The sequence below is a fragment of the Bubalus kerabau genome, chromosome 1 (assembly GCF_029407905.1).
Source record: "Bubalus kerabau isolate K-KA32 ecotype Philippines breed swamp buffalo chromosome 1, PCC_UOA_SB_1v2, whole genome shotgun sequence".
Taxonomy (NCBI): domain Eukaryota; kingdom Metazoa; phylum Chordata; class Mammalia; order Artiodactyla; family Bovidae; genus Bubalus; species Bubalus kerabau.
Genome location: NC_073624.1, coordinates 53,516,021 through 54,543,757, shown reverse-complemented (window position 1 = coordinate 54,543,757; position 1,027,737 = coordinate 53,516,021). Strand labels below are relative to the sequence as shown.

At 42.3% G+C, this 1,027,737-nt stretch overlaps 12 protein-coding genes, 2 long non-coding RNA genes, 2 other non-coding genes and 2 pseudogenes across 62 annotated transcripts; 11 read left to right on the top strand and 7 right to left on the bottom strand.

Moving 5' to 3' along the window:
* Positions 1-2,951: 2,951 nt before the first annotated feature.
* HSP90B1 (heat shock protein 90 beta family member 1) lies at positions 2,952-21,894 on the top strand. Of its 2 annotated transcripts, none has more exons than XM_055575025.1 (18): positions 2,952-3,165; positions 4,153-4,255; positions 4,942-5,083; positions 5,846-5,962; positions 6,997-7,328; positions 12,345-12,456; positions 12,681-12,800; positions 14,167-14,283; positions 16,018-16,155; positions 16,244-16,321; positions 16,455-16,520; positions 17,084-17,353; positions 17,621-17,866; positions 18,374-18,510; positions 20,055-20,133; positions 20,221-20,379; positions 20,656-20,763; positions 21,592-21,894. In XM_055575025.1, the coding sequence occupies exons 1-18, from the start codon at positions 3,117-3,119 to the stop codon at positions 21,619-21,621; spliced, it is 2,403 nt and encodes an 800-aa protein (XP_055431000.1). In that variant the 5' UTR covers positions 2,952-3,116; the 3' UTR covers positions 21,622-21,894. The 2 variants fall into 2 exon arrangements, with proteins under 2 accessions (XP_055431000.1, XP_055430994.1); XM_055575019.1 differs by having other exon boundaries at positions 2,957-3,165; positions 20,221-20,376; positions 20,641-20,763.
* Positions 21,895-22,718: 824 nt separating this feature from the next.
* LOC129648629 (ubiquinol-cytochrome-c reductase complex assembly factor 6) lies at positions 22,719-36,159 on the bottom strand. Of its 12 annotated transcripts, none has more exons than XM_055575149.1 (5): positions 36,039-36,058; positions 30,272-30,351; positions 29,803-29,898; positions 28,970-29,087; positions 22,719-23,122 (listed from the first exon to the last, which is right to left on the bottom strand). In XM_055575149.1, exons 4-5 carry the CDS (start codon positions 29,075-29,077, stop codon positions 23,015-23,017), a joined length of 216 nt encoding a protein of 71 aa, XP_055431124.1. In that variant the 5' UTR covers positions 29,078-29,087; positions 29,803-29,898; positions 30,272-30,351; positions 36,039-36,058; the 3' UTR covers positions 22,719-23,014. The 12 variants fall into 12 exon arrangements, with proteins under 12 accessions (XP_055431124.1, XP_055431133.1, XP_055431096.1 ...); XM_055575158.1 differs by lacking the exon at positions 36,039-36,058 and adding an exon at positions 35,750-35,868 and having other exon boundaries at positions 29,699-29,898; XM_055575121.1 differs by lacking the exon at positions 36,039-36,058 and adding an exon at positions 35,750-35,865.
* Positions 35,969-57,005, top strand: TDG (thymine DNA glycosylase). 2 transcript variants are annotated; one of them, XM_055575060.1, is made up of 10 exons: positions 35,969-36,140; positions 45,825-45,967; positions 47,910-48,154; positions 49,063-49,132; positions 50,488-50,623; positions 50,828-50,910; positions 50,991-51,085; positions 53,680-53,851; positions 54,269-54,361; positions 55,025-57,005. In XM_055575060.1, exons 1-10 carry the CDS (start codon positions 36,118-36,120, stop codon positions 55,153-55,155), a joined length of 1,191 nt encoding a protein of 396 aa, XP_055431035.1. In that variant the 5' UTR covers positions 35,969-36,117; the 3' UTR covers positions 55,156-57,005. The 2 variants fall into 2 exon arrangements, with proteins under 2 accessions (XP_055431035.1, XP_055431027.1); XM_055575052.1 differs by having other exon boundaries at positions 54,269-54,394.
* A 110-nt stretch (positions 57,006-57,115) lies between these two features.
* On the bottom strand, positions 57,116-100,215 carry GLT8D2 (glycosyltransferase 8 domain containing 2). Of its 2 annotated transcripts, none has more exons than XM_055575075.1 (10): positions 82,617-82,701; positions 82,401-82,447; positions 80,969-81,061; positions 74,502-74,673; positions 67,440-67,557; positions 65,909-65,993; positions 65,212-65,324; positions 62,476-62,642; positions 61,359-61,471; positions 57,116-57,972 (listed from the first exon to the last, which is right to left on the bottom strand). In XM_055575075.1, exons 2-10 carry the CDS (start codon positions 82,417-82,419, stop codon positions 57,800-57,802), a joined length of 1,053 nt encoding a protein of 350 aa, XP_055431050.1. In that variant the 5' UTR covers positions 82,420-82,447; positions 82,617-82,701; the 3' UTR covers positions 57,116-57,799. The 2 variants fall into 2 exon arrangements, with proteins under 2 accessions (XP_055431050.1, XP_055431042.1); XM_055575067.1 differs by lacking the exon at positions 82,617-82,701 and adding an exon at positions 100,008-100,215 and having other exon boundaries at positions 57,117-57,972.
* A 15,415-nt stretch (positions 100,216-115,630) lies between these two features.
* On the top strand, positions 115,631-161,051 carry HCFC2 (host cell factor C2). Its single transcript, XM_055575033.1, has 15 exons — positions 115,631-115,821; positions 117,510-117,658; positions 119,034-119,194; positions 129,880-130,088; positions 130,831-130,915; positions 132,999-133,105; positions 133,214-133,402; positions 141,288-141,455; positions 141,978-142,030; positions 147,718-147,895; positions 150,777-150,980; positions 151,526-151,599; positions 153,455-153,592; positions 155,096-155,281; positions 158,637-161,051. The coding sequence occupies exons 1-15, from the start codon at positions 115,659-115,661 to the stop codon at positions 158,949-158,951; spliced, it is 2,379 nt and encodes a 792-aa protein (XP_055431008.1). The 5' UTR covers positions 115,631-115,658; the 3' UTR covers positions 158,952-161,051.
* Positions 161,052-173,807: 12,756 nt separating this feature from the next.
* On the bottom strand, positions 173,808-192,845 carry NFYB (nuclear transcription factor Y subunit beta). Of its 3 annotated transcripts, none has more exons than XM_055575087.1 (8): positions 192,677-192,844; positions 189,999-190,085; positions 181,957-182,050; positions 179,784-179,914; positions 177,617-177,814; positions 176,313-176,394; positions 175,543-175,622; positions 173,808-174,941 (listed from the first exon to the last, which is right to left on the bottom strand). In XM_055575087.1, exons 2-8 carry the CDS (start codon positions 190,002-190,004, stop codon positions 174,909-174,911), a joined length of 624 nt encoding a protein of 207 aa, XP_055431062.1. In that variant the 5' UTR covers positions 190,005-190,085; positions 192,677-192,844; the 3' UTR covers positions 173,808-174,908. The 3 variants fall into 3 exon arrangements, with proteins under 3 accessions (XP_055431062.1, XP_055431073.1, XP_055431082.1); XM_055575098.1 differs by lacking the exon at positions 192,677-192,844 and adding an exon at positions 191,510-191,646; XM_055575107.1 differs by lacking the exon at positions 189,999-190,085 and having other exon boundaries at positions 192,677-192,845.
* On the top strand, positions 183,128-183,199 carry TRNAE-UUC (transfer RNA glutamic acid (anticodon UUC)). The gene has a single exon. It is a non-coding gene; the product is annotated as a tRNA-Glu (tRNA).
* Positions 192,846-196,727: 3,882 nt separating the features above from the next.
* LOC129648684 (uncharacterized) lies at positions 196,728-223,446 on the top strand. Of its 3 annotated transcripts, none has more exons than XR_008712824.1 (3): positions 196,728-196,869; positions 221,941-222,088; positions 222,465-223,446. It is a non-coding gene; the product is annotated as an uncharacterized LOC129648684 (long non-coding RNA). The 3 variants fall into 3 exon arrangements; XR_008712832.1 differs by lacking the exon at positions 196,728-196,869 and adding an exon at positions 208,471-208,617 and having other exon boundaries at positions 221,945-222,088; positions 222,465-222,828; XR_008712825.1 differs by lacking the exon at positions 196,728-196,869 and adding an exon at positions 218,992-219,141 and having other exon boundaries at positions 222,465-222,828.
* Positions 223,447-241,049: 17,603 nt separating this feature from the next.
* LOC129644107 (uncharacterized) lies at positions 241,050-299,078 on the top strand (annotated as a pseudogene).
* Positions 296,509-296,580, bottom strand: TRNAA-UGC (transfer RNA alanine (anticodon UGC)). Its single transcript has one exon. It is a non-coding gene; the product is annotated as a tRNA-Ala (tRNA).
* A 7,306-nt stretch (positions 299,079-306,384) lies between the features above and the next one.
* Positions 306,385-370,676, top strand: TXNRD1 (thioredoxin reductase 1). Of its 4 annotated transcripts, none has more exons than XM_055574954.1 (15): positions 306,398-306,537; positions 308,002-308,096; positions 329,770-329,892; positions 330,153-330,225; positions 332,646-332,765; positions 341,925-342,067; positions 342,453-342,568; positions 343,960-344,185; positions 345,841-345,933; positions 346,511-346,587; positions 348,040-348,196; positions 355,981-356,088; positions 359,283-359,378; positions 363,334-363,468; positions 368,807-370,676. In XM_055574954.1, exons 3-15 carry the CDS (start codon positions 329,806-329,808, stop codon positions 368,867-368,869), a joined length of 1,494 nt encoding a protein of 497 aa, XP_055430929.1. In that variant the 5' UTR covers positions 306,398-306,537; positions 308,002-308,096; positions 329,770-329,805; the 3' UTR covers positions 368,870-370,676. The 4 variants fall into 4 exon arrangements, with proteins under 4 accessions (XP_055430938.1, XP_055430929.1, XP_055430947.1 ...); XM_055574972.1 differs by lacking the exon at positions 368,807-370,676 and adding an exon at positions 365,038-365,495; XM_055574958.1 differs by lacking the exon at positions 306,398-306,537 and adding an exon at positions 306,558-306,752.
* Positions 318,589-329,746, top strand: EID3 (EP300 interacting inhibitor of differentiation 3). The gene has a single exon (XM_055574986.1). It carries the CDS (start codon positions 319,871-319,873, stop codon positions 320,999-321,001), a length of 1,131 nt encoding a protein of 376 aa, XP_055430961.1. The 5' UTR covers positions 318,589-319,870; the 3' UTR covers positions 321,002-329,746.
* LOC129648553 (GTP-binding nuclear protein Ran-like) lies at positions 354,344-355,436 on the top strand (annotated as a pseudogene).
* An 83,587-nt stretch (positions 370,677-454,263) lies between the features above and the next one.
* Positions 454,264-715,604, top strand: CHST11 (carbohydrate sulfotransferase 11). Of its 16 annotated transcripts, none has more exons than XM_055574922.1 (6): positions 500,291-500,820; positions 539,478-539,529; positions 541,430-541,540; positions 578,885-578,970; positions 660,740-660,769; positions 714,196-715,604. In XM_055574922.1, the coding sequence occupies exons 4-6, from the start codon at positions 578,887-578,889 to the stop codon at positions 715,048-715,050; spliced, it is 969 nt and encodes a 322-aa protein (XP_055430897.1). In that variant the 5' UTR covers positions 500,291-500,820; positions 539,478-539,529; positions 541,430-541,540; positions 578,885-578,886; the 3' UTR covers positions 715,051-715,604. The 16 variants fall into 16 exon arrangements, with proteins under 16 accessions (XP_055430889.1, XP_055430888.1, XP_055430891.1 ...); XM_055574920.1 differs by lacking the exon at positions 539,478-539,529 and adding an exon at positions 524,579-524,757; XM_055574917.1 differs by lacking the exons at positions 539,478-539,529; positions 541,430-541,540 and adding an exon at positions 521,889-522,036 and having other exon boundaries at positions 500,272-500,820.
* On the top strand, positions 689,620-946,014 carry NOPCHAP1 (NOP protein chaperone 1). The gene is made up of 5 exons (XM_055574938.1): positions 689,620-689,630; positions 936,489-936,624; positions 938,748-938,834; positions 941,312-941,448; positions 944,275-946,014. The coding sequence occupies exons 2-5, from the start codon at positions 936,510-936,512 to the stop codon at positions 944,512-944,514; spliced, it is 579 nt and encodes a 192-aa protein (XP_055430913.1). The 5' UTR covers positions 689,620-689,630; positions 936,489-936,509; the 3' UTR covers positions 944,515-946,014.
* LOC129648528 (uncharacterized) lies at positions 695,849-757,609 on the bottom strand. The gene is made up of 4 exons (XR_008712762.1): positions 755,123-757,609; positions 706,889-706,974; positions 696,982-697,186; positions 695,849-695,953 (listed from the first exon to the last, which is right to left on the bottom strand). It is a non-coding gene; the product is annotated as an uncharacterized LOC129648528 (long non-coding RNA).
* On the bottom strand, positions 767,336-919,217 carry SLC41A2 (solute carrier family 41 member 2). 11 transcript variants are annotated; one of them, XM_055574903.1, is made up of 15 exons: positions 918,687-919,217; positions 918,378-918,559; positions 914,014-914,380; positions 895,245-895,314; positions 887,738-887,812; positions 883,637-884,361; positions 853,569-853,676; positions 833,828-833,899; positions 828,535-828,679; positions 825,785-825,931; positions 812,044-812,191; positions 809,478-809,557; positions 795,809-795,940; positions 794,273-794,421; positions 767,336-768,560 (listed from the first exon to the last, which is right to left on the bottom strand). In XM_055574903.1, exons 6-15 carry the CDS (start codon positions 884,189-884,191, stop codon positions 768,375-768,377), a joined length of 1,722 nt encoding a protein of 573 aa, XP_055430878.1. In that variant the 5' UTR covers positions 884,192-884,361; positions 887,738-887,812; positions 895,245-895,314; positions 914,014-914,380; positions 918,378-918,559; positions 918,687-919,217; the 3' UTR covers positions 767,336-768,374. The 11 variants fall into 11 exon arrangements, with proteins under 11 accessions (XP_055430878.1, XP_055430880.1, XP_055430881.1 ...); XM_055574905.1 differs by lacking the exon at positions 887,738-887,812; XM_055574906.1 differs by lacking the exons at positions 914,014-914,380; positions 918,378-918,559; positions 918,687-919,217 and adding an exon at positions 913,811-913,929.
* A 7,388-nt stretch (positions 946,015-953,402) lies between the features above and the next one.
* On the bottom strand, positions 953,403-1,010,539 carry ALDH1L2 (aldehyde dehydrogenase 1 family member L2). The gene is made up of 23 exons (XM_055574901.1): positions 1,010,415-1,010,539; positions 996,334-996,478; positions 994,897-995,131; positions 992,741-992,906; positions 987,702-987,803; positions 987,411-987,500; positions 986,071-986,205; positions 984,821-984,946; positions 983,958-984,049; positions 981,228-981,375; positions 976,652-976,771; positions 975,909-976,036; positions 974,054-974,204; positions 971,225-971,295; positions 971,038-971,143; positions 966,908-966,995; positions 966,287-966,380; positions 965,023-965,122; positions 964,314-964,412; positions 961,718-961,883; positions 959,746-959,851; positions 956,972-957,171; positions 953,403-953,907 (listed from the first exon to the last, which is right to left on the bottom strand). Exons 1-23 carry the CDS (start codon positions 1,010,460-1,010,462, stop codon positions 953,852-953,854), a joined length of 2,772 nt encoding a protein of 923 aa, XP_055430876.1. The 5' UTR covers positions 1,010,463-1,010,539; the 3' UTR covers positions 953,403-953,851.
* Between the last annotated feature and the right edge of the window lie 17,198 nt (positions 1,010,540-1,027,737).

Genomic DNA, 1,027,737 nt, shown 5'->3' with positions numbered 1-1,027,737 from the left:
AGTGTTCTTCATTTTGGGTTTTTTTTGTTGTTGTTGTTCTTTAAATTAATAGTTGCTATTAGCCTTTTTGGATTGAGGTATAATTAACATATGACAAAATTCACTCTTTTCAAAGTTTACAGTTTGATGAGTTCCAATCACCACGAAAATCAAGATCAAGAGCATTTCCATCACCACCCCGTCAAAATTCCCTCACATTCTTTTGCATTCTCTTATATCTTTGCTTCAGTTTAAATAAGATGCATGCACTGATGATGGTAATATTTCTTCAAGTTCTGCACAGAGACCATATCTATATTGCTCTCCCTTAAACTGCCAGCACTTTGCATAATCCTAGGGACATACCGGATCTCCAACACTGCTGAATTAATAAATGAAAGAGTGAACCAAAAAATGAACTGAGAAATTCACCCTGGAGCTCAGCTCCACACATCAGTGTTCTCAGATGCCAACTGCTATCCTGTCTTCATCTCCCCAGTCTGCAGCCTCCCTGACTCAGCAGTAGATGACCCCTGTCAACCAGGTGAGCTATCCATTGTTCCTAATGACACCCCAGTGCGTGTCTGGTTTTTCTCTCCCAAGTTCAACCGCAAAGGAAGGTGCTATCTAGTGGAGTTAACTGTGCTCAAGAAAAAGCTTAACAACAGCAACAGTAACAATAACACAAACAACAATGGTAGCCTTTCCAGTAGTATTCATGGACACTGTCAAAAGGGAAAAACTAAAATTAGGAAGGAAAGGACTCAGATCCAAAGGTCAGGAGCTTAATAAGAATCTGAAGTGTAAGTTCTGGAGAAGGTAGGCCAAGATAAGACCTAAGGATCAATCATGGGTCAAGTGGCAGGAGAGGTGGAGACCACAGGGGAGAAACAGAGAGGCTGGAAACAGGGTAAGCTGCCCATCCCTTAGACAGGGTGCACAGCCATGAATCATGTCTTAAAGGGACAGAGTTGAGCCTGACAACAGCCAACCATCTTTTTCCGCCAGTCTGTCTCGTGTTCTGACTGTCTTGTGCATTCATTGTTTGCAGAAACATGTGCCCACAAGCAATGGATCTATTTTGGAGGCCCATCTCACTCTCAGTTTCCTCCAGGTGCAGCACAAGTGACCCACCACTGACCAGTTAAGATGGAGTTTGCAATTTCAGAACTGGTTGCTTACTTGTTCAGAACTAGAGAAAAAGGTGAAGCAAAGTTATGAAATGCAGAAAAGTCAAGGCAGTCATCTTTTTCTAAAAGCAAAAAATAAACAACAGTTGAAACACAAAAACACAAATACTGAGATTTATGAATGTAATTCATACCCTAGTATACCCTTAAAAAAAAAAAAAAGATGCAAGCACAGAAGCATGACAAAAGCTTTGTAAGCTAAACTTTTCTTACTAACAACAAAGACAGGTAATTGAGGCAGATGTAAATGAAGCACCACCACAATGGGTAAGTGCTGACCACAGATTTAAGACTGGCAAACCTAAATAGGGGAAGTTATAAATAAATATGATAACCTGTCATTGAAACCTTGCCTTCAGGAATTCGGATGATGATCTGAAAACAAATTTGAAGTTCAATTACCCTGTAGGAAGCAGTAAGGAAGGCAGTGTTTTTGTCAGAAACTGGGGTGCGAGTCAGGGTGGGGGTTATGTAAAGACTAGGTTAAAGAGACAGAGAAAATATTTTCCAAGGCGCAAGCTTAGGGTGAGGGACTTCCCTCACACGAAAGACACCTGGTCTTTCTGTACTTCTACGAAGTTACAAAGCTGTACTCCCTCTCTCATTTGCGGCCCCACAGGTTTTGCTTTCAAAGATCTGCAGGTGTATCCTCCTGCACGTCAAACTGAAAGTGTTTCTTCTTTTTTGTGCTAGACTGGACTTTACTACCATGCTTTCCACCTGACTTACAGCAGGGACTCTGGGACCACCGGGTCACCGCCTTTGAACTTCATGAGGGAGTCGGGGCATTAAAGTTGCTCGCAATTTTCCTCAAGGGAAGGTGGAGGGAGCCCCGCTACTCTCTTCTGGAAATCGAATCTGGAGGCCTGGGATTCCGGTCGTGAAAGGAGCAGACGCAACAGGGATTCCGGCTGCCCAAGTGACGCACGGGAAGGCAGATTCGGAAAAGGCTCGCGAACGAGCACGAGGCTGGGGCCAGACTCAGAGAGGCCGCCCCCCCCAGAACACGGAGGGGTCTCGGCCAAGGCCTTGGGGGCTTTCTAGGCCCGCTTCTAAAAGATGTACACTGGAGAGTCTGGAACACGTACAGACCTCTACGGCAATGGGAACGACGGGTAAATTCCAAAACACCCGGCGCAAGCTCCCGCAGAGACACGGGGGTAGAACTGCAGAAGGAAGAGCCAAACTACGCAGCTGATCAAAGACTACGATTCCCAGCATGCACTACGGAGCTTCCTCTCTAGTACGTTGCATGCTGGGAACTGTAGTTCTTCGTCACTCGCAAGGAAAAGCGCTTCGGGGTATTTTCAACCTCTCACGTGTGTCTCTTTACTGAGAAGCACTGTCAAATAGAAAGCTGACTGCGAAAAGTCGCTCTGGAATCATTCCCAACGTGACCCCACGCGTGGACACGAAAAAGGTTGCGAACTCGTTGCCATGGCTACCGCTTCCCCTGGGCACGGAATAAACGCGCTCTAGGATCCGGAAGTGGTTCCGCGCGACCTCTCCACAAGTGGGGATGAGTTCTGTGCTGACGTTCATTGGACGGTTTCCCTTAGAGGCCAGAACAACCCAAGTAAAGGGGCGGTTCCGAGTGAGAGGGGCCCGCGGAACCATTTGATTGGAGAAAAGGGGCCAGGACTGACCAATCGGGAGGAGCCACGCTTCGGGCATCGGGCACCGCACCTGGACAGCTCCGATTGGTGAACTGCGGTCCCCCCCACGAGTCCCCATTGGGTACAGCGGGTGCGTGGTGCGGCACGATTGGTGGGTTCGTGTTTCCCGTCCCCCGCCCGCGAGAAGTGGGGGTGAAAAGCCCCCGGACCCTCTCGGGGGCTAGTGGGCGGATCGCGCGGCTTGAGGTGTAAGCCTCGGAACTCCGGCGTAGGAGGGGGCGGAGGCGGCTCCTGAGCCCAAAGGGGACTTGAGACTCACCGGCCGTGCGCCATGAGGGCCCTGTGGGTGCTGGGCCTCTGCTGCGTCCTGCTGACCTTCGGTGAGTGGTCCTGGAGGAGAGGGCACCCTGGGACGCCCCCTCTCCTCAAGCGCGGCCTCTTCTCGAAGGTTCTGGGGGCGTTGAGCCTGGGAGGAGGGGATAACAGGGTTAGGGTTTGGGCCAACGGGGTGTCCATCGCTCTTCCTCGAAAGAGGTTAGGGGGATTTCCTTTTCTGTCACCTGGAAGCATAAAAGGGGACTGGAGTCGTTTAAATCCCGTAAGATCTGGTGTCCGCTCCTAGCAGTCTCAGCCTCCTCGGGGTGGGGCCTCCCTCGGGCTCGCTCCCCCCCAAGAGCATCGCTTGTGCCTTTTCCGGAGGACTTTTGTCAGACGCCGCAACCTTTTATCATCAGAGTTTGAGGGCACCCCACCCCCCGCCCCTAGTCTTCTCGCCAACGCCAGTTTCCTTTCTTAGCTGTTGGGCTGTGGAGCGTGGGGCCCTGGGGCAGCAGACCGGCAGTGTCAGCGGTTTGATTCACTTTTACTCTAGCTCCTCAAGGTCCTAAAATTTATTATCTCTTCCCTTTCTCAGGCCCCTGGGGCCAATTTCAGTTCTCCTGGCTAGAGGTTGCACAAACACTGTGCTTTCTGACCTGTGATATTGAAGGCCTAAGTTTTGGCATGGTCAGTTTGGAGGCCTTGTCTCGGCCTGCGCGCAACACGTGTGAATGTAGAAAGGACCTGGTATCAAGTCGGCTAAACAGTATTTATAAGGGATCCCGGGGGTACCCTTTTAGAGGTGATGGACGCCTCCGTATTTAAAAATCTCCTGAGGGACCTCAGTGTCTGAACTGATCTAAGAAATATGCCGACTTGGGTTTACATCGGTTATTTAAACCAGTGGATCCATTCTTCCATCGCCGGCTCCAATATTTACCAAGTGAATTTTGCAACCCCTATCCTGGCCCTGTTCCATCTTGGTACTTCATGAGAAGTCCATGAAGCAACGATGTGTGAGAGTTTTCTGATGTTAAATCTTCCTTCAGGGTCAGTGCGGGCTGACGATGAAGTGGATGTGGATGGGACAGTGGAAGAAGATCTGGGTAAAAGTAGAGAAGGCTCAAGGACAGATGATGAAGTAGTACAGAGGTTTGTGTTCTTCTGCACCTATACATATAACCCCTTGGGAACCTGGAAGGCTGTAGCTTCTTTGTATCTCTTCTCCAAAGGCCCAGAAGTACTCTGAATTTAAATAGGTGAAAAAGAAAGACATTAGGGGTAGCAACTGTGTGTATACATAGTATCTCCTGACTTTGCCCCTAAGAATGACTGGTCAGAATAAGATGAATTAATTCCCTTGGAAACTATTTTGATAACTATTTCAGAATACTAGCTCGATAGCCTTGCTAAGATCTTAGAAAAGACTTTGGTTGTATACTCAGTAAGTGTGTACACTTTGTAATTAAAAAGATTTATGTCTGTTGAGCAATGTTTTCATTCAGCCTTTTAGGACTTAAAACTTTGTAGACCCTTAGAAGCCAGAGTTTCCCTGGCATGTGTCCCATGTGAGGGAACAGAAATGTGTGTGACTTTGCTTTATAGTAGAGGAAAGTTGGGTTCACTTTTCTGACAATTTTAAGCATAGAGTATTTCCAGCTTGGTATTAAAAGTAACTTATCATTGTGGAAAAATAATAGTGAGATGGTAGACTGGTAATATAAAGGTTTCTTTTTTACCCTTTCAACCCTTAAGACCATTGTGCTTTCATCACAGATGCTGTATTTTTGGAGGGAACTAAGTAATGCAGTATTAGTTGATCAAATTTTTTTCCTCAGAGAGGAAGAAGCTATTCAGTTGGATGGATTAAATGCATCCCAAATAAGAGAACTTAGAGAGAAATCAGAAAAGTTTGCCTTCCAAGCTGAAGTTAACAGAATGATGAAACTCATCATCAATTCATTGTATAAAAATAAAGAGGTAAGCAGCCCGTGGTTATGATGTTATTTTGTTTCTGTATGGTAGCTAACTTGATGACTTTCACAGTTAATGTGCTTTGTTGCTGTTTAGTTGTGTAGTCCCTAAGCCATGTGTGACTCTTTGTGACCCCATGGACTGTAGCCTACCAGGCTCCTCTGTCCATGGGATTTCCCAAGCAAAAATACTGGAGTGGGTTGCCATTTCCTTCTCCAGGGAATCTTTCTGACCCAGGAATCACACCTGTAACTCCTGCCTTAGAGGCAGATTTCTTTACCACTGAACCACCAGGGAAGCCAATAGTTAGTATGTTTACACAAACAGTTGTCAAAGTTTAAAGACCCAGCATGTGCACGAATGGCTACTAGATACCTATTTGTATTTGTGGGAAGGGGGAGAGACATTTTCTCTTCTTTCTCCCTTTCCCCCTCCACTTGTGTTCATGACTTGCTGAATAGTTGTGAGTCTTAAGGACATTCATGCAAACTGAGCCTAAAGTATTGAATACATTAAGGTCACTAAGAAGGGAAATAGAGTAGTAACTACTCTGACCAGTTCAAGTGTTCTATGTAGTTGTTCCAGTCCTTTGTGTAAAGAACTGTATCTCCTTTTACCAAGAGAGTAAAGCCACCCTTATACCATAATAAGTCTAGTCCTTAAAGAGAGTTTTTTCAGAGTACAGAGGAGAAATGAATTTGACGTTAAGTTTGATATCATGTATTTTGAGGCTAATCGAAGTGTGTATTAAATCTGGCTTCCATTTAGATTTTCCTGCGAGAACTGATTTCAAATGCTTCTGATGCTTTAGATAAGATAAGACTAATATCACTGACTGATGAAAATGCTCTTGCTGGAAATGAGGAGTTGACGGTTAAAATTAAGGTAAGCTTAGAACAATTTTAAAGTAGAAAGAACTCTTAGAGATAGGGAATCCATTGTCAGTCAAGGTAGACTAGGTTAGGGGCAGTAATAGTTAACTACTGACTGTCAGGGACTTAAATCAGGGGTCGGTCAAATATGGCCTGTGGGCCAAATCCAACCTGCTGCCTGTTTTTATAGATAAAGTTTTATTGGAACGTAGCCATGCCCATTTGTGAATTATCTGTGACTGCTTTTGACAGAGGCCGTATGGCCTATAAAGCCTAAGATACTCTCTGGTCCTTTTCCAGAAAAAGTTTGCCAACCCCTGGCTTTAAGTCATTAATGACAGGCTGCCTTGGGGCCTCTGCCTTGCGTCGTCCTCACCCTAGGACACAGGCTGATGGAGCAGCTGCCATCTGGAGTATAGCTGGTTGTCATGGTGCAAAGAAAGCTTGGAGGGTCTCACACCAGTTAAAGGCTCCACCCTGAAAGCTATGCTTTTGACTCCCACTTGTAACTCATTAGCCAGAACTTGTCACATGGCCTTAACCAACTATCAGTGAGGGAAATATATTCCGGTAATATTTCTGGAAGGCAGAGAGCTGGGAATATTTAGTGAAGAACATTGATCCCCACAGATTACAAAGACAGAAAAGACAGAAGTCATTTAAGTTTCAGATCCTTTTATCTTTTATCAATGAAATAGAGAAAACATAAAATTTTATTTTTCTTGATTTTTTTGTTTTTCCCCTTAAATAACTTGCCTGTTTAGGTCTATCTCTGCCCATTGACATTTAGACTGGTCCTTGCCCTCTTACATTGATCGATACTTTATCAAATACACTAAACTTAAAATTCTTCTCTATAAAGAAAGATGTTTGTACTTAAGATGTGTGCTTTTTGAAAAGACCATAAAATACTATCTGGAGGAGGGAAGGAGTTCAGTTTTTTTTCTGCATTGGAATTGATGTGCTTCAAAGCTGATAGCTTCTCAGTATATAGCTGAGTATATTGTGAGTATTAAGCAAGTGTAATTGTCTTGTTCTTGGTTTTAGTGTGACAAGGAGAAGAACCTGCTGCACGTCACAGACACTGGTGTAGGAATGACCCGGGAGGAGTTGGTGAAAAACCTTGGCACCATAGCCAAGTCTGGGACAAGCGAGTTTTTAAACAAAATGACTGAGGCACAAGAAGATGGCCAGTCAACGTCGGAACTGATTGGTCAGTTTGGTGTTGGTTTCTACTCTGCCTTCCTTGTGGCAGATAAAGTTATTGTCACGTCAAAACACAACAATGACACCCAGCACATCTGGGAGTCCGACTCCAATGAATTTTCTGTAATCGCTGACCCCAGAGGAAACACTCTCGGACGGGGAACAACCATTACGTGAGTATTACACGCTCCTAATGAGAATTAATAGCCATAGCCAGGCTCTTGACTCTCCAATTCTAGCTCTCTGAGCCAATGGCCTATTCTGGACCTTAATTTCTTTGCCTGTAAAAAATGAGGAATGTGAGACCAGTTCTCATCATGTTAAGTATTTTGAGACCTTGCTAAGGACCAGACCCAGAGTTATGGTGGCTGCTGTCGATGGAGGGCATCAAGTAGGAAGGGTTAGCTCTTCCAGCTCAAGGCGCGTCAGAGGACTCTCAGACAGGTGGCTTGTCCAGGTTTTCCAGGGAAGCAGGACTCAGAAAAGTGGTGGCAGTCTGTGGAGCATCGTGGATAAGGGCTTGGCAAAACAGTATGTTCACAAGATTCAAGGAATGCATTTCAGGCAGTGGCAGTTACTCATTGAAATTGTAATGAAGTTTTTAAAGTTTTCTAAAGGTGGTGTGGAGGGTGGCAGGGGCGGTTGAGAAGAGACTCTCAGTAACCTGGGTAACCGTTGAAAATATTCAAGATTGTAACTAGGGTTGGGGGTGGGTTAGAGAGAACAGGTACAGATAAAGGACCTGAAAGAGAGTTATGAAAGTTCTCTGGAAGAAAATGTCTCACTGGAGGATAGTTAGATCTTGCCTGGTGGCTCAGATGGTAAAGAATCTGCCTGCAATGCCGAGACCCTTGTTCAGTCCCTGGGTTGGGAATATCCCCTGGAGAGGGAATGGCTACCCACTCCAGTATTCTTGCCTGGAGAATCCCATGGACTGAGGAGCCAGGCAGGCTACAGTCCATGGGGTTGCAAAGGGTCAGACATGACTGAGGATAGTTACAAGACATCGAATTGAAGTGGAATTTAAGTCGCCACCTTTGTAGGGCCGGGGGGGCTGCATTGAGTTACAAGGGCTTCTCTTATTGTGGAACACCAGCTCTCAAGCACATGGGCTCAGTGGTTGCCATGAATGGGCTTCTCTTGTTGCAGTGCATGGGCTCTCTAGTTACTTAGTTGCCCCAAGACGTGTGGGATCTGATCTGAGTTCCCCAGTTCAGTTCAGTTCAGTCTCAGTCGTGTCCGACTCCTTGCAACCCCATGAATCGCAGCACGCCAGGCCTTCCTGTCCATCACCAACTCCTGGAGTTCACTCAAACTTAAATCCACCGAGTCGGTGATGCCATCCAGCCATCATCCTCTGTCGTCCAGTTTTCCTCCTGCCCCCAACCAGGGTTCAAACCTGCATCCCCTTCAGTAGAAGCTTGGAGTCTTAATCACTGGGCCTCCAGGGAAATCCCAAGCCAGTAACTATTGTTGGTGTAAACAAGGCAGATCTTAGGCCCAATTATCTCCTGGTGCTTACAGCACTGTGAAGTGTGAAGCAGACAGGAGACAGAACAGCTTTCTTGCTTTTGTTTTTTTATCTCCATCATAGAGATAAAGAAATTCCAATTTAGAAGTCAGTTGACTTACCCAGTTCTGCCAAGTGAAAATGTGCCCACAGCCCTGCTTTTTCCTTTTTTTCTTAATTCAGTTTAAAATTTTCTCAATATAACTGATTTTTAAATATGCAAGTAGGAAACAAACATATATCTTATCATTTCAACATTTTCTTCATCCCAGAAGACATTTTTTGCCTTCACTGTCACAAATTTTCCTTTAATAAAAACTAGGCAACTAAAAAAAAAAATACTAGACAACTGCATTTTAGTATTTTTACTAATTTTTCATTCTAAACTTACCTTTCCCTCCCTTTGTTATTAACATTCATATATCCTGATCTCTTTAGGAGGCATCACTGATAGTTATACCCAAGTGCCCTCTCTGTTAGGTGGTAGGAGAATACAGGTAAATCACATCTCTTAACTAGAAAGACAGAAAATGATGTCCCAAGAGGTGTTTGTGTCTTGTGTTGCTAAGAGACAGGTGAGATGTCTAGATATAAGTTCCACATGAGCAAACATTTTGTTGATACTCCATTCCCAGTGGCTAATGTATGACTGGCAGATATTTGTATGAATGGATAAGGGTCATCAGGACAGTTTTCATGAAGTAGTATGGATGGTTGGTCAGTAAACGAAACTTTACAACAGGTTCTCCTTTACTTGGGCAAAATTGCCTTTTTTCTTCAAGGCCTACCCCACCAATTCACTCAGTGGATACTTGCTTGAATGTCTATTAACTGCTAGAGTTTAGGGCTACAGTGGAGAATATGACAGTGGCTGTTCCTCCTTTCACATGGCTCATTCAACTAGGAAAGAAAACACAAGAAATAATTTCAGAATGGCAAATGCCAGAAAGGAAGCTAAAGGACAACCCCCTCATTGGAAGGTCTTTCTGAAATGGTTTTGAGTTAGGTTCAGATGTTCTAGGCAGCACGCACTGCACGTTGGACTTTCAGAGGCACATTCGAGGAACTGAAAGTCTAGAATGGCCAAAGGGAAAAGAGCAAAGGCAAGGAAGGAGCGAGTTCAAGATCTTGCCCTACCTACATGTTACTTCATCTTAATATTGGACCGGTAAAGTAGAGGCTGTCAGACGATTGTTTCCTCCCTACTCCTGTTCTTACCCCTAGTGAGCCACCACTTATGAGAGATTTAGTGAAGAATAAATGAGATCATGAAATCAGCATCTTGTAAATGCTAACATAAAATGGCTTCTGCCCCTCCTGCTTATTCTGTCTTCTGCATTTCTCCCTAAAGCCAGTCACTGCTTCTCATCTGTTGTCTCTCATGCCATCTCCTCAGAGATGAGAGAATTAAGTACTACTGCATCTTTTAAAGTCAGCCTTTCCTGAACACCTTCCTCTTTGCCATCTAAGTATAAATGTATTGAAGTCTGTCTGGGAGAAGGAGGCGCAGGCAGGTGATGCACCTTTCTGCTGTCAGGAACGTGCTCTCTCGTTTTCTTTCCCATCTACCGTTGGGCGTTTCGAAAAAGCAGACTTGCCTTTGCTGCTACTTCACCTTCTGTTCCCTCCTCAGCCCACAGTATTTTGACTTTATCTACCACTTTTCCATGGAAATAAATTACCAGTATTCCTTGTTGCTAAATCCAGTGGATTCAGGCTTATTTTAGTTGCTGTGATCCCCAGCAATAGTGTCTCTTTTTTTTTTTTTTTTGAGTTTTTTTTTTTGTGTTTTCTACAGAATTTGCATTTTACTGCTCACTCCTTAAAACAATCCACTCAGTACCTAGCATCATTTTTTTTTAATTTCCTTTGCCTGTTTCTTAAATGTTGATAGTCTCTTTTCTTCAGAAGTTCAGTTTTAGCCCTCTGTGTCCTGTGTGCATCATGCAGTCTTAACCACTGTTGTGGATTCAGGCTCCAGTTCCTTCTCGGGCTTCTCTAATCTATATTCTTAACCAAGATCAGGAGTCAGCAGACTTTTAGTTAAAGGGTCAGCTAGTAAATATTTTAAACTCATGAACTATAGGATCATGAGATCTCTCATGTCAGAACTCTCCTATCCATAGTTTGAAAGCAGCCATAGACGGTATATGATGAGATTGTGTCTTGATGAAATTTCTTGTGAGTGGCAACCAGAGTTTGCCAATCCCTGGTCTAGATCTTGCTACTGGATTCTAGGCTTATATATCTAATTGCCTCTTGAATACCTGACTAAGATGTCTAATCATCAGCTTCAGTTTGCATCCAAAACTGATGCAACTGGTACCAACCTAGGATCACCAGTATGTACACTCCAAGACCAGAGGTTTAGTCCCTTCACTAGGCTGGGTCATCATGTACTGTGTACTTGCTGGGAACTCCTAAACTATACGCTTTTTGAGGCAAGGAGGGGACCATGGATACAACATTATCCATTTCTATTGGGAGCACAGACATCAAGATATGGGCTACCCACTGTGTTTGAGAGTATGATGTGGCTGTTATTTTTGGTGGGTGGAGGAGAAGTTTGCAGCAAGGGTGGTAAGGAAGAAGAAGAAGCAGTGCTACAGTTTTTGGTACTGTAGTTATTATCTCAGTCAGTGCTGTTCCTGATAGAACTTTCTGTGGTAGATATGGTCTTTCACTACTCTGTCCAGTATGGCAGCTACTTGCCACATGTGACTGTTGACTTGGAATGTGGCGATTTAACTAAAGAACTGACTTTAACTGTTAGGACTATAACTATTTATAACTGACTCTAACTGACTTTTAACTATTGACAAATAGTCACATGAACAGGTGGGTGGCTCCTTTTTGTCTAGTGCAAATAAACCGTAGTTCAGATTAATGTTCTAGCTATTATTTTAAATAAATTCATTTATTTATTTTTGACTGTGCTGGCTCTTTGTTGCTGCACAGGCTTTTCTGTAGTTGCAGTGAACAGGGTCTGCTCTAGTCATGGTGCGTGGGCTTCTCACTGCAGTGGCTTCTCTTGTAGAATATGGGCTCTTAGGGCCTGTGGGCTCAGTAGTTGCAGCACCCAGGCTCCAGAGCACAGGATCAATAGTTGTGATGTACAGGCTTAGTTGTTTCACGGCATGTGGGATCTTCCTGGATCAGGGATCAAAACCATGACTATTGCATTGGCATGTGAATTCTTTACTGCTGAGCCATCAGAGATGCCCTCTAGCTTTTTCTTAAGGAACGTGTTTTTATTAGGGGTTAAATGTCTATGGTATGTAATCAGTTGATTTCTAGGGAAGCTAGCAGAGTGCGTATGATTCAACTTTTCTCCAGAATATTGCAGAGACGTCCCACCTTCAGCTAGCTTAAGATTTCTGTTCTTCAAATGAAAAAAAATCCAGCACATTGAGGAGATTGGAAACCTTTTCATTTTTTGCTTATAATGAAGACTGTTTTCCACTTGAGGGAGTGCAAGAAAGATTCTTCCTTTTACTATACCCATATTTGGTACATTTAGCTCACAAACCTTTATTGGTGATAAGAGTTCTTACATGAATAATGGGGGCTTTGTGGGTTATGCACAGTTGGCTATTATAATCAAACGAATATTTACACAAATTTATAATCAGAACTTTTAAATAATGATGTGTCTCTAAATGTCTTATTTTCCTTGCAGCCTTGTTTTAAAAGAAGAAGCATCTGATTACCTTGAATTGGATACAATTAAAAACCTCGTGAAAAAATATTCACAGTTCATAAACTTTCCTATTTATGTATGGAGCAGCAAGGTAAATTGATACGAATAAAATTTATATATGTATATTACCTTGGACATATTTAAATATTTAACACATAAAGAATGAAGGTTAAATGTGGTTCTTCTAATGCAGGATACTCAGTATTTTCTTACTGAAGACTTTTTTAGAGCTGTAATTTTTTTTCATATCTTATAGATAAAATCAAGAATTATGAAACATTAGCTTAACCATCATTCTATTTTCTACATAAACAGACTGAAACGGTTGAGGAACCTGCCGAAGAAGAAGAAGCAGCAAAAGAAGATAAAGAAGAATCTGATGATGAAGCTGCAGTAGAAGAAGAGGAAGACGAAAAGAAACCAAAAACTAAAAAAGTAAGCCCAGTTCATCCTCCTACTTAAAATACTCTTTAGATTATAAGCTACCAGATTCCTAGAAAAAGGGGTAAGATTTCTTGTTGCAGGAGAGGGGTTTGGGTTGGAGGAAGGTGGTCAGAGGATACAGCCTTCCAGTTATAAATGAGCACCAGGGACACAAGATACAGTGTGGTGGGGCCAGCACTGCTCTGTAATGTATGGAAAAGCTGTAAGAGTCTTAATTCCTGAGAGTTCTCATTATAAGGAGATTTTTTCTTTGGGTCCGTTTCTTAAAATTGTTTATTCTTTTATTCTCATCTGTATGAGATGATGGAGGTTAGCTTACTGTGGTCATCATTTTCACAATATGTGTAAACCTTTATGTGGTACACCTGCAACTCGTATAGTAATGATCTCAATTGTATCTCGATAAAACCAAGGCAGGGGAGGGGGGAGAATAAAGGTGGAAAATATTTTTTAGATTATGTTAGAAAAAACACAGAAACCTGGATATGCACAGACTGATTTAAGCTTCACTTCTTCATGATCTTTTCTCAAGGCCTTGTCTGCAGGCCCAGCTTTTAAAATCCAAGCTGTTTGTGTGCGTTTTCTCTCCCTAGAAAGTTTTAAGTAGCAAACGCAGATCATTTTTATGAATAGTTCTCTGACTTCTATATATTGCCCAGGACTGGTGGCTTATGATAAGTCTTGAATTTTAAAATCTTGAAATCTTTTTGCATCTTCTTTTGTCACATAGATATGAACTATTAAATTAATTCTCTGGTCTGCTCAGGTAGCAGAGTAGGTAGAAGTAATGGTGAATTTTGAGAAATATATAAGATGTTGGATTTCTGTAAGTCATGAAATAGAAATACATAATATGTATATCCTTCTAACCTCAAAACATATATTCAAGAAATAACATTTTAGCTAGTTAAAAATAACTGAAAAAAATCTTAATTGGATTGTTACCAATTATTAAAACCATTTGCCTTTGTTGTATTAAATTTCAGTCTTAAATATTTAGAGAGATACTTAAAAAAAAAAATTTTTTTTTTTTTTTAATTTTAAATATTTATTTATTTATTTGGCTGTTATGGATCTCAGTTGTGGAGCCCAGGCTTAGTTGCTTCATGGCATGTGGGATCTTCGCAGACCAGGATCAAACCAGTGTCCCTTGAATTGCAAGGCAGATTCTTAACCACTGGACCACCAGAGAAGCCCTTTAAAAAAAATTTTGATCCATTTGGCAGGAACCATATTACAATAGAGATACCCTATATTAATATTATTTTGAAATGTTCTAAAGCTGTAGTTACTGTAGTATAACTATTGATACCATTGGTGTAACTTAGGAGAAACTAATCAAATACTGTAACTTCAGGTTGAAAAAACTGTCTGGGATTGGGAACTGATGAACGATATCAAACCCATATGGCAGAGACCATCGAAAGAAGTAGAGGAGGATGAATACAAAGCTTTCTACAAATCATTTTCAAAGGTAAATGTTATTTTAAAATAATGTGATAAGAAAACATCCCTATATCAAAAATAGGTTTAAAAACAGGTTTATAACTATTTCAGCACAACCAGTTTCCTTTTTAATCCTGTGTGTTTTATATTATGCATTAAAAACTTTACTCTGAGATGGAATCTATAGGCTTCTAGACTAGATCACCAAGGCTCTATGCTACAAAAAAGATTAAGAACCACTTACGTCAATAGATGCTTGATTTTTGCTACAGAACCTGTAAGGCATAAAATCATGCTATTGAATGGCTTTTACCATAATCTTAAAGGCTTGTTTACAACATCAAACATTTATTTTGAGGCCATGCCTAGAAATGATGACTAAATCTGTTGTCTTGCCTTTTTTTTTTTTTTTTTTTTTTTTTTTTTACTGATCATTTCTTATAACTCTTAGAATCCAAAACTAGCTTTGACTAAGATGGTTTCAAGTTAATGTTTTCTCAAACAGCATTTTGTACAAATAGAACAATTTAATGAACTTAGCATGGCTAGAGAAAACTGTGTCCATCATGCAGTCTTAACCACTGTTGTAGATTCAGGCTCCAGCTCCTTCTTGGGGTTCTCTAATCTATATTTTTAGCCTAGATCAGGAATCAGCAGACCTTTAATTAAAGGGTCAGCTAGTAAATATTTTAAGCTCATGAACTATAGGATCTGTGACATGTCAGAACTCTCCTATCCATAGTTTGAAAGCAGCCATAGACAGTATATGATGAGGTTGTGTCCTGATGAAATTTCTTGTGAGTGGCACCCAGAGTTTGCCAACTCTGGTCTAGATCTCGCTACTGGACTCTGATTGTTCTGTACTCTTTATTCCATCTGCTGATTTGTTACTAAACCTTTGTTTCCCTTACGTTAACATCCAACTACCCTTTAAGCTTTACCTCTAAAAACTTTCCCTTGGTTCTGCCTCCTTTTTCATTCTCGTATAACCTAAAATCCTAGCATATATAGAGGTACTTTCATCTTAACAGCTATATTAGAAATATGTGAGCAGTGTGTGATTTTAAGTCTTTTAGAGGCTACATTAAAAAAAAAATTGAAACAGGCCAAGTTAACTTTTAATAGTCTATGTTTTTTTAACTCAGTATATCCAATAGTATTTCAACAGGTAATTGATACAAAAAATTGGTCCTTTTTGGTTTTTTTGTTTGGGGTTTTTTTGTGGGATATTTGTTGGTGCTACATTATCAAAGTCTGGTGATTGTCTTACACTGACCAACGCATCTCACTGTGGACTAACATTTCAGGTGCTCAGTATGGATAATATAGGAATTTTCTGTTCTTACATACCTCTTGGATCCACTGCTGCAGTCCAAGTTTCTTGGAAGAAATCTGTTGCTGAGTGCTTTTTTAGCTGAACAGTACACTCAAAAAATTTCTTATGTCATTTTGTCATTTAGACAGGATGGTGGTTTTCCTGCCCTATCCTCTCAAGTGTGTAGAACATAGACTCAGCCATCCTTCCCAGGGGTAGGCAATAGAGAAACGTTGACAGCCACATCATAATAGCCATGTCCAGCCAGTTAGAAGTGCAGTCTTAACTGTTTCTTCTTCCCTGCCTTCCTCTCCCCTTCACTTATTTGGTAAAGGAACTTTTTGTTAGTTGACTGTTAAACTGCATGTGTACCACACCCTATGTTGCTTAGCCTTTGCACTGCCTTTTCCTTGTGCCTTTTGAATGACCAAGATACCAACTTTCTAGGAAAGCGATGACCCCATGGCATATATCCACTTTACTGCTGAAGGGGAAGTTACCTTCAAGTCAATTTTATTCGTACCCACATCTGCCCCACGTGGTCTGTTTGATGAATATGGATCCAAGAAGAGCGATTACATTAAGGTGAGTTTTTAAATAGTATAAACTGAGTTTAAAATTTGGAAGCGTGATTTCCAGAAAGTGACCTTTGTCTTTTTGGTCTCCACTTTAGCTGTATGTGCGCCGAGTATTCATCACAGATGACTTCCATGATATGATGCCCAAGTACCTGAATTTTGTCAAGGGTGTTGTAAGTATCTGGAGGTTATTGGGGGAAGAGGGGAGTAGAGTGGGGGTCTTAAAGTGGGTTTTTTTTTGGTCGGTTGGTTGGTTTTGTTTTTCTCTGACGTTTGTATTGCTCGTTGAACTTTTGCTATCTGCAGGTGGACTCGGATGATCTCCCCTTGAATGTTTCCCGTGAGACACTTCAGCAACATAAACTGCTTAAGGTAAGTGAAATGAAGTCGCTTCAGTCGTGTCCGACCCTCAGTGACCCCATAGACTGCAGCCTACCAGGCTCCTGCATCCATGGGATTTTCCAGGCAAGAGTACTGGAGTGGGTTGCCATTTCCTTCTCCAGAAGTGCGTGCTGCTACTGCTAAGTCGCTTCAGTTGTGTCCGACTCTGTGCGACCCCATAGACGGCAGCCCACCAGGCTCCCCTGTCCCTGGGATTCTCCAGGCAAGAACCCTGGAGTGGGTTGCCATTTCCTTCTCCAATCCAAATGTTCAAACTTAGAAGTTGAAAGAGCTGTCCAGTGAGCACCCATATATATGTACTCTCTGGTCTAAAGTTAGAATATAAACATGAAAGCAATCTTGTAACTGTTGCCAGTGACAACTTAAGTTTCCATTCAGTCTGACACAGGAATACTTGGCCATTCCCTGCCCCCCTTGGTAAATACCAGTGTCTTTGTATCTTTCTCCACTAGTCCCCTGCTACCTTACATAGTGTAGGTTCTCAAAAGTTTGTGATGAAGTTCTCTAATGAGTTATTCTGTCATTTTGTTTAGGTGATTAGAAAGAAGCTTGTCCGTAAAACTCTGGACATGATCAAGAAGATTGCTGATGAGAAATACAATGATACTTTTTGGAAAGAATTTGGTACCAACATCAAGCTTGGTGTGATAGAAGATCACTCAAATCGAACACGTCTTGCCAAACTTCTTAGATTCCAGTCTTCTCATCATCCAAGTGACATGACTAGTCTAGACCAGTATGTGGAAAGAATGAAGGAGAAGCAGGACAAAATCTACTTCATGGCTGGGGCCAGCAGGAAAGAGGTAAGAGAACTTCGACTGGTCTGCTGTGTAGCTAGGGACTGATTTATAGCCAACTCTTGAGAGAGAAAAAAAGGAAAATTTGTAAACTGAAATAGTTCTGAGACCTGGTCAGTCACTGACAGGAAAAAAGTCATTTGTATTCTCTGCATCTCTTAATTCCCTACCCATAAAACGGGATTGTTGGTACTCTATAGATGTACCTACTTGGATGAAGAAAACATACTAAGGCCGAACTGGAAATTTGTATTATTTCTTTCAATTTTGTAGGCTGAATCTTCTCCCTTTGTTGAGCGACTTCTGAAAAAGGGCTATGAAGTGATTTATCTCACAGAACCTGTGGACGAATACTGCATTCAGGCTCTTCCCGAGTTCGATGGGAAGAGGTTCCAGAATGTTGCCAAAGAAGGAGTGAAGTTTGATGAAAGTGAGAAAAGTAAGGAGAGTCGTGAAGCAGTTGAGAAAGAATTTGAGCCTCTGCTAAACTGGATGAAAGATAAAGCCCTCAAGGACAAGGTATTCTAGAAATTAGAAACATTGAAAATTTTAGCATCTGTGTTTTAAAAAATTGTTTTGTTAGCAAATTAAACTTTGTAACTGGTTACTTTTGTAGTCATTAAAAGTTATACAGAACACTTAGTATTGTTACATTATTGGGAGGACAAGCTTAAAATTGATGAACTGAAGAATTACAGGGATATGTAATTATTCTGTATGTAGGTACTTTTTTTTTCTTTGTAACTGAAAGTTTTTCATAATTTAATATTGTCTTTACAATAGCTTAAATTTTTACAGGTTAAACTTAAGTTGTATATGTTTTTGAAAGTTTGTGTTTAAGTACTTCTGACTAAGAAATTCAGTTATGAAATGACAGTTTTCCTAAGAATCTGAATGAGAGGTACTTTTCTGAACTGCCTGTTTGTGATCTTAAGTGATGAGTCCTTAAGGAGTTGAAATGCAATTACTTGACGACCTTTACTGTTGATATTTAGAGATAACTAACTTTTGCTTTCTCCTCCAAAGATCGAGAAGGCTGTGGTGTCTCAGCGCCTGACAGAGTCTCCGTGTGCTCTGGTAGCCAGCCAGTACGGGTGGTCTGGCAACATGGAGAGGATCATGAAAGCCCAGGCATACCAGACAGGCAAGGACATCTCAACCAAGTAAGCATCCTCAGGGAAGGCCTTGCCAGGATGTAAGCTCTCGCCCAGCCTCCCATTAGAAGATAACACAGCTTCTACACAAAGAACTAACGGGTTTTAAGTGTCTACCACTCTGCATTATAGAGAAGTTGACAAAATGATTAGATTTACTAAAGAAAAGGTCTTGCACTTGTGATTTATATTTAGTATTTTATATACAGATGGAAATTTTCTTAATCTGTTACATATAATGTCTTTCAGCATTAGGTTTTCTGCTTTTATCTGGACTGCCTTTACATTTTCAGATAATAGTTAAAGATGAAGTTAAGGACAGTTACATTTCTTAAATGAGTTAAATCCTTTTTAATTACCCCTTCTACCCCCAAGTGGTATTCTCCGCTAAATACAGGGTAGAAGATGCACAACCAGCAATTGAACTCAAGGACCAAGTACTGGAGGTACACTAGGTCTTTGGTACCCTTTATTTTTAAGAAATATGTATTTCAGGTTTATATTTTAATGTAACAACCATAGTTTTGAAAATGACTTCTTGCTTTTATTCTTCTACCTAGACTGTCTTCTAACTAGCTACCTATTGTCATACTTTTTTTCCCCAACCGTAGCTTAAGGATTCTTCTGTCCTAAGTGTAGTTTACATTGTCAAAATCCCTAAACTCCATTTAAAATATACCTGTATTTCATAATTTGCATGGCTCAAGTGTATAATATTTATAAAATCAGATGCCAAAGTGCTGTTTTATTTGTCTTCTACCTTGGCTAGATTGTAAATGTCAGGTGGAAAATGGGTTTCTGCTTCTATTCCATTGCAACAGTACAGTAGCCATTTAAGTCCATCTTTTCAGTCATTTATTAACAGGATGGTACCTTCTATCCAACAGACATTTGAGCACCTACTGTGTCTATATACTGATGCTCTACAGTAGACATCACTACTCTTTTGCAATGTTCAGAGTAGTCAGGATTGAGAAATCAAGGCATAATTCTGTAAGCCCTGTGTGTATGATAGGTATGCCAAGATGTAGGGAGAAAGGTTCCTTCCTGTCCTCAGCCTGCAACTGCAAGAAGGAGAGCAGTCATGGAGGACAGGTAGGACGCTAACAATGATGAACGTATACCCATAATGCATTGCAGCCGAGCTTAGTGAAAAGATGCCATTTTTCTTGGAACCCTATTGGTTGAAGCATCATGAAGAAGGTGTTACTTAAGCAGCACCCAGAGCCTGTTCTGTTCCAGAACTCTGGGGAGACAAGCTGCAATTATGATAGTGAATACATTAAGAGGGGATGAACAGGACATTAAATCAGGTCATCCACTCAACAAAAGGCACTTGGGATTCATTAGTAAATAAAGTAGTTCTTTATTGTACTATTTGATTTAACCATGCACATTGCCCTTTAAAAGGGAAAGCGTGATTTAACAATATATAAGCATGTCTTGATTTTTTAAAAGTTATCTGTAATTATGTAAGTTATACTAGAATGTGGGAAATGTATGGACCCTCAAATTTGATATATTTGTTAACGTTCATTTCTACTCTGTAACAGTTATTATGCCAGCCAGAAGAAAACATTTGAAATTAACCCCAGACACCCACTAATCAGAGACATGCTTCGAAGAGTTAAGGTGAGCAGTATCACGGCCTTACTCTTTTTAATTTGACTTCTTTGGACCCTTTAGTATGAATAAAGTGTGTGACTCTTTCCATTTCAGGAAGATGAAGATGACAAAACTGTTTCGGATCTTGCTGTGGTTTTGTTTGAAACAGCAACACTGCGGTCAGGATATCTTTTACCAGACACTAAAGCATATGGCGACAGAATAGAAAGAATGCTTCGCCTCAGCTTAAACATCGACCCTGATGCAAAGGTTTGATGTAACTACTGAATGTTTGAGTCCCGGTATCAGGCTCTGTGCTAAAAATGAATGAGAAATTTCCCCTTTCACATCCATTTTCTTTTTTTGCCTGTCTCCCTTTGTTAGCTTGACTGTTAACTCTAATTACAGGGTTTCCTCTATAGTTTTGTAGTTAACAGAATTAACTGAAGTGAAGTGAATTATGATCTTACACATTTAAATGAACACAGAGCCAAGGTGTTTGATGCATTATGGGCTCATAAATGTTGCCCTTAGGTTGAAGAAGAACCCGAAGAAGAACCCGAGGAAACAACAGAGGACACCGCAGAAGACACAGAGCAAGATGAAGAGGAAGAGATGGACGCAGGAACAGATGAGGAAGAACAAGAAACAGCAGAGGTAGAGCAAACCAAGAGGGGGACTTGCATTTTTAGTTCTTGAAAGTCAGAACTATTGCCAAAGTCAAGAAATAGTTATCTAATATCAAATTCAAAAGCTGGAACAAATCACTTTATTTAAATGTGTATTTTGATCCTCCCCACTGCCTTTACTTCCTTAGTTTAGCCATCCATTCTTTCTATTTTTAAATAGGGAAGGAGCCTAGGGAGGCAGGGACTGGCAGCTGCAACTTTATTTAATCCTTTTGTTGGCTGTGCTGGGTTTTGCTGCTGTGCGGACTTTCTCTGGCTGTGGCGAGCAGGCGCTTACTCTCATCGCAGTGGCTCCTCTTGTTGCAGAGCAGGGGCTTCCATAGTTGCAGCACATGCGCTCAGTAGCTAGGGCTGCCGGGCTCCAAAGCACAGACTCGACAGTTGTGGCTCAGCTGCTCTGTGGCACATGGGATACTCCCGGCTCAGGAATCAAACCCGTGTCTCCTGCATTAGCAAATGGATTTATTATTCCTGAACCACCAGGGAAGCCCTCGCCACCCATTCTTGAGGTGTTTTTAAGCAGATTACTCCTTAGTCCACGGTGCTTCCATGTTCTCTGCCACTTGCTTCTGCCTTACAGTAACATTAACCGATTCTAAATTTTTGACTGTTCAGGGACAGATGATCTTATTGGGTTCTAGGTTATTTTGCAGATTAGCAAGCTAAGATTCTAGCCTATAGATCCGATAATGGAAATAGGCTGGATCTATTTCCATTTTTACCATACATGAACCTTTGGTGAGCAAAGGTTTGTTGTGCTGGTTTTTAATGTATTCTGATTTTTCTGTTTTCACAGAAATCTACAGCTGAAAAAGATGAACTGTAAATTATACTCTTCCCATTTGGATCCTGTGTGGAGAGGGAATGTGAAGTTTATTTCTTTTGGGAGAGACTTGTTTTGGATGTGTCCCCCACCCCCACACCCTCAGCCCCTTTCTCCTCTGCACTGTAAAATGTTGGGATTGTGGTCACAGGAAGAAGTGGGTTTTTTAGTTGAATTTTTTTAACATTCCTCATGAATGTAAATTTGTACTATTTAACTGACTATTCTTGGTGTAAAATCTTGTCATGTGTATAAAAATAAAAAAGGTCCCAAATATCCAATGTCTTGCTTGTCTTTTTATAATTCATTGTATAGAGCTCCCTGATACTTGATTTTTCTTGCAGTTTTTTGGTGATATACAGCATAATGTCTTGACTTACATACATCAGGAAATGGTACAAGTAGTGAATGTCCATCATCTCATATAGATACAAAATAAAGTAGTTCTTAGATCCTGTGTCCTGAGTTTTCTTCTTAGAAAAGTAATGCATACTTAAGAAAAGTGGCTTTTAAAATTCTTAAAAATCACTCATAGAAAGAAGGGACATACTCGTCTTTACAGAATTCCAAATAGTACATGTAGATGCTCCCCCTTCCAGGAAGTGGAGCTGAATCCTCCTTTCCTTTTTGAACGTGGGCTGGATTTAATGACTGTCTTCTAGAGTGTGGGAAGCAGGAAACAGGAACTCTAGAGCAGAGAACCTTGGCAGATGCTACCCTAATAACCAAGTGATCAAGGTTTGTATCAGCCAGTGATGTCATGTACCCCCTGACGTGTGAAGGAGGGCACTTCACGTCTGGTATTCTTCAAAAACTCAGCCTAACCTAGAATATGTGAACACAACCAAGGAAAGAAGCCTCATAGGAGGAGACTAAGGAGACATGGCAACTAAATGTCATAGTAGCCTGGATAGATGAAAGCTGGGGAAATCCAGAATCAGACCTAGTTCTGGCATATGTGATCTGTACCACGGTCATGTTACATGAGGGCATTCACAGAAATGGAGAGGGATTTGGGAACTGTGCTGTCTTGGCAGTTTTCCTGTAAATCTAAACTTAACTCCAAAAGAATCCAAACCCTAGAAATACTAACCTCTCACTTAAGCACACATGGTCAATGTCACTTTTATTAGTTAATTTATAATCCACATTTGCCATTATAGTCAAGCTTATTCAGAGAAATAAGCCAAAATTATAAGGGCAAGAGACTGTAACTACACTCTGGGTATCTATCAAACTACAGAAACTGATGATATAAACTGGCAGTTTTCAAGATTACCTGGTCAAACCATAACTAAATCAGTTAACATCTACTGAGCACTTCCTCTTGCAATTTGTATTAGGTGCTTAAACAATTTCATTCATTAAATTCTAAAAATACATATTTAATTCTCATTCACAGAGTTCTTGGCACAGTTGAATTTTGATGTTCCTGTTGTCTGTCAGTCAGTCCCAAAAGCTCTGTTTTAAGTTCTCCAGGTTTGGGTGGAATTTCAGGTATTGTCTATAAAATACAAAAACAAAATATACAGATAGCCATGCTTTTTTACACTGTGAATATGACCTGAAAAACATCAAAGAAAGTAAAAAGTAAAAAAGAACAAAAGCCCCCTGCCCTTCATTGATAAATATTATGAGGACCTGCTGTTGATCTAAGTTCCTTTCTAGCCCTCTGTTTACAGCTATCAGCATGGCTACAGCTTAAGTACTAAAGGACTCGCAGAAAGTTTGCATCAATATTAATTGACAGGCCACAAATTTGAACAAGGTTTCCCACACTGGGAAATTCTTTCCTGCACTATTTACTGACCTCTCTAACACGCCTAGCCAGAAAACAGGTATCAGGAATCAATTCATTTGTTAAGAAACGGTGCCTACTATGTGCAAAGCATAAAGCAGTAGGCAAAAAAAATTACAACACTGCCTTCAAGAAAAGTGACTTCTCAAATTTGTAACAGCTTTAGTACGATAATTCACAAACCATGGTATGGTTTAAATATTGGTATTGTATCGTTAAAGTGAAGTTGCTCAGTTGTGTCCAACTCTTTGCGACCCCGTGGACTGCAGCCCACCAGGCTCCTCCATCCATGGGATTCTCCAGGCAAGAATACTGGAGTGGGTTGCCATTTCCTTCTCCAGGGGATCTTCCCAATCCAGGGATCGAACTTAGGTCTCCTGCGTTGCAGGCAGACGCTTTAACCTCTGAGCCACCAGCGAAGCCCATGTTATCGTTTAAATACCACCTATTTAAATATTCAATACCTTTGGTATAGCCACAAAGTTGCACATCCACCACTGTAATAAATTTAAAGAACATTTCATCACCCCAAAAAGAAACCCCAAACCCATGAGCAGCCATCCCCATTTCCACACAACCCTCGCACCACCACCACCATCAAGCCACTGCCCTGTCTATAGGCACGCCTCTTCTGAACATTTCATATAAATGTATCACACAACATGTGGTCTTTCATGACTAGTTTTTTTCACTTGCCATGTTGCCAGGATTCATCCATATTGTCACCTATATCAATACTTCCTTTTAGGACCAGAAAATACTCCATTGTATTTATTTATTTATCCACTCACCATGTATCCATTTATTTACATGGATACAAATAAATGTATCCATTTATTTATCCACTCACCAATTAATGGATATTTATTTGGATTGTTTCCACTGTTTGGCTAAAGTGACAATCCAACTTTGATTAAAGAAAGCACTTACTTACATACAAATACATAACCAATTTTAATATGATTTTGGCATCAAAAGTTAGGAATGTTCGCACAGGTCCCAAATAGCAGTCTTTGTATATATGGCTATTTCTGGAGACAGCCAAAAATAAATGCTTTAACAAGGAACTCTGCTTAATAGTATATGGCAGCCCGGACAGGAGAGGGGTTTGGGGGAGAATGGATACATGTAGATGTATGGCTGAGTCCCTCTGCTGTCCACCTGAAACTATCACATTGTTAACTGGCTACACTCCAAAAGAAAATTAATTAAGGTGTCAAAAAAAGAAAATATCATAGTAAGTGGTGTAGAGAAAGGCTTTCAATATTTTAATTCAGAAATGTAAAATTCAAAATGTCTAAAGTGCACTTTACTTAAATGATTCAGGATGAAAAAAAATATGATCAACAACAATAAAAAAAACAGTGCTTTAAAATGAGTCCAGAGACTGTCTTTTGACCTACTATGCCTTCAATAGTAAACAGATGACAAGTTTAGAAAAACAGAACAAGTAAAAGTAATGCCAGGGGAGAAGGAAATGCAAAAGGGAAGCCTGAGGAGAAAACACTCAATTCCAGGACAGAACATCTGCCTTGAGTCTTTGAACCTGCTCCTGGACTGGATGATTAGGAAAAGGTCCCCTTAAAGCAGCAGTCCCAAACCTTTCTGGCACCAGAGACTGATAGTGTAGAAGACAGTTTTTCCACAGCCCAGGGGTGGGGGGTGGGGGGGATGATTTCGGGATGATTCAAGCACATTATATTTATTGTACACTTAATTTCTTAATCGAATGCTGCTGCTGATTTGACAGGAGGTACCGGTCCAAAGCCTGGAGCTCAGGGACAACTGCCTTAGAGCTTCTGCCCTAAGACAGCACTGAGCACAAGCCCCAGGCAGCCCTCCTGGGCTCCTCTGCTCTGAAATGCACCCCGACTTCTAGCTGTATAGGCTGAAAGCCTCCTGCAAAGGCTGGTGATAGTTACGACAGTGACAATAACTGCTGGAACAATACCAACAGACACAGATAAAAGAACATAAATCCCTTAAGTGTTAGCAAAGCCAACAGCCTCCTACACACAGCCTGCCAGCCCTGCCATCAAGTCCCTACACAGGTCCCCCACTGCCGATGTCACCACCCAGTCAGGATGAGGTGGCCTGGGACACGTCAATATGCCCCTTCTAGAGATTTCTGTCCCATGCCACCTCCTCCCAAGGTCCAGGCAGCTGCTGGTAACAACCCTTGAACATTCTCGCTGACACGATGGGAGAATGAGGGGTCAATTCCCAGGCATTCCTCTCTTCGTGAAACCTGTTTGATATCTATTCCTGCACAAGCTAAAGACCAAGCAAATTGCATTTCTGTGGAAGGTTCTTACCCCTTCCTGTCTCTACTAACTATCCTTGATGATTCCCTAAAATTCAAGAGAAGCAGTCTAAAGTGGTAAGAAAGAGCTACTGCCGCATTGTTTGCACAAAACCTAAATACCAACTAAATGTCCACAGAGCATTGAGTAAATAATATATGGAATATCTGTACTATGAAATACTATTCAATGACCAGAAAGATAAAGCTGTCAATATAAACAAATCTATCCATACAGTCGTTAACCAAAACAAGGAATCCACAGAGAAACATGTATATGAGTTTATATGAGGAAAAAGCACCCCATAAACTCTGTGTGTGTGTGTAAATCTGGAAGAATATGCCAACCAACAAATGGCAGTTAACTGGGGAGTAGACTGGAGACAGGGGGTCGTCAGTGGGGGGATTTTTCACTTTTAGTCTGTGTGCTATACTAAGTTGCTTTCAGTCGTGTCCAACTCTTTGCAACCTTATGGACTGTAACCCACCAGGCTCCTTGGTCCATGGAATTCTCCAGGTAAGAATACTGAAGTAGGTTGCCATGCCCTCCTCCAGGGAATCCTCTCAACCCAGGTCTCCTGTGTCTCCTGCACAGCAGGGGGATTCTTAACCACTGAGCCACCAGGGAAGCCCATTCACATCCACAGCATAAAACACCAAGCACATTCCTGTAGTTATTTGCACTGTACTTCCTTGCCTCCATCTGCCCAGGACCGTAACTCCTCAGAAGTATCTCTAGTTGCCAGTTCTAATCCAAAGAATGCTTATTAAATTCCTCCCTCCTTTGAAGGCCTACATTCACTCCTTCACTCAACAAATATTCACTGGGCATCTACTACACTCTAAGATCTTTTCTAGATGATTGAGACAGGAGAGCAAACCAGACAGGCACAGTCTCCCTGCCCTGGAAATTATACTCTAGTGGCAGAAACAAAGAACAAATAAAGAGACAAATGAATAAGATTACTGCAAGTTGTGACAAGTGCTCTATCCTAAACGAAGGACTAAGACGGAATTCTTTGGGGAATTCTTTGGGGGCCATACAAAGAACACTCATTGCTGGAGGAGATCAGATCTGAGCAGAGACTTCAAAGTTCTGAAGAAGTAAACCAAAACAAAATCTGGGGGCAAAAAAAAAAGCATTCCAAGAAGAAAAAAAGCAGGACCCTGAGGTGAGGACAGGCTTGATGAACTGGAGAAACAGCAAGGAAGTGTGTGTGGCTGCAACAGAGGGAACAAAGAAGAAAGAGGAGAAGATAAGGTCAGTGGCAGGCAAGTGACAGACCCAGTAAAACCTCAAAACTGCGTAGACTGTTTTAAGAGCAGGCCATGTATTGCTCTAATGGCAATGAGATGCCACTGTAAGGTTTTAGGCCCCAGGCAGATGCAATCCTAATTTCAACATCACTTTTGCAGAGTTCCAAAGAATAGCAAGGAGAGATAAGAAAGTGATCAACACAAAAAAAGAGAGGAAAACAATAGAATGGGAAGACTACAGATCTCTTCAAGAAAATTAAGAGCTACCAAGGGAACATTTCATGCAAAGATGGGCACAATAAAGGACAGAAATGGTATGGACCTAACAGAAGCAGAAGATATTAAGAAGAGGTGGCAAGAATACACAAAAGAACTATACAAAAAAGATCTTCATGACTCAGATAACCACAATGGTGTGAACAATCACCTAGAGCCACACATCCTGGAGTCCGAAGTCAAGTGGGCCTTAGGAAGCGTCAGTACAAACAAAGCTAGTGGAGGTGATGGAATTCCAGCTGAGTTATTTCAAATCCTAAAAGATGATGCTGTCAAAGTGCTGCACTCAATATGTCAGCAAATTTGGAAAACTTAGCAGGGGCCACAGGACTGGAAAAGGTCAGTTTTCATTCCAATCCCAAAGAAAGGCAATGCCAAAGAGTGTTTAAACTACCGCACAATTGCACTCATCTCACATGCTAGAAAAGTAATGCTCAAAATTCTCCAAGCCAGGCTTCAACAGTACATGAACCGAGAACTTCCAGATATTCAAGCTGGATTTAGAAAAGGCAGAGGAATCAGACATCAAATTGCCAACATCCATTGGATCATACAAAAAGCAGTTGAGTTCCAGAAAAACACTGACTTCTGCTTTATTGACTATGCCAAAACCTTTGACTGTGTGGATCACAACAAACTGTGGAAAATTCTGAAAGAGATGGGAATCCCAGACCACCTGACCTGCCTCCTAAGAAATCTGTATGCAGGTCAAGAAGCAACAGTTAGAACCAGGCATGGAACAATGGACTGGTTCCAAATTGGGAAAGGAATATGTCAAGGCTGGATATTGTCACCCCGCTTATTTAACTCATATGCAGAGTACAACATGAGAAATGCAGGGCTGAAGCACAAACTGGAATCAAGACTGCTGGGGGAAACCTCAGATACACAGAGGACACCACCCTTACAGCAGAAAGCAAAGAGGAACTAAAGACCTCTTGATGAAAGTGAGAGAGGAGAGTGAAAAGGTTGGCTTAAAACTCAACATTCAAACAACTCAGATTATGGCATCCAGTCCCATTACTTCATGGCAAATAGATGGGGAAACAATGGAAACAGTGAGAGACTTTATTTTCTTGGGCTCCAAAATCACTGCAGATAGTGACTGCAGCCATGAAATTAAGACACTTGCTCCTTGGAAGAAAAGCTATGACCAACCTAGCCAGCATATTAAAAAGCAGAGACATAACTTTGCTGACAAAGGTCCGTCTGGTCAAAGCTATGGTTTTTCCAATAGTCATGTATGGATGTGAGAGCTGGACGATAAAGAAAGCTGAGCACCAAAGAACTGATGCTTTTGAACTGTGGTGCTGGAGAAGACTCTTGAGAGTCCCTTGGACTGAAGGAGATCAGTCAATCCTAAAGGAAATCAGTCCTGAATATTCATTAGGAAGGACTGATGCTGAAGCTGAAACTCCAATACACTGGCCACCTGATGCAAAGAACTCACTCACTGGAAAAGACCCTAATGCTGGGAAAGATTCAAGGTAGGAGGAGAAGGGGATGGCAGAGGATGAGATGGTTGGATGGCCATCACCACTTGATGGACATGAGTTTGAGCAAGTTCCTGGAGTTAGTGATTGGGCATTCGGGAAGACTGAATGCAGCAGTCCATGGGGTCGCAAAGAGTTGGACATGACTGAGCGACTGAACTGAACTTTGCCGCTGTGAAAATGAAGTGGTCCAGAAGCGAGGCGCAAGGACTCTCCGGCACTCACCAGGTCTGGTCGGTAGTACCTATGCACCACCTCGGCGCCGGCGCACATGGCCAGGAGGCTGGCAGCGAACATTTTCAGGTAAGACGTCCAAGACACACCCGCGGGCATCTTCGGCTAGCTGGACGGGGAGGGAAAGCAGCCGGTGTTAGAAGGTTCCGAATAAGCCGTGAGAGGAAACGAGCCTGACTGCAGCGCAGCTGCGGAGTCAAAACACCTGGGACCTCAATTATGAAGAGGGCGCTGGGCGCACGAATGCCCCCTAGAGGCGGAAGACCAGCCCTCCACGGGTTCGGAGTGTGGGGACCCGGCCTTCGGCGTTCAAAGGCGGCCCTAGCCGAGCGAGCGGAAGGCCGCAGGGGGTGGTTCCGCACCAGATGGTTTGCCGCGCCCCCCGGAACTCCAGGGAGGAGAGGACTACAGACCTCACTGCCCAGCCTACAGGTGTGCCCCGGGAGAGACTATACCGCCTGCTGCACAGGCGCTCGGCAGCGGGTCAGAGGACGGCGGAAGGGCGCTGGGGAACCGGACGGGTGGCCGCGGGCCGGACCGAAAGTGTGGGGGATAAGGGCCGCGCCGGACCGGAAAGCGGTGTCACTGCCGGCGCGGGAACGTAACCTGGACGGAAGTGAGGCTTTCGGCCAGAGCATGCGCCTTCCCCCGACCCCCCAAAGCCATTACCCAAAACCCTTTTGGACCCCAGGATCTGGGCGCCCTCATCATTTTCTTTACAACTGAATTTTCCTTGCAGATGTCGAGTCTTGAGCTGAGCTCTGGCTGGATTGTTGTATCGTGTGTGCTTTCCCACGCACAAAGGAGGTTGCTCCCGTTTCTACCTTTCACGAGCGGGTGGAGAATCGCAAACTGAGCCATGCGTGCTTAGGTGAGGCCACTCTGGAGCAAATGAAGTTAAAAGCATTCTCTGTTGTTCCCTGTGAAGGAAAGTTACACGGCTCAAAATAGCCTGGAGTTAAAACTCCCCTCTGAGACCTCCCCACCATTCTATGCAAAACAGAACTCTCTCACCGGAAGGGAAAACAATGGACATTAAGGTTGATTACACCCAGCTCCCAGCTGGTCCCAGTCTCTGGCTGATCTCCAGAATTCCTTGCCCCAGCCGGTTAAGAGATAACTAGCCCAAACAACCTTGGAGAAGAACAGGCCCCCTTAAGACAGTAAATGTCCACATATATGCCTATGTATACTACTCATTTCTTGGGTTAGTGCAGCAGCTCACTAATCTCACCTCATTAAAGGTGACCTGTTCCTGTACAGTGCCCCTCTCCTTCTTTTTCCGAACCTTACCTTCTCTAACTCCTTACACATCGTTTGTTACCTGAAACAGAGCCACACCCAGACAGCTATGACATTGTGCTGTGCTGCCACTGGAAGAATGGAAGAATGAAATCAACATTTAGCCTTTGTGTTTTTAAGATTGTGTTTTGCAGACAAAGTAAACAAACTTACGGTTACCAAAAGAGGAAAGGGGTGGGAAGGACGGATAAATTGGGAGTTTGGGATTAACAGACTGCTACTGCTGCTAAGTCGCTTCAGTCGTGTCCGACTCTGTGCGACCCCACAGACGGAAGACCACCAGGCTCCCCAGTCCCTGGGATTCTCCAGGCAAGAACACTGGAGTGGGTTGCCATTTCCTTCTCCAATGTATGAAAGTGAAAAGTGAAAGTGAAGTCGCTCAGTCGTGTCTGACTCTTAGCGACCCCATGGACTGCAGCCTTCTGGGCTCCTCCATCCATGGGATTTTCCAGGCAAGAGTACTGGAGTGGGATGTCATTGCCTTCTCCTGGGTATGTAGCTTAACTTTTTAAGAAATTGCCAAACTGTTTTCCAAAGTAGTTATATGATTGTACATTCCCATCAACAGTGTATGAGAGTTCTAGTTTCTCCGCGGTCCATGGGATTTTCCAGGCAAGAGTACTGGAGTGGGGTGCCATTGCCTTCTCCTAACAGACACTATTATACATAAAATAGATAAACAACAGGGACCTACTGTATACCCCAGGGAACTATATTCAATATTTTGTAATAACCTATAATGGGAAAGATTCTGAAAAAGAATATATATTCTTCTATATATTTGAGTTTATCTGAATCAGTTTGCTGTACACCTGAAACTAACACAACATTATAAATCAAGTAAATTTCAAGTAAAACAAAAGATTGTTTTGTTTCATTAAGCAAAAGGTTAATGAAAGACAATCCAAACAATTAACCTTTTATGTATAATACGTATCATGATACAATCACATTTTTAAAAACATTTTATGGTGGTATATTTGACATTCCATAAACTGCATGTATTTAAAGTATACAATTTCGATGAGATCTGACATACTTGTACACCTGTGAAACCATTACTAGGATCAAGATTATGAACACATCCGCCACCTTTAAAAGTTTCTTTGCACCTCTAATTCTGCCCACACAGCCTCATTTCTTAGGAAACAGTTGATCTTATGTTCTGTCACTACAGATTTGTTTGCACTTTTCAGAATGTTAAAGAAATGGAGTCATACAGAATGTACTATTTTTGGCCTGGCTTATTTCATGCAGCACAATTATTTTGAGATTCATCCACACTGTTCCATGTATCAGTTGACTCTTTTGTATTGCTGAGCATGTTTATACAACGATTGGCTTATCCATTCACCTTTGGTGGACATGTGGGTTGTTTCCAGTTTGGGGCTAATATGAATAAAAACTGCTCTGAATGGTGAAGAGTGCCAGAAAAACGTGTACAGATCTATGAATATATGCTTCCACTTTTTGCATACATTCCTAGGTGTAGAATGGCTGCAGCCAAGGTGGGTATGTTGTTGTTGTTGCTAAGTCACTGCAGTCATGTCCGACTCTGTGCGACCCTGTAGACGGCAGCCCACCAGGCTCCCCCATCCCTGGGATTCTCCAGGCAAGAACACTGGAGTGGGTTGCCATTTCCTTCTCTAATGCAGGAAAGTGAAAAGTGAAAGTGAAGTCGCACAGGCGTGTCCGACCCTCAGCGACCCCATGGACTGCAGCCTTCTTGGCTCCTCCGTCCATGGGATTTTCCAGACAAGCGTACTGGAGTGGGATGCCATTGCCTTCTCCTGGGTATGTAGCTTAACTTTTTAAGAAATTGCCAAACTGTTTTCCAAAGTAGTTATATGATTGTACATTCCCATCAACAGTGTATGAGAGTTCTAGTTTCTCCACATACTCTTCAACACAGTGTAGCACTCTTTTCAAATTTTAGATATTCTAATAGGTGGGTAATGGTATCTCATGAATAATCATGCTGAGAACCATTTGGGGAAGTATAAGTTCAAGTCTTTTGCACATTTTAAAATTGGGTTTTTTAAATTATGAGTTTTGAATCTTCTTTATACATTATGGATCACTTCACTTCAGTTGCTCAGTCCTGTCCAACTCTGCAACCCCATGGTCTGCAGCACACCAGGCTTCCCTGTCCAACATCAACTCCTGGAGCTTGCTCAAACTCATGTGCATCAAGTCAGTGATGCCATCCAACCATCTTATTCTCTGTCGTCCCCTTCTCCTCCTGCCTTCAATCTTTCCCAACATCAGGGTCTTTCCCATTGAGTCAGTTCTTTGCATCAAGTGGCCAAAATATTGTAGTATTATAAACTAATAGTGTACTTATAGTATTGGGGTTATAAGATGGATCTGATCTACAAATACTTTTTCCCAGTCTATACTTTGACTTTTCTTAATAACCTTTTGAAAAGCAGAAGGTTTTAATTTTAATGAAGTCCCATTTCCATTTTTCTCTTTAATGGGTCATGCTTTGCTGTTATATCTAAGAAATTCAACCCAAGGTCATAGATTTTCTCTTGTATTTTCTCGTAGAAGTTTTATAGATTCAGGATTTACAGTAGGTCTATGATCCATTTTGAGCAAAACATTTTGTATGGTGCGAGGTGTGGGCCCAAGTTTTGTTCTGTTTGCATGTGTGTGCTTCGTCACTCCAGTCCTGTCCAACTCTTTGCGACCCCATGGACTGTAACGCACCAGGCTCCTCTGTCTGTGAGATTTTCTAGGCAAGAATACTGGAGTGGGTGGCAGTGCCCTCCTCCAGGGGATCTTCCCGACCCAGGGTTCAAACCAGAGTCTATTGCACTGCAGGCGGATTCTTTACCACTGAGCCACCTGGGAAGCCTGTATGCATATGGCTATCCAATTGTTCTAGCACCATTTGTTGAAAAGATGCTAATGCTTTCTCCACTGAATTGCCTTTGTACCTTTGTGGAAAATCTGCTGATTAATTGTCTATGTATGTGTCTTTCTGGACTCTATTATTTTCCATAGATATACTTTAATCTATTGTGATACCACACTATCTTGATTACTGTTGCCTTATAATAAAAACCAGGTAGTGTAGTCCTCCAGTTTTTTCTTTCTTTTTGCTATATTCACTATTTTGTTCTATTTTTTTAGATTACACGTATAAGTGATATTATACAGTTCTTTCTTTATAAAGAATGTTTTGGTTAGTCTAGATCTTTGAGTTTCTGTATGACTTAGAATCATCTCAATTTCTACAATAAAGGCTCTAACGATTTTGATTGTCGTAATATTGAATCTGTAATCATCTTGACAATATTGTCTTCTGATCTATGAACACAACGTATCTCTCCACTTATTTAGGTCTTACTTAATTTATCTCAACAATATTTTTTAATTTTGGGGAAACGTTTTTTACCAGATTTATCCCTAAGTATTTCATATTTTGGGTATTATTGTGAATGGTGCTTTTCTGATGATTTGTTGGTAGTATATGGAGTACAACTGATTGTCCTATATTGATCTTTTATTCTACAACTTTAACAAAGCAGATTTCTCTCCATAATGTGAGTGGGCCTTATTCAATCAGTTGATGGCTTGAACAGAACAAGAAGGAATTCTCAAGCAGATGGCCTTCAGATTTGAACTGGAGCCTTGGCTCTTCCTGTTCTTCAGCCTGATAGCCTTCAAATTTGAGCTGTGACATCTGTTCAAGAGTTTCCTCCTGAGAATTGTAAGGATTAATACACACAAAGCACTTAAAGCAGGGCACGGTGCAGTCAGTAAGTGTGTGCTGCTCTCAGTTCTACCATCATCACCACCACTGTTATCAATATAACTGCTGTCTTTAGTACCCACTCACCCTGCAAGACCCCCCTATTCCACAGCAACACTGCACATTTAATCTTCCTCTTTAACACCTGTCAACAGGGTCAAGTAATAATTTGTAAACCTCAGTTCAAAGTAAAAATGCAGGCCCCTGTTAAATGAAGAATTTCAAGATGGCAGTAGCAGAACAGTTAAGTCAATTATGGGGCCCTATTAGTGGTAAAGAATCCACCTGCTAATGCTAATGGGTTCAATCCCTGGCTCAGGAAGATCTGGAGAAGGAAACGGCAACCCACTCAAGTGTTCTTGCCTGGAAAATCTCGTGGATAGAGGAGCGTGGCCGGCTACAGTCCATGGGGTCATAAAAGAACTGGACACAACTTAGCAGCTAGACAACAATAAATTCAACCACACAGATCACATACCCATAAAGCTAGCCCTGCCTGCCAGCATCAGAGACGATTCCTATCCAAGATGATAGCTTCCTACTTCTTGAGCTTCCCATTAAAAACCTGCACTTCTACTTAATTTCCACAATATTCTCACCTAATTCAGGCATTTAAAAATATATTCAGGATGGGGAACTTCCTGGTGGTTTACAGGTTAGGACTTGCATTCCCACTGCAGGGGGTGTAGGTTCCATCCCCATGGGGGAGATAAGATCCCATATGCTGTGGCAGCCAAAAAAAAAAAATACAAGAATACCTTAAGAGATGTTGCTTTAAACCTTCTCCAGAGCAGTTAGCAAACCCAGAGAGAAAAAGAGGATGGGCTGTTGCTACTTCAGTCACTCAACAGATAGTCACTGAATACTGCCCATAACTCAGGTTCTGAGTGATATCTACCAATAAGCAGAATATTCATATAAGTTCTGAAGAGTTTAAAAATGTTCGAAATTTCACTTAAGCAATTCATAATACAAATCAGTATTTCTGTATTTACTCATGAAAGCCCTTTTCTGAATCCTAGAATAAAGACAAACAGCAGAGCTTCCACCATTTCCCAGCTCGTATATTAATCAATGAGTGACAAAAAACCTGCTGTAAATCACTGAGATTTTGGACTCATCTAGTAAGACAGCATAAACTATGGAAAGCAGCCATGTCTCCCATCATGCAAACTAGAGAAACAGCAAAGCCTATTTTCATGCAGAGTTAATGAAGTCCTTATACAAAAACCAGTGATAACTTGAGAACTAATGAAACAAACACGAGGGGCAAAGTCATCAAGAAATGAAGGGTTAGCCCAGAAGGTTGAAAGGAGGAAGTCATACTTGAATGCCATCTACTCCCATAGACTTCGAACTTTTATATTTCTATACAATGAAAGTAAAGCAGAGAACAGCTTAGGTAAAGTTTCATTTTACAGAACCCTTTTACAATCACCGTCATTTCACATATTGAGACCCAATATGCTACAGTGCCCCGGAGCCCAAGTTTTCTGACTGTAAAGTCTCTTCTTTCTCTTACATCACAGTAATTACTTGGTAATTAATGCAAAGCACAGTTTTTTAATCATAATAAAATGTTGGGTGGAAAGGCCGGATAGTTCTAACAAGCATAAAATCCGCACCTACACAGCGCCGAAGACTTCACCAACTCGCAAGCACCCCCCTACCCGGGCATCACCGAACAGTCAGGCAGGACAAAAGCTTACGTCAGCAGAGTGCTTCCTCTCCCAGACTTTTTAACCTCCACCCTTCCCGAAAGGCCAACTGGCAACCAGAAGAACCAACGAGAGGAGAGCGAACGTAACTGGACGGCTGGTCATCACGTGATAACCACAGGGCGTGGGATTTGGCTCTGAGCAGAAGGAAGCGCAGGGCTGAGGGTGGGGCTGGCCTACTGGGGGAGGGGGAATTGGAAGCTTGGGGGAGGAGCCTGTGCACCAGCCACTATCCGAGTTCTGCCAGCAATCGAGTCCGAGTGTCTGGTTATTACCGTACCGCCATTCGTGCGCCGCGGTACTACAGAGTCGCTGGGTTGCCGGGCCCGAGTAGCTGCGCGCTCGAGCGGCAGCAGGGAATGGAAACAGAGAACGCGGGCAGGTAAGGCCGGGGCGGAACACCACCCCTCCCCCCGCGCCCCTCGTCGCGGGACAGGCCGCGAGCGCGCGCGCGCACACACACGCACGCACACGCGCACGCACGCCGGGGTTCCTTAAGGCCACGTGGTCCCTGTAGCAAGGTCCGGGCCGCGCATGCGCAGTGATGGCCCGCTCAGGCCACTTTTTACCTAAGTCCTTCCAGACACTTAGCTGACATTAAAATGCGGTCGTAAGCAATCTGCAGTCTCCAATTAATGTTTCCTCCCGGTTACTTTTCTCCGCTACATTTCCCCTCACCCTCCATTATCATACACAGCTGTAAAGATGAAGTGTCACATGTATCACTCTGTGTGTGTGTGTGAGTCGCTCAGTCGTGTCCGACTCTTTGGACCCCACAGACTGTAGCCCACCAGGTTTCTCTGTCCACGGAATTCTCCAGGCAAGAATACTGGAGTGGATTGCAATTCCCTTCTCCAGAGGAACTTCCCAACCCAGGAATCGAACTCTGGTTTCCTGCATGGCAGGCAGATTCTTTACCGTTTGAGCTACAGGGAAGTCTCTCTGTAGACTCTGTATCACTCTGGGAGTTTTCATCTCAGAGTTGTAGGTTTACTGTGGCTTTCTTCCTCAAAGGTGTACCTAAGGGGCACGAGGTGGATAACGTTGCCATTCTAGAGCTCTTGAATTCTGAAACTAGGAATAACACTTCCAATAAGTTGTCTAAAATTGTGTTCTAGTGGTCTTGGGGACGATCTTAAGTATTTACTTGTCATGTGCCCTTTGGGGAATGTGAGGTGCGTGGGGACTTTTGCAAAAGCAGAGATTTCGAAATTGGAACCTCTGATGGAAAGCCAAATGAAAAACTAAGTGTAAAGGAAAAAAATGTTTACATCGGAATACCATACTGCTAGACCTCATTAAGAATTATCCTGATTTGGGGCTCTAAACTTGGGGAAGACACTGAAGTTCTCTGGGCCTGTTGATGTCTGTAAAATAGGGCGTCTGTGGAATCTGGTTCTGACATGCTGTGAGTCAGTGTTAGGTGGAAGGGGAGTGCTTTAGTAACCAACAGAGATTGTCTTAAAGTTTAGGGAAGGAGATAAAGTGCAGACTTCATCCTGACATTATGAATCAAATCCTGAAATAAAGAACTCCATTTCTTTCCCTAAAGAACTTTACAAATAAAACTTGTGGAAATCGCTCCTGTCTTTATGATCTTCATTCAGATCAGAATTGAAACCTGGGTAAACGCCTACCATCGAATAGATTGCAGTCATCTCTCTTGTATCCATAGATTTGTTCCAGGCCCTTCGGAGACACCAAAATCTGTATGCTCAAGTACCTTAAAAAAATATGGCAGAGTCCAGTTGGCCATTGTGTAGGTTCTAGAATGCACACGGGGAGTGTCTTACAGCAAAGTAATAGGTTTCTCTGGTACAATGTTTAGCTCAAAACTGTCTGACTTCTATTTGGTCTTAACTGAATCCATTGCCTTATAGACCATTTTTTATTCTGACTTAACATTTTCACTTTGGGAAGTATGGGTGACTCTGTGTTAATACTCTAAGGAGTATTTTGTTGGGGATTCTGAAATGACTCAGGCCCCTGGTAATCCTGAGAAAGTAGTGCTTTGTCATCCTTGACTTTGTGCTCATCATGGAATGTTTGGTATAGTTAATTTCCTTTTTATTTTGGAAGAGATTAATTTCAAAAAACTACATTTTATAGATGTAGACCCTTTTTTTAAGAATGAGAAGAGAGTTCAAGAGTCTTAAAAAGTACTAACCAGAGAGAAGAAAAGGAAGAAGAGGACCCGTGTATGTTTCTAATGAGCTCAAGCATGAAAAAGAGATTTACCAAAGATGGGAAGTAGGATGCTGAATCAATAACTGGAAAGGTGTGAAACAGACCACTGAGAATACAGACAGGAAAGATTAACCTTCAAATGAGATTGGAACTTTCTAGAAATGTTAAAGAGACTAAGAACTTGTTTTCATTAGTGTAGACAACAAGAAGGACAAGAAAGGTTTGGGTTTTCTTCCTAGTTCACTGACATGTTGTTAGATGACAGAAAACATAAGCACTTAGTTCTGATTTTGATTTTTCATTTCATGTTAAGAAAATTGAGTGTAGATGGAAAATGGCAAATGGATGTCTGTAAGAGAGATGTAAAGCTCAAGATCAATGAGGGCATTTAAGAGAAGTTTCAGCTGCTCTAGCAGAAATCGTGTTTCCTGGCCCAAATCAGTTGTATTTCAAGTGAGAGGCAAGATTACAACATTCTTTAAGAATCTGCAGAAAACAGCGGAGGGGCCTTAAGCCCAAATATAAACACATGGGTCCCTTTTATTTTCCAAAAGTAGACTGTACCATGGAATTTACTGACTTTGATCCTCAATAAAATTTTCATTTCTCAGTGGTTATTGAGCATATTTAAAAGGATACTGATCATTAGGCACAAGTGTGAGTTGAATAAAGCAAGACCTACCCAGCTAGGTTCTTTCCCCTTTTGATAATGATACTAGGTTAGATAGCATCAGAAGGAGATGACAGGAGTACCTAAAATATTTCATCATCTCCTGTTTCCTTTGGTTTTGTTATGACAAATGTATTATATACCAGGCACTGTTTGGGGATTTTGTTTGCTTTTTTGTTTTGGGTCTCATGGCTTATGGGATCTTAGTTCCCCAGCCTGTGCCATCAGCAGCTAAAGCTGAGTCCAAACCACTGGACCACCAGGGAATTCCCTTCCAGTCTCTGTTTTAAGTGTTCTACATGTGTTAACTAATTTAATCCTAAAAATCAATAAATTAGGTGCTTTTCTTCCTATTTTACAGATGTGGAAGCGAGGATGTGAAAAGGTTAAGGAACCTGCCTACAAGGCTAGTTAGTGGCAGAGCTGAAGTTTGAATCCAGGCAGTGTAACTTCAAAGTCTAATTCCACTGCCTCTTGTGGGAAGATGAGGATGGAATGGTGGTGGTCATATTCAGTTCAGTTCAGTCACTCAGTCGTTTCCAACCCTTTGCGACTCCGTGAACCGCAGCATACCAGGCCTCCCTGTCCATCACCAACTCCCAGAGTTCACTCAGACTCACGTCCATTGAGTCAGTGATGCCATCCAGCCATCTCATCCTCTGTCGTCCCCTTCTCCTCCTGCCCCCAATCCCTCCCAGCATCAGAGTCTTTTCCAATGAGTCAACTCTTCGCATGAGGTGGCCAAAGTACTGGAGTTTCAGCTTTAGCATCATTCCTTCCAAAGAAATCCCTGGGCTGATCTCCTTCAGAATGGACTGGTTGGATCTGCTTGCAGTCCAAGGGACTCTCAAGAGTCTTCTCCAACACCACAGTTCAAAAGCATCAATTCTTCAGTGCTCAGCTTTCTTTATAGTCCAACTCTCACATCCATACATGACCACAGGAAAAACCATAGCCTTGACTAGATGGACCTTTTTTGCCAAAGTAATGTCTCTGCTTTTTAATATGCTGTCTAGGTTGGTCATAACTTTCCTTCCAAGGAGTTAGCGTCTTTTAATTTCATGGCTGCAATCACAATCTGCAGTGATTTTGGAGCTCCAAAAAATAAAGTCAGCCACTGTTCCCACTGTTTCCCCATCTATCTGCCATGAAGTGATGGGACCAGATGCCATGATCTTCGTTTTCTGAATGTTGAGCTTTAAGCCAACTTTTTCACTCTCCTCTTTCACTGTCATCAAGAGGCTCTTTAGTTCCTCTGCCCTTTCTGCCATAAGGGTGGTGTCATCTGCATATCTGAGGTTATTGATATTTCTCCCGGCAATCTTGAGTCCAGCTTGTGCTTCTTCCAGCCCAGGGTTTCTCATGATGTATTCTGCATATAAGTTAAATAAGTAGGGTGACAATATACCCCCTTGACGTACTCCTTTTCCTATTTGGAACCAGTCTGTTGTTCCATGTCCAGTTCTAACTGTTGCTTCCTGGCCTGCATACAGGTTTCTCAAGAGGCAGGTCAGGTGGTCTGATATGCCCATCTCTTTCAAAATTTTCTACAGTTTATTGTGATCCACACAGTCAAAGGCTTTGGCATAGTCAATAAAGCAGAAATAGATGCTTTTCTGGAACTCTCTTGCTTTTTCGATGATCCAGCAGATGCTGGCTATGGTGGTCATATGGGATGAAATCAAAACTGCTTTACTACCGAGAGTCAAAGGCAGATGAAAGAGAGTCTATACTGATGTGCCATGTAGTCCTCCTACCCCAGCTTTTCACAGTTTAACAGCTTTGAGGTGGTAATGGCGTGCTGATAAAATATTTGAGTGACCCAGCTCTGGGAGGGGTTTGTGGAATTGATAGACTGTCAGAATCCAGGTTAGTCCCAACTGACTAGAATGTGAAGCATCTTTTAGTGTGAGATGAGGGAGCAGCAGTGAAGGGCAGCTTTCACTGATGGTAAACTCAGTACGAATCAACAGTATAATGTGGGTGCCAGGAAAGCTAATGTAATGGATTTTGTTATGTGTCTCCAGAATGAAGAATTTGATCACCCTGCTCAGTTTCAGGTCAATGAGGCTATGGAGTATTTTTATTTTATCTTAAGCTCCAGAAAAATGATCATATAGAAAGGAAACTTGAAATTATGCTGTATGCAGAAGAGTTCAATAAATTGGGGGTTCTGGCTCGTTCTGTTTTTAAGTTCACAGTATCTAAATAGACTCGGCACAGCAAGTACCCCGTAATGCATGGTGAAAACACACATTCCCACTTAGCAATATTGAATGTAGACTTTAGATATTTCAGTTCAGTTCAGTCACTCAGTCATGTCTGACTATTTGCAACCCCATGGGCTGCAGCACACCAGGCTTCCCTGTCCATCACCAAGTCCCAGAGTTTACTCAAACTCATTGAGTCAGTGATGCCATCCAACCATCTCATCCTCTAGCGTCCCCTTCTCCTCCCCCCTTCAGTCTTTCTCAGCATCAGGGTCTTTTCCAGGGAGTCAGTTCTTTGCATCAGGTGGCCAAAGTATTGGATTTTCAGCTTCAGCATCAGTCCTTCCAGTGAATATTCTGGACTGATTTCCTTTAGGATGACTGATTGGATCTCCTTGCAGTCCAAGGGACTCTCAAGAGTCTTCTCCAACACCACAGTTCAAAAGCATCAATTCTTTGGCGCTCAGCTTTGTAGTCTTTTAGATAGCTAGGATAGTATTTCATCATAATTTATGTAATAGTCCCTTCTGGTTGAGCAGTTGGTTTATTCAACATTGATATTTTGTAAGTGTTCAGTGTTATATATGCTTGTTTAAATGAAGCTAATAAAAGGTTGCTGTGTTGTTTGTGTCTATCCAGAATTCTTATGTTGAAACCTCTAAGCCCCAGTGTGGACATTGGGAGATGGGGTCTTTTGGAGGTGATGAGGCCATGAGGCCCAAGCCCACCTAAATGGGAGTAGTGTCTCTGTGAAAGAGGTCCCAGAGAGACCCCTCACCCCTTCTGCCATGTGAGGACACAGCAAGAAGGCAACCTAAAATGAGCCAGAAAGCAGGTACTCTCCAGACACTGAATCTGCCAGCACTTTGAACTTGAACTTTCCAACCCCCAGAACTGTGAGACACAGATATTTGTTGTTTATAAGCCACTCAATCTGTGGTGTTTTGTCTAGCAACCTGAAGGGACTAAGACAAATATATTTAGGGAAAAAGCAACTTACATCTTTTTTTTTTAATTTCATTATACATTAAAAATAAATTTTATTATTTTAACCAGATTTAAATGTTCAATTTAATGACTTTTATTTTATTATTTTTTTAAAATATAAATTTATTTTGATTGGAGGTTTATTACAATATTGTATTGGTTTTGCCATACATCAACATGAATCCACCACAGGTATACACGTGTTCCCCATCCTGAACCTCCCTCCCCGTTGAACTTACATCTTCAACTTACATCTTTAGAACAGTGGAAAATGACTGAGGATTAAAGAAGTTACTCATCTTAGAGAAACCTCCAAGTGTTGGTTTTTTTAAATACAGCAAAATCCGAATTAACTGGACTCCTTACTTAATCGACTGTGTGTGTTTGTATGTATTTTGAGAAAGACAGTTCAAAAATGCACACTTCATCAAATTTCAGACAGTGGTAGAAAACCAGTCCTTTGAGCACTGTTCAAGTGAAGAGGGTGTTCTATGGAGGCTAGGAGAGAGTAGAGGGTTAACTGCAGGCAAAGGGGAGGGGTGCAAAACCATCATCCTGAAGACAGACAGAGATGATAGGGGACAAAAGTCAACAGGGAAGTAAAATCATTTATCATGCTCCTGAGTTGGATATCAGGGAATTACAGAAAATTACAGTGTTTCAGGGCCTCTTCTGAGTCTGGACAGATTTGGTCCTATTTCCTGCACTTTCTCCTTATATGTGGAAATCACAGAAATCTCCCCCTCATTTTCATGGGGAGGGAAGGGAGGTCCTGAGAGGGTGAATGGCTTAACTAACTGTGCCTCTTCTGCTGTCTCTCACACAGAGAAAAGTATTGTTATAAACACTGCAGAATTCTGATACGAAGGGGCAGTTATCCTATGTTTATATACACAGCAAATGTATTTAGGAATTATATCCACATTAAGTTTGAAATAGGTTCATGCTGCTTCCAAACTTAACCTTTATTAGTAATAGGAATGAAATTATCCAGAATTGCAGTTCATGAAGGTTTTCGTACAGGTGGAATGCTGTCTTCTGCCAAGTAGTAAGAATGTTGTAGGCCACCCTCTTTCCTTTTGTTCCAGCTATTGTTAGGAAGCTGTTAAGATGATCAAGCTAAATCAAATGCTCAGAAAGAGTATATTTCCTCAGAACTTACACATTCTATTATCCATAGCCTTCTGTGTTTCCTTTCTAATTCATCTTATGATAAAGTGCCAGGGATAATTTTAGAACGATTAAGGGGTACATCTATATTATAGACAAGTTTCTGAATTTTTTTTTCCTAAATTGATACACATCTCTAAAATAAGACCGCATTTTCTCTTATTTTTTTACTTTTTCGTCAGCCAGTTGACATCTAAAACTTCGATTTTCAGTTTTTGAACCTCAGAATTTAATGATCTGATAGTATGCTAACAGAGCCACATTTTAGACATTTTTTAAGTTCACAACCCTTTTGTAATGTGAACGTTGTTTCCCTGATTTATATATTTTGCTGCTGCTGCTGCTAAGTCACTTCAGTTGTGTCCGACTCCGTGCGACCCCATAGATGGCAGCCCACCAGGCCCTGCCGTCCCTGGGATTCTCCAGGCAAGAACACTGGAGTGGGTTGCCATTTCCTCCTCCAATGCATGAAATTGAAAAGTGAAAGTGAAGTCGCTCAGTTGTGTCCGACTCTTAGCGACCCTATGGACTGCAGCCTACCAGGATCCTCCGTCCATGGGATTTTCCAGGCAAGAGTATTGGAGTGGGGTGCCATTGCCTTCTCTGTTATATATTTTAGTAGTGGATTTTTGTGAAGCGCTCAAAATGGGACAGATGGGTGAAACTCAGAGCCGTAACAGTAAACATGGGGGAGAGTGAGACGCCGTCCTGAAGACGCTGTGACAAGCTAAGAACAGACCTTCCCACACGCTTTTGGCTGCTCACTCACCATGACCACAGGAGTGTTCTTTTATATATTCAAGCTGAATGGGGCTCTTGGCATCTCAGGACCCTGTTACTGGCCACAATCACAAATCACATTATATCTTACTAGAATTTCCAGAGGGCAGCCACACAAGATCGCTCGACTAACTCAGCTATATCTAGCTCCTCATTAGAATATCTGAGTCTTTAACATGGAACAACTGGTTCATCCAAAAGTGCTGTGAGTGTTACTAAAGAAAAGTGTGGAAAAAAAGGACATTTGACTTCATGCCAGGCAAGGTTTAAGCCCTTTGCTTCTTTTCAATTTTACATCTTAATTTCTAGTCCTTTCCTACATGCTTTCTCTACGTGCAGCCTTGGCTCACAATGCCGTTTTGTATTCTTTTCCACTTTATATTAAACATTCTCTGTGCTTTTAAATATTAATAAACTTAATTTTTGTAACTGCATAGTATTCTCATGTTGATGTACTGTAGTGTACTAAATCACCGTATTGTCTTTATTTTTTGTATAAATCGAAAACTATATTTAAAGAAATAAAACTCTTTTAAGATAGTTTGATATCGTTCTCACTAATTCTCCACCTTTTCTTTACCATCTTACCCCTTAGAGACAGCTTGAAGCTAAAATGCTTCTCCAGTGGTTTGTCCCTTGAGTTTGGGGCCCAGTCTTTCTTTCAGTATCCAGTGCTCTAGCCTAGCTACTCCGCCAATATTCTGTGATCCTGTGCCTGCATGGGCCATTTAAGTTTCTTCTGGAAATGTTTTGGTTTGCCTTTTTAAAAGAACAAAAAACATTTTATTAAGATATGATTTACATGTTGTGAAGCTCACCCATGTACAATTTTTTTTTTTTTAAGTTCGCCTTTTTAACCTCTGCTTTATGAGCACCCTGTTTTCTTTCCCCACACGTCACAGAAAGCGAAAACCATTAAGTAGAGTAGCTTGTCAGAAAAAACATGGCTTTTCTCTGCAAATGGTAAACGTCGTTACTCATTTTATTTCCTAGTGCTTTTCTTCCTTTTGCATGTTTAATGGCATTTTTTGGCATCAGCTGTCACTCGAGTTTCATAAAACGTGTGTTTACTTCCCTAGCTCTGTGCTGATAGCAACAGCTTGCAGTAGTAGTTTACAGCCCCCAGAAATACTTTTTGGCAGTATTGTGAAGGCCTGTGTTCCTTACACTGAACAAAACACTTTGAACAGCGTTTAAATTGTGTTCAGAAGAGAAGTTTAGAGTGGTCTTTCCCATAAATACACAGATATTTATAGAAATATCTATTTCTAACCCTCATTTAATGGCAAAAAATCCAGCGACCATTAAAAAACAGATGGGGGGGTAGGATGGGGAGATGGTGGTCAAAGGGCGCAAAGCTCAAGTTATAAGATTGACAGGTTCTGGGGATCTAGAATGTACAGCGTGGTGATTCTAGCTGATGATCCTGAAGGATGCACTTGAAAGCTGCTGAGAGAGCAGATTTGAAACGTTCTCACCACAAAAAAGAAATGGTAATTAGGTGCCCTGGTGGAAGTGTTGGCTAAGGCTTTGATGGTAATCATTTTGTAGTATATGTGTGTCAGGTCAGCTCTGTTGTACACATTAAACCTAAACAGTGTTGCAGTGTATCAACTATATCTCAATAAAGCTGAACATAAAAAGGTTACATTGCAGAGGATTTCTGTGACAAGAGAATTAGATACTGAAGATAGGAATACAAATTATTTTTGTGGATATTTCAACTCTGTATGAGTTCGTGGGCCTTTCAGCTCTGCTAGAAAATTCCCATGATCTCATTTCAGGGAATTTTAGGCTTGCCTGACAGGACTGGTAAGTTTTACTGATGACACATCAGTGTGTAAGAGTTAATTATAGTTGGTTGGTAGGCGCCAGGTGAAGATTGGATAAATGTATATATGGGAATAGATCTTCCGCCTCTCTTTGCTCCTGTTGTCAACTCTAAATAAATTCTATAATCTGGTTGGAAATAATTGAATCCTGGGGGTTTTTAAGAGCAGATCATTTAAACTTACATTTGGGTAATTTTGTCTTCCTGTCTTATCCTTAATTGTTCTTTCAGCTATTCTCTTCAGCAAGCTCAAGCTTTTTATACATTTCCACTCCAGCAAATGATGACTGAAGCTCCTAACATGGCAGTTATGAACGCACAAGAAATGCCAACCGAAGCTCCAGCCCCAGCACCCACTCAGGAACCCACACAAGGTAGTTTTCGCCAGGATAGTTTGGAAAATTGCCATGGCATCAGCCAACTTATTTAAGAAAGGGTTTAATGATGAATTTTAACTCTGTTTTTGTGTTAAAAAAATTTAATCTACTTTTTAAGTACTTACTATGTTTCAGGCACTCTGATAGGTTTGGGGGGATAAAAGAACATAGCTTCTGCCCTCAAATCATCTCATAGGAGGAAATAAAAGTGGATGTGAAACTCCTCAGCATACCAAGTGGTGAAGAGGAACACAGGATGCTGTGGGGCTGGCACCTAACTCGGACTGATGCTCAGAGGCAGCTTCATGGAGCTCTGAAGTTCAAGGGTGAGGGAGCAGTACAGGAAGAATGGGAGGAGGAAAGTTCCAGGCTGAGGGAGCGGCATGCATCGAACTATAGACGTGAGGAAGCATGACATGGTTGAAAAACCATAATTCTCTGTCATTGGAGAGTGGAGTGGAGCAAAGAAGTAGTGAGAGAGGAGTCTAGATAGAGGGCAAGCAAGGCTTGTTTAACCTAAAGAATGTGTGTTCTATTCTGAAGGCAATAGGAAGCTATAGACAGAATGGAAACAGAGTGACTTAATAAATAGATTGACATTTGAATATTCAAGAGAATAGACTGTAGCAGAGATATGTAAAATATATAATAATATAAATAAAATAAGATGGTGGAGAGCAGGGCAGAACTTGGACATATGACCATGTTAATGGATTTCATGCAGAGGGATGAGGAAGATAGAGGAGTCTGGAAGTCACTCCCAGGCAGTTGGAAGAAGGAGGTACCATTCACCAAGACAGAGAGTTAGAAGAGAAGGACAGATTCAGCAGTGGATGGTGGGGAGAGGGTAATGATTTTCCCCCGTGCATCAGTGTGGTGTGAGGAGAGTGCTGAGTTTCCGTTTATGGTTGCAGAGCACGTGTAAGTCCACTGCGTTGAACGTCCCCCTGCCTTCAACGTCTCTGTTTTTCTGGGCAGAAAGCACTAGGACAGCTACAAGCTGATGGAGGTGGACCCCTTGGCACAGGCAGTGGCTGAAGCAATGTGAGGAGAAAGAGGATGGATGGAAGGCTCAGATGAGAAAACGCCAAATAATAGTGGAATAGGGTGGGGGCCTGAGAGATGAAGAGCCATATTAGGGGAGTTGCGGGTAAAAAGGCAAGCCTTCTTGTTGGATAATTTTATGTCACTGGTTCTTGTCCACGGGTAATTTTCCCCTGAGGGGCTTATGGCATTGTCTGGAGACACTTGGTCATCATGACTGGCAGGATGCTACTGGCATCTAGTGAGTAGAGGCCACTGTTGCTAAATTATTCCACCTAAGATGTCAGCGGGGCCAGGGTTGAGAAACTGTTTAAGGTCCTGAGATCAGAGTCCTAGTCTTACCTTTAGACAAACACTGCCAGCCCAGAGAATTCATCCCTGGCATCTCTCAATTCACCTCCTCGACTGTGTGAAGAACAGAATATACACTCAGTTCAGGGGAAAGAAGCCCGCAAACCATTTGAAGTTTTCTTCTGCTGGAAATTACGGGGAAACTGAGTTAAAATGTTTCCTTTCCTCCCTGTTTTTCTATTTGTTCTTTCATTTGTTCATTTAATTATTTATGTATTTACATTTAGAATTCTTATAAATGGTATGTAGCTACTTTGTGTCCCTGGAGAAGCCATGATGCCAGGTAAGAGTGTATGGAAAATCAATCTGTGATTGTTAAGGATCTCTCATCCCAAGAACTGCCAGCAGAGGAAGGAAGGTGGGGTTGGGACCACATAGACCCAGTTCTCCGGTGAAGGAAGGGGGAGACGTTACAGAGGACAGTGATGTCATGAAATAGAAGAGAAAGCTAAGGATGTTGATTGGTGACTTTTCTGAGAAAGCTGCATAACGTTTTTAAGTTAAGGTTTTCTGCAGCTATATCCTGGAAATCATTGTGTTTCAGAGACTTCTCCAAAAGGAAGGAAAAGAAAACCCAGAACAACAGAACCAAAAACACCAGTGGAGCCCCCAAAACCTGCTGAGGCCAAAAAATCTGGCAAGTCCACAAAGTCAAAAGAAAAGCAAGAAAAAATTACAGACACATTTAAAGTGAAAAGAAAAGTGGACCGTTTCAATGGTGTTTCAGAAGCTGAACTTCTGACCAAGACTCTACCAGACATTTTGACCTTCAATCTGGACATTGTAATTGTAAGGATTTTGTCCTCCTTTGGGTTTATAAGTAACATTGGTGGATTAACGTGACTTAACCATATCCTTGCAAAGAGCATTTTGCCGAAAAGAACCGTTTCTGAGAATCCTTTTGGTGGTAAATGGTGTCACCTTCTTCAGGTTGTATTATATCGGTGTGTTTAAGATGGTGGGCTCTAGGGCAAGGCTCTCTGGTTTCAGATGTTGCCATGTGGGTGTATGACCATGGGCAAGCTTTAGCCTTCCTGAACACTTAATTTGCTCGTTGGTGAAGCAGGCGTGATGAAGGGATGGAGTGGGTCCTCTGGCAATTACACGAAATGATCCACACGAATCACTTAGGTTGCATGACACTGTGGTTTCTCCATGAATGAAAACACTGATTTTGAACTTTGATTTTTGTCCATAACTGTAATAAGAAACATCAGCATGTAGACAACTGTGTAGGTGATGTACAGTCAGCTGCTTTTGGGGAGCTGAGAAACAGACTTACAGCTGGACATGAGCTCTGGTTGATTGATTGTTCCAGGACAGTTGGGAATGAGGGTGCTGGGGATATAAGAGACTCAAACTGGTTTTTAAAAGCAACAGCAAGGAATTCCCCATTGGCCTAGTGGTTAGGAGTCCAGGCCTTCACTATCAGAGCCGAGGGTTAGTCTCTGGTCAGGAAACATTCCCCAAGCCACACAATGCAGCCACAAAGGAAAAAAAAAAAGGCAAAACTTTAATATAAAGGAAATCTCTTTCCTCAAAATGGAAAACTTTGTTCCGATCAAGAGTAGATAATTGATAAAGCTTATGATGCTGAATTAAATTTTTATTTTAATCAATTCACCACTCCTCCACAGAAGCCCTAAGACATAAGCCTACTTTTCAAGACTAAAATATATAAACATTTTGTTTTGTAGATTGGCATAAATCCAGGACTGATGGCTGCTTACAAAGGGCATCACTATCCTGGGCCTGGAAACCATTTTTGTAAGTGGTTAACCTTCTTTTACTATTTTACTTTTAAACTAGATGTCCTTGTTAATAGTTTGGGTTGTCTGTTTTTTTTTAAACCAAAATGTGTTTTTAAAAAGAAACTGGTTGAGTAAGTATACATACATCTTTTCAATGTGTGTGTACAAAAAAATGAAAGGTGTAAAATCCTCTGACACTTAACATTTTGGTTTATAAGAGTGGAGGGATATGGAAAGGAATACTTTCTCTTTTTTTTGTTTTCAGTGAGTTTTACTATCTTTTTTTAAAACAATTTTTCTTTTTTTAGTTGTTATCTACAGAATATTAACAGTAATCATGCCAATGCAGACACAAAACTTAATACCTTTCCAGAGTTCTACTCATCTTATTAACTAGGAGAAATGAAATACATTGGCCATCAAGTTGTAGTAGTTAAGAAATGCTCTGATTGTAGACATTCTCTACGGATAATTTCCATCTAGCAGAAATTAGTATTAAAGACCCTCTTACTTGTAGAGTGAGCTTTAAAACCAAGTATAACTCCTGTTGTATTATCTTATATATAAATCATCTTACGCGATTCATGGGGTCGCAAAGAGTCGGACACGACTGAGCGACTGATCTGATCTGAACAGACAATCAGGAGTGCAACAGATTATCAGGAAACACTAGCTGATTATCTTAGTGCAGCATTTAAAAACTTCTAGGACTGGGGACTTCCCTGGCAGTCCAGTGACTCAGCACTTACACTGCAGGGGCCATGGGTTCAGTCCCTGGTCAGGGCACTAAGATCCTACATGTATGCAGTGCAGCCAAGAAAAAAGAAAAGAAAAACACTTTTAGGACAAATGATAGTAATATATTTTTAGAACTAATAACATGTTGTCTCCATTATTTGAAAAAAAAAATTTCTAGAGATATTTCACTTTTTATTTTCTCCTCTGTCAGTATGTCTGAAGCCCTGAGTCACTGGTGTATATTTTATCTGTTTGGGGTTTTCCAGGGGCAGGTGGTGTTACTTCCAGTTGTTAAAAAGCGAAACAGTTTCAGAGTTTACTACGCTGCCTAGCTGTATACTCAACAAGCATTTCCTTTGACCCCCTATTAAAAGGAGATAAATAATAGTGATATTTCATAAGATAGCTATGATGATTAAATGAAATAATCCATATGAAGGACTTAGCATAGTACCCAGCACATAATAACTGCTTGGTATGGTATTTGACCTATGTTATAATTTTTAAAATATACTAAATCTTTTTTCTTTTTTTTAATTTCAAGAATAGACCCACATAATTCATGGGGCAGAAAAACCTTTGACCTACAGAAATAAACTGAACTTTTTCTAAATTAAACTCTCTTGTTCACAGGGAAGTGCCTATTTATGTCAGGGCTGAGTGAGGTCCAACTGAGTCACATGGACGATCACACTCTACCAGGGAAATATGGTATTGGATTTACCAATATGGTGGAAAGGACAACACCAGGCAGCAAGGATCTTTCCAGGTGATTATGGAACATTTGGTTTGATAGGTTGGAACCTTCGCCATACTTGTGCCGTACACACTCCAGGAGCATGCTAGGTGTCTAACTAGTTCAAGCTGAGCATAGCAGTTTTATGATTTGCTCTTTTATTGAAAGCTGTCTGAATTTAGCACATTATAAATACTGCCATGTTTATATTTTGACTACTTTTTAATTCCATTTTAGTAAAGAATTTCGTGAAGGAGGACGTATTCTAGTGCAGAAATTACAGAAATATCAGCCACGGATAGCAGTGTTTAATGGAAAATGTAAGATTTACTTTTAAATTGTATCTTTTTTCTTCGATTAACATTATGGGCAATGTAAATATATTTGTATTTCATTTTAGGTATTTACGAAATTTTTAGTAAGGAAGTTTTTGGAGTAAAGGTTAAGAACTTAGAGTTTGGACTTCAACCCCATAAGATCCCAGATACAGAAACTGTAAGTCCTTAAAACTGCATTTGTAAATCAGATAAATACAAATTTTTTTCTAGCTTGTTTTCCCTTTTTATTTGTTCTGTCCAATTGTAATTTTTGCCATTAAAAAAAAACACTGTATTTTGTGGAATAATATCTGCATAGTAACTTGAACTAATAGTTGCAGATTAATTCAGATACTTTTACAGTTATATTAGAAAAAGAAACATTTGTCAGATAAATGCCTTTATAACATTACATTAGTTACATTATTTGGCCAAAATATTGAGAGGAGGTTGCTCACATGCTGCATTCAAAATACATTTAACAGGATGTTCTTGCCAAATGCTAGTGGGTTAGCCCTTATTCAGTTGTGAAACAAACATGTAAATATAGACACAGTCCTGATCAGTGAAGCTGCTTATCACCCTTTGTTGGTGTATCTTGGCCCAGTCTCACATTAGAGCCATATAAACAGAACAGCCCAGTCGCAGACAGGCATCCTGCCAACCTGACTGGCATAAGGCAGGCCCTTATACATAAGGGCATCATACAATAACACATTGGTTTTAAAACTCTATATAAATTTCTGTGGACTTTCTGCAGACATTTGGTTCAAATTTTGCTTCTTAAATATAGTTTTAAGTTTTGTTTACAACTTCTGAAATAAAATACACATGCACAGACTTCTGTGCTGTAGATGATTTTTTAAATGATAAGCCAATGTGCCAACAAGTTTCTGTGGAGACCTCGGAATACGGTTTCTGCTGCCAGTATATATTTTAACTTCGTTTGTAATTTCTTTTGTTTTTAACTAGTGAATGTGTAATTGATAAAGTAGGTTGTAGCACTGATCACTCTTTAAATAAAGGCATACCCTTGTCTCCTTGGGTAAAATTGCAGAGATGATTCACTCCTTCCTATAATTATTGTCCCTGAGATGCCAGAGGAGCCTTGGTATATCTCTTGGGACATGTGATCACAGTAGTGCAATAATAAGTGAATCTGAATCATATCGAGATAGGTAGCTTTGGCTCCTACAATGAATGATCTGTGAGTGCATTTGTCTTATAAAATGTACTCTTTATCATGAAATATTCATAGGTATTGATGATGTTAGTGATCCAGCTTTGAAAAACATCTGCGTTTTCAAGTTTCTGGATCACTTTAATTGAAGGCTGTCTTGAGATTGGAAAAATGTACTATTACAAAAACCTGGTAGCAGTTGTACCTCTGAATCAGGCTTTTCTAAATACTGCATAAGCAAAACAAAATAAGTCAATAATGGTTTGGGGTTTTTTTCTATAATACATGGTATAGAGGCCAATTTAAAAATTACAAAAAATTGCAACCGGGAAGTCCATGGTTGAGCAGTCTCACCCTTTTATATGTAAGGTATATGTTTTGATACACTCTGTGAAGATACATGTTTTGATACACTCTGTGAAAATATATGTTTTGATACACTCTGTGAAGATACGTGTTTTGATACACTCTGTGAAGGTACATGTTTTGATACACTCTGTGAAGGTACATGTTTTGATACACTCTGTGAAGGTACATGTTTTGATACGCTCTGTGAAGGTACATGTTTTGATACGCTCTGTGAAGGTACATGTTTTGATACACTCTGTGAAGGACAGTTTGTCGCCATCATCCAAAATGATAAATGCAATATCCTGCTTTCTGACTATTCCATTTCTAGAAATTTACCCAACAGATACAGTCACATATATTCAAATTTAAATATGTACAAGGTTTTTCACTATAGTTGATAATATTAAAAGATTGGAAACAGCCTAAATGCCCGTAGGTGGATGCTGGTTAAATAAATTATGAAACTACTACACAGCTATAAAAAAGGGAACTTATTCCGATATAGATACCTGATACACAGGTATCTCTGAGAGACATTGTTGAGTGAAAAAGCAGGGTGCAGGACAGGGAGTAGAGCATGTTACCATTTGTGTGGTTTTTTTTTAAATTTGATTCTAAATTCATGGAATATCTCTGGAACTAGCAATGTAGATTGCCTTTGGGAAGGAGAACTAGGTGGATAGAGACAGAATTAGGAGGAAAGACTTTTCGTTGTATAATTATATGCCCTTTTGTACAAACACTGAGGGGGGAAAAGACTCATTGGTTTTGATTTATTGACTTTGTAATAAGTAAATATTAGAAATTTGAACTCAAACACAACTGCTGTTACTGATTTTGCATATATTGATATGTGGTAAGTATCAAGTTATTGACCCAAAGAAAAAGAAGGTTTCTAATCTCAATACGGAGAAGGCGATGGCACCCCACTCCAGTACTCTTGTCTGGAAGATCCCATGGACGGAAGACCCTGGTGGGCTGCAGTCCATGGGGTCGCTGAGGGTCGGACACAACTGAGCGACTTCACTTTCACTTTTCCCTTTCATGCATTGGAGATGGAAATGGCAACCCACTCCAGTGATCTTGCTTGGAGAGTCCCAGGGACGGGGGAGCCTGGTGGGCTGCCGTCTGTGGGGTCTCACAGAGTCGGACACGACTGAAGTGACTTAGCAGCTAAGCTCAATATGAGTGGATTCAGTAGAATTATAAGATTGCTGTAACTGTAACTGTTACGATTCTAGCTCTGCTACGTGATGCCATCATCCAGTGCAAGGTGCGCGCAGTTTCCTCGCGCCCAGGACAAAGTACATTACTACATTAAGCTGAAGGACTTAAGAGACCAGTTGAAAGGCATTGAACGAAACACAGACGTTCAAGAAGTGCAATATACATTTGACCTTCAGCTCGCCCAAGGTACGGTACCATTAATCAGTCCTGTTGTTCGCGTCATGTATATCTACCTTATAGAAAGTATGTTGTGAATTTAAAAGCAGTAGAAAAGAAAACGATTTATTGGCAGCCAGAGTGTTCTGATAACAAGTGGTAGTCACTTTTAAAATCTCCTTTTACCAAGGGCTTCCAGTCTAATCTGAGTGTTACTACACATGCTGAGAAGCCAAGCAGGAGTGTAGGTCACCTAAAATTAAATCTCATAGGCTTTTACAGTTCTTAGGAGTTTATTTTGTTTATGTTAAAAGGAGTTTAATATGAAAGTTGTTTCCGTGGATGTGAAGTTCAAGAAAAAGATTTATTCTTGATAATTGCTGAATAAAGCTATCTTCAAAATTGTTACACAAAGTCAGTTTTAAATCCCTCTTACCCTCCTCACAGAGGATGCAAAGAAGATGGCTGTGAAGGAAGAAAAATATGACCCGGGTTATGAAGCAGCGTATGGCGGTGCTTACAATGAAAACCCCTACCCTGGTGAGCTTTGCGGATTCTCTTCAGATGGGCTGGGTATGTCCCCTCCGCCTTGTCTGTCCCTTTCAAAGACTTGGTTTTGCCAGGATTGGGGGAAAGAGGGTTTTTTGTTTGTTTGTTTTAAGAGAGAGTTAATTACTGAAGAATGGGAATGGAAATACAAAAATCTATCTAGTGACTGGGGGACTTCCCTGGTAGTCCAGTGGTTAGGATATCGCCTTATAGTACAGAGGGCCTGAGTTCAAGCCCTGGTTGGGGAGCTAAGATCCCACATGCCTTGCAGCCAGGAAACCAAAATAGAAGCAATATTTTAACAAATTTAATAAAGACTTTAAAATGGTCCACATCAAAAAAAAAATCTTTAAAAAGTCTATTTAGTGATTTAGAGTGAAAATGCCATGGTTATTTGATGTTCAACTACACAGGCTTTTACAGCTCATTTTCTTGAAGTTACTGACTCGAAGTCCTCCTTGGTGCATTTCCCTCCTTGAATAACAAGAATTTATCAGTCCTGTATCTTAGAATAGAAATTTAAGTTGTATTCAAGAAGCTTGCTTAGCTATTTTAGTAGCAACTCTCCTACAATAGACCGTTAAAATCTCCTAATTATATCACTTAAAGCTTTTAAATAATGTTCTTCTCCTCCCTCCCACACCCCCATCCCAGCTGCTGACAATGGAGAATCAACTTTCAGTGACATTCTGAATGGACAGTGGATGACCCAGTCGTTTACAGACCAGATCCCTTCATTTAGTAATCACTGTGGGACGCAAGAACAAGAAGGAAACCACGTTTAAGGATGGTGTTTTTCAGCCCTGCTTAAATGCTGCAGTTTTAATGCAGTTGTCAAGTGGCCCTCGGTTTGCTAGCTGAAGCATTTTATTCGTATTTTATTCGGGTGTTGTGATCAAGGTACAGTGGAGTCAACTGTACGAACCTAAGTAGTTTGGAAGGAAAAGGGGTTTTTCTGTATATGAGTTTTTGTATTTGAATTAACCATCATTCCAGCTTTTTTATAAAACTGTATTTCATTTATGAAGAAATTAATTTTCTTTGGGGTGTCACTTTTAACCTGTAATTTAAAAATGCAAGAGTCTGCATCTTTACACTTGACTATGAACTGTGCATAAACTTAGATGCACCATTCTCCCTTTTCATGCCTAAGAAGGGCATGCTGCTAATAAGATTCCTGCTGGTAAAGAGACAAGTGTGCTGATTTTCATCTGTGAGGTTAACCCTTGGTGGAGTCTCATCTGGTAGTTTTTCACAGTGTTTAATGGGCTTCCTGAGTTGTGTTCACACTCAGGCCTCCTTGCTTTCCCAGTGGTGAGCATTTGTGAGGTTGTTTTGCAGTAGAAATATAGAGTATGGCCTTGCAGCAGCAAGGTTAACCCGGCCTTACCTGCCAGGGTGTGAGCCCTGCCTTTGGTCCTCTCACCCCCATCTGCTGATCCTCTAGTAGGAAGAAACTATTCTGCTGAGATGGTAAGTTCCAGAGAATGCAGAAAACCTTTTAAATTTCACTACTTCATCTGTGTTTTACTTGAGAGACATAATATTTGATAGGAAGGAGACTGAACCTCTCTCTCAGTATCTACCACCATTCTAATTTTATCCTCCTTGACTTGTAGCATGTAACATAGAAATGATGAGAAATGAACTTCCAGGTTGAGTAACAAGAGGCTGGAGGTTGTTTGATAATCTTATTTAAACTGGTGCTTTATGTACATGAGATGTACTAAAATAAATAATACAGAATTTTTCTTGCTAGATAAATCAAGTAAGCCAGTAATTTTAAAAAAATTATCTGCATCATTGCTGTTTGTTACTGTGGACTAAGTGAACCTCATGTCAAGGTTAGTTTGAAGTAATGTACTTTTGTGATTTTCTAATGCATATTCCATGGTGCTACAAATAGTCCAGACTACTAGGCCTGGTGGATATCAAAGCTGGGTATTCAGAAATGCCACTTGCATTTACTCCTGATCACATCTGAATATTCTGATTTTATTCCTACCCAGGGAGCATGTTGTTTCTCAATATGAAAATATTTATGAAGTTTTTTTTTTCTAAAAGATTATATAGCCTGTTCTTTTTATAATAAGAGATACAAATTCTTGTGAATTTTAACATGGTTTTTAGCTGTAGCCATGATGGATTTTATTTTTCCTTTAGTCTAGGTCAAGCCATGAAAAGTCATTCATGTTATTTAAATCATGTACTGTATTGCTGTTTACATGGATGTTTTGTGCGGGTGCTTTTACGTGCCTTGCATCAGGGATTAGGAACAATTTAATTATTTTTTCATGGGATATGTAAAGCATGTAAGTAGGTATTGCTTTGGTTTTTAATGATTGTAATCTTTACATATTTTTTTTTTTTTTGAGTGGAGAAAATATTCTTTAAATTATGGTGGACACTCACTAGAGAATGGGTTTAAGGATTTTTCCAAGCATACAATAATGGTGTTTTTCATTAAATATGACAGACGAATAGTACATGTTGATATATGCTATACATGAGAATATGAGACTTTTTCATTAAATAATATTGAAAAAGTTTTAAAATTCATTTGAAAGTCTGATTGTTTTTTACAATAAAAAATATTGAGAATGATTATCCTTAAGTTGCAGTGTTTTCTGTAGCAAGACTCTGATGTTCTTTCCCTTGTTAATCTGAGATCAGTTTACCTGCTATTATATTTAGCATGTAGAATAATAGATTATGAAAATCATTAAAAGTCTATGAATATTTTATTTTTTTAGACATTCCTGTTTTAAATAGAATATATTGTTCTAAGAAGACAATATTGGCAACTCATTAAAAAAATACCTACATGTAAAAAATACATTTAGAAATTTTTAAAATTTATGGCTGTAATTTTCATTCAGAGTTAATAAGCAAATTGCTGAAACCTAGCTGGGTTTCGGAGAAGGCAATGGCACCCCACTCCAGTACTCTTGCCTGGAAAATCCCATGGACAGAGGAGCCTGGTAGGCTGCAGTCCATGGGGTCGCTGAGGGTCAGACACAACTGAGCAACTTCACTTTCACTTTTCCCTTTCATGCATTGGAGAAGGAAATGGCAACCCACTCCAGTGTTCTTGCCTGGAGAGTTCCAGGGCCAGGGGAGCCTGGTGGGCTGCCGTCTATGGGGTCGCACAGAGTCGGACACAACTGAAGTGATGCAGCAGCAGCAGCAGCTGGGTTTATTTCTTTGCAATAATATATTTCACTCACATAATCTTCTATAATTGTCACTTGTATTTAAAGAACTAAATCAATACCTATAGGGTTCAAGGTACTATTTGTACACAGTAGGGTTTTTTGTTTTTGTGGATCATTTGTATCAGGTTCTGTTCACAAAGAACAATGGTATAATAGGCTACAAATGGACAGTTCCACATATTTGTACAGGAAATAGTTTAAATGTCAAGTTATATCAGCTGTTGGGGTGGTGGAGTTTAAATATCCCTGCCGGGTCAGGAACAAACCAGCTCTCCCATAAGTCATTGTGGACACTCGGGAAGTCCCACGGTTTATGTCTTCCATTCCAGTGGAGTAGTTTTGCCTCCTGCAGAAAATGCTCTGAATATCTGGTATCTGGATTCCAGCCTTGATTAGGGGACAATAATAGATTCGTTAGAAAAGTAAAATTTTATATTAAAAATTGAAGAAAAGTTCATTGTTAAAAAAAAAAAAATGGGATAAATTGATGGCTATACAATGAAGAATTTACCCCAACCCTGATTTTCAAAGAAACAACTGTTAAAAGAGTTTCTCGTGAAATTCTTCCAGTAATGTTCTACCTGTATACCTGTGTGTGTATTTTTGTACCTTGCCTTTTTTTCCCAAAGATGAATATTTTTATGATAAAAGGTACAATTCACAAAGAAAATAGACATCATAAACCATTAGACACCTAACAACAAAGAAAGATACATAAAGCAAAAATCAGAAGAAATATAAGGAAAAAGAAAAAAATATATAATCATAGTGAGACATATTAACATTTCTCTGAGAATATTTCATCAAGTGCAGAAAAAATAATAGCATCTTGAATGATGTCATTAATAATTTAATAGATTTCTATGTATATATCCTATACAAATATATTTAAAATTTTCTATCTCATACATTGTTATTAGATTTCCATAGGACTATATCTTGCATTTTGAAAATTACTATCTTGGAAAACTTTCCACAGCAGCACATGTGAATTCACTGAATCATTTTTAATAATTGCATAGAATGGATATGATTATTTACTGAGTTCCTTATTAAGGACATTTAGGCTCTGTCCCTTCACAGGCAAAAGTTGTTACAAAGATTGCTAAGTTGTTACAAAGACTGCTACAGTAAACAGCCTTCTATGCATGTCTATACAGATGTATCTGTAGGATAAAATCTTGCAGATGGAATTGCTAGATTGAAGGGTCTGTGCCTGTTAAATTTTGATGAGGGATTGTCAAATTATCCCCGAAAGAATTTACATCATTTCCCTCCTGCCCAGAGTTTACAGGAGTTCTTTCTCTGCATTTCTATCATTAATATGGCAGCATTTTCTTTTAAGCAGTCTCATTTTTATCCTATAAAATGTGCCTGAGAATAAGATCTGCTTTTATCAAACAACTGTCTCTATTTGAATATTTTTCCCCTCATAAGTAACTGCTTAGAGACTATGCATAACCCTGATATTGTTATTGTGCAGGATATTTTTAGAGTGTATCTTCCAGAAGTACATTAAGATCTTGTGAATGTAAATTTTTAAAAAATATCCTCTGTTGTGTTACATTTTCTTTCTATGAAAGGGAATGTGATATTTTCAAACAAATAAAAGCCCATTGAGGCAAGAGAGGATGAATAGCTAGAATATTATAGCTTTAACGTGTGATGTAAGGGGGGAAAAAACCCTAAACCTTTCTTCTGTTATTCATAAACATAATTGTGTAGGTAATTGCAGAAGAGGAGCTAGGTGTTCAGGCTATAGTAGCATCATTGGAATAATTATCATGTAGAAAAATCTACACAGGAAATGCTCATTTGGAGAGTGGAGACTTCACGTGGGGTCATCTCCAGGAAGCAGAAGAGCAAGTCTCAGCCCCACAACTGAAGAACTCTGTAGGGACTTGCAGCTTTGCTTTTCACTAAGTTTCATAAATTTTTAAAACCTTAAGCCTTAACTGTTTAGACCCAAACTTAATAGCCATTAATGTTAATACTGCTTACTGCTTTAAAACATTCTAAAATGAAATCATTTTTCAAATGATTTCTGTGTAGCTTTACTTTGCAGACCATCCCCAATTCCAAAACCTTCAGCACAGATGCAGGCTCTGTTCTATAAGAAAAGATGACTCCTCTCCCTTAGAAGGTTCTGTCCCTTCCTGCTTGTCAGTAAATTAGTTTGTAAAATGTAATTCTGAGTCTCTTTTCCAAGATCATTAACTTCTCTAACCCAGTCTAAGCTCCACATCACTGTTCCTACACATATTTTATAGCTATTCTACTTTGATGGGATTTTCTCCACACTCATCACCACTTGACCTAACAGTGAGCCCAGCATTATAAAGCAAATCAAATGAAATATTAGTGTCCTCAATGTCCCCATATCAGTCTTCTGTGCATACAGATGTTCAGGAAAATCAGGGGTGATCCTAGTGAGGAGACAGGAACTATTTATGCAGCATCATAAAGAGGAGACAGTCATGCAGTTTCCACAGTTCTGTGTGACCTCCCTTTAACAAGGGACAATAGGAGACATGACATCTTGCAGGATTGTTCTGAGAGAAGTGACGTTCACATCAACCCCCAGAGCCTAGCCCAGGGCTTGGCAGTGTGTGCCCACAATCCATTGTCTCCAATTCTAAACTAATCAATCCCCTAATGTTTGAAAGCGAAAGGCTTTTTAATAACTTCTTTGGCAGCAACATCTAGAACCCCTTCAGTGTATTGCATAATATAAGTATATGCACATTACCTTTTAAAATTTCAGAACCTTTCTAAATTTCTAAAAAGGTCTGGCCCAGGGGGTTTGGCAAATGGGTTGCGGCCATACATTTGAAAGAATGTGAATGTCTTCTGTGTCAGGCTCTGTTCTAAGCAGTTTACACATATTAGGTAATTTAATCCTTGTAAAAACTTAATAAGGTTATATTAGCTTCCATTTACAAGTGAAGAAACTAAGGCACAAAGGGCTTAAGTAACTTGCCTAAGGTCTTAGATAATAGCAAAGTTGGGATTCCAGTCCATACCCCAGAGCCTGTGCTCCTGTAGTGAAAAGTGAATAAAAGACTTGAGGGACTCACATAGTATACAGTCAGCAAGCAATTTTTTCCTAAAAGATAAATTACAGAACTTGCCTTGTGGTCCAGTGGTTAAGAATCTGCCTGGCAATGCAAGGGTCACAGGTTTGATCCCTGGTCAGGAAACTACTATCCCACATGCCTCAGGGTAATAACTAAATCCACTGACTGTAATTACTGAGCCCGTGCTCTAGAGTTCATGCTCTGCAACAAGGTAAGCCATGCAAATGAGAGGCCCACACGCCACAACTAGAGAACGCCCGTGCCCTGCAACAAACACCCGGCACAGCCAAAAAAAAGATAAATTGCCAGCTGTCTAAATTCATCATCAACTATTATGCTAATTCATTTGGTTCTGTCCACTATAGGTTACTGCAAGAGAGCAATAAAGGTATGTGGAAAAGTTCTGCCAGTGAACATTGTATCTCAACAAAAGTTTGTGTTTATTGAGCACATACTATATGCTAAGCATGATTCCAGTTGCTTTTCCTGAAGCGCTTTTCCTAGAAACATCTCTCAGGTCATTTTTTATCAGCTGCAGTTGCAGAATCTGAGCAGTGAAGGTTAAATAATGTGTCCCAGGTGAGATCCCAGGTCACCTGGAGGATTTGAATTGAGGAAGCTGGTATAATAGCACACTCTCCTCACCTTGGTCCTCACCGCGTCTATAAAATGTACCTGGTGTTCTAAAATACGTACCCAGGTGCCTTATGTGCCACAGGGGGTTGATGGTGGAGTATTTCCCGTGAAACACAATCAGCATTGGGGAGGTGGCTACCCCTCCTCCCAGCGAGCTGCTGTAGAGATTTTCCCTAAGAAACAGAATAGAAAAGCAACAGTTGGCCTGGAGTCCCACAGACTCAGATGAAGTAGAATCTAATTATTTTAAAAGGTTCGGCACAGTGGTAAAGAATCCACCTGCCAAAAAGGAGACATGGATTCAACCCCTGGGTCAGGAAGATTCCCTGGAGAAGGAAAGGGCAACCCACTCCAGTATTCTTCCCTGGGAAATCTCATGGACAGAGCAACCTGGTGGGCTACAGACCATTGGGGTCGCAGAGAGTCAGACATGACTTAACAACTGAGCATGCACAAGACAATCCCTCACTGTATAATAAGCCTATGGTCTTTGATTTTTCTCCAACTTTTTATTTTGAAAGTTGTTAAACCTAGCCAAAATTGTAAGAATACCATGAACTCCTATATGCTTCACCTTGATTCACAGAATGTCAATACTTCGCCGTTTTACTTCTCAGGCTTTTTTATAGCAAACATTGAAGATCCCAAATTCTGATCCTCCATTATTTAGAATGACTTTACTCACAAATTCAAGATTATGATAATATTAAAAGTATCCAGATTTAAAAGATGGACAGGATATACACTGCCATGATAACAGTGGTTGTGTTATTTTTATTATCTCTTAAAATTTCGATAATGAAAAATGATTTAATAAATTCAACCTTTAAAAAGTTGAATTTATAAAATAATTCTTAAATCTGTGTAAGGAGAAGCTCTACTAAGATAAATGATTTGTAGTTGAAAAGGTTCACTGGCATTCTGGGAGAAGATTTAAAATCACATTATTTAACAACATATTAGAAAATGTTTATATTAATAAGGGATTGCACAGGATCTCACTGCCTCTGACATATCATTTGAGAATAGCTTTTTCATCCACTGATCCCTTTTTTTCTCAACAGTGCCTCTGTAAGAAAATCTGACCTCATATTTCTAACGCCTGAACTATGCATAGAAAATTAATGGAATAATGTTGTTCCTGAGCATGGAAAAAATGATAGAGGCCCACACATACTCCACATTTTTTTGCATCCATTTCTCCAACTGTTTGGTGATCCGCTGGTGCTTCCATTCTGTCATGTTGGCAACAATCACACCAGGATTGAAAGAGCAAGTGCTGGGGCTGATGCCAAGGTCTTTTATTGTCTTCTTCCGGAAGTCCAGATAGCCCATATATGTGTTCTATAAAGGAAAAGGATACACATCTTTCGACCAAGGAATCTTTTGTTTCTGGAAAATAACCACTTTCTTGAAACCGTTAGGCAGTACCTGGACTTCCTCCTGGGCACTGGCCACTTCCTCCAGTGCTTTCCCAGTTTTCTCTTGGTTCCCCAACCTCCAAAAGCTGGGTGCCCCTACTGGCATCTGCTCATTTCTCCAGCACAAACTCCCTCAACAGTGTCATCTGGCTCTAAATCTCTCCATGCAGACATCCGGGACTTCTCTGGGTTTCCAGCTCCACTATATCTGCCAACTCAATTCGTCTGTCTGGTTGCTTAGTAAGGCAGGTCTCCTTAGAGCCCCAAACTGATCCCAGTCCTATCCCAAACCTGCTCTGCTACAACCTGCCCTACCTTGGTGGCCACTCCATCCTTCCAGTTAGAAAACTTAGGGTCACAAGGTCATCCTAGACTCCTCCTCCTCACTCACTTTCCATATAGATCTCAGCAACCCTGTGGTCCCATCTTCCAAAATATATTCAGAAGCCAACAACTTCTTTTTTCTTTTTTTTTGGCCACACCATATGGCTTGTGGGATATTGCCATGTGGCTTGTGGGATCTGAGTTCCCTCACCAGGGATCAAACCCGGGCCCTTAGCAGTGAGAGCGAGGAGTCCTAACCACTGCACTGCCAGGGGATTCCCCAGAAGCCAACCACTTCTTACTGTCTCTACTACCTTCCTGGTCCAGACCATCATTACCACTCACTGGATTTCTGCCAGATCCTCCCAACCTGTGTCCTGCTTCCACCCTTCTCAACCTGCTCTGTCACAGTGTTACTCCTCTGCTCAAAGCCCATCCAGTGGCTTCCTCTCTCATTCAGAGCAGATCCCAAACTCCCTAAAATGCCTGCCATGCCTTCCACCATCTGCCCTGTCCCCATTACCTCTCCATCTTCTATTACCCTCCCATGTGACCCCTCTGCCACCCTGACCTCCTTGTTCCTTTAATATACCAAATACTCCCCTACTTGCACATTTGCTGTTACCTCTCCTGGAATGGCTTCCCCTAAATATCTGTGAAGATAGTTGCCTCAAGTCTTTCAGGTGTAGGCTCAGAAACATGGTCTCCACAAAGACTTCCCTGATCACCCAGCTTAAATTTCAACCCCACCTCCTCTTACTTATTCTCTGTTCAATATTTTACTTGTTTGCTGACCATCTCTTCCCACTAGAATGGAAGCTACACAAAGGCACAAATTTTAGTTTTGTTACTGTGTTGCTGCTAAGTCGCTTCAGTCGTGTCCGACTCCGTGCGACCCCATAGACGGCAGCCCACCAGGCTCCCCCGTCCCTGGGATTCTCCAGGCAAGAACACTGGAGTGGGTTACCGTTTCCTTCTCGAATGCATGAAAGTGAAAAGTGAAAGTGAAGTCGCTCAGTTGTGTCTGACCCTCAGCGACCCCATGGACTGCAGCCTTCCAGGTTCCTCCGTCCATGGGATTTTCCAGGCAAGAGTACTGGAGTGGGGTGCCATTGCCTTCTCCACGTTACTGTGTTACTAGCACCTAAATCAGTGTCAGGCACATAGCAAGCACTCCATAGCTGGTTGTTGAATGAATGTAACATGAGGCAAAACACACTATTTCACCCACAGAGGCTGCCATAATCTGTCTCATGGGATGCTCAAAAGACCTGGACATAATGGAACAATCTGAGCACTTTCCTATGTGCAGACACCGTTCTAAGAACTTCACACACTTTAGCTCATTAGTTGTATGCAATAACTTACATGTATTAACTAAGTTAACTCTCCCAATGACCCTACCAGGAAGTTCTATTATTACCACCATTTGACAAATGAGGGAGAAAACGACTGGTTAAGTAACTTGCCCAAGGTCACAAAACTACTGAGTGATGGAGCCAAGATTTTGAGAGGCAGGTCTGGGCCCAGGGCCCTTAAAATGTGTCATACTTTAATGTCACACATATGTCATTATTTCCTGGAACTTTTTTTTTAAAGAACAGCATTCAATTTGTAATAGCATCTTGTATTTTAAAGCTATTCTTTTGATTTCAGTGTTACATCTGGGTATGAATTCATTTCTACAAGGGTAAGGAACTCTTTACCTTGGAACAAAGTCAATATTTTCCTCTACTGAAAGGGGATCGGGGGAGAGACAGTCAAAACTCTGAAAACAGAACCAAAGTTTCAGTGAGTCTCTTTTAGAGAAAACACCAGGCTCTGCCATAGACTGTGGTTACAAGTGACTTAAGTAACAACCATCATTTCTGGAGCATTTAGTGGACACTTTGACATCATGTTATTTCATCACAACCCACAAACACGACCAAGTAGGTGCTATGGTTGCCATGTTCCAGATAAGGGAAGGAGGACTTGCAGAAGTAAGTAAGTTAACCCACAGTCATTGGGAGCAGAACTGGGATGTGAATGAGCAACCCAGACCCCTGGCTGTGTGCTGCCCATCAGTCCTGCTTGACTGGCCGGCTTCTCAAAGGTAACGATGACACTTGCTCTGAGATGCTAGGAGGAGAAGGAGTGAAAGTAGGATTCCCAAGACGGGTGCCCACCTGCAGCCCCACGAGTCTGTGTATGTCCTGGGAAGAGGGCAGATCGCAGTCGTCGGAGAAAGCTGCGGCATGGCCCAGGGCCAAGGTGGTATCGTACAGCTCTTGTATGTCCCCTGAATTAACAAACACCAGGAGTTACAAAAGTAGAGCACTCATTCCAGGGCTAGATAGAGCTTAGAGCATAAACAATCCCCAATTTTGCTGTGGAGGAAAAGTATGTAATCGGTGGTTTCAAGTGGTTTGGCATTTTGCTTGATAAGAATAGCTTGTATCATATGAAAAGCCACTTGATAATAAGCTCCGATCTGCATTGGTCAGATTTCTTTATTTCTGTGGCTTTGTAGGCACTTGACCGGTGCTCATCTTATTTTGCACGCGGGAAAGAGAGGAGACAGCATTTAACACTACAGTTTAGCTTGCTTCTAATAACATCATCAGTGAGGCTTTATCCCTCTGTGTTTCAGGGTTGCAGGGTACCTATTACAGACTTGACAGGGAGTGGCTCTCAGAAAGTCGATTGTCCCAGAAAGTGAGTATCAGCCTTTGTATTCAAATTATTCTGATTTTTTATAATACCACCAAATTTAATAAGCCATGAAAATCACTGAGCCACTAGATATTTCAAAATTGAAAAGAGATGGGCATTCTACTTATCAGCTGCTCCTTTTCTGAGTATTCTTGGCATCGGCGAGTATACCTTGGACGATTACATCATCATCCAAATAGATGACTTTCTCGTGTTGGTGGATAAGCAGAGGGAGATAAAATCGAACAAAGTTCAGCTGTTAAAACAAGAAAAGAAGTGATGGTGAGGAAGAGACAGAAGTTCCAGTGTCTAATAGGGGTGCTCATGGGTCAGCTTTGACCGTGACCATGGCTCAGCTCTAGGTTTGGAGCAGAATAAAACAGAGACTGCAGAGAGGCCTGCCTGAGCTTCCTAGTGCCCAGTTTACCTGGGGCCCTGGGACTGAAATCAGCACCCATCAGAGGTTCTTCTAGATCCAACCTCTACCCCCACTGCTGAGACTGTCAGTCACTATTTTCATCGCTGTGAACCACTACAGTGGAAGTCACAGAGGCTATTAATCTTTCTGGCCACAAATTGCCTGCCTTTCTATATACTCAGTAATTTGACACTGGTCAACTGAAACAGCCTTAAACACACACACACACATGCATCATCTCTCACATCATCACATCACACACACAGGCTCAATGTCTTAGCTCCTTGAACCAGAGAAAAGCCAGAGTTGCATGGGCTGAGGATGGGTGTCTTAATATTTTAATGTGCTGTGCTCAGTTGCTTAGTTGTGTCCAACTCTTTGCAACTCTGTGGACCATAGCCTGCCAGGCTCCTCTGTCCATAGGATTCTCCAGTCAAGAATACTGGAGTGGGTTGCCATTTCTTCCTCCAGGGGATCTTACTGACCCAGGGATAGAACTCAGGACTCTTGCATCTCCTGTACTGGCAAGCAGATTCTTTACCACTAGCATCATGTGGGAAGCCATAATAATGTATAATGCAAAATGCAAACTCAGTGAGTACTCTTGATAATAAATATCTGGAATTTGGAAAAGATCATATCATTAGAAGGCTTAGAATTTAGTAAATTTTCAAGGATGTATTTAAGTAATAATCATACATAGAAGGAAGCTGAATTTTCTGTAAACTTGCCATCAAAACACCACTTTTTATGCAGGAAAGTGTCCTTCTTGTAAGAACTCTTGCAGTGAAACACTTCAAGATTGCTAGTGCCAGGGGAAAAGTTGGTGTTGCCTGAAAATATTAGTCAATACTGTGAAGTAAATACCCAATCTTGTTACAGTTTTCCCTTAGTTGCTAGGATACTCTGAGCTAAATGTAATGTCCAGTCACAGTATACACAACTGCCAATGGGTGGGGAATATATTTCTGGTCTCACTACTTGGCACCCCAACCACCCCTTAGGTATATTTACACATATAAAAGGATCCTACATTTTCTTATGCTTCATTTCTTCTTTCATTATGTAGCTTCATTATGTAAACTTCATAATGTAGCTTCATTATGTAAACCATCTTACATCCTTTCTGCAACAGATGCTTTATAAATGATCAAAGCAGAGTTTGGTGGAGATCTAACACTGCGAGGCTTCAGAAACATTTCATGTGCACCCCAGTGGCTAGCTCTCTACCCTGAATAAGCATCTCACCAAGAACCATTCCCTACATGTGTAATCCCTACTCACAGGCTGGAGTAGCTCAGGCCTTGAGGAGTCCGGTCTGATCTTTCCTTTAAGGACCACAGGGTTGAATTCCACGATTTTAAAGTTTATTTCTCTCAGTTTAGAATGTTCGATCCATTTCCTAAAGAGATAACAAAAACAAAGAACAACATCTAGCACACACCTCCAACCTTGCCTCAACACACCTATTGCCTTGGAGTCAATGTCTTGCCTCCTTAGAAAATTAAAAATACAGCATGTGTAGCCTTAGCCAATTCTAGTCTATAAATCCCTCTGATTTTTTCCCCCATCTGGTTCAATTTTGAATCTTTTTTTTTTTTTCATTCACGTAACTCCTTTTGCAAAGGAAATGAAGCAAAATAGTAATAACCAAATATCTCCCCAGAGCCTTATAATATCTCCACAGGAAACTGGAAGAACAATAAGCGTTCCTTCTTTTAAAAAACAAAACAAAAAACTATTTATTTATTTAGACTGCCTTGGGTCTTGGTTGCAGCACGCAGGTTTGGTTGCTCAACAGCATGTGGGATTTTAGTTCCCCAGCCAGGGATCAAACCCACGTCTCCTGCATTGGAAGGCCAATTCTTAGCCACTGGACCGCCAGGGAAGTCCCAGTGTTCCTTCTTTCTTATAAAGCAGCATCTGTAGTTGGTGTTCTCTTTGCCATGGGGTAAGAGCCCTGTAAGGAGGCAGGGCATCCTTTGACTGGATCGTGTTTACTCTGCTGTTTGGACTCCAAGGATGACCTAAATTTACCTTTACCTTTCAATCATCTGTCTTTGCTCCCCACCTTCATCTCCTCTTCTCCACCCTCTCCGCTTATGTGTGCTCAGTCTTACAGAAATTCTGCCTATCTTTTATCCAATTTGTAATATGATTCTTCATAGAAATCATTTCAAAATTAAATTTCCAATTTTATTTTTCATGTGGGCCACACATTTTAAAACCACACATGGTAACATTTTTGCTGATTAAAAATCAACAAGAGGGGTTTCCCTAGTGGCTCGGTGGTAAAAGAATCCACCTGGCAAGGCAGCAGACACAGGTTCAATCCCTGCTCCAGGAAGATCCCACATGATCTAAGCCCGTGTGCCACAACTACAGAGCCAGTGCTCTAGAGCCAGGGAACTGCAACGACTGAGCCCATGTGCCGCAGCTACTGAAGCCTGTGCGACCCAAGCCCACGTTCCACAGTAAGAGAAGACACTGCAATGAGAAGCCCATGCACCGCAACGAAGAGTTGTTCCCACTCCCCGCAACTAGAGAGAAGTCCACACAAAGCAATGAAGGCCCAGCACAGCCACAACTAAATAAATAAATAAAATTATTTTTAAAAATCGACAGAAGGATTCACTCTTCCAAACAAAATTTAGACCTGAAAATTTTGAAACATAAAAATCAGTCATTTATACAATGTTAAATATCAAATATATCTCAATAAAGCTAGGGAGGAAAAAATCATATAAACAAGAAAAAAAAGAGACAACCAACAGAAAAATAGGCCAGACACTTGAACATGTACATCGAAATGGTAAGGAAACATGTGGGAAAAAAGGGCTCAACCTCATTAGAAATCAAGGAACCTCAAATTAAAACTGCAATTCAATATCCCTGAACACCATCAGAATGGCAAAGTTAGAAAGATTGACCATACTGAGCACTGGTGTTATAGGGGCGTGTTTACCAGAGGATCCCACAAAGATGATCATTAAGCTGTACGTGGGTTTATACAATTCTCTGTTTGTGTGTTATATATCAAAAAAAAAAAAAAAAAAAAAGAATTTTCCAAACATTTTAAAATGGGGTGGTGGAGATGACAACCAAGAGCTGAGAAACAGCCCCTGCTTAAACGTCATGAAGCCCTGCAGTTCCTGCCTCCCTCTGGTTCAAGTACAAACCCTCACTCCTATTACACATGCCATCCTTCTGGTTTGGTTATCTGGTATTCATACCCACAGATAATTAAAGAGCTGTTAACAACAGGCTACGTGAACAGTCTGCAACAGTAAGTGATAAGAATTTGGTGATCTGGTTTGGGGTTTGGTTATCTGGTTTTCACGTGTGCATGCTTGTGCTCAGTCACTTCAGTCGTGTCCAACTCTTAATGACCCCATGGATTGTAGCCTGCCAGGCTCCTCCATCCATGGGATTCTCCAAGCAAGAATACTGGAATGGGTTGCCATGTCCTCCTCCAGGGGATCTTCCTGATTCAGGGATCAAACCTACTGCATTGCAGCATTTCAGTCGAATCTCTCCTGCATTGCAAGTGATTCTATACCCCCTGAGCCACCTGGGAAGCCTGGTTTTCATACCCACAGATAATTAAAGAGCTGTTAACAATGTGCCATCGCTTCATGGGAAATAGATAGGAAAACAGTGGAAACAGTGTCAGACTTTATTTTTTGGGGGGGCTCCAAAAATCACTGCAGATGGTGATTGCAGCCATGAAATTAAAAGACTCTTACTCCTTGGAGGGAAAGTTATGACCAACCTAAATAGCATATTGAAAAGCAGAGACATTACTTTGCCAACAAAGGTCTGTCTAGTCAAGGCTATGGTTTTTCCAGTGGTCATGTAGGGATGTGAGAGTTGGACTGTGAAGAAGGCTGAGCACCAAAGAACTGATGCTTTTGAACTGTGGTGTTGGAGAAGACTCTTGAGAGTCCCTTGGACTGTAAGGAGATCCAACCAGTCCATTCTGAAGGAGATCAGCCCTGGGATTTCTTTGGAAGGAATGATGCTAAAGCTGAGACTCCAGTACTTTGGCCACCTCATGTGAAGAGTTGACTCATTGGAAAAGACTCTGATGCTGGGAGGGATTGGGGGCAGGAGGAGAAGGGGACGACAGCGGATGAGATGGCTGGATGGCATCACCGACTTGATGGACATGAGTTTGAGTGAACTCCAGGAGTTGGTGATGGACAGGGAGGCCTGGTGTGCTGTGATTCATGGGGTCGCAAAGAGTCGGACACAACTGAGCGACCGAACTGAACTGAACTGAAGTGAACAATCTGAAATAATAAATGATAAGAAGAATCAGAAATGAGACAGAAAAACCCACAGCAACCAAGGACCATTTAGATAAACAGCAATTGTGTTTTATATCTTAGTACCTCCTGTGGTGCTGTTAAAAAAAAATCTGATTATAAAAATCAAATATGAATACATTCTCCTTATAAATAATGGAAACAACACTTGAAATACCTTGAACTTCTCTTCATCACTGTTCTCTCTATTTCTTTCATCCTCCTTAAAAATAATTACTTTTTACAGCTGGGGGGTATTTCTGGGTCTTTTTTTTTTTCTTACAGAAATACATACATGTACATGTACACATTTATAGTTTGGGGCTTTTCATTTCATTGCTTCAGATTGAATGCTGTGTCCTCCACATATTTGTATGCTGAAACCCAATCCCAAGTGTGGTGGTATTTGGAGGTGTGACTTTTAGGAGGTGATTAGGTCTTGAGGGTGGAGCCCCCATGAATGGGGTTAGTACTCCTATAAAAGAGACCCTGGTGAACCTCTCTTATCCCTTCTCCATGTGAGAACACAGCAAGAAGGCAGCCTGCTATGAGCCAGGAGGCGAGCCCTTACCAGACATGAATCTGCTGGCCCCTAGATCTTGGGCTTCTCAGTCTCCAGAACTTGAGAAGTTCTCCTGTTTTTAAGCCAAACCATCCAGACTGTGGCATTTGGTTACAGCAATTCAAATGAATTAAGACATTCATAAAGTAGGTCAGTATATGAGGAGTACTGCAACTTGTATTTTCCACTTAATAATATGCCTTGGGGATCTTCTATGCCTTCTTTCTTTGTTAATAGCTGGATCATATTCCATAGTTCATTTAAATATTCCATTGATGGACATTTAAGCACTTAGCAATTTTTTTTATTATTTCACGTAATGCTGAAACTAACATTGTTGTATGTATATTTTGGTAGTATGTACTAGAATTTCTGTAGTACATATTCCCAGCTGTTGAAATGGAATGGTGAATCAAAATACATATACAATGCCATTCTATTAGATATTTCCATACTGTCCTCTCAAAATGCTTTAGTAATTAATGAAATGTGCATTGTGCAAACAAGGAATAAGCATGTCCATTTTCCTGCACAGGATGGTGCTGTCCTATTTAGATTTACCATCCTGATGAGTGGACAACTATATGTCATCGTTTTAATTTGTATTTCCCTACTAGTAACGTGGAACATCTTTTCGTGTTTGCTGGCGATTTATAGCTTTTTGTTCTGTGAATTGTCTGCATTCTGTGCTCATTTTTCTACTATATGCTTGTCTTTTAAAATTTTTTTGGTAAGAATTCTTTATACATTTTGGATAGTAATCCTTTTTCTACAATACATGTTGAAGACGGTTTTCCTAATCAGTTATGTGATCAGTTTCACTCAGTGTTTTTCATCAGTTAACATTTTTTTAATATTAGCAGTCAAATGTGTCCATTTTTTCCCCCTGAGGTCTGGGAGTCACTCTCCATACCAAAATTATACAACTATCCTGCAATTTAGTAATACATTTAGAATTTTATCTCCTATTTATTTCTTATAAATCCAACTCCAATTTATGGTTCAGTATGGTGTGTGATAGGAAAGAAGTCACTTTGCAGTTTATGAATTATAATTAATGATGATTCTGAGCCATATTAGATGATTACATTAATAGCCTCTCAGGTTAAAAAAAAGCAGAGAAAAGAGAAACTTTGAGAAAAAAGACTCTTGTAAATGGCTTAAGGATTGGGTTTCCTTCATGCATTAAATAATTCGCTTCTGTAGAACAATGCACTGCCCTACCAGATTAATGAGGCTTTGCTGAAATTTCCTTAGCCAGGCAACACATTTGTCAGGCCATCAGGTAAACCTCAGGTTATCCTCTCATTAATTTGAAGGACATTTATCAAACCCAAGAAAGAAGAGAATCCATATAAGGAAAGATAAGAACAATTCAAAGGAAGTAGAGGGACTTCCCTGGTGGTTCAGTGGACAAGAATCCAGCTGCCAATGCAGGGGACACAGTTTCGATCTCTGGTCTGGGAAGATTCCACATGCCTCAGAGCAACTAACTCCGTGTGCCACAACCACTGAGCCTACGTGCTGTGACTACTGAGCGTGCACAGCTAGAGCCCGTGCTCAGCCACAAGAGAAGCCACCACAACAAAAAGTAGCCTCTGCTCGCAGCAACTACAGAAAGCCCATGAGCAGCAATGAAGACCCAGCACGACCAAAAATAACTACATTTAAAAAAAAAAATGAGTATACTACCCAAAGCAATTTATAGATTCAATGCAATCCCTATCAAGCTACCAACAGTATTCTTCACAGAGCTAGAACAAATAATTTCACAATTTGTATGGAAATACAAAAAACCTCGAATAGCCAAAGCTATCTTGAGAAAGAAGAATGGAACTGGAGGAATCAACCTACCTGACTTCAGGCTCTACTACAAAGCCACAGTTATCAAGACAGTATGGTACTGGCACAAAGACAGAAATATTGATCAATGGAACAAAATAGAAAGCCCAGAGATAAATCCACAGACCTATGGACACCTTATCTTTGACAAAGGAGGCAAGAATATACAATGGATTAAAGACAATCTCTTTAACAAGTGGTGCTGGGAAATCTGGTCAACCACTTGTAAAAGAATGAAACTAGAACACTTTCTAACACTAAACACAAAAATAAACTCAAAATGGATTAAAGATCTCAACATAAGACCAGAAACTATAAAACTCCTAGAGGAGAACATAGGCAAAACACTCTCTGACATACATCACAGCAGGATCCTCTATGACCCACCTCCCAGAATATTGGAAATAAAAGCAAAAATAAACAAATGGGACCTAATTAAACTTAAAAGCTTCTGCACAACAAAGGAAACTATTAGCAAGGTGAAAAGACAGCCTTCAGAATGGGAGAAAATAATAGCAAATGAAGCAACTGACAAACAACTAATCTCAAAAATATACAAGCAACTCCTACAGCTCAACTCCAGAAAAATAAATGACCCAATCAAAAAATGGGCCAAAGAACTAAATAGACATTTCTCCAAAGAAGACATACAGATGGCTAACAAACACATGAAAAGATGCTCAACATCACTCATTATCAGAGAAATGCAAATCAAAACCACTATGAGGTACCATTTCACACCAGTCAGAATGGCTGCGATCCAAAACTCTACAAGCAATAAATGCTGGAGAGGGTGTGGAGGAAAGGGAACCCTCTTGCACTGTTGGTGGGAATGCAAACTAGTATAGCCACTATGGAGAACAGCATGGAGATTCCTTAAAAAACTGGAAATAGAACTGCCTTATGATCCAGCAATCCCACTGCTGGGCATACACACTGAGGAAACCAGAAGGGAAAGAGACACATGTACCCCAATGTTCATCACAGCATTGTTTATAATAGCCAGGACATGGAAGCAACCTAGATGCCCATCAGCAGATGAATGGATTAGAAAGCTGTGGTACATATACACAATGGAGTATTACTCAGCCATTAAAAAGAATACATTTGAATCAGTTCTAATGAGGTGGATGAAACTGGAGCCTATTATACAGAGTGAAGTAAGCCAGAAAGAAAAACACCAATACAGTATACTAACACATATATATGGAATTTAGAAAGATGGTAACAATAACCCTGTGTACGAGACAGCAAAAGAGACACTGATGTATATATCAGTCTTATGGACTCTGTGGGAGAGGGAGAGGGTGGGAAGATTTGGGAGAATGGCATTGAAACATGTATAATATCATGTATGAAATGAGTCACCAGTCCAGGTTCGATGCATGATACTGGATGCTTGGGGCTGGTGCACTAGGACGACTCAGAGGGAGGGTATGGGGAGGGAGGAGGGAGGAGGGTTCAGGATGGGGAACACAGGTATAACTGTGGCAGATTCATTTTGATATTTGGCAAAACTAATACAATATTGTAAAGTTTAAAAATAAAATAAAAATTAAAAAAAAAAAAGAACCAATAGAACAACAACAACAAAAAGGAAGTAGAAAACTCCAGAGTCTACAGTACACATATTACCGTATTCGGGACAGAGTGTTCCGGAGCCCAACTACATAAAACAGGATGTTGGCATCGGTGTTGCTGTAGATGCTGTTGATGGCGGCCATGGCAGCGCCCATCCTGCCTGCTGCTGCACAGATCACCACTGGAATTTCATCCTCCATCTCCTCCGGGGTCTCAGAGTCATCATCTGGAAACATCAGAACCAGAGTCTTGGAACATGAAGGAATTTCACAGTCCGGTTTGTTTTTCCCACTCCAGGGGGAAGACACACAGTGGGGAAGGGACTGTCCATCACTCTCCAATATCCAACCTTTCCTTCTCTCAGAACATTGGAAATTTAGCTGGCACATAGCCAACCACGATTTTTCTAGACTCCCTTGCAGCTTTAAGTCACCAAGTGTTGACCAGTGAGATGTTGCTGTCAGTATATGTGCAATGATTGGGTTTGCCTTTAAAAAGAATGTGGGGATTTCCCTGGTGGTCCACTGGTTAAGTGGTTGAGTGAAACTATTCTATATTCTATGATAGTAGATAAATGTCATTATAAATTTCTCAAAACCCATAGAATGAATAACACCAGGGGTAAACCCTAATGTGGACACTGGTGGGGATTCCCCAAAAGTTCAGTGCTTGGGACTCAGAGCTTCCACTGCAAGGGGTTCGATGCCTGGTCAGGGAACAAAGATCCTGCATGCCTTGTAGTATGACCAAAAAAAAAAAAAAAGAAGAAAGAAAGAAAGAAATTAACTATGGACACTGGTGATAATGATGTGTTAATGTAAGTCCATGGAATGTAACACATGTAGCACTCTGGTGCAAGATGTTAATAGTGGGAGAGGCAGTGCGTATGTGTGTGTGTATGTGTTTGTCTGTGTGTGTATGTGTGGTGGAAGGAGGAATGGGAGAAGTCTCTGTACCTTCTGCTCAGTTTTGCTGTGAACATAAAACTGCCCTAAAAAGTAAAGTCTATTAAAAAGTCAACATGCACTTCTCGAAAACTCCAGCCCAAACAGAAGAGGATCCAGTAAAGGGTGATTGTTTTCTGCAGCCCTCTCAGCCTCCATTTCAAAGGCAGACCTCCTGCCAGGTGGGTGTGTGTCTCTCAAACCCTTCTTAATGTACACCCAAAGCATGTAAACTACACACTGTATAAATATTACATGAAATTTGATGACTTATTTTAAAACCAAAATGAAATCATACTTTCATAGTCTCTGTAACTTGCTTTTTTCATGTGACATACCACAGAATCCATCTTTCAATGCCAACATTGTGTTCTTTTGGGCAGTATTTCATAGCACCAATTGCTTTTTAAAATTTTAACACTGAATGGGATAAAAATGTGCTACTGGATAAATTTATGTGGTCCAAACACTTTATCACATATAAATGTATGGCCAATTAATTAGTCAGGATATGTTTTTTCTAACAGTTCTTTTCAGTTCAGTTCAGTCGCTCAGTCGTGTCCGATTCTTTGCGACCCCATGAATTGCAGCACACCAGGCCTCCCTGTCCATCACCAACTCCCAGAGTTCGCTCAGACTCACGTCCATCGAGTCAGTGATGCCATCCAGCCATCTCATCCTCTGTCGTCCACTTCTCCTCCTGCCCCCAATCCCTCCCAGCATCAGAGTCTTTTCCAATGAGTCAACTCTTCACATGAGGTGGCCAAAGTACTGGAGTTTCAGCTTTAGCATCATTCCTTCCAAAGAAATCCCAGGGCTGATCTCCTTCAGAATGGACTGGTTGGATCTGCTTGCAGTCCAAGGGACTCTCAAGAGTCTTCTCCAACACCACAGTTCAAAAGCATCAGTTCTTCGGCGCTCAGCCTTCTTCACAGTCCAACTCTCACATTCATACATGACCACAGGAAAAACCATAGCCTGGACTAGACGGACCTTTGTTGGCAAAGTAATCTCTCTGCTTTTCAATATGCTGTCTAGGTTGGTCATAACTTTCCTTCCAAGGAGTAAGCATCTTTTAATTTCATGGCTGCAGTCATCATCTGCAGTGATTTTGGAGCCCAAAAAAATAAAGTCTGACACTGTTTCCACTGTTTCCCCATCTATTTCCCATGAAGTGATGGGACCAGATGCCATGATCTTCGTTTTCTGAATGTTGAGCTTTAAGCCAACTTTTTCACTCTCCACCTTCACCTTCATCAAGAGGCTTTTTAGTTCCTCTTCGCTGTCTGCCATAAGGGTGGTGTCATCTGCATATCTGAGGTTATTGATATTTCTCCCGGCAATCTTGATTCCAGCTTGTGTTTCTTCCAGTCCAGCGTTTCTCATGGTGTACTCTGCATATAAGTTAAATAAGCAGGGTGACAATATACAGCCTTGACGTACTCCTTTTCCTATTTGGAACCATTCTGTTGTTCCATGTCCAGTTCTAACTGTTGCTTCCTGACCTGCATATAGGTTTCTCAAGAGGCAGGTCAGGTGGTCTGGTATTCCCATCTCTTTCAGAATTTTCCACAGTTCATTGTGATCCACACAGTCAAAGGTTTTGGCATAGTCAATAAAGCAGAAATAGATGTTTTTCTGGAACTCTCTTGCTTTTTCCATCATCCAGCAGATGTTGCCAATTTGATCTCTGGTTCCTCTGCCTTTTCTAAAACCAGCTTGAACATCTGGAAGTTCACGGTTCACATATTGCTGAAACCTGGCTTGGAGAATTTTGAGCATTAATTTACTAGCATGTGAGATGAGTGCAATTGTGTGGTAATCTGAGCATTCTTTGGCATTGCCTTTCTTTGGGATTAGAATGAAAACTGAACTTTTCCAGTCCTGTGGCCACTGCTGAGTTTTCCCAATTTGCTGGCATATTGAGTGCAGCACTTTCACAGTATCATCTTTCAGGATTTGGAATAGCTCAATTGGAATTCTATCACCTCCACTAGCTTTGTTCGTAGTGATGCTTTCTAAGGCCTACTTGACTTCACATTCCAGGATGTCTGGCTCTAGGTGAGTGATCACACCATCGTGATTATCTTGGTTGTGAAGATCTTTTTTGTACAGTTCTTCTGTGTATTCTTGTCACCTCTTCTTAACATCTTCTGCTTCTGTTAGGTCCATACCATTTCTGTCCTTTATTGAGCCCATCTTTGCATGAAATGTTCCCTTGGTATCTCTAATTTTCTTGAAGAGATCCCTAGTCTTTCCCATTCTGTTGTTTTCCTCTATTTCTTTGCACTGATTGCTGAGGAAGGCTTTCTTATCTCTTCTTGCTATTCTTTGGAACTCTGCATTCAGATGTTTATATCTTTCCTTTTCTCCTTTGCTTTTCACTTCTCTTCTTTTCACAGCTATTTGTAAGGCCTCCCCAGACAGCCATTTTGCCTTTTTGCATTTCTTTTCCATGGGTATGGTCTTGATCCCTGTCTCCTGTACGATGTCACAAACCTCATTCCATAGTTCATCAGGCACTCTATCTATCAGATCTAGGCCCTTAAATCTATTTCTCACTTCCACTGTATAATCATAAGGGATTTGATTTAGGTCATACCTAAATGGTCTAGTGGTTTTCCCTACTTTCCTCAATTTCAGTCTGAATTTGGCCATAAGAAGTTCATGGTCTGAGCCACAGTCAGCTCCTGGTCTTCTTTTTGCTGACTGTATAGAGCTTCTCTATCTTTGGCTGCAAAGAATATAATCAATCTGATTTCAGTGTTGACCATCTGGTGATGTCCATGTGTAGAGTCTTCTCTTGTGTTGTTGGAAGAGGGTGTTTGTTATGACCAGTGCATTTTCTTGGCAAAACTCTATTAGTCTTTGCCCTGCTTCATTCCGTATTCCAAGGCCAAATTTGCCTGTTACTCCAGGTATTTCTTGACTTCCTACTTTTGCATTCCAGTCCCCTATAATGAAAAGGACATCTTTTTTGGGTGTTAGTTCTAAAAGGTCTTGTAGGTCTTCATAGAACCGTTCAACTTCAGCTTCTTCAGTGTTACTGGTTGGGGCATAGACTTGGATTACTGTGATATTGAATGGTTTGCCTTGGAAACGAACAGAGATCATTCTGTCGTTTTTGAGATTGCATCCAAGTACTGCATTTCAGACTCTTTTGTTGACCATGATGGCCACTCCATTTCTTCTGAGGGATTCCTGCCTGCAATAGTAGATATAATGGTCATCTGAGTTAAATTCACCCATTCCAGTCCATTTTAGTTTGCTGATTCCTAGAATGTTGACGTTCACTCTTGCCATCTCTTGTTTGACCACTTCCAATTTGCCTTGATTCATGGACCTGACATTCCAGGTTCCTATGCAATATTGCTCTTTACAGCATCGGACCTTGCTTCTATCACCAGTCACATCCACAGCTGGGTATTCTTTTTGCTTTGGCTCCATCCCTTCATTCTTTCTGGAGTTATTTCTCCACTGATCTCCAGTAGCATATTGGGCCCCTACTCACCTAGGGAGTTCCTCTTTCAGTATCCTATCATTTTGCCTTTTCATACTGTTCATGGGGTTCTCAAGGCAAGAATACTGAAGTGGTTTGCCATTCCCTTCTCCAGTGGACCACAGTTCTTTTAACAGCTATTATAAAAGCAACTCATTTCTTTCCATGGAGAAAGGAGTTTGCAGTGGGATCAGCCAGCTGAATGTGTTGGCCTATGGGCAGGAAATGAAATGTGAGGAGTAAAGAGTTTGAAGTTCGAAAAACATTTGGCCTTATATGACCTTCTCTCTTTCTCAAAGCAATTTACCGAGTCATTCTTTCCGTACTATTGTGGACTGAATTGTATATCCCTAAAATGCATAATGCTGAAGCCCTAACCCCCTAGTATTAAGTTAAATGAGGCCATTTGCGTGTTCAGTCACTCATGTCCAACTTTTTGCAACCCCAAGGACTGTAGTCCGCCAGGCTCCTCTGCCCACGGAATTTTCCAGGCAAGAATACAGGAGTAGGGTGCCATTTCCTTCTGCAGGAGATCTTCCTGACCCAGTGATTTTTTGCATCTCCTGTATTGGCAGGCAGATTCTTTACCACTAGCATGACCTGGAAAGCCCTAAATGAGGCTATTTTTGCTGATTAAAAAGTGACAAATGGTGCTTCCCTGGTGGGTTGGTGATAAAGAATCCACCTGCCAATGCAGGAGACGTAGGTTTGATCCCTGGTCCAGGAAGATCCCACATGCCATGGTACAACTAAGCCTATGCGCCACAGCTATTGAGCCTGTGCTCTAGAGCCCTCAAACCGCAACTACTGACGCCAGCACAGAGCCCTCACTCTGCAACAAGAGAAGCCACAGCACTTAACGAAAAGCAGCCCCTGCTCTCTGCAACTAGAGAAAAGCCTGCACGGCAGCGAAGACCCAGCACAGCCAAAAATAAATAAATTAATTTTAAAAAGATAGATTGGGGAAAAAAAAACAAAAACCAAACAAACTAACTTGGGGCCAAGAGTGTGTTTTAACACACCCTCTGTGTGGTTCTTATAAGTGTTAAAGTTTGAGTAGGAGTAATAACTCTAGAACACAACTAAAATGTTAGTCTTGGTGGGTTTTCTACAAACAAGTCCTGGGAAACTGACCAAATTTTTGCTTGTCTCTGAACCCACCTATTGAAAAGACTAAAATTGTGTCCTTAAGTATTTCATCTCATTCATTCCTTTATTTAGCTGTCCTGGGTCTTAGTTGGGGCATGCAGAATCTAAATTTTATTATTATTATTTATTGGAATATAACTGTTTTTCAATGTTAGCTTCTGCTGTACCATAAAGCAAATCAGCTATATGTATACATGTATACATGTATCCCCTCTTGGACCTCCCTCCCACCGCCTCCCCCATCCCACTCATTTAGCTCATCATCAGTTATGGCATGCAAACTCTTAGCTGTGGCATGTGGGATCTAGTTCCCTGACCAGGGATTGAACCCAGGCCCCCTGCATTTGGAAGCTCAGAGTCTTAGCCACTGGGCCAGGGAAGTCCCAATTAGGTATTTCTTCTTGGTAGACTACATGCCTGCTTACCTGCTTCATTCTTTTCTAAATTTATTTTTATTGTGGTAAAATATGCAACATGAAATTTACCATCTTGGACTTCCCTGATGATCCAGTGGCTTAGACTCTGTTCTCCCAATGCAGGGGGCTGGGGGTTTGATCCCTGGTCAGGGAACTTGATCCTACATTACTCAACTAAGAATTCACATGTTGCAATTAAGATCTGGTGTAGCCAAATAAATATATTACAAAAAAAATCTTACCATCTTAACCATTTTCAAGTGTACAGTTCAATGGCATTAAATACATTCACAACTGTTGTACAACCATCAGTATCATCCATCCCCATAACACTTTTCATCTTGTAAAACAGAAACTCTATACCCAGTAAACAGTAATTCCCTCCCCCACCCACTCAGCTCCTGGCAGTCATCACTGTGCTTTCTGTCATCATGAATTTGACTATTCTGTCTCATATTAGTGGAATCACACAGTATTCATCTTTTTGTGATTGGCTTGCATCACTTATCATACCTGCTTCATTCCTGAGCATGGTCCCCTTATGAACTTTCTTATACAGAATCCCACAGAGGGTCACAATCAGAAGGAACAGCAACACCTGGTTAACTGAAATAAAGATAGAAACATGTTCAAGTCTAACCTGTCAAATTGAAATTGTGGATTAAGTTTAGAATAGCCAGTGTGAACACATGTGCTCCCTGACATTTCTGACATACACAGAAGTACAGGTCTAGAACCTTTCTCTAAGCAGACAGCATGTGGAGTAAAGGGTTAATCTATGATACTGATGATACTCAAGGATGCCAGGTGTAGTTTAAGAAGAGACAGGGCTCTTCCCAGGCAGTCTGATGTACAGATTACTTAACCTCTCTGAGCCTCAGTTTGTTCATCTGCTAAATGGGGATTGTAATAATAATCATTACCTTTCAGAGGTGTTTTGAGAGTTAACAAAGCCCATGAAGGCCCAATAAAGACTTTAAAACTCTTATGTATTATCATTTACTATTTTTGTGCATCAAGATATGCATTTATTGGCTTCATACTGATCTATTTTCTGGCCCCTAGGCATTTGTCTTCACATTTGTAAAAGGAAGGAGTTGGACAGTCTTCATGGATGCCTTTCAGAGCTACATCCTAAAGCTCAGTTGTTCTGCCTTACTGACACCCACCATCTCCTCTCTGCCTTTCTGGGTTATCAGATTCAGACAGAGACAAGTAGATACTATTCTCAGTTTAAAACAGAAATACAGAGAAGCAGAAGACATGAGACAAAATTTAGAGTTTGTCAATACAACTGATTAACATTCCCATCCCACAGCCAGTTTGGGGAAGCAGCCCAATGCCTCTACCATCTGACCCTTTTTAGTGTAAGTATGTCCCATTCAGTATTGGGGATATACTTACACTAAAAAATTATTCATAGTTTATTAGAAATTCAAGTCTAACTGGATATTTTATCTTTTTATCTGCTACATTGGGCAGCTCTACTCTGAGGGTAACAGTAACACAATTAGGTTATTATTTTCCCACTAGATTCACAAACAAATGGATATAAAATTAGAGGCAAACCCAGGTTTTAATGGTGTCATAAGATTAAATAATTTGAGATGACGCTAAGAATAAGAAGACAAATTAAAAATTAGATACAAACATGAATATTTATTTAAAATGAGAAAATAAACCATATTTGAAACTTTTATATAACCATCAGACCACTCTCATGAAAAATCTACCCCTGAGCAAAACACTTAACTTTCTACAGAAATCCTCCTCCTATGATAATGCTAAGAATTGCCTTTGGAAAACTATCCATGAAAATCAAAGAAAATTTCAAAAATAAATAAATAAATAAATAAAAGAAGAAGACACAGAGAAGACCCAGCATCAAAACAGTCCTCCAAAATATCTATTTTAAATCATAACTTTCCAAAGTTTGTAATCTTACTTTTTCGTAACAAAGCCATGTGGGTTCACGTGGATAAAAACTGTGACCTGTGGATTAAAGAATAAAATTTTGTGTAAGAGATAATCAACCCAAAAGTCATAATACAATTATTAAGGACTATGTCTTTGACTGTTTGATATATGGCAAATTTTATAATCATTCTTAACTGTTCTGAATTTAGAATTTTGGAAACTATTTCATGAATGTAGATCTCACCTCTTCAGATTGATTTCTCTGGTTGTACAAAATGTGCAAAAAGCCCCCAATGGTAATCTTTTACCTTCTTCAAGAAGCTGTGGTACATATACACAATGTATTACTCAGCTGTTAAAAAGAATGCATTTGAATTAGTTCTAATGAGGTGGATCGGAGAAGGCAATGGCACCCCACTCCAGTACTCTTGCCTGGAAAATCCCATGGACGGAGGAGCCTGGAAGTCTGCAGTCCATGGGGTCGCTAAGAGTCAGACACGACTGAGCGACTTCACTTTCACTTTTCACTTTCATGCATTGGAGAAGGAAATGGCAACCCACTCCAGTGTTCTTGCCTGGAGAATCCCAGGGACGGGGGAGCCTGGTGGGCTGCTGTCTCTGGGGTTGCACAGAGTCAGACACGACTGAAGCGACTTAGCAGCAGCAGCAGCAATGAGGTGGATGAAACTGGAGCCTATTATACAGAGTGAAATAAGTCAGAAAGAAAAACAGCAATAAGTATATTAATGCATATATTGGAATTTAGAAAGATGGTAACAATAACCCTATATGTGAGACAGCAAAAGAGACACAGATGTAAAGAACAGACTTTTGGGCTTTGTGGGAGAAGGCAAGGGTGGGATGATTTGAGAGAATAGCATTGAAACATGTATATTACCATATATGAAATAGACCACCAGTCCAGGTTCAATGCATGAGACAGGGTGCTCAGGGCCGGTTTACTGGGATGACCCTGAGGGATGGGATGGGTAGGGAGATGGGAGGAGGGTTCAGGATGGGGGACACATGTACACCCATGGCTGATTCATGTCAATGTATGGAAAAAACCACCACAATATTGTAAAGCAATTAGCCTCCCAAAAAATAAATAAATAAATAAAGAACAGCCATGTGAGTTCCCTGGGTTAGCAGGTCAGACAGCACTATCTAAAAGAAATGTCACATAAGAAAGTTTCCTTGATATAAACTATCAATTCCATGCCTTTTCCTCTGCTATCATAACTTCCTTCCTTTGATAAGGATGCTCCTATATCTTTAGGAAACAGTAAGAAAACAGAACCATCCTTAGAGGAGTACACTTTACACCCCATTCAATCATTCATTCAGTAAACATTTACTGAGATCCTACTAAAAGTCCAGCACTGTGCTATGTCCTGTGGATGCAGTAATGAACAAACCAGTCCTGGTCCCCAACATCATGAAGCTATTTTCAGTGGGAAAAACAGATATTAAAATGTAACAAACAAAATAATTATCAGTAGATTATGAATAAAATAATTAGACATAAAGGAAACAACAGAGCTGCTGGAATAAAGATGAATAGAGGTAGGGAAGCATCTTGAAGACAAATCAGGAAAAGCCTTGAGGAGATGACATTTGATCAGGAGAAAGAGCAGGAGCCAGTAGAGAGAATGCAGAAGAGCATACCAGGCAAAGGGAACAGCAAGTGCAAAGGCCCTGGGGCTGAGGATCCTAAGTATCACAAGAGGCTCAATGTAGCTGGAACATAGCGGACTAAGGGAGAGACTGACCAGAAGAGGCTGAAGACAAACTGTGGGGGTCAGTAAAGGAGTATGGATTTTATTTTAAGTGCATGTAGCCCCCTTCATCCACCTTTGTCTTCCTTAAATCCCTAAAGTAATGTTTTAAACATTCCCACAGAGATTCTTATGATAAAGGAGAGCAGACACTCAAAGTCATCCACAGTGAGTTGAAAATACCTAACAAGTTTCTTGCTTTACCTTTAAATTCATGTAAACTGTTACAAAAATATCTGAAAAAATAGTTCCTTTCATTGTCAGAAGAGCTCTTTTTGGGGAGAAAACTCTTCATTATGAAATCCAGGTTTTCTATGCATAGATGAATGGATAGAGGTAAGAGAAGAAGAAAGCTAAGAGTAAATGATGAGCTGGAATCCTGTGGTTTGGCAGCAGCCCCAGAAGAACAGTATGTAAGGTGGAGAAAGGTCCTGGGACAGGAGCTGTCAATCACCCATTAGAACTTACTAAACAACACGTTTCTAAATAACCAACAGGTTACTGAAGAAATCAAAAGGGAAATCAAAAAATTTCTAGAAACAAATGACAATGAAAACACAACAACTCAAAACCTATGGGATGCAGCAAAAGCAGTTCTAAGAGGGAAGTGTATAGCAATACAATCCTACCTCAGGAAACAATAAAAACATCAAATAGACAACCTAACTTTACACCTAAAACAAATGGAAAAAGAAGAAAAAAAAAACCCCAAAATTAGTGGAAGGAAAATCATAAAGATCCAAGCAGAAATAAATGAAAAAGAAATGAAATAAATAATAGTAAAGATTAATAAAACTAAAAGCTATTTCTTTGAGAAGATAAACAAAATTGACAAACCCTTAGCCAGACTCATCAAGAACAAAAGAGAGAGGAATCAAATCAACAAAATTAGAAATGAAAAAGAAGAGGTTACAACGGGCAATGCAGAAATTTAAAGGATTATGAGACTATTATGAACAACTATATGACAATAAAATGGAAAACCTGGAAGAAATGCACAGATTCTTATATAAGTTCAATCTTCCAAGACTGAACCAGGAAGAAATAAAAATTATGAACAACCCAAGTACAAGCACTGAAATTGAAGCTGTGATCAAAAATCTCCCAAAAAGCAAAATCACAGGACCAGATGGCTTCACAGGAGAATTCTATCAAACATTTAGAGAAGGGCTAATGCCTATCCTTCTAAGTCTCTTTCAAAAAATTGCAAAGGAACACTTCCAAACTCATTCTATGAGGCCACCATCACCCTGATACTAAAACCAGACAAAGACAACACAAAATAAGAAAACTACAGGCCAATATCACTGATGAACATAGATGCAAAAATCCTCAACAAAATTTTAGCAAACAGAATTCAGCAACACATCAAAAAGCTCACACACCATGATCAAGTTGGGTTTATTGCAGGGATGCAAGGATTCTTCAATATACACAAATCAATCAATGTGTTACATCATATTAACAAATTGAAAGATAAAAACCATATGATAATCTCAATAGATGCAGAAAAAGCCTTTGACAAAATTCAGCACCCGTTTATGATTCAGTTCAGTTCAGTTGCTCAGTCATGTCTGACTCTTTGCGACCCCATGAATCGCAGCACGCCAGGCCTCCCTGTCCATCACCAACTCCCCGAGTTCACTCAGACTCACGTCCATCGAGTCAGTGATGCCATCCAGCCATCTCATCCTCTGTCGTCCACTTCTCCTCCTGCCCCCAATCCCTCCCAGCATCAGAGTCTTTTCCAATGAGTCAACTCTTCACATGAGGTGGCCAAAGTACTGGAGTTTCAGCTTTAGCATCATTCCTTCCAAAGAAATCCCAGGGCTGATCTCCTTCAGAATGGACTGGTTGGATCTCCTTGCAGTCCAAGGGACTCTCAAGAGTCTTCTCCAACAGCACAGTTCAAGAGCATCAATTCTTTGGTGCTCAGCCTTCTTCACAGTCCAACTCCCACATCCCTACATGACCACAGGAAAAACCATATCCTTGACGAAACTTTGTTGGCAAAGTAATGTCTCTGCTTTTGAATATGCTATCTAGGTTGGTCATAACTTTCCTTCCAAGGAGTAAGCGTCTTTTAATTTCATGGCTGCAGTCATCATCTGCAGTGATTTTGGAGCCCAAAAAAATAAAGTCTGACGCTGTTTCCACTGTTTCCCCATGTATTTCCCATGAAGTGATGGGACCAGATGCCATGATCTTCGTTTTCTGAATGTTGAGCTTTAAGCCAACTTTTTCACTCTCCACCTTCACCTTCATCAAGAGGCTTTTTAGTTCCTCTTCGCTTTCTGCCATAAGGGTGGTGTCATCTGCATATCTGAGGTTATTGATATTTCTCCCAGCAATCTTGATTCCAGCTTGTGTTTCTTCCAGTCCATTAGAACACTTCCTAACACTTCCAGTCAATTAGAACACTTCCTAACACCATACACAAAGATAAACTCAAAATGGATTAAAGACCTAAATATAAGACCAGAAACTATAAAACTCTTAGAGGAAAACGTAGGCAAAACACTCGATGACATAAATCAAAGCAAGATCCTCTATGACCCACCTCCTAGAGTAATGGAAATAAAAACAAAAGTAAACAAGTGGGACCTGATTAAACTTAAAAGCTTCTGCACAGCAAATAACACTATAAGCAAGGTGAAAAGACAACCCGGAGAATGGGAGAAAATAATAGCAAATGAAACAACTGACAAAGGATTAATTTCCAAAATATACAAGCAGCTCATACAACTCAATACCAGGAAAACAAACAACCCAATCAAAAAGTGGGAAAAAGACCTAAACAGACATTTCTCCAAAGAAGACACAGAGATGGCTAACAAACACATGAAAAGATGCTCAACATTGCTCATTATTAGAGAAATGCAAATCAAAACCGCAATGTGATGTCACCTCACACCAGTCAGAATGGCCATCATCAAAAAATCTACAAACAATAAATGCTGGAGAGGATGTGGAGAAAAGGGAATGCTCTTGCACTGTTGGTGGGAGTGTAAACTGATACAGCCACTATGGAAGACGGTATGGAGATTCTTTAAAAAACCAGGAATAAAACCACCATATGACCCAGCAATCCCACTCCTAGGCATATACCCTGAGGAAACTAAAATTGAAAAAGACATATGTATCCCATTGTTCATTGAAGCACTATTTACAATAGCTAGAACATGGAAGCAAAATAGATGTCCACTGACAGATGAATGGATGAAGAAGTTGTGGTACATATATACACAATGGAATATTCAGTTCAGTTCAGTAGCTCAGTGGTGTCCGACTCTTTGCGACCCCATGAATTGCAGCACACCAGGCCTCAGGAATGCATTTGAGTTAGTTCTGATGAGGTGGATGAATGAATCTAGAACCTGTTATACAGAGTGAAGTGAATCAGAAAAAGAAAGATAAATATTGTATTCTAACACACATATACATATATATATATGGAATCTAGAAAAATGGTACTGAAAAATTTATTTACAGGGCAGCAATGAAGAAACAGACATAGAGAATAGACTTATGGACATGGGGAGAGGGGAGGAGAGGGTGAGATGTATGGGAAGAGTAACATGGAAAGTTACATTACCATATGTAAAATAGATAGCCAACGGAAATTTGCTGTATGGCTCAGGAAACTCAAACAGGGGCTCTGTATCAACCTAGAGTGGTGGGATGGGGAGGGAGATGGGAGGGAGGTTCAAAAGGGAGGGGATATATGTATACCTATGGCTGATTCATGTTGAGGTTTGACAGAAAACAAAAAATTCTGTAAAGCAATTATCCTTCAATAAAAAATAAATTAACAGCAACAAAAAGAACTTCTTTCCCTGTACAGATGGGCTCTCAAGACTTTCAAAGATCTGGAATTTCCAATACTCAGTCTGTAGCCTCTGCCATGCTCTGCACCTTCTAATCCCCATCCTGCCTCCACACTGCTTTTCCCATGAATCTAAAGACACACATTGCTGTATTTGAGAGGAATCAAGGGAAGAGGGCATGTTCTTTATTTTGAACATGGAGGGTGGGAGAGAGAAGCAACTGATCTATAAAGCTCTGTGGGTATTAGACAGGAGAATGGAAGCCCTCAAGGACTGGTATAAAGTTTGGAGGTAATATTGCATCGGGGAAAGGAGAGTTAATTTCCTCTGAATTGCCAAATCAATGGTAGATGGCTAGAATCTTAACCTTTTTTGACACAAATATCTTGGAAGTTTGGTGAATCCTACAGATCTCTTCCCAGAATAATATCTTTAAAAGCTTAAAAGGTACATTGTGTTACAAAGAAAATCAATGATAAAATTTTAAAGCAAGCCATCAGAATATTGGGGGAAAAAAACAAATTTGTGATCTACCTACAAACACACTTCTTTATTAAATAACAAGGAATATTAGCAGGTAGAATACTTACTGTAACTTGAGGTAGTGATGAACTTTTAAAAATGTGAGATATTTGTAACAACTGTAATGTAATATGAAAACATCTGATTTATACTGATAATGAAGTCACAGGTACCACAATTTTTGTGGTTTGTTGCCTATATTCACAAAGGAAGGAAATGCTCAATTTCAAGGAGAGGTTAGTGAAATTAAAGATTCATTTTTTTCTCACCTAAGTGCCTGAGAAAATGAAATGTGTCTATGGACACTTTAAGCATCTGCACATCTCAGGTTAAAGATTACAGAATCTCTGGGGCTGATTCAATGGACAGCTAGGTTAAGGTGTCAGAGAAAACTGACGTTTTTAATGTTTCACCATCTAGTAAAATTGCTTCTTTGGGAAGATTTGCCAGGTTTGTGCTGTAGCTTTTTGTAGCTCCAGACTCACAGAGTGTGTGTGTGTGTGTGTGGCAGGGAATGGGGTGGGCTGGGGAGGAACTCGAGGGGGGGGGGGGGTGGCTGTTGTGCCCTGCAGAATGAGAAAGTGTCCCAGGCAAACAGTAGGAGAGGAGCAGGTTGACTCTCAAGGTGACTGCCAGGGGTGAGGAGCACAAATGAAAAAGAAAGCCCTCAAAGGAAGGTGGAAGCATGCCAGAGACTGATCTGGGATAGGATTTGCCTGTTTTTCATAGCTGTACACTGCCGGGAGTAATTACAATATCCGTCTTTTCACAACTTCATATAGACCAGTGTTGAAACACCTGCCTCTCCACTGAACATTATAGAAAATAAAAAAGGGCCCAGGACACAAACAGAAGGAGACTTTTCACTTGGTAATCTTACAGGACTTACTAAATAACCAATATGGCTCTCAACACCAATCAATTAAAATGGGCAACACTGATGTCCCACTGGTCTGCTCTGACTGATAAACAGAAGCCTTGGCACCCATAGGATGTTGAATGACATAAACGCATTATCTACTCAGTCAAATAAATAGTTAAGTACAAGAGAAGCTAAACACACATACGCATACGCGCGCAAGCACACACACACAACAAAGAGTGGCTATCACATCATCAACCATCCTTATCTTCTCCCAGAACAACTTCTTACTTCTTTTGCTTGAGACAAATGCATAGCAAATTCCAAGCCATGTATCAACTAAATATATTACAGGAACAATTTCTTTTAACAGGAGAGGCAACTACCTTTTTAAAGAATAAAGAATTAGCCTTATAAGAACTATTCTGCCAAGACACTTGAAATATGTTGACAAGGTCATTTCTTTGTAGTGTCCTAGATTTCCATAAATTTCCTATTGTGAACTTCCATAATTAGAAAGAGTGCTTCACTCAGGGAAACACAACCCGTGACATATAATAAAATTCAGTATACTTGCTTTTTTTAAAAAAAAAAAAAGGCTTCCTTCTTGTAACATGTCAGTGATTAAAGGCATATCAGGTCAGCTTCAAAATTTGATTTGTTGATTTTTTTTTAATGTTTAAATTTTTACTTATAGTAGAATTCACTTTTCTAGTTGTACCATTCTGTGATTCTTAACACATGCAGAAATTCTTGTGATAATCCCAGCAAATGCGATAAAGAACAATTCCAGCACCTCCAAGGAATTCCCCTACATTGCCCTCTCACAGATGGACTCAACCTGACACCTAGCCCCTGGTAACCCCTGATCTAGTCTCTGTCCCTGTAGCTTTGCCATGTCCAGAATATCATATGAATGGAATCACACAGTTTACAGTCTTTTGAGATTCTTCTTTAGTTAGTTATTTTTGTCTTTGCTGCTGAGTGGGCTTTTCTCTAGTTGTGGCAGTCAGGGGCTACTCTCTACTGGCAGTATGTGGGCTTCTCAATGCAGTGGCTTCTCTGGTTGCGGAACACAGGCTTTAGGGCACAAGGGCTCAGTAGTTGCCACTCTCAGGCTCTAGAACACAGGTTCAGTCATTGTGATGTACTGGCTTAGTTGCTCCACGGCATGCGGAATCTTCCTGGACCAGATATCAAACCTGTGTCCCCTGCATCGACAGATGGATTCCCATCCACTGTACCACCAGGGAAATCCCTGAAACTCTTCTTTTGCTTAGCAAGAGACATTTGAGATTCATACTTGCTGTTGTATGTATCCATAATTTGTTCCTTTTGATTTTTTTGGCCACACTCTGTGGCATGAGGGATCTTAGTTCCCTGACCAGGGATTGAACTCACACCCCCCTGCACTGAAAATACAGGGTCCTAACCACTGGACCACCAAGAAAGTCCCTTTCTTATTTTTGAGTTTTGAGAGTTCTTTACATATTCTGGATACAAGTCTTTTCTTAGATATGTGATTTGCAAATACTTTCCTCCAGCAGATGGCTCTTCTTTTCAATCTTCTAATAACAAATTTTGCAAAGCAAAAGTTTTTAATATTGATGATGTCCATTTCATCAGTTTTTTTTTCTTTTTCATATCATGCTTTCAATGTCATATCTGAGAACTTTTAGTCTAACTCAAGGTCATGATGAGTTTCCCCTGCATTTCCTTCTGAGAGTTTTATAGTTTTATATTTCCATTTTGAGTCCTTTTTTTTTATATGGCATGAGGTATAGGTGAAAGTTCATTTTTAATCATATAAATGTCCAGTTGCTCTGGGACCATTTGTTGAGAAGACTATCCTTTCACTCGAATTGATTTTTTTTCTTTAATGTTTAATTTGTCAAGGAGTTTGAATCTAAAGGATGACATGTGTTCTAAAGAAGATTTCTTATTCTCTCCTATGCGTTTTACAAGAATTATAGATCTGGATAGCAATCAGTGGCTAAAAAGTAACTTATATCATCAAATAAAGATTCAACAACATTTTCCAAGTAGCACCAGAAGGAGACAGGAAAAGGGCTGATACATCATTAAAAAGTTTCAACCAAACATTTCCCCAAATCCATTCTATCTTTGCACAATATTCTGGAGTATTTTATCTGTGCTCTGAAAATTCAAGAGAGCTAACAAACTCTCTGCTCTCAAAATATACCTCTTATAACTCTGCTTCCCGGTTGTCCCAGTTCCCCATTTATCTATATGCTTATCATAATATCTTATATGTTCATTAGAAGAAGCAGTGGGCATTAAGAGAAGCAGAAGATAGCAGGGTAAGTTAGATGAAAAAACATGAAGTATAATCATTAGAATTTTAGATTTTAAAATTCATTTTAGCTTGGAAACCTAAAATTAAAATTTGTCACATATTCAATCATTTCTTTGTGGCATTTTCCAGGAGCTGAAAACTGATTTCCTTTATCTTAAAAAAAAAAAAAAAGAAGAAGAAGAGAAAGAAAAATAGCTAATTTGCCATAAATAACAATTTGTCTTGAAAACTCAAAGTTTATTTTAAAATTAAATTGATGCTTCTTAATTCTTCTCCTTCTAAGGAACTTCTGAACTTGATATTTGACCAGAGGTAACAGTTGGCAAACAAAGATTATTAACCTTTAGGAATTAGCAACATGACAGAGACACCCCAAGGGATGAAATCAGGAAAGGCAAGGTATCATAGTACTCCAGGGATTCCTTATGAACCAAAGTGTTTTGAGAACTTGTTGGCAGTGATCTGGGGAAATGCTTCAACGGGGATTTGATTCAAGCCTTTAATTCACTGTAAACAACTGGCTACAATGCCTCTTTCACTTTCCCGGCGTTCAGACTGCACACCCAGGAGCTCCGAGTGCATTGGCAATGGCCCTTTTCCTTTTCTCCTCATGAACTTGGGGAAGAATTGAGTCAAAAAGCACATTATTTATGATTGTTCTGAGGCTGGTTTCAGGTACTTTTTATCCACCTACTATTCTAGATGATATGTGTTAAGCTAACTTTTTGAGGCGATGTCAACCTAACATGGTCTTTGACCACATGTCTGTTCCATTCCAAAGACCATCTAGTACCACAGGAGAGAATGAGAGGGAGGCCAGAAGGCTCTGGGCTCTGAATTCCTGAGGCCAGCTCCTCCCTGGATATCCCAGTCAGCCAACCCAATAAATTTCTGTCTTTTCCTTAAACAGCTTTGAAATGACGTTCCATTTCTTGCAAACAAGGATCCTTACAAATGCATTCCTTGTAACCAAAACAGTATGCACATTTAGAGAGAAGCTTGCAGGGGCCAGATGATAATAATAGGTACCATTTACAGAGCTTAATTTGCACCCAGATCTATGTTGACCATTTAGGTACATTATTATTTTTTTTAATTCTTATGAATAAACTCAGATGGATATATTACTAATTCCATTTTTCAAAGGAGGAAACTGTGACTTAGAGTGACTTGCTCAAAATCACGCAGCTAGTATATAAATGGTGTGACAGGGATTTGAAATTAGGGCTTTCTGACTTCAAAGCTGATGCTCTTTAACCACAGGATTCTTGAAGAGCTATTTTGGCTACCCCAGAGGCAGGAGAGGTGGGCTCCGGGTAACAGATGTCAATGTGTGTTGATGAAATTCACAGCTCCCAGGGAAGTTGGTCCACTTTCCCCTGAGTGCTTGGTTACTCTAACTACTGAGGTCATATATCTGAAAAGGGTGGTATATTTTCCTGTCCAGCATGTTGTCAACTCTAAACTCTGTTTGAGATAAAATAAGAGGCTTCAGAAACCTGATATGGCACATCTAACTGCAAGGCACAGCAGTGGTGAGCTAAGGAAGGGAATTCCTGAAACAAATTCTTATAGGAAAACTTCTAAGGTGATTTTGAAATGCAAGGCTGAGAGGAGTTCTTGAGAAGGTTTCCAAGAAAAAACTTTTGTTTACTTTTTTAAAAGAATATGAGATTGTTATAGAGATTCAGTATGCCTGATTGGCATATTTCTCCCTCTCTTTACAATTTCATCTCATCTCTGATGGTGGTACATTCCATTTAAGCTGCTGTAAAGTGGTGTTTCCAATACTTGCAGGCCAAAGCGTTCTAATTAAGTAGGTGCCCAAGAGATGTTTGCATCTTTTAGAGAGGAGCTGATGGTGTGGATTTGGCAGAGGGAGCAGAAGTGTAAAGGGGTAAAAGAACAATGGGAGAGATCAGGGACGAGAGCTAGAGGGAACGGCTGCAGGATACCTTAAGAAGACATAGAGTAAGAAGCAGAGATCTGGGGCCAAGAGAAACTGGGGCAGAGGCTGAGAGAGCTCTTCTGAGCTAATATGGCCCCTGCCAACAAGGAAATGCATCACAAGACTCATTCCTACATGGAAAAGGACCCGTTGCACGGCCGTGCAGACCACCTGCCAGCTCTCTCCCACTCTACACACATCCTGTGTGTAGCCTATGGAACCCCACACTTGCCTGCTTTCCCACCCACTGTGTGATCACTCATTCTCAGATTCTTCGGCTATTCCCTCATCTCCAGAACTTCTAAATGGTGGAACAACTCAGGACTCAATTTTTTATTTCTTCTCTCTCTAAACTCTTGCCTTAGGCAGTCTCACCCTGTTTCCTGGATTGAATGCATGCGTGCTCAGTAGCTCAGTTTTGTCCAAGTCTTTGCAACCCTGTGGACTATAAGCTCACCAGGCTCCTCTGTCCAAGGGATTCCCCAGGCAAGAATACTGGAGTGGGTTGCCATTTCCTTCTCCAGAGGATCTTCCCAACCCAGGAATTGAAACTGCGTCTCCTACGTCTCCTGCATTGGCAGGTGGATTCCTTACCACCTCACACCTGGGAAGCCCCTCCTGGCTTGAGATAACCATTTACATGCTGAGTACTCCCAAATTACTGCCTGCAGCCCATTTCTCTCATGTGGACTCCAGACTCCTAAAGCCAAGTGTCTCTGGGCATCTCCACTTGGAGGCATCCTCATGTCGAAATCTTAGCTCCTGATGTTTCCCCACCATCATCTTTCCCAACTCCATTCTTATAATTGCTCATGAAAATAAGCTTGGTTTTGTCCTTGACTCTTCTCTGTTTCTCCTTCCCTACAGATGGATTGACAACAAAGCCTGTCAGTTCCACCTTCAAAATACATCCAGAATCTTCACCACCTGTACTGCCTTTGCCCTGGCCTGATCAGTATCATCACCTGTACTGTCTTCGCCCTGGCCTGATCAGCATTATCCTTTGACAAGATGATACGGTCTTTGTCCCCCTTTAATTGATTATTTTTTATATTAGATTTCTGTTCAGAATTCTCCGAGGCCTCTCTATTTCTCTTAGAGTAGAAGCTGAAGTCCATACAGTGTCCTATAAGATCTCACCCGATCACACCGCCCTCCTTGCCAGACACTCTTCTGCCTCAGAGCCCCTTACACTCCTGGCACCTGGAATGATGTTCCCTTCACCAGAACACTCCTCCCAGATATCCACATGGCCCACTTCTTCACTTTGCTCAGACTCAGGCAAAAACCCCCTAACCCCAGCAATACATGTATTACTTCTTATTTTCCCAATCAGGGATTGAATGCCCCCTGCATTGGGAGCACAGAGTCTTAACCACTGGCCTGCCAGGGAAGTCTATATTCTTTTCAGCAATGACCACCATCCAACATGCTGCCCATTTTTCACTGGTTTATTGTCTGTCTTCCGCCAACAGCAGGGGATTCCCTCATAGCTCAGTTGGTAAAGAATCTGCCCGCAATGCAGGAGATGTGAGTTTGATTCCTGGGTCACAAAGATCCCCTAGAGAAGGAAATGGCAACCCACTCCAGTATTCTTGCCTGTAGAATCGCATGGACAGAGGAGCCTGGCAGGCTATAGTCCATGGGGTCACAAAAGTTGGACACCGACTTAGCAACTAAACCACCAACATCCAATGATAGGCTACAAGTTCCATAGATGTAGGGTATTTTGTCTGTTTTTGTTCATTGCCATATGCCCAGCACAAGTGACCAGAGATATAAACTCTCAAAAATATTTCCTCCTAGAGGGAGGGATAAGCAAGTGGCCCTCTCCTCCAGGAAGCTGCACAAGAACATCAAACATCATCTGTTCTCACCTGAAATCAGCAGCTGCCCCACAGAAGCTCCTCTGGTGTTCTCGGAGCATCCTCCTCTGCTTCCTCCCAATCCCTTATCCAACCAACTTCTGATTCTGACAGCTTCACCTCGTGTTTCTTAACCCCTCTCCTTTCTCTCCTGCCTCATCTCACTCATTAACTCTGCAGGAACTTGCCGCCTAGACTTTCTACATCTGGAATCTCTGCTCCCTCCCCTTCCCCAATCCATCACTGGTACAGCTGTCACAGTGACTATCTTTATTGTTTAATAATTATATCAAATTAATTGGAAACATACACTCAGCTTTAGTATCCTTATTTTTTGTTTGATTTTCCTTTTCTTTATCACTTGAAACATTTCAAGTCTACAAAAAGCTGAAAGAATGAATTTTCATATGCCCTACACAAAATTTACCAATTGGTAACATGTTGCCATCTTTCCTTTCTCTCTTTCTCCCCACTTCCTGCCTCCCTCCTTACACACACACACACACACACGGCTCTTCAGCCCTAAATACTTCATCATGCATCTCTTAAGGACAAGGACATCCTCCTGTATAATCACACCACCATTATCACACCTAAGAAAAATAAGAGAAAGGCCAAGAAGAAGACCCAAGCCCTCTGCTTTTATTCTTGGCCTTTCTCTTACCTTCACAACAAGGATGCCCAGAACTGTATCCTCTGTACCTCTGTAAGCTCTCCTAGGCTGAGTGACTTCTGTGTTGTGGTTTCTCTATAGTAACAGTCAAGCCTTGAACATTCAGAGCCCATAGGCCTGACTACAGGATGGCAAGAAAGAGGCAGCTGGGGTGTCGCCTCACAGTCAGTGTTGGAAAGAGGGAATTCTTAGGAAAGGCCCTGAATGGTGGCAAGGAGGACCTTGCATGGGGAGTTGTTTACCAGATGCCAGACTTTGGGGCTGTGGCCAAATCTGGAAAGAATGTTTTGAGACCTGGCAGTTGCTAAGGGGATTAGCTCTGCCTTGGAAGAAAAGGCAAAACTGGGAAGGACTCCAGAAAAGTATTCCAAAAATCAGAGCCCACAAGTTTTATTTTACATGCCAACTCTAATCAGTTGGTAGGAGCTTTCAGAATTGATAAATGGAGATGGCGTCTAAAGCCATCACCAGACTCAGTAAAAGAAAGAAAGAGAGAGAGAGAAAAGAAGGAAGAAAGAAAGAGAAAGAGAGCACTGTGATTGATTAATAATGCCTGCCATGGGTTCAGGTAAAGAGTAATGGGAAAGGATCTGGGAATCAAAAGGAAGATAAAAGTGAGGGCTCCTAAAATGTACTTTTGAATGACTTAAATCCAGCAGAGCATATACCTGAGTGGAAACAACACAGGCTTTGTGACTTTGAATCCTGGTTCTGCCTCATTTCTTACTGTGTAATCTTGGGCAATTTACAAAACCCAATCTGTGAAATGGGACTGTTTTGCAGATTAGATGAAATAATGCATTACAAAGATAGTTACTTCCATAGTAATTTCCATGAACCAGACATTGTTCTAAGACCTTTGCAGGTAAATTAATTTGATTCCCACAACAACCCTATAAGGTTATTCTTCCTAGTTTATCCCAGGAAACTGAATCTCAGAGAGGTTAAGAGAACTGCCAAGAAGATCTGTGATTTCACAGAATTCTATAAGACTCGACTCTGAAGTTCATAGGTGCATAAAACACAGTCAGTAGGGCACTTCAGCTTAAACCAGGCAGGCTACAGAGTCATCAACAGGACAGGAGCATAGGTTCACTTGAAGAGAAGAAAAAGGACAAAACCAGGACTCAGGAATTTGGCCTTCAACAAAACACCACTGGCCCTTTTATGTTTTGCCGGAGCATGAAGGTCTTACTCCAGATCCACCAAAATACACAGGATAGGGAAGTCTTCATTTTGCAGAGGACCCATCCTGCTTTCTCCTGCATTGGATTCAAGCATTCTTTTACAACATGGCCTTAGATCAAGTGTCGACAAACTACAGCCAGATCCTGGCCATCACTGTTCGTTTTTTTCTAAATAATGTTTTGTGGGAACATAGCCAGGCTTATTCTTTGATGTTGATGTTTGATGTTTTTTCCATGGCCAATTCCACACTACTTCCACAGAACAGAGCCATCATGATGGAGACCACCTGGCCTGCAAAGCCCCTTATATGGCCCTTTGCAATGAACGTTTGCTGATTCCTGCTGCCCCCCTTAGGCCAGACTTTGTACATATCAATATGTCACGTATGACCAATCATCTTGGGTGTTCGCCAGGGGAGGTAGCAAGTAGGACATCCATAAGAGGAACCAAGATAAAAACAGGTGTGGGCAGAAGAAGATATTGCAAAGCTTCCCTGGAAGTCCAGGGGTTAACGCTCCAAGTGTCCATTGCAGGGGGCACAAGTTCAATACCTGGTCAAGGAACTAAGATCCCACATGCCATGTGGCATGGCCCAAAAATAAAAATTAAATTTAAAAAATAGTATATTGCAGAGTAATAACATGTTAAGCTATGTGATGTGATAAAATGGCTCAGCATCAATTGGGACCTTCAGTGTTAAACAAAGAAGCAGATTTCTGCGGAACTTCTTAGGACTTTTAGAATGCCATCACGACTTGAGTGTGCTGAGAGGAGGATATGGCTCACAGAACATATTTTCCTCATGGGACTATCTTCTTTGGAACGTTCTTTGGCAGATGCTGAAATAAAAGAACTCTTTAGAATCAGGCTCCCTGGGAACTAGGAATGAAATGGTGAGGGCTGTGGCTTGGTGAGCACGTCTTTCTCTCATCGAGGGAAGAGGCAGGAGAACTAAAGAGAGGCAGAGTGGAAAAAAGAAGGAGAGCTGTTTGAAGAGAAGGAAGAACGTTGGGCCCTGGAGAGACAACTTGGGTGGATGTGAGGAACGTCTGGTGACTGGTCTATTAGGGGGAACCGTGTATCCAAAGCAGGGCTATGGCCCAGTGCAGGATGTGTGGTCACTTTCCCCGCCCCCAGCATCATCATCACTAGAGATGCACCACTAGAGAAGCTTCCCTCCCTCGCTGAGGGCTCAGTACTCTGCTGATCCTGCATTATGTCCTTCCAGACACACTAAAGTAAAAGTGTTAGTCACTTGTCACTTGGTAAAGCCTTGGTGCTTCCCTGATGGCTCAGCTGGTAAAGAATCTGCCTGCAATGCAGGAGACCTGGATTTGATGCCTGGGTTGGGAAGATCCCCTAGAGAAGGGAATGACTACCAACTGCAGTATTCTTGCCTGGAGAATCCCATGGACAGAGTAGCCTGGCAGGCTACAGTCCATGAAGTCGCAAAGAGTCAGACATGACTGAGCGACTGCCAATGCAGGAGACTCTGGAGACATGGGTTCAATCCCTGGGTCAGGATGATACCCTGGAATATATTCTTGCCTGGAAAATTCTACAAACAGAGGAACATGGACAGTGTGTGGGACCACAAAGAGTCGGACACAACTGAGAGACTGAGCACACAACACATTCACATATATGATGTCCCTTAATTCCTATTTTACAAATAAGAAGAGTCACCCAGAGTCAAAGCTTCTAAGTGGCAGTGCAAAGACTCATCTCTGTGAGTCAGACCCCAGAGCCCATGTTCTCACCACTGCCCTGCACAGCTCTGAGTTAGATAGAGACCCAGAATTCCATCATGCAGCATGCAAAAGCATTCCGTGTATGGATGCAACACCAAAACATTCGGAGGAAAAGACAAACAAACCAATGTCGCTTGGGAAATTTGGCTGCACAGGGCCAAACAGCTAGGGACTGCCTTTTCCACAGCACATTCAGATGTTTGCATATCATATTTTCTTCTTTTCCTTTTCCTCTTATATTAAGTATCCCTTCTTAACTTATGTCATAAGTTACATATCAATTTTTATCAGGCTTAGCCAATGTATTATTCTTGCTCATAAAGTGAACATAAGAGGACATTTTTTGAACATTAAAAAGCATTTTTCAGCCTGAACACTATGACTACTGTATTTACAATAAGCCTTATTTAGATTTCATATGATTGCTAGTTCTTTGCGGGGGAAGTGGGGCGGTGCTTGGAGCCCTCAGAACAGCTTCCTAGGACTGATTCTGAAAACAAGATTCATAACTCAGTTAAATCTTTTGTGACTCAGAAACATACCTGTCTTAAATGCTAGCATTTATCAACTCCTAACTAACCGATGATTTCCACACTGAAAATATGAGGAAAACAGTAAATCAACACTCTTTGGCGGGTAGGGAGATGGAGATAAATCCAGGTCTGGAAAAGCAATGCAGGATGTGAAAAACTTGCACACTATTTTGGATTTGCGGCGATGGCAAAAAAATGAAGCAGATTCCGCTGGCATGCTACAAACATCAGCTGGGGGCGCCTGAAGGCGGTTTGCATGGGACAGTCCACCTCAGATCTACTTTCTTGCGTCTACAGCAAAATAAAGAACAGCTGCCAGCAGGCCAGAGTGAAATAGACAGGCTGTCACCCTGTTGTAAATTTCTGTTTACCTGGTGAGCGGTGAGATCAGGATTCTGGGTTCCTCCGTCCAAAGAGCTGCAGGGCAGAGCGTTCAAATCGTAGCTGGCCCCAGGGTACTGCCCTTCATGGTGCTTCAGCTGCTTCTAAGATCCCATTGGAAATCTCAAAAGGCTGGAGAGCCTCGAGGCCAATATTCCGTTTCCAAGAGAGTCCTGCTCCCCCACTGCACCTCCCTTGCTTGCGTCGACTTTGGAGCGGGTCGGGTTTCTTCCACCCCTGCTCCAAGCAGCTGGGAATCCAGGCGCTGTGCTGGCCGAGTGAGGAGGCCTCTGAAACCACTTCCAGATGTGCTTGGCTGGCTGGCTCCGATGGGCCAGACTTCCTTTTGCAGCCTCCTCCGGCAGCCCGCAAATCATTTTGAAAACAAGGCTGCTCTGGAGGTAAAGATGCAAAACCGGAAAAAAGCAAATGCTTGGAGGGTGAATTTCCACCACACATTGGGTCTCAGGTAAATGTTGAGAGGGCGGAAGTGAAGAAGTTAAGTGCATACCAATTTTAAGACTGTCTTCATGGCCACTAGCTTCACCTGAAATGCCCTTGTCGTTAGAATGCGTTCGTGTCCAAGTCAAAACCCAGATAACAACTGTGGTATCCTCTGCCAAGGCAATGATAGTGACAGAAAGTTTCTAGATGGTGTGTTTTGTGCCTGAACAGGGAAAGGAATCAGGCAGTGCATCAGCCCCACCCAGTTATGTGCTGTTCTGTGTTCCTGCCATTTATTCTCAGAAACCCAGGAAACCGTGCCAGCACTTTGCCTGGGACCATGGAATGTATTCAGCAGCAGCTTCTCTCCCTAGTTCCTACAAGGAAATGAGTCTGCCTCTGCTCACTGCCTCCATCTAAAATGATATTGCCCAACAGAAATATAATGCAAGCCACATTGCCATTTAAAATTTTCCAGTAGTCGCTTTAAGAAAAATATTGTGTCCACAAGTCTCTTCTCTGTGTTGGCGTCTCCACTGCTGTCCTGCAAATAGGTTCATCAGTGCCATCTTTCTAGATTCCACATATGTGCGTTAATACAGTGGGGGAAGGTGGAGGAGGGACAAATTGAAAGAGTAAGAACGAAAAATATACATTACCATATGTAAAATAGATAGCCAAAGGGAATTGCTGTATTAAACAGGGAGCTCAAACCTGGTACTCTGACAACCTAGAGGGGAGGGATAGAATGGGAGGTGGGAAGGAGGTTCAAGAGGGAGGGGACATATGTATACCTATGGCTGATTCATGTTGATGTGTAGCAGAAACCAACACAATATTGTAAAGCCATGATCTTCCAATAATTAAAAAATAAAAGCTCTTAGTTTAAAAAAGTATAGTGAAGTAAGTCAGAGAAAAACAAATATTGTATAATAACGCATATATGTGGAATCTAGAAAAATGGTACTGATGGACCTATTTGCAGTGCAGGAACAGAGATGCTGACGCAGAGAACGGACTTGTGGACATAATGGGCGAAGGGAAAGGTGGGACGAATTGAGAGAACAGCACTGACACATATACACTACCATATGTAAGATAGCTAGCTGGAGGGAAGCTGCTGTGTGGCACAGGGAGCTCAGCCTGGTGCTCTATGATGACCCAGAGCGGTGGCATGTGATGGGGAGTGGAAGGGAGGTCTAAGAGGGAGGGGATCTATGTGTACATACAGCTGATTCACACTGTTGCAAAGCAGAAACTAACATAACATTGTAATGCAGTTATCCTCCAATTTAAAAATAAAGCATTTAAAAAATCCTTCACAAAAAAGAAAAACACAAAGAGGTCAAATTAATTTTAATGATAAATTTTATTTAACTCAATATATTAAAAATACTATTTCAACATTTAATTGGCAGAAAACTTATTAACAAGACATTTTACACTTTTTGTTTTGTATGAAGCCTTTAAAATCTGGTGTGTCTTTTACATTTGCAGCATGTCTCGATTCCAACACTAAATTTCATCAGAAACAACTGATATGTATTTAGATTTTATAACATTTATGATTTAAAAAATAGATTTGCAGGCTCAGGTTGCTCCAAACACACTTCAAACTTTTCCAGTCACTGGATTATGAATCCGTTTTTCAACTGAAATTGATTAAGACTAGGTACAATTTAAAATTCAGTTCCTCAGTGGCACCAGTCACATTTTAAGTCCTCATAGCCAGTGTTGCTGGTGGCTACTGTAATGAACACTGTGGCTCTGAAGGACTCAGTGGGGGCTGGTTTCAGACTTGAACTTGCAGAGTCAGAGTATCTAGACCAGATCTATTTGTATAGAACTTGGAACATTAACAAAGCATTTTGATAACTTCTGTTTTATCTATAACATTCTTGTTATGTAAGTTGAACAGATGTTTGTTGCCCCAGTCTGCAAATGAGCAAGTTGAGCTTTTGAGCAAGTTAAAGTCCAAGTTTCCACAGCAATATAGTAATGAAGCAGGAACTGGAATTTCTGTTTAGCGCTTTGCAACTGTTTCTTACTTGAGAAGTGTTTCAAATATTAGGATTTGGGGCAGCAACTCTGGGGTTAAATTGTATCCATAATTATTTCCTCACTTGGTCATCCTTCAAGTGAATTACCAGGCAGTCCAGTGGTTGGGACTCAGCATCTTCACCGCCAAAGGCCCAGGGAACTAAGATCCTGTGGGCAGCATGGCATGGCCAAAAAAAAAAAAAAGCCAACAAGGTCATCCTTCAGAAGCACTGTAGAGAATGACTGGCAGCCCTGTGTCATTCTCTTGTCTACCCTATCCTAGGGCCTCCCTGGTGGCTCAGCAGTAAGAAATCTGCCTGCCAGTGCAGGAAACACAGGACCTGGGTTCGATCCCTGGGTTGGGAGGATCCCCTGGAGTAGAAAATGGCAATCTGCTCTAGTATTCTTGCCTGGAAAATTCCATGGACTGAGGAGCCTGGTGGGCTACAATCCATGAGGCTGCAAAGGAGTCAGACAGGAGTTAGTAAGTAAACAACAAAGAGCCTTTACATCACCAGCAAGTGTGCCACCTTTCTTTGGAGCAGACTCGACTTCACACTATTCCTCTTCTCTCTTTACTTCCAGGAACCTGTTTTAAACCACAACTCTCCTCAATGTTTCAGCTAACAGCTGTGATTGTAAGATATTTATCTTAGGTTGCAGCAAAGATACATTTTATATATTGATCACCTGCAGGAAGCCAGAAGGTTCTGGGTGATAGCTTGGGGGTACTGTGTGCTAAGTACTCTTGCTCCAACCCTCACTGCAACTACATGAACAAAATACCAACATTTCCTGGCTCAGGGCTGGCCACTGCCATTTCAGAAGCTCCAAGCTCCACACCTGCCCAGTCCAGTTTTCTCCAAAGGCTGGGTTTTTCTCTCCTTCATATCTCTCATCCACTTAGCAAAATGCCTGACCCAATGGAAGAGGTGGTGAATAAGGAGTTTCAGAGAGTATGAGAACAAAGCACCCAAGAAGGGGACTCAGAAACAAAATAATGATCATGTTGGTTCATAGACCCTGCTTGCTGATCATACTTAACTTCCATATGGAGCCAAATTTCTCTATCATTGTTCTTGGTACACTTTCTCCCTGATCCCTTACTGCCTCCAACTGCAGATTCTCCTTTATTTCTGCTGGGCCATGTTCTGAGGATGCAAGAGGCTTATTATCTATGACCTGGATTTCCACACTGGATGCATAGATTCTCCTCTGTGGAAGAAATAAGAATAGAAAGAGATGCAGGATATAGGAGCACCCTGAGAAGTGCAGTGGTTACCAGCCTGGGCTCTGGAGACTGACAGAAATCTAGATGTCAACTAAGGCGTTATATTTACACATTTCTGAAAAGCCCACTTTCAGTTTCCTCATCTATAAGATGAAGAAGCTTCTTGTGAGGGTTAAAAAACATCACGCATGTAAAGCACTAAGGGCTAGGGTTAGGATGTAAGCTATTATTAGTGTTGTTGCAGGAAGACACTTCAAAGTATGAATAAAAAAAAGACATTGTAACAGTGAGTTAGTGGTGACTTTGTTTTAAAGTCCACATTTGTTATACGCTGTTGCCAACATTGATAGCCTGGTATTACTTAGTAACCTCTCGGCTTCTTCCCTTCAAATAGAAAAAGTTTTGGGAAGATAGAATTATGAACTTGCCTGAAAATGGCAGAAGGGAGTGGAACAAACCTAATGGAATATGTTGTTCAATAAAGTTCTTGGGGAAAATGAAAAATGTGTCTTTCATTTTTACTTAAAAACTGAAGGAACTTTTTGGCCAACTGATAGAAACACTCATTTGAAGTGGCGATTGTCCAGTGAAAAGTACTCATACCTCCTCCAAGGTCCTGCAGCCAGAGCAGCATGTGAGCTGAAGTTGGCTGTCTGGGACTTCCTGGAAGGCTACTGTTTTCCTGGCAAAGAGCCGTTTGGTGACTTTTGCCCTTTCCTCCTGTCTGAAATCCAACCTTGGAGCCTGGATGTGGAGTAGCCATCTCAACACCCTGTGGCTGAAAGGACCACCCTGTGCTGCTGCCTATGGTCCTGCTGGGTGTGTGCAGAGACCACCATGTTGAATCAGTCAGGGTCCCAACAGGACACACACGGCTCACTCCAATGGGCTGATGGTGGAGACTTGGAAAACAGACACTATTTGAAAAGGTGTAGTCGGTGTTAGGAAACATAGTTAAGAGTCAAGGCTGTAGCCTGGGGTTAGCGATGCAGGGAGCATTTCCAGTTCTGTGGACAGGAGAAGGGAGTGGTTACCAGGACCAAGAGAAAACAGCTGCGGGGAAGGGCTGCCTGAGAGGAGCAGCCTCTGTTCACCCCAAGAAAGGAATGAGGAGGTTCATTACCCCAACCTTACAGTTTTCTGTGGGTAGTGCCTTCCATTGGCCAAACCCAACTGGACACCAGAGACCTGGAGAGTTGAGGTGATGCAATACATTTAGGTCAATCTCAGGGCACTGAGCAAGTTAAAGAGGAGTATAGATCCAAACAAGCAAATGGAAAATATCTGTGACCTGCCATTGCGTGATTCAGTGGTCCTGAACATGATAATTAAGGACAAGAGTGTATGGATGTGAGAGTTGGACCATAAAGAAGGCTGAGCACTGAAGAATTGATGCTTTTGAACTGTGGTGCTGGAGAAGGCTCTTGAGAGTCCCTTGGACTGCAAGGAGATCCAACCAGTCCATCCTAAAGGAGATCAGTCCTAAATACCTACTGGAACGACTGATGCTGAAGCTGAAGCTCCAATACTTTGGCCACCTAATACAAACAACTGACTCATTGGAAAAGACCCTGATGCTGGGAAAGATTGAAGGCAGAAGGAGAAGGGGTCGATAGAGAATGAGATGGTTGGATGGCATCACTGACTCAATGGACATGAGCTTGAGCAAGATCTGGGAGTTGGTGATGGACAGGGAGGCCTGGTGTGCTGCAGTCCATGGGGTCGCAAAGAGTCAGACAGGACTGAGGAACTAAAGAGAACTGGACTGAGCAAGAATGGAGCTTCCCTGGTGGTTCAGCAGTAAAGAATCCACCTGCCAATGCAGGGGACTTGGGAGACATAGGATCGATTCCTGGGTTGGAAAGATCCCTGGAGAAGGAAAGGGTAATCCACTCCAGTATTCTTGCCTGGGAAATCCCATGGACTGAGAAGCCAGGCAGGCTACAGTCCACAGGTTCTGCAGAGGGTTGGACATGACTTAGCAACTAAACAAGAACAACAAGAAAGAACACAGGAGGAGCCTCAGTCCTGATGGCTCTGGGAGTCACCATAGCAGCCTGAGCTATTTATGGGGCATATAACCATGTGAGGAAGATAAACCTGGATCCAGTTAAGTTGCTCTGGTCAGGTTTCAGTTACTTGCTTGAATGCCAGTCCTATGCGATCTATATGCGTTTTCCATTTGTGCAGTCATTAGTCAACACAACTCCAATTATCTGAGTTATTATTATTCCATGTTTATTTCTTATTGGTTGAAAGCCAAATGTTTATCATTTTTTACCCAATGGGCCTGCCTTGGCTGAATGTTTTACTTTGCATATAAGTTGGTAAGATAAAGTCTATAAAAGCTGATAAACATGACTGGAAGGAAAGGGAGCAGCAGCATTGGCAGTAGCGCTGACTTACCGCCCTGGGACAGGCTGCTGCTGCTGCTGCTGCTGCTAAGTCGCTTCAGTCGTGTCCGACTCTTAGCGACCCCATGGACTACAGCCTACTAGGCTCCTCCATCCATGGGATTTTCCAGGCAAGAATACTGGAGTAGGGTGCCATTGCCTTCTCCAGGGACCGGCTAATGAGCTCTATTTACTGCCTCGGTTTCCTGGGGCTGGGCTCCAAGATCAGCTGCATGGGGGCAGGAAATACGACTCTGAGGGTTTCAATTCCCTCTCCCTGGCTGATGGGGGGAGCTCAGTGATGGGTCATCTCCTTGTCTGGAGCTCAGACGCGCTGTCTCTTCTCTGCCACTCCTTAGCTGCGTCAATCGCTCCTATGCTTGACTCTTAGCACGCTGGGGTCCCCATCTCCCCCATGAGATGACTGCTTTTCCTCCTTGGCTTCTGTGCCAGTTCCCTGCTCTAGTCCTTGGTGTAGCCTCTCACTAGCCTGGAGTCCTGTGTTGATCCTGCCAGTGCCCTCCCTCTCCATGCCTTGACTGCTGCTCTAGCCATTGCTGGAGCCCTGTGATCTGGGAGCAGACTTCTCAAACACCATCTGCCTCCTTCATGGTGGGAACAGTGCCTACCCACACTCTCTGCTGTTGAGCTCTGCCCACCTGCTGGTGCTCCTCAAACCCCAGGTCAGACTGCTGCCAATAAGCCCTTGGCCTGAGTCCTCGATTGAGATTAAGGTGTCCCTTGGACATGGCAATTTTACACTCTTAACTGAAAATACTGCACTGTCTGCTGCCTCTCAGCACCAGCCCCACCCTCTGTCCTATAGCTCAGGATGAATAGAAACAGTAGTAATGTAATGAAAATGATAGAAATGAAACAATCTATTATGTACCACGTGCTAACCACATGCCAGGCACTGCTTAAGCACAGAACTTTCCTTGTTGTGCACGGTGTCAGCATACATTTCAGGCACCATATACAAAAACTACACATTTCAGTATAGTTTAATAACATCAGTCCCCCTACAACACAGTTCAAAACTGTTACCACAGTATACCAACTGTGAGTAACTGGATAAGTATAAACTTTGCTGCTAGCTTTTCAGTCCACAAAATTATTATGCTGTTAACAGCATGATTTTGTGACCAATCATGTCACTTCTCTTACAATCTATAAATGATTGGTCACTGGGCTGTTGTTATTCAATTTATGTACAGATAGCAAAGCATGTAGTTGTATTGCTTCCTTAATTCCCAGTGATAAACTCATGTGACATCTATAAAAACAGATAATAGAATTGGCCAACAAAAAAAGCTAGCAAAAGAGATAAAAATGGAGACTTCCCTGACAGTCCAGGGGTTAAGAATCCATCTGCCAATGCAAGGGATGCAGGTTCGATCCCTGGTCCGGGAACTAATATTCTGCAGGCTTCGGGGCAACCAAGCCCCCTGTGCCACACCGTGCAACACAACTACTGAACCAGCACTCTAGAGCCTGCAAGCCGCAACTACTGAGCCCGCCCACCTACAGCCTGTGCTCCACAACGAGAAGACACTGCAATGAGAAGCCCACGCACCCCAACTAGAGAGTAGCCCCAACTCATCACAACTGGAGAAAGCCTGCAAGCAGCAACGAAGACCCAACAAAGCCAAAGTAAACAACAAACAAATGATAACGGTGGGAGTGAAACTCACATCAAAGGTAAACAGAGGTAGAGAAGAAATAGCTGCTGTGGGATGATACTGTCACTATTCAACGCTAGCTATGCAGCCAGAAAAATTGAGTAAAGGTGATTTTAAAAACATAAATAAGGAAAGTCGTTGTGATGAGGGTGGAGATGTTCCAGAAGGATTGACACAGGCAAAAAAATTCACATTAAAGAAACTCTCTAAGCTATTTCATGATGCTGAAAGTGTTAAGGATAGAATATGGGAAACTGATCCAAACTTAGAAAGGAATATGATCATTTTCTAAGGCACAGAATAGATGCTTACTCCTTACAGTATGTTATATTACAAGAACGCAAGCACTGCTCAGTTTCATACCAACAACAACAACAAAAAAACTTTGGTAAGTTTTATACCAAAAAACTTCAACTCTTGATTAAGTTTTGTACCAAAAAAAATGCCACAAAACCAACCCAAAGCATTTAATTTTCATCTTCAATGGGTCCACTGTTTTAAATTACAGTAGAACAAATAAATATGAAGTCTACTATTTTTTCATTTCTTTAGACAGTTAAAACCAACAGCAAGAGAACTTTAAATATTTTGACAAACATTTTTAAAGATCAAGAACAAAACAACTGTAGTTTTTCCCACTGAGAATTAAGACTTCTTTGGTAGAAGTGATAATGATAGTCACTCAGCCATGTCCAACTCTTTGCTACTCATGGACTGTAGCCCACCAGGTTCCTCTGTCTATGGAATTCTACGGACAAGAATACTGGAGTGGGTAGCACTTCCCTGCTCCAGAGGATCTTCCTGACCCACGGATCCAACCTGGGTCTCCTAGTTGGAGATTGGCCTCCTGGTTGCAGGCAGATTCTTTACTGTCTGAAGCCTAAGATCTCTTTGCAGGGTTTCAACTTCTGTGGTCATTTCCACGGAACTACACTCTCCTACAATGCAAGCACAGCCTGTACTTTACATGTATTATCTCATTTGATCTTCAAAATAACCTTAAGAAATAGATGCTATCATCATTCCCATTTTACAGACAGAGAATTTGAAGCCCAAAGAAAATAATTCGACTGAGACCACATACCTATTATTATTATTCTTTCGATCTTCAAGTCTTTTTAGAATTCCAAATTTATAGATTTATTTCTTTTTGCACTTTGAAGATGTTGTGCTGGGCCTTCATTGCTGCACTCGGGCCTTCTCTGGTTGTGGTGATCAGGAGCTAGTCTTCACTGTGGTGCTTGGGTTACCCTTGCTGCAGAACACAGACTCTATTGCAGCACTAGGGATCAGCAGATGTGGTGCACCAGCGTAGTTGTGGCATGTGGAGTCTTCCCAGACCAGGACTGAACCTGCGTCCCCCGCACTGGTAGGCGGATTCTTAACCACTGGACCACTAGGGAAGTCCCCAGCTAATGTAATGTTAATATACCAAATGCCCCAGTTCTGGCCAATGAAACCTAATGGCAGGTATGCTGGGTGGTTTCTGAGTAAGATGCTTTTCCTCCTTGTAAAATGAGAGTTCTAGTTCCTCGTCCTGAATGTCTTCCTACTTCATGCCTTTGGGCATTGGTTGTGTGGGGACACAATGTCCAAAGCTACAACAACCTTCTTTTAACCACAAAGGAAAGGGTGAGAGAAATTCAGAGCTGCTACCTGGAACTGTAACACTGTTAAACTGCTAAACTAACCTTAGACTTACCTACCCCAGATTTCTTGTGCAAGATAATTGTCATATCATTTAGCTACACTGTGTTGGATATTATGCTACTTGTAAGAGAGAGCATTTCCAAATGACATACTCTTTTGCTATGATTTAAACGCTTGTGTTTAAAAGGCTCCAAATTCACTGCAGATGGTGACTGTAGCCATGATATTAAAAGATGCTTGCTTCTTGGAAGAAAAGCTATTACAAACCTAAACAGCATATTACAAAGCAGAGACATTACTTTGCCAACAAAGGTCCATGTAGTCAAAACTATCATTTTTCCAAGGAACATTTCATGTAAAGATGGGAACAATAAAGAACAGAAATGGTATGGACCTAACAGAAGCAGAAGATATTAAGAAGAGGTGGCAAGAATATACAGAAGAACTATACAAAAAAGATCTTCAAGACCCAGATAATCACGATGGTACTATCACTCACCCAGAGCCAGACATCCTGGAATATGAAGTCAAGTGGGCCTTAGGAAGCATCACTACAAACAAAGCTAGTGGAGGTGATGGAATTCCAGCTGAGCTATTTCAAATCCTAAAAGATGATGCTGTCAAAGTGCTGCACTCAATATACGAGCAAATTTGGAAAACTCAGGAGTGGCCAAAGGACTGGAAAAGATCAGTTTTCATTCCAATCCCAAAGAAAGGCAATGCCCAAAAATGCTCAAACTACCACGCAATTGCATTCATCTCACATGCTAGTAAAGTAATGCTCAAAATTCTCTAAGCCAGGCTTCAACAGTACGTGAACCGTGAACTTCCAGATATTCAAGCTGGTTTTAGAAAAGGCAGAGGAACCAGAGATCAAATTGCCAACATCTGTTGGATCATGGAAAAAGCAAGAGAGTTCCAGAAAAACATCTATTTCTGCTTTATTGACTATGCCAAAGCCTTTGACTGTGGTGGATCACCACAAACTGGAAAATTCTTCAGTAACGGAAATACCAGACCACCTGACCTACCTCCTGAGAAATCTGTATGCAAGTCAGGAAGCAAAGTTACGACTGGACAGGGAACAACAGACTCGTTCCAAATAAGGAAAGGAGTACATCAAGGCTGTAAGGCTGGGCTGGATGAAGCACAAGCTGGAATCAAGATTGCCAGGAGAAATATCAATAACCTCAGATACACAGATGACACCACCCTTATGGCAGAAAGTGAAGAAGAACTAAAGAGCCTCATGATGAAAGTGAAAGAGGAGAGTGAAAAAGTTGGCTTAAAGCTCAACATTCAGAAAACTAAGATCATGGCATCTGGTCCCATCAGTTCAGTTCAGTTCAGTTCAGTTCATTTGCTCACCGACTCTTTGCGACCCCATGAATTGCAGCACACCAGGCCTCCCTGTCCATCACCAACTCCTGGAGTTCACTCAAACACACGTCCATAGTCGGTGATGCCATCCAGCCATCTCATCCTCTGTCATCCCCTTCTCCTTCTGCCTTCAATCTTTCCCAGCATCAAGGTCTTTTCAAACGAGTCAGTTCTTCACATCAGGTGGCGAAAATATTGGCATTTCAGCTTTAACATCAGTCCTTCCAATGAATATTCATGACCTATTTCCTTTAGGATGGACTGGTTGGATCTCCTTGCAGTCCAAGGGACTCTCAAGAGTCTTCTCCAACACCATAGTTCAAAAGCATCAATTCTTCGGCACACAGCTTTTTTCATAGTCACTTCATGGCAAATAGATGGGGAAACAGTGGAAACAGTGATAGACTACTTTTTTGGACTCCAAATCACTGCAGATGGTGACTGCAGCCATGAAATTAAAAGATGCTTACACCTTGGAAGAAAAGTCACAACCAACCTAGACAGCAGAGACATTACTTTGCCAACAAAGGTCCATCTAGTCAAGGCTATGGTTTTTCCAGTAGTCATGTATGGATGTGAGAGTTGGACTATAAAGAAAGCTGAGCTCCAAAGAATTGATGCTTTTGAACTGTGGTGTTGGAGAAGACTCTTGAGAGTCCCTTGGACTGCAAGGAGACCCAACCAGTCCATCCTAAAGGAAATCAGTCATGAATATTCATTGGACGGACTGATGTTAAAGCTGAAATGCCAATATTTTGGCCACCTGATGTGAAGAACTGACTCATTTGAAAAGACCCTGATGCTGGGAAAGATTGAAGGCAGAAGGAGAAGCGGGAAATAAAGGATGAGATGGTTGGATGACATCACCAACTCGATGGACATGAGTTTAAGCAAGCTCTGGGAGTCAGTGATGGACAGGGAAGCCTGGCATGCTGCAGTCCATATGGTCGCAAAGAGTTGGATACAACTGAGGGACTGAACTGAACTGAAATGTTTGTATCCCTGTCCAAATTCAAATGTTGAAATCCTCACACCCCAAAGTGATGGTGTTAGGATGTAGAACTTCTGCTCTTGATCTAAGGTCATGAAAGTGGGGCCCTCATGAATGGAATGAATGCCCTTATAAGAGATCCCAGAGAGCTCCCTCATGCTTTTCACCAGATAGGAAAGAGTGAGAGGTCAGCAGTGTGAAACTTGCAAGAGAAGTCTTCATCAGAATCTGACCATGCTGGCACCCAGACCTTCCAGCCTCAAGAACTGTGAGAAATAAATGTGGGTTGTTTAGAAACCGTCCAGCCTGTAGTGCTACAGTAGCCTGAACCGACTAAGACATCTCTAACCTTTTCATCTGAATTCTTCCTCAGGACCACAATCATGTTCAAGTTTCATCCCTGGAAAAGAATAAGAATAGCTTGCTCTTTACCCAGCCATTCCTCCCCTCCAGCCACTGTTTTTTCTTTCCTTTCAGGGGCAAGTCTGTGTAAGAAGTAAAGTATACATGTTATCTGTGCAGCCTCACTTGTTATTCATTCTTCGATCTTCTGTGGCTTCCCTCCTCCCACTCCACTAAGTATTTTAATCTAGGCCATTAATAACCTCTTAGTCTGCAAATTCAGCAGATGCTGCTTCTCGGTCTTTTTCTTATCTGACCTCTCTATGGCTCTTGGCTTTGATAACCACTTCCGCTCTGTGAAAGCCCCTTTGCCTGCGGCTTCTTTGACATCGCCCTCACCCAGTTCCCTTTTGACTCCTCTGGCTATTTATTCCCCATTTCGTTCATGAGAGCCTCCTCTGTCTTTATCACTTAGAAGTTGGTTTCTTTAGGGTGCTATTCTGCCTCACTCTTCCCTTTCTACACTCTTCTCCTAGATGGCAACTTGCATTCTTAAAGTTTCAAAGATTGAAGGTAGCTTTCTTGAGAACTGGGGACCTATTCTAGATTTCTCACTTAAACAGAGCTGAGCTGAGTCATAGGTACTCTGTTAAAATATCCTTCATAGTGGATTAAGCATCTTGTCATATATTGAAATGTGTCCCCCAAAAAGATATGCTGAAGTTTTAACTCCCAATAGCTGTGATTGTGACATTTGAACACAAGGTCTTTGCAGCTGTAAACAGGTTAAGATGAGGTCAGCAGGTGGGCCCTAATGTGATATGACTGATGAACTTCTAAGAAAAGGAAAAGAGACACAGACACAGGGAGGACACCATATGAGGATGGAGGCAGAAGTTGGAGTGATGTGGCTACAAACCAAGTAAGGTCTATGATTGAGAGTCACTACCAGAGGTTAGAAAGAGGCAAGGAAGAATCCTTCCCTACAGGTTTCAGAGGGATTATGTCCCTGCTGATACCTTAGATTTCTAGACCCCAGAAGTGTGAGACAGCACCTTTCTGTGGTTTTAATCCACATGGTTTGTGGTACTTCATTACAGCAGTCTTAGGAAACTAATACAGACGTGTCCCACCATCCTGAAGCTCCTTATCTAAGCAAGCAGTTATCACTTGTAATCTCTTTTGTCTTAACATTTTGCCTTCATCTTTCCCTTAGTTCAGAGGTTTTCAGACTTTCAAATATCATACACCAGTTTGGATTTTTTAAAATCTGAGTATCAACATTGGGTTTGCAACTTTTAATTTTACCCTTAGTCATTTGCTATAAGGACATTAAAACAAAACAAAAACAGACTACCATTCACTTAAAAGCATCATTTATAAAAGCTAGGACATTTTAACACTAAACTCTCAGAATAAAGTACAGTTCTTTAAACTAAATATTTAATGTTTTATGAAAAACTCATTGCTCTATCCCAACTTTTCCAGTATTGTTTCAGATAAAAAATATATAACCAAAACAGTTAAAAGCACATGGTTTGTATGTAATCAAAAAAAAAAAAAAAAAAAATCAGTACATAAATATTCATAGCTTTCTTTCTTTGTTTCCAGCCATCTTCCTATTCCAAGTTCTCTTTGACCATATCATGAAGTTCAGGCATTAATCAGCGAGAGTAAAAACTTGAGAAACAGGAGCTGTAAAGAATAGTAAGAATTCCTTCTTAAAAGGAAGAGAATGACCTCTCAAAAGGAAGTTTAGATGAATGAGAAGGTGGGAGAGGCATGGTTAGGTTTGAGAGAGTTGGGGACAGGAGATGAGCTAGGCATATGAAAGAAACTGAAAATAAGATGAGGAAAACGAAATTTTAGGAAATTTGGTCTACACTATGTGTATTCCCTCTTTGATACCTTAAGAGTGTGAGGTAGGGATCTATATTGCTTTAAAATTTCTTTGGAAGGAATGATGCTAAAGCTGAAACTCCAGTACTTTGGCCACCTCATGCGAAGAGTTGACTCATTGGAAAAGACTCTGATGCTGGGAGGGATTGGGGGCAGGAGGAGAAGGGGACGACAGAGGATGAGATGGTTGGATGGCATCACTGACTCGATGGACGTGAGTCTGAGTGAACTCTGGGAGTTGGTGATGGACAGGGAGGCCTGGCGTGCTGCGAATCACAGGGTCGCAAAGAGTCGGACACGACTGAGCGACTGAACTGAACTGAACTGAATTCCCCCCCACCCCCCACCACCCCAGCCCCCCCTCTCCCCAGCGCCCCCCTCCCCGGCCCAAGACTTTGAGTGTGGTTCTTTATAGGACCAGATCACAAGGCAGCCCAGACTTAAAAGGGTTACTTATGACTGCATTCAGAGGAAGTATGGTATAGTGGCTAGGGGTTGGTGCTCTGGAATCAGAAGTTGTGCCTTTGAATCCTGGCCCTACTTCTTCTCTGCTGTGGGCCCATGAGAAAATTACTTTTCTGTACCTCATTTCTCCATTCACTAAAAGGAGAAAACAGTACCCACTTCACTGGATTGTTGGGAGAATCATGAGTTAACACATAAGGCAAGGAGGACAGTGCTTGTCAATTAAACACCCTCAAACGTCTGACAACAATAAAACAGAAATCTATTCATAACCTCCCATCTGCTTAAACAAAACAACTTTCGCGGCTCACCTTTCCTAAACTTCTTGGCATGGCACCCTCCAAATCTGATCTGCCCTATTTGTCTTGGCAAGCTTAGCTCCGGTCTTCCTCCAGAGTTAGCTACAGCGGGCACGCGGCGCTCGCAGACGCTCGGTCGTGGTCCAGATTCCCTCCTGCTCTCAGACCGGCTCCCCTTACCCCACACGCCCGATCACCCCCGCCCGCCTCCCCTACCCCTCATTACCCCCGCCCGGGTCGCCCCATGCCCCCGCCTTCGTGGGCATCCTCGCCGCCCTTGCGGCGCCTGGGCACGCATGTCACGCCCTCTGCGGAGACCAACTCCCCTCTCCTCTCGCCCCGCTCCCGGCACTTCAAAACCTCTAAGTGAGCTTTTCTCTTGCTGTGCTGTCATTGTTTAAAGGGTCTGACTCGCTTGCACATCCTAGATGCTCAGTTAAGTAACCGTAAAGGGAAACGGTCTATCTTCTCCTGCAAACACAAAACTGGAGGTACTGGGTGGGGAGGGGAGACTGGTCAGCAGGAAATTTCCTTCCATCCTAAAATCCGTTGCCCCTGGTGCCCAGACCAGACACGTCGCCCGGGGGTAGGGGCGGTACTCCCTTCCAGTACTTCGCCCCCCACCCTGCCCCGCCCCGCTCCGCTCCTCACAGCCTTCCAGCCTTGCTCTGGACCCCCGCGGTCACATGACCATCATCCCCCCACCTTGGGGTACCGTCCCCCGCCCCAAGCGCACAGCTGGAGGCCGGTCCCCGCCCTCCCCCGGGAGCAGCGGCGCCGGAGCGGGCGCGGTGCATTGTGGGCAGAGGGGCGGGGGTTGGGAAGATGGCGGCTCCCAGCCTCCTCAACTGGAGGCGGGTTTCTTCCTTCACGGGGCCGGTCCCCCGCGCCCGGCACGGACACCGAGCGGTGGCCATCCGGGAGCTGATGATCATCTTTGGAGGGGGCAACGAGGGCATCGCGGATGAGCTGCACGTCTACAACACCGGTAGGCGCGGCGGCGGTTCTTCGGCCCCTCCTGCGGGAGCCGTGGAGGGGGAGGGGAGACGAGGCGGCGGCCGCGGCCCTGACAGCTGTCACCGCCGGGTCACTGCCTTCTCCGACCGGCGGCAAGGAGTGCAGCTCGGCCGGGTGGCCCCGCTCCCGCAGCGTCCCGGGCCGTAGCTCCGTTTCCCCGGGTTCCCCTCGGGCGAAACCGGCCCCGGAGCGGGGCGCGCCGGCCCTCTGGCAGACGGCCGTGGACACCCCCCTCCCGGCCCGCGCCAACGCTGCTGGCGGACGTAGGCGAGAGAGACAGTTTCCACCCGCCTGGGCCTCTTGCCGAAGTCTCGCCCACTTCGGTGCCCCGAGATCCCTCCCTGTCAAAACCCAACTCCAAACCAGCGCTCCTCGGGGCCTTTCCTGTCTTTGCTTTCCTTCCTTCGTAGGAAGAGAATATAGTGGAAATGAGGAGGGAAAAGGAAAGGCCTTCTGGTACTTTCACCCCCAGTTGAGCCCCGTATCTGGCAGGTGGCAGTCAAGATATTTACCCCGTTTTCAGCGCTCTTAACTGGCGGGGAAGTGGTTCGTGGCTGAGACCGGCGCCTGGGTCTGCGCAGTTGGGTGTGTGTGCCCAAGCTCAGCCGTTTGGCGCTCGGCGATCTGGGAGGGCCGTCGGCTTCAGCACCGCTGCGGATGAGAAATGCCTTGGGCCGCGGAGGCCCTTGCCCTTGAGTACCTCTGTGGAATATAAGGGAGGTTGGAATTTCATTTTTTTCCCACTTGTAAATGCGCCAACTGTCATAAGAAAGCTGTTTTCTTGGTGTAACGTTAATTGCGGAGTTTCAGATCAACGTCGCGGTCCGTAACTTTTCTCTGGCCGAATAGCTTAATTGTAGCGGTCATTTAGAAATTAATAAAATGGTGGAGTAGGAGAAATTTTTTATTTTCTCACCTTCTCCTACTTCTGGCACCCCAGCCTAAAAAGTTAGAAAGTTAATCGGTACTTCGGTAGAATGTGAAAATCTTGGCTTTGAAGTTAAGTTAGACCCAGTTTGAATTTTGCTCTGCCAGTTGCTTAGGATCCGCGCTAAAGTTAACCTAAGTGTCAAATTTTTCACTTGTAAAATGGAGAGGATGATACTCCCCAGGTAGGGTTTTTGTTGAGAAATTAAATGATATATAGATCAAGGTTTTTCAGCAGCATGTCTATTGACATTTGAACCGGATAATTTTTGGTTTTAGGGGGCTTTACTGTGCATTGGGCTTCCCTGATGGCTCAGACGGTAAAGAATTGGCCTGCAATGCGGAGACCTGGGTTCAGTCACTGGGTTGAGAAGGTCCCCTGGAGGAGAGCATGGCAACCCACTCCAATATTCTTGCCTGGAGAATCCCCATGCACAGAGGAGCCTGGCTGGCTACAGTCCATGGTGTCGCAGAGTCAGACACGACTGAGCGACTAAGCACACGGGTACTGTGCACTGTAAGATGTTTGGCAGTCCCAGTCCTCTACCCACTAGCTGCTAGTAGTACTCCCGCCCGTCCACTTATGACAGCTAAAAAATTTTTATTTGTCCCTGACCGGGCAAAATCATTTCCAATTAAGAACCACTGATATAAACGATCCTTATAAAAGTACATACTCATAGTTTATGATAACTTTATTATAATTGGTTTTCATTTTATTTTGGCTACTAGTTACAAATCAGTGGTTCCTACCAGCTGTTAGAGGAGACATCCCTCCAGGTTGCGCTGCCCATGGATTTGTCTGTGATGGTACCAGAATTTTAGTATTTGGGGGAATGGTTGAATATGGAAGATACAGCAATGAGTTATATGAGTTACAAGTAAGTGTATTTCAAATTTATTATCTCAGACTGAAATGTTAATAATGATATTGCTCTTAATTCTTTGAAAGATTGCAAAATATTTCATTAACATGCTGAAGATAAGTGTGAGCTCCACATTTTATAGCTTCAAGGAAAACGTTTCCACTTCACTAAAAAGCCAAAGTTTCTAATGTAATTCTTTTTCCAATACCCAGTGCAACATTTGTAACATTAAGATATCTGTTACTTAGCGTCAGTTGTACAAGTTATATTTGGGCTTTTGTATTTTAGCGCAGTCTTTCTTAAGCTTTAACCTGCAACAGAAGCAGGGGGCGGGTTTGTGAAAACAGATTGCTGAGCCCCGCTCTCAGAATTTCTGAATCAGTATTGTCTACAGAGAATTTGCATTCCTACTAAATTCACACCTGTCGCTGCTGATCCCCAGACCATACCTTTTGGAAAACTTCTGCCTTAGTTATAAAAATTGTTCCTCTAACACTAATAATCCCCGCACCCCCCGCCCCAGCAATGCATACAAAAGAGGTAACAGTTTCAGATAGCCTTCCAAATTTGATTCTCCAATGAACCGGACTCAGAGCCCACTGTGACAGCCCTGACTAATTTTTATTCCTAAACTGTGCCTGTATTCCCAAGGCTGTGATCATGAGGGTGTTTGGTAGTTGGCAGATGTAGATGGATTATGCCTGTTTATAAGCAGTTCATTTCAAAAAATTTAAATCCATGACTAGAGAGTAAGTTTTGGAGTTTGGTTTGTTAAATGATCTTTACATTGGACTTCCCTAGCAGGCCAGTGGTTAAGACTCTGCATTTCCACTGCAGGGAGCACAGGTTCTGTCCCTGGTTGGGGAACTAAGATCCCACATGCCCTGTGGTGTGGCCAAGAAAAAAAAGTTGTTTTTTATGATCTTTATGTTTATTTAAAGATTAAAATATATACCATTCATGGATTAACTAATTTCAAAAGGTGAGAGTACATAAATTACATGTAATCTTAAAGTTGTAAATAATTTTGAATACCTTATTTGGAAAATATTGGGTTGGCCAAAAGTTTGTTTGAGTTTCCCCATGATGTGTTGCTGAAAAACTCTAACAAACTTTTTGGTTAACCCAATATTTTATGATTACTAGTGTTAATGATTATTAGCTTAGTTTGCCATTGTGGAAAGCTGTGAATATGGAAGACTAGACTGATTTTCTGTTGGAACACTCATTTTAATTTCAGAATTTATTTGGTTATTTGTCATTTGTCCCCAAAGTAGTTTATTGAAGCCTTCTGATTGGATTCAGATTAAAATGTATTGGTATGATATTTTAGTATTTTAACAGGAATGTTTCATGATTTTGTCTGAGTGTATCTATGCTTTTTTTTTAGGCAAGTCGTTGGTTATGGAAAAAAGTGAAACCCCATCCCCCTTCTTCTGGTTTACCTCCTTGTCCTCGACTGGGACATAGCTTCTCTTTATATGGTAACAAATGCTATTTGTTTGGTGGCCTGGCAAATGAAAGTGAAGATTCGAACAATAATGTTCCCAGGTATGCCAGCACTTTTTCAGATCAAATGTTTATTTTATGATTTAGATTAAGAACATGTAATTTCTTCCATCTTTAATTATTAAAAGCAATGTAGCTTATCCCTTTGCATTTGAACCTAACAGTGAACAAATTTGTGTCCATTTGTGATTTTTCCTTAGTCCCTGGAGTATATCAATTTTCAAAACTGTGCCTTTTTTAATCAAATCATCTAACTAAATTGGTATTAATATAACTGCTTGTGGCAGTTATATTGTATATGTTGAGCCATAATGTGTTTTAGTTGTTGTAAGTAATAATGAAAAGTAACAAATGGTTATTTACAAATTATATTTCTCTGGGAATTTGGTGACAAAAATCTGAATATCAAATGAAGGCCATCATTTCCACTTTTCACATAAGGAGCTGTTCACACAAGCAAATACCTTTAGAACCACTCCTCTTCTTTTTTCGAACAGAATTAATCACTGCCTCTTTTCTTTTTGCATAATGTTTTGATCACATGGTCATTATAGCATTCAGGATTTGGAGGTTTAGAGTCCACAAGGCTGTTTTCTGATTCACTGCTTACCATGTATGTGTCCTTTAGTGGAAATAATCTAAGCCTGTTTTCCTTCACTGTGAATGAGAGTGATTAAATCCAGTGTCATTGTGGTTGCTAAATAAGATCATTGGCATAATTTTCAAAGCACTTTCAAGTTGCCATCAGCAATATCAGTAGTTGTCATCACCATTATTAATGTGTCTTTTTATCTACATTAGATTGATTTTAGAGCCTTACCTTTTTTTCCTTACAAACTTAAAAAAAATAACATACGTTAAAACTACGTAAAAAATTTGGAAACTAGAGAAAAAGAGGGAAAAAAATGTATCCCCCACACTAATCCAGATACTTTTAGTACATGTCTTTTTTCATTTTTCCATTAAACAGATTTATTTTGAGATACTGACTTGTGAACTTCAAGGAAATCAGACAATGTAGAAAGTTCTTTTTCGCAGGATCCCTATTCCCCAACATAGGAAGAAACACATAATTCAATTTGATGTGTATGTTTTGGGACCTTTTTCATATAACACATTGTATTAGTCAGTTTTTTACATGTTAAGGGTAAGCTTCTCAAGTTTATGCTGCTTGAGAGAATAACTAGATACATGTGATGCTTTTTAAAGCCTTGATTAAAGCCAGCACATTCATTTCTGTTGACATTCCATTGTTCGAAGCAAGCTGTAAGGCCAAGACCTGAGTAGGTGATGCAAGGATACATGTTTTGCTTTCTGGGAGAAGGGACTTGGGAGTATTAATCTGATTCTACTCTTTTTTTTTTTTTTTTTTTTTAATAAAGTGAGAGCTTTCCTTTTGCTTTATGACTTTGAGTGTTTACTTGTTTGGGTTTTTTTGTTTGTTTTTTTACCTTTAATAATATATGTTTGGGTGAACTCCGGGAGTTGGTGATGGACAGGGAGGCCTGGCGTGCTGTGATTCTTGGGGTCACAAAGAGTCGGACACGACTGAGCCACTGAACTGAATATATGTTTACATGGCAGTAGATATGGATTGGCCTGTTATTAACAGTGGAAAAGTATTCTGAGTTATGCAAATTATCTAACCATTCCCCTACAGATGGACAGTTAAATATTTCCATTTTGCTATTATAGTTTTTGCATAATGTGAATTTTTTTGTAGGATTGATACTTATGAATGGAATTGGGAAGGAGATGGTGGTGATCAAAGGATACATTTTAACTTTGTTCAGTTCAGTTCAGTTCGTCACTGAGTCCTGTCTGACTCTCTGCGACCCCATGAACCACAGCACCCCAGGCCTCCTTGTCCATCACCAACTCCCAGAGTTTACCCAAACTCATGTCCATTGAGTTGGTGATGCCATCCAACCATCTCATCCTCTGTCGTCCACTTCTCCTCCTGCCTTCAATCTTTTCCAACATCCGGGTCTTTTCAAATGAGTCAGCTCTTTGCATCAGGTGGCCAAAATATTGGAGTTTCAGCTTCAACATCATTCCTTCCAGTGAACACGCAGGACTGATTTCCTTTAGGAAGGACTGGTTGGATCCCCTTGCAGTCCAAGGGACTCTCAAGAGTCTTCTCCAACACCACAGTTCAAAAGCATCAATTCTCTGCACTCAGCTTTCTTTATAGTCCAACTCTCACATCCATACATGACCACAGGAAAAACCATAGCCTTGACTAGACAGACCTTTGTTGACAAAGTAATGTCTCTGCTTTTGAATATGCTATCTAGGTTGGTCATAACTTTCCTTCCAAGAAGGAAGCGTCTTTTAATTTCATGGCTGCAGTCACCATCTGTAGTGATTTTGGAGCCCCCCAAAATAAAGTCAGCCACTGTTTCCCCATCTATTTGCCATGAAGTGATGGGACCAGATGCCATGATCTTAGTTTTCTGAATGTTGAGCTTTAAGCCAACTTTTTCACTCTCCTCTTTCACTTTCATCAAGAGGCTCTTTAGTTCCTCTTCACTTTCTGCCATAAGGGTGGTGTCATCTGCGTATCTGAGTTTTTGATATTTCTCCCGGCAATCTTGATTCCAGCTTGTGCTTCTTCCAGCCCAGCGTTTCTCATGATGTACTCTGCATAGAAGTTAAATAAGCAGAGTGACAATATACAGCCTTGATGTACTCCTTTTCCTATTTGGAACCAGTCTGTTGTTTCATGTCCAGTTCCAACTGTTGCTTCCTGACCTGCGTACAAATTTCTCAAGAGGCAGGTCAGGTGGCCTGGTATTTCCATCGCTTGAAGAATTTTCCAGTTTGTTGTGATCCACAGTCAAAGGCTTTGGCATAGTCAATAAAGCAGAAATAGATGTTTTTCTGGAACTCTGTTGCTTTTTCAGTGATCCAGCGGATGTTGGCAATTTGTTCTCTGGTTCCTCTGCCTTTTCTAAAACCAGCTTGAACATCTGGAAGTTCACGGTTCATGTATTGTTGAAGCCTGGCTTGGAGAATTTTGAGCATTACTTTACTAGCATATGATATGAATGCAATTGTGCAGTAGTTTGAGCATTCTTTGGCATTGCCTTTCTTTGGAATTGGAATGAAAACTGATCTTTTTCAGTCCTGTGGCCACTGCTGAGTTTTCCAAATTTGCTGACATATTGAGTGCAGCACTTTGACAGCATCATCTTTTAGGATTTGAAATAGCTCAACTGGAATTCCATCACCTCCTCTAGCTTTGTTTGTAGTGATGCTTCCTAAGGCCCACTTGACTTCACATTCTAGGATGTCTGGCTCTAGGTGAGTGATCACACCTTCGTGATTATCTGGGTCATGAAGATTTTTTTTGTATAGTTCTTCTGTGTATTTTTGCTTCTTCTTAATATCTTCTGCTTCTGTTAGGTCCATATGATTTCTGTCCTTTATTGAGCCCATTTTTGCATGAAATGTTCCCTTGGTATCTCTAATTTTCTTGAAGAGATCTCTCAGTTCAGTTCAGTTCAGTCGCTCAATCGTGTCCTACTCTTTGCGACCCCATGAATCGCAGCACGCCAGGCCTCCCTGTCCATCACCAGCTCCCAGAGTTCACTCAGACTCACATCCATGGAGTCAGTAATGCCATCCAGCCATCTCATCCGCTGTCGTCCCCTTCTCCTCCTGCCCCCAATCCCTCCCAGCATCAGAGTCTTTTTCCAATGAATCAACTCTTCGCATGAGGTGGCCAAAGTACTGGAGTTTCAGCTTTAGCATCATTCCTTCCAAAGAAATCCCAGGGCTGATCTCCTTCAGAATGGACTGGTTGGATCTCCTTGCAGTCCAAGGGACTCTCAAGAGTCTTCTCCAACACCACAGTTCAAAAGCATCAATTCTTCGGCGCTCAGCCTTCTTCACAGTCCAACTCTCACATCCACACATGACCACAGGAAAAACCATAGCCTTGACTAGACGAACCTTTGTTGGCAAAGTAGTGTCTCTGCTTTTGAATAGGCTGTCTAGGTTGGTCATAACTTTCCTTCCAAGGAATAAGCGTCTTTTAATTTCATGGCTGCAGTCACCATCTGCAGTGATTTAGCATGTATCAAATGTTTTTTCCTTTTTATTGTTGAATAATACTCCATTGTACTGATATGTCAGATTTTATTTATCTGTCATCAGTTGATAGACATTTGAATTGTTTCCAATTCAGGGCTCTTATAATAATGCTGTTATCATTTGTCTACAAGTCTTTCTATGGATATGTATTCATTGCTCTTGATTAGATACCTAGTAATAGAACTGATGAGGCATGTGGGAAATTTATATTTAACTTTTAAGCACTACTGGACTGTTTTCCAGTGACTACCATTTTACCTTCCCACCAGCAGTGTATAAGGGTTTCAAATTTTCCACATCCTTGCTAACATTTGTTATTGTCTGTTTTTTTGACTGTAGCCAACCTAGTGGGTATAAGGTCATGTCTTATGGTTTTGGTTTGCATTTCCCTATTGACCAATGATGTTGAGTTTCTTTTCATGAGCTTTTTAACCATTTATATATCTTCTTTGGTGAAATTTCTGTTCAAATCTTTGTTCATTTTAAAATTAAATTGTTTGATATAGATGGCCAATAGGCACAAGAAAAGGTGCTGAACCTTGCTAATTATTAGAGAAGTGCAAATTAGAATAACATTCAGGTACCCCCTCACACTGGTCAGAATGGCCATCATTAAAAAGTCTACAAATAACAAATGCTCTAGAGGGTATGGAGAAGAGGAAACTCTCCTACACTGTTGATGGGAATATGAATTGGTATAGCCACTATGGAAAACAGTATGGAAGTTTCTAAAAAAACTAAAAGTTGTCATATGATCCAACAATCCCACTCCTGGGCATTTTTCCAGAAAAAAATATAATTCAAAAAGATACATTGCACACCTATGTTCATAGCAGCACAGTTCACAATACCCAAGGCATGGAAACAACCTAAATGTCCACAGACAGATGGATGAATAAAGAAGATGTAGTACATATATACAGTGGAATACTGCTCGGCCATAAAAAAGAAGGAAATACTGCTATTTGCAATAACATGGATAGACCTAGAGATGATCATACTCAGTGAAGTAAGTCAAAAAGAGAAAGACAAATACCATATAATATCACTTATATGTGGAATCTAATATATGATACAAATAAACTTATTTATGAAACAGAATTCGACTCACAGACATAGAGAACAGGCTTGTGGTTGCCATGGGGGAGGGAGGGATTGAGAGTTTCAGGTTAGCAGGTGCAAACTGTCATATAGAGCTGGGTGAACAACAAGGTTCTGCTGTGTAGCACAGGGAACTATATTCAGTATCCTGTGATAAACCATCATAGAAAGGAATATAAAAAAGAATGTATATAGATATGTGTAACTGAGTCACTTTGCTGTACAACAGAAATTAATATAACATTGTAAATCAACTATACTTCAATAAAATAAATTTAAAAAATAAAATTTAGTTGCTTGTATTCTTATTATTGAGTTGTAAGACTTCTTTATATATTCTAGATACAAGTTTTTTTAAAAAAAATCAAATATATGATTTGCAAATATGGATTATGCTTTTAGCATCCTTTTTAAGAACTGTTTGCCTGTCTTCAAGGTCATAAAGATTTGTTCCTCTATTTTGTTCTAAAAGTTCTATAGTTTTATCCTTTACATTTATATCTGTGATTCTTTTTGAGGTAATTTTTATGCCTGAAGTTACTGAGTAAATTCATCCTTTTACATACGGCTATTCAATTTTCCCAACACTATTCATTGTAAAGATTACCCTTTTCTCATTATATTGTTTTGGCATCTTTGTTGACTATCAATTGACCATAAATGTAAGAGTTTATTTGTAGACTTCTAATTCTGTTCCACTGATCTATATTTCTGGTCTTATGCCAGTACCACATTGTCTTAGTTACTGTAGCTTTGTAGTAAGTTTTGAAATAGGAAGATCTAAGTTTTCAAATTTTATTCTTTTTTCAAGAATGTTTTCGCTATTCTGAATCCTTTGCATTTCTGTGTAAATTTTAGGATCATCTTGCCAGTTTCTGCAAAAAGTTCTCCTAAGATTTTGATAGGGAATATATCAATATTTGGAGAGTTTCTATCTTATTAGTATTGAGTCTTCTAGTCTATAAACATAGAATGTCTCTGCATTTATATAGATCTTTAGGTTGTTGGTCAGCAATGTTTTCAGATTTTCAATGTACTAATCTCGATCTTATTTTGTTAAATTTATTTTTCATCTTTTATTGTTTTTGACATTGTGACTAGATTTGGCTTCTTAATTTCATTTTTGGATTGTTCATTGCTGCTGCTGCTAAGTCGCTTCAGTCGTGTCTGACTCTGTGCGACCCCATAGATGGCAGCCCACCAGGCTCCCCTGTCCCTGGGATTCTCCAGGCAAGAACAAGGGAGTGGGCTGCCATTTCCTTCTCCAATGTATGAAAGTGAAAAGTGAAAGTGAAGTCACTCAGTCGTGTCTGACCGCCATGGACTGCAGCCTACCAGGGCTCCTGCGTCCATGGGATTTGCCAGGCAAGAGTACTGGAGTGGGGTGCCATTGCCTTCATTGCTAGCATATAGAAATAAAGTTGGTCTCTCTCTACTGATCTTGACCAGTACATTGATCTTGTATCAAGTGACAAGATTTCATTATTCTAATCATATTTTCATGGATTACAGGTTTTCTTTTTATTACTGTTTTTTATATGTTCTACATATCTATATGTTATAAATAATATTTTCCAAGTCTTTTGTTTGCTCCCCCCCTTTTAAGAGTTTTCCTTTTTCCTTTATCAAGTATGATGATATATATATTTTAATGGCTTTCTGGCTCTGTGTCTTGCTTATTAAGAAGACTTTCCTATCCCAAAACTATAAAAATAATTTTTCTAAAAAAAAAAAAAAAAAAAAAAAATAATTTTTCTATCATTTTTTTCTAGTACATTCACAGTTTTGCTTTTTATGTTTAAAATGTTAATGCACTTGCAATATATTTTTGTAGCTTTTTACTTTTTCTTCTGATTGAATTTTCGGCTCTCCCACAACCATTTGTTAAATAAGCCAATCTTCTTCCACCTCCCCACTGTTTTGAAGTCCCATCTCTGTCATATCTTAATTCTCATTGAAATGGGTCTTTTTCTAGTCTCTCCACCCCAGGGGTTACGAACTACTCTTTGTATGTAAAATTTGGCTTACTGCCTGTTTTTGCTAGTAAGTTTCATTGGAACACAGCCATTCCTGTTTATATACATGTTGTCTCTGGCTGCTTTCTTATTAAAAGAACAGAGTAGAATTGAACTTACGATATATAAAGTCTAAAATATTTACTATCTAGCTCTTTATAGAAAAATATTATCAGCTTTTATTCTAAACTCTATATTCTGTTTCATTAATATACTTAATATTTACCTATCATTAAGTGATGTTTGCTATAAGCTTCCATTATATGCCTTTGGTCAGATTAAGGAAGCTTTTTAAAAAAAAAAAGTTATATATATATATATATATATATATATATATATATATATGAAGTATGTTGTTGTTCAGTCACTGAATCATGTCCAATTCTTTACTTGTTTATGAAATATCATGTCATGTGCCTTGTGCTCAGTTGTGTCCAACTCTTTGACCCCACGGACTGTAACCTGCCAGGCTCCTTTGTGGATGGGATTATGAAGGATAGTTGGATAATATTATATAAGTTTTAAGTGTACAATATAGTGATTCACAAGTTTTTAAGGTTATACTCCATTTATAGTTGTTACAAAATATTGGCTATATTCTTTGTGTTATACAATATATTCTTGTAGCTTATTTTATACCTAATAGTTTGTACCTCTTCATCCCCTCCCTCTATGCCTCCTCCCTTCCCTCTCTCCACTGGTAACCATTACTTTGTCCTTTATATCTGTGAGTCTGTTTCTTTTTTGTTATACTTAGTAGTTTGTTGTATTTTTTTAAGTTCCTGTATATAAGGAAGTTTTCTTAAATCTGTAGTTTGATAATTCATTTTTTTCTCTTTTTAACCAAAAGTGTATGTTGAGCATAATTAAAAATTTTTTTCAAATGGAAAATTTTGTTATTATCACTAATATCTAGTTTCATTATGCTCAATTAAAAAAATATGGTCTGTGGAGTTTCTTCTTTTTAGTGATTATTTTTGTGGTCTATTTCACAGTCATTTTTTGTAACTATTCCATAGTTGTTCATAGGATCATGAGTTCTTGACTGTTCTTAAAAGGTTCTTTATTAAATCAGTGTCTTAAATTATTATTCAAAACTGTTTTATGCTGTAGATCTTGGTCATATCAGCTTCTGAATGACATGTTAAAATCTCCCAGTGTGATTGTGAATTTGTGTTTTGTTCCTTATATATATATATAATTTCAACCTGTGTATATTATTTTGTTACAAACTTACCTTTCGTAAATAGAACTAACAGTTAATTAGTATGAACTGTTTACAGCATACTGGCTGGCATTCATTCTGACCTGTTTAAATCTATGCCATATCAGTTGTTAAATAGTTTTATTATCATCCTTGCTATGCTTCCTTGGTGGCTCAGCTCGTAAAGAATCCACCTGCAATGTGGGAGACCTGGGTTTGATCCCTGGGTTGGGAAGATCCCTAGGAGAAGGGAAAGGCTACCCACTAAAGTATTCTGGCCTGGAGAATTTCATGGACTGTATAGTCCTTGGAGTCACAGAGTCAGACATATCTGAGCGGCTTTCACTTTCACTTGTTGTTAATAACTTATAGTTGGATTTGGGGTTCTTTTGATTCCTCTACACATTCCCTACCTTGAAGAGACTTTGTCTTATAATCAGGAAGTTTTTTCCTGCCCATGTAATTTTATGTCTTCTATAAACTCTGCTTGTTGTTGCTTCTCCATACCCCTTTCTCTACCTTTGTAGATTTGTAAAAGCTGTGATGAGGGTGAATATTTGTGTAAGTGTATTTATGTAATTTTTATTTCCTGTTCTGTGAACTGCCTATTTATACCTTTTACCTATGTCTATTGTGTGATTGGTTATTATCTTGATTTCTTGATTTTATGGATCTTTATATTAAGAAAATTTAATCTCTTTTCTGTGGTGTATACTAAATTGTTTTCAGTTTTTTTTCTCTTCACATTGTTTATAGTTGTTTTTTCCCTATCCTATCTCTATAGATTATGCTTTTTTTCTCATCTTCCTTTTTCTTGATTTATTGGTTTTTTCTGATTCATTCTTCTAATGATTTGAAAATTACACATATTTCTGTGCTTCCTTTTGTTGCTTGGAAATTATCACGCACATTTAAACCAAAGATACCTTTTCATCTTTGGAAATAGATTGTCTTTATTTGTAGCCTTTTTTGGCTTACTCCCTTTTTTCTGTTTTGTAGCATTGTGAATCTTATTCCAAATGACAATAATGTTAAGAAATTAATTTTTTGATTAGTCTTCCTCAGTGATTAGACCTCACAACCACAGTTATCAACATCAATTTAAATTTAATTATAAATTACTAGTTTATTTGTACAACCATTTCTTTTATTCAGTGTATTCTTTCTTGTATTTCTTTTTATTTTTCATGGATGATCTAGAATCATTTTTTCGTAAAACAAATTATATGGCTAAACTTTGAAGGTTTATATGTTCTGAAATGTTTAATTTTGCCTTCATACTTGAGTAATAATTTGATTACTCAATTTATTGAGAAATAGATTCCTATGAAAATCATTTTGCTGAAAACATAGAAAACATCCATGTCACAGATGAGAAGTCTGATGCCAATTTCTAGGATAAAAAAGCTATGTAGGACATTGCTATGACATTATAGAGTGAAAATTTATAAAGAAAAAAAAGTTGCAAAGCAACATTTGTAGCATACCTTGCTTATACGTATGTAGCTATCCATAGAGAGAGAGGTCTTAAAGGGTATTTACTAACTATTGTCAGTAGTGATTGTTCTGGTTATCTAGTACCATATAATAAATTGCCCCAAAAGTTAGTGATGGAAAATAGCAACCATTTTATTGTGTCCATGGATTCTGTCCTTTGAAAATTCATACGGGAGACATCAGTGATGGCTAGGCCCTCAGATGGGAAGGCTTGAATGGGCACTCCCATGTCTGATGCCTCAGCTGGGATGGCTGAAGGATGGGCTCAACTAGGACTGTCATCCTGTGTGCCTGCGTGTGTCCTGTTCGGATGGTGGTTTTCTGACAGTTGATCATGGAGGTTCAGGATTCCGAATGCAAGTGTTCAGTGGTGAAGCTGCATTGGCCTTCTGTGACTCAGCCCCAGAAGTCACATGGTGTCATTTCACTATACTCTATTAATTAAAGCAGTCGCAACCTACCCAGCACCAAGGGGAGTGGACATAAACCCTACTTGCTGTAGGGAAGAAGGTCAGGGAATTTGAGGCTATGTTTTAAAACCATCATGGTATTGTCATGGACACGAGTGTTGGCTGTATGGTGACAGGTTTTTTTAATCTCTTCTGTTCACTGTGGATCCCCACAAGAGTGCCTGGTACACAGTAATGTTTGATAAATAGCATTGAATGAATGAGTTATGGGGTTTCTGCTCTCCTAATATTTTTCTATACTGTATGACTTTTTCACAGTAAGCATATATTATTTTTATAAATAAAAAGCAAATAAAAGGTATATATTATATTAATGTTTTAATTTTTTTCATTATATCCTAGATATTTAAATGACTTCTATGAGTTGGAGCTACAGCATGGTTCTGGTGTTGTGGGTTGGAGCATTCCAGTGACTAAAGGGATTGTGCCTTCTCCAAGAGAATCCCACACAGCTGTTATATATTGCAAAAGAGATTCTGGAAGTCCTAAAATGTATGTTTTTGGTGGAATGTGTGGAGCTCGCCTGGATGATCTATGGCAACTTGACTTAGGTGAGCTTAAGTTGATTCAGGCTTAGAAATTCATTATGATTGATAAAGGCAAATATAAAAATTTCCTTGAAAAATATTTTTATTACAGTATTGAGTTGTACTTAGATTTAATATGAATGATTGCTGATGAGTCAAGTTGAACAAATGAATGTTTGATTTATGATAGTGACACTCCTGGGCTCCCTATAAGTAGAATCACCGTATGTTCTGGTTTGCCTTTAATGGTCCTGTTTTATGCTTATTGTCCCATGTAATTATCAGTAGTACCTCCTTTCACTCTGTAAAGTGTCCCAGTTGAGGATGATTGAATTTCTGTGGTTACCCTGTCTATAGTAAACGTGGCATTAGTAATGGTACAGCTGGTCGATAAAAAAAACCCTTGCATAGCTATTTTAAGGTACTGTAGGAATGAATATTTGGAAGATGCATGTGCTGTCACTTCTGAGTGTCTTCTGCACTATGTGCTCTTACTTAAAATGTTAAAAACCTTAATCTAGTCTTAATTCAAAATTGTTTGCACCCTAAATACACCTCTCCATTGCAAATACTAACATTCAAGTGTAAATAGATTGCTGTGATTGACAATTTGTGTCAGTTGGAAATGTTTAAGATGAAATTCAAATAATGGTTTTGAAACATTTTAGCTTCATTTTGGTAGGTCCCTTTTTAAAAAAATTTCTGAAAGTTGAGATAATTCTCTATTATTAGATTAAGTTGCTAATATACTTGTTTTTATTTTTAGAAACTATGTCATGGTCAAAACCAGAAACTAAAGGGACAGTGCCACTTCCACGAAGCCTTCATACAGCCAGTGTTATAGGAAATAAGTATGGTGTTATTTTGTATTTTGGTCTTTTTTTCTTTTTAACAAACTTAAGAAAGATATGTACAAAGAAGAGTGATGCTGCTAGTTTCTTGAAGATGATTTGATAATGCTTGCTTGCACTTACTGAAACCAAAATAATATGTGCACAGGTGCTAAAATACCATGCATTTTCTTGTCACACTCTTTCTTCTGCTTCTTTGTATTCCTTACCTCATGCACAGAGTAGGTATTACATAAGGGTAAGGCAGGGTGATGTCAAACTTATCTGTCCTCCATCAATAGATTTGACACATGTAACTCATTGTTTCTTCTTACACATTTTTGGTAGTGCTTGATTCATACTCAGGTGTATATTTAGCTTCTGTGTTCAATGATTATACTTTAGATGGCATTATGGATAGAAGGTGGACTCTGTAACCAGATTACCTGAATTCAGGTCTCAGCTTGGATATTTGTACTGTCTGTTCAGGGGCAAAGAAACTTAGTCTCTCTGTACTTCAGATTACTCGAGTATCAGTCAGTTCAGTTCAGTCTCTCAGTCATTTCCGACTCTTTGTGACCCCATGGACTGCAGCACACCAGGCCTCCCTGTCCATCACCAACTCCCAGAGTTTACTCAAACTCATGTCCATTGAGTCAGTAATGCCATCCAACCATCTCATCCTCTGTCATCCCCTTCTCATCCTGCCTTCAATCTTACCCAGCATCAGGGTCTTTTCAAATGAGTCAGCTCTTCGCATCAGGTGGCCAAAGTATTGGAATTTAAGCTTCAGCATCAGTCCTTCCAATGAATATTCAGGACCAGTTTCTTTTAGGATGGACTGGTTGGATCTCCTTGCAGTCCAAAGGACTCTCAAGAGTCTTCTCTAACACCACAGTTCAAAGCATCAATTCTTTGGTGCTCAGCTTTCTTTATAGTCCAACTCTCACATCCATACATGACCACTGGAAAAACCATAGCCTTGACTAGACAGACCTTTGTTGGCAAAGTAATGTCTCTGCTTTTGAATATGCTGTCTAAGTTGGTCATAACTTTCCTTCCAAGGAGTGAGCATCTTCTAATTTCATGGCTGCAGTCACCATCTGCAGTGATTTTGGAGCCCCAAAAAATAAAGTCAGCCACTGTTTCCACTGTTTCCCCATCTATTTGCCATGAAGTTATGGGACCAGATGCCATGATCTTTGTTTTATGAATGTTGAGCTTTAAACCAACTCAAGTATAAAATGGGGATAACAGTAAAACCTCCTTCACAAGGCTCCCATGAGGACTGAATGAATCAGTACATGCAAAATGCTTCCAACAGTGCCGGGTACATAAAGATGACAGTTAATCCTTCAAGGTTAACTGTCATCAACAAGTTCCCTTTTTTATGCAACACTGAGCCAGGATTAGGAATATTGTTTCAAGTAGAATTTAAGTAAGTACTTATCTCTGTAGAGACTTTATCTTAAAGGTAATCTTTTAGGAGACAACAGTTATAATTTAGAACCTCATTAGTTCTTCTCAAAAATAACCATAAGCAAAATCTAATAAGATATTCATTTTTTTAAACAGCAGAACTCTTTTATAAAATGTGGTTTTCTATTGGAACTATAATATAGAAAACAGATCTTAAAAAACAGAGCTTCTCTGGTTGGCGTGAGGCTACATGGCCTAATCTCTGCCTGATGAGCCTTACCTTTTCAGTAACCACTGGGCATGTCTCAAGAACCTTTAGGGCTCTGAGGAACATAGTTTAATGTTTTTTATTTGATGATATCAGTGACCAAAGTTATATGAAACTGAATTCTCTTTGGTTACTATACACATCAATTCTAAATTTGACTTTCAATGTCATGCTTCTGGCTGAGGTACCCCTTAGTATATTGCATACAATATTGATTTTTAAATGTGTATAATTGAAATATTTCCTACTTTAAATAACTGGCCAGAGAGCAATTATTTTGATTCTGTATGGCTTCATAAAATTATAAACTCTAGAATGAAGACTACTTTATTCATTATCGTATTTGCATTTCCTTGACAGTGATAAGTGATTTTAAAAAGAAAACCAGCTCCTTTATGTTTTCCTTTTGTTGTTCAGGATGTACATCTTTGGTGGATGGGTTCCACATAAGGGGGAGAATATTGAGACTTCACCTCATGATTGTGAATGGAGGTGTACCAGTTCATTTTCTTACCTGAATCTTGGTGAGTCTTTTAAGAATTATTTACTAAAATAAAATTTATTAATAAAATAATTTTTATTATTTTGTCATTTAAGAGAAGTTGATCAGTCATGGATATTTCTATGTTTAGATACAGCAGAATGGACAACCCTAGTATCAGATTCTCAGGAAGATAAAAAAAATTCAAGACCAAGACCAAGAGCTGGACACTGTGCTGTTGCAATTGGCACTCGATTATATTTTTGGAGTGGAAGAGACGGCTACAAAAAAGCACTGAATAGTCAAGTTTGCTGCAAGGATCTTTGGTATCTTGATACTGGTAGGTAAGAGTATTTAACAAACAAAGTTTTTCCTTAGATAAATAATCAAGTAATGTCTATCTTTTGAGCTTGCTATCATGTCACTACCTCTCTTTTTCATAATTAAAAATGAATGGAAGAAATTATATGTATAGATATTTTCCATTCTAGAGGAGTTTCTTAATTTCCCTGTCCTTGAGTTTAGAGTGAATTTAGTGACTCCCATCCAAAGAGTAGAGTATGGAAAGAGAAAACTAGTAGCTTTGCAGTGTAGAAACTTGGCAAGCATCACCTTAAGTAATCAAGGTCAGTATCACTAGTGATAAGTTGTGTTGGTATCAGTTAGTCCCTGCCTCCCATATCATGTGATAAGAAGATACTTCACCTCTGTGGTACTTTTCCCCAAAATGCATAATACCGTTCTAAATATAAGAACATATCAGACAAATCCAAACTGAGGGACATTCTAGATGTTTTACAGGATATGTGAACAATATTCTTCAAAAGTTTAAAGTGATGAAAAACAAGGAAAGACTAAGAAATAGTCACAGATTAGAGGAAACTAAGGAGATATGATGACTAAATATAAGGTGATATCCTGGAACAAAAACCATTTATTGAAAAAGTGGTAAAACCTGAATAGTCTGTAGTTTGGTTAATAAATAGTGTTGTTGTTTAGTTATTCAGTTGTGTCCAGCTCTTTTGTAACCACATGGACTGTGTAGCCTGCCAGGTTCCTCTGTCCATGGGATTTCCCAGGCAAGAATACTGGAGTGGGATGCCATTTCCTTCTCCAGGGGGTCTTCCTGACCCAGGGATTGAACCTGTGTCTTCTATATTGGCATGTAGATTCACCACTGAACCACAAGGGAAGCCTTGATAAATACTGTTATTCCAGAGTTCATTTCTTAGTTTTAACAAGTGTATTAGCATTAGGAAATTATGAGTAAAAGGTATATGGGAACTCTGCAATTCTTCTATAAATCTAAAATTATTCCAAAATAAAAAGTTTTTTTAGGAAGTATTATAATAAAAAACAATTTTTAGTATAGAACTCACATCCATTTTTCCATAAATATTTATTGATTTATTGGTTGACAGCTGTGAATAGGAACTGTTCTAAATGCTGAGAATAAATCAGTGAATAAGACTGATAACGTCTGTCCTCTCAAAGAACTTATATTCTATAAGAGAGTGTGAGGACAGAAGGTTGATGGGCAGTTATCAGACAAATAAACAAAATAAATTTAGTTTTGGGTAAGTATCTGAAGACAGTAAAATAGAACAATAAGATAGTATTGGGAGGTACTAGGAATGGGGTGAAGTGGGGTGGCTACTGGGGAATGGGTAGTCAGGAAAGGGTGAACTGGCATTTGAGATGTAATCCAAATGAAGAGGGCATGACAACCCATTCCAGTATTCTTGCCTGAAGAATCCCATGGACAGAGAAGCCTGGCGGTCTATAGTCTATAGGGTTGAAAAGAGTCGGACATGACTGAAGTGATTTAGCACAGCACAGCACCAAATGATGAGAGAGTGCTATCCATGTAAAAAGCCAGGGGGTGGGATGGGGAGGGGACACTACAGGAAGAATGAAAAGCAAGTATGAGGGCCCTGAGATGGGAATACCTGGCATGTTTGGCACCAGATCTGAGCTGAGTAAAAGAGTGTAGGCATGGAGATTAGAGTGATGACCACAGGGCAGATCATGTAGGACCTGGAACATCATGGTCAAGATTGCATTGTTTTTAAAATACAATGGTAGAGGGATTTATTAGTTTGGAGGAGAGATGTGTCATGATCTGATATATATTTTGGAATTGTCAATGAACTTGTGTGGAAAATAAATTGTAGGGGGCAAAAGTAGACACAGAGAGACAAAAAGAGGCTTTTGCAGTTGTCAAAGAAATCTTCGACTCTAGAGGTGGAGAGAGTGGAGAAGTTTGAAATGTATTTTACACTTCTTGTTAACAGAACTGACTGATGAGTTGGTGTAGCAGTTGACAGAAAGATGAAAAAACGATGAAGTTTTTACCTTGAATAATGTGGCGTTATTTCCATTTACTGAGATGGGAAAGATTGTGGAGAAAACAGGCTTGTGGAGAAAATGAAAAGTTCCATTTAAACCTTGCTAAGTTTGAAATAAGGAGATCAGTTAAGCAGTTGAGGGAATAAAGAAATCTGGAAGGCAGTAGAAAAATCAGATCTGGAGACATAATAAGTGTTGTTTTATGAGAAAAGCAGTTATAAAACATACCTATGATTCCAGTTTTTCTTTTAAGTGTATAAACAGGAAAATCTGTAAGGGTATACTGTGTACCAAAGTAATAATAGCTAAGAGGTGAGATTATACATTTTTTAAAAAGGTTTTCTCTCTTATCTGTATTTTCTACAGTAGCATGTGTTGCTTTTATAATGTAGAAAGTTTAATTTTAAAATTAAGATTTAAAAATTTTTCAAGATACTTGAAAAAGTAATAAATGGAACAATTAAGTTAGAGGCTAAATGCTTTCTATGCAAAAAGTAGAAAAATGAACATATTAGGCTAGGAGTTAGGAAAAAAATACAGAAAATTGAACTTATGATTCATCTTTGAAGTTGGGAATTATGAGCTGATGTCTAAGGATAAGATTCTAATCAGTCTCTGAGATTAAAATAAAAATGTGCACATATAAATTTTTTCCAGTAGCAACTATGTTACTTTAACAAGATTATCTAAGAGATCTGAGACTTTTAAAAGATTAAAAATCACTGTCTCTGAATGGCCAGTTTTTCATAAACCTTTCCATAAAAGGCTATAGACAGGAATATCTGTCTAAAAGTAATCATGGCCACTATCATGAAGATAAAATTTAGATTTTGCTTTTTCTCTTGCTAACTTGGGCATCAGTTTGGGTAGGGGAGGGATATAAAGATTCTTCATCTTGCCTTTTTTTAAACTTTTAGTTAAGTTTTGTGCACTTAAGAACATATAAAGATTAGTATACTTCCATAAGGTGTTTTAAAAAATGAAAAACAGCAGTCTTTTGCTCCCACTTTCCTCCCATCGTACTTGTTTCACAAGCATGTGCTTTCAGCTTTGTTAAACAGTTCCTATGGTATTTACCTTCATAGCTCCATATGACATGAATATATTACTCTTTTTTCAGTTTAGTCATAATATGCTCATTTTTCAAACTGTGGAAGTCATGGAAGTCAAGGATTTCTCACTTCTTCCCACCACTCCTTACCTCTCTCCTATGCACCTTTTCTAACCCCTACTCTCTCAGTCTGACTGATTATGATTACACCATCATTTTGTTAGATGAGAGTTCAGTGTTTTACATTCAGTTCAGTTCAGTCCAGTTCACTTGCTCAGTCATGTCTGACTCTTTGAGACCCCATGAACTGCAGCATGCCAGGCCTCCCTGTCCATCACCAACTCCCAGAGTATACCCAAACGCATGTCCATTGAGTTGATGATGCCATCCAACCATCTCATCCTCTGTCGTCCCCTTTTCCTCCTGCCCTCAATCTTTCCTAGCATCAGGGTCTTTTCAAATGAGTCAGCTCTTCCCATCAGGTGGCCAAGGTCTTGGAGTTTCAGCTTCAACATCAGTCCTTCCAATGAACACCCAGGACTGATCTCCTTTAGGATGGACCGGTTGGACCTCCTTGCAGTCCAAGGGATTCTCAAGAGTCTTCTCCAACACCACAGTTCAAAAGCATCAATTCTTGAGCGCTCAGCTCTCTTTATAGTCCAACTCTCACATACATACATGACCACTGGAAAAACCATAGCCTTGACTAGACAGACCTTTAACCATATAAACATATTCACAGGTAAGCTATGTAGAATACCTAGAGAGGTGATTATCTCTCTTGTACAACTTCTTCATTTGCTTTGGATTAGTAATGGTCACCTTGTTTTAGATTTGTATATATTTACCACTAATTCAGTCTATGCTCTCTTGTTTAAATCTTCTCTCATTATGGTTAGATGCATCAGATATTCTATCAGATTTCCTCACCTTGAAGAAATTTCTCCTCCTCCAATCTGGGATGTAAAGGGTATATTGGAACTCTGCCTTCTACAGATTGAACACACCTATCCTCTTAGAGTTTCCCTTCATCATCTTCCTGAGGATGTCTTTGGCCTGTCACCTGTGCTGGATTCCCTGCTTCCTGGATCTCTTATTTTCCCCTTTCTTAGTTTACTTCCTCATTTTTTGTAGAACACATCCCAGGAAAAGGGTGCATAGGTGATATATTTATTTTGAGATTTTGCATTGTTTGAAAATACATTCAGTATTCCTTCCCACCAAATTGGCAGTTTGAGTGGAAATAGAGTTGTATATTGGAAGTCATTATCCTTCAGAATTTTGGAAGCTGGGGAAAATATTTTTCGAAAGGTGTTATATTGTATTCAAACGTCTGGTGTTTTTGTTGAGAAATCTAAACCACTTCTGATTTTTGGTCCTTTTAAATGTGAACTTCCCCCTCATGCTTAATAGCTTTTAGGATTTTTCCTTGTCACTACTGTTCTTAAATTTTATGATATGTGTTGTGTGTCTTGTTGTGTGTCTTTTTTTAATTCCTTGTGTTGAGTACTCAGTGAGTCCATTCAGTCTGGAAGCTCATGCTCTTCAGTTGTAGGAATTTTCTTGATTTATTTCACTGATTTACACCCTGCTGTTTTCTCTATTTTTCTTCATGTAACTTCTGTTATGTGGGTGGTGTATCTTCTGGACTTGTCTGTTTGTCTGCTTTTTCTTAGGTATGGGTTGCCTTACTTTGAGAAACATAAATAAACTGAGTTGTGAATAGGATCATGGAGGAATTTACATGGGAGTAGTTGAAGGAACTTGGCTTAATTATCCTCTAAAATAGGATCATAAGACTTTTTTTGGTAAAGACCCAGAGGGTAGATATTTTAAGTTTTGTGCACCATATGATCTCTATTATCGAAGTCACTCAGTCATGTCCGACTCTTTGCGACCCTGTGGACTGTAGCCCACCAAGCTCCTCCATCCATGGGATTCTCCAGGCAAGAATACTGGAGTGGGTTGCCATTTTCTTCTCCAGGGGATCTTCCCGACCCAGGGATTGAACCCAGGTCTCCCACATTGCAGGCAGACGCTTTAACCTCTGAGCCACCAGGGAAGCCCACATGATCTCTATTACAACTACTCAACTCTACTGGTGTAGCATAAAAGGAGTCATGTTGTTGTTTAGTTGTTTAATTCTGTCTGACTCTTTTGCAACCCCATGGACTGTTGCCCTCCAGTATCCTCTGTCCGTGGGATTTCCCAGGCAAGAATACTGGAGTGGACTGTCATTTCCTTCTCCAGGGGATCTTCCCTACCCTTACCCTTCCCTTCCCTTCAAACCCACAGGGAAGCCCAAAAACTGGACTCATAAACAATGCATAAACAAATGAACATAGGTGTATTTCAGTAAAACTTTATTTACAAAAGTAGGCATAAACTGGATCTGGCCCATGAGCCATAGTTTGTTTTTGCTGACCCCTATTCTAAAAGATACAAAGAGATAGATATTAGACTTGTTAACTTACAGATTTCGGCTCAGTGGACTGAAACTGTTAGGCGTTCAGTCGTGTCCAACTCTCTTTGTGACTGCATGAACTGTGGCCCATCAGGCTTCTCTGTCCATGGAATTCTCCAGGCAAGAATACTGGAGTGGGTTGCCATTTCCTTCCCCAGGGGATCTTCCCAACCCAGGAATCAAACCTGAGTCTTCCGCTGCAGGAAGAATCTGCAGGCAGATTCTTTGCCCTCTGAGCCACCAAGGAATTTCAACTCACTAGATGAATAGATTTTCCTTATGTAACTGTCTAGAGATGGAATATACTGCTCTGGGATTTGTGAGTTCCCTAATTTGGTAGGTAAGCAAAAAGAAAACTGGGATATTGTAGAAGTAATTTTAGGTACTTTTTTCCAGTTCTAAGAGTCCATGATTGTAACTTGTTTTAGAAATGTTGGTAATATTTTATGCCAAAATAATTACCTGTTTTGAGTAGTACAAGTTTTGATAAGAAGGTATTAACTTCAAAGAAGTTATGTTTTTCCAAAATATCAGCTCTAAATCATATTTGCTAACATTAACAGTATTTCTAACATGTATTCTTTTGGCTTAAACTTGGCTCATAATAACAAGTGGTGCTGGGAAATCTGGTCAACCACTTGTAAAAGAATGAAACTAGAACACTTTCTAACACCATACACAAAAATAAACTCAAAATGGATTAAAGATCTAAACGTAAGACCAGAAACTATAAAACTCCTAGAGGAGAACATAGGCAAAACACACTCTGACATACATCACAGCAGGATCCTCTATGACCCACCTCCCAGAATATTGGAAATAAAAGCAAAAATAAACAAATGGGACCTAATTAACCTTAAAAGCTTCTGCACATCAAAGGAAACTATTAGCAAGGTGAAAAGACAGCCTTCAGAATGGGAGAAGATAATAGCAAATGAAGCAACTGACAAACAACTAATCTCGAGAATATACAAGCAACTCCTACAGCTCAACTCCAGAAAAATAAATGACCCAATCAAAAAATGGGCCAAAGAACTAAATAGACATTTCTCCAAAGAAGACATACAGATGGCTAACAAACACATGAAAAGATGCTCAACATCACTCATTATCAGAGAAATGCAAATCAAAACCACTATGAGGTACCATTTCACACCAGTCAGAATGGCTGCGATCCAAAAGTCTACAAGTAATAAATGCTGGAGAGGGTGTGGAGAAAAGGGAACCCTCTTACACTGTTGGTGGGAATGCAAACTAGTACAGCCACTATGGAGAACAGTGTGGAGATTCCTTAAAAAACTGGAAATAGAACTGCCTTATGATCCAGCAATTCCACTGCTGGGCATACACACTGAGGAAACCAGAAGGGAAAGAGACACGTGTACCCCAATGTTCATTGCAGCACTGTTTATAATAGCCAGGACATGGAAGCAACCTAGATGTCCATCAGCAGATGAATGGATAAGAAAGCTGTGGTACATATACACAATGGAGTATTACTCAGCCATTAAAAAGAATACATTTGAATCAGTTCTAATGAGGTGGATGAAACTGGAGCCTATTATACAGAGTGAAGTAAGCCAGAAAGAAAAACACCAATACAGTATACTAACACATATATATGGAATTTAGAAAGATGGTAACAATAACCCTGTGTACGAGACAGCAAAAGAGACACTGATGTATAGAACAGTCTTATGGACTCTGTGAGAGAGGGAGAGGGTGGGATGATTTGGGAGAATGGCATTGAAACATGTAAAATATCATGTATGAAACAAGTTGCCAGTCCAGGTTCGATGCACGATACTGGATGCTTGGGGCTGGTGCACTGGGACGACCCAGAGGGATGGAATGGGGAGGGAGGAGGGAGGAGGGTTCAGGATGGGGAACACATGTATACCTGTGGCGGATTCATTTTGATATTTGGCAAAACTAATACAATTATGTAAAGTTTAAAAATAAAATAAAATAAAAAAATTTAAAAAAAAATTGGCTCATAAAATTAAAAGCTCCTGAAGAGGGTAAAATATTTATAGCTATAACTGTCAAGTACTTGGTTTTCCCCCCTCTTCTAGGATTAAATTTTTTTTTTTAATTTGGTGACTCAGCTTAGACCTGGATTATTTTGTTTATAGTTTTATTTGCATAAGTAATTAGATAAATACATTGAATCAGAACTCTAAATTATTTTCATTTGACCTGCTATAGCTTTGCTTATCTGAGTAAATTTTTTCCCTCTTAGTGAACAGATGAAATATTCATTGCTTTTATTGTTTTCAGAATTCCAGGTCTGTACAAACTATATAGAGAAACTGTTGATACATTTGAAACTTAAATACTTAATCCAGTTTTGTTCTTTAGAGAAACCACCGGCACCATCACAAGTACAACTGATCAAAGCCACTACCAATTCTTTTCATGTCAAATGGGATGAAGTGCCTACAGTCGAGGGCTATCTTTTGCAGTTGAATACAGACTTGCCATACCAAGCTGCATCATCAGATTCTTCAGCATCACCAAATATGCAAGGTAGTATAATTTTCATACTTAGAGCATGTATGCTCATATGCTTTATGAAAAAAAGATAACTATAGAAAAGCTTGTGATTAGATCTGGTTTAAGAAATGTTATGCTATGATGTTTCCTACCTGGTAAATCAAATATGTTTCAACTCTGAAACTTGGCTGTATTACCATCATGGTATAGTAGAACACATACATATGTAGGGTAGAATGTTTTTTTTGTAGTTCATTTTGATGTGCTTTCTTAATTTGACATGATACTTGTTTAATTAGTTTTTGTAAATATTTCAGCTTTCAAAAATATTTTTAACTAACAGGCATTTGGAAAGTAAAAGCAAATTTAATATTACATGTTCTTCCAAAAAGGATTTAAATCAACTATTAAGCAGACTATTAAGAAAACAGATAAACTTTGATAGTTACTACTTTTTAAACCTTTAATATGTAACTTTTAAAAATATTTGATTGTAACATATTTTCTTGGAAGTTTATTTATAGCATATCAGTCTGAACTTTCCTATTCCTACAGGAGTCAGGATGGACCCTCACAGACAAGGCAGTAATAGCATCATTCCTAACAGTGTAAGTTGAAAAAATGTGTAATGGTAAATGAATGTTTATGGTTATAGTGCCAGTTTTTATTAATATTTTATATTACCTTAGGATAGGGAGTCTCAACCATGGCTATACATCACATTCACCTCTGAGATGAAAAACAAACAAACAAACACAGGTTCCCATGCCTTTCCCCAGATCCAGTGAAACAGAATCTTTAAGATGATGAACAGGTAACTGTTTTTAAGGAAAGCTCTGCATATCATTGTGACAGTAGCCTGAATTAAGAACCCTTCGCTGGGAGATTGAAGTCTCATTCTCATTGCACATAGTATCAGAGGCTAATATACACACAAGCATACACACCATATATATTTTAAAAAATAAATTTAGGTGGTACTACAAGGTTTATAATGAAGAGCAACAGTCCCCTACTCTGTTCCTATTTGCTCTTGATCCTGCCTCTCTAGAAACTACTACTTTCAAATATTTTATCTTTCTTCTGTGTCCACCTTTGTGCGTATAAATAAAATCCTTGTGCTGCCACTTCCTGACTTTCTAGTTTTAGATCAATTGTCTTCAATAATGGAAGATGAATATTTTTTTGGTCTCTTAAAATATTGCTGTTTCCTCCCCTTTCTCTTCACATGCACTTATAATATTTTTAGTTGAATCATTATGTGATATTCACATTGTGATGATGACGCTCAGAGCTGAGCCCTGCAATGTGCTATGGACATTGTTCCTTTTTCATGTAATTTTTTGTTTTTCTTGGCATTGTTAACTGCCTTACTTTTTCATTTGCTTGATTTTCTTCTTGCCTATCATTAATTCATACTCTGATTTTCCAATAAAATAATAAAACTCAAAATATTCGAACATATAGTTTCTTTTTTCTTTCTTTACCACCCCTCTGCCCCCATAACCATCCCTACAGAAACCTCTGTCTTGATGCTCTAGTTTGTACTAATTCTTCTCTAAGTCTGCTACTCAGCTGTAATCTTAAAACTTCCATTTGTTTCTTTTTTAAAAAACAAATTTTATTTATTTTTTAATTTTTGGCTGTGCTAGGTCTTCTTTGCTGCATGTAGCCTTTCTCTAGTTGTGGCTAGTAAGGGCTACTCTCTAGTTGTGGTGCATGGGCTCTTTTTCCTCTCCCCTTTTTTCTTATTTTTTAATTGGAGGAAAATTTCTTTACAATGTGTTGGTTTCTGCTGTACAACAGTGTGAATTAGTCATAAAGAATTTGCCTGCCAATGTAGGGGACATGGGTTCAATCCCTGGTCTGGGAAGATTCCACACGCTGCAGGGCAATTAAGCCTGTGCACCACAGCTACCAAAGCCTGCGCTCCGCAGAGCCAGTGCTCCTCAACAAGAGAAGCCACGGCAGTCGCTGTGGCACACGGGCTTACTTATTCCACAGCACGTGGAATCTGCCCAGACCAGAGACTGGATCCATGTCCCCTGCAGACAACTTCCTAACCACTGGGCCACCAGGGAAGTCCCCATTTGTTTTTTATTGTAAGCTTCTTTTATCTCTTTTCTGTGTTGGAGCCTATGTTTCTTGATCTCATGTCATTCTCTTTTTTTGATATTCTCCAATAGTTTCCTGAGAAAGGGAGTATGAATGGTAAACTTTTTAAGATCTTCCATATCTGAAAATGCCTCTTCTCTGTTTACATTTGGTTGGTAGTTTGGCTGTGTTATAGAATTCTATATTGGAAATGTTTTCCTGAGAAACTGAAAGGCATTTTTCTACTGTCTTGTAGCATTCAGTGATGCTGTTAAGAAGTCGGATGCCACTTGGATTCCTGATCATTTACATGAGACCTAATTGTTTCATTTTAATCCCCAGTTCTCAGAAATTTCAACAAGGATGTACCTTACAGTGTATGTCTTTGCTTTATTCACTGTGCTGTCCCTTCAGTGGCCTGTGTCATTCTGGGAACTCAGGGCTTTCATTACTGATTATTTCTTCTTTCCACATTCTCTTTTTTTTGTTACTCCTGTTATTGAATGATGGTACTCCTGAACTAATCCTCTGATTTAACTTTTTATTTTCTATCTTTTCTTCTGTCTGGTCTGCTTTCTAAAAAGTTTCTTCATTTGTATTATAAATCTCATATTCAATTTTTAAATATATTCAGCCACATAGTTACTCTCTAAAAGCCTGATCCTACTCTTTCTTTTATGGCATTTTATTTTTGCTTCAAAAATATAATATCTCTCTTATCTCTTTAAGAATTATGCTTTTTAAAAAAAAAAGTTGAGTTATATTTTGCTCTCAGCATTATTTCTTTTTTTCAAGCTCCCTTTAATAAAAGTTGGTCTTGGACTTCCGTATTAGAGCCTGTCAACAAATGTCTGGTGATGCTTAGTATCCTTTCATGTTTAAAGTGAGGCATTAAAAAGGAGCTTGGAGGCTGTCTTAGTCCATTTGGCCTGCTCTAGCAAAATACCATAGCCTAGATGGCTTATAAACAAGAGAAATTTATTTCCTGCATTTCTGGAGTCTGGAAGTCCAAGATCAGGGCGCCTGTATGGTCGAGTTCTGGTAAGGAACCTCTGCAGGGTTGCACACTGCTAACTTATCATTGTATCCTCACATGGTGGAAGGAACAACTGATCTTTCTTGGCCACTTTTATAAGGGCACTAGTCACAGCCCAAAGGTGCTGCTTTCTGATACCATTACCTTGGGGGTTAGATTCAACATATAATTGCAGAGGACACAAATATTCAGACCATAGTGGCTCTATGCATATGGGCATGTTTGGACCTTACTGAGGGTTTCTGAGTGAGAATCCACAAATACTAGTATCTTTTCTCTTGGACCAATGGGTTTCCTCTGAGACTTCTCCAGCCTCTTGCTTACGGGTTTTAAGCCTGGAGCTTAATGCAGGGTAAGCGGTATCTCTCTGTTCAGTGTACAGACTTAATCCCCATTTTCAGTAGGTTGCCTGTTCTCCAACCTCACCAGAGAGATACTGTACCACAGTCCAGAGCCTCCCATTTCAATCTTTGTGCCTACCTTCCTTCTTCAGTTAGAATGGAGGTGTGGAATTTGTTTGCCTTTGTATACTGGAAGAGCAGAACTGGGGCTACAACCACTTTTTTTTTTTTAAGTTTTAAATTTATTTTTTAATTGAAGGATAATTGCTTTATAGAATTGTGTTGGTTTCTCCCAAACATCAGCGTGAATCAGCCATAGGTATACATATGTCACCTCCCTCTTGAATCTCCTTCCCACCTCCCTCCCCATACAACCACTGTTTATATAGTCTTCCATACAATGGTCCTCTGGTGTTTATTTGCACTCTGTACTTCAGCCTCCAAAGAACCTGATGCCTCCAATTTCCAAGCCTTTCTGGGCTCTTTAGCAAAAATGGTTCACCTGTCCATGACTTTCCACCTACAGGCTCTTAGCTTCAGCCTTTTCTGCTTTATAAAGGCATGCCTCATTTTTTGCACTTCACTCTCAGATAGTATGACATGGGGAGTTCATAGTGAAATAAACTTGAGGTCAAATTCTTGCTTTGCTGCTTGCTGGCTACTTGATCATGGGTATGTTATCTAAGATCTCTGAGTCTCATTATTTTCCATCTATAAGCTAGGGTGATATTATCCAATTTATAGAATTCTTGTGAAAATTAAGTGAGATTCAGACTTTATAAATATGTATCATGGAGCCTATCAAGTAGTATAATGGTCCCTAATGGTTGTGGATATCATCATCATCATTTATTAACACTAGCATAATCACCATCAGTTAGAATGGAGGTGGAGTGTGTATTGGGTTTCCCTGGTAGCTCAGCTGGTAAAGAATCTGCCTGCAAAGCAGGAGACCCTGGTTCAATATGTGAGTCGGGAAGATCCCCTGGAGAAAGGAATGGCTACTCACTCCAGTATTCTGCCTGGAGAAGCCCCATGGCCAGAGGGGCCTGGTGGGCTACAGTCCATGCGGTTGCAAAGAGTCAGATATGACTGAACGACTGAACCCAGCACAGCGGGCATATTATGAACAAGTATCCTTTGAGCCATGAGAAATTATAATTGAGTATAGTTCTAATTGACATTAAAGATGGAGACAGAAAAGTAACAAAAAACAGATAACTAAAAAGAGGCAGGCAATATTGGGGTATTTGAATGAAGCCAGATCACTTTTATGGTTCAGCAGACCTATAGTTATTGCTATATAATAACTGATATTTACATTGGTGATTTGAATTACCAAAAGGTTTAAATGTGTTTATTATAGTATCTTTAAGAAAATAAACAGGTGATTAGGAAGATTGCTATCTAAAATGTTTAATGGTGAAGAATATTGATATATGTATGTATTAAATCTTGATGCCTATATGGAAAACTCAGTCATACAAAATAATTCGTATGCTTGAAGATTTCATGTAACAGATTTTTCTTTTAGGATTCAAAAGATCTTTAGTAAGGGCTTCCCAGGTGGTGCTGCTGCTGCTGCTGCTAAGTCACTTCAGTCGTGTCCGACTCTGTGTGACCCCATAGATGGGAGCCCACCAGGCTCCCCTGTCCCTGGGATTCTCCAGGCGAGAACACTGGAGTGGGTTGCCATTTCCTTATCCACCCAGGTGGTGCTATAGTTGTGAAGAATCTGCTTGCCAGTGCAGGAGACATAAGAGACACTGATCCCCAGGTGGGGAAGATCCCCTGGAGGAGGGCATGGGAACCCACTCCAGTATTCTTGCCTGGAGAATCCCATGGACAGGGAAGCCTGGCAGGCTACAGTCCATGGGGTTGCAAAGAGTTGGCAATGACTGGAGTGACGTAGCACACACACAAAATCTTTAGTATACATGTCTAATCTTGTTAAGAAAATTTGACCAGAATGTTAAACTCAGTACCTTGGGTGTTGTCACCTATTCAGTTCAGTTCAGTCGCTTAGTCATGTCCAACTCTTTGAGACCCTGTGGACTGTAGCACTCCAGGCCTCCCTGTCCATCACCAACTCCTGGAGCTTACTCAAACTCATGTCCATCGAGTTGGTGACGCCATCCAACCGTCTCATCCTCTGTCGTCCCCTTCTCCTCCTAGTTTCAGTCTTTCCCAGCATCAGCGTCTTTTCCAAGCAGTCAGTGCTTTGCATCAGGTGGCCAAAGTAGTAGAGTTTCAGCTTCACCATCAGTCCTTCCAATGAATATTCAGCGCTGATCTCCTTTAGGATTGACTGGTTTGATCTCCTTGCAGTCTAAGGGACTCTCAAGAGTCTTCTCCAACACAAAAGTTCAAAAGCATCAATTCTTTGGCGCTCAGCCTTCTTTATGGTCCAGCTCTCACATCCATACATGACTACTGGAAAAAACATAGCTTTGACTAGAGGGACCTTTGTCGGGAAAGTAATGTCTCTGCTTTTTAATATGCTGTCTAGGTTGGTCTAGCTTGTCCGTATTTACTTGAATACTAGCTACCACTTGTAAAATATAAATTTTATTCCCTGGAAATTTACTGTTCCTTTTCCCTTCAGAACTGATCTTTTGAGAATGGATATTAAGTGAAAAGAAATTGTTTTCTTAAGCTATTATAAAATTTAAAGAATAATATAAGGCTATGATTTAAGCTGTTTTATATTTTGGAGAGTTTATTTTCAAAAGCATTTAAGTTGTAAATTATTTTGCTTGTTTTTACATATATTTCTATTTAATTGAACATTACTTGCTGCAATAAATTATTTTCTTTCTTGTAGATCAGTGATATAGTGAACAGTGTGAAATCTGAACATACAGCCATGAAAGGAACTTCAGTGAAAAACAAACCAGATATCAAAGCATCAACTGATTCTAATGCCTCTTTGCATTCATCTTTGGCAGCTAATGCTTCTAATCATAATAGTTGTGTGGTGGATATGCTAAGGAAAAATGAAGGTATAAAGATGGCATTTTAAATAAAGCTAAAGCTTTTTATAATAATGATAGAGAATTTTAGAGTCTTTGAAAAAGTAGATGTTACATAGTTTGGATCCAGTTTCAAAAGATGATATATATTTACTATATTAACCCTAATTAAAATGATGTCATGATACCAAGCAAGAACTTACCTAAGTAGTGATGATTAGTTATTAACTACAGAATTTAAATGAGGCAAGCTCTCGTATGCCATTTGAGGTTGGCCAGCGTGTTCAATGTCACTGTTCCATTATTCTATTGTCCTAGTGCTTATTACTATCTGTAATTATTTATTTTGGGTCAGGATTTTGTCTGTCTTGTTCACATATATTTCCCAAGCACCCAGATCCATGCTTGACAAATCATAGTCACTAAATAAATAAATAAATAAATAAATATTTGTTTAGCAAATAACTATATTATCCTCAGAAGGATAGTTCATTTATGAGAATTGTTGATTAGCTTGTTGAATGCATGGAACAGCTTATAATTTGATGGCTCTTATATTTAAAAGATTTTAATTTGAATATTCTGATATCATTTGTGATATATTAGTTACCTCTGATTTCAGTATCTAAAATTACTTTATAAATCTTATTCTGATATATCCCTGGCATAGTAATACGTGGCTTCATTTTTAATTTGAAAAAATTGTGACAGTTAATAAAAAGCTAATCCCTCTTCAGTAAATAACAAGACAAATATTCTTTTTATTTCTATTTTTCCTTAAGAATCCATGGTAGATAAAAATAGTCAAGAAAAATAGTTTCCTATAGTTTTTCTGATTTCATTACTTGTGGAAGAGGAGAGACTTTGTTTTGTTGATTTGCTGATGTAAGCGACTCATTTGGTCAGAATTATAAAAGCTTGGTACTAGACATCAATTTAAATTTTTATAGTGATTTTCTATGTCCATCATGTAAAGAAGTTTACATTCTTGAAAACAAATATGAACTTTGAGATTTTAGGATCCTAATGTACTCTAAATCATGTACTCTAAATCCTACTTATAAGGCAGTTTGGATAAAATTAATATTAGGCAAATGGGGAAACGAGTGGTTATACAATGACAGCATCTGGCACATCATAGATATTCAAATATGTAAATGAATGGCTAGCTAGTCTCAGGTTAACAAGAGGAGATTGGGCTTTTCCTCCATAGGTTGGAGTAACTGGTATTTTTCAAAAGTGAAAGAGTGGCACGATTAGTTTTTGTTTTTTATTTTGGAAAGGACATTCTAGCCTCACCATCAGGAAGAGCTATTATAGGAGATGATTGGGAGACTTGTTAGAAAGAGATGCATAGAGACTAAAGCAGTGGGTGAGATGGAGAGGAGAGAATACATTAGTTCAGAGACTTTTAGAAAGTAGCAGCTATTAGACTAGGAAACTGGTTGTATATGAGAAATGAAAACAAGTCGAACATGACTCCCAGTTTTCTGGGTTGGATATTCGGTGGATGATGATACTCTTCATCACGATAAGAAATACAGAAGCAAGAACAGATTTGGGAATAAGATAGGTTCAACCTTGAACTTGCTGTTTTTGAGGCACTTGAGGAACATGTTGGTAAAGATTTCTAATGGACAGTTGGATACTTTGGTCTGGAGTCTAGACGGCAGTTCTTGGCTGGAAATACTAATTTCAAAGTTAAGAATATCTAATATCCACAAGAACAAGGACCTTCTCTGACTTGTTCACTGCTGGATTCTCAGGACCTGACACTGTACCTAGGACATACATAGTTGAGAGATGTATGATTTGTAAATGGTAGCTAAAGCACCAGGGAAATATGCAAAGGGAGACAAAATAGGGCTTGGAAAATACCTGCATTTAAAGAGTCATTTGAACAAGAGAAGTCAGCTAAAGAGATTGAAAAGGCTTCCCAAGAAGGTTAGGCAAAGAACCAAAAAAAATGGTATCATATTTTTTACCTCTGTAGTGGGTATTACCATTTATAACTATACATTTATAATGGTATCATATTTTTTACCTCTGTAGTGGGTATTACAATTTATAACTATACATTTATGATGCATACATGAGTGAATACAAGTCATAGACAGAAACAACTTCAAAAAAAAGTATGTGGTCAGCATTGTTTATATTACAGAGAGGTCAAGTAAATGAAAATTGATCAGTATCCCTTAGAGCTAAGTATCCCTGGACATTTGTCAGAGCCATTTCCTTAGAGTGGTGTGCTCAATCAGATTGGGGTGGTCAAGAAAGTAGACTGCTCTGAAGGAAAGTAGCAAGGGAAGATGGTGACTGGAGAGGACTTGATAATATGTATAGACTGAGGGCCAAAACTTCCACAGAAAAATTTGAAAACCCTGAAGAGAAAGGAATGATTGATAAGAGAGGACCCCAAAATATAGGGGAAGGAATGGGACCAAGAGCACAAGAGAATAGATTAAACTTACCTTAGGGGAGAAGTCATCTTCTGAAATGGAAGAGAAGACAGAGGGGCTGGGCACAGTCATAAATACATTTCTAGTTTAGGACAAGAGAAGGCAGAAAATGGGTGGCATTCATGCCTGATGACTTCTATTTCTTTCCCTAAAATGGAAGGCAAGGCCATTTGATCTATGGTTGAGTAGAGTTTAAGAACAGTGATTCAGGGTTTAGAATGGAGGAAGGAGCTGAGAAGTTAGACATCCATGGATATGATGCATTTTATTTTTCTAAATGTTGACATTTTATGCCTAATGGTTAAGTCATATGGCTGACATTTGTGGTGTTCATGTTTAATGATTTTAAAATTGAAAATGCTTAGAATTGGGTGACAAGAACTCTAAGATACAGCAGTTACTTGCAGATATTCATTTGTTAATAGTTAATCTTTTCCGTTTAATTTTAGGTCCTCACACTTCAGCAAATATAGGTGTTCTAAGTAGTTGCCTGGACTTAAGAACAGTAATCCCTGAAACTTCTGTATCCGGTACTGTTTCCAGCGCACAAACTATGGTAACCCAGCAGACCATTAAAACTGAATCATCCAGTACAAATGGGGCAGTTGTTAAAGATGAAACTTCACTAACAACATTCAGTACCAAAGCTGAAGGTTTGAAATGTGTTTCACATACTGTATTTTGAGCCATTTCTGTATAGAAATTCAGCAAACTTATTTGTTTCAGATGGGAATTGCATTTCATCTTAGATTGAATTGAATATAAAAAGATAAAGGCATTTCATTTAAAATCATTATATAATATATTCTCTGCTGCACTATAATACAGTCAGACTTTATCTTTCCTACCATGAGTTTATTCAGCAAAACTTTTTTTTCCTTAGAAAAGATTAGTTCTCTGCTATGGAGTAACAGTTCTTATAGCTTGATCAATTTCTGATTTTGTAAATTCTTATTTTATGATTTTGCAATAGGAATTGTATTTCATGTTTGACAAACATTCTCTGAAGTTCCAGCTAGTCATCAAATCCTTGAAAAATGAGCTTTGTGAATTAGTTCAAGTTAGAGGGTCCGTATTTCTAATTGTTGTGATTTTTTTCTCCCTCTGGCTATTTTTGCATATTTATAAGTTATATTTTAATGTGTCTGTTTGCTCAGTGCTTATATAAGTCTTATCTGATGAACTGTTTAATTTTTAGTTGATGAAACATGTGCACTACCTGCAACTAAGATAAGCCGTGTGGAGGCACATGCTGCCACGATGCCATTTTCTGTAAGTATATGCCCTGGAGATGAGACGTGCGCACAGGTGGCTAAAGATGCTTTAAATGCTGAGCAACTTCAACCTAAATTCAGGAAAAGGCTCTTGGGTATCCTCTTAGTAATTACTTGACACAGATTGAAAAATGGAAGCTTAAAGAGAAAAATGTTCACAGTAGAATCTTAAGTGGAAAAAGTTGGATAGAAAAATAATATATATAGTGCATTCCCAATTTTATTAAAAACACACAGTACATACATTCACATTCTCACATGAGTCCACACAAATCTACACTACAGTGCTAGATGATTTTCTTCAGGTTGTGGGGCCAAAGATAATTTTTACTTTATGTTTTCAGTCTTTTTCTATAATGTTAACTTTCATAATCGGAAATGTGTGTATATACATAGATATATGTATATATGTAAATTACTTAACAATTGAAAGAATAAAAGGACATGTTATAGAACATAAAACTTGAATGGTTTTATTGCTAGCTGCTTAATAGGAGAACAACAGAATATTGCAATCTTGAGTCAGACATACCTGTAGGATATCCTAATAATCTCTAACATTGGATTTTTTGGTGGAAGGCCAGAATTAGTCTGCCTGGTACCAAACTTAAATGCCAGGAATGTGCCTCACAAATATTATAGTAAGATTGTCTCAAGTGGATGAATAGGAGGATAATACATATATGTGGTTTTGCATGTTTTTAAATTATCAGTCATTTCAACTTTATTGCTTGAACAAGAGTTTTTATTTAACCTAACATTTACCATTTAGAACCTTCAAGAATAGTCTGTAGTTTTAGTTTTCTTTCAGTCATGATTCTGTGGATTTTGATCATGTCTTTACCTTCATCAGCTTTCACCTTTCCAGAATGTTAAGTGCTAGTGTTCTAATAACTCTTCTCAAAGAAGAATTATTAAAATGATTTTTTTCTCTTAAATCTGTTTTACAGTGCATCAGTTGGAATGGTATCTATAGTTGCAATTGGAGCCAGTTGTTTTATAAAAGTTGTTGAAGAGCGTTTTAACAAGTTTAAAGCTATTTCTCTTTTAAAAACCTTTAAGACTCTTCTGGTTAGCTCACTTTGTCATGTGTGATAGCCTCAATAACAAGTACTGTGAATTATAAGCATGTACCTCTGCTGTTATATATTTAAGACAGAAGTAAATAACTGAAGTACATATTTGTTTTGAGCTTCTGAAAACAGTGTCTCATTTATAACGAAGATGGTCTTAAAAAGGATAAGTATAATTCACTTATCACTAAAAGTAGTTTAAGGTTCAGGAAGTTTATTTGTTAAAGCAAGATAAAAATGTCAAACTGTTTAATCTGCTCCTCTTTAGTGTATGCTTAATTATATTCAAATTGCATTTTAGTTTTGAACATTTTTTCTCCTTTTAGGTTTGGAGAATCACAGGTATTTCAAGTGCAAAGATCACTGAATTTCTGCTAGTTGTTTTTGAATCTAGAAATAAGCCAGCTTGCAGTGAATTTTTCCTTATGTCACACTAAAGGGATTATTACATTTTCTGAGAGAGTCTCTGAAATGACAATGTTCTATAAAACAGCTGGCATTTTAATGTGTCACTGATTGGAAAGCATGCTAACTCCAGCTAGGTTGATAGCACAGAGCTACTGACTTGGAGAATGCCTGTCACTCCCTGTGTTTGAATTGGCATCCCTGTCTCACTGTCAGTTGACCTAATCTGTTAAGAGTTTATTTACTTATGAGCTATTAATGTTGTGGCGTTTACCCATATACGTACTTGTAGATCACTGCATGGAGTTATTAAATCTTGGTATTTCTTGTATGTTCAGTAAGAGTCTTCATAAATTTTTCTTTCTCTGAAATTAGAAAGAGACTCCCTCAAATCCGGTGGCCATGGTGAAAGCAGGAGAACGACAGTGGTGTGACGTAGGAATTTTTAAAAATAATACAGCTTTGGTGAGCCAGTTTTATTTGCTGCCAAAAGGGAAGCAAAGCATTTCAAAGGTAGCTATTGACGTGTTTTCTACACTGTTAGTTATAAGCCTCAAACATGGAACTTTAAGAAGTAAGCCTGATTCAGGACATTTGAATGAGTGAAATTGCGATCTGTTTAGTACCTATAATTAAGAGTTTATATTAGTTATTGTATTCTTTTTTAAGGCTCTGTTTATAGAATATATCACAAGCAGGTTATTTTAAAAAGTCTTATACACTCATTGGGCTAGGTTTTGAGTCATAAATGATACAGTCTGGCCAGTACAGATAAAGATTTCTTGAAGTATCTCTAATGTTGTTACCTGGAGAGTTTAGAACGGAACTTTTTTTTAACTTAGAACTTTTGTTAGTCCCAATTTCATAATTTAAGAAATGTTAAGCCCTTAACACTATTGAATACAGTGAGGACCTTATATAGATAGAGACATTAACCTTCTAAGAATTATGAAATAGATAACAGCTCCAAAGCATACTGAACTAATTTTTTTCTGGAATGGGAATTGCAGAGAGGGAATTGCCAACAAAATGGATATTCAGGTTTGAATCTCCCAAAGATCTTACAAATGGAGAATATAACATTTATCATTATATTTTAGTTTCTCTAATACTACTTTCTGGTGTCCCACTTTTACATATTGAATCTTCCAATTCCTAGCAAAAATAGACATCCTGATTAATATTGTGTTAGTATTATGCCTAACAAAATTTCTGGCTGTAGTTTGATTTCATATATATGGAAATACCTGTATCTAAGGGCCTGGTAGCTATCTGTCTTTCCCAGAAGAAGGAAACATATAGTAAACTTGAGTTTGAGTTATCAGTTTCAGCGCTTGACAGTGTGACCTTGGGCAAATCACTTGTTTAACCTCGCCGAGCCTCAGTTTCCTCATCTGTGAAATGAAGTAACTCCCTTAAAAATGGGATGAAATATTGGCACTGTTTCACAGTGATGTAGTGATGTAAAAACTGTTTGAAAGTTGTAGGTGTTATGAGCTTCCTATCTAGAGTATGCAATCTGGTTATTTAATTTAATATTTATTCAGTATCTGCTGAATATTAATTTTTTAAATGCTCTGTGCTGGCATGCTAGTTGTTCCTTTTCTATCAAGCTTGCTTGCCGATGTCCAAAAGGTATCATTCCTGGCTAGACTGACAGTAAATCTTCTGAGATTTTTATTCCAAGTTAAATTTACATGGAGATAGTTGTTACTTTGTTAATAGTGGTTAGTTTTTTTCTCTTTTCTCTGTATTCTTGATGTGCAGAATACCTTTATATTTCTTTTTATAACCAGTGACTCTCAACTGGAAAGGCACTTTTCCTCTGGATGAGAATCACCAATTTATGGGCTTATTTACTTTTGTTTTGAGGGGGTTCATTCCATATATGAAAGAGGAAAATAAATAATGTTCACTACAACCCTAAAACTTAATTCAGTCTTTAAAAGTTTTGTTATTCAATGAAAAATAATTAATTGCATCTTTTCTTTGACTTTTGCATATATTACATTTTAGATAGGAAATGCAGACGTACCTGACTACAGTTTACTTAAGAAACAAGATCTTGTTCCAGGCACAGGATACAGATTCAGGGTTGCTGCCATCAATGGTTGTGGAATAGGCCCTTTCAGCAAAATCAGTGAATTTAAAACTTGTATTCCCGGTTTTCCTGGAGCTCCTTCTGCGGTCAGAATTTCAAAGGTGAGACATCAGATCAAGACTTAATGATTTAAATTGCTGAAACGTTGTACATGAAGTAAAACTATCAATTTAAAGATTCCTTTTAAATGAGAGATATCTAAAAGGGGTGGGTTAAATTTTTTAAAAATATTTTTTGCTAATCACTCATGATATATATTTATTTTAAATATTTTAATTTATTTGGCTGTGCTGAGTCTTTTTTAAATTATTTATTTATTTTTGGCAGTGCTAGGTCTTTGTTGCTGCATGGGCTTTTCTCTAGTTATGGTGAGTGGGGGCTACTCTCCCATTACGGTGAGCGGGCTTCTCATCATGATCGCGTCTCTTTTTGTGGAGCATGGGCTCTAGGGCCCAGGGTCTTCATTTGTGGCACATGGGCTCAGTAGTTGCAGCTCGTGGGCTCTAGAGTGCTCAGTAGTTGTGTGTACTGAGTCTTAGTTGCAACAGGTAGGATCTTGTTCCCTGACCAGGGATCAACCTGGGCCCCCTGCATTGGGAGTACAGAGTCTTAGCCACTGGACTACCAGAGAAGTCCTCATTCGTGATATTTTAAAAATTTATTTATTTTTAATTGGAGGGTAATTGCTTTACAATGTTGTGTTGGTGTCTTTTATACATCATCATGAATCAGCCATAGGTATACACATGTCCCCTCCCTCCTGAACCTCTCTCCACTGCCCACCCCCACTTCCCACCCCTCTAGATTATCACAGAGCTCCAGGCTGATTTCCCTGTAACCTCCCATTAGCTATTGGTTTTACACATGGTAATGTATATATTTCAGTGCTGCTTTCTCAATTAGTCCCACACTCTCCTTCCCCTGCTCTATCCATAAGTCTGTTTTCAATGTCTGAGTCTCTCCTCCTGCCCTACAAATAGGTTCATCAATACAATTTTTCTAGATTCCATCAGTTCAGTTCAGTTCCTCAGTTGTGTCTGACTCTTTGTGACCCCATAGATTGTAGCAAACCAGGCCTCCCTGTCCATCGCCAACTTCTGGAGCCTACTCAAACTCATGTCCATCGAGTTGGTGATGCCATCCAACCATCTTATCCTCTATTGTCCCCTTCTCCTCCCACCTTCAATCTTTCCCAGCATCAGGGTCTTTTCAAATGAGTCAGTTCTTCACATCTGGTGGCCAAAGTATTGGAGTTTCAGCTTCAGCATCAGTCCTTCCAATGAATATTCAGGACTGATTTCTTTTAGATATGTGTTAATATATGATATTTGTTTTTCTGTTTCTGACTTACTTCACTCTGTATAACAGGCTCTAGGTTTATCTACCTTACTAGAACTGACTCAAATTCATTCCTTTTTATGGCTTAATAATATTCCACTGTACATATATGCCATAACTTCTTTTATCCATTCTGAACAACATCTAGGGTGCTTCTATGTCCTGGCTATTGTCAGTAGTGCTCCAGTGAACATTAGGGTACATGTGTCTTTTTCAATTATGATTTTCTCAGGGTATTGCCCAGTAGTGGGACTAAAAAATGCTCAACATTGCATATTATTCAGTTCAGTTCAGTCACTCAGTCGTGTCCGACTCTTTGCAACCCCATGAATCGCAGCACACCAGGCCTCCCTGTCCATCACCAACTCCCGGTGTTCACTCAAACTCACGTCCATCGAGTCGGTGATGCCATCCAGCCATCTCATCCTCTGTCGTCCCCTTCTCCTCCTGTCCCCAGTCCCTCCCAGCATCAGAGTCTTTTCCAGTGAGTCAACTCTACGCATGAGGTGGCCAAAGTACTGGAGTTTCAGCTTTAGCATCATTCCTTCCAAAGAAATCCCAGGGCTGATCTCCTTCAGAATGGACTGGTTGGATCTCCTTGCACTCCAAGGGACTCTCAAAGAGTCTTCTCCAACACCACAGTTCTAAAGCATCAATTATTCGGTGCTCAGCTTTCTTCACAGTCCAACTCTCACATCCATACATGACCACTGGAAAAACCATAGCCTTGACTAGACGGACCTTTGTTGGCAAAGTAATGTCTCTGCTTTTGAATATGCTATCTAGGTTGGTCATAACTTTCCTTCTAAGGAGTAAGCGTCTTTTAATTTCATGGCTGCAGTCACCGTCTGCAGTGATTTTGGAGCCCCCCAAAATAAAGTCTGACGCTGTTTCCACTTTCCCCATCTATTTCCCATGAAGGGATGGGACCAGATGCCATGATCTTTGTTTTCTAAATGTTGAGCTTTAAGCCAACTTTTTCACTCTCCTCTTTCACTTTCATCAAGAGGCTCTTTAGTTCCTCTTCACCTTCTGCCATAAGGGTGGTGTCATCTGCATATCTGAGGTTATTGATATTTCTCCTGGCAATCTTGATTCCAGCTTGTGCTTCTTCCAGCCCAGCGTTTCTCATGATGTACTCTGCATAGAAGTTAAATAAGTAGGGTGACAATATACAGCCTTGACGTACTCCTTTTCTATTTGCTTATTATTAGAGAAATGCAAATCAAAACTACAATGATGTATCACCTCACACTGGTCAGAATGGCCATCATCAAAAAATCTACAAATAATAAATGCTGGAGAGGATGTGCAGAAAAGGGAACCCTCTTGTGCTCTTGGTCGGAATGTAAATTTATACAGCCACTTGGAGAACAATATGGAGATTTCTTAAAAAACTAGGAATAAAACTACTGTATGATCCAGCAATTCCACTACTGGGCATGATATTTTTAAGGGCACAAATTTCAAGCAGAATTATAGCATCCAGATTTGGAAAGTCAGGGAGATCTGTGTATGCTTCTTATATTAATTTTGTTCTTGTTATAGAAACGAAAAGTATTATGCTAGAGAATTTTAATGTGTGTGTTCAGTCGCTCATTCATGTCTGACTCTTTGCCACCCCATGGACTGTAGCCTGCCAGGCTCCCCTGTCCATGAACTTTCCCAGGCATGAATACTGGATTGGGTTGCCATTTCCTACCCTTCCTAGTTGGGAAGGGGATCTTCCCAGCTCAAGGATCAATCTTGTGTCTCTTGCATCTCTGCTATTGGCAGGCAGATTTTCACCACTGTGCCACCTGGCTTTTAATTGGATTATATTTTATCCTAAGGTCATACCTCTGTTTAGAGAAGAAAAGGTCTGCTTTCAGATAAGAAAGATCTCGTTCTTTGGGTGTACAGGCAGACATTTAAGCCTAGTTATGCTTTTTAAAAGGGCATAAATTAAACATTATAGATCCAGTTAAGGTAAATTTTTAAAAATTAGCAACAAAAGTTGTAACATCTGATACAGTTACTTTAGTGAAAAGCATCTTGTGTTCTAAAGATAACATAGTAAGTGCTATTAGAGAAAACTTCAGAACCTTTATCTGTTTTTGTTTTTCTGCTCTCTTCAAGAATGTCGAGGGCATCCATCTTTCCTGGGAACCTCCAACTTCACCTTCTGGAAATATTTTGGAATATTCAGCCTACTTGGCTATCCGCACAGCACAAATACAAGATAATCCAAGTCAACTTGTGTTTATGAGGATTTATTGTGGTCTTAAGACATCATGTATAGTAACTGCTGGGCAGCTTGCAAATGCACATATTGATTATACATCCAGGCCTGCCATTGTGTTCAGGATATCAGCAAAGAATGAAAAGGGATATGGACCAGCTACACAAGTTCGATGGCTTCAAGGTAACAATAAAAAAGCACCTTTAAATTGATTTTCTTTTTTTTTTTTTTACTGAAGCTATTGTGATGATTATTTATTAGTAACTGGTTTTGGAGATTTGTCATTTAAAAGAATATTCTCTGACTGTATTTCTAGCAGTTATGAATTTGAGTTTGTAAGTTGTTCTTAAAATGTATTTGCTCAATTCTAGATCCAAATAAAAATAGAAAAGAAGCAAAGCCTCTCTGAAAATCAGTATATGAATTCTTCCCTATAGTTATAGCTCTATTATAAAGAAAAATAGTAAAATTAAGATAAAAGCTAAAGGCTTTATTACCCCAATATCTTTTATAAAGGCCATGTAACTCAGTCATCCTAGAGTTATTGAGATGATTCTAGTAACTGGCTGTTATACACTGTGCTGTCTTATATGGTAAATGTTACCTACACTGAAAAGGTCCAGTCTTTGAGTACTCCCTCTCACTTTATTCTATATGAGCAGTGGTCCTCTAGCAACTATCTTCTACTGGACAATATTTGTAATACTGATTTTAGGAGCCATTTGATTCATTTCTTTGTTTATCTACAGTTAGCACAGAGCTTAAGAAATTAAAAAAAAGAAAGAAGCAAGTTCAGAAACTCTGCTTTGGAATTTTTATCATTTTCCAAGAATCATGGCAACATACAAAAAGATTAATGGGTTTTCTCGATTCATACCAGGTTGATATATTGAAATATATTTTTGGCCAAAGCACTTACCTGGCCCTCAGTTTCCTGATTAATAGATGAGGGAGTTAAAAAAAAGTTTACCTTTAAGGTACCTTTCAGCACTTAAATTCAGTATGTTCATTAAAAGTGAAGTTTATCCCTAAATATTTTAACATCTGTCTTAATGGATCTAATTTTGCTTTTGCTGAAATTAAAATGTTCATAATTAAAAATTCAGAGTTTTTTGTCCTCCTTATCACAGAAAGAAAGAAGCACCTTAACAGGACATGAGTTTTGAAATAGTGTTTTAAACATTTGTAAGATTTTTGTAAATGCTCTAAATGTTTTATTTTTGCATTGTTTTTACCTTGAAATTGTATAAACTTTTTTACAACTGAAATATAAGCATTAGACAGCTTACTCAGGTTCCACTACAACCTTAAAGATACATATAGGCATTATGGAAAGTCTGCTACAGGTGACTTGTTTTAAACCTTTTAGGAATTTCATGGTTCCACTGTCTATTCGAATCCAGAATAAATATGTAGAGCAATAATTGCAGAAAAGACATTTCAGACTAAGCTGCAGTAACTGCAGGAGCACAGGTCTGTCCTTTTTATATCATGTAACCTTTTGCCAGTTGAGGTTGACTGAGTAGCTATGTCCTCAAACTTCATGTATAATACTCCCAGCAAAGATGGATTTAATTGTGCAGAACTGATATGTATGTATGTTCCAGTTACTAATTTAAAGTGTATAGAATATTTTAATATATAATTTTTGTAAAGAACTGGGATTTTTATACTACGGTATTTGTAATTAATGTGTCTTCACTAATTAAGTTTCTCTTGAAGAAAATATGCAAACTGTTAGACACGTATTGAGAGATTTCCAAACTCTAAAGGTAAAATAAATGCACTACTGTGGTGTTGTTAGAATACCTTTTTTGTGGCTATATGAATCCTTGATCTCTAAATGTGTACTTTACAAACAGTGTTTACAAGGAGCTTCTCTGGTTTGTTAGCCCAGCACCTGCCTTGGTGAGAGCTTCATTCTGCATTTGTTTAACTCATATGCATTGCTTTTGGCATATGCTTGCTTTTTGCACTAGTAGAATTTTAACTTACCTCATTATTATGTTTGTAATCATTTGTATAGCTTCCATAATATGTCTGATATAGGCTAAAGAAGTACTTAACCAAAGTTAAAATAAATGGTAAGCAATTTTGCACATATTAAATGCTAGGGTTTGTTGTATATGTGTGTATGTTTAATTATAAAAAGAGTAAGAATGGAAAGTTACAGTAAGTATATATTTCAAGCCCAGTCATTTTATAATCTACTTGCTTTATTAGGAAAAGGTCTGGCTTTTAACCCCTTATTCTCATTAAGGATTAACAGTTTGTTAATCAAACTGCATTAACAGTTTGCATCTTGAAGCACTTCTCTTAATGATAAGGAATAAGTTGACTTTAAGCAAAGAATAGAATATTTGAGTGTGTACATTTCTAACTATTTAGTATTTTGTTTTTTAGTTTACTTTGCTTAAATGCCTCTTCTGTTCCAGACTAGCAGGTGAATATGAACCTGTGGTTCTAAAATATGTCTTATTTTCTAGAGTGAAAGGCAGTCTTTGTATACCAAGGGATTTACTTTGAGAATTAGCCCAAATTCTTAACATTTTTTTTTATAATTGTACATTAACTTCTAGTCATATTTATCCCTTTGATAAATGGTTGGTGACTGAAAGATGCCATAGAGAAATCTCTGTGGCTTGGACATTAATAGTTAATAAAAGATCATTGAGCTATATGTTTATGAACAGAATGGATGGAGATAAATAATAGGAGAAGTGCATTTAGCTTCTTATGATTTGCACATTTTCTAAGTGAAGATCCTCTGGTGTTGCAGTGGGTTATAACATGCAGATATCTTTCGTAAGAGGATTTACACTGAGTTAAATTACTTTCTTTACTCCCCCTAGCTGAATAAGCAATTCAGATGTACAAGTCTTTGTGCCACAATCCTCCTGGACTCTGCAGCTTTGGTTCACATAGTAGTAAAAAGATTTTTCTGTAGCACGCTCTTAGAATTATGTTTTCTAAAATATTGTACTGACTTCATTTTAGTTTAGTAAACTTTCTGGCAACTCAACTAGAAGTAGGGTATTATAAACTCACTTTTACCCGCATTAAAAAAAAAAAAAAAAAACCAGAAATAATCTGATTGCATGTATGAGCGAGCCCCTGCTCCCTCTAACCCAATCGCATAAATATAATCATCTGTAAGAAGGTTAAACTGTTGATCCATTATTTCAAAGACTTGTAGACTAGCAGAGTTTTGTTGCAGAGATATGGTCTATAGAACTGGAGATATTTTTAAAATTGCAGCATTTGTAGCATAAAAATAACTTGTAACATTGGATATGAAGAGATTATTCGTATTTAAAAGTATTGTAGTCGTCTGATCTTAAATGAAGTAGGTTACAAAATAGACTTGGTCCTTGACCATTGAAGGTATAAGTAACTGACAGTTATGTTTTCCAAGACTAATTTTAGGCAGTTTTATGTACTGTGTACCAGTGACATGTCAAATAAAGCACCTTCTCTACTGTAACCAGTTACAGGTGTTATTTATTTTGAATTACGTGGAAGAAAAATTAGTGATGGCATAGTAAATCTGTAGAAATGTTGATTTTGTATAAATCACTTAAAATGATATAGGCAATCTTGTAAATAATGTTGCTGTTAGTTGTTTAGTCGCTAAGTCATGTCCAACTCTTTGCGACCCCATGGACTGCAGCACACCTTTTCCTGCACTATCTCCCAGAGTTTGCTCCAACTCATGTCCATTCTGTTGATGATGCCATCCAACCATGTTATCCTCTGTTGCCCCCTTCTCCTTCTGCCCTCAATCTTTCCCAGAATCAGGGTCTTTTCCATTGAGGCAGCTTTTTGCATCAGGTGGTCAAAGTATTGGAACTTCAGCATCAGCATCCTTCCAGTGAATATTCAGAGTTGATTTCCTTTAGGATTGACTGGTTTGGTCTTGCTGTCCAAGGGACTCTCAAGAGTCTTCTCCAGCACCACAATTCAAAAGCATCAGTTTTTTGGCACATAAAGAATAAAATGTGTCTAAAAACTTGTTTATGAGTTAGTAGATTGTGTTTGGGAGTCATTTTCTGATACAAATATAAAGCTTCTCTAAACTTTATTGTAGCTAAACTAGTATGCTTGAAAGTAAAAAAGCAAATGGCTGCAAGAAACAGATTAACCTAGTTGTCCCATTCCTTTTTTTTTTTTTTGGTCTTGTTTACTTTTAATATTTTTTCTTTGTGCTTTTCATTTTAATTCATAGCAGCCTGTCTTCTGTCCTAGCTGCTCCATCAAAATGGCTGTAGCAAAGGTCAGGAATAACATCTCATTTCCCAAATCCGGTGAATTGTTTCATTGTACTTAATCTTATCATTTGAAACTTTAACCACTTTAAACTTGACACTTGCACCTTTTTTTAGCTTCTGTCAAACTGTCCCCTCTGTCTTCTTATGTACCTCCTCTGTCTGCAGTCCTCTTTTCCACTCTCACCTGTCTCCAGAGATTCACGTAAATGTTGCCAATATGATGAAGCCTTTCCTGACACAATTTATTTCTAGGGAGATTTGACTCCTTTTTCCTGTGCCCCCACTGCCCTTTGTTCAGTCTTGTCATAGCAGCCTAAAAGCTGTTGTGCCCTTGTCAGCATTGTTCCTCTCCCTCTGCCAGGTGGTAGGTCTCTAGGGCAGAGACTGGGTCTTTATCTCTCTTCCATATCAGCCATTTAGCTGGTACTTAAATATTTTAACAAATGATTAAAGAAAATTGTCTCTTTCCATACTCCCCCTCCTCTTCTCAAATGGCATCAAAGTGCAAGGGAGGCTTTCAAAGGGAAAGAGATTTTAGCAGATTTAATAAGCTTCTGGAGGAAATACAAGCTCCACCTTTGTCTTACTCTACCCTGCTGTTACTTAAGTTCCTAAGAGAAGTTCTGAGATAAGTAAGAGATATATTACTATGTATTTATTAGGCTAAAAATGATTTAATAGGGGTGTGTATAGATATCAAGAGGGATTCTTTGATCTAAAAAGATATGAGCATTTAGTGAAATCGGTTGGCATTACTAGATAATGATTTTTAATGATCAGGATTTCCAGTGATTTTGGATGATAAGGAAAATGAGCTAAAAATATTTCCAAAGTCAGTCTCTGATTTCCACATAGGAAAGCCATGGACAGTTGTCTAGAAGAAGCTATCTACCTATTTAATACGTAAGCACAGGGAGCTGCTGAAGGACACAGAGCCCCAGCATACTGCACTGGAGTCTGTCAGGCCACAGTGGTCACCTCTAAGCTTCCAGGACAGAGGATTTTTACTTGAAAATAAAATGACAGTGGCACACCTTCCTTCCACGTTTCCCAGTTATACTTGGGAGTTCTTATATAGTTACGCATTTCTATAACTCAGAAAAGACTTTTTAAAAATCAAGCCTGGAAAAACATGAACTACAGCATTCTGGGGAGGAACAATTAATTCTAAAAACTGAACGATGAAAGAAAAAGCTATACCAGCCTCCTTATCCAAAATAGATTTCTGTATCTTCTATTTCTGTATCTGTATATGTTAAAAAATAAATGTTTATTTTTGAACAAAGAGTTCAATTCAATTACTCTTTGAACAAAGAGTAATCTGTCCACTAGCAATTCATGGTCCAGCAAATGTCCAGCTCTGACCAAGGGAATTATCCATTCCTCCTCCTCTCTGAAAAGACAGAGTGGAAGTTCCTTAAGAGCTCGAGGAAAGTCCCCTCCCTATTTCTCTTTTTCTTAGTGAAGGAGGGCAAAGCTACAGGTATAATAATTATATCCGATTTAACAAAGGTGTGGGTGTGCCACTTAAGGCAGCATAGCATATAAGAGAGTGGCTGAGACCCTGTAGGTCTTGTCAACTGCTTGGTCCAAAATCATCCTGCAGCCAGTTGCTGTTTAGCACTTCCTGGTGGCAGTGTCCATTCCAGTTCACATATGGATAAGATTTTGGGTCTTGCAGCAAGCAGCCTAGGATTTTAAAAATAGCATAGTGATGTCTGGAACTTTCTGAATGATTGGAACCCAGTTGGGGAGATAGGACCTAAAGGATACTCGGTCTGCTCTCTATTTCCTGGGAATGTGTTGCCAGCTGTTTGCTTCCAGGCCTAGCCCACCTCTTGTACCAACTCCCTAACCCACGATAATAACTTTGGCCTGTGTTGTTGGGTACAAGGCATAGATCCAGTGTTTCAAGACTTTTTTTCTTTCAGATTTCTAAATTGAATACCAAAATGTATAGTTAATCCCCTCAATCAGATTAAATTGCACTTTAACTGTGCCTTGTTTAATCTGCACAATGTCACTGCTGGTGATGACCCTGGCAGAGACATGATTGCAAAATTGTTATGACACTTGTGACCAACTTGGGCACCTGTTATTGACCAGTGTGGAGAAACCAGCTACCATGCACTTTATTTTTCAATTGCTTAATACATAATGCACTATTAGGAGAATGTGCCAAAGGGAATTTATACTTTTGAAAGTCAACAGAATTCAGTAGAGTCAATGTCTTCTCAGTTTATTTTGGGATTTGCATCACTTATCATTTTATTCTCCACTTATACAAAGAATTATACCCAGTGAACAAAGTAACCGGTTAACCAGAATCATGCCAGTGGCTGAACCAACTTGGCAGAGCAGCACTGTAATACTGCCATCTCATTAGATCCCAGCTTTCTGGGAACGTAATTAACTTCTGTGAAGAATAGCTCATATTTATTCCTTTCTTCCTATCACTATGTACTTCTTCCCCACCAGTTACAGTAATTGGCTGATTTGGAATGCAGAACAGTGGCTGAAATATCAGATATTCCCTCTCTTTGTTGGTGAAATTGTATCACATAACCTTTTATTTTTTTCTTTTAAAATGTTTGTTGAGAATAAAATGATCACACATGTCTTCAGCTTAAGAATTAGAATACCCTCAGATGTATACAGCTCCCCCACTTTGCCTTCCTTCCACCCATACCACATGAGGTAAACATTATTCTGGATTATTTGGTAACAACTCTCATGTTTTTATTTATGGCTTTGCATTCTATGTTATGTATCCCTAATATATTATTTAGATTTACTTGTTTCTGAACTTATATGTAAATGGTATCATGTTTTATATATTCTTCTGTGACTTTTCCTGACATTGTTTTTGAGATTCCTATCAATGTTTATGCATGTAAGTGTATTTCATTTGTTTTCACTACTGTATAGTATTCCATTGTATGACTGTACCACAATTTATTTATCTGTTCCCCTGTTCATGGAGGTTTGGATTGTTTTCAGTTTTGGCTATTCTGAATGACACTGCTATAAGCATTCTACCAATTACAGTGTAAGCTCCGTGTGGGCAGGGGTTTTGTCTTGCTTCATCTGATTTTGTCTAACACATTCACAATGTCTGGAACAAGGCTGGTACGTGGTGGATGCTTAATAAATATCTGAGGAATGAATGAATCCTTGTACATGTCACCTGGTGCACATGTGCGAGAGTTCTCTAGGGCAGTTGTTTTCAAATATGGTCCAGGGACTCTTGAGGACCTTGACACCCCCTCAGAGGGGAGTCTGTGAGGGCAAAACAATTTTCATAAGAGTGCTAAAACATTATTTGTCCACTTCACTCTCATTTTTCACATTTAAATGTTTTTCAGATATATGACGACATCACTCTGACAGCTTACCAAGGGTGTACCTGTATATTTTTGTTTTGAAAATGTGTTTTAACTTCTACTATGGTAAATTTTGATAAGTATAAGCCACATGAACAACAAGCTCTTTGAGGTCCTCAATTTTTAAGGCTGTATAGAGGTTCTGGAATAAAAATTTGAGAACTGATGCTCCAAAAAGCAGGTTTCACTTAGTCATGCTGAACTGTTTTCTACAGCATTTGTACCAGTATGCTCCCACTGGCAGTGGTTGAGTGTCATTGCAAATGTTTAGGTCTTAGCAAACACTTAATCTTGACTATCTTTCATATTTGCCAGTTGGGTGGCGATTATATAGTATCTTACTGTGCGTTTAATTTGCGTTTCCCTGATTACTAATGAAATTGAATGTTTTTTCATATATAAACGTGTTTCCTCTTTGTGAAATACCTGTTCATGTCTTTTACCCATTTTTCTGTTGATGTCTTTTATTTCATTGATTTATATAATTTCTTTATATATTCTGAATCCCAGTCCTTTGTCACTTAAATATGTTGTATGTATTTCTCCCAGTTTATGTATTATCTTTTGTAATTGTATTGAAACTTATTGATTAGCTTGGAGAAAATTGGTATCTTTTCAATAATGAGTCTTCCCATCCAAAAACGTTGTATATTTCTCCATTTATTTAATATCTCTCAATAAACTTTTAACTATTTTTCTCCATAAAGGCCTTCATGTCTTATATTAGTTTTCTTTTTTTATATATATTTTTTAATGCTGTGGTAAATTGCTTAAAATTATACTTTCTAATCTAAGTGGTTCTTACTGATTATAGATATATTGTAGCTATGTGTTGATTTTGCATCTAGCAACCATGCTAAATTTTTATTAGTTCTTATAATATATTTAGATGTGTTTTGAGTTTTTTATATAATCGCATCATGTGAAATGGTGGCAGTTTTCTTCCTTTTCTTGAACTTTCTCCCTTTAAAAAAATTTATTACATTCTGTACTTGCTAGGACCTGTAGTACAATGTTGAAAACTGATGATGAACATCCTTGTCTCAGTCCCAGTTTAAAGGGAACGCTTTTAACATTTCAGTTGACTGTGTTTTATTTTTTTTCCACAAATGGCCTGTCCTCAGATTAAGGAGATTCTTTTCTATTTCTAGTTTACTAATTTTTTTTTTTTTTTTTAATTTACCTTCATTGAGTCTTTGTTGCAGCTTGCAGGATCTTTCTTGCCTCATGCAAGATCTTTTGCGACACAGATTGTATTTGTGGTGTGTGGGCTTAATTGCCCTGTGGCATGTGGGGTCTTAGTTCCCCAACTGGGGATCAAATTTGCATCCCCTGCATTGCAAGGTGGATTCTTAAACCAGGGAGGTCCCTGCTAATAGTTTAATATGAATGAATGTTCAATCTTATTGAATGCTTTTTTCTCATTTATTTAAAGGGATGAGTTGTTTTAATGTTACTGCATTAAACTGATAGTTGACTTTTTAATATTGAATTTAGTTCCTAGCATAAACCCAATTTGGTCCTGGTGTGTATGTGTGTTAATACATTGTTGGACTCAACTTGCAAATATTTTCTTTAGGATATTTGCCTCTACATTCATGAGTGAAATCAGCTTATAATTCTCCTTTTATGTCCTGCATTGTCTGTTTTGGTGTCAAGGTTATACTAATCTTACTAGATGAGTTTTTCAACAGTCTGGAAGAGTTTAAGATTGGAACTAGTCTTAAAGCCAGTGGTCATTAAGAGCATGTAAACTGTTGATCCATTTCTTTGAGGATTATAGCATCATTAAGCTATATTATTTTTGAGTCAGTTTTATTAAATTTAATAAATTCTTCTAGTGATTTCTCCATTTCATCTTAGTTTAAAACTTCTTGATATTGTTATCCATATTATCTTTATATCATTTTAGTTTCCACAGCATATGTAGTTATGACTGTTTCTCATTCCTGTTTACTTATGCCTTTTCATTTTTTCTTCATCATTAATCCTTCCAGAGGTTTGACTGGTTAACCCACTAGTCATTTAAAAAATGTGTTTCCAAATGCTTGGGAGGGTTACAGTTGTCTTAATTTTTATATCTAATGTCATTTTGCCAGAGAATATGAGCTATAAGATCTGAAATTTGAGACTAGCTTTATCTTGTGACCAATTTTTATACATGTCCCATGTGTACATTGGCGAGTGTATATTCCTCAGTTGAACAGTGTCCATTAGATCAAATTTGTTAGTTGTGCTGTGCAGATCTTCTTTACTTGATTTATCTTATACTTGGTTCTTATTTACTGAAGAGCCTCAAGATTTCATTATTAGCAGATTTCTCAGTTTCTCTTGAAGCTGTTTTTGCTTTCTCTTTGGGCTTTATTTTTAGATGAATGCATGAGTACTTAGTCACTCAGTTGTATCTGACTCTTTGCAACCCCATGCTCACCAGGCTCCTCTGTCCATGAGGCTCTCCAGGCAAGAATACTGGAGTGGGTTGCCATTCCCTTCTCCAGGGGATCTTCCTAACCCAGGGATTGAACCCACGTCTCTTGTCTCCTTCATTGGCAAGCAGTTTCTTTACCACAAGCGCCACCTGGGAAGCCCAACTTAGAACTTTTCCATCTCCCTGGTGAATTGAATTTTTTATAATTATGTAGTGCCTCTGTGAATGCTGTTTGCTTTTATCTTTTTGTTGTTACCTTACTATAGCTATATTTTGGTTAGTGTTTATCTGAGTATCTTAGATATTTCTTTAGCCTCACATTTTGATACACAAGACCACAGAAAACTTTGAATAGTTTGATACATTTACATCTACTGTGATTACAAATATAATTTGGACTTATTCCTATGATTTCTATTTTTATGCTGTCATATCATCTTTTTAAAATTTTTGTCTACTTCTTATCTTTCATTTTTTTCCCCTCCTGTTTAATTTTTTATGAGTTCTATTTGTTTTACAAATGTACTTCTTCTTTTTCTGTATAATCTTTTGCTCCTTATTCATATTTTCCATGCTTCTATTACTTTATATTAATACATCATTAATTTTTCTTGTGTTGATACCAATATTCATTGTGGGTGAGTGTACTGTCTGTTGTATAAATTTGTCTTGTTTTTCATTTATGGTGCCATTTCCCCTTGTTTTGTGATATCTGAAACTTGTTTTCCTTAGAAAAAATGCAAATTACATGAAATAAGGACTGAAATTGAGATCTCCAGGAGAATTTGTCTGTTCTGCCAAACACCTAGGGGCCAGTGAGACCAATTTTAATTATGATCTTGAAGGTTCTCTGATTTCAGATCACGAACCTTGAGGGCTCACCAGTGATGATGAATTGGAGGGTGGTAGTGATTTAGCCCCCTGCCACCCAGCACCAAACAGCCAGGTTCCTCGTGCCCACTTCTCAAGTGGTAGCTCAGCTAGATTCTGGCCTGAGTGAGCCTCAGGCTTTCCGTCTCATCCCCTAGCTACTGGCAGCTTCCAAGTTTGACAGAACTCTCGTGGCAAAGGCGGGTTTTTGTGCTAGCTTCCCTTACAGGTTTCCTGTTTGCACTTCAGTTTTGGCATTTTGCAGATGCCTTCTACTTTCATGTCAAATCAGTGATAAACATTTTAAAAATATATATTATTTAATACTACTTTAGATTGTTTCTTACATTTTTTCAGTATTTGTTTTTTTAAAGCAGGAGTTACTGAAGGTATCTAGACTGCCTTACTCTCGGAAAGTAGAAATTAAAATTTGCTTTACTTTGCCCTAATATAAGTAGGAAATATAATAGGTTGTAGTCTATTCAGAATTACAGGATGCCTTGTTCTCTCCATTGTACTGTCCTGCGAGACAGCACTTTTATGGTATGGAATTGTATAGAAAACTACTTTTTTAGTCACACTCTTCCTCCACAGTAAAGAATGGCTCTGCCATTTCCTTAAATGGATATTGGCCCCAATATTACTTGATTAGTGACTGCTTTGGTCTGGAAAAAAGGATTTGGTTTCTTATAAACCTAATATTGGGCATTATATATGCATGAATGGGCCCTTTGACATACCTGTCCTGGCTGAAAGGCACTATATCTGTTATGACTTGTCTGTTCCTAGCAACTTGTTTTCAACCAATTTATTGTTTAGTAGCTAAGTTGTATCCAATTCTTTTTGCGACCCTCTGGACTATAGCCCATGAGGCTTCTCTGTACATGGGATTTCCTAGGCAAGAATACTGGAATGGATTTCCATTTCCTTCTCCAGGGGATCTTCCTAACCCAGGGATCAAATCCACACTTCCTGCTTGGCATGTGGATTCTTTACCACTAAGCCACCGATTACCCAATGCTTAAAGGTTCAGGACTGTCTTTTCAGATGTGCTTTGAAATTAAGCCCTGGAAAAGAGGTGTAAAAGTAAGACACAAAATTGTTACCGTTTGCACTTAAGAGTACACTCAAGGAAGATCTAATTAATCTTTTATTTTTTTGGAAGATGGAGCATTACCTAGCAACTTGTAATTTCTGCCCCTAAAACCAATACATAGCCATTAGGTCTCTATAGACACAGCCAGCACTTACTTTACTGACTTTATTTGGCATGCTTGGTGGCATTAAACTTGGCAACGGAGTTCTTCCAGTACATCACCTTGCACAGGTGTCTATTTGATATGCAGTGCAAAAGTAAATTGTCTTTGGAGTAAGGTCAGGGAAAGCTGTAACTGTATTAATAGGCAAGCTTATATCTCAAAATGTGACGCCCAGAAGCCAGCGATATGAATCTATCCCATTGCCGTCTGTGGTCCATGATTTGAAAGGATTCTGCCTTCTGGTTTTAAAATTCTTAAAATCAGGTATATAAAGCAGCACAGTCTTGAAAGAAACATCCAGGAGTCTATAGCAGCCAGCATATCAGCTATTACAATCCAGTCTTAGGTGGCGCTATTTTCTGTGATGATTAGTACAGTTTTTACACAAGTTTTAAAAGCTTTCCTAATGAAGTTTAAACTAAGATCTGAAGGATGAGTAGGCCTTAGCCAGGCAGAGGAAGAGAAAGAATGTTCTAGACAGAGGGAAGTTTATGTGTTTAAAGCCATGGCAGGGTGGTGGGAAGAATCAAGGAACAGGGCACAAGGAGTCAGTGGGCCAGGATGGCAGCACAGAATGAAGCAAGAGGAAGCTCAGCTTGGTGAAATTAAGCAAAGTAACATTTCCAGCTCTAAAAGAAAGCATAAATTAAAACTGAGTATTTTTTAGACAGTATAGTACAGCGCTTTGAAAGACGAAGTTAGTAGAGTTCTGTTTTTCACTCAAGAGCACACCATATGATTTATAAGTTTAATGCTATATATGTATATGTAAATTATTACATAAACTAATCTATAAATAGTCAAATTCAGGGAGACCAAAAATATACATTTAAAATTGACTGGCTTTGGGAATTCCCTGGCAGTGTTTAGGACCTGGTGCTTTCACTGCCAGGGGCCTGGGCTTTATCTCTGGTTGGGAAACTAAGATCCTGCAAGCCGTGTGTGTGGCCAAAAATATAATAAATTAAAAAAAATTTTTTTTCAGTAAAATAGACTAGGCTTTTGTTAGAAATCTCATCCAATAACATTTAAGTGACTCAGAAGCATAATTTACTACATAAATCAACAAATAATTGTCTTGTTTTAGACTGCTGATAACAAGTTTCCCTAAGAGAAAATATATTTTCCAAGAAAATTTTACACTGCAAGATTTCATTCTTGGTGAATGGTAGAAACTATTTAAAAACACTTTCTTTAAATTTTTCATGCCTAATCGATACTGCTGTGAAATCCTTTTAGTTGGGCCTTCATAATATCTGTGTTCAGTTAGCATTATTAAAGGTTAAGTGGTATGCCTGTGACCCAGTAAGGCAATCCAGAAAACTTGAAGAAAGGAAAATACTGCATAGGTAGTATACAGTAAGAGGAAAAGAAATACAAATAGCTTAAAACATCATCATAACCAAGCATATGACACTAGGAAGGTAGCATTAAAAAAAAAGCTGTAGAGCATCTCCATTACAATGAGGTAGTGAGGGTATATGGAAGCTACTTAAGTCCTTTCTTCTATGACTTAGTCACTGATACCCATGTCTTAGATTCTCATAAAGCAGTATGTACACAATTATTTTAAAAACTCACTTGCAGGTTACTGTAAGAGCTTATGAGGGCAGACCTGGTGGCTCAGACGGTAAAGAATCTGCCTGCAGTGCAGGAGGCCCAGGTTCAATCACTGGGTTGGGAAAATCCCCTGGAGAAGGAGCTTATTAACGTAAGAAGTTCCAGGGAGGGAGAAAACAAGACATTCAATTACATGCAACATAGCCAGGTGAGAAGGTAACACTGTCTCTCACATGCATCAGAGGGGACTATGGACCTGACACCTGTAGGTGGCCAATGTTCTTTCAGAGTCTGAAGCCCATATAACCCAAAGTTGACCAATTTTACCTTTTCAAGTTTCGGTACTAATAGCAAATTATTAAATTTAGAATTTCGTTTTGGTATATATTGATGTAAATTTTAAAGTTGTTCAATTCCTTTTTTATCTTGATTCTTAAACAGCCCAATCTTTAAACTTTAGAGAAAGAAGCTGATAACCAAAGATCAAGTGCTTTTATCAGTTATATAATGACATACTGCCTGGATCAAATAGAAGGTATTTCAAAAATACAATTATATATGCATCAAAAGCCTTAATTTTGCATATCTATTAAACCAACAATTCTGCTAATAGAATTAACTTGAAGAAAACAGTCATGTATGTACACAAGATTCAGTGAAGTGTTGTTTATAACTGAAAAGATGTATATAGTCAAAATGTCCAACAGAGGATTAAATAAATTATGTTTCAGCTATACAACAAAATAATAAAGAAATTAAAGTAGAACTTACGTAATGACCTGGGAAAGATGTTCACAATATATTGTTAAGTGAAAAAAGCATGTTACAAAACAGTATGCAAGTATGAGCCCATTTTATAAAAAATATACATATTTAGCAAAGTAAAAGGACAAATATTTACCAAAATATTAACACTGGTTACCTTTAACATTGTAGGATGATGGTTGATTTTGCTTAACCACCCTTTTTTGCCTATTTGAATTTTCTGTAATGAAGATTATTCTTTAAATGGGAAGGTAAAGAGGGAGTTATTAACTTCAGATTATCCCAGTTGTGCCCTCAAAAGCTCCTTCTGGCAAAGAAAATGTTTCTGTCCAGCCCATATCTGGGAAATTGCTTCTCCATTGTAAATTTGAGTGTTCTTTCAAGATGACAGTCACTCAAAGTGTCTTTTAGGCAAACTATACAAGAGCAATTGTTGATTAAAAAATTATCACCAAAAAGAACAGGTGAGAAAATACAAATCTCCTCACTTTAAAAAAGCAACAACCCAAGTGCAGTGCTATTAAATTATACAAAGTTACATTATCTAAATTTAGTTTATTGCAAAGATCAAGACAGCACACTAGAAGTTGGCAGCCTCTCTTTCATACCATTCACAGCACTCACTCTGCTCTTCATTTCATTCACTCACCCATGCAAAAAAGGTCTGTACACACACAATGATGTCTGACATTTCCTGGTTCCCATAGTATAATAGGAAACTTGACATTTCAATTAAAAAGGTAAAATGAGGACATTTACCATCAGACTAAAATTCCTCTTCTGGAAGAGGGTATTATGTAGTATTTGAAGATATGCTTTGGAAAAATCATACACAAAATGAAAGGGGCACCATTTCTAGAGCACTAGGACTACAATAAACTTATGAATTCCAACACTCATAATAATATAACTCGAAAACAAATCTTGTCTTAACAAAAGCTCCAATAAACTAAAACTATCTTAACAGGCACAAGGAACAGTGTAAACACTGTTAACGGGCACCAAGTTGAATAGGGCAGACAATAGTTGCTTCTGCATTCACACTTAATCTCTCAATTACATTAAAAAAAATGGTACTGTTTAAGCTATGAATGTTTTACAAAAAAAGTTAATTTTTAATAAATATGGCAAATGCTAAAAAGCTAGCTAGGTTATCATGCAAGATATTATATAACCAAGACAAACTCAAATTTATAATAAAGGCAACTTGCATTCAAAATGAACTCTACCCTTATATTTTATTAAAAGGGCAAACATCATGAATTAACCCAGCTGCTTACTTGAATTACAAAAGTAACATGATTCAATATGAAAATAAGAAACTGTCTACAAATCTCTGACAGTAATAAATTGCAATATACAATGCATACAGGAGTCATACAGAGCAACAAACTCTCGTACAAAACAAAAATATTTTAATACCTTTAAAATCCAAATTTTTCTTTAAAATCATTCATGAAAAAGATTCTCAAGTCAGAATTAACACCTCAATTAGTCAAGCATTGGGAAGCTACATTACAGCTATTTAATATACAAAGAGACATCTTTTCACCAGTCAGTTCCTTCTAATGTCTCTGTTCCAGAATCTGTATACAGACTTGGTTTTCTATACTCTCCGTTCCATCATTTCTTCAGATCATGAAAACTGAATTTGCTGAACACCAGAAATCTAAGATTTGAAAATTTAAATTGAGCATAATTAAAGAAAATAGTTTAAAAGCAGCATGTATACTATAACATTCAAAGAATAAAAACAGAAGGCAATGAAACATAAGACTAGTTCCCATCCCAAATCTCCATTCTTTCTACCTAAGGGAGCTACTTCAATAATCTCTTGTATATCTTTATAGAAATCTGTGTGAATACACTCATTCCCTCAATATCCACGGCAGACTGGTTCCAGAACGCCCTGTGGATGCCAAAATGCACAGATGCTCAAGTCCTTTAGTCAGCTTTCAGTATCCACGGGTTCTGCACCTGCAAATTCCATCTGCGGATTCAACCAACGACAGATTGGAGATGGCATATGATCCATGGCTGGTTGAATCCATGGTGTGGAACCCGTGGATATGAAGGACAGACTAAATGAACATCTGTGTACATATCTGTAACCGTAAAAGAATACTATACACAGTTATATATTTTGAGAAAATGGTTTTTAACAACCCTCTTTATCCAGTTCTTAATAATTATGTTGATGTTAACTGTGATTAAAAAAAAAATCAATGAATATAATTTAAGTAATTTAAAATACAAAAAAAGTACAGTACCTGTTGATATGATGTTGTGTAAACCATAACATTTTGTTGCTGACCATCTGCAGTTATTAAGCCAGCTGGTAACTGGTTAGCTAAAAGACAAACAAACAAATGCTAAAGTAGGTAAAGAAGTGCATCTGCTTTCTTGACCTGAATCTTAAGGCTGGGTGATTTTCTATTTAAGAAAAGTTTCCCCAAAAGCACATTTTTTCCTATAGCATTTTTTCAATTTTCTGAGTGTACTAATTGCTCATGTGCATAAAAGATGGATTAAGTTTCTGATTCATAAATACACCTAAACTCTAGACTTAGGCTTGGCTGAGAACAACACTTATATAACTAAGCAGTATGTATTTTAAATTTGAGAAATATAAAATATATACATATAAATTTTACATGAGAAATATAGTCACCATAGACCTTTTATTTCACCAATGCCTAATGTCTCAATTTTTAAGAAACCTTCAGTTCAAATTTATTTAAATCGCAAGATTTAATATTGTAAACAATTCTCAATATTCCTATCTCATGAATCTTAAATAAAAAATTAGGGACTATGGAAATCAGAACTATTGGTAAAAGATTATAATCTCTGCATAATTAAAATGTATACACTTATCCCTCACGGACTTCAAATATAAGGGCATGAACTAGTAAGAACTATTCAAAATAGTGCTATGTCAAAACACACAGTGCTAATATTCCAAAAGTTCCACTAAAGACATATCCTATTAATCACTGCCAACAATTCAGTTGCATAAATGTATCATAACACTGCTTACTAAATGCCTCATCTGTAAGCTCTTCGCTTAGTCCATCTGTAGCTGTGACTGCTCCACCAATTCCTTTCTCTCCTTTCATAGCCTGGGGAAGGAAATGAAACAGTAATCACTTGTACTCAAAACAACAGCAGCAGCAACAAAAACCTACTTCCTAAATAAGAATGCTTACTTAGTTCCTAGAATTAGAAGCTTCTATTATTATAAAACTATTAACACTTCTGGTTAATAACATATGGAGAGGGCCTTCAAAGTGCTAACTGCTATATATGCAGTAGTCATCACAAGACAGTGTTAGTAATGACCTAGAAAATCTAAAATATTTATGAGTAAAAAGTTATTCTAATTCGACACTACGTCAAAAGGAAAAGTCCAATTACAGATGAAGTAGTCTGCAAAATATACTCAGCTTGCAAATCTACTACAAGTGATCCCAGTATCATTTAACTATATACACATCTCTTGGCCAACTGGGCAGCACTGAGGCAGACAGCTGGGAGTTTAAAATTCCTGAATCAGAATTACAGTTTGGATCAAAGACCACTTAAGTGTCTGTCCACTCTCAGGTTCTAATGATCTAATGATGCTGAAGATCTGGAAAAGTTCTGTAAAGAATTAACATATTCTCTTCCTACTCCAGTCATTTTTTACAGATATCACAAAGTTAATGGGATTCTAACACTAAAGACATTAAGAAAATATTTTGAGAGTAGTATGAATCTGACACCCAAGTTGGAGTGTAGAATTTAAAAATATGCTGATCTCAATTCATTTTCACAAATTCATACCATAGGCAAAGTAAAACCAAACATGAGATGTAGAAAAATTTAATTAATATAAGAAAATGATATAGTTGTAGTTCCCTATCTTTTTATCTAAACAGCCCCAAGCTCTGAGATACTACCTCTTTTAAATTAGTAACAATAACAGCATGTGGTATTAATGACATTATTGACCATTCAGTATGTGCCAAGCCAAGGGTTGTACATGGATTGTTTTACTTTAAGTCCTATTATTAGCCTCACTTTACAGACCAGGAAACCAAGGCCTAAAGTACTTAAATAGTCTGCCCAGGGTCATGGAGTTCAGCATCCAGGTGGTGTAAATCCAGAGTCCATGCTCTTTTAGTCATTACATAACTATGCTGCCATTAGTAATAAACAAAGGGAAGAAGAAAGGACTTACTATGTAAGTTCAATAATATAAGTGATTACATACTTCTGAGAAATGATTTACATGTTTAAAAAGTTAAAGGGAATAGTGTACCTTAATTTTCTTAAAAGCATAATGGGAGACACTTGACTCACCTCTCTGAACTTTTGAAGGTATAATTTCAGAGGTTCTACATAACTGTCGAAGCCTAAGGTAGACATGGCAAAAAGAATATCTTCTCCATTGATTGTCTTCCGTTTCTCTTGATGGCATCTTTCACTTGCTTCAGATGTTATAAAGCTGATGAACTCGCTTACACATTCTTGAACACATTCTTTGGCATCTTTTGCAATCTGAGGAGAAAAATCAAAGGTAAATCTGCAGGGCATATAATCACCACTTTCCTAACAACCTGCAAACATAAAAGGCTATTCAGAAGAATATAAATTTCAGTTAATGACTGTTAACCTTTAATCTTTAAAAATATCTGCTAGTAACACTGAATAATGTATGCTATCAAAATTCGAACCCCCAGAGTGAGACTGAAAACTCAAATACAAGGAGAGAGGCTTTGACAGCTATTCACAGAAAACAGAATTTAGGTACAAAAGCAACCACTAGAGGACTCTATTACCCAATAAAGATGAAAATTCTTACTAACCAAATGCCCAAGAAAATCAATCCTGTTATGTCTGGAGTGTACTGTGGGCTAGACTCAAGTCCCGCTTCTCTGCCCTGGCATTTCCACCAGTGAGGACACCAGAAAGTTTTTAAAAACAAAATAAATAAGTTTGTGTAAGGCTTACAAGGGAGTGAAATAATGACATCTAGTGACATATTTATTAATAAAGACACAAAGTGTCAGGAATAGGTTTTGAGTTTATGAAAAAGCCTACCAAAAGAAGCACACACCTGTCATCTCATTATAAAAACAATTCTTCACTAAGTGATCTAGGGTTTCAAAGTGAAACTGTAATAGAGTAAACCATGCAATTCCAAAGTCACGTCTAACAGCAATGACCAAATCCTTCCTGAAACACACTTTCACCTCCATGCCTATTTTACATCCTGGAGAAAAGTAACAAGAGTTACTGCATAAATGCAGTCAAGCAAGATAATATAATGTGAGCTGCATAGAGGACTTTAGATTTTCTAGCAGCTATGCTAAAAAAAAAAAAAGATGAAATTAATTTTAATATATTTTGTTTAACCAAATAAACCCAAAATATCATCATTTAAACAGAATCCATTTAAAAGTTGAAGTATATGTCAATAAAAAACATTTTAAAAATTGAGATATCTTTATTCTTTTTTTCATACTATGCCTTCAAAATCTGGGGTATGTTTTATATTTACATCACATCTCAAGTCAGACCAGCCAACATTTCAAGTGCTCAGTAACCACAGGTGGCTGTGGCCACAGTACCCGTGGCGCGGGCCTGCTTAGGTAGCAGTCAGTAGCAGCTGTGCTTCTTTCCCCTTAACACAGGAGGACCACTCAAATTGCAACATCTAGGCTTAACAATGTAATTTAATAATATACTTCCTTGTAAGCCTTATTACTTTCATAAGTATTTTCTAAGCTACAATAAAATGAGAGAAAGCTTATTATGCAATGTAAAACAATATAAAAAGTGTGGACTTCAGTTCAGACCAAGTGATAAGCAGAATGACAATAAGTTTTTAAAGCTGTTATAGGTTAACTATTTATATGGTTGTTTCTCTATGAGACAAAACAACTTAGAAATACCATGCCAAGGACTTCCCTGGTGGTCCAGTGGTTCAGACTCTAGGCTTCTATCATAGGGGATACGGGTTCAAACCCTGGTGGGGAACTAAGATCTCACGTGCCATGGGGCATGGCCAAAAATAAATAAAAATTTTTTAAAATGATGCCAGCTGAAATTTAAATGTATATTAACATTTACAATTATAGACAGAGTTTCCAGATATATAGACTTGAGGGGAATATCCATTAGTCCAACATGATCCAATTTTGATGCAACATTTTAGAAGTTACAACTTCACAGACCCCAAACCTGATAGTTCTAACAATGTACCTATTTTTAAAATGATTCTTAATTCTGTTTTATCTGCTTCCAGCAAGTGGGGGAGGGGGAGCTTTGGGGGATATAAGAGAACTTAAATTGAAACACTGCTGAGTAACCAAGTGTGTACCACTGAACTAAGTATTCTGCTGAAAGGCTGAATGACTGAAATCAATAGCTAACTACATTCATGAACTATGTGTTCATGTAGTTTGACCTTCCCCCTCTTCACCCCTGAAAAATAAAACCTAGTTAAATTTCTCCTCTGCATTACCTTTCCCGTTTGAGGTATGGCGTTTTTCATTATCCTTGCAACATTTGCAATTGGAAGGTATATATCTTGTTCTCTAAAACTTTCTTTTGAACCGTTTGTGTCTTCATGATCATTCATGCTGTCCTCAGTATCTAAAGGAAAATAACAGGTTTATAGGTTCTCATAATTTTTACTTCAAGACAGAGAAGACTACCCTGAAACAACCTAGGATACATTCTGATTCATCTCCTAATTATTTTTCAGGATTAAAATGGCAGGTCTTTACACAAGTTTCCCACGGCCATACTGAATAAATATCCTCATTAATTTCAAACCCACTGCCTAGAATACTTTTATTCTCAACTCTGCCTATTAACTCTCCAAAAAGCTCAAATACGTCTCTACTGCACCTTCAGAAGCAATCTCTCTCACAAAATATCACATGTGCTTCTTTTGTCTCTTCTCTAACACATTCTGTAATTATTATTTCTCATTCTCCTCTTAGCTTTTGGCTGAGGCCCAGTATCAGCTTTATGTTCTTCCAGTTGGTAAAGCAGCTTCAACAGAGGAGGTTGTTGAACAAATAAATATTTGTTACTTAGCTATAAAACATAACTTAGCTATAAAACATAAGAGACTGATCTATGGCTCCATGCATATAGCTAAGAGGATGTATGTTTATCCAAAGCCAAGTTTATATAGGACAGAAAAACTGGACGTGAATATTACTGACCCAATTGGATTATTACTAAGGTAGTAATAGTTTCCGAACAAAGCTATAGCAGTAATATAATCTTCTTACAAAAAGTAACTTTTCAAATTATATAGATGTAGATATAACTGAAATGTTCACAGTACAAGTATCCTTTTATGATTAAATGCAGTATCTTGAAAGTAAACTTCCCATTCTTTTATATATCTTACATAAGAAAGGTACTTAAGTTGATTCAATTTTAAAATGATGTTATCAAAATTAACTTGTTTGAATTGTTTAAAAATGAAGTAAATAATCACCCACCCTCAACTACCTTCATCTTAGTATTTTTTAATTCTACTCATCAGAATGCCACAAAAGCAAATTATTTCTAACAGGCCAACATAATGCTGCCATTCTAATACACAGTTAATACTTAAAATTGAATAAAAAATAAAACTACATATGCTCATAAGTACTGGAAATATAATAGCTAGCACCCACCCACTAAAGAACTAGTTTACTCTATCAATTGAATAAGAATTTTTCATATACAATCATTCAGAAAACGAAGATCATGGCATCTGGTCCCATCACTTCATGGGAAATAGATGGGGAAACAGTGGAAACAGTGTCAGACTGTATTATTTTGGGCTCCAGAATCACTGCAGATGGTGATTGCAGCCATGAAATTAAAAGACGCTTACTCCTTGGAAGGAAAGTTATGACCAACCTAGATAGCATATTCAAAAGCAGAGACATTACTTTGCCAACAAAGGTCCATCTAGTCAAGGCTATGGTTTTTCCTGTGGTCATGTATGGATGTGAGAGTTGGACTGTGAAGAAAGCTGAGTGCTGAAGAACTGATGCTTTTGAACTGTGGTGTTGGAGAAGACTCTTGAGAGTCCCTTGGACTGCAAGCAGATCCAACCAGTCCATTCTAAAGGAGATTGGTCCTGGGTGTTCTTTGGAAGGACTGATGCTAAAGCTGAAACCCCAGTACTTTGGCCACCTCATGCGAAGAGTTGACTCATTGGAAAAGACTCTGATGCTGGGAGGGATTGTGGGCAGGAGGAGAAGGGGACGACAGCGGATGAGATGGCTGGATGGCATTGCTGACTCGATGGACATGAGTTTGGGTGAACTCCAGGAGTTGGCGATGGACAGGGAGGCCTGGCGTGCTGCGGTTCATGGGGTTGCAAAGAGTTGGACACCACTAAGCGACTGAACTGAAGTAGGGAATCAGTAACAAATTAAAGAAACTGTACTAGCTTTAAAAAAGCATACTATTACAGAATTCTTTTCTAAAACCCATCATTCTTTTGAAAACTATTTCTAATAAAAATAAGCAAGTACACCTTTTAGACGAACACTGAACTGTGACAAAAGATTTCAAATTTTCCTGTAAAGACAAAAGTAACCTAGAACATCACATCAATAAAATTTCCACTTTCTCATTTTTCCTACTTGTGAGTGTGTTTCTGATTGTGGCTTTCTTACCGTCATGAGGCTGAATAACATAATGACTCCCTCCAATGTAGTCTGCAGAAATCCCTAGTTGAGAAGCATCTGTGGTAGAACTGTCACCATCCATCTACAAGAAAAAAAAGCTTTTCAATAATCTTCAATAAAACTTATCTAAAAAACTACATAATAGATTCAGTGCTCATAAACTGTTATAGGATGAGTCAATTACATTTTACAGAGCTTTAAGCTATGGAATGTTTACTAAAAGAAACATTTACTAAAATGTTTACTAAAGGAAAACATTTCCACTTCTTGTTTTGGAAACCTTTTAATCATATGCCAACGATTCAAGATTCTCCTACCTTCACTCCATTAAGTGATAAGCCTACAAGGAAATAAATCTAAAACACATGTCTTTCTTTTCAGTTGCATAATCCTCAAATACCGTATAGGCAAGCATGACTTACAACCTAATTTATCCCTGGAATAACAAGAAGAGCCAAAACCAGCATGTCAGTGAGTCACCTGGAAGTCACCTATATCCAGCATGTGCAGCTCTCCTGCTAAAGCCAGGTGTATTCCTACACGAGCATTTTTGCTCTTGCTGCAGACTTTCTTTGCTATCTCAGAAGTTCTACAGAGACAATGTCCTGGTTCAAACTATTGTTTGGTATAAGAAACATGGATTCCTTGCACAGTTCTGTACCCAAGCAGCCCAAAAGTATACCCACATTTTGAACAAGCTCATCCCCTCGAACTGAAAGGTTCATTTTCGCTCCTCCCTACCCCCTACTCCCAGACTTTTGACTTGTACAGAAAAAAAGAAAAGGAGGGGTCAGGGAGATTGGAGATCTGCATATTAAAATATGAAAGTGTTATGCTGCTGCTGCTGCTGCCAAGTTGCTTCAGTCGTGTCCGACTCTGTGCGACCCCTTAGACGGCAGCCCACCAGGCCCCGCCGTCCCTGGGATTCTCCAGGCAAGAACACTGGAGTGGGTTGCCATTTCCTTCTCCAATGCATGAAAGTGAAAAGTGAAAGTGAAGTCGCTGAGTCGTGTCCGACTCTTAGCGACCCCACGGACTGCAGCCTACCAGGCTCCTCCATCCATGGGATTTTCCAGGCAAGAGTACTGGAGTGGGGTGCCAGTATAACCACAGACAAAAATGAATGTTAAAACGAGTATTTTAAAAGAACCCTGGGAGTTCCCTGGTGGTCTAGTGGTTAGGATTTGGCACTTTCACTGCTATGGCCCTGGTTCAATCCCTGGTCAGGGAACTGAGATTCCTCAAGCCATGCAGTGTGGCAAAATAAAAATAAAAGAACCCTGCTTATTTATATGTATGGCTTAGTCCCTTTGCTGTTCACCTGAAACTATCACAACATTGTTGACTGGCCACATGCCAGTACAAAATAAAAAGTTCAAACAAAACAAAATAAAAAAGAACCCTGCTTAATTTTGCTCAGAAGTAAAAGAAGGAGAATCTGGAAGGAAGAAAAATTAAAACCATAAGCCCTGAACTGTCTCCATTCCAACATGGCAAATCCTGGAAGTCTTTCTGCTTTGCAAATACTATTGAAAACAATAAGGGATTGGCTATTTGTGGGTAGAAATTTTTTGAATGTGTTATCTGAATAAAAAATATAGCAAAATTAAATCTAATTTATATATGTTTTTCAAGGAGACACCTAATCCTAAATGTTTATCAAGGTTCATGACCTAGCACAAACTTGAGGTTATTAACTGCAATATTTGAGTCCTTATGCAATACCTCTTTTCCATCTCTGTTGGATTTTTATCTATTAAATAATACTAAAATACCAAGCTAGTTTCCAAGTCTTCAACAACATGGCATTTGATGCATCTGTTGAGGGGCAGAGCAAAGAATTCACCTACTTTTAATAATTTGTAGAAGTACAGGGTACCTATTTATGATGCTTCTTAGTGCCCTCTAAGAGGAGGTAAACGATAGTCAGTGAGCTTGGATTTAGATTCTCACTGATCCCTGAAAACAAGCATCCTTACCAGTTAAATGTATTTCTATACAAAATGGAAATAATAATTTCACCTTCCCCACCTTAAAACAGCTAATATATGCATGAAATATTACCCAATTCTAAAACGCTATTTTGATCCTAAAATGCTAAAAAGATACTAGGAGAATAGCCTTTAATAGATATGATGATGGATTTATTACCCATGAAAAAGTTCAATTAGGATAGCTGTGAATTGACTGGTTTTTACAATGCCCTAGGGAAGATTAAGGTACCAGAGACAGGATCAAAGTGGTTGTTTAAGCCTGTACAACTAGAAACAAATCCAGTTTGTTTTTTTAGGAAGGTGGGGGGGATGAAGCAGTAACAAATCTTTTGCTAAATCAATGTCTACAAGATAGCCTGGGTTTTTAATTAGCTGATGAGCAAGACTGTTGAAATAACCATCGTCTAAGGCAATGGCACCCCACTCCAGTACTCTTGCTTGGAAAAATCCCATGGACGGAGGAGCCTGGTGGTCTGCAGTCCATGGGGTCGTGAAGAGTCGGACACAACTGAGTGACTTCACTTTCACTTTTCACTTTCATGCATTGGAGAAGGAAATGGCAACCCACTCCAGTGTTCTTGCCTGGAGAATCCCAGGGGGAGCCTGGTAGGCTGCTGTCTATGGGGTTGCACAGAGTTGGACACGACTGAAGCCACTTAGCAAAAGATTAATTAATTTATAAATACAATGTAAAAAAGTATTAAAGGCAAAAAGTTTAAGTCACATTATCTTGTCCTGAACTGGAATTAACAGCAAGATCATCACCGGAATTAATAGCATTAGCTTCTAAACCTCAGTCTTCTAAAAAATCTTTCTACAAGTATTTCATAGAGTTGTTGGAATTAAAAAAAGAACAGAAACCTACTAAGGACGGACTTTGGCACACAGTGTATTTAGGAGACATCACGTCTCGCCATCCCTCCTTTGAAGATGAGCCACACGTCATCCGCTTAGTTGTGTGTGTCTTTGGTTCTGCAAGCCTTAGCTTTTCTGTCATTTCACCACTCCTGTCTTCCTCTCCTCTATTTTTCTACCATTAAAATCCTGCCTGATACTTTAATCCCAGTGTTCATCCATCTTCCTGAATCTGATTTACCCTATTCTGTAAGCCAGAAATTAGTGTTCCCATCTTTGAATCCCCAAGGCTCTTACAATTCCACATATTAGCCTCATCTTTGATGCCTATAATATGCTAGCTATTCTCTTATTTATATGTATAAAAAATGAGGGGGGTAGCTTGCTAGATACATCCCAAAGGTTTTTTCTAGTTCTAAAACTTCCTACTAAAATTTCAAAATAGTTTGTAGAGCGTAAGTAAGCCAGTGAACAAATATTTACCAAGTAAGCACCTAGTATTTATCAGGTCTGTACCATGTGCTGATGACCTAACAGGTCAACAACAAAGACAAGGTCTCTGTCCTGTCTTGTAGAGAAGACAAATATTACATAAACTGGGGGCGAGGAGAAGGGGTGGGGAGCACAGCCCATTAACATTTTCCAAGGCACAGGCTCTGGAATCAGATCATCTGATTTGAATTCCCTGCTAATAACTGGCAAGTGGGATGAGCATAGTACAATAAGAGTACTCGGTAAATGTTATATATAGCTATTAAATAATTATAAATCATTAACTAATTGCTAGTGCCCAATGCTGAGGAAAACAAAGATGTTTTATGATACACTTTTGGAGCTGACTCCATAAGGGACCTCAATCAAGGAAGGGCATCTTAAGAAGATGACATTTACACTGAGACTGAAAGGTGAACAGCAATCAGGCAAACAAAGATAGGACAAGAATGTTCCAGGCAAAGGAAACTGAGACACAGTACTGGTGGCCTGGAATGAGCTAAGTAGAGGCTAGGTCAAGCAGTGCCTTGTGGACAAGAGTAAATCAAATTAGAGTTTTAACAGAAGAATGCCAGCCCGATTTCTTTTTAAAAAGATCACTCTGGTTACAGTCCCGTGTAGACAATGAACTGGAAGGAAAGCAAGAATGGGGTCAGAAGACCAGTAAGAACCATATGCTGTGTTTAGGGCAAGAGTTCAGGCAAGATGACGAACTTTCCCAGTATTGACAGGAAATAGCACTGGAGAGCAGAAGCAGAGACTACAAAGCTTTTTCATTGGTAAACTCAACAGACTTGGTGGCTGACTAAGAGCTGGAGCAAAACCAAGGATAACGCTGGGATTCTTACAGCTGGGGAGACAGATGGCTTTCCCTGGAGAATGCAAAAGGAAGGGGAGTGGAGTGCTGGGTGATGAAGGGAGCCCAGCTGAAGCTGGTGACCAGGCATGTCTAGTGGAACCAATAGGTCCAGCTGTGATACTTATAAGCTTGATAAGAACAGAGAAGCTAAAGTGGTGGATTCCATCCAGACAGCAAACAGGAAAGAACACAAGGGATACTGATAAGAATGATCAATCATTAGATCCAAGGGAAATGAGAAATCCCAACAAGGAGTTAAATCCCATTAAATTAACTATCCTAAAATCATTAGATCCAAGGGAAATGCGAAATCCCAACAAGGAGTTAAATCCCATTAAATTAACTATCCTAAGTATTTAGTTGAACTGATAATATTGTTCTCTAAAATATTAAGTGCAATAAATGGTCAGCTGATTAAGTAGTAAATTTATTCTGTAATTTTTTGATGGGGCAGTATTTTAACTATACTAATAATCTGTTGATCAAATTGCCAACATCCGCTGGATCATGGAAAAAGGAAGAGTTCCAGAAAAAACATCTATTTCTGCTTTAATGACTATGCCAAAGCCTTTGACTGTATGGATCACAATAAACTGTGGAAAATTCCGAAAGAGATGGGAATACCAGACCACCTGACCTGAAACCTATATGCAGCTCAGGAAGCAACAGTTAGAACTGGACATGGAACAACAGACTGGTTCCAAATAGGAAAAGGAGTACATCAAGGCTGTATATTGTCACCCTGCTTATTTAACTTATATGCAGAGAAACACTGCATCATGAGAAACACTGGGCTGGAAGAAGCACAAGCTGGAATCAAGATTGCCAGGAGAAATATCAATAACCTCAGATATGCAGATGACACCACCCTTATGGCAGAAAGTGAAGAGGAACTAAAAAGCCTCTTGATGAAAGTGAAAGAGGAGAGTGAAAAAGTTGGCTTAAAGCTCAACATTCAGAAAACTAAGATCATGGCATCCAGTCCCATCACTTCATGGGAAACAGATGGGGAAACAGTGGAAACAGTGTCAGACTGTATTATTTTGGGCTCCAAAATCACTGCAGATGGTGATTGCAGCCATGAAATTAAAAGACGCTTACTCCTTGGAAGGAAAGTTATGACCAACCTAGATAGCATATTCAAAAGCAGAGACATTACTTTGCCAACAAAGGTCCATCTAGTCCAGGCTATGGTTTTTCCTGTGGTCATGTATGGATGTGAGAGTTGGACTGTGAAGAAAGCTGAGTGCCGAAGAATTGATGCTTTTGAACTGTGGTGTTGGAGAAGACTCTTGAGAGTCCCTTGGACTGCAAGCAGATCCAACCAGTCCATTCTAAAGGAGATCAGTCCTGGGTGTTCTTTGGAAGGACTGATGCTAAAGCTGAAACTCCAGTACTTTGGCCACCTCATGTGAAGAGTTGACTCATTGGAAAAGACTGATGCTGGGAAAGATTGGGAGCAGGAGGAGAAGGGGACGACAGCAGATGAGATGGCTGGATGGCATCACTGACTCAATGGACATGAGTTTGGGTGAACTCCGGGAGTTGGTGATGGACAGGGAGGCCTGGCGTGCTGCAATTCATGGGGTCCCAAAGAGTCAGACACGACTGGGCGACTGAACTGAACTGAATAATCTGTTGCACAAAAGTGTAAATAGTGCTCTTTTTAATATGTTTAACACTTACTGAACACTTTCTAAATATCTTATGCAATGTTCATGACCCAATGAAACACGTGAGAAAACAGAAGTTATATGAGACTAATGACTTGCCAAAGGTGGCACCCTAAATGGGAGTGAAGTCTGGAGTCTCATATGCCAAGTACTGTACAGTATTTGTTCTTGATGGGTTTTCAAATAGTCCTTAAGCCTATATCTTTAATTTGCCCCCTCTAAATTCTGAGTCTACTGACTGTATACTGAAAACATTCAAAGATGTTCCTCAAGCAAGGACAATATTAACTTTCCCATTTTCAAAATGAAGTTACTATGAAGCGAAGTACTGTATAAAAAGCACTTAGCAAAATGCATGATACAAAGTAAGAACTCAACAAATGTAACCTAGTATTATTACTGTCTCTTCAAATACAGTTCTCATCTTCTTCCCAGGCATAAGTGTTTTCTCTTTCACACAACCCCTTTCACTTGTTCTCTGGATCAATTCCTTATCTCTGTAGATAAGGAATAACACAATGATTCCTCATCTCTGATACCAGCTTCTTCATTCTTCCTTAAACATTCTTAATCTCCCTCATTAAACACATTGAAGGACACAGACACCTACAACCTTAATTCTGTTACACACTCTGGTTCATTCTCACCCTGACAGTCCTTACACACCCTCTTCATTCCAACTTAAACTCCATAACATGTGCGTTTCCATCCCAACAAGATAGTGAAACTGCTCACAAAAGTTGCCAGAGATTTTGCCTTCAACCTACTTGACCATTCTACTATTCTTTGTAGTGCTGGCTTCTGCTAATCCCACGTTTATGCTTGGAATTCTCCTTCATTTCCAAAGCAGTATTCTTCCCTGCGCCCTCCCATCCCACTTAACTGTTAATTTTAACCAACAATCATTTTTTCTTTCTTCCCTTACTTTCTTAATAAACTCATTACATATCACTTCTATGCTCATAAATCCTACATCTACAACCATATCGTGACTGCAACTCACGCAAGCCAGGCCTGTAAGATATGTTTGATTATCCCGCCACTGGAAACTTAAGATACTGGAAAATGAAATTCACCTTCCCCATCCCTTGCAGGGAGGCAGTGGAGGGGAGCTCCTTTTGAACTGTTCCATTAAGAACAATGCCATCTCTCTACTCCTCCAGGCTAATTATACAGTGTCATCTTAGGCTCTTCCATCTCCTCCAAGCTCTACCTAATCTGTGACCTCTTTTTAAATGCTTTCTGGATATGCCCTTCCTTTTCTCTTTCCACTGGACTACAATCCAACCTACTTGGGTACATAATGTTTTAAGACTAATGTCACTGAAACATTGCTTTTATAGCTCTTGAACCTATGATGTTTCTAAAAGTCTTCCATGTCAAATCCAAACCTAGTTTTCATGGCTTTACATGAGTGATTCCCTTGTTAAACCTAACTAAACTAAACCAGTTGAAAACTAATTTTCAACTCTCTCTTCAGGGCTAAAAAACCTTATTTATGGATCACCAGGTACAGTTCTTTTGTTTAACGAGTGAGGTAATCCTGTCTCAAGGAAGTTGTGACATGCCTCATGTCACAGATATAGTATCCCATTCAAAAGTAAAGTATTCAGACAGGCCAAGTGGTATCTCTTCACTAGATTACCCTGTGAGATCCCCACCTGCACCATGCAGATCCACTTTCCTGCCACCAACAGAAGTCACTCAGCCCTGCCTTCAGGGTTCAACTTCTGGCGACAGCATCTACCTATCCAGCCCTACTCATCCTTCAAGGCTCAGTTCCAGCCCTACTAGTTCCTTCTGTGACATTCCCAGCTACCCAGCCCACCACACCTCTCTTTTCACTTGTGCTACCTTTAGAACCAGCATTTTCTGTTTCACACATAACTTGCCTCTAAATACTCAATTTGACTAAAGCCCTGCCAGCTAAACAGCCAGCCACCTGAGATGGGACAACTTTTAACCCTGCGGCCCAGAGGAAATACTTAATACATGCAGGTCACTGAGAAGAAGGAAGCAACAGGAATGGGGAGAGGTACTATCTGGGGAAAGGCACTCATTCTAGCAGGAATCTCCAGTATAAACCAGTTATAATTTTGTTTTCAGTTAATTACAGTTCAAATCTAATTAACAACCAGAATGATAAAACATACTTACTGTCATGAAATACGCGAGAACCGTGTTGTCAGTGGTACTCAAGAACACCTGCCTAAAAAAGGTGTCTAATCTCTGCCCAATTTCAACCTAGAAGATAAACATCTATTAGTAGTTAAAAAATAAAAAAGGTATAGCCCATAGGCTTTCTTCCTAGTAAAAGTTTTAAAGGCATGTATAATTTTACCTACTATTATCTAATGTAATATATGGCAATAAAATGATGCAAAATGCAAGCACCCAATAAATGTTTGTTAAATTGGAAGATATATTTTGGAAAACTTACAAAAAAATTAATGCCATTGGAGAGAGATATTGCTTTTCCAACATATATTTAGTCATGTTCATCATAAATATTCATCACAACACACCAAATTATATAATATGCAAGAGACCAAAAAAAAAAAAAAAATCACATCACATATCTAAACTACTTAAAACACCAACACCCAGACTTATCAACTTAATTTTTTGCTGAGGGTTTTCTTTGTTAGGGTCCAAAAGCTCAAAGGGGGAGACAAATTTATCTCAGAATATATGCTTTTAAACATCCCATATTATAGTGAGAAGACGAATATTGCCCAGAGAACAACAAAATCAATTAAAACCTTTTTTTATCATTTTAAGGCACCACCATTTTGGACTAAAATTGCATCTGGAAAGCACTTCATTCTCACTGTAAGGCATAAATAGCTGAATTAACTGGCATCAACTACAATGTTACAATCTTTCTCATTTGCTTTTCCTTTTCTCAAGTAAAACAAGTAAATGGAGAGTGAGGGGGACAAAAACATACCCTTTCAGTGTTAATTTTTAAAGGAATAAAAAATATGGATATGCATTCAAGCATGAAATCTAGTAAATAGCAGAAAAAATCGTAACTACTGAATTGAATTTTAAAATGCCATTACAAGGGTCTAGGCAGCAAGATTGGCTGGCACTGTCTACTCTGCTATAATCTTAAAAGCAATTTCTAATTTCTTTTCAGATAACGACCTCTTTCTAACCCATAGTTGCCCGGAAAATTCCTTCCTTGTAGCTTTAAGTGTTATTTTTCAAAGGGAGTCTGGAGGAGGGTAGGGGGAGAATCTTCAGAATACTTAAAATGTAGGAGCTGTATATATTTATGTATTTTGCTCGGGGAGGGGGTGCACACCTCACTACAATCGCTCACCCAAATAATTGAGTCAGTATATATTTAGACTTGGTATATTAAAAACACTATCACCGCATATGGTATATATTTTCTTAAAGGGAGGTTATGATATATGTGAAAGCTCAAGGGAATGCATACATCTGTTTAATGTTTAAAGAAATGCAAATTTGTATCCAAGAAAAGCAGCAGACTCTTCCTCCACCCTCCAGTCTCTGGCATCAAGACCCGAGTTTTGCATCAATGCAATCCCTAAATTAAACTACAGGAGCAGTGTGAGGAAGGAATAATTGCCTTTTGAGGTACTGGGATTAAACTTTTTATTTTACAAGTAAAATTCCTATTTGTTAATGCCACTTACATTGATCAGGTTACCTCATCACTTCACATTGTTGATTAATTTCCATATCAGAGAGCGGAAACCATCCCGGCAATTGGTGGCACGAACCGCTGAGTCCACGCAGGTTAAGAGGGATGCTATTCTTTTTTTTTTTTTTTCCAAGTCTTACATTACCTAACCTTGCTTAAATCATCTCATTAAAGTACTCTAGGCAAGATTACGACTTGTGGGTGCCCCGTAATTCTTTGTTCTCGGAGACTACTACTCCTAAGGCCCGGCAAGTCCTCCCCGCCTCCCACCAAAGATTAAAACCTTAGCCCAATCCGGAAAGCTTCCTTCCCACCTTCGGGGCAAGTCCAGGGACCGCAAGCCGCCAGATGGCTGCATTCTTTACGCGTAAACCAGACTGCGGGGAAACGAAATCCACTCCTTCCTCCCGGGGACCTGGCTTCCTCCCCTACGAAGGTAAGCGGGCTGGCCCGGCCCCCCGGCCCGCTCGGCCGACCTGTCAGTCCCGCCCGCGCCGCGCGGGCTTCCCTGGCGCGCATCCCCCCGACTCGCCCGGCCCAGGCCCGGGCCCGGGCCCGCGCCCAACGCCCGCCGCCTGCCCGCCGCGCGGCGCCCGGGGTGCCGGGGCAGCAGACAAAGCGGCCCGGCCCCTCCGTGCCCCCGCGGGCGGGCGGACAGGCGGAAGGGGGGGCGCCCCCGGGAACCCCCGCGAGGGGGCCAGGCCCGGGGGTGGGGGCAGGATCCGGGCCGGGGGTCCCGGCCGCGTCCCCCGCCCCCACGGCCGGCACTCCGCACAAAATGGAGCCGGTCGGGACGCCGCCGAGAGCGGGCCCGACGGTGCCCCGGTGCTCCCTCCTCGGCTTCGGGCCCTGAGCTCGGCAGCGGCGAGCAAGAGGCGGCCTGGCCCGCGTCCCGCCGCTCCTCGGCCCGGCGCACAAAGAGCCGAGGAGCGGCCCCGCGCCCGCTCCCCGGCCGGGCCCGCAGCGGGACAGGCCTCGCAGGCGCCCGCCCGGCCCCGGCCCCGGCCCAGGCGGGAGGGCGGGTGGGCAGGAGGGAGGCGAGTGCCCCCGGCCGCGGCGGCGTTGGCGGCGGGGACGGCGCCGGGAGGAGACGGACATTTCATTCGAGCTAAAGTGGAGTCGGTTTAGGAGCGATCATTGGCCGAAGCGAGACACAAACCTCCAATGCAGCCCTGGTTGGCTCCCGTCTCCAATCGGCTGTTTGGTTGGACAGAAAATGGCTGCGAAGGAACCAGTCCCAGCGCGGAGCTCCGCTTCCAGGACTCGGCCTCCCCTCCCTCCGCCGCGGGCCGCTTCCCTCGGCGCGACACCCTCCCTCCGCGCCTCCCGCGCGCCCTCCCGGCGCGGCCACGCCCCGGCCCCGGCCCCGCCTCTGACCCCGCCCCACGCGCCCGGTGGCCGAGGCTCCGCCAGCCTGCAGAACCGGCTGCAGGCTGCGGCGGGCTGGTCTTGCGGGGCTATCCGAGCCGTCCAGTGGCCTCCTAGTTCGGCTGGGGCTTCCAGGGACTAGGGCCGGAGTGAGCTGCTGCTGAGGTCTGTGCGGAGTTGCTCCCCGCGGTGTTTTCCCCAGGCTTTGAGAAGGGTGATTTCTTAGCCCGCCCTCTTTTTTCAATCCCCTCCCTCCCCCACGTGGAAGCGTCTCACCAGCCTGAGTGCAGCTGCCTGCGCCTCGATTTTTAAGAAGGGTAAACCAAGGTTAGAAGCCTCGGGCCAGGGCGACACCCGAGCTACAGGGTGGATCTGTGCGGCGATTGCCTCCTGGTGCTGAAAGTACCTCGTGTCCGCCTTGTGTCGCTGTAAATGTTGCCACAAGCACAGCGGTCCTTCTCAGTCGACCACCGAGCTCCGGTGTTAGTTTTTCAGATTCCATCTAAAGATACAGTCCTCTCCTTCAGGTTTAACAAGTTGTCAGACGAGTGAGCCTTCACCCCAGCTTAAAATATTGCATATCCCTTAAAATATTGCGCATCCCTTAAAATATTGCAACACCAACGTGTGGCTTTTCCCAACCAGATGACATTTGGACTGCAAGAATCCATGGCCCGTTCTTGCTTCGGTGCAAGCTCCCTCGCTGTCTTTTCCTGAGTGCAGTCTGGGTCGGTCTTCCCTGGACCGTCACCATCACAGATGGGCGGCGAGCCAGACACCACTCGCTGCAAAGCGCGCAGGGTTTTTGCAACCAGAACCGGGAATCGCGTTCCCTTTACTTCCACTAAACAAGTGGCTCCGTGCCACATTAAACTTTCCAGCTTTAATCATTTAAAAATATATAGCTATGTTTTATTTATAAAGCTCCTACTGTTGAGCTGCATATTTTCACATTTCTGGAGCAAATAAGGAAGCAAAAACAAATGAAAGACTCCAAATTATTCCAAGAGGAGTAAGTAAGCAATACCCCCTGGGATCAGACAATCTGGCTTGAATTCCAACTCCCCCTCTTACTGGCTTGTGACCCTAGCCAAATTTCTTTACCTCTGGGTAAGTACCGTAATTACCTCTGCAATAGGAGTAATAGTAGCCACTTCTTAGGATTGCTTGGAATTTACTTAAAGTAAATGCACATAGAAAGCCCTTAAAAAAAAAAAAAAAACTTGGCCCACCAACTTAAGATATTTGTATTACATGAATTTCAATCTCCATCAAACTTTTTATTTATTTTTAAAGTTTTTATTTTTCATGTGGACGATTTTTAAAGTCTTTATTGAATTTGTTACAATATTGCTTCTGTTTTATGTTTGGGTTTTTGGCCCTGAGGCATGTGGGATTTTAGCTCCCCTACCAGGGATCAAAACCACACCATTTGCATTGAAAGGCGAAGTCCCAACCAATAGACCACAATGGAAGCCCCCTCCATCAAACTGTTTTTAAACTGTTATTTGCTAAAAAGGAGTAAAGTTGGCCTATGTTTTAACTGCTCCCTTTCTTTATGATTATCCATAAACTGGAGTTTTAGGAGTGAAATCATGTACTCAAAGGTAGAAAATATAAAAAAGGAAGAATAGAACTGGAAGTATGATGAATCCACACACTGGATGATGACTCAAAAGATGCAAAGATGACTGACTACTTTCCCTGAATTCCTATGGTATTATTTCAGTGCCACTGATCTAATCTACATACTTAATTCAGAGTCAACAGATTATCCAGCTCCTACTGTCCACAAGCACTGTGCTAGGAGTGTGGGGGCTGCAAAGGTGAATAAAGCACTGTCTTTCCCCTGGGAGCTGCCACTAGGAGACAGGAGACCCAGGCCACACCCCCTCTGCAGTTGAATGCCAGTTACCCAGCCTTGACAACCTGTGTTCTCTGTGCCTCTAAAACCTGTGTTCCAGAAGCCTCCAATCAACATCCACCATGTTTCATGATCACACGGTGAAAGAGAGGGATGTGGATCACAATTTAATGCCTAGGAAAAGACCTTCCCTGGACTAATCTTGACTTTGTATTACAGGCCAAAGGACAGGTAATTTGACTTCGTTCCTTTTCTAGTCCATGGGCTTCCCTGGTGGCTCAGATGGTAAAGAATCCGCCTGCTATGAGGGAGACCTGGGTTCGATCCCTGGCTTGAGAAGATCCCCTGGAGGAGGGCATGGCAATCCACTCCAGTATTCTTGCCTGGAGAATCCACTTGAACAGAGAAGCCTGGTGGGCTACAGTCCATGGGGTCGCAAAGAGTCAGACATGACTGAGCGACTAAGCATGCACATACTTTCCTAGTCCGTACACCACTGCTGCTGCTGCTGCTGCTGCTGCTAAGTTGCTTCAGTCGTGTCCGACTCTGTGCGGCCCCAGAGACGGCAGCCCACCAGGCTCCCCCGTCCTTGGGATTCTCCAGGCAAGAACACTGGAGTGGGTTGCCGTTTCCTTCTCCAATGAGTGAAAGTGAAAAGTGAAAGTGAAGTCGCTCAGTAAGTGTCTGACTCTTCGTGACCCCATGGACTGCAGCCCACCAGGTTCCTCCGTCCATGGGATTTTCCAGGCAAGAGTACTGGAGTGGGGTGCCATTGCCTTCTCCGCCATACACCACAGCTGACCCTTATTTATACCGCCATATATGAGTCATAATTTGGCAAACATTAAAACAGAATCCCTGGCTCAATGAAGACTCCTCAGTTGGATTTTACTTTATTGCTTTAATTTGACCTCATAAATCCCCATAATGACAGTATCTATTGTATTACTAGTATTGTCTCTGTTTCCAGCTTCCTGGTCTACTCTTGCCCCGTCCCCTCCATCCATTCTCAGCACTGAGGGCCTGGAAGGGTCCAGCTTCGGCTTCCATCTCCCACTTCTGGTATCACTCTAGGCCCACTCCCACCTCACCACCTTCTGGACACACTGGCCTCAGCTCTGCTACACACACACACACACACACACATACACTCACACACAGGCTCTAGCCTTGGGGTCTTAACTGGCTTCTTTTCATCTTTGAGGCCTCATCTCTTCAAGAAGGTTTTCCCTCACCATTGACCTCTTTTAAAACCCCACTCAGTTACTCTCTATAATCATAGAGAGTCATCCAGTCATATCATAATAATATTATTACTTTCATTCCAATATGCTTAGCCTCATTGGATGACCTTGGTTGGTTGTTGTCTATCAATATATCCAAAATGGGAACACTTCTCCTTCCGTCTGCTCTCACCAAGTCAGCTGCAGTGACCTTCTAAATTGCCCCCCTGCTTCTACTCTGGCTTACACAGCAGCCAGAGTGATCCCACCAAAATGGAAGTCAGATTCTGTCACTCCTCTGCTCAAAAAATCCTCCAGTACCTCCCCATTTTCCCCAGAATAAAAGACAAAAGACTCTATGGTGGCCTTGCCAGCAGAGAGTGACAAGTTTGTGCATTTCAAGTTGAACAAAGGAAAAGACTAATTGTTCTTTGGCCATTAAACAAGCAACGCCCAGAATCTTTTTTAATCAATCAGTGACAACCTCCCAATCATGACTGCTGCTGACTGCAGGAAGTTAGCCAATCAGCAACAGGCACACTTCACTAATCCTCTTCCTTCTTCAGCTAAAGGCCAATTCATCTCTGATCAGTCTAGCTTCTAAAAGTTCCAGTCTCTGAACCCTGTACTTCCTGAACACTATATACAAGACCTTAGACTTCTCTGTTCAAAGATGCTCTGCCTTATAATACAGCTGTCCTTTGCTTAGCCAGAAATATATTCATCACTTTTTATTTCTGTCAGATATGAAGATCGGGCTTCCCTGATAGCTCAGTTGGTGAAGAATCCGCCTGCAATGAAGGAGACCCCAGTTCGATTCCTGGGTTGGGAAGATGCCCTGGAGAAGGGATAGGCTACCCTCTCCAGTATTCTTGGACTTCCCTTGTGGCTTAGCTGGTAAAGAATCTACCTGCAATGTGGAAGACCTGGGTTTGATCCCTGGGTTGGGAAGATCCCCTGGAGAAGGAAAAGGCTACCCACTCCAGTATTCTGGCCTGGAGAATTCCATGGACTGTATAGTCCATGGGATTGCAAAGAGTCAAAGACACAACAGAGCGACTTTCACTTTCACTTTTCATGAAGATTGGACCAGACTTCCTCTCTGCTGCTGCTGCTGCTGCTAAGTCGCTTCAGTCGTGTCCAACTCTGTGCGACCCCATAGATGGCAGCCCATCAGGCTCCCCTGTCCCTGGGATTCTCCAGGCAAGAACACTGGAGTGGGTTGCCATTTCCTTCTCCAGTGCATGAAAGTGAAAAGTGAAAGTGAAGTTGTTCAGTCGTGTCCGACCCTCAACGACCCCACAGACAGCAGCCCACCTGGCTCCTCCGTCCATGGGATTTTCCAGGCAAGAGTACTGGAGTGGGGTGCCATTGCCTTCTCCGGATTTCCTCTCTACTCCCCCTCTAACTTTTATATCCTATTTTCTCCTTTGCTCACTCCACTTCCTTTTATCTTTATTTATGGCAGGAACGCTCCTGCCTCAGGACCTTTGCATTTGCTATTCCATCTGCCTAGCACATGCTGCCCTCTGATAACCACACAGCTCACTCTCTTACCTCCTGCCATTTCTTTGTGACACCAGCCTGTTCTCTTATCTAAAAACTGTAATACCAGGGCCTTCCCTGGAGGTCCATTGTTTAAGACTCTGCACTTCCAATACAAGAGGCATGCGTTTGATCCCTGGTCAGGGAACCAAGATCCCACATGCCCTGGGGATGCAGCTAAAATAAATAAATATTAAAAATGCAATTTCAGTTCCCTTCCCCCACTCTCTCTTAACTGCTTTATTATTTTTTTTTCAGTAACACTTTATCACCTCCGACATGCTATCTATCGGTCAGTTGAGTTCAGTTCAGTCCCTCAGTCGTGTCCGACTCTTTGCGACCCCATGAATCACAGCACGCCAGGCCTCCCTGTCCACCACCAACTCCCGGAGTTCACACAGACTCACATCCATCGAGTCAGTGATGCCATCCAGCCATCTCATCCTCTGTCGTCCCCTTCTCCTCTTGACCCCAATCCCTCCCAGCATCAGAGTCTTTTCCAATGAGTCAACTCTCGCATGAGGTGGCCAAAGCACTGGAGTTTCAGCTTTAGCATCATTCCTTCCAAAAAAATCCCAGGGCTGATCTCCTTCAGAATGGACTGGTTGGATCTCCTTGCAGTCCAACGGACTCTCAAGAGTCTTCTCCAACACCACAGTTCAAAAGCATCAATTCTTCGGCGCTCAGCTTCTTCACAGTCCAACTCTCACATCCATACATGACCACAGGAAAAACCATAGCCTTGACTAGACAAACCTTTGTTGGCAAAGTAATGTCTCTGCTTTTCAATATGCTATCTAGGTTGGTCATAACTTTTCTTCCAAGGAGTAAGTGTCTTTTAATTTCATGGGTGCAGTCACCATCTGCAGTGATTTTGGAGCCCCCAAAATAAAGTCTGACACTGTTTCCACTGTTTCCCCATCTATTTCCCATGAAGTGATGGGACCAGATGCCATGATCTTCATTTTCTGGATGTTGAGTTTTAAGCCAGCTTTTCCACTCTCCTCTTTCACCTTCATCAAGAGGCTTTTGAGTTCCTCTTCACTTTCTGCCATAAGGGTGGTGTCATCTGCATATCTGAGGTTATTGATACTTCTCCCGGCAATCTTGATTCCAGCTTGTGCTTCTTCCAGCCCAGTGTTTCTCATAATGTACTCTGCATAGAAGTTAAATAAGCAGGATGACAATAGAGCTTCCTTATTTATTTTGTTTGTGTTTTGTCTGTCTTTTCCTGCTAGAATGTAAGCTCTATGAGGACAAGGAGTTTTGCTTATTTTGTGCATCCCAAGCACATAGTAGGTGTTCAAAAATACTTGTTGAGTGAATGGATTTTTAACATTTTACTGTATTACAATATGGACTCCTTGAGTGCAAAGACCTTGTGTTTACTGCTGTATAGTCAGGGTCTGGAAGAGTGTCTGCACATAGTAGATGCTCCAGAGATACGTATGGGATGAGTGAATGAGCAGACGTTGGATAACACCACATGGATGGCCCCCAACCTAAAATGGTTCAATTTTTGGTTTTTCAGCTTTGCAATGGTGCAAAAGCAATATACAGTCAGTAAAAATTGTTCTTCAAATTTTGAGACTTTTGTTTTGTTTTGGCTGTGCAGCTTACAGGATCTTTAGTTTCCTGACCAGGGATCAAACCCACGCCCCCTGCAATGGAAGCATGGATCTCAAACCAGTAGACTACCAGGGAATCCACCAAATGTTGAGTTCTGATAATTTTTCAGACTGATGGTATTCATCTTCTCAGGATGCTGGGCAGTGGCAGTGAGCCACAGCTTCCGGTCAGCCACAAGATCATGAGGGTAAAAACCGGTACGTTCACAACCCTTCTGTCCCCACACAGCCATTCTGCTTTTCACTTTCAGTACAGTATTCAATAAATTACATGAGATATTTAACACTTTATCATAACATAGGCTCTGTGTTAGATAACTTTTCCCAACTATAGGCTGATTTAAGGGCTTCCTGGGTGCTCTTCACCAGGTGAGCTGGTAGTAAGAACCCACCTGCCAAAGCAGGAGCTGTAGAAGACATGGGTTCAATCCCTGGGTCAAGAATATCCCCTGGAGGAGGGCATGGCAACCCACTCCAGTATTCTTGTCTGGAGAATCCCATGGACAGAGGAGCTTGATGGGCTACACAGTTCATAGGGTCACACAGAGTCGAACACGACTGATGCAACTTACCATGCATGCACGAAGGCTGATGTAGTGTTCTGGGCATGTTTAAGGTAGGTTAGGTTAAGCTGTGATGTTCAGTAGGTGAGGTGTATTAAATGCATTTCAACTTACAATATTTTCAGCTTCCTATGGGTTTATCTGGATGTAATGATGTAACCCCATATAAATCAAGGAAGATCTGCATTTTAATTGATAATATAAATGACCCTGAAATTACCAAAGCCATATGTATCATTTCTCTCTAGAGAAACAGAGCTAATAATCATATTTTAGATTCCTCAAGTTACTATGAAGTGTTCATCAAATATTCAAAACGTATTCATTACTAGTTCTGCATGGATTAGATGAATTAATATATGAAGATGATTAAAACATCCTTGATCCATCTGAAAAGGATCTTTCTCTGTTCTAAGGCTGCCCAGGCCAAGGACTGGTGGAAAAATTTATAGAAAGGAAAGCCAGAGAACAACTTTTTCTCATTTTGTTTGCTTTCGCTTCAATTATTGTCTTCTCTGAACGGGTGACCCTGTCTACAGTCTCTTTTTGATCTATTTACTATGACAGGTTCAGATTAATCTTCCTGAAACCCAAGTATTACCATGTTGCTGCTGGGGCTGCTAAGTCGCTTCAGTCGTGTCCAACTCTGTGCGACCCCATAGACGGCAGCCCACCAGGCTTCTCTGTCCATGGGATTCTCCAGGCAAGAACACTGGAGTGGGTTGCCATTTCCTCCTCCAATGCATGAAAGTGAAAAGTCAAAGTGAAGTCGCTCAGTCATGTCCGACTCCTAGCGACCCCATGGACTGCAGCCTACCAGGCTCCTCCACCCATGGGATTTTCCAGGCAAGAGTACTGGAGTGGGGTGCCATTGCCTTCTCCAATTACCATGTTATTACCTTTTAAAAATCATGACAATAGTTCCCACTCACAGCATGTTTACTGCATACTGGGTACTCTAGTCATTCACACGTGTTTTCTCATTTTAGTCACACAATGACCTTGTGAAGTAGGTATTATTATTCCCATTTAAAGGAATTGACAGCAGGCTCAGAATTTAAGAAACCCAGACATGACACAGCTAGTAAGTGGGGGAGCCAAGGCTAACACCTCCTCTTAGTCTCACCCCATTGCAAGTTCATTCTGACCCCAATCTCTCTTATAGAAATCCTGTTTATAAGATCTGAATAGACGATCCTCTATGAAGATGTTTAGATGGCCAATAAGCACGTGAGAAGACGTGCAGCACCATTAATTATAAAGGAAATGCAAGTGAAAACCACAGTGTGATTCTACTTCACAACCATTAGTTTGGCTATCATAAAAAACAGCTAATGACAAATGTTGAGGACGTGGGGAAATCCTCATACAGAGAGCCCTCATACACTGCTGGTGGGCATGTAAAAGGTGCAGCTGTGGTGGAACTGTTTGGACAGTTCCTCAAACAGTTAAACATAGAGTTAACATTTGACCCAACAATCAACCCCTCTCCTAAGTATATACCTAAGAACAATAGATAGAAAAAAAAAATCTGCACAAAAACTTGTACCTGAAGCTTCATAACAGTATTATAGCCAAAATGTGGAGATAACTCAAATGTCCACCAACTGATAAATAGATAAACAGATGAGGTGTATGAATATTATTCAGCCATAAAAATAAAGTTCTGACACATGCTACAACATGGATGAGCCTTGGAAACATCTATGCAGAAGAAGGCAGACCCAAAAGACCATAGAGTGTGTGATTTCATTTATAGTGAACGTACAGAAGAGGCAAATCCATAGAGACAGAAAGTCAGCTGGTTGTTTAGAACTCCAGGAGGGGGTGGAGAATAAGGGGTGACAGTGACAGGGCATGAGGTTGTCTTGGGTGATGAAAATGTTCTAAAATTGATTGCGGTGATAGTTGCACAAATCTGTCAATGTACTAAAAACCATTGAACTGTACACTTTAAATGGTTAAATAGTATGGTAGGTAAACAGCATCCCAATAAAGCTGTTATTAAAAAAAATCCTACCCACTGTTAATATCTTTATGTGTGAAGTGCATACAGATGGATAAGAAAAACACATATGTCCAACAGAAAAACAAGCAAAGGACATAAAATAGGAAACTCACAAAAGAGAAATACAAATGGCTAATAAACAGGTAGTGCTTGGGGGAGGGGAGTTTCCCCTTAAATCAAAAGAAGAAGTGAAAAAGCTGGCTTAAAACTCCACATTTCAAAAACTAAGATCATGGCATCCGGTCCCATCACTTCATGGCAAATAGATGGGAAAACAACAGAAACAGTGACAGACCTTATTTTCTTGGGCATCCATCACTGCAGATGGTGATGGTAGCCATGAAATTAAAAGATGCTTGCTCCTTGGAAGAAAAGCTATGATAAACCTAGACAGCATATTAAAAAGCAGAGACTTTACTTTGCCAACAAAGGTCCATCTAGTCAAAGCTATGGTTTTTCCAGTAGTCATGTATGGATGTGAGGATTGAACCATAAAGAAGGCTGAGCACCAAAGAATTCATGCTTTTTGATGAATGAGTGTTGTGGTGTTGGAGAAGACTCTTGAGAGTCCCATGGGCTGCAAGGAGATCAAACCAGTCAATCCTAAAGAAAGTCAATCCTGAATATTCATTGGAAGGACTGATGCTGAAGCTGAGGCTCCAATACTTTGGCCACCTGATGCGAAGAGCCAACTCACTAGAAAGCACCCTGATGCTGGGAGAGATATAAGGCAGGAGGAGAAGGGGACGACAGAGGATGAGATGACTGGATGGCATCACCAACTCAATGGACATGAGTTTGAGCAAGCTCCAGGAGTTGGTAAAGGCCAGGGAAAACCTGGTGTGCTGCAGTCCGTGGGGTCTCAAAGAATCAGACACGACTGAGTGACTGAACAACAATCAAATAAGCTAAGAATTGTACAACAAAGATGAAGATGTGGTGAGATAAGTGTTCCCGTACACTGATGATAGGAAACGTCCTAGAAAGCAATTAGTGAGTGCGCATTAGCAGACTTTAAGATGCTCTTACCCTTCTAGTCAATAAATGAATCATAAGGAAATAATTTGTAATGCAAGTAATAGTATATTACCTAATAAAATAATTTTGTAATGCAGGTTATATTATATTATCTAATATAATAATTAGGTAATAAGAGATTCAGAAGAGCTCTGTCAGTAGTTGAAAAAATTGGGGAAAAGCTATGTGGTAGGCAGACTCTAAAGTGGCCCCCATCCTACTGTATAGCATAGGGAACTAGATTCAATATCTTGTGATAAATTATAGTACAAAAGAATAAAACATAAAATGGCCTGCAATGATCCCTGCTTCCTGGTATTCATACCTTTGTGCAAATTCGCTCCCCTGTTTACTTCCCTGGTGGTCCAGTGATTAAGACTCCAAGCTTCCAGTGCAGGGGATAAATATTGATCCCTGGTCGGGGACCTAGGATTCCACATGCAGCCTGGTGCAGCCAAAAAATTTATAAATTCACCTCCCCTAGATTGTAGGCTGGATTTATTGATTCACTTCCAGTGAATAGAGTATAACAGGTAAAATTAGATTACAAAAAGACTGAATTCCATCCTTTCTCTCTCTCTAATAGATACAGAGATATGTAGATAGACATAAATAGTAAATATAGAGAGGTTTGTATATAGATGAAAAGTAAAAGTGGAAGTGTTAGTCACTTAGTCATGTCTGACTCTTTATGATACCCCATGGACTGTATAGCCTACCAGGCTCCTCCATCCATGGAATTTTCCAGGCAAGAGTACTGGAGTAGGTTGCCATTTCCTTCTCCAGCCACCTTGAGAAGCCTGAGCCAAAGCCACTGCCAGATTCCCACCCCATAGAAACTGTGAGATAGAAAATGTTTACTGTTTTATGCCTTTGAGTTGTAGGGTATTAATTTGTCACACAGTAATATAGCTAATACAGCCTCATTGTCTAACAGACTGAAAATGCTTAAAATAGGTGAATAGTATGTTACACTGCTGTTAAACATCTGTTAAAGAATTTTTAGTAAGACAGGAAGATGTTCAGATTACAATGTTGAGAAATAAACTCCAAAAAGATATACAATATGATTCCAAATTGAAAGTCTATATTTGCATGAATACTTACAGGGAAAACCTGCAAGTGAATATGTTAACAGTCAACAGTTTTTTCTGAGACACAGAATAGTTTTTCCTTACATGCGTGTGGATTTCAGTTAGGGAATCATTCATTCAGTTCATTTCTACTGAATATCTACAGTGTGCCCGCCAGCCCTGAGAACATCTTGCTCTCGTAGGGAACAAGACCAAGTCACTGCTCTCCTGAAACATGCTTGATGAGATAGCTCATGGAGGTTTCTTCTATGCTAGAGGTAGAGAAATGGAGAGTAGTGGATAGATTGTCCGATACATTTTAGAAATAAAACATTTTGGTGCCAAAAATGTATATGAAGAAATAGAATTTTCTCTTGGGTGGTTGGCCTGAGTAGCAGGGGAGGATTCTAGAGCTGGACTGCTTGGTATGCAATCGTGGTGTAATAACCACCAGTCTGAGTAAACTCCGGGAGTTGGTGATGGACAGGGAGGCCTGGCGTGCTGCGATTCATGGGGTCGCAAAGAGTCGGACAAGACTGAACAACTGATCTGATCTGAAGTGACCTTGGAGGCACAAGCTACATAATCTCTGTATGCCCCAGTCTTCTTATCTGCAGAGTGATGGCTTTCTCATCCATTTTAGAGATAGCCATATAACTCTTAGATTGAGTTGGGAGGCATGAGTTAGTATAAAGAACTTAAAAGAGAGCCTGACACGTTGAAGATTGGTCAAAATCATTAGCCATTATTATTTTATTTATTTATTTTTGGCTGTGCTGAGTCTTCGATGCTGCAAGTGCTTTTCTCTAGTTGCAGTGATCGGGGGCTACTCTTCACTGAAGGGCGCGGGCTTCTCATTGCGGTGGCTTCTCCTGTTGCAGAACACAGGCTCTAGGACCCCCGAGTTTCAGTAGTCGTGGCTTGTGGGCTCAGTAGTGACGGTTCCCAGGCTCTAGAGCACAGGCTCAATAGTTGTGGCACACTGGTTTAGCTGCTCCGAGTCAGGTGGGATCCTCCTGGGCCAGGGGTCAAACTCATGTCTCCTGCATTGGCAGGCAGATTCTTTACCCCTGAGACACCAGGGAAGCCCAGTCATTGTTGTTGTTATAATTATTAAGATGGGGATGACTGAGAAAGAAATCAAGAATAACTATGAGTACGTAGTATAATTGAGAGTTATTAATGTCCTTTTTTACAGTGGAATCAGGCTATCTTTAAAGGTTATCTAGTTTGCTCAGTTATGGGAGTAATTTAAATGCTATGTGATCATTAACACCCATGTCTCTTAGATTCGAGGTGCTTGGGCAAAGGAATAAAAGGGCAGTGAATTTTAATAGGCGTGTTAGGGAGTGGGCCTACAAGAGAGGTGTGATGAGGCAGGCTGAGCCCTGGAGGGGAAGGACCTGCTGGGGGAAGTAACCTGAGGGGGAGGAAATGGGGAACCAAAGACCTCCCTCCCACCTCTTGGTGCAGGACAGCTCCTGAGGATTTTCAGTGGCCCTAGGCATCGAAAAGATTATGATGCCATGTTGCTCACATCTAATTCAAAATTAAAAGGAAACTTTATTGCAAAATACATGGATAGAAGTCCCACAGAGTTTTAGCTTTCTCCCAAATGGGCACTCTGGGATGTTTTTCAATATTAAGCTCTTTCCAAAAAATATTTCCCCTCATTTTCTGATTATCCTTGTTTTGCTGGTCCTTAAGCACATTCTTGGTATGCATAATGGTTCATTCCACCTGGGAAGTTTGGGCTACTGACCTCCCCTGTGTGCATGCTCAGTCGTGTCTGACTCTCTGTAACCCCATGGATTCTAGCCTGCGAGGCTCCTCTGTCCATGGGATTCTCCAGGCAGGAATACTGGTGTGGGTTCTTATTTTCTCCTCCAGAGGATTTTCCCTACCGAGGGATCAAACCTTGGTTCCTGCATTGGCAAGCAGATTCTTTACCGCTGAGCCACCAGGGTAGCCCACTGACCTCTCACCCACTGACATTTGCCTGGCTGCTGCTTACATATCCTCCAGAATTTAGTGTGGATTTCAGCCCCTCTAGGAAGCCTTCCTGATCCTCCAAGTCCAAGCCTTAGAATTATATTCATCTAAATATGCCCTTCTGTGAGTGTAGATTCTTCGAGAGCCCAGCCACATGCACCGTGTTCATCACTGCACCCTATGACAGTGCCTGGCTCAGAGCTGAATGGAAGTTTACTAAATGAACAGATTATCTAATGAGTGGCCTCACCCCCCAACTCCTCACTGCCTACAAGCCCCTGGACAAAGCTAACAGGCCAGCTCTGTGCAGGTTACTCTGATGGGACTCTAGGACCCTTGAAGTTCTCCTGCCTCAGAGCCAGAGACCCTTCTACCACCATGCCTTTGACTTGACTCTGACCCAGTCCAGGGAGAACCCAACTCAATCAAAGGATACACAATTATGAGCTAAGACTGAATCAACATAACTGAATTTTCTGAACCTAGAGTGATAAGGTTTTCTTTTTTTTTTTTTTTAGGCATTTGTGACTACGCTCTGGGAAATCAACGAGTTTTATAAAATGTAAAGGGAAGGATGCTTAGCGGCTCCTCCCAACTTGGCACCTCCCTCATCTTCATTATCCTTCTGGGAAATAGGGTTTTCCTGACTGCAAAGACTCCTCCCACTTGTGTTTGCTGATAATCAAACTTACAGATTCATTTGCACAATTGTGAAGACATTCTAGGCCTTCTAGCTCCAAGATTGCAAACTCCTACCCAGCCAGTGTCGTCTCTGGGGGCAGCACACATACTTTTATGTCACTTAAACACCTGATTCAAAGAACTGACTCACTTGAAAAGAACCTGATGCTGGGAAAGATTGAAGGCGGGAGAAGGGGACAACAGAGGATGAGATGGTTGGATGGCATCACCAACTCAATGGACATGAGTTTGAGTAAACTCCAGGAGTTGGTCATGGACAGGGAGGCCTGGTGTGCTGCAGTGCATGGGGTCTCAAAGAGCTGGACATGACTGAGCGACTGAACTGAACTGACTGGTACACGATTTGGAGCTTGGAGCTGGGAGGGAGGAATTTAAGTCATTTGGGAACAATGGCCTCTTTCACTTGCTCCAGGCCCCACCAATCCCTGGCTTCTACCAGACTATTCCTTACCTTTTGTGACCTGCCTGACTTCTGAAGACAGGTCTTGGTATTGGCAATTGATGCTAGTTCAGCGTTCAACCTATCCCGAGTAAGAATGCTTGACATTAAGGAGAGCAAATATCTACCTCTGTCTGGTGTCGAAGCTGGGAGGAACTGGCCTGGCAGCTGCCTGGCCCCCAGCCCCGTGAGACAGCCAACACACACACACACACACACACACACACACACACACACACACAGGGAAGCCAAGAAAGGTCTCAACTGGGTTCTAGTTTCTGGTTCACCACTTTGTCTAATTTTTTGCCAACTTAGTACTGGTCATCAACTTAGTACTAGCTGGTTCTTTTTTTCTTTCTTATTTTTTCTCTTTTTTTCTTTTTTTTTCATTGAAGTGTAGTTGATTTACAATATTGTGTTTCAGGTATACAGAAAAGTGATTCAATTATACACACATGTGTATATATATATACATTCATTTTTTTCTGATTCTTTCCATTATAGTTTATTACAAGATATTGAATGTAGTTCTCTGTGCGATACAGTAAATCCTTGTTGTTTGTCTATTTTGTGTATGATAGTGTATATCTGTTAATTTCATACTCCCAACTTATCCCTCCGCCTCTCCTTCCCCTATGGTAATCATAAGTTTGTTTTCTATGTCTGTGAGTCTTTCTGTTTTGCAAATAAGTTCATTTATACAATTTTTTAGATTCCTCATATGTGTGTGTGTTCAGTCGTATTTGAGTCTTTGTGACCCCATGGATGGTAGCCCACCAGGCTCTCCATGGAATCTTCCAGGCAAGAATACTGGAGTGTGTTGCCATTCCCTACTCCAGGGGATCTTCCCAACCCAGGGATTGAACCTGCGTCTCTTGTGTCTCCTGCATTGGCAGACAGATTCTTTATTACTGGGAAGCCCAGACACCTGGGAAGCCCAGATTCCTCATATACATGATATCATATAATATTTGTCTGTCTCTGTTTGACTTACTTCACTTAGTACTAGCTGCTTTTTGTCCCTTGAAGTTAAGTCCTGAGTAGCACACCCTGTGTCTAGTATGGTCTCAGAGGTAATAACCACAGAGGGGATGTTGATTTTGTTCTTTGTGATACTGCCTGCCAGCTCCTTTCATCTGAGTTAATATATACAGTCACCTCTCTACCACCCCAGGTGATATGTAATGCAAAAGAAATCATCACAAAGCTTATAATTAGGGAGATATCATATCCAGGAGAGAGCCATGGGAGAGGGCAAGTACAGAGAAAGAAACAGCCAGAGGAATCAAAAAAGAGAAACACTGGGAACTGGACTTTCATTTTTCAAGTTTGCAACTGAAAAAAAATTTATGGCACTAGAATCGAACTTTAATGGATCTAGTGTGATCATTTGGAAAACTATTCAGCACAATCTCTCACCTTATATCTTACACTAAATTGATCCCAGATGTCTTATTCACAGCTCTCTCATCTGACAACTACCCCCCACCACTCCACCAACAACGGAGCAGGAATCATGTGCTCACCTTTGTCCTGTTGATTATTCTAAGGATCTTAGCGCTGTAATCGTGGCAGGCACTTGGGAAAATCGCTGTGTCGATGTGCTGAATAGAGCAGATTTGGCCTGTGCATATAGCATGCATCTCTCTGCCGAGCACACCTTTCCATCCTTCTTCAGGTAACATCACTCTCCTTTAGTGACAAGTGCTTGTCCCCCACTCCAGCCATGTGGTCTGAGTGGGTGTGGCCAGTCAGGTGCTGTGGGTGCTGGACACAAGCTCAGCAGGTCATGGTGCCTCAGGTCCATAGCCACAGCAAGTAGCTCGGGGAGTGGGTGCCAACCCAAGTCAGGACAGACAGGACCCTTTCGTGGGGTTTTGAAATACAGCTGTAGGGGAAGAAGAGGCAAAGAACTTTCCTTTCCTCACAGGTGGTGAAGCTGTGACATGACTGAGAGTTCTCAGCAGGCACCTCTCTTGAAATATAGAAAATACTTGTCCACATAAGAAATGCAGAGAAAATAGAGAGAATATGAGTTCAGTTCCTGAAATCCATGCTTTCCTGAGACTGAATAGTTATGTTTCAATTTGGAGAACCACTCCAGGATCCAATAAATTACTCCATCTTTCTTTTTTTTTTTCTTCTTACATTAGTTTGAATTCAGTTTCTATTGCTATAAGCAAAGAATCTTTAACAGTCTCACAGACTTAGACAACAAACTTATGGTTGCAGGGACTGGGTGAACAGATAAATTGGGAGTTTGGGACTGACTTGTACACCCCACTATATTGAAAATAAAATGCCTTTCCATGAAAAAATAAGATAAAAAATAAAAAAACAAAGGATCTCCATCAGTTTATAAATTGTCTGCAACCTATTTTTGATTTGCGCAAGGAGCATCAGAGAATCTAAGGGGAAAGCCTGTAAATTGGGAACAAACTTTTAGAACCAATAGTCTTCAAGAGGGGAATAGAAAAGAGTAAGGAGAGAAAAAAGCTCTAAACAGGAATATATTTGGTTGGCCAAAAAGTTTGTTCAGATTTTTCCATCAGATGATATGGAAAATCCAAAAGGAAATTTTTGGCCAACCCAGTATTTTGTGACTCCTTATCATAATAACAGCTATTGCTACCTATGAGGTAAGGATTATCTCCATTCTACAGATGAGAAAGCTGGCTCAGCAAGGTCAAACAACCTGTAAGTGACTGGCTTTAAACTCAGGTCTGTGTGATTTCCAAGCTTCATCTTCATTTCTCCAGACTAGAGAATGTTCCTGGCATGAAAAGCAAACCTTCCTTTTGTTCAGTCGCTAAGTCACATCCAACTCTTTACGACCCCATGAACTGCAGTACAGCCAGGCTTCACTGTCCTTCACTATGTCCTGGAGTTCCTTCCTTTAGTCTCACCTATTTTTAGGAAAATATTTGAGATGAAGACATTGGAGACTGGACACTGGAAATTTCTGCCGCATGTCACTTATTAGTGGTTAGTCAGACACGCATGCTTCCTTTCTTAGACATCTGTAGGAATTAAGGCAGAATCTACTGACTCATTCATTCCTGGTACACTGAAAGAAGTCCAGATTGTTTATCTGTCAGAAGCCAGAACTGGGAAAGGTCATTTGAATAGATACATCACAAGTCTACCTGAAGGCAAAAATGATAAAAAAATTCTTAAGAGTTTATAGCTTTCAGGCTTGCTGTGTTTATAAATAAGCACAGTGGAGTGTCAGTGGCTCAGTCCAACTCTTTTTGTTCCCCTGGACTGTAGACCACCAGGCTCCTCTGTCCTTGGGATTCTCCCTGGAGTGGGTTGCCATTCCCTTCTGCAGGGGATCTTCCTGACCTGGGAATCAAACCCAGGTCTCCTACATTGCAGGCGGATTCTTAAGTATCTGAGCTAAAAGGAAGCCCTGCAGACTATAAAGCTCTGTAGTTTATAAAGTTATTTTGAAACACAACCAAACAATTCATTTATGTATTGTCTGAGGCTACTTTCTAACTACAATGGCAGTTGAGTAACTGTGATAAAAAAAAAAAACAAAATAGGTACCATCTGGCCCTTTGAGAAAGATCACCTCTGGCCCAGGACAATGCTCCAAACAGAAGTGAGGAAACAGCAGAACAGTTTTTAGGTCACTTCTGCTCCAAGCCCAACTGCCCCTGGGTTCTACCCCTCAGAGAACATCCTGACACTCCACAGGCAGCCACAGTATATACTGTTCCCACCCCACCTTCCTTGTTCCTGCCCTGATCCTCACCGTGGTTTTTCTTTCATTTTGACTTTCCATCCCATGCATAAAATTTCCCTCTGTCTCCTATTTTACATGCACAGCTCTATTTCCTATTCCTATTCTATACTCACCTTAATTCCACTGGGGTTCCAACTGGGGGATGCAAGCTCTGCTCCTGAGTTTGACCAATGGGGAAGGAAATCAAAGGCAGAAAGAGAGTGGGTTTGGGGTGTGTATTTTCCTGATTACTTTCTCACTGGAAGCAGTGGATTTGCTGTGTCTCTCTACCAAAGGCCACAGTCCTGTCTGGGCAGCCCTCACCCTTCAACTCCTCTCCATAGATTCTTTTTTTTAATTTATTCATTTATTTTTGGCTGCGCTGGGACTTCGCTGCTGTGCTCAGGCTTCAGTAGTTGTTACAGGACCTAGAGGACAGGCTCAGTAGCCGTGGCACACGGGTTTAGTTCCTCCCCAGCATGTAAGATCTTCTCGGATCAGGGATCGAACTCGTTTCCCCTGCATTGTCAGTCTGATTCTTAACCACTACACCACCAGGGAAGTCTCTCTCCATAGATTCTGAAATTATTCCCTCCCATTGCTCCTTCATTGCTCATGATTTCCTGGTCTTGCTAACCCTGGGGGACCCACAGTGTCTCCTATTGATTTACAAATTCTGCTCACATCTTTGACCATTATATATCTTCTTTGGAAAAATGTCTATTGAGACCCTTTGCCCATTTTTCAGTTGGGTTATTTATCTTGTTTATCATTGCGTTGCAATAGTGCTTTGTCTACTCTGGTTATAAACCTCTTACTAGATGTGTATGTTTTGTAAATATTCTCTCCCATTCTGTGAGTTATCTTTTCATCTTCCTGATGGTGTCCTTTGAAGCACAGAAGTTTTGTTTTAATATTATTAAAATTATTCTCTATTTTTTCTTTTTCTCTAGTGCTTTTGGTGTTATATCCTTTAAGAAGGCTTTGCCTAACCCAAGATTCCAAAAGTTTGCTCTTACGTTTTCTTCTAAGAATAGGTTTTACATTTAGGTCTGCGATCAATTTTGAGTTCATTTTTGTGCACCGTATAAGGAAGGAATCCAGTTCCATTCTTTTAAATATCCATATGGATATTTAGTTTTTTCAGCACCATTTGTTGAAAAGAGAAGCCTACTATTTCCCCATTAAATTAATTGATTTTCAGCAAAAGTCTTGGCACCTTTGTTAAAAATCAATTAACCATAAATCTAAGGGTTTGTTTCTCGACTGTTGATCTATATGTCTTTCTTAATGCCAGTATTACACTACCTTAGTAGTACATTTTTAATGTATTTTGCAAAGGTATCAAATCACCATGGACTGAAAAAGAAAAACTTTGTTGTTGGGTTTTTTCCCCCATCACCAAAAAGAAATGTGCCAACACCAGCTGTTTTTGTTCAGTTGCTCAGTCGTGTCCAACTCTCTGCGACCCCATGGACTGCAGCATACACAGGCTTCCCTGTCCTTCACTGTCTCCTGGAGCTTGCTCAAACTCATGTCCATTGAGTCGGTGATGCCATCCAACCATCTCATCCTCTGTCATCCCCTTCTCCTTTTGCCTTCAGTCTTTCCCAGCACCAGCTGAGTGTCCTATAATTCAATTCAATTCTGACAATATCTACCTGGAAATAGTGTCACGTCCCACAGGAGAAGGGCTCACACCTACAGGATACACTCCCTGCATCCCACTTCAAGACACCAGTCACAAGTCCAACTGTCACCTGTGCTTCCAACCACTGGCTAAAGATTAGAGGGCCCTACAACACCCTCCTCAGGTTCAATTAATTTGCTGGAGTGACTTACAGAACTCAGAAAAGAACTCAGAAATATTTACTTATGTTTGCCAATTTATCATAAGGGGTATCATAAAGGAAATAGATGTACAGCCAAATGAAGAGATGCATAGGGTAAGGTAACTGGAAAGGAGCTTGGAGCTCCCATGCCCTTTCCTGTGTATCAGTCTCCCCAAATTTCAAAGTGCTCATCCACTGGAAACTCTTTGAACCCCATCCTTTCAGGTTTTAATGGATGCTTCATTCAGTTCAGTTCAGTCGCTCAGTCGTGTCCGACCCATGAATTGCAGCATGCCAGGCCTCCCTGTCCATCACCAACTCCCGGAGTTCACTCAAACTCTCGTCCATCGAGTCAGTGATACCATCCAGCCATCTCATCCTCTGTCGTCCACTTCTCCTCCTGCCCCCAATCCCTCCCAGCATCAGAGTCTTTGATGCTTCATTACATAGGCACAATTGTTTGAATCATTGGCCATTGGTGATTGAACTCAATCTCTAGTCCCTCTGCTGTCTTGGCAGTTCGGGGGGAGGAGCAGGGAGGACCGAGAGTTCCAACTCTCTAAACACCTGATTGGTTCCCTTGGCAACCACCCCCATCCTTAGGAGCTTTTAAAAAGTTGCTTCACTGACATAAACTCAGGTGTAGTTGAAAAGAGTTTATATAAATATGAAGATACCTTTATCCCCTTAATAGGAAATTGTAAGAACTTTCAGAAGACCAAATGTCTTTCTTAATATAAATCACAATATCACAAAACCAACTCGTCCTTCACTCCAAAGAGCTTGAGACACCCTGGCAGGTGAATTCACCCTACCTCCTCCCAGTTGATCTAAACTTCAAGGTGAATAACAGCCCAGTGTGGTGTGACCAGGGGCTATTTCTTTCAGACAAACATTGAGTTGTATGTATTGCAACAATCTGTTTAGCTGTCTTCTTGTCTTGACTATGAATTTTCGGAGGGCTAAGACGTCTTTTGGGAGAAGGCAATGGCACCCCACTCCAGTACTCTTGCCTGGAAAATCCCATGGACAGAGGAGCCTAGTAGGCTGCAGTCCATGGGGTCACTAAGAGTTGGACATGACTGAGCGACTTCACTTTCACTTTTCACTTTCATGCATTGGAGGAGGAAATGGCAACCCACTCCAGTGTTCTTGCCTGGAGAATCCCAGGGACAGCGGGGCCTGATGGGCTGCCGTCTATGGGGTCGCACAGAGTCGGACACGACTGAAGCGACTTAGCAGCAGCAGCAGCAAGACGTCTTTTGTTATCCTTGTCATATGAGCCATAAACACTCCATATATGTTAGTTTAAGTGAATACACAAATGAATAAATAAGTGAAATGAGTTTTTTTTTTTTCCCACGGGCAAACTAAAAAGGCAGGTTGGATTTGTGAATTGTGAATACAACTTGGTTTATGGACATCAAAATACTCTAGAAGTGTTTCTTAAGTGTCCGTAGAAATGCTATGCTACCACAGAGAGGGGAAATGATCCCATGCTCAAATGAGTTTGGAAATTTTGCATTCAAAATGAAGTTAAAATGTGTTGGGTTTTTTTTAATTGCAGGACCTCGTAAAGCTTGTACTGTGTAATATGCACTGTGATTTTCATGAGGAGACAGTTTGGTTGCCATGTTCACCCTCTTTGGAAAAGCTTTTTTCTGGGACTTCTGTGCTAGGGTCCACACTTGAAGAAATGCTTGTTGGGTCTCTATATTAGAATTTAAGAGATGAGGAAACCATCCTTTGCTTTTGGTATAGTTCAATAAACATTTGTTGAGTGCCTACTACGTACCAGGCATTAGGATTACAGACATGAACAAAACAGACAATGATTCCTGTCTTCAAAAAATGATCCAGCAAGGGAGTTGGCACCTAATTCTTATGATTTCAGGGTGGAATGTGCAGTGAAGAAATTGTGTTTGGGGGAGAGATGGAATATAGAAGACGATGCTGTTAACTATCTCAGGGCAGGATGCAGTATTAGGAAACCCTCAGAGAGGATGCAGACAATGAAACAGATGCTGAAAAGTAAAGAAGCCATTACTCACTGGTTAGACAAATGGGAAAGGACTATCAGCCTGTTTGCCAAGGCATCACTCAGCTGGACTAGTGAGGCAATGGCTCCCCTACTCTCCTAGATCCCCAGGGCACACTGACCGATGCCAGAGACACTGTTGACTTGGTCTTTAACGAGCTGCGTCCTCTGTAGTTGTACAACATGGTGACTCACTCCATACACCTAGCATACCTTGTTCTCTGTTTCAACTCATCCTCACCATCCCACACCACCACCCTGCTTAGAAAACTCTTGCCTAGCACAGCTCTGGACTAGTTCACATCACAACTGTAGAAAACTTCACTTGTGTACAGCTACAGTAAAGAATCTGTCTGCAAAATAGGAAACTGGGATTCGATCCCTGGGTTGGGCAGAGTCCCCGGAGAAGAGAATGTCTGTTCACTCCAGTATTTTTGCCTGGAGAATCCCATGAACAAAGGAGCCTGGCAGGCTACATACAGTCCATGGGGTTGCAAAGAGTCAGACTGGGGCTTCCCTGGTGGTTCAGATGGTAAAGAATCAGCCTGCAATATAGGAGACCAGGGTTTAACCCTGGGTTGGGAGGATCCCTTGGAGAAGGGAATGGCTATCCATTCCTTTAATTGGAATGATGCAAACAGCAGCACAAACATTAACAAGATTAAATACATTGTATTTATCGCATCCTCTTCTTGTTATCTTGTCACTGATAGCAGGCTGTGATTCTGGCTCTGAGTCTTATTTGCTTGGGCCATTTTCAAATTTCCTAAATTACATAGGATCAAACAGATCAACTCTTGAATTTCAGACACCTCCAAGTATATATAGGCAGTGCAGGGACCACTAGAGGCAATTCAATAAGTGGCACTTTATTTATTCACTAAGGAATGAGGAAACTAATGCTGGTAAAACAGCCTTTGGAGCTGGCTATGTGCTTATCAACAAACGTCCATCTAGTCAAGGCTGTGGTTTTTCCAGTAGTCATGTATGGATGTGGGAGTTGGACTATAAAGAAACCTGAGCCCAAAGAATTAATGCTTTTGAACTGTGGTGTTGGAGAAGACTCTTGAGAGTCCCTTGGACTGCAAGGAGATCCAACCAGTCCATCCTAAAGGAAATTGGTCCTGAATGTTCATCGGAACGACTGATGTTGAAGCTGAAACTCCAATACTTTGGCCACCTGATGTGAAGAGCAGACTCATGTGAAAAGACCCTGATGCTGGGAAAGACTGAAGGTGGAAGAAGGGGATGACAGAGGATAAGATGGTTGAGTGGTATCACTGACTCAATGGGCATGAGTTTGAGTAGGCTCCGGGAGTTGGTGATGGACAGGGAGGCCTGGTGTGCTGCAGTCCATGGGGTCGCAAAGAGTCGGACACAACTGAGCGACTGAACTGAACTGAACTGATCTGCTTACCTATGAGACCACAAAACCGAAATCTTTCCGGTTTGCTGCCAATAAATGTTTTAAAACATATACTTTGAAGGAAAAATTGATTTAGAAGTTCAAAGTTCTACTGCTCTTTTGATCTTTGAGTCAGTCTATGCTTATCCTTTTATTTTTTGATACATTGCAGACTTATTATTAAATCATGCTTGGAATGCATGCTTATCCTGTGTTCAAAGTTATCTTTAGGGAGGGTTCATAGCTAGTAATTCTCTAGCAGGTGAGGGCCCAGGGCAAATTACACTCTGTTCCTTCTTCCCAGCACCAAACATTTATGGCAGATTAAGTGATATTAAAATAAATGCAAAGAACAGATGCAAGTGGAAAAATAAGATGCACAACAAGATGACTGAGAGCATGAGGGATCCCAAGATCCCATAAACAGTGTCAGAGGATCCAGTATTGGAGAACTTCATAGGCTGTTGTTGTTCAATCACTAAGTCATGTCTAACTCTCTGCTACCCCAGGCTTCCCCGTCCTTCACTATCTCCTGGAGTTTGCTCATGTCCATTGAGTTAGTGATGTCATCCAACCATCTCATCTTCTGCTGCCCGCTTCTCCTGTCCTCATTCTTTCCTGGCAACAGTGTCTTTTCCCATGAGTTAGCCCTTCACATCAGAGGGCCAAAGTATTGGAGCTTCAGCTTCAGCATCAGTCCTTCCAATGAACAGTCAGGGTTGATTTCCTTTAGGATTGAGTGGTTTGACCTCCTTGTTGTCTAAGCAACTCTCAAGAGTCTTCTCCAGCACCACAGTTTGAAGCTATGTGCAGATCTTTTTATGTTTTCTATTGCCTAGACTATTCTTACACCCAGTTAGTTGGTCACTACACAGAAACGAAATGCAGGAATCTCATTGGCTAGACTTTGTAAAGTCCTCTAGCATACAGTATGGATGGAGGTTCGTGACATTGTACAGGAGACAGGGATCAAGACCATCCCCAAGAAAAAGAGATGCAAAAAAGCAAAATGGCTGTCTGAGGAGGCCTTACAAATAGCTGTGAAAAGAAGAGAAGCCAAAAGGAAAGATATACCCATTTGAATGCAGAGTTCCAAAGAATAACAAGCAGAGATAAGAAAGCCTTCCTCAGCGATCAATGCAAAGAAATAGAGGAAAACAATAGAATGGGAAAGACTAGAGATCTCTTCAAGAAAATTAAAGATACCAAGGGAACATTTCATGCAAAGATGGGCTCAGTAAAGGACAGAAATGGTATGGACCTAACAGAAACAGAAGATATTAAGAAGAGGTGGCAAGAATACACAGAAGAACTGTACAAAAAAGATCTTCATGACCCAGATAATCATGAGGGTGTGATCACTCACCTAGAGCTAGATATCCTGGAATGTGGTCAAATGGGCCTTAGGAAGCATTACTATGAACAAATCTAGTGGAGGGGATGGAATTCCAGTTGAGCTATTTCAAATCCTAAAAGATGATGCTGTGAAAGTGTTGCACTCAATATGCCAGCAAATTTGGAAAACTCAGCAGTGGCCACAAGACTGGAAAAGGTCAGTTTTCATTCCAATCCCAAAGAAAGGCAATGCCAAAGAATGCTCAAATTACCACACAATTGCACTCATCTCACACGATAGTAAAGTGATGCTTAAAATTATCCAAGCCAGGCTTCAGCAATACGTGAACTGTGAATTTCCAGATGTTCAAGCTGGATTTAGAAAAGGCAGAGGAACCAGAGATCAAATTGCCAACATTCTCTGGATGATGGAAAAAGCAAGAGAGTTCCAGAAAAACGTCTATTTCTGCTTTATTGACTATGCCAAAGCCTTTGACTGTGTGGATCACAATAAATCATGGAAAATTCTTTAAGAGATGGGAATACCAGACCACCTGACCTGCCTCTTGAGAAATTTGTATGCAGGTCAGGAAGCAACAGTTAGAACTGGACATGGAACAACAGAATGGTTCCAAATAGGAAAAGGAGTATGTCAAGGTTGTATATTGTCACCCTGCTTATTTAATTTATATGCAGGGTACATCGTGAGAAATGCCAGGCTGGATGAAGCACAAGCTGGAATCAAGATTTCCGGGAGAAATATCAATAACCTCAGATATGCAGATGACATCACCCTTATGGCAGAAAGTGAAGAAGAACTAAAGAGCCTCATGATGAAAGTGAAAGTGGAGAGTGAAAAAGTTGGCTTAAAGCTCAACATTCAGAAAACTAAGATCATGGCATCTGGTCCCATCACTTCATGGCAAATAGATGAGGAAACAGTGGAAACAGTAGCTGACTTTATTTTTCTGGGCTCCAAAATCACTGCAGGTAGTGACTACAGCCGTGAAATTAAAAGATGCTTACTCTTTGGAGGGAAAGTTATGACCAACCTAGATAGCATATTCAAAAGCAGAGACATTACTTTGCCAACAGGTCCGTCTAGTCAAGGCTATGGTTTTTCCAGTGGTCATGTATGGATGTGAGAGTTGGACTATAAAGAAAGTTGAGTGCGAAGAATTGATGCTTTTGAACTGTGGTGTTGGAGAAGACTCTTGAGAGTCCCTTGGACTGCAAGGAGATCCAACCAGTCCGTCCTAAAGGAGATCAGTCCTGGGTGTTCATTGGAAGGATTGATGTTGGAGCTGAAACTCCAATACTTTGGCCACCTGATGCAAAGAGCTGACTCATTTGAAAAGACCCTGATGCTGGGAAAGATCGAGGGCAGGAGGAGAAGGGGACGACAGAGGATGAGATGGTTGGATGGCATCACCGACTCAATGGACATGGGTTTGGGTCGACTCTGGGAGTTGGTGATGGACAGGGAGGCCTGGTGTGCTGTGGTTCATGGGGTCACAAAGAGTCGGACACGACTGAGCGACTGAACTGAACTGGCATACACTAAGCTCTCTCAATGGGGATTGGGGAAAAATTTTGAGTTGATTGCCGTGCCCAACTGAATGCATTTCTTAGGCTCAGAGTCTGAATTCTGACTCTACAGTGGCCAACAAACCCTGTGAGGTACGGAGAAGCGGGAAAGCCAAAATGCCTTCTTTGGGAGCAAACTGAAACTCGTCTCTCAAGGAAGAATACACTGGGATCTTCATTCTGCAACTAAAGATCCCCCATGCTGCAAGTAAGACCTAGTGCAGCCTAATAAATAAATATTTTTTAAAAAACTACACTGGGATCCACTCCAGAAGGTGAGTTGCAGATATACCAAAGAGGCAGATAGAGACAATGGGGAGGGATGTTGAAAGGTGACAAGACCAGGACAGGAGGATCAGGTTGATACAAACACCTAAGAATTTCTGCCCCAGACCTCAGGTGTTTTATATGCTGGGCAGGAGAGGCCCAAGGCACAGAGCCTGTGAGATATTTGGAACTTTTGAAAATATTTGGGATCTTGCAAAAAATCCTGCTCTAAAATACAAAGAGAAAAAGCTCAGAATGTAAGTTAATGAAGGTTGCTGTGCTGTGCTTAGTCACTCAGTCGTGTCCGACTCTGTGACACTATGGAACTGTAGCCTGCCAGGCTCTTCTGTCCATCGGATTCTCCAGGCAAGAATACTGGAGTGGGTTGCCACGCTTCACTCCAGGGGATCTTCCTGACCCAGGGACTGAACCAGCATTTCGTTTGTCTCCTGCATTGGGCGGCAGGTTCTTTACCACTAGTGCCACTTGGGAAGCCCCTTGTATTAAAACCATGAACTGTGAAGCCACGTTGCCTGTGGTCAGATCTTGGCTCCTCATTTACTTTGTGACTTCTGGCCAACAACACCTGAGTTGTTGTTTATAGTCTCCCTGAGCTTCTATTTCCTCATGTTCTGTAATCCCATATATAAGATGGGGATAGTTATACTACTAATTTCAAAGACTGTTGAAAAGGTTAAATGAGCAAAACAGTTAGACACGTGCTTGGCATACTCTAAGGATGTGTACTGACTGTTATTATCATTGCTTTCTTAGTTGGAAAGAATTCCAAAATGTGAAATTGTAGCCAAATTAAATGAATTTCTCATGAATTTCTCAAATTAAATGAAATTAAAGTAATTTCAGGGCTTCCCTGATAGCTTAGTTGGTAAAGAATCCACCTGCAATGCAGGAGACCTGGGTTCAATCCCTGGGTTGGGAAGATCCCCTGGAGAAGGGAAAGGCTACCCACTCCAATATTCTGGCCTGGAAAATTCCATGGACTATATATAGTCCATGAGGTTGCACAGGAAAGTAATTTCAAAAGCAAAATTATAAGAACTCTTTCCAAAAGATTTCTTAAAACACTGTATCAAGCAAATACAAATGTAAAGAAAATAGTGTCAACCATGATCAACTCATGGCCCATCTTGTTTATCTACATCCCTATCCATTGCCCTGCCCCCAAGCCAGGATTATTTTCAAAAACATTCTAGACATCCATCCTATCATTTTGTTTGTAAATATTTCAACATTTACTTTGAAAAGACAAGGGCTCTTAAAAAAATATAACCACAAAAACGCAAAATATAACCCCCCAAACCCAGTAAATATAAATGAACAATAAAATTGTAATACCATCAAATATCTAGCCAGAAGTTCAAATACGTGTGTTTGTTTATAGAGCTGGTTTTTTTTTAAAAGAGTTGTTTGAATTAAGGTCCAAATAAAGTCCAGTCATTGTAAATGAATGATGTCTCTTAAATGCCTTTTGATCTTACTGACAATTTTTTTTGTTGAATAAACCAGGTGTTTGTCCCATGGAATTTGTCATAGTCTGGATTATGCTACTTTGTACCTTTCAGAGTCACTTCATACTCCTTCTTTTCCTAGTATTTCCTCTGAGTTCTTTGGTAGTCAGACCAAGTTACCTGACTAGATTCTTATGTAATCAGAATTTTTTAGAAACCTCAGTCAGAGGACCTCTATCAGGAAGCACACAGTATCTGGCTGTATTTCTTTTTGAGACATTTGCAACCATTGATGATCATTGCCTAGATCCATTAATTCATTCAATGTTGTAAAATGGTGATATTCTAATTTTATCATTCCTTCTTTTAATAATTGGAATACTATAAAAAAGAAATGTTCCTTCATCAATTAATTGGTTACCCCAAAGCATAGTTTGTATAAAAGAGGCAAGGTAAATGTTTGATTCTTTCTCTTTATTAATAGTTTTCAGAATAATGACTTAGTTCTCTAGCATCTTCCAGTACAGGGTTGTTTGCTATTTTGGTCACAGTTATTTCTTCATAGTATGGTTATATTACAATTAAATATACAGTTAACTTCTTTCTTTTTTTTTTAACTTGCTTTCACTGTTAAATATTGTTTTTTATTTAACATTATTTTTCTAATTATATAAAATATCAAAAGATCCCTTGAATCTGCAAAACAAGGTACATTCAACGACTAACTTGTATTTCTATTCTTTCCAATCAGTTTCTTTTTCTCCCTATAGATAACTGTTCATTTTAATGGTATATTTTCCCATTGTCCTTTTCTCTGCCAAATAAGTAAATATACATACATATACATTAAGATTTGTATCTCCCTCTTTTTAGATAAACATTGGCATATTAAACCCTCTTTTCTCTATCTTTTGCAAATAACATAGCAAAAATTTAAAAAGTATATTTAATATATGATGTGGTGTTCTTTGGAGGGAATGATGCTAAAGCTGAAGCTCCAGTACTTTGGCCACCTCATACGAAGAGTTGACTCATTGGAAAAGACTCTGATGCTGGGAGGGATTGGAGGCAGGAGGAAGAGGGGACGACAGAGAATGAGATGGCTGGATGGCATCACCGACTCGATGGAGGAGAGTTTGAGTGAACTCCGGGAGTTGGTGATGGACAGGGAGGCCTGGCATGCTGCGATTCATGGGGTCGCAAAAATCGGACATGACTGAGCGACTGAACTGAACTGAACTGAACTGTGGTGCTATTTTGATGTTTGCTATAATAAGCAAGCAGGCCTACGCAAGCTTTAAAAAAAAAAAAAAAAGCCCGCTGCTTTTATCTTTCCAGCCAGATAAGATCCATCTCTAAACCAGGCCAGTTTGAGGTGCATAGAGTGATTGAAACCAGCCGGCTGACCGTGGGAAGCTTCGTGGAAAGGATCCCGGTGCAGAGTTCTATCCTCAACACCTTTGTGTAGGGCTTGGGCTTTCAGAAGGTAAGATGAATGATCTCATTAGATGGACCGCATTAGCTATTTGACTCTTAACAAAAACAGCACCTTAGCATGAACACTTTCTGTGCTGTTTTGGTTTGTAGTTTTGAGTTTTCGAGTTTGCGGCTCAAAACATCCCCTTGTATCGGGAGAGGTGGACTCTAGACCCAGAAGCCCATCGGCCAGCAGGGGGCGGGGCGGGGCGGGGGCGGGGCCGGTGGGTTGTGGGTGGGGCTGGGGCGGGGTCTGACTGTTCAGGGGGACGTGGCTGGACTCCCGCCGGGCGAGGGAGGTGGAAAGCTGGCTAAGCTGGGTGGCGTTGAGTGGGTGTCTGCTAGCCCACCGAGCTCAGCCTGAGCAGCTGAGGCTCTTCCAGCAGGATGATTCTTCCGTCTAAGCCCAGTCACGCCTCTTCTCTCTCGCGGCCCCCAGAACCTGGTGTACCAGGCAGCCGAGAAGGAAGAGAGGCCGGTGGAGTGAAGGAGCGAAAAGTATCTAGAATAATCTGCAAAACTCGTCCTCTCTTCCGCAAAGTCCCAGGCTGCATCTCTGTGACCAGGTCTGGCTGGGAGGTCTGTCTTCTATTACACTCAACGTCTGCCCTCTCTGGTTCCTACGTCTGACTTGTTTGCTCAGACTAACTTTGGTGTTCATTAGGAAGTGTATTTCTCCCTGCATTGACAGCGGCTCCGTTGCTGGGATGGAACGAGGAGGAACATAGTAATCTAACCTCTAAAGAAGGCTCCTCCGGGGATTCTCAAGTCTCTTGACTCAGAAAAAGGGCAGGCATGAATGATCGTAGGTAGAAGCACATTTATGAGGGCATATACCCACGTAGAATTCTGTGTGGCTGTGAAAATGAAAGACGGGTAGATCTATAGGTACCTATATGGAGGAATGTGTATAACATATTGATGACTACAAAATAAATCAAGTTGCAAAATTATGTGCATGTTTGTAAATGTATTGGAAAAGTGCATAGTAATGTTATCAGAGATTTCTTCTAGGAAGTGAGGTTGGAGAATAATTCTATCCCCGACAATGCTTTCTGCTGCAAGTAAAGAACACCTCAACTCAGTGGCTCACACAATAAGAAAATGTATTGCCTTCAAAACAAGAAGTCCACGGGGAGGGGGACCCTGGCGTTGATCGGTTCAGTAGGTCAGAACACCATTGGAGACCTAGGTTCTTTCCATCTCTCTGCTTTGCCATTCTCTGGGAGCAGGCTTTGTTTTCGGGCAGCTCCCTTCAAGGGGCTTACGTGCAGCAGTCTGAGGAGAAACATCCATACTTAGAATCCTCAGCAGAGAAGGCCAAAGGCACCGAGTGAAAGTCACCTTTGATCAAACTTCACCTGTCAGGGGAGTCTCGTGTCTCCCAGGAACAAGTCTGTCTGAGCATCCCAGTCGTACTTCATCACTGGCTGGAAGCCACCCTGGGAAGCAGAGCCTTAGGTGCTCAGAGACTGTCAAGTCAGTTAGGGTCCCTGTAGCTGGAGAGCTGAAAAAGCATTCTCTCTTTTTAGGAATAAATGCCCCAACAGACTTTTCCTATGTGTTACAAGGATCACATGTCTGTGTGTAAACCAGCTGAGACCACTATGATTGATAAAGGTAGACCAATAAGAACCATGCCTTCAAGATGGTCAAGTGCCCATCTCCCCAGAAGCATGTGTCTGTTGGGTGGAAGACGGGAAACTGCAAAAATATTCTGTTAGGAAGAAGAAAGTGAGCACATATTACTTATATAATGATAGAATAGGAAAGTTAAGAGAATGGGATTTAGCATCAAAAAGAAAAATACTTGATTCCATTTTTGTGACTTATAATCTGTAGTCGTGGGCAAATAACTTAACATCTTCAGGTCATTATTATTAAAAAGTTGAAAGTGATTTTCACATTTTAAAAAATATAGAATACATTAAAGAGATGTAGGTTTCTCTTTTGTCCTAGGGAAAAAATTATTCCATATCTAAAGATTCAGAAACATATGTGTTATATTATTTACCGCTTTAGGTTTAGTTATTGTTTTAATATTTCAAAGAACTGGAAAAATACATTTCTTCTATAAGCACAAAGGAAAAAAGTCACAATGATTTATTTTTAACAAGCTGAGTAAAAGGTCCTTCTAGTTCCTTTCAATTTGTTTGCTGTTTAGAATGATAGAATAATATATTTCCCAGAAGGTTGTAAGTTATGGAGTTCTGTGGCTGTTTTGAAAATGATCAGTTTAGTTCTGTTTAGTCATATAGTTAAATATAATCTTGGCTCTTAATAATTTAAAATTATATGAAAGCCCAGTATCTTAATATCACTTTAAGATATGCTAAGAAAACTAGGAAGCTGGGGAATCTTGATTTATTAGTAGGTTTAGGTTTAGATATTTTCCAAAAGATACTAGGTCTTGCAGAAATGAAGTGGTCTTTAGGATGTAAAGTAAGAATTCAGATACACCCCAAACTCTGATGAGATCTTAGTAGGATCATTTATCTTTGCTGCTTTTTAGTTTTCTTGTTTAAAAAATAATAACTAAGCTGTTTAAAGACTTCACCATATCAGTTATCTATTGCTGCATAAAAAGCCCCTGAAATTTAATGACTTAAAACAAGAATCCTTTAATTTCCTCAACATTTCTTTGGGTTATTCATTTAGACTGAGCTCAACTAGATGGATTTTCTGCTGGTTGTCTAGGCTCACTCCTGTGGTGACAGTCATCTGGTTGAGAACTGACTGATCTCTGAGGCCTCAGCTGGGATACTCATCCTCCAGGAGGCTAGCTCAGGCTTCCTCACATGTGATTCTCAGGGAGCAAGAAAGGGCAAGCCCAGTGTTCAAGTACTTTTAATTCTCTGCTTGTATCATGTGCTGAGTTGTGCCTGCATGCTCAGTCATGTCCGACTCTTTTCGACCCCATGGACTGCAGCCCGCCAGGCTCCTCTGTCCATGGGATTCTCCAGGCAAGAATACTGGAGTGGGTTGCCATTTCCTTCTCCAGGGGATCTTCCCAACTCAGGGGTTGAACTCACGTCTCCTGTGTCTCTTGCATTGATAGGTGCATTTTTTACCACCGAGCTACCTGGGAAGCCCCTGCTTGTACCATGTCTCCTAAAGACATGATACCAATGTCTTCCATTGGTCAAAGCAAGTCCCATGGCCATACCACATGTCAGTGTGGGAGGGGTCTACCTAAGAGACTGGATCTGGGAAACAGTGATAGAGTGGGATCCATTACTGTAACAATCTGCCCAAGGAACAGCACATAAATCAGTCAGCAAATACAGAGAATTACTGCAGATTCTAAATTCTAAATGAGTTATAGTCATAAAACTTGAGGGTAAGTAAAGCAAATTACTCAAAGTACATTTAAAACTGCACAACACCTGGAGAAAAGAGTGGTTTTGAATTCAAAATGAAATTTATTAATATAGCAAAATTGTCATTAGTTTGACATCTGCTTGTCTAGAAACACCCTCCCCAGATGAAAGGTGATGTGGACAGTCCCACTCAGAATCTAGTCTCATCTTGACCACCCATCTTAGGAGCTTCTCTGCTCCCTTAATTTCTTTTCCTTGCACCTGAAATCAATTGTCTTTATATATTTAAAAGAGTTTGTATGTTTTAACTATGCATACATTTGTTTATCTTCCTTTCCTCCAGTACAGTGTATAGAAAGCTCCATGATGACAAGAGCAATGTCTGTTTCACTCCTAATTTGTATTAAGCATCTAGCATGGGACTTGGCATATAACAGGACCTAATAAATGTTTCTTGAAAAGTGAATGAAATGATGGACTTCTCTGGTGGTACAGTGAATAGGAATCTACCTGCAAGTGCAGATGACAAGGGTTTGATCCATGGTCTAGGAAGATTCCACAAGCCGCGAAGCAACTTAGCCCATGCATTACAATGACTGAGCCGCTTTCTAGAACTTGTGAGCTGCAACTACTGAGCCCATGAGTGAGCCCATGCATCCTAAAGCCTATGCTCTGCAGCAAGAGAAGCCACTTCAGTGAGAAACCCATGCACCACAATGAAGAGTAGCCCCTGCTCATCACAACTAGAGAAAGCCTGTGCAAAGCAACTGAGATGCAGCATGGTCAAAAATAAAAATAAATACATTTAAAAGTTTGGGAGACTTCTCCGGTAGTACAGTGGGTAAGAATCTGCCTGCCAATGCAAGGAGACACAGTTTGATCCCTTGTCCAGGAAGATCCGACACATGCAGGAGCAACGAACCATGCACCGCAACTACTGAACCCACATGCCACAAGTACTGAAGCCTGTTCTCCACAATGAAGAGTAGCCCCGCTCTCCAAAACTAGAGAAAGTCCATGTGCAGCAATAAAGACCCAGCACAGCCAAAAATAAATACATAAATATATTAAAAAAATTTTGAAAAGCGAATGAAATGAAAATCCACACAAATGCAACACATACCTCCTGATGTGTCCTAGAAACAAGCATCTTCTGTTCTGAAACTACAGTGACCTTTCCCATCTCTTAATGGATGATTCATCCTGTCAATAATTTGTCAAGGGAGGGCAGTAGTTCCTTACTTTAAACTCTGGTCTCCCTATACCTCTTCTGTGAACCAGTTCTTCTCTGAACTGTGGCAGAATCAAGTCCCATGGATTCTACCTAAGCTCAACCTGAGCTCTGCCTCCCATCCTCCCTTCTGCCATTGCCTTTGGGGGCTTTGTCACTTCTCATCAGGATTCCAAACTTAGCCTCCAAACTGGGCTCCTTGCCAGCCATCTTGCCCAATCCCCCCTCACCTTCTTGTCAGCTGCCAGAGACATCATCATAAAAATACTTGAAAAATTAATTCTCGGGTGAAAAACCTCCCCCAAACCTAGAGATAAGATCAAGTCCGAACGTTTTGGCGTGAGGTTCAAGGCGCTTCACAGTCTGCCCTGAGGTCCCTCTTCTGGCTCCTCTCTCATCACCGGCCCTCCTTCCTCCCATCCAGCCCCTGCGCCAGCTGTGGGGAATGTTCCAGTGTTGAATAAATGTGCCTACCCTGCCAGAATGGCCATAACTTGATGCCAGCTGTCTCCTTGACCTGGCATTTCTTCACCTCTCCTCCCCCACCTCATGATCTCCTTTATCACTGCTCAGACCTGACTCAGAATTAAATTCTCAGGAAGTCTGTCCAGCCTCCACTGTTCATGTCTCTATTAAAACCCTCGAATGTGATGTTGTAAGTCTGAAATCCCAGTTCCTACTGTTTCCAGCAAGCAAGGAGATTTGTTGAATAAAATGATTGAAGGAAGGAGGAAAACAAGAAATTAGACATGGAAAAAAAAAAAAGTGTGTTCCACAGTTGGCACCCCATCCTTCACCTCTTTCTTCCTTCTGCCTCTCTATTAGGCTGGACAAGTTACTCCGGGAGGTCTTTTGTGGAGAATATCTGTTGTAATTGTCTGCCTGACATCCCTTCCCTCTTCTGCAAACAGCATCCTTCTTCCTTGTAGAAAAACCTTCCCATTTAGTATGAGTGTGTGTGTGTGTGTGTGTGAATGGCTTAGTTGTGTCCAACTTTTGTGACCCCCATGGACTGTAGCCCACCAGGCTCCCCTCTCCATAGAATTCTCCAGGCAAGAATACTGGAGTGGGTAGCCATTCTCTTCTCCAGGGGATCTTCTCAACCCAGGGGTTGAACCCGGTTGAACACCTGCATTGCAGGCAGATATTTTTTACCATCTGAGCCACCATGGTTTTGCTCATATCCAGCTCCCAAGGGACTCTATGTCCTCAGACATAATGAATGGCTCCGGATTGGGCACATGACCCAAATGAGACCATTCAAAATCCTACTTAAAAAAGAAGTCTTCCTTGAGATTTTTCTGCCAGTGGGATTTGGGGAAATGCTCTCCTGCCTCTGAGGAGACTAAGCTGGTAGGAGGTAAGTTGGAGCTGCCAGTGATCATTATATTCTCCAGTAGAGAAGACCTGTTTAACAGAAAGGGAGTCCTGATAACATCATTTGAGCTCCTGGATCAAGATGTGCCTGAAGCCAACAGCCTTTCCTTCCCATGCGTCAATGAGTTGTCTTTTCATTTAATCTAGTTACTTCGGTGTTCGTGTCAATTGCACCTGAAAGAGTCCCCAATGACTTTATTTTTTTCATAAAAATGCTTCATTATTATCTCACCTTTACTCTGAGAAAGTGTGGATTAGACATGAAAAGTAAGGCACTGCTCTCACAATATCGGGTAGGAGGCAGAATCTTTGGGTGAGGAAACTATGGGTCTCTAGCCTCTCTTGGTTTGGTTTCTGTGAGTCAGAGCAGAGTCTTGGGTCACTGCAGCTTCATTCTTGTCTGGTTGTGCAAGAAATCAGACAAACCCATTTCCAAATGTAAATACCAAAATTCATTCCTTTGGCTAAGTTTAGCTTTTTTTTGGCTTAGTTCTCTTTTGGATTGTAAACATTCTTACTGTTGCAGATACTATCCGTATGGCCACTTTAAGATGTCTGGGTTAAGAAGCCTGGTGCTTGGTACTTCCCTAGTGGACCAGTGGCTGGGATTCTGAGTTCTAAGTGAAGGGGGCTAAGGTTGGATTCCTGGTCAGGGGACTAGATTCCACGTGCTGCAACTAAGAGTTCACATGCGACAACTAAAGATCCTGAAAGAGCACTGCCAAATAAATAAATTAAAAGAAGAACAAGAAACCTGATGTTCCTTCTCCAAGTACTAAAGCCATGGGCCTTTCCACCTCGTTCCCCCTGCTCCCAATGATTTTCACAAACCATAAAGTTTATTCTTACTAATGTTCAGAAAAATCTAAAATGAGCACTTACTCCTAGATCCTTCTGTCAAAGTCCGTCTCAAGCACAGAAGGTGAATCATGGCTGCTGAATAGAAATAATAGGAAACTTGAGAAAGGCCTCATACATTTTTGGGGAACCAGTTGGTGCTTGTGGGTGCATACTCAGTGGCTCAGTTGTGTCAGACTCTGCAATCCCATGGCCTGCAGCCTGCCAGGCTCCTCTGTCCATGGAATTTTCCAGGCAAGAATACTGGAGTGGGTTGCCATTTCCTACTTTAAGATCTCTCCATATACAGGGCTTCAAAGGGTTTTTTGTGTTTTTTTTTTTTTTTTTTCCAAATGGAGAATCCTTCTTTAGAAGTTCTCAGTAAAATTATGGGCCATTTTTGGAAAGAGAAACTGTAAAAGAGGCAGGAGTGACAAGACTCAACTAGTACAAAAGTCTGCTTTTAAACCGTTGTTGGCAGCTCAAAAGAGGCCTCTGAACCCCTGGGATGATGCTGAGAAAGGAGCACAGGTGACATGCCTGCCAAATACAGTCAGCTGGACTCTTTAACTTGAGGATAGCTTGTCTAAAAGGGTCCATGAAAAGCTAGCATTAGAAAGGAGTGTCCAGGAGACCAGGAACACGAGCTATATGTGGCTTGCTCATTGACCTTCTTTTCTTTTGCTCTGTAGCAACCTTGAGATCACTGCCGAGTGAACCCCTTCAAGGGGTTCTCGTTGAGATCAGGTGCAAATCTTCCATCTCATTGTTATCGATAAACATGCTAGGAGACTTCCTTGGCAGTCCAGTGGTTAAGACTCCTCGCTTCCAATGCAGGGTGCGTGGGCTCAATCTGGTGGGGGAACTAAGATCCCGCATGCCGCACAGTGCAGCCAAAATAAAAAAATAAACAAGGCTGGCACTAATCTCCCTGAAACTTATCTTGGGTCCATGCTTATGAAGCAATACACAAACTTGGCAGCTTACAACCACGTGTCATATACCACCTCACAGACTGGTAGCCAGGGATCTAGCCAGGGTGAGTTCTTATCTGAAGGATCAATAGAAAAACCTGCTTCCAAGCTCATTTTTCTTTTTTTAATTAATATATTTTTTTAAATTATGTGTTTATTTATTTTGCTGCATCAGATCTTATTCTCTTCACGTGGGTTCCTTCGTTGTGGTGCGTGGCGGTGCGTGGACTCTAGTTGTGTCCCAAGGGCTCAGTTGCAGCACACAGACTTTACTGCCCTGCAGCGTGTGGAATCTTATTTCCCCAACCAGGGACTGAACCCACAGTCCCTGTATTGGAAGGCAGATTCTTAGCCACTGGACCACCAGGGAAGTCCCCTTAACTTTTTAAAAGGAGTTTCTTTTTAAATATGGTTTGCATTCATGATTCAAAATTCAAGAGATACCAAAAGATATGCAGCTGAAGTCACACCCACCTCTGTCTCCACTTCCCTAGTCCCTCACTGGAAACAACTATTGTTCAGTTCAGTTCAATTCAGTTCAGTCGCTCAGTCATGTCCGACTCTTTTCGACGCCATGAATTGCAGCACGCCAGGCCTCCCTGTCCATCACCAACTCCCGGAGTTCACTCAGACTCACGTCCATCGAGTCAGTGATGCCATCCAGCCATCTCATCCTCTGTCATCCCCTTCTCCTCCTGCCCTCAATCCCTCCCAGCATCAGAGTCTTTTCCAATGAGTCAACTCTTCACATGAGGTGGCCAAAGTACTGGAGTTTCAGCTTTAGCATCATTCCTTCCAAAGAAATCCCAGGGCTGATCTCCTTCAGAATGGACTGGTTGGATCTCCTTGCAGTCCAACGGACTCTCAAGAGTCTTCTCCAACACCACAGTTCAAGAGCATCAATTCTTCGGCGCTCAGCTTTCTTCACAGTCCAACTCTCACATTCATACATGACCACTGGAAAAACCATAGCCTTGACTAGACGGACCTTTGTTGGCAAAGTAATGTCTCTGCTTTTGAATATGCTATCTAGGTTGGTCATAACTTTCCTTCCAAGGAGTAAGCGTCTTTTAATTTCATGGCTGCAGTCATCATCTGCAGTGATTTTGGAGCCCCCAAAAATAGTCTGACACTGTTTCCATTGTTTCCCCATCTATTTCCCATGAAGTGATGGGACCAGATGCCATGATCTTAGTTTTCTGAATGTTGAGCTTTAAGCCAACTTTTTCACTCTCCTCTTTCACCTTCATCAAGAGGCTTTTGAGTTCCTCTTCACTTTCTGCCATAAGGGTGGTGTCATCTGCATATCTGAGGTTATTGATATTTCTCCTGGCAATCTTGATTCCAGCTTGTGCTTCTTCCAGCCCAGCATTTCTCATGATGTATTCTGCATATAAGTTAAATAAGCAGGGTGACAATATACAGCCTTGACGTACTCCTTTTCCTATTTGGAACCAGTCTGTTGTTCCATGTCCAGTTCTAACTGTTGCTTCCCGACCTTCATACAAATTTCTCAAGAGGAAAGTCAGGTGGTCTGGTATTCCCATCTCTTTCAGAATTATTATTACTACTTTGTAAATCCTTACACAGATAGAATCTGTACTTATAAGCAAGTACATATATAGATTCTTTTTCTCTTTTCTCTTTTTAAAAACAAAAAACAGAATGGTACTATGCTATTCATGTGGCTATATACCTTGCTCTGGCTTATTATACTTAAAAATGATTTTGGAGACTGTGCATATTAGCACATTAAAGCTTTCTCATTCTTTTTATGGAGGCCAAGCATTTCATTTTATGGATATGTCATAATTTATTTGGACTTCCCCTGTGGCTCAGCAGTAAAGAATCTGTTTGCAATGCAGGAGACGTAGGTTCAATCCCTGGGTTGGGAAGATCCCTAGGAGAAGGAAATGGCAGCCCACCGCAGTATTCTTGCCTGGGAAATCCCATGGACAGAGGAGCCTTGTGGGCTACAGTCTAGAGGGAGTTGCAAAAGAGTGAGACATTACTAAGCAACTAAACAACAACATAATTTATTTAAATGGTCCTCTCTTGCTGGATGCTATACACTGAATGTTTGTATTTCTCCCAAATTCATGTTACATCCTAATGCCCAGTGTGATGGTATTAGGAACCAGGCCTCTGGGTGGTAATTAGGTCATGATAATGGAGCCCTCCTGAATGGGATCAATGTGTCTATAAAGATTAAGATGTGTTTACAAGACTCCACCAAGATCCCTCTCCCCTTCTACCAGGTGAGGACACTGCAAGAAGATGGCCCTCTATGAACAAGGAAGTGTGCTCACACGAGACAAATTTGTTGGTGCCTTGATCTTGGAGTTCCAGCCTCCAGAAATGTGAGGAATAAATTCATGTTTTTAAATCAACTCTCCATCCATTTTTCCCTACTATCTTATGTTTCCTGTCCCAGGACACAGCCAATGTTATCAGTTTCATTTGTGAATTGCCAGAGAAGGTTCATGAATATGCAACCATGGACATATATGACTAGATAGATAAACAGATGTTAGATCAGTTGATTGATCTATTGGTATCTTTTTTTACACATTATTACACAAAAGGAAATGCTAACCCACTCCAGTATTCATGCCTGGGAAATGCAATGGACAGAGGAGCCTGGCAGGCTACAGTCCATGGGGCTGCAGAGGGTCAGATACAGTTTAGTTAGCAACTAAAAAACAACCACACACCATATTCATATGTACACCCTGCAGTACAATGGCTTTTTAGAAAACTCAACAATATAGAGCAATCTAGAAGAAATTGAATGCTTTTAAAAATGTGTTATTCAGTAAGCTGATTATGTGAACATTTAAGATGCACATGGGGACATGTCAAGAATTTTGAGTTTCGGGTCTTTCTTCTTTACAACTGTGAGGAAATGAAGTTACAATCATGCTGCCATTCCAGCCAATCATGGAGAGGCTTCCCTGGTGGCTCAGATGGTAAAAATCTGCCTGTAATGTGGGAGGCCTACGTTTGATCCCTGGGTCAGGAAGATCCCCTGGAGAAGGAAATGGCAACCCACTCCAGCATTCTTGCTTGGAGAATTCCATGGACAGAGGAGCTTGGCAAGCTACAGTCCATGGAGTCGCAGAGTCAGACATGACTGAGGGACTAACGCTTGATGGAGAGGTGTCACAAAAGCACAAAGGACTGGGATGAATTTGCCTACAGGATTCTTAAATGGGGTGACATGTGAGGCTGCAGACCAAGTGTTTCTAAGACTACAGGCTCTTCCAGACTGGTTTTGAATGCACATTCACATACAGTGTTGTGTTAGTCAGGGTTCTCCAGAGAGACAGAACCAATAGAATGTGTATGTTTACATACAGAAAAGATTTTAAGAAATTTATAAGGAGCTGGCTCACATGGTTATGGAAGCTGGTAAGTCCAAAATCAGCTGTGTGGATGAGCAGTCTTAAGACCCAGCATTGCTGACAATGCAGGTGAAGTCTGAAGTTTTTGCAAAAAGGAAAATGTTCTGAAGCTAGATGGTAGCACAACAATATGCATGTACTTGACACCACCAAACTATACACCTAAAAAATGGTAAATGTTATGTGTGTTTTACTGCGATTAAAAAATAAATTACATCACTTAAAAAACAACCTTTTATTGTCTCACTATTTCTGTGGAGTCAAATTTAGGAACATGAGACTTCCTGATGGTCCAGTGGTTAAGACTCTGTGTTTCCACTACAGGGGGCACAGGTTCGATCCCTGGTTGGCAAATTAAGATCCCAAATGCTGCAGTGTGGCCCTCCAAAAAAAGAGATTTAGGAGCAGCTTAGCTGGGTGATTCTGTTACAAGGTCTCATAAAGTTGCAGTCAGATGTTGGCTGGGGCTGCAGTCATTGAAGTCATCTGAAGGCTTAACTGGCGTTGGAGGATCTGCTTCCAAGATCCTTCCATGTGACTTACATGGATGCTGGCTGAAGGCCTTGGGTCCACACCGCTTATTGGAAGGAAGCCTTAACTTCTCACTGCATAAACCTCTCCCTAGGGCTGCTTGAGCATCATCATAACATGGCAGCCAGTGTCCCCCAGAACCAGCCATCCCATTCTCGTGAGAAGCACATGTCATTTATGATTTAGCCACAGATGACTCATATTTATGCAGCATCCTCTTTGTTAGAAGTGAGTCACTGAGTCCTGTTATGCTCAGAGATATTAGTCTCCAACTTTTGAAGGAACTAGCGTTAAGTAATTTGTAAACATGCTATAAATCACTCTGGCATTCAAACTGAAGTAGGAAGACATTCTAATAAAAACCACTTAATTTCTCTAAGCGTTTGTTTGCTCAAATGACATAAAGGTTCTTTTTGTTTGCTCAAATGTCAGTGACCAAAGTGATGAAGTATGTGACTGGTCTGGTCTGGGTCTCCTTGAACTTCATGGTATGTGTTGCTGCTGCTAAGTCGCTTCAGTTGTGTCCGACTCTGTGCGACCCCATAGACGGCAGCCCACCAGGCTCCCCCATCCCTGGGATTCTCCAGGCAAGAACACTGGAGTGGCTTGCCATTTCCTTCTCCAATGCATGAAAGTGTAAAGTGAAAGTGAAGTCGCTCAGTCGTGTCCGACTCCTAGCAACCCCATGGACTGCAGCCCACCAGGCTCCTCCGTCCATGGGATGTATGTGTTACTCTACCAAAAAAAAGATGGATTCTGTTTCCCAGGGGAAGGGGGATGGGGTGCTAGGTAGTCCAGTGTGGCCAGATATCCATAGTACACACCACATTAACTCAGAAAGTGTCCACATGAGCATACTCCGACAAAGGTATTGCCCTCTGACCTGAGTTAATACTAATTTACCTTGTATTCATGAAGTCAGTTAAAGGAGTCAGCATTTTCCTTCTTTTTAATTTTTAAAAATTGTGATCTAGGAATTCCCTGGTAGGCCAGTGGTTAAGACTCCTCACTTCCATTGTAGGGGGCCCAGGTTCAGTCCTTAGATGGGGAATTAGAATCCCACCTGCCTCTTGGCACAGCCAAGAAAAAAACAAAAGTAAAAGACACAGAACAGAAAATTCACCATTTTAACCATTTTCAAGCGTCCATCTGAGTGGATTAGGTACATTCACATTGTTGTGAAACCACCACCATCACACATCCACAGAACTCTCTTCATTTCCCCAAACCGAAATTCTGGGCCCACTGAACACTAATTCCCTGTTTCTCCCTCCCCACAGTCTCTGGTAACCACCATTCTGCTCTGTGTCTCCATGAATTTGCCTGCTTTAAATATCTCGTATAATGGAATCATGCATATTTGTTCTTTCGTGTCTGACTTATTTCACTTAGCACAATGTCCTCTCAGTTCATCTATATTGTAGTGTGTGTCAGAATTTTCTTCCTTCTTAAGGCTGAATAATGTCCTATTGCAGGCCTCCCAGGTGGCACTAGTGGTAAAGAACCTGCCTGCTAATGCAGGAGACATCTAGTATTCTTGCCTGGAGAATCCCATGGACAGAGAAGCTCGGCAGGCTACAACCCATAGGGTCGCAAAGATCTGGACACGACTGAGCCACTTAGCGTGCAGGCAATGCCCCGGTGCAGGTACAGACCACATTTTGTTTCTCCATTTACCCATCAGTGAACCTGTGGATTGGCTCCACCTTTTGGCTCTTGTGAATAATGCTTCTATGAACACAGATGTGGAGTCCCAGCATTTGATCAGTCTTCAGCAATCGAAGACTTTATTCAAGGATTTAGGTCCTAGTCTCTAGCCCTTGCAGGTGTGTCAGAGGGAAAGGACACCGGATGTGCAAGCAGAAGATGGAGGTTGACGTCTCCAACCCGCCTCACATCAGCTACATGCTCTTGAGTGAGTCACCTTACCTCTCTGAACCTCATTGGATTTCCTGGAGACTCAAAGGAAATAATAAAAATTGAATGACTGTGCAGCCACTATGGAAAACAGTATGAAGTTTCCTCAAAAAATTAAAAATAGAACTACCATAAGTTCCAGCAATTTCACTCCTGAATTTTATCCAAAGAAAACACTAATTAGAAAAGATATGTGCACTCCTATGTTATTGCAGCATTCTTTACAATAGCCAAGATATGGAAGTGACTTAAATGTCCATTGATAGGTGAACAGATAAAGAAGAATATCGTTGCTGTTGTTCAGTCACTAGGTCGCGTCTGACTCTTTTGCAACCCCATGTACTACAGCCCCCTAGACTCTTCTGTCCATGGGATTTCCCAGGCAAGAATGCTGGAGTGGGTTGCCATTTCCTTCTCCAGAGATCTTCCCAACCCAGGTATCAAACCCGCGTCTCCTGCAATGGCAGATGAAATCTTTATCACTGAGCCATCAGAGAAGCCCAAAGAAAAATATTACTCAGCCATAAAAAGGAATGAAATCTTATTATTTGTGATCAACCTAGAGGATATTATGCTAAGTGAGGTAAGTCAGACAGGAAAAGACAAAGGCTGTATGATTTTACTTAAATATATAATCTACAAAATAACAAGTGTGCAAACAACAAAGTAGAAATAGCATCATAGATGTGGAGAACAAACAGGTAATTGCCAGAGGGGAGGGGCCTGAGGGAGAAGGAAAATAGGTAAGGCAGATTGAGGCACAAACTTCTAGCTGCAAAATAAATGAGTCATACATATGAAATGCACAGTGTGGGGAATATAGCCAATAATAATGTAATATCTCTGAGTGGTAACATAACATAGTCAGACTTATCTTGGCGATCATTTTGAAATGTATAGAAATATTGAATAACTATGGGCTTCCCCGGTGGCTTAGCAGTAAAGAATCTGCCTGCAAGGCAGGAGTCACAGGAGATGCAGGTTCAATCCCTGGGTCGGGAAGATCTCCTGGAGGAGGGTATGGAAACCCACTTCAGTATTCTTGCCTGGAGAACCCCATGGACAGAGGAGCCAGGTAGGCTACAGTCCATGAGGTTGCAAAAGAGTCTGGGTCTGGATCTCGGACACAACTGAAGCGACTTATCACGCATACACATGTGTAACAGGTTGTGTAACAGGAACTAACAGAATACTTTAGATCAATTATACTTCAAAACCAAACTCACTGAAAAAGAGATCAGGGTACTTCCCTGGTGTTCCAATGGTTAAGACTCCATATGTCCGATGCAGGGGGTGTGGGTGTGATCCCTGGTCAGAGAACTAAGATCCCACATGATATGTGGAGTGGCTGTGGGAAAAAATAAAAAAGATCAGATTTGTCAGATTTGTATTTACCAGAGACAGAGGGCTGGGGGTTTGACAGAAAGGGGCATTGATGAAGACAATCAAAAAGTACAAACTTCAGACTTCCAGTTATAAGAGAAATAAGTACTAGAGATGTAATGTGTGTGTGTATGCGCTTAATTCTGGCCAACTCTTTGAGACCCTATGGACTGTAGCCCACCAGGCTCCTCTGTCCATGGGATTCTCCAGGCAAGAATACTGGAGTGGGTTGCCATTTCCTTCTCCAGGGAATCTTCCTGACCCAGGGTTCGAACTCCGGTCTCCTGCATTGCAGGCAGATTCTTTACCATCTCAGCCACCAGGAAAGTCCAGGGATGAGATGTATAACATAAATATAATTAACACTGCTGGGTGTTTTATATGAAAGTTGTTAAGAGATTAGTAAATCCTGAATTCTCATCACAAGGAAAATTTTTTTTCTAGTACTTGAATTTTGGTTCTGTATGAGATGACAGATGTTCACTAAACATATTGTGATCATTTCATGATCTATGTGTGTAAATTATTAGGCCGTACATCTTGAATTTATACAGTTCTGTATGTCAGCTATATCTCAATAAAACTGGAAGAAGGCTATAAAACAAAACAAGCAGGGACCAGACGCTAACTCATATGCCCAAAGCTCCCTCTGCCACCAGCTCCACTGGGAGAATTTCTTGAGATAGGCTTGGGGTTTTTGTAACGTGGGCCAATGCAGCCTTTTATACATAGCAACACTGACTCAGGCAGGCTGAAATAAATATATCTATGATGATTAATTCACTTTTTAGGAACCGTGAGTTTGTGCATTACTATAAATAGAGGAATATTTTAGTGCATAAGAAAACTGAGGGGACATTTTATAAGTCATCATAATAAGAATGGGCTTCCCTGGTAGCTCAGCTGGTAAAGAATCCTGCAATGCAGGAGACCCAGGTTTGATCCCTGGGTCAGGAAGATCCCCTGGAGAAGGGAATGGCATCTCACTCCACTATTCTTGCCTGGAGAATTCCATGGACAAAGGAGCCTGGCAGGCTACAGTCCGTGGGGTTGCAAAGAATCAGACATGACTGAGCAACTTTCACTTACTAATGAGCATGACATTCCAGTGAAATATATAAACACCACCTGGAATATGAATAAAAATTGTCAATAACCATTGGGATAAAATTAAAGATTTAAAAACATTATTAGCTTCACTTCGATGAAATGTTGATTCATGTTACTCTAAAGAGTTTTAGACAGAAACTTTAGACAGAAAGTTTAAAAATGAAGGAAGGACTTTCCTGGTGGTCCAGAGGTTAGGACTCTGCACTTTCCCTGCAGGGGGAGCCGTTTTGGTCCCTCGTCAGGGAAGTTCTGCATGCGGATGGTGAGGACAAACTCCAAACATTTCCCAGGGAAGATTCCTTTTCATACAGAGGGCTCAGTGGATTGCACTATCACAATGATTAGAGAGACTAGTGGGTACGAGCAGAGGCCTGGGAGCTAGGAGAACCAGATTGGCCTTAGAATTCTCATCTGTAGAATAGGAAGAATAATAGTCCCTACCATGTGAGGCTCTCATGCAGATAACATTAAGGTGAAAAGAACTAAACTGGATGTCCAAGAAATGATTGATACATGATAGGATGACTCAAGCATAAGACTGTTGGCTACTTCTGCTAGCTTTTATTTATTTATTTATTTTTTTAATGGGAAAGCCAAGGAAAAGACCCTGGTGCTGGGAAAGATTGAGAGCAGGAGAAAAGGGTGACAGAATGAGATGGTGAGATGGTATCACTGACTCAATGGACAGGAGTTTGAGCAAACTTCAGAAGATAGAGAAGGACAGGGAAGCCTGGTGTGCTTCAGTCCTTGGGGTCACAAAGAGTCGGACAAAACTGAGTGACTAAACAACTCATTTTAGTTAAGCGTGTGGTTTAAACACAGAAAGAGAAAAGACAACCACAATTGGAATTTTGCTGACAAAATAGTAGTCTTAGCATAAGTTGAACAAGCATAATTTTTTTAAAAAATCTCTGAAACAATCACTCCATCTGAACAAAGGAAATAGACTTGGTTCACAAAGGGAGGGAGCTTTCCTTCGCCTTTTCAAGGTTGTGGGCTTAGTTATATTTAGTTACTATTATGATGGACAGCAAACATGAGGCTGGGGCAGTGCCTGTTTTTAACACCCAGTGTTTTCCAAGAGCATTTTGATTCTGGGTTGCTCCCCCCAAAAAGCAAGTAACAAGCTTGCCCACAAACCCAGATAAAAAGCAAGAGCCTGCAGCATTATCACACATCTGGTGACCAGACAAGTTCCCTGAATCTAGCTGGGATGGAAGTTCCTCAAGAGCAGAAACTTGTATTAGACACTCTGTAACCCTAGAACAGAGTCGGATATGGGTTGGATGCTTCACATATGGTAATTAACCAGAAGAAAGAAAAATAAAGCACTGCACTGATTGAGAACAGTGACCCCCCCCCCCCCCACCTCCCGCCCCCAGCTTGATGTGGCACAATGTGGTTTTGGTGTTTAAAAAATCACTCTCAGGGAGTGGTGGAACTTTCATTCATTACTCCTGGGAGTATAAACAAGGACTGCTTTTCTGGAAAAGCAATTTGGCCATGTGTAAGGAGAGCCTTAAGGCTGTAAACACAAAGATATTCATGGCAACATTATTCATATTTTAAAATAAGCAAGAAACTAAATGTCTAATGAAGAGAACCAAGGAGGCCTAGTACTTTAGCTCTACTGGAAGCACTATTATGCTGCTGATTATTAAAGATATGTTTCCTCTCTTACACCTCTTGATATTGAATTTCTGTAATGTCCTGGGCACTGTTCTGGACTGTTGGGATATAACAAAGGGGAAAAAACATGCAAAGAAGTTATTCTGCTGGGTTATACATTTTAGGGGCTTCCCTAGTGGCTCAGTGGTAAAGACTTCACCTGTCAATGCAGGAGACATGGGTTTGACCCCCGGGTTGGGAAGATGGGAATGACAACCTACTCCAGTAATTTTGCCTGGAGAAACCCATGGACAGAGGAGCCTGGCTGGCTACAGTCCATGGGGTCGCAAAGAGTGGAACAAGACCGAGGGACTATGCAACAACAACAGTACATTTTAGGAGGAGAGAGGAGATAGCCTGAGACCGAGAAAATAGGGCAAGTTATAAGGCTGTCAGGGCTATACAAACAAAAGAATAAGGTAAGGGGTAGGGGTGTCTGAACAGGCTTCTGCGTAAAACACAATGGCAGTATAAGTCTCATTCTTTGGAAAACTCTGAAGTGTCGATGGAAGCCAGGCAGTTATCTGGCAGACTACATAATAAGACGGAAAATGCTAGTATTAAGTGAAAAGCTGGGTGCAAAACTATGCATTGTGTGTGGGGGGTGGGGTGGGGAGGGGAAAGCTGAAAAGAAGTAATCAGTTCAGTTCAGTCCCTCAGTCCTGTCTGACTCTTTGCGACCCCATGAACCGCAGCACTCCAGGCCTCCCTGTCCATCACCAACGTCTGGAGTTTACTCAAACTCATGTCCATTGAGTCGGTGATGCCATCCAACCATCTCATCCTCTGTCGTCCCCTTCTCCTCCCGCCTTCAATCTTTCCAAGCATCAGGGTCTTTTTAAATCAGTCAGTTCTTCGCATCAGGTGGCCAAAGTATTGGAGTTTCAGCTTCAGCATCAGTCCTTCCAATGAATATTCAGGACTGATTTCCTTTAGGATGGACAGGTTGGATCTCCTTGCAGTCCAAGGGACTCTCAAGAGTCTTCAGAAGAAGTAATAAACGCAGCAAAAGCAGTTTGAAGGGGGAGATTTTGGATGATGCTTTTTCTTCTTCTTCCCACTTTGCATTTTCTTAATCATCTTTGGCTAGCGTATTTTAACGTTACAACAAACAAAAAACTACGTCTTGAAAGAGGTCCTTCCGGCGGCGGCCGGCAGGGGGCGCGCGGCCCCCGCTCGGCGTCGCTCGGCCTCGAGTTCCCACAGGGCCCCGCGCGCCATGGGCTGCGCCAAGAGCAAGGAGGCGCGGGCGGCCGAGCGGAAGGCCAAACGCAAGAGTGACCGGGGCGGTCGCACGGCAGGTACGACCGAGGGCGGAGGCGCGGCCCCGGGACCCTCCAGAGGTCCGGCGCTGGCCCGCTGTGGTTGGGGCCCCGCGCTCCAGGCTCCTCGGCCGGGCTGCTTTTGGTCGTTGTCGCGGGCCTGACGGGCGCCAAACTGGAGAATCCAAAAACGGGCGAGGCTTGTCCGGCTGCGGGCGCCGGCGATGCCCCGCGGCGGAGAGAGGCCACCCCCCCCGACTCCACCCCCCCCTCCCCACACCCGTTCACCGAGAGACTCGGAGGTGGCGGCTGGCGGAGGGCCGCCCGGCTTGTAGCTTTCAAGGGGGTTGGAGGCAGGTGCCGGCAGACCGGACCTGCGAAGAACGTTCAGAGTCCACCTTATGGAGAATTACTGGCCTTTTTTTTTTTTTTTTTTTGGCTCGCGGGGTGTGGAAGGTGCACCCTTGTTACAAGCACCGCGTTCCCAAAGGAGAGGGGAAGGGACCAAGCCACTTACTGCTGCTGCTGCTGCTAAGTCGCCTCAGTCGTGTCGGACTCTCGGCGACCTCATAGACGGCAGCCCACCAGGCTCCCCCGTCCCTGGGATTCTCCAGGCAAGAACACTGGAGTGGGTTGCCATTTCTTTCTCCAGTGCATGAAAATGAAAATTGAAAGTGAAGTCGCTCAGTCCTGTCCGACTCCTAGCGACTACCCCGGGGTAATTACCCTCGCCTCGCAGGGTTTCCCTTGTAGCTCAGTCAGTAAAGAATCTGCCTGCAGTGCAGGAGCCCTGGTTTCGATCCCTGGGTTGGGAATATCCCCTGGAGAAGGAAATGGCAACCCACTCCAGTGTCCTTTCCTGGAAAATCTCATGGACAGAGGAGAATCTCATGGACAGAGGAGCCTGGTGGGCTGCAATCCATGGCGTCACAAAGAGTCGGGCACAACTGAGCGACTAACACTTCCTTACTTACTCAGGAATCCAGGACCCTGGGCTGAGAGTGACAGACTCAAAGCGCCAGAGGCGGTTTTACACCAGTTTTAACTGGAGATTCTGATTGGGTAGGTCTTGTGTGAGGCGCCGCCATGTACCCTCAGGCCCCCACACCCTCTTGCCATCTATCCCCAATCTTATCAGACAGATCTTGCCCCTACTCCCGTGAATCTTCACGTTTCTGATGCACTTTATCCTTCAGCACGTTTCTGACGCACCCCACTGTATCCTTTCAATTACTCTTTGAGGTGAGAAAGGTTCTTGTATTTCCTCGGCTTTGCAGGTAATGGCCATAGTGGCTAACAGTTACTAAGCACTGTTTCAAACACTTGACGTGGACGATCTTGTTTTACAGATACAGAAACTGAGGCACCTAGAGGTTACAAAACCCGCCCCAAGTTCCGCAGCTGATTAGTGGTAGAATATGGGTGGTAGAACATGGCTGAGGCAATTTGATTCCAAAGCCCAGGTCTTCACCATTGTACTCCACCTCTCACCTCTGATTTTCTCAAGTGTAAAAAGTGAGACCCACAAAAGTAACTTGCCCGATTAAAAAAAAAAAAAAAGTGTTTTTTTTTTAAACCAAGGTGTAGTTGATTTACAATGTTGTGTGAATTGTAACCTGCCCAGCTGATGGAGTTGTTAAATGCTGTAGGGTCTGCCTCTTTCAGAGACTTAAAATTTAGGTAGGGCAGCATATGGTGAAGGTCTAAGAGGAATGTTAGAAACAGCCAAGTGGGGAAGGCAACTCCCTTGGAAATAAAGATTTTGCAGGGGTATCTCAAAGATTTCTTGCTCTGGGAATAGCTGATAAGACCAGCCTGGAGGTGGTACAGACTTGAAATGGGGGAAGGGAAGAATGAGAGAAAGTGGGGTGGGGGAGTTGCTGCTCAAGGTCACACAGGTCAGGGTCAGGGTCAGGGTTAGGTTTAGGTGAAGCAGTTTGAGTCTGTGTGTCCCAAATTTGCCTTCCGTGTTCCAGTTTCAGAATTTTCCCCCATATTCATGTACTATGATCTATTTTTCTTTAATTATGTCACCTTCTGAAATGCTATTTAATTGAAGTATACTGTATGTACAGAAAAGTGCAATTGTTTTTGCAAACTGAACGACCCTATCCAGCCAGCACCCAGCTAAAGAAACAAGCTTTCCAATACCTCAGAAACCCCCTCATGCCTCTTACTGTCACACCACCACACCAAGGGCAACCACTTTGCTGATTTCTTCTTTTTTTTTTTTGCCCCACCTCAAGGCTTGAGGGATCTTAGTTTGCCACCAGAGATTAAAGCCAGACTGTCAGCAGTGGAAGCATGAGTCCTAACCACTGGACTGCCAGAGAATTCCCTTTGCTTATTTCTAATAGCATAAAAATGTCACCTTTGCATTTACTTTTCAAAGTAAGTTTAGCATTTTTTAAGCATTAATCTATAGAAGCACTGCTTTGTTCTACACATTTTTCTATCAGGGAAGCCCACATTTTTCTATACACATACATATATGCATCCTGTTGAACTTTAATAAAAATGTTCTTCCATGTATCACCTGTAAACATTCTAGAAGTTACCTTTCTCTTTTTTTTTGAAGTTACCTTTCTTGAGTCTCACCAGTGATCTGCAAATTTAGTGAAATGTTAGATCATATGTTCTTGAAGTTCCCTCCCACTATAAAATTATATGGCTAGGTTTCAAGAAACTAATTTCTTAAATGAGCAGCCAGAATCTAAAGTGAAGCATCTCACAGTCATGAGTTGCCCAAGTTGTAATGAGGAAGAATGTCTGGGTTGGATGACTCCTCAAGCAGACATCTATTTCTTATCAGGCACTAGGGACACCAGAGTAAATAAGGCATGATCTCAGCCCTTGAACCTGCAGTCTAGTGCAGAGGAGTAATGTAGAAAAATGCTGTGTCATCATGTGTAATCATAAAAGTGGACGGCTACAAGATACTTCAGAAAGATGGTGGAAAGACTTAACTTCTGGGAGCTTAAATTTTAATCTGTATTTCTGCCATGACACATAGTCCATTCTATTTTAGTTAACTTGTAAACATTTCTTTTCCCTGCTGGATATTTGAGGATCTGAAAGATATCTTGTTCATTATTCCATTTCCCACAGTCCTTGGCATTGCAACTTAAAGATAGCTGGGAGTCAGTAAATGTGTCCATACGGCAAAGGGCAATTTTTTTAAGGATTTATTTGTTTATTTTTGGTGGGGTGGGGGTGAGGGGCCGTGCTGGGTCTTCACTGTTGCGTGGACTTTTCTTTAGTTGCGGTGAGCCGCGGTTACTCTCTGGTTGGGATGCGCAGGCTTCTCATTGCCGTGGCTGCTCTTATTGCGCAGCATGGGCTCTAGTGCTGCAGACTTCAGCAGTTGCAGCTCGTGGGCCCTGCGGCACAGCCTCTATAGTTGTGGCACATGGATTTATTTGCTCCTCGGCATTTGGTATCTTCCAGGATCAGGGATCAAAACCGTGTCTCCTGCATTGGCAGGCAGGTTCTTTACCACATGGCCACCAGGGAAGCCCAAAGGAAATTTTTTTTTTTTTTAGTGAGGAATTTTTCATAAGCCGGTGTTACTAATGCTGACCAGCTTCTTCAGAGAGGTATGGAGGCAGAGTTTCTGTGGTCCTAAGACCACCTGCGAGAGAATTAAGCATGTAAGAATTAGTTACTTGAGGCAGTGTTTCTCCAAGTGTTATCCTATCACCACCTGCGAGAGAATTAATACACTAAGGGATGTGGAGATTAAAAGCTCCTTTTCCTGGTCTCCACCCTGGGCCTGCTAAATCAGTCTCAGGGTATTGGGCCAGGAATCGTCACTTTTGGAGGCTTGATTCTGTTAGAACCAAGGTCTGAGAATGCAGCAGTGAGGTGTCTGGGCCAGAGTCAGACTGTCTTTTCCTGAAATAGGCTCTTGTCCTCGGCAGTGGAGCTAGATGTGGGTGAAGGCAGCCTCTGCAGGTCACTGAGGCTGATAGAGTGAGTCAGAAGGAGGAAGAGGAAACTGAAAGCTGTGAGCCAAAGATCATCTTGGCTGACATGCTAGGAATCTGCAATTAGAGGCTAATGTTGCCTTGTTTACTAGATAATTGAAGAGAAAACTTGTTTTTCACCTACATTAGCCAGATAATTTTTTTTAATTTATTTATTTTTTGGCCGTGCCTCGAAGCATGTGTGGTTCTAGTTCCTGAACCGGGGGTTGAACCTGTGCCCCCTAATAGGAAGCACAGAGTCTTAGCCACTGGACCACCTGAAAAGTCCCAGCCAGATAATTTAAATAAAATCTTTGCCCATTATTTGGATCTTGCTACACGGTGGCTTTCTCTACTTGTGGTGAGCAGGGACTACTCTTGGTTGCAGTGTGGGGCTTCTCATAGCGGTGGCTTCTCCTGATGCAGAGGACAGACTCTAGGTGCACAGGCTTCAGAAGTTGTGGCTCCTGGGCTCTAGAGCACAGGCTCAGTAATTGTGGTGCAGGGGCTTAGTGGGTCCGAGACATGTGACATGTTCCCAGACCAGGGATTGAACCCGTGTCCCCTACATTGACAGGTGGATTCTTAACCACTGTAGCACCAGGGAAGTCATGGATTAAGTTCTTGAAAGAAAGCCTTAATCTGTATGTCCCCACCTTGTTAACCTTCATAGAACATCTCTGAGTATTTCATGGATGTTCCTTATATCTTGGTTTTCAGTTCTGTAGCTTGGAGAAACTAGACCACATGTGTACAGCTGTAAATCACCATCAAAATCACCCTTTGTTTTTAGAAATGAACACTTTGTTACCTATTGGATCAAGTGATAGTTCAGTGGGTTTCAGCTTTCAAGTGTGTTGAAGCTTCCATATGGGTGTGCTACCAACTGTTGATCAATATGTAAAAATTATTTTTTGCCACAGATCAGTGTGTGTGTGTGCCCATGTGTGTGTGCACCCATGTGTGTGTAGGGTGTATACAGACCAATACACTTCAGTTGTCAAGTGTCTGTTAGATGAAAAGCTGAACTGAGCAGGTGGTGGGAAGTGGTATAGATGGAGAAATAACTTATTATGAGAAGAATTAAAAGGCCAGGTTGAGAGGTTTAAGACCCAAATATCTATAGGGACAGCAAGTAATCCAAATGAATGAAGCAGGCAGGTGGTAAACAATAAGGAGTGGTGGGGACTGCAGCAGACTGAGGGGAGAATGCTCTAAGGGGGGCAGCGTCTACTCAGGTCCCCTTCCATTGGGTGCAAAGATGAGAATAGTGTTGCCAGAACTTCTGACTTCTCAAAAGAAACTAGAAATCCATATTTATTATTTTTGTGACTTCCAGTTTGTAAATGTCAGCAATAATTCAGTTAAATAAAACAAAAACAGTTAAATAAGGGCCAAACAAGATATGGTTGTATGATTGCAGGTAATTATGGCCCGTGAATGTGTAAAATAATGTCAAGTTGGCACACATTGAAAGAAAAATGTGCCTTTTGCATACATGAAAAGGCGTGGCCAGGGCAGAAAATAACTCTTCTTAGAATACAATGCAGAGAAATGACTGAGCAATGTAATGACTGTTATCAAAATATGATCTTCAACAAGTTAAAAACACAAATAAGATATAAAAATATATTGAACGCATCAATTAATGAGGGAATCAATAAGGTAGCAAAGCTAATTTAAAGGCGAATTCAAGGAATAGAGACCTACATAATCAAAGAATTGCTGAATGGATTTTGCTAATGATTACAAAACTGATTAATGTCCTACAGGTCAATAAACTGGTCAATAAAACTGTAACCTTTGGTATTATTGGACAGAAATGTACAAGTTAATATGAAACGTCTATGTCTGGACTCTAATAAACAGTAAATTGTACAGGTACATTCTCTTAGACTGTTAAATGAGCCTTGAGTAGGTTTTTTAAACAATGCCTCAGGATGACATTGAAAAAACACTGTCATCCCTTCATTTATTTCCAAGTTTTGGATACCTTTTCTGAAGATCGTGATATTATATCTTATTTATGACTACCTCGAAATTATTGTTCACTTATTTAGCAGTATTTTAAGCAGTTTTCAGTTCAGTTGCTCAGTTGTGTCCGACTCCTTGTAACCTCATGGTGGCAACACACCAGGGCTCCCTGTTATCACCAACTCCCGGAGTCTACCCAAACTCATGTCCATTGAGTCGGTGATGCCATCCAACCATCTCATCCTCTGTCGTCCCCTTCTCCTCGTACCTTCAATCTTGCCCAGCATCAGGGTCTTTTCAAATGAGTCAGTTCTTCACATCAGGTGGCAAAGTATTGGAGTTTCAGTTTCAACATCAGTCCTTCCAATGAACACTCAGGACTGATTTCCTTTAGGATGGACTGGCTGGATCTCCTTGCAGTCCAAGGGACTCTCAAGAGTCTTCTCCAACACCACAGTTCAAAAGCATCAATTCTTTGCACTCAGCTTTCTTTATAGTCCAACTCTCACATCCATAAATGACTACTGGAAAAACCATAGCCTTGACTAGATGGACCTTTGTTGGCAGAGTAATGTCTCTACCTTTTAATATGCTGTCTAGGTTGGTCATAACTTTCCTTCCAAGGAGTAAGCGTCTTTTAATTTCATGGCTGCAATCACCATCTGCGTGATTTTGGAACCCAAAAAAACAAAGTCAGCCACTGTTTCCACTGTTTCCCCATCTATTTGCCATGAAGTGATGGGACCAGATGCCATGGTCTTAGTTTTCTGAATGTTGAGCTTTAAGCCAACTTTTTCACTCTCCACTTTCATCATGAGGCTCTTTAGTTCTTCACTTTCTGCCATAAGGGTGGTATCATCTGCATATCTGAGGTTATTGATATTTCTCCCGGAAATCTTGATTCCAGCTTGTGCTTCTTCCAGCCCAGCGTTTCTCATGATGTACTCTGCATATAAGTTAAATAAGCAGGGTGACAATATGCAGCCTTGACATATTCCTTTTCCTATTTGGAACCAGTCTGTTGTTCCATGTCCAGTTCTAACTGCTGCTTCCTGACCTGCATACAGGTTTCTCAAGAGGCAGGTCAGGTGGTCTGGTATTCCCATCTCTTTCAGAATTTTCCAGAGTTTATTGTGATCCACACAGTCAAAGGCTTTGGCATAGTCAATAAAGCAGAAATAGATGTTTTTCTGGAACTCTCTTGCCTTTTCAGTGATCCGGTGGATGTTGACAATTTGATCTCTGGTTCCTCTGCCTTTTCTAAATCCAGCTTGAACATCTGGAAGTTCACAGTTCACGTATTGCTGAAGCCTGGCTTGGAGAATTTTGAGCATTACTTTACTAGCTTGTGAGATGAGTGCAATTGTGTGGTAGTTTGAACATTCTTTGGCATTGCCTTTCTTTGGGATTGGAATGAAAACTGACCTTTTCCAGTCCTGTGGCCACTGCTGAGTTTTCCAAATTTGCTGGCATATTGAGTGCAACACTTTGACAGCATCATCTTTTAGGATTTGAAATAGCTCAACTGGAATTCCATCACCTCCACTAGCTTTGTTCGTAGTGATGCTTCCTAAGGCTCACTTGACTTCACATTCCAGGATGTCTGGCTCTAGGTGAGTGATCACACCATCGTGATCATGTGGTCGTGAAGATCTTTTTTGTACAGTTCTTCTGTGTATTCTTGCCATCTCTTCTTAATATCTTTTGCTTCTGTCAGGTCCATACCATTTCTGTCCTTTATTGAGCCCATCTTTGCATGAAATGTTCCCTTGGTGTCTCTAATTTTCTTGAAGAGATCTCTAGTCTTTCCCATTCTATTGTTTTCATCCATTTCTTTGCACTTCTTCTCAAATTGTGCCGCCCTAATTCCACTACTTTTTCAAGTGTGTCCAGCACGCTGAAGAGGTGTAACCACTGTAAGCATATTGAAGGCTTCACTGCCCCACCCCCCATATCCAGTTAATAATTGTTTCATTAAGTGCTTTATCACAAAGATCTGTTTTGAGGTGGGCACAGCACTGTTGATCATCACGTTTGTTCATCATGTTTGTTTTAGGTTTACAGAAGTAATCTTACCTAACTAAGCAAGAGCTAGATTTTTTTTTTTTTTTTTTTTTGCCTTTTATGTATGCAGTGAGATCAAGGAAGAAGGTGGGGGTAGAAGGAACTGAAACTCAACAAGCAGCTCTCCACCCCTGAGGCAGGCTGGGCTAAACAGTCCTGGTGTTGGCGGAGCAGGAAGCATGGTTTGTTTCCTTGTACCCATCGGCAGCAAGCAGGGCTCTGTGGTATCTTCCAGGGTATGGTTTTATCTGCTGGACTGGTAATTCTCAGGATTTGGCTAGGCTGATCTGGCTGGGAGAGAGGGAATTCCGGGTCAAAGCAGAATGTAAGGGAAACTGAACTGGGATTTGGCCTTCAGTCAAGCACAGGGACTAAGCTAAGAGGCAGCTGGACGTAGGGACAAGCAGGAGGGAAGCATGAGCAGGTGTGTGTCTGGCGGCTTGTTTTAGGGTACAGCTGTTGGGACAGGCTTGCTAAGTAGTGTTAATTGTATTTATTCAAACAACAGCAGCAAAACAAAACCCAGTCAACTTCTCTGGCTATGGGTGCGAGCAGAGGAGTATGGGGTGGGGGGGGGGGGGTGGTAGATTTTAAAGGAATTTGCGTGTGAGATCTTTTCATTTTTTGGCTGCTCTGGGTCTTCGTTGCTATTGCATGGGCTTTTGTTAGTTGCAGTGCAAGGGCTTTCTTAGTTCCCCTGACTGGGGATCGAACCCACATCCCCTGCATTGAAAGGCAGATTCTTAACCACTTGACCACCAGGGAAGTCCTTTTCTTTTTGCATGGGCACTGATTAATGATCATTCATACTGGATAAGGTCAATGCTGAAACTCCAGGTGAATTTTTTTTTTAAGAGCTAAGAACTTTTGACAGGTTTAGGACTCTTTTAAAGCCCTCCTGTCTTGCATTTGACCGAGTTTTGTTTTTCTGTTTTGTTTTTTCTGTTCCTTGACCTTGACAGTCACCTTCACTTATTTTATTCTTGAATGTTTGATTTCTTCTGCCTGGAATACCCTTCGTTCTTCTCTTTTTTGGGCAAACTCTCCTTACCCATCAAGACCAAGTCCAAGTGACAGTTTTGTGATTCCCCAAATAGAGTTAGTATTGCCTTTTGTGAACACCCGGCCCCTTTGCATTTCTGTCATAGGACATACAGTGTATTGTGTACTATATTCTACAAGACTGAGATCTCAGGGCAAGGCTATCTGGTTTAGAGTTAAATTTCCTGTTTGGGATAGTGCATGGCACATAGTCGGTGCTCAGTAAATGTTTGAATAAAGTGAGCCAAGTTTTCCTCTTCTATCTAATTTCTCCCCGCTCCCCGCCCCCCAACCTTTGATCAATTCAAGAATCACTTTCCCCCCTTGGAAACCTCCTTTATCTAGTTCTCTTGCTTCTGACTCTTTGAAATCTTACAAATGAGACAGCTCAGACAGGTAAAACTGCCCTTGTCATGAGGGAGGAGTGGTTTTTCCAGCATTCCATATGGGATATTGTAGTTCCAAATAGTATAGTTTTTTGAAAGAGAAGGTAACTCCTAAGGTGGGCTTCCCTGGTGGCTCAGATGGTAAAGAATCTGCCTGTAATGTGGGAGACCTGGGTTCGATCCCTGGATTGGGAAGATACCCTGGGGAAGGGAATGGCAACCAACTCCAGTATTCTTGCCTGGAGAATTCCAAGGACAGAGGAGCCTGGTGGGCTGTAGTCCATCGGGGTCGCAAAGAGTTGGAAATGAGTGAGCAACTCACACACACAGCTCCTAAGGTAATCTTGAAAATTGGGTTGTATCTACTCACTCAACACCTACTAACCATCTTCTAGATGTTAGGCATTATTGTCAGGGCTGGGAATGTGAGCAAATGTGCACTTCTGAGGTTGTTTTCTGAAGTGATGTATAATGTCTGAGACTTTTTATGAAAAGTAGTGATATTTGTGAGTGCTCATTCTGAGCCAGGCACTGTGCTGAGTGCTTTACATGTACTAACTCATTCAGTTATTGCACCAACCAAATGAAGAAGATGGGCACAGAGAGGTACACAGGGCATACAACCAGTAGGCAATGGAGCCAGGGAGGAAGCTGGTGCTCTCTCGTCTCACTCAACAGATTGATGAGCCATATTTAACCTAATGAGAACCTCCATCGCTCACCCCTCATAAGAGTTGAAAGTAAAATATTTTGTTCCCATGAAAACAAGCAGTTGAATTAAAATAAAACTTTCTGGAGGATTGCTAGTACCTGGAAGGGGAAGAGGAGCGTATTCAGGACAGTTTAACCTTATGTTTAAGGACAGGTAGACTAAAATTGAGTCATAGAAATCTTGAATACGATTAAAAATGTCCTGTTTATGTGGTGAATGCTGAATGCTTGTGAGCTCACCGATCCTGCCTACAAAGCAGAGTAGAATCCCTTCGTCACTTCACGTCCATAAGATCAGTCGGGTTCCTGGAATGTATACTTGAATTGGAAGATCCTGATAAATAACACTTAGCTTCTAAAGTTGATCTCAGTATAGAACCGTCATTACAGAGAGCTCTTATTATATTTGACGGGTACTTATTTAGACTGTGGCTCCACAAATCACTTGAGGGGAAGTGGAAAGAGAATCAGAGCTGAGAGGAGTTCTAGTTCTGTTTTACCATCAATGAACTGTGTGATTTGAGACAAGTTCCATGGCACTTCTGGGCCTTGATTTCCTCATTTGCAAAATAAAGTGAATGGATAAACCTTAAATCCTTTCCAGCTCTCAAAATTCTGAGGATCTGTCTCCTAGAAAAAAAGGCAGGGACGTCTTTGGTGGTCCAGTTGTTAGGACTCCATACTTCTACTGCGGAGGGCCCAGGTCCAATACCTGGTGGAGGAACTAAGATCCCACAAGCCTTGCAGCGTGGCCAAAAAAAAAGTAAATGCATAGAACATGTAATAATTTCATACAAAAATACCTAGCATTTTATAGGATTCCACAATATACAAGGTAATTTCACATCTATTATCTCAGACATGTCTGTTTTCCTGTCTTGGCTCCTGGAATGCATGCCTGAATAACTACTAAGATTTTAACCCGTTCACTTCATTTTATGTGAACAAGTCAGCAACTCCTGAGATAGCAGGAAAGAACTTGCTTTAAAGTAATAACTGTATTAAAATCCAATTGTATAAAATCCAAAATAATGTCTTAATTGCATTTGGAAAAGATTTGAGTAGAGGGATTTGCATAAGTTCAAGTACATTTCTGGAAGCAGTTCTCTGAAAGGAATGATCCTTTAATTCATGTCCCTGTTCTGTGCATATGATCTCTGTTGCAGTCTTGTTTTCTTTTTTTGTAATGACAACTACTTAGTAAATGAATATATCTTTTGGGATATCTTTTAAAATTTTATTAAAAAATTAATCTGTAAGTAAAATTGACATTTTGGTTGTCAGTTTTATAGGTTTTTAAAATATATATATTTATTTATTTATTTGGCTTCTTTGATCTTCCTTGTAGCATGCCAGATCTTTAGTTTTGGTAGCGAACTCTTAGTTGTGGCATGTGGGATCTAGTTTGCTGTCATATCCAAGAAACTATCCAAGGTCACAAATATTTATTTCTATTTTTTTTTTCTAAGAATTTTAGAGTTTTTATTCTTTCATTTAGTTCCATGATGTATTTTGAGTTAATCTTTGCATATAGTATGAGGAAGGGGTCCAAATTCATTCTTTTGTAGGTAGATATACAAATTGTCAACCGTTTGTTGAAAAGACTATTTTTGCCCTTTGAGTTGTCTTGACACCCTTGTCAAAAATCAACATACTGGTTTGTTTCTGGAGTCTCAATTCGATTGCATCAGTCTGTTGTCTGTGCATATGCTGGTACCGCACTGTCTTGATTACTGTTGATTTGTAGTGAGTTGGAAAATTAAGAAGTGTGAGTCCTACTTTGTTCCTGTTTTTCCAGGTTTTGGCAATTCTGAGTCCTTTGCATTTCCATGTGAATTTTAGGATCAGCTTGTCAATTTATGCAAAAAGACAGCCTAGGATTTTGAAAGGGATTGTATTGAATCTGTAGATTAATTTGGGAAATACTACCGTCTTAACAATATTACGTCTTCCGGTCAATGAATTTGAGATGTCTTTCCATTTATTTAGTTCTTTGTTTCAATAATGTTCTGTAGTTTTCAGTGTATAGGTCTTGCACTGCTTCCGTTAAACCTTTTCCTAAGTATTTTGTTCTTTTTTATGCTACTGTTAATGAAAATGCTTGCCCAATTTAATTTGCAGATTGCTTATTGCTAGTATACAGAAATATAATTGATTTTTGTATATTAACCTTGTATCTTATAACTTGCTGAATTTTCTCATTCATTCTTAGAGAGGTGTATGTATGTATCTGTATTCCTAAGGATTTTCTACATTATAGTATTGTGCTATCTGTGAACACTTAGTTTTACTACTTCCTTTCAAATTTGGATAACTTTACTTTTATTTACTGCCTAATTGCCCTAGCTAAAACCTCCAGTTCAGTGTTGAATAGAAGTGGCAAGAGCAGACATCTTTAACTTGTTCCTGATCTTAGGGGGAAAGCATTCAGTCTTTCACCATTAAATATGATGGTAGCTGTGAATTTTTCATGGTAGACTTTATCAGGTTAGTAGTGCTAAGTCACTCAGTCATGTCCGACTCTTTGCAACCCTATGGACTGTGGCCTACCAGGCTCCTCTGTCCAAGGAATTCTCCAGGCAAGAATACTAGAGTGGATTGCCATTTCCTTCTCCAATCAGGTTAGTAGCTGCTAAGTCACTTCAGTCATGTCCGACTCTGTGCGACCCCATAGACGGCAGCCCACCAGGCTCCCCCGTCCCTGGGATTCTCCAGGCAAGAGCACTGGAGTGGGTTGCCATTTCCTTTTCCAATGCATGAAAGTGAAAAGTGAAAGTAAAGTCGCTCAGTCATGTCCGACTCTTCCCGACTCCATGGACTGCAGCCTACCAGGCTCCTCTGCCCATGGGATTTTCCAGGCAAGAGTACTGGAGTGGGGTGCCATTGCCTTCTCCTCAGGTTAGTAGAGTTCCCTTCTATTTCTAGTTTGTTGAGTGTTTTTATCATTAAAGGGTGTTGGATTTTTGGGCGGATGTTTTTTCTGCATTTATTGAGATTATGATGTAGTTTTTGTCCCTTATTCTGTTAACATGAGATATTACATTGATTGGTTTTTCATATATTAAATCAACCTGTGTTAAGTTTATCCCAGGATAAATTCATTCACTTCATTGTGGTATATAATCTTTTGTATATGTTGCTGGATTTGGTTTTCTCATGTTTTGTAGAGGATTTTTGGATTTTCTATCTATAGGACATATTAGTCGGTGGTTTTTCTTTTTTTCTTTCTTGGCCACACTGTGCAGCTTACTTCTTACTTCTCCACCCAGAGATTGAACTTGGGCCTCGGCAGTGAAAGCCTGAGGTCCTAACCACTGGACCACTAGGGAATTCCCTGGTCTGTGGTTTTGTTTTCTTGTGATGTCCTTGTCTGGTTTTGGTATCAGGGCAGTAATAGTTTCATAAAATGAGTTGGAAACTATTCTGTCTTCTGAATTTTTTGAAGAGTTTGTGAAGAATTGATATTAATTCTGCTGTAGATGTTTGGTAGAATTCACTAGTGAGGGCACCTGAGCCTGAGGTTTTCTTTGTAGGAGATTTGACTACTAATTCTGTTTGTTATAGGTCTGTTCAGATTTCCATTTGTTCAAAAGTCAGTTTGAGTAGTCATGTCTTTCTCAGACTTTTTCAGTTTCATGTTGGGTATCTAATTGGTTGGCATACGATTGATCATGTGGTTTTTGTTTTTAACTGTTAATATGGCAGATTACATCAATTGATTTCTTTAATGTTGAACCAACCTCGCATTCTCAAGATAAGCCCCACTAGCTCATGGTATATTATTATTTATCGTTGGATTTAATTTGCCATTATTTTGTTTAGGAATTTTTTGTCTTTGTTTATGAGGCATATTGGTCCACGGTTTTCTTGTGCTGGCTTTGTCTAGTTTGACTATCAGGATAATACTGGTTTCACAAAATGGGTTGGAAAATGGTTCTTCCTCTTGTATTTTCTGAACAAGATTGTGTAAATTGGTATCTTTATTAATTTTTTTCTCCTGATATTCTACACATGTGAAAATGTTCCTGAATTAGAGGAACTTCTAAATACTCCTGCTTTCTACAGTTTTCTCTTAAGCCCTTGAAAGAAAGTCTGTTCAAGCACAATGCAAACTTATCTCTTATTTCTAAACCTTTTATGAGAGAACTGGAAAGATTGAGACTTTCTTTAAAAGTCTAATGTTGGTTATATTGGCTAAACATCTTAGTGTACTATTATTTTTCCATTTTTTGGCTATTTTAAATATTCATTAGGTAACATAAAGGATATGAGAAATGTGAAATATTTTCTGTATGTATTGTATATATACATATATTTGAAGCATGTTTAGTGAAATCCTGTGAATGAATGGTCTAGTGTAGGACAGAGAACTTCTTTTAGTTAGGTGATAAGTGGTATTTAGTAGGTGTGTGTGAGGGATCAGTTTAGTCATTTCCACAGATCCCTTTTATATATTCAGTTCAGTTCAGTCACTCAGTCGTGTCTGACTCTTTGCGACCCCATGAACCGCAGCACACCAGGCATCCTTGTCCATCACCAACTCCCGGAGTCCACCCAAACTCATGTCCATTGTGTCAGTGATGCCATCCAGCCATCTCATCCTCTGTCGTCCCCTTCTCCTCCTGCCCTCAATCTTTCCCAGCATCAGGGTCTTTTCAAATGAGTCAGCTCTTCGCATCAGGAGGCCAAAGTATTGGAGTTTCAGCTTCAACATCAGTCCCTCCAATGAACACCCAGGACTGATCTCCTTTAGGATGGACTGGTTGGATCTCCTTGCAGTCCAAAGGACTCTCAAGAGTCTTCTCCAACACCACAGTTCAAAAGCATCAATTCTTTGGCACTCAGTTTTCTTTATAGTCCAACTCTCATATCCATACATGACTACTGGAAAAACCATAGCCTTGACTAGATGGACCTTTGTTGGCAAAGTAATGTCTCTGCTTTTTAATATGCTGTCTAGGTTGGTCATAACTTACCTTCCAAGGAGTAAGCATCTTTTAATTTCATGGCTGCAATCACCATCTGCAGTGATTTTGGAGCCCAGAAAAATAAAGTCAGCCACTGTTTCCACTGTTTCCCCATCTATTTGCCATGAAGTGATGGGACCGGATGCCATGATCTTAGTTTTCTGAATGTCGAGCTTTAAGCCAACTTTTTCACTCTCCTGTTTCACTTTCATCAAGAGGCTTTTGAGTTCCTCTTCACTTTCTGCCATAAGGGTGGTATCATCTGCATATCTGAGGTTATTGATATTTCTCCTGGCAATCTTGATTCCAGCTTGTGCTTCCTCCAGCCCAGAGTTTCTCATGATGCACTCTGCATAGGAGTTAAATAAACAGGGTGACAATATACAGCCTTGACGTACTCCTTTTCCTATTTGGAACCAGTCTGTTGTTCCATGTCCAGTTCTAACTGTTGCTTCCTGACCTGCATACAGGTTTCTCAAGAGGCAGGTCAGGTGGTCTGGTATTCCCATCTCTTTCAGAATTTTCCACAGTTCATTGTGATCCACACAGTCAAAGGCTTTGGCATAGTCAATAAAGCAGAAATAGATGTTTTTCTGGAACTCTCTTGCTTTTTCTGTGACCCAGAAGATGTTGGCTATTTGATCTCTGGTTCCTCTGCCTTTTCTAAAACCAGCTTGAACATCTGGAAGTTCACGGTTCACGTATTGCTGAAGCCTGGCTTGGAGAATTTTGAGCATTACTTTACTAGCTTGTGAGATGAGTACAATTGTGCGATAGTTTGAGCATTCTTTGGCATTGCCTTTCTTCGGGATTGGAATGAAAACTGACCTTTTCCAGTCCTGTGGCCACTGCTGAGTTTTCCAAATTTGCTGGCACATTGAGGCAGCACTTTCACAGCATCATCTTTCAGGATTTGGAAGAGCTCAACTGGAATTCTATCACCTCCACTAGCTTTGTCCATAGTGATGCTTTCTAAGGCCCACTTGACTTCACATTCCAGGATGTCTGGCTCTAAGTCAGTGATCACACCATTGTGATTATCTGGGTCGTGAAGATCTTTTTTGTACAGTTCTTCTGTGTATTCTTGCCATCTCTTCTTAATATCTTCTGCTTCTATTAGGTCCATACCATTTCTGTCCTTTATCGAGCTCATCTTTGCATGAAATGTTCCTTTGGTATCTCTGATTTTCTTGAAGAGATCCCTAGTCTTTCCCATTCTGTTGTTTTCCTCTATTTCTTTTTATTTATTTGACAGAATGTGGTCCACTGGAGAAGGGAATGGCAAACCACGTCAGTATTCTTCCCTTGAGAACCCCATGAACAGTATGAAAAGGCAAAATGATAGGATACTGAAAGAGAAACTCCCCAGGTCGGTAGGTGCCCAATATGCTACTGGAGATCAGTGGAGAAATAACTCCAGAAAGAATGAAGGGATGGAGCCAAAGCAAAAACAATACGCAACTGTGGATGTGACTGATGATAGAAGCAAGGTCCGATGCTGTAAAGAGCAATATTGCATAGGAACCTGGAATGTCAGGTCCATGAATCAAGGCAAATTGGAAGTGGTCAAACAAGAGATGGCAAGAGTGAATGTCAACATTCTAGGAATCAGCAAACTGAAATGGACTGGAATGGGTGAATTTAACTCAGATGACCGTTATATCTACTACTGCGGGCAGGAATCCCTCAGAAGAAATGGAGTGACCATCATGGTCAACAAAAGAGTCTGAAATGCAGTACTTGGATGCGATCTCAAAAACGACAGAATGATCTCTGTTCATTTCCAAGGCAAACCATTCAATATCACAGTAATCCAAGTCTATGCCGCAACCAGTAACGCTGAAGAAGCTGAACGGTTCTATGAAGGACCTACAAGACCTTTTAGAACTAACACCCAAAAAAGATATCCTTTTCATTATAGGGGACTGGAATGCAAAAGTAGGAAGTCAAGAAACACCTGGAGTAACAGGCAAATTTGGCCTTGGAATACGAAATGAAGCAGGGCAAAGACTAATAGAGTTTTGCCAAGAAAATGCACTGGTCATAGCAAACACCCTCTTCCAACAACACAAGAGAAGACTCTATACATGGACATCACCAGATGGTCAACACCGAAATCAGATTGATTATATTCTTTGCAGCCAAAGATGGAGAAGCTCTATACAGTCAGCAAAAACAAGACCGGGAGCTGACTGTGGCTCAGACCATGAACTCCTTATTGCCAAATTCAGACTGAAATTGAAGAAAGTAGGGAAAAACCACTAGACCATTCAGGTATGACCTAAATCAAATCCCTTATGATTATACAGTGGAAGTGAGAAATAGATTTAAGGGACTAGATCTGATAGATAGAGTGCCTGATGAACTATGGAATGAGGTTCGTGACATTGTACAGGAGACAGGGATCAAGACCATTCCCATGTAAAGGAAATGCAAAAAAGCAGAATGGCTGTCTGGGTAGGCCTTACATATAGCTGTGAAAAGAAGAGAAGCGAAAAGCAAAGGCGAAAAGGAAAGATATAAACATCTGAATGCAGAGTTCCAAAGAATAGCAAGAAGAGATAAGAAAGCCTTCTTCAGCGATCAATGCAAAGAAATAGAGGAAAACAGCAGATCCACAGCACAACCCAGGTTTAATTTTAACCTCCTGATAAGACTCCTTTGAAGGACACACAAGAAGAGCTATGGCCAGGATGTCATCTGCCTTTTTGTAACAGCTTGCTTCTAACATAATTAGTATTTCATATGACAAATTCTTTGTAAGAACTAAAATCTCCTTTTAAAGCTGAAGATCATCCAAGTGTTTCACCACCCCGGACCCAAGTTGGTAAATAACTAGTACTAAAAACTAAGCTGTATTGGGTTAGCCAAAAAGATCATTTGGGTTTTTCTGATGATGTTAGGGAAAACTCGAATGAACTCTTTGGCCGACTCAGTATTATGTTCAGCATCAGAGAGTCATCAGCATGTTCCATTAAAGAGTTTCTAGTCTTCCTTATGTTTCCACAAATATTTGTGTTTTATTTTTCTAGCATGTCTCATACCCTGCAATCTTTTAAAAACACATATAATTATCTTGTCTTCTTCACTTTGTAGATCATATATGCATCCCCTTTAAGCTTCCTTACTGCTACCCAAGTGTAATGATATTCCATGTTTCTTTGAATAAAAGTGGTTTGAATAAAATACTATTAAAAATTATTAATTCATTTATTTTTAAAAAATCTGATAGTGGTGGTGTATTTGTGGTCTTTGCACATGAACTGAATAAAAAGCTTTGTCAAGCTATGGGATCTGCAGAAATCCTTGACTTCTTCAGAGCTCTTGCATTTAACCACAGGCAACAGGTTAAAAACACACATGTCAGAAACCCACAAACCAGAAAGTGATGACAGCAGGCAAAGTGGAGAGCTGTAAAATTTTTATCATCGCATTTGAAGTGATCATGTTGCTAATTAATGGCAAAAATTCAAGTTCTAACAAGTGGCAGTTCCAGTCTGTGTTTAACCTTGCCATTTTGCTTTGTTTGTTGGGCTCTTCTTTCCCCTCCCCCATGTTTCCCTGTTTTGAAGTTCTTAGGTTACTTCTCTTATTCTCTGATTGGTGTAAACCTCTTAACCTTGATCTGGTCCCTTCAAAATTCTGATCAGTCAACTCTCCTGATGAGCAGCTGGTTTTATGTTAGTTGCTATGAACATGAGGTAGAAACACAAGCCTTTGCACCTTCATGCAATGATTAAGGATCCAGAAAGGCGGAGTTGTTGATGGACCTCTTCCTTACAGTCCGGCTGTTTCTGCTGTTGCTGTTTTTGCTGCTTCTTCTTCTCTTGCTCCTCCTTCTCCCCTCCCTTCTCCACCCCTGCCTCCTCTTCTCTTCCTTCTCCTTCTCCTTATTCTTCTCCTTCTTCTTTTTAAGTTTCCTGGAATTAGAGCTCATGACAAAAGAATAACACCAACAACAATTTTTAAAAAAGAGGCCTAGAGGACTGCCCTATTCCAATTAATTTTAGAGTCTTTGAAAGAGAAACCAACCTGTGTTCTCTTAGGTTTAAGAGAAGAACTTGTTTGTTTTACAATCCTAGATTAAAATTTGGGGTCCTAATGAAACTCCACTTTTCACATATTCTCTTTCAAACTTTTCAAAATGTCAAGGTTGGTAGTTTTCAAAAATTTGGTCTCAGGTCTTTACTCTTAAACATTATTAAGGACCCCAACAGTGAAAAATACAAATGTATCTTATTATGAAAATAGTTTCACCTCTAAAAAGGTGAAGAGACCTCTAAAAGTATGCCTACCACATTTTGAGGGCCACAGTTTAGAGATGTTTATTTTGCACCAGAGAAGTCGTTGGGATTCTGTCTGAACAAAGGAAATCAAGAAATCAGTCTCAGGGATTGCTTCTCAGCTTTTTAATGTCTCTAGGATTAGTTGACTTGAAATTTCCTGAGTTTTTCAAATGCAAACCACCCTCAGTGCAGGGACAGGATTGAAGGTGATGGGATGAAGATGAATAAACCAGACTTTCCTCACAAGTTCAAACAGAAGCATACTATTGTGCACTCTATACAAAAATTTTAAAAACTACTAACCCAGCAATCTAACAGTTCACCCAGGTCAACAGTGAAGTGAAAGAATAATATTATAACTTACCCATATTTCATTCATAAGATTCATATTTCACTTCATTTGTTTTCTTTTCTTTCCTTACACACACACACACACACACTTTTTTCCTGAATCATTTGGGATATTGCAGGCCTTATGACTTTTCACTCTATATCAGGATGTGTCTCTAAAGAAGAAGTACTCTTCTACAAAAACCCGTTGGGCTTAATGTTGATATAATATCATCCAGCACAAGTCTATAGTAAAATTTCCTCAGTGTCTTTTTGACTTCAGGCTCTGTTTAAGGATTATATGTAGCAATTTGTGGCCAGTTATTATGCTTTGCAAAAAAATGTTTAAATTTGAGAAATACAAGAGAGAAAAAGCCATGCCTAATCCTATCATGCCAGAACAACTTACATGACCATTTTACAGATTCATTTTCAGGATTTATATAGGCACTTGTTGCTCAGTTGTGTCCAATCCATTGTGACCCCATGGACTGCAGCATGCCAGGCTTCCCTGTCCTTCACCATCTCCCAGAGTTTGCTCAAACTCATGTCCATTGAGTCGATGATGCCATCCAACCATCTCATCTTCTGTTGACCCCTTCTCCTCCTTCAGTATTCCCCAGAATCAAGGTCTTTTCCAAGGAATTGGCTCTTCAAATCAGGTGGCCAAAGTACTGGAGCTTCAGCATCAGTCCTTCCAATCAGTATTTAGGACTTTCCTGGTGGCTCAGACTACAAAAAATCTATAGGCAGAGTGTTACATAATTGCAACTACAGTACATAGGATTTGGTATTCTGTTTGTTTTTAAATATCATTATGTCAAACCATTTCCATATTGTTTTGAGTCTTAAATAGTATGCAGCCATTAAAATTATTGAAGAACAAGAGAGCTGCTGTAATTTAGCCATTGTCCTAGTGTGAGAAGACATCTGTTATTTCTACTTTTTTAAAACTTAACTGTATATTATATTGTTTATACTGTGATTAAACTGTTGGGAATAGTTAGATAAAAAGAGAGCAATTGAGACGGGGAGTAGAAAGAAGTGAAGTAGGCTAGACAGCAGGGAGAGAATCTTTGTAATATAGCCTTTGAAGGGAAAAAGGCAGCTGAAATGAGATATAACTTTGTGTCTAGAAAGGTGATATAAACATTCAGGAGGTAGGGAGTGAAAGAGAGTTAATTAGGTCAATGGCCTGTTTTGTTCCCGTTGGATTTTACAGGAAGTTATCATGATTACTTTTCATACTGTTCATGGGGTTCTCAAGGCAAGAATACGGAAGTGGTTTGCCATTCACTTCTCCAGTGGACCACGTTTTGTCAAAATTCTCCACTGTGACCCATCCCTCTTGAGTCACTGATTCCTGAAATGTCGATGTTCACTCTTGCCATCTCCTGTTTGACCACTTCCAATTTACCCTGATTCATAGACCTAATATTCCAGGTTCCTATGCAATATTGTTCTTTATAGCAAAGGACTTTACTTCCATCATCAGTCACATTCACAAGGGCATTGTTTTCACTTTGGCTCCATCTTTTCATTCTGTTGACTAAAAAAGACATACAACTTGAGAGTTGTGCGAGTTAAGTTTTATTTGGGGCAAAATGAGGACTGTAGCTTGGGAGGCAGCATCTCAGATAGCTCTGAGAGACTGCTCCAAAGTGGCAGTTCAGTTTAATTCAGTTGCTCAGTCATATCCGATTCTTTGTGACCCCATGGACTGCAGCATGCCAGGCCTCCCTGTCCATCACCAACTCCCAGAGTTCACACAAACTCATGTCCATTGAGTCGGTCATACCATCCAATCATCTCATCCTCTGTTGTCCCCTTCTCCTCCTGCCTTCAATCTTTCCCAGCATCAGGATCTTTTCAAATGAGTCAGTTCTTCGCATCAGGTGGCCATACTATTGGAGTTTCAGCTTCATCATCAGTCCTTCCAGTGCACACTCAGGACTCAACTCTCAAGAGTCTTCTCCAACATCACAGTTCAAAAGATTTAATTCTTTGGCGCTCAGCTTTCTTTATAGTCCAACTCTCACATCCGTACATGACTCCTGGAAAACCCATAGCTTTGATTAGACGGATCTTTGTTGGCAAAGTGATGTCTCTGCTTTTGAATATGCTGCCTAGGTTGGTCATAACTTTCCTTCCAAGGAGCAAGCGTCTTTTAATTTCATGGCTGCGGTCACCATCTGCAGTGATTTTGGAGCCCAGAAAAATAAAGTCTGTCATTTGTTTCCACTGTTTCCCCATCTATTTGCCATGAAGTGATGGGACTGGAAGCCATGTTCTTAGTTTTCTGAATGTTGAGCTTTAAGCCAACTTTTTCACTCTCTTTCACTTTCATCACAAGGCTCTTTAGTTCTTCTCTTTCTGCCATAAGAATGATGTCATCTGAATATCTGAGGTTATTGATATTTCTCCCGGAAATCTTGATTCCAGCTTGTGCTTCATCCAGCCTGGCATACCCTGGGCCAGAGGTCAGGGGCAGTGGCCGAGAGGAGCTACCTGGTGCCCGAGGTCAGGGGCATCTGCCAAGAGAAGGTACCCCACGCCCGAGGCCAGGGGCAGCGGCGGAGAGGAGCTACGGCGCACCCGAGGTCAGGGGCAGCAGCCTAGAGGAGCTACCCTGTGCCCGAGGTCAGGGGCGGCGGCCTAGAGAAGCTACCCGGCACCCAAGGTCAGGGGCGGAGACCGAGAGGAGCTACCCCATGTCCAAGGTAAGGAGCAGGGTCTGCGCTTTCCTGGAGCAGCCATGAAGAGAGACCCCATGTCCAAGGTAAGTGAAACCCAAGTAAGAGGGTAGACACTGAGAGAGGGGATCAGAGGGCAGACAGACTGAAACTACAATCGCAGACAACTAGCCATTCTGATCACATGGACCACAGCTTCGTATAACTCAAACTAAGCCATGCGATATGGGGCCACCCAACATGGACGGGTCATGGTGGAGAGGTCTGACGGAATGTGGTCCACTGGAGAAGGGAATGTAAACCACTTCAGTATTCTTGCCTTGAGAACCCCATGAACAGTATGAAAAGGCAAAAAGATAGGACTCTGAAAGATGAACTCCTCAGGTCGGTAGGTGCCCAATATGCTACTGGAGATCAGTGGAGAAATAACTCCAGAAAGAATGAAGGGTTGGAGCCAAAGCAAAAACAACACCCAGTTGTGAATGGGACTGGTGATAGAAGCAAGGTTTGATGCTGAAAAGAGCAGTATTGCATAGGAACCTGGAATGTTAGGTCCATGAATCAAGGCAAATTGGAAGTGGGCAAATAGGAGATGGCAAGAGTGAATGTCAACATTCTAGGAATCAGTGAACCAAGATGGACTGGAAAGGGTGAATTTAACTCAGATGACCATTATATCTACTATTGCGGGCAGGAATCCCTTAGAAGAAATGGAGTAGCCATCATGGTCAACAAAAGAGTCTGAAATGCAGTACTTGAATGCAATCTCAAAAATGACAGAATGATCCCTGTTCATTTCCAAGTAAACCATTCAATATCATGGTAATCCAAGTCTATGCCCCTACCAGTAATGCTGAAGAAGCTGAAGTTGAACAGTTCTATGAAGACCTACAAGACCTTTTAGAACTAACACCCCAAAAAGATATCCTTTTCATTATAGGGGACTGGAATGCAAAAGTAGGAAGTCAAGAAACACCTGGAGTAACAGGCAAATTTGGCCTTGGAGTACAGAATGAAGCAGGGCAAAGGCTAATAGAGTTCTGCCAAGAGAACACACTGGTCATAGCAAACACCCTCTTCCAACAACACAAGAGAGACTCTACACATGGACATCACCAGATGGTCGACACCGAAATCAGACTGGTTATATTCTTTGCAGCCAAAGATGGAGAAGCTGTATACAGTCAGCAAAAACAAGACCAGGGGCTGACTGTGGCTCAGACCATGAACTCCTTATTGCCAAATTCAGACTTAAATTGAAGAAAGTAGGGAAAACCACTAGACCATTCAGGTATGACCTAAATCAAATCCCTTATGATTATACAGTGGAAGTGAGAAATAGATTTAAGGGACTAGATCTGATAGAGTGCCTGATGAACTATGGATGGAGGTTCATGACATTGTACAGGAAACAGGAATCAAGACCATCCCCAAGAAAAAGAAATGCAAAAAAGCAAAATGGCTGTCTGAGGAGGCCTTACAAATAGCTGTGAAAAGAAGGCAAGCCAAAAGAAAAGGAGAAAAGGAAAGATATACCCATTTGAATGTAGAGTTCCAAGGAATAGCAAGGAGAGATAAGAAAGCCTTCTTCAGTGATCAATGCAAAGAAATAGAGGAAAACAATTGAATGGAAAAGACTAGAGATCTCTTCAAGAAAATTAGAGATACCAAGGGAACATTTCATGCAAAGATGAGCTCAGTAAAGGACAGAAATGGTAGGGACCTAACAGAACCAGAAGATATTAATAAGAGATGGCAATAATACGCCAAAGAACTGTACAAAAAAGATCTTCACGACCCAGATAATCACAATGGTGTGATCACTGACCTAGAGCCAGACATCCTGGAATGTGAAGTCAAGTGGGCCTTAGGAAACATCACTACAAACAAAGCTAGTGGAGGTGATGGAATTCCAGTTGAGCTATTCAAATCCTGGAAGATGATGCTGTGAAAGTGCTGCACTCAATATGCCAGCAAATTTGGAAAACTCAGCAGTGGCCACAAGACTGGAAAAGGTCAGTTTTCATTCCAATCCTTAAGAAAGGCAATGCCAAAGAATGCTCAAACTACCGCACAATTGCACTTATCTCACACGCTAGTAAAGTAATGCTCAAAATTCTCCAAGCCAGGCTTCAGTAATACATGAACCATGAACTTTCAGGTGTTCAAGCTGGTTTTGGAAAAGGCAGAGGAACCAGAGATCAAATTTTCAACATCTGCTGGATCATAGAAAAAGCAAGAGAATTCCAGAAAAACATCTACTTCTGCTCTATTGACTATGCCAAAGCCTTTGACTGTGTGGATCACAATAAACTTTGGAAAATTCTGAAATAGATGGGAATAATAGACCACCTGACCTGTCTCTTGAGAAACCTGTATGCAGGTCAGGAAGCAACAGTTAGAACTGGACATGGAACAACGGACTGGTTCCAAATAGGAAAAGGAGTACATCAAGGCTGTATATTGTCACCCTGTTTATTTAACTTCTATGCAGAGTACATCATGAGAAACGCTGGGCTGGAGGAAACCCAAGCTGGATACAAGATTGCCAGGAGAAATATCAATAACCTCAGATATGCAGATGATACCACCCTTATGGCAGAAAGTGAAGAGGAACTCAAAAGCCTCTTGATGAAAGTGAAACAGGAGAGTGAAAAAGTTGGCTTAAAGCTCAACATTCAGAAAACTAAGATCTTGGCATCTGGTCCCATCACTTCATGGCAAATAGATGGGGAAACAGTGGAAACAGTGGCTGACTTTATTTTTCTGGGCTCCAAAATCACTGCAGATGGTGATTGCAGCCATGAAATTAAAAGATGCTTACTCCTTGGAAGGTAAGTTATGACCAACCTAGACAGCATATTTAAAAGCAGAGACATTACTTTGCCAACAAAGGTCCATCTAGTCAAGGCTATGGTTTTTCCAGTAGTCATGTATGGATATGAGAGTTGGACTATAAAGAAAACTGAGTGCTGAAGAACTGATGCTTTCGAACTGTGGTGTTGGAGAAGACTCTTGAGAGTCCCTTGGACTTCAAAGAGGTCCAACCAGTCCATCCTAAAGGAGATCAGTCCTGGGTGTTAATTGGAAAGACTGATGTTGAAGCTGGAACTCCAATACTTTGGCCACGTGATGCGAAGAGCTGACTCATTTGAAAAGACCCTGATGCTGGGCAAGATTCAGGCAGGAGGAGAAGGGGACGACAGAGGATGAGATGGTTGGATGGCATCACCAACTTGATGGACATGGGTTTGGGTGGACTCCGGGAGTTGGTGATGGACAGGGAAGCCTGGCATGCTGCGGGTTCATGGGGTCGCAAATAATCGGGCATGACTGAGCAACTGAACTGAGCTGAACCCTGCATATAAGTTAAATAAGCAGGGTGGCAATATAACCCGTTGACATACTCCTTTCCTAATTTGGAACCAGTCCATTTTTCCACATCCAGTTCTAACTGTTGCTTCCTGAACTGCGTACAGATTTCTCAAGAGGCAGGTCAGGTGGTCTGTTATTCCCATCTATTTCAGAATTTTCCGCAGTTGTGATCCACACAAAGGTTTTGGCATAGTCAATAAAGCAGAAATAGATGTTTTTCTGGAACTCTCTTGCTTTTTCAATGATCCAGCGCATGTTTGCAATATGATCTCTGGTTCCTCTGCCTTTTCTAAAACCAGCTTGAACATCAGGAAGTTCACAGTTCGCATATTGCTGAAGCCTGGCTTGGATAATTTTGAGCATTACTTTACTAGTGTGTGAGATGAGTGCAATTGTGTGGTAGTTTGAGCATTCTTTGGCATTGCCTTTCTTAAGGATTGGAATGAAAATGGACCTTTTCCAGTCCTGTGGCCACTGCTGAGTTTTCCAAATTTGGTGCAATATTGAGTACAGCACTTTCTCAGTATCATCTTTTAGGTTTTGAAATAGCTCAACTGGAATTCCATCACCTCCACTAGCTTTGTTTATAGTGATGCTTCCTAAGGCCTACTTGACTTCACACTCTAGGATGTCTGGCTGTAGGTGTGATCATACCATCATGGTTATCTGAATCATGAAGATATTTTTGTACAGTTCTTCTGTGCATTCTTGCCACCTCTTCTTAATATCTTCTGCTTCTGTTAGGTCCATACCATTTCTGTCCTTTATTGAGCTTATCTTTGCATGAAATGTTCCCTTGGTAACTTTAATTTTCTTGAAGAGATCTCTAATCTTTCCCATTCTATTGTTTTCCTGTATTTCTTTTCATTGATTCCTGAGGGAGGCTTTCTTATCTCTCCTTGTTATTCTTTGAAACTCTGCATTCAGATGGGTATATCTTCTTTTTCTCTTTTGCTTTTCACTTCTTTTCTCTTTACAGCTACTTACAAAACCTCCTCAAAGAGCCATTTTGCTTTTTGCATTTCTTTTTCTTGGGGATGGTCTTGATCCCTGTCTCCTGTACAGTGTCACAGACCTCTGTCCATAGTTCACCAGGCACTCTGTCTATCAGAGCTAGTCCCTTGAATCTATTTCTCACTTCCACTGTATAGTCAGGGATTTGATTTAGGTCGTACCTCAATGGTCTACTTGTTTTCCCCACTTTTCTTCAATTTAAGTCTGAATTTGGCAATAAGGAGTTCATGATCTGAGCCACAGTCAGCTCCCAGTCTTGTTTTTGCTAATTGTATGGAGCTTCTCCATCTTTGGCTGCAAAGAGTATAATCAATCTGATTTCAGTGTTGGCCATCTGGTGATGTTCACGTGTAGAGTCTTCTCTTGTGTTGTTGGAAGAGGGTGTTTGCTATGACCAGTGCATTTTCTTGGCAAAACTCTATTAGTCTTTGCCCTGCTTCATTCCGTATTCCAAGGCCAAATGTGCCTGTTACTCCAGGTATTTCTTGACTTCCTACTTTTGCATTCCAGTCCCCTATAATGAAAAGGATATCTTTTTGGGGTGTTAGTTCTAAAAGGTCTTGTAGGTCTTCATAGAACCATTCAGCTTCAGCTTCTTCAGCATTACTGGTAGGGGCATAGACTTGGATTACCATGATATTGAATGGTTTGCCTTGGAAACAAGCAGAGATCATTCTGTTGTTTTTGAGACTGCATCCAAGGACTGAATTTTGCACTCTTTTATTGACTATGATGGCTACTCCATTTCTTCTAAGGGATTCTTGCCCACAATAGTAGACATAATGGTCATCTGAGTTAAGTTCACCCATTCCAATCCATTTTAGTTTGCTGATTCCTAAAATGTCGATGTTCACTCTTGCCATCTCCTGTTTGACCACTTCCAATTTGCCTTGATTCATGGACCTAATATTCCAGGTTCCTATGCAATATTGCTCTTTACAACATCGGACCTTGCTTCCATCACCAGTCACATCCACAGCTGGGTCTTGTTTTTGCTTTGGCTCTGTCTCTTCATTCTTTCTGGAGTTATTTCTCCACTGATCTCCAGTAGCATATTGGGCACCTACCGACCTGGGGAGTTCCTCTTTCTGTGTCCTGTTTTTTTGCCTTTTCATACCATTGATGGGATTCTCAAGACAAGAATACTGAAGTGGTTTGCCATTCAGTGGGGAAGGTCAATATATAAGGTTTTGGTGAAGGGGGAGTTCAGTACCATGAAGCACTCATTTTACGAAAGGTTTTTTGTTAGATCTGATGTCACCATGAAGGGATTTAGTGCTTCTCTAGATATGAGGAGATGCAAGGATTAAGATCATGAAATCTGCTCCTAAAAATACCAAAGTATCTAAAGACCTGTCCCACCAGATTCCCTGGAACACAGAGTGCCTCACTCTACCCTCAACTCCCTCCAGGGTTGTTGAAGATCAACATCTATAGCAGCATGGGGTTCAATCTCCATAGAGGCAGATAGAAAATGCCTTTATTGTTCACTCCTTGGCAATGGCCTTGGTAAGTGCCAATTTGTAGTCGACAGTTCTTTCTGGAGTTATTTCTCTACCCTTCTCCAATAGCATATTGGGCACCTGCCGACCTGGGGAGGTCATCTTTCAGTGTCCTGTCTTTTTGCCTTTTCATACTGTTCATGGGGTTCTCAAGGCAAGAATACTGAAGAGGTTTCACATTCCTTTGTCCAGTGGATCATGTTCTGTCAGAACTCTTCACCATGATCTATACATCTTGGACTGCCTTTCAGGGCATGGCTCATAGTTTCATTGAGTTCAGGCTGTGGTCCATGTGATCAGTTTGGTTAGTTTTCTATGATTGTGGTTTTCATTCTGTCTGCCCTCTGATGGACAAGGATAAGAGGCTTATGGAAGTTTCCTGATGGGAGAGACTGAGTTTGGGGGAAACTGGGTCTTGTTCTGATGGGTGGGGCCATGCTCAGTAAAACTTTAATCCAATTTTCTGTTGATGGGTGGGGCTGTGTTCCCTCCCTATTGTTTTGCCTGAGGCCAAACTATGATTAAATTTGATAAACAAAGTGCCTGAACTATGGAGATTTCTTACATTGTACAGGAGGAAGCGATTAAGACCATCTCCAAGAAAAATAAGAAAGCCTTCCTCAGTGATCAGTACAAAGAAATAGAGGAAAACAATAGAATGGGAAAGACTAGAGATCTCTTCAAGAAAATTAAAGATACCAAGGGAACATTTCATGCAAAGGTGGACTCAATAAAGGACAGAAATGGTATGGACCTAACAGAAGCAGAAGATATTAAGAAGAGATGGCAAGAATACACAGAAGAACTGTACAAAAAAAATCATGGTCCAGATAACCACAATGGTGTGATCACTCACCTAGAGCAAGACATCCTGGAATGCAAAGTTAAGTGGGCCTTAGGAAGCATCACTATGAACAAAGCTAGTGGAAGTGAAGGAATTCCAGTTGAGCTATTTCAAATCCTAAAAGATGATGCTGTGAAAGTGCTGCACTCAATATGCCAGCACATTTGGGAAACTCAGCAGTAGCCACAGGACTGGAAAAGGTCCATTTTCATTCCAATCCCTAAGAAAGGCAATGCCAAGGAATGTTCAAACTACTGCAGAATTGCACTCATCTCACAAGCTAGTAAAGTAATGCTCAAAATTATCCAAGTCAGGCTTCAACAGTATGTGAACCATGAATTTCCAGATGTGAAAGCTGGATTTAGAAAAGGAAGAGGAACCAGAGATCAAATTGCCAACATCAATTGGATCATAGAAAAAGCAAGAGAATTCCAGAAAAACATCTTCTGCTCTATTGACTATGCCAAAACTTTTGACTGTGGGAATTATGGAAAACTGTGGAAAATTCTGAAAGAGATGGGAATACCAGGCCACCTTACCTGCCTTCTAAGAAACCTGTATGCAGGTCAAGAAACAACAGTTAGAACAGTACATGGAATAATGGAGTGGTTCCAAATTAGGAAAGCAGTACGTCAAGGCTGTATATTGTCACCCGGCTTATTTAACGTCTATGCAGAGTACATCATGTGAAATGCCAGGCTGAATGAAGTACAAGATGGACTCAAGATTTCCAGGAGAAATATCAATAAACTTAGATACGCTGATGACACCATCCTTATGGCAGAAAGTGAAAAGGAGCTAAAGAGCCTCTTGATGAAAGTGAAAGAAAGTGAAAAAGTTGGCTTAAAGCTCAACGTTCAGGAAACTAAGATCACGGCATCCAGTCCCATCACTTCATGGCAAATAGGTGGGGAAACAATGGAAACAAATGACAGACTTTATTTTTGGGGGCTCCAAAATCACTGCAGATGGTGACTGCAGCCATGAAATTAAAAGATGCTTACTCCTTGGAAGAAAAGTTATGACCAACCTAGATAGCATATTAAAAAGCAGAGACATTACTTTGCCAACAAAGGTCTGTCTAGTCAAAGCTATGGTTTCTCCAGTAGTCATGTATGAATGTGAGAGTTGGCCCCTAAGAAACCTGAGCGCCAAAGAATTGATGCTTTTGAACTGTGGTGTTGGTGAAGACTCTTGGACTGCAAGGAGATCCAACCAGTCCATCCTAAAGGAAATCAGTCCTGAGTGTTCATTGGAAGGACTGATGTTGAAGCTGAAACTCCAATACTTTGGCCATCTGATGGGAAGAACTGACTCCTTGGAAAAGACTCTGATGCTGGGAAAGATTGAAGGCAGGAGGAGAAGGGGACAACAGAAGATGAGATAGTTGGATGGCATCACCGACTCAAAGGACGTGAGTTTGAGTAGGTGCTGGGAGATGGTGATGGACAGGGAAACCCGGTGTGCAGCAGTCCATGGGGTTGCAAAGAGTCGGACACGACTGAGCAATTGAACTGTTCTGATCGTGATTACTCCTGAATTTATGGAACTTGTACTGAAAAGGGAAGTTTTCCATTTACTAGGTGATGCTGCTGCTGCTGCTGCTACTAAGTTACTTCAGTAGTGTCCGACTCCTAGTGACCCTCATGGACTGCAGCCTACCAGGCTCCTCTGTCCATGGGATTTTCCAGGCAAGAGTACTGGAGTGGATTGCCATTGCCTTCTCCGTAGGTGATGCTAGTTATATTAATAAAATCTACAGAAAGCTTTTATGAGATTAGGAAGTGGGATCATTTTTGTGAATACCGTATAATATTTTCATTATTTTAGATTTCTTTTAAGATAATAACCCAGGTGAGAGTGCTAGGTTAAAAAATATATATGGCCCTTTATGTTTCGATCCACATTGTCAAATTGTTTTCCAAAAGAATAGTAATATTTTATTTACATACCCCCTCATATCCATGGACTGTCCTCAGTGTACAATTACCCGCCAGTGGGAATTTTCATCTTTAATATGTAAGAAATGATTCTTCGTTGTTTTAATTTGCATTTCTGATTATGAAATAAAATCAATAGACCTTTTTTTATTCTAGGTTTGCTCTTTTATTTCTAATAAGTTAAAGAATTTCTGTTCTTTATTCATTTTATCATTATGGTAGTGCTGTTTCTCACCAATTTGCTTGTTGTTTTTTTGTTTTGTTTTGTTTTAAATGTAAATATTTTCTCTAAGCCAGTCTTTGGCCTTAATAACCCTACTATTATTATTATTTGGAGAAGGCAATGGCAAGCCACTCCAGTACTCTTGCCTAGAAAATCCCATGGATGGAGGAGCCTGGTAGGCTGCAGTCCATGGGGTCGCTACAAGTCGGACTCGACTGAGAGACTTCACTTTCACTTTTCACTTTCACACAATGGAGAAGGCAATGGCAACCCACTCCAGTGTTCTTGCCTGGAGAATCCCAGGGACGGCAGAGCCTGGTGGGCTGCCATCTATGGGGTCGCACAGAGTCGGACACAACTGAAGCGACTTAGCAGCAGCAGCAGCATTATTATTATTATTATTTTGCAGTATAATCTGTTGCTCTTTTCCTTTGTATTTACTTCTAAGCTTAGGAAGTTATTGCCTCAGGGATCTGGTTAAGTTCCGTTTAACGTGCTTTGTCATATAGTAAGAGGTAAGGGAAAAAAGTTTTTTCCAAATTATCAAGTCATCATTGCTATACTAGGTAAAAAATACTTTCTCTCTTTATTGTTTTGTGATATATTTTATTATAAATTATTCCATATTTGTCTGTTTCTGGGCTATCCAATCTCTTTTACTGATGTAAATAATTCTTATAAATGTTTAAGCATGGAGCATTTTCTCTTTTTTATTACACTTTAGAGTTTTTGTAAGTGGACAGTAGATATGTGATGGATCAAAATATTACAAATTGATCTCAGGCAGAAGAGTTGGGGCAAAATAGAAGAAACATTATTTTATGCGGGTTTTTCTGACCACCTGGTCCTGTGTAGTTCTTGCAACATTTACTTAATATATTTCTTTCAGTGCTGCTTCAAATTTTATTTCAAAATTGAGGGGGAAATTTTGAAAATAAATGATAAAATGAATAAATTGTATTTGCCTTTGTTAAAGGTGGAATTTAAGGAAAAATTCTGATGATTGTTTATTTGGGCAATCTCTTGTTATTTATTTATTTATTTACCTATCTATTTGTTTGTTTTATTTTTATTTGTGGTGAATAGTCTTTCCCCAGTAAGACTGCAGCTCTTTTGATTATGGAAGATATTCCTTTCCTTGCCATTGTACTTAGTACTGTGTTCTGTGTATTGACAAATATCTGAGCTTAATAGGAGGGTGGGGACTTTAGCATAGATGTTATGTAAGGAACTGTCACCTTCTTTTAGAATCAGTCATCCCCGTGAAGTCAAGAGAGGCAATAAGGCATAATGGGATAGGAAGCTTGTGTGGTAGCCCTGACTCCAACGCCGATTAATTACCTGTTTGGACCTCAGTTTCTTTATCAGTAGAATGAATTGGTTAGCTTAGTGGCCCAAAATGTCTTTCCCATGCTCATATCCTGTGATTCTCTTTCTATGATATTTTACCACTAAGAATCCTTGTATCCACTTTGCTTTCTAAAATAAGTAAAATGGAAAAGACAAAATAAAAACCAGAGCTTAATTACAGTTTTGCTATAGTTCTAGAGAACTATGCTTCCCTTGTGGCTCAGACGGTAAAGCGTCTGCCTACAATGAGGGAGAACTGGGTTAGATCCCTGGGTCGGGAAGTTCCCCTGGAGAAGGAAATAGCAATCCACTCCCGTATTCTTGCCTGGAAAATCCCATGGATGGAGGAGCCTGGTAGGCTATAGTCCATGGGGTGGCAAAGAGTCGGACATGACCGAGCCACTTCACTTCACTTAGAGAACTATACCCTGATTTGAATTTTAACTCCATCACTTACTGTAAGCTGTACAACCTTGGGGAGGTTGCTTTACTTCTGAATGTTTCCTTATTTGCAAAATAGGGGTGATGAGATAGCAGAGCCTGCCTAATGGTATCCTTGTAAACACTAAATGAGATGATGCGTCTAGATATTCACTCCGTCTCTGGTAAACATGAATATGAACTATGAAAATGATGAAGAGATTGGAGAACAGTTAGGTCTCAGACAAGCAGAAATGAGAAGAAAGAATTCACAGAGCAAGTATTAATAGTGAGGGTAGGATCAAGTTTGGTCTGTGTGTGAGCCCTGAAGAAGATGGCTAGTTTAGACATTTACAAGCTGGAGGTAGCAATCTCTCAGTGGTTTTGGCTGGTGATGCTGCACAGAATGACAGGGCTGTCATGTGGGGATCACATACCATTCCGCTGAATCATGTTGGTTATGGTGCCAGATTGGGCCCCAGCAAAGTCTGGGGAGGAAACAGAGATGCTGAAAAAAAGTTGCGTTTTTGTTTTTTTTTTTTTTTGAAAATTGGCTGCTTCTGTGTCCTAAAGATCCTGCGTCTGCTTATCCAAGAATTAGCTGGAGGGAAAGGAGGAAGGCTTGGTTTGAGCTGGCTGTGCCTGTGTCCCCGAGCAAGTTGTGTGAGAAGAGGACATAATGTCTGATTCGGGGCCTCTGTGTGTCAAACACGAGTGGGAGTGAGCATCGGGTACATGTGGCCCTCAGTGTCCAGAGCCTCTTACTAACTCTTCTACCTTGCAGGGCTGGTTCAGGCTCTTGCTATCATTTGTCAGGATCCCCTGAGAACTAACTTTGAGTATGGTGAAATGAGAGGGGAATAGCGAATGAACTGCCGGAAGTCTCCAGTCAGATGACAGAACTAAAGGTGTAATCCATGGTAGAGTCCTTCCTCAGAGTCCTTATTTTGGCTCCTGGGGCTAAAGTTGTAAGGCTTGTAGAGTATACCTAATATTAGAAGCTGCATCATCGTGTTTTTATTTCTGATAATTAGCGTCTTTGCTTCTATTACTTGTAGCTAAGGATCATCTCTCTAGTCAAATTTTGCCAAAAAGCTCAGCCGTCGTGGTGAGTGGCCACCTCAGGGCCCACCAGCACGGCCCTCGAGGATCCCAGAGCCCAGTCACGGGCCTGTATCCACAGCCACCCTGTGGTCATCTTCAGCAGGTCCACATGCAGATGCTATACTGAGGTAAGACTTTAACCTCAGACGGTGGTGACAAGTTGTTGAATGAGAGAAATTCAACAGACATTTGAGCTCAGCTGTAAAAATTGGATTTTACCTTAGGAAGCAGGTATGTGTAAGTGTAACTTGCTTCAGAGTACTTGGAGATTGTTGATTTGAGAACAAAATATTGCTTCAGTAATCTTTTTCTTAGCTCTTGCAAAATCCTAGATGTTGTCAGGTTGTCGAGGTCAGGGAAGATAAGGTGGGAGAGTTAACCACACTGGGTAATTTGCTGCCCTTTTGGATATGTCAATAGGGAATATTTCCTATGGAATCGTTACTTAAGGTACTCCTAATTTGGATAAATATCTCTTTATGTTCTGTTTTTTTATGGGCAAAGAATGAACTGTGCTTCCTATTTGGTTCATGATCTTAGATTATTAGAAAAGGTCAGTGATCACAGTCGTGGGGAGGATTGGTTTAATCCTCCTCAAATTAACTACAGATTGAAGTTGAGAATTTAAAGACAGACTTGGTCAGGTGCTTAGGGCATTTAAATATCACTGAAGTTTAGCTTTAAATTATACTCAGGGTAGCTCTGAAATTAGATACAGTGGACTCTTAAGTAAAGGTAACTGGCCATTTGTGCCGGTAATTCATTAAGTTCAGTTTTTCCTCAGCTTATGTATCTCTTGACTTATTTTCCACTTCTCAGAGAGATTGAATTCAGAAGCCTTTTTTTCTGGAAGCGTTACGTAGAGACAGGCTTCTTTGTGTGTGTGTGTGTGTGTGTGTGTGTGTTCTCTTTTTCCAAATATAAACGAAGGGAAGGAGGGCAAGCAGTGGACACATTTAAAGTAGGCAGAACCTTTCATCTTTGTTCTTCACCTTAACATAGTCTGCTTCATTGTCACCTAAGGCCTCATCCCTACTGACGCCATATGACGCCCTTTGTGTGGGACATATATCAGGAGTAGGGTTGCCCAGAGGTAGGAGGCATAGGTCCCATCCCTAGAGGGTTTATTCAAACTGAGAAGGCAGAACATAGGCTTAGAAAGAAAGATGATCTAAGATAACCCATGCTATTAATACATTCTAAATGATTAGTATAGGCAGTAAATAGTAGAGGATTTTAAAAATGACTGGGTCTTAGAAATCTGTTGTATGATTCCTGCCCTCTGGAGGCTCAGTTATCAAGCTCTGGTGATTTTTTGAATTCTTCTCCCTTGTTTAACCTTTAAAATGAAGAGCTGAGACTAGTTGATGATTGAGATGATTTTAGTTATGAGGTGATGGGGTTGTCTAACCTTTTGTGTTACCAAATAATGGTTAAGAGCCTGAACTCTGAAGTCAGAGTTTGGATCTTGGTTCTATATCCTATTAGCCATGTGACCTTGGATAAGTTATTTACCTATTGTGCTTCAGTTTCCTCATCTGTAAAATATGGATAATAATAGTACTATTTGAGAAGTTCATTGTGAGGATTAAATTAATAAATATTTATAAAAGCCATAGAACGTGCTTGACACATAGTAAATGCTATTTAAGTGCTTGTTAAATAAGAGAGTGTTAGTTGCTCAGTCGCTCACTCTTTTCGACCCCATGGACCGTAGTCCACCAGGCCCCTCTGTCCATGGGATTCTCCAGGAAAGAATACTGGGGGCGGGGGGGGGTTGTCATTGCCTTCTTCAGGGGATTGTCCTAACGAAGAATCAAACCCGGGTATCCTGCATTGCAGGCAGATTCTTTACCATCTGAGCCACCAGAGAAACTATTTGCTCTTCCTGTTTTCCTGTCAAGACTTAAGACCTGGGATGGTGATCTTCCTTTGGTCAATTCTGAATCTTAGGAAGATGGCAATTAACAAATATCAGTCTCTCTTCCAAGCACAATTGACCCTATTAAAAACTGGTTTCCTACTCTAATCTAGCCTCTCCCTTCATAGCTCCATCCTCATGCTGGTACCACAGAAGGAACAGCTGAATGAAAAATACCTCAGTTCTCTTTCTGTAAATCTCAGTTTCCTCAACAACAGGGTGATGATGGCAGTGCCGGCTTACCCACTACACCTGTAAAATACATGGCTTCATTATGAGGCCTGGCTAATTCAAGTCTATGTACAAGTACTTGGAAGCCTACCAAGTATGTTTGTATTAGGAAGCCCTAAATAAAATTATACATTTTAATAAGTGTGCAAATACTTATTAGTGTCATTATCTGAATAATTTCTGGGTATACCAGGCCTTCTGGACAAATGTCTTCTGGTTTTACCTTGACAAATACCAGTTCCTTAGCTTTTTAGAATATATATAATATATAAGCTGTTTTCATATTCACACCAATTAATATGGAAATTAATTTCCAACGTCTTTGGCCATGAAGGATGGTTGGTTACCTCTCCTGGTAAAAACAGTGACTTTCTTCTGAGGGAGGTACAACTTATATACTTGGCTGTTCACATTTATTTTTAAAAAGTTTGCCTTGGAATAGTATTTCCCCAGGTTATTTTCTTCAGTTTTTATTTTTATCATCTCATTTGACAGTTGTGATGTGAGTGAGTCATAGTGGAGAAACTTCATTTTTATATTTGTACTTGGCCTGATTGATTCATATTTCTCTCTAGGATGAGTAATGTAGTTTGCATTAATTCAAATGGGGAAATACCCACAAGGAAATTAAATTCTACATAAAGTTACATAGAAGTTCATTTCCTGCTTGTTGCATAACACATCCTTACTGTGATCCCACTGTGAAGTGTGGGTTTTATAGATACACCCCCCCCGACCCCTGCCCAACCTTTTTAGAAAATATGATTTTTGTTTCAGTGGGCAGTCAGAAGTATGCAGTTGGGATTAGCAAATGATGTTTCATTATAATTTATCCACTGCTTGATATTTAGATCCATTGCCATTTTCCCATGTGGTTATTTTACAGACAAACTTTTATCATTTTCTACTTTTATTAATAAGAATACCCTAGAAACTGGCACTTCTGATATTCAATACAAATCTTTAATCTTATGCTGAGGAATAATGCTTAAGTTTAATCAGAGTTAAAATAACTTACAAAATAGTTTCTTTTTAAAAAAATTTCTTTATTTTTGCTTGCCCTGAGTCTTCTTTTCTATGCACAGGCTTTCTGTAGTTAAGGCAAGTAGGGGCTACTCTTCATTGCAGTACAAGGGCTTCTCATTATGGTGGTTTCTCTTGTTGCAGACCATAGGCTTTAGGTACATGGGCTTCAGTAGTTGGGGCATACAGGCTCAGTAGTTATGGCTCATGGGGCCGTAGAGCTTGGGCTCAGTGGTGCACAGGCTTAGTTGCTCTGTGGCATGTGGAATTTTCCTGGATCAGGGATTGAACTTGTGTCCCCTGCATCGGCAGGTGGATTCTTATCCACTGTGCCACCAGGAAAGTCCCCAAATAGTTTCTTGAAGTGGGTTCATGTGTACTCTGAAATTTAGAGAGTATGTATTCTATAATTTGGCATATCATGTTTTGATAATTTTAGAATTTTGATAATTTACTTTCAGGACTTGCTTTCTAAATCTGGAAAACTTTTTGTTGTTGTTTTTGTAACAAACTGTAAATGGTTTACTTCTAAAACTAAGCAGATAAGGAAGTCTTAAGAGTATATAATTTTATGTGATAAACTTTTTATTTTTAGTCTTAGAAAATGAGCATTAGAGTATGAATTGACTTTTGTCCAGGCAGTCTTCCAGCTATAGCTTTCCTTGCCCTTTCCTTTAAGTCCCTCTTTATACACCCCATCATTCTTTGAAAGGATTCTTGTCTTTTTAAATGTATGCTGCCAGAGAAGCTGGATTCAGACTGGGGCACAGGTGCTGTTCAGAGAAGTGTAAGAGAAAGGCCACTGAGGTTTTGTGAATGAACTCGTTCTCTCATTTTTATCAAAATGCTATATTTGGTCCTATAGAAATGATAGACATCTTTAAATGTACTTCTTTATGATAGAATGCCTACTGTTTTAGTAGTTACGTGAGAGTGGGACAAGAAGACATTCTCTCTTTTTTAATAGGTCAGTTTATTTTTTTATTTTGGAAAAAATGGTCAAAAATGGAGACTGACAAATAGTATCTCAAAAAAAAGTCCTCTTCTCCAAACCCTTACATTTCCTTACCTGGACCACGAGAGCCTCTCAACTGCTGTCTTTAACTGCGATCTCATGTGAATGTCCTTGCCTCTTCACCCTTCATCCCCCATCTATTTCAGGAAAGTATTCAGACTCACAGAATCACTCTATGCAGCTACCACTAGGACTGTGAGCCTGCCAAGGCAGAGGCAAGATTTTCCTTAGTCATTCTTAGTCTGCCTGAATGTACACGTGCGCTGAAGTCGTCCTTGGATGGACCATGTGCTGCATGCTCTAGTTGTTCCAACAGCTGGAAATATCTCTAATTCAAGAAGATATTCTCTTCTTTGATGATTTCTATGAACTCCAGGTGAAAGTGCTGGTCTTTTTCATTTTACGCTGGAGGAATGTGGTTCTACACTTTTCTGCAGCATTAATAACAGGCGATTTGTAACTTGCATGTAAATGTAATTTTAAACTCTCTTTTATTCAGTAATTTCAAAGTTATTTAGTAGTCATTTTAAATATCAGTGAAATGTAAGCATCTTGGAAACAACAAGCTCTGAACTTGACTCCAGACTCTGTTAACATGCCTTGGACAAGCGCTCACATTTTTTACCTGTAAAATTGCAACAGTGACACCAATTTTATAGCACTATTTAAAGAATTAAATAAAACACCTAATAAAATGCCCCCCCAAAAGTTTTTTTAGCATTATAAATTTGGCACATGTAACTCTTACTCTTCGTGTAAAATTTTAAGTTTTTGCCATTGTAATTTATGTAATCTTGCTCATATGACTTTAGTAACAGATTTGTTGATTAAGTTACTTGACCAAAAAATAAATAATACTTTGACCATAGTAGGATGTGTTTTTTCCTCAGGTTTGCACATAATGTTTTGGAAACATTAAGTATTCCAGTGCCTTTTTAAACGTGGTTAGTACTAAACCCATTTTATTGTGGAGTAGACTGAGTCACTAAATATGTAGAATATATTTTATGAAGGTACACAGCTGAATCACTGAAGACAGAATAGAATCAACAGACTTCAAATACTCTTAAATATCTCACTGTCAACAGGGAGAATCTTGTGGTTACATAAAAATGCCTAAAAAGTGTTCAGAGGAGAAGGCTGCTTGAGGAGGAAAGTAACAAAGTGGGTAAGAGACTCAACTGTGGGTTATAACTTTTTTTTACATCTCCCCCCTTGTTTTTCAGCTTCTTCCAGGTAAAGAAGTTATTTAAATCTATATCTGTTCCTAATTTTTTTGCTTGAACTTGATCAGGTAGGTAAGATTCTGTTTAATATGTAAATTATATCTGCTGACTGTACATTTTATTTAATCTATTGTGTCTGGTTTTTATTTTTCTTCCTCAAGGTTTTTGTTGTTCAGTAATCTCTTACCAGTTGATTCCTCTTACCTCTTAGATCCATTTAGACAGGGCTTTCCACTAGGACCAATCCTATTTACCTTTAGTCTTTAGTTTATTATAGCTTAGGTATTACTCTGAGTTTCCTATTGTTGGAATCATTATTTCTACTAACCTTGAATCTAGTTACAAGTACAGTATATGCTAGTTTTATGGTAACTTTATTATTTTTGCCAATTTACCTCCTTCCTGGAAAGTCATACCAAATAATATTTTTAACTAAATATAAATTGAGATGTATTCAGAAACTGTGTTAAGGACATATAAAGACCAGTAATGATAAAGATCCATGAAAGGGGCCGTTGGAAAATAGTTGCATATGGCTAGACATCCCAAGGAAAGAAAGGTAGAGTAAAGTAGCCTCTTCCCAGGACCATGGTGCTCAGTTTTTGTTTATGGGTCAGAAAATCCCAAAGACTCAGCAGACAAGCATTATGAAGAATCTGATCAAGTGCACAGCATCATCATTTCTGTTGTAAAAAGGGGATCCCTCCAGGTCAGGGAGTATAGGCAGGTAACCTTCATTCCTAATAGCTTGGGGAAGCAGTCCTAGGTATTTATAGTCTCAGCCCAGTCTCCAAAGGAATCAAATGACAGAAGAGACTCAGCTAGAGAGAGACATGGTAATTAGGATAGAGAGCTCATTTCTAGGATCAGGAGGTAGTGGTGGGGCAGAAAACTATTACCTGATGCTTCTAAAGACAAATTCCCTAACACAGAACCAGATAATAGCTGTCACTTACTGAGTGCCTGCTGTCTCACAGAGACTGTCCTGGGTTTATACACAAAGTCACTAATACTCACAGGAACTCTGGAAGGAAGTTATTATCTATCATTACGTTTTACACATGAGGAAATTGAGTCCCAGAGAGGTCAAGTAACTTCCCCCAGATCATAAAAGTAGATCTGTAACTTGGACACTGCTGCTGCTGCTGCTGCTGCTAAGTCGCTTCAGTTGTGTCCGACTCTGCGCGACCCTGAGACAGCAGCCCACCAGGCTCCCCCGTCCCTGGGATTCTCCAGGCAAGAATACTGGAGTGGGTTGCCATTTCCTTCTCCAATGCAAACTTGGACACAGGCCTGTGTAATTCCAAAGTCTATGTTCTTTCCATAATACCATGTTGTCTGTCTCTCCTAGCATGACCTTTCTATCCCTCCATCAGGGAAGACTCTTGCCCCTAAACACTCCATAGTATAGGAAAGGAAATCTCAGTAATTAAAATTTCATTTGGGCCAAAAAGTAGCCTTTTTTGGGGGGAAAAAAAGATTTATTTATTTCTATGCTGAGTCTTCAATGATGTATGTGTGCTTCCTCTAGTTGAGGCAAGCAGGGGCTACTCTTGGTTGTGGTGCGCAGGTTTCTCATTGCAGTGGTTTCTCTTGTTGTGGAGCAGGGGCTATAGGCATGGGGGCTTCTGTAGTTGGGGCACATGGCTCTAATGTACAGGCTCAGTAGTTGTGGCACACAGGCTTAGTGGCTTCATGGTATGTGGGATTTTCCCTGCTCAGAGCTCCAACCCCGTGTCCCCTGCATTGGCAGGTGGATTCTTAACCACTGGACCACCAGGGAAGCCCACAAAGTAGCCTTTTAAAAATAAAAGTTTTCTGGGAAAGTTAAGTCAGGTGCAGCTTGGTGTGAATTAGAAAAAAAGTAATTAAACTAACAAGACAAACCAAATGAACACATTAATTAAGGATGGGAAAATAAGGGAGGTAACATTGAAAGAGGATGGGCAGGCTGGATGTACCAACTGGTTAGGGGGCAGGAGTCGGAAGGCAGGGAGATTGGCAAGTATGCCAAAAGGTAGATAGGGATCAGTTAAGGCAAGCTTCAACTACTCTGAAATTTTAATTCTGGGGCCACTAATCAGACAGAAGCTCTTTTCTTTTGTTGTATAAGTGGCAATGGATCTGTAGATCCCTGCTGGGAGTTCCCACTCACCCCTTGCTAAAGTCCTGTCTGAGAAAATCTGATATATGTGAATTGGGATATGTTGAAACTGTCTGTAGTTTAAGAATGGGAACCTCTTACTGGATGGTCCTCTGTTTCCTCACTTGTTAATTTTTCACACATTAAGAAGCTATCTTCCTTCTCTTTTTCACAGTCTGGGCAGCTTGCAGGGACAAATCAGAATTTGTAAAGTCAGCAATTCTTAAAATGTGGTCTGCAGACCTCTGGTGGTGCCTGTGAACTCTGGTGGTCCTCAAGGTCAAAACGTTTTTCATAGTAATGTTGAGATGTTATTTACCATTTCATAGTAATGTTGAGATGTTTTGACATTTTCATTGATAGTGCAAAGCAATGGTGGGTAAAACTGCTGATGGCATAGCATGAATCAGACTAGGGGTATCAAACTGTACTAGTTTATATCATATTCTTCACCACCACCACACACACAGTGAAAGAAATGTCAGTTTTACTTAAGACTAGCCTTGATGAAGTCATAAACATTATTAACTTTATTAAATCTCAACCCTTTGAGAATAGATCTTTTTAATATTCTGTGTGATGGGGAAAGTATGCATAAAGTATTCTGCTACATGAAGTATGATGATTTTCTCAAGGAGAAGCACTTATGCAATTAATAGTTTGACTTGCAAACTGAACTAGCAGCTTTTTTCATGGAACACTTATATACTTGAAAAAATAACTGACAGTCAAACTATGGTTATTAGAACTTGAGTACTTGGCAGACATTGGCCCCAAAAGGAATAAAATGAGTCTGTCTCTTCAAGGATAACAATTGACAGTGTTTGTTGCCAATGGTAAAACTGAGCTTTCACATGAATATTAGAATTTGGGAAGTTGTATCTGCCATATGAACTCAGTAGCTTTTTAATACTTAAAGACTTTTCTGGGACTTACTGGTGGTCCAGTGGTTAAGACTGTGCACTTCAGGGACTCTATCCCTGGTCAGGGAACTAAGATTCTGCATGCAGCTTGGCCAAACAACAACAACAAAAAGTGCAACAGGGAACTCTGCTCAATGTTATGTGGCAGCCTGGATGGGAGGGGAGGCTGGGGGAGAATGGATACATGTGTATGTGTGGCTGAAACTTTGATGTTCACCTGAAACTATCACATCATTGATTGTTAATTGGCTATACCCCAACACAAAAGAAAAAGTTTTAAAAAAGACTTTCCTGATGAGGTTAGTGGTACTATTTATGAATATAATTATTAAAAAATATTCTGTGTTAAAATATGTCAACATCTGGAAGATTTGTTTAACTTAGTGAATGAATATTTTCTTAATGATCAATATATGACCTTACAAAGTCACTCATGGGTAACAGAGCCTTTCAAAGTGTAAGACCAATGGGTTTAAATGTGATAGAGTATAAAGTTGTCATCCACATAGTTTCTGATTCCCCCTTGCACCTAACCTTTAATCAGTCACCACCCGTTGAGTTTTGGTGTAGTATCAAAAAAGAATATCCACAATTATCTAAAAAAAAAAAATCCATTAAATATTTCTCATTTTTCCAACTACTTGTCTTTGTGAGGTTGGATTTTCTTCATACGCTTCTACCAAAACAACATATATCACAATATAGTGAATGAAGAAGCAGATATGAGAATCATCTTTTTTTAAACCAGACACTTAAAAAAATAGCAGAAAATGTAAAATAATGCCAACCTTCTCATTATATTTAAGAAAATATAGTTAATTTAAATTAAAATGTTAAGATGTAATGGGTTTATTATTATTTTAAGACAATAAATATTTTTAAATGTTTTAATTTCTAAATCGAGTAGATATTAATAAATGTAACCCATATAAACAAAAATTCTTTGGGATCCTCAACAATTATTTAAGAAAGTAAAGGGGTATTGACACCCAGAGTTTGAGGTTGTGTGTTCCAAGGCAAGGAGGAAGTGTGAGCGTTAATCCAGTCAGTCAATCTGGATTCTGTGAGACTTAACTTGTCTGCAGCATAGGAGGAGCACGGTCCAACATGTTGGGAAGGGGTGGGCTCAGAACCAGTCACACGGGAGAGTTATGTGATCTTGTCCATATCTTCAAGAAGCTTGTGATTATGGAGCTGAAATTGCTGATGTGATCTCTTAAGTGCTGGTTTCAAAAGATATAGCTTCTTATCTGTTTGTGCTTGACCCCACAAAGAACCATAGGGATGCCTTTCACACCTGTCTTGGCCCCCTAACCCTTCCAGTGCCTGAATTAAGAGTAGATCCTCAAATAATTAGAGGGCCAGTTGGTAGTCAGGGGTATTTGGTATAGAATCAGATGGGTGCATTTATTCATCTAGCGTGTTTCCTGAATGCTTGCCATGCTAGACTCTATACTAAGCACTGGGAATACAGTAGGGAACCAGGCAGGTGTGTTACCTGTTCTTATGAAACTTATGTATTTTTATTTTCCCCAGAAAACGCCCTTAATCTTCCTTTAGGATTGAGGGCCTGTGGCAGCTAGTGCTGTGTACCATCTAACTGGATTGGTAATAGAGTGAGTTCTGGTGTTTGCAGTACTATCAGCTCTCAAAGAAAATCAAGAAGGGAGGCTGTGCTGGCAGGGAGGATTCTCTGGAGAAGGAAATGGCAACCCTCTGCAGTATTCTTGCCTGGCAAATCCCATGGACAGAGGAACCTGGTGGGCTACAGTCTATGGGGGCGAAAAGAAACCGCCATGAGACTAACACTTTCAATTTTTTTAGATGAATTAAGGGTATTACTTAGGATTTCCCTGGTGGCTCAGATGGTAAAGCGTCTGCCTGCAGTGCGGGAGACCCGGGTTTGATCCCTGGGTTGGGAAGATCCCCTGGAGAAGGAAATGGCAATCCACTCCAGGACTATTGCCTGGAAAATCCCATGGATGGAGGAGCCCGGTAGGCTACAGCCCATGGGGTCGCAAAGAGTTGGACACGACTGAGCGACTTCACTTCACTTAAAGGGTATCACTTGAGAACAACTGTCAAGGTGAACTCAGATCTGTCACGACTGGTATTGGAGAGAGGCACTCAGCATGGGCAGGCACAGCATTAGCATCTGTGTGTGGGCAGTGGGAATGGTCACAAATACCGTCTCCCTGTGCCAGCGGCTCATGCATGCTCTCCTGTTTACTCCTCAGAATACTATCTGTGAGGTGCGTAGTGGTGCCACCTTCATATTAAGAGGAAGCAAAGCATAGAAAAGCATTGATAGAGAGGATAGTTGACTTGCTAGTAAACACATTAGTAATTCTTGGCCGCTCCCGTCTACTTCCTCCACCTCCCTCCTCAGAACCTTTCGTGACTCACCCTACCTGCCTTGTGTGTGGTGTTCATAGTACGGATATCATGATAGGTATTCCTAGACGTGAAGATGGCTGTTGTAATCGGAGGTTGTGCAACCTGCTAGCGTGACAGCTGTACCTTGGCTCTTCCTGTGTGGGAGCTCCCACTCAAGGGCTCACTGATATACGAAGTCTTGTATCTTGGTCTCGAGTGTCTGCCCAGTGACTTTGATATGTGTAGCAGACAACATCAAAGTAATCCTCTTAATTTGGTCTGGCAGCTGCTGCCATTCTTCAGCTATCGATGTAGAAAGCAGATATTAAGTCGTAGAGGACATGAGTGACAGTTTGCCACAAGTATGGATCTGGATGCTGTATGTTACTAGCCCAGGGGTTCTAAGATGCATCACCCTTGTCTCCCCAGGCTGCTTACAGAAAGCATGGCTTTAATGCCTTCAGCAGAAGGGAGAGGAACTAACATTTGAGTTGTACTGATGAATTAACTTTCCCTTTTCGTGCCAGTGTTTCACATCTCTCTCACTTAATCCTCGCAATGACCTTGTGGGGCTGCTGGGTTTAATTCTGTTTTGCAAGTGAGGAAGCAGATGCTCAGCATTTTAGTAGCTTGTTCACCATTGCTGTGTCAAGCCTAGACCTGTCTGGTTCCTCATTCACTTCTTCAGAGATGGCTTTCCTTAAACAAATAAAAGCCCATTACAGGGACTTTCCTGGTGGTCCAGTGGTTAAGACTCAACGCTTCCAATGCAGGTGGTGTGGGTTTGATCCCTGGTTGAGGAAGTAACATCCCACATGCCGCCAAAAACAAACAAAAATAAAGCCAGCCCCTTACAGGCAGAGGTGCCCAGGCTAGTTCAGATCTCACCACTTTGGTAACTGATACTTATTTGTTCAGCAGATGTGTTTTAGGCACCTGTTTACATGCCAAGCACTGGCAGGAGAAGAGATGAATAAGGCACAGAATTGTTCTTTTTTAAAAAAATATATAACATCCTTATTGTCTCATGTAATATTTTTTTTAACATTTATTTATTTATATTTATTCTTGGCTGTGCTGGGTCTTCATTGCTGCATGCAGGCTTTCTCTAGTTGCAGTGAGTGGGGCATACTCTGTTGTGGTTCTCAGCCTTACAATTGGGGCGGCTTGTCTTGTTGGGGAGGACAGGTTCTAGGCGCTGGGCTCAGTAGTTGCAGCTCCTGGGCCCTAGAGCACACGGGCTTCAGCAGTTGTGGCCCACTGGCAAAGTTGCTCTTTGGCACATGGGATCTTCCCATATCAGGGCTCCAACCCCTGTTGCCTGCATTGGCAGACAGATTCTTAAGCACTGGACCACCCAGGGAAGTCCCACAGTGCCGTTCTTTAAGGTCATTTTTCTCATTTGTTTCTGTCTCCTTTCTGAAGGCCGTGGAATCACAGAGTAGCTGTGATAGGGTGTTGGATAGGTGTTCTCCTGGTAGAAAAAAATGGGAAGGAATTCAAGGCCAAAAACAAAAACAAGTTAGAAAACATCATGACCTGTTCGTTTAGAGTGACTATACTAAAGAGGGTCTGATGGAGAGAATGATGAGAGATTAAAGTGTAAAATAAAGAGACTTTATCAATAGGAAGTGGGGATCTCTGGGAAGTTGTTCTGTTTTTTATGAATGAGACTTAAATTTTATCTGTAGAAATGTTCATTTTAGAAAATATAAGAGACTGCAATATAATAAAATACAAAAATTACATATAGTTATATCCAGAGATAACCACTATTAACATTTTTTGTGTATCTCTTATGTATCCTGTGTACTGTTTTGTTATTAAAGTATTTTGCATGTTATTACAAGTTCTTAATAATTTCTCCAGTGTTATATTCCATGTAATATTTTTATTTAGCCATTCCACTGTGGTTGGACAGTTTCTGTTGCCAATTTTTTGCTATTATGGAATAACAGGTTAGAAAATATTTTTCTTCGGGCATAAAATTTTTGCTGAATACTTAGAATTATTTTCTTAGGATAGATTATTATAATTAATTTCTGGGTCAGAGTATGAACATTTCTAAAGTTCTAGAGCCTTTTAAATAATGTGTATTATTTAGTAACTCCACAAGTTCAAGTGGGCCTTAGGAAGCATCACTACAAACAAAGCTAGTGAAGGTGATGGAATTCCAGTTGAGCTCTTTCAAATCCTGAAAGATGATGCTGTGAAAGTTCTTCACTCAGTATGCCAGCAAATTTGGAAAACTCAGCAGTGGCCACAGGACTGGAAAAGGTCAGTTTTCATTCCAATTCCAAAGAAAGGCAATTCCAAAGAAAGCTCAAACTACCGCACAATTGCACTCATCTCACACGCTAATAAAGTAATGCTCAAAATTCTCCAAGCCAGGCTTCAGCAATATGTGAACCATGAACTTCCAGATATTCAAGCTGATTTTAGAAAAGGCAGAGGAACCAGAGATCATATTGCCAACATCCGCTGGATCATGAAAAAGGCAAGAGAGTTCCCAAAAACCATCTATTTCTGCTTTATTGATTATGCCAAAGCCTTTGACTGTGTGGATCACAATAAACTGTGGAAAATTCTTCAAGAGATGGGAACACCAGACCCCTGACCTGCCTCTTGAGAAATCTGTATGCAGGTCAGGAAGCAGCAGTTAGAACTGGACATGGAACAACAGACTGGTTCCAAATCAGGAAAGGAATATGTCAAGGCTGTACATTGTCACCCTGCTTATTTAACTTATATGCAGGGTACATTGTGAGAAATGCCAGGCTGGATGAAGCACAAGCTGGAATCAAGATTTCCGGGAGAAAAATCAATAACCTCAGATATGCAGATGACACCACCCTTATGGCAGAAAGTGAAGAAGAACTAAAGAGCCTTGTGATGAAAATGAAAGAGGAGAGTAAAAAAGTTGGCTTGAGGCTCAACATTCAGAAAAGTAAGATCATGGCATCCAGTCCCATCACTTCATGGCAAATAGATGGGGAAACAGTGGAAACAGTGACAGACTTTATTTTTTCGGGCTCCAAAATCACTATGGAAGGTGACTGCAGCCATGAAATTAAAAGATGCTTGTTCCTTGGAAGAAAAGTTATGACCAACCTAGGTAGCATATTAAAAAGCAGAGACGTTACTATGCCAACAAAGGTCCATCTAGTCAAGGCTATGGTTTTTCCAGTAGTCACGTATGGATGTGAGAGTTGGACTATAAAGAAAGCTGAGTGCCAAAAAATTGGTGCTTTTGGACTGTAATGTTGGAGAAGACTCTTGAGGGTCATTTGGACTACAGGGAAATCCAACCAGTCCATCCTAAAGGAAATCAGTTCTGAATGTTCATTGGAAGGACTGATGCTGAAGCTGAAACTCCAATACTTTGGCCACCTCATGCGAAGAGCTGAGTCATTTGTAAAGACCTTGATGCTGGGAAAGATTGAGGGCAGGAGGAGAAGGGGACGACAGAGGATGAGATGGTTGGATGGCATCACTGACTCAATGGACATGGGTTTGGGTGGACTCCGGGAGTTGGTGATGGACAGGGAGTCCTGGCGTGCTGCGGTTCATGGGGTTGCAAGGAGCCGGACACAACTGAGCGACTGAACTGAATTGAACTGAACTGAACTGAACCACAGGTTCAATGAGTTTTCCCTGTAATTGGTATTAAGAAATAATAATAAAAGTTTCTTTAAAATTATTTTTTTGTTATACTAACATAGTAATGATATTGTATTGAATATCTCTCATATGTGTGAGCTATCTTGTAGTTCTTTTTTTGTAAGTCTTTCATGTTCTTTGCCATTTTTATTTAATTGAATTATTGGTCTTTTCCTATTGACTTGTAACTGTAGTATATGTGTAAAGAAAATTGGCCTTGTATCTCTGATATGTTGAAATTGTAATACTGGTTTTGATTTAAAATTGAATAAAAAGCTAGGCTGAAAAGTGTTGTGCTTAGAGATAAGTTGTTACAGACAGGTGGTGAGGGAGCAGTAGTATTCACTGTAATAAATGCATCACTTTACCTTCAAAAAATTAGTTTTTGCCAATTTGAGGGGTAGAAATATGTCTTTATTTCAGTCTATTTCTTTGATTATTAATGTGGCAAAAATTTTCCATGTGTTTTATTATATTATCTGAATTGTCTGTTCATGTTTCTCAGGAAACCCTTATGTAACAATTTCTATGAGCCACTGCTTAAGCACTTCCAGCCTTAACTAATTTAATCATGTTGTTCTGTGAGATAAATATTACTGTTATGTTCATTTCACAGCTAAGGAGATAAGATACAGAGACGTTAGAGAACTTGCTCAGCGTCATACAAACAATAAGTGATAGAGCTGGAGCTTGACACTGGGAAATGTCTCCAAAGGCCAGGCCTTGCCGAGCTGCTCTCGGATCTAACCTGTGCTTATGCTCTTATTGGTCATGGTTCTCCCACTAACTTCTATACACACGCATGCGTGCACACCCACACACACACACACGCACGCACACATGCACATCTCACACACCAGGGCAGTTTTTACTCCTGTATTAGCACTATTTTTGGAAATAACCACTGCATTGATTGGGCTGTTCATGTGTGCTCTGCTTTTATATAAATGGATCAAGAGGGTGGAGACTGATGGTTGTATAGAACTCACATCAAAATCCATACATATATAACTTCTATTCAAGTAAATTTCTGTCTTGGAATGAATGCAAGTAGGGAAGCTGATTATCCATTTAAGAAAACAATACACAGTTTATAAAAAGGAATTTCTCTTAAGTAGGAAGTAGAAAATATATCTTTGTATTGTGCAAAGATAATGGCTGGCTTCCTATCATGGCAGGTGGCACAGTGTTACTCCTCTTTTTGAGTTGTTAGAATTAAATAGGATGTTTGTAATGTATCTAACATGGTGTTTAATTAATGTCCTCTTCTCAATGTGCTGAGATTTGAAAAGGATAGATTAAGCTTTTTATAAGGCAAGTTAATCTTTTTAATTGCCAGATATACATTCTTGTAAATAGTTGATTCTTTTAATTCTTTCAACAAATGTTGGAGGGCCTGCTTTTGTACATGAAAGATGTAAGTTCTGCCTTTTATGGGCTCATGGTCTATTGTGGCTCACTAGTCATCACAAGTAGAGGACTCTGCTTCTCTGAGCTTTTGTTTCTTCATCTATGAAGTGAGGATGTAGTGAGGTTGTATGTAAAATGCCCATACTGTTCCTGACACATAGTCAGTGCTTAGCAGTAGCTGCTAGTTCATGTTAATATTATGCAGCCATTAAAAATGATTCACATAGAATTTTTAATAATAGTAAGGGGAAATTTTCTGTACTATAATGATTAATGAAAAAATAGAGTTTAAAGTAGTGTTTATAGAATAGTCACATCTTGCTTCGAAAAGTATAGGAAAAGACTGGAAAGAAATGCACAAAATGGGAATAATCACTCAAATATTTGTGCATCTATCTTGCCATGCTATAGGTACTGAGGAAACACAGGTGAATAAGTGCTGATTCTTCCTTAGGGGAACATTTTACTTATTCTGGGGGAAGCTTTTTAGTAGGGGAGACAGATGATCACAATCCAGTATTGGCTGAAGTATAGGGAGAAGTCAGGCAAGCTGCCTTGACCTCTGCCGTGAAGAGAGAGGATGGTGGTATCAGTCACTGAGAAACGGGACGGAGTTTAGACTAGGGAACATGATGACTTTTGTTTTGGACACATTGTGATTCTACAATGTGGATATATATAGGCTCGTGGGTGTGTAAGACTAGATGAGCAGGAGATAGAGATTTGGGAAGGCTTAATCGCCAGGTGAGGTTTGAGGCTGTGAGAATAGACAGAGACACTCAGGGAAAGTTTGCAAAGTAAAGTGACAGTTAGGTCTTGATTACATACAGATGGTGAAATTTTGAATAATTTTGTTTTCTTCCTTTGCTTTATTCATTTAAAAAATTCCTGCCATGTAAATGTGTTTCCTATAATGCACATGTGTTTTGATTAGAACAAGGTTTGGCTATGTGTGACAGCAGACCTACAACAACAGTGGCGTAAAGTAGATCTAGGCTTGTTTCTCTGTCGCCTGAGAGAAGTTTAGACAGAAGTAATACGTCCAGGGCTTAGACGGTACTCTACCATGTTGGAGATGATACCGAGTCCTCCTGTCTTTACGTTCCACAGTCCTGAGTGTTTGTCTTCTACCTCACATCCCGAGATGAGTGCCCCAACTCCAGTCATCAGTTGGAAGAAGAGTTGAAGGACGACATGTCCTTTCCATTTGAGAACAATTTCTGAATCTTGCTCCTGACAGTTCGCTTACATCCTATAGGCCATAATATTGTCACTTAGCCATATATTTGTTGAAAGAATATGGGGAAATGAAATCGTTATTTTGGGGAGCTAAAAATCAAGAATCTAGTTAGTGATACTAGTAACATCTAGGTTTTGCCTGTGGAAAAGCTGAGGTTGGTTTGTCTGAAGGAATTAGTACAATAATTTCCATATAAAACATACATTCATCTCCTACTTCAATCATAAGAAGAGGCACGATACTAAGGTCAAGATGGTAGTAAGTTGGAAAATACTTCGTCTTCTTAGAAAGGCCAATGACCAAACATTGAACCAGAGGCCTGTCAAACTCACTTAATGGTTAACATTGAACCCTGTCAAGATAAGTAGGTCATCTAGCTTCCTTTATTGCAACACAGCCTCAAGAGAGTTCCTGAAATTATTGAAAGATTAGGTGACAATTGTAAACCTGTAGATAAAGGAGTTCAGAAATACTTTGGTCTGTCCTTAGAATGGAAAAGTTGGTCCTAATACATCTGAGGTTATAAATGAGATGTAGGTCACTTTTAATTCAGATCAGGCTCTGGAGTATTATTTGCCAAGCAGGAAGATTCAAGGCTGATTTATGGGTGACCACACACCTCCACCAATGACTGGTCATCAACTGTCTTGGGATTAATAATGATAATAAACTGTATAGTACTTATTCCATCTGTAAGATCTAAAAGCTGTTTACAACTATTAATTAATACATGACTCCTTGACTGGTGGTGAGGGTGGCTGATCTCTAGTCTTACAAGATGAAATGTATGAGGGACTTCCCTGATGGTGCGCTAAGACTCTGTGCTGCCAGTACAGCGGGGGATGGGTTCACACCCTGATTGGGAAACTAAGATCCCACATGCTATGCAGCCAAAAAAAAAAAAGAGAGAGACATCTGAGACTTGACTTCAGTAAAGCCTGTTCCTCCTGAGGTTCTGCTGGCCAGTTGTTTTCTAGGTTAAAAATGTTTTCTTTCCTCTAGAATTGAAATGGGACACCATGAGACCTAAAACAAATGGAGTGTAGGAAGGGAATGTTTATGCTTGTTCCAGTGTCTGTACATGTAATACAAAATGCATGTACTATTTTTTTTTAAGTTCCTCATGTCTTTTCATTTCTTTTACCAATTTGGTTGAGAAAATTATGTTTTTCTTTTACCAGGGAAAGAACAAGCTCTGAGCCATGAGAATGGATGACTATGAAAAATGACATGCTTAACTATATACTGCTAATTAAAAGAAAGATGAATAGGTTACCCCCTTGAATTAAGTTTTAGACAGAGTCTAGTGTAACACATTTTGAACAGTTATTGTGGGAAAATCCTAATACTGAGGCCTTCCCTAGATTTGTGCCATGCCTAAAGGACATAACGATGATAAGAACAACTCAATTATTGAATACCTATACCACGTTCTGAGCCGTTTACATCTACTTACTCATCTAATTTCCACAACTGCCACATAAACTGCAGGTACTGTTTCTTTTTTAAAAAAAAATCACCATTTACTTATCAGTAAACTGAGGCACACAAAGGTACTGGAAACTTCCTAAGGGCATGCCACTTGTCAGCAGAAATGCCAGGTTATGTGACGTCAGAGGAGGCTCCCATAACTATTGCTCTGTACTGCTTGTCAGTAGAAAGCTGTCTGAGGCTACAGGACCAGCTCAGATATTCACAGAAGAGGAGACCCAGGCACATTTGGAGGCAGAAGTGCTTAAATATTAAACAGTCCTGGATACAAGAGAAGGAGGTGATGTTTAAGGGATGTTGTGTTCCCAGGACCATCTGGAATTAGAATAGGTCATGGGGCTGTGGTAAAGGTGAGCTTTACTGTTAAATCCCTACCCTTCTGAGATTGCAAAGAAGTCTGGATATAGAGAGCTGCTGTGCAGAGGAGCTGTAGGAGGGAAAGTAGTTTGTACCTGAGGACCTTGAACATTCAGGTGTGTGCTGGAACTGGTTCTTACTAGGTCAAGAGAGCCATGGTTAAACATCCAGGGATTTTGCAATCAGGTTGGTAGCTTGAAATCAGCCTAAGTGGGGGTTTTTATACCATGGAAATTGGCAAATGCTCCAAATGAGGGCTTCCCCCCACTACCATCCAAAGCTGGTTTCCCAGAACACCTTAGACTCTTTTCTCTACTTCACTAACATTTGAAAGCCTGCCGTCCTACCAGTTGAATTCAAACCTCGAGTGAGTGCCTGCCTGCTATGGGGAAGGCACTGTGCCAGGTACTAGGGGTGCAAAAACCAGCCCCTGAATGAAAAAGACTATGGTGGAGAGAGAACATGGGGCCTGTGTCCTGGACTAGCTATTAGACCTTTGGCCACTCACTTATCCTTGGTTTACTATCTGCAAATGGAGGTGATGATACATCTCCCAGAAGGTTATTAAGATGATTAATGAGAACATGACATGTGAAGCTCCCGCCAGAGAGGTGCTTAGTAAGCGACAGTTCTGAGAGTGGCAGCCATGTAAACAGAAAGCTTTAATGTAGCTTGACGTAAAAAATAAAGATGGAGTGACTAACGCTGTGTTTGATCAGAGAGGGCTTCACAGAGATTATGGTCCCCCAAGCAGGATTTCAGAGTTTTCAAGGTAGATCTTTCATGGATGAATCCTGACCTGATTCTTGTCAGAAAATTCATCCTTTCTTTTGTCCCTAGAGCATGTTCCTTTTGCCTCTTTTTCGGCCCATACCTCACTATACATTACTGAATAGTAAGACAAACAGTAGATTTAGAAATAGGCACACCTAGATTTATATCCCGACTTCAGCATACCTGCTTTGTGACCTTTGGCAAGATTCTTAACTTCCTGGAATTTCTGTTTCTTATTTTATAATATGGTGTAATACTTGGGTTATTGTGAGGATTAACTGAAAATGTAGGGGACAGAGCCATACACTGAACTGCCTTGGGAACCCCAGACTGACCCTAGCATTTATTTACTGTTTCATCTCCCCTTACATTTCGGCATCTCATGCAAAAACACGCCATTTCTTTTCTACTATGGTGTCTTTATACATGATTCCCTCTGCTAAGAAAAATTCAGTTCATGAGGTAGAAGAGCATCATGGTAAGAGCCAAGGGCTGGGTATCAGCCTCAGCTCTGCCATTCATTAGCAAGGTGACCATGGGAAGATGATTTTTGACTCTATACCTCAGTTTTTTCAGTTGTCTGTAAAGTGGGGAAAATAATGGTATCTCACTCATCAGATTATTGTGAGGATTAAATTAGCCATATAAAAACCCAAGTCTATGCCTGGTACATGGTAAGCACTGAAAACCTCTCAGGACTTCATCCCACTCCCATTCCTACCACGTTTATTATTCCTCCAGATATAATTCAAATACCACCTGCTTTGTGAAGTCTTCTTCAGTCTCCCTACACCTTCATTCACTTGCCCTCTGTGAAGCTGATGGACCACCACATGTTCCAGGTACACTTCCTAGGCATATTGCAGGGTGTTATTTTATCCAGATCACCCCATAAGTTCTTATTTACTATCCCAGCCGCCCTCTGGGTGTGATCAAATTTTTGAAGGTCAAATTCACCTTTATAGGAGGACTGAGAATCTTTGATAGCTGACCCTGTCATGTAGAGACTCTCCCCTCCCCTTTTCCTCTTAGAAAAAGATTGAATCTACAAGTTAACTGGTCATATCCCTATTGTACAGATTGAGTCTTTCAACAAATAATTATTTTAAAATATTAATGTATTTATTTGGCTGCTCTGGGTCTTAGTTGGGCACATGGGATCTTTAGTTGCAGCATGTGGGATCTAGTTCCCTGGGCCCCCTGCATTGAGAGACCTGAGTTTTGGCCACTGGACCACCAGGGAAATCCTTCAACAAATATTTATTGAGCAGTTACTAAGTGTGGGCCCTGAATTAAGTGCTGGGAAGACTGTGGGGGACATAAATAATCTTTGCCACATGTGGCTATTTACATTTAAATTAATTAAACATAAATGAAATTTAAAACTTACATCTGTACTTCTCATATTTTCTGAGCATTAAACAGGGAGAAATCAAATGGAGATGCTGGGAATTGAACCCAGGACCTCATACATGCAAAGCATATGCTCTACCACTGAGCTACATCCCCAAGTGCTCTAGTTGTGTTTTATTTGTTCAATAACTACATGTGGTTAGAGGCTATTGAGTTGGACAGTGCTGATACAGAATATTTGCATCATCACAGAAAGTTCTATTGAACTAAGCTATTCCGGAGGGGAGGCTGACATTGATCAAATATCCATACATGAAAATATAACTGCAACTGTGGTAAATACTAATCAGAAAGAATGCATGTGACACAGCATTTCAGAGGGCGCTTTGGCAAGGCATGTTTGAACCAAGATTTGTTGAGTGAGTTAGCAAAGCCTATAGTTAGATTGATTAAAGAGATTGAACTTTCTTTGCTATATCTACCGTGGGAATGAACCATTCTCAGCAATCAGACTATTACAGAAAATGCCAGTGTTACTTTGAAGGGATGCACAGTTATTGTGAAGAGTCCTAAAGGCACCCTGTGGAGGGACTTCAATCACATCAATGTAGAGCTCAGTCTCCCTGGAAAGAAAAAGAAGGGGCTCCAGGTTGATAGATGGTGGGGAAATAGAGAAGAATTGGCGACTGTTTGCACTGTTTGTAATCAGGCACGGAACATGATCAAGGGTGTAACACTGGACTTCTGTTACATGATGAGGTCTGTGTGTGCTCGCTTCTCCATCTATGTCAAGAATGTTTTTGGGGAGGTGAAAAATACATCCCCTTGGGGTTCAGATGAAGCAAGATGTTGCTTTTTCAGTGTCTCAAGCCCAGAAAGATGAGTTGATTCTTGAAGGAAACAACACTAAGCTTGTTTCAAATTCAGCTGCTTTGATGCAGCAAATGATAACAGGTAAAAACAAGGATATTAGGGACTTCCCTGGTGGTGTAGTGGCTAGGAATCCCCGCTCCCAATACAGGGGGCCTGGGTTTGATCTCTGGTCATGGAACTAGATACTAGATACCCCCATGTCTAACTAAGACCCAGCACAGTAAAAAAAAAAAAAAAAAAAAAAAAAAAGATTATTATTTTTTTAAACAAACAAGAATATCAGAAAATTTTTGAATGGGATCTATCTTTCTGAAAGGGAAGAGTTCAGCAAGCTGATGAATAAGATCTGAGTGGTCTGGCTACAGAAACAGCAAGATGCCAGATGGTTTTTTGGACTCATTTGTGATATTTAAAGATGCAATAAAAGCTCTTTTGATTTGAGGGGTGAAAAAGAGATTGAAAAAAAAGGCTAATGGCTAGGGCATAGAGATGGAGAGATTTGGGTGACTCTCAAAAGAGGTAGAAGGACCACAGAAGACCTTGTAGAAAAAGGGTGAGAAAGCTGAGAGGCTTAGTAACTTGACTCTCTAATCAGTGATAGAAACCCAGATTTGACTTAAGTCTGTGCTGCATAATGGATGTATATTCAAAGGACTTTACCTCTGTAATTTACAGATCTCATCTTGCTACTTTCCTCTTTGGAAATCACCAAATTTCCCTAGATTATTTCTTCAGCAAAAAATATGCTATAATAATTTCCTTCTTAGACAAAACAAACCCAAAAAAACCTTCCTACATCCCTCTTCAGCTACTTTCCCATTTTGTTTTTTTCTTTCTTCTGTTTTTATAACAAAACTCCTTGAAAGAGTTGGCTGTACTTATTACCTCCAGGTAGCTCAAGTGGTAAAGAACGTGCCTGCCTATGTAGGAGATGCAGGTGACTCAGGTTCAATTCCTGGGTCAGGAAGATCTCCTGGAGGAGAAAATGGCAATCCACTTCAGTATTCTTGCCTGGGAAATCCTATAGACAAAGGAGCCTGGTGTGGGCTACAGTCCATGGGGTTTCAAAACATGACTGAGTACACATGCATTACCTCCATGTCCTTTTTGCTTTTTTTCTGTTTCTTGTTGAACCTCCTCTACTTAGGCTTACCTCCTCCCTCACACATCCTTATCATTTTCAATGAAGTCAGCAATGACTTTGCTGACTCAATCCTTATCTTGTAGGATTTCTTAGCAACACCTGATATAACCGATCTTCCTTTTTGGATCATGTTTTCCTTGGCTTTTGATTTACCACATTCTCTTGTTTTCCTTCATCGCCCCCCAGCTCCTTCTCAGCCTCCTTTGCTGGACAGGTCTCCTTTGCACTGTGCCAGGGCTCAGTCCTGAATTGTCTTCATTTCTCCAAACACATTAACTTACTAGGTCATTTCATATAGTCCCATGATGGCTGATTTTATGGTACCCAGTTGTTTGATCAGACTGATACCAGTCTAGATGTTGCTGTGAAGGTGTTTTTTTTTTTTTTTTTTTTGACATGATTAATAGCAAAATCAATAGACTTTGAGTAAAACAGATTACTCTCCATAAAGTAAGAAAGCTTCCTATAATCAGTTGAAGGCCTTATGAGAAAAGATTGAGATTTTTTTTCCTCTCCTTTTTCAGAGGAAAAAAAATTGGGCCTTCATGCTCAAGACTGCAACATTAAGACTGCTGGAGTTTCCAGCCTGCTGGCCTGTTCTATAGGTTTCAGACTTGCCAGCCCCAACATCCTGTGAGCCAAATACATCTCTCTCTGTCTCTGTTGCTTTTGTTTCTCTGAAGAACCCAACATTATATACAATTCTATATCCATGGCATTAAGTATCTTTTATGTTTGACTTCCAATTTTTATTTCTAATGCTGACTTCTCCCTTGAATTCCAGATTTGCATACCAACTGCCTACTCAAAAATCCCCATTTGAATAGCAGTAGGTCTCTCAAACCACACCATGGATTTGTCCAGAACTGTTGCTTTCCATCTCTCCCGGCAACCCACTCCAGCGTTCTTGCCTGGAGAATCCCAGGGACGGGGGAGCCTGGTGGGCTGCTGTCTATGGGGTCACACAGAGTCAGACACGACTGAAGCGACTTAGCATCAGCAGTAGCAGCAGGTCTCTCAAACCACACCATGGATTTGTCCAGAACTATTGCTTTCCATCTCTCCCATCTTTTCTCCTCTTCCCTGAGCATCCCCGCTTTTAATTAAGGAGTACCCACATCTATCAGCCAAGATCAAAACCCTGGAGTCATCATTGATTTTTTTCTTTCTTTTACATTCCTCATTCCATCCATTTGTAAAACTAATTAGCATTATCTTCAGATAATATAGTCTCACCTCACTAATCCAAACCTTCATCATCTCAGCTTGTACCACCACAGTAATTTCCTGACTGGTCTGCGTTCCTCCACTTTTGAGTTTCTATCTTTGTCTGTTCTCCACACAGCAGAGCAATCCTGTAAGGGTGCAAATTAGATCATTTCTGTCTCCTCTCTTGTGACACTTTGGCTTCTTATCACATTAAAAATGAAATCCAAAGTCCTGACTATGGCCTTTGGGATCCGACCCCTGGCTACTTCTCTGACCTCCCTCCCTACCACTTTGTGCCTCACTCATTGAATTATAGACACACTGGTTCCTTTGCAGATCCGCAGGCAAATCAGGCAGTCTCCCCGTTTAGGAGTTTAGTATACCCTGTTTCCTCTGCTTAGAAATATTTCCCCCTTAAGTCTTGCTCCTTCATTTCACTCTGGTCTCTGCTGGAGTGCCGAATATTTAGATCTGTCCTGACCTCTCTACCCTACTTTATTCTCAGGGTACAAAGAATTCTTCCCAAAAAGTTTTTTTTTTTTTTTCTCTCCTGTGAGGGGAGCAGTGACGTTAGGCTGGTAACTACAGGGATTGGGCATCTGGGATCAGGGGAGATTTTGAAAAATGGGAACACTACAGTGTGTTTGTGTGATGATGGGAATGATCAGGTGGGAACAAAAAGCTGATGATGCCAGAGAAGAAGGCTAATTTGAGGAGTGAAATTATTGAAGATTGAGAAGTCAAGAAAACATGAAAATCCGAACACAAGTGGAGAGGTTGGCCTTCATTAAAACAAGGATGAAGGCAGGGAGTATGCCAGCTTGGTGGTTGTGTTGGAAATAGGTGGGGGTTCTTTCTGGTTATACTATTTTCTTAAAGTAAAAAGCAGGTCATGAAACTATGGCAAAGTGTAGGTGTTGTTGACTTAAAGAAAGACACAAGAGTTGGAGTTTATTCAGGCTCTTATTGAGAACTATATCCTGGAGACAGTGCTCATGATGTTTTTTTTCCTTTTGGCTAGGAAGTCAAGCATGTGTGTGTGCTTAGTCGCTCAGTCATGTCCAGCTCTTTGCAACCCCATGGACTGTAGCCTGCCAAGTTCCTCTGTCCATGGGATTCTCCAGGCAAGAAGACAGGAGTGGGTTGCCATGCCCTTTTCCAGGGAATCTTCCCAATCCAGGAACTGAACCCAGGTCTCCTGCATTGCAGGCAGGAGCCACCAGGGAAGCCCAGGAAGTCAAGCATACATCTTAATAAAAGATTACTGCTAATCACAAAGGACAGGTAGCTCAACTTAATGAGTTTAGTGATTATTTAAGTATGGGAAGATGCAAAAATCTGGGGTCATTGAATTTCTTCCTGGGACTTGCCTCTAAAAACCACTGCAGTAAGAAGCCCGCGCACCACAACTAGAGTTGTTTAAGGACCTGTTTCTCCAAAGCATAGAGTGCTTCATCCTGCTTCCATCCTGAATTCCTCTCACGTTTGTGGGCAGTTGAATTGGGTTGCAACTTAATCCTTACAGAACTGGGTGTTGAGTGTTGAGGAGGGGGAACTTTCCCAGTCTGACTCTCTTGAGTCCTTGTGGCTGGACTAATAATAAAATTGACACAAGACAGATTAACAAGAGAAAAAGAAACAAATTTTAATTCATGCCCATGGAGCTCCCATAGAAATGGGATCCATAAAGTGGCAAAAGGAGGCAGCTTTTATATTTTTTAGACAAAGAAACAGTACATTTGTGAGGAACCGACAGGACAAAGAAACTGAGGTTCTCTGTGCCCAATTAGTGGCAAATACGAACATAGTGTGGGCTTGGGGTATATTAAGTTCAGTTCAGTCGCTCAGTTGTCTGAGTCTGCAACCCCATGGACCGCAGCACACCAGGCCTCCCTGTCCATCACCAACTCTTGGAGCTTGCTCAAACTCTTGTCCATGAGTCAGTGACGCCCAAACAGGTTTGCTTCTCTAGGCATCCTGGCCCCACATTCCCTATCTTTGGTGATAAGTGTGTCCTTCTGCCTCCAGGTGCAGGAGTGCACTTTCACATGAGTGACTTCTTTCTCTCAGAGAGACAGAAAGGAGAGTCAGAGTGTCCTTCTTGCACTGGGGCCATGTCTTTATTTTTGCTGTGCTGTGTCTTCTTTGCTCTGCACGGGCTTTCTCTAGTTGCAGTGAGCAGGGGCTACTCTAGCTGTGGTGCGTGGGCTTCTTCTTGCAGTGGTTTCTCTTGTTGCAGAGCACAGGCTCAAGGGCGCGTGGGCTTCACAGTTGTAGCTCATGGGCTTAGTTGCCCCAGAGCATGTGGGATTTTCCCAGATCAAGGATTGAACCTGTGTCCCTTGCATTGACAGGCAAATTCTTAACCATTGGGCCACCAGAGAAATCCTGGGGCCATTTCTTAAGTAATTAGTTAAAAAAAAATCAGCATTGAGGCACATTTTGGGGTGGCATAACCTGGGCCCCAACTTGAGCAATGCTCTTTATTTTCCTTTGTTCACAGTGTGTTAGAGGTTTGGTATGAAAGAGTCACTCTGGAAATTGGGAAAACAAATATATCAGTGATACAAAGGACTGCTGGGCAGCTTTGGAGACACATTGAGATTAGTGGCCTTGACTTAAGTGAAATTACTTTGAATTTCTTTGTTTTCTCCAGCTATGTTTTCTGGTTAAGTAGGGTACAGAATATGTGGATATCTAGATTTAACAAGGGTGGCCCTTGCCAAGTCAATACAATTGAGGACTTTGGACCTTATTTGGAGGTTCCTAGAGAGCCACTAAAGGTGTGAACAGAGAAGATTTGAGTGTCAGAAAGGTGACTCTAGCTCGGTGTGTGTTTAAGTGTGTGTGTGTGTGTGTGTGTATGAGAAAGGCTTATTGAGGAACAGTAGTTTAGTGCAATAGTACCCTTGATCAAACACTTACATAGACCCATTAATAGTGTGCTTAGACAACAGCTCAGGAACAGAGGGTCTTTTCCAGCATTTTCTGCACACTTACTATATATAACAGGTTCCAGGAGGGCATAATAAATCAAGCAAGATTTTGCCTTCTCAAAACTCTGTTGGATTTAGATGGTTTGTGTAATAAGGCTGTGGTTTTTCCTGTGGTCATGTATGGATGTGAGAGTTGGACTGTGAAGAAGGCTGAGCGCTGAAGAATTGATGCTTTTGAACTGTGGTGTTGGAGAAGACTCTTGAGAGTCCCTTGGACTGCAAGGAGATCCAACCAGTGCATTCTGAAGGAGATCAGCCCTGGGATTTCTTTGGAAGGAATGATGCTAAAGCTGAAACTCCAGTACTTTGGCCACCTCATGCGAAGAGTTGACTCATTGGAAAAGACTGATGCTGGGAGGGATTGGGGGCAGGAGGATAAGGGGACGACAGAGGATGAGATGGCTGGATGGCATCACTGACTAGATGGACGTGAGTTTGAGTGAACTCCAGGAGTTGGTGATGGACAGGGAGGCCTGGCATGCTGCGATTCATGGGGTCGCAAAGAGTCGGACACGACTGAGCGACTGAACTGAAGAGGGAAGGGGTGATAAACACTCAGGTAGAAATCAGGCAAGCCCTCCCAGAGGAGGTGACTTTTCAAATGAGCTTTGAGGGGGGAGGCCCTGAGGCAGGGAAGATAATTTTAGGCAGGAGGAATAACAGGAACCCAGTCAACAGAGGCAAGATGTACCACTGGAACAAATGCTGCCTGATGAGAGATGGGGGGCGATGAGGCTCTTTTCCCATTAATCAGCAACTAAATAGAACTAAGGCATTCTCTGTATTTCCTGACAAGGATAAGATATCTGGGCCTGGAACTGCAGCAAGAATCGTTTGAAAGGAAAGTGAAGCTTTTTTTAATGGTAATTTTTTTTTTTTTAAACATAAAAAGTAACTACATGGGGCTACTCTTGGGATTTGTGTTGTTAATATAATCTGCTCACTTAAGAACAGTGTGAAGGGGACTTCCCTGGTGGTGTAGTGGTTGAAACTCTGTGCTTCCAATACAGAGGGGCATGGGTTTGATCCCTGGTCAGGGAACTAAGATCTGCCTGCCATATGGCCAAACAAAAAACAGTGTCAAGTTAAAAATGCCTTATCTAGCCTTTTCTGGTAATTCTGTCTGTCACAGAAGGCTCTTAGAAGTCAACCTTTATCACTTGCTTTTAGCACATTAAGTTAAATGATTTTAAAGTCCTTCTGTATCCTAAGACATGCTTTTGAAATAAACTGTCGTTTCTAAAGATTTTTAAGAATGCAGAGTTATGACCCTGGTTCATGAATTGTTTTGTGTAGCTTGAATGAAATAAGGCATATATATGGTTAATACAGAGCTCAGCATCGCAGCCAGGAGTAAATGTTAAGTTTTCTCCCTTAATCCCAGCTTTATTTCCTTCACATTTACCATTCTTTGCTCTCTTAAGTCATCTTGTTTCCTGAACACTTATGTTCTAGACCCATCCTCTCTTCTCAGGACTCCAGAATTGTCGTGGTCCATGCGTGGGTTGGAAAAAAATTTCCAGACATTAGAATGAGAGGGAAATAAAGTTTATTAGAGTGGGAGATGCTGTTAGAACAGTGGGCCAGCTCAAGCGAGAACTGACGTAGAACAGGGGTCCTTAGTCTACATTTATACCCAGGGTACAAGGAGTGGGATAGGGGTCTTGTGGGTCATTTGCTGATTGGATGAGGCACATATACTGGGTGGGGAAAAGAGTAAGGCAAATACCTTCTCCCTTTGAGGTAGGAGGGGAGGCAGGTTGTACGGCTCAGGAGGATCTGAAATCCATTAACAGTTACAACATGGGGGAGAAAGGACAATAAGGGTCTGGTTTTTCCATATCTGCATTCCAAGACTCTCCTTGGTTTTATCTGCTCTTTCGTCTTTGGGTCACCGCAAGAATCAGGTGAGACATGCACATAAATAACCACCAAACAGGGAGAGTGTCAGTTTAGCATCTTGTATGCTGCGATTCATGGGGTCGCAGAGAGTCGGACATGACTGAGTGACTGAACTGAACTGAACTGAGGGGAACAAAACTTTTCACCCCAAAATGTGTCTCTTTGGTTTGAGGATTCTTTGGGGTCGATTATTTTTAAGAAACAAATCCTCAGGAAGAACTTTTTACCTTGTCCCCTTACCTGCCAACAGGGCCTATTCCAGGAAAAACAATTATCATCATAGAAAAGTATAACGTGAACTAGGTGTGGTAGACTGGGGGAACTCAGCAAGGCCTGTTTGATTGAGGTTCTCTCTGGATCCCGCTGTGCCTGTGTGCCTGTGTGCTCAGTTGGTCTGACTCTTTGCAACCCTTTGGACTGTTAGCCCACCAGATTCCTCTGTCCATGAGATTCTTCAGGCAAGAATACTGGAGTGGGTTGCCATGCCCTCCTCAAGGGGATCTTCCTGACCTAAGGATCAAACCCGGGGATCATACCCACATTTTTTTTGTCTCCTGCATTGGCAGGTGGATTCTTTACCACTAAGCCACCTGGGAAATCTGCATGACTAAACAAGTGTTTATCAGACATTTGCTCATTTTCTTCTTCCTGTAAATTTTCCTTTCTTGCCTTTGAAGTCTCAAACCCTTTACCTCCTTCTTCTCTGGGACAGTATACAAGCTTCATCCTGCCTAATTTTTCCTTGGACCTCATATTCTCATGTTAATTTTGTACGTATATAATTAAATTTTATGTTCTCCTATAATTTGTCTCATGACAATTTAATTCCTGACCTCTAGAAGAACCTAGGAGACTGGAGAAAAGGTTTTTCCCCTCCCCCAAATGTATAGTGTGTGTGTGTGTGTGTGTGTGTGCATATGCGTGCGTGTGCATACATTCAGACTCTGAGGGGCTTCACTAAGCCTCTGCCTTGCACTGGAAAGGGACTCAAAGGAGCAAATTGTGGCTTCATGGATTTTTTAGAGACCAGCAACCCTTTCACCTGAGCGTGCTTCAGTCAGGCAGTAACCATCACAGTGGAAAAGGCATTCAGTTATTTATTTATTCAGCAAATATTCATAGCCACCTACCAGTACCAAGTGCTGAGTAAGAATATGAGTAAAAGCAAGGAAGTATGAGAGAGTGTGGCTCAACTGGGCAGCTGGCTGCAGGTGGCTGGCATGACTGGAGTTAAATATACTCTCAGTTTTCCTTAAGACAAACATGACAAACCGAAATCTGAGTGGGATAAGGAAGAAGTACTACAAAGCAAAGTTATGCTTGGTAAGAATTCGTCATTTTTCAGAATTAGTCAGGATGGACTGGAAGTTTCTTTTAAAAGACACATCACTTCCTTTACAGAATCACCACACTGACTAATCCATTACCATAGGGTAATGGATCCCAAACTGCTGTTCACTAGAATCATTCAGGGAGTTTTAAAAAACCTCAGACACCCAGGTCACACCAATACCAATTATTAATACATCAGAATGTTTGGGAGTGTGTACCAGGTGTCAGTATTTTTAAAGTTCTTTGCCTGATCACAATCGTAACAAAGTTCCAGAGTCACTGCCCGAGGGCATAGTCCAGTTCAGTTAAGGCACACTCTTTTGGTTCCGGTTCCACATAGTTCCTTAAATTGCGTTTGCACCTTTCTTGGGTTGGGGGCGCTGTGAGCAGGAAGAGGATGTGCTGTCACCCAATTAGGAGATCCCACTTTGCTAAGCCCATCCGCGCAGTCCACAGGGCTGCACGAGGAGTGGATTTTTGCTTTGTCATTCTGACTCTGGCGGTTTGCCCGCCCATTTAAGGGGAGGGCGTGGCTTCTCGGAGCCACTGGGAACCCGCGGACCTTTCGCTCACTTCGCTCCAGTCCCGCATTGCATCCGGAGCTGAAGGTGCTGGCACGTCCGGAGGATCGCCGGGTGTCCAAGGGCTCGCGTTCGTGTAAGCTTCGGGTTCACTGGAAACGGAGGAAGGCTGGAGCCCCCGGGCTGTGAGGTCGCCGGGCCCAGAGCATCCTCTTGCCGGATGCCTTGGCGATGCAGGGGGAAGGGAGACGTTTGAAGGCGTGTCTGAGCAGGGGTGAGGCTTCTCCAGGCGAGGGAGCTTTTTGGCGTCGGTCATTGTTTCGCCTGGGTCGGTGAAAGCTTAGCGCGTCGGTAGGTGAGACCGGCCCTCTGTCGACTGGTAGTTTCCTGTCTAGCTTTTCTTTATAGGGACGGTTTGCAGAATATTGGAGAAAAATGGGGTTTTGTATCATTTCGTAGAGCACGAGTAGGTGCAAATACGATGAATAGTTTGACAGAGCCTTGTCGGCCTTAAGCGAGTGTAACAATTTAAGGATGCCTTTCGAGTAATCTTCACACCACTGAATCTTAAGAAATTGCGAGAGGTTGGCAAATCATATGTGTCTCCGTGTGTGCAAGCGGGGAGACCACGCTCAGACTGCTGTGACTCCCCAGGCTGTTACAGGAGACAACCAAGAGGAACTGGTGCTCATTTCACTGTATCAGGCAGGGTAGGCGTTTAAAGGCTGCACTGCACTGCCGGGTTTGAATCCTGGCTCTGCTGTTGGGTAGCTTGCTTGAATTTGGGCAGGAAAGTGTTTCTGTGCCTCTTCCCTATCTGTGAAATGGACCTGATAAAACATATTATGAAACGGTAGTGGTGAAGATCCAGTATTAATACATGTAAAACACTGCAGAATCGGTCCTACTGTTATTGTTATTATCAGACTGTACTTTTGGGTGCTTGGGTGGTTTTTGTCTGATGAATGGACCTGATGTCAGGATAACCGGAGTCTATTTTTAATTCTCACTGACTCATTCTCGACCTGAGTTCACTCGTTTGTAAAACTGGACCAGTTGCACCCAGGCTGTCATGTAGGGTGTTGCTTTATTATTTCAAGGCTCTTAAATAAAAGCACCCTCAAGTGGGCAGAGTGTCCTTAATCTTGCCCCGTGGTTTCAGATTTCAAAGAAACTTTGGAAGTTGGTTTTCTACATACTTTAGCTATGCAGAGTTCAAAGGAAGATTAAGTTGGGAGGTGTTTTTAATAAAAGCTGAGATAATTGTGCCTTAGCCTTCTTTATGAGGCTTTTCTGAATTCTGGACTTGCCGGGAAAGTAGGACGTGTATTTTAGCGAGACTTGTTTATCTTAGAGTCCGGCCGGAACCCTGGGGTTTGTCGCTGGTCGCGATGCCACGTTTCCAGGCCGCGTGCAGGTGCGTGGGTCCGAGACCCGAGCCGGCGCGCGGCCGTGGTCAAGGTCAGGGCCGGGGCTGGGGCCGGGCAGTCGCCGGGGGGAGTGCAGTTGGGGACGCGGAAGCCCCGCCCTCGCCGCGCACTTCCCGCCGCGGCCCTGGGGCGGAAAGACTGACCCGCTCCGCTCTGCTTTTGTGCCACAGAGGACGGGCTGGGCCTCGAGGGAGCTCTGTCCGAACGGACCTCCAAAACCCTTGTGAAACGGAGAAAGATAGGCCACCATGGTCCGACCCTGAAGGTAGGTGGGAGACCTTAACGTCTGTTTTACCCGCCTGAACTGGGAACAAGCTCACCGAGCCGGTCGTGGTCTCAGACCCAGGGTGATTGTCAGCGAACCTCCAAATGGAGCACATCCTTAGACAAACGACGAAGAAACGCGGGCGCCTGCTCACGTGTGAATCGACGTGGATGAGACACATTTCAGAACTGGGAAGCTTGGAAGGGCAAAGGGACCTATTTTCATCTCCCTTCCTTTCTATTTCCCTCCCTCTCTTTTCCAGTATATCTAAATAACTTACTTTTTTTTTTTTTTTTAGCAGCAGTGTAAACTGCTGAAAGTGAGTTGTTTAGAGAAGTACCAAGAAAAGTGGTTCAGGGAATGGTTCTCTTTGTCCCACCCTATCATCTTCCTTTTTAATTCTCGGGGAGGGAAACCCAGAAACCCCAGGCCTAGGGGAGAGCAAACTCAAGCTCCTGGAGTGAGTTCATTTCCCTGCAGTGGTCTCTTTTCTAGCTCAGAGTTAGCCGGGTAGAACCAAAGGAAAGAAAGAAATCTTTCCTTTGGGTGGTGGTGAGCTGGTGGCAGTCCTCCCTTAGGACCATCTACTGAGGGCTGGATGGGTCATGGCCTACCTCACTGGCCCAATGCTGGCGGGCAGGATGCACCTTTGGAGGGATATGCGCCATGGATGATGTTCTATTAATACGTCAGGTGTGGGGGATACTCAGAATCTGATCACCTTGATATATCTGCTTTAATTTTTGCTGATTTTTTTTTTTTTTTTTGGTCATCCTTGTTTAATTGTATCTGTAATTTTTAAGAAATGGAACTCATACTTGACCATTGCCGTCTTAAGTAAGCTTGAGTTCTCAGTTAAGTCTAACAGCGTATTTAGATATGTTTGCCTTCAGGATGACTATAACAATTAATTTGCATTTTTATTTACTTTTTTTCTAAAAGAATCATTACCTTTTTGAAGAATGGGTATAGAAAATGGCGATAGACTCAAAGACACAGTAAATAATGAAAAATAATTGAAATAAAAAGGCTTTTGTTATTTGTTGTTTAGTCGCTCAGTCATGTCCTGCTCTTTTTGCTTCCCCATGGACTGTAGCCTGCCAGGCTCCTCTGTCAATGGGATTTCCCAGGCAAGAATACTGGAGTGGGTTGCATTGCCATTTTCTCCTCCAGGCAGTCTTCCTGACGCAGGGATCAAACCCACATCCCCCCAATCTGCATGGGCAGGCAGATTCTTTACCACTGAGCCACCCCTAAAAAGGCTTTTAGCTTGATATAAAATATATTGTGTTACTCAAACCTTTAGTTTGCAAGTAAAATGAAACAAAGTCCTATTAATATTCCTTTCTGTCTGACCTCTCTACTTGTGTCATAAATTTGCACTTAAAAAGGTGTATAGGCATTTGATCTTTGTATCAATCCTATAGATGATCTTGGCTTTAATACCAATGGGAGTAAAAAGAATGTTTATGAATTTTTTAATAAGCTTTGCACCCATTTAATTGATAAGATCTGATGTTCTCAGTTCTATATGATCATAGTTAATTTTAGCCATTTAACGAAGTGCAGTGCCATGAACGAAAAGCCTACTGCCAAATTATAATTAAAATTTAAAAAATTATTTAGCACATCTCTTCCAAGTAAACTTATCACTCTCCTTTGATTTATTTTTGGTTTTTAATGAGTACTAAAAAATGGAAGAAGACAGCTAGGTAAGGACTACTGCTTTGAAATGTTTATGAATTTGCAGCAAATTGACCACATTTGGGGCTAAATGGTAGGTCCTGAAATTCTTAGGGAAAATTGGGTTTGAGTGGAGAAAGGCATTTATTCAGTGGAGAATTGAGTGCTTATAGGATTAGTGCTAAATCCTAAAGTCCACACCTTAAAGGTTAAGGTTTCCTGCTTTAATTGCAACCTAAATAATGAAGTGGGAATTCATAAAAATGTCTGCTTTTCTTTTCTCCTTTTATACTGTTTCTTCATTTGCCTTCCTTTCCCCTCAATAAACAGCAGCAGCACCAAAACCTGCCTTGCATTTACAGTGAACTGTAGGAGACCAGGGAGTAGGGTCCTACTGGAAGGAACTGAAAAGTTTAGATGATAAAGGCTTTAAAGAAGTGCCTTTCAAAAAAACTGCAGTCACCTGGAATGCGTGGCACCCCACTCCAGTACTCTTACCTGGAGAATCCCATGGACGGAGGAGCCTGGTAGGCTGCAGTCCATGGGGTCGCTAAGAGTCTGGACACGACTGAGCGACTTCACCTTCACTTTTCACTTTCATGCATTGGAGAAGGAAATGGCAACTCACTCCAGTGTTCTTGCCTGGAGAGTCCCAGGGACGTTGGAGCCTGGTGGGCTGCCGTCTATGGGGTCACACAGAGTTGGACATGACTGAAGCGACTTAGCAGGGCTATATCTGAGGTCTTAGTCATTGAACTCTCTGGAAGGGGCTAGGTTCTGCCTTTTAATTTATTTTAAACAAGCCCCCTCAGGTAATTCTTAGGATACATATCCCGTTTTGAGATTTACTTTAATGTATGAGGTAGTTTGGTCAAGATTAGTTGCTAAATAATTAGAATTGAGGAAAACCAAACAAAAGATTATGGCTTAACACCCAAAAGGTATTTTAGTTAAATATTTTGGTATAAAGGTAAATATTTTAGTTCTTAAGAGCAAGTTTGCAAATTTTCTTACAGGAAATCTTAATGTAAATTAGCATCTCCTGGATTCCAGAGTTTTGAAACCACTTGTACAAAATGAATGCCTATTGGTGGTATTGAGAGGAAAAGCAAAGTGAGTGAAAAAGCACTTGCTGGAATAGGAAGGGCCAAACATAGTTAAGACTTAGGTAGTTTGGGAGAATAACTTGGGGAGATAAGACTAAAACTTGCAACATGGGACTTAATTTATTCCAGGCAGTAACAGGAGAGGTGACAGACACAGAGCAGTGCGTTTTGATAAAGACCCAAGTGAATTATGGAGCCGGTGTCGGGGAAGCTCAGGGGTGATAGTGTGGTGGTCAGGCTGCGGGGCCTGGGGTGGGCACTGAAATAGGCAGGTCTCCTTTCAAGCTGAACTTCTAAAGTTACCAGAAACCAGAAACTCCTGACTGAATGGACATCAGGAAATGGAGCGGTAATTTAATAACTCTTGACAGTCCACTTTCTTTCTTAATACTCTACTAAAATGAGTAGAAAACTAGATTCTCTCCTCTGAGACAGTCCCTTCTGGGGAGATTAGTAATGTCTGTGCTTTTCAGCCTAATTAAAGTTAAGGCCTAAAGAGCGTTGAAGGACTGCTTTGACCCTGGTTTCTTAAAAAGGTAAGAGGTAAGGACTAACAATGTTTAAAAGGGGCATAGATTGTTCGTACTGCAAATATATTTATCTGGTGCTGATTCTACAGTACAATTTTTAGTAGCTGTGAATCTACGGTGAGACCCAATGTCTTTTCTCACTTTAACCAAGAGATGACTCAAACCTCTTCGCTGTCCTTGTACAATGGTGTCACTGTTCTGGTCCAGGCTTCAGATTTCTTTTCGCCTTTATGTTTTGTGTTCATTCGCCAGGCCTGACTGTTTCCCGTGTAGGTGCCTTCTACCTCTGTTACCTTTTGCCCAGGCTGCTTCAGGTACTCACTGCCTTCTGCCTCTACAGTCTCTTAACTGGCTGCCCTCTTCTCTCTTCCTGCCCCTCCTGTCCCTCCTGTCCATCTGCTGCATAGTCATCTTCCTGACTGCTTGTTTGCTGCCCCTGGATCTGCATCCAGGATAAAATGTACATTTCTCAATTTGGTTTTCTGTGTTCCCCAGGGTTTGGGCTCAACCTGCTTTTCTGGTTGTCTCTTGCTCTGCTCCCTTGCCTATACTGGAAGCTCGTGGGAATACTGTTGCAGCTATAGTCCCTAACATTTCCCTTCTTTGGTCTGTTCTTTGTTTCATTTCAAAAGTCATTTTCTGACTTTTCTTCCTGCTCAGACCCATTTTTCCACCTGCCCACCTGGGTCAGAGTACAAGGCCAGATTTGCCTCTTTCCCCTCCTCTGTGCCCCCTCAGTACTCCCACAAATGAAAAGAGGAGTCCTGCCAATATCAAGAGTGAACAGCTAGACTTATTCTTAGTGCCTGTGTTTCCCAATCTGTCTTAGGATCTCATCAGATATTTAAATAAGCGTGCCTGTCAGTGAAAGTAGCTACCATGTATTGAATGTGTCTTCTGTGCTAGCTTCTAAATGCTGTGATCACTAGTTAATTTAATCCTCACAAGAGTGCTATGAAGGAGGTGGTATGATCCAGTTTTCCAGTTGACAGAGTGGAGGCCCTCAGAACTTAAGAAGTACGCCCAGATGACACAGCGGCAAAGCCAGGATGGAGCGCAGGGCTGTCTGTAAAGCTCACTGTGCTGTTCTCACACTTCTGGCACTTGGCTTTGTGTTATCTCTTTTGGGATGCATGCCTGATCTCTCGGGTGTGATTGTATGTTCATGACTCATGGCTGAGCCTATGCAAATCTTGGTATTCCTAGCATAGTTCTGGCAAATTGGCGTTGGTGTGCAGCATACCTGCAGACTGGAGTTGCGTTCCTCTGTGCCTACTACGTTGTACCTTCCTTTAGGACAAAAATGGTTTATTTTGTGTCTTCCACGTGTTGTGTTAATACCTGGTAGGCACTCAGTAAATACTTGTGGAATGAATGGTTGATGGCAGAGCCAGAGGACTGACTTTAGTGAGGGATTTAGCTATGAGGTGTCTGATTTTGTGAAAGTGGACTGTCTCTATCAGTGATTATGCCCAAAGTGGTTCAGGAGAGGTTCTAGGCAGCATATAATGCAGTTCAGACTTTTAAGGAGCTGTGTGATTGGAGCATTGTCCTCTTAAACAAGTTATGTAGCTGTGTCCAGGTCAACTGAGAAGAAAGTCACATTATGTCTATTTAGCTAATGCTTATTGAGCCCCTGTATTCTCGCTGTTGAGCTAGGCCCTGTCTTTGTCATCTGTAACATCTGTTGTGAAGTCGCTCAGTTGTGTCTTTGCAACCCCATGGACTGTAGCCTACTAGGCTCCTCCCTCCATGGGATTCTCCAGGCAAGAGTACTAGAGTGGGTTGCCATTTCCTTCTCCAGGGAATCTTCCCAACCCAGGGATTGAACCCGGGTCTCCTGCATTCCAGGCAGACACTTTAACCTCTGAGCCATAGGGCAGCGTATATATTTAAAAATACATTTGTCACCTGATGTTTGTAATATGGTTTTTTACAAAGAGTTAAGGCCACTCTGTATGACAGAGAAGTCATCTGATGGGTGACATTTACAAATGAGGAAAGTCAAACTCTGAAGAAAGCACTACTTTTAACTCTGGCCTCAAGGGCTGAGTTTTTCCAAGGCTGCCTCCTTTAGAAGCCACACACCCAGTGCTTCCCTACCCCAGTCTATCAAAATGATGTTCCTGGTCATTGCTGGCTTCTGAGATGTCCCAGGAGAGTTGATAATGGCTCTTACAATGGGAAATGTTCTCTTTTCATCTCACACCCTTGTTTATGTTAGTTGTGGGTGCTTGGCAAGTCAGCCAGTACTTGGTTTTCTGAAGTGTCAGTTAAATGTATGACTTTAAATCACAGAGCAAGGGCGGAGGTTTTATGTACTCTAAAGTATCTCAATGGGTGGGTCCAAGTTATTTTGTGGGACATGACTGTCATTTTATCTTTTATTTCAGATAACAGATAAATAAGGTAAAGCCTTATTTGAATAGAACAGTTATTCAAAGCCTCTTTTAGATACAGAGTATTTTCAAAGAAACTGCTGAAATCCATTTATAGAAAAATACACATAAAGAATTTTGCATATAATTTCAGACTCACTTTGTGGCCCAGATTTAGAGTATCTAGTAGAGTGGTTGGAGAAGGCAGTGGCACCCCACTCCAGCACTCCTGCCTGGAAAATCCCATGGACAGAGGAGCCCGTTAGGCTGCAGTCCATGGTGTCGCGAAGAGTCGGACACGACTGAGCGACTTCCCTTTGACTTTTCACTTTGCTGCATTGGAGAAGGAAGTGGCAACCCACTCCAGTGTTCTTGCCTGGAGAATCCCAGGGATGGTGGAGCCTGGTGGGCTGCCATCTATGGGGTTGCACAGAGTCGGACACAACTGAAGCGACTTAGCAGCAGCAGCAGCAGCAGTAGAGTGGTTTACCTTTCAAAGTGCTATACACAACTGTCGCCTCAGTTGTGCCCGACTCTTTGCGACCCTATGGACTACAGCCCATCAGGCTCCTCTCTCCATGGGATTCTCCAAGCAACAATACTGAAGTGGGTTGCCATGCCCTCCTCCAGGGGTTTTTCCCAGCCCAGGGATTGAACCTGCATTTTTTATGTCTCCTGAATTGACAGACGGGTTCTTTACCACTGGCGATACCTGGGAAGCTTAACTGAAGCCTTAGTAGGTTTTAAAATTTTATTTCACTGGTATTATTATAGTGAGATATATTTCTGTTTTCCTCCTATGGATTTAGCCTTTAAAACATTTTTCTGTTCCTAAAACAATATCCAGGAGTGAAGCTACTGGTTTGTTACATTTTTTTCTGTTTAGTGTTTTAATGTTTATTAAACATTTGCTACCTTTGGGATAACTGAAGATTTAAGGAACTACTCAGTAGTTGTAAATATTGTCAAATCTATTATGTAATTCTGATTCATTCAATACAGTAGCTTTATGATAGAGTAGTAGTATTTATATTTTACAGATGAGGAGACCAGAGGCTGACAGGTTAAGCAGCCTAAGGAATTGCTAATAGGTCATGACTGGACTTCCCCCATGGCTCTAGTGGTGAAGAAGCCACATGCAATGCAGGAGACACAGGAAATGTGGGTTCAATCCCTGGGTAGGGAAGATCCCCTGGAGAAGGAGATGGCAACCCACTCCAGTATTCTTGCCTGGAGAATCCCATGAACAGAGGAGACTGGTGGGCTACAGTCCATAGGGTAGAAAAGAGTAGGATATGACTGAGCACGCATGCATAACACATGATTGGAACCCAGCTTTGCCTCCTTCCACTGTCCATGGAGTTTTCAGAAGCTCATTTTAAAAACAGATACTCTGCCTTGATCATTGCAAAGTTTACCTTTAATATGAAAAGGCAAACAAAGCAAAAACATACACCTAAAAACATAGCCTTAAAGGAGATGAAAATGAAAAAGAACATGTACGTAACACCGTGCTACTCTGGCAAATCAAACTAGGCCTTCACCATATCTCTTCACAGCTTACCCTGGCAGAATGAAGGGAGAAAAACTGCGAGAAGGAACAGGAAAGTGTCAGGAGGTAGCTAATAGCAGGATATCTTTTAGCATGCAGGCAGGACTAACCCAACTGGTTCCTGGCTTGGCTCAGAGGTCTCTTAAATATCTCTTTGTTGTAGATTAATCGGGCAATAAAAACCCACTGGAAAAGATAGTGAATCCTGTATGACTTAAAATTTGACCATAGAGAGACCTGTAACACACTGTAACATTCATCCATCCTGTTATGTTTCTGTTGAACACTGAGGGTTGTGGAAGGAGCTTAAGAATGCTTGGAACGAATGAATCTGAACTCCTAGCAAAGGGACTGAACAGTAACATTGGAGAAAAATATTGAAGAAAAGAAGAAAGGAAATAGAGGCCTTAATGGAGCCTTTAGCAGCAACTCCATTCTTCACATGATCAGGGGAAATCATTAGATTTGAGATTTTTACTTTGTAGCCACATCTAAACCTTGTGCTCCCAAGGCAGATGCAAAAAGGTAGAGCATAATACAAGTGTGAGGATGCTATATGTTACCCAGGTTCTTAGGAGCAGGGATTTACAGAGAACAAATTTAGCACTGGAAATCACAACTTAATAACATAATGCTTGTCTTGATGTGTGCTGTTGCTCTGAGCAAGTTGTGTGGGCTGTTATCTCCTGAGAAATCCCTGTAAATGGTATTAGTAATACTTTATAAGTAGGTTGGGAAAATTCATTTACTTTTCTAAAGCATTTAAAAATTCTTTGATGAAAGCCTCTGTATGGAGCAAATTGGTGCTAGCCTGTTTTCCATGCTCTGAGCTAGGGGAGAATAGACACCTTAGGGTGGGAAGGTTGGCTTGTCTTTTGGAGTTCATCTATACATTGCTTTTATTGAATTTGAAATGGATATCAGAAAGTCCCCAAAATATCAGATCAGATCAGATCAGTTGCTCAGTCGTGTCCGACTCTTTGTAACCCCATGAATCGCAGCACGCCAGGCCTCCCTGTCCATCACCAACTCCTGGAGTTCACTGAGACTCACGTCCATTGAGTCAGTGATGCCATCCAGCCATCTCATCCTCTGTCGTCCCCTTCTCCTCCTTCCCCCCAAATATGGTTAACTATAAAACCAAACTTTTTAGGATTTGGAACTTGGGACTATGAGTTTTCACCAAAGATACAAAACAGGTTAAGTATTAGTTTGTACTTGGCCAGGCTTGGGGGTAAAATATAGCCCTTAGATGATCCTGGGCCCCAACTTTGTTTTCCTGTTGCTTTTTCTTCATTTCAGAGAAGAAATAAGGCTGAATTATGAAAAGCAGTTAACTTTTATTATCTATGTGTGAGATTTATTTCTTTCACTAGAAGAAGTTCATCTTTTGCTGCCAAATAAATTGCAATAGGTGCTGGAACAAAGTTTTCATCTACACTTACACATTGAAATGTGTCTACTCGAATATATCCATGTGAAAACAGCTTAGCTTGGAAGATTTACAAACAAGTTCTTGCTTTAGGGGAGCTAACAGTCTAATTTGTTGCTATTTAGTCACTAAGTCAGGTTTAACTCTTTGCAACCCCATGGACTGCAGCACGCCTGCCTTCCCTGTCCTTCACTGTCTCCTGGAGTTTGCGCAAACTCATGTCATTGAGTCACTGATGCCATCCAACCATCTCATCCTCTGTTGCCCCCTTTTCCTCCTGCCCTCAATCCTTCCCAACATCAGAGTCTTTTCCAATGAGTCAGCTCTTTCTTTGCATCAGGTGGCCAAAGTATCGGAGCTTCAGCTTCAGAATCAGTCCTTCCAATGAATATTCAGGGTTCATTTCCTTTAGGATTGACTGGTTTGATCTCCTTGTGTCCAAGGGACTCTCAAGAGTCTTCTCCAGCATCAGTTTGAAACCATCAATTCTAAGGCACTCACCCTTGTTTATGGGCGAACTCTCACATCCATACATGACTACTGGAAAAACCATAGGTTTGACTATGCTTACCTTTGTTGGCAAAGTGATGTCTCTGCTTAATACACTGCCTAGGTTTGTCACAGATTTTCTTCCAAGGAGCAAGCATCTTTTAAAAAATTTTCATGGCTGCAGTCACTGTCTACAGTGATTTTGGAGCCCAAGAAAATAAAATCTGTCACTGTTTCCATTTTTCCCCCATTTCCCATGAAGTAATGGGACTGGATGCCATGGTCTTAGTTTTTTGAATGTTGGGTTTTAAGCCAGCTTTTCCCCTCTCTGCTTTCACCCTCAAGAGGCTCTTTAGTTCCTCTTCACTTTCTGTCCTCTGGGTGGTATCATCTGCATATCTGAGGTTGTTGATATTTCTCTCTGCAATCTGATTCCTTCTTGTGAGTCATCTAGCCTGGCATTTTGAATGGTGTACTCTGCATAAAAGTTGAATAAGCTTGGTGACAATATACAGCCTTGACCTACTCTTTCCCAATTTTGAACCAGTCCCATTGTTTGAACAGTCTAATACAGCAGGATTATATATATGTACAAGTAACAATAATGCATACTGTTTTTGAGAAATGGACGTTTCTTTCTGAATTTTAACCCTACTTTAAAAAAATAATGTTGAACAAAAATAGCAATATAACTATTTTTGAGTAACTTAATACTAGCCTTGCTGGCATATCGAGTGCAGTGCTTTCACAGCATCATCTTTTAGGATTTGAAATAGTCCAACTGGAATTCCATCACCTCCACTAGCTTTGTTCATTGTGATGCTTCCTAAGGCCCACTTGATGCTTGCTCCTTGGAAGAAAAGTTATGACCAACCTAGACATCATGTTAAAAAGCAGAGACATTACTTTGCCAACAAAGGTCCATCTAGTCAAGCTATCGTTTTTCCAGTAGTCATGTATGGATGTGAGAGCTGGACAATAAAGAAAGCTGAGCGCCAAAGAATTCATGCTTTTGAACTGTGGTGTTGGAGAAGACTCTTGAGAGTCCCTTGGACTGCAGGGGGATCCAGCCAGTCCATCCTCAAGGAGATGAATCCTGAGTGTTCATTGGAAGGACTGATGCTGAAGCTGAAACTCCAATACTTTGGCCACCTGATGCGAAATCATTTGCAAAGATCCTGATGCTGGGAAAGAGTGAAGGTGGGAGAAGGGGACAACAGAGGATGAGATGGTTGGATGGCATCACCAACTCAATGGACATGCGTTTGAGTAAACTCTCAAAGTTGGTGATGGACAGGGAGGCCTGGCGTGCTGCGGTTCATGTGGTCGCAAAGAGTCGGACACGACTGAGCGACTGAACTGAACTGAAGACTAGCGCTGTTCATGCATTTACAAGAAACTATGCTCTCAGTCGTTTCAGCCGTGTCCCACTCTTTGCGACCCCATGGACTGTAGCCCACCAGGCTCCTCTATGGGATTCTCCAGGCAAGAATACTGGAGTGGGTTGCCATTTCCTACTCCAAAACTGTGTGCTATTATAAAAGAAAAATGAACCGGTAAAGATGCATTGGAGGGAAGGTAGGGCAGATACTTGCGGATGCGATGCGGGAAACCCGAACTTGAGATGCACTGAGGTGTTCTCTCTCCCTCACCTCTCTCCCTCCCCTCTTGTGACTAATGAGCTGAGTCCTTTCTCCAACTTTACGTGATTTCCCCGTGAACTAGTGGCAGTATTTTCCTACATAAATTTGTCACGAGACTCAACAGCGTTCATGTTCATATCCTCGTAACAGATTGTGTTTAAAGTCTTAACAGGTTTCTCACCTTTTAGGGTTCAGATTTACTATCCACTCGGGGTGTGTGACCTGTACTTTTGCAATCTTCCAAATAGTTCTTTGGCGGAGACCCTGTCTTACTTTATTCTTGTACTCTTGGATGCTGGAGAATCAGAGATCAGTTGCCTAACACCGGGTGACGGGGTAGGGGCTGGGGTATGGCAGCGCATCTTTGCGCATGCGCCAGCCCGGACCCTTGCTTACCCAGTCACCCGCTCCCCCTCCCCCATTGGAGTAGATTGGCGAGGATTTGGCTTTTGAAGGCCTTCAAAACACAATTTACATTTGTATAGTGAAGACGGAGTTCCTAGCAACCACTTTGCAAGTGAACCTTGGGAGTTCAGTCTTTCTGCAATGGAGACAGTTTTTAAAACAAAAAACAGCCCTCCCCCCCCCATCTTTTAATGACAGTATGCTGCAGTATGTGACAGCCAGTGTTTTAAAGTACGGGCCCTTTAGTCTCCCCATAGTTTTGTCGTTAGATTTTGCAAGCGTTTCTTTGAAAGCTAGATGACACTGTCAGTAAACGCCAAAATAACGGCTGTCGCTTGAATCAACCGGTGTTACTCCAGTGTGATGCCAGGACCGGTTCTTGCCGGCTTTCTACGCGGGCGGCGGGTGCTTATTGGTTAACTGAGAGGGGCGGGGCCGCTAGGCCGCCGCTAGTGCGCATGGGTAGCGTCTTCCTCCGCCCTGGGTGACCCCTGCAGTTTCCGTTATTGTCGGAAACGTCGCGAAGACCGTTACCTGAGGGCTGCCCGCCGCCGACATGGCCGATGAAAATTATTCCCTGAGGGAAGCCGACGAGACTAGAGCGCCGGCGGTGGTGACCATCCCCAGTAGTGCGTACTTTCTGAAGCAGGTGGAGGAGGAGGAGGAGGTGGAAGCTTTGAAGGTGGAAGTGGCAGCGGCGTCTGACTCGGAACCTGATACCTCCTCTGACGACCTGAGCTGCGGGAAGGCCGACATCGACCCCAGCCTGCTGGAGCGGGTGGATGAAGAGAAATGCCGGAGTATCCGCAAGCAGTATCGGCAGCTCATCTATACCGTCCAGCAGAACCGTGACGACCTAGTGAACACGGCGAGCGACTCCTTAACCGAGGCTCTCGAGGAAGCCAATGTCCTGTTTGATGCAGTGAGTCGAACAAGAGAAGCGGCTCTCGACTCTCAGTTTCTTGTTTTGGCTTCTGATTTGGGTAAAGAAAAAGCAAAGCACCTGAACTCTGACATGAACTTTTTTAATCAGGTGGCGTTTTGTGACTTTCTGTTTATATTTGTGGGTCTAAATTGGATGGAAGATGACGGACGTGATCCGTTGAATAACTGTGACGATAACATAGCTCTTTCCTTCTGGGAGACAGTACAGAAGGAAGCGACATCGTGTATATCACAAGCTGAAACGTTCCACTTTCTTTTTGGTTCGTTCAAACCAGAGTCTGCCACGCGAAAGCCGCGACGTAATCATCGGAGAAAAGTTCAGAAAATGGAAGAGAATGGGGTTATGCCTACAAAGCTGAGGAAGCTGGATCTGAGTGGTAATCAAGAAGCCACAGAAAAAGAAGTAGAAAGAATTTTGGGATTGTTGCAAACGTACTTTCGAAAGTATCCTGATACTCCTGTGTCTTATTTTGAGTTTGTGATTGATCCAAACTCTTTCTCTCGTACTGTGGAGAATATATTTTATGTTTCTTTCATTATAAGGGATGGTTTTGCAAGAATAAGGCTTGACCAAGACAGGCTGCCAATATTAGAGCCAATTAATATTAACCTAGCCGGTGAGGGAAATGATCCCAGTTTCCACAGCAGGAAACAGGGAGTTATATCTTTGAGTTTACAAGACTGGAAAAATATTGTGGCAGCTTTCGAAATTTCGGAGGCTATGATCACAAACTCGTACTAAAGATTTTTGTTCTTAGCATAGGATGCAGTTTTGTTTATTTTCTAAAGCATAACATAGTGAAGAGTAAAATCCAAACAGAAGCACATACTGTATTTCTTGTGAAACATATTTTCAAGAAAATAAGTTGATTTACTGTGCGTTGTATTTTTCTTGGTAGTTCTATAAAGTCATGATATTCTGTTGCTTAAGAAATTCACTGGCGTGTTCATGCAAAAAATTTTTTGACTGCTCCTTAAGGCTTTATTAATAACTGAATTCCATAAAATAAAAGGTGTTTAATAGTTTAAAAAAAATGAGTTATGATGCTCTGTGATACTGCATTGCTTTCTCTGCCACAGGGAACCAAGGGAATCCCATATGGGGCTCTTGACCAGGATGGGGGAAAGAATGGGTAAAAAAAAAAATGGTCAAGAAAGACTGTAGGGCAGTGCGTAAGTCATGTTAATACTGTAAAAAAAAAAATTCAGATGCCATGCTTCATTTCAAAGACGACTCATAAGATTAATGAGTGGGTGTCAAGATTAATGAGTGGGTGTCCTTGTTCTAAATGATTTCTACTGTGATGTGGGCTTAACAAAAGTAGACTGTCTACTGTAATAGGTGAGCCATCAAAGTACTGAAAGGTGAGTAGGAATTGGTTAAAGATCGGGAGGGGAAATATGGAGGGTCAAATATGTGGAATTGTGAGAAGTTATGGCTCCAGAGAAATCTATGTTTTTTTTTGGAAAACTATTCTATCTGAATGTTATACTAGGCAAAAATTGATTTACCTCATCTGTTAGTGCCCTCTCTTTCTTAGATTATTTCAAACACAAAATCTTTTAACATCCAATTAGAATTTTTATCTACTTGTTTTGTTTCTTCTCTGGCCCCTAGTTTACCTTTGTAATTTCTGCTAGTACACAGGGTGTTCCTCAGAATTGGTGATGTTTCATTATGTACTGGCCTTGAATATTTGTTCCCAACTCAATTTTGATTTCTTAATAGGACTTTGAATGCCTGGAAACTCCCTATGTAAATTGAAATATCAGTATATGATTAATTTATCCAAATTTCCTTCACTTCATATAAAGCTCTAAAGGCTTTTGTTGTTGTTGCTTGTATTGTTTTAAGAATATAAATTACAACCTTATTTGGACGCTCCTGCTGAAAATTTTGGTTTTTAAGGAAACAGTTTTTGAAGGTGTAGTGACCATCCTTGCAAGCTGTTTTTCTTGATCTCTGTAGAAACAGTCTTTGGTAGTAGTGGGTCTTGCCATTAAACCTTATTTGGCAAGTGGATAAGGATCTGCTTTGTGTAACAGGAATAATAAAAATTTCCTGTTAAGTCTGAATGTAGTACAGGGAAGGGAAATCCAGAAACTAAATGAATGTCATCTAGATGGAGAGGAGATTGAGAAGTTCTTCAGTAATAGTGCAGGTGTTTCTTTGTTTGTTTTATGAGAAGGGAAGTTTCTCATGAAACTGGGCCAGTTATTTTCTAAAGTAGTCATTTCTTCCCCTTTTCATATGAAGGGATGCTAACTCTTCCCAGTGCCTACAACCTTTTGATCTAGTAGTTGTGAAGTCTCTCTGATCCTCCCTTTAGCATGCCTCTACCATCCGGGTTCCTTAGGTTTTCCAGACCTTTGCTTTTTGGGGAAAAGATAATCTTAGAGATAGCAAAAAGATCTTGCCTCAGGTCTGCTTACCACCAGATTGCTCTTAACACACCAGATGTCTTTACTGGGAGTATTTGAAGATATAAGTGTTAACTAAAAGCATGAATGGAGAATGTGGAGGTTTAGGAGGAAGGTAATCTTTTGGGTCTTCTCTAAAATTATAGCTGTTAAAATATAAATCTGACCACTCGTTTCAATTTAAATTGGTTGTCATGACGTATGGATTGGAAATTAAAGCCAATTATTTTCTAAAGTAGTCCTTTCTTCCCCTTTTTACCCTGAAGAAAAAAGGGAAACTGGCTAATAGATAATTCATTTATAGAGATTAGATGTGACCCAAACTGCAAGTCTGCTGGTTTCTCAACAATATATTTAGAGTGGCTTTAATTTCACAGGTTCAATAAAGTCAGCTGATAGGAAAATATCATGGAAATTTTTTAAACTAGGATTTTGTTGTTTAACAGAACCTCTTCGGATCAAAGGACCTGGGATCAGATCCTGCCTTTTAAAATTCTAGTTAGAGACTGAACAAATTATTAAACCTGCAAGCCTTAGGTTTTTTTATTTGCTTAGTGGGAATAATGACCTATTAAATGTACAGTATGTGACAAGTACTTTGATTTACTGGGTATGATACAGTGAGAAAAGCAAGAGATCTGTAATCGTTTAGACCTGGGTTTAATTCTTTACTCATGGACAAGTTTCTTAATCTCAAAAGGTTTCTTTATTGTTTCTGAAATGAGAATGACATGTGCTTAGAAGACTATTGTGAGGATTAAATGGGATGATATGTACAAAACATCCAGCACAGTGTTGGGCTCATTGTCAGCACTCACGTTAGTGCCTCACTTAGTAGATCAGCGTCAGAATGCAGCTGCCGCCCTCCTTCCATGGTGACTTCTCCATCTTGGTTCATTCAGTTTAAGTCTAGACCTGGCTTTCTCAAATTCTTGCCCTTGTTTTGCGGAAACCATTGTCAAGTGATTAGAATTAGCACTTGGTTAATTCACTCAGCAACTGTGCCAGACACTGCACTAGCACTGAGGGGAAAGGATAGATTGAAAATTGCCCTACTCTCAAGGAATTTATATTTTAATATGTGTGTTAGTTCCCTATTGCTGCTGTAATGAATTACTATTTGGTGGCTTAAAACAACACACATTATCTTAACAATTCTGGAGGTTGGAAGTCCAAAATCAGTTTCTCAGGGTGTGCAAGGTGTAAAATCAAGGTGTCAGCATGGCCAGGTCCTGTTGAGGCTCTCAGGGGAGAATGCTTAGCCTTTTTGGAGGCTGCCTGCATTCCTTGATTCATAGTCTGTTCCTCCATTCTCAAAACTGCCAGTGCAACCTCTGTCTTCATTGATTTCTGTGGTGTCTCTGTCTGCCTCCCTCTTATAAGGATACTTGTAAATAAATTGGGCCTTGTGGGGGTAATCCTGGAAAATCTCACCAGATTGTTAACTCACCACATTCTTAACTCACATCTCAAGAATCTCTTTTACAGGTAATGTATTTGCAGGTTCTGGGGATTCAGACTTTGATGTTGGGGGGACTATTGTTGAGCCTAACAGAGTGGGAGACCACAGTAATTCTGTCAGTGATGACTGCTCTGAAGAAAAACCACCTGGAGAGAGTGGTTGAGATGCTATGTTGGGGATGTGTGTGTTGAGGGGGGCGGGGTTGGGGTGTAAGGCAAAGCCCCTGTCAGGGGGCATTGAAATGGAGTCTGTTTGTTGTAAGTAATTTGCCTGGATACTTGATTTAGAGTCCTTTAAATGTTACTGATTATGTGAAAGTGAAAGTCACTCAGTTGTGTCCAACTCTTTGCGAGTCCATGGAATTCTCTAGGCCAGAATACTGGAGTGGGTGTAGTGTTTCCCTTCTCTTGGGGATCTTCCCAACCCACAGATCAAACCCAGGTCTCTCTCATTGCAGGCAAATTCTTTACCGGCTGAGCCACAAGTGTTACTGTGGCCCTTCAGTATTTTAGCACATGTTAGCTGAAGGTCTAGATAGTTAACTGGTAATGAAGAATCAGTGTCCCTGGTTCCTCTGGAAGAAAGGTAGTATAGCCAGCATCTCAACTTCCAGAGCAGGAAGACAGTTCTTTGATTTGTGCTTACCCCTTAGTATTACTGTAGGGTACTTTTCATCCAGTACCACTTATCAGCATTAATTAAGATTCCCTTTAGGCCAGAAGTTGGCAATTTTTGTCCTGCAGAAAGCCACATAGTAAATATTTTAAGCTTTGTGGGCCATATGGCCTTGGTTGAAACTCATGGCACTCATGTTGCAGAAACAGCAGCCATAGACAATGTTGCAACAAATGGGCCTGGCCTTTTTCCAATAAGATGTTACTTAATGGATACTGAAATTCAAGTTTCATATAATTTTCATGTATTATGAAGTTTTACTCTTGATATTTTTTTTTCCTTGCTTTCAACTTTAAAATATTAAGAAGAACAATTCTTAGCTCAGGGACTGTTTAAAAAGAAAAATAGAACTGCAGGCCTGCTAAATTTGCCCCTCAGACTGTAGTTTGCTAATTGGCTGTCATAGGCCTTGGGGCCCACTGGGCTCTTCTAGAAAGTTTGTAGAGTTAGTGTTATTTCTCTCCTGGCCCTTGGTCCTCCAAAGCACAGAGGCTTGACTATATCCCCTAGGGGATGCTGCAGCTTGTTGGCAGCAGCAGCTGATACAATTTATATAACCATGCAGACAAGGAGCTCAGGCAGGAGAATTAAGCAGTTTGCTCAGGATCATGTAAAGAGCAGAGTCAGATTCAGATGTGGACTAAATTTGAGCTCCTAACCAATATGCTACACACCTGGTACTTTTTCTAGTGTTTTCCCACAGTTTTGTTTTCATGATGAGAAAACTGAACTGAAGCCCAGCCTCTCAGTACATGTAACACAGCAGGAATGAGCACTCAGATCTTTTACTCTAAGAATGTTTTTGAACATCACATCACAGGCGTGTGGAGTTGGCACTGGTGATGCCAGCATGAAAGAAAAGAACTATCCTTGTGGAGTTGATGGGATTGTGTGAAGATACCAGCAGGGGCCTCAGGAGAGGAGCAGTCTGCTATCAGCTAAAGGCTTCCAGCTAAATCTTGAAGGACAGGAAGTGGCTGGGTGGAACAGCCTTCACTGAGTGCTCTGAGAACCTGTATTAATGCAGTTGTGAGAAAAAAAAGATAATGTTGTTTGGGAACCTTAGGGAAACAATGGAAGGAATAGCCTTATGTTGGGATCTTCAGATATTGGTAAAAGAACCTAAAGGAATGCTTTAGAAAGGGTCATGTTTTGTTTACATTGAATAGAAATAATATAACCTGCCGTCAATGTACTGGATCAGAATTTGGTGGGAAGAGGGCATTTCAGGTGAGCGGTGATGCAGGGAAGTGCAGGGGATAACGTCTGCAAAACACCAGAGCTTTTTGACTCAGCCCCTTGGGCAGGCAGGTTCCCTTTTGTAGGAAGGGGAGAATTAGTGAATGTAGGGATTTTTCCTTCCAGCCACTGTGCTGTAATATGCATTATCTCAAACTCAGTAGTTGAGAGGGCATGCTCATTTTACAGAATGTAAAATCAGACTCCCAAGGATTAGGTGATAGCCAAGATCACCTAGCCTTGAGAATGGTAGAGCAGGTATTTTAACCCAGGTCAATTTGACACCAGAGCTCATATATAATGGGTTAAAAACCAAAGACCAGTACACATCTGCCCAAAGGGTAGAGTCGTGTTTAGGGGGAGAATCAGTCAGTATCAGTTAAATTCAGTTGCTCATTTGTGTCCAACTCGTTTTCGACCCCACGTACTGCAGCATGCCAGGCTTCCCTGTCCATCACCAACTCATGGAGCTTGCTCAGACTGATGTGCATTGAGTCGGTGATGCCATCCAACCATCTCATCCTGTCATTCCCTTCTCCTCCTGCCTTCAATCTTTCTCAACATCAGGGTCTTTTCCAATGAGTCAGTTCTTTGCATCAGGTGGTCAGAGTATTAGAGTTTCAGCTTCAGCATCAGTCCTTCCAGTGAATGTTCAGGGTTGATTTCCTTTATGATGAACTGGTTGGATCTCCTTGCAGTCCAAGGGACTCTCAAGAGTCTTCTCCAACACTACAGTTCAAAAGCATCAGTTCTTCAGCCATTAGCGTTCTTTATAGTCCCAACTCGCACATCCATATGTGACTCCTGGAAAAGCCATAGCTTTGACTAGATGGACCTTTGTTGGCAAAGTAATGTCTCTGCTTTTTAATATGCTGTCTAGGTTGGTCATAGCTTTTCTTCCAAGGAGCAAGCATCTTTTAATTTCATGGCTGCAGTCACCATCTTCAGTGATTTTGGAGCCTGATTTTGGAGGGGGAGAATAAAGATGACTTATTCTAATTTTAAAGAAATGTTAATTGCTTTCTGTATTGTGCCTTTCTGGGGAGTCTGGAGCAGTGTTTACTAGGGGTGGGTTAGAGGAAAGGCACTGAGAAGCAGATGGAAGAATGTACATTCTGTAAGCCTCACCAACAGCTGCTGGGGAGAGGAGGGTATATGTTTACATCTCTGTGGGTAGTTCTCAAAATGTGGTCCAGATCCCCACCCCAACTCCTACCCCTTCAAGAAGTCCTTTAGGTCAAAATGATCTTAATAGTAACTTGCTCTTTGTCTTTTTCACTCTGATTCTCTTACAAGTCTGCCATGGAGTTTTCCAGAGGTTACATAGCAGGCGATGTGGTGCAGCAGACTGAATACAAAAGAGATGTGCACTGTCTGTTACCAACAAACATCAGAGAATTATGAAGATACAAAATAATGCCACTTTTCTCACTAAAAATGTTTTTAGTCAGTTTATGTTTTTAGTCAGTTGTTTATGTTTAGCAGTAATGTTTTTATTTAAATTTTAAAGATACTTTAATAGTTTACATATTTTTATATTTAAGATATTAACATTTTTTTCTTAGTTTTAGTTTCTAACATTCAAAGCCCATCCACATTATTCAAAGCTCTTTGTGGGAAATCCTAAATAATTTAAGGTTCTAAAGGCATCTTGAGACTGAAAGTTTGAGAACTCCTGTTCTTTATCAGCTGCTCTGGTCAGTGGCCACTGTTTCTAGCAATTTAACTGGAGAATGGGGGACATTTTTCTCCCGTCTCTCCTTACCCCATCTGTGTGCTTCTTCCTTATGCTATAGAGGAGAAGGAGATGTATGTCTGTCTGTCTTACATCTCTGGTGGGCAACCTCTTCCTTAGAATTGAATGACAGCAACTTCAGTTTTAAATTGGATTATAATTTTAAAACATCATGTTTAGTTCTGGGGTCAGCTGAATACCTCAATTCCCTGTCCTTCTGATTTTACTTTACAGAATTAAAAATATTCAGGTTCACCCAGAGCTTTCTTTGTAAAATTGGTGCACTGGTTGATACAATTTTTCTTAAACTTTAATCAACCCAGGTCTGATACAGAATTTCATTAGAGAGCAGATTATGATGGTTGGTGAAGGAAGCATGCTTTTCAGCATGACAGTTTCCTTCTTTGTTTTATTCACCAGTAGAGGAAGTGGTTATAGGAACTGGGTGGTTTTTATATAGGCAGCCAGTGATTGTGTTCTGGCACCATCTGTGTTGAGGCTTAGATTAAAAATGGTTATTTTCCTAGAAGAACATCTAGCTTCATTTATTTGTTAATTCCTCTAAAGCAGCGAGTCAGCCCTTACGCTGTGAGATCAGCTAGAGGGAGTAACGCTTATGACCTGAAGCTCATATTGATCCTTTGATCCGAAGGGCTGTTTTTCTCCCCACAGTGCCTTGCATTGGAGGAGGAACCTCGCCATAATGCCAGTTGATGAATACTGGCTATGTTTACCAGCCTTTCATGTTAGACCTTTTGTGCAGACGGTCAGGATGATGCAGTCATGCCCCTGCTGTTGCTGGTTTCCAGGCGTCCTCCCTGTAGTCCCTGAACCGTCACGCATACCCGCTGCACTGCCTGCGGGCAGCCGCAGTGCCGCGCCGCCTCCACCTTTTCACACCGCACCCTCTTCCTCATCCCAAGCATCCTTTTCTACTGACCCTAAGCTCTGCCTTTTGCCCCCCACATCTGATGGTAGGCAGGAGGAAAATGTGCAGTCTGGGCTGGTAAGTCTGGGGGCTTTTTTGATTACGAAGGTTAAAACTTGATTTAAAAAATTTTGTGTGTGTGTGTGGTAACAGCTGTTCCAATCATTCTCTTATGTTAGCAGATTTTTGTTTTAATAAGAAGAAATTTTAAATGCATCACCAAAACAATGTCCCACCCAAATATGTAACTAGTGTGTTTTAAAATTAGTAGAATCAAAGGATTTTGTAAAATTAAAAGTTTATATTATAAATGCCAAGTATATGGAAATATAGGTAACTTCATGCATAGGCAGATTAAAGAAATGAGCTTTATCTGCCTAAGGGTCACTTATTTATTTAACTACGCCGCCCGCCCCCCGCCATCCCTGTTTATTTAAAACGTCTTATGAAAGCAGGGACTTTTAACTTTTCCTGCAGGTAAATGGCAGTTAATGATTTTCTACTGAATTTCCGGATTTTATGCTTTACCTAAACAATGTAGAAAAATACTTGGCTAACTTGTTTCAGTTGCCATTTGCAGGGTCCTATCTTACTTTATAACCTTAGTATACTCATTATTCTACCTTTGACTAGAAAGTATAAATGTTTGCCAAATTGTATTGAATCTACTAAAAACATACAGTACACGTGTTTTTAAAATCTAATTTAAAGCATAGTTTAAAAATTCTAGGAAAAAGCTGATCAAACAACTCAGGTGTAAGTTAATTCTTTCGGGCCATCAGAACCTTAGTTTCGTGTACTCTGCAGACCCGTTACAATAGCTGTCTGCCACGTGGAGGGGGCATGAGGACAGTCCTACCACAAAGCCGGTGACTGATCACCACTTGAGTGAAGGGTGAACATTTCCCATTGTGTGCTGTGATGTAACAAACTGTGTTTCTCCTTTGGAAGTGCCTTCTGTTTTTCTTCAAAGGGTCCTTTCACAGAACTTTTCAGACATTGCTGCTTTTGAGTTAAATTGTTTTCTCTTCCATTGTTTTTCTTCTTTAGGCTTCTCAGGAAAACAGACTTCAAAATCCAGTGAAAATGAATGGCTCCAAGGATCTCCCGGAGCCCTATGACTACGACCTCATCATCATTGGAGGGGGTTCTGGAGGACTGGCAGCCGCCAAGGCAAGGCTCCTTGTGTGTCCTGGGATATGGGGAAAGTAGTCAGATCCTGACAACTATAATCTGCATGTTGTTAGAACTACCCTTGTTTAATTTTTACGTTGGAGTTGCACTAGTCATCTTAGTATATGAAATTCTCAGGTATTAATAATTGGTTATGCTTTAGACATTGTAACTGTGTTAAAATAACATTGATTTTTAATGGTCCATTTCCAGTCCATCATGTTAACCATTCCAACTCATTTTAATAATTTATTTTCCAGGAGGCAGCCAAATATGACAAGAAGGTGATGGTTCTGGATTTTGTCACTCCAACCCCTCTTGGAACTAGATGGGGTAAGCTTTTAAAATACCTTAGAAGTGAATTTGTAGGAGCAGATTTTCCCCGGCTTTGGTTTGAATGACTTCTAAAATCCAATTTTGAAATTAAATAAATTAAAAAAAACAAACGAAACACCTACCTCCTTCACTTGTGCTAGGTCAGAATGGACTCCAGTTAAATGTTGAATACTTAGGTTCCTTGGCACAGAGTCAAGATAATACAAAACCGTATCCACAGCTGTTCTGATGATTTAAAGATAAATATTTGAGTAACTTAGTATATTTAGGGGCTTAATAAGTGAAAGTTTAAACTCTTCCTGGATTTCTGTTTCAAATCTGTCTCCTGTGTCCAACAAGAACTGGAATTAGATACCTTAATGGATAGCCCTTGCTTCTTCTTAGTCTTGGTGAATTCTGTGTTCATTATTTATTCAATAAATATTTATTGAACACTTACTATGAACGAGGGCTGTGGAGATAGAGCAGTGAATGTGTAGACCTGATGTGGAGTTCCTGCTCCTGTGGAGTTTACATTCTCGTGGAAGACAAAAGATGAATAAGAACTTTACCGATTGTGATACATGGTACTGAAAAAGTTACTTGGTGGAATAGAGAGGAACTGGGTAAAGAAAGAAGTTTAAACTTGGAGGCTCTTATAAGTGGTGATCTCTGAAGAGGTGGCTTTTAGATGAAACCCAAAGAGTAAGAATGAGCCAGCCCTGCCAAAAACTGAGGAAGTCTTCCAGGCAACTTTTCTCTTTCTCACAAAAAGGCACATACAAAGGCCCTGGGGTAGGTTTGGTGGTTGTGGCATGGGTAGTAGAAGCTTGAGCTAAGACTGGAGAGGAAGGCAAGTGTCAGACTGTACAGGTCCTTGTGGACCAAGATGAGGGATTTGGTCCTGATAATCCAAGCATAATGGGAAACCTTTGGGAAGGGGAGTAATGTGATAGTTAAATTTCATCAAGATGACTTGGCTGTGGAAATCAGAAGGAGGCAGGAAGTCTGCGTAAGCCAGTGTCACAATTTCTGATTCATTCATTCATCAGGTACTTGTTAAGGTGTCACCTCTTGTCAGGCATGTTCTTGTGCTGGATGTAGTCCTGCTGGCCTGTGGAGCTCACACACGGTGGTGCCACTCAACCAGCATTCTTCTTGGAGGGCTGCTAGTTTCCCAAGCTATGCAGTCCTCTGCCATCTTGCACTCTTGGCATTTTGGGTGCCTCTCCATTTTGGCTGCTTACATTATGTTCTAATGGAGACAAGTTATCACCATGTTCTTTAAGTTCAGGGACACTAAATCTGTTTAGGGACAGGCAAAGTGTTATGAATCCTTTGGTGAGAATCAGTGAAGGCTGTGGACCACCTCTGTGAAAATTTGCTCATGTACACTAGACTTTTTTATTACTTTTTGGCTGCATCGTGTGGCTGTGGGATCTTAGTTCCCTTAGTTCAACCAGGGATCAAACCCATGCCCTCGGCAGTTAAGTGTGGAGTCCTAACCACTGGACTGTCAGGAAATCCCCTTTACCAAACTTTGCATGTGGTTTCAGACCCCCTGCAGTCCAGCCATGCCCTTTAGTGGCAAGTATAAGGTTGTACACAAAGTAAAGTCTCAATATCTGGCTTTTTTATCAGCAGTCAATTAATTATGAATTTTTGAAGTACATGGAAGTTGTGGAAGTCTGCTCCTTTTCGTTTTAGGGTAGTTTTGCCATGTTTAGTCTGTAAGGCTCTCTGATCTTAGAAATGTCATGACTTAAGGATAAACTCGTATAAACAGTGTTGACTACATTAAACAAATGAATTGCGATGTATCATAGAATAGCATTGGGGCTTGGAGTGGGCCGCCCAAAATATGCACTATGGCACGTTGATTATTTTGAATTAAAGTTACTTAATAAACGACCCAGTGGGACACTCTGGCCCTCCTTTCTGTTGCCTGAAAGCAGGAAGTACATCACATGAAAGGTGCACTCCCTACATCTAAGGAAGTAGAAAGACACCCTTTTCACAAAAGATAGGGAATTCGGGGCTGAGAAGCCTAATGTAAAGAAAACTGTTACTTCTTTACCTATTATCCCAAACCCATACTCTGTTTTGATTCTTAACTAATTGAGCACCCAAAATGTCAGTTTCTTTGTCCTGTCAGTTCCTCACAAATGTATTCTTTCTTTGTCTAAAAAATAGAAAAGCTGCTTCATTTGGCTACTTCTTAGGTCCCATTTCTATGAAAGCGTCATGTGCGCAAATTAAAATGTATTTCTTTTTCTCTTGTTGATCTGTCTCATGTCAGATTTGTTTGTCTAACCACAAGAACTGAAGAGGGGTAGATGGGGAAGTTTCCCTCTCCCTTATAATGGTAATAACCGTTGGCCCTTTTCTTTGGAGGATTGTACATCAGGCTATAAACTGATTTTGCAATGCTTTTGTAGGTCTTGGAGGAACGTGTGTGAATGTGGGTTGCATACCTAAAAAATTGATGCACCAAGCAGCGTTGTTAGGTCAAGCCCTACGAGACTCTCGAAACTACGGGTGGAACGTCGAGGAGACAGGTACGTGGGGGAAGCTGCTCTTCCATTTGTGCTGTTGAGGGGCTTGATCTTGCAGTGCACCATCCATTCTTACGAGACTAGCATATAACCTGGAAGTCGTTTCTATTTGTTTTTTTAATGGATAAAATCAGTGTGGTTAAAAAAAAAAAACAGTGTGGTTATCCTGTGTCTTGTTGGCTGTGTAGTAACTATTTCAAGTAACTATTGTACTTGGAATATCTTTTTATAACAGAAACCCAGAATTCTTTCAAAGAAATTCTCATAATTCTAGAGTTTCCTATGGAAATGCAAATTACATTTGCTTTCCCTTGAAGCTGTTATTTTTCTCTCATCCAAGAAGTCTTGTTTAATGAGCTGATATTTGGGAGGGTTATTTGTTGAGAAGGGGGTTTTGTTGGATTAAAAATATTTACAGTACCATGGAAACCACATCCTTTTCTCTTGCCCAACAAAAAAGGCAGTGAGGAGCCTCAACCTAATGGAGCATACATGTATCACGTAATCTGCTGATGGTCTACCTCTCTTCCCGCCTCTACCCCGCCTACCCTGCAGGGTACTTACTCCCGTGTCCGAGTACCTGAGTCTGCCGTTGGGCCACTCTTTCCTTCCTGGGAGCCTGCTGTCAGTGTACCCAGTTCACAACAGAATCTCCTTTCAGTTAATGAGTTAGATTTTTTCAGTAGACTTTTCAGAAATCCTCCTAGTGAAGTTATATAATATTACTATTGCTTACCCACTATTTGCACTTGGTTCTGTGCTGGGGAAGTATATAAATAATACAAATCTGTAGATACACAGGTTCTGTTTTCATCGATGTGCTGATATCGTTGATACACCAGCTAAGTACCCTGGGTGCCCAGAGGTGGGGTCAGTAAATGATTTAAGAGGTGACTGGAGATGACTTTTTAGATGTTGTGTCCTTGACAATAAGCAGAGGAGAGGATAGTCAGTTCTTTAGACAGAAGAAAAGGAACAAGGTTCGTACTTGGAGAATAGTAAATACGTTGGCATCTCTAGAGCAGGGAGTATGTGGGAACAAAAAGCAGACAGTTGCTGTGGGCTGAATGCCCTGGGCAGTTTGGGATAAGGGTAGGAGGAGGAATGTGGACCAGCTTAGTGAGCTGCAGTTGTGCTGAGGGCAAGTTGGAACAGATGTTTCATGGTTCTTGGGATAGCAGGAAGAAGAGGGGAGAGGAGGTAAAGACCATAGCTATAGCAGAGAGGAAGCTCCTGTCTTTCCTCAATACCCACCTCATGGCTTCACTGGAGTCCTGCAGGTCAGGAGTCATGTTAAAGTCAGATCATTTTCCATATTCTCCATTCCATCTTATTGCAGTACATATATGAGCCTGCTGTCCCTGAAGGGGGATCCCGTTGTTCCATTTGGCAGACAAGCAGACTGAAGCTCGGGCGGGGATGTGAAGTGGTGCCCCCATATCATAGCTAAGAAATTGGCAGCACTAGGGCTTCCCTGGTAGCTCAGCTGGTAAAGAATCTGCCTGCAATGCAGGAAACCCTGGTTTGATTGCTGGGTCAGGAAGATCCCCTGGAGAAGGGATAAGATACCCACTCCAGTATTCTTGGGCTTCCCTGGTGACACAGATGGTAAAGAATCTGCCTGCAATGCAGGAGACCTAGGTTTGATCCCTGGGTTGGGAAGATTCCCCTGGAGGAGAGCATGGCAACCCACTCTGGTATTCTTGCCTGGAAAATCTTCGATGGACAGAGGAGCCTTGCAAGTCTCTCTGACCTCAAAACACATGGGGTTTATACAAGTGGTCTTCTTTCAGCCCTCATGGCTTCAGTGGCAACTCCTCTAGAGGACCAGGGTTTTGGGAGCTGTTGTAGAAGCAAGTACTCAGAGCTTTTGACCTTGGTATGTGTGTACCTCTCCTCACCATTCTCTCCCCAAAAGGGGCAAGTTCTATGTGCAGTCTGCAGGCCACACTCGAATTTCCCTTCTGGGTCTTTGGGAGGAAAACCCAAGAACCACTCATTTTATTTGCTAACCACTCTCATAAGATCTGTAATCCACCCCTGTCCTTCCACACATACTCTTTACCAGTATTCTCAGGGAGACTTCATTCCCTGGGGCTCCCAGGGATAAGATCCTTTCTTCACATCATTGAAGTATAGGTTATTAGAGTAGACAGATGCGGGTGGTAATTCTGACTTTGCTGTTTACTGCCTGTGTGGTGAGGATTAAATACAATTCAGTTCAGTCGCTCAGTTGTGTCCGACTCTTTGTGACCCCGCAGCACACCAGGCCTCCCTGTCCATCACCAACCCCTGGAGTTTACTCAAATTCATGTCCATTGAGTCAGTGATGCCATCCAACCATGTTATCCTCTGTCATCCCCTTCTCCTCCTGCCTTCAGTCTTTCCCAGCATCAGGGTCTTTTCCAGTGAGTCGGTTCTTCGCATCAGGTGGCCAAAGTATTGGCATTTCAGCTTCAGCATCAGTCCTTCCAATGAATATTCAGGACTGATTTCCTTTAGGATGAACTAGTTTGACCTCCTTGCAGTCCAAGGGACTCTCAAGAGTTTTCTCCAACACCACAGTTCAAAAGCATCAATTCTTTGGCGCTCAGCTTTCTTTATAGTCCAATTGTCACATCTATACATGACTACTGGGAAAACCATAGCTTTGACTAGACGGACCTTTGTTGGCAAAGTAATGTCTCTGCTTTTTAATATGCTGTCTAGGTTTGTCATAGCTTTTCTTCCAAGAATCAAGCGTCTTTTAATTTCATGGCTGCAGTCACCATCTGCTATGATTTTGGACCCCCCAAAAATAAAGTCTGTCACTGTTTCCATCCATTGTTTCCCCATCTATTTGCTATGAAGTGATGGGGCCAGATGCCATGATCTTAGTTTTCTGAATGTTGAGCTTTAAGCCAACTTTTTCACTCTCCTCTTTCACTTTCATCAAGAGGCTCTTTAGTTCTTCTTTGCTTTCTGCCATAAGGGTTGTGTCATCTGCATATCTGAGGTTATTGATATTTCTCCCAGCAAACTTGATTCCAGCTTGTGCTTCTTCCAGCCCAGTGTTTCTCATGATGTACTCTGCATATAAGTTAAATAACCAGGGTGACAATATACAGCCTTGACGTACTCCTTTTCCTATTTGGAACCAGTCTGTTGTTCCATGTCCAGTTCTAACTGTTGCTTCCTGGCCTGCATACAGATTTCTCAAGAGGCAGTTCAAATGGTCTGATGTTCCCATCTCTTTAAGAATTTTCCAGAGTTGTGGTCCACAAAGTCAAAGGCTTTTTTTTTTTTTTTTGGTCAAAGGCTTTTTAGATACAGTAAAAGTAAAGTAAAGCAAAGTTGCTCAGTCATGTCCGACTCTTTGCAACCCCATGGACTATAGCCCCCCAGGCTTCTCCATCCATGAGATTTTCCAGGCAGGAATACTGGAGTGGGTTGCCATTGCCTTCTCCAGGAGATCTTCCCGACCCAGGGATTGAACCCGGGTCTCCCTCATTGTAGGCAGACGCTTTACCATCTAAGCATGGGAAACGGGGAATAAATGCAGAAAATATCTGGGTCACTCCTAGGTAACAGGCCCCAGGAAGCAGACGTGAGCACTTTCAGCTCCCTTGCATGGCCACCAGGTTAGAATAAGGTTCTTTGCCTAACGTCACAGAGCTAGGAGGATGTGTCTAGCTTCTAGCCCACACTCCTCTAACTAATTGTACTGCCTCCAAGGTAGCTATGGTGTCCAGGAATTTCCAGTCTGTTCCATAAAAAGAGCAACATGAGGCTAGCGCTGTCCTATTTCCTCAACAGTTTCTAGCTAGAAACCACACAACATGCTTGTCCATATTTTCCTGAGAATGTGATTAAAATACCTGCCAGCCTTAGTTTCGGTCCCTTCCTCCTGGACCTTCTTCTTCTAATTTTTCCCTTCAGAGTGTCAGCCAATTGGAGTAGACTCTGCCCGGCACTTTTCTTGGTTCTTTGTTTAATGGGTTGTAGAGAAACATCTATGGATCTTTAGAAATTTGTATGTTTGAACCAATTTATTTCCCTCAAAGAGAAGGGCATGTAACAAGAATACTAATTTGAAAAAGTCTAGAGTTTGATGGAAAATGCATGGTTGTTCCAAGCAAATTTTGATTTATGCGGTAATATAATTTCTATATAGTGTCTTCTTCTTCATAGTGAATGTCAGTGGCCCTTAAATTTTAATAATAGTTCTGGGGAGATACAACTCATGGTCATTAAAATGTTGTTCATTCATGGAAGGTCTCATACTTAAATTGGTATGTAGTTGATGTTAGCTTTAAACTGTCAACTCAAGAAAAATGAAGTAGGTGGAACAGAATAGCTTAGTTTGGTAAGAAAGGTAGGAAAGTACATGTAACAGGTCTTTAGAATCTTTAAGAGATAAGTATAGGCCTCTGCAGAATAAATTTTAATAACAGGGTCAGCAAAGTATAATTCTAATAAGTTCAGTAATCAAATGAGTGATGAAATATAACTTGGTGAATTGACAGATCTTCTTTCCAGCAAAAGAAAAGTTTATAGTTGTCACGTAACAATAATAAGAACTGGCTTTACTTATTTACATTGACTGTATTTCTGAAGTACATAAGAAACTAATAAATGTACAGAGATGAGGTGATAAAGCAGCCACTACCAGTGAACTGCAGCTCTGCACAGTAAAATCAGCAGGAGCTTTCTGAATTTTAAAACATAAACCAACTCAAAAGTTATCTTACTTGTGTATCTCTACAGAAGTTATTTTATTCAACTAATTTAACAGTTTTAGCTCTTTCGTGTTTCTTCCCCTTTTCCAGATTTTAAGATAGAAATATATATCTTTGTATTTTTATACCATCCACCTCTTGTAGATCTATGTCAGGGACAGTAATCCCAAAGTCTCTGACGGGAGATGTGCCCTCTATTTAAATCTCTTCCCTCTTCCTAAGTGGAAGCGTGGTGGCTTCTTTATTGTTGTCTTTCTCATTACTCCTTGTGCCTTCTGAAGCAAATTTTGGCTGCTCTGTGGGGACCAGAGCTGGGTGCTGTGGGAGTGGCTGGCCGGGCCTGCCAGGATCCACCACCCAGGGAGCAGTCATCGCCTCCCTCCTTTTTGTGCTAAAATGTTGGTGGTGAAGGATACAGTGGACTTACACAAGCACTTTATCATTAGATCTTTGAGGAAGAAAGAAACTGGAGGTACATTTTTCAAATGAGAAGCTGCTAGAGGCTGTTGCTCTGTGTTCCCAGGAGATGAGGCGTGAATGCTTATTTTGCATTTTCAAACAGAAACACATCTAATCTCATGCCCTTGACCAAAGAACAGTGCTTCTATTTTCTTGGAAGACTGTCTTCTCTGATACTGCAAATAGCTCTGAGCCTGGTGAGGGAGGAAAGGCCCTTTGGACCTGGACCAGGCAGCACAGCTGAATCTGCCTGTAATGGGGTGGGAGGCGGGGGGAGGGGGGTGACTTGTCCAGGACTTAGCCTGCGCTCTGCTCTTCTCCTAAAAGCTCCAAGATGAGACTGTGATAAGAGAAAAATTACATGAGCTCAGTTATGTAAACTGGAGGAATTGGTCCTTTCTGGAAGATTTACTGGCTTCGTATTTTCTTCAGATATATCTGTTTGAATTCTCTTGTGCTCAAGAATTAAATGTACCTTTTAAAAAATTGAGCATTTGTGAAGTTTTAGGATCCCATTGTCCTTAGAGAGAAAGTACAATTATTGGTTTGCAGTTGGGGCTTGCAGAGTTTCAGGATGCATGTTTTCTCCTACCATGCTCAGCTGACGGTTCACGTACAGTATGTCTGTGCTGCTGTGAGTTACCGTGTAGCTGTGGGCAGGTCATCCATCCATCCTTCATTTCCCTGTGTATATACTGGAAGGAATTTGTGCCCCTTCAGGGTATTTGAGGCATAAGTGAGCAGGTGCAATGAAGATGAAAGGATGCTAGTAGCTCTGTTAGTCTGAATACCGTTGTCGAACCTAGGGGTGTATAGTAGTAAGGGGCGGTTCAGGAGCATGAGAGAATTGGCTTAAGACCCAGTTGCCAGGATGGGCATAAGGGCGCACCCAGGTGAAGTACAGTCCTTGCCTAGGTAGCTGGAATCAGCATTGCAGAGGGTCAGCCTTAGGGTACCACTGGTTGACCAGGCCAGTGGAATCGGGAGGCCTGGGGGAGATGCTGGGCTGTGCCAGTGGGTGGGCTGTTTAGGAATGGGGAGTGTCCACGTGGTATATGGGAATGCAGGAAGGTGGGGGATTTGGGGAATTACTGGAAAGCAGGGCAGCCCTAGAGAACTGGGGTTCTGCTCATGTAACCACCCACAGTCCAACAGGAATCCAGTTACCACCAGCAGTATGTAAAGTAGGAATTTTGATTTTGTGAGACTGAAACTCAGTTCTCAGAATGAAATGCAAGACCAGGACCATAGGAGCAGCTAGAGTATCTTGATGCTAAATCCCAAAGTAGTGGGCTGCAGCTTTTTTCATTTCTTCTGCCTGAGCATAACCACACTAGAGATTGGTGCCTGCCTACTATACCCGAGGATGAAGGGACTTAGGTAGAGAAAAGGGGTTTGAGGAGTTTGGATATCACATGGGGCCTAACAGTTACAAAGTTTGTCCCTAACAATAGAATTAGTGTTGAATTAGGTCTAATCATGGAATTTCTGTCATTGAAGTAATTTTTTTGTACAGGTACTTAATCCCAACTGTGTCTTCTTTTCGAATATGGTATCTCTTGTAAGATTGGCAGAGCAGAATCCACTTAGTACTTCTACCACTGTAAAATTTCAGAGTGAATTCTGCCTTTGATCTTGTTCCTCCCTGGGCGTGTTATTAGCACGCTGTGCTGGACAGCTCCTATTTGTAAGGAACCAAGGTAGAGGATAGTTAGCGTCACTGGACATCCCTGTGTCAGTCAGTTCAGTCTCTCAGACATGTCCGACTATTTGACACCCCATGGATTGCAGCACGTCAGGCTTCTCTGTCCATCACCAACCCCCGGAGCTTGCTCAGACTCATGGCCATCGAGTTGGCGAGGCCATCCAACCATCTCATCCTCTGTCATCCCCTTCTCCTCCTGCCTTCAGTCTTTCCCAGTATCAGGGTCTTTTCCAAGGAGTTAGTTCTTTGCATCAGGTGGCCAAAGTATTGGAGTTTCAGCTTCAGCATCAGTCCTTCCAATGAATATTCAGGATTGATTTCCTTTAGGATTGACTGGTTGGATCTCCTTGCAGTTCAAGGGACTCTCAAGAGTCTTCTCCAACACCACAGTTCAAAAGCATCAATTCTTTGGTGCTCAGCTTTCTTTATAGTCCAACTCTCATATCCATACATGACTACTGGAAAAACCACAGCTTTGACTAGACGGACCTTTGTTGGCAAAGTAATGTCTCTGCTTTTTAATATGCTATCTAGGCTGGGCATGGCTTTTCTTCCAAGGAGCAAGCATCTTTTAATTTCATGGCTGCAGTCACCATCTGCAGTGATTTTGGGGCCCAAAAAATAAAGTCTTGACACTGTTTCCACTGTTTCCCCATCTATTTGCCATGAAGTGATGGGACCAGATGCCATGATCTTAGTTTTCTGAATGTCGAGCTTTAAGCCAACTTTTTCACTCTCCTCTTTTACTTTCATTAAGAGGCTCTTTAGTTCTTCTTTGCTTTCTGCCATAAGGGTTGTGTCATCTGCATATCTGGGGTTATTGATATTTCTCCTGGCAATCTTGATTCCTAGTTGCATCAGAGTAACAACCAAAACCACTACCAATAAAACCACCACTGATAAAACCACATCTGGGATTTGCCTAAAATATTTTAGTTAAGAAGAAGACGTGTTATGTAATGAGATTGGTTAAATGTTGGTAATTGTTAAATATGGATGATTGGCACATGGGAGTGAGTTAATACTATTCTCTTCCATTCCTTGTGGGGAAACAGAGAGTCCTGTCTCATATTTCCATGGTGGTGGATGGACATCAGACAGACAGGCTGGTCGAGGCTCTCTGTAACATCTGCTGGGCCCTAGCACCTGGTCCACCTGGCCTCATGACCACAGTGGCCTCCAAAGTTCCCCCACCCCAGCTGAACTCATATCTGAAGCTTTGCTCCAGTTTTTCCAGACATTTTTTGATTCTATGAATTGAATCCCTATAATCTGTTCTCTGGGAGGCCACAAACCAGTTTTTGTGTTGTCATTCCCACTTCCAGAGGCCGGCTGCTGGTACCCATAGAATTGATTCTAGTACTTCTTGCCTGAACCAAGCTACTTAACCCTGACTCTAGGACTCAGACTGCTCATTTCTGTGTCAGAGGCTTTCAATTTGTGTTGATTCTCTTCTTCCTCCTTCCAAACCACAGCTTGCCCAGAACCTGCCTTCTTCTACCACCAGAGTAGATTTTACCTGTGTCCTATTTTTTCAGTCATTGTTGAAGTTGTTAATGAATGAATGACAGGATTTGTTTTTGTCCATTGAAATTCAGTATTAGTGCCTTTGCTCAAAGAATTAATTTTATGATAGAATTTTAAGAATCTTCCTCTTTGGTGAGATAGGAGGTTTGGGAGATAATGAAGCAGACTGTTAAACTTCTGTCTGGACCAGGGATCGGCACACTTCTATAAAGGGCCACATAGTAAATATTTTAGGCTTTGTGGGCCTTGTGGCCTGTGTCAGAACTGCTCAGCTATGGAAGTAAATGATCGTGGCTGGATTTTAGAAAAGCTTCATGTATAGAGGGGGTGGTGGCTGAGTTTCACTGCTGGGGCCTTAATTTGCCAGCCTCTGGTCCAGACACTGTTTCCAGCTTATTAGTACTCCAAACCTGGCTACATCAGAGTCCCTTGGAGATGGATATACATTCCAAATCCTAGGTCTTTTACTTACGCACCCCACTGACCCAGCAGTCAGTGTTCATAGTCCAAGGTAAAATTCCTGTTTGTTTCTAGATAAAGAAGAAAAAAGTTTGGGTATAGTTATTTTAGTCTTAAAAATTTCCAGGATTTTTATACTAATTAATTGTTTGGTAGTTTTCTAAAGGGAGAAAATACTTGAAAAGGTTGTTATGTGCTTGAAATGAAGGTCTTGCTGTTTCAGACCAGTTCCTGGGAACTGGTACTGGTCAGGTGGTTGAGAAGCTGAGTGTGGTGTCTGTCTTTCTCGTGCAGTTAAACATGACTGGGAGCGAATGACAGAGGCGGTCCAGAACCACATTGGTTCTCTCAACTGGGGCTACCGCGTGGCTCTGCGGGAGAAAAAGGTCACCTACGAGAACGCGTACGGAGAGTTTGTGGGGCCTCACAGGATTAAGGTAAGCGTGTGACTGCCTAAGAAGGTTTTTTTTGGTTTTGTATCTTTAAGCTTTTGTTGGGGGAGGAAAAGTGAAGGTGATTATCCTAATAAAAACATTAGTGACCCAGACCGTCCAGTTGCGTGATTTTGTGGTCACGTAGGGGCTTTCTCTTGTGGTGGTGTGAAGAATAAGAGGACTGGGGTTTGGGGCCAGATTAGCAGGATTTGAATCTTGGCTCTATGTCTGCTTCCTAGCATTGTGCCCTTGAGCAACCTCTCACTGCATTAGCAAATTGTTAGGAAGATCAAATTGGTCACTGTAGTTAACAGCCTTTTGAATTACAATGTTGACAATTCTAAAGGATAATAAATTATTAAAAATTGGTATATTGGTTCCTTTGTAGGCAACAAATAACAAAGGCAAAGAGAAGATTTACTCAGCAGAGAGATTTCTCATTGCCACTGGTGAAAGGCCGCGTTATTTGGGTATCCCCGGTGACAAAGAATACTGTATCAGCAGGTAAGGACAAATTGGGGGAGAAAAGAGGATTTCTGCTTTTTCTGTTTTCTTCAAATCCTTTTCCTAGAACTTAAGTTTTTCACGACATTTTTGCCCAAAGGAACAGGGAATTAGGGAAAAGAGGAAAAAATTTTAAACCAGAGAACATTAAAAAAATTCAGGATTATAAACATTGGTCATTTTATCACCCAGAGTTAATATCTCTACTCATATGTAGATTATGCTTGTAATATTTATACTGGAAATTTATATGTATGTGAGTATGTCTTATAAATGTATACTATGTAAAACCCAGATGGATATTTACAGATACTTTGGAAAATAATTGATACATATGTCTCTACTTTTTTTTTTTTTCCCTTGCAAAATTAGGATTACATATTACCCTTTATGTAGATACTATACAACTTAGAGGATAACAGGCCATTTAGGTTTCTCAACCCTAGTTTTTCCTTACTCTTTGCCATTTGAATGGGTGCAGGGTCAGTGCAGAGGGACCTTCTGAAATCAGTGAGTCAGGCAAGGTTTTGCTGTGCGGCTTATTTTTGCCCATCAAGTGGAAATACTGGTGACATTATTGTTCAGTAGTTTTGAATTACGATGTTATTAAGATAGATTGTTGATAAATATGTCTCCTTGGATGCTCTTTTCCCAGGAGTTTTTTATTTTCTGATCATGTTATAACTATTTATTTTTAGGCTTTTTTCCTTTGTAATATGAGTTTATCCTGTGAACCTTTGCCTGGGGGTAGCTCAGTTGGCATCTCTCGTTTTCACTGTCTTAGATGAACTCCCTTGTCATATTTTAAAAAACTCATCTACCAATAATACTTTTAGGATCTCTTATGTCTGGTGTCCTCCTCACTCTGCTAGAAGATTTTGTCAGGCTTTACATTGAATGGTTTTTATATTACAAAACCCACACGTTGACAGCTTTTCTCCACCTCTCTCCCCACCGTTGGTGATTGGTGTGGTGGTTGAGGAAAAGTAACACAGGTTTTCCACCTCAGAGAGAGCTGGAGTGGTGGGACGAGGGTGGGGGTTTGGGTTTGCACATGTGCGATTTTAAACACATAAGTGGAGGATTACTCCAAATAGTACAAAATAAGCTTGTTTGGGAGTTGGACTAGTGTCAGAGTTGCTATGGTTTGCTGTGCTCACCCATGGAAGCTCGAGCTGCTCCCACAGCAGTTGAGTGGTGAGAAAGGAGAGTGTCTGAGACCTTGTAAAAATTCCTCAAATATTATGTGTGTAGCTAATCAGGATGGTTTTAGTCCTAAAAATGTCTTGTTCTTAAGAAAGTAAAAATACCCACTTGAATTTGGGTCATTATACACATATGGACATTTTTCTGTTCTTTTCTTCCTTAAAAAAAAACTTTTTTTTTTTCAGTGATGATCTTTTCTCTCTACCTTATTGCCCGGGTAAGACCCTGGTGGTCGGAGCATCCTATGTTGCTTTGGAATGTGCTGGATTTCTTGCTGGTATTGGTTTAGACGTCACTGTTATGGTACGATCCATTCTCCTAAGAGGATTTGACCAGGACATGGCCAACAAAATTGGTGAACATATGCAAGAACATGGTATCAAGTTCATAAGACAGTTTGTACCAATAAAAGTAAGTGGGGTTGCCTGGAGGTTTGTTGATTCTATACTCAGATTAAAAGGTGAGAGAGTTGGGGTGGGTGAGGGAAGAAGCCTCCTTTCAGCATTATGAACCATTGGGGATATCGTCATTCCTCAACTGTGTAATTTAGGTATATATACTATTTCTACCTAAATAGGTCCTACCACCTAAATAGCTTTGTTCTTAATTGCAGATTAATGATTTCCTTCCCCTTTCAACTTTACCATCTTTTATTCTCTTCTGTTGAAATGCTTTGCTTTATGTGTTCCATTATATTATTATCTTTGACCTGTTATATTAATACTTGTTTTTGTCATAAACACCAGTGATTTAAATAAGAGTTTAAGACTAGACTGATTTTTTTTCTTTCTTTCAAAGACGTTTCTCCTTAGTATACAGTAGAGTCCACAGATGTACTGTATTCTTGTTTCCCTGGAAATGATTATCCAATTTTGTTATGTCAGCTGGCCTTGTTTTGCTTATTTAATCTTCTTTTCGGTTCTTCTGAAAGTGCTGAATAATATGCCAAATTCGGTACTTGTTAACCACAAATGTTCTGATACACAAGAGTGACAGAATCGATCACTTGACATATCTCTAACAGATTCCTGTAGGGCAAGTAAGGATGAGCTGATATTGCTTAAATTAAGGAGTTTTATTGTAATATTGTTTAAGGAATTTTAGTTGTTATTTTTTAAATTGCTTAATGGGCTAGTAACTTGGGGTTTTTTTGTGGGAGCATGAATCTCTTGATGCTGGTAAATAACAGTATAAGTGTGGGGATTAGAAAGACCTGAGTTCAAATCCTGTTCTGCCAGTTTCTTGCCATGTGACTCTGGGAGAATGACTGCTCCAAGCCTCACTTTATTTTGTGAAATGATAATTGATAACATCCATCTCACGGTTCTCATGAGAATTCTACTAGCATTAGGACTGTGATTAGAAGAAACAGCTGTGTATATATGCTGTACTGATAAAAAGTAGCATCTTCCTTTCTAATCTCTGAACATTTTGGATGTCGTAGGCCCTTTGGGAACATGGTGGACTGTCCCTACTGAAATAAGCCTGTGTCTGTGTACATAACATTCTGCTCAGTATACCAGGGTGATTTAAAGATTGTGGGCTTTCCTGGTGGCTCAGACAGTAAAGAATCTTCCTGCAAGGCAAGAGACCCAGGTTCAATCCCTGGGTCAGGAAGATCCCCTGGAGAAGAGAATGTCTTTCCACTCCAGTATTCTTGCCTGGAGAATTCCATGGACAGGAAAGCCTAGTAGCTACAGTCCATGGGGTCACAGAGAGTTGGACATGACTAAGCAACTAACTTTTTAAATTTTTTCCTCAGAGATTGTAGTGTGCTTTCTCTGGCTTTTTTCTTTGCTGATTTGTCTCTGAATTTTATTCTATTTGAGAATTATTTGAAGGAAAGCCCCTCTAACAAACAGTAAGCAATGAGAAAGAAGGGAATAAATAAAAGAATCTCATGTCGTCCTAAAGATGTTGATGTGAGGGAGATGGGACATAAAAGACCTTACAAGCCAGATTTTGTATTTTAACTTTGGGTTAACCAGATAGGAGAGGACAAAATTATCCACCTTGATATTGACATGTGTCTTATTGTGGAGTAAAACCTTGTATCGCTTTCATAGGTTGAACAAATTGAAGCAGGGACACCAGGCCGACTGAGAGTGATAGCTAAATCCACTAATAGTGACCAAACCATCGAAGGAGAGTATAATACGGTAAGGAATGGACCTCGGTCGTACTTCATTAGAAAGCAAATCATATGCTTATGCTATATTTGCTGGGTTGCTGTTTCTAAACTGCTGGTTCTGTTCCTATTCTAAGACACCTTTATTACTTACGATATTATAATTTGTTTTGGTACAGGGATGGATTTAAATTTTTTCTACTGTAACTTAAATATTATTTATCAAATGGTTATTGAAAAGTATTAGCGTGTTAAAATGAGCTAGAATTTCTCTGTCTCATGTTCTTGTATTTCCCCAGCCCACCACTTTAAAAAAAAACAAACTTCAGTGGCAGGCTATGCTTTGTCTCTATACTTGGCTAAATTTACTAAGGAATTGTTAATTCCCTTTTTCCTAAGAAATGTGTACAGCTTCTTACTATATCATGTTTAGAAGATTTAATTTAAATGATTTTGATTTGTTTAAACTCTTGGCATTTTTTTCTTAATAGAATATTTTTTTCCAGGTCTGGAAAATGAATCAGATTGGCTTAATGGAAAAAAATCTGATGAAATAACTCATGCACAGCCTTTTTATTAACAGTCACTATATATTAATGATTTTTCAGGTATTGCTGGCAATAGGAAGAGATGCTTGCACGAGAAAAATTGGCTTAGAAAACGTGGGGGTAAAGATAAATGAAAAGTAAGAAAAGAATTTTTATTATGTTTTATTAAATACTATTTCAGTGATTTATAAGGTTCCTTAGTAGTGAAGTTTTAGGTGTTTGTTTGGTTTCTCTTTTGTTTGGCCATGCAGCACGTGGGATCTTAATTCCCTGACCAGGGATGGAACCCTGGCTCCCTAAAGTGGAAGCATGGCGTCTTAACCACCGGACCGCCAGAGAAGTCCTTGGAGTTTTAGATTTTTAAAGTTAGTTTTTACCACAGTTGGAGCATTCCCTTTTTAAGCTTAGAGGACTCTTCATTCAGTGCTTATCACCGTCTTTCCTGTTTGTCTTTTTTTTTCTCCCCCTTTTTCGAAATCTAAATGAAAGATGCACTGGCTTTAATTTTGTTTCTTTAATGTGTATATGTACAGTAAAAGATCCAACCCCTCACTGAATTGCAGTTACATGCTTTAAAAGCTTCATTGAATATGCAGATTTGAACCAGGTTTAAAGCTACCAAGTCTTAGAATCACTAGAGTGGTCACTACGTTTCTAGTGACAGCTGCAAATACGAAAACTTTGCTGTTTTATTAGCTAAAATCCTTTGCACTGTACCACTGCTCTGGATAATTGAGACTGTTTTCTGCTTCTGGAAGGGGCATGGGATATTTTCCCAGTATCACCTTTCCTACATCCATTTGAAAACAAGTGCTGTGAAAGGCTAGGTGCCTTGGAAATTGAAAATAGAGAGTCCCGACTACCACCCCCTACCTCCCTTCCTTCTTACAGGAGGAACATTTATTCAGAAGAGATTTCTTAATCTTAATATGAGGATTTTTGTTTTATTCTTTTCCCCCTTGGGTTGGAGAGACAAGGGAGTTAAGGAGGTCTGTCTGATAAGATTTAGTGGACCAAGTGTTCCACCATCTTGAAAACCTACTTGCCTGTGTGCACGTGGGACCAAGGTTTAGATTTTATTTAATATTAATAGCTCACATTTATTCTGTACTTACCAGGGTCCATGGACTGCTGTGCTAAATGTTTTGTACACATTTCTCATTCAGTTCTCACAACCCCTTTAGGTAGATGATGATATTTTTTTCTTCTGTTATTCCCATTATCATCATCCCCATTTATAGGTGGGAAAATGGGGCTTAGAGATGTTAAATAGCCCTCCCAAGATCACAGAGGTAATAACTAACAGACCTAGTTACTGCAGTTCAGAATCCTCCTTTGTTCTTAACCACTGTGTTCTACTTTTCCCATCCCACGGTTTCTTAATAATTTTCTTATTCCTTTGATTTTCAAAATAGCTAGAATGTCTAAGCTTTTGGCTCCTCTGAACTTTGTTGTTGTTGTTTTGGTAATACATTAGAACATCACCCTCAGCCAGACTCCCGATTTTGGGTTTCTTTGGGAGAAAGGGGATTTTGTTGGACTTATTAACAGTGGTAATGGATAGTGCTTTTAACTGAATGAATTTGCAGGACTGGAAAAATACCTGTCACAGAGGAAGAGCAAACCAACGTGCCTTACATCTATGCCATCGGTGATATATTGGAGGGGAAGCTGGAGCTCACCCCCGTGGCCATCCAGGCAGGAAGGCTGCTGGCTCAGAGGCTGTATGGTGGCTCCTCTGTCAAGGTGAGTGCTGGGGCTGTCAACACGAGATGCTGTTCGCAGTGGTCCTCCTGGTGCTCTGGGTAAGCTGGTGGTCAAGTTTTCCAGGTCTTGAATAATTTAGTTATTTTGATGATGGCATTCCCATATGTGCTTTAGTAACTATTCCAGGCAAGACATTGTTACGACCTCTCTACCTTTGTGATTTATTATGGACATTGTCACTCTCAGAATCAAACGAGGAGTAAAATGAGCTTGAGTAAATCAAGTTTCAGCCCTGTTATGTTCTGTAAATTCCTAATAGTTGCATCTTACATCCATTCATTATTACCAATTGGTGTATAATGTTCTAAATCTGTTTATGGCACCTGACTAGGCTATAAAAGGATTTGAGAATGTAAGTAAATAATATCAGTCTTCAGAGCTGTTTGAAGTGATATTCAGGCTTTATTCCCCCATCCTTTATAAAAATAGATCTCCTGCTCTTGGAATGTTGAATGTGTTATATGAATGTTCTAAAGTGATTTTAAGTCAGTGGAGGAAATTAAAACTCTTATTTGTATCTTATGAGACTAGATGACAAGAAAAGAATAAATATGCTCAATTAATTTTTTAAGACATTCTTCAAAGAACAGTTTTAACTTCACAGCAAAATCGAGAAGAAGTTTGGTGGCTCAGCGGTAAAGAATCTTTCTGCAATATAGGAGACGTGGGCTCAGTTCCTGGGTCAAGAAGGTCTCCTGGAGAAGGAAATGGCAACCCACTCCAGTATTCTTGCCTGGAGAATCCCATGCACAGAGGACCCTGGTGGGCCGCAGTCTATGGGGTGGGAAGAGTTGGACACAACTGAGTAACTTAACCACCACCACCACCATAGAGATTTTCTATATATCCCCTGCCCCTAATTATTATCAATGTTCCCTTCCTAATTATTTTTTTAAAAGGATTCTGGAAATTATTTTTTAAAAAAGGATGGTAAAGAATTTAGTCACTCTCCATTTTCCTTGTGCATAAATCATCATAGGTTGATTTAGTTAGGTTATAGCAATGGAGCCTCAAAGAATACTGCTAATAAAATTTGTGACAAGCATTTTGAATGTATATGGGGTTAGTTTGGATTGTAGTATAATAAATCTTAATATTTTAAGATTAACAGGATTGAAAAGAGTTTTTAATACAAGGTTGTCTGATCATTCAGGGAATAGAAGTTGGTTCATAGTCCATGGGGTCGCAAAGAGTCGGACACAACCGAGCGACTTCACTTTCACTTTTCACTTTCCTGCATTGGAGAAGGAAATGGCAACCCACTCCAGTGTTCTAGTCTGGAGAATCCCAGGGACAGGGGAGCCTGGTGGGCTGCCGTCTATGAGGTCGCACAGAGTCGGACATGCTGGAGCGACTTAGCAGCAGCAGCATATTACTATTTGGAATAAACTTAACTGCCTCTTTAAATGAATTATGTCTTTTATACTTTCGGAGTTTTTGAGTTTATGGTAAATCAAGAAAAGGTAATTCAGAAATATAATGAGATGCGTTTAATTTCTTTTTTTGGACCTTTTTATCTTTTTGATTTCCTAAAGTGAAAAGGAAAAAAATTTTATACCAATAATCAGAGGGAAAATATGCAAAAAATTGCTAGTAAATAAATGTGGAATTACTGTCGCACCGATTTTCTTAAAAATCCAGTGAATCCACCTACTTTGGACATAGACTTCTTTGTTTGAGCAGAGTACTATATTCTAGCATCTCCCAGGTACAGCAAATTCTTTCTTAAAGTGCCTTCAGCTTTTATCAGCATCTCTTTTTTCTTGTTCCTTTTTCATGCCCTGTTTTTTAGTCTAACTAATAGGACAAGTACTTTACTGAACAGGAAAATAAACAAGTGTTGCTAAGTCCCTGAGTTTGAAATCTCGTCAGTCTGTCAAGGATAGTAAACAAAACTGCAATACTAATAGATACCTAGGTTAATTGTATTTGGGGAAATTACACATTGTTTTAAGAACTGTGTAATCCTTTTAATTTTGTCCCGTGTGCATTAATATATCATTCCCATATATCTGAGAACATTAATGGATCCACATCCACCTGCCTTCCTTCTGCACGAGCAGCTAGCTGTCTGTTGAAAACTTCAGCTTAACATAAACACCTGCCTAAATTAAATCTGTTGTGGGATTTTAAGAGAACCCAAATTGAATAATGGGTGTTTGTGTCTTCCTCCAAAATTGATAACATGTATTCATTGCCCTATAAGAGTGTTTGGAGAAAAGAGGACAAAGAGCAGCTTTGTTTGTCCATGCCTGGCACTGTGCTCAATGCCGTGTATGCACGCAGCTCATTCCACTATAGAGCAGCTGTAGAGACTGATGACACGTTACAGGGAATTAGGTAACTGTCCAAGGTCACAGTGCTTGGAGGCAGCCAAGGCAAAAATCCAGTCCATATCTGATTTGTAGGTACTGCTGTGTTAACCGTGAAAATGCATCTCGTAAAGACGCCTGAAATGGTAAAGAATCTACCTGCAGTACAGGAAACCAGGGTTCAATCCCTGGGTTGGGAAGATTGCCTGAAGAAGGGAATGGCAACCCACTGTTGTATTCTTGCCTGGAGAAGTCTATGGACAGAGGATTCTGGCAGGCTACAGTCCATGGGATCGTAAAGAGTTGGACACAACTAAGCAACTAACGGAGAAGGCAATGGCACCCCACTCCAGTACTTTTGCCTGGAAGGTCCCGTGGACGGAGGAGCCTGGCAGGCTGCAGTCCATGGGGTTGCTAGAGTCGGACACGACTGAGCGACTTCACTTTCACTTTTCACTTTCATGCACTGGAGAAGGAAATGGCAACCCACTCCAGTGTCCTTGCCTGGAGAATCCCAGGGACATGGAAGCCTGGTGGGCTGCCGTGTGTGGGGTCGCACAGAGTTGGACACGACTGAAGCGACTTAGCAGCAGCAGCAAGCAACTAACACAAAGACATGAGGAAGATTTGGGAAGTATCAATTATAAAAGGTGATGAGGGTAGAAAAGATGTCTCAAGACTTTAAAGACTACCACTAATACAGAGGTACTTGTACTAAATGAAGTGGAAAGTATACTGAAAAAATTTAAATGAATCTTTTTAACAGTAGATTAAAGTCATTTTCAAAGTTGCTAAACATATTTGCCCTTAAATATTCTGTTATTTTTGGGAACATGAGGAAGGAGAAAAATATTTTTATCATTTCAAAAACAGAGAACAGATCATAAAGGTGAGTCAACCTGTAGGTGATGGACATTCTAGTAAGCTCTTTAAAAAGCCAGATGATAAGACACATGTACCAGCTTTAAAAGATTGTAATGGGCACTTATTTGAAAAGACCCTGATGCTGGGAAAGATTAGAGGCGGGAGGAGAAGGGGACGACAGAGGATGAGATGGTTGGATGGCATCACCGACTCAATGGACATGGGTTTGGGTAGACTCCGGGAGTTGGTTATGGACAGGGAGGCCCAAAGAATTGGACACGACTGAGCAACTGAACTGAACTGAACTGAATGGGCACTCCAGCTGTTTTCTCCAAGGAGCAATAGATCTCTTGGATTTTAGAATTGCTCTCAAACACTTGAAATAATTTTATTATTACTTAAAATGTTGCTTTGTAAGCTCAGTTTTACAGTAAATATAAAAATATTTTTTGTCAGAACTGGAGAGAAACCACAGTACACATCTCTGCAATTTGAGGATGGAGTGTGTTCTGAAAGTTTATTAACTTGATTAGTCAAATAGAAGTATTGAGAAAAAGGACTACATTTTTCAGGTTAGGCCACAATAGTCAGTTAAGCCAACTGGAAACAGTTTTGGGACCAAGGAGAAAAAATATCTTTAATTTGGATCCAGGTTTCCATCTGATACATTATTTTCTGCCATCATTTAATTTAATGCACATCTGCTTAAGGTGAATTCCTTGTGGGGTTTTTGGTTTGTGTTTTAGTTTATTATGTCTTCACTTTATACTTTTTGGAAGATATTTTTGCTGAATAGAGAATTCCAGATTTACAGTGTTTATTTAAGTATTTTAATAATTTGCCCATTGTCTTCTGGTTGCATAGGAGAATATGCTATCATTTTTATCTTTGCTCCTCTTAAGATTTTCCCTTTCACTGTTTCTTAGCAATTTGATTATTGCATGCTTTGCCATGCTTTTCTTTATAATTCTGCTTATGGTGTATCAAGATTTGGGGATTTATCTGTTCATAGTTTTCATCAAATTTGGAATTTTTTTTAGCTATTCAGTTAAGTTTTTGCTTTCCTCCTCTTTTGTCCCCTCTCCAAGCCTCAAATTAATGACTGGTGATTCACTTGCTATTATCCCATGGGTCTCTGATGCTCTGTTCATGTTTTTCCCCCTGTTTCTGTGCTTTTCTCAGAGAGCCTATTGCAATGTCTTCAAGTCCACTGATCTTTTCTTTTGTAGCCTTGGGATGTAAATCCCATTCTGTGTAATTTGCACTTCAGATAGTTTCATCTCTACAAGTTACATTTTCCTTTTCTGTCCTCAGCAGACTGCATTTTTATCTACCTTCTTGAGCCTACAGAACACGTTTTTAATAGCTCTTTTAATGTCCTCTGCTAATCCCATCATCTCTTTCGCAGTGTCTATTTCTATTGATTAGTTTTATTCTTGATATTAGTTTGGAGGGATAAAGACTTTGTGCCGTTTACACTGTTGGGTGCTGGGTTTTGTTGCATTCCTTTATATAGTGTTGGAGTTTGTTTTGGTGACCCGTTAAGTTACACAGGAGTCAGTTTATCCTTGTGTAACCTGCTTTTCAGCTTTTTTTGGATGTGTCAACAGTAACGTTTCATTTAGGCCTAATTTAGTTCTGCTCAATGGAGGCCCTTCTAAGGAGTCTGTCCCATTCCTCCTACTGTGAACTCTTTCCCTACTCGGGCTTGTAAGAGTAGGTCATTTTGGGGCTCACTGCTTGCCGGTGGCTCCTTCCTCACCCTGATTACTTTCCTCTGGCATTGATTTACAGATCAGTGCTCAGCCCAAATCTCAGGAGGCCCTCTCTGCCGATCTCACTTTCTCTTTATGCAGCCTCACCCACTTTGCTGTTCTGCCCTGCAGCTTCCGGCCATGTTGGCATCCCTGAACCGGGATCTCTGTTGCTGTAACTCAGAAAGACCACTCTGCAGTCTGTTCCCTCTCCTTACAAAGCCCTAGAAAGTGCTCTGGGCAGGACAGTCGCCTCATTTGTTGCCCTTCTCGTTTCCCATCTCAACAGCAGCCATGGTGCTGCGCTACCCATGGTCCAGTGTCTAAGAAGTGTTTCATATTTGTCTTTTTTTTTTTTTTTTTAAGTTGTTTAAAGCAGGAAGTAAACGTGGTCCATTATGGGTGTAAGCAGAAGTCTGTCTTTACTTTTGAATCAGAATTCCAAGGATTTGTATTAGAGGAAAAAAAGACTATATATTGCTAATTCTAGAGGGAGGCACATTTTAAAGATTCCACCCTACTGTGTGAGAGAGTGAGAATTGTATTGTTCATATTTTAAGTTCAGAATGACTTAACCTCTTTGTCCAAATGTGACTGGGTAGGTTTTTACCAACTGGCATTTGCAAATGTATTTGGCATCTCCGTAATTGTGTTTTTCATAATTCACATCAGCGTATTAAAGCCTCTGAGAAATCTGATGGTTGAGAAACCTATTTGCTTAATACAGCATTTTACAAACTTGTTCGACTTCAGAACCCTTTTGTCATCTATGACTATTAAAGTATGCTTTGGAAATACTGTCACAGTCATGAACTTTTTTTTTTTTTTTGAATAATTTTGTTTATTTATTTATTTATTTTTGACTGTGCTGGGTCTTTGTCACTCCACAGGCTTTTCTCTAGGTGCAGCCAGTGGGGGCTACTCTCTAGCTGGTGATGTGCAGGCTTCTCATTGTGGTGGCTTCTCTTGCGCAGCACTGGCTCTAGGGCACAAGGGCTCTGGTAGTCACGGCTCCCAGGCTCTAGAGCACAGGCTCAGTAGATGCGATGCGTAGGCTTAGTTGCTCCATGGCATGTGCAGTCTTCCCAGATCAGGGATCAAACCTGTGTCTCTTGCATTGGTAGGCAGATTCTTTACCACTGAGCCACCAGGGAAAAGCCCATCATGAACTTCTTTTGCTCCTTGGTCTTCGTTACCATGTTAATGGCTGCATAAGAGTGCATTGAGAGTCAGATGGGCGCACAGATGCTTCTGGAAGTAACATCGCGATGGCTGCCCAAGGAGAACCCCAAGTTCAGTTCAAACTTGTTTTTGTTGGTGATGGTGGTACTGGAAAAACTACATTCGTTAAGTGTCATCTGACTGGTGAATTTGAGAAGTATATAGCTACCTTGGGTGTTGAGGTCCATCCTCTTGTGTTCCATACCAACAGAGGACCTATTAAGTTCAATGTATGGGATACAGCTGGTCAGGAGAAATTTGGTGGACTGAGAGATGGTTATTATATACAAGCTCAGTGTGCCATTATAATGTTTGACGTAACATCAAGAGTTACTTACAAGAATGTGCCTAACTGGCATAGAGATCTGGTACGAGTGTGTGAGAACATCCCAATTGTGTTGTGTGGCAACAAAGTAGATATTAAGGACAGAAAGGTTAAGGCAAAGTCAATTGTCTTCCACCGAAAGAAGAATCTTCAGTACTATGACATTTCTGCCAAAAGTAACTACAGCTTTGAAGCCCTTCCTCTGGCTTGCTAGAAAACTGATTGGAGACCCTAACTTGGAGTTTGTCGCCATGCCTGCTCTGGCCCCACCAGAGGTGGTCATGGACCCAGCCTTGGCAGCACAGTATGAGCACGACTTAGAGGTTGCTCAGACAACTGCTCTCCCGGATGAAGATGATGACCTGTGAGAAAGTGAAGCTGGGGCCCAGCGTCGGAAGTCGAGTTTTATAGGCAACTGTCCTGTGATGTCAGTGGTGCGGCGTGTTTGCCACTTTATTATATAGCTAAGCAGAACATGTGCTTAATCTTTGGATGCTGAAGGACATGGATGGGCTTTGGCGTGAATGTGGCAGTTAAAAAAAAAAACTTCATTTTTTGGACCTGCATATTTAGGTGTTTTGGAACACAGTTGTTTCCTCCTTGAGTTTCAAATATAAGACTGCTATAGTCACATGACAATATTGAGAGGTGGAATCTTGTTTGTTACTGTCATTCCCATTCCTTTTCGTTTAGAATCAGAATAAAGTTGTATTTCAAATATCTAAAAAAAAAAAAAAGAGTGCGTTGAGAATATGTACTATAGAACCACTTTCTTACTTGAATTTTAAAGCCACTCTGATATTTCCACTATTGATGAGAACTGTGACATTGCTCAGTTAATTTACGTAGCTTTTTCTGTATATTAAATTATTATCATAGATTTCTAAAAGTGAGGTTATTGGGCCAAAAACTGTAAAATGTTTTTATGGCTCTTGATTTGTATTACCTAATTGATTTTCCAGTAAAGTCTGTTAACTTCTGCATTAGTAATAGACTTACAACATTGGGTGCACAAGGATTGTTTTTGCTTTATTTAACGGACAGAAAGCATGTGCTTATCAACATGAGTTGATAGCTGGATGAGAAGCCGCATGAGCCTCTTATTCATGACTAGTCTTGACAGAATGTAAACCTCTGCTGAAATATTATCACATAAGTTAATGGTTCTCAGTACAGTAGGCTTTTATTAGTCTACTTTTCTCTCCTCATTTTGAAGTTTTTTGAAGTATATGTTCTTTTGAGTTATAATCTCTCCCATCATAACTCCCTTCCTCTGTTTTGAAACAGTGTGACTATGAAAACGTTCCAACGACTGTTTTCACTCCTTTGGAATATGGGTCTTGTGGTCTTTCTGAGGAGAAAGCTGTGGAGAAATTTGGGGAAGAAAATGTTGAGGTAAGTTTTACTCTTCACTACTTAGTACTCTTTTTCCCAAAATTTAAAATAATTTCTAGCATAAAGAGAAGCTGAAAAATAGTACAAAGAACTTTCGTATACCCATTTTCCAGATTCATGTATTAGTAACATTTTGCCCATTTGTTTTATCCTCTTCATAGTCTCTTTATCTCCGTGCATCTGTGTGTATTTCTTTTTCCTGAACCATTTAAGAGTAAGTTGAATGCCCCTTTACCCCTAAATGCTTTAATACTATGAACAAGGACATTTTCCTATCTAAACACATGGTGGTTACTACTTTTTAGACAGTTTACTGTTGATATAATATTGTTATCTGACCTACCTTCCATTCATCAGTTGATCCAGTAATTCTTGGTTCTGTTTTTCAAAACCACTTTTACTGGTTTCTTTTTATTATTGATATGGTTAAAAAAATACAGGGAAAAAAACTAAAAAGTACCTACATTTCTACTGTTCTATTAGCTTTTTTTCCCCTACCATTACCCTTTAATTTATAGCTAATGTTGCCAGTCACTTTTTATCCTATATGTAGTCAAGGAAGGGATTCCCTCATAGCTCAGTTGGTAAAGAATCTGCTTGCAGTACAGGAGACCCAGGTTCAATTCCTAGGCCAGGAAGATCCCCTGGAGAAGGAAATGGCAACCCACTCTAGTATTCTTGCCTGGGAAATCCCATGGGTGAGGAGCCTGGTGGGCTAGTTTATGGGGTCACTACAGTCAGGCACGACTTAGCTACTAAACCACCACCAATGTCAAGGAAACTGCACATGAAGTAAACTACTTTTATATACACAAATAATGCCACACAAAGGGTCTACTGTTTAAATCATTTGGGAAAAAAAGTTTGCAGTAAAACCTAAAAGACCAGATTTGTGAATCAGAGTACATTTTGTAATATGAAAGTCTATTTTAAATTTCTCAACAACTTCTTTTATTCTATATTTTAGTAATAACATGTAATATTGATCTATCAGTAACACATTATTAGCATTTTTTTCTGGTTATAAGAATAGTATACCCTCATAGGAAATTTTCAAAATATTAAAAAAGGAAATTTTAATTCATGAAAAGATAACTGCTATTAATATTTTTGCATATTCTAGTCTAAGTATCTATTTTATATATGTATAATTTTGTGTTGGTGTACATAGCTTAATTTTTAAAGTGTGATTAAGTTAGATGCAATTTTCTGTTGTACTTGACAATTAGTGTTAGATCACAAGCATTTCCCTCTAAAAGCACCATTTTAAAAAATTACTTTGGCAATATTTCCTTTCAAGGGTGCTACTATATAGTAATTTTTTAAGCCATTTTATTAGATTAATTTTTCACTATTATGAATAGAATGATGAACATCTTTGTTACTCATTGTCTCTATCTCTGATTATTTTCTGAGTATATATTGCTATCAAAATATAACTTAAATTTTAAGATTCTTAATATTCTATATTTTTTCAGATAATTTTTTTGTATTTGTTTGATTAGAATTTGCATTTTTCATTATAAAGGCAAGGCATTTGAGTTGAAGAAATCTTAAAAAATACAAAGGAAATAGGAAACAATCCCTCATAGACTTAAGTTGATAACACAGCTGTTGTTAGTAGTTTTTAAAATCATTTTTTCCCCTGTGTAATTGTCGTGATACTATGATACTATACATTCAGTTTTGTAACCCACATTTATCAAAAAATTTACATCATATTACAAGATAAAAGAATGTTATATAATGTTTAGATAATCGTGTGTTTTTAAAATATCCTACCAACATTGTATGTTTTGAAATGAGGCTAGCAGTTGAAGGAGAAAAAAATCCTATTAGTCATCCAAGACTTAAGTTTATGAAATGTCAGTAAGGATGTCTGTGTCCTTTCATCTGTCATCTCTCCCTCCTTCCTTCCCTCCTCTGGTACTTTTGGTGGATAATTTCAGAGAAGGAGATGTCTTTGGAAATATTAAGTAAGAGAACTAGATAATTGCTATAATTGTTCCTGGCACCATACTTGTTTCTTGCCCAAAGTTGTCATTCTTTTGAGGTAACAAGATAGCGTTGGTTTCTTTTTTTTTAATGCAAGACGGAAAGTAATTACATGGCTTCTTTCTCTCATTTGCTTGAACTTTGTTGTTGTTACATAAGGTTGATTCATTGCAGGCTGAAGTATAATTAAGGGATGAGATTCTGGCAAAAGAGTTGTCAACTATGAGTTTAAAGTTATTTACCTTCTGACCAGGTTCTTATATGTTCCATGAATTGTTTTGTTTAATAAAAGTCTAATTATTAAATATTAAAGAGCATCCAGTGTCTTCACACCACAACTAGTGTTTGACAGACGTACTTCTTGATCAGATCAGATCAGTTGCTCAGTCATGTCTGACTCTTTGCGACCCCATGAATCACAGCACGCCAGGCCTCCCTGTCCATCACCAACTCCTGGAGTTCACTCAGACTCACGTCCATCTAGTCAGTGATGCCATCCAGCCATCTCATCCTCTGTCGTCCCCTTTTCCTCCTGCTCCCAATCCCTCCCAGCATCAGAGTCTTTTCCAATGAGTCAACTCTTTGCATGAGGTGGCCAAAGTACTGGAGTTTCAGCTTTAGTATCATTCCTTCCAAAGAAATCCCAGGGCTGATGTCCTTCAGAATGGACTGGTTGGATCTCCTTGCAGTCCAAGGGACTCTCAAGAGTCTTCTCCAACACCACAGTTCAAAAGCACCAATTCTTCGATGCTCAGCCTTCTTCACAGTCCAACTCTCACATCCATACATGACCACAGGAAAAACCATAGCCTTGACTAGACGAACCTTCGTTGGCAAAGTAATGTCTCTGCTTTTGAATATGCTATCTAGGTTGGTCATAACTTTCCTTCCAAGGAATAAGCCTCTTTTAATTTCATGGCGGCAGTCACCATCTGTAGTGATTTTGGAGCCCCAAAAAATAAAGTCTGACACTGTTTCCACTGTTTCCCCATCTATTTCCCATGAAGTGATGGGACCGGATGCCATGATCTTCGTTTTCTGAATGTTGAGCTTTAAGCCAACTTTTTCACTCTCCTCTTTCACTTTCATCAAGAGGCTTTTTAGTTCCTCTTCACTTTCTGCCATAAGGGTGGTGTCATCTGCATATCTGAGGTTACGTCTTGATACGATGGGTCTAAATTGTGCTTCTGTCTTCCCAGGTTTACCATAGTTACTTTTGGCCATTGGAATGGACGATTCCATCAAGGGATAACAACAAATGTTACGCAAAAGTAGTCTGCAATATCAAAGACAATGTAAGTGCTATTCATATTTACTCCTTTCTACTGATTTCATTTTATTTTTACTATGCAGCTCTGTTTTGACCACGTGATGACACACATTGCATTCTTTTCGTATTTCACCTGTGAGTCTCCCCAGCTGTGTGGACGTTACTAGGGTGAGGCCCATGATGACACGGCCTGACTCCCCTCTGCTTGAATGTGTTGTGGGCAGGCAGTCAGAACCAGTGAAGCCATTGACTATCTAAAAATAATGACAGAACAGGAAAGGAGTAACCCAAGTTCATATGCTAAGCAGCCAGCACTAGTGAGAAAGCTGGAATGGGGGAACTCTTGATTGGGTTCTGATTTAAGATTTCATTGCTTGCTGCTTTGTGTAACAACTAGTAACAAAGACCTAAGGATAAAGCCCCTGACCTCACAGGCTTTGTTTCCATACCTACAAAGTGATGAAGGCATTGGTTTTCAGACTTTCTGACTACTGCCCCCATTTTCTGTATTGTCACCTGGGACAAGTGTATGTCTGTGCACATGCTCTGTAAGTGTTCCGTGTGTGTGATGAGAACTCAGGATTTACTCTCTTAACAACTTTCATATCTAACTGGCAGCAATGTTAGTTATATTTATCCTGCTATACATTACACCGCTGGGGCTTCCCAGGTGGCTCAGTGGTAAAGAATCCGTCTGCCATTGCAGATGTGAGTTTGATCCCTGGGTCAGGAAGATCCCCTGGAGAAAGAAATGGTAACGCACTCCAGTATTCTTGCCTGGGAAATCCCATGGATGGAGGAGCCTGGTGGGCTGTACAGCCCACGGAGTGGCAAGAATTGGACACGACTGAGCACACATACACACACATTATACCCCGAGTGCTTATTTAGTCTTATAATTGGAATTTTGTACCTTTCGACTAGCTTGATCCATTTCTCCCTTCCCGCATCCCCTACCTCTGGTAACCACAAGTCTGATCTCTTTTTCAAAGTATTAATGACTCTCACAGCACTGTGTTAGTTCCTGGTATAGAACATAAAGGTTTGATTATTTGATATTTCTGTACATTTCAAATGATCACCATGATAACTCTAGTTTGACTGTATTCCCCACACTGTACATGACTGTATAGTGACTTGTTTATTTTGTAACTGGAAGTCTGTACCTCTTGGTCTCTCTTACCTTTGTGGGTTGAATCTTAACGAGAATTGGTATATTTTTAACTTAGTTGAGATCTTAGTTTTCAAAAAGTATCCCCAATAAAAATATAAACAACTAAAAGAATCCATATGTTAATAGCCTAATGAATTCATTTTTTTCATTTTTGGATTTGAGTATAATTAAGTGGTATATTTGGAGAAGGCAATGGCACCCCACTCCAGTCAGTACTCTTGCCTGGAAAATCCCATGGACGGAGGGGCCTGGAAAGCTGCAGTCCATGGGGTCGCTGAGGGTTGGACATGACTGAACAACTTCACTTTCACTTTTCACTTTCATGCATTGGAGAAGGAAATGGCAACCCACTCCAGTGTTCTTTCCTGGAGAATCCCAGGGACGGGGGAGCCTGGTGGGCTGCTGTCTATGGGGTCGCACAGAGTCGGACAGGAAATGATGTATTGGTTCAGTAACTACTGCTTTACACAGTAGCGCAGTTGCAGATTGCTTTTTTGCAGAGCGCAGGGTTCTAGGAAAACCTGGATTCACTACAAAAAAGGTCATCAATAGATGCATTTAATAAATAGACATACTAGGATTACCTCTAGCAAGCTATACAGAATTGACATAGAGAACAGTTTTATGTAGAGTTTTGTCTGTTTAGAAGTAATTTTAATAAAGTTATTTGTATGAGTATGCATTAGATACCATGCTGCTACAGACAAAAGGAGAGAATGTCACGAGTTCCTGCTAGCAGTCTGATGTCTAGTAGGAGATACTTTATTTGCATACAGCAGTCAGTGAAACCTCAAAAGTTTCCTTTATATCAAGCAAATCTATTTTAACTGTACCCAGTTCTCTTTTTTTTTTTCTTTTACTGCTGTGTCATTTGTTCAAATGGCATTTTTTTATATAATATGTACACTACCAGTGAAAACTCATTTTAATTAAAATAACTGAGGATGGTATTGTTGGATGGTATTGCTGTCAATTATTTTCATAAAAAAGACAGTATTACAAGAGATGAATACTTGTTATTGCTCTTTTGTCATAAGCCATCCTATATAAAAGCTTGCTTCTGGTTTTTGACCATCCTTGGGGCAGGCTGTATTCATTTTGAGTTTGGTTACTTCACAGTGACTGAATGTGCTTGGTTTTAAATAGTACTTGCTTGCTAGGCTTTTATTCTTTTTGTATGCTATCCTTTTTATACACAGTGTATTTGAAATTTGCTGAAAGGAATAGGGCAAGTACCTACTGCAGACTCTGACTATTAACATGTTGGTGTATTTTGCCCAGAGCTTCTCTTATGAAAGACAGACATTTGTGTCATAGAGGCAGTTTATAACACATAGGTGCCCAGTCGTGTCCTACTCTTTGTGACCCCATGGAGTATAGCCCACCAGGCTCCTCTGTCCATGGAATTTTTCAGGCAAGAATATTGGAATGGGTTGCCATTTCCTCCTCCAGGGGGGCTTCCCCACCCAGGGATCAAACGCTGATCTCCTGCCTTGGCAGGCCGATTCTTTACCCGTGAGCCACCGGGGAAGCTCACAGTTTATAATAGGCTATATTTACTTATTGAACATATAAAATGTGCCAGCCATTACTTAATGGTCTACATGTACTAACTTATTTAATCCTTGTATAATCCTGTGAAGTACTATGCTATTGTTATCCCCATTTTATAGACAAGGAAGCTGAAGTGTGGAAGTTAATTGTGCTAGGAGCTGGAATTCAGTCCAAGGCAACTAGAATCCATGCTGTTAACCTCTAGCCTAATCGTCTTTCACATTCCTTCTTGGTCCTCCACCCCCATTCCTTCCCTGCCCCAGAGACCGCACTCTCCTCACGTTGAGCTGTCTCACTGTTCATACTTTTATATATTTGCTGCCTATTATGTCCTGTAAACATCATACATCATGGTTTATAGAAAGGTGGTATCCTCAGCTAAATAGAAGCCTGTACCTTTTCCTTTTTAATCTCACTTTTTGAGATCTGTCCATATTATTGCATTTAAGTCTTGTGCTTTGTTTATCCATATGCACAACCCCTATTGCCAAAATAAATAAAGCAAGAGTCTAACATGAAGTGGATTACATACAGAAGGCCCTTCCTGACTGTTTTCAGGGAGCCATTGAACATCAGATAAGGCTCTGCGCCTCATTGCCTGAGCTGCCTCGTCTGTTACAAGAGGGTTGGATTGGGTGGGCCAGCCCAGAGCTCGGAAAGTCTGCACAGTAGAATACAACATGTTTCCCTGCTCTTGGCAGGGGTAGCCTGAGTTTGGATTTAGCATTTATCCAAAATGATTCCCACACAGGTATTTTAGAATTGCCAAATATTTTTCTCTTGCTTTCAAAAATGTTTTCACATTGGAAGGCTCTCAGATTCTTCTGTCTACTCCCAAAACTTCAGTTTAAATGGTTTTTTAATTTGAATGGCTGCTATTAAATGTTTCAGCTCCCACAGGTAGTTTACCTGGAGCTTTGAGACAACCTGATAGAGATGAGGGCACCACTGAACAGCCCTTTGAAAACACTTTCCAGAACATTTTGGTGCTTACGGGGTTGCACACATTTTTGCTTTTCCAAAGTGTTTTTCCTCATCATCACCAGTGGCTGGTTCTTTCTCTTCCTTCTTGCTTAATGTGACCACAGTTCTGTATTAGCCCGTGTTGCAGTACCTTCAGCCTACACAGCTTTCAGCAGCAAGCATCAGTATTTCTAAATGGTTTTTTTTTTTTTCGATTAGACTGGAAAAATATTCCAGGCTGTTAAGGAGGGAAAATTCTACATAATTGTATCACTCTTTTGTATCTTAGGAACGTGTTGTGGGCTTCCACGTACTGGGTCCAAATGCTGGAGAAGTGACGCAGGGCTTCGCAGCGGCACTCAAATGTGGGCTGACCAAAGACCAGCTGGACAGCACCATCGGAATCCACCCCGTTTGCGCAGAGGTGTGTCTCCACACTTTCTTTTTTATTATTATTTTTTCTCCACACTTTCAATTAAGGCTAGATGGTGTCTGTCCATGTGTGTCAGTCATGTCTGACTCTTTGTGACCCCCATCGGCTGTAGCCCACCAGGCTTCTCTGACAGTGGGATCCTCCAGGCAAGAATACTGGAGTGGGTTACCGTTTCCTACTGTAGGGGATCTTCCCGATCCAGGGATCAAACCCGAGCCTCTTGTGTCTCCTACATTGGCAGGTGGATTCTTTACCACTGCACCACCTGGAAAGCCCACTAGATAGTACTGTCGTGGTGCTGAATAGTAAAAATGGTGAGAGTGATTTATACGGATATGCTTCAAATCGTTTATTTATCATGTGTCATAAATTATTTTCATGGCAATCAGCTGATGATGACATTCATACTCAAAAAGAGCATCAATCCTAGTTATCCCTGAGCTACCTGGAGGCTAATGATGTTGTCTCCCTCGTTAGCTTTCAGTGTCAAAGGATGAGAAAGAGAAGCTTGTGAAAGAAAGATAAGCCAATGACAGGAGAACTGGAGATTTCCCAGTGGGGCCTCCGGGTGTCATGTTTCTCCACACCTGTCAGTGCTCATCCCCGAGCTACTTACTTACCGTGCTACCACTAGGTAGGGCTTGTAGACCGGGCACGCGTCTACACTGGAGAGCCCGGAGGCCGGGGGAGTTACGCGTCGAGAGGCTCAGGAACAGAGCTGAGCAGTGCAGCCTGGAAGGGTGTTCTTGTTTCCTCTTGCTCTGTCTTTTCCCTGAGTGCCTTCCTCTATACTGTGCACCTGTTTAGTGACCAGGTCATTATTCACAGAAAACTTTGTATATGTTGTTTGGTTGTGGATTTTATTTATTGTTGTTTTGTTTTTGAAAACTCGTTTTTGTGAAGTAAAACTGAATTTCAAAAATGATACATAAAAATTGAAAAGAGAATAGATTTTTAAAAGCTCTTGAAGATTGTGCAGTGTATCTTTTATTCAGTGTCATGACTAAGACTGTCTAGGGAAGGAGAGGAGCCAGTTAGTGTCATTCTTTTTCAAAAATAGTATGTTAGTTTCTTGGGGTTGACATAACACACTATTGCAACTTAGGCGTTTAGAAACAACAGGAATGTCTTCTCTAAGAGTGCTGGAGGCCAGAGTCTGAAAGCAGGGCCATGCTCCGTCCAGGGCCTCTGGACACGAGGCCTTCCTTTACAGCCTCTGCCTCTGGCTTCATGTGGCCTTACCTGCTGCGTGTCTGGGTCCACATTTCCCTCCTACTGTAAGGTCATAGATTAGGGCCTGCTGATCCAGCATGGTTTCGTTTTCACTTGGTTACATCTGCAAAGACCCTGTTTCCAACCAGAGTCACAATGTTCACGGGCACTGGGCCTAGGACTTGAGCTGCTCTTTCTGGAGGACTTTATTCAATCCACGACGGTGGGTATGGTTAAAAGTCTAGGATACTTTAAAACAACAGTCATCCTCAACTGGGATAAAGACATCCCTTCCCAACTTGGTTATGCGAGTGTCTAGTTTTTTAATCTGAATTTGATTCTCAACAGACTGGTTAAAAGGCTGACATGAGCGTGGCTCCTGCTGCCTCCCTTGGTCGTGTCGTGTCGTGTTGTGACATGACCCAGTGGCAGCACGCGGCACTGTCTGTGGGCTTTCTGCCAGCTGGGCAGAGAGGTGCAGTGGAGAAGACAGGCGACCCCATGAAGTCCAGGCCCACGGAGAGGTCAGCCAAAGGCCTGTCCCCGCAGTGCGCCTGGCATGCTGGAAACCCTCCTGAAGCATTTGCCGCTGTGCATCTCCATTTGTTGTTTCTTTTATAACTTTGAAGCTCAGAGGTGAACATTCACTTTGTTCATAGGGCTTTTCCATGGTGGCAACTGATTAATGAGATTAAAAAACTGGCTGCCGTTGTCTCCCTCTGAGTGCATTTGTTGTGCAGCTGTGTGCCTAGCTCCGTGCTGGGTGCTGGGGAGCAGCAGGGGTTTGAGTCAGAGCAGCGAGGCGGGTGAGGGAAGGGCCGGGCACACATCTGGGTGGTGGGTCCCAGGCTCAGGACAAGTGCACAGTGGCGTTTGGGGCAGGAGGGTTGGGGGGCAGTTCTCGCACAAGAGGAGAAGAATGCATTTGTGTCATTCAGTCCGAGGGAGCACCAAGTACGAGAACCCTGTGTGGCAGAGATCATGGTTTACTCCGGGACCTGAAGGCCCTCAGGACTGCTGTCGCAGTGCCACACAGCTGTGGGTGGTTTGTACCATTTCTATAAAAGAACCTGGGTGATTGCACAACCTTTGGCTCCAAAGTAGTTGCCTACAGGAGTTGACGCATTCCTCGGTGGAGGCTTTGCTTTTTTGGAAGGAAATAGTTTGCACAGGATTTCCTTCCGGAGTCACTGTGGGAGGAGGAGAGACGACTGGTGTTTTGACTGAGAGCCCCTTGGTGTCCGTGAGAGAGGGACTCTCAAGGCCTGAGGAGTCAGTGACACATGAGCATTATTCAGTTTGAGGCTGGTGTGTTGGTTATTTATCCTGGACATCTGAGCAGTAATAATTGAAGAGGAAACTGATCACATGTGATTTTGAGTAGCAATTTCAACTAATTAAGTTTATCTATAGAGAAAAAATAATGGCTTAAGAAGAAGGAGCATCAGAGACAAGACCTGTGCAATATCTTAAATGAACTTTAGTGCCAAACATCAAAAGTTTTGTTTCATTAATAGTCAACATAATCACAGTCTGCAGTGAGTGGGGTGGAGGGATCTTGTGAGGCTCGGAGGGGTTGGCTGGGTAAGAGATGTACATGCCTCCCGTAGTGTTGATTTACCCTTTTGTGAGCGTGTTCTTTGTCCTGGGATCAAGAAGCTGCCTCTGCCATTTTTTTCAAGTATATTTTTAGGACAATTCTAAATCAGGTCTGTGCGTATAAGATCCGTGTAGGAATTGACCCTGTTTGGTTTTTTTCCGTATAGACTAACCAGCAATGGCGGTTTGGCTTCCCCATGTCTTGAACATGTTTCCAGTAGAAGAAAAATAGATGAGAGCTCTTTCTTTCCCCCTTCATTTCTTTCCATTTTTGATGGGTTTAGTTTTTTATCCACACATCCTACAAGTTCTATTTCTAAATTAATTCCTAAGAAATAAAACATAAGCTTGCAAATTCACAAGCATGAAATTGGCTTTAATGTATTCCCTTGCTCATTATTTTTCTTCCTTTAAAAAATTGGAAAGAGAGCATGTTTGATGGTATTTTAAATTGCCTGTAATACCAGCATCCGAACACAGCTATTTTCATTAATGCATATTATCTTGCTGTTCTCACCCACAGTCACACATTTTTTTTAAACAAAGGAGTTATATTGCTCTTCAAAGAAGAGTTGTACTAGTTTATAGTGTCATCAGCTTTGAATTTGAGTGCTCGTGAAAATGTTGCAAAATTCAGTGTAACTTTTTCTGTAATAAGTTTAAAAGAAAGGACTATTTCAAGCCTTTTCACATATCTTTGTTAATAAGGATGAACTTCTTATAATTATTATTTTTGGGAATGTGAATTGTTCTCACATTTTCTTCTGGGTTTATACTTTAAATGTTTTACTAGCCATTATTACTTGGGTCTGACTTTTTTTGCAGTGCTGCTGGTAAATTGGCATAGAGGGGGAAAAAAAGGCTTTGTCATTGCTTTAAGGCTAAATAGACAAGGATTTTTCTCAGTATTGTTCCTCCTTTACACAGAAGTGTTTTCCCCTCTTATTCACAAGTATTTTTGATGCTGATTCCTATTGCTTTGACCTGTAGAAGTCAAAACGGCCTCAATTTCTTGTGCTTTCCTCTTTGTATTAAAAATCAGGAAACCAGATATTTCTTGAGAATCAAAGATGCAGCTGACCAAAGAGGGTGTCCAGGTATGCTGGCAATAAGTCTTGATTCCACTGGGGACTCCCCCAAATCAGCCGTGGCTTCTTGTCTCAGTGAGACACTCGCTGGCTTGCTGAAGTGAAGTGAAAGTCGCTCAGTCGTTACCAACTCTTTGTGACTCGGTGGACTATACGGTCCATGGAATTCTCCAGGCCAGAATACTGGAGTGGGTAGCCTTTCCCTTCTCCAGGGGATCTTCCCAACCCAGGGATCGAACCCAGGTCTCCCACATTGCTAAACACAAAATTACTTTATGTTTTCATGCATGAGCAGCATGGATAGTCAGTTTGGGTGTGGTTTTGTTTTTGCCTGTATGCCTTGTGGGGCTTTGAGAAAGATCATCACGGATCAGCTGCAGCCCAGCTCCCATGCTGTCATCACTCCAGGACCCAGCTGACGGGGCAGCTTCTTCTGGGGCCACTGTGGCTTAATGGCAGAGAGACAGGAGGTGCAGGAAAAGCACCTTGGTGCTCAGGGCTTGTGTTCCCAAGTGATGCTTTCCACTTCCCCACCTTGGCCAGAGCAAGCCCCTGTCCCCGACATCCCTGTCCAGTAGGGCAGGAATGTATAACATATGTCCATACAGGGTCATCACAGGGAGGTGAAGGCACCATTTGTTTTGGAAACAGAAATAGCACAGTAGGGTTAACACGAAGAAGGATCAGATTTGACAGAAAAGAAGCAAGATACCTAAGACTTACTAATTTATGATATATCAACAGTGGTGGAAATAGAGGAATTAAGAATCAATTCCAAGCGCATGGCCTGAGCAGCCAAGTAGTGGTGATGCCAATCACCGGGAGAAGCTGGGTTAAGGGAAGACAGAGGGTCAGTGCTGGACAGAGTTAAGTCTGAAGAGGTGTGGGTCCGGTCTTACTGTCGTGGAGCTCAGGAGAGACGGTGGCTGGAGAGGCCCAGCCTCAACGGATCTCTCCAGCCAACTCAATCTGCCTGAAAGGGAGTAGTCGACTGAAGGAGATCATGATAAGAGTGTCTAAAGGGAGAGAGCTGAGGATCAGCTCAGGAAGGGGGACACACACGGGGTTCTAACCACATTATGAGGCTGTCTGAGCTGGGTGGGCACAAGGGTATTTGAAATACTACACTTTATTCCTTTCTGTGTATCCAGAATATTTCCGGGTGTGTTTCTTTTAGAGAATTAATAAGCAACCAGAGAGATTGTTTTAATCACTTCATAAATCACATGCTAATAAGTGCTTTATTAGGTAGAGCCTGCATTTTCTCTGCTTTACCTTGGTGAAATGCCTACCTTGGTCATATTACCCCTCTATTGTGTACATTTTAAGTACTCGGCCAAGTCATCCTTTGTACATATGGTGTTATCTCAACTCCTCTGCTAACTTTCGTCCCGGTGTCTGAAACTCTCATGTTGTCTCCGCCCCTGCAGGTGTTCACGACTCTGTCGGTGACCAAGCGCTCCGGGGGAAACATCCTCCAGACCGGTTGCTGAGGTTAAGCCCCAATGTAGATGCTGCTGCCTAGACTCCAAACCACCGATGTGTTTCTTGCCCAAGTCCAAGGCGAAGTGCTGCAAAAGGCTCTCGGGTTTGGCACCTGCGTGTCCCGTGCTTACACTCCCCGAGGCCCCCTTGGATCTCACGGGTGGGAGGTGATTCGTGGAAGGCAGGCAGCATTGCATTGGGGTTACCGTGATGGACTGAAAACTGACTCTTGGCAGAGCATCGGAGCGATGCATCCATGAAGTCACCAGCCCCAAGCCCCTCGCGGTGGGTGGTGATGGAACCGTCAAAGCAGTTTTCTCTTGGCCTTTCCTTTGTGGGTTTTCTTAGGCTCACCGTCAAGCTTTCTAATGTTGATTCTTTTTTCACTTTTTCTCCTCGGTGTTAGTGATACTAGAGATGATAGCAAACAATTTTGGTCCAAAAGCAAGTCATGGCTACCGTGTGCACATACAAGCGACTCATCACCGGCAAAGCATGGGGAAGCTCCCAGGCTTGTCCCGGGAGAGACCGCCTTGTGGCCCACGTCCTCCCAGAACAAGGGAAGCACGGTTGGCCAGTTTGCTCACATGCCACACCACTGGTGATTGTTTCTAGTTCTGTTTAGAAGAGGCAGTGGCTGCCCGGCCAGCCTATCTGAAGGAGTCTCCACCGCAGAGGACTCGGTAGTGCCGTGTGGTTTCCACATTCTTCATCATGGAGGCAGATGTACACCTGAAATGGGGAAAAACAAAAGATGTCTTTATTTACCCTGTTGTGTGCTGGTCTAAGTGAGCTGAGATCTGTTGCAATGGAAAACATTTAGCGCTTGTTTAAAACTGTTTTGGGGAGTAGCTTTTGCTTTAAGCTGAAATCACAAGATACCACAGCTTTATTTTTCATGTGCGCTAGGTATCTATCCCTTCGAGAACTACATTCATAGGAAAAAAGCCTCTCTACACTTGAAAATTTAACTCTTGTGGTAATTGCTTTGTTTTTAAAAGGAAGCTGTTAATATCATAATTTATTATTTTTGAACACAGGTGGATGTGAAGGATTTTCATTTAAAAACCAAGTGGGTTTGACTTTTTCTGTTGACCGTACTTGGTGGAATTTGGGCAGAAGTGTTCATGCTCTGCCAGCATTCCAACTCGGATTATCACAAAGAGGTATTAACCCTGCAGTTAGAGATTTCCGGCTACAGCTACTGACCGTGCGTTATATCTAGGTCATGTCCCCTCTGCAGAAGTAGAATGTTAAACATGCTGTGGCCGGCAGGCCTCCCACCAGCAGTTCTTGCAGCCCCCCAGCCCTCTTTTTGGGGTCTTCCCTCTGTGTGTGTTTCTCAGCCACAACACTGAGCGGTTGATTCAAAGTCCGTTTCTCGATCACCTCAGGGAACTCGGTGTCTGCCCAGCGTTCGGTCAGCAGGGCCCCTGACCTCCCACGGCCCTGCCTCACCCCACCCCATCTGGTTGTGTGGAGAGAAGGGAAAAAGGAAAAAGAGAGGGGAATTGAGGCAGCTGACTGTGTTCGGTTTTATTTATTATTTTTTTAAATTTTTTATTTTCTCCTCCAAGTCTGCCAATTTCTGAAACTAGAGCACAGGCAGTACAGGGTGATCAAGCCTAATCATGTTGTGATTCTCTCTTCTTCGTGGAATGGAATATTCTGCCCCCACAAGAAGAATCCCACTTTATAGACTTGTCTCTGTAATCGCCTGGTGTATTGAAACTCATTAAATTCCATGTATTTTTGTTATAAATCTTCTGGAAGGAAAAAAAAGCAATGTGAAACATTAAAAGGTATTAATATCCACTGTGTTGTGCCTTCTTACTGAATGGTAGTCCCGGGCTTGTTTGCCTGAGAACTGAATGGACTTCAGGGCTCATGTTGGTGATGCTGAGAATTCGGTGCTCAGTTTCATTGATGCTGCACTGTCGGGCCTGGTCGATGTGCTGAGGTTCATATTCTAGTCTTGTTGACCCCTTGCAGATGGTAGGTAGCGTGTGAGACTTCTCAGCCTCCATATTTGGGGCTTCCCCAGTGGCTCAGTAGTAAAGAATCTACCTGCAGTGTGGAAGACCCAGATTCGATCTCTGGATCAGGAAGATCCCCTGGAAAAGGGCATGGCAACCTACTCCAGTATTCTTGCCTGGAGAATCCCGTGGACAGAGGAGCCTGCTGCTGCTGCTGCTGCTGCTGCTGCTAAGTCGCTTCAGTCGTGTCTGACTCTGTGCGACCCCATAGACAGCGGCCCACCAGGCTCCCCCGTCCCTGGGATTCTCCAGGCAAGAACACTGGAGTAGGTTGCCATTTCCTGCTCCAATGCAAGAAAGTGAAAAGTGAAAGTGAAGTCGCTCGGTCGTGTCCGACTCTTTGCGACCCCATGGACTGCAGCCCACCAGGCTCATCCATCCATGGGATTTTCCAGGCAAGAGTACTGGAGTGGGGTGCCATTGCCTTCTCCGCACTGTGGTTTAGAACACCTTAAAAGGTCTAAGAAACAACATCCAGGGTGTGGTTTTCAGCGGGTCACAAAGGGACATGACTGAAGCAGCTTGGCACTTAGCACACACGTATTTGTACCAGCCAATTCTTTATAATGAATCTATTAACTGTATCTATCTGCCTACTCATCCCCTACTGGTCCACTTTATCTAGAGAACTTGGACCAAAACAAACATCTCACCTCTGAAGGTGTGTGTGGTCAGGTAGGGTGGGTGAATGTACATCTCCTCCACAGATACTAGGTACCAGGTACTGTTCTTGGCAGGAGAGTTCAGCAGTCAACAAGAAACATCAGTAATCCTTGTCAAAAATTATGTAGAAGGAAACAAGCAAAAATAACTAAATAGATCAATTGTATTGAATGTCAGATAGTGTTAAGTACCCTGGAGAAAAACCTAAACAGGGAAGGGGAGAGGTCTGTAGGGCGTGGGGAGTGGAATCTTAATGAAGGTGGTGGAGGTAGACCCCATAGAGAAGGTGACCTTTGAAGACAGAGGTGAAAGCAATCCTCCGGGAAAGCATTCCAGGTAGAGGTCACCAAATGTAAAGGCCCTGAGGCAGAGAAGGACTGGGTGGGGGAAATGTCAAAGTGTAGCCTCGTGGGTGAAGCCGAGAAAGAATGAGTGAAGGTCAGAGATAACAGGAAGGGGCAAATCAGGCAGGATCTAGAGTGTGAGCCAGTGGAGGGCTCTGAGCAGAGGAGGGTGTGACAGCTCTCCCAGGTGGCCAGGAGCACTGGTGGGGGGCTGGGCTGAGGGAGGCCGAGGCTTTGCACCAGGTGGAGGGCGCTGCAGCGGTCAAGGGGAGAGGGATGGTGTTTCAGCTGAAGGTGGGAGTAGAACCAATAGGACATAGTGTTGCGTTGAATGTTGCGGGGCGGGGGAGAAAGAAGGATGATTCCCCTGTCTGGAGCTTCAACACTGGAAGGATTGAGGCTAGAGGTGCCATTTCACTGAGATGGGAAAACTGGAGGAGGGGCAGGTTGGAGGGGGTATCAGAAGCTCAAGTTGAGGGTGGTGGGTCTCAGGTGCAGGAGGCAGAGGTGGTGCTGGATTGGAGTCAGTGTCTACACAGCAGGTGTAACAGCAGCCATGAGATGAGTTGGTGGTGTTGAAGGAGGGAAGGGTGTAAGGGCAGGTTTGGGCCCCGTACAACTCTGAACTAGATTCTACACCCTCAGCTCCTCACTTATATCCACTAAGTACTAAGAAAAAAAGACCTAGTGTTTATAAAGACATTTGAGACCTTTTACAAAATGCTTTAAAATATGAAGGGAAAATAAAAATGCAGCAAAATTATAATGGACAAATCTTTAAATGCCTCCTATAATATTTTAGCCAATGAAATACCATTGGATCCACTGCCCCTATATTTGTTTTTTGTTGTTTTGGGTTTGGTTTAATTTTCTTTTTTAAGCTGCCCTGGGTCTTTATTGCAGTGCGAGAGCTCCAGAGCGTGCAGGCTCAGGAGTTGTGGCCGTGGGCTTAGTTGCCCCCTGGCGTATGGAATCTTAGTTCCCTGACCAGGGATCGAACCCGCATCCCCTGCATTGGAAAGTGGATTCTTAACCACTGGACCACCAGAGAAGCCCCCACTGCTCGTGTATTTGTAATTGTTAGATTGAACACAGGAAGGGCTGCCTTCATTATATTTGGAATGATGTGGGAGTAACTCAAGCCAGCACAAGGGCGTGGGGATAACAAAGGCCTTAAATTGGCCCTGAGAAGAGCTATAAAGAGATGAAACATTATTAATGAGAACTGCGGTCAGGAAGTAGAACTGTACCTTCAGGTCACTTTATGTGCAGTGACTTGTTCTGTTAATCTTTGTAAGAACCCTCAGAACTGTGGTACCCGTTTTTCAGGTGAGCAAAGTAAGGCTGGGACTCACTTGGTCTTTTATGCCAGCTCACATGGCTTGTAAAGTGCAGAAAGGGAAAGTGCGCCGCCTAGTGTCTACCTCTGTGAAGAGCAGGCTGCTGCTTTGCAGACAACCTCTGAGAAGAGCAGGCTGCTGCTTTGCAGCCCTGTTACTTTGCTTTAAACACAAACTACTGTCCTGAAGAAACAAAGCCACAGAACTAAAAAGCTGCAGAAAATCAAAAGAAAAAGAAAAATACCTTAGCAGATAATGCCAGAGAAACTCAATTACTGTATGTATAACTATAAAACAGCATCAAAACTAGGCATAAAACAGAGTAAAGACCTAAATATATATTGTACAACCATAGAGTTTATGTGGTAAATACTGAGAATATCTCTGTAATGTAGAGGTGGAGAAAAACTTCATATACCATGGCCTCAAGGTATAAACCACAGGGAATGTCCTGGTGGTCCAGTGGTTAAGACTCCATCTCTTACTGATGTGGGCCTGGGTTCAATCCCTGGTTGGGGAATTAAGATCCCACAAGCTGCATATTGTGCCCCCCCTTCCCGCAAAAAAAAAAAAAATCCACAAAGCATAAGGCAAAATGACTGCATCAAAAGGTCTGACCACAAAGACCACCATGGACAAGTTATTAGAGAGATGACATCAGGCGAAGACAATTTCAGTGTCTAAAACTGACAGGAGATTTAGACCCAGGTGACAGCGAGGAACTCCGGGTCATCAGTAAGAAGACAGGAGCCCCAAAAGAAGGAGGCAAAGGACACTGACTTGGTTATTCCTCGCAGAGGAAACCCCAGTCTTTACAAGAGGGGTGTGTGTGTGCTCAGTTGCTCAGTCATGTCCAACTCTTTGTGACCCCCATGGACTGTAGCCCACCAGGTTCCTCTGTCCGTGGAATTTTCCAGGCAAGAATACTGAAGTGGGTAACCATTTCCTAGGGGATCTTCCTGACCCAGAGATCAAACCCGCGTCTCCTATGTCTCCTGCATCAACAGGTGGATTCTTGACCACTCTGACACCTGGGAAGCCCAAGAGATGAGATATGTGCAAACTCATGAGTGATTAAGAGGTGAATGTAAATAACGAGAAGCCACTTCGTACTCGACAGACCTGAGACAGTAAGCTGTTTAAGGCCGAGTGAAGGGACTCCCAGGCTCTGCTGGGGCAAGAGTAGACCACTGGCTTCCCGGCGTTTAGACAGATCAAGCGTTGCACACTGTGATCTAGCAGTCCTGCTCCTGGGCATCAGCCCCGGCGAAGCTGATGGATCTCTCGTGTGTCCGTAAGGGAACATGCATACAAATGTCCTGTGGCATCATTTGTGGTGTTGGGAGGTCGGACTCAATCCTGACATCTCTCATGAGGGATGGACTGGTGGGCCAGGAGGAGGCAGGATGATGAAATAGTATTATGAGATGTACCATGCTATGTGTGGGAAAAAACAATAGGGAAGAGGATGAACCCGACAGCCACTTGTGTACATTGTAAAGATGCTCGAACACCCACCAAGGACCCCTGCACACTTTGAGCAGATCAGAGCAGCTAAGTGCGGAGCACGGAGTAGGAAACCATGGCAGTAAAGGGAAGTTGAAGAAAGAGGACATCGCCCTGATGCTGGTAGGCGGGAGTCCCTGGCAGGTGAGTCTTAGCTTCTCAGTGGCCTTCTTTTCTTCCCCTTTAAACAGGGGTAATAACAGTGCTCATCTCCCAGAGTTGCCAGAGGATTAAGTTGTTTATGCACATGGTCAAACGCTTAGAATAGCAGTGGGCACAAAGAGGGTGCTGGGTGAGTGGCTGCTGTTGTTATTATTTGAATACAAGTAATGCAGTTCTCAGCATACGCGATCTGAAAATGTGAACGGGCAGCATTGTCAAGTTCAAGACAATTCCCTGTCTCTACTCCAGTCTGGCTCCCTCCTGCCTACAACAGCCTCCAATTGTCATTCCAGGGCCCCAAGCCAGGGAGTCCTTTGGGAATTGGGGAGCATACTCCACATTTTAAAATACCGCCCAGGGGACCCTGAGCCCAGCTGGTGAGGAGTGTGTCTCAGAGCCTCAGCTGATGCTCAAGGATGTGAGGGTGACCCCGGGGAGAATGCGGGGTCAGCCGGAAGGAGAGGCAGAAGGAAAGGCCCGCCTCTGCCTCAGAGCCAAGTGCGGAGAACAGGAAGAAAGGCCCCCCCATGCGCTGGGCCCATCTCACCAGGAACCCTCGCAGGCCTCATCTGAGTGTGTGTGGGCTGTGTGTTCAGTCGTGCCGACTCGTCGCAATCCCACAGACTGTAGCCCACCAGGCTCCTCTGTCCATGGAATTCTGCAGGCAAGAATACTGGAGGGGGTTGCCATTTCCTTCTCCACCTCATTTGAGAGTAGTTAACGAAATTAAACAAAGGAAAACACAGCCTTGCATTGTGTCTTCCCCTTTAGGAGCCCTATAAAGTGACGGGGTGTTGTCAGGAGCTAATACTCCCCACTCTCCCCCAAAACCCTAGTGTGGGAAGGGGATTTTGTGCAGGCGCTCTAGGGTGTGTGTATGTGGCGGGGTGGTTGGTTCTGTCATAGGCATCTCCCTTCCCGGCCCCTTTCCTGCTGTAGTGAATTTGAGCCTAATTGTTGGTGAAATGAATTTCTCATGGTGAAAATGAGGAGACAGGAACATGATTTGGAATGCAATTACCTTGCCTCCTGTGTGGCTCACACAGCTCAACAACTGCCTTCTTCTAAATTTCTTTTTATGATTCTTGTGGCATTCTGCGAGTCCACACTGAGGGCCATTAAGCAAAGGAAGGGAAGAAAAGATCAGGGCTGGGCCTGCCTGGGGTCACTTCTGGTGTGTGTGGGGTGCCCCCCACCACCCCATGCGAATTTCAAGAGCCGTGCTTCACAGGGGCTTAGCTCGCTATCACTGTTATAAACTCTGCTCCTTCCCTGAGCCTCTGAAATAAGGATATTCTAATAAAAACACCGCCTCTGCCTCACGCGATGAGGTGCTTACATGCACTGTTTCATTTGGCTCCCAGATGGACCAAAGAGCTGGGCATTATTGTCCCATTTTCCAGAAGAACCTCTGGGTGGTAACATATGCACAGAAAGGGGACAATCTGGTTTTAGCCAGATTGAAACAAGAAGGAAGGACCAAGGCAGGGTCCCTGGATGGCCAGCCCCAGAGAGCCCTGCCCACCTCCATCTGCTGAATGAGAGAGAAAGACACGTGTGTCTTATCTGGACCACTCTTTGAAGATACAGCACTTTGGGGCCTCTGATACAGCAGCTTAGCTGTCTGTACTTTAACTAATAGAGATATTCATTTTTTGTTTTCCAGAAAAGATTTAATGATATGAGAAAAAGCTTATAGGTTATAGCTCAGGGGGTAAAAATCAGTATATGAAAAGAGGATTCTTAATGAAGATTCTTAGGGCAGTGAAACTATATGATACTGTTATGGTGGATACATGTTGTTATATGTTTGTCTAACTAAACCCTAGAATGTACAAAACCAAGAGTGAACCCTAAGGGAATCCATGGGCTTTCCGTGATAATGATGTGTCAGTGTGGACTGTAATGCACATGCCATTTTGGTGGAGGTGCTGATGGTGGGTTGGCTGTGTGTGTGTGTGTTTGTGTGTGTGTGTGTAGGGGCAGGGAATATGTGGGAAATTTCTGTAAGTTTTGTTCAGTTTTGCTGTGAACCTAAGACTGCTCTAGGCTTCCCTTGTAGCTCAGCTGGTAAAGAATCTGCCTGCAATGCAGGAGACCTGGGTTCGTTCCCTGGGTTGGGAAGATCCCCTGGAGAAGGGAAAGATCCCACTCCAGTATTCTGGTCTGGAGAATCCCATGGACTGTGCACAAAGAGTCGGACATGACTGAGTGACTTTCATGTCACTAAATCTGCTATAAAAAATAAAATCTTTTTTTTTAAAACCCCAGCTACATAGGTATACACCAAATGTGGGAGACCCACATGTTTTTCTGGGGTGTGACCTCGGCCTTCTCACAGCTCACTGAGAGACACACATGTTTATTGAAGGCAATGCTGGACTTGGAGCTTTGTGTCCCAGGGAATAACTCTCTATATAAGATGCTCAGGTAGGTTCCCCAAGGTTCAGCTGGCCCTGAGGACCTCAGCATCCCTCCAGCCAATGAGAGAGCAAGAATCCAGGGATCACAAGAAAATCAAGCCTGTTACTATGTAAGCGCGCATCACATGACACATGGTATATCACAGAGTGACAGTTTATGACAGCGGTAGGCATTTCTGTGAATGTTTTTGAAATTAAGCTTAGCATCCTGTGCAATGGTAAGCATGCCCCCCCCCTTTTTTTTAATTCAACGCGGCTCCTAAAGCTATTTGTAAGAAATACACGCTTCAAGTTATAAGGGCTGATTTTTAGGGTCTGTGGATATCTCCTAGAATCTTGAGTTTAGTTATGGATAATGACAGGATGTGACTCTCTTGAAACTTTGTTCATTAGATTCACGAGGTGTTGTGTCTGAGACGAGTAAGAGCGTTAATTGTATTTGTAATGAAATTCATTAGAGCATAAATAAAATGCATTAATATTTTATTCGTTATGATGAAGGGCTGCAGGGCAGGCCAGTGCCATGCTGGGAACAGGGAGTTTGAGCTATTGCTCCATTTTGGCACCTTCCCTGCTCCTTTGTTCAGATACACTGGGGCCCAGGGGCACTCACACAGGCACGCTTGTGCTACACGTCTACACCGAGGCCCCTCGTGCAGCAGGAGGAATAGTGTCCACGTGACACATCCTTTCTGGAAGCAAACACATGTCAGGCGTGATCTAATGGAACCTCCATTCCTTGGGTATAACAATAGAAACAGAGAGACCCCAAGTGGTCTGACATTCTGTGGGAAACAGGAGGCCCAGGTCCTACTGAGAGATGCCCTGTGTAGCTGGGAGCCTTCTCGGTAGGTTCTGTGCCCCTGCCTGGGCTCCCCTTCCTTCAGGAGAGAAGGGGTCCTGGGAAGGGGCTGCTCTTGAAGCTCAACAAAGCACCTTCCAGCCTTCCTCATGGGAGAAGGAGGAGGAGCAGGTGAAGACCCTGCTCCCACCCACCATCCTGCAGAGATCCCTGTGGACTTCCTGTGTGTGTCATCCCAACCCCGATGCACCTTTTGGTCACCTCTGTGTATTTGCTTGGGCTCCTCTCGTGGCTCAGTCAGTAAAGAATCTGCCTGCAGTGCAGGAGACCTGGGTTCGATCCCTGGGTTGGGAAGATCCCCTGGAGGAAGGCATGGCAACCCACTCCAGTATTCTTGCCTGGAGAATCCCCATGGACTTTACCCTGCCAGGCTCCTCTGTCCATGGGGTTGCAAAGAGTTGGGCATGACTGAGCGACTAAGCACAGCATAGCGTACCTTAGAGTGGGCTTCCCTGGTGGCTTCCTGGTAAACACATTTATTTGAAAACAAAAACACATATGTCAAAATCATAAACGGGAACCCACCTCTTTTGCCATAAATAGAGAGCAACTTTTTAAATAAATGCTTCACTTGAATATCCGAGCTGCCAGGAGGACAAGTGAAACTACCCATCCTAACGCAGTCTCCTTTCCCTCTTTCCCTTGTTGGAAGGCTTGGATACTAGTTAAACCATCATTAGGCAGTCTCAGCATCTGCTTGAAAACCTCTTCTCTTGGGATCCTCCTTGTTATGTTCTTTTTTTGTTGTTCTCATTGCGTCCGGGACCAGTCAGTTCTGTCTGTGAATAAAACCAGCGAGAAAACTTCTGTGTACATTTCAAAGCATACAGGGCACAGAGAATGCTGGCTGGGCTGAGGTGTGTTAATTCATCAATGAGGGGGAAAAAACCTCTTGTCAATATTTGCAGAGAAGAGAAGTCTCCACAAAGTAGAAAGGCCACATTATGGAAATGGAATGTTTTGTGCAGAGAGAAGTTTTAGAATCAGAGAAGGTCAGTGCAGAGGCTCAGAGGGCAAAGTACTTGTACATAAGAATACAGCAAAGGCCAGTCTACTGACTGAGAAATAAAATGAGACTTTGTAACCTAGCCTTCCCCATGGCCCCAGAGTCCCATGTGAGGAAACAACAGGCATTTCCCAGGGATGGTTTTGTGGAAAAATCTAAATGTTTATGCCAGAAGGAGCTCGGGGAGAACCACCGCTATGAATCACCACAGTGTCCTGTGTTCTGAAATGGATGGGCTGCTTTGTTCCTCTTCAGTCAAAAAGGATTTAAGGGAGGGTGGCTGAACCAATAGCTTCTATTTTTTAAAATGGAGTTTAAAAATATTTATTTGTTTGCTTGTTTGGCTGTGCTGGGTCTTAGTTGTTACACACGGGATTTTTAGTTGAGGCATGCAAACTCTTAGTGGCAGCTTGTGGAACCTAGTTCCCTGACCAGGGATCAAACCTGGGCCCCCTGCTTTGGGAGTATGGAGTCTGAGCCACTGGAACCACCAGGGAAGTCCCAAAAGCTTCTTAAATTTTGGACAAGCTGTGTTCAAATCCTAGCTTACTGTTTGCTGTGTGACTTTGGGCTTGTCATTTAACCTCTCTGGGCCTCAATCACCTCAGCTGTGAAACGAGGTGGAAACATCAGTATCTCCCTCATGTGGCTGTTTCGAGGACTAGATCAGTTAACCTGTCAGTAGGGTACTGACAGGGCTTCCCTGGTGGCTCAGACAGTAAAGCATCTGTCTGCAGTGTGGGAGACCTGGGTTCAATCCCTGGGTTGGGAAGATCCCCTGGAGAAGGAAATGGCAACCCACTCAGGTATTCTTGCCTGGAAAATCCCATGGACGGAGGAGCCTGGTAGGCTATTGTCCATGGGGTCACAAAGAGTTGGACACGACTGAGCAACTTCAATTTTCTTTCAGGGTACTGACAGGGGCTTCCCAGATGGCTCTAGTGGTAAAGAACCTACCTGCCAATGCAGGAGATACAAGAGATGTGGGTTCAATCCTTGGATCAGGAAGATCCCTTGAAGAAGGAAATGGCACCCCATTCCGGTATCCTTGCCTGGAATAAATTGCATAGACAGAGGAGCCTGGTGGGCTATGGTCCACAGGGTCTCATAGAGTTGCACATGACTGACCGCACACAGAGAGGGTACTGGCATCAGAGCTGGCCTTAGAAAGTACTCCATTGATGATGTTGTTCAGTCTGTCAGTCGTGACTGACTCTGCAGCCCCATGAACCCCATGAACTGCAGGACGCCAGGCTTCCCTGTCCTTCACCATCTCTTGGAGTTTGCTCAAACTCATGTCCATTTTCAATGATGCCATCCGACTAGCTCATCCTCTGTCTCCCCCTCCTCCTGTACTCAATCTTTCCCAGTGTCAGGGGCTTTTCCGATGAGTCGGGTCTTCACATTAGGTGGCCGTTGGCATTAGTGATCGTTATTGTTCTTGAACCATCAGTAGGCTCAGATCTGGCTGTCAGGAGACACTGGCCTTTTCCCAGCCATGCTCGAGAATGTCTTGTGTGATCAGTCAAATGAAACATTTTCTCTTTGGTAACCGGAGCAGTGATTTTGCAAGCAATTGTGCATCCTCAAGAAGGAGGGCATGAGAGACGTGAGTGACCATGTGCTGATACATGGCATAGCACAGGGGCTAGGAATTTGCACTTTGCCATCAGACACGTTGTGGTTTGAACTTGGTCACTGCTACTCACCAGGGCGATCCTGGAGAAGTTATCTACACTCAAGTGTAAAGGAAAGTTGGTAAATGCTCCTGGCTCAGAGGGCTGCTCAGAGACTCAACAGGACAATGATGAAGAAAAGTTCTTGGTACACGGTAAAGCTTGAGTTAAGTGAATTTGCTGCTGCTGCTGCTGCTAAGTCGCTTCAGTCGTGTCCAACTCTGTGCGACCCCATAGACGGCAGCCCACCAGGCTTCCCCGTCCCTGGGATTCTCCAGGCAAGAACACTGGAGTGAATTTAGTGATGATAATTCAGTCAAAAGCAGCCTGTGGCTGAGGGATTTGCCTCCTGATTATTGGCCCTGTAATCCGTCATCCCACCAAACAGCAGACTCAGACCAACTGCAGGGGCAGTGTTTTACTCCGATCCTGATTTGGGGTGACATCCTGCCATTTTCCCACCCCAACCACTTCCAGTCACCCCCCAGCCTGCTGACAGGGTCCCAGAGCCCTGGAGAGCCAGTCCCAGTGGCCGGGCTTTGAGAGGAGCTGGGTGTCAGGAGCGGGTCTTGGGTGGAGATGGGGGCTGTAAGCAGGAGACTGGACCACCTGCCCCCTGCCGCTGGAGCCCCAATTCCTGTTTCCATGCCGCATGGGGGTGGGCAAGGGCCCCAGCTGCAGCTGCAGCCTTCCCTCTGTTAGGAGAGGAGTGAGTTGCCCGACCCGGAGGGCTGGAGAGAGGCGCTGAGCACGCTCAGCACGTCCTTTCCCCTTTGAGAGCAGCCTGTCCCAGGAAGAATACTTCCCGCCCACACTGTAGCCCACTCCCCAGTAGTTTAGAGAGGTGGCCCCTGGTGGGAGTGGTGGCGGGGAGAGGCCTGCAGAGGCCCAGACCCACCCTGTGACGGGCTGCAAGTTCATGCCCCAGTGGTCTTTCAGGCGCCTTGCACATGGTCCCTGATCTCCTGCCCCATGGCTCCTGTAGGGATGAGCCGCTGTGCATGGAATATTACTCAGACAGAAAAAGGAACACAAATCAGAAAATTATTACAGAATAGACTGTTTGGCTTTTGGGGCAGAGACTGTATCTGTTTTGTCCACTTACCCCCTGGGCCTAATGTAATAGGTATCCAATAAACCTATATTGAATAAATAACAGAAAAGTATGTAGTTGGTCTGTGAATATACCACCTGTACAAAGATGTTTGTTGCAGCATTATTTATCAATGTAATAGTGAAAAATGATTTTTTATAGTCTGGTGAGAAGTTTGTGGTATTGAATATGATGCTGCTGCTCCTGCTAAGTCGCTTCAGTCGTGTCTGACTCTGTGTGACCCCATAGATGGCAGCCTACCAGCCTCTACCATCCCTGGGATTCTCCAGGCAAGAACACTGGAGTGGGTTGCCATTGCCCTCTCCAATGCATGAAAGTGAAAAATGAAAGTGAAGTCGCTCAGTCGTGTCTGACTCTTAGCGACCCCATGGACTGCAGCCCACCAGGCTCCTCCATCCATGGGATTTTCCAGGCAAGAGTACTGGAGTGGGGTGCCATTGCCTTCTCCGGAATATGATGAAATGGATGCTATTATTAGAATCAAGATGAGGACTATAAAAAACCATTAGAAACTTATGGAATATAAAGAAAAAGGGTATAAATGAAATCTAATAATACTGTGATTAAAACAATATAAACATGGAAATTTGTATGGATTAAGATTGGAAGGCATGCTTAGAAATAAAGCTGTTATTGTGTAAACTCAGTGGGCTTATGAGCAATGAAGAAACACATTTGATAAAGTTTTATAGTGGATTCTAGAATATTTTCTAAAAATCTTTTAAAGAAATTCTGGCAGTACTTTCTAAACAGATGAGCCAGTTGTTTGCTGTTTTCCAGGGTCTGTTTGGTGAGCTGTGAAAGGTCCCTTTGGATGGGGGGGCTTCTGAAAATTTCCATCTCTGCACGTCCTGGTGCAGAGTAGTTAGGATGTGACAAAGTTATTCTTGGCAAACGTGATCTGTCTGAGTTCTCAGCACAAAGAGCCTCCAGCAGCTGAGGTGCTAGAATCTGTGCTGGTAAAACCTGGTCCAGAGTGGGGATCTAACAGAGGGCTTTTCAGGCTTTTATTTCCAAGTCTGTTCCTTCTCCTCTTCTTCTCTCTTTTCGATTTTGGTAAACAACCCAGGGGTGTATCCTGCACTCTTCCAGGTCCATGTGGTTGGAACACGGGGAAGCATGGCTTCTCCTGATTCCTCCCCTACCCTGCTCTGTCCCAGCCCAGCCCAGACCTGTGCCCTCCCCCCACCCCAGCCACAGGGCTGCCCTCATCCGCCCCTCCCACCCTGGCACCCGCCTGTGGTCTCCCAGAGGACCCCAGCCCTCTGCGCCTGCTCTCACACCTCCTCCCGGTGGGCCACCCATGTCCTTAATGCCACAGCTCGATTCTGTGGGACCTGCTGGTGTCTTGCCCGAGCACTTGGGGAAACTTACTTCTGTAACTGCAGCTTCCCACTATGCTGGGCTTCGTTTGCAGCAACCACAGCCTGGGACACCGAGATAGGTCTCTGAGGAGGTCCAGGTGGGGCCGGCTTGGGCACTGCCCCACACAGCCAGGGCGCCAGGGCACAGAGGGCCCCAGCGTCACCAGGTCAGGCAGAAGCCAAGCGGGGCCACTGGGAGCAATTCCACCATGGCTCCTGGTGGGCCCTTCCTTCTCCCCAAATTTCTGGGCCTTCCACTTAGGTAAGTTAGAGTAGACTCCTGCAGGTCAGCTTTGGGGGCTGACAGACGAGAAGGAACTTAGTCTTTATCTGACCCCCTTTTATTTCCCAGTGTTGCCGTTTACTTGGGCAAGTTTGTATGTGTGATTTTTTTTTTTTTTTGGCTGCGCGGCATGTGGAACTTTCCCAACCAACCAGGTATCAAACCCACAACCCCTGCATCGGAAGCATGGAGTTTTGAGCACTGGACCACCCGAGAAGTCTACCTAGGCAAGTTTAATAACTGCTCTCACCTATTCAGTGCTAGCTGGGTATATGCTAAGAGTTTTGTATGCTCCATTCTCTGCAGTCTTCTCCACAGCTCTGTACTCTTCAGAGATGAGGCCCAGAAAGGGCAAGCTACTGGCCCAGGGATACCCAGCTTGCAGTTGGTGAAGCCAGGAACCAAACACAGATGGATTTTCCTCCCAAGCTGCCGACTTCATCCTTACCCTGCCTTCCCTCCTCTTGTCCCGCTAAGCCAGTTTCCCTCACAAAGCAGCAAAAAGACTACAGACCATGGTTCTTTCTCCAAAAATCTGAGCTACAAAAATTCTGGCCTCTGAAAGTTGTTTTTTTTCTTTTTTAAACATACTTCTAGCTCCAAAACGGATCTAGTTGGCAAAACCTGACCTGAGCTGCCACGAGGCTGTTTGTGGCCTTGAATTGTCTCACTTACTGTCAATCTTTATGTGTTTTACTGAGGAAATCGTAATGAGCTGGATTGTGGGTCTGCCCTGGAATCTTTTGGAGGTACAAGATGGTGCATAGAATATACACTGTGGTGTTTCTCTAGAATCCAGAAAATTCTGAAGTACATCTGGTCCCAAGGGATTCAGATAAGAGCCATGAATCTGTATTAAACTGCCCACTAACCTCACAGGGGCCCGGTGCTCACCCACCCCCTGCAGGAACTCGACAGATGTAGGCAATTTGGTCATAAAGGTCAAAAGTTGATGTGTACGTGCTCTTTGACTCAGCAATTCCTCTTCTAGGAATTTCTTCTAAGGATTTAGGAATAAGGATATTCATCCCAGCAAAAATCTAGGGACAGCCTACACATCCCAAACTAGAGAAACAGTTAAAATAAGAGCTGGTACACTCATACAGGGGAACGTGATGTAACCATTAAAACCACTTCTTGCCTTATAAATTTAGTACTGTGGAAAAATACTCAGTGGCCAGGGCGTGGGGAACCCAAATTACAAAATGGTCCGTACTACATGGTCCCATTTTTGTGAAAGGGGGAGAGAAAACGACAAGAAAGAACAGTGTCAGCGCATTTCCACTCCTGGAAGAACCGTCGCCTGCTTTGCATCTCTCTCCTAGACAAAGGGCGGCCCCGCGCTGTCAGAGCGCTGAGCTGGCTGAACTGGCTTCTGATCTGTGATAATGAAGGACACCGTCTGTCCATCCTTATGTCACTAGGACCCTTCCTGTCCTCATCCCTGCTCTCCCAGAGTGAGGGGCCCGGGCTCAGGTGGCCAAAGCCCCCAAACAGATTTTAGTTGGGCAGTTTCCACAACCTGATGTGGGGTCATTCAGGGATTCTTTTCACCCATTCCTTCAACAAAGGTCTTTTATTTGCGGAGCACCGCCCTTGATGCCAAGGGTGCGGAAATGAACAAGACGAGAGGCTGTGGCTGCATCTATTCATCTCTGTCTGCCATGTTTAGCACGGGACCTGGCACCTCCTAGGTGGGGCTGGCCAGACGAGTGATGGATGAACAGGGTCCCTGTCATGGTCTAAGGAGGGAAAGAGATGAAGAAATAAGCTTGAGAAAGTGTTGTTGGTGGCATGTCCCAGGGCGGGGGGCTCGGGGCACGGGAGGGAAAATTTATTCTGGGGGGAGGGGGAGGGGACGCCTGGTGCTAACTCAGCCTTTATTGGTTTCACAAGCACACTCTCTGGAAGGATGATCTCATCACACCGAACTGTGCGGTTAAGTCCAGCGCAAAGAACAAGCTTATTCAGTGCCTCAGAGCAAATAGGGTGAATGAATGCCTGTGAGGAGCTGGGACAAAGGGGCCCTCCTGTACATCCCTAGTAAAGGCTAGTGACAAAAAAAAAGACAATTTAGTCTCTTGCCTACTCAACCCAGCTGGGTCTCTTCTGCTTTGCTCTATCAAGTCAAGAGGACAGTGGGGAGGGGCGGAATCCTGGGGAATTCACAGGTGGAACCAATTTACTTTTCAGAATCCTTTCCCTGCCCTAAAAATTCCTTGCAATCTGTTTATCCCTCCCTCCCCAAAACCCCTGACAACCAGTGATCTTTGTGCCATCTCCATAGTTTTGCCTTTTCCAGAATATCATCCAATTGGAGGGGCATCCCTGGTGGTCCAATGGCGAGGACTCGCCCTCCCAATCCAGGGAGTTCGATTCCTGGTCAGGGAACTAGATCCCACATGTCGCAACTAGGAGTTCAAATACTGCAACTGCAAAAAGATATCCTGCATGCCACAACAAAGACTGAAGATCCCAGTATAGGATCTTTTCACATGGGCTTCCTTCACTTAGTAATATTATGCATTTAATGTCCCTGTGTGTCTTTTCATGGCTTTATGGCTTGTGCCTTTTTACTACTGAATAGTATCCCATTCAAAGAAGGCAATGGCACCCCACTCCAGTGTTCTTGCTTGGAAAATCCCATGGACGGAGGAGCCTGGTGGGCTGCCGTCTATGGGGTCGCACAGAGTCGGACATGACTGAAGTGACTTAGCAGCAGCAGCAGCAGTATTCCATTGTCTGAATGTACCACCATTTATGAGTTCCTGCACCTGCTGAAGGACATCTTGATTGCTTTCAGGTTTTGGCAGTTATGAACAAAGCCTCCATAGACACCAGGGTGCATGTTTTTTGTGGACGTAAGTTTTCAACTCCTTTGGGTAAATCCTGATGGAATAACTTGGTTCATGGCCATTCTGCTTCCTGGTTCATGACCCAGCAGGAAGGACCTGGAGAGGAGACGCGCAGTCAAGGGCAGGACCAGAGGTGATGTGGATCTGGCACCAACAGACAACTGCGATTTTAAAAGGTTTGTAAATCAAAGATAATATCTTCATTGCCTGCTTCATAGAACTGTGGGGGGTGGGTGTGTCAAGTGAGATAACGGATTCGAGAATGCCCAGTTAAATGTAAAGTGTGAACCTGTGAGGTTTGAGGTTTTATATTTGTGCAGTACCCATTTTGCCACTGTATGGAGGCACTTGATAAATATTATCTGCTTAATTTTATTTTCATTTCAACCAGTTTTTAAACTTTGTTGAATTTTTTAATTTTATTTTTTATTGAAGTGTGGTGAATTTACAGTGTTGTGCCAATCCCTGCTATGTAGCAAAGTGACTCAGTTATACACATATACTTAATTTAAAAAATATTTATGCTTATTAAAATTGGTCTCTTAACAAGTAGTTCCAGAGTGCCTGCTCTGTGCCGGAAACCAGGTTCTGGGGTTTCAGTGATAAACTGAAGGATTCACTCACCTAGATCTGACTTTCCATTGAGAGCCCCTTGCCCACTTCAAATGACAATACACGTGGAGGTGCAGATGTAGGCTAGACACTCTGAGGACACCAGAGGCACTGGGGTACCTGGCCTTCGTGGCACAATGAGTAGCGGACACATGCAGGGGGACGTGGGCAAGGGAAGCCACATGTCAGCCTGGAGCCTTCCTGCATCGCCCTCCCAAACCTGAAGAGCTTCCTCTTGACCTTTTGGAGGTAGTCAGACAGCTGTCTATCCACCAACCAGAAAATACAGCCACCTGTAGATTCCTGATCACCATGAGGTCACTTCAGTTCTTTAAATGGGGTTTGTGGGTTCCCTTCGCTTAATAACAATTCTAACTATGGCACTGAATGCTCTAGATATTATTCCAGACACCATTCTAAACTGTTTACATGCAGTAACTCGTGTAAAATTCTCACAACTCCATGAGGGTAGGGCCTGTATTATTCTTTTCATATTCAGTTTTTCAGATGAGGATGCTGAGGTAGAGAAAGGTGAAACAGCTTGTCAAAGGTCCCAGCTGATAATCCACAGGGTTAGGATATGAACCCAGGCAGACTGAACTCAGCATTCGTTCTCCTAACCTCTAGGCTTTGGCATCTTTGATGATACCACAGTGTATAGAATACGGGCCACGTACAGGAGGGGTTCAGGCCTAATTGAGGGAGGCAGGCCTATAAACAAGTACCTATATTGTGATGCAGTCAGAACTGCGATCTGGTGTGTGTCTGATGGTGGAGGAATGTTGAGGGGGAGGCTGCCCAGCAAATGTCTGTCTGCCTTCCTCTCTCCCCTTCCTTCCCTCTTTGGCTCTGTTCCTGCCTTTCTGTCTTCCATCTCCAAATACTGATTGAGCATTTATGATATACAAAGATACGGACCAGGCTATAAGATACACAGGGTCCTGCCCCTGTGGATCTCTGTCTAATGGGGAAAGCAGAGAGTAAGCAGTAATTATACGGATCCCATGAGGCTTGTGTAGATTTATCAAATTGTCTTGGCGTAGTACATAAAGTCCTCAGTTCTGAGAATGCCCTTAGTCCTGGGCAAATGGGACAATTGGTTATCCTACCTGTGTGAAAGGGGAAGCATGAATTATTAACTTCTGTTTGATTTACTTGTAAATTTGGTCATTTGACTTTTTTTTTGGCTGTGCCACGTGGTACTCGAGATCTCAGCTCCCTGACCAGGGATTGAACCCAGGCCATGGCAGTGAAAGCCCAGAATCCTAACCACTAGGGCCCCAGGGAACTCCTTTAATTACTGTTTTTACGTGGACTTTCTTTTGATCATTTGAGAGGTTAAATGATGCTTTTGATAGTTTTTAGCCAGATGTATCTACTTGTTTGTGAATCAGTGGCTTCTGTCTATTGGCAGAATTTGTCTACTGAGGCAGAAGAGTGGACATTAGAATTACCTGGAGAAAAAAAAAAAAAAGAATTACCTGGAGGGAGGAGGGCTCTTAAATTAGCCTAAAAATCCCAAAGATTTTCTCCTGTCTTTTCCTGAAAGTTTTATGTTTTGCATTTAAGTCCATGACCCATTTTAGAGTTAATTTTTGTATTAAGTGTACAGTTTAGGTTGAGAGGGAGCTTTTTATTTTCAATTTCCTTAACAGTTGTGAAAGTGAAAGTCTCTCAGTTGTGTCTGACTCTTTGTGACTCCATGGACTATACAGTCCATGGAATTCTCTAGGCCAGAATACTGGAGTGGGCGTTCCCTTCTCCAGGGGATCTTCCCAGCCCACGGATCAAACCCCAGTCTCGCACATTGCAGGTGGATTCTTTACCAGCTTAGCCACAAGGGAAGCCCTACCAGTTGTAGGCATATTCAAATTATCTAGTTCATATTGAGTGAGTTGTAGTTATTTGTGTTTTTCAAGGAATTGGCCCATTTTTATCTAAGTTGTCAGGTAATCTGTATTCTCAATAGCTTTTTAAAATTCACTTTCCTTTATTAGTTCTTTTCACACTGAAAAGAGATGCCAATTCCTACCCCAACAGATACCTTCCCCACCCTCTTTCAGGCCATGGAGCTGAGAAATGACAAAAAGCATTATTCTGTATCTCAACCCAGAGCCAGCATCTGGGCTGCCGGGCAGAGCCTGGGATGCGGCAGTCCCAATGTGAGCTGACAGGTTTTCAGGGAAGCAGCTGGCTTTGGGGGCTTCCCAGGTGGCACAGTGGTAAGAATCCCCCTGCTAATGCAGGAGATGCAAGAGACATGGGTTCAACCCCTGGGTCAGGAAGATCCCCTGGAAGAGGGCATGGCAACCCACTCCAGTATTCTTGCCTAGAAAATTCTATGGATAGAGGAGACTGGCAGGCTACAGTCCAGGGGGTCCCAAAGAATCAGACATGACTGAGCACACACACTACAACACACAGCAGGCTTTGAGCTTCTCTAAAGTGTCCTGGAATCTGGAGGAATGAAGACCCTCTAAGTCTGGGGTCCCCAACCTCTGGGATCTAATGCCTGATGATCTCAGGTGGAGCTGATTTAATAATAATAGAAATAAAGTGCACAGTAAATATAATGCACGTGAATTACTCTGAAACCACCCCGCCCCCATTTCATGGAAAAACTGACTTCCAAATTTTTGGCTCATGCCAAAAAGTTTTTGGGAACCACTACTCTAAGTCACCCAAGCCTCCCTGGAATGACCTCAGAGGAAGAGAGATACTCCAGGCCCCTTCCTCTCGACCAAGTTTGAGAAGAAATGATGGGGACCCTGGACACCACTAGGTGGCGCCCTAAACACACAGTTGCTTGCAGTGGCCAATGGTGGCTCCAGGCAGCTGAGCTCAGTGAGAGGTACTCTAGAGTTCAGAGCCTGCAGAGACCCCCCCACCCAACCCTCCAAGAGCACTGGGCTGATGGAGTTTGCAGCGTTTCTCAGACTTCCCTTGCAGACAAAGGTGCTAAAAGCTTGAGAGGGTGGAGCTGGCTTTGAGATGTCAGAATCACCAAAGAGGAGCTGCGGAGACAGGACGTCCACTGGGAACCTCTGTCTGATTAGGAAAAAGTGACGCCCAGCAAGTCCTGGAGCAGAATCTGGAAGAATCTACCCGTCTTCATCCAGGTCTGGGTCCCCCACACCACCCTCTTGCCCCACTACCATCTGGCCAATCTAGCCCCCTTATTAAGGAAAGAGTCCTCTGGAGTCCATGGGGAGGCTGAGATTGGTTGTTTTTGCATCTGTCTGTAACCGAGCACCTTGGCCAAGTGTTATGCGTGCATCAGCGTTGCTAGATTCTGGACTAAGTCTCAATCCTGACTCCACCGCTCGCAGGCTGTGCAACCTTGTAAAGTTCCTTAACCTCTGTGAGCCTCAGGTTCATGTCTGTCGCATGGGGATGACGGCACCCATCTCATAGTGTCGTGACACTCTAGGTTGATGTGCAGGACAAGTTAGTAAGTAAGCAGAGTAAGTAAGCCCTCGATGGATGACGGCACTTTTATTATCACTCTTGTTACTAGTTTCTGTGCCTGTCCGGCTCCAGCCCCAAGAGTACATGTATCTGTTTCCTCCTGCTGCTATAACAAATGTAGTGGCTTAAAACAGTGCAGATCTATTCTCTTAAAAGTTCTAGTGACCAGAAGTCTATGATAAAGGTGTTGGCAGACTGAGTTCTTTCTGGATCCTTCCCAGAAGCATTTGTTTCCCCAGCTTCCACAAGTCACCCACATTCCTCAGCTCAGGACCCTGTTCTCACATCCCTCCAACCTCTTGCTTCTGTTGTCACATCTCCTCCACCTAACTCCCATCCTGTATCCTCTCTTTAAAAATAAAAGTCTTTGGGAAGTATACCAGAAACTATAAAACTCCTAGAGGAGAACATAGGCAAAACACTCTCTGAAATACATCACAGCAGGATCCTCTATGACCCACCTCCCAGAATATTGGAAATAAAAGCAAAAATAAACAAATGGGACCTAATTAACCTTAAAAGCTTCTGCACATCAAAGGAAACTATTAGCAAGGTGAAAAGACAGCCTTCAGAATGGGAGAAGATAATAGCAAATGAAGCAACTGACAAACAACTAATCTCCAGAATATACAAGCAACTCCTACAGCTCAACTCCAGAAAAATAAATGACCCAATCAAAAAATGGGCCAAAGAACTAAATAGACATTTCTCCAAAGAAGACATACAGATGGCTAACAAACACATGAAAAGATGCTCAGCATCACTCATTATCAGAGAAATGCAAATCAAAACCACTATGAGGTACCATTTCACGCCAGTCAGAATGGCTGCAATCCAAAAGTCTACAAGTAATAAATGCTGGAGAGGGTGTGGAGAAAAGGGAACCCTCTTCCACTGTTGGTGGGAATGCAAACTAGTACAGCCACTATGGAGAACAGTGTGGAGATTCCTTAAAAAACTGGAAATAGACATGCCTTATGATCCAGCAATCCCACTGCTGGGCATACACACTGAGAAAACCAGAAGGGAAAGAGACACGAGTACCCCAATGTTCATCGCAGCACTGTTTATAATAGCCAGGACATGGAAGCAACCTAGATGTCCATCAGCAGACGAATGGATAAGAAAGCTGTGGTACATATACACAATGGAGTATTACTCAGCCATTAAAAAGAATACATTTGAATCAGTTCTAATGAGGTGGATGAAACTGGAGCCTATTATACAGAGTGAAGTAAGCCAGAAAGAAAAACACCAATACAGTATACTAACGCATATATATGGAATTTAGAAAGATGGTAACAATAACCCTGTGTACGAGACAGCAAAAGAGACACTGATGTATAGAACAGTCTTATGGACTCTGTGGGAGAGGGAGAGGGTGGGAAGATTTGGGAGAATGGCATTGAAACATGTAAAATATCATGTATGAAATGAGTTGCCAGTCCAGGTTCGATGCACGATACTGGATGCTTGGGGCTGGTGCACTGGGACGACCCAGAGGGATGGAATGGGGAGGGAGGAGGGAGGAGGGTTCAGGATGGGGAACACATGTAAACCTGTGGCGGATTCATTTTGATATTTGGCAAATCTAATACAGTTATGTAAAGTTTAAAAATAAAATAAAATTTAAAAAAAAAAAACTACCTTAAACACTAAAAAAAATAAATAAATAAAATAAAATTTAAAAGAAAAAAAAAAAAATAAAATAAAATAAAAGTCTTCACTGAATTTGTTACAATATTGCCACTGTTTCATGTTCTGGTTTTTGGCCACATGTGAGATTTTAGCTCCTTGGCAGGGATTGAACTGGCACCTCCTGCATTGGAAGCCGAAGTCTTAGACACCAGACTGCCGGCAAAATCACCTTCCCTCCCTCTTTTAAGGATGTTTTTTTACCTCAGACCCATTCAGATAATCCAGGATAATGTTGCCATCTCAAGCTCTGTACTTTAATGATGTTACCCAGTGAGCAAGGGAGCAGTTTGTGAGAGGCTCCAGGGAAAGTTCTCTCTTCCACAGGGCAGAAATGAAAATGACAATCACTCAAGCAGTAGGTGTGTAGAATATGACACATGCAAAAGATTTTCATCACAACTTTGCCTGTAACAGTGAACAACTTGAAGAAACTGTAGAATTTGGTTAAGTACCTGTTGGCCTATCGATAAAAGATGACCTGCTATTACTTGAAATTATATGGTGTCTATAAGACATGAAGGCAAGTTTACAGAATAATATTGAGAGCAAAAAAGATGCTCAAAACTGTGTGTGTGTGTGTGCGTGTGCTGTGATTATGACTATGTAAACATTATGTGGGTTTATCAGAATTAAATGAGAAGGCCTTTATTAATAAATGGAAATAATTACTTTGTAAGGCTGCTGGGATTTTGAGTAGTTAAAAATACACTTTAAACTATTCTACAGTGGACTCTATATTTTATTTTCCTTAAAGACATTCCCCCCACCACCATTTATTAAAAAATGGAAATAATTACTTTGTAAGGCTGCTGGGATTTTCAGTAGCTAAAAATACACTTTAAACTACTCTACAGTGGACTCTATATTTTCCTTAAAGACATCCCCCCACCATTACTGCAGTAATTTCTGAACAGGCGGACCAATTGGTTGCCATTTTCCAGGCCATGCTTGGTGGTCACAGTATCCTGATTTCCCTGGCAGTCGCACTCCACTCTCGTGGATTCCAGGCTTCAGAGGGACGCTGCGTGTGGCAGAGTGGAGGGGCAGGAAGGGGCCAGGTGTCCCAGGACCTCAGTGAGCTGCTGGCCCGCGCTCCTGCCCTCCTCCCGGGGGGCCTGTGTACTTCCCAGTTGTTCAGCACAGCTGGGATTGGACCTTGGGTGGAGGCAGAAAGCACCTAAAGCTCAACCCTTTCCATGATTTCTCCTCGGCTTTCATCTCATTTTAACAGCACTATAAAGTCAACATATTACCTTTAAAAGGTGTTGAAAAGAGCCACTTTTGGAAACTGTGCTCCGTAGAAACAACTTTTTCTTATGCTCCCCTCCCCTGGCCTTTTCCCCATCTCTTGCCCATTTTTTCCTACCATGATTTTTTCTAGAGGTGTGACCCTCAAATTTAGGCCGTGTTGGATTCATGGGGAGGGACCAGTTTTGTTTTGTTTTTTTTAATGCAGGTTCTTGAGTTTCACTTCCAGAGGCTGCTTTAGTCCAATTCCTGAGTGGGTCTTTGTATCTACATTTTTACCAAGCTCTCCAGGTGACTGTATAGCCACTGGATTTGAGAACCACTGGCTGCATTTTAGGGCTGCTCTGGGCAAACCCAGAGAAGATACAGAGATGAGACCATCTGAAGAGAATCAACACTGCTTGTTTCCTTTTCTTTCAAATGCATAATCAAACACCTGAACAACAAATGAAAACAGTATTTGCAAGTTATGTATCCAATGCAGGGGTAATCTCCAAAATATATAAAGAACCCAAACAACTCAATAACAAAAAAGCAAACACTCTGATTAAAAAACTGGCAGAGGATTTGAATAAACACTTCTCCAAAGAAGACATACAAATGGCCAACAGGTATATGAAGAGATATTCAACATCACTAGTCATCAGGGAAATCAAGTAAAATCCACAATCAGGGACTTTGCTGGTGGTCTGGGGCCTAGGTTCAATCCCTGATCAGGGAGCTAGATCCCACATGCTGCAACTAAGACCCGAAATAGCCAAATAAATAAAAACCATGTATGGAGTATGGAGGTCCTTCAAAAAATTAAAACTAGAACTACCATATGATCTAACAATTCCACTTTTGAGTATTTATCTGAAAGAATTAAAAATACTAATTCAAAAAGATATATGCACCCCACATTCATTATAGCACTGTTTACAAGAGCTAAGACATGGAAGCAGCCTAAGTGATGGATGAATGGATAAAGAATTTTGTTGTATATTTATACAATGGAATATTATTCAGCCATAAAAAAGAATGAAATCTTTCCCATTTGCAATAACATAGATGGATCTTGAGATCATTATGCCAAGTCAAATAAGTTAGACAGAGAAAGACAAATACAAATAAGGATGATATCACTTATATGTGAAATCTAAAAAAAAAAAACAATAACAAAAAGCAGCTCAGAAGCAGAGGAAGTGGAGGAATGAATGGGTGAAGTGGATCAAAAGATTCAAATTCCAGTTACAAACTAAGTAAGTCATGGGGATATTATGTACTGTATATTTGAAAGCTGCTGTGAGAGTAATTTTTAAAGTTCTCATCATAAGAAAAAATTTATATATTAACTAGACTTATTGTGATTATTTCATAATATATACACAGTATTGTGAAATACAATGTATTTAACAAATATTGAATCATTTTGTACACCTGAAACTGATATGTTACATGTCAATTACATCTCAATTTAAACAATGACTTGTGACTTGCCCATCCAGAGGAACTTTGGTAAAGGTTTATATGCATCTGATTTGGGTCAAAATTAAGTAGCCAAGCTGAAAACTGTGCCCTTGTGGAATGACAAATTGCTTGTGCTCAAAAGATGCTTTTACACAAGTGCTTGAAATCTTGACCAAGGTTCACAGTTCTTTACAATTAGATGAAGGCATAGACTTTGATGATTCAATCATTTTTAGAATGTTTTGGTTTTTTTTATAATGAGAATGTAATACTATTTACATGTTTTCACTGATTCTAAGATGCTGCACCTGCCCCCTCTACACACACTTTAGCAGCTGTGTGATTGGAATGCCTTATGATCAATGTCTTATTGACACAAAGTCAGAACTTGGTTGTCATTGTCATTACCTCTGATCACATTCAGAGAGTGGCACCCTTGAAAGAAACACTCTCTCACTGATGCCATTGATCACCTGCAGGGCAACTTCAGGTTGAAAATATGAACCCTGACAGCACTGAGTTGAAAATCACTAAGATTTGGATTCTGTGAAGAATTTTTGAGGATAACTTAACCAATTTCTTTCCGTTATACTTTCCTCTTTAGGTGCGCCCAAGGGCCACATGTGATATGTCTGAATAAGCACTTTTGATAAGGCTAAAATAAAAATGTTAAGAGCTAAAGCACTGGGTCATATTTTAGTTGGCAGCATTTTTTTTCTTTCTTAGTTGTACGTGAAACAGTGGTGCTTCTTATAACTGATGGCGTCTTAGATACAATGAAATGAAGGAACAGCTCACACACAGCACTCCTTGCTTGCCAGGCATGAGCATTCTGTACGCATGAACTTATTCAAATCCTCATGATTGTTAGCCCATTTCACAGATAAGGAAACTGAGGCACAGAGCTAAGGTCACACATCAGAGACTGGTAGAGCTGGGTGGGGTTCCCATTCAGGCAGTCAACTCCAGGGTTCAGACTTAGAAGTTGCACTGCAGGACCTGACGTAGAAGGGTGTAAATTTACAATGTGTCAGGTAGTAACTAGTGAAGTGTTTTCAATCCAACTGGTATTTTAGCATTTGAGCCAGCATAGAATTAATTAGGGGGAAAGGTGCAAATGTGTTGCAAAGACAAGGTCAAATCTGTGAGGAGCAAAAAAGATAGTAGCCTGCCTCCAGGTTATTTCTCACCCTGAACTCCCCAGCAAGTCCTGCCTCATTCTCTATGAGCATCTCACATTGGAAAGTTTCTCTCGGTTTCTCTTTGCATTCAGTGGAATACTGAAAAGAGCAGAAACAAAAACTGTTTGGCTACTCATCTTTTTCCATCTGACATGGAAATGGGGAGTGGCTTTAATTGACTTTTGCACAGAGGTTTGCTGCCTTTGTCAGGGGAACAGACAGTCCCAGTCTGCAGGGACAGGATTTGGGGTTGACTTATTCTTCTTTGTGAAAGATTAAGTTGACATGAAGGCAAAAGGGTAAAAATGTCTTTTCAGTGTTGGACCCAAGGTAAAGGCTACTGCCCCTCCCAAGTTTCCTTTACTTAGCAGATATTTTTAAAAGCCTGAATTAGTGCAGATTTTATATTATCTTACTGCTCTTACCAGCCATGATAAGATTGATTCCATGACAATGAAATTTGAGATATGGGTGACTGCAGTTGATCAGGAAGACTGAATCTTTGAAGGTGAAGACTGAATCATTTACAGGTGACAAAAGTTATAGTCTCCGTGATAAAACAAGAACAAAAGAATCAGTCTTTGTTCATGGAAAATTTCTTTTGAAAACTGTCTTTCTTCCAAGGTAAAAACGGCCGTCAAAAACAGAGACTGGGATCAGAGACCTTAGAGCTATCGTTTGACCCAAGCTTCCGGCCCTCTCAGCCAGAGGATGTTCACAGACTGCCCTGGGACAGGAGCCCCAGAGAGGTGCAGGAGGCCTCACCCCCTCCCCACCCTGCTACAGAAGCACTGTCCCTGTGACTTCCCTGCCACCATCTGCCGTAACTTCTGCAACCCACATCTTTATGTGCATCTGAACTCTCAAAAGCCATGCAAAGATATTGCCTGGGTTCCGAATCTGCTATGCAGCATATACTCCGTCAATTCAGCCCCAACTTTTCGGAACTTTAGCCTTGGTACTTTAGCACTGACTGAAAAAAAAGGCAGAAATTTTTAGGAAACAAATAATTTAAGGCATTAGTTTTGTATTAAGAATCAGATGCAGCTGTATTACTGAGGAAAATGTGAAATGTAGGTGACTTTTAAAGAGAAAATTAAAATTAGCAGATTGGTTTTTGTCTTCCTGGTAAGCTTCAGATGAGATACCCCCCCCAAAAAACACCCCCCTACCGTGCCCCTCCCTTCCCGAAGCCCCCAAGATTGAGTATTCATTTTTAGTTGCCCTGAGGGATACTGTTGTGGAAAAGTTTGAGAAGTTCTGCTTTACAAAGACTCCCTTGAGCCTCATAGCCATTGGTCATTAGGCAAGAAAATACAGCCAGTTCCTTCTGTCCTGGGCTGCCTTCCATTGCTGTCCACCCATGACCATGGTCTGTGCGTTGATGGGCAGGGTCTTCGAAGTTGAGGTCTCCCTTGGCAGAACGTCCCCTGTAGTTTTAGCCCAGGAGCCCATGTTGTGTGGTTTTTCATGGCTAAATTAGAGACCACCCTAGAATTTGGGGGCTGAAATGAGGCCTTTTCCTCTCTCTGTCTCATCTGCTTTGGGGGTAGTGGGGAGTCAGAGCTCTGACAGGCTCAGTTTGGGAGCCCAATGAAGCAACCAACAGAATCCACACCTCTGTGCATAGGCAGAATGGAATCTTTGCAAATCTTTGAATAAAATTTTTCTTATTGTACTGGGGTTTTAAAAGGAGAGAACACATTTCCATCGTCCCTCCCCTGTCCTTCACTATCTCCCAGAGTTTGCTCAAACTCATGTCCATTGAGTCTGTGATGCCATCCAACCATCTCATCCTCTGCTGCCCACTTCTCCTCCTGCCCTCAATCTTTCCCAGCATCAGTGTCTTTTCCAATGAGTCAGCTCACTGCATCAGGTAGCCAAAGTATTGGAGCTTCAGCTTCAGCATCAGTCCTTCCAGTGAATATTCAGGGTTGATTTCCTTTAGGATTGACTGGTTTGATCTCCTTACTGTCCAAGGGACTCTCAGGAGTCTTCTCCAGCAAGGGTGTGAGAGAAAGAGAGAAACTGGGGAGAATTCCAAGGGGAGACAGCCAGCTTCTGACATGGCTCCTAAAGACCCCCGTCTCCTGGCTGTCACCTCTCTGTATAACTCCACTCCTCTTGAGTCGAGGCTGGACCAGGTGACTTGCTTCTGATGACTAGGATATGGCAAAGTTGATGGAATGGCACTTCTGTGATTAGGTTACAAAAGACTGTCACTTCCTCTAGCGGGCAGATTCTCACTACTGCCCTCTCAGCTTGCACCCTTCAATGAAGCAAGATGCCTTACTTGTGAGGTCCACATGTCAAGGATCCAAGGGTAGCCCCTGGCCGACAACCAGTGAGGAACTGAAGCCCTCAGTCCAACAGCCCATGAAGAACTAGATCCTGTTAACAACCACATGAGCTCAGGGTGAGTCCTTCCCCAGTTGAGGTTTGACTTAAGATTGCAGCGCCTGCTGATACTGTGATTACAACCTGTGAGAGACCCTGAAGCCGAGGGCCCAGCTAAGCCATGTCCAGATTGCTCACCCACAGAAGTGGAGAGATAATACATATATGTTTCAAACTGTTATGTTTGGGGATAATTGGTTATGCCATGATGTATAACTAATACACAAGGGTTTTTGGTAGGGCAAACTGGAAGAAATAGTGATCATTAATCATATCATAATGTCAGTGTAGATAAAGGCACTTTCTGATTGGAAAATAGTCAACTTGGTTTTGGATATGTACAATACACACATATTTCTGTTTCTGTGATCATGTTTCAAATGGTAGTTAGCTAGGATCTAAATGCTCTCCCATGAACCACTTTAAAAAATGTTAATTAATGCATCTTCAGAAATCAGAGTCTATAATGATTTTAGTCACAATTATTTCTAGAAACAGAGAACATCAAATCCAGTACCAACCTATTAATTCTGGTGTCTCATTTTCGGAGTTTTTTTTTTTAAACTTATGCAAAAACTGGGATAATTCATCTTTTTTATCTCTTTAAGGAAAAGATTTGCTGGAACAAATTGACAGTACAAACCATTTAACAGAAAGAATCTTTAATTTTTAGCATTTAAGAAGTGTTTATTTATACGTTAACAAAATTATTCACTGTTAGTAGAAATTGCCAGAGGCTCTGAATTATGATAGCCTAGATGGAGACCAGAAGTCAGGCACGGAACCAAGAGAAATGAAGGAGGTAAAATTGGCAGGCTGGTGGTGATCGGCTGGGTGTTGGGGTAAGGAAGAAGGAACTGTGCAGACATTGTATGCTGCTTAGCCACTGCCTCATCTTTCTTGCCCAAAGAGCACCATCTTGGTTCTGGTATTAGGTGGCCAGTGTGACAAGAGAGAGGGTCTCTACAGGACCCCAGAAGTTGAGTCATTGTTAATCTCAGCTGTTGTGATGATTCCATTCCCTTTGCCCATGACTGGCTTAGGGATGGATATATGATAAAATCCTGGCCAGTGGGATGTGAAGGAGATCACATCCTTCACAGGTGTGGGGCACCTCTGTGGAGGGTTTCTTTGCTCTTTAGAAGAGAATGGTGAGGGGAAGCTTTGCTTTCCCGCTTCCAGACATTGCTGTCCGCTTGTGTGACTTGGAACCAGGGAACGCATCTTGGGAGAATGAGGGGAGTTGGGCTAAGAGACTGAGTCAAGAGACTGAGGGTGGCCCAGTGGAAAGACAGAGGAACCTGGGCCCTCAGCACTGTGTTTGCTCCACCACATTAACCAGTCCTGGAGCTGCTGCATTTGCGGGCCTTGTTTTTATATGAAATGGAACATTTCCTAGTGGTTTAATGTACTTGGAGTTAGGTATTCTGTTACTTGCAGCTGAAAGCATTCTGCGGTGGGAGAATTCTAGGCTAGATGTAGTTTTCTGGCTTGATTGATGGACTCATTTACTGACATGGGGGATTCAGGAAGAGAAGGTGCCAGGGTTGGGGGTGGAAAGGAATGACGGCCTGGGTTCAGAACCCATTTGTTAGAGGTGTCTGTGGGACAGCCAGGTGAGGACATCTGTGGAAGTTCTGCTGTGCAGTCCTGCAGCTCAGGACTGAATTCTGAGCAGAGAGAGCTGTGAGAATCCTCATTCAGCACACAGGAGATGGCTTTATCACAGCCTTGACTTGGGCTGGAGTCCAGGCTTTACCACTTGATACCTATATAAGCTAAGGCAGTTAACTTAGAGTGTAAAGTGGAAATGTGTATCTTAGTGCTTCCCAAGGAGGAATTTTACTGCAGTATAGCAGTGTGTGTGTGTGTGTGTGTGCGCGCGCACGTGCATGTGCTGTGCTCAGTTCAATCATGTCTGACTCTTAACAGCTCCAGGGACTGTAACCCACCAGGATCCTCTGTCCATGAAAGTCTTCAGACAAGAATACTGGAGTGGGTTGCCATGGTCTTCTCCAGGGGATCTTCCCAACCCAGGGATTGAACCTGTGTCTCTCGCGTCTCCTGCATTGGCAGGCGGATTCTTTACCACTGTGCCACCTGTGTAGCAGAGACTATGCTAGATCTTCACTATACCTGTTTTCCTTCACCTCCCGGATCCATGGGTAAGCCTCCCATCCCAGCGTCCCATGCTGTTAGGTGGGGTCGTGTGGATGAATTCTGATCAGTGAGATACGATGCTCTCCCTTCCCTTATCTGCCAGCTGGATGCAGAGAATCCAAGGGAGGCCCTGAGGCTCCAGGAAATGATGGAACCTTTCCATGGAAAAAGCCTGGGTCCTGGAATGACTTTGTGGAGAATCCCCACCTGCCCATCACCTACATAAAATTGTGACATGACAATGAATAAGCCTAGACCATGTTGTTTCTGCAGTAATTAGCATTCCCTGCCTTGACTCACCTACCCAGCATTCCCTGCTTTGACTCACCTACCCAGCATTCCATGCTCTGTCTTACCTACCCAGTATTCCATGGCACCCCACTCCAGTACTCTTGCCTGGAAAATCCCATGGATGGAGGAGCCTGGAAGGCTGCAGTCCATGGGGTCGCTAAGAGTCCGGCACAACTGAGCGACTTCCCTTTCAGTTTTCACTTTCATGCATTGGAGAAGCAAATGGCAACCCACTCCAGTGTTCTTGCCTGGAGAGTCCCAGGGATGGGGGAGCCTGGTGGGCTGCCGTCTATGGGGTTGCACAGAGCTGGACATGACTGAAGTGACTTAGCAGCAGCAGCATTCCTTGCCCTGACCTGCATACCCAATATTTCCCAACGTCTGATAACCAAGATGATTTAGATGGTATCCAATTACAAACTTTAAATTGTAACACACTTATTTTATAGGTATTAGAAAAAATATAGACATACACAGAAAACTAGATCACCAGTCTTATGATTTCAGAGATATCATTACTCGGGACAAGGACTGATTTAATGAATTGAGTCAGTTAAAAACGCTGAGTAAATACAGAACAGGTGTTAAGTGAAAATGGTGAAAATGGTAACCGCACACACATGCTGGCTTACTTTGTGAAGTGGTTGTGAGACTAAAAAGACATGATGCAAGCAAAGTAACTCTCCTAGGCCTGACACATAGGAAGTGAATGATAAATGGTAGCTCTTATCATGTAGCTCACGAACCTGTAACACAGGATTTATCACACTGCATCCTGTGGCTGGCTTATTGTTTACTTGTTCATCACCCCTGCTCACACTGAATGCCTTAGGAGTAGGGGTCTATCTTATCTCTCACAGAATCTCTAGTACTATCTCAGTGACGGCCACCTAATGGGAAGCCAATAGATGGAGATTGAATGTTGATAATCTGGGAGTGTAACATCCTTTCTAGGGCTGCAGATTTGAATACACTGGACTATGAACCTCACACAGACAAGACCCATGTCTGGCTCAGTGCTGGGTCCAAGCACACAACCCAGTAGCTGATATAGTGTTGGTACTCAAGAAAGACGTGTTGTGAATAAACATGTTTATTTTCATCATTATCACAGAGTATACCATCCACACAGTCCTGGACCAAGAGAACAATACTTCTCAGCTCTAGATGAGGGAAGTGAAATCTGGAGAAGCAAAGTCAAGAGATCACATAGACACAGGAATATACAGTGGGGCCTTTGAAAGTTCCACAGGATGGGGAATAATTCTTCATTGTAAAAGACTGTTCTGAGCATGGCAGGACATCTAGTATGCTTGCCAATGCCTGCTCCTATCGATGATGTCCCCAGTTATTGCGCTCGTCAAATATGTTCTCACAGATCTTGAAATGCTCCATAGGAAGCAGTACCCTATCTGGGAACTACTGGTCCAACCTACCCTCTGAAATAGTTGAAGAAACTAAGACCTAGACAGGGAGAGAGACTTGCCCAAATGACAGAGCCAGGATTTAGACCCAAGTCTCGATATTACACCAATAATCTTTCTCCAATCATTGATAGTATGAAAGTTTAGATTAAAAAAACTGAGTTTTGGGAGGGAGCAGGGGTTTGGGGTTGGTAATGACTTAGCACCCCAAGATGGTCTCAGGGCTTCTCCCACCAGCTGATGAAGTGTGGAGTCCATGGGATTCCCCTCCCCTTTCCCCTGTCCCTTCTTTTGTCTCCCAGCAGCTCAGTCTGCCTTGGGGGAGGAGGCAGCATGCAGGAAGGGGCAGAGAGTGGCTGATGAATCTCCCTCCCAGGTAAGAGCTGGCTCTGCCTCCTAATAGAACTGAGATGAGTGTGTGTATTTTAAAACAAATAAATGTTTCAGGCCCCGAAAGGGAGATGTTAATGGCTCCATTCGAATCCAGTGGAATTTATTTTCCATCAGGTCCAGACTTTCTGAGAAGCATGGTTCAATCAAGGTTAGACATGAAGGAAGCACTTGTGGACTGAATGGACACAAAGTCAACCCCAAAACATTCATCCACTGCACATTTCTTAATTAAATCTCCGAAGCTGCAGCTGCCTCTGGCTGGTACACAGAGAGACATACTAGCTTTTGCTTGCTCTTTTTGGCTTTTTCCATGGTGGAAAAGGTAATCTTTTCAAACTTGTTTTCACAATCAGCTTTGAGACAACCAGCTAAGTAACTATCCAGGCTAATCCATGTGTCTCCATCCGAGAGGGTGCTTGTCAGCCAGTAATGAGAAGTTTGGCCAGCCCTTTCAAAATGATTATTTTAAACAATGAATGGTGTTTACAGAAGTGAGACTGGGAATAGAGATTCATAATGAATAGCTCGAGCAATAATTACTTATTTTCTATATTTATCGAAAATGACTACATACAGTATTGCTGTTTTCTCCAAAGAGAAAAATGTGGTAATTATCACAACTATTTATCTGCTTTCCTATTTTAATGAATCGCAATTGGTATTTTTTAATTACTAGGGCAAAAAAGGAAAATAGCAACCCTTAGGTGAGATGGCTGTAGTGTCGTTAAGAACGTGTTTGTACATTAATATCAGTGATGGTGTGCAGAGAAAAAAATATATATGTCAGGCTTTGGGGCTTTGCAACATAGCACCCAGCTGTTAGGCCTATGACAGAAAAGCAATTTGGCATTGAAACTGTCCCTTGGATTCCTCAAATGAATTGTTTTCCTTGGAATTGTATGGAAATGACCTCTTTTAACCAAGGAGACATATTCTGATAGCACATGTTCATTTTTGTTTAATGATATACTGGCAAATGTTCAACAACCAGCTTTCCAAGGAGAAGAAGTCCTGATACAGTGTTGGCCAATTTCTGTGGTGTAAATGGTCCCTTCATAGCAGATTTTGAGATACCCTCATGATATCATTGAACATGCATTTGGGTCACGATGTGTGTAGTTGACTCTCACAAGCCATTGTGAGCTGCCTCCAGCACATCACTGGATATAAGTTACATCTGATACATATTTATTGAGACCCTACTGTGTGTGAGTCACTGTCCTAGGTGCTGAAGTCACCACAGTGAACCAAACAGGCAAAGCTCCTGCCCTAAGAAAGTGTAGAGTAGGAGAGACAGATGATAAACAAACAAGCTGGTCAGTAAACATGTAACATACCTTCAAAGAGCTATGAGTGGAAAATGAGGCAGAGTAAGAGGGTGAGTTGTGACAAGGTGGGGGCAGGAGTGTTTTTCTGTACAGCAGACAGAGAGGCCCACTCTGAGGGGTGTCATGAGAGGACAGGTTCAGTGAAGGAATGAGTCCAAAGGAGAAAACAAGCATAGAGTTGGTGAGGTGGGAGTGAGAAGGTTGCATGGGGGTTTTATTTGGTCTATTTCCAAAGGGCCAAGATGTGGGAAGCCTTGGGTTATCATCTAAGACCCAGACATATTTCTGGTGATTCATGCTCCAATGAAGCATTCTGGCCCTAAATTTAGGCAAGGGTCAAGCCTGGGTGGGTGACCCACAACTCTCTCTCTCATCCAAGTACAAAGGCTCTCTTTTGAGATGTGTGATATCCTAGTTTTTATTCTTGTGTGTCTACCATGCCTCCAGCTCCCTGTTTCTTCATGGAGATCAGCTCCTGATTGCCACATCCCTCTTACATTCAGACTTATGCCCCCTGCCTGGGATGGTACTCTATGGGGAAGGATTTGCTCATTGCTGATTTCCCATCTCCCAGGAAACTGCCTGGTCCCCTGCCCCTCGGTCAACATTCAGTAAATATTGAATTAATTAACACAAGAAGATGCAAGCATCTAATTAGTTCATTAAGACTTCCAGTGAGGTCTGGCCTAAGCTGTTAGCTAACACCCTAAACATTTCAATGGAGAAGGAAATGGCAACCCACTCCAGTATTCTTGCCTGGAGAATTCCATGGACAGAGGAGACTGGCAGGCTATAGTCCATGGTGTCACAAAGAGTCTGACAGTACTGAGAGACTAACACACTATCTACATTTAAAAACCCTCTTCCTGCCAGTCTTGCTCACTGTTCGGCACCTACAGAATTGCCTGGGAACAGGTTCTCATAAACCATTCAGCCATTTATTGAATGCTTGAAAGCATGGATCTTGTTTTATTCTTATTGACTTTAATTTTTATTCTAAATTACTTTTCTTTTATTCCTCCTTCTTTCATTATAGATAGGGCATTCTATTGATTTTTTTATTCAATTGTGTGTGCAGGGAGGTAAAATTATCTATGAGTTTTATTTCAACACAGCGAAAGAGGCATTACAATCTGTTATTCTATGAAGGGGTTGCTGGATCTGACAGGTGTGAGAATTCCTGGGCTGGACAGAATGAGTCTTGGCTACTTTCCAGTTACTAACAGGCCTTGAGGGGTCACCTTGAGCATCTCTGAGGCTGTAAGAGAACATGGGCAGCCTGAGGGCAGCTTGCAGGACCTTCGGAAATGCCACTGAGTCTTCAAGGAGACCCACGCCTGGAACAAAGGCAGGCGTTCCTTTCTGGGCGTCCCCAGTGAGCATGAGTTGAAATCAAGAGCAAGAACTGTTTCATTTCTGGTGCTTATAGAACCTGTGCAATGATTCAGAGTGTGGGGGTTTAAAGTGTGTTTCTCACTTGACGCCACATTTGATGTTCAGCACACAAAGAAAGTACAAAGTCAGGGAGGTGATCCGAGAAGTGAGGGTCCCTTCCTGGTGGGAGAAAGTCTTGCTGGGTTTAAACACAAATCAGTGTGCTCTATGCTAATAATGAGATTGGGAAATGTATTGACAGTGGAGGTGTTTTAAGTGTGAAGATAAAACAGACAGTTCTTTTCATCTATTTATTGGTGACAAGTCTCCCAGCTCGAGATTTTGTTGCTCTGTTTTTTTTTTTTTTTTTTTCCACGCTGGTTTCTAAGGTAAAGAATTTCACAGCAGGACTTAATCTTCAAAAACAGGTAACTGGCAGCTCAGGTGTGAGAAAAGGACACGAGGACTGTCACCGCAGTAATCACTGGCTCTAGCCCTCGCAGCCTGCCGTCGAGACTGCAGTGGTCATTTCTGTTGAACTAGGAAACCAGGCTCGTGGAGGTCAATGGATTTGCCTGAGACCAGCCTTCTGGTAAGGGCAGCCCAGGGCTCAAACATATGCTTTCTGGCTCTACGATTTTTTGACAGGGATTTAATAATGAAAGGCAAGAACCAAACTGTACAAATCAGAGCTCTACGGAGAAACAAAACCGATATATGTTTATCAAGAGAGAACATATTCTAAGGAATTAGCTCACATGATTATGGAGGTTTGGCAAATCCCAAACCTGTAGCTTAGGCTGACACACTCGAAACTCAAGGAAGGGTTGCAAGTTTGAGTCCAGAGGTTGTGTACTGGCAGAACTTCGTCTCACTCAGGGGAGGTCAGTCTTTGTTCCAGTCAGGCCTTCAGCTGATTGGATGAGGCAAATCCACATTATGGAAAGTAATGTGCTTTAATTGAAGTCCACCGATTTCAGTGTTGACCTCATTCAACCACCTTCACAGAAACATCCAGAAAAATGTTTGACCAAATATCTGGGCACTGAGGCCCAGCCAAGTTGACACTCTAAATCAACCATCACAGATACATTCATTTAAAAATATATTTCTTAATGATGGCAAGTGCAGTCCAAATCCAATATATAAATATGAAAATTGCAAAAAATATATAAAAAAGAAAGAAATGTTAATCCTACCAGGGCCTACTGGGATGGATCCTCCTTATTGTCTTCATTCTAGGCATACGAACAGTACAAAAATGTATTTTCATACCCACAAATGATGTCATTTCACAATAATGTTTGGCAGTGTACTGGTGTGTGTTTTTTTTTTAATTTAGCAAGACTCTATGAATTTTTCCCCAGGTTAATAAATATTTTTCTCCATCCTGATTTTTAAAGACAGCACAGCAGTTCTGTCTCACGATGGCTGTAGTGAATGGCTTCTCCTTCTGCTCACCATCTTTTCTCCTTTTTGTCTGATGACAGTATTTGGTTCAGGTGGTGCTAAGTCTTACCTCTTGACCCAAAGGATAGACAAGAGTTGTAAATATCAAGAAAGAGCATTTTCTTCTCTTCAGGTTTATAGGCTGGCACAAGATGGGTCCAGGACTGCTGGTGGTCATTTTTATCAATACTTGGACTTGATCCTAAGAGCAAAGCTAGTCTAAAGGAGAGCAGAGAAATGAAGAGAAACAAAGAGTACATTTTTTGAACACCTGGATCCAACCGTGCCTGAAGCTACTCTCCTTTATTTTTCAGCTCTGGGAGCTCATAAATTCCTCCTTTTTTTGCTTAAGTCAGTAGTTAGATTCTATTACTTTCCCAGAAAGAGTTCAGAGGCCTGTCTGATATGGTATCACTCAACTTACGTGCACCAGTAGATGACTGTGTGATGTTTTTTTCTGATAATTTACCCATGATGGGCAAGGTGTTGCAGAGAGGTTTGGAGATTGCAAGATGATTTAGATATAATCTCTCATCTCAAGGAGCCTGCGATCCAGTAATTGAGCCCAAGTGCATTTTTGTCATCTACAGGGATATAATCCCAATGGCTTGTGGAAATCAGGACAACTTCCCAAAGGGATAAACATTTGATATTGATCTTGAGAGAGAGGGAGAAAGGGTTTAAGACTCCTTTTCAGGATCTGAAAGGTCCTACATGGCCTAGTTTTGAACCACATATACATGTACATATGGATGGCCTGGGATCTTATTAAAATGCAAATTATAATTCAGTAGGTCTGGACAAGTTCCTGCATTTATAATGAGTTAGAAGGTGAGGTCCTCAGGCTGCCCTCTGAGGAGGGAAGGTATGTCTCTCACCCATTCCTCCAGCTCATCTCACACCAGCCTGTACATGACCCCTCTGCCCAGCTCCTTTGTGTCCTAGGAGTACACCCAGCTCTGACCAGCCTCAAGGCCTGCCACCCACTGGACCCTTTGCCTGGATTGCTCTTTCCTTCAGGGTAGGGCTCCTTTCCGATCTCTGCTCACATGTCCGATCTCCGCTCACATGGCCACACAGTGCTTCCCCAGCACTCCTTATTTTTGAGCTTGTCTCCCATCATGGTGAAGGCAGAAAATGATACTCACCAGACTAAAGGATAAGGGAAACATCAAGGAGCTCTATATCTCTCACATCTGTGATCTGTTCTTGGCACATGGCCTGGAAGCTTTCTTAGCAGCTACCAGAATCTGAAATTATCAAGTTGATTTGTTCACTATCTGCCTTTTCCAATAGAAGGTAAGCCCTGGAAGGCAGAACCTCGTTCATCTCGATCACTGCTCCTTCCTTCATGGTGCTGGACATGTGGCAGGTGCTCAGCGAATATTCCCCGAATGAATTGAATGCAAGTGCAGAGTGAAACAGGAAGCAGGAAGGACATTTCTGGCAAAAGGAAGATCATGAGCAAAGATGGGGGATAAAATGAGTAGCTCAGTTTAGCTGGAGGCTGAGCAGAGTCTGTACAAGAGGCAAGAGGTGGTAAGGAGGGCTGGGAAAGGGCCCGGTGAGGAGCCAATAGGTGGTGGGCACCAGAATCAGATCTGATCCCAGTTCTGCTTTAGGAGCATCCCTCTGGCTGGTAGGGAGGAAGAGAGAGAGAAGAGGGGCTGGGGATGGGACATAGAAAATTGCCAGAAAGCTCCTAAGGCAATTCAGGTGAAAGTGGAGGTGGTGGGGGGAAGGGAGGAATGAAACAGACAGATGTGAAGGCAGCTGAGGACTGGGCGTGGGAGGCTGATGAGAGACCCAGCACTTGGTGATCGAGTTGGGGCAAGGGATCAGGGGTGCGCAACTGGCAAGGGTGATCAGAAATGGAGAGGTTAAAGTGAGCGAAATTAGAGTCATTCCTTGGTTTGCTGATTCTAGTTTGGAGGACAGATGGAGTTATATAACCTGAAGTTCCACACTTAATGAGGGTGTCAGCCTGCGGTACCGACAGCAATAGCAGGAGATGCGTCACCGCCTTGTTCTGAACGTCAGTGTCTACCATCTAGAATGGGGGTGATGTGCACACCTTGTAGAGAAGTTGCGAGGTTTGGAGACAGCACACGTGGGTGAGTGTTCATGGGAGGATGCAGGGGAGTGAGAGTCATGCTGTGCCGGCCGGAACCCCTCCAGGACAGAAGCATTTATTTCCCCAGTTACTGGGCACCTTGGAGGCTTATGGGTGACAGAGAGCCCTGACTCACCCAAGCTCAGCCACATCCAGGGACGGGTTGATTTCGGGGTACAAAGGCCCAGCTCCCCGCCAAGTGGGGACAAGTCTGAAGCACCAGCCTAGCACCAGAGCGCTCAGTGGGGTGAGCTAAGGCTATGTTGTGATGGCACCGAAGCCCTACCTCTCCCTCCATCTAATCCTGCATCCTTGCATGCACCAACAGGACACGTTTTGTTCCTGAAGACACTCCCCAGTAAATTTCCTGTACGTAAATCTCCATCTCTGAGTCTGCTTCCTGGGGAACCCAGCGCGCGACAGAGGGTATTATCTCGGCACAATGATCTTAAGCCACCTGAGTATCAGGTGTTACTAGCTAGCCAGAATCTCAGGCACTATTCTGTTAAGTTTCAGACACTGAGCGGGAAAGCGATGTTCTGAAGGCCTGACCTGTCAAGCTGCTTCTCAGGCAGGTCAGAACTTCTTTCCTGTGCTGTGGACCTTTTCTTAATGTTTAGAAATGCATAAAACAAATGCATCATATTGCAAAGTAAACCAATTTTATGGAAACACAGTTATCAAATTGTTATCAAAATAGACTATGACTATCGATATATGGCATAGCAGTATAGAAGGCATTGTGATAGAGTAATATAGTTGACAAAAAACCTATCAGTACGTTTAATAATCTAAAAAAACAGGGAGTGTTGATATCTCAAGATGTAGCAGCTGCCATGTGATATGGAAAGATCTGACTTCTGTTGGTGAGACATTACAGGGCTTGCAAATACCGAGGTCAACAAAAATCAAGACGTCATTCCCCCCACCCACAACCATGGGCCTCCTGAATTCTATTCATGGAAGACCAGGGTGTTTATGGATCTCAGGTTTAAAAAAAAGCCTTGGTATTCTGTAATCTACTTAAAGATGCTTAGTTCTAGATGGCGCAGGCAGGTAGGGATTCATACTCCTAGGGAGACATAACATTTGATCAGCAGGGTCACACCTCAAGACACTTGCTACCATCTCCTCTGTTTTCAGTATCTCTGGTCAAGCTCAGGTGTCTTACTAATTAGCACAGAGAATAGCAAAAGAGGGGTTTTACTAGTGAAATTTGTGGCCAACAACCTAACAGATGTTAGAACTGGGCTTTCGTTAGTAAAATTAGAGGTATTCGAGATGAGGGGATTGGCTGAAGTGACACTCTCCCTGCTTGGGTGATTGAGGTAGAGGAGTCAAACAAGGCTCACCCTACACCTTCAGAGATGGTGCCTGTGCCCAGCCATGGGGTTGCAGGTATGTGGTTGCTAACCATAGGATAGCAGGATCCTGCCTCTGAAACCTTGTCATCTAATTCTTAAGAAAATGTACCCTGTAACATGCGAGCAGATCAGTTAAAAAGTTGGAGAGCTGGAACTTTACCAAGTTTATAATTACATGGTATAAGCCATTTGTTAACTGCATGCCTGTTAAAGGTAAAGTCTGTGAAATATGATAGAATTTGATCTGAAGTTCACTTTCAATGTAACTATAGTAAGGTTGTAAGAGAAGAAGTTAACCCTTGCCCACTTCAAACATTCTGGAAATTCTTACAGCTATCAAAAAGAACCCAAAAGATTGTGCATGATTATATGGGCTTGGGTAGGTTTCCAACAATGACACTTAAATTTTCAGGAGTTCTGTCTATCTAAAATCAGGGTAGAATACCAACCTGCCAAGGCAGGTAAATGTAAGAGATGTGGGTTCGATCCCTGGATTGGGAAGATCCCTTGGAGGAGGGCACGGCAACTCATTCCAGTATTCTTGCCTGGAGAATCCCATGGACAGAGAAGCCTGGCAGACTACTGTCCATAGAGTCACAAAGAGTTGGACACAACTGAAGCGACTTTGCTTGCATGCAAAATCTACACCACCACCAGTACTTTACAAGAGACAGGTTTAGGACGCAGATGGAAGACCAATCAGAACAAAGTGGGTGGAGCTTTGAGTTAATTACCCAATGGATGTTTAGATAATTAGCCTGGAGGGGATGAGAGTAGGTCAGAGCTTTACCTAATGGCCCCAGAGAGAGGGTCTATTTGACTTGGCTGCTTCCCTATGCAGCTAATGTGAACAATTCTTGCTTTGTTGGGATGATTCCAGTCTTAGCAAACAGCCAGCAGGGCTCCCCTAAATGCCCCTCCAGAGAGAAATGAATCCTGAAAAGGGAGGGTCGGGGAGAGCTGAATGAGAGAGTGCTGTGTCTGCTCTCCTTGCTGTGTCGGGCTTCACTGGGGATGAAGAAAAATCTCTGAGTCTCTTACTTGAAAAGGACTCAAGGTTTTATCAGGAATGGTTTGTAATCCAAACTAACCCTTTCTTTTTACCAATAATACTTTTGTATAAAATCAAGTCGGAGAAGGCAATGGCACCCCACTCCAGTACTCTTGCCTGGAAAATCCCATGGATGGAGGAGCCTGGTAGGCTGCAGTCCATGGGGTCGCTAAGAGTCGGACACGACTGAGCGACTTCACTTTCACCTTTCACTTTCATGCATTGGAGAAGGAAATGGCAACCCACTCCAGTGTTCTTGCCTGGAGAATCCCAGGGATGAGGGACCCTGGTGGCTGCCATCTATGGGGTCACACAGAGTCGGACACGACTGAAGTGACTTAGCAGCAGCAGCAGCATAAAATCAAGTAGCAATCACAAGACCGGATGAAAGACAGCAATATGCTAAAGCACCTGTAAGTTATAAGGAAAGGGAAACAGGAGGGAGATGAGTAGGACTTCAGCCCACATCACCTCAATAAACATTCTGCTGCTGCTGCTGCTGCTAAGTCTCTTCAGTCGTGTCCGACTCTGTGCGACCCCATAGACGGCAGCCCGCCAGGCTCAGCCATCCCTGGGATTCTCCAGGAAAGAACACTGGAGTGGGTTGCCATTTCCTTCTCCAATGCATGAAAGTGAAAGGTGAAAGTGAAGTCGCTCAGTCGTGTCCGACTCTTAGCGACCCCATGGACTGCAGCCTACCAGGCTCCTCTGTCCGTGGGATTTTCCAAGCAAGAGTACTGGAGTGGGGTGCCATTGCCTTCTCCACAATAAACGTTCTGCTCATCCTCAAACATAAACTGTAGACCAACAAACTCACTCATTCAATGCATGATTTTTACCACCTACAGCGCCCCGGTTCCTGTGCTAGGTGCTGGGGGCATATAAAGAGCAGGAGAATCAAGGTCTCATAGATCTTAGACTGGGGGGAGAGACGAACAACAGACACATATTAGCAAGCGTGCGTGCATGCGTTTGTGCTCAGTCATGTTTGACTCTTTGCAACCCCATGGACTGTAGCGCTAGAATGCAGTTATACATCATAGGCTAATACAGAAATTAGCCTGTAATTCTAATCATAATAAATGTTAAGGAGGAGAATCGAGGATAACATGAGAATATAAAATAAGAGGAGAGGTGGCATCTAACTAAGCTTAGAAGATCAGGGAAGACCTCCCTGAGGAGGTGACATTTAAGCTGAGGCCTGAAGATTGAATCAAACTCCAGGATTGGCTCCTAGCAGGTGAAGGGTGTCTGTGTGTGTGTGTGTTGAGCATTCTTTGTAGAACTCATGCAAAAGCCTTAAAGCAGGTGGTAGCCTGGCCAAGCTGAAGAAGTAGAGAGTAGGCAGAGTGACTGAAGTGGGACAATAAGGCAGAATGGTAGGGGAAGAGGCAGGGAGTGTGCTGGGATATAGATTAGAATTAGATACAGCTGTCCTTGGGGCTCACCATTAAGTGGGAAGGATGTGTGTGATTGGGTGAGTCATAGCAAAGTAGAGATATCTACCAGGGGACTGAAGGACTTCAGAAAATAGTAAGACTGGTACTGCCTAGAGGAGTCAGGGAAGGCTACCCGGAGGAGGTGATATTTGACTTGGGTCTCAATGGTTGCATAGGAGTTTGTTAAGCCAAGAGAAAGGCAGAGAGGAAAGCATGTTGAAAGGCCAGGTGAGCAGTCAGAGTGACCAGAGTGTAGACTGTGGTACAGGAAATAAAAGGAAATAACCTAAGACTTACAATAAAAGCTGAGGGCCAAGGATATTTACTATTTTTCTTTTAATTTCAGTTCAAATGTGAATTTATTCTGCCTTGTAGACACATTCAGCTATGTTTCTCTAATTTTAAACACTGAACATATTGCCATCATTTTTGTTTTCTGAGCTCATAAGTGGATTCAATTCTTGTTCTTGGTTGGGCAGAATCTTTTCAATGACCCCAAGCTAAGGCCTTTGCAAATATCTTTAAAGTAGTTATATTCTTGCAAATTTATTCTACACTATCCAGCCCTGGAGTTGGTGATATTTACATAACTCAGATGTCTGAGCTGGGGGCCATGACACTTATTAAGCTTTGAGGAATTTACATTTTTCTATTTGGAAACTTACTGAAGCACAGAGATGACTCTTCTGTATTCTTAGAATTCTCTCATTACATATATACACTTCATTGCCTAGATCTATCTGGGGGCTTCTTATTTCTGGAATAGTCACTAATCCTACCCATTTTCCAGTCCATCAACAACATACCTGGTCTACCATTTCTCATCAATATAATCATGTATTTGTTTTGGTTGACTATTAATAGTGAAACTATACCCATAATTCAATGGACATGAGTTTGAGCAAACTCTGGGAGATAGTGAAGGACAGGGAAGCCTGGCATCCTGCAGTCCATGGGATCTCAAAGAGTTGGACACGACTGAACAACTGAACAAAAACAAACACCCATAATTAACTAGTAGTGTACTAGTTAATGGGGAGGAGGATTTGTAGTGTTCTAAATTCTGTGGTGTTAATACTCCCATCATACTAGTTCCAAGCTACCTATTTTTAATGACTGGCTCACAAAATTCCTGAAAATTTAACGATTGGCACACCACTGGAACTGTGCAACCTTTGTTAGTTTACTTAAGGTCTTCAGATTTGTTTTCTAGTCTACAGAGTGAAATAATATCGATAATAGTAACTATGGCCTTGGGTGTGTATGAATATTAAATAAGTTGATGCATTGAGAGCACTGGCCAAAGTACCCGTATATGTAATAGAATGTGAATTCAACAAATACTTGTTGTGACTATTGTTTTAGTTTACAAGTACTTGATTATTATTTAATGAGTTAAGCCCAAATAAACAAAGTGTGCTCTCCAGAGCTTCTCTTAAGTTGAGGATTTCTACAGATTGCCAGAGAGGTGGGTCATGTATTGCTGTTTTGCTGCATGTGAGTCTTTTGTTAATAGGTCAAGTTTTATTCACTTCTGTTTAGCAAAATATAGTTCTGCAATTGCTTCAACAATGTCTTGCTAGTGTATTGTTGGACTTTCATGACTCTGTCTCTTAAAAAACAAAGCTTTTGGCTCTTCATGATTCAAAAAAATGTCCTTTATGATTTTCTCTTTAATACCCATAAAGGACTGAATTATACCCTATTCCTTCGTGTATTTCAGAGGGAACGGAAATTAACTTGCCTGCTTTGTGCCACTAATAATATAGTACACAGCGCTGTCAAAACAGCTTTATAGATTAGCAACACTACCTGCGAATGCCCTGCCGACTTCCAGAAGTTATATTAATGGGCAGCTGCAGAAAATCTAGCAGAAGCAGCATCTGAGATAATGGTTTTGGTGAGAGCTTCTGGAAAGGCTTTTGTGATCCTTAAAGAAAAACAGATTTAGAGGGTGTAATAATCTTTCATTTTATAATAAAGCGTCAGGATGTGTCTGGCTACACATTACAGAATACCTAACGATGGCTGTAGCAGTAAAGACATTTAATTATCTCGTAACAAGATGTCTAGCAATAGGCAGTTCCAGGTTTGTGCAATAGCTCCGGATGACTTCCTGACTCCCCTCTGTCACCCTCAGTATGCTGTCTTTGTTCTTAGGCTTGGTGCCTCATGGTTGCAAGATGGCTGCTGCAGCTCCAAGCATCTTGTCTTAACACCAGCATGTTCAAGGCAAGAAGAGGGGAGTGGCTGGTGTTAAGGAAGTTTCCTCTCAGCCTTTCTCAGAAGCCCCCAAGCTGACTTCTCCTTGAAGCTCATTGGCCAGAACTCAGGTATGTGGCCATGCCTAACAGTACAGGAGGATGGAAAGGCAATATCTGGCAAAGTGCAACGGGTCACCGTATTGGTTTAGCCCAATCGTGGTTAATTGCTTGGGGCTTGGGGAGGAGTCCTCAGTCCCTGAATTCAACAGCTCTTTACCATCTACCAGAGCAAAATTTAAGTTCCAGGTTCTGTTAGCAAGAGATGGGGGTGGGGAGGGAGTAGAGCAGTATATGCCACCCATAATAAATAAATGTCACCTGTGTGACCCTCATATGTTACATGTGACTGTGTGAGGAAGTTGAGGTTGAGCAGTGGGTACCTGATTCTGTCTGCCTGATGTTGCTTCCTCTTTCTTCTGATGACCAAGCCTTGATTTGCCTTTGGCGAACTGCCTCTTTCCAGCTCCTGGAATATTTTTTTCTAATTAAAGTTGATGTACACTATTGTGTTAATTTCTGCTGTGCAGCAAAGTGATTTAGTTATATATATATATATATATATATATATATATATATATATATATACACACATACACACACACTCTTTTTTAAGACATTCTTTTCTATTATGGTTTGCCATTGGATATGAATATAGGGGCTTCCCAGGTGGCACTAGTAGTAAAGAACCTGCCTGCCAATGCAGGAAACGTAAGAGACGTGGGTTCAGTCCCTGCGTTGGGAAGATCCCCTGGTGGAGGGCATGGCAACCCACTCCAGTATTCTCGCCTGCAGAATCCTATGGGCAGAGGAGCCTTTCTGGCTACAGTCCATGGGGTCACAAAGGGTCAGACACAACTGAAGTGATTTAGCACACACACACATTGAATATAGATCTCTGTGCTACACAGTAGGGCTTTGTTGTTTATCCATTCTATATGTATGAAAGCTTATATCTGTTACCCCCCAATTCCACCCCATCCTCCCCCCACTCGCCTCCCCCTTGGCAATCACCAGTCTGCTGTCTATGTCCCTGATTCTGTTCCTGTTTCATATATAGGTTCATTTGTGTCATATTTTAGAATCCACATGAAAGTGATACCATATGGTACTTGTCTTTCTCTTTCTGACTTACTTCATTCAGTATGATTGTCTGTAGCTGCATCCATGGTGCTACAAATGGCATTATTACATTCATAAGACAGCATGGGCATTCCAAGGTGGTCCAGTGGTTAGAATTCTGTGCTTTCCCTGCCCTGGTCTGGGTTCAGTGTCTGGTCTGGGAACAAAAGATCCTATAAACCCTACACTTCTGTAGGTTAGAAGTCGGACATGAGACCCGCGTCCCACTGAGCAGAATCAAGATGTGGGCAGAGCTGTGTTCCTTATGGAACCTCTAAAGAAGAGTCAGTTCCTTTGCCTTTTCCAGCTGCTAGAGGCAGCCCACATTCCTCGGTTTGTGATTTCCTTCCTCCAAGGGAGCAATGGCAGGTCAAGCTCTTCTCACGTCTCATCACTCTCATCTTGATTCCATCATCAGTCTCCTTCTCTGACACCAACTCTTTGGCCTTCCTCCTCCCAATGTAAAGGGTTCCATTCAGCCTCCCTGAATAATCCCCCTATTTCAAGCTCAGCCAATTAACCTTAATTTCATCGGCAACTTCAACTTTAATGCCCCTTGTCATGTAACATAACGTAGTCACAAGTGATGGAACATATGCACAGGTTCTGGGCACCTTTGGGAATCTATTATTCCTTGCCATGTCATCAAGGCTTTTTTTGTTTTAATGTTTAAATGAGATAGTACATGTATATGGTATCCACTAAGTGCTCAATAAATGTTGGTTATCATTTCTGTTTCTCCAGTGCCTAGCACATAGCAGATTTTTTAAAAATTTTAATTGCTTTACAATGTTGTGTTGGTTTCTGCCACACAACAGTATGAATCAGCCATACGCAGACATATGTCCCCTCACTCTTGAACCTCCCTCCCACCCCCCACCTAATCCCACCCCACTAGGTTGTCACAGAGCACTGAGTCATGGCGGGTTCTTGTCAGAGCCTGAACTCCTCTTACTGAGACATGGGATCTATGTCCCCTCTCTGGAATCTGGGCTGCAAGATTGTTCAACCAGTAGAATATGCTGGAAGCGACCCTGTGCCAATTTGGAGGCCTAGGTCTTAAGAAACTAGCAGCTTCTGCTTCCTGTCTCTTGGGGCTGTGCTGTGCTTAGTCGCTCAGTCATGTCTGACTCTTTGCAGCCCCATGGATTGTAGCCTGCCAGGTTCCTCTGTCTATGGGATTCTGCAGGCAAGAATACTGGAGTGGGTTGCCATGCCCTCCTCCAGGGGATCTTCCCTATCTGGGATCGAACCTAGGTCCCGCATTGCAGGCGGAGACTTTACTGTCTGAGCCACCAGGGAAGCCTGTCTCTCGGGACACCGGTTCTCAAACCCCAGCCACCAGGCCGTGAGGACGCACAGGAAGAGGACCTGACAGCCAGCACCAAGCCAAGAACCATGGGAGGCAGCCGGCTTAGAAGTGGATAGTCCAGCCCTAGTGGAGCCACCCCGGTGACCCTGAGTGGATGCTGTGACGTGCTGCCCAGCAGAGTCCCGCTCAGATTGCATCTTTGTGAACAAATGAAAGGATCATTGCTGTTTAAGCCACTAAGTTGGGGGTGATTGGTTATGTAGCAACAGAATAAAATATAAGGCTCAAAAATGATTCAGGGAATAACTCAGTAAATAAGCCATCAAGATTCAAGGAGAAGAAGCAATCTGCTCTCTTTAGAATTCTTACACGTTTCACCCACAGATCACTTTAAAGCTTATGAAGCATCTTCACAAAGGGGTGAGGGATGACATCTTGACAAATGACTAACGCCCTGGCTGCATTTGTACCTTGTAACAATCAATTGAAAAGTAAAAACATTCAGGAAAGGCCACTTCATTCTGAATGGTTGAACCGGATGGAGGTATTGACACAGACTTTGTGAGCTGAAGCTATTCAAAAAGGAATATCTCTGAGTTCGCTCTGCTGTAGTATCTATCCCCACCCCCGCCTCCACCCCAAGGCCAAATCTTGAACTGGGAGCTGGAATTGGGTTCCCAGGATGGGAGGATCATTTCCCACCCAGTTCGGGCATCACACAGGGTGACATTCTCATTCAGGTGCAAGCCAAGGTTCGATTACATCCCTGACAACTCGACTGAGGGGAGAGCACAGAAGCGCTTTCAGAGGAAAAAGGCATTAAGAATGCAGCATCAAGATCTTGATTTATAACATTCGCAGCTACCTGTCAGTCTCCTTGGATACGCCTCTCAATTACTGGGTACGGTTTCAGTTAGGAATTCTGCTCACATACTGGGGTTGGTATAGCTGCATAATTAAACGAGAAACAGCCACCCGAGGAAGCTGGAGAAAGATGATTGCCTTCAGATGGATGGCCAGGGAGGAAGCCTAGGACCTCCAAGCACACTGCGGCTCTTTGCCACTTCATTCCACCAGAGTGGAAGCTGTTTTGCTGCCTGCAGAAGGCAGGGGTTTATCAGAGCTTCCTCTGACCTTTATTTATTTTAAACTTTTTCGTTTGTGTTGGGGTATAGCCGATTAATAAACAGTATTGTGGTAGTTTCAGGTGAACAGCGAAGGGACTCAGTCATACACATACATGTATCCATTCTCCCCCAACTCCCCTCCCATCCAGGCTGCCTCATAACATTGAGCAGACTTCCCTGTGCTACACAGTAGGTCCTTGTTGATTATGTGTGTGCCCAGTCGCTTTAGTTGTGTCCAACTCTGTGTGACCCTATGGACTGTAGCCTGCCAGGCTCCTTCTGTCCATGGGCTTCTCCAGGCAGGAATGCTGGAGTGGGTTGCTGTGCCCTCCTCCAGGGACTCTTCCCAACCCAGGGACTGAACCTGCGTCTCCTGCATCTCCTGCCTAGCAGGCAGATTCTTTATTACTGAGCCACTGGAGAAGCCGTCCTTGTTGGTTATCCATTTTAAATATAGCAATGTGTACCTGTCCATCCCAAACTCCCTAACTGTTAATATCCTTCCCACTCATCCTTCCCCTCGGCAACTGTAAGTTCGTTCTCTAAGTCTGTGAGTCTCTTTCTGTTTTGTAAGTTCATTGGTATCATTTCTTTTTAGATTCCACATATAAGGGAGGTCATATGACATTTTTCTTTCTCTGTCTTACTTACTGATTGCATGTCCTAGGTCCGATGCAATAGCTTACTGATCCATACATGCCCACCCTCAGTCTGCATTAGGCTGACTCAACTGCTTACACCTGCCAAATGCACGGCTTGATCACTGTAGTAGGTTGAATAGTGTCCCCCCAAATTCAAGTTCACCCGGGACCTCAAATTGTGTTCTTCTTAGACGTGGGATCTTTGCAGATATAACTGGAGAAGATGAGATCTTATTGGATCAGGGTGGGCTCCAAATCCAATGACTGGCATCCTAATAAGAGGAGAGGATACAGAGAGAAGACCCTGTGAAGACAGAGGCTGCAATTAGAGGGGGGCAGCTGCAAGTCAAGGACACTCAGGACTGCTGGCAGCCACCTGAAGTTAAGAGAGAGGCTGGGAACAGCCTCCCCCCGGAGCCTCTGGAAGGGACCAGCCCTGACCACACCTGGATTTCAGACTTCCAGCCTCGTGAACTGTGAGAGAATGAATTTCTGTTGTTTTTAGCCACCCAATTTGTGGCACTTTACTGTGGCAGCCCTAGCAAATTAACACAACGGTCAAGGACAGTAAGGTACTTGGCAGGATCCAGGGCAAGAGATGCATGAGAGACAGAGCCAGGAATGCCTTGGTCCTTTCCCTACTCGCCAGAAAAACGAGTCACTTTTGGGATTGGAGGAGGAGCCAGAAACACGACCCCAGTGGAGCTCATTTACTCAGAGATAAGCAAAATGAGACAAGTCCCCCCCAACACTACCACCAATAGCCATCACCCCAGTGGAGCGAAGCCTTAATGCAGTCTTTCGCTCTGACTCAACTAGAGTCCTTACCTAGTGAACTCTCATTGTTTGCTCTCTCTCTACTCCTCAGAAAAATAAGCAAGCTTATCTCAAGTACTTAATCAAAACATAGCCATGGCCTGGGGGCGGGGTGGTGATCATAACCACACGCGGATGTTTTTATTCACAGATTCACATGTACACTGCTGGTCTCAAGAACAGTGACCACAGCTGTTCAAAATGGCATGGGTTCCAGGGGCTCAAATTACTCAGGCAGGAAAAACCACTAATAAATGCTGTATTTTCAACTTCTGGTCTGGGTATGACTTTGCAAATAAGAACATGCAATCAAGCAGAACATATATATATTTGCCTTGAAAATTGTAGTTAATCAAATTTCACCTCTGACCAAGCCAGTCTGGGGATGGAACCCAGCCCAGATGACACAAAGCAGAGAGGAGGATCCTGGTAACATTGCCTGAGGCCTGGATCAAGCTATGCCTGAATCTGTCACTGCCTAATGCCATTAAAAAAAAAAAAAAATTGGACAGGAGTAAAGAAGACTGAGTTAATCACAATCCTCAGATCATGGCACTTGATGCAAAATCTCCTAATATTTCTTTATTTCCAGTAACTTACTGTGTATTCCTTTTCCCCATCCCTTCCCATGGGCAACCATTATGATGTATCTAACATGTAACTTTGTGTTTGTATGCTTTATTGCATGTATTTAAAAAAAACTTTTTTTTTTGGCTGTTCTGGGTCTTTGTTGCTGCAAAGGTTTTTCTCCAGTTGTGGCAAGTGGGGACTACTCTCCAGTTGTGGTGCTTGGGCTTCTCACTGTGGTGGCTGCTCTTGTTGTAGAGCACAGGCTCTAGGGGCTTCAGTACTTGCGGCTCCCAGGCTCTAGAGAAAGGCCCCGTAGTTGTGGTGCACAAACTTAATTGCTCCTTAGCAATGTGGAATTTTCCTGGATCAGGGATCAAACCTGGGTCTCCTCCCCTGGCAGGCAGATTGTCTACCACTGAGCCACCAGGGCATATTACTATATTTTATATATCCGTTCCCCTGCCACAATACACTGCATGAACATGCAGTATGTTTCCCTTGATAGAGCCAAATAAGAATTTCCATGGGTCATAACACTTGCATTGGGATTGCTGGTTGTGGGAGCACTTCATTTGACTAAGTTGCTGATTTCTCTGGGTAATATCCCAGCCTACACTCCCAACAACAATGCCTAAGGGTTCCTCCAGATGTTTGACTCTTTGTGACACCTGGACTGTAGCCCACCAGGCTCCTCTGTCCATGGGATTTCCCAGGCAAGAATACTGGAATGTTGCCATTTTCTTCTCCAGGGGATCTTCCTGACCCAGGGACTGAATCTGAGTCTCCTACACTGGCAGGCGTGTTCTTTACCACTGAGTTCTGTCAGCACTTGGCATTTTCCAGCGTTCTAGTTTCTGCCAGTCCAGTAATTATAAGATAATGGTAAATGTTATTAAAATCAGCATTTCTCTGATTACTAGTGATTTTGAGCATCTCTTCATATAGCTGTAAGTATTTTGAGTCATCCCTTCTACAAACTACCTTCCATAAACTCGTTCAACTGCCTGTTCGTGTTCTTGCTCAGTTCCTCTTGTTGATTTGCAAGGATTTCTTCTATCTTATAATGAGCAACACTTGGTGATTTTAGAAATTGGAATATTTCCCTCTGCCTTTTGCCCATAGTGTCCTTTGTGGACCAGAAATCCTTCATTTGAAGATCATTGTGGTAGGCAGACATCTAAAGATGTCCCCGGAAGATGTCCAATCCCTGATTATCCAATCAAGCACTAACTGAGATACTGTAGTGCAGGGAATTTGCAGATGTAATTAAGGTTTTGGGGCTGCCATAGTCTATTCTGGCTGCTCCAACAAAAACCAGAGACTGGATGGCTTATAAAGTTCTGCTTTGTTTAAAACAAAAATGTATTTCTCACAGTTCTGAAGATCAAGGTGTGGGCAGATTCAGTGTCTGATTCAGAGATGGCACCTTCTAGCTGTAACCTCACGCGGAAGAGAAGTAAGGGAGCTCTGTGGGGCCTCTTCCTTAAGGACACTCATCCCATCCATGAGGCCCTGACCTCATGGCTGACTCATCCTGTGATAGCCCTGCCTTCTAACACCTTCACCTTGGGGCTTAGGTTTCCGCATATGAATTTTAAAGGACACAAACATTCAGAACTCAAAATAGGGAGATTATCCTAGATTATATGGATGTGCGCAAGCTAAATACCCAAGTCCTTAAAAGCAGACAATTCTCTGGCTGACATCAGTGAGATGCAGGCGGAGAAATCAAGGAAAAAGGAGGTCAGAAAGATTGGAATTGGAGAAGAACTTGATTGCATCTTACTGGCTTGAGAAACAGAAGGAAGCCAGGAACCCAGGAATGGGTGTGGCCCCAGGAAGCTGAGCAGGCCCCCTGGGCTGATGGCTAGCAGGCAAACAGGGTTGAGGTAGGGGGGAGCTCAGACCCACAGTTACATGGGACTCAGCTCTGCCCACATCCTGAATGAGCCAGCCCGTGGCTTCTCTTCCAGAGCTTCTGGGAAAGAGTCCAGGCCGGCCTGTGGGGCCAAGTTCCCAGCTGAGCCCACTGCACCAGGGACCTAGAGAACCATGAGATAATAAGTGAATGTTGTTTGAAGTAAAAAAAAAAAATTGTAGGAATTCATTATGGTGGCAATAGAAAACTAGTATAGTAATCTTAGGGCTTCCCCTATGATCAGTTGGTAAAGAATCCACCAGCAATGCAGGAGACCCCGGTTCGATTTTTGAGTCGGGAAGATCCCCTGGGAGGGCATGGCAACCCAGTACAGTAGTCTTACCTGGAGAATTCCCATGGACAGAGGAGCCTGGCGGGCTACAGTCCATGGGATCGCAAAGCGTCCGACATAACTGAACGACTAACCCAGCACTGCATAGTAGTCATATATATGTCTTCTGCTTTAAGATATGTGCCTGCTTTTATTTATTTTAAAATGTTAATTTATTTTTACTTATGTATTAGGCTCTGCCAGGTCTTAGTTTTGGCATGTGAACTCTTGGTTACCGCATGTGGGATCTATTTCCCCGACTAGAGATAGAATCTGGGCCCCCTGCATTGAGCGTGCAGGGTCTTAGCCACTGGACTGCCATGGACGTCTCCTGTGCCTGTTTTTCAATGCATGAAACAGGGCATGCAAAGCTGGGGTATTGGGACAACCCAGAGGGATGGGATGAGGAGGGAGATGGGAAGGGGATTCGGGATGGGGGACACATGTACACCTGTGGCTGATTCATGTCAATGTATGGCAAAAAATACCACAATATTGTAAAATAATTAGCCTCCATTGAAAATAAATAAATTAATTAAAAAAAAGTTTATTCTAAACTATATGTGTGCAGCATTTTCAGTGGGTGGGGTGAAGTGGAGGTTGATCACCTCCAAAAGGGTGAAAGCTAGTTTTTGGGGTGGGGAAGGATAAAAGGAATTTAAACTCCTTTTATATATAAGGTGACTAAACTACCACCACCATATATATATAGCACAGAGATACGTACAATATATAAACAGAAAATCAGTATAATTTTGGTATTAAAATTTCCCTGGGGTGAGGGTGTGGGGTTCCATTTGGGGGCGGGATTGTCTAAAAAGACTCCTTGAGTGGTGAAAATAGAAAAAGGTTGAAAAACATTGACCCATGTCACAATGATATTCTATAGTTTAAAACATTAACTTTACAGTTCTATCTTATATATCGAAGTCTTTATGTAAAATCTTACTGAGTTCCTCTACGAAAAATCCATATGGGATTTTTATTGCATTGAATTGATAGGTTAATTTGGGCAGAATTGACAATTTTATACTATTAAATCATCTCACCAAGAACATATTAAATACAAAGTCACTTCACTTATTTAGATCATCTTCTGTATTCTTTACCAGAGTTTGAAAGTTTTCTCCAGAGAAGCCTTGTGTATTCCTTGGTAAATTGTTCTGAAGACACTTTAAAATATCTGTGACTATTATGAATAGTGTTATATTTTCACTTCTGTATTTATTCAAATATAAAATGCCATAAATGTAAGATGCATTCCAATTTCAAAGGCATTAAAATGTGGAAAAAATATGTCTTAAATTTACTTTTTCCTACTGATGTATTGCTGGTGTAGAGAACTGCTATTGATTTTTATGAGCTAATCTTGTACCTGGCAATACTGCTTATAAATTCTAATATTTTGTCTGTTGATCCTGTTGGTGTTTCTTGGTAAATGATGACACTTTTAGCTCTTACCTTCCAATTTCTACACCATTTCCTTCTTTCTTTATTGACTTGGCTATGACCTGTAGTACTGTGTAATCATTAGTGGCAATAGTCAACTGAGAATTTTCAGTTTATGGGATGGTCAGTTATTTTTCTTAAGTCAGTACACCTGGGTTTTCTGAAATTTACAATCCAGTAATCCTAACTAATATGAACTAACTTCTTCAAGGATATCGAGTGTGGAACTATATAGCCAGTTCTTCAAGGAATCCACATTTTTTAGTCATCTATCTTCTCTACTGCACCTGGGAGAAATGTAGTGGCTTAATCCCACCTTGGTTTGTGGATAAAGGCAACTTCTCTTAGAAAGGGATGTGTGCAGGAAGAGAATAATTGGTGGGCTTAGTAGAGTGATAATAATAATTAGGATAATTACAAAGATGACTTTCAGTTTTCAAAGTAATCCTTTATCATATTTGATGCTCATAATAGTCCTATGAAGTTGGGTAGGAAAAGTATCATTATCTTCCTTTTCCATGAAGAAAGGAGAGCTTTCTTTTCTGTCTTTTTTTGGCTGCATTGGGTCTTTGTTGCAGCACACAGCAGCTGGTGTGGTGCACCGGCTTAGTTGCCCTGCGACATATGGGATCTTAGTTCCCCTACCAGGGATCGAACCCATGTCCTCTACATTGGAAGGCAGATTTTTATTTTCTTCTTGGGTCCATGAGTAGCTTCTTGGGAACTGGCTTACAAGAAGTGGGGGAGTGGGGGGTGGAGGGCAATGAGGTAGAAGGGTCCCTGGATCAAGTAGAGCTGGGGTGCTGGAGCTGCTTATCTAAGACAGCCTGCAAAGCATGGCTCAGATAAAGAACTAGAAGAAAATTCACAGTGTCAGAAAGAGTATTGATGTGAATGGAAAAGGCGGTCTAGTGTGGTCATTCAGAACTAAGACTTTGAACCCAGATTGGTGAGAGACCATGACTGGAAAAAAGCCCACATCATATTTAAAATTTTGTGTCTGCATTGTGCTAGCATTTGCAATAAAGGAGTTGGAGGGGGTAACTTTATTTGAAAAACTTTAAAGGTGTTTCAGCCCCTCTGTCAGTGAGGATTCCACCAGAGAAGCTGAATCAGTAAAATTCATTTATATATATATATATATATATATATATATATATAAATACACACATATATATTCTATATGATATATTAATATTATACTATGTAATACCTATTATATGTGAATTACATATGACATATCTTTGTATATGTCTAAAATCTTTCCTACTGATTATAAATAAATGGAGAGAGATTGATTGCAAGTAATTGGTCTAGGCAGTTGTGGGAACTGTCTAGGTGAGTCTGAAATCCATGTGGAAGGCCACAATGAAGGGCAGGCAGAATTCTTGGCCATGAGCTGAAGCTGCTGTTCGCAGGCAAAATTTGAGGCTCAGAAAAGCCTCAGTTCTGCTCTGAAAGCTTTTCAACTGATTGAATCTGGCTCATTCAGCTTATCTAGGATAATCTTCCTCTCTTAAAGTAAACAGATTATAGACTCTAATCACATTTATAAAATACTTTCACAGCAACACCAAGATGAGTGTAGGATTGAATAACTGGGAACAGTAACCTAACCAAGTCAGCCCGTGAAGCTCACCACCCGAGCCCCTATGGAAATACACAACAGAGCCATGTTCATCCACTGAGTCCATTCTCACTGGAATCCATTGGTTCCAGATAGGGAAGGTTATAGAAAGCTAAAGAGTTCTGCCTTGCATGAAAGGGAGGTAGTAGCAGCTTGATGGCATCAGTTTCTTCCTCCCAAACGACCTCTCCCAATCTTCCTTACTTGCTGCTGACTGGCTGACAGGAGCAAACAAGCTGTGCAGGCAGAAGAGTAATCTGAGAGAAATATTAAAACTAAAAAGAGGAGTATCTGATTCATTTGGCTGTGTTCCAGAAACTAACACAACGTTGTGAAGCAACTATATGCCAATAAGAAATATATAAAAAATTTCAAATGATAACAAAATAGATCACCGCCACCAACAACAAAAGAAAAAATATATTTGCTTCAAAATAAAGGAGTGTCCACCCCCTGTCCTCAGCTCCCTACTCTGTCTCTTTGGTGTCCTTGTCAACCCTGGAAAACAGATTGTGTAGATCAGAAGAGAAGTGTATTGTGAAGTTTTTGCACTTGTTCACTCTTCTTGCTTAGGTATTTATGATGCCCTTGTATTTTCTTTTTTAAAAAAATGTATCATTTACTTTTGGCTGTGCTGGGTCTTCGTTGCACTTTTCTCTAGTTGTGCTGAGCAGAGGCTACTCTAGCTGCAATGCACAGGCTTCTCATTGCGGTGACTTCGTTTGTTGTGGAGCACAAGCTCCAGGGCATGTGGGCTTCAGTAGTTGCGGCGCTCAGGCTGAGTAGATGCGGCGCTCAGGCTGAGTAGGTGTGGCGCTCAGGCTGAGTAGGTGCAGCGCTCAGGCTGAGTAGTTGTGGCTCCAGGACTCTAGAGCACAGGCTCAGTAGCTGTGGCACAGGCTTAGTTGCTTCATGGCATCTGGGATTTTCCCGAATCAGGGATCAAAGCTGTGTCTCCTGCATCGGCAGGCGTATTCTGTACCGCTGAGCCACCAGGGGACCTCTGCCCTTCTGTTTTTTTGTTTGTTTTACAAACTCTTCTGAGGGCTATATTGTGAGTTTCAAAAGGTAAGGTATGAAGCAGAAGAGGAGAGTGCTAGGGCCAGGTTGATGGGCAGTCCTGATGCAGTGAATGATGGAGGGTGACAGGTGGGCCCTGACACCGGAAGTCAGTGATGAGAAATTGCAATCTTCTGAGACATCGTGCAGTGCTACTCAATTAAGGGACACAAGTGATGCTATTCTTCACAATGAAAATCAGTCATGAATTGGTTTCCACAAGCTGGTGACTCCCGAGGTCATGTTCCTCCATGTCAGTGTGATAGACAACTCGCAAGAGCAGGAATGGCCTGGTCCACTGAAAAGACACTGAACTACAGGCCACGCCGTTGGATAAGGAAAGAACTGGTCATTTTTAATGGCAATTGGAATCTCAAACAGTGTAAAGTTTTGGAGAAAGAGTCACATTCAGGCACAGAAATCAAATTATCTAGCAGCAAAACTTAGTGCCCAGAAGAGGAAAGGCCACACAGTTGGTGAAAACCTAATAATAACAGTAAAGTTTTAGTGAGTAAAATGCCAGGATGAGACACAGGATGAGGAACTAGAATGGTTCTTCTCTCAAAGAGCATGATAAATCAACACACTGATGTCATGTCACAGGATGCTGAAGAAGTTTACGTAATAAACTGAAAAATAATAGCTTCTGTATCCAAAGAAAATGACAATAGATTTCACCAATACATGTCATGGTGTAGCATTGGTAAAATTTATAAATGAGGACATGTAAGAATACTTTTTATGGTGGAAGCTGCTACTGCTAAGTTGCTTCAGTCGTGTCCAACTCTGTGCGACCCCATAGACAGCAGCCCACCAGGCTCCCCCGTCCCTGGGATTCTCCAGGCAAGAACACTGGAGTGGGTTGCCATTTCCTTCTCCAATGCAGGAAAGTGAAAAGTGAAAGTGAAGTCACTCAGTCGTGTCCGACTCCTAGCGACCCCATGGACTGCAGCCTACCAGGCTCCTCCATCCATGGGATTTTCCAGGCAAGAGTACTGGAGTGGGGTGCCATTGCCTTCTCCGTATGGTGGAAGGAGTTGCTCCAAATAAGTAAAGGCCAACATGTACTTTTTTATTAAGGTTTTTTTTGCATTACTTTAATGTTTCATTATTATTGTGCAATTGTCATACACTAAATTGCATAATTTGATGAGTTTTGACATATTTGTTCATCTGTGAAACCATTAGTGCAATCAAGATAATGAATATATTCATCAACCCCAAAGTTTCCTCATGCCTCTGTGTAATCCATTTCTCTCTACTCCTGTGTCCAGGTAAAATATTGGTCTTCCTGCTACTGTAGTTTGTATTTTCAGAATTTAGTACAACGCGATCAATGCAGTATGTATTTTCGGTGTCTGGCTTCTTTCCCTTGACAGAATTATTTTAAGATACCACAGAATCGTCCTGTTGTGTGTATCTGTAATTTGTTTCTTTTTATTGTTGACTTGTGTTTCATGGTGTGGATATGCCATAGTTTATCCGTTCACCTGTTGATAGACATTTGATTTTGTTTCTTTTGACAAAGCTGATAACATGCATGTAATTGTTTATGTAAACATATACTTTCATTTCTTCTGAGTAAACACTTAGAAGTGGAATGACTGGGTCGTATGATTGGTATATGTATACTTTTATAAGAAACTACCAAACCGTTTTATAAAGTGGTTGTACCATAGTATATGTATCACCTGTAGACTATAGGAGTTCCAGTTGCTCTGTATCTTCATCAATATTTGATATGGCCATTCTTTTTTTGTTGCTGTTGTTAATTAATTAATTAATTTTAATTAAAAGATAATTCCTTTACAATATTGTGATGGTTTTTTTGCCATACATTGACATGAATCACCCATGGGCGCACATGCGTCCCCCCATCCTGAACCCCATTTTTACATCATTTTTACATCAATTCCTGGATCCCAGTTCCCAGCAGGTGATATGAAGAGAACCAGATGACACTGGCACACGCAGCAACGTGTTACAAAAGGACTCGGGGCCTAAAGATCTGAGTCTTTTATCCTTTTTTTAATATATAAATTCATTTATTTTAATTGGAGGCTAATCAGTTTACAATATTGTATTGGTTTTGCCATACACTGACATGAATCCGCTGAGTCTTTTACCCTTCCTAGCAAATCTTCCCTTTGCTCAGGAGGGAGATACTGTATCTTCCAAGGGTGTTTGCTCTACAACCTTGAAAAGACAGTTCAGAACAATGGACACTGAATGCTTTGCTCAGAATTTGTGCAGGCACATGATGAAGCCATAGAGGATTACTTCCCAGCAGAGTGCCCCTTGAGAACGATTTATTGCACCAGCCTCAATCAGATGACCAATTAATGATTTCTGACACTGACCCTGGAGAAAGGAGTTGCAGCATTTATGCCACATATTGTGTATTACATAATTAGTTACCAAAAAGATATAAAACTTTAAGAACTATAAAAGAATTTAGTGGAAATATACAAAATAAGTATATATGAAAGCATAATGTAGACCACATCTTATAATCCTAAATTTTATCCTGTTTGAGATTTGAATGGCTTCTTGAATCTGTAGCTTGACATTTTGGAAAGTTTCAGAAAATTGTCAACCATTATTTCTATAGATATTGCTTTTGCCTCATTCATTCTTTCCTCTCTTCCTGAATTTTAAGTACACATATGTTGCATCTTCTTTCTGTCTTCTCTGTCTCTTAATCACTCTTAATTTTTTCACTCTTTCGTGACTCTGGCATTTTTAAAAATTAATTAATTTTTTAAATTGAAGGATAATTGCTTTACAGAATTTTATTGTTTTCTGTCAAATGTCAGCATGAATCAGCCATAGGTATACATATATCCCCTCCCTTTTGAACCTCTTTCCCATCTCCCTCCCCATCCTATCCCTCTAGGTTAATATAGAGCCCCTGTTTGAGTTTCCTGAGCCATACAGCAAATTCCCAAATTCCCATTGGCTATCTATTTTACATACGGTAATGTAAGTTTCCGTGTTACTCTTTCCATACATCTCACCCTTTCCTCCCCTTTCCCCATGTCCATAATTCTTTTCTCTATTGCTGTGATATGGCCAGTCTTTTTAATTTTAGCCACTCTGGTGGGAGATATTGTTATCTCATTGTGCTTTTAATTTTTAGTTCTTTAATTAGCAATATGTTGAGCATCTTTCCATGTGTCTATCTGCCACCTGTATCACTTCTTTGGTGAAGTGTTTATTCAAATGTTTTGTCCATTTTTTTTATTAGGTTGTTTATCTTCTTATTGAATTGTTAGTACTATTTATATTCAAAGGATATGCGTCCTTTGTCAACTATATGTTTTGCAAATATTTTCCTTCCAGCTGGGTTTGCATTTTAATTTTCAAAGCTGTCTTTCTAAGAACAAAAGTTTTAAGTTTGGATGAAGTCCAATTCATTGTTATTTTTTTTCCTTTCACAGTTCATGATTTTTTATGTTCTACTTAATAAATCACTGCTAAACCCAAGGTCATTAAGATTTTTTCTAATGCTTTTGTTTAGAAATGTAATATATTTAACATTTTTTTCACATCTGAAAGCAAATAGTCTGTCTTGAAGGAATTATTTGGCCTCTGTGAGGATGGTACTCCATTCATGGTTGACTCCAGGAAAGGTTTTTTTCTCTCTTATAAAACAGAAAATCTGGATGTTGTCAAAACATTCTGCTTTCTTCCTTGACACATAATGGTATGAAAAACTAGTGTATATTAATTGAAAAAATTCTAGTTGATGCTATAATGGTAAACTTTATTAAGCAAAGACAGGGCTTCCCAATTGGCACTAGTGGTAAAGAAACCTGCATGCCAATACAGGAGAATTAAGAGACACAGGTTTGATCCCTGGATTGGGAAGATCCTCTGAAGGAGGGCACGGCAACCCACTCCAGTATTCTTGCCTGGAGAATCCCCATGCACAGAGAAGCCTGGTGGGCTACAGTTCATAGGGTCACAAAGAGTTAGCCCTGAAGTTAAGTCATGACTGAAGTGACTTAACATAACACGCACAGCACAAGCAAAGACACATTCATTCACGATTGTTTCAAGATGGTGTGAAAACCAGGGGAGAGGAAGGACTTCTTTTCTCCTAGAATGCTCACTCTTGCAATCCAGCTGCCGTGTGAAGAAGCCCAAGCTAGCTATGTGACCATGGGAGAGAAAAGAGAGAGAGGTCCAGCCTTCCACTGCTATGATGCCAGATGTGTGAGCAAAGCCATTTGGAAAGTTCCAGCCCCAGCTGCCATCTTACTGAAGCCACAGAAGAGACCCCAAGGGAGGCCAGCAGACATTGTTACGGTGCAAAGGGCTCAATGCCCAACACACACGGAAGCCAATGTTACAGTACTGGTTTTGGGGAAAAGAAAGAGGTGTATTGTGAGGTGGACAGCAAGGAGACAGGAGGCAAGGCTCAAATCTACCTCCCTAGTCTGGGGTTCAGTCAAACTTCTATGAGTTAGAGGAGGAAGGCTGGAGTGTGGTGGTGCTGGTGGGCAGGCTTGACTGGAGGGCCCTGGGGCTTGGCCTTTTATGGTAAGGTGTGCTAGAGGGGCTTCAGCATCAGGTTTTCCTGGACAACGGACCCTGTGCTTCTAAAAGGGCTCCAGCCTTCAGGTTCTGGTCATGCCCCTGTCCTTGGGTTCCAGGCGTGGTCTGAGGTCAAAATGTCCTCTGTGCATGGCAGCTGCCCGACTTGGAGTTTTGTTCTTTGTCTCTGGAAAACAACTCAGTATCTTGTTCAAAACAAGATAGGGCCAGTTTGGGGTTGGTTCTGCGGTTACGAAAATGAACCAGCTGGTCAACGCACAGAATTTTTGTGAGATAATAAAATGGTTGTTGTTTTAGCCGTTAAAAGCTAGGATAGTATATTACCTGTCAATTGATAGTCAAGCAACCTAGTATAAAAGTCCCCATCCAAAGCTTCCAGGGTTGAGAAAATAACCCTGCTGTAGAGTGTGACATCTGCTCTCTTCCAGCCTTTGGAATATGTTTCCATTACTGCTGAAGCGCAAAACCCAACCTCTGCCTCCCTCTTGTCCCGCAGCGGGTCCCAGCCTCCTCCGAGTTCAACCAGACCCAGAGCAGCGGGTCTGGGGTCAGAGGTGTGGACTCGCATTGCCCTGTGCACGCCTGTCTCAGAAGTGTTTTCCTTTGTCCCCAAGCATCCCTCTGTCTTTCTAGAAAGATCTCTGGCTCTCAGGTTTGCGGTAAGAAAAAACACACCTGTGTGACTTGTTAAAATGCAACCCCCTGGGCCAGGATGCTGTAGTTTCGCCTTCAGGATGCATGTTTTTACACAGCAGGTGATTGTGTAGAGGGATTTATGGGGACCATGGTTTGAGAAACTGTGCCCAGGGTTCAGGTTCTCCTAGTGGACAAACGGCGTTCTTTGTCCTGAGTGGTTCTTGATGTGAGATGGCGTGAATGCGCATGTGTACGTGTGTGTGAGCGCATGACTGTCAGCACATGAGCCTGTGTGAGTGAGAATGTACGTGTGATACATGTGTGTCAACTCAGCCCCATGAGCATGCACGGGGCGCACTAGACCCAGGGTATCATGCAGGCTTGGGTGGCCGTGGGAGCAAAGTGCAAGGTGGGGAAGAGGTGTAGGTAGCCTTGGAGAAGAGAAGACTTTGGGGTGGTACACAGTTAACTAGGTGGCAGTAGCAGCTGGCCCTGGTGGCCGCCCTTGTCCAGCATCTGCTTTGCTTTTCCTACAAGTACATGCGCCTGTGCTCAGGCTGAGTCCAGAAGCTCACGTTATAAAAAGGTGTCCTGTGCCAGTAATGGAAAAAGGGCAAAGAAAACCATATGGACCCGGGAGGGGATCTGGAGGTTGGCAGACAGCCTGGGCCCTCCCGGGACCCCCACTGTCCCCTGCCAGCCCTCCATGGCCCGTGGCCATGCTTGTAAAGGTCCTAGATGGCGGGGGGATTATACTTTGGTACCACCCCTTGGCCCCCTTTAAGTGAACTCCTGGCAGTCAAGCTGGGAATTAGTTGTGGTGTACTTTTCAAAAGTTCTCCACTGCCGTTTGGAAAGTCAAAGACATAATAAGAGTAATAATAACACTTGCTAGAATTTATATGGTGTAGCTCTCCTTTCCAGACGCTCTGTTGAGTGCTTTTGGGGCCTTTGTGCATTTAATTTCAACTTGGAAGATCACAGACATCTTCTGGAATAGCAATCCTGAAATTAACATTTGAAACAAAATATAAATATCTCTGCTTAAAAGAAAAGTTTTAAGTAAAAATATATAGGAAAATTCACAGTCCTTCAGTGTGATCCTCAATGAGTTAGCACAGGTGAGCACAGCTGTGTGACCACTCTCCAAGTAAAGAGATAAAGAAATAGAGCTTTGCCTCCTTCCCAGACACCCGCCCTGCCCCGCAGGCTTCTCTACCGCTTATCTCTGCCTCCTCCCCAAAGGAATTTCTGTCCTTTCCTCTAACCGATGGGTTCTGAGTTGAACCACACAGTAGGTGGTTTCTCGTGTCCAACTTCTTTCCCTTGACGTGTGCCTGTGAGATGCATCCATGTTGGGACAGGTGACAGCGTCCCCTTCATTTTCTTCTTTGTATTCCATTGTGTGACTCCACTTTGCTGTCGAGTATTCCATTTATCCACTCTGTTGTTGACAGATTTCTTTTTTCTGGATTGGGCTATTACAAATACTGCTTAGATAGCTCCACTTTTCCTCATTTGGTTTAAGGAAGTATTATGATGTATTCATATTCAACTCACAGTCAAAAGTGCTCAGAATTTCCCTGGTGGTCCAGTGGTTAAGACTTCACCTTCCAATTCAGGGGGTGAGGGGTCAATCCTTAACTGGGGAGCTCAGATCAGATGTGTTTTGGGGCCAAAAAAAGCAAAATGTAGAACAGCGGCAATATTGTAACAAATTCAATAAAGACTTAAAAAGTTGTCCACATCAAATTAAAAAATCTTTTTTAAAAATGCTAGATTCACATTCTCAATCCACTACTGACTAGCTCTGTGAGCTTCTGGCAAAATCTTTAACTTCTCTGGGTCTCAATTTTTCCCCTCTAGAATGAATAATAATGCCTGCCGACTTCAGTCTCATCTTTCCAGTTCTTGTTCAGTTGCTCGGTCATGTCCGACTCTTTGTGACCCCATGGACTGTAGAAAACCAGGCTTTCCTATCCTTCACCATCTCCCAGAGCTTGCTCAAACTCATGTCCATAGAGTCAGTGATGCCCTCCAACCATCTCATCCTCTGTCATCCCCTTCTCCTCCTGTCTTCAATCTTACCAGCATCAGGGTCTTTTCTAATGAGGTCTTTTCACTGCATCAGGTGGCCAAAGTATTGGACTTTCAGCTTCAGTATCAGTCCTTCCAATGAATATTCAGGGTTGATTTCCATTAGGATTGACTGGTTTGATCTCTTCGCAGTCCAAGGAACTCTCAAGAGCCTTCTCCAACACCACAGTTCAAAAGCATCAATTCTTTGGCGCTCAGCCTTCTTTATGGGCCAACTCTCACATCCATACGTGACTACTGGAAAAAACCATAGCTTTGACTATACAAACCTTTTGTCAGCAAAGTAATGTCTCTGCTTTTTAATATGCTGTTTAGGTTGGTCATAGCTTTTCTTCCAAGGAGCAAGTGTTTTAATTTCATGGCTGCAGTCACCATATGCAGTGATTTTGGAGCCAAAGAAAATAAAGTCTTGTCAGTGTTTCCATTGTTTCCCCATCTATTTGCCATGCAGTGATAGGACTGGATGCCTTGATCTTAGTTTTTTGAATGTTGAGTTTTAAGCCAGTTTTTTCACTCTCCTCTTTCACTTTCATCAAGAGGCTCTTCAGTTCCTCTTTGCTTTCTGCCATAAGGGTGGTGGTATCTGCATATCTGAGGTTATTGATATTGCTACATCTTTCAAGTAGCAATGAATAAAATCTACTTCCAAGGACCTCAGGGAAGGATGGCTAAGATAAGTCTTCCTGGGACTGTTGTGGAATTAAATAAGGTCATTCTGTTGACATGCTTGATGACATCCTCAGAACTGAGTGAACACACATCTCTGTCCTTGTGTTAATACTAGGAAAAGAAAAAAATATTTATTCCTGGAATATATTAAAGAGAAAAGCCACAGACCCCAAATGGTGTCACTTCTGCTAAAGTGATAAAGCCCGTGATACCAAACCTAGATTTAAGACCTAACCTAATTGTAGTTTCAGTATTCACCAGAAATGTAACCTTAATCAACCAGCCTGAAAATTTCTAGTCAGCACAAATTAGGTGATTTTCAAGGGGACTATATCTATTCCTGCCTGTCCCGACCTCCAGAAGAAGAGGAAGCAATGTGTATGTAAAACCTTTGTAGTTCTCTCTGCCACAAAAGATGTCCTGGCCTAAAAATAATCCTTTTGTGTCTTTTGCTAATAGCTCCCTTGACGCATCCTTCGTCTACATAAACCTTCCAGTTTGTTCAACCCCCTCAGAGCACTGTGGATGCTGCCCCATTCGTAAATTTCCTAGTAAAGCCAATTAGACCTTCAAATTTACTTGCTTGAATTTTGTCTTAACAAATATAAGAATGTAAGCCAACTCAAATAGTTTGCTTGTCAAGACTAACAGCTTTGTAATGAAGAATCCCACCCCTTGACTGATACCAGATCAAAAGCTATTTTTATCATTGTCTATGCCCCAAATTGCAACAATCCCCAGCTATGCAAGACACACTTTGAAACCAACTATCTCCAGCCCTAAACCCTTTAACTGTCCTCTGAGACATCCTTCTTCTGAGACATCCTTCAGATGTCATGGTGACATTCTCTCTTAACTGCAATCAGTCCGATGAACTTAGCTTTGCTTGATCTATGGGTTTTTCTCTCTTTTGAGAGGTCGGTGGGCAACACTCCCCTTTCTGCCCTCTTCCTCCTTTCACAGGCATCATCTCATTTGACCTTTCTAAAAGCCCCAGAAAGTGGGTTTTATTTATTCCTATTTTGCAGATGAGAAAACTGAGGGTCAAAAAGAAGTAGCTTGCTCAAGGCTGTACAGCTGGCGGGTAGAGGGTTTGAACTCTGTTTCCCTCTAAGCCTTTGCTTGTCTTTTGCTTTGTCCTAAGCACATGGGAGGCATTGTTTACGTTATTATTACCTAGTCAAACTGAGCCACAGGGAGTGTAGACTTGGCCCATCAGGATTCCTGCAGGCTTGGAGGCCAGGGTGATCTGCCCACTACCTCCTGCAATGAGCCATCTGCTCTAGACTCTATTTGGTAGGAGAGAGGGGACTTCTTCCCTTCTAGGTTCTACTCTCTGAAAAGGCGGAAGTCGTCACTTTAAATACCATCTTCTGAACTTCCCTGGTGGTCCAGTGGTAAAGAATCTGTTGCCAGTGCAGGGGACATGGGTTTGATCCCTGCTGAGCCTGCGCTCCAGAGCCCTCAAGCCACTCCTGATCCTGTGTGCCACAACTGCTGAAGCCCGAGCCCTGGAGCCTGTGCTCCGTAACAAGAGAAGCCACCGCAATGAGAAGCCCGCGCACCACACCTAGAGAGTACCCCTGCTCCCCACAGCTAGAGAAAGCCCACATGCAGCAAGGAAGACCCACCACAGCCATATTTATATAAATAAATAAATACAATAAGTCAATCTTTAAAAAAAGAAGCCTGAATGAAGAAAACAGAAATGTTTTTTAAAAAATAAATACCATCTTCAGCTGAAAACAAAATAAGATGTTTGGGATGGGGAGTCAGTGATGGGAGGTTCACCAGGAAAAGGGGCAGTGGACAGGGGTGAGGTTGTGCTACAGATGTAAGTCCTTGTCATCCACCAGTAAGAGTTTCTAGAAACTGAGCCATCTCCCTCTTCTTGGTACAGCAGGGAGACACCCTTACAAATGGAGATTTCCATATACACGGAAACATCTCTTATGAAGGGTAACTTCTACTGTATTTTCAGAGCCTCTCCCACGTCTGCTGTGTTTTTTTAAAAATAACCATGCTTATGCCGAAAAGACACACTTTGGGATGGGGAATTCGGCTCCCCTACATTTTATATTCTAAACTAAAATAGTCTGCTCATCAACACTAACAGATGAGTAGTGAAGACTCCCACCCTTTGGCTCATCTCAAACCAAAAGCTATTGTATCACATTCTATTCACCCAATCCCATACACATGTTACTATTCTGTACTCGGCTCATAGTGGAAAGTGCTGGATTCAGGTTCTAGATACAGGGCTTCCTAGCTCTGTGAAGCTTGAGAAAAGTGCTCAACCTCTCTGGGCCTCATCATTCTCCTCTAGAAGGAGTAATGCTTAATTTGCCTCAGTTTCCTATTCAATCAACATGTATTTACTGAGCATTTACCGCATGCCAGGCACTGTTCTAGGAGATTGAGGCGCCAATGGCACAAAGATCCCAGTGCTGTTTTGTGCCTTTGTCCTTTCTGTTCCCCATTTTTCCTTCTAGTTCTATTGAGACATAATTGACATGCATTCAGCACTGTATAAGCTTAAGGTATACAACATAATGGTTAGATAGCATCACCGACTCAATGGACATGAACTTGAGCACACTCTGGGAGATAGTGAAGGAACAGGGAAGCCTGGCATGAGGCCGTCCATGGGTCACAAACACTAGGACGTGACTAAAAGACTGAACAAGAACTTGAAAGAGTCAGGCAGGACTTAGTGACTAAACAGCAACAGCTTGTACGGGAAGATGCAAGAATTTAGGCTCATTCAAATTATTCTTTATTGTGTGCATCTTAGCTATCTAGGGCCAGTATCCTGTTTTGATCCACCCTGAATTCCCCTCAGGACACACTGCAGGGGCAGCTGCAGGGGCTGTTAGCTTGATGGCAGGCAACATTCATTGTTTACTGATTTGGCAGACAACACTTTTTGGTCCACACTAGCTTGAAAAGTGCTTTATATAATCTTTTCTGGTGGTCCAGAGGTGAAGACTCTTTGCTCCCGATGCGGGGGACCTGGATTTGATCCCTGATCAGGGAACTAGATCCCACATGCTGCAACTGAAAAAAAAAAAAAAAAAAAATCCCGCATGTCGCATCTAACACCTGGCACAGCCAAATAAATAAATATATATGTATAAAGTACTTTATGTATTTTAACTCATTTAATCATCTCAACACCCTTCAGGGAGGAGCTGTCATTATCGTCAATTCATAGATGTGGAAACCAGGGCACCAAGAATTTGGGGAATTTGCCTAAGGCTACCCGGACCCAGCCCAGAAATAGCAACCTGGAAAGGAGGCTGCGATCTTGACCACCATAGATTACATGCCACCCTTGAGACTCATTCTAGAAACTTCCATAGAGCATGGTCGCACAAGCTCTTCACTTGTTTACTTAGGGCCACTTCCTGGTAAGTCAAAGGGGCCAAACACATCTTCCTTTAAAAGTACAGACTCCCTTTGCCTGTCTTGTTGAGGCCTCAGAAAGGCTGAATTGTTGCCTCTGTGCCTCCATAGCAAAAAAAAAAAAAACAAAAACTGCCGTAAGAGAGCAGCGACCTGTATATATGGGAAGCACAGGAAATTCTAACGATAGTGTATAGATAAATTCAACTCCAAATGTATTGATGATAAAATGAATTGATAAATGCATTAATTTAACAAATACTTATTGAGCACCTACTTCAGGCCAGTGTGAAGAACTGATTCTAAACAAGGTAGTTAAGGCCCTGGCCTAGACGGAATTTACGTTTTTGAGATGGGAAGCACACAGAAAAAACAGTTTCCACCCCCCCCCCCCCGTCACTTTTCTTTCTTTTACTTGCTTAATTTATCCAAATTTTAGTATTTTGGCTTTCCTTCAAGCATTTCAGTCTTGCATTTTCCCCTAAAATATGAAAGAAGAATTTAAAAGCATTTAAATTTAAAAGCGTATATATATGAAAGTAAAAACGAAAGTGTTAAAGAGGGATTTATACAATCTAAAAAACATGAAATTATAGTGTTGGAAAGGCACTTTCTGATCCAAACACCTGTCTTGAGTGAATTCCATATGAAAAATCACAGCCCATTAGAGCTGGCAAGGACTTCTAAAGTCTACTAGGTCAGTATTCCTCAGGCACTGATTTATGGAATGGCCTTGGATTTCGGGAAATTTTCCCATTTACAAAACTTTAAAATCTGAAGGTGTTTACTTTTGACTCACCTGGACACAGATAGACAAAAACAAACCTGACTCTCGATGGTCAAGCCAAAACAGTGATTTTTTTAATGGATCTATCTGTAATTATAATTTCTCTATAAGGATCTGTGGGGTTTTATTAAGGATAATGAATAAAAAAGGAAAGCTTAGTAAGAAATTCCTACCTCTACTGAGGAATGTAGTAGACGTACTATGGGCTGCATGACTGTGTCTCTTCACCATTCATTGGCTGAAACCCTAATCCCCAATATGACAGTATTTGGAGGCAGGGCCTTGGGAGATAATCAAGTCTTGAGGGTAAAGCCCTCATGATGGGTTCACAGTCCTCTCTCTCCTCTTTGTCAGGACTAGGCAAGAAGGGATCTCTCTATAGCTGCGAGGTGGGCTCTCCTCCCCTCACTGTCAGCCTCCAGAACTACGAAACGCTTGTGGTTTAAGCCACCCAGTGGATGGTAATTTTGTCATAGCAACCTGAACTCAGACAATATGCTCAGACACATACACACACTTATATATAACTATGCAATTTTAATGAGCAATGGTCAAGAATTTAGATATTGTAGCATTCCAAGTCTCACTGAAAGATAAGGAGGGACTTCCCTAGTGGTCCAGTGGCTAAGACTCCGTGCTCCCAATGCAGGGGCCAGGGTTCGATCCCTGGTCAGGGAACTAGATCCCACGTGCCACAACTAAGAGTTTGCATGCCTCAACAAAGATTGAAGATCCTGCATGCTGCAACTAGGATCCAGCACAGCCAAATAAAATAAAAATAAATATTAAAAAAAGAAAGATATAAGAAACTGAGGCCACCAAACAGCTACATTCTCTCAGCGCATCTAGTCTTCTGATCTGGGTGTGTGGAGGAGGACTCAAGCGACACCGAGAGGCATGGGGGAAAGGGCCTGGGTCAGGGGTCCCTAAGACCACCCCAACCTTGAAGACTCACTAGGAGGGCTTACAGGAGTCATCATGTATTATATTCATGGCTGTGACATATTACAGTGAATGGGTACAAAGCAAAGTCAGCAAAGGGCACAGGCATAAAAGAACAAAGTCAGCAAAGGAGGCTGAAGGAAACCAGGTGCAAGAGTCCAGAGCCTCCTCCCCGTGGAGTCACGCAGGATGCTCTCAATCACTTTAGCAGGGAGGTGACAACACGTGTTGATCAGTGTCTATCAAGGAAGTTCCCTGAGCCTAGGAGTTCTAGGACCTTACTGGGGCCAGTCATGTAGGGATCCTTTGTAGCAAAACTCCAGACTTCCAGAAGCAAGGCAGGGGTTCTGCGTAAACTGCATTGTGAATACAAAGAGTTTCAGAGAACCACTGTTGTCCATTCTGGGGATGTTGAGAGCCCTCTACGGATCCAAGTTCCCAGATGCCAGCCAAGGGCTACCCTTGCAAACAGTCTCAGGTCGTCTACATTAACTCTTCTGCACAGGGCCTCCGATCCATGTGTCTTCTCTGGATCAGTGACCGCTGCATCATTATAGATTCTAGGTTCTGCTGGAGCTAACTATCTTTCTTTCTTTTTAAATTTTTGGCTGCACCTTAAGGCATGTGGAACCTTAGCTCTTTGACCAGGGATTGAACCTGCACCTCCTGCATTGGAAGGTGGAGTCTTAACTACTGGACCACCTGGGAAGTCTGTGAATTGCTTGCTGAAGCCATGCATATCTCACACAGGCCACCTTGCCAGCCAGACATGTCCTTCCACCAATGCCACGACCCTGTGCTGAATGTGGCTGCAGGGAAACTTCTTGCTGCCCTCCCCTCCGAGTTAATTACGGAAAGAATGGCATGACCCCCTCCCTCTGCTCAGAGTCTGATATGCCCCTTGGGTCTGATCATTCTTCTCTGGCTGGGTCCCAAGGTGGAGGTGGGAATGGGTGGCTCCTCTTGTCTTCAAGGTCACAACATCCTATGAGGAGTAAACTCTAGATTCGGGGTGACCAGGCCCGGTGGTTGTTAATGGTTAATGGAAGCTAAAGAAATAGTCTTTTTCTCCCTTGGAAATCCTGGCTCCCAATACTGCTTCATGCCTCAGAGCTGACGAGTGATCTTTTTGCTTTAGATGAGACCTTTCCTTCTGTGAGGAGACCCTGTGGCGTTATTGTTGCTATTGTTCAGTCGCTAAGTCATGTCCAATTCGTTGTGACCCCATGGGCTATAGTCCGCCAGGCTCCCTTGTCCTTCACTATCTCCCAGAGTTTGCTCAAATTCATGTCCATTGAGTTAGTGATGTTATCTAACCATCTCATCCTCTGCCAGCCTTCTCTTGCCCTCAAACTTTCCTAGCATCAGGATCTTTTCCGATGAGTTGGCTCTTCACATTAGGTGGTCAAAGTATTGGGAGCTTCAGCTTCAGCATCAGTCCTTCCAATGAATATTCAGGACTGCTTTCCTTTAGGATGGACTGGTTTGATCTCCTTGCTGTCTCAAGAGTCTTCTCTAGCACCCCAATTAGAAAGCATTAATTCTTCAATGTTCAGCCTTCATTATGGACCAACTCTCACATCCGTACATGACTATAGCTTTGACTATATGGACTTTTGTCGGCAAAATGATGTCTCTGCTTTTCAATATGCTGTTTAGGTTTGTCACAGCTTTCCTTCCAAGGAGCAAGCGTCTTTTAATTTCATGGCTGCAGCTACTGTCCAAGTTATTTTGGAGCCCAAGAAAATAAGATCTGTCTCTGCTTCCACATTTTCCTCTAAATCCTCACATTTCATTGCTGAAAGGATCATCTGCATACGATGTTCACAATGTAAATATGCTTTTATGAATATTGTGTCACAACTCAGCCACTGAGGTAAGCCTATTCATTACACAGGTAAACTGAGACTGAAAGAAGGCTAGTTCATGGGCAGAGCTTGAATTTGAACTTTTGTCTTTAGACTTGATGTTCAGTAAACTTCCTTTTTAAAAATTTTTTATTATTTATTTGGCTGCACTGGGACTTAGTTATGACATGCAGGATCTTCAGTTGCAACATGCAGACTCTTTGTTATGGCATGTGGGATCTAGTTCCCAGCCAGAAATTGAACCTGGACTCTCTGCATTGGGAGCTCGGAATCTTCTCCATTGGACCACCAGTGAAGTCCCTAGAAAACTTCTGACCTTCCTTGCTGGCCAGAGACAACTTTACTGACGTTTGTACGCTGTGGACAGGTACAGATGTAGTTAAAAAAAAAAAAAGTAATCTTTTCTTTCCTGTCCACAATGATAGTCTGAGTAATGGTCCACAAAGATGTCCAATCCTAATCTCTGGAACCCATAAATATGTGACCTTATATAGCAACAGGAACTTTGCAAATGTGACTAAGTTAATGATTTTGAGATGGGAAGATCATTCTGATTATCTGGGTGGACTCAGATAATAAGGCCTTATTAAGAAGGAGACAAAAGCATCAGAGTCAGAGAGAGAGAGATTGGAAGATGTCATGCAGTGGCTTTGAAGGTGGAGGACAAGGCTACAAGCTAAGGAATGCAAGTGGCTTCCAAAAGTTAGAGAAGGCAAAGAAACACATTCTTCCTAGAGCTTCCAGAACCGACACAGCCCTGATGACACTTTGATTTTAGCCCACTGAGACTGACTTCCCACTTCTGACCTCCAGAGCTGTACGATGATAAATCTGTGTTATTTTAAGCCACTAAATTTTTGGAAATTTATTACAGAAGCAGAGGGAAATGAATACATCTGGCATCCTGTCTTATAGCAGAATCCATCTTGGCCTCTTGGGGTGGTGGCCTCTGGGGAGCCCCCTGCCGCCACTCTTGCTTCTTGTGGTGTGGGTGGGACTGATCTCATATCTGGCTCCAGGATGAACATACTGTCCAGGGCTGGCTGAGGAGAACACCATGATCTCTGTCCCAGTGACAGGTGACCATAGCCAGGTCCAGCCAAATGAAGCACTGGCCACTTGCTGGAGCTGTTCAGAAGGAGGCAGGCACTTCTCACAGGGGATGCAGTGCTAAAGAAGGTAAGCCTGGAGCTTACCTGGTGGCCACCTGGAAATGAGAACGACACACAGGTGAGCAGGCGGAATGCCGCAAAGAGACACTGTGCTTAAGACGTGCCTTCAAACCTTGAATCCACTCATGCCTAAAGCTGGCTTTGCCCCTGGAAGTTCCCTTTTGGTTCCCTGGTTGGAATTGGATTTCTGACTCCCAATGTCTCTAATAGTTGCTTGGTCAGGAGTCACTTTAACGGTATCATTGGATGATTGATTTTGGTGAAGATCAACTCTATTCAGCGTAATCTAGTACTACTCAAGAGGAAGCGTGTTCTTATCTAAATGGTATTGACGTTGCCGTTAAAACCAGGGAGAAGAGATGGCTCCTTCCCCACCCCGCCAGAGATTGTTACCAGTGAAAGTTACTACCCAAGTCCTTTTACTGGTGTGTGTGTTAGTCGTTCAGTCATGTTGGACTCTTTTTGCGACCCCACAGACTGTAGCCCACCAGGCTCCTCTGTCCATGAGATTCTCCAGGCGAGAATACTGGAGTGGGTAGCCATTCCCTTCTCTGGGGGCTCTTCCCAACCCAGGGATTGAACCTGGGTCTCCTACACTGGCAGGCAGATTCTTTACCACCTCAGCCACCAGGGAAGCCCTTTTACTCAACATATCCTAACAAACACTTAGGTATCTGGATATTGAATTTCTCTGGCTTTCTCTCAGGTGCCTATTGAGTCCCAGGGAAGGAGAATGACTTAAGCCACACAGTCAGTTGGTGGCTGATCTCGGATATCAGAACTCCTGCCTCTGAGACACGGTAGGTACTGCACTCTCTCTGAGGCATAATCCTTCTGCTCCCTTGGCTCTGAAAATCCACACCCTGCTATGCGCAATTAGTCCTTGCTGCTCTCCCTTGCTGATCAGCATTCTTAGTTTCATTTTCAGAGCCCTGGTTTATCATTATTATAATGAGATTATTTAACATCTTGAATATTAAAAATTTGACTCCACAGAATAAGATTTGTGTTCCAAGATGCTTGTTGTTTGCCAGCGCCCAACATTCAACCTGCTCTTTTTGGAGAAACATCATTTTGAGGGCGATACACCCCGCTCCAACTCCTGGTAGAGGTCATGTATAAAAGGATCTCTGTTTGAGTCCCAATTATTAATGGCACTGACCTGATCCAACTACAGAAATCTGGAAATATCAGGTTTCAATTCAACCCACCCCAGAATCTTAAAGGTTGCTTAGTCCCATCTTTAAATTTAAATTCTTTAAATCATAAATTTTTCCTATAATTTAAAGATGTCTTTTTAGGGAGTTCCCTAGTAGCCTAGTGGTTAGGATTCTGGGCTTTCATGGGTGTGGCCTGAGTTCAATTCCTGGTCAGGGAACTGAGATCCCACAAGCTGAGGTGTGGCCAAGAAATAAACTAATTAATTAAAAAAAATACTTGAAGATGTACTTTTAAAATTAAGACAATTTCGTAGAGCAATTCAAGGTTCACAGCAAAAGTGAGGGAAAGTAGAGATTTCTCATATGCCTGCCCCAACTGATGCACAACCTGCCTGATGGAATATTTATCACAGCTGAAGTTGTATTGACACATTATAATCACCCAAAGTCCATAGTTTCCATGAGGGTTTGCTCACCATTATGGTATCATACAGAGTGTTTCACTGCCCTAAAAATCCTCTATGCTCCAACTATTCATTCCCCCTTCCCCCTAATCCCTGGCAACCACTGATCATTTTTTTCTTTCCATAGTTTTGCCTTTTCCAGAATGTCATATAGTTGGACTCATACAGTGATTTGGTTTTTTTTTTTTCACGTAGAAATACACATAATTCCTTGCATTTTCCCATGGAGAAAGTGAGCTTTGAAAAGTCAAGTGTGTGTCAATCAGAGTTCTTGGTTAAAGGCAACTACTCTGCTAGCTAAGAAGATCATGAATATTTTAAAGACTGTTCAGTAGCTCACAGGGATCAGGGAGGTCAGAGAAGTGGAGAGCTGTCTGACTAGAACCAAGTCCTTAGGGGCCGCTCCAGTAAAGTCATCGCTATCACTGTCTGTAGTGGGTTGTAGCGGGGCTGGTGGCTGTCATACTTCGTGCGTTATACGTAACCGCACTTGGTATCTCGCCCCTCTGCTAGGATAAGGGACACCTGTGCTCCCGAGGGGCTTGTTCAAAGGGAAACGTATCATTTCATACAAACCTTTGCTACTCTGATACACGAATATGGCATCTTTTTGTTTTGGTTTGCTTCTCTTATTGAGTTTGTATCTTTCCTAGTTCTATTACCAAGTTATAATTCCTTTCTGTATGTGTGAAGACTCCTGTCCGTGGTTTTTGTCCATATGTCTACTGAGACTTGATGGCATTATTAGTTTTTATATGAGCTCATTATATATCATAGTTTCACCCTTCATTTTTCTCTTTTTCTCTCTTTCCCTCTCTCTCCCTTCCTCCTTTATTCAACTTCCTTCCTCTCTCCCTCCCCCTTTCTTCCTCCTTCCTCTCTGTCTCCCTCAATGAATGTTTCCATCATGATTTTGCTTGCTGTTTAACTTTGCTCCTTTTCTTTTGATATACAGGAGTTTAGTATTTTGAAGACAAATATGTAACAAATATTTCTCAGGCTGCCCACATAATGCAAGAGATCGTTTTAGGAAAAAACATCTTTCACCCTAAATCTGTAGATAATTCCTCTTTTTGTGTGTCCTGACACCTCACACTACTTTTGAGTCAGTAGGTTTATAGAGAGTCCTTTCATCTCCAGCGAGGGTCATAAACAACTCTGAGAGGCATGGCTTTTCACTACACCCCAGGGCAAAAAGGAAAAAACAAAGGTGAATATTGATTGAACCAATCTTTTATGCAGACTCAACTTATCCTCCCATCTAAATGACTGTTGTAGGGTGAGAGAAGGGATGTTAAACCATGATTTAAAAGTCACTGAGATTTGACCTGCACTAGGAAAGGCTGTGAAAGTGAGCATGTCTGTGAGTGCAAAGGCCAGAATCTAGAGGACTAGTGGAAAATCTCTCCATTAACTCCTGATTGGCGGACCCCTAATTCCCCTGCATTTATATGACCTCTGCCCCCAAGCTCCTTGGAGGGTTGATCTTGATGAGATTGATCTTGATGAGAAGTCTAGGAGAGGTGCTGTTCTATGTTTGTGGTATGGAGACATGGTTGATTCACTCTGAAGTGTGGGTCTTGGTGCCACGTAATTGTGGTTCAAATCCACGTCCTACAAGCATATGATAGCGGTACCAATGTAAGCAAGTCCCTTAATCTTTCTGAGGCTCAGTTTTGTCATCTGCGTAATGGGATGTGGGGATTTCCAGGTGGTTCGGTGGTCAAGAATCCGCCTGCCAATGCAGGAGATGGGCAGATGCAGTTTGATCCCTGGGTTGGAAAGATCCCCTGGAGGAGGGCATGGCAACCCACTCCAGTATTCTTGCCTAGACAATTCCTTGGACAGAGGAGCCTGGTGGGCTACAGTCCCTGGGATTGCAAAGGTCTGGACACAACTGAGTGGCTGAGCATGCACACACAACACACGTAACGGGATGCTCATGCTGTCTTTGTGTGATTGAGATGAGGATTAGTGGTGGTGTGTGTCACATGTTAGCAGTGTCTGGCCCGGGGTAGGTAGCAACAGGAGACCATTGTAACATATCAGGAAATTAACTGGCAAGTCCTCATGGGTCATCTGCTGCGTATTTAGCAGATGTCTGTGGCAACAGGTCCCAGTGTCGCTCTGCCTCAGCTTATGCAGTGTGGCCCAGGAGATGTGGTACAGCTCACCAAATGACTCGCAAATATATGGCAGTGCTGAATTATACTGTACTCGTGAGAGCTCAGTCGTGTCTGACTCTTTGTGACCTTATGGGCTGTAGCCCACCAGGCTTCTCTGTCCATCGAATACTCCAGGCAAGAATACTGGAGTGGGTTGCCCAGAGGATCCGCCCAACCCAAGGATCAAACCCATGTCTCCTGTGTCTCCTGCATTGGCAGGCAGATTCTTGACCACTGAGCCACCTGGGAAGCCTGCTGAATTATAGAGGAGGGGTCTAACACAAGCAGGAAGAGAGCTCCATAGGCTGAAGTAAGTAAAGAAAACATCATGGAGGAAGTAGGGGTTTCATTGGGGTTTGGTGATTGAAGAAACATATTCTCCTTTTATTAGAATAGTTTTCCTGCTGAAAATGAAAATAGTTGTATAGTTTTCCTTTTAAAAAAATAATATGTACTCTTTAAAAAACACTCAGAGAATACAGTAAATCAATTTAAAACAACTCAATACCCAGGAATACCTACTATTAATACTTTCTTGTATAATATATACCTTTGTTGTTGTTGTTTAGTTGCTAACGTGTGTCCACTCTTTGAGACCCCCATGGACTGCAGGCTGCCAGGCTCCTCTGTCCATGGGCTTTGCAGGCTATAGTCCATGGGATTTCCTAGGCAAGAGTACTGGAGTGGGCTATTTCCTTTTCCAATAATATATACATATGCTGCTGCTGCTGCTGCTAAGTTGCTTCAGTTGTGTCTGACTCTGTGCGACCCCATAGACGGCAGCCCACCAGGCTCCCCCGTCCTTGGGATTCTCCAGGCAAGAACACTGGAGTGGGTTGCCATTTCCTTCTCCAATGCATGAAAGTGAAAAGTGAAAGTGAAGTTGCTCAGTCGTGTCTGACTCCTAGCGACCCCATGGACTGCAGCCTACCAGGCTCCTCCGTCCATGGGATTTGCCAGGCAAGAGTACCGGAGTGGGTTGCCATATGTATATAAATTTATTTATATCTGTTTATCCAAAAACAGGAGCAAATATACACACTGTGTTTTAACATTGTTAACTGATTTAGTCACTTTACTTTTTAGTAACTGTAGAGTATTCCATCATATGGAGGTTTTACAGTTTGTTTAGCCAAACCCTAATTATTAGGCACTTTGGTGGTTTTAGCACAAAGTACATGAATGCTCTGACTCTCTCAACAATTATTTGGTGATATTAGACAAGTTATTGCTGGATCACTTTTCAGAAATGTTATAAAATTTGTATCAATTTATAATCACTTCCACCATAAGTATGTATGGCTTCTCTTTTCTCCATACCCTTCCCAGCACTGGGTTTCATCAATATTTTATAATCTTTGCAGGCTGCTAGGTAAAAATCATATCATTCATTTCATATGTATTTCTAGACTGCCTTGTGTCTACACTGTCATATTAAGTGTGATACGGACATGGTCACAGTGGTTCCCAGAGCTCAGAGACCACTGGAAAAAGACACATTAAATAAGCGCCTCATGAGATTTTTCAGTAATGTAACCTCATGTTTATCTGAGGACCAAGGAAGTGGCTATTCTTTTAGCCTCTGTTAACTCATGGAAAGATACAGTGATGGGGTGATTCAGGAAAGATGAACTCAGTCATGCTCTTCCGACCTCATTTCTACAGCATCCTTGGAATCCTGTTATTAATGTCTCGAGGACTGCACCATGCCTATGGGGATTTATATCCTGGTGTGGCATCCTTTGAGTGTACAACATTACTTGGGGACTCGTCCAAGGGTCTGAGGAGCTGACAGGGTTCTTTTCTCAGTCAGGGAGGGAGAGGAGTCTCGGGCCTAAACTCGGAGGAAGCGCAAAGGCAGCATCGGAAAGCAAAACAATAATAGTGCCTCTCTCTTCTCTTCTTCCTCTACTCCCTCCCTTCTGTTTTCCCTCCTTCTCTATTTCCTCTTCTGTCCTTTCTCTCTTCCCCACCTTGTTCTGAAAGGCCAGGGAAGAAGAGCCTCGCTCAGCGCCATGTCATGAGTGACCCACTTGCGTCCTCGCGGTTTACCTACCTGGAGCAGGGCTGCACCCTCAGACCTCCACATGCTGTGGGTGCACGGTTTCTTATTCAACTCCACAAATATTTACTGTGCTCTGGTTAACTGAGCGTGCTTTGTGCTGGAAGTGCCAGAAAGATGCAAAAAGGCAAAGCCCCTCCTGGGAGGGGCTAGTCTGGGGCCCCTGCCTGAGGTTGGCTTAAGACATGCCCCCCTTCCTCAAGGATGCAAAAGAACTCTCTGTCTTCCAGTGCCCTGGGTCCAGGTCTCTCTCCAGAAACTGGCAGCCAGTTCTGCCAGATCTGAACAAGACGGTACATTGAAGGTGTCACCTACAGGAACAGGATAGAATTCAGCTTACAGGTACTGGTGGGCTTGGCAAGTGTCTGTGTTCACTGTGGATGGCACACACAAGTCAGAATTCTGATTTTGTATCCATTCCTTCCTCGCCTCTGAATTTCCCAAGATCATCCACACACAGAGACCTTTCTCCTCAACAGTTTCTAGGGGCCATGCCAGGTTTTGAAATAGACAGACCCCAATTTCATTTGTATGTTGTTTTACCTGGAGAGTGGGCTTCCCTGGTGGCTCAGATGGTAAAGCATCTGCCTGCAATGTGGGGAGACCCAAGTTCGATCCCTGGGTTGGGAAGGTCCCCTGGAGAAGGAAATGGCAACCCACTCTAGTACTTTAGCCTGGAAAATTCCATGGATAGAGGAGCCTGGTAGGCTATAGCCCATGGGGTCACAAAGAGTTGGATACGACTGAACGACTTCTCTTTCCCTTTCACCTGGAGAGTAAGAGTCATGCCTTACAATCAACTGAGGCTTAGCCAGGCCTCACCCTGAGGCGGTGCCGATGGGCAGAAGCTCTTGGGGTGAAAGGGAATTTAGAAAAATGATTAAATGAGGTCTGAAGAGGGATGGGAGGATTGCAGCTAGGAGGACTATTTCACAAATGCTTTGGGCTCTCTGACTTCCTAGTCTGGGTGGGATGGGGTTCTGGCTGATAAATGGTGAGTAGAAGTGACATGTGCCTCTTCTGGGTGGGAATCACTGAATTGTGGGGGCCGGAACTTCAAGAGATCCTCTTTTCTTGGGCATTGCCAGGTTCTAGGTAGGGCTACTTCGGCTTCATCCTGTATGTGGTATTCCATGAGTTCAGCCCCTTTCACCTGATTTCAGGTGAGAAATCAGGAAAGGCTTCTTGGAAGAGGTGGTAGTTTCACTTGTCAGAACCTTATTCTTCACTGTACGTTTGGGCCTGTGTGCCTGTGTGCTCAGCTGTGTCCGACTCTTTGCAATCCCTTTACCTCTGTGCCACCTGGGAAGCCCATGTTTAGGTCTGTGACCCACAGTAGACACGTGGGGAGTTAAGACCTAAGCCCTAGTTGTTCTGAGCCAGTGAAGTTAGGGCTCATTTGTTATTATAGCATAACCTTGCCTGTTCTGAAGGCTATACTGGGAAAACAAAAAGCTTGATTTCAGAGGCAGCCTTCCACTGACCTCTCTGCAAAATTCAAAATATCAGGACTTCCCTGGTGGTATAGTAGATTGGAATCTGCCTGCCAATGCAGGGAACATGGGTTTGACCCCTGGTCTGGGAAGATTCCACATGCCACGGAGCAACTAAGCCTGTGTGCCACAACTCCTGAAGCCCAAGGGCCCTAGAGCCTGTGTTCCTCAACAAGAGAAGCCAAGGCAATGATAAGCCTGTGCACCGCAACTAGAGAGTAGCCCCTGCTTGTCGCAACTAGAGAAAAGTCTGAGCAGCAACAAAGACCCACCACAGACAAAAACAAAATAAGTAATTAAAAGACAAACAGAGTATCAAATCTCCTTTCTCCTCTGTTTTATCAGTCAGCATTTTCCTTTATCTGGTCAATATTTATCATGTAGCATGCATAAAAGATACAACAAAGCTTTGTAAGGAGAGGGATGGAAAGAAAGCAATGGCTGTAGTTATGGTTGGGAAGTTTATTGCAGTGTGATGAAGAGACAAGAAATTAGAACTTTTCTCTCACCTCTAACGTGCATAGAACAACAGAATTGCAGACCATTACCACTGACCATGACCACAGACTTTAGAGGGGATCTAATTTAACTTCCTAGTCCAAGAAAGTATCACTTCTCCATCTCAGACTTATTTGTACTTACCAGGCGCCAGTTGCTCTGCTGAGTACTGCAGAGAAACAAAGATGAATAAAACTCAGCTTAGTAGGTACAGCGACCCAAGAGGGGTTTGGACTTACTGCTCAGAACATAGAGGGGGAAAGAGGCTATTCCAGGGGAGAAATCAGGAGAGGCTTCTTGGAAGAGGTGGTAGTTTCACCTGTCAGAACCTTATTTTTCACCGTTATGTTTGGGCCTGTGTGCCTGTATGCTCAGTTGTGTCCGACTCTTTGCAATCCCATGGACTGTAACCCACCAGGCTCCTCTGTCCATGAGATTATCCAGGCAAGAATACTGGAGTGGGTTGCCATTTTCTCCTGTAGGGGATCTTTTCTACCTAGGGATTGAAACTTCGTCTCCTGCATCTCCTCTGTCTTCACAGGCAGATTCTTTACTGCTGTGCCACCTGGGAAGCCAATGTTTGGGTCTGTGAGAATGCAGAAATGGATTCAGGGCATGGTTCCTCATTCTTCCTCACCACATGGGCTAACTCAACCCCCCGTGACCCATCAGGGATTCTGCTTCTGACCTCCCTGTGACTTCCCAGACAGTCTTATGCGTGTCCAGGCTTTTGTATTGGTACAGTGTGGTCTCTGCCCTGGGAGATGAGTGACCAATTGGGTAACCTGGAAGCAAAGCCCAGCCTGCTCTGTAAAACTAGGAGTTAAATGAGAGCCTGCTATTCCAGGCCAAGCACTGCAAATGCCCATCTAGTCATGCTAACTGCAGGGATTCCCAGTCCTGATCAAGGATGGGCGGGTGGATGGGTAAGTCAGTTCCCTGGGCTCCTGGGGTGGAAATCACTGGGGAATGTACTGGATCTTGTTCAGCTCGACTGCCTTTATTATGCAGCTCATTTACAAGTGAGCACAAATTAATACAGTACAAACTGGCTACATAAATATTGTGCTGTAATTGATTGTCTTCTTGTAATCAAAGGCGAGACTGCTGACTTTGTTAGTTTCTCTGCTTTGCAACTGCTGGAGGAAGACTTTGTGGGGAAGGGAACCCAGGTTGTTGAGGTGGTTTTCGCTGCATGTATCTGTTTGCATGTTGTGTCTCTGATGTATTGAGAGAAGGATAAGGCCCATTACATTCAGATTCAATAAGTATCAAATGCTTGCTACATGAGAGGCAGTCAAAGACCCATTATCTTATTATTAATTGTGTTCATAGTAGTAAAGCTTTGATGAAAAAAGTGAAAGCGTTAATTGTGTCCGACTCTTTGCCACCCCATAGACTGTAGCCTGCCAGGCTCCTCTGTCTATGGGATTCTCCAGGCAAGAATATCAGAGTGGGTAGCCATTCCCTTTTCCAGGGGATCTTCCAGAGCCAGAAATCAAAGGCAGATTCTTTACCTACTGAGCCACCAGGGAAGCCTAAAGATTTGATAATGTGTGCAAAACTTAGTCTTTACAGTAACTTTTTTCCTGGTATATGTTATTGTTAGAGTTTAAATAATCCTTTAACTTTTAAAAACATGCTGTAAATTTATAAGGAAAATAAAAGGCTATAACAGTCTTTTCTCTTTGCTTAGGGAATTCCCAAAGGGCAGAACAACAAGATCTTCCATTCTAGGTAGTTAGATGAGCCGACTACAGTAACCGATTTTCTCCAGCTAGTACTAGGTAGGTGACACAGTGATCCCTGCACTGTTACCTGCAGACACCTTGACTGCTAAACAACCTAAACGCAGGGAACTGGAATTTTAAAATCACTTCACACAACACAAGAAAGCAACGCCATCTTTCCATTTACCTGCCAGTGCTAAGGCGGGCTGGTTTTTTTCCAGCAGTCAGTTGTCCTGGGAGGAGTGACTCCGTGGGGGCTTCCGCTCCCATCCACCCTTCTAAGACTCGCACTTTGAGGATGTGGAGGGAGCTCTGTTTTTTGGAAAATCAGACTTCGAAAATCCACAAAGCCTCCTTTGCCCTGATTGGGGATATGTGTGTGTATGTGTGTCACACACAGAGAGACAGAGAGAGAGAGAGACTGCATAAACCCCCAGGAAAGCTCAGCTGTCGCCTGACCCCTGCGAGTTATGCAGTTTTCCTAACCTTGACCTGAAGCCAGACGTCTTTAACCCCTTTCCAAAACGTCGCTTGCGCTGGGCTGCCATTGGAAAGGGGGAAAAAAAGAAAAACAAAAGCGAAACCTCCCTATTCCGAGACTCTGGTAAAGAGCACTCGCTCCCAAGGGGCTTGGGACAACTTGCCGGATACCCTGCCCAGGGCTTTGAAATCAGCACAAACCGCCGGACCCCTTCGCGCTTCGCTTGCCCGACCCGCATCCCGCCACTTCCCTCTTCACACGCCGGCAGGAGGGGGTGGCGGCACCGAGGCGATTTTATTCGTGTGTTTTTCCTCCGGGTTTTGTCATGGAAACGCTGACACACAAGCTCCAGACAGCGGCCGGCCGGACCCGGGACTGAGGGCCTTTGGGACCCTGCGGAGCGCGGCGCGCACTCCCCGGGAAACAGCTGGACGCGACCAAATCCCGGGTAGGGGCGGGGGGAGCGAGACGCTCCGCCCCCGCGCTCCGGTCCCGCCCTCCGCCCGGCTCTCCGCAGGCGCCCTCCCCTCGCCGGGGGCTGCGAGTTGCATTTGGTAAAACCCAGCCCCGGAATATATAGATCATTGGAGAGCAATGAAGTAGCCTTTGGAGAGGAGGGAGGGGGCCGGTCCGACAGCCACAGCGGCCAGCGCAGCGGCAGCGGCGGCGGCACCACCACCAGCATCACCGCTCGCACTCCAGTCTCCCGGCCCGCGAGGAGGCAGCGGCGGCCGCCGGCGGGAGCGGAGGCGGCGGCGGCGGAGAGGCGAGGAGGAGCCGCGGGAGGAGCAAGAGCGCGCAGCCGGCGGGTCCACGCATCTCCGCACTTCCAGAGCAACTCCGGCGCCTTCCAACACCCCTGCCCGGGGCTGGGGGCTCCGAGAGCTGCCGCGAAGCCAACCCCTATCCTCCCAGCGATCCTTGCCCAGCCCTGTCCTGCGCCTCCCGGGCTCCGCTCCGCTCCGCGCCGCGGGGTCCCCGCTCCTGCGCTCCGGGAGCGCCTCCCGGACACCCGGGTTCCCGTAGCCAGGACAAAGCCATGAAGCCGGCGCTATTGGAAGTGATGAGGATGAACAGAATTTGCCGGATGGTGCTGGCCACTTGCTTGGGATCCTTTATCCTGGTCATCTTCTATTTCCAAAGTATGTTGCACCCAGGTAGGGGGCGCGTTAGCGTGGTTTTGTTGGATATTTTCTTCTTTCTCGTGCTCTCGCTCCCTCGCTCACCGTGGCTGGTTTCTGACTCTTCCAACCTTACCTCTTCTCTCTGGGCCACCTCGGGGTTCCTTGCTGCCCGGATCTGCCCGGATCCCCGAGTCGGGCTGGGGAGAAAAGATATACTCCTTTCTCTTCTTCCTGCCAACTCCAGGCTGGAGGATGGGACCAGAGGGGCGGTAGATTTTTTTTTTTTTCTTTGTGTCTCTTGTCTGTGTGCGAGGCAGCAGAACAAGGTAGAGGTTGTGGGAAGCTCCTGGGGGTGGAGGATCAGTTTGAAGAGAACGAAACTCCCTGCCCGCTTCTGCCGAGGTCCGAGGATGAAAGAGGTGCCGGGAGCCAGTCACCCTGCTCCCCAGAGAGCTGCCTCTTCCTGGTGGGGGGCCGGGGACGAAGGGTGAGCGCCGGGCGAGGTTGCCCGTCTGGCTGCTAGCTTGGGAGCCTGAGGCTAGGCTCCCACATGTGCGGGTTTCGGCGCCGCGCCGAGCAGGTGGAGGGAGAGATTGGGGGTGCCCGACACTGCCCCCCGCACCAGCTGGGGTTAGGTCCCGGCACCGGCTGCTAGCCCCCGGGGTTCGGCTCCGCATTGACCTTGCGGCTGGTGCCACGGGGCCTGCTCCCTCCCTCACAGAGCGGCTCGCGACCCTGTGCTCGGGAGTACTCAGAGCCCCGGGATCGCGCCGCTTTAGTTTGGGAGGAAACTTTGGTGGGTTCTGGGCTGACCGTCAGTTGCACCACCCACCCCCCGCCCCCCACACACACCCCGCCCCCCACTCGCGGGTTCTGAGCATCCGGAATCCCCCGGCGCTCGCCGGGCCGTGTGGGAAGGAAACCCGCCCCCATCCCCACCACGCGCCTCCCCGCAGTCCCGAGTGGCTTAGACAAGGCTTTCCACACCTGAAATCTGGACTCGGAGAGGGACGAGGCTGCCCCTTCCGAGGGGCGGGAAGGAAAGTTTGGGAGAGACGGGCGGCCTCGAGCGTGGTGGCCCTCGGATTGCAGCTCCACTCCGAAGCCCAACAGGTAAAACCTTCCTGAGAAGCTTCCGGGAAAACGGGCATCTCCCGGTGGAGTCGTGATCTTCCATGCCCTGGCCCCCAGCAGGCCTCCTCTGGACCAGATAGGCTCCCACATCTACCAATCACGTCTCCCAGTTGCCTTTCTTAGTATAGTCATGGCAATAATTTGCTTTTATAATTGCAAGGAGGGAGCTGGAAGCCCATTTCCTTCCAGGGCTATAGGGTTATGTAGGTTATACACACTGAAAGCAGTGTGTATCTGACCCAGAGGCAACACCGAATTCATCTAGCCTGCTTTGGGTGGTGGCACAGGACCAAACTTTGGGATATCTTGACAGCTCCGACAGAACGGCCCCTCTGCCTGGCTGGGCCTGGAGGAGTTGTTAAGGCGGCCCCTTGGCCAAGAATAAGGTCTCAGTCTGGTGTGGCCTGACACTACCACATGTAACCTCAGGACGTCGGAGCCAGCCTGGTAAAGGGTGGCTTTTGTTTGCAGCTGGGTATTTTTAGTTTCATGTCAGCAAACTGCAGCGGTGTTTGTCTCCTCACCCAAACCAGTGGTTGTGAAACTTGTTAGGGAATTTAAAAATGGACCTGGCTTGCCTGCCGGCAGCCAGGCAGTGGTTGCAATGGGCAGGACCAGACAGACTGCTGTGTCCTGGGCCAGGCTCCGCCCGGAGGGCTGGAGGACTGGGTGGTGTGCAAATACACTGGGGGCCCAACGGCACAAACAAAGAGCTGAAAGATTTGGTCTAGACACTACAGATGTGTTTAGGCCACTTCAGTTTTGCCTGGACCGAACGTGCCGGGTAGTTCTCTGCAGAAATGCCTGGAACAGTGAGGTGTGTTAGTCTCCAGCAGGAATGTGCCATCACTTCTCTGTACCTCTTAGTTGTCCAGGGAGATACTAACTAGTAAGACTATTGCTGCCCATGATTTTCAAGCATCGTATGTTTCTCTTACCCTGTGTGAGATTTAGGAAATAACTTTCCAGTCAGGGATACCAGGAAGAAATTTCCAACTTGTAACTGACAGTTTGTGAAAATTTCCAGCCCTAGTTGGAATATTAAGTTGGCTTGAAAGTGGTGTTACCTGCCTTCAGTCTGGCTTTTCGGTACCAGGGACAGAAGCTTTGCCGAGGCTTTTCCAGATAAGGGTTTGCCATCCTTGACCCTCTGCTCTCAACCTTGGCTTCCCTTCCTGGTCCCACTTCCAACCCCCAAATGGCATTTGTGGATTATTTGCTTATATGAGTATGCTCATCTGTTATTTTCCGCCAGTCTATATAGCAAAGACTACTTTCAATACGTTCTATTGAATGTAGAACTGTATTGGTCTACATTCAACTGAAAGGTCTTCCTTATTTTGAATTATATATAATTGTCTCACTGTTCCATGAAAACTTCATGTCAATAGTTTATTATGATACGGGATATAAAAATATACTTTGAAATTAATATTAAACATTTACACCCCCCCACACACGCATTTTATTAAACTATGCTCTTGATGACAACTGGTGCTATTTCTTTTTCCTACTGCTTGGAATTTCCTTAAAAGTTAGTTGCTCTTTGCTTCTCTGAAGGATTTCGGGTTGTGACAGCTGATCTTTTAGCCTGGCACTGCAGTTTCCATTTCTCCAGATCACCCTGGGAGAGGCAGAAGGGACCACAGCATGGCACAGATTGTGTTGCTAAAAATTAGGAGCCCTCTGGCAGAGAGGCTATTTCTATTCCTATCTGAAATAGAAATGTAGTATTCCAAAAAGAAATGGATCCCTGGCTTCATTGATGGCTAGAGAATACCTGGAGTGTGTGAGGAGGAAGGGAAAGAATAAACAGAGACAGGCTGGCAAGGGGCTGGCTGGCTGTTCCTCTGATTCTAATCTGGGGTTCATTGTCTTTTGTACTTTTCTGATACAGCAACTTGAGTAACTGATCTTTAATTTGGTTGTTGGGTTCAGCAGAAGTGGGCTCCTTGTCAGTACAGGCTGTTTTCTTTAGGTCTTTGACACTCTAAGTTAATAGTCTTAGGGCAGGGTCTGGGTTTTAGGCCCTATTCTAATCCCAGTGTCCGGCACAATGCCCAGCCCGTAGAAGTTTCTCAATAAAGTATTTGCTGGATGAGTGAATGAAGTGACTAGATTCTAGGAGACCTGCTTCTCCAGTTTTTGGGAAGTTGTATCAAACCTTGCCAAGAATACCTCGTCAGTAAGTCTGGCTCTCTTGAGGGGGGTGTGGGACACTGGAGACAAGATCTGGACACTTCTCTATCCTCCTGGTCTCTGAGATCCCTCAAGTCATGGGTCAGGTTTAAGCTCATCACACCCCAGACAGAACACTCCTCTTGGCCTAGAGTTGCTGCCCCAAAGTGTGAGACAGTGAGGCTGGGTGTCTTGGGTAGGGGGAAGCTTGGTCTCTTTTAGCCACTGACCTGTAGAAACCCATCTGCAGGAGAGATACCCTCTGTGGGCGTGAACTGCTCCTGATCTCAGTGAGAATGGAGCTCCATGCATGTGCTTTCTGCACAGGTTTGCGCCCATCAGCGATCGCCTCCTGAACATTGACTTGTCTCAGGTACCTGCCCCAGACAGGCGGCCTTTGATGGAGCTGTGTCTTGGGGCGGGCTAGGCAGAGCTGAAAGGCCCCCAGGCTACATTTGTGCTGAGTGTGTGAAGGTGGCTCCCCTGAACCTTCCTTTTGTGTTACTCTGTAGGGTTGTGATTTTGTTTGAAAGCTCCTGTTCATAGGAGAGAAGCCTGGGGAGAAAGCCTTTCTTCTCTCTTTCTCTTCCTCTGTTTTTTTTTTTTTTTTAAATGTTTACTTTCACTGTCGCCTGGGATTTCTTTGCCTTGGTCAAATGTATTGGAAGATTATACCCTTTATTTAAAGGCTTCCTCGGTTACCCCTTTGTAGTTCACTTGATTAGATTGGATGTAAAACACTTGCATTATAATTTTAACCTAATTATAAAAGTAATATGTGCCCATTTTAGAAAATTTAGGAGGTACAGAAGACAAGCAATCATCCATTAATCTAACCACCAGAGGCAAGGGTCCTTTGTTCCTATCTATTATAGAATATATATATTAAAAAAATAATTGAGATCCTATCCTGGGTTTTGTACCTTGTTTGATAGATAATATGTATTTTAGACAAATACATCATTATGGTCATTATGGTGACCAGTAATTAAGTTGAAAAACAGAAAACTTAGCCACAAACTTTTAAATTTATAGGGTTGCCTGTACCTCTAACCTCCAGTCCCCACTACTTTGCAGAGTGCCAGTCTGGTATCGTGTTTTGTTTTTTTTTTTTTCTTTCTGCACGTATTTAATTTTAAAGAATCTTTTTGCTGATACATGAAATGAATTTGGAGTTAGACTAGGTTGTAGGGCTGTTCTCTTATATATCTGAAACTTCTTTTGAAAAGAAGTCAGGAAGTTCTCAAATATGACAGTGTTATAAATCCTGGAAACTGCAGCAAATAGCTGAAAGATAAGATGTTTCCAGCATCTGGTCTCCCCTTGGCATTTTAAATGTTTGCACCTCCATGGGGAGTTTCATAGCTGCTCAAAGATGAGACAGATACACTTAGGCAATTTACTTCGACAGTTAGATCTGCTGTCCAGGAGTCCTCATTTTGTTGCCTCTGAAATAAAAGTGGTGACCGGGCACCAGAGGACGAGTGGTTGGGGGTTTTCTGATGGACGAGGGGTGGGAGAATCAACTCGCCAGCAGAAGGGGCTGCTGTTTATGTTTATCTGGATGAAAAGCCATTTTGCTTATGAACTGTATCGGCCACAACCATTTAAAAACAGTAAATCAAAGGCTTACAAGTGAGCACTGCCCTTTCCCTTCTTAAATCTACCAAGAGGACAAAGCTCTTCTTAATCTGGGGACAGTGAATGGAAAGACTTTCATGAAAGTCACAGCCACTGGGAAGGGGAGATTCTGAAAAAAACCAAAGGTAGTTTTACGTATTCATTTTCTCTTTTTTATTTTTCTTCTCTTGAATTTTGAGACCCCCATCTTTATCACAAATGAAGAGTGAGGCAGTCCCTCCCCTGAGATCATTGAATAGTCTGATCTGTCCATTAAAAATTCCTAGAACTTGTAATTTGATGCATCTTACATCAGATGTGATTCAACACAATTTGAGATCAGAGTTGCTCTTTCTTTCTCTGTCTCTTTCTCTCCTCTACTCTGTGCCTGGTATTGTTCTGGGCACTGGGGATACCATAAAAATTTCTGCCCTCATGGAACTTACCTTCTAGTGAGGTATAGGCAGACTTTAAGGAAGTGCAGAAGTCACATACATAGGTGATGTGTCAGATGGTGTGAAGAGAGAAGAACAAAGCAAGAGATATGAATGAGGGATGTGAGAGGCCAGGGTTGCAGTTTAATACAGAGGTCATTACAGGATGTCGCTGACAAGTTGATATTGGAGAGCAGAGATGGGAAGAAGTGAAAGAGCTGGCCACATGTCAACCCAGTCCCGGATAGGATATTCCAGGTCTATTCCCTGAGGCACGACCTCGCATGGCAGGCAGCTCTGAGTGTCTGGAGCAGAGGGAGGAAGCAGCTAAGACCAGAAGGTGCAGAGAGATTGTGTGGATCTTGGCCTTGACTGGCGACAGGATGGGAAGCTCTGGAGGAGTGTGGGCTGAGGACTCTTGGGGGAGGGGTTGTGAAATGGTGGACAAGCCCAAAGCCTCTTCCTTGCACTTCTGTGTTCGTCGTCAAGCAGCACCACAGTGCAGTTGGGTGATGTGTTTACCGTGTAAATCCCACTTCTCTCCATCAACCTCTGCCTCCCCCTCCCCTCCAAACTAGACCACTCCCTTTTTTCAGTTTTTTAAAGCAGTAATGTATAACTCAGAACAAAATAAAACAAAACCAATTTGACAGGAATTTTAACTGAGTTTGTGTTGGGAAATTCTTGAAATGTCTAAGGCGTGATCCACAGCATTCATAGATGGAAACCAACAGCCCCTGCCTTCTGGAGGCACTCAAGAAAAATAGAGAAGGAATGGATCAATGATTTGGGACTGAAAGACCCAGGTCCTAGTTGGACATACCCCCTCTGCCTGCTCCTGTGAATTACTATATTTTATCAATTGTAAACACTCATTCTTTTCACCTTTCTGACATTTGACTTGTAACTGATGGTATCTTAGTGCTGTGCTGACCTTTAGTGCATAGCCTTTATGTTCTTAGTGGAACATAAAGTAACAGTCATTCTTATAGTTGATGCCCTTGGACCCACCTCTGTAAATTGTGAAAGTACTTTCTGTACACCATGGCGGACCTCAGAATCTCAGTAAGGTGATCAAAATGGCACTCAGGCTCCAGCTGAGGGCCCAGGGGGTACCTGATTAATCCTGATCGCCTGCTTCATAAAGGCTTTGCTGGTCGGCGGGCCTTTCAGTCTTTTCTGCTGTCCCTGGGAAATTTGCACCTATTTTCAGAGCCACAGGGCTTGTATCTCTTTCTGATTAACTGATGAGGTTGGTAAGAGTCAGAATAGGAATGTGGGGAAGTGAGTTATTTAATATGGGGCTCAACTCTGGAACATCACAGAGAAATAGACTTCGTGACGTTGTTTGGGGAAAATGTCACCAGTGTGGGTTTTGCTTTCTTTCAAGGCTGCTGCACTCCCATGGCCTTGGTCATTTCCCTTTTCTGTTGTTGTTTAGTCGCAAAGTCATATCTGACTCTTTGTGATCCCATCAACTGCAGCACACCAGGCTTCCCTGTCCATCACCAACTCCCGGAGTGTACTCAAACTCATGTCCATTGAGTCTGTGATGCCATCCAACCATCTTATCCTCTATCGTCCCCTTCTCCTCCTGTCCTCAGTCTTTCCCAGCATCAGGGTCTTCTTCAACGAGTTGGCTCTTCGCATCAGGTGGCCAAAGTATTGGAGCTTCAGCTTCAACATCAGACCTTCCAGTGGATATTCAGGGTTGATTTCCTTTAGGGTTGACTAGTTTGACTTCCTTGCTGTCCGGGGCACTCTCAAGAATCTTCTTCAGAAATGCGTGGTAATTGTTTGTTTACTTGTATTCAGTACATGTTCCTCTTTTGAGGCACCTCTGCCAAGTTCCTCTTTATAGCCTCTAAGCTTGGCCCAGAGGTACTTGGGAAACATTTAAAGAGTAAATAAGTGACTGGCAAAGATGCCTCTTCTGCCCCTGTGCCCACCTCACCAATATGCATAAGCCCACGGGGAAGAGCAGGGTGGCTTGCTGTGACCAAATAGCTTCTGGTATGGTGTGCTTTGTTTCTCAGACCCTTGCTTCTGGCTTGCTGGGGTTCAGCCAGGCTTCAGGGTGTGAACTGGGAAGGGGTCTAGGTATTTAAGCAGAAAGGTATTTAATGGAGGGAATCTGGTCCTTAAAAAGGTTGGGAATGCTGGTGGTCAAGAATCCACCTGCCAATGCAGGAGACGCAGGACATGCAGGTTTGATCCCTGGGTTGGGAAGATCCCCTGGAGGAGGAAATGGCAACCCACTCCAGTAGTCTTGACTGAAAAATCCCGTGGACAGAGGAGCCTGGTGGGCTACAGTCCATGGGATTGCTCAGTCATATCTGAGTGTGCACACACATAGACGCATAGGGCTCTCAGCTGGGCCAATTAGCCTCGGGTAATAGCAGTAGCATATGTAACACCAGAGAAGCAGACACATACAGGCCTGGCTACTCAGAAAAACCGGCCCACTCAGTGTGCTGCTCCCTCTGAGACCATCCTTGAAACTACCAAATCCAAGACAAACAAATGACACTGGGACCCTGGGATCAGAATCCTGGTTCCAGAATCGGGACGCTCCTACAGCCGCCTCTCAACACCCAGCAAGCCAGTGGTCCCAGAGAGTGTTGCCAAAACCCCAAATCGTTCTCACATCATCAGGAGCCTGAAGAAAACCTGGAAGGCGGGGAGGTGGCCTCTCACCTATGGGCTCTTTCTAAATCTGAAGTCAGTGTCTGTCTAGGGGAGCCAAACTAACATTCAGAACCTTAGCTTCAGAACCAGGATGGCTCGGAAGCATAGCTTTTAAATCAACAGCCCTTACTGTATAGAAAGGCTTTCTAGAAGGGAGTAGAATGGGTGATGAGCAGACATCCAGAGTGCTCACCACTCCCTATTGGTAACACAAATGTGAGCAGCCATCTCCCATCTATTTTGCTTATAGTAAGTGTATTCATATTATTCCCATTATCTAAATATGTAGGATAAGGATGTTTCTGTTTCTAACAATAGTCATTGTAATCCCACATGTTCATTACCATCTGGGAAATTCTGTTAGTGAACTCCCAGTCAGCTCTGATTCTCTTACCCTTTTTACCTTGTAATGTGGCATACAAGGGGCTTCCCAGGTGGCACTAGTGATGCCCAGGTTCCCACTTGCTAATGCAGGAGACGTAAGAGACACAGGTTCGATCCCCAGGTCAGGAAGATGCCCTGGAGGAGGGCATGCCACCCCACTCCAGTCCTCCTACTTAGAGGATCCCATGGATAGAGGAGCCTGGAGGGTTGCAGTCCACAGGTCACAAAGTGTCGGACACGACTGAAGTGACTTAGCATGCAGCACGTGACATACAAGACTCAGGGAGAGAGAGGAATTTTCTTCTGTGCATTTTTTTGTGCACATAATATGTGCATGCATTATGAGTATTATCTCCAAGCTGCAGTGTGTTTTTATTTTTAATTTTTGCAGCTTGCGGGGTCTTAGTTCCTCTGTGGGTGTGTGCTTAGTCACTCAGTCATGTCCGACTCTTTGCGACCCTATGGACTGTAGCCTGCCAGACTCCTCTATCCATGGGGATTCTCCAGGCAAGAATACTGGAGTGGGTTGCCATGCCCTCCTCCAGGGGATCTTCCCAATCCAGGGATAGAACCGAGGTCTCCCACATTGCAGACAGATTTCTTTACTGACTGAACCACCAGGGAAGCCCAACCAAGGCTTCGGCAGTGAAAGGGCTGAGACCTGTCCATTGGACCACCTGGGAATCCCTCCAAGCTGTAGTTTCTTGACTGGAATCTCTTTAAGCCTCTATTCCACTTTGTGAGGACTAGTTTAGGTAAAAGGAGATGATGTAATCTGTAAATCTACCTGTGATTCAGTTGTAAATGGTGATCTGAGAGCAGTGCATTGACTGATTTCCTTGGTCCCTCTCTGTCTCCCTCCTCAGGATGCCTGAATTTCATAAATGCATGTAACTTGGTACAACGGGTTAGATGAGGGTGTTTGTTCCAATTCCTATTTTACATTAATTCATGTTTTTAACATTAAATTTCTTTTTCTAAATTCAATGAAAATGGAAGGCCTGATGTTTCCTTCCCAGGTGCCTTTGTGATAGTTGGAGTGTGTCGGCTAGACTTTGGAACCCGGGGTGGAGACTGGTCTTGAGTGCAGTTGGTGATTCAGCCCCACCACAGTCAAGTCAGCCACCCAGGGGGCGCAGTGGTAAAGAATCTACCTGCCCACGCAGGGGACGCAGGAGACGTGGGTTTGATTCTTGGGTCGGGAAGACCCCCTGGAGTAGGAAATGAAAACCTGCTCCGGTATCCTTGCCTGGAGAATCCCATGAACAGAGGAGCCTGGCTGACTACAGCCCATGGGGTCACAAAGACTCAAACATAACTGTGTGACTGAGCACGTACACAGTGCTGCTTAGTTCTAAAGATAGTTCTGGCAGTGGTGAGTCAGAGTGTGGCGTTAGACATGTGGTGTGGCTAGGACTGATATTTCCAGTATCACTGGAGTTCAGGTCTCACTCAGGTATGGCTAGAAAAAAAGAGGGCTTTCCTGGTAGCTCAGATGGTAAAGAATCCACCTGCAGTGTAGGAGACCCAGGTTCAATCCTTGAGTCAGGAAGATCCCTGGAGGAGGAAATGGCAACCCTCTCCAGTATTCTTGCCTGGCCATGAGGTTGCAAAGAGCTGGACATGACTGAGCGAGTTTCAAGCCCAGCAATGTAAATGTTGAAATCCATATCAGTCTTCGGCTTAAGTGGTTATCTTAAAGGCCTTGTGAAAAAGACCCACAAAGGCAACACCAATTCAACAGGCTGGTAGTTGGGTTTCTGTTAGAAACTGCTCATTTCAAAGAATCCCAGAAGAGGGAAAACACAAAGGCTCCTCTAAGGTAGTGTTGTAACACTTTACATTTCTTAACGGTTGACATATCTTACCTTCAGGGCCATTGTTCATGGTCATTCACTATGGTGAAAAAAAAGCACACAATTTGCAGCCCAGGATCAGCTTTCAGGCTCTGACTGTCTACTGTGTCCATTCGACATCACTCAGGATGGTTTGGTTGAATGCTGTTGAGAGTTAGACTCTGTGCTGGGTGCTGGAGATACAGCAGGGACCAAAGTGGACAAGACTTGAGCAGGGGAGATAAAATATAAACAAATGCATGTTTGAAACATTGAGTCTGTTGGATGGTGACAAGTGCTGCAGAGAAAAAAAAAATAAAGCCAGGAAGGAAGATGTGAAATGGAAGCAGTGAGTGATCACTTCTAAATAGAGTGATCAGGAAAGGTTCCCTGAGAAGAGGGCTTTAGGATCAAAGGAGGTGAGGGTTCAAGGGGGTGCATTGACAAATGCACATTTGTGCATACAGCTATTTATTGGGTATTATTTCCTGGAGGCTGACATAGGTCAGGTGTTTAATACACATTACATATTCCTTATAGGGATCTTACAGGGTTCATCTCTTGTAATCACCATTTTACAAGGAGGGTAGGAGACTAGGGTGGACTTGCCAGGTGGCGTTAGTAGTAAAGAACCCGCCTGCCAGGGGCGGGGGAGCCTGGTGGGCTGACGTCTTTGGGGTTGCACAGAGTCGGACACAACTGAAGTGACTTAGCAGCAGCAGCAGCCAATGCGGGAGACACAAGAGATGTGGGTTTGATCCCTGGGTCGATCCCCTGGAGGGGAGGAGGGCATGGCAATCCAGTCCAGTATTCTTACCTGGAGAATCTCATAGATAGAGGAACCTGGCCGGATACAGTCCATAGGCTTGCAGAGAGTCAGGCATGACTGAAGTGACGTAACACAGCAGCACACAGGAGACTAGGGCACAGAGAATGTGACTTGTCTGAGGTCACACAAGGACTGATGACTCTAGAATTAAACCAGGCTGTCTGACTCTTTCTCTAAATGTCTGGTTGGGGCTCTCAGTTTGGGGACTCTCCCTGGCCTCTGTATTTGGAAATGTGTCATGATGTGCTTGTTTGTCCCAAAGATTGAGGACATCAGTTTATTGGGCAGAGCCAAGGATGCTAGACATCTCGCACGGGGTGGGACTTTCCTCCCATCAGATCATCATCCTAGCCATCGGCCAACGACTCTTCTTTTGGAGCAATCCCTTAAGACTCTCTACGCTTCACTGGTGTCTGGCATAGTACCTGGCCACACTCAATGACTTGGGAAAGTGCCCGGCACATTGTAGGGGCTTAATAATTGATTGATTACAAGTCACCAACTCAGAGATTTGGTCTCCTCATTTGCCAAGGGAAGGTAGTAGTATTACTTCTTTCCCTTGGTAGTGGGGAAGATTAAATGAGAAATGAGATGTGAAAATACGTTGAAGATGGGTGCAAAAACAGTACGCATCTATTTTTAAAATAGGTACACTGTGGTTCCTCGTTCTAAGCTTTTATTCTTCGTGTTGGTGACAGTGCTCTCGTATTGCATCTCTCTGGAATCTTGAGCAAATGTTTATCTGTTTCGTAGGCATGACCTACCTGTAAGGTTTGCTGAAAGGGCCCTGCTTTTCGGCCCCAGTGACACCATCTTTCTGGATGTCCTGACCCCCCATCTGCTGCGCTGTCACACCTCCCCTGCCAAGGCCAACACGTAGCACGGCCTCCGTGGAGCTTGGAGTGTTTTGCAAAAGCTGAGTTTATCTGGTAAAAAGTCAGCTTTGAGGTTTCACACCAAATGCAGAGACCATAGCTCCCCCCCTCCCCATTATGCACAGTTACCTCTCAGGTTCCCACAAACTTTAAAAAAGAGCACTTGAAAAATACAGCACAGGCCACCCGTCAGTGCCGTTTCTGCAGCTGAACTCTGAGGAGGCTGGAAGTCATTTCAGAAGAGGAGACTCTCGTTGTGGAATGTCAGGGTGCATTACACGGGACAGAACTGATTATCCTTGGTCTCCACATTCGAGCCCGAGGTGTGCACCCGGAGAACTTTCTGGGTTCTTCTCACACAGGGGCCAGTCCTCCCAGCTCTTATCTGCAGGGGTGGAGCCTCCTTGGCAGGCTGGCTCTCAGAGCACGGGCAGAGACCCATTTCTGCCCACCGTCACCAGAGCAGGTACTGAGATGCAGTCTAAAGACTGTGATTCTGAGTTGGGCGAGGCGCTGGGTTCTTTAGGATTCCTAGGTGGCTCAGTGGTAAAGAATGCACCTGCCAGTGTAGGAGACTTGGATTTGATCCCTGGGTCAGGAAGAACCCCTAGAGAAGGAAGTGGCAACCTACTCCAGTATTCTTGCCTGGAAAATCCCATGGACCAGAGGGGCCTGTCAGGGTATGGTCCATGGGGTTGCAAAGAGTCCATGCATGCACACACACGGGGTTCTTCGGCCTGAGACCAAGGACTTATCTGATGCTCTTCTCTCCACCTCTGGCCCCTCAGACAGTCCCTGCTGGGCATGATACTTAACAGAGGATGGAAGAGTCTGTCAGTGCTCGGAGTTCTTTTTCTTCAGGCAGGGCTTCATTGGTGCCCCTGTTGCAGCAGGTGGAAACCAGGAACAAACAAGTCCCCTTGCTTGCTTACTCCCCAAGGTTGGGGCAAGCTTGTTCCTTATATGGGGTGAGGGTTGGGGTCCAAATTGAAAAAGTATCTTTAAGCATGTGGTCCTTTGGATGAACTTTCTGCCTCATCTAATTGATTTAGAGCTGGGGTTCTCAATGGGTGACAGTTTTGCTCCCTTCTCTTCCACATGGCAGGGGACCTGTGTCAATGTCTGGAGACGATTTGGTTGGCACAGCTGGGCAGGTGGGTCCTACTGGCCTCTAATGAACAGAGGTCAGGGATGCTGGTAAACATGCTACAATACACAGGAAAGCCTCCTACAATGAAGAATATTCCAGCCCAGAACATCAGTAGCTAGGAAATCCTTACTTAGATTCCCTGTTTTTCTGGTACTTTACTGAAAATAGCAGTAATGAGATGATCAGTTAGTGATACTAGGTATCAGACAGCATGCCAGCTGCTGTACTTAGATAATCACATTGACTCTTTACCACAGCCTGGTGAGGTGGGCATTTACCAATCCCATTGTACAGATGAGGAAACTGAGGCTTTGGGAGGCTGAAGAGCTTGCCTGAGGTCACAGAGCTGAAAAGTTGGAACAGGATTCCTGCTCAGGTCTGACACCAGAGACTGTACTCTTCATCTCACCGGTGTATCCCACCTACATGTGCTTGGTTTTAGCTAATTAGGTCAAGAGGTAATTATTCTATAAGGGCCTTCAGCGCAGCTGTGGGCTTTGTGTGGGACAGGAGTGGCAGTGCCTTCTCTTCCTCCCGTGCAGTCCAGCCTGGGCGAGCGCATCCCCTCTTGGGGCCCGTGCTGCCACCTGTGTTTGGATGACACTCACCGCTCTTCAGCTTGGATTTGTCTTAAGGTAAAAGCCCAGTTTATATGTTACCCCTTGTGCAAAACCAAGATCTGTCTCCTTTCGGTCAGAGGAAGGGGCATGTCCCATGGCACTTGGCACGTGCACCGCTCTGCTATTACGTGTTGGTGCGCTGGCTTGTCAGGAGCAGGCCGGTTCTGGGGATAGTAGTGATTTACCTTGTTCGAGCTCCTGCAACAAAACCCCACTGACTGGGTGGATTATAAAGGACAGATGTTTGACTTCTCATTGTATATCCACAGGGTAGAAAGGCTGAGGGACCTCTCTGGGGCCTCTTTTTGAAGGGCACTCGTCCCATTCATGAGAGCTCTGCCCTCACGCCCTAACTGCCTCCTGATGGCCCTGCCTCCTGATGTTACCACTTTGGGCATTAGGTTTTCAGCATATGAATTTTAGGGGGGACAGAAATGTACAGACCATGGCAGCAGGCAGGAAATATTGAGTGAAAGAATGAGTACATTGGGACTTCCCTGGTGGTCCGGTGGCTAAGACTCTGACCTCCCAATGCAGGGGGCTTGGGTTCGATCCCTGGTCGGGGAACTAGATCCCACATGCCACAGCTAAGAGTTAGTATGCTGCAACTAAGGATCCTGCATGCCGAAACGAAGCTCGAAGATCCCACATGCCACAACTGAGACTTGGTGCAGCCAAATAAATAAAGAATAAATATGTTTTTTTTTTAAAGGAAAAAACGAGTATATTCTTCCCTGGGCTTCCTTGGTGCCTCAGATGGTAAAGAATGATTCTGCGGTGAGCTGCATGTAAGACAGCAAAGAGCAATTCATTTAACACCATGGCTAGATGCAGACGCAACAAAAAAAAGTGAGCATCTCTCAAAGATAGCGCTGTATAGCGCTGTAACCGGTGTGTGTCAGGAGGGGGCCTGCAGATCAGCTCTGGGTGCCGTGCTGGGGCAGTGCCACCCAAGAGAAGATGCTGTCAGCAGTGCGTGTGTGCTAAGTCGCTTCAGTTGTATCTGACTCTTCGTGACCCCATGGACTGTAGCCCACCAGGCTCCTCTGTCCATGGGATTCTCCAGGCGTGAATACTGAAGTGGGTTGCCGTGCCCTCCTCCAGGGGATCTTCCTGGCCCAGGGATCAAACCTTTGTTTCCTGAGACTCCTGCATTGCAGGCGGATTCTTTACCACTGAACCACCAGGGAAGCCCCAGCTGCCCATGGCACTCTAAACTTTCTAGTAGCCACATTAAAAAGGTATAAACCAACAGGTGAAATTAATATCTACAGTAGTATCATTTTAAGAGGCAGTACTTTTTTTTTTGGCCGTGTCACAGGGCATGTGGGATCTTAGTTTCCCCTGCTGCTGCTGCTGCTGCTAAGTCACTTCAGTCATGTCCGACTCTGTGCAACCCCAGAGACAGCAGCCCACCAGGCTCCCCCGTCCCTGGGATTCTCCAGGCAAGAACACTGGAGTGGGTTCCCATTTCCTTCTCCAGTGCATGAAAGTGAAAAGTGAAAGTGAAGTCGCTCAGTCATGTCCAACTCTTAGTGACCCTATGGACTGCAGCCTACCAGGCTCCTCCGTCCATGGGATTTTCCAGGCAAGAGTACTGGAGTGGGGTGCCATCGCTTTCTCCATAGTTTTCCCTGCTGCTGCTAAGTTGCTTCAGTCATGTCCGACTCCTAGCGACCCCATGGACTGCAGCCTACCAGGCTCCTCCGTCCATGGGATTTTCCAGGCAGGAGTACTGGAGTGGGGTGCCATTGCCTTCTGTAGTTTCCCCTACCAGGGATCAAACCCTTACCCTCTGCATTGGAAGTGCAGAATCTTAACCATTGGATTACCAGACCCAAGAGGCAATAGATATGAACAATTATTGAGATATTTTGAATTTATTTTTTTATATTAAATCTTCAGAAATTCAATGTATAGTTTACATTTAAGCACATCTTAATTCAGACTTGCCACATTTCAAGTGCCCCATAACTGCATGTGGCTCAGGGCTACCTTGCTGGAGAATACAGCTCAGAAGTGTTGGAGAACTTTCTGTGCAATGGATTATAGTTTTTTTTTGTTTACTTTTCAATCTCTCTCTCTCTTTTTTCTCCCCTTCTCCTTTTTTCAGTTCAGTTCAGTCACTCAGTCGTGTCCGACTCTTTGCGACCCCATGGACTGCAGCATGCCAGGCTTCCCTGTCCATCACCAACTCTCAGAGCTTGGTCAAATTCATGTCCGTCGAGTCGGTGAAGCCATCCAACCATCTCATCCTTTGTCGTCCCCTTCTCCTTTTTAAGGGGACATTTTCCTTCCGGGCTTTAAGCAATACCCTTTGGAAGGAATGTTGACTCTCTTAGGACTCTAGGTATTAAATAACAGTTCTTGGTAGTGGAGTCACATATGTATAGCTAAAGTAATGTCAGTCCTCTGAGGCATCTTCACAGTCTTCTGGCGAATCAAGGTCATCTGAAACTTAACCCTTTTTGTTGTTGTTCAGTCGCTCAGTCGTGTCTGACTCTTTGCGACCCCATGGACTGCTGCACGCCAGGCTTCCCTATCCTTCACTATCTTCCAGAGTTTGCTCAAACTCGTGTCCACTGAATCAGTGAGATCCAACCATCTCGTCCTCTGTCACCCCTTCTCCCCCTGCCATCAGTCTTTCCCAGCATCAGGTGACCCTCCTAATTCTCATACAGCGTAACAAACTCTGTAATGTAGAGAGAGACTTATCAACTTCATTCTACAGACGAGGCAGTGGAAACTCAAAGAGGCTTGGGGAGAAGCTTAAATTTGGTTTAAAGTGAGGTCTAGGAACTTTCCTGGTGGTTCAGTGGTGGTTCTTACTCTCAGTTTATGGGACCTGGGTGCAACTAAGAGCTGGCATGGCCAAATTAAAAAAAAGGGGGTTCTAAAGTAAACGTTTACATGCAAAGACTGGTCCAAGAAAGATTTGTTCTATCAAGGTGGACAGAAGCACACATGACTGAACTGTCTGTGGGGCCAAGTGTGATTGGGGTTACAAAGGGAGATAAAGAACTCAGGAAGGGGGCTGATTGATTCAGAGAGGGGTGTTGAGGAAGACTTCACAGGAGAGGTGGTGTTTGCACTGGGCCCTGAAGGGTGAGTAGAGATTTGCTGGGGGGATTTAGAAGGAGAGGGCAGGCACTCCAGGTGAGGGTACCTGCCAGGACCAGGGTGAGGCAGGAAGGAGAGTGACGTCTGCGGGCAGAAGTTCCAGGGTGGAGAGGTGGATCAGCCACCAACTTGGAGAGCTCGGAAGGCTTTGAAGTTTAAATTTTATTCTGGGGGCCCAGGAGCCATAAAAGGTTTAGGGTAGTATCTTCTGTTTTTCAGATGATGAAATGTAAGTTCAGTTGAATGAAACACTCATGTTTCTTTAGAAGGGTAAAGGTTTTCAACTCACTTTCTTCAAAGTGAACTTGGAGTCATTTTGAAATAGTTTCTATTATGATCATTTAATGGTGGGGGAAGAAGGTTATTCACGAATGTCTAAAGTGCAAACTAAGAAACAGCTTGAAAGCACTCTGGGATGGGATTGAAAACTCCGCTGTTTGCATTGCTCCTGCCAACATCTGAGGCCATGGAGGTCGCCTTTCAGGCTCTCAGTTGCTAATGGTGCCCTCCTTTCACCCTGGGAGGGCCCTGGGAGAAGTGGCAGGAGAAAGGGAAAGTATGCAAATAGTTGCCCGGTGGAGAATTTCTTGCTTCAGTGTAAACTCTTGGGTCTGTCTGGGGTCAGGTTGAGGCTGTTGACTGCTCTGGAGATGAGCAGTGCAGGCTGGACGAAAAGTCAGCCTCTTCCTCCTGGGAACAGAGACCCCAGGCCTTCATTCCACTCCCCTCGCCCCCCAACTCACCCCACTCATCCTGTGTACTGTGTGTGGGGTCTGATCTCATTGTCCCCCTGAAAGATGCTGCCCTGTGTAATCTTCATATCAAAAGGCTGCCTCTTTTGAGTCCCCACTCCTGGGCTGTGGGAGAGAGGATGGGTTAATTGTAGAGCTCTTATGCTATAGAGAAAGCCATCTCTGGCTTTCAGAATCACTTCTGGGGGGCACTGGGCTTGATTCAAAACTGAGGGCCCCCTTCCTTTTCTCTGGTGGCCTGTGGTGCTTGACATTCATTGATAAATGAATGTCATCTGGAGCTGGTTTCCTCATGGGATATCTCACCACCCTTGATCTCTGTTTTTTTTTTTTTTTCCTCATTAAAATAACAATATACAAGGAGAACTCTCTCAAAGTCTTAACTTAAAAAAAAAAAAGAGAGAAAGTAATGTCATCACACTGCAGCATTTTTTCAGGGGACGTGTGGCTGTGCAGGCTACAGTGGTTTTGGGATTTACACTTGCCCACTTGTATGGATCTAGGGATTAGAGATTGGAAGGCCTAATTAAGGCAATGCTTGTTATTGCGAGTCTGTGCCAAAATATCGGAATGGAGATTGTTCTGAAAATGCGAAAGTTAGGTCATGAATCCTTTAGGAGCCAGTTTTTTATGGTACATAGGGCTCTCTGTATAATTTTGCTATTCAAAAATGGAAGTACAGGTTTGAAATCAGAAACTGAAGGGGTAATTTTTTAGTCACTTGTAATAAAACAACTTTTATTGGGAGAGTGCGAGCCATTCTGTGAAAGACAATTATGTGCTTAAAAACATTAACAGTAGCTTTGCTCCTTTTAGGATAATCCGTTTAATTCAGGAGGGGAGTGGCTCAGGGCTTTTTCCTGTAGGATTCCACAGAGAATTCTTTTGAGGCTTGTGCAGACTTTGTTTCCTGTGTCTGTAAAAGCAAATTGAGAATTTAAAAATAAATATAGGTCTGATAGCAAGTACCTTCCTGCAAATGGGATTCGAGCGATGTGAACGATGTTGTCATTGGAAAGTCACAGTGACATTCCTCCTTTATTTTCATAGGAAATAAAAGAGCCATGGATTCAGAGTAATGAGTTCTCAGCCTTGTAAACCTTGGCTGCCAGAACTGAGTGTTTGGTTTGTTCTGAAACATGGGTAGCCCCTACCGGAAGAGGAGGTACAGTTAAGTAGAAAGGGCATTGGGTGGGGAGGTCAGGAAATGAGCGTTCTGGTCCTGGTTCTTTTGCTGCCTTTTGGAAACCCTCTCGCATGGCTCAGATGGTAAAGAATCCACCTGCAGTGCAGGAGACCCAGGTTCAATCCCCAAGTCGGGAAGATCCCCCGGAGAAGGGAATGGCAACCCACTCTAGTATTCTTGCCTGGGGAATTCCATGGACAGAGGAGCCTGGTGGACTACAGTCCATGGGGTCCCAAAAAGCTGGACACAACTGAGCGACCAACACTTTCACTTTTCACTTCACCTGTTACTAACGAATGTCAGTGTTTGTTCGCAGTTTTCAAACTGTTCCTCCAATCCCGAAGGGTCCAGAGCAGATGATTTCAAGGAGAGTTCTGGCACCCCACCCTCCTCAGGGTGGCTCGGTGCCTATTTTATATTTTGGGGTTCTGAGTAAAATTTTGTTAGGAGAAAGTGTCTCGGGGCTAAAACCATGAACAACTTTGTAGTTAGTTGACTGCTGAGACTATTTCTAAAACTTTTCCCCAACTCAGGTCTTATTCTGTTAGCAGCTCGCAAAACTGATGCACATTTACAGTTAGAGTGAAATCTCAGTTCAAGTGAATAATTACTGTGAATCCAGTGTGAACAGGCTGACATCTCTCCACCTCTCCATCCATCACTCAAACGTTTATTGACCAAACATTCATCTGACTACAGAGACAAATCTAAATAAGACTTAGTTCCTGCATTCAAATAACTTGCAATTTAGCGAGTGGCAGCAGACCCATAATTGTGAGCTGTAAAGCTTTGTAATAACAGCTCTGGGTCTCTAGAAAAAGAAGAGTAATTAGTTTAGGGGAGTTCAAGGAAATTCACAGAGAGGAAGAACGTTTGAGCTGGACTGCAGTCATTTATTCAGTTACTCAACATGCATTTACTGAATACCTTCTGTGTGTGCCAGGACCCTTCCGAGAGCTAAGGAAACAGCAGGGGACAAAACAGACAAGATCTTTGTCTCAATGGAGCTGACATTTCTTAGCATGTGATTTATCAAATGGCAAGGGTGGTGACACCCCTGGCCTTGTTCCACTGTTGCCCCATCACCTGCCCTTCAGTATCAAAGTAAAGCAATGGTTTGTGTATATATGTATATATATTTTTTCTTTTTTTAAGATTATAAACTTAATTCAGGCATGTTACAGAGAATTTTGAAAGAATGAAACCCACTTCCAAAAATGTGACCCCTTATTCTGCCATCCAGGAGGAATCTCTGTTAACCTCTAGTCTGTTTTTCTATGCATCTGTGGGCTTCCCAGGTGGCTTGGTGGTAAAGAATCCACCTGCCAATGCAGGAGACTTGGGTTCGATTCCTGGGTTGAGAAGATCCCTTGGAGAAGGAAATGGCTACCCACTCCAGTATTCTTGTCTGGAAAATCCCATGGACAGAGGAGCCTTGCTGGCTATAGTCCGTGGGGTCACAAAAGAGTTGGACATGACTTAGTGACTAAAAGTAAAAATCCCATATATATATACATAATTTATTTTTTACAAAGGTGGAATTATCATTCATATTATTATATTGTGTCCTGCTTTCTTTGCTTTATACTGAACTATAGGCATTTTTCTCATGTCATCCAATTTTCTTTGAAAACACTGTAATATTCAGTCATATGGATGTCTTAATGTTCCATCATATGGATATGTCATCATATGAATGTAATTTAGTCGTGGTCTTTTGTAGAACATCTTTGAAAGTGATTTTCCCTTAAAAAAATGACACAATACACCTTTCTGTACATAAACCATTGCATTTTAATGTCTCTCTGAAACAAATTTTCAGAAGGGGAATGCACAGGTCATAAACTATTGAAGGCTCTTGATAGGTGTGGCCAGAGCGTTTTCTAGAATGTTGCATCTATTTATGCTCCAGCTGTAGCCTATGAGAGTGTTGGTTGTACCGAAAGCAGCCAGTTTGACTTGGCTGCTATCCAGATTCCTAACGGAGCCTTTCTCAGACTCAGCGTGGATGCTCTTGTTTAGTTTCCAGGCCACACTAGATAACAGGCTTCCGGAGAGCACAGAGTAAGTCCCCGGTGCCTGTCCTGTCGCAGACTTGCAGTAACATGCAGGTTTGTTGAATACACGCTTGTGTGTCTGAATACGTGAGCCACAAAGGGTAGGAGGGAAGTCTCCCTTGACAACTGGAAAGAGAGTAGACCTCCTGTCAGTGTCCCAGAGCACCTTATCACTGTACTTTCAGGAAGAGGGAAACCCAACAATACAGAAGTGCTTGTCTGAAAGCCAGCTCCACAGTCTCCATGTGAGCCTGAGAGCTTGTAGATCATCCACAGGGTTGAAATTCACCCTGAATTTCAAAGATAAGTCTTAGCTACTGACTCCCTGGCTACCTTTATCTGTGTCTCAGCAGCCTCTTTAAAAAAATTTTTATTTATTTATTTTTTGGCTGTGCTGGGTCTTCATTGCTGTGCAGGCTTTTTCTCTAGCTGTGGCAAGCAGGGGACTTATCATTGCTGTGACTTTTCTTGTTTCAGAGCATGGACTTAAGGGTTTGCTGGCTTCAGTAATTGGGGCTCCTGGGCTCTGGAGCACAGGCTCAGTAGTTGTGGCACATGGGTTTAGTTGCCCTGAGGCATGTGGGATCTTCCTGGACCAGGGGTTGAACCTGTGACTCCCGCATTGGCAAGTGGGTTCTTTACCACTGAGCCACTAGGGAAGTCCTGTAACTAACCTAAGGTAACAGAGCACTGTGGTCTAAATACTTGTGTCCTCTCAAAATTTGTGTGTTGAAATCCTAACTTCCAAAGATGGTGGTATCAGGAGGAGAGAATTTGGGAGGGGCTTTGGTCTTGAGGATGTAGCCCTCGTGAATGGGATTCGTGCCCTAATAAATGAGAGTCCAGGGAGTTCCCAGCCCCTTCCACCATGTGAGGGCATAGAGTGAAGGTGCCAGCTGTGAGGCAGGGAAGATCATGCTGGCACCCTGATCTTGGATTCTCAGGCTTCAGACCTCGGAGACACCAATTTCTGCCATTTATAAGCCACCAACCCTGTGGGGTTTTGTTGTAGGAGCCTGAAGACACACAGCTGGCTAGTGGTAGAGCTGGGATTCCTACTAAGGACCTAACTTCTGGGTGCAAAGCAGGGGTTAGTGTCTGTATGAAAACCTCCTTTCTGTGACTGAGGAGAAGAAATGGACAGCAGGGTGATTCCTGAACTGGAAGGAAAATGGCCAGCTGCTGAACATTGATAAGACATAACATATAGCCCTGGGAGGCACTGTGCACTCAGGGGTCCTAACCAATGTGAGGAGGGAATTCAGATATGAGGATGTTTGGGTAGTGACCAGGCCTGATATGCTGTGGCACCGTGGAGTGATTCTCTACACATTCTCTACATATTCCCTGCACCATTCCCAGGAGGGAGATGGTTTGCAGTACCTAGAGAGGGAAGCCTTTTCCTGGGAAGCTGTGCCTTGATCATGCTCTCAGTGTTATGGGAACAGGCCCCCTCCTAAACAGGAAACAGGAGTGGAGGGGGTGGGGAGAGAAAACCAAAACCAAACCTGACTCATGACTATGTCTTTCCTTTTGCAAAAGTGAAAGACCTTGCTGTTGGACACATACACACACCCACACATACCCCTCACCCCACCCTCTGCCCCCCCAGATGGGGGTTTCCTGTGCGTTCTCTGCATTGCCTCTGTCTTCAAAGGGGAGGCCTGGATGTGTTTAATCCCTTTTTTCTTGGATATTTAATGATGAGATTTTCCATTTTAAGAAAAACCACGGTAAACATTTTTATACATGTATCTTTGAGCTTTATAGTCTTCCTTTGAAACAAGAATGGAAAGTAACTTACTCTTGATATTAGAGTGAAACTGGGTATAAGCCACTCTACTGGCAGCACTAACAGGTGTCTTGGGGCAAACGTAGCCCCATGATAATTTCTACTAGTCTGCACTGGATCACCCCAAAATACACGTGAAGGAAAAATGCAACATCTGCCATGCAGATGCGGTGCTCAGCACCTCTCTTCTTCCAGAGAGTCTCCTCAAAGCCTTTTCATCTCTGAGCTCTGGAGTTGTCACTGTCCCCCTCCCCATATTTTTGTAACACACACTCTGACTTTCCATCAGCCTAGTGTTGTGGTAGAAGTGGACGAGGGGGAAGTGACATGAATCTAAAATAGCTGGCTATCGGGTTTCCTGTTACGTAGGATGTGGTCAATTAATTTCGGTTGTCTGTGGGCCTAATTCAGGCCCTCTTGCAACAGTGGGTGTGCAGAGGACCCCAGAGCATGGTGGTCTCTGCCTGGGCTGAAAGCAATTTAAGAAGCACAGGGACCCAGCAGCCACCTTGAGAAAAGCCAGTGTGACTTAGCTCTTTAGGAAATAAAGGTGATGTTCCCTGTAGCCCTCAGTGGTGGCAGGCAATCTCAAGAGCTCCAGGTCCAGGCAGTGGCTGGAATCATCTAGTCTCTGGTTGTTTGTGGCCTAATGCACAGTGGTTTGGTTCCTAATGCACAGTGGGAACAGCTGTGACCCAGTCCCTCCTTTCCAGGATTTTATTAGAGGGAGGTTCTTTTCAAACTAGAAATGACAACATGGAAGGTGGAGGGTGAGTGCCTGGGGGGTGAGGAAATGTTCAAGGGCCCGTTTCAGAAAAGTTACCTGTCTTTGCAGCATTTCCAGATGTGCCTCGGATGTCTGAGGAAGTCTTAACATATTGGTCAAATTTTTTTTTTTTGGACCATGTTGCATCGCTTGCAGGATCTTAGTTCCCTGATCAAAGATTAAACCTGTCCCCAATTGAAAACACTGAGTCTTAACCATTGGACTGCCAGGGAATTCTCAGGAGTCTTTTTTTTTTTTTTTAATTATGTTGAAATATAATTAATTTGCAGTGTTGTGTTAGTTTCAAGTATATAGCAAAGTGATTCAGTTATATATGTGCTCAGTTGCTCAGTCATGTTCTACTCTTTGTGCTCCATGGACTGTAGCCCGCCAGGCTCCTCTGTCCATGGAATTTTTCAGCTAAGAATACTGGAGTGGGTTGTCACTTCCTCTTCCAGGGGATCTTCCCCACTCAGGGATTAAACCCACATCTTTTGCATCTCCTGCATTGGCAGGTGGATGCTTTACCACTGTGCCACCTGGGAAGCCCCATATATGTGTGTGTGTATATATATATATATATTCTTTTTAGATTCTTTTCTTGTTTTAGGTTATTGTGAGATAATTGCAAGGAAGGCTGGGCAAGGTAGTCTTTATTCTGTGTGGTCATGTGCTCAGCTAAAATGTTGACCTTTTAGCTTTAAAGAGTAGAGAGAGAGAGGGAGAGAGAGGGAGGGAGGGAGTGAGGGAGGGAGACAGAGAGAAAGTATATTGAGGGATAACCAGTAGATCCACTGCATTAAGGTTCTATACTTCAGACTGTTAAGTGCTCAACCTTTGTTAAAGGCAAGTATATTTCATAACCTTCTGCCTGGTCAGTGTGCTACGCTGGATGGTGTCCCTCCAAGATTCATGTCCTTCCTTGAACCTCAGATTGTGACCTGATTTGGAAATAGAGTTGTTGCGGATGTTATTAGTTAAGAGGTCATACTGGAATAAGTGCAATGGTGGCGGGGGAGGGGGAGGGGTCCCTAATTCAATATGACTGGTGAACTTAGAAGAGATGCAGAGACACAGGAGTACTCACGGGAGGAAGGTCGTGTGACAATAGAGGTAAAGATTGGAGTGATGCTGCCACAGGCCAAGGAATGCCAAGAGCTACCAGAAGCTGGAAGGACAAGGAAGGATCCTCCCTTAGAGGCCTTGGAGGGTGCCTAGCCCTGCCAGCACCCTGATTTTGGACGTCTAACCTCCACAACTGTGAGGGGATAAATTTCTGTTGTTTTGAACTATGGAGCTTGTGTACTTTGTTACAGTAGCCTGAAGAATTGAATACAGTGAGGAAGAATGCATTTCTGGCCTTGACCCAGTGGGAATTGTTTCCAGCTGGAGTCAGTGGTGGCTTCTCAGCTTTGCGCTGTGTCCAGGTGTGACTCAACTGAGGTCATAGTCCAGGGACATTGTAGGTTGTCAATGACATATAGCTATGATAATTGTCAGTCTGATGGAAGATCAGACATTAAACAGATACATGAAAAGGTGAAGGTGTTAGTCGCTTTGCAACCCCATGGACTGTAGCCCGCCAGGTTCCTCTGTCCACGGAATTCTCCTGGCAAGAATACTGGAGTTGGTAGCCATTTCCTCCTCCAGGGGTTCTTCCTGCCCCAGGGATGGAACCCAGGTCTCCTGCATTGCAGGCAAGATCCTTTACTGTCTGAGCCACCAGGGGTATATTTAATAGCAATTAATTTTCATACAAAAGAAAAGGATAATCTCTTTTGTTATACAGAAGAAAAGGGTATCAAGAAAGGCCATAGCAAGGAAACCTGGTCTTGTGTTGGCTGATGGGGTTGGGGGCAGTGGTGGTGGTCACTGAAGGTTTTCTCTCCTAAGAAAGCTGCACTGGAGCTAAGACACGGATGAGTGAGAGTTAGGACAAAGATGGGAAGGGAGTGGGGACCACTTTCTTTGGGAAACATGGCTTGGATGTCAGGAGCTCACAAACATGGGTGCCCTTTGGGGAGTTACATTTCCAGGCCCCGGCCCAGACCTTCTCTGTCAGGCTTTGGGGAGGGCGCTCTCTGAGACTGTGGGGTCCAAAAGTGGGTGTTTCTTTTAACTTGCCCTTGGGCATTGTGGGGGCAGGGACTGTTGCACTGGGGCAGTCGGCCTCAAACATTCATGTGCTTGTGCATCAGCTGCAGAGCTTGCTCAAAATGCAGACTTGGGGTTGGATTCAGTAGATTTGAGGTGGAATTTAGGAATCTGGGCTTCCCTGGTGGCTTAGAGGGTAAAGAATCTGCTTGCAATGGAGGAGACCCGGGTTCAATCCCTGGGTCAGGAAGATCCCCTGGAGAAGGGAATGGCAACCCACTCCAGAATTCTTGCCTGGAGAATTCAAAGGACAGAGGAGCCTGGCGAGCTACAGTCCTTGGGGTCGCAGAGAGTCGGACATGACTGAGTAACTAACACTTTCACTTTCAGTTAGAAATCTATTTACCAAACAAACCCTACCACCCCGCCTCCCCTCGTGGTTCTGATATAGGAGTTCCCTGACATCATTTTGAGAAACACATCCCTGGAAGGTTGGGTGACTCTGAAAAATCTGCAGTTGATCTTTGCAACAGCAAATGATTCCAGTGGAGAATAAAAGGGGTCACCGCAGGAACACCTGTGTTTGATGTTAGAAAGTTGGGAGGGGGCGGGTCAGACATGCAGCAGCAAGGGGGAGCCTGGGATGGCAGGTCGCAAGAAGGGTCCATGGACACTGGGGACTGTCCCAGGCCTTCACCTTACCCCGGAGGGTGAACGCAGCACCTCTGACGTCCAGTCCTGACTCGGGGCCAATTGGTTCCTGTCCAGTTGTGTCAGCAGTAAAATACTATCTGTTGTCAGACTTGGGAGCCGGGTCGTGGGGAGCCTTAAATTCAGATTCAGAGCTTGGTCTTGTTCACAGCGCTTTTCTGATCAGTGGGGCTCATCGTAGCACTTGAGCTGGAAATGGAAGCAGTGGGAAAATGAAAAGGCCTCTGACCATAGACTTCCTGCTGACCCGCCTTCCTGCTGGCCCGCCTTCCTCCTCCACTCGGGGTACACCTCTGGTTGTAATTACCTACATGCCATTTTTAGGTGGCAGGGCGATCTAAGGTGAACTGGGGCTTTGCACAGCTTGGCTTGGTTTGAAGCTGGAGCATAAATCATCACGCAGCTCCATGTGTGTGTGTATCCATGTGTGTGTGTCCCCGTGTGTGTGTGTCCCTGTGTGTGTCCCTGTGTGTCTGTGCCTCCCCCTACCACTCACCTCCTTCTCTTCTCTGCTGGGGATTCAGTGCTTCCTGCCCCGTGAGCCTCACTTTGCTGGATGGCTTCCATCCTGTGAGACTGCAGCTAGTCATTCCTGCTTGACCTTTAGATTTTTCTCTTTAGGGAAAATATGATTGTTAGTCTGTATTCTCGAGCAGATATATTTGACTCACAGGCCACTTTCCTACCTTACTTCACATCCATGGAAGAAAAGGTTTTTAAAATCCATGTACATATCTTCCTAATTTTTATTTTATATTGGAATATTGTTGATGAATAATGTGTTAGTTTCAGGTGTACAGCAAAGGGATTTAGTTGTACAGATACATGTATCTATTCTTTTTCAAATTCTTTTCCCATTTAGGTTATTACAGAATACTGAGCAGAGTTACAGAAATAAGTATTAGGTCAGAGGACCTGCTGTATGGCCATCGGCTGTTCAGGTGGGCGTCCTTGCTTTTGGAAATGATGACTTCAGCTTCTGGGGGTCTGACTTTTTGGCCTGTGGGCCATATGTTGTGGCTGGACAGTGGGGTGGATTAGCCAGAGTCTGATCCTGGGCCTCACAGACGTGTGTGCTGGGGAATTGGAGAGAGCCAGGCCGAGTTCTTGGGCTGCCTGTTCCGCTTCATTCCTCTGGATGGTGAGATTGTCTCGAGGGTGTGTTCCTGGAACTTTGCAGTCAGGCTTCACCGTGATGTGTATTTAATGACCACACATGGAAGGCTTGACTGCCAGGGCCGCTCCCTAGGACAACCCTAATCATGGAATCTCAGAGCTGGAAAGAGCCCCCTGGGCAAATCTGAGGGAGGAGACCTTCCCTGGGATGAGGGAGACCCCCAACTTGGGGTTCCAGTTCCAAAACCAGGACTTCTGATGGAGAAGCCTGTTTAAAAGCACTGGAGGACTTGCCAGCTTTCTACTTCTGTTACACAAATTAATAATGGTCCAGTGTAGCAGTCTGGGAGAGCTAGGTTTTTATAAAGAGACAAACCCAGATAAGAGTTAAGACTAAACAGCCAACCACATTTCCGGTCTGAGCTATTTTAAGTCTCACCTTGTTTTTGGTGCATCCATTGGTGGATGCTGGGTAAATGAAGAACCCAGCCTCGGGTGATTTTCATTTCTCTTTGCCTAAAAATAGCCTTCTTCCCCTCCCATGACTGTCAAAAATTCTTGCGTGTAATGACCCATTGTTCCCAAGAATTGCTATAGACTTCTCTCAGTGGCGCCTCTTCTTGCGCTGCCCAGTGTACTTCAGAAGCAATGCTGTGTTTTATATTAATTCAGCTTTAGAGGGGTTCTCATTGTCCTTATTTTATAGATGAGGATGTTGGGCTTGGAGAGGCAGGGAAATTTCTTTCAGGATCACTAATGGAACTTAATTCACTGGTTCCTTTTGCCTTGAGAAACCTGTTAAAAAGGCACTTGGAATAGTATGTATCTGTTTTAGTTTAAAAAGAAAAAAAGTGAATCTTCCTGGATGGGAGGTAGAGTTATAGGCCATTTTATTGTTGCTATTTCCTTGTGTGTATTCTTTGCATACTGGCAAACTTTTCAGAGGGGTATTATCTGACAGCTAAACTTTTGATGTGGATGGGGACTTTTTTCTTTGGTTAGATTAGCTGGTGAGGGCCACTTCTGGGAGTCAGGCTATGCACATGGGACTAGTGTTTGAGAGGAGGAGGAAGAAGAGGCTCCTCTGCCCCAAGAGGGAAGTTCAGGTCAAGGCCCCAGGGAGACTGAGGATTTGCTCCATCAGCTAGAGCAGCCTCAGAGTGGGGCAGTGTGTGCTTGTGTGTGTGAGTGTGTGTGTGTGTGTGTGTACACACTTAAGCCTGCTTGGTTTTCACTGTTATATCTGCTTGGGCTTTCACTAAAATAAACAACCTCAGACCAGGTGGCTTTAACAACAGAAGTTTTCTCACCATTCTGGAGGCTGGAAGCCCAAGATCAAGGTGTGGGCAGGTTTGATTTCCTCTGAGGCCTCTCTTCCTTGGCGTGTGTAGGTGGCTGTCTTTCCCTGTATTTTTACATCATCTTTCCTTTTTGTGCATGCATCCCTGGAACCTCTTTTTGTGTCCAGGTTTCCTTTTCTCATAGCTATACCAGTCAGATTGGATTAGTACCTACCCTGAGTATGTGCTTAGTCATTCAGTCATGTCCAACTCTTTGCGACCCCATGGACTGTATGTAGCTCACCAGGCTCCTCTGTCCATGGAATTCTGTAGGCAAGAATATTGGAGTGGGTTGTCATGCCCTCCTTCAGGGGATCTTCCTGACCCAGGGATCGAACTGGGCCTCCTGCGTTGCAGGCGGATTCTTTACCGTCTGAACCACCAGGGAAGCCCAGTACCCACCCTAATGACCTTCCTAAAACTTCAGTTACCTCTTGAAAGACTCAGTCTCTAAATACAGTCACATTCTGAGGTCCTGGGGGTTAGGACTTCTCGGAATTTTGGAGAGATGCAGTTCAGCCCTTCACAACCATCATTGGCTTATCTGGGCAGAGACCTGTGCCTCCAGCATTTCAAGGGAGCAAAGGGCCGTTGGGCCTCCCACGTAGTCTATTTCAGGAGTGTGAGGGTGAAAGCAAGTCTTCAACCAGGTTCTGCCTCATGTGCGTTTCCAGAAGGCAGCCACATAAATGTTCCTGTGCGGCTCGTCCTTGGAATCTGGCCAAGTGCAGTTGTCTATACTTTCAGGCTCTCTGACTGCATCATGCGTGGAGGTTTCCCTCCCTGTAGAAGAGAAAGTTCTGGAGTCCATTCAGCTCACTTTTTAACTGAAGCAGGCATCAGCATCCTCTGCAGACATCGGCTTACAGAGCAAGCAATGCTCTGGGTCAGAGTGTGCTCTGAAAGATGAGGGTCTTGGCCTACAGTTTGTTGAGGAAAAGTGGAGAAGTTTAGCCTAGCCATCTTGAACACCACTCACTTCACGAATGCAAGATTATTTCTAACATTCGCTAAGCTGAATTTCCCACCTTCTGGTCCCTGTGGGAGATAAAGATTGTGAATGTGCTATTAGATGGCCAACGGGGATTGGGCTTCTGATGGTCATCTCTCACATACTGACCACCCCCAGCAGTGTGTGTTTCCTGTTTAGGGACCTTCGAGGTTACCTGACTGCCCCTAGCTTGAGACAGACGTACACCATATCACGCAGCTGGTGCCAACGTGTAAATTGCAGACAACGTAAGAGTTTGTCAGAAAACTTCACCATATCAACATTGTGTCCTGAGCCTGTACTGTTCCCAGATCAAGATAGAAGCACACTGATTTATTTCTTTTTTTGAAAAGTTCAACAAAAATCAAGAGGGAGATTGGATTTGAAGCTGCATTTTTATTATATGTTAGGTCTTAAAAATGTTTTTGCTGAACATTGCTTAGGGGAATTGACAAGTAGAAGGGGGCCTTCTTTCAGCCTTTGAAAAGAGAGAATAGATTCATCTCAAGAACTGACATCTCAAAAAAAAAAAAAAAAAGCTTTAGTGTGTGTGATGTGTCTGAGGAGATAACAGTTACATCTCAGGAGTGCCTATTTTTGAACTGTTTCCAAAATTCTAGAACCAGATTTGAGAAATAATAAAATATTGACCATCGTTCAAAGAGAAACATACAGGGTGATCTTTGGCAAAGCTTGTCATTTTGCTTACATTTTACTCAGTTCTCTGACTTGCTGGGAGTCCCTGCTGGGGACCAGGCCCTCTGCTGCATGCCAGGGGTAGTCTCTGACTTTTTTGATCTCCGTCTTTGCATCAGGTTTAGCGGAAACGGTATATTGAATCATTTATCCACCAAGCATTTCTGAGAGCCTGGTGTGTTCAGACATGGTTCCAAGCTTTCACGTATTCTCTCATTGGGTACATAGCAAACGCACATCCTGTTAGCTTGTCTCCGGATGTCTCCTTTCGTGACCATTGGAGAGAACCCTGTCATTGCCAGTCCCATTGACTATACCCACTTCATTTGATCCAAACTTTTCTGAGAGTGATCTGGGGTAAGACAGACAGGAGAGTTTAGCCACAGCATCTAAGTAAAATCCACAAGGATTTCCCTGGCAGTCCAGTGGTTAAGACTTTGCCTTCCAATGCAGGGGTCATGGGTTCGATCCCTGGTTGGGGAGTTAAGATTCCCACCTGCCTTGTGGCCAAAAAAACCAAAACATAAAACAGAAGAAATATTGTTAATGAATTCAATAAAGACTTTAAACATGCTCCACATCAAAAAAATCTTTAAAATAGATAAATACTCAAAAAAAAAAAAAAAAACAAAACCATACACAAAAAAACCCCAACTAAAACACTACATCCATGTACCCACCATCCAACTAGAGAAATATAACATTACAGATGTAACTGAAGCCCAGTACATACTACCTTTGTCCCCCAGAAAGATATGCCCAAGTCCACATCCCTCTCCCCTGTAAACGTGACCTTATTTGGAAATAGGGTCTTCATCATTGCAGTTACCTTAGGGTCTAATTTAATGGAATCACCCTGGATTTGGGAGGGCCCTAAATGGACTGAGCACTGTCCTTATCAGAGAAAGAGGAGTGAGGTTTGAGACACAGACACAGGGAAGAAGGTCGTGTGAAAACAGAGGCAGAGACTGGAATCGTGCCACAAGCCACGGAGGGCCGAGGACTGGAAGCTGGAGGTAGCAAGGAGAGTTCTCCCATAGAGTGTCTTGCTTTCAGACTTCTGGCCCCTAGACCTGTGACAGAATAACTTTTATGTTATTTTTTCTAAACAACAAGACATAAACAATTTTATGCTGTTTTAAGTCCAAATAAATAAACAGGTGAATAGAATCCACATTATGAAGAGTTGCTGCTCATCCCCATGATCTGTGCTTTATGCAGTAGTTTGAAAGAGATTTTTAAAGACAAAAATCCAGAGATTCCCACTGTGCTTAGGATGGATTTCTGACCATTACTTCCTAGAGTCTATAAGATGCTTCAAGACCAGGCCCTTGCTTACCTTTCTGACTGTTTCCTCCCGCCCTTGGCCTCCCTGGCCGTACTTCAGTCACATGGATCTTCTTTCTGTCTCAAAAATGGCCCCAGGGACTTTGCACTTGCTAGTCTCTCTACGGAAAATGCTGTTGTTCCTAAAGAGTGCCTGATGTCCGTGAATTAGTCTCTGCTTACATGTTACCCCCACTTGGAGACACCATCACTGACCATCTGTTCTAAAGAATTCCCTCTTATTACATCACCCTCTTTTATTTTCTTCAAAGCACATATCACTCTTTGAAATTCATTTTTTCTTTTTCCTTTTTACCTTCCCCCCACCCCCCAATCAACATAGAGGCTGCCTGCGGGCAGAACCTTTGTCTGTTCATCCCTCCCTGGGTATCCCTGGCATGTACCTGACTGCCAGCTCCAAAGAAGGAGCTCAATAAATATTATTGTTGACTCACTGAATGAATAAATTCCTGTTAATGCACTTTGGAAGTCATGAATAAAGAATGAAATTCCTGTTTGAAATTACACTTTTGGCTGTTGAATGGTCCTTCTGGAACAAGATTCAGCTTGGAGATACCACCATGGGGTATGACATCAGTTGTGCTGATGAAGGTTTTATTAATAAGCATCCAGGACGTAGCTGAGGAAAATTGTGGTGTCGAAATCCTGTGCCACACTTCCCCATCACTCTCTTTCCTGCTTTCAGCCGAGTTGGATTTTCTTGAGCCGAAAGAAGAAGCTCAGAAAGTGAAACAAGACAGTAATCGAATGGTGTGTTACAGCTCAGCAGTTTGCTGGCAGCAGGGTAGCCTCACCTGGGGAACCTCATCAGGGGAACCTCTGATCTGTGTGTACTTGGGAACCGGGGTCTGTCGACAGCACAAGGTCTTATTGCGTTCTCATTAAATGATGGATGTGGAAAAGAACATTTTTACCTGGAACCAGGTAGGCTTCCTTAGGACATTTAATTGACTTTATTTTAATAGACACTGATGTTTTCAGAGGGACCCGGGTATTCCCTCAACAGATACTGAGTATCTCCTTTCAGGTGTGAGGGGCTGTGTGTACACTGCTACGTAATCTAGACATGCTGGTTTGTAAAGCTAGTGGATTGGCCCTGTCCTGGGTGTGTGCTAGTCGCTCAGTCGTGTCCAGCTCTTTGCAACCCCAAGGACTGTAGCTGCCAGGCTCCTCTGTCCATGGGATTCTCCAGGCAAGAATACTGGAGTGGGTTGCCATTTCTTTCTCCAGGGGATCTTCCCAACTCAGGGATGGAGCCCAGGTCTCCGTCTCCTGCATTGCAGGCAGCTTCCTTACCTTCTGAGCCACCAGGGAAGCCCCTGACCTGTGTGAGAGAGATGGAAATAATATATGCAAATACGTCAAATGCTTCATAAATAGCAACCTCATTTCTTACGTATGTGGGAGGCGTGCTGTGGAAGTAAACTTAAGGTTGGCAGTGGATGGACCGTTTGAAAGCCTGAGGATGAGAGCAGCAAAGCTTCCCTCCCTCCATCCTTTTCCCTACCCCAACTCTGGCTCAGACTCATGCTGGCAGTGACTCACCCTGAGAGCAAGGGAAGGAGGAGAGGAACTTGTATATATGAACACAGGTTTAAGGTCTGTGGAGGGCAGTCCCTTCTGAAGCATCTTATCACTTGGTGTGATGCTCCCTGGGGTCTGACATGCACAGAAATGTGCTTTTCATTATCTGTGACCCAGTCACTCTATAAGGACTGGAGTCCAGGGGCTGATGGATAGAACTGGGCTCATTCCCCCAACACTCCACAGGATCCTCTCTAAAGGGATGCCCTGGAGGTAGAAGATAGAGCCCGCACCTCTCAGCAGAGCCTGGGACTTGGCAGCTTGCTGGTGGGCCCCTCCGGCCTCACTGGTATCTCTAAGCCCTCACTGCCTTGGAGCCATCACATCACATGTTAAATGTTCCTTATCAAGGCTCTTATTTGAAAAGCTCGGTGATAACATCTCTGAAATGAAAAGTAGGGTCTCCACTTCTGAGGATGCGATGAGTGAGTTGGAGGCAGTTTCCCAGGGGAGGGATTTTGTCTCCAAGCTCTGAAATAGAATCCATTTTCAATCAGAAGGTTTCTTTTAATTTCCTCAAAACCCCTCCTATCCCGATCCTCTCCCTAAGGGGAGGACTTCAGGCAGTGAGCGCCACAACTTCTCGAGCAATCTTTAGGTAAACACAGTGTGTGTGTTAGTTGCTTTAGTCGTGTCTGGCTCTTTGCAACCCCATGGTATAGCCCACCAGGCTCCTCTGTCCAAAGAATTCTGCAGGCAAGAATACTAGAGTGAGTGGCTATTTGCTTCTCCAGGGGATAAAAAAAATCCCCAAATTTACCATTTTAAACATTTTCAAGTGTACAGTTCAGTAATGTTAGGTATATTCCCATCATTGTGCAACACATATCCAGGACTCTTTGTTTGCTTGCAAAACTGTATCCATTAAACAATTCCCCATTGCTCCCTACTCCCAACCTCTGGCAAGCACCATTCTACTTCTTGTTTCTTTGAACTTTGACTCTTGGTATGTGTCTTGTGACTGACTTATTTCACTTAGCACAGTGTCCTCAAGGTTCATCCATGCTGCAGCATGTGTCAGGATTTCCTTCCCTTTTAAGGGCTGAATAATATTCCCCTGCATGTGTGTACCACATTGGCTTTATCCATTATCCATCAGTGGGTGTGTGGATTGCTTCCGCCTCATGGCTGTTGTGAACAGCGGTGTTGTGAACATGGGTTTGCAAATATCTGTTTGAGATCCTACTTTCACTTCTTTCAGACATATGTCCAGAAGCGGGATTGCTGTGTCATATAATAATTCTGTTTTTAATTTTTTGAGGAATCTTTGTACTGTTTTCTGTTGCAGCTACACCATTTAATCGTCTTACAGTGTATGAGGGGTTCGATTTCATTACATCCTCGCTGGCACTTGTTATTTTCTGTGTTCTTGATAGTAGCCATCCTTGTGGGTATGAAGCAGTATCTCATTATGGTTAAACAATGCAGTTTTATTACTTTATATTGTAATCAATATATAGATTGGTACTAATCCAAACTAATGGGCTTCCCAGGTGGCTCTGTGGTAAAGGACCTGCCTGTCAATGCAGGAGATACAAGAGATGCAGGTTGGATCCCTGGGTCGGGAGGATCCCCTGCAGCAGGAAATGGCAACCCACTCCAGTATTCTTGCTTGGAGAATCCCCATGGACAGAGGAGCCTCGTGGGCTACAGTCCATGGGGTCGCAAAGAGTCAGACATGACTGAGCGACTGAGCGTGCAGTCCAAACTAATAGCAGCTGTTTATTGAGTGTTCACTAAATCTTCCAAATACCTTGTGTGACTTAACTCTCACTATGACTCTGAGGAAGGTTCCAATTTTTACTCCATTTTACAGATGAGGAAATTGAGGCTCAGAGACTTTGAGTAACTAACCCAAGATCATCCAACTAGCAAAGGGTTATGTCTGGATTTGAACCTGGCTGTCTGGCTTCCAGAGAATTCTCTGCCTCCTTCTTCCTAACTAACTAAGCTGTTTAAAATTCATATCCCGAGCTGACCCATATCACAGAAGGTTTAATGGACAATGAGATCCTTTCCCAAGAACAGACTTCCTTCATGGGCTCAGGAGTGGAAGATTCCAGAATAAGGCCCATGCCACAGTCGTCATGAAAGCGTCCTGTAGCACGTGGACGTCACAAATAGTGGCCAAGTCGCTTAAGCCCTTGGCTTATAAAAGACTGTTTTTTTTGGCCTGAGTTCCCCTAAGTCTTGAATAAATAATAGAAAAAAGTGAGGAAAGAGACACAAAATTTTGAATATTTTTTTCTTGGCACTATTCAGCTCCTGAATTTGGTTTGTATTCTGTATGTGTATGTGTTGGGGGGTGGGGGAGGTTGCATTAATGAGTTATTATTGCATTAGAAGGTTTATTTCTTAGAGTCCCTGGATTTTCTAGAAAGCTGTGGGAGCACTGAAATGCCTGCCAGTTTAAAAATAGCTGTCAAATACAGCTTTCCGTTGATATTCTCAGGGGCTTGATTCTAGAATCTCCTGAAGATACAGAATCCTCGGGTGTTCAAATTCCTTATATAAAATGGTGTAGTCTTTGCATATAATCTATGCCTATCCTCCTCTGCACTTTAAAATCACCTCTAGATTACTTGAGAAACCTAATACAATGTAAATCATGTGTAAATAGTAAATACAATGTGAATGCTGTGCCCGTGCATGTTAAATTCAAGTTTTGGTTATGGAACTTTCTGGACATGTTTTTTTAAGTGGAAGCAAGTTTTTTCTATAGAAAGAATGTTGTCCCTCTCAGAAGGTGAGAGCCTAGAAAATTTAAAAAGTATATTTTTGTTCCTTGTTTGGTTGAATCCACGGATGTGGAACCTGCAGATATGGCTGACTATATTTGGTTTATTTTTTGTTAATCTTTATATTATCTGATTGTGTGTGTGTGTGTGTGTTTCAATAACACTTTAAAATATTGTGTGTGCTTCACTGCACGTCATGTGGAATCTTAGTTCCCAGACCAGGGATTGAACCCGTGCATGCTACAGTGGAAGTGGGGAGTTTTAACCAATGGACCACCAGGGAAGTGCCCTAATTTTTGATTAGGCCTAATATTAGTCAAGTTTCCTTTAGGGTGTTACCGAAGTGACTGCTGGCCGCAATTCCCCGTATCATTTCTAAAGTTTGCATTGGCTTATTGTATTAACAGACTCTTCAAATTACATTAGGAAAAATACATTGCATTATTTCAAGCCAGGGGAGCAATTCCACACTCACGTCTGCTAATCCTATTAGTAAATAATGGCCCAGAGCCCATGAAATCTGCAGGCCCCTCCTCACTCTTGGAAATGCCCTGTTTACAGTTGCCTTGTTTTGACACTGTAAAATCAAATCTCCGTTAAGAACTCAATTCACAGATTAATCCCCTGAAACTTTTTTTTTTTTTAAATGAGATCGGAAAACCCCTATGATGTGTCATTTCCTGTCACAACATCCTGGACAGAGTTTGAAGGATGCGTTTTCTGGTGTTCTGAGGATCATTGAACTGAGGAGTCTGAAAGAATTTGCCATCTAGAAACAGTCTTTCCACTGGAGCTGGGGAAGGGAGGCCTTGCTCTTCCGCATCCTGGGCTCAGACCTGCCTCTGTTCTTAAGCTTGTGGGTTATTTAGCCACCTTCTAACTGGGTGACTTGTAAAGGAGAATATCTGCCTCATGGGAACTCGGCAAAGATTTAACAAACCGAGGTGCATCAAGGACCTGGCATAATCTGATTATCAGATGCCTTAAGTGCAGTGATTCCCAACCTTTTTGGTACCTGGAACCGGTTTTGCAGAAGACAATTTTTCCACAGACCAGGGGATGGCGGGGATGGTTTCAGGGTGAATCAAGGACATTATATTTGTTGTGCCCTTTGTTTCTATTATTATTACATCAGCTCCACCTCAGATCATCAGGTATTAGATCCCGGAGGTTGGAGAGCCCTGCTTTAAAGGACAGTAACTGTCATTGTCATTTGTTTTGGGCTGAATTGCTTCCCCTCCTACTTTCATACATTGAAGTCTTAACCCCTGTGACCTCAGAATGTAACTGGAGACAGGGTCATTAAAGAGGTGACTGAGTTAAAATGAAGTCACATGGGTGGACCCTAATCCAGTCTGATAAGTGTCTTTGTAAGAGGAAATTTGGACATACAAAGGGTCAGCAGAGATCCACGCTCACAGAGGAAAGACCGCGTGAACATGGGGAGAAGGTGGCCGTCTGCAAGCTGAAGAGGGAGCCCGCAGAAGAAATCAGCCCTTCCCTGCCTCCTTGATCTTGGACTTCTAGCCTCCAGAACAGTGAGACAGTAAATGACTATTTCTTCAGCCCCCCTAGTTGGTGGTATTTTTTATGGCAGCCCTAGCAAACTCATACATGATTTCATTCCTCTGATGCTGTCACAACTTCTTGAGTACCTTGTGAATGAAAAAAAAAAAATTAACATTCTGTTTTTTCTAAAAATAGTTTTCTTCTTTAGCTGTTTTCTGGGAGGGACCGAAATTCTTGGCCCCCACTGACCTCTCTCCCGTATGTTGATTTCTATATGTCTGCTTTGTCCCATCCTTTCTGAGGTCCTGGGCCAGTGACGGGGGTGAGACAGTGGATGGAGAGGAGGAGGGCCATGTGACAGCAAGCCTGCTGAAGGCACCTGTTCCTTGACAAGGCCACTCTGCTCTGCAGGAGCTGCTGGTGGGCATTTCCTAAGTACTTCTTTCTGCCCCCTACTTTGTTCCATCCTGTGATTTCAGGGATGTTGTACATCACGTTTCACCTTAATAATGTCACCATCTTTGAGGGAGCTCTTCTCTCCCTCCTGGGCTGTGTGTGAGTTAGATGTAAGATGCTTCCCTAAGCAGATGGGTCCATTTTATTTCAAAGGCTTTACTGACAGCCATTACTGGGAGCTGGGCAGATAGAATAAGGAGTGACTAGATTTTAGGGGAATCTTCAGCTGCCAGGGTAAGCTTCACTTCAACCCACTAAAAAGCTAGAAGAACAAAGGGATGTGCACACGAAGAAAAGGGATAGTGTTAATGTCTCGTGACCGCAGTAATCCACCATGCAGTTCACAGAAGGGTCAGGCCTTCAAAGATGCTTTTGTTGGAAACTGCCCTTAGAGATTCTTTTCATTGAAGATTTCAGCAAGTTTCACTTCTGGGTTATCTGACTTGTCGGGAAGGGGTCTTGGTTATTTGTGCAGCTCTTAATGATTTCCGAGAGCCCATTCAAGTGGAAGTGGGGAGGATTCAGTTCAAAGAGCTGGGATGCTTGAGTTAGCTATTGATTTTAATAGTCTTTTGCAGCTGATAGCATTGTGCATGCAAGGTTTCTTTGAGAAAACTTCGAATACTTTTTAGGTGGCCGGAGGAAGGAATTATTTCTGTAGTGTTCTTTTCCAGCAGTAAGAAGGGAGAAAGAAGTGATTTGGTTGTGAATTTCTTTTCATTGTGTCTTTATCTTTTTAACTCTTTTTCAGCAGGGCCGCCACCCTATTGCTTCACAACATTCAATGACTCACTATGGCCAGTCCTCATCCTCTTTTTCTCCCCAGGATTAGTTTCTTTTAGGTCTCTCTGTCTGGTCCATGGTTCTTGTTTTTCAGTTCACGTGGATTCCGAAAAATAGAGCAGTCACTTAGCAAATATTTATTGGTGAATCTTTTTTTGGGGGAAGGAAGTGTTTGGTTTTTCATCCTTTTCTTTTTTTTTTTTTTCATCCTTTTCTTAAAGCCTGTTAGAGAAGCAAGTTTTTTCCTCATTTTTTTTTTTAAATTGAAGTGCAGTTGATTTACTATTTTGTGTTCGTTTCATATGTACAGTGAAGTTCTGTTATATATATTTTTTCAGATTATTTTTCATTATGGGTTATTGCAAGATGTTTAATATAATTCCCTGTGCTGCAGTAAGTCCTTCTTGCTTATCTGTTCTTTGTGTGTGGATGAAACCATAAAGTATTTGCTTATCTATTTCATGTACAGTAGTCTTTACCAATTTTTCCCAAACTTAGAATTTTAATCCTTCCCCCCTCCTTTCCTCTTTTGGTGACCATAAGTTTGTTTCCTATGGAGAAGCAGACAGTTTTGATTTACTTCTCTGTCCCTGGGCTTTCTGTAGAGGCCATTGGGGTGGGAATGAGAGTGATGGGTAGGGTGGGTATCTTTGAGCCTGGATTGAAATTGGGGTGAAGTCTGTAACCAGCCATTGGAGCCGCAACAGCTGAGGTAGAAATGCCTGTGGCCTGCTTCTGGTTTCTCACCTGGATGTGGAGGGGAGGGAGGACTTGGGGGACTCCTGTGTCCAGGTTGGCTAGACTGTCCTTTGACCTTCCCACCCAAGCCTGGAACAGCAATTGGTTACTGGATCATCGATTTTATGCTCTTCTGGGGCCAGACTCTGCATTCTTTAACCTTGGCTTCAGCAAGAAAACATCAAGAGCGAAGACTTGGAGAAAATGTGCCCCGAGCCATGCTAGTGGGTCATGAGAGCTTTGTAAGTATAAAGTAGTCATTATTATATAAATCATATAGATACTTAAGTCTGGACAGCAGGTAGCTCAAGACTGAACAGTTCAGGAACCGCCCCCCACGGGCCGCCCCCTTCACCCCGCTCCCTCCCCGCCGCCCCGAAAACAAAAGACAGAAAGAGGAATCATCAAAAATAGGTGTTGGTTCTTTGGGGCCTCAGACTGCCTCCTGCAGTGGTCTAGTTCCTCAGCACCCCCCCTCTCATTGTGACCCACCTTTCCCTTGTTGCCCTCCTCTAGGCATCCCAGCTGGCCACGAGACTGCCACAGTAGAGTCTAGGGCATTCTCTGAGCCCCATGTGTCTGGTACAGGCAGCCCGTGCTCCATCAACATTTTTTGGAACTTTTTTTTCTTTTAGATTTTTTTTTTTGAATGTGGACCATTTTAAAGTCTTTATTGGATATTTTTATGTTTTGGTGTTTTGGCTGCAAGGCATGTGGGAGCTTAGCTCCCTGATGAGGGATTGAACTGCACCCCCTGTGTTGGAAGGTGACTTTTTTTTTTAATGTAATTTTATTTATTTATATTTGGGATCTTTCTCAGACCAGGGATTGAACCCATGTCTCCTGCATTGGCAGGAAGATTCTTTACCACTGAGCCACCAGGGAAGCCCTGGAAGGTGAAGTCTTAACCATTGGACTGCCAGGGAAGCCTCACCATCAGTCTCTTTGGAGAGAACTAAATAAGATTCGTATGGCATTGTAGGATTTGATTGTGGACTTTTAATCCAGCACCCCTGGTGATCCTTAAGCTCTGTCTGTTTTTCCCTGGAGCTGTCTTCTGAGATACACTTGCCAGGCCTTGTTAATAGTCCGTTTTTTCCGCTTTGATTTATTAGATTAGAAGCTCTGTTCTTGGCCTCCCCTGCCCTTGGGAGAAGTTCTTGCTTTGTCTCCATAAAACGTTGCTATTGGGCCTTTCCCTGGTTTATTACTTTGCATTAATACCTGGCAGTTTATATTTCAGCTCTCCTCTTATTTCCTTCGCATATAATATTGCCTCTCTTTCAGAGGGCCTGGTGCTTGCTAAGAGTTTGTCGGCCTCTCATTTTTTATGTTTGTAGGTAAGGATTTGCCTTGATCAGTCCCAGCTTAGTGATAAGCAGCACAGAGAATTTGAAATGTTGGTTTTAAGCCACATGATTAGCAGAGGCAAAATGAAACGAGGGTCCAGAAATGAATGAAAAAGGGAGAAGACGAATGACCTTCTGGTGTCTTCTGGCCTTTGGTGTCTTACAGATATAAAACTGATTTATGTTTGACTCAGTGTTTCTCGGATTATGTGAGCTGAGAGAGGAGCATTCAACAGGAAAGGGGTAGAGGAATAAAATGCCATGATGATTATGGTGCTGGATCTATTGAAATTAGAGATACACTTTCTTCCACAAAACATATTTTGGTAGAAGAATTATAGATCCTTTGCATTGCCAGGTTTCAGTTGGGTGACAAAGCTGAATAGTCATTTTTTGGTGCTGGGCTGGTGGGGGACTCATTCATCCAAAGGGTTTTAGCTTTCAGTGCCTCTGATTCCCTGTGATAAGGAAGGAGAGGAACTGAACTGTTGCAGCAGGCTGGCCAGTTAGTCTGGGATGTTAGGAAATGAAATGGGGGGGAGAGTGAGTTCCCTGGTGGTTCAGTGGCTAAGACTCTGAGCTTCCAATGCAGGGAGCCTGGATTTGATCCCTGGTCTAATGGCAGCCCACTCCAGTACTCTTGCCTGGAAAATCCCAGGGGTGGAGGAGCCTGATAGGCTGCAGTCCATGGGGTCGCAAAGAGTCGGACACGACTGAGGGACTTCACTCTAAATCTTCATTTTCATACATTGGATAAGGAAATGGCAACCACTCCAGTGTTCTTGCCTGGAGAATCCCAGGGACGGGGGAGCCTGGTGGGCTGCCGTCTATGGGGTCGCACAGAGTCGGACACAACTGAAGCGACTTAGCAGCAGCAGCAGCAGCAGCAGCAGGGAACTAGATCCTATATGCTGCAACTAAGTGTCTGCATGCTGCAACTAAAGATTCTGCATGCTGCAACCTGGCACAGCCAAATAAGTAAATCTAAAAATTAAAAAATGCGGGGAGGTTCCTCAGGTTCTGGTCTCTGGAGGGTTCCAGGGGGGAAGGTAGGTTTGATTGAGGGGTTGAATAGAGTCCTTTGATTCTATCCCTAGCGCAGGACTGACATTCAGTGTAGACAGGGCCTGTTGATCAGGATGCTTCATTCCTCTCTGAGTCCTTGAGGATCAGAAAGGCTCTGAGCTTCTCAGACTTAGGGAGAGAGGGGCAGAAAAGTGGAGCAGCTTTTCAGAGCATTCTGAAAGAAGAGATGAGACCACGGTCTGGAAATGGAGTAGAAAGATGCTCGAGATAGTACTCTCCCTTCTTGCCTTCATAGCTGGACCGTGAGTCCGTCTGTCTTCTGCAGGTTTTCTGGCCTTGATTGTAAAGCTGGCACCTAGGAGTTACCAGGGAAGGACAGGTGTTACCGCACACCTTGGGTGGATACATACTGGGGCCTGGGACCCAGGAAGTAGCAGGAGGGCACTTCCAAGTCCCTGGAGGCAATAACTTTGCTAGGTGGTCTTGTGGAGGCACCGAGCAGAAGGTACTGGACTCAAGTGCTTTTCTCCTTCTTGGGGAATGTGGTCGAGCGTTGGATGGTCACATCCTCAGTTCCAGTCTTCGCCTGACCACAACTAGATTCTTGACATTGAGTGAGTCACTTAAGCGTGCAGGTACTCAGCTGACTTGTTAAATGGGCTCAGGTTGGGACAGGAAGTGCCCTCCTGGGTATTTTTGAGAATTCAGATCATCTCAGACGGGAAAAGTGCTTAGTCCCTGGACTGGCCAGTCACGTTGGCCTGGAGGGAGTGAACTTGTAGTTACAGTCTGCACTTGTTGAGGTCCTTCAGGTGTCCCCAGATGCGGGAGGAAGGAGCCAGCCTCCCGCTTGGAACACAGGCTGAGTCTTAAATGCCTTCTACCAAACCCTGGGTCGGGAAGATCCCCTGGAGAAGGAAATGGCAATCTACTCCAGTTTTCTTGCCTGGGAAACCCCATGCACAGAGGAACCTGGTGGGCTACAGTCCATGGAATCACAGAGAGTCAGACATGACTTAGAGACTGAAGAACAGCAACAAGCCACTTCGGTGTCAGTCACTGGGGATGGTGTTACTCAGACCCTCAGCTCCTGCCAAACTCCTGCCCTTCCCCTCTTCCCCTGACGGCACTTCTAGGACCTCAGCTGCTCTTTCCTCTTCCTTCTAAGTGCATGGTTTTTACAATACACTGGAATGACCAGGTGACTCAGTTGATGGAGATACACTTGTCAGAGTACCTGTCGGTTGCTATGGGGCAAAAATACCCCCCAAACAGAACTCACGTCTTCTCCCCAGATTGCTGTGTCATTCAATTGGATGGAGATCATTTGATTAGTGAGTGATAATTTCCATCTGCCCTGCAATCAGTCTTTGGACTTTTGAGCTCCACCCTCTGCATGTGCGAGACAATTAACATAGGAGCTCCCTGGGAGGCAGCATGGTGCTAAGTCAGGCAGCTGGCAGACTGTACAGTTCAGACTCTCACGTGCCTGTGAGATGAGGTGGAGAAAGGAGAGAGCAAGGATGCTCATCACGAAAGAGTTCATGAAGGGAGTACAACAATGGAAATGGAAAAATCTTGTGTTAGACTCCCCAACCTCCTGAGGCCCAGACCCCAGGAAGGGGGAAGTGGGAGGTAACTCCTTATATTGAATCAGGAAAGTAAGGATCTTATCAGCACTTCTCAAACTGGGTGCAAGAGATTGGGGCAGGACTGAGGATTCCCATTTCTGACAAGCTCCCTGGTGATGCTCCTGGTCTGAGGACCACCTTTGGTGTAGTCAGGTCTTAGATCAGGGGTCCCCAACCTCCAGGATCTGATGCCTGATGATCCGAGGTGGAGCTGATGTAATAATAATAGAAATAGAGTGTACAGTTAATGTAATCATCTCCCCCAGTCCTGGCCTGTGGAAAAACTGTCTTCCACAACCGGTCCCTGGTGCCAAAAAGGTTGGGGACCACTGTCTTAGATGGTAGATTAGGCATTACCTGCAGGTCTGTATCATGTGATTAGAGGTATAGGTACACAAGGGAAAAGGAACCATTGGCACATGAGATCAATACAACTGTTTGCCAAACACACCCTGTGGTGGTGAGAAGCATTGCACGGCCTCTGTTCAGACTCCACCTCTGTCACTTCCTAGGTGTGGAACTTTGGTGTCTTAGTCTGTTCCTGCTGCTCTCACAATACACCGCAAACTGGGTAGCTTATATACAACCAATGGATGTCTCCCAGTTCTGGAGTCTGGAAGTCTGAGATCAGGGTATCAGCATGGTCAGGTGAGGGCCGTCTCCTTGGTTCATAGCTGGTGCCTCCTAGCTGTGTCTTCCTCTGGCAGAAGGGACTGGGGATCTTTCTGGAGCCTCTTTTATGAGGGCACTAATCTTATTCCTAAGAATTCCACTGTTATGATCTAAGCATCTCTTCAAGGCCCTGGCTCCTAATGCCATTATCTGTAGGAGTTACAATTTCAACCTTTGAATTTGGAGGGACATAGACCTTCAGACCGTACAACCTGGACAAGTGTTTAACCATCTCAGAACATCATTGTTGTTGTTCAGTCGCTAAGTCGTGTCCGACTCTCTTGCAATCCCACAGACTGTAGCCCGCCAGGCTCCTCTGTCCCTGGGATTCTTCAGGCAAGAATACTGGAATAGGTTGTCATTTCCTTCTCCAGGGGATCTTCTCAACCTAGGGATTGAACCTTCGTCTCCTGCATTGGCAGGCAGATTCTTTACTGCTAAGCCACCAGGAAAGCCCTCAGAGTCTCAGTCATTGCCCACCTGCAAATTGGGGGTATTAATTAATACCCACCTTTAGAAGTGTGTATGGGATTAGGAGTACAAAGACAAATCTGGGTAAATGCTTACAACAGCTCCTGGCCCACATGAAGCAGCCAACTAGGTTCTTCCATCGTCTTGTCTGGGAGCACCTCTACTTAATTGGACTTGACCAGGGAGACTCTTGTCCTGTGGCCCTCTGTCCCCAGCACGAACTCCAGAACTTCGAAGCTGGTCTCCTCTCACCTGGTTCATGGCAGGGCTACCTTGATCCTCCCCCGGAATTCTGGCACCTGGGACCTACTTAGACCTCTAACCCCTTTCTCTGTTTCAGAAACTGGTAGGAAAAGTCAAAAGGAAGGGCAGTGACTGAATGGATAAGGATTTATGGGAAGAAAAAGAAAATCTTTGTAAAGAAAGAAAACACGGTTGGGTAGATTCATGAATTAAAAGTGGTAAAACACTTTTGGGCTCAACCTACTGTTTTTGAGCTCAGAAAGCCCACGAATTGCTTTTCTGTAGCACAGAGTCTGCGTCCAGTAACTTGGTGTTTAACTCTAGGAAATTGCAGGTCTGTTTCTGGGACCAGGGGGCATGGCGGTCCTGGCTTCTGTTTACACCCTTGGGGGTGTTGACTGAATATTAAAGTTGGTTCACGAAGGTTCCCTTCAGAGGGCTGTTGTTATTTAGTTGCTAAGTTGTGTCCAATTATTTGCCACCCAGTGGACTGTAGCCCACCAGACTCCTCTGTCCATGGGATTTTCCAGGTAAGAATACTTGACATTTCCTTCTCCAGGGGATCTTCCCGACCCAGGGATTGAACTCAAGTCTCCTTCATTGGCAGGTGGATTCTTTACTGCCAAGACACCTGGGAAGGCTTCCCTTCAGATCCAGGAAATAAAAAAGCAACAAGATGGGGCCTCTAGGTTTTTTAGAAATGAACCCAGTTCACTTTCCTCTGTAAGTGCTGAGTGTCCAGGGCTCTGAACCCCAGTTCCCTCACCTGTAAGATAGAGGTGCTCAGGCTGCCTTGGAGCCTGGCTGAGCTGGGGTGAAGGAGACAGTGCACGTAAATGCACGTGTGTGCATTTATGGTGTCCTCCGTAAATGTCAGCTGTGTCTTTTTGACTCTGCCGAGAATCTTTGACTGAGCCTGCTCTTGCTTAGGATGTGTTTCTGGCTCCCTGGCATCTTCCCTGGGCTTCCCCGTATACCCAGGGGCATCCTCTGCAATCAGCATCTCCCTGCCTGGATAATCTTTGCTGTCCTGTGCAGTGTAAGATGTCAGCACCTAGGAAGAGTTAGTAGAGAGAAGTTACTAGGGAGAGTCAGTAACTAGGCAGGACCCCCTCCCCCGGGCCTGCGTTAGCACCGAGTGCAGCTCTGGGAAACAGTCTCACATGTGTGTCTCCTTTCCCAAGATTGCCCATGGCTGGAACAGCCCCGCCTCACCTGACTCCCTCTGACTGTGTTAATGAAATTAGCGGCAGGTTCCACCGCGCTCAAGATAGTCCAGCCCCTCAGGCTGCCTTCAGTCCTGCCGAGCACCATGCTGGAGGTGGGAGGCCGCTGAGGTGTGCCCACAGTGCCTGCTGGGGCCCGGAGTGTGGTTCCTGCTGCTCGGATCTCAGTTGGGGCAACCTGAGGATTCCCGGACTCCCGGTAGGTAACATGGGTGGGTGGGGAGGAGGCCTGAGTCATTGACCATGAAGGTAAAATCTTAGAATTCAGGGCCTCTTGAAATGTTCTGGTCTAGCGCTTCCTAAAAACCAGTTCAGGGATGGGGTGCCTTAGAGTATCTTGAGGAACTTGTTCGAAAAGCAAATCCCATGGGGTGGGGTGGGGAGGGCACCCCTTAATCTGTATTTTAAAAAATATTTATTTGGCTCTGCCAGGTGTTAGTTGTAGCATGTTGGATCTTTAATTACAGCATGTGAGATCCAGTTCCCTGACCAGGGATTGAACCCAGGCCCCCTCCACTGGAAGCTCGAGGTCTTAGCCACTGGACCACTAGGGATGTCCTGTAATCTGTATTTTTAATAAACAACTCCTGGGTGATTCTGGTATGCAATGAGGTTTGGAGGAACCCTGCCCTAGGAACCCTGCTTTATTGGTGGTGAGGCTGGATTCAGGGGCACAGACCTGATTCTGTCACTCCCAGCTCCACCGGCCAGGCAGTGACAGACCTGGAACCCAGTCCCCAGAACTTAGAAGTTCTTTTTTGGTGAACACATCCTGAGACACAGGCCTCCACTTTGTGCACACAAACCTCTGCTCTATGCCAGAAATTTAGCCCAGCAGAAAAGCACTCTCATCTAGCCAGTGGATCTCAGCTGGGGACTATTTTACTCTCGGAGGGAACATTGGATACGGCTGTAGATCATTTCAGTCATCATGACTTGGGTGGGGAAAGAGGAGTTACTACTGGCATCTAGTAGGTATACTAGGGTGAGAGGTGCTGCTGAACACCTTATACTGCACAGGACTGCAAAGAATTATCCAGCCCCAAATGTCAGCAGTGCTTGGGCTGAGAAACCCTGGTTTAGATGAATGCTTCTCAGACTTAACTGTGCACTTGGTCCTGATTTCATAGATCTTGGGTGCGGCCTGAGAGTCTGCATTTCTAACACGCTACTGGTGGATGTTGCTGCTGCCCTTCTGGGACCACTCTGTATAACAAGTGTTTTTACTGCAGTTGATTTCAGGGTGACTCCAATGTGGGTTGGAATCACAGCTCTGCTACTTAATTAGCTGTGTGACCTTGGGCAAGTTAACCTCTCTACATTTAAGTTTTTTTTATCTGTAACTTGCTTCCCAGGTAGCTCAGTGGTAAAGAATCTGCCTGCAAGTGTGGGAGATGCAGGTTCAATCCCTGGGTTGGAAAGATCTTCTGGAGGAGGAAATGACAACCCACTCCAGGGTTCTTACTTGGAGAATCCCTTGGACAGAGGAGCCTGGCAGGCTACAGTCCACGGGGTCACAAAGATCTGGACATGACTTAGTGTCTGAGCACAACACACACAGTCTGTAAATTGGCGATAATATTACTTAGGCTCAAATGAGATAATATCTGTAAAGAGCTTGGCTGTGGCAAGCAGTCAATAAATGTAGCTGTTATTTTCATTCTTACCATTATTATTTGCTTAGCAATTCAGCTCTGTTTCTATAGTGTCTTATTATTTACCTACTTTATGCTTAATGCTTTGCTAAAATAGGATTAGTTGGAAGGAGATACAAAAGATTGTGACAGTGAACTATAAAGACAACTAATGTCAATTTTCCGTGTAAGTCGCCCTACCTCTGGCACTGGTGAGAACTGAGGCTAGAATAGACGTAAAATCAACAGTGTTCTTCACGTCCATGGAACACAGTTATACTACACTTACTCATCAAAAATAAGTATGGTGAGAACTTCTTAAAAATAAGGTGCCTGTTTTCTGAGTTTTCATTCTAACAGTGGCTTTATGGGTAATAGAGAAACATGACAAGTGAACATAGGTGCCCAGTTTTATCAGCTTTTGAAAATACATGAATTCATCCTGCTTATGAGAATTTCAGAGCAGGTTTTGAGCTTGGGGTTGATCTTTGTTCAAAGCCCCACATTGCCAGGTATTGGCCATGTGACCTGGGAATTATTTTAAGATCTCAAAGGCTCAGTTTCCTCACCTCTAAAATGGGAGAAAAATTGTACCCACTTGTAGAGTTGAAATGAGACTGATGTGAGATGATGCATACATTGCCTGCTGACTGTGGACCAGGTTGTTCTAGGCCTGCCTTGGAAGGTCGTCTCTTGGAAGACTGTTTTCAAGAGTGAGTGCGTTAGAACCATGTGGGAACCTTACTGTGATGAACTTAAAACTAACCTTCTAAGGCTTCCTCGGGTAGTCTGATTCACTAGGGCCAGGCGCAGGAACCTGCCTGGCAAAGCAGCAGCCCAGGGGGTTCTGTACTGTGTGCCACTTTGAGAAACGCAGTCCTAGTGCTGATGTTAGAGTGGTCACATTGAGTACCCTGGTGCCCAGCAGAGATGGAAAACGCACAGGACACCTGGCCAGGCAGAGGGGTAAGAGGACACAGTAACTCCGGAGAGCTGTTCTGACAGACCTTTTGTTTTGGCAGAGGCTTCTGCTTTCTTTGCCAAGCCATCATTCATTACTTGGAAAGAGGAGGGAGAATGGGGAGGGGAGAGGGGACAAATACAGCTGGCTGTCAGAACAGTTGACCTCCAAATGGGATGACCTCGAAGTCAGGCTCGAGCAATCTGGAAGCAAGAAGTGGAGGTGAGGGAGGTGAGAGCAGAGGCACGTGCTGGAGGCATTTCTGCAGATTGCTTGGTAATTGTGGGAAGACGATGGAAAGCTTGGCAGTGGGTGAGCCTGGGGGGTGGGGGTGGGTGGACAGGAAGCAGCTCTCGGCTCCAGCTGCAGTTGTTATCAAACCAAACTCGAGTCTCCTTGCCTGACACACAACAAAGCCAATCTACTGATGCCCGTGGTGGAGAAGGAATGCACCGTGTTTATGGCAGGGCTGGTGCCAAGCAAGGAGAACGGGCAGCTCGTGCTCTGAAGACTCGAATTCCCCGATGGTTTTCAGGGAAGGGTTTTTAAAGGCAACATTTAAGCTGAGGATTGTGGCTCCTGGATTTTCTTTTGATTGATTGGTGGTGTGGTAACAGGATGGTGTTTTTTGAAATCTCCATCATCAACCTTCTGGTTCCAGCCTATTTGGGGTCTCGTGCTTGTGGTCAGCATGTAGTCATCATCTTCCACTGGGTTGTGGGGGAGGTCTTAGTTTATGCAGAACTCAAAGATACGCATCAGATTATTATCTGTGGCCCTTCAGGTGAAACTAGGACTCCTGGGACTCTCTTAACTGCTTGTCTGCTTTTTGGAACTCAGGCCAAAACAAAGAGGAGGGGACATGGAGGGACTTTTGTACCCAGGAAGGCCCAGCAGTGTCTTGCTTGGTTTCATCTCCATCTTTTCCCTAATCCTCCTTAATCCAGAGGGTAACAGGGACAGAAAGGAAAGGGAATAAAGTTTTGGATAGAGGGGTTAATCATAAACTCAGCAGGGGAATTTGGTTTTAGGGGGACCTGGTTTCACTGGCTCCAAGGAGGCCTCTTTGGAGGACCAGGATGTGAGTTGTTACAGGGCAGTGCAGGGGGAGGCAGGGAGAGCTCAGGTGGAGAGCAGATGGTCCCCATCACGGCCAGCAGTAAAGCATGACTAGAGGAAGGTGAATGGTGGCAGTTAGCAGGATACCCAGGATCCCTTCTCCCAGCCTGGAGGCCCCACCTGGAGCCCAGGCAGAACACTTTGCCTCTTTAGATAAAGAGTCAACTCTTACTGCTTTATAGCAAGAAGTTATGGTGAACGGAATGGATAGGAGCAGAGATTATAGAGTCACTGCCTGCTTTCAAATTCCAGCTTTGCCACGTATAAGCTGTGAAATCTTTTTTTTTTAATTTATTTTTGGCTGCACTGGGTCTTCGTTGCTGTGCATGGAGTTTTAGTTTTGGGCTTCAGTGGTTGTGGCACATACTAAGAGTCGCATTCACAACTGACACAGGACAATGGGCTCCAGGGATGAGCATATTTCAGGAAGCCCCACAGCTAGTAGGGGCTCTTAGAGGCTTACAAATGAATTCTTCATGACTTACTGTATTACATAAGGTAACCCTAGCTTCTGTAACAAATCTCCAGATCACAGTAAATGAAAGCAAGAAGAGCTTCTTACTTACGTACCAGTCTAGAGGAGGAGTTCCTGCTGGGGCAGCCCTCTTTCATTTGGTGTTTCAGGGACCCAGGCTCCTTCCGTCTTGTTGATTGGCCATTTTTCAACACGAGGTACCCAAGGTCACTCTGAAGGTCATCTCCTTTTTTTTTTTAAGACAGCCAGCTAGAGATTAAGGACATTGAGTTGATTGAACCAGGCCTGGAATTGGCTCCCATCACTTCAGCTCTCATTCTGCTGGCCAGAGCTTAGTCTCCATGGGGGCAGATAAATGTAGTTAGCTATATGTTCATTGTCTATTTATCAAGACCTCCCATGATGGTTTTTATGCAGCATCTTTTTTTTTTTTTTTTTTAAATACCTTTATCTGATTTTCTGCTGTGAAGCCAATCTTAACCAAATCCTACTTCATTTCATGCAACACTGGGTCTTGATCTGCAAGCTCTGTGACAAAATGAGCATCCTGGACCAGGAAGGAGGGGTTGGAGAATGTGAGCTGCAGTTTGTGATTTATGCTTTTCACTCTACTCTTTCCTAGAACACAGTGAATTTTTAGGGTACATGTTTGCATATGTGGTGTTGCTGGCTGGCGGCTACAGGGACCCAGTGCTTATTTTGCTTGGTTTAAAGCCTTTGAGATCAAGGATGGTGAAGTGTGCTTTTGGGAGCAGGTTTTAACCTGCAGGGAGCTGGTGACTACTGAATTTAGTGACTGCAGCAAAACTTTCTTTCTCCTCATCCTGGAAACGTTGTACAGAGTGTCTTCCATAATCAATACAAATGAGGCGTTAATAAAGAGACTCTTGTTTGGCAGACAAAACTTTCTCTTTGTGGGTATTGAGACGCTCAGCCTATTTCCTGGGAGTGTTCATGAGAAGGCAGTTTGTGATTCCTGCAAGTGTGTATGTAAGGTTCATGAATTTTTTTTTTTTTTTTTAATGGAGAAGTCAACAACCCATTGAGTTCGTGGAAAGTATTTTGGAAGCTTGTCATTTGAGGAATGTACCCATGAGAGTCCCTAGTTTTATGGTTTTGGGACATTTGTACATTAAAGTAGGTGGGGTGGAGGCTGGACGTTGAACACAAGCGTCTCACTTTAAAGAAAACCTCTTGTGTGTGTTGCGCTGCTGCCATCAGTCAAAGCATTATGGGATATGGATTTTCCAGGCTTTCTGTGTGGAGTTTCATGGCCAAGAAGTTGGACAGGAACTTCCCTGGTGGTCCAGTGGTTAAGAAAGCTGCCTGCAATGCAGGGGATGTGGGTTCAGTCCTTGGTCAGAGAGCTAAGTTCCCACATGTCACGGAAGAGTTAAACCCAGGTGCCGCAGCTCCTGAGTCCTGGCGCTCTTGAGCATGCGTGCCACAACTAGAGTCTGTGCAAGGAAAGATCTCGTGCTTCAACTAAGACCTGATGCAGCCAAATAAATACATGAATAAATATTTGAAATTAAAAAAAAAAAGTTGGACCAAGTGCCAGAGAACGCTTGATTCAGTCATTCTCTACTCGCATGGAGTTTGCAGCTTAAATTCCCTCCTCTCCAAAAAACCAATTTCCGCTGGTTCTGTTTAGAAGTGGAATCTCTTTCCCCTCCTCCCACTGTTTCCCTCACCTCCCTTCAGAAAAGCAGGTGCTCACTTCTTTTCATCGATTAAGAAATTCTGTTTGTGAGTTCCATCTGGTCAGGAAAGCTTATTTGGTACTTAGACATCAAGATGCCAGTTTCTGCTTCAGGTTTTTTTTCTACCAGTTTTTGCTTTTTCTCAGAGAGGGGCTGTGCTGTATGTTATCACAGAGTTTTGCCAATGTTCTTCCAGGTCTCCTCTTTTTCAGTGAGTCTGAATCCACATTATGTTAGAATAAGTATCAGTACAGTAGACGGTGGTATAGTTGGACCGTGCATTGTCAATTTCATGACTTTGTACAGTTCACGGAATGTTATGCCACCTTGTCTCAATGGTAACATGTTTTAATACCCTGGAACCGAGATATTAAGGTTGGTAAGTTTCCTAGTCAATGGAAGGGAATGAGCTTGGCCAGAGTCTGTGATCTTATGGGGATTATTTATCCTTGCTGAGCTTCTGTTTCTTCACTTAGAGACTTAAGTCTACACATACATTCCTTGTCGGGCTTGTTGGGAGAATGCATCTAAGGTTCTTCAACTGTGATTCGGAGAAGGCACTGGCGACCCACTCCAGTCCTCTTGCCTGGAAAACCCCAAGGACGGAGGAGCCTGGTGGGCTGCAGTCCACGAGGTCGCAAAGAGTTGGACACGACTGAGCGACTTCACTTTCACTTTTCACTTTCATGCATTGGAGAAGGAAATGGCAACTACTCCAGTGTTCTTGCCTGGAGAATCCCAGGGACGGGGGAGCCTGGTGGGCTGCCGTCTGTGGGGTCGCACAGAGTCAGACACGACTGATGCGACTTAGCAGCAGCAGCAGCAACTGTGATTAATGTTCAAGGATTCAGTAAGTGATAACTATTTATTATTATTAATATAAAATCACAATCAGTGAGAGATTAAAAAATAGCCATGGTGGAAATAAGATGAAATAGAATATCAGAAGCAGGGATGTTTCTGGTATGATTGTATTTTATAATGATCTACAGCATCCTTTATGGAGACAGATCTGTAGTAACTGGTACTTGTGGTATCATTTTAAAGTGCCTGTTGTTTCAATTCCACAAATGTTTACTTAGCACCTATGGTGTTTCAGTGCTCTGTGGGACTGGTTGAAAAGGTGGGATGGAGTTAAGGTAAGACAAGTGCTCTCCCTCTAAGACCTTATCAGAGTGACCTGTGCCCCAGTTTGGGACAGTCCTGGTTTATTGTGGTTGTTGAGGCATAATGTTTTATAGTGCCCCTTTCATTTCAAAAGTGTCCTGTTTGGGGAAACCAATTATATGGTCACTAATGACAAACCAAGACAACATATTAAAAAGCAGATACATTACTTTGTTGACAAAGGTCTGTCTAGTCAAGGCTATGGTTTTTCCAGTAGTCATGTATGGATGTGAGAGTTGGAGCATTAAGAAAGCTGAGCACTGAAGAATTGATGCTTTTGAACCGTGGTGTTGGAGAAGACTCTTGAGAGTCCCTTGGACTGCAAGGAGATCCAGCCAGTCCATCTTAAAGGAAATCAGTCCTGAATATTCATTGGAAGGACTGATGCTGAAGCTGAAGCTCCAATACTTTGGCCACCTAATGCGAAGAACTGACTCATTGGAAAAGACCCTGATGCTGGGAAAGATTGAAGGTAGGAAGAGAAGGGGATGACAGAAGATGAGATGGTAGGATGGCATCACTGATTTGATGGACATGAGTTTGAGCAAGCCCCGTGGTTGGTGATCGACAGGGAGACCTGACGTGCTGCAGTCCATGGGGTTACAAGGAGTTGGACATGACTGAGCAACTGAACTAACTGATAATCTGTTAATGAGACAGAGGGAGTTCATGGAGAGGAGGACTGCTGAAGCACTGACTGAACAGGAAGGAGCAAGATGAAAGCTGTTCTTCAGTGAGTTGAGTCTAGGCTAGGGTTAGGACCACAGGGAGGAGGTAGAGGCGAAGGCATTTTGGAGCCAGAATAAGTGCTTCCATGGGATCGATAGAAACCCAATCGGAAATGCCATGTTGAAGTCCAGAGTATGAAGAACCAGACTCAGATGCCCAGGCTTTTTTTGTTTAGGTTTGATCCATCCGCTGGTACCTGCATTTTTGTGGAGGCCCTAACTATTAGGTTTAGCTTTTGCCTAAAGAATTCCCTAGCAAGATGAGGGAAGGACGCCTGCTGCCTGCATGCCGAGTTATTGCCCTGGTTTTTATGACCATTTCCCTTTTCCTTCCTTTTTCTTTTTTAATTCTGGGTGCTCAGGTCCTCAGGGATGAAGCTCAGGGTTACTTTTCCATTTCCACCAGGGGTTCAAAATGACCTGATTCCTGAGTGGAGGTGGGGCAGGGTAGTTAACTCTTGCTTGACAGAGTGTTTGAAATTGGAGGGCTTTTTTGTGTGTGTGCACGCGCCACGTCGCACATACATCGAGAGAACATTGGTTACAGTAGATTTGAGAAATATTATAAAATGATATGTCCATGTGTCCAGAGGTAATAACCTTAGAAATAATGCAGAATGCAGTTCAGACTTTTTAGATGTGAATTTTTTTCCCCCAAGTATTTACCTTTGGTTTGAATGTCTTAATTACCATTCAGGGAACCTTTAGGAAATTAAGGTGGAAAAAGTCACGCCTGGCTTAGGTATTAAAATATAATACTAAGTGTTTATTGTGGAGGCTTCACCTTTAGAATTCCTATTGGCAGTTCTGGGCAGCACAGCCAATTTTCTGTGTCGTTAACTTTTTCCTGTAACGCCAAAGGGCAGGCAGGAGGCTGCTGGTATCCACATTTTCTTTCTCCGAGGCGAGTTGAACAACCATCTGTGCTGTCAAATGGATGATGTACAGTTGCCCTCTTGATTTGGCATTTGTGTGTGGGGTGTTTTTTTTTTTTTTTTTGGCTGCACTACAGGGCACGTGGGATCTTAGTTTCCTGATCAGGGATTGAACCCGTACCCCCTGCAGTGGAATCACGGAGTCGTAACTGCTGGACAGCCGGGGAAGTCCCTGGTATTTGTGTTTTAATACACAAATCTTTGCTGATGCTCACTTCACCAGAATGTTACCTGCTAATTCTCTGAAACCAAAAATGGCAGCCAGTATGGAAAATAGTATGGAGATTCCTTAAAGACTAAAAATAGAGTGACCATATGAGCCAGCAATCTCCTTACTAGGTATATACCTGGAAAAGATGAAAACTATCATTTGAAAAGATATATGCACACCAATGTTCATAGCAATACAACTTACAAGAGTCAAAACATGGAAGCAACCTAAATGTCCATCTACAGATGAATGGACAAAGATGTGGTATATATATGTACTTTGGAATATTGCTCAGGCATAAAGGAGAATGAAATAATGCCAGAAACAGACTTACAGACATGGAACAAACTTATGGTTACCAAAGGGGAAAGGGTGGGGAGGGAGGGATAAATTAGGAGTTTGGAATTAACAGATACTATATATAAAATAACCAAACAGCAAGGACCTACTGTATAGCACAGGGAACTATATTCAATACCTTTAATAACCTGTAATGGAAAAGAATCTGGAAAAGGATCTCTCTTATCTATCTCTCTATAGTGTATAATGGAATCACTTTGCGTGTACCTGAAACTAACACAACATTGCGAAAAAATGAAGACCAATAATGGATTAATCGAGGTCTTTGTATCCATACTGGTGAAGATTTGTGACAGTCTGTTAGGTGCGGAAAGAATTCTGGCAGTGGAGTGAAAAGGCCAAGCTCAGTGACTTCAGATACGTCCTGCCAGGCCTCAGTGTGCTCAGAGGTAACCTGAGATGGAGAAAAAGTGAAGCGTTGTCCTGAGGATGAATGAGGTGACGATCGAGAAAGGACTCTGGGCCACCCCCACGGTGCAGTGTTTATTTTTTTAATGAATCACCCAAATTCACAAAGACCTAGAGCAAGGAAGAGCAAACCATGGCCCACGTGCCATGTCTAGCCCATCTCCTCTTTTCTCTTGACCTCTCGAGCCAAGAATCACTTCACATTTTAAAAAATAGTTGGGGGAAAAATTATAGAAGAATAATATTTCCTGCCACATGAAAATTCCATGCAATTCCAATTACCAGTGTTCTTAAAGTATCGTTGGAACCTAGCCCTGCGCGTTCGTGTATGGATCTTCTATGGCTGCTTTTGTGTGACTGTGGCGGAGTCGAATCGTTGATCCAGAGACAGCAGGGCTGAAAATGTTAGCCTGACCCTTTACAGGAAGAGGTGCACCAACCCCAGTCTAGAGCAGTGATTGTTGTAGCAAGATGAAGCAGGTTCTGCACAGAGGTCCTTGGCCTGATGCGGCTACAGCCTGGGGAAAGCTGAAACCCTCAGCTTCCTCAGGAAGAACCCTAAGCTAGTTTATTTGTTCGTTCATTCATTCTTTCACCAAATATTTTGAGTTCCGGCCATGTACCAGACACACTGATAGATGGTGCGGAGAAAACAGCTAAGGGGCACAGAAAAAAGATCCCTGCCCTCAAGGAGCTTCCAATCTGGTGGGAGAAATTAGATAAATACTACACAGGTCAAGGTACTTGTCATGTCAGGGCGGGAGCAGTGCTCTGAGGAGAGGTGGGGGTGGTTAGGAAATGAGGAGGTGATCTGTGAGCCCTGAGCACACGCAATGGGATGGAGGCAATGAGGCAGAACTGCCCAGCTGAGGGAAAAGCAAGTTGCAAGAGCTTGGGAGGGAAGCACTGGAGAAAGTGGAACTATGCAAAATGTGCACAGTGGGGGTTATTTATTTTCAGCACTGATCGCAGAGCTCGGTCATCTGATCTATGGTTATGTTCAAATAGTATCTATTGTCCTCTTCGGGCACATTAGAAAACAAGAAGGGGGCTGATGTAGTGCAGTGGATAAAAGAGGAAGTTCTAGAGTGGGACTTTTCAGCGTCTGTGCTATTGACATTGAGGTCTGAACAATTCTTTGCTGTCCTGTGCAGCGTGGGATGGTTGGGTGGTATTCCAGGCCTCTCCCCACTGGATCCCGGTAATCCCCCAGGTGTGGCAACCAAAAGTATCTCAAAACATTACACATCCACTGGGGGCAAAATCACCCCCACTGAGAACCAGTGCTTTGGGGTTAGGTTGCTTGCTGGCTGTGTGACTTTCAACGAGTTACATACCTTCTCTGGGCCTCCGTTGTGTTATCTGTACAGTGAAAGCATGACCTCCACCTGGCATCCCAGGGCTGTTGAGAAGTTTAAAGGGGGAGTGCACCCGGTGGAGCTTGGTGCTTGGTGTGGCCCAGGCCCTTGCCAGGTGTTAGCTGGGGAGCAGAGACCTCAGCTCTCGTTTTCCCCTCATTTACCTTATTCTGCAGCTGAGAGCACAGTGTCTGTTCTTGTCTTGGTGAGGGAATTGTGTTTATGAGATTGGCTCAGATCCTTTTGTTAAAGTACAAGCCACCAAAATGTCATTTTTTGGTTTTATTTTCCCATTTAATGATCACCATCCTTCATGTGTGGCTGCTGTTTGACAGCTTCCAAATTGACCTGCGTTGTGCAGAGGTGGACATCATTTCTTCCACTTTCAGGGGTGGTGGGAAATGCAGGGCCTCTGAGCTAAGGAACATGCCTGAGGTCTTCCTGAGTTGAAGGGTGGAGGCTCTAGCTCCCGGCGGTTGGCTCTGGGCAGCCCGGCTGATGGGGTGTGAAAGGGGAGGAGGCTGTACTGTTAGGAAGAGGGAGAAGTCTTTGTACCTTTCTCTGTGGCTCTGCTGGTAACACATTTGTTTAAAACTGGCTTCTTTAGTGATACGAGTGAACTTATTTACAAAACAAAAATGGACTCGCTGACTTAGATAATGAATTTGGGTTGGGGAAAGAATGAGGCAAGGGATAGTTAGGGAGTTTGGGATGGACATGTACACACTGCTATATTTAAAATGGGTAACCAGCAAGGTACTACTGTGTAGCACATGCAACTCTGCTCAATGCTGTGTGGCAGCTCGGATGGGAGAGGAGTTTGGGGGAGAATGGATACAGGTATATGTATGGCTGAGTCTCTCTGCTGTCCACCTGAAACTGTCACTACATTGTTAATCAGCTGTACTCCAATATAAAATAAAAGATTTTAAAAAAATAAATAAAAATAAAAGGAGTTCTTTGCCCCAGGGAGCCCCCAGGACACCCTGGCTGACTAATGTCACCCCTGGCCCTGTAGAATGAAAGGGATGCCTGCTGTAAAGAGGAATGGCCACTGGAAGGAATTGCAGACACTTGGCAAACTAGCGTTTTCATCTCCCAGTCCGCTCAGGGCACTTGGAAGGCGCACATGGGGAGAGCCTGGAGGAAGTACCTCTGTGGTTCTGTGTCATGGTGGACTCATCTGGACTCATTTCCTCCCCAGTACCCCCTCACCCGTGCCTGAACTGGTTGCGGGACAGAGTTCCTATTGGCGCTTCTTTCTAGACTGTTGGATGGCCATGTTTCGAGCCCTTAGGGTGTCCTGGAAAGCACTCTCTTGTGTCATCTTCTTTCACCCTCTTCCTTCTCCACGTCAGGGCTGTTATCTCCACTCAAAGACTGAAAAGAGAGTTCCAGAAGGTTAAGTAACTTTCCTAGGCTCAGCAGTTAAGTAATTTGGAGAAAGTGGAATTTCCTTACAGTTTTTTTTCTTTCATAAAATCTTGGATGCAGCAGAAAAGAAGGCTGATGACTCTCCAAAGAAGTTAAAATTGTACCCCAAAGCTCAGTGCCTGGTGGGATTCCTGGGCTCGACCCTCAAGGCCTTTCACCTGTCACTGAATGTGGATGAGTCCCTAGAAGTCTGTCTCAGTAATGGACCACAATGGATTGACATCTTTCTGGGGGATTATTTTTAATAGTCTTATAGTGTCTTCTTCCTTCTGCCCATCCTCTTCTGAAGCTCATCAGAGTTAGGGTTATTTTGGAGAACCGGGGTGTATGAGGGAGCCCTCCTGACCACCCCCCCGTCCCTGCAGTCATCCTTTATAGAGCATACCCTGTAGTGGGGAACCCCCCGCAATGAGTGTGCTTATGCATGCTCAGTTATATCTGCCTCTTTGTGAACCCATGGACTGTAGCCCACCAGGCTCTTCTGTCCATGGGATTTCCTAGGCAAGAATACTGGAGTGGGCTGCCATTTCCTTCTCCAATGCATGAAAGTGAAAAGTGAAAGTGAAGTCGCTCAGTCATGTCCAACTCCCAGCGACCCCATGGATTGCAGCCTAACAGGCTCCTCCGTCCATGGGATTTTCCAGGCAAGAGTACTGGAGTGGGGTGCCATTGCCTTCTCCGAGAGGATCTTCCTTACCGAGGGATCAAACCTTTGGTTCCTGCGTTGGCAGGTGGATTCTTTACCACTGAGCCACTGGGAAGCAGCCCCTCCGCCCCCAACCCCACAAGCCCCTAGATCTGGTTAAAAAGCAGATTGTGGTTCCTCTGTAGATCTTGGCCTGGGCCTTGATTCTGCATTTCAGAAAAGCTCCAGGGTGATGCTGAGGCTGCTGTCCACTGATCACACTGGGTAGCCAGATATATCAATAGCTGATGATTCTCTTGCCCTCACTTCAGGTTAGGTTAAGTCACTTCAGTCGTGTTCGACTCTGTGCGACCCCACAGACGGCAGCCCATCAGGCTCCCCCGTCCCTGGGATTCTCCAGGCAAGAACACTGCAGTGGGTTGCCATTTCCTTCTCCCTCACTCCCTCACTTCAGAGACTGAACCAAATATTAGGTTCCAGCAAGAATTCTGTCTTTTAGCAGCACATGGAGTCACTCACAGTGAAGTGGTGTTACCTAAACTGACTGCTGATGAGCCTGGTGAACTTAAGCCAGATATTTTATGATTGGTTCCTTCTCTTAAGAGTAGCTAGCATTTTCTACATACCTACCGTGTGGATTTACATTTTCCCACTGGGTAGTAGCACACTGGATCACTTTGGATCTCAGGTCACTCTGGCAGTGAGAAATGCAATTCATTTCTAATAAGCTCCAGTTTTGAGTCAAGCCTGATGTCAATTTGCATGCCAGGAGCCCGTGGGTAAGAGGTGAGATTCAGATTTTACACACATTGTCATGCTGTATTTCCTTTATTAGTTAGATGGGTTCTGAGGCAGCTGGCTTTTTGGAGGCCTGGTGAGGGATGTTAGGGAGTTTTGTAGACTGCCTCTGTGCCAGGCTCACTTAGACTCTTGTAAATCCCCTGGAAAGGCCTTCACTCTCAGACCCCGTAACGCCTGTGCCTGGTGACCTGGACGGCACTCAGCAGAGCCTGGGCAGATACACTGTCACAGTTGCCGAGCCCCGGGCTTCCCCCTCGCTCTGCACACAGTGGCTTACGTGAAGGACAGGTTGACGAGAAAAGCACTCGTGTCACTTGCAGGAAAACACCTCCGGTAATGAGACAGGATTTGAGGACTTGAGGATCTGAGTGGGCAGGTGATTATAACCAAGCCTTCATTCCTTCTCTCCAAAACAGTCAACATGCCATCTCCTGAGCTGCGTCATGAATGTAACATCCAGCTAGGGATGTTGGGAGGGTTTATAATTTTTTGTAATCCATGACCTGTTATTAATTTGCCTTAACCAAAAGAAGTAATTTACCGCGTACTTCTTAGGCTTATGGTGTTTCTCTGAAGTCCTTTTATCTTGCAAAAGGTGGTGTTATGCATTTTAATAGAAACTATTGTTTTCTTAAAAAGAAAACAATAGCTTTCTTTTAAAAAATGCTTTCTTCTCTCTTCAATCAAATCATAGAGCTAATCCTGTAGAGCAGCAGTCCCCAGCCTTTTTGGCACCAGGGGCTGGTTTCATGGAAGACAGTTTTTCCATGGACTGGGGGAGGAGGGTGATTTCAGGATGATTTAAGCACGTTACATTTGCTGTGCACTTTATTTCTATTACTATTGCATCAGCTCTGCCTCAGAGAATCAGGCATTAGATCCTAGGGGCTGGGGACCCCTACTGTATAGAGAGCTTTGAGACTCAGAACTGCAAATCTGTTCTTCCTAACAGTACCAGCCGTACGTAGAAGTATGGTATACTTTTGTGGACAAAAGTGCTGTTTCTCTATCGGGATCTGAGCGTTCACAGTTGTACTCTGTGGATTGTCGTGCCTGTGTATGACATTTCGCCAGTCTGTCAATTACAGACTTCCTTTAAGGAGTTTTCAGGAAACCCTCTTAGCATGAAGTTACAAATTGATGTTTTTCTAGTTTAATTACAGCAGTTTAGAAAGGAAGCACCTTTCTCACAATTATCTAAAGCCAGCTTCCTCTAAAATTAGAGGAGGGCATAGCATAATATAGATGGAAATCTGCCCTGGCATGCTCAAAAGCACGTGTGCCTTGGGGCACTCATGTGATGTATTTTTGACCTTGCAGGAGAGGTTTGTTTTTTGGAGATCTGGCTGGAGATTATCTGTGGAACAGTGAGTGGATTGCCTTACTCTTAAGGCTGTCATCATACTTGTCCAATTCCTACTCTATCTTTAGTGACCATCCCCTTGCCCTCCAAGGAGCAGGTGAGGTGACCCCCAAGGAGCCCGTTATTACAGTCCTGACTTGATGGATAATTGCTGGTTATGAGGTCTGAGTTGACACCAGCGCTTTGTGTGATAGTGTTGGACTTGCCTGGCTCAAGTTGGTATTTCCATTCATGTGAGGCTACAGTGTGGAAGCATGCTTGCAATGGGATTTGCCAAAACGTGAAGATTTTCTGTGTGGTAGCTGGACCAGGAGAGCTGTCCTGAGAACTGTTTCAGCAAAACTTTCCCAGTTGGTTCCGTGAAGGTTCTTCTAAGGGTGTGGGGTTGAACTCTGGAGGATGATAGCCTGGCTTTCCTGGGAGACTGCTGGCAGCATGTGTACACGTGTGTGTATATGCGTGTGTGCATGTACGTGTGTGTGTGTACACATGTGTGTGTCTAGTGTAAGAGGCCCAGCTGTAGAAGAGAAGGAGACTCTGTTGGAGCATAGGAGCCCCTTCTGCTGGCCTTCTCACCTGCTGGCATCAGCACAGGACAAGGGTACAGGGCTGTCATCAGAGTCGCTTGTCTTTCTTCACAGCCGTGCTGCAGGCAGTGAGTGGGATGCAGTAGGTAAAATAACAACCACAAAAACTTACTGCTTTATCAGCTGTAAGCCCTTAAAGGAGTTTCTGAAACTGCTTAGCATCAATTTTTAAAATCTGTTAAATGGGTCTAATATGTGCTCTGCATATCTCATATGGTTTCAAATATGCTGTAAGATGGGCTTCGCTGATGGCTTAGCAGGTAAAAAATATGCCTGCAATGCAGGAGGCACAGGAGATGCCGGTTTGATCCCTGAGTTGGGAGGAGCCCCTGGAGAAGGGAGGTGGCAACCCACTCTGGTATTCTTGCCTGAAAAATCTCATAGATGGAGGAGCCTGGCGGGCTACAATCCAAAGAGCTGGACATGACTGAAGGACTAAGCACACACACATGCTGTAAGATCCCCACAAGTAAATGCTTTATAAACCAAGAAGGAATAGACGTGGGTCTGTTCAGTGAGAGGCAGTATGGCCTCATAGTTAGTAGTGATACGCCAGCAGAGTGGTTATAGCCGTCGTTAGTAGTAAGAAGATCTAGTTAGATCATGGGTAGTGGTTAGGAGGAGTACAACCACTGCTACTACTGAGCCAGTTGTTGGGGTTGCTTTTTTAATTTGTTTGGCTTTTTCTTTTTCCAAAGCACTTGTTGAAGGGGATTCTTAGGGTGTACTAGTTTTGTTCTGAGATAGGATCTCTTACCCGGGGCATGGCCCTGGCAGTGGAGAGGACAGACTCTGAACTGAACCAGTGAAATGTCTTATGTGGCTTAAACCGAGTCTGTTCTGAGCATCGGAGTGGGGAGCTTTTGAATTCCCTTGAGAGCCCGTGACCTTGGCATGACTCTGCTCAGGAAGTCAGACAATCTACCGCCCTGATGCCTGCATCTCCCCATGTGTTTTGTGGCCTTGGAGGCCGTGGGCCTTTTGTTCTGAAGTCAACTGTCTGATATTCCTTTGGAATATATGAGTCAGGGGGGAAAGAATTGGACGTGTTCCCAGTCTTACTCATGAACTTTTTTCATCTATTAAAGGAATCTCAGTATCACTTAATTAGATGTCTTTTTTTCCTTCAGTTGATTTGATTAAATATTAGTAATCATAATAATTAATGGTAATAATCATAATTGATCTCAGTGTCCCCCCACCCCCAGTGCAGTTGCGTGTATGTGTTAGTCGCTCAGTGGTGTCTGACTCTTTGCGACCCTATGGACTGTAGCCTGCCAGGCTCCTCTGTCCGTAGGATGTCCCGGACAAGAATACTGGAGTGGGTTGTCATTCCTTCTCCAGGAGATCTTCCCAACTCAGGGATCAAACCCAGGTCTCCTACGTTGTAGGTGATTTCTTTACCATCTGAGCCACCAGGGAAGCCCTCCAGTGCAACCAGTTGCTCTTGTATATTGACTCAGTGAGTAGTTGGATTTGGAGGGCTACAGAGGAAGATTTAGAGATTTATTATTAACTTCAAGTCTAGGGACTATTGAGGCAAATGTTTCTTTTTTAATTGAAGTATAGTTGATTTACAATGGTGTGTTAATTTCTGCTGTACAGCAAAGTGATTCAGTTATACATACGGGTACATTCTTTTTTAAAATTCTTTTCCATTATGGTTTATTACAGGATATTGAATATAGTTCCCTGTGCTGTACAGCAGGACTTTGTTGTTTATCCATCCTAAACATAATAGTTTGCATCTGCGAATCTGAAACTCCCAGTCCATCCCTCCTCCACCCTTCTCCCCGCTTGGCAACCACAAGTGTGTTCTCTCTATCCGTGAGTCTGTTTCTGTTTTGGAGGATAGGTTCATTTGTGTCATATTTTAGATTTCCCATGAAAGTGAGGACCATATGCTATTTGTCTCTTTCTGACTCACGTAGTCCGATAATCTCTAGGTCTGTTCACGTTGATGCAAGTGGCATTATGTCCTTCTTTTTTACGGCCAAGTAATAGTCCGCTGTGTATTTTATATATATACACCACATCTTTATTCATTCGTCTGTTGATGGAAGTCTAGATCGTTTCCATGTCTTGGCTGTTGTGAATAGTGCAGCTATGAACACAGAAGTGTATGTATCTTTTTGAATTTTAGCTTTGCTGGATATATGCTTAAGAGTGGGATTACTGGATCATATGGTAGTTCTATTTTTAGTTTTTTGAGGAACCTCCATACTGTTTTCCACAGTGACTGTACCAACTTACATTCCCACCAGCAGCGTAGGAGGGTTCCCTTTCTCCCCATCCTTTGCAGCTGTTATTTGTAGACTTTTTAATGATGGCCATTCTGAGCAGTGTCAGGTAGTACTTGATTGTAGTTTAGATTTCAGTGTTTTTTCACGCTTTGGCCATCTGTAAGACAAATTTGAGGGTAGGAGAAGGGGGCAACAGAGGATGAGATGGTTGGATGGTATCATGGACTCAATGGACATGAGTTTGAGCAAACTCCAGAAGATGGTGAAGGACAGGGAAGCCTGGCATGCTGCAATCCATGGGGTCACAAAGAGTCGGACACGACTGAGCAACTGAATAACCACAACTCGTAGTCTTTTTCTCTGGGTCCCTACCCTTTGCTTATCTTATGTAACCACTTTCTTATCTGCCTACATATGGCCGTGTGTGTGTCCCATAGATGAATCTCCATTACAATTACAGGCAGGGTGGTTTTCTCCCTCCTACAGCTTCTCCCCCACACCCTGCCACTGCATAGACTATCCTGCCAGCCCAGTGGCTACTGTAGTCTGGGTTTCATGTGTTGTCAGAGCTGGTGGGAAATTCAAAGAGGATCTTGTACTACCTTTGCATTCTGGAAATGCAGGCACAAGGGGAACTGACTTGGCCAAGAACACACTGAGTTAGTGAGGTGGCCAGGTATGAACCTTGTGCTCCTGGCTCCTCCTAGCCCTGACCCAATTCCCAGAGAGCAGACCATTCTTCAGCCTGAAGAGTCCAGCATAGATGGTATCCTGGAGGAAGGTGTCCTGCATGGGGGTGTTCAGGGTACCCCACTCTGCCCGTGGGTGACTGATTCTTTAGACACTAAGGAGAGATGGGCTTGGGTCTTCTCTACTGTCTGAAGATGAGACTGTGCCTCCCCCAGCCTGAGAAATGGTATCCTCTTTCCCTGCCCGTGGGAGTTTTCTGCCTTTATCCCTTTCCTGGCTGCTGAGTGCAGTGCCCAGGCTGTGGCCGTCAGAACTGCCCTGCAGATGAATGGATTTGGACTTGTTAGGTCCAGTTCTGCTTGCTGGTGAAATCCCAACAGGATCCTCACACCCTACCCACACCCAGGAAATTCTGGAGTCTGCTGGAGCTGATAAAATCGGGATGTCTGTCTCCTCTGGTATTGCTTTCTCAGTTTTATTAATCAATAATAGGAAATGAAGTCAAGACATTCTTGAATCCGTGCCGGCCTTTTCAGTACTTTTATGGTCTCTGTGTCCTAACACTTGCTCTCTTTTTCTTAGAAGGTTTTTCTCAGTATTGTAGGAGCACAGGACTGGCTTTCTTGGGGAAGCCTGGGAATTCATACATGCTGTGCAAATCAGTATATATTGATGGATTCAGGATTGAGTTTGCAAGTGGGTGAATTCGCAGCCCTGTGGATAAATAAGGCTGACTCTAAGGCTGTCGAACACTGGGGACTTTGATATCTACGGGTGTGGGAGAGGTGCTCTGGAACCAATTTCCCATGGAAACTGAGGGATGACTGTATTACACTGAGTCCCAGTTTTCCTCTCTGTTGTTGTTGTTTTAGTTGCTAAGTTGTGTCCGACTCTTTAGCTACCCCATGAACTGCAGCCCACCAGGACCCTCTGCCTATGGGGTTTTCCAGGCAAGAATACTGGAGTGGGTTCCCATTTCCTACTCCAGGGGATCTTCCCCTAAATGGGTGTAATTGTGCCAGTCTTGAAGATGTTGTAAAGATGGCTTGACGTTATACTTGGTGTGGAATAGGTCTCCCTCATTACTTGGTGGATCTGTACATTAAGGTGTGTGCTGTCCAGACAGCCTTCCTCCAGAGTGATCTGTGTAGGTGCATTTTTGCAGGGGTTTTCAAGCCGGCTGGTCATCAAAATTGTCTGGGTGCTTTCCAACACTAGCACCCCCTGCACTAGACGTCTGGGCCCTTCAAGACCACCCACTCATTCAAATCTCCAGAGGTGGACCCAGCATTCCATCACATAAAAAGTCTCCCTAGGGAATTCCCTGGCGGTCCAGTGGTTAGGACTCCACTTCTGTTGGCCGAGGGCCCCTGTTTGATCCTTGGTCAGGAAACTAAGATCTCACAAGCCTAGTGGTGCTTCCAAAATAATGATGATAGTAATAATAATAAAATGAAGAGGTTTCCTGGTGCTTCTTTTGATCCCCAGCCATGTTTGGGAACCTCTGCAGGGTAGGTTTTATTCTAATCCTCTTTGATCAAGGCAATATGGCAGTGTGGTATAAATGATTTGAGAGTTTAAATATTCTGGCTATGTAGTGGTGTTAGATTTGGGCTCTGTTTTTCATAGCACATTATTTTCATGTATTGGGATGGGTTGGGTGAGAAATAAGAAAATTATAAGAAATTGCCTAGTAAGAGAAGGTGTGATGCTTGACTAATTATAAATGGATAATTTGCTCCTTAAAAGGCCTTTTCATAGCATGAAAGTCCAGTTGGATTGTCTCTATTCGGGTGCCCCTGTGTTCATTTCCTAGACACAGGTTTGTCTGTGAGATGAAAGCTTTGAGATGGAGTCGGTCAGCCTGCAGTTTCCTCTCTGTGTTCAGATGTGTGGGTTGAGTTTCTTCTGTCTCCCCCACCCCGACTCCGTCCCTCACTCCTCCTCTGGCTGGCTTGGTGTGGGGAGGACTCGTATCACCTCATGCAGGACTCGGTGCTTGTGGAGTCAGGGAAGCCAGTTTAAATTTTGGCTCTAACTGTTAGATGTCTGGAAACCTCATAAAGATGGGAACTGTTCCCAGCTTGGAACTTACCTGAGTATGGCCTGGCACTCATCATGAAGCCTTGAAGTGTTTCTATTGAGCAAATAGAAATATATCAGAGTGGGATGTGAAACGTGCTTCTTTCCCTTTCCTGGTTCTATGACCTGAGACAAGAAATTGATCTCATCAAGTGAGCTGTGTTTCCCTTCCTGGTTAAATGGAGTGTTCACATCCCTCTCCTTAGCTTTCCCAAATGAAACATTAAGATGCTTTGTAATACCAGAGAGCAGTGTCAGGTTCTTATATGAGGAATGTTTCATTGCTTGTTAGAACACTGGCATTTGATCAGAATTCTTTCTGATTTGTTTGCCTGTTATTTCTGCATTATGGGGCTTCCCAGGTGGCGCAGTGGTAAAGAATCTGCCTACCAGTGCAGAAGATACAGGAGACACAGGTTCGATCTCTGGGTTGGAAAGATCCCCTGGAGTAGGAAATGGCAACCCACTTCAACATTCTTGCCTGGAAAATTCCATGGACAGAGGAGCCTGGTAAGCTACAGTCCATGGGGTTGCAAAGAGTCAGACACGACTGAGCACGCAAGCACAGCACACTACAACAGGGCAAATGATTTGTAAGTTTCTTTTTTGCTTTCTAATGCCTTGGGCGCTGAAGAATTGATGCTTTGAACTGTGGTGTTGGAGAAGACTCTTGAGAGTCCCTTGGACTGCAAGGAGATCCAACCAGTCCATCCTAAAGGAAAATCAGGCCTGAATATTCATTGGAAGGATTGATGCTGAAGCTGAAACTCCAGTACTTTGGCCACCTGATGGGAAGAATTGACTCCTTGGAAAAGACCCTGATGCTGGGAAAGATTGAAGGAGGGAGGAGAAGGGGACAACAGAGGGTGGGATGGTTGGATAGCATCACTGATGCAATGAACATGAGTTTGAGTAGGCTCCGGGAATTGGTGATGGACAGGGAAGCCTGGCATGCTGCAGTCCATGGGGTCTCAAAGAGTCAGACACAACTGAGTAACTGAACTGAATGCCTTGGGAACCCTGCTGCACACAGGCATTTTGAAGAAGGGTGCTCTGGGAATCTCACGTGGGTTTGCCACACCCCACCTCTGAGTTTATCTTGAAAAGTCCATCTTATGCGCTGTGTTGCTGGGGAAGGGAGATAGATGCATGTGAGTTGTGGCTCTGACTGGCGGCCTTGGAGCTGCAGTGCTCACAGAAGCCAGAGAACTGTTTTTTTCTCTTTGCTTCTCATTGGAATTGAGTGGCACTGCAGGACTTGTTTTCTAGAGTGGTTACTAACTCAAAGTGACTGATTATTGCTTCCCACTGTGGTGACGGACAAATGGGAAGGACGCAGGGAGAAGATGACAAACGTGCTTTGGTGCCGACAAATGGGGCTGCCTTTTGGAAGAGTTACTTGCATTCAGTATGTGTTTAGTAAACGGGCAGTTACAGAGTGCAGTTGCTGGTATCCACCTGCCTGTCCTTGGGGGAAGGTCATGGATCAGAAGCAGCTAACATTTGGCCCTACTGTCATTGAGTTAGTGGGCTCTGAAGCTGGGTCATTTGTTTATCTGAGTCCAGGATGGACTGTTGAAAATTACATATCTGGCCAGAAAACAATCTTAAACATAGAAATAGAGCAAGAACAAGTTCCTTAGAGATAACTTTAGTATTTAAGCATTGGTTTAAGCATCCCTTCACCCATCCATCTATGTCGCCATCCATCCACCTTCCATTTTGGGAAACAGTTATTAAGCATCTTTGGTTCAGTCGCTCAGTTGTGTCTGACTCTCTGTGACCCCGTGGACTGCAGCATGCCGGGATTCCTTGTCCTTCACTATCTCCCCTAGTTTGCTCAAACTCATGTCTATTAAGCATCTACTGTGTGCCAGCTGACTCATTGGAAAAGACTCTGATGCTGGGAGGGATTGGGGGCAGGAGGAGAAGGGGACAACAGAGGATGAGATGGCTGGATGGCATTACTGACTCGATGGATGTGAGTCTGAGTGAACTCTGGGAGTTGGTGATGGACAGGGAGGCCTGGCGTGCTGCGATTCATGGGGTCGCAAAGAGTTGGACACGACTGAGTGAGTGAACTGCCTGCCTGACTGATGTGCCAGTTTGTGCTAGGCTCTGGGGATAAAAAAATAACATAAGACATGATTGCTGTCCTCAAGGAAACGGCAGTCTAGGGTGGAAAATGTTTCCCTAAATTTCAAGTCAAATTCTTACTTGACACATACCTATTTTTATTTTGTTTTGGGTCTCATCTCTTTGAACAAAGCACAGCATGTAACCGTTGTGACATTCTCACTTGTTTTTATAAACCCAAGTTGTGGAGTTGGATTTCATGTTTTGTATAACTCTAAGCACAGTGTAAGTGCTTGTATTATTGAACAGAAGAAGAGGGAAGAAATCGTAATCCAGAAAAAAAGACCAAATCTTAGAACAGCAAAAAAGTCTTAAGGTACCCAATGGAATTCTTAAAAGCTTTTTAAAAAGCCTTATCGTGTATAATATTCAAAATTGCTTTTTGAGCCATGGGTAAATTTAAGTGTAAAACGTCTTCTAAATGTATTAAACTAGAAGGCCAGTTGGAAGGCATAGAGTTCCGTCTTAGCACAGGGACATGCCATTAAAATGAGTGATTCAGAGCATAGGTTTGAGACTGGACCAACTGGGATTTGGTCTTCTGTTTTACTGCTCTTTACCTGTGTGACCTTGGGCAAATTTCTTAACCTCTCTGAACTTCAGTTTCCCTTCTTGTAAAATGGGAGTAGCGATGGTATTATTTACCTGAGAGAATTATTATGAGGGTGAAGTGAGGGCAAAGGTTTGCCAAGTGCTTAACAGACCTGGTTTGTAGTACATGCTCTGGAAAATCTAGCTATTTTGATGATTATTAGGAGAAAAGGGATCAGGTTTATTCCAAATATGTGTATATGTAAATCTGGGTGACTAGAGGTTTTTAGTAGTGGAAATGAGACACATGATGCCTTTTGGTTTTACACAACCAACAATACCTTGAGAAATATTCATGCAATGTTTCTCTTCCCTGGTGGCTCAGACAGCAAAGAATCTGCCTGCAATGCAGGAGATGTGGGTTTGATCCCTGAATTGGGAAGATCCCCTGGAGGAGGGCATGGCAACCCATTCCAGTATACTTGCCTGGAATATTCCAATGGACAGAGGGGCCTGGCGAGCTACAGTCCACGGGGTCGCAAAGCATCGGACACGACTGAGCGAGTAAGCACACAGTGTTTCTCCTGTAGCCCTTTTCTGCATCTTTGCTGTGCTGGGCATGAATGATGAACTAGCTCTTTCTGCAACTAAAGGATTGGTGTTTGTGTGTGTGTAGAGAGCGGGGAGAAGAAAAACTGCTGTAAGCCTCTGAGCAGTGTCATGGCCTGTCAGCTAACAGGCCTGAGCTGTTAGGCTATCATTCAGGGGGGTGACCTACTCAGGAGAAAATCCAATTCTGAAATTAATTTCAACAGATCAAAAGGCAATTGGTAATTGTAGCTGAAATTATATATTTTTAAAGGGCCGACTAGCAAGTTGGACTTTTCAGTAACACTTGAAGCAATGGGTTTGGTGCAGTGGAAATTTCACAAAAGGATCGTTTTCTTAAAAAGAGAGAGGGGAGGGGGCTTTCTCTTGATGTTTTTTTTCCATGGAAGGTAGTTCTGTATACTGTTTATAGAAGCCTTGATCCTTTTTAAACTTTAAGGAGCACAGTTGGCCTCTGTGGTAATAAATCGAGAGGCATATGGGGGCTCAGGGACACTTAATTTATGTGCTCGACTCCTTCCCCCAGTTCAGCCGGCTACTTCCTGGGATGGTGTACTTGATTGATGAGTTTCTGGTGTTCTGTGCTGCTGGGATGTCTTTTGAAGTTTCTCCTACAAGGCTTGAGGTTTGCCCCTGTGAGGTGTTAATGGGCTTCCTGCTGGGGCGTTATTTGTAAGGGGCGCTTGTTAGAGGGGCCTCAAAGGGCAGCTGGGGACACCAGAGTTCTTGTTCTCCTGAAGGGTTGACTCTCCGGCCTTGGGTCCCCAGGCTCCCAACTTATGTTTGGAAGACACTGCAGCGTTGTTTTTATTCCTGTTCCCCAGGCTGCTATTTGTTTAGCTTTAGGGGGCCCCTAGACCATGGCAGGTATTGGTGGTAAGGGATCAGACCAGCCTGGGAACAGGCAGAAACAGTGAGTCTGAGAAGAGACTCAAATCCACATGGACGGGAAGACTCCTATCTGAGGACCCTGGGTAACAAGAGATTGTGTCTTGAGCCAAACAATCAAGTTCCAACTAAACCCATGCCCAAGACTGGCCCCTGTATTGTCTTCTCCGTGGCCTGCCTGCCTCTAGGTTCTCCTTTGCCCAATTCCGTTCTCCTCATCACCACCAGAGCGCTCTTCATAAAGTGAAAACCTGTTTATGTCACTCTCCTCTTGCAGCTGTGTTCATGGTGTGTGTGCATGCTCAGTCCCTCGGTCATGTCCGACTCTTTGCTACCCTATGGGCTGCAGCCTGCCAGTCTCCTCTGCCCATGGAATTCTCCAGATAAGACTATCGGAGTGGGTAGCCATTCCCTTTTCCAGGGGATCTTCCTGACCCAGGGATCAAACCCAGGTTTCCTGCATTGTAGGCAGCTTTTTTACCATCGGAGCCACCGTTTGGATGGCCCCCCGAGGCCCTCCTCGCCCACCCGTCCTTGTCGCCACAGGCTTGGATCTTCTCACGGATACGCCTGCAGCACCAACACTGGCCTCAGCCACAGCTCTATCAGTCCTTCTGTACTTGTGTGTTCTTTTGTCTCTTTCCTACATTAGATTCTGAAAAGGTTGAGGCTAAGGATTTTGTTTATCTTTTCTCCCTAACACGCAGCTCTGAGTCTGATAATTAATCAACATTTACTGAATCAGTGAAAGCACCGTTTACTGTTCTGTTGCCTTAGGATGCCCTTGTTCCCCCATTTTGTACTGTATTAGAAGAGGACAGAATCGACCTCGATTCTCTATGGGGTGTTCCTAGCTCCCCACAGGTGTGTCCCCAGGTAACAGTGATACAACCAGTAATTTAAGCTAGTGTTGATTGAGCACATTCTATATGTCGAGTGAGCATATACTCATCTAACCATTACGATACCCTTTCAAGGAAGGTTATCTTTGGATAAGCTTGAGCCAACTTTCCCTAGAGGGTGTGAGCAAGAAGATCTGAATGAAGGCTTCCACATCCTTTCTGGCAGGTCTTGATACCCAAAGCAGAATCTTCTGAAAATACTCATTAGCATAGCAAAATTTCAGCGAAACTGGCGAAATGAAACCTCCTTTAACTCACTCTTCCTTTGAAAACATAGAGGGGAGCTGCTTATGACAGCTGTATTCACTACAACTGCTGGGGATTCCCTGGGCGCCCTGCTGCTAGAGAGCCGGGTCACTAGCGGCTCTTCTTTCCGCTGCTTTGGGAAATTGCTGAGACTTTGTCAGGTCCTAAGATAAGTTAGTGAGTGAACCAGCCTCTATGCTGCTTTTTCTTTGGTGTCCAGACAGAGAGAATTTTAAATTCACTCCTCACTCTTGGTGCTCTTGGGACTTTTTAGTTGTACTTGACTTTGAAAACTTGTGAAAGAAGAATGACGACTTGGCTGTTTTTCGAGTCAATGCACTTGACAGCATTTCCGTCTGCTGCTGTGTCCCCAGGACTGACTTTGCAATTCTTTCTGAATTGTACCATGAAGAGGGGGCTGTACTTTTTGGAAGGGAAGTGAGAAGATTAAAAAAGTGTAGAAATGCAATAAGCCCCTTGTCGGACTTAGAGGATCTCAGTCTAGTGTTGAGAGACCCAACTGATGTCAAGAAAATCTCAGTCTAGTGTTGAGAGACCCAACTGATGTCAAGAAACAGCTGTGTCTGCAGGCTTCAGCAGCATGCCTGTTTCACCACAGTGCTCAGATCTACCCTGCGGAGGACATGAGATTTAGCTGGAGAAGTGACAGAGTCTCTAGCTGAGCTTCCCCAAATCTGAGAGAAAGGAGAGGAAGGGCAAGCTAATCCTCCAGAGACTGCAATGGCCAAGGGCAGCCAAGTGATTCAGCCCACTCACCTTTGGCTAGAGAGGTTGTTAAGCCTAGCCTCAATCTTTGGAAATTGGTCAGATTCCTTCCTTGGTTCAGATTGACTGTGTGGTGGGGAGGTGCTATATACATATATATAAATACATGGTATATATAGTGTATATATAAAATGAGTGTGTGTGTGTGTATATACACACACATGATTTACAATGTTGTGTTAGTTTCAGGTGTATAGCAAAGTGATTCTGTTATATATATATATATATATATATATTCTTTTTCAAATTCTTTTCCTTTATAGGTTATTTTAGCAATAAGCTATTGAATATAGTTGTATGGACATCTCATAGTCTAACTCCCAGAATCTGGCTCTGGGGCCCTCAACCAGGCCCCAGTTTGCTTAACAAGTGACTTGCCTTGCTGGGCCCCAGTATCCTCCATGGTAAAATGAAGATAACCATGGTACCTACTTTGGATACCATAGGTAGAGGGCCCAGGAAGCTTGGAAGTCCCACAGTGATTAGGGACTCAGCTTCTTTTTCCTTGTATCATTACTACCCTTAATATGTGCCTTCTGTCTCATGGTCCAAGATGGTTTCTTTAGTTCCTGCCATCATTTCTACATTCCAGCCAGGACGGGGAAAAGGGAAATGGAGGGTGTGGCCTGAAAGTTGCCCACTGCCTCATCCCATTGGTGAGAAGTTAGCCATATGACCATGTTATTCAAAAGTAAGTTAGGGAAATTTTAGTCTTTAACTGACACACAACTAAAAAATCTATTATTATGTAAAACAGAGAGATTGGCTATTAGGGAACAAACTGGTGGTTTCTGTTCAAGTGTTAGGTGTTTAATAAATGTTATTACCACCACCACCACCGTCATTACCATAATCAACGATCATCATCATTTCTGATCTTAGCCTATATGATCATCCTCCACGAACTTGCTTCCTAAGTTGCCCCTTATTTTCCATTTTAGAGCATCTTAGCTTGCACTTTGTTCCGTTGCACAATTTGTTCAATATCCATGTACCTCTGACACCTTTTTGTAGCTTTGAGTTGTCAACATAACCATACCCCTTAATGTCCCATGTGACAGAAATGGATATTAAAGCTGGTGGGATATTGACAACTTAGAAATAGGGGAGACTCGAGCCTGAAGTCTTAATAACCCATTTAGCAGCTTAATTAAAATATTGTAGGAAAAGTTGATGAAAAGAAGAAAAAAGCCTAACTACCTTTAAATGTAGGTTAAGACTTTATTTTTAACCCCTTCCACTTGCACGTTTGTGGGCCTGTGTTGAAGACGCCTGAATCTCCACGGAATTCTTCTCAAGGCTTTAGTCTGGCTGTCCAGATTCCTGACAGTCCTTTGAGGTTTTCAAAATCCTTGTCCCTGGAAGGATGTGAAAACCAAGTTTCTTCTAATTCCGAAGCAGTTGAAATAAATGAAGGGATTTGTTCTCTGGATCTTTATTCATGATTTAAATGCTCTGCAGGAGTGTTTTCTGGTAGAGATGGTTCATTGAGAAATCACATGGACTTTGGACTCATTAAAACCTTGAGGAAGACAAATGCCACTTTTCTGCTACAAATCCCACTGAAGCTAATTTAATGGAGTTCTGGCTAGCCTTTATGGTTTCCATCAGCCACATCTCACCTCCATCATTTGTCTCCTTTCTCCTTTGAAAAATACTGTGTCAGAAAGTGACATTTTTCTCCTAGAAGAATTATGACATGTTTATAACCTTTCTTCTTTCTACCAAGTCACTTATCTTTAAGGATGAAGCCATGGAGACAAAGAACTGGGAAATCCCTGGGCAGAAGCATTGAAGTCATCATCATTTCCCCCACCCCTGTTTCATCCTTTTCTCCTCCCTGTTGATGTTCTCTGAGAAATTTCTTGGCAGTTCCTCTTCCTTCTGTTCCTTTTGTTACTGTTCTAGCCAGGCCTTCAGCACTCCTTACTAGGACAGTAGTCTCCTTGTTGTCCTGCCTTTTGTGTCTCCCCCATCCACTGCACGTTCTCTCAGCACAGGTCTGGCCGGGACACATTTTTGGTTACAGATAGTCACGTCTTTCTGTTGCAGTCAGTGGTATGGAGTCAGCTTTCCTTGACATGAGGTCTGAGGCCAGACCATTACTATGGTTGCCTGCTAACACATCAGTAAAAGGTAGAATGGATAGCATGGTGGTAGGTATCATTTACAATCCGCTTTTACGGCTGAAGAAATGGAGGCTGGAAGATTAAGTAACCTACCTCATGACACCTGCTAAAAAGTAGTGAGATCAGAATTGATCTTTGAACTGTCACTCAAGTGTCACATCATATGTTAGGCTCATTTCTTGCCTTTCTCTGGCCACCTTCCCTTGTGCCCTGGCTTCTAGCCCCACTGATTGCCTTTCATGCCTTATTGTCTGGAACGTCAAGACCTGGACACTGCCCATGTCACTGTGTGTACCTTTGCAGTTCCCTCTGCCAAGAGTGCCCTCCTTTGCCTTTTTGACTGGCAGAGCATTCCTTCGATGTCTAGTTCCCAGCATCCTCTATGAGGATCGCCCCTGTCCCTGTGTTATGTAAATGAGCCAAAGATGGCCACTGTGTCTTGGCTGCAAGGTATGTATTTCTGCACTGCAGCCTGAGTGAGACCCACAAGCTCAAAGACCCGAAGGCACCAAATGCAAATTTTTACACATGCAATTGCTTTAAAAATAGCCCAAACAAGTAGATTTTTAGCCATTTAGGATCTGTCTGCTTTGCATACCCTGTGAAATAGCACCCAGCATCTGCTGGTCATTGATAAGATGGAGCCTGTGGTTCTAAACCCCAAGCTGCTACTGTCCTTGGAGCTCTGTGACTCAAAGCCCCCACCACCCTCCCCGCCGCTGAGAGACAGCACTTAGACAAGTAAGTCTCCTCTCCGGTTCCCCTCCCCCAGGAGTTCTCTGATCCTTCTTCCCTTCTGAATGGTGAACCTTGAGCCAAGCCTGTGGGTGGTCTCTTGCCCCAAAGGATATCCCTTCCTAATAAAGCTTTCCTTGGGTCTCTCATGCTCATATCTTTTCCCTTGACCAGCCCCCAAGTCACTTGAACCCCTACACGCCCAACGGATTGGATCACTGTTTTATGAGTTTCCATCATGTTTCTTGAACCTGCTTCCTTTACTGTACTCATTGCATCATTGCATTACCCCAGTTGGCCGTGCATCACAGAACACGAATCGAGGAAGCCGAGGAGCCCTGGGTTCAGCACTGGAAGAAGTTTCACCCATGAGCATGATCGTGTTTTCCTGTTGTTATGAATTTATTGTTTTGCACTTAATTGCACTTTATCTTGGCATCCAGTATAAAACTGTCAGTATTTTGTGAAATACTCAGGGTTGATCTCCCAAAGTTTAATTTCCCCTGATTTAGGGGGAAAAAAAAAAAACCATCAGAAATACACTGGGTAGGAAGATGGCTAAAATTTAGAGCACTTTTCCTCAAGTCTTATTTTGATAGTTGTGCCTGTCCCGGCCCCTCCTTTATCTGGTTTGCCAACAAAAACAGAATAAATAGAATAAATAAATGAGGGGAGGCTTATTGGCATTATGAAAGGATTCTGCTCAACATGGTTCTTTCCCAGCTGTGCTCCCCTAAGACAGTGGTGGTTTGTGGATCGGTAAGGCTTGGTGGGGAGAATGGAAATGCAGGAGCTGGCAGCAAATGCCGATCAATACTCTGTGAAAAGGAAGTGCTCTGAAATGGCCTGTGAGTCATGTGCAGCTTTTCTAGAATAAGTCTTTTTAGGGTCTTGCTTGCACCCTGTTTATATAAGCCTCCTAGATTGCCCTAAGGCTAGCAATATGAAGACATTTCTTTTTACTTTCTTTCTTGTTTTTTTTTATTTTTAAAAATTTAATTATGCAGCAGTTTTTCCCTTGGTTTTATTGAGAGATCACTGATATCCATTACTGATGTATGTTTAAAGAGTCCAGCAGGATGGTTTGATTTACAAATATTGTGAGATAATTACCACGACAGATTTAGTTCATATCCATCATCTCATAGAGATACAGGAAAAGAAAAAAAAATTTTTCCTTGTGATGAGAACTCTGTTCTTCTCTTAACACCTTTCCTATATATCCTACAGCAGTGTTAACTATAGATATCCTATCAGCCCCTGGTACTTAAAACTGCAAGTTTGTAACTGTTGACCACCTTCCTCTAATCTCCCTCCAAGACATTTATTTAGAATGAAACTAAGATGTTAGCTCCCCCCAATTCTTTAAATGAGGTTAAAGTTACCCCATACTAAAAGGAATGTCAGGGATTAATAGAGATGCTTTTTAAAAAAAACAAAACAAATACACCCCCCCAACTCTAAAATATGGGTTTCTTGGCATTTGGCAGGGTTCAGCTTGAAGTAACTGAGTTCTTTTTTTCCTTCAAAATTATTATCAGAGTGATGTAATATTTTAAGGACAAAAAAACTTATTGAGCCAACCGACTGATTTAAAATGTCTGTGACTTGTTTGGTTTTTTAGTTGAGAATATGAAGGAGGCAGAGCGGCAGAACGCGTGTCAGGGCTGTTCCTTTCGTTCCTATGTTCTTTGGTGGTGTAACAGACACCACACATGGAGACATTGGCCCTGAAACAGTCTGTGGTTTTCCTAGCGAGTCTCAAGATTGAGCTTCTTAACTCTTCTCCCCTCAGAGCCAGCGAAATCGAGCAGGAACACGATTTCCGACAATATTTTTCCAAGCTGCAGTTAGCCACTTGCTGCTCACGGCTCCTCTTCAGCAATTTCCACTTCACTGAACTTTTTGCTGAGCGTGGAGTGACTTTTAAATTTGTTTTGATCCTATTAGAAACACATGTCTGAGGGTTGCCGGGTGGATGGATTTCAGCTGATCATGTGGAGGACAGGAGAGAAACTTGTCATTTTTGTGTCTCCTTTTGGGAAGGAAGGAAGCTCGGAGGGAGGAGGTAATCCTGTATTGGCTCCGTGTCGTTATGCCGAGCTCATCTCCAATCTGCCAGATTAAAGAACAGAATGGATGTGTCGATTGATTTCATGGGAGCTTTCATTTTGATTATTTGCATACTAGTTTATTAAGCGGCAGCATAGAAGGGCTAAGATTTTTAAAAAATTTTTATTATATCAGGAACTCAATTATTCTTTGTTCGCAGAAGCCAAGTTTGTGATGAAGCTGTACGACCCCATCTTCATTAGGCAATTTAAGATGTGAATTATACATGTTTTAGAAAGTAGCTAATTAGGGTACAACCTGACACATTTGCATTTCCGTGAAACATCTTTCTGCAGCAAAGAGTCTGGCGAGAAGACTACACCATACTGAGCTGTAAAATCTCTCCTGGTGGGAGCTATTTCTTCTTGTAAGGAAACTGGTAAATGTGGCAAGACAGCACGTTATGCCTTCTGAGCCTCTTTTCAGAGGCTTCACCGCCCGTTGGAGTCTGTGGGCTGTTACAGTCCAGGGGCTCTGTCCTTGACATCCCTGTGGAGATGCCCTCATCCTCCTGGGCTTCAGGGTGGTGGGGGTGGGATGACAGAGGAGTCCAGAGATGGCAGAGTCGGACACTGTCTCCTGTTGAGTGTCAGCTTGTCTTTGGGTGTGTCTGTCCTTGGTGCTCCGCAGGGCACCATGCACCAGGTCTGAACTGCACGCTGTCTCAGCACCATGGGGTCTCCGTGTCTGGGTGTTCTGATCTGCCCATCCCAGCGAGGTTTGTGTGTCCTTAAACCTCAGGGCCAGATTTCACACTGCCTCTGACCGTGCTGCATTCCAGAAGCTGTGTGGAATGTTGCTTACCTCGAGGAACATAAACCTTACATTGTGGGGCGAAGGCATTTGAAAATATCTTCTCCTCTCCTATTGCCAAGGTGGCTCAATGTGCACTAAAATTAAATCCATATGTGTGCACTGAGCAGATGGGGAGCTTTGGCGGGGGTTGGAAAGTACACTGCCTTATGTGACTGATGACACTCACCCGGAGGGAGCCTCAGAGTTATAAACCAGGGCAGTATTGCGTAAACAGGATCATGTCCTCATTTATGGTGCTCTAGAAAATTTCATGTATTCCTATGAAAAAGATCCTAGCTCTGGACTCACTGTTAATAATCAGATTCATCCTCGGATTCCACATACAGTTAGATGGTGAAGGACAATTCTTTTTATTACATTAACTTTCCTTTATGACATCTAATAGTTCAGCTGGCAGGTCAATTTCATGGGAGCTCCACCCGGAGCCAATACAGGATTACCTCCTCCCTCCGAGCTTCCTTCCTTCCCAAAAGGAGACACAAAAATTTTCAGTGGCAGGTCAGCAATATTTAGAGGGGATGTGCATTAGAAATGGGAGAGACTATAATTTGATAAAGCATATCAATTCAATTATTTATGTGTGTGTGTGTGCATATGTGTGTATACACACACACATGGGTTTCCCTGGTGGCTCAGGCAGGAAAGAATCTGCCTACAATGAAGGAGATCTGGGTTTGATCCCCAGGTGGGGAAGATACCCTGGAGAAGGAAATGGTTACCCAGTCCAGTATTCTTGCTTGGAGAATCCCATGGACAGAGGAGCCTGGTGGGCTACAGTCCATAGGGTTGCATAGAGTCGGACACGACTTGGCAACTAACACTTTCAGTTCACTTTACAGACACACACACAGTAAAGCTGCACAGTCTTCTGGTCTAGTAAGGGCCAGATGGACTGAGAAGGCATGTTAGGGACATAGGTTCCAAAGGCTGAGAAATGATTCCTTGGGGCTCATGAGAAACGATACTGGGTACTTTCTCAACATCCTTTTGGGCCAGGTAAGACCATTTACTTTAAGTCTGGTGTTGGTGTCCATAAACCCAAGCTGTAAATCTAACGAGGCCAGTCTCTCCTTCATATAGAACGGCCCGTGAGTTCGTGGCCTTTGTTTGGTGAGGGCTTGTACTCGGACGTGTGGTCTGAGGACCCTCAGCACCAGCATCACTCTTGTCAGATGTTAGGACCTCCAGCCTTGCCTGCCTGTGTGTGTCCTTGTATAAACTGCCTGTTATCCATGGTAGCCTGTGACACTGTATATCACCTTCTTCCTTGGATGGCAAGGAGTCCAGATTTTGGATTGTGCCAACAGGTCTTATCTTGGTTTTGCTGCTCAAACGTTGTCTGTGTCTCTGCCTCATTTTCCTCATCTATGAAGTAGCTGCTGCTGCTGCTAAGTCGCTTCAGTTGTGTCTGACTCTCTGTGACCCCATAGACAGCAGCCCACCAGGCTCCCCCATCCCTGGGATTCTCCAGGCAAGAACAGCAATACCCTCATAGGGATTTTTCAAGCATGAAGAAGAGAATATTTGTAAAATACTCATCCAGGAGCCAGATGATAGTACACAGTGGTTATTAGTGCAGTAATGGTGATCCTCATGTCATATTTCCCTTTCTGATAGGACCTGCCTTTGAAAAAGGGTTCCCGCCTGCTTCATCTTTGTTATCCTCCAGGCCCCTTCTCTGTGTCTGGAGCTTGTTTGATGGGTGATGGGGTTGTTGCTTAGCACTAGCATTAGAATCCTTGGTCTTTGGAAAACTTGATTTGAGTCAGAGATAGCAGTCCTGATAACTTTAGCTCCATGGGGAGCATTCTAGGAGCCTGTTACTGGACAGCTTCTTTGCTAGCAGGTTTGGGCAAGTCTACAACTGCTGTTTGGGGTGTACCACATTACACACAGGTGTATGGAACGAGAAGGCATAGTTGCTGAGCAAAGGTCAGCTCACAGTTTCCATCATCATGTCACTTTGGAATGAGATGGAAAATGAAGAGCCTGAAAAAATTTTCAGTTGTCGTACATTGCCCATCAGCTTGGGCAGATGTCATCTTGGATGGGGGGGTGGTTGTGAGAGACAGAAGCTCGAAAACAACAAATCCTAGGGCAGTGGGCTGGGGTTGACCATGGACACAGCCAGTTAGGTGGGACTTGTAATCACAAGCTTCCTGAACGGCCAGTATTGAATTAGCATTGGTCTTGCAGTAGTCATAAGGGCTTTCCGTCATATTAGGGGGTAATGAGGTCACGTATTACCTAGGTTAGCCCTGAGGTCTGATGTCCCAGGTTAAAATCTTAGCCCTGTTTTCTAGCAACCAGATCACTTTCTATATCCTGTGCATGCTAAGTCGCTTCAGTCATATCTGACTGTTTGCAAACCTATGGACTGTAGCCCGCCAGGCTCCTCTGTCCATGGAATTCTCCAGGCAAGAATACTGGGGTGGGTTACCATTTCCTTCTCCAGGGGATCTTCTTGACTCAGGGATTGAACCCTCATCTCCTGTGTTGTAGGTGAATTCTTTAAAATCCATCCTGTTTCTTTCCACCACTAGATCGTAATTTCTTTTATGGAAAGAACCATGGCTTATTTGTATAAACATTATACATCATTTGGTCAAATTACTTGACATTTGGGATCAGCTACCGGATTTCCAGTCCATACCCTGGCTCAGTATTATAGTGTCCATCATTGGGAAACATTACTGTCTGTATTTTGGGATGTGCTGATTTTTGAGTAGTTGAGGCCTACAAAGTTCACAGTATTAACAATGGAAGTTCACACCCACAGACTCGTCTTGTGTGCTGGACACAGTGTTAGCCTTAAACACTTGTTAACTTTTTTAACACTGTAAGGCAGCTACTGTCATTATCATTTTACAGATGAAGAAAGTGAGGCACGGAGAATTGAAGTGCTCAGAGAAATATTGCCTAAGGTTGCATAGCTTGTAAACAGCAGAGCTGGGCAATGGGATTTGGGAAGCAAAAAAGGTTATCTGTGTGTTTGCTCACTCTTTTCCCCTGCTACCCAAACTAGCTGATAACTCCAGTATCCTCTTCCTCCTGTGAGAGCACAGAGTCCAGGCTTTGGAGCAGGATGGCTCTGCATTGATTCCGAGCTCCAGCACCTACCTGCGTGTCACCTTGGGCAGTGTGTGACCTTGGACAAGTTACTTCCCTTCTCTGTCTCTGTATCCGTAAGATGCAGATAATAATATAGGTACCTTCCTGAGAGGCTTTGATAAGATAATGGAAGTAAAGCACCAAACTAACGTAGATTACAAATACAATGGCCATGTTTTCTGAATTAGAAGTAGGGAGACAGAGATGAAAAACTGTCAGTTTAGGGATAATAAAATGGACTATCTATTTATTTATATAGGATCAGTCAGTTCAGTTGCTCAGTTGTGTCCGACTCTTTGCGACCCCATGGACTGCAGCATGCCAGGCTTCCCTGTCTGTCATCAACTCCCGGAGCCTACTCAAACTCATGTCCATCGAGTTGATGATGCCATCCAACCATCTCATCCTCTGCTGTCCCCTTCTCTTCTCACCTTCAATCTTTTCCATCATCAGGATCTTTTCAAATGAGTCAGTTCTTGGCATCAGGTGGCCAAAATATTGGAGTTTCAGCTTCAGTATCAGTCCTTCCAATGAATATTCAGGACTGATTTCCTTTAGGATGAACTGGTTGGATCTCCTCGCTGTCCAAGGGACTCTCAAGAGTCTTCTCCAACACCACAGTTCAAAAGCATCAATTCTTTGGTGCTTAGCTTTCTTTATAGTCCAACTCTCACATCCATACATGACTACTGGAAAAACCATAGCCTTGACTAGATGGACCTTTGTTGGCAAAGTAATGTCTCTGCTTTTTAATATGCTGTCTAGCTTTTCTTTCAAGGAGCAAGCATCTTTTAATTTCATGGCTGCAGTCACCATCTGCAGTGATTTTGGAGCTCCCAAAAATAAAGTCTGTCACTGTTTCCATTTTTCCCTATCTATTTGCCACAAATTGACAGGTCTATATGCCATGATCTTAGTTTTCTGAATGTTGAATTTTAAACCAACTTTTTCACTCTTCTCTTTCACTTTCATCAAGAGGCTTTTTAGTTCTTCACTTTCTGCCATAAGGGTGATGTCATCTGCATATCTGAGGTTATTGAGATTTCTGCCGACAATCTTGATTCCAGCTTGTGCTTCATCCAGTTGTTTGGGATAACTTCTCTTTATTTTCTTTCTTTATTTTGGCTGTGCCATTTGTCATGTGAGATCTTAGTTCCCTGACCAGGGATTGTACCGGTGTCCCCTGCATTGGGAGCATGGAATCCTAACCACTGGATCTCCAGGCAAGTCCCAGATGATCTATTTTAACTAGGGATCATCTCCTAAAAGTAGGACAGCTGCCCAGAAGAATTATAAGATGCTCACAAAGAAGGTGGAGAAGCTCAATGGTGGAAGAGACTGAGAGGCCAGGGCCACTCAGGACCCGTGTTGTTTGGGAGGGGTGTATCTCAGGACATTCTCATATACCCTCAAATTGTCAGCTATAATAGCATAATACCTAATAAAATATAAACTGAAAAATTTCAGTTATCTTTTCAGACTGTTAATAGTTATCTTAATACAGGAGTAAAGGTTAAATATTAATAAGTAAAGCTTGCTATTAAAGCTACCTCTGTCTTAAAATTGTTACTGCAATTTAAAATCCATGAGAGGAATATAGGTAGCATGTCAGATTTAGGGGAAGTTACCATCTTTAAGACCCTGATGCTGGGAAAGATTGAGGGCATGAAGAGAAGGAAATGACCGAGGATGAGATGATTGGATGGCATTGTTGGCTAAATGGACATGAGTTTGAGCAAGCTCTGGGAGATAGAGAAGGACAGGGGAGCCTGGTGGACTGCAGTCCATGGGGTTGTAAAGAGTAGGACACAACCGAGTGACTAAATAACAACAACCATATTTCTGTTCAGTTCAGTTCAGTCGCTCAGTCGTGTCCAACTCTTTGTGACCCCATGAATCCATATTTATGAACCATCAGTTCCTAGACTTTTAAATTTCAACTTTGCCTCTGTCGGTAGGTCTGGCAGACAGCTTTTTGGGGAGAGCTATACTTTTGCAAAGAAAGAATGAAAGGAAAAGAGAGTGTGTAAGAGATGAGAAACCCCATGCCACTGGGCCATAAGGGCGGGTCTCTGATGACCCAAGGCCAGGCTCCTGGCCTTTTCCACTGTCACCTGGATGCTCTTGACTCAGATTTATGCCTCGGCAAAATTGGAAACAATTGACCACACATCAGCATGTCAGGTTGGGGAAAGTTGCAGATGGGTAAAACGACACTGTTTGGTCTGGGAATGCCAAGGCTCCGTCCTCTCTGATTACAAAGCTAATGAGGACGGGAGGCAGGGCTGCAGATGGCCTCTATGAGCCAGGAAGAATTTTGATGCCCTAAAATGGCACATATTTTTATCCTGGAAACATGCTGTTATCTAATCTTGAGCATGTTGGCTTGAAGCAGTGGAATGGCAATTGAACTTTGCTTCTAAGATTTTGCTTCCTGAGTTACGGTTGAAGTCAGGTCAGAAAAATACTGTTTCATCTGCCGTGTTTTGAGAGCAAAAGCAAAGAGCCCGTGACAGAGCTTCTGAACGATTTTTAGAAGATGACCTAGCATCCCTGAAGTATCCAACACACCAGCTTGTAAGATCAAGGATCAAAATGAGATTTTTGTTCCCCAGAATGTTTTCAAAGTAAGAAAAGTCTCTGGGATTACACTCAGCAGCCCTGTTTGGTTTTGTTTTGTTTTAAACACACACACACACAGTTAAAAAAGTTTTCATCTGCCCTGGTCATGCTGTCCTCTTTTGGTGATTAATTGGCAGTCTTGGCTTAGCTCTATAGATGCCAGAGCCCTTGAAGGTGACCTCCATGGAGTGGTGTCAGCCTACAGAGTGACTTATCACAATGTTGAAAAGTTAACATCTTAAATGACAGTCTGCCTTAGCATCCCTTTTGGGGGTTTCTTCTCAGTGTCCACAAGACCCTTTCCATTCAGAGTGTTGCTTTTTTTCAGCTTGCATGTGAACTCTGTGCGGTCACTTCTTTTCACTGAAGCAAAAATAATGGTAATGTTCTCTTTTTGATTTCTTAAACCTCCTTGCCTGATGTTTATGAAGCGATTCTCTTTAACTTTTTTTTTTTTTTTTAAATTTTGGCTGTACTGGGTCTTTGTTGTAGCATGTGGGCTTCTCTCTAGTTGCCCCGAGGCATGTGGGTGCATGACTAGTTCCCCAACCAGGGATTGAACCCATGCTGCCTGCATTGGAAGGCGAATTCTTAACCACTGGATCACTAGGGAAGTCTCTAACATTTTGAAAATTTCCATGGTGGTCCAGTGGATGTTTTTGAAAGAGAATTTTGGCCATTGCCTCTTCCTTTCCACTCTCTCTGTTGAGGGTGGGATATTTACTCACAATGCATGTGCTCAACATTTTAGAGACAACCTTGCTCTTTGCTCCTTTTCCTGGGGAAACTGGGAAAACAGCTGAGGAAAGGGCAGTGAAATTTCTTTCAGGACAGCTAATCTGGAGGGAATATCTTAGGAGTAAAGACCATTAGACAACTTGTTGTTAGACCACAAATAATCATTGGATTTTCATTTCTGACAATTCTCATGCCTGTTATTCGAGATCTTGTATGTGAAGGATCAAGTAGTGATTAATAAGTAATTTCATTTTTCCTTAACTGGGAAAAGTGAGGAATGCATTTTAAAATGTAGTATAGAATGTTATGGAGAATATGTTAGCATTTGTCTTAGAAATAATACACAGGCAGCCATAAAAGGGAAATGAAAAAGGATCAGCTGTAAAGATATGGATGGACCTAGAGTCTGTCCTACAGAGTGAAGTAAGTCAAAAAGAGAAAAACAAGTCAATATTTGTTGTATTAATGTATATATGTGGAATCTAGAAAAATCATACAGATGAACCTATTTGCAGGGCAGGAATAGAGGTGCAGACGCAGAGAAGGGACATGTGGACACAGGGTAGGGGAAAGGGGGGGATGGGACAAATTGAGAGAGTAGCATTGACGTATACACACTGCCAAGTGTAAAGCAGATAGCCGGTGCGAACTTGCTGTGCAACATAGGGAGCTCAGCTTGGTGCACTCTTGACGACTAGATGCGGGGTGGGGGGATGGGAGAGGGGTCTAAGAGATAGGGGATATATGTGTGCATATAGCTGATTCACTTTGTTGCACAGCAGAGACTAACACAACATTGTAATTATATCCTAATTTTATTTTTTTTTATTTATTTTTTTATATTTTATTTTATTTTTAAACTTTACATAATTGTATTAGTTTTGCCAAACATCAAAATGAATCCGCCACAGGTATACATGTGTTCCCCATCCTAAAAGCAATCCGCATGTGGTTGTGAAGAAAAATAGTATGGCAGAGCCTGAAACCTTTGATGTAGAACTATCAGTGGAATTCACTTATGGGTGCATATTCAAAAGAATTGAAAGCAGGGACTCAAACAGATATTTGTACACCAACATTTATAGCCGCATTATATATAACAGCCAAATCTTGAAGACAACCCAACTGTCCATTGACGAATGGATAAGCAAAATGTGGTGTATCTGGGTGTAATGGAATAGTATTTACCCTTTAAGAGGGAGGAAGTTCTGGCATGTGCTAAGCATGGATGAATCTTGAAGGCATTACGATAAACGAAATGTCAGTTACAAAAGGGTAGACACTGTTTAATTCCCCTGCTATGAAGTACTTGGAGTAGTCAGATTCGTACAGACAGTACATAGAGTGTTGGTTGCCAGGGGCTGGTGAGGGAAGGAGGAGGAAATCGGGAGTTAGTGTCTAATAGACTTCCCAAGTTTCAGCTTGGGAAGGTGAGAAAATTCTGCAGATGGATCATGGTGAAGGTTGCACAACAATGTGGGTGTGCTTAGATGCCTTGGACTGTGTTCTTAAAAACGATTAAAATGGTCAATTTTATATTAGGTCTCCTTTACCAGAATAGGAGGAAATGACAACCCTCTCCAACAGTCTTGTCTGGAAAATCTCATGGACAGAGGAGCCTGGCAGGCTACAGTCCTGGGAGAGGCAAAAGAGGTATGACTTAGTGACTAAACACAGCAACTTCACCAGAATATTTAAAAAAAAAACCCACACATACTAGCACGTGGACCCACCCGCCAATGTAAGCACAGACCTTTTGGAGGAAGATGCACAGAAAACTGGTACCAGTAATTATATAAAATTATATACAGCAGCCCAGGGCCCGGAAGCATGGTGTTCCAGCACGCAGTGTATGTTCCCTGAATACTTTTGAATAGCCGAGCGTGGGTGGAGGGGAGGAGGGAGGGTGTACTTTCATCCTTGGTATCTTTTCACGCCTTTTGGGATTTTCAGGTACTGTGTGGCTTCATTATTCATTCAAAAAATAAATTCACTCCTCAGATCCAGTGGCAATGAAAATGGTCCGGGGTGATGTAAGCTCCCCTGAGAAAGTTTTAGGGTTGTAGAAGGGTCGTTGCCTTATAGAACAGTTGACCAGAGCCCCCAGCCTCTGAGGGAGCCCCTCAGGGACAAAGATGGGGGCGGGGGGGTGGGCTGGGCAGGGGATTGTGACTCTAGGAGTGTTTCCAGTTTTTACCTGAGCCAGACAGGTGTTCTTGTCAATACGTCATAGCTCATGTATTTTCCTTTGTTCCTGGATGGGGGCAGGGGCATGGTGCTCTCTTCTCACCTTCAAGGGCTTTAAAATTTTTCTGTAGCAGAATGTGGTCTTTTCCCCCCACCCGCCTCCTCCCTACCTTGGAATTGGTCTAATCTTGCAGGAGTCCCAAAGTGTAAATTGAGGGAAATTTAATGCATCTGGTTGAATCCTGCCTGATGTCCTTTCTGTCTGTGGCCACATGGAAATGCACAGTGACCGTCAGTGAAGTCACCTGATAACTTTCCTCACTGCCACACACACCCCGCCGCCCCCCACCAGTGACCATCATATTCCACTCACCTGGGCCGTAATTGATCTTCTTCTCGCTTAACTATGGGTGTCAGTTGAGAGGTATGATAAGAGCTTATTCGTGCCCATATGTAGGATTTCTGAAGAGAACACTCCTGACTCTGAAGAAGGTGCTGGCCAGTTAGCCTCTCTGGGTTAGTTTCTCAGATGGTAATGAGCAGAGTTAAAGATATTGGAGAGAAGTGTAAACTGTTGGGCATGTGCCCTGTGTCAGCATAGAGAAATGGACAGTTTGGGGTGGTGGTGGGGAGAGGAGAAAATTTGTTCTGCTGTTGTAGGAATCAGGAGTCTGAGCTGAAGTGATGGACTGCGGTGGTCAGAGCCCTTCCCTGGAGATAACAAATGAGGTACTTCCTTTTGGTTTCTCAAAATAATAACACAGGCCTTTGTAACCCTCTCTGAATCATCACAGTAAGTTCATACGGGATAGATGCTGGCCTTTTCACAGCAGCCAGGCTGTATAGAAGTGTGCCATCGTTTTGCCCTGTGGCCAGAGGCTGGGGAAGTGCTGATTTTTAGATTCCGACGAAGAGTCCTTGTTTTGAGAAGTGGGAGGGGGTGGCAGTGGTACACGGTCCTTCTTGTTTGGATGGTCTCTGGGGAAATTGGGACTCCCTGGCGCAGGACACAAATCCTGGCTGAGCATCCTTGCTGTTACCCTGCAGGGTGAAAGAGGAAAAGGACCGAGGTGAGTTTTGTTAGAGACTGGACAAAGGAATCAGCTTCTTGCCACCGTAACTTCTCTGCCGTGTTGTGCATGAGAGGTTACGGACTGTGAGCCGCTGGCCCCTTGAGGGAAGGGGGCCGTCTCCCGACTCTGCAGAGCTCTGGTGTTGTGACCTTTGGAACAGATCCATCATCTCAGCGTTCCTTTGCGGAGCTGGTCCAGGTTTCCTTCGCTGAATGAATGTGGACTGTGTTCTGATGAAGGCTGGAGGAAGAAAAACCACCTTGAGTCAGGCTTTGGAGAATAGCAGTCCTTGTCTCTCTGCTGGGCACATGCTTGTTGATTGATTGAAAATCTAGAAACCTGTGCTTAAATATAGAACAAATAGATATTAATATACTCTTTTTTGGGGAGAAGAGGGAAACTACTATTTATTGAATGGAAACTCTGTGTTCTATGTAGAATTTTTTTCATAGTTCTCCCAAGAATCTAGGGAGGCAGATAATAATGAGTAACCTTAATTACAAACAAAACTGTGTGTCAGGTCTCTTGTGAGTATTTGGTGTGTAAAATTACGATTTACTCCTTTCAAGAGTGTTCTGAGGGTAGATGCAAGAACTCAAGATGGTGAAACCCAGTTAAGTAACTAGTTCAAGAGTATATTTGGTAAGTGACAGAGCCAGGATTCGAACCCAGATATTCTGGCTCCAGAGCCCAAGCTTGCACTTACCCATTTTCTTCATGAGAAGAAGCCACATATGATATACCCAAGGTCATGGGACTGTATGTGCTCAGTTTTAGTTTCTTATTCGTTCCAATCGATCAAGGGTAGTGAAAAGTTTAGCCTTGCTTCCCAAGGTCTTCTTGGCTGGAATAGTGGAGATGCTCTGAGCCACCCAGGGTGCCCATTTAGAAAGCTTGGGTTTTGCGTCAGTGCGTATTGAAAAAAGCAATTGAAAGGCCATCACAGAAAGAGGTGGGTGCAGCACATGGAGACCTTTCTTTCCAGGATGGGGAGCAGTTCCATCATGTGAAGCTCTTGCAGCTGCTTCGGTCTAACCGCTTCTTTTCTCTCCTGAAAAAAACCCAAAACAAAGCAAAACAAAAAGTCCAGAGAGGAGTGGTGGTCAGATCAGCTATGTTCCCTTTGGGTAGCTGGCACTTGCTCTGGCATTGAGGCCAAATTTGCCATGACAAATACAGCCCCAGGTGGTACCTTTACTAAGAGCATCATCCTTTAAAGCGCTAGGTAACTGGTGCTTTGATTTCCAAACCAGATAGAGGCCTTTCTCTGCAGATCAGGATTTCCGAAGCTGGCATATGTCATAAAGACACCAGAGCAACCAAGTAGAGAACTTACTTTTTCTGCTGAAAACTTTGTTACTAATGAAGGACTGAAGTCTTCTGTCCACTGTAGCACAAATACTGATTTTGTTTTTTCTCCTGCTGCGTCTAAGGAGTATAGTTTGTGGTGGGGATGCCATTGGAGTTGGGATTTTCTGTGATGGGGAATAAATTGAAACAGTACAAACTGTAAAATCTTCCTAAGTGGCGGTTACCGTGAAAAAAATGTGGCCCCAGCAAAGGGGGTGTGCAGTTACAGGCAGATGGGCCAGGGAGATGGTCTAATTGCCAAGTGGATGGGAGCCCGAGTCTTCAGGTTTTCAAGTAGGTAATTAGCACAGGAAGGAGCCAAACGCAGGCCTGCTGGCGCCTGGAACAGCAAGTTTTTCCGTTCAGGTTGGATAGTGTTAGAGCTGAGATGGGTGCATATCAGTTAACAAATGGAAGCACCTGATATTATGCCTATGATTGGAGTTGGGGGTCATAGAAGAATGAGCAAACAGGATTTCCATTCCTGAGCAACAGAAAATCATTGGATTGAAAGAGAAATGCAGGCAGCAGTGGAGAACCATCGAAAGCAGATAGTTAAGCGGTAGATCGTGTGCTTTTGCTCCCAACTGCTGGCTTCTCTAGTTAGTGGTATATGTGAATGCACACCAGAAGTCAGAATGTTTGGGTTTGTGTTCTGGCTGCTCAGTCTGTGTGGCTTTGAGCAAGTTAATTCATCTTTAGGGGCTTCAGTTTGCCTATCTGTAAAATGAGATTAGTAACTACCTCATGAAGTTGTTTTGATGATGAAATGATTATGTTCCTGGATAAAAAGAACAAAGCCATTTGCCTCTGTTTCTTGCTTTTGAACACAGGCTTGATACCTGGAACTGCAGCAGCTCTCCTGTACACATGCAACAATGAACAGGAGGGGGAAAGTTGATAATGTTGGGATCATTAATGACCCTGCTGGTCAGCTAGACGTGTGTCCCCGCAGACTCTAGACTCCCTCCATTTAAGAATGAACCATTGCCGGTTGAGATTTCTGCTGTGTGTAGCCAAATGTATCTTAATTCATACAATTTATTGTATAATTTTAAATTCACTGAAAGCAGGGCAATGATGTAATTACCTTTGAGAGTTCTCAAGGAGAACCTAACATAATGCCCCACATACAGCAGGTACCAGTGGTTTATGAGGAAGTACATTGTTGGAAGGAGGAGGAAAAGGAGGTTGGTTTAAGTGGTATGCTGGTAAATGTTTAACTGTTAGCTCTCTGGGGGAAAGAGGTCCTGATCTGTAGCTTGTGTCAATTTCCACAGTGCAAGTATTCCCAAAGTGGCCGATTTCAAGCTACAAACTCAGTGATGGGTAGAGACACACATGATCAGCTCTTGTGATCTGGTACAAACCAGCCCCAGCTCACTACTGGAGGGACAGAGGGTAAAGGAGGAAGAGAGAAAAGGGAGGGAGAGGTTTTTATTAAAATTAAAATAGTAATAATGATGAAAATAATAACCCCTAAAATTGATTGACGATTTACGGTACCAGGTTCTGCTCTGAGTGCCTCCCAGGGGTCTTCTCTCTCCTCCTTGTCCTGAATAGGGTCACATGATCTTTTCCAGCTACAGGAGAGGCAGACAAGAGAGAACATGGGGGTGTGGGCATGCTGTAAATGACCATTGTTGTGTCATTCCGTGGAGCCGGGTCCCGTGCCTCTCTGAACACAGGTAGCCATCTGTCAGTGATAAGGGATAGCTCTCGGATGGGCAGCCAGGAGTATCCATAAGGGCAAGACTTTTTAAGCAGAATGAGTTATTTCTCAAACTTCAGAGCAAAATGAACTAGTCCCTTTATCATCAAATTATAAAGTTCTCCCCTGCCTTCTTCCATCTCTGGATACCACTCCAGACATCATAAACTGACCTTGTCCTTCACAGTAGAACAGTTGGTTTTCTCGACCAAACAGATCTCAACCCGAGTGATAAATGAGGTGGGAAGAAAGGAGATATGTGCAGATCGTCAAAACACAACTGTAATAAAACACATCCAGAAGAAAAAACAAGTGCTTCTACTGCACTTGATTTGCACTGAAGTCCTACGTGGGTTTGGGGTGGGAACCAGCTATGGCTGGAGTGAAGTGGAGAGAATGAGATGTGGGGTGCCTGTGGACAAATTCCTTCCGTAGGGGACCAGCTTCCTCCTTTACATATTCTCCCAGCGGATTGCTCCCATCAGAGTCCAGAGTCGTCACTGTCCTCTGGCAGGTAGAAAATATAAAGGAAAATGCCAACACTGGAGTTACTCTTGCGGGGGCGGGGGGTGGTGGCGGAGAAAGGCAGGAACTAAGGGATATTCCTGTATCATCTTCAGGATTTTTGCAGATTTTATATCCAGGTGTCAGTTCCTTTAAAAAACAAAAGATTACAAGTGATTTATTGGTTCTAACTCGTTAGAAGCCCCAAGAGAGTAAGCAAAGTCAGAGAGAGAAGAGACAGGAGAAGATGAGTCTGCTCAAGAGGACTGCACATGAGCCTGGGCTCTGCTGTGTATCCACTGAACGTGAGAATGCTGAAGGGCTTGGAGACCAGGCAGTGCTTTGCAGTGAAGACTCATTTTAACTGGAGGAAACGTCTAGAAGAACGGAGGTTCATAGAAGCTGTGATTTTTCAGCAGATTGCAAAGTTGATCTGGAGTCAAGAGTTGATCCCTACTTTACCTCTTTGTTCCAGGCCAACATTGGTGGAGCTATCAGCCTTTTGGGGCTTTTCCAGGGTGGAACCTATAACCACAGTCAAGGAGCAGTATTGATTCTTTGTTATTTATGGTGCTTTTCCTGGGTTGGCTGGCATCCTCTCAGTAGGTCCATCCTGTTGTTATAAAGGCAGAATTGCTTTAAGTTAGGGATCAGCATCTGGGGAATCTGTCATCAGCCAACTATTTTGACCTTTCTTTATGGAGAATGGAAAATACCTTGTCCTTTCACTCTGCTATGAGCATTGCCTAATTCTTCTAAAGCAGGATCTGGCACACTTCTTAAAGGGTCAGGTAGTAAACATCTTAGGCTTTGTAAGCCGTATGTTGTCTGACACAGCTTCTCAGCTGTGCAGTTGTAGAGTGAAATCATCGATGGGTGATAAGTCAATGAATGGGCATGGCTGTCTTTCAATAAAACTACATATTTACCAAAGTAGGCAGCAGGAAGTGTTTGGTCTGTGGGCCATTGTTTGCTGATCCTTGCTCTATGGGACGGAGAAGGCACTGGTGACCCACTCCAGTCCTCTTGCCTGGAAAATCCATGGGCGGAGGAGCCTGGTAGGCTGCAGTCCATGGGGTTGTGAAGAGTTGGGCACAACTGAGAGACTTCACTTTCACTTTCTACTTTCATGCATTGGAGAAGGAAATGGCAACCCACTCCAGTGTTCTTGCCTGGAGAATCCCATGGACGAGAGCCTTGTAGGCTGCTGTCTGTGGGGTCGCACAGAGTCGGACATGACTGAAGTGACTTAGCAGCAGCTCTATGGAAGTCTTGGATGGAATGGCCTCTGTCTTGCCAGTGTGGCTGATAGTACATTGCAAACATCGATGCGTTGCTATGGTCAAAGACTCTTCCCCACTTGAGTTCAGAGTGGGGAACAAAAATGGGCTAACAGACCCCTTCTTGTTCTGGTGATGGTGATATGGCCAGTCACAGGGTGGGGCTGGCAGACAGCTTCAGGCTACTTAAATAATGTCACTGCCCTCGTCTGGATGACCAGCCACTGCAATTCCCATGAGATGGTGGTAGTGTGTTTCGTGTTGGCCGGCCGGCCACCATTTAACTTTCTGCCTAGGACTTTTCTAAGGCCTGCTCTTACTTCCTTCATCCTTCTAATAGTCAGGATAAAGAGGAAAATAAGGTGAGTGCTGACAATTCCCATCTGACGCACATGGTAGGTTATACCTCAGCAATTTTCAGGCTCTTAACTTATTTCAAAGGTGACTTACTCTACCATCTTAAAGTGAGGATTGGGATTCACTAGCTTTTCCTTCCAGATGGAGGATGACTCTATGAAGTGAGGAAAGCAGTTTCCAGTTTTACGCACATGGTTTCCCTAATAGGCTTTCAACAGGAAAAACTAACACACAGTTGCATGCTGCACAAATCTATTTTCACTTGAAGACCCAGAGGAGGTGTGCTGGGATTAGGCTGACACCGCATAGACCCGCACATTCAGTATTAAAATGTTCAGATGCTGACAGCACAATTCCATAGGGTGGGATGCAAGGAGGTTGGCCGGTCTTATATGTTGTATCTACTTGCTTTTGTACACCTCCACTGGTTATAGATTGTTAGGAATAGTTCAACTTCTTCACTTGACGAAAGCCTGGCTCATGTTGCTGGAACCATCCAATTTCAATCACTTTGAGGTCTTGCAAGAAGAAATGACACAACCTCACCCCCTCTTTTCTGGCTTGCACTGTGCCATCTTAACTTAGATGGGCACCCTCTCTGTGAAAAGGCTGGGTTTACGTGTTTTGCTCATTATAGCTGTCACATTCCTTCAGGTGATTTAATGGTGGGGAGGCTTACCAAGTGTGAAGAGTATTTTTAACCCTGCCGTGTGGGTTTGATAGCCATTTGCAGACTAGTAATAGAGTCTATAGCTTCATGTGAGGCTGTGGGAAAGAAAGGGGGAGGTGGCGGGGGACTGAAGCTGTCGAAGATTTGGGTGTGGACAGCACTTGGGTGTTTTGATTCTCAAGTGGGCTGGTGGTCTCCTTCCATGCTCTGCTGACAGTTGTCAGTCGGTGGCTTGCATTATAATGTATGAAACTGACACTCTCCCGGCTGTCCGGGGTAGGGAGGCTGTCTGGGTGCTGTGAGGGGTACAGGGGGAGCTGGAAACTTGATCAGCTGGGCGTTCGTTCATTCATTCAACAGTCACTTTTGAATGCCTTGCAGATATAGCACCCAGACAGCCTCCCGATCCTAGACACCAGGGAGGGACCATGTCTGTTGAGGAAGTGCCTGTCTTGGTGGATGTGGCTGGCCAGTGGTAGGTGGAGTGACTGGGGATGAGAATGGACTGTGAGCAAGGATGCATGGACTCTGGTGTTGCCACCATTGCTTCCGGCAATGACTGAGGGTGTGTCCCTTGCTCTAGCCTTCTGTTGTGTCTGCAGCATGAGACGAGACGAGACATTTCCATGCAGGTGTCAGGGAAGTTGGACTCCACAGAGGCATCTCAGGGGCTGGGAAGGATGGAGGAGGGGGAGGTGAGCAGTTTCTCCTCATCACAACAGCTTGGCTTTAATATGTGTTTGACACTGGCCCTTCTGGCCGAGGTTTTCTTTGAAGAGAGACTGCCATGACTTACAGTCCAGTTGGAACCAGCTGCCATTGGAGGACCCTCCTCTGCTGGCCCCACAGAGCTCGCTCTTTGAGTTCACAGGGGCTTGAGCCGAGACCCGACCGGCAGACCCTGAGCCGGTTAATTATACTGGCGTTGTTTTCTCATCCAGAGGTAGGAGAAAAAGGGACCTGAGACTGCCCAGGTTGGATGGGGAGGTGGGTTACTGAGCTATTGGAAAACCAGTTTCTAAGCTTGTGAAGTCATTGGCCCCTCTCAGGCATCAGTTCCTTTGTTCATTCAGCCCTGTGTCAGGCGTATGTGTTCAGTGTCACCGTGGGGCCTTCTCAGGTTCACCCCCAGTGAATTTTGTTAATGCCAACCACATGGCGTAGGAGACTCCAGTCCCAGCCATGACAGGGAGGTGGGTAACAACCGAGGTTCTGCTCACCTTGTGGTTTGCTCCATGGGGGAGGCCAGGAGACCCTGTTCCTTTGATCTCATTATGTCAGGATTATCCCCCTCCCTTTTCTTTGGACCCTATGAAAGGAGTGAGTGTGGAAAGAATGGGCAGTGCAGATTAGTGGGGTAAGGTGGACTTGACCCCTAGGAGTGGGAAATATATTTTGATAATAGAGTTTTCACTGTTCAGACTCATGGGTTAAATTCCACGAGTCTAGAATAACCCAGGGAAAAGTCGCACTGGTTTTCTAGACTAAAGGCACACACACCTTTCCCCTTTCCTCTTTCCCCCTCACTTCCTGTCTTCCTTTGCATATTTTTAACTTTTATAAAAGACCCTGCTCAGAGACTCAGGACTGAGAGCCATAGCGGGTGCTGGTTTAGGCACTTACTGCTACTAACCAGCCATGGGACCTGAGACCAGTCTCCCAGCCGCCCCGTGCTCAGGTGACGAGGTGGGGGTTGGGCCACAAGATTTTGAAGCCCCTACTGGCCTTGCCTGGAAGGTAGGCTTCTGTCTGATTGCTGTGTCCGGAAGCATTAAAATTCATTGTCTTCCCTGGAGCCAACTCTCGCTCCATTAAACAGCTTGTCCCCAAGGCAGACGGAGTTGGCAAGGGGCCTGTCCTTAAAAGCAACAGGTTGGGTGCTGGCAGGCTCACAAAGGAAGTCTCCTGGGAGGTCCAGCCTCCCTGCTGCTCTTGGGGGAATGGAGGGGGCTCTGGACCCTCTTCCAGCCCATGGTGTGGGAGAGAAGCCCTGTCCTCTGGGAGAAGGGATTACCGAGTCTGGGGATGAGGGAAGCGCTCCCAGAGGCAGACCCTGAAACACTTGATAGGGGTGGAGGATGATCCTGGAGTGAGCTCTGGACAGACAGAAACGAACTCTCAGAAACAGGAGTTGTAGTAGCATCAGCCCATTGCTTTTCTGTATCTTCTGTCTGCGCAAGTGAGTTACGTATGTTATCAATAGTACCCAGGAGGACACGGTGCCCCATTTTACAGAAGGGAAATAGAGGCTCCGAGAGATCAAGGGACCTGGCCCAGGTGATTCAGCTGGGAAGCGACGGAGCCGAGGTTGGAAGCCAGGTCTGGCCTCAAAGCTCCCATCTTTCCGTTGTCCCCAGTGAAGAGACTATAAGAGGAATGGAAGACGGGGCTCTGAGTGGTCCTGGAGTTCAGATGGCTTGGTTTCCAAGACCTGCTATAACAAATTACTACAAATGAGGTGGCTTAATGTGAACTTGCTGTATGACTCAGAACTCAAACTGGGGTTCTGTAACAAAATCAATCCTGGGTGTTCTTTGGAAGGACTGATGCTAAAGCTGAAACTCCAATACTTTGGCCACCTCACGCGAAGAGTTGACTCATTGGAAAGGACTCTGATGCTGGGAGGGATTGGGGGCAGGAGGAGAAGGGGACGACAGAGGATGACATGGCTGGATGGCATCACTGACTCGATGGATGTGAGTCTGAGTGAACTCTGGGAGTTGGTGATGAACAGGGAGGCCTGGCGTGCTGCGATTCATGGGGTCGCAAAGAGTCGGACACGACTGAGCGACTGAACTGAACAACCTAGAGGGGTGGCATGGGGAGGGAGGTTCAAGAGGGAGGAGACATAAGTATACCTATGGCTGATTCATGTTGATGTTTGGCAGAAACCAACACGATACTGTAAAGCAATTATCCTTCAATTAAAAATAAATTTGCAGATTAAAAAATCAAAAACAAAAAAAAAAACAAGGTGGCTCAACATAACTGCAGTTTATTCCCCCACAGTTCTGGAGGCTGGAAGTCTGAAATTCTGGAGGTTCTAAAGGGGAATCTTCTGGCCTCTTTCCTGGCTTCTGCTGGGCGCTGCAGTTGATGGTGTCCTCGGCTTGTAGACGCATCTCCTTGTCTGCCTCTCTCGTCACGTGAGCTCACCCTATGTGTTCTATCTTCCCATCATCTCCTTCTCTTCATGTCCCTGTGTCCAGATTTCCCTTTTCTTTTAAGGACACCAGCCATCTGAGTAGGAGGGACCTGGGCTGTAATCTCCAAGCTTCCTTTCGCCTCTAACATTCCTGGGTGTCTGTGATTCTGAATCTGCGCAGGCTGTGGCAATCAGAGGAGGCTTCCTGGGGGAGACGGTCTTGACAGGGCCCAGAGCTGAGCTGAGTGCTTTGATGCTCCCGGAGAACCTTTCCCGGCATCAGCAGGGCCTGTCCTCCTGTCACGGGACATGCAATTACTGTCCCTTATTAATATTTCAGTCTCCAACTTCAAAGGCGCCTCCCTCTGCTTCTCGCCTTTGTCAGCGGCCTCTGTAAATAAAGGGAAGAAGTGCTGCCGGCCCAGCTGGTGGGCCTGACAGAGGGGCTTCCTGGGCCCTTTGAAGCCTCTGCTTCTGTTTGTGACTGGAGACAAATGCGACTTCTGGAAATGGAGGCCCCGGTCCCTTCACCTGCAAAGCGGGGCTGTCATGCCTGTCCCCCAGCTCCCCTCCCCAAGAGTGCACAGTTAATTCTGTTGTGCTGTCATCCTTCTCTCCCTTCGCACACATGCTTCCTCCCAAGTGCTCAGGGACCAGGGTCTCTCATGGAGACTCTTCAGAAATGGTCTTAACTAGTTGTCAGAGGCGGGGGTGGGAGGCGGGCAGAATGAGTGAAGCGGGGGCCAAGGCTACAGCCTTCTAGTTAGAAAACAAGTCATGGGAGTGTCATGTGCAGCATGGGAACAATAGTTAACAATACTCTAGTGCGTAACTGACAGTTGCTGAGAGTCGATTTTCAAAGACCTCATCAAGGAAAAAAAATATCTGTACCTGTGTGTGGTGATGAATGTTGACTTATTAGGGTGATCATTTTGCAATATAGAAAAATAGCGAATCCTTAATGTTGTACACCTGAGACTAATGTTATATCTCAGCTTAAAATATAGGAACTTGGGGCTTCCCTGGTGGTCTAGTGGTTAAGACTCTGTACTTTCAATGCAGCGGGGCGGGCAGGTTCAATCTCTGAACTGGGAACTAAGATCCCACATGCCATGTGGTATGGCATAAATAAATAAATAAACTATGTGTCCATTTAAAAAAATGGAAAAAATTTAAAAATAGTTTTAAGCTTCTGTGTAGGTGACTACGTTTAAAGCAGAACCCTCGCCTACCCAGTATGAAGAAACAGTGTGGTTAGAGTCTCCAGGTGGGGTTGGTGTGGAACCCTTCTCTCCTATAAGTGGACACGGCTATGTATCTGAAGGCAGAGCTTATGTCATTATAGGTTTGGGTCCCCCACAGGGAGTCAGGGGCTTGTGGTTCTTCAGTATCACGCAGTGGGGTGGGGGTGGGGGTGCTCCGGGAACACAGTGGGCGCACTTTCCGCTAGCACCGACCGGCCGAGACAGCTCCCTCTAGGCACCTCCCTCTCTCAGCTGTGAGTACAGGGGTAGGAGCATTGCCTTGTTTGCTTTAAAATCTCTGTATCCTTAGAGCCTCATGCAGTCATAGTAAATGTTGGGGGAGAGTAAATGTTCAACAAATGAATGGATTCACTCATTTTGCAAATACTTACTGAGCACCTGCTATGTGCCAGGCTCCCCTCCTGGCTCCAGAGGTAGAGCAGCGAACCCAGTAGGGACAGTCTGCCCTCATAGAGCTTCCAATCCAGTGGGGGAGACAGATTGTCTATAAATGAACTCGTGTCTGGTAAATAATATGATTTGGGGTAATGAAGAATGCCATTTATGCAGGGTTTGGGAACAGAATGAGAAAGCTATCTGGGGAGGGATGGTTGAGGAAGGCCTCTCTGAAGAGCCGACTTTGGAGCAGACACTTAACGGATGTGAAGGGGTGAGATGGGTGAAATATTAAGGAGGAGTGTTTGTGGCAGAGGGAACACCGAGGATGAAGGCCCAGAGGTGGGGATGAACTTGGCGGATTAGGGGAATGGTGGCTGGAATGGAGTGGAGAGGTAGGCAAGGGCTAGATCAAGCAAGGTCTCACAGGTCAAGGTTGGCCTCATTTCCAGGAAGTGCGTTGGTGCAGAGGATGATCTTGGGGGTTTCCTGGAAGGCTTCCATGTTGTCTACATGGAATAGAATCCATTGGTAGAAACGGTTTTGTGGGTTGGCTCCTTGGGTGCAGTATGTTCTCAGAACAGTTATTTGAGGTCCTACTATGTGGAGACACTGAGGCGGCATCAGGGTCAAGGCCGATTCAGAGGAAGGAGTCTCTGCCTTCCAGAAACTCTCTCCAACAAGACTCAGGCTCCCTCCAGCCTCCCCTCGTCCCTACAGCTCCAATGACTGGCACACACCAAGGTGGATTGAGGCCTAGATTTCCCCTGGTAGGTCTCCTGCGTGAGTCTGCATGGTTCAGCATCACAGGGCTCCCTTTTGCGGACTGAGGTATTACATCTAGCATCCAGACGCTGAAACTCGCATCCCAGCCCAACCACTCCATGGCTCCCAGTTTGGTGCAGTGCATGGAGCCATGTGTGAAACACATCTATGCCGAAGAAATGACTAACCAGCGTGTTGCCTTGGGCAAGTCACTGAATCTCTCTGGGTGTCTCAGTTTCTTACCTACAAAGCAAGGATGACAGAGGATTAGATGAGAGAGTGCTTCTGATAGTAAGTAGTCCAAGTGGCTGTGCCCAGTGTGTGGCAGCTGCGCAGAGAACATAACTGCTATTTTTATGACGTTGTTCTGCTTGCACCTGACTGCTCAAGGCTTTTAAAGCCTAGTTTCCTTTCCACATTCACTCCCCATCAAGTCTCTTCCTTTTCCTGCCAGGTCTGTCCAGAATGGGAACCAATGATTGTTTGGCAATGTATTATTTTTCTCCCAGTAAGACATTTGTCTTTTACTTCCAGGGGCCCCCAGTGGTGCCACTTGAGGCACTTGTTTGCACATGGTGGTGAGAGTCAGAACCAGCTGCAAGTGCCTCTCAACTGCCAAGCTGGAATAGTCTCTGGAGACCACTGTGTGCAGCCCTCATTGTTTTTAGGACATCAGTAATTGCTTCCTGTATATTGTCCAGTGGCTCAGAATGCCCCCAGGCCACAAGACTCTCTGCCATGGGTATTCCAGGAGTTTGCGGGCAGCGGACTGGGGGTGGGGAGCTGTTAATGCATGAGGATGCCAGTGCCCAGGGGAGAAGCTGTGCGGTCCTGATGTCACCCGCCCACCTGGGGGTTAGAAGCCTGGCTGCTGCTGCTAAGTCGCTTCAGTCGTGTCCGACTCTGTGCGACCCCAGAGACGGTAGCCCACCAGGCTCCCCCGTCCCTGGGATTCTCCAGGCAAGAACACTGGAGTGGGTTGCCATTTCCTTCTCCAATGCATGAAAGTGAAAAGTGAAAGTGAAGTCGCTCAGTCGTGTCCGACTCTAGTGACCCCATGGACTGTAGCCTACCAGCCTCCTCCGTCCGTGGGATTCTCCAGGCAAGAGTACTGGAGTGGGGTGCCATTGCCTTCTCCATATATAAAGTGAAAGCTGCTCATAATGGAAAAATCACTTTGGACCCTTATGGAAGGGTTCTTAATGGACAGAAGTAACCTTATTGTTATTGTGACTCAACCACTGTGCAGAAATGCTGGCAAACCATTCCCTTGTCCCACCAGGTCCCAGAGGAGGAGAGACTCGACTGTACCTTGGGGGCCTCTGCTCACAGGGAGCTTGTAGGAGTGGGTCTAGGAGGGATCGTCCCAACACAAACAGCATTTTTTTTTCTCTGCAGTGCAATGTTAGCTTTGAACCCATTAATGTGGCTTTTATCATTCAATGCTCAGAGTGTTTGAACTAATCAGCCTTAGGAGAGTGTTCTAGAATCTCTTCTCTTTAGGATTCAGATGATTATTCAGAATCCTAGGTCTATCTGGAGGATTCTTTGAGCTGATTCAGGTACCACCAAACACACTTTCCTTCGCTCCTCAGTGTGACCGGGGCAGACATCACTAGTGGATTGCAGTACCTTTCTCCATGCAGAACCAGAGTGGAGCCCTGGGATCCTTGCCCCACAGTGTCCAAACCTGAGAAACTTGGGGGGGGAGGTGTGTGTGCGCGCGCGCGCATGCGCGCGCACACTCAGTTGCTCAGTCATGTCTGACTCTTTGTGGCCCCATGGACTGCAGCCTGCCAGGCTCTTCTGTCCATGGGATTCTCCAGGCAAGAATACTGGAGTGGATTGCCATGCCCTCCTCCAGGGGATCTTCCTGACCCAGGGATCAAACCCGTGTCTCTTATGACTCCTGCATTGGCAGGTGGGTTCTTTACCACTAGCTCCACCTGGGGACCCCTCCTTGTGCCTTTGCAGTTATAGAAATTGAGCCTGAGAGCCTTATGTGTCCAGCTGAAGGCAGATCTTTTTGTTAGGTGGGCTAAAGCACAGACACATTCATACATATAAAGTTTATACACATATAAAGTTTATATGAGCAGCTTTCATAATGTATAAATACACTTGTGTGCATATATGATAATATATATAAAAATTTCTCCCCCTATTTCTTTAAATCTGAGGTTCTCCATCAGGACCAATCCACCAAAGGCAAAATTTGCTGACGTCTCTAAAGAATGAAGTGTACTGTCACTCCAATAAAATATCATAGCCACTTAAGCCAGCCACATTAGAGCTGCAAGTATCTTTTGGAAATTGAACCTCGTGGGTCAGATGGACCACATCTTGTGGAACAGGCAAGATGCATCTGACATGAGGATGGCTGATAAGTTTGGACATCTTTAGATGGGCAGGGGAGTGCAGCTACAAAATATCTTTGAGTTGCAATCAGATCTGGCAGAAATTGACTCCTTCCTTAGAAGGCAGAAGAAGGTTTGTTTTAAATGGTGAGTTTCTCTTCAGATAGACAGTGTCCCTGGGTGCGTAGGGCTGTTTCACTGCCCTTCTTTCCCCGCCTCCTCTTCCCTTTCCTCTTGTCTGTTAGGATCCAGCTCCCTCCTCAGGAAAGCTTCCCCTCTCCTGAGAGCCTGAGCCCTTCTTGGTAAGCTCCTGTTGAAACACACTTGTGTCTTGTGTTGTGTCTTGTGTTGTTGCCATGTCTCCCCAGTGAGACATTCTCAAGCTCCAGTTGGGCCCGTGCTGTCCTGTGGATGTCCTGCCTCCCTCTCTGAGGCACAGAGTGGGGTTCCAGGCCCACCTTGAGCTATGTGGAAGGTATAGAGGCGAAGCTGGTCCATGCACCTGTGGCTTCCCAGGTAACTGGTGGGGAATGACCAGTGTGTCTGTTCCTTTCCACACCAGGATTCAGGGGCTTGGGCTGCACCCTGTCACCAGGGCTGCTGTTTAGGGCCTCCTGGCCTTTCAGCCTCGTGGATGCTCTGATGTTTATTGCGTGGAGAAGCCAGGTTCTCGTCTCTTGTTGCAGTCTGTTGCTGCTCTGCTGTCTTGGCAGCTCTCGTTGCCATGCAACAGTCAAAGGTACCACGCCAGTGGGCCCCTTCCACTGTTTGTGCATCAACCCTGCTGTCCGTCTCCCTTACCTTTTAGCCCTGCTGTAGGATGGGGACCGAAGGGACTGGAGCTGCAGGCTGGGCCAGTTTTAATTGAATTCTGCCTGCTGCACCTTCACTGAGGATCTGTATGTTAGCAACTTTGAACAGAAGCTAAGATGGGACGAGAGTGACTCATGACTGGTTTGCCTGGTTGCTTCCTGGGTCTTTGAAGGTCATCTTGAGATTTTACAAATGTGATCCCATTTGTTGCTGGTGGGACCTCCCCTGGAAATACAGTGACAATGGCGAACTGTTTTGCTTTGATACTATTTACCGCGTCCTTGGGGGCTTGCTAAGCATCTGCCTGCAATGCAGGAGATGTGGATTTGATCAATGTGGGAGACGCAGGTTTGATCCCTGGGTTGGGAGGATCCCCTGGAGGAGGAAATGGCAACCCACTCCAGCATTCTTGACTGGAAAATCCCATGTTCAGAGGAGCCTGGCGGACTACAGTCCATGGAGTTGCAAAGAGTCCTCCATGACTTAGGGACTAAACACACACACACACTCTTTGTACTCACACAATTGGGAAGGCAGTGTTATTTCCATTTTACAGAAACTAAATCTCAGAGAGGTTCAGTAAGCTGGCCAAGTAAAAGTAACACAACAAGTAAGACAGAACTGGGATTCAGTGCTAGGCAATGCGGTTTTATAGTTTGTGTTCTTAGCCAGTATTATATACTTCCTTTCTGCTTATAAAAGTTGAAACTTACCCTGCTGCTGCTGCTAAGTTGCTTCAGTTGTGTCTGTCTTTGCGACCTTACGGACCAGGGTCATCTGTCTGTGGAGATTTTCCAGGCAAGAATACTGGAGTGAGTTGCAATGCCCTCCTCCAGGGGATCTTCCTGACCCAGGGATTGAACCTGCATCTCTTACTTCTCCTGCACTGGCAGGCAGGTTCTTTACCACTAGTGCCACCTGGGAAGCCTGAAACTTAGTTCAGTTCAGTCACTCAGTCGTGTCCGACTCTTTGTGACCCCATGAATCGCGGCATGCCAGGCCTCCCTGTCCATCACCAACTCCCGGAGTTTACCCAAACTCAATGTCCATCAAGTCGGTGATGCCATCCAGCCATCTCATCCTCTATCGTCCCCATCTCCACCTGCCCCCAATCCCTCCTAACATCAGGGTCTTTTCCAATGAGTCAACTCTTCGCATGAGGTGGCCAAAGTATTGGAGTTTCAGCTTCAGCATCAGTCCTTCCAATGAACATCCAGGACTGATCTCCTTTAGGATGGACTGGTTGGATCTCCTTGCAGTCCAAGGGACTCTCAAGAGTCTTTTCCAACACCACAGTTCAAAAGCATCAATTCTTCGGTGCTCAGCCTTCTTCAAAGTCCAGCTCTCACATCCATACATGACCACTGGAAAAACCATAGCCTTGACTAGACGAACCTTTGTTGGCAAAGTAATGTCTCTGCTTTTGAATATGCTGTCTAGGTTGGTCATAACTTTCCTTCCAAGGAGTAAGCGTCTTTGAATTTCTTGGCTGCAATCACCATCTGCAGTAATTTGGGAGCCCCCCAAAATAAAGTCTGACACTGTTTCCACTGTTTCCCCATTTATTTGCCATGAAGTGATGGGATCAGATGCCATGATCTTCGTTTTCTGAATGTTGAGCTTTAAGCCAGCTTTTTCACTCTCCTCTTGCACTTTCATCAAGAGGCTTTTTAGTTCCTTTTCACTTTCTGCCATAAGAGTGGTGTCATCTGCATATCTGAGGTTATTGATATTTCTCCGGGCAACTTATTCTAGGAGAGTTTAAAAAGCTGACCTTTTCAAGGCACTGCTGCCTTATGTATATAGCTACATTTATTAAGTACTTACTTAATAAAGGAAATACTTAAAAGTGTGCTAGTCACTCTTAAGTGCTTTTATAATAGTGCATTAATCCCCACAGCAGTCCTGAGAACTGTTCTGACTTTCCCATTTTAGAGATGAGAAAACTGAGGCAGGTAGAGATTCAGTAGCCAGTCCAAGGTCATAGAGCCAGGAAGTGACAGAGCTGAAACTGGAACCCAGTGGTTTGATTCCATATTCCACACACATAAGTAAAACAACTAGTTTATTAAACAAAACAAGACATACTTCTCAGTTTGGTTATTCTGAAGGAAGAAATTCCAGGAACAGAAAACCTGGAGTTACCATAGTAGTTACCAGAGCTCAGCCTATGAGATGCCTCACTTTTCAGAATGTTTTATATGCTGAATAAAAAAAAGTACATGACAAATGCAACCTGTCAGATTTACTTAAAGAAACAATCATTAGGGTTTGTGGGCAGTTTACCTAAGAACTAGTTTCCCTTATGTTCTTAATACTCTGTTCTGAGCATTTGCCTTTAAAATCTAGAGAAGAGCTCTGAAGATGTCTGATTGCATTTCAGAATCTTCCTAACATGTAGCTTCATAGCTCAGTACATCATAGGCACTTGGGAGCAGAGTATAAACATGTTACATTGATTGAAAATTGAAGTGTTATATGTGGGATAAGAAGACACTGAAGTGGGAAGAGTCCAGGGTAGGTATTTAGGGACCACATTTTTTGGGGGTACCTCCAGGGTACATATTTTCTATCTCTTCCCCCACTCATGGATCCCTGGAGACAAACCACAGCCTTGTTGGCAACGGTGGTACAGGTAGGGTGGTCCATTGACCACGTGGTGCCAAGAGCCCCTAGTGCCTGGTTTCTCTCCTGAAGGCCGACACTCCACGTGGCCCTCTAGATTCTGCTTCATAATCTTAGTTTACGGTTGGCAGAAGAGGACAGGATTGCGAAAGAAACTCTTTGCAGTCACAATGCTTGGCCCTCTGAACAGCTCTGGTCCACTTTCTGCCAAATTGCTAAACTCGAACAGTTAACGGTCGGTCTTGATGTATCTGACCACCTACAAAACTGACATGCCCTGCCTTTGATATTTCCATTTGTGTCAGAGGAGCATGAAATGAGTATGTGAGCCAGCCTGTGACATAGCTCCTAGGGGAGGATCTAAATGAGATCAGGGGCTCCCCTGTCCTCCCCCACTGGACTGCTTTCCAGTCTCCTGTGCCCCCCACGTGCCTCTTCCTCCCAAAGGGTTAAGTTGCATAAAAGCTGGGCCCAGGTGCCTGTGTCTCTCCTCCTCCCCCTGTGTTTGTGTGTTTCCCTCCCCATCACCCTCTTCCTGGTTGATCTTGTTGTCTAAGAGAAAGTTGACTCATTTGTAACATTTAACCAGCCTCCCCCTCCCAGTAGTAGGTGTGTAAGCAGCTGGGGACTTGACCATCTGTGAACCCTCCACACTTCCAGCAAATTCTCTTCCTACCTTTGTGGCAACCTCCACCAGCTCCGTGCCTTCTCTGTGCCCCATCTGCCCCCTCTCTCATATCAGGAATCAAGCTGAGGGCGGGGATGGTCATGGGATGACTTAGAAAATACCTGCTCATTTCCTTCCTGATAGAAAGTGTGCCGGGCATTTAGTGTTAGGGATAGAGAAGTAAGTGCACAGGATTCCTGCCCTGAAGGAGCTCATGCTTTTAGGAGGAAAGGCAACATCATAGTATTACTAGTTGCTACAGGTTAGTGAGTACTCAGGGTGTAAGAGGCACCGTGCTTTACCCAGATGATCTCATCTGAGCTTCACAACAACCTCGTGAGCTCAGGAAGTCTTCTCATTTTAGAGATGAGAAGCGGCAAGGATGGTAGGTCAGTTGGCCAAGGTCACATGGCTAGTAGGTGAAGGGCTCTTGGTCATCTGTCTTCAGAGGAGAAACGATGTTATTATTCATAATAACATTTATTGAAGGTCTACCATGTGCCGTATATCAAGTGCCTACATGGATGCTGACTTTCAGTCTCTCTGAAATACGCTGAGGATGGTTTTGTTAAGACAGTCGTGATTTGCTGAGGACCATACAGTAGGACGGAGAAGGCAATGGCACCCCACTCCAGTACTCTTGCCTGGAAAATCCCATGGATGGAGGAGCCTGGTAGGCTGCAGTCCATGGGGTCGCAAAGAGTCGGACACAACTGAGCGACTTCACTTTCCCTTTTCACTTTCATGCATTGGAGAAGGAAATGGCAACCCACTCCAGTGTTCTTGCCTGGAGAATCCCAGGGACGGGGGAGCCTGGTGGGCTGCCGTCTATGGGGTTGCATAGAGTCGAACACGACTGAAGCGACTTAGCAGCAGCAGCAGCACACAGTAGGAAGTGGCAGCTTGGGATGACACCAAAGTTGGTCTGGTTCTAGAACCTCCAGGCTCCTAACCCCTGGGCTGTGTCACCTCTTGTTAGAGCTGTTTAAGATTCACCATTGAACCAGCCACTTGTTAGAGTGAAAGGAAGAGCTGTTAAATGTGATTCCCGGACCACAGTTACAAATGGGACCCATCTCAGGGTATCTGGGTTCCATGTTCACCCTGAAAGGATGTACGATTCAGGCATAAAGTGTTTTCTGATGTGCCAAGCACTGTTGTCATGGTGAGCAGGGCAGGGGGGCCTCTTAGAGCTAGACGTTCAAGGGGGAGGGGGCGGTAATGAGGTTCCTTCAGGTGGGAGGGGAGGTCAGTGCTCTAAAGAAGACACGCAGGATAATGAGATAAAAAGGGGTGCAGGATAAGCCCTCTCTTAGGTGGGGCAACTGAGCTGCAGCCTGAGGGACTGTCTGGGTGAAGAGGGCCTTGGCTGAGCATAGAAAGTTCTGGAAGCAGGAATAGCTTGACCATAGGAGGGAACAGAAATTCCTGGGTGTGTTCTGAGACCTGTGAGTGATTCTGTGTGTCTGGAAGTTGACATCAGTGGGTGAGGTGAAATGTGGCTGCAGACTGTCCTGCCTGAGACACGGAGCTCCCATGTGGCCCCCTTCTGAGGGAGGTGGTTCTGGGAGCAGTAGGGTTGGGGGCCTTCCTGATAAAGGAGGCCTCTCGCCTGGAGAGAGGAGAAACTCTCGTTTGAGATAGGAGGGTTGGCTTCTCAAAGTCATCCTTGTCACCTCTGAGCCCAAGGGCCATGATTTGTAATCACAGGGTGGATGGCTCACACAAGCTTTGGTCTTTTCTTAAATAATAAAAGTGTGAACACTGTTATCACATTTGTTCCCTACCAAGCACCTCCACGTGTAGTATATGAATAAACATGATAACAGTTAACATTCCTGGTGTGTTCTTGTCTGTGTCCCAGTGGGTTGAGAGCTTTTCTTGCATTCGTCTGTTTGGTCCTTGTGAGAGCTCTGTGAGCTTAAAACTCTTGTTAGAACCATTTTAATGATGCAAAAGCTTAGGTCGAGAGAGGTGAAATGTAAAGAGCCCAAGGCCACACAGTTGGGAGAACAGGCCTGGAATTCCTGATGCAACAGGCCGAGGAGGCAGCCGGGGCAGGTGCTGTCAGGCCCATTTGACAGAGGGAGAAGACTGAGGCACGATTATGAAAAGGGTATGGAAGAGAGTTGGGCCTGGCTGTGGTTTTTCCAGCCCTGCCTGTAACTCAGTGATAAGTTTATTCTGGGGAACTGTGTAAGCAAGCCTAATTGCCCTCGCCCCTAAGCCATATCAGTAATAAAGCTGAGCATTGGATCTCCAAAAGAAAAAAAATGCATTGGACCTGGAATCCAGGTGTTCTGGTTCTGGTGGCCGGTCCTCTAGCCATAGGGAGGGTGGCGGAACCGCACACTCTGTGCTTTGCTCTGACCTGTTCAAAGCTGAGGGCCTCCTTAAAATTGGGAGAACGCCCTGGGCGGCCTTTGCCAGGAGTCCGAGTTGGCGGCAGTCCCACGGCCACACCCCTTTGGCTGACTCTAGAGCCCATGTAAGGGCTGCATCTGGTCCATCTACCCCCCTGCTCGACTCTTTAATACACTCCAAGTTTCCCCACATCACCTGGGACACGAAGCCCAGAGAGAGGCCTGCTGAATCAGGACCTTGATCATGGGGTGCTGGAATCTGCATTGACCTCCCCCCAGGCGGGGCGGTGAGGGGTGTTCAGGTTGGAGAACCCACTTGTCCAGGTCTCGGCACTGAGCACCCTGGGAGGGGTGGAAATGGCCGTGGATTTCCTCTAAGGCCCGAGGCGTGATGTTTAAACAAATTCCGTGGTTGCTTTGGCCAGGGCAGAGGCTATTATCATCGGCCCTAGACGTTTTGGGGACGTGCTGGAAATAGCTCACTGGCAGGGCGCTTCTATTTTGCATCAGTATGATTAGGTGTGTCTGCAGCCTGTCTCTCTTTTTTTTTTTTTTTTTTTGGTATCTTTGAAAAAACTGTGGTAAAATATACATATAAAAGCAGCCATTTGAACCATTTTAGGTGTACAGTTTAGTGGTATGAAGGATATTCACATTGTCAGGCACACAGCCCAGTCCAGGGGGCTCCTTTTGGAACTGTCTAGGAGGGAAGGGCTGTGGACACTTTTGGTGCTTAATAATTGCTTTCAGATGACAGTGGACTATAGCCTGCCAGTCTCCTCTATCCATGGGATTCTCTGGGCAAGAATACTGGAGTGGGTTGCCATGTCCTCCTCTAGGGGATCTTCCCAACCCAGGGATCAAACCCGTGTCTCCTGAATCTCCTGCATTGCAGGCAGATTCTTTCCCACTGAACCACCTACTGGAAGATGACGGTGGAGCAGCAGGTGTTATTGGGATGCTGGGGTAAATTCTTACGCATTAAGTAAGCATCCCCACTTCTGACTTTCTTATGAGCAACTTAACTTCAGTCTGAGAGGCTGATGGAGGAGACGCTGGTGAGCTGTGTTTAATGCTCAATTTCTATTTCTGGGCCAGGAAGGAGGATGAGTTCATTGTCTGGTTAATGCCAAAGGCTGGTCAATGCCAAAGGCAACTTCCCTGCCTCCCCCAGCTCCCCAGCAGAATAGAGGCTATCTCTGTAAAGAACCAGTTTCCCCCCGTGTATGTGTGCCGGTAAGAGGCAACCCACGGTCATGACTGAGACTAGGGTTTCAAACGCTGCCGACGCAAGACCGATCGAGTTGAGAACTGAACAAATGGGTCTTTTTATATGTAAGAGGAGATTATTTTACCCCGTGTCAACAAAAGATCTGTAGACAGTCTTGTTCTACATTTCACACTGCTGACTTCATACGTGTGAGAGGACTCACGACCCATTTACATTTTTTGGTGCATTTGGGTTCATTTCTGTGGTTACCACTTGGAGGATGCCTACAAAAGCTGGCCTGTTCCGTGCTGGAGTGTGTTGCCAGTGGAATTCAGTGAGCCTCACAGCGGTGCAGGGGAGGGCCTTGAATCAGCGAGTGGACTGAGTTACAGCAGGATTGAATATTGCAGCTGAAAGGGATCTCAAATAGAGTAACCCCCCTTATTTAAAGATGAGGAAATCGAGACCAAGAAAAGGGGGTGTGGGTCCTTACCAAGGTCACCCTGCTAGCTAGGAACCCAGCCCAACATTGGCTTCTTGGTCTCTAGCCCACTGACATTCCACTGCATCAGACCTTCCTAGTCCTTGAACTCCGGCTCCCATTGACCAGATTGCTTGCAATAGAAAAAAAATCTTAAGATGAATTTTCCTGAATCAAGAAAGTGCAGCGTTAGTTGCTCAGTTGTGTCTGACTCTTTGGGACCCCGTGGACCAGGCTCCTCGGTCCGTGGGATTCTCTAGGCAAGAATACTGGAGTGAGTAGCCATTCCCTTCTCCAGGGGATCTTCCTGATGCAGGGATTGAACCTGGGTCTCCTGCATTGCAGGCAGATTCTTTACCATCTGAGCTACCAGGGACAGCCCAAATCATTTATATGTTTTGTGCCATCTCCATTTGCCTAATTCTGCTGCTGGGCTCACAAAATGCAAGATAGTTTGAGTAATTTTTGAGGCCAGATATATCTGGAGATACGAGCTAAATGTCCAAGGAGCCTGTTTAGCAGTCCCAGCTGACCAGAAGGGATATTTTAGCTGCTTGTGAGAAGCCATTCATACCCTTTACCAGCATTGATAATTGAGAGACACATGGAATGCTATTTGTAATTGAAGACCACAGATAATGGTCACATAAGGTCATCCCTAAGTTATCAGTCCCTTTTATTTCTGATAGACATTTGAAGAAAAGGGCCTGAACTTTGAAGAACAGTATTCTCATTTTTGCTTTCATAGCCCTTCAGTTATTTCATTAGGAGACTGAAGCCAGAAATCATTTGTGACTTATCTCCCATATGTTATAAATTTGGGGGATAAAAGATCTTTGGGGATTTATTTAAATGAGAAGGAAGAGTCTAGGCTTAAGCAAGAGTATAAAAGAAAATTGAAACTAAAAATTGGTTTCTCGATTTGGCTAAAGTTTTCAGTACAGTTCAGCCACAGAGAAGCCAGCTTTGACTACTACATGCATGGGCTAGTAAAGGTCAGGATGTTAAAACAAAAAGGTTTAATTATGTCAATTAGGTTTGATGTTAGGCTGCAGGTTTCCAGATACCCTCAGGCTCAATTATGCTCACCGTGGAAAGCAAGCATTGACATTTATTGCTATCAGAAGGAAGTGAAAGGCCAAAGTGCTTTTCCTCTGTCTTTGGCCCTGCTCCTTCTGTCCTCATTTCTTTCTCGGTGAAGTCATTCACCCTTGACCTTGGACAACCAGGAGTTTGCTTCTCTCTTCAGAACCTCTTAGAAGCAGGTGCATCCTGCTCGTGGACTTACTTACGAGCCTCGCTCTTATGGTCTTGGGTCCTGCTTCCAGGATTCCAACCTCCTTGACCTCCTGCTGGTCAGATGGAGAATCGCCGGAAGTCACAATGATCTAGTAATGTTTTTGCGGTATTAGTTTTCTATCCATATATGTATATATCTGTTCACATATATATCAAGCATAATGATGTCAGCTGTTTAACAAAGTTTATGGGAGAAAGGCTTGATAATTGAGAAAACTCAACCCCTATTTGCTGGTTGGTTTTTTTTTTAAGTTGAAGTATAGTTACTTTACCATGTTGTGGTAGTTTCTGCTGTACAACAAAGTGAATCAGCTGTATGTATACATATATCCTCTCCCTCCCTCATGAGCCTCCCTCCCACCCCGCTATTTGTTTGCTTTTGATGTTGTAGTTTTTCAAACTTATAGAAAGCTGGTTATTTGATTTAGTGGTGAAACATTGGTGATGCTGTCTGGGATTTCTGGTCTTAGGAATTCTGTCACCCTTAGGATGAACATCTTTAGCCACTTTGTTCTACCCGCCGGTATTGAAGTCTGGGCAGTTATTTGGAGGATGGTTGGGTCTTATATTAGTAACAGAGGCTCTTTCTTGATAATACTAAAGACCCACTTCCCCGCTCTGCCTTGACATTCACAGGGTGTGGTGGCTTCCAGTATTGTTCAAGACACGGGGGGTGGGGGCCTTGGCATGGTGATGAATGGCTTGGGCACTGGGCTGTCTCAGGGGGCTGGTTATCCTGAAGCTCCCTGCCTGTACCTGAGCGAACCCTCTCTTTGGGATCACCCTCAGAGGGTACAGGACATTCTGATGCTGTGGCACTGTGTCATTTGGACTTGAGGATATTTGTCTTGGGTTGGAAAAGCATTAAGTTTGCAGCCAAAGGAGAGAGAGGAGGAGGGAAAAAGGGCAGAGGACACATTCTTTTCAGGGGTTTGGACTTAAATTGAGGCATGGAGATGGAGATAGGGATGTGGGGAGGCCCACAGATCTTTAGAGGGAGTTAGGGATCACCACCACCACCACCATCATCATCATCATCTTATCCTTTCCTGTTTTATTCAATCTAAAAAGACTCCAATTGTAAGATGCACCTCAATTTCAGAGATGTTTAAAAAAAAATGGAAATGACACGAATCATGACCAGCAATGTATTCGATGCTTTCATCTCATGTAATCCTCTTAATAACCTTGAAAGGCAAGTTCTCTCATTCCCATCTTCTTGGGAGGAAAACTAGGACACAGAGGGGTCAAGAACTTGCAGATCACTCAGCTGGCTAGTGGAGGAGCTGGGATTGAAGCAGGAATTCTACCATCGTTGGGGCTAATATCTTCAGCCACTTTGCTCTGTCCTTTGGCAATGAAGTCCGTGATGTTTGAACACTTTGATGTCAGCATTTTGACCCAGCTGTGTCACACAGATATGTTAACTCCACGCCAGTACTTTGAACAAGCAGTTTAAATATCACTGACATATTTTCACAGTATTATTCTTGATAAAGGCAGGACCCGGGGTTGTAAAATGCTGCTTTGGTGTGTTTCATGTCTTTCACATCAGTAGATCTCTACTGATAACACTTAGGGATACTAAACACTTAACCTGCTCTATTAGTAGAGAATGTTAGTTACTGGCTGTGTGTGTGTGTGTGTGTGTGTGTGCGTGTGCATGTGCACACGTGTGCACTCATTTGTGACCAATGCTTTGCAACCCCACGGACTGTAGCCCACCAGGCTCCTCTGTCCATGGGATTTTCCAGGCAAGAATACTGGAGTGGGTTGTCATTTTTTTCTTCAGGAAATCTTCACACCCGGGGATCGAACCTGCATCTCTTATGTCTCCTGCATTGGCAGGCAGATTCTTTAGCACTAGTGCCATCTGGGAAGCCCTATTAGTAGGGAATCTGTTAGTTTTTGGCTGTGTGACTTTGCAGATACCTCTTTGCCCTTGTTTCCTTGTCTGTAAATTGGGAATGATAACACGTTTCAGAATGGTATCGAAGAAAGGAAGTTAAATAACATTTACTAAAGTGCCTGGCATTTGGCATGGTTTATGATAGGAACTCAAAATATGTCCTGCTTGTTCCTGTCCCTCTCGTCCCTGGGTCACCAGGTAGCAGGTGGCCACAAGTCCTGAATCAGAACTGCTTCTAACACACCTGGCTGCGTCTCATATAGAAAGCATGTGGCTCTCATATCTTCTTGCAGCTGGGACCATTTGCAAACACTGTCTTATTGTTTTACAGCTTTTTAATTTGCCTGCACAAATAGAGCCTGCCTGGCTGACTTTGAAGGAATTTTAATAGCTAAACCCAGTCTGGACATGCGTGCTGCACCAAAAGACCATGCCTTCCTGCTGATCATGGCAGCGAGGATATTGCGCACGGCTTCCTTCCTTTTTGGAGAAAGATGGAACTCTGTCCCTTTGTATTGTTACAAAGGCTTGCCTTTTTTTTTTTTTTTTTTTTAAAGAAAAGCCTAAAAATGGGAAACATTTTTCTGAGGAAGATCACTAAAGTAGCTCAAGTCCTTTCTTGCACCTCCTGGGTTCATTCCCATCCCACTGCATGTCTTCAGAGGAACTGTGGTGTGAGGTTCAGCCTGCATCTTGGATATTCCCTAAGAGGGAGGGAGGGAGAGGCGAGAGCATGGGCACTGGTAACAGGAGGCAGCTACAGTGGTCTTTCCCCTCTGACCATATTTCAAGAAGAATAACATTCTAAGTGCAGCCTAGCTTCCCCCCAAACCCCCGTGTGCCTTCTCTGTGCCCATCCTGAGCCTCCCCCTCACTCATTTTTTGGATCATCTCCAGCACCTGCCTCATCCCTATACCATTTGATGGTGGCAACGTAAGTTACACTTCAGTGAATTAGGGTCCTGAGACAGGCAAAAACAAAGTGATCTCATTTTTCAAAGATCTGTTGGATTTATTGAAGAATATCCACATGAGGGGCTGCAGAAAATTTTGGTGTCTTCCTCGGGAAAATTCCAGCTTTTTGTTTAGAACTTCTCTGGGCTTTCCAGTAGCACCTTTAACACCAAGAGTTGATTTGTATCTAGTATTATGTTGAAGTATTATGTTGAAGCCATCATTTTTGAAATGGGAAAAATGATATATAGAAGAAGGCAAGAGGCACTCTGACAATTGGTTTCATTTTTATGTCTGTGTACTTACCTAGCCAAGCTCCTGATCCTCATGATATTATGAATTCTGCTGCTTTTACTTAAATCCCTTTTCCATGTCTCCACATTATTTTAATAACAGTATCATTTTTTTAAGTTGTGAATGTACTGCAGTTTGTTCACGACATACCTAAGTGAACTGTGATTTACGAAATTATTCCTCTCATCTTGGACATCTTAGAGTGTTTACAGTGTTTGGCCATGGGACAGGAAATATTATAGTAAACATCTTTGTGCATAAATCTTTTGACTTCTGTTGAATTATTCCCTTGGTGTAATTTCCCAAGGGTGATTGTTGGCGTTGAAGGCAGTAAACACCTACACAGCTCTAGTGGTGTAGTGCATATGGGGATTTATTTTTTTTTAAATCAGCATTCTCTCTACTAATGTCTTGTGCCAGAAACATGTCAGGAGAAAATAATACAAATGAACAATTTTTAAAAAGACAATTTCCATCTTTAACTCATCTGCTGCTGCTACTAAGTCGCTTCAGTCATGTCCGACTCGGTGTGACCCCATAGATGGCAGCCCACCAGGCTCCCCCGTCCCTGGGATTCTCCAGGCAAGAACACTGGAGTGGGTTGCCATTTCCTTCTCCAATGTATGAAAGTGAAAAGTGAAAGTGAAGTCGCTCAGTCGTGTCCGACTCTTCGCGACCCCATGGACTGCAGCCTACCAGGCTCCTCCGTCCATGCGATTTTCCAAGCAAGAGTACTGGAGTGGGTTGCCATTGCCTTCTCCGTTAACTCATCCAGACATACAGAAATGAAAATGTGGGTTTGTGTAGATGGGTGACTGGCTGCCTTGGAAGCCTCCAGCTCTTTATTACCGGGAGTAAGTCTTTCATTGTGGGAGACAGTCTCTAGCTCTTGCTTTTGGGGAAAAGGTATGTACAATGTCTGATCATCTCTGCTTCAGCATCAAGCTTCTGCCTCATGCTCATTTTGAGCAGAATGGTTAGACCTCCATCGTACACCACCAGCTGTAACGAGACTTCCTCTCCCATTCATGAAATAACCTAGTGTTCCCGGATGGTGTGTATATCGTGTGCGCAGCCTTGAGATTTGGGGTTGGAATAGAAGAGGATTTTGAGGTGCTCTTTGGGAAGATCGAGGAAAGAATGCACTGGATATCAGGAATTATAGTGTACTATGCATTTACCTTGGATAGGTGCTGTTCTAAACACTTGACATAGATGAATTTATTTAGTCCTCACAACATCCCTAACTTAGTAGGCATATCATTATCCCCATTTTACAGATGGGGTCACTGAGGCTGAGAGACTGACTCTCTTGTCACGGTCACGTAGGACGTGAACCCATGTGTATTCATTTCCTAGAGCTGCCATAACAAAGTACCCATGTGTGTGCGGGTGTGTATGTGTAGATGTCTCTGTCCTCTCCTCTTCTCATAAGGACACCAGTCATTGAATTTAGAACCTGCTCTAATCCTGGACTACATCTCTTAATAACATCTGCCAAGACCCGGTTTTCAAATAAGGTTCCATTCTGAGGTTCTGAGAGGACATGAATTGAGGGTGGAGAAATGGGAAAGAAACCAGCAGCAGAGGCAAGAGCAAGTTTTAACCTGATGGTATTTAGAGAGGATGGGTCTTTAGAAGAGGATGTGTGGCGGGGAGTGAGTGGAGGAACCCGGTGCAAGAGATAGGGGTACCCAGTGCAGCTTGACTGTGTCGGCATGAAATGACCCGGCCCGGAGCCAGCTAGCTTTGTGTACTCGACGGGAGAGACCTAGTCTCCCGTCTGGGGTTAATGCTCTGCCGTGCTTGAGTAGCTTAAGGAAAGGTACCTAGAATATTTGCTTCCTCAAGCAGCCCTGTTATTTCTTATACCGTGAGTCTGAAGCTGTGGGGGAACCCCAGAGGCAGACATAAACGTCTCCAGGTCGTAAAATCAAACTTGGAGCACCAGCCACAGGGAAGAAAGTATTTTGGCATATTATCTGCATCACTGCAAAATAGATTTATAAAACATGCCAAGGAAACTGCAGGGGAGAGTGTAGAAATTCTCCAGCAGGCAAGGAAAGGTAAATGAAAATTAACTGTACCGTGCCCATAATTACTCCTTCAAGGTGTGGAGAATGTAATTAATATGATCTGGACTGCCATGTTGTCTCTTGTTTTATTTAAGTGAACATAAAAGGCAATTTATAAGGGTTTTCCTAGGTTAACTGCCAATTTAATTCCTTGAACTGTGTTTTTCCACAGGCTCTTAGGTTTCTCAACAATAAAAGGCATCCACCGCTTAGGGGCTTTCAGGAATTTGTGCTGAGGTCTCGGGGTGGGGGCCGCTTTGCCTTCATCTGAGATGCTCAACCTCTCCACCCTTGGCCTAACCCAAAGGTGTCAATGCCTGTTAATTCTCTGTTAATGTGAGTGTTTTCGTGTCACTGAGTGTGACAGTTGTGTACAACTGGCAGAAGCTTTTAAAAAAACTTTTAAGTTGCAAATCTAGCAAGCTATCCTTTAAGTTAAGAATTTTACTCTTCAACTCATAAATCTAGTAAATTTTTAACAGTTACATTTAAGGTAGTCTTTGATTAATAATTGACCCTTGAAGAAACTTCACCTTCCTTTAACATTTTAAATTGCTCTTTAAAATTTCATATATTTAAATCAGACTTCAGATGTCTGATTAACAAACATACTTAAATAATGTAAATCCAATACCTCAATGACAGACATTAAGTTTCTTAAATGTTCTAATATTATATGTAAACTTAGAAGGTTTCAATTTAAAATCTCAAGTCGAATAAATTGTTCAATTAAACCCTTCATATGGGTGAAAGTGTTAGTTGCTCGGTTGTGTCTGACTCTTTGCAACCCCATGGACTGTAGCCCGCATGGCAAGGTAAATCCTCCTACTTGAGTAGGCCAACATCTTAAAAATGTGAATCTTAGTGGGTTTTCTTCTTAAACATGTCTGTCCGTATTTTAAAAAATAGCCTTATTGAGATATCATTTACATAAAAATTCACTTATTTTAAGTGTAGAAGTCAATGAATTTTAGTGTTTGCAGAGTTACACAGCCTTCAGCACAGTCTGATTTTACTACATTTCCATCACCATAAAAAGAACTTTTGTGTCTATTTACTATCCCTCTTCTCTGTCCCCATCCTCGGCCTTAGGCAACCACTAGCTGACTTTCTGTGTCTTTGTACTTGCCAATTTTGGACTTTTTTGGGTACTTACCTTGAGATCATGCTGGGTTTTTAAGGAAGCAATTTTGACATCTCAAACAATTTTGGGGGCACCTTCTCCAGCAGTTTTTGGGGTTACTGCCTCTGTGGCTGGAAGTGTCTTTGTGAGCTGACCTCTAACAGAGGAGCTGAGCTCTGCCTCTAAATGGGGGCTCTTATAGCCCATGACCCAGACTCAAGACACTTACTATTGAATTCAAATGGCTTCCCATGGAAGACCAAACCCCGCCTGGTGGCTTCATTCCATTCTGATTGCCTGTCCACCTGCTGGGCTCACTGCCCTGAAGTGTTAGTCGCTCAGTGTGTCTTGACTCTCTGTGACCCCATGGACTGTAGCCTGCCAGGCTTCTCTGTCCATGGGATTTCCCAGACAAGAATACTGGAATGGGTTGCCATTTCCTCCTCCAGGGGATCTTCACCACCTCGAGACTGAACCTACATCTCCTGCTTGGCAGGCAGATTCTTTACCACTGAGCAACAAGGCCAAGCTGGAAGCAGAGGCAGGTTGAGAGGATTTGGTCCTAGCCCCAGAGGAGGTGGTGGTGGCTCGGGCCAGGTGTGAGGGGCCAAGATGAGCTGATGGAGAAGAGGGGTGATGGTGAGTGAGAGCGGGGAATGAAGAATGACTCCTGGCTGTTATGTCCACCCAGACAGGTGCACAGTGGTGGTGTTTACTACGGTGGGGGACACCAGGGAGGGACATTTCAGGGGTGGAAGTCCTGAGTTCCCCTCATCCGTATTTACTGTGTTCAGCAAGCTCAGGGTGAACCTCAGTGAGCCCTCTTGTCCCTGACCTGACTCTTCTAAGATGTCTAAGTCGGGGAGTTTTGAATGATATGTCATGACCCGTCAGTTGGTTGTAAAATCAATTCAATAAGTTGGACTAGTATTAAATAAAACAGAGCAGGGAAATAGTGCATCACGTGTAGTGAAAGTGAAAGTCGCTCAGTCATGTCCAACTCTTTGCAACCCCATAGATTATAGAGTCCATGGAATTCTCCAGGCCAGAACTGGAGTGGGTAGCCTTTCCCTTCTCCAGGAGATCTTCCCAAACCAGGAATCAAACCCAGGTCTCCCGCATTGCAGGTGGATTCTTTACCAGCTGAGCCACAAGGGAAGCCCAAGAAAACATGTAAACTGGGTACAAAAGGAGAAAGGGATGAGAGCAGGAGTCAGGAGCCCCTTTTTCTAGTCACAGCTGTGCTTCTGACAATCTGTGGGCCTCAAGCGAGTCCCTTATGCTCCTGTGTCCAGGGCCCACTCTGTAAAATGGGGCAGGGGGCAAGGAAGGCTCCCCTGGGTTCTCCCCATCCTCCCCCTTTTCTTGCCTTCACCTCTTCCACACTGCCTCTGTGGGCAGATAGCAAACAGCAGTCAGGAAGGTCATTACTGAGCTTTGCATCCTGCCATTTCTCTTGTTCAATCAAAACCAATTCAGAGGGCACTTTTCCCCAGCTGTGCACGCCCAGTCCCTTTGCTCATCTCTAAAAGCTCTTCTTGTGGTCAATGTGCCTCTGCCAGCACTAACCTATCTGACCGACAGCTGGTTTGCACTTGGACAGGGATCTTGGGCTTCTTGAAAGTCAGCACAACCCTCTGCTTGGGGCACATTTTCACAGATGTCCCAGGATCATCTAAAAGACGGAATGCCATTGATTGCCATTGGTTTTGGTGAGCATATTTGATAGCCGAGTTCTTCTCACAACAGGGAAATGTACTGTATACAAGTATATTCTTCAAAGCTGAGAATCAGAGTCCTTTGGTGGAAGGTTTCTATGCAGTAAATCTCCTGGCTGTTAGATGAAGCTGTGTTCTTTCTCTTCTTGAGTTACACCGAGCGCATCTACCTAATTCTTAGATTTATACCCTTGACCGTCATCTGCCAAAAGTTTAATTCATTTTAGTTCTGCAGCCACAGGCTAGGCATCAGGAGCTTTGAGGAGCTTACAGTAGGAGCGGAGATTGACATGAGAACTAGCTACAGGAAGGGTTCAGATTAGCCCCAAATCAGAACCCAAGGTGCCTCAATATTCTGGCTGGTTGTAGGGTCTCCACTAAGGAGAAGTGGATCCAGGGATCGTTTTGAATGGCTCTGGGCTGTCCCTGTTGAAAGGACTGTGAGAAGGAAGGAATAGAAAGTTGGAAAATGGAAGTTTGTTAATTAAATATTAGCGACAACCTAGGCTGAACCCAGCTCCTACTTCAGTGTTTGGGGTTCCTGAAAAGTCCCCTGTGAACACAAGTGTGCGGAGTGTCTGCAACACACCTGAAGGCTCTGGCTGGCTGGAGAACACTGCCTCAGTATTCAGGGCTGCCTTTTTTTTTTTTCTTTGCCTGGCCTTATCCAGTTGTGCGTGTCCATGACCTGTAATGTCAGGGACCTGTAATGTGTCTCGTTTCAGAGGAGTAGGGGGAGCATGCAGGGTTTGGACTCCAGCTCTGCCACTCACTAGCTCTAGTCAGCGGGTAAATTCCTCAACCTCTCTGAGCCTCAGTGTCCTGGTCTTTAAAATGGATGTGAGTCCACCTGCCTGCAGGGTGCTCATGAGGAGTAGAGGAGAGACAGTATGGCAGGCTAATATTTACGGAGTGCTTGTCAGACTCATTGAAGGTGCCTCCCAGATCCATGAGAACACACCATTACTTTTGCTTTTTGTTTGTTTAATTCCTTTGACTAAGAAAGCCGATAAAAGAATTTTGAGGAAGTTTGCTAGGAAAGAACATGTTAACTTCTCTTCTTTGCTGTTAGTAAATGGTTTGGCCTGATACCTTTTAGCTGAAAAAATATCTTTGAAACTCTCAGATGACCTGTTGTTTTACTTTCATTCATTTGACACACATGTGTGAGTATCTACTATGCACAAAGCACTCCCTTAGAGGGCAGGAGACCAGGCAGATGAGGCCTGCGTGGGGCTTGGCTGCCAGGGCCTGGGGTTGGGGAGGACCAGTTAGCCTGGGGAGGTGGGGTAGGCCTGTTCCTGCTCTCCCAGCCCTGCCATGGGGCTTTTGGCCATTCCGTGCCCTCCTGGGGCCCGTTTTCTTCTCTGAAAATGGGCTGGGATGGTTTTTCCAGTAGTCATGGACAGATGTGAGACTTGGACCATGAAGAAGACTGAGTGGCAAAGAATTGATGCTTTTGAACTGTGGTGCTGTAGAACTCTTGAGAGTCCCTTGGACAGTAAGGAGATCAATCAATCCAAAAAGAAATCAACCCAGAATATTCATTGGAAGGACTGATGCTAAAGCTGAAATTCCAATACTTTGCCCACCTGATGTGAAGAGCTGACTTACTTGAAAAGACCCGGATGTTGGGAAAGACTAAAGGCAAAAGAAAAGGGTGGCAGAGGATAAGATGGTTAGATAGCATCACCGACTCGATGAACATGAGTTTGAACAAACTCCAGGAGATAGTGGGAGTCAGCGGAGCCTGGCATGCTGCATGCAATCTATGGGGCCGCAAGGAGTCAGATACAACTTAGGAACTGAACAGCAGCAATCATATTCAACAAATTACATGAGATATTCAACACTTGATTATAAAATAGGCTTTGTGTTAGATAACTTTGCCCAACCGTGGCTAATTGAAATGTTCTGAGCATGTTTTAGGTAGGCTAAGCCATGATGTTTGGGAGGTTAGGTGTATTAAATGCATTTTTAAACTTATATTTTCAACTTAGGTTGAGATTATATCCTGATAAACCCATCATGCTGCTGCTAAGTCACTTCAGTTGTGTCTGACTCTGTGCGACCCCAGAGATGGCAGCCCACCAGGCTCCCCCGTCCCTGGGATTCTCCAGGCAAGAACACTGGAGTGGGTTGCCATTTCCTTCTCCAGTGCATGAAAGTGAAAAGTGAAAGTCAAGTCGCTCACTCATGTCCAACTCCTAGCGACCCCATGGACTGCAGCCTACCAGGCTCCTCCATCCATGGGATTCGCCAGGCAAGAGTACTGGAGTGGGTTGCCATTGCCCTCTCTGTAAACCTATCAGAAGTCAAGGCATATCTGTAAACACAAGTGTTTTCTGGGTCCAAGAAATCATACTGTGAACTGAACCAGTTAGATTCTTACAAAATGGTCTTGCATTTCGTTCATGTTTAGAAAGGAGAAAACAAGTCCTGTAGCTAAAGAAAACTCGTGGTGGGTGGGCAGTGGAAGACCACAGTTAAATGTCCTTCGGGATTCCTTTCTTAGGGCTTTTGATCATCAGACCTTTCATTTTCAAAGGAAAAAAATAACAGCAGCCTGTTGCCAATGGCAGTTTCCTTTCTACCTAGCAGGAAAAAATGTCTGATGGGTGTAAAGGAAGCCTTGAATCCTAAATCATTCATGAACCTCTTTGAGTGCCTACTGGGCGCCAAGCACCAGAGAAACAGCATGAATACGATGGAGAGGGTCTCTGCCCCCCATATCTGATGTCTGGCATATCCAAGGTGCTTAATAAAAATTTGTGGAGTAAGAAAATGAATACAGATAATAACTGTTAATAGTTTTTCTGTCCTGTCACATCATTTTGATGGCTCCTGTAACACTGGGTTACATTCTAAATCACCTGTCCTAGAGGTGGCCAGCCAACCTGGTCTGGCTCCAGCAGGAACTGTTGAGATGCGTGGTGGACTTGACACTTGATGTTGGTCCAGCATGGCAGTTGAGGGCATGGGCTGCATGTGTTGGAATCCTTTCTTCGCCTCTTCCCAGTCATGAGACCTGGGTGGGTTCCCTGACCTTGCTGTGCCTCAGTGTTCCCATCTGTAAAGTGGGGACAGTAGTGTTGCCCACCCCCTAGGGTTGTGGTGTGGCCTACATGTGTGCGCCGCTTGGCGCACTTTGACGGCCCTCTAAATGTTAGCTGCTACCCTCTGTGCTTGCTGTTCCCTTGACCTCCTCTGAGGTATTAGACACACAGGATAAATACACCCAGGTGCTATCATTTGGGTATGAAGGAGCCCAGTAATGAGTTTGAGTGTCTCAGCTTGGCAGCTCTCTCCCCACATGGCCTCCGCCTTGGTCAAATTCCTGAGGTTAAGGGCAGCTCAGAGAGGTTAAGGTCCTTCCTTCACTGTGTGAAGGATTATATGGAACCCAAGTGCCCAGCACATGAGGCACCCTCCATAAATGGCAGGATTGTTGTCAACCCCATAAAAAGCACACCAGGCCCCTTGGCTTTTGTGGCCTGGAGTGCCATAGCTGGTTCACGGGGCGCCCAGGGAAGTCGTGGGCAGGCCTGGAGGAGGCCCTGAGGGCGGCCGGCCTTGGGAAAGGGCCCACGTCACAGGCCCCACACGGTCAAAGCATTTTAAAGGCCTTGTATTAGAAAAATAAACCAATTAAATAATACTGCCCCCCATAAAAGCTGACTTTTAATGGGTTCCATGGTGGGGTTTTGCTCTGTGGCAGTCTCGTAGCCATTGGTCTTGGGGCGACTGTCTGCCGCCACGGGGAGAGTTTAATCTTGCACGGGGTGGGCAGAATTTTACAAGTTTTACAGCTGTTTTTCCTCCTCCAAAGTGTTGCTATGTCATTGTGCGCTGAGGGCAACCTGCATGCATTTAACAGTTTACCTCGTTTGGGGTGGAAATGAAAAATGAAGTAATAAATTAAAGAAAAACACAACGTGGATTTTTCCCTGTTTCTCGAGGCAACCGTGGAAGAACAAAGAACCAGTGTTTCCCCGGACCGACTGCTTAATCAAATTCTAATGGCTTTTATGTATGGACCCTTGCCCACGGGACCCGCCTCCTCCCCAGCAAGGGCTCCAGGGCACAGAGGGTGTGTTTGGGGCTTGTCCTACCTACACCAGGGTAGGGGGTCAACAAATGGCAGCCCAGGGGCCACATCCGACCCACTGCCTGTTTTGGTGAAATGATTGGGGGAAAAAAATCAAAAGAAGATTTCCTGACATGTGAGAATTACATGGTGTGGACACGCCTGCAAGCTGGGGGAGACCCAGGGGACCCCGTGGCACCGGGCAAAGGACTAGCTCAGCCAGAAGCTGGTTCTCGCTCTTCCTTTCCCACCTGTTTCTTCTTCCCTCTGTGCCTTTTTCTTCGTCAGACAGCAAATGTTTGTTGCCTATTTCTGATGAGCCTTCGCTTTCTCTCCTCAGTCATGCGGAGGAACCCCTTTGGTGTGGACATCTGCTGCCGGAAGGGGTCCCGAAGCCCCCTGCAGGAGCTCTACAACCCTACCCAGGTAAGCCCTGGAAACTTCTTTGCTTCTCCACTCAGAGTCCATGTGTCAGTTTTTGGGGAAGGCAGGGGGATTGAAAAACTCCAAAATTCTGGTCTTTGGGGATTTGAAATTTCTTTCCACTGCCTGGGTTTTTACCTTCAGCTGGTTGCTTTCTTGGTGACCCTTTCTCTATAGAGTGGCTCTGCAATTCTAGCAAGAGGTATTTCGAATGAGAGGAATGGCTTGGTGGAGTGCTGGACTGAGCTTTGAACCTGCTCAGGTTTGGGGTCCCTGAGAACCACATAGCTGCAGGTGCCAGCAAGGGGACTCTGAAATTGCAGAGCCTGCCAGGCTGTGCAGTCTCCCCGTGGATGTCCCCAAAGAAGGCCCACGTGGGGGATGAACTCACCACCCAGATCTCACGTCCGATTATTAGAGCCCAATGATGCACCCAAGAGGTTCATCTCACTGTGCCAGTCTGACAAGACCCTTGTGTGGGGAGACTTTTTGCCAAGTGACTGTCATTGTAAGTTGAACTTGATTATGGAGAGTTCCTCTCTGAGCAAAATAAGCTCCAACCAAAACACAGTGCCCTCCATGGAAAGCTAGGAGCAAAGGGAGGAGGCCTCGTTGCCATGGTGATGGCAGCGTTGGTGTGTGTGTGGGTCTTGATGAGAAGACTCCAAGGCTGGCCCTTTTGGGAGAACATTAATTAGCTTGTGATGCCAAGAACTGGTGAATGAACAACTAGTGACCCATTAGCTGACCTTTGATAGCTGGTGGGAAAGAGGGGGAAGTGTACTGCTTTGGCTATAATCTCTGAGAATGATTTTGTATCAAATTCTTAAGTTAGCATTTCTGTGGACCAAGGTACTTGCAGAGGAAGAAACTCTTTGCTTCCCTAGAAGTGCTGAATTCCTGAAAGTCTTGCCAAGGGATGAGCCTGAGAACTTTCTGATTCCACATCTCTTTCTTGTCTTTCACCCTTTGGAAAAGTGGACTCTTGAGTTTGAGCAAAATGAGTGGCCTAACCATGTTAATTCACACCCCTCTTTCAGCCCCATCACTTTGGAACTCAGTGTGGTGGGGCCAGATTAACCAGGTCATTGCAAACTCAGATTGCCTGATGTTTCCTTTACTGGGCTTTCTGGTAACTCAGCAGTGAATTGGCCTTTTTAAAAAATGGTTATTGAAGTACAGTTGATTTACAATGTTGTGTTAGTTTCAGGTGTACAGCAAAGTGAATCAGTTATATATATATGTATATATATGAATACTTTTTTAAAAAAATGCTCTCTTCCACTATAGGTTATTACAAGATACTGAGTATAGTTCCTTATGCTATACGGTAGGTCCTTGTTGGTTATCTTGATTTGGGTTTTTGTTTGGTGTCCCGATAATCTGATTACTATAGGCCAGTCTCCCGCCTGTTCACATATTGGTCCTAGGAAGAGACTTCAATAGAAAGGATTTCTGGTTGGTGAAAGTCTAAGTGTTAGTCGCTCAGTCGTGCCCAACTCTCTGTGATCCCAAGGACCATAGCCCACCAGGCTCCTCTGTCCATGGATTTCTGTAGGCAAGAATACTGGAGTGCATTGCCATTCCCTTCTCCAAGGGATCTTTCTCACCCAGGGATCGAACCCGGGTCTCCTGCATTGCAGGCAGATTCTTTACCTTCTGAGCCACCAGGCTCAGCACCCCTCTTCCAGTAAGCCATGTTGAAAACATGTGCTATCAAGACACAAACCATACCTGTCTCTTTCAGTTGACCTCCTCTGTTCTCAGATTATTTTCTCTTTTGAAACAAGACTGCTGAAGGGCTCCTGCTTTCCTGAGCAAATTTTATGAGCAGCAGATGGTGTCATGGGAAAAGCTATTTCTGAAGTAGATATTTCTCTGGACAGGTAGTCTATGGACTGTGTCGGCACCAGTCATCATTGCGTCCCCAACCCTGGCCTATAGTGGGTGCCCCCTGAGTGTCTGATTGAAAGAGTGAAAGTCCAGGTTTAAATTTCCTCCTTCACTCACAGATGGTTGTGCAACCTTGAATACTTGATGAGTTCTCTTTAGGGTCAGCTTTCCCATCTCTCTGGAGTGTTGGGACGATAAAATAATTCTGATGTGTCAGGGGCAGGATAAGCATGGTTCATCATTATCATGATTGTGAGAATGGCTTCACTATTGGAAGCCTTGACTCAAGGGTCAGACCTGGGTTCAAAGTTTGTTTTCTTCATGTACCAGCTATGTGAGTGTGGGCAAGACACTTAACCCATCTGAGATTGCCTCCCTCCTTTATAACATGGTGCTAACAATTCTGCCTTGCAGGCTTCCATGAGAAGATGTGCCTTGCTCAATGCCTCCTATGGAGTTTGCTCCTTCCCAGATTCATTCATTCATTTACTCTTTCATTTCTTCCTCCGCTGTTGTGAATGCCCACTATATGTAGCACAGTGCCAGGCACTGGGCACAGAAGGCTGAGCAGGGCTCGTGTGGTTAGCCTTCTGTGTCTGCTTCTCCTTGTTATTCCAAGGTTGACTTGAGTGGGTTACCTGGTGAGGGAGACCCTGCTTGTTCTATTTGTTAACCAATCAAAGAAGAGAGAACGTTCCATCTCTTCCATCTGGCAGTGTTGGATGAGATGCTCACTTAGAAGCCTAGGACCTGGGAGGGAAGATGGGGCTGGGGAGGCGTCTCTGGGAGCCGTTTGGGAGGGAGTAGGTGGTTGAGTCACCAGCCTCCATCAAGAATGTTGTGGGCAAGCTGTCTGTCCCCTTTTGCTGGTAACCAGGAAAATGTCCCTGCAGGAAGATCTCCGCGTTTCCTCGGGATGTTGTCCCGGAATGTTTTTTCTTAGGCTGGTTTCCTTTACAAGCTGCAATTATGTTCTCTTCCCACACACGTTCCGTTGGTGGCGCTTCTCCGAGAAACTGTCTTCGTGATCTTTGGGATGGCTGTAGGCTGGAGAGTTCAGAGAAGAGAAGAGAGCAGGAGCTCCTGTGGAGCCAAGTCTGGCTTTGTGTCCATAAGACATTCACAAACGCTGCACCCAGCGGGGCTTGGTTTTGGTTTCTCGTGTTCCCCTACCAGCCGAGCTCTGGAAGCTGCTAAGTCTGGACCGATGTTATCACAGAGGCAGATGACAAACACTGTAATTGCTAGAAACCAAACTGCTCCCGGAGATGCCATTTCCCCTTTTTATGCTGACTGGTTGTTTGGGTTTGATATATGATGGTGAAAACAGGAACTGTGTATTTTAGACAGTAAGGAAACCAACATTATGGCAAGTAGAGCCATCTTAGTTACCAGGTACTGGGAATGTAGGCCAAATGCTCTCTGCATGCATGAGTGCTAAGTTGCCTCCGTCCTGTCTGACTCTCTGCGACCCTGTGGACTGCAGCCCATCAGGCTCTTCTGTGTGTGGGATTCTCCAGGCAAGAGTACTGGAGTGGGTTGCTGTGGCCTCCTGCAGGGGATCTTCCGGACCCAAGGATGCTCATAAACTTCTCATGGAATGTTTGTGTCAAGCCCTAAAGTAGGTGGTACACCCCCATTTTACATACAGGACAACTGAGGCCAAGGAAGTTGTCACACAGCTTGTAAGAAGCAAAGTAAAAATTCAAATCCAGGACAAGCTACAAATCCATTTATCTCTGTGCTGTATTCACTGCTGCCAGCAAAGTTCTCTTGGCAAGAATTACCCCATCCAAAAAAGAAAAAAAAAAAAAAATCACATCCAGATTTTTACTGGACAAAAATCTTAAAAGCTCCCTTAGGAAAATTGGCTATAATCTGCTTTTAGTGTCCAAGGTTTTCTTATTTTAGTGCCTCGCACACCCCTAACCATTAAAACAACAGTGGGTGGAAAAAAAGTTTGTAGGTGATATTCTTAGAAAAACTGTACTCTGATGTCTTATAATTTTCCTGGTTCTCCGCTGTCTTCCTGGCCCCAAAATAAAGCGTAATTGCTGATCATATCAGCTGGCGTCAAGTCACCGAAAGTTCACGAGTTGCCAACTGCATATTTGCGGGCCGAGCACATGTGCGGGCTGCCCCGCTCAGCCCAGACAGCAGGGCAGAGCTCTGCTGTCAGCCATTAATAGGGCATAATTGCCCCAAAAATGCCAGCGAGGGGCGGGACAGCCTGTCTTGCCTCACCCACCTCCCGGTCCTCTCGTGGGTTCCCTGAAGTCTTCCCGGCATCACTCATGTGGTTCAGCCCTGCCCTGCCTGCTTCTTTCTTTAGCGTTTGCACTTGCTCTGTGATTACTATGTTCCAAGAAGACAGATGCTCAGTCCAGGGGCTGACCAGGAACTTCTAAGTCCAGGAGGCCTCCATGCATGCACCAGTGGCCTGCAGACCTTCCTAGGGGCCCCTGGGGACCAGAAAATACAATATTTTGACCAGTCAATATTTTATTGTAATAATAATTTAAACAATTGGACATTTATTGGTGCAGTCTTCTATGTGTTAAAGTATATTTACTTCTCCATAAGATGGGCTCCAAGAAGAAGGATAGAGAGAGGGAGAGAAGGGAAGGAGGAAGGGAAAGGAGGAATAAAGTTACTGTTCATTGAATGTCAGTGACTTTCCACACGTATCTCATGGAATCTTCACAACAGTCCTAGAAGGAAGGTTATCTATAACTCCCTCCTTCAGATAAGTTAGCTGAGGCTCAGAACTGCTAAGCAATTTGCCAAGATCCCATAGCTCCTTAATGGTTGTGCTGGGTCCACCTGACCTGGAGAGAAAGTAGGAGGAAGAACTTCTATCCCATTATCTTGCCTGGGTGGAAAAATGCTTTCTTGAGGTTCCGTTTCATGGTGACTGAAGCTGAGCTCAGGATAGTTGTAGAATTCCTGAAGGCAGGGGCCAAGGTTCATGGAATGCATGGTAGATGTCCAATAAACAATTGTAGATTTGTTTTTTCTCATGGAACATGATATTTGGAGCAGTCTTTCTTTCCTGGCTGGAGCCAGGCTAAGTGGGAGTCCCTTCCTTCTGCTTCCCCAAGAACTCTGCTATAGGATAGTACAGCTTGGTCACATTTGGAAGTCGGGGTCTTTGATTAAGTTTTAGATTGAAAAAAGCTTGAGTTGTCCAAGGGAAGGTGCGAAACTCTTCCAGCTCCAACCTAAATAGTTTTCTGAGCAAGGCTTGCCAAGGTTTATTTCGTCTACAGATGTTTATCAGATAAACAGAGGGAAAAGACATGGGGAAGAGAGGCATGTAGGTAACAGAACATGAGAAGTGCTGTGCGATGAAACTGGAAGCGTCTTAAAAGTTTATGGGAGGGTCAGGAGTGAGCAGTTAACCCTTTGAGGGGCAGGGCACAATGGGAAGCTTTCTAGAGGAGGCAGCTTTTGGGCCAGGCTTCTGAAAACATACCAGTCTTCATTGGACAGAGCAGAGGGAATGGCATTACAGAGGGATGAAACAGCAGGAGTGAAGCATACAGGTGGGACAGTACATGGCACGTTCAGAGAATGGTGAGGGGTTTGTAGCAGGCGTGAAAGAGCATGTTGGAAGCTGACTGGAGAGGATATGGAAGAGGGGCAGGTTGGTACCAGCTTCATAAGGCTTGTTCACCCTTCCAGAGGGGTTAGTGGTCCCTAGAGACCCCCAGAGACGGTGTGCAACTTACAAAGCAGCTTCTGCTTCTGGCTCGGCTGCTTGTTAACTTCTTTTAGGAGGTCTGGCCCCTCCTGACTGCAGTCTCCTCCTCTGTAGCACGAAGAGGTTGAATTGTACCCATGCTTCCCCACACCTCGTGCATTCGTGAGCTTTGAAAAATCACCAGTGCCCAGATCCCCAGGGATTCTGATTTTTTTTTTTTTGGTTGATCTGGGATAGGGCTGGGGTGGAACCAATGTTCCCTAGTTGGTTCTGATGGGCAGCCTGAGTTCCGAAGCACTGGGTTGGAGATTCTGGAAGGACCCCTCCAGTTTTCAAACCTTCAAGGGGACGTCGCTGGCAGTCCAAGGCAGGGGTGTGGGTTTGATTCCTGGTCGGGGAACTAAGATCCCATATGCTGTGCAGCATGGATAAAAAATAAAACTAAAAAATAAAATCTTTGATTCTTTGGTTCTTACATCACCTGTTAGATGAAAAGGAGCTCAGAGCATGTGCACTGAAGTGAAGTAGGGTGAAATTAGCACAGCTGTGTCTGACTCTTTGAGACCCCATACAGTCCATGGAATTCTCCAGGCCAGAATACTGGAATGGGTAGCATTTCCTTTCTACAGGGGATCCTCCTGACCCAGGAATCAAACCCAGGTCTCCCCCACTTGCAGGCGGATTCTTTACCAGCTGAGCCACAAGGGAAGCCCATGTGCACTGAGGTTGCTCCCTGTCTTTTCTATGGTCTTTCTATATGAAAGACTATGTTACCTATTGGCACTCAGCCTCATTTACCAATACGAGATGACCACATTCCTTCCTGTGCTCCATGGGAGGTTGGTTGATGCCCTGAGCTTTGGAGAGTCATTATGTGAACAAACCTAAGAAGTCGAGCCCTTGGGCAGTGAATTGGGCAGATCCCCATGTAAAGGACACTTGAGCTACTTGGCTCTTGATCCCATAAAAAGGAGAACCCCAGAGTGGTTCCAAGCCAGACATCAGGTGGGCGCTTCTGAAGGATCAGCTTCAGTCTCACAAATGAGCATGAAAGGGCTCTCTTCCTTGAAAATCATTCTTCGGGAAGAAAGATACTGAATGGCTGTATCCACTGGGGAAGGCAAGAGAGCAGACATTGGACAGTCCCCAACTCTGGTCAATTAATCCCTTCATTACCAACCACCTGGTAAATGACGAGTCCATCTAATTATCTTGCTTTGACCCAACAGCTGTCTACTTAATTGATTTAGTTGTGGATCGTCTCCTTATTCAAAGATATTACTTACTGTCAGCCCAGCAGAATGGCAGCTGGCCGGCAAAGATGAAATATTACATCAACTTGATCTTACACACAGCACTTGGGAGCATGCTTCATTATTCATTGCAAATCACAATGGATGAGCAGAGCCCACTGCAGAAACCAGGGGCAGCAGGTTGCCTTTTTCACTATGACCAGCAGCTTCTTTATTCTTGAACCAGAGAAGCTGTCCCTGGTCAGATTTCCAATCCAGCCAGGACAGCTGGGGGATCTGGTGTCAGACATAATTTGGGTTGGCGGAGATGACTGGATGCTGGAAGAAAGGGGAGGATCCCAGCCCAGGTGTATGACCTGGGGCAGTTACTTAACCTCTTCGAGCCCTTGATTTCCTTATCTGTAAAATAGGAGTGTGATACCAGAGTTGCAGGTTTTTGAGGTTTACCAATAACATCGTGTATAAAAAGCACCTAGGACATGCCCAGAGCAGACTGGGTGATCTTCGCTAGTCATTAGTGATCTGGGTTGAGTTAGGTAACCTGGGACTTTTCTTAGGGGGTCTGGGATCATGCTTGGTCCCTGTCCTGTAGGCTCAGATGTTTGGCAGATGCATACTTGGACTTGTGTTGAATAATAATAAGATAGATGATTTCCTCTTGCCTGAAAGCTACTAGCTATTCATCATGAGCACTACCTAAAAATTTTGACTGATATTATGTGTCTGGTAGACTCAGTTGTTGGGAAGCTTGCTGTGCTGATTTTTAAGGCCATGAGTACCTCTGGATGGAGTGTGTGTGTGCATGTCTACATTCAACCCACATCCTGGAAAATGGGCAAATTCAGCTGTTTTAAAGGTCTCCTGTGGTTGCTTGTGTCTATTTTACCTCCAGCACATAGGTAAGTGTGTCAGTGATAGTTGTTATAAAGTAAGACCATCTCTGGCCCATGTTAATGCGAGGCCATTGATTTCATGGATTGGTTCACATTTCACTCAGGCTGTTTTTATAGGCAGTTGTTCTGTTTCTGGAAGCCTAATTTGACCCAATATATTCAAATCTCGGTAGCTGAGCTTTCTAATGGGGTCCTTCTGTATCAGGCTGTGTGGATATAGTCTGGTAGATTTCAACGAGAGGAAGGCTTTCAAGTGACAGAACGACCTCAGCAATTTCCAAATGGTAACACGGCTGTAAAAGCTGCCATTTTTGGAAAGTTATTTCCTAAATTGCCCTCAATTATAAGAGGCCTCTACATAATTCAATTTTTCTGTAAACTATACAATTCAAGGAGCTTCACAGTCAACTGGATTTTAACCTTGTTGAGGTAGATAGAACTGAGACAAAGCCCTGGCTTGTTCTTAAATTCTCTGTAAGAAAGACATGGGAGTGGGATGGGGGTGGGGTGGGCGTCAGCCTGCTCCCCATCCTGCTTCCCTCTTGATGGCCAAGTTGGCCTGTGGGTCTTGTGGGGAGCAGAGTTTACACCCTGCCTCCAGCACTAATTACTGTGAATTCTGGGGCAAATAGCTAAACTTTTTCAAGCCCTGGAGACCTTGTTTATAAAGTAGGAGTAAAATACCAACTATTCAGTTATTAAGAATTAAATTAGGATTTATACTGCAAGTTCTGGGCACATGGCAAGCCACTCAATCAGTGCTGTTTTTTAAACATTTATATTAGCTCAGATGAAGCCTTCTCCAGGAAGAAGAAGAAGATTCCTTGATTTTTCTCCCTTAAAGTCAGGTTAAATGTCCTAGAACGGTACTGCCTGCTTACAACATAATATGATTTGTATATGTCATTTGAAATTTTCTAGCAGTCACATTTTGAAAAGTAGAATGAAAAACAGGTTAAATTCATTTTAATAACATTTTATTTAATCCAGTATAACCAATATATGATCATTGCTACCTTCAATCAATAAAAATACTAAGATATTTTACACTCTTGTTTTTGTATGGACTTTTTGAAGTCTCATGTGTATTTGACACAGCACATCTCACTTTGGGTTGGCCATGCATCACATGCTTAGTGGCCATGTCTGGCTGGTGACTGCCATACTGGACAGTGCAGGTCAGTGAAATGCCTCACTCTCCTCATTCTCCCTGTCATTCGTGATGCTTACCTTATGTGTTTGAAATGATCTCACTAGACTTTGAGCCTTTTGAGAGCAGGGGCTGATCATTCATCTTGGTACCTGGAGGCTACTCCAGCAAGCCACAGAAAAGGAGCTCAGTAGGTGCTTGGCACTGAGTGAATTGCTTGTCCTGGGCTGTGAGCAAGCCCGGTGTGTGGAGATCATGCTGAGGAGGTGACCAGGGCTTTGTGCCTCCGGAGGCACTGACGCAGCTGACCATTAAGCCCAAAGATTTGCTGGGGCCCGGTAGGTCCCATGGTCTGAAGAGGGCATCTGCACTCCAGGCTGATGCCTGTTGTTGTTGTCCGTCACTCAGTCATGTCCGACTCTTCGCGACCCCATGGACTGCGCAGCACGTCAGGTTTCCCTGCCCTTCACTACCTCCTGGAGTTTGCTCAGACTTGTGTCCATTGAGTTGATGATGCCATCCAACCATCTCATCCTCTGTTGCCCCCTTCTCCTCTTGCCCTCAATCTTTCCCAGCATCAGGCTCTTTTCCAGTAAGTTGGCTCTTTGCATCAGGTGGCCAAAGTATTGGAGCTTCAGCTTCAGCATCAGTCCTTTCAGTGAATATTCAGGGTTGACTTCTTTTCAAATTGACTGGTTGGATCTCCTTGGTGTCCAAGGGACTCTCAAAAGTCTTCTCCAGCACCACTGTTCAAAAGCATCAACTCTTTGGCACTCAGCCTTCTTTATGGTCCAGCTCTCACATTCGTACATGACTACTGGAACAACCATAGCTTTAACTTTGCGGACCTTTGTCGGCATCGAAATTTATTTCCTCCCAGTTCTGGAGGCTGCAAGTCCAAGATTGAGGTGTTGGCTGAGTTGGTTCCTCTGAGAGGCTAGGGAGGAATCCGGTCCCTGCTCCTTACCTGACTTCTAGCAGGTTCTTGCCGATCCCTGGCTTTTCTTTATAGAAGCATCACCCCAGTCTCTGCCTTCATTTTCACACAATGTTCTCCCTGTGTGTGTGCCTGTGTCCAAACCTCTATTTTTTAATAAGGACTCCAAATGTATCGGATGGGACCCACCTATTCTACTAGGACTTTGTCCTAACTAATTACATCTACAGCGACCTGCTTTCCAAATAAGGTCGCATTCTGAGGTATCTGTGTTAGGATCTCAATACACGGATAGGGGTAGGGGTGTGTGCAGTGCAATCCATGACACGTGCTGTGTGCATAGCCCTGTGCTAGATGCTCGGGCATTTAAGAAAAGGAAGCCCTTGCCCTCTATTAGTTCATAGTCTAACGGGTGAGTCAGGCCAGTAAACTGACCATCACAAAAAGAAGTTCTATTTGAATTCAGTGTATAAAGCTGGAGGAGCTTAGAGAGGGACCAGAAAGTTAGAGGAGGCCCATGCACGTGTGTGTGTGTGCAGTCCGGGGTGCATGTGTATATGTGTGGCCTTTGTCGCCCCGATTGAGCACAGGCACAGAAGTGGTGGCACACAGAGGGTGTGTGGTTCCAGCCTCCCTGAACAAACACCAGCCGCGGAGAGAGGATGCCCTGACACGCGAGCCACTGGAGCTCCGTCTTTCCTGGGGTGCGCCCCGTTGACACCCCTCCGGTGAGGACCGGCAGCCCAGGGATGTGAGAAAACCAATTTCACTGTCGTTCCTGACTTGTAGAGAAGTCTGCAGCTCCGGTGTCTCCAGCTGATACTCTGCTATTCGGTATCTGCATGACCACTCCGGGGGACGCTGCCAGGTTGGCCCTGCCTCAGCCTTGGCAGGTGCAGAGCCGCTCTGGAAGGAAGCTGGTCTTTCTGGAACATGCCCCAGGGGTGGGACGCCCAGGCAGACTCTGCTGCTGCCTAAAACGGCCTGGTGCAACGTTTCCTTCCCTTTGTCTTCCATCAGGGGTTTAAAGCCACAAAATGGCCAGCATAGAGCTCTGGCTGTCGTTTGGACTGCTGGAGGAACCACTCCGCCTGTGTGTTCCTCTCCAGCCTGTGCCCTACGGGGTACCCACAGATAGGTCCACAGCTACAGGGCAGGGCTTGGCTGCGGAGGGCCTGCCAGCTCACTGCTTGCTTGAATCCAGGTCTCACATCCTGTCCCAGTGTTTGGGGGAAAGTTCTGAGAAAAAAAGGGGGAATGTCTGAGGCTTTAGCAGTGGTTAAGAGCACATGCCTTAGGACCAGCTGGGACTCCAGAGCCACCCGTGCCAGCTATGTGGCTTGGGGCAGCTTCTTACCGTCTCTGTCCTCAGTTTCCTCACCTGTAAAATGAAGATAATCATACTAGCCCTGACCTCATGGGATTCTTCTGAGGATTGTGTGAACCCACAGAATGAGGCCGGCAGAGGTGTTTGCTGTTTGCTATTTGCTGTGACTATCATTCAGGAACAAAAGCCAGGAAGGAGGAAATGATCCTGGGGACAGATGACAAAGTTGACATCTAGATCACTGGGAAGGCAGGGCTCCATGTAGCCAGCTCATCTTCCACTTGTTTAAAGGGAACTCCATCTTCTAGAGCAAGAAGGTCTCTGTTTTGGCTGCCCTTCAGAATCAAAAAAGGACATTTAAAACACCCTCACTATCAACCCCTAAATCAGAATTTTGGGGAGGCTGCTACTTTTTTCAAAGCTCCCAGTTGATCCCAGGGTGCAGCTACAGTTTGAGCACCACTTGCTCTGGGTTTTTCCTAACTCAGAGACAGTTCCGGAGACCAGCAGCCTGGGAATCACCTGGGAGCTTGTTAGAAATGCAGAACTTGGCCTCTACCCCAGTCTGCAGAATGGAAACCTGCATCCTTCCAGGGTCCCAGGTGGTCTACACCGGTGATAACTGGAGAGGGCTCCTGAGACAACAGCTTGCTCTCTGAGGGCTCCCAGAAGGAGCAGCTGTCCCTGCATTTGACAACCAAGGACAGGTGGCACAGAGTTTGCATGGGTTTTGGTGATGGAGACCAAGAAAGTATCCTTACCTTTCTTGGAGCCTGGCTTGCTCTGCTTTTCTGAAAACTTAGAAAGTGGATGTTGCATGGGGTTCTTGTCAGAGGCAGGGAGCTGGCATTCCGTGGCAGGTTAGATGGATGGGCAGCCTTTTGGATTCTTTGGATATATTAAATGTTTATTACTTGTCTCAACTCAGGGAAAAGAGGGCTTCCTTGGTGGCTCAGATGGTAAAGAATCCGCCTGCAATGCAGGAGACCTGGGTTCGATCCCTGGGTTGGGAAGATCCCTTGGAGGAGGGTATGGCAACCCATTCCTGTATTCTTGCCTGGAGAATCCCCATGAACAGAGGAGCCTGGCAGGCTATAGTCCATGGGGTCGCAAAGAGTCAGACACGACTGAATGACTAAGCACAGGGAGAAAGAAGTGTGGCTTTGAATAGGGACCAGGGAACCAAAGGCCACGTGATGCCTTTGAAAGATAGCTTCATCCTTCATGGGTGCTGTGCCCCTGGGGTAAAGGGAATTATCAGGGTGAGGAACTGAGCTGGGCTTCCTCGGGTGGCCGCAGTTTGAGTTTATTCTCTTCATGGTTTGGGCTGTTCCTGACCTCACTTTGTCAGGAAATAGGAAGGAGGTACCCAAGAATTGGAAGATTGCTTGCTTTGAGTCTGCGCTGGTTAGGCACGGTAACCGCCTGTAATTGTCCCCTCAGTTCATTCTTCTGTTGAATTAAAACAGGAGGGGCCCGTTTTCATTAGTCCCCCTGGGTCTGTGTTATGAACTTACTGGAGACACTGCTTGGTCGCCATCTTTTCTCCTCTTGCCAGAACCCCAACCAAAAATCTGCGTTCAAACAGTAATCAGGATGATTCCAGGTCTCTTTCCTAAATAGCAGGAAGCACAGAGCCAGTGAAGGCAACCAGGCAGCTTGGTAAGGCCAGGGTAGGGGCTGCCCATGTTGGGGAAGGGTTTACCATACCAAGTGGTAAATCCACTGGGCTTCTGTTGGGTCAGTGTTGGTTCCACAGTCGGGCATGGACCACAGCAGTAGCTGGCAGAGGAGATTATAGGAAAGGGTTCACTCACCCCAAACCCCCTGATCACTAAGAGTAAAGAATTAAATATGCCCTTGGTTTTCACAACCCAGACGATACATTCTGAGTTCCACTTTTTTTCAAGGACAACCTGGAAACCCATTATCAGGGGGGTATTTATCATCTTTCAGAGGGACACATTTGAATCCGAACAAGCCAGTCCCTTAGCTCATCCTCAGCTCGCCCAACCGTCCCCTCAGCACAGCTGCTGTGTAATTCTGTAACTGTTATTCCTGAAGACCCTTCATTCTAGAACTGCTGGAGCCTCTTGAAAATTTCATCTCATTTTACGGGGAAGTTGCATGCTAGCTTGACCTTCAGAAATGAGGAGGCTGTCTTGGGACCTGTCCCTCCATGGTATTTTATCACCACATAGACTGGCTCACAAATGGTACCCCCACTTCTTCCCACGTGCTGCCCTGGGTCACTCTCATTCACGATCGTTAATCTCAGCTGAGGGCCTTGGCTCTCAGTAGGTTTTCTTCATTTTATAGGATAGACGAGCTGGTGCCTGAAAAGAAATGTAACTTTTGAAAGGAATTGGCAGACACCAGGGGAGTTCAGAGGCGGCTGATAATCCAGTTATTCATGGTCATGAGGGAAAGGGTTGAATGAGAAATAGAAATGCACATGTAATCTCCAGGCCTCATGTTAATCAATCGCCTTCTCTTCCAAGATGGCTTTAACCAAGGCCAACAAACAGGCTGATTCATCACTTTCTTCAGAACTGACCTGAGTGTTTGGTACAAAAGAGATAATTTGCCAAGCCCTTTTTTAACGAGTATCTAGAAGAACTGCAGTTTTTTTTAACTGTATTATTATTGCTGTTTTTGTTAGTCATGCAGAGTAGTGTCATTTTCCTTGAGAAAGTGACAAAATGAGCTGCTTCTGTGGGTTGGTTTGTTCACTGTTGTCTTATCAGAGAACAACATATAGGATGGTGATTTTCTTTTTTTTTAATTGGGAAAACGAAAAAAAAACTATTGAGATTCAGACTTAGATCATGTTGAAATAAGGATCAGGAGTCAGGAGAATGAGGCTCAATTATAATTTGGGGGTGTAACTCAATCAGAGGGGAAGGAGTGATTAGCATCTTGAAGAGAGAAAGCCTGGTTAAAAGCAGCCCATGGCAAATTACTGCCTTTGGCTATCTGATTAATGTCCGAGGTACAGTCTTTCTTGAGCCTAAGAACCCCCTGCTTATCTTATCAGTTGCTCAAATTGAACTTGATAAATAGCAATGCCTAAATCCAGTGCAAACTTTGGGAGATGGTGGTGCTTCTGACCTCAAGTTTTATACAGTGGGGTCCTGGGGAGCCCTGCAGACCACTGCCACCAGTTGAGGGGCATCTTAAGCAAGCAAACAAGCAAGCAAGCTCAGTTGCTTCAGTCGTGTCCAACTCTTTGAGACCCTATGGACTGTGGCCCGCCAGGCTCCTCTGTCCATGGAATTCTCCAGGGAAAGGATCTGATTGGGGAATAAAAGCCAAGCTGGACTCAGAGGTGAAGTGTGTGGCTCTCTAACTCTGTGTGAGTGCTCATTTGTGTCCAACTCTTTGTAAACCCATGGATGGTAGCCCACCTGGTTCCTCTGTCCTTGGAATTTTCCAGGCAAGAATACTGGAGCGGGTTGGCATTTCCTTCTCTAGGGGATTTTCCAGACCTGGGGATTGAACTGTGTCTCCTGTGTATCCTACACTGGCAGGTAGATTCGTTACTGCTGAGCCACGAGTGAAGCCCACTGATGCCTTAAGTTGGTGCCTTAAGCTCTAGACCAGAGGTCCACAAGCATTTTCTACAGACAGAACTTTAGATGTCTGTTACAATGACTCAGAGGAGGCAATGGTAACCCACTCCAGTATTCTTGCCTGGAGAATCCCATAGACAGAGGAGCCTGGTGGGCTACAGTCCATGGGATTGCAGAGTCTGCCACGACTGAAGTGACTTAGCACAGCACAGCACAATGACTCAGCTCTGCTGCTGTAGTCTGAAAGCAGCTGTCAACAGTATATGTAAATGAGTGGACATGGCTAGATTTGGTCCACAGGCAACCTCTGCTTTAGACAGTGCTGAGAGCCAGAAGCCTCAGGTTCAAGTCCCAGCCTCTCCACCCTACAAGGGCATTCTTGGGCAAGACATGCAGACTCCCAGGACTCAGGTCCTTTACTTCTAAAAATAGGAATCACAGTGCTCCTCTCAAGAGATGGTGAGATGGTGAGAGCATTTGTAAGCTGTAGAGAACTGAACCTAATTTGGTTATTAGCATTTTGTTGCTGATGTGCAGTCATGGTCCAGGTCGCCAATGGTAGATGAAGCATGCATGTATATTTGGTAGAAAACGTTAGGTGCTAGCCAACCAGCTCGCCTGTCTGTAATTGCATGATGAAATTAGGAAAGTGCTATTTAATTTCAATTACATTCATTTTCTTCGGGGATATGAGAGGAGTACCAGCCTCTCAAAGCTTCCCTTTCCTGCCATGAGAAATTTCTCAAGCAGCAATGCTTTCAGTCTAACCTGAATTGATTTCCATTCTGGAAATTGCAAATGAGCAAAATGACCGTGATGAATGGGGGCTCTGGAGAAACACAATGCTTGGGCTCAGTGTCTCAGACTGGAGAAGGGAAACCTGGAGCCTCTATCAGGGAAGATGGGTGGTAAATGAATTGCCAAGTGGGAACTGGAGGATGGTTAGTGAATAAACCCATTGTGCTGAGCAATTATGCATCTCATTAAGATGCACTCGATTTTGGCCTTGATACTATGAGAATTGTCAGAGCAAATATGTGCAGACCTCAATTTTGAGGTTTGAAAAGGGGTCAGTGCATAATTGGCAGGAGAAGTAAAAGAAGGGAGATGGTTCAAACAATAGGTATTAAATGGCTATTGCAGCAAAGAAGACAGAGATGTAAAGAGTCAGACACCCTAATCACTCAAGACACAGTGCGTGTGGTCTCAGAGTCACATATGGGCCACGTGGACAGTGCCTTTGGTGCTCTTAATAAGCCTTCTTGGGATCAAACGGTTTGCTCTATAGAAAGTTTCAAGAATGCTTGGGATGTGTTTGTTGAATGAATGAATGACTGGTGCTGGCCCCATGATTGTCAAATAAGTGAATGAAGGCGGGAGGGAATGAATGAGCAAATTAATAAACCAACAATTTGTGTAAAATGAAGATGATAATAGTACCTGCCCGTATTGTAGGATGGGAGGATTAAATGGAGAATGCGTCTAAACCCCAGGCACAGTGCCTGACAGCAGCAGGCGCTCAATTCCAGTTGGTTCTGTTCCTACTTTCACCAGGTGTGTTGGTCTGCTTGGACAGCCATAACAAGATACCTCAGACTGGGTGACTTAAACAACAGATACTCATTTCTCAGTTCTGGAGGCTAGAAGTCCAACGTTAAGGTGCAGGCAAGTTTGGTATCTGGTGAGGTCTCTCTTCCTGCCATGCAGATAGCCACCTACTTGCCATATGGTCTTTTCAGATCTCTGGTGTGTCGTCTTCTTCTAAGGTCATCAGTCCTGTCGGATTAGGGCCTCACCCTTACCTGATTTAAACTAATTATGTCCTTAAAACGGGAGTAGGAAAAGGCAACCCACTCTAGTGTTCTTGCCTGGAGAATCCTGTGAACAGAGGAGCCTGGCGGGCTACAGTCCATGGGGACGCAGAGAGTTGGATCCGACAGAGTGACTGAGCACATTTCCTTGAAAGCCCTGTCTCCAGGAAAGCCCTGTCACACTGGGGAGCTGGATGGTTAGGCCCTCAATATATGAATTTGGGGAGGACACGATTCCGTATATTACATTCAGTAAAGAATCAAACCTTGCTTTTGCATTTAGAAGGCCTAACCTTGTCATTGAGCAGCTACACTGGAATAATCTTTTCCTGGGAAGAGAAGTTGGAGGTGCCCCAATGTTCCGGAAAATTGGGTGAATTTCCGACAGCATACATCCTTCCCCATGGGGGTGTCTGTCTTGCATTCTTTGAAGACCTTAGCAGTCAGCTTTTTACTTTCCATTGTTAGACAAACAGGCAACTCACTCAAGCTTTTTTTCTTTAAAAAAAAAAAAAAAAAGGCAAAATACCTGAACTCTGTCTCTAAGGCTTCCATAAAACAGATGCCCTAGGAGAGGAGGTCAGCCTCATTGAAGCTGCTATTCTGTGTTAGCATGAGCACTAATAGGATCTCATTTCTTTCTCTATTTTCATTTTCATCTCCAAATCTGCCTGGAAGACAGTGCGAGCTCATTAATTTGAACTTGCTCGTTTGAAATATGTAACATTTCCTGCAAGTTCCCCAGGAAGTGGGATTCATGAAGCACATTAATTGTGTGAACATAATTAGCAAAGATGAGTGGTGCAGAGCAGGGAGGTACCTGGAGGTGATCCAGTCCTTTTCCCTTGGTGACTTTTTCTTTTCAAATGTAGGAATGGAGACCCAGTCCATGGACCTGGCCCCTTCAAGCTCACCCAATGGTACCCTTCCCCCTTTCTTCAGGACCCCAGCCTATTCAAGGAGTCTTGTTTGTTTGTGAAAGACACAGGCACTTTACTATTGTGGGTTCCTTTTACTATGTGGACTTCACGTATTAAAAGTACATTAAAAAAAAAAAATTCTGCATTTCAGGCTTTTCCACTAATTATGACTGGCCTTCTCCCAAGCTAGTTCGAGCTATTTTGGTGAGGTTTTATAGTTATTTAATAAGAAAAAGTTTTTTTCAAAACCTCATAAAACCTTCTGTACAATTCATTCTAACCAACACTCCCTCTTACAATTATGTCACTAACAGCTTCTCTTTAAAAGGCCAGAACTTTTGTCTATTCATGTTAACCTTAAAAGCGGCATTCACCGAACTCCTGAGAAACAAGAAGTGTAATACTTTATAGGATTGGGGCAGAGCGAATGAAATAATGCACGTGAAGGGATTCTGTACATTAGGGAAGCACAGTCAAATGCTTTATGTTTTCCTTAATTGCCATTTCTGCACTGGGCAGCCCCCCAAAGAATGGTCAAAATGTGTCGGTGGATGTAAAGGCAGCGTTTCTGTGGGGATTCCCCAAGGAATGGGCTGTTTTTTCATGGGATTTGAAAAAAATAAATGAGACGCCTATTTATTCATCCACATCAAACTATAACTGCCACAAGGCCTTGAATGTTCTAGCCAGAACATCACCCTGTCCTCTGTCTGGAGTCAGACCTATTAAGGCACCAGACAGATTATTATGTGAACCCAGTTCAGAGCACTGGTGAGATGGACACAAATGTGTTCCTTAGCCTTGGGACTTGAGGAAATCTTTGCACGGCCATGGCCAACAAGAGTGGAACACTCCCAGTATTTGGGTGGGGGGGACTTCTGAATCTCTCCTTCTTGGGTATTTAAGGTTTCTTTAACTCCATTTTGGGATTGTGGAAGATGAAGGGTTATTTTCTTATTCATAACACCAGCTCTATACTTGGTAGGATGCTAAGGATGATGGTGCTGGTGCTGATGGTATAGCAGTGGCAGTGGTAATAGCAGGATTCAGTTCAATTCAGTTCAGTCGCTCAGTCGTGTCCGACTCTTTGTGACCCCATGAATCGCAGCACGCCAGGCCTCCCTGTCCATCACCAACTCCCGGAGTTCACTGAGACTCATGTCCATCGAGTCAGTGATGCCATCCAGCTATCTCATCCTCTGTCATCCCCTTCTCCTCCTGCCCCCAATCCCTCCCAGCATCAGAGTCTCTTCCAATGAGTCAACTCTTCGCATGAGGTGGCTAAAGTATTGGAGTTTCAGCTTCAGCATCAGTGCTTCCAATGAACATCCAGGACTGATCTCCTTTAGGATGGACTGGTTGGATCTCCTTGCAGTCCAAGGGACTCGCAAGAGTCTTCTCCAACACCACAGTTCAAAAGCATCAATTCTTCAGTGCTCAGCTTTCTTCACAGTCCAACTCTCACATCCATATATGACCACTGGAAAAACCATAGCCTTGACTAGATGGACCTTTGTTGGCAAAGTAATGTCTCTGCTTTTCAATATGCTGTCTAGGTTGGTCATAACTTTCCTTCCAAGGAGTAAGTGTCTTTTAATTTCATGGCTGCAGTCACCATCTGCAGTGATTTTGGAGCCCCCCAAAATAAAGTCTGACACTGTTTCCACTGTTTTCCCATCTATTTGCCATGAAGTGATGGGACCAGATGCCATGATCTTCGTTTTCTGAATGTTGAGCTTTAAGCCAACGTTTTCACTCTCCACTTTCACTTTCATCAAGAGGCTTTTTAGTTCCTCTTCACTTTCTGCCATAAGGGTGGTGTCATCTGCATATCTGAGGTTATTGATATTTCTCCCGGCAGTCTTGATTCCAGCTATTGTTTCTTCCAGCCTGGCGTTTCTCATGGTGTATTCTGCATATAAGTTAAATAAGCAGGGTGACAATATACAGCCTTGACGTACTCCTTTTCCTATTTGGAACCAGTCTGTTGTTCCATGTCCAGTTCTAACTGTTGCTTCCTGACCTGCATACAGGTTTCTCAAGAGGCAGGTCAGGTGGTCTGGTATTCCCATCTCTTTCAGAATTTTCCACAGTTTATTGTGATCCACACAGTCAAAGGCTTTGGCGTAGTCAATAAAGCAGATTAGTAATGTTCCTTGCACATTCACTGTGTACTAGGCACTCTTCTGGCACTTCACACATGTTATTTGAATCATCTCAACCCTATAGTGTAGAAACTCCACTTGACAGATGATGATGCCAAGGCTCAAAGAGGTTAACAGATTCACCTTAGGTCACACAGGTGGCAAGTGACAGCCATGAGAAGTTAACCGGTGCCCTTTCACTGCTGCCTGGCACAGTGCTCTGTCTCCATCTGCCAAGGCTCTTACAAGTCCCAGGACACATGCCACTCCCATTATGATAACTCAGAGGACTGGAAGCAGTGTGTATCAGGGCCCCAGCATTAAGCCTGAAGTCAGGAGAGAGGAGACGGTCTTTATCTTGCTTAATCCCAAATGTCCCATCTCTCCTGCATTTCCTTTGGGGGCCTTACCTTCAGTTGACACGTGCTGACAGTGGCCCCTCACCTCACAGAGCCCACTGACCACATGTGCCCAGACTGTCTCTTTAGGGTTCAGTTTTTTGCATTCAAGAAAAGACAGAGGGCAAAAGATTTGTTTGCAGCTGCCAGGGTCACAATGTGAGCCTCTCCAAGCTTGCCGAGTTTGGAAGCATTTCCGTTTTCCTTCTCAGAAAGCAGTAATTTGACTTTGGGCCACTGGTGCTCAGTGAAGTAAGTTTCTGTTACCGAGGATAACGTGGTGTTGAATTCCTCTGATAGAAGAGAATCAGCACCAGCTGTTGTGAGTAGCATCATTTCAATTGAGTTGGCCCCTCTCTCCCTCTTCAGTCTCGTGCCTGGCCCTTCTTTCCCTTCCTCGGCTGTATGTGCTTTTTTTCCTGCCACTGGGCCTTTGCACATGCTGTCCCCATTGCCTAGAAAGCTTTCTGCTCTCCTCACCTCTACTTGGTTGATTCCTGCTCAGCCCTGCTACTGCTGCTGCTAAGTCGCTTCAGTCATGTCCGACTCTGTGCGACCCCATAGATGGCAGCCCACCAGGCTCCCCCATCCCTGGGATTCTCCAGGGAAGAACATTGGAGTGGGTTGCCATTTCCTTCTCCAATGCATTGCCTTCTAGGACCTGTTATATGTGCCCTTAGCTCCTTTACTTCTCCTTTAAGCCCTTTATCTATTGTGTGTATGTTAATCACTCAGTTGTGTCTGACTCTTTGGAACCCCATGGACTGTAGCCCACCAGGCTCCTGTGTCTGTGGAATTCTCCAGGCAAGAATACTGGAGTGGGTTGCCATTCCCTTCTCCAGGGGATCTTCCTCAACCAGGGATTGAACCCAGGTCTCCTACATTGCAGGCAGATTCTTTACCATCTGAGCCACCTTTGTGATTAGTTTATTTTACTTTTGTTTTTTATGTGCCATCTTCCCTGTTGGATGCTAAGGTTCCTGCTGGCTGCCTCTGTGCCTGCTTTCTGGCTAGTGTAGTTCCTGAAACATGGTGGGTACTGGGTAGATGTGGTGAGGATGGGGCTCCTCAAGCTTAATAAGACTTGGGTCTTCCAATCAGTCTACCCAGCAACCCTTTTTCTATCCACCTCAAATCCCAGATCTGGAGTGGCACAAGGATAAGTGGCTAAGGTGAGAACCCTAGACTTAGGCTGTCCCGATTTGTATCCGAGCCTTGCCTCTTGCTAGCTGTATTTTTCTGTTGCTGTGTGACAGATTACCACAAAGGTAGTGGTTTACAGCGCATACATTTATTATCCCAGTTTCCATGGTTCAGGAGTCTGGGCAGCGTTGGCTGGGTCCTCTGTGCTCAGGGTCTTACCAGGTTGCAGCCTAGTGTGGGCCAGGGCAATGGGCCATGGGAGGCTTGGATCCGTGTCCAAACTCTCGTGGTTATTGGCAGAATCCAGTTTCTCTTAGCTGTAGAAATCACAGCAGCTTGGGTTTTCCAGACCAGCAGGAGAGTCGTGCTGAGTTTAGACAGAAATCTAAGCCCTCTTTAGAACGCTTCCCTGATGAGATCAGGCCCATCCAGGATCCTTTCCATTTAGATATGCACACCTGAACATCTGCAAAATCCCTTTGCCTTATAATGTAACATAATCACAGAATTGATATCATATTCCCAGGTCCTTTCTACAGTCAAGGGGAGAGGATTATACAGGGCAGGTATACACATTAGAATTCTGACTCCTGCTCTAGCTGTGTGGCCTTGAGTAAGTTGCTTAACCTCTCTGTGCCACTGTTGCCTTATCTATAAAGAATAATAGCAGTACCCACTTCACAGGGCTTGTTGTGAAGGTTAAATGAGCTAATTTATATTAAATGCTTAAAACAGTTCCTGGCAGGTGGTGAGTATTCAGTCAATGTTAGTTGTTACAACCATAAAGACGCTGCTAATCCTCAACCAAGCCAGTGGGATCTAAGTTTAGAAACACAACCCACCAACTGGCTGGAAAATGAAACCTGAGAAGCCAGGCTTGGGGGAAGGAAGGAAGAGCCTGGAGACTGTCAACAAGCTCGGTCAGTTGGCCATGTTGAAAGGGTTGACAGCTTCCACCCCACAGGGCAGACATGGGTGAAGCAGATGGAAAGCTTTATCAAGTTACTGAAGCAAATTGGATATACGTGGGTACATGCATCCCCCATTTTAGTTCCTTTTATTAAAACATCTCCTCTCAAGGCAAAAAGGAATGCTATCTCTCCAGAAAGATTAAAATCCCTCATGTCAGGAGTTTTAGTTAAGACAGACATCCAAAATATGAAGAAATGAACATCATTGAATGTTTGGGCAACTTTTGTAAGCAGCTGCACCCCCAAATTTAGGCCTGACCTAAAGGAAGGCTTTCTCCTAAAACAAGATCCCACTTGGTTCAGTTTAAACATCAGGGTCCCCCGTCACCCTGGTGAGACTCTCCGTTACCTGATGTGGTATTGTGCGATGTGGCTGGCAGGAGGCCGGTGTGGAAACCTGCTCTGTGATGCATGCATTTTGCCGGGTCGTGTTAAGCATTGATTTGTTGCTCTGTCTGGGATGCTGTTAACCAAATGTGGGCAGATGCAGCGAGGTGAGTCAATGAAGCAAGTTCACGGTGGCATATTTATGCATAGTGGCTGGCAGGGGGAGAAAGATGACGCAGCTCCTGTCTTCGGAAGGAAGTCGCTTCATTGAAATCCCTTTCAGTCAGGTCACCCAGGGCAAGTCATTCACTCTTCTTTAGATCGTGTGCTTTACATCTGATAATACAACTCAAGTACTATCGATGGTGGTGGACACTGTTGGCTCTCTGCCCAGACCCCCTCGCATCCCCTATGGTTTCTGGGCACCCATCCTCCAGCTTCTACGTGCTTTGTTTCCAATGGCTGCACCTGCAACTTGCTTCTGAGGCTGCATGTGGGCTCCTGGAGTTGCTTCCTCCCATGCACAGAGATGGAGCACAGTCCAGAATCAGCCTCTTCCTGGGCAGCCCTTAGCCTGGCTCCATCACCTCATGTTGGGACAAAATCAGAAGAGTGAAGTTACACTCCCAAACTCTGCATGGGATCCAGGTTAAGACTGGCATTAAACCTGAAATTACATCCTTGCTGGGCTTCTTTGACAGAGGATGAGATGGTTGGATAGCATCACTGATTCAACGGGCATGAACTTGGGCAAACGCCAGGAGATGGTGAGGGACAGAGAGGCCTTTTGTGCTGCAGCCCATGGGGTTGTAAAGAGTCAGACACAACTTAGCAACTGAACAGCAATGAACATCCTACTCCCAAGACCAGTGACATAATTTGCAAGTCCCCTTGTTAAAATGTTATTAAAAATTTAGGATCTCAAGGTGGTGATAGCAGAGTGGTACATCCAGCATGAGACCCTTGTGATTGGCAGGTCTTGTGTGACTTCACAGGTAACATACCTGCAAAGCTGGCCCCTCCAGTTCCCTCTACTTTCCTAGGAGCATCCCTTATTAAGTCACTTGCATGTGAATTCTTATCTTATGCTCTGCTCAGGATGGATTTTAAGATGAACCCAGCACCAAGCTTTCACTTGAGGAGCCTAGGGAAGACAGATCATTGTATCATGCATCAGACCATGAGGCAAAGCCTGATCCTGGAGGTACCCACAGTGAGCAGTGTGGGGAAGAAAATGCTGTCTGTGAGCTAATGAGGACTCCTGGGCCCAGGCCAGGATTTTTTTATCTGTCCCAGGAACATACTGTGTGCCTGAAATGCTGGACAGACAGATCTGGGGTTGATGGTCTGAGAGAGGGAGGGCAGATGACTTTAGAAAGGAAGGCCCAGCATGAGCAAAGGCGTAGAAGTGGGCCCTCTGTTTATTTAGCAGGTGCCTACTGTGTCTGTGTGCTCAGCGTAGAAGGTTTGAATTTTAAACAACCCAGTCCCTACCCCCAGGTTGCTTCTGAGAACTGCTTACAGCCAGCTCAGATTGAATTCTGTACAAGGGAAATGCTAAGCTGAAGTGAGCAAGAAGTACTAGATTTGAGAAGGAGTCTGATCTAAGAAATTACCATTGGGCAATTCGAGTCCTAGAGATTCACATCAAAGAAAATATTCTCTAGCTGTGGAACTTCAGAAATTGACAAGCTGTCGGGATTCCTTTCAGGGGAGGAAAGGGGAAACTTCTGGATACCACTCCAGGTGATTGGTTCTCTAGTCTGTTAATCTGGTTCCCTCAGTCTGACTCATCAGTTGGGTAAGGTGTCAGTGTTAAATCCTTTTCAAGTTTGTTGGATTCTTATTTGAAACGACTCTAGGTCCCTCAGTTGCCCTCACCTGCATCCCAACCTGGCCTGGTGATGGTGCTCTGCAGACAACACCCAGGGAGCCTACAAACACCCGCTGGTTTCCCAGAACACTGAAGCCACTTGTGGACATTAAGGAGATTCCCACCCCCGCCACCTCTGCTCCCTCAAAGCCGGGAAATGCAGGCCCTGGCTGTGGTCCTCCCAGGGAGGGTGGGAAGGGGAGGTGGTGTTGAAATGCATGCGGTTCTGGGGGGCCCTGGGAAACTCTTCTTTATCATCGACTTTGTCAGGCGGAGGCCATCCCTCATTTTTCACCGCATGCCAATGGGCAGGCAGATGATAGCTCTTCCACTGGGAAAAAGGGCATAAATGCCATAGAAGCTGCTGGGCTTTGTCAGGAAGCAGGAGGAGGGAACCGTCTTCTGCTTTATGTTGTGCTGTCTTTCTGATGCTTGAAATATCTAGCTGTTCCAGTGTGAACACCCAATGATCAAGGCTCATAATTCTTCCTTGACAGTTGTCCCATTTGGGACAGTAACTCACAATTTCTTCACTGCCTTCTCTTAAGCAATTAAAAGAAGGCAGACATTGTTCTTATGGATATATAATCAAATGATTTTTAATTACTTAGTGTGTTGGAAGAGGGAGAGAACAGTGAGGGGAAGAACCTTATGGTTTCTTCTCTTCTTCTGCGGTCTTAGATTTTTTTCTCCCCACTGAGTCTTCAAAAGCATCCTTGAACAGGGCTCTGCACGACAGGGCCCCTGCCAGTTTCAGGCCATATCTAGGGTCCTATTTCTCAGGAGGTTTCTTCTAGCCCTTTGACACTCCAGCTGCTCCACACACCTGACTGTTCCTGCTGCCTGTAGCCTCCTCCACACTCTCAGATCCGTCATTAACACGGCTTCCTCAGAAAAGCCTTCTCTGGTTCCCTTATCATAGGCTGTCTCTGTGCCTTTTGCTTTTCTTTTTAGCACTTCATTCATTCAACAGATTTTTACTAAACACCTACTGTGTGTCAGGCTCTGTTCTAGGCACTAGTGACAGGTCATGAACAAAACAGACACAAACCCCTGTCCTCATGGAGCTTGTATATTCTACACTCACTGAGGTTGTGATGACAAGGAGTTATTCAGCAATTGGTTTGGTGACGTGTCTTCCCCATGAGCCTGGAAATTCCATGAGGACAGAGCTACAGCTGTCTTGACCAAAGTCTCCGTCCCACCAAGTGCCGTGGATCTCATGGAACGCGGGGCAGCTTGTGATCGGAGGCTGCCATTCAATCATCTCGGCTCCCCAGGGTGGTGATGTCTTCCTTTGGCCTCCAGGCATCTTGGTGTGAAATTAGCTTCTCAGGACCATGAGAGGGAATGGTGAGGGAGGAGGAGTTGGCTTAGTCACAGTCTTCCAGGACCCTGGGGGGGGGGGGGGTCTCCTCTGTCCATTCTCTGTGATGTGCCCCACAAATCTTGCACCATTTCAAAATCTCTCTTCTGTCCAGCTTCTGTGTAGTTTTACAGCTTCATGGGGTCATTTTGTTTTATTTTAAGTTTTATTTATGTATGTATTTTTGGCTTCTTTGGGCCTTGGTTGCAGCACGGGCTTTTCTCTACTTGCGGAGAGCGGGGTCTAGTCTTTGTTGCGGTGCGCAGGCTTCTCATTGCCGTGGCTTCTCTGATTGTGGAGCACAGGCCTTCGGGTGCATGGGCTTCAGTAGTGGCAGCTCTCAGGCTCTGAGCACAGGCTCAACATTTGTGGCTCATGGATTAGTAGCTCTGTGGAATGTGGGATTTTTCCGGGCTCGAATCTGTGTCTCCTGCACTGGCCAGTGGATTCTTTCCCACTGAGCCACTAGGGAAGCCCCAGGTCATTTTATTTTATGGTAGATCTTTATTTGCTGGGTAATTGTGATGGGGGTGGTGGTTTAGTCGCTAAGTCGTGTCCTACTCTTTTGCACCCCATGGACTGTAGCCTGCCAGGCTCCTCTGTCCATGGGATTCTCCAGGCAAGAATACTGGAGTGGGTTGCCATTTCCTTTTCCAGGGGATCTTCCCAACCTAGGAATCAAACCCAGGACTCCTGCATTGCAGGCAGATTCTTTACTGACTAAGCTATGAAGGAAGCCCTGGGTGACTGTGAGAGACCCTTTACTTGCCCCGAGGCCACCTCATTCAGGTGTCACGAGGGTTCTCCTTGTTTTTTAGAGTTGGTCAGCAATGACTGTTTTAGCACCTTAATTTGGAAATGCCCGTCCGCTTCCTTCTAATCTGTCTTCAGTTCAGGCATTAACCTCTTAAAAGCCCTCTTGGAAATTTCAGTTGAAAAAATGGATCATTGCCTTCCTCAACAAGATGTATTTGCTCCATTTATCTCACGGGGTGATTCATGTGACCACTTGTCCATTATGCAGTCATTCATAAAGTGAGGGAAGAGCGGAGGAAGGGAGGGAGCAGGGCCAGGACTGGCGGGAGACAGGCAAGGATCTCAGATTGTGAAGGGAAGGCAGCACTGACTGTCAGGACTGGGCAAGGGCAGAGCAAGTGCCAGTGGGCAGATCTGGTCCTGGGAGGGAGGGAGGGAGGGGGGAAAGGAGGGTATGTAGGTGTATGTGAATGAAGGCATGAAGGCCCTTCTCTAGGGAGCAGCTGCTGCTGCTGCTAAGTCACTTCAGTCGTGTCCGACTCTGTGCGACCCCATAGACGGCAGCCCACCAGGCTCCCCCGTCCCTGGGATTCTCCAGGCAAGAACACTGGAGTGGGTCTAGGGAGCTGCAGTAGATGTGAAATCCTGCCCTGTCTCTATCGCCAGCTCCACCCCCTTGTAAATTTCATTGATCACAAAAGCCTTTCATTAGGTGATCCCCACACCAGATGTGAGCCCAGGGTAACATGCTGAGGGGCCTTAACACAGCCTTCCCTGATCCCCTCACTATGTCTGTACTTTGTATGTAGCCAAAGCCTGCGAAAGACAAGGTGGAGAGGGGAGAGGGCCAGAATCTCCTCTTTTTCAGAAATAAAAAGTATAATACATATTTCCATTTAAATTATCATTTCCAGATGGCAGATGCTACCTGGTCATCTAGTGGCACATGTGCAAGGCTTCTAATCTTTTAATATATGCCCAGGCTCTTAGAAGGACCGTAATTGCCAGTTGTCTTACAAGCAATCATCTCATCATAGAGGGAACTGGGAAGAGAGTTCAGGAGCCAAACATCAGCATGAACACCTGGCAAATCCAATTCAGCTGGATAATGTCTTCGAACCAGACCAAAAATGACCTTGTGGACAGCTCCGCGTTTCCAGACATTTGGTGGGTTGATAGTCACAGGACCGTCTGCGGCCACATCTGCTGTCACAGCCCTCATTGAGTGTTGTGAATCCCCATTTCTCACTTCTAATCGGGGAAGAGTGCATCGGCGCTGGCTTCCTCTGAAGAAGTGAATCAGGGAGCCCAGTGGTTGCAGATGTGGGGCATGGCCCAGGAGTCACTGGTGGAGAAGCAGCTGCTGCTGATCAAGTCCTCTGTGTTCATCAGCTCCCTGGGCAGCACATGACACAGCCTGGGTGACCATCATTCCCATTTGGCCCTGTGGTGGCTTTCTTTCCAGGCAGGATGGGCTGGACCAAGCACAGTTTCATAACAGTAATAATAATACAGCTGACACTTACTGTGGATTATGTGCTAAGAGCCTTATATCAAGTTCTATGGGTTGTAACCACGATCACTCCCATTTTACAGATGTAGTCACTGAGGTCAAGGGAGCTTTGTGACTGATCTGGGGTTGCAGTATAGATTTGTCAGCATGCAAATCCAGGTCGTTGGCCCTCCTATATCCTCATTTTTGTGTTCAATGTTCTCAATGTTGACTTCTCCACCCAATCCTGCAACCTTGTACTTTGACCAGACTGAGTTAATCTCTGACTCCCAGAAACATCACGGGGCACCTGTTCCTTTCTGGAGGACAGTGGAGGTCTGGAGAGGAGAGGCTGAACCAGCGGAACATCCTGGGTCTCAGCCCTTTGCACAATTCTGTACTTTTGTTCTCTGTGTTTTCTCTGCCACCTTAAGGTGCTTCTCTAAAAGTCCTTGGCCCCTTGAGCATGCTCCAGAATTCTTCATCTCTGTGTTATCTTTTATGGCCAATTCAGTTAAAGAGATAAGAAGGAACATCCTGTTTCCTTCCCTAACACTTGTTCTTTATGTGCTATCTATTCATTAGTGGCATGGTATAGTGCAGAAGAATCTTATGAATATGAATCTTGGCTCTGCTATTTACCAACTGTTTGACCTTGAGCAAATCACTTAACCTCTCTGTGCTTCAGTTTCTTCATCTGTAAAATGATGGTGATGTTAGCAACAGATGTGGAATGAGGATCAACTACATGCCTAGATTTGAACTACCATGCTCCCTAATATGGAGAAGGCAATGGCACCTCACTCCAGTACTCTTGCCTGGAAAATCCCATGGATGGAGAAGCCTGGTGGGCTGCAGTCCATGGGGTCACTAAGAGTCCGACACAACTGAGCGACTTCACTTTCACTTTTCACTTTCATGCATTGGAGAAGGAAATGGCAACCCACTCCAGTGTTCTTGCCTGGAGAATCCCAGGGACGGGGGAGCCTGGTGGGCTGTCGTCTATGGGGTCGCACAGAGTCGGACACGACTGAAGCGACTTAGCAGCAGCAGCAGCAGCTCCCTAATAAAGGTGGGATGGGAAAGGATGATCAGCACCCAATTGCTGCTCAAATTACCGGCACCTACCATGCTCACAATAAAGGGAACTCTCTGGGCACAGGGTGGTTGAGATGGGGTGGAGCGTGGGGCAAAGGTAGGGTTGTGGTAACACAGAAAACCAGCTGACATGTCTGCCTGGAATCGCCTTCTATCAACCTGGTTAGGGAAAGAGTGGTGGGAATTTCTCTCCAGTGCCTCTTCCTGTGTTGCTTTGATGAAAATCTCCAGTGAATATGTGAGAGAAGAGTTTCTTTATCTGCACAGGTCCAGGTCCTACAATTCTTCTTGTTTGTGACATTATTTTCTTTAGGTTTCATCTTTTTTCCTCCCTTCCTTCTAAAACCAGAAAGATATCAGCAGCAGTCTTCAAAGAGTGGTGACTTTGAGTTTAGCAAATCCCAAATATCAACGGTAGGCACAGATCCAAAGAGCTGTGCACAAGCCTTTTCTCCTGGCACTCAAGCTGAGCATGTCTTTTCTAGAAATGTCAGTCTAGGAGTGGAAAGCTTGAAAATGTCAGTGTAAAGTGCATTTCCTGGTCTTGTTACTCTAGATTCACCTTGCTTTGTGACTTTTAGGGACTGGGGTTTGCAGAGTTACATTTGGCTTCCCATGACCTTTGTTAAAATTTTATGCCATCCTGAGACCACTGGGATGTGTGGCAATAACTTCTGATTAATGCACGTTGAGATATAGGTTTGGAGTCTCATATCCCATATTGCCATTTTTGGTATCAGTTGACATGGTTTGAACTATAATTGGACGTACTTGTGTATTACAGGTTGAAAATTAATATGACAATATTTTAAAGCAGTTGGTCATAGCATAGAGATGGTCCATGAATGTTCATAGCATTATTGATAAAGTCTATAGACTGGACACAACACAAATGTCCACAGACTTGTGAATGGATATATAAAATATGGTATATCCATGCAATGGAGTACTACTCGGCAATGTAAAAGCAGCAACTACTAATATGTGCAATAAGAAGGATGAATCTCAATAACATGCCAAGTGAAGGAAGCCAGACTCAAAAGATTGTGAACTAATTCCATTTCTATGAAATTCTAGAAGAAGGAAAGCAATGGTGATAACAGATCAGTTATTGCCTAGAGCTGAGGTGGGGCAATGATTGACTGCAAGGGGCAGGAGGGAAACTTCTGGGGATTGATGGGGTGATTTTAAAATTTGGATATGAAGTTTAAAATTTGTAGTTGCAGTTATTGTACTTTACATTTACTGAAACATCAATCTATACTTTAAATGAGCAAGATTTATTGTGTGTAAATTATAGCTCAATAAATTGGTCAAGATTTTTAAATGGCAAGACAGTATAGTTGGAATAAGCAGCATGACCTGAAAATTAACAGAGGACACACAGTACACAAAAAGTGAGCCCTGATGCGAACTAGATATTAGTTAATAATAATGTATCAATACTGGCTTCTTAATCATAACACATGTACCACACCCATGAAAGATATTGATAGTAGGAAAAGCTAGGGGTGTAGAGAGAAGGGGTAGTTGAGAACTTTCTGTACCTTGTATTCCACTTTTTTCTACAAATCCACAATGGCTCAAAACCTCCCCATCTGTTAATTTAATAAAAACCAAAACAAAACAGTGGGTTAAGTCTACTCACCTTCACACTGGCAAAAATGAAAAGATGGATGCATTCTCTTTGGTGTTGGCCAGGGCATTCAACTGCTGGAGGGCATGTTAGCAATAGGTGACAAAAAAGTTTGTAATCCCCTAAGCTGGCTTATTCTACTTGTAGAAGTTTGTTTTAAAGCAGTGGTTCTCAGCTGCCTAATGTCTGGACACATTTTCAGTTGTCACTGGGGAGATGCCACTGGCATCTAACAAGTAGAGGCGCCTAAAAGGTACAGGTGGAGCTGCTAAACATCCTGCCCTGTACAGAACAACCCCCACAACAGAGGGTTATCTCGTCCCAGATATCATTAGCGCTGCTGCTGAGAAACTCAGTTGGGAAAGTGGACAGGAACATAGGTACTCATCTCAGCGGTGTTCATAGTAGTGAAAAATTAGAAATAACCAAAACATCACTTGGGAGAGATTAGTTAAATAAAAGATCATGTATTCATACTGTGGAAATCTGTGCAGCCTTAAGAACAACAGTGTAGACCTATGATTTTAATATGACATAAGTGTTCATGAGACATTGTAAATGAGAAAAGATTACAAAGCAACATACAGAGAATAATTCTGTTATTGTTAAGATGGAGAACGTATCTGTGCTTTTCTTAAGACATGTGGGAAGATACCTACCAAAATCTCAAACCTGTGTCTGGGTGGTTGGAATATAGGTGCTTTTGACCTTTGGAAATTATTTTTTATATTTAGAATTTTAAAAAAATGAACAGTAGATTATTTTTGTAATTAAAACAATAAAACAAAAGTACATTTTTAATTAAAAAATTGTGCAGCTGGAAATGTAGTCAAGTAAATTTTCAATGTTGTTGGAGCAAATGTCATTGCTCCTCAGCCCTGTTGCAGAAATAAGGAAGCAAGAGGGTTCCCTGAGTCAGTAGTGGAGACGAGGTTATGCCCTATGGTTTCTAAATCCAAGTCCTTCTCCTGCTCGACCATAGTAGGGTCTCAGCCATAGTGCATGGTAATGTAGGATTGTCAGTAATACATTAGATTTTCTTCATTCTGTCTTTTAAAGAACCCTAACACATGCAGGTGATTTCCATTTTGAGAATTTAGAGAACATTCCAAGAATTTCTACTGATACACACAAAAAAGTTTTCAGTATTTGCTAATGACACGTGGAGAGTTTTTTCTTATTTGGAAAATTCTGTTGTCTGGAATAGCCCATTCTAGGTCAGGGATGGCATTGTGAGTTGTGCTGAAGAGTTGGGTTTGAGTCTCTTAAATGTGTTTACTGGCTCCCAAGAAGCAAAGGCTTTGCTGTTCCAACCTGGGACGAGCAAGGAGCACATCACAACATGTCCTGGCTGTCATCTTACAATCTGATAGTCATACCTTGTTCCTCTGGTACCAAGGGAAGCAGTTGGGTTTCCTTATTTCCCCTGGAGTTTGTGAATGCAGTTAGCAAGGAAGGGGACCCCTTAGGTGTCCTCAGCTTTGCCACCTGCTAGTAGACTAGTAGGATCTGGTGTTTTGAAGGGTTTCTGCATGGGGACTGTCTGGTGTAATTTGGAATGACCCACAGAGTGGAGAACTGCTTTGTCTGAAGGGGGAGGCTTCCTCTCCCTGATCATAGCCCTTCGATGCAGGGAGGCTGGTGGGAAATGAGTCCTGCAGCTTCCACCTGACACTCACCAGAACAAATACTTCTGAGCATCTGTTCAGAGAAGTTTCCAGACATCCCCAGCATGGCGCGCGCGCACACACACACACCCACACCCACCCACACACCCACACACACACCCACCCCCAATACACCTGGGCACTTCCTGCATCCTCCTGCTGCATTTCATCTCAGACTGACTTTTGACTCTCCACCTCTTAATTGCATACTACAGCGTCCCCAAATATCACCCTCCCACCGAGTCTTTCCTCCATTACCTTTTAAATGCTTTTTTCTTGCTTCCATCCTTCATCAAGTGCAGATTCTATTCCCGCCTCCAGTGTCTAATGGGTAGCCAGTCATCTCCCTTCAAAGGCAGAGCGACTTCACGTACCTGCCAAAAAGGCACACCTGTATCCCAGCCAGCATCCGGGCATCTGGCAAGTCAGTCTGTCTTCCTTCTGGAGGAGTGTTCCTGCTTCCTATTTTAAAGACCCCCGGGGCAGCTTTGGGGAACAGAGGAAAGGGCCCCAGGCTTGGGGTCTGGGTTCAAGTCCTGGTTCAAGTTTGGCAGCAAACAACTTAACCTTGCTTTTGTCACTGTGGTACCCCAACAGGGTGACTCTGTCTCCAGGGGAGGCTGTAGGACTGGCCAGTTTGGGTAGGGGAAAAACATCGGGGATTCCTAACTCAGGACCTTGTCTTGAAAGTGGGATTCAGGCTAGACCCCCTGCGCACCTGAGTCAGGGAGACAGGAGTCTGAGCTGGGAGGAGTTTATGGCAGAGGCTGGGCTGGGTACTGGAGTAGCCCTTGGCTTATCTGCGTGATGGCAGGTTTATCATATTCAGTACTTCCCAGTGAATAACAGTAGTTAACTGCAGTTTGAGTGCACTCACAGTGTGTCTGGTATTTGCCACAATCCTCTGAGACAGCTGCTCTGATTATCGTCCCCATCATACAGGTGGGGAAACTGAGGCTCATAGAAGTGAAAGAACTTGCCCAGCACAGAGCCAGGGGCCAGGCCAGGACTCGAGCTCAGGGCCTCCCGGGCTTCTGCTTTGGGAGAGGTGTTAGTGTTGGAAACTTGGCCCGAGTTGGCAGAGGAGTGACCACAGGTGGGGGTGGGCATCATGCGTGTCTTTGCTTTGGCCTCTCCCAAGTTTGCTGTCTGTCTGCCTGACTTCTGGAGGGTACCCCAAACCCTGCTTTCCCCCAACTGGGCCTGACCACCGAGGTCCCCCAGCCCTCCACTCTCTCCTCCTCCGGGCTTTGCTGAGGACTAGTCCTTTGTCCCATTAGACGAGCCAAGACAAGATTAGGGCTTTATTAAAAGGAAATTAAACTAGGAAATGAAAGGATAAACAAATCCCCAAGCAGAAGGAGCAGCAGCAGAGCAGATGAGTCTCCAGGCCCGGCTCTTTATCCTCAGGGGTGGACACCTACACACACACACACAGGTGTGGCTTCCATCAGGCGTCGTTCCCTCCTGTCCCCCCGGCCCTTGCCAACTCTGCAGGTTGGCCGTGGTCAAGCTGGTTGTGGCGCTTGCAGCAGACGTGATTCTTCATGGACCTCAGCGTGGGGCCATGGTCTCCAGTACCTTGCTCACAGTGATATCTCTTTCGGCCTGTTCCGGACTCTCATGTAGAGAGCTGCCAGGTCAGCCAGCTGCTCCCTGGGGAATGGTCCCAACTGATGGCTTCTGTATGTCTTATGGCCTCTGTGGGGAGAAGCTGCATTTTATACTCCTTTATCCCGCTTCCCAGGGCCTTCGGTGGCCCACTGTGCTCATCTCTTTAGCATCACTGCCCTTCCTCTCTTCTGCCCCACTGTAGTTTCCCTGTTGGCGCAACTTCTAAAGGCCCCCACCTGTGCTTTCCTCTGCCGGCCTCTTCCCCCTCGCCTGCTCTTTTTTTGGCTGGTGTGTGAGTGCTCAGTTGTGTCTGACTCTTTGGGACCCCATGGACTGCAGCCTGCCAGGCTCCTCTGTCCATGGGATTTTTCAGGCAAGATGACTAGAGTGGGTTGTCACTACTTTTTCTTTAGACCTGGTCTTAAATGTCTGTCTATCAAGAAGGCTTTCTTCCCTGACCTCCCTGAGCTAGTTTCCCCTTGAGATCCTTCATTACATTCATCGTAGTGCCAATTAGGGATTTCTTTAATGCTTGTCTCTTCTCCAGAGCTCCTTGAAGGACCCATCCAGCCTTGGCCCACTCCCATCCACTGATTCCCTGAGTCTTAAGTTCCTGGCAAATGCTATTTAGCCATTCATCTATTTACCACTGCTAGAATATATTTCTTGAGTATTTACTATGTGCTGGTTACCGTGCTAGAGGCAAGAATATAGCAATGAACATGGCAGAGTGCCCACTGTCACATGGAGTGCTGCTTATGTTTAGAAACCTCTGTTTATTCTCACTGAGGCATTTCGAACAAGGGGAGTTCAACTAGTGGACCAGATGTCTCGGGTAGAGGTGAGCTCCCCATCACAGGAAGCATTCAAGGAGAACCTGAGTGACCCTTTGTCATGCTGCTGCAAGTAGAGCTGCTTGAAGATCCCTTTCACCTCCAAACTTCTTTGAAGGACACCACAGGCTGGCTGCTGTTGGGTAGATGTCAAACCACAGCTAGGCTAGACCTACAGGGAGGAAGAAAAATGGAATGGATCAGGAAAAGTGCCCAGGCAGCCTGTAAGGTACACATTGTCTTCATGTTTTCCCGGTGGCAGTAAACAGACTCCTCTTGAAAGCTGGAGCCATGCATTATCAGTTTATGTAAAATAAATTTCCATTAAAAAATACACTGGGAAAGCTATATTTTGAAAGTACACTTTTTGAAAAGCAGAGTATCAAAAGCGAGTATTTCAGAAAACACAAAAAGACTTGAAGAAAATTGAAAGGACTCTAATTCATCTACCCAAAGATAGCAGACATTTACATTATCTTCTTCCAGTCTTTTTTTGATGAATATATAAACAAACATATTTTAAAACATGGGATGACAACTTATATCTTGTTGTTTTCATTTAGTAGATTGTGAACATTTTTTGAAGTGAAGTCGCTCAGTCATGTCCGACTCTTTGCAACCCCGTGGACTGTAGCCCACCAGGTTCCCCCATCCATGGGATTCTCCAGGCAAGAACACTGGAGTGGGTTGCCATTTCCTTCTCCAGGGGATCTTTCTGACCCAGGGATCGAACCCAGGTCTCCCGCATTGCAGGCAGACGTGTTAACCTCTGAGCCTCCAGGGAAGCCCACTAAATATTGTTCCAAAATAAGATTTTTACCTAATATGTGATGTTTCCATTGATCTGCTATCTACTGAAATCACCCCCAAAGTTTAGCAGCTTAAAAAACAATAATGACCATTATCTCTTACAGTTTCTGTGGGTCAGAAACTTCAGAGTGGCTTGGCTGGGGAGTTCTGGTTTGGGGTCTCTGGTGTGGTTGCGGTCAGGCGTTGTCTGGGCCTACAGTTTATCTGAGGGCTGGACTGGAGCACCTGCTGCCGAGGTGGTTCACTCTCATGCTGGCAGGTGTGGTTTTCTCATGGCCTTTCCACTGGACTGCTTGTTGCTGTTGTTCAGTCACTCAGTCATGTCTTACTCCCTCTGACCGTATGGACTTCAGCACGCCAGGCTTCCCTGTCCTTCACTATCTCCTGGAGTTTACTCCAACTCGTGTCCATTGAGTCGGTGATGCCATCCAACCATCTCATCCTCTGTCGTCCCTTTCTCCTCCTGCCTTCAGTCTTGCCTAGCATCAGGGTCCTCTCCAAAGAGTAGGCTCTTTTCATCAGGTGGCCAGAGTATTGGAGCTTCAGCTTCAGGATTAGTCCTTCCAATGAATAGTCAGGGTTGATTTCCATTAGGATTGGCTGGTTGGATCTCCTTTCAGTCCAAGGGACCTTCAAGGGTCTTCTCCAGCATCACAGTTCGAAAGCATCAGTTCTTCAGTGCTCAGACTTCTTTATGGTTCAACTCTCACATCTGTACATGGGTACTGGAAAAACCATAGCTTTAAATATACGGATTTTTGTCGGCAAAGTGATGTCTCTGCTTTTTAATATGCTGTCTAGGTTTGTCATAGCTTTTCTTCCAAGGAGCAAGCGTCTTTTAATTTCATGGCTACGGTCAGCATCTGCAGTGATTCAGGAGCCCAATAGAAAAAAGTCTGTCAGTGTTTCCATTTTTCCCCATCTGTTTGCCATGAAGTGGTTGGGTGTCCTCAAAGCATGGCACTTGCCTTTCCCCAGAGTGAGAATGAGCCAGGCAGAAGCTGTGTCTTATCTGTGACCCACCTTGGAGGTCACACAGTGTCATTTGGGCAGTATTCCCTTTGTCCTACAGGTCAGCCCTGTTGTGTTGGCGAATCTTTGGGGACACCAGTAGGCTAACTACCGCATCATCCTATTTCTCTAACCTCCACTTACTTGACCAGTCCCTATTGCCAGACATCTACATTGCTTCCACTCTTGCTATTGTATGGAACAAGCTTCAGGCGCCTGCTGTTACACAAGTGTCCCATCTGTATTTGGTTTCACTTTGTCAGGATCTCAAAGTCATTTGAAGCCATACTCAAAGTTGGGCCCCCTTTGGACCACTCCCTTTAAGCACTGACAAGATGATGGTCCTCTGAGGGGACTGCCAAGATAATTCAGTGAATTATCAGGGTCTGGCAGGAAACCGAATTCAGCTCAGACTCTAATAAAGAAAGTACTTCTAGAGATGTGAGTTGGGGAGGAAGCTGATAAGATTTGAGGCACCCTGAGACAGGCCACTAGCGATAAGCCACTGTCACCCTGAGCCCTGAAGGGACGGGGCCACACAACTGCTGGAACTGCAGGGCAAGCTGGGAGAATGTACCCTAATCTCTCCTCTCTGTCCCTTCTCCAGACTTGGTCTGTCTCTGTGTCTCTCTTTCTCCTTCTGCTGGTTCCTCCTATTGGCCAAATGAAAACAGAGGTCAACCGATAGCCAGTATGGGGCCCGGTTGATGCGGTCCACAGGGTCAGCCTCTGTTGAGGAGAGAAGCATGGGGAATGGATGGGAGGGTGGAGAGAACAGGGAACAAAGAATAACCAACACCGTTAGTGTTTTTGAAACATCAATGAGTACAGAACCATGTATCAGAACAGAGGTAACTAACCCTGCCATAGTGTAGATGTGGGGCAATTTTATTATTATTCATAATCATAACAGCAGTTTAGCCATAATGTGTTAAGTATTTTCCATGTCCAGGGTAGTGTGTTACATTACAGGGCATTTTACACATACTATTTCAAATCTTTATAGCCAATCTGTTGGGCACATGTTATTATGAGCCTTTTTCAGGCAAGGAAAAATGGGCTTGGAAAGGCTCAAGATCCTGCCTGAGGTTGCAAAATTAGTAACAGAGCTAGGATTGGGCTCCAGTCTGTTTTATTCTAAACTCCAAATGCCTTCTTCTAAGGCAGCCTACACCAGCCTCATGGGGTGGACCGATGTGGTTTCTGCAAAAAGCCTTCAGTGGCTTCTTCTAAAACAGAGTGATACTTTTTTTTTTTTTTTTTAAAAGAGTAAATCTTTTAACACACCATCTCATCTGGACAGCTGCCCAGGAGTTAGAGAGTATCGTGTGTTTGTCAAATTATGAGTTCTGTGCCAGCGCATATAAAGTAGTCAGGAAGGAAAAAAGGAAAGATCCCCCTTGGAATAATGGAATGAGGAACACAGTGCTCAGTGTGGGGAGCTGACATTCTAGAAGTCACCTTCCAGATCTTAGTAAATTATTGTACCGAGTCTGCTGCTCATGGGCCAGGCACGCCAGCATCCTCTGAAAACAGCGTCCTGGCAGCCTTGGGCACCCAGGAGGCACTTGGTCAATTACTTGATTCTAGAAGGAAATTTCCGCAATGCTTCAGATGGATGGGTGTGAAGAGGGTTGGAAGGAAAAGGAGTGGAGGTAAGGGGAGAGAGATACAATGTCAAGGCATTAATTTTGCACTCAGCATTTTGCAATGAAAGTTCCCCACTCTGTTTTCTGGATATGTGATCCAAAAAATTTAGGAACTTCCTTGGTGTGTTTTCATCTATGTCCTTTGGATTCTTCCCACGAGGGGAGGATGGCTGTGGTGATGTGGTGATTGGGAGGTCACCTAGGTGAAAGTGCTATCCAGCATCACATCATCAGACTCATTTCTAAATTAACTTAAAGCTCTGTGCCTGTTGCTTATTTGCATAAAAAAATTAATACTGAATGTAAGAGCCCTGGTTTACAACTTGGTGTCCATTCATGGGAAAATGATCTGTGAGTTCATGCTGAAAAAGTTCAACGTCAGCCAAGAATGTGACACCCTGGTTAGTTTGGTTTGAACTGGAGGATGTTCGGGTGCATATAATTTAATTAACACTGATTGAACATTTCCTCTGTTCAAGGCCCTGTGCTTTTCATCATCACAGCTCAACAGTGCTGCCTCCCACCCCCACCAGTATTTTTGAGAAGGGAAACACTTTCAACAAAAATTTGAACTTGGAATCTCAGATAAAGAGAATGGATGGTTCCAGTTTGGGGTGGAATGGGAGAAGCCTGGGCCCCTCACCCTAACCCCAGCCTTTTTGCTGTGAACCGGTCCTGTGCAGGCTTCCCTGGCCTCGCCTCCTCTCTGGTCCCTGCTTTGTGTAGGTGGGAGAACTGACCAGAAGCCCCAACCCAAAGCCCTTCTGGGGGGTTTTAATAAGATAAATCCAGAGGCCATGACTGCCAGCCCAGTGGCCTTAGGTCTTTTATTGTTCTCTGCTCTGTATTTAAAAAACAAAAACAAACAAAAAACTTGTTCTCTCTATTGCCTTTGACTCCTCCCAATTCCAGTTCTTACTAACTTGACCTAGTTTCTTAGGCATTGGTTTCTTGCTTCCAGAATAGTTGTTTTGGGGGTTGGGGTGGGGGTGGTATTTCCACTCTTCCTTTATCTAATACAAAACTGATCTCTGTCTTTCTCTTTCTCTCTGTCTCCCCACCCTGTATCCTTCATCCCTGTATCTCTTACAACCCCTGTTTTCTGGATTTAATGATTAGATGACCTTAGACAAGGGTGCTAATTTCCCTAAGCCTCCATTTCTTTTTAAAATTTTTATTGGAGTTTAGTTGCTTTACAGTGTTATGTTAGTTTCTACTGTACAGCAAAGTGAATCAGTGTAGGGATAAGCATGCCCACTTAGCTGGGCTGTGAAGCATAAAGGAAGTGTGGCTGAGCCCAGCACAATGTCCGGTCTCCTCCTTCCTACCTGTCCAACTCTGAGAGATGCATGAAAAATGCAGAGGTTGCTGTGTTTTGGGATTTGTGTGTGTGTATGTTTTTTAAACAGTTGTTTACATTTTTGGTGCAATCAAACTTGCAGTTTGATTGACAGGAGAAAAATAACCTAAATCAGCTCAAACTGGCACTGGGCAATGACAGTAATTGTCGACAGCAGGATAATTGATCTAATTAGATAAACGAAACAGCCTGCTGGGGAGCCATGCCTGTCCGCCCCTGCAGGCAGCAGCTGACGCCGGGTCCCATGTCCCAGGTGACTGCAAGAGGACTAGAATGCTCAGACAGGTGAGGGGGCTGCACGGAGGGTAGCATGCCTGACCACAGTAGGAAACAGTGCCAGCAGCCAGCAGACCATCACTTCTGTGCATCCTGCTGCGTTGTCTCTGGAGAACAGAGCGACCATTCAGAATAATTTACAAAATACTTTACGACTGCCCGTTCACTGTTAACTCACTCAGTCCTGGTGAGGAAACTGTTAAATTCCTGAGACCTGAGACAGAGGCATCATTTACAAACCCAGTCTGGGAAGAGCCACCCTCTCCATCTTGGGAGCCTTGATATGGCTCCCGGGTGAAAGTGAGGCTGCGAGTTGGTGAGTCTTGTTGGTTTTGATCCAGAACTGTATTCCTCTCAAGAAGCAGGTACAGAGGGCCAGAGGGTGCTCCTCTGTACTGGGGGGTGCAAAGGTGAGCTAGAAGACAAAGTTTCTGGCTTCATGCAGGGAGTTTTTTAAAGACCATGGCCAGAAATGTAAAGGGAGGATGCTCTCTGGCTGCCCGCAGCACCGGACAAATTATTGGACAAATAACCACCCTCAGAATCCTCCAGGCTTATCCTAACACTTGGTGGGACCCAAAGACTTTTCCTCTAGCTCCTCCCTGAAGAGAGTAGTGTTGAGAGAAGCTGCTTGGTTGTCAGAACAGGGTGGTGAGACTAACAGCAAGGAGCCCGTAGGCTCAGTGGGAAATGGCCCAGGACATGTTGCTGAAGCTGAGTGAGTGGCACAGGGTCCCTTCTAGAATGCTGGTGAACTTGATAACCATACAGACCCTCCATTCTTGCTTTCTATTCATCTCCACTGCCAACTACCCCCAGATATGGACCTCATCATCAGATCACCAGGCCCTCCTTCCCAGTGGAAATGGTCATAGCACGTTCCTCTACCCCACCCCTGCCCCGCCATGAGGACTGAGTGAAATCAACGTGAAATATTTGGCACAATGGCAAATAAGGAACATGCCGTTAGCTGTCATTTCTCTCTTGGCGTTTGCCTACTAACGTGTGTTTTGGGTGTTTTCTCTCTCAGTCCTTCATGAAATTCTGGGAAGTGCTCAGAAACTGAGGTGAGAGGCCTGCATTCATGCCCAGTAACAGTTGATGGACATGGCAGGGGGCTTTGTGGAGTCAACAGGGAAGGTTTCTGCCTACAACTTTGGGTGATGGAGGGGTGAGTGTCTTTGTATAGCTCAGAGCAGACTTCCAGCTGCTCAACACAAATCCCCCCAACCTTGGAGCAGACAGCAAGCAGGTATTGCCAATTGGTAGCAAGTTAGTACAAAAATTTCAGTGTTTCTGATACATGAGAATTCTTTGCAAAAAGACCGCATACTGGGAAAGACCCATGGATATTGCCTGATTGAACTTTATCTTTTTTTTTTTCTTAATTGATGAAGAAAGGAAGCAAGTATGGTTCAGGAAAATTAAATGAGTTTACGTAGGGCCACAAAGCTTGTAAAGCAGCGATCCCCTGGTCCCTTTTTGGCACCAGGGACCGGTTTCATGGAAGATAATTTTTCCATGGACTGGGGCTGGGTGGGGGGTTTACTTTCAGAATGATTCGAGCACATCACATTTATTATACATTTTATTTCAATTATTATTAGATCAGCTCCACCTCAGATCATCAGGCATTAGATCCCGGAGGTTGGGGACCCCTGTTGTAACGCTTATGGAGCCCAGTCTCAGCTCTGGGTCTCTGCTCAGTCACTCAGGCCCTGAGCTACCTCGCTGATTTGTTTTGCCAGTTACATAACCGTCTAGTGGGATCACATTCCCTGTGCTAGGAAGCATCCATAATTCACAATGTGCAAGTCTTTCTCATCTCTGGGAGAAAAAACAAAAAGAATAAACTTTGAAGGTTTCACATCCTTCACCTTACATGACCGTTTGCATTTTATGCTATATGTTCAGTTATCTGCATTTTCTAACAAGGCTCACTACGTTTAGCTAAGTCTCGTGGGTGAAAGGCGTGATTGATTAGGACCTAAGAGGCTGTTCACAGCGAGGAACGTGAGGTCTTTTAGGAACATGTCTCTGAAGCAGCAGTTTTCAGGGTGCAGAATTGATCTGGGAGTCATGGAGCCTTCTTTCCTCCATAGTAGATGAGAAAAACCCCTCGAAATCATCTACAGTCCATTCCTGCCCTCCCCCATGTTCTGTCTGCAAGCAGCATGTGAGAAATAATGCATGTCACAGCTTGGAAAATTAGCAATAATTGTCTCAAGTGGCTGGGCTTGGGGAAGGAAAAGAAGATAAAATTCCAAATGCCCCATGTGTCTGAATGAACAGGGCATCGTGGCGCTAGCTGCCTGAGCAGCTTCTGCCACCTTCTGCCTCGGTCACTGCAGCCTCAGGTCTAGGAAGAACGTCTGTGCATTTTTGAGGGTCCAAGGGCCCCGGTGGCGTGTGCTGGGAACACGCGGAGGGAGAACCTCACTCAATGAGCCACTGTGTCTGCCTTGGCTCAGGCTGGAGCGTGGTGTCCAAGGGAGCCTGGGCCCGAATAAAGACACGCTTTATTTCCTTCTCCGTTGACAGAGGGGGATTTTGAAGGTAGCAGGGGAAACAGAGTGAGCAGTGTTCAGGGACGCAGCCCACCTTCCTGGGTAGTTTTCCGCTGCGACAGCCCCACTGAAGTGAGCTGGCCAAGGAGAGGGAGGTTTTACAAGCGAGCTGTGTGGACTGGGGCCGCGTGCCGACCTGGAGGCCTTCTGGCAGGCCCCCATGGGCAGCGTTACTTGGTCAGGGGGGATGTGGAAGGTGCATGTCCGTGTGTGTGTGTGTGTTTCCTACAGCTGTCGTGACAAAGTTCTAGAGCAGGGTACTGGAACTCCCAGCGCTGGGGGACACTAAAGTGAAGTGAAAGCCGCTCAGTTGTGTCCAACTCTTTGCGACCCCATGGGCTATACAATCCATGTAATTCTCCAGGCCAGAATAATGGGGTGGGCAGCCATTCCCTTCTCCAGGAGATCTTCCTGACCAAGGGATCGAACCCAGGTCTCCCACATTGCAGGCAGATGCTTTACTGTCTGAGCTACCAGGGAAGCCTGAAAATACTGGAGTGGGTAGCCTATCCCTTCTCCAGTGGATCTTCCCAATCCAGGAATCGAACCCAGGTCTCCTGCATTGCAGCGGATTTTTTTTACCAGCTGAGCTAGCATGGAAGCCTGATAGGACACTGTCATCTCCCAGTTCCGGAGGCCAAAAGTCCAAGTCCAAGATGTGAGTAGGGCTGGTTCCTTGTCAGGGCTGTAAGAGCAGGCACTGTTCCAGGCTCTGTCCTTGGCTGGTAAAGGGCCATCTTCATGTTCATATGGCCTTCTCCCTGTGCAGATGTCTGTGTGCAGATTTCCTCTTCTCCTGCAGACACCCACCATATTGGATTAGGGCCCTTCCTAATGACCTCAGTCTAACTTAATTGCCTCTATAGAGACCCTACCTCCAAATAAGATTACTTTCCAAGATTACTGGGGGTTAGGACTCCAAACTATGAATTTTGGAAATACACAGTTGGACCCAGAGGAGCATGTGCCTTATATTCCATCTTGTGTATCTGGAGATTAACAAAGCAGCTGTGGAGCCCATAACTCTGCCACTTCATAGTTGATTGATGATTGGCCCTTTGTCTCTGCTGCCTTCTTCCATATTCCCCCTTCCAGGCATACCTTTCACAAATCCCCAGCATCTGAACTCTGTTTATACTGTAATAGTTAGAGCTACTCCTTACTGATTGCTTCTTAAAGTACCAAGCAAGGTGCTGGGTACTTTATTTGTATTAATTCGTGTAATCTTCATGATGGCCCCTGAGGTAGGCTCTGTTATTCCCGTTATACATATAAGGGAACTAAAGTGTGGGAAGGCCAAGTAACTTGCCCCAGGTCACACAGCTAACTCAGTGGTAGAGCCATTTGAACCCAGGCCATTTATCAAAGCAGGTACATTATAAACTACGTTCACTTTACTTAATAGACTCAATATTTAACAGGTATCCCTCTATAGCTTCCATGTGCAAAAATTGGAGTGGTACAATGGGTCAGAGCACAGGTTTGGGTTCTGCATCTGTTTGTCATGGTTTACCAGCATTGTGACTTTTGCAAGTGATGGACTCTCTCTGTACCTTACTTTTGTCATCTGTAAAGTGAGGATGACATTCTCATAGGTCTTCCCTGTAGCTCAAATGGTAAAGAGTTTGCCTGCAATGCAAGAGACCCAGATTCGACCCCTGGGTCAGGAATATCCTCTGGGGAAGGAAATGGGAATCCACTCCAGTATTCTTGCCTGGAGAATCCCATGGACAGAGGAGCCTGGTGGGCTACAAAGGGGTTGCAAAGAGTCAGACACGACTGGGCTACTAACACTACTAAAGTGGGGATAACATTCTCTTAGAGATGTTTGGGCATGATCATGTGAATGACTGGCACGTGGTAGCTGATTAATAAATATTATTATTAATGATAACATTTTCCCACCTCATTCTCTATTTTTACTGTGTCCAGTGTGGTAGCTGCAAGCCCCAGGTGGTTTTTGAGCCCTTGAAATATGGCTAATGGGAATCAAGATGTGCTGTAAGCATTAAATACACCACATAATTTGAAGGTTTAGCATCTCCCCCACCAAATGTAAGCTATCTCATTAATAATTCTATATTGATGATACATTGAAGTCATGTTTTAGATACATTGGGTTAACTAAAATAAATTATTAAAAAAATTTGTTTTATTTTACTGTTTAAAAAATATGACTATTAGAAATTCTAAAATGCCATATGTCCCTCACATGATACTTCTGTTGGACAGTATTGGCCTAGACTTGGGTCAGATGCTCAGTCACATCTGACTTTGCGACCCCATTGACTGTAGCCTGCCAGGCTACAGAATCTCTGTCCATGAGATTCTTCAGGCAAGATTGCTGGAGTGGGTTGCCATTACCACCTCCAGGGGATTTTCCCAACCCAGGGATTGAACTCATATTTATTACATCTCCTGCATTCGCAGGTGGATTCTTTACCATTAGTGCTACCTGGGACGCCTCATTGGGCTAGACTGTAGACTCTAATCTCTAGAGGCCACATTTGTTGTATTTACTCTTGTATCCTGGCATTTTGCTCAGATCCTAGCCTTATAGGAGATGCTCAAAAATATGGTTGTTGGGACTTCCCTGATGGTCCAATGGTTGAGACTTTGCACTCCCACTGCAGGGTTGCAAGTTCGATCCCTGGTCAAGGAACTAAGATCCTGCATGCTGTGCGGCATGACCCCCCCACCCCCCCGCCAAAATGCAGTTCTGATTATACAAATGTTCTGTTCTTAGCCCAAGATAAATCTCTAGGGTACAGACTCAAGAAGGGGGAAGCCCAGTTCCCAAAACTTGGGGAAGCCCCACAGACTGGAGTTTCCAGCTCACCCTTGAACTTGGCCCAGGCTGGCCTCCCACTGAATGGCTGGGTTTGATGGCCAGGCCTCCACCTCTCTTGAGGTAGCCTTGCTGTTCAGCCCTAGGGAAAACACGGCTGTGGAAGTGTCTTCTATTTTCAGAGAAAGCAGTTTTGCACAGGGGACATGAAAGCTCACTTCATCAGCCGAAGGAGGCCCCTGAAAGAGGTCACTATGTGCAGCGAATGGGAGGGAAGGGCCTGGAGGAAATTTCCACCAGGTTTGAGGTCCTTGTCTATACTTGGTGTGTCAGGTTGAGCTTTATAAAGATAGAAGATTGACTCTTTCTGCCTCTGTCCCTCCACCACATCCCCTTCTTCCCAAAGAGAACCCCAAAGCCAGCCCTTGTCAGGGGGCATGTATCTGACATTCCCATCAGACCTCACATCTCTGGAAACCGGGGCCAGCTCCACCCACAGTCCTGACAGATCTCAAGATTTGTGATCACTGATTGGAATGAGGGATTTCAGAAGAAGGCTGGAGCTGGATGGGAGGTCTGAGGAACTGGTCTGGTCTCTTCTGTGGTTGGATTTCTGTGTTTCTCGTCCTTCCAGTAACATCTCTGCTGCTGGGGAGGGCTTGGCATGCAGGAGATGTGAACCCAGATGACCTCGTCTAGAGTTTAAATGGGTCCACTTTCTCCTTGTGCCCTGAGCCTGGGCTTTTCTCAGTCACTCTTCTGAGGGCCATGTCACAGAGTGTCTATGCACGTTAGTTCACCTGTCCCCAAATCCTGATGTAGTTTTGCTTGAGTCATGTGTCTTAGAGCATCTGACAGCTTCTCTGAGACTCAGTTTCTTCTATTCACATGGAAATAGTAGCACCTGCCCAGCTTGTCATTGGGGTTAAATGAGATAATACATCAACAGCGGCAGGCAGTGCCCTGCATGTTCTCCCATGCAGAACATGGTAGACACTTCAGAAGCATGAGCGACCCTCCTCTACTGATTCTTAAGTATTTTCTTCTCCATCTCGCCCTGCTCTGCCTCCCGGTTCATGGCAGCTTCCTCTAACCAAGGCAGGTGAGAGCAGGTGAGGGCTGGTTTCTATTGCGTGCTGCATTTTCACCCCAACTTAATGGCCCCCAATTTAGAGTTCTCTTCCATGGCACAGAGGAAATTTGTAGAAAGTATCCTGGACATTGAAGATCACGAGTATTGCTACCTCCTTGCTTTCTATTTGTGTCAGGATTAGAACAAGGAATCTTGACAAAGAGGAGATGTTACTTTTGATTAAACATCTTGAGCCTCATTTCCCACTTTGGGGATTACTCAGCTCCATCTGGGTGAAGGAGAAGGGGAGCAGGAAGTCATTTTTACATGAAACATAAACTCAGATGGTCCTAGAGGTTATTACCTAAAGTGAAGTCTTCACGTTGCCTGGACGGCACCTGGCACCTAGTAGGATCTCAGTGTGTGTGTTGATTTCTTGTCTTTGGTGTGGCACCTGAAGAAAGTCATCAGGAAAGGAGAAAGATTGGAGTCCTTGACCTCGTTCAGGTGGCAGCACAGACTCTCATTAGCTGTGTACCCTCGAGCAAGCCGCTTTTCATATTGTGAGCCCCAGAGAATTTTCACCTTCAAAACTGGAGGTGAAAACAACTCGGCCCGCTTCATGCAGTGGCTCTGGAGATTGAATAACTAAGTGAAAGTATCCTGTATTGGCAAAACAGGCAGTATTAGTTGCCCATCCTTAATTATCATGAGTAATGATAATATCCACGATAATACCCACTCACAGAGGTACAAGTATCTCTTTGATTTGTCAATTCCCAGTCGTGACTCAGATTTTTTTTCTGAATAATATGGTTTTTAGACCATTTTCCAACCAATTATCAATCATGTTTGCTTTGGGGAGGCAGAAACTTAGGTGTCTTTCATCTTTTATTCTTCACTCCCTGATCCATAAGCAATCCTCCACTCACCAAGGTACCAAATGGGAGATTAGGAGCACTTTTAAAAGAAAAAAAAAAAAAAAAAGCCCTTGGAAAAAAATGCTGATATAGCATGTTTAACTTCAGAGAAGGAGGTGGCTGTTTTTGTTTTTTAGGTGCGATTCAAGTAGAGTTTATTGCTACTTGAGCTTTTAATTGGTTTATTAATATTTTTATAGCTTCTTATTTTAATGTTTGCAGGTCCCCAGATGCTGAGGTTTACTGACATCCATGAAGGGATTGATAAATGATTTAGATGAAATAGCAAAACTGGAGGCATTGTATGAATTAGAAATTGCGCCACAGAACCCACTCCGGAGTCACTGATTTGTTTAACGTGATCTGTGTTCTGCATCTGTTCCTCACCAAGTCACAGGAAAAACAAATATCCACTGTTCCCCAAGCCAAGCTGGGGTCGGAGGGCACCCAAGGGATTGGGGCAAGGCCTCTCAAGAGTGTCAGATGGGGGCTGGCAGGTTTGACTGGCTCAGGTCAGCAGGAGTGGGCTTCGCTTGCTGGGTCCACTCCGCCATCACTTCTCTGTGAGTCTGATGAGGTTTGTCCACATAGATGGAGGGGAGGACGGATACGTGATTCATATATCACTTCAGAGCAGCTCTGAGGTTTCTACAAGCAGAGTGACCCTCCTCCATCAGCTGGGCTAGAGCCCTTCTCATTTCTTCCTACCTCACAATTCTCTGTGGAATCTGTGATTTTGTTGAAGCTGATTTCTGTGGCTTTGTTTTACTGTTACTTCTTCTATGGCACAGTTATAGATTTCTTGTAATTTTAAGCGATTTTTTAATGATATGAAAGAAATATTTATAACAGAAAATTTAGAAAATACATACAAGTTAGAATGAATAAACTAAAAATTGCCAGCAAATGCATCATCTGGAGATAATCATTGTTTTCTCCCCTTCCAGTTATACATGAACATGTATCCATTTTTTCTACAATTCTTTTCCCAGTTAGGTTGTTACATAATATTGATCAGAGTTCACTGTGCCATATAGTAGGTCCTTATTGGTTATCCATTTTAAATATAGCAGTGTGTACATGTCCATCCCAGATTCCCTAATTATCCCTTCCCTCCCATTCTCCTCAGTAACCATCAGTTTGTTAGAAATAATCATTGTTTATCAATAAATAACTATCCTTCCACACTTTTCTCTGACATACATCTTTGTGTTTTGTTTTTTTTTTTAATAGACACATGTAGACTTTATTGCTTGGTAACCTGTTTTATCCACTGGTCTTTTTGAGCAGTTTTTCTCCATAATAGTGAACAGCCTCTCTTAGACTACTGTTCAAAGGGGCTTATTCAGACTGACCCTAATAAACAAATACCTTGCTGGGACTGGTTTGCCCCAGTGCTTTGTGCCCTTGCAGAAACATGAGATTGGCTACAGCTATGCATTTCTGTTTGGGTTGCTTCAGCGTCATATGGGCTTCTGACATATAATACAGAAGCCCATTCCCCTTTCTTTAGCCTATTTAAGGTACCATTCTTAGCAAGTTCATAAGGGTGACTTATTTTGTTCCTTTTCTTTCTTCCTTCTATCCATCCACCCATCCTGCCGGCCATCTGTCTGTCCTTCTTTCCCTTCCATCCATCCATGCATGCATCCATCCAATGTATTGAGCACGTAGACTGTGCCAGGCATCGTGTTTGGTACTGAAGAAGCAGAGATATATGATGTCGGCCTCCACCCACCAGGAGGTACTAGTATCCACCCAGAACTAATGTCTGCCCTGTACATGAGATGGCAGTCCCCATCTGATGTCTCCATCGTGAAACTGATCAATTGTAGTAGCTATCAGGCAGATGACTAGGGATAAAACGGGTAATTCCTGCTTTACAATGGAAGCATCTTGAAGCTAGAACCTCTGTATTGCTTCTTTTCTGTAAACCCCTAGATGCCAACTAGGCCTCTAGCCCCATACACGGTGAGACCACAAGATGAATTGAATACTAGAGCAGACTAAAGTGGCAGCAACATTTTTAGAAAGCTGTTTCTCACCACATCTAGTATGTATCTCATAAATCAAAGAAGAAAGGATTTTGATTCTTCTTTTTTTTTTTTTTTAAATTTTATTTTATTTTTAAACTTTACATAACTGTATTAGTTTTGCCAAATTACTTTAAAAAAAAAAAAAAGTGTCCTTCTTAAGTCTTGGAGAGACAGCGAGTCTATTCTATTTAGCTTTAAACGATATTCCCCTCCCTCATGGTGTGTTGCAGAGAAGCATGGCTTTGTGTAAAAAGGTAAGATTTATTTTTGCCAGTAAAATATAACTCAGAGCACAGCCCAGCAACGGCATACAGCAGGAGGAAGTACCTCACTGGATGCCAGCGGGAGTTACAGTAAAATGTTAAAGTGTGAACAGCCCCCACCCCCCACCCCCCGTCAGACAGAGTAGGCTGCGTTTTTTTCCCCAGAGAAGTGGGGGTTTTTTTGTTTGTTTGTTTTTTTATGGTGCCATTTTGACTTCCTAAGACCACCATAGATTTATAAGGAAATAATTCTTCCAATGGGCCTTAGTGACATCTTAAATTTTACATATGCCATTTATGAAATTGCTAAAACTGTTCCATGCAAACATTTCCATGTCACCAACTTAGGCCCATTTATTACATTTATGCAACTATGCTATATGTGGTTTTTTTAAAGATACCAAAATATTTTTAATAACCCCAACCCTGAGGCAAACCTTGGAGGTTAATGGTAATAACGAATGTAGTCCTTACCCTTGCCGTCCAGAAAGAGACAGTGGCTCCTGGCTGTGTCAGAGTGCTACAGACACCTCTTCCATTAGCATAGAACAGAGGATTCCTCCACGAGCCCCCTCGTCTTCATCTTCCCTCCCTGCTGTCACATCTCTTGCTGTGGTCTGGCCACTCTTTGTTGATTACAGATGTATGGGAACAAGCTGAATCTGGGGTCTGGCTCTGTCTACCCAATTTATTGTTACCTCCGTGGCTTTGACTAAGTTTTTCTCCTCCTCTGGGCTTATTTTTACACCTGTGAAAGGCTGTAATAACAACACTTATCTCAGGATTTGGGGGAAAATAGAGCTTTGGAAGGGGAGCAAGAGGCAACATAGGAAGAAAAGTGCAAGTGTTAGTTGCTCAGTCATGTCCAATTCTTTGCGACCCAATGGACTGTAGTACACGCCAGGCTCCTTTCTCCATAGGATTCTCCAGGCAAGAATACTGGAGTGGGTAGCTATTCCCTTCTCCAGGGGAATCTTCCTGACCTAGCGATCATTCTGTACCCTCTGAGCCACCAGGGTCTTTCACTTTTGCTTTCATTGTCTGGGGGGTGGAGGGGGGAAAGTCTCATTTCGAACTGTGCTGTCTCTGTGGAGGTAGTTGCATGTAGAGGTTACAAGTGCAGGTTCTGAGGTCACATTGCCTGGGTGTTGGGCAAGTGTATTAGTGTGTGCTTTGGGCAAGCTGTGCATCTTCTCTGTGCCTCCATCTCCTGTCTGTAAATTTGGGATAGTGATAGTAACTCCTTGTGGGGTTGTTCTGACCATTGGCTTAGGTGATCAGTCTGCAGTGCTGTGCATAGTGTTTGGCACATGTATGTTCAGTAGATATAAGTAGTAGCATTCCTAATTTTTAACTTTTTTCTGTCTATTGAAAATTCCACATGTAAATCTGATACAAATTTATAATTTTTCCCTGGATACAGAGCTAATACCCACTTTATGTGTTTTTCCCCTCTTTCTTTCCTTCCATCCTTCCTTCTTCCCTTCTCTTTTAGCATATTTGTTGTTGTTTAGTTGCTCAGTCGTGTCTGACTCTTTCTGTGACCCCATGGACTCTAGGCCACCAAACCTCTCTGTCCATGGGATTTTCCAGTCAAGAATATTGGAGGGGGTTGCCATTTCTTTCTCCAGGGCATCTTCTCAACCCAGGGATTGAACCCACATCTCCTGAATTGGCAGGCAGATTCTTTACTATGGAGCTACCAGGGAAGAAGCCCTAGCATACTGAGACCAACATAGATAGAATTGACATTGGGTTACTTTATTTAAATAACTACCAGTTTCAAGTTCTATTTAAGTTAGAAATTTACTTTGCATTATGAAATTGTGGCAAGTATACCTTCTGTCTCACTGAAAAACACCTGAACTGTTTTCCTCAAACTTCCCAAAACAAAGAACCTGGAGGCAAGAATAGAGAGATTTAATAAGGAAGTTTCTTTTTCCAAATGCAATACAGAAGACCAGGGGCTATTGTGAAACACGGGCAGCCTCCTGCAGCTCCCTCTGCCTTGAATTCCGCCTTACCAAAGCATGATTTTATTAAGATGAGGCCATCCAATTTCCTTCTGTTGTTCTTGGGACTCTGCATTTTTGGTAGCCTATTTGCATCTGTCTGCATATTGAATTCTAGAGGGTGTGATTACTGACAAATAAAATGGGATGAAGTAATCTGGGTATTCTTCCTACATTGATATTCAAATTCAGTATTCAAGGCTCAACATGCCTGAAATACAGATTTTGCTCTGAAATACAATGGATGGCCAACAAATGTTTCTTGATTAAACAAAGAAGGAGAGAAAGGAAAAGGAGGAGGGAGGGGGAGAGAGAGAAGGAGAGGCAGATAGGGGCATCCAATGTGTAGAGGTAGGTTGGGGTCAGAGAAGTGGGGAGCAGTGTGATAACTCCATGTCCACGGTTCAACAGCACTGTGTGTGTGGGTCTGATGAGAGCCAGAATGACAAGTTGCTGCTCCATCCTGTTTGCCAAAACTTTGCCAAGGGTACCTGACAAGGACTCTTGGTTATATTCCTCTTGCTTGGCAAATAGTAGATGCCTTGAAAATACTTGCTGAATGAAACATTCCATTAACCTGACTTCCATTAACCTAACTTAATGAATATAGCCATTTCCATCTACAGTGAGTGAAGTGCAACGCTCAGTTGTGTCCGACTCTCTGCGACCCCATGGACTATACAGTTCATGGAATTCTCCAGGCCAGAATACTGGAGGGGGTAGCCGTTCGCTTCTCCAGGGATTTTCCCAACCTCTGGGCTCGAACCCAGGTCTCCTACATTGCAGGCGGATTCTTGACCAGGTGAGCCACCAGGGAAGCCAAATGATGTAACCGTAAATGCACTAAATGATATAACTGTTTTGAGATGTAAGTGGCCCTGACTCATCGGGAGGAAAAAGTTTGGTGAATTTGGTTCAGTGGAGACTCTGGTTCTTAATAGCCATTTGACTAACTGTTGGCTGCCAACAGTAAGTTTCTTTTAGCCTCTTTCATAGATGTGGATAGCATCTTGGTGCCATGGAGGTCTGCAGGTGTCCCCCTCCCTGGCCGCTGTTTTTGAAATAAGATGTGAAAGTCATGCAGTCTCCACTCCTGTGACTAGGTGCTCTGTCTCCCATGTGTCCTCCAGCTCTCAGATTGCACAGAAAGGCTGTATCTTCCATGGGGTTTGCAAGAACGTGGGCTCTAGATAAATGCTTTATGGAAATAAAACATATGCTCTCAAAAACTCTGACCCTTGGAGTTTCCTGCCAGTCCTTTGCTTGCATCTCAGTCAGTGACAGAATTTTGCCCTTTGGGAAGGGGCCTAGTGGAAACAGAGGGGCCCTTACCTCTCCATCCAGGATGTTAAAGCTGGAAGGGTCTCCAGCATTCATCCAGGCTCTGCTTCCTACTCATTTATGACCATGGGTGTCCATGAACTCCCCTGGGCTTCAGTTTCCTCATCTGTAAAGCAGGCATAGCCGTGGTCATATCCTTAAAGGCTGTGCAGATTGAAGGAGGTTAGTTTCTCTGCACTGCCCGATGGCCCAGGTGATATTGGTTATTGTTGTCACACATCACATCACCTGGAGGGTCTTTCCATGGCCTGAGATGCCCAGACCTACTGAATCGGAATCTCTAGAGGTGAGGGCCCAGTAGTTCATGTTTTTTAAAATTCCCAGAGATAATTTTCATGTTTAGCCAGGAGTGAAAGTACTGATTCTAAAAGAGCTGGATTCATGGGGTCTTCTCTTTGGAGTCATTATAGCCATTATTTGTTGTTGTTGTTCAGTCTCAAAGCCATGTCCGACTGTGACCTCATGGACTGTAGCATGCCAGGCTCCCCCGCCCTCCACTATCTCCTGGGGTTTGCTCAAGTTTATGTCCATTGAGTCAGTGGACCTATCTAACCATTCTCATTCTCTGCCACCCTCTTTTCCTTTTGCCTTCAGTGTTTCCCAGCATCCAGGTCTTCTCCAATGAATTGGCTCTTGGCTTCAGGTGGCCAAAGTATTGGAGCTTCAGCATCAGCCCTTCCAATGAATATTCAGGGTTGCTTTCCTTTCAGATTGACTGGTTTGACCTCCTTCTGCCCCCACCCCAAGCCATTTGCCCTTGACCTTGAGCCACAGACTTAACATCTCTGAAAGTCAGTTGGTGCAACAAGAAAATGAGGACAATATTAGTATCCCTCACAGGGTCATATAGGGATTAAATGAGATAATATTTATCAGTCTTATAAGTACCCCATTAAATAATAAGCACTTTATACATATTAGCTCATTTAATCTTCATAAGAACGCTATGTGGGTAGGTACTATTAAATACCCACATTTTACATATGTGGAGACAAAGATATGTGCTTGTGTGCATGCGTGCTCAGTCATTCACTCATGTCCAACTCTTTGTGATTATGGACTGTAGCCCACCAGGCTCCTCTTTCCATGGCGTTTTCCAGGCAAGAATACTGGAGCAGGTTGCCATTCCATGGGGTTATGTATGTAACTGCTCTAAGGTCACAGGTGTTGGAACCTGCTTCTGAAATGCTGTGCTCATGACAGCACAGAACAAGCCATGATGAGCTGGTAAGCGAGCCAGTGGGTTCTACTACGTGGCCTGTGATTGCCTGGTCCAGGAGCAGTTGCTGACCACAAAAGTAGGCACAGAAAATATTCTCCATAATGATGTTTATCTCAGCTGGAGCTTGAGATCAGCTGCATGGTGCAGAAGGAAAGAGGTTTTCCAAGTCTTTCCAGCTGTCTTGCCTGTGAACATTTACTGTGTGCCGGGGTGGACAGCAGTAATTCATACCAGTCTGATGGCAGCAGCCCCCGGAAATGTTGGGGTCCCAGCAGAAGAGGGAGACTCATGCCTCAAACCTGTGCTTTTCAGAGGGAGTCGGATTCTGGGAGTTTCTAGCCCTCCATAAACTGTCCTCCTTTTTGGAATCAATACAGTTGTCTTCCTGTAAGAACAGAAGGGCCCCAGGCAATGCTGGGTACCAGCAATGAAGGTGTCCTCAAGCAGCCATGGCAGCCCTACTGTTCCCTCTCCCATTTTCATAAGCAGGGAAGACTGCCTCCAGGAACCAGGGGGTCCCCAGCGTGCCTTAGGTACACAGCCCTCTGAGAGCAACAAACCCACACAATTGCCGGCTGTCTCCTGCCAGCCAGCTGGGCTGAGTGTTCCTGGGCACCCGAGCCTTTACTCCCCTCTCACCCCTCCCCACTCCTCCTGCCCCCTGGCTCCACACCCTCCTGAATGTTCCTTTCTAAACAGCCACAATCAGGAGCCTGTTCCTGTGCTGGGAAAAAAGAGCAGCATGAAGGCTTTTAAACTTGCTGGGTAATTTAAGGTATTTATCGCTATTTGGAGAGCTTTGCTTGTTTTGAATCCTTTCACCCTCCAGCTTTCAAAAATGGTGCAAGTGATTTTTTTTTTTTCCTGTAAAGGATGCTTCTGGGTCCTTCCGCTGCCCCCCCGAGGCTAGAGTCTGAATGCAACCTCCAGACCTGGGTCCATTAGCTGAGGTTTTGTTCCTTCTTCAAACAGGCTGGCCATAAACATTCATTAGGCGCCTCCCTGGTCCAGGCCAGGCTCCTGTTTGTAGACTGCTCCCTGTTTTCATGCAGGATGGTGAGTGTTTACAATATAGCAGCAGCAGCCTTGGAGGTCGGGAGCCCGTTGTGGTCTTTATGTCCAGGTTGACCCTGAGGTCAAGCCATGTTTTGCCAAAGGGCTATGTGACCCTGGACACAGTTCTCAGCTTCTCAGGAACTTTGATTTTTCATTTGAAAAATGAGTGTGATAACAGCTCCTACGTTATTGCTTTAGAAGTCGGATGACCTGGGTTCAAATCCCAACTCTGCTGCCACCTCATGATGTGGTCTTAGCTTCTCTATTATCTGATTTAACTTACCTTTAAGTTCATAATAACAGGAAGTCCTTAAAAGGGAGTGAGAACTGAGCTAATGCACACGAAGATCTAGTGCTTGGCACTTAGAAAGGGCTTGATGAAACCATGGGTGGTTGAGAGAAAACATACACACATACACCCTGCCATGGCAAGAGGCACTTGATAAATCTAACTTACTCCCCGTCCCTCCTTACCTCGAACCTGCGCAAGCCAATAGCTGGACAGCAGCAGAAGCTTGCCAAGAAAGTGAAAGAGTATGGATTTTCCACTTGGCTTCCTGAAGGTCTTACTGACCTGATAAGAAACGGAAGGAGAAAGGTGTCCTTCCCCCAGTGTACTCTGGTCAGAACAATCCACCGAAGGTCCTGTGGTCTGCTGACTCCCTTCTGTCTTTGAGATGCTAAGGGAGGTCCTCTCTAGGGGACCCACAGGGTCCTTCCTCCTTCCTCCCTTTTCCAGTCATGTCCCTCTACAAACTGTTTCTACCCTCCTGGTGTCCCCAAGTCAGCCCTCTTCATCACACTCTTGCGCACTCTCTTTCTCGCTTGCGCACTCTCTTTCTCGCTCGCTCGCTCTCTCGCTAGGTCGCTCGCTCACTCTCGCTCTCTTCCCCATCCCCCCAGCCCCGGCTTAATGTTTCTGCTTCTGCCTTGCCAGTTACTTTGATTTTCCATGTGTGGGTTACCTGAAAAACAAAACTGGTTTTCCTGTCCTGCCTTCTGAAAATGATGGGCTAATCAGAAGGCCCTAAGACCATGTATGGAGATGAAAAGACGATTACCAGGTTGGAAGATTTGAGTTAAAACAGGCAAATGGCAAGTCTTATCTTTTCTCCCTAACATGGGATGAGGTAGGTGATCTTTCCCCTTTAGCTTCATGACATCCGGTCTATTGTTCCATGTCCCCTCCTCCTGGAAGCCTCCTGTGATCTCCACTCCTATTGGATTACTAGTTTTGTGCTGCCTGGACCCAAACCAAGGGATGGGGATGTGGGATGGACCAGTTGGAGCCGGGCTGCTTGATGGAAAATCTTGACCCTGCAAGTGATTTGCTGTGCCTTGGTTTCCTCCTTTGCAGAATGGAGCCCTTATTTAACCCCTGTTTCATAGGCTGTTCGGAATATTTAGTGAGATGATCCATATAAAGTACTTAGAATGTCTGGCCACCTCTCATTACTATTACTAGCATCTTCACGATGTTCATCACAGAAGCACTTATTGGAGTGTAATCAATGATTCACTTGTCTCCTTCCTTCCCTCAAGGGTCTAGAAGCAAATTAAGAGCCAGAACAGTATCCTATTTAACTCCAGGGAACAATGATGATGCAGAAAAGGCCACTGTTACAAAAGGTGGTAATTTGTTTGCAGAAGACGCCTTTACTTCCAGAAAGGCTGCCTTTAACTGATACTTTGATATTTCACACATTTTTTTTTTTCTCTTCTCACTGTCTTCCATATTACATAAAGTAAGCAGAGTCATTTTGACAGCACAGAGGAAGCCCCTGTGCCCTTTATAGGAGTGTGGCAGCAGGAACACTGAAGCTGGCCAACTGGGCAGTGACTCAGCAATTTTCTCCCCGTAACTGGGGTCACTGCCAGCATCTCTTCTGACTGGGGCACCATGTCATACAATAGTATTTTAATTATCAACACTGGAGGAAATATGCTAAGATTTATGCTCTGATTTGAGATATTTTGATATTCAGGGTTTTTGAGCCTTGATGATGAGAATGCCTGAGAATGCCAGGGGCGGTACAAGGGCAGTTGTTTCCAGAAGCATGATGAACAAGGGGCATGCATGGTGCCTATGGGTTCACCGAGGTCCATTTGGTCTACATAGTGGAATAGAAGCTGCAGGAATAAGGGGGCCATGGGACAGTTTCCGAGGTTGGCTCTAGCACACGAATGACAGCTTGTAGGAGTGACATGTTCTACTCTGCCCCGAGTTGTCCGGCTATCTTATTGCAGGTGTGCATGTGGAGTAAGGCAGGAGGAGCAGCCAGCTCCACAAATGGAGAGTGAAGAAGCTGATGCTTTCTGCTTCCTGGTACATTCTACTGAGGTACCATAATGAATGAGAGACTTGAAAGGAAAATCGCTTTTATGAGATATCATGCGACTTGTGTCCATGATGGATTTTGTGAACAAGTGTTTCTTTGTGGTCCTGGCTTCCTTCAGCAGGAGAAGTTGGCTTCAGATCCTAGTCCCACCTCCAAAAAGACCTGGGAAGGAATAACCTCCCAATCGAGCAAGACATCCCCTGGGATGGGCAGCTCCATACATGACAGGGAGTGCACACATTGCTGGCAGCTCTCCTGGCTGAAAAAATGGTTCTTTCTATTGATTTTGAGTCTTCCTCCTGCAGCAGCCAGACAGTGAGCCTCCCCCGGGGCTGCCATACCACTCAGGCGGCACCCTGTCCTCCCACTCTGTCCGCTCTGATACACAGACCTGAATATGAGTCTCAACTGCTGGTGCCGGCTCTTACCTTTCCTGTTGCTTGCCTCAGTCTGCCTTGACAAACCACCACAGACCAGCTAGTTTAAAACAACAGAGATGTTTTCTGTCCCGGTTCTAGGGGCCAGAAAGGCATTCCTTCAGGAGGCACTCGGGGAGAATTCGTTCTTGGCCTCTCCCAACTGCTGGTGGTTCCTGGCTTCCAGGGCCTAGGGCTTCATCTCTGTTCAGCCTCCTCTTCTTCCTCTTACAAAGACACTTATTGGATTTAGGGTCCACCCTGATGATCACCTAATTCCCAGGTGGCTCAGACAGTGAAGAATCCACCTACAATGCAAGAGACCTGGTTTCGATCCCGGGGTTGGGAAGATCCCCTGGAGAAGGGCATGGCAACCCACTCCAGTATTCTTGCCTGGAGAATCCCATGGATAGAGACTGGTGGGCTACAGTCCATGGGATCGCAGAATCAGACACGACTGAGTGACCTAGTAGAACATAGAACTGGTGATCATGGATGGTCTGATTTCAAGAGCCTTAACTTAATTTCATCACAAACACCCTTTTTCCAAATAAAGTATCATTCAGAGGTTCCAGGGATTCAAATGTGGATATATTACAGAGCGGGGCACATTCAACCCAGGTCACCTCTTAATGGAAAATTATTTACATGAATTAACACTGACTTGAGGAGGTTTTCTGTGGTGAGCCTAAAGCATTTTCCCAAGAGCAAACATCTGGTGATGCCTCTTTCCAGCTGTTTGTTTGACAGATTACTTAACCTCTTTGGACCTGTATCTTCACCTGTATTATGGGAATAGTAATCATGTGTTGTTGTTCAGTCACTAAGTCATGTCTGACTTTTTGCAGCCCCATGGATTGCAGCACGCCAGGCTTCCTTGTCCTTCACCATCTCCTGGAGTTTGATCAAACTCATGTTCACTGAGTCAGTGTTGCTGCTCAACCATCCCATACTCTGTCGTCCCCTTCTCCTCCTGCCTTCAATCTTTCCCAGCATCAGGGTCTTTTCTAAGGAGTTGGCTCTTCACATCAGGTGGCCAAAGTACTGGAGCTTCAGCATCAGTCCTTCCAATGAATATTCAGGGTTTATTTCCTTTAGGATTGACTGGTTTGATCCCCTTGCTGTCCAAGGGACTCTAAAGAGCCTTCTCAAGCACAGTTCGAAAGCATCATAGTCCCTACCCACAGGCTTGTTGTGAGGATTAAATGAATTCACACAAGTGCAATGCTTCAAGTGCCACGTGGCACATAGCAAGCACTGTCTAAATATTAGCCATTTGTATGGTAATCATCCTCCTGGCATTGTAATCACCCTTGGAACTTCCCTCACATACTGAGACTTTCTTAGATCACTCATTTTACATAGAGTGTATTCTTCTAATGTGCTGGCCCCTTATGTCTCAACTTCTTGGAACTTGCTGTGTGACTTTGGACAAGTTCCTTAATCCCTCTGAGTCTGGTAGAACTTTCCCCTTGGCACAGCTGCTAAGGGATTAAAAGCGGGTCAGTCATGTGACACGCGGTTTACATCAGTCCACGTTGGCTAGACAGCAAGAAGACAGCTTGTGCACAGTTTGTGGCCACGCCGTAAACATGGGTGGCATCGCCCCCGCCTCTGTCTTCACTGCCCTTTGGAAGTGAGACTCTGCAGTCAGGTCTCCCCAGCCTGTAGTAACAACTTGCAGTTAGGTTTAGTGAGTTTCCTTCTCTGAGCCTAATTTTTCTGCAGTCCAGCACAGGTGAGGCCCTGGGATTGAACCAGGGCCCCCTGCTTTGGGAGCATGGAGTCTTAGCCACTGGACCACCAGACAAGGCCCAGGAGCTAATATTTCTGTAATATTACTCTTCCTTCACCCTGACTCTGCCAGCCACTGTCCTGATCACTCTACATTCCGTCTTCCCATCTTAGTGAGGAAGGTCCTGTTACAATCCCCATTTTACAAATGAGGAAAGAAATGAGGCCCAGAGTTTCAGTAACTTCAGTGAATTCTGGACTTCAGACCCAGGCACTTGAGCAACTGGATTTGATCCCCTCATTTAATGTCTGCAACAATTTCTAGGAGGCCCAGAGTTCCATAAGTGTTTTATAGAATTGAATATTGAACGGCTTTTCCTATTAACTGAGGAACCTTGGTCTTTGCTAGCAAACTAGAACATTTTCTTTGCCCCCTAGGCTTGAGAGTAGTGCAAATTTTTCTCTTATTGGTTTTCCAATTGGTTGGAAATTTGTTCCCGTGTGACCTTGGATGAATTCCTTAACCTCTCTGAGTCTAGTAGAACTTCACCCTCCCCTCCCCCAGGAAAGCTGCTAAAAGATTAAAAGCAATCTGTCATGTGACACATGGTTTATTTACATCGATTCATATGAGCTGAACAGTAAGCATGCATGGTTCTTTAATCCCAAATGTTGTGTGACCTGCCCAAGCCACATTACCTCTCTGAGCCTTTGTTTTCTGAGGTTAATAGCATTTAACATATTAAATATGCTAATGTATAGAAAGTACCAGGCCCAATAACAAGTCTCAATATACAGTAACTTGAAAAGGAAAATAATAAATACTTTGCAGTTTTCTCAAGAAAAGTGTATTTTTAACTATATTTTGCTTAGATAAATTTCATACAGATATCTCTTATAATAGCATGTGTTTTTAGTAGAGATCACGCTAATGTTATGTATATTGGGCTATTCTGGCCAAATGAAAAGTTTGCAAAGAAATACTTTTAAAATTGAATGAGAAATGAATGGCGATAATCATCATTATGTATGAAACAGAATCATTTACCATTGAAAAGGATCTAATTAAGAAACGATAATAGACATTAATTACTTCAGCTTCTTGATGAGAGTTGTGAACATTCCCAGGCTTCTTCTGTAACCACGAAGCATGGTCTAAAATTGCCCTGCATGGATCCTATCCCTTTTCCATCTGGATGATAAGAGGTTTTGGTTCTCCATCTTTGTTTTTCTTCTCTTTTTCTCTTAGCTATGTAGTGTCAGTAGGATGCATTACCAACTTCAGGATCCAGAAAGTTGACTGGGACTGGGAGTTATAATAGCAGTAATAATAATAAATAATATTATTAATAAAAATAATAAATAAGTTCTTTCAGGTTTTTCTGTAACATCTCACCGAAAAACCCAAACAAAATTTTTAACCGCCCAATACAAATAATAACTGCCATTCTGAGCTGAGCACACACTCAGTGTCAGACATCCATGTTAGCGATTGAAAACCCATCAGCTCTGACATCAGATTCCTGGTCCTCAGCCCCACAGTTGACTAAGCAAGCTACTGCTCTGTGCCTCGGCTTCCTTTCCTGTGGAAATGGCATTCATACATTACTCTTCTTATAGGGTTGTCTTGAGGTTTAAATGAAATGGAATGTATTTAGTAGGTAGCATGCTCTCTGGCAAGCCGTAAGCACTTGGTCACATTAATAGCTGTTAATATCTTGAAGAACTTTCTGGTGGAGATGGATGAGGAACTCAGGCTCAGCGAGGCTTGGGGGCTGGCTCAGGGTCACAGTGCTTTGGTCGGTGTGGTTGGGGGACATGGGCTCAAGCCTAGCTCTGACTCCAGGTGGGGTCATAGGTGGGGCTCACACCCTAACCCTATGTCAACCTTGTCGTCATGGGTAGTGTTGTCTGAACGAGAGGGAAACTGCTCAGTGATGGCCTTTTTCATATCAGTTCGATTTTTGAGCCATTATCTAGAGCCTGGCTTTCACCTTATGGATGATGTATTAGTTTCCTGTTGTTGCTGTACCAAATTATCGCAAGTTAGGAACTTAATACAAATATATTATTGTATTAGCTAAAAAGTTCATTCGAGGTGGTCTGTAACCCAAACAAACTTTTTGGCCAACTCAATATTTTAACTTTCTGAAGGTAAGACGTCTGAAATGGGTGTTATGAGGCTAAAATCAAGTTGTCAGCAAGTCTGAGTTCCTCCTGAAGAATTGGGAGGAGCATCTGTCTCTTGCCTTTTCCAGCTTCTCAAGACTGCCTGCATCCCTTGGCTGGTGGCCCCATCATTCCAGCCTCTGCTTCCACTGTCACATCTCCTCTGATGCTGACCCTTCTGTCTGTCTCGTATAAGGACCAGTGTGATTATCCCCTGAATAATTCAGGATATCTTTTTATCTCCAGATCATTAATCACACTGGCAGTCTCTTTTGGCCACATGAGGTCACGCATTCACAGGTCCCAAGATGAAGACATGACCTCTCTGGGGTCCATCCTGTTGCCTACCACCAACGGTCCTCATCTTGCCTGGAAGCGGACCCTGTTCTCCTTTCTTGATCTGCTGTGTGGTGCTGGCTTCGGGGCATTGCAGATTTAGTCCTAATTCCCAGCCCCTCTCTTCACTGACATGCGAGCCCAGGTATAAGTTTCACTTCTTTGTGCCCCATTTTCTCCCTTCTTCATCTGAAAAAATAAAGACTGCACCCATTGTGCGAGGCTAGTGAGAGCACAAAATGAAGTAATGTGTATAAAATGCCTGGTCCTAATTGGTTCTCAAAAATGGGAGCCTTTATTCTCACGATGATTACTTTCAAATCATTTTTAATTCTCCTGTAAGAACAAACAGAGCCCAGTGTCTTGGTTTAAAAAATGAACAAGGGTTTTAGCATGTAGGTCAAGGGGTCCCTGATCATGGCCTGCAGAAAAGCAGGAAAAGAAAACCCCAGCATGGTTCCAAGTTACCAGAACTGTATTCAGTTGGGAACAAAAGGGTTATTCAGGTGACCAGATGATGGGTGTGAACCAGAAGGGGACAGGGGACAGGGAGTGGGATTAGCTTGGCCAACAGTATTTGACTGTGATGACTGGGCAGTCTTCTGTAACCACGTTTATACTAAAAGAGGCACAAGATATTTTACGACTCCTATTGAGGTCCAAAGACTAAATAGCAACCCTGTTTGATCAGCCTTTCATGGGTTATATTATGTTTCCAGGAGGAATTGGGTATAAATCTCTCAAGGTGTCTATTTGAAAGTGGGAAGAACCACTGGGAATTTGACGGGAGTAGAACAGAGAAGGTGAAATGCAAGTCTAGCGTCTCTGAGCTGTCACAGAATTTCAGACACAGGACGAAGCTGCCTTGGGCACCATGTTGCCAAGATGGGTAATTGGAGCCTGCGCGGCAAGGGAAAAGTGAATCTTTGTCTTCTGAGGAACCTTCTCGCTCTACCAACCTCATCTCATATCACTCTGCCTGCTAACCACATCCTTCAAACTTATTCCCACTGTGAGACTTGGGTGGTGGTCACTCCTCCCTGGGAGCCCACATCCCTGTAGATGCCCACATGGTTGGCTCCTTCTTGTCAAGTCTCAGATGAAATATCACCTCTTCCAAGAGGCCTTCCATGCTGCAGTCACTCCTGGTTGCATCGCCATGTTGTATTGTCTTCACCATCAGCAGTGATTTGCTCATTTGTTTGTTTGTCTGGTGCCTCTCTCACCACCTCTGAAATATAATCTCTGCGGGAACAGGGACCTTGACTGTTACCTGCCGTTGTCACCCAGTGCTGGAACATTGCCTCCCACACAGAGGGTGTTTGTGATAGTAATCGCTAACACTTATTTTGTGCTGCATCCTCTCTTTCTAAACTAATTCCTTTAATTGCTCTCATCTATTTCACAGGTGAGGAAACTTGAGATATAGTTTGATAAATTTTGTTGTTCATTGTTCAGTCGCTCAGTTGTGTCCGACTCTTTGCAACCCCATGGACTGCAGCACACCAGGCTTCCCTGTCCTTCACCATCTCCCAAAGCTTGCTCAACCTCATGTGCATTGAGTCAGTTGATGCTATCCAACCATCTTGTCTCTCAGCTGTTGCCCCCTTCTCCTCCTGCCTTCAATCTTTGCCAGCATCAGGGTCTTTTCTAATGAGTCTGCTCTTTGCATCAGGTGGCCAAAGAACTGGAGCTTCAGCTTCAGCATCAGTCCTTTCAGTGAATATTCAGGATTGATCTCCTTTAGGATGGACTGTTTGGATCTCCTTGCAGTCCAAGGGACTCTCAAGAGTCTTCTCCAGCACCACAGTTGAAAAGCATCAACTCTTCAGTGCTCAGCCTTCTTTATGGTCCAACTCTCACCTCCAAACATGACTACTGGAAAAACCATAGCTTTGACTATATGGACCTTTGTTGGCAAAGTAATCTCTCTGCTTTTTAATATGCTATCTAAGTGTGTCATAGCTTTTCTTCCAAGGATCAAACATCTTTTAATTTCATGGCTGCAGTCACCATCTGCAGTGATTTTGGAGCCCAAGAAAATAAAGTCTGTCACTGTTTCCATTGTTTCACCATCTATTTGCCATGAAGTGATGGGACCGGATGTCATGATCCTAGTTTTTTGAATATTGAGTTTTAAGCCAGCTTCTTCACTTGCCTCTTTCATCTTCATCAAGAGGCTCTTTAGTTCCTCTTCGCTTTCTACCTTAACAGTGGTGGCATCTGCATATCTGAGGTTATTGATATTTCTCCTAGTAATCTTGATTCCGCCTGGTGTTTCATCCAGCCTGGCATTTTGCATGATGCATTCGACATATAAGTTAAATAAGCAGGGTGACAATATACAACCTTGACGTACTTCTTTTCCAATTTTGAACCAGTTCATTGTTCCATGTCCAGTTTTAACTGTTGCTTCTTGACCCTCATAGAATTTCACAGGAGGCAGGTGAGATGGTCTAGTATTCCCATCTGTTTAAGACTTTTCCACAGTTTGTTATGATGCACACAGTCTAAGGCTTTAGTGTAGTCAGTGAAGCAGAAGTAGATGTTCTTCTGGAATTCTTTTGCTTTTTCTATGATCCAACAGATTTTGGCAATTTAATCTCTGGTTCCTCTGCCTTTCCATAAGTCAAATTAATAGACTACTAAGCCATATTCCACATATGACTGAATTGACTTAGTATCAGTTATTGCTGTCATCATTCCTTGTAACAAAACACCCCCTTTCTTCATGATAATTGTCAAGGGCTTCAAGGCACAGAAAGAACAAGGTTCGTTTTGTTTTTCTACTGGGTGGGAAGTAGATTGCATTTTATATTTTCAGAGAATTGCTGCACAGATTAATTGAGCATCTACCTGGTGTCAGGCATTCTGCTGAATTCTATTTTATTTATTCACTGATTCAGTCTCCATTGTTGGGTGCACTTTATTTTTAAATACACGAAGCAGCCCTGAGAAGTACAGCATTGCCCTGTTTTGTCCAGTTTGGAAAACAGAGACCAAGAGCGGTAGAAAACCTCCCGCCCGCATAGTAGTTTCTATTCTACCTTTATTTCTCCCGAGATTCTCCAGATACATGCTCTGCCCCAGACCAGAGCTCCTCGGTCATGGTAGATACTCTGTAAATGTTGGCTGAGTGAGTGGAGGGGGGACAGGAAGTCAGCCAACCTGTGAGGGCATGTTTATTTTCTTCTTCTTCCAGAGAGAAACATTCAGGTCAAGGTCACCCAGCTAGTCAATGAGTCGAGAATCCATCCCAGGTATTTCCAACTCCTCCAACCAGTAGAGTTCAGGACCCACAACATCTCTGCAGTTTAGAGGCAAGGGGGATGAGGGTATACACGAAGCTTGTGACCCCTGGGCAGCTGCCTATTCAGGACCAGAATTACCCAAAAGCACTGCAGGGTCCCTTTGAGTAGAATTGTGTTCTGCATTGGCCTCTGCCTGGGATGTGGTTCAAGGAGGAGGGATTGGGAATAGAGAGAGCCCTCAAAACAAAACCATTCTGCCTGGAGGTGTTCCATCATTGGTGAGGCCAGGCCTGTGTGGACTGTGAGTAGGATTCGGGGCTTGGCCAGACTGTGGCAGACAACCAGCATGGATACCTGCTGAGGTGGGAGTGGGCGGCTTTCATCTCTCTGGAGGCCGCCCTTGCATCATTCACCACAGAACGAGGGAAAAGGTGAAACAGAGCTCTGCCCTGTGGAAAATCTTAGCTTCTAGAAGTGCTGCCAGTAAAGTGGCTTTAAAAAAGGTGTAGTTTTATGACTTTCAGGCATAGCGCATAGCCTAAAAATAAGACCTGTTAAGTGTTAATACAAAAATTATCTGAGAAGATTACCATTTATGGTTTGCCTCTGTTAGGTTGTTAGTAGAAGCTCATAGGTTCCCGCCTCATAGGTTGTTAGTAGAATCTTGGTAGCTATTATCTGGATGAATGAATGAAGTAGTGAGGGAATGAATGAATGTGTGAGTGAACACACGCATTGACATCTGTGGGACAATTCATTCCTATAGGATATTCACCCCTGGATTCAGTTCCATCATGCTGGTGTTTCTTAGCTATAGAACCCAAGCTGGAGAGGCCTGGAGTCTTACCAACCTGGTGGATGAGCAGAAGGGCAGAGAAGAGAAAGAATGTTCCCATAATTGTTGGCACTTGACTGTAAATGCACACGGCTGGCAGAAGACCAGTCAGCAGTGGAAATGAAGGAGAAGCCAGGAGACACAGCAGAAATAGGGGGAGGGCAGGGCTGCAGATCCCTAAGCTGATGGCAGTTTTGGCAAGAAAGGAGTCTTTCTGCAAAACTGTGTCCAGACACATGGGTGTGCCTCCCTTCCAAAGGAGCACTTTTCTTTCTTTCTTTCTTGAAGGATTACAGGGTAAATAGGAATTGATAGGAAATACAAATGGACAGGTGGATGGATGGGTGGATAGATGAATTGGTGGGGATCAACATGGGCTTTATAAAGAGCATTGGTCTTAGGCAGCAAAGCTAACAGCCTGATTCTGTCATCTGTAAAAAGAGAACAATCAGCCCTGGTCCTCCCTAGCTCCAAGGGCCATCAGAAAGCTCAAAATAAAAGCCAGACACCTTTGTTCAGTCCTGGTGTTCAGCAGCTGTAAGGAATTATTATCTGGGTCACCTCTTCCCCTCCAGAGAGGATCTATCGTCCCCTGCATTGCAAGTATATTATGATTAAAATGCAAAACATAAGTCAGAATCTTAGTAAACTCTGTGATCACATTGGAATTCCTCCAGTGGACTCTACATAGATTTTTCTTTCCTCCTCTCAGCTCCCAAGCTATTTTTCTTACGTTGGAGGTTGCCAAGATTTTATGGCTATTTGGTTATCTTACCCAGGCATATGGTTAGCATTAATTTATGCTGAAATAAATCTGTAAACCTTCATCTGTCTTATTGCTCTAGAAGCATTAGTTGTAAGGCCTAAAAAAAAATCTTAATATATGATCTCTGAAAGAGCTGAGGTGCAATCTACCTGCTTGTTATTCCATTTAGCTTGAAATTCTTCTTTTCTACCCTTTGATATTTTTATATAAGCAAATTAGGCTGTTTGGTATTAAAAAAAAAGAAACCAACTTATGCCCCTTAATACGTATGCTTGTCTCAAGTTACTTAGAGTTGCTTTGTAATGAGAAAAATTAAGCTGTGATTTATCATCCAGTGATAAATTCTGAGTGCCCCCTTTTCCATTGTTAAACATTTCTCGTTAAGGCATGATATACTGAATCAGTGACCAGGGATTCAAACGCTAATTAACTGTGTGATCTCAGACAAGTCTCTTAGCCTAGCTGAGCTCCATTTCACCTGTAGATAACCAGCTTGGAGGACTGCTGTGAAGATTAAATATAAAAATGTATGTGGTGTGCTTGGCATATAATAATACTTAGTATCAATAGATGCTGTGAGGTCATACTACCGTTGCGGTTGTGCTGATGAAGGATTTGGGGTGAGAGGTTGGACTCGGACTTTGCTTTAGAGCAAGTTAGATAGAAGTAACAGCTCCTGGCACTGCCGGCGTTCAGCCCCTGCTCTGTCTGTGTGTTCATCCCCTGATACCCGAGTTGATTTGCACCCTTACTCTCATGTTGGGAATTTCTCAGGCTTATGCTCTGATGTTTTCTGATGGCTGCAGAAATTCATTCAGAGCATTTCTATATATGATGCTGTGATTGTGTGACTCTTCGTAAGAAAAGTCCAGTGAACACCAGTTCAACCTGTCTTACCATGCTCCAGGGTTAGGCTGGCTTGTCTCCCCCTACCAGGTGCTAACCTGGGAGGACAGCCATTCTGTAAGAGACCGTCCTCTGCATTTCTCAGCTCAACCAGGTGCAGAAGCCCTGATGACCAGGTAACTGGCAGATGATTGTGGTTATAAGTAATAGGTTACTTGATTCTGGTGCATACTGCTTCTGCTGCTAAGTCACTTCAGTTGTGTCCGACTCTGTGTGACCCCATAGACGGCAGCCCACCGGGCTGCCCTGTCCCTGGGATTCTCCAGGCAAGAACACTGGAGTGGGTTGCCATTTCCTTCTCCAGTGCATGAAAGTGAAAAGTGAAAGGGAAGTCGCTGGTGCATACTAGGCCCCCACAAATTCAGTTCCTATGTGCTACTCTCTATGGGCTCCTCTTTAAAAATTTATTTTTATTGGAGTATAGTTGATATTCAGTGTTGTGTTAGTTTCTGCTATACAGCAAAATGAATCAACTGTACATATAGCCACTCTTTTCCCATATAGGTCATTACAGAGTATTGAGTAGAATTTCCTGTGCTATGCAGTAGATGCTTATTGACTATTTTATATTTAGTAGTATGTATATGTCAATCCCAATCTCCCAATTATGAGTTTGCTTTCTATATCTGTGTAACCATGTTTGTTTTCTATATCTGTGTCTCTGTTTCTGTTTTATAAATAATTTCATTTGTAGCTTTTTTTTTTTTTTAGATTCCACATATAAGCAGCAGCATATATTTGTCTTTGTCTGCCTGACTCTATGGGCTCTTGGTTTAGAATTTTAGGTTCTGGACAAGTCTTGAAGTTGTGGCGATCTTTTTAAGACTTTCTGTTGTGTATTGGTTTCCCTGTGTTTGTCTGTAGGGGTTGGGTTGAGACTTGTTTGTGTGGGTCCCAACTTAAAGACACAGGGTCCTTCTTGTGTACGGATGCCGCAAATTCACAGTTCATGCAGCTCTCTCTGGACGTTGCCAGGTACCAGGAGGGGCTGTGATGGAGCCCAGGGTTGCCTGCACTGGGAAGCCAGCAGGGCCCAGGCCAGTCATCACCACTTCTGGGTCATCATTTTCGTACCGAGTGCTTTATGACTTGCTATCTTCTCACTTGAGTGTTCATTCCGATGGTTGTTGACTGAATTCTCAAAAGCACCTTGCACATTAGAGGTACCAAGTGAAAGTGTATAAATCCTGGCCAGCACAGCAGTGATCATGACTTATAATAATGACTCGTATTTCCTGGGCACTTGCTGTGTACCACCCACCATTCCAGGTGCTTTACTTGGATTATGTCATTTCACCCTCCCACCACCCTATTAAGTAGATGCTCTGAGATCTCCATTTTACAGATGAAGCCGAGGCCAAAGAGCTTACAAACTCACCCACAGTCACAGCTGGAAAGCAGGGGCAAGGACTGGATCCTAGGGTGGTCTTTAGAAACTTCTAGAAGTGGACAGATGTTATGAGGTAAGATGGGAGAATGGAGGCCAAAATCAATTTCACTCAAATTTTTTTTTTCAAGGAGATGAACTTTTCTACCCAGAACTGTCATATTCCAGAGAGCACCCAGGAAAATTTTCTTTCGTAACTTTAGGTTTTAGATTGAGAAATGACCTAGATTCAGTCTTCTGGTCCACAAGCCACGAATCATCACATGACAATCACATTTCCTCTTGTTTAATGCGGGAGGGCGGGGGGTTATCGTTCTGTATTTCCTGCCTGCAGCCGGTGTGTGGAGGAGTAGGAGTTCACACATAAATTTGGCAACAGTGTGGTCATGTTTTCTGTGCATCACTTCCCAGCACAGCATCTGATGGGCCTTAAATTCTCAGAAAACACAAAGGCATGCGGTTATTTCTGTGTCTGTAAACCGGGGACCCCGTGTGTGCTCTACGGCTGTCGCAGCAGAGAAGGACCTTAGACACCAGTGCCTCCCATCCTTCCATTTTGCAAATGAGATGCAAGCCTTCAGGTGACTCATCCTGCTGGGTTTTAACTGTGGATGAAACATGTGCTGTTAGAAAAGTGGGTTCAGAGAAATTCCTGGAGCTCTCGTCCTGGTCCATGATTTGGCCTCAGCCAGACTTCCTTCCTTCCCAACCTGCTGCCTTGGGACCATCAATCAGCAGTTGCTTCCTACAGCAAACACGCTTCCTTCTGCTCGAACCACATTGGAAGCTTCGTCTGCTTCCAAGGGTGGGGCCAGTGAGTGCCTTAAAGAGCCTCATTTGTCTGTTGTGTTCTGGTTAAGATTGGGGCAGGACTCACCCCCCACCATCCAGGAAGCTAAGTGCGCCCAGTCCGTTCATGAGTCATTTAACAACCTTTTCTAGAGCACTTGCTATAATTATATGATGAATAATAGTAACTATATTTATATAATGCTTCTCTGTACTTGGCTCTGTGATAAGTGCTGTCTTACATCAGCACCCAAGACTTGATCCCAAGGCTGGAGTGGGCAGGAGAGGCACCTGGCCTTTAACATGAGGGAGAGGTTGGGGCCGCCCTGCAGGGAGGGAAAGCCCCAGGAAGACCATCACGGGGAAGACACAGGCCAGAACAGGCACCATCTGTGTCCGCTTGTGTCCCTGCCCCCAGCTCTGCCGCCTGCACAGGCTTTGCTGGCCCCATCTCACAAGAAGATCCCTTTCCACCTCTCTTTACTACCCCCGCCCACCCCTCATCCATACCACTTTCGTAAAATTCTACCATATATTCGTTTTTTTATTGTTGTTTATAAATTTTTTAATTGAAGCGTAATTGCTTTACAGAATTGTGTTGTTTTCTGCCAAACATCAACATGGTTCAGCCATCCCCATCCCACCCCTCCAGGTTGTTATAGAGCCCCGGTTTGAGTTCCCTGAGGCATACAGCAAATTCCCATTGGTTATCTATTTTATATGTGGTAATATCTATTTACCATAGATTTTTGATTTAATACCAATGTGTAGAAATCACAAATTAGGTCACAACTAGGTTGATTCCATGTGGGAAGCTAATGAGACTGCTGGAAGTTCTCAAGAGTCTTTTTGTCTAAGAGCGATTATCTCCCTTCAGGTGGGCTCATACTCTTGGGACTCTGGGTGAAGATTTAAATATAAATGATTCCCATGTAGTCATAGGAACTCGACTGAGCAGAGAAAGGTTTGGAAAGAAAGAGCAAGAACGAGCAAGATTTAGTTTTCATTAAAATAACATGGTGCCTATAAATAAGGTGAGACTCAGTTAATAGCTTTCTATTCAAGGGGACTTGGCACTCTGGAGACTATGTATGGGGGTCCTTGAAAATTGAGACATTCCTTTCTAGTCACAGCTTTTGTTCATTCTGAGGGTTGAATTAACTCATTGGTAGTTTTCAATTAGCTAAAACTATTGTTACTTTCGGAGAAGGCAATGGCACCCCACTCCAGGACTCTTGCCTGGAAAATCCCATGGATGGAGGAGCCTGGTAGGCTGCAATCCATGGGGTCGCTAAGAGTCAGATACGACTGAGCAACTTCACTTTCACTTTTCACTTTCCTGCATTGGAGAAGGAAATGGCAACCCACTCCAGTGTTCTTGCCTGGAGAATCCCAGGGACGGGGGAGCCTGGTGGGCTGCCGTCTATGGGGTCACACAGAGTTGGACACGACTGAAGTGACTTAGCAGCAGCAGCAGCATTGTTACTTTTAAAAAAAGTTATCTTCACTATTGTTTCCTCTTGAGTAAGAATAAAAGTTGACTTCTGACTTGTGAAAAATGGAAGCATTAAAACCAACATCTGAGGTCGTCTTCTGGCCAGTCATGGAGCAAACAGTGTGAAACAGCCTGCTTTCAAAGAGAGAGGAATATCTTAGAAAATTTCCCCGAGCATAGAGAGCTCCCACAAAGATATTCATTGTGGTACTGTTTATAATAGCGGATTGTTCAGAGAGTCAAAAAAACTATGTTCATCAAACTATGAACTACGATGTTCTAATTAGGAAGAACAAGGTAGATCTAAGTCTAATAAAATAAAGTCATAGTCTACCGTTGAAGGAAAAAAGCTAAAAAATACTTTCAGTCTAATACCATATATCCTAAGACAATTGCCATATATTTTCTGTGGATGCATTTATACTAGAGGCATATGAATGTACAGAAAATAGTCTGGGAGGATTTTAATCAAACCAAAAGCAATACCTATATCTAAAAAGGAAAGAGGGGACCAGGAATGACCCAGGGAGTTCCACCCTCCTTGGTCCTTAGAGTGGGAAGCCAGAGGATGAAGCTGTTGGCCTGAATGCTCCCTAACCAGCTGTGTGAAGCTGGACTTTGGAATTGGCTCTGGTCAGGTATCATTCATCCAGGCAGTGTGTGTGCCAATCTAACAGAACACGACATTGTAATAAGCGTCAGGGATCCAGCATCTTACGTAGCCCCTGCAGTTTGTCGAGTAGCATTCTAAGTGTTTATGTATGTTAACTCATTGAATCCTCACAACCAACCTATGATATTAACACTATTATTATTTCCATTTTACAGAGGAGGAAATTGAGACACAGAGAAGTCATGTCATTTATCTATTGTCACACTGCTAGAAAATGGAAGGACTAAGTCAGAGCTGTACACTTAAGCTGCTGTTCAGACATAGTATGATAATATGTACTGAATAGCATCTTACATGTCCGGGGATGCTTTTGAGAATGAAGTTGTTGTTGTTTAGTCACTAAGTCATTTCTGCCTCTTTGCGACCCCTTGGACTTTAGCCCGCCAGGCTCCTCTGTCCATGGGATTTTCCAGGCAAGTATACTGGAGTGGGTTGCCATGTCCTTTCTAAGGGATCTTCCTAACCCAAGGATCAAACCCTCATCTCCTGTTGGCAGAAGGATTTATTTTTTTAACCACTGAGCCACCAGGGAAGTCCTTTTGAGGATGAAGGGGGCCATCGTTAATACTTTCTCAGATCACTAGGCCTGAGCTGAAGCATCCTGGTCACGCCAGGATGTCTGGTCACTAAATTGTTTCTCGCCCCTGACAGAATGGCACCTGCCTTTGTAGAGCTGGCTGCTCAGGGGATGGGAGATGAGCAAGTGGCAGCACCAACACAGTGTTTCATGTGCCAGCATGTGGAGGCCACAGTGGCTGGGAGAGAAACAGCAGCACAGAGAAGGGCCCCTGATTTGGTCTCTGGGAATCAGGGAGGGCTTCCTGGAGGAAGGGACAGCTAAGTTGACGCTCTTGGAGGAGTTAGGCAGGCAGAGCCGAGTGTGTTGTGGCGAGAGCCGACCTTGGAGGGACACCAAGGCTTGGGTCTAGAGGGAACATCTCTGGCCTCGGGCACATCCTTCCCCTCTGGAACCTCAAGTCAAATAAGGTACGGTTTATATCAGGGGTCTGCAAACATTTTCTTAGGGCTAGATAGTAAGCGTTGTAGGTTTTGTGGACAAAGAGGCAAAACTGAGGCTGTTGTGTGGAAACCTACATAACTGTGTCAATGTAATCATTTAAAGTATAAGAATCACTCTTAGCCCTAGGACCGCAAACGGGGCAACTGATTGGATTTGTCCCTGGGTGGTTATGCCACATTTACCGTCTTGCCCAGGTTTAACTGGCATATCTATTTGTCAAGAAGCTTTGCCAAGTTATTACATAGACGATGGTATAGAGTCAGGTACATGACACGGTGCAAAACCCAGAGACCCGGCAGCCCTGAGTTCAAAATCATCTTTGCCACCCACCAGCCGGAGGGCTCCCACACGCCTTGAAACCTCCCGGAATCTTGGCTTCCTCAACTTGTAAGATGCAGATGACACCACCCCACCCCACCCCCACCCTGCCACTTCCTGGGGCTGCTGGATGACCCAGTGAGCATCCACTGGTTATGTCCCCTTTCTTCTTGTTCAACATCCACCACACACTTATTCTGTGCCAGGCACTGCACCAGGCTCTGAGAGGTCAGAGCTATACCTGGCAGCCAGGACAGCCTTCACAGTTTCTTTACCACGTATTTTTGGTGGTCATTTCTGTGCAATACCCGGACCTGTGGTCAGGCACACAAGCCCTTGTTCCACCACCACCCTGGTGGAAGGAATGAGTGTGACGTAGGATGTGCCTTCCCCTGGTCTCCGGCCAGGATTCTACCTGGGATCGTGTTTGCCTCAGTAAAATGAAGCCTGAATGTGACGGAATGGGTGTGAGGTTCTTTGAACTCCCGGGATAAAAAAAAACCCGAGATGTCACCAAAGCCTTCATCTCTGGCATGAGTCCTGGGGGTGAGTGGAGAGTGATTAAAGCCCATTGGTAGCTTCCTTTTGCCTCAGAACTTTCTGCCCTCCCTGTGTGCTTAGTCAGAGTGACTTTCAGTTCTCAGCTTTGATGTGGGAATGAGAGTTCCTCAAACCTAAGTCAGATTCCCGGCCCCGACACTGCAGAAGTTGGGAGTTTCCACTGGTGTAGAGAGCTCCCTCCAGACCCTTTGCTGGCCAGAGAAGAGTCTGGAAGTTATTGGTCTGTGAATCAGCTCTTGGGATGTTGCAGCAGCTAGGGGCCTGGGGAGTTCTTTAGAGATAGATGAATTGCCCTCAAATCCTGGCATTGTCATTTACCAGTAAAGTGTGTGACTTGAGCACGTCACAGGACCTCTGTGAACCTCATCTTTGCCCATCTGTAAGTGGACATAGTATAGCCCATTTACTTGGTTTGCCATGAGGACCAACTAGTGACCATTCTTAGCGGTTAATGAGCACTTCCTGTGTGCCAGCTACTGTGCTGAGAGCTCGGCTCTTGAAGATGCTCTGAGGTGAAGGTACTGACCATGGAAAGCTTTCGTGTCTGTTCCAAGAACTTAGGCAGTTTGGTTCCAGAATCAAACATCCTTAATCATTAGTTCACATTGCCCCATTAAGAGAGAGAAAACTTGCAAACAGAAACATAGTCCTCAAAAACGTGTGTGTGTGTGGGGGGGGGGGGGCGGGCAGAGGGGACGTCATGCAGTTCTACTTCATGAGCAAGCATTTCTTCAACACCCACTCTGCAAAGCCCTGGACACATAAAGACACAGAGGCACTGTTCCTGGCAACAAGGAGGGTGCTCCATGCAGATACTTCTGTCTTGTCTTGTAACTAGTGATATGAATGCTTCCTTGCCCTCAGTTCTACCCTCCCTGTGCTTTAACTTACTGTTAAATCATTTTGAAAATTCTGCGTCCCAGAGTGTTTGGCCAGAAGTGGGGGAGGCATCCTTGTGGGGGAGGAAGCAGCCCTCATGTGCCCTGTCACACTTCTTTCTAGGGCATGTCCGGTCCTTGCCACATACAGGCGTGACTTGGATGTGAGATGGCTGTGCAGTCATGTTCTAGAGTGCCGGGAACAGTGGGACAGCCTGGGAGGGGTAACACTGGTGGAAGTGAACGTGTATAGAGGACCTTGTGTAAATGAACGATGTGACCCCCCCACCCCCATTTGGCGGCACTGCTGGGCTGAGAAGCGGATGCACAGGAAAGGAGTTTATTTTGCCCTCACCAGAGGAGTCATTCTGAGTGTACCAAATATGGTGTTAGGCCCCAGGGGGACCCCTAGGTATGTTAAATCACCATCTGCACCCCCTTTGCTGTGTGAGGCCCTCAGTTGGTAGGGGACTTGGTGAACAGTTTCTAAGCCTTCTGCTTCGTTCCCACCCACTCCATTTCTTTTTCTTTCTCCTCCCACCTCCTTACCCCTCCCTTCCTCCCCACCTCTCCCCTCCCTTCCTCCCCACCTCTCCCCTCCCTTCCTCCCCACCTCCCCCCTCCCTTCTTCCCCACTTCCTCCCTTCCTTTCTCAATTTCGGAAATTTTTGGAGATAAAGGGAAGTCTGCACGTGCATACTAGCTTGCTAAGTCATGTCTGACTCTTTGTGACCCCCTGGACTGACTGTCATCTGCCAGGCTCCTCTGTCCATGGGATTCTCCAGGCAAGAATATTGGAGTGTGTTACCATTTCATTCTCCAGGGGATCTTCCCAACCCAGGGATCAAACCAGTGTCTCTTACGTCTCCTGCATTGGCAGGCAGATTCTTCACCACTAAGCCACCTGGGAAGCCCAAAGGGAAACATGGCAAATGATATATTGATAATAAACACTCTTTTATTCACCATCCCACATTAACGAATATAACATCTTGGCATCTTTGCTTCAGTTCTTTTATAGGTCTGCCATATAATCGAAATAAATTGTCACCAACATAGAAATGCCTTTTGAACCTCTTCTTTGTCCCTCTCCTCTCAACCTTGTATTATGAATTTACTACAAATCTCAGTCTGTGTTTTTACACTTTAACTTCCACTACGTGTAGTCATGTATATTATATAGTTCAGGTGTGTGTGTCCACAATTCATATAGATGCCATCATCCTGAATATGTTTTTCTTCAATTTGCCTGTTCCACTCCACCTTGTGTTTTGAGGGTCAGCCCCATGGATCTCTTGGTTTAATTGCTGTATTGTCTTCCTTCATATGACCATACCACATTTTATTTATCCATCTCTCTATAGATGGAAACATAGGTTGCTTCCAACTTTGCATCATTAGAAACAGTGCTGATTTGAACATTCTGGTGCATGTCCACCTCCAGATACAAGAGTTCCTCTACAATCTGTGTGTCAAGACACCCACGAGCAGTGGGAGAGGGCTTCTATTTCCCTGTATCCTCCCAGCCACTTGATTTGGCAGATGTTTTGCACTTCTTATGACCTCTCTGTTGAAAAAATTGTAAACTAAGGGGAAAATGAGGAGCTGGTACAGAAATGTCATCAGCCCACAAAAAGGAATACCTTGTAAATCCCAATATTCGGCATCCTCCTTCCACAGGCTCTTAAGAGATCCTGGCTTCATGAGCCTCTTCCCTTTTTCCTGGAACTTTTCAGCCTTTAGCACAACATTGTTTACTGGCCTTAGCCAAGTGAAGGGTGACTCCCTACAGCAATTTCACCAAGTCTTGACTTTCTTCCTCTGGGTCGTTTGAAAACCATCTGTGCTTCATCTCCCATCTGCTGTCAGCACTTGGTCCAAGTCTCATTACCTGCCTCTCACCAGCTGACCCTCAACCTTACTGGCTTCCTGGCTTCAGTTTCCCCTCCCCCACTTTAAGACTTCCATTCATTTCATATAACCATTTATCAACCAATTTATCCATCCATCATTGACCAAAGCTGTGCTACGTGCATCTGGGTAACTACAGCTGTTGCCCCTGTGACCTGCTGGACTGAATCCACATGCCCTTTCCCCCAGCAAGCTCTCCGCCTTCTCCACCCCAGCCATCCAGACTCCTTGCCCACAGTTCTCCAAACGCTCAAAACACGGTCCTCACTCTCGCTGCCAAAGTTCCCGGTCTCTACCTATTAAACACTTCGTAGGGGCTGGAGGGTCAGCTCGGTTCCTATCAGAGCGGCTTCTCCCATGCTCCAAGGCAGACCTGAGTTTTTCCTTCCTGTGTTCCCACAGGGCTTTGCACATTGTTACCCATCTTGCAGCAACTGTGCAAACTCTTCAAGAGCATGACCCACCCTCATTCACCTCTGTAACCTCAGGGCCGAGGGGTGTGTCTGGCATACGGAAGGTGCTTAATTAAAGCTTTTAATGAATATCTCCTTCATCGCTGAATTTACCAGTTCAGCATAGGTATCACTGCCACCCAACTGTCCATTGTTTGTTAAGGAAGTTTTCTGTTGAGCAAATTAGTGCTGGAGGCATGTCAGGAGGTTTGTTTGTTTAATCTTAAGATAATTGATTAGTTCTTAAAGAGTTTAATGTGTGCCAATGACTCTATTTTTAATCAGGAAATCTTATCTAAGGCAAGCACTCTCTACTTGAAAACTCTTTTTCAAAGTAATTCAACTGAATGTTATCAGATGTTGTCTTTAATGCAGATCAAACTTTTCTTAGTCCATAGGAATTTGAGAAGCGGCTTTACTGGCTATCTGGTTGATATTTATTAGGCTGCATTTTAGGAGCTCACTGGTTCCATAATGATGAGCTACATCAGAATCCCTGGAATACTGGTTAAACTAGAGTCCTAGGCCTCACCCCAGATCTACTGAACTGAATCTCTGAGTAAGACCTAGAAATCAGTATTTTTAACAAATTCTGCACATGATCCCAATACACAGTGAGATGGAAAACCGTGGTTCCAGATCTATGCTCTCCAATGTGGTAGCCATTGGTCACATGTGGCCTTTGAGCCCTTGAAATGTAGTCATTTCAACGTGAGATGTGCTATTAGTATTAAATACACACTGAATTTGAAAGACTTCGGTCAGTTCAGTTCAGTTCAGTTGCTCAATCGTGTCCGAGTCTTTGTGACCCCATGAATTGCAGCACGCCAGGCCTCCCTGTCCATCACCAACTCCTGGAGTTCACTCAGACTCACGTCCATTGAGTCGGTGATGCCATCCAGCCATCTCATCCTCGGTCATCCCCTTTTCCTCCTTCCCCCAATCCCTCCCAGCATCAGAGTCTTTTCCAATGAGTCAGCTCTTCGCATGAGGTGGCCAAAGTACTGGAGTTTCAACTTTAGCATCATTCCTTCCAAAGAACACCCAGGACTGATCTCCTTTAGAATGGACTGGTTGGATCTCCTTGCAGTCCATGGGACTCTCAAGAGTCTTCTCCAACACCACAGTTCAAAAGCATCAATTCTTTGACACTCAGCTTTCTTCACAGTCCAACTCTCACATACATACATGACCATTGGGAAAACCATAGCCTTGACTAGACGGACCTTTGTTGGCAAAGTAATGTCTCTGCTTTTTAATATGTTGTCTAGGTTGGTCATAACTTTCCTTCCAAGGAGTAAGCGTCTTTTAATGTCATGGCTGCAATCACCATCTGCAGTGATTTTGGAGCCCCCAAAAATAAAGTCTGACACTGTTTCCACTGTTTCCCCATCTATTTCCCATGAAGTGATGGTACCCTCACAAAAGAGACTACATCATTAATATTTGTTACATATTGATGACATATTAAAACAGTAATATTTTGGATCTTTTGAGATAAGTTATTGATATCACCCATTTCTTTTTACTCTTTTCATGTGGCTGCTAGAACACTCTAAAGTACCAGTGTGGCCTGCATTGCGTCTTTATGGGATGGCTCTGGTCTGGATTGTCACTAGGAACATGGTCCTTGCTGCTGCTGCTGCTAAGTCACTTCAGTTGTGTCCGACTCTGTGCCACCCCATAGACGGCAGCCTGCCAGGCTCTCCCATCCCTGAGATTTTCCAGGCAAGAACACTGGAGTGGGTTGCCATTTCCTTCCCCAATACATGAAAGTGAAAAGTGAAGGTGAAGTCGCTCAGTCGTGTCCGACTCTGTGCGACCCCATGGTCCTTACCTCCTGGTAAATTTCAGACAGTAAATTTCATCACGTGTCTGTTAGATGAATGAATGAGTGGATGAATGAATGAATAAATGAATGAATGAAGTTGATCGGTAACACATGGCTTCCTCTTACCTACTGTGGGACCTCAGACAAGCTGTTTCACTTCCCTGGGCCTCCATTTTCTCATCTGTAAAATAAGCAGAGTAACCAGAGCCCCCATTTTCTGCCTTCAGATAGATCTCTTCAGTGATTTGGAGAAGGAATTTTAGTCTTCTGCTTCCAGGGACTGCAAAGTATTGCTCACTGGGGGCAGGGGATAATGGTGTCCCCAGCTTACCGAGTGGTAAGGTCAGAGCCTCACTGGAACCCTCGATGATTTCATATTCCGTTGCAGCCCTTCCCAGATCGCCTCTGGGTTTCGCTTAGAACCGAGAATAGTCTTGCTGCAGTGCCCATCTTTCTTACAGCTGTCCCCACATAACTTCTGGAATTTATTATTCATTTTTATCCCCTCACTCATAATTTATGACTCAACTCTAGAAATATCGGGTTACACATCAGTGTTTTTTTTTCCCCGCCTCCTACATTTTCTTTGAAAATTATCTATTTGTGAGGCTCTGTGGTGGTCAAATGAACCATTTCCAAAATCAGATCATCTGGGTTCAAGTTTCACCCCCCCACATCTTACTATTAGAGTTATATGACTTTGGGCAAGTTACCTCAGTGCCTCATTTTCCTCATCTGTAAAGTGGGGAAAAAATGCTAATAATTAATTCATGTAAGATAGAGAGGGTTACATGAACATAATGTATGCAAAGCAATTAGCATGGTTCCTGGGACCTGGTAATATATTATTGTATATAATTATATCATAATTCATATATATGTGCTGTGCTAAGTTGCTTCAGTCATGTCCGACTCTTTGCCACCCTGTGGAACTGTAGCCCGCCAGGCTCCTCTGTCCATGGGACTTTTCAGGCAAGAATACTGGAGTGGGTTGCCATGCCCTCCTCCAGGGGATCTTCCTAACCTAATGATCGAATCCACATCTCTTAGGTCTCCTGCATTGGCAGGTGAGTTCTTTACCACTAGTGCCACCTGAGAAGCCCAATTCATATGTATATTTTATATATATATATATATATATGATTATGCTGTGCTTAGTCGCTCAGTCGTGTCTGCCTCTTTGTGACCCCAGGCTCCTCTGTCCATGGCAATTCTCTAGGCAAGAATACTAGAGTGGGTTCCCATGCCCTCCTCTAGGGGATCTTCCCAACCCAGAGATCAAACCCAGGTCTCCTGCATTGTGAGTGGATTTTTTACCATCTGAGCCACCAGGGAAGCCCATATATGATTATGGTATTGTTTATATTTTCAAAATGTATATTCCCTACCCACTGTACACCAGATATTGTTGGGATATTGCCCAGTATTTGAGAGAAAGAAAGTTTTACCCCCATTACAGTAGCTTTTGGGGAAAATAGCATAGCAAAAAGATCAAGGGTGTGAGTACCCATAAGATTCACAAAGAAAAAGTCAGAGGAGCTGGCCAGGCAAAAAATGTAACAACAACAAAAATAATAATAATAATGCTAAATGCCTGCCATAGTCTAGTCTGATTATACTTTGGCTACATACATGCTCTCGTTTCATCTTTATAATTGTTCCATTTGACACATGAGAAAGCTGAGTTTCAAAGGCTGAGCCCAAGGTTGACTTACTACCAAGTGGCGGAGCTGAATCTAAACTCAAGGCTCCGCCCACAAGCCCACTGTTCTTTCTCCCACCTCTAGGTCTCTCCATTCAAGTGATGGGGTCATTTCTTCTGATGCGTCTGAAAATTTTCTTTTCCTATAATAAGACACTTTCCTCCCCAACATTAGTGAAGACCAGGTAAAAACAAATCACTGAGGTTAAAACCAGTAGGCCCCCCTTTCTGTGAAGTGTACCCCTCAGGCACATTGTGGGTAGGCTGTTCTTCTAGTGTCAGGGGTCTGGTGATGGTTAAAGCTGGGCTGTCAGGGTAGGTGGAGCGCCTTGTCATGCATGAGGCTAGGAGAGGCTAAAGGTGCAGCATTCAGAAACAGTCCCCATTTTGAGAGACTGGTGAGGTCCCTCCAGGTGAGACTTTAGGAAAAAGTCAGAGATGGAGCCGGAAATCAGACAGGAAGCTGGAACCTAGGCTGCTCAAAGTCCAGTTAGCGTGTTCGGTTCTGCTTGGACTGGGCAGGGAAGACGGATCCTGGTGTCCCCGTGGGGGCTGGGGCATGGCAGGGGCACAGGGTGGCCCTGGCCACAGACCATCCTGTGTTTCCCTCCCCAAGTCCTGGGCTCCACTGTTTCTCTGAGCCGACCTCTCTTGGGGTTGGGGTCAGGGTGGGCTCAGCAGGCAGTTGCTCCTGATAGCCAGGCTGGACTAGAGTGGGCAGGACTCACAGATCCACGTGCTGTTCCAAGCACGTGGTCATTACACTCACCTTGGATTCTGAAAGTCCATCTTTTATTCGTTCAACAAGCAGCCTGAGAAATTCTTCTCTCTTCCGTTTTCAGAGATCCTTGGAGAGAGTTTCTCCACCTTGGGTAAGTCTCCTTCACCTTGCTGTTTACAGGTTATCTATGGCCCACTTCAAAGTCAACCTAATATTCCAGGCGCTTGGTAAACAATAAATGCTAACAATTAAGGAGTGCTTACTGCGTGACAGATAGCATTTTACGTCATGCTCTACTATTTAATTGAATCCTCTCAGCAATTCTGTAAGAGTTCACAGAAGCCCTAATATAGAGATAATGGAAATGGCACAGAGAGGTTGAGTCCTTTGCCCAGAGTACCACAGCCAGTGAGGTCAGAAACCCTGGTGGCCCCAAACCTGAGCTCTGAACATGGCCACAAAGATGCAGACCTCTGGGATGGATGTTGGAGGACTGAGCCCAGGTGATGCCTCAGGGTCCGTCAGGAAGCTTCAGAAGGGCTGAGGCAGCCTTTCTTCCCAGGAGATTGAATGACCTCCAGCCTGCTGCAGTGGATCCTCTCTCTCCCCTGCTCCCTCAGCTCCTGCCCAGATCCCTCCCTGCCCCCAGCAGTGTCTGAAAGCATGGTGGAGACATTAACTGGTCCCCTGTTATTCGTCTTAGCTGGTGTTGGCTCAGGCAGTGCAGTTTAGACATGTTTCCAGGAGCAGACAGCGGGTCAGCGAGAGTCGATAATGGATTCCAGCAGATTGGACTCCGTTCAGGTTGGATGCGAGCCTGGCGTCCAGGTCCTCCTCATGCACTAGCAGCTGCTGGGTGCTGCCCCCAGGGAGGGGCCTGGGCCCCCGGGCACCTGGGGGCTCAGCAGGCAGGTGGTCAGGGCTGGTCCGGGGTCTCTGATCTCCAGGTTCTCCCAGGTCTTCCCTTGTCATCATGCCCTCCCATGCCTGCTGGCTTTCACAGAGCCGAGACTTTTTGTTTCTGGCTACATTTGCTGCAGCTGTGTCAGCTCATAGTAGGCACACAATCGGGTATTTGTTGAATGAAGCACCGGCAGTTCCTGTTCAGAGTATTATTTGGCTGACACAGGGGCCCCCTGGACTTCAGTCTTCTCTTCCATCTGCTTCTTGGATGTCTTCATTGGACACTACATGTTTAACATGCCAGAAACTGCAGAAAGCTGTTCAGCGCACATCTCCCACCTCAGGTCATGGCAGCCCCCTCCTTCCAGCTGCTCCGGGCAGAATCCTCAGAGCCCACGTGGACACTTCCATTTTCATGGCACATGTTCAACCCATATGCAGTTCCTCTCAGCTCTGTCTTCAGTATAGCCCAGGAATGCAATGGCTTCTTCCCCCACCCCACCCAACCGCTGTCTCTTTCCTCCAGTCTCGCCTGGACCCTCCTAGCTTCCATCCTTTCCCACCAGAGAACATTCAACTGCTTCAGCCAGAGTGTTCTAGAGTATAAGTGGGATCCTGCCATCCTTGCACTCACATCTCCACCTCCCTGTGAAGGCCTGGGTCCTCCCCAAAGCCTGGGGTGCCTGGCATTCCCTACCCCACTGCAGGCTCACTGTGGTTCTTTGAACATGCCAGGCACGCACCTGATCGGCCTTGGTCTTGCTTCCGCAGATATACTCCTGGTCAGCTTCCTCACTTTCTTCAGGCCTCTGCTGAGGAATCACTTGTGATGCTGTGAGGATTAATGAGCTAACATGGGGAAAGCATTCAAGACAGTGCCTGGCTCATTAGCTGTTAGTTACTGCTCCATTCTTATAACGGATCCTTAGGGCCTCATTCATAGCAGACACTCAGGTTGGTCACTGGGCTACACGTCCAGGGCCTGGCCCAATTGGCCTGTCACCAAATGGGAACGCAAACGTTTGTTGAACTGAAAATATAGAGATGACCAGAGTGAAGCAGTGTACACCCTGCCTGGCACAGACTATGAGAACTTAACAGTTTGGGGAAAAGTTGGAAACCCATCTTTTCTGTGTCCTCTGGAGGCAAAATTTTGTGCCTGTCCCCACTGCCCCGACAGCCTGGGGAGCTACCTTGGCTTGGGTCTTCCCCAGGGCCTCACCCTTACTTCCTGGCTCCAGCTCAGAGACATCAGGGAAGTCTTTGATGTCTCAAAGACTCCCATCAAAGCTGAGGAGTGCTGGCAGGGACTGAACCCCTGAGCAGGCTTGTGGGGTGGCCGAGGCTGTGGGGAGAGGGAGTGGGTGATGGGATGGAGACAGCTGTCCCTGCAGAGGGGACCCCTTGTGCTGGGCCTGAGCCCCCTCATCTCGCACACTTCCGGTTCTGGGAATTGTTGCTGGTCAGGTAGGGTTCGAGAGCTGGGACCTTTTGCCTCAGCTGTCGGCACTTCTGGCCTTTCTTTTCTTGGCCCCTCCCCTAGAAGCTTTTGCCCTAAAGAGTCCAAAGATCAAGACTGTGGCTCGAGTCCCTTGGTCTCTTTCCAGGGCAGAAAAGCCTCGTGAATCTGCTCTCTGTTTAGAGTAGCTTCTAATTTGAAGCAGCTGCTGTCCCCAAGCAAAACCACTCTGTGGGTGTCCCAGAACCCCAGCCCTCAGAGGTCTGCCCTGGTTAATTTGACCTCGGCTGTTTGTCCCTGAGGTACAGAGGGAAATGGGAGGTTGTTGTGTCCCCTCCCTGGGCCCCCTTGACCCCTCGGACCGCCCCTAGGGGCAGCTTTGCACACCCAGCTTTCACTGCAGGGCACCCAGTAGGGGGTACTCAGTGCATGGTTTCTGCCTGTTTATGTTCCATGGGCCCCAGTGTGTTGGAAAACAAAATGCATGGAAACTGCTTATGAATAAAACTACACCGTGAAACTGCCCTCCTCAGAGCGGGTGATCTGGTTGTTTGTCATAGAAGCATCTTTGGTGCTATTAGCAACACCCCCTTTTTAGGCAAAACGAAGAGCAGCGCTCTGTGCCCACGGAGCTTGCTCTTGGATGGATCTTGGTTTGGGTCATCTGCTTTATGCAACAATTAATTTTTTAAAAAATTCAATTGAAGTGCAGTTGATTTGCAGTGTTACATTAATTCCTGCTGTACAGCAAGGTATTCGGTTATATGTATATATATTATTTTTCGTTATGGTTTATCACAAGATATTGACTAGCGCTCCCTGTGCCATGCAGTAGGACCTCAGTGTCTGTCCATCCTGTAGATGAGAGTTTGCCTCTGTTAATCCCAAACTCCCAGTCCTTCCCTCCTTCATCTACTTCCCCCTTGGCAACCACACATCTGTTCTCTACATCTGTAAGTCTGTCTTTGTTTCATAGATATCTTCATTTTTACAGTATTTCAGATTCCACGTGTAAGTGATATCATATGGTGTTTTTCTGTTTCTGACTTACTACACTTAGCATGCAGCATTCCTGTTTTGTGGGTAGAAGTGTCAGGCCTTGTGAGTTTGGAGTCAGGGAGACCCAGATTTCAGCCCCCAATCCATCGCTTATTCACTGTGTGTGTTTCACTTCTCTGAGCCTTTATCTTACCATCTCTAAAATGGGAATCATAGTACACACCTGGCAGGATTTCTGTGAGCACTGGAGAGCACATTGGTACAGAGCCCAGCACCTAGTAGGTGCTCAGGAAATAGCAACGTTATTCATTGACTCATGCAACAGCCATGTATTGAGCACCAGCTGGGGAATGACAGTGACAAAAATCCCTGTCCTTGTGGAGTTACTGTTCTAGACGGGGAGTTGGATAACCAGATAAAGAGGTCTAATAGGTAAGTCAGGAGGAAGGGCTGCAGTTTAACTAGTGTGGGCAGGGGAGACTTGCTGAATAGATGATATGTAAGCAAGAACCTAAGGCAGAGAGGGAGCTGGCCACGCAGATGCCCTGGAGAAGCAGTGCTGGCCTTGAGAGGGGGGAGCTTGCCCACCATCTCTGGCACTTTTGACCTGAGCTTTCCTACATGTGGTCTCTGAGCCCCATTGCCTGGTCTCTGCCTCTTCATTTCTGAGCCTTATTGACCAGTCGAATTACCCTCCATGAGATTGACTATGTCTTCCAGGAGTTTGTCCTAATAACAGAATTAATCAGACCAAATGTTATTTTCAAATGTTCCAGGGAAAGAATGAATATGTGCCCATGTAGGGCTGCCAAATTTTGATGTGAAGTATTTGGGCAACATGTAGCTGAAAGGAGAGAAGGGAGCGAGGCCAGAGAAAGATGGATAGAATCATGGCCAGTATCTGAGTCAAGGTTCATTTCTAAACTTTGATAGCAGAGACTGCAGAGAAAATACTGGCCAGCCCTTCTCCCCTGCCTCTTGCCATGGCCAGCTCCTTCTCATCATTTGGGTCACCTCCTCCAGGAAGTCCTCCCTGACCAAGCACTGAATTACCTTCAGAGATTTTGTCACCACATAAAATTGTCTTCAGTGTTTTGGGGTTTGTGGTTTATTTTCTCCTTTAGAATGCAAGTGCCAGGAGCACAGGAAACTTGTTTCCCAAGAACCTAGACTAGTAGTTGGCACATAGTAACTGCTTTATGTGTACTTGGTAAATGGATGGATGAAGTCACTTTATATAGAGCTGGGGGAAGAGTTGCTATAGACCAGTGTTTTTCAAACTGCAAGTTATATCCCATTAGTGAGTTGTGACATCAGTTTAGTTGGCATTTGAAAAAATGAAATAAAAAAGAATTTAACATCAGAGTGTATCACACATGGTAAGGATAAGTATTGTTTTAAGAAAAATATATACATGTACATGCATATATGCTGTACGTATATATGCAACGACATACTTTATTTTCCACTGTGGAGTAGTCAGAGAAGTTTGAAACAGCAGTGAATTCTTAGTTTCCTCAGACTTGATCTTCAAAAGGCACATTCTTCCCTCAGAGACTGTAAACCTGGTCACATAAAGTTTACATTCTGGGGCCCTGAAGTAGAACTTTAAGAAAAGATTCCTTTGTTTCATATTAGCTGAAAGAAATGAATAACTTTCTACTGCAAAGGCGACGTAATCTTCTAAGTCTGCTGACATGCGAGGGCTTGTTTACACACTCGCCAGTCCACACCCACCATCATACAAGCACACACCAACACATATACATGGGTACCCAGACACATCCACACCCCGTACACACACAAACACACACGTATGTACCCACAGACAGGAACACACAGACACACAGTAATACAAACATATATCTATAAATACAAGCACACATGCATACAATGGCACGTTGGCAGATACAGACACAAACATTCGTGTATACACAGACACAGAAACAACACACAGTTATGGACAGGCACGTGTGTGCACACACACACTTATATCCACACAGGGACGTTCTTACTCCTTCCACTTTGTGCGTGTCTCACCCCCTCCACCTCGGAGACTCCCAGGCCATTTTCAGAGGGGCACCCAGGAAGGGGCACCCAGGCAAGGGTGCCTGCAGAGCCCAGGCTGCCCCTGACCAGCACTCGGTCCAGGAGAGTCGGCAGACTTGCATTTGAACTCCCCCTGACTGGCTGAGTGACCTGGGTCAGGTTACTCCATCTCATGGAGCCTGATCCCTCACCTGGGAACTGGGGTGGGTAACGCCTGCTTCCCAGGGCTCATGAGGCAGTGGGACAGGCTGAGAAGGGGCATGGCTCCCTCGCCAGCTGCCCCCACAGGAGCATCAGGACCCACTGTGCCACTCTCTCTAGGCGATGTTGGACCAGCGCCATGGCCCTCCACGCTTCTGTTGTAGCAAGAGGATCCTCTGGCAGGATCCTGAGAGGAGAACTAAGATCTGCAGGGGGATGTGGGCACAGTGGCTGGTGACGCTTGTCACACACTCCATATCCCAAGGCTGCAGTTCCCCCATGTGGCCCCACCCAGCCCACACGACCCCATGCTGTCCCTCTCTAAATTTATGGAGTAATGCCAGTCTGAATTCTTGAGGAGCTAGCCAGGCTCTCCCTAGAAAACCACCCTCTCTGCCATTGAAAGATCTCCCTTTGAAATGACACCTGTGAGTTCTCGGATGGATCCACTCTCCCTCAGGCTTTAGAAGCAGCTTCACTGTGTCCAGAAGGCTCTGGTGTGGGGAATCCCATGTTACCTGCAATGGGGTCCCCTGAGGTCTCCCCAGGGTTCACTGATGCACATCAGCTGCAAAGATTGTGTCAGTTTCACCTTCGGCGAGGAGATAACAAGAGTTGTGAATGTAGGGAAAGAGAAGGGGTCACCAGGATGGAGTGGGGGTGGCAGTCCTGAGCCAAAGACATGGCACGTCCAAACAGAGCGGCCAAGATGGGGAGAAACCGTGTATCCCCCGAGTATTTTCTGTTTTACATTTTGCCTCCAGAGCAACACAGAGCAGCAGATGTCAGTGACAAAGAAACTGAAAAACAAAGAAACGCATAAAACGTAACCAGAGAGCAGCAGAGTTGGTCTGCCATCTGGCGCTGCCTCCTGGCCATCCCGAGCCTGCATCCATCCACATGTGGAGACCTGTGAGCTGCCCACAGACCTGCCAGAGGCCCTCCGTGGGCACGGCCCCCCTCTCCTCTCTGCTTCCTGTCTGTCATCAGCCAGCAATGAATGCTTATCGACCCTCTGATATGTGCCTGGCTCGTGCCAGGTGCCCTTGGGGACAAGCAAGAGGAGGAGACCGACACAGAGGTTTTCATCAGAGGGATGGACAGACATTACTCGAATCCTGACAGCCCTGCCGCTGGGCATGCTGGGAGATTTGTTTCTCTTCCAGTTCAGGGCAGAGCCACGAAGCGGTTAACTGGGGACATCTCCTTTTGTCCTGACCACTTCCCTTTTAGGGAAGGACTCTAGTGGCCCACCAAAAGAGCCCAGAAAGTTGCAGGCCCGGGGAATCAGGTCAGCACATGTACTTCTTTCACTTAGAAGCCAGTCACAGAGAACCACATTCTATATGATTCCATAGGCAAATCCATAGACACAGACCATAGATTAATGATTGCTCAGGGCTGAGGGGACCAGGGGCTGGGAGGTGATAGCTACAGAGAGCCTGAGAGGAACGGGGTTTCAAGAAAATGAAAATGAAACCCATTGAACAGGACGCTTTAAATGGGCGAATTGTAAGGCATGTGGATTTTATCTCAAAAAAGAGGGTTTTCGATTTCACATTTAAAGTCGAGCCCTCTTCCACACACACTCCCCCGCCCCATTCAGCAGGCCTTTCCTGCAGCTGGAGCAGGTTCTTCTTGTGCTTTTAAGTGGTGGTGGGGGGTGGAGGAGGGGCAGGAGAAGTGGAAAAGATGCAGGAAGGTTCTTGCATGAGTGACACAGTCTTGAGTCGGCCTTGGCTCCCTCTAGACCCGGCAGGCTCTCTCTTTCGTGGGTTGTTTGGAGACTTCTCAATCCCCAAGGATTTCTCACCTTCATTTTCCGTAATAAGGCTCTTTTTCTGCTTGTTGCTGCCACTTTGTTCCTCAGGACTGAGAATTCCATAGTTACCCTGTGGGCAGCCCAGGGATGAGCCTTGCTGGAGATATCCTTGAGCTGGTGGGGGTGGGTATCTGGTCCTGAGGAAGCTATATTCAACCCTTCCCTAATGAAGCTGAGCGGGCTGGCTGATCTCCAGTTCAGCACATGTTCTTACTTGCTGTCAAAGCGGCTCGGAAGTTACAGATTTGAGCCTCTGACACCGGATAGATGTGGCCTCTCACATGGTGTGGTCAGGGGCACATATATTAAATTCTTCAGTGATTTCAAAGGCCCCCTCCCTCAATTCAAGACAAAGGGCAAAGCCTCCCAGCCTCTCAACTGGGGTGTGTTTGCAGGTGGGATTTTGGCTCTTCAATACCTCTGTCTAGTAAACTACTGTAAAACCTCTTTCCCATCTCCTAAAACTCAACCTGTTCTTGTGGATGTGGGCCAGGCTGGGTGGGATTGTGGGTCTGGGTTAAGAGTTGGGCCACTCAGCTCTTGGTGTCTCCTTTGTAAAGTCTGCCTATAGTCCAGTACCTGCGTTGTAGTGAGCTGTTTCATGTATAATGTAGCTTCGTGCTGCATTGGAAACTTCCATTTCAATATCCTGACACAATTATAAAATATTTGCAGCAGACGGAGATCGTGTTCTCACATCTTCCCTGGAGCAGCCGTGTCGTGTTCAGTAAAATCATATTCATGCCAAGATGGGCTTGTCCACTGCATACATTTCCTGAGATGCCCCACAAATGCTTTCTAAACATTTCCCTTGTCAAACGGTGCCTGAACTTTCCAGAGGATTTGATTTTTTTCACTCGCTTACGGATGAGCTTGCTTTCGTAGGAGGTCACAGTATTTTCTTGCCCGGCTGAAACACCATTTGAATAGGTTATATAGATCCAAATAAATAACAAACACTTAAAAAAAAAAAAAACTAAGAAAGTTGACACTGCAGAATTACCCTGGCGTTTTGATGTGTTTGCTGGCACATTTATCCTGAAGCCTCTGACGAAGATGTCACAAGAAGAGGCTAGAAAATAGTATTAGAAACTATCCCCCTTTCCTTCCTCTGTGAATAAACAGCCAGGCTCATTGTTTTTAATGCTCTTGGTGTTGACTTTGCAATTATTCTTAGGAAGGACCAAAGGACAACATCAGCCAGTTTATAATTGAATCCAAATTTGTGGGGGAGGGGTGGAGGCCGAAGTAGGAGGGGAGAGGTTTACTGTCTTCTCAGCCATGTGCAGTGTCATTTTTTAAGCAGTGCCTTCAAGGGTGAATGTAAAAGGGACTTCAAAGGGCAAAGTCGAGTTGCCAGCCAGACTCTTTGAAGATGAAGGATGCTTTTGGAAAGAGCTTTGAAAGGAAACAACTAAGACACAGAACCTTGATGAAAACCTCACATCGCTTGGTTCTGAGTTCACCTTTGGCTCAGGTTCTGACCCGTTTACCCTGTCTCTCTCCAACAAGGAAAAATGAGAAGCCACCATAGACGGGAAAATCTTCCTTGACACTTCAGTGTAGTACATCTGGTGCTTTCTCTGACCCCAAAGAGTTAACTTTATGAGAGGGACAGAATGATGGACATCAGACGTAGTTTAGGAAAGTGGAGTCATGTTAGAAATGTGTTGATTGGTACATGCGTACTAAGTCGCTTCAGTCATGTCCGACTCTGCGACCCTATGGACTAGAGCCTGCCGGGCTCTTCTGTCCATGGGATTCTCCAGGCAAGAATATTGGTGTGGACTGCCATGCCCTCTACCAGGGAATCTTTTGGGTGTGAGGGTAAATGAAGATTGGGCTGAGTGGGGTCAGGAATGAGTTGTTAGGATGAAAAGTCACACTGAGAGCTCCCATTTTTTTAAGTGCTTGTTCTGTACAAGGCACTGCGTGAGCATTATTTATTTTTTTTTACTGTTTTGAATATTTACTTATTTATCTGACTGTGTCAGGTCTTAGTCGCGGGCTCTCTAATGGTGGAGGTCAGTCTTAGTTGCCCTGTGGCATGTGGGATCTCAGTTTCCCGACCAGGGATCAAATCCACATTTTCTGCATTGGAAGACAGATTCTTAACCACTGGACTGCCAGGGAGTCCCCAAGCATTTTATACAAATGGTGTCCTTTGATTTCTGTGAAGTCGGTGCTGTTATCATGACTCTCATTTTACACCTGAGGGACCTGAGACACAGAGGAGCCCAGCTTTCCCCAAGGTCCACACCAGCTAAGAGACAAAACCAGGATTGGGGTCTGCCTTCAGAGCCCCTCTTTTATTTACTCATCTTCCCTGGTGAGGGAAGAGGCAAAGGGAACAGATGATACCTTTTGGTTGTACGTTGATTGTGTGCCCAGTATAAAGCTCACAGCTGCCTGACTGAGTATGATCATCTCTGGGTTCTCTGGAGAGTCCAGTTGGAGCTGGACAGTAGACACATTGCATGCATTTTTGCCAGCCCACCCTGAGCGTGCCCTTTGTGGCCCTTCCAGCAGCAGGATCTCCTTGAGAGTCAGGACGCTGTGCTTTTTAAGGAAACTGGGCAGAAAGAGCTGCTTCCAAGTCTCCCTGACCTGAGGTGTGCCATCAAGATGCCTAACGGGCAGCACCATGGCCCCTGCCTCCCCAAGGATGTCTTGGAACTTTGCGGTTTGGTCATCTCAAATGCAGTACCCCAGGGCTGTGCACGTGCACTGATGTTTATGTCACATTCTGAAAGGCCAGACCAAGCACACGGTGAAGGAGCACCAAGAGGGACTCCTCAGGACTCCGTGTGGGCAAACTGACCCAAGTCCCCATCAGGAGGCAGTCCCCTGTGTAGAGGGGCTTCCTCTTGCCTCTCCCACAAATGCCAGAGGACGAGTGGTTTGGGGTGCCAGGAAAAAGGCCCCAGCGTGGGAGGTGACAGAGCTGAGTGCAAAGCCCCGTCTGCTCCCTAATGACTCGGGCTTGGCCGGTTTTACCTCCTGCATGCTGTGTGCCTTCTCTCTCTGTCCGGGTGGGCTGAGGTCTGAGGGGCCGAGGGATGGATGGGGAAGGGCATGAAGTAAAAGGTGCTTGATAAACGGTAGGAATCGAATTTGCCTTGATGCTGCTGCTGATAATGCTGCTCATGGCGACAACAGTCCTGAGCTCTGCCAGACACAGCACTGTTTGACATTTGACTTGGCTCAGCCTCTGAAAGCTTCTCTTCAAAGTGAGCTTCGATGGTGGTAAGGAGCCCTCAGTACATGGTCTGTGTGATAGGGGAGCATACAGTTTACGTACAGCCTCATAGGTGACAAGGAGACTGCCAGGATTCCACATCTGACTCCACTGCCACCCAGCTCTGTGACCTTAGACGCATCACTCAGATTCTTTGTGCCTGAGTTTATTTATCTGTAAAATGGGCGTGATAGCAGTGCCTCCCTTATAGAGTTTTTGGTTTCAAAGACCTTGAGCCAAAATCGGAGACGTGGTGTTCAAATCCAGACCATGTATAAACAGTGCATCTGAGCTAGAGGCAGAGCTGTGGGAGGAACCCAGTCTTGAGTCCTGGGTGCGAATCTTGCCCGGGCCCTTGACTTGCTAGGAGTCCACAGGTAAGTTCTAGCCCATCTGGGCACCTTAGGGTCCTCATCTGTAAAATAGAGACAGTACCGGTGTTCTCTTTAAGCCATGATGAGGGATTAAATAAGACTCTGCATGACATAAACATAGCTTACGCTGTCTGTGGTCATTAGATGCCAGCCGCCCAGCAAAACACCTCACATTGTCTCATTTAAGCCTCCCTGACCCCTTCAGGCAGGTAAGATGTTTTTTTGAATCCACAAAACATGTTTTTATTTTTATTTCATATTTTTATTGTAGTATAGTTGATTTACAGTGTGTTATTTTCTGCTGTACAGCAGAGTGAATCAGTTACACATATACATGTATCCACTCTGTTTTTAGATTCTTTTCACCTATAGGTCATTACAGAGTATTGAGTAGAATTCCCTGCACTACACAATAGGTCCTTTTTAGTTATCTATTTTCTACATAGTGGTGTGTGTCAATCCCAGTCTCCCAATTTATCCCCCACCACTCCTGTGGTGCTATTATTGTTCCTTACTTTATGGATATGGGAGCTCAGGTCCCAAGAGGTAAAGGTGCAGCGTGTTGGGGGAGCAAATTGAAGGATGCTGGTGCTCCGTGAGGCTCCCAGGACAGCCTCCACACGCTGCAGCCCCCTCCTCCCTGCTCTCACACATCAGCTGCCATGGCTCCCCCTCCCTCTCCCCCAGTGGGAAGCCTTTCTATCTCACTGCCCCCACCCTCCTCGGGGAATATTGCTCTGGGATGAATGGGTCTGGGATTGCAGGCTGTGGCTGGGATAAATGAGCTCATGTGTGTCATGCCTGTCTCTTGTTGAGTGAGCATCAGCCTAGGAATTCTCGATGAGCTTACCCAACGGACAGCCGTATTGGATCGGCGTTTAAATGGACAGCCTTGTGTTCGCAGAAAATGAACAGTCAATAGAGGCCTATTGACTGCCGGCTGGCTTGCCCTGCTCAGGCTCAGGCGTGGGGTCTCTGCCAAGATGGGAGAAAGGTGCAGCCCCCAGCTCCTGGGGATCTGGTGGTGCTTATTTTTGCATGGGGAGTGCCAAGGGCTCTGGGAACCTATTTAGCATTCACTTTCACACCCACATGCTCCAAATCACAGACACTTGCTCTAAATGGGGGCTTGTCATTCTCTAGGCCAGAGGGACATCTTGGGGGCCACAGTCATGCCTGCATCTTCTCTGGGATGATCCCTGTTCCTTGTTATTTTAGATGCAACTCAGCAGAGTGTACAAAAGTGCCTGGATTCCGAATCTGGTCCACCACCATCCAGCTCTGTGCTTCAGTTCCCCCATCTGTAAAATGGGGGTGGTAACCTGTGCCTCGGTACTTTCCTCATGAGGGCTTGTGAGGATCGGATGAGTTAATATATGGCACGGTGCCATGCATGTAGTAGGCTCCATAAAAGGGTTCCTAAGATCATCTCCTGTAAATATCAGTTCAAGGTCAGTGTCCACTCTTGTCTCTGAGCTCCACAAGAGCAGGGGGCCTGTCTGTCCTGTTCACTGCTGGGTCCCGAGGACCTAGTGCCGGGTCTGACATGTGGCAGGTTCTCAGAAAGTATCTGCCAAAAGGATGAGTGAGTACGTATAAATAATACTGCTCCAAATGTGGGATGGAAGAGCAGTCTCTGTGTGCTCCTGAGCTCCTTAGGGGTTCACAGGCCAGGAAGGAAACATTGGGGACTGTATTAATTTCCTATGGCTGCTATAACACATTACTCCTAATTTAGTGGTTTCAAACAACACAGATATACATCTTACAGTTCGGGAGGTCAGAAGTCTGATGTGGGTCTCACTTGGCTAAAATGAGGGGCTTTTAGTTTGTAAGGGGCCCTGAATTCCTTGGCTTATGGTCCCCTGCCATCTTCAGAGCCTGCAATAGTCTTTCTCGTATCGCATAACTCTGATATCGACTCTTAACTCTTCCCCATTTAAAGAACCCTTGTGATTATATTGGGCCTACTTATATAATCCAGGATACTCTCCTTAAAATCAGATGATTAACAACTTGAATTCTATCAGTTACCCTAATTCCTTCCCCCTTTGCCAGGTAACAAAACATATTCACAGGATCCAGGGATTATGGAGTGGACATTTAGGGGACAACTATTCTACCTACCGTAACAACTTTCACTTATTCAGGAAGATGGGAAAGCTACGGCAGAGACTCTCTAACTTCCCCAAACCATATTTGGAAGATTAAGGTCTTCAATCAGCACCTCTTCTACAGTAGCTCTTCCTGAAATGCTCAACCCCAGCCTGTGCTATGGTGATTCTCTGCAGCTGGTGGCAGGTGCCAGGAAAACCAGCCTTAATAAAGGATAATAGCCCAGAATCACAATCAGGAAATGTTTAGGGAGCCCTCCCATGTGCCCCAGCGTTAGCTGCACTGAGCAGCATTCCTGCTGCTCCAGGTCAGTCTTTTCGAGCACTCACTGCGGGAAAGGCACTCACTGAATTCTCGTCTTGGCCCCTTAAGGTAGGTACATTTGTCACCCCTCTTGGCAGATGAGGAAACTGGCACAGAGAGGTTCAGTGACTTGCCCAAGGTCACACAGCCCATCAGTGGCAGAACTAGGATTTGAACCCAGGGAGTTGGACTCTAGACCACAACTCTCCCCTGGTTTGCTCTCCTGCTTCTCTGCTGTTCATGCACTTTACCTCATTTCCGGTGCACATCTACCTGTGAGAGTAGGGTTTCTTTTTAATACCCATTGCTCAGATTAGGAAACTGAGGCCAGGAATGTTACCATGGCAAACCCAGCCTTACCTGGCTGCTTAGTGCCCTGCTTAGGCTATTTCTCTGTATCAAACTGCCTCACTATGTGTTACTGGTGAAGAATTAATTTAGAAAAATGAACGTTTTCACAACATACCTGGCCCCCCAGTCCCTTTCAGGAGTGTTGGCTGTTTTCAGTCCCACGCCTCCTCCTTACAGGTAAGTAATCACTGCTATTTAGAAGGAGAACTGGATGGCATTTTCCTGCCTGCCACCAAGACTCATTTAGGGCCAGCCTGAAGACTGCAAGAGGCAAGCAGGTGTGACGCTTGAAAGAGGATACACGGCTGGTCTCCCAGGATCTCCTTAATGAGAAATTTCAATCTTATGGATGAGAGTGGAGCAGACACGGCCCTCATTACTACCTGTGTCTAAATTAAATAAGACAAGGGAGGCTCTTGAGAAAAAAGGCAGAAGTTACTACAAGCTGAAAGGACAAGGTGCAGGAGAAGTGTTCCTGTCAGCAAAGTTTCTCTGACTTTCTGGGGTGTATGGAACCCCAACATATTTCTCCTTTGGAGCATCAATAGCCACTGAGGTCAAGGGTATAGAACAGACACAGCTATGACTCTGGCCTCCTCCTCTGCTGTCCTCTGGCTCAGCCAGGCCTGGGCTGCAGGCCTGGCCCAGGACTCTTGACCTGACTGCCATGGTTCCAGAATGGGGGGGACCCCAGTGCCAAAATACCTCCCTGATGCCCTGTCTTCTAGATGACAGCCCTGGATGGCCCTCCAGATGACAACCTGAGATACAAAGTGGTCCAGTGCGTTTGTTCTAGGAGTCACCATGCCTGCTTCAATTTTACTCATTCATCCAATCCACTGTCCCCTTGCCATTCATTCATTCTCTTTCTATCTCTCTGTCCCTCTCTCACACAGACATACACAGAAACACACACACACACACACACACAGACATACACAGACACAGACACACACAGACATACACAGACACACACAGACATACACAGACACACAAAGACACACACACACACACACACACACACACACTCACTCACTCACTCTGCTAGCTGCGGTCCAGCAGGAATATAGGCTTCCTGCCATTAATTGGAAGCTCCTGACTGCAGACACAGCATTACAGTCCATTCACAGTCCTTTTTTAATTCCAAGAAATGCTGCTGTAGCTAATACCTACTTCAGGGCAAATGACTGGTTGGCGTATCAGCACTTTTCGAGTTATAAGCACCCCCTTTTAGCTGGGACTCCTTGTTTCTTTTAAGTGTTCTTTGGAATGAAGCATTACTGAGTGGCCAGCAGGCCTGGGGAGGTGGTACAGAAGATGAGCTGCCCAGAGAAGAGCTGCCCAGAGAAGTGGCTCACAATGCTCAGGACGGTGGGTGACCAAGTGACCCATGGGTTCCACTCCCTTCAGAAGTTGCAGGAACCAGGGGGCCCAAGCCACTTCCTACACGGCAATCCTGGTCACAGCTTTCTTTGATGGGCACCCGTTTCTGGAGGAAAAGTACAAATACTTTAGAAATTGATCCCTGCCCCATAGCCTCTCAAAAGGAGTCCCTCTCTCCAGACCTTCTCTGCCTTCCAGGCTCTTCTACACTTTGGGGTCTGAAGCTGTTGTGGTTTTTTTTTTTTTTTTTTTATAAACATGTTGCTTTTTGTAAATTGAGTGGACTTTTCTGGTTCCGTTAACCTGGGCTGGAGGCATCCAGGGCCCCAGGAAACATGCTTCCCCATGAAGCACACCTCCAGAGCAGGCAGATGGCACCCAGAATATCGTATCCACTCTCATTTCTTGAGGACCTACTGGGTGCCAAGCATTTTACCCATACAATCTGTTTCTCTCCTATGTGACGGATAACCTGACTCTCCTTTTCATGGCCAAGAAAGATGAAACCAAGGAAGAGGTGATAAACTCATTCACAGCCTCGGGATCGTGAGAGGCAGGGCCAGGACTGATGATGTCAGAGTAGGACAAGCACGTGACCTGAGTTTCTGAGGACTTGGGCACTCATCACTGCCCTGTTTTTGAGATGTTTGTCTTTGGTTCTTTGCCCATCACCCCCTGAGGGCTGTGACTCAGCCTCCCCATCCAGACTCTGGTCCTCTCGCCAGACATGCCTGCCATTTACGCAGCAAGATGCGGGTACCCCGGGGCTGAGCTGCAGACACTGTCACCCCATTAGCTGGGTGAGTCTGCCCTTGGTCTCCCCAGGACCCATTTCCTCTGAAGATGAATTGTTGCAGCTCCCAATTTTGAACAGTAAGAAACACCGAGGTCAGTGCCAAGACTGAACAAAGCCAACAGATGCTTGGCCTTTGAGGGAGGAGAACACTGCGAGCTCTCCTTCGCCTTCCTTTTGATTTGCTATTCAATTAAGAAAGAAAAAACATTGGAGAGGATCAGTGAGTAGAAATCTAATTGGAAAAAAAACAGAACCAGTTCACACAAACAGGAAGTGTGGTGTGCTGTGAGCTGGTCGGGTGCTGCTTCGTGGCTTTTTAAAACGGCAGTGCATGTTCTAGACCCAGTGTGCATCTCCTCTTGCCTCCATTCTTCAGCCTGGGTTCTTAGGCTTAGCTTCCCAGGGGTCAGAAGAACAGGGCTGAGCACAAAGGATGCGGGGATAACATCTGCCTTCTTTGCTTTTATGACCTCTTTCGTATCATGTCTTCCTTGGGAAACGTTTGCTTGCAAAGGATAAAAATCCACCCGGAGGTGCTAAAACAAAAGGGAAATTTATTACAGCAGCAAATTCTGGGGCAGGAAGGGCATTTAGGTTTGTGCCTGGCCCCCACCCCATCAGCATCACGGGATCAAGGATTCAGTTGTGACTCTCCAGCACTCTCTCTGGCCCTTGAGTCTCTGCCACTGATGATTTCTTCTGGTCTCTCTCCGCCACCTCCCTCTCTCCTTCTGTGTCTCACATACAGAACGCATAGCCCCCTTGAAACAGTACCTTCAGCCTAGAGCCTTCATTTCCATATGGTCTACTGCCCACCACCAGCTCATCCTGCCTCTCAGATCTTCAGTGCCATATTCGTGGGAGCGAGCAGAGGATTGGTCTCGTCTCCCTCCATTTCTGTAAAGAGTGACAGTAATAGTGCCCTTGTCTAGAATTTCTGTGAAGACTGAAATCGGTGAGTGTTGCTTAACTCAAACAACTCTCTGCCTGTACATAATCAGTGCTCAAAACTTGTGGTTCTTACCACTGTCCTTTTTATTATTCAGTGGTCCTTGTGCAAAGAGTAGTGTGATCAGATGTTTTCCAGACGACCTCAAAGTGAAAGCAACAGGCATAGAAAAAACTTTTTTTTTTCCTTCTCTTGAAGAACTAATATGAGTACTTGATAAGTAAGATCTTTATAAGATATTTTGTCATGTTCAAAGTGTTGCCACACACACATTTCATTTGATTATAATACCTGCGGTATTATTAAGACTGTTTAATAAGGGTTCAAAACTGAGGTATTGAGAGGTTAAATATTGCCTGTGGGTACATGGTCTGCGAGTGATGGAGCCTAAATTCACATCTGGTCTCAAGCCTAATTCCTGTGTGTTTTCAACTTCATCAGAGGTGGAAGGTTTCATAATTTATTCTGTTTCCCTTTATACCTTGGCTGCTAGGAAGCTCAAGCTAAGTATGATGCCCACATTCAGCACTCTCCTAACCGTGGTTATTAGTATGTTTCTTATATCCCATGGATGGAGGAGCCTGGTAGGCTACAGTCCATGGGGTTGCAAAGAGTCAGACACGACTGAGCGACTTCACTTCACTTATATCATCATTAAATGAAGTTCTTAGATATGGTAGATTTACTTTTGCATACAGGCCTCTATTCCAGGTAGGTGAATCATGCCCTCCCAATGCAGAAGTGATGAGGATGAGTTTGGCTTGTAGAATATAGTGGTTTCTGTTCGTAGGAGACGGCAGGCTCTGGTGGATGCAACCTGGACTGTCTGCCTTTCTGAAATCTGGGTCTCCTTTCCAGACTCCATGTCAGGGGTCTCTGCGCATCTCTTTCCAAAGAGAAGAGGTTCCCCTCTTCCTCCCTAGGCTCTCTCTGCTTCCGTCTGATAGCCTGTGGTGAGGGGGTTGGCTTTTCTCAAAGACCCTGGCAGTGACACATGATCAAAGAAAAATTAGTTGAGACCTTTCTGAGGCTGAGATGGGGGGATGGCATCTTTCCAGAACTCTTATTCAGGCTCAACCCTTTGAGGGTTTTAAACTTGCCACCAACAAACCGAATTACGGGAAGGGCTGATATGTGTCTGGGTGGAGTCTGATGATTTTCTTGGTTTTTGTCTCTCAGTTCTCAGCAGGGGTGTTGCTCAGGGTACCCAGTCAAACATCTCACATAAGATTCTAGATTCTTCCAGAGTTCCCCTTTCCATAGACAAGAGGCAGACTTACCTGGCCTGAGTCCTGACTCCAGCCCTCTGCCTGGTGCCCCCTCCGAGCCTCTGTTTGCTGATCTGTGACCTAGGGGTGGTGTCACCTCCCACAAGAACTGTGATTAACAGTTGGCAGTACTAATAATACTGATAACAAGGGCAGTGACACTTGGAGAAGACTCTTCTTGGGGTGTGAGAATACAAGCTAATGCTTCTTGACTGCTCGCCATATCTCAGATGCAGTGGTTAGCACTTGGTGTGTTTTATTTAACTCACAAATGTCTCACAACAGCAGACGAGAAAACAGAGAGGTTAACAACTTGCCCAGAGTCACATCGCAAGTACGTGGCAGAGGCAGGACCCAAAGATGAGTGGAAGGCACTAGCTCAGACCATGGCGTGCGGTGGGTCTCTCTGCCCTTCCCTAGGGACCTTGCAGCCAGCAGCCCGTCTTTGTGGGCTAACGCTTTGTCAGCAGGGCGGCCAGTGCCTCCCCTTGTTCCTCTTTCTCTGACCCTCTTCCACTCGTTGCTCTTTTTTTTTTTTCCTTCAGTAAAAACCCAGCCTTGACCTTCACAGGCTGTGTGAGGGGCTGGTTTTCCATTAGAGGTGAGCTGGTGATCACTTCCCCTCCCTCCAGACCAGACCAGGGGGCTGGTCTTTCTGAGGGAGCCAGTTTACAGTTGGTTGAGACATAAACGGTCTGTTTACAAAACCCAAAGTTGTTAGCAGATGAAATGTTCACTGTGCGCCCCCCCGCCACCGCCCCTCTGCCCCGCCAGACAAGGTGGCATTCAGACCCTTTGAGCCTGGGGGCAGTTTCCACCTTAGAGCACCTGCTCTGGCCCCAGTCCCCCTCCCTCCAGGGACGGGGACACCCCACTGGTTCAGCAGGTGGCCTGAGGGCATCTGACCAGAGAAAGCAAAGGCGCTTGTCTGGCGCTCGCTTTCCATCTCCTTTGGTTTTGCCAGATCAGTCCTGTTTGTAATCTAGATGAATCCTGTCCCCCATGCCCCACTGACAGACTTCCGACACACCCATCCAGTGGGGCTGTCTCCTGAGCGCTGCCTCAGTACCCCACCTTATGGAAAGCAACAGCCCCTCCTGAGTGCCGGCCTATACCAGGCCCTGCAGCACGGTTGACCGAGCCTCACCCCCAACCCGGGGAACCACCCCGTCAGCCCCGTTATGGACAGTGCGGCCTGTGACCTCCCTGCCAAGGGGCCTGTGGGTCCCCTCTGGGATTCTGTCTGAGCCCCACTGATGCCAAGAGGCTCGCTCAGCCTGTGGCCTGCAGCCAAATGGGAATTGACTCTTCTCCCTCCCCTGATGCTCACCCTTGATAAATCACTCCCTGTTTTAGTGGTATTGTTAGAGCCAAAATAAAGCCGCCTTGGAGGGCTCCATATATCTGCCTTTGGCTTATTGCTGGGACCTCGGGTATGGAGAGAAGTGCCCCCAGGAGGTGATGAATCCTATAAAATCGTCAGGGGTCCAAATTGGGCTCTGGGGAGAGGGTTGTCTCAGCTTCTCTGCCCCCCGACCAGTGTCCCCAGCTGCAGTGACCTCAGCCAGCCCTCCTTGGAAAGGGGCTCCCTTCTGTCCCATTAGAGCCCAGAATACTGAGTGAGTGTATCTGGGTGGTTTTCTGCATCTCTTTCTAGAGAGAAAATGTTATATGAAGTGAACTCTGTTCAACCTTTAGAAAGAAAGGAAATTCTACATGCTCCATGCTACGAAGTGGATGAACCTCAGTGTGCTACGTGCAATAAGTAGCTGCAAATACTGCATGATTCTACCATATGCTGGACCTGGAGGGGGCAGATTCATAGAGACAGACAGCAATGTGGTGGCTGCCAGGGGCTGGAGCAGGGGATGAGGAGTTAGTGTTTAATGGGGACCGAGTGTCAGTTCGAGATGATGAAAAAATGTCTGGAAATGGGTGGTGGGGATATGACTGTCCCTAATGCCACTGACCTGTACACTTAAAAGTGGTTAAAATGGTCAATTTTGTGTATATTGCACCATAGTTTAAAAAAAAAAAAACCCAGGTGGTTTTCCACCTATGTCACTTCCCAGGGAACTTGTGCCACGTGGAGACGTTTGTTCTGCAGAGTGAGGGGTGTAGGAGCTGTCAGGGGACCTCCTCGGGCCTCCTTCCTGCACCTTCAAGGCCTTGTGTCAATCTCCCAGGCTGGTCTTTGCTCAGAACCATCACTGGAGAGCTCACCTGGTCGTTCTCTCCTCCAGTGGAGCTGAGGTACAGAGCCTTAGAATGAGTAGCTACACTCAGTCTTGTCATTTTCACAGATTTCTGGAGACCCAGAGAAGCTTGCCTGGATCAACACAGCATGTTAGGGAGGAGCTGACAATGAAATCCAGAATGCCCAGTTAGCGTTGAATTTCATAAACAATGAATAATGTCTTAGTATAAGTATGTCCCATGCAGTATTGAGGACATGCACTAATTATCTGAAATTCCAGCTTCACCAACTGTATGTATTTTCTTTGCTAAATCTGGCAAACTGACCTGAGAGGCAACCCCGATCTCATTCTCCCCAAGTCAGAGCTTCATAGCTGGCAGCTGGGGGCGTGCAGAGGGGGAGGGCATGGGGAACACAGGCTTGTGTCAGACTCCCCCGATAACCTGTGTGACCTTGGGCAAGATACTCAGCTCCTGAGCCTCAGTTCCATGTCTTAAAATGTGGATAATAACAGCAGCCTCCTTATGAAGCAGTAAAGGATTAAATGATCATACCTATGAAGCCCTTAGCACAGTCAGCATTCAGTTAGTGGTAATGCTTCCGTTATTCTTGATATTTTCCTTCCTTTGTGAATGAAAGATAACCATTTACTCGATGAGCGTTCGTCTGTGGAGCCGAAACTGGAAAACACTGGTGTGAAGATCCGGCTCCTGTCCCAGCCTTGCTGTCATATGCTGTGTGACCTTGGGGAAATCAGGGAACCTCTCTGGGTCTCAGTTTCCTCAGCTCTAGACTGGATTAGATCGTTCTAAGGTGCCTTTCAAATTTAGAAGTATAAATTCTACCTCAGCAAAGCTGTTAATAATAACCTTCTAAAATTCCTAAGTGGTCCTCCGCGTGTCTGCACAGGCACACATCGGGTTTTCTCACATAATGCTTGAAACCAGGTGCAATAGTGGGGGTCTTTTCCCTACGTGGCTAATGAGTCTCAGGACTCAGAAAAGCTAAGTAACTTACTCAGGGTCACAAAGCTATTATGTGACAGAGCGTGGCTTCCAACCTTGGCCTCCTCGCCCTCCCATTCTTACCATCCTGATCCCTTACCCTCAGGGATCAACTTCTTTGGAGGTGGTGGAGAGCAGGCAGGGCCCCAGAGCTGCAGTTTCGGGTCATGTCTCCCTGGATGGATTATTCTTGGGCAGGTTCACCACTCACCAGACTGCAGCAGATTTGGTTGGGTAAGTCTGTATGGTGCCCATGGGACCATAGAAGTGGTGTATGGATTATCTTCCCTATTGCTTTGCTGCTGCCATCTTGAATAATTAGAATGGAACTGGAAAACAGAGATCTCTTAGCCTTTAAGTCACTGATGCCTTTTTTGCTGCTGCTGCTGCTAAGTCACTTCAGTCGTGTCCGACTCTGTGTGACCCCATAGACGGCAGCCCACCAGGCTCCCCCGTCCCTGGGATTCTCCAGGCAAGAACACTGGAGTGGGTTGCCATTTCCTTCTCCAATGCGTGAAAGTGAAGTTGCTCAGTCGTGTCCGACCCTCAGCAACCCCATGGACTGCAGTCTTCCAGGCTCCTCCATCCATGGGATTTTCCAGGCAAGAGTACTGGAGTGGGGTGCCATTGCCTTCTCTGGATGCCTTTTTTATCTATCCCTTAAGCCAGTGAAGTAGGATTGGCAGAAACAGTGCCTACAATAAAGGCATTGCTCACGAGGCCTCTGTCAACCAGAGGACAGGACAGAAAACAAATATGCCCCTTTCCCGCATGGCATTGCAAGTAATTGCATACTTCATAAGGGGTTCTTAGTGTCTCATCTAGAATCCTTAGCAAAATATGTAACCAGACACTGTTTAATCCTTTGCTTTAGGCCCAGCTGCAAAGTTCAAAGGAGTTTTTGTCCTTTTCATTATCTAGACAGACCATTCAGAAGTTCAGTTTTGGGTGGTCTCTGCTGACCCACAAAGACCATACAGTACATCCCTTTGGGTGCAGAGTCCAAGGTTAAAGTAGACGAGGGACCTGCCCCTCTGAGTGTTCTAAGAGAAAACCAGGGCAGCTGGATTAAAATGGAAACCTAAGGGGCTTTTAATTAAAAGTCTGTGGTACAGACCAGAGGCCAGGGAGGTACCTGCTATGAAACTAAAAATGGACCCCTTTCCACAAAGCAAAAGGGAGAATCCCAGAGATGTTGGGCCAGTGGGGGCTGGAAAACAAGAGAGACCGCACTAGTCTGCCTTCCGTCTCCACATGCCACACCCGGCCCTCCAAACAAAGGAGTTCAGCAGCCCTGCTCCAGAAGGGGTTTTTCTGGAAAGGGCACTCCAGGTGTACTGGTGCCATAGGCTAGGATGGGTGGGGTGTGCTAGGGTTTGAGAAGCCTCAAAGTTTACTTGTAAACCTGCCATAGGGCTGAGACATTAGAGTGTAATTTCTCAAGATGTTTCCAGATACATGTGTTTGAACTGGATTTAGATATGCATGATCTGAATCCACTGCCTAATGAACCCCTGAGCCAGGTTTAAGATTTCTGAATCTGAGCCTTGACGTAAGCAGCTGCTGGCAGTCCTGTCATGTTTCACAGGAGATATCTGGAGACCCAGAGAAGAACTGGGTCTAGCAGAACGGAGGGCCCTGAAAGACTAGGATGTGGGGACAGATAAATTTGGATAATGGATTAAAGAAGATACTAGGGACAAGTCTAGAACATGTCAAATAGTGTAATTCAGAAGGATGGTTTTGTCCACTTGGCAGTTTTGTCTGGTTCACCAAGCTGCCTTAGGTCACCAGTGTTATTTTCAACTGGTGGGTCTCTAGGGATCTAGAAGGAAACAGGTATTTATTTTGCCTCCCCCCAAGGGATGATGTAGTCATGGAAATAAATTACATTATTAGTACCTTCTAGAAGGGGTGGTACCTACTCCCTATCACTGGGGGTTCCTAAGATCTTGATGGATGAAATTTTGTGTTACAGTCCTCAGGATCTGACATTCCAGACCCTTTAAGGTCAATCTTGTTCCTGGCTCATCCCATTCAACCTTTTGAGGAGCAATAGATGGGTTAATCTAACTGGGAGCTGACATCAAGGCTGGGGAAGTGGTCTTTCTGCCCAGGTGACTGAAACTTGTTCCTCCAAGCCCAACAAAGCAGGGCTGTGGAGCCCACAAGAGGGTCAATGGGAGTGTGTGGGGCTCAGAACCTCAAGAGTTCTCAGGAAGCCAGTTGCCCACTCCTTGGCGTGGTGTCTTGGATGGTGGTGGAGTGGAGGTGATGAGACTGGACCAGTCAGCCCACGTCTCAACAGGCTGCCGATGTTCCTCGATGCTGGTTTTTCTTTTTCTCAAATTTTTATTTATTTATTTTTGGTGGTGCTGGGTCTTCGTTGCTGCACAGACTCTACTCTAGTTGCAGAGAGGGGGGCTACTCTCCAGTTGCAGCGTGTGGGCTTCTCATCGTGTGGCTTCTTCTTGTGGAGCACAGGCTCTAGGGTGCTCAGGCTTCAGTAGTTGTAGTGAGTGGTTGCAGTTCCCAGGCTCTAGAGCACAGGCTTAGTAGCTGTGGCACATGGGTCTAGTTGCTCCTCAGCATGTGGACCAGGGATCAAATCTGTGTCTTCTGCATCAGCAGGCGGATTCTTTACCACTGAGCCACCAGGAAAACCCTTCAGTGCTTGTTGAATGAATGAAGTCAATGTGCTTTCATAATCATGTTTAGACAGAAATCTACACTCAGGACCCAAGGAGGAAATCTTTTGTCCTCCAGTCGTCTTCTTTCAGTCTCATTCAGTAGGCATTTATTGAGCATCTGTTACGTGCCAGGCAGGGTTCTAGGTATAGCAGTGAACACGCAAACAAGCTCTTGGACCGCACAGAGCTTGTGGAGGACGAGCAGATGGCCACAGGATCATAAGTGCTGGGATGGAGGAGGAGCACAGGGGGCCCTAACCTGCTCAGGAAAGCTGTCCCAGGAAGCAACATCTTAGCCTCTGCCTGACAGGTGAGTTAGGGGTGGGCAGGCAAAGAGGGGAAGGAGGAGTAGATCCAGGCAGAAAGCCAAGCCTTCTGGCAGGTGTTGGGGGAAAATCTAGTATTAAAAGAGCTGATGGCCTGTAGACATAGCATGATTTTAGAAAACCATGACAACAACAATAATGGCTGCCGTTTCTCACTGCTCTCTGTCAGGAGCATCTCCACCACCCTTTCACGGGCTGTGGGTTTAATTAGTAGGGTGTTTCCTTTAGAAACAGAGATTGTCATCAGTCACTGTTCTGAAGGAGGTCTTCGCAGGAACTCATTTGCAAGTCTCTTCAGACTTGGCCTTAAAACTTTCCCAGAGCTGTGAGGACGTGTCTGTCAAAGCCCCGAGGAACTGTGCTGGATTTCAGACTGAACGATAAGAGGAAGTCAGACGTGCCTGCAAGCAGGAGACACGCCAGCTCATAGCACTTCTCAGTCTCTGTTCAAAATCTGAAATAATCAAACGGTCTTCAACTCCAAACTCCTTAAAAAAAAAAAAAAAAGAAGCAGCAGCAAAGAAAAGGAAGAGTCCTGAGGTTAGTTTGCATCAGCTCTGAGTTTGTTGTCTTTTAAAAGCAAGGAATTGGAGTAGGAATCTCAGATACAAGCCACCTATCCCTCTGAGGTTAGCGTGATTTCAGCGTCCCTGGACTTGTGTCTTAAAACTGGTGTCCTTCATAGTCCTTCTAACGCATAGTCCTTCTGCGTTTTGCAGTGTCCCTGTGGAGAGTGCTAGCTACAGTGTGCTATTTTCGCCCTGGTTCAATTCAACATGGGTGGTGGTGATTTAGTCACTTACGTGCTGTCTGACTCTTTGAGACCCCATGAACTATAGCTCGTCAGGCTCTTCTGTCCATGGGATTTTCCAGGAGAAATACTGGTTTGGGTTACCATTTCCTTCTCCAAGGAATCTTTCCAAGCCTGGATCTTCTGCTTGGCAGGCAGATTCTTTACCACTGAGCCACTCTCAGCTCTACATTAGAGACCCCTGAAGTCCTCTCCCCAATGATTTGAACATCCAGAGGTCCCATCCCTGCCCAGGAAAGCTTGCTCCCCTCTCTCTCCTCCTGGGGAGGGGGTGATCACTCTTACACTTGCTGGAGGGGATGAGGAAGAGGATGAAGGGACAATGGCCATTAAGGAAGGCAGTGGACAGAAAAGGACAAGGTAGACAGCCAGCATCTTTCTCCCTCCTCAAGGTCCAGTTAAAGCAATACTGTCCTTGCTTTTGGGTAACTGTTGGAAGAGACAGTGTGGCTTAAAAAACAGTGGAATCACAATTAAAACATAAGAATAAAGCTGGAAAAATACACCAAATGTGAATAATACACCAAAACATGAATAATTATCATCTCTGGTAAATGGAAGTTTGGGGGATTCTTGTTTTTCTCTTATTGTTGACCTCTTTTAGTTTTTAGGATTGTTTTAAATATTATAGCAGGAAAGAAAAAAAGACTAAAACAGAGTTATAGAGGCCGGGATAAGGTGGCAGAGGCACCAGACACATGGCTGAAATGACCACTAGACCAGGGCAGTCTAAACTTTCCTTCTTTTCAACTTGCTGTCACCTTGAGTAACGACTCTTTGAGCTTCAGCTTTCTCTTCTGTGCAGTCATGCTTGTGACTTCTGTCTGGACCATCGTATCAGTTGTTGTGATGCTCAAGGGTTATAAGGGGGTCCTGGTAAATTATGAGAAATTGTATATATGAAAAGATCATTTTGATCCAGTAATTAGGTACTGAGGATTTAAACTGTTTCTTCAGTGATTTCCTGGAATCATTTGTTAAGAATGCAGCTTCCTGGGCACAGAGTGGATCTCCGGCACAGATTGAATCTCTGGGAGAATGACCCTGGCATGTGCATTTTTAACAATCATGTACATGCCCCCTTTGCCTGCCCTGTGGATTCTTGTGTTCATTAAAGTTTTAGATTTTAAGGAATTCTGGCCTTTTAAAGAAAACAGCGTCATAGCAGGAACATGAGACATGGAAATTCAAAACCATACGGTCTACACGATAAGATAACACGTGCATTTGTGTGTCCAGAGGATGCTCATAAAACTGGGGAAGGGAAATCTACAAAGAGTAGATTGGATGTAGAAGGACTGAGAAGACTGGAGCTGTGGGGCATCTGGCTGGGGGGTTCCTGGGGGAAGCAGAGGCCCAGAGGTGGGGGATGTCCTCCCCTCTCCTGGCCTTCCTCTCTGGCTCTGTGTGTCAGGCTGCTGGGGTGAATTTTCACTCTCTGGTGCCTGATTTCCACCTCCCCCATGGCTGGGTGCTCTAGGTAGCACTAGGCTGGCAGTACAAAGTGGCACCTGGTTCCCTAACCTGCTGGGCTGGCTGTTGTCAGGTGACAGCAGAGCCACTCCAGAAACAAAGGCAACACCACGGCCTGCCTTGAGGGCCTTGGACGCACTGGTCTGCTCCCAGTAGACTCTGAAAGCTCCTCTGCTTCCCCACTTTCTTCACTCATTTGAGAGGCAGCATGGCACCATGGGCAGCGCACTCAGGAGCCACCTGCCTGAGTTGGGGTCCGGGTCTCTGCTACTCACTTACTCATTTTGTGACCCGAGACCAGCTCCTTAACCTCTCTGTCCATGTGGCCTCTCGTCACAGAGGGTTGTCATAAGGATTTTCACTGAGATAACCTCACAAAAGCCTTGTCACAGGGCTTGGCACATAGGGAGGGCTCCATGACTGCTGTTGTTTAGTCGCTCAGTCGTGTCCAACTCTTTGCGACCCCATGGACTGCAGCATGCCAGGCTTCACTGTCTTTCACTGTCTCCCAAAGTTTGCTCAAACTCATGTCTGTTGAGTTGGTGCCATCCAACTGTTTCATCCTGTTAGCTGCTGATAACAGTTATCAGCTGTTCTTCCAATAACCATTTATAGAATAGCTACCACACTAGGTATGACTGCTGCTGCTGCTGCTAAATCGTTTCAGTCGTGTCTGACTCTGTGCAACCCCAGAGACGGCAGCCCACAAGGCTCCCCCGTCCCTGAGATTCTCCAGGCAAGAACACTGGAGTGGGTTGCCATTTCCTTCTCCAATGCATGAAAGTGAGAAGTGAAAGTGAAGTCGCTCAGTCATGTCTAATTCTTAGGGACCCCATGGACCGCAGCCTACCAGGCTCCTCCGTCCATGAGGTTTTCTAGGCAAGAGTACTGGAGTGGTGTGCCATTGCCTTCTCTGTCACTAGGTATGGAGGAGGGGCTAGAAGCATGACATGATTGAGCACATACACACACTAGAAGCATGAGGAGCTCGTGGTCTGGGGCCTGAACAGGTGTGAGACAACTTCCTGTGACATGGTGTGATGTAGTGTGTCAGGACACAGGTAGCACAAAGCGTGGAGCAGCTGCCTCATCAATTGGTCCAGAGGAGGAGACCCTTGGGTTGGGCCTTGAAACAGGTCAGAGCAGAATGGTGTGTGTTGAAGGGGGCATGTATCCCAAGCAGAGGGAAGAGCTGTGAAAAACCCACCTCGGGTGTGACATCCTCACTCATTGTCTGCTCTGCTTGCAAAGAAATAGGAGGGCCTCTTTTGGGGGGGAGGCTGCGCTGGATTTTAGTTGCAGCATGCAGGATCTTTGTTGCATTGTGCAGATCTGTTGTGACATACAGGTTCCAGAGTGTGAGGGCTCAGTAGTTGGGGCACTTGGGCTTAGTTGCTCCAAAGCATGTGGGATCTTAGTGCCCTGACCAGGGATCGAACCAGCGTCCCCTGCATAGCAAAGTGGATTCTCAACTGCTGGACCGCCAGGGAAGTCCCAGGACAGGAGAGCCTCTTGATCGCTTGTTTTCTGTCTCACTGGAGGCCACCAGTTGAATCCAAGGCCACCTTGGATCAGACAGAGGGTGCAACAGTTCCCTGGAAGGACTCTCCTGGCTCCGGGGTTACAGCTTCCAGCAGAGTCCTAGCCTGCAGGCACCCTGTCTCAGGTGTGGGATGGTCAGCCTTGCAGAAGCACCTTAGCAGCCCCAATGTCAATGCTGGTACAGGGTTGAGCATCTTCTCTCTGACCCACAGCAGCTGTTCAGCATCCTTCTGTGTATGGCCCTCTGCTCTCCGTTTACAAGCTGTCTTTCTGGGGCCAGTCTTTGCTGCCTCTCTCCCCAATCCCTTCATTCCTGTTCGTACTGTGACTCTGACTGTCTCCTCTAGCATTCCAAGCCAAAGAGCACAAACTAACCAGAACCTTCTTTGGAGGGTTGGTTTGCTGCTTGCATGGGCTTTGGAGAAGTGGAGGGCGGACATACCTATCACTCAGACTTGGCCGACCTCGGCCTTAAAGACAAGTACAGCCCAAACAGTTACTCCCCACTGCCAGCAAACCAAACAGGAAGTCCAATCTATAAGCAAACCAAAGCCAAAAGGAGTGTGCCAAAGAGATTTCATTATTTTCCCAGGGTGTGTGGGCCAGTGGCGCTCTTTTACACTTCGACTTTAGAGGGGGAGCCCTGCTTGGGTTGGAAGTGTCGAAAAGACAGACCTTAAAGAGAGGCTTTTCCAAGTTTTGTTTGGGGGGAATGCAGAGAAGGAAGGAATCTGGTACCTCCTGTCCAGTACATGGGGGTTCAAATTATCACTCAGAAGGCCCATTTTATTATAGAAGAGTGAGCAAGCTGGTATGAACCCCTGCACCCCCTCCCTGCCAGCCCCAAGACTTGGGCCAGAACTGGACTCTCTCAGTGTTCTTGTCTGTCAATCAGAGATGAGCTTACCCTCCTCTCAGGGTTGAAGAAGGGACAGGGGAAATACCCCAGGTTTCTAGCCCTAAGAAAAGGTTCCCAAACATTGGTTCACTCCCTACCTTTCCCCTCGGTGATGTCTGCGCCCAGTAATGATTCCAGAATGTGGTTTTAAATGAAACAGTGGCTTTCTCCCATGGAGTGTTCATTCACCAAATAGTTTAGAGTGAAGCCTGCCCATGGAGGGTTCAGTTGTGGAGACAGCTGTGGAGCCTGCCCCCGGGGTCTGGCAGCTGGGCCATGACTCCAGCCTTTGCTAGACTGTTTGGTGATGGCAGATCTGTCCCCATTTGACTCTGGCCTAGGGCAGGAGAGAACAGAGCCAGCTCCCGAGCTCTGCTCCTTTCCTCCAAGGAGATAATGGAACCGCTGGTGGCCAGAAGTTCTGTTCTGATGGCACCTCCTGTATTGGGTCAGGGAGTGTTGGGTCATGTCCATGCTATGTAAGGCCTCCCGGGGTCAGTGACTTCCTGGCACGATCCAGACTGTGCTCATAACATGCTCTGTATTGGCCCACATGCTGGAAGCCAGCAGGGCTTTTCCTGCGCACTTGCAAACCGTGGAAAGATGAACCTTAAAGACCTTCCACCCTTGGACTGGGTCCTGACAGGAAATCTAGACTACAGCATGCTTTCACAGCTGTTTTAACCCCAGGAGCATCTGTATGTGGCCTGATAACCAAATCACTGGACTTTTGCTTACTTTTAAAAAATTCATCTTTCTCATTTGAAATCAACCTTCTTCCCCTCATCTCTTTTCCCTTCTCCAAACCCACCCTCCAAGGGGTCAGGGATGGGAGAGACACCAGGATGGGGGCTGGGCGAGAATATCTGTCACCTGCGTTACCAGATAATAAAACACCTCTTGCTGTTTCACCGGCTGAAATCACCTGGTTCCACTGCCCCTCAAGTCAAAGCGTTCGGATCAATCCTGACCCCTTCGTTATCAGTGTTGCGGCGTCCCTGGGGCATTTGCTGAATCCGGGCAGTTGACGTCATCTATCAATAAATACCCTCTGTCTCTAGCGTCTCTCTGGCTTCCTCCATCCCCACTTGCTACTCACTTACAAGACCAGATGGCAAAACAAATGGTGATTTATTTTGCAGGGACATGAAGAATTGGAAGCTAATTTTCCTTCTAGAATTAAGTATTTGTTAAGCATTTTTAAAGCCCTTATTTCCAGACACATTAGAAAAGGTATTAGCCCTGTACTCTGAACTTGACATGTACCATCTTGTTTAATCCTCTCTGTGTACTCTTGTGTGGCAGATGTTACCAGCCCCATGAGAGGTGGGGAAACTGAGGAGGCCCAGACTGGGATTTCCCCCAACCCCTGCCAACCCGCCCCTCGACTCTAAAGTGTGTGCCCCTTCCACAATGCTGTGCTGATCTCAGGCTCTTTAACTAGGTGATGTAGGTGAGAAGTATCTTGCACATAAGTATAGAGGGCACAAGGCCAGACTTTGATTTTTGCTTGATGTAAGCTGTCCAGATCACACAGGGAAACAATCTCCAAATCGATTCAAGATTGCCGAGTGGAACAGAAGAAAGAGAAAAAGGGGGATGTCCATAAGGCCTCTGTGGGAGGGAGTAACACGGACTGTGGACGTCAAGAAATGGCCCTGCCTGCTGTGGGGGCACCTTCAAATTCAAAAGGTGCCCCTCCTGCACCCCGAGCCTGCCCACCTAGCAGGATTGAGCCCGAGCCTGGGGTCACATGGCAGTAACAGCAGCTAATGCTTTAGCACATGCTGGGTTTCAGGCATTCTTCTGAGTGCTTTACCTATTCTGTGAGGTTGGTTCAATCGACTGCTATTCCCACATAACAGATGAGGAAATTAGGCTTAGAGAGGTAAAGTAACTTGCCCACAGTCACACAGCTAGCCAAGTGACAAAGTTGTGACTCAAACCCTGAGAGATTGGCTCTTATCTCCATTGGCTCTGAGAGGAGGAACTCTGCATTTGAGACTTGAAGTTAGGAAAGGTGGGCTTGGTGGTGGAATGGGGACAGGATTTCTTTGAAAAGCCAGCTGGAGGTGATCTGAGCTGGAGATGCTGCGATGTCTGCTTTCCAGGGCCACCCCTAGTGAGGTGAAGGCCTTGGTAAGTGTTCGTGGGGCTGCCCGGGATGCAGGCTCAGGCCCATCCCCACCTCTCCAGCTGTTTCTGCAGCCCTGGCTGGGCCCAGCTCCTCCGAAAAATGCAGCAGGGCTTCCAGGGCATGCACCAGCAGCTCGCAAGACAAAGGGAGTGGAGGGCTGGGAGGGCCTGATTGCACAGTGGCACCTGACTAGTGCTGCTGCCAGGAGGAGCCTAGGGCATGCTTGTTCAGACCCGGCTTGGAGAGGGACCAATGACTTCACACCTGTTTATAGAAGTGGACCTGCCTTTTCTGTTATTTTTATTAACTCTTTTAGTTTCAAAGCAGTTAGAAATACTTAACCGCTGGAGGAAAACCCAATCCCCCAAACTAGAACCAGGTCAGTTGATCTCAGGATCTGGTGTCGGGCCCGCTCTGCCCAGGAGAGAGGTCCCTCCTGAGGAGCTAGTAATTCCAGGCCCTATGTAGGTAGGGGATGGATGGTGTCCATTTACCTCTCAACGCCAGGCCCATTTTACAGAAATGGAAACTAGGCTGGGCTGTGGGCAGTGGATGACCCGGAGTCTGGCAGACCCTGGGCACACCGCAGTGCTGTTCCCAGAGGCGAAGACATGGAAGAGGCGGGTGACAACTCACCTTCAGATATTTGGAGGTGGAGGTTCCTGCAGGACGTTCCAGGGGCAATGACCAGTGGGCAGGTGAGAACATGCTTCTTGCTTCGCATGAATCCCACCCTCTCCAAAGGCCTCCCTGCAACATTGCCACCCAGGTGGCCCTGAAAGCCTGCATGGAAGGAGCTTTCCATGTGGAAGGAACAGGAAGTTCAGCCACCCTGAGATGAGTTCAGAGGAAGGAGGAAGTTAGAGGGGGAATGATGGAGGGCAGGCAGAAGGGAAGCCATCTTGCAAAGGAGGATGCTGGGAAAGAGGCCGGAGACTCGCAAGTTTGCTCAGTGAAAGCCGGGCCTGGCAGAGCCGGAGCTGCGCCCTGAAGGCGTCCAGCTTAGCCCCTTGTATTTCCAGATGTTTCTGGTTAGACGTTCCTATAAAACTTGGAGAAAATGCCCCACCCTTCTGGATTCTGGCCTGTTCACAGAGCACCCAGACTGACTGTTCTGTAGCAGAGACCGGAGCCGCAGCGGGGTTGGCAGGGGGCCGGGCCCCCACATCGAGGGCGTCCCTGGAAGCCGCATGGACGGCTGTGCGCCTGCGCGAGACCACGGCGCCGTGGCCGTAACCCCTCGCCCTGAGCTGGCCGCGGGGGCACGCTTTGTAGAGACTGGCTCTGCTCTGATCCGCTCCTCACATGACTGCTCGTGGAAGCCGGGGTCTCCTTTAGCTCCCCGAACAGAGCTGTAGATATGCTAAAAGTCGTATGTAAACCACCCTGAAAATCTCGTTTACGAACTCCAAGGAGAAAGGCGGCCATCCCTATGCTGTGCGAGGCTTCCGGATTGCCCCGCTTGATTGAAACAAAATGTGGCTTCAGGGAACAAGGCACAAACCACACCCTGTGGCCTCCAGAACTGAAACTGGTATTGTCCTTGGGAAGAAAATCTGATTTCTCACACCAGTTATAGATGGTCTTTATTGAACATGCTGACTAGAGGATAAATTATGAGAATGGTTGAAACTGCTTAGTAACTTAAGGAAGAGAATTTCATCAGTGCTTCCTTCCTTAGAGCTTGGTTCATTAATTATTGCCCTGGTGTTTTCCATGCACCCAGAAGTCATGCCTGCCCCTCCGAGGTAGATCTGGGCTGTGGATTAGCCTGTGTGCTTCAGGCTCTTCCTGATGGGAATGGCTTAGGGTCATAAATAAAGTGAACCAGCCACAGGTCAGCGTGGGGGTGACTAGCTCAAGGCTGAAGACCCTGCTCCAGAACTGGGCCACCAGGGTTGAATCACAAAGTGTGGGCCTTGAGATAAGTGTTGGAGCACCCTGAGCCTAAGTGTACCAGTCAGTAAAGTGGGGATGACACTTCTAGGTTGTCCTGGGGACTCAGTGAGATGGTGGCTGTCCATTGCTTAGCAGGATACCTGGCACATGGCAGGTGCCTAGCCTTCCCATCCCACTACTGGTCAGGGACTGCCACTCTATCCCTGTGGCACCTGGGCACATTTTCCACAGAGCAGACCATGCTCCAGACACAAAGGTCCAGGTCACAGTGGAGAGGGCTTTTTTGTGTCAAAAAAGCAAAGACAGACTGACAACCTTGGAAAATTGCTTAACTCTCTGAGCCTGTTTCCTTATCTATCAAACAGAGGTGTTAGTTTGCATCTCACAGGGTTATCAGAATCAGAGGTAAAATTAGGTACAGCCCCAGCATAGTGGGTCTCAGTCTGCCTTTGTTATCAACGGTGACTCCATATTTGACAAACGGGCCTCCTGCTGTCAGTCTGGTTCTGGTAATCCATGACCTCGTTAATGCATGCAGAGGTTCCCATGGTCGTAAAGAGGCAGCAATCCCCACATTTCCATTTATGTCTCAGTATTCTGAGTCCCAGGCAAGGGTCCATCACCACACAGAGCCTGGATCCCTATCCATGGTCTTCCTGGTCTACCCCTGTCCACATATCTGATCCCCCGACTGGACCCAGCTCCTCTCCTACCCCATGACAAGTGCACTAAATGTTGACCTCAGTAAATGCAACATCTGGTTTTCTTCCTTTTCCACCTGAGCCTGCAGGTGAATTTGTAGCTTTCTGTTTGGGGTCATGGGCTTGTTAACAAATGGTCAGTTGACCTAGAATTGTCTAGCTCATTCTGTTTCACTCCAGACCTCATCCGGAACCTTTGCCCAGCGCCTTCCTCAGGGCAGTCCGGGAGACACAGAGTGGAGGTACTCCTGTCTCTCTTAAGTCACTGTAGTTTTTATGGTTTTTCAAAAGAAAACAGAAATAGGGGAGGAAGAATCCTCCTCGCAGGTGGTTTTGCACCCTGGGCCCAGCCTGGAGAGTGCGCAGAGCAGGGGGAAGTGAAAGCTGAGGCCTGGGGGAGGGCAGTACCAAGGCCTTGTCCCCTGGGGAGGCTGTGGTGGCCTGTCCCTGGCTGTCATCAGGTTTTTGGTCCCTGGTGCTCAAGGGCCTCCCCTGGAGGCTTCAGTCACCACAGGAAGGAGATTCATTCATGAAAATCAGTCCCCCCAGGCCCTGATCCCACTTGCTTTTCTGAACCTCTGTTGCTTTGGCCCAGAGAATGCCACTTAGTGTATAAAAAAAGATTCCCAGAAGGCTGCCTCTCTCCACCAGTGTAATTATGTCTGTGAAGCTTCCTTTCTGGAAGGCCGGGGGGGGGGGTGGTGTCGGGGTGCCTAGCCTCCCCTGGGCTCCGTAGGCTCATTTAGCCTGGGCAGATCACCCTGGCCCTGTCACTGGGGGCTCACGGCCTGTGCAGGGACAGCCCTGCTCCCTGCTCCTTCTGAGTCAGTCTCTGTGCTTCCAGTTCCCACCCCTGCTCCGGTTCACGTGTCCTTTTAGCCCAGCTCACAACTTCTTCTCTCTCCAGCTTCCCAGGAACACTCCTTTCTTGGGGAAATCATTTCCTCCCAAAGAAAGGGCATTGCCTGTGCTATCCTGTCCTCCTCCATCCTCATGCTGACCTTGTGAGGCAGTGAGCTCTCAAGCATTGAGTCATATGTCAGGGCATATGTCATTCTTCTCAGCTGATCTTTTCCACTACCTTTGAGAGAGGGGCTATTGCTTTGCCCATTTTACAGTTGGAAAAATAAAGGCTCAGAGAGGTTAAGAGAGCCCCATGCTTCTAAGCTAGTAGGTGCTAGGTCTGGGAATCTAAGCCCTGGGTGAGCACTTGTCAGCTGCCACATTGCATCACCATGTTTTCCTTTGCTCTTCTGTGTCCATCATTAGACTGCGAGATTTCTCCCTGAAGACAAACCTTATCTGGCTCTAAAGTGGACACCTGCCAGCGCCTGAGCCTTGGTTGCTTAGCCTGTGCCAGCTGAGGGATTGAGGTGGAGTATGAAGCATCTGCCAGGTGTTAGGTGTCCCTCGTGGGCTTGGAGAACACGGCCAGGAGGTCGGTGACCTGCCGGGCAGTGGGGGAGAGGCGAGCTGACCGATCTGAAGCCCTCTGAGGGATAAAGTGGGACCTCCAGGTGATGGGCTAGGTCAGCTGAGAGGCTCCGGTACCACGGTGTGCTGTGCCTGCCAGAGGTCAGGAATCAGCGCCTCCCCCACCCACTCAGGAGTGCAGGTGTATGCAGCTCAAGCTTTCTCTCCCACTTCTCTCTGGACTCACCACTGTTTGGCCTCCACCCGAGAGACAGGGGAAGTGAAAGGACAAATGACATCAGCCACTCTCCCTCCTTGTCAGCACTTTATGGCAGAGGTTTAGGGGGAAAGTAATGTGGGGAACTTCCTCATCTCTTCATTATCGCACTGGTCTTAACAGAAGACAAATGATGCCCAGGCCAGCCCGCTGTGCACCCCTCGTGTTTTGGGCATACAGCGAGCCATTATCACCACCACGTCAAACCTTAGATGGTCAGTGGTGGTCTCAGCCCCATTTTACAGGTGAAAATATTGAGCCACATGTCAAGTAACTTGCCCAATCTCCATAGCCAGTAAGTTGCTGCTGCTAAGTCGCTTCAGTCGTGTCCGACTCTGTGTGACCCCATAGACGGCAGCCCACCAGGCTCCCCTGTCCCTGGGATTCTCCAGGCAAGAACACTGGAGTGGGTTGCCATTTCCTTCTCCAATGCATGAAAGTGAAAAGTGAAAGAAGTCGCTCAGTCGTGTCCGACTCTTAGCGACCCCATGGACTGCAGCCTACCAGGCTCTTCCATCCATGGGATTTTCCAGGCAAGAGTACTGGAGTGGGGTGCCATTGCCTTCTCTGAGCCAGTAAGTGGTGGAGCCAAATTTTAACCCCCGGCTGTCTAGCTGCAGTGTCTGTGTTCTGCTTCTTGATGAAAACAGCTAGAAAATAAGACCTCTTTTTCCCTCCCTCCATGGGAAAGAATTTTTAACTCTGGATAATACTTGCATGTACATTAAAAGCAGCTATGGGCCAGATGATATGCTTAGTTCTTTGCAGATTTTACCCCAATAAACCTCATGACAGCCTGTAAAGTATGAGTTGATATCAGCTTCCACTTTACAGATACAGAAACCGAGGCTGGGAGGGTGGAAATGACAATCCTGGATCATGTGGTTCTTCAGGGGTATTGCCTGGATTCAGGTCCAGATGTGTCTGCCTGACTTCAGAGTCTGACCTCCGATCTCTGTGTCAGGCTGGCTGAGCAGCATCCTAGGTGTCCTAGGCAGGGTAAGAAACCAAATACTCTCAATATTTGTTGAGTATTCATTTTATGGGATCAGGGAGACACTGATTTTCTGTAAAAATTCTATCCTGAAATTGAGTTACTTATTTTCTTATTCCACTGGCCCAGTCACTGTTCTTTTTTTTTAGTTTTATGCATTCTTAATTTTTTTTTAATTTTTATTTGATTAAATGGGTATGGTTGATTTACAAGGTTGTATTTTCAGGTATACAGCAAAGTGATTCAATTATATGTATACATATATATACATTCTTATTCCGATTCTTTCCCCATATTTTTAATTACAGAATATTGAATACTGTGCTATGCAGTAGGTCCTTGTTGATTATCTATTTTACATATAGCAATGTGTATCTGTTAAGTGCAAACTCCTAATTTATCTCCGCCCCCCACCTTTCCCCTTTGGTAACCATAAATTTGTTTACAAAGTCTGTGAGTCTTTTTCTGTTTTGTAAATAAGTTCATTTGTATCCTTTTAGATTCCACATATAATTGATATGTGATTTTTGTCTTTGACTTACTTCGCTTAGTATGATCATCTCTAGTTTCACCCATGTTGCTGCAAACAACTTCCATTGTATATATGTACCACATTCTTCTTTATCCATCCATCTGCCAATGGATATTTAGGTTGCATTATAAACTGTGCTGTAGTTAACTTTAGGGTGCATGTATCTGTTCAGATTATGGTTTTCTCTTGATACATGCCCAGGAGTGGGACTGCTAGATCATATGGTATTTCTACTTTTAGTTTTTAAGGAACCTCCATACAGTCCTCCACAGTGGCTGTACCACCTCACATTCCCACTAACAGGGTTCCCTTTACTCCACACCCTCTCCAGCATTTGCTAGTTGTCAACTTTTTGATGATGACCATTCTGACGGGTGTGAGGTGATACCTCATTGTAGTTTTGATTTGCCTTTCTCTAATACTTAGTGATGATCAGCATCTTTTCATGTGCTTTTTGGACATCTGTATGTCTTGGAGAAATGTCTGCTTAGGTCTTCTCATTTTTTGATTGGGCTGTTTTGTTTTTTTTAATTGAGCTATATGAGCTGTTTATATAGACATTAATCCCTCATCAGTGATATAGATTGCAAATATTTTCTCTCATTCTGTAGGTTGTCTTTATATTTTGTTTATAGTTTGCAGTGCAAAAGCTTTTAATTAGGTCCCATTTATTTTTGTGTTTGTTTTCATTACTGTAGGAGGTGAATTAAAAAAGATATTACTATGATTTATGTCAGAGAGTGTTCTGCCTATGTTTTCCTTGAAGAGTTTCATAGTATCCGGTCTTACATTTAGGTCTTTAATCCATTTCAAGTTTACTTTTGTGTATGATGTTAGAGACTGTTTTAGTTTCATTCTTTTACATGCAGCTGTCCAGTTTTTCTTCCTCAGAATTTCTTTGGCTATTTGGAGCCTTCTGTGTTTCCATACAATTTGTAAAACTTTTTGTTCTAGTTCTGTGAAAAAAATGCCATTGGTAATTTAACAGGGATTAGATTGATTGAATCTGTAGGTTGCCTTGGATGGTACAGTCATTTTGATGATAATGATTCTTCCAATCCAAGAACATGATGTACCATGTTTGTGTCCTCTTCAATTTCTTTCATCAGTGTCTTATAGTTTTCAGAATACAAGTCTTTTGCTTCCTGAGGTAGGTTTATTCCTGGGTATTTTCTTTTTGATGTGAGAGTAAAGGGGATTGTTCCCTTAATTTCTCTTTCTGATTTTTTGTTGTTAATGGATAGAAATGCAAGAGATTTCTGTGTGATAATTTTGTATCCGGAAACGTTACTAGAACTCATCAATGAATTTGGTAGTTTTCTAGTTGCATTGTTACGATTTTATTTGTGTAATATCATGTTATCTGCAAACAGCAGTCACTGTTCTTTAAAAAAAAAAAAAAATCAGACCTTTCCTAGTTCTTCAGTTTTCTTCAGTGGGTTCTTCAATCAAGCCAGCCCAGGGGAATCTATGCCATGGTCCCTATTCGTTGTTTAGTCACTCAGTGGTGTCCGGCTCTTTGTGACCCCATGGACTGTAGACTGCCAGGCTCCTCTGTCCATGGGATTTTCCAGACAAGAATACTGGAGTGAGATGCCATTTCCTACTCCAGGGAATCTTCCTGACCTAAGAAATGAACACATGTCTCCTGCAAGAATTCTGCATTGCAGGCAGATTCTTTACTGCTGAGCCACTTGGGAAGCCCCATGGTCCCTATAGTGTATAGTAAAACAGGTCACTGGCTCCTGTTCAGCTTTAGGAATTCCACCAACCATGACTCTACATGTGTTACCAAAAGACTTCCTAAGTTGGTGGAAGCAGGATTGTTTTCTAACCTCACAGAGATGTTTTAGCACCATGGAGATGGCACTTGGGCTGGCTGTCCCTTCACTCTGTTCCTGGATCCATCCCTGGGCCGTGCATGCACTGCTGGGAGGATGGGATAAGAAACTTCCTCTTTTCGCTGTACAGTCCAGCAGCACAAAGGGGCAGCAGATTCAGGTTCCAGCCCCAGCTTCCCCACTTCCTGGGAGTGAGTGGAGGGATTAGCATCTTTGGGCCTCAGTATGTGATCTCAGGTGATTACAAAGTATTCTCTGACTCTGAAGCTGTGTTTCAAGGGCTCTGTTGTTTAGTCCCTCAGTCATATCCGGCTCTTTGTGACCCTATGGACTGTAGCCCACCAGACTCCTCTGTCCGTGGGATTCTCCAGGCAAGAATACTAGATTGCCATTCCCTTCTCCATCCAAGGTCTAGGGATGGGAAAGTACTCTGAAGATCTACAGAAAGGCGGCCATGCCCACACTTAATGCCATTAACTTGAGGATCTTATTCATCTGTGAGCCCCTGGTTGAAGTCCATGCCATGATATCATGTACAGCTGTGTTATGGGTATGTCCCCAGAAAAAGCCCACGTTCTTAAGTTCCTCCATAAGCAACTGGTAAATGGTCTTTCTATGGCACTTTCATTAGCATCCCAAATGGACCATCCTTGAGGGAGGGGAAAGGCATTCATGTGTTGTTCAGTTGCTCAGTCATGTCTGACTCTTTGTGACCCCATGAACCGCAGCACGCCAGGCCTCCCTGTCCATCACCAACTCCCGGAGATCCACCCAAACCTATGTCCATTGAGTCAGTGATGCATCCAACCGTCTCATCCTCTGTCGTCCCCTTCTCCTCCTAATTACTCTTTTCTAAGTCCTGCACATATTGGGTATTGAGCACTTCATAAAAGATACCTAGGTCCTATCCTAAAAGCCTTGGGAAGTCAGTTGAACCTACATCACTCATGGTGCTCTATGATCAGGATGGAGGAGCTTGACACACAAGAGCCTGGGTGAAGGTGGTGCAAATGGCTCCTCTGGGGCCCCCTCTCAGAGCTGCCTCTGCCTCTCCTAGTGAAAGACTAGCCTTGCCCTCACCAGGAAACACACAACATGCAGACATGAAAACCCAAGAATGTCCCCTTTGAACAATAGGGAAATGGGATACTGTTGAAACATGCTTGTCTCTCAATCCACAGTTCACTGACTCTGAAATTCCATGCATACTATACAGTCTGTTAATGCATATTAATAGCTAATCTCTCTATAGCTAGAAAATTGCTCTTCAGATTTCCAATTTGCTTAACAGCTGCCAATCCAAGTTGCCTCCAATTTTTTCCATCCATCACCAATGTCAGTGAGATATTGAATCGCCCCAAGCCAGATGAAAAATGTGTTGGATGTTCACTGCAGATCCTGTTCATGTAAAAATAATGTCTGGTCAGCAGTTTTCAAATGGAACACAGGACCATCAACCTTGGAACTGACATGGTAGAATCACCCTGGGGCAGCCATCCAGAGCAGGCAACCAGACCCACTGAGTCAGAGTTTCTTCGGGAGGTGTCTAGGAATTCACATCGCACCAAAGACGCACTGTGCTTCTGACATACACTGCTGACTGAGAAGCACCATTAGGCTGAGCAGGGCAGGGTGATATGCTCGCAGTACCGCCAGCCACCTCTGTAATATTTAAAATGATACAGAGAGATACTGTTTACTGAGTGCCTGCTGTGTGCACAGTGCTAAGTGCTTTCCTGGTAGGTTCTCACTGAATTCTCTAAACAGTCTCGAGAAGGAGATACTATTGTTGCCCCCATTTTACAGATGGGATAACTAAGACCTGAGGGGCTCAAGTGATCCGGGCAAAATATGAGTAGTAGAACATCCTGGTGAGTCTAGAAAGAGAACTGATGAAGCCAGTTCGTCCCAAGGAGGGAGAGATGAGGAGGAGAAGCTGGGGGCAGGAGTTGCTACCCTCTGCCTCAGAAAGAGTGTCGCCCTCTGGGAGCCCTTATCTGGATGGGGTGCTGTCAGCCCCCAGAAGTCACTGTTGGCTGGGGGGTGGCGTGAGCCCTTTGAGGCTGCGCAGTGGAGCCCGCCCCTTCCAGCCCACAGTGATTTCTGAGGGTCCCAAAGTGCCAGTCAGCAGGTGCACATTCTTCCTGCCCTCTGACTGCTGCTTTCCCAGGAAACCCAGGGCTGCACCCCCTGCCCTGAGCAGCGTGGGAGCCACATCCCTTCCCCACCATTGTCCCAGTTCTGGGCCCCCATTCATCGGATGCCTGTCCAGCTTGGCAAGAGCCGCATCCTCAACTCTCTGCCCCTCCCGTACCCTGCCCAGGCCTCCGGAAGCCCGAACAGCTGATGTGAGATGGAAATAAACCCCCTCCAGCCACATCTGGTCAGGCTGAAAGGGGCCCCTTGGCACTCTCTTGAGTAATTCTGCCGCACCTCCTGCTTCCTGGCCTCACCATTCAGGTGGAAAGTGCCAGATTCCCTCCCCCCTTCCCCCGCATCAAAGTCCACTGCAGGCACCCTGAGCCCATTTCCACCCAGCGCCAAGCACCCCAGCTGCCAGTCTCTTGGCCTCAGGGCTGATTCTAAGCTCTTGTGTTGCGGCTGCAGGTTGAGGCATCAGGAGGCCCATGCAGCCTCAGCAGCCACTTGTGGCCTTTAAAATCCCTGTCACCCCAAGTCATTCATTCATGCATCTGTTCGCTCCTTCAACAGAACTCTGAGTGTCTACCATGTGCCAGGGACCGAGGATACAAGAAAGAACAAAAAGTGAGAAGTACCTGCCCTCCTGGAGTTTACATTCTAGAAGGGAGACACACACAAAATGGACAGTGATCAGAACGTTAGAAGGAGGCATTACAAAGAAGAGTAGGGTGGGGAGCGCTGAGGTTCCAGGGGTGTCTCTTAATAACCACCAGTCCTGAGCTTTCCTAATTGCATTCTGGAACTTCTGCAGTCTGGCCCATTCCACCTGAGGTTTCTTGCCCCCACCCCCACCTGCCTACAGCTCCTAAGCTGAGCAGGGCAGCTGGACGAGAGGCAACTGGGGTGGGCCCAGCTCAGAACAGCCCTTTCAGAGAGGGCTCTTCCTTACGAGCCTCACTGTCCTCAAAAGCCTGGGTGAGGGCGCCGACTGCTGGCCCTCAGGCAAACCCAGCCCAAACAAGTTAAAAAATCTTTTAAACACCATTTAAAAAGTGGTTTTTTTTTAAAATAAGTGATAGTTAACATTTGAGAATGCAGATTATGCATAAAATTGGGCTTTCTGATTTTCTTGAGAATTCAAAAGGCTAGGTCCCCATTCCCTCATGACTACATGACCAAGATTTAAGTGGTATCTCCCACACCTTCAGTGGGCCAGGGACTCCCTGCTGGCTTGGAAGGGCATTTGAGTAGGCACTGACCCTAATCCAGATCACCAAATTTAAACCCAGCATAGAAGAGACGTACCTTAACCACCAGCCTAGGTGGAAAAAAACAAAACAAAACAACAAACTGCTTGCTTGTTTCTGCCCTCCAAGTGCCCAAGGTTAAAATGCAGCTCAGCACCTTAGCTCACATGTGGCTCAGCTGAGCCCGGCTGGGAGGCTGCATCCAGAGGCCCTCTATCACCCAGGGCCGCCTGCACCCCCGCCTCACCCTTTCCAGGGCTCAAAAGCCCTCCCATCCATTGCACGTTTTCCTTCTTTTTGCTTTGGAAAGGTCGGGTGAGCTCCTGTAGCGATTCAGTCCTTGTAATTAAACAGGTGACAAGTTGAAATCCTAAGAAACCAATTTCCTGAGGCAAGAGTAGACAATGGGAAAAAGACAGTCTGTTTAGCAAGTGGTGTGGGGAAAGTCAGCCGCATGTAAATCAGAGTGAAGTTAGAACACACACTCTTAGCATACACAAAAATAAACTCAAACTGACTTAAACATAAGACATGACACCATAAAACTCCAGAAGAGAACATAGGCAAAACATTCTCTGACATAAATTGCACCAATGTTTTCTTAGGTCAGTCTCCCAAGGCAAAAGAAAAGCAAAAATAAACAAATGGGACCTAAACAAACTTATAATCTTTTTGCAAAGGAAACCGTAAACAAAAAACATACAGAATGGAAGAAAATATTTGCAAACGATACAACTGACAAGTGCTTAATTTCCAAAAATATACAAAGAACTCATACAACTCAACCACAGAAAACCAATCCAAAAATGGGAAGACCACCTAAATAGAGATTTCTCCAAAGAAAAAATACAAATGGCCAATAAGCACATGAAAAGATGCTCAACACTGCTAATTATAAGAGAAAAGCAAATAAAAACTACAATTAGGTACCACCTCACACCAGTCAGAAAGGCCATCATTAAAAAGTCTACAATTAACAAATGCTGGAGAGGGTGTGAGGAAAAGGGAACCCTCCTACACCGTTGATGGAAATGTAAGTTTGATACAGCCACTGTGGAAAACAGTGTGGAGGTTCCTCAGAAAACTAAAAATAGAACTACCATATGATCCTGCAGTCCCACTCCCGGGCATATACCCAGAGAAAACTATAATTCAAAAAGATACATGAACCTTTATGTTCAGAGCAGCACTATTCACAACAGCTAGGACTTGGAAACACCCTAAATGTCCATCAACAGCTGAATGGATAAAGAAAGTGGTGTACGTAGTGGAATATTCAATTCAGTCACCCAATCGTGTCCGACTCCTTGAGACCCCATGGACTGCAGCACGCCAGGTTTCCCTGTCCATCACCAACTCCTGGAAGCTCATGTCCATTGAGTCGGTGATGCCATCCAACCATCTCATCCTCTAGTCATCCCCTTCTCCTCCTGCCTTCAGTCTTTCCCAGCATCAGGGTCTTTCCCAGTGAGTCAGTTCTTCTCATCAGGTGGCCAGAGTACTGGAGTTTCAGCTTCGGCATCAGCCCTTCCAGTGAATATTCAGGACTGATTTCCTTTAGGACGGACTGGTTGGATCTCCTTGCAGTCCAAGGGACTCTCAAGAGTCTTCTCCAACACCACAGTTCAAAAGCATCAATTCTTCAGCGCTCAGCTTTATAGTCCAACTCTCATATCCACACGTGACTACTGGAAAAACCATAGCTTTGACTAGACAGACCTCTATTGGCAAAGTAATGTCTCTGCTTTTTAATATGCTGTCTAGTGGAGTACTACTTAGTCATAGAAGAGAACAAAATAATGCCTTTTGCAGCACCATGGACACAACTGGAAATTATCATACCAAGTGAAGTAAGTCACAAAGAGAAAGACAAATACTATCTGATATCACTTATATGTGGAATCTAAAATATGAAACAAATGAACCTATCTATGAAAACAGAAACAATGGACATAGAGAACAGACGTGGTTGCCAAGGCGGAGGGGGCTAAAGGAGGGATGGAGTGGGAGATTGGGGTTAACAGATGCAAACCTTTATATACAGAATGAGTAAACAACATGGTCCCCCTGTCTAGCACAGAGAACTATATTCAATATCCTATGATAAATCATAATGGAAAAGAATATTTTAAAAGAATGTATATATGTATAATGAATCATTTTGCCGTATGTGCTGTGTTTAGTCGCTCAGTCGTGTCTGACTCTTTGTGACCCTATGGACTGTAGCCCGCCTGGCTTCTCTTGCCTGGGGATTCTCCAGGCAAGAATACTGGAGTGGGTTGCCATGCCCTCCTGCAGGGGATCTTCCCAACCCAGGGATGGAACCCAGGTATCTCGCATTGCAGGCAGATTTCTTTACCATCTGAGCCACCAGGGAAGCCTGATTAATACAACATTGTAAATCAGCTATAATTAAACTTCTCAGGCAATGTTAATGTCCATTAATGTGAAATCACTGCTTTCCTAAACCCTTTAAGTTTTGCAACAGGTTCAGACTAGATTCTTTCTTTAAAGACTCAAAGGCTTTTTCTTCTTTCTTTTCTAAACATAAAGGTTTTTAAGCATTATAGAACTCCTAGCAGTTCACTAAGCAGTTCGCTAAGGATATAGCCAAAGACATCAGCATTATGGCTTTCTAGACCTTTGATCTCTGGCCCTACAGGATGGAAAACCCCCAATTTCAAATCTGAAGACTAGGAAGGTGAAACTTGCCCAAGATCACACACAGATCATCGCTCAAGTCCACTCTGTGCTTTAGTTAACAGCTGCCAGCACTGGAGCCTCTAAGACAGTGACCCCCACCTGGGCAGCTTTTGAATTCCCAGGGAGCTGGCCACACCCAAAGCAATGGCATCAGATCTCTAGGGTGGGGCCCCCAAGCTTCAGTGGTATTGAAGTCTCCCCTGTGAGCTGCCAGCACAGAGACTCATGGCTCCAGCAGCTTCCCTGGAGATGGTAACTTCCTGGGAGCCTGCACAGTGCAGAGGCTCAGAGCATGGGCTACATGGATTCGAGCCCCAGCTCCTAGCTCCCTGATCTTAAGTAAGTTACCTGTTCTCCCTGTGCCTCAGTTTTCTCATCCATAAGTTGGGAATACTAACAATACCTGTGCCCTAGACCGCAAGGATTAACAGTGGCTCAAAGAGTGGTAGCCAGTATAAACTCGGGCCTCTTTTCTGCTATGGATGTGGTTTCTTTGCGGATTCCTCCATGACTAGCCTTTTAGGTGAGAGTTTAGGAATTTCTGTAATGAAGGAAAGAGAACAGAATCACAGCAAATCAGATCACTGATTTTCCTCTCCTTCTCCACAATTCCAAAATTCAACAGAGGAGCTTCCCTGGTAGTCGACTAGCTGAGACTCCGTGCTCTCAATGCAGAGGGACCAGGTTCAATCCCTGTTCAGGGAACTAGATCCCACATGCCAAAACTTAAGAGCTCGAATGCTGTAATGAAAAGATCCTACAAACCGCAGTTAAGGATCCCCCATGTTGCCATGAAGATCAAATACCCCACGTGCCCCAGCTAACACCCGGCACAGCCAAATAAAAAGAAAATCAACAGGATGATGGCAGTGCCGCCAGGACGCGTGGGTCCAAGCAGACAGTTGTTAATGACAGGTTCTCCCCGTCCACACTCGCTGCTGCTGCTGCTGCTAAGTCGCTTCAGTCGTGTCCGACTCTGTGCAACCCCATAGATGGCAGCCCACCAGGCTCCGCCGTCCCTGGGATTCTCCAGGCAAGAATACTGGAGTGGGTTGCCATTTCCTTCTCCAATGCATGAAAGTGAAAAGTGAAAGTAAAGTCGCTCAGTCATGTCCGACTCTTCGCGACTCCATGGACTGCAGCCCACCAGGCTCCTCCGTCCATGGGATTTTCCAGGCAAAAGTACTGGAGTGGGGTGCCATTGCCACACTCTCTGGATGCCTTTAAATTTACCTTTTTCTCTGGGTTTCCACTCCTCTGCATCTCCTCCACTCAGTAAAAGGGACCAGCTGTTCCTCCTTCCATTTGGGTTCTTGTGTCTGAAAGAAATTGTAACCACCACAAAAGATGTTTTAATTTAAGGGAAACCAGCCTCCCTTCCTTTTTAAGATGAAACGTAGTAAAGTTTTAAAGACTTTTTTCAAAAAGTCCCTAAATTTGGTACTTCAACTAATTATACTTGCCTTTTTTAACTGTCCAAATTAAAAATAGACAGCTAAATGAGAACGCAAGATACAGCTCAGAGCCTGTAGCCATGTCCATGGTTTCCTAGAATCAGCCTTTCTCTGACCTAATTGATACTTTTGGGAGATCAAAGGGAGGTGAGGGGAGTGGGGGCTGGAGCTGGAAGTAGACCTGGGAGTTGCCTGGCAGCAGATGACGAACTTGATTCAGGGTTCTATAATTAAGACTAGCTCTGGCACAACATTATAAAGTAATTTTCCTCCAATTGAAAAAAAAAAAGACTAGCTATGAATTGGTGAAAGATGTTAGATTACAGTCCTTTTTTCATAGTATAAAGATGTGGCTCTCAAAGTGTGGTCCTCAGACCATCAGCGTCACCTGGTGGAATGGGCTGAATTGTGCCCACCCCCAATATTCATATGTGGAAGTCCCAACCTCCAGTACCTCAAAATGTACCCCTGTTTGGAGACAGTCTTTAAAGAGGACTGTGTGTATGAGCTCAGTTGGGTCTGACTCTTTGTGACCCCATGGACTGCAGCCCGCCAGGCTCTTCTGTCCATGGGATTTTATAGGCAAGAATACTGGAGTGGTTGCCATTTCCTCCTCCAGGGGATCTTCCCAATCCAGGGGTCAAACCCACATCCCCTGCATTGGCAGGCAAACTGTTACCGCTGAGCCACCTGGAAAGCTCTTTAAAGAGATAACTGAATTCAATAGGGGCCATTAGGGTGGGCCCTAACCCAGTAGGACTAGTGTCCTTATAAGAGGTGAAGAGACAGCAAAGGGTAAAGATGCACAGAGGGACGGGCAGGTGGAAAGGCAGCAAGAAGGCAGACATACACAAGCCAAAGAGAGAGGCCTCAGAGGGAACCAGCCCTGCCTGTACCTCCAGGACTCAGAAAATCCATTTCTGCTGCTTAAGCAGAAATGATATTTTGTTACAGCAGCCCCAGCAAACTGACAACCTGGGAACTTTAATGCGAATTCTCAGGCCCAGTCCCAGACCTGCTGACTTGGCAACTCGGGGTGCGAACCAGCAAACGGTGTTTCAACGAGCCCTCTGACTGACTACCATGCATACTCGGGGTTGAGAACCATTCATGTGCAGTATTGTTAATACCTGGCAGGAGCCAGCCCAGAAAAACATGATACATGGCTGGAAGCTTGGGTTGGTCTGCTAAATATAAACTTCCTAAAAGGAAGGCTCTGGAAGAGTCCCAATGGGACCTTTACATGGGACGGTGTGTGAACATGCTCTGTGAATGCTGAAACACCCTGTAGACACAGGTGTAGTAAGGCATGATACTAGTGTCTGGTGAAGAAAGTGACCCTCTGAATGTGCCAACATGGGCAGACTGAATCCAACAATCTCCCTCCTCGACTCAAATTTCTGAGTCCCTTAAGGTTGTGTACATTTTCTGGGTCCTCCCTGGTGGTCTGGTGCAGGACTTCACTCTGCCAATGCAAGGGGCCCAGGTTCCATCCCTGGTCAGGGAACTAGTTCCTACATGCTGATTGTGGACTTCCCATTGGAAAAGACTCTGATGCTGGGAGGGATTGGGGGCAGGAGGAGAAAGGGACGACAGAGGATGAGATGGCTGGATGGCATCACTGACTCTATGGACGTGAGTCTGGGTGAACTCCGGGAGTTGGTGATGGACAGGGAGGCCTGGCGTGCTGCCATTCATGGGGTCTCAAAGAGTCGGACACGACTGAGCAACTGAACTGAACTGAAGGCTCAGTGGTAAAGCGTCTGCCTGCCAATGCAGGAGGTGCACGTTCAATCCCTAGTCGAGGAAGATCCCACAGGCTGCAGAGAACTAAACCCATGAGCCACAACCATTAAGCTTGTGCTCTAGAGCCCAGGAGCTTCAACTGCTGAGCCCACATGCTACAACTACTGAAGCCTTTGTGCCCTAGAGCCCATACTCCACAATAAGAGAAGCTGCTGCAGTGAGATGCCCGAGCAGCTAAAGCATAGTCCCTGCTCCCTGCAACTAGAGAAAAGCCTGAGCAGCAATGAAGACCCAGCATAGCCCAAAACAAATTAATTAAGACTGTGTACATTTTTGCCCTAAACAGCTGGAATGGTTCTCCTTTCTGAGAATAAAAGCAATGAGATTTAATCACATTTCCAATTTCATCCCTGCTACTAGGAAGCCCACCACCAAAGGAGATCCTTAATCACAGCCCTCTTTTTTTCCTATTTCAGTTTTATACCACACATCTGTCTTTTGTACAAATACTTTTGAGAAAACAAAAACAAAGAGGGGAGATAAAGGGAGTTAGAGAACGAGAGATTGATCTCGCAGCTCAGATAATTATCAGCACAACAAACCCTCTTTGTAAAATTGATAAAACATGGTTAGAGAAGACACATGTTTTCTGTCTGTGACAAGGGAGTGAACTGTTCCCACAAAGAGCGCTCTTTACTCCCTCGTTTTCCTGATGTCCCAGAGCCGTAGGTCCCTTGACCAGATGCCAAACTGATACTCAGAGAATGTTATTAGTGAAGAGTTGGGACCATTACAAAAGCTCTTGTGAAACTGCTTACGATACAAGTGTGGAAATGACATAACCAGATCTGCATTTTCTTTAAGGTTAGAAACAGTGGTTTATCTGATTACAACTTCTAACCTGCTGTTGGTCCTGCTAACAAGTCTGGAGATAACTGCAACAGCCCAGGCCACCATCCAAAATCTCTCCTGCTCCATCCTGACCGTGATGGCAAAGCATTCCTCTACTCCCTCTGACCCGTCCAGGGCTCTCCTTAATCCAGGTTTCTTAAACGAAGGTTCAGGGGGGTCCACAGATAGAGCTCCCAGGGATCCAAGTTCTAAGAATTAATTTAAATTTTTATTTTGTACTCTTATTTGTGTTTTTGAAAAAGTTAAAGCATTTCTGGATTATCCCTGGGCCAACCCTGCTTACCTAGTCCTACCATGTGAAATTATGGTACGTGTGTTTATTGATGGCCTTGGTGGTACTGTGTAGCTCCATTTTTATTGTCTTGGGCTCATTAGAAATGGGCAGAGACAGAAAATATATAAATGATGTATTGGGACCAAGTAAAGGTCAAGTGATATTACAGGGTGCTGGAACTGATAGTAACTAGAAATGAGAAAGTGCTAGGAGAATTGAGTGGCATATAGAGGAGGAATGCCACACTGCAAAGATGCTGTCCCAGCACAGACAGCAAGTACCTTGTATGGTTTTTTTAATATAAATTTATTTATTTTAATTGGAGGCTAATTACAATATTGTATTGGTTTTGCCATACATCAACATGAGTCTGCCACGGGTGTACATGTGTTCCCCATCCTGAACCCCTCTCCCACCTCCCTCCCCGTACCATCCCTCTGGGTCATCCCAGTGCACCAGCCCCGAGCAGACCTTGTATGTTTCAAGCAGGGCCTTGGTTCCAGTAAAACATCATTATCCATCATTTGAACGTTTGGTCTCGTCTATCTACTTTTATATATGTGCATACTTTAGTACCATTATACTTTTAATAAATTATACATTATACTCTTAATAAATCTACACTAGCCTGAAATCATTTTCAAATAAGAAGTTAAGAACCTCTTGGGTGGTCTAGTGGTAGAGAATCTGCCACTAATGCAGGGGACACAGGTTTGATCCCTGGTCCGGGAAGATCCCACGTGCCACAGGGCGACTAAGCCTGTGTGCCCCAGCTACCGGGTCCGTGCTCTGCAACAGGAGCAACCACTGCGGTGAGACGCCTGCACGCCACAGCTACAGAGCAGCCCCCACCACGAGTGAAAACCCGAGCGCAGCAACAACGACCGAGCGCAGCCATACATTTTCAAGTTTACATAAAAACAAAATATTTTATTTTAAAAATTCAACACTAAAGGCCTGGGTGAGTTTTTTCCTCTGAGAAGCAATTGCGAATGTGTCTCAGGATTGAGCGTATACTTATTCTCTTGATCTGCGCCCCCAAGTCCTCCTGAGGGGAACCGTGCTGCCTCATTGCAGCAGGTGTGCCATTGGCCACCTAGACTCGGTGAAGAAGGAGGAAATGGAAAAGAAAGAAACCACAAATACCACATTTCAAAGCCCTTCTGAGTTATTTTCTGTCTCTGCAACTGGACGTAAAACGACGCCATGGTATAGTTTCCATTTTTCATGGCTTTGTGGTCCTGGGTGCAGTATTAACTGACACGCTGCCTCCCTGGGGAGTCAGACAGCCATAAAATTGTCTCCAGCTGAAAACAACTGAGGGGAAAGTAGGAAGTCCCCCCGTTTCTCTGCTTATTTGGCCATTGACAGCCTTTAAACCTGTCCAATAGTGATTTAAATGGACAAAATTGATGCACCCTTTCCCCCTCCTTTTCCTTCTATTTCTTTTAGAACAGTTCTATTTGTTTTTTCAAGTGGCATGAATGCTCTTAAGGTGATGAATACATCTGTTCAGAAGTCAGGATGTGCAAAAGTCAGAGTTTTAGTGTTCAAAATAAATATGAATTGAACTTCATGACCTAGGGTTGACCTGCAACAAAAATCATAGAGCTGGTGAAATTTGTATGTGAAATTTCTGGCCTCGTATTTTTAATTTTTTTCTTCTTTCATAAAGAATGAATTGCCCCTGGGTACCATACCTTGTACCTGAACTAGACCTGATCTTATTTGCTAAATGCTGAACCATACTTTGTTTGATTTAATCAACGTCCCAGCAGGGTAGGTGGCACTGTTCCAATTTTGCAAATAATAGAACGGAGGCTTAAAAAGTTAAGGGTCTTGCATAGGTCTTCTGATTTCAGGTCTCACCCACTTCCTACTTAGTGTTCTAATACTCTCTTCTTACTCTTCTGTGTAAAAATATGATCATGTATAACATTACCCACTCTTATACACTTATATTTTATATCCATTTGCTCAAAGTCATAGGCTGAAGGCTTGGCTCCTGTATTAATTCCCTAAGACTGCCATAACAAAGTAGCACAGATTCACTGGCTTACAGTAACAGGAATTTATTCTGTTACAGCTCTGGAGGCTAGAATTTTAAAATCAAGGTGTCAGCAGGGCCGTCCTCTCTGATGGCTCTAGGGTACACGCTTCCTTTCCCTCACCCACTTCTGGTTGTGGCTGCCAATCCTGAGCATCTCTTAGCTAGTAGACGCATCACTCCAGCCTCTGCCTCTGCCATCACATGGCCTTCTCTCTGTGTCTGAGTCTCTGCATTCTCTCCTTGTAAGGACACTAGTCATTGGACTAGAAACCACCTTAACTCAGTATGACTTCAGTGGAATTACATCTAAAAAAAAAAAAACCGCCTATTTCCAGGAACTCCCCTGGTGATGCAGTGGTTAAGACTACACACTCCCAATGCAGGGGCCTCAGGTTCAATCCCCAGTCAGGGAACTAGATCCCACATGCTGCACCTATGAATTTTTATGCCACAACTGGGCTTCCCAGGTGGCGCTAGTGGTAAAGAACCCTCCTGCCTATGCAGGAGACATAAGAGATGTGGGTTCAATCCCTGGGTTGGGAATATCCCCTGGAGAAGGGAATGGCAGCCCACCCCAGCATTCTTGCCTGAAGAATCCCATGGACAGAGGAGCCTGGTGGGCTACAGTCCATAGGGTCGCAGAGAGTCAGACACGACTGAAGTGACTTAGCACACACGCCTGCCACAACTAAAGATCCTGGAAGTGAAGCGATCCCAAGTGCCACAACTAAGACCCGACGCAGCCAAATAAGTATTTTTAAAAAAACTTATTTCCAAATAAGGTCACATTCTTAGGTCCCTAATATAAGCCCTTCCCAATTGCCCCATGCATGTTCTAAAATGAATTGTACAGACTGTGGTTCAGAGTTGGAAATGCAAGGTCAGCTTCCTGTATGCCACTCAGGCCCTTGGCTCTACTGATTGGGTTTAGGGGAGGGAGTTTCCTGACCCTTCGGCATTCCCAACTCTAGACCACCCCCAGTCCAGCCTGGAGGGGGCAGACCTCACAACATACATTTGAGTGGATGAATCGGTGGCTCAGTAGATGAATGTGGCAGAGAGGAAAAGATCAAAGGTAATACATGTAAATACTCACATATTTTGCTTCCAAATGATATAACCCAGACAGACTGCCTTATGCACCAAAGCAAATATACTGACTAATGTAACCCCAAAGCCCAGAATTTGGGGGTCTGGTTTCAACAACATATGGACCCGGGTATTCAGATGATGTCCCTGGAAATACATCCCCCCGTCTTTCTGCTCATCTTTCCTCAGTCCCCTTCATTTCCAGTCTAGTGCTCCCTGCATGGTAGCCCTCCTCTCTGTCCCCAAGCTCCAGGCTGCATTCTCTCAGCTCAGCAGCTTGAGAGGGCAGGGAACAGAGAATAAAGGAAAGCAGATTCCCAGAGGAGAATCAAAACACTGGTACTGAGGAAGCAAAAAACGATAGGTGTGCACAGTGATAGGCTTGCATAAAAAGGGGATCCCCTTGCTTTAAGATAGATCAATCCAATTCCAGAACTCTAGGCTTCTGTCCTGCTTTAGTCAAGAATATGGGAGGACTGGACATCAGATTAGAGTGGAAAGTGGGTAGCTTTGGTTGCCAAGCAGACCTGAGTTTGAATAGTGACTCTCTTACTGTGTGGTCTCAAGCTAGTAACAATCTCTTTGAACCTCAGTTTCCTTTTCTTTCCAGCTTGACTTTCAGCTCCATAAGGGCAGTTACCTTGTACTTTTTCATTACTGCAACCCTATTTGGTGGCAAGCTATTTGATGTTGTTCAATAAATCAATAATGGTTCAAGCTTTTCAAGAAGAGAAAAACTCTTTATATGAAGCTCTGGTACAATGCCTGGGATGTAGAGGGTGATGGACAAGTTATATGTTGATCATTATTATTACTCTCCAGAGGAAGTACAGTGGAAAGGAGAACCAGAACAGTCCTGACAGCTGATAGAGAACTGGAAATTGAGACAGGCCATCTAGGCTGGCAGTGCCAGCCTTGGTGGCCCACGTTGGCCATCGTGGTTGTGGACGGTGGTCCCGTATCAACATCCCACACCAAGTACTGATCTCTTATCCCTCTTTTGTCTCCCCTGCAGTTGGAGCTCTCCAACACGGCGGTCCTGCATCAGATGCGGCGGGACCAGGTCACCGACACCTGCCGGGCCAACAGCGCCATGAGCCGCAAGCGGCGGGTGCTGACCCCCAACGACCTGAAGCACCTGGTGGTGGATGAGGACCACGAGCTCATCTACTGCTACGTACCCAAGGTGGCGTGCACCAACTGGAAGCGGCTCATGATGGTCCTGACCGGCCGGGGCAAGTACAGCGACCCCATGGAGATCCCGGCCAACGAGGCGCACGTCTCGGCCAACCTGAAGACCCTCAACCAGTACAGCATCCCGGAGATCAACCACCGCTTGAAAAGCTACATGAAGTTCCTGTTCGTGCGGGAGCCCTTTGAGAGGCTGGTGTCCGCCTACCGGAACAAGTTCACGCAGAAGTACAACACCTCCTTCCACAAGCGCTACGGCACCAAGATCATCAAGCGGCAGCGCAAGAACGCCACGCAGGAGGCCTTGCGCAAGGGCGACGACGTCAAGTTTGAGGAGTTCGTGGCGTATCTCATCGACCCTCACACGCAGCGCGAGGAGCCCTTCAACGAACACTGGCAGACGGTCTACTCCCTGTGCCACCCGTGCCACATCCACTACGACCTCGTGGGCAAGTACGAGACGCTGGAGGAGGATTCCAATTACGTCCTGCAGCTGGCGGGCGTGGGCAGCTACCTGAAGTTCCCCACCTACGCCAAGTCCACGAGAACTACTGATGAAATGACCACAGAGTTCTTCCAGAACATCAGCTCGGAGCACCAGACGCAGCTGTACGAAGTCTACAAACTCGATTTTTTAATGTTCAATTACTCAGTGCCAAGCTACCTGAAATTGGAATGAAAGTGGGGGGAGGGCGTGGGCGGGGAGAGGGGAGAGAGAATCGTGCTTTTTTTAATTTAAGATTTTTATTTGTCAAAAAGAATTATATGGATATTGGGTTATTTTGTAAATTAATATTTCTTTGGGGATTGATGCTGCGAGCAGCATGGTGAGAATTATTTAAATCCTTACTAGGGAAGGACGGCTGTCTTGGCAGGGGACTAGGATGGGTGTCCTTGTTTTTTTTAGACGTGAATCCCATGACATTGTCTCAGAGGTTTCTTTGTGTTCTGGTGAATTCCATGAATTGTGCATTCCATAAATGCTAATTAAGTTATTTATAGTTATTTAAACATGGTCTCTGTATAGATTTCTTTGGGGGGGGGCAACAAGATTTTAATGTCTTTTCCGAAGAAATCTATGTTTTCATTCTGTGCTTGCAAACAGCTCCTGCAGGGGCATGAATGTTCTCCTTACTAACCGCTCAGAGTCGCTGTGATAACCATTGTGCTGTCCATTGATGCCACCATCCTTAAAATTCTGCTGGAAATAAATAGAGCCACCTTTGCAAGGGACTGATTCCAAAACTGATTTCAGTCATGTCATGCTAAAGAAAAGTGATTTTTTTTTTTTTATCCCAAGGAGAGAGCTGATTGTGGCTTTCCCCCCCACTCCCCACCAGAATTAGCAATCTGGTAAAATAGGCTTTTGTACAGAAATGTTTAACTGGCAGTGCCAGTTGTGATGAAGGTGAAGTGGCTGTTGCTTTACATTCAACACGTATTTACTGAGCAACTACTATGTGCTAGGCCTAATTCTAGACCCTGTGGGTAGAGCGTTGAACAAAACCAATAGTCTCAGCCCTCAAGAAGCTTTACATAGACACAGAGTATCCAGCTCGACAATTAGCAAACCCCTGGTGTCCACAGACTTAATGTGAGGTTTGGACTCTTCATGGACGACCCCAGGAGTATCGGATCCCTACAAATTCACATTTTTTATGGTCCAATTTGAAAACCACATGCTTGAAGCAGGCCACTTGAGTAGTCCAAGCTCTTTGCCTAACACAAGAGGTGACCATTTCCCTGTCATGTGCCCATTCCAGTTTATTGGTAATATTTGCCTTTAAGCCCCAGAAGAGATTTGCCAGGCACGGCATAGAAGAATGCTGTAACTGATTAGTGATGTCTGCCTTGTTGAGGGAAAGGGAGATATTTGCCAACTGCCTCCTCCTGTCATTTCCAGCCGAGCATTCAGGTCTCCGCCTAGAAGTGGTGTTTTCTACTCTTTGCTGTGTAAAACAGATTGAAATTTTGTGGCAGGACTCTGACATCGGAAGATTTGCAATGGCCTGGCGTTTCTACTCCTGGTGAGGGTCAGAGGCAGACTGTACACACAGGCACAGGCATACCCTCTCCCATGTCCTCCAGAGGCCACGAGACCATCAGCGCCTTCGAGACCACCAGCAGTGAGCAGCAAGGACCGCCTTCTGGGATGGTAATCCACGCCCCTTTCCTCTGGAAGGCTGGAAACATTCCATTTCCTGTTCCTGGCTAATTAACGCCTGCACATGCTTCTCATTTCCGAGGCCATGGTTGAAGTTTGAGCCACCTCCCTCTTACAGCCAGTGAATGAATTGGTAGCAGAGACTGTATATAATAATGATGATGATGATGATAGTGCTAATAATAGGGGGTGGGGTGGGGGTAATTTTGCTTTTTGTTTTTTTGATTCAGTGTATAGCACAGAGGTGAGAGTATTCTAATAAAACAAAAAATGAATAATTTATTCACAGAAACTATTAAAACTGTATCAGCAAGCTCACAGCCAGCTCAGTGAGCAACAGCTGCCATGTCTCACTGAGAAAATTATTTTACTGAATGTGAGTGAGGCACACACTGGAGAGGGTGGCCGAAGCTCTTTATAAAATGTCGTATACCTTCTTCCAAGCTCTCTCCCCCCTTTGCGAAGCGCACAGTGACCATAGCCTTGATAGATAGAGATGTATGCAAGTAGAGTGAAACTTCAGCTCTCTCTGGTATTATTATTCCTGGACCCTATGACCAGGCAGGGGAAACTGTCCTCAGAGACAAAGCTTCTACTAATGAAAGAGGTTTCTGGCATTTCCTGATAACGTGCTTCAGAGAACACAGGTTCTCCCCAGACACGAGTTGGTGTGATGCAAAATAAGGGTTTTGTGGTCAAGTGTCTTTGGGAAACAAAGCTAAGTCCATTTCCTTTCTGCAGGACTTTTCAGAGCCTTGATTGTGTGCTGTGTCTTGTGAATCCCCAGGAGCATCACTGATTGAGTCCGTGGCATTCCCTGACCTTCCATGAGCAGGATGCTGTATTTTACAGACTATCTCACAGAGCTAGCATTGCACTGTGTAGGCTTTGGTTAGGTTGTTTTAGCACATCTGAGGTCTTCTAGGATAAAAACTGCTTCCCTCACCCCTCCCCTCCAAAAATATGCAAAACACAGCAACAATAAAGCAATACCACTGTGCCCACCTGATTTATTATAGCAGTGAAGGTACTTTACCAAATGAATTCAATTTTTGCTTAAGTGCAATGGTTCTAATTCTGGATATTATATGGGCCACAGTTCCCTCCCTGCTGCAGGGAGCAGAGAAATCTTGAGTGGTGTGGACAGAAAGGAGGGAGGGGACACAAAGCCTCGGCTAGACCCCCAGCACTCTAGCTTAAGATTGCTCAATGAAAGCTGACTATTCAACCCTTAATGAGTGCTTCTTCAATTCTGTAGTTTGGAATTGTTCACTATGTCCTTTTTGTTTTTTTAAGTGGAAATTCACGTAGATTTCCCAAGCTTTGTGTTTCTGGGTCTCGTCCATTTTTTGATCAGCTATGATGCCTTCTTTCGTCTGTCTTCTCCCTCTAGTGAGGAAGAGTGTCCTTCAGGACCATACGGCAGTGTGGTTCAACCACGAAGGGCTCTTTCTCCTCCTGGTTTGTGTTCATAGTTTATTTTCTAATGCCATAAAAAACTTTAAAAAAAAATAGATTCAACCGTTTTTGCAGAATGTAGAAAGAACTCTGCATCCTTGGTTAAAAAGAATCCATAGGTGAAAACGTGCCTGGAAAATAAAAGTTCTTGGTTCTTTTGTTCCTTTTTTTTTAAAGAAAACTGAACATGCTTTCTGTTGCATGCTTAGCTGGAGAAAAGTACAAGCAGGTGTCCCATCTCCCAGCGACTTTTCAAAGGTGCTGCCTTGTCTTCAAAACCAGGTACAGAGTAGCATTTACAAGGACTTTCCTGCTTAACCTGTCCCTTTGGTTGGACAACTCTATTAGCCACAGGGTTTGAATTCCTGCAGCTGCTCCAGACCCTCTCCCATCTCTGCCTCCCCAGCTGGTCTGGGAAAAAGGACAGTCTGCTGACCTGCGGTGTCTCAGAGGGAAACCTTCCTTCCCACCTGTCCACCAGGTGAGTTTCTCTGTCCTGCCTGTTCACGTGGATGGCATAGGATGGCAGTGGACAGTGGAAACTTCATCAGACCAGAGTCCTGGTGGCGAAGGTGTGGAAACACCAGGGTCCAATCCCTGCTGGTAGAAAATTCCCAAAACAAAAGCTTAGCTGGTGGGGTCTGGACCAGTGCTGAGCTAGTGATTGCAAAAGTCCTGATTCTAAGCTAGCCAGACGCTGAGGGACTGTGTCCCTGGTGAGTGGGGCTCAGAGCAAATGTCTCACAGCCCAGCCCTCCCTTCCACATACACACACGTGATCTGAGCTGCCCTGCTCTGTGCGATCCTGGGGACCAGAGTCCCTTTCCCCTTCGTGTCAGCAGGACTGACATCACTCCCGCAAAGTCCCCACAGCCAGTATTTCCTCCAGCTTTTTTCCATCACAGCCAACTGGACCCTACAAACAGGCGGCAGGATCTTCTTCAACCAGCTTGACTCGCGGCCATTAACAGGCGAATTTCAGCCTGTTACACTTTGTCAGGCACAGAAGGGGCGGCCCGTACTGTTTTCTTATGAGCAAGCTCAGTATGGCGTATGGACCTATAATTTAACATCTTTGTGGATGGAGTGTGATTTTTTTTTTTACATAGTTGTATGCAGTAGAGGGCTTATAGAAAACTCTCCCTGTATCTTACTGTACTGTTCAAGAAAGCTGAATTCCACATTGCCAACAAAAGCGTGAAAATGTTCATGAACCTTCTTCCAGGAAAAGCCATTCAAGCCTGATTATTTTTCTAAGTAACTTCAATTAAATTGAAGAAAAAAAGAAGCTTCTCTCTGTGTATGGTTTGTTCATGGCTCATCGACATAAGACTATAGGGGTGCGGTGGGCTGTGTTCCTTAGCATGTGGGGGGCCCTGCTCGTGTGTATCAGAGGATAGAAAGGGAGAGACAGAGACGCTGACCCCGCTGGCAGCCTTGGCCATGGTAAAGACCTCCACAGACCCAAACCCTGTCTGTTTAGTGGATGAACAGAAGCTTCATTCCTGTAGAGGAATGCACTAGAAGGCCCACCCTGATCGTATAGACTACCATCCCCATGAAAAATAAGGAAACAGGCCCTGGAGGGCTAAAGGGTGTTGATGGCAGAGCCGATATTCCAACGTGGGTTAACACATGCCTTCAGAGTTGTGGTACTTGGGACTTCCCTGGTGGTCCATGGGCTATAACTGCACTTCCAATGCAGAGGTCCCGGTTCAGTCCCTAGTTGGGAACTATATCCCACATGCCACTGCTAAAGATCCCCCATGGCCAAATAAATAATAAATCATTTTAAAAGAGTTGTGGCACTCAGTGACACGACTGTCCTCACTTCAGAAGTTGTAGACCTTTCCTTCAAAGCCCTATTTTCCCTTTCCAAATCTGCTGCTTTTCTGACATCCTACACAGTTTCTTTCCGTCCCGTTAATGGCTATTTTTAGCTTTACTGATAAAAATTATTTATATGCCAAAGAAGAAATCATCTCAAAGTTGCAACTTTATTGTACCCTAATTTTAAAAAATGTATCATGTAAACATTTTAACATGAGAATACTGGATTAGAAAATATGCCCCATTTTTCCAATCCTGCCAGATATGGGGTCTACTATGTCCATTTACCAGCGGGTTGTTAACACCGGTGGCCTGGCTGCCTCCCATTCCTGGTGTCACTGCTATCGTTGCTCCGGTTGAATCTGGTTGGGAAATGTCCCCATGGAGCTTAGTTTTCTTAAACAAATGGGAAACGTGCTTGCTCTTTAACGTGGTGAGTGAATATGACTGTTTTGGCCTGTCCCTGTCTCGTTTGGACAACGTAAATGTCAGTGGGAAGCAAGGCTGAGTAAGGACACCCCCAGTCTTAGCTTACCCACCTTATAGTAAGACTAAAATGCCCTCTAATGCTTATTTCTGATGGTGCCACAGGTGTCTTCTGGGTGATGAGGCAGAAGCTACAGAAACCAAGCAGCCTGTGGCCCAGGACACTGCCAAGGCCAGAGGTTATTGCCAATCCCCCGCCAAGTGAGCAAAAATAACCTCAGGCAGAATCATGAGTGTCTGATGCCAAAGTGTCCTTTCTTGGCAACAGCTCTCCTTTCTCAAGTGACAACTTCCCTACAATTTTTGTTATATAAATCACTTTCATAATGGTAGGTGTTAATTGACATTGTGCTTAGTCCCTCAGTTGTGTCTGACTCTTTGTAACCCCATGGACTGTAGCCTACCAGGCTCCTCTGTACATGGGATTCTCCAGGCAAGAATACTGGAGTGGGCTGCCATGCCATCCTCCACGGGATGTAACTGACATTAGAAAATACAATTTCATTTCAGCACCCAAAGCCATTTCAAATATTTTCTCAGAAAGTCCAAAAAGACGAGGAACCATTAACCAAGAATGCATGTGGGGGTGGGGGTAGGTAGAAACCCGAGAGAGTTGGATGGAAAACAGCCTCTGGGGGAATCCCCTCAAGGGACAATTCTGATCCCTGCTGGCACTGCGGGTCCTTGGGACCCTGGGATGACTTACAAGATGGTAAAGACTGATCTGGTCTACATTTACCATAAGGAGTTTATCACACATCTTGTTTCTGGGCTGATGGACATTTCCACTATAAAACTTTTTTTTTTTAAGCGACATCCTAGCAAGACTGACATGAGGAAAAAAAAAAAAACAACCTTCCCGCTGGCCCACAATCCTCTCCTAGCGGCAGCCTCATCCTCACATCTTAACAATCCATAGACAGAACAGTCAGAATGGAAGAGCCTGCTGATTGCAAACACTTGGCTGCCTGTGAACGGTTCACAGACACAGTGCCTCAGTCTCTTCCCCTTTGAAACAAGAAAATCAGCAACATCTGAATTATGCCAGAGTTGAGGTTAACAAGAACCCCTCGTGGAAGCATATACATTACCATATGTAAAATAGATACCCAGTGGAAATTCTCTCTATGACTCAGGGAGCTCAAACTGATTCTGTGTGACAACCTAGAGGGGTGGGATGGGGCAAGAGGTGGGAGGGAGGGGACATATGTGTACCTATGGCTGATGCATGTTGATGTATAGCAGAAACCAACACAGTATTATAAAGTGATTATCCTCCAATTAAAAATAAATTTAAAAAAAGAAACAAGAACCCCTGAGGTCACTAGCCCCAGTTCATCCACCAAGGAGTTGTTTGCAAGCCAGAGGTAATCACATTCAGTTTGGACCTAAGTTTTCTTATCAGTAAAATTACAAAATTGAGCTCTGTGGTTTTTCAGTTTTAGGGGGAAAAAATGAGCCTCAAAAATTTGTTGTGTGCTAACCACTCATGTAAAAATAGATGAAATGGAGATACTGTGAGGCCCAGCTGAGCCTCTTCTGTAAAATGCCTGTGGACCTCCAGGGAACCCTGGGGTTCTAAGAAGCACCCTTTGAGAAGTCAGATGACCTCATTCCTTCCAGCATTGACATTCTCTAATGATCTAATCCTAATCCTACTAATCCTAATGATCTGATCCAAATCCTACTCTGTGACTCTCTGTGGCTTTACACCAAAGAGGTCAATTAGCAATTAGATGGTACCATGAAAGTAAAAACTTTCAAAAACATAGTTAAGGCAACAGCATTAGAATGAGATTAAGATGGAAGACATAAGGAGGGGAAAAAAAGGTAGAAGCAGCTACAGGAAAGAAATAGCTCACACCCAGATTTAAGATTGGAGACCAGTTAACCCTTCTCTTTTTCAATGGTCTACCAAGGAAACACAGGCTCCAAGTTTTCCTACAAATCCCCATTAATTTGAAATACAAGAGACTGGAATGAAAAACAGTCTCTGTATTAATCTGCTTTTTATTTTTCAATGTTTGTTTTTAAAAATAATAGAGCATCTCGTTATGGGAAAATAACAAGGGCTTTGAATTTCACATTGGTTTGGACAAGCCCGCAGCTAGAGAAGACCTTTTGTGGCTGCATCCAGCCTTGGACCTTTACCTGATAGATCAAGCCAGAAACAACTTTGTGCTTGGAACCAAACTGGCAACAGGATGGAAGAAAAATGCCTAAAGAAGAAATGAAGGAAGAAGGGGCTCTGTCTACCGGAATGATACCTGTACACTGAGCTTCTCTGTACAATGAGCATAGATTCAACTGCAGGTGCCTTGAAATTGTTGGCTTTTCATGTAGTCTTTTCCAAAAATAATTAGCTTCTTAAACAAAGTTGACCATAAAAGTGACTAACTTCTATTAATTTACATAGTTTACTATATGACTTGTAACGCATTAAATGTTTTCCATTTAATCCTCACAGCAACCAACAAGGTAGATACTTTAAGATAGGTTTTTTTTTCCGTTTTTAAAAAGCTGAAGTATGGTTGATTTGCAAATGTTGTGTAAGTTTCTGGTGTACACAGATAGACACTTTCCCTCTTTTTACAGATAAGGAAGCAGATGGTTAGAATGCTTAGACAACTTGCCCCAAATTACTCATTTTATAAGTGACAGACACAGGATTCAAATCCAGGTCTGGTTGATTCCCTAGCTCATTGGAATCAGTATCACTGATGGGCCAACAGGGGAGAGGGCCAGAAGTGTGAATTCTGGGACTGATGATGTTAATGAAAAGACTTTAAAACTTTGGCTGAAGTGGCAAAAACCTGATTAAATACAAGCAAAGAGAGGATACAACAAAAGAGCTGGAAGACTAAAAGGGTAAATTTCAGACTAAAATAGTCACAGAAAGCTAGATGATTCGTCCAAATAAATTAAATTCTCCCTGTGTTGTCATAGGAACAACTCAGTTCCCCTCCTGTTTCTCCTTCCCTCTCACACCACTAATCACTCTCTGACACCAGATGTGGGGAAGTTTTTCCCCACAACAAGCAATTCTCTGTGACACCAGGTGAAAAACTGAAAGTTGCTCAGTCATATCCAACTCTTTGCAACCCCATGGACTATACAGTCCATGGAATTCTCCAGGTCATCATACTGGAGTGGGTAGCCATTCCCTTCTCCAGGGAATCTTCTCAACCCAGGGATCGAACCCAGGTCTCCCACACTGCAGGCAGATTCTTTACCAGCTGAGTCACCTGGGAAGTCCATACCAGGGAAGACACCAAATGAGTGCCCTACAATTTAACTCAATTCTGACACTATCTACCTAGAGATAACATCAGACCCCACAGGTTAAGGGCTCAGTCCTACAAGACAACTCATCCCTCACCCCAAGTCCAGGTTGTCACTTGTCCTCCTGACCAATTGGCTATAAATCAAAGGTTCCCACCACCCCTTCCTCAGGTTCAATTAATTTGCAAAAGTGGCTCACAGAACTCAAGAAAACAGTTTCTGTATTGTTTATAAATTTCTTATGAAAGGATATGATAAAAGACACAGGTGAACATTGAGATGGAAGAGATGCATGGGCAAAGTGTGGAAAGGGGCTCAGAGCCTCCGTGCCCCACTTTTGAGTCCCACCTCCACGGGTTCACCAACCCAGAAGCTCTCTACATCCCACGCTGTGGGAATTTTTAAGGAAGCTTCATCTCATAGGCAATGATCAATCATTAGTTCCATTTCCAGCTCTTTTCCCCTTTCTGGAGAACAAAGGATGGGGCTGAAAATTCCAACCTTCTAATCATGACCTGGTCTTTCTGGTGACCAGAGCCTCCACCAAGAGTTACCTCATTAGAACAAAAAAGACGTTGCTATTACCCAGGAAATTCCAAGGGATTGAGGAGCTCTGTGTCAGGAACTGGGGTCAAAAACTATTAAAATAAAATATGCTCTGATTACTTAGAAAATTACAAAGGTTTCAGGACCTCTGCATCAGAAACTGGGGCAGAGACCAATACTTTCATTCTCCATCATCTCACAGTTGTCTATTTCGGTGTCTTACCAAAACAGCTGTGGATAAATTATTCAGAAAGGCTGGGCTTCAACTAAAAGCCAAATGGCAAAATTGAAATTCAAATTGGGATCTCAGAGGAGCCTGCAAGTCTAACGAATGGAACACATAAGCCATAAGCACTCTGATGGTCTGGACAGACAAGTTAACCTGGGCTTCAATGATATGCCCCAAATCCAGCGTCAAGGGTAGCCATTAAGGACAAAGATGTTGTATTCAAACAGCTGTTCACATAGCATCCCTGCATGGTGCACCCTGGGTGAGCAGTAGTAAGATGAATGACCTTTCTGAGCAGTGTACAAAGACCAGACAAAAACAGGTCAAGACAAAGGCTGAAGGGCAGGTGGGAGGGTCTGGGAGCAGAAACAGCTTTGGATGTCTGCGACGTCAGGCTCCCAGCAGACATGGCTAGGTGTTACTCTAGCCCTGGGCAGAGCTCCTGCAAGCTGAGTTCTGAGCATCCTCACCCTTTTAAGGAGCCTGCAGCTGTCAGGGAATACTTTCATTCATTCATTCATTCACTTATTTAAATATGTTAAGCATCTATCTGTGTTAGACCCTGAGCAGGATGCTAAGAATATGGAGATTCTTAGAACTTATAACCAAGTGAGAACACAGGAATGTTAGTAGTTACAACATAGTCAAAACACGTTTGATAATGAAACATCAAACCATCCCCAGGAAAGAAGGGATCCAAGTGCATTGCTGGAGAAAGGAAGGTGAGGGATTGGAACATTGGTAATTTTGCCCTCCAATGGACAGACATCCACAACAAAGAACTGTCTGGCTAAAGCATGCCAAGGTTGGGAAACCTTGAATAGGAGAAATACTGAGGGGTGGGGAGAGGATACAATCTGTGGTTTTTAGTAGCTAAATGAATGTGTAGTGAGAAAGAAAAATGAGGTGAGAAGAGTGGCATGTTACCAGCTTGGGATACAGTCACTGGAGACTGGAGCCATTAATGGAGATCACATGAGGAGGAGCAGGTTTCTGGGAAAGCTGAATGTTACATGCGAACTTGCTAGAAACACAGTTTCAGGCCCCAAACCGGCCCTCCTACATTTTAAGAGGCCATGTGATTCATTAGCACATTCACATTTGAGAAGCAATGGTCTAGAGAATGGTCTGAGACAGAGCCATAGCTCTGGGGGAGGGGGTCTTCTTACTTGACTGTGTATTTTTCCAGCAAGTCTGAGGCATGAGGATAATCAGAGCCGCCATGTCTGGTTGCACAGGTTGTGTACTGCACAAAGGCGCCTGGTTCAGGGTGGGGTTGACATTTGACATTTACCCTTCCCAGGTGATGCTAGTGGTAAAGAATCCACCTGCCAAAGGAGACATGGGTTCAATTCCTGGGTCAGGAAGATCCTCTGGAGAAGGCAATGGCAACCTGCTCCTGTATTCTTGCTTGGGAAATTCCATGGGCAGAGGAGCCTGGCAGGCTACAGTCCATGGAGCCCCAAAGGACTGGACACGACTGAGCACATATATTCTGAAAAAGAGATGCATTTTATTTTTCACCACAAGTGCCAAGTTATCTGCACAGGGGCCGTGACCACCCAGAAGATGTATTGTTCTAATTTGCACAAAAGCCCTATGGCTGAGCAGTGGCCCTAGAATAGTACAGATCCACATCTCCTTCTCTGCAGTTTTTAAATCTACAAAATCCTGAAAGTCAAAAGATTTTTTAATAGATTTGCAACAAGCTCACTTGGCAGCAAAACCTGACCTTAACTAACATGAAACTAATTATAGTCTCTATTTTTCTCATTCACTGTGAGTATTCCTACATTTTCCTGCAGAAATATTAATATAAATGAATTTTCTATGTAGTACAGCTCCACACACAGCCAGCACATGAGGTAATACTCAGAATGCACAGCATTAGTTTTTAAAAATTTGAAAAAATTTGGAATTCTAAAGTACATCTGATGGACAGGGAAGCCTGGTGTGTTGCAGACCATAGGGTCGCAAAGAGTTGGACATAACTGAGTGACTGAACTGAACTGAAGCGTTTTAGACAAGAACTTGTACTAACCCAGTTTTATAGATGGGGAAACTGAGACACAGGTTAAGTACCTGACGGATTCAAGGCTCAAACCCTACCTCTCTGTGCATCACACTAGTTATAAGAAGCTTACTGAGTAAGATAAGTCTGTGTATAGTCCAGGCCCCTCCCTCACAGGTACTCACGGTATATTTTCAGACACAAAAAATGGGAAGAGGCACCAGAATCTGCCTTTTGTGGGGGTCTCCCGTAACAGAATGTCAGTCCCCATGCTTGAGCAGCATGTTTCCAAACCAACCTCTGGATGTTCTGACAACCCTTAGCCCAAAGCTAGGCACCCCAGAGTCATCCATCAACCTCAGGCTTATTAGCAGACACAGAGAACCCCAGGAAGACTGAAAAAGGATGAAAGCAAGTGAATTCTCATTTGATCTGTGATTGAGACAATGCAGACCAGAGCAAAACAGCATGGGATGGTCTTCTGTTGTGCTATTCTTATTCCGCAGATGGAGGTCTCCAACAGCTGCAGTGAGATCCAAATGTCTGTTCCTTCTTGAAAAGACATGGGTGTGATGCGGAGAGCAAAGCACCTGTCATCTCTACAGAACCACGGGTTGCTCTGCTCCTTCAACAAAGAATAGACTCTATTCCAACAGAAATCAGCCTGGAGCTGTAAGTTATCAGCCAGATAAGAGTCAGTGTACCATCTTCTCTGAAATTCTGCAGATTCTAAAATTATATTCGTGTGATGTACCCACAGCTGTATTCTTCACCTTTGAGCTTATATATGACCAACCTAGACAGCTATTAAAAAGCAGAGACATTACTTTGCTGACAAAAGTCCATCTAGTCAAAGCTATGGTTTTTCCAGTAGTCATATGTGGATTTTCTATACAGAAAGCTGAGTGCCGAAGAACTGATGCTTTTAAACTATGGTATTGGAGAAGACTCTTGAGAGTTCCTTGAACTACAAGGAGATCAAACCAGTCAATCCTGAAGGAAATCAGTCCTGAATATTCATTGGAAGGACTGATGCTGAAACTCCAATACTTTGGCCACCTGATGTGAAGAGCTGACACATTGGAAAAGACCCTGATGCTGGGAAAGACTGAAGGCAGGAGGAGAAGGGACCACAGGATAGGATGGTTGGATGGCATTATCGGCTTGATAGACATGAGTTTGAGTGAGCTCCAGGAGTTGGTGATGGACAGGGAAGTCTGGCATGCTGCAGTCTATGGGATCAGAGAAAGTCAGACACAACTGAGCGACTGAACTGAACTGAGCTTATGTATTTGGGTGCTGCCACAAGGTAGACGCTTGGAGGACACAAACACCTTGTATGTACCAGGACCCAGGGAAAGGAGCAGTGATGACCAAAAGAGAGAGAGCCAGACCTCCCTGTGAGTGAGTGAGGGTCTTCTGCGGAGGCGTAGGTCAGAAGTGACCTGCCATGGGGACGGGGTCTCTGGAGCAGCAGTCTTAGGAGGTGCAGCATGTGGCATAAGTCCTCGTGGAGGAGGTTGCCATTAGCCCCACTATAGGGCTTCCACAGTGGCTCAGATGGTAAAGAACCCGCCTGCAATGTGGGAGACCTGGGTTCAATCCCCAGGTTGGGAAGATCCCCTGGAGGAGGGCATGACAATCCACTCCACTATTCTTGCCTGGAGAATCCCCATGGACAAGAGGAGCCTGGCAGGCTACAGTCCATGGGACTGCAAAGTCAGACACGACTGAGCAACTAAGCACAGCATGGCACACACAGAGCCACCAGCTGGGCGATCTACAAATTGGAGAACAATTATACCAAAGAAGTTCTCATACTGCTGTGAAAATTCTAGGCCCCACAACAGACTTCCCAACCTGGGAATCCAGCGAAGGGACTGAGAAACCCCAGGGAATCTGACTTTGAAGGCCAGAAGGATTTGATGACAAAACTTCCACAGGACTGGGGAAACAGAGACTCTTGGAGGGCACAAACAAAACCTTATGCAGACCAGGACCGAAGAGAAAGGAGCACTGACTCCAAAAGAGACTCAGCCAGACTTGGCTGTAAGTATTTGGGAGTCTTTGGTGGAGGCGTGAGTCAACAGTGGCCTGCCATGGGGTCAGGGGCACTGACCACAGCAGTCCTGAGAGCCGGGACTAAGGTTCAGGATGGGGAGCACATGTATACCTCTGGCAGATTCGTTTTGATGTTTGGCAAAACTAACACAGTGTTTGAGGTTTTAAAAATAAAATAAAAATTAAAAAAAAAAAGTCCTTCTAGAGTAGGTCACCATTACCCTACCACGGTTGGCCTCAGGCCAAACTACAGGGAGGGAACACAGCCCCACCCATCAACAGAAAATTGGATTAGAGATCTACTGAGCATGGCCTTGCCCACCAGAGCAAGACCCAGTTTTCCCCACAGCCAGTCCCTTCCAGCAGGAACCTAACACAAGCCTCTTATACTTATCCATCAGAGGGCAGACAGAATGAAAATCACAATCACAAAAAACTAACCAAACTGATCATGTGGATTACAGCCTTGTTTGACTCAAGGAAACTTTGACCATGACATGTAGAGCCACCCAAGAAGATGGGTCATGGTGGACAGTTATGACAAAACTTGGTCCACTGGACAAGCGAATGGCAAACCATTTCAGCATTCTTGCCTTGAGAACCCCATGAACAGTATGAAAATGCAAAAAGATATGACACTGAAAGGTGAACCTGCCCCCAACCAGGTCAGTAGGTATCCAATATGCTACTGGAAAACAGCAGAGAAATAGCTCCAGAAGGAATGAAGAGGCTGAGCCAAAGCAGAAATCAGGCCCAGTTGTGCATGTGTCTAGTGGTTAAAGTCCAACACCGTAAAGAACAATATTGCATAGGAACCTAGAATATTAGGTCTATGAATCAAGGTAAATTGGAAGTGGTCAAATAGAAGAGGGCAAGAGTGCACACCAACGATTTAGGAATCAGTTATCTAAAATGGACAAGAATGGGCGAATTTAATTCAGATGACCATTATATCTACTACTGTGGGCAAGAATCCCTTAGAAGAAATGGAGTAGACCTCATAGTCAACAAAAGAGTCTGAAATGCAGTTCAGTTCAGTTGCTCAGTCCTGTACAACTCTTTGTGACCTCATGGACCGCAGCACGTCAGGCCTCCCTGTTCATCACCAACTTGCAGAGTTTACTCAAACTCATGTCCATTGAGTCGGTGATGCCATCCAACCATCTCATCCTCTGTCGTCCCCTTCTCCTCCAGCCTTCAATCTTTCTCAGCATCAGGGTCTTTTCCAATGAGTCAGCTCTTTGCATCAGGTGGCCAAAGTATTGGAGTTTCAGCTTCAGCATCAGTCTTTCCAATGAATATTCAGGACTGATCTCCTTTAGGTTGGACTGGTTGGATCTCCTTGCAGTCCAAGGGACTTTCAAGAGGCTTCTCCAATACCACAGTTCAAAAGCATCAATTCTTTGGCACTCAGCTTTCTTTGTAGTCCAATTCTCACATCCCTACATGACTACTACAAAAACCATAGCCTTGATGAGATGGACCTTTGTTGGCAAAGTAATGTCTCTGCTTTTTAATATGTTGTCTAGGTTGGTCATAACTTTGCTTCCAATGAGTAAGTGTCTTTTAATTTCATGACTGCAGTCACCATCTGCAGTGACTTTGGAGCCCAAAAAAACAAAGTCTGCCACTGTTTCCACTGTTTCCCCATCTATTTGCCATGAAGTGATGGGACCAGATGCTATGATCTTAGTTTTCTGAATGTTGAGCTTTAAGCCAACTTTTTCACTCTCCTCTTTCACTTTCATTAAGAGGCTCTTTAGTTCCTCTTCACTTTCTGCCATAAGGGTGGTGCCATCTGCACATCCAAGGTTATTAACATTTTTCCCAGCAATCTTGATTCCAGCTTGTGTTTTATCCAGCCCAGCATTTCGCATGATGTACTCTGCATATAAGTTAAATAATCAGGGTGACAATATACAGCCTTGATGTACTCCTTTCCCTATTTGGAACCAGTCCGTTGTTCCATGTTCAGTCAGTTCTAACTATTGCTTTCTGACATGCATATAGATTTCTCAAGAGGCAGGTCAGGTAGCTTGGTATTCCCATCTCTTTCAGAATTTTCCACAGTTTATTGTGATCCACACAGTCAAAGGTTTTGGCATAGTCAATAAAGCAGAAATAGATATTTTCTGAAATTTTCTTGCTTTTTTGATGATCCAGCAGAGGTTGGCAATTTGATCTCTGGTTCCTATGCCTTTTCTAAAACCAGCTTGAATATCTGGAAGTTCACGGCTCACGTATTGCTGAAGCCTGGCTTGGAGAATTTTGAGCATTACTTTACTAGCGTGTGAGATGAGTGCAGAGTACATCATCAGAAATGCTGGGCTGGATGAAGCACAAGCTGGAGAAATATAAATGACCATAGATATGCAGATGACACCACCCTTATGGCAGACAGTGGAGAAGAACTAAAGAGCCTCTTGATGAAAGTGAAAGAAGAGAGTGAAAAAGTTGGCTTAAAGTTCAACATTCAGAAAACATAGATCATGGCATCCGGTCCCATCACTTCATGGCAAGTAGATGGGGAAATAGTTGAAACAGTAACAGACTTTATTTTTCTGGGCTCCAAAATCACTGCAGATGGTGACCGCAGCCATGAAATTAAAAGACGCTTACTCCTTGGAAGGAAAGTTATGACCAACCTAGACAGCATATTAAACAGAAGAGACATTACTTTGCCAACAAAGGTCCGTCTAGTCAAAGCTATGGTTTTTCCAGTGGTCATGTATGGATGTGAGAGTCAGACTATAAAGAAAGCTGAATGCCAAAGAATTGATGCTTTTGAACTGTGGTGTTGGAGAAGACTCTTGAGAGTCCCTTGGACTGCAAGGAGATCCAACCAGTCCATCCTAAAGGAGATCAGTGTTCACTGGAAGGACTGATGTTGAAGCTGAAACTCAAGTACTTTGGCCACCTGATGCAAAGAGTTGACTCATTGGAAAAGACCCTGATGCTGAGAAAGATTGAAGCCTGGAGGAGAAGGGGATGACAGAGGATGAGATGGTTGGATAGGATCACCGACTCAATGGAGATGAATTTGAGTAAATTCTGGGAGTTGATGATGGACAGGTAGGCCTGATGTGCTTTGGTCCATGGGGTTGCAAAGAGTTGGACATGACTGAACGACTGAACTGAACTGAGATGAATGCAATTGTGTAGTAATTTGAGCCTTCTTTGGCATTGCCTTTTTTTTGGATTGGAATGAAAACTGATCTTTTCCAGTCCTGGGGCCACTGCTGAGTTTTCCAAATTTGCTGGCATATTGAGTGCCACACTTTCACAGCATCATCTTTTAGGATTTGAAATAGCTCAACTGGAATTCCATTACCTCCACTAGCCTTGTTCGTAGTGATGCTTCCTACGGCCCACTTGACTTCACATTCCAGGATGTCTGGCTCTAGGTCAGTGATCACACCATCATGATTATCTGGATCATGAAGATCTTTTTTGTATGGTTCTTTTGTGTATTCTTGCCACCTCTTCTTAATATCTTCTGCTTCTGTTAGGTTCATACCATTTCTGTCTTTTACTGAGCCCATCTTTGCATGAAATGTTCCCTTGGTATCTCTAATTTTCTTGAAGAGATTTCTAGTCTTTCCCGTTCTATTGTTTTCCTCTATTTCTTTAAACCGAATACTGAGGAATGCTTTCTTATCTCTCCTTGCTATTCTTTGGAACTCTGCATTCAGATGCTTATATCTTTCCTTTTCTTCTTTGCTTTTCACTTCTCTTTTCACCGCTATTTGTAAGGCCTCCTCAGACAGCCATTTTGCCTTTTTGCATTTCTTTTTCTTGGGGATGGTCTTGATCCCTGTCTCCTGTCCAGTGTCACGAACCTCCGTCCATAGTTCATCAGCACTATCAGATCTAGTCCCTTAAATCTATTTCTCACTTCCACTGTATAATCACAAGGGATTTGATTTAGGTCATACCTGAATGGTCTAGTGGTTTTCCCCACTTTCTTCAATTTAAGTCTGAATTTGGCAATAAGGAGTTCATGATCTGAGCCACAGTCAGCTCCTGGTCTTGTTTTTGCTGACTGTATAAAGCTTCTCCATCTTTGGCTGCAAAGAATATAATGAATCTGATTTTGGTGCTGGCCATCTGGTGATGTCCATGTGTAGTCTTCTCTTGTGTTGTTGAAAGTGGGTGTTTGCTATGACCAGTGCATTCTCTTGGCAAAACTCGATTAGCTTTTGCCCTGCTTCAATTTGTACACCAAGACCAAATTTGCCTGTTACTCCAGGTGTTTCTTGACTTCCTACTTTTGCATTCCAGTCCTGTATAATGAAAAGGACATCTGTTTTGGGTGTTAGTTCTAAAAGGTCTTGTACTTGGGCGCAATCTCAAAAATGACAGAATGATCTTGGTTCGTTTCCAAGGTAAACCATTCAATATCACAGTAATCTGAGTCTATGCCCAAAGCACTAATGCCGAAGATTAAGTTGAACAGTTCTGTGTTCTAAGACCTACAAGACCTTATAGAACTAACACTAAAAAAAGATGTCCTTTTGGGCTTCCGTAGTGGCTCAGTGGTAAAGAATCCACCAGGCAATGCATGAGACTTGGGTTTGATCCCTGGTTCAGGAAAATCACACATGCCATGGAGCAACTAAGCCCATGTGCCACACTATTTAGCCTGTGCTCTAGAAGCCAGGAGCACAACTACTGAAGGCCGCATGCCCTAAAACCTATGCTCAGCAACAACACCAGAAGAAGCAGCCACACACAATGAGAAGCCCACACGCCGCAACTAGAAAGGAACCCTCCCTTCTCCACAACTAGAGAAAAAGCTGCATAGCAATGAAGACCCAGCACATCCAAAAATAAATAAATAAGTAAATTAACTTTAGAAACGATGTCCTTTTCATCACAGGGGGTTGGAATGCAAAAGTAGGAATCAAGAGATATCTAGAGCAACAGGCAAGTTTGGCCTTGGAGTGCAAAATGAAGCAGGGCAAGGGCTAAGAGTTTTGTCAAGAGAACGCACTGGTCATAGCAAACACCATCTTCCAACAGCACAAGAGACGACTCTACACATGGACATCACCAGATGTCTGGTCTATAACCAAATCAAATTTATTATATTCTTTGCAGCCAAAGATGGAGAAACTGTATATAGTCAGCAAAAATAAGACCGGGAATTGACTGTGTTTCAGATCATCAACTTCTTATTGTTGATGAATTCAGACTTAAATTGAAGAAGGTAGGGAAAACCACTAGGGCAGTCATTTACTACTACTACTATTACTAAGTCACTTCAGTCATGTCCGACTCTGTGTGACCCCAGAGATGGCAGCCCACCAGGCTCCCCTGTCCCTGGGATTCTCCAGGCAAGAACACTGGAGTGGGTTGCCATTTCCTTCTCCAATGCATGAAGGTGAAAAGTGAAAGTGAAGTCGCTCAGTCGTGTCCGACTCTTAGCAACCCCATGGACTGCAGCCTACCAGGCTCCTCCATCCATGGGATTTTCCAGGCAAGAGTACTGGAGTGGGGTGCCATTGCCTTCTCCAAGGGCAGTCATTTAGTATGACCTAAATCAAATCCCTTATGATTATACAGTGAAAGTGACAAATAGATTCAAGGGATTAGATCTGATAGACAGACTGCCTGAAAAACTATGGATGGAGGTTCATAAAAATGTACAGGAGGTGGTGATCAAAATCATCCCAAAGAAAAAGAAATGCAAAAAGGCAAATGGTTGTCTGAGGATGCCTTACAAATAGCAGATAAAAGAAGAGAGGTGAAAGGCAAAGGAGAAAAGGAAAGATATACCCATTTGAATGCAGAGTTCCAAAGAATAGCAAGGGGAGATAAGAAACCCTTCTTAAGTGGACAAAGTAAAGAAACAGAGGGAAACAATAGAATGGGAAGAACTAGAGATCTCTTCAAGAAAATTAGAGATACAAGGGAAAATTTCATGTAAAGATGGGCACAATAGAGAACAGAAATGGTATGGACATAACAAAAGAAGATACTAAGATACTAAGAAGAGGTGGCAAGAATACACAGAAGAACTGTACGAAAAAGGTCTTAATGACCTGGATAACCACAATGGTATGGTCATACACCTAAAGCCAGACATCCTGGAGTGTGAAGTCAAGGGGGGCCTTAGGAAGCATTACTATGAACAAAGCTAGTGGAGGTGATAGAATGCCAGCTAAGCTATTTCAAATTCTAAAAGATGATGCTGTGAAAGTGTGGCACTCAATATGCCAGCAAATTTTGAAAACTCAGCAGTGGCCACAGGACTGGAAAAGGTCAGTTTTCATTACAATCCCAAAGAAGGGCAATGCCAAAGAATGTTCAAACTACCGCACAATTGTACTCATTTCACATGCTATCAAAGTAATGCTCAAAATCCTTCAAACTAGGCTTCAACATTACATGAACCTAGAAATTCCAGATGTACAAGCTGGATTTAGAAAAAGCATAGGAACCAGAGGTCAAATTGCCAACATCCACTGGATCATTGAAAAAACAAGAGAATTCCAGAAAAACCTCTGTTTCTGCTTCATTGACTATGCTAAAGCCTTCGACAGTGTGGTCACAGCAAACTGTGAAAAATTCTGAAAGAGATGGGAATACCAGACCACCTGACCTGTTGCCTGAGAAACCTGTATGCAGGTCAAGAAACAAGTTAGAACCGGACATGGAATAACGAACTGGTTCAAAACTGGGAAAGGAGTATGTCAAAGCTGTATATTGTCACCCTGCTATTTAACTTATATGCAGAGTACATCATGCGAAATGCTGGGCTGGATGAAGCACAAGCTGGAATCAAGATTGCGGGAGAAATGTCAATAACCTTGGATATGCAGATGACACCACCCTAATGGCAGAAAGCAAAGAGGAACAAAGGAGCCTCTTGATGAAGGTGAAAGAGGAGAGTGAAAAAGCTGGCTTAAAACTCAACATTTACAAAACAAAGACCATGGCATCCAGTCCCATGACTTCATGGCAAATAGCTGAGTAAAACATGGAAACAGTGACAGACTTTATTTTCTTGGGCTCCAAAATCACTGTGGATGGTGACTGTAGCCATGAAATTAAAAGATGCTTGCTCCATGGAAGAAAAGCTATGACAAACCTAGACAGTTATTAAAAAGCAGAGACATCACTTTGCTGACAAAGGTCCATATAGCCAAAGCTATGAATTTCCCAGTAGTCATGTATAGATATGAGACTTGGACCATAAAAAAAGGCTGAGCTGAAGAATTGATGCTTTTGAATTGTGGTGCTGGAGAAGACCCTTGAGAGTCCATTGGAAAGCCAGGAGGTCAAACCAGTCAATCCTAAAAGAAATCAACCCTGAATATACATTGGAAGGACTGTTGCTGAAGCTCCAATACTTGGGCCTGATGCAAAGAACTGACTCATTGGAAAAGATCCTGATGCTGAGAAGGTTGAGAGCAGGAGGAGAAGGGGGCCAAGGGGATGAGATAGTTGGATGGCATTATTAACTCAATGGACAAGAGTTTGAGCAAACTCCAGGAGACAGTGTACGACAAGGAAGCTTGGCATGCTGCAGTCAATGGGATCACCAAGAGTCAGACATGACTAAACATAATAACAACAGCAACAAGATGATAATTGGAAATTTGGTATCTTGTCACCCAAATCAATGATGATCCACTCTTTAAATGAACTTAAACTTTTATAAGAATATTTGTTTTTTAAAAAACCTTTTAAAATATTTCAGTGAACACTGGATTCAAAATTGTTTTCTGATTCATTTCTAATTCTTTCGATTGTGTATATATCAATTACATATGAATGTGTATTTATCACTTTATTATTTTATATACACATTTACATCCCTTCTGGGAGATGGTGAAGGACAGAGAAGCCTGGTGTGCCATAGTGCATGGGGTCACAAAGACTTGGACACAACTGAGTGACTGAACAACAACAGAAATCCCATCTCTGGAAAAGTGCTTATTCAACTCTCTTGGCCATTTAAAAAGTAGTTTATTATTGAGTTGTAAATATTCTTTATAAATTTTACATCAAAGTCAATCAGAAATATATTTTGCAAATATTTTCTCCAAGTCTGTGGCTTGCCTTTTCTTTCTTGAAAACGTGTCTTTCAAAGAGAGTTTTAAATTTTGTTGAAGCCCTACTTACTAATTCTTATCTTATGATAGGCTATAGGTCAAGTAAGACATCTTTGTTCAACCTCAAGTCTCCAAGATTTTCTCCAGTGTTTTCTCATAGAGTTATTATAATTTTAGCTCTTATATTTAAATCTATATTTATTTAGAGATAATTTTGTACATGATACGAGTTAAGGGTCATAGTTAAGATCATATGTATATCCCATTTTTCGAGCTGTTTTTTGAAGGAACTATATTCTTCTCACCTTGGTACTTTTGTCAAAAACCAAGTGACCATATATGTATGGGTAACTTTCTGGCCTCTCTCTTCTTTTCCCCCGACCTATATGAATTTCTTCATGCTGATACCACAACATCTTAATTACTGTAGTTTCATAATAAGCCTTGAAATAATATAAGTATAATTTCCTCCAGTTTTTTTGTTTTTTAATTGTCTTGGCTATGACCTCCAATACAAGGTTTATGGTTAAGTGGAAAGCGGGCTTCCCTGGTGGCTCAGCTGGTAAAGAATCTGCCTGCAATGCAAGAGACCTGGGTTTGATCCCTGAGTCGGGAAGATCCCCTGGAGAAGGGAAAGGCAACCCATTCCAGTATTCTGGCCTGGAGAATTCCATGGACCACAGGATTGCAAAGTGTTGGAAATGATTGAGCGACTTTCACTGTATATATCACTGTAGGAGGAAAGTATTCTGTTTTGACTATAAAGTATGATGTCAGATGTAGGTGTTTTGTAGGTGTCCATTATGAGCAAATTGAGGTGGCCAGTTAGTTGTTTTATTAGAGATTTTGCATTTACAGTCATGGGAAATACTGTTCTGTAGTTTTGTTGTTTTTTTTTTCTCTCATAATCTCTTCATATGCTTTGGTGTCAGGGTAATGCTAACCTCATAACATGACTTCTTTTATTTTCTGGAAGAATCTGTATATAAATTGTATTATTTCTTCCTCAAATGTTAAGTACTCTTCACCCATGAAGCCATCTGAACCTTGATTTTTCATTGCAGGGAAGACCTTTAATTACAAATCCATTTTACTTAATAGATATATGGATGGGCTTCCCAGGCGGCACTGTTGGTAAAGAATCTGCCTGCCAAAGCAGGAGACACAAGAGACAATGGTTCATTCCCTGGGTCAGGAAGATCCCCTGGAGAAGGAAATGGCAACTTGCTCTAGTATTCTTATCCAGAGAATTCCATAGACAGAGGAGCCTGGCAGGCCCCAGTCCATGGGGCCACAAAGTGTCAGAGACGACTAAGAGCACACACACACAACAGATACATGAATCCTTAAAATATCTAATTTTTCTGGACTGAGTTTTGGTGGTTTATATCCTTTAAGGAGTACATCCATTTGCTCTAAATTGCTGGATTTATTGGCGTGAAGTTGATAATATTCCTTTATCACTTGAGTGTTTGTTTTCTGTCGTTAAATCCCCTTCTATGTTGGTTGGTTGGTATCTTCTCTTTTTGCTTCACCAATCTATTGGTGAAATTTATCTGTCTCACTGATTCTTTCTAAAATAAGCTTTAGTTTCATCAATGTCTCTTTGCTTTTCTTTTGTTTTCAATTTCATTGATTTATGCTTTCATCTTTTTAATTTTCTTCTTGCCTTGGGATTAATTTGTTCTTTTTCTAGTTTACACTGGAACCTAAAAATATTAGTTTGCATCCATTCTTCTTTTACTAATATAAGCATTGAAACCTAAAATATTCCTTCTAGGCACTATTTCTAGCCACATTCCATATATTTTGGTAAGTTGTGTTTCCACTTTTATTCAATTCAAAGTACTTTCTAGTTTTCCTTCTTTGACTCATAGGTTACCTAGGCATATGATAGGAATTTCTCATATATTTTTCAGTCTTTTATTTCTAGTTAATTCCACTGTGGCCAGAAAATATAATTGTATGATTTCCACTCAAATTTATTGAGACTTATTTTATGGCTCTGCTGCTGCTGCTAAGTCGCTTCAGTCGTGTCCGACTCTGTGTGACCCAGTGGACGGCAGCCCACCAGGCTCCCCCGTCCCTGGGATTCTCCAGGCAAGAACACTGGAGTGGGTTGCCATTTCCTTCTCCAATGCATGAAAGTGAAAAGTGAAAGTGAAGTCGCTCAGTCGTATCCGACTCTTCGCGACCCTATGGACTGCAGCCCACCCAGGCTCCTCCGTCCATGGAGTTTTCCAGGCAAAAGTACTGGAGTGGGGTGCCATTGCCTTCTCTGATTTTATGGCCCTAAATAGCGTCAATCCTGATGTTTGTTCTCTGTGCAACTGAGAAGAATATGTATCCTGCTGTTACTGGGTGGAACATTCTATAACCAGCTAGGTCAGGTTGACTGATAATGTTGTTCAAGTTTTATATATCTTCATTGTTTCATCAACTGAGAAAAATGGTGACATTGTCTATTATAATTGTGGGTTTATCTTTTTCTCCTTGAGGCTCTATCAATTTTTGTATTGATGTATTTTGAGGCTTTCAAAATTAGGTGCATGCACATTTAGTAATATCATGTTCTCTTGAGGAATTAACCTTTCGCTATTACGAAAAGTCCTATTCGTCCCCATTAATGTGCCTTGTGCTGAAGTCTACTTTTTCTGATACTAATACAGCTACTCCATTTTTCTGTTTTCAGATTTTGCATTGTAATCTTTTCCTGTTCTTTCACTTTTACCTGTGTCTTTATAGTGTTCTTTGTTGACTACGTAAAAATGGATGCTTTTAATCTAACAATGCTTGCCTTTTAATGATAGTATTTAATGTAATCTAATCTGACAACTCCTGCCTTTTATTTAGACAATTTACATTTAATCTAGATGGGGAGGGGGGTGGTTGAGGGGAGGATGGGATGAACTGAGAGAGTAGCACCGATATATATACACTGTGTTTAGTTGCTTAGTCGTGTCCAACTCTACAACCCCATGGACAACCCAATGGATTGTAGCCCACCACGCTCCTCTCTCCATGGGGATTCTCCAGGCAAGAATACTGGAGTGGGTTGCCATGCCCTCCTCCAGAGGATCTTCCCAACCCAGGGATCAAACCTAGGTCTCTCGCATTACAGCAGGATTCTTTACCCTCTGAGCCACCAGGGAAGCCCAAAGAGATCACCCAATGTGGGGCTCGAACTCATGACCCTGAGATTAAGTGTCTCATGCTATATTGACTAAACTAGCCCAGCAGTATGTATAAAATAGATAACTAGTGGGAAGCTACGGTATAGCAAGCACAGGGAGCTTTACTCAGTGCTCTGAGATGACCTAGAGGGGTGGGAAGGAAGCTCAGCAAGGAGGGGATATATGTATACATATAGCTGATTCACCTGTTGTACAGCAGAAACAACATTGTGAAGAAATTACACTCCAATTTAAAAAAAAAGAGTGGTGGACTGAGTCTGGGATTTTTCTGTGGGCTACAGTATGAGGATTATCTCTAGGCAGAAAACCCTGGCAATAGCAGACCTCATCTCATTGTTTTCCTTTCTCAAGGATCACAATTTGTTTCTGCCTGTTGTCCCCAAATTCCAAAGCTAATTATTTCCTATATTTTGCCCATTTTACTATTTTTTTTTTTTAATCATGGGAAGGTAATTCTAGACTGGGTTAATCCCTCATGGTCCCATGCAAATGTCTGCTCATTGTTTTAATTGTCGTTCAGTTGCTCAGTCCTTTCCAGCTCTTGCAACCGCATGGAGACTGCAGCATGCCAGGCTTCCCTGTCCTTCATTATCTCCCGGAGTTTGCTCAAACTCATGTCCATTGAGTCGGTGATGCCATCCTACCATCTCATCCTCTGTTGTCCTTTTACTAGCTATAGCAAAATTTACACCCCCTGGCTTAGTTATTCCTTTAACACTGAGAATTTGGATTATATCTTTAATTAAAAAAAAAAAAGTCAATATGAACACTGTTTTTTTTAAAAAACTTGGATTTTCTTCAGAATGTATTTTCTTGATACTTAGTTAAGTTAGCAGAACAAAGGGTGTGAACAATTTTACAGTTCTTGTTGCAATATCCTAAGTGTTCCAAAAAAGATAAAATCCACTTACAGTGCTGCTAGGCACTGTAATATGAATATATATTTCTCCTGATTGCCAACATTGGACTTTATCACTTTATTTTTGTAAATTGAAACCATGAGTAATGGCACCTAGAAGATGGTTTATTTTTTCTTATATTGCTATGAAAATTGTGCACTTCCCATCAAATAATTAAATGTCTGGGGTCTGTTGTGCAGAAACTGTTTATCAACCTTGACAACCTATCAGGAAAAAGTGAAGTATTCATTTTGTAAGAACTCATCACATCTGTATGATAGTAAGCTACACAGTTTAACCTTTTTTACTTTACATACAACTTTCATTTTTTAAGTGCCTCTCTTTAAGCCGATTGTTTACTTTTGTTTTTAATTCTGGCAGTGGCTCTTTATCCAGATGATTCCATCTTTTTAACTTACATATTAATGATACATTTTTTTTTTTGAGAGAGAAGAATAAAGTTTATTAGAGTGGGAGATGCTGTTAGAACAGCAGGCTGGTTCAAGGGAAAGCTGAATGCTTTTGCAGGCTAGTAGCCAATTTTTATAACCTCAAGACAGAGAATTCCTGTAAGAATTTATAGGAATGGTGGCATTAGGTGATTGGTTAGGATGCTACAGGGTGGATGATAGGGTGAGTATTTCCATACTATGGGGTCAGGGAACTGGCCGGTTTAGGTCCAAAGGCTCATGGCAACAGTGGCTGTGGGGCTTGGTCAGTTCCAGAGATTTTTATCCTGTGACCTTGGTATCAGTTCAGTTCACTCAGTCGTGTCCGACTCTTTGCAACCCCATGGACCGCAGCATGCCAGGCCTCCCTGTCCATCACCAACTCCCAGAGTTTACCCAAACTCATGTCCATTGAGTCGGTGATGCCATCCAACCATCTCATCCTCTGTCAGTCCCTTCTCCTCCTGCCCTCAATCTTTCCCAGCATCAGGGTCTTTTCAAATGAGTAAGCTCTTTGCATCAGGTGGCCAAAGTATTGGAGTTTCAGCTTCAATCAGTCCCTCCAATGAACACTCAGGACCGATCTCCTTTAGGATGGACTGGTTGGATCCCCTAGCAGTCCAAGGGACTCTCAAGAGTCTTCTCCAACACCACAGTTCAAAAGCATCAATTCTTCTGCACTCAGCTTTCTTTATAGTCCAACTCTCACATCCATACATGACCACTGGAAAAACCATAGCCTTGATGAGAAAGACCTTCGTTGACAAAGTAATGTCTCTGCTTTTTAATATGCTGTCTAGGTTGGTCATAACTTTGCTTCCAAGGAGTAAGCATCTTTTAATTTCATGGCTGCAATCATCATCTGCAGTGATTTTGGAGCCCCCCAAAATAAAGTCAGCCATTGTTTCCACTGTTTCCCCATCTATTTACCATGAAGTGATAGGACCGGATGCCATGATCTTAGTTTTCTGAATGTTGACCTTGGTATAGGCCTCAACATTCCCCCCTCTTTTTATTTATGGGCCAAATCTTTGGCTCCTTAACAACCTGCTCATAACTAACTGTCTACCTATCCTTGTCTTGAGGCACGTGGACCAAGTCATTGGGGAAAGGGGCGATGACTGCTCTGGCTTCTTCAAGCTGGGCAGGGGCATCATATCCATTCTCTGGGTCCCAATGTCCACTCTCTGTATGAGTGCATTTACAGAGGGAGGTGAGAGTCCATAGAATGATATGGCAGCTTGTTCCAGCATTGTCTGGGTTTTGTCTGGGGGATATTCTTGTCATACTATCTAAGTGATACATTTATATGAATATTTGTCACCACCTTCCATGTACATTTTTAATTGCTACAATGGCTTGGTTTTTCATCACACAGCTGCCACAGTAAAATGTAATGTCTTGATTTCTCTTCATTCTGTACTCTCAATCTTGTTGTTTAGTTGGAAGTCATGTTAGACTCTTTTGCGACCCCCTGGACTGTACCCTGCCAGGATCCTCTGTCCATGGGGATTCCCAGGCAAGAATACTGAAATGGGTTGCCATTTCCTTCTCCAGGGGATCTTCTTGACTCAGGACTGACCCCATGTTCTGCACTGGCAGGCAGATTCTTTACCTCTGAGCCACTAGGAAAGCCCCACCCTCAAGCCACGAACTTTAAATTTCACAAACCATGTCTGTGCTCTTACCACTGTATATCTAATGTCTAGAATTCTGATTTATTTAAAAACAATTATTGCAATCTTATAATGAAAGCTATGGAGACCAAGTGTGTGTGTTAACTCAGAAATCTGACATTTCTTTTTAAAGAATCAAGTTTGTACCTCGTGCTTCTCATATTTTTTGGTCTGACAGATATGAACATTCCTTCATTCACCATGCATCCTGGGAGGCACTAGGCAACTTCTCTTTCAGAAAAGCCTCATCCATTTCAAATCTTCAGGGCCCCTCATAAAAGTTCTTGCAGCTATGGAATTTGTTTCAGAACCTCTTAGAAAAGCCTCTTTGGCTTCTAAAAAAGGTCAACATTGTGTCTGCTAAAGGTCAAGGTAAAGGCCAACCTAGCAAACCCTGCGAGAATACTGACAATCCAATTTCTCTTAGCTTTGTGCAAAATATTCCCATAGCCTTCCTCTTCTATTCTCTAAGGTTATAAAGGGTAAACTCCAAATTTGTTTTATTTTTATATCTCCCAGTATTTCTTTTATTCTTAAAGACTTAGAAGATCCTGTCTTTAAATATGATGTTTAAAGCCTTGACCAGCATCTGTCTTTCCTTGAGCTTTACTCCTATGTGGATCTCCATATTGTTTCCTCACCATGACTGAGCTGAGGTTGCCACTCAGGTCAGAATATTGATCTTGAATGATTTCCATTCATCCTGGCCTTTCCTGTGGAATCCTAGACACTGTTGGGATCTGCTTTTTTTTCAACTTAGTTTATTGAGTACCTGCCAGGATTTCCAATGTCTGACCCTTTTGCTTGCATTTTACCGCCTGCCTTTGTGATTTGGTCTTGACTCCGATAGCCACACAGATACAACTTCCACTTTTCTGATTGGCTCTCTATGCCAGCGCAGCAACATTCATTTAAACTTTGCAAAAACTTCCAAACGATGGGTTCAAATGAAATCTTGGAGCCTATTATACCGAGTGAAGTAAGTCAGAAAGAGAAACACAAATACTGTATATTAACACATATATATATGGAATTCAGAAAGATGGTAATGATGATCCTATATGCAAGGCAGCAAAAGAGACACAGATGTAAAGAACAGACTTTTGGACTCTGTGGGAGAAGGCGAGGGTGGGATGATTTGAGAGACTAGCATTGAAACATGTATATTACCATATACAAAACAGATGACCAGTGCAAGTTTGATGCACGAGGCAGGGCCCTCAAAGCCGGTGTTCTGGGACAACCCAGAGGGATAGGGTGGGGAGGGAAGTGGGAGGGGAATTCAGGATGGGGGAACACATGTGCACCCATGACTGATACATGTTGATGTATGGCAAAAACCAGCACTGTAAAGTAGTTATCCTCCAATTAAAATAAATTAATTTTTTTAAAAAAGAAGTCCAACCTTGTAATAGGGATGAACGTATCTGACCCCATATTGGATCTGTTTCTTTTATTTTAACCTGTGTGTTCTATTGGGCTTCTCAGGTGGTGCTAGTGGTAAAGAACCTGCCTGGCAATGCAGGAAATGTAAGAGATGCAGGTTCAATCCCTGGGTCAAGAAGATGCCCTAGAGAAGGGCATGGCAACCCACTCAAGTATTCTTGCCTAGAGAATCCCATGGACAGAGGAGCCTGGTGGGCTACAGTCCATAGCGTCACACAGAGTCAGACACGACTGAATAGACTTAGCACACACGCACGAGTTAAGGATGTTGCCTATAATCTGAAATATATAGGACAGTCCATTCTCAAGGTTCTGACCTTCAAGGGTATACCACTTTTCCATTCATAAAGCAATTAAAAGTTGCAGAGAACATAGAATAACATTTGTCTTGTTGAGGTCCATAGGAATATCCAGCCTATGTGGATGGCTATAAGAACAAAGGATTTGGCTTGCAGCAACCAATCCTAGCCCCTCCTCTTTAAGTATAAAAGAATCCTGAATTCGAACCTGGGTGAGAAGGTATTTTGGGACACTAGTCCCCTATCTTCTCAGTCTGCCGACTTTTCTAATAAAGTTGCTATTCGTTGCCCCGGCAACTGGTCTCTTGATTGGCCTGTTGTATGGTGAACAGTATGAACTTTGACTCACTCAGCTGGAAAAATAGACACATGCAGAGCTGCTTTGGTCTTTGGTGGTGGTGGGAGAAGGAGACTGAGGTCTGGAGCCTTCTCAGCCTCGTCATTTCCCAAGCAAACACAGAATCCAAGGGCTCCTCTGAGCAGCTGGACTCAAGCCACTCTTGTTTGTCTTACCCCCACCCCCACCTCAGTTTCACTTCCTGGCCACATTCATGAGCCTTGGTTCTGTCTTTCATGCTCCACCCTCCTTTTTCAACAACCATCATTTCTTAAGCTTTCACATTAACTCCTTTCTTATCCTTGAGGGTCTTTGCGAATCTGGGCTGATTTGGTTAATTTTTTTAAAAATCTATTTACATTTAGGAATTGCAAGGAAGCCAGAAAAGAAGTGTTGGATTTTTAAAAAATACACATATGGGCTTCTTTTTATTTATTAACAGCTTTTATGCATTTTCAATATTATTCCTTAAAGCAGCTGTTTCTTTGGGTTCTCTTTCACACCTGCCTGTCACTTGAAACTTCCATTTGTTAATTTATGAATCCAAACTGGAAGTGATAAAAGCAAAGCACAAGGTAATTTTACTAATTTAAAGTTTTACTTATATGTCTGAGAGTCATTTAGAAGCTCTGTGTAAAGCCAGCTAGGATCACAGAAAGACCACTGGCTTATTCTCCATCCCTTAAATACTATTTCTGAGGTGTTAGTACTACTACAATATTTGCCAAACTTGTATTAGTTATGTTTGTGTATTCTTCCTTCACTAGATTGTAAAACTCTGAAGGGAACATTTCTTCTCTTATCCATTATTGTACTTGGTATGATGCAAATAAATAATAGATGCTTCAGTGGGAAAAAAGTGAAGATGATAAAGAATCTGCCTGCACTGTAGGAGACCTGGATTTGATCCCTGGGTTGGGAAGAACCCATTGAGAAGGGAATGGCTACCCACTCCCGTATTCTTGCCTGGAGAATTTCATGGACAAGAGGAGACTGGCAGGCTACAGTCCGTGGGGTTGCAAAGAGTCGGACATGACGGAGCGACTAACACTTTCACTTTCATGATGCGAATGAATAATAGATGCTTCAGTGGGAAAGACATCATCTCTTTGTATTTCCAAAAGGTATTAAGAAGCCTATTAAAAATGTTAATTATCTTGATGTTGGAGAAAATATAATAAACTGTCTTAAAAGGGGAAAAAATAATAGGGATAATGTTCCTTTTCCTAGATGGAAAATAATATAGTGTTCACCATTGGTCTCAAAGGAGGCACATTTTCAGATAAGTGGTTATTCAGGTTAGTGAGATGGCAAAACAACAGAGCTGCCACAATACTGATAGCACTTTAATGTGGAAAATACAAGATAGAAAAATATCCAAATCAAATACACACAAGGGATCGCCATACACAGTCATCCCTTGATAGTCCCAGGAAACTTGTTCTAAGAGCCCCTGCAGATACCAAAATATACAGATGCCCAAGTCCCATGTATAAAATGGCATAGTCCAGCAGCCCTCTGTATACCCGATTTTGCATCTGCAAATTCAACCAACCAGGGATGGAAATTTCCATCTGCAGTTGGTTGAATCTGCAGACAGACATAAAACCCAGAAATAGAAAAGGCTGACTGTTTATGGAAAAAAAAAAACAACCCTCTATAAATGGACCCACACAATTCAAACACCATGTTGTTCAAGAGCTAATTGTAGTTAGAAGCCATTATCTCCATGTTCAGTTTTGACAAAAAGGACCCAAGAATGAATTTGGCCTCATTGCTAAGCATAAGCAGCAACACAGCACAGTGGAGAGGACGGCCATTCTGACAGGTGCTAAGCACCTGCAGACCCTTGTTTCCATACATTCAATCTGAGTTGCCTCACCTGGGGTGGATCACTAAGGGCCTGGGGTGGGGGACCTCTGACACAGCAGTTAGTTAGCCAATATTATTAGGTTGGTGTTATTTGAGTTTCTGGGCAAGGCTCTAAATAAATTTAGCTTATCCATTTATTCATTCCACAAGCATTTATTGAGACATTGAGGAATATCCAGATGAATAAATGACAGTCCTTGTCCTCAGCTGGTCACAAGTTATAGTACAATAATAAAATATGGTAAGCGCATAGTTCAGTGTGTTGCCGAGAAGTCATGTGTAGACAAGAATACTCTGGTACTCATGTCTGGCACTCTATGGTTGGCTATTATTCCTTGCCTTCCAATGTGGGAATAAGCCTTTTGCAATATACATGTTAGTTGAGATTCTGGAGAAATGTCCTCCAAAGAAATGCCCAATTGCCCTAATGATTCTAAAGTAAAATCCATGTCAGCAAATGAAACCGTATGTGATCTTACTCTTAACTATAAGCTGTTAGAATAATTAAACAAGGAGACTGCTTATGTAAGCCATACAGCATCAGTCACCAGAATCTAAGCCTGTAAATGCTTTAAGGTTATGAAATGAACACAGTAAGGACAACCAATCACAAACAGCAAACTAGGCTTTAAACTATAGCCAATCAAATAATTTCCTTTCTTTGCTTCCACATTTCTCTATATAAGTCTTTCCCTGGTTGCTGGGGGTACATTTCTAACCACTTTCCATTCGGCACTGCTTTGAATGTACTTTTGCTCAAATGAACTCTTAAAAATTTTAATATGACTCAGTTTAATCCTTTAACAAAGCAAATAGCAAAGAATCTCCAAATATTTGGGGAAGCCATCAAAAACAAAAGAACACAAAGCAGAGGGAAAAAAAATAAATCCAGAGGAAATAGAGAAGATGAAAACAAGCAAAACCCACCAAGTGGAGCTGGTATCTTTCAAGAGGTAACAGAGGATATTGTATTCATAAAACAAGAAATGCCAAGAACAAGGAACAGATAGAGAATAAAAAGAACTTTTGGAAATTAAAAATAGGAGAGCCAAAATAAATTCAATTGAAGGATAGGGAGATGAAACCTCACAGAAAGGAGATTAAAAAAAGAGAGAGATTCAAAGATAAAAAACAAGAAAGATTAGAGAGTGGTTAATCTACTCGGAAGGCACAATTTCCAACCTAGGAGTTCCAGACAGATAAGACAGTGAATAGAAAATTATCTAAATATAGTGGGAAATTTTCCAGAAGTAAAGGAGAGACTCTGCTTACCACAATGAACAAAAAAAATATCCAAGAGGCATATCATTATAAAATTTCATAATACCAGGCACAAAGACTTCTGGTAAAAAGGTAACAAACACAAGTAGAAAAATAAAGGCATTATCATATAGTGGGGACAATAAGAAATATAATAGGCTATCTCCTGGTGGAAGATGACATATTGAGCAATTGAGTTTACCCCCTTAACATTTCAATGAGTTTCTGGGAACAAGAAGTCATCCAGGGTGGTAGTGAAGATGAAAAAAGAGTCAGATTTTAGAAATATTTTGAAGATAGAGCTAGTAGGATTTGCTGATGGTTTGGCTATTAGTTGTGAGAGAAAAAGAGAAGTCAATGATAATTCCAACTTTTTGGTCTGAAAGGATAGAGTAGGCTTTTATTGAGATGGGGAAAACTGTGGGAGGAGGAGCATGTTGGGGGCTTAGTTTTAGACAAGTTAAACCTGTGATATATTTATTAGTGAGCTATTGCAGCATAACAAATTACCCCACCACATAGTGGCCGAGAAACAAACATGTACTATCTCACAGATAACAATTCAGAAGTTAGATGGATTAGCTGGGTGCCTCTGGCTCAAGATGTCTCAAGAGGTTGCACTCAAGCTCAGTTGAGAGTCCGGGGCCCTGCTTCCCAGCTCACTCATATAATATGTCGTGGGTCCTGCTCTCTGACCACATAGGCCTCTCTGCAGGGCTGCATTATGATATGGCAGTTGGCTTTCTCTAGGGTGAATGACCCAAGGGAGAGCTAGAAAGACTGAGGGTCCAAGCTGGAAACCACAGTCTTCTATTTACATAATCTTAGACTTAGACATCCTAGCATGTCTGCCAGGTCAGACGACCATTATATCTACTACTGTAGGCAATAATCCCTTAGAAGAAATGGAGTAGCCCTCATAGTCAACAAGAGTTGGAAATGCAGTACTTGGGTGCAATCTCAAACGCAACAAATGATCTCGGTTTGTTTCCAAGGCAAACCATTCAACATCACAGAAATCCAAGTCTATGCCTCAACCACCAATGCCAAAGAAGCTGAAGTTAACTGGTTCTATGAAGAGCTACAAGACCTTCTAGAACTAACACCAAAAAAAGATGTCCTTTTTATTATAGGGGACTGGAATGCAAAAGTAGGAAATAAAGAGATACCTAGAGTAACAGGCCAGTTTGGCCTTGATGTACAAATTGAAGCACGGCAAAGGCTAAGAGTTTTGCCAAGAGAATGCACTGGTCATAGCAAACACCCTCTTCCAACAACACAAGAGACGACTCTACACGTGAACATCACCAGATGGTCAAACTGAAATCAGATGGATTATATTCTTTGCAGCTGAAAATGGAGAAGCTCTATACAGTCAGCAAAAACAAGATCTGGAGCTGTCTGTGACTCAGATCATGAACTCCTTATTGCAAAATTCAGGCTTAAATTGAAGAAAGTAGGAAAACCACTAGACCACTCAGGTATAACCTAAATCAAATCCCTTATGATTATACAGTGGAAGTGACAAATAGATTCCAGGGATTAGATCTGATAGAGTGCCCGAAGAACTATGGATGGAGGTTAGTAACCTTGTACAGATGGCAGTGACCAAAATCATCCTCAAGAAAAAGAAATGCAAGAAGGCACATTGGTTGTCTGAGTAGGCCTTACATATAGCTTAGAAAAGAAGATAAATGAATGGTAAAGGAGAAAAGGAAGGATATACCCATCTAATGTCCAGACAATAGCAAGGAGAGATAAAAAAAGCCTTCTAGAGTGAACAAAGCAAAGAAATAGAGGAAAACAATAGAATGGGAAAGATTAGAGATTTCTTCAAGAAAATTAGAGATACCAAGGAAATATTTCATGCAAAGATGGGCACAATATAGGACAAAAACAGCAAGAACCTAACAGAAACAGAAGAGGTTAAGAAGAATATACAGAAAAACTATGCAAGAAACGTCTTAATGACCCAGATAACCACGATGGTGTGGTCACTCACCGAGAGTCAGACATCCTGGAGTGTGAAGTCAAGCAGGCCTTAGGAAGCATTACTATGAACAAAGCTAGTGGAGGTGATGGATTCCAGCTGAAGTATTTCAAATCCTAAAAGATGATGTTGTTAAAGTGCTGTACTCAATATGCCAGCAGATTTGAAAAACTCAGCAGTGCCCACAGGACTGGAAAAGGTCAGTTTTCATTCCAGTCCCCAAAAAAGGCAATGCCAAAGAATCAAACTACTCTACAATTGCACTCATTTCACATAGACTGCAAGGAGATCAAACCAGTCAATCTTAAAGGAAGTCAACCCTGAATACTCATTGGAAGGACTGATGCTAAAGCTGAAGCTCCAATATTTTGGTCACCTGATTCGAAGAACTGACTCACTGGAAAAGACCCTGATTCTGGGAAAGATTGAAGGCAGAAGAGAAGGGGACGACAGAGTATGAGATGGTTGGATGGCATCACCGACTCAATGCACATGAATCTGAGCAAGCTCCGGGAGATGGTGAAGGACAGGGAAGCCTGGCATGCTGCCATCCACGGGGTCACAAAGAGTTGGACACGACTGAGTGACTGAACAACAGAACATGCAAGCAAAAGTAATGCTCAAAATCCTTCAAGATAGGCTTCAACAATACATGATCTGAGAAATTCTAGATGTACAAGCTGGATTTAGAAAAGACAGAGGAACCAGAGATCAAATTGCCAAAAATCCACTGGATCTTAGAAAAAGCAAGGAAATTCCAGAAAAAGATCTACTTCTGCTTCATTGACAACACAAAGGCTTTTGACTATGTGGATCACAGCACACTGGAAAATTCTTAAAAAGATGGGAATATCAGACCACCTTACCTAAGAAACCTGTTTGTAGGACAGGACTATTGACAGTTAGACCTGCACATGGAACAAAGGACTGCTTCCACATTGGGAAAGGAGTACATCAAGGCTGTATATTATCACTCTGCTTATTTAACTTACAAGCAGAGTATGTCATGTGAAATGCCAGACCTGATGAATCACAAGCTGGAATCAAGATTGCTGGGAGAAATATCAACAACCTCAGATATACAGATGACACCATCTTAATGGCAGAAAGCGAAGAGGAACTAAAGAGCCTCTTGAAGGTGAAAAAGGAGAGTGAAAAAGCTGGTTTAAAACTCAACATTTAAAAAATGAAGATCATGGCATCCAGACCCATCACTTCATGACAAATAGATGGCAAAAAAAGTGGAAACAGTGACAGATTTTATTTTCTTGGGCTCCAAAATCATTGTGGACAGTGATACTGGTCAGGAAATTAGAAGATGATTGCTTCTTGGAAGAAAAGCTATGACAAACCTAGACAGCTATTAAAAAAACAGAGACATCACTCTACTGATGAAGGTCTGTATAGTCAAAGCTATGGTTTTCCCAGTAGTCATGTATGCATGTGACAGTTGGACCGTAAAGCAGGCTGAGTGCTGAAGAATTGATGTTTTTTAACTGTGGTGCTGGAGAAGACCCTTGAGAGTCCCTTGGACTGCAAGGAGATCAAACATGTCAATCCTAAAGGAAATCAATCCTGAATATTCAGTGGGAGGACTGATGCTGAAGCTCCAATACTTTGGCCACCTGATGCAAAGAGCTGACTCACTGGAAAAGACCCTGATGCTGACAAAGATTGAAAGCAGGAGGAAAAGAGGGTGACAGGATGAGATGGTTGGATGGTATCACTGACCAAATGGACACGAGTTTGAGCAAGTTCTGGGAGATAGTGAAGGACAGAGTTGCAAAGAGTCAGACATGACTGAGTGACTGAACAACAAGAACACGTTTGCCATATTCTATTCATTAGAAGTGAGGCAATATGCTCATCCTGTCCACACTCAAAGGGAGGATTATACCAAGGCATGAATACCAGGAAGTGGGGCTCAATGAGTGTCCATATGGCAAGTTAATGTGTGCAGTTTGAAAAAATCTGGAATTTGGGGGATAAATTCAGCTAGAGAGTCATCATCAGGAAAGCATGGTATTGGGTATTTGGCATCTTAGACGATCTTGAAAGAATAGGAGGAATCAACCTGGAGTCTCCAGGAACATCTTCCAAACCATATTACAAAACTAGTCTGGTGGAGGGTGAGCTGTGGTCCCTGCTGCTACAGATCTCAGAGAAATTTTGCCTTTGCCTCCCCTCAGCGCAAAATAGATGTCATGTGACCTAGCAATTCCCTCATACAACCAACTTTAGAATCAAAGTTCTCTTAGAAACATATTTTGGCTGACAGAACCAAAGTCTAGTTACTGGGAGTTGCAAATTTGATTTTTAAAATACATCTATTGTGAGTAGAAGAAACTAGTATCATAGAGAAGTATTAAAACAGAGAGTATTCAAAAGATGTGAGGCCTCTATAAAGGACTATTGTCATCACATTCTGAAGGACCCGAGATAATTTAGCAGAAACTGGAGATCATAAATCTAACTAAAGCCACAAAGAGATGTGGATAGGTATTAATTATGTCCATTAAAAACTCCAAAAGGAACAAAGAACAAGAAATTGTTTGTGATCAAGATATGGGTGCAGAAAATTTAAATGTAATATTTAAATTAGGTGGAAGAAATAGAAGAGATCTTCCAGCATATAGAAAGAAATGGAAAATCTGAAGAAAGAAGATAAGAAACACACAATCTCAATCCAACACAGCCTACATTTAACTAAGATGCTCTAGAAAGAAGAGAGAAAATGGAAGTCATGAAAGTATTTTTTAGAATTCCAGAGTTTAAGGAAGATACTTGGAAGGGTGTTCTAAGTACCAAGTTTATTGAGTGCAAAAGGACCTACAGAGCTTTAGTATCATGAAATTTCAAAATACCCAGGATAAATATAAAGATAATGATAAAATTGATTCCAAAAAAAGAGCCAACACTTTTATAGGGCTATCTGTGTGTGAGTAGCTGTTTTAACTTGATATATATTAGGTAATTCAATTCTCAAAATAGACCTATGAGTTAGCTGCCGCTGCTACTACCACTACTGTTGTTATTATTACCATTTTTTACATGAAAACTCGGAAGAATTTACCCTTGGATATAAAACCAGCAGCTAGCAAACTAGGATTCAAAATGTAACTGAGTAGAACCCTATGGGGTCTTCCCAGGACAGATGCCCACCCCACCCCTATGTTCTCTGCCTAATTCTTATCTGTAGAAAAACTTTATCTAAAAAATAAATTTAGTCTGAGCAGTGAGAAAACGCTGCAAGAAAAACAGTCAAGCAAGACAAAACAATAATTGTTTGGCCATTAAACAAAGTCAAGGACTTCAGTTCCTCCTCAAGGGCTATAGATAATACTTGGAGCCATATCTTTGAGCTGTTTGGCAGATGCTGGAACTACCACCAGGTGGAAGAAGTTAACCATATGCTGCCCACAGCACGTAGACCCCAGATCGTGTGGAATCAGAAGGACTAGCCGATCAGAGATCTGTGGCTCAGATAATCTAACCACAAGTGAGATATGACCACTATTTGGAATTGTGTGATTGAGACAATCATCTCTGAAAATAGCCTACCCCCTCCCCAGGATGTAGCCTTTTCTTCTTTTCCCCAAAATCTCCAAACAAAACCTGAGGAGTTGGTTCTTTGAAATCTTGGATTTATGGAAATTTCTCCCCAGAATCACCAACGTCTTTAATAAACCTATTTTTCCTTTTGCCCAACACTTGACTCTTAGTATTGGCTACTGAGCAACAAACAAACCTCAATTTGGTAACAAAAACCAGCACTTTGGGGACTTCCCTGTTTGTCCGGTGGTTGGGAGTCTGCCTGCCAATTCATGGGGCACAGGTTCAGTCCCTGGTCCAGGAAGATCCTACATGCCGAGGAGCAACTAAGCCAGCACACTGCAACTGCTGAGCCCACACCCTCTAGAGCCCACGAACCATAACCAGAGCCACAACGCGAGAGCCACATAATGCAATGAATAATCTGCATGCCGCAACTAAGACCCGGCAGAACCAAACAAACAAAAACAAAAAAACTAAACAAATCCCAGCAGTTTGGCTTAGTACTCTTAACCACTACTTTTCAGTGACACTAAATTCTAGAAGGCAGTTGAGAAATACCTTCAAAGTGGTTCTGAATGAAAGTGATTTTGATTGTAAAATTAACCAAGCCATTAATCATATTATTACAGGCGTATAATACATATTCACATATGCAAAAATTCAGCTATCCCAAAACCAATTTTCAGACATGCAAAAACTCAGATAAGCAAAAATTTATTTTTAGATATGCAAACACCTATGTTTTCTGTGAAAGGAACTTGAAGCTCTACTTTGGCAAAAGGAAAAATAAATCAAAGAAAGACAGTGACGTGACCTATAAGAACAGTGAAACTCAAGAGTGTAACAAAAAGTACTCTCAGGATAAGGTCTACACACATGGCCTAGAAGAGGCCCGTGCATATTCCTGGCTTCAAAATGTATCAAACAGCTGGAAGATATTAGTGATTGGGGGTGGGTGGGAAATTATCTTATCAACAAGAACGAACAAATTTTAAAACACCAGGGGGTACAAAACAGTACAAAAGTATGCGTTCCAAAAGCAAAACAAACTATACACAGCAGGATTGAAACTGTTTGATGGAGTTTAGAGGAAGAGAAATGGATTTGACTTTGACTCTTGGAATATCCCCATTGATATGAAATTAGATTTTCTATCTTGCATGGCCAGTCAACCTGCCCCACTTCTTTATCAAACAATATTTTAACATAACTTTTAAAACTGTTTTCCATTTAGATGAACAAAGTAACCAAACAGCTAACTGGACTTGGAAAGAAAAGAGAGGAGTTGAGGAATATGTAGGCATGTATATTCCTTTATCTTACACAATAGTAAGTAAAAGCACGATATCTAAAGAGTATGAGCCAAGAAACAAGTCTAAGCATGTTACTTAAAATTATAAAAGTAACCAAAGTAAGAACCAGTCATTAAAAAATACAACCAACAAAAATCAGGAGGAGGATGTCAGAAAAGAAGATGGTACCAGTGAATTAAATTTCACATTTTTCACCTTGGAAATTCATAGACATTGCTTAAAACCAAGAAATCACGAAGCAGAAGTATAACCATACATTTTCGCATTGGAGGTAGCCATGATAAGACTTTGAAATAAAAAAAAAAAAAAGACTGAAATAGTCAATGGGGCTTACCTGTGAGCAGTAGGGCTGGGCATGGGCAGGAAGATTTTATCTTCATATTATTGCAATTTCAATTTTCACATGCATCTTGAAAGAAATTTCCAAAGGGTGATAACTCCCCACTCAAAAAAACTGGGGAAATGGAGAACTGCTGGCCGACAGCATTCACAAGTACTGGCCATCCCACAGATGAGAAACTCAGTTCCAGGTGGCAGATTTTTCGGTTTGAGGCCAATTCATATTTTTCCTCTTGGAACAAGGCAGTTATAATGTCTGTGTTTTGGCCAGTGCGCGGACTTGGGCCTGGAGACGGGGTGCAGCTAGCATCCGACGCCATGTCTGAACAGACTCTGACTGACACAGCAGGAGGCAAGCAGGGCTGACCCCTCACTGAATGCATCTAGGGAGTAAAGGCGTAACTGCCACTGCTGCGTGAGTCATGCACAGCGCAGGCCCTGGAAGGGCACCCTGCTCTGGACTTCCACGGTTCTGCAGCTTTGGGACCCCTGGGAGATTTGACAGGCAACACCAGGTTCTGAGGGCGGGCACTCCCTCCCCAGGTGGTATCATGAGCTTTTAGCATGAGCTAGGAGATACTGGGCTGAAGAACGGGAGAGAATTATTGTTGGAATGAACCGAGAGAAGACCCTCCCCACCCAGGAGCACCTAGAATTCACTGGGTGAGACACAGAGAGGGAGCTGGGGGTTCTGTGATGTACAAACTGAGTGTAAGGAGACGTTTGAGTACTTACCACAAACAGATTGTAACCATGAGACCTTACCTGTACTCAGACTGGTGAGGTCGGGGGAAACTTTAATTATGTTTACCCAGCTTTCAAATTAGCATTACCATCATCATCCTATTTGGTTGAAACGCAGTATAACAGCAAGTGTGCTTTATCTTGGGCTTCCCAGGTGGTATTAATGCAGGAGAGTTAAGAGATGAGGTTCATCGCTGGGTTGGGAAGATCCCCTGGAGGAGGCCATGGCAACCCAATCCAGTATTTTTGCCTGGAGAATCCCCATGGACAGAGGAGCCTGGAGGGCTACAGTCCATAGGGTCACACAGACACGATGGAAGCAATGTAGCACACACATGCTTTATTTCACTTTCTTTTTGGATGCACAGTGTATGTTGGTGCCCTATTCCAGCTTTGCCATTCTGAGCTTGCTATCCACAGTGTAGTCCACAAACACACACAAGCACACCTGGGAATCTTTCACTAACGCAAACTATCGAGCCTCACCCTAAGCCCGCTGAACCAGGATCATCACTGTAACAAAAGCTCCCCCACCCCCACTCCCGTGATTGACAAAAACATTAAAGTCTGCGGAGCCCTGCTCTGAAGGGGTAGTTCTTAACCTGGCTGCACTTTAGAATCTTCTGGAACACTGAAAACCTTTGAAAGTCCAGGCCCCACCTCAAGCAATTAAATCAGAATCTGTGAGTGTGGAACCGGGTGGCTGTATTTTAGAACAGCTTCCCAGGTGATCCTAATGGTCAGCTAGTGTTGAAAACCTTTGCTCAAAGAATCAGTCTGCTTAGATTTCATGAAAGCTTTTACTATGACTGCCCACTTACAAATTCAAATATGCATCCCTCTCCTTCTCTTTGCCATGGGTTTACCTACCCCTGGCTCCCTCTTTCTCCAGAAATGATTCCTTATCGAGTGCTAGACAGGAGTCAGACACGCAAGAAAATACAGACAAGTAGCACAGGTGATGAGGGGTCATCCCTCATGGGGGATGAGGAGGCCAGCCCTGACGCCAGCGGAAGCTTGTGTCAAAGGGAAGGGGGCTTCCCTGGTGGTCCACCAGGGTTGACGTTGTCCACCCTGGTTGGGTGTCCACCGGCCAAGGCAGGGGACATGAGTTCTGTCCCTGGTGTGGGAGGATCCCACGTGCCTGGGAGCAACTAAGCCCATGTGCCACAACCATTGAGCCCATGTGCTCTAGCGTCAGTGCTCCACAACAAGAGTAGCCACTGTGTGCACTGCCCACACTCACGGCAATTAGAGAAAGCCCGCACGCAGCAATGAAGACCAAACATAGCCAAAATAAATAATGTTTTAAAATGTGAGATGAGGGAGGGAGCACCATGAAGGACTTTGATGGTTGGGCAGAAAAGTCTGTCTAATGTGGCGGAGGAAGAGGAAGCCATTGACGATGGGAAAGAGGTGGGGAGGAAGGTGTGATGAGAATTTAGCTTGGTGAAGGTGATAGTTGCTCAGTTGTGTCCTACTCTTTTCGACCCCATGGGACACTGAATCTATATCTGAAAATACATCTTTATCCACTTCAGACATTGAAGTGATGCTCACTTAGTTATTGGTCTGAAAATATCTACCAAGGCGTTCCCCATACCAGTCTGCTCTGAAGCCCATAATGAAATCCAATAAACGCTTGCTAATTACATTCCCTAATGAACTGTGAGACTGCCTAATCCACAGGTCAGAGCTTTGTATAGTCAATAACTGTGTTAAATAGCCTCGGTGACTTATGTATGATGTCTAATTTTGATGTTATTTATACCCATGAGCCTACACAGAATAGTTTTAAATTCCTGCAGGATGGTTAATCCCCTGGAGTAGGAAATGGCAACCCACTCCAGTATTCTTGCCTGGAAAATTCCATGGACAGAGGAGCCTGGCAGGGTACGTTCCATGGAGTTGCAAAGAGTAGGACACAATTGAGCATACACACACCATTAATGTGCTGATTCCTCTGAGGACTTAACCACATTTTTCTTGTCCTGAATTTATTTGACCTTCTGGATTAAGTGACCAAAAACTTGAAATCTCTTTATGTGAAATGCTTCAGAATCTTTGAATTAAAACTCAAACTCAACCCTACTGGTGTTTCCTGCTCACAAAGGTGACAGATGAAGGAAAAGTGACTAGACGTCTATCCTTCAGAACCGCTTGAGGAAGAACTTTTGTAACTCGAGTTAGCAGTTTTACAAGTCAAGATCTTCTCCAGCTAATCAAATCAGCTCCATTTACCAAATTAAGTGGGCCCAGAATGTCCCTTTACTTTCATGGGCATGTATCCCTGATGCTGGGAAAGATAGAAGGCAGGAGGAAAAGGGAATGACAGAAGATGAGATGGTGGGATGGCATCACCAACTCAATGGATATGAGTTTGAGCAAACTCCGGGAGATGGTGAAGGACAGGAAAGCCTAGTGTGCTGCAGTCCATGGGGTTGCAAAGAGTTGGACACATCTGAGGGACTGAACAACAGCACATGCTAGCTAAGTAATGCTCAAAATCCTGAGCAACTGAACAACACTGTTAATAGACTTGAGGGCACCATCTTACTTCTGATGGCACATTTCAATGGATGTGGTTGAGATGGTTGGCTCCAACGGACAGCTTACTCCAATAATCTGATTGAGAGCAGGGTGGAACAGAGTAACTAAAGTTTTAGTTAATATATTTTATTGCACACTAGAGCTTAAGAAGATATCATGGTGTGTAATTCTCGATAGAACAAGTTATATTTTGCCCAATACATGTTTGATAGAGGTTTTGGAAGCCTAGGAAATGCAATTAAGAGCTCTTGTCCTGTATGATCCTGGCAACTGCACACAGAAGGCGTCAGTTGCTCACCTTAAAAGAATGCAAGAAGTCCTTTAATCACTATCCTGTGAAAATGTCATTCAACTTAGTATTAACTGATAGTGATGACAGTAAGCTGAGGAGGAGGACACTACAAACATATATGACACCCTCTGTCATAATCACTAGAGTCAAGTGAATACTCCAAACACAAATTTCACTTGAAAACCCCATTTAAAACATACTTTTGGAAGTCCAGGATTGCTTTTTTTGTAGGACATATAACTTTCTAAAAATACAGTAATAGTCATACATGTTCCCTATAGAAAATTTTAGAAATATAGAGAAGCACACAGAGAAAAGAAAAGCATCGGAAATTTCACTATAATCAATGTTATTTTGATGTGTTTCTTTCCAGTTTTATAAAAATGCATTAGGTACACATCACATGTGGGTTGATCTTTCTCCCACCCCCTGACCCCCACCCCCATCCTCTTGCTCAAAGTCACTGTGAGTCCTGTGGCAGGCCCCTACTCATTCTGTCCCCAGAGCATGTCTGGTGAAAGTTGGGGCCTTCACTTGATGCCCCCCGATATTCAGCAATCTACAACAAGGGGGGTGTTGTGGCTCACACAAGGTAAGACAGGAGACCAGCCTCTCCAATGACCTTTTCCCGGAAGCAAGTCCTTAGATAACTGACTCAATGGCTGCGGCAAAATCATACTCAATTCGGGAGAGCAGGAGTTGACTAGTTGCATACTGGTTTATTGGACTGGTACTGGCCCACTCGTGCCTTCTGTACCAGGGCTGAGGTGCCCAGGCCCCACAGCTGACTCAGTTAGTTAGGTAGAGGTATCCATGCTTTTTCAGGCACTCAAGTGACTCATGCAGCAGTGAGAAACACTGGCTAGGCCTACAGGGCTGTGCCACACGGACCTCACATCCGAATTCTCTCCATTTCTCTCTTCTCCCAGTGGCCTCCCCAGCCTGCTCATTTTCCCCCAGAGCACAAGCTTGCCACTCATCCCTGTAGAAACAACAAGCTCACTAAGACTTGCTCCTGTCTTGCAAGTTTCACCTTCTAAGACTACCGGCTGTACTCCCTGCAGTTTCTTTTGACTCCACCAGGGGCAGCAGTGAGCCTGGATCTCAGTGGCCAGTACTCCAGTTCATTGGGGTTGACATGGAGACCCTGCTGCTGCTAAGTCACTTCAGTCGTGTCCGACTCTGTGCAATCCCATAGACAGCAGCCCACCAGGCTCCTCCGTCCATGGGATTTTCCAGGCAAGAGTACTGGAGTGGGTTGCCATTTCCTTCTCATGGAGACCCTAAGGATATGGATAAATGTGAGTACTGATGCTGTTTTCCTAGAACAAGCTCTGAAATCATAGGCCTGACCTTTGTAAGGATTCATTTCCTTCCTGCAGTATTTATTCCTTCCTGCCTGGGCTGTGTTATAGTTTCCTTGCCTTAATTTACCAGGAAAATTGGTAAACCCAAGTTGGTTCTTTGTTTTCCTTAATCTCTAGGTGAGGGTTGGTAGAAGACAATCCACAATAAGATCAAACTGCATATATCCTGAGTTTTCACTTATATTGTGAAAATTTCCCCCATGTCATTAAATGTTTGGGGAAAATATGATCATACATGATGATGTATATTTTACATATATTTAGCAAATTGGGTACCATAATTTTTAAACCATTCCTCTATTGTTGGACATCTAGTTTGTTTACAGATTTTACTCTTATCAACAACTGCTGTGAATTTTCTTATATATACATCTTTGACCCCTTCAGAGATTATTTACTAAGAATGGCAAGTACCTCGTTTCATCCTTGGAAATCTCAGCACTAACAGCAGGAGTGGCTTCACATATGGTGTATAGTGAAAACTCATTAACTCCACTCATAGTCTAGATCAGCTTGCATTGCAGCCCTATAAAAACTGTCTCTTTACTATTAAGCTATACGAAATCACAAGATTGTGCCAAATCCAATTAGCATCTATCATGAGCTAGGCATCTCACATTTTGTTATATTCAATTTCCGAAATGCTATTAGCAGAAACCATTAAGGCATTAGGGAATCAAAGCACAAGTAATAATTTTTAAAAAACACGCACTTTCCAATGAATGTATATATCATGTATTATCTATTCATCTGCTACAGCAACAAAATCCCCTGTCCAAATGATGACCTTTTGAGAGGAACTATTTAACTAGGTAATACTAGGGTTTCCCTGGTGGCTCAGATGGTAAAGAATCTTCTGCAATGCAGGAGACTCAAGTTGGATCCCTGGGTTGGGAAGATTCCCTGGAGGAGGCATGGCAACACACTCCAGTATTCTTGCCTGGAGAATTCCATGGACATAGGAGCCTGATGGGCTACAGTCCATGGGGTCGCAAAGAGTTGGACACAACTGAGCCACTTTCACTTTAAGCAGTTTAAGCTACTTTCTTGGTGCCTTATATGATGTATATCATCATATATGATGTATACCATCCTGTGCAAATCATAGCATCAAGTCCAGATTTGACAGTTACAAACAATACACACACCCACACTCACATCAGTGCACACATTCACACTGTGTATGACACTAACACCCCAGCACTGATAGAACAATCAACTGTTGATTCACCAAGAGGAGGAGAAAGGCAAGACAGAGGAAATCTACATCCCAAAGCTACTTGACTACTGCCTTTGTGGAAAAACAGAATAACAAAAAGCAAAACATTTCCGGAAATCACCTTTCAAGCCTTTAGTTTTACCATCACCACAAAATAGTGCATACATGCAAAGTCGCTTCAGTTGTGTCTGACTATTTGTGACCCCGTGGACTGTAGCCTGCCAGGCTCCTCTGTCCAGGGCGAGTATACTGGAGTTGCCATTTCCTCCTCCAGGGGATCTTCCCGACCCAGGGATCGAAGCTGTCTCTCTTAAGTCTCTTGCATTGGCAGACAGGTTCTTTACCACTAGCGCCACCTGGGAAGCCCACCACGAAGTAGACTGAACTCAAATGCTATTTTAATATCAGCACAGCCCTGGGCCCAGAGTTTCTCATGGAATACAGGTTAACTTGACCAAGATTTAGACTGAATCCTTTTACTTCTCATTCCTGCAGCTGTTTCCATTCTCTGTGGTTTTACCTGATAGAAACTTCTTTTGATATGAGGGGAAAAGAAATTTGCTGTATTCAATCTAAGAATATCCTACTTCCTAGGGACACCTGGAGATTTACCATTTAAAAAAAGTTCAAGTGTTTTCTATGCATATTCTGTGTGTAGCAGGCTATTTTTAGGCTCTTAGATCTCTACGTTATATAACTTTACCTTGCAACTTTTACTTCCTAAAGTACCAAGTTATAGTAACACACAGTATAAGGAAAAGGTTGTTTCCTGATCTATTCTTAGCAGTTGATAAAATAATTTTTCAGGTCACCTTACCTGGGATGTGAAGATTGGCTTGGTGTATACCCTAGAGATGCCAGTCCCCTCCTCTGCCCTTTAAGAGGGCTTATACAGGCAACCAATTACCTGGGACCCCTGACTTTATTGGCCTCTGCTGACTGGACGCCAGATCCAAGATGACTCAGTTAGGTCTTCTGCCCTGTGCTGCTGTGCTTAGTCTCTCTCTTTGCAACCCCAGGGACTGCAGCCCTCCAGGCTCCTCTGTCCATGGGGATTCTACAGGCAAGAACACTGGCATGTGTTAACAATTCTGATACCCCAACACATGTGTATTGGAACTGAACAATTAAGTAAATACATAGCAGATGGTGAGCCAGGCTTCTCATTGTTGGAATTTATGGATAAGCAAGAGGAAGAGGCTAGAATAATCCTCGCAGTAACAGTTGGAGACATCAGTATGAGCTCATGTTTATCTTAATATATAGATGGCTACATATAGAAATATTTACATGTGTATGTAGATGCATAGGTTAGCATACATACATGTTTCCTTGCTTTCTTAGCTGAGAGGGCCTGGAAGCAACCACTTCCCAGTACCCAGTAGCAATGAATACATCTAGTGCCCAGAGAGTGGTTTCTAATACTATTTTCCAATAAAAGGAATGAGGGCTCCTTGGAGAAATTGCTAATTCTAAGACTGGGCAGGAAATGAACAAGATGAGCCTTAAAAGTTCTAGTCATCAGGAGAAAAAATCGTAATTAAGTGTGGGTACAGATAATAACTAGACTTATTGGGGTGATCATTTTTATAATATATACATATATGGAATTATTGTGCTGTATAACAACCAGAAACTAATAGAATGTCATGTTAAATATATCTCAATAAAAGTTTAAAATTTAGATTAAAAAATAAAATAGGCAATTTCTCCAATATTTGCTAAGCTCATATCTCACAGAAAATTTATATATGAAGAACTACTACTCAAAAGACAGCCCCATGAGTTGAAGATGTTTGTGCTATAGTACTTAGGAAACATGATGTAGCCTTGGGACTAGGAAGACATTCTAACATCTCTTATGACACACAAAATCAATGTGTTTATTCCATCACAGCAAAATGCTTCTTTGCTAAGACCAAGATGAAATAATATGAGGTTTCTTCTATGCCCACCTTCTGGCAAGTCTTTATCATAAATGGGTGTTGAATTTTGTCAAAAGCTTTTCCTCCATCTATTGAGATGATGATATGATTTCTATTCTTCAGTTTGTTAATGTGGCATATCACATTGATTTGCAGGCATTGAAGCATCCTTTCATCCCTGGGATGAATCCCTCTTGCTCATTGTGTGTGATCCTTTTGATGTATTGTTAGATTCAGTCTGCTGTATTTTGGTGAAGATTTTTTGCGTCTATGTTCATCAATGATACTAGCCTATTTTTTTTTTTGGTGGTATCTTTGTCTGATTTTGGTATCAGGGTGATGGTGGCCTCATTGAGTTTGGGAGTGTTCCTTCCTCTGCAATTTTTTGGAGAGGATAGGTATTTCAGAAGTTTCAGAAGGACAGGTGTTAACTTTTCTCTAAATGTTTGATTTAGAGAAGCCGTCAAGTCCTAGACTTTTGCTTGTTGGTAGTTTTCAATTTCAGTTCTTCTGATTGATCTGTTCATATTTTCTATTTCTTCCTGTTTCAGTTTGAGCAATTATATCTTTCTAAGTATTTGTCTATTTCTTCTAGGTTGTCCATTTTATTGGCATATAGTTGCTTATAGTGGTCTCTCAGGATCCTTTGTATTTCTGTGGTATCCATGGTAACTTCTCCTTATTCATTTTTATTGAGTCCTTTCCTTTTTTTTCTTGACGAGTCTCTGCCTAAGGGTTTATCAATCTTGTTTACCTTTTCAAAGAACCAGCTTTTAGTTTCATTGATCATTTTCATTATTTTCTTCTTCTCTATTTATTCTGCTCTGATATTTATGATTTCCTTCCTTCTATGAACTTTCGATTTTGTTTGTTCTTCTTTCTCTACTTTGCTTTGTGTTTGGTGAGGTGGTTTACTTGAGATTTTTCTTGTATCCTGAGGTAAGACTGTATTGCTATAAACTTTCCTCTTAGAGCTGCTTTTGCTACATCCAATAGGTTTTGGATTGTGATGTTTTAATTTTCATTTGTCTGTAGGCATTTTTAAAATTTCTTTAGGAATAATAGGTACAGATGTCATTTGAAACGATCAGATGAGGTCACCTAGGGATAAAAAATAGAGAAATGGTAATAAAAACCGAGTTGCAGGGCATTCCAACGCTTAGAGGTTAAGAGGTGGAGGAACCACCAGCAAGATGAAGACGAGGCTTCTAGCAATGCAGAAAGGAAAGCAAAAGCAGATTTTTTTTTTTTTTTAATAAGTGAAGAAAGTATTTCAAGGAAGGAGGAGACTCTGTAAAATACCTTTAGAAACTAAGATGAGGATAAGGAAATCAACTCTGAATATTCACTGGAAGGACTGATGGTGAAGCTGAAGCTCCAATAATTTGGCCACCTGATATGAAGAACCAACTCATTGGAAAAGACCTTGATGCTGGGAAAGATCGAAGGCAACAGGAGAAGGGGGTGGCAGAGGATGAGATGGTTAGATAGCATTACCAACTCAATGGACGTTGAGTTTCAGCAAGCTCTGGGAGATAGTGAAGGACAGGGGAGCCCGATGATAGGGTCAGTCCACGGGGTCACAAAGAGTCAGACACGACTTAACGACTGAACAACAACAAGACGAGGATTCTTACTGAGAACTAAGCACTAGATTTGCAACATGGAGATCATTGGTGACCTCAACAGGTATACTTTCAGTAGAGTGGTAGGGACAAAAGCCTGATCTCTCAAAGAGTGAAGTGGTTAGAGAAATAGAGGAGGCTGCTGGACCGCTGAGGGTTAGCTTGATGTCTGAGGTTATGAATTTACAGATTTGTCGTGTGTTCTTCATGAACCATGCTCAGCTGTTCAAGTGTAGGCAAAGCATCGGCAGAGAGCTGTATTTAACCAGAGCTGTCCAACAGGAATGAAGGAGATAGTTGAGGATATACAAACTGATGGGCCAAGAAATGTAAACTGAATAGTGAAAACAGTACTTAAGAGTGAAAAAGTGGTAAAGCAGTAAAGTGGAGGTCTACGTATGGTCAGAGCCCAATTTATTATGCTCATAAACAACATATATACATTCTCTTCTGGGTGAATTCCACAAGGCTTAATGTTCATCTAGTTTATCAAGAAGTAAGTACAACAAGGCTGGGTAAATATGTCTTAAATTTTATTATTTGAGTTTACAACAATTCAAAGATGGCAGATGCCCATTATAAAGGGGTATGCTATACAAGAGCTGTATTAAAAGGCAAGGAAACCCAATTACTGAAAGACCCCTAAAAACGTACTTCATTTGGCTACATCATTGATAGTCTATGCCATAGAATTTTCAGTGTCTCCCAGAAGATACATTACTAACAGTTTCTATTTTATTAGGTTCTAAGAAACTTTATTTCTTAAAGAATAAAAAGCAATTGGTGGGCAAAAATAAAGTCTTTGAAAAGATTATTCATGTTTAAATAAAGTGCCTGATAAATTAGTGAGGGGAGGAAGTTCAGAAAGCAAACTTACGTGGTGTAAAAATAAACTTTGTTAATTTGTTTTACATACAACTGATAATAAATGCATTTTGTGGGCAGGCAAAGTTATCTTATTCATTCTATACTTATGTAAAGGCTTTCAAAAAACAGTAAAAAATTTTTTTAAAGAATTTAAATCTGTTTTATAAATTAATTCAGCTAATTGGTGACTGATTTTTCCAAGTCTTTAGTTTTTTCCCCATTACATGTCTTTTAGACATTTTGTTGCTGTAACAAAGATTGGGTAGCAAAAAAGAAAGAGGACAGAACTCAAATCAGTTATTCTAGTTATTTATTAGCATTTATGGAAAATCAGCTAGATTTGGGAAGGCAATTAAATATTCTATGAAATAAGGCATTGTTCTTTCTTCTAAAGTTTTCATTTATCTTTGATTTCCTTGGTCTTAGGAACATGAATAATTTTAGAGTTAGCTATATTTACCAGTAAGATACATTAAATGAAGATTTCCCTGTCTGAAGTTGGAAAGACGTAGCAATACTCTATTCTACTTTAGAAGATCTTGTTTCCGTGGTTGATTTCCTCATAGTTGACAAGTTGTATACACTTGGTACATTTGGAGGGTCACAGAAAAAGAACTGGCTTAGGAGATTGATGATCTAGACTAGATCACAATTTGGGGCCCTTTGTAGCTGTGCAACATTAAAAATGCAACTTGGCTGATTTTCGTTTCCTTCTGCTGTAAAATAGAGATAGGAATATCTATCTGACCTATTTCACATGTACTGTTGTGAGAACTAAATAACATGATGTATTTGAATGTGCTTTGGAATATGTAATGAACTAAAGTTGTTGGTAAATACTTTAAAAATGTGATTTGCTGTGCATTTTATAGGTAAAAAAAATGAAAACAGAAATCGTTGGGGAGTATAAATGCTTATGAATTATACAGCCCAAATATAAATAATTTACAAGTGCTTTACAACAAAATCAAAGAAATTATTTACGGATTTTTTAAATAAAAAATTTTGCAGAATGTTCACTACATGATATTATAACTCTCCAAAGGAGAAATCCTATAATTAGTTCAGTTCTCTGCCTTACAATTTCATTATACGGCAGAAGAATGGAATAATTAATGTTTTAAAATAAGCAAAATATATAGCTCTAAACCACAGTCCCTTTATTTTAAAGAGCTTAATAAGAACACTTCCCTCAATATATATACAAACAACATACTGTTTATATAATGTTAACACTAACTCACAATTTAACCATGATGATCAAAGTCAGTGTTCATTTCTTCTTCCCTTTATCAGTTAGATTATTAAATATCTGACAATCTTGAGAGATTCCACTGTATTTTTCAAAATGTATGTAATATAAAAAATGCTTACCTATTGAATAACTAAGATGTTGGTCAAGTGTTTGGAATACAGATCAGAGTTTTAGAAAAATATCTGAGAAACACAGCAGTGTACCTGATACTGTCCCATGCAGACGTGAGCCTGTGCAGAGACGATGTGCACGGGCAGGAACAACACTGAAGCAACCCACCAACTCCTCCCTTAAAATGGTAAGCCTGCAAGTTTCAACAGACCTCTTAAGAAGAACAAATGAACCATTTGCTCATTCTAAATCTGATGATATCTTGATTATATTAAATGGTACCTTTTTAAAAAAATTATGAAGGAAGTATTAATTATAACATAGCTAACAAATACTATATTCTGGGCAAGAGGAAAATTTTTACACCACATGACAAAAGCATGTCAATAAAATGTGCTAAAAGAATAACTACAGAATGCTAATATCCCACTATGATCTTTTCTATCAACAAGCCAAGATTCAGCACTCCATCAACAGCTTCTGTCTCTCTCTTTCACATACCGCACACACACACACACAATTTCTCACACCATCTTGATCTACAAATGCAGCGCAGGTCATCTCATTTTGGACTAGTAAGTCTTCTAAAAAAGATCAACCTTCTTTCAATAAATCAATCATCAAAAATGACCCATTGCTTTCACTAAAGGCAATTCTGTGTTTAAAGGGTAGCCTGCAGAGAACTTGCAGGGTTGAAATAAAATTAGCATTGGCACAGAGAAATTCATACAAGCAGATAAAAGTGAGTTTATCTCATACTCAGTAGAACATACTGAGGTCAGGTTAGGAGCAAACAAATTGGTAAATGGATCCTCAGCTGGCAGAGAGGTGGGCATAATTAAAACAAGCTTGCTTGGGCCCCTTTCATTTTAAAGTCTGCTTTGCAGAACAAACACATCTGTGAGACAAGAAAGATGAAACCAGAACTCTTGGCATTATAAGTTAAACAGTAAGACAGTACATTTCTGCTATGTCTGTGGTTCTAAAATTATTCATTGTAAACATCTTATATTCCTTTCTAGTTAATCAATTTCAGAGCTTGAGCTTGTGTCTATGTCTATGTCAAATTATCATTTATTCTATGAAAAGCAGCACAAATACTGTTCATTCTCATTTCAACACAGATTCCTTAAAAAAAAAAAAAAGTGTTAAGGCCATTTAATGGAATCAGGGCCAACTGAAGATTACCCTGGCAGAAGTCAAACTACCGAATTAAAAATTGTGAAAAAGAGTCATAAGTGGTTGTTTTGTATTTTCCTTCTTGATTACTTGAGAGTAGCTTGTAGGATTTATTAGTCTCCAACATCTCCATCTCGATCTCCAATAAGCCAGAGAAAATGAAAACTTAAGGCCAACAAGGCTGTCCCAAGCAGATCACCCAGTGCCGTCAGATAGGGGATGGAGAAGCTATCAGGGTCCTTTCCTTTCCTCCAGAAATGATGCACCATCCAGTCAGCGATCCACAGCAAGGTAAACACCTAAAAAAGAACATCAAAGATTATTCCTGTCACCTGGACAGTCCCAGCCCAGTAAATACGGCCATTAGCCTAGGTCACAGCTCTCTGAAAGGAACAATATGTGTCTAGGAGAAAGAGTTAATTGACAAGAAGGTTTTCTTTTCACCAGGAAAAAATACTATATGTCTCTGCAATCAGTGAAGTTTTTTGGGCTTCCCTGGTGGTTCAATGGTAAAGAATCTGCCCACCAATGCAAGAGACATGGGTTCAATCCCTGGTCCAGGAAGATCCCACATGCTGCAGAGCAAATAAGCCTAGGCACCACAACTATTGAGCCTGTTCTAGAGCCCAGGAGCCACAAATAGTGAGCCCAGAAGCCGTGAAGCCCACACACCTAGAGCCTGTGCTCTGCAACAAGAAAAGCCACTAATATGAGAAGCCCGTGCACCGCAACTAGAGAAAAGCCCATGCACAAGGAGACCCAGAACAGCCAAAAAAACAAATAAATAAATTTGAGCTTTTCTTCAACTTGTCACATGTATCTTCTCATTTTCTCTAGCCTCCCCCAAACTACCATGAGCCTTAACTTTAGCAGTACTGTACATTTTGCCAAACCACTATCATGTCAACTCACTGCATCACTGCTGTAAGGTCAAAAATTGGAAATAACCTAAAATGTTTAATGCCTCAAGAATGGCTAAATTAACACTTAGGTCATACAACCGAAGGGCTTCCCAGGTGGCACTAGTGGTCAAGAACCTGCCTGCCAATGCAGGGGACTTAAAGTGGGTTTGATCCCTGGGTCAGGAAGATCCCCTGGAAGAGGGAATGGCAACCCATTCCGGTATTCTTGCCTGGAGAATCGCATGGACAGAGGGGCCTGGCGGGCTATAGTCCATGGGGTTGAAAAGAGTCGGACACGACTGAAGCAACTTAGCATGCGTGCACAGTTAACAGTGGGATTCCTTCAGACCTTCATTTTGTTCCAAGGGACAGGCAGGAGTCTAACTCCCCAGAGAGGAGGTTAGATGTTCAGAATTGGAGGGCTGCCCTGAAATGGCCAACCACCCCTGCCCCAATCCTCCAATAGTAAAGTGCCCAGTCAACCACCCTCTCCCACCGCCAAGCTACTTAGCCTCTCCATGCTTCAGTTGCCTTTCTGTAAAATACAGAAAACAATCCCTCTCTCACAGAGATGATAACACGAGCATTAAATAATGCAGAGCACTTAGAACAGTGCTGGACACACAGAAAGAACATAACAACTATTTGCTATGATTTAAAAGAAACTAGGTCATGTATGACGGAGAAGGCAACAGCAACCCATTCCAGTACTCTTGCCTGGAAAATCCCATGGACGGAGGAGCCTGGTGGGCTGCAGTCCATGGGGTTGTGAAGAGTTGGACACGACTGAGCAACTTCACTTTCACTTTTCACTTTCATGCATTGGAGAAGGAAATGGCAACTCACTCCTGTGTTCTTGCCTGGAGAATCCCAGGGATAGGGGAGCCTGGTGGGCTGCCGTCTATGGGGTCGCACAGAGTTGGACACGACTGAGGTGACTTAGCAGCTTAGCAGCAGCAGGTCATATATGACGGAGAAGGCAATGGCAACCCACTCCAGTACTCTTGCCTGGAAAATCCCATGGACAGAGGAGTCTGGTGGGCTGCAGTCCATGGGGTCGTGAAGAGTCGGACACGACTGAGTGACTTCACTTTACTTTTCACTTTCATGCACTGGAGAAGGGAATGGCAACCCACTCCTGGAGAATCTTGCCTGGAGAATCCCAGGGATGGCAGAGCCTGGTGGGCTGCCGTCTCTGGGGTCACACAGAGTTGGACACGACTGAAGCGACTTAGCAGCAGCAGCAGCAGCAGCAGGTCATATATGAAGAAACAAGAATCTGACTTTTCAACAACTGCAGTAGGAAAAAAGCTAGTGATACCTTCAAAATCGTGAGAGAATATTTCTGACTGTAAACCTGAACCCAATTTATCAACCAAGGGTTGAGGGTAAACTAGAGGTATCATAAGACATGCTGGCATTCAGGAAAATTCTCCCCTGTTCTCTTTGGAACTTTCTTGAAAATGTGTTGATGCAAAATGAAGGAGAGAACCAAGAAAGAGAAAGACCCAAGGGGCTTCCCTGGAGGTCCAGTGGCTGAGACTCCATGCTCTCAGGCCAGGGAGCCTGGGCTTGGTACCTGGTCAGGGAACCAGATGTCACATGCCACACTAAAGATCCTGTATGCTGCAAATAAGACCTGGAGCAGCCAAATAAGTAAATATATATATTTTTTAATAGAGAGAAAAACCTGAGAGCCAAATAATAGCAGTGCCAACCTAAGAGAGAGTGAGGGAGAGCTCCAGAGAGAGACAGACACAGTAGGCTGGGAACAGAGTCCAGACAGAGCTGAAGGTTTGGAGGCCTCTGGAAGTGAAGTCTCCAGGAAAAAGGCAAGCTGGTAAATTATCTGATATAACAGAGTTTTGGGGAAGGGACTAATTATAGGTGGGTGATAGATATGATGGAACATTTGGGAAAAAATTAAAGGTAGGTATACAGAAAGCTGAGGAGGGCATGGCAACCCACTCTAGTATTCTTGCCTGGAGAATCCCTTGGACAGAGGAGCCTGGTGGGCTATGGTCCACAGGGTTGCACAGAGTTGTACATGACTGAAGCAACCGAGCAAACACGCATACAGAAAGCTATGAAAGTGAAAAAACAGGGCAATTATCTCCAGAAAAAATTAGAGAGAGATAAAAAGAAAGGAAATGTATTGTAATACACAATGTGGCTTTGTGATCAATGATATTTCCAGCCATAGAATATAAACAGTATTTATTATATAAAAATAAAAATTGGGCATTACTGCATTAGGAGGTTGAAAGTTGGGGAAATAAAGCATGGAGTTAGAGAGCTAATTCCTTACTACCATAAGTGCGGGTCCATAAATACTTTTTTAAATTGATAGAGCAAAATTAGCAATGCGAGTACAATACAGAGATAAATAACAGAAGAAACAGCTACATGAGCTCTGGAGGACTATCAGTATTGAGCACTTTATCCCCCCTAACACATAAAATATCTTTTGTTAATATACATAAAATATCCTGTTTCAATAGGTAATGCATGCATGGGCTATGAAGCAAATTTAATGTAACTGGTCTTAAAACAGTAAATAGAATAAAATGAATATAATGAAACAGAATAGAAAGTATCAGCATGTAAAAAAAAAGTACTAGCATGTACAGCACACAGTAAGGATATTTCATAAAACTTTAATTTCAGTTATGAAATTATATGTTTAAAAAACATATAAATATGTGTGTGTGCGTGCGTGCGTGCTCAGTCGCTTCAGTCATGTCCAACTCACTGCGACACCATGGACCATAGTCCTCCAGGCTCCTCTGCCCACGGGATTCTCCAGGCAAGAATACTGGAGTGGGTTGCCATGCCCTTCTCCAGGATAAATATGTGTGCATTTATTGAAATACAAACATATTTCTTACTGAGGTCAAAAACATTTGAAAGCTACTGATCTAATACGTACATCTTGCTGTTACATTCCAGGGGTCTAATATGTAACTCCCCAGAGGGGGAAAACCATATCTTCTTTCTATTTGATCTCTTGGTTTCCAGCAAAACGCTTGTACATGATAAGCCTGAAACCAATGGCTGGTATTGAAGAGGCTCTACCACTGAGTAACTGTGTTGCTATCAACAAGTGAAAAAGCCTCTAAGTATTAGTTTCCTCATCTCTACAACGAGACTCACAGGCTAGTTGCAGAAATTAAGTGAGATGTAAAGAGTTAAGCAAATGTTTGGTACATAATAAGCACTCAATAAATATTAATGCCATCATCTCTGATCGTGAATTGTTACACTGTCTCAGAATTTACCACCTTTATTTAAAAGGTAATTTGGCAAAGAAGCATGATTTCTCACCTTTCTAAGCCTTAGTTTGGACTTCTTTAAAATGAATGAATTGATGTCTCCATGGTCTGTTTTAGTTCTAAAGTACAAAGGTAAGAAATCTGTGGTCATAAACCACATACTGATTGCTCTCCTTACCTTAGCATTTCTTCCTCCACCTCTCCCAAATTCTTAGTCTCATAATTGAATTTAAGTTCTCTTCCCATGCAATTTCTTTTTTTTCAATGCATAATTTGTTTGATATTTATTTATTGGTTTGTTCGTTAACAAATATTTATTGAGCATCTACTATGGGTCAGGTACTACATACAAATAAACAAATATTCTTGGCCTTTCACAGCTAACATTCCAGTGGGAAGAAACAAATAAAAAAATTTAAAATACAAATAAATAACACAGTATATTAAAAGATGATAGATACCATGGGAAAAATAGAGCACAGTAACGAAGATGGCAATGGAGAGAAGGAATGAAATTTTAAATTTTCTGTATTTTAACTAAAAGTTATTACAAATGAAGCTGAAGTCTCTGTTTAAAAAAGAAAAAAAAGTATTGTTTCACATTAAGTTCCTTTCTCTGGGAACGTACTCTCTACCATGCCTAATTTTATTAATGCTCCGCTAAAGCTGGAGACAAATTTCCTTCTAAAGCAAATAAATAATTAATAATTAAGGTAAATAAAAATCAATACCACATAATTGAATACCTAAAGAAACTATTATTAAATAATGGTAACAGTGCCCCATAAAGTTTCTTTTAAAAGGTATTGTGATGACTTAAAGTTCAAGCAGGTTTAAACTTACTGTTTTTGGCAAGTTAACAAAGGATATCAGTGTTTCTTGGAACACTGTGTATAAATGAATCATTAAAATCACAGTAAGTATCAGATACTTCTTAATGCAACATGTTTTATTTTCAAACTAAATGATAAGGAATGTATGCTTTTTTACTGTGAAAACACATCAAAAACCTAACCAAGCGTTGACTGTATTTTTACATGGTCTGTTTGTTTTTATGAAATATGCATAACTTCTTTGGGTAAATATACCTCCTGAAAAGGCAAATCTGTAGCCCCAGCTGGTTATGCATGTTCTAGGTGTATTATTTGGAATCTAAATAAATATATAAAGCACAAGAATATATATTTGCTTTGGACAATTGATTTCCTTGGCCAGTTCTTTTTCTGAGCTAGAATCAACATTCTCATCCATGAGCATCCCCTCAATGCCCCATTGCCAGTAACAGCCTTGTGTATCATGTGAAGAAAGATGATTTCTTTGGGAGAGGAATGCTTAGAAATATGATATAAATAAACACAAGGAATAGCAAATTAGTATATTTCTTCCTAAGCCTTAACTTACAAAGGCAGAATTCATTTTTCCTATAAAAATGTGCTTCCTTAATCCAGTTCCAGACTGAAAATGCTACTCATTAAAATATAATATTTTAATGTCTGCTAAGAATAATTTAGGATTTTTAGTCAACAGGAATTCAATCTACTCCTGATATACAGATAAAAGCATCTTTTCTTTGGCCTAAATTATTTTTGTGAGGTGGGAGGTGAGGGAAGGCAGGAAATGAAGGAAACTTATTTTAAGAAGGAGCCCATAATAGTCACCAAACTTCTCAAGAAGTCCATGGCACAAAAATGGTTAAGATCTTCTTAGAATGGAAGGACCTTTCTTCTATCCAAAAGAAACCTTAGAATGTGTTCAGGAGACAAGATAACAATATTCACAGCCTTGATTTTTAATAGCAAAAAATTACAATCTAAGGCTTCCCAGGTGGCTCAGTGGTAAAGAATCTGCTTGCTAACGCAAGAGGCACGAGAGAAGTGGGTTTGATCCAACTAAAATTAGTGAATAATAGGTACACATATGAATGTATCTCAAATACAATGCTGAGCAAAAGAAGAAAATCATTTAGCACAAATTCACTATGATTCTATTTTTTACAAGTTTCAAAACCATGTAAAACTAAAAACATATATTTTTAGGTTTTCAAATAAATGCATTAAATCATAGGGAAGAGCAAACATTCATTAGCTATGCAATTCTGAATGAACAGTTTGCTTTGAAGAGGAGGAAGGAACACAGAGGTAACTTTAAAAGGTGTAGGTACTAGGTTACTGGTAGTTCCTAATTCTTAAGCTGACTAGTGAGTGTCCTGGTGGTCACTGTATTATTATTTTTTATATCATGTGCATGTCATTGTTGTTTATCTGTTCAATAATTAATACACAGTTGAACTTTTTTTTTTTAATACAGTAATTTTTGCTGAAGCATCAGGCTTCCCTGGTGGCTCAGATGGTAAAGAATTCGCCTGCAGTGCAGAGACCTGGGCTCGATCCCTGGGATGGGAAGATCCCTTGGAGGAGGGCATGGCAACCTACTCCAGTATTCTTGTCTGGAGAATCCCCATGAACAGAGGAGCTGGGTGGGCTACAGTCCATGGGATTGCAAAGAGTCGGATACGACTGAGTGACTAAGAACAGCACACAGCACATTAACCTTAGCCCAGTGATTCTTGCCACTGGTCATGTGACCATGTTATTCCGTTCCAATCATGCAAAGACCAGTGACAGCCAAGGTCACTTAATATTATGAAATGATAACTTGAAAATCCAGCAGAAATTCCAACTAAATAAGATGTTTCTTAGTTTAATAATAATAATAATAAAAGATAGAAATAAATCATACAAACTGCTAGAGGAAATTAACAGTTATTGACTGCCTACTACATGCTTCCTCCTGAGAAACCTGTATGCAGGTCAAGAAGCAACAGTCAGAACCAGACATGGAACAATGGATGGGTTCCAAATTGGGAAAAGAGTACGTCAAGGCTGTATATTGCCACCCTGCTTATTTAACTTCTATGCAGAGTACATCATGTGAAATGCCGGGCTGGATGAATTGCAAGCTGGAATCAAGATTGCCAGGAAAACCATCAACAGCCTCAGATATGCAGATGATAGCACCACTGTAATGGCAGAAAGCAAAGAGACACTAAAGAGCCTCTTGATGAGGGTAAGAGAGGAGAGTGACAAAGTTGGCTTAAAACTCAACATTCAAAAATCTAAGATCACGGCATCCAGTCCCATCACTTCATGGCAAATAGATGAGTAAACAATGGAAACTGACAGAATTTATTTTCCTGGGCTCTAAAATCACTGTAGATGGTGACTACAGCCACAAAATTAAGATGCTTGCTCCTTGGAAGAAAAGCAATAACGAACCTAGACAGCATATTAAAAAGCAGAGACATCACTTTGACAACAAAGGTCTGTATAGTCAAAGCTATGGTTTTTCTAGTAGTCATGTATGGATGTAACAGTTGGACCATAAAGAAGTCTAAGTGCTGAAGAACTGATACTTTTGAACTGTGGTGCTAGAGAAGATTCTTTAAGAGCCCCCTGGACAGCAAGGAGATCAAACCAGTCAATCCTAAAGGAAATCAACCTAGAATATTCATTGGAAGGACTGACACTGAAGCTCCAGTACTTTGGCCACCTGATGCAAAGAGCTGGCTCATTGGAAAAGATGCTGATATCAGGAATAATTGAAGGCAGCAAGAGAAGGGGACGGCAGAGGATGAGATGGTTGGATGGCATCATCGACTCAATGGACATGAACTTGAGCAAACTCCGGGAGATGGTGAGGGAGAGGGAAGCCTGGCATGCTGCAGTCCATGGGGTCGCAGACTCAGACACAACTCAGCGACTAAACTGAACTGAACTACATGTTAAATGAAATTATTTTAAAGATGCTAATATCCATAGAATATTAGGAAAATATGCAATCAGCAGAGATTAAGTCCTGAACACCTCAGGTGTTCCTTCCTCACCCTCTGCCTGTAGCCTGAAGATGGCTCTGCTTCTATACCTTCCCTTTTCAAATAGAAAGACTTTGTTGCCCACAGAAACATTTCAGTGGAAAAAAGAATATTCAATCACTTAAAACTATTAATATTTACTGAATGCCTTTCTAATACATTACTCAAGTCTGGGAAATAATTTTTTAAAATAGCACACAAAAATATTTATGGTGGTGATCTAAGAGTATGGGGATTTTGGACTGTCAGACTCCCCGAGTCCAAACTATACGACAAAGACACAGTAATCAAAACATTATGGTACTGGCACAAAAACAGATATATAGATCAATGAAACAGGACAGAGAGCCCAGAAACAAACCTATGTACCCATGCTCACTTAATCTACAGCACAGAAGGCAAGAATATACAATGGAAACAAGACAGTCTCTCCAATAAAGTGGTGCTGTGAAAAGTGGACAGCTACATGTAAAAGAATGAACAGTCTGCAGCACCATACACAAAGATAAACTGAAAATGGATTAAAGACCTAAATGTAAGACCAAATATAAATCTCCTAAGGAAAACACAGGCAGAACACTCTTTGATATGAATTGCAGCAATATTTTTTCTATCTGTCTCCTACAGTAATGGAAATAAAAACAAAAATAAACAAATGGGACCTAATTAAATGTTTTTGCACTGCAAAGGAAACCATAAACAAAATGAAAAGACAACCCATGGAATGGAAGAAAATACTTGCAAATGATGCAACTGACAAGGGGTTAATCTCCAAAATATACAAACAGCTTATACACCTCAGAAAAAAAAAAATGGACAGAAGATCTAAATAGACATTTCTCCAAAGAGGACATACAGATGACCAAGAAGCACCTGAAAGATGCTCAACACTGCTAAGTATTAGAGAAATGCAAATCAAAACTACAATGAGGTTTCACCTTACACCAGTCAGAATGGTCATCATCAACAAATATAGAAACAATAAATGCTGGAGAGGATCTGTGAAAAGGAAACCCTCCCACACTGTTGGTGGGAATGTAAACTGGTACAACCACTATGGATAACAGTATGGAGACTCCTTAAAAACAAAAAGTAGAGCTACTATATGACCTTGCCAACCCCATTCCTGGATATGTACCTGTAGAAAACCATAACTGAACAGATTACATGCACCCCAATATTCACATCAGCACTATTTACAATAGCCAAGACATGAGAGCAACCTAAATGTCCACTGACAGATGAACAGATAAAGAAGATGTAGTACCTATAAACGATAGAATACTACTCAGCCATAAAAATAATGAAATAATGCCATTTGTAGCAACATGGATACAACTAGAGATTATCATACTAAGTGAAGTAAGTCAGAGAAAGACAAATATATCACTTATATGTGGAATCGAAAAGATGATACAAATGAACTTATTTACAAAACAGAAACAGACTCACAGAATTAGAAAACAAACATCATACCAAAGGGGAAGAGGGGGGAGGGGATAAATTAGGAGGTTGGGATTAACATATACACACTGCTATATATAAAAAAGATAACCAACAAGGACCTACTGTATAGCACAGCAAACTCAACTCAGTACTCTAATAACCTATATGAGAAAAGAATCTGAAAAAGAATAGATATATGTATAACTGAATCACTTTGCTGTACACCAGAAACTAACATAATATTGTAAATCAACTATACTCCAATATAAAATAAAATTTAAAAATCCATTAAAAGCAATAAAGTTTAGCATTCTATTTAAGTGGTTAAGCTGTTTCCAAAAAACCTAGTTATAATACTTAAGCAGTCAATTACAGAATATTTTATTTGTATTTGTTAAACATTTAATACTTCTTTTAAAAAAGCATCATCTTCAAATAATTTTATGTATATATTTCACCACTCCAACGGATTTATTCTCTCTTTTAGATGAGGAATCTTGTCAAGTATTTGCCTTATTACCCAAATAAAGTACACTCAATACATCCTGAATCCAATTTAACAAATATTTATCTATCTCTAACACAGAAAACACTGTGATGAGCTTTCTGGAGCAGCAGGAGAAGAATAAGACATGGTTATTGCTTTCAGTGAGATCAGACTCTAAATGAAGAAACATAACTGAAATGCCAAAAATAATCCAAGAATAATATAAAGCTGAATATTCATTTTATAAATATTTACTGTACCAGGCAGGGACTGGATGCTGAGTCTATGATGATGAATAATGCATAATCTCTGAATAAGCCTGAACTAGCAACATACTCTTCTGTTCTCTGGGGGGAAAAAATGGAATAGACCTTTACACAGAGCTGGAAAGTAACACCATAGGGAACCTCAACTGAAGTTCTCCAGAGCACTTCCTGAAGCAGATGACTCACAGAGGCTGATTATTAACTCAAGATTCTCAGAGCAAAGAGATGAGCACACAAACAGCTTCCAACCAAGTCCAGCAAAGTAACAGCTATTGTTACAGATAAAAGAATGGTGTTGGACTTTCTTTTGGCCAAGCAGATTGATGGCTGACACTTCATATTATACCCAAATTAATGTTACAGGTGAAATCAAACAATCTGTATCTGAGCTAAAAGAAAAGGCGGTCTGGAGACCAAGGAAATCCCTGGGACGTGTTTTCTTGGTCAGGTCTGAAAAATTTCAGGTTGTGGTAGTGAAATACATTCTAGTTCCTTCTTGTTGTGTAGTTGCTAAGTCAAGTCTGACTCTTTTGTGACCCCATGGATTATAACCCGCCAGGCTCTTCTGTCCATGGAATTTTCCAGGCAAGAATACTGGAGCAGCTTGCCATTTCCTTCTCCAGGGGATCTTTCCAACTTATGGGACCTTTCCGAAATATGGGACTGAACCCATATCTCCTGCGTCTCTGCACTGGCAGGTGGATTCTTTACCACTGATTCACCAGGGAAGTTCCTTCTTACAGTTAGAAGTTCCTTCTAATTAGTCTTGTTTATCTCATATTTAATGTTTATTATCCAATGTCTGAAATGTTTCAACCCAGCCCATCAGATGTTTCAATAAATAATTCAAAGACCCCTCCTCCCATACTGACGGAGTCAAATTGAAAATCAGATATGCTACTCTCAGGAAGAATTGACAACAAAAGTGAAGTTCTGGATAATCCTTAATGATACCCTGCAGCTTTGACTGAGTGAGGAACAAAGTGGAGACTGAGAAAGTAAAAAGTTCCCACACTCCCAGGAAAAGACTGTTCTTTGGCTATGGTAACAAGAAGCCACCAGAACTGGTTTCATGTTCATTCAATCAATAAACAACTTGCCTTATTGAAAGCATTTAGAAGGAAGTCAATCAATGATAGTCCTTGCTCCTGAAGTAGGCAATTAGGAATACATTGGGTCCAATAAATACACCTCTGAGGACCAACTAACAATAGTAGTCACAACCAAGTATCCAGACCTTGACAGAGGACATCCGTCTACTCAAGCTTCTGCGCATCCCTGAACTCCATGCATCCCTGAAACCCTATAAAAGACCAGTAGTTGCTCTGCTTGTAGAGGTTGTGCCTGCTCCCAGCTTAGCTTCTTCACAATGATGAGCAATAAAATCAAGTTTGTCTTTTTACTTCAAATACTGAATGATAGTCTCATCATTTTTTGACTTCCTTTAAACACCCCTTCTAAAAAATGCAAAAATCTTTACTTTCTGCTTTTACATATTTCCCTATATGGTACAAAAATCACAAGTTTGATTAGCTTTGTTATGCAGAACTAACACAGACACTTATTTTTAAGATAAAAAACAAGAAGAGTGCTAAACATCTATTTTTTTAAATAGGAAAAAAATTTTAATGATTGAATCACTCAGGTCAATATTGTCTGGCTGAATATCCTAGGGTCACAACTAAGATTTTATTCTCACAAATTTCTTGAAAGATAGTTTTTATGCTTTTCAAGTCAGTGCTTTCACATCAGATCAGATCAGATCAGATCAGTCGCTCAGTCGTGTCCGACTCTTTGCGACCCCATGGATCGCAGCACGCCAGGCCTCCCTGTCCATCACCAACTCCTGGAGTTCACTCAGACTCACGTCCATCGAGTCAGTGATGCCATCCAGCCATCTCATCCTCTGTCGTCCCCTTCTCCTCCTGCCCCCAATCCCTCCCAGCATCAGAGTCTTTTCCAATGAAGCAACTCTTCGCATGAGGTGGCCAAAGTACTGGAGTTTCAGCTTTAGCATCATTCCTTCCAAAGAAATCCCAGGGCTGATCTCCTTCAGAATGGACTGGTTGGATCTCCTCGCAGTCCAAGGGACTCTCAAGAGTCTTCTCCAACACCACAGTTCAAAAGCATCAATTCTTCGGCACTCAGCCTTCTTCACAGTCCAACTCTCACATCCATACATGACCACAGGAAAAACCAAAGCCTTGACTAGACGGACCTTTGTTGGCAAAGTAATGTCTCTGCTTTTGAATATGCTATCTAGGTTGGTCATAACTTTCCTTCCAAGGAGTAAGTGTCTTTTAATTTCATTGCTGCAGTCACCATCTGCAGTGATTTTGGAGCCCAGAAAAATAAAGTCTGACACTGTTTTCCACTGTTTCCCCATCTATTTCCCATGAAGTGATGGGACCAGATGCCATGATCTTAGTTTTCTGAATGTTGAGCTTTAAGCCAACTTTTTCACTCTCCTTTCACTTTCATCAAGAGGCTTTTTAGTGTGTTATAAGATTTTTTTTTAAGCAGATGTTGTGAAAATTCCTCTAAGTCACGTCTGCAATTGCAGCAGAACTCAGAGCACTGGAGTAATATTCTTAACCAGAACACTAGAAAAACAAGGCTCAGCTTCTCTGGTCCTAACAGTGTCAGGCTTGACAGGATGGAAAAGAGCTCTTCTTCTGAATGTCTTGCTCCATGGGGCTCTGCCATGCTGTGCCTCTGATGAGGCAGGCCGTTGTTTCACCTCTCCAGAGACTGAATCATAAATATGGATTTAGGAAAGTGTCTCAATTTTAAGATCCTGTAATCTAAGCTGTGAAGAAAGCTGAGTGCCGAAGAATTGATGCTTTTGAACTGTGGTGTTGGAGAAGACTCTTGAGACTCCCTTGGACTGCAAGGAGATCCAACCAGTCCATCCTAAAGGAGATCAGTCCTGGGTGTTCATTGGAAGTAATGATGCTAAAGCTGAGACTCCAGTACTTTGCCACCTCATGCGAAGAGTTGACTCACTGGAAAAGATTCTGATGCTGGGAGGGATTGGGGGCAAGAGGAAAAGGGGACGACAGAGAATGAGATGGCTGGATGGCATCACCGACTCGATGGACATGAGTTTGAGTGAACTCCGGGAGATGGTGATGGACAGGGGGGCCTGGCATGTTGCGATTCATGGGGTCACAAAGAGTCGGACATGACTGAGCGACTGAACTGAACTGAACTGAATCTAAGCTATAATAGCATAATACAGTATGGTATCACAAAAAAGGTAATCCCAGGACTAAAGTCCCAGGTTTGATCCCTGGGTCAGGAAGATCCCCTGGAGTAGGCAATGGTAACCCACTCCAATATTCTTGCCTGGAAAATTCCACAGAGAGAGGAGGCTAGAGGGATACAGTTCATGGGGTCGGTCACAGAGAGTCAGACACTACTGGGTGACTGAGCACACAGGGCTAAAAAGGAATCTCAAAAAATACTTGTTTCAACTTCCTTCTTTCACTATATTAATCAACTCCTAAAGTTAAACTAGATTTTTACAACTAGAAAAAATAACTCCATGGAACTATAGGTCTCCCTTTACACTTCCTTTATCATTCTCTTCACAGTTTCCACTCAACCCAAGCTGACAGACAGAAACCCACCAACAGACAGGGGCAGAAGAGTCACACAGAAAGAATTCAGGGACCCTTACTTCCCCGTTGGAACCTGGTGGATTTAAATCCTGATAAAGGAGGGAAAATGTGCATGAAATCAGACAATCTGTTAAAATCTCTTCATTGCTTAGCTCTTTCCTTTGAGATGACATCTGGGAATAGGATTTGACTTAATGTCATACTTAAAGGCTTCCCTGATAGCTCAGTTGGTAAAGAATCCACCTGCAATGCAGGAGACCCTGCTATGATTCTTGGGTCAGGAAGATCCCCTGGAGAAGGGATAGGCTACACACTCCAGTATTCTTGGGCTTCCCTTGTGGCTCAGCCAATAAAGAATCCGCCTGCAATGCAGGAGATCTGGGTTTGATCCCGGGGTTGGGAAAAATCCCCTGGAAAAGGGAAAGGCTTCCCATTCCAGTATTTTGGCCTAGAGAATTCCAAGGACTATACACTACATGGGGTGGCAGAGAGTCGGACACAACTGAGCGACTTTCACTTTCATAATTAAAAAAAGACATAACCACACCATATAATAGGGGCCTACTATGTGCCAGGTATTTAAACATTATAACTACTGTGAAAAGAAGAAAGATTATCCTCATTTTACAGGCAAGAACAATAAGACTCCCCCAAGGAATTAAGTAACTTGCTCAAGGCTAAGTCAATTAACTTGCTCAGCTATTTAGAGTCCTTTGGACTGCAAGGAGATCCAACCAGTCCATCCTAAAGGAGATCAGTCCTGGGTGTTCATTGGAAGGACTGATGTTGAAGCTGAAACTCCAATACTTTGGCTACCTGATGCGAAGAGCTGACTCATTTGAAAAGACCCTGATGCTGGGAAAGATTGAGGGCAGGAGGAGAAGGGGATGACAGAGGATGAGATGGTTGGATGGCATCACCAACTCAGTGGACATGAGTTAGGATGGACTCTGGGAGTTGGTGATGGACAGGGAGGCCTGGTGTGCTGCAGTTCATGGGGTTGCAGAGTCGGACACGACTGAGCCACTGAACTGAACTGATTGGGTGGTTATCTTGGGATTTCAATTATGGCCACATTGTCACCATATGGCTATATTGTCCTTACTTAGAAGAATGAGCGCAAGGAATGAGTTGGGTATTAGAATCATGTAAGAGATTCAGCACTAGATTCCACCAAGTTCCGATCCTCTCATTGATAACCTGATACTTACTGTCCCAGTAGTCCACAGCCATAAGAGATGATGATATTATAATAATAAGACACTACTGGGGACAGGGAAGGGTAGAGGTCTATCCTTAGCCTCTTTTTACAGATGAGAAAACAGATGAGAAATTACCTTGATCAAACTAATACAGGCAATGAGTGGGGAAAGTAAAGCTCAAGCCCTTCCACATTATATGATGCTGCATCTGAGGAATGTATCAGATCTCTCAAGTTTGTTAGGAATGGGAAAAATGTTGAAAATCTTCATTCTGTAGAATAAACTGAACTCTTCAGTCTGGACTTCAAGACCCTTTTATGATCTTATCATAATCTGAAATTTTCAACCTTATTTTCCATTATTCTTGTCCATAAACTCTTTGCTCCAGAAACATTCTTACTCTTTCTGTAAATTTTCTTACTATTTCTGACAACTATTACTATCACCTTATCCTGAGTTTTCTCATTTATTCAGTGAAGGACAGGGAAGCCTAGCAAACTGCAGTCCATGCAGTTGCAAAGAGTTGGATACAATTTAGCAACTGAACAATAACAACTCCCTTTTGCTGAAATGGCATTTTCTGTGGATTGCAAGAAACAAAATTTTATCCATTATAAAACTTCCCTGGAACTTCCATAGCAGTCCAGTGGTTAACACTTGGAGTTTCCAACACAGGGGACATGGGTTTGATCTCTGGTTGGGGAACTAAGACCACATATGCCTCATGGCGTGGCCATAAAAAAAAAAATTAAAAATAAAATAAAGGTTCCCTCCCCACCTAGAAAAATAACCTCCCAGTACTGAAATTCCATAGCACTGAGTCCTTCTCTCGGGATATATTTATGTCCTTGCCTGGATTCCTACTTAACTTCAGTAGGCACAGATCCTAAGTAAACTCTGTGGAATGAATGCCCTTTAGAGGCAGAACACTGGACTAGAAGAAGTATGAAGAGCTAACAAAACCAGAGAGAAGAGGCAGCTGTAAATCTTCAAAAACTGCATCCTAAAAACTATGGCCCTCACTAAGAGCAAAACAGTGTCAAACGTATTCTTGTAAAATACAGTGGTTAGCAGTGTTCATTGGATCCAGACTCCATCTTGCTGTGTGGACTTGGACAAGTCGCTCAAATTCTCCACATCAACTGCCTCATCTGTAAATGGAAACTAGTTATGACTTACCTCACTGGGCTGTGGTGAGTATTCAGTGAGCTCATGTACCTGAAGTGCCTCGTAGAGAGCATGGCTCGGAATATATGTTATATAAGTATTTGCTATTACCACTTTGTAAACATATATATATATGAAGTAGCTAGAGCACCAAACCTCATGAAGGGAATTGTCAGAGAAGGAAAATTTTCAGAATGAACAACTTAGGTGATAAGGAGATACGCAGGCTTATATACAAGAGAATCGGTACTCTTTTCCTCTCAAAAGTCACAGATCAGGAGGAGATAAAGCTGAACAGTGTAAAATAACAAGTCACACTGTGGCAGAAATAGGTAAATACAGACTTTTAGGTAAAATACAGAGATATTAGAATACAGAATGCACCTGGGAACCTGAAGGAGATTGTTTTAGGCTGAACAAATGCAAAAACAGATACTTTCTAACATAAAAACAGACTAATTCAAAATTAGCTATTTGGACTTAGAACACAGTTTTTTTAGGAAAATAACACTTTATGTGTTGCCTGGGTTCTCTGGCTAACCCATAAAAGCCAAGTGAACTTAATATTACCTTAGTAGCAATTATGGATGTTAATATCAAATACTGTCTTAGTTGCCAGATAATTTTAATATTAGCATATACATTACTAACTATGCACAACAATGCTTTGTAACAAATCATCTTTATCGGAGGAGTGGGAATTCACAAAATCAACTACTGGAAATGCAAGAAGGGATCTGAGTGATCACTGCGGTCACTCTACTTCTGGTTTGCCCAGGACAGTCAGGGTTTATGCTTGTCTCTCTAATCATAATTTGGATTGGAAATGGCAACCTGCTCCAGCATTCTTGCCTGGAAAATTCTATGGACAGAGGAACCTGGTGGGCTATAATCCACAGGGCTGCAAAGAGTCGGACACGACTGAACGCGCGCTAATTCTACCAAGCACTGAATACTATTAGCTTAGTCCTCCTTACTATCCTTTGAGGGAGGGAAAAAAATAAGGCCAGAAATGTTACAGAACTTGACTAAAGTCACGAAATAAGCAGCAGAGCAGAAGTTCAGACTCTGCTCTGACGATGAAGAGCTCTGTGATGTTTCTACAATGTTCTGCACATTGATCTTTTCTTCCTTTGTCCTTTGTGTGTGACATATGTGGTGATTTAAAAGGTTTATAAATACTTTCCTTCTGTGAAAACATTTATTCATTTATCTTTGTAGTTAAAATAATATCAATGAATCATGTGAATGTGACTTCAGAACTAAGACACTGCCAATTAAGATGCTGTTTCTGTTAGGACGTCCATGGACCATATTTCTGCCCTGAGCATGTTTTACTAGATGAAAAATGGAAGATGTTTACTCTTAATCTGTATTTGTGCTGTGACCATGTTCATGTTACCAACACAGATCTCAAAACAAATGAACTATTATTTATGAAACAGAAACACTTCTTAGGAAATTCATTATTCAATATTCAGATTATTAATTTTATTATGAGAGTCATTCATTTGCTCATGTAAGTTGGGCTTGGGCTTTGTTGAGAATATTTTTTCTTGAAAACATGAACATGTTTCTAGAAAACATGAACATCCTTGGAAATATAAGACGGTGCAATTGGCATGTAAGTATAAAATGGCTTCCCTGGTGGAATCTGCCTTCAGTGTGGGAGACCCAAGTTTGATCCCTGGGTTGGGAAGACTCCCTGGAGAAGGGAATGGCTACCCACTCCAGTATTCTTGCCTGGAGAATTACATTGACAAAGGAGCCTGGAAGACCACAGTCCATGGGGTCACAAAGTGTTGGACACTACTGAGTGGCTTTCACTTTTACTTTTCACTTTCATAAAATGAAAAGACAAAACACTGCCTACTGAAAAGGCAGCAATAAAAACTACAGAGACTTCTGCTTTCAAAATTATATTAATAAGAAGTATATGGGACTTCCCTGGTGGTCCAGTGGCTAACACTCTGTGCTCCCAATGAAGGGTGGGACCTGGGTTTGATCCTTGGTCAGGGAACTAGATCCCAAATGCCACAACTAAGACCTGGTGCAGCCAAATAAATAAATATTTTTAAAGAAACAAGTGTAAGTACTACTGTTTTGCTAAGGGAAGTTTCATATTTACTGATATTAATTCAAGCTTCTCATCAGATATAGTGTATACTCTGATCTTCCCTTTTAAACCACCCCCCCACCCCAAACCTACTAAAGCACTTTTAAATAATGAAATCCATGCATAAGTGTAAAGTTTGATTCTGAAGGTACATGGGAAGATGCTTATAACTTACTGTTATAAGGAGGTTATGGAGAAGGCAATGGCACCCCACGCCAGTACTCTTGCCTGGAAAATCCCATGGACGGAGGAGCCTGATAGGCTGCAGTCCATGGGGTCGCGAAGAGTCGGACACAACTGGGCGACTTCACTTTCACTTTTCACTTTCATGCATTGGAGAAGGAAATGGCAACCCACTCCAGTGTTCTTGCCTGGAGAATCCCAGGGACGGGGGAGCCTGGTGGGCTGCCGTCTATGGGGTCACACAGAGTCGGACACGACTGAAGCAACTTAGCAGCATAAGGAGGTTAAGTCTTCAGTTCCTCTCTGATTATTTTATGCATTTAAATCTCATTTCCCACAGCTAAGAGAAGCCTGTGCAGGGCAGGGACAATATCTTCTATTTCTTTTGTACAGTGACTAGCACCATGCTTGAAGATTATGAGCATTATACAGTGGGTAAAATCCTGATATTTATATTTTCACCTTCATTCCACCACTGAAGGGAAACATTTTGCCTCTCCCACATTAAAGAACAGACACAGTCAGGTTTTCCACAAATGTTCACAAGAATTTCCCATGGTATTTGGTACTGCTAGGAGTTTAGAAACGTTCTTAGCAAACTAATTTTGAATATGAAACAATCGGTGCCTAAAAGAGGGAATTAAAATTTTCATTTAGAAATGGTTTTGCTTCATTCTTCCTGAATTATATTAACAAACACTTTGTTGGAATTGAATAGGCCTCTCGGGCTAGAAAAGTCTCATTTTTCTTTCCCACTGAACTATTTTATAGCAGAACAAATATTAATATACTCCATATGGGCCTATCTTTTTGCCTTTTGTAGGTTATGTCATCCAAAGTTTAAGCTTTTATCTCTTCACAGACAAAGGAAGCATATTTAGGATTTCAAACACTAAAGTGAACTAGTAGAGGTTTTAAATTAACTAGGGAAATGAGCTGCAATGAATGCTGTTCTTTCTTTGATGAAGAGATCATCAGTCTGCTTATTTGTTTGATAGTTATCTTTGTACCTTCTCAGGTTTATTATGCTGTCCAGGTACCACATCCTTGAAAAGGACTGCAGGGAATGAGGCAAATAAGTGAAATAGAAAACCCTGAGGAGATATCAAAATTCCCTTTTGCACATCTTAGAAGGAAGGCCAACAAGATCTGTCATAGCCTGAAATACTGTATTATGCCTTTGATTTAACAAATTAACAGGTTCTGAGCAGTCAATGGAGCATTTGAATAAATAAGATGTGAAGGCAGAGGAAATGACTGCTTGGTGAGAAAGAATTCAATCATCTCTAAGTCTGCAGAAGAAAGTATACACTCTGGTTCTTCGAAATCAAAGTTGTGGGTTCCATGAGCTAATTTGATGCAGATAAAAATTCTCGTTTAAAGCCAGCAACTGTACTCTTAGCCATAGCCAGCAGTCTCATAAATGCTGACTGATGGCATAAAAGGTAGAATGGGTGATCAGCATGGTCAGCTTGGTGCCGATCCATTCTTAATGTTGAGAAAACAAAAAAACCCTCAAAATGCATTGTTGCTGGTGGTGAACTAAACTGAATGCCTTCAGCACATTACTCCAGCCTTGACATATTCCAATTACTCTGGCTGCTCCTGGGCTCTGGGCAGGAACAAGAGTAAGAGCACAATCCATCATACCTACTGACTCTATGTGGACTAAACATCACATCACAAAAGCACATTTATTAGGGTCCTTCTAATTTCAAGACACAGGATAAATACCTAAACAAGGAAATTTGTGACAAGTATGTAGATTTTTAAATTTAAAAAACAGTTTCAAAAAATGGACAATGTGCACCTGGGGCAAAAAAAGACACAAACTCAACCATTCTAAGTCCCAAACAATTTCAATTTCAAGTTTACTTTTTACTTTAAGAAATAATCAGCTATAGGACCAAAATTACTAAGTCAATATTCTCTGAAAAACCTTAAGTTTAAAAACTCCTTACTGGACTTCCTGGTGATCCAGTGGCTAAGAATCCATCAGGAGACACAGGTTCGATCCCTAGTCTAGGAAGATTCCATATGCTGAGTGGCAACTAAGCCCATGAACCTTAAGTACTAAAGCCTCAGCGCCCTAGAGCTTGTGCTCTGCAACAAGAGAAGCCACCGCGATGAGAAGCCCAAGCACCACAACTAGGGAAAGACTGCATGCAGTAATGAAGGCCCAGCACAGCCAAAAACAAGTAAATAAATAACATTTTAAAATTCCTTACTATGTAAAAATTCAAACATATACAAAAGTAGAATACAAACTGTCCCCACACCACTCTCATGTCCTATTCCCTCAGGTGCATCCATTTCCAACTCATTCCCAATTCTGCTTTAGCTGAAGTCAACCCTGCACACTCCCTTAAAGTGACAGTGCACCATATTTCATCTCGAAACATTTAAGTTATTTCATTGCTAAACATTTCAGTAAATCCTTACAATTCTAACTGAGTGCCAACAGAATTTGTGGTATTTGTGTTTTATTTTTCATTGCCTTTTATTTTAAAACCTAGGTCCGTGAAAGAGGAAATTTGGAGCAAGGAGAAAATTTAGATTTCTCAGTTTTTCTGGAATTTCTGGTACCTAAATACAGTTATAAACTTTTCTCTTCCCGAAGAGGGAAACAGAGCTACCAAGATATAGTCATTTAGTTTAACAAACATTAATTGAGCACTAGAGATGGGGCAAGATGCCAGAGACAAAAAAAAAGAGTAAAACAAAGACCCTTTCTGTAGAATGGGTGAGACAGACAGACGAACAGACAATGTCAATATAATGTGGAAAAGCTAGGGTAATGGTATTCACAGGGTACCATGGGAACAGAGAATAAAGGCACTTAGACCAAATTAGGTATTCAAGAAAGACTTCCAGAAGATGACATCTGAGTAAGTGCAAAAATACTGCAAAGAACTGTCACTATGTCATTATAATAAGTTCAATATCAAGTTTCTTTCAAGTGGATTTACTTCATATTGTTGGGTGAGGAATTAGGTGGTGGGGGGAAGTTTCCTTAAAGAATATTAGTCTGAGAAGAGAGTGAAATATCAAGAATTGAATTGAGAGAGTAACAGGGACATATATACACTACCATGCGCAAAACAAGTAGCCAGTGGGAAACTGTTCGAGCACAGGGAGCTCAGCCGGGTGCTGGGATGACCTGGAGGGGTGGGGTGGCGCTGAGGATATATGTTAGGGCTTGTTCACTTTGTTGTACAGCAGAAACTAACACAACGCTGTAAAGCAATTATACCCCCCAAAACAAAACCAAACCATTCTATCATGTCTTGAGAGAATACCAAAAGGCCTGGTCTCTACCCTCAAGGAGGTAGGAATCTATATAGAGAAAAATTAAGCATGCATTAGAAAATTTTACTATGGAATAACTAATCAAAATACAGATTTTAGTGACGGGAAGACAGGTATGGACTGAAATATTTAAGTAAGAGCTGGGACTTCAACCAAGATTTTGAATGTAAGTTTCAGTTCAGTTCAGTTCAGTCGCTCAGTCGTGTCCGACTCTTTGCGACCCCATGAATCGCTTAAACCTAGATCAAAAAAGGAAGCCAGCTGAGTAAAGAATATTAAAATATATGTCTTAAGTGGTAAAGAATTCTTCATCTTTAAAAAGTTTTTATTTATTCTTCCATATTTGGATTAAGTGAAGTAGGCAGGGAAAGGTCAAGATTTTTAATCTAAACCTCAAGCCTCCACAGAGATATGTGAATGTGTGTGCTCATGTATGTGTTAGATATGTTAGTGCTGGAGCATGAAGATTTGAATTGAGATTTTACAAGCAGATTCTAAACTATTCCATTGGAATAATACAATGTCAGGTACAAAAACAAAGATCTTCTCTGGAAGGTATCTAATTCTTGGGGAGGAATAAAAACACAAACTCATAAAAATGAAAGTTGTAAAAGACACATAAGAAAATTCAATCAATACTACAAGATTAAAAAAAATTTCAACTGTCCCTCAGAGATTAATGATTCACCATTTATAATTCTATGTTTAATAATAGTAACAATAACAACAGCATCAGCCAACATTCATATAGCATGTACTATGAAGCCAAGTAATTAAATCATTTAATCCTCCAAAGTGCCTATGAGGCAGGTACTACTACAGATGTTCCTTACCTTATCATGAGGATACATCCAAAAAAACCATGGTAAGTTGAAAACACTGTAAATGCATTTAATACAACTACCCTACTGAACATCATAGCTTAGCCTAGCCTGCCTTAAATGTGCTCAGAACACTAACATTATTCTACAGCTGGGCAAAATCATCTAACACAAAGCCTATTTTACACTAAAGTACTGAATAGTTGATATAATTCATTCACTACTGTACTGAAAGCGAAAAACAGAATGGTTGTCTGGGTACAGAATGGTCTTAAGTGGATTGGTTTATTGGTTGGTTGCCCTCATGATCGTACAGCTGACTGGGAACTGTGGCTGACTGTCACTGCCCAGATCTTAAGTCAGGATTATACTGCGTATCACTAGCCTGGGAAATATCAAAATTCAAAAACTGAAGTATGGTTTCCACTGAATGCATTATTGCTTTTGCACATCATAAAGTTGAAAAATCATTTAAGTTGTACTGTCTATATCCCTCCCACTTTACAGAGGAGGTTTGAATACACAGTGAGATTAGTAATTACTCTTTCCTTAATTCTAGTTTTTCAAACTTTATTCATCAGAATTTGGGCTTTCCAGGTGGTTCAGTGGTAAAAAACCCATCCGCCAATGCTGGAGATAGGGGGTCGATCCCTGGGTCAGGAAAATCCCCAGGAGAAGGAAATGGCAACCCACTCGAGTATTCAAGCCTGGAGAATTCCATGGACAGAGGAGCCTGGAGGGCCCCAGTCCCTGGGGTCACAGAGTCGGACACGACTGGGGCATGTATCTACAATCAGAATTTACATCAGAGGCTAACAAAAGACATATAGGTGTACTGTGAGAATAAGGTTGAAATCTAATATTTGTATAAATTCAGATAAATGTCTTATATCCTTCATTAACTTAAGTGAAATGGTGCATGACACTATCTTGGCAAAGAACCATAAAGATAAATGTCAAATCCATCCATGAGGTAAAGAGGTAAAGTTACAAATAGGAACTTACTCTAAAAATGGTGTGTTTAATAGACCAAAGAATGGTCTCTTAAACATTTCCCATCAGATTGAGGAAAGCATCTTTTTCATAATACTTACATACATGGAGAAAATAAATTATAATGAATGACCATAGCATATACAGCAATAAAGATAGCCAGTAGTAAAAACGCATTTGAAATAACTTCTGTCCCTACTGAACAGTAGAAAAATATTACTCCCCAGACAGGATTAGTTGCTTTTTTTTCCAACCTCTGACAGCAAATTATGCATAGCTATTTCCAGCATTTATTTATATTACGTGACATTATAGTACAGTTATTTGTTCAGTAGTCTTCTCTTCAGGCTGTGAGTCTTTGAGTATAGGGCCTGAATTTATGCATCCTGGGATTTAAAGCCCATACCTGCATCTAGTATCATGAATAGAATGAAGGCTTACTGAAGGAATAAATGAATGAATGATTTGATAGGTGACATCTAATAAAATCTCGAGCACTATAAATCATTATAGAAAAGTTAAAACATCAATAAGGTCACAAGGGTTTTGTTACTTTATGAGTAGATTCTTGTCTCCCTTGTTGAGCATTTAAGGCCTTTTTACATTGGTCCTAATCTACCCTTTTAATCTTTTCTCATCTTCTCTTCTTTTAGTTAGATCCACTGTATGAATTACTTCCATTTTCTGGCTTGAGTTCTGTGCTCTATCATCTCTATACTTTTACTCAGTAATCTCCAAAAGTTTTAGCTTATGCAGTCCTTCAGTATAAATAAGTATACTTTACTTAACACTGTGATAATATGCTTATTGTAAAGCAATCATAAAAACAGAAGAAATATTTTAAACAAATGAGGTAGACATACATAAACAGAAGTTTTAATCTTTCCTTTATGTAAACAATGCATTGTTTTGCATGTACTTCACTTTTAAAATCACTGATTTATATCAGAAAAACAAATCCCATAGAGTACTTGTGAGAATAAAATGAGTCTCTACATGTAAAGCATTTAGAACAACACTGGTCATATAGGTAACACAGTAGATGTCAGTTAATTCGGTTAACATTATTACTGTCAATGCAGTTTCTTTTGACTGGAAAATTAATAATTCCACATACTTATCCTCCAGTCCCACTCCTACAAACCCCCTTGAAGGCCAAATTCATATGATATTTTTTCAAAGAATTGTTTGAATGCATCTCTTAAGTTAGGATTTCTCAAAGTAGGAGGTACTAAATCCTACAGAGCTTAGCAAGAAGCCATGGCTAAAAAGCCAAAATAAAGATGGAACAGTTGGAAAAAATTAAGGATGTGTTTCTAGAAAATGAGGCAAATGAAAAAAGAAGTGATTATTAACCCTAAGAAAAATAAAATACACAAAAAGGAAATATAGTACATTATCTGGCTCTGTAGTAAATAACGCTTGTGTGTGTTAGTCGCTTGGTCATGTCCGACTCTTTGCAACCTCATGGACCGTAGCTAAGCCAGGCTCCTCTATCCATGGGGATTCTCCAGGCAAGAACACTGGAGAACACTATAGGGTTGCCATGCCTTTCTCCAGGGGATCTTCCCAACTCAGTCATCTCCCAGGTCTTCTGCACTGCAGGCAGATTCTTTACCATCTGAGCCACCAAGGAAGCCCAAACAATGTTTAGATAGACCCAATGACAGAAACATTGACTACTAATTTAACCCCAAACTGTGATATAACCATATGGGAAAGATACAGCATTATGCCAGCCCCCAAATCCTCAACTTTTGTTAGCAGAAGTCTAAAGGGAATTAAACATGAACTAGAAACTTAGGTATATTACTTTAAAACTCATAGATAAGTACCAGAAGAAATTTAAAAACAATACAGAAAAGGAAAAGATTTTCTTTCTAGAAACTTCTACCATGAGATCAGCAGTGAGAATGGCATCTGCTCTTCTTTTCAATAGTAACAGGAGAAGTTAAAAGGCAAGGAAGCTTTCTCCTTGCTTTCAAAAATTTAAAAGAAACAGATTTTATATCCAGTCAACCTATTCAAAGCATTTTACAACATGCAAAGACTCAAAATTTTTTCTCCTATGCAGCACTCTTCCTCAGGAATTTATCTGCCAAGACATATTCATACTAAAGAAGAGAATAAAAAAAAAAAAAGAGGAGAGTGAGAGGACACAGAATCCAGAAAATAGGAAATCCAATAGGTCTATTGATCAAATCATATTCAAAGTTATTGGTTTTAAGAAGATCAATATGAAGGCATTCAGCTGATTTTTAAAATGTTAAAATATTTCTTGTGCTTTTAGACTTAGTTATACTTTAACATTAATCTGAACATAAAAAAAATTACAAGAGGTTTTCTCTCTTACCTGTAACACAGCAGCAAATAAGTATACTACTACAAAGATCACAGTTAAAGAAGTGTGACCACTTTTCATCAAATGAATAGTGTAGAGGAAAATTAAATGTCCAGGTATCACTAAAAGCAGCAGAACTTGAGCAGACTTATTATTTACTCCTGTAACATAAAATATAAAAGTTGTTAAAACAAAATCATGTATTGGTGAATAATAGATCATAGTTATTAAAATTTGAGGATTACTTCTAGTTATTACTACTATAGTGCACAGAATCACATAAAATTCAATTGCTAAAAATGAATTTTAACTATTTATAATTTTCTTAATTTTTAGAAATTTTCCCTATATGTTATATATTAATTAAATGAAAGGTGGTTGATGAAAGCTTGCTGTGAAGAACACTGATCAAACTATAACATTAGAAAAATGGAGGGAAGACAAAAGAAAAAATATGAAGTTCTTAAAGTACTGGTATGTATTTTTTTCCTACATCATTTAACTCCTTATTATTGATCATTTTAATAACTAAATGATACCTAATCATCTTCTAATAGAGGTTTTTTGGTCATTAAATGTTTTAATTTTATTTTTCCTTTAGAAGTCTTTCACTGCTATTAAAAGACTGGGTATTTCTGAACCTCATTCAAAAGTTACACTTATTACAATACATTTATTTTCATCAGAAAAAAAAAAGTTTTAAAGAATTGTGAGGTTTAAAATTGTGGTTTCGAGGTTTCCCTGGTGGTCCAGTGGTTAAGACTCTGAGCTTCCACGGCAAGGAGCACAGGTTTGATCCCTGGTTGCATAAGTTCTGCATGCCTGCCACACAGTGCAGTCAAAAATAAAATAAAATTGTGGTTTAGTTTTTTGGATATCATATGCCTGGGACATAACAATGTCCTTGTAACTGAGGTTACCCCTCTCATTCTGCTTGCTGGGAATCAAAGGCCTACATTTAGAAAGGTCAAAAGATTAATGTACGAAAGAGTGTGTGCTATGTGGTTAGCTGCTCAGTTGTGTCCGACTTTTTGCAACCCGAAGGACTGTGGCCCGCCAGGCATCTCTGTCCACGGGGATTGTCCAGGCAACAGTACTGGAGTGGGTTGCCATGCCCTTCTCCAGGGGATCTTCCCAACTCAGGATCGAACCCAGGTCTCCTGCATTGCAGGTGGATTCTTTACCAGCTGAACCATTAGGGAAGCCCATAAAAGAGTATGCTTCCCTAAATCACCTAACAATGTTTTCTTATATGCACAAGGTTCTTCTTTCCTAACTTATAAACAAGATATCCAAGAGAAAGATAAAAAAGAAAAACTATACAAGGTTCTTTAACAATTGCAAAATTGATCCACAGTCTTTGGTTGTTGCTGTTCACTGACATTTAGTGAACAAAATCCACTCTATTTAAAATCTATCTGGCTCTCAGAAACAGAAAATTGGGCAACATTCATAAACAAAATATGTATTCAACAAATGTTGCCTGCCTGTACTCATAGAGAGGAAGAGTTCCAGGAATAAAATATGCAAAAATCCACAAGCACCTACCTGGACCAAAAAAAGTTCTAAAAGGGTAGTAACAACCTTTGGGTTCATCAGGCAATTCTCCTGGAATGCTGTGTAAATGAAGGTAGGTAGAAATCCTACTGGCCTGAATGGCCACCAAATTACCACCAATACCTGAAACAGAAGAAAAAACAAATAAGATAGTTAGCTTTGTATTTTCAATAATGTGCACAAAGTCAACTGAATTTATGTATCTATGTCACCCTCTGGGCCAATAAAACAGAACAAAGAGTTCTTCTGAAATGTTGATTTATTTGATGTTGATGTAGATATTCCAAAGGCATAAAATTCCTGCTATGAATGACTCATTCATTGTTTTTTCAAATCTAACTCACTGTTTGGTCTGAAAGCAGAGTAAGTAATTTTTAAAAATTACTATCGCAATCAAGATGTAAAACTAGGTAACAATATGTTTCACATTTATCATCTTAATACATTTATTCAAATAGATAAGGCATGATACATGTCTTCTCAGATTTTGTTGGGGTCCTTTAATGGACTGGGACCTGGTGGTCCGGAGTCGACGATAAGAAAGTGAAAGATAGAAAGAAGCTGATATTCCCTGGTTTATGCAGAGAACCAATAAAGCCCTTGACACAGGGCTTGCATCGCTCACGAAGGCACAGGGTGCCTTCTTGAGGCAGTCTTGGAAGCCCAGGCAGGAGAGTGAGCATGACGGGTTTCTACACTCCAGAAAATTAGCCGGAGAGAGAGAGAGAGAAACAAAAAAGACATGGGGACCTAAGCTCTGATGGAGCAAAGGTGCTTTAATGATCTTTCTGTGAGTATATATAGGCTGTTTCTTTCTTGTACAAGAAAAAATTTATTTCTTGTACAAGAAGATCAGAAAACCAAATGTAGAGCAACCGTTACCAAGGGAACAAGGGATTAATAATGGTCACAAGGTCAGGAGACAATCCATATCTCAAGAAAGAGGATTGAGACTAAGCAGTTTTGTCATAAGGAGAGTGTTTACTGAAGGAGACCCAAGCCTGTCTCATACAGTGACCTCAGTCCCGGGAACAGCTTGCTGCTCCACTTGATAAGAAACACAGGATTTATGAGAAACAGCACGTAGGAATCTTCCTGTTAAACATCCCTTGACAAGATTACTAAAGAAATTGGTATAAGACACTGAAAAAAAATACTCAAGAAAGTGATCTTTTAACCTAGATTATCCTCTCATGTACTCTGAGGAAGAGGAGTTAATGCCAAGAAGCAAAATTAATTCCAAAGGGTGGTAAGTACAGCCAGGGTGAATTAGGACAACCCAAACTCTTCCTACTTTGACAGATTATGAGAGAAGGAGATAGTAGCCATAAAAACAAGTAGGAAGAAAACAACTGAAAATTTCAAATTGTTGAATGCTGAGCATGAGCTAAAATAATCATTAAGAATACCTGTGAGCCCTGGACACAAGGGGAGTCTACACCCACTGTCAACTGTTTCTGCAAGTGTGCCATGAGTGCTTGTGAGACAGACTCAGGCAGGACAGGACACTTGAGAGAGCCAACCTTGGTGGCACACAGCAAGGAATCACATCCAGGACTTCCCTGGTGGTCCAGTGGTTAAGAATCGGCCTGCCAATGCAGGGAGCACAGGTTCCATTCCCGGTCTGAGAAGATCCTACATGCCACAGAGCAACTAAAGCCTGTGAGTCACAGCTACGGAGCCCTCATGCTCTAGAGCCCACGCTCTGCAAGAGAAGCCACTACAATTGGAAGCCTGCACACTGCAATTAGAGAGTAGCTTCTGCTCACCACAGTTAGAGAAAGCCTGCACCCAGCAATGAACACCCAGCATAGCCAAAAATTAAATGCATAAATAAATAAGTTTTTAAAAAAGAGAAAGAAACTGCATCCATTTCTGACTCCCTCTTTCATATGAGGGCTTCCCTGGTGGCTCAGATGGTTAAGAATCTGCCTGCGATGCAGGGGACCTGGGTTGGTAAGATCCCCTGGAGAAGGAAATGGCAACCTACCCCAATGTTCTTGCCTGAATCCCCATGGACAGAGGAGCCTGGCAGGCTGTAGTCCAGAGAGTTGGACATGGCTGAGCGACTGAACAACAACAACAACAACAACAACAACAAAATTGGGATCATCTCAACTGAGTCCAGCCGGCTGATTCTAAATATAAAAGTTTTCACTATAAAAAATAAAAGCCTGTGAATGAATGGAGTGAGCAAATGTCTGCAATCTCTCATCATTCTTAAAACTGTTCTGCTCAAGAGGGAGAATAAAAGAATGTTTTCTATAGAAACTGAACAAGAGAGACTCAGGCCTCAAGGATACCAGACACTATGTCGTACTGATGGAAAATAAGGATGAACTGGAAGTCTGCATAATTAACAGTGGGATTCCTTCAGACCTTCATTTTGCTCCAAGGGGCAGGCAGGAGTCTAACATGCCAGAGAGGAAGTTCGATGTTCAAACTTGGAGGGCTCCCCATGACATGGCCAACCAACCCCACCCCAATCTTCCAATAGTAAAGTGGCCAGTCAACCACCCTCTCCCACCTCCAAGCTCCTTAGCTTCTCAATGCCTCAGGTGCCTTCCTGTAAAACAGAGAAAACAATCCCTCTTTCATAGAGATGATGACATGAGCAAGTTTGTGTTTATACTTGGTGACTTTACCACTCTTTTTTCATCAACTGATAGACCACACTGATAAAAAATCAGAACTATGAAGAAGTTTTTTTAACAATATTATCAATCAACTTGATCTAAAGGACATTTATAGGACACATCACCCAACAATAGCAGAATACATAATTTTTACAAGTGTACACAGATGGACCACACTGTGAGCCATAAAACAAGGTTCAATAAATTTGAAATAATTGCAACATATAAAGTATGTTTTCTGGCCACAATGGAAAAGATAGATATCTGAAAATTTCCCCAAATGCTGGAAAGCAAATAATACCCTTCCAAATAACCCACAAATCAAAGAAAAAAAATCACACAGGAAATTTTAAAATATTCTGGATTTAATGAAAATGAAAACACAACATATTGAGATTTGTGGGAGGTACCTAGAGTAGTACTTATAAATTCACAGGATTAAATCTTACATTAGAAGAGAAGAGTACTACTCTATATAAAATAACTAATAAGAAACTGCTGTATAGCACAGGGAATTCTGCTCAGTACTCTATAATGGCCTATTTGGGAAAAGACTCTAGAATGTTAAAAAAAAAAGAGTGGATGTATGTATAACTGATTCACTTTGCTGTACACCTGAAACTAACACAACATTGTAAATCAACTATACTCCAATAAAACATTTTTAAAAACTCACATAATGAGACTAGCATAACTCTGTATTCAAAATCCAACAATGACAATATAAAAAAGGAAAATTATAAGCCAATCTTGTGAATCAAAATAAATGTAAAAAGATATCAATCTGCTGGCAAACCAAATCCAGCAAAATGTTAAATGTGTAAAATACATCACCAAAAAATCAGATTTATCTTAAGAATATAAGACTGACTTAATAATTGAAAATAATACATATAGCACATTAACAAATAAATGAAGGAAAAAGATGATTATATTATATGAATAAACAGAAAAGTTGATAAAATTCAGCATTTTATTATTTATTATTAAAAACGCTTAGCAAACCAGGAATTGAGGGGGACTTCTTTAAACTGATAACCACATACACTCACCCCCCCACACACATCCACACATGAAATCTGTCATATACAAAAGAGGTACTGCAGATCAATAAAGACTGACATAGATTTTTCAATAAATAGTGTTTTTTAATTGCATATTTTTAATTCAAAAATTAATATTAAATGGAAGTCTTTTAATTACTCTATCGTAAAAGCTCTAAGTAAAACAGTTCATTTTAACTTGGGTAAACAGTTTTCATGGCAGCCACAGCATTATACTTCATATATGTTTTTCTCCTGTCAGGTAACATCCAACAGATAAGGTACCAAGAGCTCAGAACAGTTACTAATTGTTTGCTCTTTACATTCTGTAACATAAATAGCCACTATCTCAATCAAGCTACAGGCATCATGATAACAGAGGGAATTTGTCTTACTGCTATGTACATAGCAGACACTGATCTAATTTGTTGGATAGCTATTTCATATTTTAAAATATAATTTTAATTAATTTATTTATTATAATTGGAGGCTAATTACTTTTCAATACTGTGGTGGTTTTTGCCATACATTGACATGAATCAGCCACAGGTGTATAAGATAGTTATTAAACACCAAAAAAAAATACCAGTGGGGGTGTAATGGAATTGTGAATTAGTAAAGATTCCCTGGTGCTTCAGATGGTAAAGTGTCTGCCCGCAATGCGGGAGACCCGGGTTTGATCCTTGGGTTGGGAAGATCCCCTGGAGAAGGAAATGGCAACCCACTCCAGTACTCTTGCCTAGAAAATTCCATGGATGGAGGAGCCTAGTGGGCTACAGTCCATGCGGTCGCAAAGAGTCGGACACGACTGAGCAACTTGACTTCAAAGGTGAAGTGGCCAGTCTTAGATGAAAGAGTCCACTCTTCTTCTGGGATACAAGTAGAAAAGGTTAAGAGTAGAGGTTAAGGTTAAGAGGTTAAGAAGAGGGGTAAAAGAAGAGGAAGGAGAAGGAAGCTGGGAGGTACTGGCCTAAAGCCTCTGTCTTCTCTGCACAGCTGCCCTACAGCAGACATTAAAGGAACTTCTGGCAGGTGGAAAACAAAGCTAGATGGAAATCTGAATCTACAGAAAGGAAACAAGAGTGCTGAAAATGTTAAATATATCAGATCAGATCAGATCAGTCGCTCAGTCGTGTCCGACTCTTTGCGACCCCATGAATCGCAGCACACCAGGCCTCCCTGTCCATCACCAACTCCCGGAGTTCACTCAGACTCACGTCCATCGAGTCAGTGATGCCATCCAGCCATATCATCCTCTGTCGTCCCCTTGTCCTCTTGCCCCCAATCCCTCCCAGCATCAGAGTCTTTTCCAATGAGTCAACTCTTCGCATGAGGTGGCCAAAGTACTGGAGTTTCAGCTTTAGCATCATTCCTTCCAAAGAAATCCCAGGGCTGATCTCCTTCAGAATGGACTGGTTGGATCTCCTTGCAGTCCAAGGGACTCTCAAGAGTCTTCTCCAACACCACAGTTCAAAAGCATCAATTCTTCGGCACTCAGCCTTCTTCACAGTCCAACTCTCACATCCATACATGACCACAGGAAAAACCATAGCCTTGACTAGATGGACCTTTGTTGGCAAAGTAATGTCTCTGCTTTTCAATATGCTATCTAGGTTGGTCATAACTTTCCTTCCAAGGAGTAAGCATCTTTTAATTTCATGGCTGCAGTCACCATCTGCAGTGATTTTGGAGCCCAGAAAAATAAAGTCTGACACTGTTTCCACTGTTTCCCCATCTATTTCCCATGAAGTGATGGGACTGGATGCCATGATCTTCGTTTTCTTTTTTTTTTTTTTTTAATTTTATTTTTAAATTTTACATAATTGTATTAGTTTTGCCAAATATCAAAATGAATCCACCACGGGTATACATGTGTTCCCCATCCTGTACCCTCCTCCCTCCTCCCTCCCCATACCATCCCTCTGGGTCGTCCCAGTGCACCAGCCCCAAGCATCCAGTATCGTGCATCGAACCTGGACTGGCAACTCGTTTCATACATGATATTTTACATGTTTCAATGCCATTCTCCCAAATCTTCCCACCCTCTCCCTCTCCCACAGAGTCCATAAGACTGTTCTATACATCAGTGTCTCTTTTGCTGTCTCGTACACAGGGTTATTGTTACCATCTTTCTAAATTCCATATATATGCATTAGTATACTGTATTGGTGTTTTTCTTTCTGGCTTACTTCACTCTGTATAATAGGCTCCAGTTTCATCCACCTCATTAGAATTGATTCAAATGTGTTCTTTTTAATGGCTGAGTAGTACTCCATTGTGTATATGTACCACAGCTTTCTTATCCATTCATCTGCTGATGGACATGTAGGTTGCTTCCATGTCCTGGCTATTATAAACAGTGCTGCGATGAACATTGGGGTACACGTGTCTCTTTCCCTTCTGGTTTCCTCAGTGTGTATGCCCAGCAGTGGGATTGCTGGATCATAAGGCAGTTCTATTTTCAGTTTTTTAAGGAATCTCCACATGGTTCTCCATAGTGGCTGTACCAGTTTGCAGTCCCACCAACAGTGTAAGAGGGTTCCCTTTTCTCCACACCCTCTCCAGCATTTACTGCTTGTAGACTTTTGGATCGCAGCCATTCTGACTGGTGTGAAATGGTACCTCATAGTGGTTTTGATTTGCATTTCTCTGATAATGAGTGATGTTGAGCATCTTTTCATGTGTTTGTTAGCCATCTGTATGTCTTCTTTGGAGAAATGTCTATTTAGTTCTTTGGCCCATTTTTTGATTGGGTCATTTATTTTTCTGGAGTTGAGCTGTAGGAGTTGCTTGTATATTCTCGAGATTAGTTGTTTGTCAGTTGCTTCATTTGCTATTATCTTCTCCCATTCTGAAGGCTGTCTTTTCACCTTGCTAATAGTTTCCTTTGATGTGCAGAAGCTTTTAAGGTTAATTAGGTCCCATTTATTTATTTTTGCTTTTATTTCCAATATTCTGGGAGGTGGGTCATAGAGGATCCTGCTGTGATGTATGTCAGAGAGTGTTTTGCCTATGTTCTCCTCTAGGAGTTTTGTAGTTTCTGGTCTTACGTTGAGATCTTTAATCCATTTTGAGTTTATTTTTGTGTATGGTGTTAGAAAGTGTTCTAGTTTCATTCTCTTACAAGTGGTTGACCAGATTTCCCAGCACCACTTGTTAAAGAGATTGTCTTTAATCCATTGTGTATTCTTGCCTCCTTTGTCAAAGATAAGGTGTCCATATGTGCGTGGATTTATCTCTGGGCTTTCTATTTTGTTCCATTGATCTATATTTCTGTCTTTGTGCCAGTACCATACTGTCTTGATAACTGTGGCTTTGTAGTAGAGCCTGAAGTCAGGTAGGTTGATTGCTCCAGTTCCATTCTTCTTTCTCAAGATAGCTTTGGCTATTCGAGGTTTTTTGTATTTCCATACAAATTGTGAAATTATTTGTTCTAGCTCTGTGAAGAATACTGTTGGTAGCTTGATAGGGATAGCATTGAATCTATAAATTGCTTTGGGTAGTATACTCATTTTCACTATATTGATTCTTCCAATCCATGAACATGGTATATTTCTCCATCTGTTAGTGTCCTCTTTGATTTCTTTCACCAGTGTTTTATAGTTTTCTATATATAGGTCTTTAGTTTCTTTAGGTAGATATAGTCCTAAGTATTTTATTCTTTCCGTTGCAATGGTGAATGGAATTGTTTCCTTAATTTCTCTTTCTGTTTTCTCATTATTAGTGTATAGGAATGCAAGGGATTTCTGTGTGTTGATTCTATATCCTGCAACTTTACTATAGTCATTGATTAGTTCTGGTAATTTTCTGGTGGAGTCTTTAGGGTTTTCTATGTAGAGGATCATGTCATCTGCAAACAGTGAGAGTTTTACTTCTTCTTTTCCAATTTGGATTCCTTTTATTTCTTTTTCTGCTCTGATTGCTGTGGCCAAAACTTCCAAAACTATGTTGAATAGTAATGGTGAAAGTGGGCACCCTTGTCTTGTTCCTGACTTTAGAGGAAATGCTTTCAATTTTTCCCCATTGAGGATCATGTTTGCTGTGGGTTTGTCATATATAGCTTTTATTATGTTGAGGTATGTTCCTTCTATTCCTGCTTTCTGGAGAGTTTTTATCATAAATGGATGTTGAATTTTGTCAAAGGCTTTCTCTGCATCTATTGAGATAATCACATGGTTTTTATTTTTCAATTTGTTAATGTGGTGTATTACATTGATTGATTGGTGGATGATCTTCATTTTCTGAATGTTGAGTTTTAAGCCAACTTTTTCACTCTCCACTTTCACTTTCATCAAGAGGCTTTTTAGTTCCTCTTCACTTTCTGCCATAAGGGTGGTGTCATCTGCATATCTGAGGTTATTGATATTTCTCCTGGAAATCTTGATTCCAGCTTGTGTTTCTTCCAGTCCAGCATTTCTCATGATGTACTCTGCATATAAGTTAAATAAACAGGGTGACAATATACGGCCTTGACGTACTCCTTTTCCTATTTGGAACCAGTCTGTTGTTCCATGTCCAGTTCGAACTGTTGCTTCCTGACCTGCATACAATTTTCTCAAGAGGCAGTCAGGTGGTCTGGTATTCCCATCTCTTTCAGAATTGTCCACAGTTTATTGTGATCCACACAGTCAAAGGCTTTGGCATAGGTGATAAAGCAGAAATAGATGTTTTTCTGGAACTCTCTTGCTTTTCCCATGATCCAGCGGATGTTGCCAATTTGATCTCTGGTTCCTCTGCCTTTTCTAAAACCAACTTGAACATCAGGAAGTTCACGGTTCACATATTGCTGAAGCCTGGCTTGGAGAATTTTGAGCATTACTTTACTAGCGTGTGAGATGAGTGCAATTGTGCAGTAGTTTGAGCATTCTTTGGCATTGCCTTTCTTTGGGATTGGAATGAAAACTGACCTTTTCCAGTCCTGTGGCCACTGCTGAGTTTTCAAAATTTGCTGGCATATTGAATGCAGCACTTTCACAGCATCGTCTTTCAGGATTTGGGATAGCTCAACTGGAATTCTATCACCTCCACTAGCTTTGTTCGTAGTGATGCTTTCTAACGCCCACTTGACTTCACATTCCAGGATGTCTGGCTCTAGGTCAGTGATCACACCATCGTGATTATCTTGGTCGTGAAGATCTTTTTTGTACAGTTCTTCTGTGTATTCTTGCCACCTCTTCTTACTATCTTCTGCTTCTGTTAGGTCCATACCATTTCTGTCCTTTATCGAGCCCATCTTTCCATGAAATGTTCCCTTGGTATCTCTGATTTTCTTGAAGAGATCTCTAGTCTTTCCCATTCTGTTGTTTTCCTCTATTTCTTTGCAATGATGGCTGAAGAAGGCTTTCTTATCTCTTCTTGCTATTCTTTGGAACTCTGCATTCAGATGTTTATCTTTACTTTTCTCCTTTGCTTTTCACTTCTCTTCTTTTCACAGCTATTTGTAAGGCCTCTCCAGACAGCCATTTTGCTTTTTTGCATTTCTTTTCCATGGGGATGGTCTTGATCCCTGTCTCCTGTACAATGTCACGAACCTCATTCCATAGTTCATCAGGCACTCTATCTATCAGATCTAGGCCCTTAAATCTGTTTCTCACTTCCACTGTATAATCATAAGGGATTTGATTTAGGTCATACCTGAATGGTCTAGTGGTTTTCCCTACTTTCTTCAATTTAAGTCTGAATTTGGCAATAAGGAGTTCATGGTCTGAGCCACAGTCAGCTCCTGGTCTTGTTTTTGCTGACTGTATAGAGCTTCTCCATCTGCAAAGAATATAATCAATCTGATTTTGGTGTTGACCATCTGGTGATGTCCATGTATAGAGTCTTCTCTTGTGTTGTTGGAAGAGGGTGTTTGTTATGACCAGTACATTTTCTTGGCAAAACTCTATTAGTCTTTGCCCTGCTTCATTCTGTATTCCAAGGCCAAATTTTCCTGTTACTCCAGGTGTTTCTTGACTTCCTACTTTTGCATTCCAGTCCCCTATAATGAAAAGGACATCGTTTTTGGGTGTTAGTTCTAAAAGGTCTTGTAGGTCTTCATAGAACCAGTTAACTTCAGCTTATTCAGTGTTACTGGTTGGGGCATAGACTTGGATTACTGTGATATTGAATGGTTTGCCTTGGAAACGAACAGAGATCATTCTGTCGTTTTTGAGATCGCATCCAAGTACTGCATTTCGGACTCTTTTGTTGACCATGATGGCTACTCCATTTCTTCTGCGGGATTCCTGCCCGCAATAGTAGATATAATGATCATCTGAGTTAAATTCACCCATTCCAGTCCATTTCAGTTCGCTGATTCCTAGAATGTTGACATTCACTCTTGCCATCTCTTGTTTGACCACTTCCAATTTGCCTTGATTCATGGACCTGACATTCCAGGTTCCTATGCAATATTGCTCTTTACAGCATTGGACCTTGCTTCTATCACCAGTCACATCCACAGCTGGGTATTCTTTTTGCTTTGGCTCCATCCCTTCATTCTTTCTGGAGTTATTTCTCCTCTGATCTCCAGTAGCATATTGGGCACCTACTGACCTCTTTCAGTATCCTATCATTTTGCCTTTTCATACTGTTCATGGGGTTCTCAAGGCAAGAATACTGAAGTGGTTTGCCATTCCCTTCTCCAGTGGACCACATTCTGTCAGATCTCTCTACCATGACCTGCCCATCTTGGGTTGCCCCACAGGCGTGGCTTAGTTTCATTGAGTTAGACAAGGCTGTGGTCCTAGTGTGATTAGATTGACTAGTTTTCTGTGAGTATGGTTTCAGTGTGTCTGCCCTCTGATGCCCTCTTGCAACACCTACCGTCTTACTTGGGTTTCTCTTACCTTGGTCTTGGTTAAATATATAGGGAAATATAAAAAGATACCAACCCCTCAGTTTTAATCTTTTAAAAAAATAACTGTGGAAAGCAAAAATGTTACACGGTTTATAACAAAGTAGAATGTATGACAAAAAGAGCTCAGAAGAAAGAGTGAAATTGCAAAAGGATAAGACATAAGGTTCTTATACATAAAGGATAAGAGATAAGGTTCTTATCCTTTATGTAAAGTGGTATATTGCTGTTTGAAAGAGACTGTGATAAAGATATAATAAGCCCTAGATTAGCAGTTCTCAAAGTATGGTCTGGAAAGAAGGTTAGAAGGAAGGTTAGATTCAGAAATTCTAACTCCTGGACAACATACGTACCAGAAGGGGAGGTTCACATCATATATTAGCATGGAAAAAGCTTTATGAAATTCTGTGGAAAAGAAATCTTTTTAACCTAATGTTTCCCAAACTTAGCTGACCACAGAACTCACTTATCAAATTATACTTATTAACATATCGAGAACTATTGTTACAGGAAATATATTTTAGAAAATGCTACTGGTTCTGAGAGTTGTTAATAAAATTTAAGATACCCTAGATATGAGTCCTTATCTTTATTTGAGGATTAAATAGTATGCATAGAAGACCTAAAAGTCATTTGCCACATAGTAGGGGCTTACTAAATAGCAAATGATGATGATAATGATATGATAAAGACTATGACAAAACAGGGATCTTTTAAATAGTACATGCCTTAGCACATTTTAAATGAAATTCAGTTCTCAGAAGTTCCACTTTTTCTGAGGAACGTGGAATGACTCTTCTCTATCAATGTTTTGAATGAACAGCATTTAACACTAGAAAGAGTTTACAGTGATACCCAACTAAGAGGTTTACTTACTGAGATAAAAAAAAGATTTACCACCATGCCAAACCATACACAGACTTCCAAAGATAGTACTTCAGCAAACTGTTTCTTATGGAAGGTGAAATCACAGAGAAACTAAAACCTTACTGCTAAAGGGGTTGTAATTTAAGTTAAATTTCTCATTAAAATGCTGGGCAACACGGTTCTAGCTGGGCAACACAGTTCTAACAGTCATTGTTGGATAATATTTATCCTAGTAAACTCATCAAATAATAGTCATTGAAAAGGATTTGAACAGGGGGAAAGAAAGTAGTAGCTATTCCAGGCAGTGAAAATTACATCTCTGTACGGCCACAATACAAGAATCAAATCATGATGAAGGACACAGTTGTATGCATATAGGGAGAGTCTTGATAGCTAGGGAGAAAAATTCTAATTTGATTGGACAGGCAGGAGAAAATCACTGTTAAATCCCATTATCTTAAAACTAATGTAATAAAAACAATGCTTAAGGTAGACCAGTCTTCTAGTGACATTCAATTTGTATTGAATAGGGAGTGAGTCAAGAAGGCTACTTTATTACTTGACTGATGGCTGGACTGAGATATTAGTGGACTAAAGTGGTAAGACATACTTGTTATATAAATCAATGAACAGATAAATTATGTTAATGTACAAATAGACAAGTTTGGGTCATTATCTATTCAAAGAGGATGAAGAGCCAGGTAGAATCAAATAGTTTTGTGATTTTACGGGCAGGGAGAATGTTGGTATCAGGAAAACTGGAAGGGGCATCTCTGCTGCTGCTGCTAAGTCGCTTCAGTCATGTCCAACTCTGTGCGACCCCAGAGATGGCAGCCCACCAGGCTCCCCCATCCCTGGGATTCTCCAGGCAAGAAGACTGGAGTGGGTTGCCATTTCCTTCTCCAATGCATGAAAGTGAAAACTGAAAGTGAAGTCACTCAGTCGTGTCCGACTCCTAGTGACCCCATGGACTGCAGCCTGCCAGGCTCCTCCATCCATGGGATTTTCCAGGCAAGAGTACTGGAGTGGGGTGCCATTGCCTTCTTTGCAATTTATTCATTTACTGAAAAATTAAAATGTTAAGTAAAAATTTTAGATATGGGGACTTCTCTAGTGGCTGAGCAGTTAAGAATCCATCTTGCAATTCAGGGGACATGGGTTCCATCCCTGGTTGGGGAACTAAGATTCCACATGATTCAGAGCAACTAAGAACCCACATACAACTAGAGAACTGGTGTGTGGCAATGGAGACCTCATGTGCCACAACTAAGACTGGAAGCAGGAAAATAAATAATTAAAAAAAAATTTTAGATATGAAATTAGATTTTAGAGAATTTGCCTCTGTAGAACATATTTTCTTATCTATAAATATATAAAGTGATTTATATTAAATGTTATATCCTCTGATATAGTTTCCTCCAGGTAGAATTATTTTAAATTATATTGGCTTAGGTTATCATGAAATCCAGTTTAATGACAGCCAGCCCTAAAGCCAGTGGGACTGGATTAAAATTATCTTTTTTAAATGGTATTTTAAATGGAATTTATAAAAAAATCCCTGTGAATTTAACTATTATAATTCCCATTTTATAGATAAGAAAAAACATAAAGCAGATCTGAGAAGGATCAGCAGAGGAATGATAGATTTTAATGGGCTGAATTGACTTCAGCAATGCTTAAATCTAGCTAAATCTAATTTAGCCACAAAGATTGATGAGGGCAGCAACAAAACAATGTAAGACAGCATATAAGATAAGCCCAAAGTAAATAATAATAGATTATGGAAATACCCTATGTGGCTCAGATGGTAAAGAATCTGCCTGCAGTGCAGGAGACCCAGGTTCAATCCCTGGGTCGGGAGATCCCCTGGAAAAGGGAGTGGCTACCGGCTCCAATATTCTTGGCTAGAGAACTCCATAGACAGAGGAGCTACAGTCCATGGGGTCACAGAGTCAAACATAAGTGAGTGACTAACACTTTTTTTTTCATTCTGCACAGTAACTTTAAAAATCAAGTATGTTTGACTCTTAAATTAATATCTAGAGATAAGATTAAGTAAGAGTTTTTTTCAAAAATATGTTTTGTATACTGAGAACATGGAATGTAATTTCTACCACAAGCAACAACCTGGTACTGAAAACAAAATAGATACAACATTTATTTATTTACTAAATGGATAGAAATAAAATGAAAGAGAGACCTCTGAATTCAAAGATTCCTGTTCATACCTAAGAATACCGAAAGATACTACATCGTTATGAAACAGTAATTCTTACCATTAATAACTGGTGTGTAAACAACAATCCCAACCAAGTTTGGATCAGATACAGTTGTGTCCAGAATAAGGCCTCCAATGCTGAAAGATATAAAATCATGTAATTTAGGGAAGAGGAAAGGAAATGGACTAATTTGAAATTGTTTTTTTATATATAAACACTTCTAGTTTTAAAAATAAATATTTAGCTATTTTAAAAACTGAATAAAAAGAAAAGATATTAACAGTAAAAATCAATGTCAAAAGTAAAATGTTGATAATAAAACATGGCATAAGATGTAGCCCCACATTTCAGGGCTCTCCTTCTGGTCTGTGTATTTACATATGCTATTTGTAAAAAGAAAAAAAAAACATACTTTCAGTGCACTAAAATGTCTGGAAGAGCATAGAAGAAATTACTAACAATGTCTATCCCTAGGGCTGAGACTGACAGGAGATTCACGGTTACTTAATATCCTTCTTTGCTTATTCGTTTTTTTTAAAATCATGTGCATTTTATTATCTTTATAATTTAAAATTTTTTAAAGAGTATTTTTTTACATTTGAAGTAAGCAAGCCACTAAGGGATGACTTTTATTCTGTTCACATTAGATATAGTACATGACAGCATCTTATCATTGCTAAATTAAAGTAATGAGGTGTAGCCAGAGGAGGAGCTGACCTGGTGAACAGAGGTCTAGAAAAGTAACATACTTTTTTCTTTTTATATAGTGGCAAGACATACTATCAATATCTCAATGGAGCTTGGAGATTTTTTTTGTTGTTTCCAAGACCATTATTAATTGGTTAACTTCAGTCTGTTGGTCTACCTAGTATTACATAAAACAGTGTTGGTCCCAATATATCATGGGATCCTGTTGTTTAAATCCACATTACAGAAAAATGAACTATATGTTGTCACGGAACAGGGTTGATGGTCAAAGTATCAGATCCAATGTACTTACCACTACCAGATAATACTAGGAAATTATTTTTAAAAATTTATTATTAAATCTTTATTATTTTAGTTCTTGAATAATTGAAAGGCTTAATATGCTTATTCTTCTAGGAGTTCCCATAAAATGGTATACTATAAAGTCTAAAAATAGTTATCCTTAGAAATATTTTACTATTTTATGCCCTAATTAAAAAAAATACATATTTCCTAGAATAAAGTAGTTAAGTGTCAAAGAATAAATCTCCCTGCCAAAACACATAGATAATGCTGTGCAGAAAAAAGGAACACTTGCTAAAATACATTTTTAAATAGTTGTATTACCCAGGCAATAAAACTTATAGAAAAGATAGAAAATACAAACAAAAAGAATAAAATAAAAATCAACCATAGTTACATCGTTCAGAGTTATACTGTTACCATGTTGATATACAGACTTCGAAACATTTTTAAACATGTATATTTTTAAAAAATAAAAACTCAAATTGTAAAAGTGCTTCTGCTGCTACTGCTAGGTCACTTCAGTCGTGTCTGACTCTGTGTGACTCCATAGAAGGCAGCCCACCAGGCTCCCCCGTCCCTGGGATTCTCCAGGCAAGAACACTGGAGTGGGTTGCCATTTCCCTCTCCAATGCAGGAAAGTGAAAAGTGAAAGTGCAGTCACTCAGTTGTGTCTGACTCTTCGCGACCCCATGGACTGCAGCCTATCAGGCTCCTCCGTCCATTGGAATTTTCCAGGCAAGGCTGCTTCACTTTTATTAAATTGTATTTTTATCAAACAAACATATATGCATCATTTAAAAGGTGAAAGTACCACAGAGCATATAACATAGTCCCTAGCCCTAACCCCACGTCCTGCTCTCCACTAGCAATTCTTTGTAACTTCTTTAACTGTTTCTTCTGACATTTACTCCTCTATTTCTAAACGGTATGTTTATACTGCTATTCTTTGATTTTTAATTTCAGACATTTACCTAATGACGTCCAACAGCAGGATGAGCATTTAGTCTCTCTTTCTCTTCCCTCTCCGCTGAAGTCCCTTCTTAATTCCCTTCCTTGCCCTCTCCTGCCAATCTGGTGATAGCATTCCAACTTTTGGTGAAATATTTAGGTTTCACTTTATTAGAACAGTGAAATCATTATTCACAATTATTCTCCTTCTCTTTTTGTTATTAAAAATTCCACTGTGATGAATATTCTTACAATTCAATCATTTGCATATATCCATAAGTATATCTTTAAGTCCTGTCAGAGTCCTAGAAGTGGAGTAATCCAACAGTATGTACATTTCTAAGGTTTTCTGATATTTACTTGAGCAACTTACTGTTCAAAATAAGCAATGTCCTTGTCCGGTTAAAACTCACACAAATACAAAAACACCACTAGATTTCAATCATCAATCTCGTTAGGATTTGGTTGGGGAAAGGTATGAAACTGGTAGCACAGGAGGTTCTATGCATCTACTGATTTCAATAATCCTTGTCACTTATATCTCAATCACCTGGGATAATAAAGAGTTGGCTACACAAAATGACAGACCTGAGAAATAAAAATAGGCAATTGGTTTGCTTTAATATATACACAGATATATGCATATATAATAACCCACAAACACACACACTTTAATACTAACCTACTTATAACCATAGCAGTTATGACAGGCTCCCAGCCTGAGTGGAGAACTGTCCTTGTGGCTGGATGTTTGGCAGCTATTATAATCCAGATAGGAGTTAGAGCCAAGAAAACGACACCAACTAATGGAGGAATGTAGTAGTATGTCTCTAAAATTAAAAAAGACAACATTTCAATCTCTCTTCTAACCATGTAGCACATGTAAATATTAAAAGTTTACCAGAAGATATATTATCAAACATACTCATGCTATATATATATACTTTATATAAATTTCAAGCAAACTGAAAACTATAGATAAGGTAAAAATGTTACATAACGTAACTGAAAACTAATATATTAATTCAACATTTATTGAAATAGATATGTGACCTAGAAGTGAACAAGAAGAAAAACAACAGTTAAAGACTTACTTGGCTCCTACCATTTACCAAAGTACTGTGCTAAAAGTTTTGTGTTTGTTATCTCACTTAATTTGCCCTTAAACGTATGAGGTAGAAACTCATTCCTACCTTATAAAGAAACTGAGGCTTAGGAGTTTAAGAGGACATGCGTGTGTGCATGCTCAGTTGCTTAGTCATGTCCAGCTCTTTTCAACTGCATAGACTGCGTAGCCCACCAGGCTCCTCAGTCCATGGAATTTCCCAGGCAAGAATACTGGCGTGGGTTACCATTCCCTTCTCCAGGGGATCTTCCTGACCCAGGGATTGAACCCTCATCTCCTGCATTTCCTGTATTGGTAGGTGGATTCTTAACCAATGAGCCACCTGGGAAGCCCCCAAGAAATAGCAAAAATTGGGAGAAAAGGACATTTGTTTGACACCAAAGTTAGCACTCTAATCTCCAAACTATGCAGACCAATAGGATATTGTTTTTACCCATCAGCAACTTATAGCATATGCATTCCATAGAACACTGGCCAATCAATTGATAACAGATATCCTCCCCATCCTGAAAAGTGTTACAAGCTCCAAAATAAAAATGAAATACTAGGTCTAATAAAGATAAACAGATTTCTTCACTGCAAAATTCGTCAGAACCTTCATTATGTCAAGACAGAATATAGTATACTATATTAACCACAGTTTGGCCAGATTTCCTCATTTCATATCTGGATGTTACAACTTAACTTGGACAAGAAATTTAACTTCTATACACTTCTATTTCCTTATCTATAAAATGGCAAAATTTATAACTATTTCATGAGGTTATTATGAGTCTTTAGAGAATTAACTCATGTAATTTAACTACAATAGTGCCCTGGCACATAGCTGACATTTACTGAACACTTACTATCAACATAATCATCATTGCCATTAACATACTTTTATTTGTGACATACTTAGGTAACAGACTACCATGATTTTTTTAATACCTCTCATGGTAGACTGTCTTACTTGATCACAATTATCCTCTCCTCATTCTTGTTATGCTTTCCTATAGAGTTCAGCAAAGCTTACTGACTTTGGCTTGGCTTGTCTTGCTTCATAGATGTGACGTATGCTGTCTCTGAGCAAAATCTAAAATGTGTTTTCAGAAATCACTATAAGATTTACATATATATGGATAGATAATAAGCTGCTTTCAGGACACTGACGACTATTATTAGAGTTCTGTGATCCCTGAGACAGGGGAAAGAAATGAGATAAGCCCTACAATAGCCTGAAGCACTGTACTGTGAAGTAGTGAACTGTCGCTCAGTCATGTCTGACTCTTCTGCGACCCCATGGACTGTCACCTGCCAGGCTCCTCTGTCCACGGGATTTCCCAGGCAAGAATACCGGAGTGGGTTGCCATTTTCTTCTCCAAGGGATCTTCCTGACCCAGAGATTGAACCTACATTTCCTGCATTGCAGGTGGATTCTGTACTGTTGAGCCACTTTCTAACTAAAGACACATTTCAGACCACAGCTCAGAAAGAGAATTCTCTAGCTGAGTGGGTCTAAGGCAGCAGGAATTCACAGGGCAGAACACTGGAGAAGAGGAAGCTACTGGAGAAAGAGCTTGCACACTGAACACCAAGCCTTGCACGCATAGGGCGAACTCCACAAGGCTAGACTAAGAATAACGGGAGAGCTGTAAACTGAAAAATTCCCAGAGTTTACAAAGGGGTAGAAGTCATTTGAGATCTAACGCCTAGAGAAGAGAGCCTATTTGAACCCTGAAAACACTTAGTGAAGACCAGAGAAGGTCACTTCTTAGCAGTAGCACTAGTAGCACTAAAAAGGGAAGTCGCTCAGTCGTGTCCGACTCTTCGCGACCCCATGGGCTGCAGCCCACCAGGCTCCTCCGTCCATGGCATTTTCCAGGCAAGAGTACTGGAGTGGGCTGCCACTTCCTTCTCCAGGGGATCTTCCCAATCCAGGGGTCAAACCTAGGTCTCCCGCACTGCAGGCAGACGCTTTACCATCTGAGCCACCAGGGAAGCCCATTTGTTTATTTTTGTTCTTATTTCATCACACAATAGTGTAATGCCTATTATAAATCTATTCCAATGAAGCTTAAAGCCAAGCCTTGTAAGGCTCAAACTAATCCACAAATAGTTGCCTACAAGAACAAAGTCCATTAAAACTATAAGATGCTGATGAAAGAAATTGAAGGCAACATAAAACAGATGGAAAGATGCACTGTGTTCTTGGACTGGAAGAATCAATATTGTTAAAAGGACCATACTACCCAAGGCAATCTACAGATTCAAAGTAATCCCTATCAAATTACCAATAGCATTTTCCACAAAACTAGAACAAAAAATTTTATTTGTATGGAAACACAAAAGACCTCGAATAGCCAAAGCAATCCTGATAGCAGAATGAAGCTGAAAGAATCACACTCCCAGACTTCAGACTATACTACAATGTTACAGGAATCAAAAAAGTATGTTACTGGCACAAAAACAGACATATAGATCAATAGAACAGAATAGAAAGCCCAGAAATAAGCTCACGCATTTATGGCCAATTAATTTACAAGAAAGGAGGCAAGAATAAATAATGGAGAACAGTCTCTCCAATAAAGTGGTGCTTGGAAAACTGGACAGCTACATGTAAAAGAATGAAATTAGAACATTCTCTAACATCATGAACAAAAAAAAAACTCAAAATGAATAAAGACCTAAATGTAAGACTGGATACTATAAAACTCCTAGAAGAAAACAGGCAGAACACTCTTTGACATATACTGCAGCAATATTTTTTTGGATCTGTCTCCCAGAGTAAAGAAATAAAAACAAAAATAAACAAATGGGCCCTATTTTAAACTTAAAAGCTTTTACACAACAAAGGAAATCATAAAGAAAATGAAAAGACAATCCTCAGAATGGAAGAAAATATTTGAAACTGATGCAACTGACAAGGGATTAATTTCTAAAATATACAAACAGCTCAAACAGCTTAATATCCAAAACACACACAATGTAATCAAAAAATGGACAAAAGACCTAATAGACATTTCTTCAAAGAGATGACATACAGATGCTGCTGCTGCTAAGTCACTTCAGTCGTGTCTGACTCTGTGAGACCCCATGGACCGCAGCCCACCAGGCTCCTCTGTCCATGGGATTCTCCAGGCAAGAGTGCTGGAGTGGGTTGCCATTTCCTTCTCCCATACACATACTGCTGTGCATAAAACAGGAAAACAACAAAGACCTACTATATAGCACAGGGAACTATATTCAGCATCTTGTAATAACCTCTAATGGAGAAGAATCTGGAAAAGAACATGTGTATACATATATATGTATGACTGAATTGCTTTGCTGTACACTTAAAACTAACATAACATTGTAAATTAACTACAGTTTTTTTAAAGCAAAAAAAAAAAGAACAAAGTCTAACACTTGGTAGGAGAAAAGTCAAGCACTTAACATTACATTAATAATGTCTAACATCCAACCAAAGATTATTTTTAAGAGTTTGAAATTATATTTGGTTACATTTACAAACTTAGTTAAATACCCTGAGATATTCTACTTAGGCATTTCATTTATTTCACAAAAGATTCCTAGTACTTAAAGTAATCTTGCTAAATCGAACAAATGTATAAATATGCTGAGTCTTATGTTTTCATAAATATTCATACAATGTATATAAACTTGGTAAGATTCCTATTTGACAATTATAAGGATAAATTAATAACATAATTATACATTTTAAAATGGAATCAAAAGACTGACATGTTACTGTAATGGCTTAAGAAACAAGTATATTTAAAAATAAGTACTGCTTTGTTAGCGTAAAATCATTCATACCATAATTTTGATTCTCAAATATTTTTAAACCGAGTTCTAAATCTCCTTAGGGTTAAAAGTTTGCCTACCCATTCTTGAAACAGTTGCATCATCTCAAGACATTCTTGGTAATATCATTCTAGCTGATAAAGCTTTTATTATTATCAGAGATTTTAGCTAAGACATTCCTGGATTTTTCTCAAGGATTCTAATGCTTATTTTATATAGTAGAGATTTCATAATTAAAGACAGAGTTGATCTCATGGTCTTTGTAGCCTACCAACCCTTTTCTGGCTTTCTTCAACTGTTATTCATGCTCTTATCTTGGATTAAATCTTATATTTTATCATCTTCTTAAGATATTTAAAGATCTCCTCACCTATGATTAAGTGTTTGAATTAGAAATTCATTTTTTTCCAATCAGGTAGGAACAATTGAGAGAAGGCAATGGCATCCCACTCCAGTAGTCTTGCCTGGAAAATCCCATGGATGGAGGAGCCTGGTGGACTGCAATCCATGGGGTCGCTAAGAGTCGGACACGACTGAGCGACTTCCCTTTCACTTTTCACTTTCATGCATCGGAGAAGGAAATGGCAACCCACTCCAGTGTTCTTGCCTGGAGAGTTCCAGGGATGGGGAAGGCTGGTGGGCTGCCGTCTCTGGGGTCGCACAGAGTCAGACACGACTGAAGTGACTTAGCAGTAGCAGTAGGAACAATTACTATAAATATTAAAATAAAGCCCAAACAAATTTTATACCCATGGTTTTAGCTGGATTTGCCATCACATCTTCAAAATAATTATGCTAACAAAATTTATTAAATATTAAATATTTTCTTTCACTTGAAAGGATATGACTAATGCTACATATAGAGCAATTTTCTCCATAGTTTTTTAAAAGATGAAAAACCTTTATTGGATGCATTCCCAGTTCTCCTTGCTAAGCCATTAGAAGAGATAAATAACATTCAAATTAAGAAGCATTGTTACTTCCTAAAACAACTAAGGTTGCCAACAATCTCTTTATAGACTTAAACAGAAAACTAAAAGCATTAAAACCCACTAACTACAAATGAAAAGAACTATCCAGCTAGGTCAGATCATCTTCGTATTTCATTTTCAGGTCAAGAGAGGAGCACCATGCCAGGCTTTCAATTTATTCTCAATAACAGATCTCTGGAAGGACATCTGAAGTTGAAAAAAACACTCACCATCCTAACCCCAAAATCACTGCCCTGAATTTTCAAAGAGGGGAAATAATTTTTCAGGAAAGAAATAAAAAATGAGTGAGCAGTTTCTCAAAAAGTTAAAGACCTATCATATGACCTAGAACTTCCACTCCTAGGTATATATCAATAGAACAGCAAACATATGTTCACACAAAAATGTGTACAACAATGTTCAAAGTAGCATTATTCATAATAGCCAAAACGTGGATGCAACCCAAATGTTCATCTAATGGTAAATGGATAAACAAAATGTGATATATCCATACAATGGAGTATTATTCAGCCATATTACTAGTCCATATAATGAAATATTATCTAGTACTATTTGGTATTCAGTACTGCTTCATGATAAAGCATGAACCTTAGAAACATACTAACAGAAGGAAATAGAATATAAAAGGTCACATATTGTATGATTCCATTTTTCGAAATGTCTAGAATAGGCAAATCCATAGAGACTAAAACTATATTAGTGGTTGCCAGTGCTGGGGGGCGGGTGGGGTGGAATAGGAAGTGACTGCTAAAGGTATTTTTGGGGGGAGGGTGATGAAAATGTTCCAGAATGAGATAATAGGTTTCATAATCTTATAAATATGACAAAAACTACTGAACTGTATACTTTTAAAGATGAATTGTATGACATGATTGAATTATATCTCAAGTTTTTAAAATTCCAACAATGAAAAAAAAAAAGGTGAAGGCTATATTCTTTAAAAATGTCAATGTTATAAAAGACAAAGAACATACACATAGTCATAGAGGAAGATTGACAGAATAAAAGATAAAGTAACATAGCTAAAGTAGTCCAAATTGCTATAATTCCACTTAACTGTCACAGATAACTGCCATCTTTTTTTTTCTGGCCATGTCACATGATATGTGGGATCTTAGTTCCCCAACCAGGGATCAAACCCGTGCCCCTACAGTGGAAGCTCAGAGTCTCAACCATTGCACCATCAAGGAAGCCCCAAAATTGCCATCTTTTTTTTCACAGCTTTACTGTTTCTAGAGATTAGCATGTGGACGTCTTTGAGTACAATCATTATTCAGCCTACCACAGTACCCATTTATGATATACCCAGAAATGAAGGCAAAATATTATTTTTGAGCAGGATCATTTAGATGTATTTGATTTTGAAAGCTAGACACTTTTAGATTTTGATATTAATGCAGAAGTTCCTGTTTGGCTTTTAATCAGTTTCTCTTGCTGCTTGTGTCATTAGTGAAGTCGTTAAGTCGTGTCTGACTCTTTGCGACCCCATAGACTGTAGCCTACCAGGCTCCTCTGTCCATGGGATTTTCCAGGCAATAGTACTGGAGTGGATTGCCATGTCCTTCTCCAGGGGATCTTCCCAACCCAGGGCTCGAACCTCCGTCTCCCGCACTGTAGGACTTAACCGTCTCAGCCACCAGTAATTCTTAATATTATGACATTTGTAAAACACCAAATAAATCCGGATGTCATAATATTAAAGAATTATTTTTAGAAACAGTAAATGTTACCACATAAGGCAAAGGGGGCTTTGCAGATGTGACTAAATCAAGCATTTTGAAATAGAGAGCCCTAATGTAATCACAGGTGTCCTTTGAGGCAGGAAGCAGAGAGGAATTTGACTGCAGAAGACACAATGTGACCACAGAAGCAGAGATCAGTAACATGGCTGCAAGCCAAGGAATGCTAGTAGCTACCAGAAGATGGAATATTTAAGGGACAGATTTCCCTTTGAAACTTTCAGAAGGAACAAGCCCTGCTGATGCCTTGATTTTAGCCCTGAAAAACAAGTATCTTGAACTTTGGCCTCCAGAGTGGTAAGAAAATTAATTTCTATTGTTTTACGCCACTGCTGCTGCTGCTAAGTCGCTTCAGTCGTGTCCGACTCCGTACGACCCCATAGACGGTAGCCCACCAGGCTCCCCCATCCCTGGGATTCTCCAGGCAAGAACACTGGAGTGGGTTGCCATTTCCTTCTCCAATGCATGAAAGTGAAAACTGAAAGTGAAGTTGCTCAGTCATGTCTGACTCGTAGCGACCCCATGGACTGCAGTCCACCAGGCTCTGCCATCCATGGGATTTTCCAGGCAAGAGTACTGGAGTGGGGTGCCATTGCCGTCTCCATTTTAAGCCACAGGTTGTGGTAATTTGTTACAGCAACAATGGAACTGAACACAGGCCTATAGAAAAAATGTGAAAATTTAAGCCTAAAAAGTATCTGTATACATTAATACTGATCCCATGATAAACTACAGAAAGGTAATGATTAACATAGCTAAAGTAGTCCAAATTGCTATAATTCCACTTAACTGTCACACATAACTGCCACCTTTTTTTTTTTTTTTTCTGGCCATGTCACATGACATGTGGGATCTTAGTTCCCCAACCAGGGATAAAACCCGTGCCCCCTACAATGGAAGTTCAGAGTCTCAACCATTGCACCACCAAGGAAGCCCCAAAATTGCCATCTTTTTTATTCACAGCTTTCATCTTTTATTAGATTGTTGGTAGTGTTTGCTGGGAGAAATATCAATAACCTCGGATATGCAGATGACACCACCCTTATGGCAGAAAGTGAAGAAGAACTAAAGAGCCTCTTGATGAAAGTGAAAGAGGAGAGTGAAAAAGTTGGCTTAAAACTCAACATTCAGAAAACTAAGATCATGGCATCTGGTCCCATCACTTCATGGCAAATAGATGGGGAAACAGTGGAAACAGTGACAGACTTTATTTTCTTGGGCTCCAAAATCACTGCAGATGGTGACTGCAGCCATGAAATTAAAAGACACTTACTCCTTGGAAGAAAAGTTACGATCAACCTAGACAGCATTTTAAAAATCAGAAACATAACTTTGCCAACAAAGGTCCGTCTAGTCAAAGCTATGGTTCTTCCAGCAGTCATGTATGGATGTGAGAGTTGGATTATAAGGAAAGCTGAGCACTGAAGAATTGATGCTTTTGAACTGTGGTGTTGGAGAAGACTCTTGAGAGTCCCTTGGACTGCAAGGAGATCCAACCATTCAATCCTAAAGGGAATCAGTCCTGAATATTCATTGGAAGGACTGATGTTGAAGCTGAAACTCCAATACATTGGCCACCTGATGCGAAGAATTGACTCATTTGAAAAGACCCTGATGCTGGGAAAGATTGAAGGCAGGAGGAGAAGGGGACAACTGAGGATGAGATGGTTGGATGGCATTACCGACTCAATGGACATGAGTTTGAGTAAACTCTTGGGAGTTGGTGATGGACAGGGATACCTGGCGTGCTGCAGTCCATGGGGTCGCAAAGAGTTGGACATGACGGAGTGACTGAACTGAACTGGTGGTGTTTTGCAACTATTATTACATAGTTTCATTAATGAAGTGAAGTTAAAGTTACTCAGTCATGTCTGACTCTTTGCAACCCCATGGACAATACAGTCCATGGAATTCTCCAGGCCAAAATACCGAGTGGGTAGCCTTTCCCTTCTCCAGGGGATCTTTCCAACCCAGGGATCGAACCCAGGTCTCTTGCATTGCAGGCGAATTCCTTACCAGCAGAGCCACAAGGGAAGCCCAGTTTCATTAACAGCATTCCTTATTTTCACCCTAAATCCTTCCTAAATATGTAGTTGCTATGAATGACATTTTTATATGTTAGCTGTTTGTGTGTGAACAACAAGGAAATGGGCATGGAAAGTTGGAAACGATTTTTAAAATGCCCTTTATAATAGTCATCAGAATTTTCTCACTAAACGGACCTTATAGGAGTCACTCTAAACTGGGGATGTTCAGGACTAAAGAACTCTGTATAAGAGTGACATGCACAATGATATTAGATTCTACTCACATCACCACATCAATGCAGTGATACTCTAGAATGTTTTGTAAATACATTACAGGTGGCCTCCCTGTTAGTCTCCACAGGACCCAAGTAACAACCTGAGGCTATTACTGTTCTTAGAACTTATTTCTTCTTAAGCCATCTTTCTAAAGTTAAAATGAGCCAACATTTTGCTGCTCAGATCTTGCCTGAAAAGAGAAAAGCTGATAATTTTTCCAATCAGTATACACATTGTGCATACTAGAATTATATAACCACATAGTTATAAATAATTGAAAAAAAGAGTGTTTAAAATCCTTTAAAAATTATGCAGGCAACAATCATTGTGTACAGCTATTTCTGTTACTGGCCCAACTTTAGACCCTTTTAATAGCTTTTTTTTTTTTTTTAATTTTATTTTATTTTTAGACTTTACATAACTGTATTAGTTTTGCCAAATATCAAAATGAATCTGCCACAGGTAGACCCTTTTAATAGCTTTTTAAAGGATGAAGTAACTTAGCACACAATAGCTTTTAAAGATTGCTACATATTTTTATACACACTGAAAGTGTTAGCCTCTCAATCATGTCCAACTCTGTGACCCCATGGATTATAGCCTGCCAGGCTCCTCTGTCCATGGGATTCTCCAGGTAAGAATACTGCAGTGGTTTGCCATCCCCTTCTCCAGGGGATCTTTCCAACCCAGGGATCAAATCCATGTTTCTTACATTTCCTGCACTGGCAGATAGGTTCTTTACACTAGTGCCATCTGGGAAGCCCCTGATATATATACTACCAGGTATAAAATAGATAGCTAGTGGGAAGCTGCTGTATAGCAGAGGGAGCTCAGCTCAGTACTCTCTGATGACCTAGAGGAATGGGATGGGGGCTCAAGAGGGAGAGGATATATGTATGTTAGTTGCTCAGTCATGTCCAACTCTTTGCAACCCCATGGACTGTAGCCCGCCAGACTCCTCTGTCCATAGAATTCTCCAGGCAAAATACTGGTGTGCATAGCCATTCTCTTCTCTAGGAGATCTTCCCAACCCAGGGATTGAACCCGGGTCTCCTGCATTGCAGGCAGATTCTTTACCGTCTGAGTCAGGAGGGAAGACCAGCTATATATACATACAGATACATATAGCTGATCCACTTTGTTGTACAGCAGAAACTAACACAACTTTGTAAAGCAATTATATTCCAATAAAAAGGTTACTATATGTTTAAACATTACTGTATGAATGAATAAATGCCTGCAAGTCAAATCTAAGCATATCATAATCTAGAGCTTAGATTACACTGTAAACTGACTTTCTATTTCCTATTCTATTTTCATTTGAAATAGGTCTTTTCCAGCCACAGGTTGCCCTTTTTATTTTTCTATGGTGATACTAGATACTTTCTGCTAAGGCAGTATACCCTTCCAATAACTTCCTTATACTATGTCTTCTCTAAAAGGATCATTTTTTTTTTTTTATTACAATCTATTCTGTTATTGGGTAGGTACTGTGGCAAAGTCATTTAGAGGGATATCTGTCCTCCGTTTTCCATATATACACCAATTCCTTAATAATTTCTACACACATTAACTGGATAGCTTTCAAAAAGAATAAAGCATGTGAAGAAGTGCTATTTATTTAACACTCATTATGTATACAGTATATGGGGTCTACAAAACAAATACATAAAATAAAGACAGTTTTGTCCTTCCTCTATACCTTTATTAAGGGAAGGCACATTTACTTTAAAAGCTATAATGACTGGCCAAATGTAAAGAATGTCTTAAGAGAAATGTCAATAACATGCTATAGGAATTCAGGGGAGAAAAAGTTTACCTAAGATTAGGGAAATGTATTAATTTAGTACTGCAAAATGACGATCCTGATTGACCTTCAGGGAGAGGAGGGGGATAACATAAGAAAGAAAAGACAAAAAACACCAGCATGTATGAGAATCAGTAAATGTTGGAGTTTGGCTGGAATTTAAGAAAGGGAGGGGCAGCTGGGAGCTTGAGAAGGTTAAGTCTCCAAGAGGCCTGAACACCAGGCTTCAACTCCAACTCTGTTCACTAAGCAATGGAGGCTTCCCCAGGGCTGTGACAAAATAAAGTCAGGAAGAGTAAACAAAGCTTAGTTTCTTTTGTCTTGTTTGTTTTGGAGGACTGGATAGGCGGGAAGGGGGGAAATTCCATATTTACTTCAGGCATCAGAAATCAGCACATTTTATTGGGAGTGAAAGAAAGGTAGCGCATTGAATGACTGTGGAGTGAGCCTTCATACACATGCCGAAGCCCACAGGACACCAGGGGAGCTAGTCAAAGTCATTTCCGAATATCCAAAACTCTTAAGTGGGGAGTTAAGTGAGACTTCTCGGTGTTCGGTTCTTTCAGAGCCACACAATTCATGGCCTCTATTTACAACCAAAGCCTATGGTTGCCATGAAATCCTCTTTTTATCTCTAAAGACTGCTAAGTGTTTCCAATATATAATAGTTCAGGAATTAAACCTTTGTTTCCTAGAGCTAGGCATCCCACTCGGTAGCATGAGGGGATCTTGAATTTTTTTTTTAATTAATTTATTTTAAATGGAGGCTAGTTACTTTACAATATTGTGGTGGGTTTTGCCATACACTGACATGCATCAGCCACGGGTGTACATGTGTCCCCACTGTCTGGGCCCATTTCTAACCTCTGTTCAGAACATCCTCAGTACTAGGATTCCAACTCCTGGTGCTACGAGGCCCCCTAGTGCTCATAATGCAAACAGTGACTTCAGAAACACCTTCAAATGAACTGGAATCAATCAGCAGCCCATTAAAACAATATCATTTTAAGGAACCAAAATGATACTGACGAAGCATAAAAGATTGTTTTAATGAATTCATCTTGAATTATGATGCGTCAACTTTCAGAACACAGGCCTGGAAAAGTCTAAGCAGTATTTGATAATAAAACTATTTTTCAAAATTATGATCTATACTATTATCATTATATTTCACTTTTTATTTCCTGACTTAGACACTACTGTATTGTCTATAACACTCAAAATATTAAAACTTTTAGAGAATAACACATTTTGATTAAGTTTTTTGTCAGGAGAGTTTACCACTTGCATAATTTTTAGAAATAAATTTTAAAAGTGAGATTTTCCTCAAAAACCGATTTATCATATGAAATATCATAATATTTAGTCTGTTTCATTATAACAACTGTCATATTTATAGTAACATTTTTCAATGGCTTTAACTGGGGAGACACCCTGGTATTTAGCAGGCAGCTGAGAAATGTGTTACAAATTACTTCACAGTAATTTGAGTACTCAAGTGTGCAAATACTATACCTTTATCTATTATGGGAACAAGATCTTATATTTGGGTGCTTGATCATTTATTGTCTTCCACCTTACAACACGTAGGCACATCTTATCTTCCAAAAGAGAATTTTCCTTGAATATATACATCGTCTTAATGAGTATTGCTTTTTATATCACTCATTAAATAATGTAAGGTAATTTTATATACTAAATGAAGCTTCTCTTGATATCTCCAAAGGTAGAAGAAAATCACTGCCTTGGTTAGGTTAAAGCTCTTTCTTTAGTTCAAAAACATTTATCTGAGGTTCTGACTTCTTCAAACCAAATGTACTTTTAGACTTATTCTAAAGTATACCATAAATCTGTCTAGAATCCATGAAAATATATGAGGATATGTGAATATATGTTTGCTTCTGGCTTGGCTGATAAACTACCTTTCTCTCTCTTTGTATTACTGTGGTTTTATATTTTCCTTTAATTTTTTAAAAAATTGGGCATCTAAAAAAATGAAACTACAATCAACTTTTAGCACTAAATGTATGTTCACAAATCATATACATTTACATTGACAATAGCTCCGGAGTATAAATTTGCATTAAAACAATTCATTAGATTCTATAAATACCCAATAACTATTATCAGGAATTGCATATATAAGATAACTTCAAATTCCCACAACACTCAGTCTAATTTTCATGGTGATTTTTCAGCTGCTATTATTAATTGCCACACTGGTTTCTGATATGAGGGGAAATCACTAAATTTTAAGCACAACCTTATGCTCTGAGACAACAGTGCAACATGTTTCAGAATCCTGTGGGCTGACGCCTCAGCGCTACATATTCAGAGGTGAGAACTCAAAGACTATGATAGACTTGCATTCAATCTTCCTACGAACAGTGGGTAATACACATAACCTCTATGACCCTCAGTTTTCTCATCTGAAATCAGAGATGATATTCCTTATCTTTTAGAGTGTTAGATTCTTTATGAAGAGAAGAAGTATGTGAGAACCTTAACATACAGTAGGTGTACAGCAAGTGGCAGTGATTGTTCTAATCAGCCTCAACCACAGTTCCAACACAGATGAAGGCCACCGTGAGTCATGATATTGCTGCAACAATATTTATTTAAAGAGACTCTGAATAACGCATTGTATTTAATTTCAGGTCAACTTACCAAGACAGGAGTACAAACCCTGACTTATCCAAGCTAATATGGCAAGAGTTATAAGGTCGCCAAAACTAGCAGCAATGGGTGTAGCAACATTATCAGGGTTTATACCGGTCTTCTTTGAGCCAACAATAACCCCAACCATTATTATTCCTAGGAAAAAAAAAAAAGTTAATTACTTTTTGTGCTATGGTTTAAAGAAAATCCATTCCCCTAAATACTGAAGTACACACACTAGACAAACAGCACATCAGTTCCCGTTAGGCTGCTTAGATAAGCTGACTAAAGCAAACAAAACATTTTACTTGAATGTTTTGGTCAAGTGTCTTTCAACAAATTCCAAGTAGGGATCACAAAAGATGTGAGAAGTTCAGTGCTGCATTTAGAAACCTGAAAGGCTACTGTAAAATAACATTGAAGTTTCCAATTTAGTAACATGCATGTCTTAGATGTAATGTATTCATATGTACAAACCGAAATTTTATTTTAACCCTCAAATAAAGTATGAAAATGTCAAAGAAAGGTGAGTTATATTTACACATATAGCAACTGAGAAGGAGGCCAACAAAACCAGATTTGTTTACACAGAGGTAGCCAGAAATGCTTGCCCCATTTTTTATTAAAAAGTGTTGAAGTATTAGGAAGAGAAGAGTAATTAAATTTTGAACACTGGAGGTCAGAATACAAGAAGCAGTCTTTGTAAAGGATATTCTTAAACCCCAAAGTTTCTGTCTATAAACCTACAACAACAGAAGATGAAAATGTGACTGGGTTCTTGTACATTTAAATCCTCATATTCTTGAATATAGAAATGGGAGAAAAATGGTAACATCATATCTACACCATACTGGACAGATTTTCTCATGCCAACATATTAAGAGGATGCAGTACAGAGAAAATTTAAGATTAGTTAATTTACATGCTAAGCATAAATTAAATCCTTGCTTAAGGTCACACAGCTTGTAACAGTGTTTCTCCTACTACCCGTAAGGCCAAAATTATTAAAAGTATAAATTTTGTCTTGGTTCAATGCCTCACATATTATATTCTGGAGGCTTTTTCAATCTATGGACCTACCTTTCCCATAATATCACTGTAAATAGGAAAAAAAATAGCAGGAAAAACATTTAAATGTATATTACAATAATCATTCAAGATGTGATCATATAAATTTTTTTCAAAATTAGTACATTTAAAAATCAATGTGGAAAGTTCTCCTATGACAGAATGCTATTTAACTTTTCAGCTGAAAACAAGTTATTTTGCCATCATGGACCAGTGAAAAGAGTTGGGAGACAAGAAACAGGTTTTAAATCTGATTTTTCTGTGAATAAGCTGATGAAATTATACAAGCCTACTTCCCTAAGTCAGTTTTCTCACCTACAAAAGGTGGTTCAATACCATCTGCTCTACATATATAAAGGTCAAGTTACTATAAAAATGGAATACACATTATTCAAAATAAAGGTGTAGACATATATTTTTTAAATCTGAATTATAAAGTTTTAAAAATCCCAGGCAATACAGATACTTGTTAGTCTGAAATTTTTCAAACAATTCTTTCTAAATGAAACTAGATAGAAAACAGAAGCAATTGAGTCTAAAGTAATAGTGTTAATGCTTTAACACTTTTTCTTACCAGAAATCAATTTTCCAAAAGCATAACTTCACTCTGCTTTACCCGTGTTAATATCAGTCAATTCCAGTAATTCTATATAAAGACAAGATACTACCCTTGGTATAATTTGAGTACTAAAACAAAATGCTTGAAAATATTTTTGAAGTCAGGTCTTAATTTTAATAAGAGCTTCTGAATTATTAGAAAAGAAAGAAAGTGAAGTCACTCAGTTGTGTCTGACTCTTTCCAACTCCATGGACTGTAGCCTGCCAGGCTCCTCCACCCAGTATTTTCTAGGCAAGAATACTGCAGTGGGTTGCCATTTCCTTCTCCAGGGGAATCTTCCCAACCCAGGGATCAAACCCGGGTCTCCTGCATTGCAGGCAGACTCTTTACAGTCTGAGCCACCAAATGATCAGAATCTAGCCCCGAAAGTTACCTTCATTATATGAGATCACCTGATATGAGAGTATTCCATTTTTAACCTTGCTGGTGATATAAAATGATGGCAATTATAAATAAAAATTAACAAGTCTTTATGATTATGATTCCATAATCTAGTTCTCTAGTGTGATGTTCATATAAATAAATCAATATAAAAATGGTATCCCAACTAAAAAACCTTCTGGCTCTTTAACATTCTATAGCCAACAATATGCTATGTTAAGCATATGGTTATACTTCTACTGCCACAGAAACAGTAAAGGAATTTTTTTTGAAACCTGAAACTTCAAAAAATTTTAACGGAGGGACAGCTTTTGAAATCTAGAATTCCTGGAATACTTGTTACTCAAATGACAAGCTAGCAAATCTTCTGCATGATTTCCAGAAAGGAGCTTCTCAATTAATTTCACTTACAGAGACAAATAAAATCTCTAGGCTATTTTCCTGGTCTTGTTTGGGAGCTGTACCAGGGGACCTAAAGCCTGGACACAACCTTAGGAAGCTTGCTCTGTATGCTAAGGTTTACATGTGATACATACAAATATAACTGAAATAAGCTATTTGAAAAGTTGTAGATAACTTTTCTCTGTTTTTTTAAAATAATGAAAAAATATCAGTTAAGGAAAAATAGCTAACATGGAAAATGAATAACTAGAAAGGAGAGATTGCAGAGCAGACACTGAAATTTACTTACCCTGCAGGAGCGATGCAATGAAGGCAGTTGCTACACTGCTAGAGCACAGAAGTATGGAATGATCAAGATAGTATTTTCCCTCTGGAATCCAGCCCAATATAATTGCTGCCACAGCTGCTAGGAAGCCAACTACTGTTGCTTGAACCTTAAAAAAATATTTAATAAAACCCAACTGAATTATTCATTGAGAAAACACATTTTTTTTTTAATTTGATGATGTCAATAGGCATATAAGGAGTCAAAAGAAAGTATTATATATGGTTACTGAGCTGCCTTACCTTTTGAAGAAGCTACTACATTTTAGTTTTACTATTCCTTAAGCTAGTGGGTTCTCAAAATGCCCTGATCTGGTAGCAGTAGGCATGGAGTGGGGTTTAGGAATGTATTTTTAACAAGCATCTTAAGTGACTTTGGTGGTGAAATTCATAGATCATCTAAGAAAATACCAACCTTAAGACTGAAAAGTACCCAATCCACATAGCTTAAGTCTGACTCTTGAGGCAGTATTGGCAGGAGACTGAATTCTATAATCAAATGATAAGGGTTTCATTCCTAGCTATACACTTAATCTTGTGGTAAGTTATTCAACAAGCATTAATTTAGGGTCTACTATATACAAGGTGCTATGCCTGGTGTTAGGCTACCGCAGTGGTCAAAACAAATTTATTCCCTGCTCTCACAGAGCTCCTGGTCAATGGGAGAGGCAGACATTAAAAAATAACCTCACAAACAGCTATTAAAAACTTCAGCTCCGAATCTGAAAAATGGTAATATTGAACATGGAATGCTTATTTTGTATTTAAATGAATTACATGAATATATAAAGTACTTTCCACAGTGAAAGTGGAAAGCACAAAGCAACCCTCAAAAAAAAAAAAAAAACAAAACAAAACAAAAGCAACTATAAAAAGTCACACTGTGAACTCTTAGAATCACATTAGACAAATGCTAGAACCAAAAGAAACCCTAAAGGCACCTCTAGTTCACTTATTCTTATTGTGTTTGTGTCATGGACTCCTTTGACAATCTGGTGAAAGTTTTATAGATTCTTCTCTTCATGAAAACACCAATGCAGTCAAAATTTTGAGCAGAATTTCTGTGTGCTCAGAGACTCTCTGAAGCTAATCCATGTACTGAAATCCAGGGCTCCAGATGAAAAACCCAAGTATTCTGATTTTTCCATAGAGTAAATTAATGGAAAAGCCAGGCTAGCAAGTTCAGATAGTCTAGATTCTAGCCACAGATCTTTCATTGCAGCAGATTTAGTGCTGAGCTGCAAGCATCACTATGCTAGTACCAGTTGTTAAGATACTTCGGCATTCTGATCCTGGTTCAGTTCAGTTCAGTTGCTCAGTCATATCCAATTCTTTGTGACCCCATGAACTGCAGCACGGCAGGCCTCCCTGTCCATCTCCAACTCCCAGAGTCCACCCAAACCCATGTCCATTGAGTTGGTGATGCCATCCAATCATCTCATCCTCTGTCGTCCCCTTCTCCTCCTGCCCTCAATCTTTCCCAGCATCAGGGTCTTTTCAAATGAGTCAGCTCTTCCCATCAGGTGGCCAAAGTATTGGAGTTTCAGCTCCAACATCAGTCCTTCCAATGAACACCCAGGACTGATCTGCTTTAGGATGGACTGGCTGGATCTCCTTGCAGTCCAAGGGACTCTCAAGAGTCTTCTCCAACACCACAGTTTAAAAGCATCAATTCTTCGGCGCTCAGCTTTCTTTATAGTCCAACCCTCACATCCATACATGACTACTGGAAAAACCATAGCCTTGACTAGACAGACCTTTGTGGACAAAGTAATGTCTGATCCTGGTTCAGTTCAGTTCAGTTGCTCAGTCGTGTCTGACTCTTCGCGACCCCATGCAGCACGCCAGGCCTCCCTGTCCATCACCAACTCCTAGAGTTCACTCAGACTCACATCCATCGAGTCAGTGATGCCATCCAGCCATCTCATCCTCTGTCGTCCCCTTCTCCTCTTGCCCCCAATCCCTCCCAGCATCAGAGTCTTTTCCAATGAGTCAACTCTTCGCATGAGGTAGCCAAAGTACTGGAGTTTCAGCTTTAGCATCATTCCTTCCAAAGAAATCCCAGGGCTGATCTCCTTCAGAATGGACTGGTTGGATCTCCTCGCAGTCCAAGGGACTCTCAAGAGTCTTCTCCAACACCACAGTTCAAAAGCACCAATTCTTCAGCGCTCAGCCTTCTTCACAGTCCAACTCTCACATCCATACATGACCACAGGAAAAACCATAGCCTTGACTAGATGGACCTTTGTTGGCAAAGTAATGTCTCTGCTTTTCAATATGCTATCTAGGTTGGTCATAACTTTCCTTCCAAGGAGTAAGCGTCTTTTAATTTCATGGCTGCAGTCACCATCTGCAGTGATTTTGGAGCCCAAAAAAATAAAGTCTGACACTGTTTCTACTGTTTTCCCATCTATTTCCCATGAAGTGATGGGACCGGATGCCATGATCTTTGTTTTCTGAATGTTGAGCTTTAAGCCAACTTTTTCACTCTCCACTTTCACCTTCATCAAGAGGCTTTTTAGTTCCTCTTCACTTTCTGCCATAAGGGTGGTGTCATCTGTATATCTGAGGTTATTGATATTTCTCCCGGCAATCTCGATTCCAGCTTGTGTTTCTTCCAGTCCAGCGTTTCTCGTGATGTACTCTGCATATAAGTTAAATAAGCAGGATGACAATATGCAGCCTTGATGTACTCCTTTTCCTATCTGGAACCAGTCTGTTGTTCCATGTACAGTTCTAACTGTTGCTTCCTGACCTGCATTCCTGATCCTGGTTAGTAAATAATATATGTACAAGCGATAAAATTAATAACTTAAAGTCTAATACTGTGACTCCAAGGTTTTTCTTGGAAATAAAATGCAGAGTTTTTGTTTCTTGGAAATGAAATACAGAACTAGGGAGCCTATGGAAGACATTGTAACACACACACAGCTGAGATAAAGAAGTCCTATTGTGTAAACCTGCAAAGGAAAGACCCAATTGTACCCAAGAGAAGAGCAAACTCCAGGTTAAGGAGGAGCTGTGGAGGTTAACAGGAGGCACAGGCCTAAATAGACGTGAACACAGGATACATCTATCCTGGCGAGGGAATGACTCTTCAATGAGATTGGGAACTCTGGGGTTCCCAAAAATAAGTAAATAAATTCCTACTTATTTGACAATTTATGGACAGGTTGAGATGGCCACTGTGTACAACTGTGAAGAAATTCTGTGATGGTCATCTGCTTGGGATCCCATTTAATAGTCAGAAGAACACGCACGCCAGCTAATGCCAGCAGGAGGTGCCTCTGTCCTTCTCATCCCTCCCCACCCATCCCCTCCACAGCCAGCCTCAAGTCAGAGGAGCTCTGCCAGCCCGCCCTACTCCCCCAGCCAGCCGTCTACTCCCTCACAAGCTGCAGCAGATAAAGCTTCAGAGACGGCACCACTGTCACCCCCCACCTGACCTTATTTTCTTCTCCCCTCTGCTTTTGTCTACAGGTAACTAGACTCCAACCAGTTGCTGCCTCACTGGCTTATACCAACTGGGTCCTGATGAGCCTGTGTGGGGTTCCCCGTTTCTCATGCATCCTTGGTGGAGTGAGACACAGACACAGACTTCAGGCTGTGGCACCTATTATGATAGGATCAGTGAAACCCCAGCCATCTCTAGCTCTCATCCTGACCAACAGTTATGGAAAGAGAGGATGGCAAGGGAAGGGCGGAGACTAAGAGTGAAAGGAAAAGTTAAAAGCAGAAATGGGGACTTCCCTGGTGGTCCAGTGGTTAAGAATCTGCCTGCCAATGCAGGGGACAGGGGCTCCATCCCTGGTCTGGGAAGATCCCACATGCTGACGAGCGACTAAGCCCATGAGTCACGACTACTGACGTCTGCACACCTAGAGCCTGTGCTCTGCAACAAAAGAAGCCACTGCAATGCAAAGCCCATGCACTACAACTAGAGAGGAGCCCCCGCTTGCTGTAAATAAAGAAAGCCCACCCAGCAATGAGGACCCACCACAGCCATAAATAAATAAAAACCTTTTAAAAAGGATGAGCGCTTTATTTGGCAAAACTAATACAATTATGTAAAGTTTAAAAATAAAATAAAATTAAAAAAATAAATAAAAAAACAAAAAAAAAACAAAAGCAGAGGTGGAAAATTATTAGAATAATTTATAGTCTAACTCATATTACTCAGTAAGAGTTTACAGTATTTAAAGAATAAAATAGGATATATTTTCAAATTTTCATTTATTAATTTATAAGTAGCCTACTGGTTGTTGGATATATTGGTTATTACTCCAGCATAGATTCCTACAGTTTCAAGCTGAAAAGGATCTTGGGTATCTCTAGTGCAACACTATGGAAATGAAGAGGAAAATGAAACATAGAAGAAAGGCTAAATTAACAAACATTATATAGCTGGTGATTGCTAGAGCTGAGACTAGATTTCAAATTTTCTTGTTTCTAACCCTGTGATCTTAGAAACACAGATAACTTTTAAAAGCCTATATCCCAAAATTGCCTTTCTTTCTTTGTCTTTGAACATAACATGAAATTTCTTTTCTGCAACCATGTTCTCAACATTACGTCTGAGTTGACCTAACATTAAAATTAGTTGAGCCAGACTTCTCCAATGGTCTAGTGGTTAAAACTCTGTACTTCCAATGCAGGGGGCATAGGTTTGATTCCCTAGCAGGGGAACTAAGAACCCACATGTTGCACAGCGCAGCCAAATTAAAAAAAAAATTTTTTTTTAATTAGCGAGCACTTTATAAACTCAGATTTGCTAAAGAGGTGCTGGGAGCTGCAGTCTTGTGTCTTGGGGATAGCAGCAGGTAGTGGGAGAGAAAGAGATAGTCCCCTGAGATTAGAAAGACCTGTAGATAATCTATATATAATTGACAATTTAATGTGCTCATTTGTATTAACACTGATAATATTAACAAATTAAGGAAAATCCAGCTTACACATCCTATCATATAAAAATGAGCAAAGTTTAATTAGAAGATTTACTTTTAAAAAGTCAAAGAAAAATAGCATCTAAGCAATGAAGTGCTACATATTTATTTGTACACATATTAACTCAAATTCTGCCTCTATTACATATGGGAGAAAATATTTTTTATATTTACTCTATATTTTATATGTTATACATTTTCCATATTTAGAAAAATATGATGTTTCTAGAAAAGAAAACTTTCAGAAGTTATCCATTTATTCTATCATTTGTTCATAAATATATGTGTGTGTATACCCATATACATATCACTTACCTGTTTTAAAGCCAAGTTGCCAATTATTAGGTTCCACTTTTCAATGGGTGAATCCATCTTCCCAATGTTTACCTGTTAAAATGAGTATTTTCATGTATCACTGAGTAAGCTATATGCCCTCTATTCTGCTTAAATAGCATATTAAATATTAAAGCCAAAAACAATCCTTTAGTATATTTGATGACCTTATACTGCATATTAACTATAATTCTAAATTCACTAGAAGTCTTGCATCTCATATTTAGCTTGCCTGAGATGTTTAGAAAAAAAATTTTTTTAACTTAATCACTAGCTCAAAAGAACCAGTGGACTAGTTAGTATTGTCCACCTGCCCTCCGTTATCTTACAACTAACATCAAGTATCATCCTAATATGTTAAATTTTGTCTACTGAGGCCCAACATAAATAATTACATAATTTTGAGATGCTAGCATTTAATTCCACATCATAAAACTTATGCATTGACCAAAAAACCAGATGTAAATAAATAATTCATATTACATAATTTATATTTGAGTCATAACTGAGTCAAAATTATCAATAAAAAATTCATATTGTTCACATATGAATGTTGATAATGTATCTCACTATTAAAAGGTATATATCTGTTGGCTAAATGGAAGAATATTCTTCAAAAATTAATATTTTATTCACACATTCAACTGCTCTGTAAGCTAAATCATACTTTTCAACAACTTAGGATTCAAAAAACATATATCCAAACCTGATAGTTTTTCTAATGCAGTCATTTGGAAAGCAATAAGCAATCATTATTAAAATTCACTGAGCCAAGTTTCAATTATTCATTATATGGTTGGTTACCAAAGACAGATGAATGGGTAAAGTAGAAGATACATAAGGGTAATTATTTATGGGTAGTTAACCATGGACAAACCATAGGTTAGCTCACTGGTTTCAAACCAACAGGTTAAGTGCCACATCAACATTCCCTGTTTCAATCTGGAAAACAGATTCTGTTCTCTAACTTTACTCTTGACTGTTGTCTCAAAGTATCAAGCAAATGCACATATTAAGATTTTTCAGTGTTTCAGAATAATTATTCTTGCTCTCTTTACTTGTATTATTTGCTTCCTAAGCCCAGAAGTCTGAATTATTCATAAAACTTGTGTTTGTAGCTCTGAGTCTCTGCTCTAGTGAATAAAGTATAAGTGAAGTGAAAGTGAAGTCGCTCCGTCGCGTCTGACTCTTTGCGACCCCATGGACTGTAGCCCACCAGACTCCTCAGTCCATGGAATTTTCCAGGCAAGAGTACTGGAGTGGGTTGCCATTTCCTTCTCCAGGGGATCTTCCCAACCTAAGGATTGAACCCGGGGCTCCCACACTGCAGGCAGACGCTTTACTGTCTGAGCCACCAGAGAAGCCTTATAAAGTATAAGCCATGTTTAAAGAGTGGACCTATCTCAGGTTTAGTGTTTAAGAAACAGGTATAAGGGAAACTCATGTTATTTGTAATACTTTTAGAAAGATGTCTACAGGTATAGGAAGCAATCTAAAATGATTCCATGAAAAAGTACAAGATGTCAAGACTTCAGAACCCCTTGATGATCAATGGAGACACATTCATTACAGTCTAGGAAAACAAAATAAGTAAACAAATAAGAAAAACTGGTTTGAGAAGCTTCATTTATATTCTTTGCTTCCCCTCAATGGGTCTTACAGATGCTAACAAGAGTATTAGAGTAATCAGTGTTAACAAAAAACTTGTAAGGAAAGTCTAGCTATTACTTTCTACAAGGTAAATTTTAAAAGGAGTTAAGAAATATTTAGATGGTTATTTAAAATGGGAGAAATAAAATGGACACTTATGTGATGAAAACAAGATTTGATATTACTACACTGTGCTGTGCTGTGCTCAGTCCCTTCAGTTGTATCTGACTCTTGGTGATCCTATGGATTGTAGCCCACCAGGCTCCGCTGTCCATGGGACTTTTCAGGCAAGAATACTGGAGTGGGTGGCCATGCTCTGCTCCAGGGGATCTTCCCAACCCAGGGATCGAACCCACGTCTTCCTGCATCTCCTGCATTGCAGGTAGATTCTTTACTGCTGAGCCACTGGGGAAGCCCCTTATTATACTACCCTCAGGTTAAATGGGCCAAAAGGGACCCCTCCCACTAGTCCCTAATATTAAAAGCCAAACAAGTCTTTTCTATACCCCAGTTTTAAAATATATATATTTAAGGGGCTAGAAAAATTTACCCTGAGATATATGACTAGCAATTATTTGCGGCAACAGTTAGGCCAAAGAGCATGACCTCCTCGGCTTAACCCCACTCTGGGGATTCCAGAACTCTTAAGTAGGTAAAATGGACAAGAAACAAAAGAAAAACTTTTAAACTCCTCCTCTAAGATCAAAGATTGTTGACTGGATCCCAGTGAAAACTAAAGTTAAGGGTGGACTTCCCAGGTGACGATAGTGATATAACCCACCTGCCAATACAGGGGATGTAAGAGACACAAGTTCGATCCTTGGGATGGAAAGATACTCTGGAGTAGGAAATGGCACCCCACTCCAGTATTCTTCCATACACAGAGGAGCCTGGTGGGCTACAGTCCATGTAGCTGCTAAGACATGACTGAGCAACTGAGCATAGGAAAAGATCGGGAGGTGAGAGTTCTCACACTGGTCAGAATGGCCATCACTACAAAGTCAACCAATAACAAATGCTGGAGAGGGTGTGGAGAAAAGGGAACCCTCTTACACTGTTGGTGAGAATGTAAACTGGTACAGTCACTATGGAGAATAGCATGGAGGTACCTCAAAAAACTAAATATACTTACCATATGATCTAGCAATCCCATTCCTGAGCATATATCCAGGAAAAATCATAATTTGAAAAGATACCTGCACCATTATGTTTATAGCAGCACTATTCACAATAGCCAAGACAGGGAAACAACCTAAATATACGTCTATTGACAGATGAATGGATAAAGAAGATCTAATGGAACACTACTCAGCCATGAAAAAGAATGAACTAATGCCATTTGCAGCAGCAAGGATGCAACTGGAGATTATCATACTAAGTGAAGTAAGTCAGAGAAAGATAAATACTAGAATACCACTTATATGTTGAATCCAAAATACAATACAAATGAACATATCTACGAAACAGAGACTCATAGACCTAGAGAACAGACTTGCAGTTGCCAAGGGGAAAGGAGTACAGGGTGGCGGATGGATTTGGAGATTGGAACTAACAGTTACAAACTATTACATATAGAATGGATAAACAACAAGAGAACTATATTCAATATCCTATAATAAACCATAATGGAAAAGAATATGAATAAACAAAGAGAAAAATTATGATTCTATTTATATGAAATTCTAAAAAAGTAACTGAAAGAGTAGAGATTACTTGAGGTCAGAGGGATTACCTGGCAGCTGAATTAACAGCAAAAGCGCATCAGGGTGAGAAAAATGTTCTGTACCTTGTTGATGGTGGTAGATACACATTTAATATATTTGTCAAAACTCATCAAATTATATAGTTAATATGTACATATATTATTGAATATAAACTATACTTCAATGAATTTAACTTTTATAAAAATAATTTCATGCACCAGCAATTGCTTTTATGCTCTTCAATAACATTTATATTCCCACTACCTGGTTTGGTCAAGTATTAAAACTTTTACCATATGTAGTATACGAATATATCACACATATGTTTAACAAAAGAGATCTTAATGACTCAGATAACCATGATGGTGTGATCACTCACCTAGAGCCAGACATCCTAGAATGTGAAGTCAAGTGGGCATTAGGAAGCATCACTATGAGCAAAGCTACTGAAGGTGATGGAATTCCAGCTGAGTTATTTCAAATTCTAAAAGATGATGCTATGAAAGTGCTGTGCTCAATATACCAGCAAATTTGGAAAACTCAGCAGTGGCAACAGAACTGGAAAAGGTCAGCTTTCATTCCAATCCCAAAGAAAGGCAGTGCCAAAGAATGTTCAAACCACACAACTGAACTCATTTCACATGCTAACAAAGTAATGCTCAAAATTCTCCAAGCTAGGCTTCAATAGTAGGTGAACCAAGAACTTCCAGATATTCAAGCTGGATTTAGAAAAGGCACAGGAACCAGAGCTCAAATTGCCAACATCTGTTGGATCATGGAAAAAGCAAGAAAATTCCAGAAAAACATCCACTACTGCCTCATTGACTACACTAAAGCCTTTGACTATGTGGAGCACAAACTGTGGAAAACTGTGGAAAATTCTTAAAGAGACAGGAATACCAGACCATCTCACCTGCCTCCTGAGAAACCTGTATGCAGGTCAAGAAGGAACAATTAGAAATTGACATGAAACAACGGACTGCTTCCAAACTGGGAAAGGAGTACATCAAGGCTGTATATTGTCACCCTGCTTATTTAACTTATATGCAGAATACATCATGTGGAATGCCAGGCTGGATGAAGCACAAGCTGGAATCAAGATTGCTGGGAGAAATATCAATAACCTCAGATGTGCAAAAGACACCATCCTAATGGCAGAAAGCTAAGAGGAACTAAAGAGCCTCTTGATGAAGGTGAAAGAGGAGAGTGAAAAAGCTGGTTTAAAACTCAACATTCCAAAAAACAAAGATCATGGCATCTGGTATCATCATTCCATGGCAAATAGATGGGGAAACAATGAAAACAGTGACAGATTTTATTTTCTTGGGCTCCAAAATCACTGCAGATGGTGACTGCAGCCATGAAATTAAAAGACGCTTGCTCCTTGGAAGAAAAGCTATGACAAACCTAGACAGCATATTAAAAAGCAGGGATATTACTTTGCCAAGAAAGGTCTGTCTAGTCAAAGCTATGGTTTTCCCAGTAGTCATGTATGGATGTGAGCTGCATCACAAAGAAGGCTGAGCACCAAAGAATTGATGCTTCTGAACTGTGGTGTTAGAGAAGACTCTTGAGAATCCTGTGGATTGTAAGATCAAACCAGTCAATCCTAAAGGAAATCAACCTTGAATATTCATTGGAAGGACTGATGCTGAAGCTGAAACTCTAATACTTTGGCCACCTGATGCAAAGAACTGACTCATTGGAAAAGACCCTGATGCTGGGAAAGATTGAAGGCGGGAGGAGAAGGGGACGACAGAGGACGAGATGGATGGATGGCCTCATCGACTTAAGGGACATGAGTTTGAGCAAGCTCTGGGAGATGGTGAAGGACAGGGAAGCTTGGCATGCTGCAGTTCATGGGGTCGCAAAGAGTCAGACATGACTGAGCAACTGAACAATGACAACAACGTTTAACATCATTATACAGTCAGATATCCAAGACTCAATTTATGATGTCTTCAACCTTTCCTCTTATTTTTTCCGATTGAATAATTTCTACTGATTTATCTTCAAGTTCATGAATTCTTTCTTCTGCTCTCACCAATCTGATACATTCACTCATTAAGACACATTTGTTTAATTCTTTGAACATTTTTTCCTTTAGTTCTTTGAACACATTTATATTAGCTGCTTTGGAAGATTTTGTTAAATCCAACATCTGGGCCCACTTTGAGTCACTTCCTGTTGACTGAATATGAATCACACTTTTGGGTTTGGTTCCTTTCCACTAGTGATTTCAGTCAAAAACTAGACGGTATAATAATGTGTTATAATAACTCTGGATAATGTTATGTTCTGCTGAGGATAACTGGATTTTCCTTCTAATAGGCAGTTATTGGTCTAGACTCAAACTGCAAACCACTGTCTCTCCCACAAGGTGCAGCAGTTCATATCTCTGCTTGGTTCTTTCAGCTACCAAATACTGCTTTTCAGCTCAGCTTTTGGGGAGGCTCTCTCCTCACCTATGTAGTTTAATGGTCAGCCAAAGATTTGGACAGAATTAATGCTCAGATTTTGGGGCTTATCCTCTTTGCAGTTCTCTTGTGGCTGGGATTTCCCCATAAATTTCTACCTGCTCTGTCACCTTAAAGCTCTGTTATCTGATCATTCATGCCACCAAAACTTCAATTTTCTGCCACTATGGGTATGCATAATAACAGAAGGCACTTAGTCAAAAAATGCAAAAATTCAAATTTTAGCCAGTGTATTTGTCTTTCAAGTACAGGATGCTTCACATTTTTGCCTGCTTTTGTTCTTTTTTTTCTTTTGCCAGACTCCTTGAACTTTGCCACCTCAAGTTGGGAAGACTATGGGTTTTCTACCACATGAGATTGGGGAATTCCATCAAGAAAAAGAAGCCACAAATTTTGCCATTCTTACCCACTGCAGTTAATGGTCTCTTAAGGGAGATACCAAGGGAACATTTCATGCAAAGATGGGCTCAATAAAGGACAGAAATGGTAGGGACCTAACAGAAGCAGAAGATATTAAGAAGAGGTGACAAGAATACACAGAAGAAAGAACTGTACAAAAAAGATCTTCACGACCCAGATAATCACAAAGGTGTGATCACTGACCTAGAGCCAGACATCCTGGAATGTGACCTCAGGTGGGCCTTAGGAAGCATCACTAGGAAAAAGCTAGTGGAGGTGATGGAATGCCAGTTGAGCTCTTTCAAATCTTGAAAGATGATGCTGTGAAAGTGCTGCCTCAATATGTCAGCAAATTTGGAAAACTCAGCAGTGGCCACAGGACTGGAAAAGGTCAGTTTTCATTCCAATCCCAAAGAAAGGTAATGCCAAAGAATGCTCGAACAACTGCACAATTGCACTCATCTCTCATGCTAGTAAAGTAATGCTCAAAATTCTCCAAGCCAGGCTTCAGCAATACGTGAACTGTGAACTTCCTGATGTTCAAGCTGGTTTTAGAAAAGGCAGAGGAACCAGAGATCAAATTGCCAACATCTGCTGAATCATCAAAAAAGCAAGAGAGTTCCAGAAAAACATCTCTTTCTGCTTTATCGACTATGCCAAAGCCTTTGACTGTGTGGATCACAATAAACTGTGGACAATTCTGAAAGAGATGGGAATACCAGACCACCTGACCTGCCTCTTGAGAAACCTGTATGCAGGTCAGGAAGCAACAGTTCGAACTGGACATGGAACAACAGACTGGTTCCAAATAGGAAAAGGAGTATGTCAAGGCTGCATATTGTCACCCTGCTTATTTAACTTATATGCAGACTACATCATTAGAAGCTCTGGGCTGGAAGAAGCACAAGCTGGAATCAAGATTGCTGGGAGAAATATCAATAACGTCAGATATGCAGATGACACCACCCTTATGGCAGAAAGTGAAGAAGAACTAAAGAGCCTTTTGATGAAAGTGAAAGAAGAGAGTGAAAAAGTTGGCTTAAAGCTCAACATTCAGAAAACTAAGATCATGGCATCCAGTCCCATCACTTCTTGGCAAATAGATGGGGAAACAGTGGGAACAGTGGCTGATTTTATTTTTATGGGCTCCAAAATCACTGTGGATGATGATTGCAGCCATGAAATTAAAAAAGACACTTGCTCCTTGGAAGGAAAGTCATGACCAACCTAGACAGCATATTCAAAAGCAGAGACATTACTTTGCTAACAAAGGTCCGTCTAGTCAAGGCTATGGTTTTTCCAGTGGTCATGTATGGATGTGAGAGTTGGACTATAAAGAAAGCTGAATGCTGAAGAATTGATGCTTTTGAACTGTGGTGTTGGAGAAGACTCTTGAGAGTCCCTTGAACTGCAAGGAGATCCAACCAGTCCATCCTAAAGGAGATTAGTCCTGGGTGTTCATTGGAGGGACTGATGTTGAAGCTCAAAATCCATACTTTGGCCACCTGATGCAGAGAGCTGACTCATTTGAAAAGACCCTGATGCTGGGAAAGATTGAGGGCAGGAGGAGAAGGGGACGACAGAGGATGAGATTGTTGGATGTCATCACCGACTCAATGGACATGGGTTTGGGTGAACTCCGGGAGTTGGTGTTGGACAGGGAGGCCTGGTGTACTGTGGTTCATGGGGTCGCAAAGAGTCGAACACGACTGAGAGACTGAACTGGACTGAACTGAAGGGTAAACTCTAGTTTCTAGTTGGTTTTATAGGCTTTCAATAATCTACAAATAATCTATTATCCTGATTTTATAACTGTTTTTCTCTGAGAAGGTTCACAACTGAATTGGGAACACTATTAGAATGTTACATGCTTGAAATATTTGATAATAAAACTTAATATGCTAAAATACACACACACCCTAATATCTTGCTGAATTGTCAGGGGTGAAGCATATGCTTATAATCCTGATTGTGATGATGGTTTCACAGGTACATACTATGTATTGAAACTCATCAAACTGAAGACTGAATTTGTCTGGTTTCTTGTAGATTGATTATATCTCAAAAAAGCAATAAAGAAGAGGAGAGAGCTTAAAAATCTAGTTGATTAAAACAGTTCTTGATTAAACTTAAGCAGTTCCACTCCACAAAATTATGACTATGGGTTAGTAGTTATAACTTAAGAAACATATCTTAAAATTAAGAACTATTAATAATAGGAATTTGCACTCTTACTTGTATCTAACAGTGAGGGTATGACAATAACACAAATATATAACACAAATTTATGACAATAAATTCAAAAATTTAGAATTATGCCAAACTTAGGAAAAAATAGTGAGACTGTAACAGTACCTACATTATATCAGAGTTATTAATGTCATTATTGGGGACTTTCTTTTTTTAATTTAGAAGTTTTATAGTTTGAATGGAAAGTCTAATGTAAAATTATTATGGAAAGAGGTTTTTTCCAACTTCATATGCCTCCATTGGAATGTAAGCTCAAAGAAGGCAGGAAAAATTTCCAGTTTGTTTATTACAGATTCCCTAGCACACAGGGCACTGCTTGGCATATAGAAAAGGCTCAAAAATATTTTTTCAATTAATGAATTTAAAAGGTAGAATGTTTCAACATAACTTCAGAGAACCAAGGTTTGAGGCAACAAAAATAGCAATTTGCTCCCAGAAAATAGTTTTAAAAGCTTAAAAAAAAAAATCCTATTATCATTAGGACAGTGAATATCATTCCTGACTCTTTAGCATTCAGAATCGGAAAATTTTAGACCTCAGATAACAGAACTTAAACTCAGCAATTTATAGAATCACTGTATTTGGTTTATTTTTCAATTATAGACTACTGTTACATATTTATAAAAATATCTACTCTAACATATATCTACTGTTGAAAAGATAAAAATCTAGGAAAAAATTTTCAAGTTAATCATTATACCTTTAGAGATAAATTTTGACTAAAGTAAGGAGGGTGAGATAAAGTCGATTTGGATTCACTGTTATGAAATCTCCCTTGTTGAAACAGGAAATCTATTTGATTGGAATATCTTTTTTATCTGTGAACATTGAATCTTTAGCTTTATAAAACAACAAATTTTATATACAACTGACCTTCAACAGATGGGGTGAGCAGGCTGTATCTGATATCTTGTGTTTTAAATTCTCTACCTTTATAGACCTTTCTTAAAATCCTATAAGTTCATTTAACCTATTTCTATTGCAGACAATCATAAAAATGAGAAAAGACTATTTCATGGAGCAAAAGATTAAAGTAATCATGGACTAGCCTTCTACAGCTATAATGATTTTTACTCCTACTTTCACAAATGAAAACAAATAGATCATTGAAAAATTATAAAATGTATAGAAGAATTATATTTTGACCACAGATGGAAGAGGTGACTTTCAAATAGTGCTTGTTTTAAGTTAAAAAAAATTATATTCGTCCAACCTTCTTCCTGGAACCAGGGAGTTCAGTCAGCAGTCTGCTACAGCATCCCAATTATAAACAGGCAACCAAATTAAGGTGGTGACAGGTCAGGCATAAGAGAAAATGATGAGGATTTCATAGGTGGAACTGACAGACTAGTCAATAACTAGATAGAGGGAGGGTAAGTGATTGTAACGAAAATAAACCGACAAGACAGACAGAAAGCTGTCTTACTTGTTAGAGCAAGAGAAGACGATGAGTTTAGCTTTGAAACTACACTGCAGTGAGTGGTGCAGATAGTTGAAAATTTCAGCTTGGGAGTCAGCAGAGACTGGAGATGCAAATCTGAGAATCAGTAATGTGTTAGCGGTGGTGGACTACAATTATTGATGGAGAACATGGAAGACAAGGTACTGAAACTTCAAGAAAATCTCACATGCAGAGAATGAGCAAAGAAGAAGAAGCGGCGAAAGAGGTGAGAGGGTAGCACAGTGTGGGGTCTCAAAGTCAAGCGTAATAAAAATTTCAGGTAGGCTGTTTCAGAACAGTCAGTGAAGAGTCTCTAGAAGGTGAGGCTTTGCGGGTTTTGTTGTTAAGAAGTGATTAACTTAGAACTGCTTTAACAGCAAATAGGGCTTCCCTGGTGGCTCAGATGGTAAAACAATCCTCCTGCAATGCAGGAGACCCAGGTTCGATCCCTGGGTTGGGAGGATCCCCTGGAGAAGACCATGGCAACCCACTCCAGTATTCTTGTCTGAAGAATTTCATGGACAGAGGAGCCTGGTGGGCTATAGTCCATGGGGTCACAAAGAGTCAGACACAACTGAGGGACTAACACACACACACAGAGCTTTGGAGCTGGACTACAAGTTGATAAAGATTCTCCAGTACTCTACCAGAATGGCAGTATTCTACCTAGAAAACCTGAAGTCAGGTTCTCTAAGCAATTAAAATATCACAAGCTAGATGAATATCTTCTAGTCATGTCAGCCATGTCATCTAAGCTTGATGCCACAAGTGACTACTTTTCTCTCTTCTAATTTGGCTATTCTTACCCCTCTCAAATTTAGAGAATATTTCAAGTCTTTAATTTAGCTAATCCATCAGCCAATTCTGTCAACTCCCCCTAGAAAATGAGTTTTGGACTCCAACTGTCTCACTACATCCTCTGCTTGCACTCACCCTGATCCAAGCCAACCTCATTTCTAGTCTGCAGTATTATTGCAATGGACTCTCAACTTGTCTCCCTGCTTTAATTCTTGGCTTCCTACTGCTCTGTCGCAACACAAGTCAAAATAATCTGTTAAAAATATCTATCAGATCACACCACTCAACTGCTCAAAATCTTCCAAAGGCCTCCCATTCACACAATAGCCAAAGTCCCCACAATGACCCACCAGGTGATCTCGCATCCTGTGATTTCCCCCTTCTCTCACTTGGTCCCAACCCTATTGGCCTCCGTGCCATTCATTTAACAGGGTGGTTCTCAAACTCCGATGTGTCTCAGAATCATCTGGAAAGACTGTTCAAATACAGATAGTAAGCCACACCCTAGAATTTCTGACTCAGTAGCTTTGGAGTGGGGCTGAGAACTTGCTATTCTAACAAGATGCTAACACAAATGTTCAGAAGACCACATTTTGAGAACTACTGATCCAACAGTGGCCTTGCCTCGGGCCCTGGCAATACGTGGGACATGTCATCTTACCTCTAATAGCCTCAAAAAATAAAACTAAACAAATTAGTAGATGGAAAAGTAGTAATTCATGACATCAAGCTTTAATAACATGGTTTATTCATCTCTTTATGGTATTTTAATTGCTTAGAGAACTGAATAATTTCTTTAGTTTATGACTCAGATATCTTATAATCAGTGACACAATTCTTGACCTATGGAAGACAGCAACTCCACCCCAATCTTCCCAATGAAAGGCCCAGCTAAATGACCCTGCAGTAACGACCTTGTGCTGAGTTTCTATTCAGCTTTGGAGTTCTCCTGTCTTAAATATGAACAGAAAAATAAATATAACTAGACGTATGATAAAACGTTCTAATATAAAATATAGTCACAACAAATAAAGTTCAAATAAAAAGATGAAATTCAGCTTTAATGGTAATGGGTGTATGTGTGCTAAGTCGCTTCACTTAGTTGTGTCCGACTCTTTGTGACCCCATGGGCTGCAGCCTGCCAGGCTCCTCTGTCCATGGGACTCTCCAGGCAAGAATACTGGAGTGGGTTGCCATGCCCTCCTTCAGGGGATCTTCCTTCCCCTTCCTTCCAGGTATCAAACCCACGTCTCTTATGTCTCGTACATTGGCAGGTGGGTTCTTTACCACTAGCACCACCTGGGAAGCCCCTTAATGGTAATACATGATCAAATTAAACAATGCAACTTGCAGCATATTCTTTTTTAATCAGATTCCCTACAGCATGGCCTATTTTAAAATGGATTGGTATGTTTAATCTATTATTTGAATCTAAACAAATGCTGGGTAATGCTCAATAACGTCACTTTTAGAAATATTTTCTTTGCGGTAAGTTAGTTAAAATTTCAATTTTCCTGGCAAACTTATCAAGCTGCTTAAATGTTTGTATGCCTAACTATATTAATCAGAACAAAGTTCATTTTCTAGCAAAATGAAACTAAAGCCACCTTTTAACTCTCATTCTAATAACTTTCTTTTCCCTTAAATGTCGTCACTCTTGTTTTTCAAGACCTCTCTTCTTTATTCACGTCTCCTGCCAAAAAGCCTTTTGGAATGAGTTCTATCTAGGTAACCTACCAGCTCTTAAGACAGTTACACGTGTGGATCACTGGGAAAAGATGGAAGATTAAACACATGTAATTTCACTAACTCGGAAAACTACATAAACTAGTAAAACTACATAACTAGTAAAACTACATAAACATACTGTTGTTTTTTAAGACAAAAGTTCAAGGTATAGTAGCTTTTACACACAGCCACACATGCCAGCTGGATGCCAAATGTTAAAAAACAATATTCAGCTGACAGCAATGTCACCATTACATGATGAACTTCTGGAATATTAGAACAAATGTGAAATTTAATGAAATTTTAAAAATCTTATTGCTGCTGTTGTTGTTTAGTCACTCAGCTGTGTCCTACTCTTTTGCACCCCATGGACTGTAGCCCATCAGACTCCTCTGTCCATGGGATTTTCCAGGCAAGAATACTGGAGTGGGTTGCCATTTCCTTCTCCAGAGGATCTTCCCAGCCCAGAGACTGAACCTGTGTCTCTTACACTGCAGGCAGATTCTTTACCACTGAGCCACCAACTGGGGAGCCCAAAAATCTTATTACCATTTTATTTCTAAATTTTTTAGAAATAATTTCTTAGTACTGAGGCCTGCTAGACTGATCTTGTGGCCATTATACTTCATAGCTGTAATACTATGCAGATGCCCACTTTTAAATGAAGTCATTAGAGAATCAAGATTGTTTTTGGCTAGTTTTGCCAGTCTAGATACTGCTGAGAATGATGGTGTTATCAAATTATTGGGCTTTCTCTCCTAAACAGGAAAGAAATATAATTGATAAAGGACTTCTATACTCTTTAATTTCCAGGTTTGATGTTTTGGTTAATAGTAATGATGTATTTTCATTGAAATAATTCCATAAACTGCAATTTTGTATATTGCTTCATGATGATGCTTTCTAAATATTTTCAGAGTCAAAGGAATGTTGCCTTAACACATTTTAAAATTTTAATATTTTACACATACTTACTGCTTCACATGATCACTTGAGAAAAATCTGTGTTTAAATTTTGGATCTTTTCAAAGTGTAACAATGGAGTGATGTGTCTGGCTTCCAAGACATCAAAAAAGTAATGAAATTTCATTGGTATCTCAGCTTTTATTGAATTCATGACAATTTTAGTCCCTTCTCAAGAGTAGGATAGTAGGATAGAGATCATGTAAGAATAATTTGTATACTCAAGGTGCATCCATTTGGGTACTTAAGATGTTTCCAATAAAAGAACTGCTTTTCTGTAAGCAATCACTGATTATTAGTAAGTCCTGAGACTGTTGCCTTCAGTGTGTACTAGTAAGGCTATTTTATCCAAGCAATCCTTCTTAATATATAACTTTCCCCCCTTGTTTTTTTATCTTACTGAAGTACATCACAAGGCAGCTTTGAAATCCCTTCTATGTCATGTAATTTTCCTTAGGCCAGAAGTTTTGAATCTGTAAGAGGGATTCCAGCTTTGAGAACCATGGCTTAGAAGGCCCCACTTTGGTCCTCCATTAGCCGTGCCCCTTTCAACAGGGGAAAGCGTGCATGGGACCCAAGCAGTGTGCCCACTCAACACCTGTGCCTCATCCCCTTCTAAGCCACACTTCAGATACCTAGGACCATAGAAGTCCATGACCAAATGGCCTTGAGTCCAATTCCAGGGCCTCTTCCTGAAGCCAATCCTCCTGAAGACAGGCCATGCCACCTCTGGTGCATGCCTAAACCCAGGAGTGCTCAGAGGCTGGCTGGCTGTTGAGGGTGTAGATGGATGTGAGGTCTGAGGAATGTGTGAGGTCTTCCACAGTGCAGACCATAGAGCCAAGGGTGGGGAATGAAGTGGGGCAGGGCTCAGACCAGGAACTGGCTCCTTCCACAACACTGTGTTCCAAAACAGAACCCAAGGAGTCCAAGAAGTATAAATTTTATGTTGGACTTTCAGATTGTCAGAGGAAATATTTGCAAAGGTGGAAAGATGGAGATTTTTTTTAATGTGTAAGCTTGTTGTATAATTTTAAACTAAGTACACATATGGCTACATGGGCCTCTGTTTTTATTCCTGCCCCAGGCTCAACTGTGAAAGTGAATCTGTACAGAATGCTTTTAAATATGATACTATTACACTGACATCATTATACTGATCAGATACAATAGTAAATTGGAATGGTCTTTTCCCAGATTTTGATATGCCTGACTCATTTTTATCATTCAGGTTCCTTGGTAGCTCAGTTGGTAAAGAATCCGCCTGCAATGCAGGAGATCCCGGTTCGATTCCTGGGTCGGGAAGATCCCTGGAGAAGGGATTGACTACCCACTCCAGTATTCTTGGGCTTCCCTGGTGGCTCAACTGGTAAAGAATCCACCCACAATGTGTGAGACCTGCATTTGATCCCTGGGGTGGGAAGATCCCCTGGAGAAGGGAAAGGCTACCCACTTCAGTATTCTGGCCTGGAGAATTCCATGGACTGTATAGTCCATTGGGTCGCAAAGAGTCAGACATGACCGAGTGACTTTCACTTTCCATTTTCCAGCTTACACACCACCTCAGAGAATTTGTCCCTAACCACCTAATATAAAACAGCTCTTGTGAATCACCCTTCATCACATTACCCTGTTTTATGTTCTTTAATGCCTCTACCAATATCTGAAATTATTTATGTAAATTCTACCATAGCAGAGACCATGCCTGCCTTGTTATTCATCTGCAAACTCATGGATTCTTATCTAGTGCTATGAGTTATAATTTGGAAATATCATTATTTATTTTGTTGCTCGAATTGTCCCAGATCTGGTTTGTATGTTACCCTTTCATCATTACCTATCATTCTTTGTTTCTTCGAGCATTTCTTTACTTTATGGCACAAGATGTTCCAGGGTCATTTTGAACTTTTATGTTCAAATCTAAGGAACTCCAGCTTCTATTATTCTCCAGTTCTTTTAATACTCAATAATGTAAAATTAAAGACTAGACTAAAGTGAATTTACAAAGTAATTCTATGTGGTTTGGTTCCAACTGATACCTCTGTATATTAACTCCAACTAACTACAGAGATAAGCCACAGGGTTATATATACAAATAATATTTTTTATTATAAAAAGTTAAGTTTTAAAACATACATACCCCAGATATAGTATAGTGGTACTAAGACCAAGACCATAGGAGAGCATTTTTACAATGTAGAGGAGGAGATTATTCAGTTCAGTTAAGTTCAGTTGCTCAGTCATGTCCGACTCTCTGCGACCCCATGAATGGCAGCACGCCAGGCCTCCCTGTCCATCTCCAACTCCCAGAGTCCACCCAAACCCATGTCCATCGAGTTGGTGATGCCATCCAACCATCTCATCCTCTGTCGTCCCTTCTCCTCCTGCCCTCAATCTTTCCCAGCATCAGGGTCTTTTCAAATGAGTCAGCTCTTCCCATCAGGTGGCCAAAGTATTGGAGTTTCAGCTCCAACATCAGTCCTTCCAATGAACACCCAGGACTGATCTGCTTTAGGATGGACTGGTTGGATCTCCTTGCAGTCCAAGGGACTCTCAAGAGTCTCCTCCAATACCACAGTTCAAAAGCATCAATTCTTTGGCGCTCAGCTTTCTTTTTAGTCCAACTCTCACATCCAAACATGACTACTGGAAAAACCATAGCCTTGACTAGATGCCAGTACTTTCGCCACCTCATGAGAAGAGTTGACTCACTGGAAAAGACTCTGATGCTGGGAGGGATTGGGGGCAAGAGGAGAAGGGGACGACAGAGGATGAGATGGCTGGACGGCATCACTGACTCGATGGACGTGAGTCTCAGTGAACTCCGGGAGTTGGTGATGGACAGGGAGGCCTGGTATGCTGTGATTCATGGGGTCACAAAGAGTCAGACACGACTGAGCAACTGATCTAATCTGATCTGACTAGATGGACCTTTGTTGGCAAAGTAATGTCTCTGCTTTTTAATATGCTGTCTAGGTTGGTCATAACTTTCCTTCCAAGGAGTAAGCATCTTTTAATTTCATGGCTGCAATCACCATCCGCAGTGATTTTTGGAGCCCATAAAAATAAAGTCAGCCACTGTTTCCACTCTTTCCCCATCTATTTGCCATGAAGTGATGGGACCGGATGCCATGATCTTAGTTTTCTGAATGTTGAACTTTAAGCCAACTTTTTCACTCTCCTCTTTCACTTTCATCAAGAGGCTCTTTAGTTCTTCTTCACTTTCTGCCATAAGGGTGGTGTCATCTGCATATCTGACATTATTGATATTTCTCCCAGCAATCTTGATTCCAGCTTGTGTTTCCTCCAGCCCAGAGCTTCTCATGATGTACTCTGCATATAAGTTAAATAAGCAGGGTGACAATATGCAGCCTTGACATACTCTTTTTCCTATTTGGAACCAGTCTGTTGTTCCATGTCCAGTTCTAACTGTTGCATCCTTACCTGCATACAGGTTTCTCAAGAGGCAGGTCAGGTGGTCTGGTATTCCCATCTCTTTTAGAATTTTCCACAGTTTATTGTGATCCACACAGTCAAAGGCTTTGGCATAGTCAATAAAGCTGAAACAGATGTTTTTCTGGTGTGGCTGAGAAGAGCTACCCCAGGCCCGAGGCCAGGGGTGGTGGCTGAGAGGAGCTACCCCAGGCCTGAGGTAAGGAGCAGTGGCTGAGCTTTGCTGGAGCAGCCATTAAGAGATACCTCACATCCAAGGTAGGAGAAACCCAAGTAAGATGGTAGGCACTGAGAGAGGGCATCAGAGGGCAGACACACTGAAACCACAATCACAGACAGCAGGCCAATCTGATCACACAGACCACAGTCTTGTCTAACTCAATGAAACTAAGCCATGCCATATGGAGCCACCCAAGACGGACGGGTCATGGTGGAGAGGTCTGACAAAATGTGGTCCACTGGAGAAGGAGATTATTAGGGTTTTGCTATTGTGTTTATTTACTGGTTTTATAAACTCAGACACAGTTATCCTGTACAAGTAAAAGGAAAAGTTCTGGAATGACTTATTTCACCACATACTACCTCTGTGTCTTCAGGAAAGTTACTCAACTGTTCAAAGCCTCAGTTCCTCCTCTGTAAAACAGGAATAGTGTTTATCTCATAGGGTTTGTTATAAGACATCCTAAAGCAGCACAGTGCTGGCACATTATGCGTACGTGTTAAGTCCCTTTAGTCATGCCGACTCTTTCCAACTCTATAAGCCTGCCAGGCTCCTCAGTCCATGGGAGTCTCTAGGCAAGAACACTGGACTGGGTTGCCACTTTTTTCTCCAGGGGATATTTCCGACCCAGGGATTGAACTCATATCTCCTGTCTCCTGCATTGTCAGGTGGGTTCTTTATCACTAGTGCCACCTGGGAAGCCTGGCACATTATGAGAACCCAGTACTTCATTATTGCCTGGAAGGAGTATGGCTATATGACCTTTTATATATAAGCAAACGGCTTAGAAGTTTCCATTGGGTATATGTAGCAGTTCTTGAAAAAGCAAATAATAATGTTAATAAAACATTACTTAATGCATTTCCTTTCTAAGCATCTGTTTCACTCAAGAAAACTTAGGGACCTCACAGCTGCCTGGAGAAAAATGAGGAGAGGGGAGAAGGAGGAAAAGGGGGCTTCTAGCAAAACACAGCTGTTCAGCTTCCACATCTTCATTACCTTTAGATACACAAATGTTTTTTCCTAGTTCACAGACAGATTCATAGGCTGCATCTTCTTTAAAGGAAAAAACAAACCTCATATACTAACAGCACTGCAATCAGTAATGACAGCTTAGTTAATTTGGGGCTAACATTCAATGTGGTGCTGGAAAAGACTCTTGAGAGTCCCTTGGACTGCATGGAGATCAAACCAGTCAATCCTAAAGGAAATCAACCCTGAATATTCACTGGAAGGACTGATGCTGAAGCTGAAGCTCCAATACTTTGGCCACCTGATGCAAAGAGCCAACTCATTAGAAAAGACCCTGATGCTAGGGAAAGACTGAAGGCAAAGGAGAAGAGGGTGGCAGAGGATGAGATGGTTAGACAGCATCACCAACTCAATGGACATGTATTTTAGCAAACTCCATGATACAGGGGAGGACAGAGGAGCCCGGGGTCCTACAGTCTACAGGGTCGCAGAGTTAGACATGACTTAGCAACTGAACAACAACAGTAGCGTTCAATGGGCTGATGGTTCCTTGAAGTGAGCCTCACTAGCTACATGGATTAATGATGATTTGGTTCCACGATGGTGGAATCCCCAAAGAATATTATAGTGAGAAAACAAAATCCTTTTTGACTACTAAAAAAAAAACTCAGAACCCTGCTAGTGGCAGTATTTTTAAAAGCGTTTAATGTTTCTGGATGACCGTTTTCTAGTATGTGGCTAAAGCCATAAAAGTATGCTTTTTTTCTCCCCTGAACAATAATTTCATCTTAGAATTTGCCCAAAAGAAATTAGAGTATATAATTATATATACAAGAATAGTCATAACAGCAAAACATTAAAAAGAAGCTACATGTTCAATAACAGATTAAATCCCAGTAGAGCTATACAACAGAAAAACACACAGCCAATAAAAATGGCATAGGTCCACATTTCTTGATATGGAAAGATGATCATGATGTCTCTTCAAATGGATATCAAAGATTATAAATGAGAATATGTATGATTCCAGTTCTTCTTTTTTAAGAATATAGTGTGTGTGTGTGTGTGTATCACATTATGCCATACCTATGCGTAAGTAGAGTTATCCAAGTATAGAAGGATCTGTAACAAAATAGTAATAGAGATTGTGTCTAGGTAAAGAATTGAGGGTAGTTTTAAATTTTCTTCTTTATACGTTTTCCCTTTCCTTCAGTTTTTACAATAAGCATGTATTAGTTTTACAATCACAGAAAGTCTAAATGCCAATCAACCAACCATCAAACCATAAAGAATCTCAGTGTCTGACTTGCCCATGTCTTAAGCACTGATGATGATTGCCAGAATCCCCTGAAGTGAAAGGAGGCAAGAATGTTACTTCTTCTCAGGGTAAAGGAGGGCCTATAATTCCCAAAGCAGACAGCCCAGGGAACTTTCAGGACATGATAACAGGCATAACTACTTAGCATAGCCCTGAGGTTCAGAAACTTATCAGTAGAGAGAGGAGAAAATTTTTTTTCCTCATAAAAGTTCTCCTCAATAGAGAGGAACAGCATATGTGATATATATACACACAAAGAGACACAGACACAGACACACACACACATATATATCCGTGTGTGTGTGCACATGTGTAGAAAATATACATACTTAGAGGTAGGAATGAACTTACTGCAGTGGATAATCTGGATGCCAATGTCATTTCCAAGTTCCCTTTGAGACCAAGAAGTGCAGGAACTAAAATGAAAACTTCTGTTACTTTTTTGAACACCTCCCAGTGCTGTAAGGAAAAAAAAAATAATTTTCAACACTCTTTAAAAACACTTTAGATTAAAGATTTCCAAAATTTTCAGCTTTTTTTCCCCAATGTTGCATCTACATTTTATGTAACTACATAGGTCATTTAATCATTGAATATTCAGCTTAACCCATTCCCATAGATGGGGGAAATGTGGAAACAGTGACAGATTTTGCTTTCTTGGGCTCCAAAATCACTACAAATGGTGACTGCAGCCATGTAATAAAAAGATGCTTGCTCCTTAGAAGAAAAGCTATGACAAGCCTAGATGGCATATTAAAAAGCAGATATTACTTTGCTGACAAAAGTCTGTATAGTCAAAACTATGGTTTTTCCAGTAGTTATGTATGGATGTGAGAGTTGGATCATAAAGAGGGCTGAGTGCCAAAGAACTGATGCTTTCAAACTGTGGTACTAGAGAAGACACTTGAGAGTCCCTTGGACTGCAAGGAGATCCAGCCAGTCAATCCTAAGGGAAGTCAATCCTGAATATTCACTGGAAGGACTGATGCTAAAGCTGAAGCTACAATAGTTTGGCCACCTGATGTGAAGAGCAGACTCACTGGAAAAGACCCTGATGCTGGGAAAGATTGAGGGCAGGAAAAGAAGAGGGCGTTAGAGGACGAGATGGCTAGATGGCATCATTGACTCAGGACATGAATTTGAGCAAACTCAAGGATGTAGGGAAGGACAGGGAAGCTTGGCGTGCTGCAGTCCGTGGGGTCGCAAACAGTTAGACACAACTTAGCAACTGAACAACAACTTCCAGAGTTCTGAAGCCTTGAGTTACTTTAGAAGACTCAGTTAGAGTTGGGAGTAATAGCTGATAAAGTCAGTATATCTCATAGTATATTTAGCTTGTTACACAATCTTTTTTTTTTTTTTGGCTGCCCTAGGTCTTCGTTGTGGCACACAGACTTTCTCCAGCTCTGGTACGTGAGCTGAATTGCCCAGCATCATGTGGGACGTTAGTTCCTGCATCAGGAACTGAATTCCACATTCCTGTAAAGCAGATTCTTAACCATTGGACCACCAAGTTAAGTCCAACTCTGTTACTCTTAAAGGCTACTTTATCTCTTAATGATGCCAAGTCAGTGTAACTAGTGATTAGTTACACTGACTAGTAACAACTGATTAGTTGATTAGGAGCACAGATTCAAGAACCAGATAAACTGTATTTGAATCTTGGTTCCAACACTGATTATAACCAACCTACAGAAAAATTACAGTAATGTTATTAGCTAGTTTCACAAATGAAGAAATAGAGATTCAGATAAAGTGATTTTCCCAAGACCAAAAGATGGGACCTAAAATTGATCCCAGAAGTTCTGAGTTGTCCCACGTTCTGCTCCCCATTTTAGGATGTGAGGCAAGAGGCTGTAGAGCAGAGGATCATAAAGAGCACGAAACTGGAAATCAGAAAATCCGTTATCAAGGCATGGATCTGTCACAAACTGGCTGTGTGATCTTTGATGAGTTATGTACTTTTGTGATTTCAACTTCCTCAACCATGAAATGAAGATAATATCTGTCCTGTTGAGCCTATGGAGAAATACCATAATAATGAAAACAATAGACATTAGAGCACTTTATAAACTGGAAATGCCATACAAATAACACAAAATGCTACTTCACAAGTGCTATTAAGAGGTGATTGTCCTAGTATGAGACTTTAGTAACTAAGCATCTTAATTTATGCCAAAACATATCAAGAATACAGTCCTGTCACTAATACCAATACAGTTGAGAAAAGACTTAAATCTATCAGATAAGTGAAAGGAAATTTTAATTTGTCTCCAAAGTTTCCCTAGAGGCTGTTCCAAATAGATGTAGAACTAGGGACTAAAGAGAGTTCAGGAAATATTTGTCAGACCAGTCTCTGGTAAAAACCTGGTTCAAAGGATTCACAAGTGAATCCATCCAGGGATTCAATTAAGGATGGAGCTAAAAGAGGCACTGGGGGTCCAGAAACCTCTCAGATTCCTTAACCTATCAAAGAAACTACCAAACAATTTTGCCTGTGTTTTATGTTGGGGAAGAATTCTGCTGTCCTAGTGGGATATGCATCCTTCCGAGATGATGGTGATGATGATGACGAACAACAACAGACAATAATAATAATAAATACGAACAGCAGTCAACATTCACTGATTGCTGGTTATGTGCCAGTCACCGTTCTAGCCTTCATCATTTAATTTTCACAACAAACTTATGAGATAGCATTTTTATCAGATTAGACATAATTCAGGAATATGTTTTACCTAGGTCATAATTTTAAGACACCTACCTATACAATGATTTTAAATTTCTCTATCAGTCACATGCAATCCCTCCGTGGATCTGTTGGGATGCAGTCCATTGGGTTACTAACATCCTTTCCTAGTGTAATTAAAATCAAATGCTCCTGTGAGAATTCCTATGAAAACACTTACACCTTAGCATTGATATAACAATAAGAACTTTCACATACTGCTTTCCTACCTTGTGCCCAATAGATTCTGCGTTCTTCTCTCTATAACCTGCACACATGTGCTTATTGAAGTTCTCAAACTTTCTCAGCTCACAGCACCTGTAGCATCTCAGAAATGTTTCCATGGCTTCCTTTGGTCAAAAGAAATACCTAACAGTCCTGCCAAGCAGCTAGGTCCAAACAATTTAATAGGTATTTATTCCCTAACAATTCTATAGCCTTCTAAAGAAATAACACAAACACTGGAAGGAAAATATTGTATTTTTATGTCCTCTAACAACATTAATTCCTAATGGGATGTGTGTATCTCTTGGGCACTGCATAACTTCTCAAACCTTGTAACCAGAAACCACTGCCTTCGTTTCTTGTTCCATGTTGACTTTTGTGTGACACTTGCTTTTTTCCCCAGCACTGTTGAAAATCTAGCTTTGCAGAGGTATGTCATCAAGAGAAATGCAGTATGATCTAATGCTGAATGCTGAACCGCCTCGAGCCAGTGGTCTGCAGCGATGTCCAAGAGATGTCACTGTGTTTCCCTCAAAAATTTAATATATACCACAGCGCCTCTAAGGTCCAGCCACACAGATTAGGAAATATGAGAATAGTGAGAAACACTATGGTACAGTAGCCAAAGGGAAGGATTCTGCAATCAGATTATCTGGGTTAAATTCTGATACTAATACCCAGGCAGGAAGGCCAGAGGTCTCCTAACAGAGGAAATGGGCTGCAAGTGTCAGACATTTTTTCTCTCTCTCTTTAGCGGCAAGAGGAAACAAGCTACTAGTGTTATATTTTTTCCCCTTCTCTATAAAAATTTAAAAAGAGGTTTCTTTTAAAATTCTGTGTTGCCATGACAACACCTGGTTCCACCTGAACTTAGTTAATGATTTCAGTCACTCAGTCGTGTCCGACTCTTTGCAACCCCACGGACTGTAGCATGCCAGGCCGCCCTGTCCATCACCAACTCCTGGAGCCTCCTCAAACTCATCTCCACTGAGTCGGTGATGCCATCCAACCATCTCATCCTCTGTCATCCCCTTCTCCTCCTGCCTTCAGTCTTTCCCAGCATCAGGGTCTTTTCCAATGAGTCAGTTCTTCACATCAGGTGGCCAAAGTATTGGAGTTTCAGCTTCAACATCAGTCCTTCCAATGAACACCCAGGACTGATCTGCTTTAGGATGGACTGGTTGGATCTCCTTGCAGTCCAAGGGACTCTCAAGAGTCTTCTCCAACACCACAGTTCAAAGGCATCGATTCTTCAGCGCTCAGCTTTCTTTATAGTCCAACTTTCACATCCATACATGACCACTGGAAAAACCATAGCTTTGACTAGATGGACTTTTGTTGGCAAAGTAATGTCTCTGCTTTTAAATAAGCTGTCTAGGTTGGTCATAACTTTTCTTCCAAGGAGTAAACATCTTTTAATTTCATGGCTGGTCACCATCTGCAGTGATTTTGGAGCCCAAGAAAATAAAGTCTCTCACTGTTTCCACTGTTTCCCCATCTATTTGCCATACTGATGGGACCAGATGCCATGATCTTCATTTTTTGAATGTTGAGTTTGAAGCCAGCTTTTCCACTTTCTTTCACTTTCATCAGGAAGCTCTTTAGTTCTTCTTCTTCACTTTCTGCCATAAGGGTGGTGTTATCTGCATATTTGAAGTTATTGATATTTCTCCTGGCAATCTTGATTCCAACTTGTGCTTCATCCAGCCTGGCATTTTGCATGATGCATTGCAGAAGGAAATGGCAACCCACTCCAGTGTTCTTGCCTGGAGAATCCCAGGGATGGGGGAGCCTGGTGGGTTGCCGTCTATGGGGTCACACAGAGTTGGACACAACTGAAGCGACTTAGCAGCAGCAGCAGCTCTGCATAGAAGTTAAATAAGTGGGGTGACAATATACAGCCTTGACGTACTCCTATCCCAGTTTGGAACCAGTCCATTGTTTCATGTCCAGTTCTAACTGTTGTTTCCTGACCTGCATACAGAATTCTCAAGAGGCAGGTCAGGTGGTCTGCTATTTCCATTTCTGTAAGAATTTTCCACAGTTTGTTGTGATCGACACAGTCAAAGGCTTGGGCATAGTCAATGAAGCAGAAATAGATGTTGTTCTGGAACTCTCTTGCTTTTTCGATGATCCGACAGATGTTGGCAATTTGGTCTCTGGTTCCTCTGCCTTTTCTAAATCCAGCTTGAACATCTGGAAGTTCCCAGTTCAAGTTCCCAGTACTGTTGAAGCCTGGCTTGGAGAATTTTGAACATTACTTTACTAGCGTGTGAGATGAGAGCAATTGTGTGGTAGTTTGAGCATTCTTTGTATTGCCCACCTGAACTGAACTTTTCTCAAACCTTACCAATGCATTTTTCTTATGGAAATGTTAGTCTTAAGCTATGTCAATGAACTATGTATTTACCCTAGACTCTGTCTTCAAGTGGGTTCTGCCTAAGACTCAGAACTGACTTGACAAGACAGTATATTTCACTCATGCAAATATTCTCTTAAACTATGTTAATGAGACTGTATTTGCTTGGAAACCTGCCTTTCTTGTCATGTCAATCATTTTATGGCCCGAGACAACTCACTTTGTGCCAATTTTATCTCAAAATGCATGTTGTGGGTAAGGCGCCTGGTGCCAGTCTCTGAGTTTTGAGACATTTCCTTTCCTCTAATTAGCAGACTGCCCACTCCAGTATTCTGGCCTGGCAAGTCCCATGGATGGAGGAGCCTGGTAGGCTGCAGTCCATGGGGTTGCAAAGAGTCGGACATAACTGAGCAACTTCACTTTCTCTTTTCACTTTCATGCATTGGAGAAGGAAATGGCAACCCACTCCAGTATTCTTGCCTGTAGAATCCCAGGGACGGGGGAGCCTGGTGGGCTGCCGTCTATGGGGTCGCACAGAGTCAGACACGATTGAAGTGACTTAGCAGCAGCAGCAGTAGCTATATAACATCCAGCTAAAGACTAGCAGGGGGGCACTCTTTCTGTTCTCTTCTGATGTCTATGTCAGAAGCTTTCTATATCTCTTTTATACTTTATACTTTAGTAAAACTTTATTACACAAAAGCTCTGAGCGATCAAGCCTCGTCACTGGTCCCAAATTGAATTCTTCTCGTCTGGAGGCCAAGAATGCTGGTGTCTTTAGTGGCTCAGCAACAACCTTTCACTATTTTTACTGTATGCCTTGAGTATGCTATGTAAAACTATGCTTTACTTTCTTCACCTAAAATAGGGTCATAATTGTACCTACCTCATACAATTGTGTTCAGGACCATTTCTGTACATTGTAATAAATAACAATATTGAGAGTTTATTAGTTCTAACACCAAAACATATTATCAGTAAATCTTCCTGTAAGGAGGAAGTAATGAAAAAAAAAATCCAGACACGGAATGCTGATACAGCTAGTGACCCTGTCAGGGGAAGCACACTGACTGAAACCGCCCACCCTGGCCAGGCACCATAGTAACCATTTGCATGAGTTGTTTTCTGACAGGAGGTCTTGGTAAGGAATACGGAATTAATAAGCCACCACCAACTGGAAGAGTTCAGGAAAGGTCAAAAGGAGACACCACATGTCCGACAACCTCCCAGAATCCTTCTCTCTGGCATGCATCTTGGCTGAACAAGGCATGCACCACCAGGAAGGACTCTTGAGTCAGATGATTGGCTAAAGACAACCCGGAAACTAATCCCATCACCATAAAACCTGAGACTGCAAGCCATGTGACACAGCTGTTCTCTTGGGTTCCCTTACCCTACTGCTCTCCATCCGAGTGCCCTTTCCCAATAAACTCTCTTGCTTTGTCAGCACATATGTCTCCTCAGACAATTCGTTTCCGAGTGTTAGACAAGAGCCCAGGTTTGGGCCCTGGAAGGGGTCCCCCTTCCTGCAACACCCCCAGTAAATTTCACCTACTTACAAATTTTGCCATGATACAGACATGTCCTCCGAGGCAGATTATTATGCAGCGCAATCTTCCACAAGAATCTGCCCTACAGGAAATCGATTTTTAATCTTACCTAATTTTGGACACCTGTCAATAACCAGAATCTTGGGCAGGAACCCACTTCTCAAATGTAATGTCGGATTGCTTACAAATGTACTACATTTGAAATCTATCCATTAGTGCCCCAAAGGACAAACAAATATGAAACTTGAGAAAAAAAAAAAAACAAATAATATAAGCTGCTGCTGCTGCTGGAGAATACATAAATAGAGTCTTAAATAGAAAAAGTTAAAAAGTATCTGACTGGTAAAACACGCTTATGTAATTTTAAAACATATAACAGAGAAGAATTGCTTCTCATTTTAACTTAGTTTTAAAAAGTTAAACCCATTCACTTTTAAACATATGACTCAATGACCAACCTCATTCATAATTATAAAATGCAAATTAAAAGATGATCAACTTTCTTCTGTGAGACTGGTACAGGTCAAAAAGTTGGATAAAGTTCGAGAGTTTGGAATGGATATTTATGCACTGCTATATTTAAAATGGATAACCAACAAGGACCTACTGTATAGCACATGAAACTCTGCTCAATGTTATGTGCCAGCCTGGATGACAGGGGAGTCTGGGGGAGAATGGATACATGTACATGTAAGTCCCTCAGCTATCCACCTGAAACTATTACAACACTGTTAATCAGCTCTATTCCAATACAAAATAAAAAGTTTTAAAAAATAAAAATTTAAATTTTTAACAACTTGAATAATACTCTGTTGGTAAGAGTATTAATATAAGGAAATAGGCACTCTATTATACTTTTGGTGAGAACATAAATGTAAAGGTTTAACTTTGGAGGGGGGAATTCAGTAATATGTATCAAATGTAAAATGCACATAATTGTCGACTAAAAACTCTACTTCAAGGAAAGTTACCTTACAAATAAACTTGAACATGAGTTCAAACACATACATATAATGAGTCAACTTCATCATTGTTCAGAATCACAAAAGATCTGAGGCACTTTAAATCTCCTTCATTACGTAACTTGGTAGAAAAACAATGAGACATCTTTGCATAGCTGGAGAAGAATCTGGTAAATCTGTGTGTATCTATAAGGAAGCTCCAAGATAAATTAAGAAGAGCAAGGTAAAGGGCAGCATTATAGGATGTTTTTTGCTTCTGTTTTTTAGTGAATACACACACATATTAACATGTATGTATGCATCTTCATGCATTTAACTTCAGTTGAAGGAGACAAAAAAAAACTATACCACTAAATTCTAAAGAAGAGAATAGGGCAAGGGCATGCAGAAGACTCTTTTCTCCATTACATATTCTTTCATACAGCTTAGATATGCTCAACCAGATACACGTTTTTCATTAAACTTTTTGAAATAATTATAGATTCACATGCAATTATAAAAAATAATACAGAGAGATTCCCATGTACCCTGTATCAAATTTACCCCAATGCTAACATATCTCAAAACTCTAGGACAATCTCACAACCAGGATAATGACATTGATAGTCAAAATACAGCACATTTCTATCACCACAAGGATTCCCTATTGCCCTTTTATAGCCATGTCCACTTTTCTTCACTTCCAGTCCCTTCTTAGTCCCTGGCAAATACTAATCAGCTCTTTATGTCTATAAAATGTCAAGCTGTGGTACATATACACAATGGAGTACTACTCAGCCATTAAAAAGAATACATTTGAATCAGTTCTAATGAGATGGATGAAACTGGAGCCTATTATACAGAGTGAAGTAAGCCAGAATGAAAAACACCAATACAGTATACTAACGCATATATATGGAATTTAGAAAGATGGTAACAATAACCCTGTGTACGAGACAGCAAAAGAGACACTGATGTATAGAACAGTCTTATGGACTCTGTGGGAGAGGGAGAGGGTGGGAAGATTTGGGAGAATGGCATTGAAACATGTAAAATATCATGTATGAAATGAGTTGCCAGTCCAGGTTCGATGCACGATGCTGGATGCTTGGAGCTGGTGCACTGGGACGACCCAGAGGGATGGAATGGGGAGGGAGGAGGGAGGAGGGTTCAGGATGGGGAACACATGTATACCTGTGGTGGATTCATTCTGATATTTGGAAAAACTAATACAATTATGTAAAGTTTAAAAATAAAATAAAATTAAAAAAAAATTTTTTATAAATGAATATAGTTTGTATAACCTTTTGAGATTTGCTTTTTCTGCTCACCATAATTCTCTGGAGATTCATCTAGATTGCTGCATGTGTCAATAGCTCTTTCCTTTTTGTTGCTGAGCAGTATTCCAGCATACGGATTTACCAAAGTTTAACCATTCAGTTATTGAAAGACATCTGGCGTGTATCCAGTTCTTGGCTATTATAAGTAAAGCAGCTGTAAACATTCACATACAGGAGCTGTATAAGCATAAGTCCTCATTCTCTGCAATAAATGCCCAGGAATGCAATATCTAGGTTGCAAGACAGTTAATATCTAGGTTTTTGTTTTGTTTTTAAAGAAACTATTGAAGTGTTTTCCAGAGTGACTGTATCATTTTAAATTCCCACCAGCAATATGAGTGATGCCATTTCTCTGCATTCTCAATGGTATTTGATACTACTACTGTTTTTTATTATAACCATGCTGATAGATACGTAGTGATAGCTCATTGTGGTTTTCATGTGTATTCTCTAACGGCGAAAGATACTGAATATCTTTTCAAGCTTATTTACAATCCCTACACATTCTTCAGCAAAATGCCTTTATGGTTTTTTGCCAATTTTCTAACTGGGCTGTTTTTGTTTTTATTGTTGAGTTTTTGAGAGTTCTTTATTCTAGTCTTTTGTCAGATGTGTGGTTTGCAAATATTTTATTCCACTTGGTAGCTTGGTGTTTTCCTCCCTTTAATGAAGTCATTCACACAACAAAAATTTTATTTGATGAAGTCCAATTTATCCATTTTTCCTTTTGTGGATCATCCTCTTGGTGTCAAGTCTAGGCATGTTCACCCCTCCACCAATACCACAGTCTTGATTACTGTGGTCATTTTAATAAACTTGGAATCAAGGAGACAGATCCTTTCCACTTTATTCTTATTTTCAAAAAAGAAAATTCTACATTCTGTCCCTTTGTGTGTAAATTTTAAAATATTATTTATTCTATAAAGAAATCTTATGGAGATTTTACAAGTTCTGTTATACACTACATCAATTTGGGGAGAACTGACATCTTTACTATGTCAAATCTTCTAAGCCATGAATACCAGTCTCTCCATTTATTTAGATGTTCCTTGATTCTTTCATTGGTGTTTTATAGCTTTCAGCATATAAGTCCTGTACACATTTTGTAAGATTTACATCCAGGTATTTATTTTTTGAGTAAATGTTATTGTCATCAACCACAAACTGGAACTTGCCATGGGTAATTGCCATCTACAAGGATTAAATCAGGTGTTGCTGCAGCCGTTGACCTCCAACACCCCCTGAAGGACGTCAGGCTGGAGAGCAGAAATGAGGTACTCTGTGCTCCGGGAAAACTGGCGGGACAGGTCTTCAGATAGTCAGATATTCTCAGGAGCTGATTTTATGAGCCCAATTCTTCTATCTCCTCATATCTAGAAAAACACTAAAATCCTTCATGGTGATGACTGTTTCTCATGACTAGCAGAAGCTTCATGAGACCAGCAGAAACTTTCTACAAAAAAATATATGCTTGATTGCATGTGCACCCCCTTTACCAAAATCACATATATACTATCCTTTCCCCCTGCTTCTCGAGCAGTCTCTCAAAACTTAATTCACAACTTTCACATTGTGCATTTTTTTTCAGTTGACAGTTATTTTTTAATTTCAACATACTCATTGCTAGAATCTGAATTTCTTTTTTTGTACATATTGGGTATCCATGGCCTTACTGAGCTCATTTATCAGTTCTCAGAGTTTTTGTTTTGATTTTGGTAGATTCCTTGGGATTTTCTAAGTAGACCATCATGTCATCTGCAAATAGGAAGTTTTATTTCCTCCTTTCCAACCTGTATGTCTTTTATTTCCTTTTCTTAAATTATTGCATTATGCTGAATTAAGGTAATGAGTGTGGACATCCTTGCTTTGAACCTGTTCTTAGGAGAAAAGCAAAAGCAATCAGTATTTCACCATTAAGTACAAGGTTGAGGAAGTTCTACTCTATTCCTATTTAAGTTTGTTGTTATGTTTTTTTTTTTTTTTATCATGAATGCATGTTGAATTTTGTCAACTGCTTTTTCTGTATCAGTTGATACAGTCATCTTCTTTAGCCCATTTATATGGTGAATTACAGTGATTTTCAAATTGTGAACAAGACTTTCATCCCTGGAATAAACCTCATTTTCCATGGTGTATAATTCATTTAATATGTTGCTAAATTCTATTTGCCAATGTTTTGTTAAGGATTTTTTTGTCTACATTTATGGCAACCCACTCCAGTGTTCTTGCCTGGAGAACCCCAGGGACGGTGGAGCCTGGTGGGCTGCCATCTGTGGGGTCACACAAGGTAGGACACGACTGAAGTGACTTAGCAGCAGCAGCAGCAGCAGGAGAACTATTGGTCTGTGGGTTTTGGGAGACGGGGTTGGGTTGGTTGGTTTGTGTTTTGCATTGTCTTTGGTTTGATATCTGGGTAATACTAGCTTCTTAAAATGAATTGGTAAGTGTTCCTTCCTTATCAATTTTCCAGAAAAGCTTGTGTAGAATTAGTGTTGATTCTGCTTTAAACATTTGGTAGAATTTTTGGGTGAAACTATCTGTGTCTGAAGATTTCTTTTTGGGGAGTTTCTAAAAGTATGAATTCAAATTCCTTAGTGAATAAGAGCTATTCAAACTACCCACTTCATTTTGGGTGAAATGTGGTAACTGCGTTTACACTTTAAGTTGTAAAATTTATGTGTGCAGAGTCATTTATAGCATTTATTTACTATCCTTTTGATGTCTGCAGAATCTGTAGTGATATCCCCTATGTTGTTCTGATACTGGTAATGTCTTCTCTCTTTTTTTTCATTGTCAGTCTGCTACAAATTGTCAGTTTTACTGCTCTTTTCAAAGAATCAAATGCTTGTTTCACTGATTTTTTTCTATTATCTTCCTGCTTTCAATGTCATTGAGTTTTGCTTTTATATTTATTATTTCCTTTCTTCTGCTTGCTTTTGGTATATTCTATTCATTTTTTCTAAGTCTGAGATGGGAGCTTAGATGATGGATTTGAGATTTTTTTCATTCTAAGGTATGCATTTAGTTCTATATACTTTTTTTTGGAATTTCTTTTTTTTTTAATTTTATTTTTAAACTTTACATAATTGTATTAGTTTTGCCAAATATCAAAATGAATCTGCCACAGGTATACATGTGTTCCCCTTCCTGAACCCTCCTCCCTCCCCATACCATCCCTCTGGGTCGTCCCAGTGCACTAGCCCCAAGCATCCAGTATCGTGCATCGAACCTGGACTGGCAACTCGTTTCATACATGATACTTTACATGTTTCAATGCCATTCTCCCAAATCGTCCCACCCTCTCCCTCTCCCACAGAGTCCATAAGATTGTTCTATAAATTTCTATCTCTGGACCACTGCACCTGTGACTCACAAATTTTGATATTGTACTTTCATTTTCACCCAGTTCAATGTTTTGTTTTGTTTTTTATTTTTCTTGAGACTTCCTCTTTCACCAACAGATTCTCTGAAAGTATGCTGTTTCATCTCTGAAGATTTTGCTGTTACTGCTTTCCAGTTTGATTACACTGTGGTCGAAGAACATACTCTGATTTCAGTATTTTGAATTTGTTGAGGTTTCTGTGATGGCTCAGGATATGGACTATCTCTAAATATGATCAGTAAGAGCTTGAGCAGAATGGCATTCTGCTGTTTTTTGGGTGGAGTGTTCTGTAAGCGTCAGTTAGATCTTGTTGGTTGCTGCTGTTGTCAGATTCTTCTACATCCCTACTATCTAGTTGTTCTATCGGTTACCGAGAGAAGAGTGTTGAAGTCTTCAACTGTAACCGGATTTTTCTAGTTCTCTTTCCAGGTCTCTCGGGGCCCTCTCATTATCAGTGGACAAGATGAAATTCCCAGCACTCGACTTGCCCTTTTCTGATACCATCTTGGCTAAAGTACTACAGCACCTCATTTCAGCCTCCTTCACCCCACCCCAGCCCCCAGCTTTACTGAGGTCTAACTGACAAACAGAACTGTAATATATTAAAGGGTAAAGCAGGATGACTTAAAATACATACACATTACAAAAGCAATTCCACCAAAAAGTTAATTAATATATTCATCACCTCACAGTTACTTTTTCTTTTTTCAGTGTGAATGCTTAAGACCTATTCTCTTAGCAAATATTGAGTATGCAATTCAGTATTATCAAGTACAGTCAACGTGCTGTACAGTAGATCCTCAGAACACACTTAGCTTATAAGCGAAAGTCTGTACCCTTCTACCAACTTCTCCCTGTTTCCTTCACCCCCGCAGGCCCTGGCAATTACCGGTCTACTCTCAGTTTTTATGACTTTGACTTTTCTTTGATGAGAGATACCATGCATTCTTTGTCTTTCTCTATTTTATTTTACTTAGCAGAATGCCCTCCAGGCGCCCCACTGGGGCTCTGCTGAGGTGGCTGTGGTTGGGGTCACAGTTTTCTCTGTAGTGTTTGGCTAGAGTAGAGCAGTTATTGTCTAAAACTTTTCTGGCTTGTTAGGGCGTTCCTCTCCTAGTCCTGCAGCTACAAAGACCAGACTTAGGTTGGTTTGGCTTTGTCTGCGGTTGTTTGCATATCTCTGCTGCCGGCTTTTTTAGCTCCAAATCTGGGATAAATGTGGGCTTCCCTGGTGGCTCAGACAGTAAAGAATCTGCCCACAATGCAGGTGACCCAGGTTTGATTCCTGGATCGAGAAGCTCCCCTTGAGAAGGGAATGGCTACCCACTTCAGTATTCTTGCCTGGAGAATTCCATGGACAGAGGAGCCTGGAGGGCTACCATCTGTGGGGTCACAAAAAGTCAAACATGACTTGAGCAACTAACACTTTCACTTTCTGGGATATATGAAGCAAAAGAAAACCTCGGGAACTCATTAATGTTTTGCTCCTTGAGCCCTAAGGGGCCTCGCCAGCCTCTTTCTTCTTTCTTTCAGAGTCTTCTTATGTGTGTTTTATATAAAGTTTCTGGGGTTTGGGGGGTACTTAATGGGAAGGAAAAGTGAAAGTATATTTACTGCAGCTTCCCAGAAGTAGAATTAATTATTTTTGAAGTAAAAACCAGAAACATTACATCAGAGTGTTAGTGCCTTCCTCAGGTCACGCTTATGTTAAAAGAGGAATTTTATCTTTAATACAAACTCTTAAAACTATAGCTATACCTTGTAAGGAGGGACAAATGTGATGTCCCTAGCTTTGCGAAACGAGAAACTGATGACAAAAAATTAATTAACACTGATATTGTCCTCTTACCTTCTCTTTGCACTTTTCAAAACACACTGGTATTTAACCCACAAAACTTCAACACACTATCCCTTTCCTCTCTGATCTCTCTACTTTATACATCAGAAAAACAGTGTTACTCAGAATTCCAGGGTCAGTGCATCATTCTATCTGAATTCTGAAACATACACAAACTGCCTTAGCAGCATAGTAATTAAGGAATACTTGAAAGTTATACTATGGTTGATTTCAAAAGAAGCATTCCAATAATACCGTCTTCATAAAATACAAAAGATGGGGTTTTGTAGCCATCAGCTTCCAATAATATTCTAAGTATAAATTTACCCAGGAACTACTGGAAAGTCCAAAGGTATTAGCTCAGTTTACTTGTATTTCTTTTAGATGGATGGGTGGCTATCACTAATCCTACATGATAGATTAAGTCTATAGACAATCTGAGATACATATATAGCATGTTATGCAGGGAACAGGATTTAGCCACATACAGGGCTCTGTCATTTACTAGCTGTATATTCGTATATTCTTGGGTAAATCACTTACAACTCTGTTCATTTTTAGTAAGGGAAGAAAAATCAAGGAGCTTGGATCAGGTGATTTCTAAGGATTTCCAAATCTGACATTCTATGACTTAAAACTCTTAAATTTGATTATCAAAATTCAGGGATCTTTATAACAGAGGTAGAGTTTAATTTTATTTCATTCATTATATTATCAAGGAATCACTGAACATCTGCTCTGTGTAAGGCATTAGGCTGGTTTTTTGGTCTGGGCCCTACTTAAATGGGACCAAAAACTATGTGGCCTAACTATTCTACCTGACCCCATTTATTAGCAAGAAAGGAACCTGGATTACTTTAGATGATTAGTTCTCAAACTTTTACCCATAAGACTCTTTGCGACCCCATGGACTGTATAGTCCATGGGATCCTCTAGGCCAGAATACTGGAGTGGGTAGCCTTTCCCTTCTCCAGGGGATCTTCCCAACCCAGGGATCGAAACCAGGTCTCCAGCATTGAAGACGGATTCTTCACCAGCTGAGCCACAAGGGAAGCCTGTCAAGACACCAGGAATGCTTATATAGATTGCTGGGCCCCACCCTGATGGTTTCTGATTCAGAGGAACTGGAATGGAGCTTGAGAATCTGTGTATCTAACAAGCTCCTGGATGTGCTGGTTCAAGGAGCACACATGGAGAACCACTGATTCAGATAAAGTCCCACATGTCGGGGGTCTCTGCTGTAAAGCTGGTGCTCTTGCCTCTTCACACTCTTTCATCTCCATTTTCCTTGCAACAATATTCATTCCCTCTCTACTGAGAAGCAGTTACATTCCTTTTTTGTGTGTGTAGTTCTGATAAAATTACTGATCCAAATGCCCCTCTGTTCCAGGGATAAAAATGTAAATTTAAATGGGCTAATCATCACCCACTGATTCTGGGGGTAAGCATGTGACCAAAGACAAGCCAACTACTGAGCTCTGCCCTAGAATTTGCCAACTTACAGAAGGCCAGCTCATTCTTTCCTTCTGTAAAACAAACTAAAAGGACATGGCCTCACAACTGTCAGCAGCTACATAACAGGAGTGAATGAGGGCCACAAACAAAAGTTGAAGTGAAAGACAGAGAGAAGGTAATCACGAATTTAATCATAAATGTAAGCCCCAGATCTACTTATATCTGCAGTAGATATATATATATCTGAACAGACTCACTGGAAAAGACCCTGATGCTGGGCAAGATTAAAGGCAGGAGGAGAAGGGGACGACAGAGGATGAGATGGCAGGATGGCATCACGGACTCAATGGACATGAGTTTGAGCAAGCTCCAGGAGTTGGTGATGGACAGGGAAGCAGCGTGTGCTACAGTCCATGGGGTCACAAAGAGTCAGACATGACTGAGCAACTGAACTGAACTGAACTGATCCAAAAATTCGCTATGTTCCCTATAAATAAGGAGATGGTGTAGTTGAAAGCATGAGTTTTAGAGTAACAAACTTGGGTTTAATCCATCCACTTACCACTTGTGTGACCTTAGGCAAATCTCTAAGCTTCATAAAATAAGAATAACATCACCTACCTCAGAGTCTTTCTTATAGGCATCAAATGAGATAACTCATGCAGAATCCTGACAGGGAACATTCATGCAAAGAATGATACTTGTTAGTATTACACCACTCATGCAACGTTTATCTCCCAGGTAGTATAACTGGTGCTTTATATGTTCTTTTAGTAATCTGGGACCAAAAATGAATATAAAGGATGTTCAAGGTATAAGCACAAAGAGGTGTTTAGACTGGCACGAAAGCTTACTCCTTTGGAAAATCTTGAATATGTAGAAGCAGACATTCTCTACTCCTACAGGTCTTGTTGTTACCTCTACAGAATTCCTACACCACTCACTTTTTACCTCTATAGGTACATAAACATACCTGCAACATGTAGAAAATAATTTTTTTACAACTGTATCACTTAGAATAGTATTGTGCTGTGTGATTAGTCGCTTAGTTGTGTCCAGCTCTTTGTGACGACATGGACTGTAGCCCACCAGGTTCCTCTCTCCATGGAATTCTCCAGGCAAGAATACTGGCTTAGGTTGCCATTTTCTCCTCCAGGGGCTCTTCCCCACCCAGGGATCAAATCTGTGTCTCCTCTGTCTCCTGCATTAGCAGGCTGATTCTTTATCCACTGAGCAATCCAGGAAGCCCTTACAATAGCATTAAAAAGTACCAAATAACTAGAAATGAACCTAACTAAAAATGTAAAAGACTTTTGTTCAGAAATTGTAAAACATCAGTGAGGGGAATTAAAGATGACCTAAACAAATGGAGGACTATTATTCCACATACATGGAACAACAGGGTCAGTTCTCCCCCTAATTATCTCTGAATCACAACTGCAACAACTTTTTTTTGAAAACTGACATGTTTTTACACTAAAACATACATGGAAATGCAAAGGTAAAGAATAACCAAAGCACTCTCCTGGAAGACTAAGGAGAGAAAATTCTCTACTAGATAGCAAGACTTATAGAATAAATAATGACAGTGTGGCTTTCATGACAAGAGACATAAATACACCGAAGGAACAGAATTGAGAGCCCAGAAGTAGCCCTACTCACAAATGGGCACTTGACTTATAACAAATATTTTAGTTATACAATAGTGAGGACACAAATGAAAATCCATGTGGAAAGGAAAAAATAGAACCGCTACCTCATACTCTATATAGAATGGATTCCAGGGAGGGAAAGGTCAAAGTGTAAAAGACAAAACAAGGATACTTCAAGGAAGTATTATATGAGAATATCTAAATTCACAGGTGTAGAAAGATTTCTTAAACAGCAGACAAAAAGCACAGACCATAGAAAAGCAGGGAAAAGAGGACTGTATAAAAATTAAGAACTTCTGCTCATCAAAAAATACCACTGAGAGAGTAAAAAAGTAAGCCACGATGAGGGGGTGGGGGTGGAAATATCTGTATCACATATAACTAAAGGGCTTGGGGGCTTCCCTGGTGGCTAGACAGTAAAGAATCTGCCTGCAGTGTAGGAGATCTGGGTTTGATCCCTGGGTTGGAAAGATCCCCTGGAGAAGGGGATGGCTACCCACTCCAGTATTCTTGCCTGGAGAATCCCCAGGGACAGAGGAGCTACAGTCCATGAAGTCAAAAAGAGTCAGACAGACATGACTGAGAACTAACACTTCCACTTTTTACTTTCACTAAAGGGCTTACATCTATAATATAAAAATAACTCCTATAAATCAATTTAAAAAAAGACAAACAACTATATACAAAAATGGGCAAAGAAAATTCAGCAATGATATACAAATGATCAGCAAACATCATCATAGGAAAATCCCACTTAAAACCTCAATGAGATACCACCCCACATATGCCAGAATTTCTAAAATTAAAATGACTGCTAGGGCATCCCTGATGGTTCAGTGGTAAAAAATCCACCTGACAATGGAGACATGGGTTCAATCGCTGATCTGGGAAGATGCCACATGCCACGGAGCAACAAAGCCTGTGCATCACAACTGCTGAGCCTGTGCTCTAGAGCCCATTGAGCCGCAGCTACTGACCCACGTGCTGCAGCTACTGAAGCCTGGGCGCCTAGAGCCTGTGCGCTACAAGAGAACCCACTGCAATGAGAAGCCCACATACCACAACTAGAGAGGAGCCCCTACTCACCGCAACTAAAGCAAAAGCCAGCCCAGCAACAAAGACCAAGAACAGCCAAAAATAAATAAATAAGTAAATTAAAATCATTTTGGGCTTCCCTCATAGCTCAGTTGGTAACGAATCTGCCTACAATGCAGGAGACCCGAGTTCAATTCCTGGGTCGGGAAGATCCCCTGGAGAAGGAAATGGCAACCCACTCTAGTATTCTTGCCTGGAGAATCTCATGGAGAGAGGAGCCCGGCAGGCTACAGTCCATGGCACTGCAAGAGTCGAACACAACTTAGAGACTACACCACAAAATCATTTTAAAAAAGACTGCTGATACCTTGTATAAATTAATAATATAGGACAGTGGAAATGCTCATATATGGCTACATTTGTCTGTAAATTGGTACAACCACTTTGGAAAACCATTTGACAAACATTACATTTAAATACTTGCATATTCTAAGACCTAGAGATTCCATTTCTACCTATATATACCCAAGAGAAACGTATGCATATGTACACCAAGAGCCTGGAAACACCATTCAGCCCAAAGTCCATCAACAGTAGAATGCACTGAAGAAAAGAATAGAACGGGTAAATTGTGATGTATTTATACACTGGTTTACAACACAGCAACAAAAATAAATGACCAACAGCTTTCTAAAATTTACATAATGTTGACCAAAAAAACCCAAACATAAAGGTATACTCCATACTTCCATTGCATAAATTTTAAAAAGAATTAAGTAAACCCAAGCAATGGTGTTTAATAATACACAGTTATAAAGACAAAAAGTACTGAGAAATATCAGGTTATTGATTATCTTTGGTGATGGAGAAAAAAGAAAAGGTTTTGGAAGGGAGCACCAATGAAAACTAATGAAATACAGGTAAGATTCTATTTGTTGACCCAAGTGACCATTATATGGTTATTTGTGTCATGAAAGTTCACTGAGCTGTATATTTCTGTTTCTTACACTCTATATATTTTAAACTTCACAATCTAATAAGTTTTTAAAACCCCATCAAATTAAATCTTTCAAAATATTTATATTATACCTTCATGGTTTTTAACACCAAAGTTTAACACTATAAAGTTCTTAGGGCTAGCAGTGTTAAAGTTCATACAACCATAAAAGCAAGGGCTTCCATGGTGGCTCGGTGGTGAAGAGTCCGCCTGCCAATGCAGGAGACATGGGTTTGATTTCTGATCCGGGAAGATCCCACATGCTGTGGAGCAACTAAGCCTGTGCACCACAACTACTGAGCACGTGCTCTGGACAACCCAGGACCCGAAACTACTGAAGCCCTTGCACCCTGGAGTCCATGCTCTGAGGCAAGAGAAGCTACTGCATTGAGAAGCCGGTGCATTGCAACTAGAGAGGAGCCCCTGCTCTCTGCAACTACAGTAAAACCCACATGCAGCAATGAAGACCCAGCACAAGCCAAAAAGAAACAAATAAGGAAGAAATTTTTATAAATCATAAAAGCAACTTTTCCCAATTACACACATGCTCTTCTCTCAAATATCAAGAAATCAGTGAGCATACACCAGGGGAAGGGACACAATAAGTTATGTAACTATTCTACCTAACAATCTATATACACTAACATATTTTTCCTACAGATGTTATCATACTGCTGCTACTGCTGCTAAGTCACTTCAGTTGTGTCCGACTCTGTGCGACCCCATAGATGGCAGCCCACCGGGCTCCCCTGTCCCTGTAGCTAACTGTTGAGTGTTTCTTCAGAATAACTGTCACCAAAAAGTCAGAAAAAAAAAGTCAACCCAAAACATTATATTCATTTTAGCAGTTATGATGCTATGGTAATAACTTAAAACAATCATATTTCAAGTGGACAGATGATAGGTTTGGTCCCCCTTTCGTATTACAGTCTATTCAAAAATTCAATATACTTAACAGTTCTCTTCATATCTTTTTTCCACCTGATGGTATAAAAATTATGTTTCTATTTAGATAAAATGTACATTTTCCATTTAGATAAAAATGTTATGTGTTTAAAAGTGTCTTAGAGTCATAAACGACCTGAGATTTACTTTAGAGAGCAAACAATGAAAGAGAAAGGCGCATTAGGATAATGTATCTAACACGTTCCTAGACACAATCTTCTCCTGACTAATGAATGAAAATTGATAGTAACAGAATGCTACCTTTTTACAATGTACTATGTTAGAAAGATAATTATATAACAGGTAATTTTGTAACTTTATATAATACTACATTAAGAACTCCTACAAGTAAATAAGTAATGTACACATTTTAAAATGGATAAAAGAAAGAATGAGATGGCGGAGGAGTAGGTGGACGTGGAGTACATCTCTCTCCACAGATACATCAGGAACACACCTTCAGACATAGAAGTTCATGCAGAACACCAGCTGAGAGCAGACAGGAGTACCTGACCAGAGGAAAAGAATATATAGAAGCACTCAAAACTTGGTAGGACAAAGGAACTAGGGGGAAAACAGGAGTGTTAGAAGGACTGGACTTGCCCTCAGCGGGTGGGGGAACTGAAGCAGGGGTCCGATCCCCACATCCGGGCAATTGTCTGAGTCAGAGAAACATTTAAGGCTGTGAGTGAAACAGCTGATCTGTGGCAGCCTAAATGGAATGAGAATCAGACAGTCCTTGCCGCAGCCATACATACTCCGGACAGGGACATAGATTCCCTGGAAGGGGCAGCGGCTGGGAGCTGGAGTTTAGAGATTGTGGAGCAATTCCAGGGTGAGGGCTGCTGTTGACTGTGGAGAGACGGATTGAGGGGATGTGAGGGAGGAGACTATAGTGGGAAATGCCTGTGGAGGAAAGCCAGGCAGCCATGGAAGCAAGGCGATACTGCTGAGTCATGCGTAGGGGATGGAGCCATAACCACAGCCTCTCTCTCCCCACATGCCAGCATCAGCAGCTGAACAATAGAGAGGCTGGCCCATCAAACACCTGCCTGATGCACTGAACTACAGAATAGGGTCCTGTCCAGGGTGCCCCTTTAAGTGCCTGATGCGCTGATCTACAGAGTAGGACCGCAGCCACAGGGGGGCCCTTTATGTGCCTGATGAACTGAACAACAGAAAAGGACCCCAGGCAAGGGAGCCCTCTAAGTGCCTGAACGGGGGGAGGTGGGGGGGAGCTACGGAGAAAGACTGGCCAAAGAGGCCTTCTGATCACCAGCTACGAGAGGCTCAGAAAAAGACTCTGATAGGGCCATAACTCCTGTGGCCGAGTCAGTCTGTGTCCCTGCACACTTGGCGCCACCAGGGTCCCTGCAAGCCAAGAAGCCATGCCACCTTCACACTCAACTCACTGGGGCTGAGCTGCCACAGGCAAAAAAGTCTTGCATCTGTGTGCACAAGGTCACTTTGGTAGTGTCCGACTCTGTGAGCCTGTAGACTGTGGCCTGCCAGGCTTCTCTGTCAGAGAGGGTGGTTCTCCAGGCAAGAAAACTGGAGCATATTGGCCAATACTGGTTGCCATACCCTTCTAGAGCACTATATTTCCTGCTGCCCTAGCCGCCAACTCCCCTGAGTATCTGGTGCTGCCAGAACCCCTGCAACCCAAGCAGCTGCACCAGCTCCACACCTGGCCCTCACAGGGGCAAACCCAAGTCTTCCAGGGCAGCCTCAGGAGCAAACCCCAGGGGACGACCCACATGCAGAGGTGGAAATAAAACCACCTCAGTTTCAATTTCAATAAAATTGAAACACAGGGGCAGTGTGACTAAGGAAGAAGACCCCAAACCTTCCCACCAGCTGTACAAGCTACAGATTAAATCCACACAATCAACTAGGCAGACTCTGTGTCTATGGAATATATAAAAGGTCATTAAGTGCTCCCATAAAAGAAAACGCACTAATTCTGATAGCTGTGGATACTGGACGCAAGAACACAGAATAGGACCAGAATAGAATCTGAGTGGCCCCCACAACAGGTCCAGAAATCAGCACAGTGTTGGAGGGCATCCTAGGGAGGTGAGGTGGACTGTGACTCCCAGCGAGGGAAAGGACTCGGACAGCAGTGACTCAAGAAAAACATTTATTAAATTCTTATGTTTTGACTTGTTCTTTAGATTCTTTTGGATTTTTTTTTTTCCTTTAACCCCCCTCTGTTGTAGCTGTCGATTTTATTGGCACTATGAAATCTAATTAAGCTTTTGAGCTTTTTTCTCTTTTTTGTTTTTCTCAGTCACATTTTTTATTGTTGTTATAAACCTCTGCCTCTACGTTGGGCTTTTGCACTTCTGGGGAGTTTTCCTTTTTTTTTCTTTTCTCATTTTATTTTTAATTTTTAAACCTATTATTATTTTTCTACATTTATTCCTTTGTTTGCTTTTCCTACTGTTCTTTTCCCCTTGCAGTTAATCTTTAATGTATATAAATCTTCTTTATCTACCTTGATTTAACTTTACATGTCTATTCTTTCTTTCCTTTCCTCTCAACGTATTTGTTAGTTTTATTTTCATTGCTTTATTCCCCAATTGGCATCTTGCTTTAGTTTTGTTTTCCAGTTTCTGCTTTAGTTAGTTTTATTCTGGTAGACATAATTTTTGGTTTCCTTTGTTTGCTGGGTCAATCTATTGTACTTTATTTTTGTTGGACTGTGTTTGATTTTGTTTATGGGTGTATACGTATATGTGTATATTCAGTCACACTTTTTATTGCTGTTATAAACCTCTGCCTTTACATTGGGCTTTTGCAGATATCTTAAGTTTTCCTTTTTTCTTTTTCTTCCAGTATTTTTTTCTTTCTCTTTTTTATAATTTTAATTTTTTTTAACCTATTATATTTTTTCTACATTTATTCCTTTGTTTGCCTTCCCTACTGTTCTTTTCCCCTTGCAGTTCATCTTTAATGTATATAAATTTTTTTCTTCTACCTCTATTTAACTTTGCATATCTATTCTTTCTTTCTTTTCTTTCTTTCCTTTCCTCTCAACATATTTGTTAGTTTTGTTTTCATTACTTTAGTTTTGTTTTCTACTTGTGCTTTAGTTAGTTTTGTTCTTAACTGGTAAATATAACTTTTGATTTCCTTTGTTTGCTGGGTCAATCTATTGTACTTTATTTCTGTTGGACTGTTTTGAATTTGCTCATGGGTGTATATGTATATGTTTATATTCCATTATTTTAGTTGTTATTTGCCTGATTTTGTAACTGCCATTTGTCTGGGGTTCATCTTTGGTTTCATGGTTTTGAATATTTGTTTTAATCTCACTTAATGCCATAACAAACCACTTGTGGAATCTTCATTTCTGATCAGAGATCAAGCTCTGAGCCATTGGAGTGGGAGCACTGACTCCAAGACCCTAGACTACCAGAGAACTAACCCTAGGGAGTATCAAATAGTGAGAACTCACACAAAGGAAACCACTTGAATACAAGACCTGGCATCACCCAACCACCAGTAGCACCCTGTGCACGATGCCTCATCTAAATGACAAACAAGACAAAAATAAAAATCCAATCATCATCGGATAGGATTACCACCTGACTCAGCCTTGCCCATCAGAGGAAAAACAAACAAAAAACTCAGCACAAATCTCAACCTATACAAAGCTAACAGAAATGACTGGACCAAACTTGGGAGGGCAGAAACCAAAAGGAAGAAAGAATTCAACCTTGAAGCCTGGGAAAAGGAGACCTCAAACACAATAAGTTAAAAAAAAAAAAATGAAAAGGCAAAGAAATACTACATAAATGAAGAAACAAACTAGAAACACAGAAGCAAATCAATTAAGAGGAAATAGGCAAACTACCTGAAAAAGAATGTGTTATACTGATAGTAAAGATGATCAGAAATCTTGAAAACAAAATGGAGAAAATGTGCAAGAATCAATTAACAAAGACCTAGAAGAATTAAAGAATAAACATGTAGAGACAACACAATTGCTGAAATTAAAAATACTCTAGAAGGACTCAATAGCAGAATATCTGAAGCAGAAGAACGAATCACTGAGCTGGAAGGTAAAATGGTGGAAATAACTTCTGAAGAGCAGAATAAAGTAAAAAGAATGAAAAGAACTGAGGAAAGTCTCAGAGACCTCTGGGACAATATCAAACGCACCAACATTTGAATTATAGGGGTCCCAGAAGAAGAAGAGAAAAAGAAAGGGCATGAGAAATTTTTTGAAGAGATTATAGTTGAAAATTTCCCCAACATGGAAAAGGAAATAGTCAATCAAGTCCAACAGGCACAGAGTCCCATACAGGATAAACCCAAGGAGAAACATGCCAAGACACATACTAATCAAACTAACAAAGACTAAACACAAAGAAAGAATATTAAAAGCAGCAAGGGAAAAACAACAAGTAACATACAAGGGAAACCCCATATGCTTAACAGCTGATCTTTCAGCAGAAACTCTGCAGGCCAGAAGGGAATGGCAGTATATATTTAAAGTACTGAAAGGGAAAAATCTACAACCAAGATTACTGTGCCTGGCAAGAATCTCATTCAAAATTCATGGAGAAATAAAAAGCTTTTCAGACAAGCAAAAGTTAAGAGAATTCAGTACCACCAAACCAGCTTTATAACAAATGTTAAAGGGACTTATACAGTCAAGAAATACAAGAGAAGAAAAAGGAACTACAAAATCAACCCCAAACAATTAAGAAAATGACAATAGGAATGTATATATCAATAATTACTTAGAATGTAAATGGATTAAATGCTCCAACCAAAAGACACAGACAGGCTGAATGAATAAAAAAAAAAAAGACCCATATATATGCTGTCTACAAGAAACCCACTTCAGACCTAAAGATATATATAGACTGAAAGTGAGAGGATGGAAAAATATATTCCATGCAAAAGGGAAGCAAAAGAAAGCTGGAGTAGCAATTCTCATATTAGACAAAATAGACCTTAAAATAAAGTAGATTATAAGAGATAAGGAAGGACACCACATAATGATCAAGGGATCAATCCAAGAGGAAGACATAACAATTGTAAATATCTATGCACCCAACATAGAAGCACCTCAATACATAAGACAAACACTAACAGACATAAAAGGAGAAATTGACAGTAACACAATAATAGTAGGAGACTTTAACACCCCACTCACAACATTGGACAGATCATCAAAACAGAAAATTAATAAGGAAACACAAGTCTTAAATGATACATTAGATGAGATGATCTCATTGATATCTTCAGGACATTCCATCCAAATACAGAAGAATACACCTTCTGTTCAAGTGCACATGGAACATTCTCCAGGATAGACCACATCTTGGGTCACAAATTAAATCTCAGTAAATTTAAGAAAACTGAAATCATATCAAGCATCTTCTCTGGCCACAATGCTATGATACTAGATATTAATTACAAGAAAAAAACTGTAAGAAACACAAATACATGGAGATTAAACAATACATTTCTAAATAACCAAAAGGTTACTGAAGAAATCAAATCGGAAATAAAAAGATTTCTAGAAACAAATGACAATGAAAACATGACAACTCAAAACATATGGGATGCAGCAAAAGCAGTTCTAAGCAGGAAGTTTATAGCAATACAATTCTATGTCAAGAAACAAGAAAAACATCGAATAGACAACCTAACTTTACACCCAAAATAACTGGAAAAAGAAGAACAAAAAACCCACAACATTAGTAGAAGGAAAAAAATCATAAAGATCTGAGCAGAAATAAATGAAAAAGAAATAAAAGAAACAATAGTAAAGATTAATAAAACTAAAAGCTGGTTCTTTGAGAAGATAAACAAAATTCACAAAATTTAGCCAGACTCATCAAGGAAAAAAAGAGAGAAGACTCAAATCATCAAAATCAGAAATGAAAAAGGAGAGGTTACAACAGACAATGCAGAAATACAAAGGATTATAAGAGACTATTATGAACAACTATATGGCAATAAAATGGATAACTTGGAAGAAATGGGCAGATTCTTAGAAAAGTTCAATCTTCCAAGATTGGACCAGGAAGAAATAGAAATTATGAACAACCCAATTACAAGCACTGAAATTGAGGCTGTGATCAAACATCTCCCAAAAAACAACAGCCCAGGACCAGATAGCTTCACAGGAGAATTCTATCAAACATTGAGAGAAGAGCTAACGCCTATCCCTTTAAAACTCTTTCAAAAAACTGCAGAGGAAGGAACACTTCCAAACTCATTCTACGAGGCCACCATCACCCTGATACCAAAACCAGACAAAGACAACACAAAAAAAGAAAACTATAGGCCAATATCACTGATGAACATAGATGCAAAAATTCTCAACAAAATTTTAGCAAACAGAATTCAGCAACACATCAAAAAGCTCACACACCATGATCAAGTTGGGCTTATTCCAGGAATGCAAGGATTCTTCAATATATGCAAATCAATCAATGTGATACACCATATTAACAAATTGAAAGATAAAAACCATATGATAATCTCAATAACTGCAGAAAAAGCCTTTGACAAAATTCAGCACCCATTTATGATTAAAACTCTTCAAAAAATGTGCATAGAAGGAACCTATCTCAACATAGTACAGGCCATATAAGATAAGCCTACAGTAAACATTATTCTCAATGGTGAAAAACTGAAAGCATTCCCCCTAAAATCAGAAACAAGACAAGGGTGTCCACTTTCACCACTATTATTCAACATGGTTCTGGAAGTCCTAGCCACAGCAATCAGAGAAGAAAAAGAAATAAAAGGAATCCAGGCTGGAAAAGAAGAAGTAAAGCTCTCACTGTTTGCAGATGACATGATACTGTACATAGAAAACCCTAAAGATAGTATCAGAAAATTACTAGAGCTAATCAGTGAATTTAGCAGAGTTGCAGGATACAAAATCAATACACAGAAATCACTTGCATTTCTATATACTAACAATGAAAAGTCAGAAAGAGAAATTAAGGAATCAATCCCATTCACCATTGCAACAAAAAAAATTAAATATCTAGGAATAAACTTACCTAAGGAGATAAAAGAACTGTACACAGAAAATTATAAGACACTGATGAAAGAAATCAAAGATGATATAAACAGATGGAGAGATATTCCATGTTCCTGGGTAGGAAGAATCAATATTGTGAAAATGACTATACTACCAAATGCAATCTACAGATTCAATGTGATCCCTATCAAATTACCAATGGCATTTTTCACAGAACTAGAATAAAAAATTTCACAATTCATATGAAAACACAAAAGACCCCAAATAGCCAAAGCAGTCTTGAGAAAGAAGAATGAAGCTGGAGGAATCAAGCTTCCTGACTTCAGATTATACTACAAAGCTACAGTCATCAAGACAGAATGGTACTGGCACAAAAACAGAAATATAGACCAATGGAACAAGATAGAAAGCCCAGAAGTAAACCCATGCACCTATGGGTACCTTATTTTTGACAAAGGAGGCAAGAATATACAATGGGGCAAAGACAGCCTCTTCAATAAATGGTGCTTGGAAAACTGGGCTGCTACAAGTAAAAGAATGAAATGAGAACACTTCCTAACACCATACCATACACAAAGATGAACTCAAAATGGACTAAAGACCTAAATGTAAGACCAGAAACTATAAAACTCTTAGAGGAAAACATAGGCAGAACACTCAATGACATAAATCAAAGCAAGATCCTCTATGACCCACCTCCTAGAGTAACAGAAATAAAAACAAAAGTAAACAAGTGGGACCTGATTAAACTTAAAAAGCTTTTTCACAGCAAAGGAAACTATAAGCAAGGTGAAAAGACAACTCTTAGAATGGGAGAAAATAATAGCAGATGAAACAACTGATAAAGGATTAATTTCCAAAATACACAAGCAGCTCATACAACTCAATGCCAGAAAAACAAACAATCCAATCAAAAAATGGGAAAAAGACCTAAACAGACATTTCTCCAAAGAAGACATACAGAAGGCTAACAGACACATGAAAAGATGATCAAAGTCACTCATTAGAGAAATGCAAATCAAAACCACAATGAGATCACCTCACACGGGTCAGAATGGCCATCATCAAAAAGTCTACAAGCAATAAATGCTGGAGAGGATGTGGAGAAAAGGGAATGTTCTTGCACTGTTGGTGGGAATGTAAATTGATACAGCCACTATGGAAGACGGTATGGAGATTCCTTAAAAAACTAGGAATAAAACCACCATATGACCCAGCAATCCCACTCCTAGGCATATACCCTGAGGAAACCAAACCTGAAAAAGACACATGTATCCCATTGTTCACTGCAGCACTATTTACAATAGCCAGAACAGGGAAGCAACCTAGATGTCCATCGACAGATGAATGGATAAAGAAGTTGTGGTACCTATACACAATGGAATATTATTTGGCCATAAAAAGGAACGCATTTGAGTCAGTTCTGATGAGGTGAATGAACCTAGAACCTATTATACCGAGTGAAGTGAGGCAGAAAGAGAAAGATAAATATTGTATTCTAACGCACATATACAGAATCTAGAAATATGAAGAATTTATTTACAGGGTGGCAATGGAGAAACCGACACAGAGAAAAGACTTATGGACGTGGGGAGAGAGGAGGAAAGGGTGAGATGTATGGAAAGAGTAATATGGAAACTTACATTACCATATGTAAAATAGATAGCCAATGGGAATTTGCGGTATGGCTCAGGAAACTCAAACAGGGGCTCTGTATCAACCTAGAGGGGTGGGATGGGGAGGGAGATGGAAGGCAGGTTCAAAAGGAAGGGGATATATGTATACCTATGGCTGATTCATGTTGAGGTTTGTCAGAAGACAACAAAACTCTGCAAAGCAATTATCCTTCAATAAAATATAAATTAAAAAGAAAAAAAACACCTTAAAAAATGGATAAGATACAAAAAAGTAATTCATATAAGCAACATTCACAGAAAAGGTAAGAATGGCCAATAAACATATGAAAAGAGGCTAAAACATTAATAGTAATTAATGTTAATTAAAATAGGACAACATTTTCCTATCAACTGGCAAAAATGAAAAAGATCAAGAACATCAAATGTTGATAAGGGTATGGAAAAATAAAAGTATTTACATATTTCTAGAAGGACTACAAATTGGTACAAACTTTTTGAAAGGCAATTTGACAATACCTATAAAATTTTAAACACACACACCTGCTCTAATACCCAATAATTCCATTTTTAAAATCTATCTTATGAAAAAATTAGTATGAGTGTATAAAAATAAATTTGTAAGGATGTTTGTTATAGCACCAGCATAGGAGAATGAATAAGTAAATTTTGGTATATATATACATACAATGAAAATATCAAGCACTCTTTTAAAAATGCTAAATATCCTTTTTACTAATTTAGAAACATGTCCAAGATATATTAATAAGCAGTGAAAATAAACTGAGAAAAATACACATGGAATTTAATTTTTATTAAAAAAAAAAAAACACCTCTGCACATATGCTTGTATATAGCACAGAAAAATCACCTGCAAGTATATACAGCAAACTCTTAACAATGGTAACCTCCAGAGGGGAAGAGAGTTTTGATTTGGAGATGAAGAACAGGACTTTTTATCATTTACTTAATACTCTGCATTGTTCGAGTTCATTTTAATGGACATATATTATTTTTTATTTTTAAAACAGGGACATATTTAAATATATTGAGTTATTCATTTAGCTGATTTACCCTATTTGGGATTCTTTATATTTAATATTTTATGATGAATTATTTTATGGTCAGAATCAGACAATTCTCTTAGAATATCGGAAAACAAACAAAAGATACCTAGAAAGAGCAGATCCTCCACCAGTCTGCATCAGTTCATTTTAACTAAGGGATAAATTAAAACTAAATATAATGTCTGAGATTAGTACCTGACACAAAGCACTTTAAACAACAAAGTCAGTGAAGTTAAACAAAGATGAGAACCTACCTGGACGATATCCAAAACCATGCCAGCTGAGACTGTTCCAAAGCCAGCTAACAAAAATGGCACAAGTATTTGCAGTGCCATGACACCACTGGATTCCTTTGGTAACTTCTGGCCTGTCTCCACAATGACATCTTCATCAGCATCACTAGACACATCGTCATCTTGTAACATGGCTGTAGTTTCTGAAGCCTCCCTCCCATCACAGTAATTGTAGTTGGCATAGTCATCATACTTTTGGCTACAGCTTGATGGCGCGTGCCCACTGTTGCCATGAAAAGACTGCTCCGAGAAATTGTGATATTCCATGTGCTGTTCGGATCGATTACTGAATGTCTGTGCTGCAGGTGATAACCCATCTTGCCAAATGCTATTTCCTTTTTTGTGCCTGTCTTCCTGGTTTTTCTGGTATATTACTGGAACCATACTCAGCAGTAAGTTTAAAAACTTATCAGACTGAATTGTATTTAAACTTAAAGTCCAGTCCACAAAACCTCCTCCACTGCTTCGACCACCACTTGATTTATTAATAATAGATCTTCCTTTACTATTAGTCATATTGTCATTGCAAAAGACCCTGTTTGCCTTAGATCTCAAGCTTCATGAACCAGAGCAGATGAATCAGAACCACAGGAATGCTGGTGTAAATTAAGATGTTGACTTCATTGTGCAGAAAACAGCACTTTCACTAATAGAAGATGTTTAGAAGCTCCACACAGGGACTGGATCTGGGAAAATAAAATAATTTTTAAAAGTCAGAATAACTCTCTTGATACCTCATAGTTACAGGTATAAAATACTGCTGCTGCTAAGTCACTTTAGTCGTGTCCAACTCTGAGACACCCCAGAGATGACAGCCCACCAGGCTCCCCCGTCCCTGGGATTCTCCAAGCAAGAACACTGAAGTGGGTTGCCATTTCCTTCTCCATAAAATACTACATGTTCTTAAATGAACCCTGAGGTACTGACATTATACTCTGTGGGCTTAAACATATAACTGGTTTGTGCCATGCAACTGCTTTGGATGCAGAAATGTAGCATACAGCTTTTTTTGGTGGCCTATTTTGGTTAAAAGTATTTATTTTTGCATACTTTATGTAATTAATACCCATATAATGTCTTCAAAGTGAAAGTTGTTCAGTCATGTCTGACTCTTTGTGACTCCATGGACTGTATAGTTCATGGAATTCTCCAGGCCAGAATACTGGAGTGAGTACCCTTTTCCATTCTCCAGGAGATGTTCCCAACCCAGGGATCGAACCCAGGTCTCCCACATTGCAGGAGGATTCTCTACCAGCTGAGCCACAAGGGAAGCCCAAGAATAGGAAGGGGTAGCCTATCCCTTCTCCAGGGAATCTTCCCAACCCAGGAATCGAACTAGGGTCTCCTGCATTGCAGGCAGATTCTTTACCAACTGAACTATCAGGGAAGCCCTTCAAATGTCTTCAATGTCTCTGCAATTCTACAAAAGAAAAATTTATTAAAGTAATGGCTTCCATTACTTATACTGAAGTCTCAGAATTAAACTGCTACCACCCTTTACATATATCAGCACAACAAGGTAAAGTATATGACATTATATTTTAAATATATTAAATAATATCTATTACTTTATCTCCAACTTAATACAGTATACATCTTGCTATTAAAATATGAAGAAACAATGATAATGTTTGCCATGAAATTACTTGATAAATATCCTAAATAGTGTATATGGTATTTATTTCACATGTAAAAGTATGCTGATGTTATATTTGTAGTTCCAACAACAATAAAAAATCATTATAGTTGATTTAGGGATATAATAATGTTACCTAAGAAACAACCGAAATGAAAAGGGATTACAAAAAATCACTTAATCCTATTTTGCAAGCCAACCAAAAGAAAGCTTTTAATGCCCTTCTCAAAGTTAGCTCTGACCTTCAACCTCAGAGTAGGCTCCTGATTGGCTAGTCAGTGATGAGATTCTCTCTCTGAAGATCTTAAACTAGAGACACATAGTATAAGCTTTCAATCCTAAAGGAAATCAGTCCTGAATATTCATTGAAAGGACTGATGCTGAAGCTGAAACTTCAATACTTTGGCCACCTGATGCAAAGATCTGACTCATTGGAAAAGACCCTGATGCTGAGAAAGACTGAAGGTGGGAGGAGAAGGGGATTATAGAGGATGAGATGGTTGGATGGCATCAGCGACTCGATGGACATGAGTTTGAGCAAGCTCTGGGAGCTGGTGATGGACAGCGAAGCCTGGCGTGCTGCAGTCCATGGGGTCACAAAGAGTCGGATGCTGTTGAACAACTGAACTAAAGTGTAAGCTAGTTTGAGAGTGACAGACACTGAAGTTGTGAGGTCATATATCACCTGCCCAGGTAGAGAGTCTCTTTGGACAGCTGCCACCAAGGTACAGAGGTTTTCAAAGTTATTAGAGTGGGCCTAAAGCTGCAGGTGTTTCTCAGAACACCCAGCCCTATCTTACACTTCCAAGAGCATTCAATATCAACTGATTAGCCCTGATTTGATAAGGGACAGATAGCCCCGCTGCCTAACTGGACTGTTCACCAACCAAACTAGACTAAGAACTCTTGCTGCTATACTGCTGCTTTTAATGAAAACCACTCTATTCTTCAATATTTGTTTTCAACTTCTTAGAATGCCAATCTCCTCTCCTTGGATAGGAAGATCAATGGCAAGAAATGGCAAAGGAAAAAAAGAGAAGGGGCTATGTCAGGGGAAAGTGGATGCTAGGGCCTGGGTTCATCTACTTCATCCTTCACTCGCTTTCTCTTGTGATTACAGACGGGTCTGGGAATTCCTGCCAGGGAAAAGTCTCAACATGTAGATTCTAGGACTCTAGACCTACTGGCTCAGAATATGTTTGAGGCATAGAAATCTTTTTTTTTTTTTACACTCCCCAAGAGATTACAGTACAGACATTCTGTGGACTCGCAGAGAATCCAATGAGATGAAGTACTAGTTGCCATTTTTGCCACTGGCAGGTGGATCAGTATACAAACTCAGTATTTAAAGAAAATCAAATAAACAGAAACAATGTCCAGAATGAAGCAAAGAAGAAACCAAGCAATCCAGAGAGGAGGACAGAATGGCTCCTTGAGGACCTTCCATGTAAGAAGAGGCTCAGCTGTATGTCTGAAACTTAGGAGACTGCCAGCAGCCTTACATGAGTCAGACTGAGTGGGTTTCTGTTCCTTAAACCAATTTGCCTCCTTTTAAATAGTGAACACTTGACTGCCCCAAAGAGATCTCTAATCAAACAAAAAACAGAACAAACTTTTAAGACAGTCTATTCCACTAAAGGGCCAGTGATGGACATAGGCAATTTCTTCTTCCTCTTGAAGCAGAATTATAAAGTAATCAAACTGGAAATGCAGAGAAATGTAGATGACAGTATGTATATTACTGTTCAGTCAGCATTCACCTCAAAATGCATGGTCAGGAAACTTGACCAACTAACCCTAAATAGAAAAATGGAGGGAAGAAAAAAGGGGGAGGGAGAAATTTTCCAGAAAGTTATCTCTCTTAGAATACCTGCAGGGCATGGCTAAGCACAGAGTCTACACTGAGTTGGCCAGCGGGATCCAGATGCATTCAGCTCACACACTTTTGCCCCTGGTATTCTTTCTCCAGGGAAGCTATGAAGAAAGTGAGATGGCGACACAGATATTCAACCGGGCCCAGTGGGCACAGACCAGGCAGAACTTAGGGGTAAATTTAAAGCAATGCCTCCTGGAAAAAGGAAGCCACAGGTGTGGAGTCTCGTGCTGGATTTCAACCCCTCTCCCTCCCCTCAGCCAAGCACCCTCATGCACTGCAGAACCTGCACAACTTTACACAACACACTGGGCAGCTGAGTGAAACAGTAAACCACACTTAAAGGGCATAAAAAACACGTGCTTTTGTTGTTGTTTCCTTGGCATCTTTTCCCAATTTTTCAGCTTATAGTAGCTCCATTTCCCATATGAAATCACACTTGCCTCGTCTATGAGGCTCTGGTGTGCCCAGTAATCAAACTTCCCTGACCTCCAGACCACATAATGACAACTGCCTGGGGCAGGCCTGAGTCCTACCCTGGAATTTCACATACCTGTTGCCTTACTATTTCCTGAATGGCTGACGGATGCCGACAAAAGAGGCACTATTCCTTCTTCAATGATTTTACCTTGTGGTGGAGAGGAAAAACAATCAGGTGAGCCAATAAGTAAAGGAGATAATTTGTGATAAAGGTAATGAAGGAAACAGTTGATAGAGCAAAGAGTGAATGACGTACAGGGCCACTTCAGAGGGAGTGGCCTCTGGAAGAGTGTTTTCTCAGGACTTCCCTGGTGGTCCAGTGGCTAAAACTCTGCACTCTCAATGCAGGGGCCTGGGTTCAATCCCTCGTCAGGGAACTAGATCCCACATGCTGCAACCAAAGATCCCACATGCCAAAACTAAGACCCAGTACAGCCAAATGAATAAATTAATTCTTTTAAAAAAGAGTGTTTTCTCACTTCCTTTTTGAATGAGAAAATTCTGAGGTTTGTCACTATATTTTTATCCTCCAAAAACTCCCTCCACCACCACCACCACCATTTACACTTGGAGGAAAGCTCATCCATCCACAGAAACAGAGAATCACAGCTAGGAGATGTTGAGAGGGTTCTGATAACACTACACGATTAGGATATCTCATTTATTTAAAGCCCATTCCATCCCGGTTCTCCCCAATTTTATGGGCCACTAAATCTCCATTGCTTAAGCTAGGCTAAGTGGTGCTTCTGTCCTAACATCTGTTTGTAAAACAATGCAATTTGGAAGTACTAAGAATTATCTTGCTACAAGTGTATACCATAGACCACATACCACAATCTGGCACTGAGGAAAATGTGCTCTTTTTTATTTATCCTTCATTTTACCCAGCTAATGAGTGATCAGTTAGTCTAATGCTTGCATACTGACAAGGTCTATAAAGATCTATTATCTCCCTTAAAGATTTCTTGAATTTTCTTCCTTTAAAGAACTCACTTAGAAACTCGTTGAATAATGACTATAATCAAATTACTTTGAAGTTGATTTTAAATGGGTAATGTACACATATGGCACTAAATAAAAAATCAGTTGGGTTGCTCTATATTTCTCTTCATCCATAAATGAGTAAAAATTACTAAAAAGTTTAAAAATAAGTAAATAGAATTGGGCAAAATTTCTCTAGTTTTATGTGCTGTAAGTGAAAGAATATCAGTGGAGATATTTATGGGTCACAGGTTCAATCCCTGGGTTGGAAAGATCCCCTGGAGTAGGAAATGGCAACCCACTCCAGGATTCTTGCCCAGAAAACCCTATGAACAAAGAAGCCTATGGGACTGTAGCCCCCCAGTCCCCCATCACTCTTTGTGATGGAATCTCAAAGAGTCGGATACGACTGAGCAACTGGGCACAGGACACAGCAGCATCAGCATCACCTGGATGGTTATGAAAACGCAGGATCTCAGTTCCCAAGCATAACCCAACCTACTGAATCACAACCTGTGCTTATAGTATTAATACCATCTCCATGTGCTTTGCTTCCCTGGTAGTTCAGTCGGTAAAGGATCTGACAACAATTTGGAAGATCTGGGTTGGGAGGATCCCCTGGAGAAGGGCATGGCAACCCACTCACTCCAGTATTCTTGCCTGGAGAATGCTGTGGACAGAGGAGCCTGGCAGGCTACAGTCCATGGGTTCTCGGAGTCAGACATGACTAAACGACTAAAATACATACCATGTGCTGTATGTATACATGGAAGTTTAAGAGGCACCTCCCTGAACATCCAAGAGAATTTGATTCATACACATTAGACTAAAAATTAGATGTTGTCAGACTTTCAGATGTGACCGAAGACCTGAGTACTGGTAACACATACACCACAACTAGTGGGTGTGGAAACTGCACAACCACTTTGGAAAACAATGTGGTCTCATCTACTAAAACTGAAGACACGTACGTACCACATATCAACAATTCCACACCTAAATCCATACCCTGAAGCAACTCTTGCTTTGTACACAGAAGACACATAAAAAAATATCCTTAGCAACATTTTCACATTAGCAAAAAAAGGAAAGAAAAAACTAGAATTAACACAATAAAAGATAACTTGTGGGATATTCACACAATGCAATCTATGAAGGAGGGGATTATAAGCAAGCACAAATTTCAAGAGAATGGTTACATTTGTGAAAGTAGTACAAAAACCACACAGGGAGCTCCAAAGGTAGTGGTTATATTTTTAAGGCTGGGTAGTAGATACCTAAATGTTTATTATTGTTCTTTAGTTCAGTTCAGTCACTCAGTTGTATCTGACTCTTTGTGACCCCATGGACTGCAGCACGCCAGGCTTCCCTGTTCATTACCAACTCGCGGAGCTTGCTCAAACTCATGTCCATTGAGTCGCTGATGCTATCCAACCATCTCATCCTCTATCAATCCCTTCTCCTGCCTTCGATCTTTCCCAGCATCAGGGTCTTTTCCAATAAGGCAGTTTTTCACATCAGGTAGCCAAAGTACTGGAGTTTCAGCTTCAGCATCAGTCCTTCCAATGAATATTCAGGACTGATTTCCTTTAGGATTGACTGGTTTGATCTCCCTGCCATCCAAGGGACTCTCAAGAGTCTTCTCCAACACCACAGTTCAAAAGCATCAATTCTTCAGTGCTCAGCTTTCTTTATAGTCCAACTCTCACATCCATACCTGACTACTGTATGGATGTAGTACATAGCTACATCCAAAAACCATAGCTTTGACGAGACAGACCTTTGTTGGCAAGTAATGTCTCTACTTTTTGATATGCTGTCTAGGCTAGTCATAGCTTTTCTCCCAAGGAGCAAGCGTCTTTTAATTTCATGGCTACAGTCACCATCTGCAGTGATTTTGGAGCCACATAAAATAAAGACTGTTACTGTTTCCACTGTTTCCCCATCTATTTGCCATAAAGTGATGGGACCAGATGCAATGATCTTAGTTTTCTGAATGTTGAGCTTTAAGCCAACTTTTTCACTCTCCTCTTTCACTTTCATCAAGAGGTTCTTTAGTTCTTCTTCACTTTCTGCCATAAGGGTAATGTCAATTGCATAACTAAGGTTATTGATATTTCTCCAAGCAATCTTGATTCCAGCTTGTGCTTCACCCAGCCTGGCATTTCTCATGATGTACTCTGCATATAAGTTAAATAAGCAGGGTGACAATATACAGCCTTGAATCCTCCTTTCCCGATTTGGAACCAGTCTGTTGTTCCATGTCCAGTTCTAACTGTTGCTTCTTGACCTGCATACAGGTTTCTCATCTCTTTTAAGAATTTTCCACAGTTTGTTGTGATCCACACAATCAAAGGCTTTGGCCTAGTCAGTAAAGCAGAAGTAGATGTTTTTCTGGAACTCTCTTGCTTTTTCGATGATCCAACAGCTGTTGGCAATTTGATCTCTGGTTCCTTTGCCTTTTCTAAAACCAGCTTGAACACCTAGAAGTTCACGGTTCACGTACTGTTGAAGCCTGGCTTGGAGAATTTTGACCATTTCTTTGCTAATGTGTGAGACTGGTGCAATAGTGCAGTAGTGCAGTAGTCTGAACATTCTTTGGCATTGCCCTTCTTGGGATTGGAAAGAAAACTGATCTTTTCCGGTACTGTGGCCTCTGAGTTTTCAAAATTTGCTGGCATATTGAGTGCAGCACTTTGACAGCATCATCTTTCAGGATTTGGAATAGCTCCACTGGAATTCCATCACCTCCACTAGCTTTGTTCGTAGTGATGCTTTCTAAGGCCCACTTGACTTCACATTCCAGGATGTCTGGTTCTAGGTGGGTGATCACACCATCATGGTTATCTGGGTCATGAAGGTCTTTTTTGTATAGTTCTTCTGTGTATTCTTGCCACCTCTTCTCAATATCTTCTGTTTCTGTTAGGTCCATACCATTTCTGTCCTTTATTGTGCCCATCTTTGCATGAAATGTTCCCTTGGTGTCTCTAATTTTCTTGAAGCGGTCTCTAGTCTTTCCCAGTCTATTGTTTTCCTCTATTTCTTTGCATTGATCACCGAGGAAGGCTTTCTTATCTCTCCTTGCTATTCTTTGGAACTCTGCATTCAAATGTAACATTTTGATTATTTGGCATGTGTGCTTCGGTCTGAATGATTCTGTGACGGATTTTATTACTCCCCATTATTGCTTCCCTCCTGTAAGAGGACTGTCATCTCTGCCTGTTGCCAAATTACCTACAGGGAGTATGTGAAGATTACACTGCCTCATCTCTACTGACATCAAGTGTGGGCAGACGACTCAGGAAGCAACAACATCTACAAACAGAAGCAGTTCAACTCTGCCTTCTTTTCCCTCCGACATGGGAACGACATGTCCAAGGTTCAGACTGGGTCCTGGGACAAAGATAACACCCAGAGCTGCAGGTACTGAAGCTCATCTGCAGCAACCTACGGGCAACATGTAGGAGGAGAGAAAGAAAGCTTTGCTGCTGAAAGCCACCGAGGGTTCAGGATTGTTTACTACCACAGCAAGATTTAATGAAAACTAAACTCAAAAGCAGGCATCTTAAAAAAGAATCTGACCCAAATATTCCCATCTATTTTAGTTTAATAGAGTCTCTCTGATATACTGAGCATGTAAGGATTCCATCTATGGTTAAAGAGCTTTAAAAGTGTTTTCCAAACATTTAGATCTCGTTAACCACATTTCCCCTCAAACTTTATCAAGTTAACAATGATTTTTTCCTTTAAAATATAAATGCACATTTTAACACCAAACAAGTAGAAAGGACAGACTCTTAGACTAAAAGCCTTTCCATCGAATACATTTAGATTTATTAAGAACTCACTCCTTGCTTCCTGTGGAACCTCTGTCATGGGCCAACATTAATCAGAGAGTTGTGTTAGGGAATCACTGACTTAAAGGAAAACAAACTAATATTAGACAGTCCTGACTAATTCAACTGCAGTTACAAAAATAATAATAATGTTAAAATTGCTTGTTTTTTAAGTTAAGAAAAAGAATTGTATGTGTGCTGATTTACTAAATCAGTATCTTGGAGAAAATCTGCCCATTGTGCTGGAGGAGGCAATCTGTTCCTTTGTAAAGGTTAAATAATACACTTGAAAAATTCATCAGAGCAGCTGAGTTAGCAGACTTATGTCACACCTCATTACTAAGAAAGGCAATAAATGGAAGTTTAATACTTAATCTTCCCATTAGAACAAAAAGATGAAAGTAGACAAAAATCTCAAAACTTGTCACAGCACTGTCACACACATATATTCACACCAAATGACCTAGAAGTCAAGGCAGATTATGGTTATTATGTATTCTTAGTTTTGCCACTCTCCAAGTGTGCATTCTGCTTTTCACTTCCTCTGAATATATGTATTCTGCATCTCTGTTTGTTAGAAGATGCAGATAGTCACCAAACAGGATGTATTATGTGGTCAGTTAAGTCAGATTTCAGAAACATCATGCCAGACAAAATGAGACCTTAGCTGATGTTGTACAAATTATTTTCTTATTAAAAAAATTTTTTTGGCACATTTTTTTCAACGATACCCAGTAAGTACTGACTTGTTTCACTGGATAGCAGGTTCACAAAGAAGGATTATATCTATTTATAATAATTTGCTTTTTTGCAGCACCCAAACAGCAGGCTGCCTTCATGGCTGATCCGTTTTCTTTCACTATTTCCATTTAAAGAATAAAACCTATGTAAACATAAATCCTCATTGATTTCAATGATTACTATTTCCATTTAAGCAAAAACTATTTTTAAAACTCTCAATAGTCTTTTCGATACCCAGTTTGGTCACTTGAATTCCTTAGCTTCTCCATTTCTTATCCCCAAACTCCATTTTCCTGAAGAATTGACCATCAAATCACTTTTCTCAACACATATCCCAGACAGCTCTTAAACAATCCCACCTTTGGTTTTCTCATGTTCACTCTGATGCCAGCTTTCTGCTGTCGTACCATAAACTCACTGTCAAACCCTTCTTCCTGGAGAACACATCAGAACCCACAAGGTCACCCTAGTCCCAAGCATGGCTATCACAGCCTTGACCACTAAATCATACTGAAGAGCTCTATTCCTCATTTGAGCTAGTCCAACAGCTACTACTAAAATCAAATCTCATTAAAAAATTTTTTTTTTTTGGCAGTGCTATCAGCATGCAGGATCTTGTTTCTGTACCAGGGATCGAATCCAGGCCCCCTGCATTAGGGGTGTGGAGTTTTAACCACTGGACTGCCAGGAAAGGCCCATCATTTCTCATTTTAAACCCTTTGATTTCACTATTCTCATCCACAGGGGTCCCTACATGCTGATTTGGGGTTCCTAATAGTTTCAAACTAATTTTTTCTACTCAATTTCCTAAATCAGCTAAATTATTATCTCTTATTCTTCTTTAAGCTTTCTCTATTCAACCAAATTTCTTTTATTCAGTTGTCCCTATACTTTCTACTAACTGTTCCTAATGTTCTGGAACTTTGGCCTCATTCGAAAGGTCACCATAAAAATTGACCACCTCAGAGAAATCTACCTAAATTAATGTAGAGTTCAGGGTAAAGACAGGAAAAAAAAAACCACAGTCAAAATTAAATGTCCAAAACAGTAAACAATCTTCCTATCATGTACAGTTTTAAAAGAATTTTTTAAAAATAAAAGGTATCCATTTGGTTTCCCATTGCCAATTCCTACAGGGCAAAGAGAACATCTTCTTTTTCTGATGATACTTGCTATATCACTTGACCCTCAAAAGTTAAAAATAAATATGGCAATGAAAAAGAAGTCTCCAGAACTCCAAATGTACCAATATTACTGCTGCTTGGCAGAGGTATATATAATTCATAGTATCCAGTTGGTTTTTCCAGTAGTCACGTATGGATGTGAGAGTTGGATAATAAAAGAAGGCTAAGCACCAAAGAATCAATGCTTTCAAATTGTGGTGTTGGAGAAAAGTATTGAGATTCCCTTAGACAGCAAGGAGATCAAACCAGTCAGTCCTAAAGGAAATCAACCCTGAATATTCACTGGAAGGACCGATGCTGAAGCTGAAGCTTCAATACTTTGTCCACCTGATACAAAGAACTGACTCACTGGAAAAGACCCAGATGCTGGGAAAGACTGAAGGCAAGACGAGAAGGGGATGACAGAGGATGAAATGTTTGGATGGCATCACTGACTCAATGGACAGAGTTTGAGTAAACTCTGGGACACAGTGAAGGACACTGAAGCCTGGCATGCTCCAGTCTATGGGGCTGCAAAAAGTCAGGCACAACCTACGGAGGGAACCACACGACTAGGAAAAAAACAAATGTATGGATCTGTTTTTTGCCCATTTCCTGCAGTTAACCAAGGAAAAGGAACAATCCCAAGGCAACGATTCTAAACAACAAAGGTGCGTCCAGTCAGTAACTATCCCATAAACTCCATGTGGTGTAAGTCTCAAACTGGTCCAAACAATAGCAATCCACATTATCTTATCTCACGATTTCTAACAATGTTCAGGGCATTTAAAGTACTTGGAAATTGAAATATAAAACATGCTACCTCACAAATACTGTCCTCCCTGATGAAAAGGCTCACCTCTAAAGTAGAATGAAGTATCTCTCCCCAACTCCTTTTTTGTTTTGGCTCAAATGCACAGAGTTAGCTCCTAAAAAAAAAAAAAAAAAAAAAAAAAAGAGAGTTTTTTTATTTAAACTGAAAACTGTCTACTTAAAGTGAATTTAAGCATTCACACAGGTTTCATTTATGTAATAGGTAGTGATGTCAAACTTTATTGATTTGGCGGTCCTGAGAGTCTCTAACAAACACAAAAGCTTGAGAAATCATGGGAATGATTCAGCTCCTGCTATCCAAAAGCTAGCTGATTCCATAAAACAGTCAGTCATTCTAAGGCTACCCACAGATAGAAAAAAGTAACAAAGTTTCTACAGGCCTAAAAGACAGCTAAACATTTGTAAAGAATTTGAGTCCAGAGAAACAACCAGTGGGTATAATAAATCCTCTGTATAATAAATCCTCAATACACTTCAAATAATTTTTCAAAGGAAACCAGACCCAGACAAGTGATTTTGTTTTCAGAATCACAACCCTCAATCCCACTTAAAAAAAAAAAGTCACTTTTAAAAGAATGCTTTATTTGGAAGAAGGATACATCAAAGACAAGCCAATGAATCAACTAAAACAAAATCCACAGTGGAACCATTTCTGCTTATTGAGAAAATGTTGACAGAATAAATAGAGTGTGCATCCAAAGAACAAAGTGTATTGCATAAACAAAACAGTCTATTCTATCAACTGCCAACAGTTAGATTATATTTAGCCCTACCAAACCAACTGAAAAGTGAAAAACAAATCATTTTACTAGATATTTTGGTTAGATTAATAACAATACATAAATATTTTTATAATATGGTAACTGCAGCCATGAAATTAAAAGACACTTGCTCTTTGGAAGAAAAGCTATGACAAACCTAGACAGTGTTTTAAAAAGCAGAAACATCACTTTACCAACAAATATCTATAGTCAAAGCTATGGTTTTTCCATTAGTCATGTATCGACTTGAGAGCTGGACCATAAACAAGGCTGAGTGCCAAAGAATTGATGCTTCCGAATTGTGGTGCTGGAAAAGACTCTTGAGAGTCCCTTGGACAGCAAGGAGATCAAACCAGTCAATCCTAAAGGAAATCAACCCCGAATATTCATTGGAAGAACTGATGCTGAAGCTGAAGCTCTAATTTGAAGCCAACTCAATGGAAAAGACCCTGATCCTGGGAAAGATTGAGGGGAGGATGAGAAGGGGACAGCAGAGGATGAGATGGTTGGATGGCATCACTGACTCAATGGACAAGAGTTTGAGCAAACTCTGAGAGATAGTGAAGGACAGGGAAGCCTGGCATGCTGTAGTCCAGGGGGGCCTCAAAGAGTCGGACTTAACAACAATAATACAGGTAGTAGACAATAATCAGAAATATCAGTACTACTGTTTGAAATAATTCAGTTAATGGTCAAATAACAAAGAAGTTAAAGCACAGAAATCTGTTTTGAAGTAGAGAAACTGCTTTTAAGCAACAAAAAAAGTATATTTCTCCCACTTTAAAACATTTCTTACATGTATCTTATTAAAAAAAAACTACCAATTAATGATGCTCTTGCAATTAACTTGCAATTGACATTCATTAATTTCCTGCACACTATGGCTAAGAACAGGCTTCAGAGGTAGCTCAGTGGTAAAGACTCCACCTGCCAAAGCAGGCAATGCAGGTTCAGTCCCTGGGTAGGAAGATCAACTACAGTAAGAAATGACAACTCGCTCCAGTATTCTTGCTTGGAAAATTCCATGGACAGAGGAGCTTGGTAGGCTACAGTTCATGGGGTCGCAGAGTTGGACATGACTGAGTAACTGAGCACACATTGCTAAGAGCGTCACCTTATCAATCATCCCTAGAGAAAATCACATAAAACTTTACTTAAAAATTATACTACAGAAAGCCTTGCTACTGAAAACTGGCATTGTTCTTTTTCTTTAATAAAGATTGAGCCACCCTTTAGACTTCCCTGGTGGGCCAGTGGTTAGGACTCCCAGCTCCCACTCCAGGCCACCCAAGTTCAATCCTTGGTCTCCTGGTTGAAGAACTGGGATCCCACAAGCCACATGGCCAACAAAACAAAACAAAACAAAGACTGAGCCACCCTTTTACCTTACTTCAGCAACAGGAAACTTAACAGCCACATCTGAAACTCAAATTTATGATCAATTTATTCACCTTAATACTTTGGCCACCGCATGCGAAGAGTTGACTCACTGGAAAAGACCCTGATGCTGGGAGGGATTGGGGGCAGGAGGAGAAGGGGACGACAGAGGATGAGATGGCTGGATGGCATCACCGACTCAATGGACATGAGTTTGAGTGAACTCCGGGAGTTGGTGATGGTCAGGGAGGCCTGGTGTGCTGTGATTCATGGGGTCGCAAAGAGTTGGACACCACTGAACGACTGAACTGAACTGAACTGAATGTTACATTCTTAGTTTTATTTTCTCCTGTACTGCCTTCATCACTTTTTTTTAAAACCAGTACTTCTTGTAGCTGTTTTTATAAAGTGACTCAACACCTTTGTGTAAAAGGTAGTGTACATGAGAATGAAACATAAATAACACATTTCCTTACTGGTTTTCTCTGGCATTCATAAATCTGAAATACTTAAATATAGATACTAGGTAACATAATAGGATAAGATGAACTCCAGCATTTCAAATGAGGAGAAATTATTATTCAGAACTCTCTAGAGTATACTTCCATATTTTAGCCTTAATACATCCTTATACTCTTAAAGAGAATTCAGTTTGAAAAATCTGAACACAGTTCTGCAGACAACTTAAAGATATGTTTTATTCTTTGCATAATTAAACTCAAAGCTGAATATAAAATCTTCCAGAATTGTAAAGTACAGAAAAGATAATCACGTGTCAAACAAAAATCTTCTAAGAAAAGACAAAGGGAAACATGATATGCCACGGGTAAGGTTAACATTTTTCTTTCTTTGAAGACCAAGAGTGCCCCATCATTTTCACGGTGATTCCATTCCCAGTATTTACTCAGAGCACTTCTGGTCCTCTAGGGACCCTGGTTCCTTCCCCCATCCCAGAGGTGAAGTGGCACATTACACCCAGACGAGCAGGCCACAGTAAATTACTCTACCTTCCACTAGGTGATGGAACAGGACAGCCCCCACATCGATCTAGCATCACCTTCCCTCCCTGGGACACCTTCACCATGGCATCACCCAGGGAGATGAGCCAATCTTCCATGTTCCCAAACTGGACTTTTGCTCAATACTGCTCCCTGGTACATGGTGATGTGAAGCTCACTCAAGCACACAAACTCACGGCAAGAGACTCTTCGCAGAAAAGGTGAACCACAGGTACACGGTGTTACATTAGTCAACTATTTTGGCATCAACCTCAAAGAATGATCTAACTCTTTCAGTATCTGTACTCTCTGTAACCATGTCTCTACCCTTTGGTCAGGGCTGCATACTTTCTTGTTCAAATACCACTTAAAAAAAAAAAAAAAAGGAGCCCAAAGGCTTTAAGTCCAACTTGGAGTTCAAACTAAAACTATCCTCAGGTAGTTAAAATAACCTGACTACCTTTCTTTCTCAGCTCATTTGACCAACTTGGAGTTCAAACTAAAACTATCCTCAGGTAGTTAAAATAACCTGACTACCTTTCTTTCTCAGCTCATTTGAAATGGTGTTTCTGATGTCCACTGGCACATATTCTGTTTTTCACAGAATATGTGTTAAATTAAAAAAAAAGGGGGGGGGGGTGGAGAAGCCCAAAGGACAAACAAGAATTATTTTAGAAACCCACCATCCAGAGATAATCACTGATGATATAATAGTATATATGATAACTTTGCTATATTTTTTCTATATATACATATATGTTTAAATCAAAAATACACTCATATTATAACACTGTTTGGCATCCTGCTTTTGCATTTTGTAAAATATCAAAAGACTTTCTTATCAGTATTCTACAAAGTTATTTTTAACAGCTACTTATAATTTCCTCTTTCTAAAACTCTCAGGGGCTCTAAAATTTATTTTTCCTACTTTATCCCCCTCCACAGTTTCCCAACAGGAACACGACTAAAAGGCAATAGTCTTCATTCATTAACACATCCTTAACAGCTTCCACGAAATGAACATTCTGCTGTATTCGTAGAAGTGATTTCATTTATATTTTATATTGTTAGATGATCATGGATACATAACTGCATCTACCCCACCAAGCTCCAAGGCAGGGCCAGGGTGCCACCAAGTCCATGGTGTGTCTCTCCCATGATCCATCACATATAATTCAAAATGGACTTTCCCTCAATAATTCAAAATGATAATAACTCCAAACAAAGTAAGAGTCATAACAAGCTGTGACTTTTCCTAGAAAGACCATCTCATTGTTTCTTTAAAGACTACAAAATATTAACAGATGGCCAACAGGCAACAACATATTCAGTTCAGTTCAGTTCAGTCGCTCAGTCGTGTCCGACTCTTTGCGACCCCATGAATCGCAGCACAGCAGGCCTCCCTGTCCATCACCAACTCCCGGAGTTCACTCAGACTCACGTCCATCGAGTCAGTGATGCCATCCAGCCATTTCATCCTCTGTCGTCCCCTTCTCCTCCTGCCCCTAATCCCTCCCAGCATCAGAGTCTTTTCCAATGAGTCAACTCTTTGCATGAGGTGGCCAAAGTACTGGAGTTTCAGCTTTAGCATCATTCCCTCCAAAGAAATCCCAGGGCTGATCTCCTTCAGAATGGACTGGTTGGATCTCCTTGCAGTCCAAGGGACTCTCAAGAGTCTTCTCCAACACCACAGTTCAAAAGCATCAATTCTTCAGCACTCAGCTTTCTTCACAGTCCAACTCTCACATCCATACACGACCACAGGAAAAACCATAGCCTTGACTAGACGGACCTTTGTTGGCAAAGTAATGTCTCTGCTTTTGAGTATGCTATCTAGGTTGGTCATAACTTTTCTTCCAAGGAGTAAGCGTCTTTTAATTTCATGGCTGCAGTCACCATCTGCAGTGATTCTGGAGCCCAAAAAAATAAAGTCTGACACTGTTTCTACTGTTTCCCCATCTGTTTGCCATGAAGTGATGGGACCAGATGCCATCTGGTCTTCGTTTTCTGAATGTTGAGCTTTAAGCCAACTTTTTCACTCTCCACTTTCACCTTCATCAAGAGCCTTTTGAGTTCCTCTTCACTTTCTGCCATAAGGGTGGTGTCATCTGCATATCTGAGGTTATTGATATTTCTCCCGGCAATCTTGATTCCAGCTTGTGCTTCTTCCAGCCCAGCATTTCTCATGATGTACTCTGCATAGAAGTTAAATAAGCAGGGGGACAATACACAGGCTTGATGTACTCCTTTTCCTATTTGGAACCAATCTGTTGTTCCATGTCCAGTTCTAACTGTTGCTTCCTGACCTGCATACAAATTTCTCAAGAGGCAGGTCAGGTGGTCTGGTATTCCCCTCTCTTTCAGAATTTTCCACAGTTTATTGTGATCCACACAGTCAAAGGCTTTGGCATAATCAATAAAGCAGAAAAAATGTTTTTCTGGAACTCTCTTGCTTTTTCCATGATCCAGCGGATGTTGGCAATTTGGTCTCTGGTTCCTCTGCCTTTTCTAAAACCAGCTTGAACATCAGGAAGTTCAGGGTTCACATATTGCTGAAGCCTGGCTTGGAGCATTTTGAGCATTACTTTATAACATATTAGGGAGATGCAAATCAAAACCACAAGGAAGTATCATTTCACACTGGTCAGAATGGCCACCATCAAAAAGTCTAAAAATAATAAACGCTGAAGAGGGTGTGCAGAAAAGTGAAGCCTCCTACAGTGTTTTGTTGTTGTTGTTTTTTGTGGGAATGTAAATTGGTGCAGTCACTATGGAAAATAATATGGAGGTTCCTTAAAAAGAACTAAAAATAGAGTTACCATACGATCTAGCAGTCTCACTCCTGAGTATAATATCCAGACTATATGAAAATTCTAACTCACCTCAGTGTTCATAGCAGTACTATTTATAATAGCCAAGACATGGAAACAACCTAAATGTTCACTGACAGATTAATGGATATTATTCAATGATGAATGTAATAAAAAGAAAGAAAGAATGCCATTTGCAGCAACACGGATGGACCTAGAGATTATACTGAGTGAAGTAAGTCAGAGAAAAACAAACATATGATATCACTATATGTGAAATCTTAAAAAATAATACAAATGAATCTGTAAACAAAGCAGAAACAGACTCACAATCATAGAAAACAAGCACATGGTTACCAAAGGGGAAGGGAGGGAGGGGAAGTGATAAACTAGAAGTATGAGATTAACAGATACAAACCACTATACATAAAACAGATAAGCCACAAGGACCTACTATTTAGCACAGGAAACTATATTCAATATCTTGTAATAACCTATAATGGAAAATAATTGAGATATATATATACATATAAAAAATTACAAAACATTATTTAAATGTTTTTGTGTTTTTGGTGCCCCTCACTAATGCTCAACCACATGCTTGTGTGTGTGCTTAGTTGCTCAGTCGTGTCCAGCTCTTTGCGACCCCATGTACTGCAGCCCGCCAGGCTCCTCTGTCCGTGGGGATTCTCCAGGCAAGAATACCGGAGTGGGTTGCCATGTCCTTCTCCAGAGGATCTTCCTGACCCAGGAATCAAACCCAGGTCTCCCGCATTACAGGCACATTCTTCACCATCTGAGTCACCAGGGAAGCAAGACTGTCTATTAAGCACTGCCCCCAGAGATTGAGGAAAGAATAGGCTTTTTTCCAAGGAACAATATGAGTTTAAATTCAGATGATAAAATCTATGCATAATCAAAATCTCAGACTTGAATACACAGATTTCAGTCTAACACATTTTGAAAGGGACAATATTAACTGCTTGTTCAAAGTTGTATTATTCACGTGGAATCACTGGCAAATGCTTTATGCCGTGTTTGAAACAGTACAAAGCTTCCTGAGATATTTGGCATGCTTTCATTAGATGAATAAACTGATAACATGATTTGCATTGCATGGTTTTATGAGGAAATTTCAAGTGACTTATTCAGCAAATCTTCACACTTCAATTAAGAGAGATGATTTGCTTGCAAAAAATTAAATGTGAAGAAGTGTCAACACACTAAGGATACTGACAGTGGCTAAGAGGTTGGCCTCCAAAGTCAAACTTTGTTGTTGTTGTTTAGTCAGTAAGTGGTGTCTCTTTTTCAACCCCCTGGACTGCAGCCCACTAGGCTTCTCTGTCCATGGGATTTCCCAGGCAAGAATACTGAAGTGGGTTGCCATTTCTTCCTCCAGGGCATCTTCTCAACCCAGGCTGGCATTGAACCCACGTGTACTGCATTGCAGGAGGATTTTTTACAACTGAGCCACCAGGGAAACCCTGGTTTGGGTTAAATTCTGACTTTCACTAGCTATGGGACTTATGCCTCTATTCCTCAGTTTCTTCAAGGTAAAAATATCTCCTCCACACGTTACTGTGAAGATTAAGTACTTTACTACATGTAATATGCGTAGAACAGTGTATTGAGTCTTCAATAAATACTAGCTAGTTATCATCATCATTACTCATCATTGTTACTCTACACTTTTTATAAAGGACTCATAATCTAACTTTCTACCTCTTTCTCCCCATAATTAGGAATATACCACTTACACATTGTTATATTAAACCCCTGCCTTATAATTTTGAGATCAACTGTTTTGTTTCAACTTTCTCTAAAAAGTCAACTGAAGTTTAATATTTACATTTTGTACACTGTCCTCATCCTACTTTTTATTAAACTGCCAGCATGCTATAAAATATTATATATCTATAATGACTAGTATATATAGAGACCAGATGGTACATATTATAGATACTGAACAACACAGGTCTTCGGGAAACCACAATCTCCTAAAAGAAAAAAAGAAAATGAAACCTGGAATAGGAAGTAGCTCTAATCCTGTTGCTAAATTTAAATATCACATCTAATGTACATTTTTACTTCTAAAAAGATATCTAAGTAACATTTTTATAATTTACAAATAAAACAAACAACCTTAAACCATCACTGTAAGGTTCATTCTAGATTACAGGACTAAGCCTGCTCAACCAGAGCAAGAAATATTCCAAAGAATCCATCATGAGTTTGCCTGGGGTTATTCTGAAACCCACAATTCAGAAATAACAGACAAGAATTTTCCGACTTTTCTTTTTCCAAGAGTACTAGAATGTTACCATAAAAATTCTTTGTTTGTTATGTAAAAGATAGAGGAAAGCGGCACATAAAATGAAGCAAGGAGGCCAGGCTTTGGACTCCAGTTGCTGCTGCTGCTGCTAAGTCTGTTCAGTCGTGTCCGTCTCTGTGTGACCCCATAGACGGAAGCCCGCCAGGCTCCGCCATCCCTGGGATTCTCCAGGCAAGAACGCTGGAGTGGGTTGCCATTTCCTTCTCCAATGCATGAAAGTGAAAAGGGAAAGTGAAGTCGCTCAGTCGTGTCCGACTCTTCGCGACCCCATGGACTGCAGCCTACCAGGCTCCTCCGTTCATGGAATTTTCCAGGCAAGAGTACTGGAGTGGGGTGCCATCGCCTTCTCCATTGGACTCTGGTACTACCTGTTAATTTTGCTTTCTTGATCATAGATATGACAGTCTGCTTAAAATCCCAGGAGAATACACTGGCTAATAATGAAAAAGATTTTTCTCCACTAAATGTTGGCCTTATTACCTTCCTATACTGTTTATTTGTACCTTACCAGGAATATGAATAGCTTATCAAAAAGCCACTCTTGAACTAAAAAAAAACAAACAAACAAAAATACACTTCTTCAAAGAACTAGTCAGGGATTTCCCTGGCAGTTCAGTGGTTAGAACTTCATGCTTTCAGTGCAAGGGGCGCAGGTTCAATCCCTGGTCTGGGACCTAAGATCCTGAAAGACGTATGGCATGGCCAGAAAAAAAAAAAAAAAAAAAAAGAACTAGAGTCTAATCCATACGTCCTACAAAATATTTCAAAACTTAAACCCAAAAGAAAGGAGAACAATCACTCATTCTTTAGAACAGGGGTTCCCAACCTCTGGGATCTAATACCTGATAATCTGAGTGGAGCTGATATAGTAATAATAGAAATAAAGTAAACAATAAATGTAATGCACTTGAATCATCCCAAAACCACCCCCACCCCATCCCCGATCTGTGGAAAAACTGTCTTCCACAAAACCAGTCCCTGGTGCCAAAAAGGCTGGGGACCTTCTGCTAAGACAACAAAACCACTGAAAGCAAAAAGAGACTTCGTTGGTATGTACTTGTGTAATCTTTTCTGAAAACCTAGGAGATAGACATGTTCATACACCACAGCTCAGGAAACTGAGTCTCAGAGAGGTTAAGTAATATGCCCAAGTTATAAAGTAAAATAAAGAGCCTGGAAAATCCCATGGACGGAGGGGCCTGGCGGGCTGCAGTCCATGGGGTCGCGAAGAGTTGGACACGACTGAGCGACTTCACTTTCCCTTTTCACTTTCATGCACTGGAGAAGGAAATGGCAACCCACTCCAGTGTTCTTGCCTGGAGAATCCCAGGGACGGGGGAGCCTGGTGGGCTGCCGTCTATGGGGTCGCACAGAGTCGGACACGACTGAAGCGACTTAGCAGCAGCAGCAGGCTTCCCTGCTGGCTCAGTGCTAAAGACTCTACCTGCCAATGCAGGAGACATGGGTTCAATCCCTGATTCGGGAAGATTCCACATTCTGAGAAGCAATGAAGCCCATGGGCGGCAACTACTGAGCCTGTGCTCTGGAGCCCGCATGACGCAACTACTGAACCCTGCGCACCGAGAGCCTGTGCTCTGCAACAAGGGAGTATCCTCGGCTCTCTGCAACTAGAGAAAGCCTGCGCAGCAATGAAGCCCCAGCATAGCCAAAAATAAACAAATACATAAATATTTTTAAAATAAATAAAGACACAGGACTCAAATTCACAACTTTCGAACCAGCTAACGATAAAGAAGAAATGACAGGCATCGCCCGTACAGCAGTGGGAGTGGTCAGAGATGAGGAATACAGGACCAAGGCCTGCTAGCGCTTCCTCCCAAGTCCACTCATGCCCAGCACTGGATGGATTAACTGGATTCAAGCTCTCTTTGAACACAATTGATGGCTCAGGAATGGAAACAGCTTCTTCCCATGTCTCACTCCCTAATTCACAAGTACATTATCTTGTCTTACTCAATAAACAAGCAGTTACTGAAGACCCAGAAATGTAATCATACCATAAATTGACCATTTTTAAGTGCCACACTCCAGTATTCTTGCCTGGAGAAATCCATGGACAGAGGAACCTGATTAGCTACAGTCCATAGGGTCGCAAAGAGTCAGACACTTAAAAGTGCTATAAAAGATAGTGTAAAAGAGGATATTTATATCTTTAATATCTGCCCCTCAAATGCGCTTGGTTTACAGTAATTGCACTTACTTATATGAAGTTCAGTTGCCTTTTACTAGTCTGTGAACTCTTGATACAAAATTCTGTATATTCCCCACTTGTTGTTTAGTCGCTAAGTCGTGTCTGACTCTTGTGCAACACCATGGACTGTAGCCCGCCAGGCTCTACTATCCATGGGATTTTTCAGGCAAGAATACTGGAGTGGGTGGCCATTTCCTCCTCCAGGGTATCTTTCCCAATCAACCTGTGTTGCCTGCATTGGCAGGCAGATTCTTTACCACTGAGCCACCAGGAAGCCCCATTCAGTATTACGTAGGTGGCGTCCACTAAAAATGTTAAAAGGAGCGAAAGAAACGATTATGAGTTGAACCTTAAATAACAAGTAAGAGTTAGAGAGATGGGAAAAAAGAGGGGAAAGTGCATTCTTACAAGGTGGCTGGTAACCAGGCAGACATCCTGGGGAAATGAACAGGCAGGTCAGAGCAGAAGATCCACATCATCAACAGCAAAAACGGTAAACCGAAGACGTGGAATTCCCTTCCGGGGGGTTAGGATTTCCTTTTCTGAATTAGGCTGATTTGTTTTTAAACATTTATTTTAATGCAGGAGAATTCTGTGTTTAAATTAAACCCGACATGAAACCCCACTATATTGATAGAAAACAGGTACTCTGAAGCCCCACTCAGTCCCCACCTTATCTGACTTGAGAAGATTCCAAAGGACCTCCTTGGACCACAATCTGAAAAACCCTGGGTTAGAAAAATGTCTGGAAGCACAGATGCCAAAGGGCTCAGAGCACTGACCTCTGGGTTGGCCTAGGCTGGGGAACATAGTAAGGAGGGACTTGAAGTAATATTTTCACTTTTTAAATCTTGCATATTTTTATATTATTTGAACTGTTGTTTATATTGAGCACTTTTTACTTTCTAGACTTTAAAAATAAATAAGACACCACTGCTCTAAAAAAAGCATTTTTTAATGGTTCAATTTCTTCAAGTGGATTGCTACATTTTAATGAATCACTTACTTATAATTGCAGGATACTTTTTAAACTAAATTACATCGCAATGAAAATGAACATCTCTGTGCATAAGACTTTCCCATATTTAGAATGATTTGCTTAGGACAAATTTATACAAGTTAATGGTTTCCATCTAAGTTCTGTTAATACATGGCTTAAAATAAGACTCTCTAGAACATAAAAAAATATAAAATTCAATGAGTATTTTTTAAATGCCATTCTACAGTAGCAAAATTTTGATTCCAGCATTCATGATTAAGATACATAAAATCTAATCTATCAAACTAATCAGCAAAGTTTCCACATTTCGAAAAATGTATTAAAGAGAAATCTGAAACAGAACTTGAAAGTGCTCTACCTTTCATGAATTTTTCATAACTTCTCTTGCCACTTATCAAAACCATACACTGAAAGAATCTCTCTTCACAGTTGGGTTTCACAATCTAATCCTGTGAAGTCACAGTACTGTGACAGTATTCTCTGGCAACAAACTAACATCATTACATTCTTATTTGGAAGTTCTATGGGGTATAAGGATGTTCTATTTTTACTTCTAAGATCAAAATCTATTTTGTGTTGCCTCTCCATTAAGCTCCTATGATTGATACATCTTGACCTAATTTACTCTCTTGTTTCCAGCCATCTTTATAAAACTACCTTTTGGTGAGGGCTCAGAGAATGCCTGTCTCTGTTCAAACAAAATATAAAGGGTTGCTAGATTGCCTCTGCCTGTGAAGAATCGGTTAATGCTCTGTACTCCCTGGAAGATGGAACCCCAAAGTCAGAAAGTGTGTGGTTCTTTTTCTTATCTCTATTACTGTTTTAATACAGCATAAGAGTACTTTTTACTAAATAATCTTTTAAATAAGTCAATGGGGTTCCATCACTAAGGTTTCCAACTGGGCAAAAAGAATTTCTAATAACCCCTTTTTCTTTTTTCCAAAAGCAAGGATTGCTAGACGTCAAGGTCATTCATACTAATATGTAAAAGTTCTAAAAGCAAGGATGGCTAGAAAAATCAAGGTCATTTCTACTACTATGTGACAGTTCTAATTTTAAGGGTATTCAGACTCTATCAGCAAAGATATGCTTAGTCCCTGCCGGGCACAGGGCACTATGTTTCTGTGTGAACAAGACAGAAAAAGATCTGCTCTCATGGGCCTCTCTCTCTTGCTGCAAAGGCATGTTTGTAAACCACAAATCTTTATGAAATGAGAAGTTCCAATTTCAAAAACAGAAATATGCTTTAGAAGAAAGAGACTGGAACCAGATTTTGGAATACCTGTCAAGTCCAAGGAAGGTGGCGTTTATGTTTGAATAAAGGAAACCTAGGTATTCATAGGGATCCTTAGAAAATATTAATTTATGCAGGCACTAAAACTTTTGGATGGCTTCTCATTTCCTTTAAGAGAAATCCAAAATCTTTAAAAGAAAATCTTGAAAAGGGTAACTAAATCTTGCGTCATCATCCCCACCTACCCAAGATCTTGGGTTGTGGTCACACTGCACTTGTTTCCTCTGTTGTACGGATTTTCAAACTTTTATACACTGTCGTTTACTAAAGTATCAATATATGACACATTTATTTTTTATTTTATTTCTTTTTAAAAACATGCAGGTCACAACCACTGAACTGATTTTATAATCTCCTGGTCAGTGCTTAGGTACTGCAGTTTGAAAAATAGCACTTTAGCATATACCACACTCTCTCTCGAGCTTCCCAGGTAGCACTAGTGGTAAAGAACACACCTGCCAATGCAGGAAATGCAGGAGACACGGGTTTGATCCCTGGGCCCCGAAGATCCCCTGGACGAGGGCATGGCAACCCACTCCAGTATTCTTGCCTGGAGAATCCCATGGACAGAGTAGTCTGCTGGGGTTTTATAGTCCATGGGGTCTATACATGGGGTCAGACACAACTGAAGCAACTTAGCACACATGCACACTCTCTCTCTCACTTCTAGGCCTTTCCATGCATTCTTTTCTGTCTGTAACATTCTTGGTCATCCTCACTGTTTCCTTTTTTCTGGCTACTTCCTATTCTACTTTGTGACCTGAGCTCATAAACATCACTTCCCTGACCCTCTGGGATTAGTTCTCTGTCTTCTGTGTTCCTAATACTCCATGCTTTCTAATGTTCATTAAGCTTTACTGTAATTGTACATGGCCTGTCTTTCTAAATGGCAACCCACTCCAGTACTCTTGCCTGGAAAATCCCATGGACGGAGAATTCCGGTAGGTTACAGTCCATGGGGTTGCAAAGAGTCGGACAAGACTGAGCAACGTCACTTTCACTTTGTCTTTCTAAGATGTAAATCCCATGAGCATCAGGACCCATTCTTGTTCATTGCCAAATCCTGAGAGCCACACCCAGTGCCTGCTACAGATTAGGCCCTCAATCAATGTTTGAGGAGTAAAACAAGTGAGGAAATGGACTTGAATAATCTATATGTTAATATTTAACCACATGATGAAATGAGCACCCACTTAAAAACTGTTAAAAGGTTTAGCTAGTTCCAAGGAAAATATATGCTCAGTTCCAACTGTATAAATGGTGATTAGGCTCCTAAGCTAGCCTGCAAAATACTATTACCCCCACACACACTTAACTGATGAGAGGACAGCTGCTTATTTCCCTCTCTGCCAGGACAACAGAACTTTCACTCCTCTAAGTAGGAGAAAACAGGATTAAAGGGGCACTTTGCTTTCTCCCTATTTTATCAGTTAGTTCCTTCTAGAGCAAAGTGGACTTCCCTGGTGGCTCAAACGGTAAAGAGTACGCCTACAATGCAGTAGACCCAGGTTCAATCCCTGGGTCAAGAAGATCCTCCAGAGAAGGAAATGGCAACCCACTCCAGTACTCTTGCCTGGAAAATCCCATGGACAGAGGAGCGTGGTAGGCTACAGTCCATGGGGTCTCAAAGAGTCAGACATGACTGAGAACTTCACTTCACTCCTTAGAGCAAAGTGACTTAGCTAATGGCTGAGATGAGATTAGACAGCTAGTGGGAAGCTGCAGTATAGCACATGGAGCTCAGTTCTGTGATAACCTAGAGGGTTGGGATGGGGATGGGGGAGGAAGATTCAAGAGGGAGGTGATATATGTATTCGTATAGCTGATTCACTTTGTTGTACGGCAGAAACTAATACATCATTGTAAAGCAATTATACTCCAATAAAAAAATAATACATGAGAAATAAAAGAATAAAGGTCAATATTCCAGATAGGCCCCACCCCTGAGCTCTCACTGGTTCTTGAATCTATCTGTCTTCAAGAAGAGAAAGTTTTCCTTTACCTTCCAAATCCTATGAGGAAATGTTTCTGAGACAGGGCTTTCTGTACCTGCAGGAGAGACCTGCAGTTTTTTAGGTGTTAGACAATCATCCGGGCAGATAAAGCAAGAAGGAACACAGTAAATATGAGTCTAAGCTAAACTCTCCAAACCAGCTTTACCAGAAATGAAAATTGAACTGTATTTTTATAGTACTATAATTCTCACCTGGCTTCATGAATCTGACCTCAATCTGCAAAGTCGGGAGACAGAAGAGATGTAATCAGGAATAGTAACTACAGTCATCCCAGTCTGATTCCTGGGTCCCAGGAGAACAGCAACATACAGGAGCAGGGTGGGACAAAAGGGAAGGGAATGGCATGAAAGCTAAGGTTTCTTCCTTCCACTTCTCCTTTCGAATTTTTCTTGGGCAAAAATGACTAAACAAGTTGAATCTATCTTTGTATACTACAACCTTCCCTTCCAAATTTTCATTCTTGCTTCTCTTTTCTCATCTTCCAAATCCCCTTATGCTGCCCGAAGATCTTCATTTTCAACACCCACACTTCTAGAAACAAGCAAATTTTTCTCAAACCTCCAAAATGTTCCTTGAGCCCATACCACTAACCTCTCCCCTCCCTCTTCACACCAGAACTCCCACTTTCTCAGTGCAGCTGATCAGCAGGAAGGCAATCTGACTAAATCCATTCACATTAAGATAAAAGAACTGACAGTCCTAGCTTTTAAACCCTCCTAGAAATACATCTGGGCTTCCCCTGGGGGCTTAGCAGTAAAGAATCTGCCTCCAATGAAGGCTCAATCCCTGGGTCAGGAAGATTTCCTGGAGAAGGGAAGGGCAACCCACTCTAGTATTCTTGCCTGGGAAATCCCATGGACACAGGAGCCTGGCAGGCTACAGTCCATGGTGTCACAAGAGTCGAACATGAAGTACTGACTAAACCACCACCACCACAGATACATATATGTTTTATTTTATACACACATACATTTTTAAGCTATAGACATCTAACCACAGTAATTTCAGAGAAAAGATGAGGGGTGTCTAAATTTGCCCTAAAGGAGTCAGGTCTGCTCTGACCAGCTTTCCCAAAGATCATGTCCCCAAAGCTGTTCCCACATTTTCCCCAACTTTCAGTCCTTGCTGCTGCTGCTGCTAAGTCACTTCAGTCGCGTCCGACTCTGTGTGACCCCACAGACAGCAGCCCACCAGGCTCCCCCGTCCCTGGGATTCTCCAGGCAAGAACACTGGAGTGGGTTGCCATTTCCTTCTTTACTTCAGTCCTTAAGAGACACTAAAAACCCAAGAGGACAGAGAAAGCCAACTTGAGAAAGCATCTATAGCTACAGGATTCTTATTCATTGATTGGGCAAGTCAATGACAATCAACATTAGATTGGATAGGTTATACTTTAAGTATATTTGATAATCATTCCGTTAGGTAAAACAAAAACATTCACTCAGGTTATATATTGCAATTATTGCCTCATTCTACTAATGAGGTCAACGAGGCATAACGGGGTTAAATAACATTCCCATTGTTTAAAGTTCAGTAGTTGAAGAACAGGATGGATAGCTCTTCAAGCACTTCGAATAGGTTGTTTATACATTAATTCCACTTGAAAATCTTTAATTTTATTTTCCATAACGTTTCTGAAATTTGATAGTATACTTTAGAACAGTCATATTAGAGTAAAAGGAAAATGACTTGAATTCCTGGGAGGCAAAATCATGTCTTTTTCAGGGGTTTTTGTAAGAAAGACCTAAGCCTGAAATTAAACTTGTGTGCACTCAGAAAAAAAAAAAAAAAACACAAAAATAGGCAAAGTAGCGTTCATTCAGCTCTAAGTAGTTCTTAACTTCAGCGCCATGAAAAACACTTATTTGCCACCCAAATAAGAATAGAGCTATAATAAAGATTACACAAACTGAGGAGGATAATAAGATCTTTCACTTTGCCTGAGAGATATGTGAAATTTTAATTGAGGAATTAGTGTTTGCTGTTTTTTATTAGTTTGCTTAGCTAGCCACCAAAATAAATTACTTGAAATTAAAGTGATTAACAGGAACTTTTCAAACCGAGCATAGAATGTATGAAAATGCTAACTGGGTGTGGTCTCCCTTGCCTTTGGTCATGAACACACTTTTTGTGACTTTTCTCAAAATTCCAGAAAAGGTAAAAGGTCAGTAAGATTCCCAAGAAATGACAGGTTATTCAGAAAGACTGAAACAGCATTTATTTACCTCCCCCAAGTACGAGCATTATGTTGCTTGGTATGGAGTTGTTTGGTTTTTCAGGCAGTGCTAGCCCCCCAAACCTAGAATTTTTAACACATAATTCAACAATAAAAAGACAAATAACCCAATTAAGATATGGGCAAAAGATATGAACAGACATTTCTCCAAAGCATATATGTAAGTGGCCAATAAGCAAATGAAAAGACACACGACATATTTAGCCATAAAAAACGCAAATTAACACTACTTTATTCCCACTAGAATGTCTATAATAAAAACTAGTAAATAGTCAATAACAAGTGGTGAGAACGTGGAGGAATTGGAACCCTCATACACCGTTTGATGAGAAAGTAAAACGGTGCAGCTACTCTGGAAAAGTTTGACAGTTTCTTAAAAGTTAAATATATAGACCCAAAACAATGGAAGTCATATGTCCACCTAAAAACTTGTACACAAATGTTCACAGCAGCATTATTTACAATGACCAAAAACTAGAAACATCCTTAATGGCCATTAACTGAAAACCAGTAAACTGTGATAATGTGGTACACTCATCCAACGGACTATTATCCAGCCATAAACAAGAGTTAAGCACCGATGAATTCCACACGTGGATAAACCTTGAAAACATTATGCTATGTGAAGGAAGCCAGACACTAAAAGCCACATAAAGTACGATTCCATTTATATGAAATTTCCACAACAGTCAAATCCTTAGAGACAGAAAGATTAGTGGTTGCCAGGGAGTGGGATAAGAGGGAATGAGGAGTGACTGATAATGGTACAGGGTTTCATTCTGGGGTGATGAAAATATTCTGTACAGTGGTGATAGTTGCAAAACTTGGTGAAAATACTCAAGACCGTGCTTGAAAAGGATGGATTTTATAGTGTGTGAAGTATATCTCAATTTTCTTAAAAAAAAAATTGTTCATTTACGGAAAGAAATTACATACACATGTAAAGTACCTACAAGTGTATTACATACATATACGTAATCTCTAAAAATCAACGTTTGGCTTTTTTTTAATTGAGCTATATTTCACATATATAAAGAGAGAAATGAAAGAACACGGTGACACGGAGCAACTGTGAGCCCTGAAGCCGTGGATCTGGGGTGTGCCCCAGTCCGCCTCGCAGCGTCCCCATCCTGCTCGCCTTCACCCATCACTCAGCCCCCACCCGCCGTCTGGTCCAGTGTCAGGGCCGGGGACTACCCACCGCGGCTGCCCGGCTCCGCGGCGGGCGCCCAGGGCCGGCCAGCCCTCCCGCCCAAGGTGGGGCAGCCGCGGCGGGCCGGGCTCGGGCGCTGCCTGCGGGCCCGGAGGGGATACGGAGCTTCGGGCCGGCCCCGCCGCTCCCCCTGCCCGGCCTCCCCACGTCCTGGCCGCGAGTCTCAAGCCCGTCGCCGCCGCACCTCCCTCCAGTACCTGGGATGCGCCCGAACCCGGCGCCGCGGCCAAAGCCGAGACTTTCCCTCCATATCACCTGCCCGGGAGCGCGGTGCAAGGAGAGGGACCTCGCCTCCTCAGACGCGACCAAGGAACCGGCACCAGGGCACGGAAGGGGAATTCACCTAGTCCCCCGGGCGGCGGCTGAGGCAGCTGCCCAGCGCCCGCAGCTCCTTCCTCTCGCGCGCCTCCTCCCGCCGTCCCGGCCCGGAGCTGACAGCCCCGGAGCCGGCGCCCGCGGCCCGCTGGCTCCCGGCCGCCCACCCCGCCCCCGCGCGGCCGCCCCGCGCACGCGCAGCGGCGCCTGAGCCCGAGGGGAAGCGAGAACCTGGTGATGTGGCCGCGGGGGTGGCGACCTGCAGCGCCAGCGCCACCCAGTCCTAGACCCTTGGCTGCACCCTGACCGACGCGCTCCGGGAACCCGATCGAGCAGAGCAAAAGGGTAATCTTCATGGGAGCCTACTCAGCAGAGAAGGGCTGTGGCCTTCCTTGTTCGCCAGCCCACTCCATCCCCGTAGCCCTACTGCTCCCACCGCCCCACATCCACATCTCTGGCTGCTCCTTGGTCCTAACGCTCAAATTTATGACTCATGACTTCTATTCTCAAGCCGGGAGCCTCCTGGTTGGCTGGCTTCGTGTTTTCTTCTCTCGCGGAGACTGGGATTTAAACTGCGCAGAATGGTCCAAGTTTGATCCTAGGCAGGAAAGAAGGGGATTGACCCCCAAATGGGATAAGATTAGGGCAGGTCCCAGCAGTGGGAGAGTGGTGTTCAAAGCAAAGTGCATGGACCCAGTGGAGGTGGCTGGAATGCCAGACTTTTCAAATTTGCTCATGCTTGTTTTTAAATCTATGTAAAAAAGTAAGCTAGAGTTTGCAACGTAAAGCCAAGAATTCCTTTACATTATTTAACAACTATCATTCGAGCATCTTTTGCAGGTAATGGGTGAAGCCCTGGAGGTATTCCAGTGACCAGAACAAAGGTTTCTGTCCTCAGGCTCTGCTAAGAGAGAGACTGCCCTTTTAAAAATTACCCAGCACATGACACTTTATCAAGTCAAAGCTTCCACCGAATCTTAAGTCACTCCAATGATTTGGTAGCAGATTTTCAGGTGCTAAGAGAGATCAGAGAGTATATTTATCCACTTTTTTTTTTCTTGAGGCGTGCTCCTTTTTTTTTTTTTTTTTTAGTTGCAGCATGCAAATTCTTAGTTGCAGCATGTAGGATCTAGTTTACGGACCACGGATGAAACCTGGCCTCCTGCATTGGGAGTGTGGAATCTTAGCCACCGGACCACCAGGGAAGTCTCTGCCATCAGAGTTTTGACCTTCACCTTCAGGATGAAGGGTGCTTCTGTATCAGTTTTGGTCATCTGAGGTAATGCTTTTTATAATGGCCCATGCAAGTTTAAGGACAGGGAAGCCTGGGGTGCTGCAGTCCATGGGGTCGCAAAGAGTCGGATACACTGAGTGACTGAACTGAACTGAACAAGCAAGTGTTCTTCACCCCTAAACATTGGTTAGGAATGAAAGTATAATTGCAAGGAAGTGGAAAAACAGTGTTTCCACTACATTTTCAAATGGTTTTTGTTCTCAAGGTTTTGAATTGCATATCACCCCGAGGTAATTAACTGCTCTTGAAAGCTTTTGTCACTGTTGTTGTTGAAAGCTTGCTAGAAGTAAAAGTTCCAAAAAGATACATACCTCCTCTGGGTCCTGTAATCTCAAGATTTCTGTACAAACCATACATAGGATACACCACCCTCTGCCGGTTTAGAAAATCCTACCAACGTTTTTTTCCTGAGAGCTAATGGTTTCCATTGCCCTGAATTTCACTAGTCAGCATGTAGCAACTTTCTCCTCATGCAATGCCTCTCATTCTATATGCCACAACATGGAGTGTATGTGTGTGTGTGTATGTATATATATATATATATATACATATATATATATTTAGTTATTTTAAGCTTCAAATTGGAACCCAAATTTAAATCTCAACCCTGAAAATAGCTCAAGGTGGAAGCTGGTGAAGGGATACCCCCTTCTGAAAAGTTAGTTCCCAATGTGTGCAGGCAACAGCATCATATTACGACTTCATCTTCTACCTGACAGCTGGCAACTCTAAATATGAAGCAAGTGACTTAGAATTGAGGATATGTAGTAATCACGGTTGTGATGATTGCTAGAGAGACGCCTGGGAGTTATGAAAGTGTGTAACAAAGAGACCTGTCTGTTCTAGAAGCTAAGAAAGAGCCCTTTGAAGAAGTGACATTTAATCTGAGCCTTGAAGAATAAGGAGTAGGAGGCCTGGCAACAAAGGGAAGGGGATGGGGTGGGGAGTGGAGATTGGAAACTGCAGGTTTGAAGGCCCTTTGGTAGGAAGGGGTTCCACCTGTGGAGGCCTTGAGAAGGGACCACTGTGGCTGGAGTGAGATGGCTAATACTGCAGGAGAGGACAGCAGGAGCCTTGAGTGCCACGACGAAGACTTTATTCCGAAAGACAAACGGAAGCCACTGAAGAGCTGGAAAAGGTCCATTTGGACGTGATCAAATTTGTATTTATGGAAGACATTTCTGGCTGCAGCGGGGAGCACGAATAAGAAAGGAGCCACGGAGGAGGTGTGAAGACCAGGTTGTGGGCAATGGGAACTAGGAGGCAGTGAATCAAACAAATAAGTGAGGGTTAGAACTGCAAAGGCTTGATTTTTGACTGTGTGTGAAAGGTGAAGGCGAGAAAAGGATCCAAAAATCACTCCCCATTTTCTGGCTTGAGCTTATCCTTTTCCCGGAGAGGGGCAACCTGAAGTCTGAAGGAGATTATTTTGAGTTGCTTTGGCTATGATGGGTTTGCTGACTCTATGAGATATCCAAGTGAAGATGCTAAGAATATATTTGGAGAATAAATCTGGAACTCAGAGATCTGGACTGGAGATAAACTCAAAGCTAAACTTTAAGATAACATGAAATATAAATACAATAATTTGAAATGCTTTCTTGATGAAAAATAAACAATTTGTATATAAAAAAAAGATAACATGAAATATGATTTGTTTGTAAGAATTTAACCTCTAAACTGTAGAGAAAATGAGAGAAGCAAACGGAACCTAAATTGATTGTGAGACACTTCACAGAGGTTATTTTAATCCCCACCCCCTATGAAGGATTATAGTTATAATCCCGTTTTTCATATGAGGAAACTAAGGGTTAAATCCTCACTCAAAATTACTTAAAATCCCAATTAAATAAGAATATCTGCGGGTAGCTTTGATGATCACTGAGGTTCAAGAACTACCCTGTGGACTGTTTGAAAGTGGTCCTGCAGGGACTTCCTTGGTGGTCTAGAGCCTAAGTCTCTGCATCCCCAGTGAGGGAGCCTAGGTTTCAATCTCTGATCAGGGAACTTGATCCCACCTTGCTCAACTAAGAGGTCCCGCATGCTGCAACTAAGACCTGGAAAGGCTGAATAAATAAATATTTTTTTAAAGTGGTCCTGCAAACCATATAAAATACTCATAAAGAAAAAGGATTAGAGAAAACCATGACTCAGAAGACAAGCAGCCCAGGCAGTACATGTTTCGAGGCATATGTTCCACTTTCTTCATCCCCATCCCGTTATCAACACCCTTCTTGGGAATTTCTAGAACATTCACTTGTTCATTCAGCAAGTATTTATAGTGGACCTAGTAGTGTTAGTCGCTCAGTTGTGTCCGACTCTGTGCGACCCCATGGGCTGTAGCCTGCCAGGTTCCTCTGTCCATGGGATTCTCCCAGCAAGAATAGTGGAGTGGGCTGCCATTTCCTTCTCCAGGGATATTTACACTATCATGTGTAAAATGGATAACTAGTGGGAACCTGCTGTATAGCACAGGGAACTCAGCTCAGTGCTCTTTGGTGACCTAAAGGAGTGGGAAGTGGGTACGGAGTGGGAGGAAGGTCCAAAAGGGAAGGCATATTTGTATATATAGTTGATTAACTTTGTTGTACGGCAGAAACTAACACATCATTATAAAGCAACTATATCCCCAATTTAAAAAAAATGTTTTAATCTGTTCAGTTTAGTGGCTCAGTCATGTCCGACTCTTTGTGATCCTATGGACTCTAGCATACCAGGCTTCCCTGTCTACCACCAACTCCTGGAACTAAAGTTTTAATTAAAAAAAAAAAAAAGAGCCATGTCCTGTGTGACTGGAGTGACCTGATCAAGGGGACAGTGGTCACAGATGTGGTCAGGACAGTGGGTAGAGGCAGGTCACAGGATCATAGGTCACAGTAAAGTCTTTGGCTTTCACTCTGGGTGACACAGGAGCCACCAAATGTATCTGAGCAGAGAAATGGTTTAGGGAACAATGGTGTCACCATGGAGAACTGAGTGAGGGGAGGGAGGGCAAAAGCAGGAAGACCAGCAAGGAGGCTTTCACAATAACCCAGGTAAGAATGCTGGGGGGACAGGCCAGGGTGGTTGCAGAGAAAGTGGTGAGAAGGGCCTGGACTCTGAATATGTCTGACAGTGGAGCTGAGAGATAGGATTTGCTAATAGATTAAATGAGGAATATTCTAGAAAAGGGGGCTTCCCAGTGGCACTAGTGGTAAAGAACTCTCCTGCCAATGCAGGAGACATGAGAGACGTGGGTTTGATCCCTGGGTTGGGAGGATCCCCTAGAGAAGGGCATGTCAACCCACTCTAGTATTCTTACCTGGAGAATCCCCATGGAGAGAGGAGCCTGGCGGGTCCATGGTGTTGCAAAGAGTCGGGACACAACTGAAGCGACTTAGCATGCACGCATGCAGGAGAAAAAGAGAAGTGTTCAGGAGGCCTCCAACGCTTTGGTGTCAATTGATGGAAGAATGGAACTGCCATTTGCTGAAAGGGGAAAGACTGCAAGAAGAAATTCAGGAGACTGGTGTGAGGTCACCTGGTGAGGGCTCACGGTTCTAAATGCCCATCTAGGTGAACTCATCCAGTCTTCATGACAACTCTGTACAGTAAATACTATTGTTATTACCATTCTGTGGATGAGGAACTGAGCCCTGACTGTGCCTCAGATGCCACAGCTGTAAAATGCAGAGACGACTCCTGAGTTTACCACTGAACTGTCTGTAAGGGAAGACAGACCACTCAGTAGACAACTACAGCAATATCTGGAGCTGTGGGAGAGGGAGTCTGAGGGGCTGCAGTTGTACAGAGCAAGAGCATCTCCCAAAGTTTCCAGGGAGGGAAGACAAGCAGAAGTCAGAGAAGCCTTACAAGAAGTGATGGTGGGCTGAAGGGTAAAGGATCAGTGGCTAAACTAAAAGGCATTTTAAGAGGTAAGACAGGATAGGAAGGAGAGAGTCTTTCAGGTAGAGGGAACTACTTGTGCAAAAAGGAGGGGGGATGGGGATTTTAAGGTACTAAAGAATTTCAGAGTGGTGCTTCTGCCTCTTTTAGAGCAACTTGTTGATTGATCCCTATAGAGAATTTTCCTCCACCAAGTCACGTTAATGGTTCAAGTGTTCCCTTTCCTGCTGTCTTAGACTGTATCGCTGAGAAAGCAGAGGTCAGCTGTCTTTGATCACTTATCAGGGCCCTGCTGTTCCTCAACTGTGCTCACCGGTTCCTGCCTCCCAGCTTCAGGGCTTGCTGTTCTCATTAACTAGGACACTCCATTCTCCCATAAGCCTTCCCAGGTCTGTACCCACCAGGTGAACCCAGAGTCTTCCCTCTTGGTTTCCATGACAGCCAGTGAAGGGCATGATCATAGCACTTAAAAATACCACGTTGTAATGTGTAATTATCTGTCCATCTTTCCTTTTTTCATTTTTTGAATCACCCACAGGTGCTTGTTTTAATTACAGACCTCCTGAATCCAAACTTTCCCGGAGAAAGGCCTTGGAATCTTTTTACTAGCACCTAGGTGATTTTTTAAAAACTTTTTTGACTGCACCTCACAGCATGTGGGATCTTAATCCTCCAACCAGGGATCGAACCAGTGCCTCCTGCACTGGAAGGCAGAGTTTTAGCCACAAGACTACCAGGGAAGTCCCCTATCTGTCCATCTTTCTACTAGGCTGGCAGCAGGGCCTTGTATCTCAGATTAGCACACCATTTTTAGCCTTAAACAGATACTCAATAATTTTTACCCTGAAATGAATGCATAAATACATTTTAATTGAACTTCCTTTGCATTTAGTGATGCTGCTACTGGCATTTTGATTTTCTGTTCTAGTTCCACTCCCAGCAGAATTATTAATAGATTTTAAAATGTAATTACGTGTGGCATTGTTCTTGCTCCTTGAGCCTGACATTTTGGATGTTGTTGGGAGACAGGCTTTCTCTAACACTGGGATGCTGGTGGCTATTTTTCCAGCCTTTTCCAGCTTCTAGAGGTGGACCACATTCCTTGGCTTGTGGCCCCCCTTCTCTGTCTTCAAAGACAGCAGTGTACACAGCATCTCTGACCCTCTCATCATCACAACTCTGATTCTTTTTTTCTGTCTCCCTCTTCCACTTTTAAAGGCCCTTGTGAATACATTGGGCCTACCCAGACAATCCAGAATAATCTCTCTATTTTAAAGTTAGTTGATTAGCAACCTTAATTCCCTTTTACCATGTAATGTATGATGAATAAATATATTGAGAATAATGAAAGTCAGACTTCCAGTGGCACTCTGCTAAACTGGTTCTCTATGGGAGGAGGGGGGAAGGGTAATAAGAAAATTTGTTTTGCAGCATTTGCCAATCGCAATGGTATAAATGGTCCCATGACTGATTTTCAGGCAACAATCAGCTCAAAAAATTACAAATAGCTAGTAATCAGCTTTCGTGAGCTGGTTCATACTGGTGCCAGCACACTGTGGCAAGCTTCTCATTCTTGAAGTTTTTAAATATAGATAAATATAGAAATAAATATAGATATATTGTGGATAAGGATATGTATGTGTGTGTTTCCTTGCCCTCTACAATGGAAAAGCCTAAGAGCTAGGGCACATCAGTAGCAATTAGCATGTGTGTTCGTGCTCACTCACTCAGTCGTATCCAACTCTTTGTGACCCCATTGACTGTAGATTGCCAGGCTCCTCTGTCCATGGGATTTTTCAGGCAGGAATACTGGAGTGGGTTACCATTTCCTCCTCCAGGGGATCTTCCCAATCCAGGGATTGAACCCACGTCTGCTGCATTAGCAGGCAAAGTCTTTACCAAGGAGCCACAATTAGCACACCTAGCTAACAATACATTCAGATCTTACTTTCCAAATACCACTCTCACCATTAAAAGGAACCTTGGAGAAAAGGTTAATTCCAGGGCTGGGGACAGGACAGTACAAAATGAGCCTGCAACAACTTGTATCAGAAATTAATGAAGTGTGCAAAAAAAGATGAGGATACATGAAAAGGAGAGATTTGCAAATAGAAAGAGCTCCCTCTGGGACAATTTTAGTATCAAATTATAATAGTAATGGCTTAAAGCCCTTTAAATAGAATAAAAATCCATGAGTTAAACAGACATAAATAAGTGAATAAATAAGTAAATGGAAGGACAGAAAGCTTTCTCACAATAGAATACCAACTAATACATAGAAAATCCGCCTGCAATGCAGGAGATTCCTAAGTCAATTCCCCAGTTCGATTCCTAGCTCGAGAAGATCTGCTGCAGAAGGGATAGGCTACCCACTACAGTCTTCTTGGGCTTCCCTTGTGGCTCAGCTGGTAAAGAATCTGCCCACAATGTGGGAAACCTGGGTTCGATCCCTGGGTTGGGAAGATCCCCTGGAGAAGGGAAAGGCTACCCACTCCAGTATTCTGGCCTGGAGAATTCCACGGACTATATAGTCCATGGGGTCGCAAAGAGTCAGACACGATTGAGAGACTTTCACTTTCACATAGAAAATCATCAGTAGATGAAAAACTGAGTGAAATTTTAATGAGACAATATGTTTACATCTCTCCCCACAAATACTTGTTAATTGAAAAGACATAACTAGTAATTTGACAGAGCAGAAATTTCACAAATACCACCTTAACCGAGTGATCAAAGTTAATATCACCAGTAGTAAGACAAAGCTACGTCATGTACATACATGATGGACTGAAAGAACCTAATATCAGCTCTGTGATTAATTTGCCAGAATATATGATTTGAGTCTAACCACAAGGAAACAGGAGAGAGACCCAAATTGAGGGATATTCTACGAAATCTCATCTATCCTCTTTAAAAATGTCAGTTATAAATGACAAACGATGACTGATGACTTAAAAACTATTTATCACAGATTGATAAAAAGGCTTGAATGCAGTGCATGACCTTGTGTTTGATACTGGCCTGGCCAAAAAAAAAAAAAGTCATAAATGACAGTACTAAGACAAAGTCTGAATACAAATAGTGGGTTCCATAGTGGAAATAAATTCATGGTAAACTGTCTGATTTTGTTTATTGTACTATGGTTATGTAAGAAAATATCCTTATCTTATACTTAGGATTTATACACTAAAATACAGACTAGGAAGTTTACAATTTGCTCTCAAGTTATTCAAAAAAAGGATTGTGTTGTATGGTGTGGGGAGACAGAGAGAAATATGACAAAGGGTGGTTCAGTGGTAAACAATCTACCTGACAATGCAAGAGACATGGGTTCAATCTCTGGTCTGGAAAAATCCCATGTGCCATGGTAAGCCTGTGTGCCACAACTACTGAGCCACAACTATGGAGCCCATGGTCTAGAGCCACTGGACCACAACTACTGAGCCTGTGAGCTTCAACTATCGAGGCCTATGTAGAAGCCTCTGTGCTTCACAACAAGAGAAGCCACCACAGTGAGCAGCCCAGGCACTGCAGCTGGAGAGCAGCCCCTATTCTCTCTAACTAGAGAAAAGACTGTGCAGCGTGGAAGATCCAGCACAGTCAAAAATAAATCAATAAATAAACAAATGGGGCAAAATAGATCCATGTTTGAATCTGGGTAAAAAGGTGTATGGGGCTTATACTATTGTTGCAACTTGTCTTCTTTTAAATCAGAAGTTATATCCCCCAAAAATGTGACCAAAAAATTGAGATGGGGAAGTGTGTGTTTACTTGCTCAGTCGTATCCGACTCTTTGCGACCCCATGGACCTTGGTCCATCAGGCTCCTCTGTCCATGGAATTCTCCAGGCAAGAATACTGGAGTGGGTTGCCAGAGATAGGGGAAGAGGGACATAAAAAGTTATTTTGGTAACATTCCACCAGTGCAGAGGGAAAAGCCATACAAAAATATGATGATTGTATCTGCTCCTGCTCTCTGTACCACCTCTCTGTTGATACCGTCTGTATTCTTGGCTAAAACAAAACAAAACAGGAGCTTCTAACCAGTGTGTAGGTGGTCTGTTTGGGTAGCTTCAAAGACAGCTTTTGTGAAAATGGAAGTATTCATTTTAAAATCATAGAGATCTCTCTGTCCTGCATAGCAATTTGGGAGCCCTGTCATAGTTTGTAATCAGAGTGTCTAATCTTGCAAAATACTCTTTTTTTCTTTCCTAAGTCAATTTCCTTTTTTCAAATTTTAAAAATATTTATTTTTAATTCATTGATGATTGCTTTACAATCTTGGTTTGATTTCTGTCATATATCAACATCAGTTAACCATAGGTATACATATGTCCCCTCCCTCTTGAATATCCTTCCCATCTCCTGCCCATTCCCACCTATCTAGGTTATTACAGAGCCCCAGTTTTGAGTTCTCTGAGTCATACGGTAAATTCCCATTGACTGTCTACTTACATATGTTAGTGTATATGCTTCCAGGCTCTCTTCATTTATCTCACCCTCTCCATCTTCTCCCCTACCCTTGCCCATAAGTCTGTTCTCTATATCTGTCTCTCCACTGCTGCTCTGCAAACAGACTCATCAGTACCATCCTTCTAGATTCCATATATATGCATCAATATACAATATTGTTTTTCTCTTTCTGACTTAAATTTCACTCTGCATAATAGGCTCTAGGTCCATCCATCTCATTAGAATACTGACTCAAATGTGTCAATTCTTGCAAAATATTCTTAACTTAAGATAAATGAAAGAGGTAGTATGTAGGATCAGAAAAAAAGGAACAGTAAAACCATACACAATTTATGGATTTTTTTTAATAAAAAGGTATTTCCTTCCAGTCCTCTCTTGGGATTTAACTCATGGGTATTATCGCTTCTGGTTCATTAATATTTAGCAGAATTTAACACAGATCTCATTTGTTCCTTTTGATGAAGAAGTGATGCCTTGCACTATATACAAAATTCAACTCTTAAAAAAATAACTTAAAGATTTCAGCACAAGAGGCAGAGAATCAAGGTTTAAGCCAGTTTAGCTTCAGGACGAAAAATAAAATCTTGTTCTGCATGCCTCCCTACTTCCTCCACTGGGTGAACATTTTATGTTGCTAGAAAATAAAGCATTTCTTTGACACAAATGTTTGATTTGATCCCTAGTGTTAAATAGATGAATTGAGAGGCTAACGAAAATCAATTATTTGCAATCTAATTACACCATAATTTTTAGCATTTAAGTATCCGTATCTCTAGAGATAAAATAGTTTTGATTTACAAAACTGGATAATTAAGCATATAGGCCTATAGGCCTGAGAGCCAGGTAATAGCAACTTGAAAAGTTAGCAATATAAATGGTCAGTTTGGTTAGTCTGCTGAAGATAAAAAAATGAGTAAAATTTACCCCTGAGGAGAAAACCTCAAAACAATCCCAAATATTATTGACTGCAGTTGAGATGTGAATGCTTCCCTAGTTTCCTTTGCACTCTCTCCTTATCACAGCAGCGCTGCCTTCTGGGTGATATTGACCCATCCACCACCAGCTGGAGGGGTAGGCCCTGATTGGCCTAAACCAATTAGGATCGTCCTGATTGTCTCAGCTAGTTCAATAGCAGGCCTTGACCCAAGTTGGTTAGTTTTACATTTAATTTCTGGAGAGCGCTCTTTTTTTCTTTTTTTGCCATACCACACAGCACATGGAATCTCAGTTCCTTTGACCAGGGATCAAACGCACATCTCCTGCATTGGAAGGGCAGTCTTAATCATTGGACCACCAGGGAAGTCCCTGGATAGCAATCTTAATTCCAGTTTATTGGGAAAGTTTTATGGTAACACCTAATCACCAACCAGGACCTGCCTCCCTTCTCCCATGATCAGAGCTTGCCCATGATCATAACTATATACGGTAGAAACGACAAATGGATTCAAGGGATTAGATCTGATAGACAGAGTGCCTGAAAAACTATGGACAGAAGTTTGTGACATTGTATGGGAGGCAGTGATCAAGACCATCCCCAAGAAAAAGAAATGCAAAAAGGCAAAATGGTGTCTGAGGAGGCCTTACAAATAGGAGAGAAGTGAAGAGAGGTGAAAAGCAAAGGAGAAAAGGAAAGATATATCCATCTGAATGCAGAGTTCCAGAGAATATCAAGGAGAGATAAGAAAGCCTTCCTCAGTGATCAATGCAAAGAAATAGAGGAAAACAATAGAATGGGAAAGACTAGAGATCTCTTCAAGAAAATTAGAGATACCAAGGGAATATTTCATGCAAAGATGGGCACATTAAAGGACAGAAATGGTATGGACCTAACAGAAGCAGAAGATATTAAGATGAGGTGGCAAGAATACACAGAAGAACTATACAGAAGAGATCTTCACAATCCAGATAATCACAATGGTGTGATCACTCACCTAGAGCCAGACATCCTGAAATGCAAACTCAAGTGGGCATTAGGAAGCATCATTACAAACAAAGCTAGTGGAGGTGATGGAATTCCAGTTGAGCTCTTTCAAATCCTGACAGATGATGCTGTGAAAGTGCTACACTCAATATGCCAGCAAATTTGGAAAACTCAGCAGTGGCCACAGGACTGGAAAAGGTCAGTTTTCATTCCAATCTTTAATAAAGGCAATGCCAAAACATGTTCAAACTATTGCACAATTGTACTCATCTCACACATTAGCAAAGTAATGGTCAAAATTCTCCAAGCCAGGCTTCAACAGTACATGAACTGTGAACTTCCAGATGTTCAAGCTGGACTTAGAAAAGGCAGAGGAACCAGAGATCAAATTGCCAACATCCATTGGATCATCGAAAAAGCAAGAAAGTTCCAGAAAAACATCTATTTCTGCTTTATTGACTATGCCAAAGCCTTTGACTGTGTGGATCACAACAAATTGTGGAAAATTCTGAAAGAGATGGGGATACCAGACCCACCCGACCTGCCTCCTGAGAAATCTGTATGCAGATCAAGGAGTAACAGTTAGAACTGAACATGGAACAACAGACTGGTTCCAAATCAGGAAAGGAGGACATCAAGGCTGTATATTGTCACCCTGTTTATTTAACTTATGTTCAGAGTACATCATGTGAAATGCCAGGCTGGATGAAGCACAAGCTGAAATCAAGATTGCCAGGAAAAATATCAATAACCTCAGATATGAAGGTTGCTGCTAAGTCACTTCAGTCGTGTCCGATTCTGTGCCACCCCATAGATGGCAGCCTACCAGGCTCCCCAGTCCCTGGGATTCTCTAGGCAAGAACACTGGAGTGGGTTGCCATTTTATTGACCTTCATATAACCTCTGCCACCCTTACGGCAGAAAGCGAAGAAGAACTAAAGAGCCTCTTGATGAAAGTGAAAAAGGAGAGTGGAAAAAGTTGGCTTCAAACTCAACATTCAAAAAATGAAGATCATGGCATCTGGTCCCATCACTTCATGGCAAATAGACAGGGAAACAATGGAAACAGTAACAGACTTTATTTTATGTGGCTCCAAAATCACTGCAGATGGTGACTGTAGCCATGAAATTAAAAGACACTTGCTCCTTGGAAGAAAAGCTATGACCAATCTAAACAGCATATTAAAAAGCAGAGACAATACTTGCCAACAAAGGTCTGTCTAGTCAAGGCTATGGTTTTTCCAGTGGTCATGTATGGATGTGAGAGTTGGACCATAAAGAAAGCTGAGCACCAAAGAATTGATGCTTTTGAACTGTGGTGTTGGAGAAGACTCTTGAGAGTCCCTTGGACTGCAAGGAAATCAAACCAGACAATCCTAAAGGAAATCAGTGCTGAATATTCATTGGAAGGACTGATGCTGAAGCTGAAACTCCATACTTTGGCCAGCTGATGTGAAGAACTGACTCATTTGCGAAGACCCTGATGCTGGGAAAAGTTGAGGACAGGAACAGAGGATGAGATGGTTGGATGGTATCACTGACTCAATGGACATGAGTTTGAGTAAGCTCCGGGAGTTGGTGATGGACAGGGAAGCCGGGCGTGCTGCAGTCCCTGAGACGCTGAACTGAACTGATGATCATAACTGTAAGTTATAATATATGCTGGTCAACCAACAAGCTTCTTATATGCCTTTTAAGTATCTTAACATTTAAAACAGTTTATCTTCCTTTTCTATAATTTTTGTTTTGAATAAAACAGAAATTTATCCTGTAGAATTTCCCATATTCTAGATTTGATTGGTTGATTTCTAGTACAAACTACCATTTTATAGGAAAAATGAGAAACAATGGTTTCGCTAATCCCTGTTTCTCATTTTTCCTATAAAATGGTAGTTTGTACTAGGGGCTTGATTTAGAAATGTCATTGTTTTACAAAATGTATTAGGTGGCACTGTGCACTTCCTAACACATTAAAGTCAGAACCACACAAACTCGGGTTGGCCATAGTTTTAGTGATATCAGAATGGTTGGCAGAGTCAGATTTAGTTTATTTGAGCTAGTGGGAATTTCTGGAGTTAGTTCCAGATTCCTTTTGACATGACCCCAATAGTATTTGAGAGCCTCCTTGCTTTCTGGTTCCCCCAGTGTCCCAGGTTTATATTTCCTGATCCAGACATGAAATCAGCCATGTGTCTAAGAAGCTCTGTTCCTTTTCTTAGTGGGTAAAGTTGTTTAGTGGGCACCACCTGGGCTCAGGAATACTTGTAACAGTGGGTTGTTATTGTTTCTAGACCTGCCAGTGGGCCAAGCTAGGGAATAAGTAGTTTTTCAGAAAAAGAAAAGGAAATAATGAATTTATACAGATATTGCCAATTTAAATTTAAGATTATAGGAGAGCTTTACCTCTTATCTCTTACACAAAAAATCTGAGCTGCAAATCGTGTTTATATAACTTTATTTGCTTTATCTAAGAATGTTTAAGAATCTAACAGTATTTAAAAATCTAAGAATCTGAGCAAACTCCAGGAGATAGTTTACGGACAGGGAAGCCTGGCGTGCTGCAGTCTATGGGGTTGCAGAGTCAGACAAGACTTAGCAACTAAACAATTACAACAAGAATATTTATATAAGCAGTTTCAAAATAACCATCTCAATGCTGCTGCTGCTGCTGCTGCTGCTGCTAAGTCGCTTCAGTCGTGTCCGACCCTGTGCGACCCCATAGATGTCAGCCCACCAGGCTCCCCGGTCCCTGGGATTCTCCAGGCAAGAACACTGGAGTGGGTTGCCATTTCCTTCTCCAGTGCATGAAAGTGAAAAGTGAAAGGGAAGTCGCTCAGTCGTGTCTGACTCCCAGCGACCCCATGGACTGCAGCCTACCATATCAATAGGAGTACTAAAAATTAAGATGATAGAATGCATTTTAAGATTTGTTGAGGGTGTGTGGCTATTGTCTTTCTCCTTAAGATATATATCTTATTAAGGATGTACTGTCCAAATATTAAGTTTTAGAGTTATCTAAAATAAGTCTTTTCTGTGTTGTGCCACAAACTTGATATACAGTTAAATTCAATTACTTCTGTCCATTTTTAGTTTTGGGAAGAGGGTTCTTTCTTTCTGTATTTAATTTTTTAAATATAGGTTATTTACAGGATTCCAAAATCAAAATGGTTAAACAGAACACATTCAGAAAAGTCTAATACCCTTCCTTGTTCCTTCCTTTCCCCTCTGTTAATGTTATGAAATGAAGTAACATTTTTATATGAAATGAATAATAACTATTTTATTTATTTTTGGCTTATCCTCCATTGCTTCTTTTTGAAAATATACATGCATATGTATCTGTATGTGTGTGTATATAAACATATATAGGTATTTTCCTCATTTTATTAAACAAATTTGCTTTATTTGCTTATAAATATATCCAGAAGATCCTCCATAGCAGGATATACATATTTACCTCATCTTTTTACCATGCATAGTATTCCATTTTGTGTTTATTCAAATAGACCCCCATTGATGGACATCTAGGTTATTTTCATTTTTACCATTACAAATAGTGCCACAGTGCCTACGTTATCTTGAATTTTTTCCCAGAATATTGATAGGAATTTCTGAGTATAAAGGTAAATGCATGTATGTAACTTACTGGATAATGTCAATTCCTTTCCATAAGAACTCTATTATTTTTCATTCCCAACTTTAATGTACGACACTGCCTGCTTCCCCACTACTTTGCCAATGGGTATGTTTTAATTTTTCATTCTTGCCATTCTGATAGATGAGAAGTAGCTCCCCAATTTTTTTTTATGTGTGTGTTTTTTAATATGAGTGTGTTTCAGCATTTTTTTTTTTAAATATGAATGTGTTTGAGCAACTTTTGTATTTCTGTTTCTGTGAATTGTTGGTTCACTTTTCTAACCTGTTTTTCTGTGGAGTTGTTGGTCTTTTTCTTCTCAGTTTTTAGAAGCTTTTAATGTTATGGGTATTAACTCTGTGAGATAAATTGGAAGTCTTGTCTTCAGATGTGTCATTTGTCTTCTTACATCACTTATGCTGATTTTTCTTCTGTAAAAATTATTTTTGAATTTTTATATAGTCAAATTCATGAATCTTTTCTCTTATTGATTCTAGATTTTGAATGATAGTTAAGAAAGTTTTCCTCATCCATTTCAGTTATAAAGAAAACATTCTATCGCCCTCTCTCTTCCTAGCTCTCTTTTATTACTTTTAAAGTTTCATTTTTTAAGTTTGACTCTCTAATACATTTGGAATTTGTCTGGATGCATAGTGTGTGGAATGGATCCAAATTTACCTTTTTCCTTTTTTCTCAAATGGCTATTCTTTTGTTCCAATACCATGTTTGTTTTGTTTTTGGCCATACCACATTACCTGTGGGAACTTAATTCCCCAACCAGGGATCAAACCCAGGACCCCTGCATTTAAAGCATGGAATCTTAACCACTGGACCACCAGGGCAGTCCCCTAGTAAGAGGCACTTATTTAAAAGTGCCTCTCTTCCTTACTGATTTGAGATGCTCCCTTTATCTACACTAAAATTCCCAAAGCGTGGGGATCTACTCCTGAATTTTATTTTTTGTCGTCTGTTTAGTTTGTGCATCAGGACTGTTTTTAATTATTAGGCAGACTTTACAGTATGTTTTACTAATAGAGGAAACACCCCCCTCTCATTGTAGCTCCTCTTTTTCAGTCTCCTTGCTGCTACTGTCATTTTGTATGAACTCTCTCATCATTCAAAGGGAAAAGATTACCTGATGGCATTTTTATTAGGATTATGGAAATTTCATGGTGGACTTTAGGAGACTGACAGTATTTTTGATATTGAGTCTTTCTATCCAAGGCAATGGATATATCTGTTACATCTTTCCTTTTATTCAAATCTATTTTTTATCTTTCAAGAATATTTTATGGTTTTCTTTATATACTTTTTGAAGATTTCTTGTTAAGCTTATGCCTAGGTGTTTTAGTTTATCTTATAAATGGGTTTTCCCTTCCACTATATTTTCAAACTGGGTGGCGTTTCTCTACATTTATTTCCTACTATTTTACAAGATTCTCATTTGTAGCAGTTTTTCTGATTTTTTCCCCACTCCTATTCTCAGATATACTATTGTAACATTTGTATATAGAAATAGTCTTACCTCACACTTTCCAAGTCTTATGTTTCTGTTTCCTCTTGTGTAAATGTTTTGGCTAATATTGCCAATTCAATGCTTAAGTAATAGCAAAGACTGAACATCCTTGCATTTCCTCTAGAGGCTTTAGGAAGAAAGCCTTGCATTTACCCATTAAGTAAAATGCTGATTTGGGGGCAGAAGTATATATGATTTTATTATGCATAATGGGTATCAATTTTCATCTTATTGAATGCTCATCTGTAGATACGATTATATGATTTTTCTTTGTAACTGTTAAACCAATATATTAATGACAATACTACTATTAATATACTAAAGACTATACTAATCCCTCTTAGAATAAGCACCTCTTGTATGGCATCTAGTTTTTAATGTACTCTTGGATTCTCTTTCTAGTATTTAATTTGTTTCATCTTAAAGAGATGGGAATAACAGACCACCCTATCTGCCTCCTGAGAAACCTATGTGCAGGTCAAGAAGCAATAGTTAGAACTGAACATGGAAAAATGGACTGGTTCCAAACTGGGAAAGGAGTACATCAAGGCTGTAAATTGTCACCTTGCTTATTTAACTTACATGCAGAGTACATCATGTGAAATGCCAGGCTGGATGAGGCACAAGTTGGAATCAAGATTGCTGGGAAAAACATCAATAACCTCAGATATGCAGATGACACTACCCTCATGGCAGAAAGTGAAGAAGAACTAAAGAGCCTCTTGATGAAAGTAAAAGAGGAGAGTGGAAAAGCTGGCTTCAAACTCAATATTCAAAAAATGAAGATCATAGCATCCAGTCCCATCACTTCATGGCAAATAGATAGGGAAACAATGGAAACAGTGAGAGACTTATTTGGGGGGCTCCAAAATCACTGTAGATGGTGACAGCAGCCATGAAATTAAAAGACACTTGCTCCTTGGAAGAAAAGCTATGACAAACCTAGACAGTGTATTAAAAAGCAGAGACATTACTTTGCCAAGAAAGTTCCATCTAGTCAAAGCTTATGGTTTTTCCAATAGTCATGTATGGATGTGAGAGTGGGACCATAAAGAAGGCTGAGCACTGAAGAATGATGCTTTTGAACTGTGGTGTTGGAGACGACTTTTGAGAGTCCTGTGGACTGAAAGGAGATCCAACCAGTCAATCCTAAAGGGAAACAATCCTGAGTATTCATTGGAAGGACTGATGCTGAAGCTCCAATACTTTGGCCACCTGATGCTAAGAGCCGACTCATTAGAAAAGACCCTGGATGCTGGGAAAGATTGAGGACAGGAGCAGAGGATGACAGAGAATGAGATAGTTGGATGGCATCACCAACTAAATGGACATGAGTTTGAGCAAGCTCCGGGAGATGGTGAAGGACACAGAAGCCTGGCGTGCTACTCCATGGGGTCGCAAAGAGTTGGACACGACTGAGCGACTGAACAACAACAAATCTCTTGCATAAATATTCATAATTAAGACTGGTCTTGTCGTAAAGGTTGTCAGCGCCTCATGCACATCCCATTGGTACTTACTGTTTATATACACTTCTGCCCAATTTTCTTTTTTCAAAAAATTGTTTTAATTAATTAATTTAATTTAATTTTTAGCTGCATTGGGTCTTCATTGCTGGCACGGGCTTTCTCATTGTTGCCATGAGCAGGGGCTACTCTCCAGTTGCCAAGCATGGGTTTCTCATTGCAGTGGCATCTCTTGTTGCAGAGCATGGGCTAGAGCTCATGGGCTCAGTAGTTGCAGCATGTGGGCTTCAGAGTTGTAGCCCACGGGCTTAATTGTCCTGAGGTATGTGGAATATACCTCAGACTAGGGATCGAATCTGTGTGCCCTGCTTTGGCAGGAGGCTTCTTAACCACTGGATCACCAGGAAAGCCCCTGCCCAATTTTCAATGACCAGCATTTGTAACTCTCTGCCTGAAGATTTTCTCTTGCCACTGGGGCCCACTTAACTAGAAAGCAAAGAACAGGCCGGAAATGCTGGGCAACTTGTACCACGTAGGAACAGCCCTCAACCAATAACTGACATGAGCTAGTAGACAAATACCTAGGCTCACTGAGGGTAACTGAGAATTCCCCAGCAGAATTAAGTTCCAGTTGCCCTTAGCCACAATTTGCTTGATAGTAACACATTATTGTGAATTCTCAGGTGGCGCTAGTGGTCAAAGAATCCGCCTGCCAATACAAGAGACTTCAGAGAAGCAGATTTGATTCCCTGGGTTGGGAAGATGCCCTTACCCTGCAGTACATTCTTGCCTGGGGAAATTCCGTGGACAGAGGAGCATGGACAGTCCATGGGGCCACAAAGAGTCGGACACAACTGAGCACATAACACAATACTGGTTCCTTTCCTTTTTTGTTTCTCTTCCCCCTTCTGGCTTCAAAGCTACTTGCACTTGAACCTCATCTCTAGGCTGGCTTCTAGGGAAACCAATTAAGCCAGTTCTATGATTTTCTTTTTTGTACAATCTTTCTGAAGTTTGGGTATCAATGCTATATTCATTTCTTAGAACTTGGGAATTTTACTTTTATTTCCCATGCTCTGAAATAGTTTAAGTAGCATTAGGTTTATCTGATCTTTGAAAGTTTGATAGAAATCCCCTTGTAAAACCAACTGGGCATGGTGTTTTTATGTGAGAGCTCTGACAACCCTCTCTGTAACGTCTATAAAAATTGCTCTATTTAGACTTGCTATTGAGTTCTGGGGAAATTTTGTAAATTATATATTTCTGGAACATTAACCATTTCAAATGGTTTCATTTAGGCTTTCAATTTTCTTTGCATAGAGTTGTGCAAAGTAGCGTTTATACATTTTTATATATTTCCTCTGATTTTATGGTTATTGTTTCATTACCTTTTATTTCATATATTTATACCTTCAAACCTTCCTTCACCCCTGTATTTTGACTCACATTAAGCTAGTGGTTCATCATTTTCTTGACTTTTTCAAAATAGTTTTTTAAGGGCAAAGGTTCATTTCATTATTTTCTTTTAATGCAAGGATTGATTAGCAGTGTGTTTTTACATTTTTAGGTGGAAGAGATTTTTTTAAAAGTCATTATTTGCTAGTTATATAGAATTGTGATCACAGAAGGCCACTTATATCATTTATACTTTTGGAATGTATTGAAATTTTGTGGACTATAATACAGCAATTTTGTGAATTTTTCATGTGACTTAGAAGAAGGTTTAATCTCTGTTATCAGGATTCAGTGTTTACATTTATTATATCTGTGTGTGTGTGCTCAATTGAATATAACTCTTTGCAACCCCATGGACCGTAGCCTACCAAGCTCATCTGTATGTGGAATTTTCCAGGCCAGAAAACTGGAGCAGCTTGGCATTTCCTACTTCAGGGTATCTTCCTGACCCAGGGATCAAACCTGTGTCTCTTGCGTCTCCTGAATTGGTAAGGTGGATTCTTTACCTCTACTTTATTTATAATTTTGTTTAGGTCTTCTGTAACCACATAATTTTTTGTTCAATTAGATATAGTCTGTTCTGAAACAGTGTTAAAATTTCCAATTATTAGAGTTTTTGCTTAATTTTCTTTGCATTACTTTTTAGTTTCTGTTTTATAATACTTGCTGCTATTTTATTAGGCACGTGGATATTAATGATAGTTTCCTCTTTGTAGATTCTAGTATTTAGCATTATATTTATATTTAGCATTATAAAGTATCTTTATGTTTCCTTTTAGGGGAAAGAGGCTGAATTCTTTTCTTTCTATCTATCTTATTAATTTTTATATTTATTAATATTTTTATTTTGTTCTAATAACTGTACTCAATATCATTCAGTCCCCTTTTATTTTGATATTGTCTTCTTACCATGAACAACATTGTAACTTACAAGTAACCGCCTCTTTCTCTTCTCTCCATTACCCCCAACATCTAACTTAAAATATTATCCTTTTATTCCAAGTTTTTAAAAAGTCAGATTTCCTCTTACTATATAGTCTCTGCTTCTCCCCCTTTTTTGTCTTATATCCGTGCTATCAAAACCTATAAAAATTAAAGACTATTCTTTCAACCTTATTCTCACTGTCTTCCCCCAATTCTGCTGTAAAATGCTCACTACCAAAACTTAAGTTGCATTTCTCCGATTATTTTCTGAATCATATTTTCTAGGAAATTCCTCAAGGAGGGTTTGGGAGCAATATTTCCTGAGTTCTTGTATGTTCATAATGGTCTATGTCTATTATCATATATCTGATAAGAAAATATAAATAATTCCTACAATTCAACACCAACAAAGCTACCTGAACTAAAACAGGCAGTGGATGTGAATACACATTTCTGCAAAGTAGATATACAAATGGCCAATGAACACATGAAAACATGCTCAACATCACTAATTGTTAGAGAAATGCAAATCTAAACTACAGTGAGTTATCACCTCACAACTAGAAAGAAAGAAAGAAAAAAAGTGAAGTCGCTTAGTTGTGACCAACTCTTTGGGACCCCATGGACTGTAGCCTACTAGCTCCTCTGTTCCTGGGATTTTCCAGGCAAGAATACTGGAGTGGGTTGCCATTTCCTTCTCCAGGGGATCTTCCCAGTCCAGGGATCGAACCCAGGTCTCCGCATTGCAGGCAGATGCTTTACCATCTGAGCCACCAGGGAAGACCTCAACTAGGATGGATGGCCACTATTAAAAAAAAAGAAAAAAGAAAAAGAAAGAAAGAAAAAGCAAATAAACATTGACGAAGATATGGAAAAATTGGAGCCCTTATGCCCTAGTGGTAGGAATAAGATAGTGCAATCACTATGGAAACACACTGAAGGGTCTTAAAAAGTTAAAAATAGAATTACCATATAGTCAGTAATCACACTTCTGGGTATAATATATCCAAACAAATTGAAAGCAGGGACTTCCCTGGTGGTCCAGTGGCTAAGATTCCATGCTTCCAGTGCAGGGGGCCCATGTTTGATCCCTAGTCAGGGAAGTAGATCCCATACGCTGCAATGAAGATGGAAGATCCTACATGCCACAACTAGGACCTGGCACAGCCAAATAGATAAATATTAAACAAAAAGGAATTGAAAGCAGTACCTGGAAGATATATTTGCATATCTATGTTCACTGCCTCATTGTTCAGGGTACCCAGGAGGAAGCAACCCAAACACCTGCCAAGGGATGAAATGCATAAAGAAAGTGTGGTATATGCATGGAATGGAATACTAGTCAGTCTTTAAAAAGATGGGAATCCTATTACTTGCTACAACATGGATAAACTTTGAGAATACTATACTAAGTGAAATTTGCCAGTCAAGAAAAGACAAATTTTGTATGATTTCGCTTATATGAAATATCTGAAGTAGTTAAACTCACAGAAACAGAAATTAGAATGGTGGAGGCAGGATGCAATGGTGGGGGAGGGATGGGGGTGGGGCATTGCTCAATGAATATAGAGTTTCAGTTTTGCAAAAATTCTACAGATCTGTTACATAACAATGTAAATAGTTAACACTTCTGAACTATACCCATAAAAATAAGATTATGTGTTTTTTTTTTTAAGATTTCTTTTTGGTGTGGATCATTTTTAAAGTCTTTATTGAAATTGTTTTAATATTGCTTTTGTTTTATATTTTTATTTTTATGGCTGGGAGGCATGTGGGATCTTAGCTCCCAGACCGGGAATCCAACCTATACCCCCTGAACTGAAAGTCTTAGTCTTAACCACTGGACCGTCAAAGTGTGTTCTATGTCACAGAGGTTTGAAGAGGAGGGCAGCCCCCATGGTGCGCTCTTCACTTTTAAATCCAGCCTTGCTAGCTCTTTCATCCAATCACAGGATCTCTAGAGCCTCCACCTACCTTTTCTACGGATAGGAATGGCCTCCTCACTCCGCTAGGTGCCGCCCTCGCCGCGGGCCTTCCTCGCCCTGCCCCTCGCCCCGCGCCTACGAGTTTCCTCCAATCGCAGTCCTGGCCCCGCCTCCTACCCCAGCCCTTTTCCTGCATCCGGGCTTGGAGAGGCCGCTGTGAAGATCAGCGAGCAGCATGGAGGTTTCCGGCGAATCCCAGTCCGGCCCAAGCTGTTCGTCTTCCTCCCGAGATGGCTCCGGGGTCTCGGTCTCCAAGGAGTTGCTGATGGCGGGGAGCGGCGGCCGCGGAGGTGACGAATGGGTGGGCGGCAGCGGCGTGGGGCGCGCACGTGCAGCTGGGGGCGGCGCTGCTGGAGCCGCGGGTCAGGGGCTACCTGCCTAGTTAGCCCCTGCACCGCCGAGGGACCCGGACATCCCCCCGGCTGCGGGGTTGGGGGACTGGCCGGCCTAGGTATGGGCATCCGGCCTCGAGCCCGAGGGTGGTTTGTGTTTTCATGTTTTAGGCACAGTGCTGAGTGCCCAGTGCTGAGCGCCGCAGCTCGACCTTCCCCCGCCCCCCTCCCCCTCCTAAGGGGACGACCTTAGAATCAGGTCTGGGTTCCAGCAGTTGGCTAATAAGGGGAGCAGGTGAGTATTATGGATTGAGCACCTTCTCGCTGCAGATGCTCACAGAGCCACCCTTAGTGCGCTCTCTTAGTGCGCTGCTCTGGTAGAGGGAGACGCGTCCAGGAAACCCTCATAGGTTTTTAGACATCCTAATAGCTAAAAAAAAAAACTAGAGTTCGAATCCCAACCCCACGAGTAATTAGCTGTCGAACTCTTTTTGGAGGGGGGCAGTGTTTGAGGAGAATAAAATTCATTCGAGTGGGAGACGCTGTTAGAACAGTTGGCTGGCTCAAGGAAGAGCCGAACCACCCAGCTGTGAAACTTTTTTGTGGCTCAGTGTCCGACGCTTTGCGACCCCATGGACTGCAGCACTCCAGGCTTCCCTGTCCTTCACTATCTCCCAGAGTTTCCTGAAACTCATGTCCGTTGAGTCGATGATGCCATCCAACCATCTCATCCTCTGTCGCCCTCTTCTCCTCCTGCCCTGAGTCTTTCCCAGCATCAGGATCTTTCCCAGTGAGTCGGGCTCTTCACATCAGGTGGCCAAAATATTGGAGCTTCAACTTCAGCGTCAGTGCTTCCAATGAGTATTTCAGTGTTGATTTCCTTTAGGATTGACTGGTTTGATCTCCTTGCAGTCCAAGGGACTCTCAAGAGTCTTCAGCACCATAGTAGGAGAGTTGTTTACATCCCCAAAGCTTCAGTTTTTACATTTGGAAAATGGAAGTAGTAGTACCTATAGTGGTTTTTTTTTTTTTTTTCCTGAGAAGAAGAATGAGTATAATGTCTTGGGCATATCCTCATTAAATATTAACTTGAAAAAAGATTCTTTGAGAATCCAGAGCATCCGAAGACATTATAATAATAGCTGAAGCTTCTTAGTGCCTACTCTGCCCCAGGAATTAATTCGCTAAATTTAATCCTCACAGCTTCCCTGTGTGGAGTTGGTTCTGTTAGGGCAGTTGTATAGATGAGGAAACTGAGACCTGGTGTATCACACAGATAAGTAACTTGTTGGAGATCATGTGGCTGGAAAGTGGCAAAACTGGGATTTGAATCCAATCGGTGTGGCCCCAGAGTCCATGCTCTTTTCACTAATCCAATTATTAGGTATAAGCTATTGATAGTAGTTAGGAGTGTTGAGCTGCTGCTTTGAGGGTGATCAGGATTTTTATGCCAGAGTGAAGAGATTTTCCAGGTGCGGGAACCGGGGTGCATAAAGCCTTGGGTTTTGAAAGTAAGTCCTGTTCTCTGTGCTCTGATGGGCTGGAGAGTTGGGTTAATTTGAGGAGCTGTGAAAAGGCTAAAGGGGTTCTCTTTAAAGGGCTGTTTTGTCTACATCAGACATCTTGACTGAAAGGGAACTTATTAGGCAGAGATGTTTTATAAATGAAGAAATTAATACTCAAAAAGTGTAGGTGATTTGCCCAATATAATGTAGCTGGTAAACCATTTCTGGTTTTACTTAACCCTTATGTATTCTGTACTGCTTCTTGCATTCTGTCATTGCCGACCTACATTTGTTGCTGGTAGATTTCTGGCCCAGAGAGGTGCAGTTTAGTGGGCATTTATTACCTGGCATTGGTGAGGCAGAGATGTAAGAGACAGGTTTAAAGGGAGGAGATCTGCAGAAAGAGCTAAAATGTTGTCATGGAACTTGGAATGTTCCTTTTTTTTTTTTTTAATGTGTTAGAAAGTGAGGAAGGAACAGTCAAGACTTGAGGGTGGAGGGTGGTCTTGCAAAGTTTGCTCTTGGGCTCCTATTTCTTTATGCTGTAATAAAGGAAGTGTGTGTGTGTGTTTGCAGGTATATGGGACAGGTTGCTCATCAACTCCAAGCCTAATTCCAGAAAGAATTCTACTCTTCAAACAGTTCGGATAGAGAGGAGTCCCTGTAAGTACTCTTCCCTCTCTTCTCTTTCTCTCTCTCTCAAGAACCCTCTGTGATATGAAATTCTGCCTAATTAATCACTTATTTGTTGGGACAGTGTCTGCTTTTGTTGTCAGAGAGTCCATTCTAGCAAGTCTTACTTGGAAATTACATCATGAATTCAGTGCACAGGGATAAAATTTCTTGTATTATTCCCCTGCTTTAAGAGGGTGGGGCTTAAACCAGGCAGGAGACTCGGGTTTGATTCCTGGGTTGGGAAGATCCCCTGGAGACGGGGAGTGGCAACCCACTCCAGTATTCTTGCCTGGAGAATCTCATGGACAGAAGAGCCTGGCAGGCTACAGTCCTTGGGGTCACAAAGAGTCAGACACGACTGAGTGACTAACACTTAAGAAGGTAACCTTGCCCAGAAAAACTTGTGGGATGGATTTTTGGAAATCAAAATCAATTATTGTTAAACTCCATGGGGAATGTTTCCAGAGGTTACTGACTCCCAAATTTCACACACAGATGTGGGAAAACACCACCAGATTTGATTAAATTGGACAGTTACTTAAATGGTAAACGTTACTCATAACAGGGCCAGTTCTTTTTATTAATTACTCTGTGATATTGGTGTATCACATACTCTAAATATAGGTGAGTCAGACTTTGTTCAAATAGCATCATGTAACACTTAGCATTTGTGTAATTCCCTTTTAATGTTTAAAAGAAAATAAAGACAAGAATGAGTAAAAATGGTGTAAATGATACATGAGGTTATCATGTCTGTAAACTACAAAATCATGAGTAGTCGAGGGGAAGTTAACCATAATATGCATTAAATGTACAACAGCTGAAATGATTGCATGGTGGGTCCCCATTCAAATATAAGTTTTTGTGTAGACATAGGTTTATATTTTTGGAGTTTTATATTTTTACATATCTCTGAGTGGAATTTTAAGAATTTTTATTTTTTAGTATTTTGGCCGTGCCACCCATCATGTGGGATCTTAGTTCCCCAACTCGGGGTGGAACTGTCACCTCCCTGCATTGGAAGCATGGTGTTTCAGCCACTAGACCCCAAGGGAAGTCCCCAGAGTGTATTTTTTAATAGAGAAAAGATTGCCAAATTCTTTTCCAAGTTGGGTATACCATCTGGAATCCTAGCAGTCCTGTTTCACAATTCAAGGCCATTTCTTGATCCTCACCTCCATTTTCTTCTTCCATGCTCTGAACATTTTAGTTCACTGTTACATGGCTGTATCAGTGACTTAAGTTCTGAGAGCTCATGATGTGCATGGTTATATGCTGGGCCTCTCTTGAGAGCTAACTCAATAAATGACATATCCCTGTTCTTTGTCTCCCCTGTGCTTAGCACTCACAGATGAGTAAACTGAGGTTTTGATTGGTTAAATTAAATGTATTAGATTCCTGTGGTTACACATGAATGAAACCCAGCTCCAATTGCCTTTAGCCAACTGACGTTGGCTCATTTTTTGGGGAAAAATACCCCCAGTGATTTCAGGTACATCTGCATCCAGGTGCTCAGCGTCATCTGGGATCTGCCACTCTATATCTCTTAGTTCTGCTTTCCTAGGTGTTGACTTTATCTAGAACCAGCTCTTCTCTGATGATGGGTGGTAGGTGGGCCAGTTTATCAGCAGCTCTAGGTTTACATTCAGCAACTCACCTAGTCATTAACTCTGGAAGAATGGACATCTTTCTCAACAGTCCAAAACAGAGTCCCAGGGTGATCTGTAATTGGCTTGCCAGATCACAGTGTCATGAGACCGAATCACAGTGTGGCCAAGGTTGTGGATTACATAGGCATGAACTGGGTAGGGACAGGAGTGACTAAGAGTGACAGAGCTTAAGAAAGTCATCATTATCAGAAGAAAGGGAAACAGATGTGGGCCTCATTAACATCCATTGCTTCATTAACCTGCCCCAGGTAACTCAGATAGTAAGACGTGGAACTGGGGTTCTCTGAAGAGCCTCAGCAGTCTGACCCCAAAGCCTTGGAGTCTCATGCATTTAACTATTAAGTCCAACTGCCTACTTAATCAGTTTACTGTCTGTTGAATGCCATTCTTCTAGGAATTTTCAGTTCTGGGCATATATGAAAACCAGAAAACATTGAGAAATAATTGCTGAATTGTACAGTCATACTGTTTTTCATGGACAGAGGAATTCCCCAGACAAGAATACTGGCATGGGTAACCATTCCCTTCTCCAGGAGATCTTCCTGACCCAGGGATCAAACCCGGGTCTCCTGCATGGCAGGCAGATTCTTTACTGTCTGAGCCACCAGGGAAGCCCACCATTTTAAGAATTCAGAAGAGAATGAAAAGTTTTAAAATAGAAGGAATTTGAATGCTTTTTTATTGAACTGTTGTTATTTCTGTCAAATTGAGAAGTGTTTTTGTAGAAATTCTAAATTTTTAAAGTTTGACTAAAGACTAACATAAATATTGATAAATGATATTTTCACTCCTTAGTATTGGACCAAGTACGGACCTTTCTCCCACAGATGGCTCAGGCAAACGAAAAGCTAAGAAAAGAAATGGCAGCTGCACCACCTGGTCATTTCAATATTGAAAATACTGATGAGACTCTTGGACAAGTTATTCAAATGGTAACTATGCCTTGTTTTCATTTCATAGTATAAAATAAGCAATATGTTTCATCACCTGAAAAAGAAAGAGAACTTTTAAATTTTAATTCCAAGTGTTATTTTCCTGTTTGCAAAGTCAGCTCATGTTTCCAGTACTGCATAGGTGCTCAGTCATTTGATTAAATGACCGAGTTATTTAATCCTAATAACCTCATAAGTCAGCAAGCTTCCCTGGGTGAAGTCTAGGAATTTAGTCATTCAGAATCATAGAAAGGCTTTTTCAACTCCAATAACACATGTGTTATCTAGAAGCATTTATATACTAAGTTTCCTGAGTTTTTTAAAATTTTCCCATTCAAGGCCCAAAAGAAGTAGTCAGAGTCTGATTCATTGAGAATGCAAAAATAAACAATGTGTATAACAGAAAAACTGCTTATATAACTCAGGTGTGAAAATTGTCTTTCACTTTGCTGCTGCTGCTGCTAAGTCGCTTCAGTTGTGTCCGACTATGTGTGACCCCATAGACGGCAGCCCGCCAGGCTCCCCTGTCCCTGGGATTCTCCAGGCAAGAACACTGGAGTGGGTTGCCATTTCCTCTCCAGTGCATGAAAGTGAAAAGTGAAAGTGAAGTCGCTCAGTCGTGTCCGACTCCTAGTGACCCCATGGACTGCAGCCTGCCAGGCTCCTCCTCCCATGGGATTTTCCAGGCAAGAGTACTGGAGTGGGGTGCCATTGCCTTCTCCAGGGAAGTCACTCAGTCGTGTCCAACCTTTCGCGACCCCATGGACTGCAGCCTACCAGGCTCCTCCGTCCATGGGATTTGCCAGGCAGGAGTACTGGAGTAGGGTGCCATTGCCTTCTCCAGTCTCTCACTTTGGGCTCCTCTTATTTCTGCACTGAAATCCCCTTTATAACACTCGTGTCTGGACAAATCTGACACCATTTTTAATAATCATATACCTGATCCATCAGCAGATATGGCAGCCCTGCATCTAGAGTACATCTCGAATCAAGCCACTCCTGCTCGGCACCCAGGACCCTCACTCTAGGTGATGACAGTCTCTCCTCTGGATTATCCCAGGAAGTTCCCAGCCAGGCTTTCTGCTTCCACTTTTTTCCCCCCAAAGCTTGTTCTTGACACATTGTATGTGGCCCCCAGTTTGGGAACCAGGGGGCTTCCCATCACATTTCTAATTAATTCAGAGTCCTTCATGGGCCAGTGTGATCCTGCCTCCATCTCTCCATTGACCATCTCTCCCACCAAGGACCCTCACTGATTGTACTCCAGCATCCGTCTCCTTGGCTCTGGCCCTTTTCCCTCTTTGTAAATCCCATCCCCAAATTCCTCCATCTTTCATCACTTGTCACCTCAATGGTTTTCTTTCTTCTTTTTTTCTTCTTTAACTTTTCACTGCCCTACACTGTGCTTTCTGAGTAATTGTTTATTGCCTTTAAAAAAAATACACTTATTTATTTGGCTGTACCAGCTCTTAGGCTTTTAGTTACAGCACGTGGGATTTAGTTCCCCAACCAGGGATCAAATTCAGGCCCTCTGCATTGGGAGCGTGGGCCCACTGGACCACCGGAAAACCTGTTTCTTAACTAAAACAGAGGTCAGCAGCCATTATATGTAGGGGGCCAGATAGTAAATAACGTTAGGCTTTGTGGACCATGCTGTCTCCATTAATGACTGTCTATTTCTGCCATTTCCATGTGAAGACAGCTGTGTGTGTGTGTGCGCTCGTTAAGTCGCTTCAGTTGTGTCCAACTCTTTGTGACCCTATGGACTATAGCCTGCCAGGCTCCTCTGTCCATGGGATTCTCCAGGCAAGAATACTAAAGTGGGTTGCCATGCCCTCCTCCAGGGGATCTTCCCGACCGAGGGATTGAACCCACATCTCTTATGTCCACCTGCATTAGCAGGCAGGTTCTTTACCACCAGCGCCACCTGTGAAGCCCCAAAGACAGCTGTAGATGATACGTAATGAGTAGGCATGTTTTATATACTTTTTATGGAATCCAAAATTTGAATTTCATACAATTTTTGCATTTCATGAAATACTATTCTTTTGTTGTTTTGTTTTTTTCCTACCACTCAAAATGTAAAAGCATTCTTACTTCATGAGCTGCATGAAAACAGGCAGGGGGCTGGGTTTGCCCTGCCCGCCATGGTTTGCCACCTCCTGCTCAAAAACATAAGTTCCACCAAGGCAAGGATTTTGTTGTTGTTGTTGTTGAGATTCTAATGTGGTGCCCGGTTAATGTTGGTATTTGTTAATATTTGTTGAGTGAGTTTTGTTGAATAGATTCAGCTATATAGAATTCAGTTGTGAGGAACTTTTTAGACTTGTAATAAAAGTAGATCCTTAGGCCAGACTCTGGCAACTGAAAGAATAATGCTGCTGCTGCTGCTGCTGCTGCTGCTGCTAAGTCGCTTCAGTCGTGTCCGACTCTGTGCGACCCCATAGACGTCTGGCAGCCCACCAGGCTCCCCTGTCCCTGGGATTCTCCAGGCAAGAACACTGGAGTGGGTTGCCATTTCCTTCTCCAGTGCATGAAAGTGAAAAGTGAAAGTGAAGTCGCTCAGTCGTGTCCGACTCTCAGCAACCCCATGGACTGCAGCCCACCAGGCTCCTCCATCCATGGGATTTTCCAGGCAAGAGTACTAGAGTGGGGTGCCATTGCCTTCTCTGGAAAGAATAATAGTATTGTATTAAAAACATTTCCTGTCTTCTGTGCTTCAGTATTTGTGCTAAGTGTTGGTCATTCCCAAAGTTGTTTTTGTAACTTTTTAGGGAACTACCCCAAAATAAATCTCCCACATGGTGTGTATTTTTTTTCTTTCAGGACGTGGCCTTGTTTGAGATGAATCAGTCTCATTCGAAAGAAGAGGACAGTTCGGAAGAGAATTCACAAGACAGTTCAGAGGAAAGTTCAGAACCTGAGGATGAAGACGACAGCACCTCTTCCGAAGGGGAAGTCACCATAGATAATATTAAGCTTCCTCATTCAGAAGACGGAAAAGGCAAGATAGAGGTTCTGGACAGTCCTGCTAGTGAAAACAAAGAAAAACAGGGAAATAAGTGATCTGAGAAACAGGTGATAGATGCCTGCTAATTAAATGGCAACCCACTCCAGTATTCTTGCCTGGAGAATCCCATGGACGGAGGAGCCTGGTAGGCTAGTCCACGGGGTCGCAAAGAGTCGGACATGACTGAGCAACTTCATTTCACTTGACTTCAATTCTATGGAAAAGAGTGTGACTCACTAGTTGTTTTGCCTTTCAGATACCTATGGTGCTTTTTTGCAATATTGAATATATTTTGTTTCATGGAGAAACAGAAGCTGGCTTTTAAAGAGCTGGAAGAGATAGCATTTGGATATCCTCTAAGAGCACACTGTATTTGATTTCATGCTAAAGAAATTGCGTTTAGAAAGCTTAATTTTATGTATGGTAATGAGTGAGTTTGTTGGCATCCTTCATAGCATAGACTTCAGAAATCTCAAACTTATTTTAAGGTAAAAATACATGTCACCTGTTTGTTTTTACTTTAAATTGTCCACTTGGATAAAACAACCTAGTTTGGTTTTTTTTTTTTTAAGTTGTTATAAAGTCAGACTTATTTATTATCAAAATGGGGTCAATGAGGGAGAAATCTTTTAAAGAAGTTTTTTACAAAGAAAATAATTACTTACATTTAGCCACCCTCAGACATACCTACTTTCATTAAAAAAAAAAAAAATTCCTTTCCAATTTGAGCAGGAAAACTGGTGTTCTGATTTAATCACTGGTTTAAACTGGATTAAACTGGTTTAATCACTGTCTATGACTCTGTAGCCCCTTATTACATACTAATATGTAGAATTTTTATATTTCTCCCTTGCCATGGCTGTCTCATATAATACAACTAGGTGTGCTATACAGGTAAAGAAGTCATCTAAGTTCAGTTCTCTGAATTGTATGTAGAATTTATGTTTTTGGTTTTGTTTTTCTTTTTCTCATAAAGCAATGTTTTTGTTTGTTTCAACTATTGAAATTATTCATCACAGTTGCCCAGTTTTGAAATCTGTTCATTGTAGAGAATAGGGATACCCCAAGAAAAATAGGGCACAGTACATAAAAAGATAGTAATTGGTTTTCTCTTTCAAAAGACAAAATGATCCTACTTTGGGGTCTCCTTTCTGCCTTATTCTTGACCTTATTAAACTTGTTTGGGTTCTTATTTGCCATAGAACTGGATTTGCTCAGGATGTAAACTAGAGAATTTAGAGGAGTGTCTCCAAGTGCATTGAGCTGATGGGACTTTGTTCCCTAATGTTTTAGGGGTTTTTTTTAAACTGTTTTTTTCTTACTCCTCACCTTGTCCTTATGAATACTCTGAAGATTATTCTCAAGGTTCTTTCTGGTATTTCCCATTGGAAATTGGAACCCAGGCTGTGCCTTAAAAGTATGCAGAGTGAACAGATCTGGAAACCAGATTTCTCAGCTAGAAAAGATACTATGTTATGCCTGGTAGCACCAAACACAGCTGTGATGAATTATTGGTGTAAATATGTATTTAAATAAATTAACAAATATTTAAATAATGTCTTCTACCAGCTAATATTTATGCCACATTGTGGGAAGAATTGCATTTGTCTGGTTCACTCCTTAGCATGGTGCATGGTACACAGTAGGCACTGAATGATGTAGATAAATGAATCAACAGGTATATGGGGATGTACAGGGCATTTTAAGCCATGGTATCCATGGGGATATGAAGGTGTAAGTTCACCAGAAATGCATACCTAAGTGGTAGACTGGTCAGTGAAAGAGACTAGTCAGTGTAGAATTACATACTAGTATGTAGAATTTTAATATTTCTCCCCTTCCATGGCTATCTCATATAATACAACTAAGTGTTCTATACAGTTAAAGAAGTCACCTAAATTCAGTTCTCTGGACATTCTTATGACATTGGAGGAAAAAAAGAAATCTAATATGTGATAGGGTTGTCCTTTTCAGTTCAGTTCAGTCGCTCAGTTGTGTCCAACTCCTTGCGACCCCATGAATCGCAGCACGCCAGGCCTCCCTGTCCATCACCAACTCCCGGAGTTCACCCAAACCCATGTCCATCGAGTTGGTGATGCCATCCAGCCATCTCATCCTCTGTCGTCCCCTTCTCCTCCTGCCCCCAATCCCTCCCAGCATCCGAGTCTTTTCCAATGAGTCAACTCTTCGCATCAGGTGGCCAAAGTATTGGAGTTTCAGCTTCAACATCAGTCCTTCCAATGAACACCCAGGAGTGTTTTCCTTTAGGATGGACTGGTTGGATCTCCTTGCAGTCCAAGGGACTCTCAAGAGTCTTCTCCAACACCACAGTTCAAAAGCATCAATTCTTCGGTGCTCAGTTTTCTTCACTGTCCAACTCTCACATCCATACATGACCACCGGAAAAACCATAGCCTTGACTAGACGGGACCTTTGTTGGCAAAGTAATGTCTCTGCTTTTGAATATGCTGTCTAGGTTGGTCATAACTTTCCTTCCAATAGTTAAGTGTAAATTTGATCCATTATTTAATACACAGTGTCAGGGATGGCTGTTTTTAAACAAAGTTAGAATCTAGGCTCATACCATCTACTAAAGTCAAGGGACAAATTGGGAAAAATATTTGCAATAAAAGGCAAAGAATGAGTGTTATTAGTATAAAATGGGCTCTTACAAATTAGTAAAAAAAAAAAAAAAAAGGACTAATAATCTCAGTAGTGAGATGTGAGCAGATAATTCACAGGGAAAAAATGCTCAGTCCCATTTTTCAAAGAAATGCAAATAAAACCAAGGTTATACTTTTTTACCTGTTGAAGTGGCAGATGAAACAACAGCTAGTACTTAACTAGTACTTAACCTTTTTGTATGCCTGCCACTATTCTGAGTGTTTTGTGAGTTACCACCACTCTCACACATAGAAAAATTTATCGAGTTACACATTTAACATGTGTACTTTATGTATGTTATACCTTAATGAAAACTGTTTTGTTTGTAAGCAGCTTGCTCTACAGTCTCTTGGAAACTGAGTCACTGTCATGCTTTGGTTGGTCTGACCCTGTGCATTCTCTGCCTGATTCTTAGGTGTAAGGTGATGGCTGCCATTTGAACAGTCTTGTTCCTGCTAAGGCTGCTGAAATGTTCTCTTTAACCTTGTGTGTTATCTTTTTATGGCTCTTTGACAGTCATAAACTGGGTAATTAGGTTTAATGGTCTTGGAAGCAAAAATATTCTTAATGAATCTCCTCTATCCTCATAATACTTTGTGCATCAAATATGGTATTTATAAAAAAAAAAAACAAAAAACTGCCTTGCCAAGTAGTTTGTATTCCTGTGCCTGAATCCACTGCTGTGGCAGAAAAGACAAGAAGAGATTGAGTCTTTCATTTGTATTTCTCTCAGTGCCTGGCATGGTGCCTTTCACTCGGAATGTACAATAAATGTTCATGAAAAAAAAATTTTTTTTTCCTCTTGACTCCAATAAAGTAATACATCTTAAACATCAGTGGTCACCAGTCCTGAAGAAAGACAGGTTTACTACTATCTTTTGTCTAACTGATTAGTAGACTTTTCCCCCAAGTTTAATGTTGTCATCTTTGTGGGTGACTCCCCACCGTATGGGCTTCCCTGGTGGCTCAGACAGTAAAGAATCTGTCTGCAATGCAGGAGACCTGGGTTCGATCCCTGGGTTGGAAAGATCCCCTGGAGAAAGGAACGGTAACCCACGCCAGTATTCTTGCCTGGAGAATTCCATGGGCAGAGGAACCTGGCAGGCTACTGTCCATGGAGTCACAAAGAGTTGGATACAACTGAGTGATACTTTCACTTTCTCCACCATTTGTTCATGGAAAATCCTGGTAGTGATTGGTTTGGGTGATGGGTATGTGACAACCTTCACAAAGTGGCACAAGCCAAGTCTTGTAATCCTGGTAGTGATTGGTTTGGGTGATGGGTATGTGACAACCTTCACAAAGTGGCACAAGCCAAGTCTTGTTAGTAGACATTCTGGAAAGAAAAGGATTTCTTATTCCGAAGAAGGAGGCACATAAAAAAATGGCTCCTTCTTTGGAACCATGGATATCTTGTGGTTGGATATGGCTCTTGCCACTCTGACCTAGTGGGCATATCTGGAACCACAGTCAACACGCCAAGGAGAGCACAGAGAAGCAAGGAACATCACTGAATTATTGCATCAAATAACTTGACAAAGCTGTCACTGGATTTCTAGTTTTGTGACAGTGAATTTCTTTTTTATTAAAAAAAAAAAAAAAAAAGGCCACTACCTTATGAGATACTCTTATACCTACTTCACAGATTTAAAGAAAAAAGTGGCAGGGAGACACTAAGCAAAAATTTTAAAGCCTCCCAATAAGTAAGTGGTGGAGAGACTTCCCTGGTGGTCCAATGGCTGACTGTTCTTCCAGTGCAGGGCGCCCGGGTTCAATCCCTGGTCCAGGAATAGATTGCACATTCCGCAACTAAGACCCCATGCAACTTACGTGGTGGAGCCACATTTTCAATTCAGTCAGCCCCACGCTGCCATTATGGGTCTGCCAGTCACAAAGCCACAAGCATAGGCTCTGAAGCAGGATCGATCCCAGCCCAGCCACTTACCTTAGTTTTTCCATTTGTAAAATGGGAATAATAGTATCTCCCTTATGTGGTTTTAGTATTAATAAGAAACGAATGACTTAATACCGATCACGTGCTTAGAACAGTGTTTGGTAAGTGTGAGGTGTTATGCTATAAGAAAAATACAGTGGTGGCAAAAATGTGGAGAAACTGTTGGCAAGATTGCTATATCCTTTTAATCAGAGATTACACCTCTAGGAATTTATTCTAATTAAGCAAATACAGTTTTGTTCACAAATTTCTGTATAAGATTGATTGCGGGGACCTCCCTGGTGGTCCAGTGGTTAAGAATCTGCCTTGCAGTACAGGGGACTGGGGTTCAATCCCTGGTCAGGGAACTAAGATTCCACATGCCTCGGAGCAACTAAGCCCGTGTGCTGCACCTACTGAGCCCACATACTGCAACTAGAGAGTCCATGTGCTGAGACAAAATATCCTGCATGCTGGGATCAACTAAGACCCAGTGCAGCCAAATAAATATTTTTTGGAAAAAAAAAAGATTGATTGCAGTGTTTAAAACAGTCAAAAAGCAAATATAAATGTCCAACAATAAGAGAACAAGTTGAATTAAAGCCAGTGAACATATGTAGAGGTATTTATTGACATAGAAAGATGGTTACATATTTTTAATTGAAAAAAGCAGATAAAGTTATGTACAGTATATACTAGTTCTAAAAAAAGTATATTCATAGAAAAAAATCTGGAACAATTTCAGATATCATCTGGTTATTTGTGGAGAGTGGCGGAGTCTTACCTTCTCATTTTATTATTTTTACAAGATAAGGTGTGACTTAATCATTAAAAGTCCACTTAGGTATTATTTGCATAATAGTAATAATCATAATAATTCATCCTTTCAATCATGTTCATGTCTGATAACCTACTTCTAGACCAGGTTCCCTTGAGAGCTTCTGTTTTCTTAAAAAGGCAGGTATAGGGAAACCAATTTGTTTCCTTGCCCTGTCTCTTGACGTTTCCACAAAAGCTCTCACAGTTCATGTTCCACTCAGTTTAGCTTTGAGTTTGACAAATATTTAACACATGCCTACTATTCATTATCCAGGGTCTGATTTGGTTATGGGCAACAACGGGATCTTAGCTTGGTTAAAAGACTTTCAGCTTCATTGCTTGAGTACCTGCTCTGCCACCTAATAGCTGTTTGATCTGGGCAGGTTACTTAACCTCCTTCATTTGAAAACAAATATTTATTGAACTCCTCCTATGTGTTAGACACTGGAGATACAGCATTGAACAAAAGCCCCTGTTCACAAAGCTTCAGTTCTAATGGGAAGAGATGGATGATTAATAACCATGTGGTGGTAAGTGCTGCAAAAACAATGCAGGAGAAGGCAAACGACAAAATGAGAGGACAAATGAGGTGTGGATGTGGGAATCTTATGTGCTATTTTAGGAAGAGTGATCAGCGAATGGACCTCCACTGAGATGATGTTTGAGCAGAGACCTGGAGATGAGGCAACCTGTTGGGAGGTGGCATGTGGGGCAAGTTTCAAAAAGAGGCAGTGGTGTACTGGCTCTAGCCCACACTTGTTCTAATCACACACATCTCTTCCCAATTCTGTGTTCAGTGAAGTTTGTACCTTGAAAGCAGCCAGTATGAGAGCATTTATACACAGAAATCAGAAAATGCTACAAGTCAGAATTTTTTTTTTGATTTTTTTCCCCAGAGAGCCACTTGTTAAATATTTACCAGCACACTGTTGGGAAGAAGGAGCAGTAAGTGCAAAGGCCCTGCACTTAGGAGTTAGGAGTGTGCTTGATCAGTTTGAGGAACATCAAGGCAGCCAGGGTGGCTAAACAGAATGAGAGGGTAGATGGTAGGAGATGAGGTTAGAGGTAGCCAGGAACAAAGTTGATAGGACTTTGCAGGCATGGTAAGTGGTAGACTTTATTGTAAGTGAAATGGGCTCCATTAGGAGGTTTTGTGCAGAGGAGTGACACATTCTGACTCAGGGTTTGAACCACACAGGGAGGGATCAGGAAGGCCAGTCAGGAAACGCAATAACCTCTTGGTGGGGTGGAGCCAGTAAAAAGAGCGCCTTGATTTATTCATCTTTTCAGATGTGAAGTTTAAGTAAGTTGGCTTAGCATAGTGACTAGAATACAGCAGCCCCTACATAAGTGATAGCTGTTATTATTGACAGATGCCAATCCTGGGAGTGGGGAAGGGGTTCTCAAATCTAATTAGGAAGACCAATCATTCCAATACCACGTGGAAAGAACTGTGTTCCAGACAAAGTATAGAGGAGAGATACTTAAAACCAAGTTGGGCACAGGAAAGGCCAGGAATGGTGTTTGAACAAAAGGGCAGCACTAGGAAATGGAATTGGAAGGAAAATAGAACGTTTAAAAGTGTCCACACCTCCTTAACTCCCCAGTTAGGGGAACAAATCACAGCTTTATCCTTTAGCAAAATAATCAGTGATGTGAAGAAATAGTGATAAATTACTCAGTATGTTAATTAAATTACCTAGTAGGCTGTGTATCATCATATTCTCATTCAAATTCACTTGTCATTTTATAAATTCCATGTAGCCTTTGACTCTGGTCAGCAATCGGATATAAAAACTCAAGTCACTAAGAACTTCAAAACTCACTATGGAAAAATGAGTTCTTAATCTGGAGCTCAAGCATGGGTTTTAGGAGGTCTGTGAATTTCTTGAAGATATTTGCAGAATTAGGTGTGCAGGTGTGAGTTTTGGACAGGGGGATCCATAGCTTTTATCAGATTCTCAAAAGAGGTTTATGACCCTCCCCCCAAAAGATTAAAAGCACTGCTACTGAGATTAATATTAGAAGGTAAAAGTCAGTCTAAAAGAAATGGGCATGTTTTTGTTTGCCATTTCATCTATCAGTAAAATATTCAGTAAAGTGATATTTTAAATCACATGAAATCAGTAAAAACACTGCATTTAAAACGTGGTTCCTTTATAATAAGAACTTTGTCATTTTATTCAAATATGAACTGTCAGTTTGGACCCTGTTGGGTCCAAATTTAGAATTTTACCTGTGCCAGCTTGCTTACAGGCAAAATTTGCTCTATTGATCATGCCAGGATCATACCTAATAGTCTTCCTTTTGAAAGTTTTCTGCCCCTGATTTTGTTGTTATTGTTTATTGATTAACAATTCCCTGCACTCTTCTTGGTTAAACTGCTGAGTTCCAAAGTAGTAAGTAATCCCTAAGGGCTTCTTTAAAGCCAGAGAGATAGGAATGTTTACTGAAATTTTACTTTAAAAAGAGAATTAATGGAAATTAATTGCTCTGACAAACTTCTAGAGACTCTTCAAGTCAGGATCTCACCTTCTGCTAGTCACACTTGGACTACTTACCCACCTATTTTTGTCTGACATCAGGCAATTATGAAGTGCTTCATGAGTTGTAATAATTCCTCTTTCTTGAGCACAGAGAATGATCTAGACACCTTGTTGAGTGCATTATGTATATAATCCCATTGAATCCTTACAACACCTAATGAGATAGGAACTTTATCCCTATTTTATAGATTCCACCTCTCAGCTTTATATTGATATATTAGGTAACCAATCTGCCCTTTATTGAGTATTTACTATGAACAAAGCCCAGTGCAAGGTGCTTTACTAAGATTATTGCATTGAATCCTCACCTCATCATAAGGTTCCTGAGGGATGCATTACTGTCCCCATTTTACATACAAGGAAACTGAGGCTTGGAGAAATTGCATCCGTTTTCCCAAGTCACATAGTAAGATGGTATGATATGAACCAAGATCAGCCTCCAAAAACTACTTACTTAATAATATATCATACTGTAAAATTCACTTGAAAAGCTGTTGAAAAGAATTTCAACTATTTGGGGTCAAAGATCATATCATTAAACTTTGTGTACTCCTCAGGACATAATATAGCACCTCGTACTTAGTAGGTACTCAAGAACTGTTTATGAGCTGGTCCCTTATCACAGTGGGTTGAAAAATAGAACATCAAAGGCATAAAGATGTATCTTATTTCCGAAAGAAAATAAAAATAACTTCCTTCACTTTCCTTGGGGGATATACTGTTTCTTGAGAGCAAAATAATAGGGGAAGAAAGAATGGGGCAAATGGAGGAAGTGGTATTGACATGTATATGCTACCATGTGTGAAACAGATAGCCGGTGAGAAGTTGGTATATAGCACAGAAGCCCAGCTTGTGCCCTCTGATGACCTAGATGGGTGAGATGAGGGAAAGGGAGGGAGGCTCAAGAGGGAGGTGATAAACGTATAATTATGGCTGATTTGCCTTGTTCTGTGGCAGAAAACAATACTATATTGTACAGCAATTATCCTCCAATTAAAAAATATATTTAAAAGATTACAGAAAATCTTTTTAATAACCCCCACATGCCTGGTTCATAGGTTAAAACCTTACCTATTATACAAAGGTTCCCAACTTTCTGTACTATAACTGCATCATATTGATGTTTGCAAAACGAACAACCTTGATTAGGATTAGTCTTGGTGGGGGAAAAAAAGCAGCTCAATATTTTAGAAATACGTGTGGTATACAACATAGTCAAAACCCAACATCATTTTAAGGTATAAAAGGGATATTAGAAAACACTCAGGCACAGGTGTAAATGCTTAGACATGTGGCTCCACCCTCCTCACGGTCCCTGTGCCTGTTTTTCGGCTGGCGGCTGGCACCTCTGTCCTCGGCACAGCCAGGCTTCTTCATCGGGAGAGCTGAAGAGTGGTGGGCCCGCGAGGAGTTCCTGAGGATGGCACTGCTCTAGTACTCCAACGTCACAGACTTGGTTTTGAGGTATTCGTTTAGAGCTTCCTCGCCTAGGAAAGAGAAAAGCAGTTGATGGACCGTGTTCACAGGTGTTTGTGATGGCGCCAGGTGTAGAGTATCAGTCACTGAGCAAGAGAGTGGGGCTGAGACAGTGCTCCTCAAACGTTTAATTTCATGTGGATCACCTGATCTTATGACACTGTAGCGTCTGATTGGATTAAGTCCAGCAGAGGCCCCAAGGTTATAAGTGAAAGTTGCTCAGTCGTGTCTGACTCTCCAACCCCATGGACCATAGCCCACCAGGCTTCTCTGTCCCTGGGGATTCTCCAGGCAAGAATACTGGAGTGGGTTGCCATGCCATCCTCCAGGGGATCTTCTCAGCCCAGGAATAAAACCTGCATCTCCTGCATTGCACGCAGATTCATTACCCTCTGAGCCACCAGGGAATCCCTGTATGCTTCTAGAAAGTGAAAGAAAGTGAAGTCGCTCAGTTGTGTCCGACTCTTTGCGACCCCATGGACCGTAACCTACCAGGCTCTTCTGTAATGTGATTTTTCAGGCAAGAGTACTGGAGTGGGTTGCCATTTCCTTCTCCATGGGATCTTCCCAACCCAGTGATCGAACCTGGGTCTCCCACATTGCAGGCAGATACTTTACCATCTGAGCCACCAGCGAAGCCATATGCTTCTAACCATTCCCCAAATGCTGATGCTCGTGGTCTACACTTTGAGGATAAGGGCTTAGACCAGCTATCAGGCCTTCTAAGGACCACGCTGTTGACTTATCAACCTCTACCCAAAACCCTTCTCCCTTATGTCCTGGCTTGATGACAAATCTTCATCTCTCTTCCTCGCCATTTAAGCTGAACAAAAGTGTCCTTCCAATTACATTAAATGTAATTACATTAAATGCAGTTAATGCATTAAATCCAATTACAATAAATGCAGAATAGAGTGAAGTTTGAGATCATTTTGTTTCATTTTGTTAGAGAAAAGAGAAATGTATTTTTCCTGACTTACATAGTATGTTAAAGACACAGAAGGCATGCATGTGTGCATGTAGTTACTATAGTCGTGTCTGACTCCTAGCAACCCCATGGACTGTAGCCCGCCAGGCTCCTCTGTCCATGGGATTCCCCAGGCAAGAGTACTGGAGTGGGTTGCCATGCCCTCCTCCAGGGGATCTTCCCGACCCAGGGATTGAACCTGGGCCACTTGTGTCTCCTGCATTGTAGGCGGTTTCTTTTCCCACTGAGGCACCTGGTAAATCCACAGAAGGCATATCCAGGCAAAAAATAGGTCTGCCATTTTGTTTCTGTGCCGTTCCTGTTTTGAGCTTCCGCAATCATCGATTTCTACAGCAGTTAAGGGGCATGAATACCATGAGTGAAACTAATGAGTATATGATTCTGGAGTTAAGCTTAAACTCAGGGTTCTTACTGTTAAATTAGAATCACCTTCCTGATCCCAGGTCACACCTCAGACCAGTTAAATCAGCATCTTTGCATTTTCTTTTTTTTTAAAGCTCCCAGGTGATTCTAATCCAGTGTGCAGCTGGGAACCATTGAGCTGAGGGAGTTTCAAATTCAGAGAGGAAGAAACTGTTAAGACAAAGTCTACTGTGTTATAATAAAACAGACAAATCGATCATTCTCTATCAAAAGACAAATGGAACACTATTGCCTTCCTGATAATGCTAACACTATTGCTTCCTGATAATAATTTCCCTAAGAAAATCTCCCCCTGTAGTTTAGATCCAGGGATGAAAGCCAGATTGAAGACATGAAAAAAAAAAAAAAAAGAATTTAACTTCAACTCAATGGAATTTAAAACGGGAGTCACTCTTATTGTTGCAAATAAATTGTCAAATATCATTAGGAAAGAGAAGATGTAAAAATACCCCAAATTAACCAAGCAGACTGTAATTTTGGTAAATCACAAACATTTCAACTTTTGAAACAACATGCCAGACTGACTGTGAGGGGTGAGGACATGGGCTACACAGCTGGAAGACTTCGCTTTGCAGTCTTTTTGTCCATGGCTGGCTGACTGACTTTGGGCAAGTTACCCAATCTCTCTGAGTGCCATTTTCCTCATCTGTAAAATAAAGATAATAATAGCACCTGGGTTCCCATGGCTGGGACTTCCCTGGTGGCTCAGTGGTAAAGAATCCGCCTGCCAATGCAGGAGATTCGGGTTCAATCCCTTGATCAGAAAGATCCCTTGGAGAAGAAAATGGCAACCTACTCCAGTATCCTTGCCTGGGAAATCCCATGGGCAAAGGAGCCTGGCGTGCTACAGTCCATGGAGTCACAAGGAGTTGGACACAATTTAGCAACTGGATAACAATGCTCCCGTGGCTATTGCAAGGGCTGCTCATATGCTCTTATAGGCCTGGTATATATTTAGTTTTCAAAATAAGCTATTACTGGAAATGTGATAATGTTGCTGCCCACTGTAAATTACGTTTTTGGGGGCTTTCTGCAAACTCTACATCTGAGCTCCCAGAGGCCCAGAAAACTCTGCCAGCTTCAGTGTTGACTCTGAAAGACTGCCAAGTGGCTCAGAGACAGCATACATTCTTGGAGCTAGCTGGTTGTTGCCTTCTACCCATTTTCCTTTCTTGGTTCCACTTGGTCCCATGACATCTAAACCAAGTTCGTGCTGAATGTCAGGTTAAAAGAAACAACCGAACATATTTTAGCTAAATTGTCAGTGTTTTCTTTTCGATAGGAATCTTCTTTTTTAAAAGGAAGCCCTTTTCCATACAATTTGTGTTCTTTTCTATATGTATGTTGTGTTCAATAAAATGTTTAACCATTGATATGTGGCAGCCTGGGATGGGAGGGGAGTGTGGGGAGAATGGATATGTGTATATGTGTGGCTGAGTCCCTTTGCTGTCCACGTGAAATTATCAATATTGTTAATCAGCTATACTCCAAATAAAATAAAAAGTTTTTAAAAAATGTTTAACATTGAAAGAAAAATCAATGCCCTTGAAACCCCAGATCAACTACCACGTGGGAAATGCCCTTTAAAGCAATATACAAGTGTTGGACAAAGCACGAAGCGGGCTTTTTGTGATGTGCAGTAGAAAGGTAAGGCATATTCATACCTAAGTCTTTTCCAAACCCAGACTGCTTAAATCCACCGAAAGGAGCAGCCACATCCGTCTTGTTGTAGGTGTTAATAAAAACAGTTCCTGCTTCTAGTTTTTCACTCACATACATGGCTTTATTTATGTCTCTTGTAAAAACTCCTGAGGCCAAGCCGTATTCTGTATTATTTGCTCGCTGCAACACTCCATCGACGTCCCTATAAGATGTTTTTAGGAAGACATAAAACCTCATTAAATGTAAAAGCAAAACACTTTCATTTTATGTTCTAATATTTTTCCCCTCTGTGTTAGAAACAGGAAAACATTACGGCCAGTGTGCTTACATTTTTATAAATGAAATATTCCAGGCTTACACCAAAAGAAACGCCCAATGAGATATTACAACCCTAGTATTGTATTTTTTCACATATATCATGTGACACCCTTTAAAATCTGAGCTGAAGTCATCTTTTCAATCTTCTTCATTGGTTTTCCTTCATGACTACCCCATTTGTCTTTCCCCTGAGTTCCATATATAGATATTATATATTCTCAGAGCACCCTCTCAGTCCCTCCATCTATTCAGATTTTACACGCACAGTTCAAGGGCTCATTCCATGCTTCACCCTGAAGCCTTCTCAGATCCCATCGGTGCTACCGCTTAGGCGGTAGAGTGGAGTGGCCCAGTGAGAAGGCTCAGCAGCCAGACTGCCTGGGTGACCTTTGGGCCAATGACCCCATCTCCCCCAGCTTTTCTGTATTCTTGTGAAAAAATGGAAATAGTAATAATAGCACCTGTCTGTTGTCATAAGGATTAAATGAGCCAATAGTGTCTGGAACAAAGGAAATGCTCAGTGAAAGTCAGCTATAATCGGGTAGCCCACATTCCTCCAACTCAGTCACCTTCCGACTAGACAGGAAGTTCCCCGAGGAAAGACAGAACATGTCATTTTTCTTTATCCTAGGATGTGGCAACATCAAATGTGAACTCAATTAATAGGCTAATCCCATAAAAGGATAGTAAAATCATTCCTTAAATGGGTCTGGTGACTTCCCTGCCTTTTGTCTCAGTATGTGTGCGTGGCCAAGTCAGTGCAGACATGAACCCATTCATGTCTCCGCTTGTTCCAGTTCCCATGTGCCTGCCATACTGTATCTCATTTTTATGAGTGTCATCCTAATGTTAAAAAAAAACCCAAAAACATGAAATTTCTACAACATGGCCAGTAAATGCAAGCCAAGATTTCATCTGGGGATCTGGCAAGGAAATGGGATTTCTGTTCCAAAGCTGGAAGAAAAATTAGTTGTGCTGAATTCTTTGAAGAGACAACAAAGGCTTGAATGTGGTGCCTCCCCTAGGGATTTTCAAAGGTCATCTTGTCTCTATCCAATTTTCAACTTTCATGAGAAATGTGGACTCTCACTTGGAGTGGACTAGGCTCTGCTAAAACTCTCACACTTGATGCACTGCACTTGTTCGCACTGAAGATATTCATAGTTTGGACTAAGGCTGAAAGATGGCTGGATGCCAATGCCCACTGAGGACTGCTGAGATCACACAGCTTCATAGCACACCTTGTCCACTTTTAGAGTAATAACAATGATTGCAAATTCACCAACAGCAAACACATTTAAATCTTCAGTTCAGTCGCTCAGTCATGCCTGGCTCTTTGCCACCCCATGGACTGCAGCACACCAGGCTTCCCTGTCCATCACCAACAATGACCCCAAAACATAGATACTATTAATAACTAGCCCAACTTCACAAATAGATAAACTTTACAAATAGAGAAACTTAATAGAGGAATTATGCTAGTAACCCAAGTCCACAGGGGTGGTCAGTGCAGACTCCACCCACTGCATTTCCCACCTACACCCTCTTGGGTTAACTGCCTGTCTCTTCGTCTGTCTCCCCTATTAGATGGTGACCTCCTTGAGGATAGGATCTGTGATTTATGAGGCTTACATTCTCTAAACCTGGCTTCTAATATCTGCATGGTTAATACAACAACTATCATATAGGGGAATTTATAATTAGGAAAAGAGGGTTAAAAGAGCATCTTTCGATCAGTATGTCAAAATGTTACTACAATTTAGTGTCCCCAAAGTTCTCTTACAATCTGTCAAAGACCAAGAAGCCCTTCTGAACTGGGTATTCTGTTTTTTACCACCTTCTCATTGGTTAAAGGAAAACTAAAGCCAGAATTATAAAGAACTGTGTGCAGTATACCAGAGAGTCTATTATATTAAATATTATGATAGGAACTCAGTTACCATATGGACTTCTTTGATATGCTAAACACTTTGGAAAGTTTCAGGGACCCTGACAAACCAATACATCATTTACGGTTGATTATAAGGTGACTGTGGGCTTTCTACAAAGAGTTGAGTTTTAGGTTTTTGGGGGCATGATCCCCTTGTGGAGAAAACACTCCACTCTTTCTTTGGGAAAATCAGATTTCATAGATGCTGCCTTCTCTAAAAATGTAAATGCAAAAACCACTTCTGTTAGTCTCAGTTACTGACATTATTCCAGAGATGTTTCAAATGCCACTGTACAAAAATTAAAATTAGCAAATACCATATGATGTCAGCCATTAATTTAAGCTAAGGAGCAAAAATTTATTACAACTTACATTGTAAGTTAGCATTCTCTTCTAATTATTTGTCAATTATTATTATGGTAGAAATTGTATGTTCTTTAACTTTATGCTCTGTATATAGCACAGTGGTAGGGAAAAAAAAAAACCCTGTATCTAGTCAGCCCAGTTAAATTATGCCTAGGAACATACCCATTTTGGAATTTAGAAATGACCATAATAGGCCCAAAGGATTCCTCTTTGGCAAGATACATGTGGTCTTCCACATCTGTGAAGACAGTAGGTTCCATAAAAAAGCCTATTTGAAAACCAGAAGAAAATAACATCAATTATAGTGTAATTTTCAATTAGTAGTTCTCTCATTTAATTACATTACAACTTTTTTTTCTTCCCTTCTGGGTTAGTAAAACCAAGAAGACTTTCTTTTTCCTATTTGGTGTTAACAATCCTAGGTTCTTATATTTTTAATGTCCTTATTACAAAAATTTAAAACATACGTAAAAGTAGAGAAAATAGTATAATGAATAGTCAAATAAATCTTTATGTATATATTTTGCTATATTTGATTCATTTTTTCCTTGCTGATATAGTTTAAAGCAAATTCCAGAGATCATAGATTTGTACTGGAATACTTGGAGTATAAATTGTAATGTGCATTATCATACCTAACAAAATTAACACTAATCCCTTATTCATAATTTGTTTCAATTTAACTTCTAATTTTTTAATTGAGATGTAATTGACATATAACATTAATTTCAGGTGTACAACATAATGATTTGATATTTGTATTCAATTTCTGATCTCTAGAAAATATATCTTTGTAGATGATTTGTTTGATTCAGGGATTCAAATAAATTACACTTTGCATTTGGTTGTTAGATAGCTTTAACCTGCAACATTTCCTCCCTTATGCCCACCCCTTAATTTTCATGGCACTGACTTGTTAAACCGGTGAATTCACAGTGGGAAAGAATCTGCTTGCTAATGCAGGAGATTCAAGAGACAACAGTTTCGATCCCTGGGGTGGGAAGATTCCCCTGGAGTAGGAAATCATAACCCACTCTGATATTCTTGCCTGAAAAATCCCATGGACAGAGGAGCCTGGTAGGCTACAGTCCATAGGGTTGCAAAGAGTCGGACATGACTGAAGTGACTTAGCACACGTGCATGACTTTGTTAAACAAACTGATTCGTTGTCCGGCAGAATATCTTAGGCATTTCAGATATGTCATTGCTTCTTTGGGATGATATTTGATTTGTTTCCCTATCCCCTGTGCTTCTTTAAATAGAAAATATGACATAAAGGCATGGTTAGATTCATGGTTAAATGTTTTTGGCAAGAATACTTCATCGGTGATGCTGTGTTACACACTGGATCCCATAGAAGACATATCATATCCAGTCGTACTGCTGGTACTCAGTCTACCTATCACAGTAAGACAGGAGGTTTTACACCTGTTGTTTGTTCGTTTTTCTCTCCTTTTGTGTATCATGACATGGAGTCATTCACACACTTCTGTAACAAGTACTGGGTTCAGTTCAGTTCAGTCGCTCAGTCATGCCCGACTCTTTGCGACCCCGTGGCCTGCAGCACACCAGGCTTCCCTGTCCTTCACCAACTCACAGAACGTGCTCAAACTCATGTCCACTGAGTCAGTGATGCCATCCAACCATTTCATCCTCTGTCATCCCCTTCTCCTCCTGCCTTCAACCTTTCCCAGCATCAGGGTCTTTTCTAATGAGTCAGTTCTTCATTAACAGTTACACAACAGGAATGAATCCTTCCCAGGCTAAACTGGCTAAGATTGAGCCTCACATTTCCAGGAATGAAAACCGCCAGCGCCTGAAACACACTTATCCATTACACTTGTTTACTGCACAGCTAAGGGCCTGTCACATCATTTTATTTGATTTTCACAGCCTCGTAAAGCAGGATGTGCACATTTCATCGCATTTTACAACTAGGGCTCAACAAAACTATTGTCGAAGGTGTCACAGCTTAAAAGTGGCCAAGCAGGATCTAGAACATATTTCTTCTGATCATAACATAAATGCCACTGTTTAATTCTGAGGCAAGATGGTGCTGTAATGAAGCCTGTTACCAATTATTCCAACTTAAGAATCCAGGCCCCCAGCATCCCTCCCCTGGAGGTGATCATACCTGGCCTTTGGACTTGTCTTCCTCCGTACACCAGGGTGGCCCCCTCTTTCACTCCAGCTTCACAGTACTGCAGAAGCTTTTCCAGATGGGCCTTATGATTTTGGGGCCCATGATCGGTAGATCTGTCAAGTGGATCACCAATTTTCATCTTTTTAATTTCTTCCACCTGTATATCACCCAGTTTGCAGAACACAATTGACTGTTAATAATAGTAATGGATACCCTTCACCAAGCTTCCGCTGGGTGATGGGTGTTGTACTGAGCTCTTCCCAGATGGTCCTCACTTAGTCTTCATGGTAGCATTAGAGGTAGATATTTATTTCCATCTTACATATGAGGAAACTGAGGATCAGAGGGGCTAAGTGACTAGCCCAAGGGCACACGACCACTAAATACTGTAGAGTTTTCTTGATGTGAAAGCCCAAGCTTTTAACCACTGAGTTTTAAACAGAACACAAGCCACATGCATTATATTAAAATTATCTTGAATGTTAATCCATTAAAATAGCAAACCTGATGTTCTGGAATTTTTGTCAATACAGCATACTCTTCATGGCAAAGTAATGTCTAAAATGGCCACATTGTTGTCTTTTTCCTCTCCCTAAATGTGGCCGACTGCCCTCGTGAAAATCTCACGGTATAGCCACACTGGAGGACATACTAGAATGTTCTGATGAAAAACCATCTTTATATGGAACATTCATCACTCACACATGCTCCTTGGTTATCTTTTTTTTTTTAATTTTTTATTTTGGAGTATAGCCAATTAACAATGTCGTGATAGTTCCAGCCAATTAACAATGTTGCGATAGTTTCAGGTAGACAGCAAAGAGACTCAGTCACACATATACAAGTATCTATCTATTCTTTCCCAAACTTCCCTCCCACTCAGGCTGCCACATAACATTGAGCAGAGTTCTCCGTGCTATACAGCAGGACCTTGCTATCCATTTTAAATACAGCAGTATGAACATGTCCATCCCAAACTCCGTAACTATCCTGTCCCCCCATCCTTCCTGCCCTGGAAAGCATAAGTTTGTTCTCCAAATCTGTGAGCCTGTTTGTTTTGTAAATAGGTTCATTTTGTATCATTTCCTTTTAGATTCCAATATAAGGGAAGTCACACAATATTTCTCCTTTTCTGTCTGACTTACTTCACTCAGAATGACAATCTCTAGGGCTCCTTAGTTATCTTAATCTGTTTCTGAATCTCTTGTTGTTAAGACCAATTCTAATAAGGAGAAAGAATGGGAGTTACCATAACCCCACAGGGCCATGCATTTTGAATTTAGGTCTGGCTAAAATCCCTCAGTAAGTGCTCAAAAAATAGCCATTGAATAAATAAATTAATTCTGTTCCTATGTGTGCAAAACATATTATTGATGGACTGATAGCAGCAAATCCGTGACATTTCTGGTCTTAGCATTTGAAATTTCAACAAGTTGTAGTTGTGAAAGCCCATGATGTGTCATGCTGTGCCCTGTATTTTACTAAGGCACAAACGTGAATTTGCGGGGTGCTCATGAGCCGGACACTGCCCGCCGTCTGCCCTTCTGTATGGCTTCCTTGTTTCCTACTCTCATGAGGAAAGATGCCTTTGCTTCTTGGGGGTGGAATTGGGGAATTGGCTCTGAAGGAAAAGAAAATCTGGGTGCTGGTTTTTCAACTAGAAACAAATTTTGATTACTACAACCATAATGATGATACACTGTAGTATGTTCAGAGTTCATTTTTACCACAGAATTCATCTTAATAGTTCTATAAATGCTTCTAGTCTCATATTTGTGGAATCGTGTCCAACATCAGGGGGTATGTAGGTATGTATCTATCTTAGTGGAGGAAATATATATGCTGTCATTTTACTGTAAATTCAGGATTTGTAAGAATCTAGTGTGGATGGAGGAGCCTGGAAGGCTGCAGTCTGTGGGGTCGCTGAGGGTCGCACACGACTGAGCGACTTCACTTTCACTTTTCACTTTCATTGGAGAGGGAAGTGGCAACCCACTCCAGTGTTCTTGCCTGGAGAATCCCAGGGACGGGGGAGCCTGTTGGGCTGCCGTCTATGAGGTCGCACAGAGTCGGACACGACTGAAGCGACTTAGCAGCAGCAGCAGCAGCAGTGGTATATCTCTCATAGGCAATTTAGGGATTTATTATAACCTAGGAGTATATATTCCATAAATATCAAGGATCTAGTATACTATAAATACAGAGCAAGATAAAGGTAATAATAGCTCTTCAGTATACTTTATCAGGTTTTTTAATATAGACCTATAACTTTTTACTATGAAAAATTATAATTATATATAAAAGTAGGCAAATAATATAATGAAACTCCACGTACCCATCAGTCAGCTTCAACAACTGCCAAGCCATGGTCAATTTATTCCCTGACTTACTTCCTCCCCTTCTGCATTATTTTGGAGCAAAATCCAGATATCATAATCTAATCTGTAAATATGTCAGAAAGTACTTCTAAAAAATAAGGATTGTGTTGTTTTTAAAAAATATACTATCATCACTAATAATCCCAGAAGTACTTTGAAAGTAAAGACAGTTTCTATCCAACTCACAGAGCAAATCTGAAGATGCTTACCACTCTTGTCACAAATTCATCGTGGATGGATTCTTCCACAAACAGCCGACCAGCTGCAATACAGTTTTCTCCTTTGTTGAAAAATACTGCCCCCATGCCCTTTGGCAGCAAAAGACAAAATACTGTTGTTATGTGGGAAGTCAAGGTTGTCATAAAATTGCACACACTAAGAATTGTCTTATCATAAAATAGCAGGCAACACAGAGAAATCAGAGAAAAAACAAGCCCTTGGTCCAGTTAGTGATGCTTAGAGATTCTTGGTTTTGATATTTTTAGAAATTTTATTTCTCCGTTCCCCTTTTCTATCCATGAGTACTTTACAAGAGATGTACCTATCAAGGATGACATACCGATAAAAAGATTTTGTGTTATAAGAAAATGTAGACTACTCTATACATTTAAATGTAATATTTACATGCCAAATTTTGCTTTTAGAATCTCTACATCAGTTTATATAAATCATGAATGTTTATAAACCTCTTCATCTGTTTGTAAAAAGCTGGCCTCCAAGTTTTAAAAACACCTTTAATTATAATGACATTATTTTTTAAATTAAGTGCCCTGAGCAATCCCAAATCGAAGCATAAAGAGAATGGTTTCTGTTTATGGTCAGATAAAACCAGACCTCATTTTAAGGCACCTGATGAACAAGAAGCTGAAATGTGTTTCAGAAGTAGCACCTATTTCACTGGACTTGACCTCCTCTTACCATTCGCACAGCCTTGTCAAGTTCACAGTCACTGAATATTATAAGTGGGGATTTTCCACCAAGTTCAAGGGAAACTTTCTTCAAGTTGCTCACAGCACAGCTGGAGAAAAATAAATGGAATATGAGCATGTACTCTCTCAGTTTCTTTCTCTTATTTCTTGGACACAATTACTACTTAGGATGTAAAATATAATTGAGCCTCAGAAATATTAAGAAACTTATTCAAAGACAAAACATGCATGGTAGAATGGTGATGACAGCTGAAGCTGGGTGATGAGCACATACATGGAGGTTCATTACACTATTCTGTGAGCTTTGTGACTATTAGAAATCTTCTGTAAAAATTGCTTCTTTTAAAAATTCTGTGGTCAAATAATTAGAGATTCTCATGGGTGAATACAGATTCTTTGGGTGTAAGAATTTTGATTACATAAAGGCCTGGCAAAGAATTTAACATTTAACTAGATTACTGGCACACTGGAGGAAAATATCCATTTTTAGAAGTTATTAAAATTCTGTTTATTACTTCCTATTTGCAAAAAAATTGTTATTTAAAGCATTTAAAAATACGTTTAAAAATTCAGAAAGAAGGAAAAAAAATCACAAAATTCCATTCCATGGCTCATTGATGACTATTTTCTTTTTTTAACCATTTTGATATACTTGTTTCTGGTCTGTTTCCAAACACAGCCTTTGCCTTAGTTAACATAGTTAGGATTACCCAATATGTACAATTTTATACCTTATTTTTCTTTCCATTTACCATTTAATAACAGTCTAGAGTTATTAAAAAATTCTCCCTGACCGCACAGTATTCCATTATGTTAACAAACTTTAACCACTGCCTTATTTTAGACATTTAGAAGGTTTGCATTTTTTTGAACTAATGTTACTGTTTTTCAGGAATGCATGTTATAAAGAATCCAGATTTGTCTTTTATATGTCTTTTCAGTTTCTTACTTAGGCTTCCAAAACCAATTTGGGCCACAGTTTTAGTATCAAAAATTTTTTGTGCCAGATTGTTAAAGCTACCAGAAGCCTGCAGGCTTTCAATACATCTCTGGTTTTACTGACTTTGGGTTTTACACTTTAGAAAGTATTTTACTGTATTCAAACATTTCAATACCCTGCTGTGATAGGATTTCTCTTCTACATTCAATGTGATTTTTCTCCTTCCAAAAGCACCTTATTTAAAAAAGAAAAAACAAAACCAAAGACCTGGTTTAACAGGATCCTTAGCAAATCAGCACACTAAACCCAATACCTCTTCATGATCTGTTTGCCAATCAGAGTGGAACCAGTGAAACCAAGTTTGCGGATATCAGGGTGCTCTGAAAGGTGCTGTCCCACTACACCACCTGTGCATTAATGGAATAAAACACAAATTAAAACTTTATCAAAGTCTTAGGGTAAAGGTGTCTTTGAAGTCACTGAAGCAGTTTTCCAAGCTCTCATTTAAATCTTAGTTTTACATTTTCTATAATAATAACAGCATGACAAAAATCTGAATAATGTCTTCCATGCAATTGTCAGTACCCCAAAGAGGGGTTATGTCTCAATTTTTTTAATCTTCTAAAGTAATTTTAAAAAACGGAAATGGGACACCATAGGGTAGTTTTACAATGTTGTACAACTTCCACCCTCCCACCCAATTCACCTGCCACTGTATTTCCACTTTAAGATATTAGCACATGTTTCTATTGCACTGTTGCTAAACTGTATTTAGTTTTAATATTTTGGATTGGACAGAATGTTCATTCAGGTTTTTCCATAGGATGGCATGGAAAAGCCCGAATGAACTTTTTGACCAATCCAACAGCTGTCAGGACAAGACTCCAGTGGGAAAACTGTTCATTAGTTACAACAAAGTAGGTTCTTGGCTTACCTGAGCCTGGAATGATGTTGATTACCCCCTTCGGAAAGCCTGCTTTAACAGAGAGCTCAGCAAACTTCAAAGCAGTCAAGGGCGTGACCTGAGCAGAAGGAGACAGCAATTGCCTTCTTCAGACTGTGTCCTGTCCTGTAGATCAATACCTAGCTTTCCTTTTATGGCCACAGCAATGTTGTTGTTGTTGTTGTTTTACTAGAGTTTATTTTTTCTTTTACTTTTACGTAATTTCTGACTTATAGCAAAGTTGCAAAAAACAGTACAAAGAATTCCTATGTATCTGTCACCCACATTCTTCAAATGTTAATATTTTACTGTTTGCTTTATCCTCTTCCTCTCTCTGTGTGTTTTTGAACTGTTTAAGGAGTATGATATAATCTCAACATCCACAATATATTTTACTTATTTGCTTAGTCATAAAATATACAGAAAATATTTTGAAAATTACTAAGCCACGTCCCTATGAAAAAGAAGCCTACTAACTTCAATATTATTTACAGTGTTTTTGCCTCCAGTCTGAGGCCATATAGACCAAATGTCAGTCAAAAGTTTCTTGGATTAGTACTTCCTCATTGCCTTTAGTATGATGCTGTTATTAATATGAAATTTGGCTTAATTGATTTTTTTTTTTATTCAGTGTTGGCCTCATCTATGTTGATTATATTTCTTTTCTTTATTTGTTCATTTGTTGTTTTGTAGAGTATGGGAAACATGCTTGCAAAAGTGAGGATTATACAACAGTACGTTCAGAGACGTGTTGTTCTCATGAACACCCCTTCTCCCATCCTTCCTAGGTCATCCTCCCAAGTAGTTAATCAATCTCATTAGTCTCTGGTTTATCCTTACCATGTTTCTTTTTGCTCAAACGAACACATAATATTTTCCCTTTCTTTTTACCAAAAAAAGTAACATAGTTATGGATCTCATCTTAAAGATCTATTACAGCAATGCATATCTCAGAAGCAAAATGAGAGTAATATGTTTACACTGAAAAACCAATGATGATTAAGTCTTAAATTAGTATTCTGTTAGCTTGGTCTCAAAAAATGGAATGGACGAAAATGGAGTTGTGAATAGAGAAATAGTAGAGCTTCTATTTATATATTTTAACAGAGAAAGACAGGAAATAAATAAAACATAGCTAACAGTTAATATGGGGCTGGATAACGGTACTCTCACTCTGTCTGAATGAAGGTCAGATGATCACCGATCACAGGTAAGTGTGGTGTCCTAGGAAGGAACAGAAGCTCACAAGGCCAAGGGACAGACTGTGGCTTCCTCACTTGCTCACTGTGCTTTCAGGATATTGCCATGTGTTGGAGTTTACAGGCCTGCTCGCATATTCATAGACTATATTGTTGTTTTAGCTAATAAAATGGTCAAGAGACTGAAAAGGAATCTATATAGAAACTGCATAATAAACAGTAATATTAATAGGACAAACACAAGCAACAACAATAAAAAAGCAGGGTTCACATTTTTCCTCCTTCTAGTAACAGGTCCATGGCAATAAACATTATGATGTTTAAAAAAATGTCAACCTAGTTATACTTGAGAAATTTTTCAAATGCTCAAATATTTAAAATTGGCAAGAAGATATTTCAAATAGTGGCTTTATATCTACTATAGTTAAAGGAAATCCTAGTATGAAATCATCATGATTAGAAAGACTTTTAAAAACTATCCTGAATTAGTAATTTCCATGGGACAGAAATTTCATGTCTTTGTCACTCATAATATGCCTGACAATTAGTGTGTACTCGATACATGTTTGTAATTTTTGAATATTCCGGGTAGTCACTGGAGTTTTCCAATGCTTAGCACTCTCTTTGGATACCACGATCTAGTGGTTCTCAACTCTGGCTGTACCTTAGAAACTAATGTGAAGAAGTTAAGTAATAACAAGGTCTGGCCTCTGACCCAGACCAATTAAATCAGAATCTCTGCCAGTGGGGCCAAGGTATTAGTATTTTTAAAAGAGAATTCTAAAATTTAGAATTTTAAATTCTAGAGAGAATTTAAAAGACGATTCTAATGTGCAGCCAGGATTGAGCACTGCTGGGCTAAGTTATCCGCCTCCTCGCTTCATTTTACTAGTTTTTTTTGCTGTTTAATGAGTGCTGCTGCTTGGGAGAAACAGCACTCATACAGGATGCTGGTGAATTACTCAATCCTTGTGAAAGAATGAGCCAACATCTATCACACAAAACATGGATCTATTAACTAAGTGATTCTGCTATCAGGAACATATCTTACAAAGATAGTTGCACATGTGCATGAAGCTGTATATTTTTTTCAATTAAAAAATTTTTTTTTTGCTGTGCTGCATGTGGGATCTTAGTTCCCTGACCAGGGATCAAACCCACGTGCCTTACACTGGAAGCTTGGAGTCTTAGTCACTGGACTGCCAGGGAAGTCCCATGATGCTATATTTAAAAGGTTATTAATTGTAACACAGTTTATAACAGCAAAAAGGTGGGAAAATCTCAATATCCATTAATTAGGTATAGGTTAAATAAAATACTGTTTATTTTTTACACTGGGCTTCCCTAGTGGCTCACATGGGGTCACAAAGAGTCCAATGAAGGAGACCAGGGTTCTATCCCTGGGTTGGGAAAATCCCCTGGAGAAGGAAATGGCAACCCACTCCAGTATTCTTGCCTGAAGAATTCCATGGATAGAGGAGCCTGGCAGACTATAGTCCATGGGGTCGAAAAGACTCGGACACAACTGAGTGACTAACACATTTTTTACACTGGAAACTTTTTTTTTTTTAAGTTTTTTCCCTTTTTGGTAAGTATGTATAGAGTGCTTCTATTTTACTTCATTTTATTTTTATATTGTATTGTATTGTGCTAAGAACACTTAACATGACATCTACCCTCTTAACAATTTGTTTAGTGTACAATACAACATTATGGTTGTTCAACTGCTAAGTCATGTCTGACTCTTTGTGACCCCATGGATTTCCCAGCATGCCAGGTTTCCCTGTTCTCCACTATTTCCTGGAGTTTGCGCAAATTTATGTCCAATAATATGATGTATAGCAGGTCTCTAGAACTTACTCATCTTACATAATTGAAATTTTATGCCTCTTGATTAGCAATTTCCCATTAACCCTTCTCCTCCTGTGTGGTTTTCAGTTGGTTAAAAAATATTTTTAAAAATTACCTAATTATTTAATTTAAAAAATATGCTTGTATACACAGAGAATATATCTGGAATACCTCAGAAACTAATAAATACCAAAAACACTGGTTGCCTCAGGGAGGTAAACTTGTTAGCCAGGAGAATAAGAGGGAGACTTTTCATCATCTATCTCTTTGTATTTTTTTAATTAAAAAATTTTTGAATGTGTATCTTTTTTTTTAATGAGGAAAACAAGATGGCTGTGGTCACATGACTATATAGTTGTTCCAAATGAAAAAAAATTTTTTAATCCTAAAAGAAGAAATAAAAAAATAATAGGTAACAAACTATAGACTCTTCTTGAATAGAGACCAAGTTTTCCCCACCAACTTGGGTACCTCAGAATGTCCACTCCTGTGCACTGTCTGGAGGAAATGCTTAGCCGGGTGTTAAGTTTGCTACCACATTTTTTTTTTTCTTGAAAATCTGCTCTAGCATTAAAAAGATGTTTTTGAGAGCTCTATCATTTGAATTATTTTTAAACTAACTTCCTGTTTTCCACATATATATTTATTTTTCAAACAGCTACAATTATGTACATTATTTGCATGCTTTTCCCCCATCTTCCATAACTTTACAATATTTTTGATAATTAAAATTTAAATGCCTGCATAAAACTTCTTTTGCTATTTCATAACTACTCTAAATAATTCCCTCAGTTCGGGGCATGTGGCATTTTGCAAGCATTGAACTGGTTTGTAGAAATTCAGGGGATTTCACTGACATACACTATGCTGCTTCCATTCTCATGGATGTTCTAAAGTTTGGAATCTCCATTTTGGGTAGCTATTAAAAATGAATATTTACTAATATGAAAAGATGCCCAGGATATATGAAAAGATGGTGTAATATATGACCCCATTTTTTTCAAGAAATAATATTTGTCAGCGTACGTCTGTGGGAGGGGCAGATGCCACACCTGGCCTCGCGTGTCTTACCTGTGCCGGCTTGAGCACTAAGGTGTTGCCTGCTGCCAGACACGCGGCACTCTTCCATGCCAGCATCATCAGTGGGTAATTCCAGGGGATGATAATGGCACAGACTCTGCAAGGGGAGAAAGCAACAGCCTCAGTCCCCTCAAACTAACTTAACACACGTCACTCAGAGGCACTCTCCTTGTCTTACCCAAGTGGCTCCTTCTTGGTAAAGGTCAGATTGCGGTTTGGACGGGCCTGGTTGATGGGAATTGTAGAACCCTAAAGAATAAAAAAAGGTTGATACTACTTTACTAATTTCATTTTTTTTTTCTTTGCCATGCAGCATGTGGGATCTCAGTTCCCCAACCAGGGATCAAACTTGCACCCACTGCACTGGAAGCATGGAGTTTTAACCACTAGACTGCCAGGGAAGTTCCTACTTTATTAATTTAAACGAGTAAATTTAATCTCAATGAATCCATTTTCTATCTGCCTCTGTTACTTTCTCTTAGCTGATATTAAAAAAAGCAGTGTTCACATGGAACTCTATTCAATGTTATGTGTCAGCATGGATGGGAGGGGAATTTGGGGGAGAATGGATACATGTATATGGCTGAGTCCTTTCGCTGTTCACCTGAAACTACCACAACATTGGTAATCAGCTATATCCCAATACAAAATCAACAGTTTGAAAAAAGAAGCAGTGTTCAATTTATAGGAAACATAGCCACACCTGAAAAGGAACTGCTATGCCTTTCTCAAAAGAACTAAGATGCAGGAGAAAAAAAATACATAATTCTAATTTGATCATCTCCATTCCCAATTTCTGGGCATGGCAGAGAATGTTAATTGCCTGCCCAATATCTATTCTCCCCTCTGTTCTTAGTAACAGAAATCCTTGATTAATAATGGGGATGGCAATGTGCCAGGTAAAGTACTATGTTCCCCAGTTTCCATAGCAAATGGTGATGATTAATGGAAGATGTAAGTACAATGCACTGGAAGGGGAACACTCTTTAAAGTAGGCTGACTCAGCTAAAACAAGTGCTGTTTTACCCATTCCCTCACTTCTTCATTCTTCCTTCCAGAATGTTGCTAAAAAGGCTGGTGCTGCAGTGGCCATCATGAGACCAAGAGGCAGCCGTGACGGCAGCAGTCACATGGTACTAAGGACGGCCTGGCAAAGAGAGAGACGGAATCTTCCTGTCTCAGACTAGTCTTGATTGACTGGACTAGTCTTGGACTCCTTGAAAGTGAGATAAAAACAGACTCCTTGGTTGGGTTTTCTATTTTATGCAGCTAAATTTGATCCCAACTGACTTTTGGCAGTAATCTTTAACTGAAACTATCCATCTGTTTTGCCACAGAAAATATTATTGCTGTTACTAATACAAGTGTATAATCTCTCCTCTGAAACCCTAGGGTCACGTGTGCTTTGGGATTCAGAATTTGACTTTAGAAACATAATATAATGCATAAACAATACCTTATATAATGTTATAATATCTATAACCCCCATTAATGTCTGGGGTAGCCTCCCATAATCAAGCATAATAATATTTATCCAGGGCTTTCCTGGTAGCTCAGCTGGTAAAGAATCCACCTGCAATGCAGGAGACCCTGGTTTGATTCCTTGGTCAGGAAGATCCTCTGGAGAAGGAATAGGCTACCCACTCCAGTCATCTTGGGCTTATCTGGTGATTCAGATTGTAAAGAATCTACCTGCAATGCAGGAGACCTAGGTTCGATCCCTGGATTGGGAAGATCCCCTGGAGAAGGGAAAGGCAACCCACTGAACACTTATTCAGTGAACTATGAGTATTCACTCTAAGTGAGATGAATAAAACTTATAGACTCATGTTGGTTTGGGTAAGATTTTGGCACCAAATGAGTCTGAGTCAATCAAACAAATCAATTTTCAGGTTTCAGAACTATTTGGATTTCATAATTGAGAATAAAGGATGGACTTAAACTGCTCTTACTAAATACTTATGACTTTGTAGCTGAACAATAATAAAAACTACACGTATGTGCAAGACCTACTATAGTACAGACTTTAATTCTCTCTATATAAGCACTTGTAGTATATAAACACTCACTTCTAATTCTCATAACGTAGTTTGCAAGGTATGGATTATCATGACCATTTTACAGATGAGGAAAGTAAGGCTGAGATAGGTAAATAACAACAACTGCTAGTAAGTGGCAAGGATGAGGCCTGGAACCAGGTCATCTCTCTGATTCTATAAAAATGATGGTACAGCAATGTGACCAGAAAAAAGTTTCCCAGTATCCTTAGCAGAGACAGCCAATGGGAGATACAAAGACAAAGTGTAGGGAGGATGGAAATGCTTTTTAAAGTCCTTTTGCCTTTCTCCCTCTTCCCCACTCACTCCTGGCTTCTGGGAATGTGGCTGTGATGGCTGGTGCTCCAGTGGTTACCATGAGACCAGAAGTGGCATGCATTCTGCCATTTGCTGCAGCCCTGTTTCCCTTCTATATCTCAATACCAAAGCCAAGTGTAGTTGCCATTTATCATCACACATGTGCTATTTATTTTCTTGTAAGAAGAAGGAAATTGACATTTTTATCGAATTTATGTTTCTAAGAAATTTTTCTTATAACCAGTCTGCATAGCCCAACTATGTTATCTCTCTAACCTCCTCAGGTATTTGAGTCAATTCCTCCATGATATCAGGCTTCTCTCTATATGCCAACAAGACTATTAGATGCTCTCAAGAGATATTATAGTACAAAACAAAGAACAACATGAGATTTTAAGCTCAGAAAATCTTGAGTTCAAATCCTAGCTCTACTTACTATGTGACCACAGGTAAGTCATTCATTGTCCTCAAGCCTGTTTCTTCACCTGCAATAAGAGGTAACAACTATCCACCTACCTCAGATAACTGTTATGAGGATCAGATGAGAAAACCCACGGAAGTGGTGACTCTGACAAGGGGTCTTTATAAACTAACAAACATTCGTCCATTTTCCTCTAGGAATGATCTCCACAGAAACAACATTTTGCACTTACCTGAATTTTGTCACACCAGCCAGCAAAGTATCTGAATGTTTGCACAGACATTCCAATGTGAGTCTTCAGAGCCAAGGTGTAGACAGCCCCTGAATCGAGGGCTTCGATGGTTGCCAGTTCTTCTTGTTTCTCTTCCATTAGGTCTGCAAGTCTGTTGGCCAGTGAAAGAAATCCATTCAACAGATATTGAGTCTCTACTGTGTAAAAGGTGCCCTCCTAAGGACTGATAATTCAGAGGTGGACACAAATGGACCAGGTCTCCGTCCTCATGGAGAATGTGGTCTCATAGGGAAGACAGGCATTGAACTAATAATTGCATGAACAATTTAAGAGTTATCATGAAGAGGCAGAGGGTGTTGGAAGTCTGTATCATTCGCATTATAGACACATAAGAAGTAAGAGTGATGGAGTCACAGTCAGCCAAGGAGATCAGTGACAGAACACAGTGGGAATGTGGATAGTTCCTGAATACACTGGGAGATGTTAGAGGGCGACCCACACCCCTGGAGAACCCACAAACACCTGACGATTTCTGGTTGGTGTAGAAATATTTCCAACACTGGCTGAAAAGGATAGGACAGAAATACATGGAATGAACTATAAACACCACAACAGGCTTCTGTTTGTCTGGTTTCTGTGGAAAGATGACTAGAAACTGACTAATGACTATGAAATAGTCAAAATTCATCTTTTGTGTCCACCTCTTCCATTTGTTTTCCCCTCTTCCATTTGTTTTCCTTCCTTCCTTCCTTCCTTTCATGGTTCTGACCCGTTTCTTTCAGACCATTCCAGGTCAGGCTCGAAACCTTCCTCCCTAATATTTCTTCCAGATCCTGCTCTAGGAGATCTTTTGAGCAAGCTCAGCTATTTGTCATTTAGTAAGCAGAAAACTGAATCTGGGATTGAATCTAATTACGCTTCGCATACTCAGCTACCAATTTATAACACTCTTTCCAAGCTTTCATGTTTTTCCTCCTTGTTTCTACTCCTCACACATCAAATAGATTTAAAATTTCTCTTTGGAAACAGCAGGGTGCTGGATGTTCTCCATGTGCTGCTTGTAATCCAGTTTCCGCCCTGCTCTGTGACCCCTGGAGGATGACTTTTACAGATTACATCACAGGCTTCTGGGCTCTCTCACTGGACTTGGCTAATGACAGGCCAGTGGGAGGCAGCCCCAGGAGACTGCCAAACTGGAGGATAAAGTGGTCTGGGGATGGCTGACTGGTGGGCTGTGGATCGGCAGCGGTAGCTGCTGTGTCCTTCCACCGAAACCCACGGGTGTGGTCTCCTCCTGCAGCCACAGATCTTGCCAGATTCTAGTAACAGCTCCTTCCTCTGTCCCATTAGGCCTTGCAGTAAGAGCAGTTTCCCTGTTCTACCCCCCCAAGCCTGAGTGCTTCATTATCCTTTGCTGGATTCCCTTGACCTTGCTTACATCTTAACAAGTAAGTAGTCCTTTACTAAACTGCTCATACAGGGACCGTGACTGAAACAAGCAAAAATACAAAAATCAGAAACTCCCATATATGGGAGTTTATATGATGGAAGTAACAAAAGACATGCTATCTTATAGTTGCATAATAGAAAGTCTTGAAAAATTTTTTTAAATCTTGGCAATGTTAGTCAGTATCCAAAGCCCACAGATTTGTGCTCTTTTTTTTTTTTTTTAAATATTTATTTATTTGGCTGCACCAGGTCTTAATTGCAGCATACAGGATCTTCAGTTGTAGCATGTGGGATCTAGTTCCCTGACCAGGGATCAAACCTGGGCCCTCTGCCCTGGGAGCATGGAATCTTAGCCACTGGACTACCAGGGAAGTCCTCAGACTCGTACTTTAAAAAAAAATCATACCGATACATCAATCTTCCTCTGTCTCGTGCATTCATTCTTCCCCATTCACCGTTTTCAAAAGCATCTTTTGCTGCTGCTACTGCTTTATCAACATCCACCAAAGAGGCATAGGATACTTTGCATATCGTCTATTTCAAGGTAAGAAAACATAGGTTATAGACTATTTTTATAGAGAGATATACAACTTTTTCTTGAGATTAATATTATACCATAAAATTCAAAGAGTTTTTATGATGGAAAATCAATACTTACAGTAAACTTCTGGTAATATAGTAAAGAAAAAGAAACCATTTTAATACAAAAATTGTGAGCCTAAAATTCAGTACTTCTCTTTCACACTACACTATGAGAAGACACATGTAGGAAACTGTAACTATTTCTTCTCCCGCCTAAGGAACGCTGAATTTCTCACCATGAGCTTGCAAATTCTGAGATTTTTCTCACACATACAGCTCCATGTGGAATTGTACCTCTGTATTATATAGGTATAGTGACCCATCTAAATTCATCATAAATATTCATTCTTAAAAGTAAATTACAGTAGATCACAGCTGCCAGAACCAGAGCTGAATAGTTTAAAAGAATACATGAAGTACATTTATATTAAGTGCTCAGACAGAGTAACAGAATAATAGAGAGACAGAGTAATAGAATAAGTAATTCTTAAGACTGTTTTATAATGGTGTATAAATGAAAAAAAATCCATGATCAGTGGTTACTGCACACACTAAGTCACAACTCACAGATCCATCTGTTGGGTTGATAGTATCATAAGTCTGTCCATCTTCAGCATCTGTGAACTGTCCATTTATGAAACACTGATATGGCATTTTTACTGTCATGTCATTGATCTCCTTTGAAACCTGAGAGAGAATTACATTAATAAAGTCAACAGATTTCTATATTTATGCAAAAAAGAAGCTTATTCACTAATGCAGACAGAGAAGTTGTTAGTGGGACTCCAGTGCTTACTGTTCAGAAGAGACAAGCAGATGTAATAGGTCTTATGATGCTTAGAGTGGCCATTGAGACAGGAGGTCAGCTTCTGTGACGACCGAAGTGGTCTGAGTAAAGATCTGTCTTTTCCTCATTGAGATGAAAGAGGACTCAGAAGACCTCCAGATAATGGAAACACCGCCATCTAGTGGCACCACTTGTGGAGTTCCGCCATTGCTGTCACGCAAATTTTTGAAATTGCCCATCAACACTCTTTCCTTTCATACTGGTGACATTTTAAGTTTTCTTTCCAGTGTCCTTCCCCATTTTCAGTCTCCCCCTCTTACATATGTGCTGCTTAAATTGTAGTCTGTACTATTAGCTGGCAAGTGAATTTATATTCATCCATTAATCTCTATAAATCTCGGTTTGTTTCAACAATAAAATGATAATATACCTGCCTCATACAGTCATTAAGAGACATAATTGAAATAATATATGTGAAAGAGAACTATTGGCATAAAATCCCACTTCAATGAAAGGTATTAAAGAGAAAATTTAATGATTTAAGAAATTATTTTATATAGAGAAATTGAGGATGCTTAGAAAAGAAACAAAAAAATAGCAAACGCGTAGTTTGCTGCTCCTCATCACTAATTATTAGAGAAATGCAAATCCAAACTACAGTGAGGTACCCCCTCACACTGGTCAGAATGGCCATCATTAAAAAGTCTACAAATAACAAATGTTGGAGAGGGTGTGGAGAAAAGGGAACCCTCCTACATTGTTGGTGGGAAGTAAATTGGTGTAGCCACTACAGAAAATGGTATGCTGCTGCTGCTGCTGCTAAGTCGCTTCAGTCTCTGTGCGACCCCATAGACGGCAGCCCACCAGGCCCCCCTGTCCCTGGGATTCTCAAGGCAAGAACTCTGCAGTGGGTTGCCATTTCTTTCTCCAATGCATAAGAGTGAAAAGTGAAAGTGAAGTCGCTCAGTCGTGTCCGACTCTCAGCGACCCCATAGACTGTAGCCCACCAGGCTCCTCCATCCATGGGATTTTCCAGGCAAGAGTACTGGAGTGGGGTGCTGGAGGTTCCTTAAAAAACTAAAAGTAGTATTGTTAGGGGAAGCACACTGATTGAAACTGCCCACCCTGGCCAGGCACCATAGTAACCATTTGCATGTGTTGTTTTACAACAGGTGGTCTCAGTAAGGAGCACAGAACTAATAAGCCTCCACCAACCGGAAGAGTTCAGGAAATGTCAAAAGGAGACACCACATGTCCGACCACCTCCTAGAATCCTTCTCTCTGGCATCCATCTTGGCTGAACAAGGCATGCACCACCAGGAACGACTCTAAGTCAGATGATTGGCTAAAGACAACCCGGAAACTAATCCCATCACCATAAAACCTGAGACTGCAAGCCATGTGGCAGAGCAGTTCTCCTGGGTTCTCTTACCCTACTGTCCTCCATCTGGGCACCCTTTCCCAATAAAATCTCTTGCTTTGTCAGCACATGTGTCTCCTCGGACAATTCATTTCTGGTGTTAGACAAGAGCCCAGTTTCGGGCCCTGGAAGGGGTCCCCTTCCTGCAACAGTTTCATACCATCCAGCAATCCTAGTCCTAGGCATATATCCAGACAAAACTCTAATTATGAAAAGATAACATACACTACAGTGTTCATAGCAGCACAATTTACAATAGCCAAGACAAGGAAACAACCTAAATGTCCATCAATGTATGAAGATGTGAGATATATATATATATTTATATAATATTTTACTATACTAAAAAAAATATATATATATATATAAAACCTACAAAGGAATACTACTTAACCATAAAAAGCAATGAGCAATAACTGAAATTTTAAAAGTCATTAGAGGGGTTCAACAGGAGAGTCAAGCAGGCAGAAGAAAGAAATAGAAAACCAAACAATGGGTCAATAGAGACATCCAGTATGAAAATAGGAAAGAAAAATAATTTTAAAAATGAATATAGCCTTAGAAGCCTGCAGGACACTATCAAATGTGCTAACATGTGCATAAAGAGAGTCTCAGAATGAGGGGAGAGGGATGAAGGGGTAGAATGAATATTTGAAGAAATAATGGCAGAAAATATCCCAAATTTTATTTAAAAAAACTAATCTGCACATCCAAGAAGCTCAATAAACTTCAAGTAGACAAATCTCAAAGAAATCCATCCTAAACACATCATAATAAATGGTCAAAAGACAAAGACAAAAAGGGAATCTTGAAAGCAGCAAGGGAGAAGCAGCAACTCATCACGTGAAAGTGATCCTCAATAAAATTAACAGATGACTTATCCTCGGAAACTACAGAGGCCAGAAAGCAATAAGATTATATGTTAAAAGTGCTGAAAGAAAGAGAATGTCAACCAAAAATTCCATATACAGCAAGAATATCCTTCAAGAACAAAGGACAAATTAAGTCATTCTCAAACGAACACAAACTAAGATACTTCATTGCTAGCACATTGCCTTTCGAAAAAGACTAAAAGGTGTCATTGACAGAATGAAAGAACACAAGACAGTGACTTAAATCTACCTGAAAAGATAAAGAACACCGACAAAGGTAAACATAAGTCAATATAAATGTAATTTTTATTTTAAACTCCTTTCTTCTCCTATCTGATTTAAAAGAAAACTGCATAAAGCGATAATGATAAGACTATGTTGATGGGCTTATACTGTATAAAGAGGTATTTGAATGACAATAATAGCACAGGTAAGCGGGCAGGGAGCAGAGCTATACTATAACAGATTTTTTCTACACTATTAGTATTAAACTGGTATTAATCTGGGCAAGAATGTTTTAAGAAAAACATCTCTAGGTATCCTCAACCACTAAGGGAATAACTAAAAGTATATAGCAAAAGAAACAATGAGATTAAAAGGGCATCCTAGACAATATCCATTTAACAAAAAAGAGAGCAGTAAGGAGGAAGAGAGGAGAGAAAAAGGCGTAAATCAAGACATATAGAAGCACAAGTGGCCAAAGGACAAACAGATTAATCAAACTTAATCACATTTTAAAACTTGTGTGGTTAAAGGATACTATCAAAAAAGTGAAAAGAAAACCCACAGAATGGGAGAAAATATTTACAAATAATGTATCTGATTAGGGTCTACTATTTAAAACATACTAAGGTCATTTACAACTAAAAAATTAAAAAGATAAATATCCCAATTAAAAAAAAAACAGGTGAAGGGTTTGAGGGACTTCCCTGGTGGTCCAGTGGTTAGGACTAGGCATTCTCACTGCCAGGGGCTCGGGTTCCATCCCTGGTTGGGAAACTAAGCCCCACAAGCCACCTGGGACAGCCAAACAACAAAGGAGTTGAGCAGATATTTCTCCAAAGAATATATACAAATGGCCAATAAGCACATGAAAAGATGTGTATCACTAGTCATTAGGAAAATGTAAATCAAAACCGCAATGAGATACTACTTCACACCCACTAGGACAGCTGAAATAGGAAAAAACAGACAACAGCATATGCTGGCGAGGACACGAAGAAATCAGAAGCTTCCTACATGGCTAGTGGCCAGTGTAACATGATGTAGGCACTTGGGAAAGCAGATTGGTAGTTCCTCAAAAAGTTAAACACAAGAGCTCCCATATGACTCACCAAGTCCACTTCTAGATATTTACCCAAGAGAATTGAGAACATATGTTCACACAAAAACTTCTATTGGTTTGGCCAAACAGTCCATTCAGGTTTTTCTGTTACATCTTACCAAAAACACAAATGAACTTTTTCGCCAACCCTACGTGAATTTTCATAGCAGCGTAATTTATAATAGCCAAAAAGCAGAAACAACTCTAATGTACACCAACCAAGGAAAGGATAAATAAAACATAGTTATCCACATGATGGACTATTGCTTGGCCAGGAAAAGGGATAAAGTGATAATCTACTCTAGAATGTCGATGAACCTTGAACACATTAGGCTGAGTGAAAGAATCCAGCTGCAAAAGGCCACTTATTGCCTAATTCCACGTGTATGAAATGTCTCAAATAGGCAAATCCATAGAAACAGAAAGTAAATTGGTGGTTTCCTGGTGCCAGGGCCCAGGAGAGGAGAGCATGAATGCCAGTGGATATGGAGTTTCTTTGGGGGAGGTAAAAAAAAAAAGTTCCATAATCAGATCGTGGTCATGGTTGTACAACTCAGTGAATATACTAAAAAACAATGAATTGTACATTTTTTAAAAGGTGAAATGTATGGTATCTGAATTATAATCTCAAAACTGTCATTTTAAGAAAGTTGTAAATGTAAAAGCATGAAAGGCACAGCATTCTTCTATAGCATGAAGGTCTTAACCATGTAGCTTTTCAACACCACGGACAGGCTTACATAATCCACCACTAGCTCTGCTTCCTGATCCTCTCCTCTCAGTTTCCTCACGACCTTTTGGATGAAGTCTTCAAATTTGGTGGCCATATAAACATCCTCATTCTGTAACTGAAGCCCTCCACACTTCTGTCTTATCTCTTCAACCAGTCTGAAAAGAAGAACCAGCTCACATTACTTACATTTTTTTAAAGAGTTTAGAGGACGGTATGATTACATTTAGGTTGCTTTGAAGTAGGACGTATGTCACATACTTATTTAGAGTCCATGAGATCATCTATATTAGTGAGAGAAATTAATACGATTGAGAGAAAAAAATGTTAAAGCTTTCTCAAAAGACACTGGCAATTTTTTTAATACAAGAAACTGAAGCAAAGATATTTTCATTACTTTCAACAGAAGAGTTGGACATAACTCTTTGCTAAGCGACTAAGCACAGCACATAGCAGGTGATAAAGGGCACATAAAATCAGTTTCTATCCTTTCAAAAGTACTCAAGGAATAAGGAATAAAGAAAATTTCTGAACTGTGATAATTATGAGAGACCAAAGTCACATAATAGACTGTTTTCTCTGGATCCAGTGTAAGAATAAAACAAACATTTGTTTGTATTACATGGCTAAGTGAAAGTTTTAGTTGCTCAGTTGTGTTCAACTCTTTGGGACCCCATGAACTGTAGCCTGCCAGGCTCCTCCGTCCATGGAATTCCCCAGGCAAGAATACTGGAATGGGTAGCCATTCCCTTCTTCAGGGGATCTTCCCAACCCAGGGATCGAACCCTCATCTCCTATACTGCAGGTGGATTCTTTACCCTCTGAGCCACCAAGAAAGCCCACATGGCTAAGGTGGGTACTAAACAGAACCTTCCCAGGTAGTGCAGTTAGCAAAGAATCTGCCTGCCAATGCAGGAGATGCAGGAGACGTGGGTTTGTCCCTGGATCAGGAAGATCCCCTGGAATACAAAATGGCAACCCACTCCAGTATTCTTGCCTGGAAAATTCCATGGACAGAGGAGCCTGGTGGGCTACTGTCTATGGGGCCACAAAGAGTTGGACACAACTGAGTGTGTACACACACACACATATATAAGATAGATAACTAATAAGAAGAACCTACTGTATAGCACAAGGAACTCTACCCAATGCTCTGTAGTGACCTATATGAGTATAAAATCTAAACAAGAGTGAACATATGTGCATGTGTGAAATGAAAATATCTCCTGCCATTTCAATAAACAAAAAATGTCATGCTGCTGCTAAGTCGCTTCAGTCGTGTCCGACTCTGTGAGACCCCATAGATGGCAGCCCACCAGGCTCTCCCGTCCCTAGGATTCTCCAGGTAAGAACACTGGGGTGGGTTGCCATTTCCTTCTCCAATGCAGAAAGTGAAAAGTGAAAGTGAAGTTGCTCAGTTGTGTCCAACTCTTAGCGACCCCATGGACTGCAGCCTACCAGGCTCTTCCATCCATGGGATTTTTCAGGCAAGAGTACTGGAGAGGGGTGCCATTGCCTTCTCCTAAAAAATGTCATAGCCATCAGTGATTTCTGGCCTCCAGATGTGAATAAGGGCTCCCAAAACTGAGATCCAGCGGATGCTACCACCCCCATGGGGATTGTTGAGGAGCTGGGGGATGCAAGATGCAAGGTGAACAGGGAAACAGGATTGTGCCCAGGTAGCTGAGCTGCATGTGAAAGGAATGAATTCAGTGAGCCCAGAGGCGTGCATCTCCCCATACACAGAATGCTAAATTCCTTAGCTTGGATACCTGATTTTTGATGTTCAGATGGCCTGCTCCCCTGTTGCAAACTTGTATATAGCCAGACTTCCCCTCCTGCCTCCTTGGAGCAGTTTTCTCAGAGCTACTGAGATGCTGTCTCCTGGGTTTGGAGTCCTAAACATTCCCACTAAATAGAATAACTCTCTACTTTCAGGTTGCGACTGTATTTTTTAGTCAACAATGTGTAACTGATACACTTTGCTATATAGCAGAAAATAACACAGCACTGAAAGTTAACTATACTCCAATAAAAATTGTTTTTTAAAAATACATGAATGAATACATGAACAGAATATTCATCAAGAACACTTGCTTTGTCAACATGAAGACTTTTACCTTGTTTATTTAGTAAATAGCCATACGGTGGCTCTCAAAGGAAAAGCACCTCTACAAGACTTTCCACTATTAGGATCCTGGTCTGCTCTTCATGCCATAGAGGGCGGCTTTCTAGTCCTCTAGCCCTTTCTACCTATTGCAAACTTCTGCAGAGAAATTCTGACTATAGAGTGACTACCCTTACTCTTGCAAGAAGTCTGATAATCCTCTTTCTAGATATACCATACTGGGTAACTTGGGGAGTTAGGAAAAAAGATTTGGGGTAAGCATAATCAATGTTAGGTATCCTTTTAGATGCAATTATATAGGAAAATTCCGATTAACATCCTCACTCAGAGCAGAGAATCAGCTAGCAAGTATGAAGACATATTTTTAAGTGAAATAAACAATTAGCAGGGTGGTTTTCTAAGTGTATAGTCAATATGAAAACACTCCTAGTTAGCAACAAAGAAAAGAGAACAAATACATGTATTTGACCATGGAAACAAGCAAAGAAAGATGAAGGAAAGAGAAATATGATATAGTGATGACATTTAGTACAAAGGATTTAGATTCGATTTTCAAGGTCAAAGTGAAAATCCCTGGTGCAGGGGTGTGAGTCACTAAGGTGGTGGTTTTACCTGGCAACATCCATTGAGCTTGCTCCAGATTTAAAGAAGTCTGTTGAATCTTCAATAGCAAGGACATTGCTTAAAATTCCAGCCCAGATGACCTGCACGACACGAGGGAAACTTTTATGAGGGACCTGCCATGTAGAACACTGGCAGAGACTAGCTAGCTTCTCACGAAACCTACTTCTTTACATGTCTCAGCATCTCTTCAATTAGAGAGGGCTGTTTGACCGACTTCTAGTAAGTGAATATGAATGTAAGTGACCTGTGCTGTCAATCTTGCTTCCCTAGTGGCTCAGTGGTTAAAAAGACCCACCTGCCAATGCAGGAGATGTGGGTTTGATCTCTGGATTGGGAAGATCCCCTGGAGAAGGAAATGGCAACCCACTCCAGCATTCTTGCCTGGGAAATCCCATGGACACAGGAGCCTGGTGGGCTACAGTCCATGGGGTCGCAAAAGAGTCAGGCGTGACTTAGCGACTAAACAACAATAACACTCTCAATCGTGGCCCATGCAAAACCTTTGTCACACCATTTTCTGTGCTCTTTTGCTCTTCCTGGCTGTCTGGGATGGAGATAACGCCCAGCAGGTCCTTGAAGATAGCAGAGCCTGGGTTCTTGCTTGACTCCACCCCTAACCCTCATATTCCCACTTTACCCCCATGCAAACCTACAACTGCCTTGAATTACTTATATGAATGAGAAATAAATGTGCATATAAATTTTGGCATTGATTTCCTTTTGCAGCTAATACAAAAAAAGAGGAAATAAAAGTTTCATCCCAACTCCTTTGAAGATTAATGGTACGAGTTACAAAAATGGTTACAAGAATTGTTCCAAGACAAGGAACTTTAAAAACTTCACGTGTTCACCTTGATGGTCTCCGCCACCTTCACTTCTTCGGCTGTGAGTTCCACCACTGACATCTCACCCGATGAAAAGTACTGAGAGGCAGGAATCATTTTTCCATCTTCAAACTGCAGATTTCTCACCATCAGCTGTAAAATAACAACAAAACAAGCAGAAGAATTAAGAATTAGGACGATTCAAAAGTGAGATTGGTGTGAGAAAGAGTCTTATGTGAGTATAAGGACCAGCTTATTTGGAAAATATGGATTAAAAGCACTACCTACTATGTGTAAAAAGGCTGAAATGGTATTTCAGTTATGGCAGCAGAGAGGGGAAAGTTAAGTCCAGGGGTAGATATATCTCAAAATGGATGATAAACACCCCTAAAATTGACACTTGGATACAGGTATTGGGTCTAAAGCTGACAATGACTACCACTGTTACTAATAGTACTATTACTGCCTCTACTGCCATCTTCTGAACTCTTAGTCTGCAGCATGCACAGTGCTAAGCATGTATATGCTGAGTATCTTATTCAGTCTCCTAAATCCTGATAGATGCAGGTGTCCTTATTATCCCCATTTTACTGATAAGCAAATGAAGGCTCAGTGAGGTTTAGTAATTTGCCCAGTGCCTCACAGCAAGTAACAGAGCTGAGGTTACAACCCAGGACTAGCTGGACTCTGAGGCCTACCATCTTAATAACTGATGTATCCCGTGAGCCAGGAGAAGGTATCTGTGAGCTGCAAATCCCCTTTTGTTTGGCTCATTGGGCACCTGCCCAAGAGCCCACCGAGGGGCAGAGTTCATGCTCCCAAGCGCAGGCAGTGCAGATGGGCATCTCCCTATTGGCAAAGGGAGGACCATCTGAGGAGGCTCACACCACCTGATCTTCCCAGACCAGATCACACTCTCTGTTCTGTAGACGGAGAAACGGAGCCTCAGAGGGGAGAGGCATCCTGCTCACACCAGTGAGTGACAGAGCAGGGGTTCACACCCTGGCTCCTGACCAAACACCAAGCTCTTTCTATTGTATCACGGAGCAGGCCGTGCAGGTCCTGTGGGTCCATCCTGAGATGCCTGGTTCTCAATCAAGGCACATAAAGCCAGCTCATCCCCAGAGAGAAATGGGCCACAGACATCTTAAACCTCCTATATCCCACTGCACAGCCAGACTGTCCCGGGAGTCTGCCCTGCCAGACTCCCTCAAGAGCTTGGGTAATTGAAGGAAACCACCAAAGTGATTTTATAGGTAATCCTATTGAACACTCACTGCTTTTCCATCGTTACCGAAAAGAACAAGTCCATTTTTGGTAACAAGACCAGGCTTCTCAGCACCTTTAATTTCCAGTGGTTCTCCAGGAGGAACAGAGCTATTCAGCAATGATGAGCCATAAAAAGTGACAACCTAGTAAAGAGACCAAACCCAAGTTGTGAAAGGAGGAAATGAAGGATGTTTATAAGGGTGTATGAAAGCAGCATGCCCTGCAAAAAAAAAAAAAAAGCAGCTGACATTCTCATTTATGCCAAAATGAGGGACCTCCCACTTCTAGTGTAAGAGACTATATCAAGCACTTATCGGAATGACACAAAGCAAGAGACAGTCTGTGAGGGTATGACTGAAGAGTTGAAAAACGCCCCACATCCAGGGGACGCAAGTATACATGTATCATTTATTTGCATTGACACAAAGGTGAATGACATGAAAGCTCTCACAGACTTTGCAGCCTGAAGGTAGAGTTTTTGTGGGAAGTGGAGGTATTGATTGGGCTCAGGGAGGCAGGTGCAGAGTAGTAAACAGACTATTGCATTGCAGTGGAATGTGTGATGGGAGGGGCAGGAAGCTTTGTGGGTCAGCTCATGGAAACAAGACTGGATCCAGACTGGAACTAAGAGAACTGGATATTTATTGATTTGTTATTGTTATTATAATAATTACTATAATTCTATGCTTGTGTGTGTGCTCAGTCACTCAGTCATGTCTGACTCTCTGTGACCTCATGGACTGTAGCCTGCCAGGCTCCTTCGTCCATGGGATTTCCCAGGCAAGAATACAAGAGTGAGTTGTCATTTTCACCTCCAGGGGATCTTACCACTCCTCATATCTGAGGCCCCAGCTTCTCTGAACTCTTCTGCAAGTTCCTGTACGGGTAACATGCTCTCCTACCTCTGGGTCTTTAACTCTGTGTCTCATTCTCTACTTGTTGACCTCTTCTTGAAGTGCAAGCCAAACAACTTTTCTAGGAAGCCTTTCCTAAGATACCTGAGCCTGGACCTCAGTTACAGCATTTGTCTTACTGCCTTGTGAGTGCTTATTCATTTCCCTGCTTTCTCCATAAAACTGCAGTCTCCCTGAGAGCAGAGGCTGTGCCTAGTGTCTGCCTCACATCAAATGCTCCATATGTGTGGAGTAAAAAATGGACCACATGACCATGTGTACCTAGGCTCTTTTAGCTGGCCACGTGTACCTAAACTCCTTTAGTTGGTCACGTGTACCTAGAACACAAACTCTCCTCACAAGCAAAGGAAGAACCAGGGGAAGCCTAGACTCATGAGTAATGCCTCTTACAAAGGTCACATGCCGAAAGAAAACATTGGGCCCCTAGAACATACCTGTCCATTTATCTCTGCCCAAGCTCCAGGGACTTTATCATGACCTCGGATCCAGTTATGTAAAGCTTCAGCAGACTGATTCCAAGAGATCTAGGAATGTGCAAAGCACAGGTTGAACTTCTCAAGTTTCAAAAGCAATAGAAACATTTCTCTCCATCAGTGGCAGACATGGGTAGGGATGGGGCAGGTGGCTTGGAGATCTTTCTTTCATTGAGGAAATGGTACACTGAGAACTGCTCGAAGGTGGGGGATAGTGAATTCTGAGATGCATAACTGAGTTGATATAAATACCTCAGCATTTTCCTTTCTCTGGATACCTTCATATGTTGCTCCTTCTTCTGACTGGGGAATGCGAGGAGCTTTACCATCAGCTATGAGTTGGACAGCTTCCACCTAAAGCCAAACATGTTACTGGTGTTAGAGTCCAGTGGTCAACAATGACATGGTCTGTTTAACTGAAGTTTCTGTTTAACAGAATTACTACATATAAATCTGACCAGAGAGTCAGACTTTGATAAAATAACTACCATTTCTTTGAATCCATAATTGTACCAGGCAGTGTGTTAGGTGGGGTTTCCCAGGTGAGAGAGTCAATTCCTAGGCAGGTTGATAAGAAGTCCGGGGTTCCCCAAGGACAGAGGGGTCTGGGGTTCTTAAGGAGGAGCTAGGGGTCTGGAATTGTTAGCCCCCATCTGTAAGAGAGAAAGAAGCAACCAGCAGACCATCTCTCTACTGGAGGTGTCCCTCCCTGATCTACGTGGGGGTGTAGACAGACTTTACACCAAAGCTTCCCTTCCTTGGTGGGACTTAGTCTGTCCCTTACTAATGCAGGCACTGTACTCGTCCCTCCCGGTTCTACCACCGAGGCAGGGTAGAGATGCACCAGGGGTAGACCTGATGACATCCTAGACTGATGTCCAGTTCCTCACCATTAAAACCTTGCTTGCCTCTGATGCCACCTGAGGTGCAATCAGTAACCTTCCGGAATGCTTCCCAAGCTAAGACTGCTGGGGGAAACATTCGGTACAACCCTGAGTATATTCCTGACCACAATAAGACCAGTATGAACATAAAACTGAGATGTTCCTTCCAAGCATCACCACACCAGTATAAGCAATAGCAAAAGAGATGGTGAAGGGCTGGTCAGTGAGGAAAAATTGATTTTTGTCCTCGAGTTATTAGGGCTAGTCCTTCCATTTCATTCCCACAGATTCCACAGAAAGAATATCTAAGGAGTTGGGACAAAAGCCACTGGAAAGCCTCCTCTGGTCCACTAAGAGCTAGCATTACCAAAGGAAGAAACCCATTGCACTTCCAATCTGAGTAACCTTTAACTTCAGAGATGCTCTTGGAGCTAGAGCTCCATCTAGCTTCTGAACTTTTGACTCCTAGAAAAGCTAGGCGCTTCCTGACTCCCAATCCAAGTTGGGGTCCTAAGTAACAGTACACAGTAACAGCATAGATCACAAGTCCCTTGAAAGTCTATGATCCGACAGATAGGTTAGTAGTTCTAATTCCCAAGGAGTTATGAAATGGTCAAAGAAACTGGAAAGTTTGACCGAGAAAGGAGAGTTCGGTCCACACATTTTGCCCATTTCTGGTCAGTCCCTGAAGGAGATGTTGGGTCCCTCTTGGCATTGGCAGGTTGGTATAAACCCCCGACAGGTTTCTGCCATAAGCCATATGAGGTCACTGCAGAACCTCAGAGCAGGGCTCCTCCTCACTTGCTTTGCTTAAGGAGTGTCATTCATTCACACAAGCATACTGTAGAGTTAGTAAAGTACAGCAGAAAACGTGTTCGCTAGGAGAACAAAGAACTAGAGCTCCAAGCATCCTTACCTTGTCCTGAAGAATCCCAGATGAGCCCCCAAGATGAAAGGTTGTTACTGAACCATGAAAGACACCGGGATTCTTGGCCTCCAGAGGAGCAGAATTCAATCCAGGGCCAGAGACAAGGCTTGATCGCTCAGAGCTTTTGTGTAATAAAGTTTTATTAAAGTATAAAAGAGATAGAGAAAGCTTCTAACATAGACATCAGAAGGCGGCAGAAAGAGTGCCCCCTCGCTAGTGTTAGCAATGGAGTTATATACTTTCTAATTAGTTATTACAGTGAATCAAAAGAATGTCTGGAGGTTGTAAAGACCTTACTAGACCCACTCCCATAATTTATAAGATAACAGGATTAGCCAGAAGGTTTTTTCCAGAAACTGTCCTCAAGCAGTGTACATTACTGTTATATAATCCTAAGGAATGTAGAGGAAAAAAAGTTTGTCCTTTCCTCCTCCTTGAGAATTCCAGACCCCTCTCTCCTTGGGGAGCCCCAGACTTCTTAGCAACCTGCCTAGGAATTGACTGTCTCACAGGTGGCGCTAGTAGTAAAGAATCTGCCTGCTTGTCACAGCAAGAGGCATAAGAGACTCAGGTTCAATCTCCAGGTAGGGAAGATCTCCTGGAGTAGGAAATGGCAACCCACTCCAGTATATTTGCCTGGCAAATCCCATGGACAGAGTCTGGTGGGCTGCAGTCCAAAGGGTTGCAAAGAATCGTACACAACTGAAGCGACTTAACACACACACACACACATATGGGTTAGCTTCTTTATGTAAAATATCCCTTGGTGGCTCAGAGAGTAAAGAATCTGCCTGCAATGCAGGAGACCTGGGTTCGATCCTAGAAGGAAATGGCAGTATTCTTACCTGGAGAATTCCATGGACAGAAGAGCCTGGTCAGCTACAATCCATGGGGTCACAAAGAGTCAGACATGACTGAGTGACTAACTAACTAACATCACACAAGTCCTACAAGGTGGATATTATCAGTCTTGTTTTACATATGAGGTTGCAAAAAGCCTCAAGCAACTAGCTTGAGAAAAACCAACTAGCTCAAGATCACAGAGGAGAAGGCACTGGCGACCCACTCCAGTACTCTTGCCTGGGAAATCCCATGGATGGAGGAGCCTGGTAGGCTGCAGTCCACGTGGTCACTAAGAACTTCACTTTCACTTTTCACTTTCATGCACTGGAGAAGGAAATGGCAACCAACTCCAGTGTTCTTGCTTGGAGAATCCCAGGGACAAGGGACCCTGGCAGGCTGCCATCTATGGGGTCGCACAGAGTCAGCCACGACTGATGCGACTTAGCAGCAGCAGCAGCAAGATCACAGAGATAGCTGGTAGGTGTCAGGGAAGAGTCTGTATCCAGATCCATCTACTGCCAATATCCAGCCTGCTTTTAAACATGACTCCTTTATTTAAACACATTTCAATCTTCTCTTGCTTTTTCAATGGAAATTTTAGGAAGATAATTGTAAAATAAATCATTGCGGGTTATTTTTGCTCATCATGATCATTTTAGAAAATAATACATTGTTATGTTTAAGGAATTCACCTGGCTTTATAGTTTAGGACACCTGGAATAAAAAAAAATTAAAGTCTGTCCTTGAGTCTGATTGCCTTTGGGATGTGTCCTGTGTCCCGTTCTGTGCACCATTTATTTTTACCTTGAGTTGAGAGCCTGTGTCCTTCACTGGGAGACCTATGTGAGCTCATGTTCTCAGTTTTCTCTCTAAGTACTCACAGCTAAGTACTCCAACCTCTTCAAGAGCATGTGGAGGGAGCCACCTGGGACAGGTTCAAGCTAAGCTCATTCATTCCACCCATTTCTGGCTATAATCCAGGTTTGCACAAATGCTACTGAACACACAGAATACTACTTTGATTATAATGATCATTTTGAGCACCAACTGCGTGCCAGATGCTTTACACAAATGTCATTTAATTTTCACAACAACAACCTTGTAAGTCAGGCAGTAGTGTCCACATTTTATAGATGAGGAAACCAAGGCTAAACAGGCTAAATGAATTGCCTACTATACAACCAACAAATGGTAGAACAAGACCTACTCTCTTAATCATTGTGTCAGTCACTCAGTCGTGTCCAGCTCTTTGTGACCCCATGGATTGTAGCCAGCCAGGCTCCCCTGTCCATGAGATTCTCCAGGCAAGAATATTGGAGAGGGTTGCCATTTCCTTCTCCAGGGGGTCTTCCCAACCCAGGTATCAAACCCCAGTCTCCTGCATTGCAGGTAGATGCTTTACCACGTGAGCTACTAGGGAAGCACCCCCCCCCTTAATCATTAAATGATAACAAACAAAATACTGCTCTCCTTTCTCCTAAATCAATGGCTGCTGTTTTATATTGTCTTATTGTCCACCTCTGTGCTCTACTTCTACCATATCAAACACTGCTGCTACTGCTACTGCTGCTGCTAAGTCGCTTCACTTGTATCTGACTCTGTGCAACCCCATAGACGGTAGCCCACCAGGCTCCCCTGTCCCTGGGATTCTCAAGGCAAGAACACTGGAGTGGGTTGCCATTTCCTTCTCCAATGCATGAAAGTGAAGAGTGAAAGTGAAGTCACTCAGTCGTGTCTGACTCTTAGCGACCCTACGGACTGCAGCCTACCAGGCTCCTGCGTCCATGGGATTTTCCGGGCAAGAGTACTGGAGTGGGGTGCCATTGCCTTCTCCGATATCAAACACTAGAAGACATTAAATGATACTGAAATTATCTTTCAATGTTTTTACAGGTTAATATATCGCTTCTTTGTGATGTGCATATTTTGAGTTTTTAATTCAGAGCATACCTGAACAAATAAAGCAGTGTCAAATTTTGCCCTATTACATAGTCTGATTTTAAATGTTTTTGAAGGAAGTCCAAATTACGTAGCAAAATTTCTTCAGATTTTGCTGCTACTGCTAAGTTGCTTCAGTCGTGTCCGACTCTATGCGACCCCATAGACGGCAGCCCATAAGGCTCCCCCATCCCTGGGATTCTCCAGGCAAGAACACTGGAGTGGGTTGCCATTTCCTTCTGCAAAACATAAAAGTGAAAAGTGAAAGTGAATTCGCTCAGTCGTGTCCGACTCTTAGCGACCCCATGGACTGCAGCCTACCAGGCTCCTGCATCCATGGGATTTTCCAGGCAAGAGTACTGGAGTGGGGTGCCAGATTCTTCTACCTCTTTATAATTAGTCATTATAAACAGGATGGAGATCCAAATAGGTGGTAAAATAAATGGAGTTTGATGACTACTTTATCCAGTTGATCACTGTCCTCAGAAGAATAAGTCAGTTTCACAGAATAAGAAATTCTGAAGTTCAGATTTCCTCCCTCAATATACCATCCTATTAGTAAATATAATAAAATCTAATTTTGTTTTTCAGACTTATTTTTAGTAAAAAGTCATAGGAGCAAATTCTCAATAAAAGAGAAACATTGCCAAAACTTTAAAGGTTTACTAGATTCTCCTTGATGGCATAATTGTACTGACCATGGCCTTGATTCCTTCTGGAAAAAGAAATCGATTATAAAGCGCATCTACTGTATCATTGGGTTCCACATCACACGACCTCTGGAGAAGGATGGGTCCTGTGTCTAAACCGTCATCAGCCCAGAAAACAGAAAACCCAGCTTTCTTATCTCCCATGATTAGAGTCCTGTGAAAAGAAGAGTTGCAACGTAACACATTGGTTAACTGTATCATAAGGTGAATTAGTAACATGAAAGTACAATGTGGTCACAGTGGAAAATAGACAGTGAATGAAGCTACTGTGAAAATTACAGCAGGGCCGGGCGATATCAGCATTCAAAAAAATAGAACTTAATGGCTCTGTGATTTTATACATCCCCATCTCTGTAATCTTTCTTATTAATACACAGTAATGAAAAGGCATCAGAGACTATCAGTACTATGTCTCACTGACTCGCAGGTGTCGGCTTTCTATTGCAACACCAAGTAATTTTGCCCACCAGGGTCCAATTCCCACATTGCACCTGACCCTGTATTAGGCAGAATAAGATCATGAAAGCTAAAACAGAGGATAGTCAGTGCAGTGTTGAAAGGAGAACTGATGTTTAATTTAGGTTGTATAATTCAGGTATAGGCATCACTTAGAGCTGGAATTAGATTGTCTATAAATAAATAGTAAAAGAGAGTGGATTAATTCAACTACTTGTCTTATGTGTTCTATAAATTTAGCCTAAGAGGAAATACTGACCCTACAGACCTTATGGCTTCCCAGGTGGCGCTAGTGGTAAAGAACCTGCCTGCCAGTGCAGGAGACATGAGAGACTCGGGCTCAATCCCTGGGTCTGGAAGATTCCCTGGAGAGAGTCATGGCAACCCACTCTAGTATTCTTGCATGGAGAATCTCATGGACAGAGGAGCCTGGGGGGCTACAGTCCATAGAGTCACAAAGAATCAGACACAACTGAAGCAACTTAGTATGGACACACACAGGCCTTATAATATATAGAATAAACCAGATAGATGGGAATACATATATAAAAGCATATCAGAGAGCAGGCTAATATAGACAGAGTATGAAGTGATAGGTCAGCCATACTCTTCACTGAAATCATTGTTACCTCTCTGAGCTACTAGCCAAGAAGACCAACTCAATCAACCAACCAATCAATCAACTACTCATTGCAGAAATCTTGAGGAACTAATTGGCACTGTGTTATCAAGAGCCTTGAAAATATTCATATACTTTGAGTCAATGATTCTGCACATGGAAGCAATGTGAAATGAGAAAAAAAAATACATGTTTAAATACAAAGATATTCACTATAGTACTATTTACAAGAGCCAAAAAGAAGTCAATTCATGTAATCAGTCTTGAAACATTAGGTTGGGCAAAAAGTTCACATGGGTTTTTCCATAGTATGCTATAGAAAAATCTGAATGACATTTTTGGCCAGCCCAATACAATTAAATGTTTTTCACCACATTTAAACCAAGGGTAGATTTTCTGCCTATATGATAACTTGACCCTGAAAGAGAGCTGAGGGTTATGCAGGTAAAGGAGAGATGGTAGAGATGATGAGAAAGGCCCACTTTGACCCACAGTATAGTGTACCTATGTATGATACTGGGCAGTAGCAGGCAGTGTTCTTGAACCTGGGCCTTATGGCAGTAAAAACATTAGACCATAGCCCTTTCTCCCCTCAAGAAACTTAACCTTGAATGGGGGAAGATAGACCACGAGAAAGATAATTTCAGGTAATTCAGCATTTCCTGAAATGTACCTGAGATACTCTATGCAAAAAAAGTTCTATGGCCAAATAAATTGAGGAACACTTTGTACTCACATTCCTCCTTGGAGATTAGGATGCTCACATGAAAGTACATATTAAATTCTCTAAATTCTGAGAAACAGAAATCCAGCATAAACCAGACTTGTCTGAACACAGGACCTTTGCTTGCTCAATACTTAGTTACATCCAGTGGAGCCAATAGGTCATAGAAGATTCTTGGGAATGCTGTTCTGGCTTATGCAGTACCTCAAGCCCTCAGGGAGTTCATGCAATCAGGACCTCACAATTGTTCAAGCATACCTAGTTCCTTGATCACCTAGGTTAAAAACAGAAAGATTACGGGCAATAGAAATGGGCCCATCTTGGTTATTTAAAGAAAAATCTCACCAGTTGATAGCAGAAGCTCCTCTGTGCCTGGGAAGGATAGACGGGTGATAAACGATGGAACCATGCTTTGGGCCATCAATTATGTCCATGGGGATGAATTGTGTGCAGAAGGGAAGCACGTTGAGCTCAGCACCCACGGATCTGTAGGCCTCTGCCACCTCCTTTATGGTCTTGCCCTTGACTCTCCATCTAGGGAACTTGAACACAGGGGTCCCATTTTTCTCTGCAGCCAATGCTGAGCATGAAAGAGAAGATTATTTTCATCAAAAAAGTTTGGGCCATAATTCTGTATTACTATGAGTTCGCACATTGTAATTTCATGAAACATCTACAAATAAAACATGATGAAGAACAATTTAGATTCTGACCATCTCACCAAGGTCACCATGGCCCAAGGTAGCTGCTTTAAGCCCCACTGTATAAGTTTAATGTGTACAGCATAATGATTTGACTGACATACATCATGAAAATGATTATCATAATAAGCTTAGTAAACATTCTTCATCTCATATACATACAAAATGAAGTAGGAAAAAATTTTTATTATTATGATAATGCTTTGGATTTACCCTCTTAACAACTTTCATATGTAACATACAGCAGTGTTCATTATATTTATCAGGTTGTACATTATATCCCTACTCCTTACTTATCTTATAATTGGGAGTTTGTACTTTCTGACTACCTTTATCCAATTCTCCCAGTAACAGGAACTAGAATAAACACCAGAGCTGCTTCTTTCAAGAAAAAAAACTTAGAGTTATCATAGATATTATTTCCCAACCAATATATTGCATCATACCAGTGATTTATAAAGATTCAAGTCACAAGCCAAGGTTTCTAGATGATAGTTCTTATTCTCTACCTGTAGACTGTTTCTATTGGGTTGACCAAAAAGCTCATTCGGGTTTTCTGTACCATCTTACCAAAAAAATGAACCAACTTTTTGGTTAACCTAATATCTGTTTCTTGCCCTTTTTTTCAACATAACTAAAGTGAGCAAATCAGAATCACACTGTAGGTTTGCTTTGAGGATGGCTATTTTCTTTACCTACTGTTAAGAGTCAAGCAGCCATCGCTATAATTTGAGATAAATGTGTTCTTTATAAGCCCACATCAATTGCTATCATTGGATGTGGGCTTCCTTGCATTCATATTGGCACCTCTGCATCAGACATTATTCTACATGTCTTATAGAACCTTTGGAAAGTCACAAGCGTAACTCAGGAAAAACATATGCTTGGAAATTCCTTTGATGGACCTGATGATTACCACATTGGTAAGTGGAGAAACTCAGTACAACAGGGGCCTGCATCTTTGTCTTGAGGCCCACAAGAGAAGGGAGAATGTTTGAGTCTGTATCGACCATACAAATAGACTTGGCCCGAGAAGGCCAAGTGCAGAGTCCATGATCCAGTTGCTCCAAGATACACTCACCAAGTGGGTCAGCTTTTCCATCTTTGTCTGGAACTGTGAACACTCCCACGACTCGATGGCCTTCTTTGCAGAGATGACTATACACCTCCTGTCCAAAGAGGCTCTGACCAATAAGTGCCACTTTCAGCTTGTTTTTGAAACAAACCTGTGAAACAATTCAGTAGTGACAGATATTAGTATGGATGGGTTTCCCTGGTGAGTCCGTGGTAAAGAATCCGCCTGCAGTGCAGGAGACACAGGTCTGATCCCTGGGTGGAAAAGATCCTCTGGAGAAGGAAATGGCAACCTACTCCAGTATCCTTGCTTGGGAAATCCCATGGACAGAGGAGCCTGGCAGATTACAGTCCATGGGGTCACAAAAAAGTCAGACATGCTTTAGCGACTAAACAACAACATTAATATGGATAGAAGATACACGGATAATAAATAATCTTTTCTCAATAATACCAGATGGTAAGGACTACAAAAGGCTTAAAGGTTTACAAAGTAAAATATTTATTGACATACACTGAACTCAGACTACATGCTACATACTGCAAGTAATTTCACACCTAAGTATTCCTCATTTTCCCTTTGTTTTCACTCACATGATTATTCATTATAATCATTGAGATTGCATATATTTTTACAAGGTATTTCAACTCCTTGATAAAATGAAACCAGATGTTAACAAATAAGCCCAAGTTTCACAGTTAAAAACAGTGTAATTCTCATTAAGATCTACCTCAATAAAACAATGTTTTTATGCCCCACAATTTAGAAATAAGAGCTGAATCATCTCTCACCTCCAAAAAAAAAGCCAAGAATTAACATCTAGTAAAATATAGAGGTCAAAACCTAGTGCCACCCAACCCTTATTAGTTGTGTGACCTCAAGCAAGTAACTTTTATTTGTCTTTTTTTCTCATCTATAAAATGCGAATAGCACCAACTCACACAATTCTGATTGAAGTAGATGACAATATGTATTAGGCTTAAAGCAGTGTCTGACACACAGCACTGTAAGTAAAAGCTTTAATAATGTTTTAAAGGTTTTGCCACATAGTAGACAACTCTATGTTTTTTCACATAGTCCAGAATTCCAAAATTCTTGGTAAGTAATGGTAATCTAAACTCATTTGGTTTCAAGATCTGGATTGATATAATAAAATGTTTTTTTATAGTCTTTGAAGATGTCTTATAAATTAACACAAAATCATTTGGCTTCAAACTTGACTGAACTGACAATACTGTTTATAGTCTTTAATCTAGTATGCTTTGCTGCAGAGAAAATCAATCAGTGTGCTTAGTTACAGATACTATCCCAGACCTTGCTATGAAGTGCACGTAAGTTTCTATGTACCATACAAATGCCATTAAATGTGAATAACTCTGAACCCCAAACACATTGGGCCCCACAGGTTTCAGAGAAGAAATTGAGGTCTGCCCATTATTTCATTCATTTAATCTTCACAACTATCCTGTTTTCTTACCCCTCATTTTGTATCATTCTATTAATGAAGAAACCAAGGCTTAGAAAAATCTAGTTTATCACCAAGGTCACACTGGCAAAACAAGGCAAAGGTAGAGCTTGAATCCAGGGCTGTCAGACTCCAAAGCCCACATATGTACTTAAAATGAGCCAGCACTGCCCATCTCTTCCAACTTATTTTTTTCAAATGAAAAAAAGAAATTGGAGTATAATTGCTTTACAATGTTGTGTTAGTCTGCCTTCTTTTTAGAACACTACAGTGATGCACAAAAATACACTGATTGCCAATAAATATAAACATCATATAGATAAGAATGGCACTAACGGAGTTAAAGTTTTTAAGGGCTGTCTTTAAGCAATTATACCTTTTGTAAATTCTCCCAAGAGGAAGTCTTTTCACCAAGCTTAAGGTAACGTGTGGATGTGACAGTTGTTAAGATGGTGAAGAGCGTCACCAGCTGAAGCGTGCTGGATGCAGGATTGTGCATGTAGGGATGGTAATCAGAGTCATGACCTCCTACGTGAATCCCGTTTTGGCAAAGAACCAACCCCAGCTCCCCAGAGTTCTTTTCATCTTTCATTCCACCACATTAGAATTCAGCTCCACAGGATTTGGACATAGAACATTTTTCCTTCAGTTTGAATGGGATTCATTAACGTTCCAGAAAGTCATTCTAAATTAGCAAAGCCTCACTGTTAAAATCTGACTATGAGAAACTTAATTTTCCCTTATTTCCTATTTTATTTATTTATTGGTTTAAATTTTTTTAATTAAAAAATTTTTTTTAACTTTTTATTTTATATTGGAATATAGCCAATTAACAGAGTTGTGCTAGTTTCAGGTGGACAGAAAAGGGACTCAGCCATACATATACATCTATCCATTCTCCCCCAAACTCCCCTCCCATCCAGGTTGCCACACTGAGCGGAGTTCCCTGTGCTACACAGTAGGATTTCGTTGGTTATTCATTTAAAATATAGCAGTATGTATATGTAGATCCCAAACTCCCTAACTATCCTGTTTTCCCCTCATTCTTCCCTCCTGGCAACCATAAGTTCATTGTCTGTTTCTGTTTTGTAAATATATTAATTTGTATCATTTCTTTTTAGATTCTGTAGAAATATCATATGACATCCCTTATATGGGAATTCACTTTACTAAGGGCATAAATGACATCCCTTTTTAGGCATGAACTTAAAAGCATGCAGGTTCACACCTTCCCTGTGAGCTCATAATTAATCAATTAGGGTTTGGGTTTAAAAATTCCTTTCAAGGGCCAGCCAAAGTTTCTATCCCCAAAGAGCCTAAAGCTTCAACATCTAACAGATTCTTACAAACAGACAGACAGATTTACTCTGTAAAAACAGCTCAATTTGCCTACAGATAACACATAACTATTCATTTCCTCTCATTCAAAAACTCAAAATGTTTGGTAAATACTCTATTTTCAGATCCTATAATTAATGCTGTTGCTTGATACAGAACCAATGCGCTTGCTAGCCTAGAAAATTTGGCTTTTACCTCACACCATTACCAATGCCAAATATCTTAAGACTTCCTAAATATTAGTTGTAAAACAATCAAGGGCCATGGGGATGAGCTGACTCAAATGTAGTGTGCCCCCAGCTGTCATCTCGTTATTGGGATTTCAATTCCTAAATCAACAGTCCCCCAGAAAGTGTTTAAAGAAACCATGTCAGTATCTCTGGAAATCCTACATTCACTGAAACACTTTCTGAGCTTAGTGGTAAAACTGAAACTATAAAGGCAAGTTTCTAACAGTGAGAAAATTTCAGAGTTAATGATTTTAAGTGTTTATAGTGAGTTAGTATAATTCTAAAGAACTGTACTGGGATGTTTTACCTTAGCCTTATTTCTCCAAGTATGATCTGAGGACTGACGGTCCGTGTTGGCAGAATCAGCTGGAAGAAAATGTTAAAAATGTGGTTTCCTGGGTCCCACCCCTGATCTACTGAGTCAGACCCTCAGGAAGTTGGCATTAACTCAAAAGCATATGAGGAAGTTTGGACCCTGTCTCTGCACCATATTAGCCCGGGAAGCTGCATTTTAACAAGCTCTCCATTGACTGACAGGCATATGCAAATCGGCAAATCTCTGGTGTTTAGAGTGTGTGTCCATCCCTCCAAAATGTGTCTGCCCTGGGGAGTCTGGGTCAGAAAGAAGTGGTGAAGTAATAGCAAACATTTTAATGAGACCCTGGGGTGTGTCAGGTATTTTAATATATGTTATCTCATTTTGATTGCCCAATGACTCTCAGAAACAGGCATTAATAAGTTGTTTTACAGATGAAGTGGAGAAGGGGATGGCAACCCACTCCAGTATTCTTGCCTGGAGAATCTCATGGGCAGAGGAGCCTGGCAGGCAACAGTCACCAAGAGTCAGACATGACTGAAGCAACTTAGCACAGATGAAGAAATTAAAATAGAGAGATTAAGATACAGCCTGGGGTCCAATCACTACTAAGTGGTAGCTCTGAGATTCTAACCCAGTTACCACGTCAGTGCCATTGTTCTTCTATAACACCAGCTGCCGGGTGTCACTTAAAATCTGAATAATAATAGTAACTTATCCTATAACTTACTATTATTATCGTCATAAGGATTTAGTGGGATAAAGCCTGTAATATGGCAATGCGTGGTGTGTGGCAATAGTAAATGCTCAAAAAATGTAAACTATACAGAAGAACTATACAAAAAAGATCTTCATGACTTAGATAATCATGATGGTGTGATCACTCACCTAGAGCCAGACATCCTGGAATGTGAAGTCAAGTGGGCCCTAGGAAGCATCACTACAAACAAAGCTAGTGGAGGTGATGGAATTCCAGTTGAGCTATTTCAAAGCCTGAAAGATGATGCTGTGAAAGTGCTGCACTCGGTATGCCAGCAAATTTGGAAAACTCAGCAGTGGTCACGGGACTGGAAAAGGTCAGTTTTCATTCCAATCCCAAAGAAAGGCAATGCCAAAGAATGCTCAAACTACAACACAATTGTGCTCATCTCACACACTAGCAAAGTAATGCTCAAAATTCTCCAAGCCAACTTCAACAGTACGTGAACCGTGAACTTCCAGATGTTCAAGCTGGATTTAGAAAAGGCAAAGGAACCAGAGATCAAATTGCCAACATCTGTTGAATCATTGAAAAAGCAAGAGAGTTCCAGAAAAACCATCTACTTCTGCTTTATTGATTACACCAAAGCCTTTGATTGTGTGGATCACAACAAACTGTGGAAAATTCTGAAAGAGATGGGAATATCAGACCACCTGATCTGCCTCCTGAGAAATCCGTATGCAGGTCAAGAAGCAAGTTAGAACTGGACATGGAACGACAGACTGGTTCCAAATAGGAAAAGGAGTACGTCAAGGCTGTATATTGTCACCCTGCTTATTTAACTTAAATTCAGAGTACATCATGTGAAATGCCAGACTGGATGAAACACAAGATGGAATCAAGATTGCCAGGAGAGATATCAATAACCTCAGATACGCAGATGATACCACCTTTATGGCAGAAAGTGAACAGGAACTAAAGAGCCTCTTGATTAAAGTGAAAGAGGAGAATGAAAAAGCTGGCTTCAAACTCAACATTCAAAAAATGAAGATCATGGCATCCAGTCCCATCACTTCATGAGAAATAGATGGGGAAACAATGGAAACAGTGAGAGATTTTATTTTGGGGGGCTCCAAAATCACTGCAGATGGTGACTGTAGCCATTAAATCAAAAGACGATTGCTCCTTTGAAGAAAGCTATGACCAACCTAGACAGCATATTAAAAAGCAGAGACATTACTTTGCGGACAAAGGTCTGTTTAATCAAAGCTATGGTTTTTCCAGTAGTCATGTGTGGATGTGAGAGCTGGACTATAAAAAAAGCTGAGCACCAAAGAATTAATGCTTTTGAACAGGGGTGTTGGAGAAGACCTTTGAGAGTTCCTTAGACTGCAAGGAGATCAAACCAGTCCATCCTAAAGGAAATCAATCCTGAATATTCATTGGAAGGACTGATGCTGAAGCTGAAACTCCAATACTTTGGCCACCTGATGTGAAGAACTGACTCCTTGGAAAAAATCCTGATGCTGGGAATGACTGAAGGCAGGAGGAGAATGGGACGACAGAGGATCAGATGGTTGGATGGCATCTCCAACTCGATGGACATGAGTTTGAGTAAACTCCAGAAGTTGGTGATGGACAGGGCATGCTGCAGTCCATGGGGTCACAAAGAGTCGGACATGACTGAGCGACTGAACTGAACTGAACTGAAATGTCAGCTAGTATTCTTATTATACTACAAGTAATACCCAGGTAAATAAAATGATGATATCGAACCTTTCCTATGGGAGTGTACCATGAGGCAGGCACTCTACTGAACCCCTTTCACTAATTAAAAACATGTATCAAATCCTTATCATACATCATTAAGACTCACTGTGATCCATTTTACAAATGAGAAAACAGGGCTCAGGGAAGTTAAGTAACCTGGCCACAGATAATAATAATAATCAGATCAGATCAGATCAGATCAATCGATCAGTCGTGTCGAACTCTTTGCGACCCCATGAATCGCAGCACACCAGGCTTCTCTGTCCATCACCAACTCCTGGAGTTCACCCAGACTCACGTCCATGGAGTCAGTGATGCCATCCAGCCATCTCATCCTCTGTCGGCCCCTTCTCCTCCTGCCCCCAATCCCTCCCAGCATCAGAGTCTTTTCCAATGAGTCAACTCTTCGCATGAGGTGGCCAAAGTACTGGAGTTTCAGCTTTAGCATCCTTCCTTCCCAAGAAATCCCAGGGCTGATCTCCTTCAGAATGGACTGGTTGGATCTCCTTGCAGTCCAAGGGACTCTCAAGAGTCTTCTCCAACACCACAGTTCAAAAGCATCAGTTCTTTGGTGCTCAGCCTTCTTCACAGTCCAACTCTCACATCCATACATGACCACAGGAAAAACCATAGCCTTGACTAGACGAACCTTTGTTGGCAAAGTAATGTCTCTGTTTTTGAATATGCTATATAGGTTGGTCATAACTTTCCTTCCAAGGAGTAAGCGTCTTTTAATTTCATGGCTGCAGTCACCATCTGCAGTGATTTTGGAACCCAGAAAAATAAAATCTGACACTGTTTCCACTGTTTCCCCATCTCTTTCCCATGAAGTGATGGGACCGGATGCCATGATCTTCGTTTTCTGAGTGTTGAGCTTTAAGCCAACTTTTTCACTCTCCACTTTCACCTTCATCAAGAGGCTTTTTAGTTCCTCTTCACTTTCTGCCATAAGGATGGTGTCATCTGCATATCTGAGGTTATTGATATTTCTCCCAGCAATCTTGATTCCAGCTTGTGTTTCTTCCAGTCCAGCATTTCTCATGATGTACTCTGCATATAAGTTAAATAAATAGGGTGACAATATACAGCCTTGACGTACTCCTTTTCCTATTTGGAACCAGTCTGTTGTTCCATGTCCAATAATAATAAGGAGTAAAGGCAGGATTCGAACTCAGATCTATTTCACTTCAGCAGATGTACTTCTATTGCTTTCCTGTGTTGATGGTTTTCCTCCTCCCATCTTTTCCTTTTTTTTTTTTTAAAGAAAAATTTGGCAATAGTTTGACAGGTCAATTATGGGATACAGTTTCATCAGACTTTCTAATGGATTACTATGGTGGTCCTGACATGGGAGACAGTTATCATTTGTTAAAGGGTGAAGGCTGGTGACCAGAGGACATTCTTTGAGATACTGTCAGTGCTTGTTTTGTTTGTCATAGTCAGAATTTATTAGGATTTGCAGAAGCACGAGAGGATGTACCACAAAAGCTTGACTTTACAACGAGGAAGTACAGTATCAATGTACAGTGTTGTCAGCAAAACTGGGATACAGAGCAGAGGTTCACATGTTTTAAAGGTGATGGATGACATCTACTCTTAAAATAAAATCCTTAAAATAAAAATGGGGAGTCCAGCAGAATCTGTTACATTGGTGAGAAAGAAGAGGGCATAAAATGATTCAGAGTATTTCTAAATCTGGGTGATAAGTGCTATTATCCTGGGATTCCCTTGAGATAATCTTCTTCATAGAAGAGCCTTTTGCAGGGTATAGGGCTTTTGCTTCTTAAACTATTAATATCAAATATTGCATTCCTGCGGCTATCCACATCCTGGTGAAACTCTCTTGGGAAGCAAGTTAATATGAACTCATTATGCTCTAATGATTGGAAAAAAAAACACAGTCTTCTACAGAAAACTTAAAGGCACAGTGCTAAGAGTCTGAGCTAATCCAAAGCCCTTCTTAATAAAACCATTTGAGCAGGGTGTAAAATAAGGTCAAAGCTGCCTATGTTAGAAATTGTGAGAACTGGCAGTTTTTCCAATGATAATGGGAAAGGACCTTTTTCACAAAAGAATAAAACAAAATGAATTTTTCTGCGACAGTGAGATACCTAACTCTTAAGGGACCATCTGGCACGTGGTTTCCCAAATCATGCCTGACAGTGTGCAACATCTGTTCAAGAAACATGTTTTGGGCATTTGCCATGCTCTGGGCACAGTGTGTGGTTGCTGTTGTTGTTCAGTCTCTCAATCATGTCCAACCCTTTGTGATTGATCCCAAGGACTGCAGCACACCAGGCTTCCCTGTCCTTCACTATCTCATGGAGTTTGGTCAAACTCATGTCCATTGAATCGGCGATGCCATCCAACCATCTCATCCTCTGTCTTCTCCTTCTCCTCCTGCCCCCAATCTTTCCCAGCACCAGGGTCTTTTCCAAAGAGTCAGCTCTTGGCATCAAGTGGCCAAAGTATTAGAGCTTCAGCAACAGTCCTTTCAATGAATATTCAGGGTTGATTTCCTTTCGGATTGACTGAATTAATCTTACTGTGCAAAGGACTCTCAAGAATCTTCTCAAGCACCATAAGTCAAAATCATCAATTTTGGGGCACTCAGCCTTCTTCATTATCCAACTCTCACATCTGTACAGGACTATTGCGTGGTGAAGTGAAGTGAAAGTAGCTCAGTCGTGTCTGACTCTTTGTGACCCCATGGACTGTACAGTTCGTGGAATTCTCCAGGCCAGAATACTGGAGTGGGTGGCCTTTCCCTTCTCCAGAGGATCTTCCCAACCTAGAGATAGAACCCAGGTCTCCCACATTGCAGGCGGATTTTTTTACCAGCTGACCCACCAGGGAAGCCCAAGAATACTGGAGTGGGTAGCCTATCCTTTCTCCAGGGGATCTTCCTGACCCAGGAATTGAATCAGGGTCTCCTGCATTGCAGGAGGATTCTTTAACAACTGAACTATCAGGGAAGCTCCCTGTTGCATGGTAGGGGCTGCAAATCAGTGACCTGACAAGAGGACTATATTTGGCCCACAGAGCATTTGTAAAAGAACTATGATAAGATTTTTGTGAGGTTTTGCATTAGCAGGCTGAATTTCTGACTTCTCTTTAAAAATCAGGAGGCTTGTCAACCATGATCAACATTCCCAAGTGGCAATGGTCAGCTGGAGCTGACCAGGGGATGCTGTCCTTCAACTCTGAATGTGTTTTACTCAGTCCAGCCCAAATGCTTCATTCGTCTTACCTGTGTGGCCTCTGTGGGCATTTTTTTTTTGGATTCCCATGATAAAGGCAACCAGAAGAGTCCCTGTCCTAGTTTGGTTGAATGCCTTTTTGTATTTTATTCCCTATTTGTATTTCCGTTTTGTTATTATTCTTTACCTAAAGGCAAGTTTAATCATTTGTCCTAGTAATCTATGAACTCCTTGAAAGCAGGGACTATTTATCTCTTCTTTTTTTTTCTTCCTTTTTGGCTATGAGACTCTGAAAAAGTTTTTTAACTTCTCTGCATCTCAGTTTCCTGCTTTGTAAAATGAGCATATTAATATTACTTACTTCACTGAGATGTTATGAAGACTAAATGAGTATATGCAAAGCATTTATAACAGTGCCTGGTGCATATAAAGTCCTAGACCAATGGTATTTATTATTATTTCTTCAGGATTTAGACAGTACATAATATATATAAGTGCTCAGTACATAATATATAATTTAATGTGGTTTGAACTTGAATTTGAGGGTCCTAAATTAAACTAGACACCAAAGCAGAGGGTCATGCAATAAGGAAACAAGTCAAGGATATAGTTGCTAGAACTAGGACATAAAGTCAGTACTTGGTTCTAAGAAGCAGGGAAGGGTCCTCTTGAAATGGATCATAAAGTAACCCCAAGTCCTGAACCCAGAGCACCAGTCATGCTTGTCTCAGACACTGGCAGAGGAGCTAAGTAACAGGTTGTCAAATAAATATAATGCCTAAGTAGCCCCCGTCATTGGGAGAAATTAAGAAGCAGTCAGCCAGGCAAGATACTTGAGGTGGACAATAATAGCTCATTGACAAGGGTTTTATTGCTAGATACAGTGAGAGTTGGACTGTGAAGAAAGCTGAGCGCTCAAGAATTGGTGCTTTTGAACTGTGGTGTTGGAGAAGACTCTTGAGAGTCCCTTGGATTGCAAGGAGATGCAACCAGTCCATCCTAAAGGAGATGAGTCCTGGGTGTTCTTTGGAAGGACTGATGCTAAAGCTGAAACTCCAGTACTTTGGCCACCTCATGCGAAGAGTTGACTCATTGGAAAAGACTCTGATGCTGGGAGGGATTGGGGGCAGGAGGAGAAGGGGATGACAGAGGATGAGATGGCTGGATGGCATCACTGACTCGATGGACATGGGTTTGGGTGAACTCCAGGAGTTGGTGATGGACAGGGAGGCCTGGTGTGCTGCGATTCATGGGGTCACAAAGAGTTGGACATGACTGATCGACTGAACTGATAGTTGCACTATTTAAAAAGATCCAGCCATATCATTAAGCTGAGATCATTAAATAACTGTAAGTCCATTTCTTTAAGACAGAGAATTAATTATGCCAGGAAGTATTTTAAATAAATTTTCTCCTTGGATTTTATTAAATTCTGAGAGATTTTTTTTTTCATTCTTCCTTCATTCTGGTTTAATACAAACTCAAAAGTGCTGTGTGATTTTAAAAAGTTTTTTAAGATGAAGGTACAATGTATAAAAAAGATCTTCATGACTCAGATAATCACGATGGTGTGATCACCGACCTCGAGCCAGACATCCTGGAATGTGATGTCGAGTGGGCCTTAGAAAGCATCACTACGAACAAAGCTAGTAGAGGTGATGGAATTCCAGTGGAGCTCTTTCAAATCCTGAAAGATGATGCTGTGAAAGTGCTGCACTCAATATGTCAGCACATTTGGAAAACTCAGCAGTGGTCACAGGACTGGAAAAGGTCAGTTTTCATTCCAATCCCAAAGAAAGGAAATGCCAAAGAATGCTCAAACTACTGCACAATTGCACTCATCTCACACGCTAGTAAAGTAATGCTCAAAATTCTCCAAGCCAGGCTTCAGCAATATGTGAACCGTGAACTTCCTGATGTTCAAGCTGGTTTTAGAAAAGGCAGAGGAACCAGAGATCAAATTGGCAACATCCGCTGGATCATGGAAAAAGCAAGAGAGTTCCAGAAAAACATCTATTTCTGCTTTATTGACTATGCCAAAGCCTTTGACTGTGTGGATCACAATAAACTGTGGAAAATTCTGAAAGAGATGGGAATACCAGACCACCTGACCTGCCTCTTGAGAAACCTACATGCAGGTCAGGAAGCAACAGTTAGAACTGGACATGGAACAACAGACTGGTTGCAAATAGGAAAAGGAGTACGTCAAGGCTGTATATTGTCACCCTGCTTATTTAACTTACATGCAGAGTACATCATGAGAAACGCTGGACTGGAAGAAACACAAGCTGGAATCAAGATTGCTAGGAGAAATATCAATAACCTCAGATATGCAGATGACACCATCCTTATGGCAGAAAGTGAAGAGGAACTAAAAAGGCTCTTGATGAAGGTGAAAGTGGAGAGTGAAAAAGTTGGCTTAAAGCTCAATATTCAGAAAATGAAGATCATGGCATCTGGTCCCATCACTTCATGGGAAAGAGATGGGGAAACAGTGGAAACAGTGTCAGACTTTATTTTTCTGGGCTCCAAAATCACTGCAGATGGTGACTGCAGCCATGCAATTAAAAGATTCATGGGGTTACAAAGAGTCAGACACGACTGAGCGACTGAACTGAACTGAACTGACAATGTATATACAGTAAAATACCATTTTCAGTGTAAAATTCTGTGAGTTTGGACAATCATACGGTCATGTAACTCCTGCTACAATCAAGATATAGAACAATTCCATCATCTCACCAAATTCCCTTCTGTCCCTCTACAGTCACTCCCTCCCCCTAACTCCAACCCCTGATAATCACTGGTCTTTTTTTCTATCACTATAGTTCACTCTCTCCAAAGTGTCAGATGAATGTGGCATGATATGTGCTCAGTTGCTCATTCGTGTCCGACTCTGTGCAACACCACGGACTCTAGCCTGCTAGGCTCCTCTGTCCATGGGATTTTCCAGGCAAGAATACTGCAGTGGGTGGCCTGAGGGGATCTTCCTGATCCAGGGATTGAACCCATGTCTCCTGTACTGGCAGATGGATTCTTTACCACTGAACCACCTGAGGACCCATATAAATATGAAACACTTTGGGTTTGTCTTCTTACATTTAGCATACATATTTGAGCTTCATCCCTATTGTTTTTATCAACAGTTCATTACATTTTTTTTTTTTCTGAGTAAGAGTCTACCATACGGATAGATATACCACAGTTTGCTTATCTTGACACCAACTGAAAGACATTTAAATTGGTAATTATGAAGAAAGCCTCCGTAAACATCCAGGACAGGACCGGGAAGCCTGGAGTGCTGCAGTTCATGGGGTCGCAGGGAGACCGACATGACTGAGTGACTGAACAACAACAACAACAAGCATCCATAAACAGATATTCCGATGAACATAAGATTTCATTTCTCTAGGGTAAATACCTCTGAGGGCAATTGCTGGGTCATGTCATAGGTGTATGTTTAACTTTATAAAAAAAAGGTCAGTTGTCCAAAGTGACTGTACCATTTTGCACTCCTATCAGCCGTGTTTGATTTCAAACAATTCTTATAGAATACAGTCTAAAGGATGGATCTCCATTTTCTACAGAGTAAAACATCCCAAATGCAACACCTAATATTCCATGTTCTCCTTTTGGCCACTGAAGAACTTGCCTTCTCCCCAGCCATATGGCACAGGTCTCCCACATGTATTCCTGGAGACAGACTCAGGCACCTGATCTCGGACCATGCCTGGTGCTTGCCCACTTGGGTGTTTTTGTTTATGCCATTTGCTACCTGGGATGTTCATCTTTTATTACTGAAAGCTTATATAATCCCACTATTGACATCTTTTCATCCTTCAAGAATCCTGTCTGCTTCCAAAAAAGACAATTAAAGGTGTTGACAGAGGAGGCCAATGAAACAGGCAAACACAAGCCCCTTGCTCTCTGTACCATTCAACACAGATTCCCATGTGCCACGTAGCAAGAGAGAGCTAAGGAGGAGTCCAGAGCACTGCAGAGGAAAAACAGCAAAGTCTTTGCCACAACAGGTCTCTTTCCCCTTATTACAAAAATAACTAGAACTGTCAGCATGGGATAAAGTGAATTCTCATTACTTGTGGCTGCCTGGGAGACCAAAGCTTTCCCATTTATGCAACTTTTGGCCAGTTCTGGGTGCGACTCAAGACCTCTTGGTTCCAAGTTTTGTTTTGTTTGTTTTTTTTTATCTGGATAGGTACACATGCACACATGGCTCTAGCAGAGAAGAGGAATCAAAATGCCAACTCTTTTATAACACAGCAAACAGGCACTTCCTATAAAAGAGATGAGGTACATGGGATGGATCTGTTTTCTTCCCTAAACAGCTCGGACTCTGCCTAGATGCACAGATGCATCTCTTCCTCAGGCCCCCTGAAGTGCTGAAGTCAGCCCCACATGCAACGTGTCCTCCTTCATTTCATCGCTGGAGAAGCTGATGCAATTCCAAGGCGCGGGGCCGGGCCAGGCCAGGGCTCTGTTCTTGCATCATTGTTTACCAGTATTCCAGGGTGGCTGCTTCTGCAGCGCCTGGTAATCGTAGAAAGCTTGCCATCTGCAGCTCCGGAATAATGAGCTGGCAGTCACCGGGTGGGACTGCCATTGTGTGAATGGGCACTGCATGCCCATGGGGAGCGTTGACACCTGTCGGGCTGCGGAGGAGGACCCGGTCGTCTTGATGCCACTCTCCTCCAAGAGGTGGACTCGGTCCTGGACCTCCGCTCCATCTCGTAACCAGGCAGGGGTCTCAGCATTGAAATGAAAGCTGAAAGGAAGCCGATTCTGTGCCCTTGGCCGAATGACTGTTTCCACCCTGTCAATCCCAGACAGACATCCTCAGCCCCTCCCGCTAGCGGACAATGGCTCGTTCGACAAGCCCATTCGGGACCCTCCTAGGACCTTTACCTCCACTCTACCAGTTTAAAACAAACAAACAAACGTTGTCTTGCAAAGTAAACAGCTGCCCACCCTAGCCCCGCCGCCCGGCCCACCCCGAATCTGGAAAGCAGCCCCCGGGTGAGAGCCGGGACGCTCGCCCGGGCGAACTCACCCGGCCGGTGGAGAAGCGCCTGAGCGCCTGGCCGCCCCGCCACAACATGCTGGAAAGGAGCGCTCGCGCTGGCAGCCCGGGAGCAGCTCAGCCCAGACTCGGCCAGCAGCCTCCGGGTCCCTGGCGAGTCCCGGGACCCCCGTTACGACCCCGCCCCCTCGCCTGGCCGGGCTCCCGCGGCCAATCCCGTGCGACGGGGCGGGGCGTGCGCTGGTCTCCCGGAGCTGCCCTGGTGTCCAGCCAGAGGGACGGCTTCTGGCGGCTGCCTCTGTTCCACCCTCACTAGTTGTGGGATCTTCTACCAGTTACTCACACTTCTGAGGTATATAAGGATCTGCCTTAAAGGTCAGTCTGACACCCCAACTCATGTCCTTAGCACAGTCCTGAAAAGACAACGTGGAGCCATGGAAGTAAGGGGTGGGGGGCACCTTCGCAACGTAAGGGTCCCGATTCCTACCTCGTAGTCTGATAAGAACATTTAATGAGATTGTGTATAAAGCACCTGACAAAGGGCCTGGCAGAGATGATCCCTGATAGACGACAGACAGATAGATGGGTCCTTTCCCCTCACCTCCCTGTAGAAATGCTCAAGGCAGGCTTTAGTTGAACACCTGTATCAAACACAACTCCTTAGCCTGGCATTCAAGGCGTCTGTAGTTTGGCATTTACTCTTATTTCTTGCAACTCCTTTGCACCTGTAATTCAGTCTGAATGTAGTACTTGTCTATGATTTCTTGGACAATACCTCCCAGGAAAATTTGCTGCCTGACCAAATTCCTTCTCTGCTTAAAGGTATACCTCAAATGTTGCCTCCTGGAGAAAACAAATGTTTTCCTGATTATTTTTCTTCCCCCACCTCCTGACATCCCCAAAGTAATCTTTCACTCCTCTGAACTGGGAAAGATTTTTCCCTATGCATGTCTTCAGTTCAGTTCAGTCGCTCAGTCGTGTCCGACTCTTTGCGACCCCATGAACTACAACATCCCAGGCCTCCCTGTCCATCACCAACTCCCGGAGTTTACCCAAACTCATGTCCATTGAGTCAGCGATGCCATCCAACCATCTCATCCTCTGTCGTCCCCTTCCCCTCCTGCCCTCACTCTTCCCCAGCATTAGGGTCTTTTCCAGTGAGTCAGCTCTTCACATCAGGTGGCCAAAACAGTATTGGAGTTTCAGCTTCAGTTGATGTTGAAGTTTCAGCTTAAACATCAGTCCTTCCAATGAACACTCAGGACTGATCTCCTTTAGAATGGACTGGTTGGATCTCCTTGCAGTCCAAGGGACTCTCAAGAGTCTTCTCCAATGCCACAGTTCAAAAGCATCAATTCTTCGGTGCTCAGCTTTATTTGTAGTCCAACTCTCACATCCATACATCTCAAAGGTCCATTGACTAGACGGACATTTGTTGGGGAAGTAATGTCTCTGCTTTTTAATATGCCATCTAGGTTGGTCATAACTTTCCTTCCAAGGAGTAAGCATCTTTTAATTTCATGGCTGCAATCACCATCTGCAGTGATTTTGGAGCCCCAAAAAATGAAGTCTGACACCATTTTCCTATCTGTTTCTCATGAAGTGATGGGACTGGATGCCATGATCTTCGTTTTCTGAATGTTGAGCTTTAAGCCAACTTTTTCACTCTCCTCTTTCACTTTCATCAAGAGGCTCTTTAGTTCTTCTTCACTTTCTGCCATAAAGGTGGTGTCTTATGCATATCTGAGGTTATTGATATTTCTCCTGGAAATCTTGATTCCACCTTGTGCTTCATCCAGCCCAGTGTTTCTCATGATGTACTCTGTATATGAGTTAAATAAGCAGGGTGACAATATACAGCCTTGACGTACTCCTTTTCCTATTTGCAACCAGTCTGTTGTTCCATGTCCAGTTCTAACTGTTGCTTCCTGACCTGCATACATATTTCTCAACAGGCAGGTCAGGTGGTCTGGTATTCCCATCTCTTTCAGAATTTTCCACAATTTATTGTGATCCACACAGTCAAAGGCTTTGGCATAATCAATAAAGCAGATGTTTTTCTGGAACTCTCTTGCTTTTTCGATGATCCAGCAGATGTTGTCAGTTTGATTTCTTGTTCCTCTGCCTTTTCTAAAACCAGCTTGAACAGCTGGAAGTTCACAGTTCACGTATTGCTGAAGCCTGGTTTGGAGAATTTTGAGCATTACTTTACTAGTGTGTGAGATGAGTGCAATTGTGCAGTAGTTTGAGCATTCTTTGGCATTTCCTTTCTTTGGGATTGGAATGAAAACTGACCTTTTCCAGTCCTATGGCCACTGCTGAGTTTTCCAAATGTGCTGACATATTGAGGTAGCACTTTCACAGCATCATCTTTTAGGATTTGAAATAGCTCCACTGGAATTCCATCCCCTCCACTAGCTTTGTTCATAGTGATGCTTCCTAAGGCCCACTTGACTTCATATTCCAGGATGTCTGGCTCTAGGTGAGTGATCACACCATTGTGATTATTGGGGTCATGAAGCTCTTTTTTGTACAGTTCTTCTGTGTGTTCTTGCCACCTTTTCTTAATATCTTCTGTTTCTGTTAGGTCCATACCATTTCTGTCCTTTAATGTGCCCATCTTTGCATGAAATGTTCCCTTGGTATCTCTAACTTTCTTGGAGACATCTCTAGTTTTTCCCATTCTATTGTTTTCCTCTATTTCTTTGCTTTGATCGCTGAGGAAGGCTTTCTTATCTCTCCTTGCTATTCTTTGGAACTCTGCATAATCTTTCCTTTTCTCCTTTGCTTTTCTCTTCTCTTCTTTTCACAGCTATTTGTAAGGCCTACTCAGACAGCCATTTTGCTTTTTTGCATTTCTTTTTCTTGGGGATGGTCTTGATTCTTGTCACGAACCTCTGTCCATAGTTCATCAGGCACTCTATCTTTCAGATCTAGTCCCTTAAATCTATTTCTCACTTCCACTGTATAACCATAAGGGATTTGATTTAGGTCATCTTAGGATGCCTCAACATATTTGGAAAACTCAGCAGTGGTCACAGGACTGGAAAAGGTCAGTTTTCATTCCAATCCCAAAGAAAGGAAATGCCAAAGAATGCTCAAACTACTGCACAATTGCATTCATCTCACACATTAGTAAAGTAATGCTCAAAATTCTCCAAGCCAGGCTTCAGCAATATGTGAACCGTGAACTTCCTGATGTTCAAGCTGGTTTTAGAAAAGGCAGAGGAACTAGAGATCAAATTGCCAACATCTGCTGGATCATGGAAAAAGCAAGAGAGTTCCAGAAAAACATCTATTTCTGCTTTATTGACTATGCCAAAGCCTTTGACTGTATGGATCACAACAAACTGTGGAAAATTCTGAAAGAGATGGGAATACCAGACCACCTGACCTGCCTCTTGAGAAATATGTATGCAGGTCAGGAAGCAACAGTTAGAACTGGACATGGAACAACAGACTGGTTGCAAATAGGAAAAGGAGTACATCAAGGCTGTATATTGTCACCCTGCTTATTTAACTTATACACAGAGTACATCATGAGAAATGCTGGACTAGAAGAAGCACAAGGTGGAATCAAGATTTCCAGGAGAAATATCAATAACTTCAGATATGCAGATGATACCACCCTTATGGCAGAAAGTGAAGAGGAACTAAAAAGCCTCTTGATGAAGGTGAAAGTGGAGAATGAAAGAGTTGACTTAAAGCTCAACATTCAGAAAACGAAGATCAGGGCATCTGGTCCCATCACTTAATGGGAAAGAGATGGGGAAACAGTGGAAACAGTGTCAGACTTTATTTTTCTGGGCTCCAAAATCACTGCAGATGGTGACTACAGCCATGAAATTAAAAGATGCTTACTCCTTGGAAGGAAAGTTATGACCAACCTAGACAGCATATTCAAAAGCAGAGACATTACTTTGCCAACAAAGGTCCGTACAGTCAAGACTATGGTTTTTCCTGTGGTCATGTATGGATGTGAGAGTTGGACTGTGAAGAAGGCTGAGCGCCAAAGAATTGATGCTTTTGAACTGTGGTGTTGGAGAAGACTCTTGAGAGTCCCTTGGACTGCAAGGAGATCCAACCAGTCCATTCTGAAGGAGATCAGCCCTGGGATTTCTTTGGAAGGAATGATGCTAAAGCTGAAACTCCAGTACTTTGGCCACCTCATGCGAAGAGTTGACTCATTGGAAAAGACTCTGATGCTGGAAGGCGTTGGGGGCAGGAGGAGAAGGGGACGACAGAGGATGAGATGGCTGGATGGCATCACTGACTCGATGGACGTGAGTCTGAGTGAACTCCAGGAGTTGGTGATGGACAGGGAGGCCTGGCGTGCTGCGATTCATGGGGTCGCAAAAAGTCGGACACAACTGAGTGACTGAACTGAACTGAACTGAAGCCAAATGCAACTAGAGAGGTTAACAAACAAACAAAAACTAAAAACACCTGCCAATTAGACTTTCTGCATGCGTGCCCAGTTGCTCAGTCGTGTCTGACTCTTTTTGACCCCATGGACTGTAGCCCACCAGGCTCCTCTGTCCATGGGATGTTCCAGGCAAGAATACTGGAGTGGGTTGCCATTTCCTTCTCTAGGGGGACCCCAACCAAAGGATCAAACCCTATTGCTGGCAAAAATGGAGATGAAATAAAGCAAACTTCAAAATAAAAAACTTGAGAGACTTTGTTATCAGTAGACATACAAAAAGAAATATTCGAGTATCCTTCAAGTAGGAGAAAAATTACCGACTTGGAAGCCCAGACTGACAAAAAGGCAAATACGTGAGGGAATTTAAGTAAACACTGACTATATGAACAAAACCAATAATAAAGTATTGGAGATATATGTATATATCAACAAGATATATACATGAAAATATAAAAGCAATAATAAAAAATTGTTGGATAAGTTGGGAAGACTGGGAGGAATGGAAGAGTCTTCAGGCAGAAAGAAAATTAATACTAGATAGAAACTCAGAAATGGAGTGAAGAGCACTAGAGAGGGTAAATATGAGGACAGATTTAAATTAGTATTATATAGAATGATTCTAATAATGGTGATCTCATATAATCTCTATTGTGTTACTTTCTTCTGTCTTTTTCTTTTCAGATTTTGTAAAACAGAAGTTTAAGATCACAGATTAGAAGATATCACACATTTCAAAGAAATGTGAAAGACTTGTGCCTCTATAGTTGAACTTGATTTCCCTTAAACTTGTTTCATTTTTAAAAGTAGAATTTTTTTCTTGGGCAGTATTTCCCCATTCCGGTCTAACTTTGTGCGACACTGATGCTTACTCAAGAGAGCCCATGGTACTAGTGTTTTTCACTTCTCTAGTATTAGAATATCTTTTTGTTTTTGTTGAAGATGCAAATGAAGTATGTACATGCATAACCTGTTGAATTCACTTTTGTGCCATTTTTGTGAATATAGTAATTGGTACAACTTTTTGCAAATGTCAGAACTGATTTTACACATCAGGTGATAGAAGATGTGCCAAATGGAAACCAGAGAGATTCCACACAAAGCTCTGTGTGTAGAGCTGTGTATAGGAAGAGTGGTTTATGGTCTTGGGCTTCTAGAATATCACACTGAAATCTTTACTCAGTTTGCCATCAGTGTCTACTTCTGTGACTGGCATCTGTGACTTTCAGGGGCTTTGTTCAATTATGATATGTTGCCCAGCAATCTATTTAATGTTAAATTGTAGGTAGAACATTCATTGATAATTTTATGAAACTGCAAGTCATATAATCTATAATTTTTTTAAGCATATAAAATTTTTACTTTCACAGTCAACTTCAGGATTTTAGAATAAAATTCTGTGAGTTTTCACACTCTCCTTTTATTTGACTGTTTTTTTTGACTCAAACTGATGTGTAGTCATTTTTACTGTTTGGAAACACAGCAGTCTGTGTTTATTCTTAATTTGTTCTGCTGATACTCTATGTTATTCATTTTTAGAATGGTGTTTTGACTATAAATTCTCATTTTAATTAACCCACTCTTGAAAACAGGTATTATTAGTAATGTTTGATTATTATTCTAGTGAAATTAATTTCATGATAAAAGAAAAACTTGAGAGCACCAACCCAGGGATCTACAACAGGAAGAACTGGAGTAGAGGTCAAAAGGCAAAAAGTAGAGGTCAAAAGGCAGAGAAACCAGCAGATTTCAGCAATTTCATGGGGGTAGAGAGAACAACTGGAGTTTGAGCAGCCAGAATGTGAGGAGCCAAGATCTCAGCAGTAAGGGAGATACAGAAATGAACTCAGCTCTTGACACTTGTTTTCAGTTTCACATATTTGCTGATTCTTCAGATACATGGATTAGAGGCTATACAACTAAGAAGAAAATTTCTAAAATGCAAAACAGTGTTTTCAATACCCAGAAACTGGAGTTGAACATCTGCTAAGAAGGCGGGAGTCTAGGAAACATCTCATCCCTCTCAACTGATACTCATGGAAGACATCTCCCTAGAAAGAGTGCAATCTACAGGTGGAGCTATTAGGGGAAACACTGACTGAAACCACCCATCCTGGCCAGGCACCTAGTAACCATTTGCATGAGTTATTTTAGGATAGGAGGTCCTGGTAAGGAGTACAGAACTAACAAGTCATCACCAACCAGGAGAATTCAGGAAATGTGAGGAGATGCCACATATCCTGCAACCTCCCAGAATCCTCCTTGCTGGAATCCATCTTGGCTGAGCAATGCATGCATTCAGGAAGGACCCTGAGTCAGAATGATGGGCCAGAGACAACCTGAAAGCTAATCCCGTCACCATAAAACTTGAGATTGCAAGCCACAAGGCACAGCAGTTCTCCTGGATTCCTTTACCCTGTTTTCTGCCCAGGTGCCCCTTCCTAATAAAGTCTCTTGATTTGTCAGCATGTTTGTCTCCTCAGACAATTCATTTCTGAGTGTTAGGAACCCACTCTCGGACCCCGGAAGGGGTCCCCCTTCCTGCAGCAGAGCAACTCATAGCCCGACTCACATGAGCTCAGCCCTCACTGTAATGAACTAATCTGCCCTACTTTAGCTGCCTGCCAAAAAATAAGGTCAATGTTTTCTGTAGAAAGATAACATTATCCAAAACCTTTGCAATTGTTCATTTGTTCTCCCACATTCAATCAAAAAATGCCAGGGACATCAAGAAAAATGGCCCAAAGAAGCAAACAGTATCATATGAGAACTGCTTAGGGTAGAAATGACCACTACCACTTTCATATTCCCACCAGTCATCTCTGTACAATAAATAAATAATATACTCCTTTATCATGTCCGCCCCTACCAACCTGTGTCCCATTTAAGCGCAAGTGTTCAATAAATAACGTCTGAGCACCTACTATGTTCTAGGTACTGTGGTAGAAGCTGGGCATGGAGAGATGAGAAGACAGATGATTCACTTCCCTCATGCTGCTTATAGTCCAGCAGAGGATGGCAAATAAGCAAAGTGTGATCAGTGCTATAAAAGATGAAACAGGGTTTCATGGAAACATGAAGCAGGAAGATCTAACTCAGGTCTAGTGAGTATGCTGATCACCTTGCATCCCAGGATTCAGCATAATTCTTTTTTAAAATTTTTATTCATTTATTTTATTTTTGGCTGCACTGGGTCTTTGTTGCTGTGCACGGAATTTCTTAAATTGCAGTGAGCACAGGATACTCTGTAGTTGCGGTGCTGAGGCTTCCATTGCAGTGGCTTCTCTTGTTGCAGAGCATGAGTGCTAGGCATGCAGGTTTCAGTAGCTGCAGCAGACAAACTCAGTCATTGCAGCTTGCAGTCTCTAGAGCGAGGGCTCAGTTGTTGTAGTGGACAGGTTTAGTTGCTCCAAGGCACGTGGAATCTAATTCTTGACACATGGAATACATATTCATGGAACACAGAAGTAAGTGAATGCGGTGACTGGATAGAGGCTGAGGAACAGAGAGAAAGGAGTGACTAGCTCAGTTTCACATCATAAGTGAGGATTTTCACAGAAGATTTAACACTCTTCCCACTTTGACCTCCCACTCTAAAAGATAAGTTTTGAAGTGAAAGAGTTTACCTAAAGGTGGAAAGAAAATCAGTGGTACAAGAAACAGCAAGTGAAAGTTATGAAGGACAGAAAGAGCTCTGGGCAAGATCAGAAAACACTTTCTTAAGGCTAGATGAGATAACGACTGTTAAACTTTCATTTAGAGGCAAAAATGTATTCTTTAAAGGAAATATTATGAAGAACCCCAATATATTCAAAAATAAATGGCAGGGGCATGGGTTCACTTCATTTCTGAGTGAAGGAGAGCCCTCAATCTCCTGCTGTGACTTCCAAGGCACTTCTAAGAAGAGACTTTGTTAAGCTCATTTTGTAAGCCAGTGGGCTACAGAGTGTTCATGGGAGTCAGGGGGAGTAGGCAAAGCCAGGAAGGCCGCGTGGGGTCTTGTAGGGCTTGTATACCATGCTAGGTAGGTGATGAAAAGGGCTAAATCTTTTTCATCCAGTCAGTATTGAATATTGTAAAATGCCAAAATGTATAAAGAGCAAAAACATTAAATCACCAATCCTGCAATTCAACGTTTGGGTCTTTTTCCTTACTGAAGCACAGTTAAGCAGTGCAGGGGGTGGGGGGCAATTCCACTGCATTTTAAGAAATGCTTTTGTTTGCAGCATGGAAGGTGGTAAGTGACTCCAGAGGCTGTTTAGGAAGAACAGCAATAGGTAAAAAAAAGTCATCCCTGTTACAGTGGGAAGAAAAAGAAGGAACTGATTTGAAAGACATCATTAAAATCAACTAAACCCTGTGACTGATGGATGGATGAGAATAAGAGATAGAAGGTATATCCACAGTGTGCTTCTGTAGGAAATGAACCCACTTACTAAAACATGGATTGCATACATAATGAGAAGCAGGTTTTGGAATGGAAGATCATGAGTTCACTAGTGAATGAGTTAAATTTGATAAGATGCCTATGGTTCCTGTGGAGCTGTCTAGTTGGATACAGAAAAATCATGAGGGATACACCTAAAACCATTGTGAATCTCAAATTTTGGTGACAGGGAAATCTTTTTTTCAGATTCCTGGGATTCTCCAAACCATATTCCTGCCAAGAGAATTTCTTGTGTAAATCATCATCCTTCAAAATGATCACCTTTCAACTTCCCAATTCAGTTCAGTTCAGTCGCTCAGTCGTGTCCGACTCTTTGCAACCTCATGAATTGCAGCACGCCAGGCCTCCTGTCCATCACCAACTCCCGGAGTTCACTCAAACTCATGTCCATTGAGTCGGTGATGCCATCCAGCCATCTCATCCTCTATTGTCCCCTTCTCCTCCTGCCCCCAATCCCTCCCAGCATCAGAGTCTTTTCCAATGAGTCAACTCTTCTCATGAAGTGGCCAAAGTACTGGAGTTTCAGCTTTAGCATCATTCCTTCCAAAGAAATCCCAGGGCTGATCTCCTTCAGAATGGACTGGTTGGATCTCCTTGCAGTCCAAGGGACTCTCAAGAGTCTTCTCCAACACCACAGTTCAAAAGCATCAATTCTTTGGCGTTCAGCTTTCTTCACAGTCCAACTCTCACATTCATACATGACTACTAGAAAAACCATAGCCTTGACTAGACGGACCTTTGTTGGCAAAGTAGTCTCTGCTTTTGAATATGCTGTCTAGGTTGGTCATAACTTTTCTTCCAAGGAGTAAGCGTCTTTTAATTTCATGGCTGCAGTCACCATCTGCAGTGATTTCGGAGCCCAAAAAAATAAAGTCTGACACTGTTTACACTGTTTCCCCATCTATTTGCCATGAAGTGATGGGACCAGATGCCATGATCTTAGTTTTCTGAATGTTGAGCTTTAAGCCAACTTTTTCACTCTCGTCTTTCACTTTCATCAAGAGGCTTTTTGGTTCCTCTTCACTTTCTGCCATAAGGGTGGTATCATCTGCATATCTGAGGTTATTGATGTTTCTCCCGGCAATCTTGATTCCAGCTTGTGCTTCTTTCAGCCCAGAGTTTCTCACCCCCCACCAATTTAATCTCTCTTTTGACGATCATCTTTATTAGAGAAAACAATTCTTTGCACAATTTCCTTTGAGCTGCTGCTGCTAAGTCGCTTCAGTTGTGTCCGATTCTGTGTGACCCCATAGACGGTAGCCCACCAGGCTCTGCCGTCCCTGGGATTCTCCAGGCAAGAACACTGGAGTGGGTTGCCATTTCCTTCTCCAACGCATGAAAGTGAAAAGTGAAAGTGAAAAGTAAAAATGAAGTCGCTCAGTCGTGTCTGACTTTTAATGACTGGGGCTTCTCAGATGGCACAGTGGTAAAGAATCCACCTGTTCTTTATCTCTCTTAGGCTAGATTTGACATTATATTGATATGAGACCAAAGTTGCTAAGGACTAGTATATGCAACTTAAAGAAGGTAGCAAAAACTGTTCAAGAGATGGAAAAGAAATGGTAAAAAGTCAAGACCTGACATCACAAGGGCCCCAGTCCCACTACTATGTTAACATAAAATAAAAATTGACTTTGTTTTTGGTGTACACTTCTGTAAGTTTTAACATATGTATAGATTTTGTGTAAGGAACACCACAGCCAGAATACAGAACAGTTCCATTCCTGCCATACACAAAACATTCCCATACACAAAAACATCCTTCTCCTAACCCTTTGTAGTCATGTCTACCAACCACCCTAAACACTGATAACCACTGATACATTGTGTCCTTGTAGTTTTATCTTTTCAAGAATGTCAAATAAATGGACTCATGTAGTATGTATTAATAAGTTCTTAGGGAGACTTCCCTGGTGGTCCAGTGGTTAAGAATCCACCTTCCAATACAGGGGATGTGGGCTTGATCCTTGGTCAGGGAACTGATATCCCACATACTGTGAGGTAACTAAGCCTGCATGCCACAATTAGAGAGCCCATGTGCTGCAACTGTACAGCTCATGCTCTGGAGCTTGGGTGCCACAACTAGAGAGAAGCCCACAATGCAATGAAGATCCCATGCTGCAAATAAAACCTGATGTGGTCAAAAATAAATAAATATTTTAAAAAGGTATTAGACTGGTTGTCTTCATTCAGCATAATGCCCTTGAGATTCATGCTAATATTTAGAAATCTTCCAGGGATTTTGAGGTTCTTCTGTTATTGATTTTAATGTAATTCCACTGTGGTCAGAGAATGTCACTGTAACATTTCAATCCATTTAAATGTATTGAGGGTTGTTTTATGGCCTGTCTTGCTGGATATTCTTTGTATACTTGGGGAAAAAATGTCTGTTTTTCTATTTGGTGATAAAATGTTTTATAAATACCAATTAAGACAACTTAGTTGAGAGTATCATTCAAATATATATTCTGCCTGTGCTTAGTCACTCAGTCGTGTCCAACTCTTTGTGACCCCATGGACTGCTGCCTGCCAGATTCCTCTGTCCATGAGGATTCTCCAGGCAAGGATACTGGAGTAAGTTGCCATGCCTTCCTCCAGGGGATCTTCTGAACCCAGGAATAGAACCCAGGTCTCCCACATTGCAGGTGGATTCTTTACTGTCTGAGCCACCAGGGAAGCCCATATTCTGTCTGCTTTATACCAAATACCAAGAGAGGTATTAAAATTTCCAACTATAATTATAATTTTATTTGTATCTTCTAATTCTGTCAGATTTTAACCAATTATAACTCTATCATTGTTGTGAAAAAAAGTAAATTCACTGGTATTCTGGATTCTGTTATGGTCTTCAGAAAATTATTAGGGTTTTGATTTTGAAAGTAGTAAATTTGCTTGGATTCAAACTCTGTAGCATGTAGTGGCTTATATTTCTTCTTAAGTCTTCACTTAAAGATTTGTCCAGTGTTTTTGCTCAGATGATGGGGTTCACCCTCTTTGCTGTTCCCCTGATGATCTGTTTTCCTTTCTAAATGTCAAGCTGTTCTGCCAGCCCAGTCTCTGTTCTCTGCTGTCTTAAACCCACAGGGCTTAGCTCTTGCTACCTGAGGTGCACATGTATTGGGGCATATATGTTGTCAGAGGACAGCAAACACATCTCTGACCCATAATTGTTGTTTCTCAAGGGCTCCTGAACAGCTCTTTCAGCAGGGCCTGGGCATGTAGTTCAGAGGTCAGCCAGGGATTTTTAATCTCACCCCTTCTGTGGGTCTTTTGTTTCAGGATTCCCTCCCAAGTTTCCAGGTTCTCTTCCAATAAACCTGAACTTAGTTTGCTACCACCTTGAGCCAGTAAGACTGCAGACTGTCACTCCCAGATTTGAAGGGGTGAGGACACTGTCAGCTAAGAAGTCACAGACTCATAATTATTACCAGCTGCTCAGGAAATTCTCCTATGGTTTCTGCCTAAATTTATTATCTTTCAGGTTTCTCAAAAGTTATCTTTATTTTGTTGACTTTTTTTGTTATTAGCAGCAAGCAGCAACCCACTTGCTTTAGGCTGCCTCCAGTACCCCTTGAGACTGACACAGAAGTATCTTTGTTAATTACTTTAATATGTTAATTATAAGATTTTTCTAATAGTTATATTTTTGGTTTTTTAATTAGGATATGATTGTTTTATGATGTTGTGTTAGTTTTTGCTGTAAATTAGGTTATTTCAACCCACTTTGTAGACTAAAACTCACATGGGCTTCCCTTGTGGCTCAGCTGGTAAAGAATCTGCCTGCAATGTGGGAGACCTGGGTTTGATCCCTGGGTTGGGGAGATCCCCTGGAGAAGGGAAAGGCTACCCACTCCTGTATTCTGGCCTAGAGAATTCCATGGGCTGTATATTCCATGGGGTCACAAAGAGTCAGACAGGACTGAGCAACTTTCACTTTCATATATATGTATATATATATATATAGAGAGAGAGAGTTCATTTTGATCTTTTGGAATTAAAACAAGGGTTGGCAAGCTTTTTCTTAAAGGGCCAGATAGTAGAGATATTTTGGGCTTGTGAGCCTAAAATGGTCACTGTTGCAACCACTCAACTCTGCCCATTGTATTATGAAGCAATCATGGACAAAATGCAAATAAATGGGCATGATTGTGTTCTAAAAAACTTTAGTTACAAAAACACATGGTGGATCTGCTTACTCTGTCGGTCCCTAAGTTAAAATATCTTAATAATTTATCTTACCGGACAACTGGGCTCTTTGAAAGAGTTTAGTCAATATGATGAACCGAACAGAGAAGATCCTGATTAAATACTGGTGGAAGAAATGAACAATTTTAAAAGCCACTTCAGAGGTGGGCCTAAGATGGCAGAGAAATAGGATGGGGAGACCACTTTCTCCCCAACAAATTCATCAAAAGAACATTTAAATGCTGAGTAAATTCCACAAAACAACTTCTGAATGCCCACAGAGGACATCAGGCACCCAGAAAAGCAGCCCATTGTCTTCGAAAGGAGGTAGGAAAAAATATAAAAGACAAAAAGAGAGACAAAAGAGGTAGGGACGGAGCTCCGTCCCAGGAAGGGAGTCTTAAAAAGAGAAGTTTCCAAACACCAGGATACACTCTCACTGCTGAGTCTATGGCGAGCCTTGGAACCACAGAGGGCAACATAACTGGGAGGAAAAATAAATAAATAATTAAAACCCACATATTACGTGCCCAACGGTAAGTCCCTCAGTGGAGAAGCAGCGCAGATACTTGCACCCGCCACTAGCAAGTGGGGGCTGGGCAGGGAGGCGCAGGCTGCATTGCTTAGAGTAAGGACCAGGCCTGAATGCCCCGAGGGCAATCTGAGGGAACTAGCTTGGGCTAGCAAACCAGACTGTGGGATAGCTACCACACGAAAAGCCCTAACCTAAGACACCGCCAGGCCCGCACCCAGAATAAAGTACTGAACAGATAGCCGGCTGCAGACCATCCCCCTCTGGTGATGGGCAGCCAGAGCTGGAAGGGGGCAATCACAGCCCCAGAGAGGCATTATCTACCAAACTGCAAGCAGGCTTCTTTGCTAACTAAAACTTCTTGGGGTTCTGGACATCAACATCCGCCTGAGAAGGCGCGTCGGTTGAACACCCAGAAAACCGAGCAGCAGGGACAGGGGAGGTAATAAGTCTCAGCGACTGCGCTTGCCAAACACCTCATCACCTGAGCTGCTCGGACTTGGGAAGGGCACAAAACGCGGGCCCAACCGAGTCTTTGCCTCTGAGGACTACCTGAGTGCCTGAACCTGAGCGGCCTAGACCTGGGAGGTGCATGCAGCCCAGGGTCGGCCTCAGAAGATTCCCTGCAGAGCAACCTAGAGCCTGAGCAGTGTGGGCAGGGAGGGCACACACGCCGGAAGCGGGGGCAGGCCCAGTGTGTCTGAGACACTGCGAGCACACGCCAGTGTTATTTGTTTGCAGCGTCCCTCCCTCCCCACAGCACGACTGAACAAGTGAGCCTAAAAAAAGTGTCCACCACCACCCCACCTTGTGTCAGGGTGGAAATCAGACATTGAAGAGAACAGCAAACAGAAGAAGCTAAAACAGAGGGAACTGTCTTGGAAGTGACAGGTGCAATAGATTAAAACCCTGTAGCTAGTACCGACTACATAGGAAGGGGCCTATAGATCTTCAGAAATATAAGCCAGACCAAGGAACTATCTGAAAATGAACTGACCCCACACTGCCCACAACAACACCAGAGAAAGTCCTAGATATATTTTTACTATCATTTTTTTAATTAAAAAAAAAAGTCCTCTATTACTCCTTTAATTTTCATTTTTATAACCTACTATTACTTTGCAAAAAAAAAAGAGAGACCCTATTTTTTAAGGTAAACTTCATATATATATATTTTTAAATAATTTTTGTGACCTTTTTTCTTTTTTCTTTTCTTTAATATTGTGTTTTTGAAAATCCAACCTCTACTCTAGATTTTTTTTTTGAATTTATTTTATTTAATTTTTTAACTTTACAATATTGTATTGGTTTTGCCATATATCAACATGAATCTGCCACAGGTATACATGTGTTCCACATCCTGAACCCTCCTCCCGCCTTCCTCCCCATACCATCCCTCTAGATTTTTAATCTTTGCTTTTTGGTATTTGTTATCAATTTTGTACCTTTAAGAACCCAATCTTCAGTACCCATTTTTACTTGGGAATGAGATTACTGGCTTGACTGCTCTCTCCCCCTTTGGACTCTCCTTTTTCTCCACCAGATCACCTCTATCTTCTCCCTCCCCCTTCTCTTCTGTACCCAACTCTGTGAATCTCTTTGTGTGTTCCAGACGGTGGAGAACACTTAGAGAACTGATTACTGGCTGGATCTGTCTCTCTCCTTTTGATTCCCCCCTTTATCCTCCTGGCCACCTCTGTCTCCTTCCTCCCTCTTCTCTTCTCTGTATAACTCTGTGAACATCTCTGAGCGATCCAGACTGTGGAGCCCACATAAGGAAATGATTACTGGCTAGCTTGCTCTCTCCTCTTTTGATTCCCCCTCATCTCATCCACCTATCTCCCTCCTCCTTCTTCTCTTCTCCATGTAACTCTGTGAACCTCTCTGGGTGTCCCTCACTGTGGAGAAACTTTTCATCTTTAACCTAGATGTTTTATCAATGGTGCTGTATAGATGGAGAAGTCTTGAGGCTACTGTAAAAATAAGACTGAAAACCAGAAGCAGGAGGCTTAAGTCCAAATCCTGAGAACCCAGAGAACTCCTGACTCCAGGGAACATTAATCGACAGGAGCTCATCAAACGCCTCCATACCTACACTGAAACCAAGCACCACCCAAGGGCCAACAAGTTCCAGAGAAAGACATACCACGCAAATTTTTCAGCAACACAGGAACACAGACCTGAGCTTCAATATACAGGCTGCCCAAAGTCACTCCAAACCCATTGACATCTCATAACTCATTACTGGACACGTCATTGCACTGCAGAGAGAAGAAATCCAGCTCCACCCACCAGAACACCAACACAAGCTTCCCTAACCAGGAAACCTTGTCAAGCCACCCGTACAACCCCACCCACAGTGAGGAAACTCCACAATAAAAAGATCTCCTCAAACTGCCAGAATACAGAAAGGCCACCTCAAACACAGTAATATAAACAGGATGAAGAGACAGAGGAATACCCATCAGGTAAAGGAACAGGATAAATGCCAACCAAACCAAACAAAAGAGGAAGAGATATAGAATCTACCTGATAAAGAATTCTGAATAATGATAGTGAAAATGATCCAAAATCTTGAAATCAAAATGGAATCACATATAAATAGCCCAGAGACAAGGATTGAGAAGATGCAAGAAAGGTTTAACAAGGACTTAGAGGAAATAAAAAAGAGTCAATATATAATGAATAATGCAATAAATGAGATCAAAAACACTCTGGAGGGAACAAATAGTAGAATATAGTAGAGGCAGAAGATAGAATTAGTGAAGTAGAAGATAGAATTGTAGAAATAAATGAATCAGAGAGGAAAAAAGAAAAATGAATTAAAAGAAATGAGGACAATCTCAGAGACCTCCAGGACAATGTTAAACACCCCAACATTCGAACCATAGGAGTCCCAGAAGAAGAAGACAAAAAGAAAGACCATGAGAAAATACTTGAGAAGATAATAGTTGAAAATAGTTGAAATCAACAAAGCCAAAAGCTGGTTCTTTGAAAGGATAAATAAAATTGACAAACAATTAGCCACACTCATCAAGAAACAAAGTGAGAAAAATAAAATCAATAAAATTAGAAATGAAAATGGAGGGATCACAACAGACAACACAGAAATACAAAGGATCATAAGAGACTACTATCAGCAATTATATGCCAATAAAATGGACAACTTGGAAGAAATGGACAAATTTTTAGAAAAGTACAGCTTTCCATAACTGAACCAAGAGGAAATAGAAAATCTTAACAGACCCATCACAAGCACGGAAATTGAAACTGTAATCAGAAACTTCCAGCCAACAAAAGCCAAAGTCCAGATGGCTTCACAGCTGAATTCTACCACAAATTTAGAGAAAATCTAACACCTATCCTGCTCAAATTCTTCCAGAAAATTGCAGAGGAAGGTAAACTTCCAAACTCATTCTATAAGGCCACCATCACCCTAATACCAAAACCTGACAAAGATCCCACAAAAAAAGAAAACTACAGGCCAATATCACTGATGAACATAGATGCAAAAATCCTTAACAAAATTCTAGCAATCAGAATCCAACAACACATTAAAAAGATCATACACCATGACCAAGTGGGCTTTATCCCAGGGATGCAAGGATTCTTCAATATCTGCAAATCAATCAATGTAATACACCACATTAACAAATTGAAAAATAAAAGCCATATGATTATCTCAATAGATTCAGAGAAAGCCTTTGACAAAATTCAACATCCATTTATGATAAGAACTCTCCAGAAAGCAGGAATAGAAGGAACA

What these genes read in the sequence shown, in the direction of transcription:
- GLT8D2 (XM_055575067.1), bottom strand. An exon ending in GGCCTGAGCTACTCCAGCCT is followed by an intron (nt 65,994 to 67,439) that starts GTGAGTAGGGAT and finishes TTGTTTTAACAG; the next exon opens with CTGAACTTTGTTCGATTTTA. An exon ending in ACAGACTCGTGGGGCTGCAG is followed by an intron (nt 62,643 to 65,211) that starts GTGGGCACCCGT and finishes TTTCCTTTATAG; the next exon opens with AACACATATATGGGCTATCT.
- ALDH1L2 (XM_055574901.1), bottom strand. Translation starts at nt 1,010,462, where the DNA reads ATGTTGTGGCGGGGCGGCCAGGCGCTCAGGCGCTTCTCCACCGGCCGG. An exon ending in GCTGGTGTGACAAAATTCAG is followed by an intron (nt 971,296 to 974,053) that starts GTAAGTGCAAAA and finishes TTTATTCTTTAG; the next exon opens with GGTTCTACAATTCCCATCAA. An exon ending in ACCAAGAAGGAGCCACTTGG is followed by an intron (nt 971,144 to 971,224) that starts GTAAGACAAGGA and finishes CTCCCCTTGCAG; the next exon opens with AGTCTGTGCCATTATCATCC.
- EID3 (XM_055574986.1), top strand. Translation starts at nt 319,871, where the DNA reads ATGGCCGATGAAAATTATTCCCTGAGGGAAGCCGACGAGACTAGAGCG.
- HSP90B1 (XM_055575019.1), top strand. Translation starts at nt 3,117, where the DNA reads ATGAGGGCCCTGTGGGTGCTGGGCCTCTGCTGCGTCCTGCTGACCTTC. An exon ending in GATGATGAAGTAGTACAGAG is followed by an intron (nt 4,256 to 4,941) that starts GTTTGTGTTCTT and finishes TTTTTTCCTCAG; the next exon opens with AGAGGAAGAAGCTATTCAGT. An exon ending in TTTATGTATGGAGCAGCAAG is followed by an intron (nt 12,457 to 12,680) that starts GTAAATTGATAC and finishes CTACATAAACAG; the next exon opens with ACTGAAACGGTTGAGGAACC.
- CHST11 (XM_055574913.1), top strand. Translation starts at nt 454,396, where the DNA reads ATGAAGCCGGCGCTATTGGAAGTGATGAGGATGAACAGAATTTGCCGG. An exon ending in AGCTCTACAACCCTACCCAG is followed by an intron (nt 578,971 to 660,739) that starts GTAAGCCCTGGA and finishes TTCCGTTTTCAG; the next exon opens with AGATCCTTGGAGAGAGTTTC. An exon ending in AGAGAGTTTCTCCACCTTGG is followed by an intron (nt 660,770 to 714,195) that starts GTAAGTCTCCTT and finishes TCTCCCCTGCAG; the next exon opens with TTGGAGCTCTCCAACACGGC.
- TXNRD1 (XM_055574963.1), top strand. Translation starts at nt 329,806, where the DNA reads ATGAATGGCTCCAAGGATCTCCCGGAGCCCTATGACTACGACCTCATC. An exon ending in GAGGACTGGCAGCCGCCAAG is followed by an intron (nt 329,893 to 330,152) that starts GCAAGGCTCCTT and finishes TTTATTTTCCAG; the next exon opens with GAGGCAGCCAAATATGACAA. An exon ending in TCTGCAATATCAAAGACAAT is followed by an intron (nt 359,379 to 363,333) that starts GTAAGTGCTATT and finishes TTTGTATCTTAG; the next exon opens with GAACGTGTTGTGGGCTTCCA.
- HCFC2 (XM_055575033.1), top strand. Translation starts at nt 115,659, where the DNA reads ATGGCGGCTCCCAGCCTCCTCAACTGGAGGCGGGTTTCTTCCTTCACG. An exon ending in ATAGCATCATTCCTAACAGT is followed by an intron (nt 142,031 to 147,717) that starts GTAAGTTGAAAA and finishes TCTTTCTTGTAG; the next exon opens with ATCAGTGATATAGTGAACAG. An exon ending in GGAAGCAAAGCATTTCAAAG is followed by an intron (nt 153,593 to 155,095) that starts GTAGCTATTGAC and finishes ATTACATTTTAG; the next exon opens with ATAGGAAATGCAGACGTACC.
- SLC41A2 (XM_055574903.1), bottom strand. Translation starts at nt 884,191, where the DNA reads ATGACTAATAGTAAAGGAAGATCTATTATTAATAAATCAAGTGGTGGT. An exon ending in CATTGCATCGCTCCTGCAGG is followed by an intron (nt 825,932 to 828,534) that starts GTAAGTAAATTT and finishes TTTTTTTCCTAG; the next exon opens with GAATAATAATGGTTGGGGTT. An exon ending in TATTTGCTGCTGTGTTACAG is followed by an intron (nt 768,561 to 794,272) that starts GTAAGAGAGAAA and finishes GTTCTTTTTTAG; the next exon opens with GTGTTTACCTTGCTGTGGAT.
- LOC129648629 (XM_055575202.1), bottom strand. Translation starts at nt 29,077, where the DNA reads ATGCCCGCGGGTGTGTCTTGGACGTCTTACCTGAAAATGTTCGCTGCC. An exon ending in GGTACTACCGACCAGACCTG is followed by an intron (nt 23,123 to 28,969) that starts GTGAGTGCCGGA and finishes TGTATTTTATAG; the next exon opens with ACAATACCTGAAATTCCACC.
- NFYB (XM_055575087.1), bottom strand. An exon ending in TGTTATTCAGCCTCATGACG is followed by an intron (nt 179,915 to 181,956) that starts GTAAGAAAGCCA and finishes ATTTTCCTTTAG; the next exon opens with ATACTGAGGACAGCATGAAT. An exon ending in GCTTACAGATGAGGCATTTA is followed by an intron (nt 175,623 to 176,312) that starts GTAAGCAGTGTT and finishes TTTGTCTTTTAG; the next exon opens with CTAACCAGTTACCAGCTGGC.
- TDG (XM_055575052.1), top strand. Translation starts at nt 36,118, where the DNA reads ATGGAAACAGAGAACGCGGGCAG. An exon ending in TCAATCTGGACATTGTAATT is followed by an intron (nt 48,155 to 49,062) that starts GTAAGGATTTTG and finishes TTTGTTTTGTAG; the next exon opens with ATTGGCATAAATCCAGGACT. An exon ending in TGGGCCTGGAAACCATTTTT is followed by an intron (nt 49,133 to 50,487) that starts GTAAGTGGTTAA and finishes TCTTGTTCACAG; the next exon opens with GGAAGTGCCTATTTATGTCA.
- NOPCHAP1 (XM_055574938.1), top strand. Translation starts at nt 936,510, where the DNA reads ATGGAGGTTTCCGGCGAATCCCAGTCCGGCCCAAGCTGTTCGTCTTCC. An exon ending in GGGGAGCGGCGGCCGCGGAG is followed by an intron (nt 936,625 to 938,747) that starts GTGACGAATGGG and finishes GTGTGTTTGCAG; the next exon opens with GTATATGGGACAGGTTGCTC. An exon ending in TTGGACAAGTTATTCAAATG is followed by an intron (nt 941,449 to 944,274) that starts GTAACTATGCCT and finishes TTTTTCTTTCAG; the next exon opens with GACGTGGCCTTGTTTGAGAT.